Source organism: Rhinolophus sinicus, chromosome 15, assembly GCF_057876585.1.
Source record: "Rhinolophus sinicus isolate RSI-liver-muscle chromosome 15, RSI-T2T, whole genome shotgun sequence".
Lineage (NCBI taxonomy): Eukaryota > Metazoa > Chordata > Mammalia > Chiroptera > Rhinolophidae > Rhinolophus > Rhinolophus sinicus.
This window is the reverse complement of record NC_142515.1, coordinates 24364022-25455000: the sequence shown is the minus strand read 5'-3', so window position 1 is coordinate 25455000 and position 1090979 is coordinate 24364022. Positions and strand designations below refer to the sequence as shown.

General features: G+C 41.2%; 11 protein-coding genes, 4 long non-coding RNA genes, 1 other non-coding gene and 4 pseudogenes across 37 annotated transcripts in view; 6 read left to right on the top strand and 14 right to left on the bottom strand.

The window, feature by feature from the left end:
- R3HCC1L (R3H domain and coiled-coil containing 1 like) overlaps nt 1–77726 on the top strand; it is a 187469-nt gene extending 109743 nt beyond the window's left edge. For 6 of the 7 annotated variants that reach the window (XM_088791907.1, XM_088791905.1, XM_088791904.1 and 3 more), the window contains 2 exons: nt 29275–29384; nt 33221–33373. In XM_088791907.1, the coding sequence (XP_088648033.1) occupies nt 29275–29384; nt 33221–33358 (248 nt within the window). In that variant the 3' untranslated portion in view covers nt 33359–33373. Of the gene's footprint in view, nt 1–29274; nt 29385–33220; nt 33374–76050 lie in introns of those variants that run through there. The other variant, XM_074339234.2, reaches the window with a different exon arrangement.
- Nucleotides 4895–9708, bottom strand: LOC148755170 (uncharacterized). The gene is made up of 2 exons (XR_016018898.1): nt 9422–9708; nt 4895–6446 (listed from the first exon to the last, which is right to left on the bottom strand). It is a non-coding gene; the product is annotated as an uncharacterized LOC148755170 (long non-coding RNA).
- An 11988-nt stretch (nt 77727–89714) lies between the features above and the next one.
- On the bottom strand, nt 89715–113424 carry PYROXD2 (pyridine nucleotide-disulphide oxidoreductase domain 2). 3 transcript variants are annotated; one of them, XM_074339246.2, is made up of 16 exons: nt 113219–113412; nt 108936–108955; nt 106325–106418; nt 106167–106240; nt 104147–104302; nt 102053–102206; nt 100216–100277; nt 100023–100120; nt 97896–98037; nt 97331–97465; nt 95973–96044; nt 95535–95701; nt 93224–93378; nt 92393–92499; nt 90794–90914; nt 89715–90002 (listed from the first exon to the last, which is right to left on the bottom strand). In XM_074339246.2, the coding sequence occupies exons 1-16, from the start codon at nt 113343–113345 to the stop codon at nt 89932–89934; spliced, it is 1755 nt and encodes a 584-aa protein (XP_074195347.2). In that variant the 5' UTR covers nt 113346–113412; the 3' UTR covers nt 89715–89931. The 3 variants fall into 3 exon arrangements, with proteins under 3 accessions (XP_074195347.2, XP_019580415.3, XP_074195348.2); XM_019724856.3 differs by having other exon boundaries at nt 95535–95691; nt 95972–96044; nt 113219–113403; XM_074339247.2 differs by lacking the exons at nt 89715–90002; nt 90794–90914 and adding an exon at nt 90927–91167 and having other exon boundaries at nt 113219–113424.
- A 1840-nt stretch (nt 113425–115264) lies between these two features.
- On the bottom strand, nt 115265–139909 carry HPS1 (HPS1 biogenesis of lysosomal organelles complex 3 subunit 1). 5 transcript variants are annotated; one of them, XM_074339244.2, is made up of 21 exons: nt 139686–139908; nt 138510–138687; nt 138172–138256; nt 136501–136617; nt 131708–131845; nt 131346–131488; nt 130865–130973; nt 128582–128742; nt 128015–128117; nt 127265–127360; nt 127069–127144; nt 125067–125122; nt 123834–124001; nt 123563–123742; nt 122433–122494; nt 121783–121917; nt 121647–121707; nt 120415–120567; nt 118182–118295; nt 116485–116567; nt 115265–116044 (listed from the first exon to the last, which is right to left on the bottom strand). In XM_074339244.2, the coding sequence occupies exons 4-21, from the start codon at nt 136615–136617 to the stop codon at nt 115882–115884; spliced, it is 2118 nt and encodes a 705-aa protein (XP_074195345.1). In that variant the 5' UTR covers nt 138172–138256; nt 138510–138687; nt 139686–139908; the 3' UTR covers nt 115265–115881. The 5 variants fall into 5 exon arrangements, 4 of the variants coding, with proteins under 4 accessions (XP_074195345.1, XP_088648034.1, XP_074195346.1 ...); XM_088791908.1 differs by lacking the exon at nt 138510–138687 and having other exon boundaries at nt 127979–128117; nt 139686–139909; XM_074339245.2 differs by lacking the exon at nt 138510–138687 and having other exon boundaries at nt 120415–120560; nt 121643–121707.
- A 3267-nt stretch (nt 139910–143176) lies between these two features.
- Nucleotides 143177–673212, bottom strand: HPSE2 (heparanase 2 (inactive)). Of its 2 annotated transcripts, XM_074339233.2 has the most exons (12): nt 672828–673210; nt 669770–669927; nt 628709–628870; nt 367531–367704; nt 352129–352300; nt 330251–330298; nt 289358–289451; nt 270087–270193; nt 264843–264957; nt 175320–175465; nt 168150–168296; nt 143177–148328 (listed from the first exon to the last, which is right to left on the bottom strand). In XM_074339233.2, exons 1-12 carry the CDS (start codon nt 673115–673117, stop codon nt 148163–148165), a joined length of 1779 nt encoding a protein of 592 aa, XP_074195334.1. In that variant the 5' UTR covers nt 673118–673210; the 3' UTR covers nt 143177–148162. The 2 variants fall into 2 exon arrangements, with proteins under 2 accessions (XP_074195334.1, XP_088648027.1); XM_088791901.1 differs by lacking the exon at nt 367531–367704 and having other exon boundaries at nt 672828–673212.
- On the bottom strand, nt 325683–326504 carry LOC109443852 (nuclear migration protein nudC pseudogene; annotated as a pseudogene).
- LOC148755169 (U5 spliceosomal RNA) lies at nt 461248–461363 on the bottom strand. The gene has a single exon (XR_016019115.1). It is a non-coding gene; the product is annotated as a U5 spliceosomal RNA (small nuclear RNA).
- Nucleotides 495872–496096, bottom strand: LOC109443924 (small nuclear ribonucleoprotein G pseudogene; annotated as a pseudogene).
- A 59108-nt stretch (nt 673213–732320) lies between the features above and the next one.
- On the top strand, nt 732321–789771 carry CNNM1 (cyclin and CBS domain divalent metal cation transport mediator 1). 4 transcript variants are annotated; one of them, XM_019724861.3, is made up of 12 exons: nt 732324–734204; nt 755540–755683; nt 758540–758680; nt 759509–759678; nt 761038–761137; nt 761543–761590; nt 764935–764997; nt 773837–774000; nt 784153–784336; nt 784486–784635; nt 786221–786316; nt 787289–789771. In XM_019724861.3, the coding sequence occupies exons 1-12, from the start codon at nt 732641–732643 to the stop codon at nt 787366–787368; spliced, it is 2904 nt and encodes a 967-aa protein (XP_019580420.2). In that variant the 5' UTR covers nt 732324–732640; the 3' UTR covers nt 787369–789771. The 4 variants fall into 4 exon arrangements, with proteins under 4 accessions (XP_074195331.1, XP_019580423.2, XP_019580420.2 ...); XM_019724864.3 differs by lacking the exon at nt 786221–786316 and having other exon boundaries at nt 732322–734204; XM_019724863.3 differs by lacking the exon at nt 764935–764997.
- A 2529-nt stretch (nt 789772–792300) lies between these two features.
- GOT1 (glutamic-oxaloacetic transaminase 1) lies at nt 792301–814989 on the bottom strand. Its single transcript, XM_074339231.2, has 10 exons — nt 814678–814989; nt 813217–813515; nt 805024–805205; nt 798290–798413; nt 797726–797838; nt 797389–797493; nt 795403–795553; nt 795148–795313; nt 794281–794423; nt 792301–793141 (listed from the first exon to the last, which is right to left on the bottom strand). The coding sequence occupies exons 2-10, from the start codon at nt 813332–813334 to the stop codon at nt 793002–793004; spliced, it is 1242 nt and encodes a 413-aa protein (XP_074195332.1). The 5' UTR covers nt 813335–813515; nt 814678–814989; the 3' UTR covers nt 792301–793001.
- LOC141572915 (uncharacterized) lies at nt 809679–813210 on the bottom strand. Of its 2 annotated transcripts, none has more exons than XR_012498471.2 (2): nt 810161–813210; nt 809679–810033 (listed from the first exon to the last, which is right to left on the bottom strand). It is a non-coding gene; the product is annotated as an uncharacterized LOC141572915 (long non-coding RNA). The 2 variants fall into 2 exon arrangements; XR_012498472.2 differs by having other exon boundaries at nt 809679–810029.
- Nucleotides 814990–883846: 68857 nt separating the features above from the next.
- Nucleotides 883847–888618, bottom strand: LOC141572914 (uncharacterized). 2 transcript variants are annotated; one of them, XR_012498470.2, is made up of 3 exons: nt 887009–888618; nt 886779–886874; nt 883847–886234 (listed from the first exon to the last, which is right to left on the bottom strand). It is a non-coding gene; the product is annotated as an uncharacterized LOC141572914 (long non-coding RNA). The 2 variants fall into 2 exon arrangements; XR_012498469.2 differs by lacking the exon at nt 887009–888618 and having other exon boundaries at nt 886779–886998.
- A 21-nt stretch (nt 888619–888639) lies between these two features.
- On the top strand, nt 888640–892407 carry NKX2-3 (NK2 homeobox 3). The gene is made up of 2 exons (XM_019725126.3): nt 888640–889380; nt 890892–892407. The coding sequence occupies exons 1-2, from the start codon at nt 889011–889013 to the stop codon at nt 891638–891640; spliced, it is 1119 nt and encodes a 372-aa protein (XP_019580685.2). The 5' UTR covers nt 888640–889010; the 3' UTR covers nt 891641–892407.
- Nucleotides 892408–963615: 71208 nt separating this feature from the next.
- Nucleotides 963616–973168, bottom strand: SLC25A28 (solute carrier family 25 member 28). Its single transcript, XM_019724867.3, has 4 exons — nt 972858–973168; nt 966768–966996; nt 965612–965668; nt 963616–964459 (listed from the first exon to the last, which is right to left on the bottom strand). Exons 1-4 carry the CDS (start codon nt 973146–973148, stop codon nt 963927–963929), a joined length of 1110 nt encoding a protein of 369 aa, XP_019580426.2. The 5' UTR covers nt 973149–973168; the 3' UTR covers nt 963616–963926.
- A 15508-nt stretch (nt 973169–988676) lies between these two features.
- On the bottom strand, nt 988677–989572 carry LOC109444049 (uncharacterized). Its single transcript, XR_012498468.2, has 2 exons — nt 989156–989572; nt 988677–989045 (listed from the first exon to the last, which is right to left on the bottom strand). It is a non-coding gene; the product is annotated as an uncharacterized LOC109444049 (long non-coding RNA).
- A 174-nt stretch (nt 989573–989746) lies between these two features.
- ENTPD7 (ectonucleoside triphosphate diphosphohydrolase 7) lies at nt 989747–1026442 on the top strand. Of its 2 annotated transcripts, XM_019724871.3 has the most exons (13): nt 989747–989881; nt 990149–990251; nt 991395–991577; nt 1004441–1004646; nt 1004897–1005047; nt 1008172–1008275; nt 1010429–1010485; nt 1011991–1012124; nt 1015734–1015900; nt 1018015–1018339; nt 1020259–1020344; nt 1021415–1021576; nt 1022986–1026442. In XM_019724871.3, the coding sequence occupies exons 2-13, from the start codon at nt 990244–990246 to the stop codon at nt 1023215–1023217; spliced, it is 1815 nt and encodes a 604-aa protein (XP_019580430.2). In that variant the 5' UTR covers nt 989747–989881; nt 990149–990243; the 3' UTR covers nt 1023218–1026442. The 2 variants fall into 2 exon arrangements, with proteins under 2 accessions (XP_019580430.2, XP_088648026.1); XM_088791900.1 differs by lacking the exons at nt 989747–989881; nt 990149–990251 and adding an exon at nt 998826–999053 and having other exon boundaries at nt 991440–991577.
- On the bottom strand, nt 1016880–1017535 carry LOC109443853 (receptor-binding cancer antigen expressed on SiSo cells pseudogene; annotated as a pseudogene).
- Nucleotides 1026443–1033812: 7370 nt separating the features above from the next.
- Nucleotides 1033813–1047429, bottom strand: COX15 (cytochrome c oxidase assembly factor COX15). Its single transcript, XM_019724873.3, has 9 exons — nt 1047231–1047429; nt 1045262–1045452; nt 1043516–1043638; nt 1043048–1043234; nt 1041010–1041177; nt 1038465–1038546; nt 1036763–1036917; nt 1035153–1035266; nt 1033813–1034206 (listed from the first exon to the last, which is right to left on the bottom strand). The coding sequence occupies exons 1-9, from the start codon at nt 1047318–1047320 to the stop codon at nt 1034075–1034077; spliced, it is 1242 nt and encodes a 413-aa protein (XP_019580432.3). The 5' UTR covers nt 1047321–1047429; the 3' UTR covers nt 1033813–1034074.
- Nucleotides 1047430–1047466: 37 nt separating this feature from the next.
- CUTC (cutC copper transporter) lies at nt 1047467–1066154 on the top strand. 3 transcript variants are annotated; one of them, XM_019724874.3, is made up of 9 exons: nt 1047467–1047673; nt 1050544–1050615; nt 1051505–1051564; nt 1055094–1055303; nt 1055951–1055986; nt 1058323–1058456; nt 1061479–1061506; nt 1064758–1064863; nt 1065645–1066154. In XM_019724874.3, the coding sequence occupies exons 1-9, from the start codon at nt 1047613–1047615 to the stop codon at nt 1065757–1065759; spliced, it is 822 nt and encodes a 273-aa protein (XP_019580433.1). In that variant the 5' UTR covers nt 1047467–1047612; the 3' UTR covers nt 1065760–1066154. The 3 variants fall into 3 exon arrangements, with proteins under 3 accessions (XP_019580433.1, XP_074195330.1, XP_019580434.1); XM_074339229.2 differs by having other exon boundaries at nt 1047486–1047620; XM_019724875.3 differs by lacking the exon at nt 1047467–1047673 and adding an exon at nt 1047780–1047926.
- Nucleotides 1066155–1074796: 8642 nt separating this feature from the next.
- Nucleotides 1074797–1078306, top strand: LOC109444050 (elongation factor 1-alpha 1-like; annotated as a pseudogene).
- The last annotated feature ends 12673 nt before the right edge of the window (nt 1078307–1090979 follow it).

The window sequence follows — 1090979 nt, the reverse complement described above, 5'->3', positions numbered from 1 at the left end:
TTCTAGTCCTAGATACCAGCTGTAGTGGGTTGGATAATGGCCCCAAATAAGGTATGTCCTAACTCCAGGAATCTGTGAAAGCGACCTTATTTGGAAAAAGGGTCTTTGCAAATGCAGTTAAGTTAAAAATCTGAAGATGAGGTCATCCTGGATTTAGGATGGGCTCTATATCCAATGATTGTGTCTTTATAAGAGAAAGGAGAGGGAGGTTTGAGACACACAGATACCCAGAGAGGCCACGTAAAAACAAAATTGGAGATTGGCGTATTGGAGTCAGGGGACTCCTAGGGCCCCCGGAAACTGGAAGAGGCGAGGAAGGATTCTCCCCTGGAGACTTCAGAGGGAGTACAGCTCTGCTGACACCTTGATTTCGGACCTCTGGCCTCTAGGCTTTGAGAGAATAAATTTCTGTTGTCTTAAGCCACCCAGTGCGTAGTAATTTGTTACAGCAGCCACAGGAAGCTAGCACACCAGCCACCGATGGAAACTTTGGCTGTGAGAGGACCAAGGACCCCAAAGATGGAGCAGCTAGCTGCCCCATTGTGTGTTACCTCTGGTTGCTGGGAAGTGGCCATGCTGCAGTCTGCTGGCCTCGTGGGGCTCCTCCCTATATTGCGGAACTGTCTTGGTACCCATGCACTACAGCCTTGACCTAACAGTGTCTGCACTTAGCCCTGAAGTGGCCTAGACGCCCGCCCTGACAGAAGACACAGGATACAGCCTCTTAACGGTCATCCCTCGGAACGTTCCTAGCAGGGCCTTTTGTGGTAACATGGATCTGTTAGCTTGTGTTGCTTGGAAAACACAGACAACAACTTTGGCTAATTGAAGTGAAAGAAGGATTTATTGGAAGGATACAGGAAAAGCTGGAAAATCCAGACTAATAAAAGGCAGGCTAATCATTCTGGGGACCTGGTTATTAGCTGAAACGAAAGGGCAGTTGGTTCAGGTTGCTGCCAGTGGAGTGGCCTCAGGTCATCTCACTCCAGTTTAAATTCAACCAGAGAAGGTTTGATTGGGGCAGATGATGTTTTGTGCTCAGAGGCAAGGGGAATGGGGGGTTGTGGGAAGGGGTCGGGGTTAGCTCCTCAAAGGGAAAGTAAAGTGCTGGTACCACAAAAGGGAAAGGATGCTGGGCAGCCAGAAACCCCAGCTGCCCAGGCGAGGGGCAAGAGCCATTTATTGTTCCTCTTCTTGCCCTGACTCCCCACCCCCAACCTCTGCTGCTTCCTGCTCAGTTCCTCAGAAGGAGTAGGGAGAAGCACCGATTGTTTTTATAACTTTAGAGGATAACTCGAGTCAGCAATGAGCGATAATTAGACTATGATCGTTCTATTTAAGCACTCCGCTGAATCAATTACAACTGCCTATGCTGTCTCCAGGTATTGATTACAGAGTCCCGCATGCTGGAAATCTGAAAGCACCCTCTGGGGACGCTACCACTCACACTGATTCTCCTAGGCGTGCGAACACCTTGTGCTAAAGCCGACCTTTCCGTGTGGTTGCTTGAGACACTTTTTCATCTTAATTGTTTCCGAAGACAGGACAGGATCGCAGCTCTTTCTATTGCTAATCTGAATCTAAGTGGGAAGGAGTGGCCTAGTTAATGGGATATGGCTATTCCCACGTGGGAAGGATGGGGTTAACACCTCCAGATGTTCTCTCAGAGAAGACATGAGCTACAGCCTAGAGATTGACTGTGAGAACCCTTGTGAGGATGGTAATTGAGGAGAAGTGACCCTGGACAGACACCAAGTAATGCCTCCCCCCCACCCGTAATCATCATGGCAGGCAGGCCGCAGGGCTTCAGGCCTGGCCAGGGCCCCACCGAGCAGAAGGGCCTTGAGATGCCTCCGGTCTAGGCGGTGTGGAAGAGGGAGGAGGGCTAGGTCAAAGCGAGGAGGCCAGTTGCAGTGGTTTTCAACCTGGCTGCGCATTAAAAATGGCCCATGCCTCTGTCCTGCCCTGGGCCCTTTGTATCAGAATCTCTGCTGTTGTGGTAGTGGTGGGGTATTTCTGGGCATGTGTGTGTTTTGTCTCTAGGTGACATCTTATTGCACAGGGAAGGTTGGGAATCACTGAATTAGAGCAGGGTCCTCGGCCTAAGGTCTGTGGTGGGATTTGGAGGGATCTGTGATGTCCCCTGAAATTGTATGCAAATAGTCCGTATATATGTTTTTCTAGGGACATGAGCCCTGTGCTTTTGTCAGATTCTCAAAGTGGCCTGTGACCCTCCAAAGGACACAAAACACTGAAATAAAGGGGATAAAGGGCTTGCACCAGGAAAGAGGAGGGGGAATTCGTGCTGTGGTGATGCTGACACCAGTGGTCTCTTGGAGCCCTCCTGTCACAACCCCACAAAACTGCCCTCCTGCCCGCCCTTAGCTCACCGGCCAGCGGCCTGGCCACCAGCCCGGATGGGTAACTTCCCCGTCAGCCTTGTGAAACCAGCTGCAAAAAGAGAAGGACAAGATTTGGAGGAAGATGTGAAGTAAGTAGGGATTTGCCTCAGGCTCACCTCAAATCAGGGCAGCAGGGATCAGTTCCAAACCCTGTCAGGCAGTGGTTCTCTAAGTGTGGTCCCCAGACCAGCAGCCTAAACATCACCAGGGAACTTACTAGAAATGCCAATTATCAGGCCCCACCTTCTGAATTAGAAACTCTGGCAGGGCCTGGCCTCCGAAGCTTCACACGCCTGCTGGATGAGTCTCCTGCTATGAGGACGTGAGCTCCTCCTTGTTTATTGATGGATTGTTCTGTGTTAGCAGAGCACCTGGGTAAGGCTGACGCAGCAGGTTGGAAGCCGTCAGTACTGCAGCTGAGAAAGGCTCAGCAAGAGCTCGGAGTTGAAATGTGCCCGAGGCCAGCAGCTGGGTGAGATGCAGGACAGGGCTGCCATGTTCACTGGCTGAATTCGAGAACACAGAGCCTGGGGAGGGGGCAGGAGTTCTATCCTGCTTCACACACATGGAGACGTCTGTGTAGATGGTTCTAGCAGCCAGCTAAGAGGTGTTGTCTTATCTTGGGGAGATGATGCAGGGCTGGAGATGTAATCATTGGCAAGTAGGTTTAAGTCACACAGGGAAAGTGCGAAGGGGTGAAGGGTGCCGAGAACAGAATCTGAGTCCTTCGGAATCCTCACTGGTCAGTGTCTGCCCCGAGGCAGCCCTGAATTAGGGTCTCTGATGTCCACAGCACTGGGGCAGTTCTGCCCTGAAGGAGCCGGCAGGCCCACTGGGAAGAGACCTGCACACAGGAGGCAGCTGTACACTAGTTGGAGTGAAGAACTTCAGCAGAGGTGAGGGACATACAAGTGTTTGGGGAGCACCAAGGATGGAGGAAAGGCTTGTACCAGGAGTGACCCCAGAGGGGTTCTCATGGGGGCGGGAGCCCTGTGTGGGATTGAGAGCAGGCAGGTTATCTGCAGGGATACAAACTGGGAGGGGAGGCGTCCCCGACAGCTCCCACCTGGGACTTAAAGAGCGGAGACTCAGGCCGGTCAGAGCAGGTCAGTGGACGGGCCCTCCGGGGTTTCGCGCTGGAGGGAGACCGACAGCCTGCTAAGAGGCAAGCCCCTGCCTGGTATTGTAGGTTCCGTAGGGAATGACACATCCCATGGTGGGTGAGGAAGAACAATCTGGTAGCACAAACTGGAGACCCGACAGGGGAGAATAGCTGGGACGTTATCCTGGGGATGAAGTGAGGAGGGCCCTCACTTAAGGGGGAGGTAAATCAGTGAGAGAAGCTACTGTTCCAGGCAGAGGCCAGGTAATTGTTTAAAGGCTTTTTGTGGAAGTGTGGCGGGTCAGCCAAGTGCTGCCTACACTGCCAGGAGCAATGCCCAGGGCCGTCTGTTTTCTTCTTTGCCAAGGAAGGACCCATAGATAGACTGCAAGTGAACCCAAGGACTTGTGCAAAGAAACATGGTTAGTAACCGGAGGGAAGAAAGGTGTGCGTGTGGGGGGGAGGTTAACCATTCCTCAGGAGGGGAGTGATTAAAGAACCTGTGGCATAATGCCTTTATGAAATAGGATGCTAGAGAGAAAAAGAACGAGGCAGATCTACACACACTGACTTGGAGTGGTTTCCTGGCATTTTGTAAAGTGAAAAAATGAAGTTCCATACCAGTGCGTTAGAATGATGCCACTCTGTAAACAATAAGAACTTCAAATTCTATGTGAGTATGCAAATGCATTTTTAAAAAGGTCTAGAAAGATGCACCGCCAGTGATTGACAAGGATTACGTGCAAGGAAGGGAGGACGGTTGCAGACTGCGTATGCGGGACGCCTACACTCGGTTTTCTTGTAGCCGGGGAAACAGTGGTGGCCTGCAATGCCTGGCCAGGAGGGGGGTGAGATGAGAATAACCCCTGGCACAGGGGTTCTCAAACCTATGTGCACCAGAGTGACGAAGGGGCTGCTTACAATGTAGCTTCCTGGGTCCCTCTCAGCCATACTGAAGTAGGACATCGGGACGAGGCCCAGCTTCCCATGTTTCTGATGCCAGTGGTCCCCCAAAGCACTCCTGTGGCAACTGCATAAAACTGCCCTCCCTCCCTGAGCTCAGCAGACAGGCACAGCCACCAGCCTTGCTGGGTAACTGGCAGGGACACTTCCCCTGCAGAGGTGGGAGGGCTGGGGGAGCGCTGTGTGGGGCAGACGTCCCTTTGGAGCACGCGCCTCCGTGGGGCACACACCATCCTTAACCACTGCTGCTCGTCACTCAGCTAGGAGTTCAGTGCTTCGAGCTTGATGCCACTGTCTCCTCCGGGACCTTGGTTATTGATGGCCACGGTAACCAGTCAGGCTTCCTTGAGCAGTTTTTAAAAGAGACCTGAGCTACCTAAATCATCCTTCCCAAATTCATTGTGAATTCAAAGCAAGTAGGGAAAACTGGTATTAAATATTTAATTGCTGTCCATTAAGGCTAGAATATTGGTTTTAGTTCAAATGTATGATATGGTTGTATTTTTACAGATGCACATATATTGCATCTAGACCATTGGTTCATTTTATATAATACTCAGTATATTCATGCCCACTTTATAGGAGTTGGAGCATAACCCGAGTATCGTAAGTGGAGACACACAGTATTGCATTTATGACGTTATTGGTGGTTATCAGCGATAAATTTGCTATTGAGTCACCACCGATCAGACCAGACACCCCCAGTTACAACCCTGGGCCTCTGAGAAAATGTGCACTGCTTGACAGCAATGCATTTTATGATGCAGTTTGCAGGTACCTGGTGAGGCAAAGCAGAGTCTGTACATTTATGAGGTAAGGGACGGGGGTGGGACCTCCCCTTGCCTCATGCAGCCAAGGCAAAGTCCAGAAGCTTCTGTGGCTTAACCGTGAGTGGAGAGATCCGCTGTGGAACCCAGGGGCTTGTGAGTGACAGATGCGTGCAGGCGGGGGAGGGGCATACAGGTCTCCTCTCGTTCTTTGTTCAGCCTCCAGAAGCCCCTGACCTGGCCTCTGCCCTCTCAGAGTGACTCTTTCCACCAGCAACGAGGAGGTGGAGAATTTCTGGTCTTCTGCAATCAACAAAACTGCTCTGAGTCAGTCAGGGTTCAGTGGTGAAAACTGAGCCAGCCAGAACTGGCCCTTCTTCCGGAATAGCTTCCAGTAAATCCGTTTTGCGTAATTTTACATTTTGTAAATGGATGAAGTAGGCCCTACTCTGTTTTAGGAACACAAGAGCTGGAAGAGAGTGTAGATATCTGAGGTCCAATGTCCTTTGAAGTTTAAAAAGCAACAATATCAACAAGCAAGCAACAAACAGAACTAATCATTGCTGACAACACGCTGTGTGCCAGGCCCACACTAAGGCTTGTTGTACAGGCATAGCCTCATTTGACCCTCCAAACAGCCTCACGAAAGAGATGCTATTATCACCCCATTTACAGACACGGAAAGTGAGGCCAGTGAAGTGGAGTGACTTGCCCACGGCCACCCAGCCGGAAAGTGGCTCAACGTTGAACCCGGTGTCTCTGGTTCAAGCCCCAGGTCTCAGTCTTCTGCTTTGGGGACTCACTGTTGTTGAATGGGAATGGAGCTGTCAATCTAGAGACACAAGCTTAGGGAGGTGAGGAAGGGCAGGAGGCATAGGGGTGGTCCAGAGAGAAAGTTCAGACACAACCACAAATTGACTCACCACTTTTGCCAGAATGGATTTCTGTCCTCTGGTCAGATCTGTTCTATGGCCTCTAAGTCTGAGGACAGTTCCCACGCCACCAGAGACTTCTTGATTGTGAAGTACGGAGTTTTGAATGGCCACAAAGTAGTTTGTCCTCAATATTTCAGGCGGGGTTCTTCCCCCCAGCGTGGCTTGGAGGTTGGCCACACGTGGGATCTAAGCCTTTGTGTCCACCTTCTTCTGATGCTCGCCAGAAAGCCTGACCGTCACGATGGAAACACCCTTATCAAACCGGCAAGAATCGATCCTAGGAAACCGAGATTCAGAGAAGCTGAGAAACCTGCCTAGAGGCACACAGTGGAGTCCAGGCTAAGTCCCAGCTCTGCTGAGGCCCAACCCAGTCTCGTTCCTGATGTATCCACTGGAAGCTTCAATTTGAGGTCTGTCCACCTGGTGTTTTGGGGAAAAGCCCCAAATGGCTCACAATCTCTCTGGTCCACCATGTAATTCATTATTGGACTTCATTTTTGTTTCAGTTCATTGGGTTCCCCTCTCCCTGTTTCCACCTTGAAAGGAGAGGTCAGTGGTTGCCACGGGTAATGGTGGGGAAAGTATCACTACAAAGGGCAGCACGAGTTTTGGGGGTGATGGAACTGTCCTGTATCCTGACTACGATGGTGGGTACGTAAGTCTGCCCGTGTTAAAGCTCGTGGAACTGTACACCAAAATTAAAATAGAAAGGAACAAGGAAAGGAGCCACCTCTGCTGGAACTCATCTGGCTCTGACAGTACGAGGAAGGGGGACTTCACATGCAGGAGGGTCGTTCTGGGGCCCATCCTTGCAGACCCCACTTTTCTGCTCTCCAAACCCGTGCGACAGAGCCCGGCTTCAAGCTTCAACCTGGCACATTGATCCGTCAGGCGGCAGTGCCTGAGGAGTGCCCACTCTGCTGATATCCCACCTCCCCGCCCCCGGAGGGGCACTGGTGGGGGCAGCAGGCTTCAAGGCTTTCTCTGGACCCCTTTGAGACCGGCCAAGGGGCTCCAGGCTCTTTTCCCTCTGGATACTGGGGGGCCGCTGGATGGCTGTGGGGGACAGAGGTGGGACCTGCACGTGATTGTTCTTTTGAACTATGCTCCACGTCCTGGAGTCCTGGAGAAAGGAAGCCCACCCTCCATACCCCTCTCCACAGATCACACACATGCCCAGAGAGACCAACTCCCAGTCATTCCACCTGCCACTGGAAAAGTGCCCTGGAATTGCATTAGCCTGAATTGGCCAACTGAGCCAGGAGCCCAGGGCATGCAGGCATGGATGGCCCAAGGATGCAGGGAAGAGCTCCTAGGATGGTGACACCAATGCTGGCAGTGCCCTCTGGCCCTGTCTGGGCTGGGACACATTTCTGAGGGCTGGAACTCTGTGGATGACCACGTACCACAGCCATATCAGGAAGTACAAGAAGAAAAGAGCTGGTGGCTTTCACCAGTTGTGGTTCATAAAGGGGGTTCGCTGAGTGGCAGCTCGTGCCATGAGTGACTGGCCAGGCCCGGGCAGCAGGCCGGGAGGTCCCAGGCAGCACTGGGGCTGCCAGCCTCAACTGCCAGTACTTTTCCTCACTTACTCATCAGACTCAAAAACAACCCCACCCACTTGCGGTGAACGCTGCCCTGCATTTTTCACCTTTGGGCTATCATTCTGAGGAAGAAATACCAGCCTGGGAGGAAAGTTTTGGCCAAGTTCAAAGGGAAGGGCTTGGGGAATGGAAAGTCCTTTGAAACCTCACTTGGATGGTGACAGCCTGACCCAGATTTTCCCTTTTCAAAAGTATGCTCAGAGCTCAAAGCCCCGGGTGTCATGTAGATATGGGCGTGACAGAGTCACGGGGAAAACAAACCAACTAAAGCACAGCTGCAGTCTCCTTCAGAGAAACCTCAGCCGGAGTGTCAGGCCAGACTCCAGAGGGCAGCTTGGCTGTGCGCACTTCCGTGGGGGCTCGGGACGCCTGCAGAGGGTGAGGCTTGGGTCCTCATTGTCTCACCAGGGTCAGCTTCTGTCTGGCCACGAGGCCTCTCTCCTTTTTCCCCACTTCCTGCGTGTCTCAGTTCCCCCAGTCAAGGACACTGCAACCCAGGAGGTGATCCCGGAAACACTCTGTGGGAGTGGGAAAGAGACATGGAAGGCAGGAGAGGGTTTCCATGTGAGTTACTTCTGTGGGCGTCTGGAGTTGAATTCTGCAGGGAAATCGTGTCAAACAGGCAACTGAGAGTTAGCCCACTAACTCAGTTAGCTAGGGATTGGGGTACTTATGCTCCATCAGGCACCGGTGAGGGCTACTAATTCCTTCATTCCAGGTACGCAGGCGGAGCAGGCAGGGGGCTGGCGGTCGGAGGTCGGCCGCCAGCTTGGGGGTGGTAAAAGCTGAGGGATGGTGGCCTGGCACAGTGTAGCTGCTCCACTCGGCTCCATTTCTGCCCCTGTTCTAGGCAGGCAGGTGCTTCCCAGACTTGACACTCCTGCAGTGATGTAGCTAGTGAACATGGGCCATGCAGAATTTTATATGTGCCCCACTCCGCCCCCTCACCCCACCACACCGATGTATCACAGACTTCTTTTTGACAAGAGATGTCTGTGATATCTCCTTCCAGCATCCTGAGTCGGTTTGACCCAGCAAGGACAGTCTGGTGGAAGTGGAGGCAGTGCCCCCTAGAGGGCAGTTCTGGGGTGAAGGCTTTTCTGGAGTGGGGGGTTGCTCTTCTCCCTCCACATCTGCATTGAGAAGTTAGCTCTTCATGGTTTTTCCCCCTTTCCTCTCTAGAAAGGAAAGCTGGTGAGAAAATGCTGAGGCTGAAAGTGGTGAGCCTGCAAGCCAGCCTTTGCTTGGTTTCCTGTATCCATAGTGGGGTTGTCCAACCCTGAATTACTAGGGCACCAGCTGGGAAGCCACTGCCATTGCAAGCTCAGTTTTCACCCCAAACCCATCTACCAGGGCCCTTGCAGTTCCATGGGTCCCAAAGCATCATAGCAAAGCACGTTTTAGCTGAGTTGTTACACTGTACCCCTGGGCCTGCTTAATTCTCCCCCACGTGCTGTGGCTCCCGTGGCTGCTGAACTGCCAGATATGGCCTCTCAGCCCAACCCCACTCTTCTGTATGAGGCTTTGTGGCCTGGGCTGGGACTCGGCAAACCACCCGTTCCCGTTGCCAGCTGGTCCCTGGTAGGATTCGCCTTGGGGGGTCCAGAAGGAGACAGAAAGGCTGGAGGAGAGGGGAGCTGGGACTTACTCCTTCCAGATTTTCTTCTTGTTCTGTCAACCTCACCCCATGGATGGTTCTTCATCCTGGCAGCAGAAGTCAGTTCCGGTTTCCAGCTTTTCTTGCACGCTTCTAGAAGCAGCCTCACTGTGCTCTGTGCCCGCTCAGATACACCCCCTGGGCAGCACCCCTCCTCAGAAGCCGCGGTCCCAGCTCCTCTCCCTGCAGTTCCTCCTCCAGCTTCTGGATTCTAACAACCCCAACTCTTGCTTTGTTCCTGCCCTGGGACGGCAGCTGCTTTTGCACCGTTCACTCTGTTTTCTCAATGACTCTCCCACTTCCCCACCTTTTTTTTTTTTTTTTTCCCTTTCAGTCATCCAATACCCATATAACCAATTCTCCAGATTAAATTCTCTCTGTTAAAATAACTGCTGTGGTTTCTGTATTCCCGACCAGACACTGACAGATACAGAACCCACGGCGACCAGACAGACGGCACAAGGAAGCTGTAATTCACCATCTGGTTTTTACCCATCAAAGGGGTGGGTGACTGCCAGATGACCGAGTCACCACGCTGCATTGAGGCCATTCCAGCTGAGAGCAAAAAATCCTGATACCTTGGGCAGGCTGTGTGACCTGGTCATGAGCAGAACTGTGGTTTTCCATCTGTCTTTAGAAGCAGTGAGACTTCTTTGCAGGGTCCCTTCAGGTCCCTGGAAGAGGGCGAGTGGGGGAGGAAGACCGTGATGGGAGCAGGGTCTGGCCCTGGGACTCATGCTTGTAGCCGCTCCTGCTCCCCAGACGGCTCTGACACCCCTCCAGGCTCCCAGCTTCCATGGCCCCCTCCTAGGTGGCTCCCTCCCTTGGTGCCCAAATCTCTGCTCTAGTCAGTCATCAGGGGATGGTCCCCTCAGTGTGGTGAATCTGAGCATGAAGGTCCCAGACGGGGAATGAGGGGAGGTTCCAGCACTCACGGCCGCTAGGGTGGAGCTTTCCCCAGATTATAGTACCATTGTCCACAGTCTTGGAGTTGGAAGAGAACCCAGAGATCAACTGCTCCCACCCTGCCATTTTACTGATGGAAAAACCAAGACCCAGAGAGGTTAGGCAGCTTATCCAAGGTCACAATGTTTGTTAGAGGCAAGTCCATGTCTAAGGCCAAATTCTCTGTCTCTGGAGAGCTCTGAGTTCTTCCCCTGAGCCACTGAGATGACTCAGTTTACAATCCTGCAGGTCTTCCTAGCATTCCTTAGCATTTTCCATCTAGTTCTCTGTTTCCCTGAGTTTCCTGTGAGCCTCTCTGTCCTCCCAAGCTCCCTCTTAGTCTCTATTTTTGGTCCAGCTCCCTGATTCTCTGCTGGTCCTAACTGCCGTCTCTCACCCTTCCCTAAAGCCTCCCTGCCCCTCTTAGGGGGGCTGAGGCCTCTCACTTTCTCGTTACCAATTAACCCTTAGCAATTAGTCCTGGCTGTTGAGTTATGTAAACAGTGGCTCCATGCAGACTATAACCCTGTGATCACGTAGGCATTGATTTAGCTGTCTCTCACTAAAGCAGTGTTTTCCTCAAATTGCAGGCCTTTGGGTACCATTCTTCTGAGGGTTCTTGGGAAGATGGGGCAACACCCTTAATAGTCCAGACGGTCCTTCAGTTGATCAGCCTGGAGTGCTCCCCAAGGCCTTGTGTTCGAAGCAGAGGCCGTTCTTAGCAGTCACATCTGAAGTCCTTACCCCCAGGCACGCACAACAGCTCCTCAACTTATGTTTGTGCTTTGAGACTGTTTACCCTAGTTCAGGGCTCTCAAGTCTAATGTAAATTCAAATCACAGAGGAAGCTGTTTAAAAAATAAGTTTTTGCTCCCACCACTGAGCTTTCAAAATAATCCCTGAAAGGGGGCTGGTCTAAGGAAATTTAGTATTTTAAACATTCTCTAAATGATTCTGATGTCCAGCCAGGTTCAGAAGCACCACCTAGACAGAAACCAGAGGCTGCTGCAAGGGTGGTAGGACTTACGGGTAGGAAGAATGGATGCAGAGAAGGGTCCGAAGACCTTGGAGAATGAGCTTATGCAGCCAAGCACTTTGAGGCTGAACATTTATCCTGGAGCGGGCTGTGTGAGGACAGATTCTAAGCTCAGCTTTCTACGTGCGGTCAGCCCTTGGCCAGGGGTGTCTTCTTCAGGGTCACACTGCTTCTGGTACACAGACTAGGAAACCAGGAGGCCCAGTCACTCTGACATCCTTCCTTGCCAGGGACACAGGATGCTTCCGGGACTGGGAACACTTTGGGGGTTTCTATGCAAAGACTCTGCAATGCTTCCCACTGGGATCCCCACAGTGAAAGTTATCGAATGGCATTGGTAGGTCCCACGTTGACAAGGACCATTAGCTTTTTATTCTGCATGAATCGGAGGACAAGAACAACACATTTTAAAACTATAAACTGAAGTACATTTACCCCATATCACTTCTAAAGTCTTATCTATCTATCTATCTATCTATCTATCTATCTATCTATCCATCCATCTATCATCTGTGGTATAATTTAACAACTTATATGCATCAACCAGCAACTGAAAGTGACTTGCACTGGAAATGCAAGTGACTCTATTGGATATATGTTGTCCCATCTCCCCCAGAAATGTCTCTCCCAGACCAGTAGCCGTGTTCCTGTTGGGTGACCTGCCCCCAGTCTGGCTTGTATCAGGGGTCATTCCAAACAGGCCTTATCAGATTTTTTCTTCTGATCAGCTGGAATTGGGACTGAGTAAATGGAGTCAGTCTGGTCCAGTCTCTGTTCTATACCTACGATCTTAATACCCATGAACTACAGAGGGTGTATTCTGCCAAGGGAAAGAACAGAGGTAACTGACCTCCGGATGGACTAAGAAGACATCCTAGAAGGAAGGAGATGGGAGATGATGAGGGGTGCTGGTGACCTCACTGCTCCCAGTTTGCAGCCCTACTGACATGCAGTGCACACAGGCTCTTGGCTTCCGTTAGACACCACCATGACCTTGTAATGCAAACCCACTTTTGTCGTAAGCTCATGCCCCTTTTCTGTTACTTGTGACCACTGAGTCCTAACTCATGGACAGAAAGGGGTCACCAGTCCAGGGATTGACAGGTTGATAGAGCAGCCTAAGCACAACACTGAGGCAAATGAGTGATAATGTCGGCGTTTATTATTGAGCTGCTACTATATGCCAGACACAAGGTAAGTGTTTTATATTTGGCCAACTTTTAATATCTTTACAGCAACCTTAAAAGACAAGTGTTATTCTCTCATCTTACAGGGAAGGGGGGCGGTGAGGATCAAGGGAAGAGATCACTTTCCCAACTCACATAATGAGTGGTAGGGCTGCGATTTGAACTCACATCTGTGTGATTTTCAACTATACGATGCTGCTTTTTCATGTAGTGTAAGACCGAAGAGGATGCAGACACTGGCAGGCTGTTCAGATTAGGTGTAGTTGGTTTCTGGAGGGCAAAATCCAGGAAGGCAGAGGTGGCAGACCCAACTCAAGGCCTGAGAGTCCCCTAGGTCATGAGTTTCAAGCAGAGGTGTCAGGACCCTGGAGAGCTCCCAAGGAGCCACAAAGACTGTAAACCCGCCTGCATGGTAGCTCAGTTCTTGAACCTCTGGATGCAGAAGGCTGTCCACTGGCACACAGGGAGGGTTTCTTCCCTGGGACCCCGGGGATTATCCTGGGTCATCCCCTGCACTTCCCCACTCCACCATCAGTTTTTCTCTGCATCAGCTTTTAGGAGAGAATGCTGACTTAGAAGGCCCAGGTTGCCATGTCCAAAGGGTTGAAAATAACTTGAAACAATCTCTTTCAAGCCAGTCCACCTTTTCATAAATGAAGTGACTGGCAAATTTGATCTGTTCATCATGCCATGCCTCCTTGGGCCATGTAAAGCCAAATTGGCTGCTTTGCATAATAAAAGGTTTAAGTTATGAACCCTGCAGGGAACAAATCGAGCTTGATTATTCAGGCGCAAAGTTTGTGGCTGACCGGCTTCGCACTCCCCTTTCACATTTGTTCCATCGTCATATGTCTGCCCTCGACTACGGCTGTTTATTTTTAATCCACATTTCCCCAAAATAGATATTAATAATTTTCCTGCAGCTTTTCTGGCAGCACCTTCTGCATCGACCAAGAGCAACAATATTTCTTTGACCGTATGCATTTGGGGTTTTCTTTGACGCTGGAAATGGATCTTTTGCTTGGTATTTAAGTTGGCTCTTCGTGGAAAGCATTGGCGAGTTCAGACTTCCTTAATAAGTTCTTCATGACTGCATTTTCGATGACGTTAATGAAATCATTCTGAATATCAGTGGGCAGATAATGAGACCAGAGGCAGTGACTGAAGGTGAGGGCCCAGAGGCAGGGACGGGCGGGGTGAGGGTAAGCGGGAAGCTAAGCTGTCTTTCTGGCTCCTAAAGGAAGGTGACAATGAATTAAAAACCCCCAGGGTCTACCTTTTCTCCCCCCATTTTGAGAGATTTTGGTGGGGACTATCCAGGAGTTGAATAGTTCTGTCAGCCTGTGTAGAGGAATGAGACCCAGGAGCCTGTTCTCCCAGCCCTTCCCTCTCATGCTCTCCCTTTGGAGAAGTTAGCTAGGGTTTTCCTTTCCCAGCTCAGAGGGAGACCTTGGAGGGAGGGTTCCAGTGCTTTCTGGATGCATTTGGCCTTGTGCCCCTATTTCTTGCTGTCCTGTAGACGCCCATGTTGGCCTGCGTCCCTGTACCCTACCGCCCCGTCAGCGCCCCATCCACACTGCCAGGAGTAGCGCCCAGCCTTCTGCCCCTCTCACCTTCCACGCAGTTGTTGGCTCCTATCTCTGCCCTGGGACCTCTGGCCATTTCTTGTGCTGAGGAGGGGGGAGGAGGCCCTTAGATTCTAGCACAGGACCTCGTCAGTCTGCTCCCCGAGTTCCTGGGTCACCATGGGCTGTGCATCCCAGGCTGAACCAAGTGTTCAGGGAATGGAAGGGGAGAATCAAAGGTCTCGGCAGGCTGCCACGCACCACCTTGCAGGTGACGTGTCACACAACAGGAGGTCCTGTTCCTATTGTATACACTGCAGATCTGTACATGAATAATGACAGTTTCTGGCCATCAGCCATCTTGTACTACCATAATCAAATAGCACAGCATTTTTTCAACAATTGGAAACAAAATGGGTTGTAGAACGGGAAACGGTTTCTACTTTTTTTACACAAAGATGCTGTGTAGGCTGGAGTGGCCCTCTATTTGGAAAACCCATACATTTTGAGGGACTTTCTGCATCGCATATAGTAACTCTCTACCTGTCCCCAGAACTGTGGGACTAATTTGGTTCCCAGCCTTCAATTTAGAGTAGGAAGAGTGGGACCCATACAGTGGGCTGCTTGCTCAACTGGTGGGACCTCAGCCCTTATCTATAGATGCTGGTGGCTGTAAAACCCAATGACCTTAATCTCCCAGGGACGTTAGGAGGCACAGGCATGAAAGTGACACACCCATGCTTTGAAATCTGGGATTTGGTGTTGTTTAAAAACTCTGACCCCATAATAAACACAGGGCTGAAGCTGGGGCCAGATCATTCCCCACCCTGCAAATAGCAGTTCCGTTTCATTCTTCTACACATTCCAGAGCTGCTGGAATAACAGTCTGCTCTTCAGAAGGGCCATTCAATAGCTGTGGCCCTGCCTGGTCCCTCTGGCTCTTCTCGGAAGAAAACAAACAGAAAGGCGATGCTGGCAGTAAACAGAGTGAGACCAGAGGCCAACCAGCTGGCAAGAGAGGGGCGCTGGCCCAGCCAGGTGTGGAGCTGTTGCTCTGGGCAACAGACGATCTGGCTGAGCAGCCCTACGAGCAAGTCCCCCAGGGAGGGCACTGCCAGGGCAGGTGCTGTGGCTCTGCCTCGCTGTGGACTCACAGTGTCCCCCTCTCCGCCGCGCCTCAGCTCCCCAGCTGTTCAATGGAGGGGTCGGAGAGATGGTCTCTGAGGTCCTTGCCAACTCCAATAGGTGTGGTTCTGTGCAGCTCACTTCCTGACATGTCCCGTAGGCGCTAGGTAAGGGGACGGTTCCCATGTGGGTTTGTGTCTATGTTGGCCCTATCCCTGGAGCTCTCAGGCCACCCCCAGGCAGTTGGGTTGGAAGAAAATGCCTTCGTCTCCCATCTGGGGGCTGTGCAGGCCTCAGCCCAGCTCTGCGGCCCCAGCTCCCAGACAGCTGGTTCCCCAGCTGGAGCAAACAAAGGTCCCAGAGCAGCAGAACCACTCACGCAATGATGTCTGAGAGAGGCATGGAAGTTATAGGTCCTCCCTCTCCCCCCCAGGGAAGCTGTTTGCTGCAGCCGAACGTCTCAGCTCAGGGGAGCACAAAGCTGATAAAAATAGATTTTAGCCAGAGCAGCAGGTATGGAAGGAGGGGACTGGGGCGCAGACCCTCTCCTTCCTGAGAATTCAGTACAGGCCATGTGCTCCTGCCCTGGGGGAGGGGACAGTGGTTCTTGGGGCCATTGCTTCCTGTCATCTCCCCTCTCTTGACTGACCCTATGACACTGTCTGGACCAGTGTCCTCACTCAGGGAGGGACAGCAAGGGAGACGAAGCTCTTGTCGGGAGGAAGGTTTCTAACATCCTTTAAATGAATGGGAGCTTGGTTGTCAAGCAGCTCACACCTGTCCAGGAATAATAATAGTAATCAGGGTCAAAACAGCAGTAGTAGCTAACATTTATGGAGTGCTGGCTATATGTTGGGCATTGCTGAGTGTATTATTTCATTTACTCTTCAGAGCAAGTGTGCAAGACAGTTATTATTCATTCTATTTCCCAGACAAGAAGTGGAAACTCAAAAAGAATGAGTAACTTGCCCCAGGCCACCCAGCTGGTCTGCAGCAACGCCAGGGTACAAACGCGGCCCATCCCACCATAAAGCCCACGTGCTGAGCCACGGGGCCTGGGGCGTAGACCTGCGTATGGGGCCCATGGGGCCCAAGCTGCAGGCGTGAGAAGCTGACCAAGCAGGGGCTCTGGGGGAGGAGGACACAGTGATAGACAGGGGTTGGTGGCTCAGACAGATGTCCAGCACCCAGGAGCATGTCCTGCAAGAAATTATTAAGGGTATAGACCTGCAGATGTGCCTCAGTGACCTGGAGGTTGGGAGTTGGGGAACCGTGGGGAGGAGGTCCACGTTTGGGCATCTGGTAGGAGGGCGAAATAGGTGAACCAGCAGGCAGGGCTCAGCCCTGGGATGGAGGCCAGGAGTACCCCAGCCTTACGCTTAGGGGTACCTCTGAAGCCGTCAGAAGCGTCTGCAAACTTAGAACCTCAGGCCTGCCCAGGCAGCCACTCTCAGGAGTTGGATTTGCACAAACACCTTGTGTGACTCTAATTCAGATGCTCCAGGGGCAATGTTTTGAGAAACTCTGCCCAGGACAAGTGATAAGAGTAGAGCAGGCTCTCATCTCAGAGAAAGTGGGCTACAGGGCCAGTAGCCAAGGCTGGATCTTGAGCACCAGGACGTGAGATGGGGCCAGACACCAGGACGGAGACGCTGGGTGTCCAGGAGGAGCCTCCAGTCTGGTGAGTGAGGTACTCAGATCCTCCATGTGGGGCTGATGGGGCAAAAGGCAGGCTCGGGCTGGCAGCAGTGGGGATGGGAGGGACCTGTCATTCCCCTGCTGTACACTTTATGGGGGCTTCCTACACCTATAAAGTAAACTCAGCTCCTCCGTGGCCATCAGGGCTGCGTGATTGAGCCTGTGGCTGCCTCTTGGGCCTCATCCCCTCCAGCCTCCATGTCCTCATGCTCTGTCCACGTTGTTCTTCTTTCGGTCTCACTGATATATACACTCCTTCCCACCTCTGAGCCTTTGAATGCCCTGGTCCTTCTGCCCTGGTGAACTTTCTCTCATTTGCGACAGTATCCTTTTCTCTGCAGTCCCGAATAAGAAAGGCTCTGGACACGCTCTCTGAGATCGATGCCTGCACCCTCTGTCCCCACAGTTATTTTCCGTCTCGCTCCTTGTTCTCTCATTATTCTGATGTCGTTCCCCTCACCCGCTCCCGATGGACTACCAGCTCCATGAAGTTAGCAGGGCATGTGGGTCCTGTTTACCTGTCTATCCTCCCACTTTGTTGGCACCTGATTAGTATTTGGGGAGGTGAGGGATGTGGATAAATTCAGGGCTTAAGAACAATCTCTCGGGAAACTTTCTGAAATGTTTTCTTTAGCACTAATTTAATCTTCAGTCCTGGGAAAGTAGGATTCACATCACTTCCTGGTTTTATTGCTGGAGTCGGGAAGAGATGAGGTGAGGAAAAGGATGTATGTTCTCGTTGGTGGTTCAAAAGGTAAAATAAATACATACAACACGCATTGGCAGGTTATGCTTCTTCAAGGCTTTGTTTGAAATGCCACCTCCCTCAGGAAGTCCTCCCTGATCACCACCAGCCTCCTCAGGCGTGACTGCTTCCTCCCTTGTGTTTTTGCTCACCTTTGGCCTATCTTCTGTGGTGCTTATCACATTCTGCCTGGATTGTGTTACTATTGTATGCCCATGCTTTTTTTTTTTTGCTTTTTGTTTTTTTTATTAAAAAACTTTAAATTTAAGTGCAGTTGGTATACAACATTATATTAGTTATATTAGTTTCAGGTGTACAATATAGTGACATTTTTATACCTTACAATGCGATCGCCCCTACGATTCGATCTAGTAATCACCTGTCATCATGCAAACTTATCACAATATTATTGACTATAATACCATTCACCTTTATTGCCCATCCCCGTCTGTTTTCTCCTCTGGCAACCATCACTTTGGTCTCTGTTTCTGAGTGGTTTTGGTTTGTTTGTTATTATTATTTTTAAATTCCACATATAAGTGAAACCATATGGTATTTGTCCTTCTCTGTCTGATTTATTTCTCTTAGCATAATACCCTCTAGGTCCACCCATGTTGTCACAAATGGCAAGATTTCATTCTTTTTTACTGTGTGTAATATTCCGTTGTATATATACCTCATCTTCTTTATCCATCCATCTATCAATGGACATCTAGGTTGCTTCCATATCTTAGTTATTGTAAACAATATGCAGTGAACATAAGGGTGAATATATCTTTTCAAATTAGTGTTTTTGTTGGATAAATACCCAGAAGTGGAATTGCTGGGTCATATAGTAGTTCTATTTTTAATTTTTTGAGGAATCTCCATACTGTTTTTACAGTGGCTGCACCAATTTGCAGTCCCACCAACAATGCACACGGATTCCCATTTCTCCCCATCCTCACCAACACATTTTACTTGTTGACTTTTTCATAATAGTCATTCTGACTGGTGTGAGGTGGTATCTCATTGTGGTTTTACTTTGCATTTCCCTGATGGTTAGTGATGTTGAGCATCTTTTCACATGTCTGTTGGTCATCCATATGTGCTCTTTGGAGAAATGCCTTTCATGTCCTCTTGTGTGCCCATGTCTTATGTGTTATATGTGCATGTCTGAATTCATCAAGCTACTTTTGGTTGCAAACAACAGAAACTCAATACAAACCAGCTTAACCTGTGAGGAATGTATTGACTCATGTAACTAGGAGTAAACAGGTGTTGCTAGCATCGGACAAGGCTGGATAGATCCAGGGAAACTATGATGAGAGCTTCTCCCTCTCTCCTTCCTTTCCTACCTTTCTCTTTGCTTCCCTCCTCCCTCCCCATCACTGCCATCTCTTGGCTCTTCTTTCTATACAGGGCCCTCATTCTCTTCTGTTGAAGAGGTTTTCTGAGTGGTAGGGAATATGACCACTGTCAGCTCCAGGCTTATGACATCGTTGGTCACTATCCATGGAGGATAAAACCTCTCTCCTGTTGTCCTGTATCAAATCCCATGGAAGCACCCTTATTGGCCTTGCTTGGGTCACATGCCCAGCCTTTTGACCAATCACTGTGAATGGGACAGGGATTGATGAGGCCTTGGTTACATGTCCATCCTTTCTGCCAGGGCACAGGCCACTGTGATTGGCAACCTCACTAGAATCACATGATTAGAAAGGGGGAGGAGTAGTTTGCCAAAAAAAGGGAGGGCATGGAAAAGGGGTGCTGTGCAGATAAGCTTAAAGGAAGTTTACTAAAACATCTGATGATGGCTTCTATTTCTAAAGTGTCTATGTGTTAAACTTGGTGCAAAATGTTTTCCATGTGCTATTTCTAATCCTTTTAATAGCCAATCAAGGTGGATATGGTGCTCCCTATTTCAAAAGTTTAGGAAACTAAATTCAGAGAAGTTAAGTAACTTGCCCAAGCCACATAACTAGTAAATGGCTAGTCCAGGATTCAGAAATAGGTGTGTTTTTCTCCAAGGCCCAAGCCTAGTCTTAGCCTGTTAGTCTGTTATTCCTAGTGATAGACAATCTCACATGTTCCCATTTAGGAATTGTATCAGCCAGGATAAGCGTGGTTAGGATACAGTAATAAATAACCCCTACATCTCAGGGGCTTAGCACAGTTTTCTTTCTTGCTCAGCTAACATGTCCATTATAGGTCACCAGACATGCTTGTGCTCTCAGAAAGCCAACCTGATGGAACAGCCACCATTTCAAATGTTTCAAGTCACTGTGCCAGAGGGAAAAGGAGTTTGGGAGGGTCTAGAACAGGGGTGTCAAAACTACGGCCCGCGGGCCAACTGCGGTCCGCAATCCATTGTTAATTGGCCCGCAGCAAGTTCCAAAAATATATTTAGTTTACTTAATTAAACCAGGTGAGGCAATACGTACTTCACCTCGAGTGAGTGGCCCAGCTGTTTGGTATTTTACTGCATATGGCCCTTGGTAAAAACCGTTGAAAAAAGTTTTGACTCCCCTGGTCTAGAACATTCCCCTCTCAAATCATTGGCCAGGGGTAGGCATACAACCTCATCCAACCACAGAGGCCCTGAAAAATGCAAATCTACCAATGGATCCAGAAAGAGAAAAAGCAAAAAAATCTAGAGAATAGCACCAGTGAATTTTTAAAAATTACTTTACAGTTTTTCTCTGGTATGTAAGAGGGTGATTTTTAAAGGTAATGTAATTTTAGATCAGTGTATTAAAGATTATATTATAAAGTTTATTTTAACCACCCTTTATCTCTGTAATGTTTAAAAATGGATTTGGGTATTTTCCCCATTGAATAAGTGATATATACTGCTTCATTTACTTTAATTATGCCAAAAGGCAATTTGATGACAGATTTTAATGTGATATGTTTCTTTTGGGGACCAAATATATTTTAAAATGCAGGTTGTAATTATAAGTTGTAGCATAAAAAACTGTTTTTACCGTTTCCCCGAAAGTAAGACCTAGCCAATCAACTCTAACGGGTCTTTTGGAGCAAAAATTAATATAAGAAAAATTAGATTAACATAAGACCCGGTCTTATATGACATAATAATTTTTGCTCCAAAAGACCTGTTAGAGCTGATTGTCCGGCTAGGTCTTATTTTCGGGGAAACACGGTAGTACCTTTTATTTGGAGTTATTAAAATTACAGTGTTTTGAAAAATCAACTAGTCTTTTTAATGGAAAGAGTTTCCTTTCTTTGGATATTCAGATTAAAGAGAAAGTTTAAAGCTGCTATTTGCAAGCACTTCTCAAAAACACATTGCAGGAGTGGATCCTCTTTATTCTTAGTAAAGAAAACCAAATTGTCTATAGTTACCAATGTGTGTTTTCCCTTGTTAGCCTTGGTTTATAGAGTATTAGGAAAATTTTGAGAATTATTCTGGCTTTTTTTTTTTATGCTCCTCCTTAACTTGATATTGTATTTCCATCTCAGAGTTCCTTGCACTTCTTGTCTTAAACCAATGGTCCATACTGGATGTAAATTAAACTGAGTATGACTAAACAGAAAAGGAATTTAATACCTCCCGATGGTAAAACTCCCTAGGATGGTGGTTGGTGATCGGCTGAGTGATGAACCAACAGGCTGGAAAGTCAGTCACGCCAAGCTTATCTGATCTCAACTTACTCGGGGAGGGCGTGCTCTCAGGGCAAACCCTCAGAGCAGTCACACCATCCTATTTAAGAAAATAAATACTTATTATTGATTTAGAAAAGAACCGGGAGCATAGTATTACTGCCTTTAAGCTCATGGATTCTTTGCACTATCTTCACAAGGCCTTGAGTTCATAACCAACCTTTGGGAAATGCTTCCCGCCAGTTCCCACCAGCCTAGGGCCTGGAGGCACATCCTGGGACTCAGTCATCTTTGCATGTTGCAGTGGTGCCAGTCCAGTGTACTCCCCATAGGCTCAAAGGCTTGAGATTTGAAGATCAGAGGGAGCAAAGAAAAAAAGGAGGGAAAGACCAGTGCCCCCTCCTTGAGTGTATTCTGCAGACTTTCCAAGGGGTCGACAGCAATACCCAGGTCTGCAGCATGACTCTTACAGTCAGGGAAGAAGTGCGGTTGGGGCAGAAGGTCGCAGGCAGGACGCAGGTGGGGCTGGGAAGAGAGGCAAACATCCCCCAGTAACGGATGTATGAACTCCCGGGCTGTGCCCTTCCCTGCCATGAAGAGCTGAGGTAATGAAGATAAAACAAGTTCAGAGAAGGGCAGAAGAAGCCATCCAGGAGACATGACTTACGGGAGGAAAGTTTAATTGGTTTAGCCTAAAAAGCCCATTACGCTCTCTGGTGGACACGGTCGTGCTATAAATATCAGCAAGGTGACAACAGGGAGAGGATGGAATCTGTCTGACTGGGGACAATGTTGATTGGAGGTTTGGACGGAGTGCAGAACCTGCTTGGTTTCGTCCCACTTTAGGGACTAGACGGCTTTCTTCCACTCAGAAAGAACCCTTTGTTCAAACAGAAGCACACATGGAATTCTGTTACATGAAACAGATGGACAGCTGAGCCTCTGTAGTTACAGTGGAAGAGGGGGTGCAAGGCCCCTCTCTGCCCCAACCCTGCACAGGTACCCTCACAGGCACCTCCCCAGGCCCCCAGGGCTTTGTTGGAAAACCTGTAGTTTGGGTGCTTTGAAGCCCCTCTTGCTGACATCCCATGCTAGGGAGTGACAGCCTCCCAGCAGGAGCTGGAGACGCAGGCCCAGAAAGACAGGGGTGTGGGATGCAGCTCGACACCGGGCCACTGGGTGGAGTGAGAGAAATAGAGCAAGAGCAGTGTGGTCTGGCAGCAGAGAGAGGCCCTGGGAAGGCTGCCGGTGCCAGCAGTGACCCCTGTGGACTTTCTTCCCGTGAAGGTGAGAGAAGAATTCACCCACCCCAGACCACACACCATTCGTCCATGCACATATACCTAGGGCAGGCATTGGCCCATGCAGTAGGATTACTGCAGACCGTGCCTCCACTTTTTTTCATGTGAACACCTCTATAACTTTGCTATTAACATCTCCCAATTTGCCAAAGAGGAAATGAGGCTCAGAGAGGTCAGTTAACTCCTCCAATCTCACACAGCCAGGAAGTGGTTCAGCTGGTAATCCAACCCAGGCCTGACTGACATCGGCTAGTTCTCATCATGGTGTTTGTCCCCAAAGGGCAGTGTTGGCCTTGCTCCTCCCTCCACCCTCCTCCCTCTCCTTCCCACCCCCACCTTTCCCAGACTCCAGGCCCAGGAGGGCTCCCATGGCCTCCAGCTGCAGACCAGGATAGCACACAGCAGAGGCTGTGGCTGCAGGCCCATAACCAGCCCTCTCCTGCCCTCTTATGGCCGTCCCTGAACCAGCTTCTGCTGTAGGGCTCCCCGAGGCCTGGAGGGCCATTGAGCACCGGGCTCTCCAATGACAGAGGCAAGGATGCCCAGAGCCCTGGCTCCTAGAGAGAGGCAGAGGGTTCAAATCCACCCGCAGATAGAGAAGCTGGGGAACACCTTCCCCAGGGAACCACCGTGGGGCAGCCTTGGACCCTCTTGACCCCCCACCCCCAACAAAGACAGCTCTGTGGGTCACACCCTGCTCAGAAACACAGCTGTCTGCTGCCTGGAAATCAAAGAAAAACACCCAGTGCTGGGGGAAGCACTTCTAAGCTCTGATTTCCTCTGTCTCCTTCCTCCCAACTTCCCTCCTCATCCTCTGTGCTCCATTTAACCCCTGGACTTGACTCTCCCCAGATCTCTGCTTAGTTAGTCCCTTTACCTGCAAACGCTGGCTCCCGCCACCAGCACTTCCAATCCTGCCTGGGAAATCCTACTTTCAGTGCACTCCCCAAGCAGTGGACCTGTGATCCCCTCCCCTCCCTGCCTCCCTTATGAGACAGGAGTCACTAAAATCAACCTGAAGCCTCACTACTCCCACCAGATGTATAATTCCTGAGCAGGACCTGCAGTGCACCTGACATTTGGTTTTGGGTTTTCATCATTAAGTAATCATTTTCTTCTGTTGCTGCCTCCTCCTTATAATAATAATTTACTGGCAGCAGGATTCGTCATCATGCAGACTGGGAGTTCTCAGTCTGGGTTTAGGGCTGTCGGAGGGGTGACATCTGACTCCTCATTCAACCACAGGAAATCTGCCTTTGTCTTTTTCACCGCTACTTATTGTTCTTGTTCTCACTGTAATTTCACGTTGGGGCTCTGGGAAAGATTTTATTTGGAAAAAAAGCTTTTGCTTTTAAACACTTAAAAACCACAGAGGTAGAGCAACAAATATGTACGCAACCAAATATGTCATTTCAAAGAATGATTTTTGTGCATGTACACTTTTCTTCTTTTAAAATGATTTCCCGGGCATTTTGCTTCTGCTGTCTGGCATCGCCCTCCTCTGGAGGGTGCATTTGCCTCGTCCCTTCCATTAGAACGGGGCTCCTGAGCATCAGGGCTGGGTCCTGGTCATCCCGAAGCCCCGCCAGGTGCCTCCCACACTGTGGTACTCACTTAGCACTTGTGGATGAATGTGAAAGGGAAGGGTGCTCCCTGGGGGCAGTGGGACTGGCCGAGGGTGGATGGGAGAGAAGTTCACGGTTCAGAATTTCTCAGCACAACTGGGAATACCAGAGGCTTTCCAAGTAAGCCTTTGTTGGTGGGGCAGGGCCCAGACCCCCTCCTCTTCCCTCCAGGCTAGGGAGGGGCGTGGCTCAGAGAGTGGTGTCCTGGGAGGGGTTTCCTATTGAGCCCCATGATGAAATAGGCCATACTGACCACCCCCATAGGCCAGTGGAGTAGGGTGGATGTCTTCCTCCTCCCAAACTTTTCCCGTGGTCCCCACTGCCACCATCTCAGAATGTCCCACTCCAGAGACTACCTCCATAAAAGTCTTCAAGCCGCATTTTGACTGGAGATAGCTGCAAAGGCTCCTGGGGCTGGTGCCTGCTCCATAAACAAGGCAGCTGCTGTAGATGAAAGTGCTCTGGGCGTGAAATCAGGGAACTCTGATGTGAATTCCCGCTTTACCACCTGAGCTGTGTGACTTTGGGCAAATCACTTCACTTTTCTGATCTGCTGTTTTCTCCACGATACGTGAGGATACACAACTCAGCCACGCAGGATGAGGGCCACTGCAGTCAGAACACATACAGTCAGCTGTTGGAAAGCTTAAATGGTTCCATCTCTCGTCTTTCCTCTTTCCCTATCACGGTAACTTCCCATCTCACTTTTATTTCTTTTCATTTACAAGTAGTAATTGACACCCAGCCCCACCCCTTGTGGAAACTGATCACTTTTCTTCCTTGGCCTCTTTCCCTCTCCCCAGTGTGGTCTCAGAGTCTTAGTCGCTCTCATTGTAAAGTGGAGATACTATTTGGTAACTCACTGGGCTGTGTGGGGACAGGATGATGTGTAGTCTTGGTGACATGTTCGGCGTGTAGTATGTGCTCAATAAAGGTCACTTTATTCAAGGAAGGAAGGAAGGAAGGGAACATACCCGGGTTATAGGGCTGCTGGGCTGCAATTCAGCAAAATCTCCAGGGAGGAGGGCGCAGGTGAGCTTCCTCTTGAAGGGCGGCCAAGGTGGGGTGTAGGGACTAGAGAAAGGACCTTTATTCCGCATACCTGCCTGCTCCCCAGCCTCCACCTGCTGAGTCCTGGCAAAGGCCCACCAAGTCCCCCAAGGACGTTTGAATCCGCCACACACTCAGAGGGTCTGTGCCCTTCACCTCACCTGAGCATCCTGCCCTTCACTTCACGCAGGCGCACCTGGCAGTGAGATGCGCCCCTCAGCTCTGCTCAGAGGGAGGGACAGCCCTGGCCCCCTCTCTGTGGTCATGGCCACAGGCGGGGACATAGTGAATCAGAACATCACGGGGCATTGGCGATCTGGCCACCACCCTCATTTGCAGGTGACTTAACGGGCACAGACAGGTGACAGGCAAGGCTGAAGGTCCCATAGCCCTTCATCACATCCGAGTGCCAGTACTTAGATAGTTCCTTGTTTAATGAGTGTCTCTCTTGCTGACATTCGCTCCTTTACCTATGGCGAGTGAGCTTGGGAGGACGTTCTATTTTCTTAAATGTCCTAAGTCGGGGGACCATGTGAACTATCCTCTGAACCTTTGAGAGTAAAAGGTAGCTTTATTTATAAATACACGGGGACAATAGGTATAAACCAGGCAAACTGGGCCATACACGAGGTGACCTGAGTCCTAAGCTGTAGGCAAAAACCATAGAGATGGGGTGTAGGTGTAGCCACAACACCACCAAAGCCAACCTCCCTGGCGCCCTGCAGTCAGTACCCTGCTGGCTCACAGGGATAGTGGCAGAGTCAGTAACAGCAGAGACCAAGCGCCTGCCCCTCCCGCCTCCCTCTTCCAGGGCTGCCTTTGTGGCAGGATGCAGAGGGATGAGTCTCTCCCACCGGGCAGGCCGTGTGACACATCATGTGCCCTGGGCACGTCCCTGAGCTGCTGCTAACAAATGGCATGAGAACAGCTTCCCTTTGAACGGCAGGACGCTCACGCTGTGCAATTTACAAAGTCCTTTTCGTTTTGCTCCAGCTCATTAAATCTTTATAATAACATTCTCAGGAGTCTGCATCATGATTCCCATTTTATAGGTGAGGAAACCAAGTCTCACAGACATTAGGGTGTCCCAAACCACACAGCTGCTAAGTGGCCAAGTGGGGGGCCTGGGCCGGGTGTGTGCACCCCTCTCTGCAGACGGCCCAGCATACGCGTGAATGCTCTGAACGGGAAGCCGAGTTTAGTGATGGGGGCTATAAATTATTTGCTAAAACCTCAGGCTAAGTACTAGGCATCCTGTGGTTTTGACTAAGTGTAAATGCCTTCCCTCAAGTTGAGGGCTTCTGGAAGCGGGGCTAGCCCAGCCGGGAATTCACTCCGGGACTGGAGAGATGTGTAACTTCACTGTTTGTGAGCTCTTCCTTGGCGTCTGTGATAACCATCAGCTAAAGGTTTGCCTTTCTCTCCTCCGCAAGGGTCCTTTCCAGCCTTTTAGGCTGAGCTTGTCTTGATAACTTAGGCAGGCTTTGGGAAGTGTGACAAGGAAAGGAATTAATGTGGAGGAAGGGCCTACTGTGTGCCGGATATATCACTTCCATTCATTCGTTAAATCTCCAACGTGAGCCTAGGAACCTAGGACGTAATGAAGCTCATGTTTCAAAGAAAGGAGTCATGTTTTAAAGAAAGGTGATGGCCCAAAGCTACCACCAGGGAAGGGAGGAGCTGGGTCTTGAACTCCTGTGGCTGGTTGCTTTTCTCTTGCCCCTAAGGGCCTGGAGTCCCAGGGGGCAGTTCTCAGAAGCCAGTAGCATCCTGGGCAGAGATTTAAACTGCATTTAATTGAGACAGAAATAGAGACTGTTCCAAGTAATCAGGGACACTTGGGAGCATCAAAATCTGTTTGGAGAATTCCAAGGACAGAGACCGTGGAAAGTTGCTGACAAACAGCTTGAGAATTAAAGGGACTTAGAATTCTGTTAAACTCAACAAACTTTTATTACTGCCTTCTACAGGCCAGGTGTTGTGCCCGGTGCTTCGGGGGCAGCAGAGATGAAGGAGGCAGGTCCCTGCCTTTATGGAGTTGTCTGGATGGGGACGGGAACACTTCTGGCCTCACCACACTGCATGGCTTCATGCTTCAGGGCTGGAGAGTGGAGAGCCCTTTGGTGACAGTCCTGAGACATGTTAGGGAAGCATTGTGTTCTGGACCCTTCTCTTCTATCTCATCCATGTCAATATTCCCAAAGGCTGGAGGAGGAAGGATGCTGGTTTAACATTGTTTAGTCCAGAGTTTCCCAAACTTATTTGACCATGGAGCTCCTTCCTCTCCCCAATGCCCTCCTCCCCTCTTGCCCCTGGTGGGCTATTAACATCCTGAGAATATACCACGAGCACGTTTTGGGGCACAGTGGCCCGGAGCAGCTCCTTGGTGGGACTGGGAGACTAATGAACACATTCTCTTCTTTTAGAATAAACTAGAAGTTTCTCTGTTTAGGGCTATCAGTATTTCTCACTCCTTGCTCTCTTGGATAGAAGGTGTACCTACAAATACTTGGGTTTAGCTTTGGCTGCATTCTTAAAAGGGTGTCTTTTGAAATTGGGGGATTACTCAGGCCCATGAGCCTTTTTGCTAAAGGAGCCCCTTGGGTCAGCACATAAGTGTTTGGGGAACATGAGTATAATCACAGTTTTCACAACGTAAGCAAGAGCACAGTTGCCAACTGGGGACTGATGCAGCCTGCAATTTAATAGGGAGAACATTCTGGAAAACAACAGAGGAGGGGTCATTTCCCTGTAGCTTGGGGGCTTTGGTGGACGGGGCTCTGCTTTCATCTGTACTGAGGTCATCCTGCTGCTGGCCAGACGCCAGGCATTTGTTTGCAGGATGAAAATGAGTGGGCAACTGTTTCCAACACGTTGACATCCAAGCCTTGGCCTTATGCCACTGGCCTCTTCACGAGGTGACACGTAGCAGAGCTGTTTATCCAGCAGAGTCTGTGCAGAGAAGTGACTTAGATCCCCAGAGCTGTAACAAAATTAAATGCCTCCATGGGTGTGGTGACATTTTTCCTTGGTTGGGAAATAGGCTGGCACCGTGATTAAGAGAATGTTCTCCAATGTCGTACAGGCCCAGCCCTGGCTGGGGCCTGTCATGCGATCTTTCTGAGCCTTGGATTCTTCTGTCAAACAGGGATAATTCCTACCCTGGAATGTCTAGTGCTTGATGAATTTGAAGGCCCCCCTGGGGTCTGCCATTATGATTGGATTGTCAACAGGAGAGAATATGAATGAACATGATTTGTAAACTGTAAAGCACTATACAAATGGAAAGGGTTATAGCTCAACTTTATGGAGTGCTCACTATTTACCAGGGTCTGTTCTAAATGAGTCACATGCATCATGTAAGCCTCACAACAACCCTATGAGATAGGATACTATGACTCTCCCCATTTCACAGATGAGGATACTGAGACCCTGAGAGGTTAGAAACTAGCTTAACGTTACATGCAATGGAACTGGGATTCCCACCCAGGCCTGCCTCTGCAGAGTCCCAGACTTCACTTCCTGAATCTTTGCTAGGGCAGACGTGCTCTCCTACGGGGGAGACGGGGGACCTGAACATTCTGTGGGAGTGCACAGGGTTCTGAGGGTTCCACATTCTTTCCTGGGGTCTGGTGCCTCCAGAGCTAGGAGTGGTGAAGGAGGAGGGAGGAGCCTTCTCACTGTGGCCACTGTAGGTGATAGTACTTCCCTGTCTCCTGGTGATGAGGTGGGAGTCAGAATAAAGGCACTGCTGCTGAGAGACTACTAGGAGCAGGAACATTTATCAAGCCGTCTGCCTCACTTCATCCTTACAGCTACTACGAGGGAGGGACAGCTGAGCACCTCATTTCATAGCTGGAGAAACTGCCTGGAGGCAGGCAGCTAGTAAGCTGCAGAGCTGAGATCCCCACCTGCCTCTCGGGCCTGTGCGTTTAACCAGCTTCTATATAATCTGGCTTTTCAGACCCAGTCGAAGGGCCAAAGGAGAAAGACATAGGCCAGTTCCTCGGCCAGGCCTGGAGAGAACCAACCGGGTCTTCACATGTTTACGTTTTATTCATCATCACGATGAAGGTAGGTCTTACTGTCCTGTGTTTATAGGTGAGCACATACAGTCTGCGAGCATTTAGGGACCTATCCAAGGCTGCTCAGATAGGAGGGGGAGCCAGGCCTGCCTGGCTCCAAAGCCCACCTTCTCCCTCCACAGCCTGTCACCCTTAGGGCCCTCAGCTCTCGGAGGCTCTGATTCCGTTAAAGACCCAGCATGCTGTCCTTCTCAGTGGGGGTCCCGGGGGGCGGGGGCCAGGCCCCTCTCACATCTACTTTATGCCTTTTTCCTCAGCAGCCAAGACCTAAGGGCAGGTGGTAACAATAGTGGGTAACCTATTTTTAGGGAGAAATGTGTTGATGGGGTAAACCAAATCATCTGCCTTCCTCCCATGATGGCCACCCCACAAGTCTCAGCAGAGAATTTAGGTTTCTCTTTCCTCTTGTCCGCTGAACATTTTCTGCCCCAGAATCACATGCCCTCACTAGTACCTTGTAGCTACACTGAAGGCAGCAGGCCCAGGTCCTCACAGCAGCAATCAGGGCACAGATCTGAGGTGTGGCTGGAAGAGCCAGGCTGCAGAGTTGCTGTGCTGGGAAGAGCTGAGGGAGTGAGGGAGGAGGCTCGCACAGGCTGAGCCTGGGCAAAGGGGGAGAAGCAGGGAGAAGGCGTTCATTTGCCCCCTGGTTCCTTTCACTGTGTTATTAAACACCTACCACGTGACAGGCACTGTAGTTGGTGCTGGGGTTCAGAACAGAGGCTTTGGAGCCTGTCGGGCTGAATTCAAATTCCAGCTCCATCCCTGGGCCCATCATTTAACTTCTCTGTGCATGAGCATCCTTATCTGCAAAGCGAAGACTTTGGAGCACCCAGCTCACTGAGCTGGAATGAGGATTAGATGAGGTTATGTACATTACATACTTAGACAGTGCGTGACACATAGGCAGAGCTGAATAAATGGTGGCTAGTAGTGCTATTATTATCATCTCTGTCCTTGGGAGTTCAGTCTGGTGAGACACAGACATTAAAGAAACAGGTAATTTCCTAATGACTTGCGCCAGGAAGTGACGCAGTGTTACACCAAGTAGTGATGTCAGAACCCCTGAGGCCATCTTCGGGGCTTTGCTCGGAGGTGGATCTGGCTGCAACCTTCCCTCCATGCTGAGCCCGTGCGGCGTGGCGACTCCAGGACCGGGCATCTCACCATTTTATCCCTGCTCAGTTTCATCTTCTGAAAGGATAGGGATCGGAAAGAGTTGTGGAGGCTTCTTTACAATTCTACCCTGCAGACAAGAGACAATGAGATGGAAAATCCAAATGGCCAAAATGAATATACAAGAGCAAGAAGTTTAACTGCCTGATGACAGACAGCACATGAAATCATAATTCCCTGGCAGATGAGAAGTGTTTCAGAAGTGATAAGGCAGAAAGGGATTAGTGGGGTGACGTTGGGGACCTTCACTCCCCAGCCTAATGGGATTTCTCTGGGGTTGGGGTCTGGGCAGCCGTCTAGACTGGCAGGGGCTTCATCTTTCTGTTTTGCTGCACCTGGAAGGTTCACCCAGAGGTGGAACTCTGTTCTCAAGTTATCTGCTTTATTATATTCACGATCTTAAGGACAATATTTCCCCAGGGGCAGGGGGGACAAGACTTGTCCCCTAGAAATTCTCAGCTTTAATCAGACCTGTGATAATGTTAGTCTCCAATCCTGATTGTAGAAAATAAATAATTCTGTCTTTTCTTTATTGTTAAGTTTGTACCCAAAAGAGCATCTCCAGGAGCTAGCTTTTAAAAATGTAATTATTATTATTATTATTATTATTATTTTAATTAAATTTATTGGGGTGACATTGGTTAATACAATTATATAGGTTTCAAGTGTATATTTCTATAATACATCATCCATGTATTGTGTATTCACCACACAAAGTCAAGTCTCCTTCTGTCACCATATATTTGGCTCCCTTTACCCTTTTCTACCTCCCCCCACCCCCTTTCCCTCTAGTAACCACTATATGTCTATGCGTTTGTCTGTGTCTATGAGTTTTTGTTTGTTTATCTTGTTCATTTGTCACTTTCAGTTTTATGTCCCACATATAAATGAAGTTATATGGTTCTTGGCTTTTTCCGTCTGACTTATTTTGCTTAGCATGATAATCTCAAGATCCATCCATGTCACAAATGGCAGTATTTCATTTTTTCTTACAGTCGAGTAATATTCCATTGTATATATGTACCACCTCTTCTTTATCCAATCATCTATTGGAGGACACTTAGGTTGTTTCCATGTCGTGGCCACCGAAAATAATTCTGCAGTGAACACAAGGGTACATATATCTTTACAGATAAATGTTTTCAGAATTTTTGGGTGAATACCCAGAAGAGGGGTTGCAAATTCATACGGTAATTCTAAATTTTTTGAGGAACCTCCATACTGTTTTCCATAGTGGCTGTACCAACTTACATTCCCACCAGCAGTACATGAGGGTTCTGTTTTCTCCACAACATCTCCAACATTTATTTTAAAAAAAATAATTTTTTTATTATTTTGGAACAGATCGTAGTCTACTCAGATATGGAAAATCTACTTCCTTCTAGGAGGTCAGGTATGCTGGTGTTCAGATGAGATAGGACTGAAGCAAAATGCAGCAATGAGGGCTGCTGCTGGGAGGGCTGTTTATTCTGGGGTGGCTGCGATAGGGTCCAGGCAGGATTTGGAAGCTACAATAAGAGATTGTGGGCAACAGTGGGACAAAGGAGCAGACTGAGGAGGGATACATATGGGTGAATAGCATCACGCCTGCCCATGAGACTTCCCACCACAGTGATCTTGTCTTGGTTGTTGCGTCTTGAATGGTGCCCCCTCCCCTCAAAGATATTTCCCCATCTTCATCCCCAGAACCTACGAATGGGATCTTATTAGGAAACTGGTCTTTGTCAATGTGATCAAGTTAAGGCTCTTGAGGTGAAATCATTCCTGGGTTACCTGGGCAGGTCCTAAATCCTTATAAGAGATAGACGACAAGAGGGCCATGTGAAGACAGAAGTAGAGATTGGAGTCATGCAACCACAGGCCAAGGAATGCTTGCAACCGGGAGAAACTGGAAGAGGCTTCTGCCCTGGAGCCTTTGGAGGGAATGCAGCTCTGCTCACACCTTGATTTTGATCCAGAGATAATTAATTTTGGACTTGTGGCCTCCAGAACTGTGAGAGAAAAAATTGCTGTTGTTTGAAGACCCCAGGTGTGTGGTAATGAGTCATGGCAGCCCCAGGAAATGGACGTGGTGGGTATAGAACGAAATGGTGAGGACATTGATTGAAGACAGGAATCCATGAAAACTGTGACTCTCAAGCAGAGAGGACCTTCAGAGGCAGGGGCCCAGGAGGGTGGTGGCTGCTGTGGGAAAGAAGGGAATAGAGATCAAAAGCCTCTCTCCGCTTTCTCAGGCCGCGCAAGCTCAGAGATCCTGGATGGGGACCTCTCCTGGGCGACATGGATGGTCAGGTGGTGATTTTCCTTTGATTCCTGCTTCTCCATCCTTCCAGTTATGTCCACCTGGCTTATCATGGTCACAAGGAAGAGATTTGCCCAGGTGACTGAAGGATGCATGAGAACGTGAGGTGGCAGGGACATTAGCCCTGCAGTAGCCAACTCACACTGGAATTTAGTGCTTCAACCCGAGGTCTCAGCCACTCCAGGGCTTCAGGACAGTGCTGGGGCCCCCTGAGTCCTGGGGCATCTCTAGTAGCAGAGCCCATGTCTGGGCAGCTGGAAGGGGCTTTCTCACTGTCATGGGCTGGGCTGGATTCCTGCTCAAACCTGCTCCATCTTCTCACCCCAGTCCTTGTTTTCTTCTCAAAGCTTTGGTATCTGCTGCTCCTGATTGCTGGGTGCCTCCAGGGAGAACAGAAGGAACGAACAAGCAGCACACAAATACGAAAGCGAAATCATGCGCACAGCCAGTCTCAACTTGGAAGCTATTTTATTTTCTTCTCCTAGGACATGTATGTTAGTGGTTGTAATATTATATTGCACACATTAATATAGTCATATTTTCTGCTAGTAAAATTGTTGCTGGCTCATATAATGATATTAAATATATCAGTATTTCATGGTATTCCGCAAAAAGCCCCATAACTTCCAGGTGCTCAGCCACATGGACAAGTTTGAGAACCACTGATCTATAATACAGGGTAAAATCATTGCACAATAGGTAAGCAGGATGTTTGAAAGAAACCATTTGTCACTAATCCATCAGCAATCTGGGAGGTGGAAACTGTATCCGGGCACAGGCAAACTGATAAATGTTAACTTCTCTAAATTTTTCAAAAAGTGTTTGATTAGATTTCAAATCTAATAGGATTGATAGGAAACACTCTTGACAAGCTCTTTTGGCCTCAGAGTGAAAGCAGAAAGGCAGCCTCATTACTGCCCGAGCCAAACTTAGCCTCGTGACGTCTAGGCCACACTTTGTTTTGTCTGCGCGCTGCATGTGCAAAAGCCGCATCACAGATGTTGGCTCTGGCTCCAGAGGCCATGCACCCCACCTCTCAATCAGTTGACTCAGGAAGCATCCTTGGGAGAAGGGAATATCCTGAGGTCAGTGCCATTGTCCCCCTGACCTGAATTACATCCTGCTGAGCGATCAAACCAAACCCAGAAAAGGGGCCTAGAGGCCCTGAAAACTCTGCATTATTTACAGGAAGACATTCTGCAGAGGCTAAGAAGCCTCGTCATTGATTGGCCTCCTGCCAGAAAACATTGTTCTGCCTCTGCACTCAGCAATGGACCAGCCACAGTGGAGTATGGCATGCATCTTGGTCGCTGGACACCCCCAAATCAGAGACAGTTCAGAGAAGTTTCCAGAAGGCCAAGGGGGTATGATTTGGGATGAGAAGCCAAAGACATCAAAAGAATGATTATAGGGGCCGGCCCGGTGGCTCAGGCTGTTAAAGCTCCGTGCTCCTAACTCCGAAGGCTGCCTGTTCAATTCCCACATGGGCCAGTGGGCTCTCAACCACAAGGTTTCCAGTTTGATTCCTTGATTCCTGTAAGGGATGGTGGGCTGCGCCCCCTGCAACTAGCAACGGCAACTGGACCTGGAGCTGAGCTGCGCCCTCCACAACTAAGATTGAAAGGACAACAACTTGACTTAGAAAAAAGTCCTGGAAGTACACACCATTCCCCAATAAAGTCCTGTTCCCCTTCCCCAATAAAATCTTTTAAAAAAAAAAAAAAAGAATAATTATACAAACAATAATAAAATTATATTAATAATAATATCACAAGCAAGCAAGGGACACATTTTAGACCTGTAAAAGGGGACTTCAAATCAATCAATCAATCAAACAAACCAGCAAAATTCTTTTGTGAAGTGGATCATATTATTTTAAAGCATGTACACAAAACAGCTAGAGAAAAGAAAAAGATTTAGTAAAATTTGTCTTCGATGGATTCACAACTGGCTTTTAAAGAAAACTATGAGTTTAGGGGCATGTTGTTCATTCAGTAATAATGTATTCAGCCTCTACCACGTGTCAGGTCCTGTACTAGGCCCTGGGGAAACAGCCATGCCCAGGACAGACACTGTCTGCCTTTTGAGAAATGAACTCTTTGGTGGATAAATAAATCCAGGAAGAAAAGTGGTAATCACAGCATCAGGTGTGATGACGGGAAGGGCTGATGGAAACCCAGCACTCGAACGGGGGGGACCTCACCCCCAGACCGGGGGAGTAGGGGCAGGAGTGGACATCACTGCAGTCACAGGTAGAGATGTAACCCTGGCTGACCGAGCCCCAAGGAGCATTTCTCACCCTGGGCCATACCTTGCCCCTTGGAGGGGAGCTACCAGGAGCACAAATGGTTTTGAAAGCATTTTAATGAGTGGGCCCATTCATCACCCAGCTGCTGCAGCCCCAGAAGCTCAGCCAGCAGGAGCATGGTGGAGTCTACCCTATTATAAATATTTGATCTTCTAAAACGGTATTACCGTAAATATTATTTGCTGCCCTGAAAAGTTTCAGGCTCGTAGTTTTAATTTCCCACATCAGGAGTCTAATGAAGAGGATTTCAAAGTGTGTCTCCTGGGGAGGGTTTACTGGCAGGTTCCAGGCCAGGTCCTGGGTGGGGGGCAGGGGCGGGGGTGGGGTGGTAAATTCGGTGAGGGAGCCCCGGCAGGGCAGGAGTGGAGGCGCTGCAGGTGTAGATGGAGAAGGTGTGCTGGGGGCCATTGTGGGGTCCCAGGAAAGTGGGGGAGGTGGCAGTTCATGCAGGCTCTCAGAGAGCGGGTACAGCAGTGGGGTGGGGAGCATGGTTCTGGGGCCAGCTCTGCTTCTGCTTCACTGGGGCCTCAGGAGCTGTCAGCCCTGCTCCTTTCCCTGTGCGCCCATGTTGCTGCTGCTCCCCGACACCCCATGACCTTCAGGTTAGAAGCCAGCCCCTCAGCGTGGCCCCAAGCGCCTCCGTGAGCTCACCTTATCATCTCCCCATCCGGACCTCCTCACAGCCGGTCATGGCCCCGGGCCCGGCTGGCCAGTCAGCTGCAGTTGCCATCGCTGCCACATCATCACCTTATCCTGCTTTCCTTCCCCAGCGGCTCCCTCCCCTGGAGCGCTGCTCTCGCGGCCTCGTGGCCGGCCCATCCCTTCCAGTCATCATGCGTTCACTGCTCTTGCCTCCTCCGTGAAGCCTCCTGGACGCTCAGGCTCACCTGCTCCTTCCTCAGGCCGCCAGACCCCATCCCTGTGAGGAGCTGGAGGACGGCCTGCTCTCCTCTCAGCTGTGAGCCCCTGCAGGATGGAGGCGCGCTCATCTTTCTCTCTCCAGGGCGAGTGTTTGGTTCACGGTGTTTAGCAGATGTTGAACGACGGGGTGAATGGCACAGATATTGTCAACTGCTGACGGCTTTTCATATCCGATGTGCTCTGTGTCCCTCCAAATGGCTTGGGAGCATTATGATGCTTCTGAGAAGCTCAGAGAGCTCAAGTGGCTTGCCTGGAGTCATAGCCAGCGAGTTAGGGGCATGAGCACAGCCGTGGCGCCTCTACGGTGGGCCGTGGGGTAACTCAGAGTGATTATTGAGTATCCTGGGCTCTGGGTCACCTGAGGGCTCGTCAGGGCACCTCTTTCTCGCTCTGGCTGATTAAGAGTTGAGGCCTCCTGCAGAACCGCAGTCCAGGGCCTCCTGCAGTTCCAAGGCATTGTGGGGTGCAGTGTGAGTGGAGGGGCTCTTCTTGGAGCTGGGAGCCACCAAGGGCTCCCAGTCATTGGACCCTGGAACCTGAACCCCTTGAACTTCCTTGAGCTTCCTGAGGCTTTCTTTTTCAAGTGTTTACAACCCCATTTACAGAAGCGGAAACTGAGGCACAGAGAAATTCTGTCACTGGCTCAAGGTCACACAGCTGGTAAGTGGCAGAACTTGGCAAAGAACCCCAGCTCTTAACCACTCTCGTTTCCCTGGATCTTTGGCACAGAAATCATGCCAGGGCCTAAAACAAATCCAGCCCCCAGGGTGGCTGCTGCTGATGATTTAAAGGGCCCAGCAATGCTTAATCTTGCTGCCGGGCTCCCTCATTTTAGCAGATGTTAAGATTTAAGAGCTCATAAAACTGAGCTATCACAGTGTCCTGCCAAGAGCTCTGCAGGGGGCTCTCTGCCCTGGGCTGCACCAGGCCTGGGGGGACATTCTTGTCCCAAGTCACCCTGGGAGAGGTCTGCAGCTATGAAAGCTGCCAGGCCTCTCAAGCCCTGCAGAAGCCCCTCAGGCTGTTTGTGTCCTTGCGAGGGCCAGACAGACATGCGGGGTGGCTGTGCAGTGACTGGCGGAATGCGTCAGTTGTTCAGGATTCTGGCGGCGGCAGCAGCAGCAGCAGCAGCAGCAGCAGCAGCAGCAGCAGCAGCAGCAGCAGCAGCAGCGCTGGCTGGGAATCAGGATTCAGCCTGGTCACAAAAGCAAACGAGCATGGACGGGTGACCCGCACAAGGACCATCGTGCTATGGCCACATCAAGCCAGAAACTGCTGGTGCCATGGAAGCAGCTCTGTGGCCACCAGCAGCCCTCCTCCTAATCTGCCCCAGTGGTGCTTTGCTTGGGGTTGGAACCGCCTTCCAAAGTCGAGGGCTCATGTCACCAACATGTATATTCTCCAGCAATGTCTCCGACACCTAGTGTGGTCTTGTCCTCTGGTACATATCCAATCAGTGTGTATTGGGTGGAAGGATGGCTGGGTGAATGGGAGGATGCATGCAAAGAAGGAAGGAAGGGGTAAGCCAATTATAAAAATGTCCCCAGTTCTTCATATATCTGCACCTTTTGCAATGTGACTTTTCAGGTCCTCATTTGAAGAGGTGGAGGTTTTTCCTTCCCAGTCCCCTAAATCTGGGCTGGCCTTGTGACTTGGCTTGGCCAATGGAATGCAGTGGAAGTGACATCATGCCAGTCCCAAGCCAAGGCCTCAAGACATCTTGGGAACTTCTGTGTTTTCTCTTGGAACTCTGTGGAGCTACCAAGTGAATAAGCATAAACTGACTTGCTGGATGATGAAAGACATGGCCCAGTCACCCCATCACCCCAGCCTCCGACCAGCCTCCAGACATGTGTGATGGGCCTCCAGCTGACCCACCAGCTTATCGCAGACACAAGATCACGCCCAGTCAAGGTCAGCCAAGCCTGGTTTAGATCAGCCCAGCTGACCAATAGTCTCGTGATAAATGAATGCCTGTTGCTTTTAAGCCATTTAGCCATGGAGTGGCTGGTTATGCAGTGATAGCTGATCTGGTGTCGAAACCGTGGGAAATGATGCCTTTAGTTTCAGCATAGCCCCAACTTCTCACCTTCCTTTTCCTTTTTATGCTATGCTCTCATCTCCTGTCACACCCTCGTCAGGTCTACCATGTTTGGACGTTCTTCTAAGTCTGTGTCTAAGATGCTGGGCAAGCTCCTTCAGTTCAGTTCAGCCAACAACTTTTATGGAGCTCCTGCAGCATACAAGACAATCATTCCAGTAACTATGGAGACAGAGAAAAACAACCTATGGTGCTTGCCTTCCCTAAGCTTTTAGTAGCCATAATAATAGCAATAACAATAACTGGTATTTGCATAGTACCTGACAATGTGCAAAGAACTTTCACATGCATCGCGTTCAAGCTTACAATTGGGGGGTGACACAGCAGCAGGTTGGCTGCAGTTCAGCTATTGGTTAGTGCCTGCTGCCTATGCAGCACTGTGATAGATGCTGGTGAAAGAGAAATACATGACACAGGTTCAGAGTACAAACTCAAACTTCTCCAAGCGCTGGAGTGATTGAGTCTCCCTCACCCTTCACATGCAGCCCTGCTGGTAGAGGAATGGAGATGCTATGCCAAAGCCTTCAAGGAATAAAAGTAGAGTTCCACTTTTAGGTTCAAAGAATCGATTTTGTAAGAGCAGGTGAGGGGAGCCATGGCACAGCATCAGTCCCCGTGAAGAGGATATGAAGAGGTTTTAGTTGCCAAAGCTACAACTGAAAAGCCAATGCAAGTTGTAGATTACAGGACGAATCTAAATTCATTATGTGGTCATGGCTCGTCAGATCACATCCAGGAGAAGGCAGTCCAGGCGGGCTCTACATTCTGAGGAGCATGTTAATAGACCAGGCTGTGGTCAGAGGGAAATGACTGGGGTGGAGACAGCAGGAAAGGGGGAGTGGAATGAATGACTGAGGGAGTTTGCACTATTTAGGCTGGAGAAGAGAGGGCTAAGGAAAGATGGGAGGGCAGATTCGAATGTTTGAAAAGCTTGTTGTGTTCAAAAGAGCCGGTTGTTTCCATTGTTGTCCAAGAGGATGCAAGGTGAGGAAATGTAAAGGGACAAATTTCAGTTCAAATGCAGAAATAACTGCCTAACGTCTTGAGCGCCTGCCTATCAGTAGGCCAGGCTCTTCCTCTGTGGGGATCTGCAGATTCCTTGACTAATGGTTGCTAGAAAAGGGATTTCTGGGCGTGGTATGAGTTTGGGTTCACTGACTTCTAGGGTTCCTTCCACCTCTGAGTTCCTGTGAAGGGCTCTGTAGAGTGGCTTCTAAGCCCCCAGGATTCTACAATGCTCTTTTATCAAGACAGATAAAAGGAAGGTCAATATGGAGCAATGCATCCATCAGCTTGTTGGAGAACATTTGAAAAACAGTCTGTGCCAGGATCATGTTCATTATCCTTTCTATAGGGACCTATATAAATATTTTATCTATACGTAACAGTTCATATGTACAAGTTATGTAAATATTGCCTGTAATTTATATAACTATATGACATGTATAGACATGTGATGTGTAATTGACAATGCTTCTCTGAAGAGGTGGAAGCAAAAGCCTGAGCCCCTCTTTTCATTATGATGACTCCCAATTAAAGGGTGCAAGAAAGTATGAAGCTACTGTGTTACCCAGAGGGAGCTGGAGAGGAAGGCAGATAAGGGTGGGTACTAACAAGAAACACCGTCAAAGGAGTGGTGGAACAGCAACGCTGCAGTGAACATAGGGGTGCCTGTATCTTTCCCACGTAGTGTTTTGGATTTCTTTGGATAAATACCCAGAAGTAGAACTGCTGAGTCATATGGTAGTTCTGTTTTTTAATTTTTGAAGGAACCTTCAAGCTGTTTTCCAAAGTGGCTGCACCAGTCTGCAATCCCACCAACAGTGCATGAGGGTTCCCTTTTCGCCACATCCTTGCCAATACTTGTTGGTTGATTTATTGATGATGGCCATTTTGACAGGTGTGAGGTGATATCTCATTGTGGTTTCAATTTGCATTTCTCTGATGATTAGTGACATTGAGCATCTTTTCACATGTCTGTTTGGCCATCTGTATGTCTTCTTTGGGGAAATGTCTGTTTAGGTCTTCTGCCTATTTTTGCATTCGGATTGTTTGTTTTGTGGTGTTAAGTTGTAAGGATTTGTTATCTATTTTGGATATTAACCCTTTATCCGGTTATCATTGACAAATATCTTTTCCCATTCAGTAGGTTGTCTTTTCATTTTGTTAATGGTTTCCTTCACTGTGAAAAAAAAAAATAATTTGATATAGTCCCATAGGTTTATTTTTTCTTTTGTTTCCCTTACCCGAGGAGACATATCCAAAAATATATTGCTAAGAGCGATGTCAAAGAATTTACTGCCTATGTTTTCTTCTAAGAGTTTTATAGTTTCAGGGCTTACATTTAAGTCTGTAATCTATTAATTACAGCAGTGTTTACAATAGCCAAGATGTGGAGGCAACCTAAGTGTCTTATAGAAACACAAATGGATAAAGAAAGTGTGGTATATATTTATGATATATGAGGTCAGACAATTAAGTTTGCGAACTCATCCTAGAAAGTGCTACAAAGCTCATTGCTGAATGTCATTATGGTCACCTTCAAAGTACTCCCCTTGGGAAGCTGTGCACCAACACCAGCGCCTAGTCCACCCTTCAAAGCAATTTTGGAACTCTTTTTCTGGAATGGCCATCAGAGCTGTCATCGTATTACCCTTGATGTCCTGAATGTCATCAAAATGTCTTCTTTCAATATTTCCTTTATCTTTGGGTAAAGATCAGGTGAGTAGAGAGGGTGTTCCAATACAGTTATTTGTTTACTGGCTAAAAACTCCCTCACAGACAGTGCCGTGTGAGCTGGTGCATTGCTGTGATGTAAGAGCCGTGAATTGCTGGTGAACGGTTCAGGTTATCTAACTTTTTCACACAACATTTTCAGCAGTTCCAAATAGTAAACTTGATTAACTGTTTGTCCAGTTGGCACAAATTCATAATGAATAGTCCCTCTGCTATCAAAAAAGGTTAGTAACATCATTGCAAAGTTGCAACAAGTTCCTGAACTTAATTGTCAGACCTCGCGTGTGCGCGTGTGTATATGTATATATACACACATACACATATATATACACACACATACACACACACAGTGAAATATTACTCAACCATAAAAAAGAATGAAATCTTGCCATTAAGCGATAACATGGATGGCCCTAGATGTTGTTATGCTAAGTGAAATAAGTAAAACAAAGAAAGATAAATACCATATGATTTAATTTATAAGTGGAATCTAAAAAACAAGAATAATAAGATAAAAGAGAACAAACTCATAGATACAGAGAACAAATTGATGGTTGCCAGATGGAAGGGGGGCTGGGAGAAGTGTGAAAAAGGAGAAAAGGATTAAGAAGTACAAACTGCCAGTTATAATAATAGTCTTGGGGATGTAAAGTGCAACATAGGGAATATGCTCAATAATATTATAGTGACTGTATGATGTCATATGGATAATGGACTTCTTTTTTTATTTTTATTTTATTTTATATTTACCATACTATATGTTTTAATCATATATTTTTTAGACATTTATCATTTATATCCCTCACTCAGTGATAATCCCCCTCCCCCCATCCACTATCCCTCTGACATCGCACACAGCCATTACATTTCCACTGTCTCTATTCCTAATGCTGTACTCTGCTTCTTGTAACTATATGTATATATATATAAACTTGTAGTTGACATTCATTATTGTTCGGCTTCAGCTCCAGGTGTACAGTGCAGAGATCAGGCATCTACATCATCCCTGAGGTGGTCTCCCTAATGGGACAAGTGTCCATCGGATACCCTACAAAATCTTTACAACATTATTGATTACATTCCCCCACTTGACTTTCATTTTCTTGGGGTGTTCATTTCGTAAGGTATATAAATGTCTAATCACTATGTTGTACACCTGACGCTAATATAATATTGTATGTCAATTATAATCAAAAAGTAGAAAACTGTTTTAGAAAAGAATAACAGTGCTGCAGCATGGAGCCCAGGCAGCTGGGGGAAGGGACGCAAAGGTACATTGTTCACTGGCTCAGGGTGTGTTGCTTTGGCATGATGTTGACGATAATAGTAATAATAGTTAACATTTATTGAGCACTTGCTACAGGCCAGGGACTGTGCTTTATAAACATCATCTAATTTAAACCTTACAACAATCCAGTGCTTGTAAGATAACAATCCAGATCTTGTTATCTTTAGTTTACAGGAGAGTAATTACAGCACAGAGAGCTTAAGTAATTTATCCAAGGTCACACAGCCAGGAAGTGGCAGAGGTGCATTTGAACCTAGATCATCTCTCTAGAGCCTGCACTTTCAGCCTCTTGCAGTCACATCTTATTTGTCTGTCTTGGTAGTGCTCATGGAGGGCCGTCTGTCGGTCTTTCAGCCATCCACAGTCCCTAGGGTGAGGGGATGGCATCAAAATACATTTCAAGAGTGCTGAGTGATCTCACCACCTCAGTATATTGATTCCTCATCCAGAATGAGACAGGCTAGAAAGATGAGTTCTGCCTGGTGGCATAAATTCGCTCTGTGTCCTTGGGGTTTTGTCTCACCTTGCCACCCCCTTGCCATTCAGGTGGCGGGCCTGCCTGTAGCAGAGCTGTTGATTCAGAGCAATTCATGACCAGCACATGGCAAAAGCCGGGACAATAGCTTCCACGCTGAGCCTGGACAAATGGCAGAGCAGAGCAGAGGGCAGCGTAATTTACAAGGAATCTTAGCAACCAAGCAATAGGCAATAAACCAGAAAATCACGGAGGAAACTCAGCAGAGCATGAGCTAAACGAATTGCAGGATTTGTGAACCAATTTATACCCATCAGAGAAGGGGTGAAAAAGGCACCGGGAGGCTCGTTGGGGCTCTCACCTCTGGCAGACCTGTGGAAGGGCAGTGAGGACACCTTGCTGGGGGACAGCTGAGTGGTGGCCTCTGGGGACATTGCTGAGCAGGTCTTGGGCTTCCCTTCTGAGAAGGATCTGAGTATGTTAAGGGCCCACTGTTGAGGGATGGATGTCAGGTGTGAGGGTTAAAAGTGTGAATGGAGTGACCCTCTCTTTTCCTCACTCTGGGGAGGAAATCGATTAAAGGTGGACAAAGTGTTCTCAACCAGAAACAGAGCCCAACTTTGGTCCTTATTCCAAGGAGTAAGTCTCTGAGGAAGTGAGCTCCATCTCTTGGGTGACGCACCTCATTATGGGGTCAGAAGCAGACTCGAGAGGACGTGGAAAATAAGCAAAGGAGGGACGAGCCCCTTCTTTTCAGGATGACATTGGCACATGTCTGCTTAGAAACACATTTCTATCCTGAGACTGCTGGGAGGAGCAAATGCACCTGTCCCTGGGTTTGTGGAGTGGGGAGGGGACAGGTTTTCATGACATCAATGTACTCACTCTAGTTAAACAAAAGTTCTGCAAGAACGCCTACGGAAAATGTGCCACCGTCAATGGCGCAGGGTGTCTCGTTCATGGTAGTCTGGCATGTTCGTATCTCAGTTCAATGAATTAGATACTAATAGTACTAAATGCACAAGACGCAGAATTAGCGTTAAGGGATATATTCTCAAGTTAAACACAAAGACTTTTAATAAGCCTTAATAAGGAGACCAACGTGCTCCCCCAGTGGTATAATTCTTGCTGACACTGCTGGGAAGTGATGAGTGAGATACTGCACTGTAGAGAAATGGGCCTCAGTTTCCCCATCTGTAACCAACGTTTTCTAGGGCCGTATCTAGCTCTGCTTTGCTGTGGTGATTCTCAGCAGCAGTAGGGGCTCAGGCCTTGCTTTGGGAGACCAAATATTATCCAAATTTCCCACAAGCCACGTGGAGCTCCTCCCCGAAGCTTCTGGAAAGCCTGCCCATTATTCTCCTACCCCTGGTTCTCCAGGCTCCACCGGACACAGGATGGCTCCCCAGGGCCTCTTTACTGCGCATCAGGACACAGCACAGGGGTCTTATACAGGACCTACACAGGCTCCTGCCACAATTCCTGCCTAGGAGACCACCTGCAATTGGTGAGAGGGATTGCAGTGGGGAGCGGAGGGTGAGAAGGCGAGGATGGCAGCTACCCAAATCAAGACCCAGCCCTTCACCCAGCTTTCTGGCCCTGAGCATGACTGAGATTGCTTGTCTGCCCACCTAGTTGGTGGGACACAGAGTGATTCACACAATTTAGGCAAACGAAAGGATGACAACATGATGTGGGCTCTGGAGTTAGATGCAGGTGAGTTTGAGTTCTCCCTCCACATGGCTATGAGACTGGGGCAAGTAACCGTCCTTTGAGTGCATCAGCCTCCTTGTGTGTACAGCAAAGATAACACCTGCCACATAAGTCTGAGGAGTATCTGAAATAACATACCCAAGGTTCAGGGACTAAGATGTCCACATTCTATACCTACTCATCATCAGGACGTCCTAGAGATTCTAGCCCTGAGGGATAAGCAAGAGGCCCAGGACTCTGACCTGAGTTGGGATCATTGAGACAGGCTGAGAATACACATAGGAGTGAAGGCTGATTTCCAGGAGACTTGGAAACCAACTGAATGGTCAGAAGAATCGAGGCCAGTGGGATACAATCAAGAACAAGAACCAGATCTTCCTGGAAGGATCTGTCATGAAGTGTATCAGTCAGCTTTTGCTGTGTAACAAACAGCCATGACCTCTCAGTGGCATACAGCATTTGCTCATCTGGGGAAGCTCTGCTTCATATGGGCCCCAGGCTGAAGGAAACTCTTCTCATGGCTACAGCACAGGGAGCAAGTGGAAGCTCACCAGGCTGCTTAAGGCCTAGGCTTGCAACTGATACACTGTCACTCTGCCCCATTCTATTGACCAAAGCAAGTCACAGAGCCAAGCCTAAGGTCAAGGAGTGGGGAACTGCACGCTACCCATGCTGAGACCATGGCAAGGATGTAGATGCAGAGAGAAGTGAAGAGCTGTGGTCTCTAATTTCATTTACCACTTAAAGAGTGGCCCTGATGGTGGTGGGAGGGGACTTAGGAAACAGAGAGACCACCAAGGTGACATACACCAAAGTGAGTAGACACACATCAAAGGAGGTCCATGATGGGGTGTAAGGGGTAAATAAAAGTTAAGGGACAGAACTGGCTCAGGCAGAAACAATAGCGTCCCCTCCCCTGGGTCCCTGGGCACCGCTAAGAAGCCCCCTTTCCATTTTGCTTTATCAGTCACCAAGTGAGGTGGCATGAAAGTGGAGTGGCTGTCATCTTTGCATGGAAATAACCTACTGTTATATCAGTAAGAGGCTGTATTTGATCAGAGAGGCTCTTACCAGGATTTAGTTATATAGGAAAATGACTAAGTGACACCAATATATAGCTATTCATTCCTAAAAAATCCCATTCTTCTCAGTCAGGCATAATGCACCCAAACTGCTTCTGATAATAGCTGTATGGGCGCAGTTGCCTGGAAATACCAAGAAGGAATATGGAATTAATGAAGGGAATTATTAATTATGAAGGCAGATAGGCCTTTAAATAGATGGTCTAGGGGTCCAGATTACCGTCTATTTATTTATGATTTGTGTTCCTCCTAACTTCCAAACAAATTTGAGATAACTGACAATTAAAAATAGAGGCCCCAGGACTGTGAGATTAAAGATGAAATATCCAAAGTCATATGGATGAAGGGAGGAAATGATTAAACCAGAAACCTAGCAGAAGATAGTTACTGCAATTGCGCATTAAATTGAGCTAAAGTGAAAGGGGAAATGTGATGAGTTATTGGATAAAAGGAAGTACAGCCATTTGTCAGGAGAGGCAAACTTTTCCCTGACACTCATTGTGAGCACAAATTTATCATGAGAATCTTAAATAAGGACAGCGAGGCATATAATAGACGCTCTCTTCAAAGACTTCTGTGGAAGATGCAGAAACACTCTTCAGATGCCCGTTTATTATATCGACCCTGGATAAAAGCTGAGGTCTTAGGGATGAACCCTTCTAGATTTAATATCGCCCCAGCTAATGGCTTATAGATTACCGCAGAGGCAAGCCCAGTTAGGAGAACTTAGAAGGTCCTCCAAGCCAGAGGTCAAAGGCTTGGGAAAGATGTGAGGCTTTCTCCCCAGGAGCCAGGCTGAGAAAGCACCCCCCCACCAACACCCCTTTGTCCCCTGAAAACGTGAGAGATAAGCAAAGCACCATCCTGCAATTGGTGTGGGAGAAGGTTCAAGAAAGTCCCTTGGTAGAGAACAAAACATGACAAATCAGACTACAAAATGGGATGCATTGGTTATGTTCACAAGCAAAACACGTATGTAAAGAAAACAGAGGGAAAGGACTCTGCCGAAATGTTCATAGCACTAACCTTTGGGTTGTGGAAATATGGGGGGTTCTTTTCTTTATAATTTTCTTTTTCAAATCATCTAGATTGAGCTTGTGTTACTTTTACACATGAAAAAAAGAAAGAAAAAGGTTTCTTTTGTAAATCCTGGTTTTTGAGGTCTTCACGCTGTGGGGAGGAATCACCAGCCACAGCTCCACTTTTCTGGAACAAACAGATACTTTTCTGAGCAGGTGGGACAAGCACTCTCAGAACTAAAGCCCGCTCTTGATTCCTGTTTCCACTTCTCTCACAAGCTGCTGACCTGACCTCACCTTTCCAAACTGTGTAAATAAATCACGCAAGTTAGTTTCACAATGGGGTAAAAAAGATAATGGAAGGACTTGGCCGCTGGGATCCCCTGAAAGTAAGAATGTATGATTTCATTGGTACAATTTCTCTGACCAGAAAACTGGCAATATACAGTAAAAGTCTTAAAAACGTGCATTCTGTTGCTACACTAATTTTACTGATGGGAATTTATTCTAAGGAAATCATTATGGCTACATGTGAAGTCTGAGCTGTAAAAATATTCCTCTTGGCATTGTCAAGATAATAAAAATTGGGGAACAACCTAACTGTTCACTATTAGAGATTTAGTTAAATAAACTGTGATCTTAAGGAACACAATACAGCCCTCTCAAAGAATACCTTGGAAGGATCCTTAGTGACGAGGGATGATGCTTTATGATTCTCTCTGTTCAACGAAAAATGCAAGTTGCAAAAGATCATGTATAGGACCATTGTTTTTTTGGAAAAAGGAAAAATGTATATATATCAGTAGGATTACAGATGATTTTCCCTACCTTTATTTTTGTCTTTTCTCTAGTTACTAAAATTTCTCTTATGACTACGTATTTCTTTGGTAATTAGAAAAAAGGGGGAAAAGCATATTTTTTCCAAAGCAGTACGACTTCATTATTCTGTTTTCTGGAGGAAAACTAGAGGGACATCCCTAGCATGAGATGCTTTTTAAGGAGTATGTTTGGAACAGGCTCGCCCTCGCTGCAGGATAGTATGTTGGCGCTGAATAGAATCAGGGCGTCTCTAGGCCATTTGTCTCCTCTGTCCTTTCCTTTTTGTCCCTCCTGGGTTTGAAGCAGTTTGTGTGACAGCCTGAAGCCCCCGCGGGTCCATCCTTCTCTCTTCCCTCTGCCATCCCAATGGATGTGACGGTAAAGGATTAGGTAGGAGATGATTATGAGGCCTGTCCTCAAACAGCAGCTGATGGGTGACACCCTATCGGAGGTGGAAGAACAATGGGAGCGCAGCACAGGAACAAGTGCCGACCCTGACATCAGGTGGCTTTTAAAAGATGACATGTTCTTAGGATAAACCAGCTTCTAAGAGACAAGGACCTAAAGCAGTGCCTCTGAGTCGTGTGGACACACTCCTTGAGATTTATTTGGCTTTTTGCTATTAAGTTCAGCCCTCTGAAAATCCATCTCCGTCCAATTTCTTTCTGTGTTGCTTCTCTTTGCAGACAGGATAAGACAGATGGAACCTTTCCCCTTGGTTTTCCTAGCTTATAAGCCATGTGGAGTGAAGGTAAGTGTCTTCAAGGAAAAAGAATAAATTTGGCCACGTCAAAGTGTGGCCTGGACTTGGTGCCGTGAGATGAAGGGATGTCTGACTGAAATAAAGACAGACAGGAAAAAAAATGTCGTTAGGGTGAAGGCAAGAAACCACAAGCTCCAGGAGTCCTGAGCTTGGAGAGACACAAAGGAAGCTGGGAAAGTGCCTCATTTTCTGTTAAGATGGTTCTTAATGTATGGCCCCCGGAGCCCCGAGGGCCTCAGAGGTTTTCCATGTGTTTCACAGAAAGCAAGGAAACAGGTATTTTTGCAGGATGCTTTGCGTCTGATGCCTCATCAAGCCTCACCACAACCATAGGAAGTAGCTGTTGTCATCCACACCTTATAGGTGAAGAGGCCAAGGGTCAGAAGCCTGAACTCACTTGCCTGAAGACACACAGCTAGAAAATGGAGGCGTGTGAACTGGAACGCAGCCCTGTCTGACTCTCGAGCTTGAGCTCTTTATGCTCCACCATGCGGTCTCCTTCACTGTCATTCCTGCCTTTATAATATGACAGAGGTAGATGGAAATATTTAGGACAATGCATTTGCCTTGGCACAGATCTGCCCCCACTGTTTGCCAAAGGCACCTATTTTTAAGGTTGTAAATGCTTTCCATTTCTGGCACAAATCAGTTGTTTGCTGTTGAGATTGTAAACAAAGGGTTTCTTCAGAGTTGTACCAAAGCAGGAGCAGGACCAGTGTCTTGTTTACTCTCGTGAGAGATTTTAAAAATTATTTTATTCTGCTTTGGTGTTTTGCACCGGTCAGCAGGAGAGGGGGATGTACTTGATTCACTGAGGCTAGAGCTTTCTAAAATGCTCCACTCATCACAGTGAAGGAGCACTCCCTTCCCTTTGCCAAGGGTCCGGGGGGCAGGGGAGCCATGTCAGTGCTTGCTTGTTTTATAAACAAGTTTTTGTAGTACTTTCAAACTTGCAGGGACATTGCAAGAAGAGTACAAAGAATTCCCATTCCCCATTTGGTAACATGCTACCCCATCTGTTCCATACCTTCCCTCTCGGTGTACACAGCTTTCCATTCTCATAATTCTTTTTCCGAACTATTTGAGGACAAGTTGTAGATAGGATCCCTCATACCCCTAAATACGTCCGTGTGTGCTTTTCCAAACAAGGTCACTCTCTTACTTAACAACCACAAATCCTCCAAATCTGAAATGGCATTGCTGCAACAGATCTCACTCAGAATTTGCCAACCGTCTCAACAACGTTTCTTTTTCTTTTCTGGTTCTGGACCAATCTGAGATCACATGCTGCCTTTGGTTGTCATATTTCTTTATTTCCTTTCAACGTGGAACAGGTCCTCAGTCTTTCCCTATCTTTCTTGACCTTGACAGTGTCTAAAGGGCTGAGATTTCTCACTGGGTTTTTCCAGTGTTTCATTATTCCTACACTCAGGCCATACATTTTGACAGGAAGCCCACAGAAACAAGGCTGGGCTGTTCTCAGTGCATCTCATCGGGGGCTCATGATATGTCCACCCTAGTACCACTGTGATGGATCCTCCATCGTTTATCTGGTCAAGGTTGTGTCTACCAGACTTTTCTACTGTAAACTCGCCCTTTTCCCCTTTGTGGCTGATAGGGATTTTGTGGGGAGATATTCCAAGGCTAGAGGTTTATTCCTCATCAAACCTGTCCCCAGCCTTCAAATCTGTTGATACCTGTATCAACAACCCCTCTGATGGTTGCCAAACAGTGATAGATGATTTCCATCATTCCTTCTACATTTGTTTGTTGACATTTTATGGGAAAGAAGAGCTATGTCTTCTGATTTACTTGTCTGTCTATTTATCTATCTATCTACGAGTTTATATCAACACTTCCAACTACATTTGTCACTTCAGAATTGTTCCTGTCTTTCCCTGGTCCATATTTGTACATCTGTTCTCCAACAGTGAAACACTTGGCTCCAGTTATCCTCAGTATATTTCCTTCTCCATTCATTCCCTCTCCTATACCCAAGCTCCCGAGGATGCCTGCACTTGACCGAAGGTGGCAGAAACTCTAGGTGATGAGACTGGGCTTTGTGCTGAATGTAGTCTGGCCGGAGGCAGCCACCTCAGTCACTGCGCACAGCTGGGTCGGCCAGCAGAGACCAGTCAGTAGAGAGAAGTGACGTGTGGAGCACAGCTTTGGTGGGTCTTGAAGTGTATACAACTTTAAGACAACATTCTTTAAGCAACACTCTAACAAAAAGACTATGGATGTGAGGATATAAACCTGTGGCCTTTAGATGCCCCACACTCTCTCCATAACTGTTTTATTTAAATTAGCCCAAGTGGCTTTCTGCTTCTTGTACCAAGAAGCCAGAACTCTGAGTATGAAGGCGCTGACAACAAGCAAACACTAGCTATTTTTCTTCTTTCAATTCTGAAGGCAAACTCAATTCAATGTTTTTGTCCCTGAAAAATGTTCCTCTTAACTAGACCACTGAATTGCCAGATAAGGTTTGGGATTTTGCAGCAGCAAATCAGGAAGAATCAGAAGTTATAGTTTTGGCATTGCTATCCCAGCGTTTTCATCTGGTTCACAAAAATGCTTCTAAATCAAGTATCTGAGTGTCCTTCAGGATTGCTGGTGATTCAGAGTTACTGAGGAGGCTTTATACCCAGTTCCAAATAACTTCAGAGTTCTGATATCAGAAAAGAGTTTTCAGACTCACTAGCGGAATATACTTTCGGAAGTAGAAAGTTAACCCCCTTTGCAGGAGGCAGTGGACACCAGGTGAGCAGAAGTAAACTGCTAATTGTGAGGGAAGCTACTCAGACTTAGCGACTTGCCAACAGGGGGCAGTGTACTGTTGGCAGAGTATGTGTGTGTGTGTGTGTGTGTGGGGGGGTGGCGGTGAGGTCCCACCTGCCCACTCCCCTCTTCCTCCATCCTTGTTGGAAGGGTATTGCAGATTTAACATTGCCGATGGCGAACAGAAGAAAACTCACCTAGTGCTAGAGTGGGGAGGGCTTTTTGATCATCAAGTCAATGCCTGGCTCAAACTCTAGCTTGCACCAACTAAGAAGCAAGTTACTTAACTGTCTTGAACATTGGGTCACTCTTCTGTAACATGGGTGCAAAATTAACACCTCAAGCTCTTTGTAGATGGCAAAGTAAATAACAACAACTCAACCACAGCTAACAGTTATGCACTATGTATCAGGCTCTGTTCTGGGTGCTTTCCTTCTGTTATTTCATTCTATCCTTACATCAGTCGTATGACTAGCACGTGACATAAAACAACTCTTTTTATTCCCATTTTTCAGATGAGAAAAATGAGGCACAAAGAAGTTAGATGATTTCCCCAATGTTGTTTAACTAGTTATTTTGATTGCATTTGAAGAAACTCGTTCAAGGAAGACTGAAGTGACCTGCTTAAGGTCATGGTATTACTCTGATGAAAGGATCCTTTTTCAGTTTTAGGGGAAAATTAGTAGCAGCTTCTTCTCCTACTTAGTGGAACAGCTGAGATTTGGAGAACACATGGAGACCTGAGGTGTGGGTGAAATAAGCCCTAGGCCCAGTGAGAGAGAAAGCTTGCCAGCCTGCCTGCAGGCAGGGCAGAGCGTCTGGATGTGGAGAAGGGGCAAAGGGCACTAAGATTCTGGTACTTCCCCCTCTGGTGAGGAGAGGAGCAGCCCTCTTTCTGTTGGCTCAGAGGTTGGCATCAGCAGGGCGAGCCACATGGATAGCGTGTTACCTTGGTGGCCCCAGCAAGGTGGCCCTTAGGGACTCTCATCGAGGGGCCACAGTAACCCCCCGTCCTTTAAAAGTATAGAGCAGACAGCCAAATGCATTTTTAGTGACTTCTACATTCATATTGCCACATTATAATTAAATGGCATCAGCCAGCTATTTATTTAAGACCTACAGGCTTTGACTCATTTTGGAGACAATTTGGTGACCTTCCAAAAAGAAAGCCTTATTATAAAGAGACATTGCTTGAGAGGTATTCAGGCCTACAAAAGGATATTTGCTTAGGGACTCGCCCAACTAGGTCACATGGCTATGTAGTGGCAGACTAAATACTTCTTTGGATTTAAGGCTTGGGCTGTGGAGTCATTTTGACGTGGGTCCAATTCCAGCTCTACCTCTTACTCACGGAGGGAATTCAAGCAAACTCGCCGTTACGCCTCCCTCTCCTCCTCGGGCTCTTATGAGGATAAAATGAGATAATGCCTGGAAAGGCTTAGCAGGGGCTAGGCGTGCTGCTGAAGGTGAACTGTTGTTGTCTAATGTTCTTATGGCTCAAGAATACTACCTCTATGTAATCCTTCAGCAGTAGTCTCCCCCCACCCCCAGCTCTTTGGAAGTATAACAGATACACAATGAACTGCACACACTGAAAGTGTACAATCTAATCAACTTTCACATAGACCCATGACACCGTCATCACAACCAAGATAATGAAGATATCCATCACCCCAAAAAGTTTCCTTGGGCCCTTTTATACTCCATCCCTCCCTGGCCCTCCCCGACCCCCAGCAAACACTGATCTGCTTTCTTGCACTATAGATTAGTTTGCATTTTCGAGAATTTTTATAAATGGAATTCTACCATAAGCACTTGTTTTTTTGTCTGGCTTCTATTTTACTCAGCGTAATTATCTTGAGATTCATCCATCCTATCTATTATTGACTTGCTTTTTGGGGGGACGTCCTTTTCCCTCGCCCACGGCGGACAGCGTATTCCCCAGCGAGCGACACAGGCCAGTGGAGTGTTTCCGCAAGGTCTCGGCTGCCGTTTCTAGGCATAGAGTTGCGGCTGCCTAGATTTCCAACACTCGCGTTGTGGGCACTGTCAGTCCCTGTGTCCCAGGAGTGTGCACGTGCAGGTGGTTTAAAAGCAGCAGGACTTGAAGGGTTCACACCAGGCAGCCTTTTACATTGCGCATGCCCCGATCCTTCCCCAGGCATTCATAGGTCTGAGCTATGGCGTGGTGGAAAACCACTGCTATGAAGAAATGCCACTACTCTCTAAGTCACCTGGGCAGTGAGCACTAAAACAAAAGGAAGCGAATTCAGACAGCACCCGGAGGTAATAATCACATCTCACAGAACAAGTGAGATGCTCTGTGGTGTCTGAAATACGTTGTAACACATCCATGGCCTATCATGAACGTGGTACCTACAGGTTTTATGGCCACACATGAAAATAAGTCTGCTCCCTGGGTTTATTTCCGCCTTCTAAACATATGTGACCGGAGAGCCACTGTGTGTTGTGTGAGCCAGGAAATAAACAAGGGTGGTGCCATCACCTGCCTGCACATTCAATGCCAGAAAACCACACTCAAGAGGGCACGGAAATCAATATCGAAAATGAGACACTCAAGTTACCACAAAGAGCTATTTTTGCTTATTCCAAATTGCTCTGTTTCTCTAAGCAGTTATTTTCATGGCAAAGCCAGCCTCTTCCCTGGCTATGTATAGGGACAATTCAGCATTTTGAAAACAAGTGGGAAGAGAAAAGAAATCTGCAAATAGGCTCACACCCCAAGGATAAATCTGGGGCAATTCAAAAGGTGGTGTGAGTTGGTTATTTTCCCAAATATCCAGCCTCTTCAAATTTCACCCTGGGGCTGGAAACTGTCAAGAAATAAATACACATGCACATTGGAGGGTCACTTTCTAGTAAGCACTCAGTGTTTAAAAATAGGGACTTAAATGGGAAGGTCTCCTCCATGTCTAGTGGTGGCGGTTCCCTATGCTGTCGTTTGCTCCGCTATCCAGGGACTGTGTTTAGATGGCAGGTGAGGGGAAGCTTGGGTCTATTTTTAAAGCTCTCTGGTTTTCTGACAGTTGCCAGGGAGAACGTGGACAAAAGAGGAGCACAGCAAAAGGCCGGTCACCTCAAACATTGGTTCAGTGAGTCACTCAACAATTATTTACTGGTTCTACTGCCCCAAAATATACTGGATCTGCCTACTTGGCTCCATTTCCTGTGCTGCCATGTTTGTCCAGGCAGCCATTATTTTCCTCCTCCACTAAATGGACTTCCTGTTTTTGCTCCAGTAGTCCATTCTCCCCCAGAAGCTTTTAAACAGTGGAATCACACCCTTCAGTGATAGACATGCATAATCAAACGTCTGGAAGAATAGCTGGCCAACTGTTCATAGTGGGTACCTGGGGAAGGAGGTAAAGGAGACCTCAATATTTTTACTATGTGGTTTGAATTTTATACAGTGGGCTGTATTTCTTTCATAATTTTAAGAGACTCTCAAATGTTTAACTTGGTCCCTACACAATAGGAGCTCTTAATCTTGCATTAGATTTCAAGACACTGAACAATTCTAGGAATTATGCTTGTTCATTTTGCCCTCGAGGGGTGGAGGCGACCGTGAAGTGGGAGAGATTGCAGAACTGAACGTAAGAGTGCTAAGAAGCAGAGCTGCTGGAAGACCAGCCAGTCAGACAGCTTAGCAGTGATGGCCAGTGCAGATGTTTGGGCTTCTAGGGGCACTCTGCTGGAAGTGGTGTGAGGACTTAAGGGTCACCCATCCTCAGGGTCCCTGCAGTTCTCTATGTGGCTTCATGTGATGCCCCAGAAGGCACTTTTTTTATTTTATTTTTTTTAGCCTGACTGCTAAGGGACTATTCTCTAGGGGGCCTAGTCATTGTCTGCTTTCTTCACTTTTCCTCCAATTTCTATCGGACAAATATATTCCCAGGAGCCTTGAATTAATTTCTTAGTTTCATGTGCCAAGAAAGTATAGACAGTGGTCCTTCTGCAAGATAAAAAGAACACACAAGATGCACATGGGGCCCAATTGGGTACTAAAAGTGGAAAGGAAGAGGGACGCCTGGAAAGGTGCTCAAAGAGAAGCAAACAGCACAACATCCCCCTCAGGCTTCTCCTTCAACCCTGGAAGCCACTTCAGTGTAACTCCACTCCAGGGTTGCACGGGGCTGCCTCCCAGTGGCTGGTTTTCTGGTTGCCTGGTCTGCTTCCCGCAGGCATGGCGCCACTTCTTGATGTAACTCATTGTTTGGCTTCTGGAACAGAAGTCAGACTGCTGCCCAAAGGGATGACATATCCTTCAAGATGTCATTATTCTTATTCTGGAATAAATAGACATATTAGTCTGATTGGACAAGCGCTTTATGGAGCCTTCCTAGTTCCCTGTAGTCTCTCAGATGGTTACAAATTGGTTTAACCATGTTTTTATTTTTTCCCACTACCGCAAGGCCATACCATTTTTCTTTTTAACATACAGACCATGCCTTGCACAGAGTAAGTGCTCAATAAATATTTGTTGAATTGATTTGACTGTTCGGAGATGTGACAGAAAGGCCCCTTGCTTTATGCGCATAATTCTTTGGTGTGGCTGTTGTCGAATTCCTTTCTCACACCAGGGTGAGTCTTAGGGTCTGAGCTGAGTATTGCCTGGATCAGCAAAACAAATGCAACCCAAGACTGAGCAGGAATTATGGTGGGGAGGGGAGCCTGGAGGTGGTAGAAGGAGAATCATTCCAGTCCTGGGCTGATGGGGGTGAATATGAGCCATTGGTGGGAGTCAAGGCAGGACGTGAGGCGAACCACGTTGAGAGCACATGGGAGGAGGGACATGTTGAGAGCACATGAGAGGAAGGAATGGAGAACAAAGTAGGATGACGTGATTAGTTCGAGAGCCAGACAGTGAACAATGAGGGTGGCCAAGCCAGACGTCCTGGGTTTGCCGCTTGGTTCTGTGCACACACCACTTTGGACAACTCCTTCAATTCCACCCACTGAGGCACATCGTCCTTGTGAAACGAGGCAGCTCTCAGTCACTGTGACGATTTAATGAGGAAACCCATATATGTGAAAACACTGTTATAACAACTGTGAAATGCGCTGCAAAGAGAATGCGAATTAGCAGATTTGCAAACATCTAGTGTCCTTGAAGAATTCTTCACAAGTGTTCTTCTGCCTTCTCATTCCTCCTGCAGTTTTATTCATGGGTACCTAGTACCTCCGAGCTTGGAGGGATCTTAGAGTTAACGTGACCCATTCCTGTCAAGTTCTAGACTAGGAATTGCGCTCAGAGAGATTCAGTCACATGTGGCTGATTAAAAAGTAAACCAAATGCCATCAAACCCATCCAAGGTTGTCTGAATTGGACTCTTCTAATTTAAACTTTTACTTTTGTTCCTGACGCCCTTAGTTTACATTTTACTTTCATCTCACATATCATTATAAGGACAACTCATAACGCTCCTATAGAACAATGAGGTCTAACTATGGAGTGCATGGCGAAGTCATAATTACCACAGCTCAGAGCCCTGGAATCTCTGCTGCGGTGGCCAGGCTATTTTGGAAAGGGTGACCTTCTGCCGGGGCAGGATCTGACTGGTCAAAGCAAGAGGGAAAAAGATGAAAAACATCTCCTTCCTTATGTCCTGCGGCATCCTCGAACTCTCTCCAAGTTAAATTCTCTTCCGCTCTCTTCCGTGTCCTGTGTAGAGCCTGCTTCCTGCCACCCCTCGTTTATCTCATGTCTTTGACAGAGCCCTGCCCCATCTCAATGTCAAATTCATGTGAGCTTCCCCATGTGGTCTCTGGTCCAGTTAACTGAACAGTACAAACACGAGGGATTTGATATATAGCCATAGGCACGTATGTCGTAAAGAGGTCACATAGCAGAATGACTAAGAACCAATCAGAGAACGAATAAAACATGCCTTGTGTAGGTTTCTTTCCTTTCTTTCTTTCTCTCTCTCTCGCTCTCTTTTTTATTTTTAAGACTACTAATGAGAAACCCGAAGAAGGACGAGTGTGTTCTGTTTCAGGTTGTCCCTTCTTGAGCGAGCAGGAGGAAGGAAGGGCTGAGAGTCTAGCTAAGGCGGACTGCTCAGCAAGAGAGCCAGCAGCACTTTTTGCCACCTCATTTAGCAGACTTCCGAATGCAGCCTCCTCCTCCATTGTTGGGAGACCTTTCACTCTGCTGTCCCCCCCCCCCCCCCCAGGCAGCCCTCACAACTCACTGGCCCAGCTGGGTTTCTCCCCTGCAGCTGTGCACTGTGACCCCCTGGGTGTGACCCCTGCGTGGGGCTTCCTGCCTGCCCCTAAGTCCTGGCTATTGAAGGAATGACTTCTTGCCCTCCACAGATGTCTCACCCTGCACTTCCTGACTCGGAAACCAGCCTCCCTGCTCTGCAGTGATGTCTCTTGGTCCTGGCAAGTCTCTTCCTGGCTCCCCACATGTCCTCCCTAGAAAGACTGATGAGGACAGCGAGATACAAGATACATTTTCCAAACCACCAAAGGCATCAAATAAATATATGAATGCATGCATTTGTCAAAAACTGGCAAACAATACTCCTAATGGCTGAAGAGAGCTGGCTGGGGAAGCAAGGATAAGCTATCAGCAAACCCACTAATTTGACTGTGTGGCAGCCAGACGCTAGGAACAGAGGGCTGGTGTCAGAGGGCTGCAAGTTCTCACACACCCACTGGCTGTGTTGCTGCGAAAATAAGTCTCACTTCCCTCATTTGCAAAATGGGCTTAATAATCAAAATAATGCCTATCCTATTTACTTTACAAGGTTCTTGTGAGGATCAAAGCATCAACTCTATGAAACCTATTTAAAAACAAAAAGCCCCGTACTTGCATACAAGATTATGAGTTCCATAATTAGCAGAATGCCTTGCTCAAAATAGGTGCTCACTAGACTTCAGCACTGTAGTTTGATTGTGAAAGAAAATGTTATTATTTTGTGACATTTCCTATCTGGCATTCTTATTCGCCTGCTTATTACCTGTCTCCCCTGGTAGACTCAAAGCCCCATGGGTGTAGGAATCATCGTGCCCTGGGTGGTCTTGGCACAGAATGCTCATTAAGTCGTGTGGGAGTGGATGAATGGCAGCTTCCTGGCTCAGAAGGAAGCCATGTCGTTCAAATGGGCTTAATTCTGGGGAACGCATGCTTATTTTAACTAGAATTGGTGTTGGTGTCGACATAAAATCTATCTTCAAAAGTGACTAGTTAATCTTAGAAATGGAAATACCGATGGAAGCACTGAGCATGAACACCCAGTAAGGGAACTGTGAATTCTGAGTAGAGAGGGATTTGTTTTAAATGTCTTCTAAAGAGCTGATACCATTTGTGTTGCCCCAGAAGGTAGAACCAGCACCTGCAGAGAGATGGGGTTTGAAAATGGGCTGGCCCAAGAGGTGGTGAATTTCTTGTCAGGGGAGGTATTCAAGAAGAGGCTGGATGAATTTGTGGCACTAATGTTATAGGCGGATGAGTTACTATGATACTAGATGAGATATAAGATGGCCTCTATTTAATCCTGCTTAAAGGGCTCTAGAGGCTAAGTCCAAAATAAATAATTAATATAAAATAATAAGGAAAAGAGTAAACAAGAAAAGGGGGTAAGGGAAAGGAAGGGAAGAAACAGAAACCTCTGCTGTTTTGCTTCTTTGAGAATCCTTTCCACCCCCAATCCCAGGTCCCCCTTGGGGAACTTCAGACACCACGCACCCCTGGCTCAGAGCAACTGGTGGCTCACATGCTCCTTCTCCGGCGCACACCTATGCCTCTTACAGGGACACATGAACTGGGTCTAGCCCTCAACTCCAGTCACCCCAATCCTCAGTCACCCCTTTTATCAGACCTTCCTAGATGCAGCTCTCCACCTGCTCTCCTTTAGTAAAGCAGACAAATATTTATTTCATGCTGAGCTGGATAATAGGGGTTTTTCATGTGTGCCTTCAACATACTCATGTCAAGTGGGAATTGGTAGCCTTCTGTTATGGATTGTATGTTTGTGTCCCCTCGCCCCCTCCAAATTCATAGGTTAAAGCCCTATCCCCCAGTGGACTATGTTTGGAGATGGGTCCTCTTAGGAAGTGATTAGGTTAAATGAGGTCGTAGGGTGGGGCCCTGAAGTGGGTCTCATAAGCCAGGAAGAGGGTCCCCACCAGAAACTGAATCTGCCAACACCTTGATCTTGCACTTCCCACCTTCCAGAACTAAGAGAAAATACATTTCTGTTATTTATATTTTGTTGGAGCAGACCATGCAGATGAATACACCCTCTTAGAGATAAAGCAACTTCAAGAAGGAAGCATGATTTGAACCTCCATTCTGCCACCGACTAGCTGAGGGGCCTGGCCACGTGGCTTTTTCTCTCTAAGCTTCGGGGTGATCATTAGAGAGGATCGTGACAGCTATCGCAGAGGGCTGTTATAAGGATTAGGTGAGAAGTCTTACATCAGGTATCGGGGACACAGTAAAATTTTAACTTAGAAAACGTTAGATTTAAAGATGCCCTCGTCTTGAGACAAGAACACCTCTTGGTGTGATCACTTGGAAGAAAAAAAAATAACAGCCATAGCATAAACCACCCCCATCGAGGTCGCCTCCTTTGGACACTGAACTTGGAATTCCCACTTGTTTGTCAGTTACCTTTTGGATTAGTAGAAGAGAGTTCCTCATCTGCCTACACCAGCCGCTCTCGGGTCTCTAATATTCACATGCAAGAACTCCTTTGTGGCTCTTCTGTGTAGAATTTCTGGATCACAGCTAAGTGAATCACCAATCTGCTGGAGCATTTAAGTTCTTCTGCCCTCCTGAGACCTGCAGACATAGGTAACAATTCCATGTGCAAAAATTTCAAGTAATGATCACAGCCCTGGGGCCATAACTCATTCCTTGAGGCCACCCCCCTAAAGGACGGCTGGAGATACCTCACCAAGGGGCCAACCTACCTGATCATCCTATGTGCCTTGGCAGCTTGTTAGATCAAATCAGACTCAGGGAGAGATTTATAGCTTCTCTCAAAACACCCTGAACGGCAGTGCAATGTCAATTCCAGACAAACGGCAGGAGAAGGTACTTGGTGCTAAATTACAGGCCTCACTTCTGAAGAGCAGCTGCCCTGAATGTCCGTCTTGCATACCTCTCAGCGGGCTGTCTCTTCAGAGTGTGCACATCTGGACTCGCAGCTAAGAGCGAGAACTATACATTTTTCTTGCTGTTGAAGTACGGCACCCCGGGGACCCAGCAGGTCTGGACAACATAGACATTTCCCTCATCCTGACCTCAACCGAGCCCACATTCTCCAGGATAATAGAGAAAAACTTTCCAAGTCTGCAAGCTGCTGTCAGCTAAGAATTCAGGCACCCTTGCTTCGTGCTGAGAGGAGGCTCTTAAACATAATCACTGCCTGGGCTGAGCTTAGTGGAGAAGGAAGTAGAAAATGCGATTAACATGTAACTATAAAACGTTGCAGCCATAAAAAAAAAAAAAGAGAGAGAGAGAGAGAGAGAGAGAGAGAGAGAGAGAGAGAGAGAGAGAGAAGGGAAAGAAGTTGCATGTAAGTAATGGCTGTGTAAATGGCCACATCAAGACACTTCCAAAAGCACCATCTCACTAAAGAGCAGTGGTCTTGCTTGCCAAGGGAAACCACCTTAAGGCATTTCAAAATTAGTGACATTCTGCCAGCAGCCACACTAACTGACTGCGCAGAGATTCTGACCACAGCTTGGTCGCGTCTCAGACATCCTTGCATTTGACTTTAAAAATTACGATGCCTCCTGCAGGATAAATGATGGGGAGTCGTTGGTTCTCAATCGCACCATCATGACCATGTGTGATACGTTACAGCTAATTTCTTGCAAAGGTAGAGCAGTCATGCTGTGAAGAGAAAAGAAAGGAAATACAGGTGAGGTTTTCTTCGTCATAATCGTTATCATCTTCCTTGTATTTTGAAGTGATTTCCTGAGAGAGAGAGAAATACATTGTTAAAGGAAAAACAAAGAACACAACAGTGATGAACTCAATGAGAGCTGAGACAATCTGCTTGTCTTGTGAAGAGCGCACTCCAGGGAAGAAATTCACCAAGGGCTCTAGGAGGGCAGGTGATCTGGGGATGTTATGTTCTAGCAAAGGAAGTTTACTATGGTTATGCCAATTAAAGATTGATGCTTACAGCCTGGGGAGGAGTGGAATCAATCCATGAGTCCATATGTGTGAATTCACACCCACGTTATGAATCCATGAGTCCGGACTATGAAATATATGATGAATCTGTAAGTTGGTACGTGATAAGTTCAAACAAATCTTAACTTTTTCACTGCTCAGCAGAGTCTCCCTTTAGGCCCAGCGTACCAGGATTGCTCGTAATTCATGGCCCTTTATTGGTTTTGTCTGGTTCGAACCAGTAGGGGTGAAACACAGCCTCCAGTTTTGTTATCTCCAAGGCAAATGATGCTGCAAGTATGTAGAGAGTTCTTCATTGACAGAATGGAGTGGGTGAGGCAGGAATTGAGGCAAGTACCCCAAGGGTCTGCTCCGAACATCATCACTGCTGCGGTGGTGGGAAAGAGAGTGAGGTTTGCAGGACTGTGTGCATGGATAGCTCCTGCTTGAGCGCACATTCCAGGTGCCTCAGCTCTTCCATCCCTTCCCCGGAGATTTTTGGCAATGCTCTTCCAACCCCAGTGCTATGTGGCTCACCCTTCTGTGTAAGCCTCTGCAGCACAGGTCTTCTTAGGCTTGCCCTTCCTTGCTACCCTGGGGGAAACGTTCTTCTTGCTCACTTTTATTCTTTCACAAATTCATTCTCTTGTTTAGGGTTGACATTCCACGTTTCTCCTTAAATGATGTTGTTCTTCTATTATCTGCTACAAACCACTGTCTACATGAAATGTTAACGTGAACCAGAAGAGTATCAAGTTCCGGTGATGAGATCAGATAAGGCAGATGCAATAATGATGTTCTCCTCAGTCCCTGTGTCCCAAGTATCCAGCCCAGCCTGATACCCTATGGACTCAGACTAAAGAGGGCCTCCTGACCGGCCCCGAGGTGCTGCAGCGTAGTGGCTGTATGCTGGAGACACAGAGACCCCAACTTGAGTCCTTTCTCTCTGTTACTTACCAGCTGTGAGACCCGGGGTGAGAAACGTGACCATCCTGAGCTTTAGTCTTTTGATGTGTGAAATGGAGATAATTATAGACCCTACGCGGTAGGACAGGTATTACAGGAAGTAAAGGAGACCCTGATAAGCATAGTACCTGAGATACCTTTAGGAGCCAATGAAAAGGGAAGCTATATGCTTCATAGTGATGGGACAGTTCTATACCTTGATTATGGTGGTGGTTACACGAATCTACACGTGAGAAAATGGTGTAGAACTATAGACTCACATCGTCCCAGGGCCAATTTCCTGTTTTGGATATTGTACTATAGTTACACAAGCATTTGGGGAAACTGGGGAAAGTTTGGTGCTAGCTTTTGAAATAAAGCGCTCCCAAGTAAAGTTAGTACATCTTTGTACTATCTTTGCAATCTGTGAATCTATAATTATTTCAAGGTAAAAAAAAATACCAAACCAGAAAGATAAAAATAGAGGTGAGGTGGGAATAACTATGAATAGGGTTATTATTTGGAGGTTTAATTTTCTTTGTTTTGTCCGCCTAGGCTTATTGAAGTATAATGGACAAATTGCAAAATATTTAAAGGGTACAATGTGATTTGATATATGTATGCATTGTGAAAAGATTCCTCCCATTGAGTTCGTTGACAAACCCATCCCCTCACATGTTTACCTCATGTTTACCTTCAGTTTTCTTTTCTGTAAGAATTAAATTTTGAGATTTAATTTCCTTAACTGCTCTACTCTATGATTCTATGATTCTTTTTGCTGACCCTGTTCCCCTTTCCCCATTATCACCATGGTCCTTGGTTTAAAGCACGTTACTGTCTCCAGACAGTTTTTCCTCCATCCTGGCTTTGAGGGAGACTGTCTTGGAGCAACACTCCTGTGGGCTACCCCATCCCCACCCCTATCCCATGTGTCACTTCCCCAGGCAGCTCCCTGTCCCCTGCCCTCCCCCGCACAGGACACACACTCATGTGTTCTGACTTCTCAGGCAAGCTCCAAGACAAGAGGAAAGACTTACTGGGAGAATCCCATGCCAAGAAGGAATGTCTCACTCTGTGAGCAGGGCTTTCCCCAGGTCCCACAGGCCAGGCCCCAGAAGGTAACCAGGGTAGATATTAGGTGTTGTTACGGATTAAATGTTTGCATACCCCCCAAATTCATATATTGAAACCTAATTCTCAGTGTGATGGTATTAGGAGGTGGGGTCTTTGGGAGGTGATTCGGTCTTGAGGGTGAAGCCCTCGTGAATGGGATTCGTGCCCTTGTAAAATGAACCCCAGAGAGCTCCTTTGTCCCTTCCACCATGTGATAATACAGTAAAAAGTGGCCTTTTGTGAACCAAAAATTGGGTCCTCACCTCACATCTAATCTTGATCTTGGACTCCCAGCCTCCAGAACTGTGAGAAGTAAATGTTTGCTGTTTGAGCCACCCAGTGTGTGGTAATTTTGTGATAGCAGCCAAACTGGACTAAGACAGGTACTAGTTGGTGGCCAAAGGCTATGGATTATGAGATGGGCCAACCTTGTGAGCACAAGTCCAGGAAAAAGTTCTGTCTCTGAAAGCTGTGGTGCCTGGAGCCATGGAGTTCTGTGACAGGGAGGAGGAGGTAATGTCCTGTGTCCGTTCCAATCAGACGGAAATCATTGATTATGAAGAATTTCAAACGTTGACGAGGTCCACGGGTTCAGTGACAAGAGTAAGGGCTAGAGTTTAGAGAGTGAGGCACTCAGGAGCCACGGAAAAGCTCAAGAGGGAAGGGCAGTAAGTGGACAGGCAATGGCAAGGGTACTGAGGACGCTCATGTGCGAGGCAGACGTGCACAGAACCTCTGCCTGAGCCTGTGTAAGGGATTTGACGTGTTCAGAGAGGAAAAGGTGAACTCTCTCTGTGGCAGCCCGTAAGTGCAGGGGCTAATGCCGTCTGCATGGAAGACACCTCTGGGTTTCGATCAGGGTGAAGGGATCTGGGAGAGCTCCCGGAGGAGACTCGACTGGAGAAGAGAACTGTGGTAACAGAAGAGCATATGGACGGCTCTAGCCTCTATTTGTTCCTCTCGTGTGTCTCCCACAAAGCATGGAAGGCCTGGGGCCCAGGAACTTAGGCCAAAGAAGGGCAGATACCACCCTGCCTTTACAGGAGTAACAAACAGATGGCCAAAACCCTACCCTTTCAAGCTTGCTGAAACAGACACTTTCACAGCTGGCAGTGGGGTGAGCAGAGGACGATTGTTTTGGAATTCAGTTTGGCAAATCCACATGTCCATAACTCGGTCCTCTTGGAGGAAGAGTGTAACTCACATTCCAGGGTTTTTGCTGGTGATGACTAATGAAGCGAAAGAGAAAACACTTCTGAACTGCAGGTACCTGCTTTGCGCTCCCACAATGCCCCTCACCCGCAGTACTGCCTTGGGAGTCTCTAAGCCTCAGTTTCCCCTGCCCCTGGGAAATAGGCACGGGGTTGCTGAGAAGATTAGCTGGCAGAGTAACAGGTTTTGAAAATTGTAGCACACCTCTTAAATGTCAGTTAATATTGCCATCATGGTCTGTGAAGAAGTGAGGTTTGGGAGTCTGGGGGCATATTCCTAGGAGAGGGAAGGAGGCTAGGAATGTGGATCGTGCCCCAGGTGCCTGGAATTGCTGTATAGGAGTTAAAATTGCAGAGAAGGAAATAACCGTGAAAATGCACACAAGATGAGCTCTGGACAGAAGAGGGTCCGGAGCCTCAGGAAATGCCCACGGAAGTCTTCAAAGAGCAAAGAAAAACGCCAAGTGTGCATGTCAGTCTACGGAGATCTATGATTAAAGAAGAAAGGAAAGAATGAATAACGAGAATTAAAGTCCTGCAGACAAGAAAGGGAGAAAGAGGAAACAGGTCGAGCTCTCCCTGCAAGTACATCCGTCATCACGCCGTGGGAAGGAGGGGAGAGGGGGTTGCAGAGCTTTGAAGGACCAAACTGGCAAGTCAAAACCAAATCGCTAATGAGATAATGAGAGGTTAATAAGAGCAATTTCCAGATCTGTCAGAGAACGTGGGTGTGACTAAGGTTGGAACACGATTTGGGGGTCCCTTCTAAGATACTACTGACAGAAGGGGAAATGGGGGATTTCAGAATCAGAAGCCCTGGAAGGGAAGGCCAATTCCAGAACAGATAGATTTATTAAAAGATTTTCACCTAGCAATGGTCCTCATTGTCCAGAGAGGCAAAGAAACACAGCACACACTGGCAAAGCCTGCAGGGTAGGTATGACCCCACGCTCACCTACCTGCTCCGCTTACAGCCTGGAAGTCCAGTTTCCTTCCATACCATGTTCTATTTGCAAGAACTTGATTGCTACCAGGGCTGGTGTTTGAGCGGTATTACTATTGGTGGTGAGAGCTGATAGGGTGACTCGAGGCCCAAGCATTTTCTCTGAAAAAACTGGAGCCTCCTCACCTAGAAGGAAACGTGACATGTAGAAAATGATGGTTGTGACAGGCCTTGGGCTTCTAAGCAAGTCACACCTGGCTTCTGATCCCAATGCAGTGACCTGCTAACCATGTCTCCTTGGAAAGGAGCTTAACTACTCAGTTTACTTGCCAAGTCTCAGTTTTCTCAACTATAAAATGGCAGTGACGTTACCTCCCTCAGGGGATGACAGTGAAGAGCCCCTAAGAGAACAGGTTCCTGGTTGGTTCTCAAGGTGACAGCCCAGTACTGTGCTCAGAAAGCATTTCCTTTGCATTAAGGGAAACCTCCGTGCCTGGTTGGGCAAATGAAATCAGTTTGCAGCTGCTCAGACGGCACCCAACACTGTCGCGTAGACTTGGATGCAAGCTCAGAAAAAAAAGCACGTTATTCCCTTTTGTCCCTCTCCGACCTTTTCAAGTTTGGGTGTGCCATTTAAAAAACAGGAAAGCCAAAATCCTTTCAAAGAAATACCAAGTGCCAGGCAAATGCTGCGGTGGGTGGGTGGGTGTCTTAGCAGAGCCTGGGGTCCACCCTGGGGCCTGTCCGTGGCCCTGTCTGTTCTTCACTGAGACCCGTGTTGACTCCTCTGGGGCCTGGTGGCTTCTTTCCTAGTTTGAGCTGCTCTGTTTTCCCTGTTTAATACTCACCCATCTCTTCTGGTTGGGCCCTTCCCCTTCTGAACTCTTCTCAAGGGTCCTGCTTTTGCAGTCCCAGGCGCCTTGGGTCTCAGGCTGTCTCCTGGATGTCCGAAGTCCTCCATCTTACCCTGGCCAGTAGCACTAGTTTACACTGAGGGGTGAAGGAGGCTTAACTCAGGAAGAGAACAGAAGGTGTGAGGGCTGGAGGGTCACAGGCTGGTGCAGGTTTGAAGCCTGGCATCACTTTCAGGAGCAACGTGATTGCCCCTGAAGAGGAACCCTCCTCACCCCACGGGTACATTCTCCCCAGGCTGTCAGGGAAGAGAATGGAGCACCTGATGTGGGACTCAGATGGGCCCCAAGTCTTCAGTGGCCTTCACCTTTTAGCTGAGATCAAGGGCAGAGTCCCTGTGGGCAAGGCTGTGTCGGCCACTGGACCTGGCCAAGCTCCCCACTTCTACACCAAAGCAGAGACTTCTCACCTGACAGATGTGACCAAGACCTGGTAGCAGTGATCTTAATGCTGTGTTCTCCATTCTGACACTTAGTAGATGAGCTGCGAGATCCCATTAGCTCTCCCTTGACCCCAGGGCTTTACATTTTCCATTGAATTCATTTTAACCAATGTTTATTGACTGTGTGCAAAGCTCTGAGCTCAGCAAGACAAGGGTGAGTTGGCTCCAGGGTTGCTCAGGGAATTCCGGGTGTAACAGGAAGCCCAGTGTGGGGACAGAGTCCCAGAGAGCAGTTTCCAGGCTCTCGGCCTCACGTGGAAAGGTGCTGGCTCGGGTAGTGGATGGCCAACCGCTGTGACTAGTTGGCCATCAGCTGTAACCAGTTAGCCATTGGCCACTGATATAACTGCCGTGGCTGAGCTAGCAAGCGCGGATTGCAGTTAGCAAGGGGTGGGTTTGTTGGCAGAGAAGTGGACGGCAGGCTGCGGATCGTGTGGCTTCTGCTTCCTGTGTCTCCAACCAAGACGCCAGCGAGAATATAGTGGTATGACTCCCCTATCTATGGCTCTGTGGGTGTTCCTTTTTGGCCTCACCATATCCTACGTTCCTGTGTGGGGAGCGGGAGCAGAGACCCTGCATGACACGCAGGGATTCTAGTACAGGGCAAGATGGGAGCTAGTCAATGAGCAGCACGCCCGAGGCCAGGGGGCCTGGAGTATTCATTCCGCAGGGTGGGAGCCAGGGCAGGGGGGGTGCTGCCGGTTAGGGAGAACTACAGAGAGCAGGGGAAATTTGATGTGGGCCTTCTTGGGAAAGGGTCTTCTGACGGGGGAGACCAAATGAGTGGAGGCACGAAGGAGCAGGTGTGGCAGAGCCTGTGGCAGGTGGTGAAGGAAAGCTGCAGACGGAGCTGGGCCCAGAGCACAAAGGTCACTGCCTAACACTTGAACCTGAGGGCCAGAATTGTAAGGAGGCTCAGGGGTCTTTGGTCTCCCAAATTGCATGGAAATATCTGAGTACACATGCATTTTTAAAGAGGATTGTCTGTGCGTTTCATCAGGATCTCAGTGAGATGGGGCCTTCACTGCTGATAGAGACCACGGGGTACCCATCAGAACATTTTGTTTGTTTGTTTTTTTACTTAAAAATCAATTATTATAGAGATTTTCCAAACATACCAAAAGTAGAGGGAGTAATAGCAAATGGGCTCAGTGTCATCCCACCATCAACAGTGACCAACTCATGGCCAGTCGTGTTCCAGCTGTGCCTTCACTTCTCACGCTCCTGGATTCATGTGACACTCATCTCAGGCATCATATTGCTTCAATTGTAAATATTTAGTATGTGTCTCTTTAGATAAGGACTCTTTAAAAAAAAAAACTTTTTTTTTTAACACACGCACAGTACCATTAACCCATCTGAAATGTTTAACAATATTTCCTTAATATCATCAAGTACCCAGTCAGGTGTTCATATTTCCCTATATTTTTTTAACAGTTTGTTTATTTGATTCAGGAGCCACAGAAAGCCCGTGTATTGCTTTTTAAAGTCTCTTTTAATTCACAGGCTCCCATTTCATCTCTTTTTATTTCCGTTGCAATTTTTTTGTTGAAGAAACCTGCCTTGTGTAGTTTCCCACAGTCTGCATTTTGCGGGCTGCATGCCCCTGCTGGTATTTAACATGTGCCTCTCCCTGTGTGTGTCCTATACACTGGGAGAGCTGCAGATATCATCAGATTCAGGTTTGATCTTTTTATTTATTTATTTTTTAAGACTCCGTCCAGAGGTTCCTAATGCCTGGTTGTCTTCCTTCCTGCTATCAGTGCGATTTTAAGCTCGGAAGAGAATTGCTGGGCATTTCAGAAAGGTCTCTCTATGGAGTGGAGTCTGGGCAGAGGCAGGGAGAGCTGGAGGCAGGAAGGCCCGTTAGGAAGCCGCCTGCAATGGTCTACGTGAGCCTCCCCGATTGTCCCGTGTAGACAAGGGCTACCTTTGTGTGTGCATTTGCAGAAAGCCCACTGGAGGCACAGGCTTCCCTCTGAAACTACAGGCTTGTTTTTGTGACCTAGAGGAACTTGAGAGCCACCTGAGGGCCGTGAAGCAACCAAATACAGCAAAATAAATGGCCACTTTTATGGATATGTTTACTTTTTCTGTGGCAGCCTGAAGCTTTGCGAGGTGAATTGATTTCCGAGCTGTTGTCCCCCCCCACCCCCAATAGAAACATAAAATCTCCAGAGGCTAGGAGGGGGGAGAGAAATGACAGGAGCACAAGGAAACCGCTGCCTGTGGTTTGCTAGGTGTGTTTTAAAGGAGAAAAACAACAGCTGTTTTTTAATGGCAAATTCTTAAATAGTGGAAAAGCCCCAGATTACAATATCTTATCCTCCTCCAAAAGTACAAGGAACTTAGTGTTTGAAAATGGTTTTAAATTTCTTTGGGGGCCAAAAACATTCCTGTTGTCTCTATGCCCATCAGTTAGTCTTTGAGCCTCCTGGAAATGCGGGGGTGGGGGAGTGGCTGGAGGGAGAAACAGAGGGAGAGAGAGGCATATCCCACCTCCTTTTGGAATGGATACGTATAAAGGTAGCCAGGACTGTAATTTTTTAATGTATTACTAGACTTACTTTCTGATAGTCTTCACATTCATAAAATCAGACATTCATTTGAGAAAACATTTTGATTCCAAGATGTAATAAAATCATATTGGATGCTGTGAAACATATTAAAGTGTGCTTTTAAAGGAAAACAATACACTTTGGATAACTATTAAGGAGTTCAGCTATTCAAAACAGACTATGAAACGCAAATAAAAATGTATTTGGATTATATCTTGAATTTCAGCACGATACCCTAGAGATCTGCTGTAGCAACAAGAATGGCAGCTGAGCTGAACAGACCACAGGGCCTACCAACCACCATGACACTGTTCCCCAAATCCTGCAGCTCGATCTAGTACAAACTAATGCTGATGGCTCCCCCATGTTTATTTCTGAGGGTTTTCAGGAGGCTGATTTAAAAGATGACCCGGCTGATGTGGCATGGAGAGAGCAGAGAAGCAGGTGAGGCCCAGCCCTGATTTGCAAGCCCAGGGGCCTTTTGGGTGGCAGTTGGGAGGGGGAAAGGAAAGACTCTGAAGGCTGATGAGCCAAGGTTTTAGAACTTGATTACTACTTCCTGGCTGGGTGACCTTGGATGTGTCATCTAACCTCTCTTTTCGTTCCTTTATCAATACATGGGTATAAAAATCCCTTGTTCCTAATACCCAATAAGTGGGGATTAGCAATAATGAGTAGGAAAATTGGCTGTGTGCCACGAACCAAACAGTTGCTCAGAAAGTGATAGATCTTGTTATAACCAGGACACAAAAGTAAATCAATACTAGAGGAATTAAATTAGCTATCACTTACAGCTGACAGAATATTTTATAATCTGCTTTTGTTGTTCAGTAAAGGCAATATCAAAGAATTTTCCTGATATATGAGAATTGTAAGTATGATACAGTAACCAGTTTCCAAGATGAGGCCCAATGATACTTCTGATCTTCATGACCAGAAGGGGATGTGTCGTCCCTTTCCACATTGTAGCAGGATCGGCCTATGTGGCCAATAGAATATGGAGAAATAACAAACGGTACGTCACTTCTGAGATTAGGCCACAATATACATTGTGTTCACAGGCAAATGAATGAAGTGCAATCCTTATCTCATACCATAGGCAAGAATTTACTCAAAATGGATCAAACACCGGCATGTAAGAGCTAGAACTATAAAACTCTTAGAAGAAAACATGTGGAAAATCTTTATGACTTCGGATTAGGCAATGGTTTCTTAGATACGACACCAAAAACACAAAGAACAAAAGAAAAAATAGGTAAATGGGACACCATCAAAATTAATAACTTTTGTGCTTGAAGACCAAAGTCTTGATCAAGAAGGTGAAAGAAAACCCCACCGAATGAGAGAAAATTTTTGCCAATTATATTTGATAAGGGTTACAACTCAATAAAGAAAACAAATAACCCAGCTGAAAAATAAATCATCTGAATTGACATTTTTCCAGAGAAAATATACCCATAGGTCAATAAACACACGAAAAGATACTCAACATCACTAGTGAGGAGAATGCAAGTCAAAGGCACAAGATACCACTTCATACCCACTAGGATGGCTATAAGAAAGAAGATAGATGATAAGTGCTGGAGTGGGTTTGGAGAAACTGAAACCTTACCTATTGCTGCTGGGAATGTCAGATGGTACAGCTACCTTGAGAAATAACCTGGCAGTTTCTCAAAATATTAAACATAACATTACCACGTGATTGAGCAAGTCCACTCGTAGGTATATACCCAAGAGAAATAAAAACATATGTCAACACAAATATTTGTGCATGAATGTTCATTATTCATCATAACCCAAAAGTGGAAACAATCCAAATGTCTATTAATTAACACTAAAAATATTCACATACCCTATTCCCAAATACCAGCCAGTTTAACAAAAGGAATTTTACTCTTATATGCATTCCCCAGTGGAATTCCCCTCCCTCCTTTTAAAGGAAATTCTGAATTTTATGTTAATCACTCCCTTACTTTTCTTCCCATGTAGTGTTTTCTGTAGTTTCTGTTGTTTGTTTGTTTGTTTGCCCATCGTGGCCAGCATGTTTGTGGTGGGGAGTGTTCTAGGCCAGACCAAACAGTCTCTGAGGTTTCTGAGTGAGAAATCCAGACGAGGACAGTATGATACCATCTGCCTCCTTCCATGATCACCTTAAGTAACATGGACTCTGGGTGTCATGTCACCTTAGACCAAATGCTATTAGTCACAGACCGTTAAAGATCAAAGGAGCTTTAAATATCATCTAGGCCAGAGATGGTAAACAGACAGCAGGATGCCGCCATTCCCGTGCTGGTGCAGACATCACTAATCGGTCGTGGCATTCTTTCATATTGACCTGTCTTGATCCCTGGCCAGTTTCTTTGTTGTTAAATTCTAGCCATTTCTCATGATCTAACTCAACCTTTTCTCCTCCAGAAATCCATACAGAACCATTTAACGCCCACTTATTTCTCCACTTCCTGTTCTGAACTTATTTTTCTGGATCTGGTTGGCATGGCTTCCAGGAAGTGACTTGTAAGCCCCTGGAGGGCAGGGGTCTTAGCCTGATCTTGTAGCCCTCAGAGTGACTAGCCCAACCTAGGGTATATGGATGGTGCTTCATTAATAACCACTAATTGACTGATCTGCTGAGGTCATGGTCAGCCAAACCTTGAGGGGGTTTCTGGTGATTTGAAAACCAGAGGTCAACTACTCCAGGGCCATGCAGTGGGAGAAGCCACTAATTCACTCACAACATCCGTTTTTCTTGTCCCCAAACCATTTGCTACAGTCTACGTGAATTTCTTACTTCCCAACTGTGCCTCATTTTCCAGACGGTGATCTTATGGCCCATCTCCCTGCTTCTGGCCTGTGCTTTTCCCTACAGCCCTAGCGTGATTGCTGTGACTGGGACGCGTGCCCTGAAGCTCCCTTTGGCCAGGGCTTCCCTTTCTGCTCTGGGCAACCATCTCGTTTGGCCCAGTCTGACTCTCCTGGGCTGGGCTCCACGGAGTTTGCCTGGCAAACTGGACGTCAGGGAACTTTCCTCTCCATGATCCATTTACTTGTTCTAGAGAAAGAAGTTAGCCTAATTTCCAGAAAGTTTTCCTTCAAAACTTCACTTTTTGTCATGACTTTTAGACGTCTAAGAAACACAGCTACAGGATGCAAGACAACTGAATAAAATTCCAACTATTAAATCAGTCAACTTGTTGTTTTGAAGGATTCTAACATCGGGTGAAGCTGTGGGACCAACAAGAGATGGACCCTAAAATATTGCACATTTCAGGGATCAGTGACAGTTCAAAGTAAGTTGTCTAATGACTATTTTTAAGTTTGTGTCAGCTGCGGATGGCCAGCTATCGACTGGACCACCTCTGTCACCCTCCTGTGGTCTCTCACCATCCATCAAACTAGTACAGACTTATTTACATAGTGGCAGGGTCCTAGGAGCAATAACAGGGCAAGCGCCAACACGCAAGTACTTTTTAACTCTCTGTGTCCATATTTGCTACTGTCCAATCAGCCAAGGAAAGTCACACGGCCAAACCCAGTACCAGTGTAGGAGGCCACTTCCAAAGGGAGGGGAGACAGGTGACAATTTGTTAACAGAGCAAAATGAAGCAAGAAGGGAAGAATATGCCTTTTGCAACCAGCGTCCCAGAACTGATGGCCTCAGCGATGGGGGCATCTGAAGACCACTTCTTTCTTGCCCCTGTCCAATGCCAGGCTTTGCTGTCTGAGGATTCACTGGTTACCAAAACTCTTTACCACACTTTCAGACTTGAATTTTTTAACAATTCTGGAAGTGCTGGGTGAAAGACACGACTCTAGGTGGGCCACAAGTGGGCTTAATCCAGACAGCTCCCATCTGACATAAAATCCCAGAAAGCCTATTGACGTGGCCCAAAGCACGGTGCCCAGGTGGGCACATCCATCTGAACAGTCACACACATCATTCTCTGAAATAGTGACCCAAAATGAATTCTGGTTCAGAACAAAGGAGGAGCAGGTCAGGTCACCCCAACAGAACTTCTTCCATTCTGGCATAAGAGGCTCCTGCTTTGAAGCTGTTGGAAGCTGCATGGAGTCAAGTCAAAGACCAAAAATTAAAAATAAAAATGTTGTTTTTCAGTTCGGTGGAAAAGGACTCAGATGAAAGGAGAGAGCGTGAAGAGCACAGAGCACCCACTGCTCACAACCCCCGAACCGGGCAGGAACCACTCCAGTGCAGACTTGGGCTGTGCCTCCACATTTCAAAAGCCTGAGTCAGACCCTGATCTTTCAGCTGCCTGTTGACTTCCTGAAGCCTAATGACAGCCCAGGGACCAACACGTCCCTCTGGGTAATACACAGAGGCCTGCACACAGCCCTGATGACCCCTCTTTCCACACACGGCGTGAAACCTGAGACGGATGCACAACAGGAAAGGGTTGTTCAGCCCCAAACACACCACCTGACTCAGAGCCAGCCTGACGTAGCCGGAATTTCCGACTTTACCTTAACCCACCCTCAGCATGTTCACAAACTCAGTGCCCTCTTTATCCCCAAGTGAAAGGGGACGGTTGTCCTGCTGGGTGCCCAGGATGCCAGCGTGTTTACTCTTCTTTGTGGGGAGTACTTCTGGGCCTGTCCTCTTTCCTCACAAAGTATCTAGGACAAAGCTCCCCTTACAGGTCAAGGAATGGCTGTGGATCCTGCTCTAGTTCCATTTTCTTCCCCCAGGATAAACAGCTTTGCTTTCAGCTTGATGAATTCCTTCCTTATTCTTATTTATCTAAGAAGCTATTTTTAATTGACCTGACATCTCAGGATCTATTGATAAAAGCACTATTAGACGTGTCCTGCGTGCATGTAACTCACTGTGAACTTGCTGTTCTGATGAGGCCTTGGCAGAGACAGGATTCAAACTCAGATTTTTGGCTTTGATTCCCAGTCTTTTTCCTTTATGCAATCCTGTGTCCCCTAAGAAAGAGATAGAGGACGGAGAGGGTATGGGGAATGGAAGGGAAATGGAGTTGATCAATGGTCTCTCGTTGTGAGCAACAGAAGCTGAATCTCGCTAGCTTGGATGGCAGAGAGTTTGATTGGCAGGGCACTAGCTGGCCTTCGGAATCCAGTGGGATGGAGGGAGAACAGGGCTTGGGAAAGGACCCCAGAGTGCTCTAGGGTCTGGGCAGGAAAAACTAATTCATAGCTTCCTGGGGCTCTGCCCCTGGAATAAATTTGCTCCAATGATTTTCCTGTCACTCTGCAATTGTCGGAGTCCCAGGAGAGAGCCTGACTGGTTATATTGGGACCACATGTGTACCCCTAAGCCCGGGGAGAGAAGAGATGGCACACAAAGGGGGAAAGACATCCAATTCTCCAAATGCTGTTGGAAAATGAAGAAGAAATGGATGGTGAGTGCCCACAGAGCAAGTTACTACTATGCCATAACTTGCTAGGTGTTGGGGACTAAGATTCTGGCCATGCAAACTGGGGTAGAGCTGGGCCAGGGCCCCGCAGGTTGAGTCTTACTCGTGCCATGGAAATGGCCACCATCATTACCGCCATCTTCTAGCAGAAATGGGGCCCACATCCTCCAAACATGGCTGATGAGAAGGAGCATTTCTCCCTCTCTCAGGAATGAGTCCTCATCCAGAAACTTATAAGATTCAACTGTAAGGCTGAAGAGCAACTAACAGTTTACAATTAGCTGTGTAAAGACGCTATCTTACAAAGACCACTTGTGATGCAGTGGTCTTTAGAGTCAGACAACTTGAGCTGGAAGTCTAGCACCCCTTACCAGCTACGAGACTCCAAGAAAATACTTAGCTATTCTCTGAGCGTCAGTTTGTTCTGCTGGAAAATGGGGGTGGATAATAATGTGTACTCTTTCTCTGTCTCCATGTTGTTCTATCAAATGAAATAAAAATTGTCTGAAGTTTGCAAGCTGTGAGCTACATACAGATACAGGGAGGCATGGTTATAATTTTCCTTACTATCAAATGAGGCCAGGCTGCTCGAGATAAGCAGATGGAGGCAGGAAAAGCAGCTGCAAACGACAGTAACAGAGTGGAGGTTTGAGGAATGGAGGATGGGGGCCTGGAGGATACAATCACTTGGGCTTTCAGATTCTCCTCAACTTCAAGCATTGTGAATAGATGCGTCTCCTCTAGATTCTGTCACACACCCCCAGGCCAAATGGCTCACGAGTAGACTTACAAATTCCACCAGTAATTTTAAAAGCCCTGGTTTAAGCATCATCTCCTTTACTGAGAACCCGACTGCTAAACCCTTCCTAGCAAGTAAGCCCCTTGAGGCTGAGCACTAAGAAAGCTGGGTTGCCTCCAAGCTTCCCTTCTTGGCCTTTCATGGGTTGGCATCACACAAGGATAGAACCTGATGAAACGCATTCCCTTCCATTGCCCGCCTTTATCTCGTTGGCTGTCCTTCCTGCAGCTGTGCTCCGAGATGAGCATTTCAATCGTCGCTCACTGATAGCTCCATCTCCCGCTGCTCCAGGAAGATGTGAATTCCTGTCCTCGCTCACATGCCCCACTTCAAGCCATCTGCATGCACTACAGGGCACTTGCCACCTGACATCTTGATGTTCAAAGCAATTCAAAACCTCTGAATCGCACTGTTTGTGCTATTGATGCCCCCGGAGCATGAAACAAAGACCAGCCCTCTTCATCTCTTTATTTTCAATGTTTCATGCAGGTTCCATGGACCTGGGCTGTCACGATACGGGCGTAGCCTCATACTGTCCTTTGCCTAACTTCTCATTATCTTCCTTATCCTTGCTCTTCGGGATTCTGCCAGATCTTCTCTTCTGAGAGCCTGATTCCCACTCACACCTTCATTGCTTATTTACTTCCTAGAGGCTTCTTGAGGTTATTCACTGTGTTTTATTTTCTGTTGCATCCCTAGGACCTAGCACAGAGCCTGCACCGTCGTAGGTGCTGGATAAATGCTTGTGAAATGAATGAATGCCTGCACGGATGAACCCTCCAATGCTCCTGGAACAGGTAGTACCCCCGTCAAGACTGAGCTTTATTAAATAGCAGCATTTCTGATAAGGCTTCTGTTCACCTGGTCTCCTCACTTTGGGAACAGAAATCTTCTTTGCTACAGTCACTTGGGGGATCCTCCAGGACAGATTTATAATGATATCCAGTAAGGTTTTTACTGCAGGACTTCTAAAAACAACAGAGAAACTTGTTTGAGACTGTCTGAACCTATACGACGGAATGAGAATTACAGTCAGTTGACTGTAACGTTAACTCAATAATTATATATTGTGAACCGCAGATACACAGTGGGATTCTGGTATTAATTTCCAATCACTCCTCACCACGGATTGGTGAAAATCCTCAGCCAAGTGTGTGGTTCAGGAAGTGTCTCCATTTCCCCCTGGTGTGGATTTATCGTCTGTGTGCCACGGGTCCTCTTATTCCAGCTTCCAGGCGATTCCTTCCTGCCGCAGACTGGTCGGTCCTGGGAGGCTCTGCTCCTTGTACCAGATTCCTCATGTCAGGATGTGTGCATTGCAGAGACTTATGTCCTGTTGCCAGTTCTACACAATTCAGATTTTAAATTAAAAAGGGGAAAGATTTAGATAAAGGTTCACAGAATATCAGTGTTAGAAGAGACATCCAACATTGCTGAGCCCAGTTTTCTGTCTCCGGTACCAGACCGATCAACGCTGTGTCCAGTTTCACGGGAAAAAATGTAGTGACCATTTGGTGATTTGGCCACAGGCAAGGGATGAGGGGTGGTGTGGCATATGCCACATACATATTTGCCTCCTTGCAGAAAGGCAGGAATGTCATATGGATGAAGGGAAGGCAGGATTTAAGTTGAAAACAGCATGGTATTTTAAAACTGGAGACTTAGTTGCAGGAATAGTGTTCTTTTATTCAATATCAATTGATATTCAAAATCACTTTTGATCTAACAAAGATAGTAGTCAAGTGAAAAATTGCATCGTGAATGCCTGGTCATAACATGGCTGGTATGTGGCAAAATTTAAAAATTTAATTAAAAAATTGTAATTTAAAGAAAAGGAAATAACACTGTGATAACACATAAATATAGACATACATATATAACAGAGGGTCACAAAGTAAATTATTGCTCACTAATAAAAATTAACCTGTGGGAATAAATGAGATCATACTACTTGTAAGTTACCTGGCCCTCTGAATTTTGATGCTAGAATAAAACACAAAATTCCTAATTTTAAAATTCCAAATCTAAAACTGAGATGTCTAATTATAGGGACTAAGTAAATGCAGGTTTATAAACCGAATGGACTATTATGTACCTATTCAATATTATGATTATTATGAATTGAGGGTTTAGAGCAAAATGAGAAAATACTTGTTATGACTTCAAGTGAAACCACAGTTTTATAAACTCAGGGTGATCACAACTAGGGAAAAAAAGTGCTTCATTGGAAAAAGGCATCTTTGTTTCTTTCTGGAGTAGGAAAGGGTTAAAGTTATGTATTACGTGTGGTTATGTCATTATAACTCTTGGTGTTTTTCTCTATCAGGCATCAAAATATTAACAGTATTTGTGCTCAAGAGCTGTAATCATGGGTGATTTTTTTCTTTTGTTAGTTTTATTGCATCAGTTTTTCCTGTTTAATGTAACAATATCAGAAAAGAAATAAACAAAAGTAAAATAAAATGAAAACACTTATAATTCCATCCTGGATAGGTAACATTTTGGTGTTTTCTTTCCAGACATTTTGATATGTAGATAGATGTGTAAGTACATTCGTTTGATAAAGTTAGGACCATACTGTGTGTCTGGTGAATACTTATCCCCATGAACTTTGCGGTGGCTGGTGCCATCTTGGCCCTGGGGAAGCTTACTCTCTCCTCCGGGGGGAGTTCACGGGCAGTTAAATCATAGTAGTCTGTAACTCAACCAAGTCTGTATGTTGCATCTATAAGAAGACGTCAAATGTAAAAGCAAACTAAGGTGCAACCATCTCAGTTTTCGCAGAGGCAGCCCTTCCCTGTAATCTGATGAGCTCTTTGCTTTTGTCCTAGAAACAACAGTGAAGGGCAGGACGGCTCATCGAACCTCTTGCCCTCTGCCAAATGGGGTGTGGACAGGAAAATGTCAAGTGGTTCTGCTGGAAGCACTTGGTGAAGAACAGCAGGCCCGGGGAGAAGGGGAGGGGTGCCCGCCAGGGCTCCGCCGCCTCCCGGTGCCCAGACATCGGCACTGACATTTGCCACTCTCTCCATGCCTGAGTTGTGCGCCCACGCATGGGAGGGAGGCCAGGCCCCAGCGCTCCCTGGGGCTTCCGTAACTAAGTACCACAAACTGGGTGGCTTAAAACAACAGAAATCGATTCTGTCGGTTCTGGAGGCGGGAAGGCTGACATTGAGGTGTGGGTAGGACTGTGCTCCCTCGAAGGACCCGAGGGGCGGAGCCTTCCATGCCTCTCCCCGCATCTGGGAGCCCAGGTGTTTTTTTGGCTTGTGGCAGCGTAACTCAGATGTCTGCCTCCATCTTCACGTGGTGCTCTCGTGTGTGTGTGTGTGTGTGTGGGGGGGGGGGGGTGGTGACTTTTCCTCTTATAAGGACACCAGGCATTGGGTTAGGACCCACCCTAATGACAATGACCTCATTTTAATTTGATGATGTCTGCCAAGACCATATGTCCCAATAAGGTCACATTCAAGGATACTGGGGGTAGGAACATGAACATATCTCTGGGGGGGGGGGCACCAAATCAACCCTTTTTCACTATTTCAGATGTACCTGGGGAGTGACTAAATAGGACAGACTAAATATCTAAAAAGCCTACACCTCTGCCTCCTAACACACCTCTGTCACACTCAGAAAATCCTTTTTGGGGTCTTCATGACAATGAGAGCTCTGTTAACGTCGTGTAACTCCACTGGGCGCTGGTGTTCTCATTTATTAAATGAGCTACAGCAGCGACTTTCCTGGTGCTGGCCTTGACGTCCTGGTGGGAACTAAGTGTCCTCCTGACGACTGACCGAGGAGAGCAACCTCTTCCTTCGTTCCTACAGGTGAGTCACATGCCATGACTTTCCTCCTCACAGACAACTGAAGGCTACTTGCCAGTAACGCACACACATTTGCTATTCATAAACTAAACTTAGTGTTTGCACGGTTTACTGAGGACTCAACTCTTATTCCACACCTAATTTACATAGGTCGAATTTCTCCAATTTTTGGGAGGATGCTTTTTAGTTAGTTCTTCAGCAGTTGTAATGAACTATTGTGGTTTTCAATCGTTGTTACTCATACTTTTTATTTATAAAGAGAGGTTTCGTGCCCTCATTATCCATTTTAGTCTGATGAGAGGTATTTTTGGCCTATAAAATGGTCCACTATCTACACGTTACATATAAATGAATTGTTGTTCAGGAAGTAATCACTCATGTACCCCTATTGCTAAAAGAGATATAGACATATTCCTTATAGTTTGCTTGTATGGCAGAGCAGTCAGCCATCCCAGTTTGCCCAGGACTGAGGGTTTTGCCAGAATGTGGCATTTTCTGTGTTAAAACTGGGAAAATCCTGTGCAACCTGGTCTGACTGGGCAACCTACTATTTAGGGGCGCTTCATCGGTGGCTTGCATGCCTGTGGATGTGTGCTATTCTAATAACTTTTGTCTTACAATTAAGGTTAGTATAATACAATTAGGGTGATTTTTGAGACCAAAGGGCATTAATTCATAATGTCAAATCAAGTGTATAGTGTAAGATTCTTCTCTTTTAACATAAGTAGAAAGTTGGTCATGTATGTTGCATGTTCAACAAGTTCAATGCGACATACTCATTTGGTTCCTCGGCAAGTCTCACCTCCTTCCCCTAAACCCCACCCCCCGAATTACAAAATGTAGGAGAGACATGGAATAGACAAGATGTTGGTGTTGTTTGGTATAGACAAAAAAGTTTTGGAATCCCTGGTTAAAGGACATATTAAAATGTTGCTGCCCCTTCCAACCCCCCCGAAACCTTGACTTAGTTCAAGATTCCCAACAAACAGACTGAGAATCACAGCCTCATGAAGCATCCTGGAGGTCCTCACTGGGAATTAGCTGAAGGGTAGGTAATTCTCCTACTTTAGGAAGATTTTCATATTGCTATAGCCTCCTTTGGGTAGCATCCAATATGGATTCTCTTATTTGGCTCTCTCTGTTTTCTTGGGGGAGGGGGGAAGGGGAGGCGAGAGAGCTGCCATTTACTCCCATTTTTATCTTCAGCATGTCAGAACTCAGACTAGGGGCTTTTTGCTTTTGACCTAATTTAATTTAGTCTTCACAACAACTCTATAAAGTGTGACTGACCCCACTTTGTACATCAGGAGACTGAGTTGAAATTGAAACCTGGCCAGCTTTTTGGCCTGATTTCGCTCAAACCCTGGTCTCCCCACCACACCCTCGCCTCTGAGGTGCCAAAGAACCCAGCTCTCCACTCACCTGAACAAAGGTTGCTTTCAAATTGTGAAAGGGGCAAAAACCTTAAAAAACAAAAACAACAAAAAACAAAAAAAACCTCAAGCAAACAAACAAGAGGTTGACAATTTAAAAATAAAACCAACACATACTCAGCCTGGAACAGAAGCTCCTCATGGGCCCATCTTTAGAACTCATCGCCCCCAAGTTAGCCCAAATCCTGGGCCACCTCTCCCTAGTGTTCAGGTTGCATTTAGGACTCCACTGGCTCATGGGCACCGTAAAGGTGGCTGAACCAGCAGTGGGAGGCATAGCATCTCCTTTTGAGTCCTGATTGGGTAAAAACAAACATTTTTCTGCTTTAGATTTCCAGAGGAGTTGTCCTTAAGAGGAGTTAGGCGACCGTGTTGTGACCTGATTCCTGCTCAGCCATTGGTTTTTCTGTCCCCTTGGCAGGGGACAGACATTCAGCATTCCAGACAGGGTTAGCGGTGGGGCTCCTATTTATTTTACTGCTAATCCCACTTACGTGAAATTAATTACTCTGCTATTATAACTCTCCTTGCTTCCTGCCCTGATGGGCGCCTATAATTTACACCTGACTGCTCCACTATGCTCCTGCTTCCTGGGCCAAGGGTAGGGAGCTGGGGCTTGGGTGACTCACATTAGGAGGTCATTTCTCCAGAAGAGAGGTTTTCTCATTACAGACTGAGCAGGGTTACGATAAAAGCAGTGGTGGTGGTGTTTTTTCTCCTAATAACCAGTTCCCCTTTAGGCCGATCCTTTCCAAGGAAGTTTGTTTACTATTATTAAACTTCTTCCCAACTCTAAATGTGGGCTGCTCCAGTTTATACAGCATGCAGATGAGTCTCTGACTTCTGCAGGGGAAACCCAGCCCCTGGATTCTTACCTCCATCCTTGGTGAAATGCTCTGCACAGTCCCAAAGCTGGTGCTCACAGAAGAAGCATCTGGGCTGCTCTTGGAATAAATGGCTCTTGGGGCCACTACTTACAAGGTTTTACAAACATCGCTAACAAAAAGCAGGGGCTGTGGGTAAAGCTTCCCTGGTCCAGGTCCCATGGCCAGGGTCTCTCTCCTTCCATGTGACAGGGGTGAACAAGAAGCTATTGACAGCAAGGGCTCTCCTCCAGAGACCAGAAGGAGTCATGCTGGCCTCCTGCTCACACTTCCACATTGAGCTCTTGGCCAGGGCAGACCGTGGGGTGTGATGGTTTCAAGATCTGGTTCTAGCCTCCTGGAGACAATGTCCCATCCCTAACTCACTTCCATCTCTGAAGAGCTCATTTGGGTGCCTTGGGAGAGAGCCAAGGTGGGTGGAGGGCAGCCCCAAAGCTCTCTTCTTCCAACACCGTGCATTGACCACTTAAACAAGACAAGGGACTGGACACACTCCAACTTGTGTAAAACCCCCAACACCTTCTCGACCTCCACATTGGCTGTCCAAGGAAGCCCACCTTTAGCCAGGCATTGGGCTCTCAGTAGCGTGAGCCTTTTGTTCTGCTTGTGTCCCGCTGCTGCATTCCACAAATCCTCTTCCCATCCAAACGTGTGCTTCCGAGCTCTCTGCCCATACCCACCTCCCTGCCTTTGCCACATGGCACCCTGGAGGAACTATTATAGGATGCCCTCCTCATCCTTTTCATTCGTCAAGTCTTTTCACCTGATGAATCTAGTGTGATCTCACTCTAGCTCACGTCCCTTCTGCTGGAGGAACCACTCCCTGATTCTACCCATTCACACGCAGCTCGTCTCTCCATCAACTTCCACTAGTGTGCACTGTACAGATTCATATGGCACTGGAGTTGTCAATAAGCCTTATATGCATGGTTTTTATTTTCCCCTCACTAGACTGTAGATGCTTTGAGACTAGGGACCTTACTTCACTTTTGTGGACAGCCCTACACAAAAATAGGTCAACAATTAGTGGGTCTTGTGGTGTGTGGGGACAGAGTCCCAGAGAGCAGTTTCCAGGCTCTCGGCCTCCGTGGAAAGGTGCTGGCTTGGGTAGTAGATGGCCATCAGCTGTGACTAGTTGGCCATCAGCTGTAACCAGTTAGCTATTGGTCACTAATAAAACTGCCATGGCTGAGCTAGCAAGCACGGGTTGCAGTTAGCAAGGGGTGCGTTTGTTGGCAGAGAAGTGGACGGCAGGCTGCGGATCGTGTGGCTCCTGCTTCCTGTGTCTCCAACCCAGCCGCCAGCGAGACTATAGTGGTATGACTCCCCTATCCATGGCTCTGTGGGTGTTCCTTTTTGGCCTCCCCATATCCTGTGTTCTTGTGTGGGGAGCGGGACCAGAGACTCCACATTACACGGTAATACAACTAGTTGTCTACTAGTTGGATCCAGGGTATAGCTTCTTGCTTAGAACATGACTTTTGGTGTCAGAAAAACCTCAGTTCAAATCCTGACTGTGTCAGCTCCCAGCTCTGTGACCTTAGGCAAGCTGTTTAACCTCGTTGGGTTTGTTTCCTCATCTGTGAAAACAGACACTCAGTGTACATGGCTCCTGGGCTGGTTGTGGATTTAAGTGAAGTAATGCAGTGAAATGCTTGGTTAGTGCCGTGCTTGGCACAGAGTCAGGACGCAGTAAACAGCAGCTGTTATTCTTATCATCTGATTCTGTGTTTGGGCCAGTGCCTAGGTATCTCTGCTGTAGCAAGACTCAACGAATAGCAAATTAATGCAGATGCTCCTTCTAGGGGAGGCATCCTCGAGAGACTGTTGAAGTGAGTTATGGAAATCCAACAAGGAGGGCAATTGGGGCTTAACCCAATCCTATTTCTCCCAACTTTTCAACAGCCTGCAGACAGACTTGTTTTAGCGGATTCTCCAGATATCACAGAGCTTTTCTCAGAGGCAGGTGAAGAGTGACTGTGCACAACTCTGAAAACCTGTGCTTGTTACCTGTCCTTGAACGTAACAAACAGCCCCTGAGGACGGGAGCTCCAATTACAGTCATGGAGTTGGAGGAGCTCTTTCGAGGCGGATTGATTTATTGGGCCAGAAATACAGCTCACCAGCCCACACACAGATTCTGCCTTTGGCACACCGCCCCACCTGCTTCCTTCTCTCTTGCCCTGATATATTGATCTGTGTGGGGGTGAGGGGGTGTAGTTGATTGCAGAGGAATATGTGGGTGCTGTTGTCCTCGGATGGAAGCTCCTAGCTTGGGGGCCTTCTCTCTGAGCGATCTTTATGTGGTGACTTGAATTTAATTCCTCTGCTTCATGTGGGCCCAGAATGTCCCACAGTGCATCTCACTCTGTCTGAACCCTCTGTTTCTGAGTGTGGTAACATGTCACTTTGTAAGGAAGGAAGAAAACTTGTCTTTGTTGCATGCCTCATGCCAGGCAAAACATCACTATCCGCGTTCGCCAAAAGCAAGTGAGACTCAGAAGAGGTAAGGAACTTTCCCAAGGTGAAATGGCAGTAGAGCCAAGATACAAACCCAAGTGTGTCTGACTGATGACCTCAATGATGACTGACTCCAGGCTTAGCCCTGTTGGGGGACAGGTGGCCAGCCATCATGGGAGAGGTGTCCAGATCACAGGGTCATTGTAAATGTAAATACTTTGAAATATAGGGGCACAATTTCAGTTCATATCATCAGATATATTTTGTACCCACCATGTGCATGTTTGGCCTTCTCTGTTATTGTCTATTCCTATGTAACAGGAAATTACCACAAATGTATCAGCTTCAAATAACACATATTTGTTATCTCCTTGTTTCCATATGTCAGGAGACCAGGCAGGTGTAGCTGAATCCTCTGCTTAGGGTCTCAGAAGATTGCTGTTGAGGGGTTGGCCAGGGCTGCCCTCTCACCTGGAGGCCCGACCGGGGAAGGACGGTCTCCCTGCTCACGTGGCTCCTGGCAGCATTCAGTTCCTTGAGTCTGTAGGCCTGAGAGCTTCAGGTGTTTGCGGGCGGTTGGCTGGAAGCTGCTCTCAGATCCTAGAGGCTGTGATGGTTACTTGCCGTGTGGGGATTCCCAATGTGGCCAGCTGCTTGCTCACAGCCAGCCAGGGGGGGAGAGATTCCTGCAAGATGGGGCCCATCGTCTTCTGGGATATAACCACACACCTCCCATCACCTTTGTCGTATTCTGTTGGTTAGAAGCAAGTCACAGGAAGGGGCAGGGGGTCAACAATGGCGTGAACACCAGGAAGCAGGGGTCGTGGACACAGGGCACCTTGAAGTTCTACCCCCCACACCCCTCCTGGCCCTCCCTCTTTCTTCTCCTTTCTCACATTCCTCCTTCACTTCCCCACCCTAGTCTAGACTCAGGCCCAGGGCTTCACCAGGAAATAAGAGCCTTACAGGAATGATGTTAACAACTAATACCGCTTTGTGCCAGGCACCAAACTACTTTTCTTCTCACCTTTCTACTGAAGTGTCATAGACGTGCAGGCACAGCAACATCCCAAGTATAGGGCTGGGTGAATTTCTCAGAGACTGACCGTACCTGTGTACCCATCACACAGATCAAACCTCAGGGTATTACTGGCACCCGACATCCTTTCTCAAGCTCCCTTCCAGCCCTGAACCCCCTCAAGGTGAATCTCTGACAGCATAGATTACTTTCGCTTATTTTTGTACATTTTATAAATGGAATCCTACAGCCTGTATTATTTTGTGCCCGGCTTTCTTGACTCAACATACCAGTGTGGCCTGTGATTCTAGGTTGTTCATTCTCGCTGCTGAATAGGATTGCATTGCGTGATGACACCACAATTTACTTCTCTGTTCTACTGCTGACGGGCGTTTGGGTAGTGCTGCTATGAGCAGGCTAGCATGCCTTTTGTTGAACACATATATGCACGTCTGTTGGCTATCTACCTGGAATGGAACTGCTGCGCTGTAGGGCACGCATGTTTTGCTGAGCTGTGTTTATACATGCAATCCTCACATCCCCTATGTGAGGAAGGTGTCATCAGCTCCTATGTGCACCGCAGCTTTGGAGCCAGACCTATGCTCCCTCCACAGGTCCCGAAAGAGCACACGGGAGGAAAAGCCCACTGGCACAGTGGGGAAAGTATAGGTCTGGCTCCAGTGCTTTTTCACTATTGACAACCCTCTTTATTACTTTTTCTTCTTAAGAGACCCATTGTTTTGGAAGATTACTGCATACCAAGTCACCAAGCAAATATCATTTGCTCAGTATCATTTAATTCATTTTCTAATTCCTTTATTTGTCAAAGTCCTATCTAACCAGTTATAGTGCTGTTGGTCAGACAACCTTCATAATAGAACTGATGTAATTTCAGATAAAACCGAAGCAAGCCCAGGTTTGGGTTCATCTCTGTAGGCTCCTTACTAGAACACAGGGTTTCTGTTGGGCTGTGGACACATGGATAACATGCTGCCCTTCCCTTTGTGATGTCAAGGGAACTTTAGGTGATGGAGAGCCCCATCCCTCCACCAAAGAAATCTAAGACCCAGACCGTGTCTGAAATCCTCTGAATTATGATCAATACATTAATGCATAAGTAATTCACAAATTATTTGGACCAGAATTAGACCATCATTTTAAACACAGCTTCAAAGCCCTATCCGTTTACTTTGGGCTTGTTCTTAAACTAAGATAGGCTATTTAAGGGTAATAAGGAACATTTTCCAAACTGCCACCAAGTGGTGAGAGAGACTTCAGGCTACTGTTAACATTTGTCTCTGTTTCTGTTCTCCATCTCAGTCCCTTTCTCTCTCTTTCTCTCTAATCATATGTGTGTGTGTGTGTGTGTGTGTGTGTGTGTGTGTGTGTATAATATCTCTAATATATATAAATATATATGTACATTTATATTAGAGAGAGAAAAGTTTCTATTTTTTTATCTCTGTAAACAAAATTGGAGTCCCACTTGTATCTTACTTTTTATTAACATTTTTCCATGTGATTTAGAAAAGTAATTTCACAAGTAGTTTGTTAAAAATTGCCTTTTGCTATGCCATCACATGATTAATTTAACTAATTCTCTATTTTGGGACATTTAAGCTGTTTCCAATATTTTGCCATTGCAAATAACACTGAACGAATATGCTTGTACCTAAATCCTGCGGGAAAGCTCTGATATCTTAGGCTATATGACAAGATGTTGAGTAACCCACCAAGTGAGTTGGCTTTTGAATATTGTCTTCTGAATCTCCTTATCAAATACAGATTTATGCCACTCTCAACAGCGTATGAGAGTGTCTTTTTCTGTCCATCCTGGTAATTTTCTGTTATCAATTATTTTTCTCAGTTATATAGGTAAAACATGATAGTTTGGTTTTAACTGCATGTAATTGATTCCTGGTGAGGTTAACTATTTTTTCAGGTTTGCTGTCCATTTGTGTTTCTCCTTATTTTGCATGGTGTGTCACTTCTCATTTTATACGTTCTCCCCTTCCCCACAGAATGCCACCCTGTGCTCGGGCAAGTCTCTGTCCCCGCTGCTTTGGGGCTTCTACCACGGCAGTAATATCAGTTCCCCCAGAACAACTCAGCATTGTCAAATGCTTTGTGAACAGAACATGTGTCAGGAACATGCACAGTCCGTAAGGTCTGCAGGTGGCTCGGCTGGCCACATTTGTCGTTCCCCCAACCAGGATGCTCGAATTCCTCCCAGAGCTATAAACCTCGCATCTCACCCAGACTCTGGACACCGTCGCCCATGGGTCCTTAGGGCAGACAGGGCTGGCTGTGTCACCTAACGACTTAACCAGGTGAAGTTCATGTGCGTTTTGGGTTTTCACATGATTGTGCCTCAGAGGAAGTGTCTCCCACTGCTCTGGGGAAATGGGCAACTGTAAATCAGGTAACAATAAGGTGCTGACTTATTTATCCTCATAAGAGATTTACATTCCGAAGTCAGCAAGGGACCCCTTGCTCGATTCATGGTCAATTAGAGTCATCACTTTAGGGAAGTGATGAATCTCCCTTGCTCAGCTGGATGGCATGTGCCGGGACCTGGAAGAGCCAAGGCACCCCACAGGGCTGAGGCCCGATCATGTATCTTGGTCTGAACCAAATGTATCTTCCAGAGACGTGAGACAGAGACAGGAAGTCACCAAACAGTGGGGAATTCTTCCTCTCAGTGCTAAAACTGCTCTTTCGCCTTTCCCTGGCCTCCTCTGAGTTCCTTCTTTGGTAGACAGGATGGTGAGTCATTCAAGTAGATGGGATAAAAAGAGTAGCTTTCGGGGCTTTGGCTGATGCTAATTAGCAATCAAGGCCAAGGCTGAATTCAATGTCCCATAATAAATTATGGTAGATCCTTACCAGAGAATACTAGGCAGCTGTTAAAAATCATGTTTTCAAAGAATTTTTATAACACTGAAAAAAGCTCACGACTTGAAGTAAAATGAAAGAAAGATATAAAACTCATGTAGAATATAGAATGTGATCCAAATTATGTACAAGACTAGCTAAAAACGTTGTAAAATGGTAAGTAACCATGATTATCTCTGCAGTTAAGATTATGTTTGAGTTTTATGTTTTTTTATTATTGTATTTTTAAAATTTCCTAAATTAAGCATCTGTGACTTTTATTTACAAAAAAAAAAAAACCCACCGAAAACCCAATCATTAATATTTTCGAAAACCGAGTCTGATGTGATCTGCCCCAGGCCTCTGGAGAGTTCACAAGTTCTTCTTGGTTATTCAGTTCTGCTCTTTACGTGAGAATTAGGAAGGGGTGAGCTGTGAGGGTGATGCCAACAAGCAGCTGCCTTCACAGAGAAGGGACACATCTTGCCACAGGTATTAGCCAGCCCTTACCCTCACCCACGTGCTTCTTTTTCCATTCCTCTCTCCCTCCATCCTTTCTTCCCCTTTTCCCTCTCTCCCTCCTTCCTCTTCTCGACAGAATACAGAAATGACAGTGACATCACCACCGACAGTATTAGCAGCAAGCCCACCCCTCCCCCAGGCACTGAGTGTACTGAGTGCTTATCATGTGCCAGACCCTGGACTGAAACATGACCTACTGTCTTATTTGATCTTTAAAACAACTCCTTTACAGATGAGAAATCTGAGTTTAGCGAAGTTAAGCAATGAGGTGGGTGTCTATATAAATCTAGATTTATATAATTTTTTCTTAAAATTAAAGTTTATTGGGGTGACAATTGTTAGTAAAATTACATAGTTTTCAGGTGTACAATTCTATATTACATCATCTATAAATCCCATTGTATGTTCACCACCCAGAATCAGTTCTCCTTCCATCACCATATATTTGATCCCCTTTACCCTCATCTCCCACCCCCCACCCCCCTTACCCTCTGGTAACCACTAAACTATTGTCTGTGTCTATGAATTTTTGTTTCTCATTTGTTTGTCTTGTTCTTTTGTTGTTTTTGGTTTATATACCAGATTATCAGTGAAATCATATGGTTCTCTTCTTTTTCTGTCTGACTTATTTCACTTAGCAGATCTATATAATCTTAATCTAAAGCTTAATCTGTATAAATTTCCCTGACGAAAGGAGGGAGGAGATGCCTCAGGGAACCTTCCGCCCCCTCCGCTGATGGGACTCTGGACGGTGTGGCCTGAGCTGTTGGGATTGGAGAAGCTGCCTGGGAGGGTTGCATGACCATGTGTGTGAATCTTTCTGACCAAGAGTGACAACCTACTCACTTTAGAATAACGTGGGTTTATGTGGAGAGATTTTAGTGATGTGACAGGTATGTCTCGCTCATGGAAATAAAGAAGGTGAATGTTCTAGAATCAGGAATGTGGGCTCCAGGTGGCCCTCAGCTGCACCCACCTTGCATTCACCCTTGACTGCTGTTTGCCTGACTGGTGGTTTTGAGAGTTTGAGATTCCAAGCATTGTTCAGGCCCGTGGCCCCTGGGGATGACTTGGTGGGTCCCTGGGGAATGGGGTCCTTTCCTATAGTTTGCCTGGAATGTGACAGCAGCAGATTGGCCCTCACCAGGGCCGTCCTCCAATCTGCTGGTGGTGGGGGCCCAGCAGCGCGTCGGGGATGCTTGTTGGTCCCAAGGACTGTTTGGAGCCGATGTTGTGAGAATCCTGAGTGTCCCAGACAAGTATATCCCACCTATCATCACACAGCGTGTCATTACAAATGACTGCATGTTACCTATTCTACTAATATATAGAAAGAATAGAAACTAGCTATGAAACATTATTTTTAATAAAATAAAACCCGCTCATTCATGAACTCATGGGTACAAGGTTAACCAGTACCAAATGTAACTTGTACGTTTTTTCTAAAATAGTCGCTTGAGCCTTGAGGGCTGGTCTGCCTCAAGCCATAACCTGGGCAGTTGACCCAATGGGGACGTAAAAGCTCAAGGGTGGATTCTTCGTCTTGGGTCCGAGTTGGTTCAGGGTCACATGCTCTTGAGGTCCCCGAAGACCACGTGGGCTGCATTGCGTCCAGCGGCTCCCATGACACCTCCTCCTGGAAGGGAAGCTCCCGTGAACCAAAGCCGTGCTGAGAACCCCGCAGGGAGCAGGCAGGCCCAGGCCTTACAGAGAGCGGTGGTCAGGCCGAGCAGGATGCTTGAGGGAGGTGCTCGGGCCGTGGGCATCAGAACCACCTGGGACAGCTATGGAGACAGACTCTGGGCTCCCCTCCAGCCTTCCTGCCTCGGAGTTCTGGAGCAGGGGCCCCTATCAGTCTGAGAGCTGACGTGCTAGATGTTGAGACTCTCAGCAGGCGAAACTAAGACATGGAAGCGAGGGCTTGAGGGGGACCATGTGGAAGTACAGAGCCTTTCTCGGAGGCCGAGGCCCACACGGCTCCGAGAAAGGGTCAGAATGAAGTGGCCACCTTGGTGAGGTCGCTTAGGCTCGGGATAGGTGCAGGGGCGGATTTTAAAATTGAGAAACTTAACTTGACTGATTCTTGCTGGTCTAAAATATGGAGGGGGATCTTAGGGACGTGGTTCTCTCAGAACCCCAAATTGGAATTTGGAGAGATGTCTCGGGGACATACCCTTAAACCTCAGGAGGAGATGCTGGGAGTTAACTCGTGGGCTGTGGCCGGTCTGGCCGAGGCCACCACTGTTAGTTTACCCAAGCGCTGAGGCTTCTGAATATGGGGTACGGCTTGTTCTCGGGGGACTTCCATGCTCCCTCCTGCTCTCCCACCGCCCTCATTGTTTATCCTATTCCCCGTCTGTGAGCCTCTGATGTCCAGCCAGCCCTCACTGGCCACACAGGGGAGTGGTGGGAGGGAGGGCCACTCACCGGGATGGGCCCCACTTCCGCAGAGATACAGGCCCCGGAGAGGGCAGCGGTAGCTGGAGTGCAGGGGCAGGGGGCGCGAGAAGTAGAGCTGGTCCAGGCCCATGGCGCAGTGGAATATGTTCTGTGGGAGGCAGGGCCACAGCTGTTAGCGTGAGGCGTTATGGTCTTTACCGCCTTTGTGGGTGTCTTCCCCTCGCCTGTTCTCTGAGGAAGGTTGTTCTCCTTCTGGGATGTTTCCTTGGTTCTTATGATGCAGAAAGAGAAGAGGAAGAGAGAGAATAGCCACAGGTCCTAGGGCAGGAGGGTGAAGTTTTCCAGAGGCACTTTTTTCAGGAAGAAAGAAGGGTGGGGAGCATCTTCAGAGCGCATGGAAACTGAATGGGAAAGAAAAGGAAGATTTGAAAGGTTTTGCTGTGGACTAGGAAAACCACTCTATTGAATAATAGAGGAATTTGACTTATTTTGGCTTCTGGCACATGTTTCTTTGGCCAAGACACCCATCTGAGCCTGGACCTCGGGGGTCCAAGCTCCAGCAGAATCACAGTAAATGGCCGACAAAGGGCACTGGAACCTGAACTCAGTTCTGCTCCCCTGGCCTGGGTCAGACTAGCCAGGAAGGGAGGCAGAGTGGACATGGGAAGGCCATACTTGTGGGGCAGGTTTGGGCAAGAAGACAACGTCTGCTGGACCCACCGTGGGGATGTACTTCCATTAACCCTCAACATGTCCCAAACTGAGCTCATCCTCATCCCTGAAGTCTGCTCTGTCCCTTCTCCCCGGCCCCGGTGGACGACACCACCCTCCTCGGCCTCCAGGCTGCATCCTGCACATGACTTCCGCCCTGACCTACCAAGACTTCTCACTTCTGCCCGCCCCCTGCCTTCCTTCCACATCCATCACCCTTTTCCCTCCTTTAGTTTCTATCTGGGCCAGCGCGGGCCAATAAACATATAACGTGAGTCATACATAATTTTTATTTTCTAGTAGCCACATTAAAATTTAAAGAGAGACTGGTGAAATTAATGTCAATTATATTTCATTTAACCGAGTAGATCCCAAACATTATCGTTTCACCATATTAATATAAAAATTACTAATGAGACATTTTACGTGTGTGCGCGTGCGTGCTAAGTCTTTGCAATCCGGTGAGCCTTTTACACTTGCAGCACATCTCGATTTGGCCGAGACTCATTCACGCGACCCGTAGCCATATGGCTGTGGCTGCTGGATTCCCGTTGGCCTCCTAACGGGTCTCCTTGCCTCCAGTCTCCGTGAGTTTTTGATACATCGGATAGAAGCCTGAGGACATGCTGCCTGAAGAGGGGAATTCCCTCTGTGGAAAGTCCGAGGGCTCAGGCTGACATGGACAGGCAGGCAGAAGGGCCACCATCCTGGTGACCTCCTCAGTAGGCACTGTCTGTCCTGTCTGTGTCTCCTGACTCCTCCCCACTCCCTAGGTCTGACCACTCCTCTGTCCCCCCTCCACCATGGTCTCTGCCATTGTCCCCGTTTCCGATAAAGGCTGAGTGTGGAGGGCTCACTAGGAAGAGGGGGTATAGAGAGAAGAATGTATCAGGGACCCCCCAGGCTTATACTCACCCCTCCAGGAAGCCCAAAGATTCTCTCTAAATCAGGTGGGACGAGGATGTCCCTGCCCAGCACGGAGCTCTTGAAGCCCGGGGCGTAGCCCTCAATGCAGTCAAACACTGGGCACCGGGCAAGCACACGGGGTGGTGTTAAGAGGAAGAAGGGAGGGGTTATCATTGCACACTTGGCAAATTTACTAAAATTCATTAAAACATACACTTAAAATGGGTTTCTTTTAGCATATGCAAATTACATCCCAATAAGCAAACAAAAACAGTCCACAGGCAAATAAATAATTCAGTGCAAAGACCTATGGATTTCAGGCTGGTTCAGCCCCCCACCCTTTCCCACCTCCTTCCCCAACCCTAAACACACAATTATTTGTCCCCCCTTCACTATGCGAAGCTTCCTTCACCTCATTGCTGTGCTCAAGCTGTTTCTTGTGCTCAGAATGCCCTTTGCTGCCTGGCCAACTCGTATTCATCCTTTAAAACCTAGCTCACATGCCCCTTCCTTGGAAAGCTCTGCTTGTCTCTCTGGCTCACAGCTCCCTCCTTCGGTGCACATAGTACCTTGTACTATAAGGCTGGTTTCTTTGTTACTCAACCCACTAGACTGTGAGCAACTTGAGGGCAGGAACTGCGTCTTTTTCCCTTTCTTGGCCCATTGCCTGAACCCAGGAGGTACACATATGTTGACTTAAGTTCCCTCGGCAGGCAGTTCTCTTCGCTTGGGACAGAGCCTGAGGTGTTAATCCTGAATGGGGCAGCCAGGAAGAGAGAGGTCCAGTGAGCCCGCATGGCCAGCTGTCACTCTGCAAACAGGCCCGTCCAGCCCTCCTACCTTTGTCTGCGTAGGTGTTTCTCGCCTGCTCGTCCCAGACCTTGCCACCAGCCAGTGTGTAGGGAGTGTACTGAGTGAAGAGGGAGATGACATGGCAGCCGGCGGGAGCCAGGGTGGGGTCCAGCGAGGAAGGGATGCAGAGCTCAATCATAGGCCTGTGAGAAGGGGCAGGAGAGGGTCAGAGCGGAAGAACCGCAGCTGCCCCACGGGAAGGAGCTGGGGGTGCTCTGAGATGACTGGGGACAAAAGGAAGGCCTGGGATGACATGATGTCAAGGCAGGGCCGATTATCTCTGTTAGGACACGGGGGTTGTTCCCCTGCATGGGCTCAGTGACCATAGGACGGTCCAGACTACTCCCAAGGGGCTCCCCCAGCCCCCGGCCCCAGGTCTCTGGTCCTGCACAGCCGCCTTTCAGTGTGTGCCCTGTCCCTGCCTTCGTCTCACAGCCTGTACTCTAACCAGGGTCTCAACTGTCTCCAAGGTCCAGACAGAAAATATGAATAAGTGACGGGGCCAGGCTAAGACAGCAGGTGCTCAGGCGGCCAGATTTCAACCAAGCTCACCCCTGCCTGGTTACCTGTCGTGAGCCGGCGAAGTCAAATAGCTGCTGGGGCTGCCTGACACCCCCTGAACTAGGACCTGCTTCCTGCCGCTCCCTTGTTTACAACACCTGTTCTACTTGGATGCATTCTTCCTCTGCTCTCCAAATATGACCACCCTTCAAAGCCACACAAAATGCCCCGTCTCCCTGCATCCCTCACTTGCAATGTTTCTCCTGAACTCGGATGTCTGTCCACTAGGCACCTTGACGGTTACTCGTCCAAACCTGAATGGCTGCTCTCCCCTAAAACCTGCTCTTCCCTGCATACACCATCTTCCCCTTGTCGCTAGAGGGACACACCATCATCTGGTGGCTCCTCTGTCTCACTCACACCCTACTTCCTATCCAGCAACAAATCCTTTCAGCTTTACCTTCAAACACCCAGTATCTGGCCACTTCTCATCATATCCGCTGCCCCAACCCTGGTCCAAGCCACCGTCCCGTCTCCCTTGGATTCTGCAGTGGTAACAAATTGCAACAGATGGCCCTTTTTCTCCACACAGTGGCCAGAGTGGTTCTTCTAAAATACATGTCAGGCTCTGCACACACTTCCCTGGCCAGGAGTGGTCGACAATGCCCGCAGGTGGTAGCAGCTGCAGCTCAGACCCCACATCCTATCCTTCACTCCCAGGTTCTGTTTCTCCAGCCACTTGCCTCATCCCTGTGCCTCCAACAGAGTAGCACATGCATGCCCCAGGGCCTTTGCATCTGACTTTCCCTCTGTGGGAATATTCTTCCTCAGATATCCACAAGACCTGTATTCTTATTTCCTTCAGGTCTCTGCTCAAGCATCATGTTATCAGAAAAGCCTTTCCTGACCTCCTTATAAAGACTAGCAAACCCTCCCCTCTCCTGACCTAGCTTCCTCCATATCATCAGTGCATGTTTGCTGACTCTCGTCTCCCATTGTAGGTCAGAGACCTGAGGACAGAGGCCATGTTGACCCTGCTTGCTGCTTTGTGCCCAGGTCCCAGAACGAAGCCTGGCACAGAGTAGGGGCCACCAAATATTTATGTATGGATAGGTGGTCTTTGCCCTCTACCCTTCTCTCAGGACACACATCCTCTTTACCTCATGCTATAAATATGTGTGTGCCCATCTTATGATAAGCATTTTGTTTCAAGCCCCTGCCTGATCCCCAGTGCCCCCAACGTGTATCTATATGAGCCTGGTTTTGGTGGACAATTGACAGTATGGAAAGATGCTTGTTCCTGCAATGTCCCTGCCTGTTCCCAGAAGGATGGGGATACAGCTGCGGAGGGAGGTAGAAAATACTTTTAGAAGTTTTGCATGAAGGCAGCTTATCAGAGATAGGAGAGAATGTGGAATCGGGTGAGTGTGTGCCTTCCAACAGGCTGCTGAATCAGAGAATCTCCTTTTCTCTCCCAGAAAGCATTTTCTCCAGTTCTTCCCGGGAGCCAGCACTGTTATCTCTGCAGCTCTTTGCCCCTTCGGCTAACCCGTGACATTTGGTGGAACAAGTCCAGTTCTTCACCCCTTGCCTGCCCCGCCCACAGATTTCTTGCCTGGGATGCACTTCCTGGCCTTAGAACCTAAGTGTGGATTTAGGCAGATTTTACCTCATGGTCAATGTTTAACCAGGAGTAAGAGGCCATCCCTGCTGTGTCTGGACAGTTCCTCCTGCCTCCCCAGGACCACATTCATGCATAACAACACCCCAGCGGACACGAAGCCCAGGGCCCACCCACCTGTGGGAAGGCCAGCCATCCATAGCATCTTCAAAAGCCTGATGGAGGAGGGCGGTGTGTTCACAGTTCAGATGGATGGAGCACTGGTGATGGGGCAGCGGCTGGCCCCTGGCAGCATTGGGGGCCGCCAGGAAGTCGGGCAGCCTGTCGACAGCCACTGAGGGACCGATGGGGAGAGTCAGGACCCAAAGGCCTGTGTCCTCAACGCCCCTCCCCGCCCCCGCCAGGGTCCTCCTTCTCTACCCATCACCCTGCTCAACCAAGTGGTGGACTGGGAAGAGAAAAGTAGAAGAGTGTTTCGCCTTCAAATTGAGGGGCAGGCTGGAGGTCAGGGGATAGAGATGATGATGTAATTCAGTTTTCCCCAGACCTGGAGACTGCCCACTCAGATGATGTCAGAAGAGACAGCTCTGCAGTGTGGTAGGTATGCCTCTTACCATTGATCTTAGTCACGGGTGACTGCGTGTCCAGCTGAGAGATTCTCTCCACGAACTCCTCGGGAAGCCACTCCTGGAACGAGAAGTTTCCATGAAAGGCCTGGGGATGGCCGAGGCCCCCAAGGGGCTGCCTTCCTCCTTTGCTCAGACTGGTCCCTTGACCTCTACTTCCGGAAATCCGCTCCATCCTTCAGAGCTCAGCCAAACCACCTCCTCTGTGAAGCCCTCCTGGACGCCCTCCCGCTCAGCGCTGAGCACTTCTTCCCCTGTACCCGGCCAGCAGTTCTGCCTGCAAGTGGCCCACACCAGCTCCTGCTTTGGAGATGGCCGGTGGTCTGCAGTCCTCTTTTGTCCTCTGGTCTGGAAGCTCTCGGAAGTCTTACTATGAGCTCAGAATAGCCTTACGAGAACTTATCTTTGTTATTTTACTAGCAGAACCACTCAGAAAAAGTGGTGCTTGTCTCCAAGAATAGTTCCAAGAATGGTTGGGAGCTCCATGCTCATATACATGTATCTTTTGGGGACAGGGACGGTATGGTCAATTGCAAAAGTCGCCCCAATCCTTGCCCCTCCCTGTATGCATGCCCCTTTGTAACACCTTCCCATTCTAACTCTGGGCTTGGCCATGAGACAAGGCCGATGGTGGTAAATAGGATACAAATAGAAACTTGCAAAGCATTTGCATGATTGAATTTGCTTGCTTTGTTTTCTGCCAGATGCTGAGACTATGCTATAGGATGAAAAGACACGTGGAGCAGAGCTGAGTCACCCCGGTCATTCCGGCCAAAACTGTCCTGGACTAGCCACAGCCCGCTGACCCCTGGCATGGGAGCGAGCCCAGCCAAGTTCAGCAGGGCCCAGTAGTTGACTCACAGCTGATGGCTGATGTCTGAGTGAGCCCAGGTCAGCTGCACTCTCCAGCTCTGTGTGCTAAATCAGTATTTCTTGTTAAAGGCCCATAAGTCATGTAGTTGTTTGTTATGTGGCATTCATACAGAAATAATTGACAACACACAGTGGAATTAGAGTTGATTACAAGGGAGAAATTAAGATAGCAGAAAAGTTGTATAAATAACTCTGGATTGAAAGTCAGACATGGATTCCAGGTCTGGCTCTGCCAACTGCCAGCTGCATGGCCTATGGCTCCTCTTCTCTCTGGATTTTTCTCCTCACCTGTGAGGCTTCTTCCCTGTTTGCTACCTGCCTATTAGGTAAGAAAGAGAAGGGCTGGCTTCCTCCGATGCAGAGAGGCTTGGCACTTGCGTATCCTACCCCGATGCAGTCCTGCCTCCCTCGATCACCCCCATTTCCTAGTCCCTGTCTTGGCGCACATCTTCACCTCCACCCCGCAGGCCTCACCTGTGGGGTGAGCTTCAGGAAGGTGATCTGTGGCGATGCATTGGACAGCACTACCTTGCTCCTCACCTCCGAGCCATCTTGCAGCACGACTCCTTGAACACGTCCTCCACTGCTCACCTGCACCTCAGCCACCGTCTGGAGCCCGTGGGAACAAGGCCCCAGAAACCCCCAGGAAGGGAAGGCAGGTTGGATCCTGAGGGATTCCCACTGTCTGTGCTGCTCTTCGGCACTCACAGCCTCCTCATCCCGAATCCACCCTGCCGAGCTCTACAGCCCCTCGGAGAAGCCTTAGCTCCCCCCCCCTGCCCTCCCCCCCACGCCCCACATGGGAAGCCTTAGCCTAAATGTGGGTTAGTGGTGGTGAATTCACAGGGGACCTGAGTTCACAGAAGAACTGGAACCTGATCGACAGCTGTTCAGCCACCAAGAGGCTGCATAGCCCGAGCCCCTTGACTCTGAGCCCTGCCTTGTCCGTCAATAAAACGAGGGACCTTCCTAATCTGAGACTGTGTTCTATCCTGGGATTCTAACCAATAATTGGGGTACAGAGTAGAAGAGGGTTCACCTTTTCAGTGAAGATACTTGCACCGTGCGCGGTGGCCGAGCTTGCGATGGCATCAGACAGGGCACCCATGCCACCCTCGACGTAGCCCCAGGCCCCCTGTATCCCCTCCAGGCCCCCCATCACGTGATGTAGCAGCACATACCTGAGGACAGACCATTAGAATCAGTAGCTGGAGGAGGAATTAATCTCCCAGAGTTCTAGGTACAAATCATCCATTCCATTTGTACTTTCAGCCTCCCCCTCCCGCCTCCAGCCCCGTCCCACTAGGCTTTAAATGAGCCCTAGGCTTTTGTAAGAGTCCTTTGCCTCCCCATCCGACATTCTCTCCCCATGCAAATGTATCTGTGTGCAGAGGTTTGGTGCCAACAATGTAGCTGCGATGCCAGCTCTCTCCTGAGCTCCAGCCTGTGTGTCCAGCTAGCCACAGATCTCTCCATTTGAATGGTTTTTTGGCAGGCATCTTAAACTCATTCTTTTTCCCATCCCAGTGAATGGCACCTTCCGTTTCCAACAGAAACCTGGGTGTCAATCTTGCCTCCTACTAGTCACTCATCACCTACATCTAATCAAGCGTTGTCAACTGTGCCTCGTAGAGAGCTTTCCAACACCCTTGGTCCCTGCCACCTCTTCCCTGGTCTGGGCCACTCTTTTTTTCTTCCTTAAACTGCTGCGGTGCTATCTTCCAAATTGGAACACCTTCTCCCACTCTTTCTTCCCTGCAGACCTTTCTCTATGCAGAACCTGGAGCCTGATCCCAAAACCCAGCTCTGCACCTGTTATTTCCATCCTTTCAAGCCTTCACTGGCCCACTGTTGCTCCTAGGGCAATGGCCAGTCCCCAAAAATGACCTCCAGGGCTCCTGCCTGCTCGTCAGCCTCATCCCTCACCATGCTCCCCCAAGCACCCCACATTCCTACCAAACTGAACCTCTTTCAGTTCTTTGCATGGACTCCCTGCATTTGCACATGTTGGTCTGGAGCCCAGAATCCTCTTCCTCCCGCACCTTTTCTTGGCTGATTCCTCCCATCCTTAGAGTCTCAGATTAAACATGGAGGGCATCTCTGATCCCAGACCACGTTGTTCCCCTGCTTTATTTCCCTGATCTAACACTCACGGCACTCCACTAGTATTACTTGCTCTGTGTCTACCTTTCTCTCCACAGGATTTCAGTTCCATTCACTACTATGGCCCCAGCACCCCGCACGGCCAGGGCTCCATCAATATTTATTGAAAGGATTAATGAAGAAAGAAATTACTTAAAGGCACATTTTATAACCATGGGCAGCAGCTAAGCCTCCTGGAGACCCACAGAGAAAAGGATAGGAGGCCCAGCTGGTAGAACGAAACTGGCCATTTTATCATAAAGCTTGGCCAAGGTGTGGCAAATGCTGCCACCCCTTTCCATGGCCGTGGGGAATTTGGGGCTGGCTTAATGTGTGTTGAAAACCACTTCCAAAGGGTGCTGTCATCCCTTGAGAGAAAAGCCACATTGACAGCTTCTAGCTGCATCTTCTGGTGCATTGGACATGGCCCAACACTTGGCAGGATCCTCTTTCCCAACACACACACACACACACCCCTCCATTCCGGCTTCCACACTACAGACTTCACTGTGTTTGACTGCCCCCTCTTGGATCAGGCTGTCACTACACCCACCCAGTCACAAAGGGAAAGGCAGCTTCCCTCCCTTACAAAGGTGTCTGTGTGAGAGCGTGTTCTGGAACCCAGGAAAAGCATCAGTGGGAGAGGCAGGGGCAACAGGGCTTCCTGGGAGGGGAGGAGAAGTGAGAAAGAGAGAGGACAAAGAGAATGGGATAAAGACATTTATGTTGAGATAACACAGTGGGAGGTGGGAGAGAGGCTTTCTTTACTGAAGCACTAGAGAGTAGAGGCTAAGAAGGAAGATTTGGGTGGGTGGGGGGTGGTCAGACAACTTGGGCTGCAGATCTGCTCTGTCACTTACTAGCTTCCCGTCTCTGAACCACACCTCTCAGCTGTTGCCTTGAGGGTTAAATGAATAGTATGCGAAGTGCTTGGCTCTCTGGCCAGCTCAGAAATGACACTTGTTATTGCCTTTGTTGAGGCGTTCACTCCACGCCTGCTGCCCGCCTCGCCTCCCCCACTCACCCACTCCCCGGAGTGTGGGGGCTTAACATGGCTCCAATCACAGCATCTGTTGCTAGAGTGGCTTTTAGAGGCTCGGATTCAAACCACTGATTCAGCACCTGGGACAGCAAAATGGCAGAGAGAAGGGCTTCCGGACCTTGGGATGAGAGAAACTCTCACTGCCAGGCCCATCTGAGGCTGGGGAGTCCCTCACCTTGGTAATTGGAGCTGTGAGGACCTGGTAATACTGGGGCAGCTGGACTCCTAGGATGCGGCCTGAAAGAGAAGATCCATAAAACATAAACTGAGACAGGCAAGAAGGAAACGCTCTAATCTGTAATATCTCTGTACCTGTTTTCTTTATCTGTATAGGAGTAATATTTCATACCCCCAAGAGCTACTATGAGGATTAAATGAGGTATGTAAAGTGTTTGCAAGTTCATAGGCACTTAACACATTTTAGTTCTTAGCATTATTTTTGGAAACATTTTAATTTGTCCCATATTCCCTTACTTTCAACTCTGAGGGCTGTGCCGTGGGAGGTAGCCGGTGTGGCTAGTCCACTCCTCTGATACGGATTCAGATGCCCTCAGAGAGGAAGGGCAGTAAGGCCTTAAGACATGGTAGCCCCAGGGCCTAGCTTAGCGTCTGGTACACAGCAGTTGCTACATAAATGCTCATTGCATGAATGTCTGTTGCATGTTTATTGCCCGAAGCTCTTTGGGCTGGTACTCTGAGAATATATGTCTACTTTTGGAGTATGTGATGATTCTACTGGCTCTGTTCCTGCACCCCTTCCCGTATCCACACACTTTGCCATGTACCTCTACAGTGCCCCCCACCCTAGCTGCATTGACCTTTCCTGCTCCTTGATTCTGAACTCATGCATATGATTTGCTTGGCAAATGGAATGTTTGCAGATGTGCTGCAAACAGGGGCTTGAAACTGGCCTGTACACTGGGGCTTACCCTCTGTGCTTCTGCCATTGATGTAAGAAGCCCATGCCTGGACTGGCCTGCAGCTTCCAAGAGGAGGATGAGAGGCACCTAGTGCATCTGCCCCAGGCAAAGACATATGTGTGAGACCAGACCAAATCAGCTGAGCCCAGCTGGGATCAGTTGAACCATGTAGATTCATGAGAAATGAATTTTTATATGCCACTGGAGTTTTATAGTTGTTTGTTATGCAGCAATTTTGTGACCATAGCTAACTGGTTCAGCATTTTTTTAGAATATAGACGCTAAACTGGCCTTTATACCCTCAAGGAATGGTAGAAAAGAATAGTGTGCTTCGCAAAACTTCCCTTCTCATATCCGTGGCAGACATCACTAATTGATCACAGAATTTTTTTCTTGCTGAGCTCAAACCTAGCATCCTTCTTGTATGAGGGCACCTCTTCAAACTCTCTTGGCTCCTATCTCTGATTCTACCCATGGCTGTGGTGATGAGCTCCATGTAGGCTTCAACCACCTTCACACAGTGCAACCGACAGCATCTCACCTCACACCTGAAAGATGCACCTCTTCATTTCTGCCCTTGGGCTTCTCTGGTACTACAACAGGTCCCTCACAAAAACCATCTGGCACCCATGGATACACAGCCCTATGTGAGCGTTAATACACAACAGGACAACCTGTGACCAATGGGGGACAGAACCTAATGGATAAATGTTTCCCCGTTCTTCTCTTGGAAATGGTCCTCACGTGCATTTCATAAGGCTTCTCAAGGGTCCTCACAAGCCTGGTACCTTGTCACCTGCATGGTGGTCAGCACAGCAGCACAGCCTGGTACCGACTCTCGCTCTTTCCAGTTTCACTCCTCCTCTCCCTAGGTCACCCTTCGGAATGAACTTGCACATAAGCCTTTGTGTCAGGCTCTAGTTTAGGGCCACGCTAGGACCTTCTCACTAATGTGCTCCAGGCAGCCCCTGTTAATGGATGGCAGTTGGCTGGCTGCCTTGGATGGTCAGGTTTATGTCCAGTCATTGAGAAAATGGGCTCAACTCCATGAAGGTCACTCATCATGCTCTGATGCCTGCATTGTGGACTTACCTGCCTGCAGCAGGGGTGTGAGGGTGGAGAGCGACTTGAGCCTTTGTAGCAGGGAGCCCCGCTGGAAGGCCTCCATGTCCACGGGGGCTGCGTCCAGCAGAGGGTCGACGGCCAATGCCAAGCGATTCATGAAGGCCTCATATTTGGGAAAGGCCTAGAACAGAGCCCCACATCAAGGCCCCAGTGCCTAGAACCCTAGAGGGACATTGTCCCCAGGCTCTGCCCTCCGTGCCGCCCCAGGTGGCCTGCTGCTCCTCAGCTGAGTCTCCATGGTTCCTCAGGGCTCCTGCCCAGCATGGCTCAGCGTGGCTGTGCTGAATTACTCCCAGTTCTAGGTCTGTGTGTTGATGTCAACACCAGGGGAGGTCAGAGAATGCCTGCGCAGTAGGAGAGCCACCGGGTGGCAGCAGGGACAAGGGGTTAATACTGGCCAAGACCAGTAGTCAGCCCCAGAAAACTGGCAAGTATCCCTAGAATGTGGTCTCTGTGATAAACCAAAAACCACTTAAAAGTTTCTTCCTTATCGCCTGTCTGTCCATATATTACCGATCCAAGTAAGATCTCGTTCCCTGTATTCCAGCTGACGGTTCGTGCCTGGTCTGCAAATCTCCCATGTCCTGTCATCATAAACAAGGGCAGCAGCCTGCATCCCTTCACCCCACCAGTTTCTGCGACAGAATCCATTTTGACAGCCTGGTTAGGACACCCACCCCTCCATCAAGGAAGGGCGACAGGAGCAGGGGTGGATGCCCGTGCTGCTGGAGGCCTTATCTTAATTTTCAGCCCAGAGCTTTTAATTTTTGGTTCATCTAGACTCACTCATGGATGTACCCATGGAATTTTAATAACTCTTACACAAAGCAAAGTCCTGTGCTGAAGGACATTTGAGAAGTCTTAATAAAAATGAAGTTAAACAGCTTTCTCTGCAGCAGGCCTGCAATACGACAATGTGCAAAGACAAAACCAGAATTCAGATTTTTGACTTTCCACAATGGGGTGTGGCCCCTGCCTCCGGCTAGTGGTCACAAGTACTCAAGGCCGCAGCCACTGTCTTATAGGTCTAAGGACCTGGCCTTGTCCTGAATCCTTTCTAGTGCATCTGAGATGGGCAGGATTTGGAGAATGGGGTGCAGGCAGGGGTCCCCAACCCACTGCACAAAAGAATCACTTCTAAAAAAAGCAAAGCTGCCCATGTGATTCTGATTGTCAGCCAGGTTTGGAAATTGCTGGTTGAAGAGATACACTGTGTGTCTGTGCTTCTCTTGGCCTTGTCCAACACGAGAGCAACACAACAAAAAAGCAACACAGTGGTTGTATTAACCTAAATTCTTCTTATAATAAAAATGTCTCCACCAAGATATGAGTTAATGCTATGCCTTCAGCTTATATTTTGGCATAATACAAAAAATAGCCATTCAAAGAATCTTTTTATGTCTGCAAAACCAGTCACGCCAGGCCCCTTACACTCAATAACTACCCAAACAAATTCCTTACAGTGCAATTCGGAGGAAAAAAGGAGCATCCTCCCTCAGATGTGGGCACTTCCCTTCACCAGACCTGTACGCCATCGTGGATAGTGTCTGTCCCTGGGCTGTCAGGGGATTGATGCCAAATCGAATGAATGTTTATTACAACTCTCTAGTCCTAAATTCCTGATCCAGTTCATTCTGTCCTTAATTGTCTCTGATCTGCCCTTTATCCCCTTCCTTTTGGCTTTCAGGTGCGTTAGTATGGATGACCACTGAGAGTTCTCTATGAAAGCAGGTGGGATAGAATAGAAAGCACAAACAGTGTAAGTGCACACCTGTAATCAGCCAGCAGAGGCCACCCAGCAGTGGCTTCATGTTGAACACACATGGGTTTGAGGGTTTCTGATGCCCACTGGCCTTCATCACTGACCTCCATCCCCTTCTCTGCACAGAGCCCAAGATCAAAGGCTGGAGCCCCCCAGGGCAGGTGGAGGAGCCCCTCTAAGCGCCCGGGGCCTTTGGCCAGGTGCTCTCGGACAATGCCAACCAGGCCCCTTGCCTTTCAAGAGCTGCCTCCAGTGGAAGGCGAGGGAGAAGGAAGTCAGTTGCTGGGCAGCTTCCCTACCTGGGCATCCTTCCGCGAGAACTGGGCGATCTGCTTCTGGTTTTCTACCATGTCTGTGCCCAAAAGAAGGGACCTGGGCACCTTACTCCCTGTGCCTTCTTCCAGCATGGGGGTGAAGGAGTAGGGGTTTCGAAGATGAAGCCTCAGCCCGTGTTTCTGCAGAACACAGCACAAGCAGCATATGAAGGGATCTGAGTCCTCTGCCCTTGACCCTTCTCTCATTGTGCTTTTTCCCATTTAGGTACCTGCATACAGGTTCCCAAGGTCCTGGTTCCAATTTTTTCATGTAAGTATATAAAAAGCCCTATTGCCCAGGCACTCTGTGGCAGACCACACCACACCATACCACACGATGCCACAACATCCGACACCACACCATGCTGCCCCATACGACATCACGCCACGCCACACCTGCCACACCACGCCACGCCACGCCATACCACGCCACACCACGCCACACCACGCCACACCACGCCACACCACGCCATACCACGCCACACCACGCCACACCACACTATCCTGTTTCAGGAGCTGTACTAGGGTTTACAAAGATTATCTCACAACAACTCTAGAAATACATCATTCTCATTGTACAAATACAACAACTGACACTCAGTGAAGATAAGTAACTTGTCCAAGGTCACACTGGGAGGTGGATCTGGGTTTCAACACCACATCTCTGTGACTCTAAGCCCCGGTTCCCAGCACTAGTCTATCACGGCCTCCACTCCAGAAATAAATAATTAAGATTTGGAAAAACACATGAAAGCAACCGTTATGTGAAAATCCATTCTTACAAGGTAGATGAATTATTCACATCCAAAAATGTTATTTACTTTGCAGACTCAGACTCTTGTACTCCAGGGTCACCTTAAATGGAAGGTCCCCTTCATGCATTTAAAATATAAAGAAAATAATAATATGGAAATTTTCTATTCTGTGATTCTTAGCTTTCAGAAGCTAGATTTTTCAAAAGGAGGGTCTACCCACACACCCAGCACCATGGCTGCCACTATGCATAACTGGTGGGTTTGCAAACTGCCTTCAGCTATAGTCTGGGGTGGGAGGGGGGACTGAAAACCAGAGACCCGTTCCGAGGCCTGGTAGGTGGGAGGCTCTTCCTCTCTTCACTCTGTCTCTCTGTCTCCCTTTCTCTTAGGGGCTCAGAGAATAATGTCTGGAGTGGGTTTCTATAGTTATCTAGTTCAGAGAACTCATTTCCATGAACCGGTTCCAGCAGCCAAAGAGCTGTGAACAGAGGCTCAACGTCTTATTAATTTCAAACGTTCAACTTAATGTCGGTGCTAAGTTCATGGCACCTGCTTGTATGGATGGCATAGAGCACCTTTGTCTCTGAGTGGTGGTGACAGAGGCAACAAGCCAGCAGAAGCTAAGGGGGCTCCAGGAATGTGGTGACTGAATTTCTAAACGAGGCAGTAAAGGGTGAAAGGAATGGGAAAGGGTGGGGGCAGAGTCGGCAGGCCTGTGGACCAAGGTTAAGTTGACTAAGAGACTGGGAGTTCTCAGGATCCCCTTGAAACAGCCCAGGAGCCAGAAAAAGTGAAAGTCCCTCTGACTTCCTGCTCAGGCTGCCAAGAATGGTAACAGAAGCTAAAGTTTAACTGGGCTCATGTCCTAAGGCAGCTTTGCAAAGTCAGAGGCCCAAGGGTTCAGGCCGGTTCCCTGGGGGGGCGGACGGGACACCACCAGTGAAGGGGGAGGGCTGGGACTCTGTCCCCTGTGGGGTATCAGCCAGTGCTGCACATAGGAACACGGGCCTGATGTGGACAACGTTTATCCATCAAAAGGAGTCTGATTTTTATGTGAAATTTCTCGACTTTTAAGACGCAAAGGTGGGCTACTCAAAACCCATCTGTGGGAATGTACCAAGGAGACCGTGGGAGACAGACAAACCCCCAGATGGAAGAGATGACTCAGATGTGAGGAATCACCACAGGTACATAGTAGGGAACGTGGAACTGCCCCCCAACACCATCATGCTACAGGGTGGGGGCTCTACCTTCAGCTCCAGCTCAGTGTAAATCTGCGGTCTCAGCAGGCTGAGAAGATATGACGCGCGGGAGAACTTAAATCCTGAAACCGAATCAGACGAAGAGAGTCACCAGTGTCACCAGGGGTGACTCCCTGCTGCCCCCCACACCACCTCTTGGGGCTCACCTGGGATGATCTCCTCAGTGACAGCAGCACCCCCGATGACGTGGCGTCTCTCAAAGACGGCTGTGTTCACCCCCAGTTTCTGCAGGTAGGCAGCCTGGAGGGGCACACAGGGCCCTCCCTTTATGCCGGGGGACTGACCTGTGGTCTGAGGGTCATCACTACAGGGCCAGCATGTCACCCCTCAACTCATGCTGTCCCCCCTCTGGGAATGCCATTCTCCTTACTTCCCCTGTAAATTGTCACTTTCCCAGTTGTCTTGAGTTTCAACATGACTGTTCCTGCCCCTCCAGTTCCCAGCTGAAGGTGACCTTCCCTCCTGGCAGGCACAGGTGACTCTGTGAACTCAGGCCCATCTCCTCCAGGCGGGGGTGAGGCTCCTCCCTCCTCACACAGCGAGCTTGCCTGTGAGCACTGAGCCAGACTGCCAGCTTCTACTCCTTTCTCTCCTTCTGCGGCGGCAGCCTCAGCACCTACTCCACCTGGCCTCCGTTTCCTCATGAGTGAAAATGGGGCTGATGATAATAATACCCACTTTGCCTGCGTTGCAGGTCTGCTGTGAGGCGTCACTGAGCTGGTCCCTGGCACATAAAATGTGCTCAATAAAAGTAGCTATGATTATAGCACGGTGTTATTTGGGAGAACAAATGATGCAGGAGTTTTATTAATTTTTCTCTGGCACTTAGTGGGAAATCAATAAACATTTCTTGACTTGAACTAGTCCTGAATCTATAGACCTAAATGCTGGTCCTCCTACCCGCCCCCGCCCTCACCCCGCTAGGTGACAATAGGGACGATGTGGTTCAGAACTCAGACCTTTAAAAAACTTTACTTGGCGACTAGTATGTGCCAGCCACTGCAGTGGGTCATCCCATTGAATCCAGCCCAGCATCACAGAGGCAGGCACCATGGTTCCCCCCATCTCACAGATAAGGAGACTGAGGCTCAATGGAGTCAATGGCTCTCCTCAGGCTCACGGAGCTGATGAATAGAGGGTTGGGAACTGAACCCAGATGATCTGGACCCAGAATCTACACTCCTGACACATCGTGATGCGAAAGGAAAAAGAGCAGCCCCGACATTGGGAAGCGGGGCTGGTCCTCAGAGGCGAGTCGTGTTGTTCTCCTGTTAGAACGAGCACCTCAGACCAGATAGTCTGACAACATATAGACTGAGACAGAGCAAGCCCTCTTCACTGTTTTCGCTGAGCACAAAACCGGGTCTCAGGGCCACCCACAAAATACCAAACGCCCCCTCTCTGGGCCAAGTGACGGCTGCCTCTTCACTAGTACCACTCTCTTCACACCAGTGCCCCTCCCTACAGACAGGACTTATTGAGACGCCTGGTCACAGTGTTGTCCCATGTTCTGACAGGGTCCAATCTAGAGCAAACCCCCACTTCCTTAGATTCACTCTCAAATCATCCCACGAAGAATCGGTTCCTCCCAGCACCCTCTCACGGAGAGCCACACGGTTCCCCATAGTGTGCGATCTCCTGGCTGCAGGGAGTCACCACCCAGCTCGATTAATGGCAGAAGGTACCCAGGTGGGCCTGGGGCTGGAAACCTCCCGCCATGAGTCACCATTCGTGTAAGTGTTTGTGCCAGGCCCTTGATGCACATTACCTATTCCGTTCACTACCCTGCTGAGGCTGGGCGTCTTTACTCTGGTTTCACCGTGGCTCAGAGAGCCTAAGTGATTTGCCTTACCCACCACAGACAAAAGTGCAGAGCTGGGAGACAAACCCAGGTTTATATCAATATAAAATTGATCTTTTAAATTATTGATTAGCTGAGTTCCAGAATGTCCCCTGTAAAATGTTCAAGTAAAACTGGTAAGCCAGGGAAACTACTCAGATTCAACAGACGTCTCATAGCTCCTGTACTGGTGTTCTAAGTCCCCTGTATTGATATTCTGGAGCAACCACTGCTTCGGGAAGATGTTCTGTGTTTGCCTTGCAGCCTGAACACCTGCTAACACACACTGTGGCCTCCTAGGGGTACATGGCCTCAGGTTTGAGAAACATAGCCCTGAGGGTAACCCTGCCCAACTCAGCTTGGGATCCCCTCTGCTGGACTGTCTTCCTCGTTGTCTCTGGGGTACGTGTGGGACCGTGTAGCAGCTGTGTACTCCAGGTTGGTACATGGCCTAGACCCAGCTGGGAGCACAGGGCTCTACACACAAGAACGTCCCATAATCTGGAGTCATGGGAACCCAGCCTCACAACTCCCAGGCTATCCAGTTATACACTTCCCAGCTTTTCATCATCTCGCCTCTGAAAGTTCCCTGACTCTCTCAAGGCCGGTGGTGGTGGTGGTGGTGGTGGGGGAATCCACCTGCATGGAGAGGAGAAGAGGGGAGGAGAGGGGAGGGGAGGGGAGGGGAGGAGAGAGGAGGGGAGGGGAGGGGAGGGGAGGGGAGGGGAGGGGAGGGGAGGGGAGGAGAGGAGAGGGAGCCCCTGACATGCTCCTTAACTACTGCCGATGTCCATTTGGCCCAGCCACTGGTCAGCACCAGAGAGAGGACGCTAGCCTGCCTTTCCTTCTCCCCTGTGGTTGCTGAGCGCTACATGCCCAGGAGCCAGTGGAGCAGGGCAGAGAGGGGAGGTACTCACAGCCACCAGCCCGTTGTGACCTGCAACGAGACAGGGGAGAAGGGAGGAAAGCAACACCAGTCAGCAGGCAGACAGACACATTCCTTGAGGAGTGTAGCTACCCATCCCTGTCCCCAAACCTGTGAAAATCCTTGGAGGACCCCGCCAAACCTGTACCTGGGTGTTGGAACAGCATCTAGCTCAATCCCACAAAACACCTGGTCTGTAGGAAACCAGAAAACCTTAGTTCTTGCCCCGGCTTGAAAAACGCCCTGTTATTTGTCTTGGCCAGCAGCTCCATACTGGAGTGAGGGGGCAAGGAGAAATCCACGGTCACCCGACAAAAGCTGTCCCACAAAGCCTCGTATTGCGGGACTTCTGTCATGTAGGGATGAACGGGTGGCCGTCGGAGGAAGCGTCCCAGTTTACTTGGCAGAGCAGAGAAGGGAAGCATGGCTGGTCCACTGATGTACCAGGAAATGTACCAGGAGAGCCGGTGTGCTGGTGCTGGATGTCCCTGTGGGCCATGGCACCACTGGCCGCCAGGGGAGTGCTGGTCCTGTGGACAGCTGCTGTCCAGCCTGGCTTGATTTGCCAAGTGAGGTTCACAGTCATGCCCCAGAAGGCTTTAGGCACATGGGTTTGTCTTTATCAAGCCCCAGTGTTCCCCAAATAGGCACATGGGTTTGTCTTTATCAACCCCCAGCGTTCCCCAAATAAAGCAGAAACAGTTCAAAATGAAGTAATTAAACATATACAGTTTCCATGTGTGCTAGAGTAGCTAGTATACGTCAGGGGTCCTAGCTGGGTTGGGCAAACTTACCTATCTTACATATAAAGATTCTTTCCAAAAATCTTAGGAGGGCTCCCTCTGGGCTAAGAGCGCTGACCTGGGCTTGGGATCCCGTGTTCCCCCGGTAGCAGTAGCGAGTGCCTCCGCAGGTGTGAGAAGCTTTAGGATCACCTGAGGATTCCTGTAAATGCTGATTCCCAGACCCCTCCCCAGGGCCTACTCAGCAGGCTGGGGGGTGGGGGCCTGCACCGACTTCTCACAGGCTCCCAGGTCATTCTGATGCCGGCAGCCTCAGGCCCACACACGGAGCGCGCGGGCACTGGGGCGAGCGGCCTCCTCTTCCTTTACTCCCAGAGCAGGCGCAGCTGCTGACGGAGACTCTACACTGGGCAGAGAACAGGCCCAGCTCATTTTCAGGGCGGCGGTCCGGCCTTATCTGCCCCACTTGGCACGTGTCTCTCCTTGATGACAGCAGGTCGCTCTGCATCTTCAAAGATGTCAGAAGATGACTGTTCTCTGAGCAGCAATCTGCACTCAGTGTTTACTCAAATAAAACGCTTAGCTGATAATTTCACAAACACCCATAAATAAGGGAGCAGCAATGACCCACATGATGGATTTCTTCACGGCTGAGGTGATTTTGTTTTAAATTTTGCACATAGAAACTCCAGAGTTTTAGAGGTCATTGAGCCCACCTGTCATCCATTAACGGAATCGCTACAATGGAGTTTTTCAAACCTCTGTGACCACGATCCACAGAAAGAAATGTATTTTATGTTTCCTGAGCTAATAACTCTTATCATGTGATAATCAGGTGATGATCTATTTTATATATATATATATATATTTATTTTTTTAAATAATGCTGGTGGATATACTATTTTTATATACATGTGAAAATTCTCTTTAAGGTTTAAAAATATTGCTGGGTGGGACTCATTGCAACCTGCAGTTTGAAACGCCTGGCTCTCAAATACGTACAACTTAAGGACTGACTGTCCGGGGCTCAAGCTGGCTTCTGCTGTTTACCAGGCATGGCCTCAGGAGAGTTAGTTTAACTGCTGGGAGCCTCAGCTGCTTTCTATGTAAAACAGAGAGGATGCTGGGAAGTGTGCAGTGTTGCAGAGAGAATAACGAATAATGTATGTGAAGCCCTGACCCTGAGCAGACCCTCAATAAATGGTAGCTATTTGTCCTTTAATTAGTACCGATTATAAAACTTGGAAAACTAATAAAGGCTTCCAGGCAACTGGGTCCTGGTTCAATCATCACACATAAGCCCACACATGCACACACACAGACCTCAGATGACCAAGGTCGAGGATCGGATACCCTCGGACCCTCCTCCTCTCACCCCTCCCCCACCCTAGGCCTGGCTGAGCCCTCCTGTGGCTTCTGGTGACCTGCTCTTGCTGCTCGAGGGCCTTAAGCTGCAGGCTCAGCTCATCTTCAGGCCTGACCCACAGCATCCTTAGGCAGCAGGCCCAGGCAGCTCTGGAGGGACGCTGCTCTGAATGTGGTTTCTTGACTGTGGATCCACTCAAAGTGCTGGTTACACGTGCTGACCTTCAGAGTCACCTTCAATCCTCAGACTCCTGATCACCGGGTCCGGGCCCCAGGAACTAATTGCATTTGAAGCAGCTCCTGGGTCATTCTGAGGCATGATGAGCCAGATGACTAAATCGGGGTCATCTTCAAGGTGGCTCCCAGGTACTGGTACGACTTTAGGGAGGCAGAGATGAGGCCTAGAGTCAGCCTCCTTCCCAGGAAACAGCAGGGGGGAGCTGTCATTAAGGGCAGCTGTGGGGGTTCCTCTCTGAGGCTGAGGCCTGGGTGCTTCCATTCACTGAGCTGTCAGTGGGGGCTGGAGCACGTGAGCGGTTGTCAAACACGCTCACACTGGTAAAACTTAAGTTATATTCACTTACAACAAAATATATTAAACGCAAAGGTAATAAGTACTCAAAACTTGCCGCTTCCTAATTATTTTACATTTTACTATTATCTGTTCTATTGCGGTTATTTACTTGCATGTATCGGTACAGCAGCCAGACTATATAACGGTGACTGACCAGCTGTGTATCGCTCCCCAATCCCCATTCGGTGACGTCACGTTGGTAACTTGAAAAAGGCCACGCCCAGAGTACTTACACCATGGAAATCAGCAAGCGTTACCCATCAGGGCTTGATTTATTATTGTTATTAGACTTAAGAGAGTGATGGAAAAAATGCTAATAATGCAGATTAAACTCAACACTGTTTGTGTTTGTAGCTGTTACATTGTGAATTGCACAAAAAATAGAGGACATGTCCTTCCAGTAGTCAAAGAAGATTATCTGATGAAGGAAAGTCAGCCCCATCATTAAAGACAGAGTTAAATTTGGACATAAATCCTCATTTCACGTTCGTTCTACTCTTTAAAGTAACAACATTCCTTTCGGAACTATCCTCATGTGCCAAGTGGAACCATAGGTTGGCTACTGAGTTTGGCAAAAATCACAGAAATTGGGTGAGAATCAATCGGTACCTGGAATTTAGAGTTTTGTTATTTGAAATGTAAAAGTGTGCCACGCTTCTTTTCTTAGCATTTCTAGTAAGCTGATGCATGTGTATAAACGCACACACTCTCCCCTGGAGGGGTGACTGCTAGACTTTCCCACGCACGCCTGCTCTCAGTGCACACAACATGAAGAAACGCCCACACGCGGCGCAGCTCTGGAGCTGTGCGAGGGGCGTGTTCTTCCTTCAGTCCTGTCACTCTCCCTCTGGATCAACCCAGTTGGAAAGAATGTCAAAAGCTGAAATTGGGGTCTTTTGTGAGTGAATGGGAGGCCCTGAGGAAAGGGACCGGGTCCCTGGCCCTGGCTGCAGCCTCACACAGTCACCTGGTAGAATCGGGTGCTCTGCAGCCTGGGGGGCAGCAAAGTGCAGCAGGACCACTGCAGCAGACCCCCACATGCCCCAGATGTGCAAGGCAGTGAGGGGAGCTGTCACCCTCTGTGACGTGCACTAGGATCTCTGGGACTCGTTTCTAGTTTTTCCTAACTTCTCTTTATGAAATGCTTCCAGTTTCCTTTGGGAATGGGTGAGCTTAGTGGTGAAGCGGTGATGACCCAAAACGCAGGGCACTTGAAGTGGTGGATTTCGCAGGTCTGTTGTCCCAGGGCCCTTTCTTTCCAACCCTTGTAATTCAAGAATGTGGTGGCAACCAGCTAATTTCATAGGAGGCACAGGGAAACCCCTGAGCTCACCTAGTCTTCCCTGGTCATTCTAGATAGGAAGACCCAAGCCCAGAGAGGGCAACCATCTGCCCCAGACTACACAGCAAGTCAACAGCAGAGCCAGCCCCAGAACCTTGGTGCCTGTTTGCAGACTGGTGGGCTTTCCACCACCCCCTGCTCTTGCCCCAACTCCTGGCCATCTTGTGCCAAGAGGGAGGGGAAGGGGTCCCTCCAGGCCTCTGAGCAGGGCCGCCCTCCCCAGCCCTCGGCTCTGGCTCAGCCCGATTTACCTGCTCCAATCACCACCGCATCGTACTCAGGCTTCAGGCGACCCTTGGCTTCCCAGTGAGCTGGTCTCCAAGCAGGGCAGGGAGAGGCACGCATGGCCCTTCTGAGACCTCGGCCACTTGCAGCCATTTCTGCCCAGTACTCGGCCAGGAATTTGCTTGCAATCAGCTTTTTTGTCCGCTCCAGCAGGGGGAGGAGCAGGGAGAAAACAGGAAGAGAGGAGGAGCTGCCATCCAGCTGCCATATTTGGCCCAGGACCAGGGCTAAACAGAGGCCACTGAGCTGCACACGCCCCCCCCATGGAGTCCACACAGGGCAGAGTTGAGGGAGGTTGGCTGTTAACTGGACTAAGTTGTGTTGCCTCCGGGCTTTTGGATAACCATTGCCATGCTGATAATTCTCTAGCCCTGTGTCAGCTGAGCAGCCTCTCATGTAAGCCCCCGAGTTCCCATTTTACAGATGGGGCAGCGAGCCCTGAGGCTCAGACAAGGGTGTGGGCAGTGGACGTTCTGGTGGTACAGGGTCCCAGGTTTCTCTTCTCCCTGTGCCATCCTGCTTCTCATTAAGGAATTAGATGCCCAGGGTGTGCTGGAGTGGGACTCCTAAGGAGAGACAGACCCGGGTCCGACTCTGCTTCCACTCTGTCCTACCAGCCTATACAGAGGTGAACTGCTCTACACCCACAGCAGACTTAGGGAGCCTGCTGGCCAACACCCCTTAGCATCGCTGTGACCAGAGCCTCAACAAAACAGCAGCGAGGGCCACACCGGTCAGTGGGCCCTAGAAAGCCATGCGTTCTCTCCCTAATGCTTCAATGCCATGAGGTGCATAGGCTGCTGCAGTAGGTGATGGGCTTGGGGGCCAGTTCACTGGTAACTCTTCGGGTTCACCTTTTTCTGGTGAAGGCCTGGACATTTCTCTGCTGCCCTTTGGCACCTTTCCCGCTTCCCAAGAATCCTCGGGGTTAGGATCACATCTGTAAATCCCTTCAGCTGAAGCGCTTCCTTTCTGGCCTCGGGTCTGTCTTGAATTAGGAGCCCCTATGTTCTCTGCCCATTAGTTAGCAGGCCAGGCCATTCCCCTGGTAGAAAAAATGCACCCCAGGAGTTGGAAGTGTCTGTACTGCTCCGACATCTGTCAGTGTTCTAGGAACCTGCTGTTAGAAACGCATCCCCAAAGAGAGAGACTATGTGGAAAAGGTGTTTCCGAGTAAGAGGGTTTTCTGAGGATCTTTCTACTCTCAACTCAGACCCCCTCCACAGCACGACACCACAGAAGGTTCACCCCACCTGTGTATCTCTGCTAAATCCCACTCAGGATGCTCACCCTGGTGTTAAATTTAATATTGGAAAACGGGGGATTAAACTGGACACGTCAGATCATGCAGCTGCTAAAAATTAAGGGAAACTACTAGGTGACAAAGGTGGGGACCCTAAATGGCTGGGGGCTTCCAGACTATTTCCCCTTTGTACTCTTCCGTACATTTCGCAGTTGGTACTTGAAACTTCTGTCCGCTATTAAGAGGAATGTAGTCCTGCTCAGCTCCGTGGAGACTGTCCCTCACGGCCTCCTTCTGAGGACTTCAGCTCGCGCTGTGGTTCTAGTTCCCTCAGTACCTCTGTCCCCCCAGCTGTCCCCATAACGGGGAAGAACAGTCTTCCTGGCATGAATTTCAGCGCCTGACTGAAGACAGAAGGCCCAGCTACTGTCGGCATGTCATGAATGAAGCCCCACTGTGCTGCGCTGCCTGCTGACTTCTGCCACGTCGCTGCTCCAGACCCAGTCTCCGATGGCCTCTCGTCCTTGTGTCCACTCTGGGGCGGGGGCTTCTAGGTTGGAGGAGAGGGGCTGCACTTCTCAGGCAGAGGTTCTCAGTCCAGGGCACCAGGACCACCTGGCAGGGTTTATAAAACCTCAAAGCCTGGGATCGACAGAACCGAGTACACGAATCTCGGGGGTGGGGCTGGGGCAGGAGACGAGAAGCGCGTGCGGCAGCAAGAGGCCGGACTCGTCAGGGTTTCTCAGCACCAAGGGTCCAGCCAGGCATGTTTGGCTTGAATATGAATAACCATAACCAGTGTTTATTGAGCACCTGCTGCACGTCTGGCAGCCCTGACAAACACCTGAGAGGGAGGTGCCGTCACTCTACAAGTGGGGAGACAGGTTTCAAGTTTGGGAAACTGGCCTAGCATTGCAGACAGGAAGCTGCAGAGCTGGACTTCACACCCAGCCAGAGAGCGCCTTTCATTGGGAGGAGACGCCTTCCTGAAGCTCTTCCTCCACTCGGACAGCAGCAGCGAGAGGGGGTCCGAAGACACCTGCAGGCACTGGGGACTTCCTGTCTCCTGGGGATAAACGGAGAGCAGCTCGGAAAGAGGGGCTGCCCCAGCTCTAACCTCACAACCACTGTTCTTTTAATGAGACCAAAAGCACACCCTGGCCTCCCTCCTCCTTTAGAGGGAAGAATTTGGGGGTTTCGTCATTGCCTGAGTGGGGGCTGCTCTAGGTGAAGTTTAAGAAATCATGGGGCTGCCCTGGGGACTGTCCCATCCTCGGGTGGCTGGTGGAGGGGAGGCGGCTCTTGCTGCGGGGATGTCTGCAGGTGGGGTGGGGGCTGGAGAAGTGGGGTGCACAGGCAGACTGCACCAGGGCAGTCTGCCCTGGCCTATAGCAGGGGGACGCGGGACGCCTCCCACAGGCGCCGGGCCAGTTCGCCGGCCTGCTGCACCAGCACGTCTATGGGGATGACGGACAGGTGGAGGGCCAGCAGCTCGTGGCACCTGACAGCCTCCGCTGGGTGGCCCTTGCTGTAGTAACGCAGGAGCTTCCTGGGGAAGGAAAAGGGAGGACAGGCTGATTCAGGAGCAAGGCCATGGCACTCCCTGCAAAGCCAGTGGCCTCTTCCAGTGCCATGCAGACACTGTTACCTGACTGGGCCCAGCACACGGCTGGCAAGGCCTTCCCCACCCCTCACTGACCTAACTGTATGAGGCTCAGCCCCAGGCCATTGTGGTCCATCCCTTCGGGTTAAGCCTGTGTGGGGTCTGCTGACAGCAGCGTCCTAAGTAAGAATGCCACAGAGCCAGCAGGGAAGTGGTGAGGCCCCTGTGCAGACATTTGCAAATGCTGCCAAGACGGTGCCAAGAGCCAACCAAATGTGCTCCTCACTCGCTTCCTCTCTCTGGACCAGGCCAGGCTATGGGGAGCTGGCACTTGTCACCATCACCCGTGTGCCCACTGTCCCCACTAGCCTTCTGATCGGTGTCACCTGTAGTAGTCTCCTCCCAGGATGCCCACGGGAGCCGAATCATCGGAAAGGACAGGCACCTCGATTATCTGCAGTTTGTACCCCTGAGGGAGGAAGAGGGTCTTGGTTGGGGAGGTGGTGGGTGTGGTGGGAGAGCATGGGTTTGGGTTGGGCCCCGGGCTCAGGGCTGGCTCACCTCTGCCTGGTGGGTACTTGCTGCTGGGAAAAACGCGTGCATCTCTTTACCTGGTTTTCTCATCTATAACTTGGGACTAACAATAATCCCCAACAAACACTAGAAATAATGTATATAACGTTCCGAGCATCATGCCTGGCACGTGGTAACTCTCATGCCCATAAATGAGTGGACCTGGGTTAGTGACCAGCATGTGCTGAGGAGGGTGACCCAGGGAGGTGTCACAGAGAGCAAAGCATTATGAAAAGGCCCAAGTCTCCCTTTGAAAAGGATGGGAATTCCCAGGGTGGGACAAGGAGAAGGGAGTCAAGATCCACCGAGCACCCAATGTGCACCAGACATGCTCACACGGGCACTTTGGGACCCACCTGCAGGTGAGAAGGTGGACTTGGCAGTGGTAAGTGGCCACACAAAGGCACAGGTGCAGCCAGACTGCTCACTGGGTCTGCCCCCACAGAGCTCTGCCTCACCCTGTGACCCCAGGGGGACAGCCATACACACGAAACCATGTCTTGCCCTAGAAGCTAAGGTCAAGGTCATATATACACTGGGGACTTCTGAGGGCACAGAGCAAAGATGGGAACTTGCAGGTCAAAAGAGCTGAGTCTGGATTCTGGCTCCATCACCAATGACCTTGGTGGCTCTGGCCATGATGTTTCATCTCTAGGGCATCAGGGTCTCCACCTGTGAAGTGGGTCAATGATACCTGCCCCAAACCATTGTATGGGGCTTTGTGGATGCCAGATTGTGAGAACAGCAGTGAGAGACCCCAATAACCACTTCCCTGTGGAAAGGGTCTCCTCTCTCCAGGAGCAGAGAGAGGGTAGGGAATGAGGAGGGAGGGAAAGGTGCATGAGGACCAAAGACATGTGAGGGGTAGAAGGAATGACCCTTAGAGAGCTGGAATAATGACTATTGGTGTCAAGTGAGAAAACAAAGAGAAACAGGAAAAGAAAGCAAACGAAAGAGGAGAGACACAGAGATAGAGCGAGAGTCAGAGCAAGAGAGAAAGAGGGGCAGGCGGAAGACACACACAGGAAGTTACCACGCCCTGGGTGTACACTGTCATAACAGGGAAGTCTAGAAAACAGGCCAGAAGGCAAGAGACCCGAGCCACGGTCAGCGTCACCTTGGCAGGCTGCTTCATTGCTCTGAGCCTCCTGGGTGTGTCCCCTGCTACAATGGGAATGACAGTGCTTCGTAAGTGCAGTGGACGATGACCAGGGACCACTGAGGAAGCATGTGACCTGAGCAGCCTTTCTCACACAGGCGTGCGTCTCTGTTCACACATTACCTGGACTCTGCCTTGAACGACAGCATGAGTCTTTCACACAGCTGGGTGGAGGGCTCAGAGTCTGTGTGGAAACGGGTCCCATACCAGCTGTGCCTATCTGTCAGCTCCACCAGGGACGAGAAGAGATGAAGAGACAGACAGAACACAGTCCAGAAGGAAGGAGTCCAAGTGTTACAGGAAGGGAAAGCATTTCAGGACTGCGCTGCCCGGGGGCCTGGCCGCACCCACCATCTCGTTCTGGAACCACAGGAAGTAGGAGCAGTAGAAGTCCCCCTCCTGGAACAGCAGCGTGGTGTAGCCCTTCTGCAGATACCTACGGGCCAGTCGGATCAGAGCCCAGACCTGGGGAAAGGAGAGATCATGGCTGCCCTGACGGCCACGGCCTGCGGGGTCACCCTCTCCCCACGCAGGGGCAGAGCTCAGGCTCTTGTCTCTGGGGGAAGAAAAGTCCTCAGAAGAGCAGCTCCTTGAAGGTCCAGGGCCTGTCCTGCTCTTCTCCCTTCGTGCCCAGGCATGGCCCTGGCTCAGAGCAGCAGCTGAAGAATAAATCCATGTTGGATGGATGGGTGGACTACCCCTTCAGTTACTGTGACGATAAAATACACGTAAAAACACTTTATATAACTGTACTATATAGACACACCCGCCATAAATTAGTAAACTCATCATTCAAGCCAGAATAGAACCAAAGACACTGCCAATTAATATAGGAGGAGATGGAGGGGTGGCCACCTGGAAACCCCTCCTTGCTGTCTAGGGCCAGCCACTCACCTGGTCCCCTTCCAGGTGGGGCACCTTGGGTATAGGTTCTGTGCCGGGAAGGTGCTGGTAAAGTATGTAAACACGTAGAGCACCCTGATCTAGGTACGTCCTCTGCTTCAGGGGTGAAGTCCAAACCAGGGCTCACCAAGGAGTGCGATGGAAACAGTGCCCGAGGGACAGCGTGCCTTACAGCCAGTCCCTCTGCCATGCTCTTGCCTAATTCAAAGCTTCCTGACAGTGCCTGTAACCTGAGGGTGGCAGCAGGGACAGCTGGCTCCCCCACTTCCTGGAGCCAGGAAAAGGCCTGATGAGGCTCTCACCAAAAAGCTGAGTGGAGGGCACACACGCTTTGCTCCAAAACCTGACCACGACATAACGTCTAATCAAATCTGCAAACAGATACATGGATTTGCTGTATCTTCAGGAAAGCAATTTGACAATGTGTATCAATAACCTTAAAAACATTCCTCCCATTTGACTTAGTAATTCCATTTCTGGGAATCCATATTGAGAAAATAATCAGAGATGAGGACAAAGATGGATGCACGAAGGTGTGTGCTGCGGAATTATTTATAATAGCGAAAGCCTGGAAACAACGTAAGTGTTCAACACTGGGGAAATGGCTAAGTAAATTATGTTACATTCGCATGATGGACTATTGTGGGGCCGTTAAAAATCATGTTTATAAAGAATTAATGACATGAGGAAATGCATCTGATATGAAATGAAGTGCAAATGTGGTAAACACAATTGCATAGCCACAAAGAGCTCAACTACAACAAAATGCACAGAAAAGCAACGAAAGAAATGTACTGAGAGAACCCAACTGTCTCTGGAAAGAGGGATGAAGAAGATGGTGGGTCTGATGACAGTACCAGGAAATGAACCCTATCGCAATGTTGTGCCACATACTGTGCTCAATATTTCACAGGCACCATCTCAGGTATCTGTAATAATTCCATGACATCAACAGTGTAACATTCTCTTTCACAGATAAGGAAACAGAACTTCAGCTAAGGGATACCCCAGCCACAGAGCTAGTGAGAGCCAGAGCTGGAGCTCCAACGCCGGCCTTTGGTCACCCATCTTATTTTACCATTATTGATGTGCTTTCTTTGGACACACAAAAAAGTGTGTGTCTGTGTATATACCTAGTTTTTCAGAAAGTGGCAGAGGTCATCCCTTCTCTCCACCAAGGATACTAGTTTGCCACGAAGAAGAGTCAGTTAAAGAGAACAGAAGAACCACCAGAGAATGTTTCCTTAGCAGAAAACTCTAAGTTCTGATCGTCCACTTGATTAAGCTGTGTTTCTTCTTTCTGTTTACTTAATTCACCAAATGCTTACTGAGCATCTGTTTGTGCCCTGGCCATTTCCTCCTCTGACCTTGCTGTCCAGACTCTGCCAGTCCAGGACCTCAGCATATACCCAGGAAGGTGCCCCCGGGCATCAGCTGAGGCCCAAATGGCTCTGGTGGCCAACTGGGGCCCGAGGGACAGAGATAAGCTGCTATTCTTAGGAGCCTCCAGAGCTGGGCGCAGATGCTGACACACACAGGAGAACAGTAGGGGTGCAGGTGGGGTGTGCTGCAGAGCCTCAGGGGAGCCCCGAGAGCAGGGGCACTAGTCCTTCTGGGGCAGGGTGCAGGCCAGCACATCCTGTCTGACGGGCAGTGAAGAGCACAGGGGCCGGGCAGTTACCTTGGTTTTGACAAAGGCCGCCAGGGGCCCCTTGCCCAGCTCCGACGAAGTCCTTTCACTGCTGCTGAGGGAAGGGGCCACCATCTGGCCGGTCGTGCGGTCCACGTAGATGAAGTGCACCAAGCCTGGGAAGTCTTCTAGGTAGGTGAAGGTCTGAGTTAAGGTGCTTGTAAGCCAGGAGCCGGGAAGACACTTCTCTGTCCCTGACCTAGGCTTCCAGCAAGGTTAGGCAGTGGAGTCGGAGGCCAGGCCTACCATGCCCACCTCTCCTCGAAGGTTTCCATTTCAGCCAACCCCCGAGGAGCTCCCCTTCCAGATCTCTCTGTACCTCCTAACCCCCAACGCTGAGAAGTTCTGAGACGCAAATATGATAGATCCATGACACTAGAACATTTAATACGGGGCGTTCTGGACCCGACAGGAACATGGCATGTTCCTATTTTATGATTTTAAAGAGGAATGAGTTTAAATTATACACATGGTGAAGCTGGTGTGAGAGGAGAGCTACACAGCTAATAAGTGGGCCTAGCTGACCGCCCAACACACACCTCACCGTGATTTTGTCACTGTGAAGTTTGTTCCATCTTTACACTTCACCTCGAAGGGTTGGAAGGTCATATTTGAGAGGGGAACAGACACCCATGGAAGGGCAGTGGCTGGTGGCTAACAAGGCTGTCTGTCATCCCTTTCACTGAAGACAGAAGTTTCAGTGGACTGGAGGCCCGAGCCTTTAGAGATTTTAATATAGGAAAAGCTGCTTTGCATAAAGTTCCAGGGGAATTCCGTGTTCAATAAAACCCATGTTCTATAATAACAGGGGCAACTAGGCCTTGGACACGGTTTTTTAAACAAGAACAAGCATATTTCCTGTAGGCCTTCTCAGAGCCTTCACATTCTGCTGTGAGCTGTCGCCTCTGAGGAGGAAGACGCGGCCCCCAGGACCCTGCCCCTTGTGGAAGACCCATCACCACTTTGCTGGCTGGACACTGACAACACGAATTCCAAGGCTTTTATGAAGTGACTTTGGGACACCAGGGATTTCTGTGACTTCAGCCTTGGAGTGTTCCTACAGAGAGGCTCCCAGAACACTATCTCCTATACTTTTCTTCAGAGCAAAGCTGAGGAGCTGGAATGTATAGTCTCCCATCCTTCAGAGTCAGCAGGTGGAGGACACAGGCAGACACGAAGGCTTTTCTGGATGGGCCTGGGGCTCAGACATGAGGATATGACACCATGGTGACGTTCCTCCTGCTCTTCACCAACAGAAAGTCCTTCCAGTCCATCAGCTTTTCTCTGTGGGGGAAGCAGGGGTGTGGGGAGGTGCCCTGTCCCCCACCCCGGCTATCGAGGGGCCACACCCACACTTACTGCATGAGTGTCTGGACCTGGTCCTGCAGGTGCTGGGGCAGCTGTGGGCCTCCCCGGCCTGGAGCCGTGGTCAGGAAGCTGAGACGGTAGATGGTGCAGAGCTGCCGCTTCACCTTCCCGCACGCCTGGAGCAGCCTGCACACAGGGAGGGAAGGGTGTCACAGAGGAAGGGTCCTGGGAGAGCATGTGGTCCCCCTGCTTTGCACTGATGACAGACCCACCTAGGACAGCACCTCATCCCTGTGTGGACACGGCTGACGAAGCACTCCCTTACCCACAATGACCCAGGAGGCAGCTTCCCAGTTTTTCCCCAAGGTGGAGTTCCAAATACTTGGGATGAAGGGCACGGAACCTCATCCAACTCCACAGTTTATTTTACCAATAAATGAGGGGAAATGCTCGAGGTTGCACTGCGTCAGTGTTGACTCAGTGACGCAGGGCCAGCACCCGGGCCTTTCACCTTCGTGTGGGTGCTCAGCCTCTCACCACTCTCCTTCCCAACCTCCTCCAGCGTCTGCGAGCTGGACCTCGCTCTCCCAGGACGCCCTCTCCCTCAGAAGCGCCTTCCTGAGCATTGGCTTCTTCTTGGCCTGAGGAAACCTGACCGTCTGCCCAAACCTTCCCCACTGTCCTCAGAGCCCACTACGCACTCCAAGGATGATCCGGGTTCAGTTCTGGAGAAGGCCTTGGTCTTGAACTCCAGCCAGGTGCTCTGTAGGAGGGCAGGGGACAGGTCAGCCCACAGTGAGGTCCAGGGGAGGCCTTCTCGACATCACGCTCTGAGAGGGCATCGTGCCTCTCAATGGCTTCTTCAGGCCCAGCACACATCTGCACGCACACAGCCATAGCTGGGTCTCTGGCACGTCCCTCCAGCTCTCTGCACCGCACTGTATACCACATTCTACTCGGCAGTCGTTTATTTCAAGAGCGGTTTCTGTGTGCCAAGTACTGGGCTCACTGCCTGGCTGGCAGACACATAAACTAATGCTGTCAGTGACAGGGAAGTGAGCTGAGGGAGGGTGGACACGGGGCAGGCGCTGGGCACTGAGGAGCAGCCCTGGGCCATCTCCTTAAAGGGGAAGCTTGCATTCCATCACGGTGCCACCGCGATGCTGCCAAGTATGGAGAGACGCTCAGCCTTCCGACTGCTCTGAGTGGGCCCTCAGGGGCTCCAGCCGCTTGCTCTGTCTCCTCCACTCCTCTGCTCATTTTGGGACCGACATGCACTGCAGCTACAGTGAATCTCTGCTCTGCACACAGACCTGAGCACCGCCGGCTGCTGAACAAGCAATCTACCCCCTGAACTTCCTCCCAGGCTCCTCACTAGACTGCGCCCTGCTTTCTAGGCTTACGTACTGTCCCTCGTCTCCTGGCCTCGGCTCCCATCTGGGCTCTAAGTCCCCTGGTGTGGGAGCGGACTGCATCCTGCACTTGTGTGTAACCTGCCATGCTGGGAGGGTGTGGGGGGCAGACCACGGGTCCTGACTGAGTCCTCAGGTCAGGCTCTGGTCCCACTGCTCACCAGCTGAGGAATCTTGGCCAGGTCACTAGTTAAGTCCCCGTTTCCTCACCTAAAACGTGGGAACTATTCGTGTTCTGCCCAACTCACATAAAAATGTTCTGAAATGTCAGTTTTTGTTGTTTCCTAACGGAGAAACAAGGTCCCCCCAGCTGTGGTGGGGCAGAGGTAGGGCCCAGAGCCTTTGTCCCCTCGCTGGTGTGAACAGAACAGGCCCTGCCTCCTCCCCCTGAGGGGGGTATGTTGGGAATCTGGTCTCACCTGAATCTCTTGCCCCCCGCGATTTTTGACAAACTTGTCCATCCTCTGGCGCAGGTCCCCCAGGAGCGGGTGGGACCGCAGGGAGCTCCCGGCCTCCAGACCCTCCTTCAGCTTCTTCTCCAGCAGGGAAAAGCCGTCCAGCAGCTGGTACAGGACCAGGGCCAGGGGTGTGCTGGGGCTCTAAGGGAAGAAGCAGAGGCAGGGGACGGACAGCCTGGTGGGGAGGTATCCAGGCTGCAGTGTCACTGGCACAGGCAGGGTGCACCCATACCTTGGTCAGGAGCACCATGTTGATGCCTGGCCACAGGGGCAGGCAGTACATGGTGTGGGGCATCATAGGGCAGTAAGTCTCCTTCACATTGGCATCCAGGAAAACCCTTTGGGGGCTGGCAGCTGCTGGGGAGCCAGGAATCAGCGTTTGGAGGGTGTCTTCAGCGATCTGTGGAGGAAGAGGAGCTGTCGTGGGAAGGCCGGGGGACCTGTCAGGCCACCTCTGCACGTTAGACCCACCCACGGATGCTCACAGGAAGCAAACATTTTAGCTCCAAGAAATTGCAGCTCTTTGATCCCTGAACTCTGCTGACACTGCCTTAGCAGCTCCAGTTCTAATGTCTGTCTCTCTCTCTCAGCTTCTTCTGGCCTTTCTGCCCAGAGTCAGGACTGGATGCCAAGCAGGGGCGGTGGGTGGTACAGAAGGGACAAAACAGGCAGAAGAAACAGACAGGGGCAGAGTGAGAGGGAGAGGCTCCCTCCCCATGTCTTCAGAAGACACTTGAAAGTTAAGTAACATTCTGTCATTTCTACCACTCTCAGAACATCCTGACAGCCATTCCAATGGGGAAACTGAGGCATAAAATGACTAAATGAGCAAGACTCCAGCCTTATGGAAGGCTCTGAGCAAGAAACCTTTAGTGGGGAAAGGCAGAGAATTAAGGACATTATTAGAGATGCTACCAAAACTCCTCTATAAGGATGTCACTGCAGTCTTATGACAACAGCAAAAAACTGCATACAAAGTACTAGTTGTTCTGGGGATTTGCTAAATAAGTAGTAACATGCATGTGATGGATTCTTTGTGTATATATATAAAATCACAGGAAAGACTAGAAGGAAATACCCCCAAATCTAGTAGTTAACATCCAGGAGTGGGACTGAGAGTGATTTTTATTCCTTTTCCATATTTTACTTTTGTTATTTCCCAAATATATTTCTATAATGAATATATTTACTTTCTCATTAAAAACAAATTAAAAATTAAGTTGGACTTTCACTCTCAAGAACAGTGAAGAGGGTAGGGCTTTCTCAGGAGTGGAGGTCACCCCCCACCCCCAAGCCCCGCTTCTGGGCTGAGCTCTGTCTCCTGCACTGGCCAGCCCTGAGGCGGCAGGAGGAAGGCCAGTGCTTGTGGGGTCACCCAGAAGAGAAACCCTGGGAGTCCCAGCGCCCTCTGCGGCTTCTCAGACCAGCACGTGCCCTGGCACCCCTACCCCCAGGAGAAACTCACCTGGACCAAGGAGGTGTCACTGGGTGGGGTGCCCCCATCCAACCAGACGGTGCTACCTGCAGGCCACAGGTAATAAAATAACAACATAAATAATTGGAAAATGTAAACAATGACTCAGTAGCATGTCAGAGGGGAGGGTGGGGCAGAGATGGCCCCGCCCCATTAGCGGCTCTGAGCACCTGGCAGGGATAAGGGCACTTAGTACGGGCTGGAGCAGCACTGCCGTTCTCGTCTTATCCCAAGCCAGCCAGTGCAGGCGAACTCTGCGCTACCGGGACTGAAGCAGCCTGGGCTGGGAAGACAAGCTCCTCGTCTCCCAAAGCCAGCTGCTGGGAGCAAGCGCCTGAGGGTGCACCTGGCAATGTGGGGGGCATGTTCCTTGGCCCCTCCTCAGCCCCCTCAATCCTCTCCTTGCTTCTGCTCTATTCCTTTAGGCCCCTTCCTGGCTGTAACAGTGCCTCTTCACTAGAAGGCAGCGCACGGTCCACATTTCCCCAGGCATTTTACTGAGCACCTATTATGTGTGTGCCGGGAATTGAGCGACGTTTCCTTTCCTAGTACAGTTCACAATAACCTACTGAACTCACTACATATTGGAAATATGTTTGTAATAACAGTGTTCTCTCATAGCCTATTGCAAATACTATTATTTATAACCACGTTTCTCTGGGGAAGCCTTTTCCTGTTTCAAACACTTGATTTACAAACGGGTGAGTGCACCTCAAGCCATTTGTAAGCTGAGTTCTGTGCACTGTAGAATGGCATTCTTTACAGCTCTGAGGCATAAAAACCCACTGAGAGAAAGGGGCGAGGAGGATCGTGATGAATGAGGGGAAGGAGAAGGAAAGGGAACTGCAGCCATCATCCCGCAGTGGTGCTTCTCAATGTGTTTTGGGCTCGCTGCGCAGCTTAGAGAACTGAGGACAGCTAGGGACCCTGGCCCCAGAGAAACATACAAGCACATATGAATTGGCACATGATCTCGGGTGTCCCAGGCTCTTTGCAGCCCGTCCAAGGACCTAAAGAACTTCTAACCTAGTGATTTTCAACTATGGCTGCACATGAGGCTTTCTGAAAATCCTGATGCCCAGGCCACGCTCGAGACCAGTTAAGTCAGAAGCTCTGGCACAGGCCCAGCTTCCGTAGTTTTTAAAGATCCCAGGTGAGCCCACTGTGCAGCTGGGGGTGAGCACCACGGTTCTAACCTAAATCTGAGCATAGCAGTGGTTCCCATCTTGGGCCTCACTGGGGAACTTCTAAAAGGCTTCACACCTGCTCCCCAGCCCTCGGACTATACAGCTGGTCTGGCGGAAGCGGCCTAGGTCATTCTAACGTACACCCAGGGTTGGGAACCACTGGCTTAAGGAAGCCATCCAGTAAATTCCTTTCAAAACTCAGTCCCGAAGAAGTTTCTCCTCCTGCATCTCTGGCCTTCTGTCTCCTATCGGATGCCGTGAACATACCTCTTCTCTAAGAACTTCACAGATAAACGTGATGTCCCGTCATAGTGACGACAGCAGTCTAGGCTTTGGCTCACCTTCCTAAGCAATGTTGCCCTTTTCTGTTTTGTTGATAACATTCTAAATATTTTCAGTTTCTTGTTGTTTATCCACATACTTTGAAAAAACAGGTAAGGTATAAACTATAGAGAATGAATATTTATATTTTAAAACACTGTACTTGAAATCAAATGATTACTTCTTTTTAATTACTTGATTACTTATTAATTGCAAAAAATACACGTATGAGATGAATTTCTAAATGAAACCGGTGTGTGATAGACCGTTTTAGCAGTCATTTGAGTGGCCTTGGTAGTCCCTGCATTCAAGCTGGAGCTGGCAGGGTAGACAGAGGGGCTGCTGCTGACAGTGTCTTGTTCTCCAGGAACCTGGGTGTCTATACCTGTCCTTGCCAGGCGGGGGGTCCACTGGACCTTAAGACAGATTCCCTATGGGTTCCATTTGGCATCTGCCTCTGCCCTGCCCGCCCCTCCAGGTCTCACCTGAACCTGAACTCTGCTCCCCTGGGGAAGGAGCTGGCGTGAAGTACTCCTCAGGGAGGGAGAAGCTGTCTGTCTCCTGGGGGGAGAAGGGGGCAGCTGGGGATGTGGGCTCACCCCTGGTCCCGCTCTCTGGGGAGGGGCAGACCCTCCCATTCCCTCCCAGCCCTTCCCTGCGGGCTGGGTGCACAGCACATACAGTTCCTGCAGAACTCCTGGCGGGGCCTGAGGAACGCGGGCTCCAGGCCGGCTGCACAGGGATATTCTGGCTGCTCCAGGACCTCCGTGGAGAAGGCTGCGACAGGCACGGAAGACTGGTTAGAGCATGTCAGACAGGCTCCACCTCCCAGCACTTCCCAGCACAGTCCTCAGAGCAGAGGGACAGGCGTGTCCCCACTGCACCTCACGGCCTGGTGTGCGTCCTCACTTTCCAGGGATGTTTCAATTCTCAGTGGTCTAGTCTTTCTCCAGAACCACTGAAATCGCATCCTATTGGCATCCAAACCACCACCTCTGATGACAGTGATGGTGACAGTGGTGGCTAGCACTTACTGAGTGTCCCCTACGCCCCAGGCACTGCTGGGCTCTCGGTAAACTGTCTCCTTTATTCTTCAAAACAACCCTGAGAGGTAGATAGATGCCATCACTGCCCCATGGCACAGATAAAGGAACCAAGGCTCAGGCAGGGCAAGGACCTGCCCAGCTCACATAGCTAGCTAGGGGGTGAAGCTGGGATGATCGGACTCCAAAAATCTGCACTTGTAACCCATGCATTCTAGAATTCTCCTTGTATCTGAAAGCACCAGAAAAAAACGTCATGCCCGATCACGTGCCCAGAACTGTGACTTTGGAACCAGGGCCTCCCCAGCTGCCTGCCCAGCACCCTCCAGACTGGTTTCCGGGGCTGTCTCACTGACGGCCTCCCACTGCCCAGAGAGCTGCCCGAGACCTGAGTGTTGCCATCTTCTGCAGTGCTCTCGCTGGGGTAGAGGTCCTGGACCAGGAGGATGAGGGCAAGGAGGTCGGCTGGGCGCAGGGAGCTGGCACTGTGGCTGCAGAGAGAACAGGTGGCTGCTCAGCACGTGCCTGGTACCTCCAGTGCCCTGCAGGTGGCAGTGGACGGGGACAGGTTGGTTAAGGGAATCTGGAGTATGGTCCCTACCCTCAAGGAGTTTACAAATGTGCCAAATGACCTCACTGATTTTGGACAAAGGCAAGGTAGAAATAAAATTAACTCATTGATTTTTAAAATAAAACTTGGTTCCGATAAAAAAAAAAATTACCAACGGGAAACCACCAGGGGCCAGGAGCAGCGCTATCAGGAAGTCCTAAATTCAGACTCGGACAATGTTCTGGGAAGAAATCACTCAGGGAAGGGAGTGAGCTGAGAGGGCTTGAAGAATTGAGGAATCTGAGAAGGCTTCCCAGAAGAGATGGGTCTTGAAGGTTTTCTTGGCCAGGGAAGTGGTGCTTTTCGGGGGGGTGAATGTGAGGGGCCCGGAGGCCTCAGGCTCACCTGGAGTAGAAAGCCAGCAACTTGGAGTGGACGACCAGGAAGGCGTGCAGGGCCTCCTCGCCAGCGCGTGCAGGGCTGGAGTTGATAGCCTGGATGACATGCCGCTCCAGAGCCTCTATGCACAGCTCACAGAGCTGAGGGTGAATCAGCCGCTCCACAGCCTGGCCACAGGTGGGCAGGGAGAGAAAGCCATGTCATCTACCACCCTCTCCTGCTGCGTGCCCTGGCTGGTGGGGACATTCACTCAGTCACCTGAGCGCACACTAGTGCCAGACACTTGGGAACAGGGAGACTCAGACCAGCAGTCTGGTCATTGGACTCTAATGGATGATTCAGACAATATGCAAGGAAAAAGATAATAAGCGCCAACTTTAATAAGTGCTGTGTAGGAAATATATAGTACTGGACTAGAGAACACAGCAGAGACCCACTTGGGTGAGGTGTACAAAGAAAATGTCCCTGAGGAGGTGATCTTTAACTAATAGCTAAAGAACAAGAAAATCCTGTCAGAGGAGGGGGCGGGGAATGCTACAAGCAGAGGAAAGAGCATATGCAAAGGCACTGAGGCAGGGAGAGAGTTTGGAGTAGTGCTTTCCGACTGATGCATAAGACAAGCACAATTCAAATTTTTCTAGTAACTATGTTAAAAAGTAGTAATTTATTTCACACAGTACATCTAAAATATTACCATTTCAACATACAATATGAAATCATTATTACTGGGATATTTGACATTCTTTTTTTGTTACTAAATCCTCAAAACCTAAATACTCAACAGCCACATGTAGCCAATGACGACCATACTGCAGAGAGTTACATGGAGAGTACTCCTGAAATGGGAAGAAGTCGCAGGAGGCCAGTACGTAGTGAGTGAGGACGAGAGAGGCTGGGGTGACAGGCAGTGACAGATCATACAAGGCCTAGTGGGTGCTGTGAAAGAGTTTGGATTTTATCTTAACTGCGTTAGATTACCCCCTACAAGAAGCCTTCCCTGATGTCTCAGGAAGTTGACCATGCCATCCTTTGTGCCACTATGGATTTTGAGGAGAAACCTAATATGGCAGCACCCAGGAAATTTTATTCTATCTTTTAGTATATATGTAAAGCTGGTTTCCCCCCAAGGGCAGGGACTGTATTTATTCATGTCTGTATTCCCAGGGCCTAGCACACCTCTTAGCATACAGTGGGTACTACACGCTTATTGGAAGAGTGAGGGAGGGGTATGAAAATGAGTTCCTTCACATCTATTTTCCAGTTCACTAATTCTCTTTCTAGCTATGTCTCATCTACTATTTAACCCTTCCCTTGAGGTTTTCATTTTAACAATTATGTTTTCATTGCTAAAATACCTACATTATGGGTTCTTTTCTTAGCTTTTATATCTTTTAATAGGTCATAGTTATTTTATATTCTGTACCTAACAATTTCAGTATATCAAGCTCCTTGGGATCTAAGTCTGTTGGTGATTGATTCCTGACTCTCACTCAGGGTGGCTTGTTTTCTTGTGCATCTGATCATTAGCTGTGAGCTCCTATCTGTTTGCTCTTCATCTGTCCTCTAAAGCAGTGGCTTTCAAAGTGTAGTTCTTGGACCAGCATAGTTAGCATCACCTGGGAACTTGTCAGAAATGCCAATTCTAGAGCATCCCCACTACCGCCCCCAACTGAATGAGAAAAGCGGGGCCCAGAAACCTGTACCTGACAAGCCTCCAGATGATTCTGATGCACACTGGAGTGTGCGAACCACTGATCTAGAGAGTTTGTGTTTGTCTACACGGGCCAGGGAGTGCGACTGACAAGAGCCACGTTAGCTCCTCAGGTCTGGGCTGGACGAGGCGCACAGGCTCAGCTTTCCCACGGTGCTGCTGGTCTCAGGCTGAGTTTCTGCTTATAGTGTCGCTATCACCATTTGCACTCAGGCAATCCTGCCTCTAGTGTTGCTTAGTTTTCACTACTTTCCACTCCAGTTTCAGCACAATATAAGTTTTTGGGAGGAGGGGTCATGGTTGAAGGGGCTATCTTCTGAGGTTTCCGTAATTCACTGTGAGCCCAAACACTGCGTTCAAAATCTGTTCTATCCAGGACCTAGCTGTTTTATTGGAGGAAGGCCCATCAGAGTACCCAACGCACCATGTGGTCAGAAAGAGCAACCCTCGAAAGGCATGAGTTTGAGGGTCTGCCTGTGACCTCACTCATTGGGGGCGTCAAAACATGGTCTTAAAGCTGCACAACCCTGCTGACCTGACACTTCCTGGACCTAAGGACTCCCGCACCCTGTAGTCACCTCCACAGCAAAACACTGCTCCTGTTCCCGCAGGCGGCTGTAGGTCCACAGTAGGCTCTGGAAATGCTCCCACACTTGGACGCGCTGCTCAAGGTCTGAGGGCCGCAGTCTGGGGACAGAGTGGGAGGCACTTGTGAAAAAGCTGGTTGTCCCCAGCCTCAACCAAAGGAGCACAGTCCTAGATCACTGTCAGGGCTGGGTAAGCACATGTGATACAACAAAATAACTGGGAGAGCCCACAGAGCACAGAGCGGGCTGTGCCCTGACCAGGGAGTGGAGTGGGTTGGGCACGGACCCAGGAGCCAGGCGACTAAGCAAGCCGCTGCACTTCTCAGTCTCCCACACAGATATGACACAAAGCCAGTGAGAGAGACCCAGGAAGGAGCCAGGGGCAGAGTGCAGATGCCAGAGGGGCATAAACTGCCTGGCCTCAAGAAGGTGCTTAGCAAAGGACCAGAGAGGACCAGTCAGGAGCACTCACTCCTTTCGGATGAGCTGGCCGTCGACAGTGACCAGCCCGAAGTGCACCTCGAACAGGTACTTGAGCACGCGCAGCTGCTGCCGCAGGTCCCCCTCGCCCTCTGCGTGGTCTCCGCTGATGGCGATGAACAGACACTCTCCGAACTGCAGGCACAGCGGGCTCCTATCAGCCGGCACCAGGGGACCCCCTCATGGGCCCTGATGCCTGGGGGCAGCAGGGGAGGCTCAGGTACTGGGGGATTGGGTGAGACACAGTTTCTGCCTTCTGAAGGAGTGTCAAGTTCAAGATTGGGGGAAGGAGGTATGTGGACTGCCCGTGGAGCTGAGGGAAGAGGGACACAGGCCCCAGGACCACACACTCACCAGCTGGAGGACATACAGGCAGCTGCCATTTTCTGTTGAGAAGCAGGTGTATGTGTCCGACAGCTTCTCCAGCATCGTCATGGAGGAGATAATGAGCGGGGCCAGGAGGGTACTGAGCTGGTCCTCCAGGGCGGGAAACTGTAAAAGGGGAAGAAAAATTACACGGCTTAATGTGCCAGACCCTGGGGACAAAGGAAAGCACATAACACCAAGGGTCTCCATAGTTTTAGACCCACCTGGGAGGGTATCAGTGTCCTGACAGAGAGTGGGGCCAAAAGACACTGCCCCCAAACCTTGGGTAGTAGTTAGGAAGGCTGGGAGGCACCAGCCAACTAATTGTGCTGTTCAGGCTCTGAATCTAGAAGGAAACGTTAAGGGATTAGACCACATTTCCACAGCAGAAAGCTTGTGGCATTTAATGGAGAACTGGCCAACTCTCAGAGAGTTCGCTACATGGACCAAAGTCCATGCCCTTTGCTCCAGAAATTCTGCAGGGGGATCTATCCTAAGGTAAATGACCAGAGAGAGGGGCAAAGACACATGTCCAAGGCTGGTCACTATGGCATCATTAATAGCAAGCAGCTGGAAAAAATGTCCAGTACCACGGAAATAAGTTAAATAAATAACAGCACATCTAAATGATGGAAGAATAGACAGCCACTTAAAATAGTGGAGTATTTCCATGACATGGAAAATTCCTCTGATACAATGCTGTTTTGAAAAAAAATGCTTGTGAATGCTCTGTATTTTAAAACACACAGAAAACCAAACTATTGAAAAGATACTAAGAAAGTCAACATCATTTAAGTTATAACGTCTGGATAGAGGGGTTGTAATCCGCCCCCTTATATGTTTCTGTACTTTCCCTATAACAAGCATTACTTTGACTTTTTATAAGCTATTCCCCCATTCATTCCCTCTACCCTCCAAAATAAGGAACAAAACCAATACAGCCAAAAAGAAATGGGACAAATGTGTTGGAAATCTGCCAATAAAATAGGATAAAGCCAGTGGAATGGTAACAGTTCAAATGTGCAATACTGGAATGGAAAAGAGGAAAACAGCTGACCTTCCCCAGGCTGACTTTGGGAGCCGTGCCTGAAATATGGAGAAAACAGAGTCCTCACTTGGAGCTCGTGAAATCTACAAGGAGCTGAGTAAGACCTTGCCTTGAAAAGCAAAACAGGCAAGCAGCCAGGGGCAACGTGCAGCTTTTCAAACATGAGTGCTCACCGCACTGCGCAGCACCTTTTCTTCCAACAGTCTCAGCATTCAGGAACCAAGGTCTGTGTCCAGCTGCTGCAGAGTCTGTGAGTCAAGCTTGAACAGTGGTTCCTTTGCATTATTCAGATCTCAGCTCGGATGGCTCCTCTCCTGATCCATCACCCACCCTCAGACCACCCTGCCCCAGTCAGTCCCCAACCGATCGCAGGTTTAACTTCTTCAGACCATGTATCATTTTCTGAACTCATGGTGTTTATTAGGTTCACTGTATGTTGTCCCTCTTTAGCCTCTAATTCCATGAGAGCGGGGCATGTTGCTATGGTCACTGTTTTACCCCCGAGACTGGCACATAGTAGGTTCTCAATTAATATTTGTTGACTGCCCCTCCAGATAGGCAAATGTTTGTTGAATTATTCACACACCACAATTTTCTTGAACTGTCATGAACAAATTGTATTAATAGAAAAGTCCCTTAAAAATCTAGATTGTGGGGGCCGGCCCAGTGGCTCAGGCAGTTGGAGCTCCGTGCTCCTAACTCCGAAGGCTGCCAGTTCGATTCCCACATGGGCCAGTGGACTCTTAACCACAAGGTTGCCGGTTTGACTCCCGCAAGGGATGGTGGGCTGTGCCCCCTGCAACTAGCAATGGCAATTGGACCTGGAACTGAGCTGCGCCCTCCACAACTAAGATTGAAAGGACAACAACTTGACTTGGAAAAAAGTCCTGGAAGTACACACTGTTCCCCAATAAAGTCCTGTTTAAAAAAAAAAAATCTAGATTGCGTACAGCAATTCGTTTTAAAAGTAGTAGTTTTTTCTGCAGGTGTAGCAAGAAATTTTTCTGGGGGGAGATGAAAATATTTGGTGTAGGCAGAGTGAAAAGGCACATGCTTGTATATTAGTTGGTGGAATTATAAAGTGGCACGATATCTTTGAATGACTTTTGAATCATGTTTCTATTTTTAGGAACTCATCTTAAGGAAATAATCAGATGTGGAATAAAATTCAAGCACAAATGTTCCCTAAAGCAATAGTTACAGCAAACTACAAGCAATACACATGTCTAGTAATGGGGAAATGGTTAAATAAATGATGAGGCATTTATTCATACACTGGAATGTTTCCATTAAGACTTACGCTTTTGAAAATATTTTAACAAAATGGAATAATGCTTTAGATATAATGGCAAGTGAAGGGAAAAAAAAGGAAATAAAACTGTAAATGTGGCATGATCCCAACCATATATAAAAGTTAAAGACCCAAAGAAAATATATTAAAGAGCTAATAGCTATGGGTAGTAAAATTATGGGTCATTTAAAAACTATTTCTCTGTATTTCCAAATTTCCTACAATTAATTCACATTATTTATAGAATCAAGAAAAAAAATGTGTTGTGTATATAAAAAATAAAACTTCAAAGACTTTTTTTCTTTACACTAATCATTTAGAAACTGAAAAATCAGGAGGATATTAGTTTGTTCCTTTACCAGGTTTTCATTAAAGAGGAAACGAAACATCATAAAAAAGCTAGCTGAATTAATAGATTAAGAACTGAAATACTTAAACGTTCTTAATTTAAAAATTGCACGTGTTGACTGCTAAAAAAATAACAGAGCCTAACAGATAGACCTGCTTTTTAGTTTCAACAAAACTATTTAAATGTCCATGATCTTGGATACTTTGTTAGATTCCTAACAATTGGAACATGAATACAAGTGATGTTGAGGGGAGTTAACTGCAGAAGTGAAGCTGGTTCAGCTGATGGTTTGGCCTGTTAGAGCAGGGAGGGCTCTGACAGGCAACCAGTCTCTGCTGCTGTGGAAACGCAAGCACACCTCTACGCATCCCCAATAAAGATTTTTTTAACCCCAAATTAATCTGGAGAAATTTTTCAAAATAAATGACTCCTTCAAAATGTAGAATGGAAATTATATCTCTGAGTTGTAATATTAAAGTGTTAAATTGGATGTCCAAATGCAAAACACAAACAAAAAAACAATACCTTACACTATATATAAACAGTAAAAATGGATCATTAGATCTAATATAAAACCTAAAACTATAAAACTTCCAGAAGGAAATATAGGGAAAACTCTTTGTGATCTTGGGTTGGACAAAGATTTCTTAGATATGCCACCAAAAGCATTATCCATAAAAGCAAAAACAAACAAAAAAGATAAATTGGAGTTATCAAAATTAAAAACTTCTGCTTTTAAAGACTGTTAAGTGGATGCAAAGACAAAGCCTAGACTGGAAGAAAATATCTACAAAATATGTATGTACTAAAGCACTTGTATCCAAAATATATAAGAAACTCTCAAAACTCAATAAAAATAATAAACAATCAACCTAATAAAAAATGGGCGAAAGATTTGACCAGAAACTTCATTAAAGAAGACAGAAAGATAGAAAACAAATACATAAAAAGATGTTCAAAATCATTAGTCACGTAGAAAATGAAAATTAAAACACAACGAGTCTGTCATGAACAAACTATATTAATAGAAAAGTCACTTTCTATTAGATACCCATGTATTAGAATGACTAAATTGAAAAAGATTGACTGCAGCAAGTGTTAGCGAGGACACAGAGGAAATGGAACTCTCACACACTACTAGTGGAATATGAAATGATACAACCTCTTTGGAAAAGTTGGGCAGTTTCTTAAAAAGTTTAACATACACCTACACGATCCAGCCATGCTACCCTACAGATTTACCCATGAAAAATGAAAGCCGATGTTCACACAGAGACCTGTATGTGAAAGTTCACAGCTGCTTTATGTGTAAGAGTAAAAACTGGAAGCAATCCGCATGTTGTTACGATCAACAGATAAATGGAAGAAGAAACTGTGGTGTAGTGATCCAACAGACTACTGAAAGGGAATGAACTACTGATACACGCGACCCGAGATGACTCTCAAAATAATTCGGCTGAGTGCAAGAAGCTAGACCAAACCAAAACCAAAACCCAACCCCGAGCACATACTGTAGGAGTTCATCATATAAAAGTCTATAAAATACAAACTCATCTGCTGTGACAGAAAGCAGATCCACGGCTGCCCGAGTGGGAGTGGCGGGGTGAAGGAGGACCACAAACTTTGGGGATGGTGGATTTGCTCATTTTTTTGACTGTGACGGAATAGGAGATATATGGACATAATAAAGTGTGTCAAATTGTACATTCTGAGTATGCTCAGGTTATAGTATGTCCATTGTACCTTAATATAGCTGTTATAAAAATTAATGTTAAGCGTATGCTAAACTTTTTAGGCAGAGAAACTGGTGAGATAACGTTTCTCTGTTGTGTGATTAACATTCTTCCTTCTCCTGCCCTCATGTAGCCCAGTGAGTTCTGGGGTGGGTTGGGTGGGGTACGGGGTGCAGTCACTACACTCTAGAGCATTAAGAAGCCGGCCTCTGAGGATGTGGGGCCATGTGTGAGGGATGCTGGACCACACACACCGCCATTAATTCCCGAGGCTGGGCCAGGAGGGGGTGGGCAGGTTCTCCTGCCTCCTGGTAGTTCTGTGCTGTCCCCACCCACCCACCCCTCCTGTCCGGCACTCACCTCTTCTCCCTCATTCTCTGAGGGACTGAACTTCAGCCGCAGACTCTCTTCAAACTCCTCATCTGTCCAGTAGAAGAGGATCTCAGCACCCTCTGTGGCCACCAAGATGCACTTCATCTGCCAGGGAGAAGCAAGGTCAAGGTCACCCCCATGTCCGTAAGCTGGGCCTGAGTCACGAAGAGGATCGTAATCCCAGCGCATGCCTGCTGAGCCCCGACTGTGCACCAGGCACTACCACACGGGCCTCCCTGGTGTTATTGCGTGGCACTCTCATGACGCCTTGATAAAGGAGGAAACTTCAGTTCCTGCCATCCTACAGGGCAGGATGTGATGCAGCCTGAAGTGGCAGGACTGGCATCCAGACCCAGGCCTGTCTCATGCCAAAGCTGGGGCTCTTTCCTCTGTTTTCCCCACAGCATCGGACCCACTACGGGCCTCCTAGACCGAACCTAAGGAAGGGCCCAGCTCTCGATCTGGACACAGAGTCAACCATACAGGGAGGCGGTCTGGTGGCAGCTGCTGTGTCCTCAGTCACATCCTCCGGTATCTCCGGTCCCTCTGAACCTCCTGCCCCACCACCCACACAGGTGTCCTCTACGACACACACTTTAATGCTTGATTATACAAAATGTGTTTTATTTTTCACCAACTGGTAGATTCTTAATCCCGAGTTTCCCCCACTGTGCCTTGTTCCTCTGGGTGCAGGAGGTCAGTGGTCCTCTCGCCCTCGGGGCAGCCTGCCCAAGGCTCCTGAGGCCAGAGCTCTCAGGCCAGCTGCCTGCAGCTGAGAGAACCCCAGGCAGGGGCTTCAAACCTCCTCATGTACGCATGTGCCACACAGATGTGACCATGCTGCACGTGTGCTATGATTAGCAAGCTCTGTTCTGACTCTTTTGTGAGTGGAGGTCAGTTTCCTCAATAGGATCATAGCACCTTGAGGTCTCAGACTCAGTTACACTTTTTAGGATTCCCTAGGAGACCAGCTTAGTGGTACTTACTGAATTCCCCCCAAATCTCTAGTTTATCAACTCCAACTCAGGGCCCCTGGCCTTAAGGTATTTCCAGCAAAGTGAAAAAGAGCATGTAGCCTATTCCCGTGGAATTGCTAAACACGAGGCAGACTGCGAGAGCAAGGGAGTGTAAAGAGGTTGCTGGATTAGGGCAAGTGGACCTGGAAGAGGCTCACCTGGGACTGCCAGGTGAGTGTGACAAAGATGGGGGCTTGAGGGGCCAGGCTGATGGGAAGGGAGTATAAGAGTTGGGGAATGGCGGGCTATGGAATGGAGGCCGTGGTTAACAGTGAGAGCCCCTGGTAAGGGTGTGGGAAGTGGTGTGCAGGTCCTCGATGGGGAGGTTAAGGTTATGGAGGCCCATCATCCTGGTGTGGGGTCATGAGGACCCACTCCTTGGTGGAGGCTAGGAGAAGGAGGGGCAGATTCAGAGGTGTAGCTTAGAGACACAGCAGATCTGGATGCAAAGGAGGAAGGAGAGAAGAGGCAAAAGTGACATGAGGATGGAGAGCTGGGCAGGGGTGGGGAAGAAAGGGCTCTGCAGAGCCCAGGAGGGCTCAGCCCACTGCCTGCGACTCTGTCCACCTCCCACAGCCCCCGAGTAGCCCCCGAGTGGGTGCTGCCTGCCTCCGTCTGCCCCAGATCAGGCACGATCATCTACCTTGGTAAGGAGCACAGCAGAGCTTCCAGCCGGCCAGAGGTTCAGAAAGGCCTGCCGCAGACAGACTCAGTGGGTCCTGCAAATGCTTAAAACAGAGAGGTCATGAGGGCAAGCAGAGGTCCTTGCCCTGACTGTTGCCTGTTCCTGGGATTGGACAAGGTGGTGAAGGGCTGAGTGGTCCAAGGTCTCTCTCTGGCCCTGCGGCAGTCCGCTCAGAACATCCTCCCGGTGGCCTGAGGTGACTGAGTGCCCTGTATCCCTCCCACTCCCACCCTCCCACAATGGAGAACAGGAACCCGGCCAGCACAGTCCTTTGGACGTAGCAGGTGCCCACAAACCTTAATTTCCACCAACAGTTTCCTTCTAAGACTTCTTATTTCACTGTGGGTCACTCAGAGCCATGGTGTGGGCAGCAGACCCACCCTGAGCAGCCCCAGGGAGTGTGTCAGCACTGTCAGGAGACAGCAGAGCACAACCCAGGCGCGTGGGGAAGCAGTCCCAGAAGAGAGGGGGTATCTGGAGATGATGCGATGAATGGCAGTAAATAAACCAACACAAAAGGAACCTGAGAGCCAGCCGGTTCTAGTTTTGGCTTTGCCAAGACCCTTAAACCTCTCTGAACCTCAAACTCCTGCTGTGAAAGGGAGAAAAATCCCTGCTCCACCTCCCTACAGGGTTATAGTGACTATACGCAGGCAGGCCTGCCCTCAGCAAACTCTACTTTCTTACATAGAGTTGGGGGCGGTGTGTGTGGGGGTCTTTATTCTTATTAACCCATGGCCCTTCATCAAATAACAGGATGAATTAAACTGGTTCCAGATCATTCACATTTTGATGACAAAAGACAAGAACAATATAAAGAGTTAGCTTAATTAGGAAACCAACCAGATTCCGCAAATGAGAGGCATGAAAGGGCTGTTAGCGGCTCAGCATCTTTAGTAACGTAACTGAGACTGACAACACGGCGTGGCTGGCCTTAACGCCGTCTTCCCAGAAAAAATGGGAGTGCGTTTTCGTGGACATTAGGTTCTACTTTTTATTCCAAAAGTCCGATGGTAAGAGCATCTCACCGGTGTCATTTTGTGATTTCCCTGTTCTCCTCCCCACCCTGCTCTCGGGAGGGACACAGGGCACACTGGAGCGATAGAGGGCACCCACCAACCTGGGGGAACCCTCGGGGCTTTTTCGCCATCCTGCCCAGCAAACCGCCCCCAAGGGCCGGCCGCCGCTCCTGCCCCCAGCAGCTCCGTCTCGGCCCCGCTCCCTTAGGGCCTCGCCTTGCCCCCGCTGGGCTGCAGGACCCAGGAGGGAGAATCCGCCAACGCGAGCGAGCATTTCGCCTCCGTGGGCCCCCAATGGCAGCGTTCCTGTTTGCCGCACGTCTCCAGTTTACGCAGCAGTTTCACCCCCAAATCCTCCCAGACCTCACAGCTACCCTGGGGCGAAGGCCTGGATTGTGGCACCCGCCCCACTTCGTAGCTGCAGAAACTTTGTGAGAAGTTGAAGCGACGAACCTACGGCCACACAGCCCGGGTGGTGGGTGAAGCTGGTGGTGGGGCCCGCTCCCCCAGTTCCGGGAGGGCCGCGCGGGGGTCCCGGAGGAAGCCGGGCCGCCACGGAGTGGGCAGCCGAGGTCGGCGCCGGAGCAGTGGAGGAGACCCACGGGCCAGATCGCGGCCCAAACACCGCCTAGCCAGCCCCCAGCCCGCGGCCGCGCTTCCGGGTGGGCCCACGTGACCTCCCACGTGACCGCCCAGCCTGGGGAGGGGCTGGAAGCCGCGACACCGCTTAGTAGGTTCGAGCCCCGCCCCTGCCTTGGTGAGCTTTTGCCGGCGGTGCAGTTTGCTGCGGCTTAGTTGTCCGGCCCAGCGAATTCTGACTCCTGCTGTCGCGTGGCCACCTTCATCCTGTCCTCAAGGAGGGCGCCTAAGGATTGGGGGTCTCGCCTACAACTGTCGGGGGCACCTGCTGCGTCCGGCACTGTGCTAGGCCCTTCCCCTTGCTTTAGTTCAAGCAATTTCCCACTGAGGCACTGGGAACCTCCCCATGTAGCCGCGTTTTAGAGAAGAGGAAACTGAGGCCCAAAGAGAAGAAATAACTTGCAGAGGGGCCGGATTAGGATGAGCACCGTGGTCTCCCGGTTCCTGGCTGGGCTCTTACCCACTGGCTTTAAGTGATGAACTGCAAGTCTGGACGAGACCTGCGTATTTCCCCGACCTCCTGGGGAGGAGACACACTGCAGAAGCGCCCAGCTGCCACCAGAGTGCCAGCGCTGGAATTTCTTTTTAAGGGTTCTCAATTCATTTTGGGGGTGGGGGATACACATTACGTGCTTCGTTCTGAACCTGTGTTTGCAAGATTTTCTTAAACAGTGTGTACATTTGTAGTGGCTGAAAGTGGGGCTGGAGCTGATGAAGGTCATGATGGAACTAAATGCACACACCCGTCACCCCTCAGTGCCCTGGTGCCTCCTGGGAACTTTGAATTTTGGGGACCGTCTGGGGTACAGCAGATGGAGCGCCCTCTGGGCAAAGGCAGGGGCCAAGCATTAATGCCTCTACCACTTGCAGAGAAAGCCAACATCACTCCTCCTCCCCTTCCCCATTCACTGCCCACCCCTGGCAGCCCACCTTAGCCCAAACCTTCCAACTCCCCATCTACAGAACATAGTCTGACTGCAGGCACCTCTGTCTCCAGCCCACAGTTGAGATCTTCTGGCTGTGAACTCTTTATCCTGTTATTTTTCACTCACCATGTTTCTCTTGCGTCAAACTCTTCATAGCCATGAATTTCAGTGGTTGAATAAATTCCATCAAATGGATATGCTGCTATTTACTTATTCCCTCCCTCTACTAGCCCATTTCCCACCAGCAATGTATAAGGGTCCTGATTTCTCCACATTTGTGATAACACTTGTTATTGTCTATTTTAGCCATTCTAGTGGGTGTGAAGTGATATTCATTGTGATTTTGATTTATATTTCTCTAATGATTAACGATGTTTAGTATCTTTTCATGTGCTTTGCAGCCTTTTGTATATCTTCTTTGGAGAAATGTCTTTTCAAATCTTTTGTCCATTTTAAAGTTAATTGTCTTTTTATTATTGAGTTGTAAGAGTTCTTTATATATCTTGGATACAAGTCCCTTATTAGATATATGACTTGCATAATTTTTCTCCCTTTATGTGGTTTGTCTTTTCACTTAATGGTATCTCTTGTAGCACAAAAGTTTTCAATTTTGATGTAATCTAATTTATCTATTTGTGTCCAGGTTTTTGTGTCAACATAAGTTTTTATTTCACTTGGGTAAATACCTAGGAGTGAGATGACTGGGCTGTATGGAAAAATGTATGTTTAAGTTTATATTAAGCTGCTGAACTGTTTTTCAAAGTGCATGCACCGTTTTACATTCCTTCAAGCAATACTGAGAGTTTTAGTTGCTCTGTAGCCTCCTTAATATTTGATATTGTCTTTTTCTAACTTCAGCCATTCTAGTAGGTCTGTAGTAGTATCTCATTGTGGTTTTAGTTTCCATTTTCCTAAAGACTAATGATGTTGAACTTCTTTTCATGTGCTTATGCAATCTATATCTCTTTTCTGGTAAAGTGTTCACATCATTTGCTCATTTTTAAATTGGATTGTCTTGCTTTGTATTATTTATATGATTTCTTTATATATTTGCATGCAAATCCTTTATCATATATTGGTTTTGCATTTTTTTCCCAGTCTGTGGCTTTGTCTTTTCATTTTCTTTACAGTGACTTTCAAAAGAACAGAAATCTTTGTACTTCTTATTTACTGTCTAAAAGAGCTTTGCCTGAGCCAGGGTCACAAAAATTTTCTCCTGTGTTTTCTTCCAGAAGTTTTATAGTTGTGCATTTATGTCTATGATCCATTTGAGTTGTTTTTGTAGATGGTATGATAGAAGTATTCGTTATTTTGCACAATGTCCAGTATGTCTAGTTCCATTTGTTGAAAAAATATCCTTTCTCCACTGAATTACATTGACACATTTGTCTCAGATCAATTGATCATATATATGTGGATCTATTTCTGGACTCTCTATTCTGTTCAATAAATTTAGAAGGATTCAGGTCACATTAAGGATTTTATGGATTTTCTTAAATAGCTTTTGGTTTCGTCAACTTTCATTGTTTTTATTTTTTTTTATTTTACCAATTTCTGTACTGATACGTACTATTTTTTTCCCTCTGTTTGCTTTGAATTTAATTTGCTCTTTTTTTGTATAGTTTCTTAAGATAGAAACTGATCCATTGATTTGAGACCTTTTGTCTTTTTTTAACACAGAAGTTTACTGCTATAATTTTCCCCCAAGGTGCTGCTTTATCAGCAAAACTTTTGATAAGTTACATATTTTTTCATTTAGTTCAAAATGCTTTCTAATTTTTCTTTTGATTTTTTTTGACCCATGGGTTATTCAGAAGTATGTCATTAATTTCCAAACATTGGGAGGTTTTCCAGGTATCTATTGATTTCTATTTCCATTCCATTTAGTCCGAGGATATGCTTTGTGTGACTTCAGTCCTTTTAAATTTATCGATGACCTTGGATACGGTCTATCTTGGTGATGCCCATAGCAATTCAGGAGGCCAAGTGCTGAAGATGGGAGAACCCACATCAGTCTGGATCCCGAAAGGACTACATGGAACAGAACACCTGCCCACCTTATCCCATTACCACTAATTGAATTTTACACGATCTATGAGCAAGAAATAAACTTCAGTTGTGTTAAGCCATTGAAATTCTGGGGTTTGCCTGATACTGCGGCTAATAGTTATTTTAACTAAGATAGACAATGACGTCTAACTTGGTTGGTACAATTTGATTTTCATTTAGACTACTTGAAGCAAAGATTGTGGGGGAAGAGGGCAGCTCAAACAAACTCCTCAGTATATGTTAGTTCTCAGGTAGTCAGCCTTAAGGTCAAGGTGTAGCATCGACAACAGCGGCCTCCCTCTCCCCACAGAACACCCTGAGAACAGAAACTTAGAGTATTCACATTTTATTACTTACAGAACATTACCTCAAAATATAAACTACCTCATGGACCCAAACTCTGTAATCACTGGGATCATATAAGCCTTAATATAATCTGTTTTCTGGAAGAAAATATTCACACCTGTTCAAATCCCCTGCACAGAGAACAAACTTTCCCTGGGAGGCATCCCCACACTCATTTTGCCAACTTCCAGATAATAAAACTAAGGTTTCTTTTTGCTTCTCTCCAAAATATAATTTATTACATAACATTTACAACATAAAAAAGAATCCCAGAATAAGTTCATGAATAATAACTAGAAGAGTTAAGTTTGTGATGTGGGCTGTAAAGAAGGGCCCCCTTTTCTCTGCTGGGTACGTGGGACAGTCATTTGGAACTTGGTCGGCTTTTCACGAACGCTCCCAGGGCTCTCAGGGGCTGCTGTGGGGTTTGGAAGGAAGTGGGTGCCGAAGCACTTGATGTGCTGTCTTTTGGTATTTTGGCTATCTTGTTTTAGAGTGATATTTGCAAATACTACCCCTAGGGCAACGATTACTGGATGTATTATTTAGTCTGGGAAGATGCAGAGAAACTTCCAAACTGCTGGGAGTGGGGTGGGGGTGGGGAGGAGGAGCAGTGCTTGCAGGCAGCGCAAGTGTGGGTGCTGACTCCTCTGCCACTTGCCTCCAGGGCGCATGACCAAGAATGATCACGTGTGATGGGCGGTGGTGGTGGGAGTGGCCTTTTACATTGTTCTACAGGAAAACAGAGAGGGAGAGGAGCAGACCAGGAGGGCCGCCTTGAGCCTAGATTCAAAATTCTATAGCCAAGGCTCGTCAGGGCCTGACTCACTGTCCTCAGAGTTGCTAGGTGGCTTCCCCCAACCCAAGACTGACTGTACTGGGTGAAGGCACTGCTAGGGTTCTCTGTAGACACACACGGGACGTTAAGAAAGCTAGCTGTGAACAACATGGAGATGAGACAAAGGTGGCCACAACCAGTCCAGTGAGTGGGAGCACGGTGCAATGAGAGCAGGCTTTGGAGTCCAACAGATCTGGGGGCAAGTTGCAGCTCTGCCCCTCTGCTTATCTGGTGTCTTGGATAAGTTACCTCTCTGGTCCTCCCCAAATATTCACCGCCGAGGCCTGGGATAGGAAGGCAGTTACAGAAACCTTTGTGTCCCTGTTAGGAGAACTAGGAGGCAGTGAGGCCCCATTACAATGGAATGCCTATTGTAATGGCACAATGTTTGGGTCTTATAATAACCGTTTCTCTTTGAGAACCCCTTGCTATCTTATTTTCAATTCCGGTACATCCTATGACAAGATTGCAAATGTTTCTACAATCAAAACTTAATTCCCTCTCAGTGGGCTCCAGGTTGGGGATAGAGTGGCTGGCAGAGGTGAGGCTGTGGAACTAGCGAGTATGTTAGTGGAAAAGAGCCATTGGCAGTGTCCAGTCTGAGGCTGCAGGCAAGGGACGAGGAGAAAGCCAGGCTGCACAAATGTGTATGCTCCTTCTTCCCTTGCCTTCTCCAAACTTTATCTCTATTTTGGTTGCTATACTGATACTCCAAAATTTTAAAGTCTTTCCCTGTTCCAGCGTTTTTACTGTTAGAGGGATCCACCTGGTTCACCTTTGCTTCTGCAGAGACTAAACACTGCCCTTTTGTTTTCAGAAATAAACTGCTCTCAGTGGATTTCCAAGGTGAGTCATGCATCCATCCCAAACACAGGGACGCTGAGTACACATGGTAGAGCACACCTGCAGATGTTGGGCCTGGCCTGGTTGGGACCACTTGTGGGGTCCTCCCTGCTGACCCAGCCCAGGAGGCTGCACAGGCTCCCTGGTGCTGAGAGCTGGTGAGGGCCTCTCAGGCAGAATCCACCAACTACCTCTGCCCTGTCAGAGGTGCGGGGCTTGGGCCCATCTGCCGGCTGCTGGGGAGGCTGACCGCGCCTTTGGGAATTGCAGGCCTCTGTCTCACTGTAGCTCAGTTCTGGTATTCTCAAGCTTTTCTCCAGCTGGAGATAATGCTAACATCCCACTGTTGCAGGTTTTTCAGGGCACTAGAAGAATTGGGACGCTCTCTCCAAATAACAATGGGAATTTTTTCTGAGCCTTTGCGATAAGAAAGGAGAAAAATCATTCCTAGAGGCAGAAGCAGCAGAAAATCATCTCAACAAAAGGCACAGACTTCTCATTACACATTATCACGCTTTCAAATAATCACCTCGGAAGCCCATTCTTTGGTTTAAAATAAAGTGGTTCTTAAAGTCGTAGATTATCTCAGCCATGTCTTGTTTCAGGAGGAAACATCTGATCTGGGGAGGCTGGTGGATGAGCTCTTCTGTGCAGGGGCCCAGCCTGGTGAGCTGCTCCGTTGATGTAGATGGTGATGCTGAATTTTGCCACAGGCTGTCTTTTGGGGGGAGTGTGACAGGGGAGTCCATTATAAGGAGTGCTTCCCACTGATCTAGTCATTCCCCCCACCCCAAAATGAAAAATCCAGGACAGATGCCCTGTACTAAAGTCTCTATGGAATGTGACGTTACAGTGAGATTCTCAGTTTCCTTTGAATAATGCAAATACTTCCGTGAGATAGCTGTAAAGTTAGAATTTCAGGACTCCAAAGATAAAGTTCAGTGATTCCCTTCTCCTTTTTATTAACTAAAAAACAAAACAAAACTGAAACCTCTTAGGAGCAGCATTTAATATACAGAGAAAGACAGAAGCAGCAGGAACTGCCTATATTCTGCATGTGTAGAGGCTTAGTGAAGAATCAACACTTACTTACAGAAGGTTGGTTTGAATGGAGCTTTGGAGGTCCTGGCTGTACTGAATTAGCAGAATCTATGACGAGGTGAGGGGGTGAGTCTGAATTGGGCAGCCACTGAGCTCGGTGGTTAAATGAACGGGCTCTGGATTGATATCAGCACTAATTTGTAAAACTTTGGAGAAACAACTCCTTAGTCTCTCACTTCTCTTTTCTGCTCTCTTCCTCACTTTGGCCTGTCCTCTGCCACTTCTTTCTCCTCCTTTCTCTCTCTTCCCCTCTCATGGCTGAAGCTTCAGTGGGAGGCGCCTGCTTTCAGAGAAGAGGAGGCCCCTCTAGGTAGTGTTGTGGCTGCGTGTCAGGGTCTGCACTTCTCTTCCCAGCTGCGTCCAGGCTGAGACACCCACTGATTGGGTCCAACTGGTCTTTGGTCTCCCCCTTTCTTGATGCACCTACTGTGTGCTGTTCTTCCTGTACCTAATAATAAGCCTGTCAAACCTGAATCCACTATCTTCCTGACACATAAAACACGCCTGATGGCTTCCCTCTCCCAAATTCCCAGTTCTTCAAGCTGAGAATCCTCTACCTCTTCTCCTGTCAGGTAGTCTCCCTCCTGTCTCTCCCCTAACCAGTTACTTTGCACACTTGGCTCTAATCCTTAACCCCTTGGGCATCTGCTTCAGCCTCCCTTGCCTCTGGCCTCAGCGACTCTGCCCCCCACCTCATTCCTATCCTTTTACAATAGAAATTGTATCACTCTCTTAGTTGGAACCCTGTGACATTGTCACATATCTCCTCCTTTTCAAAAAGGATCATTCATGTCATGTATCCCAAAAGAGAAAATCACATCCACAGAAAAGAAAGTCATTTCGGTCACAGATTGTTTGTAGAGACCCACATACCCCTTGACTCATACAGAAGGGCTGTGTCATGAACTTCAACCCACTCCACTTGCCCCCTGCCCACCTGGGAGCTTCCCACCTACTATTCCACCGTTTGCCCATCAGACCTGTCTCCAGATTTCACCTCCCCCAAAACGGCTAACTGAAAGCTTGGTTCACTGATCAAATAAGCTGGTCTGGGACAGGATGGTCCTGGTCATCTTCAAGGACCAGACTGGATTTCTGCCTTGTACATGCATTGAGAGGCACACAGCTACTTGGGAAGAGGCAGACATGTTAGTTGTGTCTTGCAGTGAGGACCTTTGATATTTACACCTCTTTTTTTTTTTTTTTTTTTAATGATTTTGGTCAACCAAAGCATTGAGGGCTTATCTCTATTAAATATTCTCTCAAATTTGAAGGTCTAATTATTTGCTCTGTGTGTGTGTGAGTGTGTGTGTGTGTGTGTACATATGTGTCGTGGTGGTTTGTCATGCTTTCTCTTTGTACTAAAACTCTCTCCCTCAGAGCCACATGACAGATGATAATTACTTTTTGTGGTGCTGAATACATTGCTCTCCACTCAATGAACACTGTTACCTGACTCCCATTTCAACCCCGGGGAATCCGGATTCACAGAGGAATAGAACCTTCTTACAAAATCCGTAGAATGATTGCCATTTTACTTCTGAAGCACCCGCTTCCCAGCGGCATAGCCAGTGATTGATGCCACTGTCAGAAACCCAGAGGCACACACACTCATACATCAGCTGGGAAATGACATCAACAGCTCACCCAGCAGGCCAGTGCTGACTCACCCACTTGCTCCCTTCTGAGAAAAGAGCTGATAGGAAACCCAGAGCAACAGCAGGGAACAAAGGAAGTAGTTGGAAAAGGATCGGGCTCTTAAAAGTCCGCTAGGTTCTTTCCTTTCTCATCTTCTGCTGAGCGCAGCAGCCATAGGCTGAAGTCTGTAATTCTACTGCTGTGCGGCCAGGATCCTGGGCTGTTATTCAGTTTGTCCTGGGAGTGTGCGGTGAGTTGTTTTCATGGTACATATACAAAGATACATACAGCTCTAAACACATACCTTCATCCCTCTGTAGGTACAAATGATGTCCACATTTTCCTTTGGGATGGATGTGACCTGTACAGGCGAAGCTCGTGCTATGACATTTGTCTTTTTGGAGAGCAAGTCTATGTTGATTCCAGCAGGATGGGGCAGCAGAGACTGGTTCGTTGCTAAGAAAGTGTCTGAAAAATAAGGATACTATTGGGGCAGAGGAGTAGAAAGCAGTCCAGTAGGCCCACTGGCACCTTGTGAGTGTGAGAAGGGTTTATCGGTAGCGGCAGGCCAAAGCGTTGACATTCTTGACCACATAAAAGCCCATGGTGACTGGAGGGATGACCAATGTCCGGCCGGCCCGCAGGGGGCGGGGCTTCAATTCTGGGAGGGTCCCATCGTCCACCATCGCTAAGGGCTGGCCGTTCAGCTGCACTGCTCTAAGGTGAGGAAAAACAGCATTGCATTAAAAGGGAGCCATTGCAACAAAGCCTAGGCAGCCCCAGACTGCTGCCAGTCTGATATGTGCACAGCTATCACTTACTGACACTTGCTATGCCCAGATCTCACTTCGGGGCTTGATTTTAATAATGAATTCAAGCATCCCAGCAACACTCTGAGGAGGAAATTATCATTATCTCTATTCTACAGGTGGTGGGTAATTGACTTGCCCAAGGTCATGTAGCTTGTAGGTCTGGGAGCCAGGCTTTGAACACAGGTAGTCTAGTTCCACAGGCATATCATTTAGACAAGTGACAGGTCTCCGTGATGCAGAAGCTGAAAAGTGTCTCATGCTTAATTTTTTAAAAAACTTTTATTTAAGTATGTTTTTCCAGGACCCATCAGCTCCAAGTCAAGTAGTTGTTTCAATCTAGTTGTGGAGGGTACAGCTCACAGTGGCCCCTGTGGGGATCGAACCGGCGACCTTGTTGTTAAGAGCTCCACGCTCTAACCAACTGAGCTAACTGGCCGCCCCTCATGCCTAATTTTTTAAAAATCATAATAGCACTTCAGTTTGACTTTTCTACCTAAAGAGTTTTTGCTTGTGGAATGATGCACAGGCTTAAAGTGATTTCAGAAATCTCCTTTTTAACTCAAATTTTTCGTTAATTTATCCGACAGATTAGAGAACTGACATCATATTACTTGTATTGGGTTGTTCTGAAGGACAGAGACATACCTTTAACAACTCTCCTCGTAACCTAAGAATGAATTTTCATACCTAATATTTAATGTGTGTTTCTATTTTAGCAACACAACAAAGTGGGTGATGAAGTAGGCATTTGTGATCACAATTCATCTGTCTTCCCTGCTTTTTTTCTTCCTGTGGACCAGCCACCTTCAAACCTAAGAAGGAGGCCACATATGTAGTGCGTGTAGAGAGCAAAGAGAAACAGATCACCTATCTTTGGCCTATGGTGCAGAATTCACACAACTTCCCAGTTTTTCCTGACTGGGGAGTGACTCGTACAGCCATGTACCAAGGTCAAAGCTCAGTTTTATGGGTCAGAAAAAAAGGCCTGAACCAGGCCACCAGCTGGAAATAAAGCTGTGAGTTACCCTCAGAAAATCAACACTCCATGGTGATGACTATTTCTGGGCTTTGCCCAACCTCCACTGTGATAACACTGCAGTGCTATCTCATCTGAGCTGTAAAGAAAATAAAATGTTAGAAATTGATACAAAGGTCTTTGTTTAGTGTTCCTCCTGTGCTGTGAATGATAGACAGGTTTAGAGAGAGATAATCAGACTCATGCCCAATAGAGCAGTGAATTCCCAGAGATAAGTGTGTTGTAAATTGCTCCCGGTGGAGAGTGAGGCAGAGAAGCAGCTCCAGACTTGAGCCCACATGAATAAGATTGGGTCCAGTCCAGATCTGACTCCTCCTCCTCTTGTTGCTATGCCTGAGGAATGAATGAGTGAGAAGGGAACCGACTCCTGTTTGGACAGCCAGGCCTGCCTCTGGGAGGTGCGGCGGTAGGAGAATCAAGATCTGAAGATAGGTGTTGACTTCACCAAAATACGCAAGGAGCTTTTGCTCCAAATTTAAGTGACCCTCTCTGTTGAAGACAGCCTCCTCATGGAGTGGGAGGCAGGTGAGGAGAGGTGGTTTTGTTGCAGAATAAAACAAAACAAAACAAAACAAAACAAAACAAAACAAAACAAAACAAAACAAAACAAAACAACAGCCCAGACACGTCTTCACAGTGCATTTTCATTATTTTGTTTCGGATGGTGTGACTATCCAACAATCAGACCTATGCATTGGCAATTACAAGTTCTATAATACGAATTAATCTTTCCACACCATACTCATATAAATATCACTTCTCTCCTTGAAAACCTTCAATGGTCCCTCTTACACACAGAATTAGGTGCAAGCGTCCCCTTGGGGAATTACGGAGATAACGCCCTTTTAGATTCAGCTGATCCCAGAGTATTGACATCTTTGGCTTCTGGGAAGTGCAAAACCAAGTGTGATAAGCAAGTCTTTTAATGTCTATACTAATAACGAGTAGTTATTCTGGAACAGGCCCCATTCTAATTTCCCTATTTGTTGGTTAAAAAGCTAACTCGGGTGTGTGGAACTCGGGTGTGTGGAACAGGGAGCATGGTTGATTCTGGATGGATCTCTAACTCCAGGAGCTGGACCACTAACTTGTTAGATACTATGGGAAATCTCTTAACCTCACTTCCTGTCATCTTTGCATCGGTAAGAATGCTATATAGGCTATAGTGTGAATGAGATGAAATAAAAATATGAAAGTGCTTTGAAAGCATAATGAGCCATATATGTGGGAGATGGTGGTGTTCTTTTGTTATCCTTTTCATTGCCGTTACGAGTAAACATTTTGGTCCTTGTACGTGACTGCTTTATGGCATCGACAAGTTTCATGGCTCCCTGCTTAGAGCCCTCTCTTCCCTTGGCACCCATGTTCTCTCTCTCTCTCTGTTTGCCTCCTTCATTTCTGCATATTGTTTCTTTTTCAAGGGGACGGTTCTCTTCGACCTGCCTCTCAGATATTGGGGTTCCTGGTGCTTTGTCTGTGGACATCTTCTCTTCCCACACTACGTACTCCCCCTGGGCGCTATTAGCTACATCCGGGACTTTGATTATTAGCCACATGTCGTTGCTTCCCCAACCTGTACCTCCAGCCTAGATCCTTCTCCACTTAGCTGTCGCACAGGAACTTCAAAGTCACTCTGCCCAAAGTCAAAATCTTCTACTCAAACCTTATCCTTTTCTCTGCCTTTTGATCTTTGTGCTGGTACCACGACCTGTCTGATTACCTAAGCCAGAAAGCTGGGAGTCATCTGAGACTTCTCGCTCAGTTCCCATATATAGGGTCACTAAGTCCAATCAATTCTACCTTTTAATATTTGTCAAATCTGCCCCTTTGACTGCTATTGTTTTAGTTTAGACCCTCACGCTCTCGCATGCCACATTGTTGACCAAGAGATATGCTGCCGTCACTGCTCCAAGCTCTGTAACTCTCCATCCCTTCCACGTGAATATGGACAATGACGCCTTCTCTCAATAGCTCTCCAGTCTCAGACCCCACCAGCGCTCCAATGCCAAGTAACTGTGGATAACAGACCTCTGGGTGAGGGTGTGGGAAGAGTTGGCAGTCTTGTAAGTCTTTCATCAATATACGCATGAACAGAGATTGTTTCACAATGAAAAACTAGTAAGTCTTGCACATAGATGAGACTATTTCTCAAATGAAAATGCAAGTAGATATTGTTAGGATTACGACACACAAGTCCCTTAAATGGATAGTAAATATCTTTCAGATGTGAATGCCAGTAGACACTGTTGGGATAACTAAGACACACGTTGATTTAAAACTCTCATAAAATTCCCAGCAAGATTTTTTGAGAGGACAAGGGCATCATGAGCTCTTTTTCAAAAAAGAGATCGTAAAAGGACAATTGCTATAAGGTGAGAGGGCTACGACATTTGTTGACATTGCAAAGGAACCCTCCTACCTTTGACAAGGCCCGCACCCTTGTCCCAGCAGGACCAGATGAGGTGACTTGCAGTTCAGCTTCTGGGCGGTTGCATACGGAGCTCCCTCTGTTGGACTAACTACTTTGGTCCTTGTAGAGTCTGCCCAGGTGTTGTTCCCTCTGGGGAACCTTCTCTGACCCCGGGTTAAGAGCCTCATCCTGGGCTCTCTTGTACCCTAAACTTCCCTATAAGCACCTCACTGAATTGTAGTGTTTTACTCACTCTGTCCCTCCGGACTGTGAGCTTGGTGCAGAAAGGGATCCTGTCTTTCATCCTTAAATCCTCGGTGCCTAACAAGGTGCTTGGCACAGAGTAAGGACGAAATATTTTCTGAACAAGTGAATGGAATTTTGAGGCTCTTTTGCATTATTTCTGGTCTTCCTGGATCGAGTTTCTCCAGTTCTAAAGATGCTCTCTGGAGGCTCGTTGAGTGTCTTAACAGATTTCATTAACGTACCAATTACTCTTGCTCTCAGTGGCTCTGGAGATGTTAGCTAAGACCTGAATTATCACTGGTTCTTATAGTCACTCACTGGATTCCTTATCCCATCCTGATACGAGGCCATTGATCATTGCTAGTGTTCTCCTTAAAAAAGATCTATATGACCATCCCTTCGCTAAGCCAATATGAGTCAAGTTTGTGAGAACTTGAGTCCTCCTATGTCCTCTACAAAGTTCCTTCATTATAAAGATGGACTGTGTGCTTTACCACTTCCATTCTATTTTTCCTGCTTATATTTTTCTTTTAATATTTATCCTGTTATCCAGTGAAGTCATATCAAGCTAAATATTACAGGAATCTTTCACTTTCATGAACTGAACAATTTGTAAATTTGCAAACATAATCATGTTAATGAAAAAAAAATCATTGATTATTGAGTACTGTCAATGCAAAAGTCACTATGCTATGACTTACTTTGACTATCGCATTCAGTCCTTACAACCAAAGCAGATATTAGCATCCCTATATTACAGATGAGGAAATCCAAGTTTAGAGGGGTCTAAAACTCACCGAAGTCACACAGCCAGTAAGGGCAGAGCTGAGACTGCACCGCTGCCTTTCCCCACAGTCTTATCTGGCCTTTCTTGTGATTGCTAAAGAGCCCTGGGAGGCACATAGGGCAAGATTATTATTATTATTGTAACTTCACTATTGAGACAAGGTCAGAGAGGTTAAGTGGTCTGGGCAAGGTCACATAGCTAATAGGTGGCTAAGCTAGGTCTCAAATTCAGGCTTCCTGACATTTCTTTCTACTATTTCATGTTGTTCTCCAATTCCAGATGGCACTCACCAGGATCATATTTCTTTCTCTGAAAACCTTTCTTGTCATATTTTCATCATATTCTGGCATCTCCTCACTGCCCATGGTTTTTCCAACCAAATGCTAAATGATCCAGACTATGTTGAACTATGTCTCTTAATTCCCTAGCTGCTGAGGGCATTGAAATTATCCAAATATTAGGACAACTGGGTTTTATCACCATTTGTTTTCACAAAGTCTGAGGTACTTTGCAATTCCTAAAGCTGTTTTCTTTATGTTGCATGCTATTTGAAATGGGATTCTATGTCTCAATTTGGAGTCAAGCCCTCTGCTCTTCAGATCTCTATGGGAGTCCCTTGGTCAGGTCACTCTTTCCCCCAGCACCTGTCTATAGTCTGGTCTTCATGTCTTATTATGGCTCTTGCTAGCCATGAATATCGAAGCAAGCTTTCCATTGTTCTGAGGTCTCAGAAGCAAGTCTAGTGAGCATGCCCTTCAACAGTCTGGAAGATACGTGGCTGGAATCTGGTCTGGCTCCTGGTGGGCTTTTGTAGGAGCAGAGACAGGGGAAGCCTGTGTATTATTGGGAGCAGTCTTGGGACCCCGTGTCTGGTTCAGGCTGGAATACTTGGGGCACTGCATGGGAAGTGAAAGGACTAAAGAGATAACCAGCTCCGTCTGAGCAACTTTGAAAAAGTGATTTGCCTTCTCTGAGCTTGGGTTTCTCAGCTTGTAAGACAACCTAGATGAACTCGAACATTCCTTCTGGCTTGAACATTTTTCCGGCAAGTGGCCCACAGCCTAACAGCGAGCCTGAGGCAGACTTTAATGTCAAGTTTAGAGTGATTGTGCACAAATAGAAATCTGACCATGACATTGACCTACTAAATGTTCTGTGCTTCCCTGCTAATCTTAGAACATTGTCCCAAGTCCTTACAAGACCCCCTAAGCACCACCTTTTACGTCGTTCTCCAGCTCCTTAGAGGCTCACTCTAGCTCCTACCCATTCCAGCTCCCCACCACCCACCACTTCCTTTCACTCTGTGCCGCAGTTTCTCCCATCACAATCTCTCTAATCTCAGGGTTTTGTACATGTTGCCTCTGCCTGAAACCTTCTTCACACTCCTTTCCTGCTTCCAGCTTCTTTTTCCTACTTGTCCCTCCAAACCGCTCCCATATTACCCACAGTACATCTCGGGTCTCAGCACTTACCGCGCGGTAGTGGGATTGCCGACTGCTTGTCAGTCTCTCCCCAAGACAGGAAGACCATGTGTCTGTCCTTTTCCTCCTGCACGCTCCTGTCCACCCACTCACACAGTAGATGCTCAATAAAAGAAGGATTGGCTATAAATACGTGGGTAGCAGCACTACAACCTAGACGAACGACACTGGACTGGAAGGCCTGAGGCTGAATTCTGAGCATGACGTGCAGGCCTAGATATGCCACCAGTCCGCTCTGCTCTGTTTCCGGGTTGTTAAATGACGACAGGCAGGGAGGGACAGAGGAGACATGGGGGAGAGGGAGAAGAAGGAGAATGAATAGACATCTGTGTGTGTGTTTGCGGGGGGGGGGGGGTTGCATGGAGGGGGTGTTTAGGGGATATCAGCTCGCTTTGCTCAGCAACCCGCACACCTCCTAGTTCTGACCCTATTCCAGTGTGCTTCCCCAGGAGCCACTAGAGGTCACTCTTGCTCCACACAACTGCGCAGGAGGGGTGTGTGGGGGGGTGCTAGGCAGTGGCTCCCAGGAAGCCAGAAGCACGTGAGTCTGCCCCCACATGCCCCTCTACCACCGGGGGATGGCCGGGAGTTGTGCCCTGTGCTTGGCCTAATGAGAAACAAACCACAGGATCAATCAAATCCCAACAAAAACTTCGTTGCGGTCCACTCGGCTGGGTTCCCACCTGGAATAAGGCTAATACCGTATTAACGAAATGTGCGAAGCCGGTTGCGATTTCTGCCAGTGGTGCGGGCTTCCCGGACAGTGTGCAGGGAGGGGATCCGCGCAGGTGCTGGGCTGGTGGCGCCTGAGTGACTTGGCGCCCAGCTCTCCAGTCCCAGGTCCACAGCGCCTCCGCCCAATCCCCGGCCACCACCGGTGGGTGTTTCACAGCGTCCCCCCCTCCCCCCAACCCCCTGCCAGGCCCGAGCTGCCCCATCGAGGTCGCCTGCCTGGGTTAGCAAGGTTACAGTATGTGCAGCTGCCCTTCCTTTGTCCAGGTCAGGGGCAGGTTAGAGCCAGAAGAGAGCCCGGCCAGGTTTGAGGACAGAAGGGCCTTGCTCCTCTCACTGCTCTGGGAGAGGCTGTGCTCTGGGGTAGCTGAGAGGAAGTTCATTTGAAATGGCCATGAGTGATTACTACCCCGCTGAGAGGGCTGCTCAGGAGTGGCCACCACAGGCCAGTGTCCCTGGCCCCACATGCCCAGCTGGAGCAAAGGCTGTCGGATGCTCATGACCCATCTTCTGCTGCTCCTACTCCTCAGGGGTCATGGGAGGTGCACTTCCTCCCAAGTGTGTCCTGCAGCTTTCCTCCTATGTGCTTTCTGCTCTGCACAGAATCTGGTTAGAATTTGTCAAAAAGTATACATGCACTTTCCTCCGGGCCCCATAGGATGCGGCTTCCTCCACCAGGGCCTTATCTGAGAGCCTCAGCTGGAGGAGAGGCACACTGTCTGCTGCTCCCTTTTAGCACACATCCTTCTCAGCTTTATTTTATCCATGTGCAGGAGTCATTTTTCCTGCTACACAGAGTTGTTTTCATTTCTTAATTTTCAGTACCACGCCATCCAGTGCCTTCTTGCCCATGACAGTGCAAATGAATGCTTGTCGAGCTCCACTCAGTCAACCTTTCTAGTTCTCATGTGGCTGGTGGGACACGCCAATCCCTTCCTCTGTTGTTGTTATAGAGAGGAGACTGCGAGAGAGAAACAAATGGAGACAAAACCTTCCTGTTTCCCTTGCCCCTTCAAAAGTCCACATCATATATGAAGTTCCTGGCTGCCGAGACATTTGGAGGCTGATAAGATCATTTGCCCTTTGTCCTTCCCTTTGAGGGCATATTGAAACAGTGAGGAGTATCGATCCAGCTTCTGTATCACTGAGCAGAGAAGACACTATGCAAGCAGAGCTGGGGGATTTTATAGGCGACTTGTTAGGGATCTAGGCTTTTCCTGTTTGCAGTTAGGTGCGGGGGTCCTGATCTGATCTGTGTTCTAGTCAAGAATGTATAATAATTGTTCAAGCCACAATGGGATTCCACCGTGCACTTCTAATGGTTTAAAATAACTGAACATACTTGGCAGACAAGATGAGAGCCCATCTAAGGAACCTGGATTTATACTGATATTGTTAACTCCCAAGAGATGAGGGACTCAGGTAGGGGCAGTTTGGGAAGAACATTTGATTCTGTGACCATGTCAAAGGTCCATGTCCTGGGCACAATCACACTGAAACCACAGGACACAAGAGGCACCAGCTATAAAACTCATGGAGACTTTAACATGTGGTTACCTCTGTTGCCTTCCCATTGTAAGGAATGGGTGCCATGATCACCGCATTCACAAGTGGAGTGTAAGGGACATTACTTATATCCCTACTGTTCTCTGTGTTGTAAAGATTCAATTATAATAGACAGAAACAGAAACATGCAAATGTGTGGTCAGACACACGGTAATTAACACATTACACAAGGAGAGAGACAGACGGGAAATCAACTTCTTGGCCTGGATTTCAAGGCCTTCTGCCTTCTGGCCCTAATATATTTTTGTGGCCTTTCCCCTCACCCCATAAAGCATCTCTATTCCAGTCATGTGAGATGATGTGCCATGCCCCCAAAGTGGCCCTGCAGACGTTGTCCTCCCAAACTTTCAGTAAGCCTGAGTTCCCTCCAGCATTTCCCAGACATGTAGCACGTTCTTCCAGCTCTTGCTCATTGGCCCTCAGCCCTCAGGATTTCCCAGGTTCTGTTCGTTACACTCCCCCTTGCCTATATTTACCCTCTTGGGGTCTGTCTGGTCTTGTCTTCAAGTATTCTCTAGGAGAAGGGAGCAGGTTTCTGCAGCCCCAACTGTGTGAAGCTGGAAGAGGCAGTGGAAGGGGGGCGGGGTGCAGGATCATCCCCTTTACAGGCAGCCTGCAGGTGAGATGGAGAGTCAGGTAAGAGGGCAGGAGTGTGTGTGTGTGTGTGTATGTGTGTGTGTGTGTGTGCACGTGTGCATGCCTGCACACATGTGCACAGATAGGTTTTCTGTATGTAACAGTATGAGATACAGTCCATGAGCCATGCCCCCATTTAGTTCCATTACTATTAGGTCATGGCTCCCAGGATACCTATTCAAATATGTTAAATCAAAAGGAAACATATCTCAGTTTTATCAGCTGTTGAGTGTTCTCTATAATACCAGGTGCACGGGCGTACCCTCAATAGGGAAGAATAAGTAGCACAGGTTGTGTTCCAGGGTCCACAGAAGGCAAAGTACAGAGTGCGGTGACCGAATCATTCTTGCAAAGATGAGCGGGGAAGGGGTAGTCTGCCAGGGATTGCTGGTGTCTGGACGTTGGGGCACAGGCTCGTGCTCCAGCCCCTTGTTTGGAATGAACCACATCCTGTCACGGGCTCCCAATGCTTGGCAGCCAAAGAAATACAGATTCAGGGCCCAGGCCCTGTTATAAGGATGAGGTGGATTAGGACTTTTTACTTCCCTGGGGCTTGTGTGTGTCCATCACCTGAACCACAGCCTCTAGAGTGTGTGGAGAAAGGAGAAGACAAAGGGCCATTTCTTCTCAGTCCACCAGAACTGCCTACATGTTCTGCTTCCCTGTCCCTCAGTTTAGAATCAACTGCTCAGAAACATGTTAGCTTTACCCTAAAGCGCTCATTTACCAGTATTTCATCCAGGTGACAACTGGAACAGAATGGAAATCTGTGCCTGCAGCGAGGGTCCCCCAAGTGAGCGGAGGTGGGGAGGAGAGGCCACAGCCCCAAGGGACTGCTATGCAGAGAGATTCCAGCTGCTGGGAGTGAGCTGGAAATAAATATATCCCGGAGCCGAAAACAAATGAAAAACTCTTAGAAAATAACAGTGAAAAAACCCTGGATTTCCAAACATCTTGGTTTAAGATGTCGAGTGACTGTAAAATATAAAAGCATTTTATGATGCTCTAATCTGCAGCGTGATCTGTACATTACTAATCTGGGAGTTAAAACAAAACAAACAAGGAAACCTTTGGGGAGCCGTACACATCCTTCCACTCAGTTACAGAGAACCCTCTAGGGGTTTATGGCATGTTCACACCTTTGGCAAAATGGCTTAGTGCCTGAATGTAGAACAGAATCTGGGTGAAATCAAAGATGCAAATCAGCAGGGATCTTGTTCCAATGTTTTCTAGAGGGACAACTGTTCTCCACTTTGGCCACATATTTGAATTCCCTGGCGAGCTTTAAAAAATACTGATGCCTGGGTCCCAGCCCAGAGATTTTGGTTTAATTGGTCTGGGGTGAGGCTTGGGCACTGGGGTTTTTAAAACTCCCCAGGTAATTCAAATTGCAGGCACGGTTGAGCACCAGGGGTAGAAGAAAGAGTGAGAATTATGTTTGCAGCTGGGGGTGGAGGGGAATCAGCTTTCTAACCACTGCATTCTGAATTTATTTTGAATAAAACCAGCTTTTCTTACTTTTTTAGAGCACCATGTCAGGAGGCCACATTTTTTTATCCTAAAAGGAAGATAGGACCTTTTAAAAGGCATGCTTTTTGTTGACTAGTCTGAAACGAGCATTTTTGCTCTTTCCATAGAACCACTTCATTTCATGTTTCCCTGGATTGTGCACCCTGGGGAGACGAGCACACTCCTTGGGGAAGAGTCTGTGGCACTTTACAGGACGGATTAAGAACCGAAATCAGGTGAAGCATTCGCACGGATGATGAAGAGTTCCTTTAACAGTCAAAGGAACTACTTTGTCCTTTTCTACAAGTGCAAGTTGTATAAAGTCTCAAGCTGTGTCACAGAGAGCTCCTCACAGACAGTGCTTCAAGCTCCCTTTAGGCAAGAGGAACTAAGGGGATTAAACATATCATTCAGTACCCTCACTGCATCTTCTAGATATGTATACAATTTTTTACTTAGATAGTACTATACACATTGGTTAAAGGTAGCCATCCCTTTCTGAGCCACAAATATCCTCAAATGAGCATGCAAAACTCCTCTAAGTTTCAGGGAGTAAGCTTACATTGACTAAAGATTGGTAAGGGTCATTTCTCTAAATACAGAGAGTGCCAAAAAAAAAAAATGTATACACATTTTAAGAAAGGAAAAAAACTGTATTAAAATTGTAATACAATGAATGACGCTAGCATTCATTTGATTAACGCCATCTTTTGAGCGAACGTCATATTCCACGTTGCTACCGTAATTCAATTCAACTTCAAAAAGTAATACATAGATAACATCTCTTAAAATGTGTACATTTCCTTTTGGCACCCCTGGTATTTACTTCTCTTTGTTTCTACAGACTGACTCACAGCCTTAAGTATTTTTATAAATATAGACACTCATATATATATTTCTAGTTCTACTTTTACAGTGTCTTTCAGACTTTCTGAAGTGGAACACTAACTTGAGTGTTGCTGGTTAGAGTAAGTATCACCTTCCTGTCACTCATGGTGGCTCAAACGCTTCCTACTCGAAGGCACCTTTCTTGCCACCAACTGCTCCCAGCCTCTGCAGCTTAGCTTTCCTCCTAAGGGACTCTGAGTGGCCTTTCAAAAGGGCTGCAGATGCAGTAAAGATGTAGTTGCATCTTCACTGGCAGGGCCTTTTCTTCCAGGTCAGAGAGCTCTCTATTCTAACCCTTATTCTTAAAAAAGGATTTTTTATTTTTTATTTTTTTTAAGGGCATTTTAAAATTAGCACCTGAAGCCCTGCATGGGTGAACAGGTTCCTTCACACTCAGCTTGAACAGCACAACTATTGATGTTCTTTACCTCTTAAAGGATAATGAAATAAATTCCAAATGCATTAAAGAGATGAATATAAAAAATGAAACAGAAAAGAATCTAGAAGAAAATAAAGATACCTATTTATCCAATTTCGGGAATATAAACACATACACATATAAGTAGAAAAGAAGAAGCCACAAAGCAAAAGATAAATAGATTTACCTATGTAAAAAGGGAACACTTCTGTACGTCAGGATAAAAATGAAATCGTTGGAAAATAGCAAATAATATGCTGGAGAAAATATTTCAACACATATAGTAGATAGGAAAGGGTAAATTGCCTTATATTAGAAAAAACTTACAAATCATTAATAAAACAGGTAACACCCCAGTAGAAAAATAAACAAAGGACACACAAAATTCATAAAAGCAATATAATACTAATAGACATAAAAAATTTCAACCTCTCTAATACTCAAAGAATACAAATTAAATAGAGATACTATTTTTCATTATAAAGTAGGCAAAGATTTAAAAATCTTACTATTCTGTGTTGGGGAGGTAAATTGTAATAACAAAATGTTCACATTTCCTTCTCCTTCTCAGACCTCTGCAGCTAAGAGTGTCTGAGGTGAGAAAATTGAACTGTTAATCAATGTGAAATAAGGTTCTAAAACTCAATGGATTCCAAGCAAGCAGGATAGCGAGCAATCTGTAAACCAGGCTATTTGAGGACTGGGAGTGGTTGAAAGAGCTGAGAGTGTTGAGCTTGGAGTCTAGAATTCTAAGGGGAGACATATTGAAAAGTTGTGGTGATGGAAGGAGAACTGGCTCTGAGTGGTGAACACACAATGGGATTTATAGATGATGTAATACAGAATTGTACACCTGAAATCTATGTAATTTTACTAACAATTGTCACCCCAATAAATTTAAAAAATAAATAAAAAAAAATTAAAAAAAAAGTTGTGATAAGGAACATATAGATTTACTCTGCTTAATTTTTCTGAAGCAAGGGTGGAAATGAGAAGAAAACACCCTTTGGCCACAGATAAAGAGGATCTTTTCTACAACTGAGCCACCTCCTCCTAGAGTAGGCCAACTCGTGAGATGAGCAGTCTCATCAGACAGAAACTGACAGGCTTTCTGTGCAGGATGTTATAGAAGAAACACCTTGATCTTTAAGAGTACTTCCAATTTTTCCTCTATAAAGCCATCTTTTAATAAATGTGCAACTTTAACACAGTGGTTTATTTTAAAAAGAAACTAATGTAACGGATGCCAAACAAGTGAAGATACTAGAAATCTGCCCAGAGTACACACCTCTGGTCGATCAGAGTTCAGAACCTCCAGGTACCAACTAATATCCGCAGTGTAGAAGTTAAACCCTTAGACGTCTGGAGTTGGCTGAGCTAAACTCGTAATGGCCCTTTGGTTCCAGAAAACAGGTCTTCAGATTTTATTTTTGAATGTGTGAGCAAGAAGTCTTGGTGCAGTATTCTCAGGGTTAAGGGTTTTTCCAAAGCTCCTTTCGCCAGATCTGTCTATGTCTCAAAATACATGTGGTGCTTCCCATTATCATCAGAGAGAGATTGTGGGGGGTCAGGTGGTGGCCAGGTCAGCCCTCAGGACTTTTCACACCAGCCAAGCTCTGAATCTGGAGATGAAGTATCAGAATGTGTTCTGTTCCAAAAGGGACATGAAGTTATTTTTAAAATCTTAGCACCTGGGAGTTACTTGAGTATTTTCAGAGCCATTCTGTTTGGCTATCATTAAATGACACCTCTCCAAAGGCATGCAGTTGGATGCCAATGTTTTTCTTTGATATAGGACTTAATGAGGGTGAAATCAAAGAAAAAGTTTATTCCAGAGAGATGGAAAAAAGAAAAGCAGTATGTAGAAAAAGGGGGAAAAATGATATTCATTTCTTCTCAGAATAGGCAATAAGATTCTTGGTTCATAAGAGACTTGAGATTCTTTCAGCTAAAATCATGGCAGCTGAAGGAGAGGCTCGTGAAGATATGAAATTCAGACATTTAATGTGGAACCTATTATCCCCAAGGCAGAAATACTCTCTCTCTCTCATGGCACCATCCACAGACTGCTTCCTGCTAGCTGATTGTTTCTAATAATAGAGATGAACTCTTTGAGAGCAGAGACCTCTCCCTCAAACATCCCACATTAAATAGCTCTGAAGGCCAGGTGCTGACATGGACTGTCATTAGGTCGATCAAGAGACATTCTGATCTGAAGCATTCACATTAAACTTTACATTCAGACTTTTGCCCCTGCTCTGTCTACTTTGGATCCCTGAGTTCTTCTAGTTATGGGACCACAATTCATTTAAAGTTTTAGCCAGATTAACTGCCACTGCAAGTTTGGTTGCTGAAGAGGGACAAGTTATGTCTGGCACAAAGTATGGTCTCAATTAAAGTTCGTGAATGGATGAAGCTATATAATCTCCAGTGTCCCTGGGAAACCTCGCCTGCCAGCATCTTTCCCTCAGAGCTGTCCCTCTTAGGGGGGCTCCATTAGGTGGAGGGCAGCTCGCAGTACCTGTGTGTATGGGGTCAAAATGGAATACGTTGAGACTGATTTTTAGAGACCTCAAATTAAATCAATTTATGGTCACTCCTGGTAGTTTATAATCCCTTTGTTTGAGAAGAGCGTAGAAGAAACAGAAGGGAATTCCTCAATTTTGCCAAGATAAAAATTTGCTTTGACTAAAATTTTGTGACTAGGAAACAGAATCTTAGAAGCAGCTCAGAGAAGAACTTTTAAGAAGGATCTGAAATTAGGGCTTGTGAAGAAAAGTTAATGGAACTGGGATGAGTTTTGCCTAAAGGAGAGAGCATTGCTGAGTAACCTAATACTGATAAAATATATTCATTATGTAAAGAGCCTAAGATGAAGTGAATCTAGACAGTATCATGACAGAGTTCAGTTATCCACACTGTATATGTGTCATTATGTTATTATAATTTTATATTACTGGACTCTTGGGGTAGCACAGTGTTGAAGAAAGTACTCTGAATTTGGGGTCAGGAGAACTGGATGCTAGGTGTCTTCCAGGTTGGTCACCTACCAGTTGTGTGACTCTTGAATTCAAGTCACTAAATGCTCTAAGACTCAGTTTCTTCAGCTCTAAAATGGGAGAGAAACAGGAATTGTTCTACTTGCTTCATGGCCCTGTTCAGAAGGTTAAATGAGATCATGGCTATTAAAGCTCTTTGTTATCTATGCAGTCCCAGCCACAGGCACAGCAAGCCCCAGTGTTCTTATAAAGTTAAGTGTTCTTAGAAAATTCAGACAGGATGGACATTGTGGGCACTCCATCCCCAGAGGTCTTCAAACACAGAGCGTCTTCTGGTCCAGATGTCCGAGCCACAGACTGTCTGAGGACAGGGGAAGGAACCAGGGAAGGACACTGGGACCTGGCCAAACACGTGCTCTTGGTTTAACTTTCTCCCCAAAAAGTGACTCCTCCTGTTGTTTTGATGTAAGTTGACTTGTTTGGCCTGACATCCTGTTGCTTCTCTGCTGAAGATACTGGAGATATTTATGTCTGGGGTAGAAACGATTCCCTAGAGGGCAATGTTTATTGATTTGTGATCATACAAAGCACTGGGCAGAGTCTCTTCTTTGTAGAACGTAAAGCTGCCCCTCGAAGTGCCCTCTGACTTATCCAGAAGGGCAACTATGACGGTCTTGGGTGTGAATGGTCAGTCTTCCTTATGGAAAGGTGAGAAACCAGGGAACATGACAAGGAGGGACCTGAAGCTGAAGATTTTTTGAGGAAAACTAGACTGATAACCACTACTCCCTCCCCTAGTACAGTCTCTTTGTGTGGCCTTTTTTTAGTGGCTTGAAGAAGCTACTATACTGGTGAGCATACAGACAACAGGCTCCACAAGTGAACTGGGGGTTGGGGGAAGGTGAATAGAAGAGAATACTAGAATTTTAGAGTTTGGTGGGAAGCAGTCATCTTTTACCTCAACTTCCCATGAGAGGAGGAATCTTAGAGCACCCAGGCCGCTCACTCTCTGATTAATAGGCTACCTCCCAAGAAAGCCTGTCCTGCCCGTGGTCGGTACAGGCAAGCCTTTGGGAAAACAAGCTCATTTTGTGGTGAAATCTTTCTCCTTTAAACTGCACTCCCCGGTCTTCTGTCATTTTAGAGGATTCTAGGCCAAATCTGTTTTCTTTCACTTAGCAGTCCTTTGAATACCTGAAAAAAGACCTTACGACGTACCCTATTTTTCTTCTCTGAATTAAATGTCCCCCATTTCCTCCAGCCATCCTTGAAAAATATGTAGTCCAGCCACAGAATACCCTTCTCTTATACACATGGAAATTTTATAAAAGTTTCCTTTCCCCTATCCTGGAGGGGACAGGGGACCCAGCTTTTGTCTAGTCTGTAGAATGAGAACTATCTCTTATATAAAGAGTTAAGACTTGAGTGGTGGGTCTTGTGATTGGTCCACTCACTGAGATGAGAAGCAGGAACCGTCCCTGTACCTAGATGCCTGGACTACGCCTGCTTGGTGGCCGCAGTGGTGCCTCCTGGGCATTACCTGACATGCCCAAGTGCTGAGCTAACATGGAGACACCCTTTCAGATTTCAAATATTTCCAGCCCTAATGGCAATTCTAAGAGAAAGAGAATTAGCCCTTGTTCCCTACTGATCAAAAAGCTTGCCAACATCTCCCTCCTCTTGAAACCCATGGCCAAAACGCCCAACTGGATACACTTGCTCTGTATCCTCTTCTTGGTCCCTCCAGACAGGAGCAGTTATAGGTTCCCCTGCTCCCAGAGCTTTCCATCCTCTCCTGAGCTAATATGGCTTCAGGCTGCAGCTAGGAATTAGCAGACACAGAACACAGAATCTGGCCCCAGAGGCTTATAAAAGAGAGAGGGAGACACCGAAGGCTGAAATCACTTCCTAGCATTTCCTTTCATCCTTTCCTGCAGAGTCTGCTGCACTGAAACCACACCCTTCCTGTGGGACCCCCCCCCCCCCCCATCCCAGAGCCACTGAGGGCTCTTGCTCTTAGTAGTAGTTATTGAGTAGATGTTGGACGTGGCACTGAAAGTGTACACGACAGTCCCTGTGGAGCACCTACAGTCCAAGATGGCACAGCGCAGGGTCAGAGACACCGAGGTCTAGAGTGGGAGAGCTATTCAATCAGCAGTGGTTTATAGGACAGGAACAGGTTTAGAGATGTGAGTAAAGGGCCCCAAATTCCACAGTGAAGAAGCAGTGTGAGAGCTGGAATCCAGTTCCGTTGACTTCCAATGCCAAACTCTCTAATACAATATACAGAGGGTGCCAAAAAATACATATACACATTTTAAAAAAGGAAAACAAGCTATTAAAATTGTAATAATATATACTGATAACAAAAGATGAATACAAGTCACATTTGACTTCTGCAATTACAAGAGGTGCTCAAAGTGGTTACCTTCAACATCCAAACACTTCTGATTATGGCGAACTACTGCTTGAGCAACGTTGACCAAAGTGTCCACTTGTATGCATTTTTTTGGCACCCGTGGTATGTAAAATCATATGTGGTGTCTATACTTATATATGTATGTGTATGCATGGATATGTGACATTTTCATTTGTAGGAGGCTTCATTTCACTCGTATGCTCTAATTTGATTCTCACAAGCACCCTATCTGACAGGGAAGGGAGCTGAGGTTTGATCACAGAGCTAAATGGTAGCAACTCGATTCATATCCAGGCCTTCTGATTCTCCCTCTTCTTCCAGTTGCGTGACATCATTATTTGATCTCAGTGAGTGTTACCAAACCACTCTTTAGGACCCCTGTGGGATGAAATTCTCTTTTTCCCTGTCCCTCTCTCACATTCTCAACAAAGCTGTAACACAACTCCTCACCAATACGGTGGCAAGGTGTGGTAGAAGACAGCATAATTAGAAATACAGCATATCAGTAGCCAGTGAGAGTCACTTCAGTCCCTCTTTAGGACGGGTGTAGGTAGAACAGGGCCAAGGTATGGCCAGATTCAAACCTCAGAGGAGTAATCCTGGAGGCATGGAGGTAGAATGGGGGAAAAGGGTTAGAGGCCTGTGCCCTCGGTTGGTGGAGAAACAAGCTCATAAAATGATGCCACCCTCTAACTACCATCTCCTCATGTTTCATGGTTTTGCATTTATGCAATTCTTATGTCTTTTTATCATAATCTTAACAAATGTCTTTGCAGCACATTATTTTAAAAATGTGAGAGGATTCTGCTTTTGAACAACATTCTTAGAACAGTTGTTCCCTTCTTCTTCTCCAACCAGCTAGAGTTCTAAGTCAAGGAAAAGGAAGAAAATAGGCATTTACTGTGTACTTGCTATGTCAGTAATTTTACATAGATTTCCTCATTTACTCCTCTCTACATGAGAAGCTTTATAGAGAAGGAAACTGAGTCTCATAGATTATGTCACTTGCCTAAAGACACACAGCCAGCAAGTGGCAGAGCAGGGATTGTTACCTTGGCCTGGCAGACTAGGCATTTGGTCAGTTCCTTCCGTGTGGTACACACGGTTTTCCTGACACTGGGCAGACTCACCTCCCAATCTTTGGTTCCAGAGGATGCTGAACTTTCACAATCACTGCTGAAGAGTCAGCCCTTCTGCCAGATGTGACTTTGCAGGTCATTATTGAATGGCAGGGGGAGACTTAAACAGACGCATGGTCCTCAGAAAATCAGACCCAGGATGAAAATTTTAGAGCTGGGAAGGACCTCACCAAATATACAGCAACTCTTGAATTTTGCAGGTAAGGAAATTGAGGCCTAGGGATTAGGATTAAAGGATTAGCCCAGGTCATGTGATTATTTCATGAAGCAGGACCTAGTCTCCTGCCTCGGATGAAGACCAGGAATTCAGCACACCAGTCATGAACTACTGGGAAGTTAAGAGAGGGGATCAATCACTTAAGAGAGTTCTGCTGATACAGGTAGGATGGAGAGGAAAGAAAAGTAGAAGCGAGGTACGTGTAGCCAGAAAGCAGAGCCAGAACCTGACCCAAGACTACACATACAGTTCCAGGGTGGGCTAAAGAAACTCAGTAAAGTGACTTCCCAGATTGTGTTTTGTTTCATTGCACATACAGTTGGAAGCCAAATGCAAGCCACCAAGGTTGCAGTGCAACAGCGAATAATTATAGCACAAATAGTTGTGGGCAGCTGTGGGAGTGCAAGCCACCTGCTCCAAGTTTACAGCTTTGTTAAACTTGGTAAACATTAAAAATGGAATGGGAATGCTCCCAGTCTGTACAACATCCCATACCCTTCCTGGGAGGCCTTCCTTGGGAAGCTGCGGTACCTTTACCCTTGACCAGGCCCTTCTCATCATGGCCTAGAGCTGCTTTCTGTTGGTAGAGGTCATTGTCGTCAGTCGTCTTTAGTAGAGACTGACTGACGTGGGCAGTATCACAGTATCACAGGTTTCGAAGGGACCACAAACCCCTAGAATATAATTTCTCTCCTGTTTCTCAGATAAGAAAATTGAGATCCAGAGAGGTAAAGTGCCCTCAGTTACAAAGTTAGGGGCAGAACTGGCTCTTGAGCTCTGAACTTCTGACCCTTTGGTCAGGGTTTCTTCCTCTAATTCCCACGAGATTTGCAGATGATGACAAACAGGGAGTTACAGCATTATAGAACATTACTCCTGGAAGGGACATGGAGCTCAACTATCAATGTTTTGGGTTGTCACATGACTGGGGGTTGCTAGAGGCATTCAGTGGACGGGGCCACGGATGCCAAATAGCTTGAAATGGGATCACTCTGCACAATGACGCTGAGGCCCAAGAGGACCCTCATTGAGAAATATTTGTCTACTATTTGGCTTTACAGTTGAGGAATCCAAGTCTAGAGACAGAGGGGTGCTGGACCAGGGTCCCAAAGGGAGTCAGCAGTGCCCTGATTGTATCCCACTGAGTCCCCGAGTTAATCAGCAGCGAAGGGGCGACTGCAGCTCCCTCCCCACCCACCTCCAGCCACACTTGCGCCTAAGCTACTTCCAGGTCCGCACTTACTTGGACTTCAGGCCCTCCTGTCCATGGGGCTGCAGCAGGTACTGGTGCACGAGCTTGTCCCTGAGAGTCCCAGCCAGTTTGATTTTCTTTCTTGATCGGTGCAGGTTGATGATAAAAAGTGTAATGGACCCTCGAACATAGTTGTGGCTGAGATCCATAGAGAGAGAAGAGAACAAGATGGAAACAAAGTGGTCTGTTAGCTGCTTCTCAATAATTCATAGACGCATGGAACTGAACTACCCCAGGAAAGGGCACATATTATATGGTTGCGGGCCACCCTAGACATTCAAAGTCAGGAAGGCCTTGTTATTGCAGATGCCTGCAAAGAAGACGCCCGCTTCCCCCCACACTCCTTCTGTTTTTGTTTACATGTATTGCAGTGGTTTGAGAAAACAAAATCTTTTACTGCGTATGGAAGTAAAACATGCTAATTGCAAAATAAATAAATAAATAAATAAATAAATAAATAAATAAATAAATAAATAAAATAAAAAAGGAAAGAAAGAAAAATATAGAGAAACTCAAAGAAGAAAAAAAAATTTCCATAATCCAAGTATCTTGAGATATAATAACATTTTGGTAAACATCCTTCCAGCATTTTTCAGTTTATTAATTTGACAAATATTTACTGTGTACGTGACACATACATATATATTTCTCAATTTTTACATCACTGAGATCACATTGTTCAGTTTTTTCAGTTAGTGAATATCTTAAACATGTTCCCATGTTATTATGTTATTATGTATTCTTCTACTTACAGAAGAATGCTAAATTCACACTCATAGAAATGTAATATAATTTATTTAACTAATTTATAATTTATGTCCTACTTTTGGGGACTTAGGTTGTTTCAATTTTTTGCCGTTACAAATTATGTGGTGAAGGACTTCACTGTACAGAAATGTTTTGTACATCATGATTATTTCTGATGGATAAATAAAGTCCTTAAAGTTGGAAACATTAGGTCAAGGGGAGTACACATTGTATAAGGCCTCACCAAATTGTCTAGTTCATTCCTAGGGGGTGCTCTGTGGACAATTTCCTGCCCCTGTTCTGTTGAACCCTAGGGTGATCACATGATTGGCTTTGGCCAGTGAAATGTGGGTGGACATGTTAAATACACTGGGCAGAAGCTTTAAGAGCCAGGTTGCTTTATTGACCTGTATCCTGGAATGAAGATGATGCGGAGTAGAGCTACCCCTGAGGCATGACAGATGAGTGGTGTGAATGAGAAATACATTTTCTTATTGAAAGCCCTGGAGATTTGGAGGTCCTTCATTATCATAGCATAGCCTTACCTATCCTGACTGATACACACATTTTGGTAATATTGGTATTAACTCTCTAGAAAGCTTGTACCAATTTGCTTTGATTAATCGTGTCTGAGAGCACCCATTTCCTCATACCTTTGAGAACACTGGGTAGTAACCTTTCTCAACCTGAGAGGTGATAATGGGATTTCAATGTTGTATTAATTTGTACTTTTTTAAAAATTCACACTGAGGGGCAGCATTTTTTTCATTTGTCTGCCACTTCATTTCTTCTTTTGTAAACTGACTGTTCTATTCATGTCCTTTTCCCAATTTCCTATTGATTTACAAAAACTATTTACTTATTAAAGATAGTGACCCTTTGTCTGTATGTATGTTACACAATTTCCCCCAATTTTCTCTGACCAATTCAGTTTGTTTACATTGTATTTGATGTCTAAAAGTTAAAAGTTTAATGTAGTCAAATGTATTGATCTTTTTGATTTCTGCTTTAGCTGCTTACCGACCCCAAGATTATAAAACTATTCACCATTTTGGAATCCTTTTAAACCAGTACAGGATGTGCAGAAACCTGGGAGAACTATATGCCTACATGGCCTTTTAGCACGCATCAACAGAACTATAATGATTTCCTTCTCTCTTGTAGGAAAAATGACTGCTTCTAAGGGGTCCCTGAAGGCCCCATCTGGATGGGTTAATGAGAGGAAACAGAAAAAATGACCTGGTCCTGCCTTCAAAGAAGGAGTTCAGAGAAACTCTACATCAGCTTTGCCCAGAGGAAACTATCATTCCTTGCAGACACAGCACGCCTGGCCTTTGGGTCACTCATCTCTGCTTCGAAAGGTGCTAATTAAGAGTGGAATGACCAAGGGCAGGTCAATATGATAACTTAGATTGTCTGTTTGTTTGTTTTTAATACTACAGTTTCCAGGGCTCATCCCTGGAGATTTTGATTCAATCCATTTGTGACTGGGGCTGGGAATCTGTATTTTTTTTTAAAAATCTTTCTGGGATATTTGGCAGATGAGTTGGGTTTGGGAACCACTTGCCCAGAGCAATCCATTAAGGTTATGAGAAGAATTACCAAAGTATGTCATACTGGCTGTGTGTCAGATGATTTTTCTTGCATGTGTAGGAGGGTACATTATTGTATTCAAGGCTTTTTGGATGCCTGCTTTGATATTCTGATGAATTATTAAATGACTCTTCTATCTGGTCCCTCCTCCTCCTGTCCTTCTTCTCAACCCCCTGAAGTTTGTGAATTAACTTTTGGAGCCAAATGAGTTAGGTCAGAAGAGAACGCCAATTTATTTGAGCACACTTGTGTCACCAGAGCTCTGAAGAAAGATGTGCCAGCATTTACCATCATTGAAGAACACCAACTATTTTCCATGGGTGGGCTTTAAGCTGAACTTAGCCGTGTGCAAAACTGAGGACGACACCATAAACTACAGGTTCTGTGGGTTTTGGAGTGTGAACAAATGCAGGCATGCCTGGGTACCAGTTTTGCCGACCGTGGCAAACCCTTTTGATACCTGCCATCAAACAACCTTCTCAAAGGCCAGCAGAGGAGGGGCAGAGTGAGCCTCGAGTTTCTCCCCTGCAGAACCGGGCAGAATGAGGCCTCAGAGTGCAGAGGAGAAGGGTGGGGGGTAGGGAAGTGGCAGGTGGGAGGGAGACCTGCAATCACAGCATTGCTCCAGGGAAAGCTGTCTTTTCAAGCTGCTTGGAAATGGTCTGCTTTCCATTTACAGTTCCACTGGGGGAGACAAACCAGTACTAAAAGCTGGCCCAGAGACCAATGTGCAGAGGCTCTCACAGAACAACTGAAGCCGCCTCAGGTAGGCACTGGCATTAAAGACTGCCTCAGCCACCCCATTCCCTGCTTGGCTGATGGGCAACGGTGGTAAGCAGGGGCCTTTCGGCTGTGAAGACACATTCTTGGGCGGGGAATGCAGCACCAACCTGGACGTACGGTGTTGATATCAAGATCCCTGAAGAATGTATATTTTCTGCCCACAGAAAATTAATCTTGGAGGAGTATCCAATCCCTAAGAAAATGGGGTCTGACTGAAGGCATGGCCTGCAGGCAATTAGTCCAGGTGGTTTTGGGTTCTTTCAGTGAATGTCCCCTTTTGTCTGGTAGAACATCTGTCTTGCTCCATGTCTCACTCATGGTGAGACTTTTTCCCCAGCAGGGACTCCACATATCTGGAGTTCATCTCTCTGGCTGTTCTTTTGCCGTCTGACATCTTCTCTGTGTTGCCATGGGAGGAGGAGGAAGTGAGTCAGGGAAGGGAGGCTAGAATTGGAATATCCTGGATGTAAGAGGTGGGGAATGTCACATGGGGAGGTACCTCTTGACTTCCAGATAATAAACAGTCACTGTTCTAGAAATGTCTCCAGTAAAGCTGGGAGATAGGAAAGGGAAAGGAGGACGATGCTTTAGAATCCATCGTCATTCTCAGTGAAAGTCAGAGTGCTTGAAAACTGGGTTGGTCCACTGTCTCCAAATCTAATTCAAAGTTTTTGGGTTTGGTAAAAGTCAGGCCATGTTTTGCCAAACATTTTTTCCCCTAATTTCAAAGCCCCTGTGTATTTAAAGGGAAATTTAATCCACATGTTTCTGATTCATTTACACTTAACTCATCAAAATATTGTTTTGTAAGAGCCATTTGATGTCCAAGAAGCCTCAGGAACCTTTTTTTATGAGTCTTAAAAAAAATTTCTTCTGAAAAACAGGAAGTCATGTTTTGCCAATAGTAAATGAACTTGAACCTCAAAAGGCTCAAGTTTGCTTCAGTGTTCACCAGGTTCCAATTGGTTCTGAACTTGGCTAAAGACCTCAGCTCTCCTCCCTCGAAACACACATTGTCTCAGCAGAATGGTTTAGAAAAAGGTTTTTCCCAGTCAAAGCGTATTTGTTCTCTGAACAAGAAGACCTAAGGTGAGAACTGTCACGCTGTTCTGATTTGTTAACTCTAGAACAGAGAACAGAAAAGCAGCTGCTGGCGTTGGCTGAGCATCTAACTTGGTCTCCTAAATCAATCATAAAAGACAACACTTTTCTAGGTCAGAAATGACCCACAATGCAAGAGAGTGTCCTGAGAGACAGTGAGGTATTCAAGTAGAGGTGGCGTAACTGTCAGGGAGATCGTGAAAGGAATTCCTGTATTGTGTAGGACACTGGGCCAAAATATCTCTAAGGGCTCTTTCCACCTGTAAAACTCTGCATTATTAATGGTATCATTTGCATAGAGGAGTGATACCATAGGACCTTTTGAATTCAATATGATAATATAAATGCAAATTATGGGCAAGATGCTTGGCACATAGTAAGTGTTCAATACACACTGGAGTGCAGGAGTTGTGTTAATAGACACTTTATTTGGGTTATTCTACTGGTAAGTTTATACTTTCTCACCTAATCCCTAATTTGACAAAGGTTATATATTTTCAGAGTATCGGTCAAGATTGAATAGTGTTAAGTCAACATACCCACTCTGGGACATTTCTGTGACCTTGACCTCGTTGGCCACAAATAAATTAGGTGAATCACCAGTGCTTCCTCATGACAGTTGTGGAGAATGAGGGGGCACAGGAAGGGCACATGGCTTCCCAGAGAGACGGCGCAGAGATACTTCTCTCCTTGTGCCCACCTGTCTGGGGCACTTGACACCCACTGACATGGAGGAGACCTGCAACCTCAGCCAGTGCAGTGCATCCATTCAGGGTTTTCTTTCTTAATAGGAACAAGAAGACCTTCACCCCAATCATTATCATTAGGGTCTTGTATGGAATGGACTTAGTAAAGTCTTCTTTCTCCCTTCCCTTCCTTCCCTCCTTCTTTCCTTTCTTCCTTCCTTCCCTCCTTCCTTCCTAATAAGGAGAAGGAGGAATGGCACTGACAGAAGCATAGTAGCATCATTTCCCCAGAGAGGTCTGGAATAACTCCCCATAGGAAGTAGGGGAGAGCTGATGATGTAGAGAATAGTGAATCTAGATGCCTTTGGTAACTTGCCTGAGACCTCATGCTAGTGCATGGTACGATTCTTAACCACTCCATCATACCACTTCCTTCTGGCGGATGAGGTGATATCAAAGGTGAAGGAAGCTAGAACTGTAAGTCAGCAGTAATGTCTTACTGCCCCATTTCTGCATTCATTCATTCATTCATTCATTCATTCATTCATTCATTCATCAAATATTTTCTGAGATCTTCTGTATGCCAGTTGCTATATTAGACACCAAGAATATAAAAACAAATGAGACACTGGCCTTAGTTCATGGTATACGCAGAATATTAGTGACGACTTCCGTGAGAACCTAAAGACCTTCAGGATGAACACGGATGAGAGCAGGTGGGAGCCCTCTGTGAAGACACTCAAGGTCTCTTAGGCCCATGCTATTGACATTTTCCCCCCTGAGTCTTCAGACGATAGTATAAAGGCCACAAACTGATGTGCTTCCCCAAAGAGACAAAAGGTGCCAAGAATAATTTTTCTGTCCTGAAGCTGGGGGTCCACCTTTTGGGTGGTTACCTCAGGGCCAGGGAGGAGACAAGGAATACAATGTTTCCTTGTGTGGTGATCAGATAACTTCAGGCCAAGGCCGTAAAGCAGTCACTCTCTGTCAGGTATTGGATGGAGCTTCCTGTTGAGCAAAAGGGATGTTGAAAACCTCTGGCCTCTGCCCAAACCAGCCTCCTCTCATCCACAATAGGTACTTGTATCTACAGACAAGACAACTGGCCCCTGGCCCCCTATGCTCAGAGTGATTCTTTGAAAAATCTTATCATGATAAATTATTTGGCTTGGCTCCTCTCTCATCAAGGAAGGGGAAGGAGCGTCTGTTGTAACCTGACCACTGGGGCTCTTTGTGCTATCCACTGCCCTTGATCAGGCCCCTGATGGGCCGGTTGGAATGAAGGTCTGGCTGGAGGCACTTGCTGACTCCTCCCCCCTCCTCCATACCCCCCCACCCCCCACCCAAGGGTTTCTTTGCATTAAGAGAAAGAATTCTCCTTTTCCAGGGCTGCCTACTCTGCTCCTTAAACAGGAAATGATGTAAGAAAGCCAAATATGGTCTGAACAGTTTTGCTTTAGGCTGTTGTTAAGTTTTTACCTTACAATCCTCATGTTTAAAATATTTGATCTGCCGAACTTTATTTATTGATAATTTATTTTTCCTGTCGTTTTAAAGACAACTCCAACGACAACCAGTGCTTCAGATCCAAAAAGAGAAGGATAGCCACACATTCCCACGCTGAGTTGTTGTAGGTCCAGCCCCCTAAAACAGGAAGCCTAGATTTTATTTAACTTCTTAACCCTTAAAATAGCTGAAAAGATTTTTGAAATATTGCAAATGTCTCTAAAGCTGGCATGACTACATTCAGGCACTCCTTTCATCCTGGGGACCCCAGTTTGGGACACACTGGTCTGGGGCTAAGTGTTTAGTGGTATATCTCTCCCGCATGTGTCTTAGAAATGTCGACTTATTTCCTCAAGCTCTGCTGGTGGATCATAGAAACAGATTCTATATGTCTCCCCGTGGTTCAGCCCGAGGCACACAGAACAGTCTCTCGGGCATTACAGCAACTGGTACAGACAAGATGCTCAATGAAAATTTGTTGAATGAAGAAGCGAATGAACAAATGGCATGTATTTTTAGGAACGTTTTATGAATAAATCCTCTAAATGTGAGAAAAGGGTTTACTTGGCGAAAAAGCTATTTATCAGAGATCATTTGAAACGCGTGAAGAGCAGGTAGTGTGAGTGATTCCAGAGGCAGTTTTCAGGAAGTGTTGAAGTAGCCCCAAATGGCATGGGATTCTAGGAGGGGCCCACAGCCGGAAGCCCCGTGAGTGGCTTTCTGTGCCATCTGTGTAAAAACTTACTTGTGGTGGCTCGTGCAGTGAGCGTAAATCCTCAGTTTGTCCCGGATCACTCGGCCTGGCCGTGGCTTCCGCTGGAGCCCCGCCACGTGCACGGCCAACACTTTGGGGCCGATCAGGCGCTTGTAAAGCAGAGAGAGCCAGTAGTCCTGAGGAGAACAGAGGCAGAGAGTCAGGGAACGACACATGAATACGCATGACAAACACACAGGCCAGACAGTATTTCTTAGCAGGAGTACAGTGAATGTGGACCAATGTGGCTGTAACAAATGAAGTGCTTACTTATCCTGGGTTGGCAGTGAAGCCCGCACTAAAGTGCCCTTTTTCAACTGACCAGATAGGGAAATGGAGGTGACGCAGACCCAGAGCAGGTCCAAACAAACGAATGAAAGTTTTTCACAAATGAAATGACAACCAGTTGGGGCCCTAAGTCTTCAACTTTCTTTTGCTATGACCGTACTTGCATACTGGTTTATGGTGTCTATTTAATTGTAGAATGGAAGATTTCCAATTTTTAGGACTGCCACCAATATGAGAATCCAAAATGTCATCCTCCAGATATTGTCACTGAAGATGACCAGTGCAGTGCGAGGGAGATGAGCTTCTCCAGGCAGGAGACTGGAGTCCTGGATTCCAGAGTCAGAAACGCAAAGAGAAGAATGTTTGCCAACCATAGTGCTAATTCTGGGGCATCCTCAGAAATTCTAAAGTAAAAAGAATAATTCTAAACTCAAAAGAATGTGATGCTTTTAACTATTCCAGGATCCATTTGGAACTAAATAATAACTATTCAATCTGTCATCCATACATATTTTTGAACTTACAAAAGCCTATTCACCACCTTAATTTGTATTTTATTTGCTATTATCATATCTCATTTTTGTATTTGATACAAATATAAAATTTGCATTTGTATTGTATAAGCGCTTATCACTTATTATGGGGTAATGACTTCAGTGTTTATAACTCATAACACAGGGCTTCCGCTTCCTAATTTGTCCAGGGGCTTTCCCCCTCCCCCAGTTCTGGAATTCAGTGAACATTCTATTCAGTGCCTGCTATTCAAGGTCTTAAAGACATCACCCATGTCTTCTCAGCCTTCATCTTTCCAGGTAGAAGCCTGTCAATAATCTTTTTATTTATTTATTCTGTAGCCATCTATAACATCAGCTGCTTAAAAACGTCTGGTGAATTGCATAGATCAGAACAAAGTCTCAAAGCTCCTTTGTCACCAGAATAGCTCTAAATCTGTCCTAATCATGAGCTCCAAACTTTGCCGGATCATTTACCTTAATTAATTTTAAATGGCCTTAGGATGGCTTTTAAATACAGTCTCCTAATATTTAAATTGGCAAATATTTAATCATTGTCAATCATACAGATGAAGAAAATCTCATTGGCTCAGTTGTCTCTTATTACAATTTCTGTGTTTTTGATTATTACTCTGTGACGTGTTTATCACAGTCACCCATATTTCCAATGGGATGTCCACCTTTTTCTTACTGATTTGTAACATATCTTTTAATATTAATGGTAAGAATCCTTTAGAATATATATGGAGCAAATATTCTGTCCAAGTTTGTAGTTTGCCTTTTATCACTTTTCATGAATTTTTTTTTACATGGAAAATTTAAAAAATTTTTATAGGAAAATATATCAATCTTTTTCTCTTGATTCGTTCCTTTTTATTTTTTTATTAAAAAGTCCTTTCTCACACAAGTTTCAGATAAATATTCACTTACATTTTTCTAGTTCTTTTTATATTATCATTTTAAAATTTAACCTTTTAGTCATTGAAAAATATTTTGGTGTATTGTACTAGCTTTATTATTTTCTGAATAATTTACTGGTTGTTGTAGCATCATATAGGGAATAACCTGTCCCTAAGCCCATCATCTTTATCACATACCAAGTTTCATATATATATATATATATATATATATATATATATATATAATACATTATATAATATATGGAATTATTACATATACTATATTTATAATTATATAATTACATATATCATATGTATTTTATTTTAATATATTTACATTTATATGTAGCTATGTATTATATATTATTTTATATTAATATAAATATGTATTATATATTATATGCTATATTATGTTATATAGTATATAATACATATTATATACTATTAACACATATATACATATTATATACTATTAACACATATAACACATATATTATATACTATTAACACATATAGTATATAATACATATTATATACTATATAATATTATATCATATTAAATATATGAATATCATATATCTTTTATGTTATGTATATAATATACTGATAAGAAATGTTATATTTATATACAATTCTGTGTCTGGATCTTCTATTCTCTTCTAATGAACTCTCCATTTCTATATCAGTTTCACATCATTTTAATGATTATAATTTACATTTTAGTATCTACAGGTTCAAGTCCATTTCATTATTTTTCTTTCTTTGTTCAAACTTTCCTTAATTAGTCATATCAATTTATCTTCCCAAATAAACTCTGAAATCACTTTTTTTGTAGTGTTTTTGTTCCAGAGAAGTTTGAGGGTAGCATCAATTTTATTCTATGTTTGGTTAGCCTGTTTATTTTCTATCTTTTGTGTTCTGCTAGGATGCTTATAGGAGTCATGTTTTTATCCTTGATAGATATTTGAACTTTTACCAGGAATGTGTCAACGTGGGTTTCTGCATTAATTTTCTGGTATTTGGGAGTGCTTTTGATAAAAAATACTAAGGCATATCTTCAACCTGTGAGAATGTATTTTTATATATAACTTTAATCTTATTTCTTTCTGTTTGCTCCAATCTCTGCTTTGGGCGAGTCTGTTAGATCTCCATGTTCAATTCTGCACATATGTCATCTCTTTTATCATTGTGTTTTAATACTTTTGTCTTTCCTTATCAAGAGGATATCTCAGGTTAGTCCTGGACATTGCATACCCATTTTCTCCAGGATCATTTCTGTCATTTACTATGTCCCATGAGTATTTTAATTGTTATTACAATTTTAGTTTCCATGTAATCTTTTTTTGTCTCATTTAGCTTACCTGATTGACACTCATTAATTTTTTCCCCCATTTTAAGTGTACTATGTATATATCTCCCACATACAGGAGACTATATGTAACTTACGTGACAGTTCTGAAGCATATCAGAAACCATCATCCACCTTAAAAGCTACCATAACACCCACACTGTTGCATTTGGTTATACAATTCTTCCCTTTCCCATTTTTCTGCTTTTTATTCCCTTGCTTTATATTTCAGTTTTATTCTAAGCAATATATTATTTAACTTGTTAGCTTTTAAAGAGTGGTGTCATGCTGTATATAATTTTCTGTGACTTACTTTTCTCACTTAACATTATGCTTCTAGGATTCATCCAAGTTGTTATACGTACTTACAGTTCATTCATTTTCAATGCTGTATGCTTCATTGTGTGAACATACTACAATTTATTTATCCATTCTTCTGCTGATGGATATCTGGGTTGGGTCCAGATTTTTGCTATTATGAACAATGTGGCTTTCCACATTCTTATTCCTATTTCCCAAGACATGGGTGAAGAAATCTGGAAAAGCATTCCTCCTACTGATTGGAAACCAGCAGCAGCCTTGTCACTTGTGTGCTTCTTAGAAATTATATACTATATAATACATATTAAATATATGTAAATATATGAATGTATCATATGTCTTTTATGTTATGTATATCATAATTTACAGACTTTATCACAGATCTATTGAATCAGAATCTCCACAGGTGGGAGCCCCAAATTGCATGGCTCTCCCGGTGATTCTGCTGCTCATTCAAGTTAGAGAAACACTATTCTAGGGTAATACCTAAGAGTGGAATTGCTGTGTGCTACACAGGTATACAAATATTCAACTTTGTAGGATAATGCTAAATTGTTTTCCAAAGTCATTACAATGACTCCAGCTTATGCTTCCTTCAAGCAGTGTCTGTAGGAGTTCCCTTTGATACACATCCTTGCCAACACGTTATTTTCAGACCACTTAACTTTTGCTAGTGGGCATAAAATGTCTAGCTCTTTTTGTATATTCAGAAGTCCTCCCTCATGTCTAGTTCATAAAGATATTTCATACTTTAAAACTTGTAATTCTTTTTTCATTAAGTCTTTAATCAATGTGGAATTGATCTGAAGTACGGGACGAGGTAAGTATCTAATTTCGTTTTCCACATGAATAGTGAATTATACCAGCATCATTTATTAAATAGTCTCTTCTTTCTTTCGTGATCTGCAGCACCCTCTGCGTTATATATCAAACTCCCATATATTCATGGGTGTGTGTCTGAGCTCTCTATTCTGTCCCATTTTTCTGGCCCGAACAAATACACACTGTTTTAATTACCATTGTTTTATATGTGCCTTGAAATCTGGTAGAGAAGTTCTCCTGTCTCATCCTTTAGGAAGGGCTTTGCTAATGTTGGAACTTCACTCAGTCACAGACACTTCAGAATCAGATGATCAAGTATCTAAACAAAACCTACCGCGGCTTTGGAATTTCATTGAATTCACAGATCGAATGAAGAGAATTTACTTTCTTTTTTATATTACATCTTCCTATCAAGAAATATGAAAGGAACTGAAAACTAAATTCCTTCCAGTCAGGCATCTTTCTTCCCTCCCTCTTTCTCTCCCTTCCCCTCTCCCTCCTTTCTCTTCTTCCTTCTTTTGAAAGCGGAAGTTCAAAATCATGTAATTTTTTTCTATTAAGAAAGTATTCTAGATCATTTATAATGAAAACAAATCTGGAGAAGAAAACATGGAAACCTTCTCAATTCAGTGACTGAAATCAGAAAACATTTTCTTTTTACAAGATTTCTATTCACCGTTTAGTAGTGAGCATAGCAATAAAGATAATCCAGTGTTAAGCTATACATTTGCTCCGTTGGCAGATTCACTGACTTTCCTTTTCTAGAGAAAGCACTTTCAAAGTGCTTCTACATCTCTTTTCTCCCTGCCTATCATTTTGGTATTGTATGAAAACTATTTGTGATGGATCTCTTCACTTCCCCTTCCCAAGGTGTACATGAATGGACAAAAAGCCTTCATTTCCGCGTTCCACCCCAAATCTCCTCCCCCCCCCCACCCCCAGAACTCAAGGATACATGAGCCCAGGTAAAGTATGTGATCCAGGCAATAGCTGTGTATTTCTCTGATGCTGTAGGCAAATGTTTGCTTTTCATTTTTTAAAAATATCTGTTCACATTTAGGTCGTATATATTGTTTAAGCACTCCTACATTTGTAATAAAATTGTGGGTATAGGTATGTAAGCAATAGGTTGATAAACACAAAATTTAGGATAACGGTTCCCTTAAGTGGGGCAAGAGGAATCCAGGGGATGGGATATGAGAGCACTTACAGGTTGATGGGAGTTATCGGCAATGTTTTAGTTTTGGGCCTGGGCTGATGTGTTATTTTGCTTTAAAAGCAACATGTAGGTCTAGACAATCTTTTGAATGTGTCAAATAATATATCAAAAAGATAACAAAGAATAATTAGATAACAAAGATAATAAAAGATAACAAAGAATAATGATGTCTGCATTGTTTATCAGAGCTTCCTTTCTGAAGGTGACAGCATTGAGCCACCCATATGCTGGCATCTCTTTTATCCAAAGAGAGACGGGTCTATGGTGACTTGTTCTTTGTTTATCATCTCTTCCCTCGGGAGAATGAAGTATTTTGGCTGGTAAGTCAGTTGATGATAGGTTAAAAACCAAGTGGGATATGAAATTTTCACCTTTATTTAGCTCTGTGCACCATTTTCAGACTCCTCTCTCACCTTGTTCTTCTCCCAGTTCCCTATTTATCCTTCTGTTTTGAAAACTCCATCCTCCCTCTCTCACGGTCCTTAATCTCTCCCTCATGTAAACCAGCTTTGAGCTGACAAATTATATTTCCTCTCTTCTTACCTCCCTCCCTTCTTCTTCTTTTTCACTCTTTATTTTACCATGAACATGTGCCATTTATATAATAATAATTAAAATTAAACAAATAAAGTTATCTCTAGGTATCTCTCAAGGAAATGATATAAAAAAGCAGAAAAAAATTATGCATAAAACACATAGGAAAGAAAAAAGAATGCACATACATCTCCAACAACAACAAAAAAGGACATTGTATAAAAGATGGACTATAATGAGAAGTTTTCATACAATAAGAGTCATCAAGAAGGTATCTCTCCAGAGAAATCCAAAACTCTAATTCAAAAAAATGTATGCACCCCTCCATTTATTGCAGCACTATACACAATAGCCAAGACATGGAAACAACCGAAATGCCCATGGTAGACGACTGGATTAAGAAACTGTGGTGCATTTATACAATGGAGTATTACACAGCCATAAAGAAGAAGGAAATATTACCGTTTGCAACAATATGGATGGACCTAGAGAACGTTATGTTAAATGAAATAAGTCAGACAAAGAAAGACAAATACCATATGATCTCACTTATATGTGGAATCTAAAGAAAAGAATAAATGAATGAACTAATCAGAAACAGTCAGAGACATAGAGGGAAAACTGAGGGGTGCTAGATGGGAGGGGGTGGGGATAAGGGGGAAGGTGAGGGGAATAGAAAGCACAGTCAGTAACCACAAGATTGTCACGGGGATATGAAAGTCAATTTGGGGAATGTAATCAATAATGTTGTAAAGATTTTGTAGGGTATCCGATGGACTCTTGTCTCATTAGGGAGTCCACCTCAGGGATGATGTAGATGCCTGATCACTGCACTGTACACCTGAAGCTGAAGCTGAATAATAACGAATGTCAACTATAATTTTATATATATATATATATATATATATATATATATATATATATATATATATATATATATATATATGGTTACAAGAAGCGGAGTACAGCATTAGGAATAGAGACAGTGGAAATGTAATGGCTGTGTGTGATGTCAGAGGGATGGTGGATGGGGGAGGGGGGTTATCACTGTGTGAGGGATATAAATGATAAATGTCTAACTATTACATTGTTTTGTGCACCTGAAACGAATAAAAAAAAAAAGAAGGAAGGCAAACATAATGGCTTTTTACATCAATAATAAAATAATCCAAAGCAAGGAATGACTGCAATTTTCAAGGGACAATGAGAGACACAGACAGACATTCTTTAAGTGTATCAGACATGAGAAGAGGTTGAAGAAAAATAGTGTCCATTTATTAGTTGGAGAGGGAAAACTAATAACAGATGACACTAAAAAGACAGAGGTTTTAAATCTTTTCTTTTTCTTTAGTATTTGTCAAAAAGTCAATTGTTGTCTGAAAGGTAGACAATGCAGTATATGGAGTAGGTTGAACCAAAATAAATGGGAAAAGAGAAAGAAACTGACGGAGGGTCGCAGAATTTACTGGATTAATCGCTGAACCATGTATTCCTCAAGGTCTAAGATTGCTTACCCATTCCTACAGCCTGTGCCTTGCAGAACGCCTGGCCTATAGGATGTGTTAGAACTCAATTACAGAATGTGTTCCATGTTTAAGGTTCTGTGCTGGCATTCGGGATACAGTGGGGAATAAGACAAATATAGTCCTTGCCATCATGAAGTTTATAATCTATCAAGTAAGACAGTCCTTAAGCTAATGAATGAGTTAGGCAATTAGTTAATTTTGATACTGCTAATGGTAAAGGAGGAATCTATGAGACCTAACAGAAGATGTGACCCAGTCTGGGGGTAAGGGTAGTCGGGGAAGGAGTGTCTCATGGCGTGACATTTAAGATTCGAGAAAAAGAAGGTGGGGATAGGAAATGTCTTGGGCAAGAGAAAGAACTTTTGCAAACGCTCTGAGCTAGGAAAGAGTTTGGAATGTTTGAGAATCTGAAAGCAGGCCAGTTTAGCGTGGAGCTGCTTCTGCGAAGTCTGCACGTACTGAAGTATGACAACAAAGGGACAAGTGAATACAAAGTGAGAATGGTAGGTCCAGTTCATGCAGACCTCAGGATTTGAGAATTTGTCTTAAAACAAATGGGAAGTCACTGCAGAATTTTAAGAGAGAAAGTGACACTATTCAGTTTGCATTTAGCAAGTTGACTTTCACAGCTGTGCAGAAAATGGATTGGAAAAAACCATTTAGGAGGTTAGTTTAGAAGAAACATGATGATAGTTTGATTAAGTGGAGGAAATTAAATTAGAGAGAAGAAGAGGGATTTGAGAGATATTTGGGAAGTAAAATTGATTGGACATGGTGATTGATTGGATATAGGACATTAAACAGGATTTGTGGCTTTCTAACTACTCAAATCCTTAATTCCAGAGGATGGGATAGCTTTTGGCAGCACAGCAGAAAAAGCAGTATTTCCCCTCTCTCCTCAATCCACCTCCCTCTAACCCAACGCCCAGCCCACGAAAGCTCAGTGAGACCAAGTTCTGCCAGGGACAAGTAAAGAACATACCTAAAGAAAACAGAATCAAACAGAGTGATAGTAATAACCAACAAACCTGCATTGATTACGCCTTTCCTAATGTGTCCCTGAAATTTAGTTCTGAAGTTTCTTGTCATTTTTCAGTACATATGAATTCACTGCTTATTTTCGACATGGTTTGTTTTTACCCACTTACTTCACGATTTGTCACATTTACTATTAATATTTCCACTAATAGAACTGGACCAAGGGGTCCTTGCTTTGGAGAGCTCTGGCATACTGTCAGCTGCACCCCTTTCCATGGGGTAAGAAGTCCACAGAGCCAAGGGCCCATGGCTCTTTGTGGATCACATTCTGAGTCCCCATGATACCGGAAAGCTCTGTTCAGATAGTCCTTAACTTGTTGGCAGGACCTGCATGGACCTCGACCTAGAGTCTGGCTTCCTGAGAGAGCAGCCTAGCTCAAGTGTGCACCACTAGGCTGGAAAGGTGCAAGGGGCAGCTATGGATGGAGGGTGAGCAGGGATCACGCCAACACTGCATGGTCATGAGACCCTCGATGATACACTACAGAACTCGGGGTGGGAAGGGTTCTGGGCTGAGGCCCAAGGCTCTGAGCAACCCAGTGAGAGCTGTGAATACATTCTTCCATTCTACAAGCACACATTAGAAGCCTGGAAAGTTATTTATTATATCCAAACCTCAGTTTCTCTATAGAGGTTTAATGAGATAATATACCTGGAAACGTCTACCAGAGTGCCTGATATACAAGTATTTAATAAATGTTGCTTATTCTTTCCTTGATTCCTTGAAAGATTTTTTTAGCCTCATGAAAATAGTTATATTATAGCATGTACACAATTATGGTCTAAGTTGCCCCAAAACATAACTGGTGTGTGTATGTGTGTGTGTGTGCACGCGCGCGCGTGCACACGTGTGCATGTATTGGAAAGGTTAAAGACCTGACTATGGAAATTTTGCAGTTGCTAAAAATTGTATTTGAGAAGACTATCTAACGATGTTAAATATGTTTATTATAGTGTATGCAGTCTCTAAAATAGGGTGCTCTGATTTTGGGGGGAGAATAAGTGTCTCTCTGTGCCGTAAAACTTGAATGTTACACGTGTAAAGGAAAACAGTCGTTATCTCTGTGTAGTACCACTCTCCTTCTAGTTCCTTGAAAGGCCCATTCTCCCACACCTCTGGGCCTTGGGAAATGTTCTTCCCTGCCTGGAGCATTTCCTCCACCACACTCTGCCTGGCTGACTCTCATTCTCTGGGTTTCTGCCTAAGTGACACTTCCTTTAAGACGCCTCCTGAAGTCCTCAGTCCTGACTGGGGCTTCTCTTGTAAGTGGTCTTGTGGGTCCTGTGGTCCCTCCCTCTTAGTAGTTTTCATATAGTGCTAATTGCCTCTTTACTTGTGCGTATTCTCCACTTGACTCTTCACGGACGTTAGGGTCCATGTTTGCTCATAACAATGACAATGACCATTTCTTGAGGGCTTAATATGTGCTTCACATGCATCAGCTCACTGAATTCATGAAACAATCCCATGAGGAAGCACTGTTATTTGCCCGTTTTACAGGTGAGCATACTGAGGCTCAGACATACAGCGCAATGTACCTAAGTGATAGAGTCGTAGCTCTCGCACCTCGCCCGGTGCCTAGATATGTAATATGTGCTTCGGAAATATTTGTTGAATGAATGAATGAATGTATTAAAATTATGTAGATAAATCTCACTTCTGCAGTTCTCTGAATCTATAATTAAAAAGTGCTGTTAGAATTACGAGTGCCAGCCTGATCAAATGGGTAATATATCAATATGCAGCCAAAAGGGGGAAACATCTTATCTCACTGATTAGTGAACTCACTGTAAAGCTCCCATAAAAATTCAGAGCCACTGCTGTTGGAGATAAAAATCAGCCCCATCCTCTCTCCTCCTCTGAATGTTTCTGTGAGAATCAGTGAAATAGAGGCCACACTTCACTGGCTGAATTAGGCAGAGGGAAAGGCAAGAGGTAAATGCACTCCTGCTTGCCTGAATGGCCCCCCTGTACCTCCAAAATGCCCTGTACCCCTCTTTGCTGAATTTTGAAGACCTGAGCAGAACCCGAGACCCACACTGTGAGAAAGGGCCTGGAATATGAAGAACTAACTTGGGACAAATGTAAGAATCAATTGAGCACTGCAGTGAAAAGAAAAGGAGCAGGCTGCCAAAATCTCAATTTTAAGTTGGGATTCAGCAAACAGAAAAGTGATAAGAAAAAATTCACTGGGTTTTCCCTAATTCTCTGAGAATCTATGAAATAATATCCTACCCTCAGCTCCTGCTAATATTTGGTCTTTGACTACAGTTCCTGACACAGAGCTCCTAAATCTTGCGGAATTTCCTGCGTGACAGAAGCATCTTTTGTTCTAATGAGGTTACTCTGTTGGGCTTCTGGATGGGGGCTGGCCACCAGAGAGACCAAGCATGGTTAGAAGCTTGAAACTTTCAGCTCCCTCTCAGACCCCCACCCCCATTCTTTGGACAGGGGAGAGAGGCTGGAAATTTCGTTAATAACTAATCATCCCTCTATGATCCCTCCACAAAAATCACAAAAGTACAGTGTTTGGAGAGCTTCTGGGTTGCTGAACACATCATATGCCAGGAGGGTGGGATCCCCCAATGCTACAGGGACAGCAGCACCTATGCTCTTCTGTACCTCGCCCTGTGTATCTCTTCATCTGGCTGCCCATCTGCATCCTTTTCACATCCTTTATCATCCAATAAACAAGTACACCTTAGTGTTTCCCTGAGTTCTGTGAGCTGTTCTAGCAAATTACCAAACCTCAGGAGGGACTCATGGGAACGCTGATTTATAGCAGGTTGTTGGTCAGCAGTAGCAAGGACACTCTAGGGCTCACGACTGGCGTCTGAAGTGGGGGCAGTCTTGTGGGACTGAGCCCTTAAGCTGTGGGATCTGATGCTGCTCCAGATAGGTAGTGTCAGAACTACCAACCTGAACTAATTGCAGGACACCCAGCTAGTGTTGCATAGTTGGTTGGTCTGGGAAAAACCCCACATATCTGGCATTAGGAGTGTTGTGAGTGTGGCAGTAAAAGAAAAAAAACAGTGAGTTTTCCCTAGATAGAGTCTTGGTTCCAGGCACAGTTACTTTTTATCTGGATGCAGGGGAATATCCTAGGAATAACCCCTTCTCTAGAATCCCAGGATTCTGGGAGAAAATATACCATTTTCCTGATGCTAAAACCCAGAGCAGGGTCCCTCAGCCTCAGCACGATTGGTAGCTTGGGCCTGATGATTCTGTTGTGGAGGGCTGTGCTAGGATATTTAGCAGCATCCCTAAGGTAGATGAGACAGAACTCAAATAACTGGTCAATCACAAGAGAACAAGCAGAGGATAAAGTACAGATGGGACAAAAATGCAGGAACAAAATAGAAAAAGTAGCCCAAAAGGACAAAGGTTAAAAGTGAATAGTGGTACTTTTATGTAACAGTGGGGGGCAGTTCCCTGTGTGCAACAAAGTCTTAGAGAATCAGGCCAAGGAGAGGGACAGAGAAGGGTCCTGCCTTCACTAGAAATGAATGCGTAGATAGTAGGAAGACTTTTGTCTACATACCATCATCATCATCAGTCATCGTTTGCTGAGCACCTGTGATGCACTGGACACACAGAAATAACTAAGGCGCCGTCTCATGCTTTGAAGAGCTCAGTCTAATTGGCCAAAGCCAATATGGTCTCTCAGTAGAGTTTCTGAGCCGACTCTGAGGTCCCACCTCTCCTTCCTTCACTGACTCACCCTTTGGGTGTTGGTAGGCAGACACCCAAAGGTGTCACAGGGGGTGCAAGCCCCTGTAGGTTCGAATAGATCCTTTTCCTCCCCAAACTTGCCCTCTTTTACCACCAAAGACTTCCTCTACCAAAAGTATTGGTGCAAATCGTGAAAGTTAAGTGCACATGAGGGGCTTAGAGAAGAGGCTTTATAACCATGCATTTCTGGGCAGGCCAACAGAAGCCGAGCTAGTGGAGGGATTTCTGGAAGGGCATTTGGAGAGAAATTGATTCATTCCTTTGCTCAGGGTGGCATCACGCTGGCACCTTCCTGATTACAAAGAGTAGAACTGAGTCTGTGAAGTCAGCCACAGACTTGATCACAGTTTTAACAGGCCAACACCAGGGTCCACCAGCCCCAGAGCAGACATTTTCTCCACAGCCTCTCTGATGAGCTGGGGGTGGGGAGAATTCAGAACACAAAAGTGAAGGTGGTCTCTACCCAGACAGCTCCAGGAAAGCCTGGGGAACATTGTGTTGCCCACAAGTTATTTTGCAGCTGCTTCAATTAAAGAATTAAACTATATCTGAGTAGCAGCAACATCCATGAGAGCCAAATTGGATTTCTCCTTGGAAAACAAGCTACAGACCACATCTTTATTGTGCAGACACTCATTAACAAATATGTAAAAAATACCCGTCAGAGAAAGATGTTTTCCTGCTTTGGAGGGTCGTTTTTTTAAAAAAGCATTTAATTCAATCTGGCACGCATGGCTGAACCTGAAATGGCTACAATGTGTAACTGCTGGGAAAGCATGACCAAAGCAGTTTTGTCTCTCAACCCACCCTCTGCAGGACAAATACATGCAGAACTCAACTGGGGTTAGGAGAAGGGGCTCGCTCCCTTTTCTTTTCCTGAACACTGGAAATGGGCTTTCTATGCTTGAGGCACTTCTAATTTCAGGGTCTTTCCTGAGGAAAAGAAATGCAGGCTGCAAATAACTAGGTTAGTCTCTCCCCTTGCTTCTAAGCAGAACTTAAATTGCTGGGCAGGCCACAACTTATAAACCCTAGGACCATCTACAGAGAGAATTTAAAAATGAATTTTCAGGAATTAGTCCCCCAAAACCTCATATTTCACTTTTTTAAGTGAAAAGTGTGGAATATGCTGTGCTTTTACGGGGTCCGCTAAGGCTGTCTGGACTCCAGAGCCTGCCCCACAAGGCCCGTATTCAAGTGAATCCAGGCCTCCCAGGAGAGTGGGTTTTAGGTGCAAGGTAAGAACCATACTTTATAATGGCATTTAGGATATTTTCATTGCTATCAGGCTTTATGTGATTCTAAAAGAATAATTAACTTTGCAGTCACCAAAATTAAGGGCCTGTATATGCCAAAGCCAGGGCATGTGTGTAGAAATATGAATAAGACAAAGAATCAAGCTGGGGAGCGACAGAGAATCTTTGTTCCCCTCATAGCTTATAACGGAAGCTGACAGATAACGTTGCTATTTACGAAAAGCAAAGACGTGTATGAGGTGTGTGAGGTACTTCTAGGATGTGAGAACACAGGTCTTGTGGAATGAAGCCCACCTCTACCAGGAATCTGAAGAGGAGGAGATAGCGGCAGTAGAAAGAAAAGGCAAGAAGAAAGAAAAACACTGTACTCTGCCCGGTGCCTTGAGTATAGTTCTTATTATGGTGCCTATTTTTGGTGATACCAAGTGAAGAGGAGGACAAAAATTAACTGGAAACTCACACTGCCCAACTGAGTCATTCCCAACAGAAACTATAGTAGAAGCAAAATTCACCAAGGTGGCTATCGATACAGTGGGACTTTTCAGGACTATGGCTCAGTTTTCCCTGTGGTGCTGCCTATGACCTGGGACTACGTGTAGTTCCCTTGGTTGGGCACAGCACAGGACCATCGGAAAAGGTCTGTATTTTCACCCCATCCCTCATCCTTACTATCCAGGGAGTAATTGAGGGTTAGAGAAAGGAACTTTGGTGCAGGAACTTTGCCAATATACATTATTATTCTTAGTAAGTGCAAATGGGAAGCTACAGCACCAAGTCAGACACTTTTGATACTTTCATGTGCAACTACCACATATTGGAACTCAATCAGTGCACACCTGAAGAGCTTCCTTTTTGAGGTTTTACAGACTTTGCATAAGGAAATATTCGTTGCTGGCGAAGCTGGAAAGAACAACATCCTTGGCACAGAAACCCGGTATGAAATAGACGAGAGACTCTCTGAAATGTACACAATTTTCAAAATTCCAAGGAAAGTCCAATTCCAGAAAATTGCCAGCTGCAAAACAGCTTACTGAGCCCTGAATGGAGGCATTATTATAAATGTCATTACATACTTTGATAATTTTGACATTTGCATAAATCTTGAATTGCACAAATTCTCCACACAAAATAAGCTGGATGAAAAATTTTATCCTAATTTTGCTGTGATCACCATTCCTTAGTTTTAAGTGAGAGTGATTGCTTTAAGTATATAAGTGGAACATTGAAAATGCATTTAAAAATTTCCCTTATGATTAGCAATTAGAGTTTATGTCATATAGGTTCACTACCTCGTCTCTCACTTCCACCTCAGTGAAGTTTTCTAACAACTAGAATGAAAAATTGGCAGAGCTCCTTTCTATCTTTTCTACCCCCTTAGACAAAGATATAAACAACATTTTCAGATGTTCTTGACAGAAACTGGACCAGAAAGTCCAGTAGGTTAGAGGCCTTTTATAATATAATAAGGGAGTTCTCTTGGCAGAGCCAAGGTCTGTCCACCTGCTTTCTTCCAACTACCGAATCCTATCACCCTTTCTCAGTGCCAGGGTCGGCTTATGGGCATGCACCCTGTGCAACTGCCTACGACCGCATGCTCAGAAGGGGCCTGCGCTCAAAAGAGCCCTGCACTTGGCTTAATACTCTACTGTTGCAACCTTGAAATTCTTAATAATTTTGTTTGTGAACTGCTGTTTTGTACATGAAGTCTAAAGAGACAATGGGGCATACACTGAGCAGAGGAGATACGCACAACACACGTATGCATGTCTGCAGTTCTTTGCTGTCCTATTAATACATAGTGTTTGTGATGCCCCACGCACACAGAATTCTGGTATCCATGCTATGTGGGAGTTTGATGAGGCTCAAAGTGAGTGCAAGGTGAGTGCGTGTAAATGGGGAGTGGAGGGGCTGACAGCCTGGAAGCCACACTTTCTGTTCACACCAGAATGTGTTTTGACACAAGAAGAAGGCAATAGCATTCTAAGAAATATAAAAGAACACTATCATGTCCTTTCTTCCTCATATTACTTCCCTGGATTATCCAACCACTTTTGCTAAAAATGATAACAGAATGAAAGGGAAAGATAGGGCGACCAATAGTCCCTTTTTCTTTCAGTCCTTCTTTACTTATCAGTAACCCAGTAACCAGAGAGTGTTGGTAGAATGTGCACATATCAAGAAGTGAAATAGGAAACAGTTGAGTTCGTTTTGTGCTGTGTGCCCCTTGTCCTGGTAAGAACAAAATTCATATGCTCATACAAGCTATGAAATACAAATTGTATAATTTTGGTGATTTGCATACAACTTAAATGCTCTGATGTTTGCATTTAAGTTTCACATGCACAATATAAAGATGGAGGGCAAAATTTATGCTAATTATTTAAAGTTTTAATTTTTCTTTACTGAGAACAATATTAATAGCAAGTAAAAAATACCATAAGTCAGGAGAGAGACTGGTAGAAAGGAAAAAAGCTTTACATTTTAGTACCTTTCATGCCACTCTTTTGAAGCTGAGTGCCCACATGTTCATTTTGTATGGGGTCCTGCGAATTATGTAGGTGGCATGATGAGTTCTCACTCATCTCCACCACGCTATGGCACTGCAGTGTTCCTTTCTCCTTGTACGTTTTACAGGCATATACTATCAAATAGGGTGGGAGAGACTTGCTGAGAAGACAGACCTTTTTGACTATAAAAGGAAAAGCCTTAGAAGGAGAAGAAAAGATGGCTGCTGCTAACCAAGGGAAATGAACGATCTTCCTCTGGTGAAAATTGAGTTTGATGGGTGAGACCCACACGTTTCAGAGAAAGCAAAGCAGACCTGTGGGCTACTGTAGTGACCTGTATCTGCCTCTGTGGCCTCCGGAGCTCAGCCAGGCAGGGAGCGACACATGGGGCTGGGCTGGGCTGGGGAGTGTGTGAACTCAGAATGACGAGACTGGTAGAAAGATTCTTCAATATTTTACCTCCATAAAAGAATGCGGGGATTTGGCAGCATGAGGGAAGTAGTGTTGGCAGCTTTTAACACTGACTGTGAATAATGTTTCAACTTAAAATTTTTGATGTAACTCTCCAGTAAGAGCACTTTTACCGTAGGTGCAAGCAAAGTGCTATGAAGCGTTGTCTAAGATGTAATTTGCCAACATTACACACCCTTCGTCACCCCACAGCCAAGGGACAGGATGATTGCCATCATACCTCAGGCAAAAAGTCTACAGTCTCAGAAGCTCGCGTTTCTGCTATTTCTAGCCTTCTAGTATGGTTAGATGTGGAAAACAGTTAAGTGTGATACTTAAGGACCTGGGGGTTAGGGGAAGGTATAGGAGAACACTGGGTACAAGGGGGGAAAGTCAGCTCTCTGAGTACAGTGATTAGAAGTCAGGTCTAGATGGAATCTTTCTCTTTTACTGTGAGTTGGTGTTGGCACGGGGGATAGAGAAAATTATTGACCATTCTTACAAAGAACACTACAACTGAGGTGTGGCTGTGAAACAGAAATGTGCATAAGTCATATACACGTGTCGTTTCTCTCATAGCATAACAACAATCACATGTATCAGACGTATCAGATCGACTCTGATGTTTCATTTTGATGCCAACATTAAATTAAACTCTATAGTAGGAAGTTTAGCATTCATCCTGGGGAACCAGTCTCATTCCAAAACCGCATTTCCTTGGTTCACATTTCAGTGCCTGTGCTCAGGCAGCCTGGCCATCTGCTCGCTCATGACTTCAAAAGCAAATACGGAGAACACTGTTTCTGAGGGCCCTGGAGGCTAAAATACAGAACGTCGGTATCACTAAGTTTACAGACGACACTAATGGAAAGAAGGGTGGGCTAGGAATTCCAAATGGGAATAAATGCGGGGTAGAGGCCTGGTGAGAAAATCTTGAACATCAAAGTGAATGGTGGTGAAAGACTGCCTTTCTGTGGTCATGACTAGATTAGGATCAGGGCTTACTGGGGTTGGGTAGAAAGTTCTGGGCCCTAGCTCTCTGGAAGAGGACCCAGTGGTCAACTGCACTAATATCAGTTCAAGTCCCTTGTGAAGGTTTTCAGCCAGTCCACCCTTTCTTGGGGAGGGGTGGAAACATGTTTTCAGAACAGCTCAAACCCACTGGGGAGTTTGTACAGTGTTGATGTGATTTAGGATAATACTATCTGAGGGTTGGCATGAAAGGAGGTAAATGTAAAAAAATGGTTCCTCGCTTACCTTTACTTCCTTCCCATCCAGTCCATCCACATGTCCTCTCATTTCTACCTCCTGCTATATCTCTCCTCTGTCCCCTCTGCCCTCTGCAATGCCATCACCTTAGACTGAGCCATCACACAGTTTCTCATCTGGTCTGCCACAGCTTTCTTTCGAGACCCCCTGCCTCCACTCTTTACAATCCATTTTCCACAGAGCAGTGGAAGTCATCCTCCTAAAACTTAAATCAGCTCCTATCAGTTCCCTGTTAAATACCTTCCCTTCACTGGCTCTCATCGCCCTTAGACTAAAATCCAAACTCCTTCTGGTGCCCTGTGCACTCTGCATGATCTGGCTCCTGCGTAGCTCTCGTACGACTCTTCCCCTACCTCACCACACCTACCTTTCTTCTCTGTTCTGTGAATCTTGCAGGCCCTGTGCCTTCTAAGGCCCCTGCACAAAAGGACTGCCCCCAGCTCTTCTGGAGGCCGCCTCTTTCTCATCTTTCAGGTCTCCACCAGATTATCTCCAAACCTTTAATGTATTTCTCACAATCTGTAGTAATTATCTTATTTATCAGGTTACTTATTATTTGTCTCTCACCTAGATCGACTCTGAGCTTCTCGAGAGCAAGAGGCCACGTCTGTTTCCTCATAGAGATATTCCCAGCTCCTAGCACAAGTGTTAGCGCAAGGCAGGTGCTCAAAAAGTATGCATCGGAAAACTAAACTTGTCTCCCGGCACAAGACTACCGCAGTGTCCGGCATGCTTTAAAACTGGACCTCTGAATCCTATGGTCATTTCTTGGAAAGGTATCTGCAACCACAGAGCTCATGAAGGTAGCTGGGCGGTAAAATCAGCCATATTTCCCAGCTCCCAAGTTGCTGATCTGAGGCCCTTCAGGGGTGAGACAGGTGAGAACTGCGCACGGTCAGGCGACCTCTGAACCTCTGCGTCTTCTAGTACAACGATGGTAGCTTTGGCAAAAGCATTTTCTTCTTTTGTGTACTTTCCACCTACATTTTTTATGCCTTGGAGAATGCTTCTAAATTTAGGATCGCCTACATTCTCATTAAGGTGGCTTTAACATCTGCCTTCTAGATCAAGAATGATGGTGAGACAGACAACAATTAAACGGTTCCTCATCCCTGACAGCCTCACAGCAGGCATTCTTCTCCTCAGCCCAGAGTCACTCATCACTCTCCCGCGTTTGTCTTCCCCTAGCCAGCTTGAGTTCATTTGACTGGCTTCGATTCAACACACTTAGGTTTTGAAAGCCGGGTTTATGAGATATAATTCTAGATACATTCTCTGAGTCATGTCATTTTTATCAAAAAAGCATATGATGCGAGTTTTAGAGGGCATTTCCAGAGGCAGAGCTGGAATTAAAAAAAAAAAAAAGGGTCGGAGAGCAAGAGGATGAACAGTACTTTGATCAACACTCATTCCCCAGGCCACATGGTGATTCCATCAGTAGAGCAAAGTGTGTGCAGATCAAACCATGAGAGCCAGTGTAGGACAGACACCCAATTAGTTATAATAACCTTTGACTGGTAAGTGAAAGGAGAGAACTATGGAAACGTGGACACCCAGAAGGAATTTGGGGACCAAACCATTCTGAGTTTCCCATCTGATGTGTCGGCTGGAAGTGTAGTCCCTTTAAGCGAGGTGCTGTGCATTCATTAGAACTCAGGAGCCAAGTGATTGGGAAGAAACAGCCCCAAATGAGATTTACAGTTACTGCAAATGAAAAAGGAAGGCTGTATATTTTTAAGAGAAAAAGCCATATAAATCTGACAGCTCCACCCCACTCACAGCAATTCCCAATCATCTCTAGCCAGACCACTCTATTTTCCTGACAGAGAATTGCACAGTGGGAAGACATCGTGAAAAATCGGTGGTAACAACCGCAGACCACTTACGGTACACCCTGGGCTCAGTTATGATGTCTTTGGGCCCATTCAGGGCAAGGTAGGTCACCTTCCATTTTACACACACACACACATACCAAATCCTTACTCAACCAACACATATACAGCAATAACCTCATATGCACAAGATGAATTATGCAGTAGATGCTTTGTTTCTCACCTTAAATTGCATTAGACTTTTCTGTCTGCTTTGAAACTTCTGAGTTATTGGTCTTAATAATACTACTATCTAGTTACTGCTTTTGTTTTTGTTGTGTTAAAAGAGACTAACAGGGATGAAAACAGTGTTTTTTAAAATTTTCCAGCTAAATCAGCAATATATTGATTGATAGTGATAGCTATCAACATTCACTATGCACTTACTCTTGACTCAGTAATTTTATTGCTAGGTGTTTTTACTACAGACTTACAATAATACACAAAGACATCCGTAACCACTCATCTTCTTCATTTTTGTACCCACGCCACCAATGTAGCTGGAGAAAACCACACCATCAGGCAAAAAGCTTTCACTTCTAAACATGATCCTATACTTCAAATGTGCTCTCAACGCGACCAGTAACCCTCTTCGGTTTCTCTAGTTTCCTCATCAAGCTTGCTCTTCTATTCTCTGAGACAACTATTTTGCACATTTCTTTTCTGCTCAAATCCTCTTCTCCATTCACTTCCCTTCCTCTCAGCCACTTTGCCTTATGCTTCAAGCAATACAAGAAGCCATGATTTGGGAGCTCCTTTTCTTCCCGTCACCCAACCTATTCATGGTTGACTCTGTGCCCTACTCTTCCTGTAGAAGTCGGAAATGCTGTATCCCCCAGAGAAGGTTAGTCCCTGTCTGTCATCTCTCATCCTGTTTCTCTCCTGCATCATCAAACCTCATCCTGTCACCTGGCTTTAGGTATATTGACAAATTTATATCTTCAGTCCAAACATCTCCTTTGAGCTCCAGACTTTTGATTAATCTGCATACTTGATACTCCACTTAGATGTCTTCCAAGCATCTCAATATGTTCAAAGTGGACCCTTGATTTATCCTTCCCCGACAAACTTATTCTTCCCTTAGTCTTCCTCATGCAGGGAGTGGCTCTACCACTCATTAGCTGTCCAGGTTTCTCTTCTTCAGTCCCCACATTCACATCTGTTGTACCTTTTCAATATGTTTTGAATTTGTCTGTCTCTATAGCCACAAGCCTGGCCCAAACCATCCATCATCATATTGCCTGCACTACTGAAACAGTTTCCTACCTGGCCTCATCCATATCTCATTACAATCTGTTCTCCACAGCGTATCTGAGCCTTTTATATGTCTGTATCTATATCTGTATCTCTATTTCTATCTCTACCTCTCTATACCTATATGTATACCTATACCTACACCTATATCTGTATATCTTTATCTACATATCTCTATCTCTATATATTTATATCACATTAGTTCCCTGAATAACATTCTCCAGCAGCTTCCAATAATACTTCAGATAAAACCCAAATTTCTTAACATGTCTTACAAGATACTTTATGATGGGTCTCTGCCTACTTCTCCAACGTTATTTCATGCCACTGTCTCTCATTCATCACCTGTTACCTACATTGGCTTCTTTTCAATTTCTTGAAAATACCAACTTCCTTTCCATCTAAGGCTTTGCAGTGCTTTTCCCTATGCCTGGAATGTTCTACTATCTCTGAGTCCCAATTTAAATGTCAGTTTCTCAAAAAGTCCTTCCCTGGCTCTACTGTTAGGTAAGTGTTCCCAGCTAACTCTACATTAGCATATTTTATTTCCCCCATAGCATTTATCACAATTTGTAATTATATATTTACTTCCTCATTTGTTCTCTACGTATTTGCTACCGTGTTTCCCCCAGAATAAGCCCTAACCAGAAAATAAGCTCTAGCATGATTTTTCAGGATGACATCCTCTGAACATAAGCCCCAATGCATCTTTAAGAGCAAAAATTAATATAAGATGTGGTTTTATTTTTGGGAAAACACGGTACTAGATCTCAAGCTCCACAAAGCAAAGGGTATTATTCAGATATGCATACCTAGCCCTTCCCACAGTATTCACACATGGAGAGATCAATAAATATTGATGAATATTTGAGTAAATACCAGAATGCTAGTTATAGCATTGTTATAATAGCAAACTATGTAAACAACTTAAACGGCTGTTAATAAAGTGAAAGGTTATATAAATGATGGCGTATCCTTAGACTATTAATAGATAGAACAGTTTGCACAGAGATAGAAAGCTGTCCAAGATATAAGTGAAAAAAGAAAACTGCAGGACATGGTATTTAAAAAGGTATATGCCACACATAAATATATTATTGCACATGCACGTGAAGTTTATGAAATTAACATGAAAAAGTCTTATATGAGAAGCTGATATTCTTGTTCAGAGGGAATCCTTTATGTCCTCCCATATAGCTTGAATTTCTTACCAGAATTATGTGTTACTTTTATAATTCAAAAAAACCTTTTAAAATTAAAATACAAATGTATATTAATTAACAAAAACTTAGCCAAGTATTATGTTCCTGCTCCGAGGGCTACTAGGCTCCCGCTTGCCAGACACTATCAGGGTAGAGGACGCAGGGGTAAGTAACCATTTTCATTAATTCATGGAGATCTGGTGTGCTTTGTTCCAAAAACATAACTCAAGGTGACTACAAATAACTGTGTTTAATGTGACAGTTAGCAAACGTGGACTTGTAACCAGATCAGGGAGGTCTGCATGTAGCTAGACAGGAACTAGGGGGTCACAGAAGACTTTGAGTTAAAAAGTTCAATCTGGGCAGCTAGGAAGATTAATCTACCAGAGTCAATGTAACCTCTTCATAACATTTTGATTTAAAACCCACAAACCAGGTAACACTCCTGCTGCTCCTCTGCTGGCAGTAAGAAGACGGAGTTGCCTTTGCTTCTGAAGTGCTTAGACGATCAGTCATCCCTGATTCCTCTGGCTCAGAGCTCCTTGAGCCTCACCAACTGCCAGGGCTTCATCTGATTTAAAAAACCTGCAGACCACGTTGGTGCCCACTGGCTCCTGTGGGCTGCTTCACTTGTACTTACAGACAGATACAGGGGAGGGGTGTGTGTACGTGATAGGGGCAGGTGTTTGCTCTCTCCTGGTCAAAGGTGCTCAGCCCAGCCAGACTTACCTCAGCTCACTTGTGTGTTCCATTCCTCACTTGGAGGCCTTTCAATCCTCTAGCAGTTGTCAAACTTTAGCGTGCATAAAGAACCACCTGGAGGGCTTGTGATAACCCAGATTCCTGGGCCTCAGCCCCAGAGATTTTGATTCAGTGAGACTGGCGTGGGCCTGAGAATGTGCGTTTCTGACAAGTCCCCAAGTGATGCTGGTGATCTGAGGACTCTATGCTGAGAATGACCACGTCAGTGGAGTACCCCAAGCCCCCTTTCTCCAGGCACAGGGGTCCTGAGGCACAGGCCGTGAGGTCATACAGGAGAGCACCAACTGTGTTGTTGGCGCTCGGTCCACAGCCTTGATTTCGCTGCTTGACAAGCTCCCAGCAATCTCTGCTGTAGAGATTCTTCCTAGAGATTCTGATTTTAGCCTATCATTTTACCTTTTGGAGGGTGGAATAATAGCCTTCTCTCTCTCTGGGATTCAGAGAACAGACTGCAGACCCTGGCCAAGCTTCCCTTTGTCTATTTTGACCTGTATTGCTTCTGGCCTTACTGATTTTCAAGGACAAGGGCTGACGTAGTTCTTTCTCTTTCATGAGTCCGAATCCATTTCCATTTCTGCAAGGGCTTTGGTCTTACTCTGATCCCTTGGTGCCTGGATATTCACTGAGGACCTAGGTACGTCGATACTCACTATGCCCCTTCGTGGAGCCTCAGTATTCTCAGTGGTAGAGACCGGATGGTCACTAAGGTCCCCTCTAATTCCCATGTCCTGTGAGTCTGTAGATCTCTCCCAGTACCCCTCTGTCAGTGGATGTTTGGCCGTGACTGCTACAAAGCCGGATGCATTCAGGAGCAGTGTAGGCAACAGAGATTTCAGCCAGTGGGCTAGGTTGCAAAGGAAGCAGCTGTGATGTCAAGAAGCATTGCCATAATTTGAGGCTTAAACAGCGTAAAGTAGAATTTTATAGAAGAAGGTAGGTTTGGGGAGGTATTTATGGGAGTCACAATGGGACATTTTGAAGATATAATAATGCCTTAATACAAAATTTCCTGGCTTTCTTTTGAGTCACTGGAACACAGTGTTTATGTTTCGTAATGTTAATCACATGCAATTCTTCTAAATCTGGGGTCTAATGGATGCAAAAATTGGTCCAAACGTCAATTTTAAACATATGTTTTCTATATTGAATAGACCTGTATGGTTCCAAACACCAGTTAACTCTGTGATGAAATTAGGATCTGAGTTTTCAGAGGTGGTTCTGATTGGTATTCAAGATGGGGAGAAATCCTTAGATCACTCCAGCCATGGGGTCAGCAGAGGAATTGGAAAGATACTTCCTGAAGCAAAGCATGAAGGCCTGGGAAAGCTCAGTGAACACGACTCACTCTGAGGAATGGAGGGAATTAGGAAGCTGTCCGGCAGACTTTGGTAGGATCTGGAAATTTCTAAATTGGACAGAACAATGAAAGCCAATGTGAGAAGTCTTTCATGGGGACTTTAAATGCAGATGGAGAACATACTGATTTTGTTGGTCATTAATAGTTAGTTTGAATTTCAAAATGACCATTTTCATTTTTTTCTAATGATGTGAAACAGTTTCACTTGGTCCTCAGGGAGCAATTAACCAGAGTTTTCGTTGGTGTCCAACAACTGTGCTTGTTGTTTTGTCTGAAGAAAAGGAGGCTTGGAGATGACGTAGTTTTTTCAGGACAAGAAGAAATTTATAGCTTAAAAAGTAACAGAAATGGGGGTTAGACATAAGGCTTTAAATGCCAGGACATCACCATCAGAAGAACTGGCAAAAACCACAATACTGAGGAAAGGGTGGCATCTGAAGGTCTGACAACGGCCACCTGTTTTGTCCTACTGAGAGACTGAGGACAATTTGATTTTTAAAGCTGGACACCAGCTTGGTCATGGGGTGCTTCAAATAGCACAGCCTAACTCACAACCATTTGGATATTTAAATCGTATTGCCTTTTAAGCCAGTAAAAGTCATGGAAGAAATCCACTTCATAACCTGGCGTATTTTTTCACCCCACGTGAAATTTCTCAGTTAAATTATCCACTCTATTCATTAGTCTTGGTTCAAAATAACAGTTTGCTACTTCAGAAAACCCAAGCCACCACTAAAGGATAAAAATTAGCTGTAGATATCAAAGACTGTGCCCTAAACTCAGAAAGCAATTCCTAAAGAGCTGTTTCAGAGGTATTTTGAGAAAAGGTAGTATCAGTTAAAGAACTGTAGAGCCTTGTGAACGGACTGTTTTTGAAGAGAACTCCCTTCATTTGGGTATATAACTTCTGAAAGTTTTGATGAAAAGTTAGCGTGTTATCTCCTAAGCTTGCTTCATGTGTGAGGTAGTTCCTTGCCCCCCACACATTAGATGTTAGGAGTAAAAGTGTAAGAGTTCATTGAAAGGGTTCGATTTGGTGGGGTATCCATAGAAAACAACTTTATACTTCTTCTGCCTTTCAAGCCCACTTTCCTTGAATGTCATCTCAAAGCTGATTTCTTAGCTTTTAGATATCAATTTCCAGGTATTGAAAAGCCCAGTCCAATCTTATATCAAAACTTCAGTTTTTCATCAAATTCCATTCATATCTTGACCAGTTTAGGCTTGATATTTGAATCAGAAAACTACTGAAGGAAGGGGATACATATTTTTGTTTGTTTGCTTGTTTGTTTTTTATTTAATCTTCTTCTCCACCAGTTCCTGAAGGTGTAGAAAGAAAGAAGGGAGGCATATGGGGGCAAAACTGCCTCATTGACTGGTATTATTGTCATCTGGCTTTGGTTCACCCTCTGAGGGAGATGCCTAAACCATGGACCCTTCTCTTGCGGGACACGTCTTTGTACATTTCTATGGATGTGTCTTTGTTTCTGCAGCTCACATACGTGACAGCAGGATACTCCTAGAATAGATACTCCTAGAATAGTAACGATGTCAGAGAAGGAGCATTACACTTTTAAATCAGTGCCCTACAGGTATTGACAATTTTAATAAAAGGTGATATAACTATGTGTTGGTTGGAAATATATTTCTTTGGTGCTTGAAATTAAGGCCATTTTTTTACACTGGGTTAACATGAATTAAGACTTACTTTTATCCTGCTACATAATTTGTTTGGGGAAATCGCCAAGAAATAATTCAATATTACGAAACATGCAACACAGAAGGTAGGGCTTTACCCAGGCTGTGGTTCCTAAGCTCTGAGTTTTAAGCACAGGTAAATTTGTAAAACAATTTGGGGTAGAGCAGAAGAACCTTCTCCTGTACCTTCTGCTGGGCTGATACAATTCTCCTCACATACAAACACAATCTTCTCTTTCATCCACCTCCCAGCCTCTCTCATACGTAGACAGGAAATGGGCAATAGATCCCATTAGGTTTGGGTTCAGAATGATTTGGGAAGTCCTGCCCGAATGGTCTAGCTCTAACCTCTTTAGACGTGTGGCACTTTATACCCACTGACCTCAGCTCTGGGGCCTCAGTCGAAATGGACAAAGAAATGTCCAATTTATTATACAAGCAAAGGTTCAGTGAGAATTGGAGCCAAAGCAGAGCTAAAAGGATATTCTCTGTTTATCATTAGGAAAACCATTTCATATATAACTATTTCTTTATTGCTTTATCTTGGTTGGTGGAGAACCCAAATAAAACTGCTAAAGAAGCAAGTCTGTGGAAATCATTGAGGTGATGCTGGAAAGAGAGAGTGCTTCTGATGTGAGCAGTAATATTGATGTCCTTCCTACTGAGCTAGTAAGGCAGAGTTACATGGAGATGGATCTGGTTACCAGAGAGGGAGAAGAGAGGGAAAGGTCAGGGTTGGTGGTGAACAATCAGGCAGTGAGGTCAAGCATGTAAGAGGCAAGGGTCAGGTTGGCTAAGCCAAGGCCAAGAACAAAAGAGGTCTGAGTCAGGTAGGGCAAGAGGATTATTACTCTGAATCAATACATGAGTGCTGATTATTAGCTCATTATGAGGGCGGAGAATATCAAAGGCTTTACGTGCCTGCAAACATATTCAGTCTCTCATGCCCGCACATTCATGGGCCACAGTGCTTCTTGGGTCCTTACTCACCAGGTACTGTGACAGGGAATGGGATTCCAGCAATGAACACAGTAGAGTTTACCCAGAGGTGAGAATGAAAGAAACCACATTCAAGGAACTAAAAGAAATTCAATTTGGCTGGAGCACAGAGTGCAGGAAGAAGTGGCAGGAGATTGGGCTGGAGATGTCGGTAGAGACCAAATCATGCATTCTGTGAACCTTTTTTAATGAATCTGAATTTTATTCTAGAGGCAGTGAATTAAAGGGCTTTAAGCAGATGTTAACGGGCATCGTGTTCTAGAAAATCACTTTGGCTGTATAGTATAGAATAGAGTGAAGAGAGGCATGGCAGAAGGGCAGAGACAAATTAAGGAGATGGGGAATGAGGTGAAGGGATAAGTCAAGGCTTCTAGCTCAGGCAACTGGGTGGATGGTGCCATTCATTTAGGGCACAGGAGGACTTTCATACAGCAAGGGAGTGGACGGGTAGGGGAATCTAGATGTAGAGTTTATGTTTATACATGCCCATCAGATATATCCAGTAGGAAGATCAAAGTCAGGAGAGAGAAATTGGCTAGATGTATGCCCATGAACACATGGCCAATGAACACATGGTAATTGCAGCTCTATGAGTGGAAAAACTTACATAGGGTATATGTAGAATAAGAAAAGAAGCAAGCCTAGGACAGAACCCTAAAGAATATTGATGGTTATAGGATGGGTAGAGGAAGAAGAGCTTGCAAAGGGATATGAAGTATAGCCAGAAAGGAAGCCAGAAAGTCAGGAAAGAATGGTGTCTCAAAGTCAAGCATCTATCAGCTTCCTCCTCCACTGGGCTTTCTTCATCTTCTTGTGCTCCTGACAGTTACAAACCTTCCTGAAACCTGGTTTACCCTATCTTATTAGTATATTTGGTAATGTATTTATTACTATTTTACATTAATTTCTTGGGGCAGCGGGAAGTGAACAAGGCAGGCTATTTATTCTCTAGGTCTCTGCAATGTCGCACAGTATACCTCATTAAGAAGGCCAAGGTCAATTGTTCTGAACTGGAATCATCTGGGGAGTTTTAAACAGTACTGATAAATGGGTCCTACCCCTAAGCCCCCCAAAAGTCTGATTTAATTCGTCAAGAATGTTGCCTAAGAATTGGAATTTTTAAAAGCTCCCTAGGTGATCCTAAATGTATAGCCAAGGTTGAGAACAATTGCCCTTAATTAAGATGGCTTCTGATCTTGCTTCAGTGTTTCCTAAAAAAGGATATACATTCATCTCCAGAGAACTGCTTCGTTTAGCTTAATGGAAGAAGTGAAAAGTTTGAGCAGGCTCTTAAGGAATGCAAGTGAATGGAGTGAGCATGCCCATTTGTGAGGATAGTGAAGAGACTGGTGGGGCCGCAGCAGACGGTTTCTTATGTATTGTCAAGTACTTTGATACATCTTGTATAATTTGTCCATACGTGGCCAGCGACTAGGCTGGTTTCTATAGTAGCACCAAATAGAGAACCAGAATACCCATTCTCTGGAATTACTGACCCACTGCATGGGAAAAGCAATAGATGGGTGCTTCATATCAGGCTCAGGAAAGTGGTGAAGAGGTTGAAATCTGTTTCGGGCCCTCTCTTGTCAAAGCATTTTTATCAAGAAATCAACTCCACAATATTTAACCATCTGGTAACTGTAAGGCATGATGTTTCCTCTTCCTTAAAAGGCATGTTAAGAAAGCTGTTTGTGATCCTATTTTAAACATTTTACTCATATTTTTAGAAGAGTGCGGATGGCATTCTACGTCAGCAGTTTTCCCATCTACCTCTTTCTTGCCACCTCTTCTATCTCTTTTCTTTGTTCCTAGCTCTCTCTGTCCCCACAACCCCCTTCTTAACCCTTTCCCTCCACTTCCTTCTCTTTTTTTCTTTGTTTCCCACACAGCTGCCTCTTTCAGTTTCTTGGCAATCTTCCCTAAGCTCTTTATTCTTTTTTAACAGCCATATTCATTCCTGGTTTTACCCAATGTTAAGCCACCATTCTTAGTTCCGTCTTCCACAATTCTCCCGGAACCTTTGCACAGTCTTCCTGCATCTTTAAGAGAAGGCGATATGGGAGAAAAGCCCTTGAGTGGATAAGTATGAAACCTGGATTTCAGGCTCTGCCCTGACAGTTGCATTACCCGGCACACTTATCATCACTTAAGCACTGACGAGCCTTGGTGTCCTCATCTGAAAATAAAGTTGGTGTGGCTCAGTGGTTCTCAACCCTGACTGCATAGGGTGGAATAATCTGGAAAGCTTTTCTAAAAATTCCAATGTCAGAGTCCTATACCTTTTAATATTCCGTGTGACGAAATGGGAAGCACACATACCAAATTACATTAGTTATCTCAAGGAGAAGCAGTCATGTGATTGAATTGTGAGCCAAACTAAATGTTTTCTTCACGGAACATAAATTTTGCTTGAATGACTGATTAACAGACAAACTATGATTATTCAGACTTGGATATTTTAGCAGACATTTTCTCCAAAACGAATGAAGTGAGTCTGTCACTTCAAAGAAAATGACAGTATTTGTTGCCAATAATAAAACTTCAACTTTCAAGTGAAAAGTAGAATTTTGGAAAACTTGGATCTACCTCTGTGACCAGGTTCCCAATAATTAATGACTTTCTGATGAGATTGGTAGTAATATTAACAAAGTGTTGTTGTTTTCTGATATTGTATGATGAAATTCTGTAACTTTTGGAAGATTCACATAGCTCAGTGAACCAGTGTTTTCTAAAGGACCAAAAAATGGTGTTACAAAATCATGCATGAGTAAAATGTGTATTCAAATTACAAGACATATCAATGGATTTTAATGTAACAGAGTATGAAAAATTCATGAGTAGAGTGTTAAATTCAACATTGCAACTAACCTTTGAAAAATCACAACTGATTGAGTGTTGGTGTAGTATCAAACAGGAATGCCTGAGTTATCTGAAAAGGCTATTAAATACCTCTCCATTTTCCAACTACATGTCTTTGTAAGTATAGGTTTTCTTCATATAGCTAAACCCAAATAATATATTGCAACAAATTGAATGCAGAAGCACATGAAAATTCACCTATCTTCTGTTAACTAGACATGAAAGAGATTTGAAAAACTGTAAAATAATGCCACTCTTCTCATTAATTACTTTCTTGTTTTGTAAAATAGAGCTATTTTTCACAAGATAGGTTATTTATATTAACATACAATGGGATTTATTGTTACTTTTGAATGAATTAATATAAAAATGTATTTAAAAAAATTTAAATTTCTGTAGGGTAAATCTTGATAGAGACAACCCACATATCTTTGGGTTTTCAATAATTTTTAAGAGTGTACAGGGGATCTGAGACCAAAAATTTGAGATGCATTGGTCTAATATGACAAGCTCCTGGAGGACAGGGAATGTGTCTATTTTACTTCACGTCATACTCTCCCTATGGGCCTACTACAGTATTATGTATAAGCTTTATGAGAGAGTGGAAAAAGAACTGAAGAGCCCATCAGGCAATTCATTCATTCTTTGAGTCAACAAATGTTTACTGTTCTAGGCCCTGGAAATATAATAGCGAAGAAAACAAGATGAACATCCCTTTCTTGTGGAACTTTCATTCTGAGTGTTCTGAGTTCTACTTCTAATCCTGTCCCTAACTCATTGAGCAACTTGGATAAATCATTTGGTCTTCCTGGGGCTTAGTTTTCCCCTATGTGAAATAGAGAATTTGGAAAGAGTGATGCCTAAAAGCCTACTGAATCTATGATTCTATAACTGACTGGGCTTCTCAAGGTGACCCTACTGATTCGCCTGAAATGCTGTCCCTCATTGTCACCTAGCTAACACAACATCATAAGTTCTCATTATAAATGCCATTTCTTCAAGGAGATTTTTCCTGACACTCAGGTTGGTACCCTTTATAATACCTGGTTGGACTCTACTCTTTTCTTTTTAGGACACTGTTCAGTGTCTGTCTTATGTACTGGACTGTGAGCTCCCTGAAGGTGGAATTGTTTCTGCCTTTTCACCATATGCATGGAACACAGCAGGTGCCCAATGGATATTTGTAGAGATATTACTCTATTTATAATTTTGCCTTTTTCTCTAATACTTCCTAACCACATTATTTGCTTTAAACAAAATCCTTAGCATTTATCTCTACGTAACATACTATTTATCTTACATAGTTATCTTTTTTATTATCACTGGTGGGGTGGGGGTCTATAATAATGAAAATTCCATGAGCGCTAGAATAATGTCTTTTGTTCCCTACGTATCTCCAGTAACTAAAAGAGTACATGGAACATACGAAGAAGTCAATAATTTTTGTTGTTGTTGAATAAATGGTGCTTGAATAAGCCATCAATAGTAGGATACACACATGGAACAACTTTATTAGCGGTGGGGTTGGATTTGGACTAATTTGTACATATAATTTCATCTAGTTTCTCTTATGCCTAAAACTATACATTTGTATGAATTTTGAACAAGGTCATGAGCAAGGTCTGTGACCTGGACATGATGCAACATAAACTGATCCATGTGGTAAAGGGCTTGTCACCTTGACCATCGTTGGACCATGAAGACGTAGTGGGCCAAATGCAATAATGGTTGGCTTGACCATTCACTAAAACCATTTACAAGTGTGTCTTAAACACATTTTTGAGGAAATGAAGCACATATGAAAAAAGCAAAAGAATCATTAAAAAAATAATAATAAGCTGCATGAACAGAGAACAGAGTCCACAGGATTCTGGAGCAATAAAACCACAGGCATGAAACATAAACTCCTTCAAAAACACACAAATAACCTAAATAGATAATGTTTGCTCTCTGAAAATATAGCTTGCAAGACTGAGGGAAAGATAAACAGCAAGAAAATTAAATAAGCAAAAGCAACTAAATCATAGCACTTTAAGACTTATAATCCAGTTAGGAAACAACAAGTTTGAAATGCATAGCCATTTCAAATGCATCCACCAAGATATAATTGGATCTAGATGTAAAAAGGAAATATAAGGATAATTAAATTTAAGGTTCTGTAGACTTAAGAACTACAATATAAACTGTATCAAATTATAAAGGAGAAGCAAAAACAATGTGAAGAAGAGAAATAGCTCTCCTTTTAGGAATAATCTTTATTTAGGACTCAGATGACTCATTCGATAGAGAATGTTTAAATTAATTACCTTTATGTAATTAAAAATACAGGGTTTTAATGTAATAATTTAGTGTGGAATAAATGTTTAGAATCATTGTAGTTGGAAAAACAGTTTTGTACTTTCCAATTATAATTAAAAAGGCTTTAAACATCAGGCCATCCTCATTGTGCTATGTCACGGTTTAATTTTTGAAATTTAATTTTTTCAAAGTTGAAATGTACTCCTCTGAAATGTGCTGCATATAGGAAGTTCTGAACCATACAGAAGCTTTATATTTATTGAAACATTGCAATTGTCTCCATAAATTACTTAAAGAAAAGTAAAGTGAGGATATTAAAACTGACTTGCCCACAGCCAAGAATTCATTTAAATTCGGAATTATTTGAACTAGACATAACTTCCAAGAAGTTGAGTAAGATGTCTTTCTCTCACACAATAATTCAATTTAAAGACTTATTATGCACTTATGAGATTTTAGGCACTGGAAACACAGATATTGACAACACATAGTCCCTGCCTTCCAAGCTGATGGTCTCACGGGGGGACAAAAAAATGCCCACAAATAACTATAATATAATGAAAGTTATAAATTTCAGAAGAAGACAAAACATTAAGGCCACAGAGAAGATGTATTACATCTAATAACTCTTATAAAACTTTGGCCATAATCTTGCTTCTCTGATGACTTAAGTGAATGGTGTCAACAAAAAATACCTTGTTGACAATGGTGGACAAATTCCCTTCCCCTCTATCTTCCTGTATGATTTCAGGGATTCTGGAGATGGATAGTTAATATTTTTAACCTTCAGGTGAGAGGGTACATACAGAGCTCCTGTGAACACTGACATAGGCATTCCATTTGTAGGTCTCCTGTTTCGCACACTGAAAAGCTGAAATGTTAGGCCCATTCCCCTGACCCTTAATTCTATAATCCAGTAGTTAAGCATCTGGATCCATCTGGGAGGGTCAAGAAAAATAAGCACAAAATTAATCTTACAGAGATCTTTCCATTTCTCTTACCATGGCAGGTAAGAAGGATATGGGTCTTTTGATTAATCTCTTACTAGATCTCTATTCCCAAATCATTCCTGTTTCAGTAGAGCCCCCAACCTCACCTTCTTTTGCCCACTTGCAGTGGATGATTCTATTTTACTGCAAAGTTTTAGGCCACCTGACACAGAGTTTAGATTCTAGCAATCTGAAAATCTTCGTAATCTTATAGTGTGTTGGTTTAGAGTGGAGATTTTGGAATCAAGTTCACTTCAAATTAGATCTTGCTTATGCAACTCACTGGCTTTGAGACTTCAGACAGCTGTTTAAAACTCTGAGTCTCATTGTTTCATTTGTAAAATGAGAAAAATAATAGTACTTACTTTAGAGAATTTTGGTAAGATTAAATTAAACACTTATAAACTACTTAGAATAGTTCCTGATACTTAGCAAAAGACCAAAATAACAATGTTGTTGTTCATTTTCTTCTTATTATCCCTCCTGTGCAGAGAATGAAGTGTCTTACTTGTTAAGGACCCCTTTTTCTCTGGCTTCCTTCGGAAGTAGACTCCGCTAATTATCTGCATCTTGCATCTTAACTTATTTCCATTAAGTCTATGCCCTTACTACTTCAAAATTCGATTTAAAAAATCTATTTCCTCATTCTTGCTGGAGGACTGTGGCGCTCTCTCACAGCACAATCTTGAAAAAATATCTGCAACTCCTGCTTTCTTTTAAAATCACCTACCCACAAGTTTCCTTCTAATCAACCTGATACAAGTGTTCTTTCTTGTCACCAGTGAGCTCATTACCGAATGTGAGGGTCTTACTTAGTCCTTATTCTTCTTCACCTCTACATTGTACACTGATAGTTTAACACTGACCAACAACCTCCTTCTTGCAACTCTCTTTGCCTTCTGTGACTCTCCACAGTTTGAGTCTTTCTAACTCAGACTGGACCTTCTCTCTCTCTCTCTCTTAGATGCGGGGTTTTCTCATTGTCCTTAGCTGGCATCTGATAGAGCTCTTCCTCAGCAATACCATCTACCCCCACAGCTCAGGTCTGCATCTGACTCCCAAATCAATATCTGAGGCCCAATATCTGCCCAAAGCTATACACTAGTGTTTCCAACTGAGTACAAGATATTTGTACCTGCATTTCTCGCAGCACTTAAAAACTCAACTTGTCCAAGTTTAAATATTTCCCTTCCAAAGGAAATATTCTTATTTGACTTCCTTATCCTGTTGGGGATTGTTAGACTAAATGTTTTTGTCCCCCTCAAATTAATACGGCAAAGCCCTAACCCCCATTCCCCTCCCCTCCCCAAAATGATGGTATTTTAAGGTGGGGCCCTTGGGAGGTAATTGGGTTTAGATGACATCACAAGGGTGGGGGTCCCATGAGGGGATTAGTGTCCTTATAAGAAGAGGAAGAGAGACCAGAGCTCTCTCTGTCTCCACCATGTGAGGACACAGTTACAAGACAGCCATCTACGAACCGGGAAGAGGGCTCTCACCAGGAACCAAATCTGTTGGCACTGTGATCTTGGGCTTCCCAGCCTCCAGAACTGTGAGAAATAAACTTCTGTTGCTTAAGCCACCCAGTCTTTACGGTACTTTGTTATAGCAGCCCTAGCAAACTAAGCCAGTGATTTTTCCTGTCTTTTAAAACCTTCCTTATCTCTCGGCTTCCAACGCCACTCAGCTGACAAGTACTGTAGATTGAAGTCCGGTAGATCTGCAGTGTCTCATGCCCATCTTCTCTAGTTCTGCCACTTACTAGCTGTGTGACCTTAGGAAAGTTACTTGACCTCTTTGTATAATTGTGAAGATGATCACCGTATCATGATAATAATCCTTATTATCATGGGCTTTTTATGACATTTAAATAAAACACTTAGAATGCTGCCAGGCACATGATAGGTACATAAGTGTTAAATAAATGAACGAAATAAAGTTAAATAAATGAACGAAAGTGTTAAATAAGTGACTAAAATTAAGTTGATATAAAGGTCTGCATTTAAGGGGAGAAATTCTGTCAGGGGATGAAGATTTATGAGTCAGGATCCTAGAGGGGGTGACTGCAGTGATGTGAATGATCAAAGAAAGTATGTAGTATATAAAAAACAGAAGGACCCCTGCTTGGTGGGCTCTTTCTCTTATTTCAATCTGTCAGAATTCTTCAATGACCACATTTCATCAATTCTAGATGATTTTTCCCACATTTTTAACATCTCTAGAAAACGGATGCCTCTTACAACCAAAGCATGTCATAGCTTAAGTATCTGAGTTATTTTGTTCATAGTGGTGCATAAAATAAAGGTGTGTCTTTCCACTGACAGCATCTTAGACTTGATGAGATAGAAGTGTGATGCTCTTCTTTGAACTTTCAACACACCCGAGATGAACTTCCCTTGTAACACTTATTTTAGTCTGCCTATATTAGTGATGTCTGTCAACTACTAGACTGCAAGGTCCCCAGGAGTCAAGAAAGCCCCTGATTCTCCTCTTTGTTTCTCTAAGGACACACTAAACAGTCTGTGTCCTACTCATTCATCTAAGCCTACCTCAAGCCTGCAGAAGAACATCAATAAAAATTGCTTAAATTGGATTCTAAATCAGGATATCAATTATTTTTAGGATTTCTGATATTTTGCAATTAGCCTCATCACTGCTTCCATCCCTTAGTTAATATGACATGCACACACACACACACACACACACACTTGTTTTCAGATTACTAACATTACACTCGATTCAAAGCATCTGTCACATGAATTCCACAGGTAGTTGATTACATGAACTATTTCAAGAAAACATATTCCCGGCATTCCTGGGAATATTGAAAAGATGGAACCACACATATTACCACAAAATTATACTGAGAGCAGAGAGCACTGTTCACACACATATTAATGATTAACTATGTAATTGCGGTAGATGCTTATTCTTTCTGATGGATCTCAGTTTGTACTGTCTGTTTTTTCTACCTGTTAATGAAGCTGTAGTCGTTTCCCTGTTGAGAGGTGGGATTGTGGGTGGCCCTTACCTGTGTGTTCAGTCTCCCAGGACCCCAGGGGTCAGATACGCATTCTTATTGAAGTAAAATTCAAATTTCTTGGCACTGCATCCTGTGCTCAGCAGGACTCAGACTCATCCCGTCCTTCAAGCCTTACGTCTCTGAGCCTCTCGCACATGCCTCCTCTACCTAGGCCTCCAGCCAGGCCACACTATTCATCGTTATCCAAACTCACTGTGTCCTCAGGCATCTCTCAGTCCTGCTCTTTACCTGAGCCTGAAATGTCTTCCTTCCTTCCTTTTTTCCCCCCTCCAATTATTTTTATTGTGGTAAAATACACATAACATAAAATGTACTATTTCAACCATTTCCAAGTGTACAGTTCAGTGGTACTAAGTACATTCAAACTGTTGTGCAACCACCACCACCATCCATCTGCATAACTCTTTATTTTTCAAAATGGAACCTCTTTACCCATTAACAATAACTCCCCATTGCCCCTCCCCTAGCCCCTGGCGACCATCTACTTCTGTCTCTAAGAGTTTGACTTCTTGAAGTACCTCATATAAGTGGATTCCTACAGTATTTGTCTTTTATAACTGGCTTACTTCACTTACCATAATGTCCTCAACATTTATGTTGTAGCATGTGTCACAATTTCCTTCCTTTTTAAGGCTGAATAATAGTCCATATTATGCATATACCACATTTTGTTCATCTGTTCACTTGTCAGTGGACACTTGGGTTGCCTCCATATTTTAGCTATTGTGAATAATACTGCCATGAACATGGGTGTATCAACATCTTTTTGAGACCCTCTCCCTCCATTTCCGCTCACTGAAATCCTACTCATTCCTCCAAGCCTAACTCAAGTAACACCTACTTCATGAAGGCTCTCAGTCTCCACCTGGAAATAATTGTCTCTTAACTCTGTTCTTGTGCAATTCTTCTCTTGTATTGCTGTAGCTACATTAACCTGATTGTGTCCTGAATAATTATTTGTACTAAAACATCTAATTCCTCATAAAATTGTAAGTTCTTTGTGGTCAAAGACCCCGTCTTCTTACCACAGTATTCCTCACATCACTCCCCACAATGCTTTTTAATGCTTACTAAATGAGTGACTACATAAAGTTAGACAGTTCATTTGCAATTATACAAGTATCTTGAAGGTAAGTGGGCAGCCAAATGAATACCTAGAAACTCTTCCAATTCTGAATTCTCTCAAGATAACTGGGAAATCTTGTCAGTTGCAAAAGGAAGCACACTGGTCTGAGAATTAAAGAGACTTGGGTGTTTGTCATGGTTCTGCCTTGCATGGGTCATGTCTCTTCTCTGGCTTAGTTTCTTCATAGCTGAGATGACGGAGGTGCTCTAGGTCAGTATTTCCCAAATAGTCTTGATTTTTGCAAAATCTGCACAATACCTGTGCTTTATTTGCTTAACAGTTTTCTTTAAATCAATCTAGGCTTAACATTAGTACCAACGTTAGCCTCCTCCTAAATAAGACAATCTGTGAAATTGTGGTTTTGGTGTGTTAGCTGTAATTTTTTTCTAACACGAAATAAAAGTAACCATTATAGTAAAAAAATCTGTGAACCATTAAAATAACTTCCTATGCCAGTAGTGGCACATGGACCATGCTTTGGGAGGTACTGGCCTAGACTATCCCTCCGGTCTCTTCTAGCAATAACAGCTTAGTCGTCTCTGGGGAAGTCATGTCCCCTTTTGGGCCATTTAGCAAAATGCATTAAATTAATCTTTAACTGGGAATGATTCAGCATTAGCCCCAGGGAATGGAGTGTAACTTAATAAGCCTTCCCGCACCTCTAATGCCTGGGATTCCACCCTCTTTATGCCTCCCGTCTGAGCGGCGCTGTTTGCACGTTCTCCTTTCCTGCAGCCTCTGCTTTCCTGCAGGGCTCTGTCTGTGTTTGCCTGCCCAGATCTCCCCTCTGAGGGCTGTTTATGTTTGCACACTCGGCTTGTCTTGTGGACTTGTCTAACTAAAATCCCCTTTGAGGGCTGTATATTTTGGCACAGTCTGGCTCTCCAAGGGATTCTTTTGTCCATTAACACCTCTTGTCTTGCAGTTCTACCAAAGTCTTTGCTGCTCTTGCTTCAAGCAAATAAGTCCATACTATTCTATTAACGATTCTTCTGTGTATTTCCATTTATTTTCTGTACTTTCTACAATGAGCATATATAAAGTTTATAATAAAACCCCAAAATTTCAGTTTTTAAAAATGTGAAGGGGACATCTGGTTGCAGATGAGGTAATGAAGGCATTTTAACTTCATTCCCCTTTTTCAAAACCCATTGGCAAAACAAAAAAGAATGAAAAGCAGCATTAAGAATAAGGCTCATATAGCAATCAAGGCTCAACTATAACAGGGAGGGCACACAACACACACACACACACACACACACACACACACACACACACAGAGAATAAGGCCCGTTATCAATGAAACAAGGACCACAATACACCATAATTAGCATCCTTACCAAGCGTTAGGCTTGCTTACTTGAGGTAGAATAAAGAGCTGCAGTCTTGAAAGCTACTGTTGTTGGCACTATGAAATCTAAGGGTATAGGTGGGACACCAGAGAAGTGGAGAATGAGTCTATTAGAGACTTAGTTCCCTCCCACAGAAAAGACTGCTTTGAATAAGAAACCATGTTGACTTCCCACTGTCATTGTTTACCACATACACTTCTAGTCAAAAGAGACTGGTGGTAATAAAGGGTGGGGTAAGCTCACCAGATACTAACAGTCTCTCCCTGGAATGCAAAGAACAGAGGACGAAGCATACTTCCAGGGTAAAGGAAATACGAACTTGGTGGAAAGAGGTATGAACAACAAATCCGAACAGAAATGGCAGATCACACAGATAGATGGCTCTAATCAAGGGTGAGTAATAATCAGAATAGGAGAAATAAAACGGTTATGATTTGCCAACAATATTATTATGTATGTGAAAATCCAAAAGAATCTACAAACTATTAGCATTAAGTGAATTTAGCAAGATCATTGGATATAAGGTCAACATACAAGAATCAAATTTATTACTGCATGCTAACAGCGACACAGAAAACTTTAAAAAAGCCATAACTTCAACAAATATCAAATACTTAGGAATATATCTAAGAAAAGTGGGTAAGACCTTTACCCTGAACACAATAAAACATTCAGAGAAACTGAAAAATCTAAATAAATGAAGCGATTTACCATATTCATAGAATGGAAGACTCACTGTTGTACAGATGTTAATGCTCCCTAACTTAAAGTACAGATTTACTGCAATTTCTATTTAAACTTTAGCAGGTTCTTTTGCAGAAATTAGCAAGCTGTTTCTAAATTCCATATGGAAATACAAAAGGCTAAAAATACCTAATGTAGTCTTGAAGAAGAAAAACAAAACTAGAAGAAACTTATACCACCAGATAGGAAGACATTATAAAGCTACAGTAATTAAGATACTGAGAATTAAGATACTGAGATTTTGGTGCAAGAACAGACAAACTAACAAATGAGATGTAATACCCAGTCCAGAAACAGACCCTCACATATACAATAACCTGATTTATGACAAAGGCAACATTGCAGAGCATTGGGGAAAGGATGATCTTTTTCAATAAATGGTGTTGAGACAATTGGATATGCATACGGAAAAAATTTATTGACCCTACCTTATACTATATAATAAAACAATTCCAGATGGATTGCAGAGCTAAATATGAAAGGTAAAACAAGAAAGCTTTTAGAGGAAACATAGGAGGACATCTTTGTGACAGTGGGGTATGCAAATATTTCTTAAAACGACATAAAGAATGCTGATCATTAAAATAAAATTGATAAATTGGATACTGTTAAAGTTAAGAACTTGTGTTTATCAAAGAACACCATTAAGAGTGAAAAGGCAGATGACTGAATAGAAGATATTCATAGTACCTGTATCTGTCAAAGGATTCATATCCAGAATATATAAAGAAAAGGACATATAAAGAAAAGGATAGACAATGCAATAGAAAAATGAGAAAATAATTCAAACAGTCATCTCATAAAAGAGGCTATCTAAATGGCCAATGAACATAGGCCAGTGAACAATTCATTATTCATCAGGACAATATAAATCAAAACCACAATGCCAAACTACTACGCATCCATGAGAATGGCTAAAATGAAAAAAAAAAAAAAAAATCAGTGTTGACAAGGTTGTAGAGAAACTGGAACATTCATATACTGTTGGTGGGACTGTAAATCTGTACAAACACATTGGCAGTATATATTAAAGCTGAACATATACATATTTCTATGACCCTGCTACTTCATTCCTAGGTATATGCTCAGTAGAAATGTGCACATATGTTCACCAAAAGACATTTACTAGATGTTCCTAGAAGCACTGCGTGTAATGGTTAAAACACTGAAACTAAACATCCGTCAGCAGTAGAATGGACATATAAATTGGGGTACACTCACGCAGTGAGACATATACAGTGATGAGATTGAGCAATCCACAACTGCATCCAACAGTATGGATGCTTCTCAGAAGCATAGTGTTGAGTGAAAAAAACCCACACAAAAATTTAGATACTACATGCTTCCATTTATATAGATTATAAAACGGGCAACATATATGCTTCCATTTATATAGAATATAAAACGGGCAACACATGTCTATGATGTTAGAAATCAAGATAGTGGTTACCATCGAGACAGTAAGAACTGGAAGAGTGCATATGAGAGGGTACTTTTGAATTGGGGGTGATATTCTGATACTTGATCAAGGGGTTACATGGATGTGTCCAGTTTGTGAAAATTCATTTAGTCATTGAAATTCATTTAGACTATGTGTATATTTAGACTATGTGTATATTTCTGTATATACATTGTTTCAATAAAAAGTTTAAAAAACCCTAATTAGTTCCTAATATTTGGTAAATGGGAAATTTCACCAAAAAAACAACCACACCTATTTCTGGATTTTCTTGAAAATATTTCAAGATCTGTCTATGGTGGCTCACGTCCAAGAATCCACTGGAGCTGAGAAGAGGGTCTACCCTTCAGAGGGTACGCATTACTCCCTACTCACTTCACTCATTGATGCTCCCTGTCTAGCACTGTAGGCATCTGTCTACTGATTCTTTAGCTCAAGTTTGAGTCCCCATGATGGAGATCACCCTTTGCCTTGTATACTCCCTTCCCCTCTGCCCACTCTTGCTCCCCACCACCAACCTCTACCCCCATCGGATTAGACCTCAGCACATCTTTAAACATCCCACCCTCTCTCATGGCCTGCAATTACTTTTATCGGATTATATCTATCCTCACATCCCCCAGACCTCTCTCTCTCCCCTTATCCACATCTGCATTCCATTAATTCATCCACCCACTGATTCAACAAACATTTATTGATATAGAGTACATACCAGACTCTGTATCAGGGGCAGGGGAATTGACGGACAGTCTTACCCCCAAGAGACCTACCTTCTGAGAAAAGTAAAGGCAACCTGTGAAAGTCATCACACAGGTAAAGAATTATACGTATCCTGTTAAATCTGATATTAATTCTGTCTGGGAAGGAGGGTGTGGGGGTTCTGGGGAGTCCATGTGGAAGGAGTCGTTTGTGAGTTGGGCTCTGAAGAACTGGCAGTTATTTGGATAAACAGAGACTAAAGAAGGTAATTCTAGACAAGGGCCAGATTCCGGTTTCATTTGGGAGAGAGTTAATACTTTAGTGTAGCTGGATGTATTGAAGGGGAGCAGGGGGCAGTAAGGTTGGAAAATTAAGCTGAGGTCAGACCACGGAGGATCATGGATGCCTCACTATAGACTTCGTTTTATACGTAGTACACACTACTGAGAGGTTTTGAGAAATGGAGTGCAGAGCTGGAGTTATAAAGAATCCATTTCATCCGTGCTCACCTTTCCCACTCTCTCTAAATCCCTTGGCCTCCACTTTAAGCTTTACCTATCATTAGTGCCAATCGCATCCCCAAATCTCCTTGAAAAATCCTAGGTACTGGGAATGGTGGTCACAACCTCTCTCTTTCTCCCTCATTCCTTTGCTCGCGAGGCAGCACGTGCTGCTGCTTTCTCCTCCCAACCACATTTTATTGAGACAAAGAGGAAGGGGTGATGCCACACAGGACTTGTCTCTGCCCTGAGATGCACCTCCCAGATGAATGATCCTGGGCCCTGCTCCTCCCTGTGGGGTCTACTGATAAACCCTGAGTAGCCTGAGAGCAAAGCCTAGGACTGGCCCCATCTTCCACTTTGCCTCTCACGCCTTTTCTTCTCCACTGAGTGTATTTTCTTGGTTCACCTCAGGAGGACTTTGCCTCCCTGAGAGCACTCCTACTATATCTCATCCACAACTGAACAGCAATTACAGTGAAGAAATACTGGATCCCACTGGAGCCTTACAGACGTCCTTCGAGAGAACCTGGAAAGGCAGAGATTAGGTCTTCTGACTTCAGATTTACTGGTCCTTTCTTGTATATAATATTAGGTTGGTGCAAAAGTAATTGCGGTTTTCGCAATTATTTTTAACCCTTTAAACCGCAATTATTTTTGTACCAACCTAATACTCAAAAAATATTTGTGGTATGAACAAATGATTCAACGTACATATCAATCTCTCTTGAAAATTAGTTTCTTATTTTTTTCTATTTTTCTCTTTGTTATTTGGATGATCCGATTTTATAAGAGGCTTGACATGGAACATTTAATTTTAAGATGATCTTCCCTGTTCCAACTATCATATAAGTGGTTCCTGGGACCCTGGCTTAAAAAAAAAAAAAGAAAAAATACTTTAAAGGGATACATGTGTTCTTCAAAAGATTACACAGTTACCATAGGACCAAGCAGGTCTACTCCTAGGTATATACCTAAGAGAAATGAAAATGTGTGCACACAAAAACTTGTACATGAATGTTCATAATAGCCAAAGAATAGACACAACTCAAATGTTCATAAACTGATGGGTGGATAAATAAAATGTGGTATATCCATGTAATGAAATATTATTTGGCAATGAAAAGAAATAAGGTATAAATACATGTTACAACGTGGGTGAACCTTGAAAACATTATGTTAAGTGAAAGAAGCAATTAACAAAAGACCATATAGTGTATGATTCCATTTACATGAAATGTCCAGAATTGTAATTCTATAGAGACAGAAAGCAGATTAGTTGTTACTTAGGGCTGGAAGGGTTGGGGGCAAATAGGCAGTGACTGTTAATGATTAAGGGATTTCTTTTCCAGATGATGAAAATATTCTAAAAGTGATTGTGGTGATGGTTGCACAACTCTGTGAAGATACTAAACACCATTGAATTGTACACTTTAAAGTGTATGGCATGTAAATTGTATCTCAGTAAATCTGTTATTAAAAAGGCACATGTTCATTAAGCAAAAACTTAAAAAAATATATAGAAATATATACAGAAGAAACAAATTACCCATGATTCTACTACCCAGTGATAACCACTGTTGACGTTTTTGCTACACTCCTTTTTCTGTGTACACACACACACACACTCACACACACACACACTCACACACACACCCTTAGGGTCATTTTAGATATTTAAGTTCGTAGCCTGCATGTTTGGCTTAACAGCGATCACAGGTACTTTCCACAGATGCTAAGGGCAGGGTTTCCAGGGTCAGACAGGATTCCTCAGTCAGAATCTTGCTTCGGCCCCTGACTTACTATGAGGCCTGGGCAAATTCCTTCACCTGTCTAAGCCCTTCCTTTCCTTAACTGTGAAATGGAAATGATACCTACCTTCCATGGATGCCACGAGGATTAAGTGTGAAGTTCTATCAACACTACTTTTCTTCATTTATTCCTCAGTTTGTTGCCCTCAGTTGCAAGGCAGTCTGCTCTCAACAGCCAACGCAGATGGACTAAAACCCGGCAGTTCCCACTTCATTTAAACTAAAGTGTTCCCTCTTTCTGGGGAGCACGCAGCACAGTGGTGGAGAGCATAGGTTCTGGATCCAAATCGCCTGGGACGAATCGCGAGTCTGCTATTAGCTTGAGCAAGTTCCTGAACGCTGTGACTCAGCTTTCTCATCTGTCAGTATGTATAACAGTAGTACTAAATTCATAAGGTGTCTTGAGGATGAAAAGTTAATACGTGTACAGTACCTGGCACATTTTAACTATTATTATAGTACTCTTTCCCAAGTACTCATCTACGTTCTCATTTTAAACTTTTAGTTGCCCAAGAATTCGGTCACTTCCAAACTCACAGTGTTTCTTTTCTCTAATCTGAGGCAGAATGTTCTGGCTGTAAGCTCATAATGGCTCCTCATCCGCGTCTACTAGCCCACAGCACAAAACAATTTTTGTTTGGCAAATTGAGTAGTGAAGAATGTTGTTCTCATTAATTTTACTACCTACGTACCTCCTGGAGACAGGGCAAGGCAGTTTAGTTAAACCAAACCAAACAAAGCATTTTCAGGGCTTATAAATGAGTACTTATTTGCAGTTGTTCTAAATCATCCCAGCCAGATGGGCTGTTTTAAATATTTCCACAGAAAAGATTTCACAAGCTCTCTTAGTAACCTGTCTTAATGCTTCCAACCCACATCGAAAGTTTTCTGAAAATCTAATGTCTGGGGAGATTCAACACTTTATTATCCAAAGTGGAACATTTTTAAGAGTATTACTAATTACCACAGGAACAAAATGGGGACATTCTGGGAAAACTGCTGGGACATGTAGTCACCCCACTAATGGCAACCTTTCCTGTTATGAGTGCTGCCCACATCGTTCTACTCGGTGTGTAGTAGAGAAGAACAATTGGTTCTCAACCGTATGTGCCTAAGCTTTTACTTTTTTGTCCATCTGTGGAATGGAAACAAAAGAAACAGAAGTCCAAACTTGAAGAATATTTTTTTCTGTGCCCTCTTCCCACTCAATGGTGATGACGACGATGATACTTACAGAGAATTTAATATATACCAGGCCCTCTTGTGAGTGCTTTATGTGCATTACGTTATTTAATCTTCATAAAAACTTATACTAGCGTCATCGTCATCATCATCATCGTTGTGGTCGTCGCCCTTGTTTTGCAGATGACGAAATGGGTCACAGAGAAAGGGACCATCTTGGCTAAGGGGATACGGCCAAGACCTGCCTCTAATAGGAGTCCAGAGGCTGGGCTTTTAACCAGGACGCTCAGCTGCTGCCTGCCTGGCAGGTGGAAACCTTTGGCTTCAGTGCCCCGTCCTGACCAGCTATCCTAGTCCAATGGTGGATTCAGTTCTCTGCTTCCTGTGGTGGGACACAGAAGGGTTTGAGCTAGAGGCTCTCTAATGGAAGGGAGGTGATTTAGTCCCTGTGGCTCCAGAGGGAAGAGGGAAAATGGGAAGAAAAGCGGATGAGAATTATAGAAAGTCAAATTCAGCCCAATAAAAGAGATTGTTTCCCCCCTATTACAATCACTTCACACTAGACTTAGCTGCTCAAGGAAGTAGTGGCTTCTACATGACAAAATGTACTCAGTCAGGGGTAGATGGTTTGCTTCCTGGGGTGGTCACAAAGGAGTCTGCTGTTTACAAACATCTTTTTGGGGAGTTCATGAAATATAGATTGGTCATGTCCCTGAGATGCTAATCTAAGGAATCTGTATTTTAAAAAAGATTTTTATTAAAATATAGCTAACATACTACATCATATCAGTTTAAGGTGTACACCATAGTTATTCAACATTTATATACCTAAAGAAGTGATCACCACGATAAGTCCAGCAACCATCTGACACCTTACCACGCTATCACAATATTATTGACCATATTCCCTGTGCTGTACATTACATCCCCATGACTTATTTGTTTTATACCTGGAAATTTTAACCTCTTATTCCCCTTTACCTTCCCCACTTTGTTAATTTTTCAATTACAGTTGACATTCAATATTACTTTATATTGTCAGGTATACAGCTTAGTGGTTAGACATTTGTTTCACTTAAGAAGTGATCCCCCGACTAGTCTAGTACCCACCTGGCACTATACATAGTTATGACCATATCACTGACTATATTCCCTGTGCTGTACTTTACATCCCTGTGACTATTTTGTAACTACCAATTTGTACTTCTTAATCCCTTCACCTTTTTTGTCTATCCCCCTAACACCCCTCCCATCTGGCAACCATCAAAATGTTCTCTCTACCTATTAGTTTGTTTCTGTTTCATTTGTTTGTTTATTTTATTCTTTAGAGGAATCTGCATTTTCCACAAGTTTCCTCACTAACTCTGACACAGGTAATCCATGCAACACTGCTGTAAAGGATTCCTGTTTGGAGTGTGAGGCAAGATGAAGTGGAAGGCAGGTTGAAGGATAGAGAGAAGGGCTGACACATCCCTTCTGAGCTGAACCATATGGCTTGTGTGAACTTTACTCTTTTAGTCTCTCTAATATTAATCTTCTTTTTGGATGTTTATTCCTTGGTTTCCTGACAGAGAATGCTTGAGTGACATATGAGGTGAGAGATCTGGGGTGTAATAATACCATGTCATGGAAACACTCATAAAGCCATGACCCCATGGCATATGAATTCTATGTGGGGTTTGCACAGGTATTAAATGTTCTGTGGTTGGCTTTTGGAAGCCTGCTCTATCCTGACACCAGGATTTCTAAGCTGGCCTGGAGGGAAGCAAGCCTGAAGCTTCCTGGTGTTTGGAGCAGATGGGGAAAGAGTCTGAAATATTCCTTGTCATCACCTGCAGCTGACAGACCACAGGCAAAGGAGGCAGCAGGGAGAAGTCAGACCAGTTGATCTGGGAGAAAAGAGAAGTCAATGGTGATGCCTTGTGAATATTTCCGTCTTCATATTCCTCTCCCAATGGATGGGGTGTGTGTGTGTGTGTGTGTGTGTGTGTGTGTGTGTGTGTACCAAATTGTGTAGCACTTGTCTCTGGCTGGAGACACTAATAAATCAGGGGCTACAAAACCAGCACTAGCCACCTCCTGCAGGCCTTTCTGAGCACAGCTGACCCGGCAGGATCCCCAGTACCGTGGCCCCACTGCATGGGATGAAAATCACACATCTGGGATCTAGGATGCCAGATGTGCACGGGACTAACAGAAAAGACACTGCTGGGAAGATCACATCACTCTCAGAAACATTCGTGAAGGATTCAAAGCTTTTTACAGCCTTAGTCACCACAGTGCTCTTATCAGGTGTGGGTAGGAGATTTTTTCTTATGACTTGGTTCTCTGTCCTGGGGCATCAAAAGGGACGCAGAAGGATGTTGATCCCATTGACAGTCACAGTAAAGATCTAGACGCTAAATGAATCCTGGTTGGCATCTGGGGCTTGCCATCGATTCTGGCACTTACCAGGTATATGATCCTGAGCAGGTTACTTTAACTCTATGAACTTTTAGTTTTTTAATCTCTAAGAAAAAGCGTGATAGCCATCTCTTCATCATCAGGCTGTTGTAGGGATTAAATCACCTCTGTGAGATAACACAGAGAACGCCTGTAGCTCAGGGTACGGCACTTAGCAGCACCATGGAAGAAAGAAGGGGATAAGCATGCCAAATGCTCCAGGGAGGACGAGTAGAAAAAGGGTCCTAAGTTCCGGCTCCAGAAGGTGTGTGGGGATGGAGCAGTTGCACACTTGTCCTGGGAGGCTGTCACATTACTGGGGCTGCTGCAAGAAGTGCTGCCTTCTTACCTGCTCCCTGGCTGGCATCTCTTTCCCTCGGAGCCCAACAGGTCCCTTTCTTCTCCCTAGAGGTTCTCTTGTAAATCTTTCTTTTCTGGGCTCCGGGACCTTTCCTCTCCACCCCTTGCAGCCTAGCCACATCAGGGTGTTTTTCTGTAGAGCAGCAGTGGCACGGGACTCGAAGATTAATGAGAGTCATTCAAGGTTTCTACCCAGCTAGGTCAGACAGAGAACTCCTGGCAATCAGCGCCTCCGTTCCCATTGTGTTTGTGGGTTCTGAATTAAAAATAGGTTTCTTTGGAGGGGTGATGAAAATATTCTAAAAGTAGAGAGTGGTGATGGCTACACATTTCTGTGACTATAATAAAACCCACTGAACTGTATACTTTAAATGGGTGGTGTGAATTTTATGGTATGTGAGTTATATCTCAATAAAACTGTGACAAATAAAATAGGTTGGACTAGTTAGCTTTCTAGTCTTCTGTCCTTCTTTAGTTTTAATTGCACTATAAACTATAATTATAAGTTTAAATTATACAATATAAATTCAATTAAACTCTAAAGAGCCATAACATACCACACAGCATCATAAGTCACGATTAACTACCACCCCTGTGGCAAATGTATATTCCTTCTCATTCTCTCTCTCTCCGCCTCATCAAGTACTATTGTAGCCATCAAAACCCAATTCATCTTTCCTGATTCACCCCACGAAGCCTTTCTTGGTTCCCACCAGCACGCCTCCTCTCTAACCATTATCAAACCTGTGCTAGTTACTGCTGCCCGTTCTTCACGGAACCAGGCTCTCGGGGGCAGAATGAGGACGTGAAGGAGGATGTTAGCAGGACTACTCTGACGGACCCTTCCACCCAGAAGGCTCTCTCAGTCACCTCTTCCAGGCGAGCTCCTCAGTCTCTGACTCAGACCAGGACTGATGCCCAGAAGACCTCCCTGTTCCTGGACACCCCCTATTCCACTGACTCCCAGAGAGGCGCTGTAAAAGGAACTCCCTCCTACACCAGTTCCATTTACTTTCCTCTCCGAATTCAGAACCTAACACGATCTCAACTGCTTATTGAGTCCGTCCATCAAAGTGCTAAGAGGGCTCCCCTGGACCAGCTGTTTTATAGCTCACCGGCTTTTCCTGCCATTTGCCAATATGCCCACTCGCTATCTCTGCCAGCGCTCTTCCTGGCAGCTGGAATCCTCTCCCCGAGCTATTCCTTCCTTGTCCTTCATTTCTTTCTAAAGCCAGATCTGAACCTTTCTTCTCCTTGAAGGCAGTCTTCCCCTAAGGAGCCTATTTCATAGTTACGGTACTTTCTTTGTTCAGCTTATGTCCATTCTTTGGCCCTTACTGGTTATATCTACGCGGCCTGGCTTCTACCACTTCCATGCCCTCACCGTGCAGTCCACTGTAGGCAGTAGGCACTCAGATGAATTCGTTTGCTGACTTGACTCTTCTTCTTTAAGAAGAATCTCCTGACTGCTTCAGAGCTCTTGCTCTGGACAATGAAGAAGGCTTGTTTTGTTTTCATCAATAGAAGTCATTTAATTAATTAACTCTTTTTCTTTTAGGAGAAATAAACCTTGCTTCACAAATAAACCTGGCTGTGCTGGTTGCTAATTAATTAACTCTTAATTGTCCATGGGCTAGGCACTGTGGGAACTACTGGGGTGCCAAAACAATGCATACAAGTGGACACTGGTCAACGTTGCTCAAGCAGTAGTTCGCCATAATCAGAAGTGTCTGGACGCTGATGGGAACCACTTTAAGCATCACTTGTAAATGCAGAAGTCAAACGTGACTTGTATTCATCTTTTGTTGGTATATATTGAGTATTACAATTTAATACTTTTCCTTTCTTAAAATGTGTATACATTTTTTTGGCACCCTCTGTGTGTTTTCCCTTTGGACCTGGTTATTAGAATAGGAAAACCAGAAGTTAGTGGTAACCTGGTAGTTGGATTCATTGTTTTGTCTGCTCAGCTCCCATTTACCGATTCCCTTAACTTTTTCGTATAAAGCAGAGCCATCAGATGGTTACCACAGCAGCAGCCCCTTGTACAATGTGACCCTGTGGCCACAGAAGAGGGGTTCAGGGGTGGATAAGTAACTAGGATAAATCAATTGGAATTCCTTCTTTCAAACTGCACCTTGCATTCTCCGACTCCAAGTTTGAGGCTTGAAATAATCTATCATGTCCAATTTTAAAAATACTGTGCCTTCCCAGAGGCTGTTTTCAACTGTACAGTCTTAATTATTGTATGTTTAAAATTCTTAGTACTGCAGAGTGTAAAATCTCAAGTGTATAAATCTAATGAAATATGCTTGTTGTGGCCTCACTGAGGGCAGTGGGGCTGCACAACTTGCTTTTTAAAATATAATTCAGGCAAATAAAGGCATTAAGTTATACTAGTGCAATGGAAGATTTATTATCTAAACTTGGAAACGTTAGGAAATTCCAGAGTCGGATTCCAGGAGAGATATTTCTAGAAAAGAAAGTAGAAAAGACCTAATGCATGGCGATGCTTGGCCCAATGGTTGCCTGGTACAATAATCCTATGGATTAAACATGGGGAGCAGAGTGCACAGACTCTAGCCCTGTACCTTACACGAAGGAGACCCATATTTAATGAATGATGTTGAATGGGTTTCAAAGGAGTGAAATACTTTTGTATTTTGGAAAAGCATTTATCATGAGGTAACTGACCGATGAAACTACATTATCTCTGTTACAAAAAGAGAAATTGAGGAACAGAGAAATGAAGTAACTGACTTATCCTCCTAACATGTCCACAGCAGACCTAGGGTTGAATTCAAGATTTACCTCCTCCAGAGACTAGACTCCAATTTTGAAGTTACAATGTTCATGGACTGTTCATTTATTTCATGAGATGAGGAACTAGCGAACGGAATCAAGGGCATTCAACGATGGGCCCCAAACCAAGTTCCATACAAATCTCACACAAAGTAATTGCCGAGCAAGGGAGGGTCTTTACACCCAGCTTGATTAATTTCAGGCACTGGTAGTTGGGTCAGGCATGTTTTCATAACTGTCTATCTCACGAGGACTTTTGTCTATTTATACAGGGCTCTATGTCCTGGAGTTCTAATCCAGAGGAAGAGGACTCCTCTTGTATTTCTTTTCCATTATTATCAGGCCTTACCTCTAATTTCAAAACAAAGCTGCTTTCCAAATATAGTATCACCCATCCATTGAGGTGACATGCTATAGTTGATGATTTATTTTTTTTGTCTGGAGATAGCATCTGCGTATTCCAGAGGTCAGTTTTATTTGTTTCCATGAACATGCAAGCATATTCAATGAGCATCTTTTTGCTTTGGCTACTGCTCTAATTTTCCCTCCTTCCTAACCTGATCCACAAATGCTTGTGTGCATTAGGGATCACTGGGGTTTCTTCCTTCTCAAGGTACTTTGTTAACTCTTGTAACTGTCATTTGCATCCTGCCAACTGCATCCTCCCATCTCTTCACTTTTCTGCTTTCTTGAGAGTGAATTCACCTTCCATGACTAATGCGTCCGTAAGCAGCCTTCATGCTGAACCCACAGATTTTAATTTCCTAACATTTCCCTTTAGACTCTTCCTAACATCCTTTTTGAAAAAGAAAATCCCGTCTTGGAGTTAGTCAGAGACTCCACATGGCCTTCTGTGTGAATCCGCCACGGGGGAGCTCAGACGCCTCAGGTGGTAGGTACATGGCCACGCTCAGGCCAGACCTGCACAAACGAAGTAAAGGAAACGGTTCTAAGGATGCATTTCCACCTACGTGGACTAAGAACCAACTGTGTGCTGAACCCCCCATTACGGGAGGCAAAGGAGACATGAATCAGTAAAGCCTCTGACCTCAAAGAGCCCTCAGGTCCTTCGTCTATTATTCAAGGCTAAAATTCATAGAAAACAGCATGAGGTAGTAGAGAGGGCATTGGCTCTGGGACAACAGATCTGCGTGGCCTCGGGCGAGTTACTTAACCTTATTTTCTTCAATTGTAAAAGGAGATGATATCAACTTTCTCCTGGGGGTTCTTGTGAGGATTAGTGCAAGTGGCATATGCTAGGCATTCAACAAATGGTGATCAATGATTTGTTGTTATTGTTTTTAAATATAACAGCAGCATTGACTACTAGGACCCTAGAGTCAACAACACAAAACCTGACGCTCACTGCTATTATGGAAAAGCCTTCAGAGATGCCTGTAGTTCAGAGGAGATATTGTTCTAGCTCATTGGTGAGCCTGACACTTGAGGCCAGCATATAGATCATTCTACTTACTCCTAAGAAAAGGATCCATTTTTTACCAGGAAGCAACTGAAGAAGGACTCTTTGGAGAACCCCCTCTGTGAATCAGGAGTTGGGGGTTAGAAAGCACCAGTGTTATTAAGCAGTCCTTAGAAATTGCCTCTAGCTTAATTAGTCTTGATGAAGCAAATCTAGTGAGATTCTTACTATATTTCTTTTTCTTTTATACAGCTTTATTGAGATACAGTTCACATACCATATAATTCATCGATTCATGTGTACAATTCAATGGCTTTGAGTATATTCACAGAGCTGTGCATCCATCGCCACAAGTTTAGAAGACATTCTTACCCTAAAAAGAAACCCTGCACTCCTCAGCCATCAACCCCCGACACTACTCTTCTCTCCCATCTCGAGCTCAGGAAACCACTAATCTACTTTCTGTCTCTACAGATTTGCCTATTCTGGATATTTCATATAAATGGAATTACTCACTATGTGGTCCTTTGTGACTGGCTTCTTTCATTTAGCACTACTATATTTCTTGAAGACAGAGGTATCTTCAATGTATGTAAAAAGGGGAATTACTAAATAAAACAGAGTGCAGCCAAACTGGATTACTGCAACACTTAAAAACATTAGGTAGAGGGACATATATTAATAAAGGTCTCCAATATATGCATATAAACATGAAATCTGGAAGAATACACATTACAATGATAAAAGTGGAGATCTGGACACCTCCCAGGAGGTAGAAAGAGGAATGAGACTGACTAGAATACAAGGAAGGCTCTCTTTATTTGGAATATATTCATTTTTTAAAGGATAATTTATTCATGCATTACTTTAAAATTAAAAAAAAATAATGAAAAAGAGAACATTAGACTTATGGTTTCCAGTATTGCACTTAAGAAACTTAGAAGTAGCCACTGTGTCCTAACAATAAGTAAAAAAGCTGAGCAGACTTGAAAAATCCACAACTCTTCTTGGACCCCTAAGAGAGGAAGGCACACAAACTACCGGCCCCAAGACTGGAGAGTCAGACAGGTGAATACAGATCATCACCAGTGACAGGAGGAGAGACGTGGGAGCAGAAACCGCCATGGGAACCAGTGCCCAGGTAGGGAAACCAGAACTATAATTGACTCTGAGAGTTAAAAGCTCTAGGGGACCCAGTCATGGGGGACACCCTATAATCTACCACCAGGAGCTTGATCAGGTTCTAGATAATCAGAGAAAAATCCTCTTGAGCTTCCGGTAAGGGGAAAGGAGAAGAAACCATTTTGAAGTACACCAGAACACTCTGTTCTTTACCAAGACCTGCCCTTGGGGAAAACCTGTTAACCACAGCTTAACCTGCTGGGGTTTTATCAGAGTCTAACTGAGCTGGGGAAGGGAATCACCTAACTCCAACTCACTCTAGCCATCCTGACCCACCTAAGAGGAGAATGAAAATTGAGAAACGTTTGTGAAGTTCACAGTCCAGAGGCGGAGAGACTGAGGCTAATGATAGGATGATAGAACGTTGTGCCTCCCCCTACACTGCACCACAGCATTATTAAAAGCCTGCTTATAGCAATTCCTTTTACCCAGTACCTGAAGTCCAACTAGCAAGAAAAAATTACGAGGCACACCAAAAGTAAATAAAAAAATATTGAAAAGACAGAGCCAGCGTCAGAACCAGACATGGCAGGGGTGTTGGAATGATCAGACTGGGAATTTAAACACATCTATAATTAATATACTAAGGGCTCTAACGGAGAAAGTAGCATGCAGACAGATAGGCAATGTAAGCAGTAAGGTGGAAATAAAGAACCAAAAAGAAATGATAAAGATTAAAAAAAAACCCCACTGTAACAGAAATGAAGAATGCCTTTGATAGGTTTATTAGTATACTGGACATGACTGAGGAAAACATCTCTGAGCTCGAGGATATATCAATAGAATCCTTGGAAACCAAAAAGCAAAGAGAACAAAGACTGAAAAGGAGAACATCAGAAATGAGAGAGAGAAGCAGTAGTTTTCCTTGGAAAGCTCTAGAAGGACGCTAGATAGGAAGTCCTAGGTGTCTTGACACCTCCTGAAGAATGTGGAGCCATTCAGATTTCACAGACCCATCTAACTGACCCAAGGTGCAGATAGACTCCTTGGATAAGATTTGGGCCTGAAGCAAAGACCAGGGAGGGATGACCCCCATGGTGCACTGGAGTCAGAAACAAGGTCTGCTTCTACCACAGGACACTCCCAAGTTGTCCTCAGTTTCCTACTAATTTAAAGCGAAGAGAGAGACTAGAGACTGAGCACTGAGAGAAACTGTCACGATCCAGGAACTATAATTGAGGCAGGCACTACATTATCCAGGATGGTTCCACAACAACGAGATCCAATTTCTAGAACCTTGGGGACTACCTCAACCTCAGTAGCCTCCACAGAGATCAGTGTCTTCACAGAGACTAGCTTGCTTTTTTGTTGTTGTTGTTTTTTCTGTTTTCTGGGATAGCAGGAAAGAGAGAAGTCAGGCAGGCTAATTCTGCAGCCAGGCATTGTAGGGAAGGATCCCCAAAAAATCAGGCTGAGCAGCCTTGAAAAGGAAAAGACATTAGATGGGATCCTGGGTTTAAGCAACTAATCACGGACCATGACAAGAATTTAGGTTCATTTTTACTAGACTTTGATGTTGCTTAAGACCTACGTATAACTGAATTCGCTTATATAATAACCTTAGAAGGGATGTCAGCTATCTACCTATCCAGAGAAAGAATACAGGTAACCACACAGCTGTGGTTGTCTGCGGTGAATCTTAGGTGGAAGAAAGCTAAACTGGAGTGTCACAGACAACAGAGATAAGATAGAACTCATCTATTCTAACATGCCCAGATAGGTAAAGTTACTTGCCTGAAGCCGAATGGTAAATTTGCAGTAGTAATAGTCATAGAAACAACGAAGATAAAATAGTTAATATTTATATTTAAGTGCTTACTATGTGCTACACGCTATGCTAAGCATTTCATATTTATTATTTCTACTAATCCTCACAACAGCCTTATGATGTAAATGTTATGATGTAGATGTTTTACGGATAAAGAAATAGAAGCTCAGAGAGATTAAGAAATTTGCTTAAGGTCAAATAGCTGGTCAGAGACTAGAACTGCACCTCATGTCTTCTGATTCTAGTCTAATATGACTGCCACGCCATGATGCCAATTCTTGACTGTCTTGCCCTCAATCTCCTACAACCACCAAAATCTTTAATTCTCTATAGTTTCCAAATTTAAGACAGGCTACTTAATCTTTTCTTGTCATTTTCAATTGTATGTATATTTGAGCTAAATTCATTTGATAAAAGTAAGCAGTTATTTTAATAGTTATCCACTAGGATTTTACTAATCTTATGTGAACCTCTAGTTAATATTTTCATATGCGGACACTTATAATCTAGGTGTTTATTATCACTCTTTACCTAAAAAATGAAGTTGACTCTTGAGTTGCTAAGTGGAATGAAATACCTGCTTCACTTTTTAGTGGAAGAAATATATGTGAAGATCAAAACTGAGTTCAGAATAATTTGAATATTATATATTAAGCTACAAAGTGACCAACCTGTGATATCACAGATAAAACCTAGAGTAGGTTAAAATAATTAAAGGTGTCATAGAAGAATACAAATCACCAGGGAAACAATAAAAGTTCTCGTCTATGAGATGGTGGATTATATTTCCCAAGGGAATAGTGTAGGCTGGGAGGAGGGGGGGGAAGGGCGAGTCTTTGAAGACCACTCACCCGCAAAATGAAGTCAACTGAAGACCACAGAGAAATAAAAAGCAACTCAATTTGGTTTAATATATTTTTTTCGTGAGAAACAGAAAATATTTAACTCATCTGCTTTTTCAATTATGAACAGGAAACATAAAACTATAGTCAATAAATACACCAAAAATTGTAATAAAAACTATTCTAGGCCTATGTTACAGGAAAGAGGAAAAGGACAAGTAGAGACGGAGGGAGTGCAGGGGACAGAAAAGGTAATGCTCAGAAGGGTCCCAGCCACCTCTGCGTCTGTCACCCTCAGACCTTCTCTCTCAGAGTATCCTGCTCAGGAGTATCCTACTTACTTGTTTCTTTGCTGCCTACAATTCTAGAACATTCCCTCAGCTTCCCTGTGCTCTCCCTAACCCTCCCCCCTCACCACCTTGAGAAAACATGGAGATGATTATCAATGATCCCTTCTTTAATGAAGCCCTTACTCTCTATAGTCTTTCTACCAAACTTTCAATTGCTAATTAGCCCTTCCTTCTTTTTTATTTTTTTACATTGCCAAAGTAATATATATTCATACGGTTAAAAATAGTACCAAAAGGTTTATAATGAAGAGTGCTGCCTCGTCCACTAAATGTACTACTAGTTCTTAATTACCAATTTTCAAAATTATCCCTGATTTTCTGCTATGAAAGATGAGGATTTATTTAGCTCTTTAAAAGTCCTGACCCTCTAGTCCTTCTTTCCTTCTTCCAATACGATTAAATTGTGTTCTTGCTTCCTCTACTGTTCACCTCTGTACTTTCAAACAACATATTTCAACTGATAATTAATTCTTTCGTTAGCAACCACACAGTTAGTTACCTACTGATTCCCTCCTGAGAAAGGAAACCAGCTACTCCTTTTATCATTTCACTGTCTTCATCAGTGTGATTTTTCTGTTCCAGGAAGTTCTTGGCCAAGAAGATACAACTTGAAAATAAGTTTATTGGTTATTTGAGGGACTTCCTGACAACCCATTTAAAGGAACATCAAACTGCTCAAGTTTTCTACAGATAGTATCAAATGACTGTTTACTGTCCAAGACACTTTGAAATGTAAAATTAACGACAGTTTAACCAAGGCAGGAATTGGGAAGGCCTGTAGGAGGGGCTCTCACACCCTATATTGGTCATGAAAGCCCTAAGGAAGAACTCTATGGTTGTAACAGCGCCCCATCCCCACACACACTTCCTCTTCCTGTCTATAAAAGAACTTCCTCTCTTTTGTTTTGCCAGACTTGCCTGTGGCTCACCATGGCTGCACATACCAGGTTGCAATCCTTTCTTTCTTTTACCAAATAAATGCTTTTTTGTTGTTGAAGGAATACTTCAGCAAAATGGCTGACTTTTTGTTTGTGGTCAACAGAACCCTCACCTCAAAACTCTTGCTCTGCTCATCTTAAACTATTATGTCACAATACTCACCCAATCCTAATTGAGCCCACACCCTGAAAGACCCACTTTAAATCAGACCTCCAAAAAGCCTCATAAATATCCTGGCTTTGTACTTGCTCTCCTGAGGTGCTACTGAGACTTTATAAAGGTATTTTCTCTCTACCACAGCAAGCAATAAACTCAGTTTTGCCTTATCAGTAGGTTAATTCGGTGGTATTTTGGAGCCAGCATTCAACAGTTTTGGCAGCTCCACTAAGTCCGATTGAGATCTCTTCATCATGAGGCTCCAAGGCTCTAGCTGCTCAGAGCCCCTCGGCCTCCCATTGGGGTCTCTCTGACATCAGCACTGAAGTTTCTAAGTCCTGCATTGGGCCTGGCTCTGACATATTTTATTTTATTTCCTTCAGCTGCTCAAATGCTGAGTTTATTTTGTGTCCCAGGATTAAGAAATCCATTTTAGGAATCCTTTGATCATATGATCAGAGCGGGAAAAGTTCTATCCTTGGTAGAACTCTGCCTTATACTATTTGTTTCTGAATGTCCTTCCCATTTCTTACTGTGCTTCTTCAAGACACAAATTCGAAGGAGAGAGGACAAAAAGTCAGAGTTTGTTCCTCAAACTGGCCCCCAGGACTAAGAATTTCAGGAGGTTTTGTCAGGGAGGAAAGTTTTCCTTGACCTTCTTAGGGTTCCTGGTTGGATCTAAAAGTTAAACTGACAAAGACAGATTAACAGGAGAAAAGCAAACAAATTCATTAATGTAAATTTTTACATTAATGCCTACACAGTGACACAGGAGATGTTCATAAAGAAATGAAGACCCAAAGAAACGTTTAAACCTTAGTATTTTTATGCTAGGTTTGACGCAGAGGGGAGGTTGTGGAAAAATATGATGGGTCAAAGAGTATGAGGTAAGCGTAGTAAACGGGAAACTTAGCAAGGCCTGTATCTTTGGATGCTTCTCTCCGTTCCTGCTTCAGTAAAGAAGGTGGGGATGGGGGAAAGGGGAGGTATGTTTCTGCTCTTGTCTCATACTCTTCAGCTTAAAATATTCAATACACCAAGGTGCCATATTTGGGGGGTACTGCATCCTGGAACCCTGTCAGTTTCTTCCTGACCAGCATCCTTTGAAGAAACTATGCTTTGGGTCAGTTTTCTAAACCGTATAAGAAATTTTCTCCCTCTTGCTCTTTTGTCTGTGAGACTCTGATTCTGGAAGAGATCTCCTCTCTAAACTTTCTGTCCCATGGTAACTGGAAATTCAAGTTTTCCAACGGCAATGGCTCAGCCATTTGGATGGGGACCTAAGTCATGAGGTACACAGTGACACTTTTAACCGTTTCCAGCCTCTCAGGGGTTTGTGTCAGTCTAAATCTAATGATCCCACCTTCCAGTCTATACTCTTGCTTGTGACAGGTCCTTGATACAGGACTTTGTTACACAAAGTCCAAATTCATGAGCTTACTTTCCAAATGGCATAATTTCTCAAGGATAATTTATAGTTACAATATTTTGACATGAACAAAAAAAATGTTCATTTGAGAAACACTTTTGAATTAAAAGGTAGTAAATATCAAATGGTCTGCATTTTTTGATTGGGATGAAGAGCATCTAAAAGAAATTCAAATTCCAAAATTGTTTCCTTACGTGATTCCTCGGTCAAGCCAAAAGAAAAATGTGCAACACTTAAAACTCTTTCTTTTAGATAATTCCCACAACACACAACTTGAAACAAATGTCTCTCACCTCACTATGTCTCTTCCCCATCCTATCTTCTTCCATTTCCCTCTGCTTTTATCTCTTCACCCACTCCCCTTCTCTCCTGGCTGGCCAGAGACCCTCAAAGCTCAATTACCTCTTAAAGTTAAACCACTTTCAGAACAAGGAAGGGGTTTAATTTCTGGTCTCAATCTGAGCTGAGAGCCATTGAAAAAGGACTTCCCAAAGCTTAGACAAGATATCGTGAAATTTGCAGATAAATTTAGAATAATTTTAGTTGTGCATCATCCAGGGATCACAAATGTACACCTATTAGTTCATATGTTAGAGGGAACCTCAGGCGCAAACAATCAGATGGAGAAGGCAGAATGGGAAAACACTAAGGATTACTTAAAAGACCCAGGATTGCATTGAAAGCTCCAGTTCAGTCCTATAAGAAAGGATGAATTCACCTGAGATTTCCAGGATAAGCTTTTTAACACCTTTGGACAGCATTCTGAGTAGATCCTGAAACAGGGGTGACTCCAGCTCTCTCCTTATTTTTGCTGAATGGCCCTAAGCCAGAAGTAGGGGGTTTAACATGCAAGGAAAATCTAAAATGGGAAAGAGTCCTATTGCCAGACCATCAACACTTCACTGTATATTTAAAAAGAGTCTGTGAACACAAATAGATTAAGGTTTGCCAAGGCAAGCCTCTCCATTACTGCAATAAGTGATGAACTCATCTTTGCTATATTAACAGGTTATCTGAGTGATATTCATATTTTAAGGACACTCAACTCCACTTTGTAAAAGAAGGTCATTAGTTCTCCCATCTTTTCCTTCACCTCTCTTCTCACCTTCCACCTCCCAACTTTTGTCAGCTGTGCCTTTACTTTTACATTTTTCCAAGGCTGACAATATTTATGGTCTGTTCTATAACCCTGGTTATCTTCTATTATTTGTCTAAAAGGTGTATTCTAAATATTGAAAACCACCTGCAGAAAGTTGTATCAACGTTCAGTTTGCTCCTATTTGAATCATGATTTTCTTACTTGGTTCTCTTCCCTGTCCTCACTCTTCCCGTTTCTAAGACTTTCTTTTATTCTTAAACTCTATGCCTTTATCATGTTTTCTGTTTTTCTTAAAATCAACACAATTCCTGTTTCATCAAATTGCCATTTTCACTCTTGAAACCTTCCTCCTGGTGTCCTCCATCTTCCTGTCCCAAGATGGGCCATTTCTGTAGATCTGCTTCCCAACTGGTGCTTTTTGGATTTTCATGTCTGAAAACATCTGTATTTTGCCTTTACATTGGATTGAAAGTTAGGTGACATATAGATTTCTGAGTTAAAAACTCAGAAATTAACTTTTCTTAGAACCTGGAAGGCACTGCTCTATTGTATTTTCGCCTCCCATACTGCTGATGAGAAGTTTGATGCCCATCTAAGCTTTGTTCCCTTTTTCATCTGGAAGCTTTTAGTATCTTTTACTGGTTCTTGGTTTTTTGAAATTTTATAATAATGTGCATAGATGTAGATTATTTTTCTTTCATTCTGCTCAGAATTTGCTATGCCATTGAAAATACCAAAACTTTTATCTTCACTCAGCTCTGGGACATATTCAGTTCTGGAATATTTTCTTGTATTATTTCCTTGATTGCTTCCTCTCTTCCATTTGCTTTGTTCTCTCTTCCAGGAGTCCTACTAGTAAAAGTGGGGGGCCTTCTTATCCTCTCTATTTTATAAATCTTAACTCATATTTTCTGTCTCTGTTTTTCTTTCTGTTCTATATTTGGGGACTCTTCTCTACTTCATTTTTCAATATTATTGTTATTTTTAGAAATCATATTTTTAATTTCCAAGAGGTCCTTATTTTTTAATTACTCCCCTTTTTAGTATATGATGTAGCCTGCTGCTCTGGTTTTTTAATATAATACACTAGAGACTGTTTTGCTGACTCCCATCAACCAACTTACTGGATTAATGGACACATTCCCTTTTCTGAGAAACATGACTGGGGCTCATGACTTACTAAATGCTCATGGCTATTAGGCCACTTACTGATTTACCCACATCCCTACTTCCATCAGTTGAGTTACCTATCAAAAAACAGCTGTGCTTTTTCCCCAAATCTGTTATGCCAATGGTGGTTGATTTTCATATATATATATAGATGAACTAATAAAATATGAAGAGAGTTGTTATTTCCATGAAAACTACATTGAATGTTTTGGAAAGACTTGATATAGGAAAGGCCCACTGAAAAAGAAAATTGTTGTTGATTTAGATCAGGACAAGAGCTGAGGAAAATGTAATAAAACTATATGAGAGTTTGACCTCAGATTTTTCTCAAGTATCTTAAAATCTGGCTCTACTCTAAAGAAAATAAAATTGGAAAAGGTCAAAAGGAGTTATATACATTTTGGATTAGCAATTTTTGTATTCTTTTTTCTTTGTATTATTATTATCATTTGCAATTTTTGTATTCCTTTTCCAGTTGTATAAATACTGAAACCACAAAAATGATAGGCAAATATACTTGCCATTTTGCAGAAGGAAAACCCAACATATTCTGAAACTCAATTTTCTAAGCCCTAAATCTCCAAACATATCTAGTTAAACTTTTAAAAAGATCTTGAATTAAATCTTTGTTTTCAAATAGATAATTCATGTTATTTTGGTTCTAAAACATTTCTATTCATATAAATAAAGAATTAATTTTACAGAGCTTCAAATGGCCATTTCATAAAATGATGCACTATCTAGTAAATTGAAGTGGTTAAAAAGGTCAATTGAATAATACTTCACTAATGAAGTATTAGTGAAATAAGAACAGAAATTTTAAGCTCTGACCCTTAGAGCTAAGTTGGTTCTACTAAAACCTGAATGAAAGAGCACTAGAATTGGAGTCAGAAGATCCAGTTCCAGTATCATCTTAGCCATGTGGCTTTAGGCAAGTCAAAACCTTTTCTGAGACTCGTATTCTTTATTTGTAAAATGGGGATAAATATCAAATGCTTACATGTCTAAAAGGATTTTTAAGAGAATGAGAAAACACTCTTTTTTGTTTTAAATTTTGAAATTATTAGAGATTCTTAGGAAGTTGCAAAGATAATACAGATTGGTCTCATGTACCCTTCACCAAGTTCCCCTAATTGTTGTATCTTAACTAACTATAATATGATATCAAAACCAGGAATTTGACATAGGTATAATGTGTGGATCTCCTTCATGCTAACCCTTCAGTCATTCCCATCCCATAACCCCCACCACCTCTAATCCCTGACAACCATAAATCTGTTCTCCATTTCTATAATTGTTGTTTTAAGAATGTTATAGAAACAGAATCATACATTATTTGATCTTTTGATACTGGCTCTTCTTACTAAGCATACTGCCCTTGAAATCCACCCAAGTTGTTTTATTGGTCAATAGTTCATTTATTTTTATTGCTAAGTAGTATTTCTTGGTATGGATGTACCACAGTTCAGCCATTCACCTATTGAGAGACATTTTGGTCGTTAATTTTTACTAAGGAAGTTCCCATGAAAACAGTGTATGAGGTCTGACAATTGAGTTCACGAACTCACCCTAGAAAAAGTGCTACATACCTCATTGCTGAATATCACTACGGTCACCTGCAAAGTACTCCCCTTGGGAAGCTGTGCACTGATGCCAGCGCCTAGTCCACCCTTCAAAGCAATTTTGGAACTCTTTTTCTGGAATGGCCATCAGAGTTGTTGTCGTATTACTCTTGATGTCCTGAATGCCATCAAAATGTCTTCCTTTCAATATTTCCTTTATCTCCACGTAAAGAAAGAAGTCATTGGGAAGCAGATCAGGTAAGTAGGGAGCGTGTTCCAATACAGTTATTTGTTTACTGGTTAAAAACTCCCTCACAGACAGTGCCGTGTGAGCTGGTGCATTGTCATGATGCAAGAGCCATGAATTGTTGGCAAAAAGTTCAGGTTGTGTAACTTTTTCATGCAACCTTTTCAGCACTTCCAAATAGTAAATTTGGTTAAGTGTTTGTCCAGTTGGTAAATTCATAATGAATAATCCCTCTGATATCAAAGAAAGGTTAGCAACATCTTTGCAACAAGTTTGTGAATTTAATTGTCCTACCTCGTATATGTTTTTATGTGGACATACTCATAAGTTTTCTCTGGGATAAATGCTTAGGAGTTTGATTGCTGAGTTGTATGGCAAGTGTATATTTAGTTTTCAAGAAACTGCCAAACTTTTTCCAGAGTAGCTGTACCATTTCACAGTATGTGTGAGAGATCGCTTCTCTGCATCCCCATCAGCGGTATAAAGCATTTGAAACAGTAAAAAGTACACAAATCTCGGGTTGATTGTTATTATTCACAGAATGCAGAAATGCCAATCTTTCTCTCTATTCTAAGCTCTTGAAACTTCTATGTATTGGGTCTTTCTCTTAGGCTAATCAACAGGAAAAACAGACTGTGTGGTTATGTTGAAGCCAGGTTGGTAATGGGACCATGTGTCCTGCTGAGTAGAGTCAGGAAGTGGGAGGTAGAGAAGAGTGTCCAATTCAGATCCTGGGGTGAGAGTCTGACAGGCAGGGTTACCTTAAATCATTCATATTAGATTCCATTTGCAGCTTGTAGACTCAGCCATGATGAAAGCATTATAATCTCAGGAGGGGGTGGAGTAGCTAGACCAGCTTTTTTTTTTTGTTTCTCTCAGATTCATGAACAAGGAAGGCATGATGAAAATAATTTAGGTGACATTTCCGATTATAGTGTGTCTTACTTAAATTAACCCCAAAAAAACCTAGAAATATAATATTTGTCATGGCAGATCTACACACGAGATTAGCATGCTAGGTCATATGGAATTCTAGGTTAATAGTATCAGGTTAACGTAGAAAATAAAATATTAATAATTACAGGGACACAATGGCTGGGGACTAGCAGCATTTTTATTTAAGTATTTGGTGGCTGATGTTGGCTGTTGGCTGGGACCTCAGATAGGCTATTGGTTGAATGACTTACTTGTGGGAGCCCCATGCGGCCTCTCTGTGTAGGACAGTTTGTGCTTCCTTCACGCATTGCATGGAGGCTGGGATACAAGAGTAAGTGTCCTGCGAGAACAAGGCAAAGTGCCTCGTATTTTCATGATCTAGTCTTGGAGGTCACATAGTAAACCTCCCACTGCACTCTATTAGTGGAGGCAGTCACGGTGCTATGCCCACATCCAAGGACAGGGAACGCAGCACCCTCGGCTCCCTGGGAGGAGTGTCAGGTCACAGTCTAAGAAGCGCAGGGGGGTGGAAGACAGTTGTGGTAGCTTAGAAACCAAGGCACAGGCATACTTCTAAGGTTTTGGATGAGTGAATTTTCATTGATCTGAGTCCATTTCCGAGAAGAATTGGCTCTTCTTTTCTCAATTGATTTTGCTGCTGTTGGGAACTGCAGGGGCTGGCTAGGTAGCCTTTGGCTAGGCCTGATGGCGCTTCTCCCAATGAGGCTGAGCAGACCTCTCACCCTGAAACAGCTTTCTGAGGAAAGGAAATGTCAGGGGTGTGGGTGTGGGGTTCGCTTCCCTAACCCTGTTCTCCAGGAGAAACAACGAGGGCAAGCAGGTTTTATACACCAAATTTTGGGCTATTAGAATTAATAGGGCCCCATCAACCTGAAAGACGGAGATGGGAAAACATTATAAAGTACTGTTTGTCCAAAACCCACTCTTGTGTAAAGGGCCAAGCAGAAAGAAAAGGAGATTTGAGGGTAAGAATTCAAATTTGTGAAGATCCTAGTCCAGGGAGCTTGACAACCTGTTCTATAAAATCGATTCATGACTTGTCAGCTGTCAATAATCCAGGAATTTCCTGTTAACTGAATGTTGCCATATGAGGTGCTTGGTAAAACATTGAGAATAAGTTTCAAAATTACTTCAATTTAAAACTGAGGAACAGGAGAAGAAAAAAGAAAAGCAAGCAGGCCTTCGACTCTGGAGAATGTTTGCCACATCTGCATTTGTGCATCCCCACCTGGAGAATGCCTCAACCCACAAAACTCAGTTTGATGTCACCTCCTAGACAGAGATTCTCTCCACCCACACAGAGCTAATGATCTTTCTTCCTCGATGCTCCTGCAGCTCTCTGTACATTCTTACAATGAAGACTAACCACACCGAATTAAAATAAGTTGTTTATGTGTCTGTCTTTGCCACCAGACTGAAAGATTTTTGAGGGCAAAAATGATAACATTCACCTCTGTAATCCACAAATTACAAATTACACAGTGCCTGGGATAGACGAAGAACTGAATGAAGAATGAAAAAAAAAAAAAAAAAAAAAAAGATTGGGGATGTAAAGAGAGCAGAGAGACAGGCAAGCAGGAAGGAAAGAATGGATGTATAGGTAGATGGGATATTTTACTTCTCCAAATAAACTTTAGGTCTCTAATATCTGAGTAGATGATATAAGGAGTCTCTAAAATTCTTAATTATTCAGGTTATAGGGTCAATCGGTCTTGTTTTCCTGATATATATTTCCCTTATATTTCACATCACCTTTCTGTCAAAAAAGAGGTAAACTCAGACAATATGCCATTACAAGTTGTAATTTCAAATGCTTTTATATAGCATTGTTATAATTATTTGCTGCTTCTTCTTCTTCTTCTTCTTCTTCTTCTTCTTCTTCTTCTTCTTCTTCTTCTTCTTCTTTCCGTGTTCTATCTATTTTTTTAGTATTAAAATAATTTCAACATTTAAAAACAAAAAGTGTATTGGGTGCCCCAAGAATACATCTGGCTATAAGTAGTTTGAATAAGTCAGTGTTTTCTTCTTAACCGATTTTTCCCTTGAGAAATTCACTTTAACTTATTACAACGTAGTGTGTGCTTTAGAGCCTCCATGAACTCTGAGGTTTGATAAAAATTAACCTTTTAATGTCAGTGCTAGGATTATGTAACAGACCTATAGCAAATTTAGATTTAAATGATGCCATTTTTCACTGTTACGTTCACATTTTATCCACAGTAAGGATAGTGGTTAGGCTATAAAACCCATCACTTACCACGGCCATGCCACTTTACGTCAGTCGCGTTCCACATACAGGGGGCTTGAGGACTGGTCCTGGGTACAGGCATCGAGGGGTGCATTGTGTGCAGAGATTTAAAAAACCGAAATAAAACTGACTAAAAGTCAGTCTGCTTTTTATTATCACCATGTGCCAACAGTTCTAAGCACTGCCAGTGATAAAACACTCCTCAACAAAAGAAAAAGTCTTTTGTTGGTCTAACGTCGAAAGAACTGCAGAAGTGACTGCTGAGTTTTAATAATGTATGTGTAAGCTTCAAATGAGCACATTTTAATAATTTAGCTGTTAGTAAATATTGTATTCTACATGGAAGTTAATTCTGAGAACTCTGTTATTCAGCGGGTCCCCTACACACATGGAGTTGGCAGCAGATGTTACTTTTGAGAGGAAGCCGTTTGGAATCGTGCAAACTCTCGTTCAGCCAGCACTTCACATCACCCACTCCTGTGGCATCACATATTCCTAAATTTAAATCGGAGCTTTTGAAAAAACAGTGATTGCTCAGTGATCTTAAAGATGAAAAAACAGAACTAGTGTTATTTCAATTCTGTCACTTCACGTGTTTCAAATTTGAACCGTAAAAACAGAGCTGCGAGGTAACTATTCCTGTTTGACAAATTCAAATTTTAGTTTATACAAAAATCTTGTACTGAATTTGAACAATCTCTTTGTATAAAGATATCTTTAAAATAGAAATGTATTTTTTTTTAATTTCAACGGGCTTAATACTAAAAAAGGAATCAAGAAAATAATGTTATTACCGATTATCACTATAAATAATTGTCACATTGAGGAATGGGGATGTTAAAAGGATCCCCCTCAGGGTGCCAAATGCATTGAGCATGCCTTGGCCGCTAGGCAACCTTGGCAGTGTCTGAACCAGGAAAGGTCTGCAGGTACTTCCTCTTCCAGCCACTCGCTCCTTCCCCGTACCCACCCCATTCTTCACCAACCCAAGATTTCTCTTCTGACATTTCACTTTCAGCAATCAGTTAATATATTCTTTCATAGCTTGACTCTCACTAAAGAGTAGTGACATTTTTATGGGAACCTTTTATTTATTTACGTTTAAACAGCTTTATTGAGACCAAACTGCAAGGGTTTTTTTTGTGTTTTGTTTTGTTTTGGTTTTGAGTGATTGAATCATTAAATTATTCGAAACCTCTAAGAGAACTTGTTTTCTTATAGAAAATTTAAATTTTGTTTTGCCTTTGGTTTTCTCATTTTACTAACAGAGTGTTTTGTGACATTCTTTTACACTCTCCTTAGTAATACAGGAGCCTTTTGCGACTCATTCCCAGGCAGGTCTGGCCTTTCAGGTAGGAAGGCAAGATACCTCTCTATGTATGTACTTGGGGTTGCTTTTTAGTTCTTAAGTAAATAAGATCTCTCACTGTGGATGCTATACATTGAATGTTTGTGCCCCCCCTCAAAATCTGTCTGTTGAAACCTAATCCCCAATGTGATAGTATTAATACCATTAAGTGGGTCCCCAATGTGATGGTATTAATACCATTAAGTGGGGGGGGGGGGGTTGATTAAAGCCCTCCTGAGTGGAATAAGGGCCCTTATAAGAGACCCCTGAGAGATCCCGCAGCCCTTTGGCCATGTGAGGACACAGAGAAAAGATTGCATCTATGAACCAGGAACAGGGCCCTCCACAGAAACTGAATCTGCTGGCGCCTTGACCTTGGACTTCCCAGCCTCCAGAACTGTGAGAAATAAATGTCTGTTGTTTATAAGCCATCCCGTCTATGGTATTTGTGTTACACAAGCCAAATGGACTAAGTGGGATATTTTGAGGATTCAAGATAATGTATATATAAAGTGGGAAGCATACGATAGATGTAAGTGAATAGTAGCTTATATTAATATGTTTATCATTGCAATCACTATCATCCTTTAACGTGTAAATCAAATGTCATCCCCTCTGCAAACATACCACTTTCTTCCCTGAAATTTCACAACACTTTGAACACACTTTCATTGTGACAGACTAATTTGCTTATGTCTGTCTCACTTGTTGTTTGGTGAGTTTTTCAAAGGCGGGGCCTCTTTTCAGCCCTGCAAAGCAGACGTTAATTGAAAGCCTACTACGTTCAAAGCTTTTTGAGCCATCTCATTATTTAAAAAAAAAACTTGCAAATTTAGTTATCAAGAGACAGAGACCTCAAGGTGGGTTATGGTCACACCATTAGAATAGCTGCTCAGGAAGTAGCCTATTACATGCTGAACAGAACAACTCGTGTATTTTTCCACTTTATAAATTCAGACACACGTAAGGCCAGAGAATTTTCCACTATGGCCCTAGCATGTCCTCGCCTTGCACAGCTGTTCCTCTCTACTCTTAATAAAATTCAAATTGCCCAAACAATGGCTGCTAACTCACAAATACAATTCCTCCCTCTTCTGAGAACTGTCTTGATCCAACGATTCCCGAAACTAGCTGAACTTCGGCTAACCCCATCTGCTGAAGTCCTATTCAAAAGTTCTGTCCTCCCTCCCCAAGTCAGAATACTTCTTCAGAGCCTTCTTTCTCCTGGCATTTTTGAATAAAGGATTATGCTAATGTACTCTGGCTGATTTTCTTTACAGAAAGCAGTAAAGTATATGAGAATGATATTTTGAGATGTAAAACCAATGTATTTAAATTTTTTTATATTATAAAATATGTCACTGAAACAAAAGAATACATGAAATAACCAATTTAACTTTCATTCTCTGTACATCTTTTTGCGCTTCAACTCCATATATTGAATCAAGGGCATTCAAGCTTCTTTAGAAGGTCAGATACCACTTACAACAAAAGAGTCAGAGTGCAGCTTTGAGTTTCAAATTAGCTTTCAAAAACTTAGTGAGGCAAAGTCTTACAAAACAGATTTTGTTAAATTCTCCCAAATTCTTAAAGTTTTCCTTAACATAGCAAAGCTTAGAGGTCTGAACATAAAGTTTCACTGGAAGCCTTACTGTAGAGAGGACTGAGGATATGACGGACATTAGGTTAGGGAAGGTTTGGAGGGGATGAGAGCAAGGTTAGGATCACAGAAAGAGACCCAGTGCTCATCTCCCTAGTTCTCAGGCCAGAAGAAGGAGAAACTGAAAGAAGAGCGTACACACTTCCTAGTTTTCATATGGAACTTGGGGGAAGACATCACATACTAACCAAGGTCAGCTACAATGGCACAGAAACAGTGGCTTGGTGCGATTCTGCAAAGGGAGAGCTTGAGTAAGTGCTTCCTGCCTGCCATGGCCTTTGCTTTCCTGCAGGAGATCCACAAGGCCCCATGTGCTCTGCGAGGTCACTGAGAACTGCTGAAGGGTCTGGTGTTCTGGAAGAATCTTGGTGACAAGGAAGTCTCAGAGTACAGGGATCTTAACACAGAACAACGGCAATGTCCACGTTCAATAGAAGGTGCCAACATGACACCAAAAAACCCAACCTGGCAGCATCCACTGTCCCTCAGTAAATACCAGGGTAGTGCACCAAGCAATCGGGGGCATGATTGAGTAAAGATAATCAGTACCCAGATGACAGAACGTGTGGCCCCTCCCCATTATCTGCACATGAAATCAGCATCCCTTTGTACCCAGATGGCATCTAGGAGGAAGGAAAGGAGAAAGAAATGGAAACTCGGAGAAGTCTGCGGAATTACCAGGAAGAAAAAAATTGAGTCATTTTAATTGGCAAATTGATTTTTGTTGTGTCTTGTTATTCCCAAGCAGGGCTAGGGGGAGCTCATGAGCAATCAGTTAGTGAAATAAAGTTTGTTCTTTAAAGATCTGAGTTGTAGAATATAAATTCAAGCCCTCCTGTTAAAATAAAATAGTGGTTAAGATGAAGTGCTCTCTGATTAGACTTGGGCTTCAAATCCTGGCTCGTCACTTTTAGCAGGAGCTGAAATCCTTCTCCTTGTAGTTTTCACCCAGGGCTACAGTTCTGTGCCTTATAAAAAGTCTCTGCCCTGTAGAACAAATCTAAACTCTCTTATAAATGACTTCCTTCCACATATCAGGAGATAACCTCCACATCACCTGTGAGTTTGCCCTTCTTTAGCCTAAATTCCCCAGGACTTTCAAGCCATACTTCTGCGTATGATTCATTATCTTTCACTATCCAGATTGTTCTCCCTAGAAGCATTTGCAAGTTGTCTATTTTCCCTTCACACTCATTCCACATGGTTGTACATCACTGCGTGATAAGACTTCGCTTTTATCCTCAGCCTTGATTGGAACGGTTCTTTTCATTCCCCTCGAATCCTCATTTTTGACTCAAACTCCTCCTGGAATTACTGCAGAATTTAGTTGGCCTGTCAGGAAAAAGCCTTCTGGCAACTGTGACTCAACTATCCAGATGTTCACAATTTTCCCTGCCTTGTCTCCATGAAGCTAGTAGATTTAAACAAAGAGATGAGCTGAATTAAAAGGTCAGCTCTTGAGTCCAGGTCCCCTGGTCACTACTTCACTATAAAACAAAAAGAGAAAAAATTAGGCAGGCATGTCTGCCTGTCCGAACACCAAACCCTCAAAGCCTGTTGTCTTTTCTTCTAACCAAAACAACAACAACAGCAAAACACCTTTTCATTCTCTCTATTCCCCATTAAGAAGAAAGAAGCAACCATCCCGCCAATGGGAATCTCTGGTCATGCTTCCAGCAGTCATATCATTTAAAAATTGTACTATTTAAATATCACTCCTTATTTGTTCACCTTGGAATTCTCCTTTCTATTCAGGATTCAGTGGTCACAATAGTGACTGCAAAGAGTTACAGGTCTAGGTTGGAGTCATAATGTGCCATCTGCCGATGGACATGTCACCTCAGCTTTTCTCTAGTACTGAAACATGCAGTTAATTGAAATCTGTACCCCAGGTTTAGATACACCCAGGAGTAGATGTCAACTCCATTCTGATCTAGGTTTCCTCTCACCAGGGAAAAGGATATTTATCACAAAGCAGTTTCTAAATAGAGTACAATGTAGTGGTTAGAGAGTGCGTCCTGGACGCAGACTGCCTGTATTGGACTTCCCTCCCATCCACTTACTAGTCACTGGGCACATCACCCGATCCCTTTGTACCTGTTTCTCTATCTTTAATGTGAGGGTAACAATAAGGTCTACCCCAAAGTGTTGTTGTGAGCATTAAAGGAGTTAATATAATAAAATGCTTAGACCATACAATCAATCCAATCAACAAGGAATGTGAATTATGTAAAGAGACTTTCGACAAGCTATAGTGTTCTTCTCTATAGAGTTAAACCAATAAGCTATGAATCGGTTAGCTATCGGCCGAACACAGAATTAAGGATCAGAAGACTTGAGTCCCTGACACTGCCACTGGCTCTAAATTATTTGTCATCTCTGTACTTCAGGTTCTTCATCTATGAAAAATGAGATAGTAACATTACCTGGTAGTTACTGGGAAAATTATAGGACAATTTCTATGGAGCACCATCTAAATGGCAAAGCATGGTGCAAATGTAAAAGATTGTTATTATCATTGATCCTTATTATTTTTCTCACACTTCATTGGGCATCCAGAAACTTTTCTAAAATCAGGATATACTGCCTCCAGCAAGCAACAGATTATTTTCTTCAACCTCTTTGTAGTTCCTTGGCATTAGAACATTTATTTGGTCTTCATGCCAACACACTTGTGTAACACGGCAAAACATGGCCCAATTTCCAAGGTCAGAAGTTTCCTATAATAACTGTCCTTTAGTTTGACCTACTGGGATGGCCATCTGGTCTCTTCAAATGTATTTCCAAATGACAAGGAAGGATAAAACACTTCTAGGGACGCTCCCTGTGGATGGCCCAGAATGCATTTATGACTTCAAACAGATACTGTGTTCTTCCCTAGTGAAGGTTTCCATTTGAACTTGAGCTTCAGTTTCTCTTGCCTTGGAATTCAGACCCCATTTTGCCTCTGGACTCTATGCTCGAAGACTACATCCTTGACTTTGGTCATGTATTTCCTTATCTGGAAAAGTTAGTCTAATTTTAGCCAAACCTTTCTTCTACTGGGAAAATCTTGATATAACCAAAAGCAAAGGCTTTGTTTATATTATGTGGACAAGGAATACCACTTCATATTTCTATACTCCAGGGCCTTTCTCTTGCATCCTAAGGAATAAGAATGGCCAGTCTTCTATCATATGGGCCATGCCAACTAGAAATCACCCTGAATGTCTTGTAGTCTCCATAACTTTACTGGGTTCTCCCTCAAACAAAATCTCTCTGTTTCTGATTATTTTGCCCCAGATGTACCTGGAGCATTCTTTCAAGCTGAATCTCATTTTCTTATTTCCTGTCCATATTTCTAACTTCCCCAGACCCCTGGATAATTTATCTATTGCACTAATATTTGCAGTTAAAGAAGTATAGACCAGCTCCTTCTTAGTCTTTGGGCTCAGGAAATATCTCCAATCATTTTTCAATCACTTGCGGTCCACAGAGAGCCAAAACATGCCTTTTCTGGGGAAATTTAATCCACATGTTTATGATTAATTTATATGTAAGTCATTAAATTGGTGTTTCTAAGACATTTCATTTGGCAAGCTACCTCTCTCTCACCCTTCAAATCCCTTCTCAAGTCTTATTTGAGTTGGTATAGAACCACTGCACCCAGGTGCTTTTCAGAGCTGGTAAAACACTTAGAAAATTAGACCTGAATATATCTGAGATCCCTTTCTGTCCATGTTGCAGTTGATACAATACTGCCTGAACGGTGGGTGGGTTACAGTATAGAGAATGATTAAATAATTTATAATCAATGTCCCTTTAGGCAGCAGCTGTAAGGGTCCCTCAGAGTGGGTTATGGTTTCTAATGCCTTATTCACCCCAAATTCAAGTTCATTTCAATTTAATCCCAGCCAACATCATAATCTTTCCTTACATACCTATTAGATGCTAGGCATACTAAGCCATAATATTCCCTGCCTTCAATTTGCTCATTTTCTAAAAGGAGAGATTGACCTGGGTCTTTATAACTATGACAGACAGCACTGTATAGTGAGAACCAAGTGTCACACATAATCAAAGTGCTACGAGGGAACCAGAGTGAGAGAGTCCTACTGGGGACATTAGAGAAGGCAACACTGGGGACGGGCTTTGGAGCAAAGTACTGAGTATTTGGGGGTAATAATGAGTCGGTGATTCCAGTGGAAAACATGTAATCTGGGAGTGAGTGGTTAGGAGTAGGACTCGAAATCCAGATTATGGAAAGCCTTGAATACCATGCTTAGAAGTCAGGGGCATTATATAGATAATGGGGATCCAACAAAGGTTTTTGAAGAAGGGAAATGACAGGCCCACGCCTCTGACTGGTACTGTGGAAGTAGAAGAAACTGCAGGCAGGGGAACCATAAGGAGGTCGCTATGATGATTTAGACGAGCTGAAGAGGCTCTGAGTGGTTATAGAGACTCGAGGAATGACGGTGGCTTGGCTTCGAGACAAGACGATGCTGAGACGGACTCTGAAGGGCTTAGAGGTGAGCAAGGCCTGAAGGTTAGTAGGATGTGGGAGATCACTGGGTAAGTCACCTCAACTCTCTGGGCCTCCATTTCCTCAACAGTAGATTAAACATAATAGTTCCAGTTGCCTTGAGGATTAAAAAATGTGGTATGAAATGATCCGGTTCCTGGCATATAGCAGGCTATCATTTTGCCGTAGCTCGGAAGATGGAGATGATAATGAAGAGTATGAACTAGGATTTCTAGAACAATTCAACACCCATGTTATTTGGATCTCTGAACGTTTTGTTATTCTACTCCCAGGTCTTTCACAGGTACGCTCTCTATAAACATCTAGTTATTGGCTCCTTTTAAAGGCAACCAATCATTACAGAGATGCGTGGTAGTTAAAGCGATCATTAACAAACAAAGGCCATGCTTCCTAAAGGAAAGCTGAACTGCAAACTAATAATCAGAAACACCTTTAAGACCAGCTGTGGGTAATTAGCACGTTTGCACCAGTGGTTCCCCACCCTGGCTTGAGATAGCCTCACACAGATGATTTTTGCGTGACTGTTAGGTACTGCGTACTTGGTGCTAGAAGAGATATAAGAATCACTATACCAAATAAATCCCCACACTCAAGGAACTTATAATCTAGGAAGGGAAATATGACCAGTTTGCAAAAGAGTAAAAATATGTATAGATATTTATAATATTTATAGATAACACACCATGCATACTAAATGAATAAAGGGATACAGAGTCAATGTTAATGAGGTTTAGAAGCAGGAGAGGAAACACTCTGTTAGGAAAATTCAAGAAACACTCCAAGAAAGAGTTAATCTGTGAGACGGACCTTGAAAGATAGCTAGGCTTTTTTGCTGAATGGAGATGTTGGGGAAGGCAACTGTGGGGGATTGAAGAAATCCGATCACATACTCACACACTCAGTCAGTCCCTCTGTCATTCAACAAACCTTTACTGAGTGTCTACTACATTTGAGGGAGACAGAGTTTATTAAAATAAAGTCTCAGCACCCAAGGTTTCACAGTCACTTTCAACTCAAGTATTTTTCCCTCTCATGGGAGAGGAGAAAAAGAAATGAACAGATGCATTGCAATATTATATGGTCAGTATTTTATAAAGGTCATGCTGGTAGTAGCCTTAATTAATGTTGTATGTATTAGTCAGGGTTCTCTAGAAAAAGAACCAATAACCAATAGGATGTGTGTGTGTGTGTTTCTATCTATCTATCTATCAATCAATCGATCATCTATCAACTATCATCTATCTGATTGATTTTAAGTAATTGGCTCACATGATTGTGGAGGCTAGCAAGTCCAATATCAGCAGGGTAGGCCAGCAGGCTAGAGACCTCAGGAAGGGTTATGTCGCAGCTAGAGTCTAAAAGCACTGTGCTGGCAGAATTCCTTGCTTAGGGGTCAGTTTTGTTCCTATTAAAATCTTCAGTGGATTGAATGAGACCCACCAACATTATGGAGTATAATCTGCTTTATTCTTTAAATGTTAATCTCATCTAAAAAATACCTTCATTTAAATGTCAAAAATACGTAATGTTCAATTAAGTATCTGGGTACCGTGGCTTAGCTAAGTTAATTCATAAAATTAACCATCATGCTGTACAAGACAAATGGCACAAATTCAGTCCCAGACTCTGCCAGTCAGATTCATCAGAGTGGTCGACAGAGTGGCACACTGGTATACGTAGGTGTAAATATGAGTTTAGTCAAGAAATACTGGGCCGAGGGGTAGGTTGTTGGGAGAGGTGGTTGGCGACAAATCCTGATTGTTCCTTGCACGTTCTTGGTGAGTGTGCCAGATGGCAGTGCTTACATGTTTTGGGATAAAAGGCAGATTCTGTAGTTCCTCACACAGACAACGAAGTGACTTACACAGGTCCAAGTGAGTAGAGGGCGACTACCACAAAACTGCCCCCTCCTGGGAGGATGGAGAATGGTCTGTTTGCTGCTTGTTCAAAAAGTGCTGGGCCCTTGGTTATGAATTCCCCAGCTGCAACTCAAACCCACTGCCTGGGTATCATTCATTTGGGCCCAGTGCTTTGCCCCAATGGGGCTTGGCCTCCAGAAGAACCAATGGAAATATGCTAACGCTCATGCTGCTTGCTTTGCATGAGTATATAAGGTCTTTTGTCTCTGACCCAGGAGTCTTGTGTCCTTGGGCTATGTATGCATGTATGAAGAACAAAAGCTAACAGATTAGCTCGTAAGTAGGGTAAAATCTCAGATCCTTCACAGTTCATGACAGTTTTGATGATGAGAATGGAATGATGCCAATGACATGACTTTCTGGATGAGGAAGCACACGGGCTTTGCCGGCCAGGTTTGGGGACGTACAAAGATTTCTAGTATCAGGTTGTGAGGGCTCACCCAAATAGTGGGTGAGGTTGGGAGTAGGGTCCCCCAGTGTTCTGTCTGTTGATGGAAAAAAGTTGAATTAACATTTAGAGGCTGAGCAGTGAAAGGTGGGATGGAAACAAGCCACCAAAATGGTATCTTGGCTGTTGTTCACACTCCCCAGGTGGGTGAGGGAAAGGATATTATCATGACAATGGGGCAGCAAGCCCTGTGACCCCAACCTAAAGTCAACGTGGCTGCTGTTACTGAGCCAATGGGTCCCTAAAGCGGAAATAGAGGGTGTCAGAAATAATGCTATCTGAGAAGGCACTTTGAATGGACTGAAAACACTGGAAGTTCATTTAGTTGAGCAATGAGCAGCTGGCAACACCACTCAAAACTGAAAGTAGCAGCTAAAACAGTCTTGAAAAAAACATTTCCTTTTTGGGACTCATACTTACTAACTTCAAAATTTACAATAATGCTACAGTAATCAAGACAGTATGGTACTGGCATAAAAATAAACATATAGATCAATGGAATAGAATTGAGAGTCCAGAAATAAACCTTTACATTTATAGTCTATTGGTTTTCAACAAGGGTGCAAAGAACAATTTAATGGGAAAAGAACAGTTTTTTTCAACAGATGATGCTTGAACAACTGTATCCACATGCAGAAGAATAAAAATGGATCCCTACCTCAAACCATACACAAAAGTTAACTCAAAATGGATCAGAGATCTACATATAAGAACTAACTATAAAACTCTTAGATGAAAACAGAGTAAATCTTTGTGGCCTTGGATTATACACCAAAAGCACAAGTGACAAAATGAAAAATAAATAAATTGGATTTTATCAAAATTAAAAACTTCTGTGCTTAAAAGACACCATCAAGAGAATTAAAATACAACACAGACTTGAGGAATATGCAAATCACATATCTGATAATGAATTTGTTTTATAAAGAACTCTTACAACTCAGCAATAAAAATACAAATAGCCCCCCTTAACCATGGTAAAGAATGTGAATAAACATTTCTCAAAGAAGATTCACAAATGGCCAATAAGCACATAAAAAGATGCTCAACATCATCAGTCATTAGGAAAAGGCAAATCAAAACCATTATGAGATACCACTTCACATCCACTAGAATGGCTCCAATCAAAAGACAGACAATAACAAGTATTGATGAGGATGTGGGGAAATTGGGATCTTCATATATTGCTGGTGGTAATATAAAATGGTGAATTAACTTTGAAAAACAATTTGGCAATTCCTCAAAAAGTTAAACACATGACCTAGCAATTCCACTCTGAGGTATATACCCAAGAGAAATGAAAACATATGCCACATAAAAACTTGTACATGAATGTTTAATAGTAGCATTTTTCATAATAGCCAAAAAGTAGAAAAGCTCTAATATATATCAACTGATGAATAGATAAAGTGTGGTATATCCACACAATGGATTATTATTCAGCAATAGAAGGGAATGAAATATTAACGCATATTACAATATGGGTGAATTTTGAAAACATGCTAAGTAAAAGAACCTAGTCACAAAAGGTCACATACTGTATGATTCCATTTATATGAAATGTCCAGAATAGGCAAATCTACAGAGATGGAAAGTAGATTAGTGGTTGGCAGGGGCTGAGGGTAAAGGAGAAAGGGGAATAATTGCTGATAGGTATGGAGTTTCTTTTTCAGGTAATACCTGAAAATAGATTGTGGTGATTGTACAACTCTACGAATATACTAAAAACAACCGAACTATACACTTTTAAAGAGTGAATTTTGTGGTAGGTGAATTTTATCTCAATAAAGTTGTTATTTGAAAAAACCTAAATTAATGTAAATGCAAAGCTTTGCTTATTGGCATGAGCTGCTTTCTCCCTCAGTACCCCTGTTCCTTCCCTTCCCCTCTATCCCAACGTGAGCTGTTTGAAGGAGATAGATGACTAGATGTGGGGCTGAGGTCTCCCTGTCTCCATGAGGGACCAAAGGCTATAAGCAAGTATGCTGAGTAACTTCAGGGAGGAAGGAACTCAACTTTTGTGACTTTATTGGATACAGGTGACCAAGTCACAATTCTACCCATTTTATTGGGGAAGAGGTCTCCTGAATTCAACTAGTAAGATTCGGGCAAGGTTCCCAGTAGGGAAAAAAAATTTAAATTCCTTTTCAGGTAATACCTGTGGGTGACCTTGTGGGTGAGAGTCCTGTGGATCAAATCAGTGTCCTCTTGTGTGGTTTCCAATGGCCATTCCCCACTGAATGTATTGATGTTTTACATGCCTGTGCTGTGAATGGTCACCCTGTCCCGAGCAGATGCACATGACTGAGAAGAGTCCCATGAAGAGAAGTAGTGGGACACATAGTGGGATGTTTACACATAGTGGGGATATTCACCTGTAGTGGGACATGTAAATCAGTCCCCAACCCGCCTCCCTAGCTCATCGTGAGGGGTCCGAGGAAGGGGAAGGGAAACCACAGCCTTGATTAAGGTTTAAAAGGCAGCAGAGATATTAAGAGATGTACTATCTCAATACGACATCCCTGGATGCCCAAAGGTAATGGAACTGGAGACTTCTGGTGAATTTAGTTGTTACTCCTATAACCCCAGTTGTTACAGACCCTGGAACTGGAACTGAATCCACTGCACAGACTGATGGCAGTTGGTATGCTACCTTGGACATTGCCAACACCTTTCCTATTCCATTGCCCTTGAGGGCAAGGGTCAAGGTCTGTCTGCATTCATGGCAAAGCCTGCAATGTGTCTGTAGTGCCTCCTTGGAGGTAAAATTAGTGAAAGGACATTAATGATCTTTTGTCTTTCAGAGGCAACACGGAACCTTCCTCAAGAAGGAGAATGCCCTGATGTGGCTCTCGCAAATAACTGAATTGACTTCTGGACCTGCCATCTATCATCACATGGCTAAACATTAGGGGATGGTGCAGCTCCTGCACTGCTCATGGTTCTAGGGGCTTTAAGGGGTCCCACATTCAAGGAGTTAGACATACACATACATAGTAATGGGGGAAGTGATAACTGCCATAAGAGTGGTAGATACTATATTTTGCTGTTAATATATTCAGTAGAAGCAGGGAAACTAAGCTGCTGCTGCATGAAATTGAAAATTTGTTCCTTTTTCCCTTTTATTATTCAGTGCAAATATAAATGTACAAAAGTCAGCCACTGTTAAATCCCAGGTTTTATCTCCTGGATCATTTTATTTTACCTCGAAGCCAGTTTTTCTACTTCCTTATTGTCATTTCTATCTGCCTTGGCTGCTAGGGGATGATGCTGGCCTGAATTCTTGACTTTCCTGAGCTGTGGCAGAACCAACCAGAAGGAGAACACAAAGTAGTGATGAAGAATCAGAGAATTCAGAACCACCAGCAACACCTTGCTGTATTCCCTTGAGTGAGTTGCTGGACCTCTCTGGGCCTCAGTTTTCTTTTCTGCTAAACAGAAGGACTCTATCTATCCTACTTGCCTTATCGGAAAGCTGGAAAGGCCAGATGAATTAATGGATGGGAGTAAGCTGTGGAAACTTAGAATGGGACATAAAGAACAAAGTCAAAGAAGCCAATGAAGAAACCTATTATTATGGAGGTTTGTGGAGTATGAAATGAGATGTGGAGGACTTGGACGGTTCTAAAACAATCTATATGTGCCAAATAGCATTACTGTATCTGAAATATGTCCTGTTACCCATCGTTGGTAAGCATCCCTGCCTGCTGGGGTGGCTGTTTCCCAGGTGTTTCCATCTTTCCCAAGATGTTAAAATTTCATCTAATTCCAAGGAATAAGTTTCAGATATTTAGAATAGATAATAATGGTCACAGTATTGTGTAGTTACTAAGTGTCAGGCACTGTCTTAAGCACTCAGAAGGACCTATAAAATACAGAGTGTTAGTATCCCTGTTATAGAAAAGATGAAAGATGAGACAATCTGCCAAATGGGACACAGCAAGCATCCAGAGCTGTCTGACTCCAGATCCCAGTCTCTGAGCACTTAGCTATCCTGCCTCACTGTGCAGTGTACACACAACACCTGACAATAAAACCTGCCCTGCATATTTCCATTACTGAGTGTGCACTGTAGCCCCCAGAATCTCAGTCACGGAGCATCTTAGAATGCAGTGAGGATTGACTATGAGCAGGGTATGATGGGGAATATAAAGATAGGAAAGATGGCTTCAGTTTTTGAGGAGCTTACGCTTACAGAGGAAATTAGATGTACCTGAAAAACTCGAACAACGGAAGACAGTGATGATTGCTATCACAGGACTACAAGAGCCTTGAGAAAAGAGGGATTATTCCCTGAATGATTTCAAAGTGAAACAGTCCAGTTTAATTTTATTTTGAAAGGTTTTATAAATGTAAGTTCAAGTAGGAAGTCTGTCTGAAGATACTGGTATGGAAATCTTGAAGATGAGATCAGAAAATGTCAGAGCTGAGGGGGACCTCAGATCACCAAGTTCAACCTCCACACTTGAGACGGACCCAGAGTGCCTAGTGCTCCAGGATGAGTGAGTTGGTGGGAGAACCTGGAATCAGATGTACAACTCCGGTCTTCCTTTTATCCTAAGCCACTCCTTCCTTCCTGCTGTCTCAGCACGGCAGTGCTCAGGGGCCAATGAGCTTTCTCAGGAACACTTATACTTTGGGTAACTGATATTACGAATGTCCACTATTGACAGCTTGTGCACAAGCCTTCACCTATTCTCCCCTCTCGGTCCTGTCCTCCAGCCAGTAGTAATCCCTACCTCCGAGGTCTACAAACCCCATTGTCTGCTGTTCACGTGGAATCCTTCCTCACTCCCTTCTTTTCACAAATAGTTACAGAGTACTTCCTATGCAGGCACCCTTATATTCAACTCTGGGGATACTGACTGAACAAGACAGACCTTAGCATAATCATTAGGGCTCCATGTTTTGTCACCCCAAACAGGCTGCTCACATGGAGATATCTCACAGCACTTAAACTAGTACTTTGCTTTAGTGTATAGCATAACACTCTAGCATGGGGACATTAAAAAATTATCATTGACATTTTTTAATATACACAAAAATAGAACGGTATGACCAACTCCCAAATGTTTCTCACAGGTATCATTATTCGGCTCTTCTCATTTCAAAGCCTGCTGAGAGATGACAGAGGGTGCACACGGAGATGACCAGGTCAGTGATGGGGAAACACAGTAGGCATCGGGCTGGGTCAGGGATCCCAGACGTAGGGGCAGGCGGCGGAGCACACCACCATTATTCACACGAAGGGCGAGAGACAGGAAGCAAAGCAGCTTGCCAAGTGCTGGTGGCACAGGTGGGGTACCAGGAAGCCTGACAGAAATCGTACAGAGCAGTTTGCTGGCTGCCTCTGTGCCTGGCCGTGGGTGGACCATGCCTCAGTGTGGCCTTGGAGGCTCCGCATGGCCTCCGCTGTATGACTGAGCCTCTTCCCTGTGACCTTCCAGATGCTACGCCCTCTGGCAGAAAGTCTGTTCTTCCACCCACGCCTCCAATGGCTGCCTCTGCAGTGAAGTCTTCCGTGGCCACACTTTCTAAAGAAGTATCTTCTCCTCATTATTTTTCAACTTAGCAGCAGCCTCCGTGCTTCCTAAACAGCATTCTGAATTTTGTAATCAATTATTTGTTAATTTTCTTGTGAATTTCAGTCTTCTCTACTATACTGTAGCCTCCAGTGAAGGCAGAGATCTTGCCTTTATCTCTTTTTCCTCAGAAACTAGAGTATGTCTACCTAGGTCTGGCACATAATAGATACTCAAATATTTTCCAAATGAATGAATTACATGACTGAATATTTTGTTAATATCTTCATAGTTGAAGCAAGAGTTGAGAACAGCAGAGGAAAAGAAAAAGGTAATTTCTAATCTAATCAGGGCAAGTGGAAATCTCTAACCCAGTGGTTCTCAATTCTGGCTGCATATTAGAATCACTCGGGGAGCTTTTAAAAATACCAACACCTGGGATCCTCTATAGACCAACTGAATCAGACTCTCTGGGTATGGTGCTTGAGTGTAGGCATTTTTTTAAAAGCCCTCGAGGTGACTATAATATGCAGCCAGGTTTGAGAATCACTGCTCTAATGAGGAAAGGGTATAAGGATTTTGACACCAAGATAAGGGCAGTGAATTCCAGAGTACAAGGCAGGTCTGCTCAAGTCAAGTTTAGAGTGAGCAAAAATGGTGTGTTCTGTTCAACCCTTTCAATGCTTAAAACCAAATCCGAGATCAAATAAGCAGAGATTGATTATAGTTGAAAGTTAGTGAGGTACCTAATAACTGACAGATTTTTAAAAATTTATATCAACAGTGTAGTGTATTTAAATAAGACTTAAAAACAGAATAACTGTTCATTCTATTTCTATTTTAAACTACTTTTACTTAAACAACAAGACAAAAACATAATTGAGTTAGAAAACAACAATGTATTATCTTTGGCTCTCATGTTCACTTCTAGCAGAGGCCTATTTGTAAGTTCCTAAGCATCATAACTAGACATCACTGTGCCCTTAGGATTTGCAAATATAATATTTAAAGTGAAATAAGCTTAAATTTTGTCACATTGTGGCACTAACAAAAGAGCTTTCCAACCCACCAAGGGGCATTCCATTTTTTATCTCCCTTTCTTTTTCTTCCGTCCTCCCTTCCTCTCTTTCTTGTCAGATTATTTTTCGACAATTTTCCAGTGTTTTAGGTGAACAGATGAAGTTAGGGGAGAATGTAGCTCTTCTCATTTCCAGAGCTGGCCTTGCCCGTCTGTCATCAGTAGGTGGCTTTGAGGACAGCACACTATGCTACTGAAGTCAAATGCACTGAGGCTATAATTGCTTCTTCTCCTTAATTTATTTAGGTTGTCACATGATTTGCTGTAGCTGTAATCCCTCAGTACTGCAATCTGGGAACAATATAAATGGTTGATGGCAGAGTGAGATTTTCAATTGTTGCTTCTCAGTGATTCGAGTAATGTGCTGTCATTAGCACTTTGATGTGACATATCATGGTTTCCAGGGCTTATTGGGCCATTTATAAATACCAAATGAAGGTGTTATTGCTGTGTGGTTACAGCCTTAATTGCCTCCACTGGGAAGGGTTGGCAAAATCTTCTCTGGAGGAAAATGAAATGTAATTTTTAGCTTGTCTTTAACTTTAACTACTTGCAGTCAATTCCTCCTAGGTGCAGGAATCACAGCTTTCCTTTCGTATTCTTCTAATTTTATAGTAATATATTTTTTACAAAAAAATTAGTTATTACTTGAGTTGATTTCCAGATATCTATACAGATATTCAAATGTATATTATCTCAGCACAGTTATGTTCAAATTACTAACGATAATTATTACTGTGACTTAGAGAATTTTACATTTGACAAAGTGACATTGTAAATAATAGCAGCAGCTAACATTTACTGAGTACTTACTATGTGGTAAAAACTACATACATGCACGCAGTACCATTAATCCTTACCAGCAATCCTCTGACATAGACACTGTTACTGTCTCCATTTTAAGGGGAAAATGATGCTTCCTGAAGTTTAGTAATTGGCTCAGGGACACAGAGCTAATGAGTGGTAGAGCTGGATGTGAAACTCAGGCCAGTCTGCTTCCAAAGCCAATGCTGCTTTTAAACACTACATTCAAATACTCCCCACGTCCAACTGAGCACAGTTAGCCCCATTTCACAGAGCGGGAAATGAAGACTCAAGCAACTGGAACCATGGGGAGCTGCTCTTTAAGCCTGCACCTTCTAATTTCAGGTGGGGAGCTGTTTCTACTTCCCGAGGCAGCTTCCACTGGGGTGAGCTGTGGCCACTGCTAACGTCTGTCGCTGACATCCCACACACACCACTCAGGTTGATAAATAAGCAGAGAATGAGGACGATAATGGAAAATCAGAGGGGCTTCTATTTAAAGCATTAGGGGCAAAAGAGCTGCCTGCCTACTCAGATGGTGCAGGCGCAGGTTCTGATCTGAGAAGCAGGGTTTGGAGGCAGAGAGGAGGAAAGAAGCGAGTCATGCCCACTGGGCACGCAGCCCGGGCGCTTTGGCCACTAACGTGGAGCCAGCCTGAGTCCCAGTGATTGATCCTGCAGCTGAAGACACCCTTCTCTCAGCAGCTGCAGGCCCCCACAAAGGAAGGCTGTGCACGGAGGAGGTTTTGTCAGGGCCTCTAATGAGAGGATTGGGTTTCACATCACAGCTACCCCTAAACAGGTACACTCTGCTTCTTTCATCTTCTTGATGGCTCCCACGGGAAAGAAAAGAAAGAGAAAGGAAGCTACATCAAGGAACAGGTCACAGGCTACTTTGGCTGGATTTCGTACCTCCCCTTTGTACCTCCAGCTTTGAAATGCTTTAATTTTCACACACCCTGTGTGGCCACTGGACAGCAAGGGGAAAAGCTTGCCTAAGTAATTTTTCATAAACCACCCACCATAAACCATGACTCTCTGGAAAATTTAACGCCTCTGTACCTTTGCACATACTACTGCCTCTTTCTGGAAGATCCTCCTCAGACCTCAAACTCCTCTTCCTATGGCTAACTTGTTCTTCTTCTTCAAGATCTAGCTCAGGCATTGTCTCCTCCAGGCATTTCGTGACGTCCGACGCCTGCGCTACCCCCGCTGTGCCGCTCCGGTCCTGGCAACGCTTGTGCGACAGTCCTGGCTGATTCTTCTGTCTCCCACCCACACTGTGAACGCCTTGAGGGCAAGACAGGGTCTCCAGTGGATAGCACACTATCTAGCACATAGCACGAGTGTAATAAGTGTTTGTGAGTGAACACATCGGTGAATGATAATTGAGGCTGGGATAAGATTTGCTTAACTATTGAAAGCACAGAATCCTTTCAAAACACTCTAGTTCTTTTAAAATTAGCCTTTTTTTTTCAGATTATAAAAGCCACAATGCTGATTTTAGCAGTCTGACACACAAAAATTCCACAAAGAAGAAAATAAAAACTTTCTGTACTACCACCACCCAAAGAAAACCACTTTTAACATTTCGATGTAGTCTCTTCCGGTCATTTTCTGTGTGTACGTGTATATACAAAAATCAGAATCTTATTATCACATCTCATTTTCTCAAGGATTGTAACAATATCTTTTAGACGTAGATAGAGGAGACATTTTTATCGCAATTTAAACAAGAAAACTGGAACCCAAAGACGTACATCTAATTCATGGCAGAAGTAGGACTAGAATCCTGGATCTTGTCACAGTACCAGGCTCCTGCTGCTCCCCACGAGGCCTCCTAACTAGGTGGTGTTCTTCATACAAGAAGAAATGGTGCACCAGTCCAGCATCAATGGGACATGGGATTGCAACTGGAAGTTCTTCTTCGGAAAGAGACAGATTTAAGCTGAGCCTTGCTGTGCAGTTCACAAGGGGCCCTGTCTAACATTTCAAAGGGAAACAAGAACGGAGCACGTAGGATCTCGTCCCTGTGATAGGCCAACCAGCGAAGCTAGGCAGGCACCATTACGATTCAGTTTCTTTCCAGTGGCCAAATGACACCTAGTGGTGGCTCGACTTAGATCCTGTTGCTATGGGAACACAGCTGTAGGTTTAATCCCACCATAGACTAGGGAGTTGTACTCCAATCTCTGACCACTGACTGTATTCAGAACAATGTACACAGCAAGTGTTCAGTAAGTGTGCATTGGGCTGCATTGAATGTTTGTTATTATTCAGCAGGGGCGGTCAGCAAAACAGAATGCTGACAGCAAAATATAAATATCCCCCCACTCCACCCAGTATAGAAAAGGCAATCCAGTGTGAACTAGCTCTCTATTTTATCCTGAATGGAATCTAAATTGTAATCCCCCAGACACCAACACACAGCAGACTGTTAGCTCTGCAGATGAGGGAACTATATCTTATTTATCTGCACAACCCCAGAACACCTAGCACAGAGCCAGACACATTTGAAGTGTCAATGTTTTTTGAATTGAATTATATTTGCTAGGCTGGCGTGGGAGTTAAGAAGATGTTGACTAGTAATTCACCATTCCTTTCCCTAAGAGCTCTGTAAATCAAGCTCTTAAAAAAAGCAGCAAGCTAAATTCCAAAACCCTGTCTTAGGAGAAATGCCCACACTGGTGGGGTCTGGACTCTGTCCACTGAATGTGCAGATCTCTTCTGCACAAACATTGCTTACTCCCCAGGGAGCCTGTGACTAGCTGACGGGCTGTGGAGACTCACACGTTCCCTCTTTCCCAATGGCACGGGGGTCAGGGGAAGAGGGTGGGAGCTGAGTGATGAAGCACCACTGAACTCAATGCTCTCCTCTTCCCAGGGAAGGAAAATCTCATGGCAGGAGGAGAGCTGGCACTTTTCTGGAGGAAGAACCAGAAAGAACAAAGGATGTAGTTGAAAATGATCTTTTCTGAAGACAGGTTTCTTTTTCAAAGGGCCACCCTCCTATTCTCTCTTACCTTACATCGGAACGGCGCCATGGGAGATGGGCTTGTCCGAGCTGTGGGGAATCCTATAAACTGGCATCGAAGTTGACTGGCGGGTGGAGGGGTAACATGGGATATAGTTTGAGGAGCCATTCGGCCAAGATCCTCACTTTTTTTGAATTTATCTTAGAACATTACCAAAACCAAAAAGAAAACAGTGTTTGCTAATAAAAACCTTTCCTGAAATGCACTGAGCTAGGTTTGAAGGAGCTGGAATAGAAAATACTGATATTTCTGGGAGGCAACCAAAACACAACTCAGTAATCCCCTAAGCACTTAACAAACTCTCTTGAAGACTTCATCACAATATAAAGTCCACAGGTTGTTATTGACAGTGTTTGGTTATCAACGGTACAACTCTCTGAAGTGGCATCCTGTACTTTCCCAGGTCTGTCTCCATCGCACATTCTAGAGGCCTGCCGGTGAGGTCTGTCAGATTGGTGCTCTTCTCTGACCTAGTAAATTCTTTCCAGGGGAGACTTAGGATACGCTCTCCCAGGTGCCAAGTTCTCCACTTACAAGGTGCAGAATTTATTAGCGCAAAGATAAAAAGAAAGTCTGCTACCTTCCTAAGTGTTTTTACATACGGTTTCTTTATTAGAGCTTGGTGTTTCCAGAAATACAGCTGTCCAGCTCATTTGTGCTAAGTCAATGGGATTTGTTTTTAGATTCCTTTGAACTTCTGTGAGCTCTGCTGCCACCACATATCAACTGAGGTCTCCTGTGCCATACTGTCACAGGAAGTCACATGCAGAAACTCCCATCTGCAGAGAGCAAAGTTGCGTCTTTAACCTACATGGGGCCATGCACAGCTACACAGAGAGTTGATGTGGAATCCAGGTTTGTCCACTTCTGGAAATCAAGCCTGTCTAGTCACCCAAAGACCATCTTTTTTCTAGGCTAGGTTTTCTTCTCTCCAGTTCCTTACGATGCCTGTTTCTACCTCCAGACCCAATTCTGAGGCAAGCATTGGTCTCAGACCACAGCCCAAACACCAAAGACGGTACTGGAAGAAATAGCACAGAACGGTGAAAAGAAAATAGGATTTAGAACTGAAAACCTCTGTGAGTCCCAGCTCTTACTACTTGTCGGACTTGGATAAGTCTCTTAATAACCCTAGCTTCTCGTCAGCAAAGGAAGTGTAAATAGTCATAGTTATCTCGCCAGGCTCTCTTTAGAACACTTATGACAAAGTGTAATTATCGTGTTTATGTGTTTATTTACTTTTAATTTCTCAGTACGCCTCACTAGATTATAAGCTCCAGGAGTTCCTTGTCTTCTTGGGTCATCACCGTGGCCTATTGCCATCAGCAACAATACACGATCAAGAGGAGTGAATGACATTTGAATGAGTGGAGGGAGGAGGAAAGGCAAGGAGGAAAGGAAAGAAAAAGGTAGAGCAGAGAGAAGAGAGGACAGAGTGCCCAGAGCATTACTGATGTACCATATATGAAAGTAGTCTGTAAGTTAATTATTATCCACATTATTAAAGACATTGTAACTCACATTCGATGCATTAATTATACCAGGGTGATCTTTTTAAGACGTTCTTTCCCTGCATAAAACCCTCCAATGGCTTTTCATACTACTTACAGTAAGAGCCACACTCCTTTCAGCTTACAAAGCCCTGTGTGCTCTGACCGCTGCTGGCCTCATGGCCAGGCAGTCTCCCCTTCCTCGCCAGCCTGCTGTTCTTGTTTCTTCAAATGTGCCAAGTGTGTTCCTGCTGTGAAGCCTTTGTGCTAGCCCAGACCCTTCCTGAAAGCTCTTCTGCAAAATCCCTACAGCTTGTGCTGCGTTTCTGTCATCGGGCTCTTAGCTGAAATGCCACCTTCTCAGAGAAGCCTTCCTTGTAGACACACTCAGAAGGAGCCCTCCTGACCCATTGTTACAGCCCTCTTATCTATACATTCATTTATCTATTACTAGTCTCCTCCCACCGCCTGATGATCAAGAACTACTTACTTCCACGTGACATTATATTTGTTTAATGCTTACATTTCATAGATATTTTTCTAATTATTATTTTGTTCTATCTCCACTATTATGAGCTCAAAACAAACAAAAACCCCTATGGCTCCAAACTGAAATTCCCTTCTGCACCCCTCTGTACCCCAGCCCTACACACACTGAGCGCGGCATTCTGGCTCTGCATAAAAGCAACTGTGCCAGTCAGTTTTAGCACTGTGATTGAACTGAAGTGCAATTAGTGATACAATAATTACTCAGAACTTTGCCTAGAGAAATCCTTTGGAGACATGGAACTCGTTGGTTGGGAGCCAAGCTGTTTTCTGTTCTAGGTTTGGAGGTCTCCTGACTCAGGCCTGGAAATAGGCAGAGTGAAGCAAATGGCAGGAACACTCACTGGTTCCATTGGGTTTGTTTACTGTGGACCAGGGCATAGAGACAGGTTCTAGGGCTGGTCTACCTGCCCCCTTGCCCTGACCCTGGGCTGTCAGTCCCTCTGTTACATGAGGTAGAACTCATTCATCTTGAAGGGAATGACCATTCTATGGGTTAATGAGAGGAGTCTGACCTTTCATCATGACCAAGACGTCTGTGGGAAGGACGACCCATGTAATATTTCTGGCAAATTCAGCTTTTCTGGACTGAGTGGGATTTTTTTGATCGGTCTGTAAAGTCACTAGACAAACCAGATCTCTGCTCGTGCCAGTCTTCTTTAGCTTTCCCTCTCCTTTGCTTTCCTAGAAAAGTTGGTTGCTCTGGGCAAATTCCCTCGTTGTCACACAGGGATCAACATCTAACTGTAAGTGCACTTTATTCAGCCACTCTCCAAGAAATGGGTTCCTACTGTATCCGATCTTGGCCAACACTCTCCCATCTGCTTTCAACATGTTGCATCTGACGTTAACTAATGTCTCCTATTAGCATGAAAAGAAAACAATCTGGAGAAATTCACTCTCAAGCAGAGTTCAAACAGGCCACAAGTAGATGTGGAATCTCAACTGCACAAGGTTTCTTACAAGTATAGTAGTAAATATATAAATATGTTATATACACATGTATATATATGTGTATATGCATGTGTGTGTGTGTGTGTGTGTGTGTGTGTGTGTGTGTCTGGGGGTGGTGGGGGGTGAAGCCAAAGGTCTGTGCAATGGGTCAGGATGCTTCTGTCCAATTCATGAAATTAATTGGTAACAGAAGGAGGAGAAAAACTCTTCCAGTGTGGAACAAGGCACAATCAAAAGAACTGAATGACATGGAAAAAGAGCTGAGAATCTTTATCTCATACTTACTGGTAATGGGTTAAAATTCTGGTCCACGAGGTGATTGAACCCATGGTCAAAAAATGAGTGCCGTATCACAACATCAATGCCCTGATTGGCCAGCATTCCTAAAGTGTTCAACCATCTAAAAAGCAGGGGGGAAAAGCTACATCAATACATTTTTAAATGGTATATAACAAGCTCTGTAGAGATTGGCTCACACACACAAACACACACCCCCAACCCCCCCACCACCAAATTTACCTTGTACTTTAAAGATTATTTTAAGCATTGAGTACACAGCTGGAAGAGATTTTCGAGATTATCAAATCCAACCTCTTCACTTTATAGGAAAAGAAACAGAGGTCCAGGGGAGTAAAATGAATTGCCCTTGGTCATAAAACAGCTTGTTGCTACTGACTTATCTCTTATTCTTGGAATATTCACAAATAAAATGAACACCCTAGCTGTTTGTAAGCGTCATTATCGGCCCCCTCTCCCCTGACCACAGGACACACAATCACAGGAGTGCAGACACTATACTTTTCATCACTTAAACTCTCCTGCTTACACCCTATCACTGTACATGTACCTTTCATGTGACTCTAACCCACATATTTCTATGGCCTGTGCTACAGAAGTCTAGTCATTTGCATTCCTCATATATCACTGTCAGCAATCGGTGCAATAATAATTTTCCTTGGCACTATAACTAACTATACAGGGATTCAAATACGCTGCCATTACATACACATCACAGTGGAGGGCCTGCATTGCTTAAACATTTATTACATAACCCACACGCCCAACACCCAGTTTCCAGGGCATGCTGTCCTTCAAAATACTGCCCTCTTGGTTCTTCCAACACCCACTGCTAACTCTGCCTTCATAATTTGCACATTCAATTCATTCATTCATTTACAAATTTACTTTTTTCTCTCTCTTTGTATTCCTACTTCTGAAACGTTCGGAAACTTCTACTTGTAATATATATGTGTAAGAATTGTGGGCTTCAGTCTTCTCAGGATATAAGGCATTTCACAATCTTTCCTAAGCATATGTGTCTAACTTCATCTCTCACTTCTCTTCTCTCACCCTGAACTCCATTGCCCAGGCTCTAAGCTACATGAAGCTACTATTGGCGGCCTTCACACACCATGCTTTCACATACTTACCTGAGTCTTTATACAAGTTCTAACTGCCGCCTAGAATTCCCTTCCTCTCTTCCTCTCACTCACCTCATCTGGCAAATTTCCTTCCATCTGTTAACCTCCAAGTGAAGTGTCACCTTCTAACCTCTGCGGCCCAGCCAACAATAGAACCCTCCTCCTCTCTACTTCCTGGACTCTCATTCCTCCCTTCTGCAGACCCAGCCACTGAATGATAATTACTCGCTTACTTCTCTGGGGTCCCCTGCTTGCTGATGAGCTCATCAAGAACAGACATATGTTGCAGCTTTGTACCCAAAACACCCGTCCCCGTTCCTAGCACACTGTAGGTGTTCAATACTCTTTGTTATGTTGAAATCAATATGGATCAAATTAGATTCTAGGAACTTTAAGAATCACCATTCACTATACTAGGGACATATTATGCACAGTTATGATTTCCCAAATCTGAAACCATATGGAGCTCCAAACCAGTGACTTGTAGAATTAAGATTTTTTTCCTTACTGGAATAAAGAGCATTGTGAATTTCTATATTATGAATGAATATCATTAATATTTTCAAATCTTTTTCACATTGACAATTATATTTTATTCTTATAAAAACTAACAAATATTTACTGAATAATTAGAGTTACAAACCCAAAATAAAACAAAGCAAAGCAAAAAAAAAAAACACAAACAAGTTTTAAATGAAAAAGAAACTCTGACAATAACATAACCTTTTTTTTGTTGTTGTTCAGATTGGTGCATCATGACCCAGGAAATTGAAATTACTTTTGGCATATCACGTGCCTAAGCTACTTGCCTTTATTCTTTTTACTAATTTAGCAATCCTGTGAAATCAGGATAGCAGGTTTAGCTTTTTGTTTAGCCACAACTTATTTAATACTGAGACGCAGTATTAAATGTCCTGTGGTGGAACTATACAACATGAATTCTGGGCTGATGCCTCCCAAGTTAGTGTTCTTTCAATGTGGAAATAACACAAATACAACAGCGTCTATATCTAACAAGTATTTATCTATAAAAACAAGTACGTCTTGTTCACCTGTCTATTCCTACCCTGGTTGAATGAATAAAGAAACAAAATGATGAGTAAATATGAAACCACACATATGTGAGTCCCTACACCTAGCAGCATCTGGATATCAACACAAAACCGTATTTTGATATTTTAATATATGAAAAGAGCCCATTTGTTCATTCAATCAAGAACGTTAATTAATCAACTGTACATGCCAGGCCTTGTTCTCAGCATTGAAGATAGATAACAGAAACGCTTGGTGACCATGTAGATCATTTCTAAAGCACTGGGCATGTAAATACCTGTACATACACATTTACAGAGACGGTATCACATTTCTACTTGTGACCTTTCCAGAGCCTAGCACAGTCACCTGCAAAGATTATATATACTTCACAAATAGATGTTAATTAGCAAATGTGATTTTTGCTCGTATATGGACGTTGTTGAAGGAACTCACACGAGAGGGAGGAATATGCATCCTCCTTTCCAAACCCGCATCTTACATGCACACCTCACAGCATTTACGAGTGACTATGGCCAGACCCCTGCTTCCCCAGGGATTTTCAGAGTGGATGGTTAGTACTGTAGTTATCTTCATCTTCCTCCTGTAATAATAGGCCTCGGAGAGGGGGAAATAAGTGATGTCCCAAGTCTCCCTTTTATGGTCAGGTCGAGAAAGGTGCTAAGATGACTGGAATATTCCACCAAGGATGCTACCACAACCATCATTTTCCATCCCACGAAAGTGTATTGAATATCTACTATGTGCCAGACACCACCACAAGCTGGAGACATAGTGCTATGCCAAGGATGTGCATCAAAGAATCTCAAAGCCTGGATTGGGAAAACTACCCTTGAATGACTAGCAGCAAAGAATGCTGATTCATGCAACGCATGGGTATGTGTACTTGCAAACTCATAGTTAGGCCTTATATTGAAACAAGACTAAAAAATGCCTTTTCTCCCATTTCTTGCTAACTTTCTGGAGCTTTACTATAATGCTTTACATTTTTTTCTCGGGAAGCAATTTATGCCCCTTGGAGAACTGGACTCAAAGGGCGTAATGCTGGGTAACTGCCAGTGGAGTGAGAGCAAATGAGTGATAAAGAGGTAGGGTAGCAGAATGGGCTAGTTTTCATATGATCTGTGCCGACCAAGCAATGGGTACTGAACTACAACCCAAATCTACGCAACTGTGTTTATCTGGGTTCTGTAGTGACTGCAGAGGTCTGTGGATATTTGGCTGATGCCCGTGAAAAGACAGGTCTCTCTCCAGCTTCCTCCATGAAGGTCTGTAGTATTTCTCATTTCACACCATTCTCTAAAGAGAAGCATACTCAGGAAAACACTCAGTACAACTGGGCTGTTTACTGAGCCCTGCAGCAGAGTTCTTTTGCCAACAGCTGAGCAAATCCATTCCACTGCTGATTCCAAGAGGCCGCCTATAGTACTGACTGCCAACCTCACTTCTCACCCTTGTCCCAGGGCTCACAGTGAATCCCAGTGGGGAGTCTGGTTTTGAAAGAAGACTCTCAGCAACACTGTATCAAATGCTGATTCACTCAGTTTCATTCATGGGAACCTCACTCATTGAACAACCGCTCTGTGCTGCCCAGTTAAGAGCTAAGAACACAGAGGTAGGAAACCCAAGGTATCACCGTGTATTAAAACTGACTCATTACCTTCATCTGCATCTGCAGGATTCTGTCTGTAAAGGCAATCTACTTGACGGGCCTGATTTGTCTTCCACAAATATATTAAAGAAGCTTCTTATGAGGGCTTTGCTCAGCCAAAAAAGCCAGGACCACAGGATTAGACTAGATCAGGTTGGTCTGTGGTCCTGAGGGGTTTGTCCCTGCCACATAACACTGCCAGGCCAGGCAGGGGCCCTTATGCCTCTGGCTTAAGTTGTTCTCCAGACAACTGCAGTAGTCTTCAAATTCATTTTCCCATCCCTTGCCTTTCCAAACTCTTGAGCGTATTATTGCCAAAACCGTTTAAAAACACCAGTCAGATGGTGCCTCTCTCTTCCAAAACCCTCATTGGCTTGCCACTGAGTATGGAACAAGACCTCATTTCCTCTACCTGGTTTTCAAGGCCTTGTGTGATTTGCTGGTAACCCTCCTCCATAGTCTCAGCCTTCAGTGCATCTCTACAGATGCTGTGGCATTTATCACACTAATCATTTCCCCACCCCTGTTCCTTTGCCCATAATGTTCCTTCAGCTGAGAATGCTCACCTCTCCCCTCACCACCATTCTTCACCTACAGAAATTAGAGTAATCTATGTCCCATTCAAATTCCACTTTTCCCATGAAGCCCTTCCTGATCCTCCCAGTAAAAGAGTCGTGGTTCCTTTACAGGCTATCACTCCCCTGTTGTAGACAGACCATGCGAAGCAGAAAGAGAGGTGGTCTGATGTAGCTGCAAAGAGACTGGACTCTACAGCACACTGCCTGGGCTTGAGGCCTATCTCTGCCACTAACTAATAATAGCACCTATCTCAGTGGGTTGTTATAAAATAATAGTATCTATTTCATTGGTTGTTAAATTATTAACTGTATATAAAGCACGTAAGACAATACTTGGCACATGTTAAGCACTACTGAGTTAAAATTATTACTATTATTATTATTATTATCATGGCACTTATCTTCAATGGCTTTACTAATTTCTTGTCTCCCTTCCTCCAATTAGAAGTTTCTGGAGGGCAAAAACCCTGTGGTTTCTCTTACCTATCTTCCAGGACGCTGATGAAAATTAGATGAGAAATGTATGTTGTCAGCAATGTGTTTTGCAATAGAGACTTTAAATAAACTTCCTATTACTTTTATGACCACTGCTAGTACTATCTCGCTCTAATGCCTGTGCTTGATATTTAAGTATCCAGAGAAGTCCCTAATCACTGTTTATTGGATGGCTAAACACATTCACAAAGAAATAGATGAATAATTTGCAACAGGAAAGAACGCCCCCCACCCCACCCCCACCAGCTCATGGGCAGAACACTGAGCATTGTCGGAGGTTCACTGTCCTTTCCTCAAAGCCCAAGGGAGTGAAATTGCAAGTGTTACTCACAAGAATCCTGCAGCATATGAATCAGATAGATTGTTTGTGCCTCCAGCTGAGGTGGTCACCACACCTTCAAGCCAAATCTTCTTTCCTGGGGTATATGTATTAACCACCTGTTCATAACAAAAGCAGAAGGGGATGATCAGATTTTTGAAAGTGGTGAGAAGGAACACATATATCCCCTTAAGGAAGTTCTTCCAACCCCTTTCTCCCAGGTGGTAATGACCTGTGTTGTTTTTCATGTTGATGCACCATATAGTCACCTGTCACACATACACAAGCATTGATACTGACACATGTCCATTCAAAGAAATGATCATTTTTTCTTAAGTAAACCCAATGTGATAGAACAAGTGCATATTCCAGGACATAAACTGACTGCTACACCCTTCACTGGAAAATATAAATCTATGATGTTTCCACATTAACAAGTATTGGGAAGCAAATTTTCTTAATACTCTGTTACAACACATCTATGGTTGAGTGCACTGTCCATGCATAAGAAGTCATGAATCATGAGATTAAGCAGAGATCAATGTTTGGGAGAGGTATTTTATAATTACCAGGACATGTATGTATATTACAACCACATTGTGAAATAACTGCAGTAAGTGTAAAAAGAAAAATCACTGACCCACAGGTGAAAGAGCCTACACAGGGAGCAGTCTTCTAAGCAGAGGCAAAGCCTCTTGTCAAAAGGTGGCTCTCTGAAGTTTTGAAATGGCCCAGTCACGATCCACAAGTTGGAGATTGGCCAAATTATCCAGATCAGAGCTCAGATCCTTTGGCAAGCAATCTGGCAGTACTTAAGGAAAATGTTGTACACTGCGTAGCCTCTGAAAGCTTGTCTATAGGTAGTTCATTTGGGAAGTAATAACAGACAGCAAGAATGAAGAACTGGGGGACTGAAATAGGGAAGAAGGGGAAACTGGGACAAGGAAACATTTTCAAGTTGTCAACCACTGCTGGCCACTTGCACTCAATCCCACAGGGATCCTGGCAGGAGCCTTATGAACTGCGTCTCCGAACTGTCCCCCAAGAGGGGACGAAAGGAAGTATTTATCTCCTGGCTCCTATTAAGCCCTGCCCCCATTGTGCAGGCATGAGTACTGAGCAGGTTCCCTCTGTTCCATATCTGCCTTAGAGGAATCCCAGAGCAGGAAATGAGAGGCCAGGACATACTGCACTACACCAGCACCAAGCTAGTTTCACCCTGTGTGCCTGCTTAGCTCTGGTCTCTGCAGAGATGGGTAGAGAAGGAGATGGAACTGAGAGGAAGCTGGTTATGCACAAGAAGCACTGGATAACAACAACAGTGTATTTAGGTCCAGTGGCTCACCAATTCCTCTCCTGGATGTATGGACCAAAGCAATTTTCCCTCAGGTCTCTAAGGAGACAAGTATGAGAATGTTCACTATGTAACTGATTCTGGTAGGTGTTCACTGCTAGAGGAATGGAAAAGTAAATTGTAGTGGATACACACCATAAAATATTATACAGCAGTTATAGCAGTTACACCAATATATGCAATGTAAAGCCAGGAACATGCAAAGGTTTTAAAAGTTTAGTGGTGAGTTAAAAATAAATAGCAACAGGGATTTCCAGTCAAGATGACAGAGTAGGTAAATGCTGTGCTTACCTCATCTCATGACCACATCAAAATTACAACTAAACTACAGAATGACCAACATCAAGAATCACCTGAAGGCTAGATGAACAGAAGTCCTGTAACTAAAGATATACAGAAAAAGCCACCTTGAGACTGGTGGGAGGGGTAGAGATGCAAAACGGGCTGGTCCCAAAAACACATGTAGTGGTTAAAAATTGGGACGATATCTCTGCTGTGGAGATCCCCCCTGAAAAGTGAAGGAACCCAGCCAGCCTCATACCATGCTCCCCAATCCAGGGTCCCAGTGCCGCGAAGAGAAGTCCCCATAACTTCTGGCTCTGAAAACCACCAGGATGGTGGCTGAGTGAGACAGAGGGCTGCTGGAGAGTCCCACGTGATTCTCTTAAAGGGCTTGTGCATGGACTTACTCACTGACGGACTCACCTGCTCTGAGATCCAGAGCTGGGGCAGCAGTTTGAAAGGCTCCAGGGATATACAGGGAGGAATGGAATTGTCTGACTTCAGGATGTGGGCTAGAGGGGCAGTTTTCTCCTGGACAGAAGTACTGGCAGAAGCCATTGTTCCTTTGTTGAGCACTCTCCCTACCCAGACTGCACTAGCAGGAAGGCTCCAGATCTGAATCTCCATCAACCATTTGCCCCACCCTGGTGATTCCGAGACCCAACTGCACCCAAATTTTGGGCCAAACCTAGCCAGTTCCAGGGGCTTTTCCATACAAACAGCCTTCCTTGGCTCAGGCTGAAGATTTTCTTAAAATCTCCTGAAGGTTCACAGCCCCCTCCTCCCAAAGCAGCATATGGCCTTAATGTGCCCTATATCTCTTGCTGTGTAGCCCCAAGACCAGCACTCGTGGCAGCTGCCCTTGGTTTGAGGTTTGGCCTCTCCTAGGCACCTCCAAGCCCAGCACAAGTGATGGTCATATTCGGATCACTTTGTGACTCTTGCTGGGTGATCCCAGGCAGGGTACAGGCTGCAGTTGACTTTGGCCTGAGCCAGAGCCCCTCCTAGGAGGCCCCAGGGGCATCATGTCCAGCATGTCCAGTGGCTGGCTTTCGACCACCTGGCTGCCTCCTTAAATGAGACATGGAAAGGGCAGGCTTGGCAGGTACCAGATCTGCTAAAGCAAATCTTACTCCATAGCATCAGCCTCTGCACAACAGCTCCTCAAACAGTGGTCATGACCAGTACTTACAACCAACCAACCTGAGGGTCAATGACTCCCACTTACATGCCAACAGCAATCAAGGTTCAACTACAACAGGTGGGCACACACAACCCACTCAATGGACACATCTGGAGCACCTGGCTCAGGTGACCAGGGAGACTGCACCAGTGCGCTCCACAGGACACCTACTACAGAAAGGCACTCTACTAAGACCGGGAGACATAGCAACTTTACCTAATACATAAAAACAAACACAGGGAGGCAGCCAAAATGGGGAGACAAAGAAACATGACCCAAACGAAAGAACAGAACAAAGCTCCAGAAAAAGAACTAAAAACGGAGACAAGCAATCGATCAGAGGCAGAGTTCAAAATACTGGTTGTAAGGAGGCTCAATGATCTTAGGGAGAACTTCAATGGGGGATAGGGAGATAGGAAACATAAAAATGGAGATAGAAAACATAAAAAAGAACCAGTCAGAAATTAAGAATACAATAACTGAAATGAAGACTACCTTAGAGGGAATCGACAATAGATTAGAAGAAGCAGAGGATCAAATCAGTGATTTGGACAATAAGGTAAAAGAAAATACTCAATCAGAGGAGCAAAAAGAAAAAAGAATCCAAAAAATTGAGGAGAGTTTAAGTGGCCTCCGGGACAACATCAAGTGTATCAACATTTGCATCATAGAGGTACCAGGAGGAGAAGCAAAAGAACAAGGAATTGAAAAACCTATTTGAAGAAATAACAACAGAAATCTTCCCTAACCTGGTAAAGGAAATAGACATAAAACCCCAGAAAGTACAGAGAGTCCAAATAAGATGAGTCCAAATAAGATGAACCCAAAGAGGTCTACCTCAGGACACATCATAATTAAAATTGGCAAATGTTAAAGACAAAGAGAGAATCTTAAAAGCAGCAAGAGAAAAAAAGTTAGTTACCTATAAGGGAGCTCCCATAAGACTGTCATCTAATTTCTCAACAGAAACTTTTAGGCCAAAAGGGATTGGCAGGAAATATTCAAAGTGATGAAAAGTAAAGACCTACAAACATGATCACATTACCCAGCAAAGCTATAATTTATAATTTAATTATAAATTTATAATTTATAATTAAAAGGCAGATAAAGAGCTTCCCAGAGAAAGAAAAGCTAAAGAAGTTCATCACTACCAAACCAGTATTACAGGAAATGTTAAAAGGATTTTTTTTAAGATGAAGAGGAGAAAAGATAAAAAATATGAACAACAAAATGGCAATAACTATACGCCTATCAACAATTATTTTAAATGTAAATGGACTAAATGCTCTAATGAAAAGACATAGGGTGGCTGAATGAATAAGAAAACAATACCCTGACATATGCTGCCTACAAGAGACTCACTTCAGATTGAAAGATACACACAAACTGAAAGTAAAGGGATGGAAAAAGATATTTCACAAAAATGGAAATGGAAAAAAAAAAAAAAAAAGCTGAGGTAGCAATACTTATACCAGACAAAATAGACTTTAAAACAAAGGCTATAACAAGAGACAAAGTAGGACCCAGTAATCCCACTTCTGGATTGGTATTTATCCGAAGAAACACAAAACACTACTTCTAAGGCAAACATACACATCCATAGGTTCATTGCAGCATTATTTACAATAGCCAAGATATGGAGGCAACCTGAGCATCCATCATGAATGAACGAATAAAGAAGAGTGGTGTGTGTGTGTGTGTGTGTGTACACAGAGTAATATATATATATATATATATATATATATATATATATATATATATATATATATATATATATATATATTCTGCCATAAAAAAGAATAAAATCTTGCTATCTGCACCAACATGGATGGACCTAAAGGGTATTGTGCTGAGTGGAGTAAGTCAGACAGAGAAAGACAAATATCATATGATTTCACTTATATGCGGAATCTAAAGTGCAAAATAAATGAAGAAACAAACTCATAGATACAGAAAACATTTTGATTGTCAGATGAGAGGGGAGGCTGGGGGGTGTGGGTGAAGAGGGGGAAGGGATTAAAAGGTACAAATCGATAGTTACAAAATAGTCATGGGGATGTAAAGAATAGCATAAGGACTATAGTCCATATTATTGTAATAACTATGTATGGTGGCCAATGGGTACTGCATTTACCTGGATGATCATTTTGTAAGTTACACACTCGTAAATGTCTACTCACTATGTTGTACACCTGAAACTAATATTGCATATCAGCTGTAACTGAAATATAACAAATTATTTAAAAAATAGCAACAGAATGAGATTTATGACATATTATTATTTATGTAATAACTCAGTGACACTCAATAACACTAAATGGTATATAAAAACACATGTCTCTTAAAGATATATATCAAACCTAAGGAAAGCATGTATTTGAGAGAGATGAATGCAAACAGGGTTTAGAGATGAAAGTGAAAATTAAAACAAAAAAAGCAAATAATATATGTGAAATGTAGCATATATGCCAGAACTTTCCTTTTCCCAAGACCATAGACAGACATCAGCAAGCAATCAGATTCCTCTTTTCATCTCTCCCTAGGTAGAGCTCCCTACCCTTTCCCTCATTTACCAAAGAATTTGTATTATTTGAGACCTATTTTAAAATCAGAATTGGCAAAGTACTTGACCCTTTCAAGAATAAAGTTGTAAAAATACTTCAAACATTTCAGATGGAAGTAAGATAGTGATCAAAAATGGAAGAAAGACCCTGAGAATTAGTAGTGGAGGTCAGATTGGGATGTTGTTAAAGATTAAATAAGAATTCCTCCTCAGACCCAGAAAAAGAAGCGTCATTGAAGACACCACACATAACCCTCTCCGCATTCTCAACAATGCTCACAGTGCCGAACTAAGGGAAACTGGAAATAGTGTAAATAAGAATTCCAGGAAAATACCTTAAATGATCAGAAGACAGAGCCATATGGTGAAATTAAAGGACCACCTCAATGATTCCTCTTAAAATACAGTACTAGAAAAATACTTGTGCTCTTGATAAACTTTGTATTCCCTTTATGACTAACTAGAACTGAGTAATCTATTGTTTTTATTTTTGCCTTTTGCTTCTAGGATATTCATAATTTAATTTTTTCACAAAGATGTTAAAATGAGGCAGTTAGAGGGGCCGGCCCGGTGGTTCAGGCAGTTAGAGCTCCGTGCTCCTAACTTTGAAGGCTGCCGGTTCGATTCCCACATGGGCCAGTGGGCTCTCAACCACAAGGTTGCCAGTTCAATTCCTTGAGTCCCGCAAGGGATGGTGGGCTCCGCCCCCTGCAACTAAGATTGAACATGGTTCCTGAGTTGCCGCTGAGCTCCCAGATGGCTCAGTTGGTTGAAGTGCATCCTCTCAACCACAAGGTTGCCTGTTCGACTCCCACAAGGGATGGTGGGCTGTGCCCCCTGCAACTAGCAACGGCAACTGGACCTGGAGCTGAGCTGCGCTCTCCACAACTAACACTGAAAGGACAACTTGAAGCTGAACGGCACCCTCCACAACTAAGATTGAAAGGACAACAACTTCACTTGGAAAAAAAGTCCTGGAAGTACACACTGTTCCCCAATAAAGTCCTGTTCCCCTTCCCCAATAAAATCTTTTTTTAAAAAAATGAGGCAGTTAGAGATAGGGGGTTTGGTTAAACAGAACAAAATAAAAAGGTAAATACCACAACATAATGAACCTTGAAATCATTAAGCTAAGTGAAAGAAGCCAGACACAAAAGGCCACACATTATATGATCCATTATATGAAATACCCACAATTGACAAGTCCATAGAGACAGAAAACAGATTAGTGGTTTCCTAGGGATGAAGAAGGAGAAGAGGAGAGATGGAGGATGGAGAGTGACTGTAAATGGGTATGGGGTTTCTTTTGGGGATGTTACACATGTTCTAAAATTAAATAGTAGTGATGGTTTCACATTCTGTGAATATATTTAAAGCCACTGAATTGTATATTTTTAAAGGGTGAACCTTATGGCATGTGAATTATATCTCAGTAAAGCTGTGTGTGTGTGTGCGCGCGCGCGTGTGCGTGCGCATGTGTGCGTAGCAAAAGGAGAGGTAGAGCCTAAGTAGGTAGATAACTAATATGAAAAAAGGAATGAGTCCTGGAAATTTTGGACACTAGTTGTGAGACTTTTGGTTCATTATTATTTTGGATTTCAATTTCTTCACCAACACGTGAAGCTATGGAGTAGATGAAATTTAAGTCTCTTCCAAATACAAAATGTTAAAATCTATTCGCATTTTGTAATACTAATGCAGGTCCCGTTGGCTCCTGTCCTCCAAAGGTCAAGAGTATCTTTGATTATGCAAGTTAAAACTACACAAACAACAAATACGGGAGACAGAAAAAAAAGTCCACTACAGGTTAGAGCTGGTCATCTTAGAAACAACGATCTGGACTGGAGGGGAATAGTGAGAGTGGTAGAAAATGCCACAGGAATAGATGAAATTACCTGTGGAGAACATATAAAAATGGGACTAGAAAAGGGCTAAGGGTTTCCATCCAAAAACGTTAAGGCGTTATCAAACGCATCTATTTATTCACTCAACAAACACTTATTGGCACCTGCTGTATGCCAAGCAGAGTTCTAGGGGCAGGAATATAGCAGCAAATGAAACACAACAAGTCTCTGCTCTCATTGGCTTACATTTTAGTCAAAGGAAGGAGACTAAAAATAAAAAGTAGACAAACGAAAGACACAGAAATAATAAGAACAAGGAAGAAAATAAAACAGTAATCTGATAGAAAGTGATTTGGCAGGAGGGGAGGGTCGATACTTTACATGGTGGTCAGGGAAGGTCCCTCTGAAAGGCAGTACCTGAGTCGAGACCTGAGTGAAGAGACAGCCAGCCCCTGATGGATCTGCTGGAGCAGCACAAAAAGAGGACCTGAGGTGGAAATAGGACTGTTTCTAGAACCAAAAGAAGACCATCTGGAGTGTAGTGAGTAAAGGAACGAAGGTTAAAACCATGAAAACTGTAAAGTGATACAGAAATTAAAGTTCTGTTACTTCTATGACCACTCTGAACTTTAATTTCCTCATCCGCGAGATGGAATAATACCTGACGGGGCTGTGCTCAGGATAAATGACACTGGGCCAATCACAGAACGATCCTGAGAGCTAGTGGGAAGCGGCATAGATGCAGCAGATGAACATTTATGCAAGTCCCTCTGAAGTGATGAATGAATTCAGAGGCACTGATGCCAAATATACTTACAGTTTTGTGGGGGATTCTGACCTGTCATTTATGATCCTAGAAAGAAGTCCAGGTGTCTATGGCTTACTTCCGAGGAACCCTGAACTATCAGCTCTTAGAGGGCAGGGGTTCCTGTATTGTTTACCTTGATATTTATGTCGTAGCAGAGTGCCTGGCACAGAGTAAGTGGAGACTGGGGGGCTCTAGTCACCCAGAGAGGTGAATACAATTCCAAACCTGCCAATGCACAAGCTCACAGGAAACTGTCACTCTTTAAAGAAGTTATACAACCTGAGAAAGAACAACTAAACTGGTTAAAGAATTGGAAACAATACCTTGATTGCAAAACCACCTTAGAGATCAGGAAAAATAAAGGCATACAATGAAAACCTGTAACAGAATGAAAAATCTAAGATAAGAGATTTGCTTAAAAAAATCTAAGATAAGAGATTTGCTTATTTGCTTAAAGCTCAGAATATCAAGCCTGGAGTCTGACCCTTGAATTTTGAAAAATGGAAATTTCAGAGAAGGAAAGGGAAATACTGCTTTGCTTACCAGACAATTTATATATGGAATTCAGTAACCCCAGAACTGGTGAAGGCAAATCACCATTCAGTGTGATTTGACACCAGAAGGATTTTTTGACATATCAAGCTCATTATAATGCTCTGATATTGAAGATAAGATGATAATTATGTGTTTCCACCACTTACCCTGTGAGGACATTTGCCATAAGTACTTAGTTGGAAGGTGGCATGCCCAACGTGAAGTGGCAATTTGTATGAGGTGGTTATACTTCCAAAGAAATTCAAAGTCTAGCTCATTTAAATGAGGACTTAATTCTAGAAAATGGTTGGATTTATAAAATACTGTGTACAGAGGACTCTGGAAGGACACAGACACTGTGCAAATAACAGTTCATCCGAATTCTCTTCTGACTCGCAGGGAGATTTGGAAGGAAACAATCTAAGAATTGTTATTGAGTGGTGGCTGGGAGCATGGACTGCACACTTTACTTTTGTTGGACTGCTGGTGCTATCGTTTACTCACTGCATGACCTTGAGTGCGTTACATGACCTCTCTATGCCTTCATTTCCTCAGTTGTAAAATTAAAATAATAATACTATCTCAGAAAGCATTTTTTGACATTTAAATTACCTACTATTTCTAAAGCGCTTGTAAAAACGTATGGCACATGGCAAGCTCTTAAAACATACAGCAAATATTGCCTAGATCTCTCCTTGTCCAAAGCACATGGGATTGTATTCGGGTCAATCTAACATTCAGGTTGGTTGCTCTTCTTTTGTATACAACATTTGTGGTGGTAGGTAACAGGCTAGATGTATGCTAAAGAGTAGAGAAAAGCCTTTTTCGAATTGAAAATGCATGTGGACATAATTGACATGGACATAATTAGCATTCAGAGTAATTCATTTATCCACTGTCAGCACAGAGGCAATTCCTGCCTTTTTCTAGAGAAGCCACATGAACAAAACAACACACAGAGAGGTAGAACTTTGATACAAAACCTAAACCAGTTATATGAAATGTTCTGGGGAAAAGAGATTCCTAGGAAGTATTCAGGTTAAAGGTCCTGGGAGTAGTTGGTATAAATCAACGAGGATTTTCTGAGCATTTACTGTTTGGGACATGGCGAGAGGCTTGATGTGTGTCTACCCCAAACAGAGAAGACCATTATGGTGACATGTCGGGGAGGCACTGCGGCTGGGTGCTGGTTGGGACTGGGGAGCAAATAGGAATGGGCAGAAGAGGAGAGAAAAACAGTCAGGAAAACCAGATGGAACCACCTGCAAAATTCCCTTAGAAAGTGAAACTCTGAGAAACGGAGGGCTATAGTTCAACACTGTGGTTTTCTGCGTAAATATGATTCTCCCTGTGCTGGAAGAGAGAAAATTGCAGGACTGGAAAAAACAAGGGCATGTTCCTGCTGAGAAATTATGTGCCAATGAAGGTTATTTTAAGGAACACACTATCTGGGGAGGGAGAAGCACAAATGCTGAGATCGCTGATGTGAGGGCAGAGGGAAGCTGAGTAGTGGTTGGTTCCCTTTCAGTAGTTCTGTGTCCCAAATAGACTTCGGCCCTCGGGCCCAAATAGACAAGGGAATTTTGAGGCACCCATGGAATAGCTCACCAAGCGGCCAGTGGCTGCTCAGAATCCTTGGGCTTTCTGGGGGCAGGGTGGTGCAAAGGGAAACCCTGCCAGCTCCCTTCCCTCACATTTCAGGAGCCGAGGACATCAGAACTATTTGACGTGGTTATGCTGAAGGAGGAGGGGTGAGAGAGAAGAGAGAGGTTAGGATTCTTTTTTCTCTTTACTAGTTTGAATTTTTTTTAAAAAAGGAAAGAAATGATAAGAAGAAAAATAACCATTTATGTGGCACATTTTCAAACCTGGGCTTCTTTTTCCTGTATCTCCAAAACTGTGATCTAAGTCTTTAGGAAAAGACCCCTGAGAGCCTGGTCTCAGCCACTGGCTGTGCAAGGGATGGTAGCCTTGTAGCAGCAGACATGTTGTTTATGGTTATCCAAACCCAACACCTTCCTTAATGAGAAAGGAAGCAATAAAACAGGAACAGTGGACAGGCCCGCTGGGCTAATCAGCCCTGGCAGGAGGCCCACCCTCCAAAAGAAGCTGGAGTCCATTAATTCCAGCATCTCATCTACTTGAAAATCAACCTTCCCCAGGACCTCAGAAACAGCAGTGGGTCTTTACGAAACCAGGACTGGTCCCCTGTATCATTGGTTCAAAGGAGCTGACTAGCTTCAAGAAGCTTCTTAAACCTTACCTACGCACAGAACTCTTCTTGGCGGTGCCCCTGTCTCTTGGGTCCTTATTATATTTATAAGGGATCCAAGTGAGAGTTGAATAATGTTTTGGTGTTTCTTTCCATCCTTCTTGCGTGGTTTGACTCTAAGCTACCTACTATATTCAAAGAGGAGGGGGATCATTCCATCACTCCTTCCTCACTGCCCCTTCCTGAGTGTTGGATCTTATCATTTCTCCCTTGGTCTTCCTACCAAGTCCATCTTCCTCGAGTCCATCCTCCACACTGCTGCCATGTGTTAGCTTGACAAGTCCCTCCCCTTTGTTGGTTCCCCGTTACCAGCAGTACTCAACCGCGTGATGACAAAGAGAGAAGTCTGTGTGATTAGTTAGGAGATGTGCTAAGAGCAACTTGAAAGTTGTCACAGCAATATTCTTTTCATTCACCGGAATTATGAAATGTCTCCTTAACTGGGAAATTAACCCTATGGAGCCAGTAACTGCATACAACCCATGGTCTATTTCATCCATTTGTCCATGGAGTATGCTAGACATGGTGACATGATAGTGAGAACCACCGACCCATGGGATACGATGCCACCTGCTTTAATTAACTTGCTATCTAAGATCCTTCGTAACCACCACTTAGCTACTTCTTCCGTCCCTCGTCATGACACCTATGGTTTACAACACTCAATGGACTCACCATTGTCAACTACACAATCTTCTGTTAGGTTTGTACTGACCACCCTCTCTCCTCCTCATTCCTCACCCACATTGTCTGACATTTTTTCATGGCTTAATTCACATGTTACCTCCTCTCTGAAACTTTCCTTAAATCTTCAGAAAATTAATTGTTCACTCCTCTGGGCCCCAAAGGTCTTTGAACCTATCTCTGACCTTGACATTATTATACTAATTTTCTGTTTGCCTATATGTTTTCCTTCCTATACTATAAGCAGCTTGAGAAAGCCACATTTTTTCCTTTTTGCATGCCCTATGGAATGCGTGGCAATTACTTTACTTATTACATACTCGTGAAATAATAAGATAATGAAATCACTAACATGTTAATAAATGAGAGAGATAATATTCTACTGATGAAAAGGCTGAGTGTCATAGAAGATAATTAATAGCCTCAAAACCTTAAGAGCAAACACCAAATCCTTCCAATCGCAGTTCAGGACTCCGTCTACTTTCTGACTGAATTTTCTTATTTGAGGAGACCTAGAAGCTTCTGGTCGACTAAACTGCCTCCATATTTAATACGTCCTTCTTAGGTTAGACAAGCAGGGTTATTCTGAGCTCAGCTATTCCAATATCTCATCACATTCTTGATTTATTTCTTCTGTCTAATGTACTTCCTGTCAGTTCCATTAATTTTTTTCGGTGTAATTTCTTTTTATCATCTCCCTGTTCCGGAGTGCCTTATTTGCCCATTTTCTTTTGGTATCAGATCAATTTTTAATTTGTGGCTCCTGTGTCATTTTCAGGATTTAAAATTGCATTGTCTGCTCTTGTTATCTCAAACCACAGAAAAGCAATTGAATGTAATTGCAACAAAACATAAAATTAAAATAAGACATACACACAAAAAGATAAATTCACCCGGAGGCAAGGAAATTATGAGCATATGCAAGAATATAAGGAACAAAGTTTCACCGAGTCCCAAAGCAATGACTATGATCGAGGATAAGTGCTGGAAGAGGGAGGAATTGGACAGCAGCTACTCGCATATAAATCACTGTTTCTCCCTCCCCCAGCCCTTTTTTGTGAGTAACCAACCCTCCCCTCAGCCTTACTGGACAGTCTATGCACCCACCAGTCACAGGCTCCACCAGTGTCAGAGCTAATGTCCTCTTACTCAAGACAAACCTAGAAGGCCTCTACTTCCATGTGGCAACACTGGAAAGTCACCCCAATATGCCTCTTCCTTCAGAAGAAGCGTTTTGCTCCAAACGGCAATTTGTTCCCAGGGCCTTTCCTCCAAGTGCCCTGGGAGCATTATCTTCACATTGTCAGTGCCTGGCATGTAACAGGATCAAAAGCCAGTGCACATGAAACATAAATGGAGCCCAGTGAACGAACGCACATCTGTCCCTGGAGACCCATGTCCTCTTCCATCACTGAATATGGTGGTAATATTAGATATTACCTCATACTGTGGTACCCACTTTCCTTCAACCCTCATTTCTAGGACACCCACCGCAGGTTATATCAAGTGATTTGGGGGTCAAATTGGTGTTCTTTCACCAGAAACATTCAGTATTTTTCTTTAAAAGTCTTCCCATTCCTGGGTGGTTAGGACTATAAATATTACATGGATTACAAAATAAATGGTTAAAAAGTATGGAGATGCAGAATTGTGTATTAGAGAAGAATGTGGGCTCTGGAGTGGAATGGGTCTGCTGGGGCTTGAATTCTGAGTTTACTACTTAGCAAGTGTGGCCGTGAGCAAATTACTGGTTTCTTCAATGGGTTAGTGATATATGATGCACTCAATACATGGCATTTGTAAACTCAAAGGTAACAGAATTACTATATTTCTGTAAGTTCATGCATTTTCACATTTTCATGGTTTTGAAATCAGAATGCTTTTCATAATTAATATCAAAAGAAACTTGTCAGCTGTTTACACTTTTCCCCCAGCTGTTATTAAATTGATGGTATATGTTATAATTATTTGTGTTAAGAATTAAGAAAATAGGGTTAATGGAAGGACAATGACCTAAACTTTGGAACCCTTGTATGGTAAACATACCTTTCCAGCTAGATTCCCCTATTAGTGTCTTCTACAGGAAAGAGCAGAGCCAACGTTTCCCATGGGTCATAGTCTCCCATTTGCAGCTGAACCGCCAACTGCAGTTACAGAGGCTCATTTATTGGGAAGCTCATGAAACTTAAACTTCCAGCTCCCCACTTTCACAGGCCTCTCCTATGGCCTGGGCAAGACCCTCGTAATGTATTCATGTAGTCGGATACCTTTCTAAAATGTGCAAATTGTTTTGTTTCTTTTTCTTAAAGAGGTCCCCTTTGTATGAGATTTTGGCCCCATAAAACTGAGAATCACCCATGGATGTCGGTAAAGGTATTGGGAGTGGGACAGCTTGTAGTTGGGGTTCCCTGCCTCTCCTGAGTCTTTCCTTGGCCTGTGTTGCTCTTCCCCTCCATCAAAACCTGCTTTTGATGTTAACACCACAGTCTGACTTTAAATCAGTGTAGTTTACCTCTTTTCGGGTTACTTCTATTTTACGTCTTCCTTCTAATGTAGAATAAAAGATGATTTTTCTAAAATGAAACATCCGGCATTGGCAAACAGACTGCAATGCTATTTTGAGGCACAAAGAGACCTTTCCTTCACCCCTAAACACAATCTCCTACGATGCCCACATGTAGGCATAGCCCATTTATGGCTGCCGAAGTCAATTTCTATCTATTCATCGCCAGCAGACTATAGTCTTCTGCACGTGAATAGCAGAGACAGCAGGTCCAAATGTGAATGAGACAAAGACATTATTTTGCTTCTTTTACACGTCCTCCACTGTTTCACTCTGCTCGTTCACCTTCCCCTCACTGCCTGTCTTCCTCCCTCTAACATTTATTGAGCAGCTGTCAAGTGATAAGCCCTATGGTGGGCACTGGAACATTGAAATAAGCATTCGCTGCTGAATGAACGAATGAATCAACCAATCAAGTACTGATTTTTGTGGCGATGCTACTGTTCTTACCCTAGTCATGTGTTTTCATTCTCCCGTTTTCTCCATTAGAGAAGGTTAACACTGACGCCCTCATTTTTCCTTTAATTGTGCATCCAGTTATTTTATGATCCTGAATGATAATTATTATTCTTTTACCCTCTTACCCTTTGATATACGAAGAGGCTCAAATAAGTAGGTAAACCAGAAGGGTGGTTAAGAAAAAAGTTTCTTTTTTGAACTATTCATTACTTCAAAAGATCAAATATTTTTCTGCTTTACCTACACCCGTGATCCTGCAACTAAGATATTTTGGAGGAAGTGGCATAATGTTACCGCATTTATTGAGACTTCAAAGAGTTAATCTTTATTAAATATAAGCATCATTGCATGTTATTACCATTACTTGCTTCGTTAACTATTTTCCCACTAGACCATAAGGACAACCACCACTTCATGAGTCTTGCTGACCATTTTATCCTCAGGGGTCGAGGAAATACTAAGGATGTTATAAACAGTTGACAAATGAAAGAAGGAAGGGAAGAAAGAAGGAAGGGAGAAAGGAAAGAAGTTTTCACATATTAGGGAAGCCAATTGCTCAGTTTACTTGGTATTCAAAATGCAGTCACAGGGACAGGACTTTTGGAAATACTTCCTTTATGACTAGCATTTTACCAACTCCTCCCTGTGCTTATTCAATTGCTGAAAATAATATCAAAAAGTGTTATTTCCTCCTCTGATTCCTCTAGGAGATGAAGACACAAATCATAGAGTCCAAGCGACTTAAGCCAAAGTGGTTCTTCTTGGTTCTTATGTTATTGTTTTGGAGTCAGCCCAGATCTCCACACTATACCATCTGCACTGTATCCTAAACATCTCTCACTTTCCCTCCTGACTCTTCTTGCCTGTACTGTTAGATTCTCAACTCTTTCCCTTGACTCATCTCCCAAAGTATACTCGTAGATAATTATCCTCATTCGAGAGGAAGAGAGAGGGTGTGTGGATCATCCAAACAAGTGGGGTGTCCAAACATTGTCTCGGTTTGGCTTCCAAAAGCATCATGTAGATTTTCATATAACAAGAATTTGCCCACTGCTCAGAAAGCTAAGAATTCTTCTGTAAGTGGCAGTCCAAATTTGGAAACCACAGCTGTTTTTAGCAATCGAGTCATTGCATTTCAGGTGCCAAAAATATCACCTGTCATATTCTCCAGGGTTCAAAGGAGGAGGAGAGAGGAAAAAAAACAAGGAACAAGTTGAGGATAAAAGTAGCATGAAGCTTCTCCAGTTACATAAATTATTATTAATAATAACTACAATAACTGAAACAACAGTAATAATAGCAATAAGAACTAGCATTCAATAGCAATTAATTCAATAGAAAACAGGGCCTCCCATCACCTTCCTAAACTTCCTAAGAGTGAAGGAAGATAGTATTCTTAGCATCCTCATTTCATATATAAAGAAACAAAATCAGAGAAATTAAGTACTATCCCAAGGTCACACGACTAAGCCTGAACTCCAACCCAAGCCACCAGACTTCAGACCCTGTATCCTTTCTCTTATTCAAATAGCCTCACCACTGATTTATCTAACTGATCCCAAATGAGTCCATTTTGGTGGGAAATCTGTCCTTTTTCCATCACTGTGGGGCTAAAGGGGACAAGTGCCATTAGGATTTCTCTGAATTTCCCAAAGTAGAGAAAAAACAAAGATTTCATTTCTAGCTTTTGAATGAAGGTTCCAAGTATATACATATTAAAATCTTACTTGGCTCATCTCCAAACTAGTTTTGGGTATTCACGAGAAAGAATTTCGGCCACTTGGCCCCAGTCTGTGCCTTTGACTCTCATTCCCCACACCTCCTTTCCACTCACAGGGGTCTTCAGAACAGCCAAAGCAGCTTTTCAACTGGAAAAGTTTGGTGACCCTTCTCTGTTGTCCCAGCCCTCGTCTCCACAGGACAGCCCAGTACCTAGCACATCCGGGGCTGTGGTGAGAGAACCTCATCCTGGAGGCCCTAAGAACTGCGTCCAGGCTGCTGCAGCCCATGGAGGGTCTATCCCATGAATCAAATCTCAGGGAATCTGTGATCCAGCAACACCTCCAGCAGATACCCATTTCAGGCAATATCTGGCAGGAGCTTTGTGTAAGAGAGTTGGAAAAAGAAAACTAGTCATGGAAATGACTGAAGGGCTACTAAATGAAACAGAGAGGATGGAACTTTGGCAGACAGTATTTTCCAAAAATAACTGCAAAACTAGTTCTGCTCCCATACACTCTTCCAGAATCTTGTCACTCCCTCATCAAGAAGAGTTTATTTCCTTTCCCCTCAAATCTCCATCGGTCTTGGTGATTGTTTTGAAGAACAGACTGTGACTTCTGAGGGTAGGTCAGAAAAGGTGCTACAGTTCCCACCCCGCTCTCTCTTGGGCATCTGACTTTAGAACCCTAGGGGTAAGCCTAGGCTACGTGAAGCGTTCATACGGAGGTATTCCAGTTATCAGTCCCACACAGGTGCTAGTCGACAGGTGACGTCAACTAACTGCCAGATGCATGAGTCAACAAGCCTTCTGATGATCTAGTCGCCAGCCTTTGAGTTGTCCCAGCCTTTGAGTCTTCCAGTGGAAACTCCAGACATCCTGGAGCAAAGATAAGCCATCCCCGCAGTTCCCTATGGGAATACCTGACCCACAGAGTCCATGGGCATAATAAATGGTTGTTTTAAGCCACTGACCTTTGGGATACTTTATTGCACAGCAAGATATAACCAGAGCAGTTCCTGAGGCCTGAGGGGACTGCTGGGCGTGTTCTATGTGCAACAGCCAGACAAGGGCTTCAGGCCCTCCTGCTAATTCTCGCCGTACCCTACCGGATGCCTTCTGCATGTAGGTTATTTCTCTTAGAGGCTCCCCTGTTCCTCCCTGCAGTCACACTTTGCCCTCCCAGCCACATCCATCAGACATGTTTTTAAGTGTCTGAATCTGTTGTGCACAGTGAGCCCTTGTCCTTAAGTTCCTTTGGCCCTGCCTGCACCAATCAGGAGGTAAGCTTAGCTGACTTATTTCAGTGTTGGAACATTCTGTGATTGTTAAGGGAGTATGCCGTGGTGGAGGGCGATGGCTGGGTAGTGGGAGGAAGAGGAGAACCTCATTTCCAACACCTTTGTCTTAGTTCTGACTTAGAGGTTTTTGCTCTACTTAAATACTTACATGAGCACAGTTAGAACCTTCAATCTCAGCGCCATGAGACCACTCAATCATTTTACTTCCAACAACAACTCTTTGATCAGGTCACTAGACTTATTTCCAGAAAAGTCAAAAATATAGGGACTTGTCTATCTTGTACAGTGTTGTATACAAATACGTGGAATAATGTGGGAACAGTAAGCACTCAGGAGAGAGAGAGAGAGAGAGAGAGAGAGAGAGAGAGAGAGAGAGAGAGAGAGAGAAAGTTCCTCACTCCTTTTAGAGAGCAGTACCTAATATCAGATTAGCATAATGTGCTTAGAAAACTGTAGAGTTCAATAGGTTGACATTCTACTGCATTAGGTAATGTTTTTCATCCTGCTCAAAGTAAGTATTAGACCTTAAAAGTATGAGTCCCTCCAGGGTAGAGACCATGTCTTGCTCATTCCATTTTGTATCCCAGCACCTGGCACTTCGCCAGGTACTTGCTAAGTACTCAGCAAATATTAAATATTTAAAGGTTAAAAACCAAATGAATGTCAAACAGACCCTGGCAGAGATATTTCAAGTCATATAGCTCTCCTAGGCTTTGCCTTGTAGAAGGCAGTGAGTGACAGACCAGGGTGCGGGCAAAGGCACCTAGTCCCCAGAGGGCTCAGACATGGAGGCAAAAGTCCACAAGTCCTGAGGCTTCCCAGCCGCCAAAACGCTTTGAAAACCAGGGGACTCCAAGGAATGTCTGTAGTCTGAGTGTGACATTGGTGTGAATGCAAAAAAAGGGACAGACTTCCACTACAGCGATCAAAAGAGCTTTTCTATGAATGCTCCAAACAGGACTTTATTTCATAGCTAATTTTATATAAGCATTTGTCCATTAACTTATTTATTTATCTCATATTAATGGGAGCCTATCTGTTGCTACTTTTATGTAAGTTTTCTGCAAATAACTACTAAAAATAGAGATGTCTAACACCCACTCCAAATATACTAAATCAGAACATAAGAAGTGAGATTGGAAACTTTATGAAGAAGCTCTGGTGATTTTGATTGTACTCAAGTTTGAGAACTGTTGACCAAAGATGTCTATGTCTTGCTAATAAGACCTCCATACAATTAATTGCTTAATATATTAGCTTTCTCCTGATCTATACAAAAGTAAGACGTTACTTGGCTGATTCAAAGACATATAGAAGTAGTGTAAATATGGCTCAGAATTGCCAGTGCCCCAGACAGGAATTTCACTGAATGAATGTAATCATTCTTCTTAAACTAACCCAATATAAACCCCTGCAAAAAGAAAATAACACAGCAAACTTATCCTTAAGAAGCTCACAATTTAGAAGCAACTGATTACAAAATATTTGTTATTAAAACAGAGCTTTTAAACCTGGATATGGCACATTCAAACCCTTCTCAATGTGAAAAACAACAAGCACTCAGCTGTGAGAGGGAGCTCTCAACCATGCGAGTCTGGACTGGACTATTTTTCTACCCTGGTTCCCACAGTGCTGACAACCAGCTGGGACCTGGTGACCTTTTTCTTGCCTTACCCCCAAACTGACTCCTCTTCTTCCCAGGAGACTTTTACTCACTTTCTGAATTTTCCTAATCTGGTCAGAGAGTGTGTCTAACAGGCGAGTTTTCAGGAAGTCCATCACCTTGACCACTCGGCCATCAATGTAGCAACTGGAATAAAAATAAAATAACAATCAGATAAAATCTTGAGCAGGAGACTCCACAGACTTCTCTAGCCAGAGGCCTCTGTGGCTTGAGGAAACAACCCAGGGTGCACTTGGGCTCTTATATCCTAAAGAGTTTGACCCTGGGTAGTTTTCGAATAAATAATATACTTTTTATTTTTTTCATTTCCTCCTCCCTTTGTGGGCTAACATTGTAATTTTTTTCTCAACCTTTGTCACTTGAAACTACATTGCTTGCTCTACAGGAATTGACAGGAATCCATAAACCAAATTGGGTAATGGGGAAAAGCTTATTATTTCTCCCCCTAGGGAAAGTAATTTAATACCCATCCCATGCAATCCCTACCCATTCCTTAAAGTAATAAAGGTATGTGAGAGGTTTGGAAGAATACTCAAATATTTTGATAGGTTTCCACACCTTTAAACAAGAAAACAAACCCCAACCACAAAAATAAGATTTAGTGCAGTGAATGGGTCTCAAAGTTTTCATCTCCAGCTCACGTCTCTGGGCAAAATGTCTTGTAGTCAACCTTCTCCTACCACCTCCAAAGTGAATGAATGGGTGAGTGAATGAATGAACAAATAAATGAGTCAGACAGAGTAAAGTCCAGGAGCCCTCTCCTAAAACAGTAACAAATTTGGCAGTCATTGGTGTGGTGGTGGGTTTTGTTAGGCAGCTTAAGCGAATCAGCACATTATGCTGATACTATGCTGTGAACATTTGACCAAAACATGTCCATCCACCTTTGTGGGGACCCTCTTTGGGACCCTCTTTGGCAATCCTTACTTTGAAGACTAAGCTGAGACAGGCCGAGGGTTAGGCGGCCTTCATTGTCTCAAACCTTCCCACTCCCATCTTTGCAAAATTCCAAATTAAATCAATTTAATTGAAATCAATGCTTATAGCTCGTGGGTGCCTTTTCCAGCCCACTCAGGTCCTCTTGATTGATGGCTAATGATAGCTTATTTCATTTTTAATAACACCAACCTATCAGTATGTATTATAGGATTATGTACAAATTTTTTTTAACATTAAACTCCCAGACCAGTATGTGACGCACTAGTAGAATGGTTTCTATATTTTTGGTTTTTTTTCCAATTGTGAGGCAGGTGGGAGATGAGCGCCACCCATTCAGACTTCCCCTCGGTCTCCCTCACCCCCTCAGAAATTTCCACAGAATCCAACATTCGTATGTGGGAAATAGTATGGGGTTTGGAGCCAGAGACACCTGACTTCGAATTCCAAATCAGGTATTTACTACCTTTGAGATGTTGCGCAAGATACTTGGCTTTTATTGGCCTCCATTTTTATTCTGAAGAGAGAGGTGACGTACTACTTCTCAGGATTAAAAGTTGAAGCACACAAATCTGAAGTGCCTGGCACACAGTAGGCGCTCCACAACTCAGTTCTTTTTTTTTTTTTTTTTCCCCTAATTCCTCTAATTTTCAGCCACAAAGATGGGATCATAAACAACAGGGGACTCGTTCCTTAAATTAGTGTGAGTACTCAATTCTAAAAGTGGAATTGTTGTATCAAAGGGTCCCTGCTTTTGAAAACTTATGTGGTTCCTCATAGCAGGGAATAAACCAAAACGATGACATGACCTTTCCCCTTGTTGCTGGTACAGATGCGAGACTCAGATCCAATCAACGTTTATTATGTGCAACACACCATGCTGGGCACGTCCATGTCCTTTATCACAACCTCCTCCGATTGGTAGTTCACTATTAGCACCTCTGATTTTTTTAACAACTTGATTAGAAAGCATACTATGCGAAAGCAAGGCATATGAGAACATAGTCGTAAAATAAAAAATAATTCATGCAATGCTAATCTGACACAGACTGAAGGACGTGGATACTTGGTACTATATTACATGATAACTAGGCATATGATAAAAATGCCCTGTAATTAGCGTTTTTCATCACATGTATTCAATCACATGTATTATAGTTTTCTCTTTTCCTTTTGTTAGCGCCCAGGAACTATTTTAAACATCAGAACTGATAAGTTTTGCTGGTCACACATATAGTTTAATGCTCATGGAGATGAAAATGCCAGCTGTACTTCTGCAATAGGAAGGCTTCCCTGTGAACACCTTTCCTATCCCACACAAGCCATGGCCCAGGGTTGAGCGGCCCTTCACTCTTCCCCGCCTTCCTTTAGTCCTTTTTCTCAAGTACACAGAACTTGATTTAATCCCTGCCTTGCCATATATTACTTATAAGATATTGGGGTCCTCCTTCTTTAAAATTGATTTAAAAGAAACTATAGTGTTTTCACAGGGTTACTGTACCAATCAGGAAAAATGCTAGACACAGAACCTGGCACATGAAAGGTGTTCAATAACCAAATCTACCTTCCAGGTCACTTCAGGGCCCAAGGTGGCAGCAACCTAGACTGAACAGCCATGGGATGGGGTGAGCAGCGGCGCATCTGCCTGGAGGAGGAGAGTGTGTTCATCCACTGTGGGATTTGGAATGAGGGCAGAGCGGAGCAGCAAGAACAGACGCTGGATTCCCAGGAGGTGGGAGGCAGAGGGAAGGATGGAGGGAAGGTGATTATGGTGCAAAAATGGGGAGCTTCAAAAGACGTTAACAGTCACGTGATGTCACACATGTAAGCTTGCTGTAACATCCCTGAGAAGTGACTACCTAGGCCAGGGAAGCCACTTTCATACACCACTGGTGCTGTCCCACTGTCCCACAGGTCAAATCCATGAAAGGCTCTTCTAACACGGGCCTAACATTTGTTCCCTCTTACTGCCACTCAATGGCTGCTTTCTTAGACCCAGAAACTGTCCTCCTTCATGTGACACGTAGAGGAGGAATTCCAGTAAGAACTGTGGCTTAAGCTTTTTAGAGCCTACTCTTGGCCCCACTTTTAACATAACAAGCTGGAGTCAATCATTTTCAGTTGGTGTCAGCATATTTCTGTGGGCTGTGAATTACACTGGAGAGGGGAGAGCTCCAGGCAGGAAACCAAGGTGACAAGGTCATCTTATCTCGATAGTGCAGGCGAGAAGAGATCTGGGTCTAAGTAAGGGAGGTCATGGAAAGAAGTAAAAAGTGAGAGCCTGTGAAAGAAGCACTAATAAAATAAAGCTTCTGTAGAGTGTAAGCAAGAGGAAGGGAGTCAGTTATGACCACAAGCTTATGAGAAAGAATGTCTTGAAGAACACTGGTGCCAAGGATGTGTAGGCCAGTCGGACTAGGTTCTAGGTTTATCAAGGAAATGAATGATGCTGTTTGAAATATCAAGTATGCAGAAAATATCAGAGGTTGAAGGTATGAAGAGGTGGTACAGATTAAAACTGAGCCAGGAAATGTTGACCTGGGTGTCTTCTTCAGTTTATAAGGAATGAACTCTCCAAAAAGAATAAGAGAAGTTAACAGAGATGTCAGACACCCTCTAAAATGCTTCTCAAATATGGCCCCGGGCACTGTCTGAGTCCCTCCTTTCTCAGCCGGACCATCACGATCTTTTTTATAAACTCAGTTTGAGTCAAATTCCCATTTGGATGTCCAAGGAATCTCTATATTATACTGAGAAGTTTCAGCAATTTTCATGTGCCAACTGACACCCACATTCATATTGTACTATGGAAACATGAACTTTGTTGCCCTAGAATTTAGTATCACTTTTAAGAAAGGGGATAATTTAACCATAGATATAAGTCTGATAAATATCCAAACCCTTTTCTTGGGAAACCCTTGAACAGTTAGCTTGCTACACTTACCTTTCAGAAATGTGAGGCTTCTAAGGAAACATTAAGTGTCCATTATTTGTGGTTCTTTAAAAAATTCCTGCCTATTACAGAGCTATGGTTCTCTGACAGTCGCTGCCTGTGGTAAAGGGCCCAGTGTATCATTTAGATTTGCACATGAAGGAGGTGAGTAGCCTGTGTAACCGTTTGGAAAGAATCAGTTGTTAAAAATGATGACGATGGCCATGTCTCACTAAGACTAGGTAAAAGGAAGTCGGGCTGGATTCCAACGGACTGTCCAGTGACCTGGGGGCAACTCTGCTTTTCTCTGTCTTTCTCACTAGGATGATAAAGATGAATCTGAGCTACCAACCAGTCTCTCCACAAAAGTTAATTAGTTTAGTAATGGCTACAAAGGTGTCAGAAGACCAAATAAAGCAGATGGATTGATGGAAGGAAAGAAAGAAGGAAGAGAGGAAGGAAATTCATCAATTAGAGGTGCTTTGGTATCTTCCACATAAACTCTGGCATAATGACTGGTTCTAGAAACACTAAGACTGATGGATACTTTTAGGTAAATCATAGCCGCCTCCTAGCTCTACTGAAATTTCAGCCTCTCTTAGGATCACACCACCAGTGGCTGAGCTGTTCAACTAAAAGCTGAAACCAAGAGACGGTGTGCAGAAATTGCCTTTCTGGGCACTATTACAAATACAGTGAGGGTGAGACCTTTCTGCGTGGACTCGATACTATACTCCTGCTGCTGGCCTGTAATTGGTAAGTCATAGCAAGCACACACCTGGGGATGGCAGAGTATACGAAGTAAATGGAACCACGTACCAATTTATTCACCAACTCGCTTGCCCTCCTTAGTTTTACATTTTATTTCCAGTTTAATACCTTTCATCTTATTTAAAGTTTTGCCCTTTATTTGTTTATTATAAAAGAAATAAGGCTCATCATGGAGTCATCAGAAAATGCACATCAACAAAATTAAAGTATGAAAATGAAAAATCGCTGATAAGCCCAAAGCCTAGAGAGACCCATTGCTAACCTTCTGCTGTTTACCCTTTCAGAGCTTTGCACAGTAACTACACATAACATTTCCCATAATTAGTTATTTTAGACACTTAGTCCAGATCCTGTTCTACTAGCATCTAAACTGCAAACTGTCCCAGCTAACACTCCGAGGCCCATGTCACAGGGATACCGACAGAAACATTAGAGACTCCCGGGGTCATCTCCTCCTACTCTTACTTCAATTCCATTCTGCCCACTTAGAGATCCTCTGCCCGGGGCAGGTCTCTTCTCCTTTCGGCCTCTGCCAGCTTAATCCCACCACCCCTCCCCCTCCTCCAGACCCTTAGATTCCGTCTTCAGTCTTGTTCTACAATTAGCCACTTATGCCCATTAGCCTCTTAAAACATTTAATGAGGAGAGTTTGTTGGCTCCAGGGGCAGCTGGTTTTGTTTACCTGGCTCTTTACTTTAAAAGGAAAAACCTTTGCCCCTTATTATCTGACCCCTTCTTTTATTTCAGGTAATTGCATTAGTGCTGGCTTCCCAATGCTCAGGAATTTCCGGGCCTATTTTGCTGCCTGCTGCTCTTGGGGAGGAGGGGCAGTCTGCTCGGAATTCTAACACCCAGCCTGCTGACTGGGCAGGTAATTCCATAAAACGGGGGCCTTCCCCACTGAAGGGGGAAAATCTTGGATAATCATTAGAACAACCCTGTTGACCTATAAAATCTATTCTGACACCTCGAAGCCAAACACTGGAGAGGCTGACCTGAGGCTCTCCAAAGGTTTGTGAATTGTATGTGCCCCTCCTCCAAAGGTCCCCACTCTGGGTTCCTGCTGAGCACATTCGCACCGGCCTTTAGGTTTTCTTTCTAAGGCTACATTATGCTTGCTCTTCTTTGTAATGAATGAATCAACCTTCCTGTCTTGTGTTTACAACTTCTTTGGGCACGCAAAGCTTGGATGAAATGAATACTGTTACAAAAAAAAAAAAAAAAAAAAAAGAAGAATCCTACAGAATATAGGTGTTTCTTTGGGTTTCTTAGAAACCCATACAGGAGTCACCCAGCTAACTAAAGGGTTGTTGTTCAGGAATTTCAAAGAGTTGGCACTTTGAAAAAATTGTTTTCGTTGAAAAATGGTACAAGTAAAGGTCAGGGTTGTGGGCAATCCCACAGGCACATAATGGGCGCTCAAGAAAGACATTGAATGAAAGCAGGACTGCCTGTATAATCTAACCCACAATGAGCCAAAAGGGTGGCCCTGAGGCTCAAGTGCTACCCTCAGGGCCCCGTTTTCTTGATTTCTCTCTTAATGGCCTAGGCCATTCTCCCCCACGAACCCTGTCTGTGCAGAGACACTGTGTCTTGGCAGAGGCTCAGACAGCTGGCCCTTTCTTTGTCCTAGCAGTGCTGAGGAGAGCGCTACAGGAAGCAGGGAAGGAGAGTGGGGGGAAAGCCATCTACAGCTCCGCCCATCGGAGGGTCTCTGAGGAGGGCACCTCCGGGAATTGTCAGTCATAGCAGATGATGGCACCCAAAGTGTGGGCAGGAGTGGATCCACATGTTTTGGGGCTGAAACTTAATGTGTGGGATGCTCTTTAAGAAAAAGAAATCAAAAGTACAAAACATATATAGTCATTAATGTTGTAAAAACTATGTATGGTGTCAGATGGGTATTAGACTTATTGGGGTGATCACTTCATAAATTATATAAATGCCTAACCACTGGGCTGTACACCTGAAACAAATATAAAATAATACTGAATGCCAACTATAATTAATTATATATAGTCATGGTATGTAAAGTACAACATAGGGAATATAGTCAATTGTAATAGCATGGTACAGTGTCAGATGGATATTAGACTTGTTAGGGTTATCACTTTGTGAGGGTTGTAAATGTTTAATCTTTATGTTATTTTGGACACCTGAAATTAATTTTTAAAAAAGTACAAAACACAAAATTAGGTACAAAAGTAAATACTTATTGAGAATGACAAAATAAATCACAACAAACTCCCAGAAACTCAGAGAATCAAGTCCCTTTTTTTCTGAGAGTTCTTCAAGCAATTTACCAGAAATGCTGGCACAGCAATGCTTCCCGAGGGCAACCTGCCCCTACTCCTTTACCACCTAGCTGAGGGACCCAGGTTCCGAAATGAGGCAGATATCTGAAAAAATAAAAATCTGCCTCTCTGAGGAATCTCAAGTGATACTTCCTGGTTCCATTATGCTCCTCAGAGAACGGCAAAAATAAAAGCATATAAAGTCATGCTTTGCATAGTGACAGACATTGTGACACATATATGACAATGGTCCCATAAGATGATAATGGAGCTGAAAAATTCCTATCCCCTAGTGACATTGTCGCCAGTTGTTATGTCACAGCACAATACATTACTCATGTGTCTGTGGTGATGCTGGTACAAACAAACCTATTGCACTGCCAGTCTTTTAAAACTACATACAATTATATACAGTATATAATAATAATAATAGTAACAACAATAATAAACAACTGTTACTGGTTTATGTATTTACTCTACTATACTACACTTTTTATGTTATTTTAGAGTGTACTCTTTCTGTTTTCTACTTATAAAAAACAGTTTGCTGTAAAATAGTATGTAACATTATACCATGTTACACTGGCAGCAGCCTCACACAGCTCATGTTTACTGAGTCTCTTGATTGCATCATTTTCTCTTGTGCTTGATTTAATCTCATGATTTGTGCAGTAACATGCTGTACAGGCTGTAGCTTAGGAGCCATAGGTTACACCATATGGCCTAGGTGTGTAGCAGGCTAGACCATCAAATTTCGTGTAAGTACAAGCTATGATGTTCGCACAATGATGAAATCGCCTAATGATGCATTTCTCAGAATGTGTCCCTGTCATTAAGTGGCGCATGACTGTACTTCTCATCCGTGTCCTCTACAGGTAAAGTTTGCTTCCCCCTGCCCCGCCCCCAGCTTCTTTCAAGGTTTCCTCTTTTTCTTTGGTTTTCTGCAGCTTGAATGTGTTATTTTTAGGTGTAGTTTTCTTGGTATTTACCCTACTTGGTATCTGTGAACTTCCTGTATCTATAGTTTTGTGTCTGCCATTAATTTTGGAAAGTTTTCAGCCATGATTACTTCAATACTTGAATTACTTCAAGCCATTATTACTTCATTGTTCTCTTCTATTCTTTCTTCTCCCTCACATATTCCGATTATGTGTATGTTGTACACTTTGAAACTGTCCCACAGTTCTTGGATGTTCTATTCTGTTTTTTTCTTTTTTCTTTTTCATTCTTCATTTCAGTTTCAAAAATTTCTACTGACCTATCTTCAAGCTCACTAATTCCTTAGGTTTTTCCTGAGTCTACTGATGAGTCCCTCAAAGGCATTCTTCATTTGTTACAGTGTTTTTGGTTTCTAGTATTTGCTTTTGATCTTGTCGCATTTCCATCTCTCTGCTTATATTATTCATTTATTCTCGTTTTCCATTAGAGCCCTTCACATATTAATCATAGTTATTTTTAAATCGCTGTCTAATAATGCCAACATATGTGTCATACTTGAGTCTAATTCCGATGCTTGTTTTGTTTGTTCAGATTATGTTTTCCTTGCCTTTTGGTACACCTTGAAATTTTTTTTGTTGAAAGCTAACATGCTGAATTGGGAAACTGAGATAAATAGACATCCAGTGTGAGGATTTGGGCTAGGTGTTGAGCTATGTTTTGTGTTTGCTGTAGTTGTAGGTACCAGAGGCTTCAAATTCCTTTAACGTCCTTGTTTGGTTGTCATCTCTTGACGTTAGGCTGCCTTAATTATTCATCCTCAGGGAGGCTGTGTCTTGCAGTTCTTTCAGCTGTAATTCAGTTATTATAGTAGTGCACTGCTGGTGTGGTAGTTGGGTAGAAAAGAAGGAATGTGTTCCCTGACTTTATGATTCAATCTCAGTTTTTAGTAGGTCTCTATCTCTGGGCTATAAACATCACAATTTCTTTCCTGTGGTATATCTTTTTCCCTTTAAGTGAGACAGGAAGGCTAGAGGGATTAAAGTGAGAAGAATGCCTTTCCCCAAATGGGATAAGGCTCTGGTATGACTTTTCTCTTGGAGAGTTGACCTTGGTTATAGAGAATGCTCTGGTTATGTTTCACGCTTACCTTTCCCTGGCCAGAGCTACGAGGGGATTTTTCTTCAAAAAAGTGTGGGGCAGGGGTCTAAGACTGAAGCCTCCAGGATTTTCTTTTTCTCAAGCTTGTCTAAACTAAGTCTCTAGCCTTTTATCAAAAGTACCATGTAAGTATTCCTACCAGTTTATGGCTTCAGTATTTTCTGTTTCAAGGAAGCAAAATTGGGTGGTGACTCTGGATTCACCTGTCTTTCCAGATTTCAGGGTGTTAGTTTGCCCTGCAATCTTAATTCTCTGCTGGGTCCAAGAAAAGTTCTTCATTTTCAAACTGTTTAGCTTTTTCTTGTTGAATGAATGAGAGTAACACCTTCCAAACTATTTACATATTGGGGCTACAACCAGAAGTCCACTTAAGCATTCTTACTGTGTATGCCTGCATTAATCTTTTGGTAGTAGTTGCATTAAGGGTCTTGTTGAGAAATAGCCTTATCTCCACTTTGCATTGTCAATTAGTGCATTAATGTGATCAATTAGTCATGTCTGCCATGGTAATGAGAGTAAGGAATAAAGGCACATGTGTGACGTGTTTGCCATTTTTGAGCAAGATGATTTCTAAGGCCCTTTTCAGATCTAAGGCTCAAAGTCTCCTCTTGACCCATAGTCAGATGAAACCATTGGGTGTCCCCTCCACACATGAGAATTGTATATTTTAGTTGGCATTAGTGAAATCGCATTTTCATATGATGTTGTCCAACCGATGCACACAAGAATATACCCAACATGTAAGGAAAACAAAACAAAATGACTTGCCCCAAGGTCTCATGTAAATTTCCTGTTTCAGCTTGATTTTTCACACTCTCATTTATATATAAGATAGAGAAACACTGCTGGTTTGCACTGTCTAAGTTCCTATGCCATGCCTTTTCCTTAATGTGCATTTTGTATCCATGTCTTTGAAAGCATAGGATAGGCAAAAAGTGTCTATATTGTGTGTGTGTGTGTGTGTGTGTGTAAAACAGCATCTATATCATCATATAATAGACTTTTTATTAAGACCCACCAGAAAAATTTACCTCAAGGCTTAGTATCACAAAAATGATATTTTTCATGAAAAATTAGTTTTGTTTCTGACTTATGTACACTGGATTTTATTTACCACTTTGACTTGTCTACTTGAAAGCATAGAATCAAATTTGTAGCCCATCTCTAACAAGAGAAGAAAACCAGCTTATCCATGTTTTAGAGTGCTAATCTTTCTTATTGCTTTCTTGTTCTTCTAACCCTATTTTTCATTTACTCTTTCTTCCTCATTTATTTTTATCGTTTTGCTATTGGACAGAAAAATGGCCAGAGGGAAAGTTGAGAGAAACTGTGGGGAAAAAAGGCATTCAATAATTCACAAACTATATATGTAGCCCTTTATATACACAAAGCAAAGCAAAGCAGAGCAGAGCAGAGCCCTTTAGTCTTATTTCCTGCTTTATTTTCTTTTCTCCAAAATGCGTCTTTTATCTTATCAAACATTTGGGAAGACTTCAGGAGGTAGTATTGTCTTGTCAAGTTTAAAAACATTATTTCCTTTGTCAGATCAAATGTTGTATTTGATACAATATAGTTTGAGGTTCAATCATGAATCTATTAAACTTTAACTTGTAAATGGATTTTCCCTTCTAAAACTTTTTAGACATTTTTATGTTTTCCTTGGGCTAGAATTGGCCCTTCTAAGTGGCACCAAAAGTTGGTAAAGGATTGAATTAATATAATCAGAGTTACCTCAAATTTCCAGAACATATTTCCCCCAAAATCACAGAATACTTCACACGTAAAGTTAAAGGATCTTTCTAAATGAAAACAGGACAGTTTTTATTTCTTTTTTCACAATGAAGAAGATAGTTCAGGGCTTCACTGCAGGACATTCAGTCAGGGCGTGTGTGTGTGAGTGTGTGTGTGTGTGTGTGTGTGTGTGTGTGTGTGTGTGTGTATTGTGTGTGTTGGGGGTGAGGTAAAGACATAGAGGCATCCTGGGGGAGACTGATAAGCCTGCACAGAATGGTAAAGGCCTATAGCCTTGTTCAGGGGTCTGCAAACTTTTTCCGCAAAGATACAGATAGCAAGTAATTTAGGGCTTGGGGGCTATATGGTCTCTGTCACAACTTCTTAACTCTGCTATTGTAATGCAAAAGCATTCATGGACAATTCACAAATTGATAAGCATAGCTGTGTTCCAATAAAACTGTATTTATGGACACTGAAATTTGAATTTTGTAGAATTTTTCAAGTCACAAAGTTCTTTGGACTTTTTTCAACCATTTGCAAATGCAAACATTTTGTAAGGTTCTCTGGGCATACAAAAACCCTTCCTAGGCTGGATTTGGCCTGCAGGCCATAGGTTGCTAGTCCTTGCCACCCTAAACAATTGAAACTCTTTGCAGCTGGAAAAATACGAGTTATCCTCTTGAGTTAAGCATTATCTGTTGTATTTCCCACAGTTGATATACAGCCATCACCGGTAGGGTTAACATACATGTACCTACCTATCTGTCATGGTTTCACACTTGAGCATGTAAATCAACATCTTAGTTTGTTAAATGCGTATTCCCTGGCCCTGGGTGGAGTCATTTTTATTCAGCATCACAGGAGATAGGATTTGTGAGTAGATCCAAAGGTTGAGAATCATTGGATCACTGTAAATGGTTAGATCCTTTGCTTTATATAAAACAAGCAAAAACCCACCAGGTCCCTAGTGACAAACAGCAAGTCCTCAAAGTAAAGTCAACCAGAAAAGCAAGTGCAGAAAGTACACTTGGTCTTTCAACACGGGTTTCCAACAGCTATAGAAACCTCCAGAGCACTCCATTTCCCCTCTTCCTGGTCTAAAGAGCTCCTTTCTCTGTGAACTCTTCTAATCTACTGTGCCTGCAATGATTTATAATAATATAAGTCATGAATCCAGAAACAATCCAGGGCCATATTACCCACTCTAATCTAAACTGACTTCATAAAAATGGAATTTGGACTTAAGTAAACACACATGACGGACTGGGTATGAGGAATCGCCCCTCCGATCTTAAACATATAGAAGTGCTGCACTAATAAAATAAAGAATATTGGCTAAACTTGAAGGGAAATCTCCAAATAGTAGAAATAAATAGGGATTCAAAATCAGAGTGGTAACTGAATAGAATCAAGACGACCTGGATCAAGCATAGGCCTCAAGGGTGGGAACTGGGGGCTACAACTTCCATCATAAATCTCAGAGGGCCGCTCCATACATGAAACAGGGCATTTGGTAAAGTGTCTGTTCATGTTTTTTGTCCTTGTTAAGATAAAATTCCCTGTCTTTTCTTATTGTCTAGCAGTATATTTTATCCATTCTGGATGCAAACCTTTTGTTGTACACGAGGTCGGATAGTTAAGTTCGTGAACTCATCCTAGAAAAAGTGCTACGTACCTCATTGCTGAATATCACTATGGTCACCTTCGAAGTACTCCCCTTGGGAAGCTATGCACTGACGCCAGTGCCTAGTCCACCCTTCAAAGAAATTTTGGAAGTCTTTTTCTGGAATGGCCATCAGCGCTGTCGTAGTATTACCCTTGATATCCTGAATGTCATCAAAACGTCTTCGTTTCACTATTTCCTTTATCTTCGGATAAAGAAAGAAGTCACTGGGGGCCAGATCAGGTGAGGAGGGAGGGTGTTCCAATACAGTTATTTGTTTACTGGCTAAATGCTCCCTCACAGACAGTGCTGTGTGAGCTGGTGCATTGTCATGATGCAGGAGCCATGAATGGTTGGTGAAAAGTTCAGGTCATCTAACTTTCATGCAGCCTTTTCAGCACTTCCAAATAGTAAAATTGGTTCACTGTTTGTCCAGTTGGTACAAATTCATAATGAATAATCCCTCTGATATCAAAAAAGGATGGCAACATTATTGCAATAAGTTCATGAACTTAATTGTCAGACCTCGTATGTGCACGTTTCTGTATGTGTTTCTCTTCTTTTAGCTTCTGGTCTGTTAGTTCTATTTTTTTTTTTTAGCATGCTTCATAATTTTCAAGTGGATTTGGACATTGTGAGTGGAAGTTTTTAAAGGCTGTGGATGATTTGCCATTCTCCAAAGACTGTTATGTTTTCTTCTGGAAAGAATGTAGAACACCAACAGATCACCTTGGTTCTGCTGAAGCTTGATTTAGAGCTTTGGTAGATTTGGTCTATTTCAGATTTGCCCTTACCGTCCTTACTTCAATGCATGGTCAGTACTCCTAAGGTATGAGACTTGCAGAGTCTCAACTGAAAACCAGGGGAGTTTATTAAAGCCCCTACACGTCAGCAGGACTTGAGCGCTCATCTCTCCGTGTCTCTGTCACCACGTGGTTGCTGAAATCTTTGTGCAGCACTTTAGCCTCTCAGCTGCTGGTTTCTAGGGGTCTTGCCGCTTGTATATGCAGCTGAGGAGCTGACCAATGACTTGTGGGAAATTTGTATTCATATTTTTGGGCTCCTTCTCTGGGCTTTGCTTTTCCTCTGGGAATTTACCCATTAAAACCCGGCCACTTTTGGCAGCCCCAAATTCTGACTCTGTCTCCCTAGTGCAGTAAGAATGCTGTTTTCTGCTTAAACGCTATTCTCTTAGGTGGTAATCTGGAAAATATCCTGAGGAAAAAAACAATCTAGGGATGATGGTGACATGGGATTCACTTCATGAATTTCCTTTCTTTCAAGGATCCTAGTCCAAGTCTCCTTGTGTTGGTTTTACTCCAGTGCCTTAGAAATGTTGTTTTATTATTTGATCAGCTTTTAGAGTTGTTTTTGGTGAGAGAGTCAGTCCAATATAAACTACTCCCTCCTGACCAGAGCAGAAGCTCTCTACATACAAGTTTAACAAATAATACCTATATTAAATACACTGTTGCAAAGAATAGACAAAGAAAGAAAACTACTCAAACCATTTTATGAGGATAGTAGAACACTGAATTGAAAGGCAGTAAAGAAGAGAGCAAGAAAACAAAATTATAGAATCATCTCACTTATGAATATGGAAACAAAAATCTTAAAAATAAAATAGTAGCAAATAGAATCTAGCAATATATTAAAAAATACTCCAGTCTTGATAGGCCTTATCCCAAAAATGGAAGGACCATTGAGTATGAAAAACTCTGTCCATGTAATATACTATCATAGCATTAAAGGAGAAAAACACATGATCATCTCGATAGATACAGAAAAGCTGGATACAAATGGACACTTTCCATTACTTAAAATAATAATAATAATAAAACAACATTTTGACAGGCCGGGAAGATAAGAAGGTCCTCGTAACCTGATTAAGGCCATCTATCAATAACCCAGAGAAAACATCATACTTTGTGGTGAAAATTAAGTCACTCCCATTTAAGTCAATAATGGACATGGATGCCTTCCATTACCCTTAGGACTAACACTGCACTGAAGGTCCTAACTAGTTAAAATAATTTAAAAAAATTTGAAAGCACAGAAATTTATCACTATTTGCAAGCAATATGATGGTCTATAGAAAAGCTAAAGAAACTACAGAAAAATTCTGAGAACTTTTTACCACGGTAGTTACTTAAAAGATGAACATATAAAATCTATACTGTTCTTGAATACTGAAAACAACTAATTAGAAAACGTATTAAAGAGCTAACATTTACAAGGGTAGCAAACCTATAAGATTCTTGGAAATAAATCTATCCAAATGTGCAGGAACTATATGAAGAAAGTATGAAGTCAGATTTCTAATTCATATCTAGAAAGAAAAATATATTCCAGATGGAATTAGATTCAAGTATTAAAAAAACCTTTAAAAGTCTAAGGAAAACAGGATATTTTTATGATCTTATAATTGGAAATGTTTTTCATTATACTATATAGCAGAGAAAATCAATGAAATAAATTTATATGTAACAATATATATAGATCTTAAAAACACATGATGAGCAAAGAAAGCAATTTGCAGAATCTGAGTGTTATCACTCTGTATTTATGTGATTTTATGTAAGTTTCAATTAAGTAATTTATGTAAATGTTTCACGTGTGCAAAGCAGTACAATAGATAGTTTATAAATTCTTGTGGCTTTAGTAAAAATATAAAAATAAACATAGACTGCAAGTATACAATCTAAAGTTATGTAAGTGGTTTATCTCTGGGAAGTAATGGGATGAGGGGCAGGAACAAATAGACCTCAATTTTATATCAATGATGTTTTGTTTTATATAAAATATCATAAGCAAAACTTCAAATATTAATACTTATTAATTATTAGTTGGATACACAACTGTTTTCACATAATTCTTTCTGTTTCCATTTCTAACTTATAAAACAAGACAGTAAGCGAGTCCTATGGACAGTTCTTCTGAGATCACCCTCTCACCTCTGAAAAGAGAAGGTAGAGTCTCCTTTGAACAAATTTACATTAAAAAAATTAAAAATAAAATAAACAAAACCCATGCCATAGTAGAATTGAAATTTGACAGGGAAATGGGTCCATTTCTTAGAGGTGGAAAGGAGAGCTGCCAATAGATGCCACGAGTGTCAGCATCTTCCTCCGTCAGAGGGAGGTGTGGCCAACTTCATTGAGAACTTGTGAAGTATTAATGGGCTGAGAATGGGACAGTTATGAGTCTTTGTTCAATTAAAATTCATTAAAACTAAGCTGTTCCCCCTGCTACTAATTTCATTCTTGGCTACTAGGCTGGTTATTTGTTTGTCTGAATGAAGAGAGGAAGTGTGGCTGGTGGGGCAGATCAAACTGAAGTACGCATGAGGGGAAAAGAATGGTCATGTGTTAATGAACAAGGGAGAGCAGATCCTGGAGTGGTTCTTGCTGCAAATTTATTGTCTACATTTGATGACAGTTGGAATGCAGAATTGCACAAATGCCTGGGATTTCTGTTTTCCTTCTACCAATTGTGCTGGGTAGTTTTCTTGCTTTAGAATTGGAATGGGGCTATGTAGTCCTAAGGACCTTCTCATTTACAGCCTTGGAAACTGAGACCCAGACAGGTGAAATCGTTGGTCCAAAACCATGCAACTCATTACTGGGCCTCCTTCAAATGCCTCTGAAAATGATTCCATATTCTACTTGTGAAATTACTGTACCCCAAATAAAAAAAGGCAGCTTTGTAAAGGAACCCCTGACACACCACAGCTTCTCTTGGCCACAGGAAAGACTGTGGTGAAGGGCTGGTCAGTGACCGCGTCTGAACAGGCAAGAGGATTCCCGGCTGTGCCTCTGGGTTTCAGCTTCCCCATCATGTTCCTTATACACTCAGACTGAGGTTCCAGAGCTTGAAGAAGATATGGACACTTCCTGCTTCCTTTATGAGGGATGGTGGTGCAGCCACCAAGAACAATGCTGCTTTATTGTTCTGTTAGTGGATGCACCTGGAGCAATTTACTCTCCCAAAACAAATTCCTCACTTTCATATATATGGAACCCATTGTGTTTGCCAAGCACATTTTCATCTATAATCTTATTTGAGCCTCAAGACATCCCTGATGCAAGTAAATTATCTGAATTTTTCAGAGAAGAAAGGTGAAATGTAAGGAGGGAGTACACTGAATTGGCACCAGAGACCAGGGCTCATCTCAGGACGTGCACCTTCAATCTGGGCTTCTAGCCATTCCTTGGCCCCTCTTGCTATGACACTTCCTCTCACTTGCCCTCAGCCTTCCTCTCAGGTTGTATTAAGCCTGGCAGAAACAGAATAACCAGAACTGGAGTTCCCCTGGGAATCACAAGCCTGTGTGAGGGCTGAGAAGTAGGAGAGGCAGGAGGAGGGAATGGGGACATGATTATCTCTTTCAAAGAACACATGAGGAAAGTCACTGGAGGTAGCATGAGACTCCTGCAAGGGATGGTGGGCTACACCCCCTGCAACTAACAACGGCAAGTGGACCTGGAGCTGAGCTGCACATGCCACAACTAAGACTGAAAGGACAACAACTTGACTTGGAAAAAGTCCTGGAAGAACACGCTGTTCCCCAATAAAGTCCTGTTCCCTTTCCCCAATAAATCTTTTAAAAAAACCCAAAAACTTGGACTAATGAACTTTCAAAGGATTCTGGTCTAGGAGGACAACAAACAGTCCAGCATTTTCCTAACCAGTTTCATTAGAATCACTCGAGAGTGCCTTTTATTTATTTAGTTTGTGTTTTTGAATAGGCAATCGTTTCACGAAGTTCAGAAATCAAAAGGAACAAAGGGCATGTGGTGAAAAGTCTCCCTCCCACCTCTACACCTTAGTGACCCTGCTCTCCTTAGAGGCAAAACATGTTATCAGTGATTTTAAACACATATAAGCAAAGCATATATCCCTACCAAATACACATTTTTATACAAAATATAATATTCTATATACCATGGTTCTTGATTTTCCTTTTTTCACCAAAATAATGTATTTTACAGATTGTATCATAATAGTACACAAAGAGCTTCCTCTTTCTTTTCTAAGCTGCATAGTATTTTTTATGTGCATATACCATGGATTTTATTTAATCAATTCCCTCTAAATAAACCAGTAAGTTGTTTTCAACCTTTTGCTATTACAAAGCAGCAATAAGTAACCTTGTGCAATGGATGTGCAAGAGAACTGAGCTTTAGTCTAATCTCTAATGTTATGCAGCCACGTGGCCTTGGGCAAGTCAATTAGGACTTTGACCTTTTAGAAATGTAAAGAATCGTAGTGACCTTTTGGTTTAGCATTTTCCCAAAGCATGTGCCTGGAACTCTAGTCCCAAAGGGTGCACACCCTGGAAATTGACAGTACATATTAGACTCTGAGAAGACTCCAGTGGACAAACATTAATTCATTCAGGGTTTCACAGGTTTATTTCATAATGGGGTCATTTTTTTTTCAGAGGCTGTGATGGTTAATTTTATGTGTCAACTTGGAGAATATTTTTGGATGAGATTAACATTTAAATCAGTGAACTTTGAATAAGCAGATTGCCCTCCACAATGTGGGTGGGCCTCAACCAATCAGTTGAAGGCATGCATAGAACAAAAAGACTGGCCTCCCCGAGTGAGAGAGTAAGAGGCAGCCTAGCAGATGCCTTTGGACTTTATTTGCACCATCAGCTCTCCTGCGTCTTGAGCCTGCTGGCTCACACTGCAGATTTGCACTTGCCAATCTCCATAACTGCATAAGGTAATTCCTTATAATAAATCTCTGTACATACACGTCCTCGTAGTTCTGTTTCTTGGGAGAACCCTGATTAATACAAGGACCAATTGTCAATATGCTGTGGAAATAATGTTCCTTCGAACACTTAAAATTTACACAGGAAGTAAGATTTAATGTGGGTCACAAAGATGAACATATTCAATGGCAGAAGCATGAGGGTTAGACATTCCAAGAATCAAGAAAACACAAGACATGTTCTGGGCATAATGGAAACCAGTTTGATTAGGCCTCCAATCTTTACCAATATTTTTTTAGTTCTCTCATTCAACAATTCATTATTGAGGACCTACTATGTACCAGATATCATTCTAGGTACTAGGAATACAGCAGGGAATAAGACTGACAATGCCTCTTTGCTCTCATGAAATTTATACTCTAGAAGGGGGAGAAAAAAATAAAAATAAACTAATAAATGTGTCAAATTGGGGATAAATGCTATGAAGAAAAAAATAAAGTAAGATGAAGAGGTTACAAGGAGTACTGGGCTGGGGGACATCCCTCCTTTACAAAAGGGGACCAAGAAAGGCCACTTGGATTACGTGACATTAGAGCAGAGTCCTAATAGAAACAAGAGTGTCATGCAGATTTCTGGAGGAAGAGTAGTCTGGGCAAAAGGAAAAGCAAATGCAAGGGCCAAAGACGGGAGCATGGCTGCCATGTTCAAGGAACAGCAAGCAGGCGGCAGTAGAAACGGGCAGGAGGTAGGAGAGCAGCCGGGGGAGGTGATTTCAGGGAGCCCATTAACGTAGGGCCTACAGGCCAACCCAAGGGCCTTGGTTCTTATTTTAAATCAGATGAAGAGACATTGAGGATTTTGAGCAGAGGATCAGGATCACTCTGGCTGCTGGTTGAAAATAGGCTGTAGGGGGGAGCAAGGCAATCACGTCTGAGGCTACTGCAATAGTCTGGGGAAGACGTAAAAATTGTTTTGCATTTTGATGATAGCAGTGGTGAAGGTTAAAAGGGTTTGGGATCTGGATATATTTTGACTGTAGAAGTAACAGGATTTACTAATGGGTTGACTGATGGAAGTATAGGACAGAGAGTTCTGCACGGGAAAGGAAAAATCCTGGGCTCTGGCTTCTCTTGCTACTATTTGTTTCTGTGACTTTGAGCAAGAACCCCTGTGGGCTTTACTTACCCCACCTGTAAAATCAGGTCATTGACTTCTTGCTTGGAGTCGTGGGCCAAGTCAAATGGTCTCATGAAATGCCTTCAGTTATAAGATCTGTAAATTTGGTTTAGTCTGTGCCTCCAAAATAGCACCCCATTACCTACTATTTTATGCCACTCACTACAGTTTCATGTAAAGAACTGTATCCTGCCCGCTACACTGCAAATTCCTTGGAGGCTGGGACCTCGTCTAATACCCCTACACATCACCCCGTGTTTATCAACGGCTTGAGACTAACCAATCCTCACATAACCCTAGGTGAATTATAGTGCTGTATTCAGTTTGCTAACGGATTTTGCAATTTTTCATCCCCACTACTGCTTTTCCTTTTCTTGTAAATCTTTAAATTTAGTACTTAAGGATACCCCCAGTTTCAAAGAGCAAGAAAGGGAAGAGTTAGAAGAAGGAAATTCCGATTCAATAGTTGCTATGTTGAGGTAACTAGATTAGTTAAGAAAAGCTTAGTAAAGAAGTTGAAACTTTGACATGGGAGCTCCACTTTAAAGGAGAGGTTAAGATTTTTTTTTTTTAATAAGTCAGAGAAGGGAAAGAAAGGCATTCCAGGAGAAGAAAGAACACTGGCATGAAAGTGCATGCTGTGGAAAAAGAACCACTGCCTCCACGGGAGCACAGCATGCCCAGGGATGAGGGAGGTAGAAGAACACAGAAGGATAAGGCTGGAATGATAAGTGCTGTCCAGATTATGATAAACCCACATACTGTTCTAAGGAGTTGACATTACAAGGAGACAATGGGAAGTTATCTTTAGCATGCAGTCACCATGATAGCAAGTCCTTACGCCTATCTTGTTCTTCACTGTATTCCTGGTGTCTGTTACCTACCTGGCACATAGTAGGGGCTCAACAAATAGCTACTGAATGAATCACTGTTTTAAAACGACATAATCAGATGCGTGTTTTGTGGGAAGTGAGACAGACAAGAGGCAAGGAGACCTCAGTTAGTTGATTATTAACAGTCTAGGTGAAACAAAATAGGTCAGGTATACAGTGGTGTTTCTTATCATCAACAGGAACTTTGCTGAATAGAATTTAAATTATTGAATGCTAATAACTATTTTATTTTAAAATATCAGCATGATGGAGTATTCAATAAATATTTGTAAAATTAATATAGAAAAGGCATTAATTCTACATTATCTAATATGCTTTGTTTGCTGAGCGATCAATCAACATGCAATGATAATGGTACCAAAATTGCTGTAATTGATTAGTTTACTTTGGAGAATAATATTCTCTGTCATACACACAGAGTTATTGCTTCTGTGCAGTGATGGCTGGTTTACAAGATGATATCAAAGTCATAAAATTGCAAAAGGCAAAGCAGTTATTTGCGAAAAGGTTACGGATATGGGGGAATTCGTTTACTTAACGAAACAGAAATTTCAATAGGGCCGGAGAATGAGTGAGAAAGGAAGTCCAGGTCTAGAAGGAGGAAAAATGGAGGGCAAAAAGGAACGAGAATATGGGAGAAGATAGGAGATAAGATGAAGGAAATGAAAGAGGTCAGGGTTGAGATACATTTAAAGAACTCAACTGGAACTCAATGGAACTCAATATTGCTTCCATTACATTAAAAAAGGATCTTCCTGTAACTAGGGAAAAGATGCCAGTGATGCAAACAAACAAACAAGCAAACAAACAAACAATTAGGCAGACCTAGCTTTAAATCCTGAGGAAATGAGTGACGCTCTCAGACCCTTGCCTTCCTCGTCAGTAAAGAGTGTGACAATACCAGCCTCTCCTCGTTGTGAGCATTAAATGAGATAGTGCACATGAAACATAAGGCACATATTAAGTATGTGATGCAGATGAACTCCAGCAGGGAGACGGCAAAGAGCTAGTTCTGCAGTAAGAAGGACTTGGGAAAGGTTACCCTGAGGAAACAGTCACAAAGGGGCATTTTAGCCTTTGACATTTTGGAAGCAGAGCAGAATCTCACTGAATCACTATTCTTGTCGTATTGCTTCATGCTCCTTACTGCCCCACGTTCCATAGGTATTTCATGATCTTCTCAACAAAGTTAAGCATTTTCATGAAAATTTAAAAACAGAAAAGCCTAGAAGGGATGCTAAGGAATCAGAACGGGCTATGTAATTTGTGGGGTTCAGTACAAAATGAAAATGTAAAACCCCTAGTTAAAAAATCATTAAAAATGTCAAGACAGTGACAGCAGAGCATTAAGGCAAATACAAGGCCCTTCTGAGCATGGAGCCTGTGTGACTGCATAGGTCATACAGCCATGAGGCCAGCCCTGCAAGGAATAAACCATGAGGGTATGCAGGTGGTCAAGGTCATGTCTTAAGGCTCTAAAAATATGATAATCCTGGGACCCTTGGCAATGAGTATTCTAGGAGTATGTCAATTACCTGCAGAGGTGCTGGGGTCTTGAGATACATAAGACAGAGGAGCTTGTCAGTCACAGGGCCAGTTGGCCCTGAAATGCTTGTTGATGGCCAACTGACATTAGAAGTTTGGCACTAACCGCTTTTGAGACCTACATGAAATGTAATCATTTCCTGCCACCTTGAGTTTTCATATTCTAGTTAATTAAATTACCACTCGAAGACAAGAAATAATCCACTGATGTAATTTTTAAAAAACTCTTTTAGGACATGTAAATCCAACATTTCCTAACGTGCATAAAAAGGCAGGCCCAGCCTTGAGAAAACTGCTCACGTGTTAAGACATAAGTTGGTTTTTAGCACTTCCAGTTTTGACCTCCCTTCAACTGTCCCCCTATAATCTGAGTAAATGCTAAAAAATAGAAAAGCTCTTGTTGAAAATGTGTCATAGTCACTAAATATATTTATTAACTATATTATAATAAAGATAAATTAATTTAAACTTTCTAAACCTCGTTTTCATCATCTACAAAACAGAATAATTAAAGACAGTGTTTTAATGAAAATCATAGTTCTAGGAACAATACTCCTAATATATGTTCTATACCATAATTTTTATTCTTTAAATACCAATATCACTTAGCCAGACTTTTGAAAATTAAAAAGCATTGTATTTAAAGTTACCCTTTTCCAGAGGGCCTGAAAAACCATCTTGTTATCTAACATTGTGGCCTTGAAACTTTTGTACTTTACCCTCAGGGGCCAGTTGTGATACAGAACAGACCTGAATTGTCTCCCTACAGCCCCCATGACGGATGTTCCTCAGGAATAATGCGTGATTTTACTGTGTGATAAGGAAAGAGATCTGAAAAGCAACCTTGTAATTATCATTGTTTCACTTTTCCCCAAACTGAAACAAGCTCAGATTCAACATTTACTATCACCCATTTATAATGATCTGAGTTTCATATTAGGTTGACCCACATGAAACTGCCTTTCTTATGGGTCAAAAACAGCTGAACATTGGCAATTTCATATGGTTCAACCTAATACTTTAATGTAAATTATCACCCTTTTCTCTTATAATTATTCTATGAGGTAGATGATGTTACCTTCCTTTTACTGATGAAGAAACCAAGGCTCAGAAAAGTTAAACCGACTTGTCTAAGTCCCTACTACTTGTCAAGAGCAGATTATAGATCAGAAAGCTAGGATGTCTGAATTCCAAGTACAATGGCATTTCTTCCATACTACAAAACGATGCATAAATGAAAAAGACAGCGATTACGTACTATAACAAAGGTGGGCAGGCCTGGGGGAGACGGAGTGGGTTGAGAAGGCCTCACAGACTCCAAACAAGCTGAGAAGTAAAGGAATCAGATAAAATGACAATTACCTCCCAAAATACACCAGTTCCCTTTCTCCTAGACACACTGGGATTGTATAGCTTCAACAATGTGTGGTGACTTGGGCAGAGAGCAAAGGAGGCAAGCGACAGCTACCGTGTGACTTGAGGTTCCCAGGAGGCAGCAAGTGATTGTAATCTGAGTAAATGACAGCAGGGAGGACAGTGAGGAGACTGGGGTAGAGTCGAGAGGATTTTCCTGTCGCTCTGCTAAACTCACACACTGTGTAGCTCTTGGACAGGGGAAGTTGCACACAGAAGCCAGTGAGCAGAAAGCAACTGTTGATTGAATCGATCCCAGAAAATGAGGTTGTACCCGAATAATTAGTAGCTTTTTGCAACCTGACCACTAAATATCTGATATATCAGCTGTGCGTTATTTTCTGTTAATGAAAATTCCTAGTACAACTGTAGTAAACATGCTTGTCCTTACAGAGGTTGCCAGAAGTGCCAGAAAAGAGAATATGCCAGCCAGAAATATGCCATGAATCTATGAGAGAGCAATTCATAAAAACTGTACGGATCATGGTGTTATACAATATTTCTGTGCCTTTTCTCTCTCTCTCTCTCACCAAAGCTCTGGCAAATATCAGTCCAGGAAAAATAAAAGAAAATGTCCTCAGACAGTCATATGTGTCTTTTCTGTGTGTCATCTCCACTTCTCCCTATAGTGATTTAATGAGCAACCATATACAAAACATCAAGGGCAGTAATGAAGGGGAGACGAAGAAAGACTTCGTCCTCTTACTACCCACAACCCCTGTCTCTTGTCTCTTATTACATGAGAATAAATTAATTTACATTAATATTGTTGGGTCTTTCTATGTTCTTCAAGGGCATTTCAGAAGAGGACTTGGGGGCATGGGAGTTAGTAGTGCAGTACGAGGGCAGGAGGCAGGGATGCCCAAACCTAGCCTAGGGTTTTAGGATTCCTCCTGGATGGGTTACAGGAGATCCATACAAAAACTTGAATTCTTATGTAAAAGTGTGTGTGTATGTGTGTGTGTATTTCTGCATATAAACATGCACTTTCTCTAAGAAAATCAATCGCTTTCATCAGAATTGTAGAAGACTCGATTACCTTAAAAAGTGCCTTAAACCCAAAGAAACAGCAGAGAAGATTTAGCTCCTGTTGTTAGCAGATAAGGGCCTGGGAACTCTCTTAAGACCTGGAGGTCTTTCCTGGGATTTTGAGTCCCACCAGCCCCTAGTCTGCCCACTTAGTAGGTTGGTTTACTCAAGCGTTGAAAGATTGCTACTGCTGGCGAGGCTACCAAATTGTCTCTGTCTGGGACAGAGGCTTTCAGCTCTGCTTATGGCAAAACTCAGCTTTTCATAAAGTAAACACGTCCTCCATGCCACAGGGATGTCACCACCCCTTCCCTCACTCAGGGCGTGCCAAATATCCAGAAAGGAAGGGCATTTTCTAACTCCCTTTCTGCCCCCCCTCCCAGCCTGTTAGGCTAACCCCAAATTTACAAAATGATCCACACAGAACAGGAAATGCAAATGTTAAAGTGCTCATAACGTTCAACCACATTTTTCATGTGATTCACATTAAAGCATCTTATGTAAAAGTTGAACAAGCGCTGGAAAAAATACCCTAATTACACACAATGTAAATGAATTTTTTAATATTGTAGAAAATTTGAGTTCCTTGATTTCTATAGGTCAAGTGTAGAACTTTAACAGAAGTGTTTGTTGATGGTGGTTCTTTTGTTACCCTTAACTTTGTTTCGTTTTATTTATATGAAATGAAGTGGGAAGAGAAGGGGAAAAAAAACCAGGGGAAATGACAGGAAACAGCTATCCACCTCCGCACCAAATACCAGCAGAAAAACCACAGTTACGTTGCCATCTACCAACAATATATTCTGTTTAGGAAACTTCCTGATCCCAGACACAGCCATGTAACTCTAGACAATAATGAAATTACATCCTGCACATGCTCAAAACCATCCTCCATAGCTTCTAACGACATACATATTTTTGCTCTTTGGTTTCGTAAACTCTTTGAGATTTTAATTCGTAGAAAGGAGCCTAACTATGATTTTCAGAGAAGGTTGTGGTGATGGTGGTGGTGGGCACAGAAGTGGCAATATAAGTTTATCAGGATCTCCAGGTTCAGCTGCCATAACTTTGGGAACTGGGATAAGAGTGCTTGATGGTTTCTTATCAAAGAGAGGAGAAAGCAGCCACTTTTTTTTTTTAAGGAGAACAAGTGTCTGTCAGTGTAAATGACTCACGCAGAGCACTCAGCCCCTTCTCAAACTGTGACAGTAGCTGGGCTCACTCTCAGTCATCAAGAGACCAGTCATTTCTAAACTTAAGAGGAAAGATTTAAGCTGCTCTTGAAATCACATAAGTGTATTCAATTTTACTTTGAAAATTTACTTTTACTTAATTTTTCCAAGAGAAAAGTACATACTAAATAATAAAAACAGTAACTTTTATACTGAGATCAAGTTTGAAAAGTATTGCTTACAAAGGTCACCTGAGATGATAATATGGAATATATTTCCAGAAATTGAAAATTGGGGATGACTTTGAATATCCGTATGATTTTCCTAGTTGCTGTCAGGTATGGTTTATGCCTGGAAATCCGTTCTGATGGTGGTAAATACAATGACGGTTGCATGGGATCCTAGAATTCATCCTGTGAGTTTCCATGGTCTGTAATACTAGAATCCAAACTCCCAAACAAATACGACCAACACTCCATGTAATCTGAGGAACACAATCAAACAGACGCACTCACTGCACAAAGTAAGCCCGAAAGTCAGACATCTACGTTGAGATAATACAGTTCTCCAAAGGATCAAATGACACCAAAGACAAATGTATCAAGTTGTTGTGGCAACTGATCCAGAGTGTGGTCCAGCTGTTCCCAGTCTGTTTTCCCAACATCAGAGGCTATTCACTCAAGGCAAACCATAAAAATACCTCCTTGCTCATAAAAATAGACATTCCCTGACTTGTACGCCAGACTGTTCATCTCCTCAGGCCATGGTCTGCTGTTACCCATCCGCGCTTGTCTTCTGCTCATCAGAGGAGGATTTGGGGAGAATCCTGCCAACAATTATACTTGGATTCCCTAATTCAACAGAAAGGCTGGCCATCTCAGAAGAGCAGGGGAGCATGTGACTCATCCACCCACAGCCACACACAAATTCAATTATCATCTTCTAGGCCTTCTTCTTTAGACCAGGTGTTTACACTCAGCCTGTCTGGGCAAATGCTTTCAACGTACATTCAAGTGGAAGCTGACCTATTTCTTTTTTTCTCTCTATAAAATAGATTTAGAAATATGCCTATTAAAAAGAACTGTGAGGGAAGTCGTGTAGTGGAAAGAGTATGGACTCTTTGTGAAGACTGCAGTTAGACCCATGGACTAGCCCCGAGTAGGTTGACAAGTTAGCGGCTCTCTCTGAAGCTTACTTTACTCAGCTGAGGAAGTTGGTGTTCATGGTACTTGTCTTGTCTGGGCAGCACTTCTCAGACTTTCAAATGCGTATGAAACACCTGGGGAGTTTATTAGACTGCAGATTATGACTTAGTAACCGGTCTGGGGTCAGGCCCAAGAGACGGCATTTCTAACAACCCCGAGGCAATGCTGCTGCTGGTCTGGACCACACCTTGAGGAGCAAGGTAGTCAGGTCTTTCAAGGACTTCATTTTATATAAAGTGGCTACAACACTATTTGGTGGATGTAAGGTTTTCACTATATTACATAAAACACTAACTATGTGTCTAGAGCTTCAATTCCTCGGAGGATCTGAAGTTTAAGATAGCCAAAGTAGAATTTCAGTAACCTAAAATCTCCCATTCTCTTCTTCAAAAATGAAAAGAGCACGGGAAGGAAAATGGTTAGATTGCCTGGGAATACTGGACAGTCTTCCCTCGAGGTGGCTGTGCTTTTGACTATAGCAGACTTTTAGATAATAACCACCGACAGACGGATAAAGCAACTGACCACCTAGGGGACAGTGGTCCCATCTCCTATGTACCTTCAAAAAAATTACGATAACAGTTTACACTGTTCAGGACCCTTGCCAAGGAAGGAAATTATTCAGAGACAATATATATTTTCTCATCCAAAGTAGTATGTATGAAAGTCAAGAATCTGTATGGAGGATAATAGCAATTTCATAAAAGCACCATTCCATTCAGGTGCTATGTGGGTCATTTTGGAAGATTCTACACTGTATTGAACATTTAGAAATGGGACTTCCACAAAAATGATAATTAATAACCATAACCCAAACTTACTAAACACTCATGAGCGGTAAGTTCTATGCTCAGTGCATCACCTCATTTATCCTCACAACAGTCCTATGTGGTGGGAACTAATTGGACACGTAAGACCCAGTCCCAATGTGGAGCCTTTGCTCTGACGGCTCCCTCTGCCCGGAATACACTCCCTCCGCATATCTGCTTGGCTAACTCCCTCATTTCTTTTACACCTTTGCTCAAATCTCACCTTCTCAGACATCACTGTTTAATCCTGCAGTCTGCTCTCTTCCACCCAACACTTCCTTTCTTCCAACTTTTGACTTTCTAACATACCACATAATTTTCTAATTGTATTTATTGTTTATTGTCTTCCTACCCACCTTTCTCCATCTCACCCAAGCCCACCTTACCCTCCCAGAATGTGAGGGCCATAAGTGCAGGGAGTTTTGTCTGTTTTGTTCCCTAGCCTATCCCAAGCACCTGGAACAGTGCTTGTCACAGAGTGGACACTCCTTAAATATTTTTTGAATGAATACCTATTTTACAGATGTAAAAACTAAGACTCAGTGCAGTTAAATGACTTGCACAAGATAATAAGCGTTAGAACCAGAATTCAAGTAAGACAGTCTGACTCCAAACTAGTGCAATACTTGTTTAACAGAGGAGTAAAAACAGGGAGGGTCAGGAATTTCTAAGTCTAAGCCTTTGATTTCCCTTGAAGACACAGGATAGACAGAACCAAGCAGCACCTCTCTGGGGTGGGCGGCAGGGTGATTAAAACAAAGACAATTGGGACCTGGTACAAAGACAGAAGGCATGGTCTTGGGATTTCAAGTCTAGAAAGTCTCTCAAGCTGCCCCTTTAATGTCCATACATTTAGCAGATGCCCTTGATATAATGCATATAATGTGCTTGGACAGCTTTAATTAACGGCAGATGGTATTAGCTATGTGTAAGGTCCTGGACCAGTGTTACTCCAACTTTCCCTCCTTAGGCAGAGGAGACACTTGCGGGAACCTGGAGATAATGCCAGACTGAGCCGTGTGTGTGTGTGTGTGTGTGTGTGTGTGTGTGTGTGTGTGTGTGTGTACACTTTGAAATGGGAAGGGAGTTGCCCACTGTCTCTCACCCAAATCGACAGTAGACACTGAAACAGCTTCCATGGGAGTGACTGAGGTAAAGGGAGCCACCAATGGAGACTGTGGCCTTCCAAAATCAGTCTGAGGAAAGCTGCCAGCACCTCTTGGGCCAGAAACCTACCACCTGCGTCACAAAGGGCATTGAGGCTCAATGAGGTGCTGAGCCACTGGCCTGAGGTCGCACAGACAGTAGGTGCTGAAGATTTGAAATCAACCTGTTAGAGCTCTAGATGCTTCTGTAAATAACTTACTTAGCACAGAGCTTGACCCCAGAAAACACTCATTAAAATATAATATATACATACACACATAGGTGTGTGTGAACCTTTCTTAAAACAAAGAGCTCTTCGATTCTTGTACTTGCTTTTAGAAAGTCCTCTTTCTTTCTTCCTTTTTCTCTAGTTTTTTGCAGCCAAGCCCCATGTCACTTATGGTTCCCTTCCCTTCTTATCCTTCCCTTTCTAAGTCCTCTGCAGCAGGTATCTGTCTAGGCGTAGCTCTCTCTGGGGCCCACAAAAATTTTCTTCTTAACGTGCTCCTTACTTCCTCCACCGGGAGCACCTCTCCTCTTCTACCTTCTCTTCCCAAAGAAGACTAATCACGGCTAGCGTGATTGCTAGAGGGATACACTTCTTGCTAACTGGAAGCCCACTAGGCTCCCCGGGGGAAGGAGCTTGTCTCTTTCTTTCTCCCTAGTCTCTCTCTAACATCTAGCACAGAACATAGTTGGTGCTCAATAACTATCTTTTGAATGAATTCATAAATAAAACATAACAGGGTTACCCCGCAGAACCACCCAGATTCCTCCTTTGGTTGAGAAGACCATAAGGAAATGCCTTGAAGCATCTGCAGAGTGCTATAAAAATGCTCAGTAATGGAGTATGTGCTAAACATCTGTATCTTCTAGAGTGAGACACTTTCATAAACACAGAGAGATTGGGAAGGGTCACGAAAAGACAGAGGGGAAGGAAGAAGGAAACTCCCATTTCGTGAGGGCTCAATATATTGTATCTATGTACTGTGCAAAGTGCTTTTCATACATTAACGCAACAGTTTTGTGAGGTAGGCATTAACCCCACTTTACAGATGGGAAGACGGACCTCTGAAAGATTTACTTTCTCCCCAAAGCTCCAAATCCGCTAGTGATCAAAGGGATTCTGTCCAGGCTTGTCTGACTTCAATGCCCTTGTTATTTCTACCAAACTAATGCGCAGCAGCTCTATAGGTCCTTTGCTTCCAAAATAGTGTTTGAAATATGTGTTAGCACTCCTGTGAATCACTTACATTGTTAAATCGTTTTTCCAATTTATTTTAAAAAATAAATAGGGTCCACATTTCACTTGAACTCTTTTCTCTAAAATTGAATATCTATGTGATGGATTCCTTCAGCTTTTCCTTTTAAGCAGAATCGTTGCTTAACCAGTCATTCTAATGTGCCATTACCCCTGGCAATGCTCATGAATTTCCAATAGATGCTCTCCTCAGAGTCATTTGTTCACATTTACTTATATTGCGGGCAAATCCGTAGTTGCTCTTGCAATGACTTTTTAAAAATGTTCATTTTTATGCTTTTAAACACAGCTAAAAATCTAAATTATAAAATTGATCTTTAAGCCTATAGCTGCAGTATATCGCCATATTTCATTTTTCTGCAACAAGAGAAGTGAGGAATGATGTATATAAGTGCAGACTAAAACCAAAGAGAGAAAAGTGCTAACTTTTATATAAGAAGAAACTGAAAATTAGACGACTTGAAGTTCTGACTCTGATTACAAGGGGCAGGAATTTTCTAAAGGCCAATTCTAAGGACAATTTTTCTTACATGTTTCCTCCTATCTAAATGTCAGAAAAGAAGCTACTGAAGAAAGTTTGATGCCAAAAAATATGGCGATCAGCGTATTCTTAGAAATCAGATACAGACCACCATCTATGGCTGTGGTTCTCAAGCTTTAGAGTGTATCAAAATCACTTCGAGGGCATGTTAAACACAGATTTTTGGGGTCCTGGTTCAGTGGGTCTGGGATGGGGCTTGAGAATCTGCATTTCTAACAAGTTCCCAGGTGATGCTATGGATGATGCTCAAGCAGCCCTCGGGAGTGTGCTCTCTGGCGTCTACGTCCCGGGGGCTACGGATGCTCAGTGACAAGGCTCCAGGACAGTAGTTCTCCATCCTCATTAAATATCAGAATCACCTCCTGAACTTCTTAAAAATCCTGGTGTCTGGGCCACACAGCCATAGATTTTTATCCTGTTGGTCTTTGGTGGGGCCCAAGCATTGTGAACACCTGGGATTGCCTAACTTGATACATATTTAAATGGATTTTGTTTTGGGTGTGTGGGGGGGAATTAATTTTTAAATGTTGTCTTCTAAAAATAATCCTAGAGAAACAAAAAAGCAGACAGCAGGATTTCAGGTTAAATACTGTGGTTTAAAAATAGGCATTTTACTAAGCTCCCTCCACAAACCCAACTAAAACAATGGTAACGAATCAAAAAGAAAAAAAAATTCATTAACCTACAAGGTCTAAGAGAATAGGACAAGAAAACACCACAATAAAAATGTTAATATTGGAAAACAGAGGAAGAGTGGTAACTGACTTAGCTGACAAGAGGAGGCTGAATTCTACACTTGTGACTTATTTTAGGGAAGCCGAAAAGCAGGCTGCTGCTTGCTATGGAGTCCCAGAAAGTCTCAGAAGCTGGAAGGACCAGGTGCCTTTGAGAATGGGGTCTGGGGAGGAAGGTGAACTGAAACAGGAGAATTGAGAAGCAATTAGAAACTCACTCTACATCGGTTGATATTAGAGTGTGGTCCAAGGACTCCTGGGGTCCCCAAAACCCTTACAGGGGTCCATAAGATAAAACCTTTCCATTATAACACTAAGACAGCTATGTGCCAATTTCACTCTCATTCTCTCACAAGTGTACAGTGGGGTTTTCCAGGGTCTATATGACATGTGACAATGTCATTGCTCAGACAGTTAATGGAATATATACTTGTATATTCTTGTTTTCTAGACTTTTCTAAGGTATGGTTTTGGGATATAAATACATATGTATGTTTTCAAAGGTTAACTCAATTTGTTCTCAATATTTCTACTGTGTTCTTACAAGCTTTTTTCTGTTATACCTGCTATTATCTGTGTAACCCCATAATCATCCTACAAATTATTTTGAAATTCTAATGTTTTTCTTATGCCTCCATGGAAATAAGAACACTTTGTTGTCTTTTTATTTTTTTTATTTTATTGGGGTGACAATTGTTAGTAAAATTACATAGATTTCAGGTGTACAATTCTGTATTATATCATCTATAAATCCCATTGTGTGTTCACTACCCAGAGTCAGTTCTCCTTCCATCACCATATATTTGCTCCCCCTTGCCACTTTGTTGTCTTGTTTTGCAATTACATTTTAAAATTATTTTGAAAACTTTTCTAAATTTTAAAGTTAGAAAAATATCTTAAAGAGTAGGTTATCATACTGCATTAGCTAGAAAGGTATACACGGTAGCTGAGAGACTCATAGAATTGACACTGCTGAATGCCTGCTGAATGAAAACTCAGGAAAGTTAGTGCCACTTCCCAACAATACAGTAACTTGCTAAGGATTTGGCTGTAAACATGAAGACAAAGTTAGTACCTCAGGATATTAATATCTGGATAAATCTACAGACATAGCTTTTTTTCTTGCATCCCTCCAACATCAATACCAACTAAGCATTGATAAAGATCTTTTACATGAATGGCACTAAAATACACTTGGTACATTGGCACTAAATACTAAAGGTGATACAATATATAAAGTGTTAAATAATTGATTTGATTCGCATGGCTTGTACTGGAAGAACTATGCTGACATTTGAACTGATGGTACAAAAGCAACAGTTTGTAAAACTGCTGGCAACTTAGCACAAATCAAGTCAGGAGCATCAAACTGTACTGGTGATGACTGTCACATACTTGCAATAAAACAAAGATGCCAGTGTCACTGAATAATTCCCTTGACAAAGTAAAAAAATATTACTCATTTTATTACATTTTAACCCGAGTACACATTTAAAAAATGATCTGTATGACTAAGTGAGAAATACATATAAAATACTTCATCTCCACAGCAAAGTATGATGTTTGTCTCAAGGACAAACACTTCTGTGACAGTTTGAGCTGCAAACTGAATTGGTCACTTTTTTCATGGAACATGTTTATTTTTAAAAAATGACTGACAGACAAATTAGGGTTATTCAGACTTGGCTATTTGGAAGATATTTTTCTCAAAAATTAATAAAGTAAGCCTGTCACTTCAAAGAAAACAACTGACAGAAATTGCTGCTCATTATAAACTTTGAACTGTTCAGTGAAAATTAGAATTTTAATATATTTGTATCTGCCACCATGAGCTCATCAGCTTCCAAAACTTAAAGACATTCACAATGCAAGACCAATAGATTGTAATGCATCAGAGTATGAAGAATTCATTGGTATGGCTTTATATTCCACATTGTAACTAATCTTTAAGGAACTATCACTTGTTGAATTTTGGTGTAGTAGCTGAGAAGAATAGCCACAATAATCTGAAAAAGTCTATTCAAGTAACCTCTCTGTTTTATAGCTATATATCCCTGTGAGGGCAAATTTTCTTCGTATTCTTAAACCGAAACAATATATTGCCATAGAACATAGAAGAGGATATGAGAATCCACATATCTTCAATTGAGCAACAAACATGGACAGTTAGGAGTCCGTATGTAATAACCCATCCAGATCACCCTACCTAGACCCCCACTAGTTGAGAATAAATGTCCAATGAGATTTTCATGCCTCTCTCTTAAATAGGAGTACAGATCCAAGGATCACTTGACATTTAGGAAAATTTTCAATGTGAAAGACAAAGTAAAATATAGAAATGGGGGGAGGAGGGAGGGAAAAAGAGGAAAAAAACTTTAATACAGAAACCGTAATAAAAACTATGGAAGGAAGGAAGACAGGAAAGGAGAGTAAAGAAGAAAAGAAACAAAATAATGAACAATTAAAATTGATATCCTCAGAGAGAAACAAAAAAAGAAACTATAAGAAGCCATAAAACAAAACAAACAAACAAACAAAAACAAACAACAACAAAAAAAAGAAGCCATAAAACAGGAAGCTTTGGTGAATAAAAAGAGCTTTTGGAAAGTAGACATATGATAATGTAAATAAAAACTTCAACAGAAAATGCAGATGATTAAGGCTACTTATCAGAAAACAGAAGAAAAAACAAGAGAAAAACACTGTAAAAATTAGAGTACTGTTTGGGGAGTTCTGATATCTGACTTGTAGAAGTTCCAGAAAAAAGAAAGAAAAAAAAAAAAACATATATATATATATATATATATATATATATATATATATATATATATATATATATATAAAGGAAATTATCAAAGAAAAAAAAATACGGAAAAATTTCCCTAAACGGAAGGGCATGAATTTGAAATTAACAGGGCCTACCATACACCTACTGAAGAGAATAAACAGAGCCACAGAAAGGCTCACTTGGGACAAGAAGATCTTAAAAGTATTACTAAGATAGAAGACACAGGGAAAAAAAAAAACAGCATTGGAAATTTAAAAGGCATTGAATTTCTCAATCATTATAAGGAAAGCTAGAATGAAATGCAGCCAAAGCATCAAAATCTGAGGAAGATCTATATGGATCCAAAACATAAGTCAAAGTCTAACACAAGGTCTTAACATGTGCACTTCTCATTTATCTTTTCTCAGGAATCTCTGGGGGAAAAAATGTTCCATCAAAAGGAGGGAGTAAACCTGAAAAAATACATGGGTCCAACAAATAAGAGTCAATAGGAATCCCCAGGATGATGGTGAGGGGAGATCCCAAGATAACAGCTATGCTGGAAACACGGAATTCGACCAGTGCAGATGGGACCAGAGGAGGGTCTGCTCCAGGGGAGTATCTCCAAGGACAAGATGAAAGTGAGGGCTACCTGGGGTGTTTGCACAGAGAGATATTTACCCGCCTCTGGGACAGAGTTTAGAGATGAATTAGGGATAGATTAGGAAACTAGGCAAATGAAAAAGAGACATTATTAACTCCGGGAAAAGCAAAACATAGTGAAAGAAAGAAAATGTAACCACAGCACAACACATTCTCTGCTATGAATCCTATTTATATAGTCACGAAAATGTGAGCAGCAAGTTCTGATCTAACCAATACTTAAGATATAAAATATTGGAGGGTGGGGAAAAATAAGTATGCTTCAATAGATGAGGAGTGAGGGATGTATGAGAGGTAAATTCTCATCTTCCACGTTAGGAAACTGATAGATACTATTTGAATTGGAAAAACACAGAACAAGAAATAGCAGCATGAGATTGTTATTTAGACATAGGAAAACAAATACCAGAAAAAGTGGCAAAAATTGTGATGGTTGCTTCTGGAGAGGGGGGCATTTAGGGTGGCAAGAGTGGAGCTGGGCAGTGATGATTTCGATTATAAACAAAAATGCATTACATGCTGATCACAGAAAAATTACAGAAATGCAAAAATGAGAATAAAAGAGTCCCTATACTCTTTCTATCTAAAGATTAACACTATGAATCTACTAGCGCCTTTTGAGTTTATGTGCGTTTTATATTATTGAGATGTGATTTATATATTTTATATTTTACTTTATTTACTTGACAAAAGCATTTTCCCCTTTATTATGTTCTTCATAAATAATTTCATGGCAATGTATTTCATAATGGATAACATTATTTATTTAGGTGTAACAATTTAGGTCTGTTCCATAATATTTTGGTATGAAAAATTTCAAAGATAGAGACAAAAGGGAAGAACTATATAGTGAAACACTATATATATTCCTCCACTAAAGTTCTACAATTAACATTTTGCTATGCATGCTCTATCACACATTTATCAATCTATTTATCCCTCTATCCATCCATTGATCCATTTTATGTTTTGAGGCATTTCAAAGTAAGTTGCAGACTTTGGTATACTTCATTCTAAGCACTTCAACAGGCAGACCATTAGTGCTAGTACAATATATATTTGTGGTTCTTTTTCTTAAGTAAATTGTACATACAATATGCACAAATCTTAAGCATATCATTTAATGAATTTCAACAAATGCATACTCCGGTGTAACCCAAATCCCTATCAAGATGTAGATTACATTACAATCACCCCAGAAAATTCATGCACATTTCCCTCTCAATCCATATCCCTACCTCCTACCCCCTACACCCACAAAGGCAGTCACTGTTCTAATTTTTAAAATCTATTCCAGAACTTCATATAATGGGAATAATACAAATGTGCTTTTTCATATAAGGCATTTTGCACTTGGCATAATGATTTTGAGATTCATTCATGTGTGCAGTGCATCATTTGTTCTTTTATCTTGCTGAGCAGCATTCCTTTGCATAAATACACAACAGTTTAAGTTATTCTCTTGCTAATGGACACCTGCAGCTGTTTCTAGTTTTTGCCTATTATTATTAAAACTGGTATGAACATTCTTATAAAAAGTTTTTGTGCAGTGTAAGTTTTCATTTCCTTTGGGTAAATACCTAGCAATGGAATTGCTTTGTCATAGGATACGTTTTTTTCCTTGGTTTATTTTTTTGGTGGGGGGAATAGTTTAATATGTAACAGTAGGCCAACTGGGGAGGGCAAGAGCCCCCAAGGCCTCAGCCCTTCTCCCATGATGCTCTGGGACCTGTGTATCTGGGCCAGTCCCATGTCTTCCTCGACTCTGAGGCCCTCAAGTCCCAGGGAAGGGTGGGAAAGTAAGGCGGATAGCTGGGGGCTCAGCCCCAAGAGTTCAGGGAGGCAGACAGGTTAGTTGAATTGGGCCTTGGAAATATCCATCTCTGGATGTTGATCCATGAACTTTTTCAGAATTTTCTGTTTCTTCTGCTTGTCCAAATTGGGCAACCCCATGGACTTCTGTCTTTGGTCATACATCTCCTTTTCTACCATGCTGTGTGTCTCACTGTCCAGGTCTGAGATCTTGGAGTTCTCACGGTCGATCTTCTTGGTATTGATCTCAGGGTCACTGGACACCAAGCTGCTCCACCATTCTACCTTGTTGATCTCCAGATGCACTGTCGCCACTTGCCATCCTCAAGGAGCCATGAGCTCTCTACCCTCACTTCATTGTAGAGCTCCCAGTCAGTGATCTCCGGCTGCCCCTTGAGTCCCACCCCGAGGTGTGGCTACTGGATGTTCACCACCACATCCTTCCCCTTCAGCTGGACGTTCACACAGAAAGACACGGCCAGCTCCAGCTATGACAGGGTCTAGATCCAGGGGTAATTGGACAGGTCGTCCCCATTACAGAGGTTGGGCTTCAGTTTCCCTTTGTCCTTCTCCTCCTCCTCCTCCTAGTCCTCCTCACCTCCTGCTTCCCTGGTGAGCAAAGGCCGCCATTCTTGAGCTGTGCTTCATGATTATCTGGTAGGTAATGGATGCAAGCTTTATCTGGTAGGTAAAGGAGGTAGAGAGGTTAGCTGTAACCTCTCTATCTCCTCATCGGTCAGCCACTTGATCTGGGCCCAGAGCTCTCTGACTTGGCTTCTACATAAAGTTATATAAGAATTTACCAGATTTTCCAAAAAGAGCCAAGATGTAGGGATAGTAAGACTTTTTAATCTGTGTCATTTTTTGGTAAATTGTATTTTTAAGAAATTTGTCCATTTCAATGGTCACATTTACTGGAATAAAGTTGTTCATAATATTCCCTTGTTATACTTTCAAAGTCTATAGGATCTACAGTGAGAATCCCTCTTTCATTCCTGATAGTAGAGATTTATGTTCTTTCTTTTCCATTCTCTCTCCTTCTCTTTCTCTTTCTAGATAGGGTTTTTTTTCGTGTGTTTTTTTTTCTTCAAATTTGTTGACCTATTCAAAGAAACACCTTTGGTTTTGTAAATTTTCTCTATTGTTTGTCTATTTTATGTTTCATTCATTTCTGTTTTTATCTTTATTTTCTTCATTTTACTTAGTTTTGGTTTAATTTTTTTTTTCATAGCTTCTTATGGTAAAATCTAAGGTCATTAATTTCAAATGTTTCTTCTTTTTCAATATAAGCATATTAGATTACAAATTTCCCTCTATGCTCTGATTTTGCTGAATCCCATAAATTTTGATATATCTTTATAATGATTTCAAAATATTTCTGACTTTCTCCTTTGATCCACAGATTATTTTAAAGTGTTATTTAATTTCTAAATATTTAGGTGTTTTATAGATATTTTTGTTACTAATTTATAACTTAATTTCTGTCATCAAAATCACATACTGTATAATTTCAATCCTTTCAAATGTATTGAGACTTGTTTTACAGCTGAGCATATGTCTATCTTGGTGAAGGTTCCACGTGCACCTGAAAAGAATGTGTGTTCAACTACAATCCACAACTGTTGATTAGGTCACACTGATTGATAGTATTATTCAAATCTATATCCTTCCTGTTTTTATTTTAATCTAGTTGTTTTAATTACTGAAAAATATTTTAAAATCTCCACCTATGGCAGTGGATTTGTCTGTTTTTCCTTTTTCCCCCTTTGGTGCTGTTAGGTTTTTCTTTGTGTATTTTGAATCGCTGTTATTAGGTACTGTACTAGTTTTCCATTACTGCTCTAAGCAAATGATCACAAACAGTGGCTTAAAACAATCCAAATTTATTATTGTACAGTGGGCAGCACCAATCATTAAGTTATTTATCGTGGTTTTCAAAAATCTAAGAGCCTGAACTTCAGAAACAAAAATAGTCTTACTATATAGATTTGTTTATTTATGACTTCAGACCCAGCGTTCTGATTGTTCAAGCTCCAAGCTCAATACCCCAGTATTGAATTCATTCTTTTGGCTACCTATATATAGATATGTAGCGATAATTCTATGTTAGTTTTTTTTTTTTTTTCTCTCTCTCCTGATAATGACTCTTGATTTCCTTTACATTACTAAGAAATTTTCACCTTAGCATTTCTCAGGATTACAGAAACATGGCATTTGGCTTTAATTTTTACTGAGTCTTCCTGGCCAAGATTTCCTGGAATTGTTCCATGACTATTCCAAGTCTTGACTGAAAACTATAGTTGGAAGAATAAATGACAGATTCCAGGTGCTAATTGTTGTCTTCAAATGAGTACTGATCCTGGAGCCAAAAGAAACACAACCCATTGCCTGCTCTGGGGGTATTTTTAGAGTTGTTGCAAACACAGGATCTTTATCTTGAGAGATGGCCAATATTTTTAAAGTAGCTAATAAACAAAATGTATTTATAAAAAAATGTATATTTCTCCTTATACAAATAAAATACTGTGCTCACTTCATTCCATTTGCACTAGAAAGAGTGCTTGACTAGGAAAGGAAAGTTTTCTCTGATCCTTCCCTGTCGGCCATGATAATGAAGCAAGCCTTACATTCTTATCCATTAATATGTGTACACTGATCTTATTATTTCTCCCTACAAATACTATAAATTCCTCAAGCTTTAGCCTTTATCCTACGTTATCCAGATAGCTGTTGGTGAGGACCCTGAAGAGGATCTGAATTCCCCCACTAGAATGTAATACATTCAGTAAAGGATCGAAGCTGTAAGAGTTAAGAGAATAGCTCTTAGAGTGAGATTTTGAACTTCAAGTTCAAAATCTGCCACTTTCTATGCAATCTTTGGATTTTCTACAATTTCCTCAAATTTGTAGGAAAAGAGATAAAAAATATATTTGCCTACTTCATTTGGTTGTTTTTGAGGATGAAATATGGTAAGGCATATAAAAGTGTGCCGACAGTTTCTGCCATATTGTTATTAGTATTATCATTGCTGTTATTTACCCCTATGGTAAATGCCCAATAAACAACTGCCTAAATAAACACTTGTTGAATTAAAAAGTGCTATTTTGGTGAAAGAGAAAAAACACAAATTACAAAAACAAGTTATAAGAAAAAAATAATAATCGTAGGCTATAAACACTATGAAAAGAAGAGCTAAGAAAAAGAATTTTTTAGGAAGCTCATTTCGATAGGCTCATCAGGGAAGGCCTCTTGAAAGAGATGACATGGCAGCTGAAGGAGCCAGCCACACAAAAAGTGGGAAGAACAGCATTCCAGGCAGAGGAATAGCAGGTACAAAGATCCTGAGGCACATGTGCATGTGAACCTTCTAAGAACTGAAAGACCACCAGGGGGTTGGAACAGAATGAGTAATGGTGGAGAAGCACCAGATGCTTCAGAGGTAGCAGAGGCCAAACACAAAGGGCCTTCCCTATAGGACAGAGTAGAAAGTTTGGCTTTTGGTCTAAGTGCAAAGGGAAGACACTGAAGGGTTTTAAGCAAAACAATCACAAAATCTTCAGACTTAACCTATGACTCACCAACTCAATTTGAAGGAAGATAAGAATTTCTGAAAATATTTGGAACTTGTCGTTTAGAGAAACTTAAAGTATAAATGTAGAATAAAATATTCTTCATTATGATTGAAATTACTGATTAGCAAAAAAACCAAAACTCATTTTGGGATACTTAGTAAAGATTTTGTCCACTTCTCTTTCTTTCACACATGTCATGAATTATGTAAGGAATACTGTGACCCATTTAAGATGAAGGAAGGCAAGCACTAGGCAGGAAGGGTTACGAGTAACTGAGACAGAGGGCCATAGTTGACAGCTATGAGGGCACAGAATGGGAGCATATATCTGAGCTACGAGGACCACATTAAATGAGACACAATTTGGAAGATGCTATGCGTTAGATTTCTTACCAATAGGAAGGGCAGGATTCCAGTATAAAATTATGAGACATTGTAAGATGTTGGACATTCCAGCACAAATGTTATAAGGAGACTTAAAGAAAATGTAAATTTATACATCAGAGAATTATCTTTACAAATCAATCTCCTCTTAGGGTAACATACCTTTGTCACTGTAAGCTTCTCTTTTGAAGCTGCTTCTTTCCTTTCATATATATATATTTTTTACTTGCTTCATATTAGTGACCCTCTTGGCACTAATTAAGACCACTGCCATTAATATAATGAAGTGTTTCTATTTTCACATGGTATATTGAGTAATTAATAATATTTCCTCTCTTAAGGAAATTTATTCCTAAGGTAAAGCTTGTGGGGAAATGGTGACATGTTCAGATTTTCATTACCTGTTCACTGATGACAGATTAATTTAAGTGTACATAATAGCTGAGCTTTCCAAAATGTGTCAGTGTTTTGTTTTTTTTAAATTATATTACTATGAGATAGTCATAAGAATAGCCTTGGAGTTAGTTTTAACTTTTTTCTTGGAGGATGAAGGATAGCTTAATACATGTTATCTATAAACTTCATGACAACTAATTATCTTTCATTGCACAGCAGCTGATAATAAGTAAGAGCAAAAATTGTGAATACCTACTGTTGCCAGGTAACTGCGTCCACTGTGCTTCCTGCCACCTTCATGAATCTGTAAGGAATAGAAAGAACAAAGATATTGCAACTGAAAGTAAACCATATCCTCAGGGTTAAATGAAATAGACTGAGACCTAGGTCAGGCCAATGCCTGGGTAGCTGTGCTTTCCGAAGGGGTCCACAGCCACAACCATGGCCTGTCCACAGCTGCTGGAAGTTGCACTGTATGGAAGGTGAAGGTAATCATACTTTCAGCTCTCCACATATCCTTCACCATCTGGAAATCAAGATCCCAATGTGACAGCCTACCTATGTCTGTCTTCCCAAACCCATGCCTGACAGCTCCCACCTCACTTCTTATGATCAAAACTTACCTGTCCATTTCCTATTCTCTGAGAACTCTGAGATTCACTACATGTCCCAAGGATGACAACACAATAGAAGACTTTGAAAAACCTCAGACCTCTCCTTTTGAAAAGAGCACGGGAAAACCCAATTTATTCATTCAAACATGAAGCACTATCAAATATGCCTCAGTGATGGGCTGCAACATCTGTGTAAATGTAGAAACCTGAGCACCACACAGAGAAATCTAACCATTTCTGGAGAGAACTGAGTGTCATCTGACAAACAAGCTCAGCTCCAAAGGGAGACAAGACCTGTTTCCTTGCAAAGCACACAGCAGTCTGGCTAGCAACTCCCCACTCTCCTTTGCTCCTGTAGGTCCCACTAGAACCAAAGGGCCAGGAGGAAGCACCTGAGGCCTCACAGATTCCACAGGGTTTCGGGAGGAGGTGGAGGACAGGAGGAGGAGGAAACGAGCAGGAGGAGGAGGCAGCTTGGCTCTTGTCTGTATGGTTTTGCTTCCCCCGCTCCCCCCGCCCACTAGGAAATGGAGCATGGGGGTGATCAAGGAATGGAACCAGTTTGATGGGCTGACCAACACAAATGGGTATTCGAGGGTATACAACATTTACGGAGTACCTACGTAGTACCAGCCATTAATATGTATTATTTCTTAAAATTCTCAAAATTGCTTTGCTTGGTGAGGAGGATATTATTATTGTGATTAGACAGATTACTAACTTCCCTACTAGCCAGAGAAGTAGTAACTCCAGACACCCTAAAGAGCCCATTTTTATGGGGTTACGCTACTTCTCTTTGAGAAGCAGGGCATAGGTACCCTCTGCTTTTGGAACCCATGTGTTTCTCTCTCTTGTCTCCTCATCTCCTTCCCCCAGCCCAGGAAAATCTCTTGAGACCGGGAGGGCAGCTCCACTCTCCTCACTATTTCTGGCCCTGTGCCTGAGATCCCCCTTTGAGATTCAAAAGCCAGAAGGACTTTTGCATTCTTTTTTCCATCCTGCCATGTGTTCCCTCTGAGCCAATAAGCATATGACAAGCTACCTGCTTGAATAGGGAGGAGAAAAATGGAAAAATACAGGAAGAACGAAAATCGATAAGCAACCAAAATACTATCCCTTCCATATATATACACATATATATTCTAAGTAGTGGAGACCTGATGATAGTCGTACAAGTGGGAACACCCAAAAATAAAGAAGGGGAGATGAAATTTTGCACCCCCTCCCCAGGAAACTTTAAAAATTAGAAGATCTAGATAAATTTAGATATAAGTATCATTTAAAAAAAAAGAAATAAAATGCTTAAAAATATATTTACATGAGCTTTATTCCTCCAAAATAGTTTCTAAAATCTCTGAAACAGAAATATTATTTTATGTAAAACGGTCTCTATTTACATATAAAAATAACCAGAATGAAAGTAACACTGACATTTATCGTGCTTTCTCATTATAATTTTTTTTTCAGCTTCTTATGTGTATAATTTCACAGAACCCTGTAAATAACACTGGGAGGTAGATATTCCTAATTTATAGTGGAGAAGGCTGAGTCTCATAGAGGTCATATGATTTGCTTAAATTCATAGAGCTGGTATGATTTTCTGATTGTGAACCCTACCCTCTTTCTAGGTTCCCATGCTGCCTTCAAGCTGTTTTCACTGAGGCCAAGAAGTACAGTATAACTCTAAGATGCAAAAAATAAGTTGAATTTTTGCCTTGTGAAAAACACTACCATATTTATCAGAAAAAGAATAAGGGCCTGAGCACCTTCACAGACTTGAGCACTTCAGTACCTTGTTTGTTAGACAATACTCTGGAGCAGGTATAAAAAGGTGACTGATTTCGGGCCTCTACTATGAGACCACCACAATAAAGGTGAGAAGACAGACACAATGACAATAAGCTCCCAAAGTCTATATGCTGCATGACTGGTACAAACTAACCGCGGTGCGAGAGCAGTCAAGGGAGCAGTTAGCCTTACCTTCTATGGTGTTAGAAGAGAGATAACCATTGAGAAAAGTTTCACATCACACATGACATTGAATCTGACATTGAAAGAAGGGTAGGATTTTGCCATAAAAAGCAGGCTAGGTACAAGAACAGCTTGAGCAAAGCAAAGCAGAGTCAAGGTGAGTGTGTTCTCAGGAGTCCAGTGTGGCTGGATGTCAGAGGACAGGTAAGGGAGTGGCAGGAGGTCAGACCAGCCTGTGATGCTAACACATCTGGCCTTTGTAGGTACAAGTAGGTATAAGTCCATGTCCTATTTATATTTGTATGACTAGCACTCAACATATTATTATAAAATATAATAGCCAGCTCCTTCTTCATGTATTTGGATTTATCCTGTGTTTAAACAAGAGAGGGGGTGCTAGGATCAGACATGAATTTTAGGAAGTTCACTCTGGCTATGGTAAAAGTGAGAGGTACTGGTATGGACAAATTGGCAGGAAATGAATGTAGAAGACAGGAGACATTGATATGTGAGAAGGAAAGAAAGACGTAATTGGGAAACACTGTTGGAGCACTCGAGAGGCCCTGGCAGGTGAGTTTAAGTAGGTGTAAGTAGTTTTAACTGTGGTAGAGGGTAGGTCAGGAACAGACTCTTGATGCTGATGTTGGTTAATGTATTCCAATGATCCTGAATGTGCCTCAAAGAACTCGAAGTAAATAGTCATTGATGATGACAGTGATGTATTCATGAGAAAACTAGAAAGAAAATATGATCATCAATGCCCTGCTTGGCTAAAAGGCTCTGGACAGTCGATTAAGAACACATCTAATTTGGCGTTTTAGAAGTTGGAAAATAGTTCTCCATGGTCCTATAATTTGAAGATCCTCACGTGCATTGGATAATTTGTTCTGCTATGGGTTGATAATTAAGTCCTTAAACAACCTTCCCTTATCAAACGTAGCATTATAAAAATAATGGGAAAACTAGAATTAGGAACATTTAATGTTAATGTTTTCTCCCCACACCCCTACCTCACTTCCCTCAATGAAAATCTACAAAATCTCTAATTAAATATAGAACTTAATGGACTCATATATAGAATATTATACAATTTACAGAGAAATAATTTTAAATTGAATACAGGAAAAGACCAACCATGATCCTGGACAGGAAAAATCAACTATCCTTCTAAACTAATTTATGGGTTTAATAAAATTCTAATTAAAAAAATCCCTGAAGATAGTTTTGAAACTTTATAAAATCATTCTAACATTCATCTGAAGAAGCCAAGAAAATTCTGAAAAATTGGAGTAATGAAGGGACATTTATTTCACTTACCATTTATAAAAATATACAATAAAAGTTGCAAAGATTAAAACATTCCTAGCTCAGAAATTAGTCAGGAAATCTATGGAACAGAATTTAGCAAGAGAAAGAAATAAAAGGCATCCAAATTGGGAATGAAGAAGTCAAATTGTCACTTTTTGCAGATGACATGATTCTTTATATAGAAAACCCTACAGACTCCACCAAAAAACTATTAGAAACAACAAACAAATACAGTAAACTTGCAAGATACAAAATCAATGTCCAAAAGTCCACTGCATTCCTATATACTAATAATCAAATTTCAGAAAAAAACAACTTCTTTCGCAATTGCAACAAAAAGAATAAAATACATAGGAGTAAACTTAAAGGATGTGAAGAACCTACAAACTGAAAACTATAAGACATCTTAAAAAGAAATTGAAGAAGATACAGAGAAATGGAAAGATATTCTGTGTTCATGGATTGGAAGAATCAACATAGTTAAAATGGCCATATTACCCCAAGCAATATACAGATTTAATGCAATCCCCATCAAAATTCCAACGGCATTTTTAAAAGAAATAGAACGAAACAATCATCAGATTTTCACAGAATCACAAAAGGCCCCAAATGGCCAAAGCGATCTAAAGAAAAAAAGAACAGGCCAGAGCTACCACACCCCTGGACTTGGACTACAAAGCAACAATATTCAAAACCGCATGGTATTGGCAGAAAAACAGACACACAGACCAATGGAATAGAATTGAGAACCCAGAAACAAACCCACATATATATGGGCAAATAATTTTTGACAAAGGAGCCAAAAACATACAACGAGAAAAGAAAGCCTCTTTAATAAATGGTGCTGGGAAAATTGGATAGCCACATGCAAAAGAAAGAAACTAGATTGCTATTTGTCACCATGTACCAAAATTAATGCAAAATAGATCAAAGACCTAAATATAAGACCTGAAACAATAAATTGCACAGAAGAAAACATAGGTACTAAACTTATGGACCTTGGTCTTAGAGAGGATTTTATGAATTTGACCTCAAAGGCAAGGGAAGTAAAAGCACAAAAAAAAAAAAAGAAAGAAAGAAAGAAAGAAAGAAAGAAAGAAAGAAAGAAAGAAGAACGAAAGAAAACTTCTGCACAGCAAAAGAAACTGTCAACAAAACAGAGGCAACCAACTGAATGGAGAAGATGTTTGCAAACAACGCCTCTGATAAGGGGTTATTATCCAAAATATATAAAGAACTCATACAACTCAACAACAGAAAAACAAACAATCCAATTTAAAAATGGGCAGAGGATCTGAACACTTCCCCTAAGAAGACATACAAACAGCCAAGTTATGTGAAAAAATGTTCAACTTCACTAGCTATTAGGGAAATGCAATCAAAACCACAATGAGATACCTCCTCACACCGATTAGAATGTCTATTATCAACAAGACAAGTAATAACAAATGTTGGAGAGGTTGTGGAGAGAAAGGAACTCCCATACACTATTGGTGGGAATGTAAATTGGTACAGCTGCTATGGAAAACAGCATAAAGGTTCCTCAAAAAATTAAGAATAGAATTACCATATGACCCAGGAATTCCTCGTCTGGGTATCTATCCCCAAAATCTGAAAACATTTATCTGTAAAGATATGTGTACCCCTGTCGTGCCGGGTGTCACGCGGGGTCTCTTCTCCCGCTCCCCACATAAGAACGCAGGACATGGTGAGGCCAAATAGAACACCCACGGAGCCATAGACAGGAGAGTCATACCACTATATTCTTGCTGGTGGCCGGGTTGGAGACACAGGAAGCAGGAGCCACACTATTCGCAATCTGCTGTCCACTTTTCTCTGCCAACCAACCTCATTGTCTAGATGCAATCTGCCGTGCTAACCGCAATCTGCTCCTGCTCGCTCAGACACCATCTTCTTGCTAGCCCGCATTTGCTGCTAGCGTAGCCACGGCAGTTATATTAGTGGCCAGTGGCTCACTGGTTACAGCTGACGGCCAACTAGCCACAGCTGATGGCCATCCAATCACAGTTGATGGCCATTTACTACCTGAGCCAGCACCTTTCCTTGTGAGGCTGAGAGCCTGGGAACTATACTCCTGGCTCTATCCCCACAACCCCTATGTTCACTGCAGCATTATTCATGGTGGCCAAGACATGGAAACAACTGATATGTCCTTTGATAGATGATTAGATAAAGAAAATATGATACACACATACAATGGAATATTACTCAGCCATAAGAAAAGATGAAATACTACCATTTGCAACAAAATGGGTGGATCTTGAGATTATCATGCTAAATGAAATTTAAGTCAGACAGAAAAGGTCAGGAACCATATCATTTCACTCATATGTGGGATATAAAACTGAAAGCAACAAGCGAGTAAGACAAACAACCCAAAACTCATAGACACACACAAGAGTTTAGCAGTTAGCAGAGGGTAAGTGTCGTGCCGGGAGGCCTGCAGGGTCTCTGGTCCTGCTCCCTACACAAGAACACAGGATATGGTGAGGCCAAAAAGGAACACCCACGGAGCCATAGGTAGGGGAGTCATACCACTATATTCTCTCTGGCGGCACTATACTCTCACTGGAGGCTGGATCCACACTATCCGCAAACCGCCATCCAGACTTGCCAGCCCAGCCACCATCTTCTTGCTAGCCCCCATTCTTCCTCCCTTCTCCTCCGTAGCCGCAGCAGTTATATTGGCGGCTAATTGGCTAACTGGCTACAGCTGACGGCCAATCAGCCACAGCTGACGGCCATCTACTACCCGAGCCAGCACTCCTCCACGTGAGGCCGAGAGCCTGTAAACTACTTTCTGGGGCTCTGCCCCCACAGTAAGGAAGGAGGGGGGGGACGTAGTAAAGGGTAAATGCGGTCAAATATATCATGACAGAAGGAGATTTGACTTTGGGTGGTGAATACACAATGCAGCATAGAGATGATATATTTTAGAATTGTACATTGGGGTAACCAATGTCACCCCAATAAATTTAATAAAAAAGAATTTATTACATAAAAAATTTAGTACATAAAAAAAACAAAGCATTTTTAAAATATGGATTTGTGGCTATTTGAAAAAATTAAAGTCAGATCCTGACCTATTATCTTATTTTGTATAAGAAATCAAAGTAGTATAGTTTAGTTTCATTATATTCTAAAAAATATTTCAATCACAACTTAATATTTTTAAACAAAGGATATTATCTTCTTAACTTTACTAGTATATTGAAGCTGTAGAAAGTGTTTTAGCTAACTTTGAGAAAACACCTTTATATGATATGTATTCACATGAAAATTGCTATAAACTACAGTTTTCATTTTTCCCTTTTAGCAAAATGATGAGACCAACTTCAAACATATGGAAGCATTTCTACACGTATTTTGAGGAGGAAAAATCTAATTCACAAACAGTGTCAAACAAAATATGTGTTTTCAGATGCTACCAGGATGACCGAGTGTACCCATGTTTTTCGAGATGTGTAAAAAGCTCACCTAATGTGGGCCAAATGTTCTATTTTTAGAAGTCCTCAAATGATATCTAAAAAAAAAAATCCTAGAAATACAAAAACCAACCATAGAAATAACACATAAAGGAAACTGATTAGACAAAACTCCAAGGAATAGATAGTGTAGCCAAAGAGTTTGGGGGAGTTCTTCCCACCCCCACGCTCCTTCTCTGAAAATCGGAGCTCTCTGTATCTATCCTATATCTATATCATTTCCATAATCTGTTTTTAAAATGTTTCATTAAAGTATGGTTGGCATACAACACTAAATTAGTTTCAGGTGTTTTTATATCTATATTGGCACTGTGGAGGGCAACAAGTCCAAAAGGATCATAATTTTCTTCATTCAAATCTAACACTGAAGGATTCTTCTGCTCTCCAGTTCTGCCTGTTTCTCAGAAACTGGCCCAAACCACATAAATGAATAACTTCAACACAGCTGCAGACTGCTCAGCAGCAGTCGTATTAGAGGTGGATAACATGCATACAGACTAGTGCTGGCAGGAGGGAAATACCACTGGGAAAGTGAAATTCCGTTTAGGGTCTGGTATTATCCAAGGATTTTCAACCATCTACTTCCATTCTAATCCCTAGATTTAGGTCTATGAATGTACAAGTAAAAGATGACCCAGGATGTGAAGAACAACAGGAGGGGAAGATCGTGGTTTTCCAAGGTTGGAGGTCTCCATACTTGATTTGTGAAGACAGAAATTCTGAATGATTATCTCAGAAAACAGGAGGTGTCTGTCCTCCTGCTGATACCCAGTCATGCAAAGAAGAATAAGCGAGGGAAGGGGCAGGGACCTGTATCGAAGGAAATGGGCCAGTGACAGGCAGACCTTTCAGTATTGGGAAATCTTTCCCATTGGAGCCAATCTGCTGCTATGGAAAAAAAACCCCAAAATATCCCCTTTCATTGTGAGAGTTCCTTTCCTCCCCCAAGGGACCCCAAATCTGGGAGAATTTCTTTCTTTTGTTATCCACCTGCACATATGACGTATCTGAAATATTGTTGAGCCTTTTCTCCCAGGGCATATCACAGCTCTCTCTTATAATAAGGCACATCTTTATTCACCGTCCATGGGGTTTGATTTCTACTTCTGGACCACAGAGTGCAACCCTGAAACATGGATGCTAAATTTTTCTCCCAGGAAAGAGGATAAATCCTTCACAGGGAACTGGATGTCTAAATGAGTACAAACTTCAGTCAGAGCGGCCAGCCTGATCTTTCTTCTCTCATCCACAAAAAGAATCTTTGGTAATGTGATTAACATGCCTAAGATAGGACAGCCATTCTACACGAAAGCCTAGAAAAAACCTTGTGAGGAAATTATTCATCTTGAGTTACAGCAAAGGTGGAGTTCTAGCTCTCTGCCCCATCCCCACCCCTTGCCCCAAATCTGCCACTGTCCTGAGAGTCACTGTATCAGAAATAAACCAAATGTTCCACTGGGAAAAAAAGGGGGGGGGGCATCTTCCATTTGGTCCAAAGCCAGTTACTTTTCCCTGGCTAATTATATATTGAGCTACACTAGGTGCTGTATTGAACAAACAAAATAATGACCTCTCTCTCCCTCTCACCCCCTTTCTCTTACTTTCTACTTTCAAGTCTCCCTTCCTCTCTCCCTGGCTTCCTCCCGTCCTTTCTCTCCCCACCCCTATTTATATATAATATTATATTGGCAGTAGGCTGATAAATAGTATGGCCATATGTTCAATGACTTTAATGGCTAGTGCAACTCTATTTAAGCTTCCCTTCTAGCTTAACATTTCCTTAATTTGATAGTATAGAGCTTTTAATATAGAGGGATTTGAAATGGGTGAAACTCTTCAGTCGATCTCTGTTGCCAATAAGGTACAGCTATCAGGTTTAATTTATAGAGGTTCTTGAATGAAGAGAGGAAAAACTAAGTCAGCTACCATTTACCGATTGCCAGGTGCTTGGTATTCATTTTATATAATGTACAACCCTGGACGGTTGGTATTCGCACTTTCATGTTGTAGATGAAGGAATTGTGTTCAAGGTCACCCAGGCAATAAGTTGCAGAGCTGAGATTCAAACCCAGTTCTGGCTCTCAAGCGCTTACTGTAGCCACGCAGAGCTGGCCAATTTGTGGTATGTGTGGTGCTGTGTCCTTTTTCTGAGCCCACGGCAGATCTCAATACTCTCACTAATCTCAGAATTGGCCTAAGAATCCTTCTCAAGACTGGGTTCCAGGCACTGCTACCTGGAACTGGCCCCCAAGATGAAGTCTATTTGCTGCTGACTGTGGGTTGGGAAGAAGGAGGCTGGTTAGGACAATGTCTGCAACAAAATGGAGGCAGATGTGAGACAACACTATGTGAAGGACAAAGTAGGTTTGCTGGATTAGAACGAGGACAAATGGTAGGGGTGTGGGGAGATGATGAGAGAAGATGTTGAAACAGATCTGGACGGCGATGGCGGGAGTTGGAAGGTGCCGGCTAGAGGAATATTATGATAGACGCGTCTTGACAGTTGAAAATGCTGCTGAGGAAGTCCTGAAGACTTGGATGTGAGGAAAGAAGGGCTATAACTGACTTGCTATGATTGGCCCTGGCTGTGGAGCCTGGTGGGAAGGAGGAAAAATGCATCAAGATGTTATGATGAATTTCACATGGAAAAGCAAACTTTCCAAAAGCTCAAGCCCTGGAATGAAGCTGAGTCTTAGAGAGTGAACACTGAAACACTGTGTGAAGAAGGATTCTATTTTTTTCTAGTACCTGTGCGTTAGACTGTGTGGCTTCATTCAAGGATGAAGGTTCAGGAAAACAACACCACATGGGCCCAGGAGTCAGACAGATAACTAGTTTAAGACCTGGTTCCACAGCTTAATTAGCCAAGTGTCACTGGGTAAGTGGCCTAACCTCCCAGAACCATTTCAAATGGAAAGAATAGCAACTATCTCCCAAAGTTGGGGAGCTGAACAAGATCCCATACACGAAGGAACAAGGGTTCTGCCCAGTGCACGGTTGCCACTCAGTAAGTGTGGACTTGGTAAATCATTTAACACCAGTGCACGTCTATTCCTGGATCTGTAAAATAAAGATAACAAAACCCACTCTGCCTATATTACAGGGCAGTGGTTCTCATACCTTGACGTGCAGAGAATCTCTTGCAGGGGGTCCCTGTTCAAAACGCCAACATCTAGGTCATATTTCCACACATTCTGCCTTAGGCTGGAGTCTAAGAATCATGCTGCATTTTTAAGAAGCTCTCCAGGTGTTTCAATGCAGGAGTATCATGGGCCACACTTTGACAGATTCTGATCTTAGGTGTGGAAGCACCTGTTAGGGCAGGCCATTCTTGGAGGAGCAAGTAGGGTGCTAAGGGAAAGTGAAGAGGAAAGAGAGGAAAGGAATGGAAGAAAATAAAGTAGGAAAGTATGTTTCCCAAGCCCATCTGTGTCAAATCTAAGTCCAGTTGCCTTCTCCAATGTTCTTTCTAACTCCCATGTGACTTCTCTACCATTAGAGGAAGAGAGAAACATTCTTCATCATAAAGATAGTATTCAATAACCTCAGATATGGATAAGGAAATAGACTATTTCTCTAATCAGGAAATACGTCCTTTCCAGGAAAAAAATATAAAAGAAAGCAAGTTTGGAAGTACGTAGTAGTTAACACAATTCTCAGCTCGGGAGCAGACCATTGCAGTAGCCAGTGTTTCTCTGTTAGTGAACACTGACCAGCAGCTGGGAGGCCTTGCCTCTCTCTAGAGGCAGAGACGGAAACACTCTCCTTCACTAAAAGGAATAAATTGTTCTCGCCTCCTGTAGTTTGGGCAAGTTATATAACTCTTTCACAGTTGAAATAAAACAGAACAATTATTAGGAATAACACTGTAATAATTACCCAGTGCACCAAATTGTCCCCAGCTGTGCATCTTCCCATTACAAACTAGAATGTGGTGTAAGCAGGCTTCTAGGCAGGAGGTAGAGTTGTGATCACCTTCATTACACTAATATGTAATTGTAGCTAATCTTTCTAGTTTCCATCCTCACTCAATTCTCTGAACTGCTTAGAAGGCTACATCAAGTCACATGCAATGCTTTTTTGTCTTTGAAATACACTTGTTACCCTTAACAACAGTGTCAATTGTACCAGGAACTGCTCTTTAAATTCATTACCTCATTTAACTTTACAACAAGCCTAAGAAATAAGTAATTTCATTAGTCCCATTTTACAGATGAGGACACTGAGGCTTTAGAGAGATTAAATAACTCCGCAAGATGTTCTAGCTAGTAGCTAACCTGGGTCTCATCTAGTTCCAAAGTGCATGCTCTTCTCCATCCTGCTTTTTTTTTCTCCGCCAATCCTGCTCTATTGATTCACTATAGTCAAACACAGAAGGCTGTTGTTTTAATATGTCTTTATGGAGGAAGAGACCCATGAAGTTAAAAAATGCCTATGGCCCACAAAAGTCACAATGGGAGCCTATGATGTTTCCATCCTTATCCCCCCATACAACCTTCATTGCTATCTATGTTTGAGTTAGTGGAGTCTGTAGGTCATCATTAGGCACTTAGTAGAAGTATTGGTAGTTAGACACAACTAAAGATAGAAATTCTGGATATAAGAAAGCAATTTTTTCAGTTTCTGGTTTGTAGACAATTGAGCACATAATATACATCATGTGGTCTGCTGTGATGGAAAAGACCATTGTTTGCTTTCTAATTCTCTCCCGCTTTTATCCTCTTTGCCCGAATCACAATGCTTTCCACAGCTCTCTGGGCCACCACAGGAGCTAAAGGCCCTGACTAGCTTAGATCAGATTAGAATAGTCCACTAGCAACTCTATAATGTTAAAATAACTTTCATTCTTCATTCATTCATTTAACAAATTTGAGCACCTACTATGTACTGGGCTTTTTGCAAGTACTGCATACAAATATACATTGGTAAATATAACAGACATACTTCCCACCCTCATGGAGTTATAATCGCTAACCAACCAACAAACAAACAATAAATGGGTCATTAAACATTGTGATAAATGCCATAAAGAGAACTAACAAAGTGTGTTGACAGAGAATTATTTAGCTACGTTACTCAAAGAAGGACTATGATGGATAGAGAGAAACCAGCCATGTGGCAAGCAGAGAGAACACTCTAGGTAGAAAGAAGAACATATGTGAAGGCTCCCAAACAAAGAGAAGCTTAGCACATACCAGGCCAGTGAGGCCTGAGCAAAGTAAGAAAAAAGGAAAGCTGGAGAAGATAAGAACGAAGAGCTGGGCAGCGGCCAAGATCATTCATTGTAGAGCCTTGTCAGATGTGGTAAGATTAAATTTTATTCCAAGAGCAATGAAAAGTCATTAAAGAGTCTTTAGCAAGTGACTGACATCATGTGAATTATGTTTGCAAAAGATTTTCTGGCAACTGAGTGGTGAATAGATTGGAGAGGACAAGAGTGGAAGCAAATAGGCCAGTAACTTCAGGTTCTGAGTTCTCCAAATTGTAATTCTTTCGTTACTGTCTGCTCTCCTGCCATTCCTCACCTAAAGCAGGGCTCGTATTCCAAGTCCATGTGGTCCAAAATGGTTAGTGAAACACTCGTTCCTCAAGATGGTCTCTGAAAATAAGCCTCCGATCAAAGACATTTAAGAACGTCTGCATGCTAAATCCCCTTCTTGGAGATTCAGAATGTAAACTAATGGATTAAAGGTACCGGGAAGTGTTTCAGAAAATTTGTATATCCCAGTATTTCTCAAACTTCCTTGACCATGGAACCTTTTATTTATTTCCCCCTCCACTTAATGTTAATATCCTGCAGAACTGATATTCTCCAGAGCACATTTAAGGAAATGCTACCATAAGTCATTCTAACCAAGAATTAACTCCATGTGCTTGGTTTACTGGGACTCCTCTGTTCCACCTCTCTATTTATTATTTCAATGATTTAGACAATAGTTTCTGACTCCACCTTTGTTATATAAGGATATCAGTCTCTGTACGTCTTATTTCTTCTCTCCATTTCTAGCATCTATTTTCTGTCAACTGTCCCTTTACTTTTACATTGTAAAGGTTGACAAAGTTTTCATTCTCTTCTGTAACCATGATTTTCTTCCTTGTTTCTGGATCTGGATTTCTTATGAGACAGCTATTGGGTATCCTAAATTAATTCTTCATCTCAGTAATATTTTATCTCTGTCTAAAGCTCTGTGTAGGGGAGATTTCCTTGATTTTATTTTTCCAATTCTTTTATTGGATTTTTCTTTTAAAAGTTTCTGGAGATATAATTTAATACCATATAATCTACCCTTTATATAATTCAATAGTTTTAAAATTATATTTACAGAGTTGTGCAACCATAAATATATTCTAATTCTCAAATATTTAATTTCAAAAAGAAACCTCATACCCATGAGCAGTCATTCTTCCCTTTCCCCACAATCTCCACCAGCCCTAAGTAACTACTAATCTACTTCTTGCCTCTATAGATTTGCCTATTTTGGATGTTTCATATAAAGGAAATCATGCAATATTTGGCCTTTTGTGACTGGCTTCTTTCACTTAGCATAATGTTTTCACAGTTCATCCAGGTTGTGACATGTATTGGTACTTCATTTCTTTTCATTGTCAAATAATATTCCATTGTACTTATCCATTCATCAGCTAATGGACATTAGGGTTGTTTCTACTTTTTGGCTATTATGAATAACGCTACTATAAATATTGGTGTACAAATTTTTATGTGGACATACGTTTATATTTATCTTGGGTATATACCTAGGAGTGGAATGGCTAAGTCATATGGTAACTCTATGTTTAACCTTTTGAGTAACTGCTAGACTGTTTTCCAAAGCTGTTGCACAATATTACATTCCCACCAGCAGTGTAGGAGGGCTCCAGTTTTTCCACATCCTATCTAATATTTGTTCTTGTATATCTTTTTGATTATAGCCATCCTACTGGATGTGAAGTTGTAGCTCAGGATTTTGATTTACATTTCCCTAATGACTAATGATATTGAGCATCTATTTATCTACTCAATTCCCTTTTTCTCATTTTAAAAATAGGTTGTGTTTTTATTGTTAAGTTGTAAGAGTTCTTTATAGATATTCTGGGTACAGGTCCCTTATCAGTTATATGACCTGCAAGTATTTTCTCCCAAATCTGTGTGTCCATTCACATTCTTGATAATGTCATTTGATATACAAAAGTTCTTAATTTTGATGAGGTCCAATAAATCAATATTTTTTTTATCACTTATGCTTTCAGTATTGTATTTAAAACCATCATTGCCTAACCTTTCCTGGACTTAATTTCAGCAATTATATTATATTAGTTTCAAAAAATATCTTTTTGTTCTAATTGTACCTTTTTTCATAGAAATATGGTTTTACTCTAAAAGTGCAATATCTTACTATATTTTTATAAAGATACTTATTCCAGGTTTTTATTTTTAAAGTTCTGTTCTTGAGTTATCATTCTTCTTGGGTCAATTTTTAAATTTATTTATCTTGCTTTTCTTCTTTCATGCTGCTGGATTCCTTTTTATGCCTTGTGATCTTTGGTTATCAATTCATATTTAAAAATCGTAGTCTAAGTAGACTCTTCTGGGTAGCAGGCACAGATTCTTCTTAGCTGTCGAACATGTGGGCTTTTTAGATAAATGTCTCTATTCAATGGGATGTCTATTTTGTGGCCAGAGCTTGTTGACCAACACATTTCACTTCAGAGAGGGAGGAAGAGGAGAGCACAGACAGCCTTTTGTATGCGTGTCCCACAATGCTTAGCTCAATGTTTTATTATGCAGGAGCAACGCCATCTTAGCAATACTAGCTCATCACCAGGCTATTACTTCAGTTTCTTTGGTGAAGGCTCCTAAGTTTTGGTTTGGCATTTGCTTGGAGATAACAGACTGATCTGTCTTTGCTCTGCATGGGCAGGGAAGGGGACTTAAGGTAATGGAGGGGGAGTTGAGCTGTGAGTATAGTCCCTCTGCAGATAGACTTTCATATAAGCCCCTTGGCTCCATCCCCCTTTCTCACCCTACCCTCCTGACTCTAAGCCTATCTGCTAGGTAGATTGGCTATCTTTTCCCAGAGCCAATGCTCTCTGGGTTGCCACTTCTTTACTCTGCTTAACTTGTCAACAGGCTTCCATCTGTTTAAATGTCTTATAGAAATCGGTCAAAAATCTCTCATCTGCAGATGACCCTTCCTTTTGCTCACTGTACTGCCTGGCTTTCCATTCCTCAAATCCCCTAAACTTGTTTCTGATTCAGGACACTGACAAACACAACTTAGAACCTCTACCTGGGACTTTCTTCCCTCTACTCTTTTAACAGTTGCTACCTTCATTCTTTTGTTCTAGGCGGAAACGAATTGTTCCTCAGATAAGTCTTCTCTGATCACCTTGTCCAAATAGCTCCCCTAACCCCAGGCACCTTGATCATTTCCTTCATAGAATTACACACAATTTGCAATAATTTATTTGTTTTCTTATGTTCTGTGGCTCTCTCGGCTTTATTCATCAACATATACCCAGCACTTAAGCAATGATTACATAAAAAATAGGCATTCAATAAATATTATTGAGAGAGAATTTAGTGCTTATCTCATTATGATTTAAAGGCCTCAAATGGAGCCTTAGTAAACATGCTTTCAAAGAATATCTGCTTTTCTTGACACTACTGAATCACCGAAAAATAGACCAAGTCCTCACTCTAGAGCAGACATAGCAATAAACTCCAAATAAGTTAAAAAAGCCTAACATTGGAAATTAAAACATTAAAAAAGTCTAGGTGAAATGAAATAATAACTTTATCCTAACTGTAAGGGAAGAAACAGAAAAGATTATCAGCAAGAAAGTAGACAAGAACGATTATAATAAAAATAAACTTCTGAAACAATAAAAACTTGTTTCAGAGTAATAAAAAAAGCAACAGATTAAGATAAAATGTCATTACATAGATGATGCATAAAAGTTTACAAAAGGAAAACAGAGGAAACTGATATAACCCCAAAGAACAATTCTTCATCCTTTAGATAAAAATCAATGACTAGGAATAGCTCGTTCCTGAATGAGGAAATGAAAGTAATAAAACAAGCATTTTATTAAGTACGTTCCATATTCCAGGCAACATGCTAATCCCTGAAGATACAAACATGAAGATTCTATCTCTGTCCTAGTGGAGCTTGTATCCTAACTGGAAAGATAGTCCTGTTTAGTGCTGTAGCTACTTAAGTTAAAAAAAAGCTTAAAAATTAGTTTGGCCCTATAAAACTAAAGCTAAACATTATGATGTATTAAATCACCATAATTTATTTAAATCAGTATTTATACAATGATGTGAAATACTTCACAATTATATGCATGCATATTGTTTTGGGGTCAGATGAATTTAGAGCCAGTTGTTGAATAAGATAGTATTTATTCAACAAGCCCTTATAAGGCACCTACTGTATTCCTAGGTTTTGAGGCTACAGAATAAATAAAACACAGGCCCAGTCCTGATCCTAGTCCACAATCTATTAGGGGAGGCATATATGTAAATAAATAAGTTCTCGTCAATTTGATAAGTGTGATATCAGACAAAGAAACAAAGTGCCATATAAGGACAGAGGAGGTGATAACAAATCCTTTCTGAAAATGTCAGAAAAGATCTACTGGGAAGCAGAAAAATGAGGGGGAAAGTGGCATTCCAAAGAAAACAACACAAGATAAAAAGGTGCAAAGATAAAAAGTGTGTGTCATCTTCTCAAATTTACATATACTTTGATGTAGCTAATGGCAGGTTGTACAAGGGGCTGTAGCTGTTGACTAGCTGCACAATGAGGCAGGCAGCTGACCCTAAAGCTGAGGGGTGCATGTGAAAAAGGGAGGATTGCGAGCAAGAGTGATTTGACCACATGTTGCCTTTAGAAACAAATCACTTAGAAATCTATATGGAGAAATTAATAAAGAAAGTCTGAGACTAGATATGGAGAAATCATTTAGGAGGAAAAATGATAAGGTTTAAAATAAAAATGAAAAGAAGATGGGATATGAGTGCTCCTGAGAGTCAGAAATAACAGAACTTAATAAGTAACTAATGGAGTATGTGAACAAAGGAGAGAAATAAATCTAAAATGGCCTCTTAATCTTCGCTTCGGGCAAAATGGTTATTGTGTCATTATCCAAACCTGGGATGGGGGAAAGGAGACCACATAAGGGTTTGGAAAATGTTCAGTTCTTTTCGTAGTTAACAGAATTCAAGTTTAAACAACCATGAGGCACAATCTTGCATTATTTAAAATAGAGCAAATTAATAAAAACAACAATACTCATTGCTGTGGAGTATTGGGGGAAAAGATTCACTAATATGTTGCTACCTCGCAACCTGGTGAAATCGTTCTGAAAAGAAATCTGGCAACAAATATAAGAGCCATAAAAATTATCATATACATACTTTGGCCCAGAAACCTAACTTTTTGGAATACAGCCCAAGGATGTAATTCAAAAGAAATAAAAAACCTATTTGTATAAAGATGTTTATAGCTGTGCGATATATTACAGACAAAAAAAACTGGAAACAGCTCAAATGCCCAATAATGAGGGAATGCTTAGGCAGACTTTGGTACATTAATGCAATGGAATATTTTATTGCTATTAAGAATGACAAATATGAGAACTATGTAAAAATTTTAAAAAGGGCAATATAAACCAATGGGTAAAAGACACATAACTCAAAATGATGCATATACAATGATCACAACTTTGTAAAAGTCTATCTGTATAACCAGGAGAACTGGAAAAGACTACAGATCTGGTAATTTAGAGTGCTGACATTTTTGTTATTGTTGGTTGAGTTGCTGGGAATGCTTATGTGTTTCAAGTTATATTTCACTGTATATTTAGTATATATACATTACGAAAGATAAATCTCCTTTTTTTTTCCTTTTTTTTTTCCGGGCATATAAAAGAAAAAAGGGCTCCCTGGCACCTTTCCTTGCCCTAAGTGATTTTCTCTAGTCTCTTGAATCCTCTTAGTTTTTGGGTGTTTTGAGAAGTGGACCCCAACACTTGCCACCACAACACCCAGTTACATGCTCATTTCTTTTATCTGTCACTGTTGTATCCAAGTGTCTTGACTCATTCAAAACAAAACAGCATCTATATGCGGCTCAGGTTTACAGAAGGCACACAAACTGGGATGCCCTAACTATGCCTTATGTGCTGGGTAGAAGTGTCTCCTCAGTATGACCCGTTCATCTCTGACGTGGAGAAATATTTGTTTCTTACTTTCTGTTACCCTGGTGGAATTACGCTTCCATTTAACGAAGGCCAATGCATCTGGATTCCATTTCTTCTAAATTTAAAGGACTTCTAACTTTGGTTATGTCCTCCATCTCTTGTATCATCTAGCTCTTCTTTCCTGGATAAGTATCATCAACATATAAACCTGTTCTGTCTCCCACCTTAAAGGGGGAAAATGCCGTGACTTTCCTTGACTTCACATCTTCCTTAGTTTTTCTTCTCTTTCACAATAAAAATTATCTTAAGGGTTGTTGTCATTATTATTGTTTCGAGTTTCTCACCCCCCATTCACTCTTCAAACTATTGTGATCTGTTCCCACCACTCCACTGAACTGTGTTTCTCGAAGTCACCAACAATCTGCATGTGGCCAAATCTAATGTTACTTTTCTATCCTCTGGTTACTTGACCTCCTGGCCCCTAGCAGCACTCCCTCCTTATATAAGACTCTCTTTTCTTGGTTCCTGTGACAACTCAAACTCTCCCTTTCCTCTTACTTCTAAGGTCATTCCTCTTTTCTCACATCTCTAAATGTGAGAATTCCTCTGGGCTCTCTCCTAAGCCTCTGTGTCTTCTCTTTTCACATTTTCTCTAAGGATCTCCTCTATTCCCATAGCCTTAAATCCCATTTGCATGCTAATGACCTCCCAAATCAATATACCCGGAAGAGATCTTGATCCCTTGACTCATATTCAGTGATATACTTGATATCGCCATTTAGATTCAAGCATAATAAATACAACGTGAAAACTAAAGTCATGATTTTCTTCCCAGAACCAGTTATTTCTTCAGTCTTCCTGTTTCTGTAAATGATAATACCACCCACCCAGCTACTTACACATCCCTATGTCACATCACCATACACTTATGCAATACATCAGACTTTTGGATTCTGCCTCCAACAATATATTCCATTGCTGCAATCTTAGCCCAGGTTCCCGTCATTCGTTCTCTGTCTACTGCAGCAGCCTTCTCACTTTCTCTGTCTATGCAGCTGCCTCTCCAATAAATTTTCCATAGAGTAAATACGGCATACTTTTTGTATAATATAAAATTATTTCCCTCCCCAGCTTAAAAATGTTCAATATCTTTCCCACTGCAACTTGAAGTAATTCTAAGTCCTTCACCACGCCTATAAGTCTCCATATAATATGACTCCTAATTATTTCTCTACCTAGACCTTTCTTTAGCCAACCTGGCCCTTTTTTAGGCCTGGTGGGGCCATCCATCCTCAGGGACTTGGCACATGCTTTTCTTTCTTCCAAGAACATTGATACTGTTCACTTCTCACTTTGTCTAGTTAATGTCTGCTCTTAATTTAGATTGTACTTTAAATATCTTTTTTTCTCTTATTTGTCACTTATTTAAGGGAACCCTTCCGTGACCTCCTAACTCAGTCAAATCCCAGCTTTTGGAGTCATTTGCAGTGCTATGTACCTTTCCTTGATATTGTCTTAGTTTTAAGGTTAGTTGATAAATGTCTATGTCTCTCCTACCATATTATTTACCCCATAAAGGCAGAGAAGTATCCGTTTTTGTTTATTTTTACATACCCAGTTCTTAACATGGTACTTAGCACCTATTAGGTACTTAGGAAACATTTGCAAAATGAATGAATGATTAAGACAAACAAATGAGAAACAGAAACTCATAGACACAGATAATAGTTTAGTGGTTGCCAGAGGGTAAGGGGGGTGGGGGGTGGGGGGTGGGGGGTGGGAGATGAGGTTAAGGGGGATCGAACATATGGTGATGGAAGGAGAACTGACTCTGGGTGATGAACACACAATGGGATTTACAGATGATGTAATACAGAATTGTACACCTGAAATCTATGTAATTTTACTAACAATTGTCACCCCAATAAATTTAATAAAATAAAATTTAAAAAAATGAATGAATGATTGATACAGGGTCATGCTACTAAGGGAACATTGTCATTCCTATGAGACTACATTAATTAAATCATTAAATAAAAAGGATGATCCAAAAAAATGAAATTCTACACATTTTTCCTATCCTTTAAATATAATATATAAAATGAAACCAGTCTCTCCATTTCCATCCCATACACTCACATACACAAGCACACACACACATAAACACACACACACACATAAACACACACACACACATACACACACACACAGAGTGTTTTCAAAGTTCAGTGAAAGTATGCAAAGAGAATTCCAGAGCTGCATTTGTGGTAGGGGCCAAGGTCATGAAGTTTTCTGCAAGAAAAGGGGACGTTTCTGAGAGAAAAGGGGAGAAAAACGAAGAACGGGAAAAGAACAACAGTTGAAGTCAGGACTTTGGGATTCTTTGTAAAGAGGAAAATGCCTAAAATTAAATCTCAGGTTGTTAATGTTGTTACAATGTAAATTCTTCTGCCTTTCCAAACCTTCAGTAATATCTGCTGTGTTCATTAGCTTACATCAAGACTGAGCCATCACAAAAGGGAGAAGAGAGAGTCACACGTGCATTCAAGCCACAAAGGCCATGTATCTGGGCGGTTGGCCAAAGGTTTCTCTCGCCTTGTATACTGTTTATGTTCACATGGCATGTATCTAACCTAACTAGGGTTGTGCACTTCACTTTACCCACCTTTGAATTTGCAGAAATAAGTATACCTAGCTGAGAGTTTTGCCTTGGCGCATACACTGTGTTCCAGACTAACTCGTAACTCTTCCAGCTTCATTGCTCATATTCCCACCCTTGCAGCTTCAGTTACATCTCCACTTTGGGTCTTGGATTCAACATGCCTCTTCAGCCGTCCTCATGCCATTCCCTCTGACATTTCCTCAGACCCAGCAATAACTGGACCTAACCTGCATGGATGGGTTATACCCACTATTCAATCTGGGCTGACCCACCAGCAGGACTGGGGTAGAGAACATTTAGCATAGTACTTCATCCATAACCAATGCTTTCAAAAATGATTATCAGATTCTGTCAAAATTAAATAAATCACACATGAAAACAATTCTCTAGAATTTGCTAGTAGCAAATCTATCGGTTAAGTTGTGCTTTAATCTACAAATATTTGTAGTGTTTCTCAACATTTTACTCCAGCTTCATTGGCCATGGTTTTGTCAAGCTTTATTTTCTGTAAAAAGACACACAAATAGAATAGATAATATTTTGCTTTTTTAAGAAATATAAAATGATGCCACGAAATGCTATAATATTAAATGTGTCTTTTGAAACAATGCATGCCCTCCAAGCTATCCTGGAGATTGCGATGTCCCTCCCCAATCCCACCACCTCTTGCTGACTGTGAAAGGCCTGGAGAGATGAAAGGTTATTCTACTGTTTGATGGAGAATCCCTGATTTAGAGTGGGGGAAATCACTGTGGAAAAAGTCTCTGTTCTTCTTAAGACCGAAATAACCAGGAAAAATGCAAATGTATTAATTCATTACATTTAATGAACAATGTTATAAGAACTGCTAAATAATCTGACCTACCCATCTAGGAGGGCGATGACGTTCTTCCTGGGCCGCCCAATATTAGGGCCATACAAGCTGGCTCTGGAGTAAATCCGGATGGGCTGCAACAGGCTCTTCAGCTGGATGTAATCCTTCCCCAACTGGCTGCCATTTACTGCCCGGCCATGCATGGTCCGATAGTTATTTGGCTCTGGATTAAAAGCAGACATGCAAGTCAGAGTTCAGAAGGGTGAGGCTCTGCCAACCCTTACTTGTCCACAGATCTCTCTGCCTTTTTCTTAACAATGTGAATAAAATAACCAAAAAGAGAGTGTAAGCTAGCTTAACTTGATGAACCACCCCAACAAAAAATTCAAGTGCCTTCTTACCATTCTATTCATTTTCAAACTAATCTTTATAAAAGACCACCTAACACACACAGAGAGACCATTCTGATTTTCAGATGATACTTTATAATGAACGGTGTACTGGGTTGAATACTGTACCCCAAAATTCATGTCTACACAGAACTTTAGAATGTGACCTTATTTGGAAATATGGTCTTCGAAGATGTAAATGGTTAAAATAAAGTAATACAGCATTAGGGTGTGCCCTAAATCCAATAACCAGTGTCTTTATAAGGGAAAGGAGAGGGAGATTCAGGTACACAGACATATAAGGAAGAAGACCACATATCAATGGAAGCAAAGATTGGAGGGATACTGCTATGTGAAGGATTGCTGGCAGCTACCAGAAGCTGGGAGAGAGGCATGGAATAGATTCTTCCTCAGAGCCTCCAGAAAGAATCAACCATGGCAATGCTTTGATTTCAGGCTTCTGGTCTCTTGAACTATGAGAAATTAAATTTCTGTTGTTTTACACCACTGAGATCATGATAATTTGTTATGACAGACCTAGGAAGCTAATACAAATGATAAGAAAGGAAAGAGTCATAAAGATGGTCATTGTACCATAAAGTTAGAAAAAACTTAATGTTTAGTAATAACAAAGTGTCTGAGTGAAATAATTCAGAGCAAACCTCCTCCCTCAGTTTTTCTTGCATGGTAGTTCTAAAGGGGCAAGGAAAGTCCTAAATACCAGCAGCTCCACTGCTGGAGGCTAATTTGATTTGGAATGAAGCACATGTCCCAGAAAGACATCTAGGCTAGCTTGAGGTTCTGCTATTGGTAGGGGCAAGCAATGGACCAGCAGGTTTACAAGAAATTTAACAGGGAGACTTGGGAAATAAGACAGCCACAGTGGGCCTTGATAAGCTCTCATATACCCCTTGTAGTCTGGAAGGCTGTGCATGCTCAGGAAAGACTGGAGAGGGCACTAGCTATCCATGATTCCCAGATGAACGTAAAATCTGATACACTCATTAAGGAGATATAAGAAGGCTTGTCAGGAAGTAAAAGCTGGGCAGACTTGTAAACGGCCTAAATTTTGAATGTGTTCCCCAACCCACATACAGATCCACTGGCAAAGGGTGGAAGCCTTCCTGGCTCAATGTAAGTACAACCTCTGATCAATCATTGTCTCACCATTAAGGTATGTTGATTCATGGGCCACCCTTAAGAAGCTGGCCTTAAAAATGAAAAATGATTAAAAAACTAAAATCTTAAGAGATATCAGCAGGTACATAATGCAAGGGAGACAGACTCTACAGAATTAGTCCAGGTAAATCACTAAACAAACAGAAAGGAAACTACGAAAATAACCTCTGGGATGGAGGATTTGGAATTCAGACTTGCTCCAACATATTATCTAAAATGCATAGTTTTTAACAACAACAAATTATGACATGCAAATATAAATAAAGAGATAGAAATTATAAAATATGGTCAAATGGAAATCTTAAGACTGAAATGACTCTTCACACATATATGGGAACACAATGAAATTAACAGCTGAATGTATATCAGAAATAATGGAGGCCAGAAGACAGTGGGATGATATATTCAAAATGCTAAAAGAAAAAAAAAGTCAACCAAGAATTTTATATTCAGCACTTTATCCTTCAAACTGAAAACAGTATTTAGACCTTCCCAGAAAAACAAAGGACAGTTCATTATGAGAAAATCTACCTTATAAGAAATAAAAAAGGAAGTCTTTTAGGTCAAAAGGAAATGACACCAGATGGTGACTCAAAACCATACAAAGGAAGACAGAATACCAGTAAAGGTAATTATATAAGTAAATATAAAAGACAGTTAAAAATATTCATTACTCTTAACTAATTTAAGTAAGACTTGCATGAAACAAAAACTAGAAAAATGTATTATTGGGCTTATAACATATAAAGATGTGATATTTAGAACAATAATGACACAGAGGAAGGGAATATAGAATTCTATTGGAGTAAAGGTTTCTATACTTAACTGGAATTAAGTTATTACCACTCTAAAGTATACTGCAATGAGTTAAAATGTATTATAAGACACTACTATGAAAATAACTGAAACAAAACAAAAACAAAGAAATTAAAATGGTACCTGAGACAATATCTGTTTTGCATAAAAAGGCAGTAAAGGAGAAACAGAGGATCAGGAAGAAAAAAAGAAAGAAAGAAAGAAAGAAAGAAAGAAAGAAAGAAAGAAAGAAAGAAAGAAAGGAAGAAATGAAAAACAACAAGCTGATAAACATAAATTCAACTACATCAACAATTATATTAAATGTAAATAAGTTAAACACTCCAATTTTAAGCAGAAGTTGTCAGGCTGAGAAAAAGTAAGATCCAACTAAAGAGACACACTTTAAAGTCAAAGACACAAATAGGTTGAAACTAAAAGTATGAAAAAGACATATCACACAAACAGTAACTATAAGAGAGCTGGAATGACTATACTAATATCAGACAAAATAGACTTTAAGACAAAAGTGTTACTAGAGACAATGTAGAGCATTTTATAATGTTAAGCGTCAATTTATAGGGAAGATATAAGAATTATAAATATATATGTACCAACAACAGAACACTAAAATACATGAAGCAAAATTGATCAAATAGAAAAGTAGAAAATTCAACAATAGAAGGACACTTCCATACCACATTCTCAATAATGGATAGAACAATGAGACAGAAAATCAGCAAGGACATAGAAAACTTGACTAACACTATCAGCTAACTTGACCTGATTGACGGCTACGGAACACTCCACACAATGACAGCAGGATACACATTCTCTTCTAGTGCATATGTAACATCCTTCAGGATAGACCATATGCTAGGACATAATACAAGTCTCATATATTTAAGGGGATAAAAATCATATAATGTACGTGCTGTGACTGCAACAGAGTTAAACTAGAATTCAGTAGAAAGAAATTTGACAAATCTATAAATATTTGGAAATTAAAAAAATAATTCAGAGTCAAAGAAAAAAAAATCACAGGAAGAATTAAAAACTATTTTTAATGGAATGAACATGAAAAAATATAAAAGCATATGGGATGACACCAAAGGTACAATCCATGAAAGAAATAATTTATAATCTAGTCTTCATTAAAATTGAAAACTGCTGCTCTGCAAAAGACAATATTAAGAGAATAAGACAAGTCACAGACTGAGAGAAAATACTTACAAAAGACACATGTTAGAAAGAACTGATTTCCAAAACATACAAAGAACACTTAAAATGTAGCAATAAGGAACAAACAACTAGATTTTTAAAAAAATGGGCCAAAGACCTTAATAGCCACTAAAGAAGATATACAGGCGGCAAATAGGTACATGAAAAGATGCTCCACACCATATGTCATCAGGGAAACGCAAATTAAAACAGCAGTGAAGTAACAGTACATACCTATTAAAATAACCAACATCTGTAATAGTGACAACACCAAATGTTAGCTAGATGCGGAGCACCAGGCACTCTCACTCACTGCTGGTGGGAATACAGAATGATAGTCACTTTGGAAGAGTTTGGAGGTTTCTTACAAAACAAAACCAAATATACTCCTACCATAAGATCCAGCAATCATGCTCCTTGTTATTTACCTAATATAGTTGCAAACTTATGTCCACACTTTTGTCTGCACATAGATTGATAACTGCTGTATTTGTAATTGCCAAAACTTTGAGGCAATCAACATGTGCTTTTGTAGGTAAATGGATAAATAAACTGTGGTACTTCCAGACAACAGAATATTATTAAACACTAGAAAGAAATAAGCTATCAAGCCATGAAAAGACATGGAAGAATCTAAATGCATATTAATAAGTGAAAGAAGTCAATCTGAAAAGGTCACATACTGTATGATTCCAACTATACGACATTCTGGAAAAGGCAAAACTATGGAAATAGTAAAAAGATCAGTGGTTGGGGGAGAGGAGAGAGGGTTGAATAGGTGGAACACAGAGGATTTTTAGGGCAGTGAAAATACTCTGTATACCATAATGATGGGTACATGTCATTACACGTTTGCCCAAACCCATAGTATGTACAAATGAAAAGTGAACCATAAGGTAAACTATGGATTTGAGTGATTATCATGTATTAATACAGGTTCATCAATTGTAACAAATGTCCCACTCTGATGAGGGACAGTGATAGCGGGGGAAATTATGCATGTAGAGGGGCAGGGAATACACGAGATATCTCTGTACCTTCTTTTCAATTTTGCTGTGAGCCTAAAACTCCTCTTTAAAAAGTCTTAAGAAAGGAAATTTGGACACATAAGGAGATGCTAGAAAAGCACACAAAGAGGGAAGGCCATGTGAGGACATAGCAAGAAGGTGGACATTTGTAAAAAAAAGGAGAGAGGCCTCAAGAGAAACCAGATCTGCGATACCTTGATCCTGGGCTTCCAACTTCCAGAACAGTGAGAAAAGAATTTTTTGTTGTTTAGAGAAAACAAACAAACAAACAAACAAAACACACACACACACACACAAACCGTAGTACTTACAGGGACATTTATAACCTTAGACTTCTGTATTAGAAAAGAAGAAATATCTCAAATCAATACTCTAAGCTTCTAGCTTTAAAAAGGAGAAAAAGAAGAGAAAACTAAACAGAACAAGAAGACGGAATGAAATAATAAAAATTAGAGTGGAAATTGATGATATAAAAAAATAGAGAAAATCAATGAAAGCAAAAGTTGTTTCTTTGCAAATATCAACAACATTGAAATACCTGTAGCCAGACTGACCAAGAAAAAAAGAGAAGTCACAGATTACCAAAATTAGGAATGAAAAAGGGAACACCACTAAGGACCTCACAGTAATTAAAAGGATAAGGGATGACCATGAACAACTTTATGCAATAATTTAGACAACTTATATAAACTGAAAAACTTTCCAAAAAGACACGAATTACTAAAACTGACCCAAGAAATAGAAAATCTGAATAGGCCTATAACAATAAAAGATGTTGAAGTAGTCATTAAAAATATTTCCACAAAGAAAGCACAGACCCAGATGGATTCATTGGTGAGTTCTATCAAATATTTAAGGAAGAAATAATACCAATCCTTCACAAACTTTTCCAAAAAATGGAAGAAGAGGAAAGAGTTACCAGCTCATTTTATGAGGCTAATATTCCCGATGCCAAAGCCAGAAAAAGACATCACTACAGGTGAATATCCCTCATAAATATAGAATCAAAAAGCCCCAATAAAATATTTACAAACTGAATCTAGCCATATATATATATACCAGAATTATAAACCACGACCAAGTGAGATTTATACAAGGTTGGTTTCATGTCAAAACCCAACTAATATAAATTACCATATTAATAGAATAAAAGACCCAAACCACATTAAATCTCAATAGATGCAAAAAAATTTTGACAGAATCCAACATCCCTTCCTGATAAACATTTCCAACAAACTATGAATAGAATGGAAACTCCTTAATCTGATAAACAATATCTAAGAATAATGTATATATTTAACAGTGAAATGTTAAATGCTCAATGGTAAAACGTCATATTTAATGGTGAAATATTGAATATTTTCCCTCTAAGATGGGGAACCAGGCAAGGATGTGTGCTCTTCTCACTTATATTCAACATTTGTAATAAAAAGCATCTGAATTGGAATGGAAGAAGTAAAGCTGCCTTCATTCTCAGACAACATAGCCTGTATACAGAAAATCCTATAAAATTCACACATATGCGGGAAAACATACAAGATCTAAAAAACAAATTCAGCAAGGTGGAGGATAAAGATCAATATATAAAATCAATTATATTTCTAAATACTAGCAATATACAATACAAAAATGAAATTAAAAAATAATTCCATTCACAATTGCATCAAAAAGAATAAAATACTTAAGAATGAATTTAACAAAAGTATAAAACTCATATGCTGAAAATTGAAAAAAAACATTGTTGAGAAAAATTAAAAATTAAATAAATGGGGAAATAATCTATGCTCATGGATGGGAAGACTCACTAGTGTTAGGATGGCAATTCACCCCAAACTGATCTATAGATTCAATGCTGGCTTTATTAAAATTCCAGCAGGCTTTATTGAGGAAGTTAACAAGCTGATCCTGAAATTTAGGTGAGAATACAAATACCTGGGCTAGCCAAAACAATTTTGAAAAAGATGAACAAAGGTGGAGGACTTACACGTCCCAATTTCAAAACTCATTATAAAGCTCTTGTAATCAAGACAATGTAGTACAAGGACAGACATACAGATGAATTGAACAGAATTAAGAGTCTAGAAATAAACCCACTTATGGTCAACTGATTTTTTACAAAAGTCAAGAGAATCTAATAGGGAAAGGATAGTCTTTTAAATAAACAGTGCTGGGACAAGTTGATATCCCCGTGTAAAAAGATGAAGTTAGACTCTTGCTTCACACCGTACTCAAAAGTAAACTCCTAACGGATCTTACACCCAGATGTAAGAGCAAAAACTCTAAAACATTTAGAAGAAAATACAGAAGAAAATACTTTGTGACCTTGGATTAGGCAAAGCTCTGACACCAAACGCATGATCCATAAAATAAAAATTTGATAAACTTCAAATTCAAAACTTCTGCCCTTCAAGAGATGCCATAACAAAAATGAAATGATAAACTATACACTAGGAGAAAATACTTGCAAATCATATATTTGATAAAGAACTTGCATCCAGAATATATTTAAAACTCTTACAACTCAGTGATAAGATAACATAATTAAAAGGACAAAAGCTTTGAGAGGCCATTTCACCAAAGATGTAGGACTGGGTGATAAGCACATGGAAAGATGCTCAGCATCGTTTGTCACTAAGGAAGTGCTAATTACAGCCATACTAAGATATTACTTTAAACCCACTAGAATGGTTATGACCAAAAAGACAGATGCTATAAAGTGTTTTTCAAAGGTGTAGAAAAACTGGAACCCTCATACATCACTGGTGAACATGTAAAACAGTACAGCTACTTTGGAAAATAGTTTGTCAGTTTGTTAAGAAATAAACATAAATTTACCATACAAACTAGCAATACCCCTCCCCTCCCAGATATCTTCCTAAGAGAAATGAAAGCATGTATCTATACAAAGACTTGTATATGAATGTTTATAGCAGCACTATTTATCATAGACAAAAAGTAGAAACAATCTAAATGTCTGTCATCTGGTGAATGGAAAAGCAAAATGTGATATCCGTCTATACACTGGAACACTATTCAGCAGTAAAAAGGAATGAACTACTTTATATGCTACAATATGGATAAACCTCAAGACATGATAAGTGAAAGAAATCAGATGCAAGATTACATAGTGTATGTTTCCAGTTATATGAAGTGTCCATAAAAGACAAATCTATAACGACAAAAAGCAGATTAGTGTTTCTTGGGACTGGGAATGGTTACAGGGATTGACCGTGAACAGGCAGGAGGGATCTTTCTGGAGTGATGGAAATGTTTTAAAATTGGACCATGGACTAACAATGGTCACCCTAATAAACTTTAATTTTAAAAAAAGTACTGTGGAGATGGTTGTACAAGTCTGTGAATTTACTAAGGATCACTGAATTGTAAAATGAACAGAAAGAAAGGGAGGGAGAGAGGCAGGGACAAGGAAAGGGATGGAGGGAGGGCTACATTAATTCATTGGTAGAAAAGCAATAGGGTCAACTTGAAGATTCAGTTTGAATTACAAAAGGGCAAAAATGTGTGAGAGAGAATAATGATAAATTGTTTTTAAATCCTCTTTATTATCTGACTCCTCTACCAGGATGTAGGCAGGGATATTTATTTATTATTTACTGTTTCATCTCTCAAAACTAGTACAGTACCTTTGGCACATACTAGGTAGTCAAATATTTGTTGAATGAAAGTTAATGAAGTGAAGACAGCTAAGAAGTTTTACTACCATTAAAAAAAACAACGGTAATAGAAAAAGTACCCCCCCATTCTGTTAGAAGTCCCAAGTTCCTGACATAGACTTAGCACTTACTGCTGCCTTTAGCAATTCACCTCACATTTTTCAGTGTTTCCTCACCTGTATAATAGTTACATCATAAGGCACTTTATTTAGCATTTTGTCATCCAAATGAAAGAGTATTAGGAAGTGCTATGTAAACTAAATAATATGCAAATAAAGGATGACAATATTGTTGCTAATTGCAAATGTAAACCTCCTAAGGAAATAACTCTTAAGTCTTTTGTCATCAATCAGTGACAAAATATGCATTCCCTGTAAAATAAAAAAAATAAACACACAATTTTCTTTTTTCTTTTTTTTTTGGGGGGGGGGCACAGCAGTATTGAGATATAATTTACATACTATACAATCCACTAAGTTAATGTATATAATTCATTGGTTCTAACTATATCCACACAGCTGTGCAACCATCACCACAACAGATTTTAGATTTTTATCAACCCCAAAATAAATCTCATGCTCTTCAGAAGTCACCCCTCATCCCAAGTCAACCCTTGGGATAGGCAGCCATTAATCTACTTTCTGTCCCTTTAGACTTGCCTATTCTAAACATTTCATATAAACAGAATCATACAGTGTGGTCTTTTGTGACTGGGTTCTTTCATTTAGCATAATCTTTTCAAAGCTCATCCACGTTGTAGCATGTATGAGTACCTCATTCCTTTTTATGGCCAAATAATATTCCATTGTATGGCTATACCCATTTTATTTATCCATTCATTAGTTGATGGACATTTCGGTTGTTTCCATTTTTTTGGCTATTATGAATAATGCTACTATGTATTTGTGTACAAGTTAAGTGTGGACATATGTTTTCATTTCTCATAGATATATACCTACGAGTGGAATTGCTGGGTCATATGTAACTCTATGTTTAACTTTTTGAGGAACTACCATACTGTTTTCCAAAGTGGCTGCACTATTTTACATTCCCACCAGCATGTGAGAGGTTCCAATTTCTCTACAACCTTGCCAACAGTTGTTACTTTCCTTTTTTTTATTATTATTATGGCCATCCTAGTGGATGTGAAGTACAATCTCATTGTGGTTTTGATTGTTTTTCCTTGATGGCTAATGATGTTGAGCATCTTTTTGTGTTTATTGACCATTTCTATTTCTTCTTTGGAGAAATGTCTATTCAGATCTTCTGCCCAATAATATTCTTTTAACTGATTCTTGTGTTGTCCTTAGTATGAAGTGAAACAATACAACAAATGATACTCATAGTTCTAAGTAGTAGGTCTACACCAGGGCTCATAGCCTATTTTTGTAATTAATAGACCTTGTTTTTATCTTTTAGAGCAATTTTCAGTTTACAGAAAATTCTATCGATGGTATAGATATTTCCACCCCATCCTCCCCCCCTCCACATACACAATGTCTCCCGTTATTAACATCTACCATTAGTAGATGGTACCATTGGTGTGGTACATTTGTTTCAATCGATGAACCAATAGTGATACATTATTATAACTCAAGTCCCTGGTTCACATTAGGATTTACTCTGTACTACAGGGCTGTATGGGTTTTGATAAATGCACCATATTATGTATCCATCATTACAGTATGAAACAAAATAAGCTCACCCCCCTCCCAAATCCCATGCTCAATCTAGTCATCCTTCCCTCCATCCCTCAGAAGTCCTGGCAACCACTCTCTATAGCTCTACCTTTGCCTGAATGGCATATAGTGGGAATCGTGGCTCAGTCTTTTAAATGAGATATGGAGTTGGCCTTATATGCTGTGAACAGTCACTGTGGGTGCATGTCTAGTACCCAAAGCCAAAAAAATGACCATAGCAGGTTTTCTGTCCCTTGTCAACCTAATACGGACAGAGAATTCACTAGTGTGACAATGAGGTAAGTCAGAACAACAGATTCTGTTTTAGCTTTTACAAGTTACGGAAGGGTTTTATAATATTTAAGGATAGCAGGCAGGAGAGCTATTGGACAATGTCAGTTAGATGTGTTCTCTTTCATAGTATCCTGTTCTAAGCAAATAAAAGGGAGTGTTTAAGAAATGAGTAGAAGGTGGTAATTATTTATTGTGTTTCTTAAAGAGTCAGCTGCACCTGACTCATATCAGTGATAACAATAAAATAAATGATCTTGGTCATATCAACGATTCATCCAACGTCCACACACGTAGCAGCTATCCCATAAATGTGTTCTTCAACTATCTAATTGTAACACTAAACAGATAAACACTGTAAACTATAACACTAAACCATGTTCATGAGAGAACGTGGTTCTCCACTATGACAAATAATTCAAATAAAGAATTGATGTAATTCAAGCCACTAAATTCCCTTAATAATAAAAGAATAATTAACTTAAATGCTTATAAATGTAAGCTATATATTTATCCACACTTTTATGCATTATTTACACTTTTATCCTATATTATTTGTTAGTTTAACAACTTCTCTGATTTATTCTATACTCCTTTCTAACTAGAAAAGCTCCTCCGTTTCTTTTATAGGAGGGCTTAATTGTTCAGTGGTTTTGAGTTTGTCCTGTCTTTACCTGTAGATACTAACTTCCTAGAGACTAGGAATTCTTTGTTGTGTGTATTCACTCTCCACCACAGTAGCTCTACCAAGCGCTGCAGCAGTGGGCAGAGAAGGACTTCAAAGACCTCCTCCAACTCCCACTCCAGCACTTGGCATATTTTTCACAGCAGGTGCTCAGTAGTACATACATATTAAATGAAGGAATAAATAAATAGCATGAAAGTGCGTATGTGGAGGGGAGTATGTGGAGAAAGAAATGAGAAGATGAAGGTAATGAAGGTGAGAAGCAGACAGGGAGAGGGAAAGCAGAAAAGTAAGCCGGTAAAGAAACTGCTTATGGTTTTTCATCTCTTTGTGCTACAGGGCTGCTCTTCCTTTTTCTGCTCCTCCTTTTTCTCTCTCTTCTCTGTCCCTAACCATTAAAACTCTAGCCTATGAACATACAGTTCTCTAAAGCTCTGGGCTATGACCTAGCCACATAAACAATTGGCAACGTGTTTGAAGACAGAGTGGTTCAACCCTGTGCTTGGCCTTCCCAAGGCTGTAACTGTTATATATACACAAATGTATACAATCAAAATGTATAAATGGCTATACATAAATACACTGTACATTCATCCACACAAACACAGACTAAAAGCTTAATAAATATTAAGTGAATGAATGACTAAATAAAGCTGAGCTGCCAGAATCATCATCTGTAAGGAATTCAATTTTGTAAGGTCAGAAATTTGATTTTATGAAATCGCTCAGTAGATGTCCAGTTTCAGGGAACTGAGTCATATAAGTAAAACCATTAAGAGAATAATTGGTGGATGTATAGGTAAGGTATAGGGAAGAATATATGACATTAATTAAGTACTTAATTACAGTAGCTTTATTTGCTCACGGAAGTGGGCTAATCTATTTGGGGAACACATTTATTTTAGGGAGCAATTCATAATGTAAACTTCAGTTAAAGACGCTACATTATTTTCAGAGGATTTTTGTTAAGGATACCCCTCTAAACAAGAAATATCATGTCCCTGGAGCAGAACTGGACTAAAATTCTTATTTTACACTGCCAAGTTTTGAGTCCCAGCTTGAAAATACCCACAGTTCTTCCTTATTTTAGATTCACCAGTGATTAATAGAAATGCAAATAACTATAATTGTCACCTAGCCTTCATCAAATACAGAGCTTACAATTTATAACATTTAAGGAAACATCTACAAATGTAGTTTAAAATCTTGTATCAGGAAAGTCATTCTTTCATAGATTTTGACATCCTAAACTTTTGTAACCTTCACCTTTGATATTGGGTATATCTGGCTATTCATTGATATCAAAGGAGATGAAAAGAGCTACATGAAGTTTAGCTATTCTTGGAGAAACAACCAAAGAAATGTCTACTTTTGTTTGTCCAGTGCTGGATTTGCTCTAAAGATAAAATATTTGTTAACAGGATGTGGGTCTATGGGAGGATGAGTGATAAAGGCACTACCAGTTTCATTGTCCCTCCCTAAATCTGGATATAATGGTTCAATTATTACCTCTGTCCAACAAAATAAGGTTACAAAGAAGAAAACAGATAAAAGTTTGGAGAGACAAGTCTAAGCCAGGAGGATGAGCTGAAGATAATTTTTGAGGGGGAAGAGCAGAATATACACTGTATCTTACGGGATATGATTCACTAGCACAAGAAAAACTATCAGTAGGTGTAAAATGAATTAGAAGAAGCAGCAAAATAAATCTTCCTCAAACCCTACAAGGTATGTTGAGTTGGGTAGACTATTTATTAATCATATAAAAAAAATAGAAATATAGATTTTAAAATAAAAGGGAAGGGGGTGTGGAAAAGGACCAAGTCTAGTCTTCTTGACTAGAAAATCAAACTCATCTTTATCTACCTGGACAGAAATGCTCATAAAAACATTACCAGCTATTTTCTACTGTATTACATTTTTAAATGCATAGATTTGGTTATTTTCCTATCTATTCCTATCTATACACTTATGCATTTTCTTACCTATCACTGTGCCTTTTCTCCTTCTCACAAATGATTCTTTGGTTTTGTTAAACCCTGAAGAGACGTTTTAAAAGATGATGATGAGAATCAAGTGTTGTGTGTCTAAGGCACTAAATTACGTCTTTAAAATGTAATCAGCTCCATCTCCAACCTACGTAGCATAATTTGGGGGCAAGAGGTGGATGGGAATGGGAGGCTCTTCGTTGTCTAGAATAGGTGGGTATGTGCAGAAAGCTGCACATACTCTTTCTCCACCCACACCCACCCCCAAATCACTCCAGTTATACCAACTAAAGATTTATTTAGTGTAGCAAGCTCCCACATTCAGAGATGCCAAAAACCCTGGAGGAATTATTCTCAGCAATCACTTGTAGGTAAGTTTTCATTGCTTTGGGCTTATCTATAACTAGCTGAGATATTTTTACAAACCAATTTTATTTAGGTAGCACAATATTTTAAAAAGAAAACAAAGCCTTTAGGAAGAGTCTGTGTCCTCCAGCTCCTCAGAGACCCTACCACTTCTGACTGTCTTATACTCACCCATTTTAAACATTATGTCTAATTGGTCCCTCATGACAGGTATAATGCCCTGTTTGGGGAATGTACTGTTTAAAGAATATTTTGTTCTGTTTGGAGAAGAGAGCGAAGCTGGGTGGAGTCTGATATTGCAGCAGGGTAAGGTTAAGTGGGGGAGGAGACAACATAAAATACAGAATTCCAAGGAGTGTAAAATAGAAAATCGGAAGTGGAGAGATCAGTGAAGGACTTGGCCTACTATGTAATAATTCTTCCTAGTCAAATCTGATCACATCACTCTTGCTTTTACAATAGAATGTATGGTACCCAGATAGTTTGGGAAGATGAAAAACCTCAGGCTACCTCAGTATCTTCCCCTACAGCCAAAGCATCTTCAGTTTAGCTCAGTGGATCTCCATCTGTTCCCTAAGTCTCCCCAAATTTCCACCACTCCAGGGGAGGTAGAGAGAAAGGAAGAATAAGAGGAAAAAAACAGAGCTGCATTCCAGTTAATGGCTACAGAGAGGAAAATAGAACACTATTCTTCCCTTCCTATCCCTTCCCTCATTCCTTCCTATCTTATTACGAGGACTGCAAATTGTAGAGTGCGGTAAATATACACATGTGCATATGTATGTGGGTGTGTGCACACACACATACACAGCACTGCAAACAAATACGGGTCAGCTACGGATATATGAGGCCATGCACAAAAATGTTGATCTCAACTTGTTACAGTGATTTTAAGAGAAGTCTTAGTTTGTTAGACTCAATTGTCTTATTCTAAGGTTTTCTAAAATGTCTTTTAATTAGAGAATCAGAATATTTTCAAATTTATACTATCCATAATTTTAACTAAAACCCATATTAATCAACTCACTAATATTAGTCATGTAATCTACTATATATATATATATATATATATATATATATATATATATATATATATAGTATACATATACTATATATATACCGTACATATATGGTGTGTGTGTGTGTGTGTGTATATATATATACACACACACACACACATATATATATATATATATACCCTATATGTATATACCATATATGTATGGTATATATATAGTATATGTATTATATATATATATATATATAATCATTATGAAAAATAGTGTGATTTAGGCAATATTTCTCAATATTTCTCTAAAGTGTGTTCCTTGGAGTACTGTTTCATGGGATGATAAAAGGTCTCTCTCTCTCTCTCTCTCTCTCTCTTTCTCTCTCTCTCTCTCTCTCTCTCTCACACACACACACACACACACACACACACACACACACTGATTAAATAGGATTGGCTACATAATTTGTGTAGCCCTATGAAAAATGAAAATGTAGATCCCCTTGCTAAAAAAGTAAGAATTTCAAGATGGCAACAGCAGAGCATTAAACCAAACATGGGTCTCTTCTAAGTGTGGGGCCTAAGTGCTGCACAGGTTGTACATCCATGAAACCAATTCTGAGTAAATGGTTTAAGAAATGCTGCGTTAAAAATTGTTATACAGATATCACTGCAGCAGAACTTCTCCGAGCCTTTTGTATGCTAATGTGCATTGTGAAGCTTCAAGAGGTGCATGTACTGTAGAGAAATCCCCAGATATATCTGGCCAAGCCTTTTTGAATTATAAGGGTCAACTTGGAGAACCAGTGTTCCATAGAACACACGTTGTAAAATGCAGCCCAAGCTGTGCAGACAGGTTGTATCTGGCTTAACATTAATTTGTTAGTTATAAATCACATATGGCATTTCCCCCATATTTGGAATGAGGTCACTAGAGATAACTATAGAAGCAAATGGTATGGATTCTCTAAATCTACTGCCCTTCACTATTTTGTCTTTCACTATTTGGAAGGCCGACCCAATGGCCTTACATCCTAAGCGTTTTCTGGGCCAGTGTACTGGAGATGGTCTGACTGAGACTATACCTCAGGCCACCTTATTTCTCACCCTTTATCTTGTCAATTCAGAAGAAATAACATCCTTACTTACCATTACCCAGCTCCCAAGAAATGTTGTACTTTTTGCTGGCGCTGTACTTCACCAGACTCAGGGCACTAGAACTGTTCCAGGAGTTATTGGGATTACGACGTAGTGCATTTAGAGCAAATATCAGGTGGAGTCCAGAGCAATCAGCAAAGTTATAAAGTTTGTCTAGAGACCTGGCTGGGAAGAAGCAGAGAAAGGCTTGTAACTTTCAAATCAATATTCTGACAAAAGGATAATATTTGCTACCACAAAAAGCCCTTCTAGGAGCTTCCTGCTAATAGGAATTACACAGAACAAGCCTCTAAAAGGGATTGTTACCTTTTGGTTCAGGGTACATTTCAAGATGACCTTAGAAAGCAGCACACACAATTCCAGACAGGGGTTGCAAATTGGCATCCAACTCTACTCCACAGTATATTTTACTTGTTAACAAAAAAAATTGAAATGCTAACATTTTAAAAGGGAAAGATATCACAAAGCAGCTAGATTTGTAGCTTTTCTTGAACAATCAGAAGATCTGGCACTGCTAGGTCTGTATTCCTTCATGAAATGATAGGAATAGTGTCAGGAAACAAGGCCAGGAAAGGACTGGCTGCTAAGTGTTGGAAAAATAGCTTGGCCTAGCAGCACTTCCAAAAAAATTTTACCCAATTCCACATTTTTAATATTTCTGAGAATGGAAATACCATAACCATTAGTATAAATATGTGCATTGTCAGGTTGATCCCAGATACCATTAACTCTAGTCACCACATGGCTCATACCCATTCCATGCCTTCATTTCTACTGCTGCCATTCTAGTTCTGGCTCCCATTTCCACTTACATGAATCATCGCAATATCTGTACTTTCATGTCTGCTTCTAAATTCTTCCCATCCTGCCAGATTTATGTTTCCCCCATCACTTTCATCAGCTTCACTCACCCCTCAAACCCTTAGTGGAGTTTCAACACCAGTTTCTTCCTAGTTCAAGGCCTGTAGAGGTCAACTCAACCATAATTTCCCCCACAACTTCAGGACTCTCTATTGTTGTCAATGTGTTCTTTGTTGATTTTAGCCAGTTCTGTTTATTTTAGAAGTCCCTGCCCCACGGGCCTTTGCTCTGATTATTCTCCTCATTTGGCATGCCCTTTTTTTCCTTTTAAACATATCCAGACCTTACTTGTCCTTTTAGGCAGTGCTCCCCTAGGTATGGATGATGACTTTTAGTGGTATACAGACTGGGAAAAAAATTTAGCTTAATAATTATGTAAAGAAGTTCACATTATCCTAGCATTCATTATCTAAGTCCCTAAAGCAGAGTTTCTCAAATGGGGTTCTGTGGAACACTAGGGATAGTTCCATAAGATGTCACTAAGTGTTCTGCAAACGGTGATACAGAGTGACCAAGGTGCCACATGAGCAATCGTTATAGGCCTTTTGGACCTATAAAGTGGGACCATGATCATTTGGTTAAGTTCATTATCAGTTTTTGAGGTGGGATATAGGGGGGCTGCCATTTTCATCTTATATGTATGAGAAAGTCTTTTTAAAGAAGCATCAATAACAAGGACAGAAATTGTCTCATTTCGGTTGAAAATAAAATCCATGGGAACTTATCTCACATCAACCCATAATCAAGTAACTGGGCAACAACAAAAGGCATAGGTTTTGCGTAAAATAATAAATGCAATTATTTATTTTTAGTTCCAAAATAACAATTAAAATTAAAATGTATTTATAGGCCTATTAAAGTCATCATGAAACCAACATATACACATATATATCGTATATATATATATAAATTTTATAATTATTCACGTGAGCCTGTTCATGACACTCAGTAAGAAAATATTTTCTTTCAAAGTTTTATACAAAATTTTGTCTTAGGCTATAATTTTATTCATATTGTTCTGACATATAGCTTTAATAACTTTACTATTCAACAATGTTAATTTATTTTCATATTGAAAACAACACTAATTAAATTCAAAACCTTTATTTATATAAACCTAAAGAGCCTACCTTTAGAAAAATTATATTCTATTTTGTCTTAAACCAGTTACTTAACAAAAACATATTATGTATGCATTATAAGTCTTCAAATTCGTAAAAAGAAAAGAAAGGGATTAATTTTTAAAAATAAAGCTAACTACTTGTTTTTCTTTTCAAGAAACGTTGTCTAAAAAGTCATTTTTAATTTTAATTGGAAGGAAAGGGAAGTAAGAGAAAAAATAAATGTATGGGATTACATCAAACTAAAAAGTGTTTTCACCGCAAAGGAAACAATCAATAAAATAAAAAGGGATCCTACTGAATGGGAGAAAATATTTGTCAATGATATATCTGATAAGGGGTTAATATCCAAAATTTATAAAAAATTCATTCAACTCAACACCAAAAAAACAAACAACCCAATTAAAAAATGGGCAGAGGACATGAAGAGACATTTTTGTAAAGAGGACATACAGATGGCAAACAGACATATGAAAAAATGCTCAATCTCACTAATCATTAGAGCAATGCAAAAATAAACCACAATGAGATACCACCTCACCCCAGTCTGTAGACTGTCATCAATAAATCAACAAACAACAAGTGCTGGCGAGGATGTGGAGAAAAGGGATCCCTTGTGCACTGTTGGTGGGATTGCAGATTGGTGCAGCCACCATAGAAATCAGTATGGAGGTATCTCAGAAAACTGGAAATGGAATTACCTTATGACCCAGCAATTCCACTCCTAAGTATCCAGAGAAATCCAAAATGCTAATTTGAAAAAAAAGTGTATGCACCCCTATGTTTATTGTAGCACTATTCACAATAGCCAAGACATGGAAACAACTGAAATGCCCATCGGTAGATGACTGGCTCAAGAAACTGGTACATTTATACAAGGGAGTATTACACAGCCATAAAGAAGAATGAAATCTTACCATTTGCAACGATATGGATGGACCTAGAGAACCTTATGTTAAGTGAAATAAGTCAGACAGAGAAAGACAAATACCCTCTGATCTCACTTATATGTGGAATCTAAAGAATAGAATAAATGAACAAAATAATCAGAAACAGTCTCAGAGACATAGAGGAAAAACTGAGGGTTGCTAGATGGGAAGGAGGGTGGGGATGAGGGAGAAGGTGAGGGTATTAGAAAGCACGATTGGTAACCACAAGATTGCCACGGGGATACGAAAGTCAAGTTGGAGAATGTAATCAATAATGTTGTAAAGATTTTGTAGGGTATCCGATGGACACTTGTCTTATTATGGAGACCACTTCATGGACTGTGTAGATGGCCTGACCACTGCACTGTACACCTGAAGCTGAAGCTGAATAATAATGAATGTCAACTACAAGTTTATATATATACATATAGTTACAAGAAGCGGAGTACAGCATTAGGAATAGAGACAGTGGAAATGTAATGACTGTGTGCGATGTCAGAGGGGTAGTAGATGGGGGGAGAGGGGTTATCACTGTGTGAGGGATATAAACGATGAACGTCTAACTATTACATTGTTTTGTGCACCTGAAACTAATAAAAAAACATTTTTTTTAATTGGAGGGAGAAACCTATCCGTGTACTTCCCATATAGCACATAACATACCTCAATAGCATTTATATGATAGAAATTGTGGTAAGACTTTTAGCCCTACTTGAGTAAAGTACACAAAAAATCAAGTAATACATTTTAAAATAAAAAACTGAAGTTTCTTCTAATTATCCCACTGATCTACATTAGAGTTAGTATCCTTTGTGGAGAGGGGGCAGCCTACAAAAGGCTAGGCTAAGAAACTGGCCAAACTAAACAGATCCTCAATAGATCAATCAATCAATCAATCAATCAATCAATCAATCAATCAATCACTGTCTATTTAAAAGATCATTGGCAATTATTACTGGATTATAATATCTATAACTAAATGATCACACTGACATGTATAAGCTTTAGATAGAATTTTTATCAAGAGGTTTCCAGAGACTTGGGAATTATCTGAAGCATACAAAAAGTCTGAGAAGGCTGTCCTAGAGTTAAAGGATGCAAAGGAAAGTAAAAGTCACCCTAACACCAAAATATTCACTGTTGAATTGAGAACTGACTTAAATATTCCTTCCGCTTGGCAATAGCCTCACTAATCAAATCAATGATGTTTTCAATTTCTCCAATATAATGCAAAGCCAGTATAAATCTTTTGGAAAGCAAGGTGCAAATCTGAGCAAAAGTAGCAGAATTTCATGAGATCAAAAACAAAACAGAACAAAACAAAACAAAAAACACTTTGATAGGTAACTGCTCAGATCACATTAAATTACGCCAACAAATAAGGATTTAGAAGAATTAGATCAATTATCTGAAGAAGAGAAAACTCACAATGATGATAACTAAATAGATTGCTCATATAATAATTTGAATATTAAAAGATGAAGAGAGGTCTATTTTGAAGTCTTTTAATATTTATGATTGTGCCACAAAAGTTAAATTATTTTATCAGAAAAAAAATCATTTCAATTAATTCGAATTGTTCAAATTGTTCATGGTTGCAACAATAGCTTATAATTTAAGTATACAATAAAATACATTTATTTTCAAAATTTCCAGTTTCATTTATAAACTAAAAGGTTAATCAAACTTTTGCATCAGAATTTAATATCAATGACTGGTTTTTTTTGGGTTTTTTTTTTAGACTCCTTTTAACTGGCCTTTTTCTAGAACTATAGCAGGTCGTTGAATAACATTGTTTTGTTCACTGTTGTTTCGTTATAACATTTGATGAGATGCCATAGCAATTTAACTCTTGTTTACATCAATTAGCCTGTGGTAAAACTGGTTTTGTTATACATCATTTTGCTTAAAGTCACGGAACCTATCAACAATCTAAGAGAGGACCTAACTGAAATTATCTCCATCTAACAAGAATTTCCTGTGTTTGTTTCATGTATATTAGAAAAACAAATACATATCAAACACAAAAGCACATCGAAGCTGTGATTTTGTGTATTTGATGGTTCAAGACAAGGCGAAGGTATTTAACAACAACAACAAAAAGTTTCAATGTAAAGAAAAGTGTGGAGAAACAACAATATAGAGGCTTTGTAAAAATTGAAACTTAGAGTTCTAGAAGTTTGGGAAACACTTCGTTAAGGGTAAGTGTAAGTCCTGCCTCCTTCATGAAGTCATTCCGGAGCACACCAACTTCCCCAGTGACCTCAATCTTCTCTAAACTCAGGGTCTATACCACTGACTGGCATCTGAGTGCTTAGTGACAGCTCCTGTGATATTGTCTTACGTTAGGGTTTACCTCTTGCCTGAGTCACTTCTCCAGAGTGAATGGCTTCTTTTCCACTGAAACTGTTAAGTTCCTTAAGGTTAGTTCTGTATCTCATTATATCCTTCACAGCACCTATTAGAGAGCAATTTCCTGCCTTAGAATCATGCCAAGGATTTCTCACAACCCAAATCTTTTTTGTTGCAGATAAATGGTGTAGTAAGAAATTGAAAGATCTCAAAGAGAGATCTAGCGATGTACTTTAAAGTTTATTAGAAAATTACATATGTTGGAATAGAGAGTGTTTAGTAGATGCTCAACAAATGTAATCTTCCTTGCAACATCTGCTGTCAGGTTCCATTCAAGCAAGCAGATACTTAAAAGATGACTTTCTACTCTCTCCACCAGAGGGTGCCAATGCCTGTATGTCCTCTAGTCAGGTTCCCTTGCACCCCTTTCTTATAATTCTAAGGAGCCTTGTCTAGAGGGCAGATGAAGATGAGGAGCTGGGGCTTGAGATGTAGGAGAGAACAGGCTTGGGGGTCATGGATATTGTGCAGACTGCTGATACCGTGAAAGTTCTTGAGGCTTCTGAAGGGCAGAACCTTAAGAAATGTCTACATGCAAAGGTTAGGAAAAAGGGGGAAATAGCGACAGAAAAGGAGGAAAACACAGAAATGTAGTCGTGAGGTACCAAGAACAAGACAGTTTCAAGGAGGTGCTGGTCAGTGACAGTATGTGTTGGTGAGAGATTGAGGAGAAAAAGAACTGAGGGGAAAAAAACACATTATGGTTAATCAAAAGTAAGGCTAGAAACTAGACTTAGGGTGGGAGTGTGAATGAGTGGTAGAGAAAAAGGAACAGACTCCGGTACATTCAACTTACTTGTTGCAGTTCTGTGACAATCATAGGAAGAAAGAAACAAAATAGTTACTAGACAAGCATCAGAAATAAGATTTTAAAATATCAAGGCCGAGGACCTCATTTTCTCAAAAAAAAAACCCCATTTCTTAAATGAAGCTAATCTCAGCTTTATATTACAAACAGGTAAGACCATTGAATTCACACTAAGGGGGAAATGATGGTCACTTTCCTTAGTTTCCTAAAGACTTGGCACTTTCAAAACAAAATAAACAAACAACAATCCAACCGACAAAGAAATAGGACTCTTATTCATCTAAGCAACTGGTAGCTAGAATTTCTAGTAGGATTCATTCATTTATTCAACAAATATTTACTGAGTACCTAGTATATGCCAGGCAATATTACACAATCTAGGGTTATAGCAGTGAACAAAACAGAAAACAGGTTGTAGCCCCATGGAGTTTATGTTTCATGTAATTGCGGTGTGGTTGGATGGGAGAGTAGAGCAGGGTAGAGGATAATAGAACCAATGGGGGTGATATGCTATTTTAAATAAGTCTCACTGATAATGTAACATTTGAGCAGAGACACGACAGAGGTGAGGGAGTAAGTCAAGTGGATAACTATGGGAAGGATTCCAAGGAGAGAGCACAGTGCAGGCAAAGGCCCACGACAGGTATGAGACTGGTGATGTGAAGAATTACCAGAGGGTCTGTATGGCGGCCTCGGAATGAGCAAGAGAGAGGGCCGTAGGAGGCGAGGTCAGGCTGGTAGCAGGCCCAGATAGTGTAGGACCCTAGTGGCCATTGTAAGGACTTTGGCTTTTACCCTGAATTTCACAGAAAACCACTGAATGGTTTTGAATATGATCCGAATCACATTATAAAAGCACTGCACTGGCTACTGAGATAAAAAGAGACTGGAGAGGGAACAGAGGGCAAAAGTGAAAGCAAGGAAAGTAATTGCGTCTATAGTAATTCAGGCAAGGGTTCATAACACCTGGACCAGGGTGGCAACCGCAGAGTGGTGGAAGTGGTTGGGTTCCTGGGGTGTTTTACAGGTAGAGCTGATAAGATTTGCTGAAGGGTTGGATGTGGGGTGTGAGAAAAACAAAAAAAGGATTCAAGGAAAATTCCAACAGAAAGCAACAGAAAGATGAACTTGACATTGAAGAGGGAAGTGTGGAAGAATGGGAGAAGGGAAGAGGGGAAGGCAAAATCAGAATTTGTTTGGGGACATGTTAAGTTTCAGATGCCATATAAGACATATTGGTAAAGAATTTAAGTGGGTAGAATATATAAACCCAGAGTTAAGAGAGAACTATCAATTGAGTATATAATTCCAAGTAAAACATTTTGAAAGGTTGGGAGAGGTACAGAGAAGTAAAGGCAGGGAGTGGAGCTGTCACAGGGATCTTCTGGTTTACAGATAAGAATGTCCTCAAAGCAGCCTCTCCCAGCTGTTCTCCTGCTCCCTTTCACGCTGAGTGCTTACAGGTTTTTGATTCTCACCTTCATTGATTCTCTCTCCAGGATTAGCTTCTCCCTCTCTCATCCTGATTTCATTTATTTATTTTCCCCAAAGTAACGATTACCTCCCCATTCTTTAACAGGGACATTTGACACTTAATCTTATATCAAGTGCTAAACAAACAAAGCTTATACATGGCTCCATCCCTCATTTTCCAAAATAACAGTCACCTCTAAGTTCCTCTTCTATAGAAATTATGGAGCCTTAAGTGTCACCGAGGCATTAAACTGTGGCTTCCACTTGTGCTCCCCCAGAGTTCTATCAAGATGAGGCATTAAATCTTCTACATAATTCAATATCTAAGAAGTCATCCCAGTACTAACCCTATCCCAAGCAGGCCCCTTTCCATTATACTTCCCCTCCCCCCTTGGGCTAGGGAAGCTGCCTCAGAGGACCGATAACAAAATACCCTGTTTCCCCGAAAATAAGACCTAGCTGGACCATCAGCTCTAATGCGTCTTTTGGAGCAAAATTTAATATAAGACCCAGTCTTATTTTAATATAATATAAGACCGGGTCTTTAATATAATATAATATAATATAATATAATATAATATAATATAATATAATATAATATAATATAATACCGGGTCTTATATAATATAATATACCCAGACTTATATTAATTTTTGCTCCAAAAGACACATTAGAGCTGCTGGTCCGGCTAGGTCTTATTTTCCGGGAAACACGGTACTAATTGAGTTTTGCTCAAGTATGACTGATCTCTACATTTTGTTGTTCATGTGATTTAATAATCTGTTCATAGTCTCAGGTACTCACAATTAGAAGAAGCTGACTTTATTGTACTCAGCACCAATTTCCCCATTTTGGAGTCACCAGTACTGTCCTCCGAAAGCTAAGGGTAAGGATCAGGTGTCTAAGTCCTTAGCTACTCTCCCCTCACAGGAAGGTTTCGAAAGAACACAACAATCACACATTTTAGCCTTTTTTTTTTGCCAGTTTAGAAATGAATAAGACTGGACTGAATCCTTAAAACAAATATGCCATGTTATCGGTGTGGTAGTTGCTTACACTGGTCAAGTTTCTCAAATACTAGTCTGATGAACTATGGGCCGCATTAGAACTCCCTGTCATTCCTCAACAACCACATTACTCAACGGCTCCCTGTTGTTCTAAGCTTTTAATCTTTTCCTGGAATATCCTTCCTCCTCTTTTCTTCATTCTTCATAGCCTAGGTCAATGATCTTCTCTGTGAGCTATTTCCTGACTCCCTAAGGTACAGATAATGGGGCTCCCCCTCCTCTGGTCTCCCCCAGCTATTTATCAGTTCCTGTTACAGCAACAGCCAACCACGCTATCTATCATTGTTCAGCTCTGCCTCCCGCTCTAATGGCAGACTGGAGCAATTGCTAAAGAGAAGATATTATGTCTACTTTTTTAGCATCCATTTCAGTGACTGATACACAGTAAGCTTTAATAAACGTCTAACTCACACAGGTGTTATTTAGGCCCATTCAATGCCACTTATAATCTGTCTGCACCCAAAACACCCATCCTCAATTATCGTTATTTATTGTAGCAAATTCCCTCTAGATTATGTCTATTACACCATGCTGTTAAATATATTCAAATAATATCCTCATTGTTTTATGTGTTCAGTTTGGAGTGAAGCACACAGGGGAAGCATAGGTGATAATCCAATAGACAGGATTAACAGGAATTTCTAGTGGAAGTCAGAAAAGGAACATAAAAGTGAAACAGTGAAGAGAACTGTGAACCAACTCTGCCTCTTGCGATTCAAGAAAAACCATCAGTAAATGGGGAACTATTTGAATTAGTGAGTACAACCAACAAGAAGGGAGGGAATTTTAATTGTAGCTATTAAGAGAGAACAGTTTAAACATTGCCTAGGGGAAAACTCAGACATTTTGCACAGAGTTAAGATATCGCAAAGATAAAAGCAAATTTTAATATAAAGAGAAATATCTCCCATTTAGTCAGGGCAATGAAACCTTAACGAGATTATAAAGAAATCAGCGTAAATGTCTATAATTTGACTGAAACTGTTGAAGGAGAATGAGACTTGGGAAATGTCTGTGAATACAAATTACAACACTATCCGAAGACTCTGGGCTAGAGACTAATGACTGCATTAATCAATTTAACTAGATTAAAGGGAAAACTAAATAGTTTTCCAGTTTGTATAGTGGTACCTCTGGATTCCATCCATCAGAAGTCCATCTAAATGGTGATAGGAAAAGAGTAAAAGAGGCATTGACAATAGTAAATAGGCTAGGACTGCTTTTAAAAAATGTGCCCTTAAGAAAATGATTTTAAAATATGCAAACAGTATTTCTAGAGGATAGTTTGTAAATATCTGTCAAAATTTTAAATGTACATTCCCTTTGACCATGTGATTCTATTGCTAGATATTTTTCATATATATGCATATATGAGTATATATAAGTACATGAGTATATATACCCTGTTTCCCCGAAAATAAGACCTAGCTAGACAATCAGCTCTAATGAGTCTTTTGGAGCAAAAATTGATTTTCTTATTTTCGAGGAAACATAGTATATATGAGTGTATATGTATATACATATACATACATACATATATATGTGTGTATATATGTGTGTGTATATATATGTGTGTATATATATGTGTGTATATATAGATATGTGTGTGTATATATATGTGTGTATATATGTATGTATATATATATATATATATATATATATATATATATATATACACTTGCAAAATCTCTCCAAGATATATGCACAAAGATGATCATTGCAGCACTCTTTTAATTAGCTAATAACTAAAAACATTCCAAATGGTTATCAAATTGTGACTGGTTAAACAAATTACAAAGAAAGAGATTCCAATAAGGAAAGGTAGAAATCTAGAATAAACCCTGTGGAGTTGGAGTGGATTGGAGGTATCAATATAACTCATGGTTTTTTAATATATGTACAGATGGATAGACAGAGAAATATAGATGTGTACATAGGTGTGATATATATCTGAGCAGGCCTGAAAGTAATGACATTCTAGTATCAATGAGCACATGGAGCATTCAGATCTTGGTTTCTAAGTACCATTTGCTAATAAAGGAATCAGTCTTTGGAGAAATGGCTGATGACAGAGCTAGGTCAGAGAAAATGCAGGATGAGCATAGAACATCTTGTGGTACCAGAAAGTAAGGAAGTGATCAAAAATGATGGCTGCATGTCCAAAGAACATAGGAGCCAAACTGAAGGAGCCCCAATGACCAAAGTTGGGACAACTTGACCAACAAAATAAATAATGATAGCATTGGATTATAACTCACAGAATAAAATAAACACCCAAAAGTCACCTGTATAAATAAATCATTGACTAAGTAAATAAAAGGGAGTGAAGGAACAGCTGTTCCTCACAGAATACCGAATAAAAAAGGAGAAGAATGGAGATAGAAAATTGTTATTAGGCAGCACTTCATAATAATTGTTGCAGTGAAGACCATTGATGGATCCTAAATGTCTGTGACAACGTGACGACAAAAGATACCTGGATTGCCTAACTTATCTCCCCACAAGATAGTCATTACAAAGATAAAAACAGTAATTTTACAGAAGAGAAAGTTGGCAGACACCATCTTACCCTTGTGATCAAAATTAACCTTAGTAGACATAGTAACATAAGGTACCTCATATGAAGTCCTGAGAAAAGCACGACATCATTTTAATGGTATTTTGACCAAATATGGAAAACCTCAGTTCAATTATTAGAAAACATCTGACAACCCCAATTTAAGGGACATTCTACAAAATAACTGGTCTGGACTCTTGAAAGCGTCCAGGTCATGAGAAAGAATAAAAGACTGAGGACGATCATAGATTGAAGGAGACATGACAACTAAATGCAGTGTAGTCTCCTACATGGGATCCTAGAACAACAGCAACAAAAGGACAATGGTGGGGAAATTGGTCAAATTTGAAAAAGGCCTATAGGTTAGTAAATAGTATTGTTAATTTTCTTGTCTCTATAATTGTACTATAGTTATGTCAAATATTAACCTAGGGGAAACTGAATAAAGAGTATATGAAAACTCTATGAAATATGTATAATTATGAGTTCATAAAATTTGATGAACTTTTCCATAAGCCTAAAATTCAATATAAAATATTTTTAAAAGGAGCAAAGTAGATCTGTATACATTTATAAGAAAAGAATATCAAGCTATATTATTGCTTTTAAAAAGTTAAAAAAAAAAAAAGAAAGAAAGCAATTACCGGAATGGTATAATATGATCCCTTCTGAATGACATATTCATGTATACATATACGACGTCTGACAATTAAGTTGGTGAACTCATCCTAGAAACAGTGCTACATCCCTCATAGCTGAATATCACTACAGTCACCTTCGAAGTACTCCCCTTGGGAAGCTGTGCACCCATACCAGTGCCTAGTCCACCCTTCAAAGCAATTTTGGAACTCTTTTTCTGGAATGGCCATCACAGCTGTCGTCATATTACCATTGATGCCCTGAATGTCATTCAAATGTCTTCCTTTCAATAGTTCCTTTCTCTTCGGGTAAAGAAAGAAGTCATTGGGGGCCAGATCAGGTGAGGAGGGAGGGTGTTCCAATACAGTTAATTGTTTACTGGCTAAAAACTCCCTCACAGACTATGCCGTTTGAGCTGGTGCATTGTCGTGATGCAAGAGCCATGAATTGTTGGTGAAAAGTTCAGGTTGTCTAACTTTTTCATGCAGACTTTTCAGCACTTCCAAATAGTAAACTTGGTCAACTGTTTGTTGTTTGTCAAGTTGGTACAACTTTATAATGAATAATCCCTCTTTTTTTTTTAAATTTTTTTTAAATTTATTGAGGTGACAATTGTTAGTAAAATTACATAGATTTCAGGTGTACAATTCTGTATTACATCATCTATAAATCCCATTGTGATGAATAATCCCTCTGATATAAAAAATGGTTAGCAACATTGCTGCAACAAGTTCGCGAACTTCATTGTCAGACCTCGTATGTAAAGGCATATCAATCTTAACAAAGTTAATTATTGGTGGGTAAACAGGTACTTATTTTATTACCTTCTCTACTTTTTCTATAGGTTTTTTCCCTAATAAAAATTCTAAAAACAAAAAAGGTTTAACATACTTGTTTTAAGGAAAAAGTTGCCTCTGGAGAGAGGGGCTGAGATAGGTGGTAATGGGAGGAGAAAGAACAAGAGACTATTGCTTTTCATCAAAAACTTCTCTTTACCCTTTGGTTTGTTACCTTGTGTATTTATACCTATAATGAAAATATTTTGATTTCTTTTAATAGAAATGACCTTAGACTGAAGTTGAAGAGCACTTCACAGATTCTAAATTCTTTCTTGCCTTGACCTAATCTGTCCTTGTTGTTCTCCTCGTCGTGCCCACCACAGTGGGGGTAGTAAGTAGACATTTATTGTTTGTTGTGTTTTATTTCCTAAAGATTATCGTACACCCTGATCTCTCTTATTTCTAATCATTGGCAAGTTTACTCCTTAGATACATCATTTAACTCTACGGTACTTCAGATGCCTTATTTTTCAGATGTCAATAATATCTGTCTTGACTACTTTCCAAGACTATTTTAAATTTCAAACAAGAAAATAAATATCAATTTTCTTGTAAAGCATAAAACATATTCAAATTGGATAATGTAGGCGATCGCTGATAAACTGGGAAGAATTCTCAAGAGACAATATCATTACTTTGACATCCACAGGCCATCCTTTCCCAGAACGTGTCAATAACATGAAAAAAATTCTCACTTCCATAAATGGGTCTCGAAGCCTCTGGATACGGCTTGTGGTTCTGGTTGGGTGGAGGTGGTGGTTATGATATTTGGGATAGGGACATTATGGAACTTGGCTTCTTTAGTCATAAAGACATTTTCTTAGGAAGAAATTTCTCAAGATGCCATGATGACACACTAACCGGTTTTTTGGCAAAGGTCCCACTGAGCCAGTCGTAAATCTTACTGTGTGGCAGCGAGAAGTATAACACTTCTTACTTGACTTCCAACCATTTTGGCTCTAGGACAGATCCAGCTCTCCCATGAATGGGGGGTGAGGGGGACGGTTTGCTAAATGATGCAGGGAAGAGAAACTGGAGTCTATAGAGATATGGGGCATCTCTCCAAAGGCTGTGATTCTAACGGGGAACAATAAAGAGCTGGTCCAGGGTAGGAGGGAGAGAGTTAAGAAAAGAGGTCACCAAATACTTGTTGGCATTGAATGAATCACTTGGGGATTGAATGTAATCAAAGACGAGACATGGTCCTTGCTTTCTCGGAATTTATAGGCTGAGATATAGTAACTTGGATACACTCAGCAGATGATCAACACAGGATAGAATGATGACACCGAAACATGTGCACTAGTCATGTTGGTCACATATAAAAGCCATACTTTATATAATTTTTCTCCTTTTGGATGTGAAGGCAGAATGTTGTTGCTGAGCTTAGAGTCTATGTCCAGACAGGAGACTCTAGGGTTAGGGTTAGGATTAGGGTGACTAGAGAGAAGGCCCTTTGTTGAAACCACTGAAACAGTAATAGAGCACGTACTTGGTGACTTGTATCTCAGAGGGCCCAGAAAGAGTCTAAGAGTCCTCTCATGGCTACACGGAGCTCTCAGTTTATAATTTTGTTATGTTCCAAAGACTTGTCAGTCAGCTGTGGGAAACTCGGTACACATTTTCACATGGAAACAAAGCCACAAATGGGGGTCATTTTTTTAGTTTGGCCAAGAAACTTGGTATAAACCCATTCTGAATAAGAAATTATAATACTAATGGTATGGTAGCATCTGATGCCTCGGTGTACTGTCTGTGTGTGTGTACTTGAATTAGAGATGCCAGAGTCCCCTTTTTCTGGATATAGCCCCTCAGACCCTCTAATCTACTAGCATTGAACATGATGATTCACTGATCTTCAGCAATGACTCTGTGTGTGTGTGTGTGTGTGTGTGTGTGTGTGTGTGTGCGCGCGCGTACATGCACGTGCAGGCATGCTGTGAAACATGCCACTCAGAAATTCTGCTACAGGAAGCATAACTGATTATTGGCTTCAGCTGCTGTCCTTCTGCATTCACCATGACGTCCATGCTGAGGCCACACTTCCCGTGAGCTGTTCCCAGTCAGTGAGTGAACACGGTGTCCACAGGTACTAAAGCTAGTCCATTCCAGCAAGTTGCAGAACATATTCAGACAGATTTGGCTTAAGGACTTCCTATCGGCCTAAAGGAACCGTTGTTGGAATGTGCTGCAGTCTAAGACTCCTCCCACCCTATTCTTCCTCTCCTCTCTCCACAGACATTAGACGATAGTGGTGCCTCGGTTTTCAAACGTCTCTGTTGATGAACATTTCGGTTTATGAACGCCGTAAATGTTATAGCTCTATGGTATCATTAGAGAGTAATATTCATGCTAAATTTGCAATTTTAGGGATTGGTTTTAAAGGTCTGGAATGGATTAATCCATTTTGCATTACTGTCTATGGGGAAACCACGCCTCGGTTTTCAAACGTTTCAGAACTCGAACAGTCTTCTGGAACGGATTACGTTCAAAAACCGAGGTACCACTGTAGTCTGAAGGCTTTCTTCACTGTCGCCAACTTCTCCCCACTCCCCCATCAATCTCTGGCACATCTAATCCTACCTTTGTGTCTGCTTCTTGGCATACTCAAACTACGGCAAATGACAGAGACTTGTCCAAGGAAACAGGCAGTGAAATGCGGGTCTGGGACTGGCTCACTCACTACCCAGTGGGCAAAAAGGATACCATCCTGAGTGGGGTAGGTGGGTGCTAAAGATTTCACTGGTGGTGACTTGAGAAAACAGCCAGGTAGAGGGATGCAGCTACAATAATTTACATAATATGGGGGTGGAGGGATGTCTACAAAGACAGCAGAGCTGCAGATTATTGCAAAATTGTATTGAGGATCTGAAGAAAAATAATTAGAAATTGAGGCCTGTCAACAAGTAACTAATGGCTAAGTGTGAGAGCCAGAGGACTTCTTTGGTCATTTATAAAGGTTTTCTTATATCCTGTAGCGGAAGAGCACACACAACTAAGTAGAAGACTGAAGATCTGATAGAGTTACAGGGCTTCAGGGACAATTAAATGCTCATTCAAGGAAGGTCTGTTATGGTAATAACAAGGCTCTGGTTGGAAAAACACAGTAACCTGAAAATTGGGATAGGGACATCTGGATGGATGCCCCAGAAGCTGGAGCTGATGACTCTCCTGCACCCCCAGAGTTTAGAATGTGGCCCTTTCTACCCTCGTAAGAGGTAGCATTTGCCCTATGTTAAAAGACACTGCAGAAGCCTCTTCTTGCAAGTGCCCCCCTCAGGAGATTCCCTTCTCCTCTCCTGGCTGCCCAGGTGATGGCTAGGACTAAAGCCCAGCATTACCCAGTTAAGGAAATGAAGAGACTGTGTAGTCAAGGAGTTGTGAGAATTAGTGAGCATGTTTCCAAGAGCCAGGGAAGTACTCCTGGAATGGGATTTTGAAAATGCCCGATCAAGGGGACCAGGGTATGAGACTAGATAATCAAGAATTCATTGACTTGGGGTTGCTTTCTTGGGACATGGGATTTAACACCCCTGCAAGGATCCCAGGGGCTGGCGCTGACTCACTGCTAGGATGACATTTAGAATCCTAGAAAAAGTAATGGCCATGTTGAGGAAAGTAGAACTGCCTGAGTTGCCCTGGCAGATAGTAGAGGGAGGAATAAAAGAGACTGAGGGAAGTGGCCATGTTAGAATGGATATATTAGTAAGGCCAGAAGACTCACCAGAGGGTTATGGGTCCAAGGTAGAACTCAGAGGACATCATTCCACCAAGGCCATTAGGAAAGTCCTGGAGAGAGGGGCACAGCATCATTAAGACGTTCAGTGGTGGCTCTTATCTGCAGGCCAGGTTTGCAGGTTTCCATACCCATTCTTGTAGTAAATCAAATCAGTCAATAAATACTAGGCATTTAATTTGCATTTGGCCCATCCTCAACAACCATGAGGATGGGATGATGGGCCAAAACAATAGAACCCAGGTGTCAGTGCTTAAGTATAAGAAGCCACAAGGTTGCAATTACCATAATGGCCAGGGCATCATGGAGGTGGTTAATAGAGCATGATATCCCTAGGGATAAATAGATGGACAAACACAGGAGTGTTACTTACTATCTACAACCACAAAAAGACAAAGATGGATGAGCAGGAGGCTGAGGATGTTTGTCCCAATGAAAAGTCCTGATCCCTTGCTAGTTCTTAGTACCAAGTTAATTAGTACAAAGTTCCAGAACCCAATGGACTGAAGCCATAGCCAGGTCTTTAGGAGAAACATGGTAGTATCATATAATGATTCTCATTTACCAAAGGGACCTGTAGTCATTTACTCAGGCTGTACACTGAGAAAAAGGGAGCACCCACATATTTTGAGGAATATTTAGCACTGGGACCGAGGGAACAATGACACCTGGAGACCCAAAGTGTCAATATGACCCTCATATTACACTGGAGATTATGAAGGTCAGATTATAAATGGGGTCCTAAGATTGTGCCTAATGCAAATTAAATGCCTAGTATTTATTGACTGATTTGATTTACTACAAGAATGGGTATGGAAAATAAGGAGAAAGTTTCTATCCCTTGTACATAGGCACAGAAACTAATCTTTGTGCATAAATTCTAGAGACAAAAATAGTATTAGCATATTGAGTATGGGAATTACTGCTGGGAGGTTGGAACTCTGAATAGAAATCTATTAGACAACAGAAGTTTCTGGAAAGATGAGAATTGCAAGAACAGTTGTTCCATTAGGCTGCAGTAAGCTAATGAGGCCAGCAAAGAATAAGGATTGATTAGGGAAGATCTATTTCCTCTTCTTGTGGAGGCCCTTAACTTCTACTTTGCCTGTTCTCCATTTAAAAACTTACTTATGGTGGCCTGATTCCAAGGTCCTAACCAGAGGTACATGAACCTCCACCTAGCAGTTGAGGATAGTCTATCTATCAGAATTATTTAGTTCAGTGAACACAGCAAGCATGTATTTTTTTACAGTTTAATTATTTCTCTATTATAATATTATCTCCTTATATTTTCTTTTAAATGAGACTGTAGGCTTTTAACATTCTGAATCTCAGACACCATCAATTCATTTAGATATGAGCACTACACATGTATCAAGAGTATCAGTAGAGAATCAGAGGCCCGATTCTCAGATTAGCCATCTTTCTCTGAGCTAGTCCAGAGGGGTAGAGGGAATTACTCTGGCACAGTCTTCAATGACAACTACCCCAATTATTCTGGTCCAGATACTTTTAGGATATACAGTAATGACCTCCCTTGTAATCTGTAATCCCCTGCTCTAAGCACCAATCTGTTTGTGCAAATTTCAGATTAGATAATCCTCATAAAACTTTAAAACCTCCTCTGGAAAGAAACATTTTGGAAAAATGTATCAACAACTTTAATAATGCATATACCCTTGGACTCAAAAACCCCACTTCTAAATTTTTCTCTGAGGGAATATACAGAACTGGATGCAAAAATACATAAGAATGTTCATCACAGCTTTGTTTAATGTAAGAGAGAGACAGAGAGACAGAGAGAGAGAGAGAGACTGGCTAGATTTCCAACAATAGGGGAGTGAGTAACTAAATCCACAGGACAGATTCAATAAATGCACTCCAGAAAAATATTTTTTGACATAGAAAAATATTAATATATTGCTAAGTGAAAAACAGCAGGCTGCAAAAACAATAAATACAATACTTTGGTTGTTAAAAAATCACTAAGCAAATATTTCTGTGCTTTTAAAGTTTTCTGCATTAGTTGCAATTTTGACCTTTTTGGTTCATTCCAGCCTTAATGGAGATTGTTTAGATTAAAATTAACATCAGGACATTTGAATCGTATTTTGGAGATATATATATATATATATATATATATATATATATATATATAAATAATATTTTTACATCTGTATATACATACATAAACATAGTCTATTCTGGTCCTTCCTGCCTTCTATGCCTTCACTGTATGTATTTGTCTACACACATATGTATGTGTGTGTGTGTGTACACAAAAATATACTGTGAAGACCAAGAAGACATTAAGGGCCAGAATAGAATAAAACAAAATAACTGAACACAAGTATATCAATCAACTTCTAAAGGTCTATTGGCAGGGCTAATGTAGTGTTTAAGAGAAAAATTCCTATCTGCTCCACATATCAATGTTGGTGATTCAAGAAAGCAGAAGCTAGAGAATAACAACTATTAAACCGAAAACACCCACAGCCACCAAAACAAAAATAGTACTATGTTTCAATGATGGTGTCAGCTCTCTCTCTTGCGTCTTGGTACTTGGCTATGTTATTAGTGTGTGTGCGAGTGTGTGGGAAAAAAACCTCCCAAGTCAGCTGCACAATCAGATCAGAACTCTCAAGAGGTTCCCACTCATCCCAGCCCCCATTCACCAGCTAATTGCATCCTCCTTTCTTTTAGCCCTCATGGCTCTGGCTGGTGAGGCGTGGGCCTGGTCAGGGAAAAGCAGCAGGGCAGATGCTGCAGTTTTAAGTGAAATCAGGTGCTGCCTTTTCTGAAGTGAGATCTGGAAAACATCAGTCCTTAAGTAATAGGTATTGGCAACTGAATACTCAGCCATCACCACTGGGCTCAGCCTTCCCTTTCCCTGCAAGAAGTACTGTTTAGGCTTTCTCTTTTCCTCTTACACTGCCAAGCTCCTTCATCTCCTCTTTAGAGGACATTGAATAAGGATTTCCATTTTGTGGATATTCACCTGACATGAGTCTAAACATGTTGGGAATGGAAGGTTCTGCTAATAGAACACCACAGTGTCAATAAAACACTCTTCAGTGTTGGGGGTGACTCAGGCCTCTACCTGTGGGATAAGCAGGAAAGATTTCTTAGAGGAGTGGGGAGGGATGACTGGGTCCTGACTCTCTTTCTCCGTGTACTGAAAGCTACCGGCAGAAACATAACACACACGCTCGATAAAGTCAAAGCATTACTTGGGGCTGAGACAAACGTTCTTTGGGTTTCCTTTCTTTTTCTTCTGCTAGGTCAGACCTATCCCATCGCCGGCTTGCAATCCAGATTGCAGAAACACACATGTGCACGTGCTCAGCTGATGTACGAGCGTCTTTACTGTGTTTGGTTGATTTGCATAATGTGCCTCAGCACATGCTGGGATTGAACCAAGTAGCAGTGGAGGAGCCTCCCCATTCAGCAACCTTCAATCCCATCTCCATACTCCAGCACCACGTCAAATCGGGGGTGGCTCCTTTGGGGGCGACAGCCCCACACCTACCCAGGGTACCTAGATGAAGCATGGATCACTATGAGTATGGGGTCAGCGCCAGTGATTCTCTAGTCTAGTTCGGGCAAATGCATCCGTGAAGGGGCTCACCAATTTTGAGTTTAGTTGGTGACTAAAGACCAAATCAGTGGAACAACCTCAACACTTAAAATCCTGAGAAACTAAACAAGAACTTTAGGAAAAAGGGCACTGGACTAGTTGTTATGGCTAAATCTTAACTAAGAATGTCCTGTCACCCATCACTACTCACCTAATACTCTCTGTAGGCAATCTGATTCATCCCTATGGCTTTACCCCTACCTCTCTGCAAATATTTTAGTCCAAATTTCAATCTCCTGTCCAGGGTTTGTCTCCTGAATTCCAGACTGAGAATATCAATCATGTCTGCCTAAATGAGCCATGGGCATTTCAAATGGTACATGTGAAAAATAAACTCATCAGCCACCCCAATAAACATTTCCTATATTCCCTGAATTGATGAATAGTCATATTAGTAATCCTGAGAATTATCCTACATTCTTCCCTCTCTATCACCTAACACAACCAAAGCTACTCGAGTCCATCTTCTAAACCTTTCCCAGATTTTCCCTTCCTCTGTTCCTACCACCTGTCCCCCAATTCAGGCCACCATATCATTCACCCAAATAACTGCCACAGCTTCCCCATTTAGCGCGCTTCAATTCCATATGCAGTCTCCAGACTACAGTCCAGAGAGCTTTCAAAAAAGGAGATCCTCACCTCGTTTATGTAGTATTCTTGCCAAACATATTTAAACAGGACCTAACCATAAGGAAACAATCAAACAAATCCATATTGAGGTTCATTCTACAAGAAATCTGGACTGGATTCTTCAAAAATGTCAGTGTCACAAAAGACAAAATATAAGTGGGCGAACCGTTCTAGGTTTAAAAAGACTAAAGAGTAAGAAAACTGAATGTAAACATGATTCTTGTTTGGAGCCATGATTGAGGAAGAGAAGGTAAAAATAGCGACTGTGGACATTATTGGGATAATTAGGAAACATTAAGATATGAACTGTGTATTAGATGATATTGAATCCATAAATGTCCAATTTCTTAGGTATCATAATGGTATTGTGATTATGCAGCAGAAAACTCCTGTGCCTAGGAGGTGAAGTCTAAGGTATTAGGGGTGAAATGTCATGATGTCTACAACTTACTCTCAAATGACACAGCAAAAAGTTACACTGGTAGATAGACAAGTGATAGAGAGAAAGGAAGCAAATGTGGTAAAATTTAAACCATAGCTGAATCTAGACTTTCAACTTTCCTTTGAGTTTAAAATTTTTCAAAATAAAAAGTAGTAGAGGAAAGACAGACAGAGAGAGAGAGAGAGAGAGAGAGAGAGAGAGAGAGAGAGAGAGAGAGAGAAGCCTGTCACCACTGCTAAACTGTTCTTCCAGTAGACATCTTCCATGTGACAAAAAGAATTGAATTTCTGGATTTAAAAAAAAAAAAAAATGATAGGGAGGTCATCGATGTTGAATTACCAAAGCCATTTACTCTCATCCCCAGCACCTGCGCAGGCTTAATTCCCAAAGAAGCAGAATAATACAAGTGAACACAATACTCAAAAGCTATATATAGAAGTGGCTAGGTAGTTCGACAAATTGAATAAGCCAGCCATTTTCTTTTACACAAAAGAATACAAAAAGTTACAGGCAAACTCTCTTTAAATTCTCATAATAACCAAATAAGCTTTATTTTAGAGATCAGAAAAACAAGGGAAAACCAAACTAAATTATGTCCTGGTTTTTATAACTGTCAAACCAATAACGTGTATTATTATGTGATACCAGAAGTTTTCAAAGAGTAAATATGTTAATTTTTAAAAAATAGAACGGTTGAATCTTTGTTTTTCTTCTAATAGTATTATTAATTTGCAATTTGTCCTCTATATTTTAGTTTCCTTTTGCCCCACAACAAAATAAAACAAAAATTTAAAAACCCTATGTCCAGCCCTGATAAAACCACTGTTGCGTTTAGCATCCTGAAGGTTCTTTTTGAAGGAGTCCCTGTCTCGCTGTCCTTCCTCTTCCCTTGTCACATCTCCTTTTTACTCCCTATGTTACGGCCATATTTATCTACTTGTGCTTCCTTGAAGGAAAGATTTTCTCATGCCACCAGTATTTCTTGGTGGTGATCTAAATCAAGGAAAATATGATATGGGCGTTCATGCCACAGGTATGCCTAACACAAGCATATCAAACACAAGAACACCTACAACCAAATCTGTATATAGAGGGAGTCAGGAGACCAGGATTCTGCATCCAGGCTGGCTCTGGGGCAAGTCCCTTATCCTCACTGAGCTTCAGTTCACTCATCTACAAAAGGATGTGATTAAATCAGACGATCTCCAACATCTCTCTGTTCTCACTGTCCGTGAATCTATAAAGTTGCTCTACGGAAATCACAAGGGAACTTGGGTAATAAATTCTGGTATAGAAGAGGTTTTCCTCCTTTTAAGAAAAATCATCTCAAAGAAGTTGTGAAAGTCAAATAAAGGATAAAGTTCCAAGTTACAGTCAAGTTTAATGGACTTCACTGATGATATAACCAAAATGCAAAACATGTCGTCTTTGAGATTTATATCAAATTACATATGAAAATCTAAATAATATGGTGAAACAGATGTTAAGTGAGACATTAATTTTAAGCTGCAGTATGAGATTTAGCTCCATTTTGGTTACAGGGCAGAAAATAGGCTCAGGGGGCAGTGAGTCTATACAAATGCATTTATATGAATGTAGCCCATGAAAGAGAAAAATTAGTTTCTTAGTGTCTCATTTTCCCTCAATTGTCAGATGCAGAGATAAGTCATAAGAAAGCTCTGAGGAAGATTAGTGCCTGAAATCACTAACACAGGACTACCTTGAAATTATTCAATCGTTCCCTTCCTCTTTCTTCCAAAAGACTCAACGCCTCCTTCCACACATGCAAACTGACACTTGGGTGGGGTGAAATCAATTGCAATAAAGCTAGAGGCAGAAGCACTCCCATATTATTCAACTCACTCAACATGGGCAGCGGAAGCGCAAATGAGGGAAGGTACTGGCTGCTTCCCACAATTCCACTCTTTCATTCAAGGGGAGACTTCATGCAAATAGTAACACTGAAACAAAAAAAAAAGGGATGTGTTTACACACATCACGGACTCTACCCATTCAAGCCCTAATAGAAAATTATCTTGAAAATCAGAAAATTAATGTGTATTGTTATTCAAAAGCTTTCATTTTAAAACGTGTTTTTAGATTCAGAAGCAAAACTAGCAAGAATCTTTTAAGAAGGTTCTAGAATTCATGTATTAATACAGTCAACAGTCAACATTTATTGACTATCTAGTCATGGCATACACTGAGTGAAGTGAAGAGAATACAAAATAAGTAAGACAAAATCCCTAATCTCGAAAACTTTACAAACTAAAAACCAGTCCTAATACTGCTGAGGTCTCATTATCTTCAAGTCCAAACAAGTTAACTTAGGTAACTTAGAAGGTTTTACCAAGAAGCTGACCTCAAAGGGTAGGGATTGCTTGATTTGGAAGAGACTTACTAGAGAGCCAAACATTGGTTGCAAGCATGGGACTGGGGTGTTTCCACAACATATTTTTTCCCTATCAAGCTGAAATTCTCTGAGCATATTTCTTTTAAATTATACAGAATTAAATGTGTTTCCTCTATAAGAACAAAAGTGAGAAAATGAGGGAGACTGAAAGGGGAGAAGCAGTACATGCAGGAAGGCAGAATTAGAAAAGAGGTTGTGAGAGCTATTTACAAAGTCCTCAGAAAACAGGTGACATCTTTCTGATAAATTATAGGCGGTTTAAGAGCTAAGGGAAGCTTGCAAAGTGCTGATATAAAACATGAAACTACTGTCAAGCACAAAACATAGAAAATCTCTAATTCTTAGAAAAAAATTTTTGTTTATCAGATAGTGTTGGCAATGATTAATAACTAGCTAGATTTTTATTAGGAAGGTATTTCATTTGTACTAAAGTGTTTTTTTTCAATCTTGATCATTGTTATAAGTTTTAAGACATGTAAGTAATAATAATTAGTGGGAAAATCACAGATGCATGGTTACGATTGGGTTTCTTATATCATTAAAAAAATTTTTTTAAGGAAAAGCATTCATCAAGAGGATTTTTGCTTTAGAACTTTCACTCCAACTGTGGCAGGGAAGTTGGAATAGGGGCTGGAAAGTGGGGAAGGGCTAGATATAGAAATAGAATATATGAAATTATTGCAATACTATAGATAAGCATTAGACTTTTGATTGGTTAGATAGAGAAGACAAAAGAACACAAGATAACTGCACATTTTCAACAGGAAAGGAGTTGTGAGTGATAATATATTTGAAATAAATTGTTCTTAAAATAGAGCAAAAATTCTGAGAAAATTCCTTCAGGTCTTTATTCAAGTGTCACTTTCCCAGTGAAGCCTTCTTGGCAAGAAACAACAATGACATGAGCACCACACCATTTCCTTTTCCTGGGCAGACAGGAGGGCATTTCCTGGCTGCCTGTATAGTTAAGGATGGGAGCATGTGACTTACTTTTGGCAAATGGGAATGTGGGCAGGAGTAAAGTGTCACTTCCAGGCCACGGCACCTACTGGCTACTAATATACCTCCATCTCTCTCTGCCCATAGAAAGTATATATCGATGTAGCAGCATCACAACATAATGGAAGACAGGAATCTGAATCACTGGATGGAGTAATGAATCACCTGTGTCAGACTTCTTATGAACACAAACTAAACTTTTATTGGGTTAAACCACTGATACCAGGATTTGTTACTGTAGCACAGCATAGCCTATTTTGATTAATACACTTTCTCTGATCGCCATATCTAAAATTTCCTCTGCCGCATCCCCCCCACCCAAAAAACCCCAAACACACATATACACACTTCCTATCCTTCTTTCTTGCTTCTTTTTATCTTTAATGCTTGTCATTTTACAACTTATAATGCACTTTATCTATTTATCTTGCTTATTATCTGTCTTCCCCTGCAGAACGCCCTCCATGAGGGTAGAGATTTGTGCATGTTTGGTTCATCGTTGTAAGTCTAGTGATACTGTGCTTGGAACATGGTAAGCAATCAAGAGATATTTGTTGGATGAATGAATAGAAAGACAAGTTTAATTCTGTCTGGAAAACAGTCAGACCTTCAAATGGGGAGGTACTCTGAGCAGCTGAGAATTCAGGCAAAGGACCCACAGACACCTTTGGGACACACCACCACAGCTGGGAGGGTCGTAGTTGAAGTCATAGGAATGAGTTCCTTCAGAGGTTGAGTGTCGCAGGTTGGATTCTTCAAGAGCAGAAGCTGAGACAAAGTCTGGGTGTTTATTAAGGACTAATACCCTTGAAAGAAAGGGAAAGAAGTGGATTGGACAGAGGAAGAAGTCAAACTGCGATGCAGACTGAAAATGCCTTGGCCTGTCTGATGGGGAGCTCTGAGAAAATACTGCCTGACAGAGTTGCCCTGCATCAGATTAAAATGGTTGGGCCTTGTATCCCGCCCTCCCACTTCATTCAGTCACTGATGTGGGCTGCCCTGAGAAGCACTGACCTTGAGTGAGGAGATACCTGAAGGAGCTGACAGCTGAGGCTGTCTGCTGACTTCGATCTCCAGCTGGGCAATCCCTTCTTTGAAGAGACATTTGAGAAATGTATCTCCATATCTCCCCCAAATGGGGAAAGAAGAGAAGGCTAATGCCAGATTTAACAAATACAAATAATGCAATAAAACAATTGGGACATACTTCTGATAAAAATAATTATACGCTATTTATTTGAAATTCAAATTTAAATTGGTGTCCTGTATTTTCTCTGGCAACTCTACTAAGGGCTAAGTCTTAGAGCCACTGTTGTCAGGAAAGAAGTAAGTGGAATTGTCAAGAAAAGATAAGAGGAAGTCATAGAATGATCCAAGAACCACGATGAAATAACAGCAATGAGATCCAAGAAAGGAAGTGATTTTAAAAATAATAACCTGATATAATATTGAGCCTTGAAATGCGAAGACGATAAAGATAAAGACTGAGAATTAGTGCAGTGACTCAGAGACTAGGGATAAAAAAAAAAACTTCAAAAAGGAATGGACTCCAGGGTCAAATGACACAAACAGGCAGAGAACAGCAAAAATATTTGGGGGGTAGGAAAGGGTGACGACCGTGAGGTATGTCAAATTAAGTGTGATAGGGCAGACCCTGCCTTAAGATGGCACCCATAGTTCCTCTTCTGAGTTTCTATCAATAAACATTCTGCACATTTTTTATTGTCATAGAACAAAGACAGTATCTTATGTCTCACAACTTACATATAGCATTGTTTCATCTTCTATCATTTTTCCACAGCCTATCATGAATTTCCCTTTAGACTATGAAGACATAATGAATATTGGAATTGATTGTGGAGTGGGGCAGGCATTAAAGCTTGAAGGCGGGAGCAAATGCAATACTATTGCAGATACTCAGTACAAAGCCTTAACAAGAGGCCATTGAATTTGGCCATCAGAGGATGATTGATAAGCTTCAAGAAAACGAATACTGTTGGACATGGAAGCCAGACAGCTTGGTGTTGAGGGCTGGTAATGTGCTGAGAAAGCAGACAGGCTCTGTGTTTGGCACATGTGCTGTGAAAGATAGGAGGGAAATGAGGTGGGCTTTTTCCTTATAAGGAATTCTTTCCCAAATAAGGATTTGTGTGCCTTACTCCATAAGTTTCACATATTTGACCAAAATACCTGTTAAATGGAATTTGGCCTCACCTAAAAATCTATCTACAAAACAAATACAATTGTGTTTCAGAGATACTTTTACTTAATACCCAATTAATCCCCCATAGTATAGCACTTAATTATTTTCAAAATGCTTTCATACCTATGTCTCACATTATATTGCCCACAGAGGGAATGTTTGAATTGAGGCCCAGAGAGATCACACGATTAGCCTAACATTACACAGCGAGACAGAAACAGAGCCATAGGCCAGTGTTCTGTAATACCTAATTCCACACTTCTTCGACCGAATTATTCTTCCTGACACTTGACTGAGAGCTCAAGTTTTCCACTTATCTAATTTTTTGAGTTCTTTCATGGGTAAAATGACAATGGCTCTTTGAAATCACCCAGTTTTGAATACTGTCCATGCTATCTCAGATATACAACAGTTAAAAATGAGCTGTCTCCAGAAGAGCACGAGAAAACATGTTCACGAGCATCTCTGCTTTTACAAAACCAAGTACAACCTTGAGCTGAACGTAAAAGAAGAACTTATAAATTAATGTACCATTGAAGAAATAAAATCCTGTGCCTGTTGTTTTGGGGGGATAGTTACTGCTGCTAGAATATGGTCTTACCACACAATCCAAAACACTTTTCTTTTTAGCCAATAAATCCAATCATTAGTCTTTTTTTTTTAAATCAAGGTGAAAACAGTATGTGTCTAATTTGTATAAAAATCTTTTTGATCCCTACAGACATAAAGAGTGAAATTAGACAACTTTAGCTTTGTTTCTCCCCCACCTCAAACATTGAAAATAGGGTTGACGGACTTCTATAGGTAGTTAGCTCACCAATAACTCCATATAAGCCAAACAAAAGAAAACTTTAAACTTACTTTGTGGCTAGGCCTCCATAGGGAGCAGCCTTCTTACTGAGTTGGAAAGAATAAAGGATATCTTTGAACTTATAAGTGTCTAAAAACATCATGTCTGCAAAGTGTGGATACATTTTTACGCATTTTAAAGGGCCTAATGAAGCCCAGCTCCTTACAAATTCCTACAAAAATGAAGACTAGGAAATGGTTCCTGCTACCCAAGAGTAGTGGTTACTGCTCTAACCGACTGTACAAAGGAGACCTGTCATTTATAGATCGCTCCAAAGTCTTGCATTACCAAGAACACCATAAAGACTGGCCCTTACCCAAAGAATTCACTCAGAGACATTTAATGTGGAGTAAATAGAGCCTCAAAGAGAAGAGCTTTGAAGAAGGCCTTTGAAAAGGTCGGAAGAAGATGAAATGAAGAATGTTGTTACTTAGTGGCTTTATTAAACAAACGCTTGCCTTAGCTCTTCTTCAGCACGTCTCAAAATGTGGCAATAACATGGCAAAAATATAACTCGGAATGTGACATTTTCACAGATAAAAATATAAGTTGGAGTGCAAAATTTTTTATTAGGATGAGCCCTCAGGCCAATGGGTTGTTCTCAAAATGTATGAATGCCCTATTTCCAACACCGTGGAGATCACTCCTCTTTCAGAAACATTCGAATATCTACCGTGCCATGAACAATTGTCCGAGGATAATTTGGATCTCACATGTTCTCCCCTAATTGACGTATCAGTTACATTTGGAAACTCTATTCTCCCTAATCCTTATACTAGGTCCTAGCCCCTCGGGCTCTTGCTCTAAGTATAATAGAAAGTAATCATCACTGCTACCATTACAGCAGACAGCATGTTAGGTGTTAACTCTTTTGGAGTCATGGGCATTTGCTATTATGAAATCAACTGGCTAATGGAGTTGAATACATTTTTCAGTTATCCATAATACCACTCCCTACAACTGACTTTTTTGTTGCTGTTACTCATATCTAGCCTTTGTACATATAAATGCATTTATTCATTCAACAAATGTAACTGAGTACCTACTATGTGCCAGGTATTATTCTAGACAAGAGGTTTATAGCAGTCACCAACACAGACAAGGTCCCTGCTTTCATGGACATACATTCTGTGTAAGAAAGAAGAGTGGGAGGGAGGGAGGTGACAGACAATAAATAAACAAGATAAATTCAGATATGGTAACTCCAAGAAGACAAGAAAACAGGTCAGCAATTGAGAGGGAAGAGAACTATTTTTGTTTGAGTGGTCAGAGACTACTGCCCTGAGGTGAAGTGCTGAAGTGTCACATTTGAGCCAGGGCCGCACGCTGACCAGAAGCCAGCCATGCACAGAACTGGGAAGAGAATGTTGTAGGCTGAGTAAACAGCAAGTACAAAAGGTTTCGAGGCAGACCAAGCTCAGAATGTTGGAGGGACAAAAGAAGGCCAAGGCTGTCGAACCCTAGTCAAAAGGAGCTGGTAGGACTGGAGTTCTGAGAGACATTAATTTAAGAGGCAGGCTGGGGCTGCTAAATCATGAAGATGTTATAAATGCGGGATCTTAAGATCTGTGGAGTTTTTCTTTTCAACTTCTACATATTTTAGTGTGTTTTTCCTAAGATCAAGGATAATTATGAAAGTACAATGATCAAAATCAGGAAATTTTCACTAATATAACCAGAGTACAATGATCAAAATCAGAAAATAACATTAAAACATTAGTATATTTCAATTAAAAATATTATTATCTAATTTATAGATAATAATCTATTATCTTACTTAAATTTTGTTAAAAGTTTTAAAAATATTCTTTATAGAAATTTTATTATTCTAACCCAGAATCTCACATTATGTTTAATTTTCATACCTTGTTAGCCTTCTTTAACATGGAACTGTTCCTCATCTTTTATCTTTAATGACGTTAATTTTTTTTTTTTTTTAAGTACTGGCCATGGTTGTTTTATAGTATATTTTTAAATTGGGGTTTGTCTGATTTTACTTGAGATTAGATTCAAGTTAGACATGTTATGAGAAGTTTATCCTTTTCAATGTAGAATAACAGGAGGTATATAATATCAGTTTGTTCCATTGCTAATGTGCTGGGAGGGGGTGGAAAGAAAAAAATGTGTATGCTTTGCTAGAGAGAAATCAACATATATTTATGCTTTAGATGGTAGCAAACATATAATGTTAATTCTAAAACTAGAAGTATAATGTGGACAAATTCCTATGAATTAAATGCAAACACAAGTGGCTTTCCTTGGTAATTCAAAACACTGAATATAGAACTTTAGGAAAATCTCAAAGGTCAGTAAAAAATTAAGGAAACAAGAGATAGATAACAGAATCTTAGTTATTAATAAGGACAGCAATATGTTTATAAACTTCCAATAAAAATAACTGATTTTGAATATAAATCTATACAGCTTAATTAAAATAGACTAAATATTTAGGTAAATAAGTACGTTGCTTTTACATAGGCAATGTGGAAAGGAATGGTTGAGCATTTATGAATTTGAAATTAGTTTCGGCACCCAGGCGCAATCACGAGGCTCTCCACTGTAGCATCGCTTTTCTTCAGCTGTACTATGGTGTAGCTTATTTTGCCACAAATACTAGCTAAAAGCAAACAAACAAACATGAAACATGTGGTTGGAAATTTTGTCACTAAGAACAATGGAAAAGGAACAGAACAGAAAATCCAAAGTCTGTGTAGAAAATAGAAAGGATGAGAGTGGGTAGAGATTCCAATATGATGGTCGTCTTTGTAGAAAAGTAACGAACAAATTCTCTATATCTTGGTGATAGTGTTTAATAATAACAGTAACAAAATAAGTTCCAGTAGCTTACGTGCAGCCACTTTTTTAAGTGTATTGTTGGGCAAATCCAAACCACCTTTGACTTCCATGTAATGACCGAGTCACTGTGACGGATACAGGAAAGGGTTGGCTTCTCTCTTCTGGGTCACTACCCTGACGAGGCTCCTTTGGCTCTGACGGATTCTTCTCAGCCTCTTTTTGTTCTTCTACACTAAACAGGGGGATATTCTAAGACCTACTTCAGCTTTGAGTTCTTTTACAAGCTCCAATAAACGACTCATTTCTATGACTTCAGCCTACATCTCTACGTGAGCTGCTCTAACATCAACATCTCCAGCCCACAATTCTCTGACTCCAAGAATCTTCTTGATTCATCATCATCCCCCCAAACTCTTTTTCCCTCCCCCAAATCCTCTGTTTCTGTTGACAGTACCACCTCCCTTCTGGTCATCGTGTCTAGAGCCTCGTCCTTACATTTTTAAAATTCCTAAACTATCATTTAGCGCAGTTTCAAATGAGAAAAGTAAAGTGATTAGAGTTAACTGACTTGCCTCAGTAGCCCTTCCACTAACACTTAAGAGAGTTTAAAAAGACATAAATCCTTTTTCTGAGCCAGAAAAAACAAAGTTCTCTTTATTGGTAAAGCATGTAGTTTTATAACTAGGTCTGACTAATGCAAACATCTGATAATCTTCAGAGAAATCACACCAACACAATCTGAGTGCAATCTAGGCCTCTCAAATACAGCTCACATTTCCCTAATTTTACAGTCTCTATATAAAAACTTATATTCCCATTATAACATTTAGAGGGGCCTTCAAAGGTGCCATAAACTAGTCCTGATAGCCTCCAATTAGTGCCCCAGCTACATAGCTCTGAAGTTCCAGTTTACTAGCTTGCCATGCAAGCTAGATTTTATATTAACTGAGAACATTTATCTCTAATGACTAGTTTCCATTCAAAGTCCCCAGCTATACAAAACTGTTAACTTCCAGATTTTAGTTTCCTGCTTAGTTTTTCTCTTGCAATCTAGTCTAGTACAGACATTTACCTTCCCTGGTGCCTCTTTCATCAGCGAACACCTCCGTCGACATTCACTCAACCCAGTGCTTTGAGGCTCAAAGTTTTGATAATATGCATGTTCAGGTACATTTATAAACATATTTACTATAGTTTTATTTGTGCAGTAAAATCTTAGACACAACCTTAATATCTATTCATAAGTGGGTAGGAAAGCAAGTGAGTGTACAGATGAAACAAAATTGCCAAGAGTTGTTAATTGTTGGAAATGAGTGATGGGTTCATTATATGAGTCTCTCTTCTTTTTTGCATACGTTTAAAACTTTTTCCAGAATTTTTTTTTTCATTAAGGCATATACCTAGTATGAATATAAGGTAACATCTGAAACACTTAATATTGACCAATCTGTACTCACTGAAATTAGACTATGATATGCTGTTAAGCAAAAAAGAACAAGTTAATAAACAGTAAGTACAGTATGGTGCCATTCGGGGGTTTTGAAAGCTCTCTCTGTATTCATGAGTATATATTTTTGCATACCCACAGATAAAGTTCTGGACAGAAACCCACCAAACTGACAGCTAACCCTGGAAATTAGGAGGGCTAGGAATGGATGATTATATCTTACTCTATATGTTGCAATGAAGTTTGAATTGTTAACAGCATCTATAAATTTAAAAAATAAAGAAAATTAATATTAATAATATTAACAACTGAAATCTTTAGTGCTACAGTGACCTGGAGGCTGTACGAAGCAATACTAAAAGTACATATCTATGCTTCAAAGTATACTGAAGGTAAAATCCATTTATCTGACCTCCTACTCTCTCAAGGCATTGACTTGAATTAAGGGCTCTTCCCACCAATCTTATCTAGGCCAGCCTTCTGTTACTTCCTGGCAAGGTTTTACTTAATTCTTTGATCTTTCCTTGTTATAGGCAGAACAGATGGAGGAAAACCATAAAAGATTTTCTTGCCCTTTAGTCTAATCCGAGTTCATCATTTTCTTCAAAATCATGATGGGAGTAGATTTGTGTTTCTGTGGCAACCAGTAACTACTAACTTTCTGCTTGACCTAAAGACGTTCTAATTAGTCTCCTTGCTTTTGTACCTACTAATTCTTACAATCTTCAGGTACTAGTTTCCCTGCCTTTCACAATCTCTCTACCCAAGTCTGCGTCCAGTGCCTTCCTCTATCACAGCACTTGTCATATTAACTGTTTACTTAACCTGCCTCCCCTATAAGACTGTAAGAGGGCTGCCACCAGGGGTAGATCCAGACTTTGAGGGACCTGAAACTAATACAATTTAGGGAGACTTCTTTAAGAAAAGAATATAAAATATAGGTGCAAAACTACGTATAACTATGTATGTTTATTTATAATGAGAAAAGAAATCACAACAGATTACTGAAGCTTTACAGATTAAGAGCCCTCTCTTCTGAGACTTCTTTAGATAATTTACTAGAAACGCTTATGTGGAAATGCATACTGATTGCATATTGGCCTTCCTTTCCCATTACCAGCACTCCTAAGGGCCTGTGCAAATGATGGGTCCTACAGGCTAAGCTTCATTAGCTTCACCATAAAGTTATGCCTGTATGGCTTCTTCACGGCTGAATTCTCAGCAATCAGCTCAGTTCCTTATACATATTAGGTCTTCCCAAACCACTGTGATGCGTGAAAGCAGGGATGGATGGATTAATCCTCCTTTTACCAAATCCCTATTAGAAGCCCTTCAATAGCTTCCCATTACTCTTAAGATAAAAGACTACTGCATCATCTAGCGCTTGCCCTCTTCTGCAGTAACCTCTAGAACCTCTTTCTTCTTTACCTTCTATGGCCAGCTACACTGGCCTTCTCCCACTGCCTCACCTGTCCATAGGCAGTTCCCTTCGTCTGGCATCCTCTTCCTATCCTCTTACCTCAGTTCTGATGCTACTTCGTCAAGGAAGACTCACAGCCCAAGTTCAGTCTCCCAGTCCCCTCACTCACTAGTCCCTACTTCCTCCAACACTTGTCTCAATTGTAATTACAGAGTTGTATAAAAAATAATTCCATACCTTTTGATACTAGAATAAAAAATCCTACACATATGGGTCATAGTGGGTTGATTTATTCATTGTTTCCCCAGTTTACCACAATACTGTGTACAGAGTAGGTGCCCAATAAATATTTATACAAGGAATGAAGAAATTAATGAACGAGGATGAATGCCAAAGAGGATACAACTCTCATATATTGAAGGAAATGTAGTATCTAAGATCAAAGACATTCACTGACCAAAGGAAGCAGCTGATATTTATTGCTTGCTGTATGCTAAGCTTTGTATTAATAGTAAATTACATGTAGCAATCTCATTTGATTTTCAGAGCAATCGCATAAGCAAGTAGTTTTAGAATAAGCTTGTCAATTTCTACAAAAAGTTCTGCTGGATCTTGGTTGGGAATTCATTCACTCTACAGATCACTCTAAAACTCAGATTGACATCTTAATAATGAGTTTTGCAAACCATGAACACAGCACATTATCTCTACTTATTCAGGTCTTTTTTGACTTACTTCATCAGTGTTTTATAGTTTTCAAACATGCAGATCTTACACATATTTTGTTAGAACTATACCTAATTGCGACACGGTTTGGGATGCTGTAACTGACAAGCACAGCTTTAACTATAAACAATACTATTTTTAAAATATCAATTTCCAATTATTTATTGTTGGGATATAGAAATACAATTTTTTATGTTAACCTTCATTGATTTTAGCTACTGTTATTCTGTTTTCAATTTCACTGATTTCTGTTTTTATCTTTACTATTTCCTTCCTTGTGTTTGCTTTGGAATTAAATTTTTCTTCTTTTTATTATTCCATAATGTCAGAGCTTAGAGCACCGATGCTTACATAAGCATTTAACGCCACAAATTTCTCTCAATGCACTGCTTTATCAAATCCCACAAATTTTAATACAGTGTATTTTCATATTTATTCTATTTAAGATATTTTAAATTTTCCTTTGTGACTTTCTTTTTGACCCATAGATTATTTAAATATGTGTGGTTTAATTTACAAATATTTGAGATATTTTTAAATATTTGGGGAGTTTTTCAGATATTTTTCTGTTATTGGTTTCTAGTTTAATTCCATTCTAGTCAAAGAACATATTGTGCTTGATTTCCGTCCTTTTAAATTTATTAAAATTGAGCCTGGATTTATGGCAAGAATATGGTCTGTCTTGGTGAATATTTTCTGTGCACTTGAAAAGAGTATGCATTCTGCTGCTGTTGTTAGATTGCGTGTCCCGTAAATGTCAATCAAGTAAAGTTGGGTGATAGTGTTGTCAGGTCTTCCATACCCTCACTGATTTTCTGTCCACTTATTCTATTGATTATTGTGAAAGGAGTATTGAAGTCACCAAGTAGAGATGTGAATTTGTCTATTTCTCTTTTCAGTTCTTTCTGGTTTGGGTTCATATATTTTGAATCTTTGTAGTTACATGGATACACATTTAGGATTCTTATGTCTTTTTGATGAATCATCCCCCTTTTCATTATATACTGTTCCTTTTCACCCTGGCGATGTTCATTTTTCTGAAGTCTACTTTGTTTCATTTCAATAAAGCCACTCCAGCTTTCATTAGATTAGTGTGGTTCTTTCTCATAAACCTCCTCAGCACTAGCCAAGGAAAATGCTACATGAATTATCAGACAAGTTTCAACCACAGGACAATCTTCTTATGGGTAATTCTTGCTCCACCCTCAATCCACAAGGAATATGTTCATGGAGGATTTTGAATGGATCATCAATTACCCATAGAAGATTATCTGGCAGTAATCCGAATTGCCCTGAATTGCCCTGACTCCTAGTATTTGGAAATGGAAAAGACAGGAATAAAGGACTTCTCCAGGAATTCTCAAACTTTACTGAGCACAGAAATCACCTGTGAACATCTGTGAACGATGCAGATATCTGAGGCCCATGCTCAGAGATTCCTGTGCTCTAAAACAGCACTGTCCAGAAAAACAAACATCATACAAGCCACATATGTAACTTTAAATTTTTGGTAGACCCATTAAAAAAAAGTAAAAAAGAAAATCAGATGGAATTAATTTTAATAATACATTTTCTTTAGCCCCGTATATCCAAACTATTATCATGCTGACATATGGTACTGGCCACATTTCAAGCACTCAATAGCTACACATAGCTAGTGGCTACTGTGTGCAGCAGCATAGATTTAAAGCAATGTTCCTCAACTTCTTTGATGATGACCGTCGCTAGCCTTTATTTTTACTGTGAATGCTTGTTAAATATATAGATGAATAAGTTTCTCTCCTGATCATTTTAATTCAGTAAGTGTGGGTAGCGAACCCCAAGAATTTGTGCCACTTCAGGTGATTCTTATTTTCAGGGAAGTGTGGGACTCACAGCTGCAGATCATGGACCACAGGACTCTTGAGGCAAATATTTACTATGGGTTGGATGGGGCCCATAATAAAGAGATCCCAGAACATGAAGGAATTGGTGGTCAGTCCATCTCTCTCCAGCCTCCCAATCCTGTTGACTTCCCCTTACCTCAAGGACATTTCTATTACCTGCAATGACCTTGCTTTCTTCCTCCCAGAAAAATTGCTTTTTGATCTATCTCATTCCTATCAAGAAATAAACAACTAGTAGTAAGTGTCACTCACCATGAGACTGGAGCCTCTTAAACACAAACCTGGATCCAAGATTTATGACCAGGACTTTAAATATTTTCTTCCTACAAAACATGAAAAAGCCCAGAAATTCTAACATTTTTGGACTCTACACTAAATGCCATAGGTAGAAATAGGATGTCTCTTTTTTAGGCAGTATTGCGGTCATTAGTTTAAATATAGTCACTTTAATCAGTTTCAATTCATCAGTTCCAAAACATTGTGAAGTTGAAGAAGAGACATTGTTGCTCCCAGAATCCCTAAAATCACTTCCTTCTCCATCTAGGTATAAAAGTGGCCTCCTCCCACGAGTCAAATAGAACCAGATCAATTAAAGGAATGCTGTGCAAGAGCAAAATATAATGTTTAAAGACGAAGATTCTGGAATCAATCAGCATGAGACTGGGTCCCATCTCCACTGTTGACCAGCTACAGCCTAGGCTAATTTGCTTTATTTCTCTAAGCCTCATTTTTATCAATTGGAAAATTCTTTGTAGGATTATTGACAGATGAACTATAGAAATATATAGAAATCACTATTTATTTTATATATTATATATTATATACATAATATATTATATATTATGTGTTTTTATATATCATTAATTACATAAATATTATAAAGTACAAATTATACATTTATGTAAATTATGTATAAAATGCAAAAGCTATCTTTGTAGTATGTAAATAATTATTTATTTATTAAATTATTTATGGTCAATGTATCATGTATAAATATATATGATATAAATGATTTATTTACTCACTAAATTATTTATGGTAAATTTTAATTAATTATTTACATATTTATATAAATTATATATAAACACACATATATAAAATATACAACTATAGTTATCATGTATTGAGGCTGTCACATAATCACCAGTCTAGAAGAAGCCAGATGATCTACAGATGCAAAAACCTACTGCAAGCGCTCTTATATCTGGTCCTGTGTGCACGCTGCATTTCGTAATCAGCTTTCCTGGAACTGACTGCTAACGAAACTATGTTAGGCACTTTGGGACATAATGATACAATAATACACCTTTGCACTGAACTGATGCTCTATGAGTCTGACAGCGTTAAAGGGTAGAAAAAAGTATTTTTCCTCCAAGAAGTAATATATGCATAAAATAATTAAATCAACTTTATTAGATATTGTTTTTAAAATAGAAAATCCTTTACTTTATCCTGTGAGTTCTAAACTATTATCTCTTCATAAATAACCTTTTTTGTTGTTATCTGGATTTATAAAGTAGTATTTTCCATAGGACAGTTCCCTGGCCTTTGTTTTGTGAGTTAATTGATTAACGAATGGTTATGTTCATTATACCAGGGGTGCCAAAAACATGTATTCACATCACTTGCATTCATCTTTTGTTACGGGTATATATTGAGTATTACAATTTTAATACAGTTTTTTTTCTTTCTTAAAATTTAAAGATTTAAAGATTTTTTTGGCACCCTCTATTTTTACTGGTATTCTTCAATATGTTTTTACTTTGATCAACCAAGAAGTATCTGAAAAAGTTAAGATAACCAATTTGGCCACATTTGAAATAAAACATTTTGAACTCAGAGGTAGAGCACAGTCCCCACATTGCTATGCAACGAAGAGAGAGACCATTAACTTATTAAGCACCTGCTATGCGCCATGTATATGAACTCATTTCAAGCCCTTGAGGTAATTTTTACTGTCCTAATTTCAAAAAAGGGGAAACTGAAGTGGAGAGAGGCTAAATGATTAGCTAAGGTTTTCCTGCTAGTAACTGGTGGAGCCAAGATTTAAATTTGTTTAACGCAAAAGGCTTTGTACATGTTAATTTAAATGTTTATGAACATTTTCACAGATGAATTTATCAAATTTATTACTAAGTACATTTTGTTTTTAATTCTATTGAAAATAATACTTTAAAAATTTTGATTTTCCAGTTGTTTGTGGCTCATATATAGAAATATAATTATTTTTTGTATATTGACCATATAGCCTATGATCTTGCTAAATTCACTTACTAGTCCTACCAGTATATTTGTAGATTATACAGATGCGATCCATACAAACATAACTGTCTGTTTATTACTCTGTTCCATATTAAGTAAAAACGACCATATGTATTTTCATCAAATTTGGAGGCTATGACTTGTGATTAGGCTAATAGTCTATCCAAGAATGACTAAAGGGAAAGGCCACACTTATTAAAATACTAAAAACAGAGAAAACAACCAATTAACGAACACATGAAGGGCAGACATCCCAAACTGCAATTTATGACCTGCTTGTCATTTGGACAACTCTATGGCTTATGACGCTCCCTAGTGAGCAGCGGCAGAGATTTATTTACTTAACTATGGTAAACAATTTTCTTCAGCAATAGGGAAGTCAGCCAGTAAAACAGTCATTATTTATTGTTTCTTCATGTTGTCTCTGCCCTTTCCTGTGTATCACCCAATATTACTTGTTATTCTGTTGCACATTTGTGGCTAATAAATGTTAAAATAACCCTGAGATTTCCCTTCTTGGTTATGAAGAGTCATGCTGTATCAGATTGACCTTCCTGTTGCTAGAAAAACTGAATTTAAAAAACCAGTTTGAAGGCACTGGAGAGTTATCAAACCAGTCGGGACCTAAGAGGTAGCTCTATGAAACAAGGGTACCTCATTGAGGTTAGCTGATAGTTTTCATGATCTTCGCAAAGCACTTGCTGATTCACATACCGTGAAGTGCCAAGAAGCTGCACAGTCCAGGAGACTCAGTCAAGGAGAAAGCAGCTGCTAAAGGGCTGCCACCCTGAGCACGATTTCCAACAGTCGTGCAGCGCTGGTTTACACTTGTCCCACATATTCTGGGACCCTGATAGGATGCTTCCTCGAAGTTGGAACAAACCAGAAATAGAAGTCCTCACAAAGACTGAAACTAGTTTCAAGTCAGCTCAGTCCTGAATGGATTAAGGTAATGGGCCCGTTGTCCGGTAGGAACAAAAGTAAATGCGTTCTGGAGGAAAATGACATTTAGAGTGCGATGTTTGTGCTGTGTGTACTTTGTTAAGTTGGGAACATTTCCCAAAACCTCTTCTGTAGTTCTGAATTAGAGTTAGCCAAAAAAATAAAAAGGAATTTATGGAAGATTTGAAAGGCAGAAGGTAAGCAGCAGCTGTTATACTCTAAAGGATTTTTTTCATGGTCAAAAGTAATTATCAACAAAGGCAAAGGTGCCCAGTGGATTCCAGCCTATGCTCACTCTCTTCTGCGAGTGTGGGGTTCAAAATATACAAAGAAGTAAAGCAAATGACAACAACAGCACAAAAGATGGGAAGTAAATGAATGGGTTTAAAGTATTTTATGATTCTTGCATTATCCAGTAAATTATAAAATTACTAATTGATATCATAAATCAAGAATATATGCCATAATTTCAGGGATAAACACTAAAAGTTATAAAATAATATTTAAAAACTACCTAGTAGGGGAAAAATGAAATACTAAAAGTTATAAATTTTAAAATTCAAGAAAGTAAAGAAAAAGAACAGAAGAAACAGAATAATATGAAAACAGTAAGGTATAGATGTACACCCAAATATATACTTAACAAAATTTAATTGATTAAGAACTCCAGTTAAAAGACAAAGATTGTATATATATATATGTGTATATATATATATATATGTATATATATATTCATATATACAGATATATACACATATATATCTGTATATATATAAACAATCTTTGTCTTTTTCTATATACACATATGTGTGTGTGTATATATATATATTATATATATACATATATATTATGTATATAGTTACAAGAAGCGGAGTACAGCATTAGGAATAGAGACAGTGGAACTGTAATGGCTCTGTGTGCGATGTCAGAGGGATAGTGAATGGGGGAGGGGAGTTGACACAGTGTGAGGGATATAAATGATAAATGTCTAACTATTACATTGTTTTGTGCACCTAAAACTAAAAAAAAAAAAAAAGACAAAGATTGTCAGCTGAACAGAAAAACAAAACCCACCATGTATTATTAAAAAGAGACAAACTTTAAATACAAGTGTAGGGAAAGAATAAAAGAAATAGGACGGAAAAAGACATACCATGCAAACCAGAAGAAAGCTGTAGGTACCTCTGCATTTCTATCAGACAATGAAAATGGAAAGATGGTGAGGTAAGATGAATAACGGCTTCCCTCTACTGCCAAGATGTCCACACCTTAATCCCAGGAGCCTGTTTAAGGAGATTTTGAAGATGTGATCAAATTGTGGATCTTGACATTGGGAGATTATCCAGGATTGTCTGGATGGGCCTGATTTAATTGAATACTCCTTGTAAAAGGGATCCAAGAGGAGTCAGAGTTAGATAGGAGACATTGTAACCACAGCAGCGAAGGGACAGATAAAAAGAGACCTGAATATGCTATGCTGCCGGCTTTGAAGATAGAAGAACTGAGCCACAGCCGAAGGATGTAAGCCACCTCTGGAACCCAGAGAGGGTTTCTCCCCTGGGACCTCCAGAAAGAACACAGGTTTGGGGAACATATTTTAGATTTTTAATCTCCAGAACTGCCAGAAAATTAATTTGCGTTGTTTAAAGCCACTAAATTTGTGGTAATTTGTTACAGTAGCAATAAAAATTAACACAGATGGATTACTACAGATAAAGAAAAATAATGATGAAGGGTAAATCCACAAAGAAGATACAATAATTCTAAATTTTCATGCCTGTAAAACCATAGCCTCAAGGTATAAAGCAAAAGTTAACAGACCTAACTAACAGCGTACATAATCAAGTCCACCAATCATAGTGGAGGATTTTAACATACTTCTGATAGTAACCTTCAGAAGCAGGTAAAAACAATCAACAAGGATAAATAATATTTAAAGAACGCAGTCAACAAACTTTATATAATAAATATTCAGAGAGACCCAAAACAGAAAAACACATGCTTTTCAATGAACGTTTATCCAAATAAAACATATGTTGGGTCACAAGGTAAGTCTTCATAAATTTCAAAAGATTTAAGAATGTGTTCTCTGCAGTGGAATTAAATAATATTTTAAGCAATAAATATAAATTAAACAACATTCTTTTAAATAACCCACAGGTCAAGGAATAGGTCAAGACAGAAATTAGAAAATGTGAGTATCTTAAATTGATCAATAATAAAATAAATATGGGGGGGCAAAAAATGTAGGCATATGCTTTGTATTCATCTTTTGTTATCAGTATATATTGAGTATTATAATTTTAATATAGTTTTTTTCCTTTCCTAAATTGTGTATACATTTTGTGGCACCCTGTGTGTGTCTGTGTGTGTGTGTGTGTGTGTGTGTGTGCGCGCGTGCGCGTGCGCATACATATATACATGAAAACTGAAAGGATGTAGCTAAAGCAGTTAACATATGAAATGGGAAATTGTTAGTCTTAAATACACATATTAGAAAAGAAGATTAGAAATACACATATATCTGATAAGGGGTTAATATCCAAAATATATTTAAAAACTCATATAACTCAACAGCAAACAACAACAACAACAAAGCTGATTAAAAAATAAACAGGATCTGAATAGACTTTTTTTCAAAGAAGACCTATATGGCAAATAGTACATGGAAAGATGCTCAACATCATTAATCGTCTAAAAGACATTATATAAACTTACATTTCAATAAGTTAGAAAAAGAATAGCAAGCCAGACCCAAGGAAGTACATTAAAACAAGCAATAAATAAATATAAGAGAAGAAATCAACAAACACAAAACTCACATAAAATAGAAAAATCAACAAGGCCAAAAGTTACTTCTTTGAGAAGATTAATAACAGTGATGAACTCTTGGCAAGTCTGAACAATAAAAAAGAAAGGACACACAAAAAAACCAATATCAGGAATTAAAATTGGCACATCACAATAGACTGCATACATTAGTAACATATGGGGATAAAATGATACTCAGCTTTACCCAATGGATTTGAAACTATAGATAAAATTGATAAATTCCTATAAAAATCAATTTACCAAAATTGACATAAAAAAGAAATACAATCAATGAAACAGAATAGAAAGCCCAGAGATAAACCCACACACATATGGTCAAATAACATATGACAAAGAAGCCAATAATATACAATGAGGAAAGAACAGTCTCTTCAATAAATGGTATTGGGGAAAAAGAACAGCCAAATGCTAAAGAATGAAACTGGACCTCTGTCTGACACCATACACAAAAACAAACTCAAAATGGATTAAAAACATGAATGCAAGACTTGAAAAAATAGAAAACATACTGTTTCCCCCAAAATAAGACCTAGCCGGACCATCAGCTCTAATGTGTCTTTTGGAGCAAAAATTAGTATAAGACCAGTCTTATTTTAATATACGATAAGACTGGGTATAATATAATAATACCAGGTCTTATATTAATTTTTGCTCCAAAAGACACATTAGAGCTAATGGTCTGGCTAGGTCTTATTTTCAGGGAAACACAGGGATGATCTTGGGGATGATTTTTTTTAATTTGACACCAAAAGCAGAAGGAACAAAAGCAAAAATAAACCAGTGGGACTATATCAAGCCTAAAAGCTTCTGCACATCACCAAAACTACCAACAAAATGAAAAGGCAACCTACTGAATGGAAGAAATATTTGCAAGTTATATATCTGATATGGGGTTAATATCCAAAATATATAAAACATTCATATAACTCAACAGCAAACAACAACAACAACAACAAAAGCTGATTAAAAAGTGAACAGGGGATCTGAACAGACATTTTTTCAAAGAAGACCTATATGGCAAATAGTACATGAAAAGATGCTCAACATCACTAATCGTCAGGGAAATGCAAATCAAAATGACAATGAGATATCACCTCATACCTGTTAGACTGGCAATTATCAAAAAGACAAGAAATAACAAGTATTGGCAAGGATTTAAAGAAAAGGGAACCCTTATGTACTGTACTGTTGGTGGGAATGTAAATTGGTGCAGCCATATGGAAAACAGTATGAAGATTCCTCAAAAAATTAAAAATAGAACTACCATATGATCCAGCAGTTCCACATCTGGTTATTTATCGAAGAAAAAAAAAACATCACTAACTTGGAAAAATATATGCACCCTCATGTTCACTGCAGCATTATTTACAACAGCAAAGATATGGAAACAACCAAAGTGTCCATCGATGGATGAATGGATAAAAGAAATGTGGTATATGTACAATGGAATATTATTCACCCATAAAAAAGAATAAAATCTTGCCATTTGTGACAATATGGATGGACCTTAAGGACATTATGCTAAGTGAAGTAAGTCAGACAGAGAAAGACAAATACCATACGGTCTCACTTTTATGTAGAATCTAAAAAACAAAAATCAAACGAACACACACACACACACACACACACACAACAAAACAAAAAAACAAGTTCATAGATACAGAGAACAGAGTGGTGGTTGCCAAAGCGGGCGTGTGAGGGTGTGTGGGAGCAATGGGTGAAGGGTCTCAAAAGGTACAAACTTCCAGTTATACAATAAATAAGTCAAGGGGATAGAATGCACAGCCATGGTGACTACAGTTAATAATACTTATATATATTTGAAAGTTGCTAAGAGCACAGATCTTAAATGCTCCCATCACAAGAGAAAAAAAATGTTTTTAAGTATGTAAGGTGACAGATGTTAACTAGATTTATTGTGGTGATCATTTCACAATGTATACAAATATCAAATCATTATATTGTACACCTAAAACTAATATAACATTATGTCACTTATATCTCAATTTAAAATAATAAAAAATAGAGAGATGAGTAGTCTAATATCTATTAAAATTTTTAATCTGAATTTAAAACATCCCCCCCCACACAAAAATACTCTACAACTAAGTGACTTCACTAGTAAATTCTCACATTAATTTAAGGAGAAATAATACCAATCTTACACAAAGTCTTTCAGAGAATTCAGATAAAGAGGGCACACTTCCTATTCCATTTTATTATTAGAGCATAACCTTGATATGCTTAGATCCAGCATAACCTTGATTTAAAAACCTAACAGAGACATTACCAGAAGGAAAATAAAATACAAGGCAGGCATTCCCATGAACATAGATGTAAAAATTCTAAACAAAATCTTAGCTAACAAAATCTAGCAATATATTAAAAGGATAATACATCAAAACCAAACTGAGTTTTTTCCAGGAATGCAAAGTTAGTTTAACACTCAAAAATTAATCAGTATCATCCACCATGGAGGAAAAAAATATGATCATCTCAGTAGATATAGCAAAAGCGTTAGATAAAATGTAACACCCATTTACAATAAACACTCTGAACAAATTAGAATTGAAAGAAACATCCTTAACATGATTAAGGGTATCTACAAATATCTACAACAAACTTCACACTAATAATAGAAACTGAAAGATTCCTCCCTAACGTAAGTAAGGAGATAAGGATGCCCATCAGCACCACTTCTTTTCAACTTTGTACTGGGGGTCCTCGTCAAATAACAGGGCAAAAATTAAAAATGAAGATATAAGAAATGGAAAGAAGGTAATAAAACTGTCATTATTCACAGATGACATGATTGTGTATATGAAAATCCCCCAAAATCTGCAGATAAAATTTTAGAATGAATAAGTAAATTAAGCAGGGTCACTGGATATACATGAACATCTGAAAAATCAATTATATTTCTATATTCCATCAACAAACAATGAGAAAATGAAATTAGAGAAACACGAGACTATTTCCAATAGCATAATGCATATGAAACCAGATTGCTTTGAATAAATTTGAATAAATTTAAAGATGCATACGGCATCTCCACAGAACACTATGAAATATTGCTGAAAATAAGAGATAAAGAAGTGAATGGATATATCATCTTAATGGGCTGGAAAACTCAATGTTATTTTTTCCCAGCTGATTTATAGATTAAACGCATTCTCGATCAATCGCGAGCAGGCTTTTTGTAAAAGTTGATTAGCTAATTTTAAAATTTATATGGTAATGGGAAGGCCAAGAATTGCCAAGGTAATGAAGAAGAACAAAGTTGGAGAATTCATTCTGCCAGATACCAAGACTTATAAATCTACAGTAGTTGAGAGTATATGATATTGGTATAAGGATAGACACATAGACCAATGGAGTAGAACAGAGCCCAGGAGCATCTGTTCACATATCTGAGAACTTGCTTTATGATAAAGGCTACACTGCAGACACGTGGGGGAAAGATCATCTTTTCAAAAACTGGTGCTTGGTCAACTGGATATGGAAATAGAATAAAAATGTTAACCTACCCCAGCGTTCCCACCTCATCTATAAATATAATCAATTCAATGGGTATTGTAGGTTTAAATGTAAACGGTAAAGCAACAAAGATTCTCCAAAATAACACAAGAGAATATATTCATTACATGGGGTAAGCAATGATTTCCTGAACAAAAAGCACTAACAGAGAAGAAAAAGATTGTTAAATTGCACTACAATAAAATTAAGAACTTCTTTTAATCAGATGCCACTAAGCCAGTGAACAGAACACAGACTAGGTGAAGGTATCTGTAATACATATAATCACTAGAGTGATTACATTCAGAATATATAAAGACGGATCACCGAATCAATAAGAAAAAGGTAATAGAGAATGGGTAGACTTGAAAAGGCACTTCATAAAGAAGAATCACCAATGGTTAATAAACATTTGAAAAGCTGTTTAACTTCATTAGTCCTCAGGAGAATGCAATGAGATTACACTGTGTACCCCTCAGAATGGCTAAAATGAAAAAGACTGTCAATACTAAGTGTTGGTGACAATGTAGAAAAAATGGGACAGCTAATGGGTGTGTAAATTCGATAACCACTTTTGGAAACTGTTGGGCAATATATAGAGCTCAATATTTATCCTATGACCTGCCAATTTCACTCCTAGGCATATACCCAATAGAAATGTGAACATATGTTCACCAAAACCCAAAAATGTCTCTAGACATTCTTGTATAGAAGTACTATTTTTAATAGCCCCAAACTGGAAAAACCCAAATGTTCATCAACAATAGATATATTAAATAACCTTGGTATATTTAAATAACAGAATACTATGTAGCAATGATAATGAACAAACCCTAGCTATGTGGAACGTGAATCTCACAAAAACACTGTTGAGTGAAAGAAGCCAAACACAAAAGAGTATATACTCTGCTTCCATCTATACAAAGTGCAACACCAGGCAAAACTAATCTATGGTGTTTCAAATCAGAACAGTTGTTATCTTCAACACGAAGAGTAAGGTTAGTGAGAGTGGTCATGGCGAGACCGTCTCAGTCCTAGTAATGATCTACTTCCTGGTCAAGATGCTTGTGACACACTTGTGCTCACTGGAAAAAAGGCCTCTAGTTGTTCACTAATGCTGTGTGTACTTTTCTGCACGTATGTTTGAATTCAACATAATGTTATTAAAATAACACAGAATATATTCCTTCATTTCTACTTCCCGTGGTACTTGAAGATTTTGTGTGTGTGCTAATGTCTCTTATCAACACAGACAGCTAGGTTAAAAGTGACATTTCATTTACCTTATCTTTAAAATGAAGGAGTTAATCTTTAGATAACTTCAGATACTCATCTCCTTTCTAATCTTTTGTGATTCTATAAACCAGGGGAAAGATTTAAGTCAAGCTCTGATTCTTAAACTAAAATTATTTTATTCCCTTAAGCTATTCAATTGGCTATCTGAAGAAAAAATTAAGGGATGGGTATTGCTTAGAATATCAAAACCTTTTCAGGAGTCAACTTTGTTTTCAAGAAAACCCTTCAGGCAGAGTTAGTTGTTGCTGTTTTTGCTTTTAAAACCCTTTTAATATCTTACTTCTAGTATAGCTCTTAGCAGGCTGCATTGAAATTGTTTGCTCTATTTTCCTTAGTGTCCTGTATGTTTCTTAAGGGTAGGAATTCCCTCCATCCCTCCCTCCCCTTTTTTTACTCAACAAACATTATGGCACACCTACTATGTGTCAGGCACTGTGCCACAATATTATATTTGGAATATAATATTGAGAAAAATGGGTATGATGTCTGTGTTCTTACAGCCAAAGGTATAGTAGAAGTAGCACACACTACTCAAGTAATCATACTCATAAATTTATGCTACAATAGTTACAACAAAATCTTAGAAAAACAAAAACAAACAACAAAACATGGTTCTTCAGAGTTTATTAATCCAAGCAAAAAGGTTTCATCCAGTGTTGGGGTATATGTGAGGTGGGGAGAAGGAAAGGGGGTTTTCCTGAAAAAGTTCAGTGCTTGAGCTGAGCTTTTATGAAGGAAAAACAGGTACTACTATGAGGAAAGAAAGAGCATACAGCCACAGGGAAGTCATCAGCAAAGCCTGAAATGGATATACGGATAACTATTTGGGAAAAAATAAAAAAGGCTAGAGAAGTGCAGAAGACGCCAATTACACAGTTCAGGTGTTTCTCTTTGCTCAAGCAAGGCTGGCTCCTTCTGGTCATTCAGATTTTAGCTTAACTATCACCTATTCAAGAAAGATCTTTCCTAACCTCTCAATTTAAAATGTAGTCACTGAAGTTAAGCCAGTTCCACCTTCTTCTTGGCTAACAAAACTCCAACTTTATTTACTCTTCTTTTGAGCAGACTGGTGCTTGTGGGGAGACAGACAACACCCCCAGGGAATGAATCCTATGATCTAAGTCAGTTATGGTGGTCTCATTACCATTACTAGGATTGGTTTAAGCATGAGCATGTGACACAACTCAAGCCAATGAGACATGATGAGGACCTACCCCTGGGAAAATTTCCCTCATTTCTGAAAAAGGAAAAGAAAGAATATGTGCATGAACACCCCTTCTTTTTTACCTCTTTGTCATGGGACATAGTCATGAATGTGTGTGATGGCAGAACTGCTGCAGCCACTTCAGAACCCTGAGAAGGGAAAGATGGAAAGCACTGGGTTCTTGCCGATGTCTCCTACCACTAAATTAACCAGCCAGAACCACCCTACCTCCAGACTCACTATTCAAATTACTCTTAGTTAGTTGCAGCCATTACTTGCAGCTGAAAGCATTAATTTTCGGACATCTTACCACATAGTTGTAGTTTAATTCTCTGAATAATGTCTAAAATCATTTGATTTTCATGTATTTGTTTCTCCACTAAAATGTATGTGCCAAAGAATGCAAAGACCTTGTCTATGTTGTTCACCATTGTGTTCCAAGTGTTTAGAATAGTCCCAAATACATAGTAGATGCTCAGTAAATATCGATTGGATGACTATATGAGAAAGCTCTGAAGGACATTAAGTGTCTGTATTGTGTAGGGGCAAAAAAAAAACCCACTTCACTCTATTTGTAATATTTTTAATACTCATTTTAAATATATTGAAAACAGCAACACTGAAGAGGGTGGAGACAAGACCCACCAATGAGATTTACAGAAGTGCGGTTGTAGCAGATTTTAAACTTGTCTCCAAGTTCTTCTACACCCCCCCCCCCCCCCCACTGAAAGGTAGAGTCTATGTCTTCTGTCCTTGAATCTGGACTCTGTGACTATTTGACCAATAGAATACTCTACAAGTGACAATGCAGCAGTTTTTAGGACCAGGTCTCTTAAGAAATTGGCAGCTTCCACTTCCTGTCTCTTATAATAGAACTTCCTGTTTCTTAGTACCAGCCATCATGTCATGAGAAAGACAAACATGGAGAGACCCATGTGCAGAAGAACTGAGGCCCATAGCATTATGCTAGCTCCAACTTACCAGCCATGTGAGTCAGCAGTGTTGGAAGTGGATCCACCAGCCCCCAGGTTAAGCTGTCCAGCTGGCTGATACCACATGGAACAGAGATGAGGATTCCCTGCCAAGCACTGGACAAATTGAAGACTTGTGAGATAAATAATTATTGTTGTAAACTATTAGTTTCGGGTGTGGTCTATTATATAGCAATATATAACTATAATAGCCTTCAACAGAAAAAAGAAAACAGATGTTTAGAAAAGGGCAACTTAAATTTGGTTACAATTTAAATTTGGGAAACAATAATGGTAGTTAAAGAACAGGGAAATGAAAGGTTGAATGAATTATCTGTATTATCATGTAGTAAAAGTTAATAGTTAGAAGCTACTTTAAGATTGTTGGGGCAGCGGTGCCACCAAGGAATCTATCAGCCCACTGTATCACCATGTGATGGTTAACTTTATGTGTCAGCTTTGCTAGGCCATGCTGCCCAGATATTAGGTCAAACATTAGTCTAGATGTTTCTGTGAAGGTAATTTTTTTAAAGATGAGATTGACATTTAAATCAGTAAACTTTGAGTAAAACAGACTGCCCTCTACAATGTGGATGGACCCCCACAGTAAGTTGAAGGTCTTAATAGAGAAAAAAACTGACCTCCCTCAAGGAAAAGGGATTCTGCCAGGAGACTGCCTTTGGACTTGAACTGCAACTCTTCCCTGGGTCATTAGCCTGCCAGCCTATCCTGCTGGCAGTGGGAGCCAACCTCCATACTGTGAAGAGTCAATTTCTTAAAATCTCTCTCTGTCTCTGTCTCTGTCTCTGTCTCTGTCTCTGTCTCTGTCTCTGTCTCTCTCTCTCTCTCTCTCTCTCTCTCTCTCTCTCTCACACACACACACACACACACACACACCTTATTGATTCTGTCTCTCTTGAGAATTCTAAGTAATACACACTGCTTCCTCTTTGCATAAAGCTTTGTAGTTTTCGAAAATATTTGCATGTATTTTCTTACTGGATGCCCATAATCTTGAAAGGTAAGACGAGTGAACATTTCAAGGATGGTGAAGCTTGGAAAGAATAAATAATTTTGAATAAAGTCACGGGCTGCTAAGAGGTAGGGCTAGAACTCATAATCACCTGATTCTTGGTACAGATTATTGGTGCTGTATCATCCTGCCTCCTTTTTGAACTTTGACACATTCTCATGAAGAAAACGTCATGTACTCTTAAAACTCAATGACAAAAATACGAACAAGCCAATTCAAGAAAGGGAGAAGGACTTGAATAGACATTTCTCCAAAGAGAATATACAAATGACTAATAAGCACGTGAAAAGATGCTCAACATCACTAATCATTAGGGAAATGCAAATCAAAACCACAATGAGATATCACCTCACACCCATTTAGATGGCTATTATCAACAAAACAAAACAAAACAAAACAAAAACAAGGTAAGTGTTGGCAGGGATGTGGAGAAATGTGAATCCTTGTATACTGCTGGTGGGAATGTAAAAATGGCATAGCCATTATGGAAAACAGTATGGCGGTTCCTCAAAAAATTAAAAATAAGAATTATCATATGACCTAGCATTTTACTTCTGGATATACACCCAAAGGAATTGAAATCAGGGACAAATGTTTGTACACCCTTATTTATACCAGCATTATTCACAATAGTCAGAAGGTGGAAGCAACCCAAGTGTCCGTCAACAGATGAATGGCTAAACAAAATGTTATATGCATGCAATGGAATATTATTCAGCCTTAAAAAGGAAGGACATTCTGTTGAATGCAACAACATGAATATACTTTGAGGATATTATGTTAAAGTGAAATAAGCCAGTCACAAAGGACAAATACTGTATGATTACACGCATATGAGGTACTTAGAGTAGTCAAATTCATAAAGACAGAAAGGAGAATGGTGGTTTCCAGAGGCTGGGAGGAGGGCAACATGGGGTGTTATTGTTTAATGGGTACAGAGTTTCATTTTGCAAGATGAAAAAAATTCTGGAGATGGACGGTGGTGATGGTTACAAAAAATGTGAATGTACTTAATGCAAATGTACACTTACAAATGATTAAAATGGTATATTTTAAGTTATGCATATTTACCCCAATTAAAAATAAACTTTTGAAAGGTGAACCTCCCCCCCTCATTTCCTCCCCCAAAAACCCAACACATACACACACAAAACATCCCATCCAGCCTTTAATATAAGGGCTTGGATTGCATTTTCAAAGTGCTTTTCAACACTACCTTGACTTAGGAAATTTCTACCTCTCACTATTCTCCAATAATACTAGGAATTTTAAGTTACTTGTTTCCTTTCTGGCTGTTCTCATTCATTCATTCATTCATTCATTCATTCATTCATTCATTCACTTATTTAAGCAAGGAGTCTTGCAGTTAGTCAATAAATATTATTGTCTACTACATGCCAGGCACTGAGGAAACTGCAATGAATGAGACAGATGCAGCCCCTGTCCTGATGGAGATTACATGCTAAAGGGGAAGACAAAAAAACAACAATAATAAGTGTAATGGAGAAGTAAGGGGAGGAAGAGAGGGAGGGGAACTAAGAGGGGGAGATGAAGAAAAAGCAGGATAAGGAGGAGGGCTTAACGAAGAGGAAGGGATTACTTTTACCTCTCTGTTCTCGGATCATCCCTTCCCCTACTCAACGGGCAGATGGGAAAACTACAACAACAATAACAACGACAATTCCTAGGGCTCAGAAACAAAAGGCTTCAGGCTGAAATTCGGATGTTCAGTGACAGAAGCCTGAACCTCAGGGGTTACACCTTACTGGGGAAAAAGAGAAGAATTTACAAGAATGATTCTTGACACATCCTGAATCTAATCCTATGGTAAAAATGCTCATGCAGACACCAGCGACGCTTATTAACAAAACTTCTAACGTTAAGAGAATTGTTTTCACTTTCACCAAGAAGTATAAAAAATAAACAGCCATCTTATATATGGGAAAGACTTGATGGTTTAAAATATTCTTTAACTTAACATTTCTTGGTTAAAAGCAAATACACATTCAGCCCTAGAGAGCATGATTCTCCCCTCAGAAACAATGGGAAAGCAGGTCCATGCATTTTCAATAGTGGACATGAAATTCAATTTGATTCACAATAGTCCATGCAGATTTTTTCCCAAGTTATTTTTATATAAAGGCATGCTTGAAAAATTTCAACCCAGATTTAGGTTTAAGTTTCCCAGACTTAGTAAGTAATTGCTGCAGTAATGAGTTCGTATGTCTTAATTTGGTCTGCTCCAGATGTTAACATCTAGATTGTTTGTTTTTCATTCTCCACCCCTCTGCATTTCCTTATAAAAGAGTGCATTTGTAAATGTTCTGATTTTTTTTATATATTGGGGGATGCAAGAAAGCAAGAAGAAGGAGGGTGGGTAAGAAGTTTTGAGTCTCACCTACTATGTCAATTTGAGCAGCTTGTGTGCTGCAAAGATGGGGGAGGACCAGTTTTTACCTTCAGAGAGGCCATGCTAGCCTTTCCATACTTGCAGGAGGTGGTGCTAAAGAGCATGTACTCAGGGCTGATCGTGTGCTGCCTCCAAAGCAGGGTACTGTACTGGTGGTCCTCTTTGAGTACGAAATAAAATCCCTGTGGCAAAGTTGGCTGTGCTGTACCACAACTCAACTTACTGCCCTCCCCCCATATTTATTGAACCAGAGGAACGAGTCCCATTCTATAAACCAGCACAACTGAATAACAGTTAGGAAAAACTTGGCATATACATCCAAGCTAATAAAGTAATGTACTGATAGAATATATTAATAAGAACCTGCATTTTAGACCCAGCTGGTGAGCAGCTGGATGGCAGCTGGGAGACCTGGGATTGTTCTCCAACAGATAAGGGAGCCCTTGCTCAAGGGCAGTGGTTCTCAAATTTTAGTGTGCAAGGGAATCAACTAGAGTGCTGACTAAAAATGCAGATTCCATGGCCACGGGTCTAAGAATTCTGAGCCAGAGAACTTGGCTAGAGCCCAGAAACAGGCCTTTTTCATAAGCAGCCTCAGGTGACTCTGATGCAGGTGGTGGGAACCCGTATTTTGAGAAGCACTGCTCCTCCGAGCTACCAATATCATCATTCGAGATCTTTAGCAGCTGAAAAGATAGAGTTTTCAACCAATCTTTTCGCTTGGTTTTTGACAGCCGAGTCCAATCCACAGCTGGTAAAGAGGTTGGATAATGACCACAGATAGGTTTGACCCCTCGGGATAGAATGCTTAAAGTGGTTTGGGGACCTCTGTTTCTCCCCCATCAATAAGGAGGTTGGAAGGCAGCCATAGACTGGGCTCAAAATCCAGCTGGCACAAAACTTGGAAGACAATCCTCAGTGAGGTCTGGGTTCAATATCTAACTGCTAAAGAGCTTGGCTGTCCACCTTGTGCTGTGCAGTCAATCTTCAATGGATATAATGCTTTGATAACATATGAGCAGCACGGGTTAAATCCAGAAACTGTAAAGAACTTAGATAAAAGTCCTAAGACCTGAAGTTTGGTCCCCAAATGGCATGGAGCTTGGACAATATTTGGGAATGAATTTAATCCTCAAATGGTAAGAGTTTTGGATGTCAGGAATGAGGTCTGGGTTCAATCTCTTGTCATTAAAAAGCTTGGAAGACCAGCTTGGGGTCTGGTTTCAATCGTCAGATGGTAAAGAGTTCAAATGACAACAATGGTTTCTAGGTTCAAGTGAAAGCTGACAAACAGCTTGAAATAAACTGCAAGATCTGGGTTCAATCTCAAAATGTTAAGGGTTTAGATAATTGTCATGAGGAATGAGTTCAGTTGGAGGATTCTAAAAGTCTAGGTGAGGTAGCTAAGAATCTGCACCAGATGATTAGAGACAACGTGTGGTCATGATCCTTGTGGGAAAGGATTTAGATCGTGGCTACTCTTTGCAGACTATGAGAAGAGAGGGTGCCCAGATACCGTTGATCTAGGGCTACATATTTAGCTAATGTAGAAAGAAGCTTGAATTCCAGCCACGGGGTAAGAAGATGTATATACAAGTACTAGGTCATGGGCTAATTTTGCAAGAGAATATTATGGGACTTCTCCATATCCATCACGATGGAGATGCAGGCACCAGGCCTGGGAATGTGATTCCTGAAATAATGGAGCTCTTTTGCCAGGGCTTTTGCTGACAGCATGACTGTTTTATATGGCTAAGAGAGCAGATGTCTGAAAAGCACTGAAATCTATGATGTGTGTTCCCAAATGGGATGACAGCTGGCACCACTGCATAAAATCTTGTTCCTACTTTTACAGTTTCACTAATACTCTTCTTTCTGATTATCCTGATTTATCAACAAACAGCCATTTCTGGAACCTTTTAAAAGCATACTCAAATAGTCAAGAGGCAGACAGCTCTCCAAACACCTAACAATCTATGAGGCTCTTAGACCAGATCCTTTAGGGAAAAAGCAAAAATCAAGCCATGACTACTAACCAGTTTTCTTCATGGAGATCTTTATTGTTTGACCTGACAATTCAAGGTGAATTCAAAAAAGATGGCTTCATTAAGGGGCTAGTTTAGAACATGGATGTATCTGCCAAAACTTTCCCTGCTTCTTGAATCTGAGCATGTTCTGAAGAATACCTTTTAAGGAATAACCATGCTTCAGACTTCTGGAACATATTAGGCATTTGTTTTAAGATATTGCTATTGAAAAATATTGTTATTAATAGGTTAGGTAACATTTATTGAACATTTATTATATGTCAGGTACTGCATGAAATATTTTATATGTACTAATTTATTTAATCCTTAACATAACCCTATAAAGGAGACCTTGTTATTATCCTCATTTTATAGATAAGGAAACTGAGACACAGATGTTAAGCAAGTTACCTAACATTACAAAGGCATTGCTGTGTTCATCATATCACTTCTTCCTAGGCACAAAGGAAGACTACATTTCCCAGCACCCCTTGGAATTAAGTTGAAATCATGTGATTAAATTCAGCCAATGAAGAAATGTGGGTAGAAGTGATATCTACCACTTTTTGGCCTAGACTTTCAAAGCATCTGGTAAAATCCTCAGAGTTTTTATAACCCTGCCACAGTGAGCTTAGCGGCCAGGGCTTCAGATGATATAACAAGATGGACAAGGGCTTCTTAACATGCTTCATTCAGACTTTAAGCAAGAAATAAATCTTAATTGTGTTAAAGTACTTCAACAAATTTAAGATGCTACTGATTATATCATATCATATATATATATATATATATATATATATATATATATATATATATAAAAGAAAAAAATGTTGCCAAATAAACAATGACACCCAACTAATTGTAAGACACACTCTTATTTCAGAGATGTTGATTGTGAAAAAATGACAGGGCTTAGCTTCCTCACTGTCAGGACTCAGGAGACAATTTCAAGAGGCTCCAACTGGATAAGATGGAGCAATATAAGCTTCAAAAGGGATAATAATTACAATTGATTGGAACATATTTATGTCCATTAATCTATAGTGATATTTTAAACACCAATTGGTCGCCTTTGGAGGATGATAGAGAACTTAATTATCTTAAAAAATGATAAATAAGGAAAAAGAATCATTTATCCTACCTTTCCTATATTAACTGTACCACTGAGTAACCAGTAGGTGTGGGAAGCACATTTTTACAAGAGTATTCCAAACAATGAATTAGAAATAAGTCAGAAAGAGAAAGACAAATACCATATGATCTCACTTATATGCGGAATCTAAAGAAAAGAATAAGTGAATGAACTAATCAGAAACAGTTTTGGAAACATGGAGGAAAAACAGAGGGTTGCTAGAGGGGCTGGGGGTGGGGATAAGGGGAAGGTGAGAGGTTTTGGGAACGTACAGAGGGATGGTGGATGGGGGGAGGGGGGTTCACACAGTGTGAGGGATATAAATGATAAACGTCTAAGTTTTGCTTTGGAAAAAAAAAAAAAAAAAGAAGTACATGCTATTGCTAAAAAATAAAAAAATAAAAAAATAAAATAAAATAAATGATAGACTAGCACCATTTTGCAACCGCCAATGATTTAATGCATTTGGGCACTGTGCAAAAATAGTTGCTATCACCACAAAAAAAGAGAGGCAACTAGACATCATGACCCTCTTGGGGAAAAAACTCAACACTACCTCTAGACTTGCCCAGAGATTCTCAAAGAGTAGTCTAAAGACTCTGGAATGTTTTCAGGGGATCTGTGAGGTCCTTATATTCCCAACTACAAATCTGTGTGAAGCCAGGTTTTCTTCATATACTTCAAATAAAACAACATAATACAAGAGATTGATTGCCAAAGCAGATATATCTTCTATTAAACAAGACATTAAAGGGATTTGCAAATAATGTAAAACAATGTCATTCTTCTTGGTAGACATTTTTTCATTTTGTAAAATATAGTTATTTATGATTTTAAAATGTTATTTATGTTAACACGTAATGAGTTTATTAACGTTGTTTTAAAGTGAATTATTATGTAAATATTTTTAAATTTCTCAGTTTTAATTTCTAATATGGCAAATATTGATAAACATAACTCAAAGAAAGAGAAGCTTTTTTTTTTTTTTTGTGGGGGGGTTCTTCAAAAAACTTTAAGAAATAAAGAAATCCAGAAATTAAAATGTGTGAGAACTCTTGGTCTTATCAAAGAGATCAAACCTGAGTCTGATCAAGCCTCTGGATTCAGCTGTCAATTTTCAGAAAATACAGAGGACAGAGAAACATGTTGAACTGCAACCTAAGTGTATAATCAGCACACCTCAGTCTGTGGGAAACTCTACAGGACAAATGCCCTGGATTCTTCCACAAACTATAAGGACCAGAAAGGATGAAGGAAGAACTTATTAAAAGAGACTTCAAAATCATGAATTTTTTTAAATGGGCAAGACTAAACTATAGTGTTTTGGGATACACACTTGAGTGATCAAAGCATACGGAAATACAAGACATTGATTACTATAGTGGTTACTTTGGAGAGGGGAAAGGGGTTAATTGGAGTGGGACACACCAAAGAGATTCAGGGTAGCTGAGAAAGTTTTACTTCTTGAGCTCAGTGGTGGTTATAAAGGTGTTCACCTTATAATAACTCATCAGTCCCGAAAGAGTATGGTATGGTCCCAGGCCACTCAATCCCTTCCAGTGCGGGAACAAGTGCAAAGCCTGTCTGCTTAACTGCTCATTATGTCACACTGATGGATGGGTTACTGCTTGAAAAGACCACTCTTCAACTACATATTTAAAAGAAGATTAGATACTAGCTATAGGCCTCTTGAGTTCCTGAGTCTGTAACTCTCTAATCACGAGTTCACACCTTTGCTTTGGAATCTAAAACCATCTTGGAAAATGAAGTTCAGTCATGAGCCAGTTAACAGTGGGGATACATTCTGAGAAATGCATCATTGGGTGATTTTGTTATGGTACAAACATCAGAGAATGTACTTACACAAACCTAGGAGGTATAGCCTACTACACAGCTGAGCTATGTGGTGTGGTCTATTGTGCCTAGGCTGCAGGGCCCTACAGCATTTTACTGTACTGAATACATATAAGTAACTACAACACAATGGTATTTGTGTATCTAAACATAGAAAATGTACAGTAAAAATATGGTATAAAAGATAAAAATGGTATACCTGTACCAGGCACTTCCCATGAATGGAGCTTGCAGGACGGGAAGTTGCTCTGGGCGAGTCAGTGAGTTGTGAGTGAATGTGAAGGCTCAGGACAGTGTCCACTACTATTGACTTTATAAACACTGTACACTGAGGCTAGACTAAATTTATAGAACGACATGAGAGTAAATCAGCCACAAGAGAAATGACGCAATCAAGAGACGTGGTAAACAGATGTATGAGGCTGCTGCTGGTGGACCACAGCATACTGTTTTACAGCAATGTTTTTTATAAGTAGAAAGAGTACATAAAATACTGATAAAAAGTAGAATAAATACATAAACTGATAACATAGTCATTTATTATAATCACCAAGTATTATGTACTGTACATAATTGTATAGAGTTTTATACATCTGGCAGTGCAGCAGATCTGTTTACACCAGCATTGCCACACACACACATACACACACACACACACACACACACACACACACACACAAGTAATGCATTGTGCTACAACACTGCGAGGGCTCTGATGTCATGAGGTGATAGGAATTTTTCAGCTCCATTATAACCTTAAGGAACCAGCATCACATACGCAGTCTGTCGTTAACTGTACACAGTGCTTCACATGTTTAGTCAGTCACCTGAGCTAAAAGTGATCTCCTGCCTCCTTCAGACTCTTTTGTAGTACCCCATGCAAATCTCTAGCACAGAACCTGGAATGCTTTGCTGTCTTTATCCACCTACCATCTATCTGCCTCCTTGCAGTAGAATGGGACAAAGCAGATTCTGACAAAACCAATTACATAAGATCTGACAAAATTTAAAGTGCCTTCTGATCAGAATTCACTTATTTCTGAGCCAGATGCATAAAAATCATGCCATTTATTCTGTTCCTTCAACCCTCACTTAGAGCCTAGCCTTACTTCATGCACTTTTCTTACATAGTTGCTTGTCTGATTTATAAGCTTATAGTATGTTAGAACTGACAAATTAGAAATGGAGAGGGATGGCTATAGACCATCAATTCAGCAAATATGTATTGCGTACCTATTATATGCAATACACTGTTACATAAAGGAAGATAAAAATAGCCTCAGAGTGAGAGATAGATGAGCAATTCAAAATAATTTCTGAATGACTGAATAATAACAACATACTTAATATTTAAAAAGTAAAGGAGGAAGGAAAGAAGGGAGGGAGGGAGGAAGGAAGGAAAGAAAAAAGGGAGGGAGGGAAGAAGGAAGGAGCAAAAAACAAAGAAATACATACCCTACCACAATTTGTTTTTAATATAATATATGTATGTCAGTCAGAGTTCAACCAGTCAGAGAAGCAAAACCAGTAGGAGATACACTATATGTTAAGAGGATTAATAAAAGGTTTATGCAACTGTGGACTCTGGTTAGCAAGTATGAAATGCACAGGACAGGCCATGAGTAAGGGCAGGCTGAAACTCACAGGCACAGACTGAAGCTGCTGTCCATGGGCAGAATTTCTTCTTCCCTTAGGAAGTCTCAACCCTGCTTTTCAATGCCCTTCAACTGATTGAATCAGGCCCACCCAGATTACCTAGGATAATCATTCTTAAATAAAGTCAACTGATTATGAACTGTAATTACATCTATAAAACACCTTCACAGCAACACCTAGATGAGTGTTTGATTAAATAGCTGGGGACTTTAGCCTTGCCAAGCTGACACATCAAAACACACCACAGTATAAGACAGCATTATCATTAATACTCATAATTTGACCTAGCAACATCAACAAATGTATGCCTTCTTTTCAGTCAGTGTTGACTCAAGAATTTTTGAGTGGAGAGGCTTAAAGGCTGGTTAGAATGGAAGCTTAAACAGCATTCGCACTGTACTTTACATAAGGTAGAGAAATTACAATTGTCTATTTCAAAGAATGGGGCAAGTATCAAAAATGATGGGGGGGGGGGAGCGATTACTAAGGCTGTCCTTCAATGCCACTACTACTGTTTCCTATTTTTCTATGCATAGGAATAAAAAAGATCAAAATCAAGATAGTTGTTACCTCATGAAAGAGAAAAAATTGGATCTAGGATGGGTACAAAGAAAGCTGTAAGTGTAAGTAGGGTTTAGTTTTTAAAAAATATGAAGCAAATTTGATACAATACTAATATATGACAAATCTGGGTAGTAAATTCATGGATATTCATTATATATTATTCTGTATGCTTGAACTATTTCATAATTTTAAAAAACATCAGAAAAGTATATTATATATTTCAGACAGATTCTCATTGAAAAAAATAGAAATTATCCCTAAAAATAAAAGCTAGAAGTATTTCTTCTCTCCAATATCCCATAGTAGTTTGTACCTCTAACCTACGATTCAAATCTTGCTGTATATAATTGACGTTTGAATCAAACAGACCTGTGTTTAAATCCCAGCTCCATAGCTTAGTAGTTCACTGACCACATACAAATTACTTTATGTCTTTGTGCCCCAGTTTTCTAATCTGTAAAGTGGAAATAATAGTGTGTATCTCATCCATTTATTGTAAAGATTACCTACATTAAAATATAATAATAATGTACATAGAGCCTGGAACTTAAGAGCTGAATGTATTACATTCTTGCTGTCTACCTATAATATATATATTATAAATATAATTATATTTTTTACATTTGCATCCTCTCTTAGAGAAGGATCCATACTTGATGCATTTTTATGTTCCTCACAGCACCTAGCACAGTGCTAAGTGTTCAAATAATTATTTTTAAAAATGTGGGAAGGTGTAGACTCCTCACTGGCTTCCTAAACCCTCAGCTGCCCTCCTACAAGGCAGAACTCTCCCGACAATGGCCTAGGGGCACACCTGTGGATCCTATAAACTGTCTTCACCCAGCTACAGGAGTTTAGAAATTTATGATCTAGTCTATATTTAAAATTCATAAACCATCTAAAGAATTTAATATAAAACTGTAATAGATCACTTCTAGAAATGCACCAGTGAAAAATATGATTCACATTTTACTAGCGTATGTCTTTACTAATGTAGGTAATGAGCCATGTTACGAACATTCACTTCATCCATCTAGACATAATTAAAAAACGGAAACTTTATAAATTAAAGGCCAAAACCAAAGCCATGCAACATTAAGACTGAAAATTTGAAAGCAGAAGTTAGGAGAGATAATTTTCTCATGTTATTGATGTCCGGTAACTGAACTCGCATAGCACTGCTGCTGCGTTTGATATCAGTTATGAGGTTCTAAACTCTTACAAGATTCAAACCCTTTCCAAAACCTCACCACTATTCTATTCTTGAAAGACAAGATGGGGATTAGAAATGGAAATAGATTATAATAAGGTGAATAATACTTTTTAAAGCATGAATTCAGATTCATTATTCATCCATGAAGTATAATAGAACATCCACAATGTTCAAGACACTATACTAAATTCTAGAACATGCATACGAAGATGGAATGATCTGGAACCCAATCGTCCGGATCCTTACAATTTAGTGGGAGGGATAGGACATACATATAAATGATTATAATAAAATGTATGTGTTAAGGGACCAAGTAAGGCATAGTGAAAATGTTACTGGGGTTCAAAAAAGGGAGGACTTACTTTCAGTTGGAGGAAAAGGTAATGATATAAATTAAAAATTTCCAAGAGTGGTATTTAAGATCATCTTTGGGAGACAGAAAGGGGAGGAACTAATTATTACGTTTAAAAATATTTTACAAAGCATTTAAAAAATATACATTCGCATTTAAAAACAGACATTCCTACTTAAACTTTCTGACAATCTTCATTTGGATTTCATTTTCTACAGATGAGGACATTAGGGCATGGAGAAATTCAATGACCTGCCCAAGATCCTACAGCTGGTGAACTTCAACTTAAGTGGTCTTATTTCACGTCCATTGTTCATTCCAGTAAACAAATAATCCTTTAATTAAGAGAATCTCCTGACTATCTGGATAGGGCAGGAAATGATTTACAAGGTAAAAGTGAATTAATAGTTCAGCTGACTGAATTATATAATGGGCAAAGGAAATAAGTAAAAAATGTGGTTGCAAATAGGCAGGGGCAGATGGTAGGTCTAAAAGAGCCAGGTATTGAGTTTGCACTTTATGTTTAGATGGTAAAAAGTTCTGAGCAGAGGTGTGCCATGAAGTATGAAAGTATAAAGGAAGAATAAATCTGACAGCACATTGAAAATGGATGGGAGAGGTGATAGATGAAACAGACAGTAGTCGGTAGCTTTTACAATATTGCAGGAGAGAAATAATAGGGGCTTGGGCTGGGGTGATGACAGTGGGAATAGAGAGGAGGAGAGCAGGGAGAGAGTCTACAGGGCTTGAAAACTAATTGGATTGAGGAGGAGACAAAGAAAGATAGGGTTCAGAGAGGACTCCAAATTTTCAAGCCTCAGTGCCTCACAGGACAGTGTCATGAACCATGGAATGCAGAGGAAAAAGATATTTCAGAAGAAGAAGATAAGTCAACTTTTACTTATACTGAGATAAGAAAGAATGGTTAAAGAAATTGACATCTTTAGCCTGAAACTACTAAGAAAATGAAAGGAAGTCATGACAGCCATGTTTATTTAAAGGTCTATCACCTTTAAGAGGGAAAAAGTTTGTTTAATTTACTGCAGACAGCATTGAAGTAATCATAATTCTTGGTTCATGATACACTCTAATTATTGATGAGTTAACTAATTAACACATATGAACTCAACACCCAACAAGAGAAGTATAATACTGATAAAAACATACACTTACCTATACGCTCCTTCCTTACCCCTTCCCTGACAGTATTTACTCTGAGGTAACTACTATCCTAACCTTTTGTTTATGATTCCTTTAGCTTTTTTAAAAAATATAGGTTGATCATATAAATATTCCTTTTTATAAAGCTAAATACAAGTAAAGCTAGCTAGATACCATGGCTTTTTATACTCATGCTTTAAGTAACCTTCTGAAACTTGCTTTTCACTCAATAGTCCTGTGAAGCTCCATCCTTACTTCTATGTAGCGACAGTGCATCTGTAGAAGCATATTCAGTCTTGTACCCAGAATTGTAACTGTGAGTGAAAGAGGAGCAGCAAGTACTCCCCCAAGCATATTCGCCATAAGAATTCCTTTTTTCAATAGTTCTCATGTAATTTATGAACAAGAAAGTTGCTAAGGATATGACAAAAAGTACATTGTCTTCCCCCAGGAGAATGTCAATTTCATGATTTGGGGCAGGGATTAGTCTTCCTTATTTACTGTTGTACCTCCTTGCCTGGCTCATAATAGATACTCAAGAAATATTTACTTGTATACATTGAAGCAATGGGAACTAGTATACAGAAACATTAGTGGTCAAAGACAGAGCAGGTCATTAGAAGATCCCGTCTTTAAGTGTGCTTACCTAGTTGCAACAATGCAGTGCAGACTCATCATGGACATGGTATCTGCCTCCATGAGTCTACTCTTACAAGGGACAGCATCCAGTTGGATGAACTGGTTTTGGTTGAGTTTGTCAAACGATTTGCCTCATTACTTTATAGTCATATCAATGATGCGAAATTGGATTTATTGAGATTTAACATCTCTTCTATAAAATTTATAGAGTTAAAAATTCTATGTTGGGGGCCGGCCCGGTGGCTCAGGCGGTTAGAGGTCCATGCTCCTGACTCCAAAGGCTGCCGGTTCGATTCCCACATGGGCCAGCAGGCTCTCAACCACAAGGTTGCCAGTTCAATTCCTTGAGTCCTGCAAGGGATAGTGGGCAGTGCCCCCTGCAACTAAGATTGAACATAGCACCTTGACCTGAGCTGCCTCCCGAATGGCTCAGTTGGTTGAAGCACATCCTCTCAACCACAAGATTGCCAGTTCGACTCCCACAAGGAATGGTGGGCTGCGCCCCCTGCAACTAGCAATGGCAACTGGACCTGGAGCTGAGCTGCGCCCGCCACAACTAACACTGAAAGGACAACAACTTGAAGCTGAACAGCACCCTGCACAACTAAGATTGAAAGGACAACAACTTGACTTGGAAAAAAGTCCTGGAAGTACACACTGTTCCCCAATAAAGTCCTGTTCCCCTAAAAAAGAAAATCTATGTTGGGATATAAAGAAATGGTCACTTCTAGAAAGGAGAATCCAATATGGAACACAATACATTCTCAATTATGACAAAACTCCAGTGAAACAATGACATCGCTAATTCAAAAGTTATTTCTGTTTGGCTTTAGGATTTGGGCACATAACCCTCCATATTCAGATATGGAGAGATTTTGGAACTACACTATATAAAATTTCAATAATTAAATTAAACCATATCTTAAAGACCGGTAGAAAAGAAATGAAAAGTTCTTCAAATGCCCTAACCTACTTCCTGCTAACAGCTATTTCCACCCCCTTCTCACTGTTGAAAGTAAACATAACATCACTGCTCGTGAAAAGCTAACATTCTACAATAAATGTACAAATAATAAATCTTCCCTTGTCGTCAAACACCTATATGTGTGCTTTACTGCTTCCCCAGGTTAGGGCAAAGTGTCTTCAAATGCTTTGATTTTAAAGCCTCCAACTGATGTGTTTACTGCCCAGTGAGCAAAGGTGAATAAAATTCTGAGTCTTCCAACTTAATTTTAGATACATATAATTCTTCTATTTTTAGAAAAAATTATTACCTCAATTCTAATTCTAGCTAAAGACAGATTCTCTTTCATTCCTAAAATGATAGTTTCATTATAAGCTAGGAATTCCTTGGTGGTTCTAGGGAGTTACTGGTGGCAGGGGCTCATTTAAATTATTCATTAATTGACCTGGTTCTAGTTCTAAGTTATGTGACATTAAGGAAGTCACTTTCCCTGTCTGGGCCTGTTTCCTCACCTATAAACTGAAGAAGTGGACTAGATGATATCTGAGGTCTCTCCAGCTCTGATATTCTCTGGATTGATAAGGATAAAAGAAGGGGAGAGAAGCTTACTCAGAAGGCATCTGCAAGGTGCCTTCCAGTAAAAACTGGAAAGCATCTGCAAAGCTTCCAGTAAGAACAACTGAGTGTGTATGAAGTGATCAGCCTCTAGACTGCAAGAACCTTCATTTAAAACTGCTTACATGTTGGAGCTGTGAGCTATGCTTGAGTTTGTGATTTTAAGCTATTCATATTCTTATGTGGTTTAGATAGTTATTTAAATGATAGCAGTATATCCAACAACAATCTCTTTAGAACTAGACAGCAGATTAAAGCATATAGACCTTTGTTCAATTTTGACATGTACACAAGAAAGTTTCAGAGACAAAGACAGAGAAATATTAACGAAATGAAAAAGTCAGAGCTATGGGTTAGCTATAACGACAGATTCCACGCACTTGAATCTAAGCCCATACCAGGACATCAATCGGCCATGTGACTGGGAAAGTCACTTAGCCTCTAGAACTTCAGCAGCTACTTTGAACAATAGCTACCACATATTAAATATAGACTATGTTCTAGGCATTATGTAGGTTTACATTACATATATATTTCTAATATTTAATCTTTACAACAAATCCCGAAAAGTAAGTATGACTATTCCCATAGTACAGATGAGGGAAGTTCAACTCAGAGTGGTAACATAACTTGAGAACACCAAGATTCTGACCTTGGCCTTCCCACTGAAAACCCCAACCTCCTTCCAGGGCACTCCCCATGAGTAAATTCCATCAAATCAAGAATATTTCTTTCTCTTATGTGCAAGGTGAAGGCGGTGGTTAAATGCCATTAAGATTTTAATTTCCTGGCTGAAGACATTGCCAAGTGTGACACAAATGAAATGGAGGTAATCCCGAAAGTTGTAACCGGAAGGGGAGAGGTGGTAAAGCATGGTTAGCAGCAAGGGAGCTGCCTCAGATCGAGGCAGGAATGAGGAAGACTTAGAGAAAGAGAAATAGAAAGCAATTTGCCCAACTCAGTCAGGAGCATGGGTCAGGGCAGGAGAGCTCATTACTTTGCTCCTTTCACCCCACGCAAGTCAGTGTTGCAGGGCTGGGGAGTGGGTGAGCAGGCTAGAGATGCCTTTCACCATCAGCTGCTCATCTCCTGTTACTCTTTCTAATGGGTAGTTGGTGGCGATGATGGCATCTCTGGTGGCGTCTATCTCCTGTGGAGACTTCTCCTGTGACCACCAGATCTATGTAGCAAATCACAAAGTTTTTGGTTAAAAGACCAACACATGAGCATAAAGAAAGATCTTAGTCTCCAAAGGCCATTCTCAGGGAGACATTTGAAAAGTGTTATGAGCAATGGCAGCATTTTATGTTTTCCATGGTGAGCACTTTGAGGAACAATCCTCCAGTGGATGCATAAATCCTGTTCTTGGTCCAGTTGTCATGTTTTGTTTCTGAGCGAGCCTCATTACTTTCCAGTCACACCTGGTGTGTGTCTCTGATGTGGCTGCGAGCAGGCTGGACAAGGGACTTCCCGTCTACTCTCCAGTGTGTCCTGGCCAGTGCACAGGTGTGTCGTGGACTAACATAAGGTTGGGAACTGGGTCATTTGCAGGCTGAAGGCAGCTGGAGTCTTGAGCACACAAGCTCCTACTGATTGTCTTGGGACTGCTCAGTAAAGGAATCAGAGCTTTTAATTACCAGTAGTTGTGTATCCCAACCAATAGGAATTCTTTTCCATTCCAAGTATTGAACAGATGCAGAATAAGGGGCCTTGGGCCTGGCATGTGGTGTGGGATTTCTGTTTCCTATCAAGCAAGATAACTTTACAGGTTTTCTTTACAGCTAGAGTTTATTCACCATGAGATGGGGTTTTTGTTATGGCTGATTCTGCAGAGAAATACATTATAAACTTACTAACAGAATTTTTTTACTTTGCCTTTATACAGCTTAACAAGAAAATAAGCTGGGTTAAAAAGCCTATACCATCTTTGGAGAATGTTTTTGAAAGAAGCAAGTCAAAGTTAAAATTTTTGATAACTATGAAATGCCCTGGCTGCCTCCCTCCTGGGATCACTATACAGATCTATTTATCTGAACGTGCTTTGAAAAGCAAAATATTCTATTTAGATCCAACATGCAACTACTTGATTATAAAGAAAATTAAACCTAATGAGTTTATTGACCATGGTTATAGACGAGTCATTTTAAGTTCTCTTTTGATAGTGATATGAAGAAATATTGGATTAAGACTTTTCACCCCTTTCAAGTGGAACATTCTTTAGTATTAGTTAGAAATTTAAATAAATCATTATTTTAAGGATGTTCTCTAAAAACTTTGAAATGGCAGTTGTTATATTACCTGTTAATGATGATTTAAAATTATCAAGAAATAACTTTAAAATTTTAAGAGGTTTAAGGAGTAGAAACTGGAAAGTAAGAGTAGAAGGGTATTACTGTCCTATTAAGTAGCGCCTAGAGGCCAGAAATTGTGTTATAGTCACATTTGAACATGCCAATCCTAACTGATTCCGGCATTTCTTACGTGGCAAATAAATGCAGAAGAGGTGCGAAACACCTACAAAGTTTTGCTTCTTAAGCTTTTTTAACACATGTCCTACCAACCCAGGAGAGATTTTTGAGTTTTAGTTTCCATAATTTTATTTATGGAATGATACACTTTTTGTTTTCCAAACATAACATTACAATATTGAATATACTTTTGCAGACTACTTATATGACCCTCCACTGCATTCTCAAATGCCTCAGAGACTCTCCCAGGTCACCAAGGTCCAGCAACGCGGACCTCCATTTTCATACAAAAGACAAATATCTTAGGGCCCAGGTTGGTTAAGTGATTTAAACAAGAAAGTTCAGACGAATAGTTAATACCAGATCTGGGACTAGTATCCAAAGCACCTGGTCTTTTGGCTATGCAATGCTATATTTTTCTTTTTATTTCTTCTTTATCATGACCTGGGTTTTGAAGTTCATGATTAGATGAAAAGGAACCTGAAAATATAGCATAAGGTTGTAAGTGAGTATGCTGAGCAGGGAGACATGCCTTGCTACAAATCTCCTGCACACATTTTTCCTTGTTGTCTAGGAAACCCAGGAGTGGGGTAGCATCTGTGGCGGATATCTCTGGAATAACAGATGCACAATTCAAACATCCTTATCATTAAGGAAAAACCTTCCAGTAAAATCTGAAAAATCAAAAAGTTACTAAAACTCAAGCCATCAAGCAAAGAAAGCAATTCAAACAAACAAATAAACAAACGCTTTTTAAAAATAAGCTTCCCTAAGGCAGCTGCCCAACTGCTGTAATGGCACACTGTTTTTAACAACAGGGTTCACATTGATGAGTGCGTGAGATGAATTCCATAATATCCCATTCAAGTTAGAGAGTGTGTATCTGCAGACACAAAGCAACCTAGAGAAAGTTCAAGCAAGTATAAAATACAGAGGAAGAAGACTGATGGCTGAGAGTAACTCAACCAAATCCTTGACAGGCATACGTCTTCAGATCATCAACCACCTTCAGATTCCATAACAACATCTGACGGGAAACACCAACTCCAAATTATTAAGAGGTTTCCCAGAGTTGTGTAGATGCTGTATTAAGGGTGCAATCGATCTTCCCGTGCCTTTCAATCCGAGATGGGTCATACTGCCAACCAAAACGTATCTGGTAACTCTTTTAATTCTAATCATAATGGCAGCTAGCATTTATGGAATATTTGTTCTATGTCAGGCATTTGTTGAGTACTCCATAGTATCTTATTTAATACTTATAACAATCCCAGGAGGCATTTATTATTATCCTCATTTTATAACTAAGGAAATTGGGGCCAAGAGAGGTTACACGGCTAATAAATGGTTGAGCTGAGATTGAACCCAAATTTGCCTAAGTACTAAAGCCTGGGGTTTAACCACTACTCCAGGAATGGCTATTGGATTTTACTTTATATGCCAATTTGCTTGGATTGGGAATACATTCCTGGATTCTTAGGCAAAGTATGACCTCGGTGGGAAAAAGAACTGTGATCATGTATTGATGTCTGCTATGAGTAAGGGATTAAAAGTGGTAGCAGTGACATACACATCAGGTCTTTGGCAACTGGCCTATGTGATGCTTCCTCTGTGAAGTATTACTCTCTTCCCATATGATATGTGATCTGTAGGCTAGCCTATGTCATGTCTATGCGACCATATTTTGCCAGACTACTCTCAGAACACTTGATCTGTTAACAGAATTTCCTTAATTAGTACTTCAGTAGAATATCCAGTCTGTATGGTCATTGCACTATTTGTGGGAAACAGGAACCAGTTTTGACTTTTCCATAAGAATTTGATGGCTCACCTGTGATGGGAGAACAATAGGAACCAGCATCTCAATTGTTAAAGTGTGAACAAACCTGTATGCATTAGGCTAGATATTTTCTGTGCATATAATAAAATAATTCAAGTGAAAAGAAAGTCTTAAAAATAGTAAGACTAAGATGCAGCAGACTTGTCCACAGCTAAGGGAGTTAATTCGGGATTTGAGACTAAAAAAGAAAACAGATTTAGCAGGAGGTAAGCAAAGGGATTAAAAACTAAGAAAGGCCAAAGAGCAGCAAGATTAGAGAAAAAGAGAATCAGCTCAAAGCTAGAAAATCATAAAAGCCTGGTCTTACTCTAAAGAAAGGATTATTCACTTACTGCTTATATTCTGGTAACTTTTATCACTGTATCAAAACAGATGGGTCAAGTTCGTCTCGTGGACATAATGAATAGAATGTCTGTTTCGGAGGCCATAGAAATGGGTGAGTGTCCCCAGGTCCTGAGAGTGGCAGGGAAGCCCAGCGTTCCTTTAGCTGCAACTCAGTCCCTGCTGCTAAACTCAACCAAGATGGGAAAGTACCAAACACACTGAAGATTTTCCCTCCACCCTCTTCCTTTCCTCTTGACTGCATTCCCTTCTGTCCTTCCCCTTGCTGTCCTGCCCTCCCCTCTTTACTCTCTCTTTTCCTCCCTCTCACAAGACACTGTTGAGGGCATGCTATATTCCAAGTACATTGGATTTACACAAGTGAATCAGATTCACTCTCTGCCATTTCAAGGCCCACAGTCTAGTGGGGAAGATGAAAAATAATCCATTGTAATTTCACAGCGCTCTATAAAGAACCTTCTCACACAGGGCAGGGTATTACTAGCTCCCTTTTACAAATGAAGAAACTGAAGCCCAAAGAGGTTAAGTGAATTGTCCAATAGCACCTTCTAGTATATAAATCGGCTTCTCTCCCTGTTAATTAAGTCTCACCATGGGCTACATAATTAATATACATATACTTTGACATATGTGTCTACACACACAAACACATACACACACACACACACAGGTATGGAGAGGATAATACTAGATACGGGTGAAAGTATTCTGCACCAATCAAAGTAAATAAATGAAATAGTAAGCTAAGATTTCAAATATCTGACAACCATTCTTCTGCTGGCAAAAGGCAATCCATTTCAAGGTTCAGGATGCATGATTCAAGAAGTCTAGCTGCGCTGAAGAGGTTAGATAAACATATTCTACCTGGGTAGGAAAGTACTGGATTCATCACCAGGAAGTTAAAGAACAGATTCACCAAAGGCTTTGGAAGTGAAAGTCAAGGCTTAAATACAGCCAGAAGCTCTTCTAAAGGGAGAGGAAATATGAGAACTAGAAAAATGGCAAGACTCATTGTTCTTTCTCAATATATGGATAAACATAAAAAAGTGATCATTAGCTGTAAGTTAGCTTTAAAAAGTAAATATAAGAAAACTGAATTGACAGATATTTGTTCTTATTTAATATATGAATTCAAATATTGTAAGAAGGGCTAGTTTTACATGAGCCAATGATAGAGACGTGTCCTGATAGAAAAGGCCTCTCTCTGCATCACATAAATTATCCCATATGGAGTGGACCACACATTCCGTGTCTATTTCACATTGTTAAACAGATGTCCCAAGCCCTTACATAAGTGAGAAATACAGCTTAAAAGTGATGAGGAAAGAATAAAAACAGTTCTAGCAACTTTAGAAGAAGTAACTATTTGAAACAATTCAGTGGACTCCAGTACTTACTGGGAGCTAGGTGTTATGCTAAATGAGTTAGAATCATTCCTTTAATCCTCCTTACAAGCCCGCAAAGTGGGTATTATTACTGTCATTTTAAAGGTGAGAGACCTCAGAGAAGTTAATTAACCTCTCTAGACAAAACCAGGTAGATACTGCTTTCCCCTTATCTTGTCTTCCCAGAGAACTGAGAGAAATAAACGTTTAATCAGCAGGTGAACCAGAAAAGGACACTAGAAATGACTCTAAAACTTAGGATTTCTTGTGAATCTATGTCAACTGAATTGGCAATGTGACTAAAATTAAATATCTGAAACTAACATAGTCTATATTTTGTGATTGTTTTACACAGTAATGACAAACAGCCAACCACACTTGTTGAGTAGAAGTAAGTTTGGAAGGGAAGAGGTAGCTCAGGAGAGGTATCATGTGATCTGTGCTTTATAAGATCTTTAGAAGTGAAACCCCGAAAGGTTTTGATGACAGAGGCAGGAAGTTACCTGAGACGTAGGGATCCTGGCGTAACAGAGGAATCCTTGCGTTTCAGTGATGCTATAGTTGCTGCCATTTTTCTCTGGACTGCCTTAATTCCCCTCTCTTCCCACTTGTCCTTACACTCCTGCTGCACAGGTTTTTACAAAGTGAAAAGGCTCCATATTTTAGTTTGGCATAAAGCCAGGAAGGGATTCCTCAAGAAAATATGTCCCATAACCAATGCATGCCTCTTCCCAGTTCCTTCTGCTCTTCCTCGTTTTGAAAAAAGCAATAGTCTCTGATACGGAACAACCCTTTCTCTGTAGTTTCTCCCTGGCTTTTCACCACCTGGGTCTTCTTTCCCAGATTTCTTCACATTTTGAAGGATTCTTTCCTTAAAATGTTCTCTAATCTTACGCTCACCTCCCTTAAGACCACGCTAGAATGCTAACTTCTTGAGATCGCCAAGCTAAAGAATAAATTCATTTTTATGTTAATTGTGGTGCAAATAAGTTCACTTCTACCTGGAAGAAAGTTTCTATATGGGATCAGACCAGTTATTTCTGGAGTTCTTTTCTCTACTACCACGTGTCTTAGGTTATCAGAATCACCTAGACAAAACTGGATTGCTAATGATTCTTCTTTACCTTGTCTTCTAAGAGAGCCAGGAGACACAGATGCTGTAATTAGGAGGTAAACCAGAGAGGGAGACTAAAATACCTCTGAAAATGTAGGGTTTATCATGAACCCGCTATGTTAGCAAGACCGGTGTCCTACTGTAGTAGCCCCCACTTTCATTTACATTCAAAGAACTAATCCTCTTTAAATGAAGATTTCATAAAACATATAACCCTGCATCTTTTCTAATAATCTGCAAACTGAACGAAGAAAGAAACTGGGAAAAGCAAGATGAGCTTTTCTATCTACCTGCCACTAGAGAGCTAATTTCCTTGAGCAAGAACTGAGAACTTGCCTGTGTGCATATAACATTCATTGGATCACTTATTTATTTGTTTACACAGTTCCAAGGCCCTCTGCTGGGCTATATGTTGTCTGGCTAAGCTCCAAAACAAAAGTTTTAAAATGTAAATTAAATACAAATGGCAAAAGCCACATATCTGAATAGTTACAAATGAAAGTTACAGAGACATTTTTATAAATATCCTTGTCATTAATCTTCTTTGAAAAATTGTTGTGCAATAGGCACTTCATGGAAGGTCAGACCAGTTTCTTCTCACAGCTGAATGAGGAGGAACAGCGAAACTTCCCCTAAAAGTTCTGAGCACTTGTGGAGGGTTTTAAACACACACACACACACACACACACACACACACACACACACACACACACACACACCAAGGGGAGATGCTTTCCCTCTTACATTTGCCATAAATCAAATAATGCATTGAGGCAAGGTCTTGCATTCCTTTCCAAAGAAGCAAGGCACTTCAGCAAACAAAACTCCCCAAGATTTGAGTTCTACCCCAAGTTCTCCTAGTCAATGTTATTGCCTTTGATGTTGACAACAAACAGAAAGAAAAATCGAGCTTCCCATCTGTATCTTTTTTTCTCTCTTTTCTTATCTCCTTATCACCTCTCCTCCTTTTTATCTCCTCTCCTTTACACACATATCACTAGGAAAATTGTTTTTGGCATAGAGAGGTGGCATGGTTTAGAGTAAAATGGCCAAGAAAAAGTAAAAGTGCTGTCTCTTCTATTAACCCTACCCAACAGCAACAATCACGTCTTTGACAGCAACTGTTCCATACATTTGGGACTTGAATATATATATATATATATATATATATATGAATTCTTGTATATACATGAATTCTTATATATGTATATATGAATTTATACAGAGGGCGCCAAAAAAATGTATACACATATTAAGAAAGGAAAACTGTATTAAAATCATAATAACATATACCGATAACAAAAGATGAATACAAGTCACGTTTGACTTCTGCAATTAGAAGAGGTGCTAAGAGTGGTTACCATCAGCATCCAGACACTTCTGATTACGGCGAACTACTGCTTGAGCAACGATGACCAAAGTGTTAACATCTCTTAATACGTGTATACATTGTTTTGGCACCTCCTAGTGCCACATATATAAAAGAATCCTAGCAAAAACAGAACAGTTTGAAAGAGGCGATTTATGATACTAAGCTAGAAGTGATAATCTAACTCTATTTCTTACTAACTGCATGATTTTGGGCCACTCATGTATCTGCTCTGAGCTTCAGTTACTTTATCTGTAAAATGGAACAAAAGGTACGTGAAATTTCACGTAAGATATGTGAAATTGTTTTGTCAGTTACAAAAGTCTAGACAAGTGAAAGGGAATATTATTACTGTCTTCTTCCCTCTGCTCTTTTCTCTAATTCTAAGTAGGCTGATCAAAGAAACCAAGATAATAAGTAAAACTTTTTAAAAAATTATGTTAAGAAAAGCGATCAGGAATAATATACCAACAAAGAGTTTCCCCTTTTTTTGTACTCTGGGAATTGAAGATCTTAAAGGCAAGAACAGGAATTTAAAAGTGAAGATTTCTTGATGTTCTCTGCTCTTTCTTTTAATTTCCTCTAACTGATTTCCTTATATTGCACATTTCATGCACACTTTGCATCATAATGACTATTTTATGAGTTGATGATTCTTTTATGAGAAATGGTTTGCTGTGTAATCAAGCAGAGAGAATTGTCTCAAGGTTCACTTACAAGAAATTCAATTATGAATTGCTAAATGTAGTGCTCACACAGAGAAGATGGAAACCTGCTTTTTTGTTTTCGTTTTAATGTATCATTGGGTATTAATGTCAGCATTTCTTTGCTTGTCAAGGCCAACTCATGACATTTTAACTTTCCGTTCAGGGAATAAAATGACCTTAAAGACCTAGTACTCTAGTGATCTATAATTGAGGTCACTAAATTAAATAACTTTCTTTAATTGGAATTTAGCAAACATGTATGAACCTACTACTACACATAGGCAGATGCTAGAGGGAGGCGATGTAGGAAAATATGAATAATAGACAGAACTGTTCCCTCAAGAAGCTGAAATTCTAGGAGGGAGAAAGGAGGACATCCAACATATAAGGAGCATACTGAGAAATATATGAAAACCAGGATCCATGGGCACCAAAGAGGGAGGGACACTAACTACTGATGAGGGTCCAGAAAGCCAAGCTTTCTGTACTTGTAGATTTAGTTTTACAGGAAGTTATTCTAAACCACTGAGGGTCATTATATATACTATTCACCTATTGTAACCAATAAAGCTAGCCTGAATTCTAAGGAAAGACAGGCACTTTCCAGGAGAGATGGGATGACTGAACTTGCTTACCTGGGGCAGGCACAACAGGGGAGGAGGAGATCCAGACACCATATAAGCTGGTAAGACGAACTCAACTAAAAAAGTCAACAAATTGCAAAAGACAAAGTGTGGGCTAGCGTGAAAGCATAGAATGCCTGGGAGTCTGAGATACAAAGATGCAAAAGGAGTTTTGCATCCGCTTGCAGGTTCTTCTCTCTGGATCTCATTAGGCATACATTAAAATGATTGGGCAGGGTGGCAGGGAGGGCAGGGCAGGAGACCCAGAAGAGCTCTACTTGGTGGTTCAGGCCTGGGAAGGTTGAGGGGAGGGAAGGAAAATAACAGTCACTCTGGGAAAGGCACAAAAGCCCTGTCCATGTCCATCTTCCCTATCTTCTTCTTCTTCTTTTTTTTTAAATTAAAGGTTATTGGGGTGATAATGGTTAGTAAAGTTAAATAGGTTTCAGATGTACAATTCTGTATTACATCATCTATATATAACACTGTGTGTTTACCCACTGTGAGTCAGTTCTCCCTCTATCACCATATATTTGATCCCATTTACCCTCATCTACCACCCCCACCCCTTTACCCTCTGGTAACCACTAAACTATTGTCTGTGTCTATGAATTTCTGTTTTTTTTTCATTTGTTTGTTTTGTTCATTTGTTGTTTTCAGTTTCATATACAACATACCAGTGAAATCATCATATTGTTCTCGACTTTTTCTGTCTGACTTATTTCGAACGTATAACTTTTTAAAACATTTTTTTATTAATTTCAGGTGTACAAAACAATGTTATAGTTAAACATTTATCATTTATATCCCTCACTCAGTGATAACTCCCCTACCCCCATCTACTACCCCTCTGACATTGCATACAGCCATTACATTTCCACTGTCTCTATTCCTAATGCTGTACTCCGCTTCTTGTAACTACACACACACACACACACACACACACACACACACACACACACACACAAACTTATAGTTGACATTCATTATTGTTCAGCTTCAGCTTCAGGTGTACAGTGCAGTGATCAGGCATCTACATCGTCCCTGAGGTGGTCTCCCTAATGGGACATGTGTCCATTGATACCCTACAAAATCTTTACATTATTGACCACATTCCCCAAATTGACTTTCGTTTCCCTGTGGCAATCTTGTGGTTACCGACTATGCTTTCTAATCCCCTCACCTTTCCCCTTATCCCCAACCCCCCCTCCCGTCTACCAACCCTCAGTTTTTCCTCTATGTCTCTGAGACTGTTTCTGATTAGTTCATTCATTTATTCTTTTCTTTAGATTCCACATATAAGTGAGATCATATGGTATTTGTCTTTCTCTGTCTGACTTATTTCACTTAACATAATCGACTATATAACTTTTGACTGTAAAAACTTTACTAATAACCTACTGTTGACTGGAATCCTTACCTATAACATAGTTGATGAACATATTTTATATTATATTTATTATATTCTATTCTTATGATAAAAGACACTAGAGATGTATATATTGTTTTAGTACGTACATCTCTACTTACTATGTGATCATGAGTAAAAACCGAAAACTCTGTATGCCTCAATTTCCTCTTATGTAAATGACGATCAAAACATGGCCGCCTTGTGGCTTTGCTGTGACTATTAGATGACGTAACACATGGGAAGAACCTAGACCAGTGCCTGGCACATAGTAAGAAATTAAAAAACACTAGATATTATTGCTGTTGTTTTAGTTCTATTTTTAAAATGTACTGAATATTGTTCTAGGTCCTGGGAGACAAAAATGAATAAGATGCTTAAGTGTCTCTGAAAAGAGCTATAATATATTTGAACTGTTTGGTTGTTCCCACAAATCATTTTGCTTTACAGCTTTGATCTTGAAATATGTGCACTGATGTCTGATTTATGCTCTCGGTCCTTGTAGATAGTTAAGTATTCTTGCTTAATATTATTAAATAAGCCCAAGGCTGCAAATGGGCCTCCTTGACTCAGGGCATTTGAAAAGGACCTTTCCCTTTAAATTATATACCTTGTCTTTTTGGATAATTTTGCTGTGGTCCACTAATGCCATTTTGTCCTTTAGGGAAGTGTTTGTTCACTGTTGTTTGCACTTATCATCTCCTAAAATCTCTTTATCTTGATTTATTAGGTTGGTGCAAAAGTAATTGCGGTTCTTATTTCTTAAACCGTAGTTATCTTTTGCACCAACCTAATATAACTATTGTCTCTAAAAATGTGGTAGACAACATCCAAAGAAGATTATTTGACTTCAAAATCTATTGTGCTTTATAACATATGAGTTATCTTCTAATTCAATTCTTAATAGAAGGTTTTTCACAGAAAACAAATCGGGTACCACAAAAAAGTCAAAAGTAAGATTTGTTTACATTGTACATACATGGAGCTGAAAACTAAGGAGGTTGTAAACATACCCATTTGGAAACTCTAGACCAAATTTTAAGGAGGCCTTGTATGTAAAACGCTATTTTTGAATTCTTATTATTCCTTTTAGTTTTCTTTCCCACTGAACTTTTAGCTTCCCTATCTTCTTGAAGGTACACAAGCTCTAAGCCACTGGGGGATTAGAAACGTACTCTATCACTCTCAGGGCAGGAAACTATCCTGGGCTCAGACTATTAGAGATTCTCTATTGTCCAGAATGAGGCAGAATCACTGATGAGAACACCCCACCTCTGAGACCCAGGGCACAGTACCTAATCTAAGATTAAGGCTAAACCAGGATAACATAAGATGAAACCCCTGCCCCTTGCCTTTCCCAACTAAGCTAGCAAGCATACAGGCATCCCGCATGGAGCTATCCATTGTCTCTGGTAAAACTCTGAAACACTGTAACAGGTACTCGTTTCGTATCTGCAGCAGCGTGGGCAAACTCACTGACCCAGCAGGTAGTCTAGCTTTTCCGCGGTGCAGATAAGGTTTCCTTCCTCTCTCTATCACTTCCTCACATTCAGCTTCTCCTCAGCTAACTCTTACCTCCAGGGCCCTGTCCACCAAGTCTGATCACAAAATTGTAATTAGATACCAGACCAAGTATGTGCAGTCAGCGCCCTTTTTGGGACGTGGAGCTAATTCATCCTCTTACTCTTGGATGTTCTATTCACCGAATTATATTGATTGGCCCTTCGTATCTATTCCAGGATCATCTATTTTACTTACAGGTCCCTTTGAGTATCTTACTTGCACAGATAGAGAAGACTTCATATCTGTACTTTGTAGCTAGACATATATGCAACAGAAAAATAAAATATATATTTTTATGAGCTAGAAAATAGATCAGTACAATGTGAAGGCAATTCAGCCCTCCAATTGCTAGTTGGAGCAGAAACAGTGTGATCTTTTCGGAGCAACAAATATTTCTTTATTAGTTGAGAACACTGAACACCATAAATTTTAGACCATTCCCCAAAGTATATTAATACAAGTACAATATTTACAACTGAAAAAGGTTTTGAAATACGAATAGGAAACACACACACACACACACACACACACACACACACCAAATCAAGTTCCAAAGATAAAAAAAATCGACAGCATGGATTTCAATGGAGTTTTGTCTTACATTAGAAAGAAAATTATATTCTCAAGATCCATCCATGTTGTCACAAATGGCACTATTGCATCTTTTCTTATGGCAGAATAGTATTCCATTGTGTATATATACCACATCTTCTTTATCCAATCATCTAGCAAAGGACATTGTGGTTGTTTCCATGTCTTGGCCACCGTAAATAAAGTTGCAATGAATATCGAAGCAAATATATATTTACGGATAAATGTTTTCAGATTTTTGGTATATAGACCCAGGAGAGGTACTGCTGGATCATCTGGTAATTCTATTCTTAATTTTTTGAGGAACCTCCACACTGCCTTCCTGATTATTATGCTAAGCAAAATAAATCAGAAAAAGTCGAGAACCATATGATTTCACTAATACGTGGGATACAAAACTGAAAGCAACAAAGAAACAAGACAAACAAAGAAACAAAACTCATAGATATAGACAATAGTTCAGTGGTTCCCAGAGGGTAAAGGGGGTAGGCGGTTGGTAGATGAGGGTAAATGGGATCAAATATATGGTGATGGAAGGAATACTGACTCTGGGTGGTAAATATACAATGTGATACATAGACGATGTGTTATAAATTTGTACACTTGAAACCTATGCAACTTTACTAACCATTGTCACCCCAAAAAACTTTTAAAAAAAGAGAATTATATTAACGATCAGAAGCAAAAATGCAAGTTAAATGTATATGGCTTTTAATAAAGATGTATTAAGAATAAAGTTACCAAGGATCTGATCTAGGCCGTTTTATCTAGCATTTGTACGCATTATCTGAAACAGGGAATGCAGGGTGGAAACTACATTTGTGGAGTACAGAACCTTTTCTAGATTGTAAGATGCCGAAGAGACGAAGAGAAAATGTAGCATAATGGGATATCACAAAACAGTGTGAGTGGGAAACATTGTTGAGACTAAACTATTTGAGAAAGAGATAGGTTATAAAAAAATAACACTGGTCTTAGAGGAAAATAATAATAGCTATCGAATAATAATCACAGCTATCAATAGCTATCAGGTATCACATGCATCATCTCATTCAATCCTTCACAAGGCTTCACAATAGCTATTCTTCCTATCTCACAGACACCCTGAGGCTCAGACAGCATCAGTGGCTCCCAGATGCTGCTGCAACAATGCAACAATGGCTACTGAATGCCTATGTGAATGAATCTGTCTTAATCATTAGCAGCCCTACCTCTGGAGGTTGAAATCTGGTTTTTTAGATATCAAGACAAGAGTTGACCCAGACACTATAAATTCTGCCACTCTTGACTTTGATTGTCTGTTATAGAGTAAGTGCTGGCAATGACAGCCTGTGAAATAGAACAAAACAAACAAAACTGAGGCATGATTATTAAGCTTTGATTCCTTGGTAACTTTAAAACTCTGAGATATTTTTAGGGAAACTAATAGAAAACCAAATTTGACAACAGCTATTTCATTCCTGTACTTGGTAGGTTGACCTTCATGATCTTGAAGCCACAACCTTCATTAATAAATCAGTAAGAAGTTAGAGAAAACTCCACTTGGAAGAAGAAGAGTGGTCTGTACCAGACTGAAAGCCGGAGATGTAAATTTGCTTAAAAAGTCTCTTTCACATTGTATGGAAGGATGCCAGACTCAATGTTACTAGTAAATGTGAGTTGGTTTCACAAATCAGTTGTAAGGGAAATGAATTCCTAGAAATCTGTTCCTGACAATGTATTTGTGAATAAAATCAACCAGCAGAGGGGGCTGTAAAAAGAATATACAGCAGAGGCTACAAAGCCCCTACCTTACCAACAGGTTGAATTACAAAAGTCCATTTCAAAGTCAACCGTTTAGAAAGCAGAATTCATTTCACCAAGGGAACAATGTTCCTTTTCTGGAATCAGCACAATGACCTGCAAGCCAAATCCAGCCCCCCACCTGTTTTTGTATGGCCCACAAGCTCTATGTTCACATTTTTAAATGATTGAAAAATTAAAAGATGACTAACATTTCATGACACATGAAAACTACCTGAAATTCAAATGTCAGTGTCCATAGCTAAAGTTGTATTGGAATACAGTCACACTCACTTGTTCACGTATTGTCTATGGCTGCTTTCACATACAACAGCAGCTTTGAGACAGAGACCACACGGCCTAAAACACATGCACTCACAAATTATGTGGCCCTCTACAGAAAATAATTTGCTGGTCTTCATTATAAATGATTATCACATTGCCGGGTTGGCTGGCAAAAAGTGACATCATTTAAAATGTGGTTGTGCTGTAGCTATGGGCACCCCTAAGTCTATGCCTGGGGATCTTTCGAGGACTCTGGTGGCATTGGGAAACTGAGACCAAGAGAAGTTAAATAACTTGCTCCAAGGAACACAACTGTTTGTCCAGTTGGTACTAATCCATAATGAACAATCCCTCTGATATCAAAAAAGGATTATCCCTGGTAATCCAGCACAATCTTGGATATTGTGCTATGATTCACTAACCATGAGGCTATATTTCCTTTTTCAACTTTTGAAAGCCCTTTCAGCATTTAAGACTCAATTCAAATGCCAGCATTTTCAGTAAGGCTGGCTCCCAAATTCCCTATGCCCATAAGTTCAAAATAATTACATTAATATATTTATCAGCTTTTGGCACATCTATAAAAGCATTCAGTTCATTTGACTCTGTATTCTAATTTATATGCCCCCACCCACAGGCACATACACAAATAAAATGTGTATTTTAGGCTCATTGAGGACAGGGAACATACAATTCACTGTATGAATTGCTTCATAAATGCATTCTGATTGAGTGGATGAATGCAGAGCAGCTGGCTTCTGATATTAAAACATTTTAATGAAGAAAATTTCTCAACTGGTAAATATATTAAAATATTATCATTATGAAAGGTATGGCGCTTGGTTTCATTTGCTGTTGAAAATGAGCCATAATCAAGACATTCTTCTTTGACCCACACAACCATCTGAAGCATGCCTTAAGTACAGCCACATATGGACCTTGAAGAAGCTCTTTTCTTTATATAAGACCTAGCCAGAGAAATACTAGCCCCAATATTCATCTCACTTTGGGGTTAAGAAAGCGCTCTTCCAATATGTTTTATTCACTTAATATTTTATTTAATGAAATCCTACATGGAAGTTCAAATTATAAAACAGATGAAACTAAAATTCTTGTGATTGCAGCAGTAGAGGGTGGAGAGGTGGGGAAGGGAAGAATCTAGAATCCTACTACCTCCAATGGACCCCTGGAGCACCTCCACAGAATATCTAGAACACAGAGCACTATTTCATTTTGGATACCATATTGAAATATATGTAAACGCATTCATGTGTTTTTATCTATTATTACTTTATTACTTACTAGGCAATCAGTTATCCCTAGGACAAGACAGGGCCTTGAAGCAATCAAGTGAAGATAAATTTTGATAGATATGAGGTCAAGAAAGGACTTTGAGGAATCCAGAAAAGGACAGATATACAAAGCCTGACAATTAAGTTCGCGAACTCATCCTAGAAAAAGTGATTGGGGGCCAGATCAGGTGAGTGGGGAAGGTGTTCCAATACAATTATTTGTTTACTGGCTGAAAACTCCCTCACAGACAGTGCTGTGTGAGCTGGTGCATTGTCGTGATGCAAGAGCCATGAATTGTTGGCAAAAAGTTCAGGTCGTCTAACTTTTTCACGCAGCCTTTCAGCACTTCCAAATAGTAAACTTGGTTAACTGTTCATCCAGTTGGTACAAATTCATAATGAATGATCCCTCTGACATCAAGAAAGGTTACCAGCATCATTGCTACAAGTTCACAAACTTAACTGTTCAACCTCATGAGACAGCAGCCCTATCAGAGAGTGACTGGACAACCAAAAGATAATGACCCTGGGCACTATCAAGAGGCGGAGGGTGGCAGAAAAAAAGGTCTCAGAGGGCCAAACCTCAAGGTTGTGGCAGGCTGGCCCTAGTGGTCAGGAATGGGTCGATTGTTACTTATGATTCCAAGACGCATCATGATTTAAATATCACCGGGGGGGTGGGGGGGTGGACCTTTGACAAATAGGCTCTCTAGTGTTTGCTAATTTAGGAAAGGGCAGTTTCAACTGAGTTGCTTCCATTATGCCGTGATAAAATTAGGACAGAAACATCATTAAAGCCAAATTTTTTTCTATAGTGGTTACAAGGCTTCAAATTTACTTCTATGAGAAAGTATATCATTAATTATGTAATTTTCAATATACAAAGATTTCAGGAAGCTATCCCTCTCATAATTTGTTGCAACTAGTACATTTTTGGTAACAGACCATGCCACTTAAGCATAGCAAGACACTTCTGCTCCAAGAAATTGATATTTCTACTCCAACCAACATGTTCAGCAAAAACAGAAGGTTCAAATATCATTACACTTGATGGTCCATTGTCTCTCTCCTGAAAAGTCTAAAATGTAGGGTGGTACTTTTGTTCCCACCCAGAGTATTTTTGCCTTATGATATTCTCTGACTTTCAGCTGATGGACTCTGTTATATGCATATGTAAGAAACTGTAATTGTGGAAAGGTCAAGTGGCATCAACCCAGGAGGATATTAGCAGGTGACCCAGTCAACAAACTTCAGTTTATCTCATCACAGAACATTCTATTGGGTAAGAATTCCAAGAGAATTTGCAATTTGCTATCAGACATATTTTAACATATTTTCTTGTTAAAAAGTATTCTTAAACCACAGATACTTGGAGATTAAACAACATACTCTTAGAGAATGACTGGGTCAAAGAAGAAATTAGAGGAGAGATCAAAAGATACATAGAAACAAATGAGAATGAAAATACATCTTACCAAAATTTTGGGGATGCAGCAAAGCAGTTTTAAGAGGGAAATTTATATCATTACAGGCCTATCTCAAGAAACAAGAAAAATCCCCGATAAATAACCTCACATCACACCTTAAAGAACTAGAAAAAGAAGAACAAATGAAACACAAGCTCAGCAGAAGAAAGGAAATAATAAAATCAGAGCAGAACTAAATGAAATAGAGAACAAAAAGACAATAGAAAAAATTAATGTGACAAAGAAAGGCCTGGTTCTTTGAAAAGATTAACAAAATTGACAAACCCTTGGCTAGACTCACTAAGATAAAAAGAGAGAAGACACTAATTAACAAAATCAGAAATGAAAAAGGGGAAGTTATAACGGATGCCACAGAAATACAAAGGATAATCCAAGAATACCATGAAGGACGATACCCCACCAAATTCGATAACCTAGAAGAAATGGACAAGTTCTTAGAAACATATAGCCTTCCAAGGCTGAACCATGAAGAACTGGAAAATCTAAACAGACCGATCACCAGTAACAAAATTGAATCAATCATCCAAAACCTTCCCAAAAGCAAAAGTCCTGGACCAGATGGCTTTACTAGTGAATTCTACCAAGCCTTCAAAGAGGATCTAATACCAATCCTGCTCAAACTCTTCCAAAAAATTGAAGAAGAGACAGTACTCCCTAACTCATTTTATGAGGCCAACATTACCATGATACCAAAACCTGGTGAGGACAACACAAAAAAAGAAAACTACAGACCAATATCTCTGATGAATACAGATGCAAAAATCCTAAACAAAATTCTAGCAAATCGAATGCAACAATGCATTAAAAAAATTATTCATCACAAACAAGTGGGGTTCATCCCAAGGGCACAAGGATGGTTCAACATACACAAATCCATCAATGTGATACATCACATAAACAAAATAAAGGACAAAAATCATATGATGATATCAATTGATGCAGAAAAAGCATTTGACAAGATACAACATCCATTTATGATTAAAACACTTAATACAATAGGTATAGAAGGAAAATACCTTATCATAATAAAGGTCATATATGACAAACCCTCAGCTAATCTCATAATTAATGGTGAAAAACTGAAGCCCTTTGCTCTACATTCAGGAACACGACAGTGCTTTCCCCTATCACCTCTGCTTTTCAACATAGTATTGGAAGTCCTTGCCAGAGCAATCAGGCAAGAGAAAGAAATAAAAGACATCCAAATTGGGAATGAAGAAGTTAAATTGTCACTCTTTGCAGATGACATGATGCTGTATAAAGAAAACCCTAAAGATTCCACCAAAAAGCTATTGGAAACAATAAACGAATACAGTAAAGTCGCCGGCTACAAAATCAATGTACAAAAGTCCATTGCATTCCTATATACTAACAATGAAATCTCAGAAAAAGAAAAAAAAAAAATCCTTTTGCAATTGCAGCAAAAAGAATAAAATACCTAGTAATAAACTTAACCAAGGATGTGAAAGATCTATATGCTGAAAATTGTAAGACATTTTTAAAAGAAATTGAAGAAGACACAAAGAAATGGAAAGACATTCCGTGCTCATGGATTGGAAGAATCAACATAGTTAAAATGCCCATATTACCCAAAGCAATATACAGATTTAATGCAATCCCCATCAAAATCCCAATGGCATTTCTTAAAGAAATAGAACAAAAAATCATCAGATTTGTTTGCAACCACAAAAGACCCTGAATAGCCAAAGCAATCTTAAGAAAAAAGAACAATGCTGGAGGTATCATACTCCCTGACTTTAGCTTGTACTACAGGGCAACAATAATCAAAACAGCATGGTATTGGCAGAAAAACAGACACATAGACCAATGGAATAGAATTGAGAACCCAGAAATAAACCCACATAAACATGGACAGATAATTTGACAAAGAAGCTAAAAACATACAGTGGAGAAAAGACAGCCTCTTTAATAAATGGTGCTGGCAGAATTGGAAAGCCATGTGCAAAAGAATGAAACTGGACTGCTATCTGTCACCATGTACCAAAATTAATTCAAAATGGATCAAAGACTTAAGCATAAGACCTGATACAACAAACTGCATAGAAGAAAACATAGGTACTAAACTTATGGACCTTGGGTTCAAAAAGCATTTTATGAATTTGACTCCAGAAGCAAGGGAAGTAAAAGCTAAAATAAATGAATGGGACTATATCAAACTTAAAAGCTTCTGCACAGTAAAAGAAACCATCGACAAAATAAAGAGGCAAACAACTGACTGGGAGAAGATTTTTGCAAACAGTGCCTCCGATAAAGGGCTAATATCCAAAATATACACGGAACTCATGCAACTCAACAACAAAAAAACAAACAACCCAATTGAAAAATGGGCAGAGGACTTGAAGAGACATTTCTCCAAAGAGGACATACAAATGGCAAATAGACATATGAAAAAATGCTCAACATCACTAATCATCAGAGAAATGCAAATAAAAACCACAATGAGATATCACCTCACCCCAGTTAGAATGGCTATCATCAACAAGACAAATAGTAACAAGTGTTGGAGAGGCTGTGGAGAAAAAGGAACCCTCATACACTGTTGGTGGGAATGCAGACTGGTGCAGCCGTTATGGAAGGCACTGTGGAGGTTCCTCAAAACATTACGAACAGAATTACCATATGACCCAGCAATCCCTCTCCTGGGTATCTACCCAAAAAATCTGAAAACATTTATCCATAAAGACACGTGTGCTCCAATGTTCATTGCAGCTTTATTCACGGTGTCCAAGACATGGAAACAACCAAAATGTCCTTCGACAGATGAACAGATAAAGAAGTTGTGGTATATATACACAATGGAATACTATACGGCAGTAAGATGAAATAGGACCATTTGTGACAACATGGATGGATCTTGAGATTATAATGCTAAGCAAAATAAGTCAGACAGAAAAAGCAGAAAACCATATGATTTCACTGATGTGTGGTACATGAACCAAATCAAAAAAAAACAAGACAAACAAATGAGAAACAAAAACTCATAGACACAGACAATAGTTTAGTGGTTACCAGAGGGTAAGGGGGCTGGGGGGTAGGAGGTGAGGGGAAGGGGGATCAAATATATGGTGATGGAAGAAGAACTGACTCTGGGTGGTGAACACACAATGGGATTTATAGATGATGTAATACAGAATTGTACACCTGAAATCTATGTAACTTTACTAACAATTGTCACCCCAATAAACTTTAATTTTTAAAAAAAGTGTTCTTTAGAACTTGAAGCCGGTAGTAAAAACTTTGAATGCTGCCTTTATTATGAGATGTTTTACTTTAATTACCAACTTTAAACTTAAAAGTTTCTCAGAAAATCCAATGGAGAAGATAAAGGAACAGTGGAAGAGAAAACGAGGGGGAAAGAATGATTCCTATGTATTACTTAGCAAGACACACAATCACACTTTGTATACAGATGCCTGGGTAGAGATAAGGCTTTTTTTTTTAGGAACAACATTGTAAATTTTGGATGTGCAAAATTACTTTTATTTTTTAAATAAGCAAACAATAAATCCTTAAGCTCTTCATTTAATATATAGAATCACAGACTATCAGAGCCAAATTGAAAGTCTTTAGAGAAGACCTAACCACCCATTTTACATAGGAGGAAACTGAGCTCCAGAGTGGAACAAGGAGCAAGGCAGTGAATTGAATTGAAGTTCAGTGATTTGTCTTTCTACCTCACTGTCATGAGTAGCCCATGTCTAAGTTATCTGTCGCACACATCTGGAATACTATAGAATGGGGCACAGCTGACTCACAGCATGACATAAGATTCTTAATTATTAACTAGTGCTAAAATTTTTAGCCATTTAAACATTGGGAAACTCTGATTTATTACTGCTGGTAACGGTTTTATTGACTGAGAATGAATATCTACTTTTAGAACAACTTACATTTTCATATAATTAAAGAATCTTTTGGCTGGAAGGATTCTTAAAGTTTCAGTCCTCTCTCAAGCTAACCTGATTCTCTATACGATATCGGAATCTTCTCTGTAACATCCGTGCCCAGTGGTCGCTTAGATATCTGTTTGGATACATTCCATCTTTGAGAACTTTTGACTGTGAAAACGGTTTTCTTTAATTGTGTCAAAATTTATATTCCTTTGATCTCTCTACCCACTACCCTTACCCAGGGTACTACATTTTGACGACACATAAAACGTATCTTATCTCTCGCTCCCATATGAGAGCCCTTCAGAACTAGCAGGATGGTGAACAGATGGCTTCTCCTCTCCAAGCAAAGCAGTGCTCATATGACATGTTTTGGAGGCGGTAAATCATTATGGTAAAGTGTACCGTCTTTGGCATCAGACTCTGAAGGTTCAAATCCTATAACCACAATCCACTGACTGTGTGATACTTGGATACTTAATAGCCGCTCTCTATCTCAGTTTCCCCCATTGGTAAAAGAGAAATGGTAACGGTATTGATTCCACAGTATTGTAAAGATTAAAACAAATTATGTGTGGAGCATTTGGGTAGTAGATTAAATGATCATTTTTCCTAACTTTTCATACCCTCCCTGTATTAAAATTATACATTCGTGCTTGGCTATGTGTGCAGGGCCACTGTGGATGGAGCATACTTCCCTGCCCCAGTGATGCTGGATTTAGACAAATGACTTACTTTAGCCAATGTAATGTTAGCAGAAGAAACACAATCAGAAACTTTAAACACTCTTGTGCTGTGATGATCTTCCATAAGAACATGCCCCCAGCGAGTCACTAGTCCAAGGAAAATGAAACATACCAAGCACAACCCAATCAACATTCTGAAGCCACACTTAGCCCATCTCAGCCAAGTACAGCAGATTCACAGACTTTTGAGAAAAAAATGGTTTTAATTGTAAGCCACTGAGACTTTGAGGTTGTCTGTTACAATATTGATCAACTATTGCCACAATAATGCTACATGACAAACCACCCCAAACTGAGAGTACAACCACAAGCATTTATTATTTTTATCTCTCTTGCCTACAGGTTAACTAGAGTTCAGCTGACCTGTGCTGGTCTTGGCTGTGGTTCACTTCTAAAGCTACCGAATGGGTCTGGGTCTGCTCCAAATATGTCTCATCATTCTCAGACCAGCAGCTACCCAAGATATGTTCATCTTATGGTGAAAAGGAAGAGTGTCAGAGGGCAAACCCAACTAAGAAAGCCTAAAAAACAAAAAGAGCTGTGTGCTTGCTGTCACATCTACTAGCTTACCACTGGTCAAAGAAAATCCTGTGCCCACATCCCAAGTCAAGAGAAGGGGAAGTAAACTCTGTGGACCTTGAGTCCCAAGGAATCACGTAGCATGCTCAACATTAATGGGGTGGAAAAGTTTACTCTTCTAATGGATTTGGGGAGAGGGAGGAGTGAATATTTACTAAACAATAATCTAATCTACCATAGTTATGCAACAAAAACTAATATAAGCTCTTAACAGAATGTTTGGTACATAGAAACTGGTAAACAAATGCTGGCTATCATAATTAAACATCATCACAATGATTCAGGTTCTGCTCTACTTTTGTTCCTCTCTTATAAATGCAGTTTGTTACTATCCTCCTCAAAAATAAGATACTGACACAGGAAGCAATAGGTAGATAGCGTCTGACTTGGTGAGATTTTCGTAGTTCTCATTCTAGGTTTTGTTCTTGTTTTTATTTTTGAACGGCCTAAGCACGAACGTTTTTGGTAGTCCATCAGTCTCACATAAAATCACCGTCCTCTTTCATACAGACTGATGCTCAAACATCTCTTCCCATTAAGTTATAGATCCTTTAGCCATATGCTCGTGTTTAAGTCCATCTTTCTATCTTTATCTTTTTTGGTTGCAGCCTCGTCAAATATTTTGGGGTCCTGATTTTATCACCTTCATGTCATAGATTTACTCTTTATCTTCATCTAAGTCATTGAGAAAACTCTGATACTGACAACATAGGAGGGAAAGACTCAACCGGACCATATCTACCCAGGAAGCTATGCAATCCCCACTCATAAGAACAGAGCTGACAGCTTCCAGCAGGAGTCGACCTCCTGAAAACCCTGACAAGTCTATGAGTTCAGCATTCTTTCTCTGTTCTTCCCGAGCAGCCGCTTGCAGCCTGTGCTGAGGCCATGAGACTGTGGAGAGAGGAGGGCGGAGGCCCAAATCTGGAAGCAAAGAAAGTTGTGCTTCTGGGAAGGAACTAGTGGATCCTGCCAGCTGTCCTCAAATAAAGGGGCAGCACTACGGGATAGAGAGAACAGCAGGTACAAATCCTTTGCCGGCGCAGGTACAAATCCACAGCAGACTTTTCATTGACAGTACAGATTAACCACTTAGGACTGGGAAGGCAATCCTAGGAATGTCTGAAAAGACAAACTCTAAGAATAGAAGATATTTCTCACAATTCACAAGATAGTGGCTTGGAGTCACACTGATTTTGCTCTGTTGTTTTAAAAAAAAGTAATACCTGCACATGGAAAAAAAATCGATACGAAAGGGTAAAGAGTGAAAAATAAGTCTCCCTCTTACCTCTGGCCAACCCCTGGAGGCAACAATTGTGACTCAGGTCTGTCATAGTTCTGCAAAGTTATGTCCATGTAATTACAAGCATATTTATACATATAGCATTTCATAATCAAAAGAAAGCGGAGCATATAGACTCATTGAATCTCAAATATTCATTTTGTGCCTGGAAAAAGCAGAACATCTGAGTTACACATATGAAGCTCCTGCGGTTCACAAAGGCTAATTGATTTGTCAAAGTCCTAAGTCTATAACAGGAAAAGCCAGTATTTGATCTGAAAAGCCAAGCCTGGAGAAAGACCTAAGTGTAACAGGCGTGAGTTTACATAAAGGAAAAACAGGCACCATGTTATTTAGGGGAGGTTTTCCAACTCTGCAAATAGGTTGTAGTCATTTAAAAAAAAGAGTTCTTTAGTTGTGACTATGACCCAAATCATTGCCCTATAACCTTAGCCACACCATGGCTGCTTGAAGGAATGACTGATGATTTCTTTTTTTGCACTTTGTGAGTTGGGGATCTGGCATTTCTCAAAATCCTAAAATATTCTAACCGAAAACTGTCCTAAGAAAAAGGAAATGTTTCAATTTGAAATCCTTAATTAAAACCACATTCATAATTCTAAGTATTTAAAGAGAAAGTTAAAGAAGAAATTTACTTTTGCACATCACAGAGAATATAATAAACACAGAACTTTGCCAAAAGACATGCCTCCAGCTGCACTGAAGAAACATCAGAGCAGAGCAGCACTGCAGCTTCAGCAAGAGAAAGACTGAAGGCAAAGTAATGTACAGAAAGGCAAACAACCATAATGTAAAACTCATGTTCCCTATTGGAATAGAATTCTGCAGAAATGCATTGTACACGTACACACACACACACACACACACACACACACACACACACACCTACAGTTGTTCCCCAGTATTAACTCAAAAACTGTCAGCTGTAAGTCTATTTTCTTGAGGTCCACCAAGGCCGCAGATGTTTGCTCCATAAAACCATTGCCAATTTGGGGACAAGCTCAATCAACTCGTGCCTGAAAATGATTCACATGGGTCTTTACACTGCAGACCTCATTACTTCAGGGATTTCCCAGAGCTCTACATTCCTGGCTGCCTGATCCAATAAGGGAATGCATGTTTATTCTGCCAGGATACACATCATGGTAGAAGAAAAATCCTTCAAAATTCCTATAATTCCTAAGAAATCGATTGCCTTGAATGTGGAATGATATACCTGTTAGGGAGAAAATTGGGTCCTTACCAGTCACCAGAATAATGCTTCCTGATTTCTCTACCAAAAATGTTTATGGTGCATTCACTACGTATAGACATTTATACCAGAAGCTAGAAAGAAGCAGAAGTACACCAGGAAATCAAAGAGTAAGACCATCTCTTACAGAATACAGACGTGTGTGAAACACCTTAAAACAACCACTAAACATACAAAGAAGTTTAAAAAAAAAAAAGAAAAAGGATGCTTGGGGGACAGGGATACTTTCACCAACATCCGTGACTTCTATTACCGTGCCGGAGCTTCCCAAATCTTGCTGGCACTCTCACCTAAACTCTAAACCTGTGCATTCACTGCCTTGACAACTTCACATGGATATTTTGTAGGCATCCCAGATGTAATACGTCCAAAGTTGAACTTATCTTGGTCTCCCCAAAATATGTTCCTTCTTCAGAATTGTCTCTTCAGTAAAGAACACCATTCTCTCAAGTTGCTGAAGACAGAAATAGGGAAGTCATCCCTCACTTCTCTCTCTTCCTTTCCTCCTGTCCCAGACATTTAATCCATCACCCAATCTATCTCACTCACCTACTTTCCATCCTACTGTCATACTGTAATGCAGTCGCTACCATGCACTGGGGCACTGGTATTCGCCTCCTAACTGATCTCCCTGCCTCTTGCCCATTCCAATTAATTCTTGACTTGGAGCCAGAATGAACTTTTCATGATATAAAACTGATTCAATCTGTTCTTTGCTTTAAAAACATCAGTGGTTTCCCGTTACCCCTGGGCAAAGGCATCTTAATCGTCACATGGCCTACCACACTCTGCCATTTTCTCATCTCTGCATCATTCTCAGCTTCATCATAGCTCTTCACAGGCCAACTCCACGTTTAATCACTTGAACATACTAGTATCTCTCTCACTTCTGGGTCATTGAACCTTCTCTTTTTTCCGTCAGAACATTCTGTCACTCCTAACCACCTTCTCCTGCTTGTCTCTTATTCATCCACCAGGAAATAAAATCCATGAGAGCAAATTGCCTACTTTGTCTGTCTTATTCAGTTCTGAAACCCTAGAACCGAGAACAACGCAGGCATATGATAGATGCTCAATACATATTTATTGAATGAATAGATAAATCTTTTAGGTCTCAGCATAAACATCCCTTCCTCAAGGCCTATGACTCCCAGAAAAAGGAAAAGAAAAAAAAAAAGATCCCTTCCCTACACACTCCTGGAGCATCCTGTACATGGGCTGTGATCTAGAAACTACTTCTGGGCCATGCGTTGGAGATATTTGTTTCCCTTTTCTCAGTGATCGCAGTCCTGGGCTGGCTACTGCCCAAGACCTGAAGCCTGGCTATAGTCTGTCCGCCTTTTTAGTTGTTTAAGTCAAGAGTATAATTCTGGTTCCTGTTATTCCATCTTGGCTGGAAGTGAATGTTTCAGGTCAGTTTTAAAGACTAGAACTCACATACTTTCCTTGTAATTACTATATATTAGCATTCTCTGTGGTTTAGATTCTTTGTCCCCTCTGAAGCTAGCCTCTTCCTTTGATATCCTCTTAAACCTACATGCAAATTTCCTTTGGGCTAGGACTTTGTTTTGTTTATTTCTGAATCCCTAGAGCCCAGAGCAACACATGGAACATGTAGACATCGAATAAATTACAAGTTCAATGAAAACTGCCTCAAAATACCCTCACTCATGGCATATCTGTTACCCAGCTTACAGTAGGACATAGGCCTTGGCAAATCACAGGCCTACAAATAACTGGTTCCTGGGTTTAGGAAGTGAAAAAATTCACATTTAACTTTTAACTATTTCAATTCTTTATGAATTTATTGTTCATAATTATTAAATCCTTATTATTTAATTTATCACATTTCCTACTTTTGAAAAAAACAACTAGCATTTTATTTTCAGTTATGATTTTTCAGCCACTATAGTAACCATTCCATGATTTATTCTTCTCAACAAACTTATGAGATGGTGTCTATTCCCAATGAACTGATGAGAAAATGAGGCACAGGAAGAGCAAGTGAAACGTCAAGATAACGTAGCTGGGACACAACAGAACCAAGGTCTGAACAGACAGTCTGAGCATATGCACTTTATCGCTACCTAAACTATTTCCTCCTTCCAAATAGGACTATAGACAGCTCACAATGAAAGACTACAAAACACTTTATTAAAATATAAGCTTAAAATAAAATTCATAGTGATAGGAAGCATATATTTCCTTACAAATCTAGGCTAATATATGTTACTGTAAAAGAACATTAATTTCAGTTCCAAGCGTCCCACCACTTAGGAGTATAAGGGAAACTCAATAAGTCCACAAAATAAATTTTATTTTATAATAAAAGGAAGGATGATAATTCATCTTCTAAAAGGAATTTATACAGGAGGTTCTTATAGAATAGATATTGCACAACAAAATAACAATGTTTTTGAGGATGACTTAATAAAATATTCAAATAGCAGTCTCTATAATAAAGTCATGTCCAATTAACTCCAGAGGTATAACATAAGAAACTTAATGAAAGCATATATACAGGATAAGAAGTAATGAGATTCAAATAAATTTTCATCTGTTTTATCTGGTCTGAAAATTCATATCTGATCTTGGAATTCATAGAAAGGTAGAGAGAGAGCATTCCTTTGCCCATCTTCTTCAACTCTTAACAGTCTCATCTAAGACTGTGCCAACAATTGTGTAAGTGACGCTTGCAAGAAAACCCATATGATTTGAATATTAACATACAGCTGACAAAGTTGCCATTTTATTATGAAAATCACTAGAAAAACTACCCTAAATCTGTTTAGAGATGGGCTACAAGGTGGCTGAAAATAGGCTCAACATTTTCGTCAAAAAGTAAAATACAAGAGTTTTAGCCTAGGAAATTCTATTCGTTTATGTACCAATTATCTGCATTCATTCATTACTCAACAAACATTTATAGAGTTCTTGCTGTGCCAGGCTACATGCTAAGTCCACTGGTCACAAATAATCTTTGGAGGAGTTCCATGGAACATTTGATTTGGGAGACACTGCCTCTTGGCGGCTCTACCAAAACTGGTTAACTCACTTGTAACTAACACCCTGGCATACTACTTTCCAAAGTTCACTCATCCACCTTCATGGTTTTTAGCTGTAGCCTCCTATTACCTATGCTAATATTTGCTTCATTTTTTTTTCTACATTGACCACGTTTTTCCATGGAAATCTTTAGTAAAAGGTGAAAGATTTATGAGATCTGAAGAGAAACCAGAGTATATTGACCACTTTTTTAATCCTCAAATTTTATTTTACTACTAAAATGGAAAGCTATTATCACTTGCCAAAAATAAACACAATAGCAAACACTAAATGAGTATTTGCTAGTACTTGGTATAGCAAATATTTTAAGTGCTTTGCATGCATAACTCTTTGGATCTTCACATGAACGCCATGAAGTAAGTACCATCATTACATCCGTATACAGTGAAGAGCAGACACACAGAGAAGTAACCTACCTAAGATGTCACAGCCAGTAGGTAGCAGAGCTGATATTTTCAATCCTGGCTGAGTAACGCCAAAGCCTGTCTGCCTCATCACTATAATACACTTCTCCGTAAACACAGATACAAATGAAAAACAAAACAATGGTATTAAAATCTAATTAGATATTGTTGCCTGCCTCTTGAAGTAAGTGAGAGATATTCAGCTAGTGCCCAACTAAGAAAGGGTACTTGTAAACAGAATTAAAGGAGGCTTGAAACTAGAATATGTGATTCTTCACTATGTGATTCAAATTTTACTTAATGACATATCCATGAACCACGTGAAATCATTTCTAAAACCACCTAGAATTATATGTCCTATACTTTGGGAAACCAAACTCCAGCATTAAGTGAGGTTACATAGGGACTCCTTTGGTCATGATGGCACTAAGATAATTAAGTGTGGTTACGTTTAAACTTCTTTGGTTATTCTATATGGAACAAGCAGATACCGCTTAGTATCTCTTCAATGGAAGCCACACTTTGAAATTTTCTGGGTAAAAGAATAAGAAGTAAAAAAATCTGTGGGTCTTCAATTATCCATAAGCTCATTTATCAAAATGTATTGAAAATTTACCGTGTGCCAGAAACTGTTCTAGATGCTGAGTGACAGTGATGAACAAGACAGCTGCCTACTCTGACATGGTAGGAAATAATGTCTTATTAACATAGGATAGTTGCAATAGTTTTCTTGGTACTTTTCAGATATCATTTTCTTAGTTATTCTAGTCAGTAGTGTGAAGGGACTGTGGTGAATTGAAACCACCACTGCTCACAACGTTGTATATATACCAACTGTGGCTCATGAGAACATTCTGGGAGGTCAACAGGCAAACGTTCTAGTTTTATTGTGAATTTTAAAATACAACTAGCTGTACAACTGATGGTGAAGTAGAATAATAGTGTATGTCAACTATAAGAAAATACATATATGTACATATATAGTCACAGGAGGTGGAGCACAGCATAAGGAAGAGAGTCAGCGGTACTGTAACAGGTGTATAAGATGTCAGAGGGGTGGTAGCTTGGGGGAGGGGGATTATCACTTTGTGAGGGGTGTAAATGTCTATTATGTTGCACTGTACACCGGAAACTAACTAACAACTAAATAAATGGAAAAAAAATGGGAAGAAACTAAAAAAAAGTACAACTAGCATATCAAACTTCATATTCTACAAATATATTTATCTTGGGTGAGGTAAATATAAGTATTTAAGTAAAAAGTGTAAGTTGCTTTCAGGAAAAATATTAAGTCAACAATTGAACAGATGGTGAGTAGATATGGTAAAAATCATGCAGACGGTATAAATGACTGATTTGGGAAACTGGCTCAGGCGAACGCTGGGATTGCACAGCTCATGTGGGCCGCCAGAACTGGGCCTAGTACTGTCTCCACAATAGGGAAGAAAAGAGGACATCCATTCTCCCCGTAGGACTGGAGAGACAGAGTGGGGTAACATAGGCTTGTATTTTAGTATCTTTAGAGGAATTTGATTGTATTTCATTCATTAGTGGGAGAAAAGCCTCTACAGAAAGAGCTCTTCCTTGGCACCCTGGCTGCCTACGTCTTTCCTGAATAGTCTTTAATCCTAGACCACAGGAAGGAACCTAAACAAACTGCCTAAATAGTTGATATAAGGGTAGATAGAAGAGAAAAAGGGTTCATCTTAGATTTTTAATTTTTATCTCCTGCATAGAGGTAGGAAAATAAAGACAGAGATTTGTATGGTTTGTGCCACAAAAAATTAACTTTTTTTACGTTTACTATTGTGTATCTTCAATGAGTTCCTATATAATTGTCAGGTTTCCAACTTCCACAACTGAGGCTATTTTAAAAATAGAAGTAGTTTCCAATTTTACTAATAAGGCACAGTGGACTACCGCTCAAAGAAAACTTTACTAAAGATCGGAAACATTTTACCTGCTTGTCTACAGCAGCCAGTTTTCTGGAATCCTCGCTCAGGCGTGTTTTCCTGCTTGGAGTGACCTGCCTTACTAAATCTGCATGTCTACATTCTTCTTTCCAGGTGCTGACTAAATGTTACAGTATCATGTTTTCAGCATGAAGTTAACAAGTATTTGTTTAATCAAGGAATAAATGATCTTAAAGAAGAGTATAATTATATAAAATAACTCATACCTTTGAAATATTTGCTATTAAATGTCATTAAATTATATACTATATACTATTCAGTCATTCCAACATATCTAAGAGTCTAAGTTATTTTAACAAAAAAGTACACAGGCTTTTCTTTTTCTTTTTTAAAGACCAAGACCCAGTAATACCAACACTTCTGTAAATGTAGAGCAGAAGAGTATCTGGTTCGGTGTAGCCCCGCTGTGAGAGGGTAAGGACCTCATCTGGATGCAGATCTGAACTGTGCTTTCTATATCAGCTATGCTGGGGTGTAGCCAAGAGGGTGATGCTTTACCTGCCCTTAACCATGAGTGGGGGTATGTCGATTAGAATTACATTTCCATGAGCCCCAAAGAATAGCCCAGGTACATAATCAAAATCCCATTTATTTAGCATCTATGCTTTGCATTCTCATGACAACAACAGTGCAAAGTAGGTAGAATTATTCCCATCACACAGATATGAAAGCTGAGGTTGAAAGAAGTGAGGTCACTTTCCAAAGGTCACTGAATTGTAAGTGGCCGGGCCAGGATGAAAATTGTTTATAGGTTTTAACATAACTGCCTGAAAACTAATTCCCCTGGAAAAAATATTTAGAGTGATAATAACATGGCTGTATTTATCTGACCTTCAATAAGAATTACTTTAAAGGAACTAAAACTCATTTGGACATTATTAGAGTTCTAATATATTTGTTTTTAAAAGATTCTTACATATCATTTTAGTTTGGTATCTAATAAAACTTATAATAATAAAATAATAAGAATAATAACAGTAAGAATAACCAGACACTGCACTTAATACCTGTTGTCTTATTTAATACTCCCAACAGGAATTCCTCCACAACACATAATACTTTGGACAAAATTCTAGTATAGGCAGATTTTTGCGTATCTTTACTTTTCCAATGAATATATTCCAAAATGTTAATTTTAAGCCACTCCTACTAGAGATATTATGTGTAACGGCATTATAGAGAATTATTTACTGTCTTAGCAAATGGTAAAACAGCTTATTTGGGGGAGAGCACAGAACTTAATTGAAATAAATACTTGATAGGCTTAGAGTGTGGAATAATAAAAGAAAATCACGCTACCCAAGCAACACACATCCTACCACCAAGAGTCCTTTGTTTTCTGTTTTTTTTCTTGTCTGTTTGTTTGTTTTATTGAGCCCTGTGATGGATTTAGATATATAAGTTTGCAGGTAGGAGGTAGAACTGATCTCAATAACTGTGCATAAGGAAGCGATGAGGAACTGAGGAACGGAAAATCTAGTAGAGATAGGAGCCAAGAAAGCCGAGTAGTGCATGAAGAAAAAAATAAGGGGAGACAATTCTTGGTGGTTGAAAGGCTAAGGAGAAATTTTAAAGTGTAGAAATATCTGACAGGGATTTTGAAGGTACTGGCTGTGGAATGAATGATATAAACTCTTTCCTCTGCTTCTTCAGGAAGTCTTCAACCACGTCTACACTGTTTGCTGATGTTTCAGAGCAGATGAGTGGAGGGGAGGTGATAAGGAGGTTCCAACAGGCGCTAATACCACATCCATGACGACTCAAAGAGATGCAGATGATGGACAGCTGATTTGGGGATGCTCCAGGAAATGAAGGGTGATGCTGGGAATTTTTTAAAAAAGTAAAAATGTTGGCAGAGCAGGAGTAAAAATGTTTGCCATGCTGCCTCGAAGTACAAAAAAGAAACAATAGAAGATAATTTCAGAACTTAGAACTGTTTGTTTCATTTGTTAAAAGAAGGAAAGTTACAATACATAGAATAGGGGTTAAAAAATATGCTTTGCTATAGACAGAGCTATGGCCTAAGAGAATTGGGAAAAGTCTACTCAGTTCCACAGAGTATATTAAATTAAGCCTATCTGTCGTATTTTGTTTTGTTTTTGTGTTTCTATTCAAAGTATTCAAATTATTTTAACCTCTGGGACCATGGTGAAACCTGGAGACAGAGCATACAACCTGAAAGGTGTTGAAAGTTTAGATGAAAGACTAGCTATAGTGAAAACATTCTCTTAATATCCGTATTATCTGCAATAAAGCATAACCAATTTATGAGTATCTTCTTATAACTTTAGGATGAAAAGAATCTGCAAAGTTTCTTCTGAAGTATCAATATTAAGATATATAAAATAAAGAATTTTATAAAGATGTTTATAGGTTTGTTCTTAGTCCTTGTAAAGCTAGTTTTGCCATGAGTCCTTGCATTTCTCAATCATGAATCTCCTGGACATGATTTTCAAAAACAAGACTGAAGAAAAAATATTGCAAATATTCATATACATATATTCTATACATGAATTATATACACAGATACATCCAAAACATATAAGGTAAAACCTCATGTGCTTGGACTAAATAAAAGCATGACAATCTATCCAGTAGAATATAGTTAATAAAGATTTATTACTTTCATATATGCCCAACTCCAAATAAATTTTAGAGCATCTATTATGTATAATGTCTTAACACTATAGCAATATATAATTTCTAGCCAGAGAGAGTTAAAGATTTACTAGGGGACAGGAGAGATGCATGATAATGACTTAGATACAGAGCCTACTAAGAGAAGAGCACCGCAGAGAAACCCCTGCAGAGGTATAAAAATGTTCAAAGGAGAGAGACAAAAGGATTCATTAGGAGGGATATTGACATTTGTCCATTCAACAAAGAGTTGAATGAACATGAGTTCCTAACATGTCCCAGGCTTAGTGTCAGATACTGGAAGGGCCTGATGAGTAGACTTATGGGAAGTGGAGATTAGGAAGAAGGAAAGGGTTAAAAGGATCAGAAAAGCACAAGAAAAGATGGATGTATTTAATGCAGAGCCAGTCAGGTATGGCTCCTAGAGTACTTCCTTAATTCCGCTGGGAATAGAAGCCAGAATGGGTTTTTTAAAGCAGGGAAGTAACAGAATTAATAATGAATTTGAAAGATATAATAGTACAACTAGCTGCTTGAACAGTTTCCAAATCTCAATGGGTCTAATTTGCAATTAGTCATATTCATATAAAAGAAACAATACGGTCAGATCCTTCTCAGTCTTCTGCTTTCTGAAGAAGGCAAAGCAGAGACTTACGGTTTGGGGTCCTCTGTACATTTATAGAGATAGCACAAGGAATGCCTCAGTGATGATGATAAAAAATGTCACAAATTTCAAATGATTACAATATTAAACCATGAGTTTTCCTGTATCACTAAATGTACATGTTCACTCACCCCTGACAATGCCTAATAGAACACAAACATACAGCATACGTTCATTTTTTCAGGTCAAAGTTAGGAATTATAATTATGAATTCCAGGGTTGGCTCTCACTTTACTTCAATTTCTTCAAGTCATTAGCTCCCTCTGTTCTATGGTGGAAAAAAACCTGATCATTACCCACTAGCTCTGCTGTATGAAAGAACTAAATGACATTGGTAAAGAGGTCTAAGACATGGAAAATGCTAAATTTAATTATTTATTATTAGCATCTCCTTTCCATGCACATGTTTCTGGTTTAAAAAATGTGAACCATGTGGACAACACAGTATCAGCCAGTCTAATAAATGGGAGCAAGAAGGACAGACAGAGGCATTATGAAAGCCATGGGGTCCGAAAAGAAAGGGCATCTGAGGTGTGGCAGGAGTTCAAAAGTAAAATAGGATTAATCCAAGAAATTTTCACAGGGATGAGCTTTGCAGAAAAGCAATTTGGCAGACCAGAAACTAACAAAAAAAGGAAAAGGGGAGGAGGGGCAGAAATGATGCAATCTTCAAGACAAAGGGAGAACATCCCAAGGGAAACAGAAGAGAAGCTGCCTTGGGGAGAGATGAAAGACAAGCATTTGCCAAGCTTGGTACAAATGTATCCTTTGGAAAACAGGAAACGTAAGCACTGGTGAAAATAATATGACATTAGGAAAATACAATTAAAGCAATTTTTAAAAACTGCGAACACACAAAAAGACCAGTTGCAGAAATTAATGAATAGAGACAAGCGTTTAAACACACATGCACCCAAACACACACACACACACACACACACACACACACACACACACACACACACACATCAGGATAACTTCTAAAGAAAGCCCAGCAGTATAGGGTAATCAGCCCTGAAGAAAATTTTGTAGATTCTCCCTTCCATTCTCTCTACCTTTATTTTCCACTGAAATCTGTTGGTGGAGTCTAATCGCTTATAATACATTCTCATACTTCAGGAAATTGCTTCAGAATAACAGGGTCATTAGTCGGAAGGTCATACTTTCTGAAGTCAGAAAGAGACAAATATTTTGTCTACTTATTAAAAACTGACAATTATCGACTATCCCAATTTTTGCACTAGAAAATTAAGGAAAAATATCACTGAGCTTCAATGATGAAAGAAACCATAGTGGAATCAGATAGAAACCATCTCACTTCGTAATTATCTGTTGTAACCTTGAGTAAGCCAATGAAATTCTTTGAGCTTCAGTTTTCTCATCTGTAAAAGGGGAATAATAATATCCTCTGTTTAAGGATTACGTAAGTGAAGGTACATTAAACACAAACCTGGCACACATTAAGCACTCAATTAGCTCTCCCCCTCATAAAACTGACTACCATAAACACAGTGAAACACACATAATTCATTTATATATCAAAAGGTATTTCTCTATAATCCATGAGGCCTTAGCAAATCTCTTGTTAACTATGAACACAGCATTTCTCCAACAAAAAACAAGGAATTGTGGGAAGCCAATTAAATCTGACCCTTCTTTCAATCTGAAATTGCTTAAAAGATATGTGAAAACTAGTCATTTGGAGCCATATCCTCAGAATCAGTAATCTCACCAGAGACACCAGTGTGTCATATCAATCACTCCCTCTTCTGAAGCAACATTGGCTTTTTGTTTTAAATTTTTTTCTTTTGCCCCTTCCCCAGTAGAAATAAACCGGAAGTGAGGTTGATTCAGTCATCTAGCTGGATCTGTTTTGGTTCTTAAGCTTTTAATCCTGGGCTTGCTCTGCAACATTTATAGTTGGTACCTATGGACAAGGACCAAGTGAGAACAAGAAAAGAAGACACAGAAGGAAGACACAAACTGGATGGCAGCTGAATGGCAGCCAAGTACATTGCAAAGGGCACTAGCCCAGGGAATCACGTATCCAGGTTGGTCTTGGACAAATTACTTCACTCCTCTGAACCTCAATTTGTTAGTCAATAACGTGGTATTCCAGGAGTTCCCTTCCAGCTCACAAATTCTAGATTAACTACAGGGTGTCTTTTGCTTTTATTGAATTGACAAAACTGGGGGAGGAACGCATAACCTTTTCCACAGCTTGGGTGGACAGGATAGGGTGGAGAACTACTACAAATTAATGTAGGACTCTTTAGGAGAGCAATTTGGTAAAATACATCCAGAGCATGAGACTCATACGGTGGTTCAAAGCTGCAGTCTCTAGTTTTCAGACTGTCAGGATTTCAATGCCCATCTAGTTGTTTTAACATAGCTATCCCTTCTATAACACAAAGATAATAATGTACTAAAGATTAAATTAAATTTACAACCTGACACTTCCCTGATGGGAAGTACTGAAGACATAAAAGCTATTACTTTTTTTAAATAATGTTTTGACCCAATAACCTCACTTCTGGGGATTCATCCTTAATAAATGTAAAAAAGAAACAAGATTTGATAATTTGTAGAATTATTGTCTGCAGTAGGGGAAAAACTGCCAAAAAAACCTAAATGTTCAACAATTGAAAAATGGTAAAAAAAAAAAAATCCCAAAACACACACACACAAAAAAAAACCTGATAGAGAATTAAGAAGCCATTATGATAAGGGATGAATGATATTATGGGAAAATATGTATGCCCTAATGCTAAGTGAAGACGGCCTGACCCAAATTGCTTGTACATTATGATCTCAACTATACAAAAATGTATATACATGTATATAAAGGTTAGAAAACAACACAGAAAAATGAAATGAGTTCATATATTTGGATAAACTGAGTAATCCTGTCCTTTATTCTTTGAAAACATCTTTTCAATTGTAGGGTGGTATTGTTATAGAACACATTTAAGAATTACTTCAGTCAATAAAAAACCAAAGGAAAAGAAGCTTTCAGGTAAAGAAGAATTTTAACAAATGACACTTCTGGATCATCTGGGTTGTAAAGTGGACTCCAAGCCTAGGGCATCCTAATAGCTAGGTAGAACCTTCCAGATCTTCATGCTGTATGCACGGGGTGATTAGAGGGCATGCTTTCAACATAGCTACTTTACTGACAGGACTAGATTTTAAACTCTTCTGGTTACTCCTTCAAAGTATTTACTCTGAATAGCAATTGAACTCAGAAAGAAATGAAAAAAGAGAACCATATCCAAATTAGCAGCAGTTGCCCATGGAAGTTATTTGAATAGTAGTCATCAAAATTTAAAAATGATCCCATAAACATGGGAGGGTGAAGAGTAAACTGAATAAATGATTCAAACTATAGAGAATCAGTGCACCTGAAACCCACAGATATGGAACATTTATTTCTAACTGATTCATGAAATGTAAGTAATGGAATTAATAATTGTTACATTCTTAAATCGAGAGTGAGAATTATTTACGCTTCTAGCATTTGGTCACAAATCTTTAAGACACAAAACTAGGGATGGGAACATAAAATAAAGATGAGCAAAAAGTTGAAAAACATTCTTTTCAAAATTAAGTGACAAGAAAAGAAAACAGAAAACCTTAAGTAAAATATTATAAATGTTATTGAGGAAAAATGTACTTGAGACAAAATGAGAAGTTCCTGGTTAAGTGCACTGTATCTCTGTTGCATTATCCAAATCCTCAAAAAATCACAACTTAATATGACCATCAAGGCCCCATCCCAATCCCAAAGATACTAACTGAGTTTTGGAATAAATTTGGAATAAAAATATTCAATATATATTGATACCACTAGTCCATCTTCTACTTAATTCAGCAAATATTTATTGTCTTTCATGGTAGTAAGTATAGGAAATCTACCCGAAATGAACCAGTATGAATCTTTCTCTCTTGAGCTCCCAATTTATGAACTCTTAGATGTTTCTTGAGCAAAAGAACCCTCTAATATCCTTTACAGATCAATGTGGGAACAAGATATTCACAACTGGGCCAGTGCCCTTTCTGCTAAGTTGAGTTTCAGTCCCAAGTTCCAAAAACCACAAACTAATTCATCAACCAGCTAACTGTCTGACAATGAAAATAAATTGCCTTATGACAAGTCTCTTGTTCCCCCTAAGTGATTTTAATTATCCCTGTAGCCAAGAATTGCGACTAACTTCTGTGACAGAAGTGAAAAGTACACTGTTGAAAAAGCCATTAACACTTATTTTTGGTGTTAAACCTTTGGATAGTCGTCCTCTCTCTCCTGGAGCTGTGAGAAGGTGAGTAGCAGGCTCACTTGAGTACTTACCAGCAGCCATACACTGGCCTAAGTGCTTTATGTACATTATCTCATTTAATTCTCACAAACCATACTATGAAATAAGTATCACTATCACCCTCATTTTTAAATAGAATGAGGCTTTATAAGATTAAGTAACTGCTACAGTCAAAAAGCTAGTAAAAATATCCCTTTTTCCTAAAAATGAAAGGGTAGGCATTGCATGGAAACATTTATAGAGTCAAATTACAACAAGGACGTCATGAGCTAGGATACTAAATATTAAAAGAAAATGTCTGAATTACATTTCTAATCAGACAGCCAATTAGACACCTTGAACATCACTTGACTTGCATAAAAAGTTAAATGCTGAGTATTAAAACATCTTCTAAAATGAATTGCTGAGCTGGCAAGAAAGTAAAAGAAATCAAACAAGGTAGAAATTAGAGAATCCAGAGATTTGGAATCATACAGTACATAGCCTTTTCAGACTGGCTTGTTTCACTGAGCAATATGCATTTAAAATGAACCATGTCTTTTGTGGCTTGATAACATTTCTTCTTGATCACTAAATAACGTTCCACTGTTTGAATGTACCATATTGGTACACTCACCTACTTCAAGGCATCTTGGTTGCTTCCAGTTTGCAGCAATTATGAATAAAGCCACTATAAACTTTTATATATTGGTGTGTATGTGTGTGTGTGTGTGTGTGTACCGAAAAGTTCATATCACTTGGGTAAATACCTATGAGTATAATTGTTAGATCGTATAGTAAGACTATGTTTAGCTTTATAAGACAGCTGTGAAACTGTCTTTCAAAGTGACAGCACCATTTTATATTCCTTTTCAACACCTTAATAACAAATGAGGTTGAGAATCTTTTCCTTTTCTTTTTGAACGCTGTTAGGTTTTTATTTGCAAGAAAATATACATTGAGCATCTTTTCATATGCTTATTTACACCTGTACGTTTTCTTTGATGAGGCGTTTGTTCATTTCTTTTGCTTGTTTGTGTTTTTTTTTTAACTAGGTTGCATTTTTTCTTTATTGTTGACTTTTTACAGTTCCTTGCATATTTTAAGTACAAATCCTCTATCAGATATATGTTTTGCAAATCTTTTCTTCTAGTCTGTGGCTTATTTTTTCATTCTCTTAATGGTATCCAATTCTGAGCTAAATTTTTAATTTTAATTAAGTCTAATTTATCACTTTTTTCTTTCATGAATCATGCTTTTAGTGTGATATCTAAAACTCATCACCAAACAAGGCCTCATAGATTTTTCTACGTTTTCTTCTGAAGTTGTATAGTTTTGCACTTTACACTTAAATATAGGATCTATATGGAACAATGAAATAAAGTAGTATTGAATTATAACCCAAAGTACAAAATAAATATCTAACAGTCCAAAATGATACAAATGATTGAGTACATAATAAATGGCAAAAAGAGACAGATCTCTCATTAAGAAGAATTTCAGAAAATATACCATGTTTTCCCATGCATAATGCGTTCCTATGTATAATGTGCACCCACGCTTTTGGCCCAAACTTTCAGGGGGAAAAAATTTGAATTTTTGAATTCAAATTTTTATATGTTTATATTTACATACTTGTTTTTTGTATTATAAAGGAATTTTAGCATTTATTTTTTAACATATTATGGTACAAGAAATTTTATGTAAGAAATAATTACAAAACACAAGAACAGATACAAGGTACAAGATTTTATGTGCCTGTAACAAGTTTACGATATTTACTCAACTCTTCATCGTTGCAAGTTTGTCATAAGTTCAACAAAATCGATTATCGTATTCCAGGGTATTATTTTGCATATGGATATCATTACTATTTCTAGAGTTATACTTTTAACTCACAAGTATAAATAAAAGAACTAAAAACATTTATATAGATATATTCCACATCTATCCATGTATAATGCACATCCTTACTTTTCCCTCACAAATTTGGGCAAAAAAGTGTGCATTATTCATGGCAAAATACAGTATAGACAGAGGGTGCCAAAAAAAATGTATACACATTTTAAGAAAGGAAAAAAACTGTATTAGAATTGTAATACTAAAAGACGAATACAAGTCACGTTTGACCTTTTCAAGTACAAGAGGTGCTCAGAGTGGTTACCATCAGCATACTTTTAATACAGTTTTTTCCTTTCTTAAAATGTGTATACATTTTTTTGCACCCTCTGTGGATGTCCCACCCTCACGGTGATAGAACATAACTTTTCACTCTTTAAATGTGGGCTGTGAATAATGACTTCCTTCCAAAAAGCACAATATGAATGGGAGAGAAAATAACTTTACAGTGGAGAAACCTGACAAATACCACTTCAGCCAGGTGTCCCAGGTCAACAACAAGGATAAGTCATGTTGATGGTGTGTACCGTTGACATTATGTGATGAAAATGGCACTTTACCTCCATGGTCTTCTTGCCAAAAACACATAACCGCGGTCTAATGATGAGAAAACGATCAAACAGATCCCAAATTAGGGATATTCTACAAAATACCTGACTACTGTTAAAAATCATCAAATATAAGGAAAATCTGAGAAACTTATAGCCAAGAGCCAAAAGAAACATGACAACAAAGGTCATGTGGTATCCTGGATGGGCTTCTAGAATGGAAAAAGGACATGAGGTAAAAACTAAGTAACTCTGACTAAAGCATGGACTTTAGTTAATAATAATTTATCAGTATGGGTCCATTAATTGTAATAAATATACCATACTAATGTAAGATATTAACAGTAAGAGAAACTGGGTATGACGTACATGGGAACTCTCAGTACTATCTTTGCAAATTTTCTGTAAATCTAAAACTGTCTAAACTGAAAAGTTTATTTTTACAAAAGTGTTCAGGCCATAAAATACAAGGAAAAATTGAGATTCTGCATAGAGGAAACTATGAAGAATTAATAAATAAATGCAATGTTAGATCCTGGATGAGATCCTGGAGCAGAAAAACAACATTAGTGGAAATATTGGTAAAATTTGAATTGTACAAATGTTAATTTCTTGGTTTTGATATTTGATGTTAATATAAAGGAAAGCTTGGTGAGGGGTATTTGAAATTCTTTGTATTATTTTTGCAGTTTTATTTGTAAGTCTGAAATTTGTTCAAAATAAAAAGTTAAAAAAGAAAGATAGGGAAACTCATTTGGGCATATTTATGTGAGTCTATTTCTGGGTTGTCTATTATGTCCCATTGAGCTATGTATTTATCCCTCTATAAACAGTACACATTTTTTATTACTATGGTGATATAATAAAACTCGAAGCTAGATAGATTAATTCCCCTCCCTTTCTTTTCAAAATTGTTTTAGTTATTCTCAATCTTTGCTATTGAAATTTTAGGGGGAAAAATCTTGTCTATATCTACAAAATAATCTTACTGAGATTTTGATAGCAATTGTGTTAAACTTATATATCAGCAGTAATATAATATCTGGGAAATTCTCAAAATGTATGGAAATTAAACAACACACTTCTAATAATCTACAGATAAAAGAAGAAAAGACAAGAATTAGAAAATATTTTGCACTGAATGTAAAGGTAAATGGAACATGCAGATAAAGTTCTCCTTTGGCGTGATTTATAGTCTTAAATGCTTTTACCAAATAAAGGAAAAAAAATGTATAAAATCAATGATATAAGGTTTTATTTTACAATGCTAAAGAGAGCAAATTAAGCCATAAGTAAATAGAGGACAGAAATCAAAATAAGAGCAGAGATGAGTAAAATTTTTAAAAAGAGAAAAAACCCCAGAAATACACTAATTAAACCAAAATCTTGTTCATTGAAAATACAAATAAATAAATTCTCAAATTAGACTGACAAAATGAAAGAAGACACACGTTATAGCAGGAATAAAAAAAGAGTCATCATTGGACGTCTTCGATATAGCAAGAGGGTAATAAGGGAATATTATGAATAATTTTATGCCAATCAATTTGACAATTTGAATGAAATGAAAAGTTCCTTGAAAATAAAAGCAACTCAAGAAAAAAAAATTGAAATTTTGAATAGCCCTATATCTATTTTAAAAATTCATTTGTAATTTAAAACTTTCCTACAAGGAAAATTCCATCAATATATAAAACAATAATACATCATAACCAAGTGAGGTGTATCCTAAAAATACAAGGTTGTTTCAACATTTGAAAAAAACAATCAAATGTAATTAACCATATGAACAAATCAACACAAAAAGCATAAAGTCATCTTAATATAATTGCATTAGAAACTTGACAAAACTCAACACCCATTCATGATAAAAACTGATAGCAAGATAGGGATAAAAGGGAATATTCTCAATTTGATAAAGGGCATCTATAAGTAACCTATAGCTAACATCACACTTAATAGTAAAAATGTGAAGGCTCTCCCTCTAGGATTCAGAACAAGGAAAGATTGCCCATTCTTACCACTACACTCAACATTGGACTGAAGGTCCTAGCCAATGCAATATACCAAGAAAAGAAGGCATTCACATTGGAAAAGGAACAAAACTCTTTTTTCTCATATTAAATAATTATTTGCAAGGAAAATCCAATGAAATCTGCAAAAAAGCTACTAGGTTGCAAGATACAAGATAAATATAACAATCAACAGTATTTCTATATATTAGCAATGTCAAATCAGAAATTTAAAAATTTAAAATACCATTTACAATGCCATCAAAATATTGAAATACTTAAGAATAAATATGACAAAAGAAGTGAAAGATTTTGCACTGAAACTATAAAACATAATTGAGAATTATGAAATACCTAAATAACTGGAGAACATACAATGCTTATGGGTTGGAAGGCTTAATATTGTAAAGATGGCAATTCCCCAAAAATTGACCAACAGATTCAATACAATTGCAAAAATATTTCAACAAAATGTTTATAAGAACACCAATGGGATTTATAGATGATGTAACACAGAATTGTACACCTGAAATCTATGTAATTTTACTAACAATTGTCACCCCATTAAATTTAAAAAAAAAGAATAAAAATGAGTAAATACAAAGGACCTAGAATACTTAAACATTTTTGAAAGAGGACAAAATGGAGGACTAATACTATCTGATTTAAGGATTTATGATAAAGCTAAAATAATTAGGAGAGTATGGCATTAGCGAAAAGATTTACAAGTGGATAAATGGAACACAACAGATAGTCAGAAGTAAACTAAAACATATATGGAAAACTGATTTCAACTAAAGTATAAAAGCAGTTCAGTGGAGAAAGGACAGTCTTCTCAACAAATTTTGCTGAAACACGTCCGTGTGCAAAACAACAAACTTCGATCCACATTTCTACTCATAAAATAAATAAAATAAAAAAACCTCAAAATGAATCATACACCTAAATGTAAAACCTAAAACTGCAAAACTTGTACAAGAAAGACAGATGAAAAACTCTGTGCCATAGGTTAAACAAATGTTTTCTTTGTAGGTAAAGGGCAAGAGAGTATTTTAAATGTTGTGGGCCATGTGGTCATTGTTCCCACTATTCAACCCTGCTGTTGTAGCTTGAAAGCAATCATAGACAATTTGTAAACACATAGTCATGGCTGTGTTCCAAAAGATCTTTATTGCCAAAAACAGGCAACAGGCCAGATTTGGTCCACGGGCCCCAGCTAGAATGCCAAAAGCACACACAATCTATTTTAAAATTTTTGATAAATTGGACTTCATCAAAATTTAAAACTTTTGCATACTGAAAGACACCATAAAGATAATGAAATAACAAGTAGCATATAGGGAGAAAAACATTTACAAACGATTTATCTGATAATGGACTTGTATCCAGAATATATAAAGAACTCTAAAAAATCAATAATAAGAAATCAAAGAACCAAAGTTTAAAGTGGCAAAATATTTGAACTAACACCTCTTCAAAGAAGATACATGGATGGCACATGAAAAAAATGTTCAGCATCATTAGTCATTAGAAAAATACAATGGAAACCATAATGAAGTACCAATGGACACAATTAGAATGGCTAAAAATAAAAGGCTGACTATACCAAGTTTTGGTGAAGATATAAAGGAATGGAAACTTTGATACATAGGTGGTGGGAATGTAAAATGGTACAATCATTTGGAACACATTTTGGCAGTTTCTTAAAAAGTTAAGTATAAACTTACTATGTGATTCAGACATTCTATTCCTAAGTATATACCCAAAAGGAATAAAAGCATGTGTCTAAATAAAGACATGTATAAAAAATGTTTATAGCAGCTTTATTTATAATAGTCAAAAACTAGAAATAATCTAATGTCCATCAATAGATGAATAAACAGGCTGTGGTACAACTATACAATGGAATACCACTAGCAATAAAAAAGAATACTACACTATGGATCAATATCAAAATAATTATGCTGAGTGGAAGAAACCATAAAACAGAATACATACAGTAATATTCTATTTATATGCAAATCCAGAACATTAAAATTAATCTGTAAAAAATAAAAGCTGATCAATGTTACCTGGGAATAGAGTGAAGGACAGGAGGGGAAAGAGAAACGTGGCAAAGGGGCATGAGAAAAGTTTTCAGGATGATGGACATATCTTGGTTGTAGTGATGGTTTCACAGGTGTATATATATGTATATATATACATGTGTGTGTATATATATGTATATATATGTATATATATACATGTGTGTGTATATATACACACACACACACATATATATATATATATATATATATATATATATATATATGCATATATATGTCAAAACATCAAATTGCATAAATAGGTGAAATTTATTGTATGTCAACTATATTCCAATAAAGCTGTTACAATAAAACATATACAATGAGATACTACTACATGTCCATCAAAATGGATAAAATTTAACAGGCTGACGATACCAAATGCTGGTGAAGATGTGGAACAACTGGAACTCTCATACAGTGCTAGTAGGAATGTAAAATGGTACAACCACTTTGGAAAACAGTTTGGCAGTTTCTTACATTTACTACACAATCCATGAATTCCACTCCTAGGTATTTACTGAAGAGAAATAAAAACATATGCCCATAGAAAAATGTGGACATAAATATTCATAGCAGTTTTATTCATTGTGGTCCCAAACCTGGAAACAACACAAACATCCACCAACAGGTGAATGAATAAAGAAATTAAGGTTATCCCTTTGTGAGGGGAATAAATGACTAACTGTTGTTTTGTACACCTGAAACTAATAAAAATAAATAAATAAATAAATACGGTAACAACTGATAACATTAAAAAAAAGAAATTAGGCTGTACTCGTACAATAGAATACTACTTAACAATAAAAAGGAATGAGCTACTACTGATACATGCAACAACATGAATGACTCTCAGAAACACTATGTTGATCATAAAAAGCCATAGCAACATACGGTATGATTCTATTCATATGAAGTGCTAGAAAAGACCAATCTAATAATCTACAGCGAGAGAAACAGATTAGTGTCTGCTTACAGCTGGGGCTGGAGGGGGTGTTAACCAAGGAGGCGCACAAAGGTGCTTTGCAGGCTTACTGAAATGTTTTTACAGCTTGATTTTGGTGGTGGTTACACAGCTGTATCAAGTTGTCAAAAGTGTACCATTAAAATGGGTACATTTTACTGTATGTTAATTGTACCACAATAAAGTTGATTTAGAAAAAAAAATTTGTTCCTCCAAGTGATCCCATTATTAAGGAAATCTCTGAACAAATCCAACCTCCAACTGTATGCAGATATCTCCTACCTGAATATTTCCCATGTCTGAAGCTTGCAGCTACACAAGCCTGCTTTGTCTAATTCTTGAGCTCTGTCAGAATAACTTCCCGTGCTGAATCTAAATATACTTCCCTCTAATGGCTATATTTGGTCCAGATTCTGCCCTCAGCAGCTGCTCTAATATAATCTTTCTTGACAGCCTTAGAATATTCAAAGATACCTATCTTAGAGACAGTAGAGCGGAGTTGTTGGAAGATGGGCTCTGGGCACTGACAGGTCTGGAATTTCATTCTGGCCATATCATTTATGCGTGATCTTGAGCTAGTGACTTAACCTCTCTAGGCTTCAGTTTCTTCAGCTGTTTAATATTCATAAGAATAGCACTTTGAGGATTATGACGATTAAGGAAATAATGCATGTAAAGCGCTTCACATGATGCCTGGGACATGGCACATCCTCAGTTTTTATTACCAGCTCTCTTTCCCTTCCTAATCAATACCAAGTACCTCAGACTTTAATTCCAGAGTCCTCAACATCTAAGTTGCCTGAAAATGCTATAATTCATTCATGTAATAACAACCCAGACAGTCACCCACTATTTCTTTCAGCATTAAAGATACCTTGGGATCTCAATTCACAATCACAAAATGTTCACTTAATTATGTGAGACAAATAATATGAGAGAAAGATCTAGAAAAAAGATTTGGAATAAAGTTTTAGCAGAAGTAGTACTTGAATATGATTTTGCAGACTAGGAAGTAGTTGAATAAAGGTGTGTTTGATTGAAGAAAGAAGTGAAACTTTAACGTGATCTTGGCTAGACTTTTCAGTGTCTTAAATTACTTTTCTTTCATGAAGTGCTCTGAAAGGAAGCTTTATTACTTGACATATAAAGTCCTGCTATATTTAAGCTTATGTACAATAAGCATGAGTTAAAGCCTAAGGCTGCCATGTTAGGGGGCTGCCTATGGATCACAGCAACCTCAATACCTAATTGCAGACATATACTGATTTCTGCAATTTATGGTAAAATGCACCAAAACAAGATGGATAAGTGGACGGATAGATGGATTGAAAGGTGATAAAGCAAGTATACAAAACTGCTAACAGTAGAATCTACATAGTGAGCATAAAAGGGTTCAATGTAAAATTCTGTCAACCTGGCCGTGTATTTGAAATTTTCATTAAAAAAATATTGAAAATAAACAGCAGTTAAGGAATTTTTAAATATCAGAAAAGATACTCCATAGTCTTGATTTCTTCTTACATATTCAAGTTTCATTGATCCTATAAACCCCTAGCATATGGGAAGTTTCTCTTCCCTAATATTTTCAGCACAGTTTCTTAGTTCCCTATATATATATATATATAAAAAAAAAAAAAACTGATAAAAAGATGACAACAACAAATGTTGACAAGGATACGAAGAAATTGGAACTCTCATGCACTGCTGATGGAAATGTAAAATAGTGCAGCCACTTGGGAAAACAGACTGGCAGTTCCTCAAATGGTTAAACATAGAGTTACCACGTGATCTAACAATTCCACTCCTAGATATATACCCAAGAGAAATAAAAACAGATGGCCATATAAAAACTTGAATACAATATCCATAACAGCACTATTCACAATAGCCAAAAGGTGTAAACAACCTAAATGTTCTTCAACTGATGAGCTGAATGAATGAACAAATGTCGTATATCCACACAATGGAGTATTATTCAGCCATAGAATGAAGTATTGATATAAGCTATAACATGGATGAAACTTGAATACATTAGGCTGAGTGAATGAAGACAGTCATTCAGACATATATTGTGTGATTCTATTCATATGAATTGTCCAGAATAAGTAAATCTAGAGAGAGGGGTTAGTAGGTTCCCAAGAGCTTAAGGTGATGAAGGTTTGGGGTGGTGATAGTTAATGAGTGCAGATTTTATTTTTTGGGTAGTGAAAATGTTCTAAAATTAATTGTGGTTATAGATTCCCTTTGTAATTAAAAGTCATTGAGTTGTACGGTTTAAATGGGTGAATTGTATAGTATATACCTCAATAAAGATGTTTATAACTTTTTTAATCAAGTCAAAAAATCAATGCTGTCTCTCCCTCGTCTCTTCTTCACTCTATGTCTCTCTAGCACTATAACCAAGAAGTGGTTTTACTGACTCTTTTTCTTGTTTTTTGCTTTAGAGGTCCTTAAATTTTTCTTACGTATTCCTGGAAAACTGCTCGTCAAATTTTCTTTTGGAGTTTTATTTCACCTTTGTTCTCGGACTACAATAATTTGTGAGTCTTTCCTGATTTCACTCACTGACTTGACAAATTTATAGAGTGGTTATGTCACATCAGACATTCTATTAGGCACTAAGGTATGAAGTCAAATAAAACCTGGGGCCTGCCCTCAAAAAGTTTACAGTCTAGTAAGGGAGGCAGATGTGTAAACACATAATTAAGACATAAATGAACATTTACCATAAATGAAGTATCTAAAAGTGCTAAGGGAGAACAGACGTTGCCATTAGACTTAGAGTCAGACAACGTAGGTTAAATGAAATAGGCTTAATAGCTTTGAGATCTTAAATAAGTATTTCACTACCTTCAGTCCCCGTTTTTTTTTTTTTTCACTGTAAAATAGAGAAAACGCAACGCACTGGGTCATTGTAATAATTAAATGCAAACATGATATAAAAAGTATTTTATAAACTACATGTTGTAGTACACTGTGACATATCAATATTTTAGAATTAATTGTTTATCTACTTTCTTTATAAATTAATGAGACTAAAGTTAGTAATGTGCCCTAAGATCTGAGAAAAAATAATAAATACAATATTGTTCTCGTAACTGAGAGTAACAGATGGCATTTTAAGAGTTCCTAGAGGAAAAGGAAGCAGCTTGAAATGTAGTGATTTCAAGACTGACTGAAGAGACGGCGAGTATCATGGAAGAAGGGTTAGATCATGGTCGGAAGAGACACAGGCCAACTGGGTAGTAAGCTTGAACAGAAGAACACAGGTATGGTCGGAAACATGCTGTTACAGGCTGAGATCGGAAGGCGAGGAGGAATTTCAGTGAGAGCTGTGAGCTCGCCATACCCATATCGGGCACAGGCATTTCCTTTCAAAAGGTGAAAGGGAAGTTATCTCTGGGAAGACAACAACCTTTCCCAGGACAATTTAAACACAAAGTTTTACTGTAGTTCAAATCTCCCACCAATGAGGACCTAAGCAGCTACACACACAGGCCTTAACAAGAACAGCGCGTTTTCTGGTGGATTTCGTGCTTGCTTATCTGCACAACAGTGACCTCTGGTAAAAACTGTGGGTTCTCTGCATATAGCCTATCCCTCCCTATGTTTAAAAAACCATTGAGGAAGTTTTAAGCTAAAGAGCAAGTTAATCAATAAATCCATATAGAGTCAAGAAGTAAAAAAAATGGTAAAAGGTGGCTGTACAGACAGATGGTCTACATTAAAGATAAGCAGACAATTGAAATTATAATCTTAGATAATAATATAATATAGCAGAGTTAATAATATCATTTGATGTTTAATATTTCAATTCCCAACTCTTGTTTATATATATTTCAATCTTAATGACAAGAAAAACGTAAAATATTTTCAAAAAATCTTTAACATTTAATACATTATTGCCAGTTCTCACTTATCTGGGCATAATAAGAGACAGGAGCCAAAGAGAGAAAATCAATAACATCAGTCACATATATGCGCTAAACGTTCACATTTATCCTACATAATACTTATCATGGTTACTAACAAGTACTTCTAATTGAAACCCAGCAAATGATAGATGGGGGTGGGGGAGGAGAGAGAGACTAAAGTAAACTTGGGAAAACGGAAGTATTTTATGAGAAGTACCTAAATGTCCAGGCCCCAATGACTCCTATCCAGCCAACCTACCGGTATTGAGGCAGCAATTATTACCCATTGCATTTTGGTGGCCCTCCGTCCCAGATCAGCATTAGAAACAACTGGTTATAAAGATTTTTTTTCAATGAGTTGCTTTAAATACCACCAACATTCAACAAAGGCTGAAAAGGAGTAGGTTGAAAGTTACTGGCCTTGGACTGAAAAGTCATTCATTGGGTTCAGATGCACTGTTTAAGTTCTGAGGCAAGACCAGAAGGACACAAACTAAAGACAGAATTGGAAATTTAAAAAAATGTATTCAGTAGCGACAATGGAAGACAATACCCTTCAGGGTTAGGGCAAACGACTGCACAAAAGAAGTGACAGTGGACACTGTCGCACCTGCTGGACACCTCTTTAGGACTGCTGACAACCCTCGGCTGACAGCCCTCCCCAGGAATTGCACCTGGCTGAGAAAAGCTGCTTCTTCCAAGGTCATGCAGCCTGCATCCAATGACTAGTTAATGTCAGGATCTGAAAGACTGACCATCCACCTGACTCTGAAAGGCCATCCCGGCTCCAGAGCTTTGGTTGAATTTGCTGAGCTCTCCTTTGGAATGCACCACAGATCAACTTTTGCCTCTGCCCATTTCTGCCTCTTTCCTTTCCCCCAAAAGTGTAGATCCTGAGAGCACTCCCCAAAAAACTCCCTCTATGCTAATCTCCATCTCAGAATCTGCTTTCTGGGAAATCTTACCAGCAAGCCAAGGAGATACTTGTTTCTTCACTGTGAAGAAACTGGGAAATCTAACCAGCAAGCCAAGGAGATACATAGTTTCTTCACTGTGAAGAAACTATGAAATCAGGAACATCATGGGTCTCTGCTTAACCCAGGACACTTGAGTAGTTGATCAGGTTCTTGCTCAGTTATGCTGTTCAACTCAGTACATGACAACTGAATGAGCTATGGAAAACCCAGAGAGGAGTCAGGGATGCCAAAGGAATATTAGAGGAAAAGTGAAAGAGTTGGATTTATTTCAGAGACAAGTGAAAGGGAGAAAACCAACAGTATAAGAATAGAAAGTAAAATTTTAGTATAAAGGATAGAGGTTAAACATAAGGGCATTTGCCAATAATGAAAAGTGCTAGGGGGGCCGGCCTGGTGGCTCAGGCGGTTAGAGCTCCACGCTCCTAACTCCGAAGGCTGCCAGTTCAATTCCCACATGGGCCAGTGGGCTCTCAACCACAAGGCTGCCAGTTCAATTCCTCGACTCCTGCAAGGGATGGTGGGCTCCGCCCCCTGCAACTAAGATTGAACACAGCACCTTGAGCTGAGCTGCCTCCCGAATGGCTCAGTTGGTTGGAGCGCGGGCTCTCAACCACAAGGTTGCCGGTTCGACTCCTTGACTCCCGCAGGGATGGTGGGCAGTGCCCCCTGCAACTAAAATTGAACATGGCACCTTGAGCTGAGCTGCCGCTGAGCTCCCGGATGACTCAGTTGGTTGGAGTGCATCCTCTCAACCACAAGGTTGCCGGTTTGACTCCCGCGAGGGATCAACTAAGACTGAAAGGACAACAACTTGACTTGGAATAAAGGCCTGGAAGTACACACTGTTCCCCCAATAAAGTCCTGTTAAAAAAAAAAGTGCTAGAGCATGATCACACTTAATAGTGAAGGTAATTTATTCATTTGATATTTATAACAATGATTTCAATTTACTCTATGTTAGGAGCTATGATAAGCATGTCATATAGTGTATTTAGGTCTTTGATCTTCACAAAAATTTTATGAGGGAGTACTATTATTATGCCCATTTTACAGACAAAGAAATCAAGGCTTTCACAGATAAACTACCTTGTCTATAGGGTTACACAGCTAGGAAATAATGAAGGAAGGACTCGAAGCCAGGTCTTTCTGACTCTGAAGCACATGCTTTAAATTATTGCCACTTTGTGTACACATATTGAATACTGTGTTCAAATCTGAGAAGAGGAAAAGGACCTGCTTAATTTTCTTCCAGAGGGAAGAATGACTAGTTCACATAGATTTGGACAAATCATAGAATCTTTTGCAGCCTCTGCTATTGTCTGTGTCAAATAGAGATAATGATGCCTTTTTTTGTCTACCGACATTCAGAAAAACAAATGATTATCTGGGCCCTCTTATCAATAAAATCTAGGATTCTATAATTTTTGTTGAATAGAATAAAATTTTTAAGAATGTTATATGTCTTTTAAGAAACAAAACTATATTATTCACTTACAGGAAGCTGCTGTAAGTGAGTGATTTAGGAAAAATTGAGGCCAGAAATAATGTCCTTATATGCAGTCTCTTTAAAAGTCAAGTCCTATACTTCTGGAGAATAGAGAAGATCAAAAGAGTAGCATTCAAAAAAAAAGAGTAAATTAGGCTTAAGCAATGAGATGTGAAACTTCCCAGAAATAAAGGTATCTTAAGATAAAGATGAATATTGGAAAGCTGGTAGAATCAGGATAAATGTGAAGTCATACTGCAGGTCATTCAAGCAAAACAGAGTAACATGAACAAGATTCAAGAATAAGCATAGCATGTTTGAGGAAGATAAGTCTTTGAAAAAGAAAGAATAACTCTCATCCATATGGAATAACTTAACACCATCATTTTATGAAGGCTGGGGAATAGCCCACATCAGAGCTTCACAAAGTTTTTCATTTCAAGGCACAAGTGTAAATTTTCCATTTGCCATGGCACACACCTGCAGGGTTAATAGACCACTGTATTCCCCTTTTTAAATCAAAATATCTTATGCATTGACAAGTTAGGATATCCAAAATATATCGTTAAATCGGAAAAAACTTCAAATGTGTATTTATGTATGTATGTGTACATATATTTGTGTGTGTAAAAGACTCGAAAAGTTTCATCTAGACACTTTTAAAGACACACACACACACACACACAAACAAACACATATATACATATACACAGAGGGTGCCAAAAAATGTATATATATTTTAAGAGATCTCTTAAAGTGTGTATACATTTCATTTTTTTGGCACCCCGGTATATTCTACAGTTGACCCTTGAATAATGTGGGTTTGAACTGCACAATCCATTTATATGAGGATTTTTTCAATCAATACTGTAAATCCTACAATTTTCTTAGTGACATTTTCTTTTCTCTAGCTTACTTTATTGTAAGAATACAACACAGCACATAATACATATAACATACAAAATATGTGTGAATTGACTGTTTATGTCAACAGTAGGCTATTAGCAATTGAGTTTGGGGGGAGTCAAAAGCTATACATGGATTTTCGACTGCAAGGGGGCTGGCATCCCTAACCCTTGCACTGTACGTACAGAGTTAAACATCTCTCATGCACATGAATTACTCAGATAAATTTAAAAATTAGAAAGAAAAACAAACGTTATAATGTTAAAACAAGAAGAACTTAAAGATCATATTATTTCACTTCCCTTTCTAAATGAGGAAGCAGACAGAGGACCGGAAGCCCAGACTCCATAGTCCAGGACTAGTGTTTGTCTCATTATGTCATACACCTCATGTCCTCTGTGAGAGGTTTTTCCATAGATTGATCTGTCAGAGATAATCTAGATCAAGTGTCAGAAAACTTTTCTCTGTAAAAAAGTAAATAATTTTGACTGTCAGGATCTGTCACATCTTTTTTTCCCCCAACCCTTTAAAGATGGAAAAACTGTGCTTAGCTCTCAGGACAGGGCAAAAACAGACCAGATTTGGTCCACAGACTTACCTAGATGAAGTAGGAGGAAAAAAGATCAGAGGCAAGGAGATCTGTTAGGAGGCTATGACAGCAGTCCAATTAGTAAGGATATAGAGACCCCCAACTAGCGTGGTAGGAGAGAACTGATAAGAATGGATGTGGAAAAGAAGCTTAAATGGTAACTGTGCTCAAACTTCCCCAAGTTTCTGCATCAGTACAGACTGGGTTTTAAATGGAAAGTAATAATACAAAATTTTGAGGCAGAGCTGATTTGTGTTTTGATGTACATTCATAGCCGAGGTCTCAGGGCACTGGGACCAATACAACCAGAGTAAGGAGGTACAACGTTCTACTTTGTCTTTAATACCAGTGCAATGTTTGAATGTTTGTACACTAAAGTTCAGAGCTCTTTCTGGTTCTCAGTCGAAACCTCTAAAAGAGAAAAAGAAGATGGAGAAGTAAAGCAGCAAAGCTCAATCTTAAAGGATTTTCAAATGTGCTTCAGGTTCTTTTTTGGGTGCTCAACAATAGACTGTAATTGCTCTGACACCTCTTGGCCTAAAAACTGCACATTATTCCACATCAACATGCCCCCAGTACAACAGAGAAGACAGAATAAATAGGAGGTATCGTGGAATCGCAGAAAGACTTTGATGGAGACAGGTCTGGGTTCTGAGTCTACTACTTACTAGCCCTTATGCTCGCAGATGAATTACCTGAATCGCACTTTTCTTATCTAATCAATCTGGATAATAACACCTGTTTTACAGGGTTCCTGAGAGAATTACATGAGACATGGCATAAATGTACAAAATAGTGTCTAACATACACGTATGGTAGATGTTCAAAAAACTGTAATTTCCTTTTCTTCCCTGCATCCCCAACCACCATTCAGTGTTTATTAAAAATCTTTCACTGCAGTACTTAAGCTTATGTAATAGAGATTACCTTATTTTGTAAATCAAAGATTACTTAAAAAGTGTTTAGAACACTCACTATCAAACACAGAGGCATGCAACACGTATCCAAGATACAAAATAAAACTGCTAGTTGACTTGGGGAGTTTAAGTCTCTTCATACAATAATAATAATAGATAATATTTGCTCAGCACTTTCTCTATGCTGGGCACTATTTTAAGCTCTCTATTTACACTAAGTTGTTAAATATTCACAACAACCATGTAATGTAGGTAGATCAGGAAACCAAGGCCAAAAGAGGCTGAGCAAGACATGAAACGATGAAGCACAAAGTCACTTTCACACAGTGCTGATGTCACATGTTTGAAAAACAATGTGTCATTATACATCCAGAGCTTCAAAAATCTTCAAAGTTAGAATATTTCATGATATAAAAATGTTCCTAAAATGTTAGGCCATAACTACTAGATACAAGACACATATACAAAGTAATTGCTGCTTTATTTAATATTTATTATATATACATAAAGAGACTAAAAGGGAATATACCAGCATACTATCTGAGTCCATTCAAGCCGCTATAACAAAATACCCTAAATTGGGTGGCTTATAAACAACATAAATTTATTTCTCTCAGTTCTGGAAGCTGAAAGTCCAAGGTCAAGGTGTCAGCCTGTTTGAGTTTGGTGAAGGCCCTCTTCCAAGATACAGCCTGCTGACTTCTCTTTGTGTCCTCACGTGGTGGAAGAGGTGAGGGAGCTTTCTAGGGTCCCTTTTATAAGGGCACTAATCCCATTCACGAGGTCTCTGCCCTCATGACCTACTCACCTCCCAAAGGCCCCACATCCTAATGCTATCACATTGGGCATTAGGTTTCCGACATATGAATTTGGGCAGGGGGACACAATCAAACCATAGTACACACTAACAGGAGTTACTTCTAGAAGAATGGACTGTGGGTAATATGCTTAAAATAATGCGGTATATTCTCCAAGCCATTTCATTTTCCTCCTGGCATAAAAAGAGAAAGGCTCTGCCCTAAACATCCTCTCCCGTGCAGCCTTCTACATAGCTCCCTTGGCCAGATAACTGAACTCAGGCAATGGAATGTATGTGGGAATAATATATGTCAATTCCAGGCCTACCCGATTTCCCTGAAAATAAGACCTAGCCGGACAATCAGCTCTAATGCGTCTTTTGGAGCAAAAATTAATATAAGATCCAGTCTTATTTTACTATAATATAAGACCGGGTCTTTATAATACAATAATAATATAATATAATATAATATGATATGATATGATATGATATGATATGATATGATGCGATGCGATGCGATGCGATGCGATGCGATGCGATGCGATGCGATGCGATGCGATGCGATGTAATATAATATAATATAATATATACCGGGTCTTATATTAATTTTTGCTCCAAAAGACACATTAGAGCTGATTGTCCGGCTAGGTCTTATTTTTGGGGAAACATAGTAGATCTATGTGTGACATTACACACTTCACTTTCCTTTTCTCCTGTCAGTCAGCTGTGATACCACAGTGACTTTGGAGCCACAAAGAGAAGTATCCTGAGTCCCTGATGCTTGAAAGAGTCCCACAGGAGAGATCTAATCCACATTTCTCTGAGAGAGGAGTAAACTGCTGATGTGTGAAGCTACCAACATTTCAGGGTTTATTTGTTACCTCAGTAATGGATACAGGTAACTTTTATAATCTTTATTCCTTTCTTGTATTTTCCAAAATGCCAATAAGGAACATGTAATACTTCCACAATCATAAAATAATGTTATATTTTGAAATGAATACCTTCTAACTAAAGAAAAAAAAAATCAGTTTGGGGAATTTAGCCTAAGCCAATAAACTGAAATTCAGACAAAAATGTATGTACAAAAATGTTTACTAAAATCTTCCTTATAAACATTTAAAAAAAAAACACAACTAACTTCAATGTCATTCATAAAGGAATGTTTAGGAAACTATAGCCATGTGATGGAATATTAGGCAACCAATAAGATGATTTTAATGAAGAACTTTAATGGCATGAGCAAACAGCTGTAATATCATATTAAATAAAAAGAGCAAGATGATGAGTTGTTCAAACATGGAAAAAAATAGTCAAGAGAAATATAAGCAATCACTGCTTGATTACTTAACACTCTTATGTATACTTTTTTTCAGGTTTTCTAAAAAGAGACCATCATGCTTTCATAAGAAGGAAAATGTATCCACAAGAACAGCTCTAATTATGTTGGGAGAGAAGGGCACCAGCAAGCTCACTGATGCAATTGGGCTTCCAGCGGGAGCACTTAGGGCTGTCTGCTTACCTGCCCAGCGAGGGAGGATAGAAGCTGCCAGCTTGGAGGGAAGGAGTAGGAGCCTGTGCCCCAGGAGGACCTGGGGCAATGAGATGGAGTTGCCTTATTAGATAAAGCTTTCCCCTATCAGATTATCAGATGCCCTCACTGTCTGCAGTACAGCATCAGGCCCCAGGGGGATTCTGAGTTACAACTGAAAGGGATAAAGAGACCGTGACTAAATATTTGGAAAATCAGCAAAAGGACACATGGGATGGGGGAAGGGTGGCCTCAGGGAGTGCCGTCAGTGTTCTGTTTCTTAATAGTTACATGAGGTTTCATGTATAACTATTTGTTAAATGTATATACGTGCATATGTTTTATGCACTTTTTAGTTTGCATGTTATATGTAATAAGAAAACATAAAAGAAAAAAAAATTCTGTGTCTTCCTAGATAAGGCAGAAGAAGCTTTAGAGGAAGGAAGGGACAATGCCCACCGCAGGCCTGAGGACCGGCCCAGAGGAACAGGAATCACTCAATGTTAGAATACTGCATGGGAGCTTGCAAAGTGCTTCCACAATGCATAACACATTTTAAGATTCAGAGTGACCCAGAACAGAGAACTTGAACCCAGGCCAACTGATCATATCCAGTGATCTTTCCACCAGACCCAATTCAATGCAAAATACATTTATGGATCGAAAATGTTGTTAAAGATCTGCAAGCATGAGTTTTCACAGTCTTTCTCTAAGACCTTGCTTAACGAAAAGCAATTGAGTTTTTGCCTGCTCTGCTTCAACTGGCCACCCTCCAGGAAGATTAAATGCTTGCCTCAACTGGTACTAAATTGTGTGGACTTAAGAAATTCATTGTGTTTTTCACTTTGTTTTGCCTCTTATTTTTGTTGAAGAAATCGAACTAGGTCTCTCCCATATTCACCTACTGAAATTTCATTTTCCTCAATGATTGTATGGGAAACAGAAACATATATATATATATATATATATATATATATATATATATATATATATATATATAACAGAAACATATATGTTTATATATATAAAACAGAAACATATATATGTATGTATGTATGTATGTATATACATATATGTATATATATATATATATATATATATATATATATATATATATATATATGTATGCTGTTTATTCCTCTAAGTTATTTGTGGATTTGAAGTTCCACCAGTTATTCTGAAGATATTTCTATCTCCACAAGAAAATGCATAATATGAAGAATCAGAAAAGGAAGACAGAATTAAACCAGAAGAAAAGCAAGAAGAGCTTAGCCAAGAAAAAGAAGAGGGAAAAAGTTGAGAAGGTATCAGACGGCAACAAGAAACAAGTGTTTTGGGTATAGATGGAGTGGTTTGGAGGCAAAGAGAACTGTAACAAATGTTGCTCTCATCTTGGATTGTATTTCTTTGACCAAGACATAACATGGTTGCCAGTTTCTAGGGGCAGCACATTAATTGGTGCCCATAAGCAGACTATTTGCTAGGAGATGCAGGAGATGGTACAAAGACTTCCTGCTCTTAGGGAGTTTGAAGACCTTTGAGAGGGGACAGACACATAAACAACTAAGTACAGACATCATAGTGACTAACTCTGCCTGGCAAAGCTGGGAAAGGCCTCACAAAGGAAGTAACACTGGGGCTGGTCTAGGAAGATGAATAGGAGTTCACAGACAGAAGGGGCAGACGGAGTGTGTTCTAAGCACTGAAACAGCCACAGAAATGTTGAAGAGTAGGAAATATTCAGATAATGCCAACAAATCTGAAGCATAAACAGCTGGACCATAAAGAGCCAGGAGGCAGAAAGATAGGAAATGAGTGGGAGAGTAGGCAGAGATGAGGTAGGGGTCCTGCTAGGATCAGGCTGACACAAACCTAGACATTTAGACTTCATTGTTTGGGCAACTGAGGATACAGTGATGCTTGCATATTTTAATGTTAACATAGTTGTACTGCGAAAAAAAGAAAAGAGGGAGTTAGAAATTAGATGGAGGTGGGGACAAAAAATATTAGGAGACTGTTGCAAATAGGACAAGGTAATAGATCCATTCGTGGCACCAGATAGATATGGGTTTAAAAACTGCCTTTGTCACTTATAAATTGTTTGACATTGAGAAATTACATAATCTCAAAGAGACTATTTTCCTCTTCTGTAAAATACAGACAATAATACCTACCTTTGCAGAATTAATGTGATACATATCTAAATATGATAACTTGTCTATTATAGTATCCGGCTACATTTTAAGTAATAAATGTTTGTAACAAATACATTGATAGCACAAGCTGCACTGAGGATCAGGAGAGAGGTCACCGTGAACAAGATTTGGGGACTGACTGGACATGGAATTTGAGGAGATGCAAAAAGAGAGAACAGTCCTATGTTTATCAACTGACTTTGTTCTCTGTAATAATCTCTTAAACCAACCCCCTGAATCGCTACCATCTGCCTCAGCTAGACACCCAGCCTGGTAGACCATTATTCTCTAGCAACGTCATTGGGTGTAAGTTTTAAGTTTCTCTTCTTTCTTATATCTCCCTCTACTTCATTAGCTGAAGTTAAGATTCTCTATTCAAAGATGTCAGATATTCAAAAGAAATGTAGTAAAGAATTGTATTAAATAATTCATATGCAAGGTGATGCTATAATCTAATTAGCAACAACATCAGTTGCAAAATGCTAAAAGAACCCCATCTTTTTATACTGAAAGCTTGACTAGCCCCTAGAGGTCCTACATCCATAGATGACTAAAGTCACTGTCTCTGAAGCTTGAGTATTGTACACACTGGAAGTCGATCACCATTTAAATTATGTATCTGCTTCAATGGTAGAACTGTTGAGATGAGCTGTAGGACAGAAATCACTTGTCATCTATCGTCATGTAAAATTAAATTGTGTGTAAACCTCTATAACCTCTCGTGGTATCCTCAATTAGTACACAGTAGAGGCAAAGCAAGGCCCAGCAATACTTGGAAAAAGAACTAGCCTCAGAGAAGACTGACATATTCCTGGCTTTTGTTTCCTTCTGAAATATCAGAAAATACCATCATAAAGACATTTCATGTGTGAGAAAAACTGGTCTAAAATTTTCCCAAATGTGCAGCCCAAATGCCACTCACCGCCCAGGGATGTGAGCCACTGAGCACCCAGCATGGCTTAGAAATGCCTGAATCAGAGCAAATAAAATGAAATTAAAGCTCTCACTGGGGGCACGTGAGATGGATCTTCAAAAATTTTTAAACAGATTTGTTGAAAGGGAAGAATTTAAGAACTTAAAAAGAAGGGGCTGATTCCTTAATAAAAGCAAGCAGAGTACCATATTGAATGACTGGTGGAGCCTCAAATCCACAAACAATTACGGGGAATAAAGTAAACAGCTAATTTTTTTTTCCCCTTTCTCATAAGATCAGTGAGGGAAATAAAATTTTAATAGGTGAAAATGGAGGATTTAAGCATTATGAGACCTAGTGCTATTTCTTCAACAAAAATAAGAGGCAAAACAAAACAAAAAAATACTACGAATTTCCCAAACCCACATCATTTAGTATCAGTTGGGGCATTCATCTTCTTGGGAGGAACCATAAAATAAAGATTAAGATTGCTCCAATATGTTGCCGAAAGGCCAAACAGCAAACTCTTCTTAATCTAGGGCAGTTGCACTTAGTAACTTGCTGTAACATCGGATGTATGTCTGATGCAGTATCTTCTTACATAGAGAATGAATGTTTAATAAGAAAACTTACCCTTTCAAAAGTTACTCTATGAAAAATCACCGTAATGGAAGCTGAGGAATCTGAACCGTGACAGCACTAAGATACCTGCCCTCTACACTCATGGGCAAAGGGAGAAGCGCTTAGAAGACAGAGATCCATCTACTGCCAAACTGAAGCCAATTTTATCACATTCCAGATGTTCTGCTAGCTAAACATTCAGAGAATAATGGAAGGGAAATGTGTGGTAGACTTTACCCCAAGGCCAGGCCCCTACATCAAAGATCAACTCAAGAAAAAAAAACCATTATAAAACCTTCCAAAATGAAAAAAATATCCAAAAGTGTATATACAGTATAATTTTAACAATATAGAAAGTATTATGCACTAAAAAAAAATTTGGAAGGAAATATGACATATTATTCATTGTTTCTATTTTTGATGGTAAGATTATTTTTTCTCCTACATACATCTATATTCCTCAATAAACTTGGATACAATTTTTTGTATTTTTCTTTATACTTCTCTAAATTTCCCATATTGTCTGCAACAAGCAAGCATTAGTTTTATAGCAAGAAAATAAAAGTTAAAATAAAAAAAAGAAAAATGACAGGAAGGGAAAGGCATAGTTCTAAGGGGACAAGTCTAGAATTTTCTCTAGAATGTCATCATCTACTCTGGAAGTTAACATCACCCAAAGTCTGTAATCATGCTTTAAAAACATAACCAACAGCCTAACATTTCACATGCCCCAGTCTCTGGTCTTTCTGTTTTGCTTTTTCTCTGTGCAAACTCAATAAAATGCTAACAATAATCTCATCCCATGAAAAGCATGTGAGTGAGAAAAGAAAGAAACAGAGCAATTTGCACTTGGGGATAGGAAGAGTGTTTGGAAAGGGTTACTAGAAGGAGCATCTGAAACATTCAGAGAAATATGCACGGGTAAAAATGCATATAAAACCCCAAGTGAGATACAGTGGAGGCTGGCCTTACCGACAGGGAGGAAAGTATGGAAAGGTTACAATAGACAGGAGAGAGCAGAGTACAAAAGAAAGGATAACAGGAAACATACAAACTTCGTATGTGTGTTGTTGTTTTTTTTCACATAGGATTCACAACATTCCTTAGAAAATTCAATTTAGTTGCCCTGTTCTAGCTTGCTAACCAGAACCAATTTAATTTTAAATGTACACGCAGAGCCAAGGGGGACAAAATATTTTGCAATTACTTTTAGCTCCCTGTTGGAAGACAGAATAAGATTTAACCAGTTCTGCTCCAGCTGTGATAACCACCCAGGTTTGTCAGAGAACTAAATGGTGTGCTTTGGTTGAAGATTAAAGAATAGAAAACTCTGTAACACAATTACTTGCTTTGTTTAACAACTTAATGGGAGTGAATTTTTGAGAATGTGACAAATTGCTTTTGATTTATCTGCACAGGGCATGAAATACTGGTGCAAGAGAACAATTTGTTACACAGACAATGTCTACCCTTTGCTAGAAATCTGCCCACTGTCACACTCTATTTGACACCCAGTTAGGTGATTTTTGAAGAACTAGTTTATTGCTGCATTTAACAAAGAGCAGAAAACTGATATATGACTCTTGTTGCCTCTCAGCTACCAGGAACACATTTCTCAGATATCAGTCTATGCAAGCATTCCTTGGTTTTATGCTCTATTGTGACAGATAGGTAAACACACTGATAAAATCAAGTGCTTTGAAAAAGGAAAAGTTATCATATTCACGTATGCCCCTAGCTTGTCATGAAACTTCAAACAGTTTCTGGTTCTGCTTACCATCTGCACAGATTTATTCCAAATAACATAACTGAGTTTGTTTCTTGATTTCTTTCAACATAAATAGAACCATTAAGTTTGGGGCATGTTTATATTCTGGGAGATAATCAGGTCATCTATTCTGATTAGCCTTTACACATAGGCCTGGCCCCTGCCTCTCCAAGGAGCTCAGGCCCTGCTCGCCATCTCGGTCAGCCCTTCCCATTAGCATTGCTGTATCTCTAGAGCATCTGTCCTGGCCATGCCTCCTACTGGGAGGAAATGAGGCTGCTCTAGGTCTGACTGGAGCTCCCCTGGGCTATACTGGGGTCTGTCTTTATTAAAAGCAAAATTTAGGCCTCAGATGGGGACTTGGCAACTATGTCAGATTGTGCCAGGTTTTTCAATTCTTGCTTTTTTTGTAGGAGAAACAGGAAAGGAGGAAACCACTTTTTTTTTCTTCACTATTATAAATGTTTTTTAAACAAAACATTCTATATAAAAATGTACACGACCTGATTTTTATGCTGTAGTAAAACAGGTGCCGTGGAGAGGGGACATGTGGAAGCTGTGGATCTCTGGTGAACACAGCCATTCCTTACACTCATTCCAAGGCTTCTAACATGGTACTATTTCCTCCTATTACCGCCATTCTAATATTGCTCTGTTGCCCACTAGTTGCCGTCGCCACGCATTCATCTATCACAAGTTTCATAAAGGGATCAAAACCCTGCAATATTCCTTGGACATATCTGCCACCATTTATTTAACTGCACTGATAACTTCTTGTCATAAATTTTTTCATCTCGGAAGGGTGAGCTTTGCTCATGATGTCTACTCAACAGGCTAAAAGATGCCTCCAAATGGAATTCGTGGCCTCCCTCACGCTTGGAGGAAGCCATTTATAAATGTTACACAAATACAGATCCACCAAGACTAATTTATCATTGTCAGTTTAAATGCGGACATCCTCCCCAGCATCCTCCTTCACCATTAGCTGATGGAAAACTGGAGGAATTTGAGGAAGTATCATTAGCATTTTTAATAGAACCAATTCTTTATAGGCAAAACAAAAATTAAACTACAAACATTTTAACTGCATACCTTAGATGTTCAATAAATATAATGGTTTTTCAGAATTTAATTCTGTATGCCATCTAATTTAAAAGTTGGTATCATCAGACTCCTGGTTTGAGCAGAAGAAAAACGCAGCAATATAAATTACATAAGCAATCTTCAGGTGAGTAGATGAGAATGATTCTGAAATCAATTCTGAAACGGGGCTTATTTCAAAGCACTAACTCCTGCCTTCAAGTCTTAGCTCCACCACTTACCTTCTCTGATCATCCAATTATTCATCTTTAAAATGAAAAGAATATTTTCTACTACCTTAAAGAGCTGTTCTGAGGAGTAAGTCACCTAGTTTGATGCCTGAATGAGCACTCAATAACTGGCATCTACTTTTTTTTCCCTTGTGGATTGTTTTTACTTACCACTGTAAGATAAAAGATAAGTGAATGAGTGAATGAATAAAAGAAACAAAGGAAGGAAGGAATAAATAAATATGTAGCCACACTTGTAAAGAAGGGATTCTGGTAGGCATTTAACAAGGAAGTTTCATTTCTTTTTTTGTTAGTCTGTCTGATGGCAGTGCCCACAGGAAATTTTAATGAAGAGCTATCACATTGAAGATAGAGCCCAATATAATCATTCACGAACATGTTATACGGAAATGAAAATGATATGCCAGGGCCATGCTTACCAGGTAACTCAGACCCTCAAGTCTTGGCTATTGCATCATCACATTTATATAAACATATGTGATATACATATGAATGGTGCTGACCCATAGTAAGGTGAGTAAGGCAACTCCCCTCAAGTAAGGAAAATTGATCAGATGTCAACATCATCAACAACAAGTCCAGTTAATGGATACTGAAATTGAGGTCTTGTATGGTTCCTTAAATACATTTTCATTTCATTCATTTACATCCTATTTCACAAATATTTGTTCAAGGAGACTGTGGTAAACATTGTGGGCAATACAAAAACTATTCACTCCATTTTGATTCAGTTCACCATTTACTTTGCACCTCTCATGGGCCAGGCACTGTGCCATGCTCAAGGGCTGTAAAGAAAAGTAAGATACAACATGGTCCATTAAGGAAAGGGTACAAATTATTATAACACAAAACATGGAGCTTACAATCACAGACTGCTAGGAGATTCAGTAGGAATCTAAAAGATGAAATGGTCAATTCTGAACAGAAATCAGGAAAAGCTTCAAAGAGAATGTGATACCTGGCCAGAGTTTTAGTAGCAATGTGTCAAGTGGACACAAAAGAGCACAGTCTAGACAAAGGAAAGCATATATACACCGGCGGGCAGTGTGAAGAACTACAATTGGTTCCATAGCACTGGAATAGAAAGCACGTGGAGGAGAATCGAAGGAGATAAAGGTTAGCAAGGTGAGCAGAGTCATGAACTGTCTCGCTTGTCATGCTAGGGAGCTCGGATTTTTGTTCATCGAAATGCTAATAAGCCATGGAGGTTTCCTAAAAAGGTCACATTTGTGTTTTGTACTTGTACAGAAGGTGAACCAAACGGCGATAAGACAGAGGCAGAAAGAACAGATGGAAAGCTACTAAAATAATCCAAGAAAGTGAGGATGAGGGAACTGAGCTAATCTAACAGCACAGGAAATGGAGAAAAAGACCGAACTTTAAATATATTGGAGACAAAATTATAGTATTACATCAAGCAACATTTATGGAAAAGTGAAAGTGAAAAGTACAAGAGTGTTCTTTCTACTCACATCAGAATATAAATTTGAAGCTCTTAGACAAGTTAGTAGATACCAAAATGGCAAAATGTTAGTAATTTCGAAAAATGATAAAAATGAAAGGCCAGATAGTTGGATATAATGTCTAGAAAGGAAGGGATGAAGGAATTTTATTAGACAATGCACTTGGATGCCAAGGGATTTGCTTTTCAGAGAAAATATCGCTGAAATGCAAAGTCTGCTTCCCGGCTCACTTGACACGAGCAGTAAATTTTAGGGAAGTACCCAGTTTGGCAATGCAGTATGTAACAGTGACAGACATGGAGATGGCCCGCTCAGCTGTCCCTTCAAGAGAACCTGCTGCTAGAAGCATAGCTGTCTGACAGCCTCCAGCTGCTGTACCTTTCCATCCACTGCAGCGTTCACTCTGAGGCCACGCTCCCCACCGCACCCTCCACCCTCTGACCTCCACGCTGCTCCCAGACAATGACTAGGCACAGAAGGTGCAATGAAGCCATCCCCGCAACACAAATGTCTTTAATGGGGAACGTTTGCCTAAAGACTCCCATCACCCAGCCAAGACTTTCTCAGAACTACTTTGTGCTCTGAAGCTCCTGCTGCCCAATTTTCTTGCCTGCTGCTCCTTTCAGTGTCAGAGCGGCATCGCTGTCTGCAGGCTCTCCCTGCCTACTCCTGCTCCTTCTCCCTTCGTGGGTGTTTCTCCACATAGAACTCGTACATGTCTAATTCCTCTCTTGGTGTCTGCTTCTCAGAGGACCTAAACTGACACAGTAGTTGAAGCTTATTAGGAATAAGATTCACAAAAGGAAATGCGAGGCCCTCTAAAGAGAGTATCACACCTGAGCCACCTTTGGGAGACAGAAATGTGGCTGGTCCTCGGGATTTTCCCAGAGACTACACACTGACCCAGTGTTTAACAGCCCTCATGGTCAGACATTTTATTCCTAATGACCTGCCCACCTCCCTTGGGGAGTATGTTCCATCCTAACATCCAGAACATCTTTTACTAACATTTCATATAATTGAATTAAATTAGATTAAACTTCCCATAAAAACCAGATTGAACTAAAAATAGTGAAGATGCTATCCATAAGAATTTTGTTTTGAACCAAGTGAATTCTCAGCTTGCACAATCACCATCTCCTCTTTGAGCCCCAGGGGCACAGCAATTCAGGCACACAATGGAGTCTTCTCTAGAGTACAACGTTCATCCACTTCCGAGAAGCTGCCTCTCCTGCTGCAAGCAGCTTCATCCAGCTGCCAGGGGAGTATTTGGATGACATCGTCTCAAAGTCAACATACAAGAATCCTAGTCCAGGGAGGGAGTCTGGCATGGCCAAGTGTACAGACGCTGTACTCCTACACACTGGGGTCTAAATCCTGGTTCCATTAGGTGCTGAAACTGGGTGACCTTAGGCGAGTTTTTTCTGTCTCTGGTCCTCAGTGAACCTCATTTGTAAACTGATCAGAATCATAGTACCTACTGTGTGCTTGTTGGAAGGATGAAATGGGCCAAAGCAGACAGAGCACTTAGCACAGTTCCTGGCATGTACTGAGTACTCAGTAACTGGAAATTGCTGTTATTTAGGTCATCAGTGGGGACATCTGCTCTGGGAATGGATGGAGTTGCTTTTCATGTTGGAGAAGCCAGTGACCATATAAAGTGATCTGGCCTCTTTTTGAAGTAGAAAGCTGAGATGCTCTGTAAGTGGCCACACATCAACGCCTTCACTCACAGCGGCAAAGGGGAAGGTGGCCTCTCTCTGAATGAGGGGCAGACAGCTGGAGAGGGCAAAAACAGGGATTACGAGGAGATTACAATGGTCAGGGGAAAGCTGGAATAACTATTTGAACAGACAATTTGTGCTCCAATTACCATCTAAATGTTCATGGTAAATAAGGATCCATAAAAACACATCTGTAAAACCCCAACTTTAGTGACTGGGGCTTTGCATGGTTCATTAGCACATGCTCCTTTGCCCAATTGTGACATCATTTATCAGCACAGACCTTCTCTCTTTTTTTTTTTTTTTAAAGATATTATTGGGGAAGGGGAACAGGACTTTATTGGGGAACAGTGTGTACTTCCAGGATTTTTTCCAGTTCAAGTTGTTGTCCTTTCAATTGTGCTTCAGGTCCAGTTGCCATTGTTAGTTGCAGGGGGCAGAGCCCACCATCCCCTGTGGGAGTCGAGGAGTCGAACCGGCAACCTTGTGGTTGAGAGCCCACTGGCCCACGTGGGAATCGAACCAGCAGCCTTTAGCGTTATGAGCACGGAGCTCCAACCACCTGAGCCACCAGGCCGGCCCCCAGACCTTCTCTTTTCAAGTCTGTTCTCTAGCAGTTGGAGCTAGCGTCCCGTGAGGAAATTCTCTGAAATCAGTGTAGTCACAGACCTCCTTCCATGGGTGCAGGAGAACCTTATTAAGAGAATATTTTCCATGGTGTTCTGTCACCTACCCTCATGCTCCTCTTTTAAGGTAAAAGTTAGTAACTACGAATTAGTGACAGATAGAGTGTCTGAGAGCCTAACAAATTGAAGTTAAGCTACAAAAGGCCATCAGGCTAAGCAAAAGAGGTGCTTTTGCCTCCAATGCATTCCACCCAGGAGAGGATTCTCACAACCATTGAGCCAAAACATGGCAACTACATGAAACTGACACACCACGAGAAAGGGATGGGGAAGAACAAATGAAAGACTTCTGAGCACCTATCTGAATCAGATTCTATGAAATGAAAGGAGAACTAAAGGGAACAGAAATGGTTTGCCCCCTCCTCAGGGCTCTTAGTGCATCCTTGATTGACAAAGGCGCAGATTATTTGTTTCTGGTGATAGAATATGTCTGTAACAACAAAGTTATGTCTGTAACAACAGAATATGTCTGTAAACAACAAAGTTACCTGTCGTAATCCTACTTGTTATATAATAAATAGAATTCTAGGAAGAAGAGTGGGAGAATTGGACCTATATAATGAAAAACAAGTTTGAGTTTATGAACAGAATTCAGGAAGTTATGTCTATGTGTCTAGCTAGGCACTGGAAATATACATTGCAAATAAGGCATAGACATAGTCATCAGGAAACTCAGATTCTAGGGGCAGACAATATATAAGCAGTTAATTGTAAGTCCTACAATCAAGCTACTGATTACACTGGCTATTCTTCTAGCTGAATGGTTTTTCTCCTACATAGGCGCATGGTTAACTCCCCTGCCTCTCAACTCTGCTCAAAGGTCACTGCCTCAATTAAACACACTCTGACTGCTCTGAAATCATACATCCTCCCTGCAAATCTGTAAATCCCAATTCCCCTTACACTGCTCTACTTTACTTTTCTATAGCATTAAACTTTTTATTGAGATAATTGAGAAGTAACACAGAGTGATCCCACGTGCCCTTTACCCAGTTTCCTCAATGGTAACATCTTTCAAAACTAGATGTACATCATCACAGCTAGGATATCGGCCTTGATACAGTCAAGATACAGGACACCTCCAAACTCACAGGGATCCTTCAGACTCTCCTTTTATAGCCAGGTCTACCTCCCTCCATGCCCATCCCCCCTCTTGCAGTTTACCCCTGCCAACCACTAATCTGTTCCCCATCCCTGTCATTCTGTAACTTCAAGAGTGTTACATACATGGAATCATTCAACATGTAAACTTTGGGGACTAGCTTTTTTCCATTCAGCATAATTACCTGGAGATTCATGCCAGCTGTTGTATGTATCAATAGTTCGTTTATTTTCATTGCTGAGTAGTATTCCACGGTTTGTTCAACCATTAATGTTCAACCATTAACCCACTGAAGGACTTCTAGGATGTTTCACATTTTCTGCTATTATAAATAAGCTACTACTAACAATCATGGATGGGTTTTTGTGTGAACATGTTTTCATTTCTCTGAGATAATTTCCAGTAGCATAATTGGTGAGTCAAAGGGTGGTAGCATAATAAAGAAATTGCCAAAGAGTTTTCCAAAGTGGCTGTGCCATTTTACATTCTCACCAGCAATGTATGTTTCTTCACATCTTCACTAGCATGTATTGTCACAATTTTCAATTTTAGCCAATCTGACAGGTGTGTAGCAGTATCTCATTGTAGTTTCAATTTGTATTTCCCCACTGGCTAATGGCATTGATCATCTTTCATATGCTTATTTGCTATCCATATATCCTCTTCATGTGAGAGTTCTTTATACAGTTATTTTTCAGTCTCCTCTGGGGATTGGTTCCAGAACCTCCCATGGATACTAAAATCTGTGGATGCTCGAGTCCCTTATATAAAATAGTATTTGCGCATAACCCATATTTGCATAGAGGCTACAGCAGCGTATGCCTACACATCACTTCATTTGTGTGAATTCAGCATAGTGCTCAGTGCATGACAAGTTCAAGTTTTGCTTTTTGGAACTTTCTGGGACTTTTTTTGATCCACGGTTGGTTGAATCCTTGGATGTGAAACCCACGGATACAGAGGGCCGATTGTATATTCTATTTTGTCAGCCACATGATTTGCAAATATTTTTTCCCAGTCTGTAGCTTGTCTTTATATTATCTTAAGAGGGCTTTTCACAGAGCAAACTTTTAATTTTGACAGACACCAATGTATTAATTTTTCTTCTTATGGATTGTGCCAACTCTAAAAATTGTTGGCCTCACCCTAGGTCCTGAAGATTTTCTCCTTTTTTTTTTTTTTCTGGAAAGTTTATAGTTTTATATTTTAAGTCTATAATCCATTTTGAGTTTATATTTGTATAAGGTGTGAGATATAGGATGTCCAATTGCTCCAACACCATTTGTTGAAAAGTCTATCTTTCCTACTTGAATTGCTTCTGCACCTTTGTCAAAAAATCAATTGGGCATATTTTTGTGGGGCTATTTATAGGTTCTCTATTCTGTTCCATTGATCTATGTGTCTATGCCTCTACCAATAAAAACATTCTTTATGACTCTAGCTACCTAATAAGTCTTGAAATTGGTAAGCTGATTCTTCCCATTTTGTTTTTCTTTTTCAAACTTAGCTGTTCTACTTCCTTTGCCTTTTCATTTAACTTTTAAAATAGTCTTGCTATAGCTTCAAAAAATCTTGCTGAAATTTTGATAGGAATTATGTTAGATCTGTATATTAATTTGGGGAAAACTGACATTTTACTATGTTGTCTTCCAATCATAAATAAACATGGTATGTCCCTCCATTTACTTAGATCTTTTTTGTTTCTTTCATCTGCATTTTATAGTTTTCAGCATACAAGTCTTGTACATGTTTTGGTAGATTTACACCTAAGCATTTCACCTTTTTGAGTGATTACAATTGGTATTGTGTTTTTCATTTCAATGTTCACATGTTCATTGTTAACATACAGAAATACAATAAATTTTTATATGTTGATCTTATATCTTGCATCCTACAACCATGTTGAACTAACGTTTCATTTCTAGTCTTTGTTTGTTTTGGGTAAATGCCTTAAGATTGTCTACATAGGCAAGCATGTCATCTGCAGATAGGGACAGTTTTATTTCTTTCTTTCTGTTCTGCATGGCTTTTATTTCTTTTTCTTACTTTATTGCAGTGGCTGGAACTTTCAGTGTTATCTTAAATAAGAATGGTGAGAGCAGACATCCTTGCCTTGTTCCCAATCTTAGGGAAAAACCATCTAGGTTTTTACCATTAAGTATAATGCTAACTGTACATTTTATGTAGTTGCTCTTTATCAAATTGAGGAAGTTCCCCTACATTCCTATTTTTCTGAGTTTTTATCTGAACAAATGTTGACCTTTGTTAAAAGCTTTTCTGCATCAATTGATATATCTTATTTCTTCTTCAGTCTGTCAATATGGTAGATTACATTTATTGTTGTTGTTTTTTAATACTAAACCACCTTATAACCCTGGAATAAACCCCACTTGATCATGGTATAAAATTCTTTTTTACATATTGCTGAATTCTATTTGCTAACATTTTGTTAAGGATTTTTGCATCGATATTAATGAGAAATACTGGTGTGTAGTTTTATTTGTACTGTGTTTTTCAAGTTTTTGATATCAAGGCAATATTAGGTTCATAAAATGAATTGAGAAATGTTCCTTTCTCTTTTATTCTCTGGAGAAATTGCATAGAATTGCTGTTAATTCAGTAGAATTCTCCAGTGAAAGCATCTAAGCCTGGAAATTTCTTTTTAGGGAATTATTAAATTGTCAACTCAATCCTCATAGTTACAGCTATTCAAATTAGCTATTTTATACTGGGTGAACTGTGGTAGTTAACATTTTTATAGTTTAAATTAAATTTATTGAGGCAATATTGGTTTACAATATATAAATTCCAGGTGTCCACTATAATTGAATATCTGTATACTTCATTGCATACTAACCACCCAAAGTCTAGTTTTCTTCTATTACCTTATATTTGACCCCTTCGTTATACTGCCTATTTATTTGCAGAGACTTTCTATGTTTCATTTGTTTCAATTATCTTCCTAATTACTCAATGAAGCATTTCTATCATGATTACTTTAAACTTTGTCAAATAATTTTAACTTTTCTTTTATTTCATTGTTGGCGTCTGCAATGGACTAAATATTTGTGTCCTCCAAAAATGCACATGTTGAAATCCTAACCCCCAATGCGATGGTATTAGGAGGTGGAGCTTTTAGAAAGTAATTAAGTCATGAGGGTGGAGCCCTCATGAATTGAATTAGTGACCTTAAAAAAAAAAAAGATAGTACCTATTGATTGTCTTTTTTCATTCAAGATCTGATTCTTGATATGACAAGTAATTTTCTACTGAAACCTGGACATTTCCATATTTTGTTACAAGACTGGTTCTTCTTTAAACCTTCTGTTTTAACTGTATTTTTTTTGTTTGTTTGTTTGCTTCATTTTGTTTTGTTTTGGACATGTTGGGTAGGGAAAGTGAGGGCACTGCTGTGTAACTGCCAAGGGAAAGCAAAAGTCCACGTTACCCATTCAGCCTCCACTGACATCTAAGGGGAGCTCCTTGTCACTGCTTGGTGGGGGTGCAAGCCCCAGCTCCCCACAGTCTCCACTGACACTATATACAGTGAAGGGGGAAAGGAGCACCTCATTACCAGTTGGTAGGGATGAAAGTCTAGGTTCCCTACTGTACTTACATGACATCACTTTGACACAGGTATTGGGGAGCAGCATTAGAACTTCACAAGAGTAGAATTATAGGCTCCCCACTCAACCTTTAGTAACACGGTAGAGTAGGGACACAATTTTTGGTAATGTTTGGCTGGAGAAGAGCAGTAACCGTCTAAAGTTTCCTGTCTTGCTAGGTTGCTCCTTTACTGGTCCTTCGGTTACAGAGAACTAGCTTTTATTGGGGCATTTTTGCTCTGCATTCATTGGCATTTATAGGTTGCTGGCTTCTTCAGCTCCAAGTCTGGGATATGGGAGGCAAAACAAAAACCCAGGGCACTCACCACCATATTGTTTCCTGGGGCCTGGTTTGACTTCTTCTCACTACCTTTCAGAGTCTTTTTACAATTGTTTTATACACTGAGGGTGCCAAAAAAATGTATACAAGTGGACACTTTGGTCAACACTGCTCAAGTAGTAGTTCACCGTAATCAGAAGTGTCTGGATGCTGATGGTAACCGCTTTGAGCATCTCTTGTAATTGCAGAAGTCAAACATGACTTGTATTCATCTTCTGTTATCAGTATATATTGAGTATTACAATTTTGGTACAGTTTTCTTTTCTTAAAATGTGTATACATTTTTTGGCACCTTCTGCATATATGTTGTGTGTGTGTGTGTGTGTATACATATATACATATATATATTCATTCCATGGATTTTAGGTGTACTTAACAAGAGGAATAGGGAAAAGTACATCCACCCTATCTGCCTAGAAGTGGAAGTAGGCTACATTACCTTTTAAAATACTATACTTATTCAGTGATAATATTTATAAATTATTGTCTGTCTTCCCCTGCTAGAAAACAAGCCTCAAAAGCGCAAGCTTTTTGACTGGCAGTAATAGCTTGTTAAATGAATTTATGAAGCCATAAAATGACTGCTCTCAGAAAATGAATGAATGAATAAATAAATAAACAAACAAACAAATATGAGCATTCTGATTTTTTAAATTGGTTCTGAGGCAGTGGGAAGAAGTTTGAAGGTGAATAGGTGGAATAAATAAAAGGTCTCAATAAGAATTAAAAGCAGGAACCAAAATTAAAATAAAATATGACCAGAGAGTAGTGAAACATATAGAGTATGCAGAGCTGAACAAGAGAAGGCGATGGTGTGACAAGCTAGGATTATCCATTCATGGAGACAGATCTTGATTTAGGGTACCCATGAGCAGCGACACTGGAAGAAAAAGAGGCATGATTCCTATTAGCTGCTAGGTAATAGGAAAAGTTTGGTCTATTTAAATGGTCGCTAAGCTATTTGCCTAAATGTCTTCTTGTTACCCTCCCTCCTAATCACCCAATGTTCCCAGCATTGACAACAGTGGGTCTAACAACAAAACATCAACATGTCTTCAAGGCACCATTAAATCTGAGACATGCTTTTTCCACCAAACCACAAGGTCAAAAAATAAATAAATAAATAAAGGCAGTTATTAGGACACATTAAATGAAAGTTAGAATCCATCTTCTCCCTTACTCATCTTTTTTCTTTCCACAACACTGAAACCCTGGCCCCAAGGTAAAAAATTTTTAAAAGCCAACCAGACATACAGACAAGCTTTTATTTACCAGTTACCACCAAATCCCACATTTCTATCACAAACCCACCCTTCCTTTGTCCTCCCTGTCCTCTGATGCTCCCTCGCAGCCATCAGCATCCTGCCACATTCCTGTTAATGCCCATGGCACACTGAACGTGCCCTTGTAAAGACACATAGCAGACACAAAGTTCCAGAAACACACACCACTGTCATCATGCCGGGCAAAGGAACAGAGAAACCACAAGCTTCAATGACAGTGGACACTGCAGATCCTACAACCTTCCATTTTCCCATTCTTCATGACCCATGGCAAAGTCAGGCTTTCCTTGACTAGGGTTGTAGTGTTAGCACTACTCTTGATAAAATGAAATTTTAAAAATTCTAGACTTCAGATTGCTTGTCTGTAAAATGGAAAAAGAAGGAGGTGGACAAGATACCCAAAATCTCCTCTGGCTCTATTGATCAAGATACTATATACTAATATTACCATAGGCAGGAAGAATAGGCCCGCTAGGGAGGAGGGGAGTAAAGGGAAGGAGGAGGCAAGGTCAGCAGTTAAGTTAAAGCCCACTACAGAACTGGCCTTTGCCCCCCAGAGAGCATCCAGGATGCCATCTTACCACTTTAGGTGAATTCTAGCTGGTTATAATGGATTGTGATACTACTAGCATGGCAGCCAAGAAAAATCCCCACCCCCTGGGTTGCCATGACAGTTCTGAGAGACAAATAAGGACAAAACGGCCCCCTCCCAACAGGAAGGAGTGGTTAGCAAGGACCCGCCTAGGAAGGCCTATAACACCACGCTTAACTCCTGAATATTCCACACTTTCATTTTAAGTGTAATAAATTCCTAAACCCCACTTCTCTTCAGAGCAGCTCCTCTTCTCCGAGCCTTCCTGCTCATGCTACCTTGAGAGCGTACTATCCTTTTTAAATAAATCTACTGATCGCATGGCTTCTTCAGTGTGTCGTTTAATTCTTTCCTGTGACGAAACCAAGAACCCGTTTTCTGGCAACATGAAAAGTTTCCTCATTCTGAACAAGGTAAGGAGAAGCCCAGCTTTGTGAAGAGGTATGCATGTTGAATAGCTGCTGAAGACCTAGGGTAGTTGCCAGAATTTCCAACAACCCAAAACTGAGACTACAGATGACCAGCTTGGTCTGGAGTGATCTAGAACTGTTTAATGTCCCTAAAGGAAAAGTGAGACTATATATTCATATTTGCTTATATTTACATAAAAAAAGTATAGAACAGAGGTTAGCAAACTAGTGCCAGAGGGCAAAAACATCCTGTTTTAATACAATCCACGAGCTAAGAATGTTTTTTTTTTAATAGCTGGAAAAAATCAAAATTTTTCATGACAGAAAATTGTTTTAAAAATTCAAATTACAGTGTCCATAAATAAAGTTTTATTAGCACACAGCCCTGTTCTCTTGTACACTATTGTCTACGGGTGCTTTCGTGCTACAACAGAGTTAAGTGGTTGCGACAACTGTCTGGTCTGTAAAGTCTAAAATATTTACTATCTGATGCTTTATTAAAAAAAAATGTTTCCAATCTCTACTCTACATTAATATACAAGAAAGTTTTAAAAATGATTACTATCAGAAGGGGGCGAGATGAGGGCACGAATAACAGACTTATATTGAATATCTTTTATATTAAGGTCATGTGCCTCTTAACGGTATAGGTTCTGAGAAATGCATCGTTTAGGTGATTTCATCTTTGCGCAAACATACAGTGTACTAAGTAGATGGTATAGGTCACTACTCTAATTGCATGTGTTATACTTTTAAATGACTGACAGCATAGGTTTGTTGACACCAGCATTACCACAAACAAGTGAGTAATTGTAGTGGAAACCCTGACAGGAGGCTATTCTTTTTTTTTATGCAAGTACCTGACTTAACTTTTGATTGTCAAGAGGCATCCACTTCAAAGATGAAATAAACACAATGCCAGCCACAAAGCCAGATAAAGATCCAAGCCCTCTACCTTGAACTGAGGCTCCTTTGTTTTAGAGATCTTGGTTGATTTTGGTAATTGACCATTTGGGCTACTTGGTTTTTTTCTCTTCCTGTCCTATAAACTCCAGCTCTTATGTTTTAAATTCACCAATAAAGAGTGAGCTCATGGGCCGGCCCATTGGCTCAGGCGGCTGGAGCTCCATGCTCCTAACCCCAAAGGCTGCCAGTTCGATTCCCACATGGGCCAGTGGGCTCTCAACCACAAGGTTGCCGGTTCAACTCCTCGAGTCCCGCAAGGGATGGTGGGCTCCTCCCCCTGCAACTAAGATTGAACATGGCACCTTGAGCTGAGCGGCCACTGAGCTCCTGGATGGCTCAGTTTGTTGGAGCGAGTCCTCTCAACCACAAGGTTGCCGGTTGGACTCCCGCAAGGGATGGTGGTCTGCGTCCCCTGCAACTAGCAACGGCAACTGGAGCTGGAGCTGAGCTGCGCCCTCCGTAACTAAGACTGAAAGGACAACTTGAAGCTGAACGGCGCCCTCCACAACTAAGACTGAAGGAACAACAACTTGACTTGGAAAAAGTCCTGGAAATACACACTGTTCCCCAATAAAGTCCTGTTCCCCTTCCCCAATAAAATCTTTAAAAGAAAAAGAAAGTGAGCTCATGAAATCCTAGGGCCCATCTTGGACCCACCTAATACAAGCAGGACCCCAAGCCTACACTCTCCCATACTCTTCCCCATTCCATGCCTTGTGCACTCCAGGACCTATAAGTAAGAAACTTTTTTTTCTTCAAAATTTCCTAATGGTTATTGATGAAGGGCATCTTGCAATCATAATAAGAACCCCAAGGATTGTTGTAGTTTTAACACTGGTTTAGAAACAGGATATATCTGTGGGAAGCTCACTGGGGCCCAGATACGTTCCCCAGGCATTTCTAACCAATAGCATTACTATCGATAGAATAAGACTGGAACAAAACAGTAATTCGTGGTGCTGTGCTTTCAGGATGCCTACAATGTCACTAGGTGATACAAATCTTTCAGCTCCATTATAATCCTATGGACCACCATCATATATGCAGTCAGTTGACGGAAACACCACTGCTGTACATGACTGTATTTTGATTTCTGGACTACATGGACGTATACCCCACAAATATAGCTTTTAAAACAAATGTTAATTGTTTCTGGACCTCATCACCAAAGAGCACTCCTGTACTCTTGTGGTAGCCAGCTTCCAAATAGACCCCAATGATCCCCTCCTCCTAGCATTCTCACCTTTGTGTAGTCCCTTCTCTTGCTGTACCAAGAAGGCCTGTGTGACAAATAACATGTGGCCCATGGTCTGTCCCTTCTAAGGTTGGGTTATAAAAGATGATGGCTTTTCTCTCCCTCTCTTGCTCTATTCTCTTTCTCTCTCTGTCTCTTAGCTCATGACAAGGTCCATGTGGTGAGGAATTGAAGCTTCAGACCGACAGCCAATGAGGAACTGAGGCTTGCCAATCCCACGTGAACGAGTTGGTAAATGGATCCTCCCCTTGTTGAGCCTTCGAATGAGACTGCAGCCTCAGCCACTTTCTTGACTGAAACTTCATGAGACCTTAAGCCAGAACCACCCAGCTAAGCAGCTCTCAGATTCCTTCCCCAGAGAAACTGAGATGATAAATGTTGGTAGTTTTAGGCACTTAGGTTTGGGGTAGGCTGTTACACAGCAATAAATAATGAATGAAACCATTATCTTTGGCTTTCTAAGAGAAAACGAAAGAATTGGGATAAGGTTGAGGACAAAAATTCCAGACTGGGACCAATGGGGGGGTGAAGGGAAGGCCTTCATTGAGAGGCCAAATAGGTACAAGAAAAACAACGCAGTTCACTTTGAAAGGCAAAGGGTGGAGGTAGGACATGAGCTCAGGAGTGACTGATAGGAGTCCATGTACATCAAGTGTTCAGATGGAGAAGGTATTAAAGGACTTGCCTACGAAGCAGCTGAGGCAGGGAGCAGCAGAGCAGGAAGGGGGCACGTAAACCTTTCCTAGACTAGGATCCAAGAGATGAGCATTTCATAAACCAATTGTGTTTCTAATTAGCTATGGGATCCTGGACATACCTCTTGGTCTCTTTGGGGATTCCGTTTCTTTATCTACAAAGAAGAGCTGGATGAAATGTCCATATACTCTACCACTGGCATATGTATTCTCTCCGCACAACGCTAGGGGCAGTAGCACTGCCTTGGATGAATTATAATTTTTACTCTTCCCATGGTCTTGCGAGACAGAGGTATTGGCAGGGCATCTTCTCAGCTTGGAAGGCAATCCCGTTCGTGCTTTTGCATGTATCATTTACTCAATAATTGTTTACTGAGTATTTCCTCTGTTCCTGGCATAATGTGTTAGGCTTTAGGGGTGAAAATGGATTAAAATAGTCAATAAGCTAGAATACCATTCTTCAGGAAACCCATAACACTCATTCTGCCTGGTCTGACGCTATGACAACCCCTGCCTTTTGGCTTAAGTACAAAGGTTCTTCTTTCCTTCATCCGTTTCTGAAAACCTCAGTTAGTTTCAGTTTATTCATCCCTGACCCCTTAAGCTCGCACGTCTATTCTTTCATCTTCTCCACAGTACTGACTTTGGAAGGAAAAGGCACCTGCAGAGCCAAGGACCTTCCAGAGCTCTATTAATTTTAATAACCAGGGAGACCATTATTTCCCTTTTTATGGATATTGCACATCTATTGACAGAGCCTAAGATTGCTGTCACACCACAATGGTTGCTCAATCAACTGCAAATTCATTTAGGTGCAAATTCATCATTTCAGCTACAAGACATATGACACTGAAAGTTTTGTAAATTGATTTGCTGAGATCAATATACCCTTTGTGTATGAAATTCTCCAATACATCAAGCCACGAACCCCATCCAAAAAGGAAGCCAATTTACTTTAGCTGTGTTTCTTTTTAGTGAACATGGCTGTTATGGAACACCACTTTTTCTTCTACATGTTCACAAAGCACAAACGTTATAATTCTCTGCACTGCCTTTACATATACTGGAAACATATACATTACTATAGCTGCCAAAATTCATTCTTTTTTTCCCTTAAACAATGACCTTTTGCTCACATCTGATCTTCTGAGAGTTTTTCCTATCTATCACATTTGTAGGTGACACAGAAAGATTCTCCCATTGCTTTTTTTCTTTACCCTCTTAACTGGCAGTCAAACAAAAAGGAATTCATAAGACGTGGAGGCTTTAGCAGACGCTAGCTTCCAGCAGCCATCAAAATAGTTAAGTTGCACCCAATTACTGTAATTTGCTCTGTTCAGCGCTGTAATCTGTACCAGGAAAGCATTATTCATATCCTTTCTCTGCTCAGACTGTCTGTACACAGTCAACATCAAACAATTGTTTATTTGAAAGGAACGCTAGAAATTCTCTAGAAGCTGAGGCTCAGGAGAGTAAAGGGCTTGTCTAAGGTCACAGACCTGGGCAGATAAAGAAGTCAAAGTTCTTGACACCGAAAGCCTACATTGCAACACAAGATCTCTCCCTCACAACTTCAAGTGCACGTAACTTTCCTTCTCCTAATATCCTCAGCCAAACGCTCTTTCTATGTTAAACTTTGTTTACTTCCATGAAGCCCATTTTTTGACACATTGACTCATGCCACAAGTTTTTATTGAACACTTAGCGAGTCTTGTAATTGCCTAATTGTGAACAACTTTATGCTAGTAAAACCTATCTTTAATCCAGTACACTACTAAGAATCTACAATACGTTACCTATAACAGCCAAAAATAGATTAAATTATCATAAATTAAACTGTAAAACCCAACCAATAAAGAGTAAGTACAACATAAATTATGATCCATCAACATGATGGAATAATAGTCTATAGCCATTATGTTATTCTGCTTGCCACCTAGAAAGATGGGAAGTATTACATAATATTAAGAGCAGGATACAAAGTACAGATAAATACAGTTTTATCTGTAGAAGTTTTTGGGATGTGGAAGAAGCCTGGAGGGGACTATGCAAAAATTCATTAAGTACACAGGATTGTGGGTAGTTATTTTCCCTCCTCAAAGTTTTTCTTTAACCTTACATTGATTGTTTTCAATGTCAAAACCCTTTTTAGATGAAATTTAATGATACCTAAAGAGAGACAATTAGATAATACTAACCTCTTGTTTTACATTTACTATTCATTTTGTAATATTTCACACTCATAGAAAAAAATAACAACATAAACCAAGTACTTTAGAAGAATTTTTGTTTCTAACTCTCATAACAATCCTTCAAAAAACGATGTGATGCCCCCCCACACACATATTCTAACCAGGTAGTTTTCTTGAGGGTTGCCAAGTATAGACCTCTGCCTTGTCCCACAATCAATGTAACTCAAAGTGGCCCAATCAGTCTTTCCTTGGCATTTATTAAAATGGAGCTTGGAAAAGAAATTCAGTCCCTCTCTGGTGACAAAGCTGTGTCAGAATGTAAGAAACAGGAGATTCTGGTAGCCAGGGTTCCAGCCACGTGAAAGAAACCAATCGGAGAAAATGAAGCTGACCAGAGACTAGTAGTGGTTATCGGTAGAAGGAGACAGTTCTTACAGCTCTGCAGTCGCTGGTGTCAGCAATCAATCCGTGGACCTTCCTGGAGTCGCCTCAAGCCATCAAGTTCTACTTTTATTATTTTCCCAAGTTAGTCTGTGTTGGGTTTCTGTCACTTGAAATAAAAAAGGTCATGCCTAATAAAGCAGTTATTATTAGTTCCATTTTACACATAGGAAACTTAAGGTTCAGAAAAATTAAGTAACACTACAAAGTCAGTAAGCTTTGGCTATGAAGCATGTATCTTTTCTATAAACACGTGTTGCATCCCACAAAAGAAAGAAAGCTAATGGACAAAGTCTTAGATTCACTGAAACACAGTAGGAGGTACTCAGTAAATATTTGTTCAATGATTAAAATGAATGAGAACGATAAAATTGTACTGTCCTTTTTCACAGATCAATTATAATTTTCCTGCTTTGTTATCAGTATTTCCAAATGTTTCTGGCCATCACTCTGACTATACCAACTTCCCCAAAACTGATTTTCTAAAAACACACAATCACAGAAACAATATAATTAATCTAGAGTTTCATACATGATGGCAGAATGTACCAGCACCTTTGTGTTTTCAGTGCAATATGGACATAATGTGCTCACTTAATAAACAAATCAACATTTCCATCCCAAATAAATCATTCAAGAGGATGAGCAATTCAAATGATAAGTCATGAGCTGACAACACATTCCCTCTTCCAAAAACCATTGTGATTTTTAGCCCATTGAGAAGTAGTAGAACTTTCTTTCCCTTTACTTGTTCTAGCAATTGGCATCACTGTTTACACATACACTGACCTCTAACTTTCTGTGCCACCTTATGTCAGAGTTTATGACAAAGGAGAGTTCCTGTGAAGGCTATCTAAGCCAGGCCTGTATTAGAAGTGACAAGAAGTGAGGCTATATGACTTCACTCATATGTGGGATATAAAACTGAAAGCAACAAAGGAACAAGGTAAAAACATGAAGAAACAAAAACTCATAGACACAGACTGTAGTTCAGTGGTTACCAGAGGGTAAGCGGGGAGGAGGTATAGTAGAAAAGGGTAAAGGAGGTCAAATATATGGGGATGGAAGGAGAACTGACTCTGGGAGGTGAACACACAATGTGATATACAGATGATGTATTACAGAATGGCGCACTTGAAACCTATATAATTTTACTAACCAAAGTCACCCCCAATAAATTTTAATTAAAAACAAAAAGAAATATCAGACAAACACAAATCAAAGGATATTCTGCAAAAAAGTGGCTTATACTCTTCAAAAAAAAAAAAAAAAAAAGAAGTGGTGGTTACTACTAATTTAACTAGAGAAGGAAGACAGGTGCAAAGTGAAGACAGTGAGAGCGCCATTTATAAGCTTTAGGAGACAAACACTAGCTCATTTTCTTTTTCAAAACAAAAGCACTCGGCAATAACCCTGCATAGACTACAGCACTGTGACTACGGAAATACTGCAGCCCTGGCTCTAACTGAGAAGAGAAGCAAAGTATTTTTATCCCAATGGATACCAGTAAGATACACTGATCATTCTCGCAAAGCCGTTTTATTTGGGTTTGTTGGGGTTTTTTTTCCAAGAAAATATACTGTCTTTGTGAAAAAAGGACAAAGTCGGCATATGTGATACGTGGAGTCTTTGGACTAGATGTTCTTCCAAGGAAGTCTCCCTCCTTCGCATGCAAGGCAAGGGTCTGCTTTGGAGCAGCACCAGGGAAGTGACAAAAAAATAATACATGAGGTATAATATTTGGCCACATTGTGCACAGGGCTAGGAGGAAAGATGCAAAAAAGCCAAATGTAGCTGACTTCAAAGGCTTAAAAAGACAGATAAACTGAGTGTGCAGAAAACCTGACAGTAGCTTTACTGAGGAACAGGGATTCTGAAGATGTTTTAAAAAAACTCGGTGTCTCGGGTCTCCTAGTCTCACAGGAATCCTGCATGCTGCTTTTCATACTTGCAAGCTCCCCAAGGGCAGGAACAGAGCATTATTTCTCTGTATTTCCAAATAGAGTGTCCTTTACGGGAGGTGCTTAGTAACTGATACCAAGCTAACATTTATTGACTACTTAGATAACCAGATTCTCTACTACAAGCTTAATATAGGTTACCCAACTGAATCCCTACGTCCCTTTGAATGATTATTATCATAAACCCATTTAATAGATGAGGCAATGAAGGCTTAGAGAGGTAAAGTGACTTGCCCAAGTTCATATAGCTATAATCTGTACAGCCACCAAGATTCAAGCCCAGGCTGGTTGCAAAGCCTTAACCACTCTTAACCCTACAACAAATGATTGCTGACTTGAACTGCTGTTCTTAGTTACAGGGAGGGAAGACTGATCTTCCTGCTTCTGTTTTATAGGATTTTGTTTTGCACGTGTCATGGACACAAAAGAACAATTTACTGTCAGAGGTGGGCTCCCTTTCACAAGTGAGGTGCTAAGCAGATCACCTCTTTTTCCTATATTGTGTGTGTGTGTGTGTGTGTGTGTGTGTGTGTGTGTGTGTGTGTGTGTAGTTGAGCAAAATGGTCCATGATTGGGGGTAGAGAGGATGGGGACGGAGTGAGAAAAGGGCTACAACAAATGTCACTTTAAAACGGCAAATCCTTCCTCCCTCAGGTTTAAACATGTCAGTCATTCAGAACTCAGTGTAAATTATTTTGATCAGTTTGCTTTCCCTTTTCGGGACTGAAAGAATTCTGCCACGCTGGCCAAAGAAAATGACCAGCCACTGAGGACAAAAGCTCTGATGGTTGTACTCATCAGCTCAGGGTTGCCATAACAAAATACCGTAGATTGGGTGGCTTACACAAAGAAGCTTAGTTTCTCCCAGTTCTGGAGGCCAGAAGTCGGAGATCAGCGTGCCAGGATGGTCGGGTTCTGGTGAGAGCTCTTTCGGGCTTGCGGAGGGCCTCCTTCTCCCTGTGTCCTCACATGGCCTTTCCTCGATACGTGTGCTTGGAGAGAAAGAGCTGTCTTCTCTTCCTCATTTGGTGAGGCCACCAATTCTATAGGCTTTGGATCCCCCCTTTACGATCTCATTTACCCTGAACTGCCTCTTAAAAGCCCTATCAAGTACAGTTACATCGGGGGTCAGAACTTTGGAGGGGGACACAATTCAGTCCACAGCAGTGGTGGTAGTAAGCTCTGACAAAGAATAATGACTCGTGACACCTATCCCACACATTCTCTTCCCCCTACTTCTGCCAGGGCCCTGAATAAGTCCAAGGCACTGTTAGAGTTGGAAAAAAGATAGCAATTGCTTCTGGTGGGAAGGGGAATGTTTCTTACATAAGAGAGATGGGCTTCCTTCTGGTAGCAGGATTGGCCTGGCAGCTCCGAGATCCCCAATGAGAATCCTCAGTGGGAAGCCCTCAGGGGGAGCTAGAATTCATCTGGTACTCTGCTTAGGCCTTGGGATCAGTCTTTCCACATGACAGTATCTCGTTGACTTGGTCTGATCCCACATGGGCATGTCTAATTCAGTTCTGCTCCTGTGACAGTGATCTATTGGCCTAATCAATGCTGGCTTTCCTTTCCATGCTTCTGTCCATCACAGCAGGGACCTGGGCAGACTCAGCCATCTCACTGCACCAAACTGTGCTCACACTGCCTGGGTCTTCCCTCTTCTATCCCCAACCCAGTCTGCATGCTGTGGCCTCCTCTGTTACCCACCCAGCCCTGCTCGTGGGCCCACCTGGTTAAGAGCAAAAGGACATAGTTCCACAGCGAGGGAGCGGAAAGGATAGACTATTGGAGAGCTTGAGGAATTGGAGAAAGTGGGTAAGACTGATACGTATCTGGGCCATTACAAGAGAGTGAAACAACAGGTAGCAGGGGGCAGCATAACATGGCCACGTGACCGCACAGCTGGTTAAGAACAGAGGCTTAGGAGCCCAGCAGACCTGGGGCCTCCTCTCAGCTCTGCCAATTGGGGACCATGCAACGTTAAACACTTTACTGAACGCCTCTAAGCCGCAGCTTCTTAATCTCTAAACTAGATTCAAAATTCCCAAATTGGCCAGGATTTAAAAAGTAAGGGTAACGTAAGCAAAGTGCTGAGTGTCATAGCAAAGCTATATTAAGCACTCAATAAATAGTAGTTGTTATTATTATTAAGAAAGAACATGGAGTGGCAGGAACAGAGAACTCAGAGTTTGGAAAGGGCTACGGGCAGTAAAGTGTTAAGGCCTAAAATCTTCGTTCCCTTTTCCATTCTATTGGGAGCCCTAGTGACACCAAATATGTCACTAAAAATCTCGATTAAGCACTTGTGATCGCCAGATACCAAGATGTCCTTTAAAAATGACAATACTAACAGCATTAGGGAAAACATAATGAGCTTTAAGCTTTAAAATCACCAATTGGTGGAAATTACTTTGCGACATTTCTAAGGGTTCTGTACTCCCTAACTTTTACTTTTCTGTAATAGAAAGGAAATCTTCAGATTGATTTTAATATAGTTTTCTACAGCTTTTGTAACTGTGGTTTAGAAAGCCTATTGACTCATATAAAGAAATACAATAAAAGAGACTGACTCCTTCATTTTGAAATGTGAGATAAGGTACAGCGCTGATGTGTCCTCACAGAGGGAACAGGCTACACTCCTTCTACTCGATTCACCATTTGCTGAGCACCCCTAAGTGCCAGCCCTGTGTGAATGTGGGGGAGTCTTTTGGGGGAGAACTGTGCTCTCCCGCTCTGTACTTGGAGCAATATCCTCTTGCAGTCACTATTTCTTTCTACCCCCATAATCCTCCTTGCCACCCACCTTCTCTCCAGCGAAACTGTGCAACCTCTTTGCCTTTCACAAGCCAACCCCACCCTCATGGATGCAGAGGTCTCATTCTCACCTCTGAAGCAAAGGGCGTCGGACTGTATCACTTCTTCTCAGAGATTCACTAATACCATTTGGCCCTGGGTAGTTCATTTTCCTCCCTTAAAACATTAGAAATATTCCGAAGTTAACAAGTGTCTCTTGATTTCTCAGTACTTGCAAGATATTCTAAATATTTTCTCACATCACTAGTGGTTTCTTTTACTCACTTTTATGGAGATTTAATGTGTTCTGTTTTTTTTTGCATGGGGTCAAAAGAAATTGCAAGCTCAATACCAGTCAGCAACATGTAGCTGCTGGGATCCTGGGACGACAACGCTACAAACTACCAATCTTGTCCCACTTAGCACATCAGTGGGAAATAAATGTAATAAAAACCTTTCATTTTATTGGAGGCAACAGCTATGAGGAGACTACAACATAAACCCAGAATCTGCCACCTTCTTTCAAATATATACACAGTTTAGGTTACATTGTAGGGAAACTAATAACTCAAACTTGATCTTTTTAAGTTTTTACAGCTGACAATGGATGCCCCCCTCAAAACGAAATTAAAAATTAAAGTTTTCATATGATTTCACTGATATGTGATATATAAACCAAAAAACAACAAAGGAATAAGACAAACAAATGAAAAACAAAAACTCATAGACACAGACAATAGTTTAGTGGTTCCCAGAGGGTAAGGGGGTGGGGGGTGGGAGATGAGGGTAAGGGGGATCAAATATATGGTGATGGAAGGAGAACTGACTCTGGGTGGTGAACACACAATGGGATTTATAGATCATGTATTACAGAATTGTACACCTGAAATCTATGTAACTTTACTAACAATTGTCACCCCAATAAACTTTAATTAAAAAAAGAATTAAGGTTTTAAATTGAATACTAAATACTCGATGGATCAAAACATCGATGATATATACAACTCTAAGTCTAGAAAGATGTATTTAAACACATTACTATAGCCAAAGAAAGAAGATGTGATTCACATGAAGACTGGTCAGCCATAGAAGCAGAATCGTGAACACAAATGCTGATGTGAGTAGGAGGAATCTTAGCCTACAGATTTCATTCACTCGACCAATTTTGTATTGAGTACCGACTAGACATTGTTATAGCTCTGAGGATACCCCGGTGAACAAAGAAGAGAAGGTCCCTCCCCCAGAGACCTTACATTCTAGATGGGAGAGAAAAACAATAAAGAAAGAAAGACATTAGAAATTCCATTGTTAAAAAGTGCCCTGAAGAAGACAAACTAGGGAATAATGGTACGATAGAGCATGGCAGGTACAGACAGGAGAGGGATACTTTAAATTGGTTTGGCATAGGATTGACTGAATCTACAAAAGAAGCAAAAATAGCAGTGGCTTAAATGAGATAAAGTTTATTTCTCTCTCATGTAAAAGTAGCCTGGAAGTAGACAACCCAGGGCTACTGTAGAGAGTCACAAATTCATCAGAGACTCAGGCTTTCCGATCTCTGCTCCACCATACCTAGTGAATGCCCTTTTCCCCGTGATTCAAGATAACTGCTAGAGCCCAGTCACCACTTGGTGTTCCACAGAACAGGACAGAGACGGGGAGCAAAAAGGATGCATTTCATTCCTTTTAGGAATTGTTTCAAAGCATCACATTATACCCTGGCTTATGCTTCATTTATCAGAACTTAGTTATAGGGCAACATCCAGCTGCAAGGAAGTCTGGGTAATATAGTCGTTTGGTTAGATGCCAATGTGCCTAAAAGGAAAGAAAGGGCAAAGAGATATTAGGAAGCAAGTAGCATTTGCTCAGAGGTGGCCTCTCTGGGGAAATAACATTTGTCCTCAAGTCTTAATAAGGAGAAGGAAGCAACCATGAAAAGATTTAAAGGTAGAATATTTTAATCAGAAAGAAGGACAAGTGCAAAATGGGAAGTGGGAATGAACTTGATGTATTTTTGGAATAAAAACAAAGCTACGGCACTGGCGAAAACTGAATGAGGAAAAGAATGTTACAACATGAGGTCATGAGATTAGCACGTTAGACCTTGTAACAGGCCACAGTAATAAGTATAGAGTGGAGCATTTTCAGTCCTCCTGAAAGGGCCATCCTCACTGTGATAAGGATGACCATCTTTGCCTGAGATCATCAAACATCCGATTTACCGAAGTTCCCTCGTCCTGAGTGTGGTCTACAATTCTACATGCTCCATCTATACTGTGCCTTCTGATTCTCGAGTCTCACTCCCCACCCCCACCCCCACTTCCTTAGCAGCTTTTCCCAATTGTCGCATTGGAATGCTTGGGCTTTAGGAAGATCATGTAGGCATGTCATGAACAGATCCAATTCAAGGTAGTTAAATCTGAAATTCCCTCAAAATAAACATATTGGTCGAGTAATATAAGATTTCATTCTTGCCTTCCAAGAAAAATATTCAGAAAAGACTCTCTTAACCTTTGTTTGCAGTAAAATAAACAGCTCAACAGTTTCCCTTCTGCTTCTCCCAGATTTCATAGAAGGGTTTGTGGGAAGTATTCACATCTGCAGAGAGAAGAAAGGGAGCAGCTGGAGGGGCTGCCTCTTCTTCCAGTATTTGCTCTCTCTGAGCTTTGACAATCTGAGTCACAGATCTTCCAAAAAGTTTTGCTATTTAAAGATGGATCTAGATTCTCGAGAAGAGATCACTAGGGTTGTTAACAAAATAATGCCCTATAAGGCTAGTGTCTCAGAGGTCTGTCATTGTCTTTGCATATGTCACCCACTCATACACTCAAACACACACACACACACACACACACACACACACACACACACACACATTCATATATACTTATATAGATATACAATAGATAAACCAGGCCAAGTAGTTTGCATAAGACACTTTTAACACATTTGTACAACCTGCCTGGGTATTGTCAAGAACAAGTTAAAGTCACGGATTAGTCAGATAATGGAGTTAAAAAAATATGTGGAAGTACAAAGAGGTCACACAGAGAACTATAAAACAAAAGAGAAGCTGATGCAATAGTAAAAGTCAAACTTGAATTAAATAAATGAATGATGATAATGATTATTATTCATATTATCTGTTATTGCGTATTTACTACAAGCTAGGCAATGTGCAAATTACCTTATCCTATTTAGTAATAATAACCTCAAGGGACAAGCACTATTACTACACTTGATTTATAGTTAAAGAAACTGAGTACTAGAGAGATTAAGTCTCTTGCCAAATACGAGAATTAGTAAGTGATGGAGCTGGACTCAAACCAGAGCTGCCTGACTGTAAGCCCTGTGCTCTAACAGCGTCTTATGCTTATGTGATGCGCACATGCCACAGGGGGTAGGAAGGAGAAGAGAGGAAAATATAAACTTTAAGCTTCATTAATATTAAAAGTGTACAATATTTCTACAGGACTGTATTCCTCTGTTACCTCACCTGGAATATCATGTCAAATTTAGGAACCTAATTGAAAGACACAGGCTTTATAGAGTTAGGAGGCACTGGAACCGCCCACTTCTAGCCACGTGACCTTGGCCAGTTCCACAGAAACCTCAATTTCTTCATCTGAAAGTGGGAAAAACAGTCCTTTTACAGAATTGATGCGAAGATTAGAGATAATGTGTGTGAAGTAAAAAACAGTGTCTGGCATAGAGTAAGCAGAGAAGGCACTAAAAATATGGCATCCATTATATTTATTCTTATTATGCCAAAGCAGGGTGAACATGTTTTGTGAACATTAGCATGAGATGTGAGTTCACATTTTCTAAGGGAGTGGTTTCATTATTACTTTTTGATTCTGCTACAAATTACTATTCTTAGCAAGCTTAAAGTTGGGCTTTTCTGAGGCAAACAAGATAGATCTTCTAAGTCTAGTATTTTCACATTCCCCAGAGAACTGAGAGGGATTCTCTCCAGTCTCTTGTCAAAATTATCTCTGAAAAAAAATGGCCAGTGGAAAAGGAGTCCCAGTGGCTGCTGTGCCAAGTCCAACACCCGCATCTCTTCAAAGGTCTAGCCCATAAAGAAATAATCACTTTCTGTCTTGAATGACAGCATTTATCTTGGATTTCAAAGCATCAAAGCACTGTTGGTGCCCAAGACGTTTTGTGAAATGATACTAATGTGTTCGATGATCTACATTTGAGAGGTTGTATTCCTGAAGCTGATAAACTCCAGCAAACCCCACTAGTGAAGTCCGTTTTCAGTATATAAATGTCATCTACATTCAAAAAGGCACCCATTATTTACAGCTGCAGAGGCATTTATAGTCTAAAGCAGACTCAGAGACAACTGGGGGTGGAGGCCTTAATCTAGACAGAAACAACTAGAAAGAAAGCATCAGAAATACAGGAAAGCTGGCATGCAGCTCATCCTTACATCTAGACCCAAAACGAATTCTGAGAGCAGAAAAATAAGACGGTAACATTGGAGTAAGTCTTCTGCCTTCTCTTTCTACTGCCACTGTAGAAACCAGTGTTTCCATCGGAATACCTTGCCTCGGATTCTGTCAACCAATAACCTCAGACACTACTTCTTCCATGAAATCTGCCCTTTTCTACTGACATCATGTCCATGAAACCTAAGCTGGACTATTGATTTCACTGGACTATTGATTCACCAAAGTACTTCCAAAAAAGTGACACTGGTACCATGAGTGGCAAAAGAAGTCATCATACAGCACGGAATCACACGGTGAGAAAACCATTCCATTTCCAATTCTTTTTCTGATTTGTTAAGAAGCAAGTCTCAGTGTCATGCTAATATGTCACTAGCATGTCTCTGACACTTGCTAAGGTTCTCTTTATAAGGACTCAGTCTCAGAGCCAAGGAACAGGCCACACTACCTAGATAGAATTTAATAACACTATTTTGTTTATACTGTCTTTATTTTTAGTTACTGTCTTTTTATGGCAAGTGAACTAGTTTTCCATTTATAGTACTAAGATAACGTTTACTTTCTTAATTCATTTATTTGAATTATTAAAGTTAAAAAGATGGATCAACTGCAAAAAAACGGTATGCAGATAAGGGGGAAATTATGAAGGTGGGTTGAAAGTGAGTAAATTTGGGAGATACTAGTTATGTATTATACAATCTGAAAAAAGAACAATAAAAATGTATCCTACTACCCCAAGGCAGAACTCAGCCCTCCCTCATCTGTAGTCAGTCCCACAGCTCTGTGTGTACCTCTAATACAGCATGAACTCATCCTATTTAAATGGCAGTTAGCTACTATGTTCATTTCTCATTTTTCCTAAATGGAGTGTTAGCTCCTGGAAGTCTTGCTCATCTTTGTAGATCTCCTTTATGTTATACGGAGGACATTCTTTGCGAATGTTTGATGAATGGAGAACCTGATTTACCTTGATCACACCTGTAGACGAGTGGTAGTCACTTTAAGGATCCCCAGGACCCACACGGCGTGATTTCTCCACAGCACACAGTTTTCATTCCTTTCATTAAAAATCAGTCAATAAACAATCAAGATAAATTTATTAAGCTTCCATCATGTTAAAGCCCTTTGGGATATGTGTCAAAAATTAACAAGACACTTGTATCACTATTTTTTTCTGATTGTAAAAGTTAAAATATGATAATTGCAGAAAATTTAGACCACACAAAAAGCAAAGGAAAAAGGTATAAAAATATAAAAATAAATAAACTGCAATTCCCAGACCTGCAGATAACCACTATGAACGTTTTTAACCACTGTTAATAATTTAGACTGTTTTCTTCCAGTCTCCTTTCTTTGCTTGTTTTCAGCATTGAGAATGCATTTGTGTTATGAAATTGTGTTCCCATCTTTCATCTCACTCATCCTCACCTTTACACTTGTGCTGATTCACCTGATTCACCTTGATCAGCAGTTTAATATTCCCCTTGTTTTGTATTTGGTTTTTCTATACCAACCACGTGAATGACCAGAAATGCAGAAACATCAAGAAATACAAAAGGATGGGTATAAATGCCCCCGTATAGCCTTTTTCCCAGGAGAGGCATTCCATGACTTAACAGGAAACATGAGGACTTTCCAAAACAAATGTGTCCAAATGTTTCTTTAGGTGAAGAATATCAATGGTGGCAGTTTCCAATTAAGGATAAGTCACAGAACCATAGACTGTGTGGGCTGGGAAAAGGCTTCAGAAATACCTTTATAGACTAGGAACCAAAGGTCAAGATAAAGTTAATGACTTAGCAAAGAACATTCATTATGAACAGCAGGATCTATTACCTAGACTGAATGCCAGATGGAGATAAAATATTCCACATTACAACGTAAGTCAATGGGAAACACAGGTGAATGTTCACACCGCTGAGAGGAGCATGTCTGTTACTAAATGAGGACCACCTGCATAGCTCAATGCACCCACACGAGTTTCTCCCCACTCCAGTGTCCATCCAGGGACTTGTGACCATCGCCTTCCCAAGTTTTCATTTTGCTCGTCTCTCAACTGCTTATTCTTTCCTAATTTTGTGTGTTTTATTTTATTTTCTAGTTATTTTCTATTTTCCTTTCCACGAATATGTAATACTAGTAATCCCGATTTAAAGTTTCCTGTCCAGTTTCTCTTTGGAGGAAAACAGCTGTTACACATTAAAAATAGATTTTTGAAAGTGTAATTAGATTAAGCTACTCGACATTACTTTCATTTTGTCCCCTTTACTAGCTAATAACTTGATTATTGTTTTAACAATAACTTAGAAACCATATTATCTGCAAATACCAAGCATCTGACACTGCCACATTGCTAATTACAGTATTTTTAAAGCACCTTCCTTCCTTTCCATAGTGTTCCTAGTCCTGTTCTCCCACCTTCTAATCACTCTACTATCTATATTTCAGTTACCTCTTCCCCTTCTTCTCTCTAAATGTTAGTATTCCCCAAGGATCTGTTCCCAGTCGTCTGCTCTTGTCTCTATCAAAACCCTCCACTCCTAGAGATTTCATCGACATTCATGACATATGCTACCCCATTTATTAGTCAACTATTAATTAAATCTCTCAAGCCCTGAATTACCTCCCAAGTTCCAATCATGTTTTCTTAAGATGCCTGCAGAACATTGGCAATTATATGTCTTGCTAGCATCATATGAATAACCCAGTTTCATTATATTTTCCCCCAAATCAATGTCAATCCCTGGTTTCCCTTTTTCTTTTAATGGAGGTAAACCATTCTCCTAGATGACGCAAAACCTTGGAATCAACCTGGGTTTCTCTTTCCTGCCCATTATATTTAATCCTCACCAAGTACTGTTGAGTCTTCCTTGATCCTCTTCCTAATATTCGTAACTTGCTTTCCATGTTTCCAGTTTCCAGATAGGGCCACTTGTTACCTCCTGCCTAGACTATTGCAATACCTTCCTTACTAGTCTCTCTGTCAACAGATTCTCCCACTTCTCACCTACCCTGTACAGGCCTACCAGAATAATCTTCCTAAAATATTACTTTCATCATGAAACTCCCCTGATCAAAATACCTTTAATAGGTGCTGTTACCTAAAAAAGAAAGTTCACATTTCACATTCAGATCCTCTACAATCTGTTTCCAACCCAACTTTATTTGGGGACTGTTGGTAAGAAGCAGCACAAAAAAGCACCAAGAACACTGGGCTCTAGGTGAAGAAAGAAGGGCTTGAAATACCAGTTTCTGCCACTTGCTAATTATGTGATCTTGGGCAAGTCACTTAACCTCTACAAATTTATTTCTACAAATAATAATGTTTTCATATACTAGAATAAATATAAATTAAGCAAAAAATATATTAATATGCTTAACACATGGTAGACATTCAACTGAAGTCATTTGAATCTGAATATAAGGTCTCTTCCCCCTCTAACGTTCAATGATTCTCTTTCCCAATCAGCGTCTCCACTCCAACCCAATTCCCATGTTCACTTCTTCCAAACAAGAAAATTCTTCCATTTTCTCGTACCTCTCTTCTACACCTACACAAATATTACCATCCTTCAAGTTCTCTTCAACACCTACCCTACTCTGTGAGCTCTACATAAAAAAAAAACTCAACTAAAAATGGTCCCTGCCTCTTCTAAGCACTCGGGTCTCTTAACCTACGAACTGTCTTGTGTCAATGAACTTTTCACGTATTCAGGACGTATCATCCCAGCAGTGCGACATGCTCCCTGAGGGTTACTGCTCTGCATTGTTCCTCTTTTTCTCTCTCATTCATTCAGTCACTCATGGGAAGTCCTCTTTGATGAGGACTGAATTACACAGAATTCTAATGGGTTAGAAGTTGGCCAAAGAGAGGGAGGAAGACCTTCCAGGCAGAAGGAACAGCTTTTGTGAAGGTCCTGAGGCCAGAAATAGCTTGACAAAGTAATTGAAGAAAGAGATGAGGCAGAGAAAACAGAAAGGGACCAGACTGAAGCAGAGCAAGGTGGTAGAGAAAGGAGAGCAGTTCCCTCCCCTGAGCATATTCTACCAAAGCGTCACATTTTGTTTAAAGGTACCAGCAATACGTATACTGAATGACAGCTGTTAATACTATAATGAAAAGACTTCAGAGATCGCAACATGAAAGAGGCCAGGGTGATAAAAATAAAAGATAGTTAAACAGTGGTGGGTTGTTTTTATTTTTTTCATTGTAACTTTTCTACCAACCACTGGCCAGGCTCGCTTGGTCCACTCGCTCTCCAACCCTCTCCTCTCAACTCAGCTGGCATCTAAATCCCTCTAGGCTGGAGTTAAGATCATGCAAGCCTCTTCCAGGCTACGGGGAAAAAAGTTAGTGTTTTATGCAAGGGAGTGTATGATCTGGTTTGCATTCTAAGATCATCCTCTGCCATGTGAACCATGCTTTAGAAAAGAAAGCAGTTCGGAGAATGCGGTAGACTGCAAAATGTTTTCTTCTGAGCTTTTAGCTAGCAGGTTTTATGGAGGCTTCAGCTCAGAGGATGAGATGGATACTGAAGCTGGTCTCAGCTAAGAGACAATGGAATATCCCAGGAACAGTTTAGCACATGCCACTCTATTAGCCCCAGCCCCGCTCTGTCCCAAATGTGGCTCTGTATTAGAGTTGATGAGACTGCAAACTGCTATAACACAGACACTGAGAAGCCACATTTTCTTATCTATAGTTAAACAAGCGGAAATCTTCCTTCCACAGGTTTTCCCTTATCTGGCCCTTCAGCTATTGCAATGTGATCTGTTTCCAAACCATCTGAGGTTGCAACTTCCCTGTGCTTTGTCTCAACACAAATACAGACTCTTTCTGGGAAAGTCTGAGGAAAGCTCATGAAATATTTGTATGTTTTATTTAGTTTTTCAAGTGGAAAAAACAATAGACATTTCCCTGTTTAAAAAGAAAAAACAAATCTTTTGACTCTTACATACAAATAACTCAAACCAGCTGACATTTAAAATGTCAAACTTCACATGTGGTCAAGCCTCAGACAGACTCTAAGCTAAGTTTGGAAAAAAAAATAATTTAAATAATGAACTGGTAAAGCAAATAAAGTAAAATATTTGGATGATGATTCAGTTGAGTAACCACTAGTGACCCCAAACTGCCACTTGTTTTCGGATAGATGCCTCGTAAGATTTTCACTTGAGAGAGTTCAGAAACAACCCAATTATGGTCGGTGTCTTTCCAAATTGACCAGGGACTAGAAGCAAGAGGACGAGTGAATGTCTGATCTACCCAAGATTGTCGTTCTGAGGCCATAAGGAATACTGGAAGTAAGTCTATCACACACATGACTCATTTACTCCTGGCTCGAATAATGATGTTTTTCATATTAAAGACTGACTAAGACCTTTCTAGGACTGAAAAATGAGGGTCTGCCCCCTCCCCACACATCTACCACCATGTCATTCAAAATAAAAACAATGCAAACCTGTAAAGGAACAAAAGCATAAGAAAGCCTAGTACATTTCCGGACTTCTCTATGGTGGCCACTTTCATGCTTTTAAAAAACAAAAAGAAAAGATATTAATTCTTTTTTAAAAGTCTGGTGCACCTCTCCTCACCAGCCCCCTAACTAAAGCATGTGCTTAGCTTGCCTTTGGGGTAATCAGCGCTGTCTGGCTCCCCATAGCTACACTGCCCGGATTTGTCATTGACATTCCCTTACTTCTGTCAGGTTACTACTGTGGAAACTCTTATGGAAGTACTTTTTTTTTTTATTTACATAAATCAAAGTCACTTTACATTACAAGGTAATTAAGTGGCTGTCCGTAATAAAGGCATGGAGAGAGAGAGAGAGAGAGTATGACCACATCGTGAGATTCCTGTCGCGTCTGCTCATCCCTCACATAACAAACTACTCAAAGCTGAGCCTGACATATATGTTTATGCACCACCAAAAAAGAAATGTATCTTGACTTATGGAACACTGTCAAGTTTATGTAAGTCAGTCTTAGTAACCCAAGATTACTATACGAACCTTTCCTTTTTCCACTGCTCTTCAGCAGCAGAAAGGAAATGTTCAATATTCATCCCTAGTTCAGACAGTTAATACTTGCATTGGTCTGAAGCCCAATACCAACTACTTTTGCTCAGACTTCCCCTATTCTACAAGCCTGAAGGTGGCAAATGGACAAGTCTGTACTTTAACCTCCTCTTCTTTACGTTTCTGGTTTTATTTTTCATGTTGGGTCCTTACTTGAGGTTAACTAAAAAGCAGCATGATGTGGTTTTCTAGAAAGTACCCTTGATTGAAGACAAAAGGCATTGTGGCTTTAAGGCAGTCACTTCCCCCTACTGCCTTCAGCTCCTAACCACTGACCAGGGGTTTGCACTAGAGTGACGTTACAGCCTCGTTGCAACCCTGGCATTATATAATTACGGAACCTTCTCTGGTTCAATGAAGGCAAGGATAGGGTTAGGTTAGTGGAAAATTAATGATTTGGCAATGCTGCTCAATCAACGTGAGCTTATACTAAAAAGGACATTAACTTAAGCAATGTACCCTTTTCTCTTATCACTGCATCCCTTGACTCCAGGACAGTATTTAACATAAATAACCAGCCAAAAATAGACCTTTTACTTGTCCTAGGCATCTGAAACCACCTCGTACATTTCTTAGGTGAAAGAAAGAGCATTATTCCAGGATCAGAATGTATAGAGGCAAATTGTCATCAAACAACATGTCACATTTGTAAAATGAAAGAAGTTCCCCATGTCGTGGAGCTCACGGTGCTTGAAGAAAGAGATGAAGCAAAAGATGTAGTCGGAAGCCAAATTATGTGCATGTTAAGTTTTAAAAGTCATTCCCCCCGCCCAAAGCTTAAATGGAGCCAATAAAGCATTTCATCATGGAAGTAATCAAATTTGTATTTTATAAAGATGCCTCTGATTTAATTAAAACAGTTTGTGATATTGTGCACAGAGCCACCAAAATGGAGAGGCTATATGTATTTCCCTGATTCAGAGCAGTTTAAAACTTGGAGATAACAACTGTAAAAAAACACAGGAGTACTAAAACATAATTACCATGTTTCCCCAAAAATAGGACCTAACAAAAAAATAAGCCCTAGCATGATTTTTCAGGATGACATCCCCTGAACATAAGCCCTAATGCGTCTTTTGGAGCAAAAATTAATATAAGACCCGGTCTTATTTTCGGGGAAACACAGTACTTGTATGCATTCATCCATTCCTTTTACTCATTTAATTAACAAAAACTTACTTAGCACTTACTGACATGTGCCAGGCACCAGAGTTACAAAGACTAACAACAACAACAACAACAACAACAAAATTCATTCTTTCAAACAGTATAGAATTTGTAGAGGAATTGTAGATGATGTTTATTTTTAATTACTGTTACTGTCATGTAATTCATGTTATTGTTATAACATTATTTTTCTTGTTTGTTTTGCTTGTGGTCTCAAGTGCAGAGGGTACAATTAATTATACTCAGTTCATGATACATCATCATCATTGGTCTTTGCAAAGCAATTTTTTTTTATCTCTGTACCCATGCCACATTCAAGACCCCTTCTTCTGAAGACTGACAATCATTTAAATGTGTTCCATATATCTTTCTTTGCATGTGTTATTATAATTGTGCATTATTTTGTGAGAATCTATTTTTAATTCATGTAAATGGTATTGTACTATATATCACTCTATGTTTCTTTCACAGTGTTTTTATGATCTATCCATGTCGCTATGTATAACAACAACTCAGTGGCTTTTAATTATTGTGTAATACTCCTTGTGTGGTCACCACATTTTATCTATGCACTCTCCCAGCAATGAACACCCAGATTGCTCCAACTCCTTCCACCAAATAAAGCTGCAATGAATACCCTTTGTGTGTCTCTTTATGGACTCACAGGAGAATTTCCATGGGAGTAAAACACATGAGTGGAATTGCAAAGTCAGAGAGTAGGGCTACTCTTTATTTGCTCTGCAGAATAGCTACACTAGTCTACAAGCCCACCAGCAGTGCATGAGGGCTCCTATATCCCTCATGCTTGTCAACACTTGGCATTGTCAGACTTTCTAACTTTGCCAGTCTAATAGGTAGAAAGTAATACCTCATTGTTTTTACAGTGTATATCTTCAAAATTACTAATGATTTTGAGCACATGCTTACAAACTTTTAAGGTTTTTCTCCTAAGTAAATTTTCTGTCCCTATCGTTCACCTATTTTTCTTTTCTCGTTGATTCCAGGAATTCCCTGTGTATCCAAGATATTAACCTCTTGTTGATTATAGACATTGCTAACACATTCTCTCCTTCTTTTGCCTGTCTTTAATTTTGGCCCTGGAGGCTTCATTGCACTAAAAAATCCTTAATTTTAATTTATCAGTGTTTGCCTATGGTTGTGCTTTAATTTTTTGTTGAGAAGTCATTTATTGAGACCTTAGTTCACACAGATATTCACTTACATTTTCTTCTACTAATTCTGTGGACTTATATTTCATAGATAAGTCCATTGATTTGTGGGATCAACTTATTATATGTGAGTAACACACATACATGGATATTTCTTTGCGATCTCTATTCTCCATTGAATTGTTTATCTGACATTGCATCATTATTTATGCAATAAATAAAACAACTTTCCTTCTTCCTCTGTTCTGTTACTTAGCTCAAACCACCCCATCAACCCCCATCCCAAAAAAGCTTGATTTCAACAGAAGACAACCATCCTACTTCTATTTTGTTTACGTCAAGTTCTACCCCAAATCAGCAATGAAGAAAATATTTTAGCTCCCGTAAATGTAGTCTCATTCAATGCAGCTATCCCTCAATGTATTTATAAGACATGTACTTTGGGGGACAACTCCATGCAGGTATAGTCCTTGTTTTGAGATCAAAAACACTTTTGATACAGGTTGTTTTTTTTAAGATGATAACTTGCATATACTGATTCCCAAGTCATGTAATATTAGTATCACCATCACGTTGAACTGGGTGTGTATTTTTCTAGATTTCACTAAGCAACCCAAATAAATAAATAAATAAATAAACCCATGAAGTTTTTTTCTTATAAGAACTATAGTGGCTTCCACTGTACAATATAATTTTGCAATGATTTGTGGGAATGATAATAAACTACACTAATGAACTATAACGTTAAGGTTTATTGTACATACCTCCCATCAATCAGAGCCTATAGTAATTCTTGGCTAGAAAACCCTTCAGCAAAGGAGTAACACAAAATTGACAGTGTTTGCAATTTTCTGTTTGAGCTATATAACCATGATTACAAGTATGTAAAAATTACTCGAATAAATAAGCAATCTTCTGTCTAGAAGTCACAATTTTAACAGGAAGAAAGAAACCCTTTTCAGAAAGAGCAGTTACCCAAGTAAAAACGCCAAGCTGATTAAGTAATTTCAGAATATGTATCTATATTGTATCATCATCTGAGAACGCTCAAAGAATTTCCTGCCCACAAACACCTTCGACTCTGAAGATAAATGTTCAAGTACATATACTGAAGATGCTGTCTCCAAAATAAAACAGCCAGACCTGCAAGACTTACAAGGGTGTCTGCTGTGTAAACAGTAATTCTGAACTAGATGGCCTTGAGGATCACATCTTAGTTATAACAAAAGGTAAATTTCAAATTTGTTTTACCAAATCTGAACAACTTCTAATAAGAATACAGCTTTTTTTTTTTTTTTCCACTTGGTAAACATGCTCATGTGTTTCATTGGAAATTTCCAGAAGTGTACTTGGGTAATGTTTTCAACTTTCCTTTCTACTGTCTGTATTGTGCAAATTGTCTATAACAAACAAAATGGGCAAAAACGAAACAATTTCTTTTAAAGAAAAACTATGTGCCTCCTCATCATATCCCATCTCCCTACCACCACCACCAGGCACATACACAGCAACAAAAGGGAGGTGCAAAATACAGGGGAGCTTGAGTGAGCAAAAAGAATGATTTGTAATGCCAAATAAAATATCTTTAATGTGGGATTTTAAAAGGCTGCAGCAACTTTATAGAGAAGATAATTACCTTGTGATCATAGAAATAGATTGTGAAAAACTGTGAGGCATAGTAGTTCAACTTTAGGCAGCAATATTCATTATAAAGTGAATTCATTACAAACTTATTGCCTTGTTACCTTTTACTGTTAATAAATATCTCTCCAGCTACAACCATTAACTGAAGATTAACTGCAGATGTACTGTTTTGGAAGCAGTAAACTAATACTTAATAAAGATAACATCAAACCTTTATTAGTAGCAAAACTTAATGCTATTAATTTTCTTGTTCTGGTATCGAGTGTAGCAGTTTTGTTACTCTGGTATAGCGGAAGAAATGTTAGATTTACCTTCTTTAAATGAATAACAACTATATGAAGGCTGAATTATGAAAATGATTTTATTTTAATTGTATCTTCTTCAACTTTATTTCCTAAGTGAATTCCTTTTTCACTTTTGTTTGGGTCACCGCTTGTCATGAAACTTTATTAGATTTAACAGAGAAACTGCAACAGTTGTTGAGCTTATAATGTTAATATATCTGACAGGATCAGTGTGTGTTCTGCTGCAAACTTACAAAGTAGAAAAATTACTGTGAGATCACGCTAACTTTTCCAAGAAAAGAAGCAAAAGCCACCTCTTTTTGCAAGACTTTTGTTCTTCTTTGTTCTTGGTTATTTCTCTGTCTTTCCATCAGAGTAAAGGAGTGTAAAAAGAAAAAGTATTTAAAGAATAACATAGGCGTATGTAATTTATTCAAGAAGCCCTCTCTCAAATGGAGGTATTTGAGACCCAGCTCATGTGTTTCCAGAGCTATAAGAACAGGAGTGAGTGGGTGTAAGGGTAGATTATGCAGCAGAGAACAGTTCAGACAACTGTACAGGTTGGAACTAGGTTTAGGCTTCTGGCACTCAGTGCACCTGAGCAAACTGTTGGACCTAGGGGAGTCCTTCAAATCTCAGAAGAGTTGTTATTCAGAAGATGAGCTCTGGAAGGAATCTTATCATTAATTCACCTTTGAAAAAAATCTAACCAATGCTCATTTTAGAAATAGAGTGGAACTAAGAAATAGATTGTTTCCCCCTCATAACCCGGTAGAATAAAGTTGCCAAGTCTTGGTCCACTTTTGTTTAAAACTCTTCACTTACCCAACCCTTCTGCTCTCTTCAACAGCTCCAGTTCAGGCGCCCTTTTCTCACATTAGATTTGCCATAACAAGCTCTGAGACAGACCTCTTGATTTTGGTCTCTCATCCTACAACCAGAACTCAGCTGTGTGAGTCCTATATTTTCCACAGGATTTCCTCTCAATATAACTTTCTGTATTTCCCTCAAGGAAAGGGATCTTACATTACTCCTGTATTTCCAACAAAAGCAAGTACAATAGCTAATAATAGTTAATACACATTAACTGATTAAGTGCTTACTATGTGCCAAGACCTGTTCTAAATGCTTCATACGTAATATTAACTCATTTAATCCTTACAACAACTCAATGAGGTAAGTACTATTATAATTCCCAATTTGTAGGCAAGGCTTACCCAAGGCCACATGCCTAGTAAACGATGGGGGTATGGTGGGGGACGTCTAGCCAAGCAATCTGGTTTCAGAGCCTGTATTCTACTATCTTTCTGGGGTGGGGGTGGCAGTGCTGGGGGGAGACAGCATATTAAATTTCTCAGTAAGAACTTAGCATGGCTTGGAAGATATTCATAACTTAATATACTTTGCAAAGACGATCCTGAAGCATGGCTAAGCTGTGTTTTGTACACACTGCCATCTCCCTGTTTATAGTTGGCAACAAAATCATTTCTCACACCTGAAGTAAGGAACTGTTTGTACCCTCGTAAACACAGGCCTGACAGTGGTTGCTATTTGTAGTGGACTAAAAAACGGCCCCTCAAAATATCCATGTCAAAACCCTGGAACCTGTGAATGTTACGTTATTTGCAAAATGGGTCTTTGCAGAGGTAATTAAGTTAAGGGTTTGAAATGAGACCATCTTGGAGTATCCGGTTAGACCCTACGTCCAATGACAAGTGTCCTTCTAAGAAATGCACAGGGAACAGAGAAGAGGAGGAGGCAAAGTGACCACAAAGGCAGAGATTGGAGTAATGCAGCCACAAGCCAAGAAATGCCTGGGGCCACCAGAAACCCATGTGGCAAGGAACAAACAAAACCTCTCTGAGAGCCTCAAATGACGTGGCCCTACCACCTGGATTTTGGACTTCTGGCTTCTAGAACTGTGCGGGAATATATTTCCATTGTTTTATGCCACCATGTTTGTGACAGTTTGTTACTGGAGCCATAGGCCACTGCTACACCATCCATGGGCTCTCTGTAATAGACTGTACACTCCTTGAACAGGAACTGCATTCTGGGTATCATTATAGCCTTCACTCTTTCCAGCTAGTGTAGTACCTAAGAAGCATGAGTATGATGGCAATAATACTGGGAAATAAGAGTGAAAATGGAAAACAAGAGGGCTGATTTACTATATAAAAATTATGACCTTGGCATTTAATCTATTCATTCAGTAATCATACACTGGGGATCTACTATGTGCTGAGCAATGAGCTGGGCAACCAGGATGTCAACCAAGAGAACAAACATGATCCTCGCCCACATGTCATTTCAAGTGACTTATTACATTATCTTCTCATTGATACTCTTAACAGAGAGAACAGGATTCACCGTAAATTCACAGAAAGGACAGCTAACCAGACTTTCAGGTGGTGGAGTCTGGCAAGCAAATCACTTATCTTCTCTGAAACTACACTATAAAACATAATAATAGAGGTGCTATGAACACTGCCTGCTTTAGAGAATTGTTGTGTTCTCATTTAAAATAGTTTCTTTGCAATGATAATACATACTTCTTACTACCTGCTTATATCTACCTAGCTTGTGCTATGTATTTTATATAAATTATATCATTTTACTTGCACGACAACCTAATAATTATATAGATAAATTATATATTCATTATTTACAGTACATATGAATATAAATTTCATAAATTTTCATATATGTGAATATTTCATGTGTTTATAGTCAAGATGAAATAACATACCATTATTTCACTAGTTTTATAGAGAAACAGATTTAGGAACAATAAATATCGCGCCCAAACCTACACAGCTCATAAAAGGTAGAGCCAACATTGAACTCAGCTTCCTCTACAGCCTGACATCATCATCCTTGTTATGCAAATGTTAAAAATTGCAAATATTAGGTAAACCCTTCAATACGTGTTTGTTAAATAAACATGTACCTTTGAGCAAGTATAAAAGATAAAGGAAAACAGGCTAGAGTCTCAAAGAAATCATCTTCCATTAACAGGCCCTCAAAAAATAAAAAAAGGAGGTGTGGGGTAGTACCCACGGAAGTGGCAAAAATAAATTTGCCATCTGGTGTGGTTTTGCCACAGTTACATTTTGACTAACCAGTGGCTTGTCACGTGACTTGAAAATAATCACTTACTTGGGCTTCTGTTTGACTAATAGTAACCCGATAATAAATTCCACAGTTTTCCTTACAGGGCTATTGAGAAATAAGCAGTAATAAAGCATGTGGGAACTCTTAATATATTACCTGGTTCTTCCGGATTCATTCAAAGCATCATAATCCTGAAAATTGCCATGCACAAAAAACTGTGGTTTGTAGTAACCCAATTACAGTTGATCCTTATTTTTACTGATTTTGTATTTGCAAATTTGTCCACTTGCTAAAATGTCTTGGTAACTCTCAAAGTCAATCCTCATGTGCTCTCATGGTCATTCGCAGACATGCTCAGAGCAGCAAAAAATTTCACATCCGACTCAAATGTTCTCATCTGAAGCCAGACAAGGTGACTTCTTGTTTCAGCTTTCAAACTGCAAACAAGTGTGCCTTTCTCTGCTGATTACATGCCACATCCTTTGCATGTCCGTGCTTTTTGTTGGTGATTTTGCTATTGGAAGTGGCCCCCAAGCATAGTGCTGAAGTGCTCTCTAGTGTTCCTATGTGTAAGATGGATGTGACGTGCCTGACATAGGAAATGCACGGGCAGATAAGCTTCCTTCAGTCGGGAGTTCTAGTAGATTTAAACAACACCCTCCTTTCTGGCCTCCTTCCATCAAACTGTCCACTTGTTGGCCTTGAGTTCAATGTTAATGAATCAATAATACAATTCCTCCCGAAAAAGAAGGCCACTCTACACAGCATTAAAACAACATCTATAGTGTGCCGTAAAGCTATGGAAAAGATGGAAAAGCAGCTTACTTTCTGAATTCCTGACATGATGACTAATTTAAACAACAACAACAACAACAAAAAGCATACAGGATAGCATTGTTGTGAATCTGAAAGCCAAAGAAATTTGCAGTCCTGTTACCCAGGGTCGGGAAAATGTTATACCCTTCTTAGCTAGTGTTTTATGTTATAAAGAAATACTGCATACTATTAATTATTTTTATGAAGTATTAATACATATTAAATAAGGTGTCTTTAAACACACATGTTTCAGACAAGGCTATGTATTGATTGGTTGATGACAATATGACCAGAAGCTCATAGGAACCTAACCTTGGATTTCCCCCAAGAGCAATGGCTCAGTATTCCTTAAATCAGTGTTTCTAACAACTTTACAAAACATAACTACTTCATTAGCTCATTAAAAAAGAAACAAAGAATAGAAAAGAAATAAATCCTTTCTCATTGAGAGGCTCTTTCAAACATCCTCCCTGTTTTCCAAAAGGATATTTAAGCAACAAAGCAGAACTAAGTATCCACAGAAGAAGTTTGCAAGACAAACAAAAAGAAGGAAAGTCACATTGGCTTGGCCTCAGAATAAAGGCATTCTAATCTTAAAGACACATTAGGAAGGTATCTACAACTAGAGAAGCAATATATCCATCTTTGCATGGTTTAATTAAAATGTAAATAACACATTCCATGTGAGAGGAATATCACAGTCATTATTGCTACAAGTGTCTTCATTTTTATAATTCTCCATAAGGAATCGACCAAGTATACTGAAAGGCAGGCCACTTACAGTAAGAGAGACCTCAGTTCAAACATGAACTCTGCTACCTTCCAACCTATATGCCCATGGACAACTCTTAACATTTCTTAGCCTCATCTTTAAAAGAAGGAAATAGTTATCTATCGCACAGCTTGCCTTGAGAATTAAGTGAGATAATGATGGTAAGCATTTAGCACATCATAAAGATTTAGTAATGTCAATAAATTATTGTTTTTATCATTTTGTTACTCTTGTTAAAAATGGTAGAATACTGGCAATTCCATATGGCTGAACTTAATATTATTGCACAGCCCAACATTTAATGTTAAATAAACTGTTAAGACAATATTTTTGTCTAGTAGTTACATATCCTGGCTGACAAGTCAAAATGTTTTTCCTCTATGGCTCACTCACTGCTGTGGTTTGGCTGCTAATTTGGAGGATGATGGGATATTATAATTAGAACCTTTCCAAATTCTGACAATTTCAGTAGCTATCCCTCGTGGAATCTTTAGCCAAAGATGGGAGTATGTTTATGTTTGATGGCAACGCTCCAATGTATCGAGTATATGAAACATGGAGAGAAAAATCTCAAACACATCAGCCACCAGACAACTGAAAAACAATCTCAAATAGAATCAACTCCACGTTTATATAACCTGGTTTTAGATAAACTATTACTACTAAAACCATCAGATTTTCACACTGCCTAAACTACTTCCTGGTTTCTTTCTTAGACAACCTAACTATTTCATGCTCTCTATCTGCCTCTCATTCCCAAGTTACTATCCTTGTGTATTTTTTAATCCCTATCCCCCATTTCTTTCCTGTTTTCCCCTTGCTAGGTGTCAGAATCACTGTGATATAAATGTGAAGAGTGTACTTTAGAAACAAAATACTAAGTTAGACCTTGACTCTGCCATGTGCTATCAAGTCCCTCAGTGTCCTCATTTGGAAAATGATGCCCATGCCTTCTTACACAGAATTAGTGTAAGAGTCATTAGAATAACATTTATGAAAGGTTAGCATAGTATCCAATTTCCTCATGGGCTCAAGAAATGTTCGTTCCTCCTGTTCCCACTCATTCTGGCTCCACCAGGATATCCAAACATTCTTTAGATAAAAGAACACTAGATTACTGAAAGTTCAGACCTCCATTTCCAATACTGACATGTCTTCTAACTTCTTGTCCAATATCGTCACCTGCCTGGTGGTTACTTCTACTTCTATGCCTTCCTCCCCTCCCCACCCCAATATATCTAAAACCAGTTTTCCCTCCTGGATGCCTTAGTCTATAGCTATTTTTATTTCTCACTTACTACTCTCAAAAAAAAAAAAAAGAAAAGAAAAGTCAATTCTATCCTTGCATTCATACATTCTTTCTTATTTCCCTAATACCTCTTTAACACTAATACCTGAGTCCTGAATTAAACAATACACTTCTCACTGGCCTCCTGTCCTCCAAGTATCCATTTGACCGGTCACTAACCCCCTATTTTAAATCACTGCTTCCAAACTATCACTGAGAAAATGCCTCTTCTATCTTTTCCTCAAAAATGATTTTTTTTGTTTCCTTTTGATCAATATGTTGTAAAATATTTTTTAGAGGGAAAAGGCTTATCCCCCAACAGAAATTCAGGTAAAAAAATAAAATGTCATCTATAACCATAAAAAAATACCCATTGATTTAAACAGTGTCATCTAAAGCTCTCTTGGATTATACCCACAAAAATGCTGTTTTGTGAGGAATCTGGGGCAGTGAGAAGAAAGATGGATATAAAGCTGCCAAGTTATAAGCTGTTTAAGTTAATCACAAAACAACAATAAAAACAAATGAAAGAGCTGGGGGCAGGGGAGGACACCCCATGGAGAAAGTTTATGAACTCAATAGATTCCAAACACTTAGTAGACTCTTACATGGACAAATGAATTCCTGGCTCAGTTTTTAGGGTAAAATTACTGAACATCTGATATCTGAAAGCAAAGAAAATAAATTTGGTTTCCTTCTGATAAGAAGGAATAAAAGAAAATCAAGAATCAGGAAAAAAGAGCTTTTAAACACCTAAAAACAGATGTGGCTTTCCAATGTCAGAGTTGCCAGCAATCAACCAAGCAGAGGCCAAGAAAAAATTATGGAAAAGAAAATTCACTATGCATTCTAGGTAAGATTATAATCTTAATTAAGCAATCAACTAGAGATGGGTAACTTGTTTACAGTTCTATTCCACTGTGTTTTTAATATTTAATTTAGTTATTTACCTCTAATACAATAAATAATGTTACATTTTAATAGTTAATCATTTAAGGAGGAAAAAATCTAAGTCTAGAATATGGATTATGTGGTTAATTTCTTAAATTGCTTGCTGAAAAAAAAAAAAAAAAACAAGCATGAAGAACAGTTACGAAACGACGAGTTGGGAACCACTTTGTTGGGTGACCTTAAGGTAAGTCACTCAAATTCTTTGAGGCTTGTTTCCACTCAACAAATAGTGTTCATAAAACAAATATTTATTGGCTCCTAAATGCCAGACAATGTGCTAAACAATGGTTCTTGCCATGAAAGCACTTACAGTGTCATGACGGTAGTTTAAGCAGTATGTCAAATATGTCTTCCAACTCAAAAACGAAAATTAATTAAAATCTGTTTATCTATATTCCCAAACAAGGCAAGCTTCTACAGCTCTAGCTACAGAGGCACTGGAGAGATTGTAAGGTTCCATGGGATGTGCCTAATGCATTGGCTTGATGGTAGGAAAGACATTCTCCATTTTTCTAAAACCCACAATCACTTCACATCATCTACATATACAAATAAAATACCATAGCTTGTGCTTCAGAACTTTCCACAACACACCCCAAGATAACCTTCTAAATTGTGTCCTACCATTTCCCAACTCAAACCCAACGCCCCAGGATATTAGTCTACTCACTATCTCTATGATTGATCATAGTCCCACCTCTCCTTTTTTTCTCACACCATTTCCCTAACATGAAATGACTTTTCTAGCCTCCATCTATCAAATGCCTACTTCATCCATGCATTCATTCAAAATGCTGTGAGGGTGCACAGCGTGCAGTTTCTGCGAATATATAAATAACACAGAACAAAACGAAATCCCTTACATCAAATGGGAAGTGATACGCACGAAAGGGATAAACAAATAAATATAAAATGTCGAAAGAAATAAAGCAGAGTAAGAGGGCTGGAGACTGCTGAAGTCAGAGTGGGGATTGGCGTTCTATATAAGTGGCCAGGAAAAGCCTCTCTGCCCTTTGAACAGAGATCTAAAGGAAGTCAGAGATAAGCCACACAAGCGTCTGAGAGAAACTTCCAAGCAGAAGAATAGCTAATACAAAAGCCCTTATAGAAGAGCATGCTCTGTATTTTCAAGGAAGAGCAAGGATTCCAGTGAAGGTAACAAATGCGAGGGCAGCAGGAGAAAGATCAAAGAGTGCACCGTCAGTTGGGTGGGGTGGAGTGTGGGTAGCAGACCACAGGGCCTCGTAGGGCCACAGTAAGGACCACGGCTTTGATCTGAGAGACAAGGGATGCCAACGGCAGGGTGTGAGCAGAAGAGTCGCAGGGTCTGACGTAGGTTTAGAAGGACCCATGTTTGTATGCCATTGAAGTAAAGGATAAAGGAGGAAAAAGAAATGTAGGTTTTGAGGAGAGAAGAGAAAGCGAAAAGGAGAGTGAGTGGACCAGAAAAGCAGTAAGACCGCTGAGCATAACCAAAGCCTAGTTCAAGTTATTGAATCCTAGTTAGCAAAGTGGGGTGTTTTTCTCCATCCACGTAAAATTGCTGGGGAGCAGTTCTGAAGCACGCTGCACCGAGACAACGCCACTCTCTCCAAAACCCTCCCTGGCATACCCCGTTTCAACCACCTCTCCCATTTCATCAGTTCCACAAATATTTCTCTAAAGCCGTACAGTACTAATTCCTTTCCACCAATGTAGAAATAAACCAATTGCGTCTTTTATCAATTATGTCTTTTAACTTTCTCTTGCCTTCCCAACCAGATTTGAATTTCCTTAAAGACAGAGACAATATGTTACCGCATATCCCTAAGTACAGGATAAATTCATATGTAGGCAAGGTTACTTTTTAAAACTAAATGTTCAAAATGACAGAAAATGTATATTTTTTACTGTATAAAATATTTAGTGTTTCCTTGGGCGTTAGGGAACTAGAATAGCCCCTTTCATTTTCTGCCTTGTTTAGGACTGATTCTATAATTTAAATCGTTGTTTTTTCACAGTAACTGGTTTGTTTTTTATAGAACCTCTTTCGTAATAACTCTCTGAGAGAGCCAACATAAGACATTTTAAAATAGAAAATGCTAATATATTCCAGAACACGGGCATGAGATTATGTTGCGGCCAATCATTTACTGGGGAGATCAATAGAGAAGCTAAGGTAATGAGGGTGTAACTCCCAAGTCACCACCCAGCCTCTGTGTGGAATCCTGGGAGCACAGTAAGATATAATTCAATTCAATAAATTTTCATTGACCACCTACTATGTGCAAGACACTATGCTAGATCTATGGTGGAAATAATGAAGAATAAGGAAAGTCTTGCAAGCCTTGCAGTCGAGAAGCATATTCTACAAGAAAGAATATACAAGGCCTGTAAAGGAGACCAAATGTGCTTAAGGAAAGGAGTACATCCCTCTTCCCTACAGGTATTCTCATGGTAGTCAGGTGTGGAGCAAATTCAAACATGATCTAGGAGTCAAAAAGTCTTCATATTATACTGGTTTAAAGCATGAGATTTGAAGTTAGAGAGCATTGGATTCCAATTCTGGTTATACTTCTTCGCAGCTGTTTGACGTTGGACAAATTATTTAATATCTCTAAGCCCTAGTTCATATAGGAATAACAGTTGTGGTGGGAATCACTACAGCTAATCAATACCCAGTTTTCTAGTCCTGGGTACATAGAAGGATCATACATTCTTGTCCCCTCTTTGATTTCTTTGACCTCAAGATTTGCCAGCCGGACTTTCACCCATGAAAATTTAGGCTGTAAGATTGCCTAAACCCTGTAATTGGTGCTAAGACGGAAGAAATTACACGGAGCAGGAAGTAGGGAGTAAACTAACTGCCTGGGAATGTTGGGTAATGATTCACAGAAGAGGTGTCTTTTGAGCTGAGTCTTAAAGGATGACGAGGAATAGCGCACATGAGCCAGAGAGACATATGCATATACAATAACATAAAAAGACAATGTCATGTTCTGGAAAACACAAGTTGTTCAGACGTATAGAATATCTTAAAGTTTTACAATGAGATGTTGTTGAAATTGAACATAGTTGTCCTTTTGGACATCAACTTAAGCTTAGGAATGTTCCTGTCCCCTCCCTGTCACAGCCTAGCTCCCCTAAATAACTCATGGAATCTTTCAACCTTCCCTCTGAATATATTTCTATTTTTAACCTTCACTGCCTCTTCAGTTAATAAGTTCCATCAGATGTGTAAAGGAGTTCTTCCTTTTATTTTACATAAGCTTCCATCAGCAGAAGAAGCTTCGATGATGGTCCCTTTATGCTACAGTCACGGGTCCCAGTGACTAAAACCATGTTCATTGTGTCCATGCTCTGGATACTTGTACATACTGGATATATTCCCTCTCAGCTGCATGTATCAGCTTCAGTCCATATCATCTGTAGGATCTTGAACACCTCCATCACCACCACTCCTCCTCCTGTCTATGTATTATGTCAGTTGACTTTCTGATTCCATCATTTTGAAGTATGGTGACCAGAAATAATTATCCCTGGTGCTCTAGGTAGAAGAGTACCTGCTTTATCCAAGGATGAAGTAGTTTTCCAGAAAGTTATCAATACATACCTTTTGCCACAACAGTGACATCAGGAAACAGTATTTGATAACTCTCAGTTCCCATGTCCATAGTCACACACATTGAAGTTCACTGACTGTCTTTCTGTTTGTCAGAATGGTGCAGAAATTAAGCCTGCAGTCTCTGGAGTCAGACTGCCTGGATTCAAACCCTGTATTGACCATTTTCTAGCCATAATCTGAACAAACTATTCAACTGCTTTAAGCCTTGGTTTCCTTACCACTAAATGCTGATAATCACAATCCTACCTCATAGGATAGTTAGAATAACATGAAAATAAAATGAAATAATGTCTATAGAGCAATAAGCAAAGGGTCTGCTACATACTAAGCTCCCAACAAGTATTAGTAATTACTAGAGCTATTATTATTTTTTATTATTAGGCCCATTCCTGATATATTCCCCTTCAGGTTTATATTTCAGAGTCCAGGCAAACTTATTCAACCTACCTCTCTGAAGAAGTCAAAGTATATTGCTCTCTCCAGATTAGTTTCAAAAATATTAAATCTGAGTCCTCTTTATGATCCATGGGAACTCTAATATTATACTTTCCTCCTAAGATAAGTATTCACTTCCATTACTCAAAAGATACCAATAAGAAAATAGACAAGTCACAGGCTAAATGAATATATATATATATATATATATATATATATATATATATATATATATTCACAATATATATATATCTGACAATGGACCCATACCCAGAAAAATAAGAAGTTCTTAAAAATTCATGATAAAAAGTCAAATAATGCTCCCCCCGCCAGAAAAAAAAAACACAAAACACACAAACAGGAAAGAGACTTGGACACTTTACAACAGAAAATCTATAAATGGCCACGAACACATGAAAAAATGATTATCATTAGTCACCAGAAAAGTGCAAATTAAAACCATAATGAGATTAAATGCAATGTGGTATCCTGGATTTGATCCTGGAATAAATAAATAAATACATAAATAAATACATACATAAATACACAAATGGACATTAGTGGAAAAAATTGAGGAAATCCAAATAAAAGCTGTATATTAGTTAACAGTATTATAATAATGTTAATCTCTTAGTTTTGATCAATATACTAGAATGATGTAAGATATTAACATTAAAGGAAGCTAAAAAAAAAAATCTTAAGGGAAACTAGGTGAAGGATTTATAGGAACTTCCAAATCCAAATTTACACAAGTTTAAAACTTCTGTAAAGCCAAAATTTGAAAATAAAAAGTTAAAAATAATGAGGTACCACTCCATGTCTACTAGAATCGGTGAAATGAAAAAGAATTCATGCTGGAGAAGAAGTGGAATAACCAGAAATCTCGTACATTGTTGGGACTGTAAAATGGTAGAATCACTTTGGAAAACAGCTTGGCAGTTTCTTAAAATATTAAACATACGTCTTTCTACCCTATGATTCAGCAATTCCACTCCTAGGTATTAATATAAGAAAAATGAAAATCTACGTCTAAATAAAGCCTTGCACACGGACTCATTGAAACTTTATACTTAATAGCCAAAAATTGGAAACATCCAGATATCCCTCAACAGGATAATGGATAAACAAACTGTGACATATTCGTATAAGGAACAGTATTCAGCAACAAAAAAGGAACATATTACTGACATAAAGAAAAACATGGGTACATCTCAAAAATGTTAAGCAGCTAGACACAAAACAAGTACATGCTGCAGAATTCTATTTATATGAAGCTCTAGAATAGTTGAACTCAATCGATGGTGATAAAAATCAGACCAGGGGTTGATTAAGGGTAAGCACTGACCGGGAAGGGGTTTAAGGAACATTTCTGGGGGTACCATAGGGATGGGACTACACTAGGGCGTGCATTTGTGAAAACGGATCAAGCCGTTCACTTAAGATCTTAGTACTTCACTCTATGTAAATTATACATTAATAGAACAATTTTTAAAATAAGAATGCACACTTCTCCCTTGTTTCCTTTTCATAAATAAAGTCTCCGCTTCAGTCAAAACCGATTCCTCCCACTCCAAAATCAATGCAATGCCTACATTTTAAAGACCTTTGATTAGAAACCCGGTTATAGATTTTTGAAAGTCTATCCACTTGTTGCCCCTCAAAATAGCTGGTAAGTTAATCTTCACAATCAGAAGGCTGAGGGTCTACAGTATTTCCACCTTCTGTATTGTATACTTTGACACATTTTTCACACACAATTTAGAAATATACAAATAGCCGTCTTATCTGAAGGAATCCTAAGTGTTTTACAAACCTTCAAAACAGATTTTTAAACTATCTAATATTTTATAGGAGGCACATTTCATGCACACTAAAGAGCAGCGACATCTGGCCTGCAACATGGCAGCTGTTTAACAGCCATGACACCTCACAAAAGTTTAGGACAGGAAGTGAAGAATTCTACAGCCAACCGAGGCGAAGATGAGGAAGGCTGCAGAAGCAGAAGGCTGCAGTGGCTCGGGCTGGAGCACAGCCAGCACGATGTGGTTAACACCTCTGTCGTAATGAAAAGCACAAGTATCATTAGTGGTCAGAGCCTCATCTCACAGAAGGCACGTCCCACAGCTCAGCGACCTTTTCCTTCCATTAGGAGCACTGGTTTATTTCTAATACAACAGGAAAAACGCTCTCACCAGTCATGCCCAAACCATTCCTTTCTGAGGTCTCTTTTCCAGGTACTTCACTGCGCAAGAGCTTAGCTGCACTGACATTTGACAAGATCTTTATCCTGAGGTCAGAAGGTCAAGCCAACACTTAGTTTGATGCATTTCATCACAGGCAAATATAATAAAGAAAGCTGTAATTTGGGTGAGGGAGTACAGATAAGCATATTACCATCCAAAGATTTTGCTTTTAGGTTATTTAAAAAAAAATTTTTTTGTTTAGTTTTACCAAATTAAGAAAATTTTTAATGTCCTTTTTTCCCCCTTGTGATAACCTTCAAACATCTTCCTGATGGAAAGCTCAGCTAGTTTTGTTGAGCCTAGAAGAGAATTCTAGATGCAGAAGAGATAAAAGAAGACCACAGATTTCTTCACATGCTTTTGGCCAATACTTCTGCCTATGGAAGCTTCTTTAAAGAAGGGCACGAACACGCCTGTGAATAATCATCACACCTTGGCCTCAGCTCCCTGGAAACATAGATCCCCCTTCATTTAGCTCCAAACTGCTCTGGATGTTAGGCCTCAAGTTATTTTTTCCATACACAACAATTGAACCAGATCACGCAGCCTTCCAGCAACTCCCCATCACTTCTCAGGATTATATAAGGATTTGTGCCTTGAATTTCAACGCTTCCCCTTTGATAGTCATAACTGCATGAGTCGAGAGGCCAGATGAAGATAACTCAGTACCAGGAGTTCCCTACTACAGTAAGGGGTCCACTCACGCGAAAGGTATGGTCTACCCTTTCACAATGCACATAAGGCTGTAGTGACACCTCCTGGATACCAGAGGATAGTAAAGAGACTCCAACCTTGTAATCTCATCCATCATTATCAAAGGACAAACTCTTATTCCCCTTCCATTCTGTACAAAGGGTAAGGCAGGTCAAAGATAGAATTCTAACTGAGACTGGAATTAGATTTCTCTGTTATTGCTTGGATCCAAGTATTATGAGTGTGTACGTATGGGGATGGGGGTGGTGTTTGGGGTGACTGAGTTGGAGGGAAAGGAGAGAGATTGTTTACAGTTAAATCCTGTACCATCAGGTGAAATAATATATGTCGATATTCACTGACCCTATGCTATGCCCAAAGTACTCTGCTAGGGGTGTGTGTGTGTGTGTGTGTGTGTGAGAGAGAGAGAGAGAGAGAGAGAGAGAGAGAGAGAGAGAGAGAGAGAGAGAGAATGGAAGCAGGAGGGGAGGGGAGGGAAAGGGAGGAAGGGAGGGAGATTACAAAGAGATAACTCACCACAAACATTTGCGGGCAATTACTAGGTGCCAGATACTATGCCTAGATAGTTTACATATGTCTACTTATTTAATGATCCCAACATCCTTGTAAAGGTGACGCCATACTCTAACTTTTATAAATTAGGAAACAAAGGTCGGACAGGCAAAATGCTTTGTCCAAAGTCAGCCAGGTGCTGGGCAGCAGAGGGAAGTCCTCTCAGCTCAAATCTGTGTCTCCTTCTATCCACCATGCTACCTGTCCGTGCTGCCACGCTGTACTGACACACGGGTAACCTCCCTGAGAAGGAGACGTGAGCTGGGGCTTGGAGGACGTGCAGCTCCCACTGTGGACGGGAATCAGGAAGGCACCTTAGGTAAGCTGACCCCCACTACCAGGATTTTCAAAAGGAAAAGCCCACACCAAAGGTGAGCTTAGTGGATTATGAGGAAGCTTGCATTGGAGGAAAGATTATACAAAAGGGAAGAAGGGGCTGACACTACAAAGACAAGCGTGGGCCGAGCTGTGCAAGGATTCTACACCGAACTTCAGAGTCTTACCTTATTCTCTTTACAGTGGGGAGCCGCTATTGTGCTTTGCACGGCATTATAGAATTCACTTTAACCATCATCGTCTCGCATGAAGTCGGACAGATGGATTTGTGGAGAAAAAATAAAGCCGAGAAGCCAGTCTGAGGTTGTCACTGTCATAGCACAAATGTGGAGTGGTAAGCTAGACTAAAATGGAGAGGAAGAGGAAAATGAAGACAACTCCTGGCACGCGGCGGCAGCACTCAGCTCACACTTATGGAAAAGCAAAGAGGGAGGAGGGCAGGGAAGACAGTGCAAGGAGAAGGTCATTGGAACTTGTTAACTCAAAGGCTGTGCAGGACAAGAGAAAGGTGGATCAAATGTCTCTCCAGTGTTAGGCCCAACTCTGAGAATGGTGAGATTATTAATAGAGAGAAGAAATTTAAGAGAAAGGAACCAAAGTTAAGAAAGAAAAATGACAAGTTAAGATACATTGCATTTGACACAACCCAAGACACCACCTGAACATGTTGCCTAGAGATAATTACCCAGGAGAGAGGTCAGCCTAAAGATTTAGATTTGACTACCATCTGCATAGAGGTGGAGCCAAAGTAGGGAACCAAATCATCACGGAAATTTGCCTGGAGTAACAAAAGCTAAGGGCTAAGAACCAGACTTAAAAGAAAAAAGAAAAAGAAAAACCACACACATGCACAGAGGTGCAAAACAGTATCAAATGTTGCCTGGAAATCAAGGAAACTAAAGCTAGGAAAAGATCATTGGATTTGGCCAATAGGAGGTCATGGTGACCCCCTTCAAGAGGCGAGTAATCAGAGAAAAAGGCAGATTTCAGAAAACTAATTAGAGCGTGAACTGAAAGTGGAGGCTATGGGATGACTACATATCTGAAAAGATTGGCCGTGAAAAAAGAAAGAAACAGGATTTTACATTATGTGCGAGGCTTAATGTACCTGGGAGAACATTAACTTTCTCAGTTCATTATTTTAATTTTTATAGTAAAATTCTCACATAGAGAACCACTATGCTATAATCTGAATTAGGCCATAGTATGGATCAAATACCGTCCCCTGTGTGCATGGCATTATATAGGATATCAGTCTCAATACACCAGAGAGCGCACGCGAGGATTAACCTTGTCCATTCCACTCCTATCTGTGTTATTACAGGATTGCACTGTAACTTGAATTTATAACACTAATGTTGCTTCATTGGGACTTGAATACACTTATTATTTGAAATAAATCACCCCGTTTCTCTAATCACCCTCTATTGACAACTTTACTAATTTGGTGAGATGATGATATTGGAGTGTGAAAACCATACTGAAATAAGATTTATGTCTAAATCCAGATGTTTAGACATATTAAACCGGGATGGAGCCTGATGATTTATTTTCTCTCAGTACAGGTCAGAGCATATGGCTTAGAAAACACTTAAGAGAAGTGGGCTAATGCACTCATATTTCACTACTGGAACCTTCGGTTCTAATTTGAGTAAATTCACTAATGAAATAATCTTGATGGACTTGTATAAAACCCTAGTCAACATTCTTCGCATGAAGTTCCCCACCGATCTGCTTCCACGGAGCAGACCTAGCGCTATCAACAAAGAATTTCTCAAGTACACAGCAATTAAATAACTCAGACCTTGGCTATATAAATTCTTTTAGTCAAGTTAGTAACAAGAATAAAGACACCATACACCTAATCTTTAAATTTTTCCTTTCAATAAAAAAAGTGCTAACAGAAAAGGCACTTTACAACTTGTCAAATACCCAGGCAAGGAAGCAGGCATAGCCAAAGGAACATAGCCACCCAAACCCATGAGTGGTTAAAAAAGGCTTGTCGATGGTACCATTGATGGTTATACTTCACGGTCAAGATCACGTTCTGAGTGAAAAAAAAAATGACATAAAGTTAAATCTGAAAATCCTAGATATTATACTACATCAAGTTACAGCTATAGCACATTCCTGGAAAACATACAGCACGGTCTAAATAAAGAGTCAGCAAACTTTTTTCTGTAAAGGATCGGATAGTAAATAAATATTTTAGGCGTTGGAGGCCATGTGATCTCTGTTACTGTGACTTAACTCTGCCTTTTTAGTGCGAAAGCAGCCATAGAGAATATGCAAAAGAACGAGTGTGGCTATGTTCCAATAAAACTTTATTTACAAAAACAGGTGGCAAAAGGAACCGCTCAAGAAAAACAACAACAAAAACACAAAGAGACATGGAGCCAGCTGAAAGAGCTCCCAATGGCCAAAGCTAAAACAATTTGAGCAATGAAATAAAGTAATGCTGGATTATAACCAAAAGAATAAAATAAATGTCTACAAGTCCATACTGAAATGAATAAACGAATAACTAAGTGGGGGAGAAGAGATAAATCCCTCATGCAGAAGAATATAAATAACTTATATGGCTACTCCATCACCAAGGAGGTAGATCTTATCTTCCCCCTCCACAAGTGTGGGCTGTGCATAGGGACTTCCTTCCAAAAGGTACAGTGTAGAAAAGAGAGGAAAAAGAGTAACTTTATAGTGGAGAAATACGGCAAACACGACCTCAGCCAGGTGATCACGGTCAACGCCAACAAAGACAGGTCATGTTGATAATATGTACTCTTGATATGATGCGATGAGAACGGCACTTTACCTCCGTGGTAAAGTTTTCATGGGTTTTTCTTCCCAAAACCCGTAGGTCAAGCCTAATCATGAGGAAAACATCAGGCAAATCCCAAAAGAGAAACATTCTATTAAAATACCTGACCAGGATTCCTCGAAACTGTCAATTTCATCTAAAACAAGGGAAGTCAGAAAAACTGTCATAATCAAGAGAAGCCTAAAAACATGCATAAGGACTAAGTGTAATATGGCATCCTGGATGACGTCCTGAACAGAGACGAACATATGTAAAAACTGAGGAAATCTGAATAAATCATGGACATTTTCGTTAATTTAAAAAACAGTAACAATAGATGGCAGGCCAGATTTGGCCTGGGCCAGCCTGGGTTAATTACTGTATTCATTAGAGGTCATGGTGGTCTCCCATTGCCCAAAAGAAAACATAGATATAGATAACAGAATGAGAGCAGGGTCTTTAGAGACTATCCAGTCTAGCCCCTTATTTCACAGCTGAGAAAACAGGAGCAGAGAGGTTAAGTGTGTAACCCAAGGCCAACCAGCCTGTAAGTGGTAAATTTAGAGCTGGGATTTGGGGGTCTAACTGCCTGGCTAATGCCCTTAATGCTAAATTATCCTGCTGCCCTCTCCCCTTTCCGACGTACATAATTCCAAGTCACTACAAAAACAAGAGTTCTTTGGCAACTCGTTTGACTCACGCCCACCAAAAAAGAAAATCCTACTACGCCTTCCTGCTGTTTTCTTCACAGATAAGATTTCCCTCCCTAAGTTTCTGCAACTGAAAGCTAGAACCCACGAAGCACCAGAGCCCAGAAAGACTGACTCCTCACTGCTTTCCATCTCCTGATCTTGTTTACATGTGTTTGTCTGCAAAAGTTTTAATGGAATAAGAGAGAATGAGTGCTTTAATTTCCCAATAAAATCTGTGCTGCAGTATGAGTCATTGTTTTCTTTTTTTTACACTAGCCAGGGTAAAGCCTTCTGGTTTTAATAACTAATACTGCTGAGTTCAATAAAAAGCAGTTAATTTAATTTAATCCAAAACCTGATCAATGCCAGCTTCCCCTGGAATTTTATCTTTGTTTTAATTTAAGTCGCCATGTTCAGAAAAATGAGAGGCCAAGAGGAAAGGATCAGAAGTCAATTAGGTTGTAAGCTTGTTTCTAGGCAAAGGACATGAAAATACAAGATTGACAGGTAAATTCCAAGACTAATATTTCTTCCCTGCTGGACAAACTTTTCCTGGCAGAATTAATGTTTTCTTTAGTCCTGAATAAAGAAACTGAACAATTCACAGACCCATTTGCAAAATGTTTTTTAAATAAAATATCCCAAAGCCAATTAGTATCAGATTTCTAAGCTAGAAGTATATTGCCTTTAATGTGTTAATAATCAAGAGATATGCTACTGTAAAATTAGATACAGAAAGGCTCTTGAGTCAGTCTGCTTAAATACGAAAGCAGCCAGACTCAGGGCTTGGGGGTAGGAATGGATGTGAGGGCTGAAAGGAAAATAGAAGAAATCCCAAGGACAGTTTGATAAGCTTTTCTTAAATGGCCCCTTTATTATTTCAACAGAATTCAGTCCTATATGAAACAATGCATCATTTTACAAGAACTGCCATTTATTATTAATGATACCACTTCCTCAACTTATACCTGAAAGTTCCTATTGCTCTGTCAGGTGGGAATCAAAACCTTTTCCAGGGGTGGGGGTAATTATGAAAATCTCCATTTTGGTTCAATTATGTCGCTTTTCAGTGCAAAAGCTTTCAGAGCTGTTCTGAAGGATCTTAAAGAGGACTCAGCACCAGAGTCAGCTTTTAGTCTTCCTCCACAGCAGGGTGACTGGCAACCACATGACCTTGACACCATCCTGAAGTATTGATTCAACAGTGGACCACGGGGACGACGCAGCCAGTCTCTTGTAGATTTCCAAACTTCAGTTCCCGTCGCACCTGGGTTCTCCACAGGGGCTTTGTGCGCGAGCCTCATCCAACTACAATTCACAGACTATAGGACGTTAACCCTGGGAGGAGACTTGGAGAGTGTGTAAGCCGGTGATTCACATACCTAACGGATTTCATGGACCAGTAATATACATATACATATACAGGCTTTGCTTAAAGCACTTCCAGGATACGACAGCTCCTCATACCATGACGTGGTCCAGCCATCTTTGAACAGACTGAGAAAAGGTATATAGATAGATATAGATTATAGATATAGATATAGATATAGATATAGATATAGATATAGATATAGATATAGATATAGATATAGATATAGATATAGATATATTTGTATTGATATTGATATGGCACCAAAATACAGTTGCTTATTTTCTCATAGTCACTTCCTTTAGCAAAATTAAGACATTTAAAACAGCATCCACCATCAATTTCAGCGCCATTTCATAATGTTACAAAAATTTTAATAACCAAAAATATGGGAAGGACATAAACTTGGAACTCAAAAATTAGATAAATTTAGCATCATTAAAAACTCACCATATTGTTCTTATTTTCTCAATTCATCCTAAATTGCTGAAAACTTCATCACAGACTGGCATTCATCTATAGTCCATTGTTTGGGAAACAATTAGCTAAGTCCAACCCTTTTACTTTACTGATGAGAAATACTGACTTTTTGAGAGATAAAGAGACTTGCTCAAGGAAATCAAATTGGCTGATAGCAAAGATTAGACCAGAACCCATATCTCTAAATTCTGAGTATATTGTTTTTCCTTTGATAGCAGATTATTTCATTTGCTCAACAAACATTTCCTAATCCCTAACTACTTGTTTATGGAAAAGTTAACAAAAGAGAGACAGAGACAGACATACCTCTCAAGAATTTATGGTCACGGTGGAATAGGGAGGTAGATGGTGGTTTGGAATCAAGATAGGTAACAACTCTAATTTAGAGAAGAATGTAACGTGCAGGGAGATATAAATTGCTATGACAGTTTTAGAAGAAGAAGGAACCATGTATAGTCGGAGACTTCCTGATGTCTTCATAAAAGAGGCCATACTTGAACTGGGTCTCAAAGAAAAAAGGCAGTAAGGACATTCATAGTTGAATGAATGGTGTGAGCAAAAATAGTAGGAAACCATGATGGAATATCAAGTATTTGAATTTAGATAAAGCTTAAAATTAGATAATAAGGAAAGAGCAAGAAAAGTTGTTAGGGCATTTCAGTAGATGTTGAATGTCTCAGAAGTTTAACCAACGCATCTCAAACTTTAGTGTATATGAGAATCCCCTGAAAAGTTATTAGAATACAGATTTTCAGGACCAGGGATTCTGATTCAATATGTCTGGGTGGGGCCTGGAAATTCATTTCCAATAAGTAATGTTGATGCTGACCATTTGTGGCTCCCATTATGAATAGGAGTAACATTCAGTAACATTTGGACATAAATGGAAGACCGTCACGGCCAACTGAAACTTTTGAGCAGAGGAGTGATATACTCTATTATTGTCTATATATTCACTTATTTTGGACTAAAAAGTGGAATTGCCTGAAGACTAATTATTAGTGGCAGACCTTTAGAATCCTCTCTGCTGTGACCATAGATGTTTCCCCATAAAGAAATAATCCAAAACTTAGTGAGATTTTTAGGGGAATGAGATTCTTTATTCTGCTTAAAGAGTATATCAAATAAAACTATCTATAATTGAAAGTAACAAACAAAAACATAAAGCAACCATCATTTTGGAAAGCTAAAAGACTAGGAAGGAAAGTAAATGTATTTATTAGCTACTGCTTTGAGAACCTTTAAGCACAAAATATGATAAAAGGTAAGTAAGTCACACTTAGGAAGAAAAATTACCATGGAATCAGCCTGTTTAGGAATCATCTTCCCTTAGAAGCAGCAATAATGTTAACAATATACCATCCAAGCTTGGGAATAAACAGACTCATGAATTGCAGTCTTGAGGAAGAGGGATTAGTCTTGACTCCTATGATTCCAGAGGTCAGAACTACCACCAATGAGCAGAAATTTTAAGGGATGCAGGATATTGCTAAAGATAATAACTGTTTTCAAAGGCATAACTTTTCTCAGTCTGTTCAAAGATGACTGGACCACCTCATGGTATGAGGGGCAGCCCTATTCTGGAAGTGCTTTAAGCAAAACCTGTTTAAGAATTTGGCAGGTTTATTGGAAAGGGAAATCAAACAAAGCTTAGATAGTATATTGGTCTAAATGACCTCCAAGAAGCCATCAAACTCTAAAATCTCGAATTCCTTTTTCACCTCAACCCCTACTAGCCAAGAATCAGCAAAAGATCAGTCAAATACTTCAGAATAGACAAGAAAACCCTCGTGAGAATAAATGTTAATTGCACAATTTCAATATCCTGCCAACTCAGCAATTATCAGTCATGCTCAGATGAGCTACTATTAGGGTAGACAGTTTGGACTCTTAAGTAAAATGCTCTTCCGTCAATAGAGTATTATTTTTCATTAGATCGGAATCTTTAAATCCATTTTGATATATGATTTCAGTATATATTTTTAAGCAACTACTTCATGTCAAGCTCTATGCCGAGGTGTTACCCTGAAATAAACACACCCCGATATTACATGGAATGGAGCCTCTTTAATTTTAAAGTCTTAACTCCCCAGCAAAGGTGTTAGTAGTAATAAGGAGAAAAAGCAAAAGGAATAGGCACCTACTTGAAGAGCCACCCTACAAAAGAATAGCTCCCCACCACCTGAAAGTTCATGAAACTCCATCAACAGGAATCCTTTTGTTTGGTTCTTAATAATTTTGTGTTAGAAGACTTCTATTAAAAAACAAACAACTCCTGGGAAGAGAAATAACTTAAAACTCTAACAGCTTAATCACTTCCCCTCTTTGGACTTCAGTTTCCCTATCTGTAAAATAAGTGGTTTTGACCAAACGATCTCTGTGGTCTCCTCTAGCTATGGAAATCTAGGATTTATTAGAGAATGCAAGCAGCTTACAACTGGGTGTTCAAGGCTGCCTAGAAACCGAGGTTGGAATCATAAGCAGCCCAAAGTACTTACAATGATCAAACCCTCTCCCAACCCTGAAGTTATAGGGAAGGATTTAAACATACCTCCAAGCCTCATGGGCAATTCACTCCCTCTGAGCTGTTGGACAACCTCTGGCTAATAAAGATTAAACAAATAAATATAAAAAATGGTTCTATCCAGCATCCTGAGAGGCCAATTTGCTGTTAATGGTGGTGTTTAGGCCCTAAAAGGGTATTAACTTACAGAGTAGTTAAGTCTCCAAACACAGACCAGAGCTTTAAAAGATGTACAGGTGCCAAAATTAAGGGCCAAATTACCAATCTGTTTTAAATGATGGTCTGGGAATGCTCAGTATGACAAGGAAAATGTATGACAAATAATATCTTCAATGCAAAGAAAAAGTTGCTTGAATTTATTAGAGGAAATGTATTGCCTCTTGGGACTTCTTTTTTGCCCACTCCCCAAAGAGGTGATTTTTCAAAATCGACTTGAAGACACAGCTAATGCAAAATGACCCTTTAAACACAAAATAAGCTCATTTTTAACTAAAACCGTTTCCACGTCAGCATTTGCCAAAACTTTTGAGAAGTTAGAAATCCTTTCCTTAATGTACATTCCATTAGTATCAAATCTAGGTGCTTCCATGATATGCTAAATGCCTGCATTACTCAACATGTGCAAAAGCTTTAGACCAGAGTAAAGTCGGCTGCCTCTTTACTCACCGACAAGTTTAAAGAATTGCATTGGCAGCCCTGCTGGATGACAGCAGAATGACTTCCTGTTAAGTAACCTCCATCCTCCAAGGTGACAGGAAATGAGTTTAAACACTGGTAATATCACTAATCAATTTGAGGGAGCACATGTTCCCAGCCTGCAATTGTGAAGTTTGGTTGCAATGTGTTAGCTGCTTGCTGGGCCATGTGATTCAGCATAATGACAGATGAAAGGAAAGGTCAGATTTACTAAGTGCTGAAGAGGTGTCATCAAGAGTTGCATATTACTTCAAGATGCCCTCCGCATGAGAGGCATCTCACATATACGAGGCGATTTCTCCTACAGAATTCTTCAGTTTCCCAATAACTTTTACGAAAGCTCTCAAATTTATTTCAACACATGAAGAATTGGACTTTCTCTTATTCCTGCTTGAGACCACATAGTTCAAGGTAATGGTCTTACCTTTATATGAGTCTACCTTGTCCTTTAAGGTAAGTATGTACATACTTACCTTACTTACTTTCAAGTAAGTATATACATACTTTCAAGCTTTGCCAAATCCACTTTTGTCAAGTTAAAATGGCCAAATTTTCCTCAAAAGTTCTTCCTAATGCCGCACTACTTTGATGCTTCAGGGACCAAAATGGTTTCCCTCTTCAAATACAATGGCATTTGTAGTTCTTCTCAAAGAAGCACTATTCAGTTTTATACTAAGGAGGACATGATGAAATAGTTTCCCTTTATTTACAGAAAAAGCAGGGAACTTAGGGATCCTCTCCCAGAGTTATTCATATTATAGATTCATTTCTTCAGTCATAATTATTTATGAGCACTTACTCTAAGTCAGGAATTGTGCTACCGTGTTTCCCTGGAAATAAGACCTAGCCGGACCAGAAGCTCTAATGCATCTTTTGGAGCAAAAATTAATATAAGACCCAGTATTATATATCATATTATATTATATTATATTATATTATATTATATTATATTATATTATATTATATTATATTATATTATATCCGGCCTTATATTAAAATAAGACTGGGTCTTGTATTAATTTTTGCTCCAAAAGATGCATTAGGGCTGATGGTTTGGCTAGGTCTTATTTTCGGGGAAACACGGTAACAGTTACAATAACCAGTACAACCAGACATGGTTCCTGATCTTTTAGAGGCACTTAATTAAAAAATAAAAAATTAAGTAAATAATTATTCAAATGAATGTATAATTCATAAATTAAATATTCGTAATTATTAAATAAACTAAATACTTGTTCAATGAATGTATAGTTCTTAACAAGGGCTGAGTAAATAGACGTGAAAAAGTAAAATGACTTCCTAAGGTCCCAGAATAAGTCGGTTACAAAATACCAGGTTCCTGGCCTCCAGCCCAGTTCTCTTTTACTCTGTACCCAGTGCATTTCAGTGTGCTTTCCCTGGACTGCCATTCTGTTTCCAAGGCAGTCTCACAACAGCTTCTCTAGAACAGAGCTTTCCAAGCTTTTTACCACCTACCACAACTATAAAATTCTTTGCTCTATGCTGAGGCATATCTGGGGGAAGGGGAGGGTGGGTGTATGTTTATGTTTTGGGGAGAGGGCAGAGTACCTAGTGATAGAGGTCTCCTAAGCTTTTATGAAGAACACAGACTATTACTCAGCCATAAAAAAAGAATGGAATCCTACCATTTGAGACAACATGGATGGACCTAGAGGATATTACGCTAAGTGAAATAAGTCAGACTGAGAAAGACAAATACCATATGATCTCACTTATATGTGGAATCTAAAGAACAAAATAAACAAACAAAACAGAAACAGACTTATAACTACAGAGAAAAAACTGATGGCTGCTAGAGGGGAGGGGGTTGGAGAGCTGAATGTAAAGGTGCAGGGATTAAAAAATACAAATTGGTGGTTACAAAATAGTCACGGGGATGTAAAGTACAGCATATGGAATACAGTCAATAATGTTGCAACAGCTACATATAGTGCCAGGTGAGCACTAGACTAATCAGGGGGATCACTGCATAGATTATATAAATGTCTAACCGCTATGCTGTACATCTGAAACTAATATAAAATATTGAATGTTAACTGTAACTGAAAAAATTTTTTTAAAAAAAAGAACACACAGGACTGCTCTAGTAAAAGTAGAAGACAGCAGTGCCCTGGTGGCATTTCTTTGGGGTGGAGGCAGGGATTACCTGTTCCTAAAGCAAAAGTGGTATATCTGGGGATAGGTGAAGGGAGGCATTCTAAGGGACATTCTAGAATAATGACCAGCTTCTTTCTTACATACTGGCTGAAAATGGTGAGTCCGCTTAGGTTATAGGGCCAGGGGGAACAGAGGCCATGGATATGACTTCGCAAAGTAGAACAACCAGCTATGGCACAGGAGGGTGCGTCATGGCTAGGAAAGTGGAGTCAGGGCCCTCTGAGGCATTTTCTCAAATTTCAGGGTAGTGGGATCAGGTGATCCATTTCCCATCATTGTAACTCCTCTCCCAGCTTAAATTTCCATCTTCATAGGAGAGAAGCAAGCTGTTCTCAACACTCAACCTACCAACTACGTGCCTAATCAATATTTGCTGAACGCACAAATGGGGTGGACAGCAGTATCAATGTGCATTTGCAAGCATTAACATTTATCGAGCACTTAGTGTGTGACAGATACTGTGTTAAGGCTGTGAATGCATTATCTTACTCCTTAACAATCCTACAAAGTAGCTAATATTATTATTCCCATTTCATAGATGAGAAAACAAAGGAAACTTAGAGAGGTTAAATAACTTATCCAAGGTTGTCAGCTAATAAAAGGCAAGAGCCAAGATTTAAACATAGGTCCGGTCCAATTCAAAGCCCATGCTCTTGACCACCATATTTATTGCCTCCTTGAGGGTGAAGGCAGGGCAAGATGTAGATCATCTCACTACAGGGTCCTGCTTTCAATTAATTAGGGCACTTGCAGGAGCAAACACCAGGAAAAAACTAATGTGACAACACATAAATGTAGTATCTCACATAAAAAGAGGTGTCTTGAATGAGGTGTTTTTGGAGTTGATTAATTCAGAGGCTCAGTGATATCTTTAATGATGTAAATCCTTTCCAGTTTCTGCTCTACTGTGCTTAGAGGGTTGGCTTTTGTTCTCACACATGTCCCTCAACAGTAGCAAGATGGCCACAGCACCTGCAAGCCTTACTCCTCACACAACTGTTTTTTTCAGTGCATTTCTTTTAAAAGTGAAGAAACCTTTCCCAGAAGCCTCCCATTTTTACTTCATTGGCTATTCCTAAATCAATCACTGGTAAGGAGATTAGAATTACCATGATTGACTTAAAGAAATGAAGACCCACCCACCTCAGGTTGGGAGGGAATCAGTTTCCCCAAAAGCATATAGCTGCCTCTTCCTGAACAAAAGTGAGGCCCTTTAGAAAGGAAGAAGGGCGGGAATGGCTGTTGGGTAAGAAATTAATAGTAACAGTCACATACCCAAACCAAATCATAAGTGAAACTAGAGGCTGTGTCAACCAACCACTGCCAAATAATAGTTGACAAATGCTTTCAAATCTAGTTATGTCCAATGGCAATGTAGTAATCAATTCTAATCTCCTAGGCTTTGAGAATAAGAGGAAATTGTAGAAGCAACCAAAACAATCAGTTTTCCACCCATCTGATGTCAAAAAAAGAAAACTGTGGTTTCTCTCTGAGTTTAGAGCCCAGACTCTAGATAAAGAGAAGGAAATATGTAGAAGTCATTCTTCCAATCTCCCTGCCCTTGACCAGAAGACAAAGGACCACTTGCTGCATTAAGGACCCAAGATAGCTCCTGAGCTTATACCTATATTTCAGAATTTCTTCTGTATTGAATCAGGGGAAAATAATTTGTCTATTCTTCCCTAGTGATTGTTAACGTGGGATCACTATTTCAGGTCTCTGATCCTTAATTTAGGGATGATAATTTCTGCCTTATATTAATAAGCAGTTCTGAAACAACATGTGAAAATTCTTTGAAAATTTTAATTTGCTACGCAGATAGAAAGGGCTATTCAAAGTTCCAGTTTTAGCAAGAGGCATGACTTATGTGGTAGGAAGTCAAAGTATTTGGCTTTTGGAAAAGCCTTTGCCAGTGTTCTCAGAGCTTGTGGTTGGTAGATTAGATAATTATTCAGAAATTTTCACTCACTCTCCTACACCTCTATTAGTCAACTGCACTTCCCTGTGCCTTGTCCCTAGGCTTGGTTGGCCACGTGACTTTCTGTGGCCAACAGAATGAGGTTGAAATGACAGTGGCCTATTTATGAATCTGGGCCATAAGAGACTTCGTATGTTTCCACCTGCTCCCATGCATTCTACCATCCCCATAAGAAGATGCCCAGGTTAGTCAGCTCACTGGTCCAAAGAGCAGAAATGCCTAAGCCAAACCCAGTCTAGGTCAGCTAATCCCCAGGCAGCTGACCCTCAGACTTATGAACAATAATATTTGTTGTTTAAAGCCACTGAACTTTGGGGTCATTTGTTACCTGACAAAAGCAAACCAATATAGCACGGAAAGTGAAAACATATTCATTGAGCTATGAAAGTATATGAATAAACAAATTGGGACATCCCCCAAAACAAGTGCCCAAGCACTTTGTCCCAATAGCTTTCTAATACCAGCAACACTCAAGAGTGACTTCAGGTATTTTTCACCTGAGACCACGCTGCCAGGAGAACGTATTCTTTTCCTGTCAATTCTCTCAGTATCCTCATACCCATTTGCTCACTTAAGGAAGTTCCTGAAGAACATGGGCTTTGTCTCATACTGAACGTTTCAAGATTAACACATTTACATAAGACATTGCCTTACATCTAAGAGGTGCTCAACAATGTCTATTCAATTAAATTTTGGTTCCATTTCATTACACTGACTGATGTTCTAGACTATGATTGATTTTCAAGTACAGAATCTCACTACCTGAATCAGCCTGACAAAGATGAATACACTGATAAGACTTTCATAGGCTGTCACTTCCTTTCCTAATTCCACCCTTGCTTCAACTCCCACCCCACCCCAAATCCAGACAATACTAAACCTCACTGCTTTCATGATTACATAGGAGAGATCTTCTCTTTTTCTTCTAAGACCTATCCTTTAGTTCAGATCAGACTGCTGAAATTTCCATCCATGGAAATTTCCCTGCATGAGTCTCTCTTCCCCCAAGTCCTTTCTGTCTACCTGAAAGTGTTCTCTGTGACTGTCTTCCCCTGACTTCCAACTGTTCGTCAGCAGATTTGCTACTAGTAGAGTATATAATCTTTGTATTCACCCATGACAATTTATTAATATTAATAGTAACAGCTAATATGTAGAGGTTGCTTAGCTTACCTCAAGTATGATATTAACTCATTTATACGAATGATCTTTTTTCATCCTCAAGAGAAGCCCTTTGAGGCAAACACTATTATTATTCCTATTTTATTAATGAGAAAACATCAATTTGGAATAACACATCCAAGGCTTACATAGAGTGAAGATCACTATCAAAGCATCCACCTCAACAAGTTCACATTTCCCAACACCCTTTTTCTTTCAAAGCCTCTATACGTGACATAGTATGCATCATGATGGCTACACAATGACCTGTCCAATAACTCGACATATCCTATCCTGAAGGGTTCACTCCCTGAGCCCCAAGGTGTTTGGTTCAGTATTATTTTTCTCTCCCCAATATTGGTAGGCTTCAAACCAATATTTACTTTCCAATTGCTTCTTCATCCAAGAAGTATTTTGAGGGTAGGAACAATTGTTTGTCTCGAATTGCAAAAGTTCCAGCAGACTCCGGAAGGACTTTACCCTTTCAGGAAGAATGGAGGAAACTCAGGAAGAAAAGGATCATCTCATGTTGAAGTTGGTCGCATTAAGTGATCTTTAACCAGCAAAAACTGCCTTAGGTTAGCATTAATGGCACTGAAATGTAAGTAATTTACTCCTTTATGAAATACGAACAATGCCACCTACATCACTGAGATGTTAGAAGAATCAATGAGACTGTATATGGTAAAATGCTTTTCAAATTTCAGAATATTCTTACGGGTGTCATTTAGTTATCAATATTCTATAACTACATAAGTTACTCTTCCAATTAATTATAATCTTCTGAAGTGAAGACTTTCCTTTCTACAACTCTTCTGGAGTTCTAACACTTGACTGGGCCCTCTTTTTGACATTGCCCCCAAATTTACAATATCCTTATGGCAGCACTTATTTACAAAGCCCTTCTACAATCATTTAATGAACACAAATACAAGCATTCATGATATGAACCCAAACAAACCACGGATCACAGCTCAGCGATATCACATCACACATTCAGACCATAAGCATATAATTGCCAGCATTGTATGAGGATTCCAACTTCACCTCATCCTTGTCAACACTTATTATTTTCCATTTCAAAAATTATTGTCATTATGGCTATCCTACTGAGTGGGAAGTAATAGTTCATTGGGGTTTTTATTTGTATTTCCTAATGAATAATGATATTGAGCACCTTTCCATGTGCTTGTTTTTTGTTTTTTTGTGTGTGGCTTTTTTGGTTTTTTGTTTGTTTGTTTGTTTGTTTGTTTGTGTGTTTTTTGTCATCATTGTTGTTGTTTTCTTCCTTCCAGAAGAACAAGTTTGTAAATAACTGGTAGTTTTGTGACTTCAAGATTCAAGATCTTAAAAGAAACAACAATAAAACAAACAAATGAATAAAACCCCAAAAAAGAACAATCTGTCCTTCCCATACGCTCTACCTTTAGATTAGGTTCCCTTTTGTCAACTGGAATGGTAAGATCAGATATTCCAGAACTTCCCTCACTCTCTTGACTTTCCTTGATGTATGGCCAGGAAGAAGCTATCCAAAAACAAAACAAGGAGCTTCAAGCGGTCAAGATGCCAGGGATTCATAAAAGGTAAACAGCGTATTTGGTGGGGAAGAAGAGTAAGTATTGAAAGAAATATGGAGCCTATGAACTAAGACGAGAGTGAAAGATTAGATGTGTTCCAGTCTCTCTTTTTACTCTCTATATAGCTTTACTGAGGCATAACCAACTACAGCAAACAACATATATATAAAGTATATAACTTAATAAATTTTAAAATATGTATGTACACAAGAAGCCACTACAATAAAAATAATGAACATATCCATCTCCCCTGAATGTTTCCTTGTGCCCCTTGGTAATTCTACCTTCTTGTACACAGGCAGCCATTGATCTGATTTCTGTAGCTATAGATTAGTACACATTTTGTACAATTTATGTAAATAGAATCATTTTACATGTAACTTATCTAAATAAATAATTTATCCTAGTAACTTTAGTAACTTTGCTCCATGTAATTTAAAGCTCTGTTGTTAGGTGTATATAAATTTAGAATTGTTATATTTTCTTGGTGAATTGATCCTTGTTTCATTATGTAGTATCTTTCTTTGTTCATGGTATTTTTCTTTCCTCTGAAGTCTACTTTGTCTGTATTAATGTAATCTCTCCAACTTTCTTTTTATTAGTATTTTCACAATATAGTATTTTCTATCCTTTTACTTTTTTATTGTGGTAATATACACATAACATAAAATTTACCATTTCTATTGCTCTTCCTTCATTTTTTATCTTCCAAGTTTCTTTCTGGTACCATTTCCCTTCTGTCAGAAGAATTTATTTTAGCAATTCTTTAAGAAAAGATATCCTAGAAATGCATTATTTTCATTACTCTAAGAATATCTTTATTTCACCTTCTTTCTGAAGGATATTTTCACCTATACAGAATTTGTAGTTGACAATTCTTTTCTTTCAGTGCTTTAAAAATGTTGTTCCACTTCTTTCTGGCAACCATGGGTTCTGATGAGAAATCCACAATTATTTGCATTATAGTTCTCCTATAATAATATATCATTTTTCTCTGGCTGCTTTCAAGATTTTTCCTTTGCTTTAAGTTTTTAGCTGATTGATTATGAGGTATCTGATGTATATTTCTTTAGGTTTATACTGTTTGGTATTCTCTAAGCTTCTTGAATTGCAGGATTATGTATTTTATCAAATTTGGTAAATATCAGATATTAAATATTTTTTCTACACTGCAGTTTTCCTCCTCTCCTTCTGAGACTCAGGTGACATGAATGTTAGACATTTCAGTTTTGCCCCTCAGATCCCTGAGAATCTGTTAAATTATTTTTCAATCTTTTTTCTCCCTTTTGTTCAGATTGCCAGTTTCTCTTGGTCTATCCTCACATTCACTGACTCTTTCATCTGTCATCTATACTTTGCTATTCAGCCTCTGCAGTGAATTTTTTATTTTAGGTATTACATTTTTCAGTTCCAAAATTTCCATTTGCTTCTGCTTTATATTTTCTATTTCTTTACTGAGACAGTCCATATTTCCATTTGTTTTAAGAATGTCCACAATTAGTTGTTGGAGCATTACTATAATAGCTACCTGAGAGTCTTTGTCAGATAATTCCAACATCTGTGTCATATTGTCATTTGCATCCATTGATTATTTTTCCAAAGCAAGTTGAAATTTTCCTGGTTATTTATATGCCACATGACTTGGGATCCATCCTGGCCATTTTGAATAGTATGATATAAGACTCTGGATCTTTTTCAGTCCCATGGAGAATGTTGATATTTTTGTTTCAGTAGGCAATCGACCTGCATGAATTCAGGCCACAAGTTCAAACCAGTGCTCCTTGGGTTATAGTTTCAATGAGAGTCCTGTTTTCAAAGCTTTTACCATTCTATTTTAACATATCCTAACTTTGTGCTCTCCAGTAGTCAGTATGGTACTGGAGCAGTGGTCTAGCTCTTAGTTCTGTTCTCAAAAATTTTAAGTTGGTGTTGAGGACCAGATTCATGCATGCCCAACTCAGGGATGAGTCTTGAAGCACATAAATAACTCACTCTCCCACACTGCTCTCTCTTGGAACCAGTTTGATTCTTTTGATACCTGATGTTAGTTTTGTTACGCAGGACCAAACATTTGCCCTAATACTGATTTTACCCCACAGTGAGGGAATACCCTTCTGAGTCGTTTACCCAGTGTCTCATTAACTATAAGGTTTTTCACTATGGTTGGCAAAAATATGAACTATTCCCAGAACTATGTAAGTCCAATATGGTAGCTAAAGTCAGCAAAGATTTGGTAAGAATAGAAAGATGATAGAACATGGGCTTTCAATGAGAAAAAGATGGAGTAATGATCTGGAAAATGTCCCTACCACAAATATTGTTCTATGAGGACAGGGACTTTTCTTAGTCACTAATGTATGGGCTAGACACTATTCTAGGTGCTTGATAAATATTTATGCTGAATGAATATTTGTCAAATGAATACAGCCGAGACTGACCCTTCATTCTCTCCCCTTTAATGCCTGGAAGTGGGAACATGAGAGGTATGTGTAGAAGATCTATCTGGTTTCATTTGAAATCTAGTTTTTTTATTAATTTGAGCAAGCTGAAGGGAGAAATAAGAAGGTTCAACAAGAAGGAATGTGTCCACAATACAACAAGAACCCTTGGAAGAATCTTCATCCTTTATCCCTTTCGACTCCCAAGGTTTAAGAGAACAATAATTTCTTGCGTGTTATTCAATTATGAGACGAGTTAAGAAATAGTAAAGTCAAATTTTCCCCTTCTTGGTTCTAAAGTAATAGTACCAAGGAGACTAATATACTATTTGCTATTCAATAGTCTGGTTCTTTGAACTTACCAGGTCATACATGAAACCAGTGTGTTAGGAATAAACATATATTAATGAAAAATAAAAGTCACACATTAAAAACTGAAACCAAGTCACCAAAGCTGGTTTTCGAATGTGATGGATTTTCTGTATGAGTGGGCCCATGTCAACTGTCCTAGTTTTTCTGCTCCAATAGTTATTTCATACAAACTTATGCAGCATCTCCTAAAATTTAAACTAGGTCTTAAAGAAATGAAAAAAGAATAATTCAGAAAGTCTCTATCTCAAGTTTATAAATATTCAAATTTCCATAATACATAGCACAGTAAATTAACCTCTCTATGACAAATTCCTTCCAATTCAGAGGCAATAAGAGGTTGCTTCATTTAAGGACATAGAATTTGAGACTTGAAAAATTCTTGAACCTTCTGTAGGCTACGATGGAAGAAGGATAGGAAAGAATTTTAAGGAGAGGGAGGCATAGAAAGGAAAAGGTACAATTAGTTGTGGGGACCAGAAAACAACAAGTTTTGATATTTGGATTCTTTATAGGGTACTATTGAGAAGTAAAACAGAGAGGCTGTGAGAGTCCTCAAATATAAGGATGAACAGTTTGTAGTTAAGTTAGTAGGTCCATCTCCAAGGTAAATGTGACATATTGGCAATGAAAAAGAAATAAGCTCACCACTTTTTAAGCTAATGTAGAGAATGCCAGAAGTTCAAATATGGCAAGCTATTAGACAGTGGTATTTTTCCCCTGGGATTTCCACTACCTTATTAAGTATGAGAGCAATCACAACATTCACAAAATATGCACAGATCAACCTAGGCTTTTAGACTTAGTTTGAATGTCTGCATCAATCACACCACATATATCTGGCTCCAGTATAAGCACAATAATCTTAATCTCCACTTGCCACATCATAAATAAGACATTTTAAAGGTGGTTTTCACAGATACTGCTGAATGTTTGAAGCACATCATAAGAAAGTGAGAAACAGCTGTTGTATCTAGATTCAGCAGACACATATTTGCACATAGAACAATGTTTAGAAAATGTCTTCAACCTAGTCCATTGCTTCTTGAGATCATGAGGTCCCCCTTCTGTTCACCCATTCCTTGAGGAAAGAGGTGGCGAGAAAAACATCAGCACATAAAAAACTATGTGTCTACAAAAGCAGAAAAACACAGCACTATTCAATCATTAAAAATCAAAAGTTTTCAAAGTGAATACCATGGGACCCTAAGGATTCCACCGAAATACCTCAGGTTCCTCACATACTCCTTCCACTTATCCCTTTCAAATTCATATTTATCAATTTTAACATGTATGTCTCTTCTTTTGTAACGTTTTTAAAAATCCTGTAATAGATGAACACTTATTAATGTAGAAGAATTATCTTGACACTTATATGAGTTTCTATTGCTGCTATAACAAATCACCACAAATTAAATTGCTTAAGTAATACAAATTTATTAGATTATTGGCAGTAAGAAGTATGAAACAGGACTCACTGGGCTAAAATTAAGGTGCTGGAAGGGTTGCATTCCTTTCTGGAAGTGCTAATGGGGGATCCATTTCCTTGCTTTTTCTAGTTTCTAGAGGCCAATCACATTCCTTGGCTCACGACCCCCTTCCTCCATCTTCAAAGCAAACAAAAACAGGTCAAGTCCTTCTTACATCACATCTAATCTCTCTGACTTATTCTTCTGCTTTGTCTTCCATTTTTAAGAATCCTTGGGATTACATTGGATCCACCCAGGCAATTCAGTGTAATTACTCTACCATAAGGTCAATTGATTAGCAATATTAATTCCATCTACAACCTATTCCCCTCTGCTATACAAGGTGACATATTCACAGTTCCGAAGGAACTCAACAGTAAAGTAAACAAACACTCCAATTAGAAAATAAACAAAAGACATAAAGGATATATGGATGGTGGAAAAACACATGAAAAGATGTTCAACATCGCTAGCCATTAGAGAAATGCAAATTAAAACCATGATGCTATCACTATATACCTACTGGAACAGCTAAAATAAAAACAGTGACAATACTATATGCTGGCAAGAATGCAAAGAAACATTGCTGGTAAGAGTATAAAATGGTACAGTCACTCTGAAAAAATAGTTTGGCAGTTTCTTAAAACATTAAATATACACTCACCATTCCACCCAGCAATCACACTCCTGGGCATTTATCCCAGAAAGAAAACTATGTCCACACAAAAATATATACACAATTGGTTCCTACATTAGTTGCAATATCTCCAAACTGGAAATGACCAAAATGTCCTATAACAGGTGAATGATTAACCAAGCTGTGGTACATCTATGCTGGTTGGTCAAAAGAGTAGGTAAACAGGGGTAACATGAGGAGATCTTTGTGGTGATGGTATAGTTATGTACCTTGATTGTGGTAGCAGTCACATAAATCCACTCATATGATAAAATGACACTGAACTATATATGCCAACACTGATTTCCAGATTTTGATATTATACTTCAAGTTATGCAAGATAGAGTTAATGGGGGGGGACTAGATGAAAGGAACCCAGGATATCCGTGTACTCCTTGCAACTTCTTGCATATCATTAATCCCTAAAATGTTCCCAAATAAAAAGTTTTTAAAAATCAAATCATATTATAAATTCAATACCCTCTGCCATCTGCTGCTCTCGTTTTTCAATCACTTGTCTATGTTACAAAAAGAGTAAGAGGATGTTACACTTGAAAAGAAACAACTAATTGTGGGAGTTGCAAACCGGGAGCCCATGGGCTGAATTTGACCAACAGATTTGCTTAATTGGTGTTAACAGCATTAATTTTTTTTTAATTTTTTTACTTTCAAAGTCTTTGGAGGGAGTTTATGAGCTCTATTTCACAAGTTTCCACTCCTTTATAATTATATACTCTGTGTTCCATTCATTTAAATTTGTGTCTAATCCTTAAAGGTATTTGAGTTTGCTACTCTGACTAATCTTGTAAAACAGTGTAAAGCACAGGTCTGAAGGAATAAAATGAAACGTTCAAAGCCATAGGCTTCTGATTCTCAGCTAGTGCTCTCCCCACTCTTAGGAATTATTTCACCTCCTATTGGTCATGCTCTCATTCTAACAGAATAAATAAATAGATCTATGTTTCACTCCTACTTGCCTATCTCGAGTAAGACACCAACCATGTCAAGCCTCTGTTAAAATAGGAATACTTACCTTTCTAAATTTGTAGGACTATTAGAATAATCGAGAAAGATAGTGCATTTAAAATCTATATGACATCTATCTATATGTAGCCATTTCGGCTCTGATGCAGCAGGTGTTCTGGACCATGATGCTGTTTGGCCTTTCCAAGTAGACTACAGCTTCAACAAGATCATCACATTGCAATGGGTTATAAAAGGTCCAAGTTAGGGGCGGTCGCATAGAGAAAAAGGAACTGGGGAAAAGGGAATTCAGTGGAAAAGGGCTCTGGGGGTCTTGGAATCAAGCAATAGCAAAGGAGGGCTGCTGCTAAGAGTGGAAGGAAGAAAAGAAAAGGAAGGAAGTTGGCACTTCGATCTTAGTCAAGGATAAATAATTAGTCAGGGATATACTTTTTATACTTTAATTAGATGTTGGGTATATTTACTTATACTTAATTATTCCTCAAAAATGGTGTCCAAGTATAATGTCAACCTCCACCTTAACACCTGCATACTAGATTTAACTGCTGTTAACTAAAATATGTATCCTTCCACAATTTTTTTCTAAGCTTATACAGGTAAATTACAGATTATATACATGCATATATGGACACATATAGTTCATATGTAGATTTTTCTTTTTGTAAAAATTGGATCATGTTGTACAGATGTTCTTCAAGTTGCATTTTTTTCATTTAAAAATACATCACAGAAATTTTTCTGTATCAGTACATATACTTCTATTGGACTCCTTTTAATAGCTATATGTATTTCAACAGAATAGATGTTCCAAATTTATAAGTGAAATCATATGGTACCTATCTGTCTTTCTCTGTCTGACTTATTTCACTTAATATAATATGTTCTAGGTCCATACATGTTGTGGCAAATAGTAAGATTTCATTCTTTTTTGTGCACAATATTCCATTGAACTAGATCTAAGATGTCTTCCATACTGACCGTTGTTTACATGACCCCACATCTGACCTATTAAAAACACTCATGGGTCCCTGTCCCCCAAATACTCTGAGAAGTACAGGCCAATTGTAATGCAATAGCAATTCTCCTTGGTTCCACTGAAAAAGCAGATAGGCCATCTATCTTTTATTCTCCAGATTTCCTGGAGAGACAGGTCATTTCACTGTATCCTCCAATATCAGTGGTAGGAAATCCCTATCAAGTGCCTTACATGGACCTTCTCTCTTGACCTTGAATGAAGAGGGAAGCACTCTCACCCTATTTCTGGAAGAGAGGTGTGGAGAAAAAGATGCACAGTACCCCTTTCTCCAAATAAAGCTTCTTTAAACAATACTCCTCAAATATCTAACAATCCATACTTTAATACCCTCCTATGGGTAAGGAGTTTTTAAGATTATGTGACCAGTTTCCAGGTATATCCTTCTGTATCTTGGACTGGCATTTTGTTTTAGTATGTGACATCTATTGAACATTGATGCCTTAGTGGAAACTTCCAATTTAACATACTACAATATTTCCTTACATTGGAATATAAAAGGTATAGCTTAGTCTCCATATAATTCCAAGAGTCCACTGGCCAGGGCCTCTACTCAACCATCAGAATATGAAGCAACTATAAGGAAGAGGCTGGAAAGTCTGGTTCCTGGGCTATTTGGCTACTCTTCCTTTAAATATTTTCACTTATCCCCAGAAGGCTAGTTGACCAGAATTAACTTGGTAATTAATCTAGTCATAAGTGAGGCAGAATCACAAAGTAGGCATTTGGAGCTAACGTGCCTCATGCCTTTGTTGGTAGCATTCTATGTTCTCCATACCATTTCTGATGAGAGCCTTCCAGAATACCAAGTTTTTTGAAAACTCTTGGCTCTTGTTCTACTTCTAATTTCACAGAAAATATTCCATTGTTAAATCCCTGATAACCCAACACAAAAATTTTGAAAGTATATAACCTTCTATCATCAGTCATCTGACCAAGATTTAATAGTAACAAGTTTTCTTCAAATTCTTGAAAAAACTGGTTTGAAAATGCTTAACACTGGATTTCCCGTCAAGATGGTGGAGTAGGTAAATGCTGTGCTTGCCTTCTCTCACAATCACATCAAAATTATAACTAAACTACAGAAAAACTGTCATTGAGAATCACCTGAAGTCTTGCTGAACTGAAGTCCTACAACTAAGGACATACAGAAGAAGCCACCTCGAGACTGATGACTACTGCTGAGCACTTGTCACTGACAAAAACTTTTCTAGGCCTCGGGATACAGTGCAGAACAAGACATGCAAAATTCTTGACAGAACAGAACGTATCTTTTAGTACTCATTAGGAAGAGGTTACCTCACTTTCCAACTACTTTTCCCAAGATTGTGGCCAGAATGAAAATTTTTCTGCAAGTGGAAAACTGAGTGGAGTCTTTGTGGGATAAGAAATTAATACTTTGTCCTTTTCCCCCACAATTTCTACCTGACTAATAGAGACCCTTGCTACAGGAAGTGTCATATTCAGATCACCAGCACAAACATCACTTGGGAACTTATAAAATGCAGAATCTCATATTCTACCCACACCCACTGAGTCAGAATTTACATTTTAACAAGATCCCAAGGTGATTAAAGTTTAAGAAGCAATGGTTTAAAAATAATAAATGAATTCTTAAGAAGAGAAATACCCATATTACCCACAATTTTATGTCCTTAAATAGACCAGAGGGTTTTTTTCCCCACCTTTTAAATTCTTGCCCATATTTACACATGCTTATATATAGTCTTAGCCAGAGTTCATAAAATTTCATTTTTTCAAAGTTATTATTTACTGATGATATTCTAAAATATTTTTAATTATTGTATTTATTGGCTGCATGGCATTTTCTCAAATTTGTATATATGATGTACTTTTCCAGAACTTAAAAATAGTCCATAAATCTTTAACAGTTAAGGACATTATTTTAGTTAGTGTGGCACTAGCCAACTGTTACATTTGTGTCCCCTCAAAATTCATATGTTGAAGCCCTGATGTCCAATATGATACTTTTTGGGGGTGGGGGAGCTTTGGAAAGTAATTAGGCTTAGATGAAGTTGTTAGGATGGTGTCTCTAGATATGATTGGTGCCTTATAAGAAGAGTAAGAGACCAGAGTTTCATCACATGATGGAGAGACATCATGTCAAGATACAGCAAGAAGGCGGACATCTGCAAAACAGGAAGTGGGCCCTCACCAGACATCGAATTTGCTGGCACCTTGATCTTGGACTTCAAGCCTCTAGAACTCTAAGAAATATGTCTGTTGTTTAAGTCACCCCATCCATGGTATTCTGTTATAGAGCCTGAACTAACACACCAACATAATGTGTGTAGATTCTTAGTTGCGTTACATTTATTGTCACGTATAAGATTAGATATCATTAGCTATAAGCATGCTTAAATTATTATTCAGTTTTACCAAATTTGTGTACAAAAGGTTAGTTCCTATATGAAGGAAAATGCTTAACATTCGTTCATAAAATTTGGAATTTCATGGAAATGATTTTCCTGAAAACACCAACTACTTATTTATTTTTAACTGGTAATTTTATATATCTCTTATTTTATGACACATGTCTGTGAGAAATTAAGCTAATACATGCAGCAGCATGCTAATGAAAACTGGGAAGGGCTGCTTCCAAATACATACTGTTGATTATCATGATATAGATTCCTCATTTAAAAACAAATAAACAAGAGTGACATCATAGGAATGGCAGCAGCAGGGCGCACTTTTTGAGTTCTCCTCCAGATCTTATCACAAACGGGACATATAACCCATCAAAGGACTCTGCTCATCATGCAGAACAACTAAGAGACTCGTGCAAGGATTATTTGCAGGTGGGCAAATTGGGCGAGCAGGGAAGAAGGAAGGGAGCAGAGTGGAGATGCGGTCCACATCTGCGGCTGTGGAGACGTGGCCCGCATCTGCGGCTGTGGAAACATGGCCAGCATCCGCAGCTGCAGAGACGCAGGGGATCCCAGGACGGAACAGAGAACACAAAAGCCAGGAGGTGCGCTCTTTCCCTGCGTCCCACAGCTGATCTCTCCCACTGAGGGGGCAGCCATTTGGGCCCTAGGTCGGACAAAGGACACAAACTCCATACCTGGGCCCCTCCCCCCTTCCAACCCTACCCCCGCCCTTCCAGAGACTTAAACTGGCCCCTGAACTGAGGAGTAGTGTCAGATTACAGAGGAGCCTTAGTGCTCAGGCTCTGGGAAGACTGGCGTGCAGCTCTGACCCAGGGAAGAGGCTGGGAAGAGTGTGATTTTTGCTGGGGTAGGAGAGAAGAGACTCCTCCACCCCCAGCCACCATCTTTTCTGGCCTCCGGGAAGAGTGTGACATGGCTGGGCTGGGAGAGAGAAGACCCCTCCATTCCCAGCCCCAACCCTTTCTGGCCTGCCTAGGGCGGGGCAATTACAATTTCAGTGGCACATCCAGGGATCAGCAGTAGGCTGCAGATGCAGCTCTGGGCTTTTGGCAGCTCAGAAATCTCCTGCCCACCACACACACACACACACACACACACACACACACACACAGACACGGAAGAAGTGCCCTAAGACTCAGGAGAACTGGACACAGGGCTGGTGGTGCTACTTTCAGTGCACATATGTGCAGGCAAGGGCAGAAACTGCACTGACTTTGTAGAAACTACCATCCAAACCCCTCAGCCCCACGCATTTAAATCTGTAGTCCCAACGTCACTCTGGGCACCAGGTGACCGGCTCTGCCTGCAAAATACACAGAGGACTCTTTGGTACAGCAGAGGACAACCTGGAGATTACTTGGTGGGCTTAAGCCAAGACTGGTGCTGCTTTTGTTTTGTTTTGTTTTGTTTTGTTTTGTTTTGTTTTGTTTTGTTTTGTCTTTATATCTTTGATAACTTTGCCTGTGTTGAGTGGGGGTTGTCAGTTGTTTTTACATGTGAATGTATTTGATTTTTTTCTTTGTTGTTGTTGTGCTTGGTGATTTGCTTTGTTCTGAAATTGCCCTACCAGGGTCCAGCTTAAGAGGCACAAGATTCAACATACTCAGAGGCCAACTCCAGACCAAACCAGAGTACGACTGGGTTTAACCTACAAGTGACACACCCAGAGGAAATTCTCTACAGGCACAAGAGCACATGGAGGCCAAACCACATTTAAGTGGTCAACCCTCACGCAGCAGAACACCCTGCGTTGGGCAGAGCCAAGTCTCACAACTAGTCAGCCTAAGAGTTAACCCCACCTACTCACAAGTGAAAAGCAATTAAAGATCTTCTTTAACAGGACAATATACACAACACAAGAGTCTCCTTTGGAGCACACGCAGAGGAGAAGAACGAAGTAGTGCAAGTCAAATATAAAGGACACATACTACATAAGATAACCCAGCAAGAACTAAGAACTCTAGGGGATCTACCTAATACCTCAAAGCAAACATAGAGAGTCAGCCAGAATGGGGAAACAAAGAAACATGTCCCAAATAAAAGAACAGAAGAAACCTCCAGAAGTGCAACCAAATGAAACAGAGGTAACCAACCTATCAGAGACAGACTTCAGAACACTGATGATAAGAATGTTTAAGGAGCTTAGAGACGACATAAAGAAGGATGTAGAAATCATAGCTAACAACCAGTTAGAACTAAAGAACACAATTACCGAAATAAAGAACTCACATGAAGGAATGAACAGCAGGTTAGACGAAGCAGAGGATCGAATCAGCGACTTAGAAGACAAGTTAGCAGAGTTCACCCAAACAGAACAACAGAAAGAAAAAAGAATAAAAAACAATGAAGATGGTTTAAGAGACCTCTGACATAACATCAAGAGCAACAACATGCGCATCATAGGAATACCAGAAGGTGAAGAGAGGAAGCAAGGGATGGAGAACATATTTGAAGTAATTATGTCCAAAAACTTCCCTAACCTGATGAAGGAAACCAACATACAAGCCCAGGAAGTGCAGAGAGTTCCAACCAGGATAAACCCAAACAGGTCCACACCAAGACACATTATAGTTAAAAAGGCAAAGGTTAAAGACAAAGAGAGAATCCTAAAAGCAGCAAGAGAAAGACAGAGGGTTACGTACAAGGGAACTCCCATAAGACTATCAAATGACTATTCTACAGAAACATTGAAGGCCAGGAGGGAGTGGCAGGAGATACTCAAAGTGATGGAAAACAAAGGCCTACAACCTAGATTGCTTTATCCAGCAAGGCTATCATTTAAAGTTGATGGAGAGATAAAGAGCTTCCCAGAAAAGAATAAGCTAAAGGAATTTATTACCACCAAGCCAGCATTGAAAGAAATACTAAAAGGACTTCTGTAAATGAAAGAAAGATGAAAACAATCTAATTACAAATTTTAAAATGGCAATAATTATGTACCTATCAATAATCACTTTAAATGTAAACAGATTAAATGCTCCAATCAAGAGACATAGGGTGGCTGAGTGGATAAGAAAGCAAGACCCTTGTATATGCTGTACACAAGAGACTAACCTCAGATCAAAAGACACACACAGGCTGAAAGTGAAGGGTTGGAGTAAGATATTTCATGCAAATGGAAATGAGAAAAAAGCTAGAGTTGCAATACTTATATCTGACAAAATAGACTTTAAAATGAAGAACATATTAAAAGACAAAGATGGGCACTATATAATAATAAAGGGATTGATCCGACAAGAGGACATAACCCTAGTAAACATCTATGCACCCAACATAGGAGCACCTAAATATATAAAACAGATATTGACTGACAAAAAGCAGAGATCAACAGTAACACTATCATAGTAGGGGACTTCTACACACCTCTGACAACAAGGGACAGGTCTTCCAGACAGAAAATCAGTATGGAAACAACAGCCTTAAGTGATACATTGGACCACTTGGATTTAATCGATATTTTCAGAGCATTTCACCGCAATGCTGCAAAATACACGTTCTTCTCAGGTGCACATGGAACATTTTCCAAGATAGACCATATGTTAGGCCACAAAACAAGTCTTGATAAATTTAACAAAATTGAAATCATACCAATTGTCTTCTCTGACCTCAGTGCTATGAAATTTGAAATGAACTACAGGAAAAAAACTGGAAGACACACAAATTCATGGAGGCTAAATAACATGTTACTAAATAAGGAATGGGTCAAGCAGGAGATCAAGGAAGAAATCAATAGATATCTCGAGACAAACGAAAATGAAAACATGACGACCCAAAATCTATGGGATGCCGCGAAAGCAGTCCTAAGAGGGAAATTCATAGCATTACAGGCCTACCTAAAGAAACAAGAAACATCACTAATCAACAGTTTATCTTCACACTTAAGGGATCTGGAAAAAGAACAGCAAAATAAGCCCAAAGGGAGTACAAGGAAGGAGATAATAAAGATCACAGCAGAAATAAATGAAATAGAAACCAGAAAAACAATACAAAAGATCAATGAATCCAAGAGTTGGTTCTTAGAGAAGATAAACAAAATTGACAAACCTTTAGCCAGACTTATTAAAAAAAGAGAGAGGACCCAAATTAATAAAATCAGAAATGAAAGAGGAGAAGTGACAACAGACACCGCAGAAATACAAAAAGTTTTAAGAAATTACTATGAGCAACTATATGCCAACAATTTGACAATCTGGAAAAAAATGGACAATTTTCTAGAGGCGTACAACCTTCCAAGGCTAACTCAAGAAGAAACAGAAAACCTGAATAGACTGATTACCACCAGGGAAATTGAATCAGTAATCAACAATCTCCCAACAAACAAAAGCCCTGGACCAGATGGCTTTACAGGTGAATTTTACAAAATGTTCAAAAAAGAATTATCACCTATTCTCCTCAAGCTCTTCCAAAAAATCCAGAAGGAGGGAAGACTCCCAAACACTTTTTACGAAGCCACTATCACCCTGATCCCAAAATCAGACAAAGACACCACAAAAAAAGAAAACTACACCATTTCAAAAAAAGAAAACGGCTGGTATCGCTAATGAACATAGATGCAAAAATCCTCAACAAAATATTAGTGAACAGAATTCAGCAATACATTAAAAAGATCATACACCATGATCAAGTGGGATTTATCCCTGGTATGCAAGGGTGGTTCAACATCCGCAAATCAATTAATGTGATACACCACATTAATAAAAGGAAAAATAAAACTCACCTGATCATATCAATAGATGCAGAAAAAGCATTTGATAAAATCCAGCGGCCATTTATGAAACCCTTAAGAAAGTGGGAATAGAGGGATCATATCTCAACATAATAAAGGCCATATATGATAAACCCACAGCTAACATTATACTCAATGGGGAAAAGCTAAAGCCATTCCCCTTAAGATCAGGAACAAGGCAAGGTTGCCCACTTTCTCCACTTCTACATAGTGCTGGAAGTTCTAGCCACAGCAATCAGACAAGAAAAAGAAATAAAAGGCACCCAAATCGGTAAGGAGGAAGTAAAATTGTCATTATATGCAGATGATATGCTATTATATATAGAGAACCCTAAAGACTCCACCAAGAAACTATTAGAGCTGATAGATGAATTTAGTAAAGTAGCAGGATACAAAATTAATATTCAGAAATCAGTTGCATTAGTATATACCAATAATAAAACATCAGAAGGAGAAATTAAAAAAGCAATCCCATTTACAATTGCTCCAAAGACTATGAAATACCTGGGAATAAATGTAACCAAAGAAGTAAAAGATCTGTACTCAGAAAATTATAAGACACTGAAGAAAGAAATGAAAGAAGATACAAATAAATGGAAACACATACCATGTTCATGGATAGGAAGAATTAATATAGTTAAAATGTCCATTCTGCCTAAGGCAATATACATATTCAACGCAATTCTTATCAAACTACCAATGATGTTTTTCACAGAAATAGAACATATAATCCTAAAATTTATATGAGACCATAAAAGACCCTGGATAGCCTCAGCAATCTTGAGAAATAAGAACAAAGTGGGAGGTACAACAATACTTGACATCAAATTATACTGCAAGGCTACAGTAATCAAAACAGCATGGTACTGGCATAAAAACAGACACATATATCAATGGAACAGAATAGAGAGTCCAGAAATAAATCCATGCCTATATGGCCATTTAATCTACGACAATGGAAGCAATAATGTACGGTGGGGTAAAGACAGTCTATTCAACAAATGGTGCTGGGAAACCTGGACAGGCACATGCAAAAAAATGAAGCTGGACCACCTCCTTACACCATATACAAAAATAAATTCAAAATGGCTTAAAGGCTTAAATGTAAGATCTGAAACCATGAAATTCCTAGAAGAAAATATAGGAAGAAACTTCACAGACATTACCTGGAGTAAGATTTTTACTGATACATCCCCTCATGCGAGGGAAGTAAGAGAAAAAATAAAATGTGGGATTACATCAAACTAAAAAGTTTTTTCACAGCAAAGGAAACCATCAATAAAACAAAAAGGGACCCTATTGAATGGGAAAAGATATTTGCCAATGATATATCTGATAAGGGGTTAATATCACAAATTTTTAAAAAACTCACTCAACTCAACTCCAATAAAACAAACAACCCAATTAAAAAATGGGCAGAGGACATGAAGAGACATTTTTCTTAAAAGAACATACAGATGGCAAACAGACATATGAAGAAATGCTCAACCTCACTAACCATCAGAGAAATGCAAATAAAAACCACAATGAGATACCACCTCACCCCAGTCAAGATGGCTATCATCAATAAATCAACAAACAGCAAGTGCTGGCGCGGATGTGGAGAAAAGGAAACGCTTGTGCACTGTTGGTGGGACTGCAGATTGGTGCAGCCACTATGGGAAACAGTATGGAGGTATCTCAAAAATCTGAAAATGGAACTTACCTTATGATCCAGCAATTCCACTCCTAGATATCTATCCACAGAAATCCAAAACTCCAATTCAAAAATCTTTATGCACTCCTATGTTTATTGCAGCACTATACACAATAGCCAAGACATGGAAACAACCGAAATGCCCATCGGTAGGTGACTGGATTAAGAAACTGTGGTACATTTATACAATGGAGTATTACGCAGCCATAAAGAAGAAGAAATCTTACCATTTGCAACAACATGGATGGACCTAGAGAACATTATGTTAAGTGAAATAAGTCAGACAGAGAAAGACAAATACCATATGATCTCACTTATATGCAGAATCTAAAGAAAAGAATAAGTGAATGAACTAATCAGAAACAGTTTTGGAGACATAGAGAAAAAACTGAGGGTTGCTAGAGGGGCGGGGGGGTGGGGATAAGGGGGAAGGTGGGGAATTAGAAAACAGTCGGTAACCACAAGATGGCCATGGGGTTTTGAAAATTAATTTGGGGAATGTAATCAATAATGTTGTAAAGATTTTGTAGGGTATCCGATGGACACGTGTCCCATTTGGGAGACCACCTCAGGAATGATGTAGATGTCTGATCTCTGCACTGTACACCTGAAGCTGAACAATAATGAATGCCAACTGTAATTTTATATATATATATATATATATATATATATATATATATATATATACACATATATATATGTATATATATGTATATATATGTATATATATGTATATATATGTATGTATATGCTTACAAGAAGAGGAGTACAGCATTAGTAATGGCTCTGTGAGATGTCAGAGGGATAGTGGATGGCGGGAGGGGGGTTCACACAGTGTGAGGGATATAAATGATAAACGTCTAACTATTACTTTGTCTTGTGCACCTGAAACTAATAAAAATAAATAAAAATAAATAAATAAATAAATAAACAAGGGCCAGCCCAGTGGCTCAGGCGGTTAGAGCTCCGTGCTCCTAACTCCAAAGGCTGCTGGTTCGATTCCCACATGGGCCAGTGGGCTCTCAACCACAAGATTACCGAGTCCTGCAAGGGATGGTGGGCTGCGCCCCCTGCAACTAGCAATGGCAACTGGACCTGGAGCTGAGCTGTGCCCTCCATAACTAAGACTGAAAGGACAACAACTTGACTTGGGGGAAAAAAAAAAAAGTCCTGGAAGTACATACTGCTCCCCTTCCCCAATTTAAAAAAAAAAAATCTAAAAAATAAATAAATAAATAAATAAATAAATAAATAAATAAATAAACAAACAAATAAAACTTCCATTTTCTTCACAAATTTCAAGAACTTAGAAACTTTCCAGAGCTCTCTAGAGTGTTTTCTCATTTTCTGTACCTGCTAAGATAGCTGCTCCTTTGCAGCTATAAGTAGTGGCTCCATTTGTAAAAATTCAAGTAAAATCTATCATTTTTGAAGAGAGGGAGAGAGCAAGTCCTAGGCTTCTCAAATATCTTTACAGGTTGATTGGTCAGGACACCAATCAATGTTGGAATATGGGTAACTATTTAAGTTTCTACCAAACAATATATAAAATAAGCTCTTTCTCAGCTTGACGATTATTTCAGTTTTGTCTAATAACATGGTTGTTGCCAAGCATTCAGGGATTGTACACACACACACACACACACACACACACACACACACACACACACACATTTTTTTTTTTTAATTAAAGGTTATTTGGGGTGACAATTGTTAGTAAAGTTACATAGGTTTCGGGTGTATAGTTCTTAATACATCATCTATAGATCACATTGTGTGTTCACCACCCAGTGTCAGTTCTTTTTCCATCACCATATATTTGATCCCTTTTACCCTCTTCTACCAGCCCTCTGCCCCCTTACCCTCTGGTAACCACTAAACTATTATCTTTGTCTATGAGTTTTTGTTTCTTTATGTGTTTATCTTGTTCCTTTGTTGCTTTCAGTTTTATATCCCATGTATCAGTGAAGCCATGTGGTTCTCGACTGTTTCTGTCTGACTTATTTTGCTTAGCATAATAATCTCAAGATCCATCCATGTTGTTGCAAATGGCAGTATTACATCATTTCTTATGGCAGAATAGCATTCCATGGTGTATATATACCACCTCTTCTTTATCCAATCATCTATTAAAGGACACTTTGGTTGTTTCCATGTCTTGGTCACCGTAAAAAAAGCTGCAGTGAACATCAGAGCACATACATCTTTACGTGATTGCTGGGTCATATGGTAATTCTATTGTTAATATTTTGAGGAACCTCCACATTGCCTTCCATTGTGGCTGCACCAGCCTGCATTCCCACCAACAGTGTATGAGGGTTCCTTTTTAATCCACAGCCTCTCCAACACTTGTTACTATTTGTCTTGTTGATGATAGCCGTTCTAACCAGCATGAGGTGATATATCATTGTTTCATTGTGAAATTGTTATTAAATTCTAAACATCCAGCCTATATATGCACATTTATAAAACAATCTGCTTGTAAGTTGGAGTGGTTCATTGTCAACAAATTTAGACTGAACATATGATTAAGTGCCAGTATAAACTAGCCACTATGTTAGGGGCTTTCATACATGTTATCTGGCATAATCATCATAAAAACCCGTGTGTGTGTGTGCGCACACGCGCAGTATTAGTCTCCTTATTTTATAGAGAAGAATTTGGGAAACAATTATGATTAAAAATGAATATTGAGACTTCTGGTTTTTGGCCTAGCATGTAAGGAGCCTGGACATCTCCACTCCATCCTAAAAAGAAAGAAAAAGCTGAACAAATGGAACAATCAACTCTTCTTAGATCCATCAGAGGAGTGAGGTCACAGGGCAAATTGCTGCCCTTATGCTTTATGGATCATCTAGTTTGAAATACACTAAAATCTAACCTAAAGAAATCTGACATCCAAAAAATAAGTAACAATATGAAAGCTGCTCCTTTAGAAGACATCTAAAGCAATTCTGTTAACAAATATCAGGAGAACAATAAATAACTAAATTGGCCAATTCACCATCAAAATTTCAGCGATTCTAGGAATATACATCTCAAAACCCATTAGTGTTCTTGTCCCTGAGTAAGACTCAGAGCCCTGTTTCTTGGAAATGGCTTGCCAGCCTCTCAGTGAAATGAAATCTCTAATCACCCTTTGTTTTCCATCTTACTTTAAATCCTACTTCACAGATTGTGTTAAGGATCAGTTTGAAATCCACTTCTCAAATCAGACTTTACAAGTGCTTTTTATGAATCTTCAAAGCACAATTCATAAGAAAATGTTACTAATTCAAGTTTTAAAAATGCACTCCTTCGGCAATCCCTGAGTGCTTGGCAACAACCATGTTATTAGACAAAACTGAAATAATCATCAAGCTGAGAAAGATATATATATATATATATATATATATATATATATATATATATATATATATATATATGTTTGTATATGTATATATACATATATATGCATATGTATGTATATGTATATATACATATATATGCACACACACACACACACACACACAGCATTAATGAGTTCACAGATAAGGACTCTAAAAAATAAAAACTACAATCAATAAGAACCAAACAGAAATTCTAGAACTAAAATTTAAAATTCACTAGATGAACTTAAGAGCAGATTGTAGAAGAAAGAGCAGTGATCTTGAAGACAGATGAATAAATACAATCCAGTTTGAAGGATAGAGGAAAAAAAATTAATGAAAACATTTTATAGAGCCTCATGGATCTATGGGACAATATGAAATGATCAAACACACATATAATTAAGCACTCATGGAGAATGGGGCAGATAAAAGATATGATGAAATAATGGCTAACATGGTGATAAAAATACTGACTATAAATCTAAACACCAGAATATTGAAAACTTACTGTGTGTTCTCCAACAAGAAAATTAAATTAGAAATCAGTAATAATGAGCTATCTAGAAAATATCCTATTATTTGCAAATTAAACAACACATTTCTAAATAACCCATTGGTCAAGGAAGAAATCACAGAGAAATTAGAAAATACTTCAAACTGAATCATAATAACTTATCAAAGTTTGTGGAATGCAGCCAAAACAGTGCTTAAAGTGGAAACCTAAAGTTTTAAATTCTTATATTCAAGAAAAGAGAAAGATTTAAAATCAACTATCTAACTTTCCACCTGAAAAAGCTAGAGAAAGAAGAGTAAATTAAATCCAACATGTAGTAGGAAAGGAATAATAAAGATTACAGTAGAAGTCAGCACACAATAGAGAAAATTAACAAAGCCAAAAGTCTTTTTCTTTTAAAGAATTAATAAAACTAATAAAACCTACCAAAAATATTTAATAAAAAGGAAAAAAAAACACAAATTAACAATATCAAGAATAAAAGGGAGGCACCACTATAGATCCTACAGACCTTAAAAAGATAATAGAATGATATTAAGAACAACTTTATGCCAATAAATTTAACAACTTAAGTAAAATGGGAACATTCCTTTAAAGAACAACAAAAATAACTCAAGAAGAAATAGAAAATCTGAATAGCCCTAGATGTATTAAAGAAACTAAATATGTAATTAAAATTTCCCACAAAGAAAACTCCAGGCCCAGCTAGATTCACTGGTAAATTCTGTCCATCTTCAAGGAAGACTTAATGTCAGTATTACAAAAACTATTTCAGAAAATAGAAAAGAATGTTTCCACTTTATTTTATAAAGCAGCTTAACTCAGATAACAAAATTGGAGAAGGACATTACAAAAAAAGAAAGTTACAGAGCAGTAGCCCAAATCTTCAACTGTATAATTAAGTGGCAATTTAACAAATGATGCTGAAATAACTAGATAAACATGTGGAAAAAATGAACATTAATCTCTCCCTAACACAATTAATCAATGTTAAGTGGATCACAGACTTCAGTGTAAAAGCTAAACCTCTAAGATGCTGAGAAACAAACATGAAAGAAAATTTTTGTGGCCTTGGGAGTAGACAAAGATTTCTTATATGGGAGAGAGCACTAGCCATAAAATAAAATTTTGATAAACTGTACTTATAATTAAAACTTTCTGCTCTACAAAACTAAAAACAAGTTAGAAGTTCATTAACAGGAGAATGTATAAACAAATTGTGGGATAGTCATACAATGGAAAACAAGTCAAAAAAATTTTTTTAATGAACTACTGAAACACAACATGGATAATTATTGGAAACATTATGTTAAGCTTTAAAAGCCAGGCAGTCATAAATAATAATGAAATCTTGCCATCTGCAACAACATGGATGGACCTAGAGAGTGTTATGTTGAGTGAAATAAGTCGGACACAGCAAGACAAATACCGTATGATTTCACTTACACGTGGAATCTAAAAAACAAAACAAACAAACCAACAAAACAGAAACAAACTTAAGATTCAGAGAACAAACTGATGGTTTCCAGAGGGGAGGCGGGTGGGAGGATGGGCAGAAAGGGGAAAGGGATTAAGAAATACAAACATCCAGTTGTAAAGTAAGTTATATGGATGAAATGTACAGCAAGGGGAATATAGTCAATAATATTGTTATAATGATGACTGTGACAGATGATTAGTAGACTTATTATGGTGATCACTTCGTAAGGCATATAAATTTTGAATCACTATGTTGTACACCTGAAAGTAATATAATATTGTGTATCAACTATAATTAAAAATAAATTTTTTAAAAAGACAGACACAGATGAGTACATATGAAGTGCAAGAACAAGCAAAATAATCTGTGGTGATAGAAATCGGAACAGTGGTTGCCTTTGGGAGATGGGGATTGACTGGCAAGGGACAACAGGGGAATTTCTGGATGACAAAAATGTTCTAGATCTTGTTTGAGGTGGTAGTTACATAGGTGTATACTTTTATTAAAACTAATCAAATTGTACACTTCAGATCTTTGCATTTTATGACATATAAACTTTACTTCAATTTTTTTTAATGTGACAATATGGGACAGGAAATTTTAGTTCCTGCCAATTTATGAAATTTTCCATCTAGATTTCAGAAGGTACCAAGTACCAAGTGAAATAAAACTCAAATGACCTTGTCTGATCTCAGTTATGGACTATAACATACCTAAAATGGAAGGTTATAAAATTCACCCATTTAATATTCTACAAACTAGGAAAGGTATAGTCACTACAGAAAGACACAACAAGGACAGCAGGCAGCCAACAGCATGGGGTTCCATCTGCTGTCCGCTTCATCTCTTCACTTCTCCAGAGGGGTCAATTTCCAAGGAAAGCCCACCTGAACCCTCTGGAAACCAAAAGATGCCCATAAGCGTTCAGACCTTGCCACCTCAAGCTAGGTATACTACCTCCAGACAAAACGTATCAAGACAATAGCCAGGACCAATTCAGAAGCAAACACTTCTTTGGTAGCCCCGTGGCGGTCAGTCAGTCAGTGAGACTGACCTTTCCCAACATTAACCCAGGATTCTAAGGAAGCTGACACAGAAATGACCTTCTTTGTCCAGCTTGCTACAAAAACACATGCAGGGATTCTTTCTTGCTCACCCTCGTGTTAGCCTTTCTCTCTTCCTGTTTCTTTTCTTTTTCACACATGTACAAACAGTCACGTCGTCATATGAGACAAGTGAACACTGAATCTTATGGGTAAAAAAACAGATGTTTTCCAATTTTCCTTCGCAAAACCATATTTTATATCAGGTTCTTCTATGGATTTATAGCCAATGAAGAGATGTTACTACATTAGCTCATGAAGGGGGATGATAAAAACTGGAAAGGAAGACTCAGACAAGGCAAAGAGAAGCTATCCAGAAGGCTGCAATTGGAGAAGCATGACAAATGGGCAGCACAGTTTTAGAGGGTTCCGGCAGAAAGGCAGATTGCCTGACTGGGAGAGATTCTCCACAGCTGGAGCATCGCACACACCATCTGGAATTTTTTAAATCTGCTTTCCCCAGGTGATCTGATTCTCAGAGTGCCAGTGGAGATGGGAAAAGGAGTAATTGTATAGCTCAGAACAGCTCCAAATGCTCCCCAAATTAGTTAATGAAATCTTGTTTGAATCAGTTTCAGCTTCTCCTCCAAATTGAGCCCCTAGTTTTGTGCTGTTGTTTCTCCACAAAGAATTGAGTGGTAGGAGTTTAACCCCTAAAGGTTTCCTGTACAGTAGAACAAAACAAGATTCCCAGCACAGTGGTCAAAAATGATGCTCCAATTGTCGGACCTGGTCCAAATTTCCCGATACAGGCCAACAAAGCTTCACTTTTAGTCTCACTCCTCTTGACTAGTCTTAGCACTACTTTCAGCTGTTGCCAAATGGAGAGCCTACGTACTGAGGTCCCCACTTTTCTTTCCCATATGGTCCAAACTCCAGATTTAAAACAATAAAGGAAAATACAATTTAAAAAAATAAGTACAACCACAAAACCTCATAATAATAAAGATTTTTTCCCCCACAACATATATGTGTTTGTGAATACAGTGGGGGGCTGCAGTGGGGGGCGGGGGAGTGAAAGGGAGATAGAGCTTGCTGGACAAGCAATAAAAGGTAGCAGGAAAGAGATTCTGCTCTCAACCCACTTTTTTTTTTTTTTTTTTTTTTTGGAGGGAGGTCTCATAGCCTATCTTGTTTTATACCAGAAGTATAAAAGCAAACTTTCTGTAAAGGGCCAGAGAGCAACTACTTCAGGCATTGTGGGCCATGCGGGTTCTGTCACAACTACTGAACGCTGCCATTGTAGCACAAAAACAACCATAAACAATATGTAAATGAATGAGTATGACTTGTTCCATTTTATGGAAACTGAAACTTGGATTCCATATACTTTTCACGTGTCATGAAATATTCTTTTGATATTTTTCAACCATTTAAAAAATTTTAAAACCATTCTTAGCTCACAAACCATACAAAAACGGGCAACAGGCCCATAGCTTGCCAATCCCAGTTTAATATCAATAAAGACTGTTATTCATACCAATAAAGACCACTATTCAAGGTTCAGTTCCAGAACTGTACAATGGTTACAGCAAGAGTCTCACTTACTCAGAGTAGGTTTTTAAAAATTGAGTATTGCATCCTACTGTGAGGAGCTGTGGTAAAGTCTTCATTCTAAGGATCACTTTGGTGATGAGAAAGGTTAACATAGGTACCAGTACATTTCTCTTCTTGCCCCTTCCCTTCCCTACCCCCTCTCTCTCTCTCTAATGAAAACACTAACATGTCCACGCAAATAAATAAGCATCTCTAGTATGATAGGATTATTTGCTAGGAACAACAAATTCATATGTCATTTTGAAAAAGGAAAAAGAGTGGCTTATAATTTATAACTATAAGTTTTGGCATAGCACTTTTCACAGAGTTTTCACTGAAGGGACCATTCCTAGGTAAAGGTACCAGATCAGGAGATGGCATTACAGTTATGTTCTTGCCCTCAAAAAACTTACAGTCTAGTTGTGGAGGCATAAAAGTCACATAGAAGATTTAATAACCACAAGCACTTCATATAATTCAATGTAATGAAAATGTATAACATTATGGAATCCCACCTAGCTATAATAAAAATGAAAACTAAGAGAAATTGCATGAGAAAAATCCTAGCTCAAAAATATCTTATTGAAGAAATACTTCCTGCCTAACAAGAACAAAATTAGAAAAATGCCAGAAAAGGCAGTAATGAAAATGTAAACCCCCTACACAACCTATGGATAAAATAGAATGCTCATCCAGAGAAAAAGAACACTTATTACAAATATAGTAAAATATGAAAAACAAATCACAAAAGACATAATCAAATGATAATATGAACATAAACATATGTCCTTGTGGCACATATTTTTATGTTTAAAGTCAACTGTGACTTTAAAAGTTTGAGCTTGTGGTATTTAAGATTCTACAGAAAATGCAAACATGGGCAACAATAAAGAATTCAAGGTGACAGATGACAAATAATCCAGGAACTCAGAGAAGGCTGAGAACAGGGTGGTGGTTTACAGAAGACTGTCATCCTACACAGAGAGCCCTGCAGAATAGAAACCCGGACGTCAAGAGGATGCGCCATAGACAGGGTGATGACGAGCGAGACTTAGGCATGAAGGGAATGTGTCTGCCCATGGCAAAGGGTGCCCATCAGTTGGAAAATAATCCCAAAAAGACCTAGACAGCATAATGTCCAACTGAATAATCAGGTAAAACTAAACTCTAAGACAGTCTAACATCTTTTCATAATCTATCTGTGGCCATAATCAATGAACATTAAAATCAGAAAGTTTTTTTGAGATGATCTAATCCTATGCATTAATTTTACAGATAAGTCTTCAACCTTGAAAGGTGAACTTACAGAAAGTCATATAATGAGTTGGTGGCGGGTCTACGACTCCAACACCATTACCCACCTCCCAGATGGTCCAGGATGCCCTCCATGGTACACACTGCCTCTATACCAAGTCCGCAGGTGATGTGTGTCCACTCATGTTACTCTCTCAGAAATTTCTGAAAATTGCCTTTCAGTGTCTGAACTTACAATTGTAGGTTTGTAAGTTCAATACTTAGAAGGCTAAATAAATGTAGGTGGGTTTTGGTATTTGTTCATCAGTATAGAAAAATGTTAGTTTCATAGGTCCTGGCATCAGACACATCTGCATGTAAACTCTTGCATTGCCATTATTGACTGTATAGCCTTGAGCAAGTTGTTTTACCACTATAACCTCAGGTTTCACATCTATAAAATAGAGATAATAATAATGCCTCCCACAAACAACTGTCATGAAGATTAAGTAACATATTACATGTAAAGTATGTAGTACATGCCCTGAAATATAATAAAGACTCAATAAGTGTTCACTACAATGGATGCTAGCTATTGTCAAAGAAAACGTTCACCCTTTCCCATGTTTCTGCCCGAGGGGTAGCGTAGCACGACGTAGGACGGTAAAGAGCACAGACTCTGGAGGCCCTGCTCTACCACTTACTAGCTGTGTGAGTTCAGGCAAATTACTTAAACTCTCTTCATCTCCCATCCCCTCTCTGTAAATAGGGTTGGTGGAAGGATTAAATGAGATGTTTAGATGTTTATCTTAAAAAAATAGAAATGCTTCAAAACAGAAGTATTTGTTAATAAAAATTAATTTACAGAAACTGTCATCTGCTGAGACGTACTAGAGAAAAGGTCGCCTTTTCCCCATGGTTGGATACAAGATGCTGGGGTGGGGGAATGGGCAGAAACTGCTCCAAGACTTCCATCAATCTGCCACCAAAAGGCCTCTCGGGAGGTTTTCTGCATCAATTCTTAGCCAGAGTTGGATTTTACTGCTTATGCGTTAGAATCCTAACCAATATTCTAGGGCAGTGTTTTACTTTGTAACAGAATTAAAATAAGTACACTGTTCTATACTTTGCCTTTTTATTTGACAATAATTTACTTTCTCGATTTCATATCAACTAAAAGGTGCGGGCCAGTTGCTTCCAGTCTCCCTGCTCCTCTCAAACCCCAGGTGACACAGTGATTAAGGAGACTTCATGTGACTTCAGTACATGCTGAGAAGGTAAACTGCACATAACTAGTTCTTTTCAGTCAGAAAGAAGAAGAAATTGGACCACTCTTCCAATCTACCCGCTACTTCCTCACAGATATTTGGTATCCAGTAGCTGAATTTTCTCATTAAACATTTGAGAGCATTTTCAAATAGTTTTTTCTGGTGCATTTTCCCCAACTCTCCATCTCTCTGTTCACCTACCGATACAAAGGTCTAAGAGCCAGTATCAGCACCATGACCTTCAACCAGGGCCAAAATCCTAGATCTGGAACCAGGGGATCCAGTGAGATTGCAGCCAGTAATCTGTCTATAGGCACAGCCAATGGTCAGAGCCAGAAGTCATGAAGTAAGCAAAGTTAACATCCAAGATCTGAGCCAAGAGCCATAAAACAAAGTTGGCAAGGAGAGGCGAAGAAGGGAAATGGGTGTCAAGTCTAAGCCAAAGGAGTTACAAACACCTCATATCACCAGAACCACCACGAGGCCATCGCAAAACTATTACTGCTGCTTTCGGTACAGCCTCCTTAAAGACTGTCAACCAATGGCTGGGTCCTGAGGAGCAGTCAGGTGGGAAGGGAACATTCTTTGCTCTGTGACTCTTTAGCCAATCTACCTATCTTTCTACAGTTTTCCTTGTTATGGTGTGCATTTCCAGCAAGGTAGGCTTAGATGTGAGTCCCTTCCTTCTTGAGCCAGTCATTTAAGCTCTGTGAACCTCAGCTAGCTCATCTGTATAATGACGATAGTAATCCCTCCCTTTATAGATTGATTTAAGGATTGTAGGAGAATACATGTGAAGATCTTCAAGATTTGACAAAATAAAAGTGAATTTTTGAAAGACACACTATAAACAAAGTTAAAAGATAAATGCTAAACTGAGAGAAAATATTTACAACAAACATTTAACAAAATGTTAATAGCCTTAAAAATTCAAAAATTTCTACAAATCAATATGAAAAATACAAATAACACATACCAGAAAAATAATGGCAAGGCATGCACAGGCAAATCGCAGAAGAAATACAAGATGTTCAACCTCATAGAAACCAGAAAATTGTAAACTAAACAGGGAGATACTGCTTTTCAGCTTGGCAAGAATTAAAGAGCTTAATAACACCCATGTTGGCAAGGGTGTGGGAAAAAGGACACTCACATACACAGTTGGAGGGAGCACAAACCTTCTAGGTAGGGAGTTTGCCTGTAACATTCAAAATGTGAATAACCTCTACTCCATTAATTCTACTGCTAGTAAACTAACAATCAGAAATACTATCATAAATTCATCAAACTACATGTGCAAGATGTACATTAAAATAACTAAATTAATTGCAAATAAATGTGTGCCTGTAACACCTTTGCTATATATATATTGTATATATACACACATAAATATATTTATATGTGAATAGGTAAAGGTCTGGAAGTTTACACAATTGTTAATGGTATCAATTTCAGGTAAGCAGGATTGGAGAACGTAGGGGAGGAGATCTTATACTTTATATATACTTATATATGCTAAAAATATATATACATATATATATATATATATATATATATATATATATATATATATACACACACATATGTATATGTGTATATGTATATACATCCGGTAATTTTCTCCAACCAAATGAACTTCTTTCATAATTTTTATTTTATTTTACTTTTTAAGTTTCTTTTTCAATTATAGTTGACATACAATATTTTATTAGTTTCAGGTGTACAACATAGTGATTACACATTTATATACCTGATGAAGTGATCACCCTTATAAGTATGGTACCCATTTGACACCACAGTTATTACAATATTACGTTATTGTAACAACATTGTAGTAACTAGTGTTTTATAATATTTTAAAGAAAAAATGTTTTGCAGATTATAAAGCAAAGTACAGATGTTCTTATTATAAAGTTATACTTTATCAACCAAAAGAAATTTCAGGTGATATACAAATGTAAAATGTTATTATTGTTCACCAGAATTTCTTAGTTAAAATTATTTTTGAGTCAAGCAAACTAAACAAAAAAAAGTTGTGTCAAGCATTAAATATGAATTAAAATGTGGTAATTCTAGGTTTAAAATATAGAATAATAGCTCTCTTTAGAAAGAATATGATCAGAGAAAATTTCCTTATAAAACTAGCAATTCTTATCTTTTTTATTATTATTCTCATGCTTAAAGCATATTACACACATTAATACTATTGCTAGAAAATGATTCCATCTCTGTCTACTTGTTTTCTAAAGTAATTACCCCAAACTGAAATTTCCTTTTTATATCTTGTCCTTTTCTCAGTTTCTCAGAACATTTTAAATTTGAACATATTCATCTCAGGTACAACAAGATCACCAGCTCAATTTTGTGAGATTAAAAACACACTCTCCATTTCATCATTGAAGATAACATAAAAAATGATACCAAATTTATCAATAAACAAGAATTCCGATAAACCATGTTAAGCTCAAAGGTAAATGGAGCCCGTAGTGTGTGCCCTTTGCCCCTTTCCGAGCCCAGTTCTCCTCTGGTGCTGCCTCCCAAGTGACCCCGAGCTCCCTCCCAACAAATTTCTGCTTTCAGGAAAGGATCTGAAAAACAAATTTACATTGATGAGTGACAAACATACAAAGGAATAAAGCTATAACTGCTCAATTTCAGAAATCAATTTTTTAAATTCCACGAGTACCCAATTTTGCCAGGTACTATATACAATGTGAACCAAATTGATGGGCCTTGTCCTCAGATACCATGCAGAACAGGTAAAGAAGCAGCTATGCTAAAATGTGGCAATTGCTATAATAGACTTAAGACATGGTGCTATGAAAGAGGAGATCTAACCAAGTGCTAAGGATCAGAGAATTCCAGAAGAAGAAATAACTAAGCCAAGGACTGAAGAGTAAGTGGGCATCAACCATACAAAGGTAATTAAGAAGGAATAAAGGCATGAAAACTGTCTTGACACCTCTGAAATCACATTAACCCATTTATCCAAAATACATGTCTGACCCTGACAAGCAGTGAAACTGAGAATAAAATTCAAGCCTCTAACTTCCAGTTTCTTTCATCATTTGGAACACTGTTTCCCTCACTTCCTCCCTTCTCTTCAGCTTCAAGTGATTCTGGAAAACAACTGAAATAGTAAAATAAGAAGCCACAGAAAATCACAAATGCAGGGCAGAAAGTGAATAGGTATAGGCACACAGCTGGGGTAATGGTTTTGTTAGCCTTTCTCTGGAGAATAAATATTTGGGACAAAATAGAATTCCCAGCAACAGTGTATATACCCCTAAAGATTGTAGCTTTGGCAGGGCAGTAAATATTCAACTCCAATGTCCAAACAGAACAAATATCTGGATAGTCTCTGCCAAACCAAGATTAAAAACTACTACTATATCTTCTGAAGTAAAAAATAGCCAGCAATAAATTTATCCATTTTCAGCTAAGCAATACTTCGAGGGGAATTTATAACTTTAAACACCTCTGCTAGAAAAAAGATCTCAAATCAATAATGTAAGCTTCTACCTTAAAAACCTAGAAAAATGAAGAGTAAACTCAAACCAAAGTAGAGAGAACAGGAAATAATAAAGATTAGACTGCAAATCAATTAAACAGAAAATGGAAAAGCAATAGAGAAAATAAATTGTTTTAAAAATGCTTCCCACAAGAGGTGAAAAAAAAAAGTCAAACTTTTAGCAAGACTCACAAAGAAAAACAATGATAAGAAGGACACCAAAATCAGGAATGAAAAAGGACACATCATCACTGATCTGACAGAAACTAGAAGAATTATAAGAGAGTACTTTATGAACAATTTCAGGTCAACAAATTAGACAACTTAGATGAAATGAACAAATTCCTAGAAAGACACAAATGACCAAAATTGACTCAAGAAGAAATAGAAAATTTGAATAGACCTATAATGAGTAAAGACACTGAATTAGTAATTAAAACTCTTTGCTCAAAGAAAAGACCAGCTCTAGATGGCTTTATTGGTGAATTCTATTAAACATTTAGGAAGAAATCCTTCATAAACTCTTCCAGAAAATGGAGGAGGAGGGAATACTTCCCAACTCATTCTATGAGGCCAGTGTTCCCCGGGGAGTACTCTCTAAACCTGGTCTGAACAAAACAGATTCACAGGCCTCAGTTAATTCAGATACCTCGGGGTCGTAGATAGATTCTTAAGGCCTACTAGGATGCTGGAAATGCTGTCCAAGGACAGGTTAAGAAAACTCTAGATCCAACCTGGATCTCAAAAGTCCTTTACATATTTAAGGCCATCTCATAGGGAAATCGAGAACAGCGACCTAAAAGAAAGGAAGAAAGAAACAAGGGAACTTTTGTTTTCCTACCTCTGCCCAGAAATGTTAGTAACTGAACTATTTTGGCGTGCAGGGCAGTAGTAGGATCAAGCATGAGAGCTAGGCCTCTTCAGTTCTCAAGTCTGTAATTGTTGGACATCCTTATTGGTTTAGGTCAGTATACAGCTTAGAAGAAATGAACAAATTCCTAGAAAAACAGATTCCTATAAAGATGACTACACCTATGGAAAACAAGTGATTTTCCAGTTTAAAAACAAAATACTTCTATTTAAAAGAATGTCCAAAAAAGAACTTTTTCTTCCCTCTTTCCTTTTTATGTGCTTACATGTATTATAAGCACACTCTCGTTGTATCTACATAATATTAACACTCAACTTCACAGTTGTGAGTGATGCTGAAAAGTGTTTATAGCTAAACCAGCATAAAAATGGCCATGAAAATGACAGCCATATCGCGCGTTTACTTAGTACTCAGAGCTGTCATGGATTAGCTCATCTACTGTTCACACTCTCCACGTGTGTTCTCATCTAAAGAGGGTTATGTAGATACTGCAACTACTGTAACTGTAGCAGCTTCTTATTTGGTAACCTGGAAAAACAAACTATGCAGTTACTTGGACAAATAATATTGGGATATTTTGTCCACAGTGAGACTGGAAAAGTGAAGTAGAGGCAGAAAAACAAAGAGGTCTACACATCTAGGTACGGAGGAGATTTGGGGAAGCATAAAGCAAATTTTTTCAGTGCTGTTGTCCGGAGCAATTTAGAGAGAGATGTGGAAATACTCCTTTTTTTAAGTTTTTCCATGCATTAAGAATGTAACAACATCAAAAGCATGACCCATTAAAAAAAAAAAAAGATAAACTGAACTTCATCAAAAGTAAGAATTTGTGCTCTTTAAAAGACACTGTTCAGAGATTAAAAAGACAAGCCACAGACTCGGAGAAAATATTTGCAAATCACATACCTGTTAAAGACTTTTATCTAGAATATATGAAGAACTCTCAAAACTCAATAATAAATAAACAACCCAATTTTTAAAATGGGCAATATATTTGAACATACACTGCTCCAAGGATGATATAATGATGGCAAATAAGTACATGAAATGATGCTCAATGTCATTTTTCATTAGGAAAATGCAAATTAAAACCATAATGATATACCATTTTCGCCATTTTAGGATGGCTGAAATTACAAAGACTGATCTTACCAAGTGTTGGCAAAGATGTGGCGCCACTAGAACTTCATACAATACTAGTGGAAAGGAAAATGATTACGACCAGTGTATAGAGAAACAGTTTGGTAGTTTCTTTAAAAGTTAAATATATACTTGCCAGCGATATAAAAGCATGTATCCATACCAACACTTATACAAGAATATTCATTGACGTTTTCATTTGTGATTGTCAAAAACTGAACAAAAAAAATGTCCATCAGCAGGTAAACAGATAATAACCAAACTGTGGTATATTGATACAACAGATTATTCAGCAATAAAAATGAATGAACTATTGTAACAACATGAGTCTCAAAATAATTATACTGAGTGAAAGAAACTAACAAAAAACAGTACATACTGTATGATTCCATTTATATAAAATTTTTAAAAATGCAATCTGAAGTATAACGACAGAAAGCAGGTCAGGTTACCTAGGGATGGGGAAGCCAGGGAAGGGAGGAAGGAAGGTATTACAAAGAGGTATGAGGAAACTTTGGGGAACGTAGATGTGTTCATTATCTTGATTGTGGTGATAATTTCATGGATATATAGATAATCTGTTACTATAAAGAGATTTCATTTGGGTTTTAAGTTGTTAGCTAATGTCCCTTATGTGACACTACTTTAATGTACCTAGTTTGAACTATCTTCATCAAAAAACCAATAATATCAATATAAAATGCTTTTGTTGCCTCTTAATTATCTAGTAGACAATATAAACCAGGCCGATGGCATGTGGGAAATAGTGGTTTTGAGGACAAACACAAGGATACATTTCCTTCTTAAAATCAAAGATTCTGTCAAGGTGAGGGTATCTTTGGTATTGCTTCTGGAGAGCCTGGAACCAAAGTACTCTGAGGTATGTGAGAAAACAATGTGTGGAATTCATCACATTGTTTTACTTGGCGTTATCCTGACACTGCTCAATCATTTCGTAAATCTGAGTGATGCCAAGTCTCCATGTTTCTGATTTAGTTCCACTTAGCAAACCTCAGTGCTGTTGTATGAGTGCTGTTTGAGATTTAAGGGAATACTAAGTGGTATTTTCTGAAATAAGGAGACTGAGTCAGAAGCCATCATTTAAGTGGCAGATGGGTTAAAGATGCTTTATGCAAGCCAGCTCTATCAGTTTCCACTGAACTCTATGTTCTTGCCAAATGCATTCTCTTAGAACATACAATGAGGTGTGTGTGTTTTTCACATTTATAGGCCAAAATTCCTTTTGCAGCCACATCTTGCTTCAGTATATTTGGAATAAGTTTCTATCTCTTTCATACAGTGCTGGTTGTAGAACATTTGAAGTCATGTTGCTTGGCTTCTAGAAGAGTCAAGAAATGCAGTAGAACTGACAGAGAAATCAAGTGAAGAGAACATGAAACCAGGGCTAACAGAAGTACTTATATTCAAAGGCAAATAGATGAGACATAAATAGGAAAAATGGAAATGTGCATAATCACAGATATTTCCTGAAATGAAGGTGGGGCTGAGATGGAGTAAGTGGAGAAAACCTGGAGGTCTGAAATTTTTAAATACTGCAATAAATTCACACAGCTAAATGGAGAGGTAAGTGCTAATCCCATGTTCTCTCTTCCTCTCTCTTAATGTTTCACCTACTTTCATGTTTCTCTCCAACTCTGAATGTTTTCTCCCATTCAACAATGAGAAAAAGTGTGCTGCAATGAGTTTTAAAAATAGAAGAAGGACACGGAGAAGAAGAGGGAGAAGAAAAGGAAGAGGAGGAGGAGGAGAGATGAGAAAGAACTAGATGGGGAGAAACGGGAATGGAGAGGAGACGGGAAATAAAAGAATATGAAAACACCTGAGCACCTGATTAGTTTTAAACACTGAAACAGTTTTAAACATGGTCCCAATTTTTTTGACACTCTTCCTATCTATAAGTAGACTCTAGTCCCTTCCCCTTGAATCAGAGTAGTCTTTCGACTGCTTCCACCAATAGAGTACAGCAGAAGTGACATAATATGGTGGCCAGGATTAGGTCACTAAAGGCAAACAGCTTCTACCCAGTGACTCTGGAATATCTGCCCTCTGAAAACTCTAAGGACTGCACCACTTGGTACCCAACCACCATGTTGGGAAAAACCCGACTCACATTGAGAGGCCACATGTAGATGCTCTCGTCAATAGGTCCAGCTAAGTTTGACCTTTACGTCATCCCATCCCGGGCATCAGAAATGTGATTGAAGAAGCCAGGACCAGCTTCCCAGGCATGCAACCTGTACAGTCACACTGGGGCCCACACTCAGTAGGCCCTATGGTTGGTTTAATCTCTACCATTGCCATCTTAAAATTCTGGATAATTTTACCTTTGAACTTGTGTTTTGTACGTGAAATCCAATGGGACAACGTAACATGAGTGTGAGCAGAGGAGTTACACAGAGTATTCATGTCCTCCACAGTTCTTTGCTGTTCCATTAGCATGTACCATGTTTCCCCGAAAATAAGACCAGTCGGACCATCAGCTCTAATGAGTCTTTTGGAGTAAAAATTAATATAAGACCCAGTATTTTATATTATATTATATTATATTATATTATATTATATTATATTATATTATACCCAGTCTTATACTAAAATAAGACTGGATCTTACATTAATTTTTGCTCCAAAAGATGCATTAGAACTGATGGTCTGGCTAGGTCTTATTTTTGGGGAAACATGGTAGTTTCTGTGATGTGCACTAACTACACAGCTTCTATAACGTACCTTATGCTCAAAGCCCTGTGCTCATAAAGGAGCTGTGCTTAGTTTAATGCTCTGATGTCACCATCTTAAAATTCTTAATGACTGTATCTTTGAACTTGTTTTTGTAAGTTAAATCCAGGGGACAATTCAGCATGAGTAGAGGCAATACGTGAAATATGCGTATGCCCCCCACCACTGCCATCACTTGCCATCCCTTTCATATATGGCATTCATACTGCTACATTCTTAGGCCACATCAACTTCAACTGAAAATGTTGTGGGGTGAGAAATTCTTGACTGGAATGTTGGTTCCAAGAGGGCAGAGATTTTTGTCATGTTTGTTTACTGCTAAATTTCTAGTGCCTGGCACATACTAAATACATGTTATTTGTTGAATGCAAGAAAAAAAATGAATTCACAGGGAGCATAAACACCATTAATTATGCCTTTACTTTCACCCTATTTCCTAGGAACCTCAAAGTTCATTTTTTCCCAGATTCTAAATTAAGGCCTTATCGTGCAAAACAGAAAAATATCTGAAGGTCAAAAACTGTTACGTCATTGGGTAGCAAAAAAAACCAAATTTGTGATTACTACGTATATGTAGAAACACGTATAAAAGAACAGCAGAGAGACAAATCCATCTTCCAGCACTGAGCATGCCTTTAATGAGAGATCTCCATTGGGGCTTTATAACTAAAGCAAGATTTGGAGAATTGAGAAGATGTTTTGAAAATAGTCACTAGACAGAAAATCTAAGGAAACTAAACATACTTTCTTCACTCAGAGAAGATGAGCCTTCAAGAATTTTTTTAAAATATTACATTAATAATGGTGAATGGCTGTCCTGTGTCCATCATAATGGGATGAAAGGAACAGCCTTTAATTATAGCAGGAGATCCTTACATTGAAAGTCAGAATTCACATCGCAAAGGACATGAAACACTGGCAAAGGCTTCCAAAAAAGATCAGGATTATTCTACACCATACACGTTGATGAAAAGAGTATCTATCTTTCTAAGTGGATTTCTACCCAAAAGTAAGTGTGAATTAGATAACTTCAAGGTCACTATGCTAAAAACTTTTTAATCACAACCAACTGTGAAAAATAGGGCATTTCCATTACCTAAAGTAAATCGCATAATAGTTCTAGGAGATTTTGTTAAGCCCTTCCTTTCATTTTTGGTAAGATCTTACATTTACATAGCATTTCCCAATGTATAGTGGGCTTTCATGTATTTCACTTCTTTATTTTAATTAAGACATGGTACCCCAGACTTCTTGCCCAAGCTTGAAGGATAAAGGGGGCAAGAGGAACAGATCAGAAGTCTGGGGTACCATGAGAATAGTCGGTAACCACAAGATGGCCACGGGGTTTTGAAAATTAATTTGGGGAACATACAGAGGGATAGTGGATGGGGGGAAGGGGGTTCACACAGTGTGAGGGATATAAATGATAAACGTCTAAGTTTTGCTTTGTCTTGTGCACCTGAAACTAATAAAAAAAAGAAAGAAAGAAAGAAGAAGAAGTCCTGGTTTTAAATACAAATAGACTCAGAAACTCACAAAGGCCTCATCGATGATGGACAGTGTAGTTTCACAGTGTGAGAACTAAGGGAGGAGATGGCAGAGATAGATGGGCCCGGGGCACAGAGAACACTAACCAACAGTGAAGGTCTTTTCTTTCTCAGCCCAGAGGACACCATTCCTGGGTGCGCCACCGGGAATCCAGAAGGACAGTGAAAAGCCCTCCATCCTTCTCAACTATCTTGTCATTTAATTTTCTTGGAAAGAGGTGTTTGTTAAGAGGGACCTGGGTTTCTTTTCCTCCAACAAATGTGCTTTTGGGGTCAATAATGTAAAAGAAAATGTCTTGAGAAAAAAAAAAAGAACAAATGTCAAAGAAGGTAATGAGAATTTTGCAAAAGGCTAAAAATGCCTATGAGCCAGAAGGCATCGCTCATCTGCAAAACTGTACAGGAGTCTGGCAAAAGGCTTTTGTTTGTTTGCTTTGTTTTGTTGTTTTGTTTTGTTTTGTTTTGTTTTGTTTTGTTTTAAGTAACTGCTCATGGTTCTCTCCTAAGAGATATTTCAGGCCAGGCTACCCCATTTCCAATCCGAAATGAAAGTTACAGCTATTGGAAAAAGGTCACAGACAGGTCAAAAGTTTGAGATTTGTTTGGCTTGTGCCCTTTTCAGAGAAAACCATAAAACTCAATTCCTCCCCATCCTGAAATAAATGCTAGGCAGAGTAATGTTTCCATAATGTCAACAGAATGCCACAGAGAAGCATTTGCTTTTCTTGGTAACCAGTATATTTAAGGGCACTGAAGTCCATATTTTCAATTCCAGAGAACTAAGGACAATGACAATAATTTCAAGCTTTTTTCCCTCTAAGGAAAGTGCTGGAAGAAATTAAGATGTAAAGTGGCCTTCTTTCTTTGCAAATATGTATTGACCTCTTTCCCCGAACAAACCACTTGGCGCATATTAGTTCCCAGGTAGGTCAAAGGTCCTCACAGGATCCCAGTGTTCTCAGGGCATGGGATTTCCAATATAGTCAGGGGGTTAGTTTTAAAAGTTCAACATTTTTGCAAATAAACCAACACTGAGCCTCCCTGGGAAACCACTTTTGCTGGGCAGGTTGGCTCCACTGGTTAGAAATTGATTTGAGCCAACGATTTGAATTTTATCTGTCAGCAGACCAAATTCTAAAAAGCAGAAACAAGAACAAAAGAACCTGGTAAGACCAGAGATAAAAAAAACTCTTGTAAGTGCATGTCTTTGGTTGCCAGCAAACAGAGTGATTGTATGTGAGAATTTAGCCAAACAGAACCCGCAAAAACAAGCCAAGGGACCAACAGGCCAGTCAATACTGCCTGACACACAGAGGGTACATACAAAAGTAACAAATTCAGCAGTTAGAAAGATCAGCTTTACCTATTTTGTATTTCTGCCTCTCTCCGTTCGTATCCTGCACATCTCTTGCTCAAAGTACACCTTGACGACTCACTTTCCTCCCTACCTCTAGCACCTCTCATTCCCACCTCCTCCACCACCCTTCATTCAGACTGTATAGGTCTGAAGCAAGGTGAGGGAGCAGAGCAAGCCAGATGCAGAAATCGGTGCGGGCATCCAAGGTGAGAGGCTAAGGGCCTCAGAACTGGCCGGCAGCAACAAAGAAAATCTCTTTGGCTGGGTGCAGCCCTGACTGCTCAATATTGAATCATGGACGAGGACGGAACTTTGGAGTTTCTTTAGACCAACTCTTCAGTTTCAAAGTACGTTAACATGAGGTCCAGAGAAGTGGAGTAATTTGTCCAAGCATGTGGATTAGGGCTACACAGAGGCCTGATATTATGTCCCAGCACCAGTTTGCCGGGCTGGGGCTAGTTGCATGCCTATGCTAGTAACCCACATCATCTATAAGCAAGGGAAAACTACAAGAAGAAGGTAAGAGCTGAACGCACTTCCTGTGTCTCTTTCTCACCCAAAGATTTCACATCACCTTTTTTCACCTTGAATCCCTTCTATGATACTGGTTCATAAACCTATTCATTCAATATTAAAACTTTCCTGACTAGGTAGAGAATCATAGTTATTAAAAGTATTGAAAAGAAAGTGAAAAAATAAAAACTACATGTGAGCAGAAGAGGCTTGGAGATAATATCTGTGAAACTATTTTTATTAAGAGAAATGATTGGAATTTTATCCTGATATGGACTGAGATTGGACAAAAGCACTAAGAAATATGAAATGCTTTCAGAGCAAAATCCAAATTCCTCATCTTGGCATTCAAAGGCCAAAGGCTGGTCTTGGCTTAACTATTTTATCTACACTATTACTATTCAATGCACCCTATGTTCTAACCACACCAGCCACCTCCCTGCTTCCCAATATCCATATCAAGCACTTACCTCATTCTTTTTTCTGGCTTATCACTGGAATACTGTTCCCATTACCCTACCCACACCTCTGCCACCAGTCAAAACCACACTCATTTTCATCACAGATGATCAGGGCTACTTGGGGCCTTTCCAAAATAGCAGGCAAATTTGAACATTTTTGTTTCCTCTCAGAATTTTGTTTATATGTCCTTGCCACACTCTGGCAAATTATATAACTTGCCACACTCTGTCTTCTGTGATAGTAATATCAATAGGTGCTAAGTGCCTGGATAGCTGGGGCTGTTCTCAGCCCAGAGTGCCAGCCCTGAGACTACCTAAAGGAGTCACACAATAAATGTTTCGTTAATTGAATTGAAGGTTTGGAGAAAAGGAAATAGTATAATCAGCATTAAACAATCTAAATATGATCATACTCAATAGTACTTTCATTTGAAGAGTTTAAATGATGACCTCTTTCTATATTTGAATTGGATTTCTAATGGAAAACAAATTATCCTAATCTCATCTTTCATTGAAAGAACATACGTGTTTTCATGACTGTGTACAAAATGAAGATTCCCTTCAATTTACTACTATGCAAAAAAAAAAAAGAACCAATTTCTCTCCTTCTGAGGATTGACAAGAGCTTGACCTCCATCCAACCCCCAAATCAGAAGATCAAGCAGGGTATCATTTTCCCATTTGTTGAGTCCAAAAGATTCCTAGCAATTTGCAAACTCTGGACACCTTCATTGTAGAAAATGCATCCACCAATGGATGAACTGTAGCACGGGTTTGGAGAATGTTTGGTTTTCTCTGTATTATTCCAAATCTAAAATTATAGAACAACAGTCATTTGGGAATGCTAGGGCTTAGAATTTTTAATTTCACTGCATTTAAAAGCACACAACAGGCAAGAGACTAAAACCTCACTGGAGCCATCTCCTGCTCGTTTGAAAAATCATGTGTACTCTTGAAAACACATTTGCAGATCGTAAATGTTTGTAAACTTAAACAATAATGGACACAGCCCATATTTTGCATCTCTGGGCCATTTTAATCCATCAGTGTTGACATTACCACAGAAAAAGTTCCCTTTCATGGTTAGTAGCTTGTCCCTCTCAGCAGATCTGTGACTTTCTGGCGTCTTACCCAGGGAATTATTTAATTTAATTTCTAAGGGCCAGATCCTGCCCTTGGATACATGTGAGCAATAAGTACTGACGTCAATGGAAATTCTGGGTGTGCATCTGAGGGCATCCTCTGCGTGTTCCGAACAGAACTGCTGGAACTCCCTTCATTAAGACTGGTTTGACTTTGGCTCCCTTCCTCTTAAAAGTGCACACAACACCAGAAGTGACACGTGAAGGTCATGAACAAACAAAGAGCTTCACAGCCAGGTGAGATCCTGTGTGGTTTTCTAACCTAAGGAGAGAACTAGATATGAAGTCCTTTACGCTCCCTGGTCTGCTATTGCCCTGATGCCCAGGCCAGAGCAAGATTTTTTCCATTTCCAGACCCATCGCCTAGTTAAAGAGAAAATGAAACTGAGATTCCAACTAATGCTGATAATTTAAAAAAACAGTTAGTAAGAGTATTAGAAAGAAAGCTGCACTCAATTCCAAAACAATGACTATCTTTAGCCACTAAATTGTTGTATTTTTTCTTGTTTTTTTGTTGTTTTTTACTGAACTGAACTATAAACACTAATAATTTGAAGACATCTATGAACTCGCTTGCATACAAATGGAGACAAATTGGTAAAGTGGCAACCTGCAACTACCTGGAAACCCAAGACTCATCCCACACTCCTCATTCTTCCTCTCCTGAACTCCACTTCACCTTGCACACACACACACACACACACACACACACACACACACACACACCCAGCCACCAAGACTTCTCAGTTCTACCTCCTTAATAACTCTTGAGACTCTCCCTTCTTCTTCAGATCCACTATCTATAGCCCTGTTCATTTTATCCCCAGATAACTGCAATAGTCTCATTGCTCTAGTCTCCTGCCCGCCTATCTTAAATACTATCCATTCTCCTCAAAGGTGGCAGAATAATCCTTTTAAACTCCAAATTTAAGACTGATACTTTCATTAATAAAATCCAGTGGTTTTCCATTGACTTCAGACAATACCTAACAGTTCATCATCTGAACTGTCCCAAAATCACAAATTCAATCAAATTATCCAGATCCCTCTATCAACCCATCCATCAACTTCAATAAGATTCAGAAACTTGGAATTAAGCTGTGACTTCTTTATAATTTTTTAAGTCCTAAACTTAAAAATAAACTTAAAAAATAAATATATATATATATATATATATACACACACATACATATACATATATACACATATATCTTGTGACTATATATAGAGTCACAAGAAGCAGAGTACAGCATAAGGAATACAGACAGTGGAAATGTAACGGCTATATGTGATGCCAGAGGGGTAGCAGATTGGGGGCGGGGAGTTATCACTTTGTGAGGGGTATAAATGATAAATGTCTAACTATTACAGTGTTTTGTACACATGAAACTAATATAAATAAATAAACAAATAAATCCTAAGTGATAATAAGCATGTTATTTGGTAGAATAGATCCAATGCGTAACTTAAAAAACTAAAATATATACAACGTATTTCAGTTTTTAAAATTACTAGGAAAAGATATATCTTTTATCCAAAAGAAATACTTTGTGATTGTGCAGGCCTTGAATGAATTCATCTGAGGACAAGGAGATCACATGAAGAACTGATTATCAAAACTTGACTGTGGATAAATACCCAGGAGTGGAATAGCTGGGTCATAAGGTAGTTCTAGTTTTAATTTTTTGAGGAACCTCCATAGAATCCAAAACACTGATCCAAAAAAAATACATGCACCCCTATGTTTACTGACACGTTATTCACAATAGCCAAGGTATGGAAACAACTGAAATGCCCATCGATAGACGATTGGATAAAGAAACTGTGGTCCATGTATACAATGGAGTATGGCTCGGCTATAAAGAAGAATGAAATCTTACCATTTCTGACAGCATGGATGGACCTAGAGGATATTATGTTAAGTGAAATAAGTCAGATTGAGAAAGATAAATACCATATGATCTCACTTATATGGGGAATCTAATTAACAGAATAAACAAACAAACAAAACAGAAATAGACTCCTAGATACAGAGAACAAACTGATGGTTGCTAGATGGGGAGGAGGGTTAGGGAGAAGAGTGAGAAAGATGAAGGGATTAGGAAATACCAATTGGTAGTCACAAAATAGTCACAGGGATGGGAAATACAGTATGGGGAACATAGTCAATAATGTGAAAACCATGTATGGTGTCAGATGGGGACTAGGCTTATCTGGCGGATCACTTCATAAATTACATATGTGCCTAATCACTGTGCTGTAACACCTGAAACTAATATAAAATAGTATTGAATGTCAAGTATAACAGAAATATATAAATATATACATACATATATATTCACAGGATGTAAAGTACAGCGTGGGGAATCAAGTCAATGGCATGGTAATAGCTGCCTACAGTGTCAAATGGGTAGCAGACTTGTTGGCGTCATCACTTGGTGAGGGGTGTAAATGTCTAATGGTTGTGTTGTTTTGTACACCTGAAGCTAATAAAAAAATTTGACTGAACTTTGACATTTATTATCAAAATAAACTTGTAAATAATTTCTCCTAAAAATTCTAAATGTGAAGATCTCAATCCCAAATCCCATTTCTGATGATTCATTTCAGAAACACAGTTCAACAAAATATTTATTAAATGCTTACTTTGGAGGCACTGGATTTTCCAAGAGGAATAAGACGTTTTCCGTATAACCAAAAATTATTTTATCTTCTGTGGAAATTCTTCACGATTATGAAAACCCAACTCAGAATGATGTGATGCTCTGATTATTTTAGGATCATTGTTATAACTTGAAAAAATTCCCAAGACCAGAACTCACCAGTCCCCTCCCACCCCTTACTTCCCAAACCTCCCTTCTCATACACCCTCAGAACACATCTACCTACTGCACGCCCCTTGCTCACACCTGTCCAGCCACACTAGGCACCTGGCTGTCCCTGGAACATCGCACACGTGCTCATGGCTTAGGGTTTTGCTCATGATACCCCATCAGCCTGGAGAACTCTTCCCCTGCGACCTGTACGACTTGCTCCCCGGCTACTTTAGGTCTTCCTCAAATGTACTTTCCTCGTGAATTCTCCCCTCAACACTCTACTTAACATGGAACACCTATCCTAGCATGCCTAGCTCCCTTCTCTGCTTTTCTTTTTCTCCATAGCATTTATCACTATCTATCAGAGTATATATTTTAATTATATAGTTTATTTTCCTTTTTCAAATGGTCATCGTTATATTCTGCAGCAATTAAAACAGTGCCTGGCACATATCTGAATCCCCCAAAAAATATACTCAAAATGAATAAGGGAACGTGTTCAAGAAGAACCTGGAGCATTTGGGAAGTTCTACTGCAACAAGACATCCCCCAAAGCGTTAAATCATTATCCAGGATACTCCCCTTTCACAAGTATAAATTTAAATATCTGTGAATGCGAAATAAAATTCAATAACTTGTTAAAAAATGAGACATATGTAAACCAATAAATATGTGAGTAGATAAGAAAAAAATTATTTCAAAGAATTTGACCACATGATCAAATATGTGAAAATATTAAGAAATTTTCTAAGTCATTCTTTCATCTGTACATCATTATTGTATCTTATTCCACTATTATTATGATAGTTTTATATTTGTTGCAGCTCAATTATTTTTATTGTGATCAAAGATTTATCTGCATCGAAAACATCTGAGATGCTCACTGGTAAAAGTAGAATTTCCTGCCTCCACTCAAGAGCTCTAGGGCTAGGGCCTGTAAATCTGAATTTTTCTAACAAGTTCCCCAGAAAATGCTTATGCTCACTTAGGTCTGAGAACTATTGCTTTTGTCCTCAAAACCCACTGCAGCAATATCTGTCTCAACCTCCCTCCCACAGGACTCTCCCTGAATCTTTTAATTCAAACATCTGAATTTGACCTTAACTAGGGATAAAAACCACAAGACTATACTTTCTTCTTTTGATGATAATATGCCATCAGCAATATTATTTACAGACCAACATTTCTATAAGTGACAAAAATATTCCTTAAAGAGACACAGAGAGAGCTACAACTAAACTTACTAATCTACTACAGAGCGCATTCACTACCTCATTTAACCTGAACCTTGTGAAATAAGGTAAATAACATTATGTTATTTATCCAGAGCCACTTAGCTGGTACCTGCAGAATGCAGAACAAAAACTAGACCTAGGACTCCAGTCTATTTCTAGACTACTCAGAGCTTCACCCATCTATAAATAACAGAGTTCTTTAAAGCCACAGCCACTAGTTGCTGTGATTTTGGCCCCATTCTGTTTCCTTAAAAAGTGGAGTTGCTCTGATTTGAAGGAGGAGAAAGGGAGTGGAGGGAGGAGGAGGAGGAGGAAGTGAAGGGGGAGAGGAAGAGGAAGAAGGAGAAGAAGCGGACAAAGTCTCCGACACATGTTCCATTTGGTATTCTGTGCTCCGTTCCCTATTGTGGTGTCTCTTCATCCCCAGCTGCTTTTAATTTACCCTTTTATGAGGGCATGAATGTCATTACTACGTCCCCTAATTCAAATGTTCTTGATGTTGCAGTTCTGCCATATCTTTTTTTTTTCTCGTCCTTTTACCATATTCTCTTTTAATAAAGGACGTGTTCCTTTGTTCATTGTCTTAAAACTCACTATGGGTTTTTAATTCCCTGTGAGCTCGCCTTGCAAAGGTTCTTTAAATTAACACAAAAGTTACTCTCATCTTTGGTACCTGCATGAGCTCAAATGCTAAGAATCCTGAGGTTTCCAAAAGATCCTTTCAGACTTTGTTTTTGAAAGTAGATTCTTCAGATCATCCCAGTCTTATGACATGTAGAGGAAGTGGAAAGGGAGAGGAGAGAGAAAGGGTTACTGGTCAAACACAGGTAGAGGAAACCACCGTCTATGTCCCCTCATTGAGATTCACATGTAAGTCAGGATATTAAAGGCTCTAAGTCATTCAGTGAAATAAAAAATGGTTTTAACTCAGTATTTCCCAAATCTGCTTAACCATGAAACCTCCCTCCCCACACACACACTCCACCTAATATCATCCCCTCGAAGTGACTATACGGTAAACGGAAGATCCAATAAATGTATAACGCCTACTAACTAATAACTGCTCAGTAAGTGGTAGCTATTAATTATTGTTATCATTAATAAGCAGGTCAATAAATGTCATGACGCAGCTAATCCATTATTCTAAAGATGGCAAGCTGTGGTCCTACTGTGCTCAGTTCAAGGCATTTCCACAAACCCTTGGAAATAATGTCAGTTCATTATTTCCAATGGAAAATTTATAGGGGAAAACATTTAGTGTATCTCTTCTAAGTTAACTAAATCGAACTTTTGCATTTGGGAACAATACATACTGTGGGACATTAAAATATTTTCCAGGAATTGTATTTTCTCTAAATTGTGGGAACTGGAATAACATGTTTTTCTTTCCCACAAGAAAAAAAAAGCATCCTTCTTTTGATTAAAGAACTTTTATATCTCCTCAATCCCTACGAAAGCCAAACAGCAAAGCCTATTTTACACTGTAAGAGGCCTTTGGTTATTTTGGTAATATTAGAAAATTCTGGGCCTTCAGTATGTTTTTAGGTTTCTGTAAAAAATCTGGAAAACAAATGACCCATTCCAATTAGTTCTATAGCTTTCTTTTTGCAGTAAAATCTAGCATTTTCTTCTCACAATCTAATTATCTCCATTAATGAAATTTTTTAAAAGAGGTCAAAAGTATTTCATCTTGCTGCAAGGCTACAAACTTCGTTTTATAGTTATAAGTACTTTGCAATAATATTCCTTGTAAACTATTTCCCTAAGCACAATATAGTTAACACCTAGGCATATCCCTATACTATAATACTCATAATTAAGTAGGGTTTTGGTTTTATAATTTGCAAAGTACTTCTACATACATTGTTTCATTTAATCTTGAAAACAATCCTATTAGCTAGACAGACATCATTACCCTTATTTTACAGATAAGAAAATGGGTTCACAGAAATTAAGTGGCGTGTCCTAAATCAAAATGCTAGTAAGTAGAAGAACTAGGACTGAACCCCAGGTCTTGTGCTTTCCAAAAATGCAGGTAAGAAAAGGAACTGTCTCCTCATGAAGTTATCAAGACTCAGAAACGGCCAGGGGGAGGGTGGGGGTGAAGGCTTTATGGCTATAACTTCTTGGAGATTCTATTCCTCCCTCTGAGCCTGTCTTTCATGGAGGTCCGTCTTTTCCATTTCCAAATTTAATCCAATTTTAGCCCTTTGTCATTAAATTCTGACACAAGATAACAGTGAGTGAAAAACCCACACCTCATATTTTAAGAGGGCCTATATATTTTGCAAATATGCTGAAATTCAAGTCAATGTTTTTTAATCCTTCCTTTCACAAAGTTTGAATCTCTCTTATGATTTTCTTAATATGATATAATAAATGCTGAACATGTGCTTATGTGCCCCGTTTATTCTTAATGCCAACTTATGACCTTTATCACTAAAGAATGCAAAAATAATCTGTTGTACTGGTATTTAGCTTGGTAGACAATCTTAGTTCTTAACAAGTTAGTAAAAGAGCCAACCACTCCATTTACTACATTTAGAAAAATCTATTCTGAAATCTTTATAAGGAAAAACATCTTAGAACCAGCTCCACTTACAATCATTTTACTGATATAGATTTTAACAGTGTTTGGGGGCAATTTACATACAGTTAATGATATTTCATCAATAATATTTCACCAACCATTTTTTTAAACCTGCATCAGCTGATTTAAGCGCTAGGGATCTTGTGAACTGGTATAAGAGTAATTCTGATTTTCACATACGAGAAAACCAGTGTAAAATTTTAAAAATAATTTTATTATATTTTAAACCTCTACTAGTTTTTCCAAATATTAGTTATATAATATTTATAATTGTTGCCACTTATTTGAGGGCTTACTATAAACTGGGCTAAACCCTAAACATACATATTACTTAATCCTCACATCAACCCAAAGAAATAGATACTATTATTACCCCATAGCCGAGGAAGCTGAGGCTTAAAGAAGTTATTTTCTAAATTCCCACTGTTGATGTTAAAAATTAGAATACTAGTCCTGCTGGGCTTTTTGACACCTATGTTTAAAGAATTTACTGCTCTTCACTAATTTTCCTAGAACATGTTCAATGTCCTTTTTTCTAACATTAATCTAATGATAGTCTAGGCATCTTTTGCAACAGAATATTTATACTTCCCCTTAAACAGTTCTGGTAGTTCTGAAAGAAAGGTCAGCTATACCTTTATATACTAAGTTTCTATTCTGACACTGTAATTTTTTTTAATTTTTCTGTCATTGGTTTTCTAGCCCTTTATCATTTCTCAGCTAATTTAGAAAGAGTCAGTGCCCTCTCCATAGACTCCTTTTCCAAAAGAGCCAATACTACAAATAATTATAACAATTTAATTTGCTATTAACTTTGTAATTGTAAATGATACTTTTATATTGACATTTATTCTTAAATCAATATTTAACACTTTGTTTTACCTTCCTGGGAAATCAAGAACTGCTTTTTCTCCACGGCATTGTGCCTTGTACAAAATTGATTTTCAGTTAATAAGTGATTGATTGATACAAGACTACTCAAAATCCCAACAGCGTATTATTGGACTTGTCATGGAACTTCCGGATGAACATTCCACATGTATCTCCCAGGGACTTGCACATTGAGCATATTTGGTTTTCTTGGAATGAAGAAAGGGAACAAAGTGAACACTAAGTATCTCCTGGACTCATCTTTCTAAGAGGGCATCCCACTAGCCTTCTGCAAATATTAATAGTCCACTAAGAAGTAAGATAGGACTAACTGCAAGGAGACCTTGTTAGCAGTTTACATCTGTTCTGCTTTTTCAAACAGGTCATAAAAATATAGATCTAACTCCTGTAAAATAAAACAGGCTATATTTCCCTCTAGATTAAGGAATTATAAATAGCTGAGGCAGACAGTGACATTACATGTCTTCTCTTTAAGAGATAGTTCAGAGCTATTGGAGAGTTAAAAGAAGATACTGTTATTTTGAGCTACAAGACAGAGCCAAGAAAAAAGAAATACAGAGACACAAACTAGGCAGTTGGAAAAAAGGCTTGTGCTGAGAGGATATCAGAGTCTGTGAAAAGTTGATTGTGTTCCGAGAGACTGGCGGGAAAGTAGTAACCAGGTATTTCATAACTTCAGACTGAAAGGCATAAACTAAAAAAGAGAAGGCATACTAAAAGTGATCTATGGCAACCCACAAGTAAGAGAAAGAAGAGACACTGTCGAGAGGGGAAAAAAAAAAATCATAGTTTATTTTAGTAACACAGTATTCCCCTCAGATTTAGAAATCTGTTTCTTTCAACTTCTCTATAAATAATATTTCATGGCTAATTTATATTATCACCTAGGTAACTAATTATAATTCTATTAAAAATACAAGAGTAAGAGCATTTGAGATCTACTTCCTTGGCATACATCATCAGTTTTGGCTCAAATAAACTCTTATAAAAACTCAAAAATAAATACAAAAGTATATAATAAAGGGATATTGTTTTTCTCCATTTTCTATGCCTAAAATCTAATCATTACCCTAAAAAGAGACCATATTAGGAACTACCAACCAGCCACCAAAAATAAAGATAAAAGACCTAAAGAGAATTTAAAAGTCCCTCTTGAATTTATCCTGTAGCTTTAATCTTCTTAGCCTGAAGTGGCTTCTTAAATTGGATGCTCTTCTAAGTACGTCTTTACTACAGGGACTTGGAAGTCTCCATAGGCCATAAAGGATTAAATGATATGTTCCATTTTCAATAAAATTAAAGTGTATCCCCTCATGCATTTTATACTTCACATTCTTCCTTCAAGACTTAGGTAAAACGTCCACATCCCTATTCCCCAGGCAGAGTTACTCTGAGTCCCCACACAGAGAGTAGGGCACTTGTTAATTGTGGATCTGCCAATCACACCAACAAACAGTGGGCTCATCTGGAGCTTGAAACACCGACGTATTCACCTCGACATGTGTTGAGTGCCTGCCTCTGCATGAGACAGGGCAGCCCCTCAGTAGAATTTCTGGAGTACATACATGAATTAATTACTGAATTGTATCACTCTTTTTCAATTGGACAGAACTTATTTCATTTCCAGGAGAGAAAGCATTTTGCAGTGTAGTGGGAAAAGCAATGAACTCAAGAATCCAAAACCTGGATTTTAGTTCCACCGAGGCAACTATGTGACCTTGAACAAGTAGCCTGTAACGTGGCAGGGTTGGATTTGGTTCCTAATAACATTCCCAGCTATAAATTTATATTTAATTTGGAAACATTTTTTTATCTGGTTAGCTTTTTATGAGTTTCCTGGAATTCTTGTCTACAGTACTAAAATGCTAAAATGACAACTTCAGCCAGGCAAACAAAAGTCATTCCCAACTGGCACAGGGTGAAATGGGTTATTTTCCAGTCGAAAATGGGATGGCTCCAAGAATGGAATGACAGTACTAAACAGGAAGATTTTGTGCTGTATGAGGCTGGCTCTTTACTGTCTCTTCTCCAAAGAAAAAAATGGAACAGAAGTGGCAGCATGAAATACCCCCCAAATACTCCAGAATGTGTTTTGGCTACATAACAAATGTGGGCTCTGTTCTTCTTTTCCATTTGCCTCTTGTACAAAGAGGTTGAAGATGACATGAAGAAAAATTTTCCTAACAGTACTAGGTTAGGTACTGCCAGCACATAATTAAAAAAAAAAAATAGAATCAGCACAGACACAATTAAGTTGGAAGAAATAAAAGTAGTAAATATCACTGTTGAATACGAGACTGCTTATGTGAGGTCCCATGAAAAGCAGATTCTGTGAAATCTACTCATATGAAGATCAAAAAATATAGGCCTGGAGAAAGTGATATGACAGGGACAGGAAGCATATAAATAAAAAACATTTAAGGAAAGCAGACCAATTTGTTCTTCGGACATCATACACTAGCAAATATGTTTGTGTCATAAGCAAACATCTCTTTAAACATCATGAGTAGAATTATTTAACTCAAAGACAGAAAGGTATTATTTGAGGATGTGGGGGTCTCTCCTCCTAAGAAAACATTATCTTGAAGCTATTTTAAAAGAAAAAGGCATGCTCCTTAGCATTACTTTTCTGTACTGTTTCCTGCTTAGCACATACTCTTCTTTCGACTAGGCCCACTTGAAAAGAAGATTGCATTCTCAGCTCCTGGTCAGCTCTTCAGCCTGAAGTCCTCCCTGCAGAAAAGAAAGCCACAGCCCAAATGTGGAAGCTGCTCCTCAGGGTGTGTGCAGAAGCTCCATCCTTGATAGGTATACCATATGTCCTCCATGCCCTGGAAGCATAGATGGGAAGTATCCTCCTCCCTTCCAACACTGGACAGGGGAAGATCTATGGAGAAGTGAGACTCGTCTAGATGAGAAAATAGAGAGTCCTATTTTCACAAAAGGCATTGAGAAAATACTAATCCTGGGAAAATATGTTCTGGGTAAATGTAACTTAGCCATTGAAAATAAGGCATTTACTGGATAAAATGTACATTTTACTTAAATCCTGGTGACAGAAGAAAATGATATTTTTATTCTATCTCTCCTTTATTAATGGATTAGGAAACATGAAAAATTATATTGAAATTACCCCAAAATTCATAAAAGCATCATTCAAATCTTCATTGTTGCTCATTTTCCCTTTCATAAAACAAATTTCCGATAAGTTTGTAGAGGATCAGTAGCTTCACTTTTGAAATATACACCACAGTGTATGTGAAGAGAAAGGGAAGATAATTTTTTGACAAGTCAAACATAAAATACCATTTTTTGGTACACGGTGACAGACACGGACAATAGTTTAGTGGTTACCAGAGGGTAAGTAGGGAGGAGGGTAGTAGATGAGGGTAAAGGGATCAAATATATGGTGATGGAAGGAGAACTGACTCTCGGTGGTGAGCACACAATGTGATATATAGATGATATACTACAGAATTGTACACATGAAACCTATGTAACTTTGCTAACAATTGTCACCCCTATAAACTTTAATTAATATATATATATTATTTTATGATATTTTAGGAAAAAATATTCCTAATTAAAAATCAAGAACTCAGAGTATTTCTGGACCTATTCAGACATTCTCTTAAGAGTGTATTTCACGTCCAGTCAAGATGGCAGAGTCAAAATTACAACTAAACTACAGAACAACCATCATTGAGAATCACCATAAGTCTAGCTGAAGAGAAATCATATAACTAAGGAAGAAGTGACCTTGAGACTGATAGGAGGAGCCAAGACATGGAATGGCTGGTCCTACACCCGCGTGTGACCATTAAAAACCTGGAGGGATATCTCGGCTGCTGAGGTCTCCCTGGGGAGCCAGGGGTCCCTGCCCCACACCAGGCTCCCCAGCCCTGAATTCCAGTGCTGGGACTGCATCGTCATAGTATCTGAGACATGAGCTTATTTATGGAAGATTCTCTAAAGGACAAACAATCTCTTTATTAACAATAACAACAGCTAACATTCATTGAGTATATGGTTTTGTGTTAAGCACTTTATAAATTAGTTAATCTAATCCTCACAAATCATGAAAGATATTATTTTCTCTATTGTACAAATAGGAACGAGATTAAATGGTTTGCCCAAGGTCCACACAACTACTAGATATTAAGTATAGGATCAAAACACCAATCTATTTAACCCTAAAGTTCCTGATCACATCTACTGTCTTATATTGCTTTGAGGAACAAAGGACTTCATAGGTTGTTGGCCTCCAAATTTTTTTGATTGCATATCAGTAAAATATTTTTTTATCATAAATCATCCATATATGCAAATATATATACATATATAGCATATATTAAAATATATAATATATAATTACATGCAATATATATATATATATATATATATATATATATATATATATATATATAAAAACATTACTTACTGCAGTAATATTTTAGTTACATTCTAAAAGACAGGTCAAAATAGAAATCTTTATCAGCTAAAAATTAAGTAAGCAACATTTTTAAATTGTGTTTTATTTTGGTAATGGTTCAGAAGTCTTTTTTGCTCCTATTTTAAAAATAGTAGTATAATAATGTCTGGGCATTATATAAATGTTCCATAAGACACATTATAAAAATAACACGCCAACTCAATTTCCAGATAGTCTCCTTGATAATTCATACATTTTTTGGACAACTTCTTGTCAGATTATTTTTACCACACTATGTGGCTGACAAAGATTTCATACTGAAAGACAAACCGTCAACTTTACAATTTTCTTATTCCTTTGTGCTGGCATTAGAACTATATTTAATCCAGTTTCTTTTCAAAAATCCCTTTAAATCTACTTAACTGGTCACATGTGAACTGCAATACATTGAAATACACCAAAAATAAACTAACGGATGATGGTACATTGTTAATTCCTCTCAATTATGAAAATTCTCACTCTATTTTGAGAATAAATAAAAAAGGTAAAAAAACTAATAATCTTCCAACAAGATGACTGCATAATTAGTTATTAGTAAAACCCCTCCAGTCAATGGGTTTCCTGGCACAGCTCTTGAAGTGCCTCTCTATGCTCACCCTCTGCCCGCCTGGATCTTAGAGATCACTGACCTAAATCCTCTAAAATCCACTGCTGGGCTCAACCAGACCTGCAGAAGCTGTCTGCATTTAATTCACTGCCCAAATGTTGCTTTTACTCAATTATGTTTTGATGTGATGTCATCAGCCTAAACAAAGGAACCTATGAGAAACTGTTTCTCATGGTGGGAAAATAGGAAAGCTAAACTTAAAATAAACTCAGAGTACTTCTTCCTACATCATCTTTAACAGAGTATGAGTGAAAAGAAAGAAAGACATAATCGTCATTTCTCCAGGTCTCCCAATGCAAAGACTAATGACAACAAGGAAGGTCATTCTGGGATTCATACAGACAAAGCATACGTCAACTGGGTAGTCAATCACCAATGGTCCAAAGCCGAATTTTGACAGAAGGAGAACATGAGCACTTCCTTTAGTGATTCTTTGTACTAATTTTCAATACAATGCTTTTAATGTACAAAATGTAGTTTTTGTAGTTATAGCCTTTTCTCCTATGTTACCTTTTTTCTGATCATATTTATTGAAATGCAATTTTATGTCTGTTGACCCTAAGAATAAGAAATTGAGTTTGTAAAAAAAATTTTTTTTCACTTATGTGATGGTTCATAAGAGGACTTACAAGGAACAGAGTATATTTCTATACTTAAAACCATAAAGCAGTCGGAGAAAAAAGGAATGTCTAGTCATGATTGGGCACTTGTGTATGACCACTGACTTTTACACAGACTCTTCATTGTGTTGAATTTTTAAATATGTCAAATTGCTTCTGATTTCTTTTCTGCTAAACCTCAGCGCTTCAATCTAGGGTAATCAGAAAGAATTCTAATACCAAGTGATATTCATCTAGTTAGTATTATGCCTTCAAGGAACTCAAAATGCTTGACCAAAAAATAGGGAACAATGTATCCCACATGACACATTTTCAGACCTGTATTTTCCAGAGGACTAACTGACTCTTTGTGCTTTATTTTACTAATCCTTACATGAATCCTAGATAACTGAGAACCCAAGGTTCAGAGTGGTCGAAAGGTTTATCATGAAGAGACCACAAGTTAAAAGCAGAGCTCAAAATTGTTTCTGATTGGTTTCACCATTATTATGTCAACTGACATTTTAAAAGTAGACATATTTCAGTACAAGAAAAGAAACTGAGCTACCCAAGAGTAATATTTGTATTTAAAAGCATAGCAAGATTAATCACAACATATATTGAATACTTACTGTATGCCAGGCACTATGCTAAAGCATTATATACATAATGTCATTTAATCCTCAAACAATTCTCTGAGGTAGGTAAGATACAGTTACCATTTTATGCCTAAGGATATTAAAGCTAAAGACAGAATTAAAAAAAAAAAAAAATCTTGCCCAAGATGATAGAGCTGGTAAGTGGCTGTTTTAGAGTCAAACTCAGACTATGTGATTCCAAAATTCACATGTTGAACCAATACATTAGATGGAATTAAAAGCTGCCCAACTACTTGTGCATTTCTGCTCCAAGGGACCATTATGATTCCTTCATTTATAAAGAGATGAAGCAGATCTCTCACCACTTATGACGTATTTTCACACTCATTATCTTATTATTCAAATACAAGAACAGAACATTATTCCTCTAGCTTTGACACAGCCTGAGACAATAATTCCCAAAATTAATTCAAAGAGAATAGCAATGCACATAGTATTACCTATCTATTAATGATGGGGACACTGAGGCTTAGAACATACTAACAATTGATTAAGAGCTGGAAAGTGTCAGCTAAGAGAGGCCTTCCGTGACTGCCGTATCCAAAGTAGTCCCTGCCCCCAACCTGCCAACCTCACCCATGTCACCGTGGCAATCAGTAGTTTGACTGTTAAGAGATAATGCAAATAAAAGTGCCCTGGGAGAAATGATGGACCAAACAGAGCTCGACTTACTAAATGGGAAGGGTGGGGGACTGCTGGCCTGCTGCCAGAGGCAACAGTTGCTGGGAAGTGGCAGAGAGAGAGGGGCTGCAGAATGCTTACAACTCAGGCGGGCTATGTGGCCAAAGACTAGATGTACAACACCCCAAATATCACCACAGAGCAGAATCAAACACCACTATAAAACCTGGTTCTGGACTAGGAACACCAAGGGCAAGACAGAGACAATCCCCAAAATGCTAGCCTGGCAGGAGTGAGGAGAGAGAGAGAGGGAGAGAGGGAGAGAGGGAGAGAGGGAGAGAGGGAGAGAGAGGGAGAGAGGGAGAGAGAGAGAGAGATCCAAAGTGTACAGAATACTAAACTATATATACAACAAAAATAAATTGTAAAAGCCCAAGAATACATTTTTTTGCAATATACCTGACAAAAGATTACTATCCCTAATATATAAAAAGATTTTATAATTCAATAAGAAATTGATCAATAACCTAATAAAAAGTGGGTAAAGAAACAATTCAAAGAAGTAAAAAAAAAAAACAGTAAAGAACGTAAAAAGACTGTTAACCTCACTAGTAATCAATGAAATGTAATTAAAAACCACAATGCCATATCAATTATTGTCTATTACACTGACATAGATAAAAGGATGAAAAATAATCAGCATTAGCAGAAGACAAGATAAATGAGTTCTATCATACATTGTTGATGTAAGTATAAATTGCTATGACCTTTCTGGAAGTGCTATGTCAAAGGAATGCACATTTAAAATTTTGATGCATTCCTTTGACCTAGCACTCATACTTCTAGAGATTGTACAAAGACATATGCAGTGATGCTCCTCACATTATTGTTTATAATCATGAAAAATTAGAGGCAATCATGATGTCTATCAATAGAAGACAGACATTATTTTTTTATTATTTTTTAAAAGTACCATTTATTGTGTTAATTAAAAATTTTTTTTTTTAATGCACCGTGAACTTTAACCAAGGGGCTGGAAAAGACCATAAAGGTGGTTAGGAAAAGCAAGAGGATGGGAAGCAAGGAAGACCGGAACTGACCTGCAGGTGGAGGGAAGATGCTGGTGCTGAGGGAATGGGCCTCGACCCTTCATTCAGGTCCCAGCTCTTCCATCTGCCATACCAGCAAGTGGGCTCCACAGGTGCTCCCCCACCTTCCTTCTCACCTCCACCCACTGCCACAGGCTTTGCCATGCCCAGTGAGGGGACTCAGGAATCTTGGTGGGTCCCCCAGTTTGCTCCCGCTCCTCTGTGACTCCACCGAACACAGACATTATTGATGTCTATCAATAACTATGATATATCCATACAATGCAATTCTACGCAATATAGCCATTACAAAGAATATGAACCTATGTTCTCTGATATAGAAAGATGTCCACCAAACAGCAAGAGAAAAGTTGTTTAAAAATGATAGACATTATATTAATTGGTTTACATAAAATTATGTGCTGTTTCCTATATGTTTATGATTCATGTATATGTGTGTTGTGTGGATAGAAAGATTCTAAAAGAATATCAATCAGGAGATTTCTGGCCAAGATGGCAGAGTAGGTAAATGCTGTGCTCACCTCCTCTCAGGACATCATCAGTTACAACTAAACTACAGAACAACGACCATTGAGAATTGCCTGAAGTCTAGCTGACCTGAAGCCCTACAACTATGGATACACAGAAGAAGCCACCTCGACATTGGTAGGAGGGGTAGAGACACGAGAGGGCTGGTCCCACACCCACGTGTGACCATTAAAAATCAAGAGGCACGTCTTGGCTGTGGAGGTCACCCCTCCCTTGACAAGAAGCAGAGGGTCCCAGCCCAACACCAGGCTCCCCAGCCCAGGGTTCCGGTGCTGGGGAGAGATGTCCCTTAACTTCTGGCTGGGAAAAACAGCAGAGATTGTGGTTGAGTGAGACGGAGGGCAGCTTCAGTTCTAGGCACTCCTCTTAAAGGGCCTGCACAGGGAATTACTAGCTGATGCACTTACTCGTTCTGAGCTCCAGCACTGAGGCAGCAGCTTGAAAGACACCAGGGACATATGGGAAGAACTGAATTGTCTGGCTGCAGGGTAAGGGCTAGAGGGGCAGCTTTCTCCCAGACAGAAGAGCTTGTTTCTTTGCTGAACCCTCCCCCTCCCTACATGCAGATGCAGCCAGATGCCATATCTGAGTCTCCATCAAACTGGCTATGACCTTTCATCTGCCCTGCCCTAGTGATTCCCTGAGACCCCATTCCACCCAATTTTCAGGCATACCCAAGACACTACCAGTGGCTTTTCCATACAACCTGTCTTAGCTCATGTTGCAGACTTTCCTAAAAGTTCTCAAAGGTTCACAAAATCCAAACAAAGTAGCATCTGGCTTTGGTATGTCCTGTACCACTGGCTGAGTAGACCCAACCCTGGTACTAGCAACAGCCAGCCTCAGTTAGAGGCTTGGCCTCTCAAGGCACCTCCAAGCCCAGCATGGGCAGAGGCCATCTGCAGATTGCTTTATGGCTCATACCAGGTAGTCTGGGCAGGGCACAGGCTGCAGCCAAAAATGGCCTGCAGCGGGTCACTGCTAGGATGTCCCAGTGCCAGCAAGCCTGGTGGCCAGCTTCAAACCAAGCCAGACAATCACTCAGCCACCTCCAAAGATGAAACACCCAAAGGGCAGACTGGGCAGGCACCTGGGCCGTGGTAAAGTGAACCCTGCTCTGTAGGGTCAGCCCTTGCACCACAGCTCCTCCATTGTAGTCACCACAAGTCTTCACAATCAATCAGCCTGAGGTCCCATCCCTCTGATGGACATGAAAACAGCAACCAAGGTTCAATTACAATAGGAGGACAGACACAACACACACAAGAGACATACATAGAGCACCCAGCTCTGGTGACCAGCTCTGGTGAATAGTAGGTATCCCACAGGACACCTACTATTAATACATAAGGCCACTCTACTAAGACTGGGAGGCATAGTAGTCTTACCATGTTTCCCCAAAAATAAGACCTAATTGGAAAATAAGCCCTGGCATGATTTTTCAGGATGACAGCCCCTGAACATAAGCCCTAATGAGTCTTTTGGAGCAACAATTAATATAAGACACAGTTTTATTTTGGGGGAAACATGGTACCTAATACATAGGAACAAACACAAGGAGGCAGCCAAAATGGGGAGACAAAAAAACATGTCCCAAATAAAAGAACAGAAAAAATATCAAGCAAAATGGAGACAAGTGATCTACCAGATGCAGAATTCCAAACGCTGGTTATAAGAATGTTCAATAATCTCAGGGAGAACTTCAACAAAGAGATAGAAAACATAAAAATGGAGATAGAAAATATAAAAAAGAACCAGTCAGAAATAAAGACTACAATAACTAAAATGAAAAATACGTTAGAAGGAATCAACAATAGATTAGGTGAAGCAGAGGATCTAATCAGTGATTTAGAAGATATGGTAGCAGAAAACACCCAATCAGAAAAGAAAAAAGAATCCAAAAAAATGAGGATAGTTTAAAGGGCCTCTGGGACAACATCAAGCATAACAACATTTTCATCATAGGGGTACCCGAGGAGAAGAGAGAGAGCAATGAACTGAAAATCTATTTGAAGAAATAATGAAGGAAAACTTCCTTAACCTGGAGAAGGAAATAGACACACAAACCCAGAAAGTGCAGACTCCCAAGCAAGATAAACCCAAAGAGGCTCATACCAACACATATCATAATTAAAATGCCAAAGGTTAAAGACAAAGAGAGAATCTTAAAAGTAGCAAGAGAAAGACAGTTAGTTACCTACAAGGGAGCTCCCATAAAACTATCAGCTGATTTCTCAATAGAAACTTTGTAGGCCAGAAGGGATTGGCAATATTCAAAATGATGGAAAACAAAGACCTACAACCAAGATTACTCTACCCAGCAAAGCTATCATTTAGAATCAAAGGACAAATAAAGAGCTTCCCAGACAAGAAAAAGCTAAAGAAGTTCATCACCACCAAACCAGTATTACAAGGAATCTTAGAGAGACTTCTTTAGATGAAAGAAAAAAAGGTAAAAATATGAATAATAAAATGGCAATAACTACACATCTATCAACAATTACTTTTAATGTAAATGGATTAAATGCTCCAATCAAAAGATAGGGTAACTGAATGGAGAAGAAAATAAGACCCTTACATATGCTGCCTACAACAGACTCACTTTAGATCAAAAGACACACACAAACTGAAAGTAAAGGAATGGGAAAAAGATATTTCATGAAAATGGAAACAAACAAACCAAAAAAAAGCTGAGGAAGCAATACTTATACCAGACAAAATACACTTTAAAACAAAGGCTATAATGTGACAAAGAAGGACCCAGTAATCCCACTTCTGGGTATTTAGCCAAAGAAACTCAAAACACTACTTTGAGGAGACGAGTGCATCCAAATGTTCATTGCAGCATTTTTTATAATGGCCAAGATGGGGGGGTTGCCTGGGTGTCCATTGATGGATAAATGGATAAAGAGTGGGCGGTACATATATATAGTGGAAAATTGCTCAGCCAGGGAAGGGAATGGGTTTTCGCCATCTGCGGCAGCATGGATGGACCTGGAGGGTATTGTGCTGAGTGGAGTGTGTCAGACAGCGAAAGATAGATGCAATGTGATTTCACTTATATGTAGAATCTAAATAACAAAATAAACAAATAAACAAAACAGAAATAAACTCATAGATACAAAGAACATTTTGATGGTTGCCAGATTGGGGGCGGGGGGTTGGAGTGGATGAAAAAGGGGAAGGGATTAAGAAGTAAAAACTGGTTATTACACAGTAATCATGGGGATGTAGGGTATAACACAAGGAATACAGTCAATAATACTGTAATAACTATGAACGATGTCAGATGGGTACTAGAGTTTTCAGGGTGACAGATGGGAAGGGAGGTGGGGAGGAGGGTGAAAAAGGTGAAGGGATTAGGGAGTACAAATTGGTAATTATAAAATAGTCATGGGGATGTAAAGTTAAGCATAGGGAATACAGTTAATAATAAGTAATAACTATGTACAGTGCTGGGTGAGTATTAGACTAGTCAGGGGGATCACTTCTTAAATTATATAAACGTCTAACCACCACGCTGTACACCTAAAATTAATATAAAATAATAGTGAATGTCAACTGTAATTGAAAATTTTTAAAAGGAGGGAAGGATGAATGGGAACAAGAATTATGCCCAAATTGCCAGGTATAAAACAAGTAAGTCCTGAGGATGTAATATACAGCACAAGGAATATAGTCAATAATATTGTGATAGTGTGAGACAGTGCCACACGGTTGCTGGACTTATGGTGATCACTTCTTTAGGTACATATATAAATGTTGAATAACTATGGTCTACACCTGAAACTAATATAATATTGTATATTAGCTATATTTTAATAAAAAATATTTAACTAAGATAAAGGTGGGTTCTGCAAACTCAACAACAAAAGTAAGTATATGGGAATAGCCATGAAAACCTCGGAAAAGAAGAATGAGGGATTGGTAAATAAGCCTTACCAGATATCAAGACAGTATAGTATTGGCACAGAAATAAAGAATAGAAAAATAACAGAAAATGCTGTTCAGAAATAGGTACAAACATATGTGGATAAATAATATATAACATATATGATCTTTCAGTTCATCGGCAAAAGAATGTTTTATTTTAAAAACAGTGCACGAAAGCTGGCTAGCTACTTGGAAGAAAACAACATTATATACTTCCATCACACTATATATAAACATAAATTCCAGTCATAGTAAAAGATTAAAGTTCTTAATTAAAGACAGAGTTGAAAAATAAATGACATCCAGGGAGGAAAATGGTTTGCAATACATATGACAAAAGATTAACATTCGTAATTCACAAAGAGCACTTACAAACTGGTAAGAAACAGATCAACACCCCATTTTTTAGAAGGCAAAGACTATGATTAGGAATTCACAAAACAGAAAATGCAAATCACCAATAAATATGTGAACTCACCCTGGGTAGAGCCAGAAAATTGCAACAGTAAAATAATAGTTCTTACCTGTTAGACTAAAAAAGGTTGAAAAGAGCAATAATACCCAGTGCTCATGAGAATGCTAGGAAATAATTGCTCTCATACACTGCTAGTGGAAATGGGATTTGCTACAATCTTTTCTGAAAATTATCTGGCAAGATGCAGTAAGATGGTGTAAAATATACGGTAATTGAAGAAGTGACTTTGGGTGGTGAACACACAATGCAATATATAGATGATGTATTATAGAATTGTGCACTTGAAACCTACATAATTATACTAACCCATGTCACCCCAATAAATTTCATTAAAAAAAATTTTTAATGGAGGCCATAAAAGAAAAAAATTCATCAATTGGACTTCATCAAAATTAAGTTTCAGGTCTTGGAAAGAAACTATTAAGAAAATAAAAAAAACAAGTTAGAGAGGAAAAAATATTTGTAAATCACATATCTGATGAAGGACCTGTTGCCCAAAATATATACAGAATTCTAACAACTCCATAATAAGAAAACCAAACTCATTAATTTTTTTTTAATGGGCAAAAGGTTTGAACAGACAGTTCACCAAAGAAGATATATAGATGGCAAATAAGCACCTGGAGAGATGCTCAATATAATTAGTCATAAGGTAAATCGCAAAATAAAATCACGAGATACTACTACATATTCACTAGAATAGCTAAAATTTAAAGGATAGACAATACTAATTGTTGGCAAGGATGTGAAGGAACTCTCACACACTGTTGGCGGGCTGCAAGATAGTACAGTCGCTTTGGAAAATAGTCTGACAGTTTCTTATAAAGTTAAACACACACCATAAAATCAAGCAGTACCACTCCTAGGTACCTACGTAAGAGAAATGAAAACCTAAGTCAACACAAAGATCTGAGAAAAAATGTTTATACTGGCTTTATTTATAATCACCAAAAACTAGAAACAAAACAAATGTCCATCAACAAACAGATGAATGGATAAACAAATTGTAGGCTATTCATAATATAAAATATTACTCAGCAATAAAAAGGAATGAAATACTGATATATGCAACAAGATGAATGAATCAAAAAAAGTATGCTAAGTGAAAGAAATCAGACACACACAACCACTTTATTATTCCATTTACATGACATCTAGAGTAAAATATCACATCAGACACACCTAAGGACTGGAGGTGGGGAAAAGAGATTGACCGCAAAGGAAAATAGAACTTTTAGGGTGACAGACATCTTTTGTATCTTGATGGTGATGGTGGTTATATGACTCTATAGATTATACATTTGTCAAAAATGTTTTTCTGCATGTAAATTATACCTCAATAAACCTAAACTTAAAAAATTTTTAAATACATACCTTTTTATCCAGACACCCCACTTTGAAAAGTCTACTCTACAGAAATAAATGTGTCAATATGTATATAAATTAATGGACATTAATAGGGGGATGATTAAATAAAGTATGTTATATTCAATACTATAGAATATGATGTAAATAATTTAAAAGATCTGAAAATAGTCCTTTGAGCATTATGGTTTGTGGGAACTGAAAGAACAGTTCTCATTCCACTGATCTGAGCCCTTCTACTTAATTGAAGTTAGAAGAATGGGCCACAACAGGGTAGTATGAGCCTCTTTTGCTCAATTCATTTGCCACAGTCACACAGTAAAACTGTCCACAGGAATTCCAGTCCACTTTGGACTGAAAGAGGTACAAAACCAAAAGTGGCAGCCAATAACATGACAAATCCTCATAAGCTATACTGGAAAGCATTTTGAGTAATGCCATCCATTTATAATGGCCATGGATCAGGGTGCCTGGTTATTCCTTGCCCCCCAAGAGTTTATATTCTAAGCAAAATCCTAGAAAATGTATTGCACCTTAAAGGCTATCAACTTTTATTTTCTGTTTCTGTTTTTCATTTGATTCTAGTACAGGGATCCGCCACAAAAGTCCAATAGATACCTCAAAGTGGAGGGGGTGTGAGAGGAAGGAGACAAATAACTGAATCTGAACCTATAAAAATTATTTAATAGATGTAAAAATTATCCCTTCAAGTAGTCTTCAAGCGAATTCATTCATTATGTACACAGCAGAACATTTTTAACAAATTTCCAGAACGTCATTACATTAAGAATCCTGAGAGCGCAAAGAAATGGAAGACATGATCCCTGTTCTTTCTCAAAGGCTCCTACCCAACTCTCCCTCTCGTTTTGTCACTCCTTGATTAATATGCACAGTGACATTAACACTCTCATACTCAAGAAGCTACAGGACAAGCATACATTCAGGCGTTGGTGAGTCAATGTGATAAGTGCAGGATACAACTCATCCCTATTTAAAATAGTTCTATCACTGATGTTCCACTGGAATTACTCCATCACGTTCCCATCACCTTAGATTTTATTTCAAAAACCCACTAGGTTAGGTGAGGCTAACGTTATGTCCAATAGCATGTAAATCGTTCACATAAAAACATTAAGACTTGCTTAATACCATGGAGAAATATAATGTACTTTTCTAAACATGTGATACAACGGGGACTACTTCAATAAGATACAAGCATTAAAGGATGATTATTCTTTTCCATTAGTGGGTTGTCATGAGGACTGTAGAGTTGTTTCCTTTTATTAAATGGTCAGATGACCCTCAGAGCTAGGACATTATTTGCCCTCATCTGAGAAGTAGCTGTTTAAGAGAGATCATCAGCTATATTGCAGGTTATGAAGCCATGCCTCTCTCCTCAATGTTCAAAGTCAAATCAGCTGAAATGGACCAATGAAGAATGAGGCCTTGCTTGTGAGGTGGAGGGCAACCACCACTATCTTTAATATGCTTTTAACCACCTGACATTCCATTCACTTTATCAATTTCTTACTATTCTGACATTTCAATCACTTTATTCTTTCCTATACTGTGATCTTAGTTGTCCAATTTTAAAATAAAGAATATACCACTAATTGACCAGAAAACAATCATGGTATTTGTTTCATATACATTTTATATACATGAAATTCTGTAAATAACTGGGGAGAGGAGTTGAGGGGAGGGCAGAGGCATGAAAAAGTGATCTCTTCTGAGATTTTGGAGGCCCAGTTTCCTCATCCTGTTCCCACATAAATACTTCCACTGCAGATATCTCAAACATTATGTCAGAGTTATACAAAATAAGTGGAACCTCACCAAGCAGAAATCCTAGGGTAGGTGTTCTGAACATGTTGGTAAAGAAAGTCACTTCATTTGAGAGGTCTCTGCCCCTTCAACCTCACCCTCTTTACCAATATACATTCATCACTGAAAAGGGAAATATTTACAAAAGTTAGTTTAGTTATGTTTAAATATTATGTTTAGCTGTCTGGAGACCATGTTCTCAAAATTTATACAAGAAATCAAGGATTAAACTTCATAACAATTAGAAAACCACACTGTGTAAAATCAAAGACTTAGTTAAAGGACATTAAAATAGCTTTACCATCGGTGCTAAACTGAAATGACTCCATCTCTTCCCAACACCTGGAACCAAAACCTTTTGAACTTTCATGTAAACACACCGGGGCACACCAAATGCTCTGTCTGCGGCAAGGTACCACCTCTGCACCGGCATTGGGGTGAAAAATGTGGAAAATGCCTGAGGACTCTTTGAAGCAGCTTTGGGAGAAGTAAGAGCAGGAAAGAGGCTCTTCTCTAGGGTAAGTTTGTTTAGCGGAAAGTAAGCAAGTTGTCAGGGTAAAAGTTGACAATGTTGATTCCAACAGTTTGAACTGCGAATAAACATCCAAAGGGATTATGTTACTGAGAATTAGAAAAGATTCCATTGAACTCAATGGAACACTTGTGTTTTCAAAGATAATATGCCTTCAAGCCACACTCTGGATCCACAGTTTAGGGTTAGAATTACCCTAAGCCCTTTCTATGCCACATTAAAGAGCATGGGGTCTGACCTCTCTAATATGTGCCTAAAAGTATTAGAATAAGGATGGAATAAAAATATTTCATTTCCAATCATTGAACTGGAAAACACTAAATACATGTACAATTTGTACACTTCAAGTACACTGAAAAATTTGGAGAGAAATATATGTTCTTCCCAAACATCTAAACTTAAACGCAGTTTCACTAACCAATTTAGGGAAATGCATGCATTGGCCATAAATCACTTTTAAGTCTTCCTTCTTTAATGAGCTATCAAAGAGCAAAAAACAGGGCCTATACTTATGAAATCCATAATCCTCTTCTCTGCTCACCAAAACCACATTTAAAGTCTGGCTTTCATCTCATGCTGTTGGGTTTTCTACCAGGTACAGGATGAAAAGTTGGGAAAGACTTGTACTTTTTCAAAAGCACAACAATTTGGTTGCCACTCAGCAATTCTTAGTGAAATGCCAGGAAGCCCGTTAAAAAGAAAGTTTAAATTTTCCTAACTTCGACTTTAGAAAGAAATAAGTGTGAGATGTTCATAGCCTGTCAGACATTTCATCTTTTTATTTTTTAAATATTCATAAACAAGGGAAAATACACTTTTGATTTGATAAAGTTTATGTGGATCAACACCACGCACGTCTGCCTTTCATGCCCTCAAGAAAATGGAGGCAACTTGAACTGCTCTTCTTAGTTCATCTCAAGCCCTTCATGATTCTCACATCAGAGTCCGCTACTAGAATCTTTTCCAAAACTTAACAAAGGCATGTAACTCCCATGCTCTTTACCAGCAAAGTTTGCAGGCAACCTGGGAAAAAGTTCTTTCTCCTTTGAGCTCTCTCTCACACATATTCACTTCCCTCCTAGAACCAAGGATGTAAGGGAGTACGGCTCAGCCTTACAGCCTCTTTGCTCTTAAAAAGAAAGTCAAATTCCCCAGATATTTTCAAACTCCACCAGGAACAAAACATGCTCAGCTCTGCCTGTGGATCATTATCTCTTTTACATTTCATCTTTATATTCACTGGGTTCATAGAAAGGGCATACACAGAAAGAGGAAAATAGCTGCTTCTAGACACCAAATTTAGTAATTCTCTCAAATCTACTGGCACACATCTAAAAAGTCCTATTTTTATAAGGCTTCATTAGGTTTTCATTGGTTCTGTCTTTTGAGAACACACATGCTGAATTGCCCATAACCTCAAGCCAAAATACATCTGCAAACTACAAGAAATATTTTTTATAGGAAGACAAGAGTCATCACATTTAAAAAAGGGATACAGTGAGTGGAGACAGACAGATGTGGGCTCATCTGGATCCCACTTTAGTGTCTCCCAAGCATCAAGTTGCTAACTGATGGAGGCCATCAATCGACGGTGCTCTAAGATTCCAGCCAACTCCAATAGCCTTACCTGTTAATATGAGATTACTGTAAGTATTGGAGAATTGCTCCTTTAGAAGAACCAGATGCATCTGAGCTGCTTTCTCCCGTTGGAGTTCCAGCATAACATCAGGGTGCTGGGCAATCTTGCAGCCTTTCTGTTTATCCAAGGCAACGTCACTTCGAACAATGTCTACAAAAAGAAAAAAGGCAGGCCGCACAAATGAAAAGCAAAACAACAACAACAACAAAATACACACATCAAAGTTCTATTCCACCCCAAAATGACAGAACTTATAAATGACCAGTATTTTCATCAGAATAAAGAGATTCAAAAGAATAAACCTGAGGGTCTCCAACTTCATGATACATCCTGCAAGTCTTTCTGGTCGTTTCCAAATTCTTGGGAGATTTTTTTTCTGTTTCTTATCTCTCTCTGAACTCATTTAAGATTATCACTTCTCCATCTCCCTTCTAAGTTCACCTCCAGTACGCATTTACCTCCTGTGGCCTTTTCTTAACATCTTTTACCATTCTTCATGGGGAAAACTAATGCAACCTTGTCTGAATACAAGTGACTATGAAGGTCATTTCCTCTACCTCATGCTCTAGGACCAGGTTATGATAGCTCAGGCATTTATATTCAGGATACTTGGCCTGCTTTTCAAATTTACCTCCCAGCCAGCCCATTCAGTTCAAACTCGGGCGGCTCTTCTGTGGGTTTGCTGCTCAGGATTTCTCCTGCTATTTTTCCAAGTACCTCTGAGTACATTCTGACTCAGTAATCACTCTTTAAATCCAGAAGTATTTTGTGAGTCACTGAAGAAAGCAGGAGTACAGCTAGAGTTGCTTTTCAGATCTGCCTCTTTCTCAATTACTTTCCCATTAGTTTTAGGCTGCTTTTTTAAATTCAGTATGCGTTTCACTCAAAGCAGATGTCTACTCCAGAAAACAGCCTTCCTCCAAAACAAATATTCATCTAGCATGTTTCTCAAAAATTAGGGTAGCTTTCATGTCCTGAAGTTACTTGTTTTACTTTTACAAATTAAAATACAATTCAGCTGATTATCATGAAAACAAATTGTATTCTCAACAGCAATCTGTATGACAACTCTAGAAACTTTCAAGTTTTACAAAGCAAACTATTTAGGAGAAAATGCTAAATAAATAAATAAATAAATAAATAAATAAATAAATAATAACAACTGCTCGGCCACTGTTGACACCAATGGGTTTGGAAGGGAAACGAATGGCTGTGTTGATAGCATCAATAAGAAAAATTTGGCTTTTTCAGCAATGCTCAACGACATTTTTACAAAAAATTGGGCATGTAGCATGAAAAGTGGAACATTGCTGTGGACAAATAATCTTCAAACCCATAAATAGAGCCCCAAAAGAGAAGCCCAGAGATGAATAAAAACGCATGACAATGAGGGCTCGGATGTGTGGTACACCAAGATTAGCCAGATGTGGGAATGGTCCTCATTCATTCTTACATGAAAATAGGGGCGCTGTTTGGGAATAATGCAGTATTTATGCTTAAATACAGTTACACCAGTTTCTAGAATGTAGGCAATAAAGGGAACTCTAACATTCAAGTAAGTAACCAATCCCATAGATTTTTACTTTTGGGGTCAAAGATACAGTCTAGTTTTTAAGACCATCAATAGAAGGCAACAGGAAAATAACTCTAGTTTACATTTATTTAAATTACGCTATATAAAAATGTTTAATCACATTGTATCACTGAATCCTTCCAACAATCCTGTGAAAGTATGTGGCAGACATTGTTGATTAGCTGACCTAAATCCTAAACACAATCCCTTCTCCTTTGCCTTCCTCTACTGTAGAGACTGAAAAGCAAAAATGCACAATTTCCCAGCTTTCCTTGAAGCAAGAGGTGGCCACATAACATGGTTCTGGCCAATAAGCTGCAGACAGACATCCTTGGGGGACTTCCCTTGCCAAATTAAAAGACAAAACCTCGCTAAGAGAAAACCAGGTTTTTTTCCTTCAGGCTTTTAGTCCTTCCTATTCTTTATGCCTGAAACAGACATGAGGTCCAGAGTTGTAGTAGCCATTTTGTGGCAACGAGTCAAGAAGCAAGAGGACACAGGACTCCACACTAAAGATGGTGACCAGAAAGATGGGAAGAGCTTAAGTCCCTAAGGCCTTTATCGAGCTTCCATACTTGAGCTAGACTGCCCATCTTTTGATTTCTCATTACATGCGATGTAGGCACTATTTGTATAAGCCATTCATAGTCAATCACGTATTTTTGAAATCCTAACCTGTGTTTGTAATCTTAAATGATAAAGAATAATATTATTATCCATACTGTATATATGAGGGAAAACTGAGGTGCACAAAGCTGAAGTGACTTGCTCAAGTTCACATAGCAGCTCAGTCCCCAAATCTAGTAATTTTCAAAGCCAAGTCCAGTGATCTTTCTGGAAGTTACTCCTATATAGAAACTCATGAACTTAATAGTAAAGGACTATAAACAATAAAAGTGAGGAACTAAAAAGAAAAACCTAATTATACTATTCCAGTAGCATACTATAGACAGGCTATCCAAAAAAGGAATATGGCTGATACTTTCCCAGAAAACATTATAAAAGTTGCACCAAAACATATTATAAAGAGTAAAGAGGAGTTTCAATTATCTTATACCTTTCAATAGAAGTCTAACTCAAAGAGTAGAACACCTACTAAACTCTCTAGTTCCATTCTAATAAATGTATTGCTCAAAAGGCAGAAGAAGCAATAATTATAACTGATATCCTCAACATCATTCAACCAGGACTTTGAAATAAAGTGACCGTATTATCTTAATATTAATAATACTAAGAAAAGAAAAACATGGCCATGGCCAAACATATGTTCTAGACTTTAGAAAAGTACATTTCAACAAGGTTTGGGGAAAAAATAGATATGCTGTATGGATTCTTTATTCAACCTTAATCTGTCTGACATTGTACCAAAAAACTAGATTAAACACAAATCAAGAATACTTATCAAAGATATACATGGTCATATATCTAGAGGAAGAGTTAATACCATAGATGATAAACTCAACATTCAAAATTATCTTGGCAACCTGAAAACTTAGGCTGAAATCCCCGAGATGTAGGTAAAGACATGAACACAAAGTTTATACTGAAAATTAATTACATAAGTAAGATAAGGTGGGAAGTCCAGACCAGATAGATGCTCAAATATTTAAGATCTTATTAAAATTTGTAGATTTGATTTGAATACAAGCTTAATATAAGTCAGTGACATGCTGCCAAATATGATATTGCTGCTACAACTATTAATGTAATCTTAGACTAAGTTGATAGAACCAGAACATTCAGAATACAGGCGGGAACATAGCCACACTGCATTCCATGCCAGCCAAGGGCAGCAAAATGAAGAATGGAAGTTAAGCAGACCTCAGTTCAAATTCTGACTTGGTGGTCACTTACTAGTTGCAGAAGTAAGTGCCTCTGTAAGCCTAAATTTCTTCATCCACTATTATGGTAAAGAGTCATAAAATACCTAGCCACCTACACATCCCACCTAATAAGAGTTCTACAAAGGTTAACTATTATTATTTTTGTTTTAGTATCCTACTTGTGGTATTATATTTATCTCCAGCTGTAATAGTCTTAGCAGGATACCAACCATCTAGAATTCATCCAAAGAAAAGTATCAAGATGGGAAGTAATTTTATTTTTAAAAAATAGCTGAAAATTTTGAGAGTGCTAAGCCATATGAAAGAAGACTTGCTTTCATATGGAGGAGATAACTGACTTGCTCTGCATAAATCTCAAAAGTCAAACATTACAGAAGTAACCAAAATACATACTATTCAGTTCCATCTGAGAAAACTATAACAACAGAAGCTGCGATATAAGGAAAAGAGCTACTTGAGGATGGAGTGAGTTTCCCATTCCTGGAGATATTCAAGCTGAGACTTGGTGACACAGGCACAATAAAATGATTTCAGTATAGTCATCAAAGCCTGCCAAGTACAGGGTTAGGTACTTTCTCTGACATTATGTGAGGCAATATAATAGATAGTTAAAGGCACAGGCCTTGAATCCAAACGGGTACATCATCAAGAAAATGAAAAGACACAAAGAAAATATTTGAAAAACATATATAAAATAAAGTATATAAAGAAAAATTTTTACAACTTATAAAAAGATTATCAACCACGTTTAAAATGAACAAAATATCTGAGGAGATATTTCACCAAAGAAGTTACACAAATGGCTAATAAGCACATGAAAAAATGCATAACATCATTAGTCATTAGGAAAATGCAAACTAAAACCACAATGAGGTGTTATCCATTAAAATGACTATAATGCAAAAGATTGAAAATACCAAGTGTTGACAAGGACGTAGAGAAATGGGAGCCCTCATACACTGCTGATAGCAATGTAAAATGGTGCAGACACTCTGGAAAACACTTTAGCAGTTTCTTAAAAAAAAAAAAAAAAAAACATAAACTTACAGTACAAACCAACAAATCACTCTTAGGAATCTACCCAAGAGAAATAAAAGCATATGTTTATACAAAGACTTATACATGAATATTCATAGTGTCATTGTGCATAAGAACTAAAAACTGGAAACAATCCAAATGTCTACATACTGTTAAAGGGATACACAAAATGTAGTAGCTCCATATAGTAGAATACTACTCAGCAATAAAAAGAAACAAACGATTGATACATGCAAACCTAGATAACCTCAACAACATAGACAAAGTGAAAAAGCCAGACACAAAAAGATTATGTATTCTATGAGTCTATTTATGTAAACTGTCTAGAAAGGGCAAATCAAATTATTTAAGACAGAAAACTACCAGTGGCTGCCTGAGGCTAGTATGGGAGCAAGGATTGACTGCAAATAGCCGTGAGAATGTTCTAAAACTGGATCATGATGATGACTACGCAATTCTATGCATGTCATAGAAATAACTGAACTATACTCTTACAATGGGTGAATTTTATCATTTGGAAATTATGCCTCAAAAAAACTGTTAAAAGGTAACAAAAATACACCCATGTTCATAGCCAAACATGGTAAAAACCAAAAGGTAAAATAGCCAAAAGGTTAAAACAGCCCAAATGCCCATCAAAAGACAAACATAATGTGGCTTATACATACAATGTAATATTATTCAGTCTTAGGAAATTCTGGTATATGTTACAACATGGATGAACCTTGAAGACATTACACTAAATGCAATAATCCTGTCACAAAAAGATAAATATTTTATGATTCCATTTGTGTGACGTACCTAGAGTGGTCAGATTTTTAGAGACAGAAGTCGACTGGTGGTTGCCAAAGTCTGGGAGGAGGGAAGAATGGGACTTATTTTTTAATGGGTACAGTTTCAGTTTCAGAAGATGAGAAGTGTTCTAAAGATGGACAGTGGTGATGGTTGCACAACAATGTGAATGTACTAAACACCATTTAACCATACACTGCAATATGGTTAAGATGATAAATTTTGTTATGTGCAGAATTTAGGATGGTGGTTATCTTTCTGAGGGTGGAGAAAGGAGGGAGAATGTCATTGCAGAGAGGCAAGCAGAGGGCTGCGAGTGTTTCTGAACTATTTAATTTCTTTTAACAAATCTGAAGCAAATACAGGAAAATTAAGTTCGCGAACTCATCCTATAAAAAGTGCTACATATCTCATTGCTGAATATCACCACAGTCACCTTCGAAGTATTCCCCTTGGGAAGCTATGCACCCATGCCAGCATCTAGTCCACCCTTCAAAGCAATTTTGGAACTCTTTTTCTGGAATGCCCATCAGAGCTGCCATCCTATTACCCTTGATGTCCTGAATGTCATCAAAATGTCTTCCTTTCAATATTTCCTTTATCTTCGGGTAAAGAAAGAAGTCATTGGGGGCCAGATCAGGTGAGTAGGGAGGGTTTTCCAATACAGTTATTTGTTTACTGGCTAAAAACTCCCTCACAGACAGTGCCGCGTGAGCTGGTGCATTGTCGTGATGCAAGAGCCATGACTTGTTGGCAAAACGTTCAGGTCGTCTAACTTTTTCATGCAGCCTTTTCAGCACTTCCAAATAGTAAACTTGGTTAACTGTTTGTCCAGATGGTACAAATTGATAATGAATAATCCTTCTGGTATAAAAATAAAAAGGTTAGCAACATCATTGCAACAAGTTCGTGAACTTAATTGTCACACCTCGTACATATATATATATATATATATATATATATATATATATATATATATACACACACACACACACACACACACATATAGCTATCCCTTCTCCATTTATTTATTTATTCAACCATTATTCATATCAGCATGGACTTATGGGTATTTACTTTATTCTTTAAGTCACCATATTTATCTATTTTGTTACACAGATTGTTCCAGCTTTGGCACTTTGGAGTTCTTTCAGGTCAGCTTCTGTGTTTTTTTGACATACTCCCATCATTTTTTTAACAGCACTTCCTTACTTTCTAACACCACAAATGTTTCAGATCATCTTTTCTTTTTTTCAATTTTTATTTTTCAGTTACAGTCGACATTCAATATTATATTACTTTCAAGTGTACCACATAGTGGTTAGACATATATATAATTTACTAAGTGATTCCCCCCGGTAAGTCTAGTACCCACCTGGCACCATACATAGTTATTATAATATTATTGACTATATTCTCTATCCTGTATTTTACACCCCATGACTATTTTGTAACTACCAATTTGTACTTCTTAATCTCTTCACCTTTTTCACCCAACCCTCCAAACCCCCTCCCACCTGGTAACCATCAGTTTATTTTCCATATCTATGAGTCTGTTTCCATTTTGTCTGTTCATTCATTCTGTACTTTAGATTCCACATGTAAGTGAAATCATAAGGACATCCTTGTGCACTGTTAATGGGATTGCAAATTGGTGCAGCCACTACAGCAAATAGTATGGAGGTTCCTCAAAAAATTAAAAACAGGATCATCTTGTATGTTCCCTGTCCCAGACCTAGAATCGTACACTTCTCCAAGGAGCACTGGCTCCTTTCGTTTAAGAATGGTATTTAAAAATATGGGTACAACATGGGCTCACTGCTACTGGGGTGTCACTACTTCTAGGACGTTCAGTTAAAAGAGCTATGAAAATTATACGTACATACTAACTGATGCATACACACATATCTATATTTATTTCTGTATCTATTTACCTGTATACCTATGAAAAGGAAAAAAAGAACACATTAGTTCAAATTGATGCCGCCAACTCCAATCCTGTACCAAAGGGTTCCTTCCAGCTTTCCCACTTGCTGATTTGCAATTTCTTTCTCTGACAGTGAAAAACCTGCTTATCTTCGACTACAATACATTCACTTTTTTGTTCAACCGTTGTGTACATGCAGTTTCAGAATTGCTAATCCATTCCCCTATAGGAAACAAAATTATCAACTCCAGTAGTGTTTCTTCCCAGTTCTTTTTTCCTTAGCCCTACAGTATCCAGTCAAAATAAAGCCACGTAGGTCCGCTCCTTCCTCCTCCAAGCCTTCTGTGTGGTTGTGTCATTCACTGTAATACAGTGAGAAACATCTGTAAATCTACACTCCATCGTGGGCTTCCACAACATCCTGATTGGAGAGAGTGGCATGCACTCTTTGTGGTGGAACAGCTCTAAGAGTTATCACAGTTGAATAGAATCAAGTATCCACAAGCACATGACCACACAAAACAGTCTGATTACCCAAGAAACTCGCTCATGCTCCCCTGTATTATCAATCCCTTCCTCCAGTCTCAGCAGCAAACACTGATCTGTTGTTTGCTCGTCTGGAGATTTTGTCCCTACAGATAGCTTTGTCTTTTTCAGAATGTCATATGGACAGAATCATAAAACATGCAGCCTTTGGGATATGGCTTCATTCATTTAGCAAAATTCCTTTAGGATTCCTTCCTGTTGTTGTGAGGGTTCCCCTGCATGAGCAACCCACTGCATGAGCAAGTATCACCCCGCATTCTTCCTGTCATCTTATGGGAACTGAGACTCAGAAAAACAGTGCAAAAATGTGTTGATACTTGGTCCACAGCTACTGCTGTAAAAAATAAACTGCTTTGTGTGTGACACAGGAGTCTCCTATCTTCTGCGAGCATCCATGAAACTGCAGGCTACCTTGTTAGTGAGCAAGTAGGATAAGCCCTTAGACACTTCACAGTTCTTAACATTACTGTGGCGGCCAGGGCCAGAACCTCCAGGGCACAGGTGACCTGTGGGCAATGCTGGCTTCTTCCTGGTTTTAAGGGGAATGCTGCTAACATTTCATCATTAAGTATAATAACTGATTTAGATTCTCGGTGGACACTCTTTCAGGTTATGAGAAGTGGTTTAAAAAATTCCTAACTCATTTAACTGGAGATGTTGTTGCTTGAGTGGTCTAAAAGAGTTAATGTAGCGCTCCAAAATGGCTCTTCTTAGAATCAAAAACAAGGGAAGAATCCTTAGGAGGGAGCCACTGGAATTTCAGGTGAGACGGTTCTTCATTAAATCCTGCCCTGCAGGGCATCTGACATTCTGGGCCCCCACCAACCAGACACCCACAGCATCCCTAGGTCAATGATTGTAAACCCCTGAAGTTTTTCAAATGTTCTGCAGAGCAGGGGTTGACAGACTTTTTCTATAAAGAGTCAGACAGTAAATATTTTAGGTTTTGTGGGCCATACGGCCTCTGTTGCAACTACTCAGTTCCGCTGTTGTAATGCAAAAGCAGCCATAGACAATACATAAACAAATGGGCATGGCTGTGTTCCAATAAAACTTTATAAAAACAGATGGTGGCGAGATTTTGCCTAGAGGCTGTACTTTGCTGATTCCTGCTCTAGAGGGATGAGTAAAGAGTAGAATACCCTCAAATTTCACAGATAAGAAAACTGGGGTCAGGGATGAAGTGTTTTGCCCAGCATTTTAATTGCACAGCATTTTATGCCAAGCAATGATTAGGCTTCCCAATTGCTGGTGCTCTTCCCACTACATCCCCCAGCAGAATAAATGACACCCTGGCAGAATCTGCCTCAGCAAGTATTTTAATCCATTTCTTCTAAATGTATGCAAATATATATGGATACTTGGCAGACGTCCATGATTACTCAAGTCTCTGCTGCAGCCCCCTCCTCTGAGGTCTGCAGTATTTCTCTAGTTTTGCATCGTTCCCAGATGAAGACACCATTGTTCCATCTCAAAAATGTTCATGAAAACATGCAATACAATTGGATTGGAGGCTGAACCCAGAAGCTGAGACTTCCCACAACAACTCTGCATAAATCATTCATCTGCTAAATATTTCTAAGGCTGTCCTCACAGCCCTGATTTTTCATCTGTACACCATGACTCATACCCAATCAACTTGAAGATTTTCAAGTGAGAGTCCCTGTAGAACTGGATCTAATATTAACCTCTACAAAGTAGCAGAATGTATCACATCTCCTTTTCTTTCATCTGTAATTGCTGAAATTCCGTCCACAAAGATACTTTGCTTGGCCTGACTGATGCTTCACAAAAGTGAATAAATTACCTCATGGAAGGACTGGGTAATCATAAATGGTTGTTAGCAATAATACCCACAGCTTGAAGTAAAGCACTAGATCTTAGAAGAGGACGGGGCTCAGATAACAACAGTTACATAACCAACCTTGGCCAAAACCAAGACATTTGCTGGTTTATTCAGTGTATCTGGGGCCATTTTTACCCACACTTGATGGGATTCACACGTTGGGTAGAAGACTGGACTAAAGTTCTTCCAACTTTAAAATTTAGTTAGACTAAATTCCGAAAAAAAGAGAGAATGTTACATCCTGGAGGAAACCTCACAGAAGATTAACTCAGCCACAAAGAACACACAGAATTCAGATGTGGAAAGAAAAGATAGAGCTACACGAAGAGCTCAATGCAGCTCTGCAGCAATGGGCTCCTCTCGTCTTCCTCACATCCAAATAGTAAAAACCACTCAGAAGCTCTAGTTGTCTCATTATCAAAGGTCCCTAAAGAGACAACCTTCTAAGAAATGGTATAGAATTTACTTCACCAAAGCAACAGTCATAAGTGCCTATTAGAGGCAATCGTCCGGCATATTTGGTCACAGAGCAGCAATAATCTTAGACAGCAATTCCTGTTGGAATCTGATATGTTCAAATCTTTTGGAGCTACATAAACAACAGGCAAGGGCAGGAGCCAACAATTACACATAACACATGCTTTTTGATGAATAAAAGAAAAAAATTTCAAGCACTGGATTAGAGTCAGTGGCACCTGCCTTCTTCATTCTGTGCCTGAAAAGAAAACCAACCTAGCTTCATTGAGAGCTGACTTTCCCCCATGGTGTGAGTAGACTGGCTAGGACTAGAATGTACACATCCTTGGCCTTATCATCATTCAGGTATATTACGAGTTCTCCAAAGGGCTATGTGTAATCCAAAGCTGCTAAATGTCAAAATCAACCAGGAAAAAAAACACACACAATTCTACAGAAATTAAAACAGAGGTTTAGACATCGGAACTTTTAATAAGGATTTGTCAAGCATCATCATTTCCTTCCCTAACTTGGAAGCAAACCCCATTTCTTCGTGGGGATGGCTTTGGAGCCTCCTAGTGGCAGCCTCAGGGGACCTACAAAACTAGGAGTCCTGGAAAGGACCAGGCTTTCAAGAGAGTGTTAGTTACATACGATGGTGATCCATTCTATGATCCATTCATAGAAGCACATCAGCTCCAACAATGTGCTCAACACACTTTATTGAACACTAGGAGTGCAAAGATGAATAAATGCTGGTCCCTACTCTCAAGGAGCTCACAGCCTACCACAATAACAAGTTACAACGGAAATGGCTCTAGAACAATGTAATAAGCGTTTACAATCTGCATACAAAGGGAAAGGAGATGATGTCAGGAGGGTGCAATAAAGGGGACTGACTTCTTAGACAAGCCTTAATTAAAGGATAAGTAGAAGTCTGTCTGATGGAGAATCCAAGTACATTATCCATTTTCATGCCTTTGCTAATTCTGCTTCCTGTTTGAAAGATTCCCTTTTCCACATACCATACCTAGAATACTAAGACTAGAGTACAGTAGAATGGGAAGAAACATGAAGAAACGATCCAGAAGCAAAGTTATGAGTGCCTTTATGGTTTGGGCTTTGTCTTCCTGGCTCTGAAGAGATGTCAGAGGCTCTGAATTAGAGACGCGATCTAATGAAGACCATACACAAGAATAACCCTAAAAGCAGTATGAGGACTATATTGGAAGAGCTGGGAAGCCGGGAGACCCATTAAACTATGATAATAGTCCAGGAGAGAGGCAAGAAAGACTGGCAACATAGCACTAGCAAGAAAGAAGATTCCAGGATTAAGGACAACTATACCTGATAGCCAAATGAATGCGGGAGATTAGATTCAGAAAAGAATCAAAAATAGTTCAAAGTTTTCCTTAAGAAACTAGGGAGACAATAATGCCATTAACTAAGGTAGGGAACAAAGGGGAAGTTGAGGGGATGAGTACTGATGAGGAACTTGAGTAAATTTTATTTGGGGTACAAATTAGGTCTGACATTTGTTTAAAAAACACTAGGAAGTGTCTACAAACCTCATAAATCTGAAAAAACCAATGTATTATAACTGTCTCAAAATAACCACAAGAGTTATAACCACTATTAAAATATTAATTGTTATTTCTTACTGTTACAGGAAAAAAAGAGCAATTGCTTCTGTTTTTATAAATTACACCTGAAATTGATCTAGTATCAGAAGACTAAACTCTCATTAGACAATAAAATTTTCTAACAAAGATGAACATCTTATTCTCCTTATTTTTGTCCCCTTTAGCTTAGCCAATCCTCCAAAGTACTAATCCTTCAAGGAATAAATTGATTTCTATCTTTGCACAAAGCCTTATCTTATTCCTTCAAGACCTTATAATTTAATCTATTAGGTTAACATATCTGAACTCTTGTAGCACTTAGCATAGATAATGTCCTACTACATTGTCCTTTATGATTTACTGGAGTTTACAGTAATTTTAGTTGTGTTTCTCCATCTACAATTTAAGTTTCTTGAGGAAGGCATGGGCCTACTGCTCTTAGCCAGCAGCCAACTAATCACCTTTTTTCCTCCTTTATATTTTAAAAAAGATAAAACTGGGCCCAGACAAGTAACTTAGTCAGGGTTCAAACATAGTTTGTGGTAGATCTCAGACTGAAGCCAGGTTCCCAGAGTTCTAGTTCTGTAATTTTTCTGTGCTTTCAGATGCCCCATAAGTATTTAGTGAGCTCCTTATGGTGTTAGGCTTCCATTCCTCAGGGGCACTTTTGCATCTGAAGAAGATATTCAAATACCAAAAGACTCGAATTAATCATTATTTGGAATTAATGGTGGAATTATAAGCACCCAGCAAGGCAGTAAGGAAAGTATTTGGGGACAAGGAGACATTCTGGGAACCTTAAAATCATATCACAAATTTCAGCATCCTGTCATGATGAAATAACAAGACCAGATTAAGCCTCCTACCTTAAATTACTTAAAACAGGACCAAGATACATGAAACAATGGTTTCAGACAAAGAAAAACAGAGAGTACAGAACAGCAATCACTGAGAAAGGAAAAACAAACGAGGTGAGCCCTGAGATGCCCTATCACACTTCCAGGGATGAGAAACCAAAACAGAACGCAACTGCCTTGCTGGATTGAGGAGGCAGAGTTCAGAGCTTGGAGAAGCCAGGGCAACTAGAATTTACAGAACAGAGTACAGGAGAGGAGGGAGCTCCAGAGATCTGCAGTGGAGTCATCTGAGTCTCTGGGTAATGGCCTGCCAGATATGAGAAAACTACCAACGCGAGGAAAAGAACCACCAGAAAAGAGTAAGTGAAACAGTCACCACCACAGTTTACATGCGACCGGGAATATTTCACGTTCTGAAAAGCCAGACTGAAAAGATCTGATTCCAGACAAGGCATCGAGAAGAGTGTAGATGTAGAAAGCTACTGCCTCAGAAAGGTATTGCCCTCAATAGAAAAGTCAAATTAGCCATAGATTAGTCACTAATGACTGTTTTTGACCACCCTAACAAAGCTTAACAAAAAAATCAAACTGACTCCCAGAACTTGAACTTCAACCCCAAAAAAGACAAAAAAAATATTTAAAGAAATATCAAAATATTGAGTAGCCAACAATGTAAAATTCAAAATGTCTGACGTACAATTAAAAAATGACCAGGCATACAAAGAAGCAAGAAAATATGACCCATAAACAGGAGAAAAATCAATAAAGATAAACAGACAGAAATGACACAGATGATGGAAAGATATGAAAAAACAACCAAAAAAATATATCCTATATATTTGAGAAGATAAAAGAAAGCACAAGAGTAAAAGTGAGAAATTTTTAAAAATTTGAATTTCTAGAACTAAAAAATATAATAACTGAAATGAAAAGTACACTGGATTGGATCAATAGTAACTTAGACACTGCACAAAAATAGATAAATGAAATTAAAGACATAGCAATAGACTATCCAAAATGACATATATGGACTGAAAAAATGCTAACAGTGCATCACTGAGCTATCAGACAATATTAAGGAGCCTATCATGTAAGTAATTGGTGCCAAAAAGGGATGAAAGAAGGAAAAAAACTTGAGAAAACAATGGTCATAACTTCTAAATTATAGTCATGCACTGCATACCAATGTTTCAGTCAACAACAGACAGCAGTGGCCCCATAAAATTATAATGGAGCTGGAAAATTCCTGTCACCTAGTGAGTGATGTGGTGGCTGTCATAATGTCATAGTGCAATGCATTACACAAATATTTACCACTGTGGTACAACTGCCTACAGTATTCAGTACAGTAACATACTGTACCAGTTTGTAGACTAGGGGCTGTAGGGAAACAGAACTTGTCAACCCAAAATACGTCTCTTTGGCATAAGAATTATTTTAGGCTGGTTAACTTTGAGAAACAGCAGACATGAGAGAAGCTTTGAAAACCAAGTGGAAGGTACCCTTTGTAAAAGACATTTACATTTTGTAAGGTAAATCAATTGTAAGGGTTTCTCCCTTACTGTACCAGGAAGAGGGGGATGACCTCATCTCTAGAAACTCTTTTATCGGATGCAGAAGACAACCACCTTACTCTTGTTTACTGTGCTTTTCCTGCTAACCTGCCATAACTGACTCCCCCCAACTCCAGCATCTTCTTTTTTCTTCAGCTGAAGATAGTATTTCAGGTAGTGGCTTCAGCTATTTGGGTGAGTTACTCAGTTTTCGGGTGTCTGTCATATATACAGGAGCATGGACCAAAAAAAGGGGTGCTATAATAAATCTGACAAGTCCAGAGATTGCAAGTAATCTCACAGGGTGATCTACTCCTAGATTCCTAACTGGGCAGGTCATACTAAGTAGTCACACCCCAGGCCTATAACTTCTTTAGTAAAAGGTTTAGCTTTGCCTTAAACAAGCCTTGTCCATTGTTCTTGTGCATCTAGTTTAACACACCTTTGAAATGCCAGAGTAATCCTCTTTCTTACATCTCTCCGAAGTGTAACCACCCTCAAGAGAACACATAATCGTGTTAACTATCCTGTCTCCCACATGTCGTCTTCCTTATGTTCCCGTCTTAATTCCAAATGTGTAAAAGAAACTGCCAACTGTCACTCTCTGAAGCATTTGAGATTTTTCTTCCTGCAATTGTCATCAGTTTGGGTGCTAATAATTTTAAGTTCTTATAGAAATTCTATACAGATTTGGATGTTCCTTACATTGACAGAAGGTATACATGTTATTAAACTTTTGTTTACTTCCTGCTACTATGTCTTTTATTACAGGATGTCTCAGTCAAGAACCCAGGTAGGAAGAGGGAAATTATTTTTCCTCCCTTACAGAGTACTAGGCTGTACCATGTAGCCTCAGTGTGTAGCAGGCTGTACCATATACGTTTGCATAAGTCTCCTCTCTGATGGTCACACAAAGACAAAATCACCTAACAATGCATTTCTCAGAACACATCCCTGTCATTAAGCAGTCCATGACTGTAGATTAAAACTGTAAACCCAGAGAACTTCAAGAAGAAGAAACAAAAAGAACACAACACCAAAGCACATCATAATCAAATAGCTAAAAACCATAGAGAAAAATTTAAAAATGGAGCAAAAAGACACATTAGGTATAGGAATAAAAATAATATATATGACAACAGATTTTTTGTCAAAAATAATGCAAGCAAGCAAGAGAGAACAAGTCAAATAGAGATTACCTAAATGAAATACAAAAAGGAAAAAAAGGGAGAGAACAACAACAACAAAAACAGAACAGGAACCCAAGAGCAGAGGAACTATAGCAAATGGTATATTATCTGCATAATTGTAATCCTAGAAGGCAAAGAAAGGGACAATAAGCCTGGAGAAATATTGGCTAAAAATTTTGCAAAATTAGGGACAGACAACAAACCATGACCAGGGCCAATAAACTCAGATAACACTCAAAAGAGTAAATAACAACAACACCCCCCCACACACACACACACACACACACTAGGCATATCAAAGTCCAAATGCTAAAAACCAAAGACAAAGATAAAATTTTGGAAGCAGTCATAGAAAAAAAGACACACTGTCTACAGAGGAACAAGAATAAGAGTTACAGCAAACCTCTCATCAGAAACCATGGAAGAAAATGGAGTGACATCTTTGAAGCGTTAAAAGAAAAATAATTCTGGTCAACCCAGATTTCTATACTACGCAAAAATATCCTTCAAAAGTAAAGCTGAAAGACTTTCTCAAACAAATTCTTGTTGGTATACCTAGTCTTGAAGACACATTAACATCTTCAGGCAGAAGGAATATGATATAGTCAGAAACTTCGATGTTAAAAAAACAAAACACTAAAGAGTGTCAGAAAAGGAATAAATGAAGGTAAAACAAAGTCTTTTTTCTTATTTTAATTACTCTAACATATAGCTGAATGATTCAAGCAAAAATAGGAACAATGAATTTTGTGGATAGCATATATTGAAATGAAATTATGATATTGATGGCATGAGAGATGAGAGGGAGAATTACAGTACTTACACTATGCATGAAACTGTATAATGTTAATTGAAAGTAGATTCTAATCATTTAAAAATGTATTTTGTAAATCCTAGAACACACATAAAAAGCACAAATTATTTTTTTAAATGATGAACTGACCATCTAAATTTTTTTTAAAATGTAACGGTTAGCACACTGACTATCATGTAGTGAGTACTCAATAAATTTTACTATTACTACCAGGTGCAGTATACATACGCTAAAGATACAAATACAACCACAACCCAGCCCCTGCCTTCACAAAGTACATGGATCATACCGGAAAGTTAAGGAAAGGATGGCTTACTATGATTTAGCAGTGAATTTGGTCCTGAGCTTTCTTTTGTTCCCAGGGCAAAAGTGGAACCCTGACTGCTTGTGTATATCGTGTTTCCCCGAAAATAAGACCTAGCCAGACCATCAGCTCTAATGTGTCTTTTGGAGCAAAGATTAATATAAGACCCGGTCTTATATTATATCATGTTAGATAACACCCAGTCTTATAGTGTATTAAAATAAGATCGGGTCTTATATTAGACCCGGTCTTATATTAATCTTTGCTCCAAAAGACGCATTAGAGCGGATGGTCCGGCTAAGTCTTATTTTCGGGGAAACATGGTAGCTGTGTCTAATGAAAGGATACTTTTTTAAAAACTTTTTTGGCCCCCTCCACCCTTTGACTCTTCAAAAGACACATTTTAAGAAAATAAAAAGGCAAACCAGATGCAGGGGGGAAATATTTAAAAACAAATATCTGATAAAAGATTTATATCCAGAATACATAAAGCACTTACAACTTAATAATAAAACAAACAACCCAATTTAAAGGTAAAGAATTTGAACTGAAATTTCACCAAAGAAAATCAACATGGCAAATAAGCTCATAAAACAATGCTCAATATCATTAGTCATTACAGGAATGCAAATGAAAACACAATGAGATACCACTGTACTCACTAAAATAGCTCAAATTAAAAAGACTGACCATAACAAGCTTTGACGAGGATATGGAGCAACTGGAACTCTCGAAAATGGGTGGTGGGAATGCAAAAAAGTTCAATCACTTTGGGGCAAAGTTTGACAATTTTCTTAAAATTAAACATACACTTACCACACAGTCCAACAATTCCATTCCCAGGTATTTATCCCAAATAAATGAAAACATATGTCCATGCAGAGATACAAATTTTCATAGCAGTTTTTTTTCATAATAGCCAAAAAACTGGAAAGAACCCAAATTTCCATCAGGTAGTAAATGAATAAGCAAATTGTAGTATATTCATTCAATGGAAACTACTCCCTACTGATTGAAAGGAACAAGCTACTGATACCTGCAATAGCACTGATGAATCTCCACAGTGTGACATTAAGTGAAAGAAGCCTTTCATAAAAAGCTATCTGCTGCATAACTTCATTTATATAAAAGTCAAGAAAGTGTAAAACTACAGTGACAGAAAGCAGATCAGTAGTTCCTGGGAGGGTGGGAGGTTGACTATAAAGGGGCAAGAAGAAACTTTTTGAGAAATGTTCTATATCATGACAATTTCTACATCATGATTATGGTCATGGTTAACAAATGAATATGTTTGTCAAAACTCATCAAACTGCAAACTTGAAAATTAGGAAATTTTACCTGAATAACACTGATTACATTTTAAAAAGGGATGAAGAGGAGATGAGGGAAGAGGAAACGTTTTACAAAATCATTTGCACAGGCTGTCACTTGTTCTACCCACTCACACTCACAAGGTAATTCCTCACCTAAATCTAATTGAGAGACCTACTAAATACACTTGAAACACCAGCAAAATGTGTGATACACTGGAGAACAGCACGGATATTAACTCCTAGTGCTTTAGAACTTCAGACAAGAGAGGGTTTCATGAAGCCATTGCAATACAAGAACATTTGGAAGTAAAGGTAGGACTCAAATAGCACTTGGAAGGCAAGGTAAATCTGGCATTTAAAAAAAAGAGAGAGACTTTGGACAAGTGAAACAATTTGTTTAAATATTTTCAGAGTATCGAAATGGAAATTCATTTGCAGAGAGGAGAAACAATCCTCGGAAAAAGCCCCTAATTTCCTTACATATGAACTAGTCACTGTGTTCATAGCTTCCCAATTCTGAGAACTAGCAACTCCACACTCCCTTCTCTCTGCAAGAGTCCTGTTCCCTTGCATGACTTTTCCCCCTTTTAACACAACAAGAGACATCTAATTAACTTTTCTGCCACATGCAGCTGGCACCAAAGCAAACCAAGCTGTGGGGTGGCTGACCCAGAATTACTGATGAATGTTCAAAGTAAACATGTTTTCAGCCAATCTGGAATGGTATATTTCTAAGAAGACAGAGAGCTCTTAAAATTAATTAACTCATCTGGACAAACTGTCCATCCAATGGAAGTTTTTCAGTAATGAATATCAGACCACAGATCTTCCTGCAGCTGAGCTTGTTTATCATTCAAGGAGGCTGCTTCTGCTTGTCTCATGGAAGGCTTCAGGATTTCTATTTTCACTGGCTTCTGACTTCTTGTATTTATACAAACAGGCCAAGAAAGCAAATCACACAAGTTTAAATGGAAGATCCCACATTTCCCTCAAAAGGCAGAGACACCTACCTTTCTCTCCTTTGCTACATGTCAGAGTAGACAGTTGAGGAGAAAAAGACCCCATGTTTGGGAGGAAGGGGCATCATTAAAAAGCATGAACTTACTTAAGTGGTTTCGTCATTTGTGAAAATTCTAGAAAAGGGCTCCCTGCTGCAAAAATTGCCTGGTGGGGGCCATGTACAAAATGACATCAGACCCACATGAAGACTGCAGCTTAACTCTAAGTTGAGAAGTGCCAAAGTTGGTGTCCTGAAAGAACTCACTTGACTATTTGGTACATGTCAAGCATGGTTTTTGCTGTTGTTTTGTTTGACTGTTTATTTTTGTTTATGTAGAACATAATCTTCTGAATGAGCTCTGACTGTGGTTCTGAAGAGAGCAGTGCGTCTCATGTGGGTCCTTTTTGAGACAGAGGCAAACCTTTGATATATCCTAGAATAGACATCTTCCTTCCTCTGAACTAATCAACCACACTGCCTGATGGGGAGTTCTTGCTGGTTTCTTAGTCACAGGGGGCCCAAGAGAGGCCCTGGTTGGTTTAGAAAGCAGACAGAGTGCCTCCAACCCTCTAAGAACTAGCCTGGGTAGGTCCTTCTGTTCCCACATGAATCTCTCCCACTCCCTGCCTCCCCATGGAGTTTTACTAACTTCGCTCACTAGAGTCCTTCCTGCCACAGATCACTTTATGGGGCAATCATGTAATGACTCAACTAAAACAAGAGAATAACTACATTTGTTAAGCATCTACTATGCATTGGCATTGTGCTAATACTTACATATCATGTCATTTAATGGCATGACATAATATCATGTCACTCTACAATAACCAATGTGGCAGTATAGAGTAATAATTAAGAGTCAGACCACCTGAGTTGGACTTTTTTACTTCACCACTTACAAGCTGAATAACCTTGGAGAAGTTACATAACCTCTTTGTTCCTTAGTTTCCCCATCTATAAAGCAGAGATAATGAGAGAATCTATTTCACAGGGGATTAAATGTGCTCAATAAATGGCAGTCATTTATTATTTCTGTTTTATAGATACAAAAACTAACACCTAGCAAGATTAAATGACTTGTCCAAGATCACACCACTAGAGTTCAAATACAGATCTGTCTGACTCTAAAGTCAACGTCTTTAACTACTAAGCCACACTGACTCCAAAACCAATTCTTAGACCCAGAGTTTTTCAAAGCATGTTCTGGGAAATACTGGTCTCATGAAATACAAACTTTGTCCCTCCCTTAGAGATTTACACTGCATATTAGTATGTGAAAAGCTCCTTGAAGAAACCTATTTAACTTGATTTAACCTAATGTTTCACAAGCATATTTGACAATTAAGCTATATTTTATAGATACTCAACATGATGGGAACATCCTTTGCTAAGAAATCTAGGGAGTTAACTCATCATAAATAAAATATGGGTAATGTTGGCAAAAATTATGTCCAAAAATCCTGACTCCTACAATTAGTATGTACATCAATAATGACCCACAACCCTATACAAACTCTATTATAAGAAACAGCAAAGTTATAACTTGTTTACAGGGAAAAAAAGGCTAGAAAATCAAGTTTTAAGAATAAACAGAGGCCCAGAAATAATAATTTACCTAATCAAGGCAAAGAGCCAGGAATAGACCCAATCTTCTCAATCTTATTCTAACACTGTCTTCTGTACCAGTGTTCTCCAAAATAGGTTATTGTGTGCACCAGGGAATGCGAAGAGAAAGTAATGACATCTATTTACATATATATTTTAATCTGTCATAAGTTATATGTTTGTGGATATACTATGCTAGTATACACTATATAAGTATAGCATATAATACAATACTACTAGTACCGTGTTTCCATGAAAATGAGACCTAGTTGGTTCTTTATAATGTAATACAATATAATACCGGATCTTATATTAGTTTTTACTCCAAAAGACACATTAGAGCTGATTGTCCGGTTAGGTCTTATTTTCGGGGAAACACAGTATATAATATATAAATAAATAAATAAATACACAAATAAAATTTGTGGGTGTACTTAAAAATCTTTACTAATAGAAAGAAGTCCACTATAAAAAAAGTTGGGAGTCTACTATTTCAATCTCTAGACCCAGAAAGTGACATGCTGCTGTGATAGAGGACAGAGTACAATATCTATAATGTTCCCGGGCAGTGTCTTTCAGATAAAGCTCTCCTTTTAAAGACAGGTCGGGAAAAATGAGTTCTCATGGACTACCCCCAAAATTAAAGTAAACTATTTTCATTCATGTTATTTAAATATTTAAAAGTATAAAAACCAGCCTTTACCTATAGTTCTCAAGCAACTACAAAAAAATGAACAAATTTATAAGTTAAATAGAAACAAACTCAAAAAAATCCATAAAATTTAAATTACCATCACATCTAATGTGATGGATGGTGTCATTTTATTGAAACACCAAATCACCACTCATGACCACTCATGACTTGACTAGAACTAAGATTTATGGCACAAGTTATGCATGCCTCAGTTTCCTCATATAGAAAACAAGGAAATAAAACTGCTGAGCTCATAGGGTTATTTTGATAAGTCAATGAGCTAATACCTGTAACATGCATAGCACCTGGTACAGAGTAAGCACCCAGGAAATGGTAACTGTTACTATAGTCAGTATCACCAGTCTTGTCAATGTCATCTCAAATTTGGTGTAGGCCCTATGGATCATTCAATTCCCTACCACACTTTTTTCTACTTGAACTATTTCTAAAATTTTTGTCCTAGAGCTCTCTCTGACATGATTTGATTTTGATAGGGATTGCATTTAATCTATAGACTGCTTTAAGTAGTATGACCATTTTGACAATATTAAGTCTTCTAACCCATGAACACAGTCTGTCTTTCCATTTCTTAGTGTCTTATTTAATTTCTGTTATCAGTGCTTTGTAATTTTCAGTGCACACATCTTTCACCTCTTTAGTTAACTTTATTCCTAAGTGTTTTATTCTTTTTGATGTTATTGTAAATGGGATTGTTTTCTTAATTTCCTTTTCGGATAGTTCACTGTTAGTGTATAGAAATGTAACTGATTTCTATATGTTTATTTTATATCCTGGGACTTTACTGAATTCATATATTAGTTCTAAGATGGTAATTTTTTTTGTTATGTTATTTTGCCACAATTGAAAAAAAGATAAAACCTACTTAGGCAGATAGTGACTCATTGCTATTCATCACTGACTTACTGAAAGGTTTTCAGTATATAGCAAAGCACCTAGACACATGCTGTCAAACATTTTGTAAATAATTCCTACCCCTATGACCAGATTTCTTTTTAGGAGGTACAATATTATGCTGCTGAGTTTTAGCTCTAAAACTGATGCTCCCCACATGTCTGTTGGAAATGGAATTGTTTTACCAGATATAATAGAGCTTTGGGCTCAGAGTGATCTGAGTGCTGTCCTAGCTCTGCCACTTACTAGCTGTAAGATCTTGAGCACGCTATTTAACATCTCTGACCCTGAGTTTCCTCATCTGTGCAATAATGAAAAGGTACCTATTTCATAAGATGGTTGTGAGAATTGAATAAAATAGTAGGTATAATGTGAGTATAATGTCTGGCTCATATTAAATGTTTAATAAAAGTCATTAATAATAAAAAATAGCCATATAATGATGACAACAATGGAGGAAGAGGAGAAAGTGGAGGAGAAGGAGGAAGAGGAGGAGAAGGAGAACTTGTAACTGTAGGACAACAGGGCAGGTGTAGGTGAGCAATATGAGCTACAGGAAAGATCTTTTTTCACCCTGTGTGTTAACTAGATGCATACATATGTCACACAGATATGTCATATATATGGGGAAGCCTCAAATACAAAATTGTTTTCTACCCATGTACTAATCATTTCAAAATATTTTTTAAAGCCATCCTCAACTATCAAATTATCTGGCTTTATTCCACCTTTTGGGAGAGGAGTCAATCAAAAAAACAAAAAAGTAGAAAAAAAAAAGGATTGTTTCTACTTTAAATGACAGAGCCAAAAACCTTCCCTGCACTGACTAAATTTTTAAAATAATTAAGCTTGACTCATGCTGATGCTATTAATCCTTCAGTTTATAAACACTGTTTGATCCCAGTGAATTCCACACAAAAACTAAAAACAAGTCTCCCTTTCATGTTACAACTGGAGCACAAATTAATTACAAAGGATACTACCCATATCAAATCAATTACCATGTTCTGTCACTTTTTCCTTTATAATGACTCTCTATCCTTTCCTTTCCTACCACGGTTCACTCATGTAATCTGTCCTCATCTCACTCCTAGATATCTTCACTAGCTTCTCTTTGGTCCCCCTGCAGCTAGGATCTACCACTGTTATATTCTGTCCTGTGAGAAGCCATAAGAAAAATCTTCCTAAAATATCACATATAATTTCTTGACTCTCTGTTGTCTAAAGGATAAAATCCAAACCCCTTAACTCTCAACTCTCAGATTGTCTTATCCCAAACCCAATCTAATTTCATCTCTCAAGCCTTTTCCAACTGGTTCCCAAATGGCCTTGGTATATTGGAAATGGGATTGGCCCAATGACACATGATCATTATCTTTAGCTCACCAATTATCAAACATTAAGTAATTTGTGTGTGTGGGGGGGGGATTAAAAAAAAAAAGGACATCTCTTCATTTCCAAATATTCCTGCCCATGACTAAAAAATCCCAAAAAAGGATCATAGGTTAATATGCATAAAACAAAAACCCACCCTATATTCCTATACTTCTAAGTATAGGCTCCCAGTTATATACAAAGTCCTTCCAATTTCCAATAAACCAAGACTGCCAGAAGATGAGCATAATACTTGTCTCCATGTGGTAACCATCAGCCTACTAATGTCATCAAGGTTTCCTAATGCTTACTTCCATACTGTCCGCCCTCTCCTCTCCTAACTAGTAAAGCAAATGAGGCTCCTGGGGGAGCAAGGCAGGGGCTGGAAGCAGTGGAGTAAATCAGCTGCCGGGCAGGAACAGAATTCAGGAATTCTGGCCCCTCCTCATAACTAATTACTCAGAGTTGTGCGTTTAGTTTTTGTCTGTTTTTAGTTTTTCCTTGTATTTTTTTTCATTCTGAATAAACAAGCTAGCTCAAAGACAGCAAGACTCTCAAGATGTGAGAGCTCCTTCTTCCCATGCAAACCATAGCTCCTCAAGACCTCTATTTTCCACAAGAGACTATTTTATAACATTAGACTCATAGGTTCTCTATAGACTCTGGGACTTTTTTGGTTAATGGCGATTACAAACACAGATCCAGAAACAACCACTGGAAGGGCATCTACTCTCAAGTTAAGTGAATTAAAGACCTTTGTTTTAAATTTGGATGGATTCCAGACCACCACCACCTAACCCATTCATTATTCTTTCAACAAATATTTATCGAGTACCTACTATGTGCCAGGCCCAGGCCCCATCCTGTACATGGCACAGGATATACAAGTATAGTGGTTTAAAGCCACCACCACACACTCAAGGGTAGAGATACCCGGACAGAAGTCCACTCTAAGATGAAGAGAGCAGTGAGTCCTTAAGCATCATTATTTTATAGTAAGAGAACATTAGCCCCTCTCTGGCTTTCAAATGTTGCGTGTGTTAAAACAGGAATTCAGTACAAGTAAGTGAGCATTTTTGACCACCCATTATGTACTGATCACTGAGACAGATATAATGAGATGCTAAAATGAATGGGGAGCAACCATACATTGTTGAAAAAACAGATTTTAGAATCATCAGCTCTGACTCTGCCAAGTCCTAATTGTAAAGCTGGGAAAAATTACTTAACCTCCTTGACCTTCAGTTTCCTCATCTTTAAATGGTGGGTATTTGGGAAACTTGCTGGTAGAGTTCTTGTGAGGATTAAATGAGATATAATGTAAATTGCTTTTCAGGAGGTAGGTGCTCAAGAACAGTTTGTTTCCTTCTTTCAGAGAAATTAGGACCACTGTCACCAATTAGGAGGTTATCATTTTAGTAGAAGGCCTGGAATAGGATAGTGACAGTAAGACCAAAGAGAAAGTGAGAAATACTAAAGGCAGTTAAACAGGCAAAAAAGACAGCTGGCTGGCATTGCAAAAAGGTTCCATTATACTCATGAACTAAAAGAAACATTCCTTTATAGGGACAAGGTCAGGTCTCAATATAAGGGGGAACCTTTTCTATCTTAAGAAAAATTAGACTTCTAGGCAAAATCTAAAATGCAGAGAAAAGGAAAAGATATCCTTGGGGTAAACTATTTCAGGTCATTACACTTCAGTAAGAAGAAGAAAAACAATTCTCTAAAAAGGTCAGTAATGAACTCCTTTATAAACAACCTTGGATAAAGAATCATATGATGATTAAATATATCAATTCTAACCATGGGCTCCATCCCTCCATGGACCAAGACCACAGTGTCCAGGACCAAAGGAAAGCATCCTATTTCACTGAGTTTCTGGCAAAGGAAAAAAGACTGTTCCTTCGAGGCATGAGTTCCCATACCCAACTTAGGTTTGAGGTAAATACCTTACACAATGCCACGTTAATAGCCAGAACCAATAAAAGAGGCTTAGAAGTTTATGTTCTCTCTCAAGCATTTTTGCTCTGGGTTCACTTTCTTAGTCTAAGTAATCTGAAGGGAGCATTAGGACTCAAGTGCTAGAGTCAAACTGCCTGCCAGAGGTGGAGTGACGGGCATGGGCTGGGTACAAAACCCTGGCTCTGCGTCTTAGTAGCTTTGCGGCCTTATCTAAGAGATTTACCTCTCTCAGCCTCAACTTCCTCTTTCCACTCACATGAAATATCCAGAATAGGAAAACCCAGAGATTTGGATGGTGATAGTAGTGGTTGTCTAGGTTAGGTGAGGGGGTCCCTTTGGGGTAGATACACTAAGGGGTGCAAAGTTTCCTTTTGGAGAAATGAAAATGTTCTAAGTGTTCTAAAGTAGATAGTGGTGATGGCGGCAGAACTCAGTGAACAAACTAAAAGCCACTGAAGTGTATACTTTAAATGGTATGTGAATTGTATGGAATGTATTATAGCTTAATAAAGCTGTTAAAAAAATGATTAAATGAGACAATGCTTGTAGCACCTTGGAAGTGCTCAATAAATCTAGGCTGACGATGTCACTAATATTGTTGTTTCCAGAAGAAAATACATTTAATGTCAACTTTTTTATGCATGCAATTGATGAGAATCACCTGGACCCTTAATCTCAAAATTGTAAAACCATTCTGTAATAAAGAGGAAAAGAAGAATCTCAGCAATGGTCTAATAACCTAAACTCTTAAAAACAATCAGAAATAATAACAAAACTAGATTTGTCTGGTGACACCCATGAAGTCTTCCTCAACTCCTTCAGGTAAAGTTTACTGCTTCCTCCTCTGTAATCTTTCTATTCATATTGCTACCATATCATTATTTTATGTCATTTTCCCCACAAAAGTGTAAGTTCTATCAGAGCAAGGACTACATCCCTTTCATTTTTGTACCCTATAGGGAGAGCATATTGCAATGTTAACAAGATATTATATTACATATGTGGGGACAAAGCCCTGAAGAGCAGTTTCCAGGCTCTCGGCCTCACGTGGAAAGGTGCTGGCTCGGGTAGTAGATGGCCATTGGCTGTGACTAGTTGGCCGTCAGCTGTGACCGGTTAGCCAATTGCCTACTGATATAACTGCCGTGGCTACGCTGGGCAGTGAGAGTCGGTCAGTTGGCAGAAAAGCGGACAGCAGGTCGCACATCATGTGAATCCAGCCTCCAGCGAGACTATAGTAGTATGACTCCCCTACCTATGGCTCCGTGGGTGTTCCTTTTTGGCCTCACCATATCCTGCGTTCTTGTGTGGGGAGCGGGAGCAGAGACCCTACAGGCCGCCCCGTGCGACACATGGTGCAGCGAGCAGGGTATTCCGCATGACAACATAGTAGGAGCATTTCACGGCAAATCCATGGATTTCTTATAATTTCTCATCTACCTCAACTCCTGTTTCAGCCTCCTTGAAGAAAAAGAGGAAAGCGTTTTGAAAGCCAATCAATTTAGCCATTACAACCCACATCCCTACCTGACAGATGAAAACGCCTCAACAAGTGAAGTTTCACTGTAGTCTTGAAGCTCCGAGGGTTCTCAGGAACAGCGAAGTAATCTGAAATAGGGTATTTAGCCCTAGGAAAACACTCACACGTTTATATAATCAGCCCATGACCCCTGCTTTCATCACTAAAGTAAAATGGATGAGAAGCCCCTCCCGTTATCCAATCTTGCTGCTGCCTTTTGGTGAACATTTCCCCCTTCTGACTACCACAGACAGTAATATTAGTATCCAGTAGCAAACCCTGCAACTACAAGTATGGTCCCCAGACCAGCAGCATGGGAAAGACCTGGGAGTTTGTTAGAAATGCAGACTCTCATTTTTAACTAGACTCCAGGTGACCACATGCACCTTAACGTTTAGGCAGCATTACAGCAGAATTTGTCAATGCCTGAGCTTTAGATTCAGACAGTCTAGATTTAAACTCCACAACAGGCCAGCTAGGGTACCTTAGACAAACCACTTCATTCTGAGGTTCTTACCCGGATGTGCACTTTAGAAACACCTGGGGAGACTGTAAAAATCACAATGCCTCAGCTTTACCCGAGATTGATTTAACTGGCCTAGGACCCAATATCTTTTAAAGCTCCCCCACTGACTAACCTCCTTCTATCAAGTGGGTCAATTAATAGTTCCTGCCTCATGGGGTTGTAAGGAGAAAATCTGATCACCTTTGAAAAGCTTTTGGACCATTACTTAGGACGTATAAGTGCTCAATAATTGGTAGTTATTATCACACCTGGAAACCTGGAAATGAATTATTCTACAGCAGGGATAAAAAGGAACAAGTTCACATGTGCTAGTCTGGCCCCATCCTACAGGTAGGTACCTGCCAAACTCATGAGGCACAAAAGAAAGGGCACAATCAAAGAACACATTATCCCCAAGATGAGTTTTTCCTAGCAGCAAACTGTTGATTGAAGCTTCAAGGAAACTGTGTGTGTCAGGTAAGTGGCAAACCATCTCTGCAAGGTGTCACAAAAGGCCAGCACCTTCATTTGGAATGTACTGATGCAGGGTGGGGGAACACTATTTCAGCAGTTCTGTAACACAGGAAATCCCCCTTACCACACCTTCCTGATTTATACTGATTCTTGATACACACCACATGTGTCCTCAACTCTCTTCCCCTCCCCCCAAGTTTTCAATCGTTCTGTTCCACATTTAGGTGATGAAAACTTAAAACCTGCGGTTATAACTTCTATGAGAAATTTCATTTTGAAAGCTTGCTAAATTTCAACTTTATTGCCATGAGGAAAACAGAAGACACAAAAGACCTCAGTCATCCACTAACACAAAAACCCCTAGTGAAGACATTTAATAAGTGTAAGTTTTCTGCTGCAAGTTGTTGAAAATCCTGACCTTTGGACTGGGGTGCCATTCATTTGCTTCTAGAAATGTTCTGTGAAACAATAGCATTTATTTTCCTGATGGTTTTAGGTTACCTATTTAGTTTCACCTGTGGATTTTAACTTGGCTCAGCCTGGCCTGTGTGCTGTGCCTTTTGAATCTACACCTCACTAGATTTAACCTGCATCTACTCTTCCAAGGGGATTCATAATGGATGGACAAATAAGTCCACCATCTTGTTTTTCAACAACTGCAAGGAAATAAACACCCAGATGAAAACATCGTACCTACCAGGGCAATGACTGATACACAGAGATTTATCTCAATGTTGATTACAAACATTTTTTTAAGTGTGCATGGTTCAGTGACTATGTCACCAAAAAGCTCATGTTCTACTTCCAGCTCCTCGGCTTACTCACCATGGGCCTCCTTCAGTGGTAAATGAAACAGACTCCTCCTCTCTCTGGCTGGGTGCACTGTGACAGTTAATGCATGTCTGCATTTAAAAGGCTTTGAAATTCTTGGTTGGAAGTCTCCTCTGGGATATTAGCACCCCATGGAGTGCCCTCAAAGTCCCCTGTGTCCCATTCTCTGGGCTGGTTCTATCCTCACCCCGAGATTGGAGCCGAGTGTCAAGGGAGTCTGCAATTCAGATGCTACAACTGCAAGAATGGCATGCTGCAGCCTCTTCGGGAGTTTGTCAGCGAAGAACAAAAGATGCGAAAGTCTGGGACTAACCTGGACCCCAGCACACTTACAAGCAAACAAGGCTTCTCACAAAAATCCATTCTAGCCTCCCAGAGAACCTGTTTCAAATTGGCCCAACCACCAGGGAGCACAAGTATCCCCTGGTTCACGACAGTGGAGCAAAGGGATTATTACCTCGATACCACATTTAAGAGGGTCAGGCGTGAAGGCAAAAGCACTGAATTCTAATTCCAGCTCTGCCACTTAAAAGCCATATTACTCTGAGCAACTACTTTGAGTCTGTTTTCTCATTTATAAAATGGAAATGCCAAAATTTAAAAAAAGACTAACTATCCACAGTTTCTGTGAGGATCAGAGGAGTTTTTATAATCTTTAAAGAACATTACAAATTCAAAGTGTAATTATTTTTCTCCTACAAACGATTGATTAGGGAGCTATTCAAAAATGACTACCTTATGACTTCTTTAATCCATTTCTAACAAAACATATGCCAGGTCTTTTTATAAATCTCTATTCTTCATCTGACTAGTATTCAAGTTCACAAAGCAGCTTTAACGAGATGAGTGACATTCAAAGAGAATCAAGAAATCCTCAGTCAGGATTGCTTTCAAATCACACGGGGATATACTATTTGAACAAAAAGTCAAAATACTTTTAGTGTCACTTTCCATCTGTATCCAAAACTTTACAAAGTACTTGTTTTACTAAAGGAAACCATACTTTGTTGCACAGGGTTAGTTTTGCTGTGGCTTTTTTCTTGCTATTTGCTCAAAGAATACATTTTAGCTAAAAGGATTAAAATGGATAAGGGTATTTAAAAAGATGTTAGGGGAAAGTAAGTAATTTAGAGCAAGTTCCAATTTGGAGAAAGAAATATGATACTACAGCACTGCTTTTTTAGAAACTAAACAAATAGCAAAAGAGAGGTGCTTGCTAAGAAGTACCAAAGAAAAAGTTGAAGAGAAATGGTTAAATTATAGCTCACTCATGTATGGATTATTCTTTAGCCACTGAAAAACAGACTATAATTATTGACTAAAAGACTACATAGGTAAGTAAATTGTACAACAATATGATACCATTTATATATTTAAAATTTGATATATATCTGTATGCATAGAAAAATGTCTAAAAAGATACATGCCAAACTGTTATAAGTGGTATGGTGTGGGATCGGGGGTAACTTGATATACATAATATTGAATGTATATTAATGAGCATGCATTGCATTAGTAATGAATAAAGTAAACAGAAAGCATAAATCTTTAAAAGTAAAAATATGAATTAAAAATTTAAGCATTAACTAGAAATATCCTATGAATTTTTTAAAAAGCAGAAACAATGAACGGAAGAGAGGTTATTCCTTTTAGCATATTAAGCTACCAAATAAACAGCAAATAATCAGTCAACGAATATTTACTGAAGAGCTACTATGCAAAAGTCAGTCTACTAGATGTTACAGAAACAACAGAAATGATGTAATCATTACTCTCACAGTGCGTAAAACCAAGTCTACATGAACCTCCACAAACATATCTGAGACATAAGGCAAAATATAAAAATAGCCAAAGTGATTTTTAGACAATAAGTGCCTTAGAAATTCAGGCTCAGTAAATGTTGAATGAATGAATGAACACTTTGAGCTGAGATGGTGAAGAATTCATTTACAAGGAGGACAATTTTAAGCAGGGCTTTGAAAGGGGAAGAATTCAGAAATGGATAGAAAGGGAGCAGACATATGATGGAATTAGGGTGGGGGGATCCAAAGGGTGAGAACTATAAAGAGTAGGACTTTGTGAAAGAAAGCTACGCCATTTGCTTGTGAATAGACTCAGGTTCCTGTGGGTAGGAGAAGTTGGCCAAGAAGGGCGGGTTGATTCTAGAGGGCCTTGGAAAAGAGGAGAAGAATGAAGAGGACTTGAGTTAGCGGACAAGGGATGTCCCTGAAGTTTCTAGCTGGGCAGTGACAGGAGGACTGTGGTGTTTCAGAAAGATTAATCAGACAGCAGGATGGAGAGAGGCTGGAGACAGGGAAGACAAGTTCCCTGAGAGAGAGGCGACAGAATAGGTGTGAGGTGATGAATGCCCAAACAGATGGAAACAGCCAGAAGGGAAACAATGATTTTCATTGAGCCCCATTCTCAAACTTTCCAATGAGACTCAAGCTAATATAAACCCCTAGAGAAAAGACCTTTGATGCTGTCCTGGTAGAAGAATGAGGAACATTGTACTGTTGTATTATGTTATAATAGGGGCACTGAAAATCACCAACTTCGGAGTGAGACTGTCCTGATCCAACCACAGCTCCGCCACTTACCAGTACAGTTACTTAAATAACCCCTGAGACTTAATGTAGAATATGTAACCTCTTTGCTCCTTGGTTTCTTCATTCTAAGTAGCTATAAAAGTACTCTCTGCTTGAATTTAACAAAATCTCAGTTCAAAGAGAAAGATACAAGAGAGAGGGGTGAAGGAAGGCTTTTCTTGAAACCTCACTCTTATCAGTTCCCTTTAGCCTTTGCAAGATTTCACTGGGCTTAGAACTTGAAGGAAGAATACGGCAGAGTATGGTTCCAGTTTATAAATAAAAAATAAACTAATTCTAAAATTTCCTAACAATTTGATGGTAACATTCTGACTTTTTTAATATTCTTATTTTATGCTTTTTTCCCCTGCCATCTCCCTTACATCAATAACTGTCGATTCATTTCTATTATTCTCTTCAATGTGTCTGCTTCCAAAATACATCTCCTTTCCTGAGAAACTAGTAAGTTCTATCTCATATCACATCAATCGTTGTTCCATTCCTTCAATAGGTCACCAAGCATTCATGTGTCTCTCTATGTCTTTCAATTGCTCATGTGTCTCTCTATGATTATTCTTTCATTGTGTTACCTAACAACTATTTTGTGTCCTAACCCATAAGACCTTCAAATACCCTCATGGAAAGGCCTATGGCACATATTCTTTTAATGCTCTACAACACTTAGGTTAGGGCTTTGGAGTGCTAAATAGATAAATGAATGAATAAATGAAATAATGAATGAATTCAAGATTGGATCCCTCTCTTACCTAAGCATGGTGAAGACAGAATAGGACTGGGTTCTAATCCTGGTTCTACCAACTACTCATCTGTATGACCTTGAGTAAAGCACATGTCTTTTCTGAGTCTCAGTTTCTTCATACACACACACACATATCCATGCGTGCACACAATGTTTCTCAGCAACTTGAGTTAAGAATTAAAGGAGATGACATATGTAAAACACAATAAGTGCTCAACTAACAGTAGCTATTATTATTATTATTATTATTATTATTATTATTATTCACCCTTAAGGCCAGGTCAAGACCCCTCCCAGGCACCTGTCCTGACTATTCCAGCTCTCCCTTAACCTCCTGCTCTGAATTCCTATAGCTCTTTACAGCTTGTTCTACATCCTTTAACCTTTGAAAATATCCTCTTCTTGCTGCTATTATTTCCTTCATGTCTTATGTGTCTAAGGAAATCTTTAACTGGCAGAATCTTAGAATCAGACGTCACATGTAGACAATGTAGTCAATTTTCTTCATTTTATAGATAAGGAAGGCTTTAGGAGGGTTAACGAGTTGCCCAACGGCACACAGTTAATTAGTAGAAGAACTGAGACTAACATCAAAGTCTCTTTGGGAAGCTTATAGCAGAGGCTCTATTTAAGCCTGTAAGTTTAATGACTGATGTCACTGAGCACCTGTTTCACAAGACATTAGCTGGGTGGTCTTCAGCAAGCTACTTAAACACTGTCTCAGTTTCCCCCATTTGTTAAATGGGAAAAACAGTACTTTCCTCATAGAGTCGCTAAAAGGATTAAGTATGTTAATGCATGTAAATTGTTTGCATGTAATAAGCATTCAATAATGTTAGGCAATGTTATTATTATATTACTATTATTAAGCTGCAGAGAAACATGCATTCTTCCATAGTATTTCAGAGACAGTGCCCCAAATCTGGGCAATTTTCCTTTCCCAGCTTTCTAATCTCACCTTCCAAGGTGTTTTTGCCTTTCAAAAGTAAAAATAAGGTACTGGTTTATCCCCAACTCCCTCAATACAAGCATATAGATGCATATATGTACCCCATCTTTTCTAAATATGCAGCTTATATTTTTCATTCTTCATTCTTTGCCATACTGATAGAAAAACATATGCATTAAGGTTTGTAAATAACATAAATACTTTGTCTGATTTAATGTGTCTGTCCTATGTGATGGTTATCTCTTTATGGATTTATGTATATTTCAATGCCAGCATGTTTGATTGTAAATTCCTAGAGATAAAAATGATGTCTGCTTAAGTCAATCAAACATAAATTCTGGGGTACTTGGACTAAATTAGATTGAATATTTAGAGAAAAATTCAGAAAATGAGAGGGGACTAATGGAGATTGGCTTAACAAAAGGCTGAATGAAAAAGGGGACTTGAGCAGAGCTTGAAGGACAAGTGAAATTTTTAATTCAGGAGGGAAGATGAGTGTTCAAAGTGGAGATTACCGTATGTGCAAAGTGGAGGGACAGCGCAAAGATTAGTCTGACTAAAGTAGAGCAGTAATACTGGAGACCACTGTAAAATTCTACTGCATATGTAAGACCAGAGCACTTTAAGGATACAGTTCATGTTTTATTCCTCTTAGTAGCCCCAATATCTAGCACTAAACTCGGCATATAGTTGGGGAATCAAAAAATGTTTATTGAATTAAGAAAAATTACAGTTCTTCACTCTACTAAAGTGAAGAAAACTGAACAGAATTGAATCCAACTCAGTCAAATCATGAAACCAAAGGACCAAGGAGTTCAAGTAGCTACTACACCTTCTACAGCACTAGCCACTAGTCTAGAAAAGTATATTTACTTTGCCTACATCACCATCGTGGAGAAGTGCAAGAAATAAAACACCAAATTCTTTCATGCTCATACTATATTCATTCTCTCTCTTTCCTCCCTAACCCCTCCACGCATACACACACTGCTCAGAGTTCCAATCCATTGCCTCATAGGCTGAAACAGCTGAACACTTGACTAAGGCACTAAGAAGCACCGAAGATTCTTAATATCTAATCCATTGTGATGAAGGGTTCTCAGAAGAGGCTCTTGACACCTGGAGCCCAGACCATGTGACTGGCAAGCTGAACAGGCCCAGGGAATTTTGAAAGAAACTTCTTTTCTTCATGAGGTGCCCATACCACCCGAAGCGACTGGGAGAAGAGGAGAGAGAATTTAAATAAATTTGGCAAGAAAAATAGATATTTGGTATTGGCAATAGTAACCAATACCAAAGTGTTGTACGGGAACACACAACTGTTTGTGAATTACCTTAGGCCCCAATGACCAGGTGTGAATCACACAGATGTGGTTGAGACTGAAAGGTATATTTACTATACTTTTTGATTCGCTGAAATTAATTAAGCCACCTCTACAAGCAACAGGCCAGAGTATCCTAATCGCTACTGCTTCTAGCACTATACAGATGGCCACAATAACTAAATAGTGACTAAATGACATGAGAACTACATCTTTGTGAGATACCACATTCAAATTCACAGGGGTAGAGAGAGCTGCAGTTAGCACTCAGGACCTGGGTACCAGATTTCAAACATGATAGAAAAATGCATCCTTTAATACAATATTAAATGAGCAAATTCATGAGTGAATGAAAAATACTAGCTCTATAAAAGAAGTACTTTACTCTATAAAAGAAGGAAGGGTAACCTAAAAATCATCAAGCAAATTCTAAAACTTTATTTTATATACCCTGTAATGTAAGAATCAAATTAATAATTCAATTTTAAATTATCTTTCAATCATGCTTCATAGCTCAAGTCTGACCAAGTGCAGTTATAACACACTAGCTAGACAGAGTACATGAACATATGCAGTACTTAGAAAAGGAGAATGAGAGAAGGCAAGGGACATTGCTCACATTGAAAATGTGTCCTCCCCTTCTCCAAAGAAGTAAAACAACTTATAACGGCCTTTATGTTCCTATAGGGCCAATTCCATTTTAATGTGCCTAAAATGCAAGATTCTCATAATCTGATCTGGATGTATCCAAGCAACCTTTTCTCTCACAGATGTACTTTCTTCTTCCTCTTTATTAACTACATATTTTGGAGCTAAAAGAAATACATTACAACTTCTTAAAACCTGATTTCGACATATTTCTAGCAATATGAGCTTTTCTTACCTAATTTTTAACATACTTTATTTTTTATATATATTTTAATTTTAAAATTTCTGCATATATATAAACATTTTTAATTATAAACATTTCTACATATATATACAAACAGTTCTGAATTAAGAAAAATGTGCAAATAGGCTTCTATAAAAAAATTTTGACATGGGTCTAGCAATGTGAACTAAGATCCTTTCTAACCTGTACCTTCTATGAAGAAGCCAGGGTGGTCTCTTCACTGCCCTAACACATACTGAGGCTTTGCTTCATGCCCTTTTGAATTACGTGTCCTCTCTTCTCATCTCTACCTCTCCAAAATCTACCCATCTTTTAAAAGGCCCAACCTAACTCCCACCTAAGTCTGGCCAGCATCCATCTCTACTTTGCCTGTTACATTACACCCTGGCAACCTATTATGTTACACTTAGCACTTCATTCTATACTGACTTTGTGTTACTCTTCAGTTTTATCAGTACAAATATTATCTCACGAAGCTATTAGTTCATTGACAACAGGGACTGGCAGTGTCTTTTGAAGGGTACAGGTCAGGTATTTTGTAGCGTGTCCTTCAATTTGGGTTTGATTAGTGTTTTCTCATATCTACACAGAGATATGAATTTGGAGAAAGACTATCACACAAGTGAAGTGCCCTTCTGATCACATCCTATCAGGGAATCCATAACATCAATATGACTTATTTGCTGATGTTAACCTTGATCACTTTGCTAAAACGATGTCAGTTTCTCCACCGTAAAGTTCACATTTTCCTCTTTACAGACTCTCCTCTTTAGAAGCAAGTCATTAAATCCAGACCACACCACTCAAGGTGAGAGAAATCAATCTCCACTTCGCAGAGGGAGACGTATCAAAGAATTTGTGGGCATATGCTAAAACCACCACAATAATTAATAAATATTATGGGAGAGATGCTTTGAGGCTGTGCAAATATCCTGTTTTGCCATAAAATTTTGCTTACTTATTTTAACACTGATTAGTGGATCTTGCCTACAGCAGTTATTATTGTTGTGTTCTAATGGTGATTTGGGACAGTGTCTTTTTTTTTCTGATATTCTGCCATTCTTTGTCCAGCATGAAACTAAACACAAAGTAGATAATCAATAAATACTTAAGTGTCATTGAATTTCAAGAAACATGAACGTGACATAAAATAATGAAAGGTGGATAACTTCAAGGCAAATATGTATTTTGGCAGTTGTGCTGTTCTTGTGTCAGACGTCTTGATTAATGGAATGGGAATAGAAAGAAGAAGAATTAACTACCTCACCTCCACTAAAACTGAAATAACTTCCTGGAAAAAGAAGAACAATACTAATAGTTGTATAGTGCCTTAGAATTTACAAAGTGTATTCACGTTCATCATTTAGAATCTAAGAAGCTCTCTGAAGAGAAAATCTTCAGGTGATAGAGATTTTTTAAATTTTTTTAATTTTTGAAAAGATAGTATTAAATCAGGAATTGGAAATTAGACATAGAAACTACATAAGGCTAACAAGAAAAAGCAAAGAAGAAACAGATGCAATAAAATAATAATAATAATAATAATAATAATACAGGTCCAGTGCAAGGCTTTAAGCCAGGTGCTAAAGTTGATTTCATGCATCGTATGATACCAAGACAATTTAGACAACCAAAGATAATGCATACATGGTTAGAATAATGAAGAATGTCATTAAACGAAGCACGAAGAATGGACTGCATGGGGAACATGCATAGGAGGTAAAAAAATGAATAGAATCTTCATGTATGTATTCATTTATTTCCTCCATTGGTCACTTCCATTTCCCAGTGCCTTTACCAGTTTTCCTACCTTAAAATATTTGCTGAAGTTCTACTATGTGTCATACATAATGCTAGACATTTTGGGATGTATAGCCCAAATAATTAGATATGGTCCCTTCCTATAAAAAATGTGCATTCTAGTTGGAAAGGTAAAACAAATATATATATGAAAAGTTAAAGAGCAAAACAAGGCAAAAGGGGCCAAAAGGACAGCAGAAAGAGTAAAAGCAACAAACAGTCCAGAGAAAGAAAAGATCACTATGGAATCACCTATTCAGGAAAGGGTTTGTGAAAATAAGGGGCATTTGCTATAGGCCTTCAGAAATTGGTAGGGTAGATGGTGAGATTTGAACAGAGCCAAGAGAAAGGCATTCAAAGGAGAGATACACTGGCTGAACGAAGGTATGGGGTTGAGGTAGTGCTTAAAGGAGACAGTGAAATCAACTGGGGCTGTAATAAAAGGTGTATATTTATAGGGGACAAAAGGTAAGCTGAGATTGAAATATGAAAGATTTTGAATGCCAAGGTGAGGAGTTTGAACATTTTCTGTAAGCAATCCAAGAACAATCAGTTTTTGGGCAAAAAGTGACACAATGAATGTGATGTTTTACAAGTATTAAGCTGGGTTTTGGTTTGCATGATAAATGGTATCCATCTTGATTAAGGATATGGTTATGACAGTACAGAGATAGGCATACAACTAAAGCACGCCAAATATGTAACACAGAGGGGTAGACAGGAGCAAAATAAATTTATGAACAAAAGATTAACCCAAGATTTCTTTGTTGGGCGCAAGAAAAGCATAACATCACAGAACAGAGAAGTTAGGCAAAGGGTAAATTCCAAGGTATGAAGAACACTCCTATTTTTATTCCTCCATCATCACCATGTTCGTATGAAATTCAAGTTAACTAAGCAATGAGTGGAATAGATAACTGTATTAAAGAAGTAAATGAAGAAGCTCCCAAAGTGATACATTAACAGTGGGTTTAGAAAGAGAAAATGCAGTTGCATTGAAATGCTTAAAAAAGTCTTTGGAAAATAGAAGCCACATGACTTGTTAATTGCACTATTAATTCAGGGGAAAACAATAACAAAAACTTCACATCAAGGTAGCAATATGAATAAATTAACCAGAAAAGTATATTTTACCCAAGTTGGAATGATTCAGTTCATTTTTGTATGTTTGTATATAACAAAACCAAAAGATCGGTCTCTTCTCTCATTATCACACACACACAAAAAAGCCACCCTATGTTCTCCACCTCCGTTCCGTAAAGACAATTCTCCCTACATTCTCTCAATCCGCTCAAACAATTCCCAAAATCTATCTTTTCTTTTGGATAAACTTCTGTCTCACCAAATCTTATTCACTCTTTAATCCCACTTTAACTTTTTCTGAAATTGATACTAATAAAAGTAAGAATTCTTAACCTTCATATAGTGCTTTGCGATCGACAGAATATTTTACACACATTACCTCTTAGAACCCTCACAACAGCAATGAACAGCAGGTATTATCATCATTCATGTGTTATAGAGAAGCAGCAAGCCCAGGGCCACACATTTCATAAGTGACAGATTCAGGCCTGCAATGCAGGCTTTCTAAGTCCAAATTCCATATTCTCTTCACTACATCATTCAGTTTCATAATGTGCCAGTAAGTATATCTTATTACTCAAAATGTATGTTATTATACTATATTATGCTTAAGTCAATACATCTTTTTTTTAATAAGGTACTTATGCCTAAGTGACTATTTACTAAGAAGACCTAATTATTTTAAGATGCTCTTGATGATGACAATTATCACTAATTGAAAAGTAACAACTGAAGTATAATGTTTGCAAAATTCTGAGACTATACCAAAAACAATTTTGCCTTCAATTCTGCAAGGCAACAACAAAGACAACATGGGTGATTTAAGGATATATGAGCATCAAAGGGCAGAAATAGGGCATTTCCACTCTCTTTAACTCTGCTAAGGCCTCAAATACTGATATAGTTCAGAGCATCTTATTACCAGGGAGACATAAATCAAAAGGGGTTCAGCTAGGAGCAATAAAACAGATTAGTGTCTGGAAGGACTGACTTTAAAGAAAGTTTTAAGAGAATTAAATCCAGGTAGTCTAGATTTAAAAAAAAAAAAAGCTATGAGGAACCCTTTTTTTGAAGCTGACATTCACACCAAGGACAGAAATTATTTTGAAGGTAGACGTCTAAAACAATTCAAAGAGGAATAATCACAAATACTTAGGGGATTTTTATAAAAGGAAATTTCAGGATAAATTTGCTGGCAAAAACCTATGGGACAAAAGAACTCTCTCCCACAGGAGTGGTGAAAACTACATTCCTAGAGATATTTAATACCAGATTGGACAAAACAAGAAAAGGATTCCATCTGGAATGATCCTATACTGGCCCCTGAAGTGGTGGGAGGATTGAAGATGATCTCTTAGATCTTTTCCATTTCTGATTTTTTTTTTTTAATTCTATGAAGTTTTATGGGCACAGTCTTTTGCCAATTTCCTTTTTCCCCAAGATGCCCACTTTCTCCTTTTACAAAGGGAAGCAAATTGTATCCTTCATTTTAAGCTGATCTCATGTTCTCAATGAGTCAGTAATATAATCCTAGGTACAAGTTTGGGAGAAAAAGGCCAATTCCTATAACTTATAATGGTCCTTTTTTCCCCTCCCCCCGCAGTGGTACCTGGGGCTTTTACAAGTTTTTCTACAAACTAAAGTAGTTCAAATGGATTCAAAGAAGAGCTGTTTCATCAGGAAAACCATTAATATTCTCCCTTCTTGTGTCTGATCACAGAGCTGACAGTGACCCTGGGAGCTATAGGGCCTTGGGTCAAATTACCATCAGAGCTGCTGTTCAGGATTATCTTTTACCTTTCAGCATTTTATGCTGAGTGACAGCAAAATCTACTTGCAATCCACATTTCTATGGCAATGACATTTATCTTTGAAAAGATGTAGACTTAAACACCTACACACTTTGGCAAATGTTATAAAAGAGTAAGTCCTATTCACACTTCAAACTCAAGAAGCCTCAGCCTTGGTCTCTTTCTTCATTGTGGCACTTAAAAAAAAAATGTTGCTCAGCCACCCTGAAATATTAATAAATCCCACTACCTCTCCAGAATTTCCATTCAGTGAAAGCCCCAGAAAATACAACGGCATTTCCTTGGTTTGCTGATTTATAAGGACAAGATGTAACAAAATCCAGAGAGCTCTGAGAAACTGTCCCTGAACCCTTTAAAAATAAAACTATAGCTCACTTATGAGAAGGAACAGCAGGACAGAGTTAGCCCTCCAAGAATGGACACTGATGCCTCTTCTATCCAATCTAAATAGCCTCAGTGGGTGAGGACCCACCAATTCCCATCTTCCCTATTTGAAAGAAAGTATGTCCCTCTACCTACACAGAATATTCATAGATATTAACAGCAAACCCTCTAAACAAAATTTTTTAAACGCCATTTTCATTTTTTCCCTAATAAAAATGAGATTGTTCAAACCTAAAGATTGGCCTCTCACAGAGGAATAGGATTTGGAGTTTTCAAAGCCTAACACCTAACTCATCTGATCCTGGCAGGAAAGAAGGCTGGCATTTACAATCCCATTTTAAAACAGGAAAAAAATGCGACTCTGATATTAGACAATCTGAAAGAGAACCCACTGCGGAGATTTTCAAACCTTCCCCAACAAGGGACCAATCTAAAAGGGGTCGTTCCAGAAAACTTTAGAGGGGGTTTCCAAAAAAGGCTGCATCCTCATCTCAGGAAAGCAAGAAATAAGAAAAATAGGCACTTTTTTCTAGAATTTTAGGAATGAAACGTGAGCCTGACCCTTTAGTAGCTTATGAACCTGCCTGACTTTTCTCAAGAAACCCACTGCATCTTCTTCCCACCGGACTAGCCTGCCAGTTTTCTCTACCCGTTGGCTCAGGACCCAGCAGCCCAGCCGAAGGCCGGCAGCCGGAACCAGGACAATCTGGCGAGCCCCCCTTTGCGTAATCACGTCAAGAGTTCCACACTCGGGTGTATCCTCGTCCGCAGCTACCAGCTTTTCGGGGCTGTGGGGAGGCTTCTGCCAGGCTTTCCTCCAAATCTGCCCCACCACACAGCGAATGCTGGCTCCCACTCCCCAAACTTCCCCCCCCCCCCCCCCGCAGGAATGGGAAGCAAGTTTCTCACCATCCTCATAGTTTTTGAGATAGTAATCCGGACCGGGGCCCCCGCGGCTTTTCGCCGGGTTCCTCAGGTTCTGAAACTGCAGAAAGTCGGTCCTTTTGCCCCCGAAGCGCAGAAAGGCGGGCGAAAGTCCCCGGGCCAGGGTCACCAGACGCTTGGAGCTGCAGGGATAGAAAAAGAGAGAGGAAAGGATCCCGAGGGAAGGCGAGAGGCCGCGGGGCACCGAGCAAGACCCTCCTCCCACTCTCTGCTGGCGACTTAGCCAGGAAGAGGGGGTTCTGTGTCTTTCTCGGCCCGCCGTCCGCGCGGGCCCCTGGCGGCACCTCGGCGTCTCGCGTGAGCCCGGCGCCCCTGCCCGCCCTGCTCTCCGCAGCCCAGCTCCGGGCGGTGGTCCCGTCCCTCAGACACCCCGACGCTGCTTGCCAAAGGTACTTATTTCCAACGGGTTAGACTGTGTTTGTTAGCAGTGTGCATGGGATGGAGGGACACTTCTGAGAACACGGGGCTAAGGCGCTTTTGCGGGTTCCTGCCACCACCGGGAACGCGCTCCAGACTGAGACGCGCAGCGCGCGGACCGCGGGGCTCCGACTTCTGCCAAACCTCTAGGCTGAAAGCCGGGATCTGCTTCCTCGGTCCCAGGGGCACCGCAACCTCTGTGAAGGTGAAACCTGCCTTCTTTTTCTCAGACCAGGCACCTGAGATCAAGTATATTCTAACTTTTTTATTAATGCCCAAGTTGGTTTTCCTTTTCCACTACCTTACAGCAACCGCGTCCGTCCCCCAGGTAAATCCTCGCCTTTCCGCGAACTCCCCGCCCCGCCTCGCACAGTAAAGGCAAATGTCTCTGGCTCCTCAAATAATTCAGCCTGATCTCAGGAAAAGTAACATCCTGTCCTCCATCCTCGAGTTGGGCCCCATCTTTTCTCCTTCCCACTTGGGACCGTTTGGAAGCGCTGGGGAAAGTGAAGTTTGCCGAAACGTGGAACCTGCGCGATGGAGGAAACTCGAGGAGCACAAGAACAATAGCATTTTTTACGTCTATTTAGGTTCAGGATTTCCTTTAATAGTTTTTTTTTTTTTTAAGAGCCAATTGCAGCTACTTCGGGAAGGGGTGGTGGAAGAGCTTTGCAGATGCTCTTAATGCTAAGGGGATCAGCTGTTGAGCTTCGGAGCTGTAAGTTGTTTTCAACGCTTTGCTGGTTGGAGTTCTGAAAATCCAAATCCACATGGAGAAACGAGAGTATCAGAAAAGGGGTGGGTGGACACGAGAGGGAAAAACCCGAGACTCCGCTGTGGGAGAGCTTCTGAGAAGAGTCTTGGCCGCCCAGAGCAGTCGGGTGGCGGAGGACTCCAGGTCTCGGCGTCGCGTGGGCCAGCGGCGGGCAGAGGGGACGCCCGCGCCAGTCCGGCCCCGCGGAAACGGCATTTCCAACCACTGTCCGTCCGGAAGCCTGCAAAACCAGCGCAAATGCGCCCCGCCACGGCTCCTTCCTCCGCAAAGCCCACTTCCAGAATCTTTTCTGCGGCAAGCATTTGGCGCGAACAGGATGGTTTTTTAAAAAGAAAACAAGAATCCTGAAAAAGTCCCCGCAGCTACAGAAGTGCAATGCAAGTGGGCCTGTATTTCGGCAAACCCCTGTCGCCCCCCACCTGGGGACGAGCTCAAAGACGCGCTCTGCTGCACGGAAGAGCTTCGGAGGAGGACGCCGGGCCGCGCGGAGCTGTTCCCGCCCTCCCAGCTGAGGCGCGGGCTGGAACCGAAACGGCCTCGCGGCGGCGGCGGCAGCCACTCAGTCCTCCCGCAACGCTCGCTCCACGTGGAAGAGCGCCCAACTTTGCGCCTCCCGCTACCTGCCGCGTCCGCTGACCCGTCCGGGGCCCGTGGAGACCCAGAGGGCTGAGGGGTCGGCGCAAGCAAACCTCGAATTTCGCAAGGAGTGAAAGATACTCACGAAACGCGCGGCAGACGCGGCCTCAGGGCGGACGAGTGGGACTGAGCGCTCAGGGCTTTTCCCGGGAGCCCAGAGCTGGGGCTCCAATTTAGAGGGAATTTTTAGACTCGACACTTGGATTCAACACTGCAGACGATTTCTTTTCTTTCTTTCTTTCTTTTTTCTTTTTTAACACTGCAACTCTGTCCCTGATGAGAAGGGATCGTGGGTGCCTCTTTGCTGAACAGTCACCTAGCAGAGGGTGAGCCCATTGGGTTACAAGCCCTACAGTAAGGGGTCCGTGATCACAAACCTCCGGTTTGCTAATCCGCCAGTGCCGGGCTCAGACTTCCAAAACTCCCTCCGAGTATTTCTAGGACCCTTTCCGCTCTCCTTATATATGCTATGACCGGAGCGAGGATTTTTTTTTTCTTTAAAGAAAAACTAAACTATGCAGTTACCGCAAGAGATTTAAGGAGGAGGGACTGGGGGGCCATTCGGTCTATAAAAAGCGTCTTAGAAAGTCCTGAAGTCTGGAGACGACAGCGGAAGATATAAAATAATTTTTTTAATCCGACCCAAGTTGTCCACTGCTCAAGCCTCTGCTTAAATTCGTTTTCTGTCTAGAAGTGGGAGAGAACTGAGGAAACGATCTTTCCGTGGAAAATTCCACTTTCGTGCAATCCCCGCTTGAACAGACACACACGCAGACACGCACTCTCTCACACACATACACACACCCATTCCTCTCGGGTCTTTGTTGCTCGAGACCTTTTCTTCGCTTTTGTAACTGCCCTGAACCTCTTGTTTCTTTTTCAGGAGACGGGGAGGCAGGCTAATTGTGGATATATGTAAGCACAACATTTTTTTCAGTCATAACTGATAAGTTTCTGAAATGCCTTCTGCATTGCAAACATGTGCATCTTAATAGAAAACACTGCTTTTCTCAATCACCAGTTACAGCCTCACAGCAAATATTCCAGGAGGAGGAAAACCTCCTTTCTTCTCTTTGAGAGATCCGCTTGGCTTATTCTCTTCTTCTTCTTCCCCCTTTGGAATGGGGGATAGGAAGGGGTGGGGGTTGTTACTTAAAAAAAAAAAAAAATGATCCATCGAAGCCCCTGCCTTACCTTAAGAAATCGAGCCAGCCATCATGAATGATGGACGGGTCCAGCTGCAGAGAGAGGAAGTTCTCATGGACTGTCCTGACTGGGTTCTTGGTGCTCACATCAAGTAGAATCAGGGTCTTTTCCTTCAAACCTGGAGCTCTGTCTACAGGCAAGGGTCTCCTGTCTCCAGCTTGGGAGGAAAGGAAGAGATGGAGCAACAGAGCCAAGAAGAGAGCCACCGGGGCTAGGCACGCGGGGGGGCGGGAGCTGCTGGAGGGCATGGCTTCAGGGAAGGCACAGAGCACCCTCATTAAATCCCTCTGATTTAAACCTCTCTTCCTACAGGGTCTCGCTGGTGACTAATTGTCCTTATCTAAAGTGTGTGTCTGTCTGCTTTCCCCCCCTTTTTTCCCTTCCTTCCCCCCCTTCTCTTTTTTTTTTCTTTTTTTTTTTTTCTTCTGTGTTTTGGTGCTGGTGGAGCGAACTCACGCCCCTAGCCAGCCTTCTCAGCGACTCGTGCCAAGAGTACTCGTTCACCAGCACCGCCCCTTTAAGAGATTTCCACTGCAGACATTTTTTAACTTTTTAAAGGTAAGGGGGTGGGTGGGAGAGGCGGGAAGTAGGAGGAAGGGGTGGCGTTGTACCCTCCTGATTTAACCCTCTCGGGTCTGGAAGCGGAGGGAGGGATCGAAACAGGACTGCTGTAAGTTTCGGGTACGGGGCGGGGCGTCTTGTTTTTACTTCCCTCCCTGCGAGGGTCTGGGGAGGGCGGTTCTAGCTCCGATCCCTATTCGAAAGCCCCAGCGCCAGCCCTGAGCGCGCTGAAGTCGAGTCCTCACCAGCCGCGCGCCCGTTTGTCCCGATAGCGTCAGGCATTTAGTCCGCTCCGGGCCCTTCCCTTTGGGTTGAAGCTGCAAAGCAAGGGTGGTTACGTTGCAGAGGGTTCCTGCGGCGGCGACTGTGATTCCTGCCAAAGCACAGAGTGCAGAGGAAGACGCCATGGACACAAGTCGGGACCTCTACGACGCGATGGGCATCCTGTGACCTCGACAGGGCAAAGAGTAGCCAGAAAGACTACACAGAGTGACCAGGTCAAAGGGTTTATTCGTCCGAAGGGGCAAAGGGGCCCAGGCTGCGCGTAGCTCCGTTCTGCCTGCAGCCGAAGCGAAAGTGTCTCGGGGTCTTCAATATACGGTGACTTAGGCCAAGTCAAAGCAACCTGGTCTGTGCTTGGATAGTCTGGGCGGCCCAGCGCCCATCTAAACCACTCACTACTTGACCACTCCACTGCACAAGCAGAGCCACCCCTCCAACCCCTAACGAGGTCCACCTTGGGACTGCCCCTGCTGCCGAGAAGGGCGCCTTTATGGTGCCGGAAAGGAACGGATTCGACAGCAGTTGGGTTTTCAAACTCAGCCCGAAGTCAGCCGGAGTCCGCCCACTTGTAGCCCCAGGATGCATAGCCTGGAACAGCGTGGTGCACCACCTGCCCTAGCTCACGGATCCCGGACCCATAGCACCTCTCAGCTCGGACCCAGCGTCCCAGACCAAAGTGCGGGGGGGAAAGGCCAGGCCCAGTTTGTGCAGTTAGACCGTAGGGCCCACTTTCGGCTTCTTTCTGGAACAACATGGGCCTTCTACTGGGAAGATTTAAGAGAACTACTTTATGCACTGTGGGTCCACATAAGCGTCCCAGGGCTTCCTGGTATCGAACAGGCAAAACTATAAAATGCAGAGCAAATGTTTTCCCCAAGGTGGACGCACAAAAGGCAATCTTAGAGCCCACAAAGACTGAAATGGCAACCTGTCTCCCTTTCCCTCCCCTCGAGAGGATTAAGGAATCTGAAATGGGCTGGAGTAGATGGTCTTCAACTGAAGTTCGTGGAGGAGCTTCCTACCAAACTAAGCAACCAGGAAATCCAGAAGTTAGGTTGGGTTAGACTGGGAAGTGCCATTCAGACCTTCTAGAAGCAGGACTACATAAAATGAGGCCAAAGGAGAAAGAAAACCCAAGGCACATTATTTAAAGATGACTTTAAAGACCAAAATGCCATATACTGAAGTAATAAGGTCCCTAAGGCCTGCTTCCTCGGGTCCTAAAAATTTCTAACACGCCTAGATCCTTTAAAATATGTGTATGTTTCTCTGCTTGGGTGTGTGGTATGGTATGAGTTCCAGTAGAAATTACTGTAATTTTAAAATATGCACTGAGCACCTCCTAGAGATGGTGACAGCCTGGTGAGCAAAGATTTTAATGTATCTTTGCATCTCCAAACTCAGGCACTTAGTAAGCATTCAATAAATGTCTGTGAAATAAATTATTGGTAAAGCAAATCATGATCAACACACTAAAATCATATACTGCTCTCAAGAAAAATGTGAAAAAATAAATACTTTTGTCACACTAAATTTTGTGTTAGGTTTCTGTTCAGTAATTTGTTTTCCCAGTTATTAGCATTTTCCTGGTCATCTCCTCCAGGAAATACTTACCTTGCAAATTCAGAATTATTGCTATATTCAGAATTAAAACCAATTACTATATATTTTTAACGAACAGCCAGATTTTCCAAGGGCCTAAACATCCCCTGGCTTACAAGTGAATGTACTTTTAAACAAGCCACATTAACAGGAACCAGAGGAAGACCACTCGAATAAAATAATCACTCACCCACTACCTGTTTATAATTAACCTTTCAAAAAACTGCCTACTCTTGTGACTAAGGATGAATTGGGTATAATGAGAATCTGCTTAATTATGAATTTTATTCACAATTTGTGCCTACTGACCCAACTATTCTGTAATTATTTGGTGGCCTAACCACTTTAACCCATATTTAATGTTTTCATCAGAACCTGTACGTAGTCTAAAAATCAAAACAATACGAAGTGGGGTTTTTTTAATTCCTGATGAAAACTCTCTCTCTAGTCTAGCCACTGAAATTCTATAGTCAAGTCCATATTCAGGACATCGAGGCAAAGAAAGCAATTCAGTAACATTTAAGGAGTTTCAGATAGTCCTGGTTGACTCCAAGACGACCTGATTGTTGTTTGGTTCTTTGCTCTAGTTTGGGTACAGATCTCCACAGGGCTACTCTTTCCAGTTGGCCTCCATTCCTCATAGCATGGCTTTTGTCTTGCCTCCCATCTAACCCTAAATTAGATGCTGTAAATAGCCCATTATTAATCTGTCTATTAGAATGAGATTTCTATCCTATCTTCTGTGTGCTGGGTGACAACAATCTGCATCTCTGTTCTGTCTTAGACTGTAATTCCCTAGGGGACAAGAATGGGATCTCTACATGAAATATGAATTACTGGATGCATTGAAGTTCTTCTTGGAAATGCTCTGCCTGCTGTTACTGAGTATACCTGATAGATAAATTCCTTTGATATCTAGGAGTCTAGATCCCCAGACCTGTAAGAAATCTTGAAGATTAAACTGATTCAGTGATTTCTACAGTATGGGATGTCAAAATAAATATTAATTAGTGGGGAAGAGCTGACATATACTTGCCAACTTTTTATTTTGTCTAGGAAGGTCCTTTAAAAAAATCTATCAACTACTTATCACTATTACTTCCCAAAAGAAAAGAACATTTTAACAGCCAAAAAAAAAAAGCTGAAATATGTGAAAATAAAGAGCAAGTGTTTATACTGAATAAATTTAACTTCATGAAAAATCACTAATGTTTTTATCACTTCATCTCAGACTAATGGAAATATGGTATTTATTATATTATATTATATTATATTATATTATATTATATTATATTATATTATATTATATTATACCAGGTCTTATAGTAAAATAAGACTGGGTTTTATACTAATTTTTGCTCCAAAAGATGCATTAGAGCTGATGGTCTGGCTAGGTCTTCTTTTTGGGGAAACACAATATGTCTGTGTTCTTAACCACCACACTCCACTGTATATGGCTAAAATACTGCATACCCTCTAACAATTTGTCAGTGTATAATGGACAAAAACCTTTGACTAGGAGTTGGAAGACCTAAGTTTAAGTCCTGACTTTGCCAGATTCTAGCTTTGTGATCTTGGGTAAATTTTTTAACTATTCTAAGCTTCAGCTGCCTACTCTGTAAAGTTAATATAATATCCTAGAGTAGAGTTAGAATCGAATAAGGTTATTTATGGAGGCAGTACTTTATGAGTTCTAAAACAGTATACCGATTGTACAATTTGTTTATTGTTAATTCTTATTCCCTCTCTCCCATACTTGCCACAGATACATCCTGTCAGATGATGACTATAGCAAGAATTAAATTAAATACAAATAACTCTGTGATAAACTTGAAACAAAAGGTCGATTCTATCAAATGTGATGTCAATAAATGCAGTAATAAAATAAAAGTTATAATAAAGATACATACCACATGTTTTAACCATGCAGGCTCTTCTGCCTGTGATTAGCATCTGAAAAAAAGAAGAAAATTTAAGTAGGTTTTACATGCTGCTTTCAATTTTCCACTAGGAGAGGGGAGACAGGAGTGGGCAAAGCACAGTGCTGAGGAATAACAAACACTGTGTCTCTGTCCTGCTAGGAAGAGCAAGGAATGGCAACATTTTCATCATATGGAAAGTTGAAGGCAAAAGAAATTCATAACTTTATGATTGTTCTACCTCATTATATAGGAAAACTCTAGCTAGATGGTTTTTGTTCCCATTGTTGCCATCAAGCAGTAAACACACGAGGTCTGACAACTAAGTTTGCGAACTCATCTTAGAAAAAGTGCTCCATACTTCATTGCTGAATATAACTAGGGTCACCTTTGAAGTACTCCCATTGGGAAGCTGTGCACCAAAGCCAGCGCCTAGTCCACCCTTCAAAGCAATTTTGGAACTCTTTTTCTGGAATGGCCATCAGAGCTGTCATCATATGACCCTCGATGTCTTGAATGTCATCAAAATGTCTTCCTTTCAATATTCCCTTTATCTTCAGCTAAAGAAAGAAGTCATTGGAGGCCAGATCAGGTGAGTGAGGAGGGTGTTCCAATACAGTTATTTGTTTACTGGCTAAAAACTCCTTCACAGACAGTGCCGTGTGAGCTGGTGTATTGTCATGATGCAAGAGCCATAAATTGTTGGAGAAAAGTTCAGGTCGTTTTCGTCTAACTTTTTCAGGCAGCCTTTTCATCACTTCCAAGTAGTAAACTTGGTTAACTGTTTGTCCAGATGGTACAAATTAGTAATGAATAATCCCTCTGATATCAAAAAAGGTTAGAACATCATTTTGACTCTTGATTTGGACTGACAGAACTTTTTTGGCCGTGGAGAATTGGCGGGCTTCCATTGTGCACTTTGACGCTTTGTTTCAGGGTCGTATTGGTACACTCATACTTCATCACCAGTGATAACACGGCTCAAAACATCATCTTGCCTCTCCAAAAAGTCATGGTAAACTTCGACTCTCCTCTACCTTTGTTCATTGGTGAACTCCTACGGGACCATTTTTGCACACACCTTTCTCATGCCAAGATTTTCAGTTAAGATTTTCCTGTTTCTTTATTGATGTTTACTCAGTCTGTTATGCTTCTCACAGTCAGCCGACGATTCTGACACACAATTCAACAACTTTCTGCAATGTGTTCGTCAGTTCTGCTTGTTACTGACCGTCCTGACCTCTCTTCATCAGTGACACGTTTTTTTCCCTGAGAAAAACGTTTAATCCATTTGTACACTGCCATTTTCTTTGTGGCATTATCCCCATAAACTTGGACTAACATGTCCCTGATTTCATTTCCGCTCTTGCCAAGCTTAACAAGAAATGTAATGTTTGTTCTTTGCTCTAATTCAAGCTCAGACATTCTCGCAATGGCACACAAAAACACACAACAATAATGAACGCCACTCAGCAAGACATCGCCACATGCTGACACAAACACAGCTGTGAGACACTGATATACCAAGGTTATAAAACCTTACCGAGCTGTTTGTACAGTGCTGCCAATGTAAGTGCACGGTGGCAGATTCACGAACTTAATTGTTAGACCTCGTATGTGGGGAAGATAATAACTATAATAAATGTAGTTGTCTCAATTCAGTTTGAAATCCCTTAGCATGTTTGGGGGCAGGGATGACAGTTATTTGAGGAACTGCTATAGGTGGAAAACCAAATAACAAAAAATAGATGAAAGGTATTCACATCCTTAGTCACATTCATTGTTGAGTCACTTTGCCATCCTAGCCCATTTTGCCTTTGTACATTCAGGTAAGTCCTGAAAAGCATCACGTACTGCAAATTTCATGGGCTTTGGAGTTCAACAGACTTTGATTAAAACCTAGTTAATTTATTATCTGCTCATGTGAACTTTGTTCAACAAGTCATTTATTCTTGCTATTTTCCCAACTATAATATAGGCATAAGTATACTTCCCTCCATGTGTGGCTGTGAGAATTAAATGAGGTAATTTCTTTAGCTCCTGGCACATAACTGCTACTCCACTATCATTTTCATTGGTTGGGTTTTATTGTGGAAATAAATGTAATTTGCATACATAAGGTAGGAAGAAATTTATACACCTGAAACCTAAGGTTTTCAAATAACATAAACTAGTATATTAATAACCTGATATCATGTATATGATTCCATTTTATGCTCATAGCATAGATAGGACAAGCTTCATCCTCATAATTCAGGTAAGGAATCAAGAGTCAAAAAGTTCAAAATGCTGTTTCTTGAAGAACCTGAGACTACAGCCAGCTCTACTGTCTGAAAACTAGACTATGCTTTTGGTATGTTTGTTATGGAAAATGCCCCAGAACTTTTACAGATTAAAGTTATATGTATGTATGTGATATGCCCATAATATCCCAGAACAAAAATTCAGATTGCCTTTCACATGTTCTATAGCTTCATTAACTATAAATTGTTTATACATACCTTCAAACAACTATAAGTTGTTTATAGTTCACACTAGATTACTTTCCTAGTCAGACAATTCTAAGAATTAATTCTGAAGATAATTTCTAAGAAAGCAAAATATGTACGTGATATATATTTACCTAAGCATACCATCTATTTTAGTCTCAACGTTGAGAATCTGGTCTTGTAATAAAACATTTGTCTGGAACACAAGTGTGTTTGTTGACCCCAAAAAAGTGACTAGCTAGGACTGCATTTTCTTTTGTTCCCTAGGCTAATGGCACACTTTGACCTTTAAAAATCTTTTTTAGTTCTATTTTTTAAATTTATTGAGATGACATTGGTTAATAAAATTATATAGGTTTCAAGTGTACAATTCTATAATACATCATCTGTATATCACATTGTATATTCACCACCCAAAGTCAAATCCCCTTCAGTCACCATCTATTTGATGCCCTTTACCCTTTTCTTCCTCGTCCCCTCCCCACTTTCCCTCTAGTAACCCCCACACTGTTGTCTGTGTCTTTGAGTTTTTGTCTGTTTGTCTTGTTCATTTCTTGCTTTCAGTTTTATATCCCACACATTTTGACCACTTTAAATACCCTAACGTGCTTAGTTCGTAATAATGGAAGTTAAATAATGACCTTCCAAACAGAAAGCCTACCACAGGTTCAGTCTACTCAATAATCAAAATCAGCTGATAGACTTTATTTGTACATACTCACTCAACTGAGTATTTTACCTCTGCTTGAATTACCATCTAGATCCCTAATTCTTTGGAGTAGTTCTGTCCCCACTTAAGCAGATACAAGTCCTTCCTTAGTTCAATACCCATGTATTAAACATTACCAGCCTTAACTCGCACCAAATTTGTCAATTCTCCTAGTCGTTCTGGTCACCTAGAGACATTGATGTGCTACAACCTTGAGAAAGTAACTTTCATTTTCATCAGGCACTTAAATTTCAAATTTCTCTTTTGATTTTTTGAAGCCTTGCCTGCACAATACTGTGTTTAAAGACTTAGAAAGATTTTCCTTTTCAGAAGTAACTTGAGAGTCTAAGTCAGTGACTCTCAGCCCTGACCACACATGAAAATCACCTGAGGAGCTTTTTATAAATAATCATGTCTGGGGTACCCTCAGATATTCTGATAACTGATTTGGAGTGAGGCCTCAGCATCTCCTGGATCCTGTGCTATACACCTCTGATATTGGTTTCTAGTTTCAGAGAGCAAATTTAGATGACAAGGGATACCATGCTATTCGAATCTATTTGATTCCTAGGTTACAGGTAATGAGGAGCAAGATTTCAAATAATAAGGGGTATCTCAAAAAATTATTGAAGTCTATTCTGTTCCTAAGTTTAGACAACGGAAGTTCAGCTCGAGAGGGATCATCCTCAAAGAGGTAAAACTATGCAAGTAAGTATCACACATCCTATTAGCTTTAATAGATTCTCAACTGATTATTCCTTCATTCAAGAAATGTTTTCACTTTACACCATCCGATTGGCGAAATTTGAATATTTGATAACACTAATTGTGGATGTGGGGAGAGGGGCACCTTCTTGCATTCTGATGAGAGTGTAAACTGGTTAGGCCATTCTGGAGTGTGGCCTGGCAATATTTAGTTAAATTATGCCTGCGTACTCCCTAAGACCCAGAAATCCCACAATGGGCATCAACTCCCAAGCAACTCATGAAAGGTTCATACGAAGACTCGAATGAGAATGGTCAATAAAGCATTGATTTTAATACTGAGGAATCGAAGGTACCTAGATGTCCGTCCAAAGGAAATGGACAAATAAAATAATGAGGGCAGCAGTTAGAATCAACGAATTAAATGTACATACAACAACATGGAATGTGTTTAAATACAATGATATGTGAGAAACACACACACGCAAAGAGGTCTATAGCATAATAACATTAGTAAAAACAAAACACACACACACACAAAAAAAACTATATTTTATAAGAATACAAAAATAACAAAGGACATACATCACACACATTAGAGTCAATGCCTATAGGTAATTGTTAAAAGGGGGAAAAAAGAGCCTTTGCATGGACCAATTTTCTTAAACATTCTCCTGCATTCAAAGCAATACTTAACCAATCTTGGGTGGAATAAAAGGGAGAAATATTTATTGAGTCCTGACTATGGGCTAGGTAGTGTGCCTGCCCACCCCCCCCATCCCCCACCCGCCTTGGGATCCAAAGAATAATCTTGCCCTTGAAAACCTCACAGTCTAGCTGGGAAAATGAACAGGTTAACAAATACAAATCCATTCGATAAGTGCTATCATAGAGTATGGTGAAAAGTGCCATGGAGCACTGTGAGGGATTATGACTTCATATTAATCTGTACTCCATATTAATTTGTACTCATATTAATTGTACTTCATATTAATTTGTAGTCATTAATATGACTTCATATTAATATACAGGGGTCTTTACCTGATACATTTTCCATCACAATTACAACTGACATATTTCATACTTTAATGAGTTGGGGGGGTTGTTGCTGTTGTTTTCTTGTTCCCAGTTTTGTCTAGTTTCTTCTTTGGGAATAGCCAACGGTTGCCTGCTGAGAAATGTTGGAGTGCCATCTGCTGGTAGAAATGTTTCAAATCCCCCCCACTTATCTCACAATCCATTTTCAAAAACAAAAATATCACATATATCATAGGATATGTAGGCTTGAAGGAATCTTGGAGATCTTTTATTTCAGGCCTCAGGTTTTAGAGATGAGTAAATATCTCCTTACAAGATTGCATCTCATTTGAGGAAAATATGAGTGTGTACACACACACACACACACACACACACACACACACACCTTCCATCACCACTATGTCACAGAACTCTGTAGACTCACGAAGCTAAACTATCTTTCCCAGATAGATAAACATACAAACTCATTTGGAGGGGTCCACAAGACATTTTTAAATATTTATATAAAGCCCATTTCCTAGAAAAACAATCTTAGGAAGGCAGCTTACTGCAATGCCAAATGAATGAGATTTGAGGTCAGACCTAAGTTCATCCCAGCTTTACTAGTTACTAAGGAAGTTGTTTAACTTCCCTGAATCGCAATTTCTTTATATGTAAATTAAGAACAGTGATCTAATTTACATGGTTGTAATAATTCATGGGGGTACAGGTAAAAATAAAATGTCCAACAATGTCAGAAAAAAAATTAATGGCTAAACTAAACCTTTAATACTAATTTAAATATGCTTCCTAATCCATCCTCAGTGAAGCTAAAATCTGTAAATAGATCTTCCTGTCATTTATCTTTGATATTTACATTTAATATAAATAACTTGTCAACTCCATTTTATACAATTAGTGTCCATAAAAATGTAAATGGAAGGCAAAATGTGTTTTAATAGTTCATTGCATATCTGGTCAGATCATACTTCTGTTCTAAGGCCTTGCTGTTCAGAGTGTGGTCCACAGATCTAGCAGCAATAGCATAACCTGGGATCTGGTTAGAAAGGCAGTGTCTCAGGCTCTACTCCAAACCTATCAAATTAGAATCTACATTTTTAAAAGTTCCCCAAGTGATTAAATTCAGATGTAAAGTCTGAGAAGCATTATTTGAGGGGACAGCGAATAGAACCTGTGCTCCATTATTATAGAAAAGATTTCCACAACTAACTCTGCTCAGCTCCTCTTGGCTGAATGTATCTATGTTTTAGCAATTAAGTGCTGAAACTTCTTCAGTTCTTTAAATTTTTAGTGAACCTCATGTCTGCATTCCACATAGCAAGCACTTAACATACACCCCATGGGAAGAAGGGAGAAAGGAAACTACTACTACGTCATTGATAAAATAATGCGTTGAAGCCAAAGAAGACAAAAATTGACTGGGTAAACCCTGCAAGCAATATGAAGTTCCAGGGTTTCTGTTGCTGACAGTGAATAAACAATTGTAAAATATGGAATAGATCACTCAGAAACATCATGAAAATGAATGCCCATAGATGTGTCTTTGTGAGAGTAATAAAGGATGAAGCAGCAATCTCAAACCTAGCAACAGCCAGCACCAGGTAGAGAAAAAAAAAACCCAGTTGCTGGGAAGTCTGCACGTCCAGGTGGTAAAAAGCATGAACTTCAGGAAGACAAAATTGGGCATGGCCCACCTGAGTTTTAACCAGATTGTCTAAAGACAAGTAATGTGCTACTCGTATTCTGTGAAGACAAAAATGGTTATCAGATATTTACTTAATACCCACTGTGTGCAAGGCATGCTAGCATCAAAACAAAATATTATTACAGAAAAAAAAATAAGCACACAATACCCTATAGGCAGACAAACAGGCAAAAACTACTTTTGCCAGAGGAAGACGCAATATGAAAATAAAGCTGATGTCACTGTAAGCCCTTCCTTCATCATCTCAGGTATGAAATCCATCTACCCTCTCATGCTGACAAAGAATAACACTTAAAATAAGAACTTTCTTGAGCACTTAAGTACCAGGCACTGTGCAAAGCATTTTGACGCATTACCTCATTTAATCTTTACAGTAACTCTAATAGTCAGGGTCTCATAGCTTCATTTTGTTTCATAGTTTCATTTTAAAGAGGGGAAAAAACTGAAATTTGGTGAGATTAAGTAACTTACTTAAAATCAATAGTTTAGGGATTCAAATCTAGGTCTGTCATTCCAGAGACTAAGCTCTTAATTATTCAGATATGCTGACCCAGTCTATGTAAGGCCCTAATATTTAATCAGAGTTAATAAATATTTAAATCAATGTAGCATGTCTTTTAATCATCTTTTCTTCCTCGAACTAAATGATACCCCTTTCTCTATAACAGAGGATATATCTTGCACAGAACAGATTTGATTTCCTTTTTCAGTAATACTGATAATTTGATTTTCTCTATAGGTTCTGAATTTAATATATATTAGTATATAAAGATTAAGTCTATATTCATGATTATGTTCACTTTTACTGAGCATACTGCACATGTTTACAGAGTAAGGCATAGAGCATCTGGCTCCTGAAGCTTTCTCAGAATCCCCTAACTCAAGTGTATAAATTCTTGTTTATGTTTATTCATATTCATTTATTTATTCGCTCATTCATTCATTCATTCATTCATTTTCTCCCTCCTCCTCCCTCCCTCTCTCCAATACATGCTCACTGGAAAGAGCATCAGGCATATTTGAAAACAGCAGGAGAAAACTAGGAAGATGTTGTATAATCCGACTTGTGGCTAGGTTCAAGGGTCCACGGAAAGTCTGAAGGGCCAGAAGCACTCTTGGCCCAGTAACTCACAAAACCAACCAGCCAACTCTTCCACAAACAAAACCCCAAAATGAGGAGAACATTTGGGAAAATAATCTACATTGTAAAGTACATAGATAATTGAGGCAAAAAAAAAACACACCAGAAATCGCAGATAAAATTGGAGGAGGCAAACAAAAACATATATGACAGAAAGCAACAGGCCATTTTTTAATGCTACACACACACACACACACACACACACACACACACAATGCAAGAGCTCATTTTGAGAGAGAGAGAGAGAGAGAAAGAGAGAGAGAGAGAGAGAGAGATCTAACCCACCTCTCCTTCCTAAAAGTTCAGGAAAACTAATTTTGCATAAAAATGAGCAACAAAAAAGAATCAACCTCATGCAAAAATATTGTAAGAAAAAAGAAACTAGAAGTTGAATAATTCTCTAGAAATAAAAAATAATAATCATCCCAGAAAAGACATGACCGTGATAACTATAACCTAATATTTCAAGATATAGTAAAGAAAATTAAGAAAATCATAGAAGATACGAAAGTAGAGCATAAATCATAATTTAAAAAACTCAGGGAAGAATTAAAAACAAAAGAAAAATATCATTTCCAAAAAGAAGACCCAAAGAACATGAAGACCAAGGAACTGAAAGAGTGAATAAGCATAAAAGATACTACCTTAAAAGAAACAGATCAAAAAAGAGAAAAAGAGATAAAGAACGCAAAAGAATAAAAATGAAAAAGAATATCAGAGAAAGTGACAAATACAGAAAATAGTGTCAAAAAAAAAAATCTCACAAACATATAATAGGAGTTCCTGAAGAAGAAAATCAAATCAATGGAACAGAATAAATGTGAAAAACTACAATTCCATAAAACTTTATTGAAAAAAATTACATATTGAAAGGATACATTGTATCACAGAATGACCAATATAGCTAGACATATTCTAGTAAAATACTGGATAAAGAAGAAAATATCCTTTGGCTCAATAAAGCTGGGGTGGGGGGAGGGAAGAAAATATCCTTTGGTCGTAGGCAAAAAGACCAAGTTATTTACAAGGGAAAGGAAATCAGATTTATCATCAGTTTTCAACACTTTATGCCGAGAAACAATAAAATACTATATTTAAGATACTCAAGGACAGAAAATATTTGCCAAGATTTTCATATCTGGCCAAACTGACTTTCAGGTGAACTACAGAAAAGCTGTTAGGGACACCTAAGAACTCAAGGAATATTATTCTCCTGAGTCCTTCCAGATAAACCTATTAAAGAATAAACTTTAGACCACCCAAACAACTGGTGAGACATCTATGTAAGAACTGTATTAACTATGTATGAACTATATATTTACTTAAAGAACTAAGACTAAATGATAGTTATAAGGGAGAGAATATAGCAATCAAATTCCGCATGTTCTAGCAATGTAGATCCAGTAAAACTATCAAAAAATGGGAAAGTCCGAAAAAAGGAGAATAAGCTTGCTGATTAACTGGGAATAAAAGGATATTACTTCAAATCAAATGCTGGGGGAGAAGGAATGGAATGGGGGAGAGGAATGGGGAAATGGAAAAAGTTATCTGGCTAATTTTAATACTGCTTACATTGGAAGCCAACAGACAAAAATCAAAGTACAAGTGGATTAAGATATTGTATAAAAATATCGAACTTTTAAAATTAGCTTGTTTTACTGCAGAACCATATTTTACTGAATTATAAAAGAAAAAATTTTAAAGCAGCCCTTAAAAACTGAAAATCAAATGAAACAAAGCAACCTACATATGTATCCAAGTGGGGGGTTAACTACACACAGAGGAACTAGTTCAAGTGACTCTAAAGCCCAGTAATTTATTCATCTCTAATAGTCACAATTGTCAGTGGTAGTGTTGGTATTATTTTTAGACTATTATGTGTATAATGTGGGATAAAGAAAATTAGCTTTTATAACTTTCATGTAAAATTCTATTTTATCCTATCATATCCATGAGGACCAGAATTCTCAGCATAGAAAAAAATGAAAGAGAATTAGAATAACACACTATTTAAAAAACAAACAAAAAGAGGTTAAGTAAGAATCCTTTAGTACTGAATTAGAATTGGAAGTACTACTACCGTGTTTCTCTGAAAATAAGACCTAGCGGGACCATCAGCTCTAATGCGTCTTTTGGAGCAAAAATTAATATATAAGACCCGATCTTATTTTACTATAAGACTGGGTATAATATAATATAATATAATATAATATAATATAATATAATATAATATAATATAATACTGGGTCTTATATTAATTTTTGATCCAAAAGACGCATTAGAGCTGATTGGCGAAGTCTTATTTTTGGGGAAACACGGTAAGAATTCAGGACGTATTTTATCTTTTAAAAATCATATTTCCTAGTTCTATCCACTAAAATAGCCTTGAAACAAGGACCAACACAGTAGCAAAGAGCACCCTTAATGAACAGATTTCCCCACCAAGAGGAATCACGGATCCTTGGGAAAATAACACTAAAAAAAGAGAGATAATTAGATAAGATGTGATTCCTGGTAAAAGAACACAGCATTATTTATAAATAAGTCGTGGGGTGTTGGAATAACCTAGATCTCCCAACTCAACTACCGATCTACAGGAAAATCCAGACTTAGGAAAATTCTACAGGACAAATGATGTAGTTTCTTCCACAAAAAACTGCAGGGGGTAAGGGACACTTCAAATTAAAAGAGACTTTTAAAATATATCAACCAATCCAACATGATTCAAACAAAATGAAAAAAATTCAGAATATTCATAAGGAATTAGAAATTTGGTTATTTAATATTAAGCACTTTCCGTTAATTATTGTATGTGACATGGTTCTATAGGTTGCATGGTTATACTAATGTTTTTCAAAAGACCCTACCTGTTAGTGATACCTAATGGAATATTTGTGAAAATGTCCTCAAGCTCTGGACCTGTGTTGGGAAACCCCAGAAAAGCATCTGCCTACAAGTGAAATTAAATAATAACTGCAATATGGCAATATCAGGGTGTAATGATGAGCAGAGGAGGGGGGAAGAAAGGGGAGGGACACACACTAGAATGGGGCTAATTTATTTATTTAATACCTAATCAATTTATTTAGCAATGTACAATAGCAAAAGACAAAGGCAATTAATAGAATATGCTAATGTCAGAAAGTAAAGGTGGTTAAGACTAAACTATATACATTGATAACAATGTCATGTCAAATGAATATACATACATATAAGTTTAAGAGATCCCAACATATGTTTACTATTGATCAAAAATCACTTGGCTAAATATACAAATAACATCAGTAAGGAGTACCCAAAAGCAGTAACAAGCTCTACAGGATAGTGACTATTACAGTAGATGTCAAAAGCTCACCAAACTGGGGGAGAACAGCACTGGGAAAGTCATAAATCAAAACCTTGCCAAGTCTGCAGCTGAGAGAAACGCAGGCATCTCCCACACCGCTGCTTGTTAGTTCCCAAGAATGCTGCTGCTGTTGTTGTCGTTGTTAGAAGTCAAGGCGTCTTCTGATGTTGTAAGATGCAAGCTTCATACAAGTTTTCAAGATGCTAACAAGTTCTCAAGAAGGCTAACCATGGGGAACCACACTGGAGAGGCCGGGAACCAGCCAGCCTTTACCAGGTCCGCGGATGGAAGTTAAAATGATGAAAAATCACCAATGACAAATGACGAAATAATAATTACACTGCCAACTGAGGTCTGTCTTATATATTTTCTCAGATGTATCTTAGAGCCAAGTTCTTGTTCCTTCCTCCCCCTCTGGGAATGGCCAGTTCCGGGAGGGTCCGGCAGTTACTGATATGAATGCTGTCCATCCGGCCAAAGGGCCAATTTATCCAGATAAGCAACAAGGCCTGGCAACGTGCCTGTCACGTCATCCTGATATAACTTAGCTACTTCTTCACTTCATCTGCTGATGTGGGTGAAACAGACAGAAAGCAACATCGTCTGGTATCTCCCCTACTCAGGAGGATGAGACCAAAGGGGGAATTCTCTCACCCCCACCATAGAAATTTTTTAACCCTAAGCTAACTATCACCTCACAGCACAGACAGAACAGTAGCTTCATCTCACATCTCTCCTGCTCGGGAGAATGAGACCAAAGGGGGAATTTTCTCAACCCCTGATCACAGCACAGAAAAAACCTCACATGCAGGAACAGATAAAAGCTAACAGACAAAAGCTCACATCAACCAATGAAGGCAAATTATCTTCAACATCTACCCTATATAGGGGTAACCAATTAGGGTTTGAATCATCTGATCATCTGTATCTGATTTTAAAAGAGGGATTCAAATTCCCTTTAACAACTCTGACCTTCGCCGTTAGATCCCCATATCCCCAAATACATACACCAACTTTCCCTTCATTCCTTCCTTATATTCCTCCCATTATCAAAGTTCCTTTTAAGCAAAAACTATAACATCAAAGATAGAAAAAACTCAGGCCATCATGGTAATTTATTTTAAAAAAAATAAAAAGTTCTCTGAGTTAATGATGAATCCTGAAGTATTTATAAGTGAAATTACATGTTGAGATTTGCTTTAAAATACTCTAGGGAAAAAAAGAGAGAGGAGGAAGATGACGGAAAAAAATTTCTCAAAATGTTGTAATTTTTTAATCTAGTTGATAGATACATAGGGGTTCGTTATATAAATCTATTTTGGGGGTCTTTTGGAAACTCTCCATAATACAAGGGTTTTTTAAAGTAAGAAACCAAAATTATGGCCTGAGAATTTTCCTTCTCCTTCTGCCTCTGGCCCAAATGTAATGACTGTAAAACAGATTAAAGGGAAGTGCTTAAATTATACACAAGGGAAACAGAATCTAAGAAAATAGTGTTCTAAATCTAGGCACTAAAATCTGGAAGAATCAGATCCAAGACATAAAGCCCCCTACAAGAGTGGGACTACCTTCCAAGAGAAACAAAGCATACAACTCTTCTCTTCTGGAGTGCTTGGATACAGATCTTTAGGCAGGGCACATATAAAATGGACAGATAGACGGATGGGTGGGTGGGTGGGTGGGTGGATGGATGGATGGATGGATGGATGGATGGATGGATGGATGAGATGAATGGACGGATGGACTGATAGATGATCTAGTAACTGACAAACCCTCTGGAAAAAAAACACTACTACAGAAAGAGGGAGTAGCCATTAACAATAGCAGGGACAAAAAGGGAGCCCCGATGCTCTGGCCAGTGAAGATGTGCGCACTATCTCTGATGCCAGCGACACGACTTCTAAGATCCAATCTGAAGCAAGCCCTTATTGAAAATAAAGGGCAAACAGATCGTTAACCAATCTGGGGTCATATAACTTCTCTGATATCATTTGTATAAATAAAGAATAGCTAAATGCCTGTTAACAGTGTGAGGCAAGAAGTCCAAGGAGACAGAAACAGACACTAAGGACCAAGCTTGGAGCACCTGAGCTGTAATCTATCGATCAATGAACACAGAAATGGAAAGGGGGCTTTCAGCCCCTGCACCAGAACTGCCTTGGCAAGAAATTACATCTTTGGGGGCAGCTGGATGATTTCACAGCTTCCCATTCTGAGATCAGTTCGTAGGAGGTTAAATGCAGGTAATGAAATTATCTAACAAGGACGGCACTACAGCTGTCTGAAAACAATTTTTTCTCAATTTCCATAGAACAAACTGGAGCAAGACTTCATGTAGTATTTCAAAGACCACATAACACTCAGCTGGGAGGCATACTTCACCAACAGCACATTTGGTGATCAAACTTACATGGATATAACTTTTTAAACTAGAACAAAATTCTTCAAAAGGACTTTTTCCCAGTCCTCTTCTCATGAAAAAAATAATTATTTAATATCAGAACTGCAAGGGACCTAAGAAATAATTTAATTCAGTCCTTACAGATGTGGAAACACATTCTTGCAGAGCCAAAGAGGAAAAGCCATAGAGCAAGTTATTGACTGAGTTAAATCTAAAGTTAGATCCTGTTCCTCCAAAATCCATTATTTTGGAGAATTGGAGTACTTTTGCATTCAGCTTCTGATTTTTCCTACTGAGATGAAGACAAGCTGAAGTGAAACCTTTAAAGTTTATCTTAGTGTTTGCAGTTAACTCTTTTTGTTATCATTTCCCCTCAGTGCATCCCTGTTCTCTCTGTAGGTGGTCATGTAGATGGCATGAGCCAAAGAAACTTTCTCGATGCCTACACCTTACTTAGTATCCTAAGGGTAGGGTGACCATACAATTTATCATCCAACCTGGGACATCTTATTATCATACTTAATACTTTGCCTACAGTAAGTGCCTAATAAATATTTGCTGAAAATGAATAAAACTAATTTTTGAACAATTTTATTACATATATAACAATATTACTACTTTGAACAATAACCGAGATGTTGCCGGAGGCTCACAGGAATGTCCCTTGGAGCAGCGGTGACCAGGTTCTTGTCTCCTCACAAGAAAGAATCCAAGAGTGCGACAGGTGCAGTAAACACCTGGGAGTTTACTGAAATGAAAGTACACACTTGAGGGGGAAGTGAGGGTGAACTCAGAGACTGAGCCGCTCAGAGGAAGTCCTGACCTGGGGTATTTATACCTCGCTGGGGGCAGGATTTGGTAATGTCCCATTGACATGGCTCTTCAGTTTCCTCCCAGTAGGTAGGATCCTTGGCTCCTCCAGCAATGTCCTGGCATCAGATGCATGCTGGGAGTCGTAGTAACCACAATGTAAATAAGATTACAATGACATTAGAAGTAGCTAAAGGTCAGGGCCCCCCAAGGGGATTAGCCCTGCTGGATGAAACCGGTTCTTGTTCTTCTCCAACTGCAGGTGCCTGATACAGTCACTTGCTACTTGTGTAACCAGCGAGTTGCCTCATGACATATCCTGGAAGGGGTGGTCAATTTCCTACACTACTTATCCTGCCTCAACGATAGCTCCATTTACTAACACCTACAATGACTCAGACACTATGCTCCGTACTTCATATACTACCTTGTCTTTACTAATGCCTATTTACCTAAAACCTAAGAACTAGTCTATGTATCATTAAATGTCTTATTTCATTAGCATATAAATCCCTATAGAAAAGTATTAGAAATTTCATAGTTGGGTACTTGAGTAGCATGGTTATCTAGCCATAATTTTTAAAGGAACTTTGCTTCCATCCCAGGGTTTTTCACTGCACACTAATCCCTTTAATATACGTGTATGTATGTCTTAAATAACTTATTAGCCCCTTCTCTTGTCCCCTGCTCTCAGTTGAGTATTCATAGCTTCATTCAAATTATATTTATAATGCTCTTCTATGCATTCTAGAGTTTTGTTTTGTTTTTAATCTGTGTTATGTTTGTGATCTGTGCTTAGAGTATTGAAATTCCCATCACTGGCAAATAGGATAACTGCTATTAGTAACAATAGACAAGAAACAATATTGAGTTTTAGTCTATGTGTGAGTTATTAAATGAGTGACACATGTAATGATGCCTGCAAAAACTGATGACTGTAACAATTTACATTGATTATTGTAAGATTATGTACGGAGACTAGAATAGTAAATCATGGTGCTGTATTATATAAGACTCAAGTTACTGAAAGATAAAACAGAGAGGAGAAAATGGATAGTGATTGTTACCTGGTAGGTTTTTATCTAATTATAGGGAAAATGTTTAAAACAAACTTGTTGGAAATCTGCTGGGAATTCATTTATCCCCCATTCAAACCAAGATACCTCCCAAGGATGGGAGGAAAAATAGCGTAAAAACAATCATCTCCATCATTTTATGGCATTATAAAGTCCAAACACACACACACACACACACACACACACACACACACACACACACTTGCATGCACCCAAGGCTTACAGCAACGTAATTTTTAAAAAGAACATATTGTGACAAAGGGGAAAACAATTTTGCTAGGATCCTGGAAGAAAGTAAATCCTGCCTTTACACCAGTAAAATGTTTCTTTACTTCTCTTCAGATAATCTTCTGGTTTGTATTTTAAAATCATGGGTACACCAATCTAAACCTGCAAATACTATGTTTCTTTTTCCGTATTCCTGCAAAGACAAAAATCTACCTGTGGATGCCTTAATTTTTTCTATTTATTTGTTGTTGGCCCAAAAATTAAATGAAGGAAAAAGGTATTTAGCAAATAGTGTATAATGTTTTAAACAACTAACGTGAAGAGTAGATAACAGTGCAATATAAATCAATTACAGAAAACAATTAGAGCACCAAAAATCAACAAAATTAAAAATAAAAAAACAATGAATTTCATTTTGTCTATCTAATTAAAAAGAGTAAAATAAACAATTAAGGCCCAGGAATATGACTAATTTTTGCCAAGGCTATCATAATTGGATACTCTCATCTATTTTTAGTAGAAGAATAAAGTGATATAATCTTTCTAGGGGCAATGTGTCAATATATATTAAATGCCTTAAAATATTGTTATTTATTAATAGAATAATTCCAATTAGGAAGTTATCTTAAGGAAATAATCCGAATGATACACAAGAATTCATGTACAAATATGAGCACAGAACTTTATAAGGTGGAAAGAACCTAAATGTCTAACAATACAATTATACTTAAATAACTCATGATGCAATGTAATGTTAGAGTCTCTCCTCACAAAATGTTGTTGTTCTACCTGTGTAGGCCACAGCTCAAGGGATAAGCTAAAAAGCTTCTGGGGAGAGAAACCAAGTGACAGAAGGCAAAAAATAACATCTTATGAAGGCCAGTTGAAGAAAGGCCTCAGGGGACTTTTTAGCTGGAAAAGGGACCCTAAAAGAGAGGCTTCACATATTGGAAAGTTTAGAAGAGGGGTCTCCGAACTTTTTGATCATATTTTAACAGATCAAATATACATTACTGATTTAGAACACTAACGCATTAACGCATTAACAATACACAAAATAGAAATCAAAACGACAGATCATCGCATTCATCCTGCTGGGATGCTTGCACCTCACTTTGAGAAAAATTAGAAAGAAACTTAAGTACTTTGTTCTATATTGCTGTGGAGAGTAGAACTAGAACCAACAGGTGAAAACCAAAGGAAAATAAGGTTTGAGCTCAGTTTAAGGAAAATCTACCAAGTAAAGCTGTTCAATAAAAATGAAATGGATGCCTTATGTGGTAATGAGCTCAGCCTGCAGGATGAAGTCATAAAAAGATAGGGGTAATGGAAGGAGGTTGGTTCTACAAGCCATTCCACCTCTGAGGGCACGTTAGACACCACCCCACCCTCCATGTTGGAAGGCATTTAGTAATAGAAATACGTAGCATTTGTGCATCCTGGTAGGTTTTGGAACAATTAGCTGACATTTTTGATAGTATAAACGCCATATGCACAATAAAATGAAATAAAAATTCTCAAATTTCTAAGAAGAGAGCAGAAACTTCAAGACGTCTATCATATACAATACAGTTTAATATGTGTGTACCTCATTTTAAGAAAAGTCGATATTTACATACCAAACTTAATAAATTAAGGACAGCAGGACTCTTCATAATACTTTGACAATGAATATGTATAAAGTAATATGCATGTCTGAAAAAAATGTGTAAAGGTAGATATGGCTATTTCTTGGTTTACAAGTGACTTTTATATTATTCTTTATGCTTTTCGATGGTTCCAAAACATTCTACAATAAATACATATTACTTATGTTATCAGGAAAAATAATAAGTTTTAAGAAATAAAATTTAAACTATATGGTCAAAGAAGGGTAATTAGGAACTTCAAAAATGCAAATTTTTAAAAATTTATTGGGGTGACAATTGTTAGTAAAATTACATAGATTTCAGGTGTACAATTCTGTATTACATCATCTATAAATCCCATTGTGTGTTCACCACCCAGAGTCAGTTCTCCTTCCATCACCATATATTTGATCCCCCTTACCCTCATCTCCCACCCCCCACCCCCCTTACCCTCTGGTAACCATTAAACTATTGTCTGTGTCTATGAGTTTTTGTTTCTCATTTGTTCCCATCCCCTCCCCTCCATTTCCCCTCTCCCTCCCTCTCCCCCTCCCCCTCCCCCCTCTCCCCCTCACCCCCTCTCCCTCTTCCCCTCTCCCCTTCCCCCTCCTCCTGCCCCCTCTCCCTCTCCCTCTCTCTCCCTCTCATTAACATCAAGTCTGAAGGTAGGGTGTCCAGGAATGTGGCATCACATTGTCATCAAAGTCTCAGACTCATATTTTTCTACTCCACAATTGTTAGCATTGGCATGCAGCTTCCATTCTCAAGTTTCCCTCATGTTCATAAGACAGCTGCTGGAACTCCAGCCTTCACATCTACTATCTAGACAGGAATAGGAAGATGAGACGAGTAAAAGACAACTTCCAGTTGTCATTCCTGGACGTCCCCGCCAACAACTTCCACTTACAGCTCATGGCCACTCCTAGTTGACAGGAGGCTGAGAAAATACAGCTTTTTGCTGCCTCAAATAAAATTGGGATTCTTTTTATAAGAAAGAGAAGACAATGAATATTGAGTAGGAAATTGGCATTCACCACCACAGAAGTCAACAAATCTGGGTTTAAATCCCGGCTCTACCACACTAACTATGTGACCATAGGCAAATTACTTGGACATTCTGACCTCAGTAAAAATTCTTCACCAGTAAAAATAGTTTAAAAATAACCACTTCATAAAGTTGTTTAGGGGTGTAAATGAGCTAAAGTATGTAAAAGTAGCTGTCATACAGTAGATGTTCAACAAATGAAAGGTTCCAGTCATTCCTATCTTTCCTCTACTGAAAGTACCCCGTGGGTATTCTGCAATGGGGAAAGATAGTAATAGTGAAATGTTTAAAACAGACTATGTTCTTGACACATTTTTCCCTTAAAAAAATAAGTTCCTACTTAGATTACAGACTTCAAAATACCAAAGATAACTAAATCATCAAATTCACAATTTATAAAATCATTATTTCTCTTCTAGTCACTGAGCTTGTATATATTCCTTGGATCTTCATTTGTTATCAGAAAAAAACAAAAAAAGAACAGAAATCTCATTTCAGAACACCACAGTTGCAACTGCTGTTCTTTTTGACAGATAGGACCAATTAGGAAGGGAGAAGAAATGGCTTATTTTCATGAAAATGTTGCCTTGTTGTTTACTGATACCATAGAAAGTGATAGCACATAAATGAGCTATCTAAGAGAAATGTTACAAGCAAATTACATACAGAAAGGCAGGATGATGCTGGATTTCTGGACCAAAAACATCCATTCTGGAAAAAAAAAAAAAAAAACAGAGGTGAAAGAATTTACAGTTCTCAATAAGAATCAAGGCTTTTATTCTTTACCTAAGGGAATACACTTAGCTAAGAGAGATTCTTAAATTGTAAATAAAACCCAGGTTCCAATTTTTTACACTAAAAGACTAGCTTTCTTTTGTCAAATACTGTAGTTCATCAGAATACTCAAGAAACCAATTTCTGAGTGGTAGATTTTGGCAAGTTCTAAATTTAATGCATGGAGGAACTTCATAAGTAAATATGAATGCCCAATATATATAAGACAGAAGCATTTAATAATCTCCAGCTTTGTCCCATATGGGGCTACCCAGGGCTGTTTTCATTATGGGAAATCAAGCTATGACAAACAAAACCCATGGGAAACAAAATGTTTTTCTCCCCCCTTGGAGACTGGCAAGTCACCAGGGGAGGCAGACTAAATAAATTCTGTATTTGCATATTGCTGTCAGGGACTACACTGAGTAAATAAAACAGACGTGACTTTCTTGAAAAATCCCATACTCTGTATATGAAAATTCACACTGGCACATATTTTAAAGTTGATGTCAGAGGAGACTCAGAGGCCCTCTCAGCATATCCTTTAGAGACTGCTCCTAGCAACCCAAAAGTGAGGCAGAGTGGGGCTGTGCAGAGAGCCTGTGACTACAATCCTAGGAGAACTGGGTTCTTGACTAGCTATGCCATTAACTGTTGTGTCACCTTGGACAAGTCTCTTAAGCTTTTTGGATCAGAAGTTCTTCAGAGTCCCTTCCAACTCCAACATGGTGAGTTTGTGTGTATCCCAGATTTATCACAAGAGAGGGTAGAGGCCTCTTGAGGCAAGAGCTCGGGGAAGTGAAATGTCTATTCAAGGGGCAGTGAACGAACCAGATCATCTGAGGAAGTATTCCGTATGGGTAGGAATGGGAGAAAATGTCCAAAAGGAAAGTTTGCCAGATCGCAAAGGCCTTGAATGCCACCACACCTTTTAAAACACTCCGACACTTACTTAACATTAGCAGCATATTAAAGCCTCAAATGTCCCCAGTTATAAAGGACCAACATGGACATTTGAGATTCATATGCATTCCCCAAATTTCAACTATCTAATAATTACTTCAACCTCTCACACCTTTCATCAGAGCAGTTAAACAATGACAAAATTTCCCCTTCCCTTTCCCAGACTTTGGGGAACAGTAAAATAGCCACAATTTGAAGTACAAAAGCAAAGAACCGCTGGCCAATTTCAGGAACACTTTCCTATCATCACTACCTACCCTGCATACGCAACGCAGCCCTCACTGTCTGCCAAGCTGTGTTATGGTTACTGTGGGCCCATGTTGCAAGCCAGGCAATTGTAAACTTTCCAGCTCTGGATTCAAATCCAAACTCCTACATTTAATAGCTCCGTGACCTTGAATAAGACACTTGAATTCCCTGAGCCTGTTTCTTTGTCTATTAAATGAGATTTCATTCATTCACTCAACAAGTATTGATTAAATGCCTGTATATATGAGGTACAGTTCTAGATGCTGAGGGTAGAACAGTGAAAAATACAAGGTCCTTATGCTCAGACAGTTTATAGGTATTATAATGGGGAGACAGGCAATAAAAAAGTAAACAAATAAATAATTCAGGCTATAAAGTAAACAAAACAGAGTAAAATAATAGAGACTAAGAGAGGGCAACATAGGACGGATGGTGAGAGGAGGTATTTCTTAAAGAGGGGACACTTGAATGAAGAGCTAAACGTCAAGACACAGCAATTCAAAGAACAGGGAGCAACGCATCTCAGGCAGAAAGCAGAGCAAGTGCAAAGGCTGTGGGGCAGTTACAAGCTAGGTGTGTCGGGAGGAACCAAAATAAGGCCACCGTTTTAAGATTATCAGGTCTACTCTTTTCCCTCTGTTCCAGTGGAATTATTATGCTTAGCCTTGAAGCTATGGTCCCTTAAAACTACTTGAGAAGGAAGTCTCAGAAAGACAGGACTAAAGTGTTCTCTCTTACCACACAGCTGCAATACAAGAAGGCTCTGTTCTATAACAAAAGGCTATACAGTGTGCTCTATTTGAGTAGCACTACCGTGTACTGTTAAATGTGTGAACTCTGGAGCCAGACTGCCTGGGTTCAAATGCTAACCCTACCACTTACTAGACGGGTGATTTGAGGCAGATTACTTAACCTTTCTATACCTCACTTTAACATCTGTAAAATGATGAGACTAACAGTATCTAACTCATGAGTTATTGGAATGACTAATAAGAGTTAATAAACATAAAGATATTAAAACAGTGCCTGGCACATAGTATAAGTAATATATGTTACTTGTTGTTATTTGTATAATTACTATGTTTAATAAGGTGTTACACTGAGAACATTCACAAAATATCCAACTTACTCTGCTATCTACTTTGCGGACATTTGAAAAAACATAATATTGTTCTTTTTCTGTTATTATGAAAGTGTCATTCATAAAACCATAAAAAATAAGTTAATTGTTGCTTTGTCCAGTGAAAGTAACCTATAAGTTCTCCATTTCTGATTGTTTCATTTAATAATTTATTGCCCTTGTAATATTTGAATTATCTATTTTCTGAAAAGTATAATAATTGAGTTCTTTGTTAAATAAGAACAACTTTGGAATGTCCTTTTTCTTCCCTTTGTCATTAAAGGTTGTAATAAATCTTTAGACTTTGTTGGATTCTCTATTACCGTGTTTCCCCAAAAATAAGACCTAGCCGGACAATCAGCTCTAATGCGTCTTTTGGAGCAAAAATTAATATAAGATCCGATCTTATACTATATATGACCGGGTATTATATTATATTATATTAGACCGGGTATTATATTATATTATTATATTATATTATTATATTATACCTGGTCTTATAGTAAAATAAGACCAGATCTTATAGTAACTTTTGCTCCAAAGACACAATAGAGCTGATTGTCGGACTAGGTCTTGTTTTCAGGGAAACACAGTAAAAGAGCTTGTCTCATTTAAATCAAGACTGATAAGCAAGGAACAGGTTGTTTAAGACCTTGTAGGTCATGGTATAAAGAGTTGCCACTTTATAGAATGTATACCAGAAAGTTCTTGAAGGGTTTTAAGAATTAGAATGACATAATCTTATAGACATTTTTTTTAGAAATTCATGATGGCTACTGTGTGGAGAGAGACAAGAATCCAAGTAGGGAGATCAGCAGGTCACATAAGAAATTACTGGGCTTGGATTAGGGTAGTAACAGTATAGACACCAAGAAGTGGACTGAAATTAGACATATTTTGGAAGCAGAGCCAAGGAGACTGGTCGATGGAGTAAAGGAACAAGAGAATAACACTACTTAAACTCAGAGTTATAAGGATTAAATAAACTCACATTTTAAATGGCTTAACATTATGTTTGTCTTTGTTCAACAAATGGTGGCTGCCATTATTTTATTTTGTATCTTTACAGAGCTAAGCACTGTACTTTATATATTAAGTGTCTAATAAATGGTTGTTTAAAAATGAACCCTTAAATCACTTCATCTTTTTAAAGAAGGTTCTATTTCTACTGAAGACTACTTAACACTTGATAAACTATCTTTCTCATCTTGGTACTGACTCAAATAATACATATGCTTTCAAATAGTACTTTTAAGTGTTAACTATTAAAAACCATGATTCATTCATTTCCTCCACAATTTGAGGCCCATGGAGAAATTAAAGAATGAAAACCATATATGACACACAGAAGACAAATGGCTAAATGGCAGAAATAGGCCCTTCCTTATCAGTAATTACTTTAAATATAAAGGGATTTAACTCTTCGATTAAAAGGCAGAGATTGGCAGAATGGACTTAAAAACATGATCCATCTATATACTGTCTGTTATTGACTTATTTTAGATACAAAGACACAAAAAGTTGAAAGTAAAAGGATGGAAAACTGTATGCCATGCAAACAGTAACCAAGAGAGAGCAGGAGTGGCTGGCTATACTAACGTCAGACAAAATAGACTTTAACTGTTGTTGGAATGCAGACTGGTGCAGCCACTACGGAAGGCAGTGTGCGGGTTCCTCAAAAAATTAAGAGCAGAATTACTATATGATTTAGCAATCCCTCTCCTGGGTATATGCCCCAAAAATCTGAAAACACTTATCCATATAGATACATGTGCTCCGATGTTCATTGCAGTTTTATTTATAGTGGCCAAGACATGGAAACAACCAAAGTGCCCTTCCATAGATGACTGGATAAAGAAGATGTGGTATATATACACCATGGAATACTAGTCTGCCATAAAAAAAGATGAAATAGTGCCATTTGTGACAACATGTATGGATCTTGAGATTACGCTAAGTGAAACAAGTCAGAAAAAGTCAAGAACCATATGACTTCACTGATATGTGGGATATAAAACTGAAAGCAACAAGGAACAATACAAAGAAAGAAACAAAAACTCATAGACACAGACAAATAGTTTGGCAGTTACCAGAGGGTAAGGGGGCAAGGAAGTGGCAGAAGAGAGTAAATGGAGTCAAATACTCAGTATATGGTGATGGAAGGAGAACTGACTCTGGGTGGTGAACACACAATGTGATATATAGATGATGTATTACAGAATTGTACACTTGAAACCTATGTATTTTTACTAACCATTGTCACCCCAATAAATTTTAATTTAAAAAAATAGGAAGTCAAAAAAAAAAAGAACAAATTTGAACAGTCTTTTCAACAAATACGTCTGAGAAAACTGAATATCCACATGCAAAAGAATGAAGTTGAATTCTTACCTATCACCATATACAAAAATCAACCCAAGACGGATCAAGAACCTAAACGTACGACTTAAAACAATAAAATTTTTGGAAGAAAACAGGATGAAAGTTTCACAGCACTGGACTTGACTGTGATTTCTGTGATATGACACCAAAGGCACAAGCAACCAAAGGAAAAAGGACAAAATGGACTTCATGATAATTTTAAAATTTTGTATGTCAAGAGATACTATCCACGGTGTAAAAAAAAAGCAACTCACAGAATGGGAGAAAATATTTGCAAATCATTTATCTGAAAAGGGATTAATATCCAAAATATATAGACAACTCCTAAAACTCAACAACAGAAAAACACAGAACCTGATTCAAAAATGGGCAAAGGACTTACAGACACATTTTTTCAAAGAAGATATATGAATGGCCAATAAGCACGTGAAAAGATGCTCAACATCACCAATCAGTAAGGAAATGCAAATCAAAACTACAAAAACTACATACCCATTAGGATAGCTAATATCAAAACAAAAAACAAAAAAACGAAAAAAAAAAACAAGTGTTGGCAAGGATGTGGAGAGATTGGAACCCTTGCACACTGCTAGGGGGAATGTAAAATGGAATGGCCACTGTGGAAAACAGTATGCAGGTTCCTCAAAAAATGAAACATAGAATTACCACATGACTCAGCAATTCCATTTCTGGGTCTATACCCAGAAGAACTTAAAGCAGAGTCTCCAACAGATATTTGTGCAACTGTGTTCATAGTAGCATTATTCACAATAGCTAAAAGATGGAAGCAATCCAAGTGTGCATGGACAGATAAATGGATAAGCAAAATGTGGTTCTGCTTACAATAGAATATTATTTGCTTACAATAGAATATTATTCAGCCTTAAAAATAAAGGAAATTCTGAACTATGCTTCAACATGGATGAACGTTGAGAACATTATACTAAGTAAAATAAGCCAATCACAAAATGATAAATACTATGTGATTCCACCTATATGTGATACTTAGAGTAGTCAAAATCATCAAGACACAAAGTATAATGGTGATTTCCAGGAGCTGGGGGAAGGGAGAATGGGGAGTTATTGCTTAACAGGTATAGAGTTTCAGATTTACAAGATGAAAAGGGTTGTAGGGATGGATGGTGGTGATGGCTGCACAACAACGCCAATATATTTAATACCATTGAACTGTGCACTTAAAAGTGGTAAGAGTTTACAACATTGATATTAGAATAATATAGCATACAAGGGCACAAAAGGTGGGTCAACCAATGGACTTCCCATCCTGAATTCAAAATGGTCTGATGTTTGATTCTTGTTTCTACCCTCTCTGGTTAGTAATTAGAGAATCAATGAGTGTTTGTAGCAGAAGGGACCATAGAAATCATTCTATCTCCTTGTTTTTTTCTAATGAAGATCTGAGATTCCAAGAAGAGATTTTCCCAAAATTACATGTCTAGTAAGGACTAGGGCTGGCACCACCACCAAGATCTTCAGACTCTCTGTGGGTATGTGCATTTTTTTCTTCCTTGGCTCACATCTCTTTTTTTTTCTCTCTTGTTCTCACTCCCATTTAGTTATAAAAGATGATGGCCCATAGAGGGTTCCAATCTGCTGAGGAAATCACACTGTAGTGAGCCCCTCTGAGAAAAGGCTGTGCAGGTGTCCAGGCAGAGAGAGGGGAAAGCTACATCTTCCTCTCAGCCCTCAGCAAGCTCCATTCCCCTCCAGTGAACTTTAATTGAAGTTTTCATGCATGAACAAAAAGCTAGAAACAGGAGAGGGCTGACTAAATGGCTTTTGAAGGAAAAAATAAAAGGTTGTCAGGACCTATAAACCATGTTGGTTTGAAGATGTCCAAGAAAAAGAAGACTTTAGAAGGACAGAGAGAAGGGGGAAAGAGAAGAAAGGGGCAAGTAGCCAGACGTATCACATTGGAAATGTTTGAAAACCAGCTGGGAACTGGCTAATAACAGAGGAAGTAAACATTTGGGAAGTTTCCATCAGAAAGTATTATTTTATTCATTCATCTAACAAATATGTTCTGAATGCCTACTATGTGTATAACACTCTAGTAAACCTATGGGGAGGTACTCAAAACATTAGAATGCAGTAATGAGTCATCAGAAGCTCGTTATCTAGTTGGAGGGGGAGATACCTGATTAAACAAACACACAGGAAGTGCTTACCACATGGCTGGCACAGTGCTAGGTGTTAGGTACTACAGAGACAAACAAGAGCCCCTGCCCTCACAGAATTTGCATTCTAGAGCACTGTTGCCCAACAGAAATATGAGAACCACAAATACAAGCCAGAAATGTAATTTTAAACTCTCCAGAAATAACATTTAAAAAGGTAAAAAGAAAAAAAAAAGGTAAAATTAATTTTAGCAACACATTTTATTTAGACCAATCTATCTAAAATATTGTCACTTAAACATGTAATTAATATAAAAATACATTAACTGAGACATTTTACATTTGACATTCTTTTTTTTTTCATGCTAAGCCTGAAACCCAATGTTTATTTTACACCAACAGCACATCTCAATTCACTCTAGCCACGTTTCAGGTGCTCAAAAGCCACATGTGGTTAGTAGCTACCTTCTAGAAGAATACTTCTCACATTTCTGATAAAGCTAAATCACACACATCTCTTAAGTTTCTGACATGTATCTTCCCTGCTCCCATTTCCCCCCATTCAAGAAGGAATTCCCTCTGCATTTTCGCCTCTCCCTTTCTAGCCCCATCCACTGAGTAATCTTTACTTTGCTGGCTAGAGCAGGGACCAGAAGTTCCATGCTTTTCCAAGGAACACGTGACCTTCTTCATCTGTAAGGTCTGATAAGCAGCTACCAGTCCCCCACCCACAACTGCACACACGTACAACACCTATTTGAGAATCACCATTAAATCTAAAGGGCATAGAACTATAAAATAAGATAGTGTTATTATTATAAAAAGTAAATAGAAAAAAGGCAAAATAGGTAAGCTATTGCACAAAGCAGTGCATGATTATATAGCAAATGTTGAGCTGGTATTGAGAAATGTTGTACAGGCTACAGCAGTCAAACAAATCTTTATTGAGGGAATGGGACTTGAACTGTGCCTTGAAAGATGAATAATGAACATTAAAATAAAATTTAAAATACTTTGCCTTTGTCATATAAAACAGGAATTTGAAAACTTGGGCAAACCATAACTTAAGATGAATTTGTAAAATTCTGAGGAGACTGTGTACCCAGTCCTAGAGTAAGTTTTGGGGAAAGGGATAGGAACATTTTGTTCCTCCTATAAAAACAGGGATGGAGGTGGGGGAAGTCAATTAAGGGACATGTTCAAGCGAAAAACAACTTTTGTTTTTTTACAACTGCCAGTTTTAAAAGAAAACAGAGACACTGGAAAAGTACTTTTTAATCTTTAAACATTTAAAATTGTATATAGCCACAGAAGGATAACTGAAAAATTGGTCAAGAAAACCTAACATTAATTAGATTTTAATCAATAATATAACAATTGTGATTTTTTAAAACCCCAGCCCCAGATTATAACCAATTAGAGAAGACAGAAAGGAGAGGGAAACATGGCAGAGAAAGGCAAAATGCCTTACTCTCTCATTGCCAACCCTGGCTATCCCTGTAAGGTTCCAAGCACACTGGCCAAAAGGCTTTGCCAATATGACTGGACAAATACTTGTCTGCGTCCAACACTGATGGACAAGGCTAACTCCTTCAACTCCAAATGACGCTCCAGGTTTCTTCCTTAGTCTTCACCTCCTGGCAAACCAATTTAGAGCAAGAAATAGCCTTTCTAAGGATATTTCCCTTAGGTGAATGCAACAGTATTGTCTGATCAACGGATTGTGTTTTTAAAGTTATATCTAATAAAAGTATACCTTAACTAACAACTTTCAATACTCAAAATGGGATAGTGGTAAAGAATACAGACTTGGGCGTTATAGTGCCAGGGTCTGAATCCCCACTCTGATGATCTTGGACAAGTTACTGCTTCACCTCTCAGAGCTTCATTTCTCCAGGTATAAAATCACAGTAATAATATTACCTCATAAGCTTCCTTCCACAGGCCTTCGCCCCGAAGGCCTTAAACGACACAATAGACATAAATTCCTTATTACAGGGCCTGCACCTAGTAAATAGTCAATGTAATTTTATTATCATTATTTTCTCACTGACATGGTGACCTCCACTGTGGAGAGAGACATATCAGGCAATCTCAGCCTAGTGATCTAAAACATTTGATTTGTTCTCCAACCCCCTTTGTTCTGAGTCTATACTCAGAAAACATGGCTTTCTACTTAAGTCCATCTACAAGACAATGGGTTTCATTTATATATATGATAGCTCCTGGAGTAGTCATATTTCTAATTAATTGAAGCTACATCTTCTAATTTAAAAAAAAAAGTCAAAGAAAACCCGTGCTATATTTATTACATGTTACCAACAGCACTCACAGGACAGAGCGCTAATCATTCTAACACACTGCAAGTGGGAAGGTAAACTGTAAATTAGCAGCACATTTGGAAAGCAATTTAATGAGATGTTTCAAAAGCTTTAAAAAATACACTTGGACTCAGTAATTCCACTCCTGGATTGCAAGCAAGTAATCGAAGTCCCCAAAACTCTATAAGAACAGAGATGTTTGTAATAGCATTGTTTATCTGATGAGAAAATTAAATAACCTAAATATTTATCAGTAGAAAATTAACAGTAGTAATATCCTTTACTTAAATAGCATTTACTTTGTATTAGGCAATATTCAAAGAGTTTTTGAGGTACTTAAGTTGTCCAAAGTTATACAGACAGCTAAAAGGTGGTAGAACCAGAATTACAATACAAATAACCCATAGTTTGTGTTCTTAACCATTACACGATACTGCCCTCAGCAGAACGGAATTATGGTATATCCACACAATAGACTTTCAAATAGCCATTAAATAAGGTTTATGAAGGTTTATTAAGACTTTTAAAATGTTTGATTGTCATTAGAGAAATGCAAATAAAAACCACAATGAGATACCACCTCACCCCAGTCAAAATAGCTATCATCAATAAATCAACAAACAACAAATGGTGGCGAGGATGTGGAGAAAAGGGAACTCTTGTGCACTGTTGGTGGGATTGCAGATTGGTGCAGCTACTGTGGAAAACAGTATGGAGGTTTCTCAAAATTCTGAAAATGGAACTACCTGATGACCCAGCAATTCCACTCCTAGTTATCTATCCAGAGAAATCCAAAACTCTAAAGCAAAAAAAATGTATGCATCCCTATGTTTATTGCAGCACTATACACAATAGCCAAGACATGGAAACAACTGAAATGCCCATCGGTAGACGACTGGATTAAGAAACTGTGGTACATTTATACAATGGAGTATTACGCAGCCATAAAGAAGAAGGAAATCTTACCATTTGCAACAACATGGATGGACCTAGAGACCATTATGTTAAGTGAAATAAGTCAGACAGAGAAAGACAAATACCATATGATCTCACTTATATGTGGAATCTAAAGAAAAGAATAAATGAATGAACTAATCAGAAACAGTCTCAGAGACTTAGAGGAAAAACTGAGGGTTGCTAGATGGGAAGGGAGGGGGGGTTGGGGATAAGGGGAAAGGTGAGGGGGTTAGAAAGCACAGTCAGTAACCACAAGATTGACACAGGGAAACAAAGTCAATTTGGGGAATGTAATCAATAATGTTGTAAAGATTTTGTAGGGTATCCAAGGGACACTTGTCTCATTAGGGAGACCACCTCAGGGATGATGTAGATGCCTGATCACTGCACTGTACACCTGAAGCTGAACAATAATCAATGTCAACTACAATTTTATATATATATAAATGTGTATATATATATACATATATATATACATATATATATGGTTACAAGAAGCGGAGTACAGCATTAGGAATAGAGACAGTGGGAATGTAATGGCTGTATGCGATGTCAGAGGGGTAGTAGATGGGGGTAGGGGGTTGTCACTGTGTGAGGGATATAAATGATAAATGTCTAACTAGTACATTGTTTGGTACACCTGAAACTAATTTAAAAATGTTTAAATTGTAATGTTAAATGAAAAAAAGCAATATACAATGATATATAAGCACACTCACAGTTATTATAATTATATAAAAAAGATAAGAAAAAAATCTGGATTTTAAACATGATTTTTCTTTTCTGTATCTTCCAAATTTTTTATAATACTGTATTTAAAATTTTATTTGAAACAGGAGACAACTGGAAAGTATAGCCATACTTCTACTGACAAGAGACTGGATCCCAATGATACACTTTGTTTTCAAAACTTTATTTTTAAAAAAAAAAAACCAAAAATACTAATAAGGTAGCAAGGTGAAGCAGATAAAGATTATAGCTTTGGAACTGAAAGACTTGGGCTGAAAAACCTGAAACATGCCACTTAACCTCTTTAAGGCAAAGTGGCCTCATCTAGAATGGGAATATAAACAAATCCTACAATTAGTGACAATCAAACAAAACGATTCAGGTGAAAATCAAACGGAAAGCAATTTGGTTATTATTTCCCAGCCTTGATCAAGATACTCCTTCTCGCCCTCCAGGTAAGCTGGGCTGCAAACCTCTTTCCTCTTCCCTCACGTGAGCCTGTTGTTACTTCTCCAGCCCAGTGGCCTCAGAACCCAGGAGATATCTCTCCCATATCCAGATAATCCCCCCGCCTGCCAACCCTGAGACGTGATCCATACCTCAGCCCAGCTGGGGCTGTATCCATATTCAACAGTATCATGGCGTCTTCCTTCTCAATCCCACCCACTGGCAACACAGTGCTGAGTGAACCAGAACTTCCCCGAGCCTCCTCTGCTTCCGGGCTGACTGAGATTAAAGGTGTATTATCTCTACTAGAATCAAAATATTTACGACGATGACAACAACAAAAAAGCAACTCAAATATGGTCACTTTGAAATTTACAAAGAAGCTGTATTCATTGTTTTGTTTTAAATTCAAATACATTTTTCCTACAGAAACTCAAATGGACAGTTAAGTCCTAGTTGATCCATGTTGCTAAAATTGTATATTACTGCAAAAAAAAAAGACTCCAACAAATACAAGACAGTTTAAATCTACAGAAGGTCTTCTTCACCAGTACTTTCTGGAAACAGATCGCTAACAGTCATGGCTGAGCCAGTCTATTCAAACTCATAAATAACTGGCAGCAGATCAAACACTGGTCTAAAGTAGTGAGAGATACACTAAAAAACATTTGGCCATAGAATGGCAGGATAAGAGCAACTACAATGAAAGCACATCTTCCTCGTGGGGTCTAAAATATCCTGGACTCCAACAGATCACCTTGGGCCTACAAAGGACACAAAGAACAACCCATCATTGTCCCTTCAGCAGTTGCTTACTTTCTCTGAGCTGTTTTGCACTAGTAAAATGTCAGGCTTGCCTCACAAGATGAGTATAAAGTAAGAAAGTATATATGAAAATGTTTTGTAAGTGTTGGTGGATTACCTGGCTGTAAATACTGCAACTGTTCCTTTCTTTGATCTCTATGGTGAAAAAGTAAAACTGAGAAGAGAAAGGAGTATAGGCTTGTACCATCAAAGTTCTTAACGACTTCACAGCTTTACCTATGCCCATCCCAGGTAACTTTTAAGGATGGGAAGAATACGGGTATCGAAAAATATAGAAAAAGCCAATTTACAATCAAACCTTCCCAGGTACCATGTTCTGCTTCGTAGCCTCAAGGACTGTGAAAACATTTTTCACTCTCTCAGGCTTCTGAAACACTGGTCAGGTAAGGGACCTTAGCAAACCCTTCCTCTCCTGTAGCCTGGTGTCCTATGAAAGGGAATTTATTCCCTTCAGAAGTAAAGTTCCTTTAAAATAATGCCAACCTAGGCTGGTGAAATTAGAACCCAAAGTTGGATCCAGATGGCAGATCCAATTTAAAATGCACTGTTTCCAAGAATCCAGCATCTAAATTTCTATGGGAGAATCAGGATTTTAGGAAATGTAGGTCAACTGTGAAGGCAGATAGGAAGTGTGGTAGGGGCACATCCAGAGCTCAGAACACCAGAAAACACGGTGTACAGTATCCAAGTGCTCAGGACTGACTATCTGGAAAGTCTGAGGGAGAGGCCAGGTACAGTCTGCTAGCTAAGATGAGAGATTCAAAGGAAATTTCCCAAAAATCCACCCGCAATTATGCCTGACTAACTCCTGCTTAACCCATGGGTTACCATCTTACACAGCTCTGCCTCCAGAAAGTGCCCCAACTCTGCAAATCGAGCTTCTTTAACCTTGGCTTAAATAGCGTTTATTCCCCTAAACATGTCTCACTTATCACACTGCAGTATGGTTTGTTTAATCACTTTCTAGTTTAGGGGCCTTCAAAGACTTTTTAAAAAATACGGGCCTCTGAATACTTATGTTTCCATGTAGGGTGAAGTAGTCTGATGCAGGTAAACATTACCTTTTAACAACAATTAAAATTTGGATACATTACAAAAATTATATATGTAAAGGTATCAAAGAGCTGTGAAGGCAGTGAGGAATATCAGGAACAAAACTGCAAAAACAGAGAACGGTTCAGAGGTGATCTAAGGATTGCGGGGGCATTGGCCATTTCCAGGCTCCAGCTTGCAGCTGAGATTGGGAATTGGGCCAAGCACAAAATACTGCCGTAGGACACAGAAACGAGCCAAGTTTGACAGTTGCTTGTGTTGGAGTGACAAGGTTGACGATTTTGAGAAGCCTCAAATACAAGGCCAGTTTTCCTCCTCAAGGTATTTGCTAAATTCTGAAGATAAGCCAAAACTTCTGAAAAGCAGAGTACAATTTCCTAGAGTCTATGGATACTTAGGAGACAAGGGCTGGCTGGCGGAAAGGGCCTTGAATACAGACAGCGAGAGGTGAAAACCCTGGAGGGAATGATGGATTCATACCACCTTTTTTCCCCCTCATGACATTTGCCAATATGGGCGCAGCTAGAAGCTGAGAATCCAGTCTTGTCAGAAGGCTGCTTCCGGAAAATAAAGTGAGTCCTCTTGGCAGTTGTCTTGGCAGTAACAGTAAGCTAGTAAACCAGCAGTCTTGGCAGATCAAAATTGGAGACGTAAAAGACCTCAATCCCACAGCCAGCCTCCTTCTCAAAAGATGTGTGATATTTCAAAGCTTCAAGGGCTGGAAGTCTAAGCAGCAAATCCAAATACCTCTGCAAAGCAGAATGAAAATTTCTGCGAGTCTTGGTTCTAAACAAAGGAACCCCCATGCTCTTAATAAAAAGCCATGAAGGCCCATGTTCTAGGAACAAGGAAAACAAAGGTGGACTAGATCTAACCAAAACTGCAAACCAGTCTTGACCTAAATAAGTTTGTAACTGAACTAAGGTGATCATACCCCATTCAATGTTCTTAGAAACTTACGTCTCTGGTGAAAGACACCATCATCTGAAACCTCTAAAGTTGTTGTTGTTGTTAGTGTGCGTGTATTTAATATAAAATATCTGACATTTCAACAAAGATTACTAGGTATATGAAGACAGAACCAACCCCTTGACTGATAACCAATAAAAGTAGGCCCATAGGTGATCCAGATATTGAAGTTGGCAAACAAGGACTTTAAATAATTCATATATTCTATAAAGAAAATAAAGGAAAAGATGGGCAAAACAGATGAAAAGATACAAAATTTTGACAGAGAAGTGGAATCTATATAAAAAATTAAATGCACATTCTAAAACTAAAAGATATGAAATTAAAAACTCAATGAATATATCTAAAAATACACTGACCTAGCAAAGAGACAGAAAGTAAACTCAAAGAGAAATCAATAGGAAAATATCTAAACTGAAGCACAAAAAGAAAAAGACTGCTGGGGAGGGTAGAGGAGAGTGAGAGAACATGAAGAGAGAGAGAATAAACAGAGCAGAGAGACATGTGGGACACAGTCAAAATCTAACATACGTATCATTAGAGTTCCAAAAGAAGAAGAACAAGAAAATGGGGCAAAAGCAATACTTGATGAGATGATGGAGGGTTTTCTAACACTGATCAAAGAGCCACGGGAATAAAAAGTTTGACTCCATTTCTGGCAACTTTCAAGCCCCACCCCACCCTTTTACAGTCTTGCCCCAAATCTGGGCAAGCTGATAAGAGAGCCTGCATGCTCCTGCTTTGGCACTGGCAGGGAGTCCCACCCACAAAAGCCTTAGCCCACGTGTGGCTATTCTCACCCCATCCCTGCCCTCTTCCCATGATAAAGCTAAACCCAGTCTCTCCTCCTTGCTCTTTCAAGCCATTCTTGGATGCTTGGGAGCCTGCCCTCCTCTCCTCCAGAAAGCTTCATTGTGTGAATAATAAATCCTTTTCTAGCCCCTTGTTTCATATGTGGTAAAAATTAGTCTCAACATCTAAATGAAATCTTTGGTGGAGCGGGTTGATCCTGTCCCCCACAATTAGTGCTGTGAGAGGATATGAAGATGAGGACCACTGCACTGAGGGTCTTTCTTCCCCACCACAGCCTGCTAACTGGCCCTGCTGACTGCTGGCAAGTGTACACTTGGAGCTGTGCTGTTTTGTGTTGCATTTGCTGATTCCTACTAAGCTTCTGTTAGAGATTTAACCGACCTAAGTTGGGGGCTTCAGTATTGGCATTTAGAGACAAGCTATGGGAGGGGGTCCCTCCTTAAAGTGGCCCTGGGTCATATATCTTGAACAGGACCTGTGTGTCTCCTGTTGAACTGTGTGTCTCAAATCCAGCATAAGCCATGACTGACACGGGACTCAGAGAAATGACACTTACTCTGTAACCAGTGGTTGTATGTCTCAATCAGGTGTTGGTCCCTGTTCTATAGAACATTTAGGGGAATGACTCGTACACTGAGCAATACACTGGGCCCAGGTAACCACTCATGTGGAGGAAGAGTAACCACCATGTAGCGTGCCGCAGTCCGGCCACTCTCCTAAGAGTATGTGGCTCAGGGCACCCTATGCCTTAAATACCTCTGCTCTGCTGCTGCCAGCTAGGCCTTGGTTCCCCAACCCCCCAAAATTCCTGACCCTCAGGTTTATAAAGAAAAACCCCCATGGCACAGCCAAGGTGTTAATTTAAACTTGAGTTAAGCACAGATTCTTAGACCCAGACTACCAATGCCAAGGGATAGGCCCTTAAGCCTTAGGATACAGATTTGAGAATCTCTGGAAGAAGAAAGTTATAAACATGAGCAAAGTAGATAGCACTACCGCCCAAAAACATATATCCAGTAAACGCACACATACATGGTGACAGAGGGAAGAAACAAAAATCTTGCACAGATGTTCGTAATTTAATCCAATTAGAAACCTAAAATTTACTAAAAGAATCTATACAATAAAAATTAAAGAGTGTGAATTGGGTTTTGTGCCCCTACAACGTAAGTTCCAAATTAACGTTAAACATGTATTGAAATACACCAACTGGCAAATCTCCGCGGCCTTAATTGATACGGAGGCTCAGTTATAGCAAGCAATCCCACTAAATTTAAAAAAGAGACCCTCTATACTCCTAGGGGAACTATGAAAAATAAACTGGAGGACAAAGGGACAAACAGGTACGCCTCCATCCCTGACACTGTCAAGGAATAACTATTGAGCCTCTCAGCACTCACAACGTTAAACAAGCCCAACATCTTTTAGGCCTTTCGGGATTCTGGAAGCAACATATTTTTCATTAACAAATACTACAAAAACTCATTTATGCTGTTAATCACAGATTGCCTCACTTTGAATGGAGCTTCCTATACAACATAAGACTCTAGAATCTGTCCAAATTCCAATACAAAAGAGGCTACTTCACTGTAAAGGTGTATTAGTTTTCTATTACTGCTGTAACAAATCACCACAGACTTGTGGTTTAAAACACACAAATTTATTGCCTTACAATTCTGTAAATCAGAAGACCAACACAGTTCTCATTAAGCTAAAATCAAGCTGTCTTTGGGGCTACGTTCCTTTCTGAGCTCTCTGGGGAAGCATCCATTTACTTGCCTTTTGCAGCTTCTGGAGGCTGCCCACATTCTTGCACCTCTTCGACCACTGTTCCTGTTAGATCTCCCCGATTACAGCCAGGAAAGGTCCTTTACTTTTAAGGACACCTGTGATTAGACTGGACCTAGCCAGATAATCCAGGATAACCTCTGCATGTCGATTAAGTCTTTAACTTAATTATATCTGCAGAGTCCCTTTTTGCCATGTAAGGTAACATAGTCACAAATTCCAGGGATTAGGACGTGGACATCTTTGGGGCCATTATCCTGCCAACAAGAGGCTTTAACAACTTCCTCTCATAGGTCCTAGAGGTCTGGACCACCCATAATAACTATCAATTGCCCACAGGTTTTTGATGTAAGAAACTGCTCTCCTCAACCTCATGCTACGCTATGAGGGAGGCAATTATTGGCTCATTATTAGGCTGTCCTGGAAGCAGAGCCTCTTACAGATCTTGACCCCATACCCAGCTACTCATTATGCCTTGGGTCATGGAAGCAGCACCCACAAACTCAGCATGGCCCCTGAGGCCTCCCTGCTAAAGCGGAAATAGGACCTACAAGATAGAACCAAACCTGGGCCCTCTGACCTATGTCACTTGCAAGAGGGAGTAAACTCATCTGTCCTCAATCCCTTGACAGATGCCATGGTGCTGCAGAAGGTCACTTATCTCCCAGGTGCGTGGGGAGCCTCTTGGGATCCACTGAGTAAACAGCAAAGGGAGTTTATGTAATTTACGTGGACAGCAGTACCAATGTCACACATGATGGGGTTCAATGGAGAAACACAGACAAAGATTCCCCTTTAGATAAGAAATGAATAAGAATGTTAACTAGAAATATTCAACAGTGCAAATGCAATAAAGCTAAATTAATTAACTAGTTTAAAAAGGCAAAAAAATTAAAAAGGAAGAAATAAAGTCATAGTCACCAAATGATTGTGATATACAAGGTGTAAAAAAATTTTCAGGTAAACTGTTAGAACTAAGTGAATTGAGCAAGGTGGCTGGATACAAAGACAATATTTTAAAAATCAATTTTATCTTTCTATGCTAGCAATAAGCAAATAGATTATGAAATTTTAAGAAAATACATAATTTAAATAGCACCAAAAATATCAAATACATAGGAGTAAGTTTTTTGTAAAGACACGCAAGGCTTTCACCCTAAAATGGAGGGATATAACATATTCACAAATTGGAATCATTACAATGTTAAATTGTCAGTTCCCCCCAAATATATAGATTTAATGCAATCCTAATTAAAATGCTAGCCAGTTTTTTTTTTACATAATAGACAAGCTAATTCTAAAATTTATAGGAAAATACAAAGGACCAACAATAGCCAAGGCAATCTTGAAAAAGAATAAAATTGGAGAACTACCAGATAACAAGGCCTATTATTAAACTATGGAATTAAGACAATAACGTTGCAAGGATAAATAAAAACCTAATGTAACAACACCTGCCACAATGTGTATAAAAGTAGAAAAAACTGTGCTAAGTGAAAGGAGCCAGACACAGAAAGTAACATTCTATAATTCAATTTATATGAAACATCCAGAATTAATCCATAAAGTAAATCCATAGGGACAGAAATATGTAGGGCGGTTGTCAGGAGTGGGGGTTAAAGGGAAAATGGGGTATATATGCTTAATGGATATGGGGTTTTATTTTGGAGTGATGAAAATGTTTTGGATCTAGACATGGTTAGTGTGTGCACAATGTTATAAACGCACTAAATGTCACTGGATTGTTCACTTTAAAATTATTAATTTTATATTATGTGAATTTCCCCTTAACTTTAAAATTTATGACAAATAGTTTTTTAATTTAATTTTATTTTTTATATTAGTTTCAGGTGTACAAAACAACATAATGATTAGAAATTTACACCCCTCATAAAGTGATAAGCCCCCGAAGTCTACTACCCCTCTGACCTTGTACATAGCTGTTACAACATCACTGACTATATATATTCCCTATGTTGTACTTTACATCCCGTGACATATATATATGGTTCCAAAAATATGTATACACATTTTAAGAGATGTTATCTATGCTCAAGCAGTAGTTCGCCATAATCAGAAATGTCTCAACACTGATGGTAACCACTTTGAGCACCTCTTGTAATTGTAGAAGTCAAACGTGACTTGTATTCATCTTTTGTTGTTGGTATATATTGAGTATTACAATTAATACAGTTTTTTCCTGGCTTAAAGTGTGTATACATTTTTTGGCACTCCTTACACACACACACACACACACACACACACACACACGAGTATATATTTAATTGTAGTTGACATTCAATATAATTCTACATCAGCTTCAAGTGTACAGCACAGTGGTCAGGCATGTACACAATCTCTGAAGTGATCCCCCTGATAAGTCCAGTACCCATATAGCGCTCTACATAATCTTTAAAACATTATTGATCATATTCCCCATACTGTATTTCACATCCCCGTGACTATTTTGTGACTACCAATTTATGACAAATGATTTTGAACTACAAAGAGTAGCCATGACATAATACAAAAAGTGAATTGAATGCATAAAGAGTATTAAAAATTTGTTTTCCAATACTATTGGAACAGAATAGAAAGCCCAGAAAAATGCCCACACATATGTGACCACTTAATTCACGGGGGAAAAAAAAGATGACAGTACAGTCAAGAAAGTGAATTGGATATCTGCATGGAAATAAAAGTAACTCTGACCTCTCTCTAACACCTAAAAATCAGTTCCAGATAGATTGCAGATCTTAATGTGAAAAGTAAACTAAAAAGCTTTCAGGAAAAAAGAAAGAAAATATCTCCATAATAAAAACACTCAACAAATTAGGAATATAAGGGAACTTCCACACCATGATAAAAGGCATCTACATAAAACCCACAGATAAAAATATTTGATGGGGATAATCTGGAAAAGCTTCAGATTATCCCCCTAAGATCAGAAACAAGACAAAGATGTCTGCTCTCACTACTTCTATTTAACATTTTATTGGAGGCTTTAACCCAACCAAAGCAATTAGGCAGGAAAAAGAATTTTTAAATGTCCAGATTAGAAAAGAATAAGTAAAACGACTTCTATTCACAAATTACATGATCTTATATATCTAATAGAAAATCCTAAGAAATTCACTAAAAAACAATTAGAACTAATAAACAAGTTCGGCAATGTTGCAGGATACAAGATCAGCACACTGAAAATAGATTGCATTTCTATACACTTGCAATGAACACCTAAAAATGAAATAAAGAAAAAAATTCCATCTACCATAGCACTAACAAGAATAAACTACTTAGAAATAAATTTAACAAAAGAAGCGCAAGACTTATACACTGAAAACTACAAAACATTGTTGAAGGAAATTGTAGAAGCCCTAAATCAGTAGAAGAACATCCCCTGTTCTGATGTTCATGGCTCAAAAAACTTAACATTGTTAAATTGGCAATACTCTAAACTGATCTACAGATTCAGTGCAATCCCTATCAAAATCCCAGCTGTCTTTTTTGTATTACTTGACAAGCCAGGGACCCAGAGTGGACAAAACAACCCTGAAAAAGAATAAAGTTGGAGGGCTGACAGACATCGAAACTTACTACCAAGCTACAACAAGCAAGAGAGTGTGGTGCTAGCACAAAGACAAACATATAGACCAATAAACAGAACTGAGAGTCCAAAAACAAACCCTTACAAGTGTGGTCAACTAGTCTTCAACAGTGGTACCACGACCATTCAATGGGGAAAGAATAGTCTTTTCAATAAATATTGGGACAACTGGATAGCCACATGCAAAAGAGTGATGTTGGACTCTTACCTGACCCCATATGCAAAAACTAACTCAAAATGGGTCAAATACTTAAACATAAGAGCTAAAATTATAAAACTCTTACAAGAAAACATAGGTGGAGATCTTTGTAACCTTGGATTAGGCAAGGTTTCTTAGATATGACACTAAAAGCCCAAGTGACGAAAGAAAAAAATCGATAAATCAGATTTCATCAGAATAAAAAAGTCTTGTGCTTCAAAAGTAACCATCAAGAAAGTGAAAAAAACAACCCACAGAATGGGAAAAAATACTGCAAATCATGTATCAGGTAAGGAACTTGTATCCAGGATGTATAAAGAAATCTGACAACTCAACAGTAAAAACATGGGCAACTCAATTAAAAAGTGGTCAGAGAATTTGAATAGCTATTTCTCCAAGGAATATGTACAGTTAGCCAATAAATCAGTCATTAAGGAAATGCAAATCAAAACTCCAGTGAAATACCACTAGGATGACTATAATAAAAAAAGACAAACAACAACAAGTGATGATGAAAAAACTGGAACCCCCAGACATTGCTGGTGGGATTGTAAAATGATTTACCTGCTTTGGAAAACAGTTTGGCAGTTCCTCAAAATATTAAGCAGAATTACCATAGGACCCAGTAATTCCACTCCTAGGTGTATACCCAAGAGAATTAAAAACGTATATCCACATAAACACATAAAAACTTGTACACAAACATCCATAGCAGGATTACTCATAATAGCCCAAACTGGAAACAATCCAAATGCACATCAATTGATGAATGGATAAACAAAATACAGTGTATCCAATACAATGGAATATTATCTGGCCATAAGAAAGGATGCAGTACTGACACATGTTACAATATGAATGAACTTTGAAAACATGCTAAGTGAAAAAGCAAGACACAAAAGATCACATATTATATGATTTCACTTATATGAAATATCCATAACAGGCAAATTCATAGAGATGGAAAGTAGATTAATGGTTGCCAGAGGCTAGGAGTATAAGAAATGGATAGTAACTATTAACACGTTGCGTACGGATCACGAGAATCTTCGTTTTTTTCTGAGCCATGCGTTAAGGATGGATAACGAGAATTCTCGTTTTTACTGTTGACTCTTTTTACTTTGCACATTTTATTGAATTATTTGTGCTTCGTTAATAACAAAGGAAGCTGCTTTCTGCAGTATCACACCAGGAGGGATTACTAACATCATAGGTGAGTAAATCCTAAAAAATTCCACAGAAAAATAATAAATGACATAGAAGCATTTACGCTTTAAAGAGAAGAGTGCATTTTAATGTAGTTTCTTTTAAAAACCTGCCGGAACAGAGTGGTATGAGGGATTTAAACCCCGCCGTATGCAACGTGTTAATGGATACGGGTTTGTTGTTGGTTGGTGTCATGCAGGGTTTCAGCTCCAGCTTTCTGCACAAGAACGCAGGATATGTTGAGGCCAAAAAGGAACACCAACAGAGCCATAGATAGGGGATTCATACCACTATATTCTCGCTGGTGGCTGGGTTGGAGACACAGGAAACAGGATCCATATGATGAACAATCCGCCGTCCGCTTCTCTGCCAACCAACCAACCCCAGCGTAGCCACGGCAGTTATATTAGTGGCTAATGGCTAACCGGTTACAGCTGATGGCCATCTACTACCCAAGCCAGCACCTTTCCACGTGAGGCCGAGCCCCTGGAAACTGCTCTCTGGGACTCTGTCCCCACAGCTAGTCGGTTGGTTGGTTGGTTGGTTGGTTGGTTGGTTGGTTGGTTGGTTGGTTGGTTGGTTTGGGAGGAGAAGGGTGACAAAAATGCTGTGAAACTGGGTAGTACTGACAGTTACACAACTCTGTGAATATACCAATGACCACTGAATTTTATACTTTAAAAGGATGAATTTTATGGTATGTGGATTATAATCTCAAACTGTTAACTTAAAAATGAAAAAAACACTTGAACAGGCACTTTCACAATAGAGTACATATAAATGGTCAACACCTGAAAAGATACTGAACCTCATTAGTCATCAGGGATACAGGATTTTAAAGCATAATGAGATACTACTACACATTGACTGGAATGGCTAAAATGAAAAGGACAGAAAATACCAAGTGCTGATGAGAATATAGAACAAGGATCAGCAAATTAGTACCCACCACTTATTTTTGTAAATAAAATTTTATTGGAATGCAGCTATTAATTTATTATCATGGCTTCTTTCAGGCTACAATAACAGAGCTGAGTATCTGCAACAAGCCATTATGATCTAAGCCTGAAATATTTACTATCAGGCTCTTTAACATCAAGGGCGCCCAACCCTTGATGTAGAACTTAAAAATGAAAAACTGGGAATGTAAACTAGAACTGGGAATGTAAATTGGTACACCCACTCTTGAAAACCATTAGGCAATATCTACTAAAACTGAAAGTTTATACATACCATATACCCTGTGTATTAGTTTCCTATGGCTGCCGTCACAAATTACCATAGACTTGATGGCTTAAAACAACAGAAATTTATTCTCTCACAGTTCTGGAGGCCAGAAGTCCAAAATCAAGGTGTTACTTACCATGACCATAAGGCTCAGAGTATTAAAAAGTTTCTTCTAAATTAAGCTGTCATTACAATTAGTATTAGTACCCAATTGAGCAAAATAGCATAAATACAATAAATTGTATATAAATATTAAATATAAGAAACCTTTCATTGTAATTGCATTTCTTAGTAAATATGGCTTTTATTTTATGAATCTATGCATTTACTGATAGTATTAGTCAATGTACAAAATCAATCCCTTTCCTTTATTTTTAAACATAAACTGAGAAAGCTTTTTACATAAATAAGTAGATAGGAATAGTAACCATTTTGTGATGGCAACATCACATCACTCTTTCACCTCCTCCAGAGTTATATGCCAGAAATCCCACAGTGATCTATTATTAAAAATTACTTTAAATTATCTATCAATTAACAACTACATTAGGTCCTTCTTCAATTTTGTTGAAAGAAAGAACTGGAAACCACCTAAGTTGGAAAAAGATTAGGAATGGATGAAAAGTATGCAAAGGAAACCAATTATATTGAACTATAGTTATCAAAATATTTTTAAATTAGTAATACAGTATTAAATGTTCCAATGTCAACGCATTGAACAAAAGATCAAGTGACAAGTCAAATAACTGGGTTTCACAGTTATTTCACAGTAGTGAGTAAAAATATTTCTAAGTGCCACTATGTGAATGTCAATATCTGTGAGTTCTATGGTGACAAAGACACAGGTACTTTAATACTACGTGATTTCTATTGATGACATAGTCATATGTACTGCTATGGTTTACAATTACTTTCATAATTGAAGATGCAAAAATTTACTTAGATGTTACACAAAATAAAGGTGTGATTTTCTTTCCATCCGACTTCACGGACCACCAGAATTCTAGGGATAAGAATTCCTGGTTTAATGGGAGGAAGGAAGGAATGATGAGAAAGAGACAAAGCAAGGGGAGGAGTGACAAGTGTGAGGGGACGAAGAAAGGAAGGAGGGCCTGTGGGAGCAATGGAACGAGGGCAAGCACAAGAATAAATGTATCTATATCTCTGGACTCAGGCTAAGCAAATAAGTTCTAAGATTCACGGCCAGAGCTATAGTTATTTCTCTGGTGCTTTTCCAGTAATATTTTATAACTAGGTTCTTCATTTTATAAGTAGGTTCTTCAGAGGAGTCCTACCCACTAATCTCCCCCTCAGTTCCATAAAGGGTCACCTGGTTGCAGCCAGTGCAAGTCCAAATACAACCAGTATTTTCCGCAGTCTTCCAGAATAGTGAGTATAAATCTGATCCCTTGAGGGCCATACCCCCAATCTTGTGCTCTCAGTCCCCACTCCCTTAATTAGTAAGGAGTCCATACTTTCTGGGGATATTCCCCTCCCCCCATTAGTCCCTCTAGGAGGCCTCACAAGGGGGCGGTGCTCACCTGCCTCTGAGCTCCACCTGCTGCTCTCCGCGCCCAGCCCAGGGTGGCTCAACCCAGGGTCCCTCAGCCCATGGGGCTGGTTGGCCTCCTCTGTCCACCGCCCCTGGGGCTCTTCACCATTGCTGGCCGAGGGGGGTGGAGAATGCCCTCCTGGGTCCCTCTTCTTTGGAAGTAAGCTTTCCCGACGTGGGTTTTCCCTTTTCCCTTCCGCCCCCTGCCCCTCCGCGGGGACAGGCCCGCGCCTGGCCTGGAGCCCCCTCTCCCAACCACGCCCGCGGGGCTCGGGCCAGCTCTTCTTCACCCGCAGGGATTTTCCTGTCCGGGGCTCCTGTCAGGCGCCCCCCAGTCTTCCACAGGTTCTGTCGGTTCCAGCCCAGTGTTCTGGGCCCCACAGAAAGACAAGCGCAGAGGCGCAACACGTGCTGGAGGGTCACTGACCGTTCCGGAAAGTTCCAGAACTTCTGGTGACACCTGGGAAGTTCCCCTGCGCAAACGTTCTTGGCCGGCAGGAGGCTCCTTGATGCCGTCAGTGGTGATGAAATCTCGCGAGGTTACTGGCTGTGAGGAAGCTCCTGACTGAGAGAGCCGCTTTCCTGCAAAAGCACTTCCTGGGCACTTCCGCTGCCTGCGAGTTCTCTGTAGGTTGTGCTTGGAATCGCCCCCACAGAGATACAAACAGGAAAGTAACTATAGCATTCCTTCCCTAACCCCCAACAGTAGGTTTCTAAAAGCTTCCAGAATTGGAAAATACCCTATTAGGAATTTTAAATCTTCTGTTCGTTTATGTAACAAACATGTTCCCGATGCCTACTGTGTGGTATGCACTGGGGATATAATGATGCGTAAGATAATCACAGTCCCTAAAATCACAGAATCCAAATTCTTGTCAAGGAGGTCAATAGACTGGCAATTATAGTATAATGGATACGTTATATGTCAGGGGAAGAAAAAGAACTTACAGGAATATAGGGCAGAGGCTTCTGACCCAGACGTGGGGAATCATGTAAAGCTTCTTAGAGAAACTTCAAAACTGAGCTCTGAAGGGAGGGGTTTTCCAAGCCAAGAGAGTGGACAGAGGAAATTCCAGGCGGAGGCAATAGCATGTAACAAAACCTAAAGACAAGACAAAGCATAGTTCATGAAAGATAAAGAAAAAAAATCAATTTGGCTGACTGCTGGGACAATGCAAGGAAGCAATTAAGAATATTGGCTCTGGAAGTAAATTATCTGGGTTGAATTCCTAGCTCTGTCACTTACCACCATTGAGAAACAAAGTGACGAAACAGAGAGAAGGCAGCTCATGAAGGACTTTGATAAGCCATGTTAAGGGATTTGTACTTTATCCTAAAAGCAATAGAGAGTTGTTGGAAACAAGGGATTGATGTAATCAGATTTCCGTTTTATAAATATCAATCTCTTCCCAGACAAAAGCTGAGGAAATTCATCATCACTAGACCTTTCTTACAAAAATTGCTAAAGGAAGTTATTCAAGCTGAAACAAAAGGACACTAATTAGTGATCAGAAAACCTATGAAAATTTAGAATTCACTAACAAAGGTAAATATATAGTCAAATCTTCAATACTCCAATACTGTAATGATGGTGTATAAACCCTTTGAAGTCTAGTGTAAAGGCTGAAAGACAAAAGTATTAAAAATAACTGTAGCTAAATATTCTCTTAATGGATACCCAATATTTAAAAAATGTAAATTGTGACATGAGCAACATAAAATATGTGTTAGAGGGGGACAACTTAAGTATGCAGAGCTTTTTTTATGCAATTGAAGTTAAGTTGTTATCAGCTTAAAATAGACTGTCATAAGATGTATTATGAAAGCCTCAATAATAACCACTGAGCAAAACCTATAGTAGATACACTAAAGATAAAGAGAAAAGAATCAAAGCATACAACTACAAAAAAATCATTAATTTACAAAGGAAGACAATAAGAGGAAGAAAGGAACAAAGGAACTACGAAACAAACAGAAAACAACAAAATGGCAATAGTAAGTCCTTATCTATCAATAATTATTCTAAATGTAAATGGATTAAATTCTTCAATCAAAAGACATAATGAGGCCGAATGGATTAAAAATAAACAAGGTCCAACTATATACTGCCTTCAAGAAACTCACTTTAGCTTTAAAAACAATCATAGGCTGAAAGTGAAAAAATGGAAAAAAGATATTCCCTGCAAACAGAATCCAAAAGAGAGGAAGGAGAGCTATACTTATATCAGGCAAAAGTTGAAACAAGAAACAAAGAAGATCATTATATAATAATAAAAGAGTCAATTCATCAAGAGGTATAACAATTGTAAATATATATGCACCCAACATCAGAGTAACTAAATACATTATGCAATTATTAACAGATTTGAAGGGCAAAACAGTCAGCAATACAATAGCCAAACCCATAGAATGTACACCACCAAGAGTGAACCCTAATATAAACTATGGACTTTGGGTGATTATGATGTGTCAATGTATGATGTGTTCATCAGCTGCAACAAATATAACACTCTGGTAGGGGATATTGATAATGGATATTGACTCTGGTAGGGGATATTGCATATGTGAGTTAGAGGGTTTTAAGGAAAATCTCTGTACCTTCCTCTCAGTTTTTCTGAGAACCTAAAATTGCTCTGAAAAATAAAGTCAATTTTTAAAAGTGAAATTTTAACCATGATCAATCTCTGCATTGTAAAGAATGGAGAAACAAAATAAGATGGGACTCAGGGGAAATAGAGTTGAAGAAACCAAGGCCATCAGAAATGAACCAAGGACATTTCTTATGGATATGTTTTCATTTCTTCTAATAAAACGGTTAAAGTGGTTAATGTTAACATTCACGTATGTGAATAATAGTGATCTGGTGATCTGTCCAAATAATTTCAATGTATCATCCCATGCTTGCTAAAAACCTTTTAGTTTTGACAAGATGCATGGAAATTTGTTTGGCTTGATTACAGATAATCCGCAAACTAATAAAATGTTGTCCATGTTGGTTCCTGCATCCAAATATGTCTTTCTGATTTTGTAACACAGGCTTGTCACCACTTGGTCCCACAGGTTCACAGAGACTGAGTCCCTTGGATGCTCAATACAAAAGGCCTTAGACAGGTTTTGTTTAGTCTGTTTGACTTAGCTGAACAGGTATTTCTCAATCCTCTCTCCAAAATACAGGGTTATATAGGTCTTGTTTCAGCCCATGATAAATAAGTTGATGCTAAGTCACATGCTCCCAACTCCTCTTACACCAGCCCAATTCCTTGCCTCCTGGTGGTCCAGAAAGCAAGTCCTTGCCTTACTTCCTCTTAGCTTCCTTTGCCTCTCCCAAGACTATATTATAAAAAGCTCAGATCTTATTCCACCATATTTTACCTCCTGTATTTGTTCCTGTCCCCCTTCCTAAATTGTCTCTTTTCCTCATGATCCTCAAAAGGAATGACTTAAGATCACACATCCTCAAATATAGAAGCAAATACTCATTAACTAGAATTTCTCATAAAGGAAAATAGCGTATAACTATCCAAGTAATTAATCCACTGCCTGTCCTCTCAGCAGATGAACATCAGGCAGCCAGAAGGCCTGGCTGCTAGCTTTGTCTCTTCTGTTGACTTCTCGGACGCTGGGCAAATCACACCGCTGAGATTCAAATCCTGGCCCTACCACTTCTTTGCTGATTAACCTTGGGCAAATTAAACTTAGCCTGTTTGTATTTTAGTTTCCCTATTTGTAAGGGGTAGATAGTCCTATCTCATAAGGTTGTTGTGAGGAATAAATGAGTTGACACGAGTAAAACACTGAACAGGATCAAGAATATGGTGAGAACTTAATATGTGTTAGTTATTATTTCATGAAAGGCACTAAGAATATAGGAATGAGTGAGACAGAAAAGATCCTTGTTCTCCTGGAATTTATATCTTAATAGGGGGAAAAGATAATAAACGAGTAAATAAAGATAATTACAGATTGTGAAAATGCTATAAACAGGATGATGGAGTGGGGATGGACCTTTAGGTAACATGGTTATGGAAGGAAGAAAGATGAGAGGGAATCAATAATACAAGGAGCTGGTGGAATAAACAGCAAATGCAAAGACTGTGAGGCTGGGAGATCTTGGAGCGTTCTAGAAACAGCAAGAAGGCCAGTATGGCTGAAGATTGGTGAGCTCAGGGGTGAGTGGTAGAAGCCAAGACAGGCAAAAGCCAGATTCAGCAGAATAATGCAGGCCCTGCCAAAAGGTTAAATTTATTCTTAACACCATGGGAATTCTTTGGAGGATTTTAATCAGGAGAATAACATCAGCTCTATGTTTTAAGAGAACCCTTGCTAGATCTCTGTGTAATGTATAACCCAAGGGCAACCTGCCCAGCTAACAAAATTTTAGCACTGCCCAGGAACTCAAAGGTCATCTCCAAAGTCCCTCCCACCTCCAACAATCAGTGGTTCTATGCTGAAATTGAAAGAAGAGACCTTTGATTTCTTTGATTTCTCAGCAACACAATCCAAGTATTAGAGAGTTTCATTATTCCTCTTTCCCTCTGTGCCATTGGTATTGAATGGTTGAGTTGTGTCAAATAAATGCTTTTAATTGTTTTTGCTTCTTGCCTCCAAATTTCCAACAATTTTTCACTAATGAAGTGTCCAAAACTAAAAAAAAGCATCTCAGGTGCTATCTCACTAGGGCCAAACAGAAAGAGCCATTATCTCCTTGCTTTGTGACAAGAGGCCAGTGTCATATTTTTCTAGTAATATTATGCAACAGACATATATCTAATTTGCCATTTAGCATCACCCATGGGCCTCTTACAGCCATTACTACTTTCCAGGTGTTGCCCTCCCCGTGAAAAATTTTCTTTCCAATTATTTTTCCCCAGATGCCTCTACTTGAAATTTTTCCAAGTTGAGTGTCATTCTCTTTTCCATACTGCTAATGTTTTATATAATTTCTTTGGCTTTCCTGGTGTTTGCCGCATATCCTCTTTTGGGGTCATCTGCAAATTTCATTAACATGTTTGTGGACAGGATATAGCTGGACGAGAGTTGTTGAGGGATCCATCTTCTGTTCCTTTATTAGTTAGGAGCTGGTTCTAAAAATGGAGAGGGAACCCTTTCAGCAAAAGTAGAAATTACCCCTGCTTTTTTCTGACACACACACACATCCACATGTGCATGCGTGCACTCATACACACTTTAAAATGTTCTCAATTCTCTGAAACTCCTTCTTAAAAAAACAAAACCAAAACTCCTTGCCATGATATAGAACAAAACCTCTATCTCAGGGATCCCTAACATAAGGATCATGGACATGATGCCATTGGGGTTCCCACGATCCTCTGTAATTGAATTCACAAGATATTCACATTATTGTGTCCTTGAGTACATGCACAGATTTCTAGAGGAAAGGCCCACAGCTTTCATAAGAAATTCCCAAGAGTGCACAAATCCAAAAAAGATTAAGAACCGCTCTCTTATATTATTGTTTCTCAAAAAGTGAGCCAACAGTCAGCTGAATTGGAATCACAGGAGACACTTGCTAAAATGCAGATTCTTGGGTCCTATTCCAGATCCACAGAATCAAAATAGAAATAGGAATGTGCATTTTTAAATTAAATGTAAATTATTTTTAAATAGGAAATGTATGTCAATTGTACAAAATTTAAAAGATCAGAAAAGAACAGTTTTTTGGCTACCAGTTTCTCATCAGAGAGGCAAGCCCTGGTGCCAGTTTCTTATGTATTCTTCTAGAATCTGATTTAAAAAAAAAAAATCAAACCTCCCTGGTGATTTTTATGCATAATAAAATTTGAGAATTATTGCTCTATGAAGAAAAAAATGAATACAGGCCTGCACTAAAGACGGTCTTACTCAGATCGATTTTCCCCCTGACCATCTGGGAACCGGATTACCCTGAAAAACAGCACTCAAGTCAAGCATATATGAATAACTTTTCATTTTTTCCATTTCCTCTCAGTAAAGAAAACATCTTCAATATTTTTTTCTGTTTGGCTGGAGGTTATCACCTCTGCTTCCAGCTCTTTGTGACCCAGTCCCGTTCCCCACACTGGTTCCGGTGTTGAATAAACTGATTAACTGGTGATCAAAGTGGGATTGACCTGACAGCCTGGGTGCTGGGGGGATTAATCATTTTTCAAAAAAACTCTTAACCTTTCTCGGGGGTAAAAAAAACCCCTCCCTGTCCTAGGCAGAAGCGTCTCTTACTAAGTGAAATACCTACATCTCAGAAATGTTCTGCACACAATTAATGGTTTATTGTAGACATTAACGCGTCCAGACTGCTTTACCCCTGCTTCCTGGGAAGCTCCCTCTCCATGCTGCTGTCTAAGCAGGGTCCAGGGCTTCAAGCAGACTAAAGCGTGGGTTAGTGTTTTCAGATATGAAGCATGGTTGAATATATGTCCCATAAAAGAGCAGATGTACTTTAAATACCAGCCCAACACTTTAGCCTCATTTCCGCCCCATCTCACACCTGAAAGGCTAACAAATATGTGAAGAGATGCTCAAAGTCCTTAGAAATCAGAGACACCCGAATGTTTAAAAATCACATAGTACTTCACCTCATCAGCTTGGCCAAATTTGGAAAGTTAATAGTAGTAATTGTAGGCTAGGATGTAAGAAAACAGGAAACTTCAAGCATTGCCGGTGGAGAGTAACCTGTCTGTACGGAGCGAAATTAAATATATGTGACCCAACAGTCCCACAGGGGGTGCATCCCAGAAGAATCTCCCTCAGGTCCAATCAGGAATGGTCAAGGACTTCAGTGTGGTTCTGTGGTAGTGGGAAGTTAATGGCAACCTAAGTGTCCATCTGTAAGGGAATGGATGAAAATAACGTTGTGGCTATCCCCCGAGGAAGACCACCAAGCATTTAGAAACATCAAACCAAGTGTACATTCATCAACATGAACAGATTTTAAAAACATAGTGTTGAGTGAAAATGAAACAGAACAAGTTTTATAGTACTTTTTATGAAAATTAAAAGCACATATGTAGACAGAAAGTATACCAGCGGTTGCTAGAAGCTGAGCCAAGGGATGGAGAGTGACTGCTAATGGGTACATTCTTTCTTTTGGGGGTGATGAAAATATTCTGGAATTAGATAGTGATGCACAATGCTATTAATATACTAAAAACCACTGAATTGTATAGTGCAAAGGGGTGAATTTTATGTTATGTGAATCATATCTCAATAAAAGAAAAAACACACACAAACCAATACTCTAGACTTTACAAGGATACTTAGACGTAAGGACATATCAAAATATTGGAGTGGCTGCCTGAATGGGGAGGGGACGGGACTGGGGATTAGGATGGGGAGGAGGCCTTTTCACAGCCCATGAACTGAGGGACATGATCAACGCAATCCTCTGTGCCTGTGGTAAAACCAACAAATAAACAACAACAAGAATAACAGAGGTGAGGAAAGGAAAATACGTTTATAGTAAATAGTTTTAATGAGGGAAAATACACTACAAGGAGGAATGAAAGGAAACAGAATATTACAATTATAGAAATGTTAGAAGGGTAACTCTGTAGAACGATGTATGGACCTTGGGCAAAAGCATGACAGATAGCTACAGTGTAGGGGAGGGTAGTGGCAGTGCTTCTGCCATTGGTTGTATGACCTTGGCCACCAAGGTACTCAATCTCTCTGTAGCTTAGTTTCCTCATGTAAAATGGAAATAATAATACCTACTCCCAAACGTTCTTATAAGAATTAAATGACTTAATTTGTGCCTAATACATAATAGTAAACCTTATGTAAGGTTTACCTGGTATTATTATTTTCCTAACTTTTTGAAGTGAAGACTCTGGACTTAGATTGTATATCCAACTAGGCCCCACTACCCATTCACGATGTCACTTTCAGAAAGTTACCCAAGCCTCAGTTTTCTCATCTAATCTGAGGATTAAAAGGGATAATGTACTTGGCACATAGTAAGCACTCAACAAATGTTAATGGATTATATTATTAGGAATATTATTAATACATTGGTATAGTTTTAAAAGTAGTACAAAAAAAGAATAGAAGGCACAAAATATACCATTTTACTCAAGTTATTCCTAAGGTAACAATTCTTCCATTTTCATTAAATTTCATTTTTGGATGTAGTCTTCCCAGATCTTCCTCTCTAGATGCATGCCACTATGAACATCTCCCTTATAGACGTAATTAATGAATTAGGTAGGTCCATCTCTGTCATCCTCAATAGAAACTAAGATCCATTAAGACAAGGACAGTATCTGTCTATGCCCAGTATGTAGCACAGGGCCTGGCACGTTGTTGACTAACAAATATTTGTTGAATCAATGAGCAATTAATGAAAAAAAAACATTGTAACATATATGTTCTGAAATAGCATAATCATGAGATTAGAGGCAAGTATCATGTCCTCCATCTGTTTGAGAAGTGAGGAATGGCCCATTTGGTAAACTAGGAGACAGTCAACATTCAGGTTCTGGGCATCTGTTTTTGGCAGCTCTTCCTTACGAGCATCACACTGCCTGAACGTGTTTCCAGGAATCCTTTCAGTTATTGGAGAACTCTGGAAACCCAGTACTTTTCCAGAACCTCCTGTTCAGCAAAGGAAAAGTACTCAGTCTCTCTAGATTATCTTCAGCCAGTGTACATTAGCCCTTACCCACTGACTCATGAAAAGGTAGGGACCTTAAAACTGTCTTTCATGTCACAGATGAGGAAATGGGCCCTGAAAAGTGGACTGATTTTCCTAAGCCTCATACTTGTTAATAACAGAGCTGGTACAACTGGAAATAAGATCATTCTTACAGTTCTTTCTCTCTCTCTCTCTCTCTCTCTCTCTCTCTCTCTCTCTCTCTCTCTCTCTCCCCCTCAATATTATACATATATATGTAATAGTGAAGGTCACTAAAAAATATGTTTATGAAAGAATTTTTTATTACATTAGGGAAAATGCTCTTGATATGTTAAGTGACAAAAGCCAACTAGAATTATATGTATAATATGTATTTAATTATAAAATATACAAATATATGAAGACGTGTGTGTAATTTTCAGGTATCTATCTATGTAGAAAATAAAAAAAAAATAAGTAGACCATAATAGTAACAGTGTTTATCTCAGATTGGTGTGGTTATAGTCATTTTTACTTATGTTTTTCTGCATTAAAAATTATCTTCAATGAGCATGTAATACTTTATAATCAGAAATTTCGATTTTAAAATTCCTGATCTAATATTTTTGAAAGGTTTTATTTATTTTGGTCCTGGTCAGCACTGCAGGGTGAGTGAGCATCAACCTAGAGTCCAAAGAAATTTCACCAGTCATTTAATCTGATCTGTAAAAATTGTAATAATTATATCTACTTCACAGGGCTATTTGTGTGAATAAAATAATAAATATGAAATTCCTTTGTAACTCTAAAACTTGAGAAAGGTGTTAGGTGGTATTATAATGATGATAAAGTCCTATAGCCTGAAAGAGGTGGGAGAACCCTTAGGATAACAGGTAACTTTGTGTTAGGAAGCTTTAGATTGGGAGAGAACAGAGATCTTAAGTATCAGGGAAAAGTAAGACGGTTTTGTTTGTTTGTTTGTTTGTTTCCCAACACTTAAAAGAAACAATCACATGCCTGACCCCACTTCTTCCTTTTCCGTATACTTCCAATAAATGCCTCAATGTTCCCTCTTCAGATTAAATCTTCCATCTCACTCTCTTAAGCAGTCTATGCAAGAAACAGCTTGTAATAGACAGGATCTGGTGTATTTTAAGGCAATGTCAGGTTTGTTTCACATTGTGAAAAAGCAGCCTATGTAGGAATGTGACCAGCAGCCTACTAAGGCCTGTCTAATGCCAAACCAGAAAGGGGCTATTTCCATTCTGGATGATAAGAGTATGTTATGAAAAGAAGGTAACTTTTTGCTGGGATCATTTATATTTCATCCTTTGAGCTTTATCCTTTGCAAGGCTTTCTCAGTCGATACCTTTGGGGTCTCACACATTCTATGGAAAATAATATTTTGCACACAGCAATGATTTTTTTGAATTTGTCAGAAGTGCCAAAGGCAGTATGCCAAATTATTGCTATTCTTATTTTTAAAAAGTAATGCAGACCTATGGTAAATTTACCCAAGAGAAATGAAAATGTATGCTCACACAAAAACCTGCACATGAACATTTATAGCTGCTTTATTCATAATTGCCAAGAACTGTAAATAATTCAAATGTCTTTTAACTGGTAAATAGATCAACAAGCTGTGATACATCCATATAATGGGATACCACCCAGTCATAAAAAAGAATGAACTATTGATAAACACAACATGGATGCCCCTCAAATGCACTAGGCTAACTAAGTAAGGGAAGCCGGATCCAAAAGGCTATATATTGTATTGTTCCATTTCTATAACATTTTGGAAAATGAAAGCTATAGGGAAGAACAACTCAGTAGCTGCCAGAGAAGAGATAAGGGAAGAGAAGAGACAGCAAGAGAGAGTATTGGGGGGTGATGACACTATTCTTGATTGTGATGGTTACATGAATATGCATTTGTCAAAACTTATAGAATAGCACTATACCAAAATGTGAATTTTAAATATATAAATTTTAAAAATAAATGCATAAAAGTAAAACTAGGCCCATGGTAAATTCAAATAATACAAGGAATTCAATAAAAAGTCTCCCTCCCAAATCTTTGTGGTGATAGAATGATAGTTCTGTATTTTGAGTGCAGTGGTGGTTACATAAATCTACACATGTGATAAAATGACATAGAACTATACACACACTTTATACCAATGTAAATTTCCTGCTTTCTGTATTGTGCTATAGTTAAGATGTAACCACTGGGGGGAAACTTGGTAAAGGGTACTGGGATCTCTATTATCTTTGCAACTTACAGTGTGTGTGTGAGTGTGAGTGTGTGTGTGTGTGTGTGTGTGTGTGTGTTTAAGTATCTCTCAACCAAGCTTCCAGACTCTAGTCCTGCTCTCCAGAGATGAACACTATTACAAATTTATTTCATACGCTCTGCATATGAAATTGAATATCTCATATATGTATGTGTACATATAAATTCATACATACTTTTAACATAAAAAGTAGCATATTATACACATTGTTCTGCACCTTACTGTTTTTCAACTAACTCTTACTTTGGAGATTTTTCCGTATCACAAACATATGGATCCACGTCATTCTTTTTTACTGCTGCATAGTATTCCATCACAGTGGTATAATGATTTATTTCAAGTTTCTTACTGGTGGACAGTTGGGTCTTAACAAGGAATTGAATTTAAGTAATTTAGAAATTTTTAAAACATGAAAGGTCAGCTGGAGGTGAGACTAAACAAAAGTTTTCACAGGTTCAAGACTTGCCTCCGGAATATCATTTGACCGGAAGGGGAACGCCAGAGGCTAGAGAGGCAAAACGATGGGAAATTTCCTCGGCCAATGGGGAAGCGGTGGGGCGGTCAGAGAACTACTGCCGGGTAGGAGTTCGCTGAAGGGCGCCTTACTGCTGGAGTCGGAGGTCATACTCCAAGCCGAGCTTTCCCCAGGCTGCAGCTCTGACATACCGAAGTGCGTCAGGGTTATGCACCACGCAGTGATGAGTGGCCATCTCCAGCCTCCGGGAGGGATCCACTCCCCAGGCAGATTCTGAATCCCCACCGGCTCCAGCCTGCACGCGTAGGGGGCGTACACGTGGTGACCTGCCTGGGGCCAGTTCCCTGCTCCGGCTCCTCCTCCTTCCAGCTCTTGCTCTGCTTTCTGCAGTATCACGTGCAGCCGTGCCGGGTGCAGGATGGCGGCGGCTGCAGCAGCGGTGGGCGTCAGGCTCCGGGACTGCTGCAGCAGGGGCGCTGTGCTCCTGCTCTTCTTCTCCCTGTCCCCTAGGCCACCGGCCGCTGCCGCCTGGCTGCTGGGCCTGCGGCCCGAGGACACCGCTGGAGGCCGCGTGTCCCTGGAGGGGGGCACCCTGCGCGCGGCAGAAGGCACCAGCTTCCTCCTGCGGGTGTATTTCCAGCCCGGGCCCGCGGCGCCTGAGGCGCCGGTACCTGCACCCACTCTTTCAACGGGGGTGAACGGCACCGGCGACTGGGCTCCGCGGCTTGTGTTTATCGAGGAGCCCCCAGGCGGGAGCGGCTTGGCGCCCAGCGCTGTCCCTACGCGTCCCCCAGGGCCACAGCGCTGCCGAGAGCAGAGCGACTGGGCATCCGACGTGGAGGTCCTGGGGCCCCTGCGCCCCGGAGGCGTGGCAGGCTCGGCTCTAGTCCAGGTGCGGGTGCGGGAGCTGCGCAAGGGGGAGGCAGAGCGGGGCAGCGCGGGCCGTGGCGGGAAGCTATTCTCGCTGTGCGCCTGGGACGGGCGCGCCTGGCACCACCACGGCGCCGCCGGCGGCTTCCTGCTGCGCGTCCGCCCGCGGTTGTACGGCCCCGGTGGGGGCCTGTTACCCCCGGTGTGGCTGCGGGCGCTGGGGGCGTTTCTGTTGCTCGCCCTGTCTGCCCTGTTCAGCGGCCTGCGCCTGAGCCTGCTCTCGCTGGACCCGGTGGAGTTACGGGTGCTGCGGAACAGCGGCTCGGCCGCCGAGCAGGAGCAGGCGCGCCGCGTACAGGCCGTGCGCGGCAGGGGGACACATCTGCTCTGCACCCTGCTCCTGGGCCAAGCCGGAGCCAACGCGGCCCTGGCTGGCTGGCTGTACACCTCGCTGCCGCCGAGCGTCGGGGATCCGGGGGAAGACTACGGCGAGGCAGGGATTCACTTTCCGTGGCTGCCGGCGCTCGTGTGCACCAGCGCCGTGTTCCTGGGCGCCGAGATCTGCCCCTATTCAGTGTGTTCTCGGCACGGGCTCGCCATCGCCTCGCACAGCGTTTGCCTGACCCGGCTCCTGATGGCAGCCGCCTTCCCCCTGTGCTACCCGCTGGGCCGCCTGCTGGACTGGGCTCTGCGCCAAGAGATCAGCACCTTCTACACGCGGGAGAAGCTGCTGGAGACGCTGCGGGCGGCAGACCCCTACGGCGACCTGGTGAAAGAGGAACTCAACATCATCCAGGGCGCCCTGGAGCTGCGCACCAAAGTGGTGGAGGAGGTGCTGACCCCCCTCGGAGATTGCTTCATGCTGCGCTCTGATGCCGTGCTCGACTTCTCCACCGTCTCTGAGATCCTGCGCAGTGGCTACACTCGCATCCCCGTGTACGAGGGCGACCAGCGGCACAATATTGTGGATATTCTGTTTGTCAAGGACTTGGCCTTCGTGGACCCCGACGACTGCACCCCACTCCTCACCGTCACCCGCTTCTACAACCGGCCCCTGCACTGTGTCTTCAATGATACCCGGCTGGACACCGTGCTGGAAGAGTTTAAAAAGGGTGAGCAATGGTCTATCTCCTCCCTCAACTACCCCCTTCAAAAATATTACCCTTTCATAACATATGAGGCTTCAGGCACCCAAAGCAACTCTCTAGAATCTAGAATCTAATTTGTGTGGTTTTTATGGTACCAGTAACTCAAGGTAGACCCCACTTCTTGACTCCCTGGCTCTTTTCATTTCACTTCTCCCTACCTTCCTGACAGCTGACTGAGCCCCGGTCCTCTTTCCCTTGACTTGGCTCACAAGATGCCTCATATTCCTCATTCATTCCATTCCAGTATTTTTTCAGGGTCTACCAATGGCCAGTTATTGTGCAAGATGGAGTCTGGAGATAGTCCTTGGAAGTTATTGCGGGAGAAACCTCTCCTCACGCATTATGGGAGAAGTCTATTGGAGAAGTCGCTACAGGTTCCCATAACAAGTAGCCTTTGTTTTAAACTCCTCCCAGGGTTGGAAGCTCTCTATTTCCAGGGTAAACTCACTCCATTGCTGGACAGCTCCAGCTGCTGACAATGTCTTTCTCACATAGAGCAGAAATTTATTTCTCCGGAGCTTCTCTCTGGGTCTTAGTTCTGCGCTTTGAATCACGTAGAGTGAGCCTCAGACACCTTAGACATTCTTCCCCCCTATTTTATTTTCCATCACCTATTCACTCTACACATCAAGTACCCAGGTTGGAGATTAAAAGTTGACTAAGGCAGTGTGGTGCTTGTACTTCTGGGAACTGTGGTCCCATGAGGTAGGATAGATCTAGACCTGAGGAAATATTCTGGTAATGGAGACCACTTAGAAAACATGAATATCCAAATGCACGGGGTTTCCTTCAGAGCTGTCATCATCTCTCCCCCCACACACACACACCCTGATGTCATGCTTATAACATGTGTACTACATGCCTGGGGTTTGTCTTGGAAACTGACTTTTGGAGTTGAGTACAATACACTCAAGAAAAATCAGCCTGGGTACTTTAGGGTCAGTCCTCTTGGCATTCTGCAGTTTGACTGGTCCCCCTAGCTAACTGGAGTTGATCCAGAAGGACCCTTGGTTATTTCTGAAAATCAAATCCACCTTCAAGAGTCACCACTGAGAGCATTCAGAAGACTATCTCACAGACCCTGAAAGCAATTCCAGAAGTGATTTGAGAACAGTGACATGGTTAGAAAAAGGTAGACCCTTCCAGAATGACCATTTTGAAAGAGGCACTCATCTGCACGTAGCAGTTGGCATGTTTATTAAAAACTAAACTAAAAAACTTCATTCTCTGACTTTAGAATCAGGCTTCAAATGTACCTTCCCTGTAACTAACAGGAATCTAATTTGTGTGGTTTTTATTTTTTTCATCAAAAATTCAATCTTATTGCTTTATCATCACAGGTACTCTTAACTCTTTGCATACAGAGAGAAATCGGGGGTCTTCCTCCTGCTACGAAGGGGGAAATGTCAAAAGGTGCTTTTCGCCTTAGATTTCAGGAGAGAATAGCCCTAGACTTTGTACTGGAATCATGAGAAGGGGAGGAAATGTATATATATTGCAGCTGTTTTAGCTCAGTCTGGGCTACTGTCTCACCTTCTGTCTGTCTCCTAGTCCTTGCGTGATTCCTTCCCACTGCACTCAGGTTCATCCATCCACTCTTAGAATTATTCTTCTGTTTTGTGTACCCTACAGAAGCGATTCTTGGATCTGGGCCTAAAAGCTGTGAAAATCTGTGTTAGTTTGCTAGGGCTGCCATAACAAAATACTACAGACTGGGTGGCTTAAACAACAGAAATATATTTTCTCACAGTTCTGGAAGCTGGGAGTCTAAGATCAAGGTGTCAACAGGCTTGATTTCTTCTGAGACCTCCCTGTTTGGCTTGCAGATGAGTCCTCACTAAGTCCACATCCCTGGAGCGTTTTTTTGTATGTTCTAATCTCCTTATAAGGACACCAGGTAAATTGTACTAAGGGCCCACCCTATCAGCCTCATTTTAACTTAACCACCTCTTGCATGTGATAATTAAGACAGAGTGCAGTTAAAATAGTGTCTCACTGACATGTGCTGCCAGACGACATTTTTAATGAAACTCCTCTGAACTCACTGATTCACTCATTTAGTATTTATTGAGCATCATATGCTGTTAGGCAAGAGTAAGACTGCCTGCAGAAAGTCAACGGTCTACAGGAGCATAGAGTATTAGAATAAGGGCAGCCTTCGGAAGCAGGAATTGTCTTACTAATCTTTGTATCCCCAGCACACAGTGCCGTGTGCACAGTAGGCTGCTCAAAGAAAGTCGATATTGATCTGAAATGAATCCTGTAGCAGAATTTCTAAATCTGGTCTGAAAAAGGCTTGTTAGCGTTCTATTAGCAGTTTCTAATGAAGTAGATCACGAAAGAGAAGCTTGCCATTACAGTAAACACCTCTCTAAGGAAGCTATGTCTGCATCCCTTCAGAGCCTTGCTCCTTCCTCAAATGTGAATCATGAACCAGCAGGAGCCTCACCTGGGAGCTTTTTAGAAATGCAGAATTTCATGCCTCTAAATCCACAGAATAAAAGCCTGCATTTTAACAAACCTCCAAGTCACTTGTGTGTACATTAAAGTTTGAGAAGCATTGCCTTCAGAGAGCCCTTACTAACAGTGATTGGTAGCTTTACTTAGAATAGAATAAATAGAAGGAAGAATTATCAAGGTGGGTGTTCTCTGGCTCCAAGCCATAAAATACAGTGGTCATTTTCTATAAGAATTATGTTTGCACCATAGGTTAGGTGAGAAAAACCACTCTGGACTGGTTTTTTTCTTTACACCTTTAAAAATAACTTTATAACTAAGTCATAAAAGCCCTTCCATGTCTCTCATTCTTTGCATCTCAAGTTTCTTCACCACCTAAACAAACCCCTTAGGCCGTAGGAGAGGAAACTGATAATATTAATAGGAACTACAGTTACCATTAATTGAGCAACAACTCTGCCAGGCACCAAGCCCTTTACCTACTCAGAACCCTCCAGGGGACGTATTATTAACTCCATTTTACAGATGAAGGAACTAACGCTCAGATCAATTACATGACTTGCTCAACTTTCCATAGCTAATAACTGACTGAAGTGTGATTTGAACTAGGCCTATAGGATCCCAATGCCTGTTCTATTTCCCACTATCCCAGTGTTACTCCAGCCCCCGTTCCAGAACTCCTGTCACCCACTGGGTTCAAAGCTGGCCCTCTTGACTTGCTGCCCATGGCTGAGTCACTTCTAGTTTCCGCAGATTAGAAATGTAGCTTTTATAATGATAATAATTGCTAACATGCATATTGCATTTTACAAAAACATGTCTAGCTACCTGCTCCTATCTAACCCTTAAAACAATCCCACAGTTATAAGTGAGTACCCTAAGACCAGAAGTGTTACTTGGCCTGCCTAAGATCACCACTCAGCTAGTATATTCCAAGGCCCAGATTCAAATCCAGTTCACGTGACTGCACAGCTCTTGTCCATATGGGATTTTATCTCTAATCTTCCTAGAAGCTCCAGGTCTTTAGAAGTGGGGGGAAAGGAAAAAGTCTTTCCTGCTAGCATGCTAGGTTTACACAAGGGAACAATATTTCTCCCCCACTGGACAATTCCTTGAGGGCAGAGAATGAATCTTATTTACTTTATATTCTCAGGATAAGCACAGTGGCCACCATGCCTAGGGGATGAATAAACATTTATTGAATAAATGAATTTAAATAGCTAATTTCTGTTTGAGTGAGGTGAACCCTAAGTGCAGAATAATTAGTGTTGTGTGCTCCACTGGTGGTAACCGATCTCTCCTCTTCCTTTTCCTGGGTTATGTATCCCAGTTAGTGGCACCACTGCCCCTCTAATCTCCCAGGCCAGAAACCTCTCCTTTACCACCCACCCTCATCCTATTAATCACTATCTTAGTCTGCTGAGGCTGCCATAACAAAATACCATACATTGGGTGGCTTAAACAACAAAAATTTATTTTCTCACAATTCTGGAAGCTGAAAGTCCAAGATCAAGGTTCTAGCTAATTTGCTTTCTGGTGAGATCCTTTCCCTGGCTTGCAGAGGGCCACTTGGCTATGTCCTCGCATGACCTTTCCTGGGTGCATATATGGGGGGAGGGAAGGAGAGAGATAGAGAGAGAGAGAGAGAGAAAGAGAGAGAGAGAGAGAAAGAGAGAGAGAGAGAGAGAGAGAGAGAGAGAAAACCAGAACACACTGCTCTCTCCTCTTCTTATAAAGACACCTATTGGATTAGGGTCCCACCCTTATGATCTCATTTAACCTCAGTTACTTCCCCCAGAGGCCCAGTGGGGTTTAGGACTTCAACATATGAATTTGGGGAGGGGAGGGACACAAACATTCAGCCCATAACAGTCAGCAAAGTCTGCAAAATATTTGGAACAAAGTTGGAAAAAATTTTGCCAATGTTGCATCCAAAATATTTCTTGCATCTATACATAATTTAGTCCACTATTTCTTCCACTTAGGTTATTCATTGATTTTATTCAACAAATAGTTACTGAGTACCTGTTGTGCAGGCGCAGTGGAGAACACCAATCGTATGGTCCCTCTCTACATGGAGCTTTCATTTCAATGCAAGAAACAGAAATTAAACAAATGGGATAATGATGAAGAGCGTAAGTGTTGGTGCCAGACTGCCCAGGTTGCATCCTGGCCTTGGGCAAGTTACTTAACTTTTTGTTTTGTTAGCTGTAAAATGAGGATAACAATAGTATTTACACATCAGGTTGTTGGAAATATTAAGATAATATTTAGGAACTGCTTATTTAGGAACTGTCATAGAATAAATGCTAAATACATGTTAGCTATGATTATTAAACAAAAACACAAATCTATTATTCACTTGTGCAAATGCCTCCTAAGTTTTGCTTCTTCCAATTTTTGTCTCCCTCAAGTTCATCCTCTCCAGTGCTACTACAGCTGCTTTAAACTCTCCTGCACTCCCCACCGCCTGCAGGATGAGGTCTAAGCTGTGACCTCATCACCTGCTCCCTGCCCACCCTCCTAGCCTGGTCACCCTAGCCTCGTCACTCACCACTCTCTGCTTCAGCTGTTTGCTCCAGCAACATTAAACTTGTGGTCACACTGTGCTATATCTTTCCTTTGTCCCGTTACTCACGCTGTTCTCTTTGTCAGAAATCTGCATTGCCTGACTAATCCCTACTCCAGTTCCTCCTTTAACACCAAGCGCACGGGCTACCTCCTCTGGGAAGCTTCTCCTGTAAACCCCAGTTTTGGCCAACGTAATGATTCTATATCTCTATTATTGAACTAACATTATCAGTATTTGTTAATTTGTGCTGCCAACCCATATAAGGAGCAGCTGGAGGGCAAAGACTGTCTTGCCTGTCTTTGTAGTGGTAGCACCCTAATGATGGATATGACACATACTAAGTTTTCAATAAATGTTTGTTGAATGACTGAATGAATGACTGAAGGAGTTAAACTTTAATGTAATGGCAGGGATCTGCAGAACTCTAGTAAATGAATCATTAATTGTCTCCAGCCCAATCATTTTGGACCATGCAGCAGGACAAAGTCAAATTTTAAATGTTACAAGGAGAGTGTGTCTTTGCTTCTTTAGCTACATCTATTTATTATAACAATCACGTTCAAAGCAGAGTACCAAGAGTTGGGTGTATGAGATGCAATCTCTACTTCCAAAGAGTCTATAGCCTAATGGGAGAATAGTGGTCTGCTTTGTAAAGCTAGAAAGCGGCCTGGACTTACCTTTCCCCGCAATTCGAACAACATTACAATTCACAAGTCACATCTCTGCATACACATATATAGATAAGACAGACCTATACATCATTAAAACAAAGTGTTATACTAGAAATATAAAAATGCATTGAGAACAAGCAGGAAGAGAGTAACTACCCTTAGGTTATTTTGCTTTTATAAAATTTTTACTGAGGTTTATAAGTTTCTGTACTGCATATTCATGTAGAAAATTGAAATATATAGAACAGTAGAAAAAGTATGAAAATCACGTGCAGATAATTATCCCACTATCTTGAAATAATAACTCAATAATTTATCATGTTAAAAATATACTGCGCATAATAACAACCTTAATTTCTTAAACAGAAAATAAAGGGAAAACCCAGGGTCTTCTTCCACAAATCAAGTATCCCATTCTAATTCCAAGAGTGGTTTCTTAATATGATAGTATTATTTTCACTATAGTCTCCTTGGGGTGGAGTTCTGTAATTTGGGAAGACTAATTTACAAATAGGAGCCTTAGAGACATATTGAACTTAATTTTTAAAATGTACTACTCTTTTGCCGGATTGCTTTTAGAAGAAATCAACCCTGAATAGACAGCAGGGGGGAGGAATAAAGCCTTGTTCTGAAGTCAAAGGCCTCTGGGCCCCACAGCTCTGGTATTCAACTCAATGAAACAACTTAGCTGTGTTGGGTTAGTAACACCACCTTCCTAAACAAAAGACAGCGTACCCCACATCATGTGGGGCTACTCTGCCTGTAGACTAGCATAGCCACGTAAAATTAGGTAAGATGGCCTACTGCAGTCTTCATACTCAGTCTTCGCTCATTCGTGGATTCATTCATCCATTCAGTAAATATTTACTGAACTCCTGCTTTGAGCCAGGCACTGTGGTGGGCCCTAGGAATGCCGCTGTCAAAAGAGAGACATTGAGCAGCCATTGTGGAGCTGACAAGGAGCCACTTCAGTCTTTGGTCCTACTGCATGGAGTCTGTTACTGAAAGTACATCCAAATAGCGAGTAAGTGCTCAGTAACATTTTCATTGAGGAATAATCTGGTTGAAAAGTCCGTGTTTTGCTTTATCACTCCAAATTCTGTATCACTCTGAAAGCTATGGTAGCAGGAAAAGTAATCAACCCGTTGCTTAAGTCTTTAAAAAGCAGCCCAGACATCAGTGCTGCATTCTTTGTCTTCCATAAAAGAAAATAAAAAGTTACTTTCACTCAAAGTTGTATTTCCCTGGTGTTAATTAGATATAATGTGCTTTAAATGTGTTAAACATTGCTAAAGAATAATTAGTAATATTTAGAATGAGATGCTTACCTTCTAAACAATAATTAGAGCAAACAGTAAACAGTGTACAGGGAGCAAGAACAAAAGGAAACAAGAAAAATGAAAATAATTAACTATACAAGGTGCTAAAATTGTCGGTTTATATTTCTTTCTTTAGAAATTTTTATTGTGATTGTTGTAATGCTGTTCTGCAATACTTTTTTTTCTCAGCCTGGCAAAAAGAAACACCAGGTAATAATAGAATCTAAGCTGAAAGGAACACTGAAAGACCTGACAGAGAATCTAATTCACATTTTTTTTCGAGGTAGTTATCTTTTCCAGGGCATAACAGCCTTCATTGTAAAACTATATTTTTATCTACTGTAAATCCCACAGGCTGCGGTTAAATTCTATTTTCTCCTTTTATCATCCTTTGTGAGTCTTCTTTTATTTGAAGAAGATAGTGGCTCACCTCATTCCATTTTTTAACAACAAAATACATTTGGTTGTGTTTCTGGATCCCTTAAGGCATTTGGATGTCTCAGAGGAGGGGGGGCCTGTGGTCTTTCCTAGTACTCTCTTAAACTGCTCTACCTCTAGACCTACTTTTGAGGACCCCTGGATCTTCAATAACAACTCTCAAGCCTCTTTTTATTTCCTGCTGTCTGTTCCTTTCCAAATTGAGATTCTTCTCAATTCATTTTTCCTTTTTTCCTCCTTGCCCCCCCCTCCTTCCATGTGACGTTATTCTATGTCAGGCCTGCTGTCCTCCTGGAGCTGGCAGTCAAGTAGGGACATACACACTAACCAGTAAATAATTACAAACGGTGACAAGTGATTTGAAGAAAACGTGTAGGGAGCTATGAGCACATACAATAACGAGCACTGACTTGGTCTTGTGGATCAGGATAGACTCCCCCCCTCCTCAAGTGATATTTGAGCTGAGTCCCAAAGGGTGATGAGCAGATGACAGCAGAGGAAGAGCTTTCCAGGAGAAGGGAGCAGACCTGCAAAGGCTCTGAGGAAAGAGGGCCAGTGTGGGTGCCCCGCAGGGTTCCTTGGCCATTCAACATCCATTATAGAAAGCGCCACCTCTGCTAACCAATCCTCCTTTCACCTCTAGTGATTGTCAGTGTTAGCTGGGCAATTGAGTGCATCACAGTCACTGAGTGCCAGGCTGCCAGGGCTCTGGGAGATGGATGTGGATATAAATATGGAAAAGACGCTGCCCTCCAGGAACATGAAAGGAGGAAGGGCCTTGATGGAAATGATGCAGAGCAGCCTGGGGGACAGGCAAGGGCATCCAGACATCGGTGGGTGAACATGGAAGGGAAGGATAATTGCCCGTAAGGATCTGGGAAAACTTCTCCAAGAAAGTGGAAGGAGAAGGACTCTGATAAGCAGTTAGGAAGGGAAAGGGCGTTCAAATGAGGCAGGAGCTTGAGCTAGAAAAATAAAGGCACAGAGGGAACCAGTGATCCATTTGAGTGCTGGCAAAGCAATGATCATGATGTTAATTTTCTTCCGGAAAAATGGAGAACTACATAGAATGAGGCATTTGTCAAACGTAATTTCTGTTCCCTCCAAATGCCAAAATGGTGTCTTCTCACCATTTTTGGTGGTGATATGTCTAAAATGTTTCATGCCTATTCCTGCCTTCCTTAACAAAGGATCCTAAAAATAACTTAATCTTTTCGTGATGACGCAGGAGCGTGGTCATGAGAATGTAGTTATATTATGTAGTATTATAAAGCAGTGCTGACTACATTTTTATTTTTCTCTGGCCTCTGGCGATAAGCTGCTATTTATTTTTGAGTCGGCCTCAGGCAAATCCCTGCCTCCACCTCACTCCTCACAAAACCATTCTATCTGTGTTTATTTCAGAGCTTCTATTTAACTGAGAAGCCAAGTAAATACACATATTGGGAATTGGGTGCCTGGTATACAATAAGCTTCAATAAATGTTTGCTGAAGAAATGATTAATTAGGCTTTGACTGGGAACCTTGGGTATGCGGTTGGTGGGACCTGGGATATTCCTTCTGGGACCAGATTCAAAGCCCTGTGAAATCAGACCTCCAGATAATGGGTTGCTACTCTGCTATTTTTACAGTGTTGCTTCGCAAGCCAAACTGCCAACCAACTGAGATCCTAGTGACTAACAAATATTTTTTCATGCCTTGGTGATGCTGGTTACCATGGTGTTCTGGGTGACATGATTGGTTTTTTTTATAATTGCCTTTTAGTGGCTCAAGCAATTTGTGCGTGTGTGATAAATGCGTTGATCACTCTATTTCCGGTGAACTGGAGCAAGATAATTACTACAAAGTATAACCTCTTTTTTTTTTTTAAACTAGCCACTAGAAAAAGGGGCTTTTGTTTTTCCAAATCAAGGTGGTTGCTGCAAGACTGGTAGGATAACATTTTTGTCTCTTTCTGATTTGGTAGAAAGTGATTTGATTATATAAATTTTTAAAAATCTAGCATGTGTTAAGGTAGCTTTTTCTCATCTGATTCCAATGGAATTCTTCAATATTAAGATATAAACATTAGGAGTTCACAGCTCTTTGTAAACGTAAGAGGCAGTAACTGTTGGCATTGTTAGAATTCTGGCATATCATACATCATCACAAAGAAGCCCCCTGTAAAACTAAACTGTTTTTGCAGCCCAGGACTCTTTAGACTTATAAAAGCATAGAATTTTAGAGCTAAAAAAGTCACCTTGGAGATCACCTGGTCCCATCCTTTAATTTTAAGGCAAAGAAAACTGAGGCCCAGAAAAGACAAATAATAAAAATAGCAATCGTAAGTCCTTATAGTTGCAAAGCCTTTACATTAGCAAAGATCTTTCCAAAACAGTAACTCATTTTGTACCTGTGAAGTCAGTAGAATTGATCCCTGTTTTGTATATGAGCACCTGGGATCTGGAGACATAAGTGTCCTGCTCAATGTTAGTGACTCAGGAAGAACCAGAAGCCACATCTGACTCGCCACCTCAGACTGTGGAGCCCCAGACACAGAGAGTCATAGACACCTGGACTCAGACCCCAGCTCCTGCGTTTACTAGCTGTGTGACTGGGGCAGGTCCCTCTACCACTCCGAATGAGGCTTATCTTCCTTCTTAAAATGGGAATAATAATACTGCATTGTAAGTTTACTGCAAAGGCTAAAGATAATGCCTGTACAGTGAGCACTGAAGACACCCCACCATTTGCTTCTTACCGTGTTCCCCTGAAAATAAGACCTAACCGGAAAATAAGCCCTAGTATGATTTTTCAGGATGACATCCCCTGCACATAAGCCCTAATGCATCTTTTGGAACAAAAATTAATATAAGACCCGGTCTTATTTTTGGGGAAACACAGTACATCACTAATCTCACTAATCTAGTTAAATGACTAGTATCTAGACATTTTGTATAAGAGTTCTCTGATCCAGCCCATGTACAAGTCATTGTATATAATAAATAAAACGGAGAGCTGTTTACTTTGGATAGAGCCTAGGAAACCAGAATTGAGTTGTGGCAATTTCCTTACATGTCTTTTATCCTGTCACCACTTAGTATGAGGTTTCCTCACCCAAAACTCTGCCCTTCCTCAGGCATCCCAGGCAAATAAACAAACATGACCATGTAAACAAATATCACAGTCAGATCAATGAAACCCCTCAAAGCTCCAACCAGTCCAGGAAAATGGAATCTCAGACTAGACCTTGGAAGGACTGGACAAGAAGGCAGAGGTATGGTGGGGAGGTGGGGCTGGGACTCCTTTCTTCCCCGCTCTGTTCAAAGCCCTTCTTCTCCCTTGCTAAGCCACTAGTTAGGTGCTCAGCATTACTTCCCATTGCTCTTAACACATCCAAGATAGGAAACCTGAGATTTGGCCTCAAGTGTGGAGTCTGCAGGGTGTGTTGGGAAGAGCACGGGCTGTGGAGGCAGACAGACTGGGGTGTGTTCCTTGGCTCTGTCGCTTACTGACTCGGCCTTGGGAAAGTCACTTCATTTTTCTGAGTCTCAGTTTTCTCATCCATAGATTAGTAATAATAATCCTCATTTTCCAGAGAGGTGATGAATGTATGCACCGAGTGAACAGTAGGTATGGCAATCACTACTATGGCAAAAATTGGGAAAGGGGGTGAACGTAGACCTGTAATCTCAGGAATCAGCTCGGTTTAGATTAGAAACAGTGTGGAACATCTGGACTAGCTGTAGGCTACCGTCACCTAGAATGAGAAGCTTCAAAGTGGTGAGTTTTAAGATCAGGTGTCTGGCATATATTCAATAACACCCCCAAGAACCACATCTCGCCCTTCTCTCAGGGACCAGCCTCGTTTGATCATAGCCCCTGGGCTGGCCCAGAATTAAGTGATCTCTAGACAACTAAGGCCAGTCTATTTGCCTTTCAATGTGTCTTCCTCATATCTGAGGTGGGTTCCTGGCCTGAGAATATCAGCCAAACTTAGCCAGATCATTTTGGGTCATCATGGTGATTTTTAAGCCCGGGATCCTGGTTATGTTTAGCCTGAACCTGGAGAACAAATTGGCCCAATAGGCAGCCTCTAAGACCAGTTCTGAGTCTGAGAGGCCTGCGGTTAAAGTATACGGTTTTGTTTAGTTGTATCTTGAAGCTTTCCACAGACTGCAACTAGGGTGGGTCCTATTCCCTGAGTTCAAATATTGGCTGTACCATTTATTAGCTGAGTATCCTTAAACCAGTTATTTTTTGAATGGGGAATAAGCACAATACTTTGATAGAGTAGTGGGAAAGAAGGCAAGATATATATACCCAAAAACCACAGAGCCCTTTAATAGCAGCAAGAAGGCTTCAGAATGATTCTCCCTAGTATAATAACTGGTCCATGTTACTGAGATGAGGAATAACCTCATAAATGCAGTATTTGGGGGCAATCTAGTTTTGATGGATAGGATGGGTTAGAGCTGGAAAAACCAAAAGGAAGATTGGTTAGGATATTAGTGCATTCAGCCAGGATGAGCTGCGCACATGGAAAATTAAAGACGTTTGCAATTGGAAGGGGGGAATCTCTGAGATTCATTACCTCTGGACGCTCCTTCTTAATCTCCTTTACTGACTCCTGCTACATCATATTCACCGATATATCCTCAGCACTTAAAGCAGGGCCTACCTATATCAGATGCTCAAGTACTTGTCACATGAATATTGCATTTCTATGATCTCTAAATGCTGGAATGCCCCAGGTTCAGCAATGGATCTCTTTGTCTACTCTCACTCCCTTGGTTATTTTATCCATTCTCCCAAAGATATCATCAACTCAAGACATATTTCTACATCTCCAATTGGAGGTCTAAAAGGCATCTCAACCTTAAGCTTGTCCAAAACTGGGCTTCTGCTCTCTTTGCCGAATCTACTCCTTGCACAATAGTCCCAAACTCTGTAAATTGCAGTTCCATTCTTACAGTTGTTCAGGCCCAAAGTTCTCTTTCGCTCTTGCCCTACATCCAGTTCTTCACATAGACTGTGCTTTCAGCATATCTAGAGAATCTGACTACATCTCACCAGCTTGCTACCACCATCCCAGTCCAAGCCACCACCCATCTCTTATTTGGATGTACGCCAGAGCTTCCTATGAGGTCTGCTTCTACCTTTGCCCACTTTGTATCCATTCATAACACAATAGCTAGAGAATTCCTTTTAAAACATAAGTAGGATCATGTCACCTTTTTTGCAAAACACACACACACACACACACACACACACACACAACCCTATAATGGTTTTATCTCACTCTGAGCTACAAAGTCCTTCCGAAGCTCATACAGCTGCACCGACCCCATCTCTTAGCTCCCTGACCTTGGCTCCTCCTACTGTCCTCGCCCACACCCTGCAACCACCCCACTGGCCTCCTTGCCGTTCCTCAACCACATCAGTTACAGCTCAACTCAGAGCCTTTGCATCTTGTTCGACTGCAAAGATATCCCCCAGATATCCTCAGGGCTCCCTACCTCACCACCTTCAGATCTTTAGTCAGATAGCACCTTCTCAAGGAGTTCATTCCTGGCCTCTGCTACCTAAAATTGTAACACCTGCTCACTCGCTCCCACCCACTCCCTCATCACCCTTCCCTGCTTAGCTTTTCCTCTTAGCACAGTGCTTTAGATTTTACATACTTACCCATCTTATTATCTCTCACCCCCACTTGCTATAATGTAAGCTACAGGAGGAAAATTACTTTGTGTTCGTTGATGCATTTGTAGTGCCTAGAATAGTGCTTGGCACATAGTAGGTATTCAATAAACACTGTTGAAAGAATGAAGAAAGAAAAGACTAATTGGAAGAATGTGGGGATTTTTTTTTTCCTTAGGAGCAAAGGAAAAGAAGGTTAAAATGAGTCTTGGGTTATGACTTTTGGTGACTAAATGGTTGACGGTGCCATTTCCTGCAAAGAGGGAGAAAGAGTGGGAATTATGGGTCCTGAGGGTCATGTGTTCCTATTTGGATAAGTGATTTTGAGGAGACAAGGGAATAACTCAGGCAAAATGTCTAAAACAGGATGAGAGTTCAAAATAGACACTGATGTTACATATAAATTTAGTTTTCAGGAAAGAGTTGATGGTGATATTTAAAGCGATGGGCTCTACTGGTATCTTTAACCAAAAGGAGAGAGAAGAGCCTCTGCCCCTCAAAGATTGGAGCAGAAGTTCTTAACTGCAACTGCTCTTTAGAGTCTCCTGAAGAAGTTGTAAACAGCCCAAAGCCTGGACCACACAAATTAGATCAGCACTTCTGTGGGTGGGACACAGATATCAATAGGTTTTAAAGCTCCCCAGGGATTCCCACATGGAGACAGGGTTGAGAATCACTGAGCTAGAGTATTTGAGATACATTTATCTCTAGATGAGGATAAAGTAAAGGAATCCACAGTAGAAACAGAATAATAGCAGTCATAAGGGTGGGAAGAAAACCAGGGTGGCCTTAACCAATCTCCTCATACTCAAATGTGCATAAGAATTTCTTGGCTATCATGTAGAAATGCAGATTCTGATTCAGACTGCTGGGCTGGGGGCCAAACTTCTGCATCTGTCACTAGCTCCTAGGTGATGCCAATTCTTCTGGTCCAAGGGCTACATTTTGTGTAGCAAGAGCAGTGAGTCTCAAACTTTAACATGAATAAGAATTATCTGGGATAGCATTAAAACAGTTCTCTGGGCCCCACCTCACCACCCAAGATCCTGATTCTGTAGGTCAAGGGTGGGACCAGAGAACCTACATTTTGAACAAGAGCCCAGGTGACGTTCAGTGCTACTGCTCTAAAGGACACACTTCAAGTGGTAGAGAGTCACCAAGACCAAGGTAAGAAAGAAGAGGCACTCAATACTGTCTACTGAATGAATAAAAGATGCTGCAGGGACATCAAGGAGAATAAGAACATGGCAAAAGCCACTATATTTTACAAGGTGAAGGTCAAGTGAGGCAGAAACCATAAAACCATAAAATGATTTCTGGTTTCCTTAATTCTGTATTTCTAAGCAATATGCTATCCTCCAAGTTTCTGTATTTTATCCTGGGAACAGTTACCTTACCAAAGTGCTGTAGCTATTTTTGAAAGAGAGAGAAAGCAAATCAATTATTTGTTCTTTTTTTTGTTTGTTTTCTCAAGGCATAGGAGGTATGCTAACATGGTCCTTGGGAGCTCTTCTCTGGGAACGTGCCTAAACCATCTAGAGGCTATAGTCATTAAAGACCCTTCAGAAGATATTTCAACTTCTTCAAATACCAAAATATGGTTGTGAAGTTGCTGCCACTTTCTTACTTTCTGTCTCTTTAAAGCAAAGTTTCCAAACTCAGCACTATTGACATTCCTTGTTGTGGGGTTGTCCTGGGCATTCAGCCCCCTAACCCCCATCCCGGCTGGCAACCATCAAAATGTTCTCTGTATCTGTCAGTTTGTTTGTTTTGTTTGTTTATTTTGTTGTTTAGATTCCACTTATAAGTGAATTTTTCTTTCTCTGCCTGACTTATTTCACTCAATGTAATACCCTCTAGGTTCATCCAAGTTATTGCAGATGACAAGATTTCATTCTTCTTTGTGGCTGATTAATGTTCCATTGTATGTATGTACCACTTCTTTATCCATTCATCTATTGATAGACATTTAGATCGCTTCACTATCTTGGCTACTGTAAATAATGCTGCAATGAACATATGGATGCATGTCTTTACAAATTGGTGTTTTGGGTTTCTTCAGATAAATACCCAGAAGTGAAATTACTAGGTCTTCTTTATCTATTGTTATAGCCTTTGTTTTAAAGTCTATTATGTCTGGTATAAGTATTGCTATCCCAGCTTTTTTTTCATATCCATTTTCATAAAATATCTTTTTCCATCACTTTAATTTCAATCTCTATGTGTCTTTCCATCTGATCTTGTACACAGCATATGTAAGGGTCTTGTTTTCTTATCCATTCCGCCACCCCATGTCTTTTCATTGGAGCATTTAATCCATTTACATGTAAAGTAATTGTTGATAGATATGTAGTTATTGCCATTTTATTATTCATATTTTTAATCTATTTTTTTCTTATTTTTCTTAAAGAAGTCCCTTTAACATTTCTTGTAATACTGGTTTGGTGGTGATGAACTCCTTTAGCTTTTTCTTGTCTGGGAAGCTCTTTATCTGTCCTTTGATTCTGAATGATAGCTTTGCTGGGTACAATAATCTTGGTTGCAGTCCTTGCATTTCATCACGTTGAATATTTCGTGCCACTCCCTTCTGGCCTGCAAAGTTTCTGTTGAGAGATCAGCTGACAGTCTTATGGGGCTCCCTGTAAATAACTAACTGTTTTTCTCTTGCTGCTTTTAAGATTCTCTCCTTATCTTTAACCTTCGGTATTTTAATCATGATGTGTCTTGGTGTGGGCCTGTTTGGGTTCATCCTGTTTGGGACTCTGTGCTTGCTGGGCTTGTATGTCTATTTCCTTCTCCAGGTTAAGGAAGTTTTCCATCATTACATCATTATTTCTTCAAACAGGTTTTCAATTCCTCGCTTTCTCTCTTCTCCTCTGGTACCCGTATGATGCAAATGTTGTTATGTTTGATGTTGTCCCAAAGGCCCCTTAAACTAACCTCATTTTTTTTATTCCTTTTTTTTTTTTCCTGTTCCCATTGGGTGTTTTATGCTACCTTGTCTTCCAAATTGCTGATTCAATCCTCTGCTTCATCTAATCTGCTGTTGATTCCCTGTAATGTATTCTTCATTTCAGTTATTATATTCTTAATTTCTGACTGGTTCTTTTTTATGTTTTCTACCTTCATTTTTATGTTTCTTATCTCTTTGTTGAAGTTTTCACTGAGATCATTGAGCACCTTTATAACCAGTGTTTTGAACTCTGCATCAGGTAGATTGCTTGTCTCCATTTTGTTTTGTTCTTTTCCTGTAGCTTTGTTCTGTTCTTTCATCTGGGACATGTTTCTTTGTCTCCTCATTTTGGCTGCCTCCCTGTGTTTGTTTCTGTGTATTAAATAGAGCTGCTATGTCTCCCAGTCTTGGTAGAATGGCCTTATGTGGTAGGTGTCCTGTGGGGACCAGTGGCACAGTCTGCCTGGTTACCTGAGCTGGATGCTCTAGGGGTGTCTCTTTTATGGATTGTCTGTGCTCTTCCATTGTAGTTGAACCTTGATTGCAGTTTGCACATCAGTGAGAGGGATTGACCCTCAGGCTGATTAGTTGTGAGGACTGGCCATGACTACAGTGGAGGAGCTGCTGTGCAGGGGCTGACCCTACAGAGCAGGGTTTGCTTTAGCAGGGCTCTGGTGCCTGACGAATTTGCCCTTTGGGTGTGTCATCTGTGGAGGTGGTTGGGTGGGGTTCTCTGGTGTGGTCTGGAGCTGGCCACCGGGGCCTCTTGGGAGGGGTTCTAATGCAGGGAAAGGTCAGCTACTGCCTGTGCCCTGTCCAGAACCACTTGGTATGAGTTACAAAGTGATCAGCAGATAGTTGCCACTTGTGCTGGGCTTGAAGGTTCCTGGGGGGAGGCTAAGCTGCAAACTGACGCTGGCTGCCATTAGTGCTGGCCTTGGGGCTGCTAAAGCATGAGGTACAGGGCTTGGTGAGGCCAAATGTTGCTTGTTCAGGGTTTGTGGACCTTTGAGAGATTTTAGGAAAGTCTGCAGCCTGAGCCAAGATAGGCCATTTGTATGGAAAAGCCACTTTTTGACTGAGTTGTGTTTTCATGTGTTGTAAATTTTCTTTATATATTCTGGATACAAGCTTCCTATCAGATATATGATTTGCAATTATTTTCTCCCATTCTGTAAGTTGTCTTTCGTTTTTTTTTGTTTTGTGGTATCCCTTTTTAATTTTGATGAAGTCCAATTTGTGTATTTTTCCCCCTTGGTTGCTTGTGCTTTTAATGTCTTATCTAAAAAATCAATTCCTACTCCAAGGTCACAAAGACTTACTGCTGTGTTTTCTTCTAAGAGTTCTATAGTTTTCACTCTTACATTTAGGCATTTGGTCCATTTCTAATTAACTTTTGTGTATAGTGTGAGGTAGCATCCAATTTCATTCTTTTGCATCATATCTTGTGGCTATCCAGTTATCACCCATTAGTTATGGAGTTCTGACTGTATGCCAGGTGCTAGTCTAGATTCTGGGGAAATGGAGATAAGTAGGACATACCTGTTTCCTCTCAGAGAGCTTACTATCATAGTGGGGAGATCACATATAAATAGAGAACAGCATGGTGAAATAATGTATGTATGATGTTAACACTGTGCCTGGCCCCTAGAATGTTTACAGCAAATGGTAGTTGCAATAATAATAATAATAATTATTATTATTATTATTATAAATACCAATAGAGAGGTATGTTCAAAATACTGTGGCAGAAGAGAATGACTAACTTTTCCATGTCTCAAGATTGGCTTCCCTTGGGGTCATCTCATCCCCCATCACTTCTGGCACCCAAAAAGAGGAAGGGTACAGGAAGATGGGTCTCTCAAAGACCAACCTTTTTGAGAGAGGAAGGACCTTAAGTATGTGTGTCGCGGGAACAGCTGGTTTTCTTGTCCCTGTGAGTGTCAGCTCAGAACAGGGTTATGTGATTGCTAATTCCTGTTACAGTCTGTACCCAAGAAAGAATGACGTCTTCATTTGTTTGTAGATCTCTACAGGCACTTGAGGGAATCATAAAAGTTGATTGTGGATTATAAAATGTTTCTAAATAGATTATCTAAGTACATTGTCTTGATATTATATAACTAGAATTTAAAATCTCTATTCCCCGGTGATCACATAGTGTGTCTTTAAATTGACCTTATAAAGTGTAGACCAATGGAAGATATTCACATGAAAGTTACAGTACTCTTTATGAAACACAATAAAATTTTGTTTCATATGAACTAATCTCTTAGTGGCAAGAAGTATGACTGTATTCTATATATTCTGGGCTCCATGTACAAAAATTATCCAATTATAGAAAATAATTTTAAGAAATCACTTTTACAAGTTTTTCCGTTATACTTATTTTGTCATCTGCTAGCACGTGTTAGCAGAAAAATGAGAACCGGTGCCATAAGTTTAAGAACACTGTGTTGGAAAAAAAACTTTAAATTCAGCATATTCTAACAAGTAACATAATCTAATTTAAGCTACAAAACCCTTCAGTTGGGTAGGATGCAGTTGTTTCAAAGAAGGGTATTTTTAAAACCACTGAGACAGAGTTTAAATTTTAATTTAAACACATTGTATTTTATTAAAAAGTAAAGGTTTTGGTGCCTGGTTTTAAAATCATCTATCTTATCCCCTATGGATTTTTATTCAGTCTTAGTTCAGTTCTTCAGGCATTTGTTGGCGGCCTGTTACATGGAAGGTGCCCTATCTAACTCTGTGTCCTGAAGGAGATTATGATTTGAGGAAGAAACATGGGCCAGTGGAGGACACACACATTGCTAGTAATGAGAAGGAGCAAATTGTGTGATCATTGCTCTAACGGAGATATCAAGGGCTTAGAAACACAGGCAAGAAGAGGCTGGTTCAGATTCAGAATGGGGAACATCCCGGAAAGCTTTCTTGAGATGCTACCACCTGAGCTGGAACTTGAAGGGCCAATGGAGATGGAATGGGAGAAGGAAACAGTGTGAGCAAAAACTTGGAAAGTGTACATGGAGGAAACAGAGGGAATGCGGGTAATCTGGGGCACTTGGCATACAGAATGATTGTGGAATGTAGAAAGATAGGAAAGAGCCACATTTTGCAGTCTTTATAATACTAAACTCAGGAATCTGGATTTGATTCTGTGCACAGTAGGGAGCGCTGGAGGGTTTTTGAGCAGGTCAGGGGCATGATCAAATCAGTTTAGGGGTAAGTAAAGGACAGGTTGAAGGTGGAGAAGAAATTAGAGACCACTCTTGAGAGACCACGCTAGAGACCAATCTTTCCAATTAAAAATCCCCTTTGGTAGCTTTATTGTAATTTGAAGCATTTGGTACAGAAGCTCATGTGTTTAAATGTTAATGGTTAATTTTCCCTCCAGCAAACTGACTATTCCTCTTATCTGAAATTTTTTAGCAATACCCAAGCGAAAGTTTATCAAAAGTAACACTGATAAAGCATGAACTTCCTTCTCTTTTTTTGCAAGAATAACATCCTAGTCAGTACCCTAGGTTTTCTCCTTAAATGTCTCTTAGACAAGGAAAAGGACCACCCAGATTTTCACTTGAGAAACGGGATCAGGAAATGTGTTTATCAGCAGATGAAAACAAACCAAGGTGAAGCAGGTAAGTTAGGTAAGACTTGGTCCCTCGGTGAGGACTGAACCCAGGTAACTGCCACTTAGGGGTGGCTGTGTAACTTTAGGCATGTACTTAACCATTCTGTGCCTCAGTTCTTTCATCTTTAAAATGCGGATAATAATAGTACTTGCCTCAGGGTTTGTTATGAGGATTAAATAAATCAATATACGTAAAGTGTTCCAAAGAGTACCTGGCACATAGTTAAAGCTCAATAAATGTTAACTATTATTATTCAGTTGTTGGGCAAGAAAAATTAACTAACTGCCTATGACACATTACAGTTTACAAAGTGCTTTCACACATCCACTAGGTCATTTGAGCTCCACAATCCCCTTATGGGTACCATTTTATTTTGCTCCCAGATTCTGTGAGTCAGGAATTCAGACAAGGTACCGCAGGAATTGCTTATCTCTGCCTTGCAGTGTCTGTGCCCTCGGCTGGGTTTGGAGGACTTTAGAGGATGGGGCTGAATCAGCTGAGATTGCAGATCCACTGCCAAGATGACTTCTTTGCTAACCTGTCTGGCTCTTTGGTGGGATAACTGGAAGGCCAGGCTCAACTGGAACTGTCACCTAAGCACCTATATGTGGCCATTCTACCGAGGTGGCCTCAGGGGAGTCATCAGACTTCTTAGCGTGTTTCTGTTGCAGAAGCCACACGCTTTTCATGACCTAGCTTCAGAAGCCTCATAGCAGACAGACGCTTCCCTGTCTCTGTTGGTTGAAGCACTCACAAGCCCCCCCAAACTCAAGGGAAGAGGATAGAGACCACACCTCTCCATGGGAGGCATATCGGAGAATTTGGGGGCCATACTGGTTTTATTCTCTAATTCTCGATGAGACAATTGAAACTCAGTAGAGGTTAAATGATTTGACGAGGGTCATTTGCACAGATCCTACGGATAGTTAAGGGATAGGGGATGAGAGAAGTTTGGAGGAGGAAAAGTCTTCTAACCTAGTTCTTCTGACTTCAGGTTCTTGTTCTTTCAGTTAGACTATTTATCCTCCTTCAGCTTGGATATACAGTTGACTCTTGAACAATATGCCTTTGAACTGCGTGGGTCCACTTATATGTGGATTTTTTTCAATAAATACAGTCGGCCCTTTATATCCATGGATTTCACATCTCCGGATTCAACCAACCATGGCTCAAAAACAGTATTTTTGCATTCCCACTACTGTTTTCAATCCCCATTCGCAAGAGGCTGACTGTTGAGTCAAAAGTTATATGTAGATTTTCAACTTTGTGAGGGTCAGTGCCCCTAAGCCTCACATTGTTCAAGGGTCCATTGTACTTGCTAATATGTGAAAGTTAAAAGAAAAACAATTGAACTGGCTTTGTGTATATTAGTAACTTTCCTAAAAAGAAACAGATGGAAAAGGGTAAGTCTTGCATGTACGTGAACTTGTACACTAACTTCGTATTTTTAAGGAGGTCCTGGGACAGGTTCAGTCTCGGAATTAGCCAGAAAGCAATTTTGTATACTTTTCTCACACGGAGAGGTCTCTGAAAATATGTCCCAGATGCCTAACTGTGACTTCATTTGTTCTCTAGGAAAATCTCACCTGGCCATTGTTCAGCGGGTGAATAATGAGGGCGAAGGGGACCCCTTCTATGAGGTGATGGGCATTGTCACACTGGAGGACATCATAGAGGAGATCATTAAGTCGGAGATCCTGGACGAAACTGACCTCTACAGTAAGTGCATGGCCTTGGCTGTTGTCTGAGGTCATCTTATTTTCCTCTGAGGCCCTCAGAGCTGGCTTAGTTTGATAGACAGTGTGAAAGGGTGTCGGGACAAGCCCCATGCGTTGCTGTGTGTCAGCCCCCTAATGCAGGTACTTGTACGGCAATACACCCCACCTTGAATCACCTCTGTGTCTCTGAGAATATCCTAATTAAATGTTTATCAGGAGGGAACCTTCAGGAACCAAGACTATGAAAAGGACACCTCCTGGCCTTTGGATGAGAAAGGAACTAAAGGAAACGTAGTGTACCTTGGGTGGCCACTCTGCCCTTGTTTCTGTCCCCTGTTGTTGTTGTTTTGTGTCTTTGTTGATTTAGATGCAGACCCCCAGGACTCCCTGGGGTTCTATTCAACAATCTACTCACACCAGAACATCATACGTAATGGAGACTGTCATGAGATTGCCCACCGCAACCTAAGCCAAGCCTTAGAAGTCCCTTCTGAGACCCTGCTCTTCTCCCTATGCTTTTTCAGCCCTACCACCTGGTTTCCCCTTCCCCTCTCTGCCTCACTCCTGGCTCCCACCCCTGCTCCCTTCTTTCTGCTCTTCTCATACTGCTACCCACTCCTTCTCAGGAACAGTATGGACTCTTCTATGCAGATAATGACTACTTTTGGTTCCCGAGCCTTAGCAAAGCTTTTCTTGCAAACGTTGCAAAGACAGGCTTTGTCTCTGGGATGAGAATGTCATCTAAATCCGTGGCGGTCCCCAGGTCGGGAAGTGTTTCCTCTGAATTTCACCTCGTGGGACAATCTCTTCTCCCTCCCTCAGATAACTCATTCCAGACCCCTGTCCTTAGTTTGCTAGAAGCAGCCAGTAGAAAACGCGTTGACACTGTAAGGCCGTGAGCAGCACAGAAAGAATGCCTTCCCTTTGGACTGAAAAAGAGATCAAACCTAAAAGGTGAGCCAGGCCTTGACAGAGCATACCAGGAGTGTCAGAGTATCTGGTATTGCTGTGAGGCCCTGGCCAGGTCTATCTTCTTCAAATACAGCTTGACCTCTGCCTCCCCATTCCCTTCTCCCCGTTCCGCCTCTGCCCACCAGAATTCCCAAGTGGCTCATAGATACATCGGGGAAGACATTCACACTGAAGTATTACTGGCTGACAGTAGCAGTGTAGTCTACATGAGTAAGCTCCTCCGAGGGCATTTGTTTTAACAACCTTCATGTTCCAAATGCTCACTATGAAAACAAAAGGAATGAAGAAGGAGATCAGAGTAGTGATTCTCCATGATGAAATGCTAAATGACATTCTGATGGAGGAGGGAGAGGGATATTTAAGCAAACATGTCATGCAAATCAGAAGCTTGCTCACTAGTGAGAGCAAAAGAACTGGTCCGATACAAATGCTTGCTGCTGTCTTGCTGAGCAATGGATCCTCTTTCTAAAGGAGAGGGTTAGTGTTTTCTCACCCTTGTAAATAAGCTTCTGGCACGATTCCTTAAGAGTTGTGAGATAGCCGAGGAGCCAGGAACACTGTGTTGCTTCTCACTTGACCCTGACCCACAGGAAGGTTGGGACTGGATCTCATCACTGTTACAATCTGAGCAACAGGACTGTTAGAGCAGGGCCCAGAGTCCAAGGCAGGCCCAGAGAGAGCAGTGCGGTGGAGGGCACTTTCTGCCTTCTAGCAGGAAACCCAAACAGTGTGGCTGAGGTGAGCTCCAGAAGGAGAGGGAGAGTCCAAGGCAGCCAGATGTCAGCCCTGGTTCCTTGTCCCAGGGGTTCATTCCCTTTCATTTCCACTGTGTCCACTCAGCCTGCACTGGAAGTTCCCCGCAGGCCGGGTTTCTCTCCAGGCCAAGTTGGGAGAAAACCCAAACCCCTTTTCCTGCCCCCCCTTAGCACAGATGAAATAGGTTGGAAGTTTCCAAATTGTACTCAGAATTAAGGGAAAACAAAAGAGATATGACTAAAGCAAAAACTCCCCCTCCCCCGCACACCCCCCCAAATTGTTTTAAAACAAGATTAAAAGAAGAAAGGAAAAAAGGTTAAATTGGAAAAAGCAAATTTTATCGATCAATAATCGGGCTCTCTGGAGTTCCTCCAGGTCCTGCCGGGGGCCCCCACCCAGAGAACCCACCTTTGTAGCTTACAGGGCTATTCCTATTTCTTCTCCTTTCTTCTTCCCTTTATCTCCCCCAATTCTCTCCCCATAGAGGGGCCAGAGTTGAAGCAGGAGAATTGTGAGTAGAAGGAGATGGTGAGCACCCTCTTCCTTGGGTGGCATGCTTCAGGTACTGCTCAGAGTGTGGTTTAAATCAGCAGGAAGAGACCAGGTGAACCCAGCTCTGGGGACAGGAGAGGGACCGAGACAGCAACCCTCTGGGATACCCAAACCCCTTTTGCTGAGAATGCAAGTGCCTAATGTTTGAATGCCCTTTTGTAAGCACTTCACAGATAGTTTCTGGTTGGAGTCTCATCATAGCTGCCCGAGACGAATAGGAGTTATTATTATGAACCTCATTGTGTAGATTAAAACAAATCTTCTGATGCTTAGAGCGGTGGCACAGCTTGTAAGTAGAGGAGCCAGCCCTCGAATCCTGACCTTGGGAGTCCCAGACCAGCCTTTCCCCTTTTCCACTCTGCCCCACCTGAGAGAGGACTACAGCAGCTCCCATCTTCTATCCCTTATCAACATCCTTCCACTCCCTGGGAGAGGTATTGTAATGTCACCTACAGCTGACACTTTGCAGAAATTCACGTGGTCCCAAACGATCCATCTGTCCTGTGTAACTCTGAGAAAACCTCCAAACTCCAACAGTGATTCTGAGATAGCTGCAATCTGTCCCTGTGACCCACAGCTGACAATCGGAAAAAGCAGAGGGTCCCGCACCGGGAGAGGAAGCGGCATGACTTCTCCTTGTTTAAGCTTTCCGACTCAGAGATGAGGGTGAAGATCTCGCCACAGCTGCTGCTAGCTACACACCGCTTCATGGCCACAGGTATGACTGCCCACCTGTGTCTCAACCCCAGGCGGCTAAAGCAGAATCTGGAGGGTGGGACCCAGGCACCGATCATTTTTATTACCTTGCAGCCTAATTCCAGTGTGCAGCCGGGACTGAGAACCACAGTTCCAGGAGAGGAGGTTGCATTAGGTAGGGTGACAGGATATCACCTAGTGTCATTTCCAGCCCCAGGCCTGGATCTTCTAGGGAGGAAGTGACTACAACCCAACTATGCTTGTCTCTCTTCTCCTCAGAAAAGAGCTAAAGAAACCACTGCTGCACTTTTCCCTACCTCCACTTGCTTCCTGGTGGGAGACTGAGGCCAAAAGGAGAAAATTAACACATTTTTTGCGGGAAACGAGTAAACTCATCATATCACCTCTAGTTGGAACCGACAAAAATTTTGCAAAGTAAATAAATAGAGACCTCTTTTTAAACTAAAACACTAAAAGTTTCATAGAAAAATATCAAATAGATCGAAAGGTATGAATATTTTACGGAAAGTCTAATTTTGGTGAGAAAATGTCAAAAAAGCCCCGCGTTACGACGCGATTTGGCAGGAAAATGCCCGCTTACAATTAATAACAAAACTGACATTTCCAAAATTTCCTGTTTTCTGAGGTGCCATTTCAGGGACATACATCTCCAGAGGGCATGGGGAAGGCCTGAGATGCCTCCACCCCCGGGAATCACAGGAGCCCTGCCAGCTGGGTGCCTGGAGCATGAATGGAGGGGGCTCTCGACACACATGCACCGGTTGCCCTGGCTGTGCCCACCCTCTCTCCTCCCAGCTGCTGATTCGTCTTGCCTCCCTCTGTCCCCTAGAAGTGGAGCCCTTTAAGTCTCTGTACCTCTCAGAGAAGATCCTGCTTCGGCTCCTGAAACATCCCAACGTGATCCAGGAACTAAAGTTTGATGACAAGAACAAGAAAGCTCCAGAACACTACCTCTACCAGCGCAACCGCCCGGTGGACTATTTTGTGCTGCTCCTCCAGGTGCGTGGGAAAGTTAGAGACCCTCTAAGGGCAAGGCGAGGGCATCCCCAGGCTGGGGAGGAATGGCCATGCCTCCCCAATGTCAGGTTCCAAGACTCGGCTGGCTGCCTTGAGAACAAGGCCATTAGGTGGGCATTTGTCCGTGACCCAAAGAAAGGGCCAAGTATGACTGGATGGTGTCCTGGGAGTCGTGGCATCTTGATGGCATTTTTTAGTCTGACCGCTCAGTGATATTTGTGGTGGGGTGCGGCAGGTACCCCTCCAGCGGAGGAAGTCTGCTTTTGAACTCCCAAAATGGCTGCCCTGCAGAATCCCTACCAGGAGCCAGAATCCTTGGCTCCTCCATTAGCTCTGTCACTATTTCCCGTCTCTTCCCAACAGAATCTTTTGATCCCTAAATATGGTGATTGTCTTACCATCGTAGTTAAGCTCATGTGAATTTAGATGTGGCCTCTCTTTGTTGTGATCCCCCGCAGTCTGTCTGCTCTGAGACAGTAGTTGCCTCACACCCATCCTTCCACATCGCCTCAAAAAAGTAGCCTCCCTTCTCCAAAAATAGTCTCATACGTCACTGTTGGAAATCAAGAAGGGTCCTGTCACACTGTTTAGATAACATCATGAACCTACGTGATCTACTGTCTTATACGTAATATAAACTTAACCGTTTTCAAGTCAAAAGTTGGAGGGAGGAAAATGGAGTGGCAAGAGTATAGGTTCAGAACTTGGAAAGACCTGACTTTAAAATTCCAATATCACCACTTCCTAACTAACTTTGACCAAATTCCTAACTAAACTTGGTCAAGGTGAGTTAGGAATTTAACCTCTCTGAGCCTCAAAACTGATTCATCTGTGAACAGGGGATGAAAGAAGTATGGGCCTCATAAGGTTCTGGGACCGACTGAATGAGAATCCCCACCACAAAGCAGTGTCCGGCCCATGGATGCACACTATATGCTACTCACTAACTGTCATTATTAGTGGTGATAAATTAAACAAGCTTACACAGAATCAGATTTCATCTCAACCAGACTTAGAGATGGTCTAATCTCTGACTAAACCAGTGAGGCAGTTTGCGGGGCCCTGGGCTAGCTGGTGCCTGGACCTGCCCCATGGAAGGGCCGTTAGAGTACGCAAGAAGAGCTCGGGGACTTGTGACTGGATGCTGCTTTATGAACTAAGCAATTAATTTACCACCAAGGGCTACTGAAGTGGGAGGTGCTATTTCTGAAACGTAAGTCTGGATAGAACTCACATTCCCCTGTGGCGAGAACTTAAGTCCACTAGTTATCCAGACGGCATGCTTGGGGTTCTAGTCAATAATTGAACTGGAAGTGCGAGTACACACCCTTCTTTCTCCAGGGGAAAGTGGAGGTGGAAGTTGGTAAGGAAGGCCTTCGCTTCGAGAATGGAGCCTTCACCTACTATGGTGTCCCAGCCATCATGACCACCGCGTGCTCAGGTATTCCAGTTCCCAGACCATAGCTTATTGGGGGAAGGAATGGGACGTTGTAGAAAAAAATATCTGGGGTCAAGTCTTGACTCCTGTTAGGGACCCTGGACACGCCATTGAACTTCCTGGGCTTCAGTGTCCTCTTCTGTACAGTGGGTGTAAGACTCCTTTTTCATTCAGAGAGATTGTTTACAGAAGTACATGGTAGATGGTAACATGATCAAGTGTTAGAGATGGACAGTGGTATTTTTAGGATGAAAAGATACATTTATTTTGCTTTTTACGCTACCATTTGATTGCCTGGTTTTTGCAGGGTTAATTGGTGCTGGGGGTAGGGTGGAAAAGGGAGAAGGCCCGTAAGAAAATGCACTTTCTGAATTGCCTCTGAAACCCACTGCATCCTTCTGTCCCTAGATAACGATATGCGGAAGGTGGGAAGCCTGGCTGGATCCTCTGCCTTTCGTATGTATCTCTCAAACCCCTCCCTCGTCCTCCCCATTGTAGTCCCGCCTCAGCCCACTCTGGGGACCTGGACCGAGCACTCTGAGCCTGGGCTGGGGCTAACGCAGCTGCTGGCAGCCTCTCTGTAATGCTCTGCCAGGAACACTGCCTCCTGCCAGGTACCCACCGACCACGGGGGCTTAGTTTCTGTGTGTCTGGAATGTTTGCTGCTTCTCTGCTCATGTGCAAGTGATAAATGGTGGGGAGGGAGGTTGTGGGGGGAGACATGATTTATTGTCACCTGCCAGGAAATGCAGGTGATTTGTGTGCTCTGCTAGAGGGTCAGCCTTTCCTTCTCTACTGATAATTTACCCACTGGCCTTTACTTGAAAACCTAATGTGCTGTTACTGTGTCTGTGAGGTTAGTAAGAAGTGACTGCAAGTTCTTAGGATGTAAATCCCAGGCTGGTGCAATCTGTTGCTTATCTGCTTCTCTTTCCTCGTTTGCCACATCTCAGCTGGTAGAGAGGTGTCTGCCAGCTAACTGTGCATGCTGACGGTGGGGGCTGGCTCAGGGCTGCTGGCTGGTTTGCTGTGCCCCTCCTGTGCTCTACCTTCTTGCTCTTTCCTGTGTAGAATTATTGCACTTGTGTTTCGAAGGCATGGCATTTATTGTGATGTAAGTGTGATCTAGAAAGAATTATTTCTCTAGATTTATTTTTTTTTTTGACTCACTGGTCTGAATTATGCATTGCTTTCAGCTATTAATGTTTACAGTGGCTATTTTAATGCCAAAGAAGGTGTTTTCTCTTATCATAAAAAATATTTTGCGTAGTACTTTACATTGGATTTCTCAGAGGGTCCCAACGCTTGATATCACAGTCATTGACACATGAAAGGTAGATACTGTTTTAACATAGAGAAACTAAAGAAATGACTTGCTCCCAATCACCCAGCAAGTTAGTGACTGACCCAGATGCATTCTGGTGTCCAGACTAGTTCACACAGCACAGTGAAATATAAATTTGAGATCTATCATATGCCAGAATGCAATTTCTGTATGGGAACAATTTACACTGTAAATTCACATCCTAGCCCAGCAGAGGGCTGAAAAGAAATTGGAGGAGCTGCTCAAACCTAAGGGGTCACCCAACATGAGTTGAAGGGGATCTGTAAAATAAAAAAAACCCTCGTACATTAGTATCCTTCTATAAACCAACAAATCTCAAGCAAGATTGCTGGAGGAAACATCAGTACTAAGAACTCTGATGGAAAAGGGATGGGCGCCAGGACCAGGTAAACCTTGGTTCTCCAAAGGAGATTTCCATCTGTCACCTTGCTCAAGGTAGAGTCACTTCTGGAATTCCAAATCTTACCTAGACATGTTGGTCCTGTTTTGGCTCTTCCAGACCAAAAAAGGTGGGCAATCTGGAGGAAAAGGGCTTCATTAGGCTCCCTTGCCCACCTAATTTAGATGGCCTTCTTTCTTAAAAAAAGAAAATCATTTTAAAAGGAAGATGTTATCTGGTTTCCTCCTTTCCTTCCTTTCTTTCCTGGTTTTGTCAGAATCCTCCCATTTTATCAGGATTAAACAGAGTAAAGGAGTCAACTTGAGACAGGAGCAAACTTGCAACACGGCTCTCTCCTTCAGTCCTGGTTGAACTAAAAGGAAGCATTCAACTCTTTCCCTCCCCACACTTCTGAGCATCTTTAGAAATCTTCAGGAGGGAACAAAAAAGTCGAATTTGTCTACAGGGAGTATAGAGACATTTTCCACCGTCCCCCCAGGCCCTCCCCACTTAGTGAAGTGTGACTGCCATACCCAACAGTTGTCCCTGGTGGACTTTCAGCCGGGGTCCAGCATCCTTCACTGGCCGGGAACCTCAGCCTGTAGGTTGCGGGAGAGCTTAAGGCTGAGCCACAGGCAGTAAACTCTTGTCTAGCAAACTGCCCCCACCCTTGAAGCCAACCTGGAGCTCTGTCAGCCTTTGAGGGTGATAAATGGGATGATGAGTTGGCCAGCACACTGGCCCTGTGACCCATCCCTCAGAGTTGAACTTGAGGGTACAGGTAAGTCACTGGCTTTCCTGTGCAGCGCAAAGGGAACACAGCCAGCATTGTCTCCTTTATCTTGGTTCTGGTTGCCAGGGAACCCAGGAGGACCATGGTCAGCCTGGCTCTCTGGAGGAACTGGGCCTGAGCTCAGAGTCGCCAGAACAGAAGCCCACAGGGCTGTGCAGGCAGGGAGAGAACAAGTCTCCCATCTGCTTGGCAGCGTATACATTTAACTTGCAGCCCAGAAGTGCTAGGATTCTTCATGAGACTGTGGGGTTTCTTATTCCAGTGCGTCTCACGTTAGAGACCCACTCAAGTATTCTTTGGCATCTCATGTCAGAGCAAATGACTGTGAGGTAAATATCAAGCTCGCCTTACACACACACACCCCTGCATGTGTGGGTACTTGCAGTAAAATCTTCTAGTACAGACCACAGAAAGCTGCCTATTTCAGGGCGCTGTCACCTGCAGACTGGCTTTATTTAGCTCTTGGAAGGGACTCAGAAGGGACTCTGATCAGATAAGACAGATGGAGACAGATTTCCAAGCAGAAACACTGCTTGATCAGGGTTAAGATGAGAAAAGGACGGGAGTACTGCTACACACAGCACCCCACTCAGGCCCCGAGTGATAACTAGCCAGCGCCATTTCGGACCCTGTGTGTGGGGAAAGAGAGAGAAGGAAGAGGGGACAGGAAGAGGCACTCCGGAGCACTTGTACTTGCTAAGAAGGGACGGTGAGTTAATCCATCAAGTTGATTCACATTAAGGTACTGGAAGTGCTGCCCTTCCTGTACCCCGAGCTTTCAGCAATGCACAGTCCCCACACTGTGACCACAGAGGTAGACCCTGGGGACCCCAGGCAGGATACAGCTTCCTCAGGGTGCCCCTAACAGGAGCATGCACTTAGCTTTCGGCCCTCGGGGAGGTGAGCAGACACATGTGGCGGCTGGGAGAGCCTGGCGGGAACGCAGTCCTGGGCTCCCCGCAGATTTGCTGGTTCAGAGAGAATGCTGCATATGCACGCTCCCCACTGCTGGTCTCGTCATTGGCAGGTCTGATTCCCTTAAGAATTATTGTGCATCTTTTGGGAAGGCCTTCAGAAAAGTCTTTTTCCTTTTCCTCTTTCTGGAGAGTGACTTTGTAAGAGGGTGCGATTTCCATGTTTTCAGAGGCAAGATTCCCTTTTGCAGAGAAATGTGATGCTGTTAAGATCCAGGAACAGACTGTCTCACCCACGCTCTTTGTCTCTCTTCCTTTTGTGTTTATCTTCCCCTCTGCAACTCACAAATCCTTGGCCCTTGACTTTAGTGCCCGTCTCTGTGTCCCATACCTTCGCCTTCAGCAGAGGGGACTCTCTGGCAGGCTCCCCAGGTAAACATGCATGGGTGTCTTGGGTCCCCATAGATCCAGGGGGTTTGCAGGAGGCCTTTGGCCTCTGTCACTGTCCCACCCAAGAATAGTCTCTCCCAGCAGGCATTCCCATGCCTGAGGCATAGCTGTTTGCACAGATAATACTCATTTGCACGTAGAGGCCAAGCTTTGCTGGTTCAATGGTGTCACTTGTGAATTAAGCTCCTGTGTCTGTGTATGGATATGGAGAAATAATGGGATGAGAGATGGTGTGACTGCTACCTCATCGTTTGTCTGACTGCAGAACGGAGGGATGAGGCGTGCAGTAGGAGCAAAACAGGAAGAAACAATGGAATATTATGCTTTATTCCTACTTTTCCTCTTTGATGTGGTCTCTGCCTTTAGCTAACCACTAACTCATCCTCATCATTTTCCTAATAATGATCCCTTGGGGTGGCCATAGTCTCTCTGGCTCTGTTCGCACAAAGGATGCTCTATGTAAAAGTTCAAAACAACTTTTCATTAGGTTTAACCTCTCGTTACGTACAAGCTAACACTTTCTTTTTAGTTGGATATAGCGGCTCCTCATGGAGCTGCACAGTAACTCAAGGATTGAGTAGAATGTAATAAATCTGAACAATCAGTTAAGTGTTTGTATTGTTTTCATCTCTAGAGGTTGATCTCTCAGGCCCAGGAAACAAGTAATCACCAGGCCAAGAACTTATTTGTTAAATTGCTCTGAAGTTAGAACACAGTCCAATTTCCCACACCCTCTACGTCTGTCTCCCTTAGCCTCAAGCCACAGCAATGATTCTGAGGCCCCGCCATATTCTCAGTCATCAAGAATCCAGTTATGTTTTGCTGTCTGCAGAGTAGACCCTCAACATTCAAAAAAGGCTGTGTCCTGAGACCGCAAACCCCTAAGTCTGCAATTTCAGAAATATTTATGTTGACTTCTTTCTCCCAAATCATTTTTCAATCAAAAATCATCTGGTTTCCATGTTTATCTGTATAAGACAAGTCAACCACATACACGAATTCCACCAAAGTTTTCTGTCTCATTTGACGGTGATTTTCCACCAAGAAATAAAATCTTTCTCACTTTGTGAGAGCCCATGCCTTCATGATGACCACCGGACAGTACAGTCCATGTGAGACGCCAAGCTGCTGCCCTCACCAGCTGACTGGTCTACTCCTGCATGCCAGCAAAATTAGAAATGACCACATCATGAACATTCAAGATCCTTTTTACATGTGAGGAACCTTGGTGAATGAAGAATGTGCTCTGAAAGGGAAGATGCACATTTTTTTCAAGATTTTCAACCAAAAGAATCAAAGCATTTTTAAAAACAATGAAAGCAGGGGTATATTTTCCTTTTTAGTTACCCCTCAGTTAACCAGACAACCTAGTTAATTGTAACTTTCCAGTTAAACTAAAGGTTAATTCTAGTTTATTGGTATTTATTATGAAAAATTTCATGGTAACCCAGTGTCAGACAGAGATTGTGGTGACTCATTCCTGCTGTGCAGGAGGCAGAGACTTCCCATCCAACTGGCTGGTGCCACGTGCTCCTGAGAGCTCTTTTAACCATCCCCCCATTTTCCATGACTGTGGGTGTTCAACCTAACAGGAAACAGGTGAGTGAAAAAGAAATGAGAGCAAGACCAGTTTATTACAACCCTTGGTTTAATTCTGCAGAGTGGAGCAGAGCAGGAGAGAATGAGAGGCGGGGATACGTTGCTTCTCCTGTGGCTTTCCTCTCCACCTTCTTTTGTCGGTTCTCTATCTATAGCCAACACCAAGGCTTCCCAGTGGTTGGGTGACATTCCCAGGACCTATATTATGGTATTTCCACTGTCACTCTTGTTTCTGTTGCCTATCACCAGAAGAAGCTTCAGTCATACCCTGTTTCCCTGAAAATAAGATCTAGCTGGACAATCAGCTCTAATGTGTCTTTTGGAGCAAAAATTAATATAAGACCTGGTATTATATTATATTATACTATACGATACTATATTATATTATACTACATTATATTATATAAGACCCGGTCTTAGAGTAAAATAAGACTGGGTCTTATATTATAGTAAAATAAGACCGGGTCTTATATTAATTTTTCTCCAAAAGACGCGTTAGAGCTGATTGTCTGGCTAGGTCTTATTTTCCGGGAAACGCAGTAGGAATTTTGTGGAAAGCAGTCCTGGGCAATTTCTGGCTCCATATTTGATTTGTATTCCTGATACATTAATTTACATACGTTGTGTCTTACCCCCATCATACACAGAGAAGAATATAAATCCTGGAAATTAATAGGGCCTTTAAGTTTGAAAAGAACCCTGCCATTTTATTTGACCCTCACAACCACTTTAGGAGATGAGCAGGGATTATTGTTGGGAAACAACAGGTGAGGAAACAGGCTCTGAGAAATTAAGCCATTGGGTCAGTGTCATAGGTGTAGTAAGAAGGTAAAGGGATGAGGACTAGAATCCAAGACTCTTGGGTCCTGCTGTCCTATAGCCGGGGACCTTACTGCCCCCGTGAATGTAGTTCTGTGCTCCCTAGAGGGCTGTGACTTGTTCTGACTTTGAAAGCAGCCATGCTAATGAATGTGGTGCTCACACTGGATTGAGGCCAACAGTCCCTTACACCAAATATTGCCACCATCATCTGTAGGGAGTTTCCTTCTATTTGAGCCTCAGTTTGAAATAAGGAGAGCAGAGTGGTCCAGTGTGTGGTGCAATTAGCCAGCTTTACAGGTGCTTTCATTTAAAATTGAAACTTCTGATGAACCCACTGAGAGTACACAGCCCCACGGCAGTTATCATTCCATCTCCCTAGATTCATTCCTTCTTTCTTCTCCCAACAGCAGAGATGATTTCAGAATCCTTCCAAATCCATAAAAGCAGAGAGACAGGAGAGAGGTCAGGAGCAAGGGTTCTTTTTCAATGCTTGTTTGTCTATTTATAATGTGCTTTGAGATCAATGAGGATAGAGTTTTCTCCCAGAATGTACCAGGAGTCCCTAAAAATAACCTTTTTACTTTGTGAAATGTAGTAAGTGGAAATATTCCTTTTGGTCGGCTCTTGTGTAGTAAACATTTGGGAACCATTAAAGCGCCATGTAACGTGAGCAAGCTCATCTGGGCTCCTAACTTGGGCTAATTTGCAGAGTTCACATTGTAGCTTTGACAGAGAGCTTTTGACATTTTGTTGTCTGTTGTTGAATATTACCCCAGAATGATGCATTTTAATAATCCTAGTTTGTACTCTTTTTAAAAAAAAATAAATTTTACTGGGGAGTACTGGGGGACAGTGTGTTTCTCCAGGGCCCATCAGCTCCAAGTCGTTGTCCTTCAGTCTAGTTGTGGAGGGCGCAGCTCAGCTCCAAGTCCAGTTGCCGGTTTCAATCTTTAGTTGCAGGGGGCGCAGCCCACCATCCCATGTGGGAATTGAACTGGCAACCTTCTTGTTGAGAGCTCACTCTCTAACCTCCTGAGCCATCCGGCCACCCTCCTAGTTCGCACTCTTAAAATCCATGTAATTAAACTCCTTTATGCAGTTTAGAGAGTACAGATGGTCCGTGTCTCAGTGACCGTGACCAAAGTGGGCTGTTCCCTCTTGTCCCTTTCTGATGCTCCAAAAGATATAAGCAGGTAGCCACTAGACCCTACTTTCCCTTCAATCCCCAGACTGAACAGGGGAGTGAGGATTCTTCTGTATCATGGGCCCTTCTCCCCACACAGAGTTGTGAACTTTCTCTGGATACAGAAGTCACAAGCGAAGTAAGAGTCCCAGAGCTGTGTATAGGTTGTTGCGGCCCCTGCCTATTTGTGCAGAATAATGGGAGATTCCATCCAGCCCCAAATACAGTGCAAAATCCTCTTGCACCCCCTTTCCCACCCCCAATTTTACCCCAGTGTCGTCTCCGCCCAACCTCAATAACTCCAATTTGCCGTCCAGGGCACATCTCTCCTGCAGACTGACCAGGCAAAGGCTGCAGGAACGAGGTCTGCCACATTTCACCATAGCGCTTGGAGGTCTAGAGTAGAAATCGCTACCCTATCACCCAGTCTCTCCAGAGCCAGGCTCAGAGTTTGATGAGCAGGAGTCGGCAGGGGACATGTTGGCTGCTTGGCCTGCCTCCTGTTGAGGGGTCCTGTGGTCAGTTTTACACATCACTGTTTGCTCTGTCCCCTTTCAGATGTCTTTGCCTTATACTTAGGGTTTCCCTCTTCAGTTCAGTCCCCCAAGCTGTGCCTCTGTGCTCTTAGGAAACGCCAAGGGGAATTACACAACTTGAAGTCGTTTGCCATGCTGCTGGGACACTCGTCTGTTACTGATTTCTTCTCTTCTTTTATTAAAAACATTTCCATTTCCCTCACTCAGAAACCTCTGCGTGTATGTGCACAATTACCAAAATGCCAAGTCATCAGCATCCCACCTATTGAGGAATGTCAGGCTCTGGGACATGAAAACATTGATCTTGCACAACACTCAGAGGAGCTGGGACTTTCTTTGTCATGAAATGAGGGTTCCTTTTTCTTTGAAAAATTACTTTTATAGACCTGGCCTTTGTCAGACAGTTGTATCTTTTGGCGTTGGGGTTCATTTGGGGACTTTGTGAATAAACCATCAATAGCATTGTTTTCACTTTTTTAAAAAAGCCACGTTTCTCCTCCCAGCACAACAATGATGTCGCTTGTGTGTGCCATGCAGGTCGCTGTGAGTGACAGCAGGGTGACAGGCCTGTGCTGGGTGCCAGTGAGGATGAGAGCTTTGGGGGCGCAGGGGTGTCGCTGCTGCCTCTGTTTCCAACGGGGAGAAGTGATCCAGGCAGAACGTTCTGTGGATGGAAGTTGTTGGGGAGATAAGACAGGGCTGTGTTTCCCTGTCATCCTCCTTGAATGTGTCTTGCATTGTGACATAGGGATGAGGGTGTGGAGCAGCCGACAGGTGTGTGACACATGCCCTACCAGGCGGAGGGAGGATTCTCAAGGAGCGATGGTTAGTTCTCAGGGTAACCGAAGCCACAGGCCCTGCTTACTTACACTCTCCCCTCTCGTTCCCCACTGAACTGAGAACGAGACCCACCAGCTCATGGTATGGTTTCCCAGATTCCACTCTCACGCCAGAGAAGCCGCCCTCCTCCAGGACGGCCTGTGCTTCTTTTCCACAACTGGCCCAGAGGAAGCCCCACTGACTTACTTTGCCAGCCACCACCTTACAACAGCCACAGAGGCACCTCGCTAAGCCAGAACTCATCAGTTTGTTTTCAAGGGACCAGGCCCAGAAATGAAATACGTTATTTTTCTGCCTGATACTACTGACATTTACAATCATCCCGGTGCTTCATGCTAGTCTCCATGGCACTAGCCCTGTCCCGCTCTGGAGGAGGGTCTGGTCCTCTGTTACCCAGTGGATAAGCACACCTGACTCCAGGACTGCCAGGACAGACAGACAGGAAGGCCTCATGTTCCCTGTGGCTTTTCTCAAGCTACCAGGCTAATGCCTGAGGCTTCTTGGTGCCCGTGGATTCTCACTGCGCACAGTCTAACTCTCCAGCTGCGTTTCGGGCATGTTCTTCTACCCACCCTAGCTTCTTGGAGAAGCCAGTTTCCCCAGGATGACTTTTGGTTGCGGAGGAAAGGGTTTCTGATTCCAGGATGTTTTAAGAGCTCTGAAACCTTATTTAAGACAAAATTTAGATTTTTAAATCAAAACTCCTTGAGGGACTCTTAGGTGCTGATCCATTCATTCCACACATTTGTATTGAGCACTTACTCTAAGCCAGGCACTGTACTAGGTACCAGGTATACAATGATGACCAGAAAACGCAAGGTTTCTGCCCTCATGGAATTTAGAGTTGAATTGAGCAGATATAACAAATAAGTACAAATATGTAATTAAAACTTGTGAAAAGTGCTTTGAAGGAATGAACAGAGGGCAGTGATAGAGAAAAACGGGAATCTTCTTGGGGTGGCCAGATCAGGTCTTTAGAGAAAGTGGTGTTCCAGGAGATCTAATGACTGGGAGTGAAAGTGGTTGGGGGTGGGGTACAGGGATGAGGAAGTGGGGGGTGGGATAAGAGGGGAAGAGGGAGCAGGGGAAATGGCATCTCCTGAGGTGGGGGGTGCTTGCATGATTGAGGATCTCCAAGGTGGCCAGTAGAGCAGAGCAGAGCAAGCAGGGGAAAGGGAGTCCCAGGATGATATCAGACAGGAAAGCAGGGATCAGATCATGGAGGGCTTAAGGGTCACAGCAAGGAGTGTGGATTCTATTGAGATTCAATGGGAAGCTGATTTGTGTTTTTAAAATGTGCTTTTGGCACCTGAGGTAAGAACTGATTATAGGATTATAAGTGGGGAGACCAGACTGCAGTCCAGGTGAGAGTGATGATAACTCAGACTTGAGTGGAGACAGAGATGGAGGCAGATGGGCTATTATGTCGGAGGTGGAGATAAGAGGACTTGATGTGGGGCTGATGGAGTGGCAGCTGTTGGGGTGATTTGTAGGTTTCTGGTTTAACTGGCAGCATATATGTGAATGACATTTACCAAGAAGGGGAAGACTGGAAGTGGAACTCTTAGTTCTATAATCCTCTCAAGGCTGTGATTATTTATAGTTCTAATGAGAAAATGATTCAACCTATTGTTATTTTTAATCTTTCTGATACACAGTTTGCCAGACAGCAATAATGGGTTGGCAGCCAAACAGACTGTCAACCCTCCAGGACTCACTCCAACTAGATGCTAATCAAATATTTTGATGGAGGGCAATATTATCTCAAAAGATAGAATTAAATTCCCAAGGTTCTACCCTGAAAGAATAAGGAGCAGCGTCAGTCTCTTCATTGGAGCCACTGAACTAAATAAATCCGTTGATGAGGAGCTGACAGCCTCCCGGTTCTCTTTTTTGGGAAGAAATGGAGAGCGCTGTCAGTTGGGAAGCAGAGGGCTGGGAGGGGCTCTGCAGTCTTTCATGGGGTTATTCCAAGGTTGAGATAAAGCTAGGGTCACCTTCAGAACCTCTCTTCTGTTGATCCTGGGGAGAATAGTTCACAGAGTGCATGTTGAAACCAAGTGGCATGGTCTTCATTGAACTTTCCCAAGAAGTTGTTCTTGAAAATGGAAAAAGAAGCTGACTGAACATTGAGAAGGCCTTATTCCTCCCCCTGCCCCACCTTAGGCCTAGAGGGAGCCGTGCCCCAGCCCCACACTTTAGAGGACCCCACTTTGGCTCTCCTCAGTCTTGGCCCGCTGTGTGGGTTCTCGTGGCCAAAGGGAAGTGGCCCCCTACCCAGAGCCTGTGTTCTTCTAGACCACATTTCAGATACTGAAATCCCAGAATTCCCCATTCAAACAGCCTGGGGAAAGGGGGCCAGGAGCAGTTCTCCCTCATACAGCCCTGTTTTCTGGCACAAAACTCTATTAAGCAGTTGGGCCTGGCCTTCCACATTCTTACGAGTATATATGATAAGACGGGGGTTATAATGGTGGCACTAGATTTTCTATTTTGAGATTTGGACTTCTGGTATAATTCAATTTAACAAGTGTAATTTAGCTTGGGATGTTTTGAAAGTTTTGGTTTTTGGTGTTTTTTTTTTCCTGAAATCAGAAAACTTAAGAAGAGAAACACCAGCAGAAGAATTGCTGGCGGCAGAATCTAGAGTCGACAGTTGTAACAGGTTCCTGTTTAGCTGGAGTTTTATTCAGTATATTTGTCAAGGACAAGGATAGAACATATTTCAACAGCTTAGTAATGTGCTTTAAATATATACCCATATAATCTGTGGGCCTCGACCTGTGCTGGGCCTCGCCAGTGCTGGGGCAGAGCTGAGTTATCCCGACTACAGTGCATCACTGCGGTGCAGATTGGTCATCTGTGCAGTGACAGATGGTTTTGAGGGCAACCCTTTGTCTTCCTAACATAAGGTTTGTGAACGGAGTTTACATAAAATAACTCACCCTGGAGAGGGTCTCATGGTCTGGGGTAGCTAACCCCAGGCACTGTCAATGGAAGAGCATCCAAACCTACAGGGAATTTTTGTGTGAGTTTATTTGAGCCAAACTGATGACATGCTGGGGAGCAAGGTCTCACAATGCTCGGAGAGTGACAGTTGTGCAGCTTCTTTTCTGCATTTGGAATTAAGGAGGGGATGCAAAGAAGATGACACGAGGGTGGGAGAAAGCAAGAGACAGGACAGTTAAGAGTATGTGCTCCCTTGGAGGAGATCTATAAATGAGGATTGCTCTGGCCTTTCAGACGTGTGTTAACCTAGAGGCACAGGAACAATGGATGGGGCTTGCTTAAGGCAAAGATGAACCTTTTTGTAGGCCTGGGGCGTGACTACCCACCATGACCTTGCCCCGTTAGGAATTTAGGTCAGATCACCCTGTGAGGTTCCTTCCAGTCAGATTGATACAGACCCCCTTTTTCGCCCACAGCACTTAAGCCAGAAAACAGAACCAAGTAAGGCAGTGACAACCTCGGCCCAGCTCCTGCCTGGCAGAGGTCTCGGGGCAAGAGGAGCCTGAGCAGAGTGGAGCCCACAGTTCCTGTCCTAGGTGTTCGCTCCTCTTAGGAATAAACATCAATAGAACAGCTGGGGATTTTCCTGGGCTCTGATGGGAGGCGTGAGGCTCAGCTCCACCACCCAGTGACCCCGTGTTACCATTGCCTTCAAGTCCTGTGGGGCCTCAATAAACAACCTCTCTCTCTCTCTCTCTCTCTCTCTCTCTCTCTCTCTCTCTCTCTCTCTCTCTCTCCCTCTTTCTCCCCCCCCCTCTTTCCATTCCCCTCTCCCTTCTCCCCACCTGCCCCTTTTGCCTTTTCTGCCTCCTCTCCCCCTCACCATCTGCAGTGAACCGCTCCCCTTCTCGCTGCAGCACGCTGAACCGCTCGGAGTCGCCCAGTCGTGAGCGCAGTGACTTTGGGGGCAGCAACAGCCAGCTGTGCTGTAGCAGCAACAACCTCTACACTCCCGACTACTCGGTCCACATCCTCAGTGATGTGCAGTTTGTGAAGGTAACTCCCCCCCAGGGTGGGGGGGGGGGGGCGGCTGGGCGGGAACCATCCCCTCCATCCTGCCGCTAGAGTCGGCTGGGGAAGTGGGACAGGCGGTGCATCCCATTCCACCATGTTCCAAAAAAATGTGACGATGAGGTGAAACCTCAGAAAACCATAGCCCATGATCCTCTTCCCAGTTGCCTCCAGCCACTCTGATTGCAGACCTTCCTCAGAAGTGGAGGGAGGAATATACCGGAGAGGAGACATTTTATGCTGACTCTGCTTGGTTTGTAGTTCTGGTCCCATGGCTTGTGGGAAAAGAAGTTGAAAGTCACAATATAAGTAAGTGGTTCAAGTATTGCCTGCTCTGTGCCTGGCATTGTACCAGCATTGACGAGTTCCTGTGGTGAACAGGACAGCAAGCTCCTGCCTTGATGTACCCTCCATGCTAATAAGGGGAGAGAGATGATAACCAAGGAACCACGTAAATAACCTAGGTTATTTCCGGTCGTTACAACGCCTATGAAGGAAATAAACGGGGGTGGGATAAACAGGGACTGGGCAGAGGAGGCAAGGAGGCTGCTTTAGAAAAGGTTATCAGAGCAGGCCAAGAAAAGGACTTTTTTGCTGAGACCTGAAAGGGGAAGTGGGGCAAATGTTCAAGACAGAAACAGCAGAGGCAGGAAAGAGCTTGGTGATCTTAGGGCTACTGCTTGGTGTGCAATGACAGTGTGATCTGAGATGGGACTGGAGCATCAGCTGCCGGGTAAACTGGCATCTTTAGGACACAGTAAGGCATTTGGGTTCTATTTGAAGAGCACTGGGCATTTCTGTGAGGTTTGTTTTCTCAGGTCTTCCCCTTTGTCTTAGTGTGTTCGGGCTGCTATAACACATTACCATCAACTGGCTTAAACAACAAACACTTATTTCTCACAGTTCTGGAGGCTAGACTTCCAAGTTCCAAGTGCCAACAGAGCTGGTGTCTGGTGAGAGCCCACTTCCTGGTTTGCAAATGAAAGACTCTGATTGCAATGGGTAGTTCTAGCCAAGGGAACTTTGGGAGTTCAAGTGCTTTTAACATAGTGATTTATTTGGGTGTTGGTTTTCTCTCTTTTTTTTAATATACATACATATATAAGTTGAGATGATGCCTTAAAGACTAAAGTTAAAGATTTCCTCCTGATTTAATGGACTTTTAGGGCCATTATGTAGGCTGTTCTTTCATTTACCTCTCCCACTCACCCTGTTTTGTAACATGAAGAGTTTCTGAGGAAGCCAAAAGAGAAGACTGTACAGAGGGGTGTTTTCACTGGCAGAAGCCCCTGAGACTGGCTGCAGGAAGATTTTGCAAGGGCTTTTCATGTCCAATGGAAGGAAGTTCCAGAACTGTTTATTAAGTCCAGGAGTAATTTAACTTCAAGATAAGTTACAAAATTCGATACAAAGGTTTATCTAATGATTATCTGGGAAAGATATTAAAAGCTGTGATTAATAGTACTTCATAAGTTATGAAGGTACCAAAGAATCCTTATGAATTTTTTTTTAAATATGTTTTCTAGATATCATTATTAAACTAAGAATATTTGTCCAATGCCTTACAGTCCTAGCTTCTGTAACGATAACCAAGACGCCCCATCACCATCTGGTGGCAGAATCCCTAAATTGCAGGATCGTGTTTTGAGGGATGAACGTCACAAAATGATAGGAGACATCACACTGGATAAAGGTGAACTTCTGGACACGTTGGCTGCTAAGTTGAAATGTCCAAAAGGGTACCCTTACCTTTTGCTACTTTCAAGAGAAACAGATCTCTGTTTCCTTTGTAATTTAGAGGGAACTTGAGTTCTTAACTGGCCAAAGCATAGAAGACAATTTGAACTTAAGCTACTGCTGAGAAACGGTTCTGCCTACAGTAATGAGGAGAGAATAAAAACAGGTTGTCTTTTGAACAGTGGTTTGATTCCCTCAATGCACTGATCCATAAGTATGTGTTGAGCATTAACTATGGTTCCAGGCACCAGGGGCTACACTACAGAAATAGAAATCACATCCTCTGCTTGATGAGTAGATTTAAATCTAGTTAAGGAGAAGAAACATAAGTCAAATGACAGTGACCAGTGCAGAGTAATATCTAATTGATTATAAGATTGTGTGGCACTTATTTGAAGCACTGTATTGGCTGGAGAATGTGCTGGACTTTTAAGAACTAGGAAAGAATAAGAGGGTAGTTAAGGTAATGCCATGAGGGGGACACCAATAAACAGGGGTATGGAAGGTAAATAAACATGATGTATTCAAGGAACTGTGGAGACAGAAGCTGAGGTGGACCGGTGGTTCTGTGCTGGCAAGCACTGGGGACACTTGTGGTCATGCAAGACCGGATTATCAAAACTGGGCAAAGAAGCGTAGGTTGATCTGCTAGACTTTCACTGTCCAATGCAGTAGCCAGTAGCCACAAGCGGCTGTTGAGCACATGAAATGTGGCTCATCCAAAGTGATGTGCTGTAAATGTGAAATATACATTGGATTCCAAAGACGTAGTACAGAAGCGAATGTAAAATTCATCACTAATAATTTTGTGTTGATTCCATGTTGAAGTGAAATTATTTGGGGTAATGTTGGGTTAAATGAAATATGTTATTGAAATTCATTTCACCCACTGTTTTTACTTATTTTTTAATGTAACTACTAGAGAATTCTAGGTTACCTGTGTGACTCACACTGTATTTCTATTGGAGAGGACTGTGCTAGATGGAAAGTTCTCATAGGTTGCTGAACAAAGGGGGGGAAGTGACGAACAGTGATGCATGAATCTAGAAATACAGCTGAGAAGAGGCTGTTTCCTTAAATACAGAGTGGTGCCTTGTCAACAATTTTTTTTAAGGTGACATTGGCATGGCATTCGTTTATGATTTTTTTTTTGAAAGAGGAAGCATTGTGAAAGCAAAGCTGTGAGGCACATACAGAAGGTAGCCAATGGGTAGTGCCTTTCCTTTTACACAACATTGCAGACCCTCCCCAATCTCTGTTCCTACCCCTGTACCTGGGCCAACCACTCCCCACCCCCAACACACATACACACACACACACACACACACACACACACACACACACACACACACAGACCCTCTGCCATGTTTCCTCCCACTAACGGTAGCTCCTGGCTGTAGCTGTCTGAATTTTGTCTTTAACACCATGGACAAGTGGTTATTTAACATCTGTGTGAACACCTCCGATGACAAGGAACTCAGCACCTTATGAGGAAGGAATACATTTGCTCAGTATTGTTCCCAAAAGCAATACTTTATACCCAGCTCAACTTTTCCGTCATAACAGTGCTTAACGGGAGGGTTAGAGTTCCTGGATCCTTGATTCCAGGTTACTAGAGGGGCATATCGCTGTTCCTTAAGAACAAAGAGAGAGTGGTACAGTCACTGCAAGTACACTCAGGATAGAACCTTTCCAGAAAGGAACTAGTTAAATAAAATAGAGCGCTTTGGAACATTCCCAAGAGACTTTCAGCTTGGGCACCACAGCCAATGTAACAACTGACAGGAGCCCTAAGCCCACAAATCCATTTCAGAATCAAACCAGAATGCACCCTATTCCTTCTTCCTTCCCCCTCTCTCTACTCATTGTCTCTTTTCCTTCTCCATTTTCCTTTTCTTATTGTTCTCACTTGGAATCTCTCTCCTGCCCCTACTTTCTCTTTTGCTTTATTTTATTGGTTGAGGGTTCACTTTCCCAAGATCTAGTCTTGCCTTCACAGCGCCTCCAGTTAACACTTTGGAGGGGGGGACACTGCTTCTTCCCCCACTCCCACCTCATGGAGAGTTTAGACATAATGAGATGGTAAGTATGACCCCTGTCTTTGAAATGTATGCCAATTATAAAGTTAAATTGTGAGAAATAGATGTGGACATGTTTTAAACCAGAAGCAGTTGTGTAACATTCACTCATGCTATCTCATTATCTCTGGGCCTTTTGAAGAGGCTCAGAGAGGTTATCGATTTGATCAAGGTCGCCCAGCTTGAAAGGTGCAACACTGGGACTTGAACATTTGTCTTGAGTAGGCAGTGTGTTTCACACCATATTTTCTAGGTGAAGGGTGATTTGGCCTTCTTTGATTAGACTAGAAGCCAAATCAAAACTAATTAAAAGAACCCAAACAGAGGGGAGATCCAAGATGGCAGAGTAGATAAACACTGTGCCTGCTTCCTTCCGTGAACAAATTGAAATCACAACTGAATTACAGAACAATCAAGCTGAACAGAAGTTTAACTAAGGATATAAAGAAGCCACGGCGAGACTAGTAGGAGGGGCGGAGACGCAGAACTGGCTAACCCCAAACCTCCGTGTGGTGGTTGAGAACCCAGAGGGATAGCTCAGCTCCTGAGGTTCTGTGCAGAGGAGCAAGGGACCCCAACCCCACACCAGCCTCCCCAGCCCAGAGTACTGATGGCAGGAAGAGGAGCCCCCACAACATCTGGCTGTGAAAAACAGTGGGAATTCTGACCATCCAGGTGGGATGGAAGGTGGCGGGAAACCCAGGCGTCCTCTTAAAGGGCCCGAGCACAGACTTTCTCACTCCCAAGCACTCACCTTAGGCTCCAGCGGAGGAATAGTAACTCAGAGGGTGTTGGAGACATACGGTGAAGCAGACTGAGTTGTGTGGCTTCGAGAAGAGGGCTGGAGAACTGTTGGCATTTTCCCATGGAGGTCTTTCTCCCATGCAGCCGGCAGGCTGGCACCATCTTTCCTGTGTTGAGCCCGCCCCCTACGCTTACAGCCAAATCTGAATGTGATTGGTCTGGTGAGCTCCACAGCTCCTCCCTGCTGACTCACTGGGACCCAGACCCACCCAACTCCCCCAACGCTAAAGGCACTTTCTCCAAGAGCAACCAGACCCACCGCATTGCACTCTTTCTTGGAAAACTATCAGTCTGACAGACCCCAGGCAGGCAGCGACCAGCTTCAGTGTGCTCTGAGACCTTTGCTGAGGAGCTTCAGGCTCAGCACTGGCGCCAAACCAGAATCTACATTAACCTGGTGACCACAACTCTTCCCATTTTAGTGACTCCTGAGATCCTTCCTCACCCAACTTGCATACCATATAAGGCTTTATCAACTTAAGGCTTTGCCACCTTAAGGGAGCTGACAGGTGGCAGCAGGCCTCAGGGTGTCCTGGCATTTTGTGGAGCTACCCCAGGCCCGGTACTGGTGGGAGCATGTCCTCTCCCACATGACTCCAGGGTTAGCATAGGCAGTGAACAACCGCAGATCACTTTGTACCTCTTACCAGGCAATGAGTGACCTGGGCCTGCACCAGAGCCCCTCCCAAGAGACCCCCGAACCAACATATTTGGAGGTTGACTTCAGACCACAACAGAGCACCGCCCAATTAGCCCCACAAGTGGCACACCCAAAAGGCGGTCTCAACAGGCACCAGAGCCCACTGGGGTGAATCCCACTCACTGGGGTAAGCCCCACACACAGCAACCTGTAAGCTGTTGACAAGGCAAAACCCACAATCAATCAGCCTGAGGGTCAATCCCACCCACTGAAGTGCCAATAGCAACCAAGCCTCAACTATAACAGGAGGACATGTACAACACACACAAGGGACACTCCTGGAGCACCGGGTACAGGTGACCAGGAAGACTGAGCCACTGGGCCCCATAGGACACCTACTACATAAGGCCACCTGGCCAAGACTGGGGGACATAGCAGATCTACCTAATACATAAAACCAAACAGAGAGGCAGCCAAAATGAGGAAAGAAAGAAATGCATCCCAAATGAAAGAACAGGAGAAAACTCCAGAAGAAGAACTAAACAAAATGGAGGCAAGCAACCTACCAGCTAGAGTTCAAAACAATGGTTATAAGGATGCTGAAGGAACTTAGTGAGAACTTCAACAAAGAGATAGGAAACCTAAATAGGACATAGAAACCATAAAAAAAGAACCAGTCAGAAGTGAAGAATATAACAATGGAAGTGAACAATACACTAGAAGGAATCACCAGCAGACTATATGAAGCAGAGGATTGAATCAGCAATTTGGAAGAAGGTTGCAGAAAACACCCAATTGGACGGCAAAAAGAAAAAAGAATTTTAAAAAATGAGGATACTTTAAGTGACCTCTGGGACATCAAGTGTAACAACATTCCCATCATAGGGTTACCAGAAGGAGAAGAGAGAAAGCAAGAGACTGAGAACTTATTTGAAGAAATAATGATTAAAACTTTCTTAACCTGGCAAAGGAAATAGACATACAAGTCCAGGAAGTGCAGAGAGTCCCAAACAAGATGAACCCAAACAGACCCACACCAAGACACATTGTAATTAGAATTGCAAAGCTTAAAGACAAAGAGAGAATCCTAAAAGCAGCAAGAGAAAGGCAATTAGTAACTTATAAGGGAGCTCCCATAAGATTGTCATCTGATTTCTCAACAGAAACTTTGCAGGCCAGAAGGGATTGGCACAAAATATTCAACATGATGAAAAGCAAGGACCTACAACCATGATTACTCTACCCAGCAAATCTATTATTTATCAAAGGACAGATAAAGAACTTCCCAGACAAGGAAAAGCTAAAGGAGTTTATCATCACCAAACCAGCATTATAAGGAATGTTAGAGGGACTGCTTTAAGATGGAAACAAAAAAGATCAAAATTATGAATAATAAAGTGACAATAGCTACATATCTATCAACAATTACTTTCAATGTGACTGAATTAAATGCTCCACTCAAAAGACATAGGAGGGCTGAATGGATAAGAAAACAAGATCCTTACATATGCTGCCTACAAGAGACTCACTTTAGATTGAAAGACACACACAGATGTTGTGTAAAGGGATGGAAAAAGATATTTCATGAAAATGGAAATGAAAAAAAAAAGCTAGGGTAGCAGTACTTATACCAGACAAAATAGACTTTAAAACAAAGGCTATAACAAGAGACAAAGAAGGACCCAGTAATGCCACTTCAGGGTATTTATTTATCTGAAGAAACCCAAACATTACAACAAGGGGACGTGTGCATCCATATGTTCATTGCAGCATTGTTTATAATAGCCAAGATGTGGAGGCAGCCTGGGTGTCTGTCAACAGAAGAATGGATAAAGATGAGGTAGTACATATATATAATGGAATATTGCTTGGCCAGAGAAGGGAAGGAGTTCTTGCCATCTGTGGCAGCATGGATGGACCTGGAGGGAATTGTGCTGAGTGGAGTGTCAGACAGAGAAAAACAGATGCAAAGAACAAAATAAACAAACAAAACAGAAACAAATTCATAGATACAGAGAACATTTTAATGGTCACTAGATGGGAGGGGGGTTGGGGATGAGTGAGAAAGGGGATGGGATTAAGAAGTACAAATTGGTTATTACACAGTAGTCATGGAGATGTAGGGTATAGCATAAGGAATATAGTCAATAATTATGTATGGTGTCAGATGGGTACTAGATTTGTTGGGGTGATAGATGGGAGGGTGTTGGGGGGCAGGGTAGAAAAGGTGAAGGGAGTAAGAAGTGCAAACTGATAGTTACAAAATAGTAACAGGGATGTAAAGTAAAGCATTGGTTATATAGTCAATAATATGTAACTATGTACAGTGCCAGGTGAGTACTAGGGGGATCATTTCTTAAATTACATAAATGTCTAACCACCATGCTGCACACCTGGAATTAATATAAAATAATAGCAAATGTTAACTGTAATTGAAAAATTTTAAAAGGGGGGAAAGGTGAAGGGGAATAAGAGGTTCCAGCCTCTAGGTATAGAACAAGTAAGTCATTAGGGATGTAATATATAGCATAGGGAATATAATTAATATTGTGATAGCATGGTACAGTGTCAGATGGTTGCTGGACTTATCATGGTGATCACTTCTTTAGGTATATAAGTTTGAATAAGTATGGTGTACACCTGAAACTAATGTAATATTGTATGTTAGCTATATTTTAATAAAAATCTTAAAAACATCTCAAATAAATTGAGAAAAAAAAGACCTAAATAAATGACAAAAGAGCCGAAACAACTAGAAAATAGTTACCAGTGCAATGCAATTTTTAATTTACGTGAAAAATCGTTTAGAAAAAATCCACCCTAACGTTTCTCTCAATCTAAACATGTTCCTAATTGAAAAGGCTTTGGGAGCAGAGTTAGCTTAAGATTTACTATAGAAACAAGGCATCTTGCCCTTTCAGGAGCACGAGGAGGCGCCTGGCAGCGGCTGTGGGGACGGTAGCCTCCTCTGTCTTCCAGGTTCTGGGTTCTGCCATGGGTTCTTCCCCTCTGAGCCAAGTAGCTGGCACCCCAAGCCCTCAGAACCTGGAAACAGCATCAACCCAGAGAGGAACACCACCAAAAGTTTGTCACATTAACATTTTTAGGAAAATTTAAGAGATGCCTAAGGGCCTGATAAATTGCAGACATTAAAACATAGAGAGAAATTTAAAAAAAAAAGAGAGAGAGAGCGAGAGAAGAAAAAACCATAAACAGAGTGATACCAGGTGCTTTGTTGGGCTTACCAAGTGTCACTTAGGAAATTTTCTTGTCCTTTAAGCCAGGAGAACCTACAAGCCTCCAAAGAAAGCTTCACCTTCAAAAAACCTGTGGGCACATTAGAAAACTGGGTTTTTATGATTGGGTTTTGGTTCAGGCCCTATGCCAGCTTCTTGTCAGTCATCTAGGAACCTATATACCCCAAAACCAAAGTAGTTATTGGAGCACCTCCCTTGAAGGACTGTGAAAAGCAACCTGACCGGGCATGTGAAAGGGAGCCTAATGCAGCCAGGCATGTTTGCAGTGTACAGAGCCCGGGCTCAGATAATTTTCCCCCAGAGAGCAAGAGCAAAGGCCCTTTAAGCTAAAATGCCTATATTGCCGGGGTGCCCTTATTAGACCGTGGGATTTCCCCTTGGAGAACTTGGACTTCCACATTCTCACTTCACGTTCCATTTCCCAGGCTCCAAAGAGTGAATAGCGGTCTCCCAGGCAAAGCCCAAACCGTCTGAGACAGTGCACTGGCTAGGACTCTGAAAGCTTGCAAACTGTTAAACCTTCGGCAGGTCTCTCAACCTTTCTGGACCTCATTTTCTTATTTGTAAAATGGGGCGTACAAGACCTCTCGTGCCTACCCCATACAGTCATTATGACAGCAACGGTGATAACACGTACCTAAGTGCTCTGTGTGCCGTAATACACTATATAGATGGAAGGTTCCATCCTCATATCCCAACCTCTACTTGCAAAAGCAAGCTCTTCTGGGTCACACTACCACTAAAGTTTTCACCAACGTCTGAAGACCTAATTCTCAGTTTCATCTCTTTAAGATAGTTATAGCACTTCCAGTAATATCTATGATTTCCAAAAATAAATAATCCAATGATGTTTTAAATTAAAAACTGAAAAGCAATTGTAAACCAATTTGGTGGCAAAGCTATCAGGAATGAGTTTGATACTGCCAAGTAAATAGTACCTTTATCTGTGAATTTCCTGGTCATAAAAGCAAAAGGGGGAGACACAGTGGATCTTTGGGTTCTTCTTTACTATCAGGAAGTGTATAATTCATCTAGAGAGAGGAGCTTCTTCCTGGCAGTACTATCCTGAAGGATTTATCAGATGGATTCCTAGCTGACTATGGACGGCATCGGGAAGAAGTCATACACCTTGGCTTCATCTGTGGTTTTTGCCAGAGTTTACACTCTTCATGTGGAGGTTTTTTTAGTTCCGTTGTCTATACAAGAAGCCAGGGGTCTCATTCTTGCCAAGTCCCCACTGACTGACCCTTAGGAAGCGAGCCATTGGCAATAGTACAAGCCTGTGTTCTCAGTGGGCAACCACCCTGCTAACAGAAGATGCCCCCCTTCCCCTCCAGGCTCTCAGGGGAAGACTTGGCTCTTCCAGGTGCATTTTAAGGGTCCAGATCCAAGAAAAATGACAGTGGGCACTCTGGTGGCAAACAAGCAAAGGGTGGCCTCATTGCCCCTCCACCCCTGGCCTGGTATAGCTTGAGTAAGGTCATGGATCTGGGCCGCAGAGGCCTGGGTTCCAAAGCATCCTGGTGGGGCTGCGTCTGAGCTCGGGAAGGTGGGCCACATCTAGGGAGGGCTCCACCCAGCTCCTCCTGAGCTTCTGTCCCTCTTTGCCTCGTCCCTGCAGATCACACGGCAGCAGTACCAGAATGCACTGACCGCCTGCCACATGGACAACTCACCCCAGTCCCCCGACATGGAGGCCTTCACTGACGGAGACTCCACCAAGGCCCCCACAACCCGGGGCACTCCCCAGACGCCCAAGGATGACCCTGCTGTCACTCTTCTGAACAATAGGAACAGCCTGACGTGTAAGTCGTTCAGGCGGATGGCCGGGCTGCCTCGGAGTGAGGGCAGCCCTGCGTGCCTTCTCAGCGCTGTCCAGAGCTACCAGCGTGTCCTCATGGAGCCCCAGGCTTTCTCCAAATCAGAGAGGTGACGCACTCGCTGTCCTCCCCAGGCAGCCGCTCAGATGGGCTGAGAAGCCCCGGCGAGGTCGTGTACCTGAGGATGGAGGAGATGGCCTTCACCCAGGAGGATATGACAGACTTGGAGCAGCACAGCACACAGCAGCTCTCACTGTCTCCTGCAGCTGTTCCCACGAGAGCAGGTCAGGGAGGGAAGTGGGCCCGGAGGAACAAGGGGGCGGGGGGTCATCACCATCGGGCACTGGGTGACGGGAGCCTGGGACCCCAACCATGTAAAATTTCCCTCCTCCTTATGCCACCAGGGAAGAAAACTGACATCGATCAGGCCCATCTGAATTCATTCTCCCAGAAGGCAGTGTGAGGAGCTAGGTTTCCACCTGGGTTCAGAGCCTGGTTCCTTCACTTAAGAGCTATGCAATTTTAGGCAAGTTGCTTTAACCAAAGATTCCGTTTCCTTACATCAGTAGATACAACCCATAGTGACTAGCTCATCAAGTAGCTTTGAGCAAAGATAAGATAATATACAGAAGGCACATCCCGGTGCCTGGAACCGTGTTCTCTAAATAGCAGGCATTCGTAGACCTCCTTTATAGAACAGGACGTTAATGTCAGCCTCACTCTCACTGGCAGGGCGTTTCCCTTCCTTCGGGGTCCAGAGACCAGACGTAATCTGTAGGCCTTGTCCTGAGGTCTGAGATCACACCACACCCCTCCACGACACTGAACGCCTCTGTCTTGACAGTGGTGGTGCCTCGAGCTCCCAGGGTCCCAGCCGTCCTGAGATCCTTCTGTGCTTGCCTCAGATAGAATTCCCCAAGCTTTCAGCAGCCCCAGGTTACCAGTTATCCCACCCAACCTTCTAGACCTGCCAGGCCCTGGTTGGAGACCCCTCAAGTCCAGAGTCATGACCCAACAAGTGCTCATGGTTTCAAAGTCAGTGAGACGACACATTTGAGCTTGTAGCTAACGCAGATTATCTGAGGCATCCATAATTACGGTTCCAGGACCTGAATGATGTTCTTTTTCTCCTGCACATACTGAATTTAGTAGCTAAAGCATGTAGCAAGAAATTGTATCAAAGGAATAAGAATGGAGAAGATGGGATAGTCTTTGGAGGTGATCTAGTTCACCCTCCTTTTGTGACACATGAGGACCCTGAGACCTGGAGAGGTGAAATGACTTTCTCAGTCCATATAGTGCATCAGAAGAGGGCTCAGCCTCGTGGCTCTGGGTGCAATGCAGTTTCCTCTGCATCATTTTGCCTCACAGGTCACGTTCTTACATTACTGGTAAGAGCCTGGGCACCTTCCTGGCTCTGAGATTCTATGGCTTTCTGAATTCCCACTGTGTTTAGTAGGAAATATGGGGCATGTGCTTAATTGTTATTGAGCCCTGTGATTTTCCAGGGTCTGTGCAAGTAGAGGAAGGAGACATCCCTACCCGTCCTCAGATGTGCTTTTTGTCTGGCAAAGATGCTGAGTGGAGGACACCTTGTTTCCTTCTTCTCTCCTGCCAAAAAGTGTTTGGAGAGTTGGATTCCTGCTCCTTTGTTCTCTCTTTCTTCCTTTTGTGGCACTAAAGTGCCTCTTGCTAACTAATTAGAGCCAATGCCTTCCTGGGCATCCTTCCCTTGTTAGGGCCACCGCTGCCTTGGCTCTAGTTTTGAACTTTCACCTGCTGAGGAACGTCAACCAGAATCACCTCACCTAGTTCGCTGGCTGTGTAGGTTGGAAACACTTGAGTTGTTTCTCCTTTCCTTTCTCTCAGCATCAGATAGTGAATGTTGTAACATCAACCTGGACACAGAAACCAGCAGTAGCGACTTTGAGGAAACCATGGGCAAGAAGCTGCTGAGAACCTTCAGTGAGTAGCTCTTCACCCAGACAAAAGCTGCCAACCAGATGGTTCATAGAAAAAGCATGTTAAGATCTTACTCCTGGAGGAGGAGCCATTGACTCCTTTTGGGAACCCCAATGAAGTAGTCATGGGAACTCATCATAGGGTTTGGGCCGGTACTGCACCCTTGACCGTTTGGGGATTTGTCCCATTCAGCTGGTGGTCATCTAGGACAGGAGTCTGTCACTGGCCAATCCTGACCCCCGGCCCCACCTGTTCATGAAAATAAAGACTTCTTGGATCATAAATAGACCCATTGGATCATAAATAGGCCACAGTGGAGAGTTCAGTAATTGCAACAGGGACCATGTAGCCTGAAAAACCTATAATATTTATTATCTGGTCCTTTAAAGAAATAATTTATGTCTCGGAGACTCAATAGAAAAGCAGTATCCTCCCATGGAAGGAAGTCAACGACAGAGAAAACAAGGTGAAAAATACTCCTTCCTAAAAACAGAGCTGGGAACAAATTGCCCTTCCGTCCTTGAGGACAATTATGTAATTACTCCCACATGCCCAGGGATGGTCCCTGGGAATGGCACCCAGCAACACCCACCCCCTCTGGTTCATGTGAGACCAGTCCTCTCTCGAGGGTGTCTGGCCATGAGTTGGGCCAGGGCCTTCAGGGGATGGGAAAGGCACCATCCTTCGGCATTACGTGAGCTTTTACTCAATCCTCTCCAGGAAATCTCCATTCCATGGGCACTGCCCTGGGTTTGTGGCTTTTTAGAGCTGTCATCTCAGATGGAAGGTGCAGCCCAGTCCTTGAAGATGTAAATACGCTGATATCAGCACCAGGATACAAGACAGATTACTTCCCGCCAAACTATCAAGAGCTTTGTCTCCATTTTTGCTTCTATTTTAAAGAGACCTTGGACCACCAAGAGAGTATGAATGTCCCCCCAGCCTTGATTGATCCTTGCCAATTTTGTTTTTCAGGTGGTCGAAAAAGAAAGAAGTCACCTGACGGAGACAGAACCTCTGAGGAGCACTCGAATCTAACGCCTCTGATCACATGACAGGGCAGATACCCTTTGTTGGGTGCGTGAGATTCCAGAGCTTTGGGGGAGAACCCACCCTCCCATCCTCTGCTGCTCCCCAAGGCCTCTCACAGGTGACAGAGTGTTCTGCTTTCCTTACCACCTCTTCACCCCTGTCAGTTGGGCAGATTTTCCCTCGTTGCCTCATTTGACTCAAAGCCCTGCCGTGGCCATGAAAGGAGGTGCCTCCAGTGGGACATGGTAGAAATGATCTTGTCCACAAGACAGTCTGTGACTGGAGAAGAAATGACCCCAAGCGGACGCCACTCTGGGACCCCTGATGCCCTTTTCGTTCTTTGAGATCCCTGATGCCATAGTTCATGCTTAGCGTAGCTCAGAAGTTGCCACTGGCAAACAGGCACGTAGGAAGCTGGTGTAGCAGGTATGAAGGTTAGCTCAGGAGATGCACCAAGAATTCCTCCCGAACTTGAGGGCCGTGGGACTCACCCATGTTGGCATGTGAAGGTACGGTACAGAAAACTGTCGGTGACCGGTTTCCTGTTAGAGAAAGGTTCCAGCAGCCTGGGAAGTGTCTCAGCTGGCATGGAAAGAATGTGAGATGGAACCTCAAGTCACTGTTTTTCCCAGGGACACATCTGCTTTGGCTCCCGATCAGCAGTTATTGATCCATCCATACATCTGCTCTGGAAGAGGAGCAGGGAGCAGAAAGACCCAATCGGGAGCCAGAGATGGAACTTCAGGTTTTCAGTTCAAATCAAAGCAAAAAAGAAAAAAGAAATGTGGACAAATTCTAAGCTGTTAAAGGGAGTTTAGCCATGACAAACCAAAGAGTGCCCAGGTCAGCCAAGAAGGATGCAAGTTCTCATGGGACTTTCATGTGCATTACACAGGAACATTGAAGAATCATTCTTCTTTTTCATCCGTCCCTCCACCCCCACCCTTTGCTGCACCCCAGCAGTTCAGCTAAGTGTACTATATTCCAAGAACGTATAAGATCTCTGGTTTTTCACCTGGATGTGGGCGCAGATGCAATTCCAAACATAACCACCAGATGGCAGGATGACTGTACATACCTACTTGAAGAATAATTCTGATCAGAACACGTAGCCAGCCTTAGGGAAAATGTGGCAGTAAGTGAAGCTTGTCTTTGGGACACCCGGGGTTCCTTTCTGATCTGTCTCCCACCCCTGAGTTCCGTGGATCAGGGATCCAGTGATCCAGTGCCGTCTGCTGAATCTCCAAACCATTTCCGACCTTTTCCCTGGGGTATAGCATCCGGGCTTACCTCCCCTTCCTGCACAACCATTACTCCCAAGTCCCCTCACCCACTGAATCAATAATCACATAGAGAGAGGGACACTGATATAATAATTCCTCTGGGTTATTTGCAGCTCAAAGGAAAATGCTTTCCCACAGGAATCTTTAACTCAGGGGTTCTTAACTGGGGGTCTGTCACCCCAGGGAGTCCATTTTTGGACTTCAGAGGGTCTATGAAACCCATAACACTGTAGGAATTTAGTGTATGTGTTCTTATGCGTATTTTCCCTGACGGCTAAAGCTTTCATGAGATTCTCAAAGGTCTCAGACCCACAAAGGGTTAAAAACCACTGTTTTAACTGAAAGTAGAACTTTCAGCCTAAAGTTTCTGCAATGCAGAGTGACCACTGGGCAGTCTGAGACAGATTTTTAGTTGTAAGTGGTGTTCACAAGTGTCCATGAAATAGATGGGGAAAGCTGGCACCCACCAAGAAGTGGAAATCCTCAGAAATTCATGTCACACCCTAGGCTATTGTATAATCTACACCCCACATTACTTTGTCCTCTCTTCCCCTCCAAACCAGAGCGGGTGTTGCAGACAGGGGGGCCTCAGCATGTGGAAATGAAGACTTTCCAGCTGGTGATGCCTTTTCCAGCAGTCTTATTGACGTCACACCCCTTGCCTGGCTCTCCCTGAGGCTCAGCCGTGCATGACTTCCCATAGATAGCTCTGCAGCTACCACCCACCCCTACACGTACTCTTGCCTGGTAGGAATAGGCAAAGTGCCCCACACACACACACAACCCCCATCCTGCGTGCCTCAGACCTAAACCAGCAAACAGTAAGTATCAAGAACTGCCATCATGCAATCTTCTTGGCCAGCTGGCCACTGGCCCAAGGGGGCCTGCCTGGCTGGTGTTCCTTACATTACGAAGGCCCCAGGGCTCAGGCCCCTGCTGTTGCATTACATCCATCCCTTTGCCGAATCCCTAAGGAGCCTGTCACCACCACTCCCTTCCCTGTTCCCCACCCCCAAGATTTTCTTCAGGTTAAAAAAAAAATCTAAAAACAAAAAGAGGATTTTAATTTTAAAATAAAGCATTTATGAAGGCTTAATGAATTGTACATAATTTTTAAATAAAATGAAAATGCTTTTCCTGGAATGTGGCTGGTTTCCTTGCCCTTGAAATCTCCAAGTTCTGAAGTGGTTTCATTTGAGAAGCAGGTTGGGTGGACCACACGTGTAATTCTCTCACCTGGGGCCCACCTGCCTGAAGAGGCTAAGGCTGTCAAAGCTAGATGTGAGGCGGCAGGGGAGGTTACAGAAAAGCACTGGTGCTCTACTTTGGGAAGACAGATGGGTAAGATTTTGCAGGAGCAAATGCCAGAAATGGAAAGTAAAACCCGAATGAGGAGCCAGAGTGGGAATGAGGACAAAGGGCACTAATACAATTATTTGTTGAATACGTGTGATGTGCAAGGCATTGGTGGGCACATTCCAAGTTCAAGGTGTGGGGGGCTAGACCGAGGCTAAGCCCTTGAGATGTGTCGGCCACACTGGCTCCCTTTGGAGAGGAGCCACAGGGGCTCAAATCCAACCAAAGGCTGGGAAAAGGAACGGGGTGGGCCAGGATTATTGGTAAGTTTTAAATCAATGCAGACAGGTGGAAAGGTGTGTTTGGGCATTTAACGTCTGTGTATGTAAGGAAGTTCGGAATCTGACACCTGCCACCAGCCTCAAACCAGCACCCAGGATGATTAGTGGCCGGTGCCAGGATGACAAGATTCTTCCCAAGAGCCTCCACAGACGATCTTAACTTCCTAAGAGTAATAAGAAATGATAGTAACAACTATTTTGTCGAGGGCTCTATGTGCTAAGTATACAATCACTTATTTCTTCCTCAAAACCACCCAGTGAAGGTTTTACAGTCTGTCCGTTTTACTGTCACGAGATGGGCTCTGAGCAGTTAGGTGACCTGCTCACAAGGTCACACAGCCTGGAAGTGGCAGCACCCAGAAATGGGAGCAGACATTTATGAAACCATCCTACCTGTGAAAGTCAGAGAGCACACCTGCGCGTGAGAGGCCCTGAGAAGTCCTGCAGCAAAGAGACCAACCTAACTCATTAAGCCCAGCTTTTCCCAACTTTCCCAGAGCCCGTTTTTCATGGGAACATACTGGGGGCAAACACTGACCAACATGTATATAAGACTAGAATGAAGAAGGCTAACTTCCATTGAGATTGGGGCTTTTTTTAAATGCTAAAAACATTTTAGCACTTTGGTAGGGGCACTTTGATTTAAAGTGTTTTTGACCAGTTTTTCATTTGCCCCACCCCTGCCCGCCACGCAGAGAAAAATTAAATTTAAATTCTCCTAACAAGAGAAACTAAATACCAAGAAATCAGATTTTGTCGGGTAGAACTGTGCTTTGGAGGGCCACAAACCGTTTTAATATCTTAGACTTTTTTGCCCCCAAGCACTAATTTTTGCCCCCTTGTAGGTACTGTCACCTAGTTGAGAGTTCATGGTTTAAAGCCATGCTTGGAGAGAATGAGAAACGATGGACAGAAGGCAGAATCCTTTGACTCCTATTCTGCCTGTCTTCCCTCACTAATGACAAGCATCTTTAAGTAGGAAGGAGAACAAATACTGCTAGAAAGGAAATGGAGTGGAAGGTAATGAAGAGGTGAGTGTGAGTTCATGTCATCATTTTAGAATCGTTTGCACGGCCAGGCCCAATTGCACACGTATACAGGGTTCTCTGAAGGATGCTGGAGATCCAGCCAGATGATTAGGGGACCTGGAATCCATACCCCGTGTGGAAACACAGAAGAATGGGGGTGGGGGGACGAGTCTCCCATGGAAAAGCAAGGCGAGTAACAACAACTGCTACTTTCAAATCTTTGATAGATCATCACTTAAGACGTGCCAGTGGGTTTAGTGGTTGTAGTTTAAAGGGAGGGAGGAGGGGACCAGGGGAGTAGGACAGATGGAGAGCAAATTCTGGACCAAAGGAAAAGATCTTTTTAGTTAAGGGGCTCTATCAATAGAATAGCATGCTTCACCAAGTACTGAAAGAATCCACTCTCCCCTCCCCAAGTTGAAAATGACAAGTCAGGGACAATATGGGGGAAACCATTGCATTACGGAGACAGGCTAGAGTTAATGACTTCTAAAACCCCAATCATCCCTCAAGATTGTAGAATTTTATAACTCAAAGACATCCTTGAAAGGGGCAGATCCTGTTAAAATAACATTTCAATATTTTAAAACTCCAAATAGTAGCCCTCTTGTTGTATCAGATTCTACAAAACCGTCATGGAAAGAGTCCCTTGGACTTGGACTCTCTGGAAAATATGACCTATGTTCAAGCGGCTCTAATTGTTTCAAAGAGGAGGAGGAGGAGGCACTCGACTGCAGTGGCAGGGGCTGTGTTCCAGAACCACCCTGCGTGATGTCAACCCTTCCATGAATCCATGAAGTCCAGGGTCTTAATGCTATAAGAAGACAGCTGGCCTCTGAAGGACAAGCCCAGGCAACTGACAAGGAGCTGTGGAGCGGCCCGCTCACTAGAGGGAGGCATGCTGCAAGAACATGCTAGTTTTCTCTTTAGCAACTAGTAAGTCCTGCTACAGCATTCGTTTTAAACCATGGGTTCCAACCCATTAGTGGATCACAAAGTCAATTCCATAGGACTCAAGCAGCACTTTTATTTCTTTAGTGAAATAGCACACAGTAGAATAGAGTCGACTAGAAAATATCAGAAAGCACTACATATAGCAAGGGTAAATACTGTCCTGTGAAACTTCTGTTTCAGAGAGAGAGAGAGAGAGAGAGAGAGAGAGAGAGAGAGAGAGTGTGTGTGTGTGTGTGTGATGTAAATATATTTATTTTCTTGGTCACCCTAAAGAACGAAAGCTTAGGGCTAGGGACACAACCATGCAGAAGAGCAGGGAGACAGGACACTGGATGGAGACACAGCCAAAACCCACAATCACACGTGACTCTTCAGACAACCTGATCTTTGGGACTAGACTTTGTACAAAGTCAAGGAACACAAGAATCACACAAGCGACACAGGCAACACTCCTGCTTCTAACGAGGGGCCAAGATATCTACGGCTTATGATCAAAGTACCTTTTTATTCTTCTTAAATAGAAACCGTAATTTGCTCTGGCCTCCAAAAGGGCTCTCATCCCAGGCCCACATTTCTTCTCAGGGGATATTCTTTCACGTGGGGCCAGTTGGAACAGCAGCCACGCCTCCTCACCAGAGCAGCCTTTTTCAGTCCTTCAATAGTCTCTAACCGGTGACATGTACACGTAGGTTTGTGCAGGCAGAGGACACACACGACAGGGCCGCTTTGGTGGTGCTGTTGGGGTGGTGCTTCTTCACTGGATTTTGGTGACTGCTTCATGGATGGAAGTGGCCACATAATCTAGATTTTTGGTGGTTAAGCCACACATGTTGATCCGACCACTTGGCAGCAGATAGATGTGCTTTTCATTGATCAGATATTCAACCTGCTTGGCTGTTAAACACCGAAAGAGATACGATCAGTAGCAGAAACCCTTTAAGCCATGGAGGTTTGGCAATTCTGTGACAATTCCATTTTTCCCTCTTTTCCCGTAACACAGAGAAACAAAAGGAGTTATTTTGTCCAGTTGGCACACAGGGAAACACGCTCAGTAGACTCTGGGAACTAGTCTTACTAGCCAATTTTCTAATCCTCAGAAAGTTGAATATCACTCCTCCCATGGGGATTTTCGTCTGGGACTAGCTCCCAGCTAAACCCTGCATGTGACAGTCCTCAGGACACCCTGTCAACTGAAACAACCCTCAGACTTAAGAACATTCCACTCACATGAAACACTGGTTGAGGTGCTTCCTTTATCTCTTTCTTAACCTGGTGCTTATCCCTGAGCACCTACCAGCAGCTTCCCTCTGACATTTCACCTCCACAGGACACTGTACAAGGGCCTAAGCATGAGACGTGCTGGGTAAATGCTGTGTGTATGAACCAATGGGCAGAAAAACTGCAGGCATCTCTCTGACTTGGCACTTCTCAGCTCTCCTTCAAACACGTGCAGGAGGGCTTCCCCACGTCTGCAGAAATGCTCGTGGGTGAAACAGGAAGGAACTGCCTGGACTTCCTCTATGCCACAATCTCTAGAGCTTTTTCACTTTGCTGAAAAGTCACAAGAACATTTTAGCTGATTTTTTTGCCTAACTAATTTGTACCCTTAAGACAGCACCAGTTTGAGGGAATGGGATAATAATAATTGTTATGGACTGAATGTTCGTGTCCCTCCCAAGTTCTCATGTTGAAACCCTAACTCCCAATAGATGGGATTGGGCGATGGGGCCCTTTGGCAGGTCATTAGGCTTAGATGAGGTCCTGAGGGTGGGGCCTCCACGATGGGAGTGGTGCCCTTGTAAGAGGAGACCAGAGAGCTAGCTCGTGGGCTGGCATGTTCTCTCTTTCTCTCCCCCTTCCCCTCCACAATGTGAGAGTGCAACAAGAAGACAGCCACCTTCAAGCTGGAAAGATGGGCCCCATGAGCACCTGACCAGCTGGCATCCTGACTTCTTTCCAAGCTATAAATCCTGTTACTTCCCAGCTGGCTCTGAGCTACTTTCCAGCCCACAAAAATGGTGGGAGTCACTTACGGTTCAACCCAGTGAAGCTGAACATTCCAATTTGCTCAGTGATGTGGTTCCAGGTTCCAGGGGTCTTGAGGGCTTCCAGTCGTGCCCTGAGTTGAGCTCTCATGGTCAGAATCCGGTCGGCCATCGTCTTCACGTTACCTGTCCTGAGTGGACAGCAAATATAAATACCAGTCCAGACAGGAGAGATGGTACATGGAAACATGGAGGTTTAAAAACCCTAATTTAATCTATAAGCTGAAAATGGGATCCCGACCTGCCTAGGATACGTGTGTGGATGCCTGCATGGGTGGCTAAGCAGACCAGAGTTAGCGGGCAGGAGAGGATTGTATCTACTGACAGAGCTCAGTGCTAGTCTTGGCTGTACTGGCTGTAACACCACTTCTATTTTAACTCAGACTTCACCTAAGTACTGATCTAGACAGAATACTCTATCTTATCATGCCTAATTAAGCAGAGGTTGCAGACTGAACTACTATGTAAAAGTTACTCTGTTTCAAAATAAGATAAAATATATGTAAAGTAGTTAAGAATGAAGGGCCCCCAAAATGTCACACTGACTTGAAGTTGGATATTCCGTTCTATCAGGAATTCCTTCCTGTTTCCCAACGTTAAGGGGAAGAAGCCTCAGTGCTGGGAAAGTGGGGGAAATTCCCACTTGTCGAGTGCCTCTTCCTAAATTCCATGTGTGGTGTTATGCACACGGAAGAAGTAGGTGGCAGCCCAATTTTACAGAAGTATCTGAGACTCAGAGAGGTGAAAGGAATTTTGTCCTGCCTCAGCCAAAATAAGAGGAAGAGGCAGTGCAGTGAAATGGCACAGTTACCATTCTGCGTTCCCACCCCTCGCCTCAGGCTGTGAGCCCCTTACCATTCCTTAAAGAGCTCAGGGTTAGAGAGCGTAGTGGCCACGATTCGTGCTCCCTGAGCAGGGGGATTGGACCAAGTGATTCGCACAATCTTCTCCATCTGGGAAAGGACCCGCAGGATGCTATCCGGTTCTCTTGCAACCACGGTCAGGTTCCCCACTCGCTCATCTAGAGAAAGGTTCGAGAATCAGCCCTGGAGGACCTTAAGAGGGTCAGGGGGTGCGGTGGGTGGGGCTGTAACTCAGGAGAGCACTCACTGTAGAGCCCGAAGTTCTTGGAGAAGGACTGAGCACAGAAGAGCTCGAATCCTTCAGACACAAAATAACGAACGGCCCAGGCGTCTTTCTCTAGGTCTCCAGAGGCGAAGCCCTGATAGGCTGAGTCAAAGAAGGGGAACAGAAACCGGCGCTGCGAGGAAGGAAAGCGAGTCAGGGCAGGAAATCCTTCTAGAACCAACCTCCGAAAGCGGCTTTCCTTCCCCAACCGGGGCCTGGAAGGAACTTCTAACACTGTCCATTTCACCTATTATATCTCCCTTCTTTCTCCGTCCAGCCACTACTTTACATCTGTTTCTCTATTCAGCTAAATACCAACCAACAAATCTAACAATTTCAGTAAACCTCACCTTTTTAAGTATATTGTCCTAGAGTGTCATGATGCTGCTTTGCTAGCAAGGCTTATTGGGGGCACGGAAGTAGTTTCTGTCCTATGTTGGTGGATTCTTCCCTATGAATTCCTGGTGTGACAAGCTTAGTCAAGTGTCAGCTTGGTATCCCCAGGGCCTCCTCACAACCACAGGGCTAGTCTACTGGGTACTCAAGACATGGTCTCTATTCTTATCACTACGGTCTCCTCAAAGAGCTCCCCACACTGAACTGGCTCTTCTTACTGGGCTCACTTTCTATGTGGATTCCGCTTCTCTGCCCCCAGCTGTCCAGGCCAGGGGCCTGGGTGCATCCTCCACCCCTACCTCTGCAGCTCCCCTCACATCCAATCACACTCCAAGTCCTAACTCCTGCAAGCTCTGGAATCCTTTCACGTCTGCCACTGCCACCTACCTCATTCAGGTCCCCATCAACTCCTACCTGGATACAGCAATAGCACCTAACTGCCCTCCGAGCCTGTCTGATCGCTTCCCTGCTACGCAGCCAGGGTGGCTTGAAGACAGTGTACATTCAATCATGTCACATGACATCATTGATTTCCAGGGGCTACTGGCTGCCCTTGGAATGAAGGCAGTGCCTCAGCACAGGATGTGGCCCCCATGTACCTCTCTCGCCTCATCACTCACACTCCTCCAATTCCCTTGGAATCCAGGCCATCCCAAGAACTACTTTCACTTCCTCAAATGGGCCGTGACCTCTGCCTTGGGCTTCTGGACATGGTCTTCCCCCTGCAGGGAACATTCCTTCCCCACCAGCCCCCACCTGTCCTCATCCATCAAGTCACAACCTGAAAACCACTTCTTCCAGGAAAGCTGCTTCTGCCACTACCACTCCTCTCGACACATACACACTCCCCAGAGTCTCCCTATAACCCCCCACACACAGCTGTGTCACAGGACTTGGCTGTGTCCCCAGACAGTCTGCATGCTCTTTGAGGGCAGGCCCCATCTCCACTTTGCTCACTAGCGCATTCCCACGTGGCCTGGCACATAACAGTTTCTCAGTAAGTACTCTTTACACACGGTAATAAAGAATAGATATACACTTGAAGCTGGAAATTCCAATCTAGAAAGTTATTCCCCAAAAAATAATTAAAAAGTTTTATTAAAAAATTATTCATATGAGCAAGAAACCTGAGATCTTAATGGCCGCCAACTGATTTAGTCAATCCCTAACGTGACATATCCACATGTGGGAAACAACTCTGCAAAACATTTAATGACATGGAAAGGAGCTCAAATGAAAAGACAAAGTATGTTATAAAACAGTATAGCCAAAAAATAAAAATAAATAAATAAATAAATAAATAAATAAAATAGTACAGACAAATGATCCTATCTTTATAAAATAGATTTATTTATATGTATAACTACACTAAGAAAAAAAAACTACACCTGACATTCTGTACAAAATATTAACAGTGGCTTTCTTTGGGTAACAGGATTTATAGTTAATATTTATTTTCTTCTTCAGGTTTTTCTCCATTTTCCAAATTCTTCGGTAAACAAGTATTGCTTTTGAATTCACTAAATGTTAATACTCGCTATCTTTTAAGAGGTGCTCTGACAAGGCACTTACCTTCATGACAGATGCGATCTGCTTCCACTGCTCCTGAGTTGGGTCGGTCCCAGTTGGGTTGTGTGCACAGGCATGGAGGACAAAGATGGAAAACTCTGGAGCACTCTAAGGAGAAGGAAGCTATGTCAGCTTTGACACCAACAGGAATACGGGGGGACAGAGTGGAGGCACACGGGTCTAGGGGCAGTGTGTTACCTCCTTAAGTGCCATTTCACAAACCACCATCTGGCTTGTGTAGAATCGCTCAGACTCTCTCACTTATCACCTGATGCAAAGACTTTTCCCTGATCCTCCTGATACCAGAGGGTTCTGTTTACTTTTTCATCTCATCACCTACCTCCAGATCGTTCAGGAAACCCTGGAGATCAAGTCCTCTCTTCGCTGCATCCCAATAGTGATAGGACCGAATGTCTTTAAATCCAGCGGCAGAAAATACACCATTATGATTCTCTGCAAGCAAAGGGGTAAAACATTAAACGCTTTTACAAACACAAAGAGGCATAATTGGAAAGGATACAAGTCAGCTCCCAGGACCCTGGAATGTCCACTGGGCGGCATCTAGTTGAGGGGTTAAGATTTAGAAGAATCAGTGCAACCAAGAACAAGTTCAACCAGTCTCAGCAGGCTAAACACCTCCTATTACCGACTGCCCGCATCTACGTTTTAAGCTCTTCTGGGAAGTTGCCACGTACATGAAAATACAAGTCTACCAAGAGTCCTGGGAAAAAGTCTCCCTACTGTGAATCTGAGCATTGGGTTACTCACGCCCTGCCATAAGCCCATGCTCAAGCCATTCCCAAATGTCAGCTGATCCAAGGCTGGGTTACAGTTTCTGTAAAAGCAGTGAGAGTCACAATTGCCCCCTGGCTGTTTCTCCTCCCTACACAGCTAAAGGACTCACCCCAGGTTGGTGAGGATACGTAGACAGGTGTGTCCTTATTGTTTGTCCCGTTGTACCATCGCGCCAAGAACTCAGCTCCGATCCGAAGTGCACCTGTTCCCCCCAAAGCCTGCACACCTCCTACCTGAAAGAGAAGCAGTGTCACTGGTTGATAATGGTGAGGTCAGATAATACCAGGAAAAATACAGTAATAATGAGCACTTACTTTGCGCCTGCTCTGTGCTAAGCCCTATAACTGTACTATTGTATGAAACCTCACAACTGCATGAAGAAGACACTGGTATTTGCCCATGTTTACAAATGAGGAAACTGAGGCTGAGACATGAACTACCTTGCTGAGAGTTACCAGCTACAAGCAGTAGTGCCTGGTCTTTACCCCAGGACGTGTGACTCTTAGAGGAGCATCCCTTCTGATACAGAGGCAGAGGACCTAGACCACCTCACTGTGTGGCCTGGAAGGCACACCCTTCCCTTGGCACCCATCCCAAGATCAAAACTGCCCTCCTGCAGGAGCCTGGAAAATAATGTTTCCAGCTTGCCATCAACATCAATTTGTCATACTCCTTTCCCCTTCTATAATACAGGCGTACTAATCCTTAGAAATATGTCCTAACAAAACAAAGGTGACCTGCAAATACTACTTCCCTCTCCTTGAGCTTCCTCTCATCTCAAAATGACCTCACATGGACAATAATAAAAATCCTGTGTTTCACCTTTTTCAAAATACCTTCACCCACATTTTTATGTGATCCTCACACAACCCTGTAAAGTAAGTTCTAGATCCCCAATTTACACGAGGAAATTGATTCAGAGAAGTGGTTTGCCAAGGCATACAGAGCGGGTAAGTGGCAGGCCGGATGTCATTCTGGGTCTTGTCACTTAGACCTGGTCACTGTGCCCGCTCATGCTGTTTGCCTACATAGCTTTGATTTTGCCCTTTCACAGTTCTAACAAGATTTCAGCATAACTCCTTCAGTAGCAAAATGTCATAAATTACATGTTGCTTAGTGTGTCTATAGGACTAAGGAGAAGAAAGGAAAAGATCACATGAGAAAGCCTATCTAAATAAAAGGAATCCAGTTATAGTGGCAACCTCTGGACAGGGGCCTAAGATGTGGGAATAGTGGCCAAAGGGACTTTGGCCTAACCTGGAAACTGTCTTTTAAAAATAAAGAGAATGTATTCATGTATTATTTGTAAAATTTTTAGATAATTTTAAAAATATATTGAGATGTCTGGGATTTGCTGTAAAACAATATGACTTTGGCGGGGGGTAAGGGGTATACAAGATTGACCACATACATGTCATTGTTGAAGCTGGATGATAAGACTGTTCGTTACAGTTTATCTGCTGTTGTGTATATTTGAAATTTTCTACAATAAAAACATAAAAAAAAAAATCTTCCTGGATAAAGAAAAGCTTTCAAAATCTTTTTTTAAAAAACTAACTTAACACTGGTGCTAAAAGATGACAAAGGGAAAAAAAAAAAAAAAAACAGGAAAAAGCTCTTTCATTAATATTAATACTAACCTTCTCAAATAAACATTAATGAACAGTCTGAATCCAACATTGCATTTAAAAATACCTCCTTGATCAAGTGTGAGTCATTCCATGAATGCATGATTATTAAGAAATATATTATAAAATTTGTCACGCTGCCAGATGGAGAATATCCAAATGAGCATCATAACATAAGAAAAGCAGTATAGCCATTTCTGATATAAATGCTCAGTAAGACAGCAAACAATGGATACATCCTGAAAATAACTGAAAGACAAATTCATTCAGCCATGATGAATAAGTCAGCCTCATGATGAACAATGAATCGTTAGCAGAAATTCCCTCTAACCCAGGAACAAGGCAATGATACCAATTACAACCATTATCATTCCCCACTGTTCTATTTGTATCCAGAGATCTGAGCATCTGTGAAAAAATACCATCTGAAACATGAAACAGAAACGAAGTTGACATTCAAGGGAATGAGGAAGCGAGCGTGGCTGTCCATTGTAGAGAGAAGCACAAGCAGTGGACTGGGGGGAAAACGGCTGGTGCACGTCTGATTGGCACAATGAATTCCCTGCTCCTCAGTGATCCCCACTGAGCACCAGTCTCTGCCCATTACTTTAAAGGTTTTACCTTCACACTGTGATCTACCTGGATTCTTTAATGCAAATCTCTATCAAGGTAATGTAACCCAAATGTGCATTTATTTTTCATGCATTTGTCACCAGCTAAGTTGAATGTCGACTTTACTATTTCACATTTCAAACACCTAAGCAATTCTGGAATGTTGATACTTCCTATACAAATTAAATTAGCAAGGTTTCCCTTAAACAAGGTTTTAAGTTATCATGGATATGGGACAGGGGCATGTGGAGATCAGAGAAAACATTCCCAGGAATGATTTTTTATTTTCAGTGCTCAACTTTTAATGCCATCGTTTCTCTCCCACTCCAGAAAGCAGAGCCATTAATTCAAAGAAGTCAAAAAAAATCAATAGATGAGACTGAAAATGTGTTTGGAAGAGAAAAATCCACTTCACTAACATTAACTGATCCTTGAGAGTCATGATGTGTATGACACTTGACACATCAAACTCTCAAGAAACTAGCACGCCCTAAAAATACATTCAACACTGGATGGCTTCAGTGAAACACAAATTGTGAAACACAAATTGCTTTAAACTCTATCAGCAATTAACAGAAACAAATTTTTGGTGAATTTGGTCATTCTGTGAACTGACCTTTGGCAAATTGCTGTAGAGCCCAATAAAATCCTATATTTGGGAAGAAGGAAAATCATAATATCAAAGGATCAAAATCATAATATCAAAGTACAGACTTCTCAAGGAGCCAAGCAACTGGATGTGGGTGTCTAAACAGGGATACCCAGCACGAGGGAAATCCAGTAAGACTTGGTATGAAGTGTGTCAGTAGATCACCTGTACACCCGACTGAGCCATGCTCCCTGAAGAAACCCCTGCTACGCTCTACAATGTTTGTCTGGGTCACAGTTTACTGATGTGATGACTTCACTGTGAGGAGCTGCTTGTAGGCGAGGCCATGTTACACTGACCTGGGCGCCCACAGCCATGCACACAGTATCTGGCACCTGGTGCTAGGTAAACGTGGGCTCAACGAGCTAGAGAAAAAGGCAGTGATGAAAAGAGGAGAGCCACAGCCAAAGCCCCAAGAGGCAATGGTCAAAGCGAGAAACTGGGACGTCATCACATGGCACACAAGCCCTCCTCCTACCAAGAGGGGCTCAGTAACTTCAGAAGCTGAAACAGTCCCACGCAGGAGATATTTGGTCTGGATCCTAAGGTCTAGAGACAGAAAAGCAGTAAGAGGCAGTGAAGAGTCTAGAAAATGGGTCTCCACCAAATGGTTGAAGGACCTGGAAATGTTAAATGCTGCGAAGAAAAACCTAAGGGAAAACATGATTACTGTTTGTTCTCAGGTTCATTCCCTCTTCCTTTCATGCTTCATCTCCTTCACGTTTTGGCCCAAATGTCATTTCCATCCTACCATGACCACCCTCGTTAAAACTGTATCCAGCCTCACTCTCATCCTCAGGGCTCCTACTATGCCTTCCCTGCTCTATTTTTATAGCATGTATCACCTTTTAATATGCTGTATCGTGGTTTACTTATTCTGTTTATAGTTTTCTCTCCACAAAACTGTAAGCCAGGGCAGAGGAAATGTGGGTGTTTTGGTCACCTCTGTGTGCAACATGAGGAACAGCGCCCACCCCTAGTGGTGAGCACTCATCTACTGACTGGATGCATGTATGAATTCAAACATCTGACAATCTCTGGGGTGCCAGGCTAGGAGCTAAACACGGAACATTTGCAAGATAAGTAAGTAAGCGATTATCCCTGCCATGGGGGTAAGTTACGGTCTTGTGGGAGAGACAGGTTTATAAAGTATACAATTATACAATTTAATTATACAATGAATTACACTTATCAAGTTGGTAAGCACAGTAAGCACTGTTATTCCCAAGCTGTGAGCAAAGTCCTGCGTAACTGACAGGACCCCAACGAGTGCTGCCTGCGACCGCCGAGGATTCAGCACGGAGGTGACCCTTGATGGGACCTTGAAGGACATACAGGTGGCAACTGGGGAGTTAGAGCAGTGAGGGGGGGCACTCCCAGCAGAGGAACAGTTGAGGCAAATGCTCTGTCTAATTCACGACAGCGCCTGCCGGGTCTAATAAACAACAGGGTCTCAGAACGGCAGGACTTCAGCAGGGAAGCGGGGAGGGTTTAAGTAACTGCAAGACTAGGAGGAGGCCAGCTTCAAATATGCCGCCCGTCCAGTTCAAAGTCTAGCTTTTACCCTGTAGAGATAATGGAGGAGCTGTTGTGTGTGTGAAGAGAGGAGCAGGTGACATGATGAGCTTTTTTTGCTCAAGAAGATCATTCTAACTGCACTGTGCAGAAGGTACTGGAATGGGCAAGAGACTAAGGCAAGAGGCTGTCACAAGAATCCAAATGAGACAATGGTGAGCTGAACTGAGACAGGAGCCTGGGGATGGTGCAGACATTCAGAGAGAGAGGAGAGGTCCAGCGCTCAGTATCCACCAGTATCTGTGGTGGTGTAAATGCCACGAGAGACTCCTAAACCATTCAGAAAAAACGTCTTCAAACATTTACAGACCGCCATGAAGACCGCCTTTAAATGTGTTCTATGATCAAAACACAACACGGGATGAACTGGATTACAAGGAAGGGCTACGATGCACAAGCAACAGCCCCAAGTCTTCCAGTAGTAAGTGACCCAGACTGGGAGCGCTGGGCCGAGGAACAAGCGCCTGCGCACTGGTTAATAAGCCTGTAAGGATGCACAGCCTTAGAAGAGAAGCTCCCAGACACAGAGTGTGTTCTTATTTGTCAACAACAGAATGTCAACTAACTTATCAACAGCATCTCAGAGGATAACCGCCAGTTGCCAAAGTTCCCCACTTTCAAACTTCATCAAGACTCTCCTCTCCCTCTGTGGGAACATGATTTTCAGAGCAACTTCCCAATGTTGCCCATAATCTCTACACTCTACCTTTTCTACCTGTGTTCCTTTGGTTCCTTCAGGCAAGTAAGTCACAGTCTCTCCAGACAAAAGCTAATTACTTAACCTAAGCACTGACCTGAGTTCCAAGACCTTCATGGGAGCGTCCCTGCCTCCTAATATATGTAAGCATGAGCCCGTGTGCAACCTTCATTGTACCCTGCCGTTCTGTTTACCAGGGCATCTGGGTAACAGCGTGGAGGACTAAATCAGATGACTCCAAGATGTGGTCGCTTTCACGCAGGAAGCCTGCACTACAACACTAGCCCAGGGGAACAATAAGGGCCGCTGGTTTAAGTTGCACAATACCTGGCTGGACTATTGCAAAAAGTTGAGCTCTTCCCCCTCTTACCATCCAGCCAGGTTTATCAACTTCCAACACTTTCATTGGGCAACTCCTCTGCCCAAACCAGCAGGTGGCCCCCGCCCCGCCCTGGGCTGCCCAAACCAGCCGCCGGATCTACCCACCGTGTTCCAGCTCTAATCAGGGAGGTCTCTTTTACAAACTTGACCTGCTCACCTTACTTCTGGCCTTGGACTCCTACTACTCCAGACAAATCCCCCTCCTTTCTCTTTCCTGTGTACTTCATGGTTCCCAATCCTGGCTGTACTTTTGAATCACCTGGGGGGCTATTAAAAATATGCCTGTGGGAGGCAAGGAATTAGGGGGGAAAGGTAGCACAAGGGTGTAGGGTGGTACCCTCCAAGATCCTGATTTAACTGGTCTGGTAGAGTCCAACCACCAGTATGTTTTTAAAAACTGCCCAGGTGATACCAACGTACAGCCAGCATTGAGAACCAGTGTCCTGGCCTCATTCCCCAAGGTTCAGCTGAAGTCTCATCTCAGGCCCTTCCAGCTGCCCTCTTCTCTGAATCCCAACAACACTGAGAATCCCCACCACACCACTTCCTGCCACATAGGGTCGCCCTCACGGTGTCTGCTTCCAAACGTGTTCCACTTCCACGAGTCTCTGGTTTCGTGCATAGACGACATTGTACCAGGAAGCACTTAAATGAGAGGCTGAGATGAGGGCTAGCAGAATGAAAGGATATGAGAAGCGGCAGGAACTTCAGAACTAGAGAGCATCTAGCCAGGTGACTCTCGAACTTTGGGGGGCCCCAGCCTCCTTTAGAAAATCTAATAAAAGCAATGAACCTCCTCCCCAAAAATACACATATACATAGAATTTTGCATAAAATTTCAGGGGGTTCAGAGGCCCCTTAAAGTATCCGCTATACAAATGCTCCTCATGGGAACGTGAATCAAAAACTAGTCTTTTTCTAACATGTAGATGAGACAGAGGGGCTAGAGGGGTACATGACTTACCTAATGGTCAAAGGCAGTGGCAGGGCTGGGTCCAGACCCTGGTCTCTGGACCATTCCATTAAATTCCCTTGGCTTTGTATTTCCTGACTGCTTCAAACCCAGCACCTGAAATCTGATTATCTACTGGGCAAACATGAACATCAAAGACTCTGTGCTTTATACAAAAGCACATTATTTGCACTGTCAGGTTCCTGAGGTTACGCTACTTAAACCCTTATTCATACCCTTATTCACTGACAGTTCAAAACACCTAACACCTAACACTTGAACACAACTTGAATTTTCCATCTCTTTTACCTTCAGTTTCTAAGAAGATCCATCCTCACCCAAAACTCACCCGCTTCTCCCGGAGAGCTGGGCTGTCATCCCCCAGGGCAACGCGGGACGCATGGGTCCGGAACTCCGCTAGGCCCAGGATTGGCAGGTACTCGTGGTTAAGGCTGTTGTCGTTAGCGAGCTTCTGCTCCACCTTCTTCACTACAGGCAAAACCCAGGGCTGGCAGTCATCCGTGCGATACGCTGGAATGTGGGAAAGAGTTGTGTAAGGGAAATGTCTAAGGCTTCGTCCAAGGAAGACTTTAGAACTGAACAGTCCCATCAAACCAGAGCTGCAAGGGAAACTAAAATTAAGTTCCGTCCCTTACTGACTGCCTGCTTTAGGCCAGGCAGTGGGCTAGGAGCTGGGCAAGCAGGACAGACATGGTTCCTATCCTTAGAGTTCTTAAATATATGACTGCCAGACAGTAGAATGTGAAAATAAAGCCAGGACATCACAGAGCCGGATCGAGTGTGTGCATGGGAAAGCACTGCCCGAACTAAAACGTGTAGCTCACAAACACTACGTCTGTACTACTAGTGCACTCAGGTCTCTGCAGCCATTGGCCCAGTCGTCTTCTTCCTTCTGCATCTCCCTGAGATTTCCAGAAAAGGGCTAGCTAGCTGCTACTTCAGACGAACACTGTCGCTTTAAACATAAACATGGAAGGAATGGGGGTGAGAGAACTACCTCCTCCTCTTGTCCTATAAGAACAGAAATAAGGTAAGCAAACGCCATGGGGCTGGTGATTCCGACAACTGGTTTCGCAATCACCCAACCCATTGAAACATATCTGTGTCCTCTCTGTGTTCTGACATCATTCAGTGTTTACCATTTTAACGGTTCCTCCCACTTCATCGGCGTCACACTTTTGTTGATTTAAATTTATCTATTTCGTAACATTTAATCCTGCTTACAGCAAATTTCTAGGAACTGCTTGAACTACACAAAAAGTATTTTTAAGCCACTTTGAGTGACCCTGTCACTGATTTTTCCCCCTATATGCCCTCTGATTATTTGGGGACTCGAGCTTTTGGGCAGCTGGTCTGCTCATCCAAGCCAATGATCTGAGTAGGATTCCTGACGGGTCATTTGCCTCTCTGCTTGAACGTTTAGGTCTCCAACAATCCTATACCTTTGCAAGTGATTTTCACACTGAATATTTTAGAGTAATTCTGATTAGGTTTTAGCTTGTTGATTTCTGCCCAACTTTTCTGCCCTTTTTTTTTGAAATCACTTTTTAGGGTGGTTGACATTGTTTATTGAACAACACATGTCCATTGTAGAAAATTTAGAAAAGCCCAGAAGTAAATAATAAACATTACGATTAACATGTAATCTCAGCACTTAGAGATAAGGAGTACGAAGATTTTGGTGTACAACCTTCTAAGCTTTATTTTACGAGTATGTTCTTTTATAAAATATGCGTCAGACTGTATATAGAATTTTCAACATGCTTTTTTCTACTTTTTAAATATATGAGTATCTTTCATCACCATTAACTCTTCTTCTGAAAGGTGATATATTCGCATGTCCCCATCCCATCCTTATTTTCCATCTTCCTAGTTCCAAATCCTCTTCCTCCATAGATATCAACTGTTCTTAATTTGTGTAGCCTTCCAGAATTTCCCTATGCATACACAAGCAAACACAGCTTCTTATGCCCCTCTATTTACATAAAAGATAACATATAGCACACTAGATACTGTTTTGTTCCTTGCTTTTTCCACTTGAAGATCTGTTGATATCTGTGCATACAGTGTCTTTGTTCTGTTTTTATACCTGCAAAACTGATGAATGTAGCATAATTTGTTTTGCCAGTCTCTTGTTGATGGACATCTGAGTTGTTTCCAACCTTTGGCTATTACAAAACTTCAGTGAACACCGTGTACAGACATCATCTTACATGTGTGCAAATATATCTGTAAGATGCAGGGTTGACAATGAAAGAGTGGGCTGAGAAGTATGTGTATTTGTAGTTTTTGACAGATATATGCAAATTGGCCTCCATCAGGATTTTATTAGTTTAACATTCCTACCATCAAAGTATGAGTGTCTACTTCTCTAGTCTCACCCACTGAGTGATTTTTTTGCCAATACGAAAATACAAATTTGCATTTCTCTTATGATGAATGCAATTGGAGATTTTTCATATATATAAGCCATTTACAATATGGTTTTAGTGGCTACACAATATTCCTTTCTATGCATAATGTATCAGATATTTGTGTTGCGTTTGATTATTTGCTATTATAAACACTGTGATGAATGTTCTTATATCTTTACACATATTCTTGAGTGTTTCCTTTGGAAAAAAATTGAGTATTAGGTTAAAAGTTAAACAGCAAATGAGACTTTGTAAGATTATCTTGATTTTGCATCTGTCTCCTATTAATTCATTCTACCCTCCAGGAATGTGTCATCTGCAAATCTGTTAAGTATATTAGTAATAAAAATGTAGATCAGGGGTGTCCAAACTTTTTTCAATGGTTTTCACCAAGAGCCACATGCGGTAAAATACACAAACAGCCGGGCCACTCACTCGAGGTGAAGTACGTATTGCCTCACCTGGTTTATTTAAGTAAACTAAATGTATTTTTGGAATTTGCTGCGGATCAATTAACAATGGATCGCGGGCCGCAGTTTGGATACCCCTGATGTAGACAGAGCTCCAGCCTGACACAGCCACTAAACAACCACCAGTCTCTGGGTAGATAGATCTAACTCACAATACTACCCCCCAAGTCACTTTATACCGCCTGGCCCACCAAACTAATTCCCTGTCGACAAGTTCAAAAAGCCTACTTCATTAGGGAGGATTTTGTCTGTTTTTTTAAGGAGATATAAAAATAATTACTTCCAAGTAACAGTTGTCCCTTTTGGAATTATTTTTAGAGGCGACATCTCATTATTTTGAATATCCTCGATGGTGCCAAATCTTCGTTTCTTTGGAAGTTTTCAGAAATGATACTTGTAGCACATCCAGCAAGAGAGGTGGGTGAATAAACTGGATAATATTAATGGAGCAATTATAAAGAGGTAGTCTCTTGTGTGAGTCTAAGTAGGCATTTCAAAAGAGGGTTTCTAGAAATCTTTAAGCAGCAGCAGTATATATGTACTAAACTACACAGACAGGCTACTATTTAGATATACAAGAGTTTGGGTATTCATAGAAAAACCAGTTGTAGTATTCCTTACATCTGTGTTTGGGGGTTATATATCTAATTATGTTATCTATATTATATTTATGATAACGTTATTTGTAAATCATGTATTCTAAATAAATATAAAAAGACAAAGAAAAGCCAAAGCACTGCTGCTCTTACCAATACTGTATACTCTACGCATCTCTAAGAAATACTGTAATACAACGGGTGACAGAGAGGCATGCGTCTATATTGTGACAAAAGAGAAATTGGCCAATTATACTTCCCCTTCCTTCTTCACTGCCCAGTTTCACCAGGTTCAGTTTCAGAGGTCTTCCAAATGCCTCGCCTACCTGCCCTAACGAAGCAGAACTAAGTGATTGGAGCAACAAGGCCAAGCGTTAACAACCACCACTGTGCCTGCTCTCCCAGGGGATTTCATTCCCATCTGCTGATCCCATGCGTTTCTCATACAGTCTTTCATTTGCTCATTCATTTAACAAGGACTTGCTGACTCGACCATGAATGAGGCACTAGCTAGAAGTAGGTACACAGGGATGGGAAAGATAAAATAAGAAACTGTCTACCCTCCAGGAAACAGAGAATACAACCCTCATTTCTTCTGTGAAGGATCAGAGGAGGTTTTACAGAGAATGAAGTGCGGAAAATTTTTAAGATAAACAAGAAAAAAATGACATTCCAGACAGAGGGAACACCTGTGCAAGGTCCTGGAGGCTTGGAGAGATGAGGCTGGGATGTAGGCTCCATGGAGGAATAGCCAGGAGTAGCTCAAAGAGTCTTGGAGTCTCTTCTAGAAGGAACTTCATTTCACTGGGGAAACCACTGAAAGTATTTCAGCAAGAGAGTGACAGGGACAGCTGTACATTTTAATAGGATCATTTGATTGACACGATAGAAAATAAACTGGAGAGGAGGAAAGAGGCAGATAGTTAAGAGGTTGCTGCAATAATCCCAAGGGAACATAATGAGGTCTTGAATGAGGGCCATGGCAACAGGGATAAAGAAAAGGGGAGATATTCAAAACAGATTTATGAGGTAGAAAAGACAGAAGCTGGTGACCAAATAAATAGATGTGGGATCCAAGGGGTCACTGATGACTCCAAGGTCTCTTTTTAGTCCGGATGAATAGTGACTGGTGGTAGGGTTCTGACCAAGACATAGAACGTAAGGGGAAGGAAGAAAGTAAAGATTGAGGGGAAGGTGGAGACGACGAGTTGTGTTTCAGACACGCTGAATTTGAGGCGGTTACAGGATGTGTCCAGCAAACTGTAGTAAGTATTGGTCTGGCATTCAGGGAAGAAATACAGGATGGAAAGAAAGACTTCCTAACTATAGACATCGACAGTAGCTGAAGCCACCATAATGCTAAGGGCTTACTGAATACTTTGTGTACTTTGTACTTCACTTATTGAATGTACTGTTCTTTACTATTTCATTAGGTCAAGTTTACTAATCATAGAGGTTGATCTTTGTATATCCTTGCTAAATTTTATAGTACATACAAGGCACTGTGCTCAACGCTTTACATTTATTTTACTCTCAATTCTCATAACAAACTCACAAAACAGATATTGTGATTCCTACTCTAGGGATCTGGAAACTGAGGCCAGTCAAATTAAATAGTTTGCCCAAGATCACAAGGATTGTAAGAGCTAGGCTGTCTTACTGTTAAGTTCATGGATCAATGCGCTTATTTATAAGAGCAAGAGATGTCTAGGGAAAGCCGCAGCTAGCAGGCCCCAGAGGACTGTGCGAGCAGCCTTTTTATCAGCCTGCTCCAGGCTCCATGCACCAATGCCCTTCTCCCCAGGTACAAGCTCTTGAAGAGGAGTCATGCAGGTTTCAGGTGAGTTCAGCAGTCTTGCTTTCCAGAAGAAAAGGAAAAACAAAGAGAATTAAAAGATGAAACCATCACCTTCCTCCTCCTCCTCCTCCTCCTGAGATTTCCATTCCCCTCACCCATCCCCACTCAAGAGCCCATGCAGGTATACCTCAAAGGCCCTTCTCCAACTAGGGTCCTGGGGAGAGGGCCAGAGGGGGACTCAGAAACACCTGACACAACACACCTCTCCAACAATTTTATTTGAAGATGTCAGAACCCACCTTAAAAACAACAACAAATATTAAAGTAAGCGCAGTTTGTCTGGAACAAAAGGACGCAAAGTCTACGTGATAAACGGACTGAATGAAGTCTATGAAGAAATGTCTTGCTTAGGGCTGCATCAAGCTGGACTCATGTCTCCCTTGCCCTTAAAGCCATTTGTCTGAAACTTTGAGAAGCACTGAAATAAGTCAACTCAGAGTGTGTCATACTTAACAGTGGAAAATGTGATACTCTCCTCTAACTACAAGGAAATTATGGACATAGTCACAGCAAGAAGAATCTCTCGGGAAACGATCTGCAAGCAGCAACTAACTAATGAGATTATGGTTGCAGTTTATTCTAATTATGTCCAACATCAGTAGAACTTGAGCTGGATAGCCACATGGGGCTTTATCTTACCACAGAGAAACAAAGAGCATCTTTCCCAAAGTCAGTGATTAATTACATTTCCTTCACAAAGAATGTATTTGGGATGTGTATAAAGCTAGGACATACAAAAGCTGGAATGAAACCTCTTATTCTTCTGTACTTTAATTAGACCTTTATCCAAGCACCTGCCATCCACAGAAAAAGATTGGTCACAGGTATCATCAAAAATAACATTTATATAACACTTTTCACTTACATATCATATTTCACATATAATTTAATCCTCAGTCAACTGATAAGGCCAGTAACATTATTATCCTACACTATACTCGTGTAATGTGCTAAATGAATCTTAGAATTTTAGAGAGAGGACATGCTGTTTAGCTAGTTGAGTCTGGTAGATAACCTTCTCAAGGTCACATCACTGGACCTGTACCCAGGTCTCCTGGTTCTTCCTACTACAGTGCACTGGCTGCCTCTGAAGCACGTAAAGGTACCCAAAAGAGAGGAAGGGGCAGAGACCCAGGTGTGAGAAACCTGGCCTGGAACCCTAGTTCCACTATGGATGGCCATATGACCTGGGGCCAACTATTTCATTAATCTGGGCTTCAGCTTCCTTACCTTTAAAGCAGTAATGGTAATATACAACCCTCCAGAATCGTTGTGAGCATTAAATGAGATTAAAAGCACAAATCATTTGCTCACAGTAAGGAGTTGGAGTTCCTGGGTTTCTGGAAAACATGACAAAGACACTGTCACAGTTGAGGTGACCATCTGAGATGCAGAATACGTGTCTGGGCTAATCATTTCTGGCCTGAGCTAGCAGGGCGCTTTTACTCTGCATGAACAGTTTATTTCTGAACCAACGCCGGAAATTATTTCATTTTGCTCTTCTTGAGCCAACCATTTTTATTCAACAACTTTTATATGCCCCACCCAAAGAAATGCCAAAACAACAATAATAGTAATAGCTAACACTTACATAACTCCTAGTTAAGTGCCAGAAACTGTTCTGAGCACTTTAAATGTATTTAATCCTCACAAAAGCCCTGTAAGACAATTCAAAGGTAACTAATCCAATGAAATCTGAAGTTTTAAAAAGCTATATTTTAGATCAATATCAGTATTAGTTCTTCACTATATACCTGGCCCTAAAGAAATATTTGGAGGTTCTGGATTGGATTTAAATAAAAGCTGGAATGGTAACCACTGAAATTCAATTCAAGGCAGTCTTTCCATTTTTCTCCCATTCTGATGCCTGCTAAAAACATCACTTTCCCTCCACGGGTGAAACTATGTAGTACCGACTTTTTTAAAAAAAATGTTTTATTACGGAAAATTTCAAATATATACAAAAGTTGCAAGAATAATATAATGGATGTCCATGTACTCAATTCCCAGCTTCAACAAATTACCAGCTTCAACAAACCATCATTTTTTTAATGGCTTTTTTCTCACCCCTCCCCCATTTTCCTTGGTGAAGACTTGTTTGTAACAGGTCCTATGTACAGACACAGTCACTGTGGAAAGTCTGAATCTCCTTCTCCACACCCTCTGCTCCAAAACAGTTCGACTTTCTCTTTGCAAAATTTTTAGTCCTTTACTCTAAGTCTGTTCCCTAGCATAGAATATCATCCTGCTCATTTTCTTCTCCCTGGCTGGTCTTTGTATGTGATCGATGAAGTGTCTGTGGAATTTCAAACATCCAAATGAGAGTGACAGAAACAACAAATTCACCAGAGAAGATGAGAGTTAAAGGAATTTCAGAGGAACGTCAATCCAAATCTTTTCCTTGGCAGAAGGGGAAACTGAGGCTCGTGCTCTGAGCTGTCCCAGGTCCACGAAGTACAAGCAAGACATGAAGACAAGAGTGTGCAGAAAGTGAGTTTCTAATTTCCACACTCTTTCAGCTCCTTTCCACCATCTCTACCATTCCTACCACATCTGGGAGGGCCAGAACATTCTTCCCAGGTCCCCCGCTCCCCCACCCAGGAAGCATTAACCTGTCGCAGAAGCATTTTCAACCTTTATTATCTCACTTAACACCTGTTGATTTTAAACCTCTTGAAGCCAAAACCACGCCTCGGTCTTGCCCCAGAAGGCCTGGCAAACTACCTGGTTTATATCTGGTAGTCTCTCAAATTTTTACCCACTGAGATCAGAGCTCCCTAGGGTTGAGTTCTCCTTTACCCATTTCGCATCAACCGGGACTCCAAGTCTATCCTATCTCCCTCGCATTCCTTACAATCCCTAGCTGCCCCATTTCTTACGAAGCAAAAGGATGTAGTATGAAGAACACAGAATAGGGAACTGAAAAACTTGAGCTTGTGTCCTGGCTGCTATACCTGTTCAGTGTGACCTTGGACACACCTCCATTGTCCAGGGGCTCAATATACCCATCTGTAAAATGGGCAGGGTGAACTAAGTAAGCCTCGTAGATCTTGCCTCCTCTCCGGGGCCCCACTATCCCGCCAGCGTCAAGGTGGGCCTCGGCCTCTCCCACAGTCCCCACCGCACAGGTTAGGTCGGCTCGGCTCCCCAGGCTGCTTACACTCCTGGGCACAGCATCTTTACCTCCCACTCCCAGGTTGACCTTGCGGGGGTCCGGATCCTCGCGGAAGTCAGCAGTGAGTTTAAAGACGAGGACCGGCTGGGCCTGCGGAACCTCGGCAAAGATTGACGGAGGCGCCATAGCGAGAGAGCTCGAGTCGACGAAGAACTTCCACCGTGGGCCTTGAGCCGCTGGGTTCCGTCTAGTCGCGCGGGCTGGAGGAGACTCTCACCTTCACCTAGCCGGCGGGGGACGGGCCGGCGGTCTCCAATGGTCGAGCCGCGTCCGGAGCTTGGCAACGAGGCTAACCAATCGCGAGCTTCTGACGCACAAGCTACACTAGGGAGGAGATGCTATTAGCCAATCCAAAAAGAGAATCTTATCGGAGGCCGGTAATAATACAACCAATGCAATGTACGCCGGCTGAGATGGAGGCCGGGGCTAGGGTTGATTGGCAGAGCATGCTCCTATCGCTGAGGCCACTGTTCCTGGGGTGTACCGGGGCTGACGGGAGGAGCCGAGCGGCCAGTGTTTCCTGGAGGTTGCCTCCTCGACCTTCAAGGGCCAAGAAACGAAAGAGGGGTGGCCGGCGGGAATTTCGGGGGACTGGTTTCCGGTAGCAGCGGAACAGGTGTTGCTGCCAGACCCGGCAGCGCGCACGTTCCTGACCCGGCCTGGCCCGGCCTGGCAGGCAAGTCCCCGGCGTCTGCGTTTGGGGCGCCAGTCCTCGGCCAGGACGTGCAGCTTCGGAACCCGCGCTGACGACCTTGACCATCTCGGCCGGCTGTGTCCCCCGAGGGAAATATGGGTGGGCCGCCCGCCTGGCTGTCAGACGGGACAATCTACCAAAAATGAGGGAGAAATCAGGAGTTCCTTTCTGCCGCTCTTACAGTTTGAGATTGTTGCTCCCCTTTCCTCGCAGAGAGGGCCTGGTTCACCAGGACCTTCAAGATCTGGGCGCCGTCTCCCTCCCACACAAGTACTCAACCTGATCTTGCTGTGCGCAGCTGGCTGATACCCAGACTGCCTCTTCTTTGGTCAGGCTGTTCCTTCCCGCTGAGTATTCCTTCCTCCTCAGCCCCACCTGCTTCAAGACCCAAAGGAAGATGCCTCCTCCATTAAGTCTAACCTTAACCCTCACTCTGGTCAAAATCCGTCTCTCTTTCCTTTGCTTCTGTACCTTGTTAGTAATGTTATCATTTTAGGAAACCCACTAGTTGGGAATCTTGGCCCTAATTTAGATTCTGGCCCTGCCCCTTACTAACTAGGGCAGGTTTAGGCAAGTTACTTAACCTTTCTGTTCCTGCTTTGTAAGGTGGAGATAATATATTTTCCTCAGGGTTGTTGTGGGGATTATGTGAGTTAATACATAGAAAGTGTTTTGTTGCATATAGTAAGCACTCTGTAAATGTTAGCTTTTGTGATCATTACACATCTGCCACACCCCTTGTAGATGGTAAGCTTCTTTTGGCTGGAGATCTTACCCTCTGTAAGTCTCCCTGGGTTTCTTGCACTTATTAGTAAGTATTCAATAAATGGTGGAAGGAGGAGTCAATTCTCTTGGTGTTCCAGAAGAACACAATACCTCAGCCTCTATTCGTTGAATAATAAAACAAATCTCCAAATGAATTTTCCATTCAAGGTAATAAACACAAGCCAAAAGAACTTTGTGCAACACCTGCCAACCTTTGATCGCCTGCTTTTTTTTTCTTAGAAACGTTGCCTCTGGTTTAAAAGGTAATTGCCCACAGTGTTACATGAACAACATTTTCCTCTAAGATTGCAAGTTCAACACTGAAGGTGAAATAACAATGAACTTTCAGTGCTTCCAAAAGCACTGGCAGAGGGCAACTGCTGAGAGGGGTGTTCTATAGCCCAGCCTTCCCAGAGTTTGATTTAAAAGTATCATCTTAACAGCATTGGCCAACAATGTCATGGTCACACTTTACGTCATTCCCTGGGGAACAACAACCCTAGGTTAGCTAAACACTATCAACTTAGCTAAATCTAGATAAATATTTATTGACAACCTCAGCAGCTCCACAACCAAATCAATGCTGACAGGCAAAAAGTGCCATTTGCATACAGTTTTCCTTCATGTCTCCGTGATATCCGTTCTGAATTTTAGAAAGGCAGTTTCTGGGGAGTGGGGGGAATACATATTATGTGGGATCCAAGTCTCAACCTTTTTTTCCTTGGGAATACGAGGTTCTTGGAGGTTAAGTTCAGTGCCCTTCTGTCTTCAGCCTTGCAGGCTGCCCCTCTTAAGCAAAATGCCAATCTTAAAATAAACAAAATGCTTTCCAGGCCATGGCTAATTTTAACACTTTGACTTAAAATTGATTCAACACTGCCTCCCTGCTGGATGAGTAAGTCAAGCAAAAGACTCTTGAGAGGCGAACATTGCCCAGACAAGTATGCAGCCAGGTAAAGTGAGTGCCCGGGGGAAGGGCAATAAGGGTCAAAAGAAAGATGGGCTGGTCTTCTCCCTGCCTCCTGACTTTGCTACATCTATCTATTCAAGCGTCCTCCCTACCGTTGCCCTTCTGCCTTTTTTTTCCCCCCTCTTCTCAAAAGAATTGGAAGGGAGGAACTGGGAATCCACACAGCACCAGCTTCATCTGGAATAAATCCCTTTGGAATCTACTCTCTTGGAAATCTGAAGCTTTCAGGGCTGCGCAGCACTGCCCCATAGCAGAAGAGGGAAGCCAGGTCCTCAGCAGTGGGCACTGCATGGACCTCTAAGCACACCTACACCAGCTGATAGTACTCAATCTTGCCCCTGACACCCAGAAAGTCTATAAACTTAGGAACAAGTCAGGGGAAGGAGGCGTTTTTCACACTGTGTTCAAGTGCAAAGTGTTTTGCAATGGTTATATTTGGGTGTGTGCTTCACTAAGGGTCAGCTATTGTTTAGCAGCTGAGTTGTGTGCCAAACAAATGTGACTTTAAAAACCAAAGCTGTGAGAGGAGATCTGTTGCAGATCACCATGTGGCCAAACGGTGAGTGATCAGATAAGCAGAGAGCCCCTAAGGTGGTGCTGTTGCCTCACTGCATTGAGCTGACTCTTGCTGAGGAAAGAGATCACTTATCAACCCTGCCCCTCCAATTAACTGGCTTGTTTCCCGGTTGTGTTTTGGTGCAACCATCTCCCGCTGCCTCTTTTCCCCCCAACCCTCCTCCTCTCTTCCCTCAAGTATGACTCCTTGCCCCACCCACACACATGGATTGGATCAAGTGAGGCTCTCTGCTTCCTGTCTCAGAAGGGCATGTCCAATGAGACCCTGAGAGGACGAGGTCTAACGTTGGTTCCTGAACCAGGTACCCACATGGGCAGAACTTTTTTTAAGTGGCTAAGACCTTTGTATAACAGAGATATCAACAGGAAAACAACTATTGAAGGTTTTACCTACTTGTTGAATATAATTAAATTCCAGAGTACTATTTCAAAATTGTTTTGCTATATAGTCTTTGTACTTAAGAAGCAGTATGTGTAATGGTTTAAAGCACGGCCTCTGGAACTGGATTTCCTCTGTATGCCTCAGTTTCCTCATCTATAACATAGGGATAATAATAGTTCTACCTCGTGGGGTTGCCGTGAGGATTACATGAGTTAATGTAATTAAATAACAATGTAAAATACTTTTAATTTTACCACTTAGTAAGTACTTAGTATGTTAGCTGTCACCACTGCTACCACGACCACCACCACCACCACCATCATCATCATCACAGATGTTGTTTACAAGCACTTGCCTTTGAGATTTATTTACTTTGTTCATTCAATGATGAGCTGCATAGCAGAACAATGCATAGGCTTTGCATATTCTAGTTTTGCCTATTACTATTTGAAACTTTGAGTAAATGTGTCTGAGTTTTAGTATTCTTATTGTAAATTGGGACAAAATGATTTTTCCTTAATATTGATATACACGCGGTTTTAACACAGTTGTAGAAATTATTATTATTGTCATAGACATTAAACTTGAATCCCTGAGTAGCTGTAGGGTAATGGTTAGGCTAACTCTCTTTGAAGTCTTTCTGCCCTGGTCTCTTGCAGGTATATACTCTCAAATTTTTTAAAAATGGAAAAGAAAGCTGAGAACATAATTGTTTTAATACTTAGAGTTTTTTGAGAAGTCTTCATAGTGATCTGTAAAATCTCAAGGCAATTTAAAGGTAACAAGACAACATATTTAATAATTAAAATGAAGCTATGTTAATAATAGCCTTTTGTATTTCTATATTATCTTTCTTGAAGAGTAGAAAGTGTTTTAGAACGACTATTTCACTACTTTCTCAACTCCCCAAATCACTGTCATCATCTCCAGGTGAAGAAACACAAAGGAACTGCATTGACTTAACAAAAAGCAAATGAAGGCACTTGAATGACAGAAGAATGGCAAGGCTACAGACCTTAATTAAGTCATAAGAAAATTTTCTCTCCTTACTCTTTCTCCCTAAACGCATCACAAATACAGCTTCCTACTAGAGCAATGTGTTAAGCATTTTCCCCCAAGTTGTGATGTCCTTTTTTTTAATGAGTCCTGTCCTAAAGTCCTATGCTTTGATACAAGACGAAAGTATAATCATAATGAAGGAAACAAATTCAGTGTGCTTGCAGAAAACATATTTATTTTAAACAATTCCTAAAGGGATACTCTAAAACAATGTAATAGATTGTCTTTTCATCTATTTCACATAGCTTGCAGGGAAGTGTAGTGCTGACATTTCAACATCCAGCAGTAGAGGGCAGCACTGCCCTTCTTTGCAAAACGTTGACTGCTAGAGAAAGAAAATAAAAGCAAAGCTCTTGACCACTGTGTCTCTATGTTTACCTAATACTTTTAAAAACAGACTATTTTTTTATTGTTTAAGTGATTATGTAGAAAGAACGTCACAGCCTGTATTGCCTTGAAGTAACCGGTGAAAAACGCAGAAGGTTTTAGGTCCTCTGCTCAGGATATGGGTTCTGTCTGGCAAAGATAAACAGAAGCTTGACCCTGGTCAATCAGATAGGGTTATTGTATGAACAGACCTAATGCTCCTGTGCTTTCTGGGTAGCAGTCAATCTACTGAACTAGCAGGATGTGGTTTTAAAAATGTGTGTAACTCATATGGTCTTAGCTCTGATAACTGCTTTTCAATTCTAATTCACTGACTTTATTCTGCTGCCTGTGGTAGTTTTCCTCTCTAGCACACCTGAGGCAGATCAGACCTATCGCAACTATATCACCTGTATTATGACTCTAAAGAATGAAGTGTAGGAATGATGGGTAGGAATGTCTTTCATGGGACTTCAGTTGGCTAAACGGCTGTGTCTGTATAGCAGTGAAATTGAAACCTTTGTAGGTCAGTCCTCATTCTGTGTCAATACGATTTCTCTATCCAGTGAGCAGCAAAGAAAAAAAAATCTGTTATTTTGTACTAAAAGTTACATGATGCTCTTGGGCAGGATGACAGAGAGGAGAAAATAGTCCTAATTCTAGCAAATATATAACCACAGTATTCCTAGTACATTTGGATTCTGCTCTAACCCTCAAAACTCTTTTTGGCAGCAAATCTTCAGTGTCAATTTAAATTAATCCCACCAGGAGTAAGAGCTGGAAGGCACTGAGTCTAGTTCCCAGCTCTGCCTTGTGAACCTGGCAAAATTACAACCTCTGAGCCTTTGTTTTCTCATCTGTTAAACACAGATAATGCCTCCTAGGTCTAGTAAAAGGGTCAATTTGGAAAAAATATATATAAAGTGCTTCAAAGCCATTTAAGTCCACCTAACACATATTTCTATCACTGTAGCCTAAAGAAATGCCTGCCTTTTCTAAACTATCAGATATAAAACTTGTGTCTCTCCTCCTCATTTAGTATCATTATATTGCCTGAGATTGCTCATTTCCACGTGTACTTAACTTTTCCCTCCAATTTGATTGTTTGTTCCTTGAGAACTGAAATCATCAATTATACTTCCTCGTATCCTCCACAGAAGCAAGATATTTCATACAGAATAGGTACTCAAATATTCATTGATTGATTAAAAACATAAATCACAAGGCGGAATTAACTCTTAAATATAGATTTTAAAAGTGTGATAAAAAACAAGTAACAAAATTTACCATCATAACCGTTATAAAGTGTCTAACAGTAGTGTTAACTATATGCAGGTTGTTGTGCAACAGATCTCTAGAACTTTTTCATCCAGAATTCATTCTTAATAACTATCTTCCATATCACCTGGTTTCGAAAGTGCTTCTTTATTGATCGGGCAAAAACAGGAAAAAGACATAGGACTTTCACTCTGTAGCTAGAGCTATCTGGAACAAGGTAATTCTGTTTTAAATTCTTCCTCCTTTCCTAGAGGTTCCACCCTAGTCTCTCTCTAACCTGTAAATCAGCCATTTTCTATAAACCTGGGAATATATGCCAGAAAAGGAGGCATCTCTATAAAGTGCTTTCACGAGTCATTTACGTCTAGCATATAATTAAACATTTATATGAAGGAAACTATCACTTGAAAATATAAACTCACTTGCCAATTATTTGACTTTCAGAATATCTGACTTTTTTTAATTGCTGAAGATAAGTACTCTTTTTAATCATTATTGCTATTACAACAGCATTTTTATTTAGCTGGTATGTGTGAGGGCTGGAGTCCTGCTTTGGCTATTGATATATGTGCTTCCTGAACTCTCTCAGGATAGTATGATCATATTTAACTCTCAATATATGTTTTTAGAAACAATGCACCTTTTCAAGCATAGATCTTCATATAACGTTGTGATTGGCAATTATCATGTCAAATTCATTTGGGATTTAAAAAAACTTGGTTTTCTCCTTTGCATCAAGCACAAAAATAAACTCTAGACAGATTTAAGATTTAAACATTTTAAACTACAAACAAAATATGGAAACTAACGGAGACTTTTGAAACAGTAGAATAGATTCCAATCATGACACAATTTCGGAAGCCATAAAAAAATTTGATTTTGGTGTTAGACACCATAAATAAAAATACAATGACTTGGAAAAAATATTTGCAGTATGTTTATCAGTCACATCTGTTATATACTCAGAGCTTCATTGTATTGATTTTTTAAAATGAACTAAAGATGTAAAGAAATCAGTCAGGAAAGAATAAATACAAACGGCCAATAAAAATACCAAAATTATTATTTGGTAATTTATTAAATTATCAATTATTAATTATTATTAATTGAAACCAATTTATTCACTTTTTCTTATCAGACTGACAAAAATTAAAAATATTGATAAAATAGTGTTGTTGAAAGTGCAGGCAGAAAAACATTTTCATGCACTACTGATGAGAGTATCGAGTGATAAAACCTGCTCTTGGAGTGCATTTTGGCAATAGCAGTCGAAATTACAACGTACATAGCATTTTACCAAGCAATTTCTCCTCTAGGAATCTACCCTAAAGAAATTTTTACAAGTTTGCAGAGATAGACAGGTATAGAGTTATACAGTTATGCATACAGCATTGCTTTGATAGAAAAATAGTAAACAATGATATACTTTCCAACAAATGTGTTATTACCTAAAAAAAAAAAAATCAAGTTTTTATTTGAAAGAGACTTCACAAGAATATAAAATTAAGATCATCTCCAACAATGATAATTAAGTAGATCAGAGAAAAAAAAGTAATTCTTCAAAGCACTACAGATGTGGTAATTTAAAACTTCAGAAGTTATGAAAAACTATTTTTTGATAGAGAATAATATGGTGTGCTACAGTTAAGAGCAGATCTGAAAATCGAGGGAGTTATTGAAAAGCAGTTGTTAATAAAATAGTGACTTTTTTAAAAATATAAACTCCAAGACATGTATCCCAGGACCTAAAACAGCTCCTGACATCTAGTAGACACTCAACAAATACTGGCTGAAGGAATGAATGAGGATAATGTCTCCATCAGGGGATAAAAATTTTCATAAAAATTGATACAAAACTGCCTAAAGATTAGTGCTTGATACATAGCAAGTATTCAGTAGATACTAGTTCACTACTTTCCTGGGGGCCTGTTGGTGCTTAATACCTGCCTACCACATTACAGGAGTTTGTTTATTTAAAACCATGTATCTAGTGCTGACTTAATGCTAGGTACTGTTCTAAGTGCTTTACAAACACTAAATCGTTAGTATTACAATAGCAACTGATGTGTCTTCTTATCCCATTTAACAGATAAGGCAATTGAGGCAAAAAGCAATTGAGCAATTTACGGAAGATGGCACAGCTGGACAATGGTGGGGATATAAACCCAGAGGGTCTAGCTTCAGGGTCTCTATCCATGTGGCCTCTAGTGTGATAAAAACTTACTGAATGAAAGAATGAAATTATATTGTGTTTTTATTCCAGAGAGCTCAGAATATTTTATATCAAATCATACCTGAAAATCAACCCCACAGCTTCCTTTTGAGGTAGAGCATATTTTAAAAACATTTTGAATATATTACTGGTTCATTGATTATGTGTTAAAAGACCATGGGAGATCCTTGTTCCTGTGATGAAGTCACTGTATTTGCTTTCTGACATCATATTAATTTCCATACCACAGTTCCAAGTTCTGAACTCATAAACATCCTGCTCTAGAAATGGAAAAGACATAAGGGCTTAAGGGAATTACATAACAATGTCAAAATTATTTAGAGGGGTAAGGTGTGTGTGAGTTTTAGTCTTCTACATGACTAAAGCAACGGATTTCCAACTTTTCTAATCAGGAATATTTCTTCTGTAAGCTAAGTTTTGTAGACTTCATGAGAATTTGTTCGTTTCATTTTGTTTTGTTTTAGTTTTAGTTTTGGTTTTGGTTTTAACTTTAGTTTAAGTTCATCTCATAATACCAGTGTTTCTTTCTCTTTTTTTTGTAATTTATTCATTTATTTATTCATTCGATTAATATTTATTGACCATCTACTATGTGCCAGGCATTGCACTAGGAGTTAAGGATGACGTGGTGAACAAAAAAAAAACAGTCCTCGTCCTCACAGATTTTCTAGTGGGGAAGACAATTAATAAGAGCATTGAATAAATAAAATTACTAAAATTGCAGCCATGGTAAGTGCTATGTACCTTCATAAAAAAGGCACATGAAAGCATATAAAAGGGGGATTAATCTAGTTGAGGCCAGTTCTTTCCCCCTCAGAATGTTCCCTCCAGCATGGATAGCATTCCACTTCTAATTCCCACCCCAGCAGCACCTCTTAGATCCTACACTTTGCACATAGTAATCTTCAATTTCTGGAATCCATTCTGGCAGTCAATGTTTTAAAGAAAAAATGGCACATTAAAAATAATGCCTTTATTATTGTTTCTAGCACAAAAGATAAATATACAAAAACATCATTTTAAAAATCTAATTTCCATTAGTAAGATGCAAATGTTTTTATCTTTGTGATTCAGTTGAGAAACGTGAAGCAAGTAAGAAATTTACTCTAATAAGAGTAACATAGAGTTTTATTAAGTTAAAGAAAGAAACAAGTATCAAGAGAAAGGAGAATCAAAAACATTTATTTCTGTTTATTATTTTTATCCTACAGAGGATAAGAATCTCTAAAAGCTGAGAGGAAAACTGAGGACAGGACTGCCCAAAGGGGACAGCCCAGTCACAGGCGGTGAATGGACATCGCCAAGAGACTACAGCGTCTCCTTCGCCTAATGGACATGAGAGCCAGTGCTGGGCTGTAGAGTCTCCTCTGGAAAACCAGTGACCCAAGACAATAAATGGTGGGCAGAGACACCTCAAGTTCAATGTTGTCCTTTGGTTCCCCATGGGAGGGCTGGGCTGTAAATCAGACATAAAAGGTAATGGAATGAACACTGAAGACCCCAGAGGCTCCCATCAGGAATCCCCAGAAGAGAAGATTATAATCAAAGACAAGAAATAGTATTAGGCAAGCTCGGAGATTATAGATGGTATGACAACCAAAAGGCTTGGAATCCTTTTAGGGCCATATGAAGGATGTACCCCTATGATACCCAACCCAGTTCCTTCTATTAGATTGGATTCTTCATTGTATAAAAGGTAGCTCACTACCTTTTACCCAGGTGCTTACTAACCAGAATGTGGTCTTCAGACCAGCAACCCCAGCGTCACCTACATGCTTGTTAGAAATACAAAATCTCAGGCCCCACCCCAGGCCTACTAAGTTGGAACCTGCATTTTAAGAAGATTTTTCCTAACCACATTAAAACTGAGAAGGATCATTTTACCCCATCAGCTTCCGAGACTGTAAAATGGACAAGGTCATTCCAGGCCCACCTTGCTCACAGCTTTGAATTGAAGATGCTGTGAGCTTTAAAAAATAATCGTAATAAGTAAAAAGGAAAGCATTTTCCAGATTTAAAAATGCTATACAACTATTAAACCTCAAATTTATCCACCTGGACAACTTGATTTACTGAAGCTGCTTTTGAAGGAAACAAAGATTAATCAGTTATTATTTGACTGACTGTTTCTATAATTGGTTATATGATCATAAAATGCGTTAGAGTTCTGTTTTATTTTGTTCAATGTATAGATCAATGATTCTCAATCCCCGCTGCATATTATAATTTTCAATTTTTTTCTGACAATCCAAAGCCTGAGCCCTCCTCCCAAAGATTCTGATTCAAGGGATCTGAGGTACATCACGGGCATAAGTAATTTTCAAAAGTTCCTTGAGTGAATCTAAGGTACTTGCCGGTATTGAGAACCACTGATAGGGACAAATCGATGGATGAGCAGAGTTAGACATATGTTGTAATAAACAAATGTAGAAATGGTAATAAAACAAAAAAAATGGCTTGAGCTTTGCCATTGATCCTGCAATTCTGCTTCCAGGAATCCATCCTACAAGAATATGTGTGCAAAGGTGCATATGCTCAGAGGCTAATTGCAGCATTATTTATAATAGCAAACATATTGGAAGCAATTTTAATGTCCACCAATTAGTGAGTGATTACATAAGTAGGGCACATCCACGCAATCCAGTACAGTGCTAATGTTAAAATGTATGAGGACGACATATCTACTGCCATGAAAATATCTCCGAGATCTATACTAGTAAGTTTTAAAAAGTTACATAACAACATGCCATATATACTCTCATTTCTGTAGAAAGGTAAGTATGTGTATGTATATGTACATATCAGCGTTTAAAAAGATAACTGAAGGGTATTCACCAAACTGTTGACAGTGGTTACCTCTGGAAAGAGGAATGGGAGGGAAAGGGACTTTTTGCCTTGTAAACTTCTAAATATTTTGCAGCAAGAATGTATCCACGCACTGCTTGTGTAACTATCCGAAACACATTCCAGAGCTGTTGGCTGTCATACCATCTGTAATCCTGGATTACAGACCATTTAAACCAATTATCATTTTAATATCATAATCTTGAATGCATAATTTTATAATAAAGAGTACAGTGGCTGACAAAAATAAAACAAATCTATAATACATACACAAAACAAAAACTGCTAGGGCACCCAGGGTTTTCATTATTAAACCTGTAGCTTCTCGACTCTGGGATTGTGTTGCTCTGATTTCTCTAGATACCCTCCCATCCAATGTTACACTTGGCACCGCATCAATAAGCTCTCTGGTTCTTTCGATAATTCACCCATACATGCACACCCCACTTCTAGAAGGATCTGTTCAGTAGCACTTGCAATTTCTCCCCTGTCCCAGCCTTAAAAATCACTGGGGACAGAAGACTACCTACAACTCAGCCTTACTGAAAGCCAGGCCTCCCCCACTTGAAGCCCCTGAGAAAAGCACACTGATTAAACTGTAGGATGAGGGACGTGCCTCCCATCTAAGGCAAAATTCTCAAAGTCCGCTGTGATGGCTCTTCCTCTTTGAAATGGCAATTAAGCCCTGGAAGTGTATAATGAGAGAAATTACTTATGATTCTGTGTCTCTCAGCCCCGGGCCACTTCTCTTTCTCTGAGAAACTCAAGGATTTTACCCTAATAGCACTGGAACAAAGTCAGGGCTGAGGCAGGCCGACAAGGAGGGAGGCTTCCAGGCCGTGGCGGGGCCTTGCTGACAGCACGTTAGAAACTGTCCCTCTCTTGCTCCTCCTTTCATTTCTTCAAGTTACAAAACCTGACAGAGTTTGATGGGAAAACCAAAGTGGTAACGTCCCCTGCGGCAACCAAGTCCCTGCTTATCTATCTTTGTTTGACAGATAGGGAGAGTAGATGTCACCTACAAAACGCTTCACTCACCTGAGCCAAGTGTGCCAGGACAGCCCTGTAGCCTCTAGGACCCTACAGGAGGAATCCAGACCAGACTCACCGACCACAATTGAGATTTCTCTCAAAACAAAATCATTTTAACCAGACAACTCCTGAAAACCAAATGCCCATGCTTTCTGAGTTGTCCTCAGAAAAGTACATAACACCTAATAACTCAAAGAGAGTTATGCTCGAATTTACGAAAGTATTTTCTGGGTTACACCCTCTACCTGACCTATGAGGGCTGGTGACCATCTAAGACCTGAGAAGTCAGCCTGAGGTTCCACACAGGATATCTGGGCCTCCAACTTGGCCAGATTGCCAGGAAGGGGAGCGTGACAAAACAAAACAACACCTCTCCACCCCAGAAGGCAGAGACTGGAACTAACTGTATCTCAAGGTCTCTTCAACTCAGCCTTCTGTCAGTGGTTCTCTGATTTTAGCACGCCACAGAAAAATCGAGGAAGCTGGCTTAAAGTGCACATCTCAGTTCAGTAGGTCTGGAGTAAGACCAAGGAATATGCCTTTTACCAAACTCTCTAGGTGGTTCTGGAGGCAGGTGATGGGGCCCCACTTTGAGAAGCACTGCTGCTACCTGGGGCAGCACCTCCAGCAAGGGCTCCTCAGGGCACATCCAGGTTAATTTATTTGCCAAAAGTTGCATAACTGTTAAGAAGTAGAGCTAAAATTTGAACCCAGAGCCCAATTCTTAACCATTATATCACCTCACTCATATTAATAACAATAGTGCTTTATTCAACAAATATAAGACTATTATAAGACTATTACATGCTAGTATTGGGGGTTATGTTCTACGCATACAGTGACAAACAAGACAGATATGGTCCCTGCTCTCATGGAGCTCATGATCTAGTGAGCCATCCAAATGTGTAAAGAAGACATTCAGCGCCGTAAGGAGCACAGTACTGGGAAATCGCTGGGTTAGGTGCTAAGCCACGTAGCTCAGACCAGGAGGAGCAAAGAGGGTTTCTCAGAAAATGTGAGGTGTAAGATGAAACGAAAAGACAGTAGGAATGAACTAAGAGAATGGAAGAGAAGGAAAAAGGAGGCTCGGGGGTAAGGATACAGTAGTTGTAAAGGTCCAGAGTTCAGAGAGCACATAACAGTTAGCCAAGGAAATGAAAAGTAGTCCAGTATGATCGGAGCATAGAGGGAAGAGGAAATGCATGAGTAATGCTATGGGGAAAATAAACTGGAACCAGGTTTTGAAAGACCATGTAAAGCATGTGAAAGTTTTAGCGTGTGGGAAATGGGGATGCATGAAAAGGCATTAGGCAGAGCATGTAGCTAAGGAGAGGGGCTGGCCTGCTCCGTTGACTTGTATGTCATGGCATGTGGTGGTAACTGAAGCCATGAGAAGATAACATTACCCAACGAAAGGAGAAGAGGGCCTCAGACAACAGCCTTGGGAGCACCAGCATTTCAGGGCTAGAAAGAGAAAGAGGAGCCCCCAAAAGAGACTCAGAAGAGGTAGGAGAAAAACAAGGGGAGGTGACTTACAGAATGTCCTCACTTAATGCCCTCAAAGGGTTCTACGACTTTAAGTGAAATGACATATGGCACAATAAATTTTACCAGTGGCTAATTGATATAAATGAGATATAAGTTCCTAGGCATCTTATCAACTTGATAACTGAACAACGTTGAATGAAACCACATTATTCAAGGACTTGTTGTTAATTTGCACAAGATCATAAAGCTAGTAAGTGGCAAACTTAGAACTCAGAATGTCTCTATCATTCCAAAACCACGTTATTGACTTCAACATCTCTTAAATATTGTTTTCCCTTCCTGCCTAAAATTATAGTTGATATAAAAAATTTATATACATTTTTCCAGTAGTTCATTTATACAACTAATAAATTTGCCAAGGAATTTCTTCAGTGCATCCTTCAGTTGCATTAAGGAAGCAAACTCATGAAACAGCTTCTAGCTGCTCATCTCTCTCCTTCTGTGTCCTGCCATATCTTTGATTTGGATATGCTTTCATTCGACCTAAGAGTGTCTCCTAGGGTAGGGCCATGCACAGTCCATTGGCAAATGCTTAGGATTTCTCTTCAGAGGTCATCCCATGTGGCCCACAGGCACCTATACACATCCAGGAACAACTCTGAGTATCCATAATTCTCCAAGACGCAAACCAAACATAAGAAACGATCCCGTTCCCTACAACATGTATCTTCACCAAAAGATAGCTTAGTGAAAACTCCGACTGCTTTTGTTAGCTGTTTATTGGGTTATTAAAGCAATAATTGCTCATTTTAAATGTGTGTGTGTGTGTGTGTGTGTGTGTGTGTGTGTGTGTGTAAAGTGCAGGATATACAGCCATTCAGAAATTATAAAGTAAAAATAAATCATTAAATTCCCCTGCCTATCTGCTTCCCCCACCCCATTGCACATATAACACCATTCCCAGAAATACCCTTATTAACAATTTGGTATATATCCTCACATGCATTTTTCTACACATACATAAATATAGTTTTTTAATAAAAACAAATCATATTATCATATTGCTCTGAGACTTGCTTCTTAAACTATGTAGTGGCCATCTCTTTATATCAGTGTATACAGCTTTACCAACATTATTCTTTCCACACACTTGTCCACTTTCAGAAGGCACCATTATTTCTTACCCAGTCCTCTAAACAGTCCATTGGTATTGTTTCTGGGGTTTCTTGTAGGTGGGGGCACTTCTAGTCTACAGAGTGTAAAGGACCCAAAAGAATGTTGTTTGGACTCAGTTTCAGACTGTGCATTTTTCTGAATTTGCCATTGTCTGTCAGTCCTTCCCTCCCTTTTTTAGCTTGTTGGATGTTTCCTCTTGTTGTCCCCTCTAATCTTGCCACTACTCAGTTTAAAGTATGTTTGTTGCTTTAAAGATCTCCTTACAGAATCTAGGGCTCTTTGGAGGAGGTAAATTCAGCAAATAAACAAACTATTGTCCTAACTTTACATTCTTATTCTAGAGGATTTTGAAGGCACTGGAAGAAATTTTCTTGTTATCTGGGAATCGGCTTAAAAACCTACTCATGTTTGAACAGTGCTTTTCATTTCCTTTTAAAGAGCATCCTAAATAGAGATTGACTGAATATATTTAAATAGAGAGCATATCCTCTACCTTCAAAGACTTCACCCTCTCCTACAGTCAGCTGGGAGGCAAAATTAGCACTAGGGAAACAACTGGAGAGCTGTTGGGTGCTAAATTATGTGTTATACTCCCCTGGGTCCCAGGAGTTCAGGGAAGGGAGAGCTTGGAGGCGTTTTATGCTTCTAAGGGGAAGGTGGAACTTGAGCTGAGTTAAAAAGCAGGAGGTAACAGTCTGAAAAGTCTAGGCAGAAAGTAAAAGGCTTTTCAAGTCCTGGTAACTTTTCATACATTTTTATTATCTGTGACTTTTTTTTTTTTTTTTTTTTCAGTTTTTGTTTAGGATCTGCCTACCCCCATGAGAACATAAGCTTGAGGAGGGCAGGGACATGTCTTCTTCATTACTGACTCCCCAGTTCCTGGAACAGTGCCTGGCACAGAGTGGATGGCCAATAGCTATATGAATGAATGAATGAACAAATGCACCAATGACAATGGGGTGTGTAAGGAACAGTGAGAAGACTGGGCTGTTTAGAAAGAAAGAAGTATCTCTCCTTGAAAATCAGGGGACCCTCCAATAGACTGCCAGAGGGACAGCCAAGTGGGCCTGTGTGAGACTCAAAATAGAGGAGCAAGTGGAACCAGATGAACAGGATATGGAAGCCCCTGATGATTGCCAAGGCGATTACCTAGTATGGACTGCAACAGGGGACTTGAATTTGAAATTAGAGCACCAACAAATAAGGCAAAATTGTTCTGTATAGCCTCCTGGACTCTGCGTGGTCAGCTGACAGTCATACTAAAATAAAGTTAAATAGATGTGTTCCGTCCTACCCCTCCTTTGTTAAGAACACAGTAAAGTGTTAAGGTGATCAGAATACTTTGATTAATACCTACTATGATTGTACAGTAGGTATTTAAATAGATAGGTTCATCAATGTCTCATATTGATCTGAAAAATGTTTTGTTTGGTTTGTCGTTTCCACATAAACTGTTGTTTCGTAGGTCTTTCCATCCTACACTTCTACCATTGATTACTGGACCTAAATGCAGGGCTTCACATTCCTGGCGCATCCTGCCTTATTGATTTTAGACCATCTTTCACCTATTGGAATTCTTTTTAAACACGGACCCTATCATCCATCACAGTGATTCCTCTTAGCTTGGTGTCATCCATATGTAGGGTCTGCAGTCCCCCAGGGATTTGGCTGCCTAGAGATAATTTGCAGCGTTCTGAGGGGCAAGGAGAGTTTAGCAGCTGATACACCACCAGCCGTGGGTGAAAAAGAAACGACGTTTGGCACGATGACTTTGGTACATGGAGCAAAACTTAAGGGTAGAATTGAGAAAGGAGAAACCGCTCCAGTTCCAGGTTGAAGCAAGCCAAAGTCAGAATCTCCCGTGTAAGCAACCCAGAAAGGTTTCTTCTAGGAAGCAGCATTTTAGAAGTAAATGGGAGAAAAGTAGCTTGACAGGTTTAGAGACAGGCAAAGAGGGGAAAGGACACGTTGCTCCGTTGAGAAGCGAAACTGGGGGTGAGAAAAGGATGACCAACCCACTTAGACCGTCAACCTCACTCGCAGGCAGGCCGATGTCAAACTCACTTAGAGTCTTGGACTACTTTGAATATCCTTCTGCTCTAGCTCTCAGCAGTAAATCCCCCTTTGGTGTTTTAAGATGTTTCTCCTCCTTTAGCTCCGCTCCAGGCTTTTCACGGGAATTCTGCATCATTGAGTCTCCTTTGCACCTCTCCTCTCATTCTGCCTCTGTTTTAAATTCAATTACAATTAGCTTATATCTCCAGTGAGGGGTACATTTTCCATCTGCTCCAAACATGCACCCTCCTCCAGTGTCCCCTCCCCTGCTCCTGCCACCTCCCCCACCCCACCCCTTCTCCCCATTAACTTTATCTTCTTAAGCAGCTCAGGAACACAGATGTTTTCACCCTGTCGCTCCAGCACAAGGGTATTTTCCCAGTGTCTCTCTGTGTGTATGCTCCAGGCACCAACTCTCCGGGGAGGGAGAGAGTAAATGTTTTCATTCCAAACCCTCAGGGTCAGGTCTTGTTTGTCTAAACTGTGTTTGTTGCCGTAATTATCAGATTAGCTGATCTCTGGCAGCAAGTTGGGGGGCACGCGTGGGGGGAGTATTAACTCTTTGTAGGATGGTTGCTGTGCTTTGTCATGGGAATACCTTGGGGAGGAGTTGTCATTTCTCTCCTAACCTGGAAGATTTGGCTAGAGTTCCTTTTGCCAATGCTAAGAGGCCTCAGTAATAGTCTGCTCTGAGTCATTCCAAGCATCCAATGAGCTCCACTGCTGGGACCCAAAAGGCATTTAGCAGAGATGGAGGGTTGAAAGGGCATCTCTCCAGGGATCTGCTGGGAAAAGAAAGAAATGGAGCTTAGAGAGGATCTGGATAAGTAACTCACCAAAGGGTATGGGTGTCTCTCGAGCAAATAAGGAAACCAGGAGTGTGCACTGGAGGTCTTCAGCTTGTCCATCAGTCCCTCCCCCTTACATGAACAGCAGGAGACTGCCAGGCCCCATTTAGGTTTGTTTTGGGATTTTTCTGTTGTTCCAAAGAATATTAAGTTTTTCACCACTACCGTTTAAAAGAGAAAAACCAGCAGTTCCCTTGTTAAGCCATTCCCAAGCCTTATGTCGTATGACTCAAACGGTTGATCATTTCAAGATTTTCTCATCTGCCTCTGCCTCCCACCCAGGGCACCACTGAACCTCTGCCTGGTCTCCAAAGATGCTATAAATGCAGAGATTGCTCTCTCTTCTCTCTAACTGCTGTGCCTTTTAATTATCTTTTTTACAAATGAACAAATCTTATCTCCTCAACAGTATTGCAGGCTTTTTGAGGACAAGAACTATTCTTGAGTCTAGTACATTGATTTCCTGGTGGACGACCTGATGTATAAATAGGAGGTGCTTAGTAAATATTTGTCGTTGATAACATTTTTCTAAACTTCTTTTTTCCATTTCTCACCTCTGTTCCTTTCTGTATTGTATCCGATTTTTTTTTTTAATTACTTTCATTGTTTACAGATCTTTTATTTCTGGAATGGTCCTCCAACTGATACTCATCAACTCATCTCCTCCTCTTCACTCCAAACACACACACACATACACACACACACACAGGAAACTAGCATTGGCTGAGTGTCTATATACCTAACACTATGCAAACTTATTCCATGTGCTTTTCAAATATCTTGTTTAAAACCCATATTGACTTGTGAGGTAAGTGCTATCACGTGGAAGGAAGCAGAGACTCAGAGAGTTAAGTCACACACACAAACTTCCACGACTGTAAGTTGTAGAATGAAGATCGAGTCCCAAGACTGTGCGAGCCTAAAATTCATACAAACACCACCTTTCTAGTTACTGAAGAGGAGAAAAGTTCAAACAATTAGGGAAAATACCCCTTTTGCCCAAAACCTAACTAAAAATCAACCAATCTGTCTTCAGTATTTTCCCCCAACCAATACAACTATAATAATATCTGTGTTTTTAAAAAGAAGTTCAAACCCAATAAGCAAATTCTAAACAATATTTTACACAATAGTTTGGGAATTGCCTTAACATTAGGTATAAATTGAATTGGACTCAACCGTCCGTGTCCATACTGTTTATAAAGCTGTCATTGCTTGCAGGCAAATATGATTTTAAAATTGTCTATGGAGCCCACACACTGATGCACCAAACTCATATCCAGAAAACAGTCCCATGTTCTGAGTGGACTCAAGTCTTTTCTCTCCACTGCTGTTGCCAGACCTGTATCCAAATGTGGAGAGGGCACAGACAGATGTTCTTGGGAAGAAATGTTCACAACCAGAATTGGGCAGGAGTTTCCATATCGTGCTTGCTCCTGGGCTATCCCAGGAGCAGAACTCAGGGATTTCCATGGGAGCAAACATCCAGGGAGCCAGCTCCGTTCTCTCCTGCCAGAGAGGTGTTCTGTTCAACATGCAGTCAGATAAGACACTAGCCATCTTCTTGTTCTGCCCAGGGCTCCCCTTTCCCTGATACCTGCTCTGACAGCCTTCATCACAAGCAAGCCATGCAGGAGAAAGATCCAACAGATCTCGACTAGGTCAACTGACCTGTGTTTGTCAGTTGTTCTGATAAGAATCAATGGTAGAGAAGGTGAAATGATTGTTTTGTTCCCGATCCAGAAATCTCACTCTAACTTGGAGAGAACTCCACTTGGCTACTTTAGAAAAATGTTGAAATAGACTGGGAAATGGAAGGAGAGATGATACAAATGCATGGAAGGAAATTCAAAGAAAGGCTTATTTTAAAAGAGAAAAAGACAGGAAAAATAGAAAGGTGATTTTGGCACCTTGTGGCAGAGTATTAGCCATATGTCGAGCGAAACAAGGCTGATTCGTAAAAAAAAAAAAAACCCTGGGTGCCTGAAATACCTTACTTGATCCTGGCTATGAATGGCGAGCTTGTTCTTAGTAAGACATTTGAGATCCTATTCTACCACTAATAGCTGTGTGACCTAAGGTGAGGCACATACCCCCCCTGGGACCTATCTGGAAGGTTGGGGATGGGACTAGATGACTAGATTCATCTTTTGTTGATGTGTCATCATACTCTGTGCCCCTGTATGGAAGCAAATAGTAAAAGCTGTTTAGGAAAATCATGTTTTCTTGATTCAATATATGCAACATGCTTAGAAGAATGCCTGGCACATAGTAATTCCATCAAATCAGCTTTTATTGTCCTATGAGACAGTGAGGTTGCTAGGGGTGAAACCATGCACCACACTCACATGTTACCTCCATATCAGTAGATTCTAAAGACAACTAATCCAGTATTCTGATGACTTGACAGGCCTTTCTCTTGCAAAGACCTTGATAGGAGGGAACGACTTGCGGCTACTGAAACTTAAGAATAACTATCAGGCATGGAAAAAGAGTTTGCTCAGCAAACAACCACCATGACCAAACATAGGAATGTTTTCTTTGAAAATTCAGCGTTTTTGTTTGGCCATGAAATGGACGGGGCTGCCTTAGGAAGTAGTGAGTTTCCCTTCCCTGGATTTGGGGATGTCAGATGGCTGGAGAGACTGCATTGACTTTGAAGGACCCTCTTGCCAAAGTCTCCATAATTCCATAGCGAAGCCTACCCAGAATTACCACGTGTCCCAATGCCTGTGGGCAGTAGAGTGGCAGAAGCTGGGCTTCAGCCAGAATACTTAATCCTGTAAGAGCGTAATATCAGTGGCATAATATCAGCCTGGAATATCTTGCACCTTAAATGGTGAAGCTGTGTCTTCTAAGCCTTTAGTCAAAAGGTGATTGATTCATGGTGCACGTTACTGAGCAGTATCCTAGTTCATTCTCTATTTTCAATGCTCAGACCAAGAAGGGAAAGCACTAAGGGAATAACAGAGCCACATAATAAGAGAAGGACCAGAACCCAGAGCTCTGGGTTTGTGTTCTAGCTTTTCCTCCCTATGAAGAGATGGAGTTATCTTGGGCTGAAGATGTAGACTTGACCTGAGGTTCATGGAATAATGTCAGGATATGTATTGGGAGCAGGATGACTCACGTGACAGCTGACCTGTATTGCTATGGCTCAGCTGCCTCTTCTTCTGGTGGAAGAAACCCAGAAGAGTTGGTTCCAGGTCCACAGAGAGGTTGCTCGGTATTGGGTATTCGTCACCATTGGAAGCAGAACCCATGTTTCAAAATAGCTGAGTGTTAGTTATTAACCACAATAATGATGATGAATGAAGTAGTTTAATGAGTACTTAAAGATAAAGCCATAAAAGCTGCCCTTGAGGGGCTCACAAACCAAAAGTGGTGGCCCTAGGTCCCTACAGTTCAATAATTATCACCGCCTGGTACTGAGCACGTAGGTGCTGGGTGCAATGCTGAGCATGTGGCTTCATCAAGTTATTTAAATCTCATAACATCCCAGTGAGGCCAGCGCACTTGCTGTCATCCCCACTTCACCGATGAGAAAGTGGAAGACTAAAGAGTAAATGATTTACCAAGATTGTTCAACCTGTGACACATTGGGATTCAAATATTCTTGGAGGCACCTTATTAGACTGCCTTCGAGAGGCCCCTTTCTGCATCAGCCAGCATCCATTTCATGGCTCAAGATTGACTGCAAAAGGAGTGAGGACCCCAGATTCATCTGACTCTTATTTCAACACTCATTTTGAGGATTCATGCTTGGGAGCCCTTTCTCACTGTGTCACCTGTGAGCCAGCCTGCTTCAACGTGTCTGTTCTCTTACCTGTCTGAACCTGCAGATGCCCCCACTGAGGGACCACTGGTCCTGGGTTCCTCCCTCTCTTCTCCCCTCTCAATCAATCCATCCCCAACCCTAACTGCATCAAGCCTCCCCAGCAAGGATGGTATTACCCCCAACTGCCCATGGACACCTCTGACATTCGGGGTTCCTATGCTGCCCGTCCCCTTCCTTAATCAAATGAATGAGGAAGTCAAGCAACAGAAACCCCCTTCAAGACACGACGTGCTGTTCTCTGGGATCTTGTCCTCCAATCCAAGGTATGATGTCTTCTTCTCAAGTACTTTCTGCCCCTAGCAACAGTCCAATAAAAACCTTCACTTGGACTCTATGCTAATTTGGAATTTAAAATCATTAGCTTTGAGAGGTTATGCTAAGGATTCGTGTAACCAGGCTTTGCAGATAGAAGAGGACAGAAGTATTTTCACATAACAACCACTAGTATGGTTTTTACAAATCATATTATAGTACCAGTTTTTACTTTCTCTAACAATACTTTTTAGCCCAGTGTGAGGATTATAATTATCTGAAAATAATTAAATAATATAAAATTTTTAAATTCAGACTTATTTTTTTTAGACCGACTTCCCCATTCCTCCAGCCCCCCAACCTTGCCTTCCCCACCCCCTCCAGGCATCCAAAATGGTACAATGTATATGAATAGAGCCAGGTATCCTATGAATACTCAGTAAATATTAACTAACTGACTGTCAAAATGAATGAATCTATTAGCCTCTGGTATAAGTGCTTTTTCTGTCTCTCAAATTCAAATCATTTCCTCTCCTTTTACTAACATGGGCATTCATGCATTCAATTCAAACAGTGGTTTACTTAGGGCTGTTCTGGCCTCTACAAATGCACAGCCTGGTAACGGTGCAAGGCAGTATGAGAACAAGTGCTCACATGAGGGCTGCGGCAATGGGGAAATGGGGAGAACATGACCACAGCAGACCTGCGTTCAAAGGCTGTCCCAGCTGTGAACGTGGCGTGTTGACACCTGGCTCCGAAGATCGTGGATGACAGGGAATGTTTTGGTGGGTTGTTGAGTGTTATGTTCATTTACCTCTTCAGTCCTCCCTGATGTCCTATATAGGAGGGAAATGGCACTTGGGAAAGTTGCCCAGCTGAGCTCTACAGCTAGTGGGAACACTGCTGGAATTTGAACACACTCTTAACTCTTTCTTACAATACTTTGTTTATGGGAATGGCCTTGAGGATTAAACTCCTGTGCTCAATGTGTCAGCTTCCTCTACCCCTCACAACAGAAGAGGACACTAGGTTCCAGGTATGGAAATCAGTCATGTTACTTTTAATGCTGGAGAGATGTGAAGGTTCTTTCTCTGGGATAATGGTCCATTTGGTCCCCAGACCCATTGTTGGCCCAGGAAGGATGAAGGAATCAGGATTCTGCTTCATTCCCCCTGCGGGAAGGAAGGAGGGTGCAGATGGGGAATGGAAGTGCAGTCAGGTCAGGCCTCATCGGCTCTGGAAGGATAGCAGTTAAATTATGAAGAGGATTCTCCCTGTGTCAGTACATCTACTCTGATGCTTTTGTCTTTCTTGGTTGCAGTTTAGTTTGACTTCATCTTAGCAAAAGTAGAGTCAATGTTCCTTTACTTTTGAAAAGTGTTCTCCTGGTTTCTGCTCAAAAAAGGGAAGAAGATTTGTCTCCACCCACGTTAGCTCAAGGAGAGGATCGAAGTGTCCTTTGGGTTAGGTGAGGTAATGGCAATGAGGTGAGAACTGGGGCACTGAGAGGAAATGAGCAGAAGGAGAGTGGAGAAGGTGGGAGGTCAGTGAGTCAGAAACTTGTGATGACTCATCTCTTACCACAGGGGATTCCACCATCAGCTCTTCCCACCAGGCTTTTTCAATCCCCCACCAAAGGAGGGGATTGCTCCAGAAGGTCAGAAATGGAGATTTCCTAATCTCCATTTCTTGGAGTGAAAGAAAAAGACTGGGTGAAGGTAGTATACCGTAGCACAGAAAGACATTACAAAGCTTTGGAGCCAAGGATACCAACTGTGAGATTTGAACTTAACCTCTCTGAGTGTCCCTGTGTGTACTGGTGATGATATACAGACCTCTCAGACAACCCAATGAAATCATGTTTAAAAAGGGCCTGGCAGAGGTGACTGTTGAGCGCCTGAGGGAAGATGCAACACTCCGGCTACAGCGCCAGTAGAATTTGGCCTTTGCTGCATCCTACCGAAAACATGGTTAGGCTATTCTGACCCTCCTAAGAAAATGGGTGATGGTGGTAACTCTAATAGCTACTAACGTTAACAAAAGTTAGTCCACTTGGGAAAGAAAAGGGAGCTGCAAAAAATTCTATTATCAGGGAAAATAAAAATGGAAAGATTTTAGAAGAAAAAATTTTAGAAGGAAAGAATATATTGTAAATCGAGAGTACCTTAAGAGAAGGCCTAAATTTAACCTTACAAAAACAAAAGTCCAAGTGCCTGAGGTAGGAAAAAATTATGCTGACTGCTTAAGTAAAATGTTTATAATAGAAATAGAAAAGAGCTTTTTAAAAAAAAAAAAATGATGGTAAAAGTAAGGTTAAAAAAGAAAATCCCATATGACTCCCAACTTTTTCTTCTCTAGTTGTGGTGAAATGCACATGACATAAAACTTACCATCTTAACAATTTTTAAATGTAAAGTTCAGTCGTATTGAATACATTCACATTGCTGTGCAGCCATCACCACCATTCATCTCCATAATTCTTTTCATCTTGTAAAACTGAAACTCTGCACGCATTGAATAATCATTTCCCATTTACCCTTCCCTCCAGCCCTTGGAAACCACCATTCTACCTTCTAGCTCTATGAATTTGACTATTCTAGGTCCCTCTAATAAGTGAATCATGCTCGTACAGTAGTCGTCCTTTTGTGACTGGCTTATTTCACGTAGCATAATAGACTCCCAACTTTTAAACTAGGTATATTCTAAGGTCATTTGCAAAGTGATTATGGATACAAATCATACTAAATGTTTTCAATAAAGTAAAAATTCAGATCCTACCAGGCTAGCATAATACAATGCCAACTTCCATATTGAAGAAGCATAAAGATGGCTCTTCCCAGACCTGGAGGAGGGAGTGGATGCTCATGAAATGTGGTCTCAATGAAACTCCAAATATATCTTTTGGGCCCAGGGACATTTATCCTTTTCTTGAATTCCTTTATGTTGGCACATATAAGAGTTAATAGTGATGTTGACCTTAGGATTCATTATGTTAACCTCCCTGGATTTTCATATAGCGCATAATAAACAGGCTTATGGTCAGTTAGAAAACTCATAGTTACTTAGAACTTGCCACAGGCCAGACACAGGCAACACTTTAAAGTGGATTGTTTGAAAGTGGAAGCGATAGTGGGCAATATAGTCACCTCCCTTCATCTCTACTCTCTTTCCCAGAGTATGAAGCAGTGGTGCAATTTGGATGGGTTGAACCTCCCTTCAACTCTCAGAATGAACTTTGATTGGTTTAAGTGAATCAGTAAAGCCCATCACACTGGCCACAGTGATTGGTTTAGGAATGGGTCCATGATACGATTCCAACGAATGAGACATGTTCACTGAGATGAACTAGGAAGCACAAAGTCTCAGACGTCCTGCACTGAGAGGATAAGCAGTCTCAGTATGAAGGCATCAGGGTCCTGGGTGGCATGGTTCAGGCTCTGGATCAGCTATTCCCGAGGTCTACCCTAATTTGCTTCTACTTATCGGGGCCAATAAATGCCCTTTAGTCCCTTTGAGTTGGGTCTTCTGTTACTTACAACTGAAATCATCCTAACTGATAACTATAGACTGAAGTGTGTCCCCTCCAAATGAGTTTGTTGACGCTCTAACCCCCAATGTGATAGTTTGTGAGATGTAGCCTTTGGGAGGTAATTAGGTTTAGATGAAGTCATGGGGGTCCCGTAAGTACCTTTGTAAGAAGGGACACCAGAGAACCTATCTCTCTGTCTCTCACTGTCTCTCTCTTCCTCCCTCCCTCTTACCCTCTCTCCCTCCTTCCTTCCCTCCCTCCTCCATATGAGGAAATGGGGAAGAAACTGTCTGCAAGCCAGAAAGAGAGTCCTCACCAGAACCTGACCGTGGCAGCCCCATGTCTCTTAAATGGTCTCAAAAGCAAGCTGCCTGTAGGGTGGTGTCGTATTATTCCAAGACCATTTGGGATGTTTCTCCAGCTCAAATGAATTGATTCTAGGATTAACCTTTCCTATTCTGATACCTTTTTGTCCAGTCCTTCTACCTGCACTAGGAAGAGGAGTAGAGAAGGCAAGAATGAGAAGGGGCTATTTATAATTAGCTGTCAATGGGGATGGGGAGAAGTCAGATTTTATTCTCATGTGATTCTACATCTCTTAGTTCCCCTCATTTCTACATTGTCCATCTTTATTTTGAAATCTCAAGCTTCCCTACTCAGAGGAACCCTGAGCCTGTACCTCCTGTACTTGCCTTATGAACAAATCACCTAAGATAGAGGGTAAAGCAGGAAAGACAAATTGGTTTCATCTTCAGCACCAGCTCTGATTCATTGGTTTCTTGGAACTCTGTATTAAAAAGTAAAAACCACTCACTGGGAAAGATTGTACAGATCAATTAGAGATATCTGCCCCGGGCACAGGGAGGGAGAACTGAGCACCCATTTTCAGAGGCTCAAGATGAGTCAACTCTGAAAAATGCAGCAAATATTGAAAGCTGGAAGGTTTTCAGAAAAACTCAAATGTGGGCGTTTTCATCCTTGGGGTCTTGGATCTCTGGGGCATTTATAAAGTCAATAATAATGGCTTCTGCCTTTTTGTAGCAATTTAAGGGCCAACTCCTTATCTGTGATAGGATTGATAAAGTTAACTAAATATCAATGTTTCTGTCCTTTTAGACAGACTAGTACCAACTCCATTCACTAACCCTGGGTATATCAAGCTAGTCACTATGACTAGATTTGTTGAAGTCACAGACATTTTTGGAATGTTATTGCTCAACCCAACAGTCCAGTGTTGAACCCATGAGCAACTGTGGACATGAAAGCAGAGTGAGGGCCTAAGGTAAGTGACTGATCGTAGGGAACAATGCTAAAAAAAAAGAAAAAGAACCTTGGTGATTAAAAGGTTGGGAATCACTGTCGTCACAAAGTCTGATGTCAATCTTAATGTAACTGTTTCAAACCCTACCCCATATTTCTGAGAATTCTAGGGGTTTCAGGATTGAATGAACGCTCCATGAGTTTATTTCAAAATGCTCATTTCTATTTTAGCATGTGTTACTTGAGACTTTTTAAAAAATAACAAATAGCTTCCATTAAATAATTAAATGCCTTTTTGTTGTGGAATTCTAAAGGGTTTAGCACTGTGTACATGCACTGCATTTAAGCTTTTAGGAATTTATTTCACCACTTTGGTGCTTTCAGTTTGCTTGAAAGCAGGCTCTCGGGTGAAAGGCCCAGTTGGTGTTTAAAAGCTGTCAATTTGCCTTCAGCTGCTCTTTAGGCCACTAGACTTCCTGGCTGAGTAGAGTATGTTTGTTTAGTTTTAGTCATGTCCTATTGTGCTACAAGAAGCCACACAACAACAAAAGGCATAGTGATTAAAATTTGGGGGGATTTCTTATTTCATGTTTTATTTTATCTGGGTATCTTTGGGGCCTGTTGTTCATTCCTATGTTCTGAGCTTCCCTTGCAAATGAATTCCTTCATTTTAAGTAATAGGAAGGGGCTGTGAAATGGGTAGCATTTTACAGAAAACAGCCTTGGAGAGTGACATGGGGTGTTGGGAAGGCCTGTAGGGGGAGATGAGCACGGAGGATATCATCACAGGCACCGAGATTTCTCCTAAAAGCAATGGGAGGTGGTTCTAGTAATAAAGGTCCTCGCTATCCTTACTCTCCTGCTCCTTACTTTTCTTCATTCTCTTCAAGTTTTCCTCCCTCTCTTGCATCCCTTTCTCCTTTCCTTTCCCTTCCTCTTTGTTTCTGTCCTTTCCCTTACTTCTCATTCCCCTCTTGCTCTCCTGCTTTTTCTTGCCCCTTTCTTTCTCTCTCCCCCATTCCTTCTTTTCTAGCCTATCTCCCATTCTCTGCCCTTTCTGTAGAAACCTTTTTCCACTTATGGCATCACACTGTGTTTCCTAAAGTGGGTTTGTTCCAACAAGTGCCAGATCCGTGAGATGCATTGTGGAAAATAGGAAAGCTGGGGTCGGGGCTGGATCTGTGGTTAAATGAGCTCAGGAAACAATGCATACCACTTTCCCCCTTGGAGTGTCAGCATCCCCTATTAGCATCTGACAGGTCCTGAGAAATCCTGCTGTGAAGAATTGGTCTAACCTGGCTTATCCCACTATTCCCCAAACCTCCTTCACCTCCATGTCTTTTTCCTCCAAATAAATGAAGCTCATTGAGAATACATTTTTTGGGAAACCCCACGGTAGAGCCTCTCATCCTGGCTCACCTTGGGGCAGTACAGCACTGATTTCATCCAGCTGTGCCTGGTGCTGACGCGTCATCTCACTAGTCTGAGCCATGACAGCCAGTTTCTCCTTTTCTGTCCATCCCAGTCACTGCCCAATGTTGCAACCACTCAACATTCAGACTTGTAAAAGTTCTATAGTGCTCACCTCTTCTCTTAAATGTTTATGGTTGGTTGCTCTTTTTTTTCCCTAACACATTGTCAAAGATCATTTTTTGAAGAATATGCAGCACAGCAGAGGTACAAACAGGGGACCATTTTGATGGTGGCAATGTAAGTTGGTATAATTCTGGGAGGCAACTTGACAATATGTAGCCAAAGTCTTAAAATTCTAAATTTGGGACTTTATCCTAAGAAAATAATTAAGGATGTAAGCAAAGATTTGGCTACAAGGACTTCTTACTGGAGTGTTGTTTATAATTGCAAAAACTTGGAAACAACCTGACTATCCAACAGTGGGGGACTGGTTGAGTATACTGTGGCATATTCATGTGATGGGGTATTATGCAGCCCTTACAAGTAGGGTTTTAGGAGAATATAAAAGAGATGCCCCAAATCATATACATACATATAGTGCGAGCCATTTTTGTAAAATCAACACTCACTGAGTGATATATATATATATATATATATATATATATATATATATATATATATATATATATATGGAGAGATGTAGATATATATAGATATAGATGTAGATATAGATATAGATATAGATATAGATATATTACTCAGTGAGTGGAAAAATGATTCACCAAAAATTTGCAGTTATTATCTCTTACTGGGTAGTGGAATTTCAGCAGTTTCTTATTTATCTGTGCTTTCTGATTTTTATATACAGAGCGTGTGCTTTTTTGTATATTGAAAGGAAACGATGAGTTAGAAAAATTAACAAAAATGGTTGATGATCCTATACAAGCTTTGTTACCATTTGAACTTCCAGATTACTCCAAATAGGGTCCTGTCAACACCAACTGGGACTTTTCTGTCTCCTGGGGGGTAAGTGCTCCATGAGGAAGGTCAAAAAGAATGTCAACCTTCCTTCTGCTATCTGAGGAAATCTGGATACAAGAGCTGGCTTCTATGTTGTGATGTAGCAATTTACTGGGGGGGAAGAAAAAGATCAACACACCCCACCATCTATTTATTTAATATTAAAAATAATATTTCACTGAGTTTGGCTGGCGTCAGCTCGAGCAGTTACTCATACAGGAATTCAAACAAAAGCAGCATTGGCCCTGGGCCAGTGGGCTGGTGCTGGGTGGTCCATGTCTGTCCTTCGCTCAGAGTAGCTCCTAGGCTGCTTTCAGACCTGCTTCGGGTTGGGAAGATGATGTATTCATTTATTTATTAGAAATGTTTTAACAGGAAATGCTAATAGTTTGCATTTAGGGAGAATTGCCCTGGAGACAGCTGGAGGAACCAGCAGACGTGGCTGGGGGGGAAAGGGGGGAGATTGCTGCTCTTAGCCTTGGAGTCAGATCAGGGCCTGTTGTAAGAGTCTACACTGCAGCCCAGCATACCAAGTTAGCCCAGGGCAGCAGAACAAGGAGCAGGGCCATTCTTTCAGCTGCCTTGTTTCCCTTCTCTGTTGCCATTTGTTTCTTAGGAACCTAAAGGTGTGTTTTGATGTGGCTGTGAACACAGATGTTGGCTCTGCTAGGAATGAACAGGTCCTGTGTACACAAACCTCCAGGTTGGGAGCGTGGGAGCCGAGGTGTAAACAAGCATATGTGTAACTCGAACCCACTTTTAGTGTGACTGTGGGCTGGTGGAATCATGTATGAGTTCAGGGGTTATATGTGCACATCCTTTCTGTGTATGAGGACGAATGAAAGACAAGTGTTTGCAGGAGATTTCAGGCGTGTCCCCAAGCTCCAGGCTGCATTCCAATGTTCGATCACACTCAAGGATGATTGTGTAGAGCCCAGAGAGAAAATGAAACACAGAGGGGAGTAGAAATCAAGCATAAATGTCTGTATTTGAAAGGAATATGAGCAGGTTTGTGTAATTTTAAAAATCCTCTTCCAGCTGTTTGGAAGAGTGTAGAACTTCACTTGTGGGGGAAGGGCGTGATTACAGTGCCGGGGGAATGGGGTCCAATGTCTAACCCAGTCTGGCACGACAAAACGGCTGTTCCTGTGTTTCCAGATAACAATGGAGGTGAAGCCTGACCCTGGAAACCAGTCAAGATTCCCAGAGATAAACCCTTGGGCAGCAAGAACACTGTCAATGAAAAGAAACTGACCTTTCGCCTTCTGGAGTCACAGAATTCCCACAAATACTCTGGCAGGCCTCACCACCACAGCCCCAGACTTCGACGCCAATTCATAAACAGCACACAGGGTGTTGCTGGAGTCTCTGAGGAGGGGGCTGTGCTAGAAGTCAAGGCATCTCCATCTCCAGCACCTCGAAATACAAGATGCCCCCTCCCCATTTTCTTCTAGAAGTTAACCTTCCCTCCAGGCTCACAAAGTTATGAGAGAGCCCCGTAAAGGGTTTTCCTCTGACAACGTGGCCTGGACTGCTGCTGAAGGTAATTCGGGCGAGCCTTTTACCTCACAGAATTGTAGTTTTTCTAAACTCTGAACTGAGAACGTTCGGAAGGACTATGCAGCCTTAGAACAAGAGGCAGGAAATCTAGGGACAGGGGTGATAGAAGACTTGGGCTTGGTGGGGGAAGGGCAGGGGGAGAGAAGACAAGGGGAATAGTTTGTGTCTATGGCAGTGAGAGGTAAGTACGAGGTTGGAAATCATTACATTTCTTGTTTAAAGTCACAAAGTTCATTAATCTCTTTGAGTCCCAGGTTCCTCAGCAAAATGAGAAAGTTAGTTTCTGGTTTTTAAATCCAATAAACTAAAATCAGATTCCCCAACAAATGCTTTCCCACGCAACCCTGAAAAACCATCAAGCTTCCCATAAGCCACTAGAACAACGGCTTTCAACCTTGGCTGCACGTGGACTCGCTTGGGAAGGGAAGCTGTCAGCAGTGTAATGCGTGACCCACCTCCCGAGAGTCTGATGGAACTGGTCTGAGTGAGACCTGGACACCAGGATATCTCTCTCCTCTCCTAAGTCCTCTTATCAACTCCTGCCCTGAAATGTAGGTATTTTCTCAAGTTTTGTCCTTAACTCTCATCTTTCTCTGTATCTTCTCTATATTTCTCTTCTGATTCATTACCGTATCTTTAACTACCACTATTCTGAGGGCGATGTCCTAAAACATCTAAATCCCTGACCTACTTATCCAGTTTTCTCTTTTCTGTCTATACCTGCAATGGTGCTGTAGCTACAATATATGCTCAGTTCCAAACTCAGCATCTTGCCCCCAGAGTTCTTATACTCTTTGGCTCCCCTAGTTCTGTAATGACATACTCTCCATTGTCCTATCACCAAGGGTCCAACCTTAGTGTTATCTCTGATGATGTAAACAATGTTATTAACGTGGGAGTGTCAATATAGTACCTCTCTGCCATAACATAAACCTCTCTGTCACCCACTCCTGAAGAGAATATTGTCTTTCATTGCTTTGTAAAGCCTGCCCTCTAAGGAGCATTCTGCCTCTTTCAGGGTGGTTCCTAGGTTTCGTGATCCAAAATCAGGAGGTGGATAAACAGAGACAAGACTGACGAGGCAGAAGGAAAGCAGGAGAGGAACAAAAGACAAGGGTCCCCATGAGACTGTGGAGAGTTTCAGGAGAAAAGAAAGGGAAAGTGAGGGGTTAAGAGAATGAGAAGCTCCAGAGCTGATAAGGTGTAAGAATTTCTGAGGAGAGGAAAGGAAAGTTTAAGAATTGTCCCTATAGTTCATGAATCGCTTACTTTTTAATGTTCTTGGAGAATGGCAAGCAAAATTTTGAATTCGTTTTAAAATAGTTTGGATTGCTAGACATTTTTTTCTTTCTTTCTTTTTTAGTTCATCATTGCTTTGAGACGGGGCCATGTGGCTATCCAGCTTATATTTGGGTTATACACAATATCTGCTTTTCCCTCATTTGCCACAGTTGCCGTATGATTTTTTTCCCCTTCCAGTCTTATCACTCTCTAATGCCTAGCAACACCATACATGCCAGCTAGACTTGTTCATATCGCAAACTTTTTTTCCTTTGGACTTGGGCTCTTTTTGTTTCCTATACCCAGAATCATGTCCAACTTCCATTGTTCTACATTCTTTGTAAGCTTCAAAGCCCAGCTCACCTTCTTGAGGAGACCTTCCCTGTTGATTCTCTACACATTCTACATTCCTTCCTGCCCTTGCACATGCACTTCTCCAAAGCAACAATAATAACGATGATGATGATGCCAGCAACTAAAATAATGAGCTCATTATGTCCAGGCACTGCTCTAAACGCTTTGAACATATTATTTTATTTAATTCTTATAACAACCCTATGAGGTAGTACCGAGGGAACTAACACGAGGAAGAGTAAGTGACTTCCCCAAAGTCACACAGCTATAATTGTCACAGATTGGATTTGAATCCAGGTCCCGGAGTCTGCATTATTTCTACAGTGCAGTTTCATACTTCAACACATGCCTGAAATAGCCTTGTCATTCCTCTCTGTCCACAGGCAGTGTTCATTTGTTACTACTTCACATTTTGCACTTCCCCCTATACAACACTATCAAATAAATCCTTGTACTTCACTGTCGTCAGATTTACATAGTCACTTAATAATTCCCACCAGTATCCAAACAGAAGACATCAGCGGGCGCATGATTGGGATTTTGACTTACAGAGATCCACTTTAGGTTGAAGTCTTCAGAGACACTTAATCTAAGAGCAGGGAGCGTATGTTTATAAATCTTACCTTTGAGTTTCATCTTCTTCCTCATAATGTCTTTGACATGTCAGCTGTAAAGCAAACCACAGAACGGCCATACTTGAGTGAGGCGAAGATTTAATGCTGCTGCTCTAGCTCAAGTGGCTATACCTAGAACTACAGTTGTGTTTTGCCAGTCATTGTGAAGTACACACACAGTGATTTAATGCAGCTTGGTTTATATTCAGATACAGCTCTGTTCTAACATCTTGGAGTGAGCAATGGGGTTGCTATTAAGACAAAGGGCAGTTCACTTGGTCAGGAATAGTTTTCAGGTGAAGAAAACTAGAGTTTTAGTTGAGAAATACCTAAATTGATTATTTTTAATTTTATAAAATATATAAAGGACTTTCAGAATAAAAACATGCTTTAAATTTTAAATGTAGACTTCTACTTCTGGCCAAGATGGAGGACTGGTTTATTCTCCCACCCGAAACAACCAAAAAAAAAGACAAAATATCTGAAACAACAGTTGGAAAGGCACTGGATATTAGGCAAATAAAGATAGTGATCCCTGAGAGATGTGAAACGAATGAAGTAAGCATTACACTTGTCCCAGCTTCCTTCCTTGAGAGTTTCCAGGCTATAGCACAAAGAGCGGCAACCCAGACAGAGCTGGGCAAACTCAGTCAATTGAGAATACAAAGCTGATGCAAGATCAATATGCAAAAATTACTGTAATGGTATTTCTATATACTGGCAATGGACAATCAGAAATCAAAATTAAATAATACCATTTCTAAGAGCATCAAAAGATATAAAATGTACAGATATAAACCTGACAAAAATATGAAAGAGCTGTACACTGCAAACTACAAAGCAATGTTGAAAAACATTAAAGATGTAAATAAATGAAGAGATATACCATGTTCATGACTTGAAAGACACAATATTGTTCAGATGTCAATTCTCTCCAAATTGATCTATAGATTCAATGCAATCCCAATAAAAATCCCAGCAGGCTTTTTTGTAGAATTTGAAAAGTTGCTTCTAAAATTTCTATGGAAATGCAAAGGACCTAGCACTACCAAAACAACTTTGAAAAAAAAAAAAACAAAGTAGGAGGACTAACTCAATTTGATTATAAAGCTGCAGTAATTAAGACAATGTATCAGAGTAAAGACAGCCAATTAGATCAGTGGAATAGAGTCCAGAAATAAATACACACATTATGACAACTGATTTTCAACAAAGGTGGAAGACAATCAGTAGAGTGTGTTTCCAACAAATGATGAAAAAAAATTGGATTTCCATATACAAGAAAAATGGATCATAGAATTAAATATAAGACCTAAACCTATAAAATTTCTAAAAGCAAATACAGGAGAAAACCTTTGTGACCCTGAATTAGGTAAAGATTTCTTAGACACAACCCCAAAAGCACATTCCATTAAAAAATTTGATAAATTGGACTTCAACAAAATTAAAACTTCTGCTCTTTGAAAGACCCTGATAAGAGAATGAAAAGACAAGCCATGGATGATTGAAAGGAAATATCTGCAAATGATATATATGATAGAAGTCATATATCCAGGATATATTGTTCACAAAACTTAACAATATGAAAAAAACTCAATAATGAGCAATTAACCCACCCTATAAGAAAAAGGCAAAAGATTTGAACAGACACTTCACCAAAGAGGACATATAGATGGTGAATAAGCTCATGAAAAGATGCTCAACTTCATTAGACATTAAAGAAATGCAAATTAAAACCACAATGAAATATCACCACGTACCTATTAGATTGGCTAAAATTAAAACACAGGTCATATCAAGGGCTGGTGGCGGAGGTAGAATGCTCATCCACTGTTGGTGGAAATGCAAAATGGTCCAACCACTTTGGAAAACAGTTTGGAAGTTTCTTTAAAAATTAAACATAAAACTCTCACATGATCCAGCAATTCCACTCCTAGGTATTTACCCCAAAGAAATGAAAGCATATGTCATACAAAGACTTGTACATGAATGGTCCTAACAGCCTTATTTATAAGCCAAAAAGCGTGGTCCCTGAACCAGCACCATCAACTGGGAACTTGTTAGAAATGCAAATGCTCATACTCGACTCCAGACCTACTGAATGAAGTGGTTTATGAGTTTACCAGTTTCTCCTCGGACTGGAAATTGTCTGAGCAATCTGAGATTAACCCTTCAGGTAATTCTGATTCAAGCTAAAGTGTGAGAACCACAACTCCCCAACACCACCCAGCCCTTACCTAAGATGATACTGGTACCCCAACCACACTTCGAGAACAACTACCTTCAGAACACTGTTTCTCAAACCTCAGTGTGCTCATGAATCACCTGGGGATCTTGTGCAAATACAGATTCTGATTCAGTCGGTTTGGGAGGGTGGGGCCTTGAGAGTCTGCATTTCTATCTCGTAAGCTCCCAAGTGATACAGATTCTGCAAGTCCTGGGAGTTATTGTGACAACCATCCTTGGAAATGTCCTCATTTCTTAAAAGCAGAGCACGTTTGGCTACCTCAGTTCTTCTCCCAGAGAGAATCCATCCAGTGTTAGCATAAAATCTAGCCTTCCTTATTCTCTTCTGCTCCAGTACCTACACAGTATTGGAAGAGAACTAAAGCTCTTCCGTCTCCACAGAAAGGGACTCTGTTCTGGAATGTTCTCTTGGCTGCCTTAGATTCCAACATTCCTTTAGAGCGTAGCCCAGAAATCCCCAACATTAGATTCATCTATGGAGCTTTTAAAAAATACTGATGCCTGGGCCCCACCCCAGAGACTCTGTTTTGAATGGTCTGGCGTGAGGCCTAGTCAGCAGTATTTTTAAAGCTCCCCTAGGGACCCTACTGTGAGCCAGAGCTTAGAATCACCAACTAGCCTTATGGGTACCCCCAGACTTCTCCCTCCCTCTCTAATATTCATTCGACAAATACTGATAAGCCACCTCTATTTCCCAGACTCTTGCTGGGGATACCAAGGTGAGTAAGCCATGATCTCTGCCCTCAGGAAATTCGTAATCTAGTGGGAGAGACAGATAAGTCTACACACAGTTTTCACACCTGTGATAAGTGCTACAACAGAGGTACTTCATTCAGTTCCTATTTATTGAGAACGTACACGTTTTAGGCACTAGGACCGTTACAATGAGCCAGACAGACACAATCCCTACCTTCATGGAACTCATGTCCCATAGGAACCCCACGTAACATGGAACACAGAAGAGGGGCCCCCAAACAAACTGAGAATGGTCAGAGAAGTTCCCCCTAAGGTCCCGAAGCTTCTGTTGAATCTTAAAACCTCACGCCACCCAGGCCCAAGAAGAGGGGAGAGTAGCCCAGGCAGAAAGAACAGCCTGGGCAAAGGCACGGAGGTATGTCTGCAAGAACAGGGACACTCAGAGAACCGACAATACCATCGCTGAGGGGCCTTCCCATAAGCCCAGCCCTTGGAATTTGTCTAGCAGCTTCCCCCTTCCCCTTCCCCATGCTTCAGGCAGCCTCTCCCCCGTCCACCTCGTCATGCTCTTCCGAGTTCAGTCGGACACGCACAGTTTTCTACCAGCCCCTTCGACCAACTCAGAACTCCACGATTCTCACACGGTTTATGAGGGAGTCTCAGGTGAGAACCCTCCTCCTCTCTGCTTCAGACCCCAAGACACACTCGGGTGCGCTTTTCTGCTACCACCGCCAGGAAGAGCCTCCAGGTGGAGCCCTTTCGCTCAATTCTTCTGCGCTTGTCAGACACACCCATTGTCGGTTCCCACCTAATTTTCCTCTCCACTAAATTTCCTCCTCAACCCCCCCCCCCCCCGGACTAGACAATATAATCGTCATAATTTGAGGAAGAGAGTCACAGGAAGCATGTTCAATATACAAACCAGCTGAGTTGCTCAGTTTGCGCCTTGCCTTTAATTCAAGCGTCCTTAATTGTCTCCTCGCTTCACCAGCTTCGGTTGAAGCCCACTTTGCTCCTACCTAAGACTTCCCCAACTCCATCCACCTTGAGTTGGACGTTCCCAACCCCTTGGTGAAGACTTCTCTCCACCCACACTATGGGTGCGCAAACAATTGATCCTTGGATAATTTAGCATCTGGGCACAGAAGAGGATAAATGTTTTAGAAAAAGAGTTATCAAGATCCAACATGCCAATCCCCACTCCTATTCTCTGCCTAAGAGAGAACCAGATGGATGGTTCCCTCACTGAGAGGCTGCTGTCAGAAAAGCAAGCTGCAGATTCCCTCATGGAACAACCACTTGAACCTGTTTTAAATATCACAACAATTGAGGCAATTGCTTTCCCTGATCAGTTAGTTCACCACCTAGGGCCTCTCCATTTTTCCAGAACTGCTTCACAACCAGGCTGGAAAATCAGACCCCAGCAAAAACGTAGGGAAGGATTGTTACCAACTTCCTGAGAGCAGGAGCCACGCATAAGTCGTCTTCGTATCCCACATAATACATAGCATCGAGATTTATCCAGTCCAGACAGATTACTTTGTAAGAGACACAAATATAACAAAAACTAGGTGGTTGATCCCAACTTAATTGAAGCATGGAAGCTGTAGCAGTGTGAGGCCAATTCCAGGATTTACCCTAAAGTCCACAGAGATGTTCACTGCTTGCCTCTGTATTTCTGCTTACTACCCGTGGGTTGAGAAGGTGATTCAATCGCTCCGTGAGACAACATTTAGAAAGTATATGTTGCCTAATGGTGCTGTGACACTGACTGGAGGAAAATTCTCACGGGGCCAATCAGACATCAGGACTTACCCTACTAATGACATAAACAATACAATGATGAGCCCTTCCTTAGCATCTCTGTCCGCTCACTTGGGGACCACCCAACTGAGTTGTGGTGAGTTAATTTTTTGCAATTTCTGTTGTGATATGGAGTCTAATTCCCCTTTCCTTGAATCTGGCTGGCCTGAGTGACTTTCTTGCCCAACAGAATGTGATGGAAGTGATATTCTGGGACTTTCATGAATAGATCCTAAGCAGCCTTGCAGCTTCCACCACCCCTCTTGAAACAATTGCTCTGGAGTAAGCCAGCTACCACATAAGAAATCTGATTACCCTGAGACATCCCTGCTGTTAGAAAGCAAAAACTAGAAAAGGCCATGTGGAAAGAGTTGATTTATCAGCCCAGCTTCACACGAGTGAAGAAATTTTCAAATGACTCCAGCTTCAGTTGTCATCTGATGACAACTGATGAAAGACACCACATGAGAACCAAGTGAGCTCATCAATCCCTAGAACCATCATAGATACTAATAAAGTATTTGTTCTTAGATACTACATTAAAAACAAACAACTAGGGTTAGGTAAGAAGTTATCATTGAGGGAAGCTGGGTAAAGGGTACACAAGAACTCTCTGTACTGTTTTACAACTAATTGTGAATTCTAAATTATTTTTTTAAGTTATTTAAAAGAAAACTAGCCCCCCCCCCCCCCCGATCTGGAAAAGATCCATTTTGAAAGAACTAAAGACAGCTGGAGATTTTCCCTGAGCCATGTCCCAGATGCTGACAATACCAGGACTGGCTGCAGCCAACAGGTGTGTGTAACCACGGCCCTAAGCACATTTGCTGGCTTTGAAAGCTCAGGGGAAGGCTATGATTCCCCACCCTCCCAATACCAGTGACTCAGCCTCTATCCTAATGCTTCACTCATCACATTCGGGTCTCCTACCAGGGAAACACCCAACTCTTCCTTTTGTCTAGTGAGGAAAGAGACTGCTTTAGTGCTTCATTTTTCAAAGACTGACATAACGATATAAACAGGCATGAAATGTCACTCAGCCAAAGGAGAGAGATTTTCTCTGCTAGTGTTTTTTTAAATACCCCTTTTCTTTGGTTCAAAAAAAAAAATCTCATAACAAACAAGTGAAATCATGTCCCCTTCTGCTGTGCTTTAGAGATATGCCCCTCTCTCTAGCTCTTCAGAGAGACCATGCCCCTCACAGATGACATTCCCATAGAATAGACCCCAGTCCCACTCCCCAGATACTGCTTCCATCACAGATGATGTCTGGGGAGAACAGGTTTTCCACCTCTGGTGCTTTGCAGACTCATGGTTCATGACAAGTGGAAGCAGCCACTTTGAGTTGGGAGCAGGTGGGATATAAGAAGAAAAATGGAGATCTGACAAATAGAGCAAATCTACAAATACTTATTGGAGCATCTAATTTTTCTGAATTCTGAGCTAGGTGCTGTTGGCCTAGAGAAGTGTGAGATAAAGACAAAAGGCTATTGTAGGAAATCTCCTGACTTCAGGGACCTGGACCAACATCCCAGTCTTGCCATTTGCAATATGGCCTTGGGATAGTTTTTCGTTCTCTCTGAAGGGACAAGAAAATTCTCGTATCCAACCTCAGGGCCTTGTGAAAATCACAAGTGAAGGCAGTGCTTTGTCAACCACTGGGCCAATGCAGGCTATTATTATCACATACCATTGTGTAGTAGGATGTCAGAGAAGGAAGAGGGAGCTGGGCAGGAGCTGTCAGGGAGGACTTGATGGAGGACATTGGTCTAAAGTGGACCTTGGAGGAAGGAAAGGATTGGGAAAGGCAGAAAAGTCATTCCTCCCAAGGGGAACTGAGGGAGGGATTTGTATCCTGTGGGGGAGAGATGAAAGTAAGGAAATTTGACCTAACCTACAAGAGGGGTTTTGATTTAGGAACCATGTGGAAAATAAGTTTGGAGAGATAAGGGAGCCTCTGATTTCGAAGGATATAGAAAAAATAACGATGTAGGAAAAGGTAAAGATACTGGGGGAAGGATGCTCACCAACTTCTTACCTGCACTGCACCACAGAATATACCCAATCCTTCATTCTTCTGAAATACTTATTGTTCTGGTCTGTACTGCAAAACCACCGGAGTGAACTATGTGGGACAATGGAAATTATGACAATAATAATAATAATATAATGAAACAGTTACATTGATGGATGCTATACATGGGGAGGGGCACTTTGAAATTTATTCTTTATGCTCTCAGAAATAAAATGATATTTATCCAGTTGAATTACTTCTAAAAAAAAATGCAGCAAAATAGAAGGTTAAAGAAAAGGGAACCCTGTAACTCTCTTTTCTTTCACACACTGATCTACCCCAGTACTAAATCAGCACACTGTGTTCCTACACAGCCCTTCACCAAAATTCAATCTGGCTAGAATCCCAAACCTCTAGTCTGTCATATTCCCTGACCATGGGTATCTTGCAAGTACTTTTGGAGGGGGGTGTTCTGTTTTTGGATGGGGATATTACAGGGTAGTATATAAATCCCCTTACAAGGTAAAGACCATGGGTCATAAAAGGATCTCCTTTTTTTTTTTTTTTTGTACATTTGTTCCCAATTTTTCTTTGGCATCTTACTCCTTTGGTGGGGTGGGGGAGTGCTTTTATTGAACCTAAGTTTCCTCTTCATGAAAAGTAAATCACCAGAAGGGTATGGTTGAAAACTAAAGAAATACAGGGCATGACAAATGTAAGAGTAAATTCAGCCATATTGTGGCTAAAGGCCATTTGAAAAGAATCATGTAAGACCTCAAAAGCTGCTGTCTCTCCTGGTCCTTACAAGGAGAATCCAACAATTTTTTTACAGAATTATGGCTATTTTTTTCTAGTCAAATTACCACTTACAAAACAATTATAAAGCCAAAATACATAAAATGCGTTCTTCCAAAATGAGAAAAATTTAATTGATGCCTCAAGATTTGAAGTCTGAGACTGTGCCTTGTTCTTTTAATATCTGTGTTACCTAGCACAGTAAATGTTTATTAGATGAATAATTGAATACACTGAGTAAAATCTAATGGTAATAGCAAATAATGTATCATGAACATAAGAAAAGGTGATGAACTTTTCTGGATCCAATACAAAAAGCAAATGAAAATGATTAGTGAAGAAATCCTGTGTACCCAATGTAAGTATAATCATGTCACCACTGGGAACAAACATGTATTAACTTCCCACAATCCAAAAATAACTATGCTAGCTTCTTAGTCTAAAGAGAAAAGTATAACCATAATTCCTATCCTGAGGGAGCTTACAAATTAATGGCGAAAACAATACACAAACTTACTCAACAGAAATATTTGAAAACAATTATCTACAGAGTGGCGTGAGAAAGATGGTGTGTCAGAAATTGTGCTGGCAAGTTGGAGTCTAGGTGGAGTTACTCAGGAAACATGAAATTCCTTATCGTCAACTACTGTTTATTGAGACTAATTCTCCCTGATCTTGGGGAGAAGAAGATGAAGTTAAGATTGAGAATAAGGTTGAGATTGAAAATAAAGTTGAAGATAAAAGTGAAAATCAAGATGGAGGAGGGTGGAGACTAGAGATGGAAGTAGAGACTGAACTGAGGTTAAGGAAAGTCTAGGGCTTGGACATCTATATATTCTGGGATATTCTTACAAAAGGGAGGGTGAATGGATTTCTTTCCAGTACTTTGAGCAAATTACTCATCCTTTGGACTCCTGGAATTCTTTTGGTTTCCTCTTCTGTAAAATGAGATAATTAAAAATTCATTCTCCCACAGAATCACAACCCCACACATTTTCTATGACCTTAGATATAGAAATACACGTGTACATAAACCACCTCTCATAGTGCCTAGCACATAGTAGGTACTCCATAAATTGTGGCTGCCTTCCTCATATATTTGTATGATGAACGGCTTTATGATAACTATAGGTTTTCTATTCTGTCCCTTGTCTTGTTAGTTGTCTATGGCTGTTGGCCCTCATTCCAGTTCTGCTCTGATTTGCCCGTATGACCTTGGGCGAATCTCATGTCCTCTCTGAGCCTGGGCTTTTCATCAATAAAGTGCGGGTAATTATACCTGTCCAATACACCTCCCAGGCTGGTTATAAGGATAGTATATGTGAAAGTACCATGAAATGCATCAAGTACCCCACAAATCTAAGGTATTATTAGAATTAGCCCCACATATGTCACTCCCCAAAATAGTATGTCCATCACCCAGAGGCTGGGGTGAGGCTGGAGAAAGACGAGGTAACTTTGGTAAATGAACCTGGTTCTGTGAGCTTCCATGGAGAGATTTGCACACCAAGGATATTTGAGCCCTTTAAATATCAAATTGCAATTACAATTTGAGTTTAGGAAAGCAGAGCGACTCAAACGATCCACATGTGTTTATCAGATAACCACAGAGACCATTGTACATCCTCATATTATTGTAAAAATGAACATAACCTCTCATTTCCAGAAGTTTAGAGGTGATTCTGAGTTAATAGAAAAGACAAGGCCACTAACCGTAAGCATACTCACAGAGATACAGACAGGGTAGGCTTATTTGCAGGTTGATACATTGATTCAAGACCCCAGAAAATATCCTGTCAAATTCTCCAGGGAGACGGAGATTTGACTATTATGAACCTAGAATTCAGTTTCTTTTTTCTACACACAAGCATGCTGAGAACAATTAATGAAGGTAATTTAGGGTTTGATTTTTCGTGAGATAGTTAAGGTTTAATTTTGGTTTTGTTTTTGCAGTTCAGAGGTCTTTTATTTTATTTGTGTGTTGTTTTTTTCTCGGTTTTTTTTTGCCTTTATTATGCAATGAATTCATACAGAATAGGTTCCAGCAGCTCAGGCTTCTTTCCATCAGTTCTCACAAAAGTGTGCTTCTCTGAGTGGAGCAGGCTGGTGCTTCAGTTGAGCCCACGGACCTCTCCTTTTGGCTTCCTTCTTTTTCTGGTTCCTTCACGTATTTCAGAAGCTATCTCGGCTCTTAGAGTGCTTAATATGTTCAATATATACATTATGTACCATATGTATGCTAGGTAACTATTGTTATGATATAGAATTTCATATAAATAGAATTTCCTTTTCCTAGAATGTCACATAAATGGAATCATACACTATCTACTCTTCTGTGACAATGACCCCTTTAAACAAGGCCTGAACCCATTTATAAAAATATAATAACTGCAGTAGGTGGTGAGGCCTTTGAATGTAACTTACAGGAAAGAAGGAACATAGTGTGGCAATAAAAGAGGGAAGTTGCTCTATAAATAGGGGATAATTTGCTCAATCCTTTAAGATAGAATAAATTGATAATCAAGCTCAGGGGACCTCAAGAAGGTCAACTTCAATAGCAGGACAGTTTGGGATAGATCGTTGTGGAAGATAAAGGCAGATAAAAACCATTAAAAAGGATGTGGAAGTAGGAAGTTAAAAAAAAACCAAAAAACCTTATTTTCAGTCATGGTTTTGTCACCAACAAGCTGTATGACCTTAGACAATTCATGTGTCTGACCTGATCCTGACTTCATTGGGTACTTAATAAAGGCACTGGAGTGCAGACATGGTTTCTGGGTAACTGCATTATTATACATAAGTCTCATGAGGGCAGGGACTTTGTCTCTTACTGCTGTGGCCCCAGCACCTAGTAAAATGTAGCACTCGGTAAATATTTGTCAAATGAATGAATAACCTCAGGTCTCTTCTACCTCTGACGTCTTACCACTTTTGGTAGAATCAGCTGATATAATGTTGGTTCCTCAGCTCCTGCCAGCCCCCAGTGAGTCTTGGCCCAAACTACCCTTCTTGGCCACACAACCCATGTACATGTGGAGGCTAAAAGTTAACCTTGCCCACCCATTAAAAGCTATTGAGTCAAACACTTACTCAGGAGAAAGAGCCTCTGGCCTCCCAGGAGAGCCAAGGGTGGATGACAAAATGAGAAATGATCTGACCCTTTAATTTGTGGCAGTAAAATTCATGACATATGGGTCTTCTAATGGGGTACACTTAGTGGACAAATGAGGCTGAAAGGTCAGGTGTGTGACCTTCTAGAATTACTAAGATCCTTGTAACCATAGCTTTCCTTGGCTTAACAGCTTTCATTCTGAAAGTTTGGCAGCCTCTATCACATGGCAAAAGGCCTTTTCCCAAAGGTTACAAACTCAAAGACCTTTAAGGGGCTAGATAAGAAATGAATGAAGTGGGTTGGGAATATGCCAATATAGGATGTGAGAAGTGTGGTAAACTGGACAGGGCACGCTTAAACTAAAAAAAAAGAATAAAATAAATAAATCGAATTCAATTTTTAAAATACTTTGCTGGCAGAAATATTGCTTCCAGAATTAGGCCCCTGGGCTGCCAGTTTGCAATCCAGGCATTACTTTGTGATTATATTAATGATAGTGGGAGTCTCTCCAACAGCAGCTTTTTTTTTTAATTGGAGAATGTTGGGGAACAGTGTGTTTTTCCAGGGCCCATCAGCTCCAAGTCAAGTCGTTGTCCTTCAATCTAGTTGTGGAGGGCACAACTGAGCTCCATGTCCAGTTGCCGTTTTCAATCTTTAGTTGCAGGGGGTGCAGCCCACCATCCCATGTGGCAACCTTGTTGTTAAGAGCTGGAGCCATCCAGCCGCCCCTCCGGCAGCTCAGCAGCAGCTCAGCATCAGCTCAGTGGCAGCTCGTTGTCTTCAATCTAGTTGTGGAAGGCACAGCTCACTGGCCCATGTGGGAATCGAACTGGCAACCCTGTTGTTAAGAGCTGCACTCTAACCAACTGAGCCATCCGGCCGCCCTCTCAATGGCAGCTCTTTGAAAAGCCCTGAGCATACAGTAAGAGCTTAATGAATACTTTTTGAATTAATAGATTGTGGTGATGGTCTGGGGTTTTATTAGACTGAAAAGCCTGATGGCATGAGTCCCTTTTATCATCTCTTCTCTCTACCTTGCTTCCCAGTAAAGTGCCAGTTCCAATGCCTGGCTGTTCATTCACTTCCACACCTTCAGCATGGTGACCTTCAAGCAAACTTGACTTCAGGAGGCTCAAAACACTCCAGTCTCATTTGTCACCTCTGTCTCTCTCTCTCCCCTTCCTCCCTCCATCCTTCCCTTCTTCCTTCCCTCCCTTCTCACCATGACCTCATCCTCTCAGGACAGAAGCTGGGTCATTTTATTCCCCATTCTCCTACCCCCTTTATGATTTATGACCTGGTACCCCAGTTTTCTCTTTCTTAATGCTCCAAGTTCATGCTTTTCTTTCTATTATAAAAACGACCCAGTAAATCTATTTACATAAAGGTACTAATGACTTAATGTTACTCCTCTAAGAATGTTTAGTTTTGAAGGGGGTATACGGGCAATACTGAATGTAAAAGAATACACCCAGGCAATGAAAAAAACTGATATTTGACCAACTGACCTGGGTGATGCACAGATCACAGTACCACTTTCACCTTGTCAGTGGAATAAAGACAATAAAGAGCCTGGTAAACCTTCTGCTATGAAATAAGAAGAAAAAAGCTGAGTTGGCAGTAAGTTTAGCAGCTATTTGCCTAGGTTCACATTCCAGTTTTGTTTCTTACTAGAAGGTCTTGGGCAAATTACTTAACCTGTGTATGCCTCAGTTTCCCCATCTCCAAGATGGAGATAATAATAGCACCTATCTCACAGGTTGCTATAAGAGTTAAAAGAGTTAGTGCATCTAAAGTCCAAGAAGAGAACTTGGCACAACTAAGAACTCAATGGATATTAACTAGTATGTCTGCAAATTGGGGGCAATACCTACTTCACAGAGTCAGAGAATTAGAAGGGTACCTGCATTAAGGCACCTAGCACAGTATTTAGCACATACTAAATGCTTAATAAATTCCTATGGTTATTAAAGGGTGTGATAGACTGAACTATGTCCCTCAAAAATATCCCAGTCCTACCTAGAAAACATTATGTTAAGTGAAATAAGTCAGACAGAGAAAGACAAATACCATATAATCTCACTTATATGCGGAATCTAAAGAAAAGAATAAGTGAATGAAGTAATCAGAGACAGTTTTGGAAACATGGAGGAAAAACTGAGGGTTGCTAGATGGGGGGGTGGGGATAAGGGGGAAGGTGAGGGGTTTAGAAAATAGTCGGTAACCACAAGATGACCACGGGGTTTTGAAAATTAATTTGGGGAACGTACAGAAGAATAGTGGATGGGGGGAGGGGGGTTCACACAGTGTGAGGGATATAAATGATAAACGTCTAAGTTTTGCTTTGTCTTGTGCACCTGAAACTAATAATAATAAAAAAATATCCCAGTCCTAATCTCTGAAACCTGTGAATGTTACCTTATATGGGTGAAGAGTCTTTGCAGGATATTGAAACGGGGAGATTATTTTGGATTATCCAAGCGGGCCCTAAATGTCGTCACAAGTGTGTTCTAAAAGGGAGGCAGAAACTCAACGATAACAACAAAAGACAACCCAATTCAAAAATGAGCAAAGGACTTGAATAGACATTTATCTGAAGAAAACATACAAACGCTAAACACATGAAAAGATGCTCAGTAGTATTGATCAGTAGGGAAATGCAAATCAACACTACAAGACCCACTCTACCCACACCCAGATGTTAGGATGGCTGCTATCAGCACAACAGAAAGTAACAAGTGTTGGCAAGGATGTGGAGACATTGGAATCCTTGTGCACTATTTGTGGGAACGTCAAATGGTACAGCTGCTATGGGGATGAGTGTAGCAGTTCCTCAAATAATTCAAAATAGGATTCCTGTGCGATCCAGCGACTCCATTTCTGGGTACCTACCCCAAAGAATTGAAAGCAGAGTTTCAAAGAGATATTTGTTCATCCATGTTCACTACAGCATTTTTCACAATAGTTAAATGTGGAAGGAACCCACTGTCCAGTGGCAGATGAGTGGATAAGCAAAATGTGGGATATTCATGCAATGAAATATTATTCAACCTTTAAAAGAAAGGAAATTCTGACACATGCTACAACATGGATGAACCTTGAGGACATCATGCCAGAGCTGTAAGTGAAATAAGTTAGTCACAAAAAGAAAATATTGTATGATTCCATTTATATGAGATACTTAGAGTAGCCAAAATCATAGAGACAGAAAGTAGAACAGCGGTACCAGACGCTGGGGGCAGGAGGGAATGGGGAGTTATTGTTTACTGGGTACAGAGTTTCAATTTTACATGATGAAAAGAGCTATGGAGATGGACGGGAGTGATGGCTGCACAACACTTGAATGTATTTAATACCCCTGAACTGTACACTTAAAAAGGGTTAAGATGATAAACTATGTTATATGTATTTTACCACAATAAAATAAAAATTGGGGGGAAAAACGAGGCAGAGGGAGATTAGACAACAGAAGCAGAGGGAAGCAGATGTAGAATGAGAAGATGCCATATGCTGCTGGCTTTGAAGATGGAGGAAGGGGCCACAAGCCAAGAAATGCTGACAACCACCAGAACTGGAGGATGAAAGGAACAGATTCTCCCCCTGGAAACTCCAGAAGGAACCAGCCCTATCTGAATCTTGACTTTAGCCCTAAAAGACTCAGTTCGAACTTCTGGTTTCAAGAAATGTAAGAGCATAACTTTATGTTGTTTAAAGCCCCTAGAGTTTGTAGTTTGTTACAGCAGCCATAGGAAACTAATCCCGAGAGCTCATTTTATCCTAGCTAGGTCTGCTTTATAGCCCAACAGGATCTTCAGGGAAGTCAGAGGAACAAGAATTCTTAGGGATAAACAGAGATATTAACACTTTGGGAAAAACACATTTTTGGACTTCTCTTGGCTATTGGGGGAATCCAGGTAAACTTTCTTTTGCCCTGGGTTTGGAAGGAGGCAAAGAGCTGACACTCCCAATCTATTTGCAGCAATGAAAGAGTCAACAGCCAAAATTGTCATTTGTGCAGTTTTTTAAAACAATAGAGTTTGTTATTTCTTTTCTAAATGCATCAGCAGGGCCAGTGAAGAAGGTCTGGAAAGCGACAGCTAAGATTAGCTTCAAATCTCCCCACTGAGACCTTGAGTAGCTGTCAGCTCTGCAGGGAACAGCAGCAAAACCTCACGCAAATGGCCTATAAAAAAGGCCTTGTCAGAGGCACCTTGACCTGCCAGGGCTTCTCTGGTACTCGGATTCCCAGTGGCCCTCCCAGGGTTATGCTCCCTCGCATGATGTATTTCCCCTGCCTTTTTTAGAGCTGCATTATGCTTGCTCCAGGAAACAGCCTCTTCCTTCTCATAAACACAGCCTTGGGTTCCTGACCAAGCGCCCTGCCACTCCTCGGCTCCTTGTCCATCCATCACACCTTGCTGTCACCCTGGCCAAGATTGTGGAGAACTGCTCCAATTCCAGAGGTGAACCCAGGGTGGGGAGAAGGAAGGGGAAAGCCCTGGGAGCAGCTAAGGGTCACACACACCCCAGTTCCAGCCCACTGATAAATTCTCTGGAAGCTGGCTGGACTGCACAGTGAGCAAACCTTTCCGATGACTGGGTGGGTGTGATGAAAAGTCTTGATAAGGTCACCATCAGAGCTAGGCTTGGCGTCTCTACTCCCTCAGCTGAGTGTGCAGTGCCCAGGGATAGGATAGAACAGAGACCACATGAAGAGCCTGGAAAATGTAGTGAAAAACCCTGGCTCCTTGTAAGCCAGGTGGAAACAGCTAAGGATGGGATTTGAAGAGTCATCATGACCCACCCCCAAATATATGCTCCATTGGCTCTGACAGTACACCTGGAATTCCCACCAATGGCTTATAAAGAACTAATATTTGTTGAGTGCTTACTATGTACCAGGCACTATTCTCAGTGCTTCATTTAATTTTCTCCATCATCCTGTCAAGTATTTTTCCCCCATTTTGCAGATGAGGAAACTGAGGTACAGAAATGTTAAGTAAGTTGCCAAGATCACAAAGCTAATAAGTAGTGGAACCAAAATTCTAATCCAGGTAGTAGCCCAGTGTCCACACTGCTTACCATTGTGTAGCCTGTTTCTCAGGGGCAGCTGAACACTGAAGTCAGGACTTCTCCCCACCATGGGTTGACCTCTGGAGTTGGACCAGTTCTTCAAAATCACAGCCAAAGGCTCTGAGGGCTCCTTTTAGAGTGTTGAAAATGTTCTATATCAGGGCATAGATAGTGGCTACACAGGGATATAAGTACTATGAAAAATCCATTGATCTGTACACTCAGGATCTGTGTACTTTCCTATAGGTATGTAATACCTTAATTAAATTCTATCTATCTATCTATCTATCTATCTATCTATCTATTATCTATCTATCTATCTATCTATTATCTATCTATCTATCTATCTATTATCTATCAATCTATCTGTCTATCTATCTATCTATCATTACCAGGACCTTCCCTATGGATATTATGAAGCACCATTTATGTAGGACACAAAGTGGTGGAGGGCAAAGAGCCTTGTATTATAACCTCTTGCCAATATTTTTATTTAGAAGGTGATTTAAATGAAAAACAGCAGATTTAAATGTATCAGGGAGAGAGGAGGGAGTGTCCCATTCCTTTGCCCTGGTTGTGAGCTAGTGTCCCCTGCAGAGGAACATAAGGTGATGGAGTGACATAAGCTTATTTTATGCATATTTCACCCCATTCGTAACCCTTCAATCAGCTCGCATCACATCCGATGGCCTTTTCTCAGTTCTCATCCTTGACCATCCTGTTACCTTTGGTCTGTTGATCAGCCCTGACTTCTTTGGTGACTTCTATCAGACTTTGGTGACGTTATACCATCCTCTCATTCTCTCTCCAATGCTGCTCTGTCTCCTTTGTTTGTTCTTGGTTTTCAGCTTCCTTCTCCTGATGACCTTGTATATGACCTCATCCTTGGCCCTCTCTACTTCTCACTCTCCATTCTATCTCTATCCATCTCCTACCATGGCCTCTACCAACCATCGCCTCTATTTCAGTGATTCCTAACTCTACAGCCTTACAGATTCCTTTTCTGAGCTGCAATCCTGAATCTCCAAATCACCACTCGACACCTCTCTCTAGATGTTTTCCAAAGGCAATATGCCACAGTCGATGGGTACTGTCATCCTTTCTCCCAAATCAGCTTCAAGCCCAAATTCTTCCTTTCATCCAGGCTCAAGCCTCGGCATCTTCCCTAATGCCTCTTCCTCTTTTCCATTGTCCAGCAAACTCCCACATCCTTTTAGCTCTCTCTTTGTAAAATCTCCCCAAATGCTTGCTCCCCGCAAAGAGGGCCCTCATGTGCTCACCTCCTACTCCAAGTGGAACAGGCAGAGACTGGTCTTTGCAAAGGTGGTTCTTTCCCCAAATATCTCCCTCTGAAGCCTAGAACCCCACACCACAAATTCCTGCAACCCTCTTTTAAGATGCAAAACTCTTGGGAGGAAGAATATTTGGTTGTGAACAAGATGAGTTAGAATCACATCTCTATTCATAGCATGTGGCCTTTCGCAAGTCTTTAATTTTGTGGAAACTTAGTTTTCTGGTCTGTAAACTATGGATATGAATACTACTGTCTTCCCTAGCTACCTCAAGCTGATGTTGTCTTACAGAAGATTATTTAAAGACTTATATGCTGCTCAACATTTATTGTTGTTGTTTTTTAAGTTCCCAGCAACTTTGTGTAAATGGTTTTGTTGGGTCCCTAGAAAAAGGACAAGGGTGCTGGCCACCTTAGGACAAGGAGCTATCCTGGTGCTACCATTTTGCTTCAGGAAAGGCCTGTAATTCTATCATGCAGTTTTACATATAATTATACATATAGCATCACATGATTATATGTATAATCACTTGTAACAATACCAGATTAAGGAGAGAAATCAGGAAGAATTGTTTTACTAAAATCTAGAAAAAGTGTATATAGGGTGAAATGTCATAATGTTAAAATACTCAGCAAAAAAAAAAAGAAATAGATGAAGTGAAATGAGAAAATGTTAGTTTTTAAATCTAAGCAATGTGTATATTGATTTCATTATGATATTCTATCTACTTTTACATGTTTCAAGTTTTTATCATTTTAATGTGTTAAAAACAGAGAATTAATAATACAGAAAATGTTCAACATATGTGATTAACTTTGAAAAGTGAGTTAAGAAACAATATATGTAGTATGGTATCGTATTTGTACTAAGAAGAAAAAGAATATAAATTATAGCACTGGCAGTAAATGACCCTAAAATTGTAACTTGGTTGTTGCTGCATGAAATTATGGGTTTTTTTATATCATCTTATTTGGCTTTTCTGTATTTTGTAAATTTTATCCAGCAATCATTTACCTTTTGTATAATAAGATTGTGAAAATTTTTATTTAAAAATAAATAAAGTTTTTTAAATGGACAAATATTTCAGAGATTGAAAATAAACTATAGATGAAGCTTTGTGGGGGAAAAAACATTCTTTTAAAAAAAAACCAACTTTATTGAGGTATTATTGATATACAAAAAACTGCACATATTTGTATACAATTTGATAAGTTGGGACATACACATACACCCATAAAACCATCACCACAAGCAAGGAAATAAACATATCCATCACTTCCAAAAATGTCCTTGTGTCTGTGAGTGTGTGTGCATACATGCATGTGTGTGTCATGCTAAGAACACTTAATGTGAGATTTACTCTCTTAACAAAATTTTAAATGCATGACACAGTATTGTTGACTATAAGTGCTATGTTTACAGCAGATCACTAGAACTTATTCATCTTGCACAACAAACTTTGTACCATTGGAACAACTCCCCATTCTCTCCTCCCCCAGCCCCTGGTAACCACCATTCTATTCTCTGCTTCTATGAGTTTGACTGTTTTAAGTATCTCATATAAGTGGAATCACGCAGCATTTGTCTTTCCATGACTGGCTTATTTCACTTAACATAATGTCTTCTAGTGTCATCCATGTTGTACAACTGACAGAATTTTCTTCTTTTTTAAGATTCAATAACATTTCATTGTATGCATATACCACATTGTCTTTATCCATTCATTGCAGATGGACATGTGGCTCGTTTCCATATTTTGGCTGTTGTGAAAAATGCAAAACAGGCACTTTCATATAGTTGGTGGGAGTGTAAATAGCAATAACCGTTTTAGTGTGTAAGTTGGCAATACCTACGTATTAAAATTCTAAATGTTTATATCCTATTTTTTAAAATAAAAATATTTTAAAAGAGCGAGGGGAAAGACTAGGAAATAAAGCCTTCAAAAGAAAAAGCAGAGATGATATAACATAAGGAATTATCAATAGTAGATTGATTGAATACACTGTGGTTCATCCATACAATGGATTGTTATGTAGATGCTACCATCTTTGCAAACGGAAAAAGAGAAGAAAAAAGAATATGTACTTATATGCTTTTGTATGTGCACAAAATGTTTTTGAAAAATATATTGAAAAAACTTATAACATTGGTTGCCTCTACAGAAGGAAACTAGGAGCTGGGGTACATGGGAAAATAGGAGACTTGTACCTTTTGAAATGTGAAAAACATAAATTTAATATCTATTCAAATGTAAATAAAATTACAGTTAAACAAATGCTAAATATAATGAAACCACAAAAGGGAGGATGTGGAGCCAGTACATTACCACGTGAGGAAATTTATAAAAGAAAGAACATCAGAATGACTTCTAAGACCATTTTCAAAGCCTCTGATTCCTACTTTTTACTATGATTCTACCAAGTGAGGCTGCTCGGAATAATAATACTTTGTGTTGACTTATCCCACGGCATGAGTTTCAATGATGGGTTTCAGAATTGGGGTTCTAGCTTTGGATTGCCCCTAGCAGGGCAGTAGGAGGTGAGGTATTTCTCCATCGTTCTTCCTTATAACCACTCTATGACCCGCTCCTCCAGGACAAAGCCCTTCCAAATGTTTAGAGTTTTATCAAGAGGCACCAAACCCAATGAAGCAACATATATGTAGTTTGCTTTGGTGCATCTGTGAGTACACGATCCACTGGTCAGATCACCTCTGAAAGTCTCCTTTCCCTCAAGATGCAGACTTCTGGGCTCCCTCTTGTCCCTTGGGAGATGTGTGTTCAAGGATCTTGAGCTAGCTGCGTATGAGGCCAGGCAAACACAGAGCTCAGAGAATGCCTTCCGGAGCAAATACTAGGTGACCGGCTTGGGGACTTTCTGCACACGGCAGACTTGAATTAGTTCCAGTGTCTTCCACTTCTGACATTCTGCTATCCTGGGAAGCCAGGATTCCCTCTGTTACTCCTGGTGATTCAGGGGTTAGCTGAACGTCTAAGACATATAGAATTTAATTGATTTTTGCATCCTCTTATACAGGTCTGACTCTTTTCTGAAATAAAAATCGAATGTTAGGATCCAGAATTTAACCTCACACCTTTGTTCTTTAGTGTTTTTCACCTCCCAGTTCTAAGAGTAGGAACAGATAGAACCAAGAAAGCTGAATCCCAAGCTAACAGTGGGGAAAGATGAGAACCAGTCCAATTTATACCATAGAATCCTCAAAATCTCAGAAGAGGCAGTACCAGGCAGAAGACTGGAAGTTCCTTCCCTGAGAATTTGACCAGTCCAAGATGAAGATTCTGAGATTGGGGTTTCCGCAAAAAGCATCTCACCCAAATCATCGAAACATGGAGTCCAAAGCCCTACTCCTGCTCTCAGAAGTTTCGATCAGCATTTTAGGTGCCCACTCTTTTTATTTTTATTTTTTAAGATTTTTATTGGGGAAAGGTAACAGGACTTTTTACTGGGGAACAGTGTGTACTTCCAGGATTTTTTTTCCAAGTCAAGTTGTTGTCCTTTTAATCGTAGTTGTGGAGGGCGCAGTTCAGCTCCAGGTACAGTTGCCATTGTTAGTTGCATGGGGTGCAGCCCACCATCCCTTGCGGGAGTCGAGGAGTCGAAGCAGCAACCTTGTGGCCAAGAGCCCACTGGCCCATGTGGGAATCGAACCGGCAGCCTTTGGCGGAGCTCCAACAGCCTGAGCTACCAGGCCAGCCCTAAGTGCCCATTCTTAATCATCTGAGTATCACCAGGCATCTGAGGAAAGCCATTATCACGAAATTCAAAGACCGGAAAAAAAAATGTAGCTTGGAAGAAACAGCAATTATACAGAGAGAAGAAAACAAAACCAAATTATCAATATTGCCTTCAGAGAAATAAGAGTGATATTGCAATCATAAAACAAGAACAGGATATGCATTACAATAAAGTAACATTCGGAGAACAAAATTAAAAGGAGTTCTTGAGAATTAAAAACATGAAAGTTCAGCTATTCATCCAGAGGATACCATCATGGAAATCTCCCAGAAAGTTGCACAAAAAATTAAAGGGGTGGCCTGGTGGCTTAGTTGGTTAGAGCACAAGCTCTCAACAACCAGGTTGTGCTGGTTCAATTCCCACATGGGATGGTGGGCTATGCCCCCTGCAACTAAGATTGAAAACAACAACTTGACTTGGAGCTGAGCTGCACCCTCCACAACTAGATTGAGGGACAACGACTTGGAGCTGATGGGCCCTGGAGAAACACACTGTTCCCCAATATTCCCCAATAAAACAATTTAAAAAAAATTGCCAAACTTTGAAAAAAAAAAAAAATTAAAGAGGTGAAAAAGAAGAATGAGAAGAAAAGAAAAATAGAGGATCAGTCCAAAGATCCAATGTCCAAATAATAGAGAGAAAGATTTAGAAAACAGAGAGAATTAAAAAATCAATGAAATAATCCAAGAAAATTTCCCAAACTGAAGAACATGAATTGATAGACTGAAAGGGGGCACCAAGTGCTTACTGAGCACAATGGATGAAAGTAGACCCACAGTAAGACACGTTAAGGCACGTTATTGTGGAATTTCACAACATTTGGGTGAAAAGAAAAGTTTCTACAAGGTTCCAGGTGATTTAGAGAAGATTAGGACTTCTCGACACTAACAAGGAAGCTAGAAGAAAATGCCGCAATATTTTCCAAATTCTGAAGAAAAACTGTTTTCCAAACAAGAATGCTAGATAAACAATCAAATATGAAGGTGAAATAAAAGTCATTTTAAGATATTCAAAGTCTCTCTATGTAATTTTACTAACAATTGTTACCCCAATAAATTTAATTTAAAAAAAAAAGATATTCAAAGTCTCACATTGTTGACTTCTTATGCACCTTTCCTTTTTCAAAAAGCTCTTGGAAGTAGTGCTCCTACAAAATACAACAATAACCATGAAAAGAACACAGGATACAGGAAACTATAAGCCAACCTAGGAGAGGGCTGAACACAATTCTCAAGAGAGTGTGGGACATCCCAAAAGAACAGTTTGCCCCCATTGAAGAGGCCAGCCAGTTCAGACAAGGGCAGTAAGATCCATGGACCAAACGTTCTGAGTATTGTCACCACCAGGATTTTCTCCACCATTGCACCATCCAGGTAAGCCTGGCTCCGATTTTCGTATTTATACTTGCTTGGCCTGACCACGTCTGAATCAAATTCTAGCTCTCCCTTCTACATTGGCTACATGGGCCAACTGAAGAGATTCACTTCACTCCACAGAAATCTTCTTGGATCTACGCTTGAGCGTTAGAGGGAATCTATAGGGGCTGAGGAACAACACATACAGAGCAGCCCACTCTGTCTGCCCATATATCTACTAATCATCCTATCTCTGTCCCACACTACAGCCGGCTAGATTCCCCGGTTCCAGAGCTCTAGACTTTAGATCTTACTTATGGTCTTGCCCACTGACTTTTCCCAAATGGTTAAGGTAAACTCACAGGAAAGCTACAGTAGGACTATGACCCAGAGACTACAACTTCCCTCCTTCTGGGAGCCTTCGTCTAATAGTGGCAATATTGTCCTTTACTCACACAGCTAGATTTGTGTTTGACACTCAGTTTCCCCCAAAAAAAATAAAGCAATATGGTATTTAGGGACGCACACGTAGGTTGAAAAACTCTAAGGAAATACTTAATAGTATCCTCGGGGGTGGAGAGGAGGCATACAATTGGGGAGGGGCATACAGGGGACTTCTAAATACCAGCAGTGTTTTACTTCTTTATCTTGGTGGTGAGTTCATAAGTGCTTATATTATTGTTGTTGTTATTAAAACTGAACATATGTGTTTCATACATTTCTTTCCGGGTATTTAGTACACATACATATATACATGCACATACACAATCATATACAGAATTTAAAAATCCATATGGGATTATGGATGCAACAAATGTTAACATTTTAAAATATTTTCCATCATCTTTTTTCTGTGCATTTTACATCATTGAAATCATACTGTGCAACGTTTTTGATATATGCATTTTCAGAGAGACAGTTTAACATATTAGCACCTTATGTTATTAAATACACCTGAAATCCATGTAACTTTGCTAACAATTGTCACCGCAATAAACTTTAATTTAAAAAATACTTTGCATATTTGTAATTTTAAAAATAATTGTAATATAGCATTGAAAGTCTTCCCTGTTTCAAAGAGCATAGCTCTTGGGAACAACAATCTTTGTGCCGGTGGAAGCTCGTATCTGAAAATGCTTGCAGGGTAATCCAGAATTCCCTTCTACCATCCAATCACCCTATCAAAATTCCACCCTCCTTCAAAGCCCAGCTCAAATCCCACCACCTTCAGGAAGCCTGACCACCCTCCAGGGAAACCTCTTTCTTTCACCTGCCAGGGTACTTGTTATCTAGTCTGCCTCTTTTTGTAGCTATTTGTGTTCATTTCTTTTCTCCCTTCATGTACTATAAATTCTTGGGGACAGAGACCTGTCTCTAGAGGCCCCAGAAAATACTAAGTGCTCCATAAGTAATAAGTAAATAAATTTGAAAGACTGTTTTTTTATTCTTTGCTTCCATATCCTGCATTACCAGTAGTGTTTGTCTATATAATTAAGTCACTTATGGGCTTTCACCCAAATTGAAGGTTCTCAAATGGAAACACATTCTGTTTGTCCATAATTGCCACATCTAGAAATCGGGAACATGACCACCCCTGTTGTCCCTGTTAATAGATTTGATATGTAATTTGAGGGCTGGATTAAGGAATGTTTGAGCTCTAAAAATAACAATTCGTGTTTATTGGGAGCCTATTATGTGCCAGATACCAGCCTGACCAGTTTGCGTGCATCTGTGATTTAATACTACGAGAGAAAAACTAGTTAGTTTCCTCATTTTACACCTAAAGAAACTAAGTCACTTGCCCAGAGCTAACCAGGTTGTAGATGAAGGAACTAGGACTCCAATCTAGATAGATCTACCTGAGTCTCATGCTCCTCACTTTTAGGCAAGACTGCCTCCTGAGAAACAAAAGTATAAAATCTAAATCTTGACCTCCAACTCTCAGTTCCATGTTGCAAAACTAGTCTCGATCAAATGGCTAGCACTTGTGAATACACATGTAATTTTTTTTAAAGATTTTTTTATTGGGGAAGGGAAACAGGGCTTTACTGGGTAACAGTGTGTATTTCCAGGACTTTTTTCCAAGTCAAGTTGTTGTCCTTTCAATCTTAGTTGTGGAGGGCGCAGCTCAGCTCCAGATCCAGTTGCAGTTGCTAGTTGCAGGGGGCACAGCCCACCATCCCCGTTGGGGGTCGAACCGGCAACCTTGTGGTTGACAGGATGCGCTCCAACCAACTGAGACATGGGGGGAGGGGGGGCAGCTCAGCTCAAGGTGCCATGTTCAATCTTAGTTGCAGGAGGCGCTGCCCACCATCCCTTGTGGGACTCCAGGAGTTGAACCAGCAACCTTGTGGTTGAGAGCCCGCTGGCCCATGTGGGAATCGAACTGGCAGCCTTCGGAGTTAGGAGCACAGAGCTCCAACCGCCTGAGCCACCAGGCTGGCCCGTGAATATACATTTATTGATAAATACAAAAGAACAGTGGATAATGTTTAAAAGAAAGATAAGAAAGAAATCCATAATTTTACCACCTAACAAATACTATCATTTGGGAGTACTCACTTCCAGTCTTTTCCCATATGTATACCCTAAAATAAAATAAAAATTCTCAAACAGTTATGTATGTGCTTGTAAGCAGAGGAGCCAGTCTAGCGATAAAGACAGCAGGGGCTCCAAAGACAAACGTCAGCTCTCGCATAGCTTTGTCTGGGGCTGATCTTGCATCAGATGGAAACCTGGAAATATAACAAAGATAAAGTGTAGTTAACAAGGAGTTGATTTCCTGAAGACTCAAAGGCAGCTTGTGTGCAGAAGGGGCCTTCTGGATGAGAAGAGGGGGCAGAAGTTAATAGCACTGGCTTGTGCTTTGAGTATCATATGTGATGTCTTCAGCTGCTGAATGTTCAGCAAAAAGTAAAATATAATTTACTAGAATATGTTGAACTTTGTAGCTGAATTCTTAATTCTTAATTGTTCAGTAACTGGAATCCATTTTGGCGGGGGAAAGATGCCATGCAAATGTTTCTCTCGTGGGCAGAATAGTGGTCTCCAAAGATGCCTACACCGTAATCCCTGGGACCTGTAAATATGTCACCTTTCATGGCAAATTTGCTATGTGATTAAGAGTACAGACCTTGATAATGGGAAGATTATCCTGGATTACCCAGGTGGACCCAACCTAGTCACATGAATCCTTAATTTCCTTGCTGCGGTCAGAGAGGGACTTGACTACAGAGGAAGGGTCAGACAGAGAATAGGCAAGACAGCAGTTGACAAGAACTTAGCCTATCATTTCTGGCTTTAAATATAGAGGTCAAGGGCTCTGAGCCAAGGAACATTGGCAGCCTCTAGGAGCTGGGAAAGGCAAGGATATGGATTTTCTTCTAGAGCTTCCAGAAAAACTGACATTTTGATTTCAGCCCAGGGAGATCCATGTCAGATTTCTGACCTATAGAACTGTAGGATAATACATTGGTGTTGTTTTAAATCGCCAAGTTCGTGGTGTTTGTTACAGCAGTCATAGAAAATTAATTTTCTCTATTTCTTCCCCACTCTCTCTCTCTCTCTTCCACTTTCTCCCTCTGTCAATTGTGTCCCTATTGACTAGTGTATGTGACTGTGCTATGCTTGATTCTCTAGTCCTCTGTATATCCTTGAATTCCTCAAACAGAAACCATCTTCCCAGGATCAGTCACTGCAGCAATTTCCCTAGATTTGCTCCATATTCTCAGGTCCTCATCTCAAAAAGAAAATAAGAAAAGAAACAGAAATGAGGTGTCACTCTTTACACTGGCTAAAGGGACTGATGACATAAATCTTGTCTGTCTTGTTTATTGCTGAGTCCCCAACACCTACAACAGTGCTTGGTACACAGTACTAGCTCAATAAACATTGGTTGATTGATGGGTGGATAAATGCTAATTTAGAAACTTGCATCTTTTCCCCAAGCTATGTGCTGAAGCCATTTGCTGCTAATGATTCAACTTTCTCCAGGGAGAGAGGTGAATGTAGTGGGCCCACTAGGGTAAAACTGAGATTGAAATTGACATAGAAGTAGCTCTGCTTATTCTGTGCCTGATGACACATATATGAAATTTCCTTAATCATTCATTCAACCAAAATTAAGTCAACTATATGCAACACTCTGTGCCATGTTGTAAAGACACAAAGATAAATAGGACACAGTCATTGACATCCCCCACCCCCTTGACAACCTAGGAATGGCTGTTGGCTGCCTTACAATGTGGTGGACACTCTTTAACATACAACGATCTCATTTAACTCTTAGACCAATGATCCAGAAAAACAGGTATTATTAGTCTCGTTTTATGGGTGAGAAAACTGAGCCCAGAAAGTTAAATAACTTATACAAATGGCAAGTCAGTGGCTCGTGCCAGACTTGGAATCCAGGTTCATCTGGCTCTGAAAGCACATAATAACTACTCACATTGCATAGTGACTTACAGTTTACAAAGCACTTTTATCATACATGATCTTACTCCTTCTAACAAGTTTAGGAAATAGGCATTGCTATATTCATTTTACCAAAGAGAAAATTCAAGCTCAACTATTTGCCTGAAGCACAAAGTTCTTATGAAGACACACATTGGAATACAAAGTGAGGTAAATGGTATTGCTAGAGCTAAAGCTAATGCCAGGTGAAAATTTGTTACTTAGAGCTGTGTTTACTCAGTGTTGTCAATTATAATCATTTGCCTAATCTGGAGCCAGAAATTTTATAACCGTCTTCAAGAGTCATGTTGGATGTAGCTTGCACATTTCTTATAGTTGGAAAATCCCCATTTTATTCAACATTTTAACATTACAATTGTGCTCATCAAAGCTCATGGTCTAACTAGTTACCTTTTATACTAGAAAAGACAGGTCCCCAAGTAATCAATATGCTACAAGCTCTTCCTCCCTTCCAAAAAGACGTCTTTGGCCTTTAGTGATTACACAAACATCAAATCAGTCCTGGGTCAAAAAGAGGCCTTGATGCTTACCTATCAGGGTTACTTAAGATTGGTAGTGATGACAGAAGGTATCTGTGAAAATTCTTAAGGGTAGTGATCACCTCTTTACTCAGTTCTGTGTTTTTCATAGCATCTAGGACAAGGCCTTGATGGTGGCATTCACTGAGGGAGGGAGGGAGGGAGGGAGGGAGGGAGGGAGGGAGGGAGGGAGGGAGGGAGGGAAAGCTCCAAAGGTGCCAACGTGGGACGATTCTGTACAGGAGCTCAGAACTCAGTAGAACCTGAAAGCAAAAAAGGAAGCCAGTGCGGAGTGCTGATGGAGAAGTGAAGTTTGCCTAGGGTCGTAGCGATATGGCTTGCCACTGACCTCTTGTTATGCCCTGAACTCACCACCAGCAAGTGTGAGGATTAAACTTGGCATTTTAGTATCGTGGACTAGAGACCTACCTCTGCCACTAGCAATGTGGCCTTTGGCAAGTTTCTCTTCTCATTTGTAAAATACAACATCAAGGGGGAGATAGGGATTAGTTAATTTCTGAAGTTTTTCCAGAGCCTCTGCCAGCACATTGGAACCCTTCACCAAAATATCCCACTCCAGCTTCCTTCCCTGGTGTTCTCCGTGCCCCCAGCCAACTGTGCCCACCAAGTTCATGTGCACCACACCAAAGTAGTCTCCATGGAAGAGCTTCTGCTCAGAATCCCTGCCCTCCCTCCCCAGCCCACCCCCAGTTCTCCACGTGGGTCTTCCTTCCATCATTCAAGCTGCCAACCAAAGCGCTGATGCTAATCAGTGAAGTCCAGATGCAGCCAGTCTCACAATTTATGAGAAAACAGTCCCCTGAGAATTTAGTTTAAAATGCACTTTTCTGGGTCCAGTTTTCTAGAAGGGGTCCTAGAATTTCCTGACAAACACCCCTAGAAGATTCTGAGACAGGCGATCCAAAGACCACTCTTTAAGATGCAGTGATCTAGATTTTGACACTGGGCCAGTGATTCTCAACCTGCAGTTTATGGATTTCCAAGGTACCTAAAGATACAATTCAGGGGTCCATGAACTCGAAGGGGGAAAAGATATCTTCATTTTTATTAGTTCTAACTTTTCTTTAGTATTTAATTCACTTTTGAATGTAGGCAACAAAGCCAGTCGTATTAGTAGTTCCTGTGACGTTGTCACCAATCGGAATCACTGATACTGTCACAGAACATTACTGCTCCTACAGATATCCTGACAGCCAATTTCATCACTATTCATCACTATTTTGAAATAATGGTTGCTGTTAGACCTGCCACTAGATTTTGTTATTTAATTCAAAATAAGCATATATATTACTATCCTGCTATTTAAAGAAAACGTTTTAATAGCTGTATTTCAGTATCAATGTATGTATTTTATTTTATGCATTTAAAAATATTATTCTGAGGGGGAGGGGGTCTATAGTCTTCCGCAGACTGTCAAAGTTGTCAAAGGGGTCCTTGGCAGTAAACAAAAACAAATAAACAAACAAAAATGTTAAAAGTCCCTGCTCTAGATAGAGCCAGTTATGCCAAAAGACCAAAAACAACTCTGGCACCATTCTGCTGCTTGTTTTTTCTCTGTCGCCCCCTCCCCCAAAAGCCAACCTTTCAGCCAGGATGGCGTTTCTCACAAAAATCACTGAATTCTCAGGGCTACAAAAGGAGTGGCCTCCCAACATGGACTGTATTCTGAAAGTGACCTTGGCAAAGGGTAGGAGAAGCTGCTTCTCCTGAAGCTTCCCTTGGCCTGGGGAAGGGTCCCTTTGTTTTCTCAATCAAACAGAGACACCTTTCCTACTTCAAAATCCTGTTTTGTCCATATAAATATTAACTTGAGGGGATAAGAAAACTACACGCTAGATGAGCAAAAAAGTCCTGGGACAGACAGGTCACTAGATCCGCCGAGTACACACCTAGGACTGTCTACTCTGCCGTGTGCCAGCACCACTGTCCTTACTTGATTTCATATACAGGCTGGTCCAAAAGTAAATAGAGTGGGCATTTCTTTTTGGAAACATAAGGGAAAGCAAGGCCATATGAGCTGGCCAAAAGACCGTCCTAGGTCACAGGGTGTTTGGGCAGTGTCCACCAATTACAGGTCACCTGTGCTTTATAAACTCCCAAGTAGCTGCTGAAAGCACTATCCAGTTTACAAATAAGGAAACAGCCTGGAACACAAGCATCCTGGCCGGTGGCACCATCTATACTGGTTGCTCTCTGCTAAGAGCTCCTGGAGAGCTGCAGAGTTTATCTGTGTATCTACAGCAGGAAAGGAATCAGCATTCCTGGGCTATGACTTAAAGAAAATTAATGATTAGGCTAGATGAGTCCTGGGGACTCCCTACCCCCTTGCAGTCCTAACACCGGGGGTGGGATTTCCAGGCTGGGAGGAATGCCCCACCTTCTGGCTTTGGTCAAGACTGGGATTTCTTAGAAGGTTGGGGGGCCAATCAACGGCCATAAATCTTGAAGAACCTTCAGCGTTTTACAAGGGAGTTCGTGGGGCCTGCTCTTCTCCCTCTCGTGGTCTATTTACAACGCCAAAATCTCCGTGTTAATGGACCTGGGATAATGGTGTTTACTTTACCGCGATAAAGCGCTCAGCTTCCTGGGTTAGCGGCTGTAAAATGTCCTGGAGGTAGGGGTGTAGGAGGGCGCCGTTAATGTGGGCGCTGGAAGGACCGGGGCACCAGGTTCTCTTCCAGGCGGCCCCTGCCCTGCACCCCCTAGGCCCGGCTGAGCAGCCCAGGCCTCGCGAGTGAGGACGGTTCCCACATAAATCACCAGCGCCAGAGTCTCGGGAAAAGGCGCATTTTTCATTGCTGGCTGCAGGGCAACTCCAGACAGCGAACGAGAAACAGAAGTTGTCTTTAGATAAACCGTTTACCCGAGCGCGCGTCCTGGCAGCGTGGCCTACAGAGCACAGGGCAATGGGGTCCTGGCGCTGCGCCCCCGCCAGCCGAGCACCTCGCACAGGCCTCCAAAGTAAAACCCAGATCCTCCAAAGGGCTGGCCTCATGTTCTCCCGCGGAAAGAGAGAAAGTGAGGGCCGAGAGCGAAGGAAAAGAACTTCAGGGTCTGGCGAGACTGGACAAGTGGTGCGTGGGAAGACTGTGGAGCCCAAAGACCTCAGAGCCCAACCGTTACCAGCTGCGTGATGTCAAGAAAGTGACTTTACCTCTCTCAGCTTCAGGAATCTTCAGTTATAAAAGGGATGTAAAAAGTAGTATCTTCCCAGTGCGTGTTCAAAATTAACAAATTGAATCAAATGCGATTCGTGTGACCTGTAAAGCCAGTTATTAATCAGAGGTCTGTGGAGGGGTCTAGAGGGTTCCGCGAAGCCACTGGAATTGTTGACAAAGGGTTGCACGTACCCAGGCGCATTCTTCCGGGAGTCCAGAATTTACATCAAGGTCCCAAACGGGTGCTCTAAACCCAAACGTTAAGACAACACGCTAGTTCTGTAGCCTGACTGCTTGGTTCAAGTTCTGGCTCTGACACTAGGTGTGTGTGAGACCTTGCCCGTTACTGAAACTTCCTGTTTTCCTCTTCTGTAATAGTTCGCAGGATTGTTGTGGAGAGTAAAAGTGCTTAGTACGGTGTCTGGAGCTAATGAATGCTACCTAATGTCATTTTTTTATGCATCAGCCCTAGCCCTATAGCAAAGACACGTGGCTCCAAAGACAGGAATTCCAGGCGTAGTCTTTTCAAGATGAAGCTGCCAAAATCCCAAAAACCCTCATTGGCCCTGGGCGCCAGCGGGCAGGCCACCTGCCCTTTCCGCTGCCCGATGGCGGCCTTTCCACTGCGCGGGATGGGTGCACAGGACGCGTTTTGCTCCGGAGCGCTCAGCGAGCGTGCGGATGCGCACCTAGGACCAGATGCTCTGGAGGCCTCCCCAATTTGGGGAGCTGCGCGATTGCCGGGCGGCTGCCCTTTGAAGGCAGCTCTAACCCCGCCAGCCGCCAGGCGCCCAGGGCTCAGCCATAATCCGGATTTGGAGGCCGCAGCACTAAACTGGCCGCCACCGACGTGGACAATCAAAGCTGCCGCCATCCTGGTAGCTCCAGGTCTTGTTTACTTGTTGACGTGTGAGCACCCAAGCAGGACGACCTCGAGTTCGGAATCGGCCTTGAGAGAAGAGGGGTAGGGGCCTCTCGGGAGCAGGCACCTCCAGCCTCCACTCCACCGGAGGCCGAAGCTTCCTATCGCGGGCAGACACGTTTCCTTCCCTCCTAAGGTCAGAGGTTGAGCCCAGGAGAGGCCTGCTCCCTCTTCCCTCGAGGCCCACCCCGCGTGGCGGCCCGGAGCCCCGTTTCCAGCCGCGCCTCCTTCCCCCCTCCCAGCTCGCCATCCATTAGTGTAATCCCCTGTCCAAACACTGTGGCCGGGACAGCCAGACGTTGGTGTAAACAGACCCGGGGGGACAATTCTAACGATATAAATAAAATAACCATTAATAGCGCAACTTGTTCGATGAGCCGGAGGCTGAGCACCCCGGACTCCAGTCCTGCTCAGTTTGTGTACACAGCGTGGACACCGCGCATCCGTCAGGTAAACCCGAGGTTCTTGCCAGGGCTGAAATCTAAATCCCGCGCAGGTGAGGTCCCCGCAGGCGCGTCATCGGGGACCAACTTCTGACACGCACAGGCCTGGACACGCACGTGGCTTGAGACAGACGCACACACTAAGAACGCCGCCCCACCGCTCCTCGGGTTAATGTAACCGTTTGAGCCCAGCCCCAAACACAGCGGAAACTCGGGTTAACCCAGCTCTTCTCCAAAACCTTGAGCCTAAGTGGCCTGCCACGGCCCTCTCCGCCCCGTCCGCAGACTTCGTGCGCACAGGGAGGCAGAGCTCACACCCAGAAACAGAAAAAGTCAGCCTCCACTAATCCAGGGGTTAATACTGAAAATTAACATTTATTGAACGTTTGTTGTGCTAGTCACAACAGTGCTTCACAAAGGTAATTTTTAATCCTCAGAGCGACCTATGAGGTAGGAATACTTTTAGTATTCCCAGTTCTACAAATAAGAAAAGCAGGGCTCAGAATTAAGGAAACCCCCGCCCCAGACAGAGTAGAGACAGGATTTGAACCTACCATTCTGCACCAGGAAACGCATTGTGCACACTCGAGGTGCAGGCACTTGTCAGATTCCGAAGGGGCTGGTTTCCAGCATTTTCCCAACCCTCAGGGCAGCAGTGGTTGATTTCCAATGGGATGTTCCTTCTTCTGCCAAGGGCGTGGGCAGAGTGGCCTGTGAAGTCTGGACAGAGAGGGAGGGGAGCCGCCTCTAAAAGCCCTGTAGCCTGTTCTAAGGGATTGGGAGTTGGGGTTCTGGACACTCCCAGAGCTAGGCCTCTGGGCTGGCCCATCAGCTCAGAGACTCCACACCCTAGCTGGCTCCAGCTAGGGGAAGGTCTCCTTGGGGGCAGGTGGCCTTGGAGTCCTAGTTGCTGGAGTCCGGCTGGGACAAGACGTTCTCTATAGCCCACCCAGGTGTTGGAGTGGCAGCATCTAGTCCACAGGCCTGGAAATGTTGCATCTATCCCTTACCTGCTCTGTGCCCTTGGACAAGCCATTTCATTGTACGGGCTTCAGTTTCCATAGCTCTAAATTGGGGGGAGGGGCAATAATATCTGTCTCGTAGGGATGTAATGATTGTACATGTGAAATGTTTTGTTCACCGGTGGGAAGTTTATCACAATTAATATTAATTCCATGGCAGGCACTTCAGAAGGCAGAACTGAGGGCTAGCAGCTGCTCTTCTCTTTGAAGAGAAAGCAAAGAAGAAAGGAGATGGGGAGAAAAGAAGCAGCTCTGAGGGGTTCATCGGAGAGGGTTGGGGGAGCATCACGTGGCTCTGGATCAGCAGTGTTTATTTTCAAGGCAACTACCAGTGAATCCCATCACCTAGGCACTTTCTTCTTGGCAGCCATGGACTACCTACCGCCTGGGTCCTACAAGAAGATTTGGGGTGGGGAAGGCTGCCGAATACAGAGCAGGAATTTGCAAAAGCACGGAGAACTACCTGGGCAGGCAGTCCATGCGTGGAGATCTCAGCCTGGTAATGCTGGCGCTGCCCAGGGAAGCAACAGGAGCAGAGAGAGGGAGCTGAATGTGGAAAGCAAGGAACTTAACCTTGGGCAAGTCACTTCACCTCTCTGAGCTTCAGTTTCCTCCTCAGTAAAATACTTACATTCATAGGGCCATAGACAAGAGCTATCGCAAGAAACAGAAACAATAACAATGGTGGACACTCAGAAAGGGTTTACAACGCTCCTAGTGTAATTCTCTGATCTTCATGCCCATGAGTCTCCCAGCCCTACTGAAGTCTGACAGTTTCTGTGGGAGTTGGGGAGTGGGGAGGGTCTTAATGAGTCACACATGTGCTTGTAGAAAAGCCGTGGAAGGCCATTGCTGGTGGGAGTATTATTGCTATCAGTAGGATTATTTCTATTATTACTGGTGCTTACTCCCAACCCTGAGAGGAAGTCATCATTAACTGCTCTTTACAGAAAAGTAAACAGGCTCAGAGTGGGTAAGTGACTTACCTGAAGTCACACAGCGAGTCTGAGACAGAGAGAAGAGATCGAAAGCCAGAAGTTCTCACCTATACCAGAAGGAAAAGGAGAGGACTGTGGGGGTTCTGCGGAGGCCAGGGTTAGAGAGGGGAGGCCAGGGTGGGAGAGGGGAGGCCAGGGTGGGAGAGGGACGCCCACTGCCCGCAGGGGTAGGTCCTGGGCAACTGATTTATTTACATTCCAGTGTGGACACTAATTGGCCAGATCTTTATCTAAACATGATAACAATGACATGAAACTTTGGGGATTTGTTTACTGCAGCTAAAAATGATGCATTTGTGGGAGCGGAAAGCTGGGTCAGGGTGCGGGATTTGTTTGCTGCGGCTGGAGGCGGGGAAGTCCAAGAGGAGAAGTGGAGATTGTTGGTGGTTCCAAACGCGTATCCTAAAACTTCAGAGATTAAGAAAGTTAGTCTCCTTGTTTGGGGACCACACAAAAAAAAAAGCACAAAATTTGATTGGTAGTTAAATAATGGTTTTTTCCCTCCGAGTGAGAAAAAGGGGCACCTGGGAATCCTGCTCCTTGATCTCTGCTCAGTGGAGGAGAGGTTCAGAGTCTCCCTTCTCGTGTTTAACAACCACCGCTCAAGCCCACCCTCAGCCACCATCATAAGAACACTTACTACTCGCCTCTCTGTGCTGAGGACCCTGTAAGCACTTTCCTTCCATCATTTATTTAATCCTTACTGCAGACCCATAAAGTCTGCACCATTCTTATCTCCTTTTGTAGGTGAGAAAACTGCTACTTAGGAAGGCTGAAGGACTGGTTTGAGTTACAAGACTACAAAAGCAGCAGGACCAAGCTCCAAACCCCTCTAGTGGATTCCAGGGTCAATGCTTTGGCCCAAGACAGAGGCAAGAGGTGTGACTCTAATTTAGGGAAAGCCATGGTCTTCCAGGGCGCCACCCCAAATTCAGCCTCCTCACTCTGTGGGCTCTCCCTGCAAAGGATGGTATCATAGGTGGCAACTCTTACACATACATGCTCCTGAGGTTTGCGTACATCGATTCACGGACACCTTGACTGGCTTACTGGTTGTGGGAGGTGTAAAACATTATATGAATGCTCCCTCAGTGTGAGGGTTACAACATGTACACACAGACCACCCTCTCTACTATACTAATGGAGGGATGTAGAGTTTTTAAAAGTCTAAATTACAGAATAATTTCAATGTGGTTTTATTACTTTCAAGAACACACACAGTCATTACAATGCTGGTAATAAAATCTATTCCGTCTTCTCTGGCTGCAGCTTAGACAGGTCCTTATGGGACCACTTTGGACAAGACTAATTGTAATGATCCCATAAATTGCCTGTATGAAAATAGTGCATCTGATAGTCATGAAAGCTAATTTTCATCTTGGATCATATAAACATTTCTCTCCAAATCTCATGTTACTACCAGTAATTCACATTTTTGTGGGGGTAAAAGGAGGGAGGGGGATCCAGGATGGGTGTTAGCCCGGCCCTCCTGTTTTGACCACACTCTCTGAAAGAGCAGAGCCCAAATGTGAGTCTACATTTATGCGCAGTCCTGAGTGCCTTCTTCCTCATGCCCGTCCACACGTGCTCACTGATGTATGTACTCACACAGGAAAGCAACTGCCTTTGCATTCAAGGAAAAAGATAAGTCCATAGAAATATATATGTCAGGTCCACGTGCATCTGTTGGAAACCCGTATTTATCAGTGTGTGGCAACTTCCATCAACCTCAGAAATATGCTTGCAGATGGGGGACAAAGGGCTAGAGATTGGCCTGCTGCCTACAGTGCAGCTGGGGAGCCCAACTCACAGGGGAGAAGACCCCAGACTCTGTCTCCTTTTCGGAGGCCAGTGACTCAGTGGCCCCACTGGCCCCCTATCCAGCAGCTAGGAAGAGGGTAAGAGATTATAGGTGGGTGGGAAAGAGCTACAGCGTGCTCAGTTCTTGCCCGCGCTGGCTGGTGTGAAATGGGGGACCCCATTCTCCTCACCCAGATTTGGCCCCTGCATTTTAAGGCAGCCAGAGAAACACTTCAACACTTTCCAGCTGGGGTGACCTCAAGGCTAAACAGCCCCCTCATCTAAAGTGGGGCTGGCAGGAAAGAAAAGAAGAGGTCAGTTCAGTCTGCTCCTGCTGGTGTGTTGTAGGGGAGGGGTCGGCTGTGGCTGTGGAGCCCCCAACTGTGCTCTCAAGGGATGCCTGGGCCCCAGGCCTTCTGGTTCGCCTTCAGTCCCACCTTGATCCTCTCCGGACGGTGACAATAGAAGGAAACGGAGGCTCTGCAGGATCTGCCTGGAGTGGGGATTTCCATGGGGAGGGTGGCCAAGTCTGCCACCTGGAGCCCCACATATTGGTCAGGGTCCACAGCGGAGGCTGCTGGAGGTTAGGGGGCTGGGGAGTAGGAGAGGTCCTCCAGGCTGGAGCAGGGTGCAGACCAGTGTTCCTATCACACACCCAAGAGCGCCTGGGCGTTTTTTATGAGCAGTTCCTGAGAAAGAGTAAGCACGAGAGGGGTCTGGGTCTCAGCAGTGAGGCTGAGCTCAATTAGTGTGCCCCCACCCAGTGCAGCCCTCCAGTGCAGTGCGGGGGCGGGGGCTGGGGGTTGGGGAGGAGGAAGGGGACGGGGGCGAATTCCCTCCACATCAAACGCCAGCAGCGTCCAAGGACAAACAGCATGAGAGCGTTGGAGGGGAGGAGTGAGAAAGCAGGAGGAAAAGGAATGAAATAAAATGGAGGGGAGTGGAGTGAAAAAATAAGCAAGAGTGAAACCGGTGGGGAGGAGTGGAGACCCAGAGAGAAAAGAGGCCGGGGAGGGGGAAGGGGGTGAGGGAGACGGGAGGTGGGAGAAGGGTAGTGAAGGAAAAGGGGTGGGAGTAGGAGGAAGGGAGGGGTGGAGGAGTAAGAGGTGGGCGCAATGAAAGAAGACGGGGCCAAAAGGGGAGAGAGACTGGCTACAAGGTGGAGGAAGTTTTAGGGTCCCAGACTCCGAGGCTCTGCGGGTCTCTGAGTACCGCGAGCTGCCAGGGGTAAGGTCTTTCTCTCGAGTTGGAGGGAGTGCGGAGAGGTCGAGCGGAGTCCGAGAACTTACAGGAGGGTTCAAGGACAGAGGCCCAGGCCGCGGCACCCCGGGGCTCCTTGCTAGGGCTGGGAGCTCTCCGCCGGCAGCTGGAGAAAAAAAAGCGCCAGGGAGAAAGCCCCGCACTCTGGGTCCGCGCAAAGTGCACGAAGGCTTGGAGAGGCGCGCACATGGCTGGCAGGGGAGCGTGAGGCCTGGCAACCTTACAGTTCCCGCAGCCTCGAGGCCCTCATTTCTTTATCTCCGACCTGACACGGCGGCCTCTCCGCGGGCTGTGGAGCCTGCGAGGTCAAAGCCCCGAGTTGCGGGTGTGGACCTGGCTCCTCCAGCGCGTCACGCCTCCTGTCCCTGTGGCTGTGCGCCCAGCTGCGCAGCGGCCGCCTGGAGCCTAGGTCCCTTCCAGGTCCGATTCCCTACTTGTGCCGAGCAAGGCAAGCAGTCCACGCTCACACCCAAAACATCCCCGCAGAGTCAGGCATGCTAGGAGTGTCGCCTGAGCAGTGGTAATTGCTGGGTGTACCCCCGAGCTTCAGGGAATCAAGGGCAAGTTAGCGGCAAGGCCCGCAAACCCAGTCGCCCAGTGATGGAGCAAAGGTCTTGCGGTACCTTGGGCCCGGTGCCGACTGAAGACCGGGACCTCCAAGTTGGGTGCAGCGAGGGCGAGATAAGGCGTTACTTAAGCGACAAGATTGCGGCAAATTTTTCTTTCCGAAAAAGGTCTTTTTCGTTCTCGAACGGTTTGAAGTTATTCTCTCCAACATGAACCCCCAGGGAGATTTGGGGATAGGCCGAAGTCCCAAGGCTTGCAGTTGAGAACAGACAGGGTCGAGAATTGAGAATATCGCTCTAGGAAGAGTCACGAAAAATCTCTGCTTGTTTGAACGTGATAACCACATTCCCCCACCCTGGCTCAGAGACCCGCGCAAAGCAAGCAGATCGCCTGGTTCAAGTGAATTAATTCACCAAAGACTGCAACCGAAGTTCAGAAGTCAGACTATATTTTTAAAAGTCTACAGACATTGAAATTTCACTACAGGAAGTTAACTCACATTTAAAAAAGAAAGTTACGGAACGCATGCAGAATTCCAATTTAATCCCCAAGTTAAAACTTCACTGCACTCCTGAACAACACGCTCAAATAGTACAAATTAAAAAAGGCATCTTTTATTTAGGCATTTTTGTTTGATAAAATATTGCATTAATTTTCATTCCGCAAAGTTAGCTTTTCTGACTTGTGTGTTTTATTGGCAGAATAGAACTGGTTTTGTTGATGAAAGCTGTATTTACATTGTTATCTTACAATTTTTTGGAGTGGGAGAGATACACAGGTAGATGTGGAAAGTCCTGTCCCTGAGAAATCAAAACTCACTTCCTCAGCAAGGGCCTGTAATTTACAAAGAACTATACGGATTACTGAATGTGGACTAGTTTTCTCCCAGGGAAGGAAAGTGGTGGCTTCTTTAGAAAATTCAATTCCAAACACAATCTGGGAAAATTTATACAGACACATGCAAAACAAGCTAAAATGCTCAAAGCTCCATTTTAAAGTATCTTACAAAATTACTGAAATGAAGAAATTTTTCCTCTCAAGGAATTAGATCAGTTCATTACTTTCTGTGACTGAACTACCAGTTGATGTCTCTTGAAAAATAGAAAATGTATTCATCCTTCTCAGAAAACACTGTTGCCTCAAGATTGCTCAAAAGTGTTGGATAGCTTTCTAACATTCAACTAAAAATCAAACCAAAAAACACGTACACTTACAAACCGCTACCACCACCACACTTACAAACCGCTACCACCACCACCGTCAACGTAACAGAAACCTATTTAGTACTGCTGCTAAAGAGGAAACTTTTTTCTTTTGTTTTTATTTCTTTTTTTATTTTTTGGTAAGATGCCATTGAAAATGAAATTTCTAGGAAAGCAGCAAAAAATGAAAAAACATCTATGAAAAAATTCTTCTGAAATGTTATATAGTTTTGGCTGGCTGAGTTCATCACAGGATGGTTTTTAATGCTTTAATAGAAAATCATTTCTGTCAAATATATGGTGATGGAAGGAGAACTGACTTCGGGTGGTGAACACACAATGTGATATGTAGATGATGATGTATTACAGAATTGTACACTTGAAACCTATGGAATTTTACTAACCATTGTCACCCCCAATAAATTTTAATTAAAAAACTCATTTCTGACTTTGGTGCTACATTTAGATTAGAAAACTGCCATTATGTTCCATATTTTGTGGTCTTGATTATATAATTAAATGGTTATTTGAATAGTTGGAAGGTAACAACATAAGCAAGTAGCACATATAACTAAAATGATCGATTCTCTGCCTATATTTATATGTATATTAATGAAATAATTTTGTGTAGAGAATAATAAGTCATGGGAACACTTTGCAGTTTCCGAAGAATCATCGCATTTTATTTGATAATATATTTATTGTAATGATTAGCATGTGATTTTTCTCCAAAAGAGGTATAATTTTATCGCTTATGCACCCATATAGCATTTCCCGCTCATAGAATTTACCATCATTTTACTGTGATCTTTAATCAAATATGGGAGGAGGGGAACTTCCATAAACATATAATGTGACAAGCGTATGTAGGCAGATACACTCGATTAAAATAAAATCAAACACTTCCCATGGATGTAATGATATTTACTTTATCTGACAGTAATTAGCTAAACTGTCTGGAACGAAAACCTATTATTAGTCGAGCACAGCTCCAGGATTTTAAAGATCCTCTTTTCAGACAAGAGAATGCAAACGCCCCAGAACGCGATTGTAACTGGATACGCTTGGAACCAGATTCCACGTTCTGATAAGTGACTCTGGAGAACAGACCGCTGCTGTAATGTAACTACTGCTCGGACGCTTTCCTCCCGGGCAGCAGCGCACAGCTGGTGGCGCACACGCTCGCAAGTGGTCGGGGCTGCAGGCTGTGGGCACAGAAAAGGCATATGGCCTAAATGGGATTGGCCTGGTGGGGATCCCGGCCGGGAAGCTCTGCTGCAGGGGAACCAGGTCCACCAAAAGGAGCTTGAACAACCAGGGGACGGCAACCGGAAAGGACCCGAGCCCCTGCTCAGGACATAAAGCCAAGATCAGCTCTAGGTATCGGGTAGAAGTCTCCTGCCCGCTAGATCAGCCATGCGCCGCGCTGGATATAAGAGAAAAGGGGGAGGGAAAGGCACAGAAACCGCCTCCTAGGCCCCTGAGCCCGCGGTCCTCACGCTCTGGATCCTCTTGGACCTCCAGACCAGCGGGTCTGAACTTCTGTCCCTGGGCGAACAGCAACCTGGTCAGGGGCCACAACGGAGAACCACTCAGGCCTGGCTCGAGGGCACCTGGCGGAGTAGTGGTGGCAACAGGTTTGGGTGAGAGCCGAGCTGGGGTGGGCAGGAGACAGCCTGCTGCCTGCTCAGAGAGGAGGCAAGCCGGTGACTCGGGGTGGATTCACCGCAGCAGCCGTGGGTGTGTGGGCGTGCCTCGGTGTTCCCGCCTCCGCCCTTCCCACAGGCTCTAAAGTGGGGGTTCTTGGAGTTGGGTTTAGGAAAGGCCTAGCAGGGAAATGCTGAGGAGAAGCAAGAGAACGTAGCAAGGAGAAATGCAGGCTTCGGCTGGAAACTGGGGAGAGATAGTTTCAGTAGCTTTTGTATTTTTCTTCTTTTCTGACTCTTGAAATCATGTAAGGAAAGCACCCAAAGAGGCGAAAAAATTGGGGACCAGAGGGAAACAGAAACATTCCCCGCAACGGTCTGGTCCTGGGGATGGGGGTTGGAGGAGTGGGGCTGGAACGTAGCCTCCTTTCTTTACTCTCTCCTGCCACCGTGACCCACACATTCAAAGACCCCGACCCCGCAGTGCCGCACACTCACCCCCACCGCTTACTCGAGCTTTGCGCTGGAGCGCTTGAGATCCGCAGCAAAACGAGGCACATTCTTCTCTCTGCAGCACCACGGCCTGATTTGGAGACGCCCGCCCTGCCTGAGGCGTCAATAGTCTCAGAATTCAAAGCAGAAAGGCACCGGGCGCCCCTGTGGCTGAGAGATGGTCATCCCCCCCCCCCCCCCGCAAGGCCCTGCCCACAGAGGGTCACCCAGCCGCTAGCCCGCCGCCACCTAAGAACTCTCCTGTGCAGTTGGCCCGCGCGGCATCCTAGCTCCGCGGGCGGCCCCAGGGGCTGACTCCCCGCACCATTTCCGCTCCCTCCTGAACAGCCCCGCCTCTCCCCCCTCCCAACAGGCTGTTCTTCCTCTCCTCGGCCTTGGGCACCCACTCCTCCCGCGACTGCGGGGGGCGGGGGCCCTCATGGCAACTCGTCTCCACTCCAATTCCGGGTCTGCCACCGCCCGAGGGCGTCATCCACAGTCCCGCCACCTTCCACCCATCCTTTCCAGTTAAGGCCGGTCTCCCCCAGCTCCACCAATCTCAGCCGCCGAAAAATGCTTGGGGTGGCTAGCGCCGGATCAGGGGCCCCATGTGTGGATCTGAACAGATCTCTATTTTTTTCAAGACCGGCGCTACACACGGGGCTTTCTGTGGGCCTCACAGCAGCGCCTGCCTGCTCCTCACTGGGCTAGACATGGTGGCAGGCGAAAGCCTACTGTGCTTCAGAAAGATGATTCCCACACACACACACACTCGTGTGGAGTTTCCAGAATCTCAGGGGACTCCACAGATTCCTCCAGAAAACAACTAGGGCCGCACGGGGGCGCCAAAAGGCGTGTGGGTTGGAGAAATTAGACGTCTCCGAGGTTCAAGGCCTAGACACAGGCGCCTGATTTCAATAGGTAGAAAAGACAGTCTCCATGGCTGGGTCACCTCCCGTCGGAGGACAGATCCTGCACTTAGGACCACGTGAAGCCATCCCGTGTGTACCGCACTCCAGCCACGTCATCACCAGTGCAGTAAACAAATACTGCTTGACCTCTGATGCAGAATAGCAGTTGACATGTATTGAGCACTTAATATGTGCGGGGCCCTGCAATAAACTTCTGACATATTTTGCCTCATCTATCCCTCCTTTTTGTAGACAAAGAAACTGAGGCTTACAAATACCCAGCGCCATACATTGACTAGGCCAGGACTCGAACCAAGAGATGATACCAGGCAACAAAATTCAGTAATAACTCTATCATCCTGTCTCTCACATACCTGCTTCGTGTAGCCGCTGCAAGAGCTATAAGGGCAAGTGGAACCGGGACCCTGCTGCTGGGTGGGGTGGGGGACTCATAAGTCTACCCGGGGAGAGCAGGAAGGCAATATAGCTATAGTACTAGGTGGAAAATGATAAGTGACACGACTGTCCTTTACTAACACTCTGCAAGTTAGATGCGGGAGAGAGGGCTTCCGACTAGGTGATCAGGGAGTGCGCTTCCATGGAGGAGGTGGTATTTGAGCAGAGCCTTGGAGAACAGCTTTCGACTCACGGAGACAAGGGCGGGGAAGACATTCCAAGTGGAGGAGACAGCTTGAACAAAGCCAACAAGGCGGGAACAAACACGTCGTTGGTCCACAGATATATAAAACATCCCGTCTCCTTGGGGATCCAGTGTCCGGTATTTACAAACCAGGAAGCTTTCCTGCCCAGCAGCAGCTAGAAAAACCTCCCTCCTTGGGCCATCCTTCCCAGCAGTTGGTTCACGGACAGGAAGCCTCCCAGAACTGGCGCTGGCCGGGAAGGTGCAGCCAGGAGGGGCGGGAATCGGTAGTTCGGGCAGCCGGGTCAGTGCAGACTAGGACTTCGCGACTCTATACTAGTCCTTGTCTATTTCTGGTAGTGCCACTACACCCAACCCACCACTGCGGAGGGCGTGGTCCACATGATCTGGAACCAATGGGGAGGGAGGCCGAGGAGAGAGCCCCTCCCCCGACGTGACGCACGACCCCCGGGCACCGGCTTCACAGCCGAGGCCCCAGTCCCTGCAGTGGCTGTTAACAAAACCCAGACTCCCAGGTCCAGGCCAATGGAGGCGATTTAGACTGGAGTAAGACCGCGTCTGTCAAAAGCCCCACTCGGCAGCAGCGGCAGAGTCCAGAGGAGAGCTGGAGCCGCTGGGCTGCCTCCCCGCCCCCGCCGGGATTTATTGAGTATTTGGACTGGACAATTAAGTGGCCCTGATGATGTTACCAAGCCCGGTCACCTCCACCCCTTTCTCAGTCAAAGACATTTTGAACCTGGAGCAGCAGCAGCAGCAGCAGCAGCAGCACTTCCACAGCGCGCAACTGCAGGCGGACTTAGAGCACCACTTTCACTCGGTGCCCTGCATGCTAGCCGCCGCCGATGGGACACAATTTTCTGACGGAGGGGAGGAGGACGAGGAAGAAGAGGGCGAGAAACTGTCCTATTTGAACTCTCTAGCCACCGCTGACGGTCACGGGGATTCGGGGCTCTGTCCCCAGAGCTATGTCCACACGGTCTTGCGGGACTCGTGCAGCGGGCCTAAGGAACATGAAGAGGAATCTGAGGTCGTGAGAGACCGGAGCCAAAGTGAGTAGAGGGGAAAAGGAAACGTACCCGCACATCTGGAGCAATGGCGGAGCGCCCGCAAACAGCCCACAATCCTTGCCAGCACGGCTGTCTGCCCCTCTAGTCTTTGGCTGGGGTCATGCTTCGCCCTGGTCAACGACAGCTCCGCAAAGCGCAGGTGCCTGCGAAGGAGCCTGGGTGGAGGGGACGCACAAGGTGACCCCGACAACTACTCCTTGGGGGGGGGGGGCGTTGATGCAGCATCCAAGGAAAGGGAAAGTAGTTATTGCTGCCCTGATGCTGATAAGCAGCGCGGGCTCAGCTGCCGCTGGGTCCTGACAACTCGTAGTATTTTTGCTATTTCCAAGAGCTAGAGGGGTCAGAGCCTGAACCTTTCCCATTTTCTCTCTAACGTGAGACAAGTTCTCTGAGGCCAGGGCAGTGGTCCCTTCCTTCTTCTCTGAAAAGAACGTCCACGCAGGTTGTGACCCCAGCATTCGCAGAGATCAGGAACTTTGGTAGAGACCAGCTGGGTGGTTTCCTTGCCTCTTCAGCTTCCTTGCACCCACAACACCCGGCAGAGAGGGAAGTGATGGTCGGAGAGTGTGTGGGAATAGAGTCCATTCTGCAGAGCACTCACACCCCTAAGGCGCCGGCCTTTTTTTGAAAATTCGTAACGTTTTGCTTTGTGTCCCAGGCTGCACGGCTGCGGGCCAAAAGAAAACCGCGCCGAACTTAGTCCGAGATTCTGGCCGTTGAAATCGGATGGGAGGTGACGAGGGTAGGGAAATCGGATAACTGAATAAAGCCTCTAAAGGAGTGTTTGTTTCTGAGGGGTTGCAATCAGAGTCTCTTTCCCCAAGAGGAGATTTGATATGGTAGAAGCCAAGGCCTACACCCTGACAGCTCTCCTGGGCCTAAAATCGACGTTAAACTGTCTAAATCAGTCGATCAAATTTCTTCTTCTCTCTAAAGTAGCACAGACATTCTCACACAGACATTTAGCTGTGGGCATGTAGTCTTTTAAGAGCAAAAATCAGCCTATGGGCAATGCACAAACGTTACACCCAGGCATTTCTTATCAGAACGATTTTCAAGCAAGTCTCGTATACTGGCCCCCAAATACCAACATGCCTCACACCTTCAGCTATCCGTGACGGAGTGGAAGGCAAACGAGTTTGCAAATACTGTAGTTATTATGTAGTTACAACTTTCCTCCTGAAAATAGTCATTAACCCGCTGAGCCGCACGTGTAATACAGGGTAATCTCTTCTCTCACAGATGCTCAAGTTCTAAATAAATGCTCACTAACTACCCCTCCCCATGGAACGTGCCTCAAGGGCGTTCTGAGGGTACTTGGGCTGTCGCCTGGTCCCACGGCGCCAGGAGCCACAAACTTTCCCCAAAGTCCAGGGATTTACCACCACACACTCCACGCTGTTACCAGAAGGGGCCACAGGGCTCCGGAGCCGGAGCCGCGGCGAGGTCAGGAACATCTAAGGGACGCTGTTGTTTTCCTTCTTCTTCCGCAGAAAGCTGCCAGCTGAAGAAACCTCTGGAGGCGGCCGGAGACTGTAAGGCGGCGGAGGACAGCGAGAGGCCGAAGCCACGCAGCCGCCGGAAGCCCCGCGTCCTCTTCTCGCAAGCCCAGGTCTTTGAGCTGGAACGCAGGTTCAAGCAGCAGCGGTACCTGTCGGCGCCCGAGCGCGAGCACCTCGCCAGCAGCCTGAAGCTCACGTCCACGCAGGTGAAGATCTGGTTCCAGAATCGCAGGTACAAGTGCAAGAGACAGCGGCAGGACAAGTCTCTAGAGCTGGGTGCGCACGCGCCCCCGCCGCCGCCGCGCCGCGTGGCGGTGCCGGTGCTGGTGCGGGACGGCAAGCCGTGCGTCACGCCCGGGGCGCAAGCTTATGGCGCACCCTACAGCGTGAGCGCGGGTGCCTATTCCTACAACAGCTTCCCCGCCTACGGCTATGGGAACTCGGCAGCAGCCGCCGCCGCCGCCGCTGCCGCCGCCGCCGCCGCCGCGGCCTACAGCGGTAGCTACGGCTGTGCGTATCCGGCAGGCGGTGGCGGCGGCGGCGGCGGCGGTGGCGGCGGGGCCTCTGCGGCGGCCGCGGCCATGCAGCCCGCCTGTAGTGCGGCAGGAGCCGGCCCCTTTGTGAACGTGAGCAACCTGGGCGGCTTCGGCGGCGGTGGCGGCGCGCCCCCGTTGCACCAGGGTGCTGCTGGCGGGGCCGCATGCGCGCAGGGCACCTTGCAGGGCATCCGGGCCTGGTAGGGTCACGGCGGCGGGCGCCCCACCGCAGCCTGGCGCTGCAGGACTGAAGCGCGAGAAAGGCTGGATCCAAGGGCCAGGTCCCCTTGTTAAAAAAATGAAAACATGTAACTCGCTCCCCAGGACCCCGGGGCGCAGCTCACGCGAGGCCTAGGAAAGGGGACTCAGGGGCGAGGAGGATGCCTGGGACCGGTCGCGGAGACTGTCTCTGAGGCAGAAACGCCGGCTGGGTTCCGGGGAGGACGATGGCCCTGACCTGGCCCGGAAAGGAGTGCGAGAGGCTGGGACTCTGCCTGCCGCTTGGTTCTCTGAGAGCGAGGAGGCTTCTCTCTCTCGGCCTTCCCGCGGCCTCCGCGAAGTGTTGGCGGAGAATCCAAGGACAAAAAGAGCATGAAGGAGACAAAAATGGGCGTCGTGGCCTGAGAAATCCCCAGGCCCTACCGACCCTCTGCCCCCTTTGCGGGCCCGGAGCGCTACATCACAGTCGATTTTCCGATTCCCAACCGCCTGCCCTCCGCAGCAGATACCTCGGCCTGGGTCCCCGAATTGTCAGGGGGCATAGAACTCTGCGAGAAAAACCAGCGGAGCGAAATCAAAAGTTGGGGCAGGGGGGCTGAACAAATCCGAGACCTGGTGGCCCATGAGAGGTGTTACCGGGTTCCTTTCTGTTTCGTATTCTGTATTCAGCACATATAATATATATATATATATATAACTATATTCACACGCCGTGTACACCCGCTGCCATACACTACAGGACTCAATAAACAAGGTGCAATATTTCCAAACCGTTGGCCGGCTACAGACTTTGTTTAGCCCCCCAAAGTGGGGAGGGATCCTTTAAACAGGGCGGGCAGGAAAGCACAAGGTGTGTAAGGGAAAGCATTCCTCACTGGGCTATCTCAAGGCCTGGTCTCCCCTGCGCCAGCTCCCAGGCAGCATGTCCCGTCTCCTCATGGCTTTGTTCATTAATTTCTTTTTACTCTTGTGGGGAGAACAGGTCGGAGACTCAGGACCTTTTGAGGTCCCGGGCTTTGTAATCCCCCCAAGTTTTACCCAGAAGCTTGGGCTAGTGTCTAAGCCTGCGTTAGATCACCGTTTAGATTCTGCCCCACCTCGAGGGTCGCCCGAGAAAAGGAAACCTTGTTCACTGGGCCCAGCCGTAGGCGGCGCGAAGGCGGCTCCCTCTGCCACCGCCCGGGCTTTCAGCGCGTTGGAGGGCGCTACGCTGCGCCCCGCCGCGGCCGAGTTCCCCCCTCGGCCGCCCTCCCTTCTCCCCCGGCGGCCGCGGCTTTATACGGCTCCTTGTCACTTGCGGAGAATGCCTGTGCGAGGCCTGTGCTGCCACACGGCCGATTGTGAGCGTGCCAAGGCGGGTGAATGGGGAGGCCTCAGAGTGCCGCGCCATTGTGGGGCCGGGCCTCGCTGAAAGGCGGCTCCGGGCCGGGAAGGTGCGGAAAGAATGGCTTTTTATTGGAGTCCCGAACAAAAGGTGTGGTAGGAAGGCGAAGTCCCCTGCGCGAACAAAAACCCCAGCGCGTCGGGATTGACGTCCTCCCCGAGCTCCCCATTGCTTCTCAGAGCGGGGGCTTTGTGCTGCAGTCTGCTCAACAGAGGGACGGAGAAATGCGCGGGGGTTTTGTTCCCCACTTTTTGTGCGCTGGAGGAGGGGGCGGCAAGGGGGGCCGGGGGCTGGGCGGGCATCAGGAAGGGGCGCGCTGATTAGGCCCGGCGGGTCCGGGCGCGCAGACGTTCAGCGGGAGTCGGCGGTCTGAATGCAGGGTCATTATTGCTACAAGTTTAGCAATTTCGCCCTTACAGGAGTGGGCGGGGGCTACTAGGCTGCTGCGAGGCCGCTGGGCTGGGGAGCTGCAGAGACTGCGGGGAGAAGGAAGGAAAAAAAGGAGGGGAGGAACAGAGGGGAGGCAGGCAAGGGAACCCTCCAAAACCCGCTGACCGCCCAGGATGAGGCTTGGGCGCATCTGAAAGGACCTAGCGGGAGGCTAGAGAGGCCCCTCCCTCACCTCACCTCCCTGGAGGCAGAAAGACCTAGGAGCTGAGCGTGAGTTTCTGCGCCCATCTGCGGGTCCCTCATCTCCTCGCCGCCAGTTCCCTCCTTTCTCAAAAGCCGCTCTGGAGCTGGGACACTGCCTCCCACCACCGCGTTCACCACCGTGACGCCCCAAGTTCCCTTCATAGCAGCCCTCTCTTCTGGAGCTATTATCTTCCCGTGAGTTGCTTAAGCTAAGGGTCGGGGAGGGAATTCTCGCTTCCTAACACGTTTCTCCCTGGCCTGCAGCCGCAGACAACCCGTTTATCCATCCATCCATCCATCCATCCATCCATCCATCCATCCATCCATCCAACAGCATTTACTGATCATCTACGAAAATATGTTCTCTTGCACGTTCTGGATCCCAGGGACGGTGAAAAAAACCAGTGTCTGCAGACTTATGAGGTTTATTTTCAAGCCAGGGAGGCAGACAACAAACAAATGCATGTAAAAATAGTAGATCAATTCTAAAAAGGAAATAGAACTAAGTCTTGGAGGGAGGGTTCTTTTGAAGTAGGTGGTCAAGAAAGCCACATATGGGAGATTACATTTAAGCTGCTGCCTGAAGGACAAAAAGGAAGCCAGTCCAAACAGCGCTTTGCTCTTGCAGCCTCCATGCTTTTGCACAGGCCCTCCCCTTGGCCTGGAATGCCCTTCACCCCCATCTTTCTGGTGAACTCTTGCTCCTCCTTCAAGGCCAAGCTTCTTTCCTGAACCACCCAAGTGAAGGTAATCCCTCCCTCATATGTGCCACCAAAGTCTTAGGTACTTTCCAATATCACAACATAGTGCTGTGCAAAGATTTATTTGCCTCTCCCTCCACGTGAGGTCCCAGTGAGGTCGTTGTGGAGGGCAGGTTGGCATATATTTCCTCTGGGACAGATAACACAGTAGGAGATCATGGGGCCAGGTCCCTTCGGGGCCATGTGGATAGCTCCAGTGGTGTGGAAATGCGGCCTTGTGTGCTGGCTGCAAGGGAGATGTGGTGTGGGGCTCTTGGCTCATCTCGGCAGAGCCAGGACTGCAGAAATTTCAGGCAAAAGACGTGCAACCTATCCCGATCCCAGAGGAAGTTCCCAACTTCGGTGCTCCGTGATGCCGTCTGGGGACATGTCTTCTCCAGGAGACTGTGACCGCTTGCCCTACAGCTCAAAACCTAGCAAAGGAGGCTGAAAACTTGGTAATGACCTTGACACTAGGACACAAAGTTTAAGGGTTGGGGAAGACTCAGGGAAGGGGAAGAGAGTGAGGACTCAGACGGGATGGGGGGTGGAAACCTGGGACGTATAGGATAAATCCCGGTCTTACATCTGGGACCCAATTCAACTTCCCCTTCATTCACTAGGTGAGGAGAATGGTGGGTGATCAAGATGATGCCAGCACCCCGGGAGCGCTCACTTCTAAGGCGGGATTTCAGCGCCTGTACCCCAGGAACCCAAGGCTCCGGGAGCAGACGCCCTTGCTCCGCTGGGGGTTTCCTAAGTAAGCACCTTTTTCTCCAACCTGGTCTGTATCCTGCTGGGCCGTGGCCTCTCAGAGCTCCCACCGCCAGATCCCCACCTCCCTTGCCCAGCTTCCTTCTAGCCCACGCTAATCTCCCTTCACTCTGCATCCCCTCCTGTTCTGGAAAAGAGGCGTGTGATCTTTATACAGGAAACAGAGATGGTTCTATGGATTGGCTTCCGTGCAGTTTGCGTGTCTTGAGATACTTAAACCCAGCCTGGACCAGCCCGTTCCTGCTCCCTACCCTTCCCCAGAACCTTCAGTCTCTGAGTATAAATAGCTCCCAAGTCTTCACTGTAGGATTTCCTACTGCTCTTTGCTCAGGTTCCAGGGCCTTGGCCATTGGAGGGTGAAAACCCTCGACTAACATAGCCACTTCTTCCTTGAGCTCCCTCTGCAGGGGGAAAGACCCCCTCTCAGGCCCAAATTGCTGTTTTTTTTTTGTTTTTTGTTTTTTTTTTGGAAGCTATGGATTGTCCTGTCAGCCAGAAGGAATCTTAAAACACAGGCAGTCCTTCTAATGACCCATGAGACTTTGAAGAGGTGAAGTAAGTCGTCCCTTAGGGCTCTGGTTTCTGAGCTCTCAGACAGAGAGAAGGATGGACTATACTTATGATTTCAGAGATTACTTCTGGCTCAGACCTTTCTTGCTTCCCTGAATGAGTGACTAATCCCTCCCCACCCAGTCACTGGTGCCACACTGAGCTTAAGACGTGGATAGGCACCACTGGGGAGGTGGAATAGGTTCTAGAAAGCCAGGCTTTTTTTCTTTTTTCCTGTTGAGCCCAATCTTGAGTGGTGAAGAGGCTGGACTCTGAAGAGAGGCTGCCTCACTTCTCACCTGAGACCTCCATATCCAGAGGTAGAGACCTTGAGTAAGTGAGGAGCACTCTGAACCCCCTATTTCCTCCTCTATAAAATGGGTATGTTTATAGCACCTTTCACAGTTTTTTTTAAGCTATGGTAAAATGCACAAAGTTTAAGTGTACAACTAAATGGATGTTTAATATGTAAACACTCATGTACAAATCTCCTTGGCTTTGAAAGTTAAATGAGGTGATCCATGAAAAAGGAGCTTAGCTCAGTGTCTGGTAGGCATCGGGCATTGCATCAGTTATAAGCCAGGCCGGTGCTAGGCACTGTGTATGCTGAAAAGCCCAGGACTATTCTGCCCTTGAGGCACTCACAGGTCCGCCAGGGTAGCGCGGCCGGCCAGAGCATTCAGAACCGCAACACTGCGGCCGCACGTCTCCACAGAGGCAGGTCGGAGCCATTGCTGGCAAGCCAGGGGCAGGCGTCTTCTCAGGGGCTTGGGCCTTGGTTGGGTCTGGAGAAACTGACTGAAGGGGAAGGGGAAAAGAGGTTCCAGGCGGAGCCTCCGGCCCCCTCTAGGTAATTACTGAAGGGAGGAAAGGGTTGGGAGGAGAAACCCAGCCCCTCTCGGCAGGGCTTCTCCCGGGTCCCGCGCTCCGCGGTTGCCAGGCTCCGCCAGAGTAACCTGGGGCCACGCATCTCTGCAAGGGTGCGGTGGGTGGGCGGGCGCTTCCCTGGAGAAAGGCGCGTGCAGGAGAAGGATGGGTTCCAGACCTCCATCGCAGCCTCCTCCCCCTTCACTTCAGGGTTCAGTGCCACAGACGGGGCTTTTCTCCCCAGGCGAGGGGACGGGTCCTGGTAGGACGGCGGGTTCTCCGCGACCAGACAGTTCAGGGCTCTGCCGCAGCCTGACTCCGCGCGAAGGGAAAGGATCCTGGGAACCGCCGGGGGCAGCGCAGGTGACATGGAGCCGGGCGCCGCCTCCCAGACAGGCTGGGGGCGGTCAGAGCCCGCTGGGCAGGGAGCGCACCGGCGAGCTCCTGGAGAGCCTGGCCAACAATCAGGTTGAGAGTCCAAACTTGAAGAGCCAGCCGTCCCTACGAGCGCAACCTGGGAGAGAGCCAGGCCCAGCGCGCAGCGCGGAGTACGGGTAGGACACTCTGGGGAGTTTGGTGGGCGCGTAAGGAAGTCCGGGGGAGGCGGCTGGGGGGCCGACGGGGTGGGGTCATCTCAAAACCACATTTGCTTATAGAAAGGACTCCTTCGTCCCCCAACCTAGGCTGTAGGTAACATTAACAACAGTGGAGTTTTCTAAAGGGCTGTTTAGAAAATTTATGAAGCATGAAATACGTACAGAAAAGACATACATGTACAGCTCGCTGAATCCTCACAAACTGTACACGCCCGTGAAACCAGTTCCCAGATGAACAGACAGAACATTACCAGTCTCCAAAAGTTCCCTCGTGATTTCTTCTTGTCACTACCACCACCGCTATCCTGGATAACCACTATCCTGGCTTCCAACAGTAGCCAAGATAAATTAGTGTTGCCTGGTTTGGAACATTACATAAATGGAATCAAATAGTATGTCCTTTATGTGTCTGGCTTTTGTCGTTTGTGAGATTTATCCATATTGCTGCGTGAAGTTGTAGATCATTTCCTTTCATCACTTTAGAGTATTCCATCCTGTGACTATACCACAATTAATCTATCCATCCTGCTGTTGATGGCCAGTTGAGTAGTTTCTAGTTTTGGGCTGTTGTGAATAGTGCCGCTACACACATTCTCGAACAGTATGCAATAGAACTTTCTGCAGTGATGGAAATGTTCCCTAGTCACATGTGGCTGTGTGACGGAGAAATTGGATTTTCAATTTTCTGAAAGTATAATTAATTTAAATATAAAGAGCCACCTGTATTGGACAGCACAGTTCTAGTATGTCTTGTGGTGACTGTAATAAACATTTCTTTTCAGGATTTACCTAGAAGTGCAAGCTGAGTCAAGGGATATGAATCTCAGCGTTAGTAGATTCTGCCAAGCAGTTTTCTAAAATTGGCTATATCATTTTACACTCCCAACAGCAGTAGAACCACGCATTCCCCAATACTTAGTATTTTTATTTCATTTCTTTTCATTTCAGCCATTCTGCTGAGCATGTAGTTAAAAGAGGCCTTGGTTCACTTTTACGTAAGTTGTGGAAATTGCCACTTAACTATAGTAAAGCTGATGCTGGTGATGGTTGGAGGGATTCTTGGGGACTGAGAGGTGTAATAAGGATGTAAAGTTCACCCTCTATACCACCCCTCCCCTGCAATCAGGCCTCCCACCCAAGCAGCCTTCTCTCCTAGGAACTGGATCAGGGCTAACAGGGCCTAAAGAAGGGGCCATGCGTTTGAGGTGATCCATCTCCCACAGCTCTTGTCACTTTATGCCTTCTTAAAATCAGTGGCCCTCTTCCTTTATGGTTACTTAATGGAACATGCCACCGAAGGAGATGGTGTGATGGCCTTGCAGGCTGCAGCCGTGGCTGAGAAGCAAGGTTTTGTGCTGGCTCAGTTTTAGCCTGCAACTTGGCTCTGCCGTATATAAAATGGCATTAAGAACTTTTGGGCATGCTACCTCACTGGCTTATTGAGAAGCAAAGTAAGCCCTGGGAGGCACCAGAGGGCCTGCTTACCATGCGTCAGGCCATGTATGTGTGTGCGCGCGCACGCGCGTTAGGTATTTCTTGTTTACACACGTAGAAACTGAGGCTGGGAGAGATTAAGTCACTCCCCTTAAGGCCACCTGGCTGGTAAACAGTAGCAGTAGCCCCAAGCCACTGAGAACATTTCTGACAGTTTCTACCTCCCTTCCTTGGGTAAGCAGCCCTGGCTGGTGTAGATCTTGAAATTCTGGATCAAATTGACGTCCTCTGCTGAACTTCTCTTTGGCTGGACCCACACTGATCGACCATTGACCACTTTTGTGTGGCCATTTCAGCAGAGGAAGAGCTTATGTTGTAATGCCAGTGAAATTCACTTTGTGTGACACTGAGTTCTTGGAAAGTTGTGTGCAAAGAACTTTTTGCTTGTGGAGGGGGAGAAAACAGTACATTTTAAAGTTCATCCCTGGAATGTGTTGCTTAAAAGCATTCCAAAGTGAATTATTTTGTAAAGTGAGGAATCCTTTTGAAATATGAGTAATAACCCAGCATTTGCTTCATAAGTTTGGGTTTTCAAGTAATAAATAAGGGTGAAGAGGAAATCAAGATTATATGTAAGATTCATCAATATTTCACTCATATTTCCTCTTTCATAGAGATGGGTTCTCCTGAAAGTTTCATCTGGACCATCTTGGCAGTAAGTTCTCTGAGGGGCCTACAGATTAGTTCTCTATCCAGGTGATACATAACTAGAAACTCCGTGCCCTCGGTGGCTACTAGTGGATTCAGGCTTAGCTTGGGTGTGTTTTACAGCCCCCCATTCCTTGGTGAGCCTTTCACAGAGGGAGTTCAAAGTCAAATAGGTTATTAGATTAGATGACCTTTCAGGTCCCTTCCAGCCTTGAGTTTCTTTAGATTAAATGTGTTACATGCCTATAGAGTTCAGCTGTGCTGGTGGAAAGGGCCTTAGAAATGACCAAAGTCCAACTCTTTTCTGAGACTGACTCCTGCCTGCAGCATCCCAGGCAGGTAACTGTCCCATAGCTCCGGGACACTACCCATGGGAGAGCCACTCACTGCTCCACTCCGTGAGTGTGAGAAAGTTCTGCCTTATGTTCACATGGAGTCTGCCTCCTGCAACTTCCATCAGCTGCTCCTCCCATTCCCACGGGTATCTACTCCCTCTGCACGTCAGTTCTTCAAATATTTAAAGCCAGCCATTGAATCCCATGCAGACCTTCCCTTCTCCAGGTGAAAGAGCCTCAGTTTCTTTGACTGTCAGCCTCCTGGTCATTCTTCAGTGGGTGTTCTCTAGCTCACCCATTTCTTCTGTACCCGGGCTGTTCTGGTGTCTACCCCACAGGAGGTCCCCTCTTCCTGAGCCTTTAAACACCCCTACCTTCCTGTACTCTTCTGAGAAGGCTGAGGCTCTCCACCGGGAGACTCTCCCGTTGGGCCCCATTCTCCTCAATTTATGTTTTTATTCCATAGTCTTCAGAGGAATAAGTACCCATTCTCTCTAAAAATAACACTTCCCCTAAAACTCTAGACATAATTTCTACTTCTCAAAACAATGCTTTTTATTTTGAGTTCTGGGGTCCCCCCACCCTACAATTTAAAATTTTCTATCTTCCTTTCCCCCTCAAACATGTAGCAATCTCTCCATATTATCTTCTCTTAGCACTCACAGATGCCCCTTTCTCAAATATCTTTCCTTGCCTTTTGGGGAGTCAGATTTCTGAATACTTGTCTTCACCAGCTACTTCTCCTTCCCTCAGGCTGAATGATGCTTACCTCCCAAGGGGTGAATATTGATGCCCAGCTCAGAGTTACTCCCAAAGTCTGTGGTCAGCTGTTTCTACTCTTTGCCTGACGCCAGCCAGGTTCCCTTCTCCAGCCCTCCTGAGGCGTTCAAGTCCTGCCCCTTCCCCTAATTATCTGAGACTCGTTCTTTGAGATCAGAAGGCTTTTCTTCAGGCTTGTGCCTTATTACCGCTCTTGAGTGTTTGGCATAATGACTTTTTTTCTGGCCAATCTTATTGTGGTTTGGACACCCTGTACTACCTGATCGTTTTCTTTCTCAAAGGGTAGTTAGTCCTCTTCTTTCTCCAGCCCCACTTAATACAACCCTCCAAGTCTCTGTGACTTTTCTAAAGCTTGTCATTGCACACACAGTGTCAATGATCACTTTTAGACTAAGAGGCCCTGAATCTACAGATTGCCTAGGTCTCCCTTTAATGTCATATTTTCAAATGTCTAGGGGATAATTCTACTTGTACCTGTCGCATTGTCATCTAAAGTTCATCACCATTCCCCCAAAGTACTCACATCTCAACTTTTGCCAATGGCATCACCTTTCCTTTTCCTTTTCCATTTGGTTGGAACCAGTCAGTGAACAAATGATTTCCTTGAGAGTCTCTCTTTGCTTAGAGCAGAAGGACTGAAAGAACTAACATCGACGAACACCTAATATGTTTCAGGCACTGGGCTCTGCATATCCTGACCTGTTTAATACTGGAACCAACCTGAACAGTAAATGCCATGAGCTCCATTTTATGGTTTAAGAAATCAAAATTTGAGAATATAAAAACCTAGTGTTTAAGTGACAGACTTAAAGTTTCAAAGACTCCAGGATTCAAATCAAGGTCTGTCTGATGCTAACACCTAAGCACTTTGCTATAATGGACTCCTAACTTGTCACCTTGGATTTGACAGATCACTGATAAACCCCATCCTCATTTTCTCCAAATGCCTCTAAATCAAAGATACCTACCTCAACCATACTATGGCTCCTCACTGTGTGTAGGATCAAATATACTCTAAAGACCACTAGTGAACCCTCATCAATGAAATGTCTCCTTGTGTTTTTAAATCCTTTTTTTCTTTTTTTTTTAAGGAGGGCGCAGCTCACAGTGGCCCATGTGGGGATCGAACTGGCGACCTTGATGTTATCAGAACCATGCTCTAACCTACTGAGCTAACTGGCCACCTCCTCATTGATCCTTACTGTCCCAATTATGAAGTCTTTTCCAGCTACCACAGTTCCCAGCCATGGCATGTCACATTCTCTTAATGTAGATGACATGGCCTCGCCTGCAAAATTTAGGCCTTGATCCAAGTATTTTTATTGATTGTCTCATTGTCTCCATCCTCAATTAGAAAATAAGCTCCGTGAGGGTCAGGATCATGTTTTATGCTGCTTTTGCATTGCCTACAGAAATAGATATAAATGAAATCATTTAGGAGAAAATGCTTAGAAAAGTATAAAGTACAATACAAACATTATAAGCATATTATTCTTAAAATTATGAATGTTCTAAACATTGTCAAAATGTATTGCCTGGTTGATAGTGGACATGGGTGCAGCAAACAGTCAGCAGAAACTTGAGGGCTTTGCTAAGTAAGTCAGACCCAGAGTTCCTCTCCTCTTCCTATTTAATCCTTCACAACATCTTCCTGCCCTCTCAGATGGCACGTGTACAAGGAGAGGCACCTACTTTGCCCATTAGGTGCTTGGCTTCTTAAGGACAAGGAACACTTGTCTGTCCAGTTTGTTTTTTTTCCAGTACCTTACTCCAGTGGCCAGAACATGCTGGATGTTTGATATATGTTTGACAAAGGAATGAACAACTGGAAATATGACTTGGAACAGATGTTAGTGTTGTCCTACATTTCCACTTCCTTTGGGATTCTTTTCCTGCTTCCCCGTGTGGAAGGAGAGAATGTCAGAGCTAGAAGGGATCCGCCCAACCTCCCCATAGTAAGGATGAGAAAATGTTCCCAGAGAGGAGAATGTCTGTCCCCAGGTCACCTTCCTCTTAGTGGCTTTGTGATGTCCCATCCTATGCTGTGTCCTCCCCACTGTATTCACTAACTCCTCCTTTTCAATGTCCTGTCCTTGCACCTATCCCCATCCCTTCTTCCTCTCTGGCAAGTTTCCTTCCCACATCCCCTCTCCCAGCTCTGCACTCCGAATGCCCCCAACTCATGTTTAATGTTGTACACAGTGCTCTTGGAATGTAAACAAAAAATACCTCCGAGGTTCTGAGCATATACACTTTAGTAACGGTGACTATTTGGGAGGAACACAACCTCCCCCAAGAAGTTACAATTCAGAAAGCTCTTCAGGGGCACTCTTCAGGGCTCAGCTACCCTTTCAGAATTTCCCTGAGTCCAGAAACATAGTAGGATTTTTATAACCATAAACTATATCCCAGCTGCTTAAAGTGCCAGGCAGTGTACATTCTAGAAGGCTCATGATAACTCTGCAGCCCCAAGTCCTAGTAGCTCCATTTTACAGATGAGTAAGCTGAGGGCTCAGAGAGGTAAAACAACTTGCTTAAGATCACTCAGCTAGTATCAGAGCAGGGTATTGAACTGATCTATTTGCCTTCTCCAGAAAACTTTTTAAAAGTTTTTATTAAATGTATTGGGTAACATTGGTTAGTAAAATTACATAGGTTTCAATCGTAGATTTCTATAATCTATCATCTATATATTGCACTCTGTGTTCACCACCCAGAGTTAGTTCTCTTTCCATCCCTTTTACCCTCATCTTCCACCCCTCTCCCCGCTTACCCTCTGGTAACCTGTTTCCCCGAAGATAAGACCTAGTTAGACAATCAGCTCTAATGCATCTTTTGGAGTAAAAATTAATATAAGACCTGATCTTATATTATACTATGTTATATAAGACCCGGTCTTATATTATAATAAGACCGGGTCTTATATTGATTTTGCTCCAAAAGACGCATTAGAGCAGATTGTCCAGCTAGGTCTTATTTTTGGGGAAATATGGTATCCACTAAACTGTTGTCTGTGTCTATGAGTTTTTGTTTCTTTGTCTTGTTCATTTGTTGCTTTCAGTTTTATATCCCACATATGAGTGAAGTCATATGGTTCCCCTCTTTTTCTGTCTGACTTATCTCACTTAGCATGATAATGTCAAGATCGAGCCATGTTATTGCAAATGGCAGTGTTTCATCTTTTCTTATGGCTGAGTAATATTCCTCTGTATACATGTACTGTATCTTCTTTATCCAATCATCTATCAAAGGACACTTTGGTTGTTGCCATTTCTTGGCCACCGTGAATAATGCTGCAATGAACATAGGAATACATAAATCTTTATGGGTGAATGTCTTCAAATTTTATGGGTAGATCCCCAGAAGAGGGATTGCTGGGTCGTATGGTAATTCTATTCTTAATTTTTGGAGGAAACTCCATACTGTTTTCCATAGTGGCTGTACCAGAAAACTTTTGGAGACACACTGACCAACTGTCAGCCACGTCACTTGAATGCCCACTTTCTCCTGGATGACTGCTCTTGGTGAGGTCTCTCCTGTAAGAACTGTCCCACTCCGTGGCTCTATCACTGCTCCCATCAGTTAAACATCTCTGGACCGCAGAGAAGCAGTGCCCTGTTGTGCCCTCTAGTGGCGACAGGGAGACACACAGCTCTTTGGGGCGCAGTTTCTGAGGGCCTCTGTCAGCACCCTCTGGTGTTGGCCAGGGACCCAAGGCCATATAGACTCAGGATTCAGAGGTGCCGGCATCTCCCAGGTTTCCCTGGAAGGACCTGGATTCTCTGGATCCCCCATCCCTCCTAGTCCTTTAAGGAAGACACACCCATGCCTGACAGTGACCAAAATCAGATAAGAGAGGGACTTGGCAAAAGCCCCAAATTCCTCTTCAGAGTCAGCAAGAGCATGTGACTCTGAGTCTCTATAACTGATGTCTATTCTTAGCTTCCACAGTCCTTTGTTCATCGACACACCTCTGCCTGGCATTGTGCTAAGTTCCCAAATTTACTTATGTCACATGCCCTTGAGTAGGTCTCTTAATCTCTCTGTGTATCACATGTGCAGATCGAGCCTCTAAAGCTGCCCACAACCTTGCAGCCTTCCTTCAGATCAATAAGCAAACCTGCTCCGAATGGACTCTGGGTCACGTGGGACCCTTGACCCCTGTGGGAAAATTAGAAAAAGGCATCACTTCCTCCAAGCGGACATGGCTTTTCCAGGTGCTGGGATTGGTGGGTGGGTATGGGTGTCGCTCGGGCTGGGCTCCCTTGTTCAGTGAACAAGCCCCACAACCAAATGTCAAGGTTTTGTGGCCACATGCATCTATTTATCCCTCTCTCTACGCACTGAATGACGTGATGCTAAACGGACATGCTGCCCACCTTTACAGGACACCACAACAACCTCTGTTTGGGAAAAAATGCAGTAATAAATAGGTGGCTTGGCCTCTATCCAGGGGAGGGAAAGTCCAGCCCGCTGACTGAGTTTGCTTGATTCCCTCAGGCAAATATTGCTCCTGTCACTGCTCCTACAGCCCAAAGAAGAATTCCTCCCTTAACTGACTGCAATTCCTACAATGGGTTTAATTCTTAAATCACTAAAAGGACAGATGAAGACTTGAGTTGTGGACAGTGATGACTTAGAGACATACACTTTGAGGGGAGGTGAGAACAAATAACCCTGTGATGAAAGACAGCCACCTGGTGAGTAGCAGGGCCGAACAAGGGCATTTTAGACTCTGTTTTCTTCTCTTTGCCCTGATGCTCTTCTACTCCCTTCTCCTCTTCATCTCCTCTCCTCTCCTCTTCTCTCCTTTTTTCTTCCTCTCCTCTCCTCCTCCCCCATCTTTACTTCTTCTCTCCTCTTCGGCCTCACTTTCTCTCTGCCTCTCCTTTTGAAACCTCTGCTTGTCATTCTATCTTCCTCTCTTTCTCTGTTTCCCTTCCTTCTTTCTTTCCTCTTTCCTTTTATCCACTAATTGACTTATAATATGGAATTAAAAGTATTTGATAGCATTGTTTATTCTATTATTTATATTTAAAAATAAGACTTCAGCCAGTCACAATTCACTCATGAAAAGAACAATAGCGTTAAATTGCTTTTTTATTTTGTATATAAACCATAGGACCTTTTTCTGTGCATTAGTGATCTTTGATTAGAGAAAAGTCCTCCCCCTGCCCCACAGAGTTTATACAATACTAGGGAGGGGAGGGAAACCAGCAAGAAGGTTCTCATATGATTAGCATCAAGGGGAAATCTTCAGGATACCAGCAGCAAGGAAGGTGCAGGATTGTGGAATGATGAAGGTGGATCCTCTATTCCAAGCTCCTTGCTTTGTTTCCAGGCTTTCTCCTCTGGAGTTTTCTGGAGAAGACAAATAGAACATTTCTGTGGTTTCTCCAAAATCACACAGCCAGTTCATGGCAAGAGCTTGAGCAGAAACGATTTGTTGAACACAACAAATATGTAGCACGGGGTACATAATGTGAGGACATTATAGGAGATACAAGAATTCAAACAGCTTAATAAGACCCAGTTCCCACTTAAAAGGAATTATGACCTCCCGGGAGAAGAGAGATCATTTAAACAACACTCATTTACCAAGTGGACAAAATCAGATTCAACCCTAATGTATAGATTATGCTTCCAATTCACATTCACACACAATAGGTCACTCTAATGGAAGGGTCAGAGATATGGGCCATGCACACAAAGATGATCTGTTTTCCTGTCAGCCCTCAGCACACACCCAGCCCTGACATGTTAGACAACAGCTCACCACAAGCAGCTGCTGCCGTTACTGTCCGCCCCTCTGCATCCTCTAAGTACCTTCTGCAGTAAGCCGCATGATTCCTTTTCCCAGGGTTTGCTGTGATCTGCAATTAGCAGGCAGCCTTGCTGACTGGCTTGGATTTTGTGAAGTCCTGAATCCCAGAGCACTTTTCCTTTTCCCTTTCTTCCCCTCTCTCTCTTTTTCATGGCACCACTTTCTATTCAGTCTAAAAAAACTATCTATGGAGTATTTACTATGGCCAAGCACTGTGCTAGGCGGAAGGAACAGATACAACAAGCCAAGGTCCCTGCCATTCAGTTGGTTATAGTGTCATAGGGCGTGGGAGGTGGGGTGGCACATTCATAAAGAAGATTTCCCTTCCTCTGAGATGGGAAGGGATAACTTGTGGGTTGTGCAGGGTGCTGCACAACCAGGAGGGCTCAGGACGAGCTTCTGGGAGGAGGTGACATGTAAGCCAAGTTTTGAGGCATGAATAGGGGTTAGCCAGGCTCAGGGAAGAAAAGTAAAACTAGTTCTGTAAAAGGAAAGGTGGGAAGTTGGTGAGAGAGGGTTTTAAGAGAAAGCTTAGGGGCCAGTTTACTCAGTGTTGTGTCCCTAAGAAGGTCTTGCACATTAAAACCACCTCTCTGTGTTGGGGGAGACACAGGTAGACATGCATAGGTTTTATTTTGACTCTAGGAACAATTTCCTTTAGCTTTAAAATGCATATTGGATTAACAGAAGAAACTGTGTGCAGAGGAAAGGAGTATATGGGAACTCTGTACTTCCTGCTCAATTTTTCTATGAATCTAAAAATGTTCTGAAAAATAAGGTCTGTTAATTTTTTAAAAACCCTTATGTTGGGTTATTTAATTTAATTTATGTATTTGCGGGGCAGCCAATGTTATCATTGTTGTCATTCAGAACATGGAATTCCATGGAGCTCATGACAAGGAGCCTTGCTTCTCTTCCCACCCCCATTTCTCCCTAGTCCTTCCCCACCTCAGGGACACTGTCACCCTGCTCAGGCCAGCCTGGCTTGATCGTTGTTGATCCTTCTGCCTCCCTCACCCCACCTCTAAGCCCTCACCTAGTTCTGCAGATTGTACTTTAAGCTGGAATCCATCCGGTTTGCTCCATTTCCTTTTCCTCCCCTCTGGAATGAGCCACCATCATCTTTCTCCCAGCATGACTTCTTCAATGGCCTCTGCAGTGGACATCCCACTTGTATGAGTCTGCTTACGCTGCTATAACAAAGTATCACAGACTGGGTGGCTTAAACAACAGAAATTTGTTTTCTCACAGTTCTGGATGCTGGAAGTCTAAGATCAAGGTGTCAGTAGGGTTGGTTTCTTCTGAGGTTTCTTTCCTTGACTTGTAGATGGCCTTCTTCTCCCTATGCCTTCACATGGTCTTCCCTCCATGTGTGTATGTCTTTGTCTTAATCTCCTCTTCTCCTAAGGACACCCATCTTTTATGCTCTGCCCTCTGTTCATGGGGCTACCCCCTATGCATTCCTCAGTTCTCAGAGACTCCTTTCCTGAATGCCTTGTCTCAAGATGGTGCCCACTGTGATTCTCTAGTCTAGCTCCCATTCCCTTTACTTGGCGGCTGTTATCACAATTTTTTTTAATTAAAAAAATTTTTTTTTTATTGGGGAAGAGTGTGTTTCTCCAGGGTCCATCAGCTCCAAGTCTTCAATCTAGTTGTGGAGAGCGCAGCTCACTGGCCCATGTGGGAATCGAACTGGCAACCCTGTTGTTCAGAGCTCGTGTTCTAACCAACTGAGCCATCCGGCCAGCCCTGTTATCACAATTTTGATATCATGTGTTTTTTTGTTTGTTTGTTTTGTTTGTCTCCCTCCCCCGCCTCCCTCCACCCAGTTTGTAAACTTCCTGAGGACAAAGACCCTTTCTGTTTTGTTTACACCTGTATACTTGCTCCTGGCATAGTACCCAGTACAGAGAAAGTGTTCATCGAATATTTATTGAGAGTGACAAAATGAACAGGGAGCTTAGACTTTGTTCTCTGGGCATGGGAAGCTGCCAAAGGATTTCTAGTAGGAAAATGACATGATCAGATTTTAGAGAGGTCTCTTTGGCTACAGTGGGGAGGGGGTAGGTTAACGGGCTGGTCCTGGAGTCACGGAAACTAGTAGGAAGACTATTGCAATAGTCCAAATGAGAAACGATGAAATATTGAACTAGGGTCGTGGAAATGGGAAAGAAAAGGAGATAGCATTTGTAGGACCTGACAGTTTGTCGGATGTAAGAGGCGGAGGACAGGGGAAACTCCAAGATGGCGCCTGGATCTTGGGCTAGGTGAGAAGGTGAGTGGGAGTATCTTTCATGGAAACTGGAAGAGGAGAGGGGGAGCAGGTTGACTGAGAGTGTTGGGGGGCAGTAAATTAGGAGGACACCTATCTTATCTCCCTATTGTAAGTCTCCCCATCAAGACAGGGATTGTGTTGAAGTTCCCATTTTAAGTAGCCCTGCACATAGTAGCCCCTCAGTAATCCCGGCTGGGGACCGTGCATGGAGGCCCTTAGTCACAAGCATGACGTCAGTTGTGGAGACCCTCACACCTGTCCACAAGCCCTAACACCCTGGGGATGTTGATTCTCCAAATTCCCACGTCACTTATATCCTCCAAGCCCTGCTCAGCCTGTTCCATTCCTGATGGCCCCTCACGCTTTGCTTGTTTTCAGTCCTGGCAGAAACAAAGCAAGCCTAAAATACACCAGCCAACTGGCAAGTGATGAGTGATTAGCTGCCTGGCCCTAAAAGGCTGGAATGAGGCGGCCTTTCATTGCTAAGTGCAGTAACCCTAGCCCTGGTTTGCTGTAATTCTAGATGGAGGTGGTCTGCGACTGGGCGTGGACAGGGCAGCATGCAGGGATCCTAGAGGTCCTCAGCTGGGCAGCGGGGAGCGAGTGCATCTGTCTGCAGTCAATTGAAAGTCTGAAATTAACACTCAGCCACTCAGATGGAGGTAAATGACAGGCACTGGGTTACGTGAGAGGACGAGAGATTCTTACTTACTAAGGGAAGGTTGTGTGTGTGTTTTTTTTCAACTGCAGGAGATGAAGTGGCCATACTTAGTTTCTTTCTTGCTCCTCACCTAAGATGAGACACCACATTTACAGCGAGAGTCTCATTTCTTTGCTTCTTTACTTGATTTCTGCCACATTTCCTCCAGCTCTGTGGCTTTGAACCTCAGTTTCCTCATTGATGAACTGGGAGTCATAGTCCATCCCTCAAAGGGTTGTTGTGAGAACCCAAATGAACTACAGGATTTAAAGGAAAGACTAGCTCCTAGAGGTATTCCTGAATCCAGGTGGTTAGCTCCTACTAAAAGCAAGTCTTTATTTCAGAAGTGGCAGGCCATTGGAGAAATGCGGTCAGCTCTCAGATGTGTGTGGTTTGCAGTGTAATAGTAAATACCGGGGCTGCCAAAATAATGTATCCACATTTTAGGAGATGTGGGGACAGAGCCCCAGAGAGCAGTTTCCAGGCTCTCGCCCTCACGTGGAAAGGTGCTCACTTGGGTAGCAAATGGCCATCAATTGTGATTGGATGGCCATCAGCTGTGGTTAGTTGGCCGTCAACTGTAACCATTGAGCCATTGGCCACTAATATAACTGCCGCGGCTGCGTTGGAGAGCGGAGTCAAGGAGAGAGTCGGTCGGTTGGCAGAAAAGCGGACAGCAGATCACACGTCGTGTGAATCCAGCTTCCAGTGAGACTATAGTGGTATGACTCCCCTACCTATGGCTCCGTGGGTGTTCCTTTTTGGCCTAGCCACATCCTGCGTTCTTATGTGGGGAGCGGGAGCAGAGACCCCGCAGGCTGCCCTGCGTGACAGGAAATGTTAACACTTTGGTCAGCGTTGCTCAAGCAGTAGTTCCCCGTAATCAGAAGTGTCTGGATGCCAATGGTAACTACTTTGAGCACCTCTTGTAATTGCAGAAGTCAAACATGACTTGTATTCATCTTCTGTTATCGGTATATATTAATACAGTTTTTTCCTTTCTTAAAATGTGTATACATTTGTGTGGATAGAGTCCCAGAGAGCAGTTTCCAGGCTCTTGGCTTCATGTGGAAAGGTGCTGGCTCAGTTATTAGATGGCCATCAGCTGTAATCAGATGGCCATCCACTGTGGCTGGGTGGCCATCAGCTGTTACCGGTTAGCTATTAGCCACTAATATAACTGCCGTGGCTACACTAACGGGTGGGTGGGTTGGTTGGTTAGCAGAGAAGCAGACGGCAGATTGCAGCGAGCAAGTGGGGTTGATTGGTTGGCGGAGAAGTGGACGGCGGATTGCTCATCGTGTGGCTCCTGCTTCCTATGTCTCCAACCCAGCCGCCAGCGAGAATATAATGGTATGACTCCCCTATCCATGGCTCTGTTGGTGTTCCTTTTTGGCCTCACCATATCCTGTGTCCTTGTGTGGGGAGTGGGACCAGAGACCCCGCATGACATTGTCTTGGCGCCCTCTGTATGTGTTCATTTAGACTGTGCTTAATACACAGGACAGGAGTGATCACCTAGTGTTTTTAATCAAACACTAATTCACTATAACTCGGAGGGTTTAGGCCATCATTACCTCCCATTATCCCCAGAGCATTATAATTAGTATAATAAGTGTACGAGCTTTTCATGAAGTGGAATGCGGCTTGTTAATAAACCTAGTTAGAAATGAGTTTCATCATTAAAATCAGTGGTATGGAAGATATACATATAGGCTAAGATAGTTTACTGTCACTTCCCACCTTTGTATGACTGGAAAAAAGAATCTTCTGAGCCTTGTACATTTTGCCTTTCTGAATGGTACCTGAGGCTGCATTCGAACATGGTCTTGTGTCCGGCCATCATGTCAAAGAATTTGATTTACTCAAAGCCTCAAGGTTAACCTAATCCTGTTTCTAGACTGTGGAGTTCCCTTGAGCAAACTTTTCATGCAAGGCCTGGTTAGAGCACCTGAAAGGACAGAGCTGTGGTCAGCTTTCAGAACAGATTTTGTGTCTACTTACTGATAAAAGTGTATGTAATAATGTCCAAAATGTGGCAGAGTTTGATCTGAAAAACGTGAAGTTGTTGGGGGAGCAGCTAGCCCTCAACAGCTCATAATAATTATGCATGAACCGAATAGTTTGTGCATAGTTAAATTTGTTTAGGTCAGTTCGTAACAGCTACTGTTAATATATGTTAAGGCCTAGCGCTTTACCTTATTTCATGTAATCCTTAGAACAACTCTGTGAGGCAGGTCTTATTACTGTTCCAATGTTTTTAATCAGGGAAAAGGTGGCCCAGAGATCTTAATGCATTGCCCAAGGTCACACAGCTACTAAGTAGTAGATCGGGATTCGAATCCCGGACTGGTTGAACCTAGAACCCTTGCATTTAATCATTGCATGAGACTTCCCGATAGCACTCAAAAGTTTGAATTTGAACAAGTTTTCCCCTCAAACAGGGTCTGTCTATAGTCAGGCTCTGCTAACAGCTATGCCTTCCTCATCTCAATGCCCACCTGCTAAGAAACAGCCACCTTCAAACTGAGAGGGAGCTGCCTCACTCTGATGCCTCTGTCACGGATTCTGGCAACATCCCCCTCTTGAACCTTCCTGTTATCCAGCCTCATCCTTCATGTAGACACTCAGGACCTGAGAGCTGGAGCATACAGTCCCCCACTGGGAGAATACACACGTACACAAGGGCCCAGAGTGTTTCTCCAGCCTTTCTTGAGCACAGCCAGACTGGGTCCTCACACTGAATTTGGACAGTTCTAATCTCTCAGGGGCCTTTCTTCTTACTGATGAGACCGTGCCTTCTTGTCTCTTTGTCCACTGGAGTCACTCAGAAACCCACTCCCTGTATCACATGACAGCCCTTCGGGTATATTAGGACAGATTTGTTTGTCACTAGGTGTGCTTCCTTAGGAAGGACCTAGGGATGTCAAATGCCTTGAGATAATGTCTGCTCTCTCCATTCCCTGTAGATCTCCCCACTGGAAGCTTTGGAAGCTGAAAGACTCTGCCTTCACAGGAATGTGTCCTGTCCTCTGGGCAAAGAGGTGCTTCCTGAACAGCTTTCCAGAGTCCAAGAGGAAGTTGCTAAAGCCTTCTTCCTTTTTATTATTATTTATAATGAGGTATAAGTTATATAATTATTTACACAGCTCTTAACTGTTTTGAAAAAAATTTTATTGAGATACAATTTATATACCATAAAACTCATCATGTTAAAGTGTACAATTCAGTGATTTTTAGGGTTTCCACAGAATAGTGCAGCCATCACCACAATCGCTTTTAGAATGTTCACTTTTATAACATTCACTTTTAGAGCAATCACTTTCAGTTATTCCACAACAAAACCCCATAGCCATCAGCAGTCACTCCTGTTCTCCCGTCCCCCAGCCCTGGCAACCACTCACCTACTTTCTGTCTCTATGGATTTGCCTATTGTGGACATTTCATATAAATGGAATCACACAATATGTCATCTTTTGTGACTGACTTTCACTTCATGTAGTGTTCAACCATGTATCAGAATTTCCTTCCCTTTTAAGGCTAAATGATATCCCATTGTATGGAGATACCACCTTTTGTTTATCCATTCATCAGTGGATGGACATTTAAGTTGTTTCTACTTTTTGGCTGTTATGAATAATGCTGCTGTGAACATCTGTGAACAAGCTTTTGTGTGAACATGTTTTCAGTTCTCTGGGGCACACGCCTAGGAGTGGGATTGCTGTTGTAGAGCTTTTAAGTGTACATGTTGGTGTAGTTCATGTGGAGCCCATTTCACGCATAAAGGCTTCAGCCTGGGCTTGCGACTTGGGTGAGCAGTGAGGAACCTATGTCACCAACAACAGGGTGGTGGCATCCCAGGCAGTGGGAAAGCCCAGCCAGAATCCTACCGGCAGTTTTATTTCCTCTCTCCCGTGCTCTGAGGGGCTCCGTGGTTTCTTGAATTCAAAGATGACATTTACACGTATTCAATAACAATTCAGAAGAAGGGGTGGGGGGCAGTGGTGGCAGGAAAGTTTCTTTTGACATTGATTATAAAAAACCTCTTGATTTTAAAACATTAAATTGTTGGTGGGGGGATTATTGTATTTTAGACTTGGGCAATAACCTTAAATGTAATGGTTACCCTCAGGGTCCAACCCAGCATTTTTATAGTGGAGAGGAAGGAGGGATGGCTGCATAGCTTAAACAGCAGCCATAGGCAAACCCTTACAGCTGAGGCCCCCAGAGAGGTGGTGCAGACACAGAAGTGACCGACATGGTGGGACTGTGGTCCATCTATTGAGCATCTCTGATGTGGCCTCTGGGGACACCCAGTGGAGAGAGAGGTTACCCTGTGCTACATCAAACACCAAAGATTAGGGATCTGCTCCTTGATTCTCCACACCATGGTGTCACGGAGAAGCTTAAGAGCTCCACGTGGCGGAGCCCAGAGAACTCTGGCCTCCAAGCCCAACACTGTTTCTTACGTAATGCCACAAATCACTTCACTTTCCTGGGCCTTGGTTTCCTGATCTGTGCAGTCAAGAGAGTGATCCCTTCCCTGTCAGACTCGGTTGTTATCAGACTGAACCAAATGAGATGCTAGGGAGGGGAGCACTCTTTAAGTTGAAGAATACTCGTACATGGTGAGTAAAGATTCATTATGGGTCTGGATTCATTTAAACTCATTCCTCCATTCACGCCACAGACACTAATGAGTACCTAGTGATAGTTTAACCTCAGCTACCTCTTAAGGTAACTGCCACTACATTTTTGTTACCTGTTGTATACTTTTGTTTGTCCTAAATCACTCTAAGTTCAAAAGGTTTTCCTTAAGCATCCCTCCTAGTACTCATGCCTACCACTCCCTGCCTAATACGCCCGCCTTCCTGACACTTGGGTCTTTCCAGTAGTCCTCTTTTCAGGATTGTTTCAATTCATTTATGCTTTGGCTGAGGTGTCAAGGTCAAAACCACATGCACCATGATCTCCTACAGATCAACAAAATGCTTTCTGGTTTATTTAGAATGCTTTCTCCAGATACTATCTAAGATAGGGTGAATTCTTTCAGCCTTTGGTAAAGACTTAAGAACTTGAGGTAACTTCTTCAAAGCATTTATTTAATGTTGGGTCTTTCTACCACCATATGCTGGGCCACAAATGAGACACACATCACCCCTTGGTATTCTAAATGGCTTTGTAATTATACAAGTGGCAAGAAGGGAAACTTGAAAAGTTAAAGGCACAATGCAAATGTCCCTCAATGGGTGAATGGATTAAAAAAATGTGGCATACTGTACAATGGAATAGTATACAGCATAAAAAGGAATGAAATTCTGACTCATGGATGAATCCTGAAGACATTATGCTAAGTGAAATAAGCCCAGTCACAAAAGAACAAATACTATATGATTCAATTCTACTTAGGTGTGGTACTTAGAAGAGTCAAATTCACAGAGAAAGAAAATAGAATAGAGTTTACCAAGGGCTGGGGGAAGGGGAGACTGGGGAGATATTATTTAATGGGTACAGAGTTACAGTTGAGATTATAAAAAAGTTCTAGAAATTGATAGTGGTGGTGATTGTACCATATAAATGTACTGATTGCCACTGAATTGTACACTTAAAATGGTTCAAGTGGTAAATTTTATTATATATGTATCACAAATTGTGTATTCATTCAACTGGTTGATGGCTATTTGGCTATTTGACATCATTGCAGTATTTGACTATTAGGAATAAAGCCACTGAAAAGAGTTAAAGGCAGCTTTTCGAATGTTGTGACATAGTATGAGAGAAGTAGGTTATAAAAGATGGTCATGCTCTTTCCAGCACCTTTCTGGTGCCTTAATGGTGCCTAAATGGTGCACATGAACATCCTGGCCACAGGTCTCGGGAGCATCTCCACCGGGTTTTTACTAGGTCTGCTCCAAGGTCATCATCTGGTCCGTAACCTTCCATTGGCCGGTGGGGAACCATTCATGATCACAGAGCTGGGGAAGTTGTTGTGAAGTTCACAGGTTAAACACGTGTGGAGTGATCAGCCCCAGTTTAGTGTGCAAGACAGTGATCTAGAAAATGACAGAACAATCTGCTACCATCCCATCAGGTTTTTTTGTTTGTTTTTTTTTTGTACTAATGACCTCAGGTGTCATCTTGGACCAGGAGGAAGCAAAATAAAAACACATGGGGGAAAATTCCTGGGATTCTTTTTCAAGGGATGTAATACATACATACAAATACAAGGCCCCGATGAACAACAACAAAAGACTATTATTTCTTTCTTAAGAAAACAATGCTATATACTATGACATATACATAGTAAAAAGTCTTGGATAATATTCAACAAAGTGCATATAGTGAGTAGCTATGTGTGGTGGGATTATGAATAATTTTGTCCCCCCTTTTTTGCCTATTTGTGTCTTCTAATTTTTTACAAATAATTTTATAATTTGTATGGTACGAAAATTACACAAAGTTATTTTCAAGTGTATATCTCTGCTTTCCCCTTGCCACAGCAGAGAACTTAAGTAAAAAGGCATGGATTTTCCTTCCAGTGATCTTACTGTTTCTTTTCCATTATGTTTTTATGTGCTTACATGTTAAGAGGACCTGTGGTTCAAGAGTGGAGCCTGTGGCCTTAGAAAAGTCACTTAATCTCTCTGAGGCTCTGTTCCGTCACCCATTACATAAGAATAGTAGTAATAACAACAACAATAATAAAACCTTTCTGTGTGGTGCAGAGGAGTGTGGTACTATATGGAAGTACTCAAGAAATGCAGCTTATGTCACTCTTCATTACTGAAAGTAACGCCAGCATCCAGATTACACAGGAAATAGGGTTGAGAGGGATGTGCTCCAATGTTCATTGCAGCTTTGTTTACGGTGGCCAAGACATGGAAACAACCAAAGTGTCCTTCGATAGATGATTGGATGAAGAAGATGTGGTATATATACACAATGGAATACTATTCTGCCATAAGAAAAGATGAAATAGTGCCATTTTCCACAACAAGGGTGGATCTTGAGATTACTATGCTAAGCGAAATAAGTCAGACAGAAAAAGTCATAAACCATATGATTTCACTGATATGTGGTAGATAAAACTAAAAACAACAAAAGAACAAGACAAACAAATGAAGAAACAAAACTCATAGACACAGACAATAGTTTAGTGGTTACCAGAGGGTAAGGCGGGAAGGGGTGGTAGATGAGGATAAAAGGGATAGAAAGAGAACTGACTCTGGGTGGTGAACACACAATGTGATACATAGATAATGTATTATAGAATTGTACACCTGAAACCTATGTTGCTTTATTAACAATTGTCACCCCAATAAAATTTAATTTAAAAAAAAAATCTCCCTAACCCAGGCAACTGTGATGAATTAAGGTTGTCCCAGAACCCACAACTAAAGAATGGCCACTAGGGGGCACAATTTCATCACTTGAAATCCTGGGTCCTATCTCTCCCACTTTCTTACCAGTGCATTTTCCCATCCCAAAACTATATGAGTAAGAACCTAGGTATTCAGGAAGCTTTCAGGTGGAGGGAAACCCACGGTCAGAGGCTCACCGTTCCACCCCTCTATTGGTCTCCTCTCCCTGGCCTCCTTTCCTGCCTCCTCTCAGTCATAACTGGCATTAGTTCACCTCTTCTGTGGTGGCAGGGTCTTACAGTGCTTCCTCAGCCAGACTTTACCAGAAAGGAAATGTTTTCTTCTCTTGGGGACTGTGCAGCTAAATGTTATTTGTTACTTCAAAGTACTGTTCAAGGCTGCTGTGGGCACTTTTTGGTTTGAAGGACTTTTTTCTTTGCTTTGACCCAGCTCAGGGTGGCTACCAAGGTCAGAAACAGTCTCCCTGTTTCTCTTCAACCTACCACTTCTTACTAGGTGGTTTGAGACCATTCCTTTAAAAAATGTTTCATTTGGGGGGTGGTCAAACTTCCCCTATCCATCTACTGTTGGTGATGACACTCTAGCCAAATCCCTGCTTTGCTTCTCAGAAGGCTACTGCCCCTTCTTTTCCTGTTGCTAAGATTTAGAAAGACCCAAGCACTTCTCAGACTTTGGTGTGAATAAGAATCGTGTAGAGGATCATGTTAAAAAGCAGATTCTACCATTTCACACCCATTAGGACAGCTATTATAAAAATGAAATTAAAAAAAGAGAACAGGGACTCGGTGTTGGAGGGAATGTGGACAAATTGGAACCCTTATTTACTGCTGTTGGGAATGTAAAATGGTACAGCTGCTGAGGAAAACAGTATGGTGCTTCCTCAAAAAATTAAACATAGAATCACCAGTTGACCCAGCAATCCCACTTCTAGGTATATACCCAAAAGGATTGAAAGCAAGGACTTGAACAGACATTTTCACACCTGTGTTCATAGTAGCATTATTTACAACAGCCCAAAGGTGGAAACAACCCAAGTGTCCACTGATGGATGAGTGAATAAACAAAATGTGCTGTGTACATACAATGGAATATTATTCAGCCTTAAAAAGGAAGGAAATTCTGACACATGCTACAACATGGTTGAACCTTGAGAACATTATGCTGAGTAAAATAAGCCAGTCACAAAAGGACAAATATTGTATGCTTCCACTTACATGAGGCACCTAGAATAGTCAAATACATAAGAGGCAGAAAGCAGAATGGGGAGCTGTTGTTTAATGGGTGCAGAGTTTCAGTTTGGGATGATGAAAATGTTTTGGAGATGGATGGTGGTGATGCTTAAGGACAACAATGTGAATGTACTTAATGCCACTGAACTGTACACTTGGAAATGATTAAAATGGTAAAATGTTCTGATGTTTATTTCAGTATAATAAAAAAAAGTTTAAAATAATTTTTGAAGTGCAGATTCCGGGGTCATACACTAGTGATTCCACAGGTGTAGACCGAAACCCAGGAATCTGCCTTTTTTAAGCCCCTGGGGGTTTTGATGCAGGTGGTCTTGGAGAAACATTGGCGCTCTGTAATGGTGGCTGTGTCTCTGCTTTCCAAAAGCCCTGCATGAAGGTCATCCACCACTAGGGCTTTAAAGTACAGACTGCCACTTACCAGTGTGTGACAAGCACCAGGCTTCTCTGGGCCTCAGATTCTTCATCTCTAAAAGGACTACTAATCCTACTACTTAATAGGGTCTTTGTAAAAACTGAAGAAGTGTTACATGCAGAGTCCTTTTAAAGCTTATTCTAACACCTAATGGCAGGGACTACTTTTTAAATGACTGCATGTGAATATTCTCAACGGCCAGGAAGCAGTTGCATTGGGCAACTGAAGTAATGAAGCAGGGTTAGGAGTTAGAGGCATCTGTGCTTCTGCAAAGGGTTGAGTGGTGAGGAGCTTATCCCATGAGAAGCAATGATATTCCCTAAGGTGGGGGAGGGGATTGTGATGCATCTCAAAATTCTAGTGATTTTATTTAAAATTATTCAGAGGCATTAAAAAAAATCTCCTGGAAGAATTCATACTGTGCTAACAGAGGAGTAGTTGTGGCAGAAGGTAAAGGGAAACTTTCACTTTTTACCCTATTTACTTCTGGGTTGTTTGTTTATTTTGCATTGTGCGGCCCTGTGTTACTCTTGTACTTAGAGGGGAAAAAAGATTTTTTAGTTAGAGTTGTAGGCATTCCATGTGGCCGTCTCCCATTCAAGATAGTGTCGGCAGTAGAAACACAAATACCCTCTCAAAACACTATCTTTATGTAACACTATGGATGGTGACCGTGATCAGCAATTTCCAAAGCACGTTCACATCCATTATCTCCTTTAATCTATGGCATGGTTTTGTAAAGTCATATTTTACCCTAAATTTAACATCTGAGAAACTAAATGCACAACAAATGCACATATAAGGTGCATCTTTCTCCGTCCTTATCCTTTGAGTGTAGTCTTTGGTTCACTTTGATGTAGTGTTTCTGGCACTTATTCTAGTACTATCATAAAATACATTTATAATCTATTCACTTGCAGATAAGCATTTTTTTGCTGAAACTGCCAAAATCATAAGGACCCTTTGGACTTGAGATAGGCAGACCATTGCAGCCCTGACCAGGTAGGCGCTGTGCTACTGTGTCTGTTTGCTTTCAGAAGTTATCATAACAAATTTCCTAAAAGCAAAATATCTCATGCATGTGTATTTTAACAGAATCATCATTTTGTTTAGTCTCCTTACAGGCAGAAACCACATGAGATTTTTATTGTGCAGAGCTTCCTTTCACAGAAAGCTGAAATGTCAGGTAGTTTTTTTAAAAGTTGTAAATGGCTTTTCCAATTTGGGCAGAGTGAACCTTATCATTTGAGGATAGGTATTCCTGCTGGTAAACGTGGGGCTTTTAGTGAGCAGGCAAATACTGGTGGTTCTTGTTGTTTGCACTGCATTTGCAAAGATTGATTTGGATATTTATTGATTAATGGTGGTCGTTAGTGGTCACAAGAAAATGAAAATGTCTTTAATTTCCACAAGTATCTCCTTTTAAATCAGGACTCAGCCTCAGGTAGCACTTGTGAATCAGGGGTCTCTCCAGGATTGGCGACATAATTTGCACAGCTCAGTGCAAGATGAAAGTGAGGAGCCCCTTATTCAAAAATTGTTAAGGATTTCCACATGGCAACATCAGAGTGTTAAACAAGTGCAGGGCCCTTTGCAAGTGCACAGGTAAGTATGTCCATGAAGCCAGCCCTGTCTCAAATTTTAAAAATGTACATATGTACGTATGTATGTATGTATATATGTATGTATGTATGTATGTATTCTTTTTCAAATTTATATTTTATTATAGTTGACATACAATATTATGTTAGTTTCATGTGTACAACATATTGATTCAACATTTATACACCTTACGATGTGATCATCACAATAAGTCTAAGGACCATCTGTCACCATATAAAGTTATTATTACGATATTAACTATTTTCTCTATGTTGTACATTACATCCCCGTGACTTATATATTTTATAACTGGAAGTTAACATATTACACATTTTTAAAGATATAAAAGTAAGTCTGTAAAAAAGGGAAGTCTCCCTTCCTATAGGAACCACTGTTACCAGTTTCTTGTGTATCTTTCCAGACATTTTCCTTCATTCACAAACATGCATATACATAATATATTACTTACCCTCCTTAAGGACACACACATACAAATAGTAGCATACTTTGCACATTGTTCTGCAGTTTTCTTAACATTATGTCTTGGAGCACATTCCTTATCACTACAGGTAGTCTCCTCATTCTTTTCTATGGCTGCCTAATATTCTGCTGTATGGATGGAACACAATGATTTATCCAGTTCCCTTGGATGGATATATAGGTTGCTTCCCATGACCAAAAATGCCGCAACAAAAACCTTTGCAGATCATTTTCCTACATGGGTGTTTCTGTGGAATCATCAAATCAAAGGTTATGGTTTGTTTTAAATTGTGATAGACCTTGCCAATTGCCCTCTAAAGAGATTGTACCAATTTACACTCTCACCAATACAGAGTTATCAGATTTCTTTGTTGTTTCTGATTTGTTTGTTTATTTTGTTCTTTAGAGTCCACATGTAAGCAAAATTTCATTGCATCTGTCTTTCTCTGTCTGACATATTCCACCCACACAGTATCCTCCAGATCCATCCATGCTGCCACAAATGATAAGAACCCATTCCCTTCCATCACCTCCTTTGTTTATCCATTCTTTCATCAACGGACACCCAAGCTGCCTCCACATCTTGGCCATTGTAAACAATGCAATAAACATATGGATGCACATATCCCCTTGAAGTAGCATTTTTAGTTTCTTCTTCGTGTTTCTTGCTATAGCCTTTGTTTTAAAGTCTATTTTGTCTGTTATAAATATGGATACTCCATAGTTATTTTCCATTTTCATTAAATATCTTTTTCCATCTCTTTACGTCTGTGTGTGTGTCTTTCAATCTGAAGTGATTCTCTTGTAGGCAGCAAACGTAAGGGTTTTATTTTCTTATCCATTCAGCCCTCCTATGTCTTTTGATTGGAGCATTTAATCCATTTACATTGAAAGTAATTGTTGATAGGTATGTAGTTATTGCCATTTTATTATTCATAATTTTTATCTTTTTTCTTTTTTTTTTTTTCCTTCCCTGTCTTAAAGAAATCCCTCTAACATTCCTTGTAATGCTGGTTTGGTGGTGGGGGATGAACTCCTTTAGCTTTTCTTGTCTGGGAAGCTCTTTATCTGGCCTTTGATTTAAATGATAGCCTTGCTGGGTAGAGGAGTCTTGGTTGTAGATTCTTGCTTTTCATCACTTTGAATATTTCCTGCCAATTCCTTCTGGCCTGAAAAGTTTCTGTTGTGAAATCAGCTGACAATCTGATGGGGGTTTCCTTATAAGTTACTAGTTGCCTTTCTCTTGCTGCTTTTAGGATTCTCTCTTTGTCTTTACCTTTGTCATATTAATTATAATGTGTCTTGGTGTGGGCCTGTTTGGGTTCATCTTGTTTGGGACTCTCTTTGCTTTCTGGGCTTGTATGTCTATTTTCTTCACCAAATTAGGAAAGTTTTTGGTCATTATTTCTTCAAATACATTCTAAATCCCTTGCGTTCTCTCTTCTCCTTCTGTTACCCGTACAATGAGAATGTTGTTATGCTTCATGTTGTCCCAGAAGTCTCTTAAACTATCCTCTTTTGTGTGTGTGTGTGTGTGTGTTCTGATTGGGTGTTTTCTATCTTGACTTCCAAATTGCTGATTCAATCCTCTGCATCACCTAGTTTGCTGGTGATTCCTTCTAGTGCATTCTTCATTTCAATTGTATTCTTCACTTCTGACTGGTGTTTGTTTTTTTTGTATTTTTTTATGGTTTCTATGTCCTTTTTTATGCTTGCTATATCCTTTGTTGAAGTTCTCACTGAGTTCTTTGAAGATCCTTATAACCATTGTTTTGAACTCTCTATCAGGTAGGTTGCTTGCCTCCATTTCATTTAGTTCTTTTCCTGGAGTTTTCTTCTCTTTTTTTTATTCGTGACGTATTTCTTTGTTTTCTCATTCTGGCTGCCTCCCTGTGTTTGTTTCTATGTATTAGGTAGATCTGCTATGTCTCCAGTCTTGGCTGTGTGGCCTTATGTAGTAGGTGCCCTGTGGGGCCCTGGCACAGTCTCCCTGGTGACCTACTCCAGGTGCTCCAGGAGTGTCCCTTGTGTGAGTTGTTTGTGCCCTCGTGTTATGATTGAGCCTTGATTGCTTTTGGTGTATCAGTTGGTGGGAATGACCCTCTGGCTAATTGGCTGTGGGGTTTGGCCATGTCCACAGCTTACAGGCTGCTGTGTGGGTGGCTTACCCCAGCGAGTAGGATTCCCCTCCCCCACCACAGGCTCTGGTGCATGTTGAGACCACCCTTCGTGTATGCGGCTTGTGGGGCTAATTGAGTGGTGCTCTGCTGTGGGCTGAAGCCAACCTCCAGGTTGGTTCTGGGGCCTCTTGGGAGGGGTAGCAAAAATCCAGGACACCCCGAGGCCTGCTGCCACCTGCTGGCTCCTTTAAAGTTCAGGAACTGATAAAGCCTCCAATAGTATGCAAGTCGAGTGAGGCAGGGTTTCAGGGAATCACTAGAGTGGGAAGAGTTGTGTTCACCAGGTTAATATAGATTCTGGTTTGCTGTCAGTGCTGAGCCTGGAGCGACTCAGCAAAAGTCTCAGAGCACACTGAAGCCAGTCATCACTCACCTGGGGCCTGTGGACTCCAATAGTTTTCCAAGAAAGAGTGCAATGCAGGGGCAGAGGGAAGGGGGCTGGCTGCTGGCTGAGAAAGTACCTTCAGTGTTGGGGGAGTCCCAGTGAGTCAGCAGGCCAGAGCTCACCAGACAAATCAGATTCAGATTTGGCTGTAAGCATACGGGGTGGGCTCAACACATTAAAGATGGTAGCTGCCTTCCTGGCTGCATAGGAGAAGAACCCCACACAGGGAAAATGGTGACTGACCTCCAGCTCTGGACTTGAAGCCACACATCTTAATCTGCTCCCTGTATGCCTCTGATATCTTCCCTGTCCCTCTGCTGGAGCCCAAGGTAAGTGCCTGCGAGGGAGTGAGTCTGGGTACGAGCCCTTTAAGAGGATGCCTGGGTTTCCCGCCGCCTTCCATCCCACCCGGATGGTTGGAAATGCCACTGTTTTTCATAGCCAGATGTCGTGAGTGCTCCTCTTCCCAGTACCAGAACTCCAGGCTGGGGAGCCTGGAGTGGGGTTGGGGTGCTTCGCTCCTCGGGGAAAACCTCCATAGCAGAGGTATCCCTCCCTATTTGCAACAACCACATAGAGGTTTGGGAGCACCCTGGTTCGTATCTCTGCCCCTCCTACCAGTCTCAACGTGGCTTCTTCTTTATATCCTTAGTTGTAAAACTTCTATTAAGCACACTTCAGATGGTTCTCCAGGTTGATTTTCTATAATTTAGTTGTAATTTTAATATATTCATGGAAGGAAGCAGGCATGGTGTTTATGTACTCTGCCATCTTGGATCTCTCCCAGAGTTATCGGATTTTTAAATCCAATGGGTGGACACAGTGCTTCATTATAGTCTTGATTTTCACTTCTCCTATTATTGGTGAGGCTGAATATCTTTTCTTAATTATTTAAAAGATTTTTACTAAAATGTAGCTAACATACAATATTATATTAGTTTCAGGTGTACACCATAGTTATTCAATGGTACTCACTTGGCACTACACAGAGTTATTACCATATTATTGATTATATTCCCTACATTTTACTTTACATCCCAATTTGTGCTTCTTAATCCCTTCCCCTTTTTCACTCACCCTAACCCCCTCCCATCTGACAATCATCAAAATGTTCTCTGTATCTATGAGTTTGTTTCTGTTTCATTTATTTATTTTGCTTTTTTTGGTTCCACTTATAAGTGAAATCATATGATATTTGTCTTTCACTGCATGACTTACTACACTCAGCACAATACCCACTAGGTCCATCCAGTCCATCCATGTTGTCGCAGATGGCAAGATTTAATTCTTTTTTTTTTATGGTTGAGTAATATTCCATTATATATATGTACCAGCTCTTCCTTATCTATTCATCCATTCAGGGACACCAAGGTTGCCTTCATATCTTGGCTATTGTAAGTAATACTGCAATGAACATATGGATGAGCACATCCCCTGAAAGTAGCGTTTGGATTTCTTCAGATAAGTACTCAGAAGTGGGATTACTGGGTCCTTCTTTATTTCTTGTTATAGTCTTTGGTTTAAACTTGGTTTTGTCTGGTATAAGTATTGCTACTTCAGCTTTTTGTGTTTGTCTGTTTCCATTTTCATAAAATATTTCATAAAATATCCATCCTTTTACTTTCAGTCTGTGTGTTTTTTTTATCTGAGGTCTCATAGGCAGCATATGCAAGGGTCCTGTTTTCTTATCCATTTAGCCACCCTATCTTTTGACTGGAGCATTAAATCCATTTACATTGAAAGTAATTGTTGAAAGGTATGTAGTTATTGCCATCTTATTATTCATATGTTTTATCTTTTTTTTTTTTTTTTCATCTTAAAGAAGTCCCTCTGAGATTCCTTGTAATACTGGTTTGGTGATGATGAACTCCTTTAGCTTTTTCTTGTCTGGGAAGATCTTTATCTGTTCTTCGATTCTAAATGATAGCTTTACTGGGTAGAGTAATCTTGGGTGTAGGTCCTTCTTTTCATCACTTTGAGTATTTCCTGCCAATCTCTTCTGGCCTGAAAAGTTTCTGTTGAGAAATCAGCTTATATAGTCTTATGGGAGCTCCCTTGTAGATAACTAACTGCTTTTCTCTTGGTGCTTTTAAGAGTCTCTCTTTGTCTTTAACGTTTGACATTTTAATTATGATGTGTCTTGGTGTGGTCCTCTTTGGGTTCATCTTGTTTGGAACTCTCTGCACTTCCTAGGCTTGTATATCTATCTCCTTTGCCAGGTTAGGAAAGTTGTCTGTCCAATAGGTTTCTTCAAATAGGCTTCAATTCCTTGCTTTCTCTTTTCTCCTTCTGGTACCCCTATAATGCAAATGTTGGTATGCTTGATGTTCCAGAGGCCCCTTAAACTCTCCTCATTTTTTGGATTCTTTTTCCACTTTGCTGTTCTGATTGGGTGTTTTCTGCTACCTTATCTTCTACATCGCTGATTTGATCCTCTGCTTCATCTAATCTACTATTGATTCCCTGTAATGCATTCTTCATTTTCATTATTATATTCTTTATTTCTGATTGGTTCTTTATGTTTTCTACCTTCATTTTTTATGTTTCCTATCCCTTTGTTAGAATTCTTTTGGAGATCATTGAGCATCCTTATAACCAGTGTTTGGAACTCTGCATTTGGTAGATTGCTTGTCTCCATTCTGTTTAGTTTTTTTTTTCTGGAGCTTTGTTCTATTCTTTCATTTGGGACATGTTTCTTTGGCTCCCCATTTTGGCTGCCTCCCTGTGTTTGCTTCTATGTGTTGGGTAGGGCTGCTGTATCTCCTGGTCTCAGTAAAGTGGCCTTATGTAGTAGGTGTGCGGTGGGGTTCAGTGGTGCAGCCTTCCTTGTTACCTGAACCACGCACTCAAGGTGTGTTCCTTGTGTGGGTTGTGTGTGTCCTCCTCTTGTAGTTGAGCTTCAGTTGCTGTTTGCACATCAGTGGGAGGGATTGACCTTTGGGCTCATTGGTTGTGAGGACTGGCCAGGACTACAGTCACGTGACCCTACAGAGCAGCATCTGCCTCAGCAGGGCTCTGGTGCCTGCCCAATCTGCCCCTTGGGTGTGTCAACCTGGGAGATGGCTGGGTGATGCTCCAATTCATTTTGAAGCTAGCCACTGGGTGCGCCAGCCCCAGGGCCACCTGTGAGAGAACCTGCAGCAAGTCAAGTTCAGCTGTAGCCTATGCCCCACCCAGGGCCAAACAGCAGGAGCCACAAAGCAATCTGAAGATGGTCACTGCCTGTGCCATGCTTGGAAGTGCCTTGAGACGCCAAGCTGCAAACCAAGGCTGGCTGCTTCTAGTGCAGGGCTTAGGGCTTCTCAGCCAGAGGTACAGGACACACCCAAGCCAGATGCTGCTTCTCTGAGTTCTGCAAACCTTTGGGAGACCCTAGGAAATTCTGCAGCATGAGCCAAGGCAGGTGATTTGTACAAAAAAGCCACTGGAAGTGGCTTGGGTGTGCCCGAAAGTTGGGTGGGGCAGGGTCTCAGAATCATTAGGGTGTGGCAAACAAATGGTGTCAGGCAGCTTGATGGAAACTCAGATATGGTGGCTGCCTGTGTCTGCACACTGGGAAGGGGACGGGCTCAACAAAGAAACAATGGTTTCTGCCAGCTGCTCCATCTGGGAGAAAGCTGCCCCTCTAGTCCTCGTTCTAAGCCAGACAATTCAGTTTCCCCCTATGTGTCTCTGTCACCTCTCCATATGCTGCCCCTGCACTGGAGCCAATGATTCTGTCAGTGAGTAAGTCTGGCTCAGTCCCTTTAAGAGGAGCACCTAGGACTCTAGCTGCCCTCTGTCTCACTTAGCACAATCTCCGCTGGTTTTCACAACCAAAAATTATGGGGACTTCTCTCCCTGGCACTGGAACCCTGGGCTGTGGAGGGGCTGAGGCCCCTCACTCCTCTGGAGGGGACCACCATAGCCAAGATATCCCTCCTGATTTCTAACGATCACATGCGGGTGTGGTACCAACCCGTTCCTTGTCACTGCCCCTCCTACCAGTCTCGAGCTCCTACCAGCTTCTTTTGTGTGTCCTTAGTTGTAGGGCTTTGGTTCAGCAAGATTTCAGGAGACTCTCAATGATGGCTATTTTGAAGTTTAGTTGTAATTTTGATGTGGTCATGAAAGGAAGTAAGCACAGTGTTTACCTATTTTGCTATCTTGACCGGACTGCCAATACTAACTCGAGGCTGAATATCTTTTCAAATGCTTAGGAGTCAGTATCTTTTGTGAACTGTCTGTCCATCTTTATGATTTCCTTATTATGTTGCCTTGTTTTGTATTGTTCATTAATCTTTTTCTTACGCTTTGTACAAATGCTTTATCCATTAAGGAAATTTTCCCTTGGTTTGTGATGCATTGAAAATATTTCCCCCAGTTGATTTTACCTTTGAATTTTGTTTAGCCATGCAGATATTTTTTAAATGTAGTTAAATTTGTTAATTTTTTTATGGCTTCTGGATTTTGCATCATACTCAGAAAGATCTTCACTCCCATGCTTCCTTCTAGTATTTCTTTGATTTCATTCCCACACAAAAATTTTTTGCTCCATTTGGAATTTATTTTAGTATAAAGTGTGAAATAGTGACCCAGCTGTGTTTTTTCAGATGGCTACCTAATTGTCCCAGCAACATTTATTGAATAATTCACCTTTCCCCACCTATCTTAAGTTCTTACATGTACTTGTGTCTATTTCTGAACATTCTATTTCATTTAGAAGAATGGTAAAGCATAATGTGTTCAAGAACAAATTTTTTTCTAAATTTTTTTCCAGTTTGAGACAAAAGTCATAGAGAGATAAGACTTGTCCAGAGCCACCCAATTCAACACAATAATCCCTGAAAAGTTAATATATGTTCATTTTTTTATGTATTTGAAGGAAAAAAATTATCATGATGGTTAAGAACATGGATTTGGGTTTCAGTCTCAGCTCCACACTTACTTAGCTATGTGCCTTATATGAACCTCAATTTCCTCATTTTTAAAACAGAAATAAATGCAATGCCTCTTTCATTGAATTGGTTTAGAAGTAAGTGAATCCTGGGAAACCCCTCAGTCCTGAGAAAACTGGAACATTTGCTCACCCTTAACCCTATTATTATGTGCAACATGTTTTGTTTTGTTTTGTTTTTCTCTCAAACCCGTTCTATTCAGTACCTACATTGATTAGCTCAACTTTTACAGAAATATCACAAAATGCAATTTTTTTCATAAATGTAAAATACATGCTCTTATCTCATTCTAATTGAGTGCCCCTCCCCAGGGCTGGTAGACATTCTTTGGCCATTGGAGCCTAATCTAGGATTTCCTCTGATTTCCACTTGAGCCAAGATCAAAGAGCCCCCCTCCCCCACCTCCAAGAAGGGGAAGGTGTTGGGAGAGGAGAAGTGGGGGTGTGGGTCAAAACAGGGCTAGAGGACAACAGAAGCAAAATGACTCCCAGACATTGGTGACCCAGAAAACTTTACTTCTAGAAGAAATACACAGAGCACTCTCTTCCTGAGACTGACTTACTAGAATGTAAAAGAGCAGTTGTCTTCCTCACTCACTAGTCATTCTAACTTCAGCATTGTGATAGACTAGTAGGATACATATCAGTGGGGAGGTAGTACAGTATGTATTTCTCAAATCCTACTACCAAAGCTGTGCCTACTCTGTGGAGGTGTATAGCAGGCTCTGAATCCACAAGGACAAAAGTGCCAGGTTCTGGCTCCTTGGAGGGGAGAGGAGGGAGGATTATTTCTGTTGGAGAAATCAAGGCTTACGCTTAATTAGACTTAATTTAATGGTGCAACTGAAAGTTAGAAAATACAGTTCTCATCCCATCCTTTTCATGAACTAACTCAAACCCCACGCTACCCACTCCTCCCAGGGCTGCTCTGCACAACTCCAGGGTGTGCACGTCATTCACAGAGACATGTAAACATGCACCCTTGGACCCGGCAATATAGGGACACCCCCCATATCCTCACTGGTCCTCCATTTCTTCCTCTGTAAAATGAAGGACTAAATTTAATGCTAGTCTTTATCATTCGCTTGACATTCTTTATGGTTCAGTTTTAATCACCATACTGGGAGAAACATGCTTTGTCACACAAGGTTCACTTAGTTTGCTCACCTGGGTTTCTCTGACTCCTTCCCCAGAGTGTAAAGTGGTAGAGAGAAACTAACAGGATGAGGAAAGGTCAGAAGATGGCAGACATGGCAAACATCTGTTGTTTCAACCTCACCTGCATCCATTCTTCTTTCTTTTGGTGACTATCCTTAATTTTGCTTTGGGGGAATCACATCTCCTAATTGGATAAAATCGGGCCCGTCAAGGCACACCACTCTCTCCTGGCCAAAGAATGAGTGAGTGACCCAAGTTTTGCCAATCAGATGCTCTCTCCCTTAAACTTGAATCTTGAGCTAAGTGATATGAAGATTGAAAATAGTTAGAGATCCATGCCAAAGGGTATACCTTAAAGCAAGGCTCAGCAAACTGTGGCCATGGACCAAATCTGGCTCTCTGGCAATTTTTATAAATAAAGTTTTATTGAGACATAGACATAATCATTTGTTTATGTATTGTCTATGGCTGCTTTCATGCTACAAGGACAAAATTGAGTATTTACCATAGAGACTAAAATATTTACTATCTGGACCTTTACAGGAAAAGTTTATTAATCTTCACTCTAAAGGAATTGCCCATGAATTTCTGCTACCTAGATCCCAGGAGCTATGCCAATTTTGGCCATTCCAGAGCCTGGGTCTCCAGGGTTTCCTTGGCTTTTGTGAGCTACTCCATATTTTTCTGAGAAATTCATTTTTTGTTTAAGTTGGAGTGACTTGGTTCCTGTTGCTTACAACCAATGAAGCTAAAATTTGTTGGGATTTAAATATGTTTTTAATTTTGAAAATCCTTTAGAGAAATTAGTATTTGATATGTTTTTCCTGTCTGACTAAATGTGATGATTTAATGTGGCATTGATGGGGGAGAATCCACACCTCTGGAGAGCAGCACAGGTGTGGTGATGAAAACGACCCTATTGTGCTCTTTGACCCCGTGCAGGATTTTTTTAAAAGAGGCCAATCATCAACATCAAAGCTCACCGTGACATCTGTGAGTATCCTGGTTAACCCAGGACAGAGGGTTTGTCCAAGACTGAGCTGTTTCCTGGGACTGAGGGCTTTGCGGACGGCAGGATTTTCAGTTTTAAAACTGAGACAGTCCCAGGCAAACCCGGACAATTTGATCATGCTAGGATATTGTATGATTGACGTTAAGCATATGTTGTTTTTAAAAATCAAAATAAGAATAGGATTTTTTAAAGTGAGGAGCATTTAAATTTTTCCCATTGCTTTCATTTGTTTTTAGCCACAATACTTTAAGTATTTAAAATTTTCAAGTAACATGAGATTTTCATAGTTAGCTAAAGGGGACACGACTTGACTACACGTAAGGAATTCTGTGTTATAATGGAAATAGTAGTAACTGAATCATGGTGTCATAGAATGAGTGATGGGTTAACAATCCGGAGTTCTGGCTCCACATCCTGGCTCTGGGACAACAGCACTTCACATGTGAAATTACTTCTGAGAAGCAGAAGGTGCCACACAAATGCAATATGTTATAATTATTGGTGGGGAAAAAAAGAGAGTACAATCACAGATAATTTCTGAAACCTGGGCCAAGAATCAGAGCCTGGTTGGTGCCGGTGATTTCAGAAATGAATCCAGTGCCGATGCTTGTGTGAAGGAAGGAGACTGATCCTCTGGATTTGCAGAGTCCTGGAAAATACCTCCCGTGATGAAAAACATCTATTTGGATAAGGCAGCCTCCAGTAAGTAGGCGGATTATCCAGCTTCCTTCGTTTAGAACTGACTGGACTTGTTAGACGACTTCATAACTATCAGGAAGGAAGAGCGAGGGATGTGCATGTTAAACCTAGTGCAAATATGAACCGTGCTGAGCTGGAATCAAGACGAGCTTCTGTCTATGGATGTGCAGAGGAGGGCGGGGAGCGGCCGGGGTAAAGGGCTGGGCAAGTGGCTGGAGACGGGAGAAACCCCAAAATTAATTCTGAAGGATCTCATAGTCATGGGAGCTGGAGAGGCTGGTGGTTTGGGTAGAAAGGATAGAAAAAAATGAAAAGGGAAAGAGACTGGGAAATAATTTTCTCCTCTCACCTTTCCTAGGCTAATAAGTATAGAAATTCTGTGGAGTAGATATCTGTTGACCTAGCATCCACTACCCTTGTAAAATTCAGGAGGTCTATGAACGTGAGTGGGGGGAAAAAATAGCATCTTTGTTTTCGCTAACGTAAAATGAAATGTAGCATTTCCTTTGATTATAAATGTACACAACAGACTGCTGCTGTATTAGTGAACCTGAGGCTTGTCACCAATGGAAATCACAGATGTTTTTACATCACATTATTGTGTTGTAGCTATCACGAACTATTTGTGTTCACTGCTTTGAAATTATGATAGAAATTAGACTCACTGTTGGACTTCTTCCTTAATGCACAAAGAAGTACATATATTATTATGCTATTACATATTTTTATTCTGATGATTGTATTTCGATGTTACCAGTTTCTTTTGTAATCCTCTATATTTTATTTTATACATTTGAAAGTATTATTCTGAGAAGGGGTCCAAAGGTTTCACTAGACTGCTAAGGGCTCTGTCTCTGGAGTTCTGCTCTAGACACTGCCCTGTAGAATAGCCCAGCACCTTCCACGCACCACCGCCCCCATGCCCTCCACCCCTTTATATAAGCCTTGAAGAGAGCGCTATAGGAATACAGACAAGTGCTTCAGATAATGTGATAAAGTAGTATTTCAGCATGGTCATAACTGGGGGAAAATATTTGCTCTAGCTCTTATATGTGGACAAGAACTGGAAAATAACAAAAATGAAACCAACTGTGTTTACTTTTAAAATGTTATATTATCTCTTCAACACTATTTAAAAAGTATGTATGATCTCTTTTTACATAAGTAATACATCTTCGTTATTGAAAAATTACAAATGCAGTTGAGTAAAAAGGAAAAATGTTCAGTCTTCCTTAACCAGTTAAAAAAAAAAGCATGCTGCATTTTTTAAAGTGTGTATGTAGCATTTTAAAAAATGATATAGAGCTATATATTCTGACCTGGAAAGATTGCTATCATGTATTAAGTATAAAAGCAAGAACAGTACATAAAACAGAATCCCATTTTTTAAAAAAGGAGACATGTGTAACATATGAAAATGTCTAGGAGGCCACACATCAAACAAGCATTGGTGTTAACAGTTTGTGATGATGTATTAATATTAGCCAATACCAGTTTTGTTAAAGGAAAGGAAATCCTTCAAGGAAAAGCACAGTGTTGATGCTGGATTAGCAGCTTCAGGGTGTCCTGGGTATATCCTGTGGCAGCGTATAGAGGTTGCTCTGTGCATCAGAAGACTGGTGCCTGGGAGGGGCCCTCTGGGCACCCCCACAGAGCCCTCCAGGGCCTGGGCCTTAGCTCTGCAGGCTGGACAGTATTATTTGGTTTCTACACCCAGAAAATCGCTTGTCTCTGGGGAAATGATTAAATTCGCAAGGAGCAAACAGATAAACTGGAGTGCAGATGTTTGAATTAGAATGATAACACCTGCCTTGCAAAGCGTCTGAAAACTGAGGAAGGATGTACCCAGAGCTCTCAGCAGAGTGCATGGCATGTGGGAAGCCCTCAGTAAAAGGGAGAAATTATTATGAGGTTTCCCAAGAAGATTTATCTGTAGGGAAGTTAAGCTGGTCAGTAACCATGAGTATCCGCGGACGTTTACTTCCCTGTGCCATGCATGCTGCTAAGAGCTTCGAGACTATTCTCTCATTTCGTCTTCACACAGCCTCAGGTGGCCCTCCCATTTTACTGACGAGGGACTGTGGCTTAATAGAGTTAAGAAACTGACTGACAGAGCCAAGATTTGAACCCCACTCTGCTCACTCTTAGCCACATGTGGGGGCGGAGCCCCAGAGAGTAGTTTCCAGGCTCTCGGCCTCACATAGACAGGTGCTGGCTCAGGTAGTAAATGGCCAACTGTGATTGCATGGCCATCAGCTGTGGCTAGTTGGCCATCAGCTGTAACCAGTGAGCCATTGGCCACAATATAACTGCTGTGGCTACGGAGAGGAGGAAGGAAGAGAAAGAGAAGAAGGATGGGGCTAGCAAGGAGATGGCGGCTGGGCTGGCAAGCGTGGATGGCGGTTTGCGGACAGTGTGTATCCAGCCTCCAGTGAGAGTATAGTGCCGCCAGAGAGAATAAAGTGGTATGACTCCCCTACCTATGGCTCCGTGGGTGTTCCTTTTTGGCCTCACCATATCCTGCGTTCTTGTATGGGGAGCGGGAGCAGAGACCCCGCAGGCTTCCCCGCACGACAAATGGCGCAGCGAGCAGGGTCTCCCGCACGACACATGGCGTAGTCGGCAGGATATGGTGCCAGGCAAAGCTCTCCAAAGGACGGTGGAGCAGTTTGTGCGTGTGAACACCCAGTCTCAGGAAGACCAGGAGGAGCAGCTGCCGGAGAGCTGGACCCCCGTGGAGGGGTGGGAGGACGTGGACGGTTCTCCCACCAGCACAGGAAAAGCCATGCAGCTGCTGGAGAAATGGAGCCCCGTGGAGAGGTGGAAAGATGTGGACGGTTCCCCAACCAGCACAGGCCGGAGAAAGCGAAGGTTATTGCAGCCCTGTGGGCCGGGGAAGTTCCTGCTCAGGCAGCCCGGATGCAGGACTTGTAGTCCCAGGAGGTAACGCTTGCTGAGTCCTCCATGGGAGATGAGGGTGAGGTCAAGGTCATCCCTCACCCCCAGAACAGCCCTGGTGAATGACTATGGACTATGGGGAATTGCCTTCCATCCCTAATTTAATGGACCGCTTGACTGTTTGTTTGGGAACTGTTGTTAGTGGAACTGGGGGATATTTGCTTTTGTCTCTTGACTGGCCGCCATTGAGAATATGTAAGCACCTTGATTGTGAGTCGCTGTTGTTCCAGCAGGGTACCCTGAGAGGCACAGAGAGAGTGGCAGTGCCTTGAGAGCCCTGGCTGAGTCCAGGAAGTCTGGCTGAGCCCTGAAGATACCCTGGCTGTGCCCAGGAAGTCGGGCTGTTCCCAGAGAGAGTAGAGCCCTGGCTGAGTCCAGGAAGTTTGGCTGAGCCCTGAAGATACCCTGGCTGTGCCCAGGAAGTCGGGCTGTTCCCAGAGAGAGTGGCAGTGCCCTGAGAGCCCTGGCTGTGTCCAGGAAGTGTGGCTGTGCCCACAGAGAGTGGCAGTGCCCTGAAAGCCCTGGCTGTGTCCAGGAAGTGTGGCTGTTCCCAGAGAAAGTGGCAGCGCCCTGAGAAATCCTAGCTGTGCCCGGGGAAACTAGTGGTACCCTAAGAAGTCCAGGAAGTCTGGCTGTGCCCAGGAGTACTGGTGGTGCCCTGAGAAACCCTGGCTGTGTCCGGGAAGACAGGTGGTACCCTAAGAAGTCCAGGAAGTCTGGCTGTGCCCAGGAGTACTGGTGGTGCCCTGAGAAACCCTGGCTGTGTCCGGGAAGACAGGTGGTACCCTAAGAAGTCCAGGAAGTCTGGCAGTGCCCAGGAGTACTGGTGGTGCCCTGAGAAACCCTGGCTGTGTCCGGGAAGACAGGTGGTACCCTAAGAAGTCCAGGAAGTCTGGCAGTGCCCAGGAGTACTGGTGGTGCCCTGAGAAATCCTAGCTGTGCCCGGGGAAACTAGTGGTACCCTAAGAAGTCCAGGAAGTCTGGCAGTGCCCAGGAGTACTGGTGGTGCCCTGAGAAACCCTGGCTGTGTCCGGGAAGACAGGTGGTACCCTAAGAAGTCCAGGAAGTCTGGCCGTGCCCAGAGGCACTGGTGGTGCCCTGAGAAACCCTGGCTGTGCCCAGAGAGCCTGGCTGTGTCCAGGATATTGCATTCACCCCCAGGCTCCTCGCACAGGTCCCCTCGCGGAAGACGATTGTCGCGTAGATTGTGAGGCGAGAGCCTGTAGGGGTGGAGTGTGGGGGCGGAGCCCCAGAGAGTAGTTTCCAGGCTCTCGGCCTCACATAGACAGGTGCTGGCTCAGGTAGTAAATGGCCAACTGTGATTGCATGGCCATCAGCTGTGGCTAGTTGGCCATCAGCTGTAACCAGTGAGCCATTGGCCACAATATAACTGCTGTGGCTACGGAGAGGAGGAAGGAAGAGAAAGAGAAGAAGGATGGGGCTAGCAAGGAGATGGCGGCTGGGCTGGCAAGCGTGGATGGCGGTTTGCGGACAGTGTGTATCCAGCCTCCAGTGAGAGTATAGTGCCGCCAGAGAGAATAAAGTGGTATGACTCCCCTACCTATGGCTCCGTGGGTGTTCCTTTTTGGCCTCACCATATCCTGCGTTCTTGTATGGGGAGCGGGAGCAGAGACCCCGCAGGCTTCCCCGCACGACAAATGGCGCAGCGAGCAGGGTCTCCCGCACGACACCACATCACCTTTGAGGATGGCTTGGTGAGCATGAGCTTGGGTGCCACCTGTGTCGTCTTAGTGGCATTATCATGCAGTTGCAAGGGCCAGATATCTCCATGTCCGTTATCCACATGTGGCTTTGGGTGGGTCACTTAACCTCTCTGTGTCTCAGTTTCCTAATATTAGTGCTTACCTCCAATGGTTGCTGTAAGTATTAAATGCTTTTAAAATGGTGACTGGCACATAAGTATTCAGTTAATGTTAGCCATTGGTGTGATTGTGGTTGTGGTTGTTACCTGCCTCCAGAACTGATATCCCAGATTTGGTCTGGGCACCTTGGCCCCTACTTCCTACTGAAGATACAATGCCCACTGCCTCTCTGAGCATAGTCTTATATAGACTATGCTAGTTCTGGGCACATTCTTTCTTTAGCTAGAACTTATATTTCCTTTAGTCATAAAATACAAACAATTTAAGTTTCTTCAGTTACACCTACAATCAAGTTGGGTCTCCCTGAAGTTGCCCCTCACCCTAGGTTACTTTGATTGGATTTGGGGTGTTCACATATTCTCCTGGGGCTTTTTTTTTCTGAAAGACTTTACTTTTTAAAGAGCACTTTTAGGTTCGTAGCAAAATTAAGAAGTACAGACATTTCCCATATAACCCCTGCCCCAAATGCGCATAGCCTCCCCCTTTATCAACATCCCCCATCAAAGTGGCACTTTTGTTACTCTTCATGCACCGTGTTACACTGACACGTCATAAACACCCATAGTCCACAGTTTACATTAGGGTTCACTCTTGGTGTTGCACATTCATTCTACAAGTTTGGAGAAATGTATAATGACATGTATCCACCATTATAGTATCATACAGAGTATTTTTACTTCCTGAAAATCCTCTTTGCTTCACCTAGTCATACCTCCACCCCCTCCACCCCCCCGTTGGGACATTTTAAAGATGGCCACTCCCATTCCTAAAAACTGGATCCAATCCATTTTTATCCTCAGAGTGTGCCTCTCAGCCCAGTAAACTGAACACACATCCTTTCCCCATCCCAGGGTTCCAAATCATCCATTCCCCAGGGAATTCTGAGTCCCACTGACAAGGAAAGGTGTGAATTGAGTGCATATTGGGTTGATCCCACAGAGACAGATGTGCCCTTTTCAGCAGTAGCCACTCTGAGCTTAGTCCGCCCAGGCTCCAGGCAGCGGCTTGTGAAACTGAGGAAATCCTGTCCTTGAACAGCTGGGACCAAGCCTTTTGGCCTCTACTAAGACCTGTCCTCCGACACTGGGTTCAGAGGAGCACGGTTCTCTCAGTGTGGGGCTGAGCATGCTGTCACTTGGGCTTGTTGGGGCTCGAAAGGGCTGGTCCCTTCCCTCAGCGGAACCTCACTGCAGGCCCAGGAAAACTTGAGGCTGTGCTATTTTCATTCCTGGCTATTATTCCAAGACAATGAATTTCTTGTCAGCAACAGCAATTCTTTGTTATTGAAAGATGTGCTGCTGACAAAGTTTCCATGAAAACCTTCCCTTCACCTCTGACCTTTGCCCAAAGGACACTGTCCACCCCCTCCCACTGCTCCCTCTGGGTACACCCAGGTGGCAGTCACCATGTTGGCCATAGCCAAGTCCTATTGTACTGTTATTTCCTTAACATTTTGCTTTAACATTTGTGCTCCTTTTTCTCTCAAATAAATTAATTTGCCACAGATATCAGGAATATCTGTGAAATTACAGATTTAATGAGCTGCATTTTTCTTAATATACATTAAAATAAATACATAAATAGTAAACATTTTTGAAGTTTTCCCATGAATCACCTAAAAGCACCCTCACTGTGTGACTGTGTGACCCCCACCAGTGGTATCCCACCCCTGCCACAGGAAACCCCAGCAAGGTCTGTAAACTCCTGCTCACCCATGTTGTCACTGTTGACTTCTCTCCCAAAGACCCGGCAGCATGTGCCCTGTGGGCGGCTGTGGCAGGAAGGGGCGGGTCTGTTCCTCTTGGATTTCCTTCCTGTCTGGTAGAGAGAGACCCATTCTTTTACTGATCAATGATGAAAACAGGGTGAGGATTCTAAGTGCCTCACCTCCCCGGGTAATGAATGATGTGGCCAGACAAAGCCCAGGGGCATCAAAGGCAGATGGAAGCTGGTGGCAGCTATGGAGAGACGATGGACAGACATATGACTCTTCACAAACGTAATTGATGGATAAATATTTGCCTCTTTTTCACAAAGAACTTGAGGCAGAGGATAGATGTGGGAACACAAAGGCTGTGTGGCTCCTAGCTCCATCAATTACTAACCTTGGGCAAATCCTTTCTCCTTCCTGAACCTCAGTTACTTCCAGGAAAATGGGACTGATGATATTTAGTTACACGTGTCTTACCTGCTGTCCAGGCTACAGGGAGGATTGAATGAGCAAAGGAAAGCATGGCTGCTTTACAAACTCTAAGGCAGGCTCCTCAACTATGAATGCACTTTGGAATAACCTGGAGAATTTTTTTAAAAAACAAACCCAACAACGAAAACCAATGCTCTAAGACCCACACCCAGACATTCTGAATTAATTGCTCTGGAGTGGGTCCTGGGTATCTGTATTTTTTATGTGCTTCTGGTAAGTCTAATATGCAGCCAATATTGAGAACCACTTCCCTAGAGCTGTAACCAGTATAGGAGCCACTAGTTATTTGTGACTATTTAAACTTAGATTAATCAGAATTAAATAAAATTAAAATTTGATTCCTCAGTCACACTGTCTGCATTTCAAGTACTCGGTAGCCACATGTGGGGAGAGGCTTCCACGTTGGTAGTGCAGACACAGAACATTTCCATCATCACAGAGAATCCTATTGCCTCCTAAGGTGCGCTCCGTGGCCCAGCAGTGTCTGCATCACTTAGAACTTGTTAGAAAGGCAGCATTAGGCCCATGCCCAACCTACCAAATCGGAATCTGGATTTTAATGAGATTGAACAAAATCTCCAGGGTTTTTGCTAAAGTTTGTGAAGCACTGCCCTAAAGCATACCTTCCACTCATTCATTCTTTCAGCCAATGTTTATGAAATGCCTGATGACAAATGATCAGGGGAAAACCATGCAGCAAGGTCTACCATCCTAGCTGCAGAAAACAGACGTTAAGCAAGAAAATCAACAAACTCATTTCAGAGTGAGAAAAGTAATACAGGGGAATATGCTAGAGAGGTACTATGGGGGCAGGGCGTCTACTTTAAATAGGTGTGGGGGAGGCTCAGAGAGCATCTTTCTAAGGAGGGGACATTTGAGTAGAGCCTGAGTGACAAGGAGGTGACCAAGGGAAGGTGGGGGGATGGTGTGTTCTGGACAGAGATAATAGCAAGTAAAAAATGTCTTGAAAATAGGTTGCCAGATTTAGCAAATAAAAATACAGAATGCTCACTTAAATTGAAACTTCAGCTGAACCATGAATACTTTTTAGTGTATCCCAAGCATTGCATGGGACATATTTACACTAAACAAAGTACTGTGGTTTATCTGGAAATGCGGATATAACTAGATAGCCTGTATTTCATGGAGATCCTACCTGAAAGAGGACCAAGAAGGGGAGCCATGCTTGAGGGACACAAAAAGGAGCAGTGTGGCTGGGGCAGTGAGGAAGCAGGGTGCCATGAGGAGGGGTTGGAGGGGCCCTAATCTGGGACTACACAAAGGCAAGTTTTAAAATGGTCACCAAAGGACTACTGACCGTGGCTGTTTCTTCCCCTTGAAATAGCATTGTTCAAATTATTGGCTTTACCTTCCTGCAACCCTATGGTTTCTGGGAAGGGCTTCTTGGAAGATGAACAATTGTCTGGGCTGTTCGGCCTGAGTGGTGCATGGGGAGACCTCAGGCCACGGGTTGACCTGCCTGAGCATAGCGTGCGGTATACATTGTTTGGTCTGAGTTTTTAAGTGCTCTTTCCCTGTTTGTTTGTTTAATTCCTGTGCTTTTGTATGTGATCCCCTATAAATCTCCCTCTCCTTAAGGACTATGTTTGACAACTTCATTTCCCCCCAACTGGAGACATTTCCCCTGCTAAGGGTCAAAAAGACTGATTACCCTAAACTGAGCATTGGAGACACCCTCAGAGGACTCACACATGACGCAGAAGTGCATGATCCGGCCATATTAATAGAAGAATGCAAGGAGAGCAGATCTGAGCCCAGAAGCAGTGACATCCCCTAAACCCAACTGTATTCCTGTCGGAAAGTAAACTCCTGACCCCTTCAACGACTAATGTGTGGAACCTCACAATAGAAGAGGTCATGAAAGTGATTCTCTCCAGACACTTTAGTTTACATGTGAGGAAAATGAGGCCCTTAGAAGACAGCGATTTGCTGAAGGACCCAAAATTGATGATGGGGCTGGGACCCGAGCTCAGAGCTCCCAACTCCCTGTCCAGTGCTCCATCCACCCAAGTTGGGCTTGATGGGGGTGGGGTGGGGTGGAGGAATTGTCTAGGGACTTGGGAAGGGCTGCAAAACAGCCGCTGACTCTCATAAAGTGCTTTAACACTTACAGAACACTTCCCTACATTATCTCATTCGAGGCAGGTACAATTTTCATTTTGCAAGTGGGGAAGCTGGAGCTCAGAGAGGTTAAGTGACTTGTCCAAGATCACACAGCTGTTAAGTGCCAGAACCAGGAATCAAACCCAGATTCAAGCTCCTTTGTCTGTTTTCAACATAACCTGGAAAAAAATGGACAAGGAGAGAGCAGCATGCTGGCCCCCGGTGTTATCACAGATCAAAGGCAGGCAGATGCAAGGGAAAAGTGGCCTGAGAAGTCAGAAAGAAGACTGCTTGCCTGGAGCCATGTTGGGCCCTTTACATGAACAATCTCCTTTAATCATCACATCAAATTTATGAAAGGGGTATCAGCATCTCCACATTTCAGTTGAAGAATTGAGGCCCCCAGAGGTTAAGTAGCCACCCAGCTGGTTAGTAACAGAGCTAGGACTTGAATCCAGATCTGTCCAACTTGAAGCCTCAGCAGGTCCGCACTGGGTTTTTTCTTTTTTTTTTTTTATTAAATTTATTGAGGTGACAATTGTTAGTAAAATTACATAGATTTCAGGTGTACAATTCTGTATTACATCATCTATAAATCCCGTTGTGTGTTCATCACCCAGAGTCAGTTCTCCTTCCATCACCATATATTCGATCCCCCTTACCCTCATCTCCCACCCCCCACCCCCCACCTGGGTTTTTTCAATCAGTGAAAGTCTGCAGGATGAAACTGGGCATGAGGGAGGCATAGAGCACATGCAAGGGAAGGACCAGGAAGGCTCACGTGTACACTGAGTGGTCCTGGCGTGGCAAAGCCTGGTTTCGTTCTCCATGGCTGGCTCCTCTACTCTGTATGCAAATACTGTCTCCGAAGCATTAGCCAAACCCCCTCTCTTTTTACATCTAGATTTGCTCGGGCGGCTGAACTTTGCTTGCCTGCATTGTGGGTAGGCCCCACCTTACAACTGCAGTGTGCTGGTCCATGGCTGCTCTGACCACACCTAACAAGCCCTCCTTCCCGCAGAGCTGCTCCCCTTCCAGAGACCACCAGCGTTAGGCAGGAAACAGAGCTGGGTTGCCTTGTTTTCATGTGAGAACTTGTCCCATCTTGTCTTGCCTCCTTCCACCCACCTCCCAGCCTCCTAATTTTGTTTCCAAAATAATTGTGTGTTTTTCCCCAACCGAGGGTTCCTGATCAGGCTACTACTGGGGGAAATTCCTACCAAGCCTCCTTTATCTTTTATGCTCAGCCATCCTGTTTTTCTGTTGCTAGAGGCAGCATCATTGACAATCTAACCATTTGCCCCACGCATAGTAGGTTCACAGAAAGTCTTTCTGTCGTGAATTGACAGACAGCTCAAGAGAGTAAGAGGTGGAATTACTCTGAAGGGCTATCATTGCTAATGTTTCTCTTGTTTAGACATCTTTGGGGGGGGCGGGGGTGGTGGCTTAAAGAACAGAACTTTGTTTCTCACAGTTCTGAAGGCTGGATGTTCATGATCAAGGTGTTGGCAGGGATGGTTCCTTCTGAGGCCTCTTCCATTGGCTGGCAGGTGGCCGTCTTCTCCCTGTGTCTTCACGTGGTTGGCCCTCTGTGTGTTTAGACATCTTTTGTAGCTAATGAATTTCTCAAACCTGGCGTCTGGGACATTCCTCAGCAGCCTCCCCATTAGGCCACTCACTGGGTGACCCTCTTGTCCCCTGGGGGAATGCTGGGAATCGGCACATCTGTTCAGGGGTTCAGGGAGCCCATGTGGTCCGTGGAGCTTGCTGCCCACTGGCCAGCTGCCACGTTGCTTCTTATCCTCACCCTTAGCAAGGGTCTGCCATCCCCCCAGAAAATGAATGAAAACTTAAGTCTGAGGGACTATAACTGATGTAGTTAGAAAATGTAACTAATATTTACCCCCAACAGTAAAAAGCCAACATTTGGGGCATGTGGATGGAGGGTATATAGGGATACTTTGTATTGTTCCTGTGAAATTTCTGTAAATATCTCAAAATAAAATGGTAGATAGATAAACAAAATACGTTTTGCAAACAGGTTGAGCAAGTGAGCAAGAACATGGGGGACAGCATGGAGCAGATAGAAGCAGGGAGCAGAGTGATTAGATGAGGGTTTGGGGGTCGGGGGGAGTTGGGCTGGCATCTGGCTTTCTCACTTTAGAGTTGTCATACATTGAACAGTTACTTAACCTCTTCAAATTCCATTTCCTTTATCTGGAAAATGGGAATGTTAATGTTGACCCACCTGGAACATAAGGAGATTGCATGAGATAATGCATGCAGGGTATTTAGGAACATGCCTGAGATCAGTAAACGGTAGGAAGACGGCAAAAAGAGACACAGAAAGGACAAAGTCCTCCCCTTTTCCAATCTCAGTGATTTCTCAGTTTCTGCCATTTAAGATCCTGGACCCCACACCAGAGACCCACCACACTGTCTGTCGTGACCAGCCCCTGGCTTCAACCTGCAGTTGCCTATGTGGGGAAATAGACCAGGGCTGCCTCCAACAGAATGTTTCCTGACATTCCTAATTGGCCATCTTAAAGGGACAGCAGGAAGGTGCTTATGAATCCTTCTTAGCTTGTGACCTCGGGGCCACAGTCTTTCATTCATTCATTCGTTCATTCATTCATTCATTGAACAAAACTTGACTGAGTAAGAGTGGAGGGAACCATGAACCAGGCACTGTACTTCGCATGGGGATGTACCATGGAATGAAACTGACTTGGTCCTTGCCCTCCAGCTGCTTACATTCTACGAACTAGCCTTTCCTTGTAATTTTCTCTGCCATCCTTCCTTGGCAACACCCAGCCTTTCACTCCTCCAGAATGCAAAACTTCCATTACTGCAGCTTGCAGACAAGTCAGGCTCACAGAGCCGCAGTAAGAAGGGCATATGACAAGACATTGGCAGTTACTGGGCCTGATCATTCTTTAGCTGCAGCCCTTGGATATAATTTGGCCTTGAGAGTTTGGGAGGAGCTAAGGGTAGCCAGTGGTGCAAAGCTGAAATGGCCTTATCTGCAAATACTTAAACTCCAATTGGCCTCCCCACCACCCCAATCCATGCCCACTGTATTTTTTTAACCTAGTCTCTCTCTTCCTTCAATGTCTACAATCCCTATCAGTCTGAAACTCTTTTTCCAAACAGCTTTCCTTTTGTAATCATATATGCCCTCCCTTCCACTGCCCCCCCCCCATCCTGCCTCACCTTCACCCTGCCTCTCCAACGAGGGTCAGATACTCATCCAACACCACCTAGAGTTCTTACTTCCTGGCGTCTAGATACCAATCAACCACAAAATTAGCACCAGCCTCTCTATGTGGCAATTCATTTTTTTTTTTTTTTTTTTAAGGAAACTGGAGTAACAATCCAAAGCACAATCCAAATTGAAGGAGGAAGAATTTCATTTTTCTATGCTCTTTCAGATTTACAACTATTTTAGTAAGCTTTTCATTTGTGAAAACTTTACATTGAATGTTCTAAAAAAGGAAGTATTTTTTCCCTTTAGAACATCATTTCAATATTATTTACTGAGAACTGCCTGTGTTTTATAACCTATAAAGGTGTATATATTCTTCACAAGTAAGACCTACAATATACAAAAACATATGACTAAGCACACACTATAGGAGGGACTCCAGTGAGTTCTCTATGGTGAGATACAATTTCAGAGACTATACAATTGTGGTGAGTGTGTGTGTGTGTGTTCAAGCCAAAAATAAGATATTTACTAATTAGTTTCTGAGTTTTAATCATGAAAATTAAGTCTCCATGAAGCCTGGAAGGAAATAAAAAAGAGCCAAGGCTCTGGACTCAGACACGTTCCAGGTCTTACTTTCCCTTCCACTATGTACTTGCTTGTAGAATTGGTATAAAAGTTAAAAGAGATAATGGATATAAATTGATTACCACAGTGCCTCAATAAATGGTAGCATAGACTGCTAGCTGTGTGCTCCCAAATCTATTCTGCTCTTCCTTTTAGTAACGTAATCCTGATTTTTATCTGGGCATATAGACTTCCTTGCAGCTAGGTGTAGCCATGAGACTAAGCCATGAGTTCTGAGCAGAAGCATTGCATGGGACTTCCGGGAAATCTCCCTAAATAGAGGAGAAACTCTTTGTTATCCTTCTGCCTGTTATTGGTCTGGACTGTGGATGTGATGGCTGGTGCCCCAAGTGCTATTTTGGAGCATGAGGAGGGCACACCCTGGCGATGTCATTGCAGAGAGCAAAGCTCTTGGTTCCTTGATGAGAAGGGATCTGCCAATCCAGCTCTGGACTTCCTGAAGATTTCTTTTCATAAAGTATAAATTATTTTTTCTCATATTTAAACCATTATTTTTCAGGTGTTAGTTTCTGAAAGTGAAGCTAATCCCAACTAATATACTATAATTATTATTGTCATCGTTATTTTATTAGCCCTAGCCCATAATCCTGCTCTCTCACAGATCCCCTCTTTAGGCCATTAGAAACAACCTAAATGTCATCAATAGTACAAAGAATTTTGCCTTGGTTCTAATCTCTGTTTCCAGCCCATTCATGCCTTTAATGTACGGGCACCCGTGTCCTCCTTGCCCCCTCGTGGAATGCATGGCATGCCCACTGCTTTCCCTCCTTTGTTTCCCCCACTTTCTGTATTCCTGATTCTAGGTCTTTCTTCACTTTCCAAGACTCTTCTTGAAGAATTCTCAACTGACTGGGTGGGACTGAACCACCCTGAAAGTGGAGGATTTGGACTAAGTAGCAAAAAGAGGAAGCATTCCAGGTGGAGAAAAGAGAAGCAAAAGGAGAAGTCACATGGAGCATAATGTGGGGAGTGGAAGGGAAGTGGCTGAAAGTTTCCTACCAGTGCTGAGGTGGTAGGAAATCAGATTGAATTGAGAAGGGGGTTGGGACCTAATTATGGAGGGTCTTCAAGGCCCAATAGAGGAGGCATTTGGATTTGATCCCAGAGGAAATAGTCATCTCAAGTTACAGAGCAGGGCAGTGACACTAGGCAAGTGATGTTTGCAAAAGAATTAATCTGGCTGAAGTATGCAAAACAGATTGAAGGCAGGAAGAGCCTGGAGACAGGGAGACCAGTATAAATCTTCCACCCAGTAATCAGATGGTCAAACATTGTCAACAGACTTTGAAAGGGGCCGTATGAAACATCAAAATTAAAGTGTCAGTGATTTCAGTTAAACAGAATATGAAGCCTTAAACAAAGTTTTTCCCCAGAACTTCTCACACAGAGGAAGTAGAGAGAGCTTCCAAACAGAGAAAATTGGTTCAATCCTTTTGGAAAACAACTTGGCACTATGGATCAGGACGCTTAAGAATGTTCACACCCTTTGACCCAGTAATTCAACTTCTGGGAATGCTAAGGAAATAATCCAAACTAGAGAAAGAAAAAAACATATGCATGAAGATCTTAATCACAGCCCACGTGATAATAGCAAATAATTAGAAACAATCTAAATGCTGAGCAATAGAAGGACGGTTATGCAAACCGTGGCTCTCACTTAAATATTACCCGGTGATTAACTCAGGAATAAGACCAGGCAGATGACATGGAAAATGCCTGGAACATAATTAGAGGAAAGCAGGATACAAAATATAGCGAGTGTCTATCACACAACAAACACCCTGAGTGTAGACAAAACTGGACTGAAAAGTAATATTCAAAATTACTCCCAGTTGTTACATTAAATTGGAGTGACTATAGATTTTGTTTCTTTTCTCTTAAAAATTATTTTTCTCCGCTGTGCTTTTGTTACATCTATTTTTTTTTAATTTTTATTTTTTTAATTGGGGAACAGTGTGTTTTTCTAGGACCCATTAGCTCCATTTGTCAAGTTGGGTTTTTTTTGTTTGTTTTATTTCAATCTAGTTGTGGAGGGCGCAGCTCACTGGCCCATGTGGGAATCAAACCAGCGACCTTGGTGTTGTGAGCACCGCGCTCTAACCACTGAACCAACTGGCTGCCCATACCTATATTGTTTAAGTATAGGGAATGTCAAGGAGAAGTCTTACTTTTCAATCTATTCACTCTGAATTGTTTGACTTTTATAAGAATGTATTAAATATGTATGTCTTGTATGTTTTTTTAAATAAATGATTTTGCAAACATCATATATATATATACATGAATGTAGGAAAACCATGAGTCTTGCACATGTCATCACAAGCACAGATACTTAGATTCATCTTCTCGCTATGATTTTTTTTTTTAAGCTATCGGCTTTGGAGTGGGGTGGGGGGCTGAGTTTATTTTATTTTTTTACTTAAATTTTTTCCAATTCCAGTTGACATTCAGTATTACATTAGTGTCAGGTGTACAACAAAGTGGGTAGACATTCCTATAACTTATGAGGTGATCCCACCGATGAGCCTGGTACCCACCTGACACCACACATAGTTATTACGTTACTGACTATATTCCCTGTGCTCTACTTGACATCTCTCTGTGTGGGATGCCTGAGTTTAAACCCCACCTTAGGTAGAGGACCGTGGCTAGGTCACCTGTGAAGTAGGGAATAATGCCCTCCTGGTATAATTATTCGGGAAATCAAGTGAGAGAATATAAGAAAATGTCTTAGCACAATGCTCTGTATTTAGGAGACACACAGTAAATATTGATAGCTATGATTTTCTCCATTCTGTTTTCTGCCTCTTGCAGGTGGGGAGCTATGAGTTTATGGGGTGACTGTCTGAGGAGAGACACAGAAACCCTGAGGAGTTTCTTTAGCCTCAGCCACCTGGTGTCCCTGTGGTGCGGCCTCTCCCCACTCTGAACCCACTCTTCCCCACTCAGGCAATTTCTGCTCCTCCATCTGCCTTTGCAAAGCATTTCCCTCTGCCCAGACCACACATTTGCAGCAGTGTATGATGAACTAATTGGACAAGACAAAGTTTATTTTCAAAAGGCAGTTTTAATTTCCATATACTCAGCCGGCATGTATTTAAGAATGGTTTTATGTTTTTGACATTTAAGTTGGAAGATGAAGTGGCCTTTGTTTGCCTAAATCATTCTGTTATACCTCCCTTGAACTCAGTTTTTCTTCAAGTCCCAGTTTCCAGCCCTGCTCCAAGCTGCACAAGTCCCTTTGAAGGACGTTACATGATTTTAAAGGGTCGCTGAGATTAGGAGAGAGACGGAGGGGGAAGAAGGCAAAGATGGCTAGGAGATAACCTAGGGCAAAGCAAATTCATGCTACAAATGATTTGGGGGCGGGAGGAGCTGAACAGCACCACTAATATCCCCAACATCCTGCTTAATAAAACTTTCATGCTCATCCGTATGTTCCAAGTTTCTCAAGGACTACTTAAGTGGGAATCCATTCAAAACCTTATTAAAGTCCAGGCAAATGAGGTTTATTGGCTCTCTGTGGTTGGCTAAATCTGCGATCTGTCAGGGGATGCCACATATTGGCTCTCAGGTGTCCCCAGCACACCGGGAACTGACACTCCAGGAGGAAGGAAGAGTCTCCTTCTTTCCCCACACTGAATTCTGGTCTTGAACCAAGGATGTGATCAGTCTGGGAATAGAAACACTGTACATGACCCTTGGACCACAGATTCTGCTCCTCTAAGAAGCGGGAAGCCAAGGGGGATGGTCACGTGAGAAGACAAAGCTGGGCTGGGACCGTGTTCCCATTCCCTCGCTGCTGCTGCTGCTGCTGCCCCTTTTGCCCCCGCACTTACTTGCTTGGTCATCACCCAGTTTCATTTTTTAGTCCGTGATCCTGTGACGTGAGCTGACTTAGAACAAAGAGAGGGACTCTATCTTAGGTGCTGTTGTATTCCCAGCACCAGCCACCCTCTAGATGTTTCGTCCGATGAATAAATGAGTGTATGCCTGTGGGAACAAATGAAGAACACTACTTCCCATTCACTCCCACGCCTCCCTGTTGCCCTCTTTCCATGCCTTACCTTCCACTGGCAGATGAAAGTTATGGCTACTCACTGCCATGTGTCAAACCATCTTTCCTTGTTACCGATTTTCGAAAGAATTATGACTTTAAAGGGGAAAAAAAAGAACTAGAACGTCATTTAAATGCAAACAGGAAATCTAAGTTCTGTAACCATGTGGAACAGAACTGCTCAGGGAATTGCTGAACTGTGTGTGGTGCGAGGAAAAAGTCTATGTTATCGAAATAGAGAAGACAAGGAGGGGAGGATAGAGGACGGGAAGAAAGAAAGGAGAAAGAAGCAGAGAGATTGAGAAAGTCATGTGAGTTCTGGTCCTGTAGCCCTGACTTGGCTACTCACAGCTTTGTAACTTGAGCCTCAGTTTTCCCATCTGTAAAATGAGAGGTTGGACTGGATCACTGGATGACTTTATGAGTGTCTCAGAATCACACGCAGGGGTGCTATGAATCATGCAGATCCCTGAGCCCCACCCCCAAAGACTTTGGCTCTGGGCTGGGGCCCCAGGAACCTTCACGTTTAACAAGCCCACTTGCAGTTGTCCTAAGAGCTCACTTTAAGAAAACAGGACCCCATGGCCTCAGAGATGATGTGGCTCTGAGTCCTCCAGGATGAGACTCTGGAACTGGGAGGTGAACCAGTATTCTTCATTTCTTGGGGTAACCACGCTGGGGTGTGCTTTAGCTCTGGTTTAGATGAGAATGACTCATTAGTAAGTGCTTGAGGCAAAGGGAATTGTACATCAGCATTTTAGAAACCAGCAGACTCTCTCAAGGTAGCTTTTGCCTTCCATTGTTAGGACTTCTTAAATGGGATGGGGTTAACAGAGGCAGACTGTCTCCTTGGCTGTACTCACGCATGTGGAGATGGGTATAAACAGTACCTACCATCAGGGGTTGCTTTGTGCATTTTCTAAGTACTTTCCCCTATGTGACCTCATCTGATCCTCATGGCGTAGACTATCATCCTCATTTCACAGACGGGGAAACTGAGACACAGAGGCTTCTTGCCAATTTGTATACTGGTCTTAATTCAGACACAGGGAAAGAACTTAGATCTCCTGATTCCAAGTGTAATGATTTTCCCAGTGTACCATCTTGCAGTTAACTGTGTATTTAGTAAACTAAAGGACTGAGGAATTATTAGCCATAAGTTTCTAAAACTTCCAGAACAATGATAAAGTTCCAGTGTGGGCTGAGATGACTACTCTAATGCAATTAATGATAAAAAATTCTAAAGAGCCCTGGGCGTAGTCTGTGCAATCCAGTCCCACAGTGACTGGATATAATATGTATTTGCATACATGTGCTTTAGATAAAAGATTCAAAGGAATATACAAAATGGTAACAGTGGCTATCTATGAGTAGTAGAATTATAGGTGATCTTAATTTTTTCTCTGTACTTTTTGTATATTGATTATATTCGCATTTTCCATAATGAGTCATTTTTCCTTTTTTAATCAGAAAACAAATCCATGTAGCACTTCTCTGTGTTTATAGATACTTTAGACTTTCTAAGATGTTTTTGCATATTTGTTATTGAATTTCATTATCACTTTGTAAGAAGTACTCTGAGCAGGTATTATTTTATTATTCCCGTTTACAAGAAGTAACATCCCTAGTGTCATACCACATAGCTTATAAAAAGTGGACTGTGAAATAAACCCTAGTCTCCCAGCTACTTTGAACATTTCTTCCCACTTTGACCTGTGTGTATGTTTGTTTGTTTGTTTGTTTGTTTGTTTGTTTGTGAGTGAGCTCCGGAGCGCTCTGCCCCGTCACATACACACTTGCCATCTTGCCCTCACTTTCACACCCTCTGGGTGGCTGCCTAGTACGAGGAAGCTGAAGGTCGGTCTTTCCCCTGGGGTTCCATCCTCACAGAGCTGGGAGCGGCCTGTGGCCCTCGGTGGGGCAGATGTCCTCCTGTGGGTGGGATGGATTTTTTCCCTTAACATGGGGTCTATTGAGACAGAAGCAGCGGTGCTGTGCTGCAGGGCTCCGAGGCCAGGAGGGAGAGAGGCAGGTGTCCCTTGCCGCTTGGGTGAGGGTGAGCTGCTCTTGCTGTTTCAAGGTTGACCCGGGCACGGCCCATGGCATGAGGCTGGACTCTAGGTGGCCACTGGATGGGAGATGTGGACATTGACACTGTGTTGTGCTTCTCCGAGGACGCCACTCTGCCCCGCCCAGGGGCTGACTGTCAAGCGCTAGGTGTTGGTTTCTTTCCTTTCTATAATCAGTGAGCAGTCCCTGGGCCACAGGACTGTGAGCTGAGTCAAGGGAGGAGAGGAGAGGCAAGACGGTGGGAATGAGAGGGCCTGGCATCTACCCAGGCGTGAGTGACTTGGACTCGTATAGCTTCTCTATACTGGTTCCCTGATTTTTAAAATGGTAATGAGGTTCACGATATTAACGATACCTTCCTTGCAGAAGTACATTGATTCACTTGCTCAATGGATTACGTATTATCTATTGTGTTCCAGATCCTGTTCTAAGTACCACTGGGGAAAGAGACAGAGAAAGGGCCAGTTTTTATTTCGGGAGACAGACAATAAGCAGATACGTAGATAATAAAGCTCAGACGATGAGTGTGATAAGAGAAATAAAATGGAGTGAAAGGCATGAAGGGGTAAGGAGGCGATTTTAAATAAGGAATTCGAGGAAGACTTTTCTAGGGAGCTGAGACCAGAACAGAGACAAAGAAGCTGTGAGAGAGTGAGCTGGGTAGCATCTGTGGGAAGTCATTCCATGCAGAGGGAACAGCAAGTGCAGCAGGATGGGGTTCAGAGAAACAACGAGACAACGGCCCATCAAATCTGAAGGTCAGATGTGAACAGAAGGACCTTCGAAGGTGGCCTCTCTTCACTGGCCTTTTGACCTTCTGAGGATTAGCAAATAAGAGAGCAGCCACAGAAAGACAAGTATTAAACTTGACATTTCTAAAGGTCCTGGGGTCCCCTTCTTAAGCACCACCAGGAACAGGCAGAAAGGGAAAAAAACACTTTCTTCAGGCCTCTGTGGAAGCCAGGAGCACCTTACATTTCATGATTTGTTTACATATCAGTATCTCCCTGGGATGTGACGTCTGTTGGCAGGACTGCCTCTCACTCCTCAGGGTTGGAATCCTGGTTCTGTTTTGTACTTGCTGTGTGAGTTCCGGCAAGTATCTTACCTTTCTGAGCCTCAGTTTTGTCATCTGTGAAATGGGGGTATTTTAATAGCTAACTCACAGGGCTGTTGTGAGAATGAACAGGGCCCAGCATAGAATAAGTACACAATTATAAAGTGCTCATTGTCAGTGTCCACATTCCAGATGTCTGGCATATAGTAAGTGCTCAATACATTTTGTGGAACGAAAGCTCTAGGAAAAGAAAATGCTGTGTGAAGAATTTTATATTCAGAGCTGCTGCTCTTGGGAGGGGATGTGAAGTGCCCCTGGAAGGGACACAGCCATCTTTCTTAGAACATCTATCAGACAGGCAAGCTAGCCAAATCTGAATCTAACTCCTTGCTCCGGAGCCTATTTTAATGTATTGTTCTCAGATGGAAAACCTGTCAAGTCATTAACTTGATAAGAACAGATACAGTGCCTGAAACTAAGAAGCCGCCCATTTGCTTCCCACCTTGGCCTTGTCTGTCTTCCATCTCCTGGACGTGGAGCCTTCCCCAGCCCTCTCTGGAGCCCTGTGTGGGGCTTGTACTCGTCCCACCCCACCCCTGGTGCTTCATGGTAGCCATCTCTGGGGTTTGTGGAAAGTGGTCTTAGAATCAGGTGAGCCAGGCAGAGGATAAAGCAGAGATCTCAGGATTTGCCAGATGCAAAACATACTTTGAGTTCACATGTTCTGAAGATGAGACCAGCAGGAACCATCTCGATTCATAATTACCCATGTAATCGTGCGTGTTAGAAAACTTGAAACAAGGAGCTCATGCTCTGGGAAAAAAGAGGATTTGAGGGGAAATGGGAAAAACACCTTAAACGGAAGAACTTGTTTGTGTGGCCACAATCGGCTGTTGGCTGGAGGCAGCTGGGGAGTGAGAGCAGATTCTGAGTGACTGACAGGAGTGTCTGTGGGACACGGCCTAGGAAACGGCCTCCCCACAGATCTCCTCCTTGTCTGCTCTGATCCCAAGCAACGGTCAGCATTTTGTCTGCTTTCCTGAGGTCCAACTCTGTCATGAAGAAATGATGGCGACCTCGAGACCCTGCCCTCACTCTGTCTCCTGAGCAGATTGAATGTATCTTCTGCCTTCTGGCAGCTGAGTCCCTGTCTGAGTAAGGAGTGGGCGCAATGGAGTCTTATAAGAGATGGGGACGTGATCAGGAGGGCGAGTCCTCTTGCCATTACCACTGCTTCCATTCCTTGGACACTTTGTCCAGGCAAACCAGACTCAACTGAGTGACCCTGAACAAGCTCAATTACTAACCTTTGGTAAATCAATGCCAGGAATTTGGTGTGTTTAGCTGAAGTGGGCAGCAGATCTAGGTCAAAGTGACGGTTTACACTTGGATGACTCTGTTAACGCTTTGTACATGAAATCAGAGTGAAAGTGAGGTGTAAGGCTCACTGACCTACAGGTCCAAAGCGCTGGCTGACAGTCTTTGGCGGTGTGGCTGTTAAGAGCCTGAACCATTCTCAGTGTCTGTTTTCTCATCTACAAAATGGGGATTATAATTCCTGCCACACCTAACACACAGGGTTCTGTGAGACTCCCATTTGAGCAGATTTACAACTCATGAAAGCAAGTGTAGCAAGTACACAGCCTCCCATATGTTTCCCTCATAGTGGTTGTAAGGCTTACCCAAGCAGTTAACTCAATGACCAGCCCGTAATGGACACTCCATAAATCATTATAAGTAATTCTCATTGTTACTTGTAAGAATCCTATATGTGCAAATGTGATCTTAGACCACAGAGCCATATACAATGTAAATTCTTATTTTCATCTTTTATGGACCTGCTAGCATGTAGGGTTAACACACGATTGCTCTCCTGTCTGTCCCAGCTTGGGTAAATATCTCCCATCCATGTGAATTTAGTAATCCCCCTGCCATCCTCTTTGCATTTGGCGGCTCCCCAGTTCTGCCCTATACAGTCTCTTCCTCAAACATCATTCTTATCGCTCAGTCTCTCCTGACTTTTTATAGGCATACGACCTCAGCACCCTCCAGTTTGGTCCAGCCATCTCATCCTCATACCTCTCTTACTCATTCCTTGAGCCATCAGTGCAGCATGGAACACTCTTGCCTCTTCTCTCTGCTTTCTTCAGCCTCAACCTTCCTTCAAAATCTGGATCAACTCCTTCCTTTAGGAAACGCCCTCTGATTTACTCACTCCGCCCATCACTCAGCTTGTGTGGGTTCCGTTTGTGTTCTATGATTTTGCTTTAGTCCACCCATGACTTTCTAAACGTTATTTGAGCCACGTGGCAGGGACTTAGGTCTTCTGTTTCTTTTGGATTGCTGGCCAGCCCTTAGTGAGATGTGCTGTACAGAGGAGGCATTCCAGGAAGACTACCTGCGACCATGAGGTCCTCACCTCATTATCTGTATTCCTCGGCCTCTCTTTCGCAGCAGAAGCTCCTGGAGAAACAGTGCTGCCCTTCAATGAAACATTCTGTGTCAGATGCCAGGGTGGGTCCCAACCTCCCGCCACACCCAGGGAATGCTTTCAGCTGGTGCCTGCAGGGGGCAAACCCTGCATGACTCACAGCTTCCCTATTCAGGTATAATTGCTCTTATTCTCCAATTTGGCAGGGACCTTGCAGCCAAAAGAAACTCATGCAACGAGTACCTTAGAGCCTTGGGTCAGTGTCTCTGTAGCAAACCGAGATTTTTCTCCTTGTTTATTTTTCTGTGGATACCTGTAGGCAAATGCAAGGATGTGTCTCCCCCACCCGCCTCTGGGTTGGTTCTAGGCCTCCCCGAGAGGCCCACAATCTAAGTTATTTGACCTGATGCCATATTGTCCCTGGTAGGGAGGCACTTAGGAAGAAAAAGCAATCCTGAGCTTGCTTCAGCGTGCAGACTTGCTCTCAAGTTTTCTTTCTCTCCTTTGGTTTCTGTTCATTTGGTGTTTGTGTGTGTGCTTGGCACTGGAAATATAAGATAAATAAGATATCTGCCCTACCCCACTGACGCGAAGCCTCTAAGAGGGACCCTGGATTCCTGCTCTTTTCTCTTGCTCCTCTAAACTTTTTGAGAGGAGCGAGAATATTTTGAGAATATTTTGTAATTTATGGATTTTCTCCCCAGAAAAAAATGCCCACATATCCAATAGTCTGCACAAAACTTCAGGGAGTTTAGTGGATGAAGCCCATCCACAAACCCCACAGGCCCTAGGTGAAGAATACTTTTGCTCTTTAAAAAATCAACAAGGAGGAAGGGAGGAGAGAAAACCCCCCAGAATAGAATAAAAATTAAAAAAAAAATTGAACCTAACTTTATTTCAAACAAAAAACATTACCACACCAAAAGGAGAGTAAACAAACAAATAAAAACTAATGAACACTGAGTTCTAGTTAGAGTTTTTCTATAATGGTACGGGTTAGCAATTCTGAAATACTTTTAGCGTACTATAGAATTGAGCAAATGAGTAAATATACTGGGGAAAATGGGAGCCACTTCTTGCTAGTGGAGAAAAGAGTTACAAATATGGAGAAAGGGAAGACTACAATGAAACCGATATTGAATTGGAACTGGAAATAACTGTATGAGTTTATAGTTGTGTGTGTGTGTGTGTGTGTGTGTGTGTGTGTGTGTGTGTATAAATAAATTAAGATATAAATATTTATTTATATTTCTTAGTTCTGTCTGTTAAAGGGCTTAGAAGTAGATGCCCAGGAGCACTGAGTACACATGGCACCCAGATCTTAGTTTCTAAACACTGTACCATTCTCCACTAAAAGGAACCAAGGCTCCTTGGAGAAATTGCCTGTTTTCAGGGCTGAGAGAGGGAAAGCATAAGATGAGCCAACAATATCATGTTTGTACCAGAAAGCAAAGAAGTGCTAAAAAGACAATGGTGATATGTCAAAAGTAAAGAGGAATCAGAAGGGGCTCCATTGGTCAAATCTGGGACAATCTACACATCAAAATAAACAACAATGGTACTATTCCCATAGAACAGTAGGAATAAAATAAGAATCTATGAGCTCATACTAATGTAAATAACTAAGAAGGGAGAGCTCTCTCATAGCAGAACGTCATCTAGTAAATGTAGAAGAAATGATGAAGTTAGAATATAATCATTGTGCAACCATTGCAGTAATAATTGACACAGACAAGAATTATCAATGGATGCTAAAACTGGGAAGTTTGACGAAGAACAGGCTATTTACATAAACTGAAAGCACCGCCCTACAAATTACTTGTTATTTACAAAGGGAAAAATTAGTAATTCTACAGTGGGTTAACCTAGTGAACACAACCATAAACATTTAACTCAAGTAAACAATACCAATAAAGATATAAACTGACGTCATGTGCCTCTTGGTATGATGCTCTGAGGACTCAGTATCATTTCTATGGTACGCCTGTCAAAACTTCATATCCTGAGTCTAATTATGAGGAACCATCAAGCAAAACAAATGGAAGGGCATTCTATAAAATAACTGGCCTATAATCTAAAAAGAAAAGAAAAAAAAATCAAGCTCATGAAAGATAAAGGATGGCAGAGGACCTGATCTAGATTAAAGAAGACAAAAGAGACGTGACTAGTAAGTTCAATGTGAGACTTGAATTGGATGCTTGATGGGGGGGCGGGGGGGATAGCCATAAAATAGGACACTGGTGGAGCAATTGGTGAAATTTAAATATGGATTGTGGATCAGATAATGTTTTTGTATCAATTACATTTCCTGATTTTGATAAATGTGGTTATGTAAGCAGAAGTCTTAGGAAATATCCAGTATTTACAAATAAGGAAGGCATAAATAGTTCAGAAAAAATATGTACGTGTGTGGAGATAGATTAGATAGAGATAGATATAGATAAAATGATGAACACCTGGGACAAAATATTAGCAATTAGAGAACCTGGGTAAAGAACATAGGAGTGTTCCTTGTACTTTTTTGGGTGGTAACTTTTCGTTGTGAAATTATATACAAATTAAAAGTAGAAAAAAAACGTTTGCACTAAACTGGAACTCTCATACATTTCTGGTGGGAGCATAAATTGATAGAACCACTTTGGAACTGTTTGGTAATATCTACTAAGGCAAAACATATTTATCCCTATGACCCACCAACTCCACTCTGACGTTTTTACTCAACAGAAAAGAGTGCTATGTTCACCAAAGGACAGGTGTAAGAATGTTTATAGTAGTAAAAACTGGAAATAGCCAAAAACTAGAAGTAACCCAAATATTTATCAACAAGAGAATGGATAAATACATTGTGGTATATTCAAACTACACAGCAATGGACGAACAAACAACTACATGCAACAACATGGATGAGGCTTAAAGATATCTGTTAAGACAAAGAAACTAGACACAAAAAAGTGTATACCATATGAATCTGTTTTTATGAAGTTGAGGCACAGGCAGAACTAATTTATAGTAATAGAAGTCAGAACAGTGGTTACTTTGAGTGATGGTGTTAACTATGAGAGGGAGCAAGGAGCCTCCTGGAGTTTTGGAAACATTCTCTATCTGTTAGTTACACAAGTGCTACTGTGTTTCCCCGAAAATAAGACCTAGCAGGACAATCAGCTCTAATGCGTCTTTTGGAGCAAAAATTAATATAAGACCCGGTCTTGTTTCACTATAATATAAGACCGGGTCTTATATAATATAATATAATATAATATAATATAATATAATATAATATAATATAATATAATATAATATATAATACCAGGTCTTATGTTAATTTTTGCTCCAAAAGACGCATTAGAGCTGATTGTCTGGCTAGATCTTACTTTCGGGGAAACACGGTACATATGCAAAAATTCATCGAGCTGTGCACTTTACGTTATTTAAGCATTTTATGTGTGCTATTTTAAAAGGGTTTTTAAAAAGAAAGGGTACTTATTCTAACTTACATCTTTTCTATCCACTCTATGGCTTTAGCTATAACTTCTATACAGTTAACTCCTAAATCTATATTGCAGATCCCAAAAATCTACTCAGGCCTTAAACACATGTCCATAACTATATTTATTATTGCTCCCCAGAAAACTTGCTTTCCTTTCCAAAAATGTACAATCCACCCAAGATGACTCCAGTCTGTAACCCTAAACACAACAGGTCACCAGGGACCACTGATTCAGCGTCCTGTCTAGCCCTGCAGTTTGCCTCTTCCTCTCCTTGCCATCAGTGCCTTTGTTCAGGCTCCCGTAATTTCTGCTTGGGCCCCATCAGCCTCCTCATTGGTTTCCCTGCCTCCATTCCTTACGCTCTCTGTCTTAGCTTCCCAAGGCTGCTGTAACAAAATGCCACAGATTGTGTGGCTTAAAACAATAGAAATTTATGCTCTCACAGGTCTGGAGGCTGGAAGTCTGAAATCAAGGTGTCGGCAAGGCCATGCTCCCTCTGAAAGCTCTAGGGAAGACTCCTTCCTTGCCTCTTGCAGCTTCTCCTGGCTACAGAAATCCTTGGCATTCCTTGGCTTGTAGCTGCACCATTCCACACTCTGCCTGTCTTCACATGTTTTCTTCTCTTTGTGTCTCTGTTTCCTTTTCATACAAGGACATGAGTCATTGGATTGAGGGCCCTCCCTAATGCCGTATTATCTCATCTCAATCCTAACTAATTACATCTGCAAAGACCCTATTTCCAAATAAAGTCACAAATAAAGTTCTAAATGGACATGAATTTTAGGAAGGACACTATTCAACCCACTACATTGTCCCTCCACAAAGCCATCCCCTAGCTGCCAGAATAACCTGTTTATTAATAACAACCCAAATCTCACCACAACCCTCTCTGCATTAAATCCCTTGGTGATTCACCATCGGACCAATGGAAATTAATAAAGGAAACAACTAAAATTGGAGTAGGGAAGACTTGTAGAAGGAGCTCTCATGCCCTCCTACTCCTCATCAATTACCCCAAACAGGAAGAGACATACCTTGCATCTCCAGCAGAAGGTGTGTCTACCATCCCAGCAAGAGGAAGGAAGATTTTCTTCTTGCCCAGCAACTAGCCTAGCCAATGAAAAATGCTGTAGCTCAGCCAATGAGAAGCCATCGTCAACCTGAACTCTTACTTTCCTCCAATGGACTTTCATTTTTGTTGCTGTTGTTAAATGACTTCCTTGACCCATCTTCTTTCCTATAAAAGCCTTCCATTTTGTATAACTCATAGGAGTATCTCTGTGCTTTCTAGATGAGTTGCTGCCTGACTCATGAATCATTTAATAAAGCCAATTAGATGTTCAAATTTGCTCAGTTAAATTTTTTATTTTTTTTAACAGACCAGATGACAAAATAAAACCCAGATTCCTTAGCATTAGGGAATGAGCTCAAAAAGAGTTTGGCTTCTGTCTTCAAGGAATTGATAATCTAATTGGGAAACAATTGATAATGCAATACAAGGGAGTGAATAGTGAGTGTAATGTCTTAGTTATGTGGCACACTAGTAACAGCAAATGCTTAAATAGTGCCTACCATGTGCCAGGCCTGGTTTTAAACACTTGCTATGTATTAGCCCAGTTAATCCTCACAAACAACCTTATAAGATAGCTTGGCACATGGTAGGCACTAGTTAAGCATTTGCTGTTACTAGTATGCCACACAACTACACATTACACTCACTATTCACTCCTTGTAGATCTAGCCAGACAAGATAGCTGTTGTTATTACTTCCACTTCACAGATGAGGAAACTGAGGTAAGAGGGGCTACAAACTTATCCAAGATCATACTATAACGAGTAAAGAGTAATGTTGGGATTTGAAATCCATAAGGCCAGCGCTGGAGAATGTGCTCCTAGTCACAGTGCTACACAGTCCTGAGGACTTCACACCTGATTCAAAGTGAACATTCTGATTGCCACGAGCATTGAGACTTGAATCCGATTGGAATTTCCCACTGCACAATTGCCACACTGGCTACTTATTTATCTCTGCTATCCATTGGACTTTGAGTTCTTTGGCAGCAGGAGCTGGGTCCAGTTATTTCATTCATTCATTCATTCATTCATTCATTCATTCATTCATTCAACAGTTTTTGAGTGCTGGCCTACTATGTGCCCAGCATTTTTCTAGGCCCTGGTGAAATCATAATGAATAAGAAAGGTAAAGAAAACATTCGCTCTCATGGAATTCCGGTTGCAAGGAAGATTGGTGCTAACACAAGGAATAGTTAGAAGAACATCATAGTAACAAATAGTGGTCAAGTTTATGAGAAAATAAAATAAAACAGGGGGACATGAGAGCAACTGAGGGCATCTTTAGATTGGGTGGCCAGGGAAGACTGTCTGAGAAGGTGACATCTGAGCCCAGACTTGAACTATAAGAGGAGACCCACCATCCAAAGATTCAGGCCAAAATGTTGTAAATAGAGGAAACTGTGACAGAACACAGGACTGGGCAAATCACTTACTCTTCTAAGTCTCAGTTTTCTCATCTGAAAATTGGGAATAATAGCCTCTCCTCTCAGTATTGTTGGGGGGACTGTGTGAGAAGTAAGTGAGACGAAGGAAGTGAGGGGCTTGGCCAACAATGGTGCTCAATAAGTGATGCTTTCCTCTTGTTACATGTACGTGCACTTATATCCTGCATCACTCAGGGTTCCACCAGAGAAACAGAACCAGTAAGAGCTGTATCTGAGTGTGTGTGTGTGTGTATACATATACATACACACGTACATATGTACTATATACATATTTATACACACACACACACTCTTGAGCAGTTGAAGCTGCAGTCCAAGGTGGAATTTCTTCAGGAAACTTCAGTTCTGCTCTTAAGGCCTTTCGGCTGATTGAATCAGGCCCACCACGGTTATCTAGGATAATCTTTCTTACTTAGTAAACTCTTCTGACTAGCTTTCAGGATGTCCATAACCTGACCCTCCTTGGGTGACGTGACAGCTGTCTTAATATTTCTGAGAAAAGAAAGATTAATCTGATTACATGCTGCTGTAGCAGGCAGAAGGAGATTATAGGTGGACATTATAGGGAGACCTAAGTGCCTCAATGGAAAGAATTGTGTTTTTTTTAGTGTGTGACTGTGGGTGGCAGGAGGTAACAAAATACTGCACATCTAGTCTGAACATCAATCGTGTTAAGTTTCTGGTAGTTCAGATACAATTTTGTTTATCAATCCTACTAATGAATGAAGATGACAGAAGGACTATTTTAGATTTTCAAGAAATACGTGTTTATTTTGAATGCGTCATCTTTATGTGGTAAGTTTGGGTTGGAGAGGTAGGCAGGGACCAAATTACGTCAAGCACTGTTGGTCACCGTGAGGAATTTGGCAGCAGAAATGGGGGAGTGATGTGATCCTAGAGTGGGAGCAGGAGCCCGTGTCGACTGAACTTTCTAACAGAGGGAGCTTTGCAGCAATGACATGGACGGCCTCCCAGACCCGGGAGCGGGGTGGGCAACCCCTGTCCGGGCTGCTGTAGAGTGAGGTCGGGCTCCAGGAGGAAGGTGAAGCAAGAGGACTTCTAAGAACCCCCTTAGCTCTGACATGCATGCTGATTAGCTGCATCACCTCTATCCCCTAACCTGCATCGTGGTCTCTGGTCAGCATCTCTTCAGCTCCTGCCGGCAGATGGCGCCAAACCGTCTCCTCACTCTGAACACCTCTCCACACATACCCTATTAACTCATTCAGATTCTACCTACCCACCAGCAACGCTCTTGATAATAAATTATCATAAAGGTGCAACAAGGACTGACTGAATAAACTTTTGTACATTTGTACAATGAAATGTTGTGTAGTTTACACTGTGGTGACGGAAGAAAATTTAATAATGTGGAAAGATGGACACCACATACTATTATGTGAAAGAAGCTGGTTACAATTGGGGTCTGATTTTGGAAAATTAACAAAAATATGTATAAAAATACTAGATGTGTACATCAAAATGTTTACATATTCTCTGGGTAATGGGATTAAAGGTTTTCTTTTTATTTATGTTTTCTAAATCTTATAAAATTAGCAATGCCTGATTTTTATTGGCTTTTATGAAAGTATTTTTTTATTCTATTCAGCAAAGCCACCTCTTTATTCTTAACTCTAACCTACACTTACCTCATCTTTTCTGTCTATAAACCTCATTGTTGGTTCTGTATAATCCAGTACATGGCTACGTACTGTCTTATGTTATTACAAGATTGTTTCCTTCACACTGGTCTTGTACCTCCAATTCAGAAAAGCTTTCTGTGGCCAAATTGTGACTTGTTTTCTCACTTTCCCCATCGCCAAGTCCTGGGCAGGAATTGGGCACTTGGTGGTGGCTTGGTTCTGCATCCTCTAGGTGCCACATAACTTACCTGGCTTTCCAGAGAGGCCTGGAGCTGAGAATGTCCCAAATGCCCAGAGCAGTCATGGGGACGGTGAGGCTTGCTTCCTGACCCCGGTGTCCAGTCACTCACTGGCATTCCAGACTACTTGACCGTATTATACTATTCCACTTCTATCTTCTCTAGTAATTGGGCCCAGAGACCTGCAAAACTTTATGCCCTGTCCAAATTCCAAACTAACTGTCCTCCAGTAGCTAGAGCACAATTGGAGATTGGGGGGTCACCTTTGCATTCGTTTCTCATTACTTGTGAGCAGCATTAGACACGAAGGGGTCTTTCGTGACTAGCACTCCTTCAGAAATTATCCCACATCCTAGTCTTAAAAAATGGGCCTTCCTGCCACCGTGCCTGCTGTGGTCTGCGTACTCTGCCAGGCAGTGGCTCTGTAAAGGTGACTGCAGGGACATGGTCCTGAGAAGCATTCCTTTGTTCTTGTGCTTAGTCTGTGCTGGGAGGCAGCTATTCTCTTCCATTGTCACTAGCAGACCCTCTGAAATGACCCCTGCAATGGTTTCATCATGCTCTTTTTATTCCACAGGCGAGTCCAACTCCAGTGACCACGGCTTAGCACTGTTTGCATCTCTTTTCCATTGCTGTATCAGAGGGGCGGCATAGCTTACTTAAATAAGGCTTAGAGCAGGAGACCCTGCTGTTTTCTTGACATTTTTTCAAGTGCATTCAGACAGAGATACTCCATAGCTACTTGAAGGGCTGTCAGGTGGGAAGAGGACAAGATTTGTTGTGTAGCCGAATCCTATTGCTTCTCCAGCCCTAATGTGGCTCCAGCCTAGCACTTGTCTCCATCTCCCCTGCCGTAGACCACCCTGCAGCCTTGCCTGGATGGCTGCGACAGCCTCCTAACCCTTCTGCATGCCTGTCCAGTCTTGCTCCTCTAATCCTTTCTCAGGGAGCCTCAGTCATCTGTTTAAATTGTAAATCTGATCACACCACACCTCTGCTTAAATTTCTGTAATGCCTCTGCATTGCCTTCAGGATAAACTCTGAACTCCTTAGTATTGCTTTGAAGCCCCAACCCCTGCTTAGTTCTCTAGCTGCATGCCATGCCAGATTGTGTCAGCATATCGAACCCCAAACACTTATTCTCTTACCTACAGGGTCTTGCCTAGAACATCTCCCCTCTCCTCTTCACCTAGTTAGCTTATTTGCCCTCCAGGTGTCACCCACATGTCACTTTCTCCAAAAGCCTACCCCCAATCACCCAAGGGCAGGCTGGATGTTCCTATGTCCTCCAAAGAAGTATTTTAGGTTTACCCTATCTATTTCTTATCATCTTATCTCGTAATTAATTGCCTGTTTACATCTATCTTCCTCTCCAGACAATAAGCTCCTTGAGGGCTAGGATGGTTTTATCATATCCCTAATACCAGTGCCTGACAGACACTTAATAGTTACTGAATGGACAGATGACATAACAAGGATGACAAATGGAAGTTTCCCGGGTTTAGATTTCTACTCTACGTTCTGAAGAAGTTGATAATTGGTGATATCCAAAACAGGGAACAGACTGACCCACGAAGCACAGTGAAAGCCCCATTCCTGAAAGTTTCCAAACACAGCCTAAGTAGTTGTCAGGCAGGGAACTTCAAGAGATGGCAGGCTGGAGTACATGCCCTCTGCTCATTTGCTACCTGCAGGAAGGCACAATTAGCTTCACTTTGGGGGACAAAAGGTCTGGGCTCTGCATTAACTGTGAGGCCTTGAACAAGTCACAGCCTCTGTGAGCTTTCCTTACCTGTGAAATAGAGGTGACGCCTGCACTGCCTGCTTCACAGATTTTGTGAGAACAGGTGCAATCACATATGCTGAAGGACTTGTAAAAGCCTTAAAACCAAATGAAACGTATTCTTATGCACCACATAATCTTCAGGGCTTGCAGCTTCACTAAATAATTTCAGGTTTGCCACTGCATTAGAAAACGAAGTGCCACATGTAAAGTTTTACTGCTGCAGGCAGAGCTGAGAATTAGAGAGATCTTCTACCTCTTCTGTGTCACACCACTGCCCCAGGGAAAAGGCAATAGTGGGATCAAGAGCATCTGTTTAGGAGGATCTATCAAAGGCCCACTGTTCCTGCCATCAGGGAGATTCCTTGGAGCCTATTACTAAAACAAGGGGAGAAGGGCCCCACTGTCTTAAATCACCGTGAAAATCAGCAAAACCAGAAACGACACACACGCACTAGACCTTCCTTCCCCTTGGGCCCCTCGATTTATGCTTAAAGTCAAGACTAGTTGACAGCATTTCACTTCCCCTTTGACAAGACAAACCCAATGAAACCATGTAATTTAAAGGCTTTTTATTAGGAACCAGGGGAATGAGCTGCTTATCCCTCTATAACAGTCTAGAGCAGGACATCAGGCCCAGGGTGGAGAGGTTGTCAAAGGTGCTGTGGTGTTCTGCTGCACTTGCTTAGGGCCTGGAAGGAAAGGTCGTGGCAATGGAAGTTGGCAGGAACTGGTATTTGCCAAAACACCAATGGCCTGGGGAGAGCCCTCTACCTTCCTTCCAACTCCACTCAAGGCTGGAGAATGCCAGGAGACAGAGTGTGGCTGGAGTGGGCAGGGTGCAGCAGTGCTGTCTGAACCCCTGGTTTCATTCAGTGCTACTTCGCTTGCCTGCCCTCCACTCTTCTTGCCGTTTAGTGATTAGGCATTTGAAGAACTCATACACAGACCACGCTATGGCTGTGGAGGGGATCTGGTAAATTACTCTAGCCTGTACCCCTCGGAAGTAGGCAGTCACCCCACCTACTTGGTATACCGTCCTGAAGGCACTAGCCATGCCTGTAATATGTCCTGTGAAGTTTGAGTTCAAAGCCAGTGATTCCTGGGTGTTGAGCAGTGTTTTGCAAACGTCCAGTGGGGTTGTAACAGCGGCAGCTACAGCTCCTGCACAGGCTCCGGAGAGGACGTGGGAGCTGGGGTTGTATCGTCTCTGGGGGTTAAAGTGCTCCTGCAGGAATTCGTAGGTCATGAAGTGAATGGCTTGGAAGGGAACGTTCATGGTTAGCTGGGTGGTGTAGCTGCGGTAAAAGGCCCCGGCGCCTTCATTCTGCCACACTGCCCGGACACAGTCCGTCACGCGGTGGTACGGTGAGTTGTACATCTGCATTCTCTGCTTGACCACTGGTAGTGCCATCAATGAGAAGGAAGAAATGGCAATAGCAACCAACCGGTGAGCAATGTCCAGATTCACAGTCCCACGTCAGCGGATCAGCCAATGCAAGAGAGAGGAAAAGAGTGAGTGAGCTGTCAGTTATCCTGGTAAGTTAAGGTTTCCCTTATTTGAGAGGAGGGGATCGGATAGGGTTGGTAAAGAGACAAAAAACAATGGACCCATTTCTGGTAAGATTTCTTTAAAACCAGCCAAATAATACATGAGATATATTATGGTTCGGAGACTCCAGGTTTCCTTGAAGTAAGTGCCTATCTATCGATATATCATTATCTTACCTTCTAACAACTTCTGAAACGAGAAATGACTCAGTGGCAGTGAACATAATAATGAACAGAAAGCCCTAACAATCCCAATGCTCAGATACTAAGAGCACCTAACTATTACGACATGAGGTTCCACCCTCCCTACAGGAGAGGAGGAAATGCTACCAAAAAGAAAACAAAATTCTTAGCCAAGAAGAGTGTGCCTTTAGTTTCCAAATATTCCCTACTTCCTCAAGTAGATGACACAGTGTGAGCTCCGCAGACCTTCACCTTAGCTTTAGCCCTTTCCACACCATGGCCTTGCCCAGACAGGCAAAAAATGAATGTAGAAACATGGCGACTGTGCTATCCCTTCATATTTCTTGCATACCTCATTCTCCAACTAAAATGCCAAGATCCACGCCACAACGCAGGGACTGAGTTCTATAATTTAACCTTTCATTCCTGTCTCAACTATCTTCATTCCCAAATGGCAGTATTTTCAAGTGTCAAAATCCATCTTCACATCTTTGTAGAAAAGTGAAATACTCTGCTAATATTTCAGATGAGATCAAAGGGGACTTCCAAGAAGCCCCAGGCCAGGTAGAGCCATATCTTTCTCAGGGAAGCCCCAAAGATGAATAAAATCTCAATGAACACGCTTCGTGTCGGAAGGGCTCCTAAGTACCTACAACATGAAGGGAGCGCCCTCTAGTGGTGAGACAAGGCAAGACGGCAGGATTTCCCACCAAAATTGATGGGGTGCTTGCTCCTCAGCTTTCTTCTGCAAACCAGAAAGCAAAAGCCCAAAAATGCAGGTGCAGCTGCCCACAGAGGGAAAGGTTGAGGAATCATTACCTTCAGCTGGATTCATGGCTGCATCATGAAGTAATGTTGCCACACACCCGGCCGCACCTGCAAAGGAGAAAACAACTGCCACATGTAAGGCCTGGAGAGGGCTACTGATTCACTGAGGCCCCAGAGTGAAGAGAAGTGGCTGTGCTAACCCTCAGTGGGGAGACGGAATGGTAAGACCAGTTCAAAAGATGGGAAGCTGCTGCTCCTAAACTCCTGTTCCAAGAAATGAAGGTATTTGTCCCCACCAACTTAGTTAAGGTCAATATACATTCCACATCTAAGATATTAAGGCCAGGAAGGGTAAAAAAAACCAGCCCAAATATCACCAATAAAAATGGTTCTGAGAATAAATGCAGTTCATGCCCCAACAGGAAGCAGATACTGCTGCCAAGGGATGCCAGGACATCAACTTTCTCCAATGCATGGAGAACATGAGGCAGGTGGTCAGATCTTCACAGAATTTCACCTTCTATCCTGCTGCCCGTCTCTAATCCTAACATCTGTCCCTCTAGACCTTTCCTTGGGTTCTGATCCACCATCTTCCTCACCCTCTCCTCTCCACACGCAATTGGGTTTCCAGACAATCCTCAATCTCCAGGCTCTTATCCCTTCCCTTCCTTCCACACAACTTCCAACCCTCTGGTTTCTCCATACAGAAGTCCCTTGGTCCCACTTCCATGCACTTGTTGAGGTCATATCCTCAGTGACACCAACTGCCTGTGGTCAGTTGGGATCCTGAAAAGGTGAGGCGAAGAGCCGGGGCTCCATTAGTGTCTTCCTTGGGCGCTGGGTCACCTCTGATCCTGCCCTGAGGAGCAGGACACCACCCGATTATTGAGACATACAACGGGGGTAGGTCAGGGTGTCTCCACATTACCAGGGCATAGAAGTTGATGCCAGGGAGAAGATGAGAAGAAAGTCAAGCTGGTAGGTAAGGGAGGATATTGTAACCCTTTGTTGAGGTGTCCCAAAGGAGGGGTGGGGTTGAAGCGGCCTGTTGTCTGAGGTCATCAGCTTTGGAAGTCCCTCCCCTATAATCTGGCCTACCCCAGCCCAAAGCTTCAGCTCCAAACCATGCTGAGACTGGAAAGCACTGACAGCAGCAAAGCCCAAAGAGTTGGGAAAGTGGGGGAACCAGCACAGGAAGGCTCAATACCATTGGCAATATGGCTATTGCCCCCAGGGTGGATTACATCACTCAATGTCTTTTTTAACTTTTCGTAGCAGGCAAAATAGAGGGCGTGGGCAGGCCCTGCGCCTGTCGCTGTGATGTTCAGCCCCCGCATGGGCCTCCACAGGCCCTCTGTTCTTATAATCCTCCAGAGGGCCTCCAACACATTGCGATAGCGGGCTGCTGGGTCAGGCTGTAGGCTCTGCATCCGGGTCTGAAATTACAGAAAGGAGAAAAGCAATGTCAGTGATGCCAACTTCTTGCTCCGCCTCAACACTCAGGCTTTGGGCACTGGGCAGACCTTCTTCGTGGAATCAGGCCAGGGTACATCCAGTTTTACTTCCTTCCAAATCTGTATCCAATCTTTCTAAGCCTTGGACCTTTTTCTAGTCATTTATGACTCTAAGAATGGACTACCATTATTTTCCACGAGAATATCACCCTTTAGTTAAGTGTCCTTAAACTCCAAAATGACCCACAGCCCCAGCAACAAATATCAAGCCTATGTTTCAGAAGTTGCTTTTGTGCTTTAAATCTCAGGCTAAGAATTCTTTACAAATGGATTCTAAAATATTTGCTGTCTACAACATACTGCATGCATTTCTGAAGGCTGATTTTGGGCCTGCTTTCTGTCCAAACACTGCACTGACTAATGAGATGATGGCTCATCCTTTGACATAACTTTGATGATAATCTGACTTTTACACGCTTTCTGGAATTGGCAGATGGGTCTGTAAGATAGTCTTGGCAGAAGTAGCGTTCCGAATAGATGCTGCTCTCATTTTGTGGGAAAGAAAGTGCACCCTGAAACTATGGAGGTGGAACCAACCTCGTCTCTAAAACTGAAAGAGCTTCCAGATTTCTAATCTAAGTGGACCAAATCCCAAAATTGGCAACAGTGAATAAAATCAGTCTCTGTGCAATATAATCCTTGGAATCTCTAGAGGATTCAATGATTGGAACTAAAGTGTATGGTACTTTTTTTTTTTAATGTCTGTTACATGTAATACCATAGATGAACCTCACAAGCATAATATTATTAATAAATTAAATAAGTCAGACACAAGAGTTTATACTGTATGATTCCATCTATATGAGTCTGTCAATGTAAGAAATGTCCAAATCTGTAGAGAATTCTTATAATGAGTTTGTTTGCACCAACCTGACAACCTACGCTGGGGAGCAAGATCTCAAATGCCCCCAGTAGATACTTTGTATGATATTCCTGGACAAACTTTTACTGAAATTTGGGAAATTATTCTTAGTTGAAACCCTTCCCCAAATCACAGACCTTCTCTGAAGGGTGTCTCCCAATGAAGATCTCTTGTCTATTGATCCATTTCAAGGTTAAGGTAACACGGGGACTAAAACCATTAATATAAAACCAATATCCAGTGTTTGGAACGCAGTAGGTACTCAAGATGTGTTTGTTTAATGAATACATGAAAGAATGAATGGATCTTAGCTGTACCTGCACCAGGTCAGAAAGTATAAATTGGCCATTAGTGAGCCAATAAGGGTAACTGAAGCCCAAATACAGTTTAAATTCTTCATTCCAATCACTGATTCAGTCTGCATCTAAAAGCTTGAACCTTCCTGTTGGCCATCTGGAACCCGAAAGGAATGCCTTTTCTCAAGAGCATGGAGAAAAGAAACTAACCGCATTAACAGAAAACCAGATTAACAGGTCCAAGTTAGGTACAAGCAATCCACATTCCTCTGTATTATTTTCTCCTCCTTGCTACCAACAAAGAACTGGAAGCTTAAAAGCATAATTGCTGGAAGTTTAATAAGTAATACACAGTATCACTTATCACAATTTGACACATTCTCTTCCACTTCTCAAAAAACAAACTCATAAATGTCCAATAAAGGGTGTGCTTACATCATGCAGGGGAGTATAAAATACATCAGGTGACAGAGACTACAGGTCTTTACTGGCTATGGCTACTAATAGATAAACTGGGCCTGGTGGCTTAAAAATTATGTTTTCATAGGTTTCTTTGAAACTGATCTTGAATAGGGAATGTTCAGAAATTGCATTGCTTTGCATGTTTAGGCAACCAGTCTTGAAAGGTCTGGCCTCAGAGGCCTGCAACACTTCATCCACAAGAGAAACCTGGACTGCGGGTAAATTACTCTGACATTTTACACACGTCTAAATCTGACTCACAACTATAACTCAATGAAAATACACCCTTATGGAGAGGACCAGGCATCAGCTATGCCAAATATAAAAATGAATATGACTCCCCTAATTTGTGGGCCAATAAATCTACCTTTGGGGCAGACGAAATCTCTAAGAATTTATCAATAGCCTTCAACATAAAAAAAATTCCACTGCCTGGCTTTGACGAAAAGCCAAATGGAGGAATAGGGGGATACGTGGTTCTAGTCAAAGACAAGCCACATTTGAGTTAGAAAGCCCGAATGTAAGCCCCAGCTTTGCTAGATGTGTGGTCTTGGGTATGTCATGTAACTTCTCTGAGCGTCAATAATTATCACTTATAGCATAAAACTAAGTAAGAATGGCTGGCTTATAGGGCTGTCGTGTGAATTGAAAGAGTTAAGGCATGTAAAAGCCTTTGGTAATTTATGAGGTGATAGAAATAAGCTTTTTATTGTATTCAAATATGATTCTCATGTCTTAGAGTTTACAGATCATGGCATTGTTGTCTTTTGTATAAGTCATTTCACAAATATGCGTGGGCATCTAACTGGTCCTTAACCACTAATAAATTAGGTTTAATTTGTATTGTCTTTTTTTTCATTTTCAAGTTTCTCTGTGGCTATAATGATTTATATGTCCAGCTATTAATCTGAAGGTCATATTTAGGAACACACACCATTGTGAAATTCTGTGGCTTGCTTGGTTCTGGAAATCTGCTTTTGGGAGGCTGTATGGAAGGTTTGGGAGTCAGACTGCGTTCACATCATGACTCTACCTCTTCAACTACGTGACCTTGGACAAGTTATTTAACTTGCCTCCTTTTCTTCATCTGTAGAATAATTAAAATGGTGTCTACTTCATGAAGTGTCACAGATTAAATAAATAAATGAATATAAGGCACGTCAGAGAGTGCTTGGCAAACAAGAACCATTGTCATTTATTGAATGCTTATTATTATTATTAAATGCAAGAAAAGCAAATAAGCCCATGTTTCCATTTCCTAATCTTTCATTGGTGAATGTGTGACCATTTACATCAGGAATTTGGAAAAGATTACTTCCCTTTGCTCTTTCTTTCTTTATTATGTAAGTAAATTATTTGCTTCGCCACCAGGGCCCAAAAGCAGCACCTTGGTGACACATGGGTACTTTGCCAGATGATTTTGAGAAGAGTTCTGACTGCTTTCCGTTGCAGAGCCTCTCCCTATAGATAAAGTCAGGTGCTTGCCTCCAAGGCACAAAAAAGGGAAAGTGGGATTTGGAAGGGGGCGGGGTGGAGCTGTTAAACCTCCCTATATGACCATGGAAATAGCTGAATAACTATGGCCTAGCAAGGCTATACTGACTTCCCATGGTCCGTCCCAAGGATATTTCAAGTTGCCTTGACCCTGATAAGTGGCTAGGGGTACACAGGCTTGCCTGCCAAGAGGCAATGTCAGCTTTCATTTGCAAACACTGTAGTGGCCCTTGAGGCTCCAATACGGATACCTGCCTCTAGTCTTAGGGTACGATTGGGCTGCTTTTCCTCTCTCCCACCCATTTACGGTAAAGAGGAAGAAGAGCTGCCTAATAGGGAGATAAGTGTCTGGGGACAAGTGAACTGGGAAGGCTTTTCTGAAGAAAGAGATTTGTTTTACTTTCATGTCTGCACAAGTGTTTAACATACTGACATTAAACCTACTGGTCTCACCTAGTTATTCTCTTTAGTCATTTAAGTCCCAGCATTAATGACAAATAAAATGATTCTTCTAAAATAAGCTTTTGTGTTTTTGGAGACTCCTGAGCATTTTTTCCATCCAGATCAAAAAATTATTACTTTAATGCAGTGCATTGAGGCATGACTATATTGTATGACTAATTTTTTTTTTTTTAATTCCAAAGCTTATGTAAATGCGTAAGAATTGTTCTTCAAAACTTGGAAGGCTAGAAGTGACTTCCAGCAATGCTGTGGTTATGCAAAACATTTCTGGAACTCTTCTTCAGAAGTGTTCCCTCTGTGGGTTTAACAGCCTTAGGAGTTAATCAAAGCAAAATATCTCCTTGCTTTCTGGTCCCACTGTATCTTTGACCCAAACAAGTATTACCCATTTTGACTTCCCACCTTATTTGTCATATTTGATTCTAAATGGTCTCAGTTACTACAAAGTCAATTCCATCTTGTCAAGAACAAACAATTGCTCCCATTAAGGATATGCACCCAAGTATATATGCATTTTTAAGAGGAATCTGTAAACAGCAATAGCATTATGTAAATGCATGGAGCCAGGCGATGGCCTCCCAAGGTAATGGGACAACACTTAAATTGGTAAGTTATAGTAATATTTCTAAGTCAGTTACATCACATTGTATTTTTCAAGTCATTAAATAATTTTCATTGCGCTCCTTGATCTCGTTTTCATTTGATACCTATCCTGAAACATAGCACCCTAAACCCGCCTTTCTACTCACAGTCTAAGTATAGTGACGTTACTTTGCAGTTAGATCATATTAACTTTTGGATATATAGCATTAACAATTCACAGCCATTCAACATGACTCTTACATAAATGTCTCAATCTTTTCATTTGTAGTTACCCATTTTACATTTCAGTATTGTTAGAGCATTAACCATCTTCTTACTTCTCTCTGACAGATTTTACAGTTTATTTCTATTCCTCCCAATTGACAAGGGCATTTAAATTCTAATGTCCACTTTAGCCAAATGCATTTGCCACCCTTTCAATGGGTATGGCCCTTGTTAGGCGTTACCTTGCAATGTGCTAGAATACTCCTACCAACTCATCTTTCACAAAACTTAATAAGCACTTTCCCCATTTCCTCATCCACATTGCTAATGAAAATATTCAACAACACTGGAACCGGAGAGAAGCAGAAGAGACAGAGTTTGCATTTCCCAAGTTGATGCTCTCCTTTTGAATATATAACATATTCCTAATTAGAGGAGAAAACATACATCAAGCAGTTGACAAGATAGTTTGACTATACCCTTAACATGTAAAGGAGGCACCAGGCTTTGCCATTATATTTATTTCGAAAGACCCTCTTGAGTTTCTCACTCAATTTAGTCCTCACTTTCAATGGTTGGTACCTTAGCTCATGCACAATAAAAACTGTAAAGAATAATCTGTTCCCCTCTTCACCCAGCTTTCTTCAGAAGCACCTGACTTCTGTACCCACTGTAACTTCAGATGGCTAAAGAAATACACGATCAATTCCATCTCTCAATTGGGGTATGATGTGCTCCCTGTACATGCCCAATCCTAATCTCAGCTCAATTTTCATGTTCAGGAAATAGGTGGAGTGTCATGCTTGCTGCACAGAGAAATCGAAACCTTTTCCTGAACGCGGTCTTTCCCACATTACTTCCCGTCTGGCACTCTGAATTCTGACTGCAGAATGATTTCCCATCACTCATGGATTACATTAAGTAAATCTTTTATCTCGCTGAGATCCCAGATTCTGGTTCCTGCCCCGTCACTTTTAAGGGTAGACACAGCAAGGAGCTTGTACAAGCACTCGCCCAGAGAACATCTTAAGGCATTAAGGGTCTGATTCACGCCAGTTGGCTTCACCTCAATCAAGTTAGTAGCACTTACCTGTTCTCATCCCATCCCACCCTATTCCTGTTTAGTCCCAGCTGAGATCCAGGGCTTGGGCTGACAGATTTTCGTTCCAGAGTCCCGATTCATATCTCACTGACGGTTAGAAACGGGTCCTGGTTCCTGACTGGGATCAACTCCCAGCCCGGACCTTGCTTGCAGGGAGTATCGGTCGAATTGTGTGGTAGTGGCAGAAGCCAGGAAGGAACTCATGTCGGCTCCGGCTCTCGGCCGGGATCCTGGCTCCGGATTGGACCCAGGGATCCGGTCAGCCCCAGGTCGGGTTCGGAGCCGGTCCAAGTCTCACCTTGACGCAGTCGATGGGGTACATCACGCAGTGCTCCAGAATCCCTGCCACGGCGCCCGCCACCATGTGCGTGGTGACAGTGGATCCAGCCGGCAGAGCCTCGTAGTCCGGGCCGGAGTCCGGATCCTGCCGCACCGGGGGCCTGCAGGCCCCGGCCTCCCCGCCGCCGGCCCCCCGGCCCACGCCCCGCTGCAGCCACCCGTCCAGCAGCGCCGACTCCCCGGGGCTCCGCCCCGGCCCAGCCGCCGGACCCCCCGCCACACCGCCAGCACCCCGCCCCTCTAACTCCATCCACCCGGGCCAGCTGCGACGCCCACCCTCGCCGCCGCTGTCGCTGCCGCCCTCCGGCCCCGTCGCGTCTGCCTCAGGCGCGGCCCGGAGAGACCCCCGACCTCCGGCTCCCGCTTGGCCCCGCGGACACGCCCCCCAACCAGGCATTGGTGCTGCTGCCAAATTAGCCCTGCCCCTTTGGTTACGTAGGAAAAACAAGTCTGTGGTATTAGTGAAGCTGCCTGTCATTCCTCCGCCCCGCGGCGTTGCTACCGCTGAAATCCCACCCCTTCCCCTTTGATCTTGGAAGCTTCTTGTTTATTGGCCACTGATTGGTTGACATGTAAAAGTTAAGGCTGAACTTTGATAGACTCAACCACCCTTGATACTTTGACCGCAGCCATTGGCCCGCACCACGTCGGGATCGGATTGGCTACAGGAGGAGAGCGAAGCGCCCGGGGCGACAGAGGCTGGATTTGGGCCCGGGGCTGGCGCCCGTGGAGCTACGGGCGCTGCGGGTCGGATCGCCTGGTGGTGGGGGGGCGGTGCCAAGCCTCAAGGTCAAACCGCTGACTGCTGCCGTTAGGACCCGTGCTCAAGCGCCCGCCACAAATCCCAAAACGCGCTGGTCCCTAGCCCGAGAGTTGTGTTCCCGCGGGATCTCGGGCTGGCGTGAGGCGGAGCCGGCCTGAGCGGGGCATCCCCTGGAACGGCCCGCGGGTCTTGTTCGGGAACCTGTTGCGACACGCTGGCGGCGGGCCTTTAGACTCCTGTCTGGACTGTTGTCCCCCTGCCCCTCCCCTGGTCGCGCGCAAGCTGACTCCTAAGGGCCCAGTGTTCTTCAGGCCCCAGCATCCCGCACTGAGCTTGCACCCGAAGTCGCCCAGTAAACCGCGCAGTTGTTGAATGAATGAGTTCCTCGGGGTCCCGCTGTCAACGGGCCCTGCGCCAGGCCGCAAGCATGAAACAGGGAAGGAAGATGTCGAAATGGGCGGGATGATTCAGAGACGACAGGTGGAGAGGCCGGACTGGAGGCAGCTGCCCAAACACAGCAAGGAAAGTACGGCCACCATGGCGAAACTCGGACGTGCAGCTATTTCCTGAGCTGACGCCCGGATGTTCCCCACTGCCTGCTGATGATTGACTTTTGTGAAAAGACCGCTCTCTCCCAGTCGGGCCGGCCGGAGTCTGGGGCACTCACTGGTTAAAGAACAATGCCATAAATTCCCAGCCTTGAGCACCACCTTCTGGGCCATGACGTTGCACAGGACCTACGCAGGCTCGGTTGAGTAACACAGGCGCTTTCCTCACTCCAGTCAGCCCGGCATCTTCACTCTCTCTTCACTGGAGCGTGTTTGTACAAGCCTCTGCACTATTTCTAGCTGTCTTTAGTACCCATTTTACTGAGCTGATGATGCAATTGTGAAATTTTCCCTCTGTTTATAGCTTTTCCTTTGATAAGGAAGAGGTTTTCCTTTTTCGCTCTAAATCTTAACCCTTCTCAGGGCCTCTGTTTTCTTTTTAAAACTTTTTTTAAACTCACCTATTCTCTTCCTCTTCAGCAGTGGTTATTAACCTTTGGGTCTCAACCTTTTGGAAAATAATGAAACTACAAATCCTTGCCTTCAACCCCCACCTCCCACCTGCCATGCACAAAATTTTGCATGTAATTTCTGAGTTTACAGAGTCCCTGAAGGTGATTTGTGGACCCCTAGGGGTGCTGGTACACAACCTCCAGGTAGCCAAACAACCCTGGTGTTAATCAGGCCATTTGTAATCAAGGTACATACAACTGTAGACTTTGTCTTCCCAGACTTACATATATTTCTCTTACAGGAGAACATGGCTTTACAATATCCTACATCTCAGCAGCACTTAAACCTTCCTAAAAACAACAACAAATTAGCAAGCAAAGAACCAACTTCTTTGGTAATAGTCTTTATAAACTCTCAATAGCTTCCTACACCTACAACTCCTCAATCAGGCACTGTAGACTCTTATGTTTTTATATTCCTAGGAGAATTGTTTTCCACATTCTCCCTTCTACTTCCTGTCATTTTCTACATCTGTCTGTGAGACTGCTGGTTGGCTCAATGTCTAGTCTCATGTATTTTCTTTAGTAATCAAAACCCCAAGTTTTAGCTTGGGTGCATGGTTAAAGTCCAAGTGTTTTCCAGCTTCCCTTGCAGCTAGCATTTGCTGTGTGACTAAGTTCTAGGTAGTGGGATGTAAGTGTAAGTGACATGAAATGTCTGGGTTTTGCCTTTGAAAGGAAAGATTACGTCATCTTTGAATTCCTTATTTTCTTCCTTCTTGTCATCTAGAATATAAACCCAGAAGATGTTGACCATTTTGGGCCATGAGGACAAGACCTATACCACAGCAGATGGCAAAGCAAAAAGTAGAAGAAACCTGCTGCTTTACGGATAACAGTAGTACATCTGGACTACTCATGTTCTGGTACGTAAGATAACTTGTTTAATCAATTGTTGTTAGTCTGAATCTTTGTTATAGCAGCTGATTTATATCCTAACCAACACATGTATTTCCCTAGAATGCATGTCTCCCTTAATCTCAGGTTAAGATCCCGTCCTCTACAGCATGTTCAATTTTCCCTATTCTTTAGCTCATTTCCCGTGAAAATGAATAGGTCTCAAAAAGAAACCCACTCAACCCTGCTAGAGTACTAATTCTCGTTACTGCCAAACTACAAATGATTTATACCTGCTATGTCCTTTTTCTTCTAAAGCCCGACATTTTTATTCCTTTATTCAATGGTCACAAATGACCTTTCCAAATCTGATGGTCTTTTCCTTATTCCCATTTTCATGACTAGGAGATAATACTTGCCCCCATTGACCCATCCCTCACTGAAATGTTTCTCTGGCTTTAGGAACTACTCTATTCTACCTTTTAGACATCTCAGTCTCCTATACTTCTCTACCGACTGAGGGGAACATTCCTAAAGGTTTAATGCTCCTTATTCATCTTTAACACCTCAGAAAACTTTACCATTGCAAATCTGTTTTCCTCATGAGAGCCCTGTTTCCCATATTGTGTACTTTTAAACTACTCCATTGTTTTTGAGGGAGATTCCTCTTATGCAAAAAGAGCATAACTAGATATTAAAGATGGTAGTCCTTATTCAGGTGACACATTCATGGCAAGGTCTGTGTCATCTATTCATCTAGGGACTAGCATATTGAAAACTTTTAGAATGTTGGGAAATAATAATATGCTACAAAGTGCCGTGTTACCTCCCTGGTCAGAAATAAGAGCTGAGTGATACTCTTCATTAGCTCGTGTCTCAACTTGGATCTCAATGTTATGTTTTGCGTTATTTCTAGTAGTATAGGAAAAGTACGTTTACATTTCACAGATTAACAAGGGAAATTACTAATTTTGATCTACCTAAGAAACAGACATAATGGCATCTCTGGATTATAGGCAAAAATCTAGAAAATTACTTTATCTTTACTGGTTATTGTCTAGAAGGAAATTTCAGTTCATTTTATACTCAAATTAAGTCGAAATAGATACAGTTAGAAAAAAATATTGCTTTGATATGGTAAGTCTATATTGATTCTTATTTGAGCACAAATCTCACTGTCACTCATTTTCCCCCTCATTTATTAATTTCTGTCATATTCTTATTACATTGACAGAAACATGTTGTAAATTCTGTAAATAATGCCCCCAAATAATTATTTTTATACCATTTTGTATGTCCTGCACCTATTAGTCATATAATACCTTCTCTTCTTTTTGCTGTTTGTTTCCACAAAGTAGATAAAACTGCACTTTTAAAAACATCCGCGTATGTAACTAGTAAGACAAAAATGTTCCCAAAATGTAATCTAGGATAAAAAATGCCCTGAACTTTAGAAAACTGTTTCATTTAATTACAATAAATTTCTCCGTCTCAGATGTTGACATGCTCTTTTAATTCTCTCAAATGTTTAATTTTAAACTTTTTTAAATCTTGAAATTACAAACCTGTATATAATATTTTTACAATACCAATTTCTGTTCACCTGTAATGTTTTCTTAAGGCACTTTAGCATGACCTGAATAATCGAAATAGGTCTTTTTTCACAACCAATAAGCTGTCTTACCAGAGTAGAGTTAGTTAAAATGATAAAAAAGGAAGAAACAGAGAGCCTGCCTTTACCTTGGTCATGACTCTGTCAAAAAATGTCAGTCAGAATGAAGAGGGTAACAGAAGGTAGCTAAAGCGCCATGACTTGACCTGAGTTTCAGTTATGTCATCTGTAAAAGGTAATAATAATGATAATAATAATAATAATAATATGTACTTCATTGGATTGTTAGAGGAGTCAATCAGAAAAAGAATTTTAAGTTCTTACTACACTATCAGGCATATAGTTAGAGCTCAACAAATTACTATTACTATTATAATTATTATTACCTATTTTTCCTTTGATGACATTATGTTACCTCATTGACTGTTTATTCACCAATCACAGAAATTGATGGCATTATGTTACCTCATTGCCAAACAAAAAACCAAGATGACCCTGACTACAGCACTAAATTTGGGATATCTCACAAAATAAGCCTTCTCTTCTCCTAACAATAATATCCTTATTTCAGGCCCATGTCCTAGTGACCTCAATTATAATATGACCTTTGTATCATAAGGAGTAGATTTCAATATATATACATTATTTTTCCCCTTCTTCCGCCTCCCCCTCCCCCCCACTCCCGTTCAAGCCGTTGTTTCTCAGTCTAGTTGTGTAGGACACAGCTCCCTGGCCCAAGCTGGTATTATGAGCCTTGTGCTCCCCCTGGCTTGACACACAGCAGCCCACACCCACCTCACCGCAGCCCAGCTCCAGGGAGAGCCGTTGTTCACAAGCTTAGCTGTAGAGGGCATAGCTCACTGGCCTATGTGGGAATTGAACTGGCGACCTCGGTGTTAGGAGCACAGAGCTCCAACCACCGGAGGCACTGGGCCGGCCCAGATTTAAATATTTTTAATTTCTTAGGTAAAATGACTAGAATTACAAAACTTTCCTTGAACGTTATCAAAGAATGTAATATTTGTTGTCCTTGACATACGAAGAAGATAAGCTATCAGCAGGGGATGAGGTTTGGGTTATTTATCTAAGTAGATGTGATTTATTTTTAATGTTTTGTGGTATTGCATCCTTTATAAATATGGGATGTATTCTCGAAGCAACTAGCCAGGCTTATGGAGGCAGCAAACATGAAGAATAATAACAAAAACATAATTAACAAAAAAATGATTATGGCAGCAGATGTAGGCCTCAAACCCATAAACCTTGAAGTCCTGGATATCTGTGTGATTTTCCTGGGTGTTCTCCAGTACTAGTCCCATTTTTCACTCTTTACTACAGGCACATTCCTGACCCTCTTACCTGGCCTTCTGCCTTATCCAGTGCTCATTTCTTCATTGCCTCCTTTAAGTCCATCAGGTCTTTTCACTCTTTAGTCTTTCTTGCCTTTACAACTTATTCATTACAAACTAGCATATAAAAGCCCAGGCATTTACATTGACTGCAGCAAAAGAAAAAATCAAATATTTTAGGAAATGGAAAGTTATCCTCACAGTGAGCAAGGTAAATTGTTTCACGTTTGGATTTAATTTTCTCCCTTTCAGAGGCACTTATTGGGCTTCTCTTATGTGTGTGCTCAGCAGTGTGCTACGGGACAGAGTGCAAAAAAAGGAATGAGCTGCAGTCCTTTAAAAGACACTTGCAATCATTGGTGAAAAAGGACATGCATGTACTAGACAACAAGAATAACAGCTAACTTTTATGAAGGGTTTACTATGTGCCAACCAGTGTATATATTATTTCTTTTAATCCTATGTGGATCCATATTAGTTATCTACTGACAAATTACTACAAAACATAGTGGCTTAAAATAGCAAGAAACTATCAGTTTCTATGGGTGAGGAATTTCATAGTGGCTTAGATGAGTGGTTATGACTTAGGGTATCATGAAATTGCAGTCAAGATGTTGGCCAGGGCTGCAGTTATCTGAAGGCTTGACTGGGGCTGGAGAATCCACTTCCACAGTGGCTCACTCACATGACTGTGAAGTTGGTGCTGGCTGTTGGCAGGAGGCCTTAGTTCCTCTCCATGTGGGCATCTCCAGAGCTGTTTAAGGGTCCTCATTGCATGGTAGCACATGGTACCACGTTCTTGGCAAATCATTGACTATTTGATTATAGCTATTCTAGTACATATGTCGTAGTATCACATTGTAGTTCTAATTTGCATTTTCTTAGTAACTAATGATGTTGAAAGTCTGGTGTGCTTATTTGCCACCTGTATATCTTTTTTGGTGAAGTGTCTAAATCTTTTGTCCAATTTATAATTGGGTTGTTTGTTTTCTTATTATTCAGTTTTGAGGATTCTTTGTATAGTCTAGATACAAGTCCTTTGTCAGGTGTGATTTAAAAATATTTTCTCTCCCACTGTGTGGCTCATTTTTCATTCTCTTAGCGGTGTCTCGTAAAGAGCAGGTCTTAGTTTTAACAAAGAACAAGTTATTAAGTCTTACTTTTGTGGACCTTGCTTTTGCTGTGGAACCTAAGAAATCTTTGCTAAACCCAAGGTGACTAAGATTTTCTCTTATTTTTTTCTTTTATAAATTTTATAGTTTTATCCCTTACATTGAGAACTATGATCTATTTCAAGTTAATTTTTATAGGTGATATGAGGTTTTCCATTAGCTGTCAGTTTTTATTTAACTTTTTTTTTTTGAGATCTTCTCATATCAGTATATAAAGAGCTTCCTTATTCATCTTTAGAGCCAAATTCCTGCTCTGATAGAGCTTATAGTCGAGTTGCAGGGAGATAGACAAACCAATAAGTAAAACATATTGTATGTAAAATGATAATATAACAAGGAAAATGGTGATACAGGAAGTGTAAGTGGGAAGGAAAGTTATAATTTTAAATAGGATGGTTAGGGTGGGTAAAGATTGGTTCCCAGACCCAACTCCAGTGTGTGTGTGTGTGTGTGTGTGTGTGTGTGTGTGTGTGTGTGTAGACGTCCCCATACCAACAAGTAATTCTCAGACACCAGCAGGGGTGCAAGAATTCAACTCAATTCTGATACTATCTACGAAGAGATAGAATCAGATTCCATAGGTAAAGGGCTCAGTCCTACAAGACCACCCTCCACTTCAGACACTTGTCACAATCCCAGGTTGTTACCTGTGCATCTGACGAACTGACTACAAAACGACTCCCTCCAACTCAAGATGACAATCTCAAGTCCAGGTTGTTACCTGTACTACTGACCAACTGGTATCAATCAGAGGTTCCCAAGACACCCCTCCTTGGGTTTGCTTCATTTGCTATAACAGCTCACAGAACTCAGGAGAACCCATTGATTCACTAGATCACTGATTTATTACAAAAGATATTAAGGGATATGAATGAACAACCAGATGAAGAGGTACATAGGGTGAGGTCCCGACTGTCCTCATGGAGCTTGGGGCCCTGCACAGTGGCACACAAAAGCATTCCGTTCCTCTATCTGGAAGTTCTCTGGAAAAAGACCAAAGAGCTGTCCTTTTGAGTTTTTATGGATGCTTCTTATGTAGTCATGATTGACTAAGTCATTGGCCATTGGTGATTGATTCAACCTAGAGCCCCTCTCCCCTCCCTGGAAACCAGGGGGTGGGACTAAAAGTTCCAGTCCTCTGACCACATAGTTGGCTCCTACTGGCAACCAGTTCCCACCCTTGAGTGGGGTCCAAAAGTCACCTTACTAACTCTTATCTCTTAGAAAATTCGGTTCTTGGGGGCTGTGAGCCAAGAACTGTGGATAAAGACCAAATATATCTGGGAAATATATTTGGGTCATCTGAATGACTCTGTGTGTGTGTGTGTGTGTGTGTGTGTGTATTAAATACATATATCTTATATGTGTAAAGACAGAAGGAGGTAAGGGGAAAATCTCTAGGTAGGGAGAACAGATAGAGCTCTGGAGAAGCTCTGGAAAAGAGGACGCTAATTACAAAACACTGAAAGCAAGAGAGGATCTATCATGTTCTAGAAACAGTAAGGAGGCCCGTGTGGCTGGAGTGAAGTGAGCGAAGGGAATTGCAGTGAGAAATGAGGTTAGAGAGGTAGAGGTCAGTGTGTTGTAGGTGTTAATGAGGATTAGGGCTTTTACTCTGAGATGAGAAGCTGCTGGAGAGTTTGGAGGAGTGACATGATCTGGTTTGCACTTGAAAGCATCACATTGATTGCAGTGTTCGGAATAGACTGTAGGGGGCAAGGGTAGCTGCAGAAAGACCAGGTAGGAGGCTTCTTCAGTAATTCAGTAAGAAGTAGTTTGGACCAGGGTTATAGCAGTGAGATTAGTGAGAAATGGGTGCATTCTGGACAATTTTTAAGGTAGTACCAACAGGCTTTGCTCATGGACTGGATGTGGGGTATGGGAATAAGAGAGGGATTAAGGATAACTCGCAAGATTTGGGGCCTGAGCATCTGGAAGAATGGAGTGTTTTTTATTGTTATTGTTGTTTTTGTTTCTTTTTTACCTCTTTACTAACATAGTGTATTATCAAACATTTTAACCTTTGAGAATCTGGTAGTTGAAAAATGGTACCTAACGTAGGTTTTTCCCTACATTTTGATTGTGAAAATTGTCAAATGTACAAAAAAATTGAAAGAATAGTACTCATTTCACATTGACTTTAATAGTAAAAAATATTAGCTGAAATAATTGGATGTCTAGACATACAGTGGAATTCAGGTTTGATTTGACTCAGTGGTTTAGCCATGTCATTAAGAATCTAGGGAATAATCAACAGAGGGTCACCCATCAACCTAGACCAAATGGAGCACCGAACAAGGTGGATGGAGGGGCCAAGGGCTGTAGGCTTGAGGAACAGAGCCTGCTGACCTGGGCAGAGCCCATTCTTCTCTTTCTGTCTGATCTGCCCAGATTACTTTTCTGTTCTTTGTGGTTCCCCTCACGTTCCATCCTTGGTAGAGCAGTGGTGTCTCCAATGAACTTGTTTCCTGGTTTTGCATCTTGTGAAATTTTTTTTTTGGTATTTTTGTTAAACATTTGTATAAATTATAAATAGATTTAGTTTATCACTAATTAAAAAAAGAATCTAGAGGAGGGTGAATTGCTCCCTCATACAGTCTCTAAGGAAAGTAAATACACTTTTCATTTGCCCAAGTGAACACGTCTCTTTATCTGGAATTGAGCTATCTGCCCACTCCTAAAAAAGTAGCTGTGGCCAAGGGATGGAATTTTGCCTAATCCCTTGGGCCTGGCTTGCATGTCCCACTCCTAGAGCAGGCGGACACTCAGAATCCTCAGATGCACATGGGCGGTGCTTGGGGAAGATGCCCACAACCAAATAAAATTAGAATGGATACCAAGAGGAGGGGATTGATATCTTTCTCCCCAGGCCAGTGTCCCAAGTACTATGAGCATTTTAGAGTTTGCTATACTGCACCCTCCTTCCCCGATAGTGTCTCCAAAGCATGGCCTTCCACTTCTCTGAATGACCCATGGCATTGATTTCCTGTGTTTGCCAAATTTTCAATCATCCTACTTGTTAATTCACTTCCGACAGTTGTTGTGATCTTTTTGCACTGCTATGCCTTCATTCCTCAAAGTACTCTAACACACGGCTATCAGACTTTTATTGAAGTTTCGGGGTCATGGAAAGGATTGTAACATAGCACAGAACTCAAAATAGATGTCATTACTATTACCTGAAATGTCCTTGATCACCTTGCCTTGGGGACTGGCGAATTAAAAATATGTCTACAAATTGATACTTCTCCCTTGAAAAGGTGGAAATTAACTGCCCTCTCCTTGAATGTGGGCTGGGAGTTAATGACGTTTTGAACAAATAGTATGCGGCAGAAGTGAAGATACATGACTACTGAGGCTAGGGCATAAAAAGGATAGAGCTTATACCTGGCATTTTCTCATATTCTCTCTTTCCCTCTCTCTCTCAGATCACTCTGAGAGAAGCCAGCTGCCATGTCATGAAGACACTCTAGCATCCCTGGGAGAGACCCATGTGAAAAGGCACTGAGGCCTCCCACCAGCAGCCAGCATCACCTTGCCAGCCGTGCAGTATGCCATCTTAGAAGCATACCTGTTAGTCCCAGTTAAGACGTCAGACCCTAGCTGACATCTTGACTGCAACCTCATGAAAGACTGAGCCAGCTGCTCCCAAATTCCTGACCCACGGAAACTATGAGAGATACGAATGCTTAGCCTTGGTTTGAGCCACTAAGTTTTGGGGTAATTCGTAATGCAACTATGGACAGATGACACAGGGACTCTCTCATGGGCCTTTTCTTCAGTCCTGTCTGCCACCACCTTGCATGGCTCCTTTCTCTTACCTTTCATCTTTTTTTCCTTTTTCCTTACCAGAGCTCCCCAAACGCAGCCTCTAGAGGGAACGCTCCAAATCCCTGTATTTTATTATGCAGAGAAATTGAAGTTATCCTGGTCTAAACCTCTCCCATTTAGGCTAAGCCCAGGGGATCCCACTTTCCCTGACCAAACCTACTCATTAAGGTCTAAAACCTAGATAGTCTTACTACTAGGCCAACTCGTACCAGGTCCACTCAAATAGCTACCAGCTTTTAAAATAACTATTCTTGCCCTAATAGAAGTAAACATGAGTAAAGTGCTACAAGAGCAGAGAATAAGCACCTAAGCTGACTGGGGGAGCTCACAGACGAGGTGACCTTTGAGCTGAGTTTTATAGGATAAATAGGAGTTCATTTGGAAGAGAAGTGAAAGAAAATCATTTATGTAGAAGTAACAAGTACAAAGGCTCAGAGAAAAGGCATAATTCAGAGAACTGTAAATATGTCAGGGTTGTGGGTGAGAATACCTATTAGGGAGCTTGGGAGGTGTTGGTTAGATCATGTCATGCATTGTAAGCCACATATATCATCAGTTAGGAGACTACAGGTAAAAATCCCCCGATTTAAGTGACTTAAAAATAACAATAATGAATTTAGTATCTCAAATAATAAGTCCATATGTAGGGCTGCTCCCATGTTGATTAATTTAGCAGCTTGATGTTACCAAGGAACCCAGGCTTTTTCTATATTTCTATTGTTATCCCCAGGCTTGTCCCCCAATCACGGTTGTAAGATGGCTACAGTAGATCCAGGCATCACAGCCTTAAGACTACTTCTGGAAGTAGAAAAGGGGCCTTCTCTTTCTCATTATATAAACTTCCTATTGACTTACACTCTTTTTTAGAATGGAGAAAACCTATCCCAGAAATGTCTTCCCTCCTCCTCCCGTTCCTCCTCACGGCTGACTTCCCTTTAGTATCAGTGGCTGGAATTGCATCACATGCCAGGCTCAGCGTTTGGTGAGGAACAGGCCACCTGCCTGACTTAGAGCAGTCACAGTTTATTCCCTGGGGCTGGGGCTGGAGCCTAGCACTCTGTAAGGACAGGGCCAAGCATGAGTGTGGTTACTCGAATAAAAATGGAGATTCTGTTAACAAGGTAGAAGAGAGATTGTTGGCTTTTGGGGTAGGCAGTCAGCATCTGCCACACCATGCCAAAGAATGTGGACTATATCCCATTAGGATGGGGAACCACAGTAGGATTTTAAAACAGGAAGTCGCATGATTGTATTTAACTATATCAGAATGGAGGGGTACCCAGGAGGGATATGGGTCTGGAGGTAGGGCCACAAGTTAGAAGGCTTTGTCAGAAGATATTGGAGAAGCTTTTAAGCACTTGAAATAAGAACACCTAGTGATTAATTGGGTGGAATGGAGAAAGGAAATAGAAGGAGGAGATTCTGGCATGACTTGCAGATTTCTGCTTGGGTGAATCACTGGGTATTTCGTCAAAGCTGGGAATATAAACAGGTTTGGGTAGATACGGAGAGAGAGAAGAGACAATGAATTTGGTCTTGGACAATGAGGTACCTGCAAGACGCGTGAAGAGAGATGAGTAAACTTGGGAGGGAGAGTTTAAACATCGCTTAAACTCCTTTAAAGGTTAGGGCAGGATGGAGTGTGGCATGAAGGAGAATTGATAGGAGAAATGAAGTTATGTAGACAACTGATGCCTCGTGTGGGACTGATTTGGCTGATTTTGCTCAGGGCTGGGTAGAGAGTCAAGAACTTCTTGAGAAAATTGCAAATGTAATTTAAAGACTAGCCTTTAAAAAGCAGTTAAAAACCTGTTTCGAAATACGGATTTCTGTAATTTGTTTCAACATGTTGAGTTATAGCAAATGAGATGGAGAAATGATCTCAACCCATTTTTTTGGCCCTCTGACTGGAAACCTCAGAACTCAGCCCTGTGAGCTGTTAATCAGATAAACACTGCAGGCTTTTGTAAAGAATCATGCTTTGCAAATGCCTGAGGGCATATGGACTTATTGAAGGAAGTGTTGTCCAAACCAGACAGACAAAGAAAGTATAAGGAGAAAGTGTTGGGATTAAATGTAGGTTTTGGGGTGGCCGGTTAGTTCAGTTGGTTAGAGCATGGTGCTGGTAGCACCAAGGTTGCCAGTTCGATCCCTGCATGGGCCACTGTGAGTTGTGCCCTCCTTAAAAAAAGAAAAGTAGGTTTATTTTCTGTTTTATAACAGTACTTATGAAATGTAAAGTAGAAGATTTTCCAATGCACCTTCAAGTTCTAATATAGTTCATAAACCATATGAATTAAGTGCTATTTGAAACATGAACAGAAATTCTATTTCCATTTAAGAACACCCATTTGGTGGAACACTGGAGTTTGAAATATACATACCATGTTTCCCCGAAAATAAGACCTAGCCGGATCATCGGCTCTAATGCGTCTTTTGGAGCAAACATTAAGATAAGACCCGGTCTTATTTTAACATAAGACCGGGTCTTATATAATGCAATATAATATAGTATAATACTGGGTCTTATATTAATGTTTGCTCCAAAAGATGCATTAGAGCTGATAGTCTGGCTAGGTCTTATTTTCAGGGAAACATGGTAGGTTAGATTAAGAACTGAACAGTTGGCAGGCAACTTCAAGAATTAAAAAACAAACAACCCAAACCATAAAACTCTTAGAAGAAAATATAGGAAGTAAATTCGCAGACATTATCCTTAGTGATATTTTTACTGATAAATCCCCTCGGGCAAGGGAAGCAAAAGAAAAAATAAATATGTGGGACTACATCAAACTAAAAAGCTTTTTCACAGCAAAGGCAACCATCAACAAAACAAAAAGACATCCTACTGAATGGGAGAAGATATTTGCCAATGATACATCTGATAAGGGCTTAATATCCAAAATTTATACTCATACAACTCAACACCAGAAAAACAAACAACCCAATTAAAAAATGTGCAGAGGACATGAAGAGCCATTTCTCTAAAGAGGACACACAGATGGCCAACAGACATATGAAAAGATGTTCAGTGTCACTAATCATTAGAGACATGCAAATAAAAACCACAATGAGATACCACCTCACTCCTCTCAGAATGACCATCATCAATAAATCAACAAACAATAACTGCTGGCAAGGATGTGGAGAAAAGGGAACCCTTGTGCACTGTTGGTGGGATTACAAATTGGTGCAGCCACTATGGAAAACAGTATGGAGATTCCTCGAAAAATTAAAAATAGAACTACCAATGACCCAGCAATTCCACTCCTGGATATTTATCCAAAGAAATCCAAAACACTAATTCGAAAAAATACATGCACCCCTATGTTTATTGCAGTGCTATTCACACAGTCAAGATATGGAAACAACTGAAATGCCCATCTATAGACGATTGGATGAAGAAATTGTGGTATATTTATACAATGAAGTATTACTTGGCAACAAGAAAGAATTAAACCTTACTATGTGCAACAACATGGATGGACCTAGAGCATATTATGCTAAGTGAAATAAGTCAGACTGAGAAAGACAAATACCATATGATCTCATATGTGGAATCTAAAGAACAATAAATGAGCAAACAAAACAAATAGAGATATAGAGAAAAAACTGATGGTTGCTAGATGGGAGGGTGTTGGGGAGGGGGAGAAGGTGAAGGGATTAGAAAGTTCAAATTGTTAGTCACAAAAAAGTCACAGGGATATGAAATACAGTATGCGGAATATAATCAATAATGTTGTAAAGATTATGTAGGGTGCCAGATGAGCACTAGACTTAGGGGGGTCATTTCATAGACTGTGTAGATGCCTATACACCTAAAGCTGAAATAGAATAATATTGAATGTCAACTATAATTATATATATATACACACACATGCATATATATATATATATATATATATATATATATAGTCACGGGATGTGAAGTACAGCATAGGAAATGTAGCCAATGGTACTGTAACAGCTATACACGATGTCAGAGGGGCATGTTATCACTTTATGAGGGGTGTAAATGTCTCATTACATTGTTTTGTACACATGAAACTAAAAAAAAAGAAAAATAATTATTCCAAAACAGTTGAGTTTTTCCATGTCTACTTTGTTCCAGGCACTGGGCTCTGGAATAATAAAAATACCTTACATTTATATAATTGTGGTTAATCCTAACTTTATGCAACTGTTCTACTCAATAGCTTCTGTAGTGTTCAATATAACACTTGAAGCAGAGTAGGGATTGAGGGACAGAGAATAAAACTGAGAACTGAGAATTGAAGGAGAAAGGCAAGTTAGGAAGCCCAACTAGGTTGGAGGGGAATGGTGGGGAAAAAACAATAAAGGTGATGCTTGAATAGTGTGGGGATTATGGGCGCCCACCCTGTGCAGTAAAACATTTGCATGTAACTTTTGACTCCCCCCAAACTTAACTAATAGCCTACTGTTGACCACATGATTTACCAATAACATAGTCAATTAACTTATTTTTTGTATATGTATTATATACTGTATTCTTGCACTAAAGTAGCTAGAGGAAAGAAAATGTTATTTAAAACACAAGGGAGAGAATACATTTACAGTACTATTCATATTTATTGGGAAAAATCCACATGTAAGTGGACCAGTGCAGTTCAAATCTATGGTCAACTGTAGTCACGTGACAGTGAATATACAAACTGGACAATGGCCAGACCATACATGACGATTAGCACTCCGACTCACAACCTCGGCAGCAATAAGTCAGAACTCTTGACTCATCAATGACTGTTAGCTTCCCTATTTTTTGCCTCATTCCAACTCAGGACCAACTACAGAAAGCCAAATACGCTTCCCCAACACAATTACTAAGATGCCCTGCTTCTAGTTAGTCTGCTTCCAGCTTCCCCATGCTAATACTCTCAAATCAGAGCATATTTGAAACCTTCCCCCAACCCCTTTTTTTCCCTTAAGTTTTCCCACTCCCTTGACAACCCTTGAGTCTGCCAGATGGAAGTGATAGTGGCTGACTGCCTTGTTATAGCAGGCATAGAATAAACAGCCTCTTTTGGTTCTCATTTGGGTGGTCTTCATTTCCACATTCATTCACTCATATGTCATGTGTTAGTTGTAATTTATGTGCCAGGTAGTGCTCAGCATCGATGTGGAAGCAGACAGTCGTTGTCCTAAAGGATATTCTATTTGCACAGACACATAATTGCAATTCAGTGTAGTAAGCGGAATAGGCATATGTAAAGGGAGTGTAGGTCAAGTAAGGCTTTTAGGGGAGGTGACCCTTACGCCCAGTGTTAAGGGATGAGTACCAGTTGGCCAGGCTAAGACTCAGGGAAAGCTATTCAAGGCAGGTGGTGACGTGGGGGAAGCAGAATGAGCAAAGCCTAAGAGGGCAGAAACCACAGAGGTGCGTTGCTGGAGCCTTATAGGCGAGGCGAGGAGCAGCAGCGAATGCTGCTCGGCGGGGTTGTGGACGGCCATGTCTGTGCCACGTTTGTAAGGACTTGGACTTTACCCTCTCCAAGCGGCTCCCTCCTAGAAATGAGAGAAACAGCTGGTGTAAACAAGGAAGAAAACCATTAGGAAACACTACCTTTGTATGCATTACTGTAAGGTCTGGTGAAGGCAGGGTCGCAGCCGCTCACCATGTGTGGCGCACAGTAGACATTCAATGAATGTTGAATGAATGGATATAAGCGCTTCTGTGCAGACGTCACTGTCCCCAATTTCCATGTTTTTCTCACGGGACAAGACAATGAGACCGGGGCATCAGTTTGGTAGGCTATTCTAGGGAAGGAGCGAGGTGGGAGAACTACCATTCTGGAGGGTTGGATTGGTGGACACAAAATGTCTTATAGGTTATGGACAAGGGATGCACTTATGTCGCAGACACCCCAAGACCCACCCACCGGAGCCGCTCTGTCCTAAAAGCGGCCGCGGAGAAAGCAGCAGGCGGAGAATTCGCGCCACGTGAGGGGGCAGCAGGAGCAGGGTACCCCGGAGGGGCTCCACACTGGTTACCTGTGTATGCACCCACCCCCGGCCCCTCCAGGCGGAGCCATGGTACGACGCTCCTCTGGATTGGACGCGCTCGAAATCCTGGGGCGGGCATTAGAGGCAGAATGCTCTTGGGGATTGGCCATCTTGGCGGACGGACGTGCGGCTGTCGGAGCTGGTTCGCTGGGGCTCCGGCTGGGTGGAGGGCGGGTCCCTCTCCGCGGGTCCTCTGTCAGTCATTGGCTCCCTGCGGTTTCCTTGGGGACGTGGCGCCGCTGGCGGCTCAGGCCTTTTTCCGGCTGGGCTGAAGGCGGTGGAGAGTCGCACCGGACCGAGTGGAGAGGTGCTGAGGTAGCCGGCGGGCCACTCGACCGGTAAGTGTTAAGTGCTGGAGGGCTGCGGGGCCGGGAGGGACAGGAGAGGTAGCGGAGACCGCCACCTGGGGACTGCTGGTTCCTCGAGGACATTGCTGGCCTTCGAGAACTCCGAAGGAAGCGTCCGCTGGGCCCCAGGAACAAGAGCGGACGGATCTGGAGTGGGAGCCCGGGGAGTGGGTGGGCGCCGTAGCCGTCTCGTGGAGGTCTGGTCTCGTGGGCACTGTTGGAAGTAAGCCTGAAACCCAACCAACCAACTCTTTCTAGGCTGCAGGCTTAGGAGATGCCTGGGACAAGGAGACCACCTTCTCAGGGCAAAAGGAAAAGGAGGTGACAGGCATTGAGACCACTGAAGGGAACCCATGGCTAGGTAAGGCTGCACTCTTTCTTCTCTGCTGGAGGCTCGGTGGGGGGGTGGGAGGGGGTGGCAGACAGGTTGGGGGTGCTGGAGAGGTTTTTACAAGTGAGGCTTGCCCTAGGGCTGCATAAGGACTTTGCATCTGGACAGATGGACGCAGAGATCAAATTTGCATTATTTTGAAGGCAGATACAACAGTAATTTCCAGCCTATAAACCCTGTCACTTCAGTGCTAGCTAAACTCAGAAAAGTGCTAGATTGTAATGTTCTTTCAAATTTCCATTTGAGTGAGGCTAGGTGCCCCTTAAAGAGATTAAACTAATTTTTTTTTCCAGTGAACTTTGAAAGCAGACTGCGGTCCTTTTGAATCAATATAAAAAGTGATCTTCCCAGTTGAATACACTTATCCATACATTATAATACTCTGAACCTGTCAGAAAAGATTAATGTGGATCTGTGGATATGGGACAGTTGTCAAATAGAGTAAGTGGGGAAAGGTGCAGAACAGTAACTATCAAGTAAAACCAAAGGAATGGAGATACACACACAGATGTATTACCATACAGGACATATATCTATGCTTGTGTACACATAGAATATCCCTGGAAAAATACACAGAAATTGAGTAGCAATGGTTGCCTTTGAGAGGGAAATCGTGGGGTTAGGGCAAAAGACTCACGTTCTTCTTAAGCCTTTTAAGCTGATGTGTTTTTGTTTGTTTGTTTGTTTGTTTGTTTTTTACTGGGTACATATATTAACTGTTAAAGTATTTTTGAAACTCAGTTGAATAAATTTTATTACTGTCTACTTTTTTGACAGCATTTTTTGTGGGAATGTTGTAGCTACTATGATTCTTCAATGTTATGAAGTTGCCCAGGGAGACTGGTGATCTTTTTATTAACATAAGATTAATTCTTTGGCTTGCACCTCAAAGTGTAGACTTTGGAAAAAGATCAGATAAAGCTTTTCTGATTTATATAGTAGCAGCACTATGATCCACTTAGGCCCTTTTCTAAAATTTGAGACTAAAAGAACATTTAGATTTCTGGAGGCATGAATTTTTGCCTTTATTACAAAAGGTTTAACCCAGTTCAAAAACTATATTTTAATACTCAATTTTAGAGACTTTTCTTACTAATGTTCGTCTCATTTCAGGATCAGTTTTTCCTACCTCTGCCCAGCCTCGTGGTACTTTACTGTGCCCACAGTGAGCCCATTTCCCCGTCAGCGAGTGGCATTCCTAGGACTCTTCTTCATATCCTGTCTCCTTTTGCTTATGTTGATCATGGACTTTCGACATTGGGGTGCCTCATCACCACAAGATAAGCAATTCGAAAGGTGAGTCAGCTTTAGATATCTTTGATCAGCTTTGCACCGAAGTCATACATATTTTGATAAGCTGTTTAATATATTACTTACTACCTTTGACCCTTTGGGGGAATACCGCACTTTTATTAGTAAAATTGCACGTCAGTTACTACATAAAGATCTTGTCAATATTCAGTTTTGATTTAGGAATGATGCTGCTGAGTTTTAAACATGAAAGGCATCTTTCTGTTTTCTTGTTTTGGTGGGCTGACTTATTGGGTGCATAAACGTTTAGGATTGTTACGTACTCTTGATGAAGTGACCCTCTTATTAAATGACTCTCTTTTTCTTTGATTATATTCTTTGCTCTGAAATCTACTGGCCTTGTATTAATATAGCTACTTAAGCTTTCTTTTGATTAGTGTTAGCATGATAGATGGTTTTTCATCCTTTTAGTTTTAGCCTATTTGTGTCTTTATATCTAAAGTGGGCTTCTGGTGGGCAGCATTTAGTTGAGTCTCGCTTTTTATTTAACCTGACAGTGTCTGCCTTTTATTTGGGGTATTTAAGCCATTTACACTTAATGTGGTTACCAATTATGTTTAGGTTTAAATCTGTTCTGCTATTTTCTGCTTGTTGCATCTGTTCTTTGTTCGTTTTCCCTCTTTTTTCTCCCTTCTTTTGAATCGAGTACATTTTTTATGATTCCATTTCGTCTCCTTTGTTGGCTTATAGATATAACTTTTGTTTTTATTTTTTAATGGTTGCTTTAGGGTGTAGGGTTTGTAGCATATATCTTTAACTTACCATAGTCTACTTTCAAGTAATATCGTACTTCTTCATGCATAGTATAAGAACCTGTCGACAGCATACTTTCATTCCTCCCGTTTCCTTTGGCCTTTGTGCTATTGTCATACATTTTACTTCTGCATATATTGTAAGCACCACCATATATTGTTCTTATTTGTGCTTTAAACGTTCAATTATCTTTTAAAGAGGTTTTAAAAATAAGAAAACAATGCTTGCATATTTACTATTTCTGAGCCTCTTTATTCCTTTGCGTAGATTCATATTTCCATCTGGTATCGTTTTCCTTTTGCCTGAAGAACTTCCTTTAACATATCTAGTAGTTTGAGACTGTAGTTGGTGAATTCTTTCAACTTTCGTATGACTGAAAAAGTCTTAATGTTGCTTTCCTTTTAAAAGAAATGTTCATTGGCTATATATCTCTCGGTTGATCTTTTGTTACTTTAAAGATGATGCTCCACTGTCTTTGGGCTTGTATTCTTTCTGAGAAATCTGCTCTCATTTTTATCTTTGTTCTATCTGTATATATAATGAGTCTTTTTCCTCTGGCTGATTTTAAGATTTTTCTCTTTATCACTGGTTTTAAGCAATTTGATGATGTTTGTTGGTGAAGTTTTTCTCATGATTCTTGTGCTTGTGATTTGTTGATTTGTGGATCAATGGATTTATATTTTTTAATCAAATCTGGACAAATTTTTTCTTCAAATACTTTTTCTGCCCTCTCCCACTTCATCTTTGACATCTCCAAACATACGTATTTTGAACCACGTGAAATTTTCCCACAACTTACTGATGCTCTGTTCATTTTTTTCAGTCTTTTTCCCCCTCTCTGTTTCTTTCTGGATATTTTATATTGCTATGCTTTCTAGTTCATTAGTATTTTCTTCTGTAGAGTTTAATCTGTTAATTCCATCCAGTGAGAGCTGAATAAACACTTTTTTCCCCACAGAAAATACATCTAATTATTTGATATAGTTTTAATGCCTTACCACTTGCATAGAAGATCCACATTCTTTTATAACAGTGATTCATTTTGCTATTAATTTCTGATTAGGCTATAAAATAACATGATGACATGTTATTTTCATCATCTTCAACATGATTTTCTCTTTATCACTTCTCGGGTATATATCAGTGAGGAGGCTTTGGGCTGCAAGTAACAGTCAAACTGACTGAAATAATAAGGAAGTTTATTGGCTCATAACTAGAAGTCCAGAAGCAGAGGGACCACAAGTTCAACACTGGCTGGCACGACAGGAGTCTCTGGCTCTATTGTCTACAGTGTCAGCTTACTTAATGGTTGCAAAATAGCAGCCAGTAGCAACAAGGGCTACATGCATCCTGTTCTCTAGAGAAAAGCAGGCCTTCCATGCTCTCTTATAAGAATGCAGAAGACTCTTCCCAGAAACGTCTAGTAACCCTTTCCTTGAACCTTTTTTGGTTAGAATTGGGACACATGCCTACTCCCCTTAATATTTCTGGGTTGTTCTATCCCCAGAAGTTTTCATTTCTCTATCACTTTGGTCATTCATCCATCCATTCATTCAACAAACATTTATTGAGCAGCCACTATGTGCCGGGTGATATAATGGCACAAGGACATGGAGACTTTGGTACCTTTTCTCAACAAGTTTATGTTTTCAACTTTTACTCCTCTAGCAGTGCTGAGGAGTACTGACTTCTTTTGACTCTTCCTTTCCAGAAGAGGCAACACTTGTTTAGATGGCTACACAGTTGTCAACAATAGGCCTTAAGAAGCTTGTTAGCTTTGGAGAACTAAATCCATAATTTGAGTTTCCTGGATGCTTACTGGGATTTCCTTTCCTTCCCACTGGAGACAGCATGGGCTAATTATGGAATTCTATGCAGGTTAATATGGCTAGAGTGAAGACTGTTACGGAGTTAGTGAGTCATATAGAGAGATAGATTAGGCTGGGCCTGCTAAGCCGTTTTAGGAAGTTTAGACATTATCCTAAGGGCAGAGGGAAGGCTTTGAAAGGCTTTGAAGGATGATATGGTTTGCTTTTTAAAGAAAGCATATTTTGGTGGCGTTTTAGAGAATGAATTGGAGGAGAGTAAAAATGAAAGCAGGGAGATGAACTGGAATACTGCAATAGAGAGATGATGGTGGCCTGAACTTGGGTGGCAGCAATGACGATGGCGAGAAGGAAATGCATTTGATGGATCCGTGGGAGGTAGAGTGATCCCATTGGTCTTGTCTGCCAATATACCCCAAGGGGCCAGATCCATTAAATGCTTGTTAAGTTGAATTAATTGAAACCGTTAGGTGCAGTGCTAAGGAACACACAGACTGTGCCATTGAGGGGACCGTACCAAAGTCTTGACCCCCTGTAGTGCTTTGGCTGAGCAGCAAGCAACCATGTAGCCTAAAAGCTTTTTGTTCTTTTGTTCTTTATTTTAATTAAAGTTTGTTGGGGTGACAGTTGTTAATAAAGTTACATAGATTTCCAGTGTACAATTCTGTATTACATCATCTATATCTCACATTGTGTGTTCACCACCCAGAGTCAGTTCTCCTTCCATCACCACATATTTGATCCCGTTTACCCCTCATCTACCACCCTTCTCCCCCTTTACCCTCTGGTAACCACTAAACTATTGTCTATGTCTATGAGTTTTTGTTTCTTTATTTGTTTGTCTTGTTCCTTTGTTGTTTTCAGTTTTATATCCCACATATCAGTGAAATCTTATGGTTCTCGACTTTTTCTGTCTGACTTATTTCTCTTAGCATAATAATCTCAAAATTCATCCATGTTGTCGCAAATGGCACTATTTCAAAAGTTATGTGCATATTGCCACAAATTACCATATATCATTAAACTATCATGGCAGCCTCTATGAGTCATTTAGGAAGCAAACATTTGTTGAGAGCTTGCTGTGTACACGACACTGCTAGACACTGGGGTACAAAGATGAATAAAATGTGGCCCCTGAACTCATGGAGTTCACAATCTAGTTAGGGAGGCAGACATGAAGGAATAGTTATTTCCCAATGAGGTAGTAGTTTATGTATAGCTGTATAGAATCAGAAATAGTCAGGAACTGTATGCTGCCAAGAATCCGGAACAAAGTTAAGAATCAGCAGTTAATCAAAGAGGCCCATGAGTAACCCAATTTGATATCACTAAGCTCATGTACAGGAGCTTCTGTGCTTTACTGATAAGATAAGCTCTCACAAAGAGCCTGCTTGCTTTTATTTTACTCATTTTTTTAATTAGCTGGGTTCTCTTGTCTCAGAAGACAGCAGACCAGAGCAAATTGGAATGGTGGTAGTGGGGAGTGTGCAGTGGTCATGAGATGTGGGCACATTGATGACAAAAATAATATCTAGCACTTTGACAGCGAGGCAAGAGAGAGGAAATTTATTAAATGTAGACTGACTCAAAATTTCTATCGACTGTTTCTACAGTGGCAAACAGTTCTGCACATTTTGTTAAAACTCTTATTACACAGTCTAATAATTTATGTTAAGAATGACCTGAAATCTGTGGTTGTCACCTTTCTGTATCTGAATCACTTGGGGACCTTTAAGAAATAGTTGGACCTTTTCTCAAGGTGACTCTAATATGCAGCCTGAATTGGGAACCACTGCACCAAGGTTTAGTGATATTTATTTGGGAAGGAGGTATTATGGTGTAGGGATAAGAGGATTGATGTTAGAGCTAATAAGCCCATCATTTGTAGTTGGGTGTCTTGGGCAGGTGTCGTATTCTGAAATATCATTTTCTTTATGTATAAAGTGGAGGCAGTCTTGTCATTTGGATTAAAAGAGAAAAGCATCTAGGACTGCCTGTTGCATCATGGGTGTTAGTTTTATTACTATTATTGTTATTTGAAATAATCTTGATTTTTCTGTTTTCTAATTTCTGGGGTTTTTTTGTCCTACAAATATACACTGAAGATTGTTATCTTATCTCCATTTAAAATTTTCCTTCCAGAATTTCTTTTTTTTGTGTCAGCAGCTACTGTGTAAGCACTGGTGGCCACTAGCTGATGATAAAAATCATTAAATGAATAACTAAGAATTTTTAAGCAAATAATTAGGAATTGATGAATTGTCCCTAATTTACAAAATGAAGTTAAATCAGTATGTTGTGATGTTTCACAAAAGGTATAAAGCAGGTCCTCGAATAACATGGTTTTGTTCAATGTTGATGAGGAAAAAAAAACAGTTGGTGCCCAGCCGGGGCTACTGTCGGCGTGCAGTGTGCGCGTCCTCACCATGTCTGCGTGGGTTTTCCCCCGGGACTCTGGTTTCCTCCCACAGCCCAAAGATGTGCTTGTGAGGTGAACGGCGTGTCTAAATGGTCCTGGTCTGAGTGAATGTGGGTATGTGAGAGTGCTCCCTTGATGGAAGGGATTCCGGTCCAAGGGGGTTCCTTCCCACCTTGTGCCCTAAGCTGCCAGGATGGGCTCAGACCACTTAGGACCCTGAACTGGAATCACCAGGTTGGAAAATAATTATCTAACTTGTTTTTATTAATCTTTCTTAAGTGTATGTATAGCTCACATTTATTTCAGTGTTTAATATTAGAAGTGTTTGGGGTCTTTACTTAGAAGTTTGGTGATTTTTTTTTTTTTTTACCAGAAATATGCCATAGGAACTTAACTCTTATTTATGTCAATTAGCTTATGGTAAAACTGGTTTTGTTATATGTTGTTTTGCTTAAAGTCACATTCCAAGAACCTATCAATGATACGTGAGGACTAACTGTGTGCTATGTGGCCCGGAGCACACTGACTTACTAGGTGTCTACACGAGAGCAAGTTTGGAAACACTTGATCAGGGAAATATGCTCACAGGAGTACCAAAGTCATCCTATGGTCTTGATAAATGAGGCATTGCTTTAGTTACAAATTACAGTCTCTCTTGCACATTGCACCTTTGTATTTTAATATGTATGAAAGTAGCTAATGTTTAAAAGAATAATTCAATTATTTTCACATTGAAAAAAATTTGAATTTTTCAGCCATTTGTGGAACTTAGTATATCTGCTGAGGTGATAGAAGCCGGGGTGGGGGATCCCCCCTCAGTAGTTTCAAAACTGAAGAATTATTATTTTTTTCTTTATCATGAACATGTACCCACATTGCTTCTAGAAGGAGACGGCGGGAGGTTTGCATTAGAACTAGAATTTAGGAAAAGGTAAATTTAGAATAATGGAATGTCAGTGAGGAAAGAATGTAGAGTTGTTGTGTTTTTTTAAAATGTTATTTTTTAGAGCAGTTTTAGGTTCACAGTTAAATTGAGCAGAAAGTACCGAGATTTCCTTTATACCCTCTGCAAACCCCCCCACCCCCCCCCACCACCACCACCATACACAGCAAAGCTCTTTTTAAGAATAATTTGGGTTAGGTATGTGTTTTCATCAACTTTTTATCTGGCGTGTGCCTTACATTATAAGATGTGCTCCAACAACTTCAGACTTAATACATATTTTACATTCATTTATTCATCTATTCACTTATTCAACAAATAATATTGAATGTCTACACTGTGGTTTCCAGTAGGGTAGCCACTACACATAAGTGGCTGTTTCAAATTAATTAAAATTAAATAAAACAAAAAATTCCTCACGTGCCCTAGTCACATTTCAAGTGCTCAGGAGCCATACGTAAGCTAGTACAGACCTTCCTTATGAGTTTCAGTTCTGTTTAAAGCAAGTCAAGAAGAGGCATTACTTTTAGTTAGGAAAAAAAATATTAACTTTAGGATATGCAGGTAAGTAAGGGCTCTTTTATACAGTAGAACAGTAGAACAATTCATATATTTTTGCTGGTGACATTGAAGGCATTTATTTGCGTTTATTCACATTCGTTTATTTAGTTTCCTGTGCTTAGTGGGTGGTATTTGTAAGCAGAACTTTAACTTATAAATGTTCCTGACTGCTCTGATTAATCTTGTTAGGAGATGAACAGTAACTTTGCAAGAGGCTTTTCTGGGCCTGTGTGACTATCATCAGTCATGTACAGCTACTCTGGCTGTGGTGTCATTATATTTGGTTCTGAGCCTTGAATGGAGTTGAAGAGCATGATGCTGTTCAGCAAAGAGCTGGTCGCCCCATGCTGATGGGGCCACTTTAATTGACTTTTGTGCATTACTGAGTTCTGTTTGAACTCTAGAAGTGGCATAATTAGTTTTCATTTTGTAAGTTAGGTAATGGTTTGGTCAGTTACCATGCTAACGCTGTTCATGTTTTCAGGATAATGGCAGTGAAAAGCCACTGTCTTCCAGTTCTACCTCGGGTGATGTATGTGTGGGCAACTTTCTTTTCATTGACTCAGCAGTGACCAGAGGGAAATCATGTTTTTCGAATAGAGAGAGAGGGCGTGTGTGTGTTTTGGGGGTTGGGGGTGGGGTTAAGTATGTGTGATGGTGAATCAGATCTCTCCTGGGAAGGTGGATATGAGGGATTACAAAGCTTTCAGAACTTTTCTCTTGGGCTTTAGGTCCTCTTTAGGGATTGACTCAGTGCAGCATCAGCAAAGCAGGAGGGTCCAGCAATGCAAGTAATTGACCACAATGGCTAAGGCCAGGACTGCACATCACAAATGAGAACATCCAAGAAGGACCAGTGATCCATCCATGTTAGGAGCCTACCCAGAGGAGGACCTTCAGGGGGTCGAAAAGTGTAAGAAGCCTGATTAAGTCACAAGATGTCAGAATTCCAGAAAGAGGTGATACTGTTACTTCACGGAGGGGGAAATTGTTCTTCAGTTACTCATTTGTATGCAGGATGAGAAAAATGGAGACTTTCTGCTGCCTGCAGCATTAATTAAAGACTCAAATCGGATGTGTAACATAAGTTCTGTCTGATCCTGTCTTTCTCCCTTGTGTTCTAATGTCAGCTGACATTTTTTTCTGCCAGTGCATACATGGAGACTTCTAAAGGAAGAGAAGGAAAAGTTAAGTTGCATGCAAACTAGAGCTGTGAAGTTGTTTATCTTGACAGGAGCGAAAGAGGATGACAGGATGCTTTGGAAAGCCATCGAAACTTTCTAAGGAGGAGACCAGTTGATTTTGAGTATAGCTATACAAAGATATAGAGACGTTAGCAACAAACCAACAGCTGCATATTGTGAACTCTAGGAGCAGACATTTAGTGTCGATGGATACATATCAGAGAAATGTGAGAAACACTGTGACAATATCAAGGTACTGCAGATAAGGCCATGTTCTTGAGAAGCTAGTAGTCTAGATGGAGAGGTGGAACAAACAAATAAGAAAGAAGTCTGAGGGGCCGGCCCGGTGGCTCAGGTGGCTGGAGTGGTGTGCTCCTAACGCCAAGTCACCGGTTCAATTCCCACATGGGCCAGGGAGCTGTGTCCTACAGAACTAGACTGAGAAACAATGGCTTGAACCGGAGGGGGGGCGGAGGCGGAAGAAAGGGGAGGAAAAAAAGAAAGAAGTCTTAGGGGCTCATACTGAAATATGTGCAAACAAGTCAAAGGGAATAATGAAACTCCACATTTTATAGCAGAAGGAGACCGTGTCAGATAACTATGGATATTACAAGGTCTGCATTGTGGCGTGGAGGCTTCTTAAGAAGTGGGAAGCCATGTCAAAGAAGGCAAAAGGGAAAGAATAGGTGGAGGTAGAGAAGCAAATGGATGTTAACAAAGATAAAGGTCACATCAGAGCCTTGGTCCTCAAAGTGTTTACTGACCCTTTAGAGTTTCTGACACCCTTTCACCCTTAGTGGGTCTATGAGTCCAAAACTATTTTGATAATAATACTAAAATATTTGCCCTTTTAAAATTGTGTTAGAAAACATATAACATAAAATTTACCATCTTAATCATTTTTAAATGTACAGTTCAGTAGTGTTAAGTATACTCACATTGTTATGCAGCCAATCTCCAGAACTTCTTCATCTGGCGAATGTGAAACTTTATACCCATTAAACAACAATTTCCCCTTTTCCCTTCCCATCCAGCCCCCCTGGTAACCACTATTTTATTTTCTGTTTCTATGAATTTGACTCCTTTACATACCTCATATAAGTGGAATCATACAGAATTTGTCTTTGCGACTGGCTTATTTCACTTAACATAAAATCCCCAGGATTCATCCATGTTGTAGCATGTGACAGGATTTCATATGCTTCAGGCTGAATAATATTCCATTGTATGTATAGACCACATTTAGTTTATCCATTCACCTGCCGGTGGACATTGGAGTTGTTTCTCCCTCTTGGCTATTGTGATGATACTTGGCCTTTTCACTGAGTTGACATTTACACTGATGCTGCAAAAGCAGAAGAGAAGCAGAGAAAATCTGCTGGTGCCATAGCACAAATCCAGGTAGAGGTACTAAGTAGTACCAGTAGTTATTGTAGTCTCCATTGCCACACAACTGCAGCGGGGAAAAGTGTTTTGTTCCACTTCAGAATATATTTTCAATATTTTGTGTGGCAAAATGGGAAATAAGCGTTAAGCATTTCTGTTGCATACTGAAATGGTCTTGAGGAAAAGCATTTAGGCAGCTGTTTGAGTTATGAGCTAAACCTAGCTGCTTTTGTCATGGAATACTATTTTTACTTGAAAGAATAATTGCCAGAAAAACTGTGGTTTTCAGACTTGGGTATTTCACAGACATTTTCTTGCAAATGAATGAAGTAAAACAGCTTGTCACTTTAAGGAAAACAACTGTCAGTATTTATTGCCAAGATAAGATTTGAACTTTCAAGTGAAAATCAGAAGTTTGGAAAATTTGTATCTGCCATTGTGAGTTTGATAGCTTCCCAATACTTAAAACTTTTTGATAAGATTAGTAGTAGTGATATTAGTGAATGTGGTTTTTTTTAATATTGTCTAATGAAATATGTGAACATTAGTAAGATTTGCATAGTTCAGTGAACCAGTCTTTTCCAATATATGATGTTACAAAATCATGCATAGGTAAAAGCCCTTCAAAGTGCAAGAAAGACCAATGGATTTTAATGTTACAGAGTATGGAAAGTTCTTAGATAGGGTTTTAGGTTGCAACTAATCTTTAAGAAACTCTACTTGTTGAGTTTTAGTGCAGCGTCAAAGAAGAATATTCATAATGATCTAAAAAGGCTATTGAAATATCCTTCCCTTTTCCAACATGTCTGTGTGAAGCTGGGTTTTCTTCATATACTTCAACCAAAATAGCCTATCGGAACAGATTGAATATAGAAGCAAATACAAGAATCCAGCTGTCTTCTATTAATCCAGACGCTAGAGAGATTTGCAAAACTATAAAACAACAGCACTCCTTTTTGTTTTAGAAAATATTATTACTTTTTATAAAGTATGTTAATATGTAATGAGTTTATTGTTATATCTAAATTAGTACTTTAAATTTTTCTGTTTTATTTTCTAACATGGTAAATATAGATAGATGTAATCCACATACACTAGTGGTTTTTTTTAAATAACTTTTGAGAATATGAAGGGATCCTGAGCCCTAAAAGTTTAAGAACCAAGATACTAGAGAAAAGTTATTCATTAAGCATGAGGGGATGGGATCCAGAATGTCTGAGAGAAGAAGGAGTGGTTTTCAGAGAAGAGAAGCAGAGAAAATCTGTGAAGCATTGAAGTACAAAGATTACTATGATGGGAAATGAAAAGTCGTTTGAGCTGGAGATGGATTATCTTGCCTATGTCTTTTCTATCTACGGTATCTTGCGAGGTCACTATTTGCAAGAGTTCGGTAACAAACCCAGACGTCTGCCCAGCTTTCATGTGATAGAAATGAGCTGTTACGGGCTGATTGGTCGATTGTGAGCCCCGTTCAGCCTGGCAATTTGATTAGCATGGGAAAGAATGTAGTGAAATGGAATCTTTAGGACTGTGAACTTTCTAGTGTGTAACAGATTTTTACCACCTGTTGCATTTCCCATAACTCACGCTCATGAAATCCAGAATAAGTTCTACCTGACCTTATCCTGTGCACTAATTTACAATGTTATAGTGCAGCTCAAATATATGTCCTTCTCTTTTTTTAAAAAAAAGTGCATTTTGTATGGTAGAATAGGAAAGGTACTCAGCTCTCCCTTTTTATTTTAGAACAGTTTCTACATGTTCTTCTTTTTAACACGTTTGCTTTTTTCTGTCCAAAGTAAGGAACTTTGTGGTCTCTATAGCAGCGTGAAATCACCGGTAAACACAGGCTAGACTGTTCTGAGGGGCTTCACACTGGCTTCGTGTTCTGATCAGAGGTGGATTTACTACAAAGCTAAGGAATGATACCTACACTTCAAGACCCCTCACTTGCATGAGCCCCTTTTGTATTTGTCATGTTGAATCTTTTCTTAAAAAGACGCCCCCTCCACTTGTATTAGCTTCAGGCTCCACAAAACCTAGTTCTGAGGAGTTCTGTGGAAGGGTCTTGGGGATCTAAGAGTTAGCTCTAAAGACAATGTTGGATGAGTAAGACATATAAGGAAGGGAGTTTAGCTATAACACTTGAAAAATCTCCACAGCATTGCTTTCAGGGCATTTATTTCATTATTAGCTCAACCTAGGGTAACACTTATTCAAATTCAAAATAATTTAGAAGACAGAATTTTAATCTGTCTACCAAGCAGTGTGTATTCTTAGCACCAAGAAAGAGCTCTCCTTTTGTGTACACTCAGCTAAAAGCCATTCTCACGGGCTCCTCTTCAAGTGAAGCCTTTGAAGAGAGGAGTCAGTGATATTTGCACTTTTCAGACCCTCAGGCTCTGAGGGAACTTTAGTGTTAATTAAAGCCTCAGTGCTCAGAAGCATTGACCAACTCTTAGCCTTCTTTTCTTTCCGGACTTTCCAGCCCTTTTCTCCAGAGGGTTGGCAGCTATTTGCTCTCCCAATAATTACGTAACAGCAAGAGCAGTGGCGACAGCAGCACTGTGCTCTCTGCCCACAGGCATCGCATGGTCTCTCTGAGGGCAGAGGCCCCATGATCCTTATTTTACAGATGAGGAGATAGCCTGAGGGAAGTTCGGGAACTTGCTGAAGTCACACAGCATAGAAAGTGCTAGAGCTAAGACTCAACCCTGGGTGTTTGCCAGTAACGTCTTTCCTTGTTTCTTCTTCCTGTTGTCAGTCAGGTATCTTGGAATGAGAATCTGAGAAAAATCTCAACACAAAGTACTGTCTTAGGGCCTAGAAGCTTTTTTTCTAAATTTGTTTGTTTTAACAGTGTAATGTTTTATTTTTTTAAACTGGGTGTTAGGTACACAGGCATTGTCTTATTATTATTCTTTACTACACTATGCAAATTTTATGAACATCCTTTTTATAGCTATAAAATTTTTTAAAAGAGCATAGAAAAGAATAATTATTGTACCAGAGGGTAAGGGGGTGGGAGGTGGAAGATGAGGGTAAGGGGGATCAAATATATGGTGATGGAAGGAGAACTGACTCTGGATGATGAACACACAATGGATTTATAGATGATGTAATACAGAATTGTACACCTGAAATCTATGTAATTTTACTAACAATTGTCACCCCAATAAATTTAAAAAATAAATTAAAAAAAAAGAATAATTATTGTTTCATGAAATGCATTTTTTGTCATTACAATTCTAACATTACAAAGTGCAAAGCAAAAAGCCCCATAAAAACATCATCACCCAGAAACACACATTAAGTGATAATCATTCCGTAGTATTCTTTATGTTTATATACAGAAAGGATAAATAGATAGGTAGAAAATTATTAAGATTGTTTTAGTTATTTAGTGTGCATAACAAATCTCCCCAAAATTTAGTGGTTAGAACAACAAAATCCAGTTGTTTGCCCAGGCCTAGAACTCTTTCATGAAAAGCTTGGAAAAGATTTGTTACCCCAGCCAGTTTCAGAACTGGAAACCAAATATGGAGGAGTCCTTTAGCTGTCTAATTTCAATGGCCTCTAGGCAAACAGACCAGCAGTTGCCTCATATACATCAGTCCACATGGTCAATACTGTTTCATTCCTCTGTTAGGACATGGAGTCCCATGTGCCTGGCACATGTCGACGCTTAATGAAGACACATGAAGAAATGAATTAAATGGTGGTGCCTTTTGTGGACCTGGCCTCTTAACAGCAATTTCTCTTTTTGCCCGACTTAGGTATTTGGCTCGAGTGGGGGAGCTTGAAGCTACTGACACTGAAGACCCGAATCTAAATTATGGACTTGTTGTGGACTGTGGCAGCAGTGGCTCCCGGATTTTTGTTTATTTCTGGCCAAGACATAATGGGAATCCCCATGACTTGCTGGACATCAAACAGATGAGAGATCGCAACAGCCAACCAGTGGTTAAAAAAATCAAGCCAGGTACTAACCAGAATATATTTCGTTGTTGATGAAATATATCTGCTACAGGCATATGAGAGAGGAGAGAAAGGCAAGAAAGCAAGCTCCCCTTTTCTCTTGAGATTCCGCTTAAGGGGAGCGGTATCTCTTTCATTGCCTCCCCACCTCCTCTCAGATAAATGTTTAGGACCTTAGGCAGAGCCTTATGGAGTATCAGTCCTCTGAGTCTGTGTGATCTGCTTTTTAAAAACAGTATTTTGTCTTACTTAAGGAATCTCTGCAATGGCAGACACTCCAGAACATGCCAGCGATTATCTCCGTCCTCTGCTGAGCTTTGCTGCTGCTCACGTGCCTGTGAAGAAGCACAAGGAGACCCCCCTTTACATCCTGTGCACAGCGGGCATGAGGCTTCTTCCTGAGAGGTGAGATGCACAGTCTGAGAGACAGGAAAATGGGTGGCACCAGACTTGAAAGGCTGCTGTCCTCTGTGCTTCCCTGGTCTGAGCAGAGCCACCAGTCCCCGCAATAACTGCACACTCAGTTGTTCACACCTTCGTGTCATTGGCTTCTTTGGGATCCATGTCTACCTGCGAAGGCCGTAGTGGTTCTTAGTTTTGATTGAGGGTTAGGGGCAGTGGTGATGATGTTAAATTTGAATCATGAGGCACCTAGATGGGGAGCAATAACAGAAGGGTAGTAGGAGGGTCACCGAGGGACTGGGTACCTGGGGCTAGTGTGAGGGCTCTGAGAGGACTGCTGCTTTCTCTGTACCTTTGCTGGCTCCCTGGTGGTGCTCCTAGCAAAGCTCAGGCTCCAGAGCTTTGGACAAGTTTTTTCAACCCTAGCCAGTCTCAGGTCTTTTCCAGTTAACGTTGGTAGTTTCGCCTGGCATCTTGCCACTTGATCCCTCGTCCCTCTCTGGAAGAGGAAGAGCCCCCTCCTTGGTTGTAATATCTCCCCTTTGACCACCTCCCTGACCCCTCCACACTTATTATGGTCATGGGGTGGGAGTGAGCTCCCTTGACTTTAGAATCCATCCTTCTGAAATGTTCATAGTCTCATAGGCATCAGATATGTTTTTATTAGCTTAAATATTTTTCCATGGTAAATAGCAGTTCCCTTTTCCACAAAAGTTTTATTTTGTATACTTGGCAACAAAAACCTCAGCCATGCGTACAGGACTCCATGCTGCTTATGCCAGACATGCCAGACAATATAACATATGTCAGTACTTCTTTCAGTGGACTTCTTTCCTTCTGTTTAGATGCGCAGTTACTGATTTCCTATTTGGTTTACTGCTGAGAAGCAGATTACAGTGGTACCTCGGTTTTCAAACATCTCCGTTGACGAACATTTCGGTTTACAAACACCATAAATTTTATGGATCTATGGTATCATTAGATAGTAAAATTCATGCTAAATTTGCAGTTTTGGGGGTTGATTTTAAAGGTCTGGAATGGATTAATCCATTTTGCATTACTTTCTATGGGGAAACCACGCCTCGGTTTTCAAATGTTTCAGAACTCGAACGGTCTTCTGGAACAGATTACATTCAAAAACCGAGGTACCACTGTATTTTACATAGCCATGAGAGGCCTTCTATCTTTTTATTTTCCCATATATCTTGGTCTTTAAAAAATTTTTGTTGTGTTTTTACCTATTTTTAAAACCAAACTTTAAAATATTATACTTGCAACCTTACATCATTCAAGAAAATCTTAAAAGTCAAACAAACAAACAAACAAACAAAAAAACCCAAACCAAAAGCACTCATAATCCTACTACCCTATCAAAACGTTCATTTTGTCACATTCTCTTCTCTCTGTGTATCTGTATTTAATTTCTACAAAGTTGTAATCATACTGTGCATGCAACTGAGGATTTTTTGTTTCTGACATAAGTAATATTCATATCGTCCAAAAGTTTAGAAACCCTAGGAAGAGTATAGATGACACAGGTGGTGCCACCTCACAAGTCTGTGAATAGCCTCAGGTCTCACAACCAAGGAGGCAGGGAGGAGGGCCAGAGAAAAGGCTGACTCGGAGGTCAAAAATCAGAGTCAACCAGCAGGGCGATGGTTTGGCCATGTTTTGTGTGTCTGAAGCAAAGGAGGGGATTGCCTCATCTCCTGACACTGCTCAGCATTGCCTCTGTTTGTCAAAGAAGTTTCTGTCCAAAGAAAGCCCACTGTAGCTCCACCTCATTTGTCTTAAATGTTTGCTGTCAGCGTGGAAACTCTGAATGTTAATACTTATTTTATCTTAAGAATTTTTACGGAACTTGCCTTTTCTTTTAACTTATTTTCTGATCACCTCTCTTAATAATGCCTAGCTCTATCCTGGGCTTATGAAATCATTGCTACCTCTATGGCAGCTATAATTGTTGACGTAAGTGTAACTATCACTGCAAGAACCTGTTTTGCATAGTTAATGCTTTGATAATTTATTAGCATTTGTGAGCAGTATTCAAAATGGCTTTGAATCACCTGGACTCTATTTTGAATTTATTGGCACTAGGTTTTATTTTTTTGCCAAAGGCCTGGAGTAACAGAATTTATTCTACCTCTTTTTTATTTTGTAATGGAAAAACCCTTTAAAAGTTATAGATTAATACAAGGTGATTTTTAAGGGAAAAAACTTTTAATTATGGGAAATTTCAAATGTATATAAAAGTAGAGAGAACAGTGTAATGAATCCCCATTCGCCCACCACCCAGCTTCAATTCATGCAATAAGAATTTTACATGGGGAACAAGAGGAGCTATTTTACCCTCCCTACTGGATATGCTTCTTAACTACCCAAAGAAGAGGGCTTGCTGGTTTTAGTGATGGTATGGAAAAGTGGGCACCGACATACTTTGCTGTCTGGAATATACATTATGGGTACACCTTTCTAAAGGGCAATCCAGGACTATGTACCAAATTTTTTATGTGCTTAATCTTTGATCTGGCAATTACACTTTTAGAAATTTATTACAAGGAAATCATCAGAGAAAAATACAAAGAGGAAGAATACTGCAGCATTATTTATAACAATGAAAAACTGGAAATAACGCAAATATGCATAAATAGGGACCCGCTAAATAATTTATGGTATAATTATACAATGTAATATTAGACAGATGTTAAAAGAAATGAGGTCAATTTTTATCTACATGTATTGACATGAAAAGTTGTCCAATATATTTTGAGTTCTACTACAAAACAATGTACAATATAATCCCAATTTATGTTAAAAATAAAACAAAATACTCTTCATGTACCATATAGGATTGAATACAACTTTCATTTTCTAAAATTCAATAATTATTTGAATTGTAACACATAAAGGAAAGTATTACTATCACCATATTGCCTTTTAAATAGGAGGCTATATTCTGGAGGCAGTTGAAACCTTTGGAATCAAAGGACGTACCAAAGAGAAACAGGACTTGAAAAGGAATGGGGTGAACAGTGAGGTCACGAGGCTGAGTAGAAGGTCAAGTTGAGGTTGTTTGTGAGAAGAGAGTTTAAGGATTAACGTTTGGATTTTTCGTTCTTTCTTGCAGGAAGCAGTTGGCCATCTTGGCTGATCTGGTGAGAGATTTACCGCTGGAGTTCGACTTCCTCTTTTCACAGTCTCAGGCAGAAGTGATTTCTGGGAAGCAGGAAGGTACTGGGCCTTGAGGGGAGCGCTAGGTCACCTCTTAGCCAACCGTGGCACAGTCTCGCTAACAGATGTTTAGGATTGCTTTGTATATCTGATTTTTATTTTTCTGACAGTAATTTTCTTGGTTCTGCTGTATAGTTTATTTGCATATTCTGCATTGGTGTCTGTTTTAGAATGCTGCTTCCAGAAGTCATCAGTTTATATCTGTTTTTAACTTTGTGCTAACTACTGTGGTTTTAAGAATGTATCAGTACATAATAGTGGTTCCAAATGGCTCTTTGGTTAGCGAATTACAGTTCTGAAAACATATCTGCATTTAGAAGTTGTACTGAGTTTGCCAAATTCAAATGTAAAGCAAATTACTAAAGTAAGGAGAAGTTTTGATTGCAGGGAATGATCAGAATGAATTACTTTTGTTTTGTTACGGGCTTTCCTTTCATTGCACTTACTACGCAGTATTGATACCTTCCTAAAAACTCACCCTATGGGGTTTGTAGTTTTGGGGTGGAGTTGAATGTGTGTTCTTGTGCGGTCTGTATGATGAATTATATTTTTGTTTCTTGGAAAAAATGATCTTTTATGTCTTTTAATTGCAGTCCACGTAAGGGAAAAAGATTTATCTTTTTCAATTTCAACATTGCATTTTTCAGTCCTAAAATTTCCATTTGGTTCTTTTTATATTCTATTTCTTTGCTGAGACTTTCTGTCTTTCCATTCATTGTAAGACTGATATTATTTCTTGGTTATGTAGCTGCTTTAATATCTTTGATCATTCCAACAGCTCTGTCATATCAGGGTTGGCATATTTTGACCATCTTTTCCCTTATGAGTTGAGATTTCCCTCATTCTTTCTATGCCAAGTAATTTTATATTGTATCCTAGACATTTTGAATATTATATTATGAGACTCTGGGTCTTGTTTCAATCATAAGGAGAATATTGATTTTTTTGTATGTTTGTTTGTTTGAGCAGATAGTTGACCTGGTTAGGTTCAGGCCTCAAGTTCTGACCTGCCTTCTGTGGGCTGTGATTCTGTTGGTTCATCTTTAAAAGACTTGGCACTGCTATTTGGATTTGTCCCGTGGGTGTGCCAGCCAGTGGCCAGTCTGGAACCTGCATATAGCCCGTACCAATGGGTTGTCTCGCCCCAGCTCCATTCTCAAAACCTTTGTTATATTGTTTAGAGTCAGATCCATGCATATGTAGCTTGAAGGTGAGCCCAGGAGTTCATACACCACTTTATTCCCTTTTTTCTATGATCATCCTGACACTTTCTGGCTCCTTGGAGCTCACTTTCACAGCCCTCTGGTCAGAAAGCCCAGGTTCGAATCTGCCCACTCTGCCATGCATTTATTTCCTTGATTGCATCTGCATGCAGGGCCAAGTGGTGGAGGACAGAGGGAAAAAAATAAGCAATAAGGATTTGCCCCAACTCTTGGGTCTGCAGCATGTTTGGTCAGAATTTTAGGTACTTGCCCAACCTTGTGCTGCTGCAGGATTGCCTGGTAGGAGAATAAAGGAAAAAAAGGAAGGGATTACCCCCCCCCCCGCCCCCGCCCCACTCTCCCTACTCTTTGTAGCTTCCTTTTCTGCTCCTTGGAACAGACAGCAAGGTCTTTCTGTCCACCTGGTGTGTTCTTTTGTGTTTCAAGCTACTTAGTCCAGGCCAGGTAATATATGAGGGGGGAAAATGGGAAACTCAGTATTGGTTTGGTGGCTCTTTAACATCTGATCTCTGTCCCAGTGTGCCCACTATCATTAATTTTCAGGGTCCTCAGAAAGCTGCCCCGTACACTCTATACAGAGTTTATACTTGCATTCAGTGGGGAAGCAGGGTGGACTGTGCTTGCTTCATCTTGCCCAGAACCCAAACTAACATTTTAACGTTTGTTTCTGTAATAATTCCTAGTTATTGTAGGAAATTTAGAAAAATGCAAATCGTTTTAAAAGTGAAAAACATCACAAGATAAAATATTTTACTTTATTTAGTTATTTTTTAAGATAAAAGATTTTAAGTTCATGCACTGAGAGTGTGGAGTAAAATATTATTACCACTAGTTTTGTAAAAAAAGGAGAATTAGAGCAACTCTGGGGAGAGGTGTATTCATGGTGTAGCAGAAGAGAATTAAGTGAAGGCTTTTGTATTTCTCTCTTAGGGGTTTATGCATGGATTGGAATCAACTTTGTTTTGGGAAGATTCGACCATGAGGATGGTGAGTAATATTGTCTTATGACAGTTCCTTAACTAAAGGCTAAAGGATTAAGTTATAACCCATCAGTAGCAAGTAAGTGCTAATGTTGAGTTATTTTCTTTTTTTTAAAAAAAACTCAAGATGCTTCATTTTCCAGCCCTAATTAACTTTCTTTTGTTTCTTTTTAACTTTTAATATGGAAAGTTCCAAACATTCACAAAAGTAGAGTAAATAATAAAATGAACTTATATGAATCCGTTACCCAGACCCAACACTTACTAATGTGTTTTGCCATTGTTTTGGTCCCCACACTCCCTCCACACAACCTGAATTTTTCTCTGATTGAATTTTTAAAAGCAAATCCCAGACATAATCATTTTACCTTCATGTACTTCAGTATGTATCTCTAACAGATGAGGAGTTTCAAAACAAAACAAAAACAAATCCACAATGCCATTTTCATACTTAAGAAAATTAACCATTTCTACTATGTAGTCAATACCCATCTAATTCCCAGGTAGCGACTTCCCTGATTGTCTCAATATGTATTTGTAGTTGTCTTGTTCAGATCAGAATCTGAACAAGGATCACGAATTTCATTTGACATGTCTCTGTTAATCTATACCAGTTAACCTTCCCCCCCCACCTCTTTTTTCAAATCATTCATTTAAAAAAAAGAGAAACTAGTCGCTTAGTAGAATGAATTTGCCATGTTCTAAATTTGGTTGACCGCATCTTTGTGGGGTCTTCAACGTGTTTCTCATTTCCCCATAGGTCCTGTAAACTGCAGATTAGATATGGAAACTTGACTAGACTCAGATTCAGTTCTTTCCACAAGACTAAATCATAGATGGTGCTAAGTGTTTCCTGCTACATCACATGAGGAGGCTGGTTGTGATGTCTGCTTGTCCCACTTTTAGCCGTGTTAGTACTGATCAGGTATTCAGGGTTCAGGTATTGTCAGCCTGATCTGAGGTATTATAAAAAGTCCTCATTCACTTTTCACCTAATGGTTTAATAGCCAATTATCATTGCTTAGATCTGGTTTTTTCACTAGAAGTTGCAAAAGGATCATTTTTCTAATTCTATCATTCCTTCTGCCTTTAACAGCTGGGATTTTTCATATTTAAGATTATAAGGTTATTTAATTTAGTTGATTTTATATTTATATTCTTTTTCTCTTATGCTAAATATTGGTCCCTAAATATAATAACATATTTTTTTATTTGCTTTGTTCCTCGATATGTGTTTAATGGTTTTAAAATAATATCAATAATATTACCAATAAGACTACCAGAATGTGGTTTAGATATTTATTTGTTCCTTTTGTCATTAAGATATATCTACAAGGGATATATAGTCAAAATACCATGTTTTAAGTCACTTGAAATAATTCTTCTCTGTGTTAATTTCTTTTAGTTTTTTTAAGGGATTGCTGTTTTCTGTTTTTTCCTTCTTTTTTACTTAATTTTAGTTTTCAATTCCTTTATTTATTTTCAATTCCTTTATTCCTTTATTTATTTCAGAATCAGATGCCGAAGCTCCCCAGGAATTGGCAACGGGACGCAGAAGGACAGTAGGGATACTGGATATGGGAGGAGCCTCTCTCCAAATTGCCTATGAAGTTCCTACCTCAACCTCTGTCCTTCCTCCAAAACAGGTATTTTACCTTTTAGGGAAATCCCATCGCAAGGGATATCCGTATTTGTGAAGGAAATTTGATTTAGATTAGATTAGATTCTTTGGATTTAGACCAACTTGCCTGGGTCCAAATATTTGTTCAGATACTTGCTAGTTTGCATTTTCTTGAGCAGGTTACCTCTCTGAGCCTTAGTTTCCTCATATGTAGAAAGGGAATAGTAATAATATCTATTTCATAAAGTTGTGACAATAAAATACCACCATTTGTGTAAAGCCCTTAGCAAACTGCCAAGCATATAATAAATGTTCAATACATTTCAGCAATTATAGGCATACTACCTATCTCATGCGGTTGCCTGAGGATTAAACACGATAATGCATATAAATCGCAGAGCACAGTATTTGACACATACTTGTTCATTAAATGTTATTCCCTTTCTCTTACTAATGATTCCATTCTAATATTCCTTACCTGAGAAGAATGTAAAGAATGTACTTTGAGGGAAAAGTTTTATCATAGAGAGGAAGAAGAAATACAGACACTTGTGAGCACCTATCATGTGCAAAGAATGAGACATGTTACACTGAGCCCAAAAGCTTGTAATCTGTCAGTGAGACAGCCTGCAATACCAGGCAAACCATGACAGTGTGCTGTCATTTGATGTAAACCAGAGTTTCTTGTCCTTGGCACATTGACATTTTGGGCTGGATAAGTCTTTGTTGTGGGGCTGTCCTGTGCTTTAAATGGTATTTAGCAGCATCCCTGGCCTCTACCAGAGGATAGGAACCCCCCCAACCCCCCCACCTACCATCTCCCAGTTTTGACAATCAAAAGTGTCTCCAAATATTGCCAGATGTCCCTTGGGGTGCAAAATCACCGTGGTTGAGGTCCTCTGGTCTAAACAGAGCGGTGGCAGTGTGGGAACTGGCAAAGTCAACTCCATTTGCAAAGGCTTGAATGGGAGCCATGCCAGCTTCGTGGAAGGGATGATACTTACTTTCCTTGGATGATGACAGGCTTTTGTGTAGTGGAAACTGAAGGAAGGCCCTCTGCATGGAGGGAATAGTATGCACAAGGGCACAGAAAGAGCAGCAAAGAGCCCAGAATGTCCAGGGAATGGTGAATAACCTATGGCAGTATAGGATTTTAAGTAAGGCTGGGACAATAAGATGAAGTTAAATTGTGAAGAGTCTTGGGTGCCATGCTAGGGAATTTGTCTTTTGTATCTATAGATAGTGGGGAACCAGCAAAGATTTAGGAGTGGGAAGTCATTTGGGCCTCAGTTTCATCATCTATGAAATAATTAAACTCTGAAGGTGTCCTTTCCAGCTCTGAATTTTATGGCTATGTTAATTGTGTGGCTGTGATCCAATCAATCCATTTTTTTAGGAAAATAATTTCGGTGTTACCATGTTTTGCCGAAAATAAGACCTAGCCGGACAATCAGCTCTAATGCGTCTTTTGGAGCAAAAATTAATATAAGACACGGTCTTATTTTACTATAAGACTGGGTCTTTAATACAATATAATACAATATAATATAATACCGGGTCTTATATTAATTTTTGCTCCAAAAGATGCATTAGAGCTGATTATCTGGCTAGGTCTTATTTTTGGGGAAACACAGTAGTAGGAGAAACAAATGTGGGTCAGGGAACCTTGGGTGAGAAGTGTTAAGGGGCTAAACAAGACAATGTTAAGTGGAAATGGAAGGGAGGGGACAGATTTCAAGGGATGATTTGGAGTGAAAAAAGAACGTAATGTGGTGGTGTGAGTAGGGCAGGGAGGGATGGCCAGTGATTCCGAGGGCCCAGCTTAGAGAATTAACTGGAAGGGTGAGGATCCCAGTCACTGTGAGAGACCACAGGGGAAAGGGCAGGGTTGATGCTAAGCAAACCAGGTGGTTTGGGTAAGAGCATCTTTCTGGTGTCCAGCTCTGAAGTCCTACAACCAATGAGCTTAATTTCAGGTATGTTGAGTTTGAGATCTCTGAGGAACATATGTGTCCAAATACCCAGCAGGACTGTTGGAAATGTGGTTTTGGCATTCAGCCAAGAAATCTGTGCTAGGGTTGGAGATTTTGGGAACTAGGTTGTGAAACTTTCTAGGCTGTATTTGTTAGTATGTATTCAACTAGTAAAATGAAGTCATGGTTCTGATACTAAGGGGTAGGTGGAAGGTGGCAGTGGGCCTTAAACAAATGACTGTGTGTGCAGATTTAGAAAGCAACACTGGTTTAGGAATATATTGGCAAGCAGTTGTGCACATACCGGTAGCGATGTAATGGATCTTAGTGCTCCATAAAAAAAGGAAAGAAACAATGAGACATAGCAATAGCACTTCTAAAAACCTACATAATCCTTAATGCCTAATGCATTTTTTGTACAGTTCACAGTTGTGCCACTACTATCGGATTCCAAAATGTTTTCATCACCCCCAAAAGAAGCCTCATATTCAGTATCAGTCACTCGCCTGTCCCCTCTCCCCAGCCCTAACAGCCACTAATTTACTTTCTGTCTCCATAGATTCCTGTATTCTGGGTATTTCATATAAATAGAATTATACAGTATGTATCCTTTTGTGACTGGCTTCTTTCACATAACAAAATGTTTTCAGGGTTCATCCATGTTGTAGCATGTGTCAGTCCTTCAGTTCCTTTTTATGGCTGAATAACATTCCATTGTCTGACCATGCCACATTTTGTTTATCTGTTCATCAGCCGATGGACATTTAGGTTGTTTCCAGTTTTTAGCTGTTATAGATAATGCTGCCGTGAATATTCACATACACATTTTTGTGTATACCTAAGTGTTCTCTTGAGCATATATCTAAGAATGGAATTGCTGGACACAGTAGCATTTTCATAAATTAAAAATAAATACATTCAAAACAATAATTCAAAACAGTTTGGCAATAATACATATAAACAAATATTACACATTAAGCACATTAGGATGGTTGCCTCTAGGAGGAGCAGAAACAGGAGTGGGTGTGAAGATAAAAGGAAGTAAATGAAGAAAACAAAAGTGGGGCTTTACCGTGATAATGTGCTGTGAACTGGGGAATGTGATTAAGTCAACCTCTGTACCTGAAGTCAGGAAGGAAGGGAGGGTGGGAGGAAGGAAGAAAGTAGAGCACATTTTTATTGGAGGTACGATAAAACAGAACTTTCTCAATTCCAAATCTGTCACAGAGACCATTAGGACTTCTTGAATCATTTTAGAAAAGGCCATAGAATAGATCTCATGATGATCTCCCAAATTCCTTAAATTTATTTTTATCAAAGGATTTTTTTTTTTTCTGATTATAAAAATAGTACATTCCCATTTTGGAGAATTGGAAAATCAGAAAAGTACATGCAAAAAAACAACAACCTCTGCAACGATTTTACTTTCAGTATAACTACAGATAGTGTTTTGGTCTGTAATTTGGTATTCAGTCTCTGATTTGTTCTTTTTTGTACAGTCTTGTAATTTTATGTTTTTGTATAAAATAATGCTATGAGGATGAAAGAATGCTACAAGGTATGTTCACAGCCAGCAAAACCTGGTGTATTAGCATTGTCATAGCTTTCTAGAAATCAACCAAAACGAAAACTCCCCTTTCTCTGTTTACATTGCACTGCAGGAAGAAGCTGCAAAGATCCTGCTGGCTGAATTCAACCTGGGTTGTGATGTACAACACACCGAACATGTGTATCGGGTTTACGTCACGACCTTTCTGGGTTTTGGGGGCAACTTTGCCCGGCAGCGCTATGAAGACCTTGTGCTGAATGAAACTCTTAACAAAAACAGGTACATTTGGCATGAGATCTGTGCTTCTGGAATAGAATGTCATCAGGTTGCAGATATTAAAAAGAAATGTTCATATCCTATTAAGATACATCCTTGCTTCCTCTTTCTTCTTAGCACCCCTGCCAACGGGGTAGCATCTCTTAGAGACTCTCCAGTAGTCGTCCACTGGATCTGGGTCAGAATGCTTTCTGATCTTTGTCATCAGGACTCATAAAAAAGTACAGCAGCTTATTGTGATGACTTCTTACTGTGTCTCACTTCGGACGTCACAGGATTAAGTGAGATTAATTACGTTAATTTCAAATGTGCAGTACAGTGTAGCTCCTCGCAGTTTCTTCTACACGGAAGTGCTCAAGACATGTTTGTTGAATTCAAATGGAGTTGCATTTTATGCGGGAGTTAGTTTCATAGTGCACTGAACAGATGAAAAGCTTTTGTAGTCAAAATTAACCTTGAACTTGTTCTCTCTCGATAATTCCAGAATAGTCCATTTTTCCTCCATCACGGACCAGGTCACTGATTCTTCATTTAAGTAACAGATACAGTAGTTAGACTATAATTGTGGGTGTTTTTGTTTTTTTTTTTTAACATTTAAAATTATTTTATCATTATGCCATTGAAGGAAAGCATAATAGATAGTAGAGTTCTTTTCCACCATGAAATTATTTACCCCCATTTGTTTAGCTAGAAACACTAGTTTGAAGAGGTATTGGTATATCCCATTTGTAATAACGTCTCTACAGCAATCAATTGTTTTACGTTGGAAGCATGTTAAGGAAATATTGTCTCATAAGTCTGTTTTGGTTTTGTCTCAACTACTAAGAGTTCAGGGTACTTTGGGAGAATCCTGTTATCCCAGGTGATTGATGAAGGCAGTCAAGTCAAGCTGTGTGTTTGTATTGTGAAAATACCCTTAAATGTTGCTGGTTGTGGAGCTCAGATCACTCCTGCTGGCACGATGACATCTGAGGAACAATCATTATGAAAGCTTCACACCAGTGTTGTTTTGCTCTGCTTCCTTTCCCATTTTCTTCCTCGTTCTGCTGCTCTTTTTTCTCTCTCTGCTATTTTCTGCTGCCTTGGAACTTGCCAGGCTTCATCATCTTCTTCCCATGTATTGACATTTTCTTGCCATGTTTCTTGAGTCACCTAATTTGGAAGAGTGATTATTTATCTTGTGTAGTTGCTGATCTATTAGAGAAACCTGTGCTTCCTGGGATGTCACAACCTAAGGGTTCTCTCTTCTTAATAACGATTTTCTAAGTTTTCTTCATAGCTGGTGTTACATCCTTAAAATAGGTTCCAGGTGTTCCAAAGCGTTTTGTTGTGTCGCCACATTCCCATCCCTTCCTTCAGTCTTTATACTTGTGGGTGCGTCTTTATCCTAGGAAGTCCACTCTTCAATGTCTGTTTAGGAAATGATGAATAATTAACTGCAGTTGACAGGGTTACTTGGTCTCAACTTAATTTTTGTCCTCTGCATGATCTACAAATTAATCTCTTCAGGAATGAGAATACTGTTGCTCAGCAACTACAAACTAAATAATCAGTTGGCTGTTGGGGGCGGAATCAAATTGCCCCTCCGCTCCCTTCCCCACTCCGAGTCAGGCATGGGCTCCATCACTTGCCAGCCATTGCCACTGAGCCACTGCCGTGGTTCCCTCTCAGGAAATTCCCCCAGCCCCTCCACTTCACCTCCTCCCAGTTGTTATTTTCAGCATTAGAACCACACTCAGCAGGGTGAGATCTTTGCATTTTTAAGTCAAGTGGGAAAGAAGACTGGATGGAGAATAGCAGATACACATCTCCAATTTCACTTTACACTGGGAAGTGTACATGTTGACTAAAACGTTGAACAACATCGGTCACTGCCGTATTTCTCTATTTATTTTCTTCCTTTTTTCTTTTTTTGCTAACTTGAATTTGCTTAGGTTAAATGTTCATGTGACTCGGCTACATGGTACTACTCCATCCTTGTTTCTGTGATGTCATGTAAAATTATAATACAGTGTCTGTGAGGCACAGTCTTAGAAATGGTTTCTTAAACGAGGCGGTTCTTCGAGTAGGTTGGGTACAGCAGTGATGTGTTCTGTGTGTTTTTGTCCCTGTGATAGGTTGCTGGGCCAGAAGACAGGTCTGAGTCCTGACAATCCGTTTCTGGATCCTTGCCTGCCCGTGGGCCTCACAGACGTGGTGGAGAGGAACAGCCAGGTCCTGCACGTCCGGGGCAAAGGAGACTGGGCGACCTGTGGGGCAATGCTGAGCCCCCTGCTGGCTCGCTCCAACACCAGCCAGGCCTCGCTGAATGGCATCTACCAGTCGCCAATTGACTTCAACAATAGCGAGTTCTACGGTTTCTCGGAGTTTTTTTACTGTACAGAGGACGTGTTGCGCATTGGTGGCCGCTACCACGGGCCGACATTTGCCAAGGCTGCTCAGGTAAATGATTGATGACAAAGATGGCTCATGCCAGCAGTGGCTGTTTATTGGGTGCCTGACTTTCCTCCAGGCGCTGTGTGAAGGGCTTTGCTTCCATGGTCTCACTTGACTCTTCACAGGAGCCCAATGAAGCATCATTTTACAGATGAGGAATTGTATTTAGAAAAGTTAAGGAAGCTGCTATACTATACAGCCTTGCAATTGATTAAGCTTAGGTTCCCAGGGCATCCTGTCACCCAAATGTTCACCTAGGTCTATAATTGTTGTGGTAGCCAATAGTTTTTCCTATAACTTACCACATTAAACATTGCTTAATGTTTGTGACCCCAAAGTATCATCTTTAGGTATTTTTCCCCTTACTGGGTGCTCCCAGTTGTAATGTGCTTTTGGAGCTGATGTCACACAGGTAGACAAGTCCACTTTCATTTTCTTGGTTTGAGCTGTTAAAAGGTCGGAGTGTATAGGGTCACTCAGAATATTAGAAAGATGTTGTGAAAATGTGCAATGATGGGGGAAGTGGTATTTAAATGTAAAATGCAGAAGATATAAAAATTCCCTTTGAGCACATATAGGACTTAAGTATCCTGTAGGCCTAAATCATCAGTTACCTGGACAGGTTAAAGTTCCACTAGCTTTCTGTAGTTCCCGCTTTAATTTAGATTCGTCACTTTGAATTATTGTATGTCTCTCTGATCTGTCTCTTTTATCAGAAAGCTTATGAGAAGAATCTGTTCTGTCTTATGTTTTTTATTCTTTCCATTCTGCTTTATCTAATTCTCTAGCGTTCTCGTGGTGGATGACTTCCGGTAGAATAGTATGTGCAGTATGTATACTGTTCTGTTCCCTACAGCCAGTCCCTAAGAAATACTGAGAAAGCCTGGTTTGTATTTGCTTTTTCCTCTCCAGCCGTCAGGATCACCCTCATACTTCCTTTCCTTTTCCAGCATCCAGGGCTCCCTGTCTGTTCATGGCCTGAATCTTTCTCTCATTTTAAAACTTCTTCAAATTCTATTCCCTTGAACACCGAAGGGCTCAAGTTATTGCTGACCCGGGTTGCTAGTGGCTTACTATGCTCTCTTTCCCAGGTATAAAAGATGATTTTGTTTCCTTGCGTTCCTTACTTTGACTCTTACCTTCCCAGTGACACCTTCCCTGGCCACTCTATCCAAAATTGTAACCTTCCCCAATATTACCTATTTCCCTTTCCTGCTTTATTTTTCCCGTGAGCATTTATGTTGTTTAACACACTCTGTATATGTATATGTACATGTATGTGTATGTATTTATGTATGTATATTTGGTTATTGTCTGTCTCCCACCAGTAGAAAGTAAGTTTCATGAGAAAGGAAGAAATTTCAACAGATATTTTTGTCTGTTTTATTCACTGCTGGACCCTTTTGGCACCTGGAATAGTACCTGGCACATAGCAGACATTCAGGAAATGTTAGTTTACTGAACAGACAAAAGGAATGATTCCTTTGGTGAGAATTACCACATGGAGGTAGGCCGGTGACAGGTTTTTGACCACTCTGTTCCATCTGTTTTACCTGCTCGCGTCAATCTTACATGGAGTGGAAGAACGCGCTCTTTGGTTTTGGTGTTGCTGTTCCTGATCCTCACCTTACCCTTCTCCGAAGCCTAAGGGACTCAGGCGTCATGTCAGGCTGGCTTTGTACTAGACTTAGAGGCGACAGCAGTAAATAGGAGTGTCTCCAGGCCACTCACAGAACCCAGCAGCCTGAGATCTGGGACTTGCCTTGTATAGGACCTCGTGCCGTGAATGAATATGCCATTTCTGTTTTCCTGAGTCAACTAGTAGCCCCCGAGTAACTTTAGAAATGGAATAGCTGTGACTGTGGGGAAAGTTATAGAGTTTGCCTCCAACTTCACGGTGCACCGTTTCTCTGTGGTTGTTCCAGGATTACTGCGGCATGGCTTGGTCAGTACTAACTCAGAGATTCAAGAATGGCCTCTTTTCATCACATGCAGACGAGCATCGACTCAAGTAAGTAGCTTCCTTTTCCCCCTCAGATGTAGCCTTGAAATGTGGACAGCAGATTATAAGGAAGGAAAGCAAGCAATAGTTCAGAGTGGAGTTTATGTTGAAGGAGAATTTGATTATTTCAGATTTTGATTTTTCTGAGAGATAGGGGACAAATAATGAGCCTATTTTAGTGAAGCCAAGGAAAACCGGGTGTTTACCAGAGTTATCTCCAAGCGGTTCAAAATCAAAGTTGTGGTCTTTTTTTTTTATTTTTTATTAAAGTCCTTTTTATTAAAATATCAAACATATAGAAAAGTAGTAATAACAGTAATATAAACCCTCATGTAACTGTCATCCAGCTTTAACAAATACCAGTATTTTGCCAGATTGGTTTATTGGTCCTCCCATTTTATAACATTTTAGTTTAAAAGTTTTTAAACATAAACAAAAATAGTATAATGAACTTCTGTACCTACCCTATTTCCCCCAAAATAAGACCTAGCTGGACCATTAGCTCTAATGTGTTTTTTGGAGCAAAAATTAATGTAAGACCCAGTCTTATTTTACTATAATATGAGACTGGGTCTTATCTAACATAATATAAGACTGGGTTTTATATTAATTTTTGCTCCAAAAGATGCATTAGAGCTGATGGTCTGGCTAGGTCTTATTTTCGGGGAAACATGGTATCACCCTCCTACTCTACTAACAGTTAACAACTCCTGGCCAATCTTGTTTCATCTATTTTCCCATCCACAGCTCCCCTCTTATCTTAACTAGACCCAGACTTCCTATAATTATATACATACATATTTCAGCATGTTCTCTGAAGATAAGAACTCTTTAAAAAAATAAAAAATAAAAACAAAAATAAAAGAAAAACATAGCCATAATATTATTACATAAAGGTGTTCTTCACATTTCTGGTAAATGTTAATATAAAATAGGCTCGAATTTGGCTCCACCTAGAGGTGAGGGAGCTGAAGCTGAGAGAGAGATTTTTTTGACATCCGTGGGAGTGTGCAAAGGAAAACAGTAGAATTCTGTTTCTTCTTTTTAAATTTTTTAAATTATTTTTTTTGGTCACACAGATATCAGTGTTTTAAATCGGCTTGGATGTACCAAGTCCTTCATGAAGGATTCCACTTTCCCTATGACTACCCAAACCTACGGACAGCCCAGCTGGTATATGACCGAGAGGTTCAGTGGACGCTGGGAGCCATTCTGTATAAAACACGGTTCTTACCACTCAGGTAAGGTGGACTGACCAAGCTGGCTTCTTGTGCTCAGAAGATGTTAGTAAGGGCTTCACGATAGGTTTCTTAAGTGATCTTTCCCCGCCAAAACACCCCACCAAGCAAACTCCTCTTATTATTACCACATGAACTGCTATTGCTAAGCAGGCATGTTGAAACAGAAAGAAGGTTGAGATTATGGGTCTGTTCCACAGCTTTGCAATTTCAGAAATTCAGCTTTATTTGTTGATCCACAACAAATCAATTGAGGATTGAGCTCTCACTAACCACTTCCAAGATACTGACTCATAAAAACGAAAATGTCATTCTTAATTTACCCTGGAAAACATAACTGACTAGAGAACTGGGGTGGGCTGTCTCTACAGAGCCATCTTTTAATGAGGAAAGCCACTCTAGAGATTGTGTCCTTGGCTTGGAATGCTTTTGGTGGGCCCGAATTCAGAGGACATGAGATGCTTCTTAGGAGGGGTATTTTCATAAAGCTACAGTAGCCTGATGTCTTGCTCTTGTGTACCACGAGATATTTGGGATAGTCTTTTAGGCACTCATTTCCCTGGATTATTTCACATAGACTAAAATGAGTTCTTAATCTTTGGTGCCTGCTTTACTAAACTCAGTGCCGTCAGAAGCCAGGCAGGTGATAAAAGTCAGACAAGGGGGGAACCGGAGAGCGTGTGCCCTACACAAAGGGCTGGTCACTGTCGTGCCGGTTCTCATTTATCAAGAGAAGCCAGAAGTCCATATTTTATGTGCAGTCTTTCAGTTTGGAGACTCACATTTAAAAAACAAAAAAACTGCAGCTGAAACAAAACAAAAACGGTTGTGGTATCGGGACCATCAAAGAGCGGCTTGTGTTCTAGACGACAGACCACTGCATTTAGGTTTACATGTCTCTTAATTTTTGTCCAGATTGCAATACAGGTGATCAAGGGACAGCTTTCTTTAGCTGTCACCTAAATCCTCAGGAAGCACAGAAACTTCTTTTTTTTTTAAGATTTAGACAAAGTCCGATTTGTTGGTTGGACTTAGGGGCCACCTATTCTCATTAGTATCATATTTACAAACTGTGTAGGCCAGAGTGGTATGGGGCCACTGTTGAGACTAATGTTATAGACGACCAGTCTTGTCCTACTGTGTGTTTTTTTGGCTTCCGATTTTGTTCCCAGATTCTGGAGGGTGTAGCCTGTGAGGCCTCCTCTGTAGGCTGTGTAAAGGAAGGTCCCAGAGGGATCACACGGCAGCCCTGGGGCTGGACATGTGCTTCAGCTTTGCTTGCTCCATGGAGATGGCATCTTAGAGTGTTTGCGTGGATGGAATAAATGGGACAACATCCCTTGGCCTTTAAATCAGCATCGAGGTCTGTCTCTGAAGCTAACATTTCTTTCCACCTTCAAACTCTTCCCTAGGGATCTACGGCAGGAAGGTGTCCGACAGGCCCACAGTAGCTGGTTCCGTCTCTCCTTTGTCTACAACCACTATCTCTTCTTTGCCTGCATCCTGGTGGTGCTCCTGGCCATCATCCTGTACCTCCTGCGGCTGCGCCGAATTCACCGTCGACAAACTCGAGCCTCAGCCCCATTGAACATGCTATGGATTGAAGATGTGGTGCCCTTGATTGGGGTCCAGGTGGGGCCATGAGGTTGGGCAAGGACGAGGGAAGCTCGCGTCCTCCAGAGTTGCTGCTTATAGCGTTCCACCACTTTCTTATATTGGCCTCAGATGCTGCTTTGCCTGACCTTGTGGATACCTGGCCTTGGAATTTCTACTTTAGTATCTACTTTAATTCCTTCTGTCTCCAGGTCTTCTTATCTGGGAGAAGCTGTAATTTGGTCTGTGAAGAACTAAATAATGAGAGATTGGTGCTAACAAAGGTGGCCAGCCTTAGTCCAATTGAATCATGCTTCTTCTGCTCCTTTATCTGAGAGGTCTGGTGTGTTCCTGGGATTTAGACTTTTCTCCCCTTGCTAAAGCATGAAGTTTGGCACTGGGCACACTGGACGCTGGGTTGACACCAAACTTGGAGCATCTGATGCAAAGCTGAAGACATTCTAGCAAGCACAGCAGCCCCTTTTTTCTCTGTAACAGAGATGTCATTTATGTGGAGATCCACAACTTTTACTAGGGAGCCAAGATTATTTGTAGTTCAGTGGAACAGATATGAATTTCCAGGCAACCAAAATAATACAATTTCCTTGCTTACTTGACAAAGAAGCTATGATGAGTGTGGTCCGAGGGCCCTGACAGCGTTGCTGATGTTCGTATGTGATTTTAAAAGATTAGAACGCCTTCTAAATGAATGGTCCATCAAAGGTTTTGACAGGATCTTATCTGATGCCTGGTAGGACCACAATAGAAAATTTCCCCATGTCTATGTGCCTCACAGGCTGTTCGGGCATTATTTTTTGTGTGTGAGCCTTAAATGTGCTTGTAGGATAGAGAAGCTGTGATTCGGATTGGAGACCTGGGTTTGTCTGGTTTCAGGTCACTGTCCTCTAGGCCTGTTTTTAAAAGTCCTTATACAGGAAGATTCAGAAGAGTTCCTTTATTTCACTGCTAAGATCAGTATGCAGTTTGGGAAGGGATGTATTTGGGTTGTTTTTAAAGAAGGAAAGAACAATGTTAGGATAATGGGCAAAGGCGATAAAACCCAAGCTCTTATTTATTATTGTTTTTCTGAGAAATATAAATTTTCTCAATTTGACTCTTGTCTGAAAAGAAGCAAACTCTAAACTTTGGACTACATAGATAAATCTGTTCACAAGCCACCTGGCAACTTTCAGAACCTTTGTTAAGAGATGGCTCCACCACAAACAGCGTTTCCGTTACTGGAGAGGAAAAGCCATAGTAATTACATTTTCACCCACGAAGCTCCTCCACGTTTAACCTTTAAATTGCATGAGGATTTCTTATTCTTCTCCCACCCCCCCATGGAATCTTCTTTATATTTTGTCCCTTCCTATACGTCCTGCCCAAGAATATGCTCCCAGAGTTGAAGGAACCTTGTTTTCTATTTTGTCACCTTTGATTTCTAGAATTAGATGAATAGGGGAAATGGAAGGGGGGAAAAAGTGGAATTCTTAAAATATAAGTTCCATACTGGAAGGAGAATGGAATTAAATGCTTCATAAAACAGAGAAAAAGAAACCAAGATCCTCCTAGAAATAAACTGAAAAGATGAAAAGAAGTGTACTGACTCTTGGTTGGTAGGTGAAAAAAGATGAGTCTCGAATTGTTTTCAAATTCGATAAAAATGGTTCTAGCAAAGAGTCTGAACGGTTCCTTTGGAAATATTTTTTTACTTTTCATTAGGGCTTCTGTCACAGCAATTTCCTTTAATTTTTAAGACTTCTAAGTTGCCTTGATTTTTCTTTGACTTCTTACTTAATCTTCGTGTTACTGTGAGTGAGCCCTTGCCTGATGAATGCTGCTTATTAATCATGTCAAAATACGTTTTTGCTAGCCACTGCCCACTCAGGTAGCTCTTTCTTTTCCCCTCACCTTTGTTTCAAGTACTGTTTTTGGTTTTCTTGTGGTCAGTGACGTAGTCAAGTTACCCAATTGGCCAACAGTGATCACTTCTGTTTGCTCAAAATGAAGTTGTAGCAGGGAAGAGGTGGTGATTAGTCCAATTTGAAAGCTGTTGTTAGTAAAGTTATTCTTCATCCTGGTTATAATAATAGCTACCATTTGTTAAGCATTCATTGTGTACCAGACACTCTGTTAAGCATTTTATGTATGTTATTTAATCATTATGACTGATTGATATTACTGTGTTCTTTTTATAGTTGAGAAACTCAGGATACTTATGTTTATCATTTTTTTCAATACAAATGTATTTCCTATTCTTAATTTATTTTAATTAGGCTTTGAGTTTTTGTGTGGTGTGCTACATCCTGTATGTTATTTTAATATTACAGGATCTAGGCTTGTCTTTATTACCATGAGTAAAACTTCTGAGTCCCATGGTATAAAAATAAGATTTTTACCATACCCCTCAGAAAAATTGAATATATGCTCTTGGTATTGGCTCCTGTGCTTCTCCCATTGCTCCCAACTGATGATTGTAAATGAAATCTCAGATAGAAACAGAAGCCATTTATTCCTTGCTGAGGGCCAGTTACTTACATAGTTTGCTTTCTCTTGATGAAATATTCTTCAAGAGACTGATAGACTGATAGCCAGACAGCCTATCTTGCCTTTAACCCTCTTTTAGCCCTCAGTTTTTAAAGATTTTAGTAGATTTCTATTTGCAGTTCTGCGTTTTGAGTGGTTCCCTTGTTATTACAGTTATGGTTCCATAAAATTCACATTCCACTGGTTACTTTGAATCCTACCAACCAGTCTTCTTGGTAACAGCAACAATGAGCCTGAACTGTTTTAGTACTTTTATTATTACTAAGACAGGTCACAAATGTCAAAATCGGAGTCAATGGCTTATAGGAGTGATGCTTTATTTGTCTTATGTCACAACCCATCACTTTTCTCTGAATTCTTGTCACTAGGACATAATGACAATACGTGTAATATCCAATTATATGGCATTCCATTCACTTAAGTTGTAGTTAACTCTAAGTGAAATTATACCGTCTTTCTCTCTGTACCTTAGCTCCTAGAATTGATTTTCCTTGGTCTAGGTATGTGGAATCACTTCCCAGCATGTTTATTCTTCTAATGTCGTCCAAAGTACTTTGACTGTTCCCTCCTCCGCCTAAGACCTTCCTTTAACTTCAAAGGCCTCAGGCAGTGATTATTAAAATGTGGTTGATTAAGTCTGCCTTACCCTTGCTAAGCTAGACTTTTTAGGCATTAACATGTATTATCACGTTCATATTTCATTTTCAAAATAAAATAACTTATACTTCTCACTGTTATCTAAATAGATTGCCCCCACACACACACCCCTATTCTCAGTTTTGTGTTTTTGCTTTTTGTCAGGAGTGAAAGACAGGTGGGTGGTATGATTTAGGGGAAAGAACTTGAGACTTCATGAACAGCAGATTTGGATTCTAGTCGTGGCTTTGTCATTAACTAGCTCTAGGACCCCAGGCAAGTCACTTGCCCTCTCTGGATCATTTCTCATCTATAAACCAGGTTGGCTAGGCAAGATGATTGGAGGCCAGTTCCAAAGGGAGAACCATTGGCCTAAGGAACTAAAGGCAGGAGAGAAGGTAGGAAAGTGGTATAGTTTCAGGAAGAGGATTTTGGTTTTTGGTTTAGAAGGCCAGGTTGCCCAAAAGAGCCAGTGTCATCTCCTACTTTATCCATAGCCCCTGCCATTCCCTGATGGGAATGGCATTTCCAACAGCAATCATTATACATAAATTTCAGATGAGATTTTTAAAGGGATTTTAGAGGTCTTCTGGTTAAAGCCCTTGATTTTATGGATGATGAAATTGAGGCTCAGAGCAGTAGTAACATGTGCCAAGTCACAGTGAGCAGCTTCAGGCATCGTTTTCTCTGTTCTCTGTAACACACACACCTGTGACAGCTGCAATGAAATGCTCATTGACCGAATCTTCCCGCAAGTTTATGTATTTCAACAGAATCTATTCTTTATAATACAGCTGACTGCAACTAACCATGCCCAATCTTTTAAACTGCTGCTGATATTCATTTTTGGTCACTTTGCTCACATTTAGGAATAAAATATGAAAGACTAGAAATAGTACCAAGTTTTCACGACATCTATTCTAGCTTCTGGGTTTAATACTTTTAAATTTTAGATGTCGCTTTTAAACAGTTTGCTTAATTTTGTACAATTTTCTGAACCACAGCATCCAAGCAATTCATGTGAATGGTTACAATCTGAATTATGTAAGGTGTAAATGCCTATTAGATCTACCTCATTAAGGAATTTGGTTGTAATTCTTGGGCGGTTCCCAGACTCCCTATGGAAACAGAGTGCTGTTTCTTTTTGCTGTCTTTGAAGTTCTTTTCAAACTAATTCAGGACTGGTATCTAATTTCCCTTTTTGCTGTGGTATGTGATATAACTTCAGTTGGGATTAAGAATTAAGGTAGAAGTAGCAGCGGGTGTCTCAAATTCTCCCAGATTAATCCCTTAGATGATGCTAGTTTCAGAATCCTGCCAGTAGGGCCATATGCTGTCAAACTTGTGAGGATTCTGTTGGTGTTACAAAAAAACATGTTAAAAAATGAGGACTTTTTTTTATTTCCCTTGTATTATTACCCAAGTGTTTCCCTTTTGCCCTAATATGTCATTATTTCTCAGTTTGTCAATACCCTTATTAGAGGGACAGAGGGGGAATACATCTGTTGACTGTTTTGTTTCTCTGGAAGTCTGAGCAATAGGAGATCCTTTTATTTGTTAAATTGAATCATTACTCCTACTATAGGGCTTTCTACTTTTAAAATGTATTCAATTATCGCCTGCCATTTTTTTTAAAAAAAACAAAGTTGAAACAATTTTGAGTCCCAGGATGTTTATAGCCATGCATGTGTGATTCAAGCAAGCTGGAAGACAAGTCTGCTCCTGAGCCTCTGTCATGCGGGAGACCCTGCTCGCTGCGCCATTTGTCGTGCAGGGAGGCCTGCGGGGTCTCTGCTCCCGCTCCCCATACAAGAACGCAGGACATGGTGAGGCCAAAAAGGAACACCCACGGAGCCATAGGTAGGGGAGTCATACCACTTTATTCTCTCTGGCGGCACTATACTCTCACTGGAGGCTGGATACACACTGTCCGCAAACCGCCATCCACACTTGCCAGCCCAGCCGCCATCTTCTTGCTAGCCCCATTCTTTTTTCTCCTTCTCTTCCTCTCCTCTCCGTAGCCACAGCAGTTATATTGTGGCCAATGGCTCACTGGTTACAGCTGACGGCCAACTAGCCACAGCTGATGGCCATGCAATCACAGTTGGCCATTTACTACCTGAGCCAGCACCTGTCTATGTGAGGCCGAGAGCCTGGAAACTACTCTCTGGGGCTCCGCCCCCACACTCCACCCCTACAGGCTCTCGCCTCACAATCTACGCGACAAGCGTCTTCCGCGAGGGGACCTGTGCGAGGAGCCTGGGGGTGAATGCAATATCCTGGACACAGCCAGGCTCTCTGGGCACAGCCAGGGTTTCTCAGGGCACCACCAGTGCTTCTGGGCACGGCCAGACTTCCTGGACTTCTTAGGGTACCACCTGTCTTCCCGGACACAGCCAGGGTTTCTCAGGGCACCACCAGTACTCCTGGGCACTGCCAGACTTCCTGGACTTCTTAGGGTACCACCTGTCTTCCCGGACACAGCCAGGGTTTCTCAGGGCACCACCAGTACTCCTGGGCACTGCCAGACTTCCTGGACTTCTTAGGGTACCACCTGTCTTCCCGGACACAGCCAGGGTTTCTCAGGGCACCACCAGTACTCCTGGGCACAGCCAGACTTCCTGGACTTCTTAGGGTACCACTAGTTTCCCCGGGCACAGCTAGGGTTTCTCAGGGCACCACCAGTACTCCTGGGCACTGCCAGACTTCCTGGACTTCTTAGGGTACCACCTGTCTTCCCGGACACAGCCAGGGTTTCTCAGGGCACCACCAGTACTCCTGGGCACAGCCAGACTTCCTGGACTTCTTAGGGTACCACTAGTTTCCCCGGGCACAGCTAGGATTTCTCAGGGCACTGCCACTTTCTCTGGGAACAGCCACACTTCCTGGACACAGCCAGGGCTTCTCAGGGCACCACCACTCTCTGTGGGCACAGCCACACTTCCTGGACACAGCCAGGGCTCTCAGGGCACCGCCACTCTCTCTGGGAACAGCCCGACTTCCTGGGCACAGCCAGGGTACCTTCAGGGCTCTACTACTCTCTCTGGGAACAGCCCGACTTCCTGGGCACAGCCAGGGTATCTTCAGGGCTCAGCCAAACTTCCTGGACTCAGCCAGGGCTCTACTCTCTCTGGGAACAGCCCGACTTCCTGGGCACAGCCAGGGCTCTCAGGGCACTGCCACTCTCTCTGGGAACAGCCCGACTTCCTGGGCACAGCCAGGGTATCTTCAGGGCTCAGCCAGACCTCTCAGCGCACTGCCACTCTCTCTGTGCCTCTCAGGGTACCCTGCTGGAACAACAGCGACTCACAATCAAGGTGCTTACATATTCTCAATGGCGGCCAGTCAAGAAACAAAAGCAAATATCCCCCAGTTCCACTAACAACAGTTCCCAAACAAACAGTCAAGCTGTCCATTAAATTAGGGATGGAAGGCAATTCCCCATAGTCCATAGTCCTTCACCAGGGCTGTCCTGGGGGTGAGGGACGACCTGGACCTCACCCTCATCTCCCATGGAGGACTCAGCAAGCGTTACCTCCTGGGACTGTAAGTCCTGCATCCGGGCTGCCTGAGCAGGGACTTCCCCGGCCCACAGGGCTGCAACGACCTTCGCTTTCTCCGGCCTGTGCTGGTTGGGGAACCGTCCACATCTTTCCACCTCTCCACGGGGCTCCATCTCGCCAGCAGCTGCGTGGCTTTTCCTGTGCTGGTGGGAGAACCGTCCACGTCCTCCCACCCCTCCACGGGGGTCCAGCTCTCCGGCAGCTGCTCCTCCTGGTCTTCCTCAGACTGGGTGTTCATACGCACAAACTGCTCCACCGTCCTTTGGAGAGCTTTGCCTGGCACCATATCCTGCCGACTACGCCATGTGTCATGCGGGAGACCCTGCTCGCTGCGCCATTTGTCGTGCAGGGAGGCCTGCGGGGTCTCTGCTCCCGCTCCCCATACAAGAACGCAGGACATGGTGAGGCCAAAAAGGAACACCCACGGAGCCATAGGTAGGGGAGTCATACCACTTTATTCTCTCTGGCGGCACTATACTCTCACTGGAGGCTGGATACACACTGTCCGCAAACCGCCATCCACACTTGCCAGCCCAGCTGCCATCTTCTTGCTAGCCCCATTCTTTTTTCTCCTTCTCTTCCTCTCCTCTCCGTAGCCACAGCAGTTATATTGTGGCCAATGGCTCACTGGTTACAGCTGACGGCCAACTAGCCACAGCTGATGGCCATGCAATCACAGTTGGCCATTTACTACCTGAGCCAGCACCTGTCTATGTGAGGCCGAGAGCCTGGAAACTACTCTCTGGGGCTCCGCCCCCACAGCCTCTCCTTAAGTCTCGCGGCCACTCATATACCTGCTGGTGGCCACCACTCCTCCTTCTCCACTCCACTCCAGTGTAAGGCAGCTCGGATACTTTTCCTAAGCAGCCCCTCCTCTAGAGCACCTGCCAGAGTCTGGCCTGTCAAGACTACTGCTGGTGAAGGCTCAGCCCCTTATTAGCTTCGTTAAGTCTTTCTCTATAAGCAATGATCCCACATACGTTGATTTCCGCTGTGTCTGTCATTGTGTTGTGTGAAATTCTCATTCCACAACTCCCTGTAGTCGGAAGCCATGAAGCATCCGCCTTGTCTCTTTCACTGTCCCTGCCTTGGGCGATAGACTCTGCAGAGTATTCAAAGGCATCTGTTTAGAATCTACAACTAGACGCCCCCTTCCTGCTTTAAAAAACCAAAGGCTGCCTGTATTGCATCACTTTGGGAGTTGCTAAGATTGTATGTTTTTCTAATGCTTCACATTCAATAATTTTGCTTGAATTTCTTACTGATAAATACTGTTAAATCAGTGTTGAGCAAACTGTAGTGCATATTAGAGGGAAGGCATTCCCCCTTAAGCAGGGACATGGGCATATGCACATATGCCAGTATCTAACCCACCATTCCAGGACCGGAAGGATGGCTGCGGAAAAACTGGTTATCTAGTATGGTGATCATTAGTGTTGGTCTTGGCCATCAGCATCCCTTTAGGCAGTAGCTAATCTGTACCCCTGCCACAATGGACAGCATTTGTCAGTGTAAAGACAAAAATATTCCGTGTGAAGAAAGCCAGCTGTTTTAATTTCCTTTGATGTTTTAAGACAGAATTGTTGAGAGACCTTTGAAAATATTAAGGGAAGTTCATTTAATCTTCTAGGTGTGGGACATCAGTCTAATCCATATTCCACTCATTCATTATTTGGCATGTGTCTGGTGCTGGGAATAATGCAAACATAAAAATAATTCAGATAATCTCCGTTCGCCAGAACTCATGGATAGGCATAATACAGTTAAATAGATAGATGCAACCAGATCTGTTTTTCCAAACTTACTCATCTTTAATAAAAGAAAAATGAAAACATCTCGAACTTGAACTTACTTTGTTCATTCCTTGCTCCTGGGTTGGAGGGGCTGTAGAATCATTAGCATGTGGTCCTTTGGGTTGGATCATACTGCCCTCTGCTGACTGTTACTAAGGTCAGCCTTTGGGGATCGGGAGATAACGGTATGGACACCTGCCCCAGTGACCGCAGTTCCCTTTTTGTAAGAATTCTATCTAGAAGAGGTGCTATCCCATTAACACACTAACAGGATCAACACAGCAGATTAAATGAAATAGGGTGGTGTGGATATTCAGAGGGAATGGGAATAAGTGGTCAAAGCTTTCTAAGGTAACTAGGTTATTAGGGCCTAGGCCAGCGGTTCCCAAACTTGTCTGCACATTGGAATCACCTGGGGAACTTAAAAATATGCCTATCATCACTGCTTCCAGAGGCTGTAATTTAATTGCTCTTGGGTGAGGCTTGGGCTTTAGGATTTTTAAAGATTCTAATGTGAAAGAAGCTGGGGAACCACTTCTAGCCAGAAGATAAGCTCCAGGGTCTGTGATTTTCTAAAAGTCGGAGATAAATGGTCTGCTTCTGTTCTGCCAAGAACCACTTCAGAATGGTACACTGTAAGTCCCCCTGAAACTCAGTGAGATCACGAAGTCCAGAAGACTGTAAATGGGCAACCCTTAGGTCATGTATGGCTCCCATGTGTTCCACCTGCGTAATGTTCTAAAAATTTTGAAATTAGTTGTCAACAGTTAATCGAGAGCTTTCCCATAAAAAGCTAGGTGTTTGGCTTTAAGAAGTCAGATCTGACAACCCTGGACGTGCAGAGCAGCAGTTCAGAGCTCAGCAGTGGTTTAGCCCGTTAGCTGGGCACCTGCCCTCCCCATTGTGGGCATTTACGTGGTTCAACTTACTCTTGCCTTCTACAAAACTAAAAACTAGAATAGCTTTTTGCAACTTTCACCCATTGCTCCAGCTTTGCAGCACTAAGGAAGGTCATTCCGTCTTCATGAAAGGGCTTCAACTTGTCAAGGACAGGAATTTTGCTCTCTCTCCAATGTTCTCCTCCAGTTAAATACCCCTTATTCCTGCAGGTATTCCCCGATAGGGGTTCTGGACTCCTCACCATCCCGGTCCCTTCTGGATACATACTTAGGGGTCAAGATCCTTAAATTTGGTACCGAGTGAAATGCAGCAGTAGCACTGTGTTCTGACTATGGCTATGAAACTTCTATCAACAAAATCTCAAACACCACTAATTTTTACTGGTGTTATCACATTATTGGTTTGTGTTGAGCCTGTGGTGAACTGAATTCCCTTTTTTATGTGAAATGATACGAAGCCAGATTTCTCTACCCCAAACTTATATAACCATTTAATTTAAATGAGGGTGTTATAATCTGTTTAATTTCATCTTGATTGTGTCACTCTGGACTGTTTTGAGCTGTGACTGTCATCTATTAGCAATGTTGGGTTGCTCCACCCTCAAATCTGATCTGATGCCTTCATCCAAACACTGACTTTTAAAAAAACCTGAATAAGACAGAGTCCTATGAAATATCAACAAAGACCAAAATCACACCAATTCATTAATCAACAATTTGTTTCAATATCTGAATATATGTCCGTGTCTACCATCAGGGCCACATTTTTCTCGTCACCGAGGCTGTTAGGAAACCCTGTCAGGAATGGATTTATACTATCTATTCCATTCATCTGACCTGGCGACGTAACATCACTATAGGTTAGTGCCTGATGAATCCCTGTGGGTTACTAGTGATTACCTTCTCGTCTGAGTCCCTAGAAACCATTGTGCTGCACACAGACATCAAGCTTGTCACAATCTGCTGTCCCCATTTTGGGAATGCAGAATACTAGTTTCTCGTTGAAGCTTATCTGGCTTCGTTAGGGTATGCGAATCCTTCCTTTGAACCTTCACCTGATGGACATGAAGTTAAGGTCGTAACCGATTTCTACTTAGAATTCAGGACTCCGGAGGTCAACGAGACAGCGACGACGTGTGTAGAACCAAGAGCTTCCCAACATTAGAAAACTGAGACAGAGCCTACTAAGAAGCAGCAAATGGCAGATCTGAAAATGTTTCCTTCTTTTTATTAAACCTGATTTTCAACATGAAAAGTAACAGATTTGAAAAGGAACCGTTAGTGTAACCATACTTAATGATATTCGTGATCTAGTGACTATCTCAAAAACAGGCAAGGAATTTGTAAAACCTTGACCACTTTGGAAACCACTTGACATGCCAAGATCATCCTCTTAGAACCCACGTTCTGTGCTCTCTGATGAGCTCTCAAAAGCACAGTTTCAGTCCTACGAAGCCGAGCCTCTTAGAGTTATTTTGGGACTCTTCGGAGTTCGTTCATGAGCCAAAGGGCAACACTGAGCAGAGCCAAGGAGCCGGACTGATGAGTGGCAGCCAAAGGAGTTGGCACGTACATTAGCAGTGTGCTGATTCCCAGACCCACCTGTTGCAGAGGAAAGACAGCAGTGAGCAAAGGAGCCACAGATCCGGAGCTGAAACGACTGGGTATGGACAACCACATACACAAACCTCCACATCCTCTGATCAAAACATTAGAAAATATTTTTAACTTCACAAGTAAATATACTTACAATGAAGGAAATTCAAATAAGACAGAAAAAACTAAAATTTCCCTTAATTATCTTTCATCCTATCCCAGTTCCCCTCCTCAAAGGTTGTTATTGTTACCAGTTTCTACACACTTGTACTTCTATATAAAAATTTTAGATCCAGTTTTGTGCTTTTAAAAAATATGTTGTTTGTCACTTGCTTTTTTTTTTTCACTTAACAATATAGGTCTTCAAATCTTAATAAACTGCCGCACAGAATTCCACAGTATAAATTTACCATGGTTGTTTATTTAACCGTTTAGGTTATTTTCCAATTTTTCACCATCACGGCAATTCTAAAATGAATTTCCTTGTAGATACATAGCTTTGTGCATTAGAATATCTCTCGGGGAGGTACTAATAAGTCAATTTGCTGGGCCAAAGGATTATACACTTAACATCTCAAAAGATACTGCCCTGTGAAAAACACTACACCAACTCATGCTCTCACCAAGAATATATGAAGGCATCCATTTTCCTATACCTGTGCCAATACCTGATTATCTTTTTTTGTTTTATTTTTTCCAATCTGACAAGCCCAAAATGGCATGCCTTGTTTTCATTTGCTCCTGCCCGACCATGAGTGAGACTAAGCAGCTTTTAATATTCAATGCCCAGTCATCATTCCCCTTGTGAGCACTGTGTATTGATATCCTTATTTTCTGGTTATTAATCTTTGAGTCTATTACAAGTACTGAAAATATTTTCTCCTAGCGTGTTACCTTTCCTTTTCAACTTTGTTTTGGGGACAACCTGAGACCAAAAAGAGGTGGTTTATACCTGTGTATACGCCAAAGCTAGCAGAGTCACTGCTGCCATCTTGGTCCTTCGAGGAAGGGGAATTCTCCGGGACAGGAGGTAGAGCACTGTAATGGCAGTAACTGAAGTGATTCCCTGCAAGGAAGAGAGTCCCATCAAGTGCCAGAAAGAAATGACCCACCTCCTGATGTGTGCTCACCTCACCTGTATCTCCTCCAGAACCACTAAGCACTTTCTTGTCGCAGGCACAGAACCCCCTGCAGGTCCCCGATTACTGCTTCTCAGTCTTTCCTGCTCCTCTCCTGCTTGCCACTTAAATGTCAGTGTTCCCTAGGGTGCCCCAAGTTTCTGCACCTATCACTTTCTATACACACACTCTCTGTGATCTCATCCACCTTCCAATGTGGGTGTCACCCAGGTGTGGCCCTCACGTTTTAAATCATTCTTTGCATCCTTAGCCCTAATTTTATCTCTAATCCTGTGTTTTTAAAGCAGGGCTGACCCCAGCACCTGAGGTTATTATTTTCCTGGGCTGTGAGCAGCGGAAGTGGTGGTGCTGCCAGCTAGTGCTAAAATAGATCTTAAGTCTCATTTTCATTCCCGCCCTTCAGAATGGGGGTCTGGGAGCGGGAATAGGATCCTCTTACCCCTTCTATGAGGTCAGATAATGTTTTTCTATCATATTTCTGCATCTATTTCATTTATTTCCTTTTCAGAGCTGTCCATGATGACAATTTCAACTACACTTTTTTTTATTCCAAAATGTGTGGTGGTGGGGACTGAGCCCCCACAAGCTAACATGTGCAAGCCCCCGCATTCCCCTTGGATATCTGTGTCCTCTCGGCCTCTCTCTTAGGATGTACCACTATGCTCTCATACTCAACATGCTTCCATCTGATGACATCCTCCCATATCTGGCTCAACACTCATTCCAATAGTCCCATTTTTGTTGGTCGTGCTTTAAGCACGCCACAGAAGAAACTCGGGGATCTCCTTTGATCTTTCTTCACCTTCATCTCTACAGCCAATTTCCTATTCCTTACAACCTCAGATTCCTCATTCTTCGGGTTCCACTCCCACCATGAAGCCCTGAACCCCCCACTCCCACCTGCATTACAGCAAAAGAGCCACTGCTTCTCACTGGCCTCCTTGCTGCTGATCTTCCCCTGCTCCGATTTATCACGGCCAGGCTACCAGGCCCATTTTTACACGACCCAGAGCAGGCCCTTCATAAGCATTAGTTTAGATAAAACAAAAAGTATTTATGATGCCCTTGGCTCCCTGGGCTTCTGCGTCAGCTACGTGTTCAGCAACCACAGTCTGTCTGCACTCGCCTCTCTACTAAGCTTCATTTCTGCTAAAATGACTCTCCTATATGTGTGCAGGATGGAGGGCAGTTATCATTTGCCAGACGGTAAGAGGCATATTCAAACTTTAAGAAGCTGGCAGTATCCTTCCTGTAAGCCGGCATTTGGCCGGAGGGGCTGTGGGTAATTAGGACAAAAACATCACACAGAGGACTGCCCTCTAATCGCCACTCTGCCCTCTCACTGTTGCCACCCATGCTTTGGACACCCCAAGCCTGTAGGGCTCCCTGTGCTTCGTAGCCAGGAACCACCAGCCAGACTTACCAGAATCCGGTGATCAAACTGCACCATGGTGGGATTCTCAAAAACATTCCTCAGGATGGGGGAAAAGGTAAAGAGATCCTCTGGGATCCAAGATTCTCCCATCTTGGGGAAGGAATTGTAAACAAGCCCAGCATCCAGTCCTGCCACAAAAGCCCCTGTATGCCAAGGTAAATAGTAGTTATTAAAATGAGAACAAGCACGAGTCTGACAGAAAAAGTTTATTATGCCAGATTTAGATAAAAGAAATAGAGAATAATAAATAGATTTACTGTAACCGTTCTCAAACAGGGGATACATATCACAATCACCACAAGAACTTAAAAGAAAAACACGTACATCCTCACTTACTCCCACCCCAAGTTTCTGGCATGCCCCCCCTGGAGGCGTGGATGAGAAGCTCTGGAGAGAGGCATGTTAGTCTGGAAAAATCCCCTTAGTGACTGATGCCCTCCTTACTGCCCACTGAGAACTACTCATCCATTCTGGAAGTGCTCTTCTCCCAGCTATCTGCATAATTTACTCCATCACTTCTTCAGGTCTCCATTCAAACGTCACTTTATCAAAGAGCGCCCCCCAGTGACCCAACATAAGACAGCACTCCTCCACCCCACTATCCCTTATTGTGCTTTGTTTTTATTCACAGCAATGAACATTAACTGACATGTTTTTATTGTTTACCTGTCTTCCCCAAATGCTCAAAAAATATTTATTGAATGAAAAATAAAAAAAATTATAAACTAAATCCTGGAAAAACACATAAAGAGAGTATTCTTGAATTAATGGATGACTAATCCATTACGTATGATCAAAGAAGATTAAGGGACGTTTAGATCATATTCCTTATTTTTGTAAACGCCATTTATAAAGTCAAAATTCATGCTCTTCCACCAAGAAAGAGGGGGTAAGTTTGGGTACATCACTTGTTTGATGGTTTTATTTTAAATCAGTGTTGTCCAACAGAACTTTCCGAGATGATGAAAATGTTCTGTATTTGCCATCCTATTGAGCCCTTGAAATATGGCGAGTGTGACTAAGGAACTAAATTTTAAATTTTACATATTTTTAAATAATTTAAGTTTAAACAGTCACATGAGACTAGTGATTACTGTATTAGATACCACAGTTCCAGAATGAGAGAGGTAGAAGAAGTATGATTTAAAGAATGAGAAAGATCTGCATTGGTCTCTTTGCTCCAATGAACTCTCCACCTTAGACCATCTTTGAGGGCAGGCCTTTTGTCTGACCCATCTTGGTGTAATGTAACAATAATAACAATAATGTTTACATAACAATAACAGTTAACACTTATATAGCTTATGCTCCGTGCCAGGTACTGTTTTAAGCACTTCACATATATTACTCATACTATTATCATCACCCCCATTTTACAGATGAGGTCACTGAGGCCCAGAGAGGTTCCAAGGCTTGTCTAAGGTCATAGAGTTCATAGGTGGTGAAGCCAAGATTTGAGCTTAGGCAGTCTGGATCCAGGCAGATGCTTAATATTTTTGTTCAACTGTCTGGAAAGCAGGATTTTTAGAAGGGAGGAAGGAACAGAAAACAGGGTGAAGATGATGGGTATGAGAGGGGCAAGTGTGAAAGGGAAATGTGAAGATATAGGAAAAAAGGGGAAAGCATTAGGCAAGAGATCCCGCCTGAGAGTGGAATGAAAACAGGCCATCTTTGATGAGAACAGTCCTACCTGAGAGAGCAGTGAGGAACACCAAGCCTGCTGTTCCATGAGCAAATCGTCTCAACCGTAGGAGTTGATGGGTTTCAGGCAACTAAATAAGAAAAGAAAATCACTCCGATTAACTGTACTGCAAGAGCTACAAGAGGCAGCCCAGATCTCCGAGGTTAACCCCAAACGACCATGCCGTCAGACCGCTCTGAGCCCTAGACTAGGTTACGTACTCCCAGCAGATACTCTGTTCTGACACGCATCATATTTTATTAAATTTATGCATTTACTGTCTGTTTTCTCTGCTATCTTGTAAGTTTTGTGAAAGCAGGAACTGCTATCTGTCTTACTTATTACAGTACTTCTAGCCTAGGGCTTGGCATGTAGGTACTCATACGTATCTCTTTAATAACTGAATGATTTGCACTGTTCAGGGAGAAAATGCTTCACGATGGTTAACATGATGTGGCTTAAAATAGAGGACAGGATTCTCATCTTGTGTGTAGTATTTAGTGTAGAAAATATAGTCAGAATCAAAATCGCAGAAAATGCCTAGAGTAGAGTCTTGCATTTAGTGTTTTTGGTAAAGTCAAAATTTGTTTTTATTTTTACTACAGCCAACTGCTGATATTAATCAGGAATCAATAAATATTTATTAAGAACTTTATAAACCGGTAACCAAAAAGGTACAAAGGAATTAAGTCAGAATGCTGCCCTCATATGACTTATACACTAGTACGTGAAGAACAAGGTATCACTTCTAAGATTTCAGAGGACAATATACCAATGCTGCCAAACAGAACTTTCTATTGGCTGTGCTGCCCAATATGTGGCTAATGAGGGTCGAAACAAGGCTAAAGCAACTGAAAATTAAACAAAAAGTTAGTTTGATTTAGTTTAATAGCAAGTTTGTTTAAGTAAAGTTAATTTTATTTAATTTTGATTAATTAAAATTTAAATAGCCACATGGAGCTAGTCAGCTACCGTGTTGGACAGCATAGTCCAACCATATGTTTGACTATCATCTCAAACCCTTTCTGTAATTAGTGGAATATAAATAAAATTTTTTTTGAGATCTAATTAAGAGATTCATGAACCAGGCAGCATCCCATCCAGTAGCTAGAAGGGCATTCCTAAATAAATTTTAAAAGGGAAATACAATTAATTGATAATAAGTCATTAGTAACCTCTAAGAGTACCACTTCATTACAGAGCATTTAGGGTGTGTGGGTATATGTGTAAGTACCGTGTTTCCCTGAAAATAAGATCTAACTGGAAAATAAGCCCTAGCATGATTTTTCAGGGTGACATCCCCTGAACATAAGCCTAAATGCGTCTTTTGGAGCAAAAATTGATATAAGACTCGGTCTTATTTTCGGGGAAACACGGTATGTAGGTGAATATGTGGGTGTGTATGTAAGGGGTGGGTGGGGAAGCCAGATGACAAGAATTGTAAAAAACAAATAGGTTGTCAGGATGTACAGCTATAGATAAGATACAGGCAACTCATTTTAGAAGCTCGGCTTTGAAAGTCAGGAGAACAAGAATTATTCAGATGTACACTCTACTATACACCAATGTTTCGACTCTGTATCTGGCTTCCCTGTGGGGATGAGTGCCGTCAACACCTTCTGTTCTTACTGGGATCCAGGCCACTGGCCTCGAGGTACCTGTATTGGATGATTCTACTTAAAAGTCCTATTATCATCTCAAACTTCACCCATGAACAAGTTATCCAGGTCAATCATGACTTCAATACCTAACACAATACTCATTTTTAAGACACGTAGAAACAACCTTAATTGGCATACAGAGAAATTACTTTCAGGTGAGATCACTAAGGTTTACTGTATTGTTCGGCTTGATGGATGCTAGGTTCCCCATCTGAAGAACAGACAACCCAACAGGCCACTCTCGTCTGGCCCTGCTCACTGTGCCATCCACCACCCCTCGGGACTCAGAAGCAGAGTGGGTGGGGCATCTCTTCCTGCCGGTACTCCTTCCCCCTTTCTCTAAAATTCATGTTTCACCTTTCCCAATAGACAATGCTGCAAAACATTCGGCTCCTATGCTAATTCTCCTTTGAGTGAGTTGCTCCAGCTTAAAAGAATAAGTGCACATTTTACTTTGCAGTCGCAAAGTTCAAGGTTCCTCTAAACTTTGGTTATATCTAGTTTCTGATAAATCGGTAGATGTTATTACTTTGTTTCTCCCAAAATAAGACCTAGCCGGACCATCAGCTCTAATGCATCTTTTGGAGCAAAAATTAATATAAGACCAGACATTATATTATATTATGTTATAATATAATCTATTATATATCAATCATATCATATCATATATTATATTATACTGGGTCTTATATTGAAATAAGACCGGGTCTTATATTAATTTTTGCTCCAAAAGACGCATTAAAGTTGATGGTCCAGCTAGGTCTTATTTTCGGGGAAATATGGTAAAGGAATGTGTGCATTTTGACTGGTAACTTCCCATTAGAGCCCGAATTTCCATTTCTCTGACCCTGTCAGCATCTGTGCAGATGTGGTGACGATACATAATGACTTACCTTATGTGGGGAAAGCAGCAGTGAGAGCGAGGTCCACAGGCTGGCACAGTACAGAACAAGGGCTGATCCCAGGTGGGCAGCGAGGCGGTACTGACTGACCCGAGGGATGTCATGGGAATCTGGCTTTTCTTCTAATCCACTTTTCACCATGTACCATCCCAACAGACCCTAGAACCAAAAGGAGAAGAGGCAAGTAAACAAGGTTGAAACTGTCCACTCACCTTTATTCTCTGAGAAAGTGGGTTATCAATTATCAGTACTCCCTACCTGACCCCTCCTTTCCATGCCTGCCCATATCCTCAGTACCCCAGGAATCAGGACCGATCTCCATTTCCACATACAGCACCATGAACATTTAACCACTGATTAGCTTAACATTTTACTGAAGTATAAGCTAAATATAAAGAAGTACACAAAAGCTTATCTGTAGGCAAAACCTTACATGTGTGTACTTGATATGATTTAACATTGTGTAAACCAGTGAAATATGAGAATGAAAAGAGAGTTGTTTCTATAAAAACCAGATTGAATGCTCTGGAAAAGCTTGACAAAGATAACTGCTTAAAAACTAGTGTCAATTTAGGTGGGAATAGACAATTTTAAGTTTTGTGGAGAAAAGTCATAAAAATCTGTAAGGCTTTGCAGTCAGATTGCTTTGCAAGTATCTAAGTTCTCTTTAAGGAAAATGAAACAAAATGATACTTTATGAGGGTGCAAGACATCTGAGGTTGAACTCTAATCAGAGGACTCAAAGAACAGGTCTTACTTAGCTTTTCAATTAAAAAAATTGTAAAAAAAAGGTAATGAAAGTCCATGTTTAAGGTACGTATTATTATTCTATGATTCCCTGCTTTAACTGACGTTTTCAACTAACCCAAACAATTACCAGTTCCAATTATATTGGGTAAGATACAGCCCTTTCACCCCCTCCCTCATAAGCCAAGAGAACCATACCCCTTAGGAAATCTCTTTGGGCATTTCTTCCCCCTTTCTGACTACCCTGGATTTTCTAATTATCTTCATTTCAACTGCACAGGACATTGAAGATGGAGCACACAGTGCCAGCTCCCTTTCTTCCTTCCATTCCCTATTTGCCATCTTTAAATCTCTGCCTCCCTGAGAGTCTGTCTTTAATGGGTTTTTCTTCCCATTCTAAAGCAAACTTCATTTTGTTTCACCTCCCCTACCCTAGTTTCTATTTGACTTTTATTAAAGTCTAACTGTTTATTATCTGTTCATCTCTTCCATCTTCTCCCTTAATTCCTCCTAATTAGTTCACATTCTCACCACTTCTAAGTTAAATTAACCAATTTACTTCCTCCTGATCAAAGTTTGTATTTCTATGATGCTCTGATACTCTCCCTTCAGGCCTGTACACCGTGATCCAAATACTCATGTGTCTTCTTACTATTCCTTTTCTTGGCTCACAGTCTCACCTAATCCCTTAACCAGGAGAGTCGTTCAAAGCTCTTTTCCTTAACTTCAGTTCAACCTACGTGATTTTAACCACCATTTATAAAGTACTTGAATATCTCTCAGCTACATCTATATTTTAAGATCCCTTATTCCATAAAATGTTTGTCTTTTGGAATTTTCTCATTTGCTTCTGTAGCCATTCTAGCATAGGGATCCCACTTCTCCATAGAGCAGGCAAGTGAGAAAAAGGGAGGCGATGAGAACCCAGGAGGAGAGTGATGATGGGAAAGAAACTAATTCTTGTGACACAAAAATATATTTACTGAGTGCTTACTGATTCCAGGCACTAAACTAAGTACTTTATATGCATGCTCTCAATTAATATTCAAGCAACCTAAATGGTAGGCACTATTACTATCCCTCTTTACAGGTAAGGAAAGCATAGCCTACAGAGGCTACAACTTGTCCTACTAAGTGGCAGGGCTGGGTCTTAAAGCCAGGCACATGACACTAGAAATCCATGCTCCCTCCTACTCTGTTAGAAGATTACTTCCTTAAACACAATGCCATCTAGGAAGCTCTTCAGAGCGTCTCTGCTTTTCCAAACTTAAATAAATCTCACCTGGAAGCAGACTAAACCACAGAGGGCAAGAACACGTCCTTTCATGTTGCGGCTGAGCCAGCCCTTTCTCCAAAAGTAGGCAGCAGGCAGGATGTACGCGAGGCCTACAAGGCGGCCCCACATTCGGTGTGAGTATTCCATGTACCAGATGAACTTGAATTCTGCCAATGTCATATCACGATTCAAGCTGGGTGAAAAGGGAAGTCAAAAACAAGAGGACACACCTGTCTGATTTTTATTTCCCAACGGAATGCAGGAACATTCTGTCGTGAAGCTTGATAGGTCTGCCTCCTTCCTCATCAGTGACCTCAGGATCGCTTTGGAATTAGAGGTTTAGAGTGGAGCTCACTAAACATAACTGAGCCACCTATCAAGAAATAATGGACTCTAACCATTCTGAAATGTTTAAATAAGCAAAAGATCGAGTGGGCCTCATGGGATGTTTACCTGATTTTCTATAATACTCACATTTTAAATTCTGGAAATTGCTGGTATTTTTGGAATTCTGCTTCCCATTCCTCTTGGCTTGTAGGTGGCTTCATCTCCTTTATTAAATGCCAATCTACCATTGAGAGGCCAGACTCTGTCAACCTTAGGATAGGAAAGAAATCTGAGTGAGTGAGGCAGTGGGAGAGAGATATGCTTGATTACTCATAAATGGTTTATAGCAACAAGTGGATCTGAGCTTAACCCCTCTAAAGGTAAACACATCATTTCATTGTTTCCTTTCTGACATCTTCTCTTCTTATGGCTTAGAATTTTGACAGAAACAGTGAAATCACCCTTAGACCAAAGAAATTTTGCCCTAAATGCATAACATTATGCATAATAAATGCAACATTATGCATAATAAATGCAACATAATTTATTATGCATTTATTATATAAATGCATAATAAATGCAACATTATTTACACGGGGGAAAGAGACTCGATATTAGGTATAAGACAGTTGAGGTTCTTGAGTGAATTTAAAGACAATAAAACTCAAATTTGTCAGTTTCCCGTACAGCCTATATAACACATAAGGTATTTTGAAATAAGGGTGCAGGGAATGTGGAAAGAAATTTGAGAACACACACTTTTTTAAAACCACAAAGTATCTTCACCATAAGGAGTTAGGATTCCTAAAGTAAAAGGCTGATTTCAGGCCTGAGGCAGGAAATGTGCAAGAGCCTGGAACATTTTATCATCCAGAAAGCATGGAATCAAAGGTTACTAGCATCTTGTCAAAACAACTCTGGAGCCAATTTGAGAGGTTCCCAGCGACTAAAGATGGGACAATTTGAAAAAATCATCGGCACAGCAATGGACTAAAACATGGACTGAAACTTATCAAGTATGTTTAAAACTTATGAGCTCACAATGATACTTAAAAACTCAAACACTTTATTGGTCACCTGTGGAGGATGCTTGGGAACCAATTCATTATTTTGAAAACTGGTAAAAGGAAACAATCAAGTATTTATCCTGCCTTTCCAATATATACTGTATCTTAGGATAACCAAATTGTTGATGAGGGACAGTTTCTCTTTAGAGTTGAGCTATTATAGATCTAGGTAATGATCATCAATCATGGTTGACATCTCTAATAGACAACAGATATTTATGAAAGTTATAATCATCTATGAAGTATTTTGCCCCACGGCCCCAACCTGAATCTGATCAAGCAACAACCAGTTTATAAGAAATACAGGGGATAATGGAACATGTAAAATATGACCACAAATATGCAATCAGCAAATCCCAGACTGTGGGAAACTCCATAGGACAAATAATTTGGGGGTCTTCAACAAAACTGCAAAGGGGCAGGGGGGAGGGGAGAGAATAGAATCTAAATCGATAATCTCTTTATAGGTTTAAAGAGACCTAAGAGGCATATGAACCAATTGTGATGTATGGAACTTATTTCGGTTTAATTCAAGCAAACTATACAAAAAATTTTGAGACAAATTTGAGCTGATTGTAGGGGGATATGTACATAGTGCATAGCTAACAGTTAAGACCTAAACCAGTCTTTGTGAAGGGCTTCTATTACCCTAAACCGTTTTATGGCAGAGCAGGCCATTAGACATATCCCCTCTTTAGGTCTCAGTTTCTGCACATGTAAAACGAGGGAGCAAGACTACATGATTCTGAGGGTCCCTTTCCCCTCGGTCATCCTGTACCTCTACTGATGACCCAAACAGCTGACACACTATGAGCAAATTACTCACCTAGTTACTCCACCAAGAATAACAGCTCCAGCCACTGTTCCACTGCAGACCAGCAGCCATCGGCCCACTACTCGCTCAGCAGCCTTTGAAGGAAGGGACTCTGTACCCCTTCCAGACTGTAAAGCTACTTCAGAGATGGTGCTGTATTGCCCTGGCCTTAAGGTGCGCCTGATCCCACAGCTGCAACCACACTAAGGATTAAGACAGATAAATTACAACTGGAGAAAGAAGGAAAGACGTCACTCCACAGCTACTCACCCTCAGTGCCACTCTGGAGTCGAGTACCCTGTATGGCCACATTGCCACTACTGCCCTGGCCAATCATCATCTTTTAAATAGATTACTGCATCCTGCATCTTCCTCCCAGCGGGTTTTCCTGCCTCCAGTCTTGGCCTCACTCCAACTCAACCCCATCCTACATGAGCCTTCTGCTCTCTGGCATTCTTCCCCCCGACTTACTCTACACCAAGATATGGATTATTTTATTTCTTCTGTGGATCTTTAAACATATTTCTCTCTGACTTGGACACTACTTGTCCTGATTGATAATACAGGCATACCTCGTTTTATTGCACTTCAATTATTGTACATTGCACACACTGCATTTTTCACAAATTGAAGGTTTGTGTCAACCCTGCATTGAGCAAATTGTAAACCTTTTGGAAAGTACTCACCATTCTAGATCCCATTTAGGACATTCGTGATTAATGGGAAGAAGTGAAAAGACCAACATTAACAGTTTAGAAGTTTGATTCCAACCCTCATGGATGACATTGAAGGATTCAAGACTTCAATGGAAGAAGTAACTACAGATGTGGTAGAAATTGCAACCACGCTGCAATTCTGGACTGTGATTTTCTGTCAGATGGCATAGGAATCACCCTGGATTCGAGATAACCATCACAACAAACAGGACCCCAGGAGATGTTCTCCTGGACGAGTCTCAGGATTAACTCCCCTTTTCCTTTGTTCTTCTTGTGTACCTATAAAACCTTCTGACCAGTCTAGGAAGGGGGAAGGTGGCCTTTGAGACAATAGTCCACCACATTCCGGGAATGCTAGCATTTTGAATAAATCTTTTTTTCTTTCCACCAACCCTTGTCTCTTAATCGTTGCTCAAGCAGCAAGCAGCTGAACCTGAGTTCAGTAACAGTACCTACTGTAGATCTCAGCTTAGATGTCACTTCCTCCGGGAAGTTTTCCCAGACTACTCCAGATCTGCAACTGGCTACTTTAGGCCCCTTCTACCTGCTTTATCCTTAACACACTTCAGGTTCCTCTCTATCTCCCACAAAACTCTGAGCTGTGGGACAGCAGTGGTCAGTCTGGTTCTTTCCCTCGGGCGTCGTTTCAAACACAGTTCCCGTACATAACAGGATCTTAATAAAGATTTAACAAATTAATTATATATGAATAAATTGTAGCTTCCTCCAGGGCAGTAGCTTTTAGGTATTTACCTTTCGCTTCCCCGGTTCCTAACACGATAATCACAGTAATTACTAGTTGAATGGATGCACACCCTCTTCTGACTCTGTCCCAGAGTCCGAAGACCCGTATTTGGTTTCCTGTTTCTAATTAACGAAGTAACTTCAGACAATTTATATTAAACCTCAATTTCCCTCTTTGTAGACAGGGGTTATAATCTCTAACCTGAGTACCTGGGGGGGCTTTTAGCAAAAATCAAATATCTGAGTAAAATATGCTGAGCTTTTATGATGTGCTAAGTGCTTGATGTATATTAAATTTAATCCTCCCAGCAATCTTATAAACTATTGCTGTTATCCCCATTTTTATACGTGGGAAAATTAAGGCACAGAAAGGTTACCTAACTTGGCTAATATCACACAGCTAGTAAGTGGTTCAGAACTCAGGGGAGTGCGTTTTGAACTCCAAGGAGCTACGAAAAGAGCTGCAGGCTCTTTCTCCCTGTGCGCGCTTCCGCGACGCAGAGTCCGCTGCGGTGCGGTACCTGTGTCCTAGGCGCCGCCCGAGGAGCCAGGAGTCGGAGACACGGGCTTCCCATCAAGGCCCTCAAGGGCGGAAAAAGTAATCTTTGCATGCTGAGGACAGTGCACGCCCGCCACTGCAAACTCCAGCACTCTCCGACGTCCTCTCACTGCTACCAGAAGGAGAAGCACTTCCGGGTTACTCAGCGAGACCCTCCTCAGGAGGTGCAAGCAGGGACTGCGCCTGCGCTAGGGACTCGGCTTTCGCGAGGGCTGCTGGGGCGTGGATGTCGGGGACGCGCAGGAGCGCGCTCAGCAGTGAGGATGAGCTTTTCTGGTCGCGCGCGACGGATCCGGGACTCTTGAGTAGAAACCGAAGACGCGCGAGGAAGGAACGTGTGGAGCATGATGAGGCAGGCGGGCTCCTCGAAGCGGAAACGGGCGCGGATACCGTCTGGGAAGGCCGGTGCGGAAGGGGGCGGGGAGGGGGCGGTCGGTAGACCTCACTCCCACGGATGGGCCGGCGGGGGTTCTGGCCGGTGGGTTAATTGCGATTTCCTGCTAAACCCCCTGCGCGGCACGTTCTGTCGTTCCTGCTTTAAACACGTGGAAACGGGGGCGCGGGCGAGCTGCACGTAACTAGAGTGTCGGGACTCGGGAGCCTGAAGTGTGGGTTTGGATCCTGGCGCCATCACGTATCGTCGTGCGACTGTGTTCAAGTTGGTTAAACTTTTCTCAGCCTCTCCTTTCCCCGTGGCCACACGAGGATCCCAGTACCCACCTCATGGCATCGCTGTGGTAGTGAAATGTCGAGTGCTGAGCACAATGCCTAACCTGTGGTGCCTGCTCAATAACCTGTAGCTGCTACAGCGGGGGTGGGAATTGTTCCAAAAGCCACACAGCCTGTGGTGCCACAAGTCCCCAGTTCTTCCCTGTCGCGCCAGGATAGGATGGTATGGCAGGAGTTAAAGAATTTGGCAGATCCCTCGTCGGTAAACTCGGCTCCTCCAAACGATCGGTCCTCAAGCGTTTTGGTCTCAGGACCCCTTTACCCTCTTAAAAATCATTAAGAATCTCAAAGACCTTTTATTTATATAGGTTAAATCTATTGATATGGACTGTATTAAAAATTAAAACAAATTTTTAAAGTATTTATTAATTAACTGGAAAGTAACGTAATAAGCCCATTACATGTTAACGCAAATAACATTTTTTACGAAAAATAACTATTTTCCTCAACAAAATAGAATAGTGCCAATGTTTTCTATTTTTGCAGATCTCTTTAATAATTGGCTTAATGGAATTCTCATACTTGTATTCTCATACTTGTTTCTGTATTCACTGTGACATACCGTGTTTCCCCAAAAATAAGACCTAGCCGGACCATCAGCTCTAATGTGTCTTTTGAAGCAAAACTTAATGTAAGACCTGGTCTTATTTTAGTGTAATTACTATAAGACTGGATGTAATATAAGACCGGGTCTTATGTAATATTATATAAGACCAGGTCTAATATAATACAATATAATATAAGACCGGGTCTAATATAATACCTGGTCTTATATTAATTTTTGCTCCAAAAGACTCATTAGAGCTGATGGCTCGGCTAGGTCTTATTTTCTGGGCAACACGGTATCAGGTAAACTGCACTTGTGAGAATGAGAGTGAAAAAGACAAAGTCTTATTATAAAAATAATTTTCACTGCGCAGACTCTGAAAGGATCTAAGAGGCCCTCAGAGCTAACTAGCCTGCCACATGTTGAGAACTACTGCTCCCAACAAATGTCTTGATTCCTACAAATAACTTCTTTCTTAGGACAACTGCCTTACCCTTCCTTCTGTAGCCTTGTGTGTGCATCCCCACCCACTCCTAGCCAAGGCCCTTTCTTGCATGAGACAAATGGTACCCCTGCAGCATTGTCCAGTTAGATTGACCTGACAGCTGGTATGGGTGGCTATTAGGAAACTCATGGAATTAATGCAGCATTGTTGGTTAAGAGCATGGAATGGCACTTAACTCTTTCACAGTTTGAGACTGATAGTCTTATTTTAAATAAATAAGACAGTTGCAGTTTGATGTTAGATGATTTTTGTTTTTCAAATTAAAAATTGTTTTTTAAAAAACTGATAAAAGCAATATTGGGTAGGAAAAAAAATCAAGCAATATAGAACAGTAAAAAGAAGAGATTAAAAGTCATTCCACACCCCAGCACCTAGTTGTAATCCGTATTAGTATGTGGTGAACATCGTTTCAGATATTGCATGAATTAATGCATTCAATATTCTTAATTTTAAAAAAAATAGGTGCTTAACTTACAGAAAAAACTCAAAACTCACACCAATTTTTTTACATGACTTTTTATGGATGTAATTATTCAGCCTTTAGTAAATCTTTGCCTGACTGTTATGTACCTTGGTCGACACTGGTTGCTGTCAGTATTTTTCACATAAAAAGCTTATTTAGGAGCTTTACGTCAAGTAAGAGTCATCAGACACCTATCTACATAAGTAATAATAAGAAATAGAAAATTAGTGTTTTGAAGAGATACAATTAGTGTTTTTAAAGAGGAACATATAACTTATAAAGAGTTACATGAGTTCAAAAAAGGGAAATACAATTTCCTACTTTGGGAGAACGGAAACATGGAAATGTGATTTGATATGAATCTGGCAGAGTTTAGCATTCAAAGATGGAGCTGAGGACGTTGTGGGTTGAGATGGCATAAGCAAGAACAGAGATGGGGATTAGAACTGGAGGCATATAGAGAAAATAATGTGTAGTTAATCGATGAAACATACTTTTTACACACTTAGTGGGTAGTATCCACTTCGCATGAATTATCTCTAGCCTCATTACTCTGAGGTAGGTACTAAAACCTACACTGTTTTATAGAAGACATAGGTTAAGTGACTTGTCCAGAATCATGCAAGTAAGTGGCGGGGCCAGGATTTGAAGTCTGTCCCTGCTCTTGAACATACATTCCTTATAAGAAAGTTGAAGCATACTCTGCAGGCATTGAGAAGCATTGAAAGAATCTTGCCTGGAATGTGGTGATGAGGTCTGTTTTAGGAAGGTTAATTTGGCATTCAGTGTACTCGGGTATTTTTCTCAGTATAATTTCTTATACATATGTCTATTATTTCACAGTCCAGAAACATCAGTTTAATAATTAATGTGGTATTTTATTGCATTCACTATTTATTAGCCCTAGTGTTCTAGTCTACTTCCCTATTACTGAACATTTGGATTTTAACAGCAAAATGTAAAATGTTTGTGGTAGGTTGATCTGGATTGGTAGTACCGTCATGCAATTGCATTGTTTTTCGTGTATTTAGGAGCAGCAAATGGATTTCTCATGGAAGTGTGTGTGGATTCAGTGGAATCAGCTATAAATGCAGAAAGAGGAGGTAAGAGAAATTAGAGAATGAACGGCAATTGACAGTCCTTGTAAGAGTCTGATAATGAATCCTGTGAACTGACCTTGGGAGCCTTTGTGATCTGGAAGGATTCTAGTAATCCTTTTGAAAACAACCAACCAACTAGAAAACCTACTAGAAAATTATGATCTAGTCTTACTCCCTTAGTAGGTCACATTTTGAATCAAGTGTCCACAATAGTGCTTACTCACCAACTTCCATTTTTTTATAGAATTTAGCAAAGATTTAATTTTTTTCAAACCATTTATTTAAAGATGATTGTAGAGATTTGTTGGCATTTTCATCATTAGAACTTCTGTCATTATCTTTTTTTTAACATTATTTTTACCTCGAGGCTTCTTTTGCACTCTGAACCTGTGGGCCGTAGTCTGCTGAGAAGTTTCCTAATCTGTATTCTTACCTTCCTCCCCCATCGCTAGATTATTTTGAAGCAAATTCCAGACATCATATTATTTCATCCTCAAATATTTCAGTATGTATCTCTAAAAGGACTCTTAAAAAACAAACAAACAAACAAACAAAATGACAATATCACTAACATATCTTAAAAAATAGTAATTTCTTAACATCAAAAATACCCAGTTAGTTTTCAGATTTCTGCTGTTAGCTTGTACTGTTTTATTTTGCAGTTCTTTGAATCAAAATCCAATGGAAGGAGAACTGACTCTGGGTGATGAACATACAATGGGATTTATAGATGATGTAATACAGAATTGTACACCTGAAATCTATGTAATTTTACTAACAATTGTCACCCCAATAAATTAAAAAAAAATAAAAATCCAAACATTTCATTTGTTTGATATGTGTTTTAAATTTTTAAAAATTTATTGTGCTGAACAATGCTTTTTTATCACAGGTGCCGGTCGGATTGAATTATGTTCTGGTTTATTGGAAGGAGGAACCACACCCAGCATGGGTAAGTGTCCATTTTTGGGATTGCCTAGAGACAATTGATAATCTGTTTCATTGGGATCCTTTACTAATGTTACTAACATGTTGACTATGCTATGGATATTGTATCAGTTAGGAATGCTTCTGGTTGTAAATAAATTTATCTGTCAAGGATGTGATCAAATAGATGTTTTTTTCCTCATCAAAAAATTGAGATAGGTAGTTGTTGTTAGTATTGGTTCAGTTGCTGTGCAGTAATATCAAGGACCAGGGTTTTCTTACAATTTTTCCATTTTGGCATCCTCAGTTTTAATGACTTTTGTCTTCATTTCTATCCTCCTGGTCTTTGCCGTTGTCATATGTTTTACTCCTACATGTGTTAAAAACTTCACACTCCCTTTTATTATTATTTACTATTATTATTTCCACTAAGGCATTTTATTTGCACATAGGTTTTACATCCCTAGAAAAGAAATCTCAGGATTTTCCCTCCCCTGTGTTTTTATCTTTCTTCTTTGTGGTTTATGATGTCCGCTGAGATTATCACTATGGTGAAACCAAACTGACAGGACAGAAGCAGGTTATTCTGCCATTTTTCTAGATTTTTGAGTCACACATCAAATCTGGGGATGATCACTTCACACTTGTTTAACCTGCCCATGAAGTTCACACCAATTCTTGCAGCTCTATGAATGATTTTTGTTTAAAGAGTCAGTTATCTTTTAAAGAGATTGTAATAATAAGAAAACAATCACATATTTACCCATGTATAGTTACCATTTCTGGGACTCTTAATTCCTTTGTGTAGATCTATATTTCCATCTGGTTTTATTTTCCTTCTTCTTGAAGTAATTCTTTTATAATAACATTTTTTGTAGTACAAGTGTGCTGGTGAAGAATTCTTTTCAGCTTTTGTATGTCTGAAAACATCTTCATTTTTGAAAGATATTTTTGCTGAGTATACTATTCTAGGTTGATAGTTTTTTTCTTTTTGTAGTTTTAGAATGTTTTTCCACTGTCATCTTGCTTGTATTATATTTTATACCAAATCTGTTATCATCCATACCTATGTTCTTTTCTGTGTAATGTGTCTCTTTTCTCTGGTAGCTATTAAGATTTTGTTTATTCTTGATTTTGAGCAATTTTGTTATGATGTATTTGAGTGTAGTTTTCTACATTTTTCTTAGACCTATGCATTTATACTTTTTATCAGGTTTGGAGAATTTTCAGCATTTAATGTCCTCTATTCCCTCCTTCAGAGACTTCAATTATACTTACATCTGAATATTCTATTCTCGGTTCACTGTTTGAATATATTTGTTCTACAATTCACTGATGAATTGCCTTTTTTTAAAATCTCCTTTTTCTGTGTTTCATTTTGCATAAATTTTATTGCTTTGTTTTTAAGTTTAGTAATCTTTTCTCTGCAATGTCTAATTACTGTTAATCCTACCTAGTTCATTTTTTATCTCACACAGTGTCGTTTTCATCTCTTCAGTCTGTTGTTATATCTCCCATGTAGCTTCTTAACTTTCCTGAACATATGGAAAAAATTATAACTATTTTAATGACTTGACTCCTAATTCTAACATCTGTATCAGTGTAGGTTGGTTTCATTTGAGTGCTTTATCTCCTCATGATGTATCTTATTTTCCTGATAGTTTTTTTTATTGAATGCAAGACATGAATTTACTTTGTCACATACTAGATATTTCTGTATTCCTGTAAATATTATTGAGCAGTTGGGTTGCTTGGCAACAGTTTGTTCCTTTTGGGTCTAGCTTTTAAAATTTGTTAAGCAGGTCTGGAACAGTGGTCAGTCTATAGCTAATTATTCCCTACTATTGAGGCAAGACCCTTCTGTGTACTTTACCCAGTGCTCCATGAATCTTAAAGTTTTCCTATCTGGCTGGTGGAAATTGGTGTTATTCCTGACCTGGTATGAAGGATAGGCATTATGTCCTGTAATCCTTTTCAGTGGATCTTTCCTGTCTTTGCATAGTTCCCTTGCATGCATGCACTGATCAGTATTCAGCTGAATATTAGAAGGGAGTTCTCTGCAGATCTCCAGAGTTTTCTTTCTGGCCTCCCTGGCACTCTCTTCTGTGAACTCTAACCTGGACTTTCAGCTTTGTCCCCTCAACTCAGAGAATTCTCTGGCCTCCACCTAGGTTCTTTCTCCCTATGCTGTGGCTTGGAAAACTTTCAAGGTAGTAATCTGGGTCAGTTATAGAGCTCACCTTGTTTGTTTCCCATCTTTCAGGCATCATTGTCCTTTGTTGCTTGACATCCGGTGTCTTATAAACCATTGTTTCACATATTTTGTCTGGGTTTATTTGTTGTTATTAGGTGGAAGGGTGAATTCAATCTCTGTTATTCTTGGTCAAAAGCAGAAGTCCTTATATGAAATTTTGACTCCTATATGTTATTCTGAGGTTGAGGATAGCATTATTTAGTATAAAAGGTTTATATATGCAGTAGCCCTTTGGAATCTTCTCCCTAAAGGAGGGTATTCCCTAACCACCCTAGGAAATCCTTAGAACATATATGTAAATTTGAGTGCAATCTGTTTTTAGCAGTCATGTTTCATTGCTTGGTATTGGGCATATTGGTAACCCACGCATAATTGGAGTTCTTTTAGCAAGGAAAAAGAAGTAAATTAATATTGGTTAACACTTATGGTATTTGCCATAGATCTTAAATTATTGAGGGTTTCTGAGCTAGCCACAAATTGTGCTATATTTAAGTACTTTTATTCATAGATTTCTGCATAAAATCACAAATAAGTAGAACTTTGCTCCCTTTTACATATCTCTTTCAAAAAAGGGCTTTGCTAAATGTCTTTGTCTTTTAAAGGATCATAAACTTCAGCACTATGTAATTATCACTATAGTAGGTTTTAAATAGAGCTGTAACCAATTAGAAAGGAGAAACCAAATATTAGGGAATACACTGGTGGAACATTGAACCTGGTAGTTATTACATTTTCAAATGTCACATACCAGTAAAAGGATTTTTGTTGAGTCAACTGACAAATGCTTTTAATGTGCAGACAGTCTGTACAGTTAGCCCAAATTTGTGTTTGCACTGTCAGTATGGCAAATGAGTGAAAAAAATGTTAATGCACTAGTGCATTTTTTATTTTTTATTCAGCTTGTACCAGGCTGAAAAACCTCAATTTATGTTCCTGACAGAGGGGATTTTTTTTTTTTTTTTTTTTTTTTTTTTTATGTCTACATTCTAATAAACTGTTGGAAGACTTAAAAAAAACCCCAAAACCAAATGCAGGACCTTCCTTCTATTTTCTAAATTGCTCTCCTTTTAGCTTTGATTTTCTTATGATTTTCTTATTATTTAACTTCTACCCTATACACTTTTTTCTTAGTGTCCTCCTTCCTTTTAGGTCCACTTTTCTCTGGTTTCTTCAGTCAACTCTTCTATATTTTGTAGAAGTGATACATAAGAGCAAATGTAAAAGACCAGTTATTTGATTGACTTCCTTGAGCTTTTCGCTCACGTCTGCATTTTAATTAGTCTGCTTCCTGTTCCTGTAGGTATCCTTCAAGTAGTGAAGCAGTGTGTCCACATCCCAGTTTTTGTGATGATTCGGCCACGCGGAGGTGATTTTTTATATTCAGATCGTGAAGTTGAGGTGATGAAGGCCGACATTGGTCTTGCCAAACTTTATGGTGCTGATGGTTTGGTATTTGGGGCATTGACTGAAGATGGACACATTGACAAAGAGCTGTGCATGTCCCTTATGGGTAAGAATTTGTCTCTGAGACCAAAAAGCCTCTAATGATGATTGCGTTTAATATTCCTGATGTAGAAAAACGCTATCACAAAACTGACTTTTCAGTCACACCTGCAGGCACTTCCACTAACCTGTTTTAAACAGTAGTTGTTTAGATGACTGGGTAGGGGGTATGTGTGGCATAGCCTTCCTGACTCTCCTCAGTTGCCATAGATCAGATGCCACTACTGTCCCTGTAGGGTTTAAGGGAAGTTTATCTTGATTCCTTTAATTATTGCACCAAAAACCACAAAAGCTATTGCATTTCATGAGGGTGGGGAAATGTGGAGAGGATAGAAGCAAACAATCTGTATTATTAACCCAAAGTATTTCTTGAAGATTCTCGGAGGAGTAAGTAATTGACGTAATGCTGCCCTTATAGTTGCCAGATTGTATAATTTTTAGTTGGTGTCTCTAAGGAGTGGATGACCATTTTTTTAAATATGAAAATCAGAGATGGGAACACAGGACTTTTGAGACTGCCATTTTATTATTTTAGTTCACTGTCTTCACTCTGGAGAGGAAGGTATAACAACACAGTCCCGTATAACATGGAGAATGCTATATAATCAGTGATGATCTCCTCATTTACGTTGTTATGTGACTTTCTTTTTATAGCTCTTTGCCGTCCTCTGCCAGTCACTTTCCACCGAGGTAAGTCATTTCCGTTTTAGAAGTTTTCTTGAATGGTGTCAGTGTTTTAATTTCACCAAATGCCACAACTGTTTTTTTTGTTTCGTTTTGTTTTTTTTTAACACAATTCTGTAGTGTCACAGCATTACCAATTGGTTTGTTGATACTGCTCTTGTCACTAACAGTTGTAAATTTAGAAATGCACAATTTCTAGAATATATGAAGCCTCAGTTGGGGAAAGTTGTTAAAAATAGGTGGTGATAGTGGTGGAATATAATAGAGCGAGAGAGTAAGCACTACCTGCAAGTGCATGTACTTGTCACAGCATTTCAAGCAAGAATCCTGAGATTCATTTTTATTAGATTGTTTTAGGTCATATGCAGTTCCAAAAAGAATAAATCACTGTGGCCTGTGAAATGAACTTTACTACTTGGCTTAAGCTAGACAGTCCATACCTAGAGCTACAAGTGAGGTCAACTTTCCCAGAAGAATAAAAGATTCATGGGCAGAGAGGAGGTGGATATCTGAAGAAGAATTGGATACTGTTAGGGAGGAGGAAAGAAGAAATAGATGCTGGATAGTCAGTGAACAGATAGACGTTCACTGTAGTGCACAAAATTGCTTTACATTATTGATAGCTTATCTATACCAGAATTTCTAAAAAGTACATGATAATTTCATTAAAAAACTACATCTTATCTATAAATTCAGGTAGTTCTAATTTCCATACACTTTTGCCAAGCGTTGGTAAAATGAAGAAACGTGTTGATTTTGACTTCAGTGGGCATTGCTATTTATTGCACATGAAAACAAGGAAGTCTTCAGTCTTTTTTTTTCCTTTGACTTGATGGTATGCTTGAAAAATTGTTGAGTGTTTTTCTGACTTTTTGAGTAAGCATTCAAAGATTAGGATAAGAGTGGACACCAGCGCTTGAATCCATTTATATAAATTAAAGATAAAGCATTTATTACCTTTTTTTTTAATGGATAATAAATACTACCAGAAAATGTTTTGTTGACTTTATGGTAATGCCCATAAACTGGTAATATAAAAGATGTTAGATGTCTTGAAAATCAAAATCTTGAGGATAGCCAACAAAAAACATTTTTAAATATGAAAAGTAACTTAAATTAGTAAACACTTATGTGAAAAAAATTTAGTTAAAATTTGACATGCTAAATAATTCAAAATAAACCCATCATATTGAATGTATATTTTGTTCTTAAACTAAGAAAATCATTTTAAATTTCTGTTCTTTTCCTTTGCAATCACAAAACTGACTTTTCAGTCACATCTGCAGGTACTTATGCTAACCTGTTTTGTATAAGTTTATTAAACTATTCAATAAATTTAACAAAAATATTTTCATGTTTTCAAGATTTTGTTTTGGCCTGGGTTACACATTTTTTTCACTTAGGTATTTAATGAGATAATGTGACATTGTAATCCCTGATGAGAAGGTGCTGCCACCAAAAAAGGAAAATCCTCTGTAGTAGACTTAGCTGCCTCCATACACTACAGGGTGAAAGGAAGGGTCTAACACTGAATCCACTATAGGTTAGAACTTCCGGATCACGTAGCAGGGCTGAGAACCAAAGCAGTAGCTTTTCTGTTTGAAATTCCTAGTGCCACTTTCCTCTATGAGGAAGAGAGAAGTCTCTTAGAAAGTAGCATGGAATTGAAACCTCATGTAGCCTGTTGTAAACAACAGTCCTTATACTATCAGCCTGTAAGTATGTGGGCAAAATAAATTAGTAGAAAATACTAGTTATTAACGAGATTGTGAACCAAGGCCTTTTGTAGAACTGGTGAGTGTAATGTTTGTCCAGTTTGTCTGAAGCCTTAGAGCAGACTTTCCTAAAATGAGTCACTTGCCTATCATATTTACAATTTTATCATATCTGAGTGCTACCTGTCCAAATTTATTTAATACTTTTCTTAAAATCTTATTTTAAATTCAAGAAACTTTTACAACTAATGAAAAATGGGAAGTTTTCACTTCTAATCTGCATTTAAGTAAATGCACCAATTCAAATGTGTACCATCTAAAATAATTATCTCTATCACCAGTGGTGTGCAGACTGGTGTGCTCATAAACTGGCTCTTGGGGGAAAAAAGAGCCCTATTTGTAGCATTTGTTGATTTCTGTGGTTTAGATCCTTCCACCTTGATTGATTTCAAGTTGCCAATGGATGAACAATCATGCTTGCAAAATTCCTGCATATTTAACAATTGGTTCTTGCAAGCCAGTACAAGACAGGTCCAGCAGATCAATGTGTATACTACATTTTGGAAAGATTTTGTTAGAGATATCTGTTAGACATATCTGTTCAAAACTCAGTTTTATTTATTTCAGCCTTTGACATGGTTCGTGATCCAATGGCAGCTCTAGAGACTCTCTTAACTTTGGGATTTGAACGAGTATTGACCAGTGGATGTGACAGTTCTGCACTAGAAGGGCTGCCTCTCATAAAGCGACTCATAGATCAGGTACACGGTTTCTTTCTTTTCTTCCTAATACTCTGTTGTGGTTACTCCTGATATTCTGTTGGCCAGCTAGGTTATGAAACTAAATATAACCGACTTTGTGGTTACTCTATAGGAAAAGGGAAGTATGCAATAGTATACTTATATAATTCTTATTTCTTTCACATGAGCGTTTTTAGTAACCAAGGCTCTTAAGATCAGATTAAATCACTTTGATAACTTCAGGTGAGTAGCTCTTTCTAAATAATCTAAATAATTTTTTATGGAAGGCCTCCCAAAAAGTGATAGAATTGATCTCCTTAAAGTGTCATTTATCTGTGTTTTATAAAGCTTTCACTTGAAAGAAACAGTTAAATGTTTCATTTTTTTTCCTCCTAAAATTATTTCAGCTTTCTAGATAATATTTTGTTTAATGGCTACATCCTTTAGTACATTTGAGAATACTGAACAGTCTTATTCCACTTGTTTCCTTAACAATTATTAAATTTTATGAGATAGCCCCCTCCCCCTTTTACTGTCTGTTGTTTTGCTTTATTGTTTTTCCATTGTACTTACTGCTAACTGAAATTTTATTATATAAATATACCTGTCTGTCATCTGTCTTCCCTGAACATGTAAGCTCCATGAGAGTAGGGACTTTCTCTTGTTCACCATGTCAGGGAGGAAAAACTTTTTCTTTACCCTCTTAGGTTCAGTATTTTAGGGCCTACAAATTAAACTGACAAAAGACAGATTAGCAAGAAAAAAGCAGGTTTTAATCACGTACAAGTTCTAACAATTAAGTTTGCGAACTCATCCTAGGTGAGTTGCTACATACCTCATTGCTGAATATCACTACGGTCACCTTACAAGTACTCCCCTTGGGAAGCTGTGCACTGACACCAGTGCCTAGTCCACCCTTCAAAGCAATTTTGGAACTCTTTCTGGAATGGCCATTAGAGCTGTTGTCGTATTACCCTTGATGTCCTGAATGTCATCAAAATGTTCAGGAGTGGGTTCTCTGAATAATCTAGAAAATGGCAGTCTACAGATTTTCACAGAATATATACATATAATTTTTTTTTTTTTTTTTTGATAACTTTGGGCTACTTTTCCAAAATGACATGTAACTCAGCTATCATGAAAATTGTTTGCCTTTTCAGTGACAAATGTGCCAGAAGTTAGGGTTTGAGGTCACTTGTGATCATTTTACTGAGTCTGTTACTTAAATATTTGCCTGGAAGTTCTAATTTTGCTCAATGTAGAGCACAATTTGTTGTTGACTCATACTCTACAAAAGAGTTTTTTTAACATCTTGATACTGAAATATGCAACTAAAGCAATTTTGTAGCTGTCACATCATTTTTTCTATAATCACTCTAAGTCTTTTATTGGTCTGTTTCCGTTTTTGCACCAGCAAATCATTCCTTGCCCTCACTTTCTTTTAACTACAAAAATTTGGAATCCTTTTCACAGATGGCTTCTATAATATATCTAGCTCTTTGGAGCTGCTTTAGAATTTGGTGCTTTGCTGCATAAAGACCCTCAACAGGAAATCATATTGAATGCTCACCTTAACTTGACAGTGATAATTTCTTAGAGCTCAGGAAAGTATCTATAAATTATCTTTAAAGTAAGGAGAAAAGTGGTTTATCTCTCTACTCATGACTATCTCTATTCTCTTCCCTACTGTTATTACCTTCCCTTTTCACTGCTTTTATGCTGTCACTACTTTTGACACTTTCTGCTTCTTGTCCCTTTTTTGCAGTTGTTATTTCTGGTGTTAGCCAGTTTTTACTTTATCCCCTTCTTTTGGTTTCTGTTCTCCTCTGTCATCTTGTATCCTCTTTCTTCTTTACCATTCTGCCCCTCTTCTCACATTGGACACAAAACCTCTTATTCTCTTCTCCCCATTTCCTCCTCCCCACACTAAGCCAATCTTTCAGTTTTCTGATTTGTCCTAACTAGACATGATGTAGAAATATTTTTTCAACATTAATTATATTTGTTGAATACACTAGTTGAGTGTTTCATTATTTTATGGGAAAAGAAACTAAATTGTGGGTGGTTCTTGATTGAATTTTTTTCCAGTGTTCAGTAGCACTCAATAGAAGGAAGACTGTCTGGCTAACCTGAGTTGAGTAGAATGTAGGCTGGGTGCACACACAGGCTGAACAGAGGCAAATGACTTGGAACTGTGTTGGGTTGGCAGGATTGGCTGGTCCGATATGAAAAACTTCTCTCGGAATCCACATGTGAAAAAATTCAATTTGTGTATAATGTACAGATTTTATTCTACAAATTAGTGAGCCTAATCTAATACGTAATTTTTATTCTGTCATTGTTACCTACCTGTTACTACTAGTTCCAGTAAGTATGCATTTGTAATAGGATGATTTCCTTTTGACTTTCAGTGGTATATCACCAAAATTTATTTAGGAAATGTGATCAATATTGGCATAAAAATAAGGAAATTTCAGTTATCTGTCTACTAGGAATATCATAAATTAAGTCAATTCACATAGTTTAGTTTTATTACTTAAAACTCAGTTAAATGGACCTATGTTTTTGTTTAATTGGCATAATAAGCTAGGGGATTTAGTTGAGGATACAAAATTTGAGTAGATTTTCCCTCCAGTAATTTACAGTTAATGCCATGTACTTTCTTTTCTGCTGAAATCTTGTTTAAATTCACTACTTACATCCCATCGCATACCAAGAACTCAGATTAGTGTTGTTTTTCAGTAATGGCTTTTCTTAAGATGGCGTGCTTATTCAGTATTTATATTATAGTTTCCTATTCTTTGTGTTCATAACAGTACACGTCTTCAAAGTAATACAATAAAACAATCTTTCTGGATAGAAAAAGTAACTATGCTGAACAACTTACCCAGGATCCCAAAAAAATAGAAAATATCTATTGAAAATTAAACACTAGTAGTAATTTTTAAAATTTAATATACTTATGTTTCTGTTCTCACTGCTTTATTATACCATTTAAGAGACAGATATTAAAATTTACTTGTTTATTTTTTTCTTTTTTCAGGCAAAAGGCAGAATTGTGGTAATGCCAGGTATTTATTTATCTATCCACTCACTAGTATAACACCAAACTGTAGTGGAGGAAAAGCAAAGGAGGCAGGGCAGTGTGGAAGAAAGTATTAGGACATGGTGTTTGGGGAGAGAATATATAGTTAGATTAAAATGTTTAAGATTGGGACATCTCTGCCAGAATTTAAAACTTTAAATAAGGAGAACATTCCAGCAGGGATTAGCTCACAGAAGAGCAGATGAAGAAGTAGATTGGAACTGGGCTTTCTCCATGTTTGCTCTCCCATAGTGCAGAATTTTATGAATGTGGATGTTCATTTCTGGTAAAGCATACCAAGGCTCATGCTGCTACACTGTGTGAGGGCCGAATGTCCAAGTTGTTAACAAGGAGTAAGCGAACGTTTAGGTAATACCTGTGAATAAATATAATGAAAATCTCCGATCACCAGATTCTTCCCTATCCCCAGAAAAATTGGATCATATACTCCTGATGATAACAATTAGATCAATTAAGTGCATAATAGCTCATTAGAAATGAACAATTTTTAAAGAACTAGATAAGGCGACCTAAAATCAGAGGGAGATACATATAAGGGCCATCTTAATATTTTTTTATTCTCACAAACATTTAAAAAGGTAGAAAATAGCATATACTCATTCTATACATTTAACATTTTGCCATATTTGTCTCATTTTTTTTTATCCTGAGGTATTTTAAAGTTAAAGGCTTGACATTTTATTTTTATGCATGTTTAAAAAAATAAGGGCATTTTACTATAACCACAATACCATTATCACATCTATCAAAATAGATACTAATTTTTTAATACCATCTACTCCATGACTAATCTCCTCTCTCTAGTTGTCTCAGAATGTTTTTTTATAGCTGATATGTTTAAAGCAGTATCCCATCAGAAAATAAGTATTGCACTTGTTTGTGATTTTAACATTTTTTAATATAGAAGTTTTCCTTTCTCTTGCTTTTAAGAAAATGACATTTAAAAAGTTTGGACCACTTACCCTGTCAAATGTCTTACTTTGTGGATTTATCAAATTGTTTCCTTTTGATAATGTTTAGCTTGTATTTCCTAGCCTCTGTATTTCCTGTAAACTGGTAGGTAGATCATAAAGCTTGATTAGATTCTGGTTAATTCTTTTTGGTAAGAATACTTCTTGGGTGAGTCTGTATATATCATATTAGGTTGGTGCAAAAGTAAGTGCGGTTTAAAAGGTTAAAAATAATTGCAAAAACCACAGTTACTTTTGCACCAACCTAATATCATAAGGCATACAGTGTCTGTTGTATCACTAACCAGTGATGCCAATACTGACCAGGGGTCAAAATGGTGAGAGCCAGATAAAGGCCAACTCTTAAGAGGCCAGATAGAGGGATAGTCAGAAATTTAGGAAAGCTTTGGCCTGTTCCAAGTCCCTGATACATTAGCAGATAGAAAGCATATGTTATCTGTCTAATTGAGACCCTTTATAGATTAATCAGGGAATATTCAAGAGATTTAACTGAGTCTGTTGCATTTCCATTTAAAACTAAATGTATTTAGTCTTGACAACTAATAGCCAGACTTACACAATTGTTAATAAGATTTCCTTTGATTATTATGTAATTATTAAGTTATCTGCTATGTGCAAAGCATTACTTGCGATGCAGAGTTACACAAGAAACTACTCCTCAACAGGCTTAGGTGAGAAATTGTTATATATGAAAATTTTTGTGATTATTTAACAAACCTTACCAAGTAAATGATAATTATATGCCAGGTTCTGGGGTGGATGTGAAAACACAGAAATAACTATGAAGTAATCTTTTTAATTGAGGACCTCATAGAATAGATCTATAAACAGATTATTATAATTTCATGTAAATAAGTACCAATGAGTAAAAATTCCTGGGTAAGTCAACCTGAATGCCTAATGAGTTATTCATCATTGGGAACTTTAAAGATCATAGTATTTTCCCTCTAGGGACTTTCAAAATGAAGTTTACAATATATTTAGGTTCCAGTTTCTTCATGTTTAAAGAGATGATGTTGAATTAGTTGTCCTCTCAGGTTCCAACTGTAAAGATGTGTTAGTCTGTGTTTTGGAAAATGTATTAACTGTGTCCTAAAGTTGCTGATAACTGAGCAACATGGTTTCAGTAGCCAGATATTTTGTTATTTTTTTAGAAGGAAATAACGTATTTGTCCTTTAATTTTTACAACAAGCTCGTGGGGTAGGCAGTTATCCCTCTTTTACTGGTGAAAAAAATTGAGTAATTTTATCTAAGATCCATAGCTGTGAAGAGCTACAGGGGTGAAGCCAGAATTCCAATCTAAATCTGACTTCTCGGTCTGTGTTCTTTCTACTTCTTAGGGCTCAATAATGTTACTATACCACTAAGAAAAGAAAAACAAAAATTAATGAGTCGGAAGGAATGTGTAAAGTCAGGTTACTTCAGCAACTTGAATAGCTTGAGATACAAAGTACATATTTTATCAGTCACTAAAAACTATTTCTTGAATACTATATATTAGGAGAGGATATAAAGATGAGTAAACTAATTTTATATTTATAATCTAGTATCAGTTAGGGATATGATTCTTTATAAATATTTAAGAGATTGTTCATCATAAAGTACTTGATTGTGCAGTTTTAATAAAGTAGATATTCTTTCAATTCTGCAGAATAATTATATTTTATTCAATTATTCTACAGAATAATTGATATTCTGTGAAATGAAACAAAAAGTTGACATTATAATGAATAAACTGTATAACACTTTGCATTATTCCCATTTCCAATGTTGTCAGTGTGGTGTTTGAATGCTGTGCCAGAGAGACTGGGAGATTCTGTCTTTCATGCACATCTCTGAGGATGTGCTTTTGAAGCTTTGCCCTCAAGCCTATCCTGCTTTTGTTTTAATTTGATTTTTCTTTAATTGAAGGGAAGTCAGTGATAGAAGAGCACTCGATTTTCCTTGCCCTAGAGTAATCTTTTTAGATTTAAAGTCAGTAATGTATAACATTGTTATATAAATCAATGGACATAGAAAATTCCATCATAGGTTCTATGACCTTATCAGTTGTTTTCCAGAATCTGTAGTTACATCTTATCCTTCTTTTCTAATCTCATTCTAGCTTAGTAGGGAAAGAATAATTCTTGAATTAATGAGAAATTTCAGTATGGGGGTTCAAGGTAGAGCAAGCAGTCATTATTATTCATTAAATTTTATGCCAAATTCTGTTCTACTTGATGTATTCCTTTTTTTTTCCAACAGGGGGTGGTATAACAGACAGAAATCTACAAAGGGTCCTTGAGGGTTCGGGTGCCACAGAATTCCACTGTTCTGCTCGGTCTGCTAGAGATTCAGGAATGAAGTTCCGGTAAAAAATGTATTTGACTTATACAAGAAGGGCTGACATTAATTTTAACTGCCCCAAATAGGAAAACTCAGTTAATGGCATGATAAATGAATGGAATGTCGTGATTAGTATGTAAGTAGTGCAGTTATTTTTGCACTTTTCAACTGCAAAGTCGTTCTTATCTTGCTTTAATTAAACAGGCTCTTCTGAATGTAGATGAACCATTGTATCAGTGAGTCGTTGCTGAACTTAGACCAGTTAATAATAAACTCTAATTCGGCAGCTACGCTTCAGAGGAGTCAGATTTGTATGTGTGCTCATTCACCTGTGTTTTCCTTTAGCAAAGTTAATAACTGTGGTGTGAGGATGGAAGAGTCATAGTCATTTTTATCCCTCCTACCTTTAATACTTTTTCCTCACCTTGCTCTGTGTTTTCGGTTATTTTGAAATTATATCACCATTAAGGAATTGAAACTATTATGGGTTTTTATTATACTTGAGAGAACTCCAATAATTTAATAGTTAGTAGTTGATTATAAGCTGGGGAAGATGAGCTATAAAAGAAGTAAGAGCCTGAGAACTTACATTTCTAGATATAAAATCAATTATACTATCTGGTAGATTTGGTTACTAGATGTTTCAAGTAATTAATTAATAAAAATTACGAAATATGGTAGGTAGCCCAGGGTCCTTGACTTACCCTTGTTCTTCGCCGGGAAATAGCCTGTAAAATGAAGTGCCAGTAGGAGGGCTCATTTAACAACTTAAATAATTATCTGTTCCTTTATTATTTCTATTGCAGAAATTTCTCTGTTGCCATGGGAGCTTCTCTTTCTAGCTCAGAATATTCTCTAAAGGTAACAGATGTGACCCAAGTAAGGACTTTGAATGCTATTGCAAAGAATATTCTGGTGTAGCCAGATCTCTCGGAGACAGATGCATGTCCCAGGATGAAGGCAGAGAGGAGTAATCTACAATTCTCTGTGACACAACTTTAACCTTCTTCTCTGGCCAGGACAGTAACAGTCTTTGTTTTAAGTCTCACATGGCCATGGAGGATGTTTCCAAGAAGAAAACGAACTTGAAACAGAGCTAAATGCCTCCCTTTGCTTAATCTCGCCAGTCATCTCCATCATCATGGTTAAATCTCATCTATGCTTCTTCCTCAGACAGAGGCTTATTAGTCTGTCTTAATTGATAAACTGAGAAAATTCAACTGCAAGGCATGAATTCAAAGTGTGACTTCTGGGTCAGTTTCATAGAAGTATTTTGCTGTTTCGTTTGTAAAATAAAAATTTCCATTCTATTATGATAGAGTCTCTTATTTTTACCCTGAATACAGTCTAGCTGAATATGAAAGGGAAAATTTTTGTTTTGTTTTTTTCCTTCATTTTCTCTTTTTATTGTGTATTCATTGGGTATGTTGCCTTGGGCAAGATGCTAAGGAGACAGAGTAAAATGCTACAGCATAAAAATTCCCAGACTTGGGAAGCAGGATGTAAAAGTAAAAGTGCCCAGGCTTGGTAAAGGCGGAAGTTATCTCTGGTGTTTACCAAGTTTTCTCTACCTCTGTTCCCAGGTAGAGAAATGGCTTGACCATAAGGTTCATCTGACAATTTACAAAGACCAATGGTAAGAATTGTGGAGGTTAGGAAAGTTAATCAGAATAGCTGTTTCTTTCATCTGAGGCTATAGATAGGACAAATGGAGTCTAGTGATGAAAGACGCTTTTCCTATGAGCAGGTCTCAAATGGTGAAGTTCATCACTAGCTTTATCTGTCACTTTCATATTTATAATATCATTTTATACTAACAGCACACTGGTACCAGAACTGTTTTTTTTCTATTTTAGGAGAGTAACTGAAGCGTAATCTAAAGAGTTTACCCTTGGTCAGGAAGCTAGTAATGGAGCCTCTGAATAGCATGCACAGATTTGGGTACTAATTAATGTATATACTAAGAGCCTTGCCTTTATTTAAATGTGTCCCTTCCCTCACCTTTAAATCTTAGTTTCTTTCCTCACTTTTCCAGGTACAGTTTCAATGTAGAATGTTTGCTAAGTAGTTTATAAAAAATGAGAGGCAAACTTTTTTTTATTTTTTTTTATTGGAGAATATTGGGGAACAGTGTGTTTCTCCAGGGCCCATCAGCAGCAAGTCATCCTTCAATCTAGCTGTGGAGGGCGCAGCTCAGCTCCAACTCCAGTCGCTGTTCTCAATCTTTAGTTGCAGGGGGCGCAGCCCACCATCCCATGAGGGAATTGAACCAGCAACCTTGTTGAGCGCTTGCCCTCTAACCAACTGAGCCATCCGGCCACCCCGAGAGGCAAACTATTTAAAAACCAACAATAACCTCAGTGATTTCTTTTCTTGCTTATTCACACTATTACTAAAAGTAGTAAATATTTCAAAAAATACTTTTCATGATTGGCTTTGGACTACTGATGCAGATATGTAAGTATCACACACATGCACACATAATCGTATTTAGCATTTTGGTCTAATCGATTACCCTCCCATGCTTCGACTTCACTATATGATTTTGTAGAGACAAGAGTAGGCCATCTCTATTTTATTATCTGTATTTTATTTAAATAGCTTAGCCTAGGGATCTGGGAAGTGGTGTGAATTGCTCAAAATTTAACAAGTTAACGTTTATGAGACTCAAATGCTAGGCTGCTATCCTCCAATCTTCTGCTTTAAGATGCTTCTGGTATGTGGCTGTGGTATAGAGAGCAATACCCCTGGGCAAATCAGATACAGCTGTCATATCCTGGCTCCCAGTATAAGCATGAGAAAGTTAACTTAATTTTTTGAACTTTAATTTCATCATTTGTAAATTAGGAATAATAACTAAACCATGGTTTCTGACTAAATGATACAGTATACTACCAAGTACATAGTAAGTACCCATTAAGTGTTAATTCTTTTCTTCTAGGTTAGCTTTCTAGTACCTGTCTTTGGTACTTTAAAAGCCCTTCCGGGAAGCCCGTCACTGAGTATTGAAGCCAACACTTTTTGCCCTCCACTATATAAATATAAAAGAAATACAAGATAATTCCTACCTTGTTTTTATTTTTCTACACTTTAGTCCTGCTTTAAAATATTTACTGATTATTTCATGTATAAGTTTCTCAATAATACTATCAAGTATTTTGAGGCTAGGGGACGATGTCTTCATTTTTATATATTTCTCATTACACCCATCAAATTGTATACTGATTGTATCAATTACTGTGGTAGTGGAAAAAGATCACCCTCTTCAGTAATTATGCTAAATATTTTTGTTTACCCCTCCAGACCCACTCTTCACTTTGTCAACTGAATCCAACAACACAAAAAAGATTACACATTATGACCAAGTCGGACTTATACTAAGAATGCAAAGCTGGTTTAACAGCCAGTAATCAATGCAGCATGCCATTGAAAGTACAGAAATCACATGATCATCTCAACACAGAAAAGGCATTTGAGAAAATCCATCACCCTTTCATAATAAAAGCACTCAACAAACTTGGAACTTCCTTAGTCTGAGAAAGAGTGTCTAACAAAAAAACAAAAAAACCCACACAGCTGACATCATACTTAATACTTTCTCCCTAAGATTAGACACAAGACATGATGTCTACTCTTAACACTTGTATTCAAGATGGTACTGGAGTTCCTAGCCAGTGCTATTAGGAAAGATAAAGAAATAAAAAACATCCAGAGGAAGAAATAAAATGCTCTCTATTTGCAGGTGACATGATCTTGTATATAGAAAATTCTAAGAAATAGATACAAAAATGAGTTCAGCAAGGTTATAACATAAAATCAATATACGAAAATCAGTTGAATTGTTATATACTAGCAATTAACAATCCTAAAATGCAATTAAGAAAAATTGCATTTATATTAGCATCTAAAGGATAAAATACTTAGGAATAAATTTAACCAAAGAACTGCAAGACTATACACCGAAAACCACAAAGCATTCTTTAAAGAAATTTTAAAAGACCTAACAATAAATATCCCCTGTTTGTAGATTGGAAGACAATATTAAGATAGCAATACTCCCCAATTGATTCATTGCAATCCCTACCAAAATCCCAACTGCCCTTTTAAACAGAAATGGACAAGCTGATCCTAAAATTCATCTGGAAATATAAGGGACCCAGAATAGCCAAACAATCTTGAAAAAGAACCAAGTTGAAGGACTCACACTTCCTGGTTTCAAAACTTATTACAAAGCTAGTAAGACAATGTGGTACTAGCATAAAGATTAATGTATGTCTCAATGCAATAGAGTTGAGAGTCCAGAAAAAACTCTTTTATACTATAGTCAATTGATTCTTGACAAGGATGCCACGACAGTTCACTGGGGAAAGAATGGTATTATTAACAAATGGTGCTGCGACAACTGGATAAAAAGATGAAGTTGGACCTTACCTCACATCACATACAAAAATTAACTCAAATGGATCATAGACCTAAATAAAAGAAATAAAACTCTTAGAAGAAAACAGGAGTAAATCTGTGACCTTGGGTTAAGTAAAGCCTTAGATATGACACCAAAAGCACAGTGACAAAAAAAAAAGTAAATTGGACTTGATTAAAATTGAAAACTTACGCTCCAAAGAATACCATCAAGAAGGTGAAAAGACAACCCAGCACCAGCTCACAGGGTGACCAACCGTCCCAGATTGTTTAGAACTTTCCTGATTTCAGCACTGAAAGTTTCATATCCTGGGAAACTCCTCAGAGCCAGGTAAACTGGGAAAATTTGGTCATCTGACCAGCTCAGTGAAATTATTTTTTTCCTCTTCATCCTTACTTCTCTGCCCTTATCCTGGAATTAGGGGGAAGAAGTTGAATACCAAGGAAAATGATAAAAGGAATGACACTTTTCTCCCCTGCAGTAGCTGGTTCCTGAGCTTAAGAAAGGGGAGGGGCTTTAAATTGGATGTGAGTTTGTTTTTTGGTGATAAAAATATTCCAAAATTGCACAACTCTATGAATATGCTAAAAAACCATTGAACTGTACACTTTAGGTGGGTGAATTGTATGGAATTCATATCTCAATAAAGCTGTTTTTTTCCCAATGAATGTGACAGTGTTTTAAATTAGATTACATTAACCTGCATCTTTTAATACCTGCAAGAGACCAAAAAGCTATAGGATTTGCCTATGACGTGGTTAAGGACAGGGAAGGTTTGCTGGAATGTGGTTGAAGACAATGGTGGAAGCTAAATATTATTTTCTATCTGGTTGACATCTTTCAATAAACTGACTACACTAGTTTGAGTGGATTTCTGTTCCCCGCAACCAAGAGTTGTGACTAGGGCATCTAAAGAATACTCATTCCATCCATCCCTGTATAGAGGCTAGACTTTATGCTTGGGATAATCACAAATAGTTGTATGTTTGGATTGCATTGCTCTGGTCCCTCATAGAACTTTAAAAAAAGAATCAAACAACGTTGGCATTGTGTCATTGGTCGATATTGGAGATATAAGAGAAAACAGTCGTATAAAACATTTATATAAGTGTATTATTGAGGCCCTAGAGGAGACATTTTTTCTTAAGTATTTGAGGAGTAGCTGGTCTTCTAAATAATTGATTTGTTTATATTTCATGTGGGGAAAATAGAGTTAATCAGCCTTCCGCCAAGCCAGCTGGTGACCTTGACTGGTGGGGCCCGCCGGTCTGATAAGACGCAAGCGCTGTCCATCCTGAAGATGTTGTTTGTGTATACGTTTATGTAAGCACCTTGGCTGTGTGCCCCCTTTGTCTCTGTATGGCATAAAAGGGTCCTGCCATTTTAGGGTACGGGGGGAGCTGACATGGCAGGGACAGTGGGCTATATTGTACAGGGCGGTTGAGACATCGGGCTCTGGGGCCCGTGCCCACGGGTGGCCGCAGAGCTGGGCTGCTGTGGGCTGCTGTGCAGCAGACTGCTGTGAGTTATGAGGCTGCTGCTGGCTACAGGTTGTAATCTGAAAAAGCCCAGCTGCGTGCAGCAGTGGGAACTCCTGGCTGTATCCCAGGAAGCCTGTAAATAAAGCATGTCTGCTCTGCCTCCAGCTCCACGCATCTTCTTCCAGCTCCCCGAGTCAGACACCTTACCCCCGGGACCACCGTCCACTCAGACATCGACGTGACATTTTAGGTATGTGGAATTTTGTTATAAGACCTTTTGTCTGCCTAACTCTTTTCCTTTCTGAGCTGCTCCTGCAAGATGCTTTCTGATACAGTTACTGGTTAAGTTTTCCTCCTTTCATTGACAGCTAGGAAACTCAAAAGTCAGATTTGCATACCCCATGTAGCAGGTGGACAAGACCACATTGAATGAATTTTGTTTCATCATCTTTTTCTATCCTTTTTTCCTTCATTCGTGCTTTATCTTGTTATATTTTTGTATTTTGGTCAGCCACTTCCAAGCCTTTTTACAATAAGGCAGTAAATATAAACATTGTTTCCCATATTACCCTGAATCTGGACTGGAACAAAACTAAGACTTTATTCCTAATGGGCATCGTTGGTTTCCTGCCCAAACTTCATCTCTCTTCTTCTCCCAAGTCTAATCTTGTTGTAGAAATCACTTTTCCTTTATTGTGGCCTATGTGCTTTAGGGAAGGTTGATCTCACCCACAGTTTCAGGGATGGGCCTGATTAATCTAAGGGTAAGCTTATTCTCCTTGTCAGAAATTGATGGAGGAATTGGGGCCGTTAAAATGCCAGGAGAAATTTGCTGGTGGCTTCTATTTCTAAACCTTCTGAAAAAGATCCTTTCTCTCTTTGCTCTGTGTTATGATGTGTGAATATGAGTCTTGAAACTGCTGCAGCCATCTGACCACCTGTTTGTTTGAGAGTAAAACTGATTTCAATTGAGAGCAAAGCCAAAAGAATAAGAGGGAAATGGAGCATAGCCACTGGAATAAATCAGTCCTGAGAACTGAATCAATATATGTTTTCATTCAAACCTATCTAAGTTGGATATGCCTTTTACAAGGTTCTAATGTAATTGGGGAATGAGTTAGTTTTCCTTCCAGCAACTAAGAAGTTTGGTAGCAACCTTCCTTAGTAGGGTTAAGAAACTTCCAAATCTCTGTATGTACAGTATGATAGTTGGAAGGGAAATTCTATCTTTAGAAAAAGTCTCACTGGTAAGTCACATGGTTTGACTGAGTTCAAATGCCTCTAAACTTACAGCTTAATTAAGCTGGTCAGAGTTCAGCCAACTTCAGACATTTGTCTTACAGAATGAACTTTATACCATGAATTTGCTCAAAAGTCAATTAAAATGTGAAGGCAGGGCACCTATAAATATACAATTCTATTTGGAGATTTTTCAACCCATTTTACAAGGATCCAGTCACAAGATGCCAAAAAGACCCTTCCCTTCTTTATTGGTGAAAGGGAAACAGTTGTGTCTCACATCAAAAGTCATGATTATGAGAATAGCACATTTTATTCACTTAGCCCGCATCCATATGCCCAGCACTATTTGCTGCTCTATGCATGCAACCTCCACAGTAAAATAATTTAAATTTGAAGTTATATGATTGAAATTATAGATTTTTTTCTTTAAATAAAATATGGGCCTCTTCAAACTTTTTTTGCAAATACCACTTGGTAGTTCCTCTCAAATATGTTCGCTAAGTGCTAATACAATCACTCTCCCAAAATTTCTACATACATGTGTTGCCATATGTGGAGACACAGAGAAATGCATATTTTATAGTCTGGGTAATGTTCAGCAAAGTTCCTTAGGCCTACTAATTTGACCATTTTCATGTTTTCTATTCGCAAAATTGGGTATAATAATAATCATAAACTATAAGAATGTATTTGGTACTATGAATTTAAACAATTTCATAGTAAAAATGTCAACATATGTCAAGGTATTGATTTCTCTGACTGTAATAAGAATACACTCTGCTTTGTCTTATCAACAGGTTGTTTTGATCAACAAGTTGTTTGGTGGCTGCTTATGGGAAACCAGTATTCTATTGATTCAACATCTTACATACATAGTCATGCACCACTTACCAGGAATACATACAGAGAACTGCATTGTTAAGCGAGTTCGTCACTGTGCAAACACCGTAGAGTGCACTTGCACAAATTTAGATGGTATCACGCTTGGACTATATGGTGTATTTTATTGCTCCTGGGCTACAAACCGGTACAGCATATTACTGTACAAAACAACACAAAATTAAATCAGCACCGGAGAAAATGATGCCATCAAGAGACTCAGTAAACACAAGATGTGTGAGGCTGCTGCTGCTGGAACACGACATACTGTGTTACAGCAAACTTTCTTTTATAAGTAGGGTGCATTCTAAAATAACAGTAAAAAGTATAGTATAGTAAATACATAAACCATAATGATTTGTGATCATTACCAAGTATTAGGTGTTGTACATAATTGTATGTGCTATATACTTTTCTGTGACTGCCTGTGTGTTAAGTTTGCTTACACACCAGCATCACCACAAACATGTGAATAATGCATTGCACTACAATGCTAGTACAACTATGACGTCACTAGGTAATAGGAATGTTTCAGCTCCATTGTAATCTTATGGGACCACCATGGTAGACACTGTTCATCATTGACCAAGAGGTTGTTATTAGGCACATGACTATATTTTAGCTTGTTTTTTTTCAGTCCTCCTGAACGCAACCACTATGAACAATTTCTTGTGTATCCTAGAAATTTTAAAAATTTATTTGTATTTAATTGTTGGTAAGGCTATGTGTTTTTCCATGTGACAATTACTATTTATATTACCCCCATGTTATTTCTGTCAGATGTATTTCCTGTGTGTTTGCTTGAAAAATCAAAGGAAATTATTTAGGCATTTCCCTGTTTTCTGACATCACCCTTCTCACCCTGCATCCCAGGACTCAGAAGAGTAGTTTTCTCTCCAGCTCATTCTTTTTATGCTAATCCATTTTCTTCTGTTGTTTTATGATCTATCAAGAACATATTTTATGAGACAATGTGAAGTAAAGCCCTAAATCAATTACTTTTTTCTGTGCTGATACGCTGCTGTCCAAAAAACATTGAACAGCTCATCCCACTCTCTCTAGTTAAAAAAAAAAAAAAAAAGTTAAAAGCTTATCCTTTTATCCAGAGAAATCCAAAACTCTAATTCAAAAATCTTTATGCATTCCTATGTTTATTGCAGCATTATACACAATAGCCAAGACATGGAAACAAGCGAAATGCCCATCGGTAGATGACTGGATTAAGAAACGGTGGTACATTTATACAATGGAGTATTACGCAGCCATAAAGAAGAAAGAAATCTTACCATTTGCAACAACATGGATGGACCTAGAGAACATTATGTTAAGTGAAATAAGTCAGACAGAGAAAGACAAATACCATATGATCTCACTTATATGTGGAATCTAAAGAAAAGAATAAGTGAATGAACTAATCAGAAACAGTTTTGGAGACAGAGGAAAAATTGAGGGTTGCTAGATGGTAGGGGGGTTGGGGGTAAGGGGGAAGGTGAGGGGATTAGAAAACAGTTGGTAACCACAAGATGGCCACGGGGTTTTGAAAATCAATTTGGAGAATGTAATCAATAATGTTGTAAAGATTTTGTAGGGTATCCGATGGACACTTGTGCCATTTGGGAGACCACCTCAGGGATGATGTAGATGCCTGATCACTGCACTGTACACCTGAAGCTGAACAATAATGAATGCCAACTATAATTATATATATGTATATATGTATATATGTATATATGTATATATGTATATACTTACAAGAAGCAGAGTACAGCATTAGGAATAGAGACAGTAGACATGTAATGGCTGTGTGCGATGTCAGAGGGATAGTGGATGGGGGAAGGGGGTTCACACAGGGTGAGGGATATAAATGATAAACGTCTAAGTATTACTTTGTCTTGTGCACCTGAAACTAATAAAAAAGAAAAAGTTTATCCTTTGACTCAGTTACAAAAATTATTCTGTGCCATTGATAACTTATACTATTTTTTTAAAGTATACAGTATGCTCTTTTTAAAAAATTACATAAAACTTTTAGTAGTTGACTCTTTTTTGGTAGGCTTTAAACCTAATTCAATGAATTCATTCATTATTTAAATCTATTCTCTGCAATTTTTTGTTTATTCTTCCAGAAGAATTTTGTTGTATTTCAGGTTTTAATAATTAAAGGGAGAATAGGTTTACAACAAATAAAAAAATATTTTAAAATTAGTGTTAATTATTTTATGTTCTTTTTGGTCTCTGGAACAAAAACATTTTTGTTGTTTGTTTTAGAAGTACACACAAATATGTATGGATTATCTTTGGTGGGGGGATATGGGAGTAATCATTACTTCATATTTATAGTTTTTAGTTTTTTCTATAGGAGCATGAATTAATAGGCCCAATGTATAAAGGAAGATTTTTCACAAAGGGTTTGCCACCAGAATACAGGTGTCACGAAAACCACCTCTAAACCTAAGCCAAAATGGGAAAAGAAAAGACTCATATCAACACCATCATCATTGGACATGCAGATTCAGACAAGTCTCCCACTACTGGCCATCTGGTCTGCAAATGTCGTGGGATCAGCGAAAGAACCACTGAGCATTTTGACAAGGAGGATGCTGATAAGGGAAAGGCCTCCTTCGAGTCTGCCTCGGTCGTGGATAAACTGAAAGCTGAACGTGAGCGTTCTATCACCCTGTGGAAATTTGGGACCAGCAAGTATTATGTGACCATCACTGATGCCTTAGAACACAGAGACTTTATGAAAAACATGATTACAGGCTAAACGAAATAAGACAGAAAAAGTTGAGAGCCATATGATTTCACTCATATGTGAGATATAAAACTGGAAGCAAGAAACAAAAACACACAAAAACTCATAGACACAGACAACAGTTTAGTGTTACCAGAAGGTAAGGGGAGAGTGGGGGTGGTAGAAGAGGGTAAAGGGGGTCAAATATATGGTGATGGAAGGAGAACTGACAGAGTGGTGAACTCGCAATGAAATATATGGATGATGTATTATAGAAATATACACTTTAAACCTATATAATTTTGCTAACCAATGTCACCCCAATAAATTTAATTTAAAAAATTGTTTTTAAATACATGTTTACAGGAACATCTCACAAGACTGTGCTATTCGGATTGTTGCTGCTAGTGTTGGTGAATTTGAAGCAGGCATCTCCAAGAATGGGCAGACCTGTGATCGAGGCCTTCTGGCTTACACGCTGGGTGTGAAACAACTTATTGTTCGTGTTAACAAAATGGATTCCACTGAGACACCCCACAGCCAGAAGAGATATGAGGAAATCCTCAAGGAAGTCAGCACCTACATTAAGAAAATTAGCTACAGCCCTGACACAGTACCTTTTGTGCCAGTGTCTGATTGGAATGGTGACAATATGCTGGAGCCAAGTGCTAACATGCCTTGGTTCAAGGGATGGAAAGTCACCCGTAAAGATGGCAATGCCAGTGGAACCACGCTGCTTGAAGCTCTGGATTGCATCCTGCCACCAACTCGTCCCACTGACAGGCCCTTGTGTTTCCCCCTCCAGGACATCTACACAGTTGGTGGTATTGGTACTGTCCCTGTGGGCCGAGTGGACACTGGTGTTCTCAAACTCGGCATAGTTTTCACCTTTGCTCCAGTCAACGTTACAACTGAAGTAAAGTCTGTGGAATGCACCATGAAGCTTTGAGTGAAGCTATTCCTGAGGACAATGTGGGTTTCAATGTCAGGAACGTGTCTGTCAAAGATGTACGTAAAGGCATTGTGGTTGGTGACAGCAAAAATGACCCACCAATGGAAGCAGCTGGCTTCACGGCTCAGATGATTATCCGGAACCATCCAGGCCAAATCAGTGCTGGATATGCACCTGTGTTGGGTTGTCACACAGCCGACATTGCCTGCAAATTTGCTGAACTAAAAGAGAAGATTGATCATCGTTCTGGGAAAAAGCTGGAAGATGGCCGGAAGGTTTTGAAATCTGGTGATGCTGCCATCATTGATATGGTTCCTGACAAGCCCACGTGTGTTGAGAGCTTCTCCAGCTAGCCTCCTCTGGGCTGTCTTGCTGTTCACAGCATGAGACAGACAGTTGTTGGGGTCATCAAAGTTGTGGACGAGAAGGCAGCTGGAGCTGGCAGAGTCACCGAGTCTGTCCAGAAAGCTCAGAAGCCTAAATGAATATAATCCCCAACACCTGCCACCCCAGTCTTAATCAGTGGTGGGAGAAGGTCTCAGACCTCTCTGTGTCAACTGGGTATGTTAGTTTAATAGTAAAATGTTGATTAATGATAATAATGCATCGCAAAACCTTCAGAAGGAAAGGAGAATGTTTGTGGATCATTTCCGTTTTTTGAGTGTGGCAGTTTTTAAGTTAGTTTTTAAAATCAATACTTTTTCATAAAAACAACTTGACCAAAAATCTGCCACAGAATTTTGAGACTCATTAAAACAAAGTTTAATGAGGAAAAAAAATCTAAGGGTAAAACCACCTTTTTACTGTTACCACTTAAATCTGGATGAAGGTATTACACAAGAGAGAAAACCTTTTTTATGTTCATCTGTAACCATTAACTAAAAGTATACAACTCTTTTGTTATCTTGAACATTGAACCTTTGTAGACTTTTAAAGTTAGTGAAATGCAACCACTTATTCACATTTGCTTGCTAAGTAGAAATGATACAGCATATTTTCTCCTGAGTCATTGTGATCAAACATTTCCTTCCTACTGAATTATTTCTATGCAGTCAATTATTTACAGCACACAGACATTGAGCCATTAAGAAGAGATTTTTTTTTGGAGACCAGTAAGAAGAGATTTGGGGGAAATCGTTTCACATAAGACCGGCAGAGCTGAGGCCAGCGTCCAGGTTTCCTGACTCCTTACATCGTGCAGTCTTTCTGAGTGCAGTCTTTAAGTAACGATGATAACACTTAAAAGGGCAGAGTTCACAGAAAGCCTCATCAAATGGCATAGGAGCATCCCTGAAAACTTGCATATATTTGACATTCAGATCACATTTTCATGGCAGTAGGAGAGCTCACAGTTTAAGGAAATTCTGTGGTGTATCCTTAGGTAAAGAGAATCATCACACTACTTTGTCTTTTGTATAAATATATACATGAAATCATAAAGTTTTTGAGCTGTTTAATCAGAACTCCCTGGAGCATACATTCATTTTCCCTACCACATAAAGACATGGGAGGACATCTGTTGATGTTTCTGTCATACAGATATGGAGCATTATCTTTGTAAGTTGTTGGATGTAGGACAATTTTCTTAACTTTTCTGGACCTCAGTTTTCCTATTGGTAAAATTGGAATAAAAATAATTACCTCATCGGACTCTTGTGAGGATTAAATGAGACAAAATTTTAGAGTGCCTAACATAGAAATGCTTTCATTATTTAATGTGTGAGATTAACAGGTAATAAAGATCCATGAACTAAATGTGAGCTTCCGTAATGCCTGTAAGTCACTGACGAAATTGTTGGTGCTGAAGCCACTGCTGACCCTTTTGGATTGCCCATAGCGATCTTCCTCAGGTTACAGCATTCGTTTAATGCCTTTAGATATATAGTTGTTCAAACAAGTAAAGGCCTTGCTGAGTTCAGGATACACTATACCCACTGCCAATGTAATAATCACATCAAAAAGAACAAACAAGGCAACCTAATTTAATTTCCAAGTTTGGGCAATTATGCATAAAGCTGCTATAAACGTCCACGTGCAACTCCTTTGTGTAAACACCAAGAAGTGTGCTCAGTAGACGTATGGTAAGAATATGTTGAGTTTTGTAAGAAACTGCCAAACTTTTCTTCCAAAATGGCTGTACCATTTTTGCATTCCTGCCAGCAATGAAGGAGAGTTCCTGTTGTTCCCCGTCTTTGTTAGTATTTGCTGTGTCAATGTTGTGGATTTTGGCCATTCTAATATGTGTGTGGTGAGATCTCATTGTTTTAATTTGCATAGCCCTAATGACAAAAATGGAACAGCTTTTATATGCTTACTTGCTTCTGTGTATCTTCTTTGGTGAGCTGTCTATTAAAGTCTTTGACTCACTTTTTAATTGGATCATTCATTTTCTCACTGTTGAGTTTTAAGAGTCTTTTGTATATTTATCAGATACGTCTTTTGCAAGTATTTTCTCTCGATATGTGGTTTCAGTTTTCATTCTCTTGACAGTGTCTTGTTTTAAATTTTAATGAAGTCCAGCTTATCAATTATTTTTTTTCTTTCATGGATTGTGCCTTTGGTGTTATATCTAAAAAGTAATTGCCAAACTCAAGGTTGTATAGATTTTTCTCTGTTATCTTCTAGTTTTATAGTTTTGTGTTTTACATTTAGGTCTATGATCCATTTTGAATTATTAATATTTGTGAGGGGTAAAAAGTCTGTGTCTAGATTCATTTTTTTTTACATGTGGATGTCCAGTTGTTCCAACACCATATATTAAAAAGACCATTTTTTTCTCCACTGTATTGCCTTTGATCTTTTGTTAAAGATCAGTTAACTATATTTATATAGGTCTATTTCTGGGCTCTCTGTTCTGGTCCACTGATCTATTTGTCTATCCTTTCATCAATGCCACATTATCTTTATTTTTTCTTTTCTTTTTTAAATTAAAGTTTATTGGGGTGACAGTTGTTAGTAAAGTTACATAGGTTTCAAGTGTACAATTCTGTAATACATCATCTATATATCATGTTGTGTGTTCACCACCCAGAGTTAGTTCTCCTTCCATCACCATATATTTGATTCCTTTTACTCTCATCTGCGACCCCCCTCCCTCCTTACCCTCTGGTAACTACTAAACTATTGTCTGTGTCTATGAGTTTTTGTTTCTTCATTTATTTATCTTGTTCTTTTGTTGTTTTCAGTTTTATATACCACATGTCACTGAAATCATATGGTTCTCTACTTTTTCTGACTGACTTATTTTGCTTAGCATAATAATCTCAAGATCCACCCATGTTGTCCCAAATGACACTAGTTTTTCTTATAGCAGAATAGTATTCCATTGTGTATATATACCACATCTTCTTTATCCAATCATCTATTGAAGGACACTTTGTTTCCATGGCTTGGCTACTGTGAATAATGCTGCAATGAACATCGGACCACATATATCTTTATGGATAAATGTTTTCAGGTTTTTGGGGTAGATACCCAGGAGAGGGATTGCTGGGTCATATGGTAAATCTATTCTTAATCTTTTGAGGAACCTCCACACTGCCTTCTATAGCAGCTTCACCAATATGCATTCCCACCAACAGGTATGAGGGTTCCTTTTTCTCCACAGCCTCTCCAACGTTTGTTATTATTTGTCTTGTTGATGATAGCCATTCTGACTGGGGTGAGGTGATATCTCATTGTGGTTTTCATTTGCATTTCTCTGGTGATTAGTGATATTGAGCATTTTTTCATATGTCTATTGGCCATCTGTATGTCCTCTTTGGAGAAATGTCTATGTAGGTCCTCTACCCATTCTTTACTTGGATTGGTTGTTTTTTTGTTGTTGGGTTGTATGAGTTCCTTCTACATCTTGGATATTAGCCTCTTATTGGAGGCATTGTTTGTAAAACTCTTCTCCCATTCGGTTGGTTGCCTCTTTATTTTGTCAATGGTTTCTTTTGCTGTGCAGAAGCTTTATAGTTTGATCTAGTTCCATTTATTTATTTTAGCTTTTATTTCCCTTGCCTTTGAAGTCAAATTCATAAAATCCTCTTTGAGCCCAAGGTCCATAAGTTTAATACTTATGTTTTTTTCTATGCAGTTTATTGTTTCAGGTCTTATGTTTAGGTCTTTTGTTCATTTTGAGTTAATTTTGGTACACGGTGACAGATAGCAGTCTAGTTTCATTCCTTTGCACGTGGCTTTCCAATTCTCCCAGCACCATTTATTGAAGAGGCTGTCTTTTCTTCTTTGTATGTTTTTGGCTTCTTTGTTGAAAATTATCTGTCCATATTTATGTGGGTTTATTTCTGGGTTTTCAGTTCTATTCCATTGGTCTGTGTGTCTGTTTTTCTGCCAGTACCGTGCTGTTTTGATTATTGTTGCTCTGTAATACAAGCTGAAGTCAGGGAGTGTGATACCTCCAGCATTGTTCTTTTTTCTTAGGATTGCTTTGGCTATTCAGGGTCTTTTGTGGTTTCATACAAATCTGATGATTTTCTGTTTTATTTCTTTAAATAATGCCATTGGGATTTTGATGGGGATTGAATTAAATCTGTATATTGCTTTGGGTAATACGGCCATTTTAACTATGTTGATTCTTCCAATCCATGAGCATGGAATGTCTTTCCATTTCTTTGTGTCTTCTTCAATTTCTGTTAAAAATGTCTTATAGTTTTCAGTGTATAGGTCTTTCACATCCTTGGTTACGTTTATTCCTAGGTATTTTATTCTTTTTGTTGCAATTGCAAAAGGTTTTTTATTTTCTTAATTTTTTTTTCTGAGATTTCATTGTTAGTATATAGGAATGCAATGGACTTTTGTACATTGATTTTGTAGCGGCAATTTTGCTGTATTTGTTTATTGTTTCTAATAACTTTTTGGTGGAGTCTTTACAGTTTTCTATATATAGCATCATGTCATCTGCAAAAAGTGACAATTTAACTTCTTCATTCCCAATTTGGATGCCTTTTATTTCTTTCTCTTGCCTGATTGCTCTGGCTAGGATTTCCAACAGTATGTTGAAAAGCAGTGGTGATAGGGGGCAGCTATGTCTTATTCCTGAACATAGAACAAAGGGCTTCAGTCACCATTAATTATGATATTAACTGAGGGTTTGTCATATATGGCCTTTATTATGTTAAGGTATTTTCCTTCTATACCCATTTTTATTAAGTGTTTTAATCATAAATGGATTTTGTATCTTGTCAAACGCTTTTTCTGCATCTATTTGATATAGTCATGTGATTTTTGTCCTTTATTTTGTTTATGTGGTGTATCACATTGATGGATTTGCATATATTGATCCATCCTTGTGCCCCAGGGATGAACCTCATTTGGTTGTGATGGATAATCTTTTTAATGCATTGTGGTATTCGATTTGCTAGAATTTTGTTTAGGATTTTTGCATCTGTATTCATCAGAGATATTGGTCTGTAGTTTTCTTTTTTTTGTGCTGTCCTTACCAGGTTTTGGTATCAGGGTAATGTTGGCCTCATAAAATGAGTTAGGGAGTATTGTCTCTTCTTCAATTTTTTGGAAGAGTTTGAGCAGGATTGGTATTAGATCCTCTTTGAATGTTTGGTAGAATTCACTATTGAAGCCATCTGGTCCCGGACTTTTGCTTTTGGGAAGATTTTAGATGACTGATTCAATTCCTTACTGTTAATTGGTCTATTTATATTTTCCAGTTCTTCATGATTCAGCCTAGGAAGGCTATGCGTTCCTAAGAACTTGTACATTTCTTCTGTGTTGTTGAATTTGGTGGCTTATGGTCCTTCACAGTATTCTTGGATGATCCTTCGTATTTCTGTGGCATCTGTGGTAACTTCCCCGCTTTCATTTCTGATTTTGTTTGCTTGTGTCTTTTCTCTTTTTATCCTAGTGAGTCTAGCCAAGGGTTTGTCAATTTTATTAATCTTTTCAAAGAACTAGCTCTTTGTCACATTAATTTTTTCTATTGTCTTTTTGTTCTCTATTTCATTTAATTATACTCTGATTTTTATTATTTCCTTCTTTCTGCTGACTTTGGGCTTCATTTGTTTTTCTTTTTCTGGTTATTTAAGGTGTAATGTGAGGCTGTTTATCTGGTATTTTTCTTCTTTCTTGAAATAGGCCTGTAATGATATAAATTTCCCTCTTAAGACTGCTTTTGCTGCATCCCCAAAATTTTGGTGGGATGTATTTTCATTTCATTTATTTCTATGTATCTTTTGATCTCTCCTCTTATTTCTTCTTTGACCCAATCATTCTTTAAAAGTATGTTGTTTAATCTCCACATATTTTTGGCCTGTCCTGCTTTCTTTTTGCAGTTGATATCCAATTGCAAAGCCTTGTGATCAGAAAATTTTCTTGGTATGATTTCAATCTTCTTAAGTTTGCTGAGGCTAGTTTTATGTCCCAATATATGGTCTATCCTTGAGAATGTTCCATGTACTCTAGAAAATAATGTATAGTCTGATGTTTATGGATGAAGTGCTCTATATATGTCAATTATGTCCATTTCATCTAATGTGTCATTTAGGGCTGATATTTATTTATTTTCTGTTTGGATGATCTATCCATAGCTGTCAATGATGTATTTAGGTCCTCTACTATAATTGTGTTTTGGTCGATTTCTCCCTTTAGTTCTGCTAATAGTTGCTTTGTACGTTTTGGTGCTCCCTGATTGGGGGCATAAATATTGATGACCGTTATGTCTTCTTGTTGTCTTTATCATTATGAAGTGTCCATCTTTTTCTCTTGTTACCTGTTTTATCCTGAAGTCTGTTTCAACTGATATAAGTATAGTTACACCTGATGTTCTCTGGATACCATTTGCTTGGAGTGTCAATTTCCACCCTTTAACTTTGAGTTTATATTTGTCCTTGTCACTGAGATGTGTCTGTTGGAGTCAGCATATGGTTGGGTTTAGTTTTTTCTATCCAATGTACTACTCTGTACCTTTTTATTGATGAGTTTAATCCACTTTCATTTAGGGTGATTATTGATATATGAGGATTTCCTAGCACACTGTCTTTGGCTTTCTGGTAGGACAGTGTCTCTGTTGTTTCTTTGCCTTTTTGTTGCCATCTTTTATTTCAGTGTGGTTGTATTCTATGGGTTTTTTTCCTCTGTTTCTTCCTTTTTTATGTTATATATTTCAGTTCTGGATTTTTTGAGTGGTTACCATTAAGTTTATGTAAAAGAAAGTTTCATATTTAGAGCATTCCATTTTCTTCAGCATGCTTCCTTTCTCCATCCCCCTTTGGCAGTTCAGGCCTTTATTCTCTCCCCTTTTATGTTTTTGTTGTCACAAATTATCCCTATTTATGTTGTGACTTGATTTCTGTGCTGTGATAGCAAGTTGTCTTTTTCCTCTTTTTTCTTTAAGTGTTTTTTTTTTCTCTTCTTTATACTGTATGTTATATTTAAGTGTATAGTGTCCTGTTTGGTGTAGAGGTTGCCATTTCCTTCTTCTGTCTGTCTGTTCATAATACTACTCATGATTTTGTATTCCTTTGTTTTTTTGTTTCAGGTCGAATAGCCTCCTTCAGTATTTCTTATAGTGCAGGTTGTGTGTTAGAAAATTCCTTCAGCTTCTGTATGTCTGGAAAGGTCTTTATTCTTCTTTCATATCTAAAGGGTATCTTTGCTGGATATGTTATTCTTGGCTCAGAATTTCTCTCTTTTAATAGTTTGAATGTTTGATTCCACTCTCTCCTGGTTTGTAGAGTTTCTGCTAAAAAATCTGACGATAATCTAATAGACTTTCCTTTGTAGATTACTGTCTTCTTTTTTCCCTGGCTGCCTTGAGGATTCTTTCTTTGTTGTTAATTTTTGACAGCTCCAATACAATGTGCCTTGGAGAAGGCCTGTTAAGATTGAGGTAATTAGGTGTTCTATTTGCTTTTTGGATTTCAAGGATCCAGTTCTTTCCACAAGTTTGGGAAGTTCTTGTCGACTATTTGTTTGAATATACTCTCTGTTCCCGTCTCCCTTTCTTCTCCTTCTGGTATGCCCATTATTTTTATATTGATCTTTCTGATGGAGTCAGAAAGTTCTTATAGAGTTCTTTCATTTCTTTTAACTCTCAAGTCTCTCTCTTCTTCCATCTGTATCATTTCCAGATTTCTGTCTTCGATGTCACTGATCCATTCTTCCATCTGGTCAACTCTACTACCTACGCTGGGTATTTCATTCTTCATTTCTTTTATTGAGTTCTTAATCTCCAGAAATTCTATTTGGTTCTTTTTTAAAAATATCAATCTTTTTGATAAAATGTTCATTTTGTTCTTTGATTGTGTTTCTGAGTTCATTAAACTGCTTGTCTGTATTTTCTTGCATCTATTTGACTTTTTTCAGAACGGCAATCTTGAATTTTCTGTCATTTGAGTCACATATTTCCATGTATTTAAATTCATTTTCTGGAGACTTTTCATTTTCTTTCTGAGCTGCCTTGTTACCTTGGTTATTCATGGCAATTAATGAACTATTATTTCTCTTGCTAGGCATCTACACGAGTGGGTTCTGCAATGGGTTGATAAGAAGAGGTCTTTCTTTTGCTTTCCAGTAGGTATTGGTGGTGTTTTATTTTCTCTCCTGCTGCAGCCTTTTATTCTCTCTCATGCAGTAGCATTATATTTTCTCTTGCACTGTTCCTGCTTCTCACCCGATTGGGGGGGGGGGGTTCCCTGGAAGGTGAGCTTCTCCTCTGTGATCAGGTTACCTGGGTCTCAGGGCACCACCTCTGTAGGGAGATGTGGAGAGCTTCTGAGGCCAAAGCTCTTCTTGCACCAGTTTCAGAGCTTTGTTTACCCCTGCAGGGATCCACCCAGATAGGTGTGGGCAGGGGCGGGGAGGCTTGTGAGAAGTGGCTCTGAGCAATGGTGGAGACTACCAGCACGGTTAATCTTGCACCTATGGTTCCTTCCCTTTTGCGAGCATTCATTGGGCTTTGAGTCTGTGGCTGCAGGGCCACAGTTCTCAGAACTGCAAACATTCTGTTCTTTTGATCTGACACTGCTACCGTTCCACTTCTAGCACTGGGAGGGTGGGCGTAAGGCGAGCTCTGGGTGGGTGGAAGGGTCGGCTAGGCTCCATGCCTAAGCCATCCACCCTCTGCTTGGCAGTGAGGGCTTAAACCACCATTTTCACCCTTCTTCCCTCAGTCTTTGCTCCAAGGTCTCTGCCATGAGTGTTGGGTTCAGCCATATTATATGCTGATCCCATATAAGGGATCAGGTGGGACTGTGGGAGCGCCAGCAGTCCAAATTCTTCTCTTTCCCGTGACTGCAGTAGTTCCATACTGCAGGGAGCTTAGAGCTCCAAGCTCTGGTCTGCTTCCTGCACCCACGCGGCCCCCATCTGTGCACTTCCTGCTTCCCTCCTCCCCCGCTCGCCCAATTTGCCCACCTTTAGATGATTTCAGTTGCACGTCTCTTAGTCTTGCTGTGCAGGGAGTCCTTTGTGAAATTATAGCTGTTCAATTTGTTGTAAATTCCACAGAAATTATGCCATTTCTGTGACATAATCTGTCTCTGTCTTTTAACTGGTATATTTAGACCACTGATGTTTAAAGTGATTATTGATATAATTGGATTGATATCTACAATATTTGTTACTGTTTTATATTTGTTGCCCTTGTTCATTGTTCCCACTTTTGTATTCCACTCTTTTTCTATCTTTGTGTGTGTGTGTGTGTGTGTGTGTGTGTGTGTGTGTGTGTTTTAATATGCAAGCAAGGTTTATTAGTGATACATTATCAGGGAAGAGAACAGGCCTAGTTGAGGTGTGGGAGAGGGAGAGAGAGAGAAAGAGAGAAGCCTAGGTCCCTGATATTAATGATGCATTCTCAGGGAAGAGAACTGAGGTAGAGGAGAAAGAGGGAGAGTGCACGAGAGAGGGAGGGAGAGGGAGCAGGAGAGAGGGAGAGAGAGAGAGCATGTGGGCGAGACAGCTGGTGCAAAAAAAAAAAGGCGAGAGAGTTCTTGTCTCGAGGACTTATAGTTTGCTGGGTAGAGTGAGGGAGTTACGTATTGATTTGGTGGGAAAGGTGGTGCATGCTCTTTCATGGGAGGGCATGACCTCCTAAGATGGATGGAGGTCTGTTGACTCAGATCCTTATCTTGCTGCAGACCACCTCTTACCATATGTTGTTGTAAAATCAGATACGTGGCCGGAGGCAGTTAATCAAAGCTAGTTATGATCTTTTTCTGTGGGCACTATGGACCCCCTCCACTCCTCCTCCTCCTCCATTTCCTAACATCTTCCTAACATTTTCCTCCCACAAGCATTAGGAATCCAAATCTTTAGGGACATTGGGGTGATGACCGCTCTGGCTGCTTCCTGCTGTAAAGGGACGTTGAGACTTCTTTGGGTTCCATCTGCTTGCTAACTGTTGATTGGAGGATGTGGAGGGAAGTGTCCATCCATCATTCCATGGTAGGTGTCCAGAGCTTGGGGTCCCAGAAGTTGATAGTTGTTCATGACGATCATTTGTAGTTTTATAGCCTCTATTCTAGAAGAGATAAATTTAGTTAGTAAGCTGATTATCATTAGTCTGAATAGTAATAACACTAGAATGATTAATAATGGAGCTACAAAGGGAAGAAGTAAAGACATGAGCCATGAATTTGAAACCCGGAGTGAGGTCGAGGTCTTGATCCTAGATGCAGATTCAAGGATGCTCTGAATGTTCTGTTGGACTTGTCCTGATTTGTTAACATAGAAGCAACGCTGTTCCTTAAGATAGAGGCATGTTCCCCCAGCTGAGGCTGTAAGGAAGTCTAATGCTCTTCAGTTTTGGAGGGCGACTCCAGCTAATGAGTCCAGTTATTCTTGGAGTGCCCAAGCGTTTCCACTGTTTTATTTAATGATTCATCCATTTTCTGTGATACGCGGTGGTGGATTACTAGTCTATAGGACTTGTCCTTTTTCCTGTCCACTAATACAAGAGTGTTACAAGGGAACTAAGGGGCTTCAGTAGCCCATAAGAAAGAAACTTAGAAATTATAGACTGAAGCCCAGCCCTTGCCTCAGGCCTTAGAGGGTGCTGCTTTTGGTGGGGAAACTGTGAGGGATCCTTAAGACTAATGAGGACTGGGTTTTATTTATGCATTTATACATTTATGTGGTTAGTATGGAAAGGCCATTTGGTTACATAAGTTTAAAATGCGCATATTAAGGAACTAGGAAAAGTTATTTATGGTAAACAAATCTGTCCAAATTTAGTTGATCTAATTATGGAGGACAAATACCCTGGGTGTATCTAGACAAATCATAAAACATAATTATATGAGAAAATAATTGGACTACTGCTTGCCTCATGTTGCTGTCTTTTTTGATGTTCCTTGGATTAGTTTAGAGGCTTTAGTATGCTAATCAAAAAAGCTGACCCCTGTATGTTAAAGATTTTGTTCCTGTGTGTTTTAAGGCTCCCCTAATATATTATTGTCCTTTATTAAAATAAAAAGTTCCTATCGGGACCTACTGTATATTTTTATCATCCCTGATATAGGAATTCCATTTTTTTAGTATTGACCACTAATGGGTAATCATAGAAAAAAACTAGAGGTTTAGAGGGAGGAAGAAGGCTCTAATTTTTAGAATTACAGAAACCTATGTTGGTGTACATACAAAATAAATATACAGCGTGCATTCTATCTCTGATCAGAAGAATATGATATTAACTTCTCAAACTTACAGTTATAATGCCAGAAAACACCGGAATCTTCATAACAAACAGACAAAAACAAACAAACAAGGCTAACAAAGGCATTTTTTCCTTGATTGCCACCTGCCAAAGAATGGATTCCTGTTGAATGTCACCTGACAGAAATCATCACCAATCGTTAAACAACCCAAATCCCACATCACTGACACCAGAGGGGGAAACTATTTGGAAAAATGCAAATCTGAAAAAATGATTTGGCTTGTAAGAGCTGGAAAGCTCAATCCCTCTCTGTACCACTCACCAGGTGAGCCAGGAAAGATGAGCTGTAGACCGATGGGATTTAGGTGAAGGACAAGTTGCACCTTCAGGCTACATACTTCTCTTGATTCTGATGGTAGGACTCAGGTGGGAAAAGCTTGGCGAAACTCTCTGGGTTGTTGTGGTGATCTCTTTATTGTCAGTCCTAGCCCCTGCTTTCTTTTCTCTTGGGAGATTTCAATCAGCGCATCTTGCTTCCCTTGGCCATTCCAAGAATGATCAGGGCTGCCTTACTCTCTGCGAAGGTGGAACTGCATTGGAGGGATTTGTGTCAACCCTTCTGGTCTCCCACATGGGAAAGCTTCGAGTGCCTAGGGGTTTTCTCCCAGCTCTCCTAACTGTTCCCTCCCATTTTGTAGTATTAATCTCAGTACTTGGTGAAGACCAGTGTGACCAAAAGAGTTGGGGGTAGTACAATCTGTTTCTGTGGCTCCTCTAGATTCTATGCTGTTATGCCAGCCCCACACATGGCCTGGAAAAGTTGGTTAGAAGTTACGCTGGTTTCTTCTGAAGCCCATTTATGGTATATTTTCCCTCCTTGTTCTGTTTCAGTCAGAGATGAAAGCCACTGTGGCTCTCTTCTGTCTTATAAAGGTCTTGTCATTTCCAGAGCATCGTTCAGGGATTAGCAAGGGTTTTCTTTAAAGACTCAAATAGTAAATGTTTTGTGGGCTGAGGCAAGATTGAACAGTTCTTATTGAAAGATTGTTCATGTTGAATAGTCTTTTACACATTTCATAGTCAAAAATGTAAAAACCAGGGTCTCCCAAAACCAAGGGTCAGCTGAATTTGGCCCACGGGCCAAACCAACCCCAGTTTAGTTCATTTAGGGTTCTTTGTGTCTTCACTGATGGACTTAAAAAATCTATGATTACATCATCTTTCCAGCTTGCTTCTGTTAGTGTGGTCAGAGGTTTGTACCAAACCCAGTATACTAATATCAGGTCTCTATCGGACCCTGGGTCTGACCTCATCCCAAGGCTGAAATCATTTTAACACTTACAGACATACAGGAAAATGTGGAAGTCCATCTTATGGTTGTCTTCTGATGTTACCTGAATGAATATCCTAGTAAAATTCTTATATCTTTCAGATGTTAGTAATCCAGAACACATTCCCTGGTACTATTAGTAAATATTTTTATTATTTGTAAATTTAAGGTAAACAAATATATAGTTAACCTTAGGCCAGGCATTAAAGTATACATTAGAATATATATGTATGTATGTGTACACTAAAATATACATTACTTTATTATTAATTAATCTCTGTAGATACTGTCGGTATATACCCATAAAACAAAGACCTATTTGTGTGTGTGTGTGTGTGTGTGTTGATGACAAACATGGCTCCACGTAATCCTCCAAAAGATGCTGTTTGCCCTCTAATACATTGGCAAGTATGTCTGGTTGCTGTTAATTTAGGGTGCCATGATTTTTTTTAAAGAAAGATTTTATTGGGGAAGGGGAACAGGACTTTATTGGGGAACAGTGTGTACTTCCAGGACTTTTTTCCAAGTCAAGTTGTTGTCCTTTCAATCTTAGTTGTGGAGGGTTCTGTTCAGCTTAAGTTGTTGTCCTTTCAGTCTTAGTTGTGGAGGGCACAGCTCAGCTCCAGGTCCAGTTGCTGTTGCTAGTTGCAGGGGGCACAGCACACCATCCCTTGCGGGAGTCGAACTGGCAACCTTGTGGTTGAGAGGAGGCGCTCTAACCAACTGAGCCATCTGGGAGCTCAGCGGCAGCTCAGCTCAAGGTGCCGTGTTCAATCTTAGTTGCAGGGGGCGCTGTCCACCATCCCTTGCAGAACTCGAGGAACTGAACTGGCAACCTTGTGGTTGAGAGCCCCCTGGCCATGTGGGAATCGAACCGGCAGCCTTCGGAGTTAGGAGCATGGAGCTCCAACTGCCTGAGCCACCGGGCCGGCCGGGTGCCATGATTTTTAAAGAACATTTGCTTTACTAGGGGATGGGGATACTAAGGCGTTGTTGTCTAATGGGTATAGAGTTTCAGTTTTGCAAGATGAAAAGTTCTGGAGGTTGGTTGTACAACAATGTACATATTCTTAACACTACTGAATTCTACACTTAGAAATGGTTAGGATGATAAATTTTACATCACACATTTTTTACTGTAACACAAAAAATTTGCTTTAAAATATTATTAGATAAAAAATACCTGATAATTATGGAAAAATCAGAAAATATAGACAAGCAAAAAGAAAAATAAAAATCACCCACAATCCTAAGTTAACATTTTGTTGCATAAATGCATAATTATATATGTGTAGTTTCTCATTGAATATGTTATTTTATAACCTTACTTTTTCAGAGTTTACACTATTTTTAACCAGATTTCAAATTCTATGTCCTTAATTAAAAATCTAGAGGAGTAGGATATTTCACATTTCTACTAACTCTAAGGCCTTAAACGGAAGTGAAACTGCACATTGAGGGGTACATGCCTCTCTATTGATGATTCTCTCTT

Bases quoted from the DNA above. Each gene is read 5' to 3' on its own strand.
- PYROXD2 (XM_074339246.2), bottom strand. From the start codon at position 113,345: ATGGCTGCAAGTGGCCGAGGTCTCAGAAGGGCCATGCGTGCCTCTCCC. The intron at 100,121-100,215 runs GTGAGGGACTCC...TTGCTGTCCCAG, and splicing joins TCACAGCTCCAATTACCAAG to GTGCTGAATCAGTGGTTTGA. The intron at 98,038-100,022 runs GTGAGTGGGGGA...GTCTGTCCTCAG, and splicing joins CCCCACACTCCGGGGAGTGG to GTATGTGCTGCTACATCACG.
- HPS1 (XM_088791908.1), bottom strand. From the start codon at position 136,617: ATGAAGTGCATCTTGGTGGCCACAGAGGGTGCTGAGATCCTCTTCTAC. The intron at 131,846-136,500 runs GTGAGTGCCGGA...CCCCTTTTACAG, and splicing joins CAGAGAATGAGGGAGAAGAG to TTTCCCGCCCTGGAGGACCA. The intron at 116,568-118,181 runs GTGGGTGCGGCC...TTCCTCCCTCAG, and splicing joins TGTGGTTCCAGAACGAGATG to GGGTACAAACTGCAGATAAT.
- HPSE2 (XM_074339233.2), bottom strand. From the start codon at position 673,117: ATGAGGGTGCTCTGTGCCTTCCCTGAAGCCATGCCCTCCAGCAGCTCC. The intron at 352,301-367,530 runs GTAAGTAAGGAT...CTTTTAATCCAG, and splicing joins TTCTTGGGAGCTGGGTAATG to AGCCAAATAACTATCGGACC. The intron at 148,329-168,149 runs GTAAGTGCGGAC...TCCTCACCTTAG, and splicing joins CAGGAGGGCCTGAAGTCCAA to AGCAGTGCAGCTGAACGGCC.
- CNNM1 (XM_019724861.3), top strand. From the start codon at position 732,641: ATGGCGGCGGCTGCAGCAGCGGTGGGCGTCAGGCTCCGGGACTGCTGC. The intron at 759,679-761,037 runs GTGCGTGGGAAA...TTCTTTCTCCAG, and splicing joins ATTTTGTGCTGCTCCTCCAG to GGGAAAGTGGAGGTGGAAGT. The intron at 761,591-764,934 runs GTATGTATCTCT...CCTTGACTTTAG, and splicing joins GGCTGGATCCTCTGCCTTTC to TGCCCGTCTCTGTGTCCCAT.
- GOT1 (XM_074339231.2), bottom strand. From the start codon at position 813,334: ATGGCGCCTCCGTCAATCTTTGCCGAGGTTCCGCAGGCCCAGCCGGTC. The intron at 798,414-805,023 runs GTGAGTTTTGGG...CTTCTCTTTCAG, and splicing joins CAGCTCTCCGGGAGAAGCGG to GTAGGAGGTGTGCAGGCTTT. The intron at 797,494-797,725 runs GTAGGTGATGAG...CCTTCTCCTTAG, and splicing joins GTTTCCTGAACGATCTGGAG to AGTGCTCCAGAGTTTTCCAT.
- NKX2-3 (XM_019725126.3), top strand. From the start codon at position 889,011: ATGATGTTACCAAGCCCGGTCACCTCCACCCCTTTCTCAGTCAAAGAC. The intron at 889,381-890,891 runs GTGAGTAGAGGG...CTTCTTCCGCAG, and splicing joins CGTGAGAGACCGGAGCCAAA to AAAGCTGCCAGCTGAAGAAA.
- SLC25A28 (XM_019724867.3), bottom strand. From the start codon at position 973,148: ATGGAGTTAGAGGGGCGGGGTGCTGGCGGTGTGGCGGGGGGTCCGGCG. The intron at 965,669-966,767 runs GTATTGAGCCTT...TCTCCTTTGCAG, and splicing joins CAATAGCCATATTGCCAATG to GTGCGGCCGGGTGTGTGGCA. The intron at 964,460-965,611 runs GTAATGATTCCT...TGGCACTACCAG, and splicing joins AGCCATGAATCCAGCTGAAG to TGGTCAAGCAGAGAATGCAG.
- ENTPD7 (XM_019724871.3), top strand. The intron at 991,578-1,004,440 runs GTGAGTCAGCTT...TGCCCGACTTAG, and splicing joins CAAGATAAGCAATTCGAAAG to GTATTTGGCTCGAGTGGGGG. The intron at 1,010,486-1,011,990 runs GTGAGTAATATT...TATTTATTTCAG, and splicing joins AAGATTCGACCATGAGGATG to AATCAGATGCCGAAGCTCCC.
- COX15 (XM_019724873.3), bottom strand. From the start codon at position 1,047,320: ATGCAAAGATTACTTTTTCCGCCCTTGAGGGCCTTGATGGGAAGCCCG. The intron at 1,045,453-1,047,230 runs GTACCGCACCGC...CTTAATCCTTAG, and splicing joins GGGCGGCGCCTAGGACACAG to TGTGGTTGCAGCTGTGGGAT. The intron at 1,038,547-1,041,009 runs GTAAGTCATTAT...TTTCTTATTTAG, and splicing joins TGCTGCTTTCCCCACATAAG to TTGCCTGAAACCCATCAACT.
- CUTC (XM_019724874.3), top strand. From the start codon at position 1,047,613: ATGATGAGGCAGGCGGGCTCCTCGAAGCGGAAACGGGCGCGGATACCG. The intron at 1,058,457-1,061,478 runs GTACACGGTTTC...TTCTTTTTTCAG, and splicing joins TAAAGCGACTCATAGATCAG to GCAAAAGGCAGAATTGTGGT. The intron at 1,064,864-1,065,644 runs GTAAAAAATGTA...TTTCTATTGCAG, and splicing joins GATTCAGGAATGAAGTTCCG to AAATTTCTCTGTTGCCATGG.